Consider the following 971,676-nt stretch of genomic DNA (forward strand, 5'->3'; position numbering starts at 1 on the left):
GTAGGTGTTCGACCAGATAGATATTGAGATGTCGTCCGAGGTAGTCGAAAGCCCCTTAATACTGTTTACTTCGTTACTACAGAGTACAGAGTACAATCGAAGGGATGAAAAGGAAATTAAATCGAGAGCTCAGCCACGACGCCAAAGTGGATGTATACTACGTAGTATGTATTACCGAGTAATTAATTATTATTCTACGTACTCCGTACACGCCAGCTCCCGTCTTACTGGAAGTGTACTAGGCTACCAGCAGCGGAAACAGGAAACAGCTTATGCCTTATCGCCGCCTGATGGCACCGTTCCCTGGTGTGAGTGCTCCTGCCTCTTGTACACTGGTGACGCGTATTTGTACTCTGTACTCTGGAAGAAGCAACCGTTCCATCTGTCTTACACACACTTCTCGTCTGAATATTCTATTCTTTCTTCGATTCTTCCCCGTCTGCACTTGGTTCTTGCGGTCAATCGTTCTCTGTGCAGCCTACGACCAGTCAGAACCCACGCACGCCAGCAACGATCCGCCCATCTGCGTCATATTCAGTCTCCCGAATGCCGTGCAACTAACTGACTGACCAAGCCAGCCAAGTGCAACGCCCATATCCCCCCCTGCCGCATACCCGATTACCCTCCTAATTCATCATTATTTTCCCTCTTTTGCCAAAATTCAATTCGATATAGCAATGCTCCTTGATTTCAAATTACACTAATAAATAAATAATACCTCCGTCGTCGCTCATTTGTCCACTACGGCGGGCTGGAAGTCGGTTTTACTCCTGAACGGCAGACCACGGAGAGGCTGAGCCTAAGGGAAAAAATAGTTGTTTCCCTGTGGCGCCAACAAACTGACTCTGTTGTTGACTGCCACCATTCGACCCGCCAGAACCGTTCCACGCAGACCTCACGTCACAAACCGCCATCTGCCCCTATCGAAGAGAGGAATACATTTTATCCGACAAAGTTGATTTTCCGTAGAATCGAAAATTAACCACACCTGCTGCGAGCTGGGCCAGGATCATGCCCGCCATCGTGTCCGACGGCCCCTATCATCCACCAGCCAGTGCCAGTCCGTCGAATTCGTTTGATATCGCTTCACGGAAATCCATCGAAAAGACCTCCGTTGGCAACACTTTTCTCTACACACCAGGGACCAATGGCGATGTGGGCCGCCTGGAACCCCATAGCTTTCATCACCAGCAACAACCGGATCACAGGCAGTTTCTCACGAGCTTGAAGAATGGCAGTGTTCCGTCGTTGAACGGAGGGCGATCTTCCATCGGTTCGTACAGTCGTGATCGACCTTATTCCAGGACAGACAGCACGCCGTCGCTGAACAGCGTGTCCCTGCGGGAGGGCCGGGACTATCAGCAGTACTTGTACCAACAACCGTCATATAATCGTCGAGGATCAGCGATGGTCGATGGGAATGGACAATCGGGGTCTGAGCTGGAGCTGCCGCCTCATGTCAATGGTAACTCATCAATCCGGTCACGATCACCGACTTCGAAGCCCGTCGTTCCCAATGGCGACACCCACCGGTTGTCGTCCAGCGACGATCGGGCCTCTTACACGGAACCCAACCAGTCTATAAGAAGCTATACACCTACTCCTCTGTCGACCTCGCTTCCTGATGACGCCAACCATCTTCCTCCTGAACCCGACCGGCTTGCTCCTCCAAGTAAGCGCTCTCAACATAGATATTCCTCTCCACCCACCCCACTGAACTACGACTCGTCTTCTTCGCCTTCGTCTCCTGGTCCGTATTCCAACAGACATACACTTCAAGTGCCACGATCGACGTCCCGAAGGAGCCGTGACCTTTCGCTCGACGAGACCCGAACATCCAATGTCGGTCGCCCGGAACATCACCGTCGGGCATCGCTGAATTTAGTCCGTCGGGCAACCCGAACAAGTGTACATGATATTCCGACAGATGATGCGTTGACGGATGACGATGCCGCTCGCTGGGCAGAAGCGATCAAGCAGAAACGAGCCAGAAAGAAGCGTCGCGAGGAGGAAGATGACGATCGTGTTATTGTGGGTACGAAAGTCGACCAGAACCATCAGAACTGGGTGACGGCATACAATATGTTGACTGGTATTCGATTTGTGGTTTCGAGAATCAATGCTAAGATGGACCGTGAACTCACACCGGCTGACTTTAATGCGAAGCACAAGTTTTCGTTTGATATGTATGTGTTTTACCCTGAAGAACCGAGCAGAAGAAACAAATTGACAAGAATAGTACCGGCAATGAATTGACACCATCCGCCAAATATGATTTCAAGTTCAAGGATTACGCTCCCTGGGTCTTTCGAAGCTTGCGAGCCAAGTTCAAGTTGGATCCAGCGGACTACCTCATGTCCTTGACTAGTAAATATATACTGTCAGAGCTGGGCTCGCCTGGAAAGAGTGGCAGCTTTTTTTATTTCTCCCGCGACTATAAATACATTATCAAGACGATCCATCATTCCGAACACAAATTACTTCGCAAGATACTACCGGATTACTACAAACATATCGAGAGCAACCCCAACACCTTAATATCGCAATTCTACGGTCTGCACCGCGTTAAGATGGCATACGGTCGCAAGATACACTTTGTCGTGATGAATAATCTGTTTCCGCCGCATCGAGATATCCACCAGACGTTCGACCTGAAAGGCTCGACCGTTGGGCGTGACTTGCGAGAGGAGAATCTCGAGAAGAATCCTCGCGCTACGATGAAAGATCTCAACTGGTTGCGACGCGGTCGTCATCTGGAAGCGGGGCCGATGAAGAAAGAAGTGTTTATGGCTCAGCTGCGACGCGATGTTCGATTACTTCAGAGACTGAAGATCATGGACTATTCGTTGTTGGTTGGTATACATGACCTTGGCCGTGGCAATGAGGAAAAACTCCGCGACAAGACGCTTCAAGTCTTTCAACCAGGAGGTGACCGGGATGACGACCCAAGTACCTTGTTGACGCGGACGCCGTCGAAGTTAGAGAATGCTCGTAAAGCTCGGGAACTGCGACTTACGCTGAAACGAGAACGGCCAGTTCCTATACAGCAGACGGCAGCAAAGATGCCGGACGAGATTCTTGACGAAAGGAAGAATCTGGTATTTTACTCTGATGATGGCGGTTTCCGGGCGACGCATGAAAATGGCCAGCCGGGAGAGGAGATTTATTATCTTGGTATCATTGATTGTTTGACACCGGTGAGTACCCTGTTTTTGGATAGTGTAGCCACTTGCTAATATGAAGTAGTATGGAATTGTCAAAAAGGCAGAACATTTCTGGAAAGGTCTATCGAACAATCGAACACAGATATCTCCAATTCCTCCTGAGCAGTACGGAGAGCGTTTCATCAACTTCACGGAAGGCATCACAATGTCTAGAGAAGAGGCAGAGCGACTCGAACAAGCTCGAGCCAACGGACAGACGACCGAAGAAAAAGTCAAGAACACCGAAGGCATACGTCCCGAGTCTGTGGAAAGGACAATGGAAGCAGCCGAGGAAATGACTCGAAACACAGGTCCCGAACCACATCCGCGGACGTTGTCTACGATGTGGGATCCACAAGATGTGAATAGCAGTAGCGGACCAAACACATTACCGATTGTCGACGAAGCCGGCGAAGCTGCGAGCCAAAGGAGCGGACACAGTCCTCGGGCCAGGGCTCGATCAGAGTTCTCAGACCGAATCATTGAAAAGGTTCGAGACGGGTCTCCAAACCCGTCCCCGGTGACCTCTCGCCTAAACTATTAGCTACGAAGAAATCACTACAAAGGGTGTGATCAACCCATCACGAAGATTCTGTACAATTATTATCCATGATACGCCTTGCTGTTTTGTTTCTGCTTGCTATGCATTCTGTTTTACTATTATCTCTCGTCTTTGTCTGTCTTGATTAAGCGAGTCGCTTTATCATTTTTTTTACACACACGTACTTTACAGTACACCACAGTCTTTCTTTTCCTTGAATATATATTTCCTACGTCTCCCTCCCTCTTTTTCTTTCTCTATAAAAAATTTTCTAACTGCGTTTGTTCGTGCATCCATCAAAGATTCCCATCCCACAAGACTCTTTTCATAAGACTTGGCTATTGCTCATTTCTGTCACTAGCTTATACAGGCACTTTCATTTTATTCTTTCTGCTGTTTTATTTTCCATTGAAGTGTATTTTTTTTATTCTTTCGATTCTATTACATTTCTTAGACTAGACAGGGCCAGAACAGACGAGATAAAGTAGTTGGTTGTCATACTTTTCTTATCATCCTTCTCTTAGTTATCATTCTTTGCTTACGTAGTATGTGAAAGCCTGAGCTGTGGAGTTGGTAGATTTGTATAATCTCTCATTAACTCACTATTCGTCTAGCTACCTAGGTGTGTATACGTAGATGGGATGTCTTGGCCGCCGTTGTATGTAGGTTATATTATTAATTATTATCGTGTGATAACTATATCATCCCTCGATCGTGGACCCATGCTTGAGCACTCACTCAATGCCATCCATCGTCCATGGATCTCGTCTGCGTTGACTGGGCCGTGGGTTTGTTGTTCTCGATCGAGTACGGCCATAATTGATTGGCGTTGGCGGCTGTTGGTCTTGCCTTTTGAGCATGGGGGGCTAGCTTTGAAGGAAGCCCATTTGAAGCCTAGACTCGTGCCCAGGGAAGCACTATACTTCATAAGATAGATCATGATGATGATGATGATGCTGGTGCTGCTGCGGGCTATCTCATTTACCAGCATACATCTCATGCATCACAGAACCCAAATTCGCATTGGCCATCTCGTATGCGACCGGTGACCCCTCCATTTCATGTCGAGATGGATCCCCGCGCATTTCGGTGGGCTCGCTCGACTTTACGGCTTGGTAGGCGGTAGAAGGTTGTTGTTTCCTAGCCCTCCGACGATACCAGAGCCATCCCAATGACGCCGCGATGAGGACTGCCACACATGGGATGACGACGGAGATGGCAATCGTTGTGGTTTTGTGGTGATTGTTACTGCCGCTGCTGCTGCCACTATCAGTACTGGTCGGATATGTGGGTAGCGAAGTTGATGATAATGTTGAAAAGGAGGAGGATGATGACAGTGTTGCCGTGGAGGTAAGATCAGTCGCTTGGAAGTTGATTTGGATCATGGTTGCGAGCATCGAAAGAGTCGTGAGGTTAGTTGTTGCTGTGACCTCTGTTGAAAGAAGCGTGTCCGAGGACGACAAGGTGACCGTGGTCGGGAGAATGAACAGTGTTGTTGTTGACGCTGGAGCACCGTTGGTGCCGTTCATGCAGGTGACCAAGGGCTGCGTTGTGGAGGCGATTACACGCTGACACCACTGGGTAGAAAGAAGACTGGTACATTGGTATCCTCTTATCAAATCCATCTATCGATTAGCAGTTTGTTCATTCTTTGTTTGAGAGAAATAGAATGGGAGGAGAAATAGCCCCTACGTTGGACAGCATCCCACCACCGTCTCATCAGCAGTTGCCGCGTATACAAAACCGAAACTCTGAATGCTGGATAATGCAGACCGGATTCCATCAGCCCCTGCTTGTGCAGCGCAAGCTGTTGAATATCCAGCGGGGCACGCGATACCGGGCGAGTAGTAGCCCTTGTAGTTATAGGTAGTGTAGAGAATATCCGAACCGCCAACTAAACTTCCGAGGATGGTGGATTTTACTGGAGGAAGACAGGAGGTATCCTGGTTGTAGTCGGCCTGTCCACCAACATTCGTACAAATTTGACCTAAAGTGGGATCGTAAACTCGACTACTGCTTGAGAACCAATACGCCTGATTGCATCGGCTGGGCGCGGTGAACGTTGTGGTCAATGGGCCGAGAAGGTAGGTTTGCGTGGAGTCGGCGGTGACTATTCTCGTTGTTGTTGTTGACGTGGGTGGTGGTGAGCCCGATATTGTGTATGTTTCGTAAACTGTGGCAGGTCCTGGGTGTGATTCTATTGCTGATGTAGTTGAAGCTGGAGCTGGAGCTGGAGCTGTGTGTGTTGTTGCACTGGACGGGGAGACCATTTTTTTTTTTTTTTTTTTTGGTTTTTCGTTGTTCTAGGTTGTTTCTGACCTCTGATCTTGTTTTCTCTCTACCTAGGTACTCGCTTGCTTCTGGTTCTGAAAGTATCAAGGTTGCTGTCTGGGCTAGCCTGTTGTCTGGCCTTTGTCCAGTTGGATATGAAGTTTTTCGGTGTCGGAGGGTACACGAAACACGCTGTCACCAGTACAAGGATGTAATCGCGACTGTTGGCCCGACAAGGATTTCCAAGCAAGACCTACTACGGTACTACTAATCAATGCCCGCCGGGGTTCACCAAATCTCGATGCCATGTCTTTGTTCTTTGTGTAGTGCATGCTCTAGAATCGCCACAGTTACATAGTTACTTACTTCAAATCCCTCTCCGCCAACCATATCGTCGCTTCTATAATTAACTAGTGACTAGTTAAGTCCGTTCTATGGTTCATGCGTCCTTAGTACATCTTCGCATCAAGCCAAACCAATCGTGGTAAGCGCAGGGTGTTCTACTATCGAATGGCAGACGTTCAAGTGGATAGATAGTTACTATCGGTCGATTCAAAATAACACATGCATGCAATCTGCTCTTGGTGGCTGGCCATGCTCGAATCTCAAATCAGCGGCCGACAGGCTCTTTCTCTCTCTCTCTTCCGATAAGGAATATTTTGATGGCACTCTCGGTCATGGAGGTAGGTGGCATAATGGAGCTTCTGTTCTAGCACGTCCCTTGCTGGCCAATGTTTGTAAAGGCAGGGGGGAAGACCAACCCTACACATAACCATGGCGATGCTCGAAACGATCACTCGGCCCACTGGTCCTGCTCAGTGAGTGATCCGGGATCCCTAAGCTGGGCTGAGCATAAAGCGGCGGCATGTTGGACGATTTGATGTCGCAGATATCATTTAGATACACGATGAATATGCACACAGCCTACGTAGTGAATAGTAATTCGAAAAGTTCAAGGAGATGTACCATCCTCACTCTTGTGCAAATTTCACACAGGGAAAGAGACCATCCATCCATCAACCTCTCTACTGAATCCAGAGCACAATATGAGCCTCAAGAGAAACCCGCTTCATGTCTAGAAGAGAGGCGATGCAATGTTTGCGCCCTGCTTTCCCTGTATACGTGAGATTCTAAATTGTGATCACTCAGAATGGCTTTGATGAGTTTGATATATCGCATCGAATACAGAGCTTATTCCCCCTTTTCTCTCTTTCTCTGACGAGAAGTAAGAAAAGAAAGGAATTTCAAGGCATGAAACTCGCCTAGCACTCCACCTTGCGTTGCGAATAGACTAAATATTGTTGTTTTCGAAATAAAAATGAAGATCTTCTTGTCAATGAATTGATTCATGGTATCGTATGAGTATCGGTTGATGAACTATGAAAAAATGCGAGCTCGCTTAATCGGACTTTTAAATCCATTTGAATGCAAAGTAGGTTGCAAAGCAGGCTGCAGAGCACCTGACATACTGGTCAACACACGACTCATGCCGTCAACATCGAGCTGTCCTTGACTGAGCTTGAGTTGATCACTTTCTGCGCTGGGTTGCAGAGTCACGGGTAAGTGACCGACTGCTCGTTTCGGTGCTGTCAAGGTTGCTATTTGTGAGAGATCACGGCCGAGAATAATCAAACGATGTTCAGCTGCAATAAGTATTTCGTATTCTTGCCGGTCGCCGTTATCGATTTCTGCTCGGAAGGGCGAGGGCAGATGTGCAACACCAGTCAGTCTCTCACCATACAGACTTACTCCTCCCAAAGGCGAAACGCGACTACGGTTGGACGCGTCAAATGTGCCTGTAGCTTTGACCGAATTCTTCCATAGAGACAGCAAGCTCGGGATGGTGGCGATTTGGTCTCCGTGGCGAATCAGAATCGATTCCTCGGCCATGGCGGCTCGCGAAGAATTTATCTGGACGACAGAGATCTCGCCATCAGAAGACGGTGTAGCTAAAGGCTGAGCGCCCTTGAACAATGTGTCTTCGCGAACCCGCCGTGATGACGGAGTCATGGGAGCAAATTTTCCTCGTTGCTCCGATTGACTTTCACTTACTGCAATTTGAGATCTGTTTATTGCTAGTGGACTACCGAGAAGGCGACCACTGACCGAGAATGCAGTCAAAGCCCCCCCGGTTATGCCGTGTATGCTGGATTGACCGACAAGAGGCCCAGGCTCAGAGCCAGGACCAGCGCCTTCAATATCCCATACACCCCATTCCCCGCCAAAAAGAAGCACCATAATGGCTCTCCCGGAAAGAACCCAGGCAGCGTCGACAATCATCTTCCTTCGACCCAGAGCACTTGGCGACTGCTCAAACCCGGGATATAACGTGAGCAGCCATTTTCCTTCTCGCCCAGCTTTCTCGTCTGCACTAATATCTGTACTCTCCTTTGAGGATGTAGTACACGCTAGAATTTTCACATACCCATCGGGAACCGATACCAGCAGGTGCGCGTGTCGCGCCGAAGGGTATGGAGAAGGGTTGAAAGAAATAGACCCCGCTGAGGCCGGTAGAAGGTGTTTTTGTGGTGGTTTTATGTTTTTGGTCGGTAATGTATAGGAACCATTCGCGGCCTGTCCAATGGGTATGCTGTAAACGAGTAATGTTCCAGACGCTTCGGCAGCATGAGTGGCGACCAACAAACTCCATTGTCCAGTTGCAGCTGGCACTTGTTGTGACCTGCTTCGGCTAAGATCCTCGTCTTTTTCGTCTGTCTCGCAGGTAAAAGTAATCGAAACGCCCTTGGGGATTTCGGTATGTGATACAGTAGCATCTAACGTCAATGTTTGGATTTTCAGATCAGAAGCCTTCGTGCTGGGATGCGGAGGCGTCAGTGGCAAACTGATAACCCTCAGCTTCGAGTCTGCGCATGCAACAGACAGAACGATCGATGTCGTAAGAATAGGAGGCACAGTATATCCCAAAGAACGTGCTGTTTCTGGCAGAAGCGAAGGCACTGCTACTTTGAGAACCCTTGTACCCAGAGGAATATCCACATGTCGAATGATAGGCTCATACGGTCGCGATGGCTCGATCTCGACTTCTTCGTCGTCGAAGAATTCGTACTCTATGTTGTCTTGGTTGCTGGAAGCTGGAGCAGGCTCCTCGTCATCCGAATCAATAATCATAATCGAATCATCATTATTATGAGGTTTGCTCGCGGCCTCCGTCCGGCGAGTATTCGGTGCATTCTTTTGTATAGGAGAAGAAAGAAAAGACCTGCCTCCTCTCCAGACTATCCTCAAGCCGTTGTCGTAGCCGTAGACGAAAATGGACGAGCCGTTCGGGGTGAGCACAGGATATGGTTTCGAAGTGAAGACGCGATGAGGAAGTGAATAGCTGCATTCAGATTAACCATTGTATGTCGAGTATGGATGACAGGGTAGTCACCTTAGCTGAAGTCCGTCATCCCTTCTGCGCACCATTGGTGTCTTGAAAGAACCAGCCATTGTGACGACTTTGCGACAATCAACTTATCGCATAGCCTACTTAGTGTTTGGAGCGACAGCAACTGATATGATAGCTGAAGACTGTAATCAGACTAATAATAAAGGATAGCTTGCAGTATATTTGAGTAAATTGCGTGAGTGTTGAAAGATGAAGAGGGTTGGTGGTAGTGGTGGTGGTTGGAGAAAATAATTGATTGATCTGAGGTCGGCGGGAAGGCGCGTCACGTCCGTCCTCCGCACGGCAAGAGAGAAGCTTGCAAGCTCCTCCAAGAAAAACAAATAAACGAGCCAGGCCCTACAGGGTCAACTACAACACATGAAAACAAATAAAACAAACAAACAAAACAAACAAACATCAGCAGCAGCATCAGAATGAGATTGCTCGTATGGAGACCTCTTTTTCTGAACTAATTCTCAATTCGACATCCTGAGTCCATCCGCAATGGCCTCGGTGCGCTCACTTGGCCTACACCATCCCCCCGCATTGCCTTTTCTCATCAACGAGGGCCTCCTCCCAGTCGATCCCTCCGACGACGACTACGTATGGTATACGCAACGAGCTGAATCCGAAGATGATATTACATACACCAAGAGTTGCGCTGTTTGGTCACGCAGCGGTGTTGTGAAGCGTGTCTTTAAAGTTGAAATCGAGAAGGAGGAAATTCGACATGTCATTCTCACAAACTTTCCTTCGGTGACTACTCGAGAAACCACCAAGAGCTCGGATACAAAGTCAATTGGTGTGAAAGGAGGATTCTCTGTCGGTCGTGTTCAAAATGTCGAGGAAGAGGATATAGCAAAGGTTGTCGTGGCTCCCATTGACCATGGATTCACAAAGGGACGGTTACATTCGCACGAAGATGAATCTAAAGCCCTGGTTGTTGTTCTCAAAACTCAGGCACATATATTCTTTCTCGCAGGAAACAGCCATGTCGTTCCCTTACCCTTTGAAGTGGACTCCGTATTTGCTTCTCCGCGAGGCTTGATATTTCAGAGACAAATTCCTGAGGCACCGTCGACATCTTTGCCAGGAGCGCCTCCAAACTCCTTCTTGTCGCACAGCTTTACAGACAGTCGGAGAAGCGACAACTTCAGATCTTCAAGAGGTAGAGATGATCGACTCTCGTCCACAGAACAGCTATCTCGGTCACAGAAGAAGAATGACGATCTTGATATGCCTCGGACTTTCTCCTTGACGGATCCTCATTCGGAGATGGGTCACGTCATTGCCAATCAGTCCACGCATACAGCTCACGCCGCTCAAGATTCTTGGGCTTTTGATAGTTTAGACCCTGCAGAAGAAATTGTCTACGTTTCAACAGCCAACGAGCTCACAGGAGACAATATCTCTCTCAAAGATTCGCCGCTGGTTCTTGTGGTCACAGTAAACACAGAAACCGGCCTTTACACTATTTGGAATGCAAAATTCCGAACCGACGTCAATGGACAAACGTCAAAGAAACGAAAGAAACCGCTTGCTAGCGGAGCTCGATCAAAACGACGAAGTTCGCATTATGGAATGGCTACGGGTGCTACAACGCCTGTTGTACGCCCTTCTGGTATAAGAGAGAGTATTGGTGCAGGCCGAAACATCCATGGAACTTCGTTCTCTCAAAGTTTCCAACTAGACGATCCTCCGGAGCCAACAGATTTTGCCTCCCAGATGGGACAAGAGTTTGAAGACATTGGAGTGCCCTCGAAAACTTCACGACGTGTTAGTTCATTGCTTGCTAGATCTGATCTAGGTGGTAGTCAAGATAGACAGGCCTTTTCTGATCTTGCAACGGGCAACCAAGGAGGGATAACAAATCATGGTAGTCTACGCCAATCGATAGGAGGCTACAGTACTCGTGCCAGCTTTGGTTATAACTTGCGGAGCTCCTTCGCCGGAAACGCTTCTATCTATAGTAATGCCAGTAGCTTCTTGGATGCTCCTGTTGACCGGCTACTTGAGGAACTCAACAATGGCGGTGACTTTGAAGGATTCGAAAGCATGGACCTTACAGGGCCCATGTCTGGCCTTCCCAAAGAAATGATGCTTCGGAAGGTTGAAACCTTCTCATCGGGTCTGTCGACTGGCAGCTTCTCTTTCTCTGAGCTGAAACGGACTCGTCCTAAGCCCAAAGCATTTACACTGCGGCCCAACGAAAGCGTCCATCAGAAGACGTCCACCTCAGCGCATCTTGCTCTCTGCTTACTTGATTCAATATCTAATTGTTTAGTTGTCGTGGATCTGAAAGTCCAGAACTTGGGTCTGTCAGAGAGAGACAGAAGAAAACAAAAGATATCCCAGAAGAAAAGCGAGGTGTTTACAGTTATTCACGCTATAGGCATACAACATGCTGCAAATGTCATGGATGTGTGCAAGATTGTCGACGACGGCATATCGAGAATATTGACTCTCAAGTCTACCATCGATGGCAAAGGCGAGATAACCTTACAGTCTCCGTGGAGTCCTTCGATCAAAATTGAACTTCCGTCTAAATTATCATTACACTCGCCCGATCGACTTTCAATTGTCCAAAACCGAGCACCTGACACCGGCTTGAAAAGGGTTATAGGCGATTCAAATCTGAAACTTGCTGCATTTGGGCGGTCTTCCTCTCGTGGCCAAGTTGATATTGTTGATTCGCAAAAAAGATGTCACCGTATCGAAATTCAACTACAACCCAGGAACCCTCTCGTGAAAAAAGCGTTGGCTGTATGTCGTTTTGCTCTTCGAGAATCTCTTCGAGCTGCAGATGGATTATATACCGCTTGGTGGGAAGTACTACGATGGCTTTTTTCACGTGGATCTGATGAAAATGACCTTGAATGGACTGCTTTTATTGTTATGATTTTTACTATGGCAGTTGGATTCATTGATTCGCCACAGCCTCGGCCGGCTAAGAAACAGAGACGTAAGGGTGGTATCTTGAGGTCAAGTAGCGGTAGCTACATTGATCAAGAAAGTTGGGACTCTATGACGGAGAAAATAGCTGGATCGTCAGGAGTCACAGCATCGTGGATGATGAACAGTTCGTGGACATGGGCGACAGGTCAAGACGAAAACGCCGGTAAGCCATTTTTAGCGGAGCAGAAATCTCAGAATGACCAGTCAAAAAATTCCTACCTGTTGCGATGTGTAAGTCTTGCCCGTGACTTCTTCGACAGTCCTCAGGGTGAAGCTGCGTCGGGTTCTGAGGGGTATCTGCCTACCGCGATTTCTCAGAGTCAAGAAACACGGCGCACCGCCTTATGCAGTATTCTCGTTAGTCTGCATCTATTGCGCGAGGAACAGAAACTATCGATTTGCGATAGTGAAAGTTCTTATCAAGAACGGGGAATGCTAGCGCCTGTATTAGCTCAGATTGGTGGATGGGTAGGATGGAAATCATGGACTTGGAGCGAGGATGGTTACTACGGTATGGAAATGGCGACAATAGGCCGTTGGGTATTTGAAGAAAATCAAATATCCGGACTAGATATGCCACTGGAACCCTTCGTTCCCCCTTCAATTTTTGATCACCTTCAAGGTTCAATCACAGCGCCACCATTGAATGCATTCTCTACGCTTCTTGATGTTTTCCCCGGCTCCAGTCGCACGTCTGATAAACCCAGTCTGAGGAATGAGGTTATGGGACTGACCCCAAGAACATTGGCTATCAATGGATTCATGTCAGAAGTACATCAAGCGTCTAGTACTGTCGACAAAGTGAAACTCTTACTCCGCTGGGGCTTGACGATTAGTGTGATCGAGAGCCTACCAGAGGGTGTAAGTGCACCGCTCTTTGAACTTATCGTACGCTGTCAGATAAAACCACCGGTGTCCTGCACCGCTGCCTTGATAGGACTTATTGATCGTGATGATCTTTACATGTCTATGGAGGTTGAAGCCACGACGCAACCCGCATATCGGACACAGATGGGAGTAGGTCATCTCTCGTTACGAGATGTCCACCATATAGGAGCCTCGACACTAGATTTTGAGCTCTCAAACTCCTTTGAGGCTTCTGTCGAAGCTGATCGGATGGCTGTTACTAGATTGATGTACCGGGAGGATAGGCGTCTCCAAGAAGCCTCTAAGCTTCTCAATCAAACCAAAGCACCAGTAGCACAATGTATACCGGAACCGGGGTGGACTGACTCTGAGTTACTTGAAGCTCAAAAAGAAGTCGTTCAGCTCGTTACCATGAGGACTCTGTCGGTGCCTGCTGGTCGGGCATTATTCATGTTCAGTGGTCGGTCACCTTTGCTAACAGAGAAGCTCCCGATACCATCGTTTTCGCTGCAATGTTTGATGAAGCCATCAAACGTGACAATAAGTGCAGATAGATCAGCATTCAATGAGGAAAAAGTATGCTGGGCTTTCTTTCACAATGGAGCGGCAACGGGATTGGCTATATCCAAGGCTTCCAAGGGAATTGACACTTCTTGGATCCTCTACAACAAACCACAAGAACTTACAAACCGACATGCGGGATTCTTGCTTGCCCTTGGGCTGAACGGGCATCTCAAGAACCTGGCAAAATGGGTCGCATTTAAATATTTGACTCCAAAACATACGATGACATCAATCGGTCTGCTTCTCGGTTTGTCTGTATCTTACTTGGGAACCATGGATACACCCATCACTCGCTTACTTTCGGTGCACGTTACACGAATGCTGCCTCAGGGTGCAGCTGAGCTTAATCTTTCGCCACTTACCCAGACGGCGGGCATTATGGGCATTGGACTACTTTACTGTAATTCTCAACACCGGCGAATGAGTGAAGTGCTACTATCTGAAATCGAGAATGTGGAACAGGAAGAAGTAGGCATTTCTCAAGAGACCCTTCGCGATGAAGGATATAGGCTTGCCGCTGGATTCGCCCTCGGATATATTAACCTTGGCAAAGGAAAAGATCTTCGAGGTCTACGAGATATGCAAATTGTCGAGCGACTTCTGGCAATAGCTATTGGGACCAAGAATGTCGACCTGGTGCACATCTTGGACAGGGCAACCGCAGGTGCTACTGTAGCTCTCGCAATCATCTTCATGAAAACGAACGACGAAATGCTTGCTCATAAAATCGATATTCCAGATACAACTGTGCAGTATGACTATGTTCGCCCAGACATCTTCCTTTTACGTACACTCGCTCGGCATCTTATCATGTGGGACAGCATTGAGCCGACCTCAGAATGGCTGCTTCGCAGCATTCCGAAACCTTATAGGAAGAAAGATGGACTCAGTACTATCCGACATCTTTCAAGCGACGACATGCCATTCTTCAACATTATCGCGGGTCTATGTTTTGCGATCGGATTGCGATATGCGGGCTCAGCTCACAGTCAAGCAAGAGATCTGCTCATCCGATTCCTCGATCAGTTCCGGCGGATAGTCCGGCTCCCTGCTATGCATTACGATAGCCAACTAGCACGCAACTCGGTGCGCCATTGTCAGGATATAGTGGCGATTTCAGCCGCAGCGGTGATGGCCGGAACAGGTGATTTGAACTTGTTCAGGCGGCTACGCTCGCTCCACGGGCGAATCGATCCTCATACGTCGTATGGAAGTCACATGGCGGCACATATGGCCATCGGCTTGCTTTTCCTGGGAGGTGGATGCTACACTTTGGGCACGTCTAATTTGGCGATTGCATCGATGTTGTGTGCATTCTACCCACTGTTTCCTACATCAGTCCTAGACAATAAATGCCACCTCCAAGCATTTCGACACCTATGGGTTTTAGCGGCGGAACCGCGTTGTCTCATCGCCAGGGATGTTGATACGCGACGGCCTATTACCATTCCTGTATCACTGCATATGAAAGATGGCACTACAAGAGAGACTACTGCGCCATGCTTGCTGCCTAACCTAGAGGAGATCGCATCGGTCAAAGCGCACGGTCGAGACCACTGGCCCCTAGTCCTTGACTTTGACCGAAACGAGCAATTGCGCGGAAAATTCCGAAAGGGTGACCAATCCATCTATTTACGACGAAACTCGACCTACGACCCATCCGGAGGCTCCGTATTTGCTTCGACACTGCTAGGGCTGAGTGAAGCACAGGATATTCTGCCCAGTACTACAATAGGCTCTTGGAGAAGGCCCATACCGAACAGCGTGGCATTGCTGATGTCTCAGGGGCGAAGAAACAAAGCAAACAACACCGTTAGACAGGATGTATGGGATTGGATTTTTGCGTTGCGTCCTTTGCAGGGGTTGGATGTTGGTGATCGGTCGGCCGTTTTGCCGCCATCTGCAACCTTCCAGTTTCGATCGCGGTTTTTGGCGGCGGAGGATGGGGTGACATCGGTGGTTACGATTCCAGCCTGGCTTAGAGTGTCGTCCGTGGACAGTCGTCTTGTGTTGGAAAGCATAGTCAATGAGACGGTTGCAGGACTAACGACTGTACAAGGACAAGCGTATAGCTTCGATGAGGTTAAAGATCGGCTTTGGCAGTTACGCCTCCTCTTTGCCTGGGTCGATCGTCAAGTGGAGCTTGAAAGACGGGAAGAAGTACACCACGAAGCTGGTGAGCATGGAACTCAGTCTATGACGGTCCAGAAGCGAGCCGAAAAACGAGGAGTCGAAGGAGGCTTGTGGCTGAACTACGACGTTATTGAGCAAGCGCGATGGAAGATCTGGGGTATTCAGGTGAGGGATTTGGACACGGCCGGACACGCGGGCCAGACCTCCCTACAGAGCACTCCATCGTAGCGTTACGACTAGATATGTACTAGTTAAATTATGCATTCGTATAAGAATGAAAAATGATACATAGTAGCGTACCCAAAGTACGCGTCTGATTACAGTGATGAGCCAAGCGCCTTGGTAACAGCTTAAAGTTCACGAATACGAGATTCTAGGCCCAGCAAACCTGTTAAAGTAACTAACTGTCAGCCTAACAGTTTGAAATTCTTAAGGCACAGCCATATTCCGCATTGATCAACCAAAGTTACGTAGTTACTGTTAATTATTAGTAGCTTAGAATGCCATCTGAAAAATTGCATTCAATGAAAAAGAAAAAAAAAAAAAGCAACGTGAAGGTCTTTTGAGCTCTTTCAGTCTCGATTTGATTCGGCAGTCATGCCGGCAGAACAGTGCCCAGGAGAGAGACAGGCTACAGTACGTATTCTTTAATGCTCTTTCATTTGGAAAGCGGACCTTTTTTTCAAATTGTTATGTACTTGTTCTATTTATACTTTTTTTTTTGACGTTAACATGACAATCGTCTCCTCGAATAGCCTTTTCACTATTCATTCCTATGGCTCAGCAAGATATACACTCTATGCCTCCTCCTTCGGGCGCTCCGCAAGTTCTGTTTGTTTATCGGCTCCGGGGTAACGGGTTCCTTTATTCTTGACCTTCTTCTCCTTCTTTGGTGGAGGCGGGTACGCCTTTAGGTTGATTTCCTGCCATTCAGGCGAGGCCTCGTAAGCTTTGTTAATAGGTGCCATGAGACGGATTAGAGCGTCTGCAGCAGCAGGTTTTATGAGTTGGGGGGTTAACTATATTCATATTAGTAAGGGATCCACTCAAAATTATTTGAAAGGGGGGCAGGGGGGCAGCGGGGCAAGAAAAACGTACAATGTCCTTTGTATAGTCATCTTTGATCTGCTGAATATCGGTGTAGATCAAAGGTTCTTCATCCCGGCGCTCAACGCGGAATTCCTTCTTGCCTGCAAGAGCCGCTGCGGGAAGGAGGACGTATTCTATCATGGCGATTATGCCGTTTTGTTCGACAACTTTGGGAATGGCTTCTGATTTGCGGATCTTTTTGGCTACCGCATCGGGGGAATCGAGGAGGTCGATTTTGCTGTCTTCGATACTAGAGCTCATTTTACCGCCGTTCAGACCTGCTACCATTGGTGTAACAAGATGGGCGCGCTAAAAGTCGAGGTTAGTTAGTATTTGATAAAAAAAAATGTTTTCGAAAGCATTAGAAAAGTCCAACCTTTCGATATCCAAGCTTGGGAAGCCACTCAGTCGCAGCAACGAATAGCTTTCTCTGATCTAATCCACCAAGCTCGGCATCAACCTTGAGATATTCCTCGTCAAGGACCTGAAGAATCGGGTACAACAGGCCACTCAATGGCGCATTGGCAGATTGCTTCACGATCTCTGCACCGGCCTTCTTTGCATCATGCTCAGAGGTCAATGCTGCGAGTCTGTAGACGTCCATAACATATTCGGAGCTTCGTTGGTAGGACTAGTTTCGGGGTGGTTTTGTTAGTATCTCGTTCCCCCGCATTTTGATTTGTTTTTGAATCCGTGGATACATACACTTCCGAGCACGAACTCGAGCTTCTCTGTCGATACACCGACAGCCTCTAGGATTGCCCTGATAACTTTCTCATAGTATTTGACACGGTTCTCGACCAACTCAAGGGGCGCTTTCATAGAATCCAAAAATGCGTGGACGTCCGCAAGGAGGATGACCACCTCGCAGCCGGCTGCGAGTAACTGGGCGATTTTGATAGCGGGGACGAAATATCCAGAGTGAGGTCTGCCGGTGGTAGCGGTTCCTAGAAAAATGAACGATCCGATCAGTTGACCATGCTAGACGACGTGAACGGGCGTCGTTAAATGAATTAATTCACTTACCCCAATAGATACGCGGGGTACCGCCTTTCTCGAGAATACTCTCAATCAGCTCGGGATTGAGAACCTCCTGGAGATTCTCATTGATGAGGGCGAACCTCTCCTTTGCGGATGCAGCCATCGTTAGTCGGATTGAAAGATTGGCTGATTGGTTGCGATTCGATGAATGGAAATGTAACTGAGAAAAAAAAGCCAGAAACGATAACCCCGCGAAAAACCGGCAGAATAGGTGCAATGGACAAGGCGGTCGGTCGCATGAGTCACAAGCCCGCCATTAGTAATCAAGTCACGTGATCCACTTAGGGCAAAAGCGGTTCCAACCCTAACCCTTATTTTAATACCTATATTATTGTGATAGTAGTCATGTCTCAAGCTGTGGAGGATTATGAAGTTTACAGAGTACTCTGTATGTTGTTCGAAATATGGCTTATTACGGTGAACTGCACAAGACAGCCACCTAGGTGTTGGAAGTTCTCTGAAATGAAAGATGCTGAAGCTGGATTGTGTTAGGGTTCGGGTCTCGCAGTCCGAACCCCTACAACAAACAGTCTCACACTTAGCGCTTGTCAGAAGTTTATGTTTGGCTGCATGACTGCCTGTCAAGTACCTCGGTAGCCATCTACGTACAATCTTAGTGAAAATGTGGCATATAAGCTCAGAGGAGCATGTGACAAAAACTACCTAAGGTATCTGGCAGCAGAGAGCCCTTTATCTTGATTCTTTGGCATTGCTGAAGCTACAAAGTGTAATGTCAAACACAAACCAAGCCCTAAACTTATTAAGGATTGCGTTGCGAGGCCAAGATGTACTCACTGTCCTGCAAGCCTGAACTCCGGATATAAACGTCGTCCCACGGATTAACAGAGTATGTACCACGGACATAGTCGAAAGTTTATGTCGTATGATGATAGCATAAAGCTATGTCGGGGATTGTGGAGTGTGCATTGACGGTGATTAGAGAGTAGTGGAGTTGATAGTACGTACGTAGATACGTACCATGAACACAAAGTTAGGGCAAACTCACTTTTGCGGAGGCCGTATCGTATGGGGAACTACGGAGTAGGAAGATAACAGAATATTGGAAGAAGGAGGTGTCGATATAAAAGAGTGATATACCCAGGCATCATGAATGAAATTAGAGGCGGTGTGATAACGTATTTAAAAGGCTGAGAGCACTGTAAACGACCTTGGGGCTTGAACATAGGCCTTAACTACTCTGTAATGTTCGATCGCTAATCACTACCTACTTACGGTAGTAGGTAGGAGGCACTGATCATCCTTTGTATGGATTTACGAAGTACCTACTCTGTAGTACGTAGTATTTAATTTGCTTGGCATACGGAGCACGAAATAGGCAATTACCTATTGTAGCACTAGCATAGGAACGATACGGGTGTTTTACAGACCCTAATCGACTGGGCATGCGTATGCTCGGGGATAACGTGCTCTAATTTCTTACTCAGAATCCAGATATAACTAACCCACTAACTAACTCTGGAGTAGTTGGTTATGCTAAGAGCCGGACAGGGCCTGGGCATACGGAGTACATGAAACCACCCCCTTTTCATGTACTACAAGTATTTGCTATCTCTGACTACGTACAGAGTAGTATCTTACTATCACACTACAGAGGATCTCAAATTTGTGTTCGAGTTTTGCTAAACATGTCCAATTCCAATCAAGTAAGTTACTCCGTACTCACCTCATTTAATGATCTACTACATACCCCATCCGGGTTCACCGGATGGGATATTCCCCCCTCCCCTCCCCCCCCTGAAATTTCGTCCGAACAGCCGTTCTACTACGTACTCACTGGACCAAGTGGAAACGCATCCATCTCCAACAGGCTAGTGATTCGTGATGCACATTTTTAGCGCCGTGCCACACTCGTGTCTCGCGAGTCCCGACTCCCGTTGCCGAGCTCCTAGCTTGCTCGGAATCTCCAAATCCCGACTCGCGATGGCTTCCCCCATATTTCAACGGAGGCTGTCTTGTCTTGGTTATTTAGTTGCAGGAAACTAAGACTGAATAGATTGAAATCCAACATGCAGGTATCCAATCATAGATCGTATATCCAGAAATGGCGTCGTAACGGTGGAGTTGCATGGTACTTTGATTAAGTTGACATTCTGGATGAGCGGAATAGTCCATTCTGAATCATCGCCATAAAGTCGCATGGCATGAACAATATCAGTCCTACGGAGTACAACGTCTACTACAGTACTGTAGTAGAGTCTAGAGTTGGCACAATCCACCATCCATGCCTGTGGATGCCGGGGCCGTCCCGTTATGGAGCCAAACCCGCCACTAAACTTTCATCCTCTCCAGTAGGAAAGACAATGCGATTGATTGAAATGGATATCTGCACCCCACCCACAGGAGTCTGGAGTCACCGGCCGGAAACTTCCTAAGTTCGTACGAACTGCGTACAGACCCTGCCCGTCAGGCAGTCAGATCGTACTGAATGCTTTCAAATCGGTGACTGACACAGGAGACTTCTCCATAACTCTGCTGGTTTCTAAGTTTCGGGATCCTAGTATGACTCTGTTACTCCCGTAGATTCTTCAGGATCTTGATGACAGCGTCAGCAATCATCGGATATCCGCTTGCATCTCTCCGATCAAGAGGCCTCATCTAGCCAAGTAACTTAATATCTGGGCAGGTGTTCATTTTATTATTAGCTACGTACATATTGATTGACACATTATTCATCATTAATTGCCATTGGCTCTCATATACGAATCAACTAGTCTAGGCTAGTCTCTAACCCTGGTCCTGAAGTAGACTGATTAGTTGCTCCCTAGTAGCACACTTATCAGCTCATCATCCCAACATCCGTTCAGCTCTCTCTCTTTTACTTGATCAATTATCAATCCCCTTACAAGCTTACCACCTGTCCGTCAAAACCCGGAATCTCGGATATATTCCACTGATTCCTATTCTTTCCTCCACAAAGGCCCAAACACAACACATTATCCTGTTTTTCCATCTACACACCCCCGTCAACCCCCGCCTTTTTTTATTCCCACTGTCGGTGGTTGTACAAAGGCCCCTAGCTTTAGAACTTTGTTGATTTGTGATCAATCAATCATCGACTCGCCTGCTGCATTATCCGTGCTCAACCCAAACCACACATACGGGTCCTTGTGTGGCTACTCGCGGGTTTGAGTGTCTTACTTTTCCGAGAAGGTATTGGATGGGGAGTGAATATATGAGTGATGCCGAGCCGTCAGCGTAAACAGCCCGAGAATCGACGCAGGACTGGCTGTTTTCAATGCAAAGGTTTTTTTGTCCTGCAATCATGTCCGTGAAGTTATTTTTTGACTAACGTGGTATTACAGAAAAACATGTCCAGTGTACAGAAGAGAAGCCGAGCTGTAAACGTTGCGAGCGGTTAGGGCTACAATGCGTCCGAGGCATCAAGCTCCTTTTCCGCGAGGATGCGATTGAGCGCGGCATTCATTTCGGACGAGAGGGTATGCTATCTCACAAGTATACTATTTGAATTTTCCTAATATTTTTTTTAAATATAGGCACCTGGTCAAAACGATGCAAACGAATCAAGAAACCGCCGGTCCTCGAATTAGATAACGACTTTACCGGCGTGCCCCTCGACCAATACCACGGAAGATGGATCTGGTTAAATACAACATACAACGATTTTACAGGAGAGCCGAATAAATGGGACGATGGCGAAAATGAGGTGGAACTATTTTCGCCCATCGGCAATGATGCTGGTTGTTGGGTACTCGCATCCGGACAGCACGAACAACAGCAGCAGCAACAACAATTACTCAGCCAAACATTAAAGATGAGGTCGTTGGGAAACCCATTGAGTTATTACAAGCAATCCGAGGCACACCTGCTAGACTATTTTATTAGGGCGATTGGACCAAATTGTTCATTGAGTTCGTCGCAGAATCCATACATGTCCCTGGTTCCGTTGCTTTCGTATACAACGTTCCGAAATACTATTCTCGCCGTATCGGCGAACCAATTGTCCTTGCTGGGTGACACGAGATACTCCAAAGAGGCACGCATGTATAAGCAAAAGGCGCTCACGGGTTTGACGCAGATTGGAGGCACGAGCACGGAGGATTTTGGTGTGGTGGCTTCTGTGTTGATGCTATGTTTTCACGACGTAAGATCCTCCACAACTATTCTCTATGATAATTAAGCTAACAACAAAATAGATTTCAGATAATTGCTCGCCTTCGTGGGTTACGCATCTACGCGGAGGACTGGATATGACGCAGTATCTTCCGGCGGGGTCGGCGCAAATGGAGTCTCTGAAACGATTCTTCAACATGTACTTTGTTGCGCATGATATTATGAGCCGCACGGCGCCCCTTGATTGTGATGATGAGCCGGTGCATGAATGGTTGGAGAATGACGATCTGGATGAGGTATGTATTCTTCGTTCTGATGCCGGCGACAGAGAGGCTTATGTATGCTACAGATTGACACAACCGTTGGATGCTCTCGACGTCTAATGACACTCGTGAGTCAGACATCCAGTCTGGCTCGTCAGAGGCGCAAGGTAAAAGACATGAACAGCGACTTCATCAGAAGATGCGAAGACGTCGGAATGGGACTGGAAAGTCTACACCAGAAACTACCCGCATTAACATCAACCACGGAAAGCTTCATTCTACAGATCGCCGAAATCAAGCGCCTGAGTGCATTGCTGTATTTTACGGAGAACCTCGGCGATCTAGTCTCACCATCGTTGCTATCATCGGCCACTCACAGCAGTCGAGCGTCGTATCATACTTGCTCAATGCCTACCCGTTTAGTTTATTCTCCTTCATCATCACCTTTCTCTTCCACCTCATCACCAGCATCGCCCGCATCAACAACGTCATCTACAACGTCAACATCATCATCGTCATCATCATCATCATCTTCCTCCAAAAACTCAACAGCCATAAAACAACGCCTCGTCAGCACAATAATAGACCTAATCTCCACCCTCCCCAACCCGAATACTGCTTCGGTAATGTGGCCATTATACATAATCGGCCATAGCACGGGTCTCGAAGACGAGGCTCAGCGCCGCTTTGTGCTCGAGAGGCTAAGAGCAATTCAGTCAACCCGAAATTTAGGGAATGTGCGGCAGGTGAGATTGGCTGTGGAGAAGAATTTTAGGATGACAGATTTGGACTTGTCGTCTTCAACAACAGCGCCGATCTCCTCGCTGTCCAAAAGGCGTGATAGTGTTGTTCCAGGGATGATGATTAGTTTGGCATGATTTACTTTTGAACCGCACCCCTCGCTCACGACCTTTTAATCCATGACTGTCTTTTAGGGTGAGATGTCCTCATTTTTACAATCTCTTCCTTTTTTCTCTCTCTTTGATTGCGTTTATCTTTTGTGTGTGTTTTTGAGCGTGTCTCATTATGGATACCCCCCTCGCGTGGAATTTGCGAGCAAGCGAACTATGTCTGTCATTAGCGATAGAGCAAAAACGGACGGATTTCTGGATTTTCGGTCAAGTGTCTTTTGTCTGTCATTATCGTTGATACGATCAATTAAAATTTCAATGCAATTTTGAGCTCTACGGTGTAGATTAATCCTTCTCAATCCTAACAACAGCCCCTTTATCCCCCGAACCAACTGCGGCAATCCCAGTCCAAGCCTTTACGAAGGAGAGGTGCTTACAGCGTGTTCATTGCAACGGATGCAGTGGCGATACCCGTCTCCTTGTCACAATCGACAATGGTCAAAATGCAAACCATCCATGCCGAACGGCGAGTCATACTCCCAGACTTATTCGAACTCTCACGAATGATCTATGGATTATGGCAACTCGCCGGCGGGCATTACATATATCCCCATCGAATAGCAGTCAAGTACTCATCAAGTCACCATTCACCAAGCCACCTCTTACCACCTGGTTAATGGATTTACAAATAATATGGATTAGTGTAGAACATAGCCGAGATACAGTTATGGATAGTCTCGCCATGCTCAACTATTGAAGAATCAACACTGCCGCCCTCGCGCTATTATGTACATACGAAAGCATCCATCAACTAGACCCATATATATGTATGTAGTATGCATGCAGTTTTTATTCAGGGTAGTTCATGGTCGGCTAAGTTTCCTCTTTATGGCTCGTTTCAGCTTTTTAGCGCTGTGATTGGCCCTATTCGCAGTTAACGTCCCTCATGTCGCTTAACGTTTCTACTTCAAGACTACTCAATAGTTCTCCTTGAGCCGCAGGAATTCAGCCTCGCGAGCAATACCTAAAGATAAGCTCTCAGCCATCACACCTTATTTACTTTCACACGTCCTATAAAACTACCGGTATACGTACCTATCTAACCTTATTCAAAAGCTCAAACAAAAATTCTAACCATGGGTATCCTCAGAACGATTATCTTGGCTCAGAGCCTGCTCTGGTCTCTGGCCTACGTCAATGCTTCCAATCTCAACCCTAACGGCCAAGGCTGCGTCGATCCAAGTGGCTATCTTCAGTGTTATAAAAACAATGAGGATCAACTTACTTTATGCATGGAAAATGCACAGAAAAATTGTATAGGGGATATATACACGGAGTGTGTATTGGGCTGTGGAGGTGCTCAGTTGGCTGCGAATATCGGCTGTTGGCTGACAAGTTGCTGGAATCAGGTCTGCTATGCCTTCAATTCGACAGAGTTAATTTTTTTTTTCTTTTTTTCTAATGTTGACCGGCTCTAGGTTTATTCATGTGCTTATCAAGAAACTGTGCTACAATACCTCACGGGTACAGGGCTAGAACAAGGTCCGACGCCTGTTCCATACTATCCTGCACCAGATAATGCTCCTGGCGGATGTGGTAAGACATACCGGCTTCAGTTCAAAGTTGAAAGAGTTCCAGAAATCACGCGCTAACATAGATATTTGAATTGCAGTATGCAATCTAGGTTACATCTGGGGGAACTTCACCGTGACCTATGCCCTGAACAATCCTTGTGGATCATATAATGTAGTTTCTGCTGGTGTTGGGCCCGAGGCTAGCTGCCAGTGTTGTTGGGATTCATCTATTCTGTCCAAGTGAGTGACCAGGTAACTATTACGGGCTTCCTAAAAAAATATTAACGAACCTGATTTATAGCATTGTCGATATGTGTCCCCATAACGACCTCTCCGATCTCTCCGTCCACACAATGCTGGACGCCTTTGAGTCTGGCTACAACAATTCGGCTTCTGATAAATGTTCCGTCCTCGCGAACGGTGCCCAATGTGTTAGCTCGTTTGGCTTGGATACTATCGCGAGTACGTGGTACAACCCAGGCCAACTTCCCTCCGGTTTTCCCGGAACAGCGCCACTTTCAGACACCACCGCTGGTGGCAGTCTCACAAGTGCTCCGGCTCCATACACTTATTCAATCTTCCCAAGTTATATATCTGTCATTACGCCGGCTCCATATAATGCCAAAAACGCCGCTGGTACGGGACCTGTTGCCGAAACCTCTGCCGCTGCTGGAGCCTCCCCCACTGGAACCCACGCCGCTGGAGTGTCTGCTACCGGAGCCTCTGCTACAGGAACAAGCTCTCCAACCGGTGCTGTAAGCTCTCCCGTAGGACAGAAGGGTGCTGCAGACAATCTTGTATCTCAGATTAGCTTTGGATTTGGAATCTGGGGTCTAGCCGCACAGATGCTTGGTTGTGCTCTTGTGTCTGGGGCAGTACAGTTCGCATAGAGGGACTAAAGAGACCCCCTTTTTTTCTCTTCCCAAAACATAATAGACTTTCATTAAGTATTGCTGAACTAGAGGATAGCTCAGGGTTCTGTGAGCTTGATGTATCTAACTCCTACGTGGTGCTCCAGATTTATAAGCCTCTGTATCCTACCCTAACCGAGAACACTCCTTGAACCCTGCAGCCAGTGTAGTGTAGGGATATCGGCTTTCTTGATATCCGCTTTGAACCTTGCTCCAATCCAGGCTCATAACACTAGGTTGGAAATACTGTTCATCCGCGCAAATGAAGCCAAACGTGCGGATGATGTACATAGATTACGGTAGCTGCCGCCGTAACGGATATGCGGAATAGTCCTATGTAGGTTATGATATATGCTCGGATGCTTCAATGTATGTTAGCGGACTAGATTTTCACATATATGAGGGAGATACACCTGTGTTTAGCTGTAATATCGACTTCATTCTCGGTCAGATGAGTCTTGTAAGATTTGTCAGCGACCGGTTCCGATTTGCCTCCGCGGAGGCTCTTAGGTGACATTAGTCACTGTGAGTTTGAACGGAGTATGATCAACTGCATAGCAAGTAAAGGCAAAAAAAGTTTCTTCTTAAACAACTAGTTCAAGACCATTGGATTTATGATGGAGGGTTCGAAAGTTCCCAGGAAGGTATTACTAATCCCATTCTCCTTCGTCGCAAAATTTCTTTCGAATGAGGCTGATGGTGACGATACGATTTGAAAGACCTGTGACTTCTGTTATCAGCGCAAGATGAAGTGTGATAGAAAGAAACCTCGTTGCTCGCATTGTATTACATATATGAAGGACTGTACCTATACGGCACCATGTCGCAAGTCCACACCAAGGAAACGACGGAGCTCCACAAAGAGTGACGATGATACTAGCAATACACAAAGTCGGTTGCAGCACCTAGAAACTCTGGTTGAGGAACTAACCGAGCATGTGAAAGTTGCTGAAGAGCACAACGAGGTTCTGGATCAAACCCAGATTCAAGGAAGGAGGCCTATCAATACGACATCGACGTCAACGATAACGACAGTTGGTGTTGAACATGCAGACCAGGGCAAGATTCCTGGATCGATGTATCTTCCTCCTTTACACCACGTCCTGCCCATTGTTCAAAGATTCCTCGAAAGTTTCAACGCAACGCTGCCGCTATTCCATGCACAAACTCTTCTGCGCCTAGTCCACGGCTTTTACAGCCATGAACCTCAACAGAGAGATCCAGTAGCATGGGCCGCTATCAACGTAGTGCTGGCTCTTGCATACCGTCAGCGCCTGGCCGGTAGCAACAACACCAATTGCTCAGTCGATTATCTCAACAAAGCGGAGTCGGTCCTCTCAACTATCATTCTAGGCAATATACATCTGCTCAACATCCAGGTTTTGGTGGGCATTGTTATGCTTGAGCAGGAATCGCAAGATCTTCAACATGCACTGATCCTGATTGCTACAACGATGCGTCTTGCCCATAAGATTGGCCTACATAACCGTGCCTCCTCGGAGAACCTAGACCCCGCCGATGCGAGACAAAGAGCTTGCGTGTTCTGGATGGCGTACATCCTCGACAAGGATCTTAGCATGCGGTCGAAAATGCCATCAATACAGCTTGATGACGATATTGACCTCGACCTGCCGTCGCATGAAGGCGCCGAGTATCAGATTAATGATGAATCCGAGCTGAATGAAACCGGCATTTGTAGAGGGGTAGTCACCACCATGGACGGAACTGTGAAGATGAATTACTTTGTAACTCGCATCCAGCTTGCTGTTATCGAAGGAGGTGTATATGACTATCTGTACTCAACGCGTTCGCAAAAACGCAGCGCAGAGGAGCGGTCCCATGCGCTGGAAAGTGTAGCCTGCGCTCTTACTACGTGGAAAACTTCTATACCCGCCGAATTCAGTGCCTCCATGGCCCTGGACAGAGTAACTCCTGGTATTCTCCGTTTCCTTGGAGTCTTGCACTCGACCAGTATGTTGTGCACAACTCTCCTTAATCAGGCGAATGCTTGGAACGACCAGTGGATGGGAAGTATACGGAAATACGCAAGGGATAGCACTATTCCACGTCTTCCGGCTCAATGGGAGGCATTGGTGGATGAGGCGCGCGATCTGGCTGTCTTGCTTAGGGCTTTGCCGGCACCAGATCGATGGAACTTCTGGTAAGTATCCACGTCAGCATCGCTGGGAGATACGTAGTACCATTGTCTATCTGTCCTCACATGTATTGTTAAGCACTAATCACTTGTCGATGATGCTAACTAGATTTTGCCGTTTTAACAGGATAACGGGCTGCTCTGATATGGCATCGATGATGTTGTTGACGGTTAATGGCATGCAAAGAACCCAACACGATACACCGTCCTTGGATGACCAACTAGTTGAAGCCGGCTTGGGAACACTTGACAAGATAATCGAAGAGACACAAAGTGAGGTGGTGCGATCTTTTCGAGACATGTGCAAAGAGTTAGTCCAGGATTCTCAACGGAGACGCGTTGAAGGATGCTTGACAGCACCCGGATCAGCGTGTATTTCGTAGTGACTTCGTTAGAATTGCTTCCTAGGACATTCTAGTTGTTAATATCAAACTTTTGAGTTGTTTCTTAGAGTCTGACCAATATTTCCCATTCGGCTTACTAAACTGGGTTCCGCGGAGGTCTTCCGGTACTGTAGCTTGTGCATACTATTTCACTACAACGGCCTGTAAGCTCCTACCGGTATTTATAAGCGTCGCTTCCACGGAGTCCCTCTTACTGGAAAGCATGAATCTGGGCCTCTTAGCTGCGAGTTGGATAGGGGATGTTAGTATACGTATATAAGTAATCTCAAACATCGTCCGTTGTGGAAGGTTCTCTCCTTCGAGTAAATACATATTATACTGGTAAATCGCTTAATTGTATTCTCAAACTCCACCAGTACCAACGCAAATATGAGTAGCAACACCGAGCTTCACCCAGGGGACAAATACTTTAGATCCTTCACCAAGACATGGCACAACAGGTCTTACCCCCAGATCTCGCCCCTCCGCTCTGATCTGCAGGTCTCTGAGAGTGTCGTTTTCATCACGGGTGGTGGCAGTGGCATCGGCAAGGCCACAGCAATTGCCTTCGCAAACGCTGGTGCTGGAGCCATCGCGATCTTCGGTCGCCGTCTTGACAGACTGCAATCCGCTGCCGAAGAAGTCTCCAAAGCCAATCCCAATGGGACAACAAAGGTAATTTTCGAAAGGGTCAATTTGAGCCAGCGTGCAGCCGTTGATACTGCCTTCGCCAGTGCTGTCAAGCAGGCTGGCGGAGCAAAGATTGATATCTTCATACACAACGCCGGCATCCTTCAGACAGCCGGGTTAGTCGCGGGGTATGACGAGAATGAGTACCGCAAGGGCCTGGAGTTGAATATGGTTGGCGCTTTCAACACGGTCCAAGCGATGTTTCCTTTGCTGGCGTCTAAAGCCAAGGTGTTCAACATCTCATCCTGCATTGCACATATCAGTGTCATGCCTGGGTGCTGGGCCTATGCGGCAAGTAAGATTGCGAATACCAAAATGTTCGACTACCTGCAGATTGAGAATCCGGATTTACATATCGTCAACGTCCATCCCGGCGTTGTGGATACCGAGATCAATGCCAACACAGAGCATGCAGGGCTTGGGGTTGATGAAGGTAAGCAAATATCTGCTTATTTACCGCTTCTCTCTCCGCCCTGAATTGTGAAGGTCTGAATGGCTTTTGCTGATTGTTATCGGAAGTTGACCTCCCTGCTCACTTTCTCGTGTGGCTTGCATCTCGAGAAGCAGAATTTCTCAAGGGCAAGTTCGTGTGGGTCAACTGGGACGTGGATGAATTGAAGGCTCGCGCTGATGAAATAAAGAACTTGCCACTGTTGAAGGTGTTGTTAAACGGTGTACCATTGTAGTCTGCTGACTACACAAATACTCCGTCGTTTTAAGGCCACCGCTTAGGGCTAATTCATAATTGAATACAGATAAACAACCATGACCTATTACAAGGTGCGCCTTTCTGGGAAATCATGACCGTACAATAGTATTAATAGCTCTAACAAATCAATCAATCAATCAAAACATGTAGTCTGCAAGGAAACAAATAAGTCAGGTCAAAATAGTCGCTGCAACATTATATAGACTTCAAAAGTCTGTAAAAACGACTCGGCCGCAACAGGAAAGATAAAATAGATGCCATATATAAGTAAGAAAATATCACTAAGCTAATCATAACCCGATTATTTCTTCCAGCAACAGAAGTTCGTTTGCAAATTGATCATAAAACTCAGCCTCACCACAATGCAATCCATGTATGCAAAAGAATATTGAAAACAAGAGGATCATCTATATGGGATGAACATGCAATACCAATGGGAACTAGCTCTATAAATTTGTTTATGCCATGCATAGCGTATGATGATGATGGAAGTGCAAAATTCATCTCTCGAAATCACGATATGAAAAGTATGCTCAAAAGTAGAAAAGAAAAGAAAGAAAAAAATAGATCTCATCAACTTCGTTTTGTCTGTCTTCGTTATTCGTCCTGATTCGTGTGCAAAGATTTGTGTAGGGCTCTGAGATATACCAGACATGCCTCGACACATACATACCTCCTATTTAGGTACCTTCGAACTATGTCGTATACCGGAAGTCTAACTGCTCGAAATCCGTCAAATCTGCAAAAGCGTATTCAGATATACTATCCACATCCGATGCATAGTTGTTGTTGCTGTTGGACAGATTCGTTGTGGGTATTGGTCGAGTTGTCATCACCGAAGGTAAAGTTGACGATGCGATAGTTTCCCGTTTAGCATTGAGAACCGCCGCGAGAATCCAGTATGTGCCCATTAGCCCGATACACACGCAGTAGCAGATGAGCATAGAGACAAAACCACCTGTGTAGGCGGGCGCTTGGTTTGCGCGGAAAGTTTGGGGACCGATTAGATTGCCTTGGACGATGTGAGCTTTGTGAATCTAAGCAGATGATGAAGATTGAGACAAAAGAGAAAACTTACCGACTGCGTAGCCAATGTACATGATGGAATATTGGACGCTCTTTTTTGTATGGCCGGCAGTGTTGGCCTGTCCGAGAGAAATACCTTTGCCGTGTCAGATTCATTTCACGTCAAGATGGAAGTAGAGAAAGGTAACTTACCCAATACATAAGGCCCAAAGTATGTGTAAAGCTGTACGATCAAACCCCATTAACCCAAACCCCTAGCTCGAGGAGCGTCATCACATACCAGATAAATTCCAACCATCTGGCCGCCAATGTTCTTCCTCGGTAGAGCATACACCAATATCGCACCAATTGCCGGGACAAATGCTGCGATCATGGTAACCAGACATCGACGATTAGTCCATTTGGCGGCCAGCCATGAGAATCCGAATGCAGATAATGTCGACATAATACCGGTCGGCATGTTGAGGAGAGATGTCTGGACGGCGGAAAATCCGAGGTTGTTAACGATGATGCCGTTGAATGTTATCAAGCCTACGAAAAATATCAGTATGAGTGTACGTTATAACCAAGGAAGAAAGGTATTTACCTCCATTGGGTACGTTAATAGCAATATTGAAGAGAAAGATAATCCAAGTCTTTGGGTCGATGATGGCCTCTACTGCTTGTTCTCTTTTCCACGTCTTACTTACAATGCCAGTCTTGTTCTCCGCCAGGCGAGTAATGATATAGTACTTTTCTCGCTCGTTCAAAAACCAAGCGTTCATTGGCGTGTCTGGAAGGTACAAAAAGGCAACGAATGACCATGCAAGAGAAATCGTTCCTATATACATTCGACCGTCGCCTCTTAGCTTACTGACCTTGTAGGGGGTTGACTTGGCAACGCAAAAAAAAAAAAAAAAGGGATAAACAAACCAGTAATAAGAAACAGATATTGCCATTTTGCCAGAGGCGCTGATGATGGAATTTGTCCTACAGCCCAGGACAGAAAACCGTTGATAACGGAACTGATGGCGGCAAATGCGACGGCATTACGAGGTGGCTGTTCAGCTTTTTTATAGAAGCCTGCGATGACTAGAGATATAGATGGGACTATAATGCCTTCCAAACAGCCTACAAATTAAGGTTATCAGCATATAAGTACAGATTTGACGATGCGCAAATGAGAAAAAAAAAGATTGAATAAGTACCCATCAAAAACCTCAAAATCATCAAGTGTGAAAAGTTACGAGATGCTGGAATCAGTAACGAGAGAATGGACCAGCCGAATGAGCAGCTAGCTAGATATTTCGCCGATGGGACTCGTTGTAGGACATATGACGAAGGCCACATGCCAAAGACGCACTGTTGGAAGAAAGGGTGATTAGGGCTTGAAGCGGATGGTAAGGATGTTGACCATACTGACCCCGAAGTAAAGAATAGAACCCGCCCATGAGTATTGATTACCAGTGAGATGTAAATCTGCAATAGCAAGGTATTGGTTAACAAAATCGTTAAACTTTTGTCTTAAATCATGATGTGAAATGACGAAGAACATACCATCTCTCAATCCGTAGATAGCTGCAGTACTAATGGCAACTTTATCTACCGCACCCAACGTAGCGGTTAAGAGAAGCTATAAAAAACATAAAGCCAAGAGTTAACGTTAGTAATGCGCCATTAGTCAGGGAAGGGCCATGAAATAGTGCGGACGCTTTGACATAATAAGGAAAGTGACTTGCGAGGGGGCCAATGCCCTAAAGCGCAACCCATGCTAGACAAGGGTCTGCGTCTTGGTGCTTGCTCGTGACTACCCACATGCATGGAAGATTAAACTCGAATAATCGATGCATGTGCAGGCCACAAGAGAAACAACTCAGTGGAAACAGATCAGCCGCGGCTTAATTAATTACATATGTAGGGCCCTATGTGTGTATCATGCATGTCATATCAAGAACCAGTCTCAGCTTGAGGCGGTCCAAGAAGGCTGGCTCGCCGTGAATGATGTCGGGAAGAGAGGATGCAATTCGGGTGTAAATGAAAAATCGATACGTACCATTGGGACAAGGATCCAGTCTATCCTTCGTATTAATTTCTTCTCTTCTATGGGTGATAGAGGAGGGTATCTAGTGGTTGTCTGCGCGATGTATATCGCAGCTTGATCCATGGTGGATATCTATTCAGATCTCAGCTGACCAATCAAAGAGAAAAAATAATAATAATTAAGGTGGACTTGATAGCTAGAAAGATAAATTAAAAGGAGAAGAAAAGTAGAAGGTATATACGATAGGAAGCAGAAGAAAGAAAAGAAAGTTTGAAGATAGCTTCCAGTCCAGTATATAAGTACAACTCAAGAGAATGGACAGAATATTTAAATTTAATGAGGAATGGATCTTAGAAACAGCAAAGTATCATGAGCCAATGACTTCCAGTTTAATTTAACTAGCATAAAATAGTCAAGTTAAGCTACTTAGATTCTGACCTACACTGAAGGAGTGGGAAGGAAGAAACAAAGATTGAAGTCAAGGCTTTCTTCCTCTGATTCCCCTCCGGTGACAAAAAGAACAGAAAAAACATGGCCATTGATGGAGCTGAACATTTAGGTACATGATACTAGTAGACCATTGATGTGGCCTTAGGTAAGTTTACCTGTCAACGACGTCGAAAATGACATTATTCCACTAGGCTTAGGCATAGTACCAAGAAAAAAAAAACGGCACTACTGCAATAAAGTGGAAATGGATGATCAATGTGATGGTGATTTACCTGGCTCTTCCCACTTCAGGCATTTGTTGTAATATCTTATTTACGGTTTGTCCTCATGATACGCTATCGCCGATGTATAACCGAGTCCTTTGGTATCAATGCAATATATTGTCCTCCCTTTCCTAGGGTCCTCCAATAGTATGCTAGCATGCAAGTATCGAGAGCACTTATGTATGTACTTGATTAAAAAAACGTTCATGATAGGGCTGAAATGTAGGTCCGTCTATCATACCTCTCTACTTGATAGATGCAATTGTAAAAATATATTTACTTACATACCGGTATCCTTGCAGGTCTCTCTCAGATATTATGACTGAAAAACAGTGCGAGATCGGCATTTTTTCCGTTAATAACGTAGATGACCCCATAAATCTATCTGAACAGAACGGCTAGGAAAGAGGAGACCCTTGTACCGTACTGCCAAGCGATAGGATCGTATAATAGAATATGCACCCCCAAGCCGACAATATGTCAGTCAGCATGCATATCTGGTCATGTGTGATGGTGTGTCTTTTTTTGGCTCCGCATACGTGATCTGGAGACTGAAAGTAGGATATGCAGCAAGAGCCACCTAAGAAATCTATAGAAACGTGATATACCGGTGTCACGGGGTGGAAATTTTATCCCGCCGAGTTGGATGGCGACTTGGCTTTCTGTAGCGACAAATTGCCGGGATGCGACAAGTCAGAGGGGGGGTCAAGCGAGGCTGGAGTATTCCTTAGTGTTTCTTTTTACGCTTGAGCAGTTCATTGGGCCGATTAATGGTATATGTGGCTGTAAATACAACCTTCTGATCAAGATTGAGCCGAGCCGTCGGCTATGGATGGGTACCTAATACCATGTCAACCTTCTTTTGGGATCAGTCATCTATCAATTAGGGTAAATTGACAAATAACGAGGAAGCCTATACATTTCACGAGGCATCCCACGAGCATCGAACGACCATGCTAACGCCGCATGGGGATTTTCCCGGAAAACCCGAACCGTGCATTGAGATCTATCTATGTATCTTACAGGGAAGAAGGCATATCTGCTGGACTAGCGGACAATGCCAGACGGAAAAAAGAGCTTCAAGGCCATAGCTACGGGAAAATTGGCCCCCAAAAAAGGCTACTAGAACAGAAGAAGAACGATCTTTCTTTACCGTTGCCAATAAATCGCCAAAACTCTGTCAGGTGCACCGAAACTGCTAGCTTACCGGATTGATTGGTGCCCACAAGAGAAGCACATACTAAAGGGCAGGATGTCAGATATATACAAGGAATTTGCCATGCCATACTCAGCCTCCTTTGAAAGCAAAAGCAAATGTTAGGCCAGTCAATTGGCTGGTTTATTGTGGATTGATGGTTATCTCCGTAGCTATACTGCGTATACGTCAGTATTGAACCCGCGGCAAAAATGACATGAGTCATGTCGCTAAATTTTTTTATCAGAGTCTTTGTTTGTAATATAGTATTTGGAACATATACTGAGAATATTCTAGGTTGGTTTCAAGAACAAAGAATGTCTTACTGATGAGGGGGGGGGGGCAGACTCTGACCAACACATCATCCGAGGGGTACTTCCGAATCCAGTAAAAAGAAAAATTTTCCGAACAAGGAAACCAACACTTTGGCGGGTTCAGCGGCCGCAAGTCACTTTCTCGCCTTTTCCGAGCCATCTTCATGGCATAGAAATACAAATCAACAGTAGTACAGTCTTGGTGAGACATTTTAACAGATGCCGTTGTACATACACATACTGTAAAGTGGTCCATACGATCCAATTCCTAGCTTGCCGAGGGGCCGAAACCAAAGAGGGGCTTCTGGCCGGACTGTATACCTAGATAATGATAGTTGATTATGGGTCAATATAGATGAGTTTAACGCCTCGAAACCTGATGGCTCGGATAGACATTTGATACGATGGGCAAGAGTCAGGTGTCGCTAATTATGCCTTGATTGACACATATCCATCACAGTGGATCTATTACTTAGCATACGTAGTCAGGCCCAAAAGTATATGCCCAGCGGTGTATGAGACCATATCGTTATTAGCCACCAGGCGCGATACGTCATTTAACTTAGATAAGTCGGGATTGGACTCATTGCCTAGGTGAATGGAGGGGCTTGAGTAAGTTAGCGCCATCAGAGAGTTAATGTTTCCCGAGAACGTGGGATTAGTTCAAAGTATCTTGAATTCAAGACTTTGACTTATACAGTATTGTTGTATGAATGGAATGAAGGTTCGGCACGAGAGCGCACAGATATAACCGTCCCGCCTCAAGACTTACCCGTTGGGGCTCCCTGCATAGCCCTAATTGCTGCAAGCCCGAGCCCAGCGTTGCCAATCAAGCTTCTCACTTAACGCCATTTCACGATCACGATGAGCTCGGTCCTGAGAAGGAACACAAGAGAACTTGGCATGAAGATGAAGACATAAATGCGGAAAAATGAGGGAAAAAAGGTTGAATGAGGCCCTCGGTCATACTTAACTATGCTATCGGGCCGGTAGACACAGACTTAGCTAACCACTAGGTACTGGTAGCTTATGATATAACAAGACTACATTTTAGGACTAAGCAGTAAACTACTGGCCGATTGACTTACTCCGTAGTACATAGCACTATGGGTCCCAGTCCCAATAGAACGGGAATCAATAGACACACGGCCCGTTACATGCGTACTAGTAAAGTCTATGCACATACTGACTAAAGTCTGACCTTACTGGTATAATGCCAGTGCCTATCTACTGTACTTTACTAGTACTTCGTAATATTTTTCATATCTGATACGCTACTATCATCCATCCATCCATCCATATCTATCTCCTGGCCCATAAATTCAATTTAGAGGATTATGCACGTCGCCATCTTGAGAACTTGGGCAACCGAGGCGGTTATACCGCGTATATCTGACGTTTCATGTTGGACTTTGATTCTTTACCATTTTGGCCCTCCTCTCTGGAGGGATGTCTGTGCGTGCTTGCGTAGAACTGGGAATCTATACATGGAAATCTTGTTCTGAGGACTTGTGCCAAGTGGCTTAAAAAAAGACTCCTTTGTAGAAGATGAACCTGAAGTATACGAATTAGAAAATCGAAATACGAGCCTTCAAGAATCAAGATATAGGTTTGCTCAAAGAAATAATGTGCCTGAAATCGAACATTTTTTCCTTTCTTTTCAACGAAACATCTAGAACTAAAACCCGCCTCCACCCATCTATGATATGTACGAAGAGCGCCGAGGTAGTACGTACCTACAGCACGTATCTATGCTATATCAATATCCAGTAGCCAGCCATCAAGCCAGTCAGCAAGCCATTAATCAGCATACATACGTGTCTTGCAAAGGTCATCAGGTATCAGTCTGAGCACATAGGTACATACAATCACGTGGGCTACTTTAGATTTGACCTAGATTCAACAAGCAATTTAAGTGGAAGTCTAGGTACACTAAATAAGGTCATGGAAGTAAGACATACGCGGCCCATTTGCCTTGTTCGTACTTCCTGACCGCAATATCCGCGCATGCCCCTGTTGTACCAATGAAAAACGACGCACAATATACTCAGATCTGAAAACCTGATTTATCTCTTTCTGTGTACCTACATTTATCTACCTAGGATATATCGCTGTCGTCATCACCATTCCATTCCTGTTGAGTTCCATTTCGCGGACATTCCCGGACATTCTCGCATTCTACTTCTAATACCCCAAATACTATGCAAGCCACAATTTTCGATGATACTTCGAACACTCTACGTTATAGAAAAGACTGAATTGTAACATCAAAGCTACGAAGAAGAAGAAGATTGTTGCATAATGACAAATAAACATAATAGTCTCTTTTACCAGATGACCGTCGCTGAATCGTCTAAATGATCCGTCTCAAAGTATTTTTTGACTATATTTCTATATCTTTGAGTGTTTCTTGGATGGGCCTAACTCTATCTGTGCCCCTCTAGATGTCTGGACACTTACTACTTTCTTTCTGAATTTCGATAAAGTGGTTTTCCTAGTCATTCCCAACTTGGCTAAGAAACTCTGGAAGTCTCTTGAAGACATCATCCCAAGTTTCCGCATTATCAACTAGGCTTTTAATAGACGCGATGATTTCATCTATTGAAGCACGTACTTGCCTAGTACTGTCTCTCTCCCGCAGCTTAATCGAGTCGTCCTTGACTGTGTCGAAATCAATCGTTATTCCAAGCGGAATTCCAAGCTCGTCGTTGCGAGCATAACGTTTGCCAATACTAGCACCAGAATCATCAACGCGGCACGAGATTCCTAACCGTCGCAGATTCTGTGATATCTTTCGAATGATAGGGACAAAGGTAGGTAGGTTCGATAAAGGCACAATCAAGACTTTGGTAGATGCGACTAATAGAGGCAACGATAGAACCTTAGACGTAATTAAGTTAGCATATGTGTTGTGTGACAAACGAGAGGGTGAAAAAAAATTGAAGAGCATACTCCACGCGCGACATCGCCTGGAACGATGCCAATAAACGTGCTCCAAAAGACTATAAACAATCCGCCCAATATCAAAAGATGGCTCGATGACATTAGGAGTGTATTCACGGACATTTTGCACGACTGTCCGCTTTTCAAACTTGACAAGCTCCCGAGGAACATCAACTTTTCCATAAGGTACCACCCCGGGAACCTCAATAGTGATATGAGAGTTTTGTTGTAGGGCCGTTGAAAATACTTCACGCTCTGCTTGTCCCAGTGCAAGCAAGGCTTATTCCACAGCTTTTGCATATTTACGGAATGTTGGCCCAAATTTCGCCTTATTGATATCAATTTGTCATTCTTCTATCCTCAATGGCTCTGACCTCGGCTCGCGAACGATCAGAGGTTCCCCCGTCTTCTTTGAATGTACAGTGAGATCGTAGGCGCTACGATCTGCGCATCCAACACACTCAATCCATCCGTACGAGGTTAGGAGTTCCGCATCCCAGCAATCGGCGGCATAATGTGCCATTTCATTCGCCATGTGTTGTCGAAATCGAAGCTTACTAGGATCAACACCAATGCGAAGCAAGAAAAGATAGATTCTTCCAAGGAAATACCCCCAAGGTCTCGTTATCCACCAGCTTCTTACTCACTGCCTCGATTGAGATGTTTTGTACCCTAGTTTTTCCTGATAGCTGTGTATCTCGGTCAAGAAAATTCAACCGGAGGTCTTTGATTTCATCGAATCTGTGGTGCTTTTTGCCACCTTCAGGATCCACGAAATGCTCAATCTCGGCCATCAGAAACTCTCGTACACGAAGCAGACCTGACCGTGGGGAGATCTCATTTCTGAATGATTTACCAACGGAGGCCGATGCAAAGGGCATCGTATTTTGGTTGTATTCGAGGAGCTTTTTAAAGTTTAGAAACTGGCCTTGGGCTGTTTCGGGTCTCAGATAACCGGGAGAGACGCTGCTTGGACCCAGCGTAGTCTTGAACATGAGGTTGAATGGCGTAGGGGGGAGGACTTTGTTGTTTCCATCGGGATTACGGATGTCTAATCTCTCGATCAATTCACCTAGTTCAACCCCATTGTAATTATCAATCTGCCAAGATATAGGTATAAGTAGCTTTCATGAGATTGGAGAAGACAAAGAATAGATGAAGAGACTTACTTTGGCTAAAATTTCTTCATACTCTTGTACCTCACTGTCAGAAAGTTGAACTGCTTTGATGTCTTTGGCCTTCCTCTTTTGCTTTTTGGCGTCTACTTTGGCGTCATCTTCTTTAGCGTCAATAGTAACACCTCTAGCAGCCTTGTCACCTTTCAGCCTGGCCTCAAGGACATTTTCAAGCAGGTGGTCGGCTCGAAGAAAATCTCCCGTTTTCGAGTCTTTACACATCCAATCCTCGGATTTATCGACATGTCTGTCCACTCGTCTTGAAGACTTCTTCGGGCGTCAAAATGGTACAGTCGACTTCGAGCATGTCCTCTAGAACGAAATGCCGCCTCCAAGCGTCGACAATGTTGTTTTGTAGCACAGATCCAGGTGGCCCATAGTCATACAAACCTCTGCTGTCACCATGCAGGCTTCCAGAGCTCCGATAGATAGATCTCAAACGCCTCAGTAAAGAATAGGTGACGTTTCAAGAGAGACTCGAAGATGCCACGATTGAACAACTCCCCGGTGAAAGTTGTTGTCCCCGACATCTTTTGGAAAATGTATCTTTGACGCCTTAAAGTAAAATCTTTTTGTACGTTTCGTCTAGGTACCTAGCGGAAAGGGCTGCGCAGATGGTGAGAAATACTTACTAGGGTTCGCGCGTTAGTGAGTCACTAGGCACTGAGTCATGTGATAATGTTCGAGAAAACTATTGAATCTATATTTAGATAATTTAATATTTATCTCAGGATATAAAGAACTCTGACCGGGCATGGAAGACAGCCCAACACCATCCGGCAGAATATAATCTAAAAGATCCATGCCTCCAGAGCAAACCGAAGCCACGATCAAAGAAATCATCAAAGACATCCATTTTGGCGAAGCTGGGGAAATGAAGGCCAACTATGGCAAGCCCTCCCTTACGTATGTAGGACGCCTGTTACAGGATTATATATTTCATCCGATGTTTGACCATATCGAACACCGATTTGTGGGCAGCACGAAAGTTCAATATGACCGAGCTGAATTTCTCACAGGTATCAGTCAGTAGCTTATAGAGAGCTTTCAATAGTTGTATCTATGTACTATCAGTCATAGCAATACCTCGCTTCCCTCCCCCCTTTTGCCATAACCATATCCCTTCCACAGCCCATGCTTTTGCACTAGCATGTCGCCCAATATTCGATCTTACCGCAGCATTCTCCGTCCCTTCACTGTCACCCGCTTGTTCAGTATGCTGAGGTCCACCCTCCGCCTCTTCCAACATCCGTGTCACAACACCTTCACGCTCAATTACCTTCCACAACCCGTCCACCAAATCCGCCCCGTCGGCCCCAAACTCCCCGCTACCCAATCTAAACAATATCCGCCCCAGGCCTTGCCAAGCAACGCATCTCTGCGCCGGAACGGTGGAACGACTCAATATCGAAAGCTCAGAGATTGTGTACCCCGCTGCTTCGGGGTCGTCGGCATGATGGTGCAGACCGAGTGATGTGGGCAACTCCAAGGATGTTGACGGTGGAAGCATTTCGCCTCGGAATGAGAAGCGGATAGCCGAGGGGACGATTTGGGTCGTTGAACTTGAAGGGTGGTATGCAGATAGGCTATCGGCGACTGATGCGTCGGCGCTTTTGTCGAGCGGTTTGAGCCATGAGAGTGTTGAAGAGTCGTGCGGGGTGTCTGGGAAGTAGTGGGCTTGTAGATCGTCGTAGAATGAAGGAGAGTTTGGGTCGAGGTTTGGCATGGGGGTTTGTCGGGGTGGTGGTGTAGGGAAATGGATCGGTCCGGAGGGGAACTCGGAGGCTGGCCGTAGATCAGAAGGATGGACGGGGGGTGGCCGATCTTCAAAATATGTAGTCGAATCCACTGTCTTTGAAGTGTCTGTTTCTTGAATGTCTGGGATATCAAAAGACACCGATTTCTCCGTCTTCTTCTTTTTCCCTGGTTGTTCTTCTCTGGTAGTTTCTGCTTTATTTGAAGCGACTGGTGCATCGACATCCTCATCGATATTCGCCCTTCGCAACAACCTTTCAATCAATGAAGGCGGTAAATTCGCCATCAACTCTGCCTTTTCCTGCTCAATCTCTTCTTCTGACATTGCAGCTATTCTCTGCTTATTCTCTTCATCTATTATCCTCTTTTCTTCATCTTCCATCGACTCGGCTTGTGGCGGGTTTGACTTTGCTGCCGTAGGTGTTTGTTGGGGTTGTGATACTGTCGCATGTTGAGCGGAGGAAAAGCGTGAGGCGGAGGGGATATTCTGTCTTCGTTGTTTGAATGCTGAGCCACCAAAGCGATTCTTCGAGGTCGGAAAACCCGTCGTAGTTGATTTGAGCGTGGGCGCTGTAGGTGCTTTGGGTGTTCGTTCTTTGATTTCTCCGATCATGAGACTGGCGGAGGCGGCAGCCACGGGGTGTTCGGCGATATCTTGTTCATCGTCTGAGAGGTCGAGGACGAAGCGTTCGCCGGGGATAGCCATTATGACTGTTGTTTAAGAGTGTAGGGAGTGTATGAGCTGTTGGTTATGGACGGACGGATAGAGTTAAAAAAGATAACTAAGAGATGACCGAATAAATGATTTCATCGGATAAACAGCGGTCCGCGCGGTGCGGCTTAAAAACCTAAATTGGGCTCTTGCAGGACACGCTATTCCTGTTAGGTATTAGCGTAGGTAGAACAGACGATGCACGGGCCATGTCGAACCAATAAGCCAATTGCGATTGAGATTCTATATTTACTCCAAGTTTACCTCGTCGATATCCTCGTCACATCGCTTTCCTGATAGCTAGCTCAGAGACGGCTGGAATCTGACTTCAAAACCCAATACAACGGTAGAACCTCTTTGAAATACTCTTGTGTACGGATGACAACGTCTTGATAAAGTTGGTTGTCGTTGGTACTCACCCGGTGGCTTGACGATCGTCCGTTCTGATAAATCCTCCGGGGGTTGGGATATTCCTTCGAAAATAGTCGGCTCATAACTCCCAAGTCCGATACGTCAAATGGATTCTAAAAAACAGGTCTACTATAAGCTATCCGATACATTGGTATTAACTTAGACTTGCATCGGCTCCGCGCCGATGTTGCGAAGGGCAGTATGGCAAGAATATTGATCGAGGAACACGGAAAGGAGCATCCTCTAGTTGTATCCAGACCCCATGGACCTGAGAAATTAAATATATTCTGACGGAGCCAAGTTTCTGTTGCAGATCGATACCAACTTTCTGCGCCAACTAATCGATATACCTCGGTGTTGGTTGCGCAGAGGTCCGTGAACACGCCAAGACACGATATTAGGGTTAGATAGTAACTAACTAGTAGGTACGCGATCCCGATGTGACGATGAGCTTGAAAAGAGCCGTCAATACAGGCTCGAATGGGAGAGCGATGCTCCTAAAATATCATAAAGAGTATATAATGATAAAAAACTTTGTTCCAAGTTGAGTTCTCCGGCCAAAATAGCTAACCATACTCTGTAGTATATCATTTACTTCTCCGTGCGTGCAATGTCTCCAGTGTCTCCACACTACATTAACTAGATGTTAGGTTGTACGTGGTTGACTGCCTACTACCAAAACTCTGGTTCGTCAGTCATAGGCTCATAGCTCCAAGTCTGTTTGTTTGGTCACTTGGTCACTGTGTTAGCCAGCTTTGCATGCCTGGCCTGGTCCGTCATACATGTACCCCTACTGCGTACATTGATTGAACTCGAGTCTGGGTTGCCGTATCTTCCCAAGTTCCCTCCTCAGTCCTTTTCTCTCTCCTCTCCCTCTTTTTCTTTTTCTTCTTCTTCCTCTTCTCCTTGCACATCCCTCTGACCGGCGTTTCAGCTTCCATCAATTCATCGACTCCTCCGAGGGCCAACACGAGTCGCCTCGGAGCTTTGATTGGTGTTCTTTTCGCTCTCATTTCGGGCCCTAACATACCATCAGTTCCTGACTCTGTTCTTTTTTCCACTTTTCTCTTTCCAAATCGTTTGGTTGATCTATCCAAGAATTACCGCCCGCTCACTACTACTATACTACCTTACCCCCTTCTAGTCCCTCGTACTTCTTACCCCCAATCTCGATCAACTCCGGACTCTAGCTGTTTCGTGCATTCATTCTCGTTTTTCTTTTTCTTTTCCTTTTCTTCTCGACAACCCTACTCTTCTTTTCTCCCTCTTTTCTCCCGCTTCCGTTTCTTAGATTTCTTTTACGACCACCCGGCCCCATTGCAATTCTCCCTTGTCTCCCGTCAGCACGCGATACATTTCAATTCATTTTCTCCGCTTTCTATCAGCCTATTTATTCCAACCTCCCGTTATTTCCAACATCCGTTATTGCAACCACTCGATCTTGTACGCGTCCCGGTTCATGCATGGTACTTTGATTATTTTGCCAACACTACGAATTATCCAACAATTATATTCGCTCTCATGACTCGTTAAATCCGATAATTCTGGTTGAATCTTGTTTCTATTTATTTTATTTCTCCCTTTATTTTTTTCCCCGTCATCTACTCTACACGACCGAAACGACACGCAAACGAGTCGCTGTTGTGTATGCTTACGCATGGTGTTGGTGAAATCCAGTGAGTAAGCTCTCATCATGGCCAACGAAGCGCCTATGAATAATGGCGTCGCAAAGGAGGAGGGAGCCGAACAACAGCAAGAAGCAACGTCTACCGCGCCCAATTCAGAGATGAATCCCCCGGAGAATATCCCGAATCAAGCAGAGGTAGAGGCTACGTCGAATAATTCGAACGACAACAAGGAGAAGGAGAAGGAGAGCACAGCTGTTGGCACAGGTAGAGATACCCGCACCCGACGCGCCTCCGCCACTGCCGCTGCCGCCGCCAACAGCCAGCCCAGCACTCCCGCCACAGCTACTCGTCGCACGCGCCGTAAGAAGGACGACCAAGACAAGGAAAAGGAGACGCCGAAAGAGACACCAAAGGAAAAAGAAAAAGAAAAGGAGAAGGAAAAGGAAAAAGAGACACCGAAGGAGAAGAAGCCGAAAAAGTCTGCGAAGAGTAAGGTTAAAGAGCAATTTGACAAGGAGAAACAGGAGCAGCCTGAAAAGGAGAAGGAGAAAGAAAAGGAGCCAGTAAAGGAAAAGCCAGCCAAAGAACCCAGATCCAAAGCAAAGGACAAGGACAAGGAAAAAGAGGCGAAGAAAGAAGAAAAGAAAGAGACGAAGCCGCGCAGTGTACGGCGCGTCAGGGAAAAGTCCAATGCCTCGAATACGACGCCCCAGAGTTCACGGAAGAAGCCGAAGCTCGAGCACAACACAAACAACGACGAGAACAGCAGTCTCAATATCGACAACAGCAAAACAAATGCGAACGAGAACGAGATCAATAAGACAGAAGAAAAAGCGCCCGTCCTAGCTCCCCCCCCGCCTGCACCAGCACCAGCACCAGCATCAGCTCCCACCGCTGCGCCTGCACAACCAGTCGCTCCTTCCCAGCCAGGCAATCATGAAATTATTTTCGGAGGAAGCTCACGCCCGACTCAACAAACACCTCAAACGCCTGTCCAACAGCCAGCTTCGACTATTCCTACCACCTCTGTATCGCCAGTCAAGACAGCAGGTCCCTCGACCTTCGCGCCAACACCTCTGTCTTCTTCCTCCGTCGCTTCTCCCCCGACCTCCATGCACGCTCCGTCGTTAACGCGATCGCATTCTTTAGAAAACATGCTTTCAACGCATAATACCCCTTCATATATGACTCCAACTCACGGGCCGCCAGCACCTCAGGCTTCTCCCCCGCGGTCGAGCGGACGAAACTACGATCCTATTCGATCAGCGTTTGGCGACCCAGCTCCTCCACCTCCAGTCTCGCATCAGCCTCCGTCGTCCCACATGGGAACGGCTATGCTTTCGCCGCAGAATCATTTCAGTCCTCCACAGCATTCCATGTCACCGCAACGCATCTACAGAGCGAGTGCATCTCCTGCTATTTCTAGCATTATCGATCCACCTGCGCCCCCGGTACCAGTGCAACAGCAATTACCTCCACAGCAACACTCTGGTTATCCGAATCATACGCAGGGCTACCCTTCTTATGGGTCAAATGCAGCGCCACCCGCGCATCATTATGGACAAAGCCCTTCAAAGCAAGCGCCCACGCTTTCACAAATCACCAACCCTAGTCCACCACCACCACCACCACCGCAACCTCCACGCTTTTCTACTCAGCAATTACCTCCGCAACCACCCCAGTCCGTCGCGGAGCAAAACCAGTATCCTACCCCTCGACAAGATCAGCCGTCTGTTGCATCGCCACCCCAGCCAGAGAAGCCAGCTGAGAAAATCAGTCTGCTTCAACAACCGGTTGCGATGGAAATAGACTCTGAGCCTGCTCCTGTCACGGCGCCAGCTCCAGTTTCTGCACCTATACCCGCACCCGAGACTACACCTGCATCTACAGCTCCTGCACCGGCGCCTACAAAACCTGTAAAGACCGCCAAGAAAGACAAAGGCACACCAACCGCAACTCCTTCTAGTGCTCCATCGCCTAAGCCAGCTCGTGCTGCCAAAGATGCCGTGCCTCCACCACTTCCTCAGGGTTCTGGCCTGATTACCGGGGCCCTGTTTGGAGTTGATGACAGCTCGTCGGCAGCGTCGAAAACAGCACCTAACATCATTCTTCATGTGCCTCTTTCACGTGACAGTAATAAGATTATCAGCTTTGCTCGTTTAGCAGAGGAGAAGTACGGATTCGCAGCGCTGCATCCACGTATCGCCGCACAAAAGGAGCGACTAGCGCGTGTCGCAGCAGCAAGTGCAGCCTTGGAAAACAACGAAAAGAGCGGATCTGCACGCGAGAGCGCTGAGGAGGATCTAAGTGTGGATATCGATCGGGATAGTGACCCTGATGGTGATATTTCTATGGGCGGAGTTGGACTGACTGCACCGGAGGAGCCTTCGGATGGAAAGAAAAAACGCCGCAAGAAGAAGATTGAGGAATATGACCGCGACGATCCATTTGTGGATGATAGCGAGTTGGTCTGGCAAGAGCAGGCGGCTGCCAGTAAAGACGGATTCTTTGTCTACAGTGGACCGCTGATAGCGGAGGGCGAAAAGGTTCAAGTTGAAAGGTGTGTACTCTGCCGATTGTATCTTCTGATCTAATCAAGTATTTGCTAACAAACTTTTAGGGCCGATGGTACTATCAAACGCGGTCGCGGCGGTCGTGGTCGCGGCGGCGCACGAACGCGTGGAGGGCATGCGCATGTTCCTATTACGTCCAATGTACCTGTGTCCGCTGAAACTGGGCTTCCCCTTCGTGGGCCCGGTTCTCGTGGAGGCAACACGGCTCGGAAACCGCGAACCAACAAGGCCAAGCAGCAAGGCGATGATAAGTCTGACGCGCGCACCACGGGCACTTCGAAAAGCGGAACCGGCCGAGGCGGTGGTAGCGCTGGCGGTTCTGCCAATGCATCTTCTAAGAGTGGCAGCAAAGCCCCTGCCTCGACTACAGCGCCTGCAGCGACTGCAGCGAGTACGACCAGTATAACTGGATTGGCCCCTGCGCCGGCTGTGTCTACATCAGCACCAGGACCGCAGCTTGCCCCTGCGCCAGCTCAAAATGGTCAAGTCGTTCCTTAATGACTTCCTTTCTGTTTGGGAATTTGCTACTCATGAGGACGAACTGTTCGTTTGTTTGCTTATTTGTTTTGTTTTGTTTTTACACACTGATTGCTTACTCTGGGTGTTCTATTGCTACTGTGGGAGTTATACATATCACCAGCCAGCTTGTATGGGATACAATGGTTGACGGAGTTAGGGGTTTTTTTTATAGGCATAGGAAATGACAAGGGCACAAGCATATTCGATGTTTTTTACTTTATGCTTCAGTAAATGTAAAGCACCTCGACAGGAAGAAAGAGACATGGCTGCGCAGGTGTCCAGGCAGCGTGACGTGGAAGGCGGTCTGATTACCTAACCCCGTCCCCCCCGCCTTTTTGCCGTTCCCTCATTTCTTCTTTTTATTTTGACCTCACTCTCTCTCCCTCTCTCTCTCGACCTCTTCAACCCCCTGTCTTTTTTTCTCTGTTTGGATTATCGCAGATATGCACGAGGCTCATTATATCTTCTCTCATTTTGTCTGCTACCATCTCACTGTTCCTATAGGTTAACTACTTAGGAGCTACATTGCCAACGCATCATACCATACCCATACGTACGGCTTATCGATAAGTCACATACCGTACATACTATTATATACTACATTACAAGTATTCCCCGCCGAGGCAATACATCAGAGATCTGCCTACTCTATCCCATCTTCATCTTTTTTTCTATTTGATTATAAAAGCGAAATACTCAAAATGCACGACCTCCGCCGTCAAGCCCTCCTCGAAAGCCGCAAGACGGTTTCCCGCAAGGCAGCTTCCCGAGAAGCTTCCCGCTCCACTTCTAGAGTTGCCTCTGCGCAGACATCGCGCCAGAATTCGCGCCAGTCGTCGCGCGCTGCGAGTCGGTATCCCTCTGATGATGAGGATGAAGGTAATTTGAGTGATGAGACTGAGACGTGGAGGTAAGCTGCTCCATCTGTAGAGCACTATGATATTTTACTTTTTTTGTGATGGTGGCTGGCTTTCGGGATGATGTCACCGAAGCCTTTTTTACCTTTACCACAAACCACCACCATAAGATATTGGGTATACTAATTCATGGAGCAGTACAGGGTCATTAGATGACTTGGCAGATAACCCCGAGTCCGATAATGTCGACTGGCCCGAAGAACTAGCAGACTGCATGCAGGATATTCTGGACCGCAAACGAAGCAGCGTCCAAGGCCGCGAAGAGTCGCTGTCGGCATTCTGTCGACTAGCCAAATTCCACTACGTCGAGGAAGAAATCAGAGGCAGCATCCAGGACCTGCTCGCTGCGTTCTTGCGCAGTATAAAATATGAGGGTAGCGTACGCGAGTCGGTTCTTGCGCTCAAGGCGTTGGAGTTTTTGGCAGTGACAGCCTATGATGATACCATTTACGATGCGGTGGAGTCCTTGTTGACGAAGACGATTCGCGATTCGACGTCGGGGCTGATTAAAGTTGCTGCGATTAATTGTCTCGGGACATGCGCATATTTTGGCGGAACGAGCGAAGACGCGAAAATGGATCAAATGAATATGTTACTGGATATTATTACATCGGATGGTCAATCGATCGAGGCGTCAGCTGATTACGGAGTCGTCACAGCAGCCTTGCAGCAATGGGGGTTTCTAGCCACAGATGTTGAAGATCTGGAAGCTGACAGTGAGGAAGTAGTCGAAATTCTGATCGAGCAGCTAGCCAGCGTAGACTCGAATGTCCAGATTGCTGCTGGTGAGAATATCGCTTTGCTCTATGAGAAGAGCTATACACCTCAAGAAGAAGAAGACGAAATCGACGAAGACGAACTGGATGAGGAGGGCGAGGGTGGAGACTCATCCGCCAGCGGCGGACCAAAGCTCATAGAACGATATCCAGCATACCACGACAAATACCATCTCGAACAAATCCTCGCCTCTTTAGCAACCGTAAGCGGTAAACGAATCAGCAAAAAAGACAAGAAGAGCCTCCACACAAACTTTGCCTCTATCCTGACGACAGTCGAAAACCCACGCTTAGGACCGGCATATAGCAAAGCAATCAACCAAAATACAAACCGGCAATACGGAAGTAAACGACAAGTCAAAATCGGTAGCGAAGGGGTTATGGAGATTGATCGATGGTGGAAATGGTTGAGACTTGCTTCTTTGCGTCGGATTCTGCAAGGGGGGTTCATGGAGCATTATTTTCAGGGGAATAGGGCCGTTTTGGATGCGTTGCCGGTTATGATGAGGGATTCACGGAGGATAGATCGGGGAGGATACAAGAAGGCGGCGAGAATGAGGAATTCGACAAGAAAGATGTTTATGGATGAGGATGGCATTTGACCTAATTTTGATTCTATATATACATGCATACGTACGTACACGCATAGTCATGTTTATTTATCAGCAATTATAAATCACCGTTCATCCATATATACAGTCATCTCCCTATCTATATATGTAATGAATCAACCAGCAAACTCATACTTAGCCTGGCCCCTGGCATTCACCGGCTTAAATGTAAACATAATGCCCGCCCTCATCACCAGCAATTTCTTTTTTCCCTCTCCATTTCCCGGATGAACGAAGATTCACAATTCGATTGCGGCTGTAAGTCTTCTTTCTCTTGTTCAATTCAAACACTTCTGACAGAAAACAGAGCCAAGACATAACCACCCAAGTCATGGTCGGCTTCCTCCTCGCCTTCGTCGTCACTCTCCCGCTCATGTTAATCCACACCTCCAAGATCCGCCACCTCTTCAGCCTCAAAGCCGTCGTCTTCCCCATCGCCGCTCTCGGCGTCGTCTGCTGGGCCATGAGCGCCAACGGCGGCGTATCCGCGGGCGCCTTACAAGCAACAACTTCAAAACCTTCTTCAACTGCAGTCTTTGCCTGAGGTATTATTGGGCAATTCAATGCCGTCATGGGCGGAAACTCAGCTTTGTTGGTCACCGTACCCGATCTTGCGCGATACTCCAAGACCAAGAACGCGCAGCTATAGGGTCAATTACTGGGGTTACCCATTGCACAACTAATTTGTGCCGCGTTTGGAATAATTACCACTTCTGCTGTGCATACTATGCGGGGAAAAACCATCTGGAACCCTTACGATCTCCTGAACGGGATTCTAGATCATTCCTATACCTCCAGACACCGTGCCGGTGTGTTTTTCGCTTCGGCTTCATTCGCGTTTGCGACGATGGGTACCTTGCCCTTTGCTGCAGATGTGATCTGTCTTGCACCGAAGTATGTGAATATCATTCGGGGCCAGTTTATTTGTTTGATTCTTGCGTTCGTGATTGTGCCTTGGTATATCCCCTCCCTTTTCCAGCTTGCCTTCATTTGTGAAAACTGGATGCTAATTCTGATAGGCGCATCGTCTCCTCTGCAAATGGCTTCCTGAGCTTTCTTAGCGGTTACTCCGTTTTCCCAGGGCAGTCTCGTCTCCATCATGACGGTCGACTACTTCCTCATCCGCCGCGGCAACCTGCACATCAGCGAGATGTTCACCACGTCCAGGTCTGGTCGGTACTGCTACACTTATGGCGTGAATTGGACCGGCGTCGCCGGTTTCATTGCCGGATTCTGTCTCCCTCTTCCAGGGTTCATCCAGAGTTTTGGTACTGTTACCACCAACCCTGCCGCCATATACATGTATAAATGTGGGACGGATCTACATGTCTAATAATGTAATGTCCCTGAATAACATGAAACCCCTAGCCATTAGAGAATCAATCAGGGTTTGTCTCTAAACTCTCATCCAGGTGGCTGTATCCAGGCTGCGTATACTAGCGAAAAGTGTGCGTTACCAATTTCCAGGATATACCCGATTAGGTATGACCTTCCCAATGCGGAAGTATCTGTACTCCGTACACGAACCCCTTGTACTTGTAGGAGCAGTTAGATTCTTGCAATGTTCAAGAACTGCGCACGCGTACTCGATAGAATATAGTGTAAAATGCCAAATGGCGTAAATCGCCGCACTGTCCCAGCCCGAGTCAAAAACACTTGAACTGATCCGGAGGTTCGGTGTCAGCGATGGGATAGACTGATGTACCTAGACATCTAGCCTCATTTTATATGTTGGGAATGCTTATGGTCTGGTCAAGACATGTGCTATGACTTCGACAGTCAGGGTCCGTTCCCCTTTATTGACTTTAAGCATCTGCCTAGTCTTGTATTGGTATAGAGTTTGTAGAGGGCCATAAATGGGCCGCAATCAGGAACGTGTTCAGCCATGACGGCAGCAGTGGTCGAATGATCATGATGTCTGCCATCACGCGGCGGTCTGGTCATCAGGCGGGAGTCATTTAGATGCTATTTGAATGTAACAACAGATGATGGCGTTTCCCTCAAGTCTCGAAATCTGAGTGCTGATTAATAAGATCGTCGCTCATAATAGTTAGGTAAGATGGGGCCTCGGTACCTATGCCTCGTGTACCGGTACGGTGCCTCTTGTGCCTGTGCCTTTTACCAATAGGACTCGCGCCTCGGTTTCACACGTTCCAGAGATAGCGTCAGTAAGAATTTCCTGAATAAGTTAATATATTAGAAATCATACTACGTATAATACCAAAGAAATAAGTTAGTTAGATGGCAAGAAAAAGTCAGCACAAAAGAGAAGAGAGAAAGCGATTGGGCAAAAAAAGAAGAGCTAAACTCCGCGCGGCTCCGGGTCAGCCGTAGGAAGTCTGCCTCCGTCATCCCCGTTGTTGCAACTTGGTCAAAACATACCAGCTGAAAGCTTTCTCAGCTTCCACGTCGGTTTCTTTCTTTCTGTTCTACTATGTCAATGCTGCCATCATTGGAATTTATGTCGATTTACGTATCACTTGAAGAAAAACTGATAACTAGCTTGATCTCCCGCCAACCTGTCTGACGACGGGGGATTTGTTCAGCATGGCGGGAATGGAAGAGCTGGAGATTCACAGCAAGGTAAATTCTGAATCGCGCAGCCTGGATAACAAAGAGAGCTATGCAATTGTTAAACACTTTTAAAATAGTCCTACCTCGTGCGATGGGTCAATGTCAAAGGTGACCACACAATCTCCTGGAGTATCCAACCACACAAGAGATCCATCAACTTCGGCATCTTCAAACATCTCGGCCAGTCAACTCCCTCCAACTCATCCGCTACGACGACAACGATAAACCCCGATTCCCAAAGCGTCTTAGATTTATCGTCCGACAGTCCGCCCGCCTCCGCCGTGATCGAAAAGCTCCGTGGCGCCGGGTTGAAGCCAACACAATGGGTAGGAAAATGCGAAGCCGACAAGATCTCCCAGGGAACGTATGACGTGCCCTTGAATGAAGGCGGGAATTATGCGTTGGTCTTCGATAATACTTTTTCCAAAACAACCGGGAAAATGGCGACGTTTGTCCTCATGACATATCCTACTGCCACGCCACCGCAGTCCGCCCATCAAGTTCATCCGCCGCACGCGTTGGGAACCGTAAACAATATGGGAGCACCCGGGAATCGCGTCTCGCCCAGATTACGACCTACAAACAGTTCAAATACATCGATTGATAACCCGCGTCCAATCACGAAAGGAGGTCGTTCCATGTCTGGCGGCAAATCAATCAAACAACGTCCATATAGCAACAGCGTGTCATCCGTCAATGGCGCGTCGGGTTTGGTGCATACAGGAATATTGCAAAAGCGACGCCGAAAGCGACACCAGGGCTGGGCCCGTCGGTTTTTCTCGCTTGATTATACGTCGTCCACACTGTCGTATTACCACGACCGCAACTCCTCGGCGCTCCGCGGCGCGATCCCGCTCAGCTTGGCCGCCGTGGCAGCCAACGCTGACCGACGAGAAATCTCCATTGACTCTGGAGCTGAGATCTGGCATCTACGCGCTATCAATCAGTCGGATTTCGCTGCCTGGCGAGCTGCGTTGGAAAGAGCGTCGAAACAAAGCAAAGAGGACAAAGCAACAAGACCCGCAACGCCAACGTTACAGGTACCCGGGATTTCAACTTCGCGCACTCTACCAAATCCCGCCGAGGATCAGGAATGGGAACAAATAGAACGTCTGGTTAGCAAAGTTTCAGGTTCCAGGGATGCGGTGCGTCGGTTGGCAAAGGATACCGACCCCAAATATTTCAGTTCTTCTGCATCTTCTGGGCCTATAGTAGCATCAGAACGACGAGAATCGCATAACCCACAGTTTCAAGGTAGCCCGGCCGATGGATCCCCTGTGAATGGAGAAGATTATTTTGGTGATATTCAACAGAAACGGCCTTTCTGGAGGCGCAAAACTAGCGGCAATACTCCTGGAAGTGGTTCTAAGCGACAGCTGAATGGTACAACACACTTGGCTATGCCTAGCCCGTCGAGTGACGCATTCCCGATCACCGTTACAGAGGATCGCAAACCCAGGAGCGTTATCAGCCATCATACAGACGGAGATGAAGATATTCATGAAAATCTTATGGCTATTCTTCGCGATCTCGACAAGACTGTTATAGAATTCACCAATCTGATTGCAGAGAGCAAAGAAAGACGAAACCCCAAGATTCTGGCAACCAGTTCACGTGTTAGCATAGACTCTGAAGGATCACAAGAATTCTTCGATGCCGAAGCCGGCCCGACATCCCCTCTCCTCACGATTCAACATGATAGCGACATCGAGGCGGAGAACGAAGATGAAGCAGAGGATGTTGATGATGATGCGCTTTCATCTTGTAGTGAAGGCGACACTCGGAGCGCTTATATGCGGAAGGGAATTCGCAAGGAAAGCTCTGCAATATTGTTCCCGGCCAAACCAAAATCATTGGCTCCTCTACCTATAGACAGCGTACAAAGACGGAAGATCATTCCCGCTCCAACAGTACCACCACCAAGTCTTATAGGATTTTTGCGCAAGAACGTTGGAAAAGACTTGTCAGCAGTCTCCATGCCCGTGACTGCCAATGAGCCTTTATCCTTGTTACAGAGAGCAGCAGAATGCATGGAGTATTCACCCTTGCTTGACAAAGCGGCCAGTGCCATCGACGGCCTCGAACGACTTGTCTATGTAACAGCCTTTGCGCTCTCCAGCCTGTCCACAAACCGCGTCAAAGACCGCGCCGTCCGCAAACCTTTCAACCCTCTGCTTGGTGAAACATTCGAACTCGTCCGCGAAGACCGTGGATTCCGCATGATCGTGGAGAAGGTCTCTCATAGGCCAGTCCAACTAGCCTATCAAGCCGACAGCCGTGACTGGAGTTTGACGCAATCACCAAAACCCACGCAGAAATTCTGGGGCAAATCTGCTGAAATCAACACAGACGGTAAAACGCGACTAAGCCTTCATTCTAGCGGTGACCACTTCAGCTGGGGTAACGCCACCTCCTTCCTTCGCAATATCATCGCAGGCGAGAAATACGTCGAACCAGTGGGTGAAATGGTAGTCGTAAACGAAACAACGGGCCAAAAGACAATCAGCACTTTCAAAGCTGGAGGCATGTTCTCAGGACGAAGCGAAGAAGTCGCCGTCAAAGCCTTTGATGTCCACGGCAACGAACTCCCGTTAGGGTTAGCGGGCACATGGACTAATTCCCTGCAACTGACTGAACACGGTTCAACCACAAACAAGACAATCTGGTCCGTAGGCCCGCTAGTCGACCAAGCCTCTAAACGTTATGGATTCCCCATCTTCACAGCCACACTCAACGAAACCACCCCCATTGAACAGGGTAAACTTCCACCCACAGATTCAAGGCTGAGGCCCGACCAGCGTGCTTTAGAGAACAACGATGTCGACACTGCGGAAGACCTCAAAGCCAAACTGGAAGAGAAACAACGCGAACGAAGGAAGGAGTTAGAAGATATCGGCGCCGTATATAAACCGAGATGGTTCTCGAGGGTTGATACTTCCGACGTTTCATCAACGGCTGAAGGCTCCGCTGGCAGTGGCAGTGAGGAAGTGACTTGGAAACTCAAGACAGGCAAAGATGGGTATTGGGAGGAGAGGGCGAGGGGGGAATGGAGTGGGGTTGTGCCTATATTTAAGTTGTAGACATGTACCTGTCACTATGCTAAGGTATAATAGAAGAGATGGGAAAGGAGGAAATGAGGAAATGAGGAAATGAGACGCATTTGTTGCATAGTAGATCAATGTTTTGATTGGATTTGGCTTTGTAGATTTTTATATACCCGGACTTTATTGAATGGTTCTATTCTCCTCTCTATAACTATATAGCATTTCTAAATGAAAATGTTTACGGTTCTTTCACATTTGACTCCAGCGTGCGGTTCTAACTCGATTTAGTGGTGTTGACGTTGTCTACGTCCGTACAGATAGTCTCTCAGGCAATCATTCTTATGACAGAAATCCTATTCGTGATACTCTGGAGTGAGTTGTCTACCCAGATATCTGGAGAGGTACGTTATATAAAAGATTATACCGTCGTACTGTTCAAATGTTTCCCGGACCCAACTGCTTTTTGCATGGGACTTTCATCGGGGTAAATAGAAACCTAGTACTCAGGTAGCTCTAGGAGCTTCAAAGATTCAGTTAAAGCTGGTTTTAGAGGTAGCAGTCTCCTCAAAGCTATCTATACGGCTGGTCATGTATGGTACATCCCTTGTCAACTAATTCTCAATCATTAAATCCAGCATTACTAGGTAGAGATGAAGGTCGATGATTTCCCCTTCATCTTCTTCTGTGTATTCACAATCCTATACTTTCTCCGACAAGCATCTCAGCTTCTTAACAAATGGGCGGAAGGTCGATAGTCAGGAGTTCTTCTGGAGCAGCTTCATCTTGAGATGATTGCCCTGCCGTCATCGGCAACCCAGATTCTCTCACACGAGGGAGACCCCGTTCAGATTCTGTATCCGTACCATCAACTTGCACTTCTTCCATTTCCTTCATCCATTCTTTCAGCACATCCATAGGAGGAGTATCGCTGCCGCTAATGCCACCGCGGCGCTTGATATCGCTGTCGCCACGATCACGTTGGTGTCGGAAATGAACACGACGCAAATGCGCGGCTGCATTATACATTGCTTCATACTTCTTGCCGTTCTTACAAGCTTTGCAGTTGGCAAGGATGTTTTTGTCCGGAGAGATATCCACGCACACCCAGAACTTGCGGATCACTGTGTGAGCACGCTCAATGTGACGGCGCAACTCATGCTCTCCGCGAAACCCTTCAGGATGGTCACTGCAAAGATGACAATAAGTCCGCGTTCGAGATCGACTATATGTAGACGTTGCTATGATATTCGCACGTTCTTCTTTTATTGGTCTGTTCGAGTCCATGATTTTCATCGTTTCATGTTCATTTTTATCGTGTAGAACTAGGTCCTTCTTCGTATACGCAGATGACTTGTTGTCCTTCCTGTATTGAGACAAGTTATTTGATATCGGCTTTGCTGGTTTCATTTCGGTCTCATTTGAATCAGCGATTTTCTTTCCCTTGGTCGTATCGAGTCCCGGATGACTTGCTAGAAAATATAGTTCATCTGCATGCTGGGGTAGATGCAACTCAAAGAATTGCGGTGGGTCTCCAACGCTCTCCCAGCAAAGAGGGCAGGTGGAATTAAGATCATTGTGTAGTGTCCAGACTGTAAAGTATGAGACCAGGGTGTCGCGAATAGCTCTCCCCATTAGAACCTCTGGCGTTATCACGTTGGAAGGGTCATGCTCCCGCTCTCGCATATCCAAACCTCCATTTAAAAACCAACCAAGCTGCTGAATAAGGTCTTGATGAGCCAATGGGAACTTCTGATGCAAGTAGTCAACGAACATTTCGCGCCGTACTTTAGAAGTTGGCATTTCCTCGTACTGGTTGGCAGAGCGGCTGTCCAGGTCACTGACAGGATATTCAAACATTGAGTCGAGATCGATCAAGCACTGAGTTTCGGTCTTGATATCGGCCACCATATCTTCCAATGAGTCTTCGTCTAGTAAATCTAGTGTATCAAGACAAGGAGCGATATCCCCACCCTCTAGACCCTGGAGTCCGTCTTGAACAGCGCGTAACATTTGTTTGGCTTCGTTGATGAGCAAAAATAACGTATACTTTGGGTACAAGTCGTTCTTATGCATACGCGAAGCGAATCGGGGGTGAAGCCCTGTTCAAAAAGATGACTTTAGCCCTGCAAATGAGGTAAAATTGCCTGATGATAGAAACATACTATTTCTTAATGTCTCGCTAATTTGGATCAACGGCTCCAGAGTCATGCTTTGCAGCAACCGGGACTTTTTCAATAGCTCATCGAGATTCCCATCTGCCACGCCATATCCCTGAGCCCAAAGAACAAGCGAGCTATAGCTGCTTTCGAGACCACGGTAGATGTGTTGTGGGAGATCTCGGTCCAAAGATGCTCGCTTAAGGAGCATGAGATAGAACTTCGTGCACTCGGTGTATAGATCAGCTATGATATTTCTTTTTTTCGGTACCTCTGCCAGGCAGTCGATGCTCATCGGCGGCGTAAGCAGTGCTGTTAGAGGTTCAGGAAGCAATGACATTTTGGAAATGTGCTGGTATTGCTTGATGCTCTCAGCATAGGTTCGAGGATCGTTAACTCTATATACAGGGAAGAACGAGGCCGTGATAATCTCCAGCCTGATTCTATTTGCATGCACAGCCACCCATCTCAGCCTTGTGGTCGCCTACTTGCTTGTGGCCTTGTGCCAGCCTTTTCAACCCCGCCTGTGTGTTTTTTCAACCTTCTTTTGATAATGTGATAAAAAGGAAGAGGAACCTCAATGAGATTTCCAAAACCTTTTGGGCCAGCACATCCATCATGGCCGACCCAGTATCTCTCGTCACCGGCCTTGTGCCGCTTATGGTCACCGCTATCAGTGCCTATAGTGCAATATATGCTCAGTTCAAAACCTATCGCCAATACTCAAGAGTTTTGCTCCGCTTAAATCGGCAATTTGAAACCCAGCATCGCCTTTTCCTTAACGAATGCCACTTTCTACTACGAATGGTTGTTAGCGACGAAGGCACTATCCGAGCTATGCTCGCCAATTCGCAACATACTAAGTGGACTGGCGTGCATATCAACCAGCAATGGAAAACGTGTCTAGACAAGAATTATGATACTTGTTTAAGAATCGTGGAGGAGATCGATGAAAAACTGACAGAACTAAGCACGGAACTGAGTCGGTTTGACTCCATTCCAGCACAACGGCAGGTATGATGACGAGATTGTGCTTTTACTCTGTAATTCAGAATAATGAGCTGATGATAGCGACTTAGGATATAACTACACAAGCTAGGTTAAACCGGATACAATCGGCCATTAAGATGTCATTCAAGAAGTCCGGGTATGAACAACTGATCGAGGCTCTGCGTATGGCCAATGCGGATTTGCAAATACTACGCAAACATCTCAAAGAATTCCAGAAACCTCCACGCTATCAAGACAGTGCTTCGATAAGCCGAAGAAAAAAGCGACGTCGCGAAGAGTGTACTCAGTATGAATCCATCAGACATGTCTCTCGAGCGCTGCACGAAGCGCTGACAACATCGTGGTCCTGTTCCCAAACCACTCATCTTGCTCATTATGCGAAGTTGTTACTGGATGTTTCGGTCAACCCCCAAGTCCATCTAGATTTGTTGATATTATCTGACCGTAGCCCTCCACAAATAAGGTGAGTTGTAGTCCCCTCAGCTTGTCATTCCGCATTCATGAATTCGGCTCAGTTATATTAACACCTAATTCCGAATTTCTTCTAGACTTGAAAATTTGGTGCGCTTGTCAGTTCGTTCGTATAGCCAGGCATACGAAGCTCCCGAATCCTTTGTTCCAACTCCAGCAAGTGCAGCAGAGGACCAAGAAATGATAACTGGAGAGTCCTCACACCGTCCAACAGAACAAGCTATCGAGCGAGCTGGGAAAACCCGTAAACTGTTCTTGACAGATGATATTTCTGTCAGGTCTCTTGAAGAGACAATGCCGCAGTGGCGTGACTACGTGGATCTTCGCAGCTCGTCGGATATTTGCTCTGCTCTGGCCCGGCCGGCACGACCATATCAGGAGCTACAAGGAGAAGAAACCTGTATTGGATATATTGACACAACCGCCGAGAAATACCGCCACCTTTTCTTCTCCGGAAACACTCAAAAGAGCGAGTCAGTTCAAGTAAAATCCCAAGGCGAGCTGGCACCTGTGTATGAGTTGTTGAGCCAGCCTCTGGATAATACTCTGACAGTAGTGGATCAACTGAAGCTAGTGCGTACTTTAGTTTCAGCAATGTTACAGTTTCATGCCACTCCTTGGCTGAATGAATACTGGGGATTGCAGGATATTGGCTTTTTCCGATGTGGTGATGAGTTCTCAGATGCTTCTCTACGGTCCCTGCATGTCACGACGGGATTTTCCTCGGAGAGCCATGATGATCAAGTCTGTATTGACGCAACAGAAGATTATCCTAAGCTCAATATGTCCACGGTCATTGAAGATGCTAAATTCCAATATGGCATCCGCAACTTGCCATTGTACTGTCTAGGGGTCGTCCTACTGCAGATTGGACATTGGGCGCTCGTTGATGGTGGAGATATTGGCCGAATTCGAAGACTTGCAGTCCAGTCATGTAGACTCGGGCCTAGGTACAAGAACATCGCACAAAGATGCCTCGATTGCGACTTTGGGTTTGGGAATGACCTTTGCACGCCCCAGCTCCAACAAGCCGTACAAAGCAGCGTCTTGGACGAACTCACCGATATGATTGATAGTCTTGATATTAGCAAGAACTGAGTGCATGTGTCAAACTTGGACTTAGCATTTAGTAGAATTAAAATAGCCCAAGGGCTTCATACCGTTTTGTATTCATGTTTCGGTCTTTATCTCAATATTAATATTCTACAAGGCTCACTCCGTCAACGCCAGCCTCGTCAGCCTGATTTGACCATCTGTTGTTTTTTCTCTTTGGAGAAGGTATCCGGACTGGAATTTCCCAAGATTTTTGCAAAAGTAGTGCACTAGCTTTGACTCAGTGAAGTCAGTGGTTGTTGATACTTGAGGATAAATGATCATAGTATTCCATTTGAAGATTATGCTAGCTTGCGCCGATGAATAGAAAAATAAAACGTGAAAAATACAAAGATTGAAATGTAGGAGTATAAATCAGCCCAATGCAAAATTCCTTTTCCCATACTCGGCTTAATGTTAATGAATTACAGTAATGTGCAAATTTGCCTTGGAAAAGGACATGATATAAAAAAAAGTAATGACAAAAGAAATCACCTGCGAGGCAACCCCTGACCAACTCGGCCCACTTGCATATTTGTGAAAAGCAGTTTGAATCCATTGCACAACGCACGCATATCGGGATAAGGATTGCGTTGCAACTCAAAACCTTGGGGAATGACTTTGACATTCCAACTCTGTAGTGCTGCATTTTGTCCTGCTTTGAAGCACAGGAAGAAATATCCAGGGTACTTGGGGTTGATGCAGAAAGCGTAAACGGATCGTTTGGGATTTGCCATGGTGTACGTAGTCAGCCATTTTTCTAGAAAAACTGTTAGTCCACTGGCTCAACTCAGCAAATGAATGAAAGAACATACCTGTATCCGCCTTTGTCCCGCTTTGATACTTTTCATGAGACATCATCTCGTCGACCTTCCTGGCCATCGTCTGCACGTGGCTGACGATCAACTCGTCTAAATCGCTGTACGTGTATTTTCCGCCAATCTTCAAAATTCGACCAACTGAATATTCATTCTCTTTGTCCAATTCCAGAACATCAATGTGTTGGTAAACACTATCAGCAACTTTCCATGTGACTGTGAGATGATCAGGTCCCTTCGAAGACGGGCGGATAACACAGTCGCCCCGGTTCATTCCTCCCAAGTACTCCTCCGCCTGTTTTGAGTTGTAGGCTCGGAACAATGGATGTTTGATGACTCTGACGAATCGACTTTCCGTTTTCGCCTTTTCTTGCAGAAGCTCACGATCTTCCTGCTCCTGTCGATCATCCCATTCACCGCGATGCTTCTCTATCGGTCGCTGATATCCTTTGCTGACCTTGTCTTCACGAAGTGTCATGTTGCATTGGAATGTTTTCTTGTTCAAGTACAAGATCTTGCCCTGAACGGATTGGTGAATCTGGAAAAGAGCTCTTGGTGGTATATCATGCCGGTCTGTGATATCTGACTCGGACACAAGTACTTCAACTCCACAATCGAGTTTTCCTTCGATATGGTCCTGGGCAATTCGCTTGACGGACATTGGAACAACCATACCTTCGGCCAAGGTTTCGTTTGTCTCGCCTGTGAGCATAGTGAAGATTTCGTCTGTGGTCGGGAAGACGAATGGTTTCCGGAGCTCTTCATAAGGTTGTTGCAACTCGGCACGGATAGTCTCTAATGTCGCTCGCTTCCGCTGGTTCAGATTCTTCTCCAACTGCTCGGCATATTCCTCCAAGATCAAGTCGTTAACACGATCTTGAAGATCGTCTTTGAGGAGCTTCCGAACAATAGCACCAGGTCCAGACTCGTCTGTCTCTGCCTTGATATCCTCTTCATCAAGTTCTAATGCATCAGCGGCCATCTTGCGAGCAATGTCATAGTCTTCAGGATGCACACGGGTGTTATCCAAAGGATCAGCGTCCGTCTCTACATTTTCCCAGTCGAGGTAAAGGAAGCTAGCACAATTGTTCCAGACTTTCACGCCCATAGCAGGGTACTGTGCTTCAACACCAAGTAGTTCCACACGATTGTTGACGATGCCACCATTCATGTTGACGATTTTAACCAAATGCGAAGCTTTTCTCGGCCCTAGACCACAGACATATTGGAGAAGATTCTGTGTTGCCGGATCGCTCACAGCCTCATTGATGTCGACACCGCACAAATTTACCATGTCAACTAGAGCGCTCTCCAATTGTTTTGCGACAATGTCTTCGGCTAGATACCTCTGACCAGGTGTGAACTGAATAGAAACCAAATCTTTGCCAAGGGCTGCGTATTCTTTCAACGGGTTCTGGAGGTATCGAGCAATACCGCAACAATAACTCGTGAGGTAATTTTGTTTGACTGGGAAATCGACTGTGGCTCGCTCGCTATTGGCGTATAACTGTGCTGTTTCGTCATTCACCATAATAACTTCCAACCTGTCAGCGACCTCCTTTGCCTCTTTTCCTTCACCGACAGTGTATGGAGCAGCACGGAGGTCCTTGCGGTCAACGAGATCACAAAGTAGCTTGTAAAGCTTGCGAGTCTCTGGGGAGCGACCTGAAACAGCAATGACGTCTGGAACGCGACGACGAACCAACTCGACGAATGCAGCAACGTCCTCTCCATCTGGAATGCCACGCTCCAAATCTCCAATTTGCAATTTTGCGAACTTTCCGTTCTCTTGAGGCCGGCCTTCTTCTTCAACCCAGACCCAGTGAATGAAATGGTCTCCATTCACAGGAGCATCACCGTTAGAAAAGGCAAGCACTCGAGGAACGGTACCAAGAACCATGCCTTTCGGCTTGTAAGGAGCTTGGTCTAGTTTATTGGAGAATACTTCGCGCACTTCCTTGGTAACATGATTTTCGCAATTTTGTCGAATGTTCTCCTTGACACTACGTGTCATCAGTTTGACAAGCCGGCCAAGGGCGGTATCAAGAACTTCACGTCTCTCTCTGTTCCAAGCATCAGCAACATCACTCTGACTGTCTGACTCAATATGGCTGTATAAACTCTGACGATAGCGCTCCAAGTTCTGGAAGGTGACTGTTACGTTGATCAATCCTTCCTCTTCGGCCTTGAGCATGCTCAAGAAAAGTTCTGGACGTCGAGCAATATCTGTAAGTTGCTGGTTGCGCAAATACTTGAATTCATAGTATGGATGTTGCTCGTCGATTCGGCGAAGACCCTTTTCTGTTCTGTAACAATCCACAACACCATTCCTGTAGCACTGCTCACGGATGACTTTTCGCATTCTTGGGTTCATCACCAACTCCTCGACAAACATAGCCTTGGCAGCTCTAAGAGCGCTTGTTGAGTTGCTATAATCAGTATCCAAAGCGGTATCTGCGAGTTCTTCGGGTGGTTTCTCGGGGTCCTCGGTGTATTGTCCTCGGCGATTTTGAGAAACGGCTTGAGCAAACGCATCGGCAGTAATACCGAAAGAGCGCACAAGACTATAGACATTACTCTTCCGAATTCTTTCAAAGAAAGTATTGGCGCCCGCTTTCCGGCGAGTGGTCTGACCATTCGTCTGTCCATTGACTTCGCCATCCACTTCACCGTTGGTCTCTTCTGAGATTAAAGAAAGATCCTTGATTTGAGGACCATATTGGAAATGCAGATATTCTTGAACATCCTGTAGTTCCTCCATAGTAGTCGCAGCGGCAAGCATTTCATCCACTATTTCATCCTTGACGCCGATTTCTTGCAGGCGATCGTACGTCTTTTGTAGAGTATGTCGTTTATCAATATAGGCTCGGAACTTCAGATCGTGTTCAAAAATGTCCCACAAGTCGTTCATGTTAAGCAGTTTCTGAGCTCGGATGACGAACTCTGGCGCATCAGGATTGCCCGGATCGGGAGAAGCTGGAACCTTGGCGGCATGAATCAAATAGTCTTTTCGGTGTTGGAAGATAAAAGGCACTTCGAAATCATCGGTCACCATAAACTCAAGCACTTTGGCAACAGCGCGCTGAAACGGCTCTTGTAGGTTATCCTCAATGACGTGTTGTTTCCTCAAAAGCATCAAGTTTGAAATCCAGACGGCTTCTTCATGGAACTCTTCGTCGGAAAGAACAACCCCTTTGTATGGCTTTCGTGCAATTTGATGGCGCTCTGGTTCGTCGGCAAAGCGAATCTCGTTATCCTCATCAGTCAACATCTTCTCGGCCAATAATGTCGGCTCGAAAACATCCTTCAAGTCGAGGTGTTTTGTTTCTTCCTCTTGTTGCTCTTCTTCATCTTCCTCCATCTCGAGGGCAAACAGGTAGTCGGTACCATCACCGAAAGCCGCACGCATATCCTCCAGAGCATTTTCGTCGAGACCGGTGGCTTCGGAGATGGCGAGGCCGGATATTCCTTTGCGAACGGGATGTGCAATTTCTTCGTCGTCTTCTCGGCGCTGACGTTCCTCATCGGAGAACTCATCTTCTTCGATAAAGTCGTCCATTTCTTCGTCGCGACGGCGGTGGCTGACCCTTCCATAATCTGCTGCTTCCTCTTCTTCATCCCAGTTAAAGACGTCGGCGGGTCGGTCTGATTTGTGACCTCGTTTGAGACGTTTAAATTTTGACTTCCTAGATGTTAGATATCCCTCATATACAAAAAAAGGTTATCAGACATACCTCAGTAGACTGAGGCTGGAAATCTGGATTCTGCTCGCCGATGAGTTCTAGATCTTCTTGATCGAGAACGATTTCCTCTCGTTCACGCTCCTCTCGTCTGCGCTTCTTTCGTTCTCGGCGGCGCTCGGCGCGTTCCTCGATTTCTTCATCTTCGTCGACGATGAATCCTTCTCGAACCTGGATAGTCAACATGTCAGCGCGCGAGACTTTGACGAATGTGCAGCGTTGATGCCATCTTACTGCGCGAGCAGCCTCCTCGTCTTCCTCTTCTTCATCGTCCTCCTCGCTGGAGTCATCGTATGTATTAGGTTTTCCGGTACTCGGACCTCTTATTGGCTCGCCAGTCTCTTCGTCGAACTCCTCGTCATTCTCCTCATCATCCAACAGCGCCTCACCCTCTATCAAGTCTCTGGTGCTCATGTTGATTGTTGTTATCAATCAAAGTTCTTTCTTTGTGGAATACGTTTGATGTCGCGGAGGTATCTGAAGCTCGCGGCCCTCAGATGAGGTGATGGGAGACGAGCTGTCAGGTGAATTGGTGGTGAGCTCACAGCTGGAGGGCAAAACTGGCAGCTTCCTTCAGTTGAAGCAACAAAAAAGGCGCGACTCCGGTGTGGCGGGTGCACTAGACCGAAGAGAGATTAAGTGTGGCGCAGGAGTCCATTGGAGGCTGGGAGGATGTATGGTTTCTGATTGGCTAGTCTCCACTGTATAGAGTCACGTTTCTATTGTTTAACTATTGCCATTTTGAATTAACTATAAGTCTTGGTGATAATGAGTCGGCCATTCACTCTCTTTTTGAGTTCGTTATACCCGACTTCATAGATACTGCCTCGATATGGACAGTGTTACCGCTACGGAATATTCACGGTGATGGATAGTAGTACGGAGTATACGTAGTATGTAGTACTATGTAGTAGAATATAGATATTACATGCTCTAACTACCACATTGAAGCTAATCACAACCAAGGCAGAGCAAGACTGAGATGCTCAACTATTCGTCCTCATGCAATTTAATCCCCGCCTCCTGACACATAGCCCAGGTTTCACATCAGTTGTATCGGCTTTCCTGCCCGACTTCGTCTGGTTAACCTATTTGATAACAGATCGAGCGGGCTTTTCCCATCGGCCAGTACTTTCGCGCCATCAGTAGACTATTGTATTATTTGTATTTCAATATTGACAAATAGAGCGAATTATCATTGTTCCTGGAACCGCCCAGGCTCAGTTGGCGTGAACAGCTTTCGCCGCCCCAAGCGCACTGATTGGCCCCGCTGCATCTTCCACTCATCCATCACTCTGCATCCTTTCACTCCTGAATAATTCTCAAGTGTGTGTGTGTGTGTGACTGCCACTAAAAAAAAGACTCGGCCTTTTTCTCTTCTAGCTTTTCATTATACAGGGAAGCCTTCAAGCCAGGCTTGTAAGTTTGCCTATATTTGTTCCAAGAAGAAAGGAAACATCAGGGGGAAGCCCACCCTACCCAAACCTGTCCTTCTTGAGTATCCATTCCCCCGCAATGCAACTCGACGGAGCTTCCAAACCACCTCACCGCTGATTTACTGACTGTGATATCTCTTGGTCATAGTTACATATTTATTTTATATTTCGAAAGTCGCCATTTTCTTCCTATCGTGCGTCCAGTCGCCGCCGTGCGGCCTCCAATCACAACCATGGCGGACGCATTCAAACCTCGTACCATGAAACGCAAGAATGTCAAGGGACTCGCCCTCAATTCCACACCAAAGCCAGCATCCGCCCCATCCGAAGGCGATGCTCAGGTCCCTGGGGCGGTCGGAAATACAGAGAGCACACGGTCAGATACACTGGAGATTGGGCTTGAGTTCAAGCTCGATTTGCGCAGTGAGGATTTGGTGACTTTGAAGGAGGTCGGCGCAGGAAATGGCGGTACAGTCGCCAAGGTTATGCATGCCACGACAAAGGTCGTTATGGCACGAAAGGTTGGTCATGTCGCTCGGCCGGAGAAGTTCATGTCTAATACTCCGTTAGATCATTCGTGTCGATGTGAAAGAAAACATCCGCAAGCAAATCCTCCGTGAGCTCCAGGTCGGCCACGACTGCAACTCGCCTTATATTGTGACATTTTACGGCGCCTTCCAGAATGAGTCGCGTGATATTGTGTTGTGTATGGAATATATGGACTGTGGGTGCGTATTTCGAAGCCTTACGTCCGGGTTACATGCCAATAATACTGACATGTGAAGCTCTCTCGACCGCATCTCCAAAGAGTTCGGACCTGTCCGTATCGACGTCCTAGGCAAAATAACCGAATCAATCCTTGCAGGCTTGGTATATCTATATGAAAACCACCGAATCATGCACCGCGACATCAAACCGTCGAATGTCTTGGTCAACTCCCGCGGAAACATCAAATTGTGCGACTTTGGTGTGGCTACTGAAACAGTCAACTCCGTCGCCGATACTTTCGTCGGTACTTCGACTTACATGGCTCCGGAACGTATCCAGGGAGGCGCATATACTGTTCGGTCTGATGTGTGGAGTGTTGGATTGACCGTGATGGAGCTTGCCGTCGGACGATTCCCGTTCGATGCAACCGACTCGGCCGCCGGCGATCGAGCCAGTGCAGGGCCGATGGGAATTTTGGATCTTCTACAACAGATTGTGCATGAGCCCGCGCCGAAATTGCCCAAGAGCGATGCTTTCCCTCCTATTCTGCACGAGTTTGTGGCAAAGTGTCTGCTCAAGAAGTCCGAGGAGCGGCCGACACCGAGGGAACTCTACGTAAGTCGTATCATCATCCTAAGGAAGAATGTCACTAAATAATCAACAGGACAAAGATGCTTTCCTGCAAGCCGCCAAGCGGACGCCAGTTGATTTGCAAAAATGGGCTCGGAAGATGATGCACGCACAGGATCGTCACTCATATCTCGAACCTCCCGCTCCAGCTTCCCTCAAAACGGCAACGACGACAACATCTAGCAGTCCTTCTCCGGATATGACACCTCGAGACACACCTGCTACTACCGTGTCTGCTGCACCATCTCACCCTACTCCTACATTTGGAGATATTCCACTCCGAAATGAGGTGACTTCGGCACATAAACAACATTTCAGCCCTTCCTCCCACCATATCCCTACGTCCCATCATGGCGACTATAGCAACCACAATCAGTACGCGCAACAGCAACCACAGCATGCATCGCATAATTCTAGATCGTCGCAGTCTTCTTCAAGACAACAATCTCCTTATCTGTCTCTAGAACATTTGTCTCTTGAAAGCGAAGAGGCTCGCAACGGAAGAGGCCGTTCCCCACGCACCTATTCTGGTGAACCTCGATCTGCAATTGATCCACCTTCTCGACCACATTTCCCTCGAGCATTGAGTTCTAACCATCAGGGCGGATTACATACCGCTACGTTACCTATGGGAGCTGCTCCTCCACCATCCGGACCACTCCCGCCTCCTCCGCAGTCCGCTGGAGAAGCGTGGCGAAATCAGTACAGAGCGCGAGAGAATATGACCTGATCTCTCGCCGATTCATCACATCAACAAAATACCCTTTTGTCCTCATGATTCCGCAACTCCGAATACGCATCCCAGTTCTCGCGGCATACTCTGAACCTGCATCATATGGCGTTGTTGAGCTTGCTGTCTTTTGATTTTACTTTCCCTTCTATATATCCCCCCTCCCAAGCAGATAACATAACATCAGCAACGTGACGTCACCTTTTCTCTTCCTCTTGTTTATAACGTGAACCCATGTATTTACACGGTTGGTTCTTGACTACGCTCCTGTCTACAGATTTCATTATATATCTAGGCCTTGGCTTGTTGTAGATGAATCTATTGGTTAGAATGTGTATATTCTCGTAATTGAAGAAAGAAAGAAAAAGTAAGCTGTTGAAGTCTATTGTGTATATACTTCAAATCCAATTGATGAATGACTTTCAGGTTAAAGAGAACTCTTAACAACCTCCACCAACAGCGTAATCGCATCCCTCCCAGCCTCCAAAACCGCATCCATCGCCAAAAACGGATGTGGCATCCCCTTCATAACATGCACTTCTGCCTTGACTCCATTTTCCTGTAGTTTCTTCGCATACCCCTCCCCCTCACCGCGGAGCACATCCAACTCACCAACTACAACAACAGCAGGAGGCAACTTCGCCCAGTGGCCGTCTTCGTTGCTATATAACAACGGCGAAGCTTCAGGGTTACCCCATTCCTTTTCGTCGGGCAAGTAATGTTTGCGATACCACATCATCTTCAGCGCGGGCAACGCAGCGGTAAACTCGAATTCCTTCCATGCCCAGTTGTTTTCTGGGCTGGCGGTGTTGTCGGTTACGGGCACGCTGAGAGCTTGTGCTACAATGTTGATTTTTCCGGGTCGTTCGAGGAGGGCTTTGTGTGTTAGTATGGCGGCTAGGTTGCCACCTGCAGAGGAACCGCCGACGCTGAGTTTTGATTTGGGGTTGATATTCAAGTGGGTGATTGTTGAGGGGGTGTGCAGCCAGATGAGGGCTTCCCAGCAGTCATGCACGGCGGCTGGGAACGGGTTTTCGGGGGCAAGGCTATCCAATTATCAGAATAATGAATGATGGACCAGTTGGATAAGACAAAGGAAATGTGGATGGAGAAAGGGAAACAAACCGATAATCAACAGTAACAACCACAATACCCGCCCTCTTGCAAATATTCGTACAAACCGTATTCTCGGTATTTATATTCCCCAACACCCATCCGCCTCCATGCAGATACAGCATTACGCCATATCCGCCTTCGGGAGCCGGTTCTTCGGGCGTGAATACTCGCACCAATACATCTGGTCCCTGGGTTTCGACGCGCTTGACGGCGATGTCCTCTGTTTTGCCGACTGGTAGCACAGGGCCGCCGCCGGGGAGTAGCACGCCGGATGTGCGCGAGGCGGCGATGGGTTGGAGGTGGACTTGTTGTTGGTTGATGATGTATTGGTTGTAGAAGGCGGCGTATTCAGGGTGGATTCGAGATGCAATGGATGAATGGAGGGGGTAGGGTGGTTGGGTTACGCCGGCCATTTTTGTCTTCCTTCTGTTTTATGCCTACGGAGTTGGTTGAAAATATCCCAACGGCAAGACAAGATGATTGTAGGTAGGTATGTAGCTCTATAAATCCGGACTGGAAGAAATTGGTTTATGTTAAAAAAAGGAAAACAACGTGTTTATCTAAATAAACTAAACCAAATCACCCCTCACGGAACTGAAAGAGAAAACAAGGAAAGTAGCGCAATCAGAATTGTCCACACAAAAGCCCTAAGTTATCTCAGTGCCAATCATGTAACGAAATCAGCTTCATCCCATCGGAAGTCAAGTCTGGGTGGGCAATGTCCACGCTTGCACGGGTTAGTACTAGAGTGCAACATTCAGACAAATCGTGGAAAAGGCCGAAGTGTAAGGATGAAGATCATTTGACTATGTATGCAAGCTACTCATGGATCTATGTGGTCCACGTCTTGCGTGGGATGGTATACTTGTTTACTGCGAGCACTCATAGTACAACGGATTGCCGAATGCAGAATTGCGGGGTGACAGAACATATACATATCAGCTAGCAGTTAGATACAATTCTTCTAGATTCTTTACAAATTCCCACTCTTACAGTCAAATTGAGAATCTATACCTTTAACCGATATTCCAGATTCTTCTAAAATGAAATCCAGCTTACACTATCTACCCAGTATCCACATGCACAGGTACCTACTCCACTCTTTATCTTATATTACAGGTTTGTATCCATCTTCAACGGCAGTACCCTACCGGCATTTGACGAAACTATACTGAAGGTGAGAGAGAGGCAAAGTGACCTGTTTCGACTGTCATTTCGAAAATTCGACTGTCATTACAACAGCCGGTTCGACGACCAGCTGGGGATGGCGGACGCGATGGTGGAGGAGCCGGCAACAACGCGCTCGGGACGCGTCGTAATGCCCTCAACAAGGGCCCGAGAGGCCTCGGGTAGCGACAATATCAGCGCCGTTAGAACGTCCAAGAAATCAATGACCCAAGTGGAATTAACAGCGGTAAAGAAAGCCGCTGGCCTTATTGAGGAGAAACAGAGCGGAAAAGATGGAAACAGGGACATGCTTAAAAAGATAGGCCAGTACCTAGAAAGCACCTACCAAGAGGTTAAAGGACTGAAAGAAGCCCTTATCAAACAAGAGATGATGATCAAGGAACAGTCTGAAATGATCCGGGAACAGAGCAATACAATTCAAGCGCTGCAGACCCAAGTAGAAGCAATCCGAAGCCAAGCTACAGAAGATTACAAGCAACTCCAGGAACAGCTAGACACTGTCGCAAGTACTCCGGCTATGACAACATACGCGGCTGTAGTTGATAGACAGCCCAGTCATCAACAGGATACACAGCTAGTACCCCTAGCCCGTCCTACATTAGTTAATACGCTATTCTGCACAATCGACACGTCCCGGGTCGGAGAACAAGACAAAGCGAAGACCCAGATAGCCAATATAAGACAACAGATCGAAAAAGAGATGCGTGGGAATGAGGAAACAGAAAACTGGCGGTGTGCAGCAATGATCAAGGACCCAAAAACTGCAGACCGGATCAAGGTGGTTTGCAGACATGAAGACGAGATGCAGCAGATCAAAGAAGCCGCCCAAAAGATTGAGATACCAGGAATAAGAATCCTACGAAACCAGCTATATCCGGTCAAAATCGACAATGCTAACCGGACAGCAGTATTAGATGCAGATGGAAATATCTTATCAGGGACAGCCGAAATCCTGGGGAAAGAAAATAACGTCAGCATTGCTAAGATCTCTTGGCTTAGCAAAAAAGACTCCAACAAAGCATATGGATCTATGGTAATATACGTTACCAAAGCGACGGAAGCCAGACGTCTGATAGAAGGCAACTATTTTGATATAGCAGGAGAATCCGCATATACTCGGGTCTTTGAACCACAAACAGGACCTGCTCAATGTTATAACTGCCAAGAGATGGGGCATAAGGCCTTTTCCTGCAAGAAGGCTCAAACCTGCGCTAGATGTGCAAATAAGGGACATCATCACAGCACCTGCCAGGATACAATTCTAAAGTGTGTTCCCTGTGGAGGGCCTCATGAGTCATTCAGCAAAAACTGTCGAATACGCCTTATACAGTCTCATGCATAGATCATTTCGCGTACTACAACTCAATGTGGGCAAAAGAGATATGATACAACAAAGCTTAATGAACGATAACGAAATTAGAGATTATGGAGCGATAGCAATATCCGAGCCATACGCGCGGATGATTGAGAAGACAATGATAACAAGCCCAATGGGACACAGCTACTGGACTAAGATGACACCCACGGAGAGACATGAAGGAAGATGGCCAATCCGGAGCATGCTATGGGTTCGGAGCGACATTGAGGCAGAACAGATCCCAGTAAAATCCTCAGATCTGACAGCTGCGATACTACAATTTCCAGATAGGGCAGTACTGGTGGCCTCAGTCTATGTGGAGGGGAACAATGAGGAAGCACTAATATCTACAACTAGGCTACTACATAGCCTAGTGGTAGACATACGGGGAAGAGATGGAAAACGGATGGATGTTCTAATTATGGGAGACTTCAATCGGCATGACCAACTCTGGGGCGGAGACCAAATATCTCCAGTAAGACAGGGGGGAGGCTGATGCTTTAGTTGACTATATGACCGAACACTCACTCCACAGCCTTCTACCAAGAGGCACAAAGACATGGCATTCAGGGGATACAGAAACAACAATCGACTTAGTCTTAGCATCGACGGAGCTAGCAGAAGAGATGGTTAAATGTGGCATACACTATACAAACCATGGATCAGACCACCAAGCTATTGAAACAGAGTTTGATATATCAGTCCCGGATCGACCTACCACTGAGAGATTGCTCTGGAAGAACGCGCCTTGGACAGAAATTAGAGCTAGAGTCACTACCAGCTTACAAGGGGTTCCCCTGGACGGCTCAGTCCAGCTGCAGACGGATCGCCTGATGATAGCGGTCACAGAAGCAGTCTCAAAACTTACACCAAAGGCAAAACCCTCACCATACGCGAAACGATGGTGGACGACAGATCTAACGCAGCTTCGCCGTATATACACATACTGGAGAAATCAGGCTAGATCGCGGCGTAGAGCAGGATGTATAATCCATGAGCTCGAACAACAAGCACATAAAGCGGCAAAAGAATATCATGATGCAATCCGGAAACAGAAGAAGATACACTGGGAAGATTTCCTTGCTAATGATGCAAATATATGGCAGGCAACTAAATATCTAAAACCTAATAGCAGCTCATTCAGCGACAAAATACCACCATTGGTAAAGGCAGATGGATCTACTACCAAAGATAAAGGAGAGCAGATGAAAGAGTTGCTTGCTACATTTTTCCCACCATTACCGACGAGAATAGAAGATGAGGGAACTCGGCCACAAAGAGAGCCGATACACATGCCTGATCTCACTATGGAGGAGATTGAACGAAAAAGTCTTTGAAGCTAAGCCATGGAAAGCACCCGGAGAGGATGGCCTCCCAGCAATGGTATGGAGGCAGCTCTGGCCAGTGGTCAAAGAAAGAGTATTCCGTATCTTTCAGATATCACTTCAAGATAGCGATCTCCCTTCCCAATGGAGAAATGCTAAGATTATACCGCTAAAGAAGCCGGCCAAGAAAAATTACGCGCTGGCTAAAGCATGGAGACCAATATCATTGCTCTCCACGTTGGGTAAAATACTGGAAGCGGTCGTCGCGGAAAGGATATCATACGCTGTCGAAGAGTTCGGCCTGCTGCCTATAAACCACTTTGGAGCAAGGAAGAGGCGCTCGGCAGAACAGGCACTTCTATTATTGCAAGAAGAGATCTATAAGGCCTGGAGAAATAGGAAGGTACTAAGCCTGGTCAGTTTTGATGTCCAAGGGGCATATAATGGAGTCTTCAAAGAGAGACTGCTGCAGAGACTCAAGGCAAGAGGAATACCTGACCAAATAGTTCGATGGATTGATGCTTTCTGCTCAAGACGCACAGCAAACATCCTGGTTAATGGATCTACAAGCGAACAACGGGAGCTACCACAGGCAGGCTTACCACAAGGATCACCACTGTCCCCAATACTATTCCTGTTCTTCAATGCGGATTTAGTACAACACAGGATAAGTGCCTCCGGAGGAGCAATTGCATTTGTGGATGACTATACGGCATGGGTATCAGGCCCATCAGCAGAAGTAAACCGGGCTAGCATACAAGCCATAATCGACAGAGCCTTGGATTGGGAAAGACGAAGCGGGGCAACATTTGAATGTGATAAAACGGCCATAGTTCACTTCACCCGGACGGCAAGCCGTTCAAGCAGCATACCATTCTTGATTAAAGGCGAAATAGTCGAACCAAAGGAAAGTGCAAAGATTTTAGGAATAGTGATGGATTCCCAGCTACGGTTCAAGGAACACATTGCCAATGCTGCTACCAAAGGACTCACGGCAGCCATGGCGCTGAGAAGGCTAAAGATGACTTCCCCACGGTCAGCAAGACAACTATTTAGAGCTACAGTAGCTCCAGTGACAGACTACGCTTCTAGTGTCTGGATGCATGCCTGTGGAGCAAGGGGAACACAATATTTAAACAGAATACAGAAACATGGAGCTATTGCAGTAACGGGGGCCTTTCGGACAGTAGCAACTGCTGTGGCTGAGGCAGAAGCAGGCATCCAGCCGTTCCACAATCGACATATGGAGAAAGCTATAAAACTACACATCGACATCCAAACACTACCTGAATCAAACCCCCTAGTCAAACTAAGGACTATCACAACCCAGAGGTTCAGGTCTCCGCTACAGAGGATAGCTCGAGCCCTAGAGACAACAACAACAACCGAGCGGATAGAAACTATCCAAGCATTCACAATATCACCATGGACAGCGCGTATACAAACGATACACGAAAAAGACGGGGAACAGACCATTCAAATTGCTAAGAAGGCAATTGGTATCCTAATTGCCACAAGTGCATCTGCTAGATCCGGAATAGTGGGTATAGGAGGCCATATAAGAGACACCCAGGCAGACAATAATGGAACCGACATATCCAGCTTCTCGATCACCCTGGGCAAAAGGACAGAGCAGAATCCTTATACAGCAGAACTAGAAGCGATGGCGGTCGCCCTAGAACGAGTCCCTCCTGGGGCATGCTGTAGATGGATATCTATCCTTAGCAGTAATAGATCCGCAGTGGCAGCAATCAGCCAACCCCGCCAGCAATCTGGTCAAGAAACCATCCAGCGGATATATAAGCAGATTGAGACCTTATACCGGCGAGGAAACGCAGTAAATGCAATCTGGATACCAGCACATGCAGATATCAACTTGAAACAACGAGCAAAAGCTGAAGCACAGAAAGCGACAGGAACAGAGCATCTGCCGGAGAAACAACCATCCCAAGCTAGATCAACTGCTATCAGGCTCGCCCTTGCGGAACGGCAGCTAGAATGGACTCTCCCAGAGAATGTTGGTAAATACTCAAAGGCTGTAGATGCAGCTCTTCCAGGAAAACATACAAGGAGCTTGTACGACAGATTGAACCGGAAAGAGGCAAAAATCCTGGCCCAGCTTCGGACAGGAATGACAGGGCTCAACAGCTACTTGAATAGGATAGGCGCAGCAGACTCCGATCTCTGCGCATGTGGACAAGCAAGTGAGACAGTGGAACATTTCCTATTCCGCTGCACAAAATGGACAGCGATGAGAGAAGGCATGAACCAATGCACAGAGTCGAGACGAGGTAACCTGTCCTTCTTCCTAGGCGGAAAATCACGCTCCGACCCGGATCGATGGCAACCAGACATGAAGGCCGTCCAGGCAGTAATCAAGTACGCAATTGCAACAGGAAGATTAGAACAGGAACCCGAAGCCGGACCTCCATCAACATAGGGGAAAGGAAGTAATCTATCCCTTCCCAGGTAGATACTGCTGCGGCCGCCGAAGATAGGACACCGCACACTTGGAGAAGATAACCTTTAAGACCATCTACTAGCCAACACCTTTAACAAGGGAAATTCCCCACCCTAAAAAACACCAACCGGAGAACCCGAACACCAAGCTGACACGGTACGAGAACAAATTATGGGCTATCACGAGTTTACGTCGGATCTGTGGGAAATGGATTATGTAATTAATACGCTAGTGCCCTATAGGCTTAGTGCCTCCGGGCGTAATAAACATCTATCTATCTATCTATCTATCTTCAACGGCACAACACGGAACGTGGGATGCCCAGTCTTCCCCTCAGCAACCTCCTTATTTTGCTGTACATGCACGTATGAGCCAATGGGATGAATATACAGTCTTGCTCTTGAGTGATATAGTGGAATCATTCGTCTTGGTAATCTGAGGGGGCTACCAGAAGTAGTGAGTAGGTGGAGGGGCAGATAAATACTGTAACTACCTGAGCTTATCTGAGCTGTGCACTAGCTAGAGTATTTAATACGTTTTGTTTTTCTATTGAATTTCTTTTTCTTTCCTTCTCCGCACACTTCCTATTCTACAAACTAAAATCTTTTGAGCTTCCGTATAACGTACTTCAAACAAAATGGCAACCAAAACCCCTGTCCTCACCGAAAAGGCTCCCAAGCCCTTGCCCGGTATCTACTCCCAAGCCATCATCGCCAACGGCGTCGTCTACTGCTCCGGCGCCGTAGCCATGGACCCCGAGACCGGAAAGTTGGTTGATGGAGATATCAAGGCTCACACTGTATCCCTCCCCGCTTCCCTCCCCTCTCCTCCCAAATCCCATTCTTCAAAGTGAAGTTGGCTGACGAAATATTCGAACAGCACCAATGCATCAAAAACCTAACCCACGTCCTCGAAGCAGCTGGTACTTCGATCGACAAGGTGGTCAAGGTCAATGTGTTTTTGGATAATATGGACAACTTTGCGGATATGAATTCGGTGTATACGCAGTACTGGGGCGATGTCAAGCCTTCCCGGACGTGAGTCAACATTTTCAGTCAAATCTTGTGCTCTGTTTGACTTGTTGGGGGGAAGAGAAACTGACTTTTTTGGGGGGTGATGGGATAGTTGCGTTGCTGTCAAGACTTTGCCTCTTAACACAGATGTTGAGATTGAGTGCATTGCTGTTTTATAGGTATGCGGGCTTTTTTCTTGTCTTTGACTATGGGAGTGAATATTTACTAATTTGATTACGGAGTAGATAATGAGGTCCAGACGGTATATGGAAATGGATTTATGAAAATCAAAATATCCGGTGGCGATATCCTGTGATATATATCTGCACATTGCATCTGACACCAGCATGTGAGAAAGTTCAAATGTTTATAGGTTGAATATAAAATAACCTCAGAACCTCCTACGCTCTTCACCATACTTTCCGTACATGGGGAATAACCAATACTTCCAGTCAATTTCGCAGATGCTATCTACCTAGGTACTTCAAATACCAGGACCTGAGTACATTCATGTGAAACAAAAGACCAACCATGCCCTCATGGTCATTTTGGCGGAATGACTGGATGCAGTTCTATTCAAACCTAAATTTAAAAATGGACAATGAATGGATATAAGAAAACACAAATGGTATCAAACAGAAAAAATCACATCGAGTCATTCCCAATCAACCTCCCCAACGTATCGTACGCCTCCTGCAACAACTCCCATCTACATCCCTCCAGACTCTCGCGTACCGCCTGCAGTAACCCCGAAGTCTCCTGCGCCACAATATTGATATCCGCCGAATCATGCCGAAGCAACATCAGCATGCGCACGAGATATTCTTCCGCGCCGCAGGACGGTTTCCTGCCTCTTGATGATGGGTGTTGTGATGGTACTGGAGACTGGCTTCGTTCCCGGGCCATGGCGCCGTACGCCCAAAGGATTAGTGAGGCGTGGTATATCGACCATGGACGGAGCGCAATGTTATCTTTCGTGGCGCGATACAGTTGGCCGGTGAAGATGGTTTCTTGTATGAGTAGTAGACAGTGGTAGAGAGCCTTTTTGGATTCTTCTCTTTCGCTCCATAAGCGCACGCGCGCGGTCGCTCTTAGGCGGTCGTTGTTGGAGAGCAGACTTCCTAGTAGAGATGGTGCGCCGGCGAGGATATGTATGTCGTTTATGTCGGTGTAGATAGCCACATAGGCCATACGATGAAGAGGCCTTGACGCTTCTAGCGCAAGCGATGAGCTCCGTGACGCGAGCGAGAATGACCATGTATCCATTGCGCGTTCTAGGGTCTCTTTCCATGTATCGATTGCATCCAAACGAGGTGAATTTGCCGTCGGCATGCGTCCGACACCCAATGTTACCGAGTCTCGCGCTTTTAGGTGTGCGGTTACGCTAAATAGACCATGTAGTAGGATAAAGCGAGCGTATGCACTACAATGTGGTGGGATGGGCGTTCGTGCTAATAGACGTTTTAATACAGGCAGAAAGCCTGGTGACTCGGGTGTTTTGCGCATCATCCTGTCCCAATCCTCGGCTTTCATGCAGTCCCAAAGTACATCTGCACATGGTAAGGGCAAGCGCACATCATGCACGGAAAGAATGCATGTGTGGCCAAACATGAAGCTATGTTGAGCATCCATGATGAATCCGAAAAATGCAGTTCGGTTTGAGCCCTGCATTTCAATCCATCGATGCCATGACTGCTCTAGTGGAGTTGTTCCGGGTGTTTGTGCGGTGTTTTGATATGCAACGCCACGTTTCATGAGTGTGATGATTGCGCCGTGGAAGATGTGTGCGAGTTGGTGATGTTTTCTTGTAGAAAACATTTTCTCATGTGCTTGTAAAATCAGGAGAGTTTGGACACACCATAGTGATGCGGGAGGGTCAAAGTCGGGAGTCTATCAAGTCAGTATCTCTCTTCTTTACAGTACGTTGCAGCCAGTAAAAGACGTACTCCGAAAATAAGATATCGCAGGGTATCGTGGATCTTGATAGAAGCATGCCAATGTACTGCGTCTCCTGACAGCGTCGACCCCAACGTAACAATAGCGGCAACCATGAGAGGCGACGCTTTTACTGGGTCAAGTGTCTGTTTATGTAAAATGGGAAAGTGTGGATGATAATTCTCAAAGTATAAATCCCAGAATCCAGCAAGTTTACTCGGATAAAAGAAGGATGACATCGCTGTCTCCGAATCTAAAGTGCTCAATGCTTCCAACAGGTTTGCACGAACCTGGATCCAGGGTGACGTTTGAGATGATCGAGGCGACAACGGATGGCGGATATGGGCAGGTGATGGCACTGGTAGCACGGGTGGTGATATATCTGTTGATGAGATGCTGTTGTGTGGGGAGGTGATGGACGGTATGCCAGCACTGCCTCCTGTAGTGTTCAGGTCGGCAGAGAGATTATCAAACAACCACTCAAAGTCCAAGGCTGGATCGGGAATGTTTGTTGACGAATCAAAGAATAGTGAAGTGACTTGATCTTCTACAAACTGTGGAAGAGCAAAATTCACATTGTGAGGGTCAGGGCCACGTACGGTAGGGCCTGGGTTCCGGTAATCCATTGGCCCCAGATGCTGGCCGTAAGATATGACATGGTCATTATGACATTCAAGTCTCGTTGTGTCCATGACCCCCATCTGATCATATACCCTGCCAGCATCTTCGTAAGGAGATATCTTGACTGAGTGCATATCCGGAGAACTCATCCGGACATCCTCCTCCTGCTCTCGTTCAGTGAATATGGCAGCATGCGCCATTTGCATATTAGACTGAGACGGAGCTTCAGAAGATTCATGCGAAGAGCTGGGAGTGTTGGCTGCCACAAACCCGCCTGAGTTGCGGAACCACATGCCCTTGGCATGGCGTTCCTCGTGTCTCCGGAGCAAGTCCCTTCGGACGAAGCGTTTGGGACATGACGGGCATTGATATATTTGCTTGGGACTGTCTGAGCTAAGTCAATATCATATTCAGCAAATATAACAGTCTCTTAGAGGTAAGTACTCACGGTTCAGTCGATGTCTAGCCAAATGCTCTGCTCGAAGGAACCTCTTTCCGCACCCCGGCTCGGTGCAGGAATGCTCCCGGGGCATGAGGACGCGCGAAGACAATCTCCAACTGCGGGAATTGCCCTATCATGTCAACGGGTAGATTATGAAGAGGTTTACATAGTACGATGCCAATATTTGTGGTTGAATAATCAGCAGAGGGGTCATGAACATATAGGGCGTGATGTTGAAGTTCCTAAAGTATTCGTCACACTTGTGTGGGGCGACTTATTCTGTGAATCCTGCTTGCAGTCTGATTGGTGGCTATATCATAGATTATTGCTCCAACCGGCCAATCAGAAGATACAGATTTCCTGGTATATACTGTATTGTTGTATATCGAGGCCTGATCGGATTGTTTCGTTTCGATCACTACATTATCATGTGGACGACCCTAGCAATTAGCTTTGCTAGCTGACGTACATTTAATAGCTTGCCAGATTTGCATGCATAGCTCTTGGGGTCCAAATCGGCTGCAGAAAATAGTTTTTCCGACACCCTCAAGCTAGTTGTAGTTTGGGGATACTAGTAACCACTTAGCTTGCTGGTCAAATTCAAGCCCCGCAGAACACTATCTGCCATTCAGACGGTCTAGTCTCTGCGAATGTCCAGTCATGGGTGCACTCACACTTCTTCCTGTTGAACTCTTGGACCTAATTCTCTCCTACCTGCCTAACCGGGACATCAAGAGCCTACGACTGACATGCTTAACGCTAAGTCGATTAGCGCAACTGCGTCTCAACAGGGTATTTCTATCTGCAAATCCGCTTAACATCAAAGTGTTGCGCGAGATTGCAGATCACGAGACATTTCGGCACAACGTTGTTGAGATCATCTGGGATGATGCTCGCCTTATTGAACATGCCCCGGAACGCGTACTAGAACTCTTGGACGGTGAAAATTGGGCCCAGTGGGGAGATGATCCAAACTCCTATGAGGGGATTCCTTGGTGGTTCGAGGAATCATATGAAGAAAATGTGAAAAATCGCAGGTCGCAGGAGACATTCCAGGAAGCAGATCCATCGATTCATGTTTCCTGGGAGTTTTATCAGCAGCTAATACAACAGCAGAAAACCGTGCTAGAGTCTGATGATGATGTCAAGGCTTTTAGGTATGGTTTACAGCGTTTCCCAAGGTTGAGGCGGGTAACGGTCACTCCTATAGCTCATGGAGTTCTTGACATGCCACTATATGAGACACCAATGATTCGATCCTTCCCCCCCAAATTTAACTACCCAATTTCGTACACATGGCCGCCCTATGAATCAAATTCACAGAGTTCTTATACCCTGCAGCCTTGGACCCAGGAGAAAATGAAGTGGCGTGGCTTCTGTGTTGTAATTGATGAACTTTCGAAGATATCTAATAATGTTTCGGAGTTTGTTATTGATACACACACCCTTCATCTGACCGGACTAAGTTGCCGCGTCTTTGATCAACCGTGTGAGGAGTATACCAACTTGGTTTCATTACTCCCTGGTTTCAGTCATATTGACCTGACCCTCTCAGCGGATGGACAATCATCTAGAGCACACAGGTGGTCATCATTTCGCAGTGGGCTTCTTAAAAGTGCCTTAAGTGCGGCGTCGGATCTCAAGCACTTCAGTTTGCAGATCAATGTTAACCATGAAAAATCTCGACACTTTAACATGCCTGCAGACCATCCCTTTGACCCCGAGCACTTTATCCCTCTAGACACGATCTTACCCAAAATCAGTGAGAAATGGAAGAAGCTGCAACATTTTGGCCTTTCGGGATTTCTCGTGCGAGGCGATGATCTACTCAGCGTACTAGCAGACCTACCGGCCTCTGTACGGTCTGTTGAACTGAGTCACTTGGATTTCATGGATCGAGACCCGAATGCTTATCGCGATTTGCTCGTGAACATCCGCGACAAACTAGGCTGGGGCCAGCGCGCAGAGCATGAAAGACCGGTATTAACTGTGCATCATAAATGGAACGACATTTACAATATGCATTATTACTGCTATGACAAGGCCGTAAATGATTTTGTTTACCATGGTGGATTGGATCCTTTCCGAAGGCGAACCATGGGCGACCAAGGCTTGTACCGTCTGATAAATCCGTTTCGAGCTTATTATGGGTCTGAAGCAACCTCAGATACTTCCATGCCACTAGAGATTCTTGAGTAGCAGTTTTGTTATTTGATATGTGGTGAATCTCAAGTGTAGATGGATGTTAGGGTTATGATAGAGTCTTTTACCGGTACCGCAGACATATACCGGCCTCTTGGCGACAAAATGCAAAGTTCTCAAGAATTATACTGGTACCGTTTCGATACCAACCCCGTAAAGAATATCTAACGTAGTTGCTAACTAACTACAGCTTTGTAATAGCATAGCTAACTAGTTAACTAGTAAAACTGGGTCGTGGCATTAAGGAAAGAAATTTGGCTGAATGTTATTTTCAGACTACTCCATACTGTGAGTAACTACATGTTTTTATGCATTTTTACGCATTACTCCATAGTATGTCGCCAAGGCCGGTATAGCGCGCTGTACCTTGACCCTGCGTTTTTAATCAACCAATCAGAGAGTGTAGCCAAGACGCGCCATGACCTCATTGATCTTATCTGATTTGTTTGCCAGCTCAAACTTTCATCCCTTGAAAAAAACTTCAACCCATGTTCAACTACTCCGTATACATTCTCAACTGACAATGTCGTCCCCTCGACGTTCTTCGGGGTTCGTGCCCCCCCCAAATCAACATCACCAGGGTACACCGTCAAATACTACTTCCTTTTTAGAACTGAGCCCTCAACATGGCTGGCAGATGATGTCGACTCGCGGCCAGAGTCTGCCGCGTCTGCTCAGAAGATATTCACATTCCGAGGACAATAACAAGGCTAACTCTGTGGATGACCTTGAAACTGGTTCCCACGGAGTAGAAACTGCTGGTAGTATCCGACATCTTACCGTCTCGCCGACAGGGGAACGGCCTCGTAGGCGAGGTTCGATTCTGATTGGAGACACAAGGCCGGCGTTTCGATGGTGCTTTTTTTTCCCATAATATCACGCGCCAACCTTGCGAGTACTAACTGCTACCAGGTCGGATTATTATACATCTACCGAGGAATTGGCTAAGCTTCGGAAACCGGTGTAAGTAGAGAATCGTCTGTCAAACGACTCAAAAATCATAGCTCACTTAAAATGTTAGCCGGGAGTACTATGAGCGAATGAACTACCTCGTTTCTCGATATAGTTTTATCGACCGCCTTCTAGACTCATCGATTGCTCGTGATCTGCTAGAAGATTATGAGCGATTCTGGGCTACCAATCACCGAAGTCATTTGCACCCGATTACAGAAGATCCAATGCCCATTTCTCCCGGAAGCTTGGGAGCGCACCCTGCTATGCCGGAATCCGAATCGCAGGGAACTGACCGCACTCACCGTCATCTAAATGAAACAACTCCGTTGCTATTATCTTCAGACGATGCAGACGAGATGATGGAAATCTCCCAATCGTCAAGAGAGCAAGACTCTCGTCGCATCGTCATGACGGCTGTATACGTCAACCTGATAGCGAATCTGATCCTGCTCATTGCCAAGATCGTCGTCACTCTAATGACTAGCTCTGTCTCTGTCTTGGCTAGCTTGGTAGACGCAGCACTCGACTTTCTGAGTACAGCTATCGTCTGGAGCACTACCCGGCTGACCGGACGACGAGATAAGTTCCGCTTCCCGGTAGGCCGTCAGCGTCTGGAACCTTTAGGGGTACTTATCTTCTCGGTCGTGATGATTACATCCTTTTTCCAAGTTGGAATTCTCTCGATACAGCGCCTGGCCGACGAAGATGATACTTTAGTTGAATTGACGGTGCCTGCACTCATCATCATGGCATCAACAGTGGCCATCAAGGGTCTTTGCTGGATCTGGTGCCGAAGGATCAACAATTCAAATGTTCAAGCGTTGGCTCAGGATGCCATGACGGACGTTGTATTCAACACCTTCAGTATCGTTTTCCCTCTTGGTCAGTCCCCCCTCTCTTCTTGTATCCAAACTCGGATTAATAAGAAACAGTCGGCACATTCGCCAACAGCAGGTACTTCGACCCCCTCGGCGGTCTCTTCCTTTCATGTTATGTAATCGGCAACTGGGCCGGCACCGCAAGCGAGCACATAGCCCACCTAACAGGTGCCGCCGCCTCACCCGCGGACCGCAGCGTTCTGCTATACATTGTCATGCGCTTCGCAGAATGCATACGCTGGATCCAAAACCTTGAGGCGTACTATTCCGGTGATAGACTGAACGTAGAAGTCGATATTGTGCTTGACGGACACACAAGCTTGCACGATAGTCATGATATCGGTGAGAGTTTGCAGTATATGCTTGAAAGCACGGTGGCGAATGTCGATAGGGCGTTTGTGCATCTGGATTATGCGGAGTATAATTTGCCGACGCATGTGGATCCTGCTTGATCAGCCCTGGGTACCGTGTATTTGATATCAACTTTTAGGAGCCTGTCTATTGTATAATGCAGCCGAATTGACTATGACAAACGGGAGACCTCCCTATTTTACAGGACGTAAATAGGCATTTTATTTGATATAGGGCCGGATGGCACTCTGATACACCAGTTGACAATGCTATTAATCGAAATATGATTCACAGCACCCCTGGTCTCTCAATTGACACAAGGTTAGATTTTATTAATATGAAATATGAAGAGGCCTTCTGTTTGATTATTATTAACAACTTGCAAATTCCAAGACGATATATCTTATCTACAACCCCTCTAACAAACCAAAGTACACAAAACTAAAAACAATCATGAAACATGAAACCATAAGACCATAAGACCAGGAAACAGAACTACCACCCTGCAGGAACATAACGGTCAGGGGGCTTCCTGTTCCGCGTACTACGACGCAAGGTCATCGCATCATAGGGCCGGGTGCGCCTCCGTGTTCTATTCATATGTTGTGATCGAGGAGTATTTTGTGCGGGTGCCTGCCCGGGATTCTGATTCACAATCTGGTTTTGGTCTAGGGGTTGAGTCTGATCCTGAATCTGGCTCTGGTGCTGCGTTTGCCATTGTCCTCGTCTCGGCCGACGACGGGCTGCCTCCTGCGCTTTGGATTCTCTTCCCGCTGATGTTTGTCTTCTGATACGACTGCCCTTTAGGATTGGGCTGGTTGCAGTCGTTTGAGTCTGGCCTCTTCTTGTTGGACTACGGGTGGGAGCTGGATCTGCAGCTGGATCTGGGGTTGATAGTGATTGTGATGCTGTAGGTTCTTCTGCAGGGGCTTCTCCAAGTTTGGTTGCTGGTTGAACCTGAGGTAAGACTGATGGCTCATCCAGAGCCGGAGCTTGTGGATAAGTTGTTGATCGAGTTGTAGATGGGCCGGGTAAATAAATCGGCGGTTGATGATTAACTGGAGGCTCAATTGGAGCTGGTTGTTGAGCAGCATTTGAAGTTAGGGCTAGTGGTGGCGGTGATGATGAAGGCGATAGTCTCCGCACCGGTCTTGTTGGGCGTCGAGGTGGAGATGGAGATGACGGAGGCTCATAATCATCATCTATTACTGGTCTCGTTGTAGACTGTTCTAGCTCTGCCTGTAGTTCAGATGTTCTTCGATCTTCTTGTATTCTGTCTCGTGCATCTACTGCCTCCTGATTCGTTATGAGCCAAGCTCCACCGCTTATTCGTGGTGGACGCCCGGCGAACCCCTCTGGTCTTATCACTGCTCTTGTTCTTGGATTGGTAAATATTGCTGACACTTGCATTCCATCTGATGTTTGTTGTTCTCTTATCTCTGCTGCTGGTAGGAGCTGTCGTGAACCCTGTCCTGGAGTTTGTGCTGGTCGTCCTTCAGCTCGTTGTGGTGTTTCTTCTATGACACGCTGTAGTGCCAGCGTTGCTGCTTGTGCTGCTGCAATACCAGGTACTTGGTCTGGTTCTGGCCCCTCCTTTCGCGCTCTCTTTGACGATGATACTCCGTATCCTTCCTCCTGATCCTCCTCCTCCTCTTCTTCTTCAACGTCTTCTACATATGTGCCCCGTTTTCTCCTTATCGGACTGCTAGAAGAAGAACTGTCACTATCCGGCCATTGCGATTGACCTTGCTCTTGTTTCCATGATTGCGGCGGCGCTGGTTGAGGGTACAATAACCATCGAGATGGTGGCGGTCGTTGATTCTGCGATTCTGCCGGATAGTCCTGAGGGTTTTGTCGTCGTCCTTTTTCCTCTTCTTCTTGCCTCTGTTTCTCTTTGAGATTTGTGTACCAAACGGGTACTTGCGGTGGCTTATTTAGTGATTGAGCTGGATATCTTCTCTGTTGTTGTTGTCCCTGTTGCTCTCGTTCTTGTTGTTGTGGACTATCCTCGCTTTCACTTTCTTGTGCGCTTTCGCGTCCCTCCATCTCGTCTGCGCGTTGCCGCTTATCGTGCTCACGTAGTAGCCATTCCTCGATTTCTCGTTGCCCCTCCACACGCTGTCTGTTCCACTCGTACCACTTCTCTTTTTCACGTTTATTCGCCTCTGAATCATTTCTTTCCTGCTCCTGTTGTAGATAATTCTCATATCCTTGTCTTTGCGTGCGTAAAGTGTCTCTTATTTTTTCTAACTGGTGCCGCAGCTCCCGTAGCCGCTGTTCTATATGGCGCTCTTGCTGGCCTAGTCTACGTAGCTCCTCTAATTGCTCGTGCTCCTGTACCTGTTCATCCAATCTCAATCCTCGTTCACGCATCAACTGTTGCAGTTGTTGTAGTTGGTTTCGTAGACTCTCCCGTTGACCCTGTACTTGGTCAAGCTGTTCGTCTAATCGTTGCTCGTCCCATTCTCTATCCAATATCTGTGATTCTAACATATGTATGTGCTGCCGTTGCCCTAACTCCCACATTCGTCGCCGTAGGGCGGAGAGCTGGCCCATTTGTTGTCGCCGTGTTTCTTGTTGCTCCTCTGTCAAACCCCGCTGTGTATCCTGTATTGTCCGCCATTCTTGGAGTGCATCTCGTAAATGCTGTCGATTCTGCTGCATCTCTTCTAGTTCTTGTGCGTTTGATTGCCTTCTTTGGGCCTCCAGCATCATCTCTCCCCGTTGCTGCCTCTCTTCCTCTGACTCTTCTTGTTGCTCCTTGTCTGGTTGTGGGCTTTCTGGAATATCTGATAACCGTTTCCATTGCCTATATCTATCTTCCTGTTGTTGTATGTATTCTTCCTCTGTCTGCTCTGGTTGTTGCTGCTGGTGCAAGTCAAACCGAAGTTGCCGTGCTGCTGCTTCATCAACGCTATTTCTTTGATGAGAAGTCTCTGGTTCTTTTGATGCCCTCCCACTATCCGATGTACCGCTTGATCGTATTCTTCTTTTCGGATTCCTAGACCCCGACCCAGGTCTCGGAATCGATCTGGTGCTATCCGTCGATGATGTACTACTTTCGTCTTCATCGTCGCCTCGGTGTCCACTTTCTGACGATTCAGTTGATCCCCTTCCATTGCATTTATCTCCATCTTCATCTCCATCATCCCCCTTATCATGGTTATCGCCCTGACCATGTTCATTATTGTGATTATGTCTATCGCCATGATCGTCGCCACCGCCGTGATCGCTTTCTGGTACAGCATCCGGATGAGTTCCATCCCTCCACTCTGCTTCCCTCTCCGCAAGATTCTCATTAAGCTGCGATTCCGTTTCATCCCCCACAATACGATTAAAATCCAGCGCCTGGCCAATTTCTACCATGTGCTGATAAAAAGTCTGCCCACCGTGTCTCGCCGCCGCTCTGTCTTGTATTTCGTCTGGAGTAAATCTGAACTGATATTCCATTGCTTCCTCTGCATCCTCGCCATACCAGCTCCTTCTCTCGTCATCAATGTCTTGCATTCTTTGTTCCAAAAAGTCCAACGCCATTCGTAATCTTATCGGGTCCTTTCCGTATTCAACGCGGTCCTCATCATCGTATTCTACTGAAGGTATTGGTATAAGGTAACCTTGCTCATCACTGTCATCTTCCGGAATATATTGAGTGAACTGTGGCTGTGGAGGAGTCGTCGGTGGAGGTCTATTTTCTTTATCTTCGTTACTGCTGCTAAAGATGGTGCTGGCTTCGCTGCTCCTTGTCCTGGATACTTCTTCCTGATTCAGGGGTTTCAATCGCTGCTCGGACGGGGATTGTGACTCCGGATTTGACATTTTGCTGTTTGTTTTTGATTCGAAGTGCTTTTTAAATAGGTTGATCTTAAACCGTTGGAATCGGATATCAGCGAAATGTTGTAAGGTTCCCTAACAGAATATCTGATTCCACAGAAATCCCAAGTGGAAAAGTTCGCTGTTTAAGTATCTCAGGCGCAGCTTCGGACGCTATTGACCTGAACAGAAAATGAGAATCACAAGGGTATACACTGGCATGTGCAATGATATAGCAACTGTGTGGGATTGCCCTGGCCAACAATGGGCGGGTCCTTCCTGACGAAGCTAGATGATGTGAATATTTCATTGTATCTAATTGCGCTATTGTGAAGTTCTTGTATTGACAATGACTAGTCTATTGTTTTGTACGGGTAGAGTTTCTGCAGCCAATTGACACACAAATAAGGGTAAAGGAATGCAGCTTTGTGTGTTTGATAGAGGATGGTGAGAAGTTAGGGTTACGTGCGTAATCGAGTAAACGTTTGTCAAACGACGACCCGAATAACCTCCAAGGTTTCACATTTGACAAAAAGACTATTGTCAACTTATTGTCTACAGGATCGATAGCCGAATACATCTTCGACCTTGCAAGCCTACTTGACTTATCAGTCGGCCATATTGTAGCAAGATATCAGATTTCTGTTGTTGGAGCTGGAACAGATACCAGTTCTGACTTCTGAAAACCCACAAGAGGTATTATTGGACCAAAGTATGAAGATGGAAACAAAGGATCAAATAATCAAGTCAACCGCTTAGCTGGAACCTTCAATTAAAATCAAGTCGTAATGTCGATTACAATAGAATTCATTCCCCTACGAGAAACCTCAGTCTACCACCAAATCAAGTAGTGAAACTCGCGACGCATCTGTCAATTAACAAAACAGGCAATAATGGCACAATAGACATTTTAGAGAGCCTTTTGCACAATAGTACGCTCTTTACTTTGAATCATCTCGACTCTAGTATCAGTTTTTACAATCGAAGGTCCATTATAGCAACCTACGAATAGCCAAGAAGGTTTAACGATAGAGCTGCAAGCTTTTCAGAGTGTATGAATCTAGAGGGATTATAATGCAGTACTTAGCCATGCCACCGTCTCCTAGTCATTTGTTTCCATTGTAAGTCAATCATTTATGCAGAATACAGCTACTTTGTTCTTGTCCAAGATGCATAGGAATGATGTCTTTAATATTTAATTTAACATCACTTTGAAATTGAGCCCTCCGTGCCCTAATCTTTCCTAACGGGTAATTCCTGCCCTATCGTACGCAGTACATCTTTCAGGACTGCCATACCGATACCGCCGAGTCGTCATTTCGAGCCCCCAATGCTCGACATTCGACCAGCGAATCAGCAATATTCGTCATGAAGCCCGTACATACCAACCCAACGAGATATATGTCAGAAAAACAGATCTAATTTATTACTACTTGTTAGTTTCGTTACTTGCATATCGGCGGAGTTTCTCGTCGGGCTCCGTATTTCCACGTCTTTCCACGGGCATTGCCGCAAACAGAGACCAACGTCATTTACCCGGCCACAACCCTAAGTATTTTTTTTTCTCTCTTTTTGTGTTACGCATTTATCTGACGATGTTGCATTTTGATTATTGTGTTTGATCCCAGTTATTTTGCCAAGGTTCACCTGACTTTTGTTTGATATTTTGTTACGTAGGTAATATATGATGACGATACCTGGTCTTTGATGGATGGATGGAAGTGAACTGTGGTCGAGTGACTGGAGGGCGTCATCACATCCGAGGCTGAACCCTCGTGACTCAGCTTTTGTCCCCCACTGCGCCTGTCCCATAATTTGTGTTCCGGTGTGTTCCCAGAAGATATTACACTGTATCTAAACAATTTGTTTCCGATCTTGAAGCAACAATAGAGGGGGGGAACATGCACTAGATAGCTCATCGCAGCAGGCTGTATATATTGATGTGGGCAAGAGGGCGGGAAGAGAGAAGGGTCAGGAAATGACACGACCAAAGGTACCCGAAGTACGAATCGTCGAAGTCGGCCCTAGGGACGGGCTGCAAAGTATCAAAGATGCTGTTCCGACAGAAACAAAGACCGAGCTGATTCAACGACTTTGGCGAGCTGGTCTTCGGAGTATTGAACTTACCTCGATTGTCTCTACGCGGAAAGTACCGCAACTGGCAGACTGTCAGGAGATTCTGAATAATCCTGCAATAAGAAGTCTTACAGAAGATTCGGAGGCCAGTGGTCTTCGTTTACCGGTACTCACTCCTAATCTGAAAGGGTTGGATATTGCGTTGTCACGAGGCGTCAAAGAAGTAGCTGTCTTCATCAGCGCGACAGAGGGGTTTAGTCAGGCGAATATCAACTGCTCTGTTGAGCAGGGGGTTGAAAAGGCGCGAGCTGTTGCTCAGAAGGCTATTGAAGCTGGTATTGCTGTGAGAGGGTAAGTTTCCCAATGTAGGGTCGAAGTACTGGATTTCTGATTCTGTTGTGCACAGCTATGTATCATGCATCTTCGTAGATCCATATGATGGTCCAACCAATCCATCCAGCGTCTTGCGCTGTGTGCAAGAACTGCTGCAAATGGGCTGCTATGAAGTAAGTTTGGGCGATACAACAGGCGCCGGCACACCTGCCAAAGTGGCCACTCTGATCAGGTATCTCGAGAAAAACGGCGTGTCTCTCAGAAACCTAGCGGGCCATTTTCATGATACCTATGGCCAAGCTGTGGCAAATGTACTGCAGGCTTATATTTGTGGTATCAGGGTTTTTGATGCTAGTGTCGGTGGTCTTGGAGGATGTCCATTCGCTCCTGGCGCGAAAGGGAATGTGTCGACGGAGGAAGTGGTTTTTATGTTTCAGAATGCAGGTATTCAGACCGGGGTAAATCTGGAAGAATTGGTTGCAACGGGCAATTGGATAAATCAGCAAGTCAGAGGTTCTTCAGAAAGCGTCCAGAGCGACTTTTCCTTGGCTACTGTCGACTCCATCCAAGAGAAATCACAACCCCGAGAAAAGGAGTTACAGCTTCCGGGTTTCCATCAATTGTCTATAAAATATATGAAGGCATCTCTGAAACGAGTTAAACATGTCGAGAAGATCCACTTTTTACAGAGCGAAACTGGCGATTTGAAGATCACCTTGAATCGACCGAATAAGGGTAACATGCTGACCAGATCCATGCTCACCAGCTTGATCAAATGTTTCAAAGCTTACCACCACAACCCTTCTGTTTCACGAGTTGTCATAACGGGGACCGGATCATATTTCTGCACCGGCGTTGGGATGAAAAGAGGGCGTTTTGAGAACGCTAGCAGCGCAGCAGAAAGAAATTCCTCCTTCGATCTTCTGATACAACTCTTCGAGATAATAGACGAATACCCCAAACCAGTCATCGCATGTCTAAACGGACATGCCTGCGGCGCCGGCGTAGCACTAGCATTTGCCTGCGACGAGCGAATCATAATTCAAACGGCAACCATCAACCTCAGCCCAACGAAGGAGAAACCCTTTCTGGCAGGTTTGATCAATCGATATTTTTCTTCTTCTGCAATGACAAGAGAAGAAGAAGAAGAGTGGCCCAGGAAGCAGTCTTCTCGTTCCATAACTGGCTCGGAGCTGCAGATCCTAGGATTAGTCACGGAGGTTGCCGATGGCCACAAGGATATGCAACTGAAATTGGAGAGCTATCTGTGTGTCAAGGAGTTATCTGGCAGAAGATTCGGATCGTTGACGAAGTTATGATTCATGTATGTATGTATGCATTGCGATTAATATTTTTTTTGGCAAAGGAGTTTGAATTTGCTTGGGCTGGATTTCTTTGTGATTATATCTCCCTCCGAAGTTTACTATTGTTCTGTTGACACGCGAACTTATATGTAGGGGCAGATGGTTATACACTTTTAGATAAAATAGAAATAGAAACGTACTCCAAAGATCAATTAATATCAACTGCTAAGAGTACGACAGAAGGCGCCGCAGCGGAAGTAGTGTTCGAGAATTTGTCGGACACTTCGTATTACTATAATCGGTCAAGTAATTGCTCTATGTATCTATCTATATCTAGGAACTAGTCTATGTACATCAACACAGCTTAGTCAAATGCCAAAACGCTTTTACATAAATGCTCAACACGTAACTGTCGATTCAACTAGACCGAAGTAGTTGATTATCCCTTCACAGCCTTAAACCCAAACCGAGTAATCCTCGCAACAGTCACCAACCCACACCCAAACAAAATCACACTCCCCATAAACACCTGCATATACAGATACTCTCCCGGCCCCCTGTTTTGATCGGCCTGCACCAAAGCACCTGCAATCGGACTTCCCGTCAACGCGCCAAAACTGACGATTGTCAAGACCATACCCATCCTTACACCGGTCTTTTTGAGATCGTCGGTCAACGAGCTCAAGGCAACGGGGAATAGGCCCTGTACGCCAGCAGTCGTGATTCCGTAAATCACGGCCCAGACGTAGAGGCCGGGGATACTGGATACGCCGGCCCAGCCGTAGGCAGTAATGGCGGTACAGAAGGCAAGGGGGATCAGGAGGTTGAGTGGTCCCGTGAAAGCATCCGACAATATACCAGGGATGATTCGAGATGGTAATCCCACCGCACTCATGACAATTAGCAGATCAGTGGACGCCGACACCGACGCACCCAGAGCATCACGCGCAAAACTGCTAACGTAGAAAAACCCAACGTACAGTCCCAAAATCACAAAAAACATGCCAAACGCGAAACATAGATATGGAACTTCCCGAAATGCCTCCCATTCCACAATGGGTCCCGTAGCTCGTGGCGGCAGTCTCTGTCTCAAAAAGAATAGCCCCGGCAACAGCGTCGCCAATGAGAAGAAGCCCAGGCAACGCAACGTCCATGCAAATCCGATCTTGGGGAGTAACGATTTCACCATTATAGGGATGATAAGGCCGCCCGTCGCCGAACCAGCTGCCGCACCAGCCAAGGCCAATGCACGATGTTTCTCAAAATACGTCGGCAGCAAGGCGATGGTAGGGCAGAACATTAACCCACATCCAATACCGGACATGAGTCCCTGCGACAGGAAGATTTGCCAGTACTCATGACACAAGGACGTCAGAAACAGACTCAAGACGGCGATGACCATGCCGCAGCTCCAGGTGAACTTGAAGTATCCAGCATCCGTCGCGCGGCCGGAGAATGTACCGATAAAAAACACCAGAAAGGTCTGCACGCTACCAATCCAGGAGATTGTTGAGGGTAGTTCTTGGAGTTGGGTTGTGTAGTAACTCTGGAATACGCCAAACGCGTTTACGTAGCCCCATGTGTTGACGATGACGAAATGAGCGAGGATGATTTGCGACCAGGCCAGGATTCCGCCGTCGGGAGGCGGGCTCATATATTGGCTTGATTCTCGGGTGCGGACCAGTGTGAGGGTTCTGGCTATGATTGAGGGGGCAGGGTTGTCCTGTGCACGGCCTGTTGATCTTGATATCGTAGGCTGAAGTTCATTGTCGTTGTCGGATGTTGTGTATGCCGATGGAGTCGGAGAGGGTGATCTCTGCTTATCCTTTTCATAATTGTCATGCTGATTGATGTTCAACTCATCTTGTTGTCTCGAGTCAACCTGGACCTCGGCCTTTTCGAGATCCATCTCGGTATTGTTGCCCATTTCGTATAGTCGTATATAAAATTCGTCCAACCGGACTGAGCTCTATAAAAGACAATGATCTGAATTACGATATTTCGTAGATTTCTCTAATCATACCGAAGAACTGACTGTCCCGAGTTCACCAATTGAGAAGCAGCTTCGTAACAAGGTTTGGTCAGAAATCCTTCGAGACTATCGCCAAAAAAATTCTCTCGGAACGATCTCCGCCCCCAAGTCAAAAATTGTAGGGGAAAAAAAAAATCGATATCGTATACCATCAAGGCAGAACCAAGATGATAGCAATCCAGAATTGAGATATCAATGAATTCACAGACTACATGAATCTATCTTGTCAAAGGGCGCGCACTACATGTCAAAGCAAACAGGAAGAATTTGTTAGGTGGGGAAAGCACCTCGCAGAGAAATCCGAGATTGTCGAGCTCTTATCTCTTAGATTTCGGCCCGCAATACCGCCGCCCGAGCCGACGCGGGGGAAGCTAGAAGAGAGTTGATATTTTATATAGTTATATTTTTGGCTTGTTGATTCATCACTTGCGGCTGATAATTGCTTGGGTATGGCAATTCGTCGCTACATATACGGAGCATGATTGTAGTGAGGGCTTGGATGGTTGGCCGGTTGCTTTTTGTTCTTGATGTCGATGCTGACTGGACCGTCGCTATTGATGCTTGCGAGCATAATTACCAAACGAAGATGCTTCCGTGTCAAGAATGTGAGGCGAGATACATACTCGTTCCATATATAGTTAATATATACAACTGGCTCGTCCGTACCTTTTTCCCAAGAGCCTTTCGCGCTCAACGATTCAGGTTGAGAATCCACCTATATAAACTCGTACCATGTCGCATAGTTAACTCGCAGGTTTGCATTTGTTCGCATCAACCTGTGGAACCGTCCCGATCAGCGCGGCTTGTTGATCGCAGTACTGCGCCATATCGATATCCTTCTGGGTGAGACCGCGAGGGACGTGGGTCGTCCAGTGTATACGGACGGAACCTGATTTCTGTTTATCCAAAAACATAATCAGTAAAATTCTTCCTGGCTTTGTCGCAAAGGGGAGAACTCACAACAGTGATGGTCGCATGATGATTCTTCGATTTACTGCGAATTCCGACGACTTGCGTAAAATCCTGGCACAACCAGACCAAAGATATTAGTCACATAACCCAAACCGGACCAATTCGACCCAACAAAGCAAGAAAGGACAAGGAACGCACTAAGCATTTGGTATACGTCTTGAAATAATACATCTTTGCGACACCCATCCCTTCTTCATCGAGATTCCATTGTTTCTCCTCGAGTAATGATTGCAGTGGCGCCGATAATTGTTCTGGATTCACATCTTCGGCAAAGATGGGTTTGGTAGGTGTATCACTAGTGGGTAGGGAGCTGTAATGGCGGTTTTGCGACGGAGGGAGTGTAGATGGTGGTTGAGTAGTCATTGCGAGCGGTCCCGACCACGCAGGACAACACGTCGAGAACGAGGAGGAGGACCGGGTACGGACAGGACGGAGGATACGGACAGAAGAGCGATGCGATTGTTGCAGTAACCTTGCTGTAGTTGCTGTCCGTGAAGACATGGTGGTGTTGGTAGTTGTGTTGTCGTGCAGGCTTGATCAAAAATGATCAAGTTGGAATAATGTTTTTGGTGGTCTGAGCTTCAGCTTCGGGCATCGCTAGATTCGCCACGGTACCGCTAACCTTAACTTTCTTAACCCTAATGGCTACGGAATAGGGCAACTTTTTTTTGCTTGGTGTGACCTTATTCCCCTATTTTTCAGAGATACATACTATGATAAATCACTCTCTGCGTAACTACACAGGCTTGACTATGCATTAAGCATGCCATAGCTGCCCCCTCGAGTACACAACAAAGAGAGAACTCTAGATCTAGATCCAGTTTCGAGTGATGCTCGATTCGTTGGTAGGGACATGGGTCGTATTCTGACCAAGCTCTTATGATTAATTATTTCTTGCGGCTCATATAAACTATGGGTAGTTTTTGGTCCTTTGAGTCTAATCGCCGTTTTGCCAACCCTTATCTTGGATTCTGAACTACGTACGACCCAAAACATCACGCATGAATGAACGCCGCCATATCCACGCAGTGATCTAGACGACTTCTCCCACCATTCAGCATCTTCAAAGTTTTCAAAGTTCCCAGGTCCTAAGAATTGAGACTCCTCTTTTTTCTTTTTTCTTTTTTTTTTTTTTTTTGATTTCTTCTCGGGCGATTGCTATTTTGATGTATTCATGACGGTCTCGATTCGTCGAGGATAACGGCCAGATTACCGAATCCGGCAATCTGGTGGCTTGAAACCGGTTGGTTCATTTACTCTTCCCTCTTTGGACTGCTCTAAACGTCATTTCCCCTTCTTGTACTCATAGTATGCCTACGTAGTACACAAGCTTTTCTGACCCCCAAAAGAGGTGGATCATAGTATTTCTGCATCTAAAACGTGCTACTGGGCCGGTAGACAGAAGATCTCGAAACGCTCCGTATTCTCGAAAGGGGGTTGGTCTAGACCAGGATGCATCATTAATGATTAGAGTAGTGAGAGAAGAAGCAAGAATAAGCGATGTTCCTAGGACTAAAAGCAAGCAGGTACATAGTACAGACTAATACAGTGATCACCATACTACACCCCAATCGGGGCTGTTGTTGCCAGGATAGGGTTTGTTCTTCTAGAACCCTACTTGTACGTTGTTGGAATTCGGATGGACCCTGGTCAGTACGCACAGAGCAGTGAATTTGTGTATGTACGAAACTGAACCAGCTAAGAAAAGCCTCGATTGGGATTGTTCTACTTCTATGCATGGCATGAGACGGTGGTTGTGGCTTGAACGTTGAGAGTAACGACGTCATAGACCTAGATTTTACCCCCAATTCACACACGAAAAAAGCAAGGACAGAAAGCCATCTGGAGATTGATGTACGTGTACATCATCGTCCTCGTACCGTACAGTTTAACTCTTCCTTCTCATCTCGATCTGGTCTCTTTGGTGACCTAGTGACAAGGATGCCAACCTTTTCCCGGACATATCAACTGGTGCACTCGTATACTGCGTAGGATGTATCCGAGCCGCCGTGACCTAGTTTACTACGGAGCAGCTATGTAAGCCGACGCGGCGACGGAACAACTCCTCCCCAACTCCCGAGCAAAGGGCCAAAAAAGCCATGTGGTAGAATCAACGACTCCGTACGGAGTTACGGAGCCTCGTACATTAGAAGGGCGTATAGTACTTACACTGTGTAGTGCGTATTGGTTAATCGAAAAGTGGACACCGTAGACAAAAAGTCAAACATATGCCTGGAATGCCTCAAAGCTACGCCGCTACTGTATACACCACCACCCCCACTCGTTTAACAAAATATTAGTAAGGTGTTTAGCAGCCGCTTGAAATGATTGGTAATAGCCCTAGACCCTATTTTAAATACTCACTAGCGCGGTAAGTATACCAGTCGCAAGCGTTGGAACTTGGGCGAATCATCGTTATCACAGTTCTCACAGTGGTCGAAAACAGGCGACACGAGTCTGGGCCAGCCGATTTGATATGATAATCGACAATCTGATCATTGAAGTCTATTTCGTCATGTATCAGTTAGTGAACATGCACGGCATCATCACACCTATTACATGCAGCTATCTATTACATGTATACTCTTTACACGTACATTATTTAAGTTACCTGGTAACTACTCCGTATACACTGTCATTTATTTAACCCTCAAGTTACGTTAGTTACAAGCATACGTAAGGTTAGTCAGCATGCGTTATGCTGACCTAAGTAGGATAGTTATAACACTAGTTAAGTTAATGCAAATTATGCACCCCTCGGACGAACATTCCGAGCGCCAATTAGTTCCCTCCGTGGCTCCGTACAGTACTCCGTACCAACCGACGTAACGGAACACGGATACAATACCTCCTGTACTCCGTACGGATGAGAATGGTACCGAGAATCCGTTCAGCTAACAATTAGTAGAGCAGATCTCCCGCTTAAAGCGGCACATTTTGTGCATTACAAAATTACTTACCACAATACAGACATGTATGGCATGTTTTCATGTCGTCCGTATCTGCGATTGTTGTTTATTTACTACGTAGACTTAACTAGAAGGAATTTTAACTCCGGCCTTAATTGCTGCTGTGCCTTATTTGACTGATTGGCTGCAAGTCAGTTAACTCAACGGACGAACATTGTCCATTGTTCTGCGTTTGGTGTCACATCTCAATTCTTAACTAACTAGTTAACTGTAGTCAGTTATATAAACTCAGGTACGGTAGGTATGAGTAATCAGAACTCTGGAATTGAATTCCGTGTCTACACCAAATTCTAGAAAGAGTTAATCTAACTCACCCTCGGGTTTGGGGCCTTGGGGCCCGTGTTTCTTATGCTCTTATATAGTGTATTCTTATCTACGCTGCATGGTTGATCAGTCAGCACACACTAGTTCACTAGCTGGCCGTCTTAAAGATGACAGCTGCAGACGGCAAAGGGCCAAAACCCGAATCCCCAGCGGAGTTAACAGAATACTTTTCTCCGTCATTAAACTTATCGATACGTCCTACGATTTCAATGGACAGCCTTGATGGACGGGAGAATGGATAGAATTACACATCATGTCGTACAATCATCCACGATAGTCAATTTACTCGATTCTTGATTGGGCGTTGATTGATCACCATGATTCAACCACCAATCACCGAGCACTAAAGTTCAACATTGAAATTAAGTACCCATTATGAAATCTCTTTTTTCCTTCCAGAACGTGTCAAATTGTGATTAATCTTCTCCACCGCGGGCCCTTTCTTACTCATACGCACGTAAATCTGCTACAATTTCATGAAGAAAAAGCACTCGGATGTATGAAATCCAGTCATCCGGCTCCCACAACAGCTTAAAACCCCCCGTTCTAACTACATAAGTTAACTTGACTTCACTTACCACAAACGTATTAGTCACCATATTATTCAAGCGTGAACTTTGAAGTCGGCGACATGGGCTCTCGCGGCCGAACTGGCCGAATGTCCGATTACCCGATGTGTTTTGTGTATGTGTGTAATTGCGAGCCCTGCAAGTAGAGTTTACTACGTAGGGCGATATAACCCAATTAGGTAGGGGTACAACAACTTTTTAGCACACCAAACAAGTATCCCTGATTTGCAAACCAACGTGAGTGATTTTCTGGCAAAATTTATTAATTTTTTTTTGAGGGGTGGGATCCGACTTCCGTGCTATTTGGTTGGCTTTCGAAGGGTCAGCTGCCCTGATTCTGCCCCTGATCGAAGGTGGAAAGGAGATGACATATACCCATCGCGGATGGATGGACGGATATAGTGCCGAGAAAGATGGATCTGAGGGGTTTTTTTATTCAATGCCTCGCATGGTTTTTTTTATTTTTTTTTTTATAATTGTGAAGTAAATGAAATTGTCTATATTTTTGAGAGATGATAACACGTAGATATTATCGTAATCAATCGCAATCAAAGAGATGTACGTAAAAACTAAAACAGAGCGTGCAGCGCGTATCTGTATCAGATCAATAGCTTCGTATTTGTTCCAAATAGCTAAACGATCGATACGAGAATACGTATGTCGAAATCTGTTCCGCGTAACGTACAATTACAAATACGTTGGTTACAGTACGCCCCCACATCTTCCAATATTACCCAAAACGGCAAGACTATACACACTGCTCTCGTTCATAATTACAAGTCATTACGTATGTTATTTGAAGATACATTTTACACGCAATTCAGTTATGTAGTAATATGTACAATTGGACACACCAGGCTGTGCAGTTATGTATACAGAGTGTCCATCAAATCGGCATCAGCAAGCAGCTTTCTTTTTTCTTTTACTATTAGCTTGGCTGCTGGACTTGGCTGGTCAGATCATTGGAAAACTGAGAACTGCCAATGCAAAGCGAAATGAACTAAGCCCCGTTTTTCGGCAACCCTGAATTTGGGTCCATAACTCCATCGCGATCCATACGTAGTAGTACTGTGTATTGTATGCATGCTACTCCGTATATGTAGTATGAAGTATGAAGCAGAAAACGCGCGCGCGTAGCATAAATCTAGGTTGGGACTAGTGGACAAACTCCGCTGACTCGTTGATTCATAATCCTTTTGAGCTGTGTGTTAAGTTACGGATAATACGATGTTGGTAAGCTGGTAAGTAATCATCGTATTGTATCTTTCACTATTTGTCAGTTTTGGCTTTACAGATGGATTTACAAAATCTAGAAGGACTAGAAGCTATTCTTAAATTTCTTTTTAAATTCTGCCGTCTAACTGGGCTGAGCTTTTTTTAGTCTCTTTCGTCACTGTTACTTTGTTACGTAGTCAGGTCCTTCCCATACATACATACATACGTACATGGCATACATAGTAATCAGCACCAAGAATATTAAAACAGAGCACCCCCCCTCCTTTCACTTTCTTTTTCTACTTTTGAGTCTTTTGATAATATTGCTTCCCCTCTTCCGTCTTCTTGATCCTTATATAAGACTTGGGTTGGTACTTCATATCATTTCGAACATTAGTATACCAGTATACCAATATACCTAAACTGTGCAAGTCATTACCACGACGAATTTGGATCAACCCGTCATTGCAACCCTAACGACAGAAGACCATTGGAACCAGCAAAACTCAACCTATCAGCTATTTCAATCCCGGGTTCTGATGCCATCGTTACCAGCTTGAATAATCCAACATTAAAAAAAAAGAGATAAATAAGGATTTGGTCCGGGTTATACGAATTCTCTCGCCGTCGGTCTCGATTTCTCTATTTGATCATACATCGCAATGGCTGCGAGACAGTCGTCGCCGTCGTCAGAGCATTCGGCTCATTCAGATAGCAATGTGCGCAAGAGAGTATGCAAGGCTTGTGATCGATGTCGTTTGAAAAAGTCAAAGGTATGATCAAACATAGCGCCTACGATTGAAAAAAAAAAAAAAAAAGAAAAATTGAAAGCCAGAAACTGATGGGCAAATAGTGTGATGGCGCCAGCCCCTGCGGCAGATGTCGCGCCGACAATGCCATTTGCGTCTTTGGGGAGCGCAAGAAAGCTCACGACAAGGTCTATCCTAAGGGGTACGCCTCTCCCTCTCCCTCTTGTGCCAAAAATCAACCGTATTAACAGAAAAAATAGATACGTCGAAATGCTTGAACAACAACAAATCTGGCTTGTAAATGGTCTACAAGAACTCTACCGTCGTGCCCAAGAAGGCGAAGGCTGGACTGGAGAACCACTCAAAGCTGAATCGAATGGACACCCACTCACACACGATCTGCTCACACGATTAGGCGCATTAGATCACACCAAGGGCGAAATATTCGAAGATAATGTGGAACAGATGCAGCAAAAACTATGGCAACAAAATGCAGGATTGATGCAGCGACAGGAATCATCGGATGGAAGCTCGGATATTGCGCATTCTCCTCCAACCACCACCTTGAATCTGAACGCGAATGCGCATAGCTACCACCAACATCGCCATCACCATATGGTCAATAATCATAGTCGACGACATCATCCATATTCAGTATCACAATACGCAGATACTCTAGCCAGACATCAGCTGCCACCCACACCACCAGGAAGCTACAGCCCTTCCTCCGCCGCTTCATCGCAACAACAAATGTCATCCTTGCCAATCATCAAACCCGAACCACTCCTCATCACAACCTCGGCCGGCCTCTCCTCCGCCATTCCAACTCCCACATCCACAATCTCTCCCAACAGCGCCCCCAATTTCTCCACTCTTCTCGCTCAACAAGGCATAAACCCCATCTCCCTCCAACAACATCAACAACAACCACAACCCCAAACACCCTGGACCACCAGCTCCAACGACCTCAACTTCGACGATTTAGATTTGATAGGCGGCGGCAGCGGGAGTGGAAATCAATTCACGCCATTATTCGAAGATATCTCATCCTCCTCGTCGCCGATGTTTGGTCGCTCACAGCAGCAGCAAATGCCGATAAATTGTTTACCGCCGAGTATGCTCTTTGAGCCGGGGAATGATGATTTTAGTCAATATTTCAATACGAATACGGAGATTTCTACTATTTGATTATTTTTTATCTTATTTTTTTTTTTTTCATCGCGGCCGGTCGTTTGGGGCGGGTGGTAATGGAGCTTGGTTTGGAGTATGGTCTAACGATTAACGTCTATGTATAAAAATTCTATTTGTTCTTTTCTTTTCTCCTCTTCAAACTCTTTACTTTTTCTGTATGCGCGTCGGGTTTATGGATTCAATGCGTTGGTTTTCTGGCAAAGGTTAGATAGCGACTTTTTTGTCTTTTAGGTATGGCGTCTGTGGCGTCTTCTTTTTGACTTTCTCTCCTAATAACTGAACACGGATGGTTTTAATCAAATCAAAACTCTTCGGTTTTCATCACTTTTTACGAAGTACATAACCAGTTAGTAGCTAGTTAAGTTACAGCTTTTTGATTGAACATTACGTACTGGTTGCTCGGGATCTTAACTCCTCGGGGGTCTTTGCGCAAGCCTCAAAAAGGCTTCAATTCAATTCATTCCACTTTCCCGACGATAAACTTTGTTCCATGGTCTCTCGCTCGGGCCCTTATGGTGGTGCCCTGGGAGATCGTCGATTTGACTTGCTCAAGCCTCAAGGGCCTGTGCCTGGTATGCGGCAATCTCGGTGGAATTTGCCATATGTACGTACGCTCTTTGCAAGTAAGTAGACCTTTTAGAAGTGGGTGCGTGGCTCGAGTTACTTTCAATATTGGAATTAGCGTGCTATGTTGGTAGGCAGTTAGTTCATTAACGAGTTCAATAGTTAACTAAGTTCATTGAGCCCCTAGTAATGTAGTTGACGATTGCAAAGTGGCTCTGGGTATATGTGTTGATATCATGACGTAGGTAGACTTTCTACCAATAAGAGTCGCATGTACGGTCCCGTATACATCAGATCAGATCATGAACGAACGCGATGATCATGATAAGCAAGCGTATGCTACTGTAACTTCTATCTGCCTATTAACTTAACTTACAGCATGCAGAGTATGTTACATCCATATCAAGACCTATTACATCTAGTATATCTGCGCTGCGCAGTAGCTTATCCAGCCCAATTTGCCATGTATGATGTCCCACTAAAATATCGTATCGCGCATCATATTCCAGACCCCTGACTAGTTACATAACTTAAACGGCATTGTTACGGTAGTTAGTTAGTTAACTAGCTGGTTAACTAGTAAATTACTACAGAATAAGTTAATTGCATGTTGTTGAAGCATTACTAACACTCGGCGCCGTCCATGTTCCGTTTCCATTGGGATATGAGACTTTGTTCAGAGCTCACCGGCTCAATTGATACGTAGTTAACTAGTTAATTACCGGCGCGGGTAGTTAACCACTAGTTAGTTAGGGTATACTAGTTATGTTATCAACGGAGAGTTATCTATTGATTTCTATTCAAGCGGGGGTGAATGTGAATGAATCCTTAGAAATCATCCCAGTTACGTATCGTATCCGATCTCCGAGTGCCGAAATAGCCCGCTTCACAGACGAGTGAAAAAAAAAGTCGCCGAACTCAAAGTCTCAAAACCTCGTTCATGAACATTTTAACGACTCGCAGTAACTTAGTTAACTTAGTGGATATGTATGTACGTAAGTGAAATATCGCGCGGAGGATACCATCCGCGAGGTATCTGGAAGGCTGGAAGAAGAAAAAGTCGAGCCCGCGACGTATTTCCCAATTAGGTAGTATGTGGCTCGCTCAATGGAAATGAGTGAAAATTGTTACGGTAACCGAACGAATCCCGTGTGTACCTACTTGCTGGTAACTCTGCGGATAAGATGGAGCATGGCTTCGTACTCACTACTACTTGATTTGATTAGACTTATTAGAGTCTGTTTGACGTGCATGGATCAAGCTTTGATTTTTGTTTTCTTTCCTTTCCTTTTTTTGATGCTGTGTGGAGTACCGTTGATGTCATATCAGATGCTGTTTGAGGCTAATATACAGAGTTGCTCCGACTCGGCTCGAGATACTCCAACACATGCGGTTGGACATAGTACATATTCAATCCTTCCTTCTATAGAATGCTCTTCGGTTGTCTCCATATCAGCCTGCATGTATCGGGGGAATGAATCAATTCATGTATTGGTATTCCAGTACATGGTATGTATCAAGCGTTTGTTGTTACTTACGGGTTACACAATTGGTCTGAAAAAAAGAGCCTTTTGTTATCCATCATATGACTCTATTTAAGCAAAGCTATTGCTTCCTTGGGATGGGTAAGACAGAAAGCTATATCGTCCGAGGTCATTTCGAGGTGATACAACAGGGCCGTATTGCACAACAAAGTAGTATACGATGCTCAGCAGTCGGTGCATTCCCCGAGGAAATATCACCACGAGACCATGGAGATTACGTTAAATCCGCGTGTGGTCGAGTATTGCCGAGGATCTTGTGTGTGTATGTTTACACAGTAGGATACATTGATGCGAACGAATGCTTTTCTTTCGACATGTAGACTTCTCGGCTGTAGGGATTTGTCATTATGCTGCGGGCTGGATCGGACTGTGCCTCGAATATCTAGATGCATGGTCGCCGGGCCGTATTGACGCTCAAATCCATAGGATCCACGCATGTGCATTTCATACCATTACATCTCCATGCTTTTTCGCATGCCATGGATAAGTATGCTTCTCCATGGTTGTACCGTCCATGTTCTTATAGGTCGGCAATGGCGCAACTCCCACTCCTAAACAGACCACACAAGCAATCTCATCGTCACCTTCAATCTCTCCCCGAGTAAATCACACACTTAGAACGAGCTTTGGCCTCTGGAACAAGTTGACATCAAAATTGCGGGGTAGCACGTGACGTGCCCTGGTTTTTTGACTCTTTGCCCTACCCCAATTTAGCCTAATATCGTCCAGGTCAAGGTTTTGCTTTTTGCCGGAGGCCGGCTTCATGTCGACACTCATCTAAGAGTTGTAGCGATTGAGACTCATTTATCCTAATTAGCACTTTTTAGTCTAAGTTTGTCCTGTGCAGGGTTGATTTAATATAGTTCTAAGTTCTGCGCTGCATTGATCCTTCGCGGGGTACAACGTCATATGTTTAGCCGCCCCTCTTTTGAAATTCGCATTTAAATCATTTAAATATTAAAAAAACGTGGCCTATTCTTCAAGCCTCGATATATAGACAGAGTCAATTGAATTGAGTACGTACAGTTAAACAGTCAAAAATGTCCGACGAATCAGCATTCACCTTCCTCCCCCTCGGAGCCATCATCCAAGAATTCAACGTGGACGGCACCAACATCGTGCAAGGCTTCAAAACTCAAGAGGACTACGTCAAATACAACGCCCCTTATTTCGGCGCCACAATCGGCCGATTCGCAAATCGTCTCAAGGATGGATTACTAGAAAATGTGAATGGTCAAACCTATACATTGGAAAAGACCAATGCCCCCAATGCGTTGCATGGTGGCTCGAAGGGGTGGGATAAGAGGATCTTTGAAGGTCCCACGACTGTTACTCGCAATGGGAAAGAGAGCATCCTTTTCAAGTATTTGAGTAAACATGAAGAGGAAGGGTACCCGGGCACGTTGGAGGTTAGGGTTTGGTATACCGCCAGCAAAGAAGATGGGAGGACGGTCTTGGAGACGGAGTATGAGGCTGAGTTGGTGGGGGATGAGGTCGAGGAGACCGCCGTTAATATCACAAACCATTCGTGCGTCCTTCTTCCCCTGAATTTTGGTCTTTTTGCAGATAAGCAAGGTTTGATGCTGATTACTTTGATTAGGTACTTCAATATCTCCGACGGCCCAGATATCACCGGCACAAAAGCCAAGCTAGCAACGGACTGGCATCTCCCCTTCGACTCAACCTCTATCCCTCTGGGTGGTATGGACCATTTCACCAAGGTGCCCGTCGCCGAACAATTCATTCTCCAAGGCGCCCAAACCGAAATCGACGACTGTTTCCTCATGGAAAGAGACCCCTCCAAAGTGCCTCTTGACACCAGACCCCTACCACTAAATCTACTAGCCGAATTCAGCCACGACAACACAAAACTCCATCTTGAAGTATACAGCACTGAGCCGGCATTCCAGTTCTATACCGGAAACTTCATCGATGTCCCCGCTGTTAACGGGCTACCCGCTCGTGGGAAGTATGCGGGCTTCTGTGTTGAGCCTAGTCGGTACGTGAATGCACCCAATGTGCCCGAATGGAGAAATATGGCTGTGCTCAAGAAGGGGGAGATTTACGGGGCGAAAATGGTGTATAAGGCGTGGAAGGAGTAAGGTGACTATGTGTGCATAAGCGATGCGTCCGTCGTATGCATATATGTACTCTGTATGTATGTATCTATGTATGTAGGCTGGTTTTGTATGTAATACAACGTACAGTATCCCATGTATCGCGAGTCTCGAGTATTTTGGTTACACATTGTATAACATGGTTCTACATGTAGCTCTACTGTAGTAGTAGAGCCTGTATTGAGTATTGAGGTATCTGTTAACGGCCCACCATCTCCGATCCTCCGCCCTCCTTTCTGAATATGTATGTATCCTTGTACGTATGTTATATACTGGGCCAATAGTGAACCGAAAATAGTTTTATGTCGACGCGTCAGATCTAAGCCTCAACTATCAAGTCGCTTGATCCTCAAAATGGGGACACAAAGGAGTGCCAAGTAAGATAAACCGGACCGGAATTTGTCACACAGCCCGAATTCCTGCTCCGTACTCGACGGGGGGTATCATACGTTCGGCGAGGTGATACAAAACATCAATACGTGAGCTGTAAATGGTAAGTGTATAATCATGTAAGGTATTCAAATGAAAAACATGTAGATATATTTCATTTCCCCTGTTCGTTGTTTTACCGTTCATTAGTTATTAAGCGTCCGTACTACGTATTCGTATCTAGGTAACCGCAATATCAAACCCTAACTTGCGGAGTACATAACAGCACAGCCACCTTGATCTGCTGTACATGTACGACATCCGGGGACAACAAAGCCGACAGTTTCAGCTAGAGCGAAACAACAAGTCTTGGGATGCTTATGATTACACCGATCACACTGATTTCATTTCTCGTATTGATCCGTTTACGGCGTTCTAGATTGCCGTTTGTTGATGACATGTTATGTTGGCATAGCCTGAATTCGACAAAAGGGGATATTGCGACTTAGGGGTATTACGTATACATCTTACATCTTAAATTGAGAATTTGGTTGCCTGATGAAGGGGTCGGAGGGTAGAGCTGTCCATACGGCGTTGGAGATAGGATATTGTGTCCGTAAAGGGGGTGATGGCATCACGATTAGACGTTGTTGTTCCCGAAGGAAGAGTAGGGCTTTCCATTCAAGTATAGCATAATGATCCTACATCGCAGAGACAACGGTCGACAAAAGAATACAATCAATTCCGTTCAGATTCACGACGCTCTCGATCCTCCTCGGTCTTCACAAATGGATCATCATCACAATCTCAAGATACCCGAAAGACTTCATTCCAAGTTGCAGCCGGCTAAACACGCTGATACCGCCGCCAGGACCAGTCCCTCGACTCAGCAGCCTCTGAATTTCGATGCCCAAGTCTCCATCCCATACCCCGAAGCGATGTATAACTGATTCCTGAATCGTCTATCGGCTTTTCGATATCCCCTCGTCATTTTCAATGAGGACATGATATACCCCAGGAGATGAGGCGTGTACTTATACAAAGTCATATCTCACACGCCCAGAGCGGAACATTTCCAGAGAAGACGAGCGGATCCGATCTTCAGGCAGTAAGAAGATTACATTATTGTCGTCGATCACGCCCATATTGACAAGCACCTCCCTTATAAAGAGGGGGAAATGGAGGCTCATTTCAATGCTGTAACGGTATCTTCGAGCATGTGCTGTTCATTCTTGTCGATGTATTTCAACATCTTGGAACGAAGATGAGGACGAAAGCTTTCTGTTGCATCTGTTGAGATCCTTTGTACTATTTTTTTCTGTGTTTCATAGGGTGTGAAGGGTTTTCAACTTCCACGGTGCATATGGCATGTGCCGGTAGGTAATTTGGGAAGTAAGCAAAATCCCCAGTTGCCATCTCATTTGATTATTTAAGGGTGCATAGTCTCCTCTATTTGATTGCCAAGGTGATCTTAATGAATTAGGGCATTGGCATCATCGTGATAGATGATATTAACGAATCATCGACATTCCGGTTGTCGTTTCCAACTTGGTCTGATCTTGGTCTGATCACAGATGCCAAACCCCAAGCTTTAGATATTCAGAGACAATATGAACAAGAAAGGAGATCTTTCATCGTTTGATATTCTAAGGTCTTTCAATGATGAAACAAATCTAAGACTCGCCGACACAGAGAAATAGTAAACGTCTACATCAACCTCTAAATTTACATCTCTGCAGACATTAGCGGCTACGGCGGCGTATGGATTCGTCACTATTCCTCTTGATGAGGAAAAAGGGGGTTTTGTTTACTAACTTATTCGTAGATATTCTGCCATTTCGATGGTGTTCTTACAGCTTGGTAGCGGTGCAAGTCGGGGCTGAGGAGAACAAGTTACCTACCTTGTTTCCTGCTTCATTTCCCTCACAATGGCCCTCTGCAGGTTTTTCTCATATGTTATTGTGCTCGATGATGAGCCTGAGCAGTAACTGAGCCATGTTTTATTTTTGTGTTTTTGAAGGCCAGTTAGTTAGAGTCCTTCCAAGGAACACTAGCTTGCGACCGGAGTCAACTAGTGGCAGTGGCTGCAACAAACCAGTGAGCTTGACGTGTCTTGCGCCACCTGCAGCGAGGTGAAACTTGATACACATCAGATATTCTTTTCTCCATCTAGGAAGGCCAAAGTACTCATACATGCCAACCGGCGACGAAAAAAAATGGAAGCGCCCATCCATGAGGATAATGCTTCTTACAGAAGTTTGAGCCATCGTGATTATACAATAGCATGGATCTCGGCTCTCCCCACGGAAATGGCGGTCGCTGAAGCGATGTTAGATGAGAGATATCCGGATCTGCAAACCCCGCCAAATGATGATAATACCTACATTTTTGGTCGAATGCATAGCCATAATATAATAATCGCATGCCTCCCAGCAGGTGTCTATGGAACAACCTCGGCTGCCACAGTAGCAAGTCAGATACGGACAACGTTCCCGTCGTTACGGTTTGGCTTAATGGTTGGTATTGGTGGAGGGGTGGCTAGCGAAGATGCTGATATTCGACTTGGTGATGTTGTCGTGAGTAAACCAACAGGCACCTTTGGCGGGGTTATACAGTACGATTATGGCAAAGCCCTACATGATGGGTGCTTCGAGAGAATTGGAATGCTTAACAAGCCACCGCTAGTACTCTTGACAGCGGTGTCTACACTGCAAGCAGCGCACATGTTAAGGCCAAGCCGAATCCCAGAACTCATTTCCGAAATGGTAATGAAATACCCCATCATGAAAGACAAGTTCACGTATCCCTCTGATGCCCAGGACATGTTGTTTGATCCCAAATCTGACCATGCCGACTCTGGAAATACGTGCGCCAATTGTGATACAAGTCGTCAAGTGAAACGGGTTACTCGACACAGTCACGATCCTGCTATTCATTACGGGCTTATTGCATCTGGAAACCAGGTTATGAAAGATGGCCAGCTACGGGATAGCCTAGCCCAGAAACTCGGAGTCCTCTGCTTTGAGATGGAGGCAGCAGGGTTGATGGAGAATTTTCCGTGTTTGGTGATTCGGGGGATCTGTGATTATGCAGATTCGCATAAAAACAAGCAGTGGCAACCATACGCTGCTGCAACGGCTGCTGCATATGCTAAAGAGCTTCTCTCTATCATCCATGTGAAGCAATTAGTAGACACGCCAACCGCTTGGATGACTGATTGTAAGCTTCTGGTTCGAGCATTCGGTGATTGATAAGCTAATAGGCGTCCTATTCCTCTAGCATTCTATTACAGGGGAGAAGTCTCAGCCGGAGCAAAGTTTGCAAGAAGCGGTCCAATTCAGAGAAGACGTAAGTGCTCATAACAGACACAAAAGGCTTCAGCAGCAACTAAGATACTGTAGATGCCCAGGATTATGAGAGGCTCTTCGAAAAAATTTCAAATTATGATCATGAGAAGGTTCACCGAAGACTTTCTCATAAGCGCCTCACGGGCACTACACAGTGGTTCTTAGACCACCCAGATTTCGAAGCATGGTTCACAGAGAAGAGCATCTCCTATTTGTGGTGCTCAGGCAAAAGTAAGATTGCTTCCGACGTCTCATATTCAACACTGATTATTTTTTTCAGTTGGCTCAGGCAAAACAATGATTGCGTTAGTTGCCCTAGGCTTTCCACTGTAAGTAATAGGCTGACGATCAACAGAACTGCTGTAGTGGATGCCGCCAAGTATCGCAACTCTGAGCTGCCAACTGCAACGGTGTTCTTTTACTGCCAGAACGAACAGGATGAGTCTCTGCAGGCTCCAGCCATCCTTTCTAGCTTCATCAAACAACTGTGTGAATTTATGCGGCGGACTTCTAATTCGTTTCCAGAAGGGGCTCTACAAGAACTTCAAAAATTCTTTGGGAATGACCGGATAGTGCCAGATTTTGAAGATCTGAAAGATCTCTTCATGCACATTTTCTATCAAGTGCCTAATACTATATATGTCGTCGATGGGATTGATATGCTTGATCGAAACAACAGCAAACGCTTACTCAAACTAATCCAATCGATCTTCTGTGGCCGTAAATCACTGGAAGGGTCTCGAATATTGCTCTTAAGCAGGGATCACATCGAAGGCTACATAAATATTTCAACATTTATGCCAGGAATCCGACAGATCTCGACTTCAACCAACATCTTGGCAGATATTAAACATTTTATTGATATGAGCATTGTTGACAAAACAATGGATAGAAAACTTACCGATGATCATCTGCTGCTGGAGGAACTAAAGAGCACGCTTCTGGCAGAATCGACAGGCATGTATGTATCCAACTTTAATCTTCTATGTTCATCCTAGTCTATGCTTCGAGGCACTGACTGAACATAGGTTTCTCTGGGTGTATCTTCAATTGGAGATCATATGGAGCACATGCTTCACAGACGCAGAGATTCGATTAGCATTGAGTCAGCTGCCAAAGGATCTAGAGGAGACATATCAGTATTGCATTCAGAGGATAAACCTCCAAGACAACAGGACTGTGAAGGTCCTGAAATGGGTTAGATTTGCCGCCAGGCCACTTCATATCGAGGAGCTAAAAGAAGCAGTCGCATTTGATATTCTGGACTCTGCGTGGAACCCTGAAAGAGTACCACAGCAGGACTTTATTATCGGCTGCTGTGCGAACCTTGTGGTTTTAGATCCAATGGATCACTGCGTTCGCTTTGCACATTCATCCGTGAAACAATACCTCACGAAGCATCGAGGAGAGTTTCTTCCAAATTATCCAATTAGCGAAGACCATGGTGAACTTGAGTGCGGAGAGTTCTGTATTGCTTATCTCTCATTCTCAGATTTCAGTATGTCGGTGGAGAAGTATGGGCATCAGCAGATAAGTGCTGTGGTGCCAAAGCCGGCTTTTCTTGTGGGTGAAGCTGTGGGACCTACGCTCAGTCGCTTGTTTCGAATTCCAAAACAGAATAAGGGTACCATTACTCTATCATTTCCCAGTATACGTACAGCTTCAACGCCTACACGCAGCCAATTTATGTTCCTCAATTATGCTATCATGTATTGGGCGCTGCAGACAAGACACATAAAGCAGTCTTCCCCAGTCTGGGACAAGTTTGAGCAGCTCGCCACACACCCCAACGAAACCTGGAAGTTCCATCCGTGGGTTATGACTGGTCCGTCAATTCATTCTCGACTACATGGTCTTCTTGGATGGGCCGTAAAAGAGCGGCATGAACCGCTTCTTTCCATTGCCCTGGATTCCGGAAAATATATACGGCAAGTGTGCAATCTTCCACTTGTTGAGGAGAGACTCCCACCGCTCCATCTCGCGTCCAAGCTGGGCTACTATGATATAGTTAAAAGTCTGCTAGGCATCTGTCATGTCAACTCGTTGGATGTAGAAGATTGTACCGCTTTGCATCATGCATCTAGCAGGGGCCATATCGATATTGTAAGTTTAATTTTAAAGACAAAGGGGGCAATTGTAGACCCATTTTCAAAGTCAGGAGTCACACCACTTTGGTTTGCTTCCGCCAATGGACACGACAATGTTGTATCCCTTCTTATCGAGAACAAAGCCGATATTGAGACAACAGATAATCAACATGATCAAACACCTCTTTTGCAAGCTGCACTGAAAGGACATGACAGCGTTGTATCCATTCTTATCAAGAACAAAGCCAATCTTGAGGCAAGAAATAATCCACATGATCAAACACCTCTTTTGAATGCTGCAGAGAAGGGACATGACAATGTTGTGTCTCTTCTTATCAAGAACCAGGCCAACATTGAGGCAACAGATACTCTAATTGGTCAAACACCTCTCTTGAAAGCTATAGAAAATGGACATGACAATATCGTGTCTCTTCTCATCAAGAACAAGGCCAATATTGAGGCAAGAGATAATTTACATGATCAAACTCCCCTCTTACAAGCTGCAGAGAAGGGACATGACAACATTGTATCTCTTCTTCTCAAGAACAAAGCCAATATTGAGGCATGCAATCCACGTGGTCAAACACCTCTCGGTCAAGCTGCAGAGAACGGACATTATTCAACCGTTGAACTTCTGGTCAGGAATGGCGCCAACATTGAAGCAAAAACTGGTCTATATAGCCAAACACCTCTCTGTCAAGCTACAGAGAAGGGACATTATTCGGTCGTTGAGTTTCTCGTCAGGAATGGTGCCAATATTGAAGAAAGAGATATTCAATATGGTCAAACACCTCTCTGTCAGGCTGCAGAGAAGGGACATTATTCGGTCGTTGAGTTTCTCACCAGGAATGGTGCCAAAATTGAGGCAAGAGATATTCGACGTGGCCAAACACCTCTCTGTAAAGCTGCAGAGAATGATCATTATTCGGTCGTTGAGTTTCTGGTCAGAAATGGTGCCAGCATCGAAGCACGAGATGATCTATATGGTCAAACGCCTCTCTGTCAAGCTGCAAAGAAGGGACATTATTCGGTAGTTGAGTTTCTCACCAGGAATGGTGCCAACATTGAAGCGATAGATACTCGACGTGGTCAAACTCCTCTCTGTCAAGCTGCAGAGAATGGACATTTTTCGGTGGTTGAGTTTCTCGTTAGAAACGGTGCCAACATCGAAGCAAGAGATGATCTATATGGTCAAACACCTCTCTGTCAAGCTGCAGAGAATGGACATTTTTCGGTGGTTGAGTTTCTGGTTAGAAACGGTGCCAACATCGAAGCAAGAGATGATCTATATGGTCAAACACCTCTCTATCAAGCTGCAAATAAGGGACATTATTCGATCGTTGAGTTTCTCATCAGGAATGGTTCCAGAATGGATCAGGGAAAGTTGACAGTCTAAATCCTTTCACTTTCCTTCACATCACTTGGAGCTTGTATGAGATCGGTAGAGCACGGAAAGTGAGGAAGCTCTGGGATGAGATTTATGTACCTAAACCTGCGAATTCAGTTATATGCTGTGCTGCATTGAGCGAATATGAACCTAACGGGCTGTCAGAACCGGCTCAGAGAGAGTTCGGAGTTGTTCGACTCTATTATCAATTTACACCCAGGCACAAATTCTATTCTTCTTTTCTTGACCAAATTCGACTTGTTGAAACAGAAGCTTGCCTACTCTCCTCTTGAAAACTACATCTCTCATTATACCAGCGGAGACGACGCAGAAAGTGCGCCCAATTATATTCGCTGCCAATTCAAGAAAGCCAATAGAGGGAATTGTATTATATACCCTCAGTAATTCACTATATTTTCGTAATCTCCAATGGAGCAACACTGAGCTCAAATCTTATTTTTCAAGCATAATCGAAGCCACTGAAACCACTAAATCTCGGGATATTGTTCCAGCTACCAAAAGGGACATTATTATAGCCTTCTATAGCCAGTTAGGTACGAGCTTATAACAGGTTACATTACAGAATTATTTGACGTCGCTTAGAAGGTGCATGTATTCAGTCGAAGTGGGCTTCCCGTAGATAACAACTGGGGATGGTTGACTGGACAATGTGGTGATCAGGCAAAATACAGTCAATAGGACGGTTTTCGACTCTTGCAATAAAAGAAGACTGCTTAGATGACTGAGTGGCAGACCAAATCCAATGAACTGACTCATGAGCTATCCCCGATAGATGATTTCCTATTTCGACGACCCATCCCAAACTTAGGGTTTAGTTCGGGGATAGGGTTGACAATCCGCGGACCCAAATCAAATCCGAGCCGATACACGTATTTACTGGCAAAAAGCCCTCATTCCGGTAACTGCTTACTACGTAGCAGACCCTAAAACTAAATTAAGCACTAATTCCCAGTTCTCTAGCCATACTCCGTATATTCCAATCACAAACGCTCAATTACGTCGTGAGGCTTGAGCAATACGCATCATTTCGTCCGAGCGAGAGTTTCGAATTTCGCCCTGATTACTGTTTTGGGGAAGAAGTACGATGTCTGAAATACGTACGTACTGTATCCGTACATGTCAATAGAAACAAAAACATAACATAGTCATACGCGTATCGCCATACTAATCTGTCAATGGTATCATACGGATTATCGCTGCTATAAGCCCGTATTTTATTCTCTAACTTTGAATATGAATCATCTCCAGGTCCGATTCAGCTAGTAATCTAGCTGACTTTTCCACAAACGTACTATGGTAGTATTATGCGATCATGGATTATCTCCGTCGATCAAAAGCCGTTAACTTAACTAGTCAGCTACGTGTTCAGCTGATCAGATAATTCTGGTGCCTAGCACATACTCCGTATTTAACAATCCCCTATTTGTGTACCCCCATTCTCGCTTCCATAAGCAGTAGTTGAATACGACGGTGGGTTTTGACTCCTGAGTATATTTCCCGAGATTGTTAGCTACGTAGAGATGAGTTGGTTGTGGCTGTGTGAATCCTTCTTTTTGTAACGTCCATTTACTCTGTTGGGGGTCTTGTTTCATGTCGAAATACATACTCGATTCTATACTTCGTCGTAATACTGTACTATGTCCGTCTGTCCGTATGTATGTATCGTAAAACAAGTGCATAACTATCTGAACAGTTGTATCAGTAACACAGTGCCTTAGTTATTCCCATCTGGGAACAACCTTCCTTGGCGTTGGCGCTGACTCGCGCCCTGATTCAGCTCTACCTCCAGACTCTAGTAACACTCTGGGGGTGGCTCAGTGATTGATTGATCTGATCTGATAATCATTTTAGTCTTTACGTGTGTGCATGTGGCACAGTTGGGGCTTGATATGGCAGTTATGTGTTTGGCTGTTGACTTGCTACGTCATTGTTTTGGATGAGTTGGCTTTAGGGATATATCTCTACATGTCACCAATACCGGTGTAGGGGATATCAGCTTCTGGTTGCGGGTTTATGCGTTGTTCGTCTGTCATCGTATGGCTTACTTGAAACGGAGAGGTACAATCAACTCACTCAGGGGTATGTACCAGGGTAAGTTGTTAGGGCTTAGGGCTAAAGTAAAAAGTATGACCTAAATATTGAAGACCGATAACTAACTAACTAACTACCAGCTTAACAGGCTCTGCTAATGGATCCTGTTCTGTGATCGTGGATCCACGACTGCATAGAAATGTACCATAAAACACATAAAACATCCGCCCATGAATAACACCTCCCTACAGACACCCCCCCTGAAAACTCGTTGTAGTCAGATAACTCTTCAAACTCAAATTATCACACACAACCCCCTTCAAAAAGGCATGCGCTACAACCTTCGCGCCAGCAACACTGGTATGCGTATGATCATTAGGATAGTACGAGTCCACGGTAGTCACTCCCAAATCCTTGAAGATGCTAGCCACATAACCTCCATGATCGACATACTTAACCCCGGATACCTCAGCAGCCGGTTCGGCATACCCCCAGAACCGGTTAGGTGAGTATGCAAAAGTGCCAGTCTCCCAGGGGTTGTTAGGTGTTTGACTGGCGATAATTACGTGGGCACCTTTGGCCTTAAATGTGTTAGCTGCCTTTTCGAGATACGCTGGGAATGTCAAGACTGTCTCGGCCACGCCGTTGTATGTTGTTGAGCATGTTTCAGTACCATTCCCGGGGCAATCGGTGCGACCATTGTCGATTGGGGCGATGGAACCACCGTCGTTGTGTCCAAATTCGATGACGACAAAGTCCCCGGGTTGGATTTCAGAGGCGATGGTGTTGAAATGTCCTTCACGAGCATAGGAGCGGGCGCTTCGTCCGGCGATTGCTTGGTTGCTCACATTCAGGGATAGATAGGATGCAATATATTGGCCCCATCCTGATATGTTTTAGTATGGGTTACTAGGTACAGACTGACGCAAGAAGCATACCATCAGTTCCGGAGCCGCCACCACCACGTGCCATGGTAGAGTCACCTGCAAGATATATTGTTGCAGCTGCCACGTTGCTCATGTGAAACGCGCCGAGGACGCATAGGGTAGAAAAAGTGTCCTTCATGATAAGTTATTTTGTCAGTGGTCCTGCTCGTCTTGAAAAGTTCACTAGACTGATTGCTGATTTGATACAGGCAGCCACTGGTATATAAGCTTCACCGAAGACATTTTGTATCATCTTCACTATGCAGCCATCCTGGGTATGAGTAACCGATTACGGGGAGAGTAAAGCAGATCTGCAAGGCTATTCCTCTCTTTACCCGAGAATGATGTCCTTCTGCATATTTTTGGTATATGAGCCGCCTTATTCAAATTCTTGCAGGCTTAGTACGCTGAAGAAAAGGTCATGAAGAAGCTGGGGTTGGTGGAAGAGTTTCTCCTCGGTTTTTCGGACGGATGTTACCCCAGATGATGTGATGCGGGGGATCCTTGGCGAGATATATCATAAATCCGCCAGTCAAGTTAGGAATTCTATTTCATATAGCATAAATTCCATATCCACAGTGCTCCGTGTTTCATTTGACTAGATACATATGCATCACGTACTCGCAAAGCGTGCTTGGCAGGAGCTTTCCAAGCGGAACATCGGTATGTAGAAAGCTTGATTGTAGGAATCCAAGGCATTGAATCATTCGATTCACAGGCCCCATATTCAAGTCTGCTTAACAAGTCAGTCATTGATGCCAATATGACCACGTATGTGTACTTCACACCCTTATTGGGTCTTTACTTTGGACGTGTTTGCAGGAGCACTCAATTTCGTAATCAGGCCTCTGCTCGACGTTAGCTTGCAATTGACAAATCCCAACCATAGGAATCCTGCAAGAAAACATATTGTGACCAAGTATCAATAATTGCCCTGGCCATTTCCCTCATTGCCATCTGACTAGACCAAGCCCTAGCCCTAAACTTGCCCAGCTTTTCAATTTCTATTTCAATTTCAAAAAAAAAAGGCGCAACAGGCCGACTGCCCTTTGAAATCGACGGGACAATAGTGGAATCTATCTCATAGTTAATAATAACCTTTGATGACTCCATATGATGCATCTTTCTGGACCTTCCTGGCGGCCAACGTCTCGCTCGATGAGAGTCATTGCAGCCAGCCGGTTGAACAGCGATGAATTACAGTCTCTATCTGAGACTGTCATCGCACAATACGTCCATTATGGTCACCGGATTTTTTGATGAGACATGAATCTACATGTTACAGGAAGAGAGGTGTAAAAGTAAAAAATTTGGGGAGATCGACTTAGGAATAGAGCGGCTCTTATTGGTCGACAGAAGGGGAAAGTGGCAGGTGGGGACCCACGTCTGAAGGCAGGAGGGGCACCGAGGGGCTTTCTCTTTAGTTACTATTCGCGCTCAACTAACTACCTTTTGTTGACTCAGACACTCAAACCTTACGAAATACACTCTCAGACTCTTCTGAATACCATCTATTCGTCCACAAAAACGTGGATTTCAAAGGCCAGACAGCGAAACGCAGCAGAGCTTTCTCCCCGCTTGATCACACGACAAAAAGTGAAGCTCAGACAGAATTTTGACCGAAACGCTGTAAGTAGCTGTTGCCCTCGTAGCTCTTCTCTCCAAAACATTGCTAACAAGTTTGTCTTTTAGATCTATAACTCTGTGTCCTCTTCATCCACAATCAAATCGTGAAAATGGCACCCCGCGGTCGTGGTGGAAAATTCTCAAAACCTACCAGAGGAGGTGGTAAACACTTCAGTCGCGATATACAACCACTCGACAAAGATGGCAATGCATTAGGAATGTGGAGGGTACGACAGCTCCTTGTTTATAGCATCCTGAGCCCAAGTCTGACTCCGTCTGTAATGTGAATAGGATCCCGAGGACGAAACCTCCTCAGAAGAGGAAGACGACTCCTCAGAAGAAGAAGAATCCTCCGACGATGGTGCCCCCGGTACCTCCAAAGTCGCACCCGAAGAAATGACCCGTGAACAACGCAAAGCAGCCGCAAAAGCGAAAAAGGAAGCAGCAATCAGAAAGCGAAATCAAGTCGTCGCTCAACCCGGTGACTTGCCGCCTACAGATTCGGAAGATGAAGATGAGGATGACGATGATGAAGCCTTACCCGCAAACCCCAATCATTCTGCGAAATCTCGCTCGCAGGCCATGGCTCCCCCCCCTGTAGTGGATGCGCCACCGAAGAAACCGAAAAACACAGAGCAATTGTCCCGACGTGAGCGAGAGGCGCTGGAAGCTCAACAGGCGCGCGAACGATACATGAAATTACACATGGAGGGAAAGACGGACGAGGCACGCGCTGATATGGAGCGATTGAAACTCGTGCGCGAGCGCCGAGAGGCGGAGAAAGCGCGCCGGGAAGCTGAGAAGGAAGAGCGGGACGCACAGCAGCAGGCGCGTCAGGATGAAATTTCCGAGCGCGAGAAGAAGCTTCGTGAAGCAGCCCTTGGAAAGCCTGCACGGGGCGGGAAGAAGGTTTCTAAGAAATGATGATTGTATCTATGAAATTATATCGATATGTACTTGGGACTTATCGATCGAGGCGTTGGATGGGATATCTTCTTGAAGAATATTATGGAATACATATTTTCTTCCGTACATTTTCTGGCAAGTCTCCATGCATTTGTAATGCACGGGAGATGGTATAAAGGCTCAGACAAGTATATAAACAGAAAATGCAAACAGAACGCCCATTCAATGCAAACAAATGTCAATATGGCACTTGTGGGTAATGTGAACAGTAACAACGCACCATATACAACAAGAGAAGGGACCATCACCCCTTCCATCCTTGTTCCTCCAATCCCACATGTCTAATTGTATAGTATATTATATCCACGTCAAATCAAACCCCCCAAAACAACCCCTCAACCCCTCGACCCTGCGTAATAACATTCCAACCCGCAATCAAACTCACCAACCAGAGTATCGACAACACCAAGATTGGCAACAATAGCAATTCCGTGTTATGTAAGAACGGTAAAGCATTGTAGCCGAGGAACGTGATATATGTATAGTATAGGAGTGCGGAGAGGTAAAGTGTGTTTCCGAGAAAAGTGGTGAGGAAGTTTGGCGGATTGCGAGTCAAGAGTGGGAGAAGGAGAAATTGAATGACGTAGAGGTGTAGGTAGAGGGGAAAGAAGGCTCGATTGGAGACCTATCATCAAAAATCAGCAAGTCCTTGAAGCAGGGCGAGATTAGGGATCGTACATCGAAACAATACCCAAACTCAATGTGCTCCTTCTCACCTGGCTGCGCAAACAGTCCCTGCGCAGCACCACGTCTCGGCATCCTCGACCCTCGCGACAAACCTGTCAAACTCGCCGCTGCTCCGTTGGGGCCGAATATGCGGCCAACAATGAAGTATGCGATTGTCGAAATGAACAGTGATGTGCCGATAAAGTGGACAAACACGAACAAGATCGAGAGACGGAATATGGATCCAAAGCTGGGAGAGTAGGCGAGGCCCCAGGCTAGGGCGGTTAGGAGGAGGAAGAAGGAAAGGAGGTAGGTGAATGAAGGGTCGGGTCGGTGCCAGGTGTTTTTTGTTTCTGCGATGGTTAGTTGTGTCTCGTTGATTCGGAATGGATGACAATGGTGGCATTACGTTTCTATCACAATAATAAGTCAGCAGCCTGGTTCTTCTCGTTCCCAGGGAGGAAAGAGTACTTACATGATAGTACATAGATTTAAAAACTTTCTTGGGCGCAATCAATAGCGATGTCATTTCCCAGATGGCCATCTCAAAGTCCATCTGCGGGAACTTGAATAGCCTGATCCAATCTCGTCAGCGCGTAGCCCCATGAATCTGATCGAAAACAAGACTACTAGATACCTCTTAAAAAACCTCGGCATCTTGATACTTGAATTCCCTCGTCCGGCCGAGCCAGCGCCAGAACTGCCTCCGAAGCTGGGGGTGCTGTGTTGTCGTGGTACGGAGATGTGTGGATTCATATTGACGGCAGGACGAATGGGATGTAGTTGAGCTGGTGAGTGCGCAATTCCGATGATATCCTCGCTCGTAATTTAGGTTGTAAGTTGTTTCCCTGCTTGTACGTTCACGAAGCGGCGCTAGCCATTTGAAAAAGTGTCCTGTTGAGATAGAAGTGCAGTCCGAGGATGACGATGTTGTAAACTTGTTTGGTTAGGACTGGTTGACTCTTGTCCATTTGTGGTTAGTCTGATGCGGAGTGCCGCAAGTCCGCGACTCGCGCTCTCAACTCGCAACCGTAAGTTATGCCAGCAATTCTACTTCAACTCTGTCAATCATTGAGAAGTCGTTATTCGTTATCTATCTATGATGGGTCTTTGATTATGTGTCGCTTGCTAGTAGCATGTCAAATGTGTATGAAAGCCAAAGGGTGATACGCATGAAAGATCAAAACGTCGAGCTCCGAATCAAAGAAACACACAAAGCGGAAAAGGAAGTCAAGAACTTCAAATGAGCACTAGACTATCGTTGCAAAAGCAGGAGGCTGCATATCAAGAGGTTGCTGAAGCCAGTCGACCATACGCCTTGCTCCCTTGAGGGGATCCAGACCATCCACTATACAATGTCTTCGTCAGTGTGCTTTCTATCAAGCAGGAGGGGAGGGGGTAACACACCGTATCCGATAAAGGGCTTCTGTAAGCCGTATCCCATCATCTTGACGATATCATCCGGGATCTCAGACAGACGACGAGGGTCAACGGCGAGGAATTGATTCTCGACGGCACGAATCTGTTTCATCAGTTAATGATGCTCCTGCTAGATGGTAGAGGGGAACGTACGTATGGCTGACAGTACTGGATGGTCGCTGCACGGCGAGGTTTATTAGTCATGTTGGAACCGCCGCAGTGCCAAGTTGTACCGAGGAAGTAGCTGTATTCTGTTAGTTCTGTGCTCGCATCTCAAGACAGAGGAACATACAAAACGGTGCCAGCCTTGCCCACCATAGGCACGGCCTCTTCCATAGTCGGTCTCCTTTTGGAGTCCCAGAGATGGCTTCCAGGTACCATCAAAGTCGCACCGTTCTCTGCTGTAAAGTCATCGATTGCTACATACCATGAATCGTCAGCATAGAGTCGGAGTAGGATTTGTTTTGGAAACTTTACCAATCATGATAGCAACGCCCATTGGCGGGCGAGGACGAGGAAGGTATGTGTATCCATCGTCTGACAGTCATATCAGTACGGGATGTCTATTAGACCAAGAACAGGCACAAACCGTGGTGAAACAATTGAGGCTTCTCTCCCGGGTTAATCTGGATAGTCGACGTGGCCGAGATAGTATAGCCCTTCATCAAGAAATACTCATTTAAAGCAAGGACACGATCGAAGAGACAGCACTTGTCGAATTTGCGCGACCTAAACCCTGATTAGCTTCCTACTTTCGCAATGCCAATCGAGACTTTAGGGGTAGGTGAGGACAAACTTGTTTAACAAGGAATAAATTCTAACAGTATCTCTACCCTCAAACATATGACGCCCAGTTCGTGGATTCTCACCCGTCATACGGTCAACTTCTTCCCTAAGGGACTGGACATCTTCTTCTGTGAGGAGGTTGTCAAGAGCGACGTATCCATTTTGTAGTACGGATTCGATATCGGCTCTCTTGACGGGATCCTCTGGCAAGGGGGGTAGATGTTCAAGGTTGAGGAGGTTGAGGAAGAAGTCTATTTCCGGCATGGCGATATGTTCCTTCAGATGTATTTAAGGTGTATATATTGGACACAGTGACAAGAGATGAGCAGGCGTATGACTCGATGTGAACCTTGGACGATTTAAGTGAAGATTGACGGGGAACCAGGCTGTATAAATGCTAAAGACAGGACTGATCTCGCTCTACCTACTATACAGTCTGGTTTGGTTTAGTGTAATAATACTTTTTTTGATAAGCAGGATCCTCTTTAGCATATTTGAATTACATACCCCTCCCGGGTTCTTTGTCCGTCTCAATATAGTTCAGGTTACGTCTACGGGTTGTCACTAATGTGGATGCAACAACCGGCTTTAGCCCTCAATCCACCAACATGGATACAAAAGATAAAACCTCGGACCAAATACATTCTTTGCAAACGTCACACACCATTGAAACACCCAGAAATATCCACACAATGCTGATCACTAATTCGTTCACTTGTCTCTCATCCCAGAAAGTAAGAGGTCAAGACGACACGAGCAGCTCAATTCTGCACGTACCACACGCATAAAGTTTTTCAACGTCTGGTTTCTGCAGAGAAACTGAACTATGGTAACTATACGTGCCGTCCTATCTACATCCGGGCAGCACCCAATTTAGTACATGACAATAGTAGGCACAAAAAAGATGCCATGTCATGTCATGCAGCCAAATTTAACCTTGGCGTCTGATCATTTGGCAAGCCTTCGTGTGTAACAATGGCCTAAAAAGCTGAAGAAACTCGGAACCCACCGGACTGGGTCCGACCAGACGCCATAAGCCCAACCCGTTTGCATGGCTGAATCGTAGTACATACGTTAGACTGGGTATAGTTACACAAGAAGTTTCCGGGAATTGTGGCGAGCTTGGTCTAGCAAGTGTGTAAAAAGTCGCTATTGACCTATAGATTGATGCAGCCCCCTCAGTCATCCATCCTCCCCGCCTGGGTTTTGAACATACGATAGATGGGGTTACTGGTCTGGTCGACTTGCAGGATGGCAAAACGGCTTGCTGAAGTGGAACGGGAAATGAGGTCAAAGCCCATTTATCATTTAATCCACTATCTGTTAGATACAGGTGACGAGTTTGGGAAGATTATTGAATGGTTGGAAGAAACGCGGCTCCGTTGTATATCGGAAGATAAAGAAAGATGTGAGTGAGTAGGTCGAAACGAGCTGTTAGAACCGATAGAGAAAGTGAAAGGCTTACCCCTCCATGAGTTTGCTTCTTTCCACTTGACCACCCCGCTCTGTTTTCCGTTTCTAGTAATTTCTTGTCGATAACAAGTACAATCATTATTAACTTCGCCAAAAGTAAACTAGACCCCGTCATGCAGGCCATGCCCTAAACACATGATTACCAGGGTTCTCTTGGCAACGTGTTCGACGTTTATTCACTTATTTGAAATGTAGGAACCCACTGCAGCTACTTATGCCTGTCGTTACTGAGACCTGACAAGGGTGTTCCAGACAGGCGGGACTGATGGATCATTAGCATCCGGTCGAGAAGTCAAGTAAGGTTTCTAGGCGAATATTTTAGTGTTCTTTGGAGTGTGGTTGTTGCCAAAATGCAATTGTTGCAAATATTGCTGCTTGCTGGAGATTGGTTGGAGGGAACTTAGCAACTTACTCTAAACTCTTGCATGTACTTGTAGAGTTACATTGTTCTATGGCTACTTACGATAGAGGGAGAAGATCATCGCTACATAGTAATATGAAGTGGTTTAGACTCAAGTTACGCATACTCAGCTCTTTACTTCGTCCACTTCTGAAAACACTCACTACTGAGTCAGTCAGTGCACATGCCTCCCATCAAACAAACTCTAGGATACGAGTCGATTCATCCACGCATTTGTAGCAAGAACTAAACTTGGCCACCATGTATCCGTGCATTGTATTTCCTATGTAACGACTATCCAGCCTACTAAAGTATCCTTCCATGGAAGCCAGCTGTGGAACAACCTGACCCCACACAATCGGATGATGCGGCATGAGCGAGCATGCTTCACCATTCGGATGACCCTGTTCAGTTTGACCCTGTTGGTTTTTACCCTCAAGCCTCAGACAATATTATGACTATCATGGTTATAATATACTTGCATGCAGATTTCATATGTATACGTATACAAGTGGTTCCTAATTGCCACAGTCTTCGTTGACCGACTTTTTGGCCCGAAGACATTTTACTACGTGCAGAGTAGTATATACTATTCCGAGTTCGCAATATGCACAGCAAAATAGATCCGTTTGCGGCGTACCACTTTCTGTCTTCGACTGTTAGTCATTGGATGAGTCCAGACAGGAATAAAGAGCCAAAAAAGAAAGGATGATGCAAATCATTCCAAGGTTTCTATTATCAGTCGTACTCTGTAGATTTTGGTCTGTTTAATGGGTCGCCCGCGCGTGCCGTCCCGTCCCGTCCGTTGATGGGTCTTTCACATGAGATGAGTTGCAGGTGAGACGTCCGCTGTAGCATAGGTATTCTATTTGAACCTTTGATATTTAGCAGAATTGTCTAGAGTCGAAAGTACTGGCAAAGTCTTTTGACGCGAAACAAAACAGGGGCCACAGAGTCAGATATAGGCACCTTTTGGTTTACGTTGTAAAACCCGTTCCATCTATCGGCACAATCGGATTTGTGGGACTAGCCCTAGCCCTAGCCCTAAGTACATCATCTCATGTGGCACGGCTTGCTAGGTACATCCTTAGATACAAAACGAAGCTCTAGCTTGGATACATGCACCTTCTTTGCCTCTATAATAAAGCCAAATAATTCAACCATAGCTAGGCTAGTCTTCCGTCTAGTTTGTTGTTCTGTTCGCTGTAAGGTTTCATCTAATTGCAATCAAAACGAAACCCACCTTTCTCTAACTAAGGAAGAGAAAGTGACCATTAGGAAGCTGTACCATACTGCCGGGTCGGCTATGTATGGTCTTATTAACGAGTATGTATGTCCTACGCCGCCCGAACTTGACATTTACTTAGGCACTTAGGGAATTACACAGAAGCCAAGTGGATTGGATGCAGCTATGTGGATAATTGTGTCATGAGATCATGTTTGAATTTGAGCTAATGATTCAACCAGTGATCAAATATGGGAATCCAGGGAGAAGTAATTTAAATCCATGTTCGAGAGGAGGAGACACTTCCGTATTAGGAAAATATTCTTCCCTGAATGTAACCATGATAGATATCGCCGCTTGTGAGGTGTGGTAGACCCGCAATGTACGTTTGTTGTCCAGGACTAGGGTTGAGTGTTGTTACTTTCTCCATTAGTCTTTTCAGTTCTATAGGGTTGAATCATATATCTTGCGTTTCTTGCAATATGACTACTTATGGACCGGATTTCCATTTCCGTTACCTGGGTTCCACTTTCCGGTATCGCGCTCACTTCCTCGCCGGCTTGACAGTCCTGACCATGCCTCTTATCGCCCTGGTCGGAGCAGCTTACAGGATCTACTGCTCAGTTTCTCTCACTCAGCACGCTCTAGCCGCTACGGCGATCACCCAAAAAGCTACTCTGGGTTCTTGAGTTCGGCTTTCTCTGTATCTACTATTTCACTTCTTCGTCGAGAATGTAGTGATGATCTGAGATTCCTTAGGTAGCTTTCCAAAGGTTTCAAAGAGACATCCGTACCTTTTTGGGGGACATGCATTGGATTCACTGTTTGTGGAGTCGTTATGTTCACGGGTTCCTCCTGATTGGGATTCTTGGGACTGGTGGGGTTTTGGGAACTGGTATGATGTGGATTCATACGTGGATGCATGTGCTGGCTGTTTAAATGATGCTTCCAAAATTCCCCGATATTTGGATAAAAGAGAGCCGGGATGATAATCATGATACCTAATCCAATAGAAACGCAGACTAGCCCACATGTCAGGAGTGCCTTATGAACGGGAAGAAATTCCGACTCACAAATTATAGGGAAGATGAACGTCGGCTGGTATAACAAGTTGCCTGATGCATCGTGCTGAAATGAGGTGACATTCAAGGCAAACATGGAGGTAAGAAAGGACATTGGGAGCTATGGATACTATGAGCATTGGTAGACATGGACAACAGAACGAATATCTCACTCACAAAGAAAATAGTCACGATTGTAAATGCCATGATGCTTCGTCCTTGTCTCGTAGATTGTTCTGTAAGCTGACGGGAAACCATCGCCTCGGTGATATTGATTCCATTCTGTTCGAGATTCAGCGTATCCTTGACCTGTGCCCATGTGAAGCATTAGTTTAGTCCATCAGTTGATTGTATGAGGAGAAAGAATATACCGATGTCTCAATTGAATCGACTAGCCTATTCATCTCCTCCAATTCTTCGAGTATGTCCGCTGATCCACGCTCCATTAGTGATTTATTTTCCGCCAGGCGTCTGTCGTTGCCTCCCAGGCCGGTCAGGGTATTCCAGACAGATTCCTGGTCAGCTACCACTGCCTTGAACATATGAAGCTCATCTTGAATATCCTTTACCTCTCCAAGAAGCTTGGCTGCATCATAAATTGCTTCCCAGTCTTCGTGCTCATTTGCTTGATTCATCTCGTCCGTTTCCTCTGAATATTTTGCTTCGCTACCGTCTCCAGTTTTGCTGTGGCCGTGCGAACATTGATTCTTCCCTGTGGAGCCTTTGCCTTTGAGACCCTGCTGCTTTGTTTTTGAGACGAGCTTTGTCTTCTGTTTGTCGTTGTTGTTATGCTCCTTGGATTTCTCCCTTCTACTCTCATTCTTGTTTCGTTCGACTTGGTTGACGAATCTTTCAAACAGGCTATTCTCACTATCCGCCTTTTATAACCCAGGTATCAGTAACAATAACTCAGCGCTTAAGTGGAAATCAAATGTCTTACTGCACGATTTATGCTGTCTGCAAAGATTTCAAAGGGTGACTTGTCGCCATGCATCTGGAGTAGATTTCCTTGCAGCGGACTTAGCTCCTGCGACTTCTCGGTATACTTGTCGCTACCTTCTAGCTCACGAGTAACATCGTTCCAGCTCGCGGTTCTAGTAAAGTTGATGCAGTACTTTACAATCAATCGGGACAACTGGTAGACAGTTGATGGCAGTAAGGTGCTCCCACCCTGCTCCATTTGTTCTCTCAATTGGTTGAAAATTCCTTCGACCACTGGATCTCCCGTCCCACAATACCCAGCAGTTGAGCTCGATATAATCGTCTCTGTGATATAGCAAAAGTCAGTCAAATATACCAATCATGATATCAAAAAAGCTCTCACTTTCGTCAATGACCCAAAGCCACAATTGACCAACAGCAAGGATGGGCCACCAGTCCCCATTTTCCTTCCTATTTCCTTGACTCTGGAGCGTGAGGTATCTTGTCGCCACCTGGGCCGCGTTTCTGCTTGTAAGATCAGGCAAGTTGGGGTAGTAGAATTCATCGAGAGATCTAATTTTATGCACGACCTGCCCTTTTATGCCGCGCTTGTTGTAGACTTTCAACATATTATCGCATTTAGTTCGGAAGCCACTGGGATCACGTATCTCATGTTCGCATATGCATGGCCGTCTATAGCATTTCTCAAATGTGAGATATGGTATCTGTCAAGTTGGGGGATATTCTCAGCTGAGGAATTGGATAAAATTTGTGCGGATACTCTTACATATAGCGCTGCCGGTGTTTGTGGTTCTACTTTCAAATACTAGTTAGCATTCTGATCAAATTCACATCTCGGAGCTTTTGAAACTCACTATCTAGACTGCCTTTTACCAATGCGTGCGCTGGAGAAGAACTCGGAACGTACGGTTTCTGCGTCTTTTCTGGATCACGGTTCTCTTTGAAGGTAACATTATCTTCTTGGTCACCCTGGTCCATTTCCTGTTCTTGTTCATCTTCCGTCTCATCGTGTTTCTTTTCTGTCTCTCCTATTCTGCGGTCATGTCGTCTTTCTCCGCGTGTCCCTCCTCCTTTTGCATTGAGGGGGTCACTTTTCCTACTCTCGTTCTTGAAAATCGTTAGTAAAGGCCAGCATAGTCTGAGAGTTGGCGTACCACAAAACATGGATTCATAAATTTGGCGCTCGAGTCTCCGAGGGGCATTTCCCGCCAGCTACCTCGAAGAAAATCGCGCAAGGTGGCGTGATGTCGTTCGCTTTGCTTGTTGTCATGGCAGACTCTCTGCACCACATGCTATCAAGTACATGTTAGCTCAACATCAGGCGTGGTTTTGATATCAAGAGCTGTCCATTACCTCCATCCATTCCATCTGGTTTGTTCATAATTAGCTGTTAATTGCGAACTTTTGTTTCCTTTCGGAGAGTCTCTCCCCTTCTAATTCCTTGTGTATCAACAAACTTACATTATTGGCTGGCAAATGGATCCATCGTAATCTCAGACCACCTTCCTTACGATCGTTCTCTGTCTCCAAACTGTCACCCGGATTCACTTCTTTGAGGATAGATGTCGCCATCTTCATGACTCCATCCGGTCCTCCATTGTCAGTCTCGTAAATCACATCAAAAATGGGACGTTGACGTCTGAATAGATCTACGCGTGATCCGCGGCTGTAGAAATCAACAAGGGTTGCTTCGTAATTCCGACTGATACTCTCCTTATCGGACTTATCCTGCAAGCTAGGAGCTTTGCAGTCCCCGGTTGTCGCGCCATTATCTGTCCCGATGGGAGGATCTCGAAGCATATCCAAGGTGTACTGGAATCGTTGAATATCGTTGTTTGGGCCGCTTGAGTCCATTTCATCTTGTGTTCGCTCATTGTTTGCCGGTACACTTTGTGCCGCCTTCTTTCTCGGTTTCGGTTGTTGATCTTCTTCATTACTGTGTTCGACGGGTGGAGCTGTTGAACGCTCCTTATGCCTTTTCGCTAATTGGAGCATCTGGCCCGTAATGTAAACTGCCTTTTTTCTGTTATTAGCTTCATTGTCCTTTGGTCTTGGTTCCGAATTACGGAGCAGCCAGTATACGACCACATAATACCCGTGATAGGCTGCCCATTGCAAGACGCTGTCATCTGCCAGGTCGAGGCTCGCTTCATCCTTGTTCAGAGGTTTGGCCTTTCCTTTGAGTTCTGCAAGCAGAGAATGATGTCTCTCAGGTTCCATGGCCCACCAGATGAATTTCGTCTGCTCTAGATCTGATTCTTTCGGGTAAGCATCATCACGATCATCGGAGGGCTTCATAGCTTCGAAAACACTGGTGAGCTGGTCTAGTATATCCAAGCTCATCTGGGCTCGATATAAAGCATTTCGCTTTGTGGCCTTTTCGGACTCCCTGGCCAGATGGAAAATGGCCAATTTGGAGCTTTCTGATATTTCCTCTTTGGGCTTGCTTTGCAGGAGAAATCCGATTGCTAAAGCTAATGCAGTGCGATTTGGTTCCTTGGATGTTGTTGCTAACCTAGCCTCCACGTCTGCTCTATAGTCGAGAAGAATTTTAATTGTATCACCATGGCCATTCTTGCTCGCCAGATGAAGAGGAGTAAATGTGAATGTATCTCGAGCATCAATGAATTCCTGGTCCTCTCAGTGTTTGAGAAGCGCTTCAACAACCTCTGTGCATCCAGCCTCGCTCGCTTTATGCAATGCGGTCTGTCCTGCATCACATTTTGCCCCAATATCCGCCTTCTTCAGAAGTTCTTCCGTGATTCTTCCTCGATCCTCCTTTACAAAGCAACGATGGGCTTTATGCAAGGCAGTTTCCTTCGAATGGTCATATGCATTGACATTAGGGTTGCGCCGTAGAATAAGTTTCACAATCTCCAGCCCACCGTAGAGAACAGCCCAATGTAAGGGCGTCTCTCCGTCAGCATTTGGAGCGTCAATTGGTGTATAATTGTTCAAGAGAGTCGTAACAATCGATTTACAATTGCTTTTATTGACTTTTTTGTTTTGAATTGCATAATGCAAAGCAGTGCGACCTTTTTTGTCTGTGGCCTCCAAATTTGTGGATTTCTCTACTAAAAGCTCTATTGCTTCCTCGTTTTGCCGTTCAGCCCCGACATGCAATCAATGGGGTCAATCCTTCTTCGTCTGCAATATCCACGTTTTGACTGTTCTCAAGAATCAGTCTTATGGTCTCTTGATTCCGTTCTTCAAGTGCTAAATGCAAGGGCGTCTTCTTCCAAGAGTTTTGAGCTTCAAGATTTGCACCCCGGCTGATTAGCAGCTTTACCACCGCCAAACTTGCATCCGACTTTACCCAGAGGGCGGTATGTATGGGTGCCCATCCATCTGGATCTTTCTCATTTACATCTAGATCTTTATCCAACAAATACTGGACGATCTTGTCGGTTTTTGGACCATAGTATGCCGCTGTCAATATGGAATAATTGTTGGAGTGAGTTTTGATGTCGGCGCCATTCTCAACCAACAGTTCGACGATAGATTCATGCGAGTGCCAGATAGCTTCCATAAGTGGAGTCTTTCCGTTCGCAGTTTGAAGACTAATCTCCGCCTTTCTGTCAAGCAGGACTTTCACACTTTCATCACGGCCCTTGCAAGCAATGTGAAGAGCAGTCCTCCCGTCTTCGTCTTTAAGATTGAGGTACTCGCTGCGAAGTCCGTAGTTTGTGTTCAGTAGCTCCTTGATCGCCTCTTCATGACCACGCCACGATGCCAGATGAAGCGCGGTACTCCCTTCATTTTCTTTTGAAATCAAGAGATCCTTGGTTGTTCCTGTTCTATCGCTGGCATTTAGCAGCTCCTGGACCACCTCCTTATAACCGCCTGCTGACGCGAGATGAAGCGCTGTTCTCCCGCTCTTGGTTTTTGAAATCAGTAAATCATTGATAATTTCTGTTCCATAACTTGCGTTCAATAGCTCCTGGACCACCTCCTTCCAATCATAACTTGACGCGAGATGAAGGGCTGTTTCCCCATAATTGTCTTTCAAATTCCACAATTGATGGATAATTCCTATTCTATTGCTTGTTTTCAACAACTCCTGGACCACCTTCTGATGGCCACTTTTGGCCGCGAGATGAAGCGCCGATCTGCCGTCCACGTCTGTGGCGTTGATTTTGATTTCTTCTTCCTTTTGAAGAAGATCCCGCACTACCTCTTCGTTCCCGTCTCGTGCAGCTGCTAAGAGCTTCTCCTCAAGAGCACCGGTGCCGTCGTCCTTACCACCACCACCATCTTTTTCATCTCCGGTGTTGGTAATAGCATCTTTCGCGTTGGGCGACTGGTCCAGCTCTTTCGAGTCCCCATCTTGGGCAGTGTCCAGCCCACCAGCCACTTCGTTCTGAGGCTCTGGCGGAGAACCGTCTTGTGTTCTGGACCGCCCGATGTATTATTATTCATGGTCGGTAGCCGTAGGCGAGCAACGAGCGGCGCGGATATTTTCTGGATGTGCTTTCCAGGAGAGAGTACATATTTGTTTGCTATTTATTTTCAGCTAGGTACACCAGCACGCTCCATCCCTGCTTGGATGGCCGAAGTGGCACCTGTGTGAGAGCAGGACTGCATAAACCCGTACTGTATAGCCATACCGATAGGTAGTTATAGTTACTGTTGGTCCTTTTATTAAAAGGCTTCCCATGCTGCCCTCTCTCTTACTATACACATAGGTTTTCCATTCGAAAGTCAAGTTTCCAAATCCTTCTGGATCTGGATACTTGTTACCTTCAATATTTTCTTCTAAAGTAGATGGATGACCTTCCTCACCAGCCTGAGACTGAGGCTGTGGAATTGCACGAAAATGAGGGGTTCAATACGAGCCCCGAGCACTTTGCGGTTCCATGCATAATATCCCTGTCAATATCAAAAAGATCCGGAGCAATCAACTACTAATGTGAGATTTACAAGGCTGGCGCTTACCGAAAATGCTACTGACTAAAAACTGCCGGGACACGTCGTACCGTGCTCGAACTATATCAGGTCATAATGAATATTGATATACTTACTTTAGAGGAATTAAAATCTATAAATAGCAAGTATAATAACGCTTAGTTGGTATTCTATGAAAGCCATCCCATTCTCCGGGGCTACTGTCAACTTATATCATGGATGTCGTAATATGATCATGCTTTTAGGGCATATCAAATCGTAACCCTACTTTTCGAGTGGGGGGCTCTACGATATCAAAAAAAAAAAAAAAAAAAAAAATTCACCCCCCTCCAACTTTGCTATTGTAGTACATAATATCAAGAGCTGAATAAGGCTGTTGGTAGTGTCTTGCAGTGATAATTAAGCGCTCAGTGAGCTGGTGGCCGTTATACCTAGGTTTAGTTAGATGATTTTCTAGCTGTGTATGCTCCATATATTAACATCATCAAGTAACTTATTGAACCAGTCAATATGTCTGATTATGATATTTGACAAATGATGAACCCCCAAAATCCATACCTAAATATTCCAGGAACATGAACGATCAATCCAAATATTCGCTGGTCACACAAGTCAAACCCTCAAAAATGGAAAAATCGACCTCAGTGACTCTCGTCGGGTGCAACCCTCTTCAGATTGAAGAGAACAAAAACCTAACCTTCTCCCTTTTAAAGATTTACATGCTCTGTATATATAGTTATAGTTTTTGTAGTACGTACATGCGCCAACTACATTAGACTAAATGACTTTTCCATGACTTTGTCAAGAACTTTTGATATGCAAATCAAAACACGTGTCATGCTCTAATTTGGAGGGACAGCAGCAAAAATCAACGAAATATGGCCCTGATTCCTGCGATCGATCTGCTTGCATTCGCAAGCAGCGTATAGCGTACGTATCTGCCCTAAATAGGAACCCTCAAGGACCCAGATTGTGGATCCTCGACGATGTGCTCTAGTAACTCTACTGGTAGTTACGGTAGTCTACCCAGTTAAATGGTCCGACACCGGAATTCTATCTATACGAATCTGGAATGGATGAATGAATATCCCCTTTCGTAGTAGTTGCTCAGTAGGCGAATCATTTGCATATTTAACAACAACAGAACAAATCGCTTTTCAATAAACCCCGAAAAAAAATAAAAAGAAAAAGAAAATAATCAGACAACCTCCCAATACTGCTAAATAAATCAAATCAAAGGACAATCCTCCAAATGCTATGTGATATCAAAAAGAGGGGGGAGGGGGGGACAAAAAGTTCGTGCATCCGCCATAAATATACTCACATCCAACCCAAACTTGCTAAAATAAAACGTTTCAAAGAAAACAAAAGAATATCATCATGGTGAAGGTTTCGCCGGCTTCCGTCCATACACAAAATGGATAACCACATACAAATGATTCTGCGCAGTGGCCAATTCGGCCTTGACTCCCTCCATCAATTGACGCATTTCGTCGCTGGACCAGCCGAGGACGCGCGTGAAGGGAGCTAGTGTAAATGCCTCTAGTGCTTCGAAGCAGTGGAAGAGCATCATATAACCTATCTCTTTGAGGCGGCGGTCTTTGGGCCAGGGGCCGACGGGGAGCTATTCCATGTCAGTTCAATGCACATTAGGAAATGAAAAGGGGGAGTCGGGTGGTGTACGTACCTTGTACGCATCATCGCGTACATCGACGAAGCCGCATTTCTCCAGTCGGGCTTTTAGCGTTTCGACGGAGTTCATGGGTTGGCCGACCCTATTCCTGTCAACACTACTGATATCATAACTATCATAACAGGGCTAATCAAGGCAAACATACCTCTCACTCGCCTCATTCAACTGCCGCTGCCACGTGCGAATCGCCTCCGTCCTCTCCAACGTCCCATCGTCCGACTTGTACGCCGCCTCGTATTCCTGCAACTCAATAACCCCATCTTCATTCAGATTCTCCAGCGCCTGTTGCAACAACGTATCCCAATCCCTAATCGACCCGGACATCGCTCGGGCATGTATAAAATCGAATTTCGAATCAAACGTCCACGGTGACTCGATATCGTCGACAAAAAATCGACAATTAGGCGGTGTATTACTTGGCTGAATCGGCGACAGGTCAATGCCCACCACATGGCTATCGGGGTGTAGATCGGCGAAATCGATAGCCCACGACCCTGTCCCCGTACCGAAATCGAGGACGTGACGAGGTGGATGCGGCAGTCGGGTGCGATGCAAATGGCCGCGGAGAAGCATTTTGAAGATGTGGTGCGCGAGGTCGAGACGTTCCTGCTCCTTTTCGTCGTTGGGCATCATGTAGACGCCGTCGCGGTAGGCGTGGTAGCGGCGGCCATTTTCGAAGTTGTAGCTTTGTAGCGACGAGGGGCTGTAGCCTGGTGAGGTCAGTTTTTTTTTTTTTTCTTCTTCTTCCTCTTCTCCTAACGTTATTATAGACCTACGAGTCTCTGCTTCAGTACTCAATATCGTATCGGCGTCGTACAGCTCCCCGCTCTGATCGGGCTCAGTCAGCATGCAGGCAATACCTCAACTCAACGATCATAAATCATAAATCATAAACCATAAACCATAAACGAACGGAATCTCTCCCGATTGAATTAAAATGAACACTTTTTCAGTCGAATTGTAAAACTCACATCAATCTCCAGCGTGCCGGTGCCGCTCATGCTTCGTTCCTCATTCAATTCGAATTGAGGTTGTCGTTGTACAGGTCGCGGGGTTACTGCCCAAAATTCCCCGGAAAGCTACCGAGAAAACCTCCCAACCTCCGCGGACAATTAATTATTCACCGCGGATCCGAGCGATTCGATGTACCGGTGGTGGTCGAGGGGTCGAGCATATATAATCCGGTGTGATTCTTTGATTTCGAATTGAAAATAATGGCTTGACTGTCTTTGCAGCCAGAGGAAAGAGAAAAGACTAAAAAAATATGACTGGTCAACGGTTTTGCTGGTGTCTCAGTTCCAGCGGGCTGGGTCGGAGTTTGTTTCCTCTGAACGGAGCAGTCTCGACCAACAAGCGTTCTCTCTTAGTCAGACAATCACCCCAACTAACTTAACTAATAACGTTAACTAACTAGTTAAGTTAACTGAGGTAGTTAACTAACTGAACTTAACGTTAATGAGTTAGGTCATATCAGAGCCATTTATTGCTAGCCGACTGTAACCTTAGAGAATCAACCGAAAGAAAGAAAGAAGAAGGAAGACAAGAGAAATTATCATCAGTCCATATAACTATTAACTTACTAGTTATGAGTGGAATAGAGTGGCTGCCCAAAATTGGAGCTCCTTCGGCCCACTCCACGCCCTCCTCTGGCTGGCCCCATCCAACGTCCAGCTGTAACTACGTACCGTACCACTGCGCTGGGTCAGAGTCACACTTGGTTATGCACAGTTCGTCAACTAGACGGCGCTACCACCATACAAACTGGTACTAACTATCTGGTAGCAAAGTCTCAGTGGCCGACTCAAAAATATGCTACGTCAGTCTAATAGTTAACTTGGCTATCATCGCTACGATTGACATGTCAATCGCATGTCTGATACAGAGTACGTACGTATGTCATGACATCTGGGGACAGCACAGGACACGGACACAGCACGCACACTTCCAGCCAATCACGGACCGATGCCAATACTTTCCCCCGTTCGAGCCCTAACCCTAGGGAGTGAGGGTTACCCATTGGCTGCGCTTTGACTTCCACAGAGTATCGTTACAGAAGACTTGAGCCTACGATTATAGACTATTACCCGGTTGCTCCAATCATGGAATCAGTCATTGACTACAGAGTAACTACCTGGCGACCGTACATACTCATGACTCGACACCATCGAACTGGGGTCATAAGGTCCTGAGTCATAGAACGAACCACTCCCTCTCCGCCGTCACCGCTCGAGCTATCGTTGCACCAAAGACCGGCCCCTAGGAGGGTATTATTAACTATATCTTATCATGCCTTAATATACCTCATGTGGGACTCGCTCATAGCCGACGCATCTATTGCAGATTCTGCAGAAGCGGAGGCAGCGGAGCGCTTCGGGAGGTACGGTACTGAGCCCGCAACTGCCGATGATTGTTGCCGTCTGAATCATGGTTCAGATGGTCACTAGTTACCATGCGCTACCTATGCAGGCATGGAGTGTGGCGCACACCAGTTAGTCCTCCGTAGTTCGGGTAGATACGCGCTATGTAGGATAGACTTTGTGAGTGGTTCGTGCCTATCGATGTTGGCGCTCCACGTCGGAAGGGTGTCGATCCGTTTTTGTGTGGACTTTAAAAGATGCGTTTCGGGTCCTCCCGCGCGGACCCATCTGTGCCGTCCGTCCCCAGATGGAGATGGGCTTGACGGTTGAAACCCTGCTCGTAGTACTACTACAGAGTACAGAGTAGTTACTCGGAGTAGACGGCGTAGGTATTTCACAATTTGGACTTTGGCACAATCCGCATACAGCCGCCATCACCCGCACGGATATCATCCACCCCGAGCCAGCGATGGATAACGTCTTCGTCCCCTGCCCCCGGTACCAGTTCCGGCACCTTCGACTTCGGCCCCGAGTACATTGGCTCTGCGGGCAAGGACGGCGTACGACTCAAATGCACCAATGGTTGCCCAACGCCAACGCCAGCCTGCTCCTCCTCCTCCTCCTCCTCATCATCATCCACATCCAACACGGGACTAACGCACGCCTGCAATCGATCAAACACGCTCCTCCAATGGCCTTGCGATTGCGACCCAAATCTAGCCGCCAGCACCTTCCTGATTCCTGGCCAGTTCCGGCGGTCAGTTCGATCCGGCACCATTGCAGGGTCGAGGCCTAATCCACGTATCAACCGCTCATATAGCGCGTCCTCGATACTGGACACCATCATATACTTCCCGTCAGCCGTTCTGTACGCATCCGACCACGGCGCATCGTTCACCCCGGTAAGTGATGGCTCGTTGTCCGGTTGGCCGTTGCGTCGTTGAAGCGGAAATGTGGCTAGATACCGAGTACCCTGCTGAACGCTTGCGTCGACGATCTGGCCCTTTCCAGATGCATTGCGGTGGATGACGGCTGCAAGGATGCCGACTACGCATGCCATGCTTCCGCCGCCAAAGTCGGCTAGATAGTTGACCGTCGGTCTTAATATCGTACTATCTTCATTAGAAGAAGGAGTAGCAGTGGTACTGCTTGGTGGCGACGCATGCTGCAGAGCAGGCAATGCCCCCGACACCGCCACGAAATTATTCTCATGGCCCAATGCATTAGCATATCTCTTATCGTAGCGCGAATAGCCCGTAACACGCGCATAAATCAGTCTTGGATATCGTCGACACAGCTCCTCGGCACTCATGCCAATCATACGCTCGAACAGGCCGGCTCGATAGGAATCAATGAGTACATCGGCGGCATCAAGCAGTCTCAGGAACGCTTGCCGCGACGCTGCAAACTCAAAATCGACGATGATGGAACTCTTGTGCCGACATAGGGAATCTATCCATCGTTTTTGTTTTTGTGGAGTTGTGTTGTTGTTTTTGGTCGGCGTGGTCGTTTTGGCTGGAGGGTCGATGCGGACTACGTCGCAGCCTAGGTCGGCGAGGACCATGCCCGTGAATGGCGCCATTGCGATGCCTGCGAGTTCGAGGACTAAATCATATATTATGATCTTTTAGCTCCGATTTACTCTCACGATATCTGATTACGTGATTATCACCGGGCCTGACCTTTTAACCCCGCCAAAGGCGGGTTTCCCGTCTTATCGTCTCGAGACATTGTTCTCGTAGCCCTACAATTGCGAGGGAGTATATATCACAGTCTGATGAATGGTATAGATGATGTTCTAGCTCTATTCAGCCTTCTTCCTTCTGGAATATTGTCTGATTAGTAAATATAACAACGAGATGAAAATGATTAGTGATGGGGCCATACGAACCTCGGCATTTCCTTCCAGTATATATTGACCAGCGACAGTGTATGATGTCTGGACGATAGAACCTCACTCGATTATAAGTTTACAGAAAATCGAAATATAGAAAGAAAAACAGCCCAAGACAGAGAGCTATGCGGTCCTTTAAATCAATAGTTGATTCGCTTATTCCATTATCGTCCAGGGACCCCCTGCCCTGGCCTGCATGCATGAAAACGTGATAGATACGTAGATAATTCGGATCCCAGTCTCGATCACTAGTTGGAATTTGGAAATCAAAACCCAATGGAAAAGAAAAATGTACCTGACGAAAACTCCGAAGAGCCCCGATAGGTAGCATGGAAAAGTACGCCACTGGTTCTTTGTGTGAAGCGGGGTAGTATTTCTGTCTTGCTGCCTGAATAGGTAGTTTGCTGGGTTGCGCTATTGATTTGGCTTTTGGATACATCAAGTTATTTTTTTTGTTCTTCTAAAAATGTGCCTTTGGCCTGGAAGAATAAATACTATATATTGGTTATAGGATTATTCGAAAGAAATGATTTATTTATTCTATACTCTGTACACCTGTACATACGAGAACTCAACTCAATTTTTACTCGATCTTCTATGTCTTAAGGCGTATGTTGTTGTACTGTAGAAAAAGAAACTCTACTACAAGCTTCACAATTGCAGAAAGTTTCTCTGCTAATCTCCCGCCTCTCCTTTATCATCCCCGAACCAGCGATTGAAGCAGGAGATCGTGTTTCTCCAGACTCTCCTTGGCCGTTCAATAGTCGTCCTATGTCTGCGTCGGTATCAGGACCACATGGCCGTCACAGTCATGTTTCAAATGTGCCTAAAAGTGGCCCACATAACCATTTCCACCGGGAGTTAGCATTGCATTAAATGTATTTATAAGAACTTAGGAACCTGTCGTTCGGAGGATGTCGTAGCTGGGTATAACTAGTTGCCTACTACGTACCAAGGATGTTAGACTTACTGTATGTATGCAATGCCAACAATTACCTAGGTATATCAATGATATAGTTGATGGAAGAAATTCACGATCTAAGTACGCTTATCGCTTCATTATCTCATCCAAGGTAGGACTGTAGTACTTACAAAGATGCAAGTCCGCCTCCTGGTTCCTCAAAAATGTATGTTAAAGTGATTTTCATTATCTAGTCCGAACCGTGTGAAATTTCCCAGCGGACATTGCTCCTCCACCAATCCCTCCCTCTCAAAACCCATTCCATGGATCACCAGACGAATTCACCAGAATCATCTGGCGGCATTCCTCCAGGCCTTTCCACGGACGCAGGTCTAGGGGCCGCACAATGTCAAAAGGTATCATGGGGGTGGAGTCATTTCTTCTATACTCAACGTAGGCCCGCATTAGGGGCCCCAAATACCCTTCTTGACTGTACCGCGGCAAGTCAGTCCTGCGACGAAGCACAAAACATGCCTCGGGATGAGCGAAATCCCCCATTGCTATGGCTTCCAGGCTAGGGAAAGTAGTGCAATCGAATGCCCAGGCGGCGAAATCCACCAGCTCGGATAGTATCACGGCTGTGTCGTTTCCAGTGTCGTATCGCTCAAACTGTTTTATCGAGTCGATGATGGCCTTTGTTGGACAATTATAGTCCACCATTGGGCTTATACCGGTCATTTTATCCCTCGGCATTCTGAAATGAATGACTTTGAGTTGTGGATAGGGTGTCGCACCTCGAAGATATTTGCGCTTGTTAATCTAGTGTTAGCCTGCGTATGTCGACAGTCGACAACACCAAAAAAAAAAGGGGGGTTAGGGGTGAGCTGGGATGAGCATGGACTTTATCAGCCAGATTCTCTCCCACATCGACTTACCACACTATACGGAGACCTCATAAAAGCCACTCCTTCTAAGCCAGATAAAACCTCGAGAATCGAGAGAATGGAATACGCATCGGGGAGGTTGGCCTCACCTCGGATTCCGTGTCTCTTTTTGAAAAAGCTGAGAACCATTCGCCTCAAATACGGCCTGAGGCGATGAAAAGGTATGTCGACCGTAAATTGATCCGTGAAAGTAACGAAAAACTCTTCTATCCTGCTGCCGTATTTGACTATCAAACGTTCCAGAGGAAATACCGTACGTGTTCTCCACCTCTCGTCAATGATCGAGTGGAAAGATCGAAGAATGAGACCGTGGTTTCTGCTGTCCCATGTGTCGAAGAACTGGAGCGTCTTCACGCAAAGTTCCAGCTTCAATTTGAACAAGTTTCCGGGATCAAACGTCAACGTGTCGCAGGCCGTCCAAGCAGCAAGCGAAGCATTGCGCAGGGACAAGGTGCGGAGTGACTTGAGCCAGAATCGATTCTTAACCAAGTGTGCCCCTTCAACCTTGGCAATGTGATGATTTGATGGAACGCATAACCCAAGCCAAATCAAGTCCAATTCGATTTCTGTCGGATGTCGTGATGCCCCGCGGCGGCGCACAATCTCCACTTCGAGGACGTTCAGATGTTTGGCGTTATGCTCGAGAACTATCCGAAGGAGCTTGAAATTTCGTTTAGTAACGACTCCACGCCACGAGAATACCTGGAGATTTTTGAGGTGAGCGAGTCCGTAAAGACCGTTGTTAGGGCAGGAGCCGTCCACCACCAGGGACAGGGATCTAAGGTTTGTGTGACTAATAGTGATATAGCCCAGTGGTCCGAGAAGTTCTTCTGGCATGCAGTAGCCTATCGTCCATCTGTTTAAAAAAGAAGTATCAATCAATCGATTTGTATACACCGAGTTAAATGATGGGAATACGTACCCAAAATGACGAAGTGACCCCTTTTGGACCTGAGAAAAGATCTGCCTCGCTGCAAAAGACACAGCTTCAAGGGTAGTAGCATGTTGTATCGAAGGTGGAGGAGACCCTTCAGATATATTGGATAAAGAGCATCGTGAGAAACTCCAGCGTTTAGGGAAGATGGTCAAACTCATCGCAAAATTCAATATCGATACCCTTTCCCTCGAACCGTCTTCCTGAAAATATGTTCTTTCGAGCTCCTCCAAGGGAGGGACATTGCGAAGGTTCTCCAACGGCCAGGTTTGTTTAGTTATAATCACCTGTGTATACAGAAAGGGGATCATTCGTTGGTGCATCAACCTGCTAGTCTTTGCGAGTGACACGACATCGCCTGGAAACAACTGAGAAGGCCCGTTAGTACTCTATGAAGTTATGGTTGTTCCGATCAAGAATCTATATCACTTACCCCCTGGACGATTTTATCCAATAACTCGTGTGGCAGGAGGCCCAGAGGGGGTCCTGAAGCCCATTGGTCAGAACTCATCTTTGGTCTCTCCCCGTGTATGAAATGCTCTGAGCGTATTCAATGTATTCGATAGAAAAAGGGATCCTGAAGACAGAAAAAAACCGAGTGCTGGCCCGTTTTCGACGCTGGATTGGTGTAATATGTAGTAGTGAATCCGCATATACATGTTCATGGCAGGGCAGGATTTGCTTCCATTTATTGTCATATTTACCATCCATGGCTTTAGAATATATGCTATGTTCCTCAAATTGTATTCCGGAGTGTAATCATGAACAGTTTCCTTGGTGTGATCGCTTCGACATCTCCTCACCAGAAGGGAAACAAAGGTGAGATTGTTGGGTCAGCAACAATGCAATTCAAACAATCCCATTGTTGCAATCAACGAATCTCAATTAATTTGCCCAACAGAACTGCCCATGTAACAGTGTATAATTCAAAAAAAAAAAAGCATGTTCTTTCGGCATGTCGCCTCGGATCCAGATAGGTGTCCCTTCCAGTCTCGAGATCCATGGCAGGTAGCATTATTCGCAGGAGATGAACGGGTTGACTAGAAGTTTATTAAACATAGGACTCCTAAACTAGAAAGAGAAAACTTTGGTGTTTCGTATTTCTCAGGTAATCGACCTTAATATCACGTGTCAGATTTAGGGTTAGAGCGAGAGACGTAGATCCGTAGATTCTCACATTCGCGTTCAGTACTGAATATGAACATCAACTTACTACGTACAATAAGGGTTTGAGTCACATTCGATACCGAAAACCGGAGTGTAGTGATTTACAAGGTTATACCAAGTCGTTTTTGATGAGTATTATTTTACGAAGAAGATGGAAGTTCAATGACAACAAATGAATGTGATATCAAATTATTCAGAATATAGTTATAGATTAAGTAACTAACACTCGCTAAGTTAGCGTACCAGTATAAAATAAAGTTCCTCCCGGTCTTCGTCGATCATGTAAATGATCTCACAATCAAGAAACTAAATTTACTCCTCATGGGCGGCAAGAGCTTCCTTCTCATTGACCTTGAGGTCAGCGACTTCAGTAGCATAAGCCAATCCCAATTCCTCGTAGATGCGTTGCATACGCTCACGGTCCTTGTTGGCAATGCTGCCCATGTCACCACCGAAGAAGACATCGAGTTCCTCGAGGGTCTTGTCCTTGGTCTCTGGGAAGAACTGCCAGATGAAGAAGCCACCGCCGAGAGAGAAGATAGCGAAGAAGATATAAGTACCGTATTGCATGGAGTCAAGCATGTCCTTGGTGGTAAGACCGATGATGAAGTTGAACATCCAGTTGGTGGAAGCGACGATGGCAACACCGCGAGAACGCATACTGGCGGGGAAGATTTCCTGAGCAAGGACCCATGCGACGGGACCCCAGGAGTAGGCGAAGTTGACGGCGAAAAGCCAGATAAATACAATGGCAACCCAACCCTGAGTGACGGCAAGATGCTCGTTCTTGTCCCATTGGGGCTTGTAGACACCTTCAACGGAGGCGACGATGACGTGACAAATGAACATACCAATGGCACCGATGATCAAGAAAGTCTTACGACCGAACTTATCCAAGAAGAACACAGAAGGAAGAGTGAAGATGATCTGCAAGATACCAGTGACACCGGTAGCGAGGAGATCAGTAGTGGTGGAAGAGAAACCGAAACTCTTGAAGATCTGAGGAGCATAGTACAACACGGCGTTAATGCCAGTGAACTGCTGGAAAACCATCATACCACTTCCCAAGAAGACACGCTTGATCATGTTGGGAGCGAAGAGAGCCTTCCAGGGGGCAAGGATACCACCGCTGCCAACCAACTCAGCTTCGGTCTGTTCATCGAACATGACGGCAGCCTTGATTTCCAAGAACTCGGCAGTGAGAAGAGGGTCCTGAGGGTCGAGGCGGCGGAGTCTGCTGAGGGCGGAACGGGCTTCATCCTCGCGGTGCTTCAACATCAACCAACGAGGAGAGAAGGGGAAGAAGAACAATCCGAAGAACACTGTGGAAAAAGAAACATTAGTATTCGCTATTCAAAAAAAATCCAGAGCTGCACAAGTTGCACTTACAAACCCAAGCAGGGATCAACTGCAAGGCCAACGGCACACGCCAGGAGACAGTCTTCTGACCGGTGCAAGTATGGCCGCTGTTCTGGTCGTAGTTGTAGTTTCCCTTGGAGTCATATGGGTCGGCAATACCCTCAGGATTGCAGTGGGTGCTGCCAATGTAGGAGAAACCAAAGTCAAGCCAGAAAGCAATGGTGGTACCGATGGTGATAGAAAGCTGCTGCAGAGAGACCAAAGAACCACGGAGTTCGGGAGGGGCGATCTCGGCCTGGTACAATGGAATGACCATAGAAAACATACCAATACCGAAACCACCGATGATACGACCGGCGAAGAAGTATGCAGGTGACTGAGCGCCGGATTGAAGACCAGTTCCAAGGGTGAAGACGAGCACAGCAAACATCATACTGTACTTACGGGAGATAGCGTCGGACAAGTAACCGTTGAAGAGAGCACCAGCCCAAGCACCCAGTTCAAGGGCAGAAACGAGCCATCCCTGAATGTTGGAGCTCATGAGACCGGGGAAGTGGTTCATGAAGTTCTCCATAACCAGAATGGGACCCATAACGCCTTGGTCGTATCCGTACATCATACAACCGAGAGACACGAAAACACAAGTCAAGGCCACATAGGGGTTCTTGAGCATACCGGCGAGACCGTGGGGCTTGGAGGCATTTTGGCGACCAACCAAAGACTGGGAGGTCTTTGCCTCTTTGGCCTTGGTTTTTTCGAAAATACCGGGCATGATGATGTCGCTCTGCTGCTGCTGCGGTGTTGTGTGAAGTAGATTGACTGGTGGTCTTGGTTCTCTCCAAGCTCACAGCTTTAACTGGAGCAATGGGGAAGAGAAGCGGATGAGCACACGACGGAGAGAAAAAAAGAAACGAGACCTCAAACCCGGAGGAATGAGGACTAATTTATAAACACTTGGGGCGACCCCAGACCAACGTGATAGTATTAGTTTTCTCTCGTGTGATATATCGTAGTACACTTTTTTTTTGGGGAGCTTTCCCCCTTAGATCCATGGATGTCTAGGTTACATGGCCACTCCGTCGACTTTTTCCATCTTCCCCATCTGGAGGACTCCGTACTCCATAGCTAGGGCATGAAAACCCACCCTAGGCCAAGCGGAGACCCATGTATTCGTTTCAAAACCCCAAGTTCCTGTAACTTTTGTCCATACTAGTACGTACCATTGGACGCAATTTCTGTTCCTTTCAAAGTTGACCAATCGGTGCATACAGGAGGCATTTCTAGCGTCGGTTTATTAATACACCTTTGTTTGAGGTCTACTCATGTTGGTTGGTTCTAATTACTGCTTGGTCGACGTGACTCCATACCACGAGTCGCTCGTGGCATAATATGATTGCCCTAGTAGGAGAATATAGTTAGTTTCCATGTATTTTTACTCTTTTCTTTCGGCAACACACTCCTCTTCAGTTCGGCCCTGCTCCTATGCAACTGTCTACCGAGTCATGCCGAGTTAGCATCGGAGAGAAAGAATACATAGTCGAAACGTATGCGTTGCTACGTACCAACCTGACTCGCTTTGTCTGAGCCCTAAGTCGGAGAACCTAAACCTTTTGCATTCTGATTTGACTCAGCTGGAATCAATTACTCCTGGTTTTCTGCAGTGACATGTGACATAAATTTGCAACAACAATCGTCAGAATACTATTCATCCTTCTCACCTACCAATCAGCCAAAGATTCACACACTTTCCGAAGGAACACTAGCCAGCCCCCTCTGATATTCGCCTATCTTACGTGGATAAGACGTTCTTCACCACGGTTTTTTGTCGGAGATTGATCGCCGTCACTGGTTGGTGGCTTTGTTGGATTCAGTCCAATCTTGTCTGGTATGAGCCGAACCGAAATGGGTTGCTTGAGGATCCAACATTTGAATCATGAAAACCCGAGCATTGATTTGTCCATTCATTTAATGCGAGTGTGATTTAGCAGAAGAAACTAAACCAGCTTTTGGGTAGTACAGAATACTAAATTACTAGTTCGATCTTTGGGTGTCACAAAGCTCGTACATGCTACTTCGAATCGACGGAATACACGTCAGGATTTCCATGCGTTCCTTTTGACACAGGTGATCAACTAGCCTGTCCGAGTTAGTAAGGATTTTCCGAGCCCTGTTTCGCCTTGATTAGTTTGTTCTGCTCATCGCAGTCACGCGCTTGTTATATATATATATATATTATTAGTACCTATTTTATGATTTTAGTATATCATGCAAGGTCGACCACTCCAAGTACAGGGTCCCATCTCAACACGTCAAACCCCAAGCTAATGGAACTGGATGCACGATGGTGCTCTGTCTGCTTTTCTCGAGGTTGCACCGGTTCGAGCTGAGGTAACGCTACGACAAAAGTAGAAAATAGGTAGCGATGATATATTACCCCGTATCAAATACGTGCTGAGTAACTATATGGTGACGAGTTAATTATGGAGTTGTACTAAATAAAAACTTGGGCTACTAAGGTATTTCTAGCCCCCCCTTCCAACCTTCTCAGAAACCTTGACAAACGCCAATCTAGTCTTGGAAAAGCTTGGTTCCATTTAGCATTCGTAAGCATTTCGACCGAGCTCGGATGAACTTTGAACAAAAATATTGTCTTTCTCGGCGCTTTGCAACAGCCGAAGGCGTACGTCCACTCAAACTAGTTTGGGCTGATAAGCCAAGGGTCTTCACTAAGAATTTTGACTTAGCCTAGTTAAACCATTTTCCGGTAACTAACTACTAACTAACCATTCCATTTTCACTTAGGTAAGGTTGGCGATTCAGGGATTGCCAATGTTGGAGCTAATAGCATCAGCTTTTCTACTTCAAGGCATGAAGTCCGTCATGATTTGTGTTTAATCCTTACTAGAGGTATTTGGTATTACCACTTCGTATTACTCTATATTCGCGTATTTATTGATTTCTCCATTCTCCAGACTCGAAGACTGGCTTTTATGAGCCGAATACTATGCATTGTGGAGACCCCAGTACACTCTGTTTCCAAGACAAAGCAAAGACCTGTACTCCGTATCTCCATAAGAGATGATCCAAACTGTGGAAATGTTCTCACGTGGCAACTCTTGGGAAAAAGCAAAAAAAGATAATTCTATGATCAGATAATCATTAAGTTTAGATATGTCGCCGATCGATCGTGGCTGTCAGTTGCCTTTCTTCTGAGAACATCTCCGCATTTTTCTAGCGCTTCTTTCAGCCCCCTTTTCCAAGCCATGGCAAAAGCCAAAACCGAGCCCCGGTTTTGTGCAAAGTCTGTCGCGGTGTTTACGCGTGCCAAGCAAGCTTAACCAAGGAAAAGCTTTTTTCCCTTTTAGAGTTCTTATTTCCCCATGTTGGTTTACGATGATTTCAAATATACGACCATGATGCCTGAAACACTCTCCCCGCTCAATATGTGGCTGGCTTGTAACTACTACATATGTGAGTGGAATGCTTTTAGTCCTGGGCTAAACAAAGTCAAAATGTGAGCTAGTCAAGCTGCTAGACACGGCGACTCGTCGGTGGACCTCTTGTCTTGAACGTAGTAAGCGAGTACAGTACACATTCTACATACAATATTTAGGTACAAAAGGGTCCACCGTCTGCGCCGCCATGATTATTAGAACATTAGTACGTAATGATTTTTGGTCTCTTAACTGCTTGACCTAGCCGATATAACCGGTTCTAAATTAAGAGAGGAAAAGGTGAAGCCCCGTCACCAGGCATACTGGTGCGCGGGTGCCGTCTCCCGAAAGTTGGAGTATGGAGACCACTCTTGCAAAAAAGCCTTACGATATCGCAAAGCCACGCAATCAACTTCGGTGAGTGGATAAATGTCCAGGTTATTAGGCCAATCGTGATACTAGTACCCCGTATGTCTACTCCGCTCTAGTAAATAAAATGCACTAGTATCAAGAGCGTATTCTATGCTTACTACATACCCCATAATCCATTCTTATCATAGTGCGTTTCTCTAGTTCAACAAGCGCGTACGGAACAGAGTCAGGCTCGTAGGCTTCTACAGGTCCTTCTTGAAAGTCTTATCACGTACTCCGTAGAGAGAAATCAAGTCAAGCTGACTTGTGTCTATATCCGCCTGACCAAATGACTCACGGAATACCGAGATGGCTTGCCGAAAACAACCACAACATTCACACAATCAAGGGCGTAGAAGGGACTGAATCAAAGTTCAGACATGCACATATGGGATTGCGTTCTAACTTTTGGGTATCGTAGTTGGTTGTCCCCTGTCAACGGAACTTCGGCATCTCTTTCCCTGTATGAATCCTGCATCTACATATCGCTAGAAAGATTGTGTGTATGGTTTCCGATGGCCGGACCGAAGACGACAGCCTTTACCAGCCGCCAAGACGGCAGGGACGGCTTCGATTATTAGTTCCTCATACAGACTACGGCCTACGGAGTACTGTGATAGTGATGCCCAAGGGCAATTGAATTATCGATGAATGTCCGTGCATCGGTGTCAGGCATCTCTTGCATCTGCTTTCATGATTAAACGACCAATATGTAGTAACTACATCCAACTCAGCGCATCACGAAAGCCGGGTATAACCAACAGAATCCCCATCTTTCAAGGATCTTGCTAAACTGTTTCAGTCTCCTCTTTATTACCCCGTCTAATCCTCGAATGATTGAGCGGGGAACGAAGATACCCGGTGAAGGACACCAGGAATACCTCCTCAAGGCCCTGGAGTAACTATCTACATGGTACAAAGTAGACAGCCAGTCAGACCCCTGCCCGGGGCTGAGATTCGCGTATCTAACTTCTGTTTTTTTATCAATCGCTGCAAGGAAGATAATAATAAAAAAAAGTACGTACAACACGCAGCGACGGCGGTTTTGACTTGTTGGTTGCTTCTGGGGTAATCCGGGATACCCTTGCTACGCTGGCAGGTGCCACCCTTGTCTGATACTTACGTGACATTTGAGTCGAACTCACTTTCCCCAGATGTGCAAATGTGGCACGCTACAGCGCAAATTGTGATACGTACCATGGAGAGTTGCAGAGATCATGAGGACCTCCTTCGTGCCATCATGTGATAGCTAATACGTACTGTAGAGCGACGCCAATGTAGTAATACCCTTGACTTGCTTTGTAGGATTCTAACCGATCCATGATATTTCAAAGACTCTGTGCGCTCGCCATTTAGTTTGCCCTAATATGGATTAGGGTTTGATTAGGGTATATAATTATAGGGTTGTATCAACACTAGGGTATCAATGATAAGGGTTATTAGGGTTACGAATCGCATTGTTATTGGGGTAAGGGTCATAGCAGAATGTCAGTGAGCTCGAAATGAAGCAAAGCAACTCCTTCAAAGGTTTCAATCTCCGATCGCTGTCTTTACCTCACATCTTTGTGGTTTTCGCCTCGTACAATTTCGGTTTGATCGGGAATTGTAACGACTAACAAGGCTTTTTAGCTTCGGATCGCGCAAGTCGAATTAAGGAAGCAAAAGCATAGAAGAGGATCTTTCGGCAAAGGCTATCGTTGAACTTCATCGTCTGACCTCTGATTATACGCGTCAGTTGATAGAACAGCGAAACGGAGAGCACCAAGTAAGCCCGAGTAAGAACTGTGAAGCCGCGTGTGTATGAAAGGAAGACGTGCAAATCAAATCAACAATCTCTTATGGCAATTTGAATTTCGACTTTCCTTGATCTAAACTTCTAAAGAACTGTCTTCATACTCTAGAAAAGTTAAGATAGACCTATGTACTTCTTCCAATTGTGCAAACGGGGATCACCTCTGTTGATCTCGGTGAGGTGGCCGCGCTCAGATACATGGTCACAGACATCCACAAACTTAATCAATGGGAGACCCAATCGATCGAGCGTCTAGACGGCCGACTAGCAGTAATTCGTGAATACTAATCGGGATATAAACCACGCTATTGATCTTTCACATCCCATTCGCGATCTAAGAATCTTACATCTTAGATGATTGTCGGACGCGGAAGTTAGCACTCAGCAGATAATCCCGATGATCATCGATCCCCGTCTCCTTCTTAGGTTTAGCTTTAACCTAATTGTGTTTGGTTCTGGAATCTGAGCAAACGCGAAGCAACATCGACGAGCCTGTGTGCTCGGGTTCCCTACGGCCCAGCTTGCCAAGTGCCGCACCAATTTGCCAGCGAGCCAATCCAAATCAGCGCGACTCCGTATTTCTTCCCTTTTACAGGCAGGCCAAGAGCGCTGAGAGCTCGAAAAAGAGAGAGCTGATAAAACGACGCGATTTTGATAAATCGACGGAGTAAACAAAAAGTCTTATAGAACCTGTAACTAGTTAGTTAATTAGTTAATTAACTTGATTACTAAGAAAATGGTTGTCGATTTATCAAATCGCCGTTGTTTTATCAAGTAAAAGTAACAACTCATCGGCGCCAAGCTGCAGATTGTACATAAGTGAGCTTGTGAGGCAAAAAGAGGAGGAAATCCCGTTCTCCACAACGACAACATGAAGCAGGCAAGCTGAATCTCCTTTTTGCATGGCATTATGGAGCTTTTGCTTTCGTTGTTTTTTTTTTTTTCCCCCCCTTCTCGATCCTGACAAGGAGGTGAAGATGGACTTGACTTGAACAATAATTTGTTGTCTTTCTCCTTTCTGTGTGTTTATTCGTTTCAGTCCCTTGTGTTTTCCTGTGGAGCTGAACATTTTGATTCCCACTGCGACGCTACGATTGACTCCGTTGCTCATATCAAACGTGTAAGCGATCAGTTGACGAGCAAGTTGTTGCGCAAATTCTGACACCTGTCGCGGTGTTGTAGAGTCATATAAACTTGGAAATTTAATTCGAATCCAAAGAAAACGCCCATAGTCAACCGAAACCGAAGATACAATTGTATGGAATTTGGAAAAGCCAATCACGAAATGGCTATGCTCCGTCAACGTCGAGCCGACGACGAAATCACCCAAACAGTCACCCATGACACCCTCCCACAACACCAAAATGACGCTGAAATCGCCAACAATGCGGAAAAGAAACCGCGAGTCTTGGGAATCTTTCGAGTCCAATCGACCGGCGAGAGTGGGAGAAACGGTTTCCATATAAGGCATTTCCTCTACATTTGCTTTCGAAGCACCTGCACGATATCCATGATCGTCAATATCCTCTGGCCGTTTGTCCCTGCCGCAATTGTGATGGGTTTCGCTCGTCCGGATCTGGATGTCTGGGTCTTTGCGCTTAATTATATTGCTATAATACCGACGGCCAACTTGCTGGGTTTTGCGGGAGGAGAACTGGCACGTAAATTGCCGCGGGTTTATGGAGTGTTATTAGAAACTTCGTTAACATCTGCCGTCGAAATCATCTTGTTCATGATTCTGATCAAGACTGATAACAGCGATGAATTGATCAATGTCATTCAGGCGGCTATCCTCGGCTCGATCCTGGCGAATTTATTGCTGTGCCTAGGCTTGTGCTTTTTCTTCGGCGGTCTGAGACGCAATGAGCAGATATTGCACGAAGCCGTTAGTGAAGTTGGATCTGGCTTGCTTCTTGTTGCTGGATTCGGACTTTTGATTCCGAGTGCTTTCCATGCGACGTTGTCGGGCTCGGTGACGGATGGAACCATGACGAGCGAGGAGCTTCGTGATACAACTAACAAAGTCAGCCGAGCTACTGCCGTTATCCTACTATGTGCTTATTTCATGTACGTTGTTCCTTCTTTCATTTCCGGCCTTAATGCACAGGACCCTTCACACTGACCGACGAAATGTCTTTGAATTAGGTTCCTATGGTACAACTTGCGCACTCACAACAGCATCTTCGACGAAGTCCTCGAAAATGAAGAAAGCAAGGACGAGGATGGCCACAAAGAACGCTACCGACCAAAGCTCACCCTTTTCGAGAGCCTTCTAGCCATCACTGCCTCTCTTACATGCGTCTCCCTTTCCGCGTATTTCTTGGTCGAAAAAATCCCGGCGATCGTTGAGCGTGGTGTGCCGGATAACTTCATGGGTCTGATTCTGGTTCCTCTGGTCGAAAAGGCGGCTGAACATTTGACTGCTATCGATGAAGCTTGGTAATTATCCCCCACCATTTTTCCCGCTTACTTCTAGTCTTTTCTCTTTTTGCTAATATCATTCTAATGCAGGGACAACCAAATCAACTTTGCTCTTTTCCATTGTCTTGGACCTTCCATTCAAACAGCTCTGCTCAATGCACCTTTAGTTGTCCTGGTTGGTTGGGGATTGGGTAAAGAGATGGACCTGAACTTTGAGATCTTCATGGTGATCTTGCTTGTCCTGTCTATTCTCGTTGTTGGCAACTTCTTGCGTGATGGCAAATCCAATTACATGGAAGGCGGACTCTGTGTGCTTGTCTATGTGATTATTGCTGTGACTACGTGGTACTATCCATGATTGTGTTTTCGTCCGTGGGACTGATATTACGCATCAGCGTTGGGTTTCATAAAAAGCGAGCTGTTTTGCATAGCGTTTGTTATACGTAGTATACTTAGGTCAACTGGCATTGAGAATAGTCGATGGCTACATAAGAGAGAGCACTTGAGATATATATAGACATAGACACCTACCTAGGTATGTATGCGAATATCTATTTCGTACAACAATCCATCAATACTTTCATATACACCGATTTGTGCCCAGGTATCGAGATGATATTCGAATCTTGCAGCATGGCTCCATGCATCATCAGGCATAGATTTATATAAGCACACTTGCCTAGAATACAAATGCGAAGCAATCGTACACTGCACGCATCGAGCCATCAACTCCCTGGGGACCTAGGCTTAATTCGTAATGGGGCCCCAATACCATGTGGATCCTTTACTGCGTTCATTGGATCGGCGTGAAGTTTGTTAGCCCATCAGAGGATGATTTCGAAAGTATAAAAAGCCCTATCGGAATGTTCATCAAATCGCTTGAATCTCCTTATACGTAGGTGCAAGCCATCGGCCATAGTTTGATCCAGGTGATTCAACTAAGAGATGGAAAAATACGAGTCAGATCTGTGAAAAAAGTGTAATTCTACAATGTAAGACATCAACGAAGATCGGAATTAAGAAATTTCACATAAATCGGCGTTCCCATTTAATTGATCGGAGTTATTGTTATTTGCCATTTTTGTGACGCACATTCGTTGTTGATCTATCCACGTAGTACCGGTACTGACACTATGTACCTACGTATCATCGATATGCTTCGTATTTCAAAATTGCTACTTAATCGCAATAGAAATTATTATAGCAAATGTATGGAAATTCTTCCTCGAGAAGAGTAGATCCATTATTAAGGCTTAGCCGTCGGCACAAATAGAAAGTAGAAGCAGACAAGCTTTTCCAATCCGTCGTCCAGCCTTCCCGCTTGAAACTTGTATCCTCGACTCGATTGGTGCTATTTTGCTGCCCTATGGGTCTGGACTCTGGGTATGCGTCCGGAGTCCGTATGAACATCCTCACTAATTTACGGATGATGCATTCGTAGCCGACCAACTGGCAAGCTGGCAATAATGCTTGGCCGCCGGTGGTCGCATCCTTCGTCGTGTTCCACGCAGCCGATTCGAGTACTTACTCGTAGTAGTTTCGGAGAATGGATGACCCAGGCAGTCTTTCCATTTTTTTTTTTTCTGTGGTTTCTATTTTTCATTTTTTTTGGTCGTCTCTATTTGTCTTTGCTTTCACTCTTTTCACTGTAAGACATTCACGCATTTCATGGTTGAGCTACGTACCTATCGCGCTCCTTTGGAGTCGATGTATGAAGCCCTAACTTGATAGATTGCATTCTATCCTGAATTATCACCAAACTTCGCGGATAAGGAAGGACATATATCCAGTTATTGCGGACCCAATCCAGTTCGATTTATAATTACTTGCATCGAATTTTTGAGCCTCCGTTCGAACTGCCTCGTATCTACGATAAACGATCATCCTCAGCCACACCTCAAAATCAAAAGGAACAGAGACCTCATTTCAATCTCACAACATGGCCCTCTCAGCCTCAGCAATCATCGCCATCGTCGTGGTCGTCTCCGCGTTATTCGTAACCATCCTATGGACATTCAGCGGCTACTACCGCCGCACATCCGCAAGGGAAGAAGCAAACGTACATATATCACAGGAGCAATACGCATACATGCGGCAAGTCCGACTACGAAATCACGGATACTCTTACTCCGAGTCGCTCTTTGGCGGTCGCACCTCACAGGCATGGTCACATCCGAGCAATAATGAAGATACGACCATACCAAATACACCTATGACAATGGGAGGAGAAGCTGGAACTCCGGGATCGGAGGCGGAGGGGACGACCAATACTAATGAGAAACAGAGTCTAGATCAGGGCTCAGCCAACGTTGCGCAGCAGGAAAAGGATGAGTCGAGGGTGAATTATTCGACGTATGAACCGGCGGAGTACTTTGAGCAGCCGCCGTATGAGAGCAATGATTATTATTATGGACATGAGGAACAACCGCAACAGTAAGTTCATTTGATGCCGACCTTGCTTTGGTCCGTGGTGGGTAATGGTGCTAATCTGTGTCTTTTTGAGGTATAGGAATGAAAAGGTCGATCATGTTCCTCCGGAACAACAAGTTTGATATACATAAACGAATACACACCCTGTGGACATGTCAGTGTCTAATCCTTTATCTGAGCTCACGATGCCGGAAGACAGAGTTGGTTGGACAATATGATTGCATATATGGGTTGTATTTCCGTTCTTCACTCCTGAATGAAAATAAATTTATAAAAAATACAGTAGTACATCTTTTCATAAACCAAGACATTTTCAATTTTGAAACCTAAACTTCCTATCAGATATCTACCTGATATAACGTTCGCGTTTGCCTTATCCATCCAATTTTACTACTCATATCATATTCCATTCCTCGCGAGAAAATCCAATATCAATGCACTAATCTCCTCTGTCTCCGTCTCAGCCGCAAAATGTCCAGCGTCCAAGAGATGCACCTCCGCCTTTGGTAAATCGCGCTTAAAAGCCTCTGCTCCCGGGGCAATGAATATAGGATCATTCTTCCCCCAAACAGCCAAGAGAGGAACCTGCGACTTGCGGAAATATTCCTGAAAACGAGGGTAATTCTTCACATTGTTCTGGTAATCCCAAAACAGATCTAATTGAACATTGTCATTTCCCGGACGCTGGAGCAACGCATAGTCAAGTGTATAAGACTCCGGAGCGATAGTCTTTCCGGGTAACGTGCCTTGTGTATATTGTCCCTTTGTAGCTTCATAAGTAAGGACGGCTGCTGCTAGGGCAGCACGGGTGCTTGCGTTATCTTTATCACCGCTTGCCCAGTATTCTCGTAAGGGCTGCCAGAAGTCTCCTAGTCCATCTTCGTAGGCGTTGCCGTTCTGTGTTATTATAGCTTGGAGAGCTTCTGGTCGTTTGAGGGCAAGCGTCAGAGCCGTTGGCGCGCCGTAATCAAAGATGTATACGGAGAATTTGGAGATAGACAGGATATCTACAAATTCTAGTATTGTGAGAGCGAGGTTGTCGAATGTGTGTTTGTAGACACCTGCTACTTCGGTGAAGCCAAAACCAGGCAAGTCCGGTGCAATGACTCGGTATTTTGCTGCGAGGAGAGGAATGAGGTTACGGTACTGGTGGGAAGAGGATGGGAAGCCATGTAGTAGAAGCAGGACTGGAGCATTGGCAGGGCCAGCTTCGCGGTAGAAGATTCGGGACTTGAGGGTTGGGAGGTCGAGGTACTTGACCTTTGTGATCAAAGAAGAAGATGCCATGTTTTTAGTATGGTTAAGGAACTTGGAAGGACTTGATAATTTAGTGGTTTTGTACTGTTTCCGTTTCAATGTTGCTGAATGATGATGAGACAGGAAAGCAGTCCTGCAGGAAAACAGCTCTTCTTTATATTCATAAAACACCCAGAGAACCAGATACTGTCGTCCGTGGTTCAGAGCCTCCCATCATGAGATTTGCAATCAAGCTAGCCGGTTGACAAACGTAGGGCGTCGCAATAGTCTCGTACAAAGTACGTCAATGTTGCACAAGTCGGTCTGGTTGGCCAATCATCTGCTTAACTATCTATTATGACAAATTATTGCTGCTTACAAATTATAGTCATTAGTTAATAGTTAACTAGTTATTAGCTAAACATGATTACAAATATGAACCAACTTTTTGATTCTCTCAAATATCATTCATTCCTCCAACTGTTTCGAAATTTGTACTCCGTAATTAGATAGACTTTCTCTGATCAGGGATCTTGGAATAAGGAAAGCTATTCTAACAAGTAGTTACGCAGTCTAATTTATTCGTCAAGGTTACACCGTAAGCGTTATAGCGAACGGCCAAAATTCACCGGTTTAACCCTTAATCCTACTTGAACCAAGTAATCTGGATTCTTATGGCTTCAAATAGCCATCTAGGTAATGGCCACAATGTTACTACCATCTTAGACTTAATACTCCCGAAGTCCATGTACATAGATTACTTCATCGGACCAACTGCATTCTCTCCTCTCTTAGTGAAACCAGAAGCATCACCTCCAACGGCGCCATCCCCCTCCCCTATTTCGGTCCGTCCGAGCTTCTATTTCTCTCATAGCACTAGATACTTTGCTATCTACTTCCAGACACAGCTCATCAAATGCGACACCCAGTATGACCCCCTCATCATTCTGAATGTAGTGAGCTTCGCCGATGTTCCCCATCAGCCCCGAGCATGGATTTGCGATGCTTATGCTCTTTACTTGTGCCCAAGTTTCCATGACGATCGCGCCAGTGGGTATTGGCTCGATGTATTTCGTGACTGGTACTGTTGCAGCACTTGCAGCGGCAAAGGAAGAAAGTACAAGTTTGTAAAGCATACCTAGGTCTATTCGTGCATAAATGGCGCACTTTCGTCTTCTTTCCAACGGCCTGGATAATGAGTAATGTGACTTTGATGGTCCTAACTATCCCCCAATCCCAGATATTGACCTTATATTCGCGATTCTTGGGGGCCTGGATCAACTTTGAAATATTTGAAGGGAGTAAAGTAATAGGTCCAACTTCGCATATACGATTCTGACCAAATATCTCTAACCCTCTAATCATACGTATCGAACAATGCTGGCGACAACCATCTGTCGAAGTTACTATCGTGCTTCCATGTACATTTCATAAGATATACATCTACCGCAGATCACACACAGTGCAAGATTCGGTTCAGCAATGCTAATACCTATTCTATATATAACATCCCAACCAGCTACTGCACAGATATTAAAATCGCCAGCGTTGGATTGCCAAACCAATCCACAAATTGACACAGAACGCCGCCAGCAAAAATCCAGTAATAACGACACAACACCAGCGCAAGACTCCCTTCGCAAAAGCAGGCGAGATAGGGGAAGGGCCCGAAGGGAAGATCGTCTCCCGGTGATCCAGTTCTAAAGCGTGGAAGGTGGGCGGAGTTGTGATGCTCGTATGAGAAGTATCGGGATATACCGGTAGAGCATATTTTGGTGGGCGGGGATCCGTGTTAAAGGGGCGTCCATCTGTGTAAGGCGGAGGTGGATTCTGCGACGGTAACTTTCAGCATCTCGTATAGATCTGGGATAAGGTTAGGCATGCAGGTCATATCATACATTGTCTGTATCCATTGTAGGGTAAGTGATACTGGATTGGCTGAATAAAGCGACGTTGACTGAAGTCGGTGTAATTGAGGATGATAACAAATGGGCCTGCTTACGCTGACGCTGAAGACATCAACTCCCTTGCTAGTTGAAATAAGGTATTTGGTTAAGTTACGCCAAGGCGCGATTACAGAAGGGGCATTAATAGCTACTATATTAGCTAGAGCAGCAGCGATACGCTTAACAAGCACACACCAGCTTATTGTTTCATTTTAAATTATTGAGATACATAATTATTTCATATATAATTATATACAGGACCGGAGCTAGCGGTCAAGATTAGGACACATGCCGCATAGCTGCCTGTGGGGAGGCTGGGACGGCTATATGAAGAATCAATCAATCAATCAACCGGCTTCCGGCATGAACTCGCGATAGCCCATATATTTGTCCTTGTAACATGTCTGCTTGGTGTTTGGGTCTTTCGGTTGGTGTTTTAAGCGAGTCCCTTGGTGTTGCCCAGTAGATGCTCTTAAAGGTTATTACGGGGTATATATTGATCCTGAGGATGTTGAGAACCGGAAAATATACCGTTCGACCAAAAACGAGCCCCCGTTACGAGGGTGGTAATTTATGTGATTTTTGTAGGGTATTTCAATGTTCCGGCTGACAGATGTGCTTCCAGAGTATATACACATTGATCTCGGATGGAAGGTGTTACGTGGTTCCCTAGGTATTAGTATGGCACGTCTTCCCCATTAGATAGTCTTGGATATCAGTTATCAATTTGAAGTTATTCTACCATATTGATCAGTTCACCCTTATAGGCTTGTTGGATTAGCCTTACACCAATCCCTGCTTCGTGATCTGGGACCGTGTAGAACCAACGCATACTGTAGCTGCTAGATATGTAATAAAACGGTCAAAAGTTCAGACTATCTTAGTCTATCTTACTTATATGACTACTACAGGTAATCATTTAGCCTAATTTATACCGTCATGCAGGTTTAAAGACTATATTATTTTGTTATTCGCTTTTGTCCCCAGTCCAACAACGGTGGACACTAGATAGTGGATAATTTCTAGTTCGTTGGTTCTAAAATATCATTGGACAATTCATTCTTGAAATGAGACCTAAAATACTTGATATGAAAAGAGGCTAGCTTCACTTAAGATATTTCATACTACGTACCCTATACTACCCTGTAGAGTCACTAGACAAGGGTACCCCTCTCAAACCCCAAAGTCTTCAACCCCATATTTCAAGCTCGGCTATGGGATTTAACCGGTGACCAGGATCTCCGCGTTTTACTTCTGTTGGGATGATCGAGAGAAAAAAAACGCAAAGCGTACTCTGGATAGTTAATTACAAGGTCTGAATTGCTTGGCTGCATTGCTGATCAATTCAATTAGAGAAAGTTTGGAGGTTTTAGGCGGATAAAATGAGTACTTATATCCCAGGTCGTACATATATAAATGAATGGAGCTGCCCGCGATCAGCATATTGTTTCATCGTCTCTTATAGTCCGTTTGACTGTATATCGGATTCCTTCCTGAATTATATACCTACCTAAGGTGCTCAGGTGCTCTAGAGAGACTCAATATGCGGCACTCAATCCCTATTCTGGCTGTCCTGGGCCGTGCCTCGGCATGGAGCTATTCCCAGACGCTATCGGCGAACATCCAAGTCAATGCGTTCCAAAAATACCAAGAAATGATTGGCGGTGGATGTTCAGGAGCCTTTGGCTGGGCCTGTCAGCAATTCCCCACGACCGGCTTGACTCCAGAGAACCAAGAGGAAGTGACAAAAATTCTCTTCGATGAGAATATCGGTGGACTCTCCATCGTTCGAAACGATATTGGTTCTTCTCTCGGCAGCACAATCCTGCCAACCTGCCCAGCGACTCCAGCCGGACCCTTCAATTACCATTGGGACGGCAGTGATTCGTGTCAATTCAACTTGACCAAGACGGCTCTGAAATACAACCCCGAACTATATGTCTATGCGAATGCGTGGTCTGCACCGGGATGCATGAAGACCGTCGGCACGGAAAACGACGGAGGTCAAATCTGCGGTGTTCGGGGCACCAACTGCACTCATGATTGGCGTCAGGCGTACGCCGATTATCTCGTGCAATACGTCAAGTTCTACAAGGCGGAGGGAATTGATATTAGCCTTCTCGGAGCGTGGAATGAACCGGATTTCAACCCGGTGACGTACGAAAGTATGGAGTCTGACGGCTTCCAGGCGAAGGATTTCTTAGAGATTCTGTATCCAACCGTTAAAAAGGCGTTCCCGAACCTGGACATCAGTTGTTGCGACGCTACGGGAGCGAGACAAGAAAGAAATATCCTGTATGAAGTGCAGCAAGCAGGTGGTGAAAATTTGTTTGACGTTGCTGTAGGCCCAACTCTCTCCCTTCTTTCTCTATTCCCTCTCCAAAGAAACACCTTAAGCTAACCTGGAAATTAATAGACATGGCACAACTACCAGAGCAGCCCCGAGAGACCGTTCAATGTTGTAAACAAACCTAACATTATGACCGAGTGGGCTGATGTAAGCCTTGACCTCCAAAGCATCTTGTCAAGAGGTTTGAATCGTGCTGATAATTATATCTAGGGCTCTGGACCCTGGAACACCACCTGGGATGTCAGCGGTCAGCTTGCGTAAGTCTTACATACCTACATGGTGTATGCATGTTTCATTAAAGATAAGAAACTAACTCTATACAGTGAGGGTCTCCAATGGGCTCTCTATATGCACAACGCCTTCACAAACAGCGACACCTCAGGTTACAACCACTGGTGGTGCGCCGGTGGCGGTGCCGACAACGTCCTCATCTCAATCACAGGCAACAGCTACGAAGTCTCCTCACGCCTATGGGCATTCGCATCCTACTTCCGATTTGCACGCCCCGGTTCCGTACGTATCGGCGCCACCAGCAGTGTGGAGAATGTCTACGTTTCCGCGTACGAGAATAAAAACGGCACCGTCTCGATCCCTGTGATTAATGCCGCCCATTTCCCCTACGAGGTCACCATTGATTTGAAGGGACTCAAGGTCGGAAAGAGAGTTAGCACATTTTTGACAGATAACAGTCATAACGTTACCCTCATGGATCAGTCCGCGCTTCACGGTTCTGTGCTGCAGGCTACTGTGCCTCCGAGAGCGGTGCAGGTGTTTTGGTTGGAGTAGTTGTAAATAGCGATGGAATCGGCACGTAATTTGTGATCAGATTGTTCCAGATCTCATGTTGATGCTCCTCTTTCGCAATTTACTATTACTAATCTCAAGAACTATAGCTAGCCAGTTAGCTCTAGACTCTATAAAAGATACATCTACTTATTTCAAAGGTTGTAAAGACCTGGTTGAATGATAGTTCGGTAAAGGATGGTGCGGGTTACAGAACACTTGTAGTACTGCAGCGGTTACTAGGCAGGAGGCACACAAACTCTTTCTACGTTTAATCGAACGTATGGGTATGAGATTGTCCGGAGATAATCACTCGGTCTTCGAAGAATTCTTGCGAGGACCTACGCTCTATATACACAAGCGCTCGGGTGCCGATTAGGCACCGTGAGGGGTAACAAGCATGCTATCCCCCATGCAGTTTACTGCGGCGCAGTTCATACATGTTCATATCATGGCTGTGGGTTATCAACTTATTTCATTCGTCCTGATCACGGCATGCTATAAATATCATAGCATAGTTAACTGCAGGTCAGGCACTATTGGTCAGGTTTCGGTGACTACAGGCGTATTGTGAGTGAATATATGCTGTTTGCAGGGTAATTATGTTGATATCCAAAACAGATCATAAACAGCTTGAGGATCTTGTCCGATTTGCCAGAATGGCAAGCCAGGAGGACTTCATGGTCGATTAGATGCATAAACCCTACAGACCTAGTTTCCAAAGGCTTTGTATAGCAATATTTGGTGAAAACGGCTCGTTTTGGATGTTGTATAATCTCTTCATCCTTCTCCAAGATAATTGACTATGAAGAATGGTGTTACTAAACCATTACTCCATGGAACACGAAGCAACACCTACCTTCACTCTATATTCTGCTAGAAAAAGACCCAGACTAGACCGGATAGGCCACCACCGACTATAACAACTTCAGTGTCCATTGAGGATATGGTAATAATAATCGTAGACTAGAAATATTACCGAACATGACATTGATATATTGAGCTTCGAAATTGATTTTGATGGTACTCGTTGGGGCTATCTCAACAAATAATCTATCGACTTTTGACATCACAGTGTTGATGAGCTAGCTGTTTAGGTCAGCCTGCTGCATGATGGTTGTGCTCGGAGTTCGATACCGGTACTCGAAGTTAGTCCGCGGAACAACTTCACAAAGCCTGGGCTAGGACGGGTTAGGTCTCACATTAGAATTGATTACTGTAGAGTTAGGATAATGTTTAAAGAGAGAAAAAGAGTCCAAGTACGTCTATATATAGCTCGTTACTCCGGTGGCTATCACTTCTAGCTTTCAAGCAGCCCACATAATAAGAGCGGATTACCCACTTTCACCAGCGTCAACGAATCACTGTTTTAGATTTCTGGAATTTTATGATATGATTTTCTTAACTAGCCGGCATCGTTCACGATTGTACGAACAGAAGCGAGGAATTGCACCCATCTTGGGTGCAATGGACCTTTATAACCCATCAGGATTGCTTTGATTTGACGTTGAGATAGTGAACCGGAAACGCCAGAAAATGATTCTCTGAAGCTTTCGAAGGACACTAGAAACGAATATTAGAGTCAGCTAAAAGCGAAACGAGAACCGAATCTTCACACAGGTTGTTCTCACATATGATAAGCCTCGGTAGCGTCCAGATCTTCGCAAATTGGTCCAAGAGCAGGCGAATTATGGCCTGATCTTGCTTGATGATGGATTCCAAATTGACTGTGGCGGAACTAACACTCGTCTTCTTATGAACTTCAAGGAAAATGAGTGCCGTGAGAAAAACAAGACTGATCGCTGGGTCCACTCTGACACAAAACGAACTATCCCACCGAGCAGCCGCTCTTGCAACGTTCTGGCAATTTTCAAGGATTCTTTGCCAGCTTCGTGTCCATCCCTCGCCTTCTTCGCCTCTACAATTTAGAACCTCCATGAATAATTGCGCGAAGGACAGATGAAAAATGGTGACTAGTCTTGCGTGATGATTTGGCTGGGATTCCCCTGCCAAGGCGTTACGATCTGTGTTGAGCCACCCAAATGGAAGTGCGAGTCGAAGAGCCGAAAGCTGTCTTCCAGCTTCACTAAATGCCTCGACTGTGTCCGCGTGTGCACGTAAGAAATATATGCGGCCAACTAAGGCGACATCGCGCATGGCGGTCACAGTAACTATATGAATATTTGCCAGAAATGTATCCGGATTGGAAGTTAACGCAGGGATTACTTCCCACAAATCTTCGGAGCTGGTTGGTAAGTATACTTCTTTGCAGTCATTTGACCCCCCATTTGATAATATTGTGCTTGATTGACTCGTCAGAAGGGCGGTATTGATAAAGTCCTTATTGATCAAATAAGGTGTACCTGCTGCGAGGTTCGTATATGAATCGACTTTATAGATGCACCACCAGAGCAGTCTCCATTCCTGCATTTCGGCTTTGCTGATAGCAGCCCAATCAGAATAAAATGTGGGGAGGCGCTCAAGCTTGTCTATTCCTACTCGATAAGCAATCCGTGTCAACCTGCCCATACGCATCCACGACTGGTCGCCCGGAAACTGATGAAACTCATAGAATGCCAGTATGTACGCTTTGCGCATCTGGTCGAGAGTTGGCGAGTCCCCTATTATATCGAGTTCTAGATGATTTGCACTGAGCAGATGGTCAATGCGGGCATCCAGGTCTGGGCCTTCGAGGGCAAAGCCGATCAACTTGGCCGTAATTATGGTCATCGTGGAAATGAGATCTTGACAGCATAGCGCCTTCCGATATCTGTGCAGAAAGTTTTCTCGAGAAAATATCGGGTTGGCGTCATTAAATAAGTCGAAGTACTTGTCAAGACTTGAATTTTTGATCTCGCCGTCAGCTCCAGTATCTCGCCAAAGACGAATGAGCGTACATACAGATATTCTTCCTGCCATGGGGAGATTTCACACTCGAGCGAATTGGCAGACTGGGTGATGTTTGGCTCTTTGGAAGCATCTCGTGGCCGAAGCGTCGAGGAAGCGGGGGAGTCCCCGGACGTTGACATTGAATCATCGAGATATGCGTCATCGTCGACTTGCATTCGCGGGCTAGCATAATATCGCCGACGGCCTGTCCACGTGTGTCAGCATCATAGTACAAGAACACTGGATAGAGTCGTCAATACCTGAAGCTTCTTGGACTTTCTCTGACCGCTTGACGCGATGTGAGCCTCTTAAGGGTCCAGGCTTGCGTCGTATTGAGGAGTAGGTACATATTATCCCATGCTCCACGCAACGTGAGCAACTAGGGCGTTTTTGGTCGCCTAGAAGCAAAGGCTCGAATTAGTTGAATACATCCAGATCGAGCTCAATGCTGCAGACATACACTTGACTTTTCTCCTAGAACACTAATTAGCAGCAATCCTTCCCACGTGATCAAAGTGAGCTTACCGGATACAACCATCGCAAACTCTAGAGGGCATTGGCCCGGTTGCTGGAGAGTTACTTCTAGTATCAAGACGACGTGTGGACCTCTCGGAACTTTGAATTGTGTCCTCTGAGCCACGGACGGAGGCTTCGTAATTCTCCATATTCATGCTGTTCTTAAACACTCTATGAGTTCCACCGCCTCTATTCAGATCGATCCAACCCGAGAACTGTATTGCTCGCGCATTTTGCAGTATGGATGTGAGAAGTGAAAATCGACGTTGAATAGTTGAGTTATGTACGAGTCTACCGGTACCGTACAAATACGAATTACATTAGTTAACTAACTTAACTAACTTAGTTAGTTAGTTGGAACCCAAAAATGCGGATGACTAATTGGGGCTATTGAATGAACAATTCGCCGATGGTGAACATGCGTACTCTATATATGCGCAAGTCCATGGGTTCACTTAGAGCTTCGTATCAATAATCAAAGTACCGTCTGAACCGTTTGGCTGAGAAGCAATTTTCCTGTGCGCGACGTCCAAGCTTTGTATTTTACTTCAGTTAGGGTTAGGGCTAATGGCCTAGCACTTGAAGTGATCATTTATGATCTCCAGTCGCTAACTTGCTTTCGTAACTATCTAGATACTTGAACTTGGCCATACATGGGAGTAGGTAAACAAGCAAAGTCAATGGTATAGTTATCGATAAGAGAAAGGAAGTCTCAATCATAGAAGTATGATTGTGAACCACACCGCTTTCGGCTTCACACTAGCCAAGGGAAGCTTAGCAAGTCAAGATCATGTCACTAACATAACAAGTCTAGATGCGTCAATCGAGGGTTTTCGCTAAGGCAGAATTGATTACAGGTTGGTGGCTGGTTTTGGCCGAGCCATCCGCGCGTAACTACTACGAGTAAGCCGTTTACTATGCCGTACATATGCATGCACTGCACACATGCACGGCGCTTACACCTGATGACAATACATTCTACAAGTCAATCTGTTGGCAAAGAGTTTTATTGCTCGTTAAGTCTCGCAGCAAGTTGGTGAATACGGGTAGCTCATTTTCATGTGGGCATTGGAACTTTGAGTCTGTCTCCCTTATCAGCGCAATCCTGACGGCTTGTTAATATGTGCGGTCCGCAGCAAAGGCGACTATTTGGGATATGAAACAGATAACCTGGATCAGCCTAGAATCCGTTGCGAAATAGCTTGAGATAATTTCTTCAAAGCCAAACTATAAAGGGCTGTCATGTCCCGTCCCATGGTTGAACCAATTCCAATTCCCACAGTCACTTTGAGAAATATACATGCCGACGTACTTTCGTTTCAGACTTGGGGATTGATGTTGTTTACTACCTAGACTGTCCTGAATCGTACATGAGACGACTGAACATTAGTTACCCAACTCAAAGACTTGTCAAATTCAAACGACAACAGGTACACTTGCTAAAAACTGGAAATGTATGTGCCTAGTTATAAATGGACAACTGTCCATAAACATCCCGTCAGCACGATCCCAGATTTAAACAAAAGGTTTATCCATTTAATCCACACGTACATGTATAGGTGCCTGTATGTACTCTCGTAGTACTCCGTAGACCGAGCCCTAAAACTATTAATACGTACATCGGAGGGATTTCTCCATATATTTCCAAGGTTACGGAGTACTACGGCCCACATTCGAGCCACCTTTCAAACCCCGCTAAGCTTTCTAGGAAAGCTTAACATCCAATCCCCTACTTTGTGAGGGCGTAGTTATCACTTAGCGTCCTGTAGCTTGGTAACTGGTTTTGTGCACAAGCATCGTGGCTGGCCATGGCGGGGAATATACAGCCAATCGTTCCATCCTCAACACCCATCGCCAGACATGAGTCGCCAATTTATCCCCCATGTCTGGATCGTCAGTAAATCTAAAACAACGCCACTTGTTGTTGCTCAGATAAGTTCCCAAACATGCTACGTAGTCATAATGGGTTTACCCCTCCAAGAGAAGTGGGATGTTTTGGGTATTTAAGCCACCCCCTCCCTCTCCTCCTCTGCTGCTGCTTTTTCGTTGCTCAAATAATCTACACAAGTTACATCTCCCTTGATTTTATCTATCTACATCTTCATATACATCTTTCACCATGGGTTGGTTCAGCGGTAAGTCTTCTATCCTTATCTCTCCGTGCACCCAACAAGGGAACAAGCACTAATATTTGACCTTGCTATTCTAGACGACTCCGAGCAGGCAAACTCCTACCAGGAATACCAAAGCACCAAGCATGAGTCCAGCTTCTCTCACGAATTGATTGCCGGTGCCGCATCCTACGAAGCTGCTAAGGCTTATGAGCGCCACTGCGAGGCGAATGGTGAGTAAAAAAATAAGACAGCCCCCTTTATTACCTTCCTTGTTTAGCATGAATGAATGCTCACCCGTGTAATCGTCTTTACAGGCCAGCCCGCCAGCCACGCAGAAGCCAAGGAGCTCTTGGCCGGATTTGCAGGTGCTTTCATTGACCGTGAAGTCGAGACCCGAGGATTGGACTTCATTGACTCCGAGAAGGCCAAATACGAGGCCCGCAGACACATTGACAGCGTCTCCGCCGGTGATGCTGGATACTAAGTGGTTGACCTTTTGACTGGGCCTTTGGAGGAGTTCCTAGTACTTCCTACCGTGCATAGCGAGTGTTTGAAACCATGTTCTCCGGAGGTCTCCTCTTCAACATGGCTCGAAACCTGATTATACTTAGTATATAAGTTAGTAGTAACTAGTGAGAACAATGCCACACTGGTCTAGCCTTGCCAAGAACCTGTCTCAATACTCCATCCGACTACTAGACTCCCCATCATAGCTCGTCACATAAGATGCGGCCTCTCCATATTGAGCTCAATCTCAAGAAGAATTGTAAATATATGACTGAACAGATCAGACTGGGTTAAAGGCAATGATCCCGTTGATCACGCAAAGTAACGGAAGGAATATTCCGAGGCCATAGGCTGTCCATAGAATCTCTTTGGAGTAGGAACATACATCTGTATAGTTTGTGACTGTCACATTGACCCATGGGTGTATGGACTGGACATGTTGGGTTGGGGGGGTATGTTCCTCGAAAAGAGACAGGGTAATATTTCTAAACTCCTTCCTCATCGAGGACATCCGTCAAAGTAATAACCCCGTTCTGAGATATCATGATGGAGGTACCAGGCCAGTTTCTCGTTTGTCTTCCTCCTGAAATCATTCCCTTTATTCGCAGATTGCAAAACTGCAAGGTTCCTTGGTCCGCAAAAAGGTGGGTGGTTATGATGTGATGCTTGTGTTTGTAGCCAGTAAATGACGTGAACTCCTAGCTGAGGCTTAGTGGTCCCACAGCTAAGTACCTAGGTAGAACAGTAGCCAACTTAGCAAGAAGCATAATTTGACCATGGAAGTTTCAAGCTTTCGGCTAAACCGGGCATGTATCTATCCACTGCCCTTTGCTTTGGCCGAGGGTTGTACTTCATATTACAGAAATCCGTACTAGTCTGCGCTGCATCATGCTTGAAAAGTTGAATGTTGGTTTCATGATCATACTGACTCAGACATAACCAGCTGTCGTTGTTCTGGGCAGCACCTACTCAGGGGTCTGATGTGACCCGGTCAAACGGCCAGCTTTAACACCAGCCCTACCAGCCCTACCATAAGGTCTAGACTTCCGAGGTTGATACGTGTCAATTGAACGCCTCCATTTTCTATATATTTTGTACCTTTATAGATACACCGTCTCGTTCAAGTATTTATGAACGGCCCTCTGTATGTATTTGCTTTCGTCCCGCTACAGTACCTATGTGAGCTGATGCTCACGGGTTGCGAGAAGGTAGATAAATATATGCCTAGGTGGTTTAGCGTATTAACCTGCCATGATTTATATGATAAGCCAGAGTCTTTATTAAACCTGAAGTTCGAGCGGACTTGGATTTCAACATCCGCTGTGTGAAGAATACGGGTTTGCTCGAAACCTTATATGCAGATTCATGCAGCTGTGTCGAAATGAATATTTCAATTCCATGATTCCGCTGTAACATTGAAATAACCAAACGAATGAGACTTTATCTGTCAAGGCAAATGGTATTTCTTCAATAATCATCTATAGGGTATCTTCATAACACCATCAAAATGCATATATACATACATAGTCGACTCACTCAGTGGCTAACCAAGCATCTCAAGAATACGCTGCGCCTTCGCTCCACCCAAATAATCCTGCCCTTCCTGCGAAACGGCAGGTTTAGCAGCATCATATTCCTGATCCGCCATCTCCAAATCAACTTCTAAACTAGCATTATACGCCGACATAACCGTATCGTGCTCAATGCGCACACCGCCTTCAACAAGGACACGGATGCATCCCGCCAACCGCGCGATTTCGCGTCTTGTCTGGCGCGGGATCTCGTTGTTTTGACTGGAATATATCGAGTGAGTGGCCATTTCTTCCATGCGGGTGATTGAGACTGTCTCTGTGGTAGATGCGGCAGCGCCATCCGCGAGTTTCGAGATCCAAATGTATCCGTTCACGCCGAGAATTATTTCAATGTCGCCGCCGCCATTGGCTGCGTTGATGGTCCATTTCTGTCGTCGCGATCGAACGACACCTCCGACGGCAGCTGCCGATGACGGCGCAGCGAGATTCGACGCAGCAGCGCTGCTTTTCTTGCTAACAGCGGAACCGCTACCACCCGTTCCGGTGACGGTCATAAATACGCCATTCCGTAGTTTACCATAACTCAACGACCGAGTATGTAAGGTTGCGGACCCGTCTTGATGTACACTCTGCACTTCGGCGACGACCAGGTCTCCTTCAACAAAGAAATTTCTCATTTGTAGTTCATCTGCGCTCGTGCGTCGGCGCAGAATACCACCTGGTAAGTTGATGGCGGAGAGGGGCAGTTGCGCAAGTAACGGAGCGGCGATGTCGACTTTCCACCTGCGTGCTTGGACTTCGACGATGCGGCCGACCACGAGGTCGCCGATTTCAGGCATGTAGCGCGCTCGTAGGGGGTGGACAGACAATAATTTGTTGGTTTTGGAGACTGTGCCTGCGACTGTGGCGATGATGGAGGTTGAGAAGGGGGTGGTGAATGTTCCATGGCCTCTGTACACTGCATGTTAGATCTATATCTTTGCGGGAAATGAGAAGATAAAAAACATACCTCATCCATTGCGGATCGTTGGTGACGGTCTCACCAGGAACGACAGTTCCGGTGCCAAACCCCGAGGCTTGATCAAGACGAGGCCGTTTGATCTGTAATCTGTCCATGTCCACATCGCCCTCTGAGTCTTGTGCCTCGAAATCTCGATCAGTGTAGTGTGAGGCCGCATCTTCCACTGCGGGGGCGAGAATCGTGATGCCCATGACGGTTGAACTTTGGAACTACTTAATTCACTAAAGATACCTCTAGACCCTGTTGACCTATTATTTCAAATAGTGACCAGCGACCAGTATAATGTTCGTCGAATTGAGTCGAGATGTTGTTGAAGCTATTGGATTATCCAAAATTTGAGCTTGGCATTGCGGACCACCGTGAAAGTCGGGACAAACAATGCAAACATGATGAATATCACGTGACCAATCGTTTCAGTGAGAATTTCCTCCATCCTCATCCTCTTGACAACCATACATAATAGCAGGCTGTGAACCCTGGACGAGCCGCTATGGAATCTAGCAGGCAGTTGGCTAAATCTTGCGCTCCCCGTTATGTGGCTTCCCCCTGTCGTTGACTCAAGGGCCACCCGGACTCAGCGGCCAAGGTCAAAATTGTATGAGATGGCTAACAAAATTGACATTTCTACAATCTACATTAACACCCCCAATATAGTGTAGAATGATCTAAAAACTGGCTTATATATCCCTTATTATAAGTTACATATTTATTATAAAATAAAATCAACATTTGTTGTTGGGGGGGTCTTATGATTGTATACATATCGAGTTTGTTTAGTGATCTCATACAATCAATGTTAACCCTGGCCACTGAGCTCCCAAGGGGTGTGGGGAGACCGTCCCGTCGGGTAACTGTTATTAATAGCATGCCATGGCCCATAGCCGACCAAGCCCTGGTGCAAGAGCTTCTCGGTATTGTGCAACAAGCCACTCGTTACCACCAGCTCAAAAAGGGCGTGAATGAAGATGATCCAGCCATTCCTACTCGTTCATACATCTGCAAAACTAAGTTAATATTTAATCTTTGTCATAGCCACCAAAAATGTCAATCCAAGCGTATCCGAGCGCATCGTAATGGCCGGCGACATTTCTCCCCTGGCAATAACTAAGTTAGTGAGGCATCTTCTCTGCGAAGAGAAGAACGTTCCAGACGTCTGGGTTCTGCGTAAGACTGCGCTCGGACAAGCTTGTCGGCCTATTATTGGGGCTGGTATTGGTTCAAGCGATAAGTTACCAGTGATCTGGCTCCTCAGATTAAGCGGCTCAAGGGCGAAGGTAGAAAGACTTGACATTTAAATTTGCGCAATACCATCTATATAGGATGAGACTGCTGCGATGGAGCAGTCCAAATGCTGGTTTTGTGCTACGATCTAGGAAAACAGTGAGCTGCAGGTGTGCCCAGAAGTCAGACGGTGGAGAGCCTAGGATCGGCGGGGCAGCGATGGCGATTGCTCAGTACGTAGTTCATCGTTATGATTCTTATCCTAGAGATAACTATCTGCAGAGTATAAAGGGAAATCCCCCTTAAAATCATTCGCATTCACTCCACTATAGCTCGAACCCCATGTTTTGTTTCCTCATAGAACGGGGCTTAGCAAGAAGCTCTGAACTCAAATCTGGCCAGCCTTCAACCTTAAAGATAAAAAAGCAAAATTAGCGACAGTCGAGAGACTTGTTTTGGTAGCAAAGACGATCCAACAGTGGATAACATAGGAAGGAGAGCTTCCCTGGTAGGGTTTACGGAATCAATCCCGTAAACTTAGTTAAGTTACTCCCTAATCCGCATTTTGGGCTGGTCTGTCTCCATCGAGTCTCTGACAGCCAGCCATGATTACACTGTACACAAAGTGTACACGAACCTCTTCTTTGCAGGCAGCCAACAATGCGTGCACGGCACGTAGGACAATCTGACAAATAGGACGCAGCAAAGTCTTTTCATGAAATCAATGCGACCACGCCCAGACCACTCCTCATTACTCCGTACAAATTCGAGTCTTTTCAGAAGATTGTGTTGTCGTAAACGGGCGCGACATTCTGCTTAGTTGGATTTTACGCGAGTGTCCTTGTCAATGGTCACCTGATATGGATAACCACGCACTAACGGCCTATAGTCCAGTCGCATAATGAACGCCGATCGGGTAATCCTTGATTGCACGTAACTAGTTAGTTATAAGACAGTGCGGTCTAATTACTGGGATGTTGCCATTTTTCTGGCGTAGACTCGAGACGGTGGCCAGTCTGCGAGTTGGTAGAGTAATTAACTAGACATGATCATCAGGCCCACGTACTCGTACTCTTTTCGAGGGCTGCATGGGTAGTACAGTGTCAGCGACATACGTAGTACGTACTTGGCTCGTACTCCATTCGCCTATGTGCATATACTACATACTGTAAGTTAGTACGTAGTGCGACTGCAACACGGGAGCATTGTCTGATCAGTGCAGTCCGTATGAACGGAGATAATCCCTCCCTCCACGTGAACTGTATTACTACATAAGTCAACCGGCAAGTTGCTGCTCCGTGCGACATGAATTTCCAACTGAATGTGGCTCGAGCCATTCTAACTTGTTGAAGCGTGTCGATGTCGATCAACAATCCATTGGATCCAATACGTTATTGCCAAATAAGGCAACACAGTACACTCACTAGTTAAGTTAGTTAACAACTTAACATGAGAAGCAGTAAGACCTAAGGACCGAATGGTACCATGCATGCTCTCTGCCGAAACAAACCATCAGGCCAATCCGACGCGATGGATGTAACAGATACCTCAGCAGGAATGAATCTGATTAGTTAACTTACTAACTTATAGTACGTAGGTAATTACTACGGACACAGTCAAAGAGTTACAGAGTACGGAGTACAGAGTAAGAGTTTGAAGAGCCGATCTGGTCAAGCGCAGCCGATCCAAATTGCCGACGAAAGCAAGTTGGAGTCTTGGACTCTCTTGGAGTTCGGCGTGAATTTTCCATTTTGAAGCGTTGCTGACAAAAATTGAGAAGTTGGCCAATCCCGACTGGGAAGATCCGCGGCCAGATCCGCTGACTAACGAAGCCAGTGTTGCCTGCTGGGGGCTGCTATTGGCTGCTTTGATTAGTGGTTCATTTTATGATTGGCTTGAAGTGGGGGTTTTTTTCTTGAAGAAACCCCCATTTCCCGCCATTCCGGACCAATCAGCGCTTGCCTAGCGGTCTAAGCCGCCGAATCATCGTCCGGCTTCTGCCCAAGGGGGCGGGGCTTGAAGGATCTTATTTCTCTGCACGTATCAGCATGATATGATGCGTACTCTGAGATAGGAGAAGTACGACGTCTGCTGTCTGAAGTGTGCATAGCGAGGGGGGAATATACGTAGTAATGTAATGCCAGAAGTGACGATGAACTGCTGCATTGTTGCCGGTTGACTTACTTACTACGTCAGACGCACAATGAACGAGTCAGAGAACAACGCTGAGACTAGTCCTAGTGCTTAGGCCACTCGATGATAAGCGAGGATGGCGACTGTGAGCCAAAAAGTAACTCCGTGGGCTGCCAAGTCGTCCAGCTAAACCTGAAGTTGTGAACTACGGCCCGCGTCTCCACCCGCAGCCACCTTCTCTCATTGTCGGCTTCGAGTGGTCCTCAGCAGCCAGGCCTTTTCTTCCATTCATATTTGTAGTATTCATCATCTTCATCTTCGTCTTCGTCTTCATTCTTCACATTCGCTCTCCTTCACCCCCCCCCCCCCCCCCCAGCCTGGTCTGTTCAGTCGTATATTCACAATTATTTCTGCACTGTGCGAAGAGTATTATTCAATACCCATCGATCGACATGCTGGCCATTTGATTCGCACTTAGATCATTGACGGAACCTTCCGAACGTTTTCCGAGGCAGTATCAACCGTTGAACGACATACCGACTGCCTCTAGACCATACATATACACATACACCCATTCACCATGGCCTGCTTCATCCTGTTACGTGACAATGTGCCCGCCTGGATCTCCGAGGTCAACCAACTATCCGCCCATATCCACATCAAGCGAGCCGAGTTCGCCGCTGAAGCCGATAAATTAAATGGTGCTCCGTCCTCGCTACGTCGGAAGAAGTCGATTAGTAGCAGTTTCACTTCGGTGAGCAGCCGACGAGGCGTGAGGCCGACAACCCAGGGCCTCAAGCGGCTTTTGTCGAGGGAGTCGTTGAACAATAACGATGGCGTCAAGAAACAGCGCACAGTCAAGGACGATGAATACGCCCCGACAGCCAGACGAAGAAAGCCGGCACAGGTCATCTCCTACGATGGCCACACCCAAAAAACCCTCGAGAAGATGGTACGAGACATCTGGACCGCCAAGAGCAGCATCCGATCATCGCGCATCTCATCATCTATGCGCACCACCTTTGGAGGACGAATGAAAATGCACATTCCCGTGAAAAAACCACACGAAACCGGCATCCCGGATATAACCTCGGATGCCAAAGCGACTATAGAAGTGGACCCGGATGCGGCCACGGCAACAGATAATGATGATGGATTGGAAGATCAATTAGAGTTACGTATGTTTATGATGAAGCAACGATCACGTCGGAATCAGCCGGCTTATATACCTCAACCTCCTCAACTTCGACAATCACAAGAACCGCCTTCGCGCACGAAAGAGAGTCCGTTTGACTTTATTGAGTGCCAACTTGAGAATGCACAGAATTTGTGCGAAACGGCGGCATACAAATTCCTGCGTGAAGGCAACTGTCTAGACGAATTGGACAGAATCAAGCAGGCATACGAACTAATTCTCGAAGCCTCCACGACAATGGCCGAACAAGAAGAAGAGAAAGCCAAAGCCGAACAGGAGCAGCAAGAAGACGATGCCACACCATCGGATGCTGCCATAGCAGCAGATGAATTGGAGACACCCGTGACTAGCGTCGCTCTTGCATCGAAGGACGCCGGTGACAATGGCCCCGAGGAAATGAATGTGGGACTGCTTGAAGTCGATGACCAGTCTGATACTTCTGAGGTTTCCATTGATATAAGTGCTTTCCGGATGACGCGGTATGGTCAGAGGACTATGCATCCTTTCAAGGTCAACCATGCTCAATAAGTGCTTGGTTTTTTGACTGTCACGAATCATGGAATTTCACATTTTACCACACAGAACAGATTTTTTTCTTTCTTTCTCTTTTTGGTCTAAAAACACACCGCACTCATAATATTCTACCTACTCGATATTACAATAAGATCTACCAAGTAGATTGTCCTGCCTACTGTCATTTCATTTCCTTGTGTCTAGTCCATCGTCACCGCCATCTACCCGTACACACATACATTTACCATTTCTCACTTCCTCACCACATCCACTTACCAGTACAGCAGCGCTGCCACACACACACACACACACACAATCATTCCTTTTTTTCCTTCCTCATTCTGTTCATATTCTTGCACTTTTCCGTCCTCACATATTAATTGATCATATTGATCCAGGCCGTGAATGGATCAATCGGTGTTCTAGGGGGGGGGGGGGGGTTCACGAGTGGTTTGGCGTTGGCACATGTTTGAGCTTTCGTCGAACGTTTTGATGTATATATTTCATGTTATGGGAGTCGAGTGGTTTGTATATAGTTTTTTTCTTCTTCTTTTCTGACTGGTGAATATATAGTTATTCAAACAGATATATACAGTTCTATAACTTGGTTGTACGGTATGTACTAAACTGAAAAACTTGTGTATCAACCCGGTCATGGATAGATAGATACATGACACAGCTCAAGATATAACTTTATCGGAATGAACATAAAATGTATATATACCATGCAATCAAACGTGGCACATGGACAAATCGCAGTCAGTAAGTTAGTCATGCCACAACCGGCCGCGAGAGACCTCCGAATCAAATAGAGAAGATTCATCAGTATTCGTCGTCATAATCATCATCATTATCATAAACAAAGAGAAGAAGAAGAAAACCAAGGCTATAGAGTCACTAGAATACAAGAAATCAAATTGAAAAAGCGCACAAAAGGATGTATGTACCAAGAAGCAAATAACAGTCTCAAAAAAGTAATAAAAAAAAAGGGAGAAGAAAAAAGGGGGGGGGAAAGAAATCATCGAACGTTGATAACCCTAACGGCAGCCCTGTGCACTATCCCACCTCCTCGGGGGTAAGCAATCCGGTGCGTGACCGCATCGTGGATCTCGATTTCTTCTTCTTCTTCTTCTTCTTCTTCTTCTTCGTCGTCGTCGTCGTCTATGTCTTCGTCTTCGTCTTCTTCATCGAGGTCGTCGAGATCATAGCTTATTTCGCTCTCTTTATGGGACGCGGAGAAGTGGTTGTTTACAGGGAGAGGTGGCGGCGGTTGTTGTGGTGGTGGGGGGTAGTATTCTGGTTCTTGCTTGTAGGGCAGGGATTGATGAGAGGGGTGGTGGTCGTAGTCGTTGTCGTTGTAGTCGTCGTCATAGTTGTCGTCCATGTATTCTTGCATTATTTCGTCGCGGGTTGTGCTTGATTCATCGTGGTCATCATCATCATCATCATCATCATCATCATCATCATCATCATCATGATGGTCATGGTTATCGGTACTGATGCTAGTAGCATCGTCTAGGAAGTTGAGTGGTGGATGCGGTGTCTTGGGCGTCATATTCTCCGTCTCCATGTCCTGACCAACCTTCTCAATATTCTCGTCCGCACCCAGTGTTGACGACGAAGGCGACAATAATCCCGATCCAACCCCCGCTTGAGAATTTCTATTGATCCTTGACTCCGGCAACGACTCCATCAACGACTCCGGCGACGGCGACGTAACCGCCTCCCCTTCCATTGTATCCCTCCCCCTCCTCTCCACAGCCCTAAGATGCGGATAAAACTCAATCGTGCCGATGCCATCGCTAACTATAATCCCTTCCCGATCCAACTGGCATCGTGCGCGCATAAAGGGGTCGAGTTTCCAAAAATTCAGTCTCAACTCTTCGATAAGCTCCGCGCGCCGAGCTTCTTGATTCGCTAACCCGATTTCATCGCGCATCGCGATTGTTTGAAGCCATAGACGAGTCGCTTCGAGAAAATTCTCCGCTATGCGCTCTCGTTGGGATGCCAGAAACTCGCGTGTCGGGGAGTGCACGTCTAGCGACAAGTTCTCGGCACGGTCGTTCATGTCCGGCTCAATGTAATGGTATTGATATGTATCGTCTGTACCGCCCAGATCAGAAGGGATGTTTGACCGGGGGATGAAGCGCTCGAGGTCGTCGAGGGTTTTGGTGAAGTGCACTTTTGAGACGAGCGAGTCGCTCATCCAGGTTTTGATCATTTTCCATATTCCTTCCTTCAGTCAGCACACGCATCTCCTACTTCATAAGAGGGGGGGGGAGGGGAGGGACATACCGGAGAAGAACCACGGCGCTTTATGCAGGATAATCGCTGCCAGACACTCTGGATACAAGTTCTCAATGCACTTGATGAAATACTTCACCGGCGTATAATCCATATTTGTCATGGAGAAATCCGTCATATCGAATATGAGTATCTACCCCAATCAGCATGCAATATCATAAAAGAGGCGCGGTTCGAGGGAGACGGGGGACTAACGGCAGTTTCGACAAAAGGCGGCCTCAACAACATCCTCACACTCTCAATCGTATGCACGATATACCTCTCCAACACCTCCACCGACTGATCCTCCGCCCGATGCAGCCTAACCCTAATATCAATAATCGGCCGCCCCGCCCGATCAACGCCATGAATTATATTCTTGCCCATATGGAACTGTTTCATAAAATCCCACCCTTTCCGACTTTCCTTCCTATCAAAACTGCGCATTTGTTGCAAGGCATAGATTTCGCCGCGCGGGAGAATGTCGTCGTCTACATGCATCTTTTTCGTGCGCCACGCCACCGCCGCTACCAGCATGACAAACGCCTTCCCAACATCCCATTTCCGTGCGCGCAAGAACCGGAGAAGCATAGCATCAGGATGGTCGTGTTTCAGAGACGCTAACAGACCCAATCGTAACTCGTCCGGGGTAAGTTTGTAGCTGGCCAGAACTTGTTGTATTACCTTTGTGTTTTGAGGGCTGGGACGTAGGTTGACGCCGCCCAGAGATTGGGTTTGGAATGTGAGGGAGCCTCTGCGGGTTGATGCTCTACGTAAGGCGTTGGGGGTTGATGGTTCGGTGGAGAATTTTTCATTGCTGATTTTCCAACCATTGCTTAATAGTGAGGTGCGTCGGCGCAGTTTTTTGAGAGAGAGTTGATGTTGTGATCTCCGCACGTTTAGTTCTGAGTTCATTGTTGGCGATGTTGGTAATGTCGGTGGAAATCCTGGCGTCATGGGTGTATTTGGGCCTGTGGTCATGAACGGGTTGCTAAAGTTGCTGACGTTGCTCACGTTGGTGTTCTTACTGCTCGACAAGGACACCCGGCGATGACCGCTGGAAATTGTAGTGTTGATGCTGGATGGGGATAATGGTGGTTCATCGATACTCTGTGAGCGGGGCCAAATGCTGGACATGGAGAAATTATTATTGTCGAAGAATTCTTGACTATCAAAGCTATTCAGTAAAAACATCCATAGTTGCTGGAGGCGAGCCTCTTGGTCGGCCGTGAGGCTGCCGAGGACGCCTGTTGTGTGCATTTTTTTTTTTTTCCTTTCGTCTTCTATCTTCTATCGCTTGTGTCTTGATTCAGATCGAACCTGCGAAAGGAAGTTGAAAGATCTGTCGCGAACCGATCAATAATGGCCAGACCGAGAAATTCGGCACTCGACTAGAAAACTGCAAGTTTAGAACCGGTCAGGGGAAGTGGAGGTCATGTATGTAGGTAGTAAGCAACATGTACAGTAGTTAACTAACGTTAGCATCTACAGATGACGTGAAACAAATTCATGCACAGACATCCGTAAAGCTCAGTAAGTCATATGCCACTGTATAAAGCAAGTAACTTAATTAGACGTAGTGGAAAGTACTACTCTGTAAGTATGAACGTAGGACGGAGAGAGGGTACGCATACTAAAACTGGCAACCCAAATAACTAATAGGACAGAAGCAGTATTTAGTGACGATGATCTCATCTGATCAAACACCTCGAACACCAGCATGCCACCATACTAGACCGGAAATTTTCATTGTGGCGTACCGACAGAGCGATCAGGAAAATGAGGGGCTGGTCAGCCTGGTCTACGCCGACATTTGCCTACCTACCTAGGCACAGAATAGATAGCTTCTTGGGTTCTAGAGTTCACGGGCTAGTTTAGTCTTCCTTTCTCCATACTTGGGCCGTGTAATCCGCGCAGCCCCTCTCGTCTCTTCTGTATGGCTGAAGAGGGGTTGCTTGGTTCACTCGGTTCGGTCGATGGCGCTGCCCTAAAGTCGTTAAGAGTATAGCCTCCCCCACAAGCCAAGGTTCAAGAGGGGAACTGGAAGATAAAGATTATGGAATATGGAATCAATTTGGATCCTCGACGTTGGCATTGATTTTCCGGTGAGGATTATCCTTGAGAACATGAGTGATTGACCGACTCGTTTACCGTGTATCTACGGTAGGTAACTTACACTTTTCAGTATTTACGGCGTGGAATTGACAGGACTTTGGACAACTCGGTTATCTTGACTCTAAATCGGTCGGCGAACTCGAGTTACACATGTGATTCTCGTAAGACTCGTATTGTATTTGTCTGCTTGGCAGTTGACCCTTGTCAATTTCAATCCATGAAGAAGAATCGAGAATCAGATCAATCATATTCCTAACCCTGGCGCGGAGCAATGTTACACTCAATTCTTCAGTAGGTAACTAACTATTCATTTACTCTGTATAAAAGGCCGACCTTGGAAGTTGGAAGTACATAACTATGTAGTACGTACTACATTAGTACGACATAGCAACAACCATCCGCCGACATGAAACGAATCATACATACTACGAGTAAGCACTAAAACACGGCGAACTCGCCACTCCACGTTCGCAGCAAGAAAGACAAAACATGCGATCGAATCAGCCTCTCGTTCCCTCACCGCCACGTTTTGGCCAAGTCCGTGCGCCGGCCAATCGATTCGATTGAGTGGATGAGCTAGGGGAATTATGATTAATGCAGTGTCCTACGGAGTCGTTGGTTACTTGCATATCGACGTGAGTGGGCGGCATGGGACAACGGTGATTAGTCCTTGAAGAAGGTTTATACTGTATCTTAATATAGGAGGTGATCACTTGACCGACTGATTTTGTATGTACGTAGTAAGTCTCCTTGCTGTCTGGATATGCCGAGTTGATATCTAACTACAGTAGACGTTGGTTTTTTGGGGGGGGGGATGTTCCTGTGTTCTGACGTGTGAGATCCGTGGATAGGTAGAGCTATGTACCCAATTTCGTGTGAAATCAATGCCGGAATATGTCCAGGAACCATAAAGTTGACATCTTAACTCTAAACGAAGCCCGAGGTCGGGTATAAGTATATAGAGTTAGGTTAGGTAGGGCAGTAATCGATCGACAAGACATAGGCGCGACTGGGCATCTAGACTTATTCGACTGTTTATAGTCATGATTATTTTTTGGATATTCATGTCAAATGCTTCATTACAATAAAGGAGGAATGAAAAGTGATCAATTCGTATGTACGTACTACGCGAGGATGTCCGAGATTAGGGTTAAAATAGTTAAGCATTGCCAAGGCTTGGAGTCTGGCCTGCATTTGTCAACTTCACTCATCGCTTGTTCCGCTTTGGTGATCTTGGCTTCTATGATTAGACACTCAGGTGAGTCAAGAATGAAATCAAATTAAGGTATACGGTATATCGGATACAGTTCCTCAATAGCAAAACCATGATGCTACGGTATCCGAGTTGGTAGTTCCTGAATCCGCACTGATACTCGAATGACTGCTGGCTTGCATGCATGCGTAATACGAACTATACAAAATATACAACTTTGAATTCTCAATGACAACGGTGCGAAAAAGAAGAAGAGTCGCACTTTCCTGCGGACAATGTCAGCAGAAGAAAATAAAGTAAGCTGATCATTCTTTTCGAATCTTCTCGTGAGCTAGACTAACAAGCGGAGGATGTGATCGATGTAAACCCTACGAGCATTGCAAACTTTATAGCCTCGAATGTTTCTATAGTTCAAATGAGAATACGCAATTCGTGAATTCAATGGCATCTGTCTTTAGCTTGCCAAAAGGTCCACCGCCGTCTTATGTACAGACTATACACCACCGCTCAATCCCTGAGCATCCGAAAGTAACAAGTTCGCAAAGTCAACGAGTTGAAAAAAGAGCAGAAGGATATTCTTCCAACAAACGGCTTTCATCTCCACTCAGCGATAACGTATGTTTTTGGAGGGGAGGGTTAAAAGGCATCTTTGTCAAGAGCTGATATTTCGGCCAAAGCAATTGTATGAATTTCAGATCTCCATTCAGCGTCGTTACAAGGGTTGTTTTAAAACACGAGTTTGACCCCTCGACGGAAATCTACAAATTGACGCACAAATGCAAAGCAGCAAGTAGGGAAATCAAGGCTCAAGACAAGATCTCGCTTCACATGCACATTGCTCCACACCCTCGCGACCATGTTCCACCGCGTGAGATGGCGGATAAGCTTGTGCAATCCTACATGCAGACCTTTGGATCTATCTACAGGGTCCTGCATATCCCCAAATCCCTGGAAGAATATGAGTTGTACTGGTCGAATCCGGAAACGAGCAGCCAGGCCCATGTCGTTGCCAAGCTATTACTGGTTATGGCAATTGGCACGGTTTTTCAGCCGCGACAGGAAGCATTTGTGCTCCGGTCATCTGCTCTACAATGGATCTATGTCGCTCAGACTTGGATCACCACACCATTTGACAAATGCCGTTTAACCATTGAAGTTATACAGCTCCAATGCCTTCTGATCTTCGCCCGGCTTGTGCATGATGTCGATGGGGACCTACTTCGGCTTTCCGCGGCATCCCTTCTTCAAACGGCCATGCAGATTGGCCTTCATATTGACGCCGAGATAAACGATTTTCCAAATATATCTCCCCAAGAAATCCAGTTGAGAAGGAATTTGTGGGCCATGGTTTTGGAGATTGTGGTACAGATGAGCGTTGACTCTGGCGGAATACCGCTCATTCGTGCCTCGGACTATGACTTCAAGTCTCCGGTAAATATGGACGATATGGTCTTCAAGAACAACATGGACGAATTTGTCTCGTTCATTCAACGGCCGGATGTTTTTACAGATTCAACTCTGCAATTCATGCTAACAGTCTCTCCTCACCCGACTGCAAATTGCAGCTTTCGTCAATGACTTTCGTTACTATTCTACGACTCTTCTCGCCCAGTCTCGCTGCCGTGGGACATACTTCCAGAAGAAGAGGGGTGCAGCCATGGGCCTAGGCGCAGCAGGTTCTTCTGTCGGAGGCGTCGTCCTTCCCATAGCTTTGAACGAGCTGCTACACACCAGCGTAGGCTTTGGTTGGGCGGTACGGATTATCGGTTTCATAGTTCTAGCTCTTCTATTGCCAGCTAGTATGTTCATCAAATCTCGTCTACCTCCTCGCAAGTCATCTCTATTCATGCCATCGGCCTTCAAGCAGCCAGAATACGCCATCTTGATCGCTGTATGCTTCTTCGCTACCTTAGCAATGTACCCGCTTCTATTCTACTTCCCTTCTTCTGGCATCGCGAATGGCATGAGAACCAAACTCGCCTTTTATCTGGTCGCAATCCTCAACGCAGCTTCTTTCCCCGTCGAGTCCTAACCGGCTTCCTCGGACAGATTGGGTCGTTTGAACATGACATCTTCTTCACTGCAGCCACGACAGGGATTATAGCTCTCTGCTGGTAGGCTTGCCACACAAACGCATCGCTTATCGCGGTTACCGCCCTTTTCGGGTTTTTTTCTGGTGTCATCATCTCAGGAACTTCTATTTCATTGGCATCCGTACCCAAGGACCCCAGAAATATTGGGACTTATATGGGTATGGGGTTTGGAATCACTGCCTTCTCGACTTTGATTGTGCCCCCGGTTAGTGGTGAGATGGTTAGTCGATATGATAGTTTTACGCAGGTGTCGATCTTTAGTGGTGTGAGTTGTTTGGTTGGCGCGGCTTTGATCATCCGGCGAAGATGTATGCTGGACATGGGGTCTTTTCGGCTCGGTGAAGCTTTTTGGTGCGATGCAGAGAGAGTACAATGTTTGAATGATACCTCCAAGGTGTTTTAATGCATCCTAGAATTGTGCTTCTGCAGTTGGTTCTTCCTTTGAAGTAGCCAATCTCCACTCAATTACTGATAGAACTATGTACTATATACTTGGATTTAGACTAGACAGTACCATAACAGTCATATACTGGGATATGCTTGACAGAATACTTACTCGGTGCTGTATGTGAAGTGAAATGCTGGAAAAATGACGTTCTCGAACATGTCATCCCTCGCCTTATTGGAGCCCTTTAAGAAGGTAGGGGAAGGAGAAAAACTATACTCGATCCATGCCTATCGGCTGGGTAATCAATCCAGGAAGCAATAGAGTTAGGGCTTTCGGATGCCAAGCTTCAACCTCCTCAAACCGAAATCCAATATTCTCTGGGTATATAAGTGACAGGAACAGACTTCTCTTCTAATTACAAAAAGGTTTAAATGGCTCTGTGATTTCGGTTGAAATGCCGTATTGTATCAATTAGCGTTTCTACATTCTCTTAGTATTTTATTAGGAAGTTGTTGCTGAGACACAGGATAGCAAAGCACATGTAGGTGAAAATGTGAAAATAAAACATAATAATTCTTGAAAGCTGCTGAATTATACAATAATGTGATCAAGGATCTCCGGGGCAGTAAAAGTACATACACAAGGTCAGAAAAAAAAAGCGTAGACCGATATCATCTGTCGCCCAGCTCATTTTAGAGCCGGTGACCCTTCGGAAACATAATCTGTAACTCATGACTCATTTCAAAAGAAAATCAGCAACGCAGCCCCCCAAAGTCTGAGATGACTTCATCTCAATCATGCAATCTTAGACGTATTCATATCCCCTATCGCCACTTCCCCAGCATCATAATCGACGTCGCCTCCTTCTTCTTCCCACTTCCTCCTCTCCTCCTCTGACAACTTCTTCCAGACGCCTTTCTCGCCCTTCAATTTTCTCTGAATCCATCGAAACGGTTTGGCAGGATCATTTGGTGGCCCGGTGGCAATACCCTTGTGTCCGCCAAAAGTGTCCTGGGTATACATCTTACTCTCGACAAAGGCTTTTAGAGATTCCTGTCGAAGTTGGTCATTGCGTTCCACCCGCGCATAGGATGGAGGACCACCGGCATGCCGAGAATAGTCTGGTAGGGTTTGGGTGTCGACATCTCTTTCAGCCGCATCATTATTTGGTTGTTCTTCGCGGTTCTCATTAGAAGGCAATGTATTGCTTTGTTGTTGTTGTTGACCTTCATTTTCCGTCACCGCCGCCCCCTCCGGGGAGGGATCAGTAGAGGTTGTCATTGTTATTATCTTTGGTGAGACAATTTGCCTTGAGGTGGGCTAGGCAGAGATATTTATGCTAGCTTGAGGCATTTATCTACTAGTTATCTATCTATTGATAGAGCCGCTATTTGGATTACCACTGTACTAAAAAGATGTGATTTATTTCCCCGTCCAATAACAAGGCCTTTTCTGTACACGCAGGCCCCTCTTTCGCGCCAGGTGTACACTCACTAATCTAATTAGGAAGTTGATTATAAAAATCAAGGCTAATACCTACGTAGTACTCATTCTTTGTTGGTACTTTTACTACGGTAGAACCTGGGTATAACGAACGAGAGGTCTCCCTATGTCTGGATCTTCCGTCTAGGGACTTCACATTATATTGGGATAAAGAGCATTCTAATACACTAACTTATCTGTTTGATAATGATCAGAAGCAACCCTTATTGCTTGATTGAAAAATGGTTACATATTATCAACATGAACATGGAGAGGCTTCCTGTTCGTTATAGCCAGTGGAGATCAAAAACCACGCGGTTTCCGCCTGACCCACAGACTTGCCCTTTACTCACATCCCACTACCAGATCTGACTCAATTCTATCTATCATAGTAGCTTGGGTCAACGGCATCCTGGTTCTGATAAAACCAGATTTCTCACCCCTTTAGTGGAGGATTAGTGCCTGCGAAGTATCATGATGCTGCAGCCTATGGTCATCGCCAAAAGTCAGAGGCCCTTTCGAAGATGTGACCTTCCAAATCTCCTAGAATAATTGCCCCTGTCATTTGGGAAACAACTCCATTAACACCTGTTCCTTTTTTTTTCTTATCTGTCTCCCGCTGAAGCCTCTGAAGTTTTTGTACGAATGCTTCTGGATGGTCCCAGCATGATGAAGCCCCTTGTAAGCTGTGGTCACACTGAGTGAATAGTTGTTCCTGCTGAAAGACCTGTGTTTGTGTGACTTGTCCAGAGATACTCGTGAAAGTGCTGCCTTGCTTATTGCATAGCATCTGAATGGTAGCGAGTTGCGACGCCAGAAGATCCTGTTCACGAGGTAGGGAGTTGGATGGAGAATCATGTTTACTAGAACGAGTTCCGACTATTGCTTCGCCAAGTTCCGCACAAAATAGACAGGGTATTTCCTTCAGCAACGGTGCCCATCCTGAGCCATGGCGATCCACAGTGATAGTTTTCAGCTCACTCCGAGAAGAATCTATCACCAGGTCTAGGAGTTCATAGCCGTAGATATGCGACCTCTTGGGCGGTTGCACATCCGTCTTCGAGAAGTTGATGGAGAACCCCATTATCACGTCACGTATAGCCAATGCGTCCTCCTTTCTACCCTCGACTATAACACCTCCAGAAGAGCTCAAAGCTTCAAACGAGCTTGAAGCTCCATTAGAAGAGGGAGCAACAACTGGGATTGGCTTCGGATTACTTCCTGATGGGAACTGCTTTTCATGGTAAATCAGTAACATATGATGATATGCAGAGAGAAGAGGCACCAGCCACGCTCGCTGGGCAGTCACATCATACGGAATTACAGATTCCAGCTTGCTATTGGCTAGACATCTAGTGTAGTTATTTCCTGGTGGGAATCGAATTGTATTGAAGTTGCGTTCCCAGGAAAATCCAACTTGTCCTCCAATTTGTAAGGGTGCCGCGGACTGGGCTAGGAGCTGCAGATTAGCACCCTTCCAATGCCATGTTGTGGGTTTGACGCGAGCTGTTGACCACGTCACATCCGCTGTCTTAAGACGGTATGTGCCTAATTGGATATTTGCTGAAGAACACCATCCTAGCAGGGCTTCTGTTGTCTGAAGTTCCTCAAGCGATTGTTTCTGTAACCAGGATCCTTTAGTTGCCTGTAGCTCTGGTTTTCGAAGTTGTTGATTGCCGGATGAAATCTCAAGATGCCATAATATCTGCCCCTCATTATTGATCTCAATTGGAACTAATGCAGTCGAGTAGCCCATCAGATCTAGTCCTGAATCTACCATAACAGGGTATTCGACAGCAGCAAGCTGGAGCAAGGCTCCGAAGCTTAGTTTCAATAGCCCGCCTTCCGAGGGAAAAGGTTCGGAGGGCTTTAAAACAACGACTGCGTTGCCAAATAACGGATACCAACACGTGAGGACAGCAAACATGGGTGCTACACTCAATTTGAACGTAGTGCCGTCAAACATCCCTGTGGAAACCATCGGGGTGCTGCCATTTCTCGGAAAGCGAAATGTTAGACACAGCCATACAGCAATGTCCTTTATTTGTGCTTCAAGGTCTTTATTATAGGTTTGGATCATTAATTTATGGTTTGATGTCCTGATTGCCAGGCCTGGCTCCACTAGCACGTGTGAAATCATTAGCATTGGAAGGCATACAATCCCATTTTGCTATGTAGCCTACTTACCAGCAACAAGCTTCGAGGTGTCGAGAGCCCTCAAAATAGTCTCAACTAGCTTGACACCTTTTTCCGGATAGAACTTATCGAGATACTGCCTGCAACTAGATGGTTCAATGTACTTGCCCCTGACCACTAAAGTAATAGCTCCGAGGACAAACTCAGTTTTGGCACGATGACCTGCACTAGGGACCCGTATTTTAAGCAATGAAGGCAGTTCCCATCGGAAGTTGATGACCTCTAATTTCTGCGAGATATAGGTCTCAGCTGCAGAGGAATAATCTCTGCTATATTCTTTGGTCGATCGTTAATTGGGGTTTCATCTTCAAATTTGGGAGTGTTGTCCATTACGTACCGGTTGGATGGTTGTAACCCGGTCCTAGTTTAGTGTTTTCGTCATTTATATCTGAGTCCTTCAGCGATTCCTTATTGGAACTTTCTGGTTGTGTAAACTCGTACGAATTATGCCTCTCGAATTCCTTAGCTAATGGCGTAGCAAATGGCGTGTCATGGAACACTCTAGACTGGCTTGCATATGCCTGAAATGGCTTAAATTCCGGGTTAGTTCGCACCGTATATCCTGTAACTGTCTGCGGTGGATCGAATTCAAAAAACAAGTCCAAATTGGAATCCGCATGTCTCAGTTGGGGTTGCTGGGCTTGCTGAGGTGACCCAAGTGAACGAGATCGAAGTCTTGGGATATAATCAGGTCCTACAACTTGGATGATCTGCCCATCAAAGCTGATAGACACAGTGAGGGAATCCTTTGTCAGTCACATGTTTCGTTGGAAGGTAACTACATCCAATCCACGAACTCTTTATTGTTCATATCATGCGCTGCCGCTTCAGCGTCTCTCTGCCGAACAAATTCGACATATCCAAAACGCGAAGCAGGTTGTCAACGGAGGGACTGTTCGCGGACGAGATCATAATCTAATTAGAACCTTCTGATACACTAATTGAACAGATCGAGGTAGTCACTAACAAAGTCTTTCACTTCCCCGTATTCCTCAAATTTTGCCTGCAAGGCTGCCTCGGTAGTGTGTAAGGCGACACCCCTGGTTGTCATCAGCAACAGAAGTAAAGAGAAATTAACTGAGTTTGGACCAACCTAAAATGTAGTAGTATCGACATAACGATTTCTCAGACTCACAGGACCTTGTGCACGTTACTAAGAAAGAATGAAGATGAGGTTTGGGAGAGACCCCACAGGGGACAAGGCTGATAGATTGGCGGCACTTATTGCTTTTGTCGTCCACATTCGGTCTCACTTCATTATTCAAGGCTTGACGCAACACGTGATCACTTCGCTAGTCATATCCATATTATCGTACTGTCTCATCGAGGCCACGCATTGCTTTTTGGTGTAGTTGGGGGGTTACAGTTACGGTGTCAAAGCCCTAATTTCCTAAAACGGACGGTACAGACATATAAACGCACGTCTCCTCCCAAAGTACAGGCTATGACGATTAGAAGGCCTCTCCAAACCTACATCAACAATATCTAACACCATATTGCAACTTCTTTACGTTCCTGTCAATTTAACAAAGAGACGAGACAGAGGGAAGAGAAAAAAAAATTAACAAAATTCGTTATAAAAAGTTGCTATGCATGTAATGTTGTATGTTAAGAATGGAAACCAAACAAAAGTATGGTTGTTGTAACAAGAATGAAATGAAATCATCAGGCTTCTCATACGGCGCCGAGATGTATGGCCAATCAAGTGAAAAGAAAAGAGAAAAAAAAGAAGAAAAAATATATGTACAATTCAAGAGAAGTCACCAATCCTCAAAGCAGCAGATTAAGCAATAATAGTATCATCCCCATCTTCGTCTTCATCTCCAGCAGCATCAGCAGCATCAATCTCCGCTTCCCTCTCCGCATAAATCTTCTCCCTTTGTGTGTTTGCAGCAATCAGACAATCGATATAAGTCCTGAACTTCACGATCTCTCTCAGCAAATATGACGATTTTCGTTCCCAATTTGACATCGCCTTTACCGCGTTGGGGTGTCGAGGCGAAAACGCGAGTAGCATAGCGGGGCGGAGTTCGTTATGTTTTTGGAGATCTTCTTCGACGTTTTTCACGTATGCCTGCAGGGCGGAGAGCTGGTCTGCCTCGCTGAGGTTGGAGGCGTTCATGGTTTGTTGTGGCGGGGTCCAGTCACTGAGGTGCACGCGGTCAGCGGGCAGTCTTGCGCGGACACCGCCTTGTTGGTCGAGGGAGCTGCGGATGGAGCTTTGGTAACTGGGTCGTGGTTGTGGGCCTGCGCCGGATGAGTTGGGTGGTGAGCGGGTATAGTCCATGTTGATTAAGGCACTGTTGATGACTGCGTCACCCCAACCGTATTCCATGTTGCTGATTCCGCCGACTAATGGTTGTTTGGAGAGTCGAGCACTCCAGTAGTTGGCCGTTGTAACGAACTCGCGTACAATCTCGGCCGTGCCGACTTGGAACAGATGTACAGCACCTGTAGGAAGGCTGAGAGCCCAGACATGAGGTCGAGACTTGGAATAGCCGGGAGGAGGTAAAGCGCTTGCGATGGTCTGACGAAGGAGGAATTTCCAAACCTCCTCGGCATTCTCCATCCAGTTACCACCTCCCACAACTACACCACCTCCGCCTTGTCGCTGTTTGGACTTTAACCGCATTGATTTGCTATTGGCACTGAATGAGAAGAGTCGTAACCATCCACGTTGAATAACAGCAAAACATTCATTCCAGTTTCGATCTTTGGCTTTCTTGTCAACGGCTTCTAGATGCTGTTTGTGCTTGAGACTACCCTCCTTGGCCCACGGAGCACCCAAAAGTTCTAGCGTGTCATCTTCAAGCAGCGGCTTAGCGGCACCTGAATCTTCATAACTGGATATTGAGTGGGCTGTGTCTTCTCGGATGATGGCATGGCTTAGAGCATTCGCAAAACCAATCGATTGCTGATAACCGCCTCGGTGGTATTCTGACCCCAGAGAATCAACAGACATGGACGTCATTGTCTTGCCAAGCGAATACTTGCTCCAAGTACTTGATGCGGATGGACTCCAAACTGATGACATATCATCAAGACTCGTGCGGCTGGAACCCATGGTCGAAGCGGGATATAGGCGAGCGCGAGATCTCGGTTTAGAAGACCATCGACCAGTCGTCATTCGCGAATCAGCAGATCGGCCGCGAGGGATAATGTCCGAACCAGTCTTGCTAAGCACACTGGGACTGCGACGCAGAATATTGCCCGTTATAGTCGTAGGAGGAGCAAGCCCTTCCGGCTCTGCTGGAGCATTATACAAAGGTAGACGCTGCTTTTGAATCGAGTTGTAGAAATCTTTCAAGACAATCTCAACCTGTGCTTCCCATGCCTTGATGGTGCCCTGGAAAGGCGTAGATATCAAATGTCCGTAAGTGCTAGAACCGTCCATGAGTATGGAACTTCTCCTGGTCTTAGTCTCTGCTTCAGGAGGAGGGATGGTGAGTTCACCCTGAGGTAAGGTTGGAGATTTGGGAGCTGTATATAGAGGCGCACGCGACTTGTTACCACTGGCACGTATCGTGTCAAACCCGTCAGGTGCTGCATCCGAAGCCACACGATTAATGGTAGGCAACGTATTGCGTACGAACTGATTTCTGGTCATTTTCTGATCAATATCTGCCATATGTAAATCGGTATTGAGAAGAAGCAGCGAGTAACAAATGGTATGCACGACATCTAGAAGGAAATTAGTTCCATATCAATGAATCAATTGTGCGAATAGGATGCACCTACCCACTGCTTTGAACCCGTGATTCGGATTGCATTCGCACCATCTGGTCGACAATGCATCCAAAACACGATCGACTTGCTGCGTCTCTCCTTTTAGCGCCATTTTAGTACAAAGACTTCGAAGAGCCGCTAGAATGTCCATATTCGTCCAATTGAACAACTCCATATAGGCTTTTCGAATCATGGCACGACCAGCATCTCCTAACCAAGCCGCAGGCTCATGGTCAACAACTTCATCGGGGTCGTCGAATAGTTGGCGTGCCTTCTCCCGATCTGCGGCGCTAGGCGTATTCTCTAATCCTTCTGCATCCGGAGTCTCGGATTCCTCGTTGTTCACCTCTGGTGACTTTGTCGTCGTGATAATTGGAGTGTCAATCATAGGAGAGTTTGAGGCTGTGTGATACTGAGAACCGTCGGAAGCGGAAAGATTTGACTTGATAGAAGATTCATGTCTCAAAGAACCGCGACTGGAGTTATTTGGCGAAGTACCAGAATGCAAAAAGCTGTTATTCTGATTCTCAGATGGAGGAATGAGGTTTTTGGATGTGTTGATCTGCAATTGTTTTTCTGGCATAGGGTGCTGCGAACCTCCTGCCGTAGTCCCATAAGGACCAACTGGACTTGTTTGAGGTCTGTTTTCTCGCTGAGAGCCATATTTAGTGTTGGTTGAGGCCTCATTTTCAGATCTAGGAATATATTAGTATCAAGGCTATAAATTATGTGCAAGAGTTGACACTTACTTTTTAGCCATCGGTAGAGCACTATTTGAGCCATCTGCAGTTCTACTTTGCCGCAACTTTGGCCGAGATGTAGTATCTTCAAGGAAAGAGTGATCCGTTCGCAGATGGCTCGGGCTGTGTTCCTGCGTCTCTAGCGAATAATCTTCACCATTATTCTTCAAGTTCCTCTTTGATGAGATGTAAGGATCCATAACTTGACGAAGACTGTTCGCTGAACTCGGCTCTAGGCGCATATCCAGACCCCTTGCAGAATTGGGCGCCAAATTCAAGGGCGGCGGGATACTGTCAACAACAGACTTCTTGCGCCTGCGGAAGAACGACGATGCCTTCTTGGCCACAACTGGGTGTGCAGGTTCTTGGCGAGGCTGACTAGGAGTTCCCGCATTGTCTGACTTGGGTGTTGGGAGTTTAGATTGCTCAGGAGTTGACTGTTCGGAAGTGGCTTTGGATGACCCGAATACTCGCCTGAAAAAGCCTTGTTTTTCCTTGGCTGGTGTTGCATCTGCTAAAGGCAGCATGGGTGGCTTCTGATATGAGATGGTGGGACTCGGGGCAGAGGGATCAATAAAGGAACTCGGGAGAGGAGGTCGTGGTGTTTCGTCGTTATACTTGATGGTAGAGGTTCCGAGAGTATCTGGGCGACCCTTTCTCGTCGCCGTACTCTTGGCTGAGCGATTACTATTTCGTCGCGACAATGCCGGTGCCCGAGGTGGAGGTAGACTACCGGGAAGTCCACTTGACGGGTCTCTTCGAGGACCAGGTGGCACTGTAGGGGTTGGAGCCGCATCCAGATCATCGAGAATCAGTTCCGATCCCTGCAGAGGATTGGATATATATGCAGGTCGAGAGCCATAGTCAAGACTCATAGAGCGTCTATGACTATAGTTCAGGTAGTGCTCCTCAAATGTGTGATCGTAATCTACGCTGTCTGAGCTGTCTTTGCTTTCTTGGCGTGCCGCATGTCTCCTTGATGGGACATTTGGTGGTGTGACTGCTTCCTCACCGAAGTCGTAATTTCTCGGATATCCTGAGCCAGCACTATCTCTGCTGCGAGCAGTATCCTGGCGGCGCTGCGAAGTTGGATGCGATGTGCTACCATTGCTTCTGCGCCCACTCGAGCGAGGTATCTGTGGGTAATCGTCATCACGATACGGACCAGGACCGACGTCGGACGAGACAGACGAAGACAAGGTGTGGCTCCGGAAACGTTGTTGGGCAATGGAGGAGATTCGATGGTTGTTGCTGCCATACAAGTATGAATCCGGTTCCGGGGAATCGTTGAAGAAGCGGGTATCACTGAATAATGGTGCGCTGAATAATGGTGAACCCGGAGTGAATTGATCCAGAGAAAGAAGCATATTATCCACCACTGATGTCCTCGTAACATGTTTCGGTGACAAAGCTAGATCGTGCGGGTCCCCCTCGTCTCCAGATTCACTGGGGCGGCCCAGTTGCTCGACTGGAGTAGTATCATCAAGAAATGTCTCCGGATACGAATAATCAGTTTTCAGCTTACGAGGTTGAGGCCATTGCTGGCGTTGCGATTGTTGTTTTCGACCATTGGACGGGGGAGTTGAGGGCGGCGAGTAATTTCGATCTTGACGACGGGAACTGTTGGACTGACTCGAACTCGCAGTCATGCCCCGATGCTGAGTCGTAGGAGGCCGAGGGAAATCGTCCAAACCCATGGTGACTGTACGGCTTCTTTGTTCTTCAAAAGATTTGAGTCAACGGCAAGGGGTTCTACTCAATTTGGCTCAATTGCAATTGTTCTCCGAATACAGCGCCTCCCGGTATTTGCGGGTAGACAGTGAGATCGCAGGTGAGCGCAGTTCATTGCATTGCGAAATTGTCGAAGATGCCTGGCATGCTAGGAACAAGCCGGGAAGAGATTTATTGTTTTATCGTTGTGATCGACTGAGTCTCGTTGTTCAAATCGATGCTCTGGTGGTGTCTGTCGCAACGAGTCCAGGCCGTGTGAGTTGTCCAAGTCTGAAGCTGTCGTGTCAGAACGAGAGCGAGACAATTGCATGAATCAGGTATTGGGTCGCAACGTGCAATTGAATCACGGCGAGTCGATAGCTGCTCGGCGTAGCGACGAATGGAGAATGATTCGCCCGGAAATCAAGGTGAGATAGTCCAGAAGGCAAGATAATGCTAGCGAACAGAACAAAAAGAGGAGAAAGGTAAGAGTTTCACGATTCACGAATCCCAACAACAGAGTGGACCAGACCAGACTGGAGACTAGAACTAGACTCGTTTGTGTCTGGCAGGATGGAGAGAGGAAACTCAGTGTGGAGAGGATTCAGCTTGTCAGTGTTGTTGAGTGGCCGTCAGCCAACGCAAGGGGCAGGCCCGCCAAGCCGCTGTGTTGTCCACTGTCCACGTTGTCCCACTTGAGTTAACTTTTTCAGGGGTCGGCTTTTTTGTCTGTAAATATCACACACTATTGAATCTTGATTCGTCTCAGCCAGTGATAAGTTATAACGGCTCTACATTATTCTCCAATCTGCCGAGTGCTCGCTGTTTGGAGTTTCTACTTCTACCGTTCTACGTGCCTTCCACACTCCATCATCTGCCGTAAGTCTCCGCGAGGTAACAATCAACGTCGTCGTACTTGTACTCCCAGTTGAGCCCCTGTCCATGACTCGTTTAGTCCACTTCTCTTACTATTAACTTCATACGTGCATGTGGCTGCATCTTAACAAGTCTTAACAAATCGCCGAGCTGGCGGACTCGTCCAGTTGATAACAAAAGGACGTAGCAATCGGCAGGATCCAGCTCCGTATCTGGCGGATATGGCGCAAACTCCCCGAACCGTTCTGAAACTTCTACACAAACAATATGATGTATCACTTCAACCAGGAACTCATTTTCCCAGAATGCGGCACATATTGAATCGATCGACTTTCGTCTTGCTCTAGCTCGCCCAGGAACGCCGCATATCTAAATCGATAGGCGTTGGCACGGAGAAGTTGTGCCGATCATTGGATGTATATACTCCATACTACACACAGTTCACGATATCCATCATAAATGACTCGGTGAAAGGCGTAGCGCTCTCTAAGGTTTTGCTTTGGCGTGAAACGCAGGTAAATTAAAACTGACCCCAGGAGACAGAAAAATTAATGTTTATAAAATTGCCATGATAGAACAGCCTCAAAGGAGAAGAAGGTACGGTACTATACATCACAAGCCATGTAAAGAAAACAGAAGCCAAATATCCAGACGCCCTTTAGACCATATACCGGATCAAATACTAGCATCGTTTCCAGAAAAAATGGAAAGAACAAAAAAACTTTCAAGAAAAGACCGTAGTGTAAGCCATTTCAGATATCCCCGTCAAATGCAAATCATTAAGTATTGTGTACTGGTCCAGCAGAACGTATTATAGAACTATACCAAAGACCGTTGTAGAGGTAAAGCCACGTAATGTTGTTGTTGTTGTACAGTCACGGTCTATCATGTTGAACTAAGCACCCACGCCAGAACCACGCTTCGACGCACGTCGTCCCGAATAGCTAGAATCCGTCTCCGCCGCCACCGTCTTCTTCTTCTTGCTGCCACCACTTCGGCCGCCCTTGGGTCTATATCCCGTATCTTCATCACGCTTGCGTTTAGCCTTTGTCGCTGACGGAGCAGGTACATCAAGCGCAATACCGTCCTCATCATACATATCTTCCTCCTTGGCCTCCTTCGCTGCTTGTTTCGAAGCAGCAAGAGAAGATCTCTTGGAAGAGCGTGCGGTAGCGGCGGAGGAGCGTTGCGGGTGCGTCTGTACCTGACTGCTTTTCTCTGAAGCAACCTCGTTATCCTGTAAGAATACGTAGGGAGTATTGCGTCGTAACCAATTGTATACAGAGTTAGGGTTCTGGAGAATTGCTTCGCGCTCACGATCGGCGAAAGTTGGTTTATCAGGGAGCTGTTTCAATTGCACCTCTGCGGCTGCGTCGCCCATTTTCGCGTCCAAGGCCAAAAGGTATTCGTGTTCGTGTTCGGGCGTCATGTAGTTCATATTGAGTAAAGTGGTTGAATCTTCATCGAGTTCGGCAAATATCGAAGCAGATGACGCCGCTGCCGAGCCGCTGTGCTGGGCAATCTGTCGTAGAGAGGCATATTGCATCGAGGGTCGGAAAGCTGTACTGCGTTTCACGCCTTTTTCTAAACGACGATAGGTATCCGCCGTAATTTCGCCGGCTTCTAATTCCGCCCTGGCTTCTTTCAAGGCGGCCTTTGCTGCTGTAGTGGTGTATGTAGATGGGGCGATGTCGTCGTCCTCGTCAGGTGTCATGGGTGGTGTCGTTTCTCCGGGTAAGCTGAGATCATATCGTAGGTTGGTCGGGATGTAGATGCTGTCATTGAACTCCATAAGAACTTCGAGCAGTTGACTAGGAACAGCATAATCAGCAGCTATTGACATTTTTGAAGATAAAACAAAGGTAGTCTCACTCATTCGTCTCTTGTAATTTCTTCGAAACATCTTCTATCCGGAGCTGTTCCCGTACGAGGGCCTCGCTCTCACGCATTTCCAGTTCGAATTTGACCTTTAATTTTGCGAATTTTTTCCTGTAAATTTTCTTAGTCATATGATCGCACCGACATGTAAAACGTATACGCACTTGAAGGAATGGCATGGCTGTTTGGTGGTCGAAGCTGGAGCATCAGGAAGCGCGCCTGGTGAAGAACGTGTATCCTCTCTATCGGAAGGCATGTTTCATCGAAGAGAGCAATTGCAATACAGCAATTTTCTTAAACAAGATCGAGAACGTGGACACGTGGTACCGGCTTGACAGGATGTGAGACTGAAAGATGACTTGACTCTCGATGATATCGCAGGGCGGCGAGGAACTGCCCCGGCCATCCACAAGGCGACAAGGCCACAACAGCTTCTTAGCGCGACTAGTGGGCCGCTGCGGAGTTTGCTTAGTCCCGTCGGTCTAGGAAAAAAAAATTGAACAGTCTTATCATTTGCAACATTTACAGCATTCAACGATAACAGTGCAATTCTAATAATATCCAAAATGCCAGGCCTCACAGAAGAAAGTCATGACGCCAGTCACAAAAAAAGAAAGCTCGACGACGTCCCCGAAATCGAGATTGATGTGTCCGCCCCCGAACCGCCCTCAAAGAAAGCTCTGCGCAAAGCCAAAAAGAAGGGAATCGATCCCACTGAGAAGACCGAAGTTAAATCTGAAACAGATACGAACGAAACAACGACAAAGAATGGAAAAGAAGGCAAGCGGTCAGAATATGGTGTCTGGATAGGCAACATGCCTTTTACAGCCACGAAAGAAGATGTCCGCAAATTCTTGCTTGACGGCTGCACGTTCAGCGAAGCGACAATCACACGCATCCATATCCCAATGGGACCGTCGAGAGGGTTTATTCCACAGAACAAAGGATTTGCCTATGTCGACTTTGCGAACAAAAAAGCAATGGAGGAAGCTATTGGATTGAGCGAAAAGTTCATTGCGGGTCGTCGTGTGTTGATTAAAGGTTCCCAAAACTTCGAAGGTAGACCTACGGAACATCAGCAAGCGGGAGGAGCGACGAAGGCTGGTGCGGCTGCAACAAGTGCGCATCCTCCTTCGCGACGGATATTTGTGGGCAATCTCGGGTTTGATGCTACCAAGGAAGCTGTTGAGGAACATTTTGCGCCATGCGGCAGTATTACAAATGTGCATCTTGCTACGTTCGAGGATTCTGGGAAGTGTAAAGGGTACGGATGGGTCGAGTTTGAGACTATAGAGGCGGCTACACATGCCGCGAATGGGTTTGTCAAGATTCCGGAGGATGAGGAAGAGGAGGAAGAGGAAGAAAGCGACGACGATTCTTCATCAGAGGACGGCGAGTCTGATGAGGAGGGCGAGAAGAAAAAGAAAGAGAAGAAGAAAAGCAAGAAAGTCACAACCACAAAGAAACCACGAATGAAAAAGGTCTGGGTCAATCGTCTGTTAGGCCGCCAATTGAGAATGGAGTTTGCCGAGGATGCGGCCACTCGATACAAGAAGCGCTTTGGCAAGGATAGTAAGAAAGGTGGTGACGGCGAGAATGAGGGAGGAAATCGTCCTCGGAATGATCGCCGTCCTAAGGATGACTCTCGGTATTCGCAGGATACTGTGCAGAGACTCACTGGCGCCATTGTTGAGGCCAAAGGAAAGAAGCTTACTTTCGACTAAAAGATTCATGAATGGATTAACTAAATGTCGATGTTCTTTTGTTTCTATATATAGCGATTGAATTGAAGCCATGGTTTGTTTACAGTCCAATCGCCTGTTGATTCCTTCCATGTAGCTAGCTCAAGCGGCTAAAAGTATCGTCCCTATTAATCTCTCGATATATCAAACGACACCGACTCCGTGGTCATTAATCATATTAAACATTAATCTTCGTTGTACGTATTGGGGCTTTAAGGCTCAAGCGCGAGATGGCTCGACCGCGAGAGGCGCCTACAAAGCCCGCGCTAGTCCTAAACAGGCGCGTTGACATCTCTCGGGCCGCTCTTGAGTCTTCAGATGTCATAATACGCACTCTCTTTTCTCTTCTACAACAAACAACTATCCTTACAAAGATTACAGCTCCTACCATCATCCTTGTTTCACTTCCTTATCCCCGTCCCGCTTTGCTTTCTTTCGCCTCACCTTTCTGGTCATTTCAATTTGTTTCTCGCCACCGTGCCTTTCGGCCTGATCATCAGCAGTCGCTCTTTCGTCCGCAGTTGTCCGCCTAAGCTAAAACAAGTTTCCGGTATCTTCCCCGCCGACATCTTTGATTAAGATTGGGAAAACTAGCATAGCTATCCGATTCCTTACAATCTCCATCTGACAAACCTCCGAATTCTGGACTGTCTGATAGATATATCCATCGATATCGTCAACACGCTCTTCCGTTCGGTACCCGAGCTCGCTACGGTGCCAATCGCAGGGCCCGCGATCTTCTTCTTGTCAAATGGCTCCCGCTCGGCGTCACAGAATCGGAGCTAGTCGCCGACGAAGAGAAGACGAAGGCGAAGATGAGGGTTCAACGGTGGGGCATGTGGAGGAATATGATGATTCGATGAGTGATGGATCGCTACCGAGCCATTTGGGCGACGACGACGATGCTGATGGCGAGGGAAGCGATGTCAGTGAAGATGAGAGTGCAGGGATGCAACATGGTAGCACTAAAAGAAACGGACATACTCGTGCTACTGGTGGAGGGAATGGGGACACCTCAGGAGAGAAACTGGATGTTCCGTTCAAACCGACATTAACCGCGACAGTGTCCGATACGGAAGCGATGATGAACGGACTGAGAATTTCGGCCGGACAGGAAATCGAAGAGATAGAATTTGACAGTATGAGTAAGACAAAGGATAAAATCGGGAGGACACCATCGGCGCCGCCTACGGAGTCGCGAAGAGAGACATTTGCTGAGCGAAAACGACGGGAGCATGAAGAATATATCAAGGCTAGGGACGAGAATCCTGCATTTGTTCCAACACGAGGAGGTTTTTTCTTGCACGACAAGAGATCTGTAGATGGACCTCGATCTCATGTCAATAAGTCAAAGTCACGGCCATATGGACTTATTGTTGATGGAAATGTGGGAAGGCGAGTACAACTTTTCTATTTTTATGGTGGGCTTTACTAACTTCTACCTCTAGACGCCAGAAAACTGACGCCAGTGACGGACAATGGACTCACGACCTGCACGATACAGTCGTTCGCGATGATAGACCTACCAACTCCACCTTTACACCTCCACACCCGCAAAATACAAACACAGGGTATACAAATGGCTCTGCAACAGTGACTGTTGCACCTCGCTCTACACCCCCGAACCGCTCTTTCTCGACGACCCTGTTAATTGGAAATGTTCCCGTACGAGTTTTTCTACCTGGAATGGAAGCTGCGATCCCCTTTGCTGCTGTCCCGAAGCGTCAGCATACACGGTTACCACAGCACCGCCCTCCCCTGAGACGGGATAAACCCGTTCGTGTTTCATTGCCTGATGCACCACCCAAATATATCCTACCGGCACCTGAGCGGTCGTTCATATTCATTCCTCGTGCGCTTCGGCCGAATCAACAGTCCTTCAGAGGACGAGGACGAGGTGGATATTACACTAGCCGAAGACCCAGCTTCTATCAGCCAGGCTCGGTTTACTCGCCCAGTATATCCATGAGTCGCAGATCGTCTCTGCGGGAAGGCATGCATTCACCAGCGGCATCTGTGCTCTCGAGACAAAATATGGCGACGGGTGAAGTCAAACCTATCGTGCGTCTTCCACCTTCAGTTCGCCCACCTGGCGTTATGGTGCCCGGTGGACCAGTCATGCCGGCGGTTCCTATCCTACCACAGGTTCCCAACACGGCTTATAGAGAAAGCCGTGGGGGGCCAATGACTATGCACCAACCCCGACCGCAGAAAACCGTTTCCTTGGCCGATATCGAGAGCCCGGCAAGCTTCAACTTCAACCCTCCTCAACCACAACAAGAACAACCGTTCCACCAACAAGTTCCTGTGGCTATGGCAGCTCCGGGCTATGGGCCGGACGGGGCATACATGCACGGACGTCACTCGTCTCATCCCAGCCAGCCGTCAGGCACACCTCTTTCGCATATTCCCGAGCGCGCTATCCATGCGGCACCCTTCCAGCCGTATGGAGTACCTTCTCAGCCTGCGTATTATGCTGCTGGTTATTCTCCAGGAGCTATGTACTATCCAGTCCCTGGGAACGAGTTCCCGCATTACACGCCTCCGGCTGTTAATAGCGGCCTGGGCTACGGACCCCCTCCATCTCACCCATCACACCTCCCACCAGGCCCTCAAGCAGGGGGCCAACCGTACATGCTCCACGCGGGGCCACCGGCAGCTCCACCTTCGGCACCTCCACACTCAACGGGGGAGCAACAAGCTTCTCATACAGGCACAGTAGCCCACGAAGCCAACGGCACAGTCTATTTCTACGACGCACAGGAACTATATCATCCTAATGCAGCGTACAACGCAACCGGCGGGGTTGTCGGAATGGGCGGCATGATGACGCCACCAGGCACGACGTATTATTATCCGCAGTCTTCGGGCGTTTATTATCCTCAGTGATTTTGGTCATGATGTTTCTAAAAGTCTTTCCGTTACGTGTGTATCTCATAGCGTTTCTTTCTTCTTTCTTTCGACCCTGTCTTACTGGTTTCTGTTTGTTTGTTCATGATGAGCTACTCGATACATCGACATCATTTCATTGTCATTCTCATTTGATACTCTAGTCCAGCATAGCCCATCCTCCGTGCGTTCTGGTTCTGTTTTCTTTCTGATGGATTCGGCTTTTCTTTTTGTCTCGATCATCTACCCCATTCTTATTTATCATTTACATCTTTACATCATTATCCAGTATGTCTTATGCATCAATATCAGGATCTTTCTGCAAGCCTCGGTTTCTTTTATTTTTTATATTTTATATTTTATTTTTTCTTTCCTCTTCTCTCGCTGCATATCTTGTTATATTTTGTTAGATCATCACTATCTGATTCATTTTTTTGATACTCTCCCAACAGAAGGGGCTTTCATCCCTGACTTACCCAAGTAGGCACTTACTACGTAAGTTAGTAGTAAGTAATGAACTGAAACATCAATCACCTCAACTTCACCCGATATTCAAGCCATCACGGAAAACCCGACAGAACTATACGAGCAATACGTAGTCAGGATCAAAAGGAACGCGGCACGGACAGTGCTTACCAGACACAGTTAGGGGATGGTTAATGATCTACGCGCCGCGCGCGGTGCTACGGCCGTTGTCGGGAGAAGGAGGCTTACCACGGCGTACTCTGTACCTGAAATAGAGTTCTCATCAGGTAGGGGGCGATGATGCAACTAAAATTTATACGTGCTTGAATGGGTAGCATACATAGGTGGTGAATACCGTACCCTTCCCTATCCGGCAGGATTTCCACCCCTGCTAATTCCTTGAGGCGCTCTGAAAATTAAGTACTTACTCCATATGTACCTAGGTAGGTAACTAAGTAAACTAAACTAGATGCTGCCATAAGGGACTGTCGTAGACAAGCGCTTTGATGGCTCAGATGTTGGGGTGTGTGGCGTGTGGTATGAGCATATCAAACTAGCGAGGCGTTTAATAGCTTCAATTAGAGCTCTAGTAGTAACCGGGAATTTGTCTAGGACGGACTCCGACGGAGAGATGATCTTGGGAGGAAAGGCGATCGTTGATCATGCCACAGTGCCACTGGTATTCGCACTAGGGTTACCTAGAAGTCTTCTCTGGAGGTGAATCCATCCATCATCCATATGTAGTACTCCGTAGGTACGTATGTTGTAGTGAGAATGTATCCGTACGGAGTAGTTGACTATTGGATAACGACATAATTCGATATGAGCAAATCAGACATGAATAATTTTGGATAAGGATAAACTTAAAGTTAAGTTACTTCGTCCGTAACTCAAGTTAGTTATACACAAGTGATAAGGGGTTATGCAGTGAATAAACTAGCATAACACCAAGAGATCTTCATTGCAGAACTGGCTATACTCCATAAGAAGACAACACACCACACCGCCATCTGATCGTCAAACTTGCAGTGCCCGTCTTGGACATTGCGACTTCACCAGAGTTTAAAAAAAATGTGTATGCCTAAATATGGCTGTGCTATGCGGTGCATAGACCACCGTATAATTTATTAATATCCATACTACGTACGCAAAATCAAAAAGTCGACCAGTCAACTTTCAACCTCCCGTAACTCCGTCCAGCTTACGTATGTCTCGTATGTCTCGTGTCGAGTTGATCGACAGAAGTATACAAACCACAAACCAATGAGACAACGGGAGTTGGTTGGATCGGGATGAGACTCCGGCGTTGTAGATTGTATGACCGATGTAATTGGAATTGTACTCTGTAACTAAGCGCAATTGCAATTGCAATCATGCAATGGCACGTACAGTACATACTACCCCTAACCCTAGGAAGTGGGCAGGGATGTACGGATACCGTTGCATTTCTGGCGAATCTCACGGCACTGACGGCATTATTCATTCATATACGTTAGTTTTAACTTAGTTGTACGGAGTAAGTTGGGAAGAGAAAGCCTCGGCCGTGTCAGATTGCCTATTCCGGAATGGCAGGTTGAATCTTAGCGACAGGTCACCGTGTGCAGCAAATTGTTTTAATTTTTTTTTTCTTCCTTTCTTTTCTTTTTTTTGGGGAGGAATTTGATGTTCGATCTAACTAGTCGGATTCAGATAACCATTAACGCCATTCTAGGCCCAGCAGGATTTAAACTAGCAATTTGCATGTGACAAGTTCCAGCCCGCCAAGAGATGGCGATACCCATCGATACGTACTACAGAGTACACAACCGTACCAGCGGTAACCGACTAACTGGCAACTAGTCGCTGGCCTGACTCGTTTGTTGCGTGCATCACGAGACTCCCTGTTCGTGCGGCACGCACATACCGTAGTATAAACGAGATACTATACGTAGAAATGGGATATCGCCCGCTTAGTTAGTAGCGCGTCGTGAGTCGCTTGTATTTGCCTGGATTTTGCACATTAATTTAGGGCTATGTTTTGTGTTTAGTTGAAACACACCTCCTAACTAGATAGTAAGCACTACTACATAGAATGAATATGTATTGAGTTGGGCCAGTCATGGCGTCATCATACATGGTATAGGAGTCGGCATCGGCGAGAGCGCGACGCCGATGAACTTACCACGTAGTACGTATAGTTAAGATAACTAACGAACTTACGTAGTAAACCTACTGGATATGTAAGCGGAGGTTCCAGGTGGCGCGGTGCTTCTTTGCTTATTTCGTAGGCTACTGGGAGGTCTGACATGCGTGCGCGGACGTTGCATAGTTGACGTAGACACAGTAACTTTAGTTAGCTCTCCCCGCCTTTATTTAACTAACTAACGGAGTAAGCTTAGCAAGTAACTTAACAGGCTAGTGACTCGTTGGCGCGACCAGCGAGTAGGAGGGCTAATAAAATACCCCCTCTCTTTTGCCTCCAGAGCACAGTAGTACCTAATAGGCTAATACCTATACTCTGTCGTAGTGAGTCGTGACCTGTGCCGGGTGCCCCCTGCGCCTTCCTTGTCAGAGGCTCCCCCCTCATTCCCGCCTACAAATAAATCATTCCCTTCTCCAACACTTCCTTCCCTCCCTCTCTCTCTACTCTTTACTATATATATCCTTCCTCTTTCATCGTCTCCCTCACCACCACCACACAGTATCTTTGTTTTATCATCTTCATCCATCGGTTTTGACCCAGAATAATTCTGTCATTTGATTTCCCATCAAAATTCCCGTCGTCATTCATCGAAATCCATAATTTTTCTGGCCCCCAGCATTCTCCCGTCAGCCTAAGCTTGGTTGAGCATTAGAGCAGTGCCAAATCAGAACCACTAACTATCATCGATTTTTCATCACACTGAAAAAAAACTACATTGATCACAACGCCTGATTCAAAATGAGTGATCTGGTGCCTTTATCAAAATCGTCTGCGATTTTGTCGACCTCCATGGCGACTCCCTCCCCCTCAGCACCGGCCGTCGGTCCAGACACATTGATCACTATCAAGATTCTTCACAATGACTCGGTTAACCGTCGCTTCAAGATTCCTCTGCGAGACTTGGGTGCTCGTGTGTTTCCCCAAAAGGTACATATTTTTTTATTATCTTACTTTCATTCTTGAAAATGCATGTGAGCTGGTTATTACTGCTTGCGTGCTACTTCAACCTATTTGGTCGATTTCGGAAGCTGTAGTATGCCGTACTTCCGTTATCAGTACCACCCTGCCTCGGACTTGGCTTCATCCGTCTCCTGAACATGTATCAGCGTGTTGACATGAAAATTGATATTCAAAATTCTTGATCAATTTGATTGTCGCTGCCTACTATGTCCTGTTTTCTACAATTCACTCTTATCGACCCATAGTTATCGTCGCCTGCTGACATACGTACTATCATCGACTAGGTCCGTTATCTGTTGGCTGTGGCACCCACAGACTCTCTAGTCCTTGAACGCTACTCCGACAGCCTCGCCAACTACATTGTCTTGGACAGCGAGAATCCTGCTGTCTACAAGCAACTCTACCGTGCTGCCAAGGCCAAGCTCAAGCTCCGCATCAAGGCTACCACCAAGCCCCAAGAGTCGACAGACTCGCCAGTCGTCACCGCTCCTATCGAGGAACCTCGTATCCAGGAACAATCCCACCAGCGCTTCCGTTACTTGGAGACTGTTCTTAGTCCCTCGACCACCGCTAGTGCTCAGACCAAAAATATGACGTCACCGCTCACTTCCCGGGCTCGGGCCTTCTCACCTGTCTCTTCCGTCCATGAGAAGCAGCAAGCTTTCCCTCTCCGATTCTCCGACAACAACTACCTTGGCAATGCATTCTGCATCGACTGCAACAACTGCGGCGGTAGCATCCCTAGCGAGCACTACCACTGCGGCATCTGTGACGACGGTGATTATGATCTGTGCCTCAATTGCGTTGACGCTGGTGTGTCCTGCCCTGGTGACGACCACTGGTTGTTGAAGCGTGTGGTGCAGAATGGTGTCATCATCAACAGCGTTACTGAGATTGCACCCAAGCGTCTCGGTTCTTTGGAGCCTGTTGCTACAGAGAAGCCTGCTCCGGTCAAGGAAGAGCCTGAGGAAGAGCCTAAGGTTGAAGAAAAGGAGGCTATTGTTCCCGAGCCAGAGGTCAAGGAGGAGCCAAAGGAAGTTGCCGATGAGCGTACCTGTAATGCATGCTTTAGAGAATTCTCTGAGAGCTCAATGGTGCATTGTGACAACTGCGAAGACTACGACTTGTGCATTGGCTGTCTGTTGAAGAACTCTCACGGACACAATCCCGCCCACGCATTCTCGATTATCCAGGAGAACCAGCTCGGTTTGAAGAACCTAGTTCTCTCCCGTTGCCGCCCAGGTCGCCATTACCACCATGCCGCCATCTGTGACGGATGTGAAAAGGTAAGGATCAACGAGTCCGATTATAATTCTTGAGTCTAACTTGTATAGCGCATCGTTGGTGTTCGACACAAGTGTCTTAGCTGTCCTGACTGGGATTACTGCTGGTCTTGTGCAAAGACAGCCGATCAGTCACACCCTCAACACCGATTCGTCCCCATCTACGGACCGATCTCTGAATATTCGTTCTCTCAGGACGTTCACTATGGCATCTACTGTGATGGTCCCTTGTGTCGTGGCAAGCCATCCACTTCATACATCACTGGTGTTCGCTACAAGTGTGCTGTCTGCCATGACACCGACTTTTGCGCTGCTTGTGAAGCGTTGCCGACCAACACTCATAACCAAACTCACCCTATGATCAAGTTCCGCACTGCAGTACGTAACGTTACTGTCAACACACTGGGCGATGATGGCTTCGGTGGCCAGACCATGGTCATGGGTGACCGCACTCCTCCAGCTGTGCGTAGTTCTGCCAACGTCACTCCCACATCTCCTGTTGAGGCCCCATCTGTTGTAGAGAAGGTCGAACCCGAGGCAGTCAAGGAGGAGACCGCTGAAGAAGAGCCAGCTCCTGAGACACCCGAGACTCCCGCAACTCCCCGCCGTTCTTCGGTTGACTTTACCGACGACTATAGCGCCTACTTCATGAAAGACACCGTTTCCGATGGAACTGCTATGGCTCCATCTCAAGTTTTCCAACAGACCTGGACACTTTACAACCCCGGTCCTACGACTTGGCCAGTGGGTACCAGCGTTCGGTACGTTGGTGGTGATGCCATGTTCAATATAAACACTGAGCATCCTTCCAGCGTTGTAGCTCTTGCCGTGGCCATGTCGAGCAACGAGTTGGTCCACCCAGTTGCACCTTCGGAGTCGGCTGACTTTTCCGTCACTTTGAAGACTCCTCAACGCATTGGTTCTTCTATCTCTTACTGGCGTATGAAGCTGCCCAACGGAACTCCTTTCGGCCACAAGCTCTGGTGTGACGTCAAGGTTGTCGAACAGCCTATTGCGGCAACTGAGCCTGTTGTGCCTGTCGTTGAAGAGGAGGCGGAGTCTGTCGTATCCGAGTACGAGTCTGCAACCGTGGTTGATGCTGCAACTGAGACCGAGTCTGAGGCTGAAATGGCCGGTAGCAACATGGTCTTCCCCAAGCTTGAGAAGGAGTCCCCAGTCTCCAGCACTCACACACTTGCCCAAAACCCAGCACCTTCCTATACTGCTCCTTCTGTCGATGACCAGGCTCTTCCCGATGATATGGAGAGCTTGACTCTTGAGGACAGCGATGATGATGGTTTCTTCACCGATGAGGAGTACGACATTCTTGATGCTAGCGACCAGGAATCCATCAACGGCAAGCACTAGCCCAGCCTCATCTGAATATCACCTATCATGACCCTTGCCACAGTTTGTTCTCTACTCGATAATGGCCTTTGACAGTCCGTCTCGGGGTTCATTCATTTACTTACTTGTATCCCTGCTCGTTATTTGCGTGTTATGTAAGCTATGATCTAATCACTTTATTCATTAAGTTATCATCTAGCTATCTTCGTAATTTTTAAAAATAATTGCTATTCCATAACGTAAGTGTGAGAAGAGTAATTAATACCAATCATTCCTCTTCTCCCCGCCGGTCTTATTATCCGGATTCATAGAAATAATCCTCCTCCCAGGGATCGTATCATGCGTAAAGGCCGACTCAAAGATTCCCGATATTCCTCTTCTGCCCAACCTCTCAAAAGAATCATATTGTTCGAGATCGGTGTTGCCATTACAAGCCGCCCATTCCACGGACGAAGCGGGCGTCGAGCCATCGCCTAAATCACTCCAGCGCGTGACGACGATGGCGTGTCTGAATCTCACATCCCCTTTTCTCCCAGCACTGCTACCAGGTCGATTTTCGTCAGGGGTTGTATCTTCCGAGAGCTTCACTTCGATCAAGTACTCAGTCGGACACCGCGGACACCGCCTCATAGGCTGACATTTCCCACACTGACTCGGGATCGCGTACGGATCAAATTTGCCGCGCCCGTGGATGGAGTCTTTGAACCTGTGCTCTACGCCTTGCAAGCCGGCCGTATTGCGAGGAACAGGGATGTGATCGAGCGCGCATTTACAGACGTCCATCAACTCCCCGTCGCGCCAGTGGGGGCATACTGAGAAGAAAGGCCAGTAATCCTCGCGTGAATACAGCAGGAGTCTCTTGCCCGTAGGCGGAAGACCAGGAGAAGCAAAACACTGGCTTATGACGCGCATCAAGAGGCGGTTTTCGTGGATATGGTACCGCGTCGAAACGCTCCATGTGCCCGCGCCGCCGGGCTCAGAATATCGCCATCGCCTACCCAAGCTTTCGGGTTTTAGACCGTACCGCAGTGAGCCAAAGCAATGCGCGCGAGTGGTTAGTTGCACGAATGTGAATGGTATACTCCGTCCATGGGCAATGCGGTGTCGAGCAGGTGGATTGAGCGCATTGCGTTCTTGGGGACAGTTAAATACCGGGTTTAGCACTTGCATGTGCGTTGGTTGTAGTTTCTCCGAGCCGATCCTGATGCGTCGATGGTATTTGGCGCAAGGGATGCAGAGGAGGTGATATGGCAAGTTTCGGTCCAGCAAGGTCAAAAACTCGAGTTTATGTTGGAAGTTTTCGGGTTTGTTGTTCAGTCGGTCTAGATATTGCCGCGGACCTAGTCGGGTATATAACGTCTTGTTGGCTAAGGCAAGACAAACCGCTGTCTTTGGGTCCAGTAAATCCGCAATTCGGCACCATATTGCTTCCGGCAAACTGGCAATTGCATTCTCGCCTCGAGGCCGATTCCCATCAGCCAGGTAATAGAGTGAATCATCCGACTCAAATCCTTCCTGCAGACTCATGGAATGTAAGAGAGTCGTATAATCTATATTCTCGCCCAATTGCGTATCAAGTCCCGCATTGCGGACTTGATATTTTGCCCGATGGGCTTGAAGGGGTGCAATTGACGGTAAGGGCGGGACATCGTCATGATTGTCATGCTCGCTTTTGAAATATGAGTATTGTGTTGTGGTGGTTTTGATACTGGCCAATGTTGTTGAACTAGCTGATGTAAGAGCCTCTGCTCCTCCAGCACCTTCAGTGGCTCGTTTGCGGAGTCTTAGACGGGATTTCTTTGGTTTTAGCCAGTTTGTGAGACTTATTTTGCTGCCGCCGGTTGTTTGGTTGTCTCTAGGCATGTTCTCTATGGCTCCTCATTTGTATCAGACTATCAATTGTTTGTTTCTTTCCTTGGATGTAAGAAGACAAGGGATACGATGAAACAGATGAGGTAGATCGTAGATCATGCAAAGCTTGGACCGGCAGGGCTCGGAATGTTTCAGCCTCTTGTGGCGGTGCGTTTATACTCGGGACCCAGGTTCATGACATTGCTCTATGATGATTTATTACTTACATAACTAACTAGTGAACTAGTTATGGTCAAGAGAACTTAACTAAGTTACCTAACTGTGTTTAGGAATCGTAATGCCTACTCATCTTATCACACGCAACATATAGCAACATGGCGCTGCTTTAACGTAGATTTCTAACATTTGGTCAGTTTCGTCAAACACGGCAAACAAATGCAAACAACCTAAACAAATCAGGCCAATCATCGCCAACTTACGACCCGATTGGGAAGGTATGGCGTAGCCCTAACTGTTTGTTTTGTCAGAGTTCATGTAGAGGAGGGTTGTGATGACAAGGAATGTTAATTGTCAGCGATCAGGATAACTAGGTAGGAGTGGGTTTGTCAGCGTGGACATACAATCGAGCGAGCTTCAAGGCCTGGAGAGGATGGATGGTATATAAATATTAGAGGAAAGTCCTGTGCAAAAAAATGTCCAAGAAACATCAATTCGAAGCCCAAAATCAAATCCATATCAATTCCTTCTAGCAATTACATTTCTTCGAGAACCTTGGAAGTTGACATGTCCTCCCCAATTGCTCTCGTCCTCGGTGCAGGAGCCAACATCGGCCAAGCCGTAGGTCGCAAGTTCACTGCAAACGGTTACAAAGTGGCCCTCGCAAGTCGTACGGCATCAGACACTAGCAATCAAGAGACAAAGGACGGGCTCTTTCACTTTCGAGTTGATTTGTCGAATCCCACAAATGTAAAGACTCTGTTTGAGCAGGTCCAGAATTCCTTGGGAGTTCCGAGTGTGGTCATCTACAATGGTTTGCTGATTCTGCACCCCCCTTTCACGCATAAATCCGAGAAGAAGCAAAAATATTTTGTATGCTAACATGTGATCCTATAAAATAACAGCCAGCCATACAGTCCGCGGGGAAACCCCCTTCTCAATCACCCCCGAAGCCTTCCAAGAAACCCTCAATGTAATCACAACCAGCGCCTTTGCCGCTGCCCAGGAGGCAGTTCGAGGCTTCGAGACATTGCCAAAATCCTCGCCAAAATCATTCTTGTTTACTGGCAATGCACTGGACGAAATCATTATTCAGGGAATGGCGCCGGCGGGCGCTGGCAAGTCTGCAACTGCGCATTTGATGAAGGCTGCGGCTGCGTCGGAGACGTATTTGGAGAAGGGGTATACGTTAGTATCCTAAAGGATCCTTTCTATTTCCCATGTAGGTGAGAAGAGGACAGGGTCTGATTTGCTGTGATAGATTTTACTATGTTGATGAACGAACAAGTGGAGGTCTACCAGCTTACAACAAGATTGATGGAGCGGCACATGCTGATCACTTCTATGAGTTGGCAAGTGACAAGAACCAGAGAGAATGGAAACAGACGTTTGTCAAGGGGAAGGGATATGTCAAGTTCTGATGACGATCTGGACATCTTTGCCGAGACTTGGGGTCTATAAAAGACGGCTTCCTACTAGAGGACTGACTTAATTTACACGACCTGCAATTACTCGACAGTCTTAGATGGAAGGGATTTCACATGCATAGTTGATTTCTTATGATACAAATATAACTCAATTGCAGAATAAATATAAACGTCAATTAGATTTGTGTTGAGTCGATGAGATCCTCTGCGCTAGGGTTGGGATGGATTATATTATGAGATTATGGAAAGTCCTCTAGAGAATCACCGCATGATTGAAGATAAATAATTGTCAGATCTCCTATAGTCACCACACTGGACCGCAAAAACACATTCTCGCACTTTATTGAAAGATGGCAAGCGACTACTCATAAAGACATAAACTGACCAAAACGTAACGAGGGCATGATGACGCGAGTTAACTTTCTTTTGTGTCTATCTGTATCCATAATGGTATCACTGCTTCAGAGCCAGCTGGCTGTTTCTACTAAGCTAGCAACATATCGACTCAAGCACTTAACAAAATCACGACTGAATGATATTGATATTCGGTACTCAAAATCAAGTACATAAACAACAAAAATGGGAAAACAAGAAAGAAAAAGCCGACCCGCTGAAACATTACTCTAAAAAACCAATATCCAACACTCTCCCCCTCATCTACAATCATCTGAACCAGACATCAAAATCGTCATGTATATGCATCAAGACAAGCCAAACCAAGCAAACCAAACCAAAGAAATCTAGCTTGCAGCAAAGACAAAAACAATTGTATAACGTTGTATTGGATTTAGTCTAAGTAAGTAATTATGAATTCGGTTTTCCATGATACTGTTTCTCTTTATTTTTTTTTTCTTGTCTTCAAGAAGCCGTGCTTTGTGTAGGTTTGCGTTTCGTCTCGTTTACGGTCGTGTACTGCGTCTGTAACTGTGGTTTGTCTCGGATGATGATTCCTGACAATCTAACTAGTTATAAGCTAGATTTGGTGGGTTGCTAGGAGTATTCAGCTCCCATCGACGTCCCGTTCAACATGCCTATTGTCGCTATTACATCTGCCGGCTCGAGGAGATGCCAGCCTGCCAGTGTCTGTTTCGAGCTTGCGCCTACTGTGACTGAGAAAATGTGTTCGGGTGGAAGATCTGAGTGACGTAGAGCGCGGAACATATCTGCGAGAAGTACGTTAGTATATGGAAAGATTGAGAAGGGGTATATAGGACGCACCCTCATCGGTAAAATCATCACCACTACAGAAGATGAATTCTGGCGCATCGCCAGGTCCCCGGCCGTATTCATTCAATAGTCTCGTCACAATGAACCCCTTGTTGACAAATGTAGGCCGCACTTCGAGATTTGCCTTTCCAGTCATCACCTCAACATCAAACTTCTTCATCACAGTGTTCTCAAGATGCTTTCGACACTCCTTTGCTTGGAATGCGCCGTACTCGGGATCTGCCCGGCGATAATGCCATGTCAATGCAACTCGTTTCCGCTCGATGAATGAACCCTGTGTACGCTCCGTGTAGTGCTGGAAAACATCCATGACGTCCTTTTGCCATTCCATGTCGAATTTTGCGGCGAGGTTCTCCCAGTCGTCGCTGCGGGGTTTGCGAATGAAACATCCGTGTTCCGCGCTCAGTCCCAGCTCGGGGATATGGCCCATCCATTCGTCTAAGAATGCCTGGTCTCGACCGCTGATAATCCATACTGAGTTTCTGGGGTCCGCCGCCAGACTCTTGATATTCCGTAAGACGCGGTCGGATGGGATAGCTGCCTGAGGGTCCTTGACAATCGGAGTCAATGTTCCGTCGTAGTCGAACATGAAGAGTCGTTTCTTGGCTTTTCGGTACTGCTTCAACACTAACGCTCGGTCCAAAGCTGGTGTGGCAATTGATTGATCAAACGAAGACAAATTTGTGAGCAAGCGGTTGATGAAATGCTGTGACCACATCGACACCGTGTTGGACGTGACGTGTTTGTAGGCAACGTCATGTCGTTCGAGTTTTTCTTCTGCGCTCATACTGAGTGCCTGGTCAATTGCTGTAGCGACACCAGTCGTATCCCATGGGTTAATATGGATTGCACTGGTGAGCATTGCAGCAGTTCCCGAGAATTCAGACAAAATAAGAGGACCATGATTGCCCTGCTGGCAGAGCACATATTCCAAACTCGTCGTGTTCATGCCGTCCCGAACACTGGTGATCAAACCGACATCTGCAACACGCAAGAGACAGAAATAATCTTGTTGCGAGATATATTGAGGATAGTACTGCACAGGTGTAAAGCTCAGCGATCCAAACCGGCCGTTGATTGTAGATACAAGACTCGAAACTTGACTTCCAATCTTGTTCTCTGGATCTTCCTTTTGCTCTTCCATACTGGTCGGGCTCGTGACTTGAATCAGCACAACCTGGTCGCGCCAGTGAGGATACTTTTCCAAAAACGCTTCAAAAGCTTGCAGTTTCTGTGCCACACCACGAACACTATCCAATCGATCTCTGCCGACGATGATCTTCTTGCCTGCATATAGTTTCTTGATGTTCGCAACGACCTCCTCGATACCTGAAGAACCAAAAGCAGCCTTTTGTACATTTTGCGCATCGATTCCAGTAGCAAAGACATCCACTGCAACATGTGCTCCATACGCATCAACACCAGCAGCATTTGACTCAAATCCGAGAACACGAGTGCAACATGATGAAAAATGTCTTGAATAAGAGTATGTCTGAAATCCAATCATGTTCGCACCGAGCACTCCAGTAAGAACTTCTTTCCTCTTGGCCAGACAGCGCATATATTCACTGCTCGGGAATGGGGAATGAAGGAAAAAGCCAATAAAGATATTCGGGATCCGTTGTCGCAAAAGGCTTGGCAACAAGAACAGATGGTAATCATGAATCCATACGATATCGCCAGCTTGATAGATCCGAGCAATGCGATCGGCAAATAATCGATTCAACCGCATATAGTCTGTCCACCATTTTCGCTCTGACCGTCCGTCTGATGGGCCATTCTGCTTGTAGTGTAGGAGCGGATACAACTCTCGTTCAGCATATCTCCTCCAACGAGACTGATCTTGCAACAGTATATCGTCAGAAGGCTCGTCTGACTCGGCTGTTGCCCAGACTGGTAAAATCTTGCCGTACTTGCTTGCTTTCAACTGCCTCTCCAGTCGTTCTCTGTCGGCAGAGGAGACTAAGATACCCTCAACTGGAGTTGGGGTTTGCGAATTCTGAGAGAGGTCCACAGGAACCGGCGCAGAGGCTTTGTTCACAGGAGGAGGCGCAGTAGCCACAGTATTCACACCGCTTGCGGTGACTGATTGTAACGGCGCTCGCTTGGTGACAATCTCTTCCACTTCTCCGGTCCAGGCTACCAATGTGTGATTCCACGGCGACTGATCGGATGCGAGATGAGCAAATGAGTCGAACAAGGCCGATGTGCCTGCACGGGGACTCAATTCCTACGCGCGCGTTAGCATCTACTCTAGGTATTATGTGAACTGGTTCTTACCCAATCTTGCCCCGCTTGATGTGCAACTTTGTACGGTATACACAACGAAGCACTAATAATCCGACCGGTCAATTGCAGTCCTGGATGGTCCGCCCGCGGATCTATCACAGGAGTCGCCGGAGTGGGATGAGCGTTGTCAATCAGACTCAACCGTCGAAGCAATTCAGGCCCCGACGTCGCGCCCGATGCGGCATCGGCAGGACTCATGGGGGGGTTTACATATGCATCCTTGGGCGCGGTCGCCGTACCGGGCACTTCTGAGAAATATGATGCTGCCGACTCGTCTTGCTTCGGTTCTCGAGGGTTTTCTGCACCGTCGGCGTTACCGGCGGCGGTGGCCGCTGAGACGATGGGTGGAGTAACGGTTGAAGCCTCGATGTATGCTTCTTCGCCGAGTGCAGATAATCCCGGCCCGACGATGACGGGGTTCGGTTGATTGGGGGGGATTTTGTCCGGAGCGCCTTGCTCGTAGGCCATGGTGGTTGTGTGTCTTTGAAGGGAGCTTGTAGCTAGCCACTAACAAGGTTGGCTGCGAGAAAGGGTTGAGTCAACGAAACGCTCAACACGGAATAACAAAAATAGAACTATAACAAAGTAAGAAGAAAAGAGACGAGTAGAATTTCACGAATAAGTATACTTGTTCGAGTGCATTGGCTCGAAGAAAGAAAGGGAGTGTAGTGAGGCAGAAACAACGTTCGCGGACTGGAGGGGTACGTACTCTTCCTTAAAGGGCGACGGGGAAGGAGGGAAAGACGGGAAACGACCGAAGATTAAAGCCTCAAAGCTCCGAGTCTAGTTGCCTGCCGTCATGTATCCGTGTGTGTGCGTGTTGCAGGAGAAGATATAATTGGAATAAAATTCTTCAATATTCTCTCGTCACGTTCCAGACAAGCACCTGTTGAGAGGAGCACAGCGACCCGACAGAATGCGCTGTTGTCTCTGCGGGGCTCTGACGGTTCCCTAGTATTTACAGTACTTGGTATTTGACTAGTTCCTGGCCTGAGCAGCTGGCGGACACTATGTAGTTTGGGAAGATGCTAGAGCGACTACACCAGATGCACTCTTAATAGAGACTGCTAAGCAAGCCTGTCTCTCCTAGCGGTGAGATAGACAAGGTTGGCACCCAACCTTGGTTGCATCGACTCGATTTATATGCCCACTCGATATATTAGACTTTCTTCTTTTCTAGCTTTCACTTCCAGACTTCCAGTCCAATCGCCTATTATGTCTGGTCGCCAGGCTAGTTTCCTAGTCAACAATAGTCGAGAAATAGTTTTGCTGGTAGTTCTACCTCGATACTAGTAGTCACTGACTATCAGCAGTTTCAATCTCAGGGTGTTTGGATAACTGGGATATGAACATCCTCTTCACGGGATGACCGTAAGTGATTACTGATGCCCAAGACCAGGGTCTGCCAAGGTACGGGAATTGGCAACGCCCTGACGTTCCGGAATGGGCCTGTGGATCTGCCTGAGTCCAGCAGGTGCTGCTGGAGAGTGGCGTTGGTCTCTCCGTCCCTTGTCTACTCGACCGAGTCGCAGTCAATCAGAGGATTCGTATGGTGTGTACTTCGGAGGGATAATCGGGACAAACCGTATTCAACGGTATTGTAGATGTTCTGCAGAAAGACGAAGGATGTAAGATGGGAGGGAGACAGGAAAGAACGAACAAAAGAGGGGAAGACGGGGGCAGATCACGTGCAGATCTCGGAATTAACGGTCGATCATCGGAACAACGTTTTGGCGATCACATGCTTTCTTTGGCTCACCACGAATTGCCTCTGTCATCAGCTCATAGTTAAGTTACCATAATGGCATAACCAATGTCAGTGGCACAGTGGCGTGCAATAGTGGAATCAAACCCATCCTCGCGTTGTGCTCATATCCCAGTGTCTATGATCAAGTCGCCGAACTAAAGGATCTGACAATGGGGTAGGAAAGACACGGTCTCTAGCTGATTTCGTCACTTCCCAGAAACTAACACGACGCAGCTACACACACTACTACAAAGTCGAGGACTGGTCTGCCAATGAATGGCAAACCACTTGGCCACAGCTCATCCAAGACACCACCTCCATCATTGAAGCCGTGCCAGCTATCCCCCTCTCCGGCCCCGCCATGGTGACTTTTCAAGAAGGAAGGGACATCCCCAATCCGCCCACCGTGGATGTCGACGAGGGAATCTGTATCAATGGTGTCGAGGAAGACTCGTACGAAGATTTCATCCTGAAAGAGAGCGAGCCAGATGGCTTCTGCAAGACTGGCAGACGTGCATATGATCTGGTGGTTACTTGCGTATTGCTGAGAGCGTACCGGTTAGCTCCGAATACGTTCCATTTAAGGTGGGTATACAGCTACAATAAACGAGGATGGTCTAACGTGCATGATGGTGCAGTTCTGATGGGTGCTGGAATTTGGAGGAGGAATGGGTTCCCGCACGAGCATTATATCATGACATCTGGCCAAATGAGCCTGACGACAAACCCCCGGAGCTTTACGAGAGTAGAGATGAGACCGAAAACGAATAGAATAGCCTTGACGTGTAAGCTTTGAATATAGAAATGAGAATAATATTACATCTGCCACGACCTCTCAACCTCCTTAGCCTCTTTCAAATCTTCCCATCTCAATCTAATCCATCTCTCAGGTCTCTCCTGCGCATCCACAAAATGCTTTAAAGCAAGCACAAACTGCAAGGCCCATTTCTCCCTACTCACCCCTCCCGTCCCCGTAGCCAGCGGCGTAATTAGTATCGTATCAATCTTACTTTCAGCATGTGAACTCGAGCTAACACTCTTATTCCACCGGTCAATCTCACACATCAAACTCCACACACACTCATAAACAACCTCCCTATCCCAGCGCGCATCACCAGGCGTCCTCATCGTCGGACAAAGCGCGAGGACTTTACAACCCCACCGATTTGTCTTCCTCAATTCCCGCGGCATACTAACCAACGTACATGTTCCTGGAGGCGCAAAGCCATGCCATTTCTCATACAATATCTGCTGCGCGACATTCGTCAAAGCGCGATAATCATGTTGCGGCAGGCAGAAAGTGCGGGATATGGCGTCATCGAAGCCGCCGTCTAGAATCCCGTAGGAGTTTGCGGGGGAGACCATCAGGTCGAATTTAGTGTCGTTGGATAAGTTCCGCAGATTTTCGTGGATGGTGGTGAGATTCAAGGACTCGGAGTGGGTGGGCCAGAATCTTTGGAGGGTTGAGTGCAGGGTTTGGATGTCTTTGTCGTCTATGCATAGGACGAGGAAATTTGGTAGTGCCATTTTACGTCAATATCCCCAAGGTACTCTAGAGCATTGATGAGGCGTAAGAATCAGGAGGATGGCGTAGCTATATACCTAGGAATGGATGTCGTTGAGCTCGTTCAGCCAGTTCAATTCCAGGCATCAACGATCTGCAAAGGTACCAGAAATGGGGTCTAAACTCCGTTGATCTTGTAAATTAGTATTACTTCTTGGCTGCACTGTTGCAATACAAGTTATTTTCTTGCCAAGAAGTGCGGCTCATGCAAGACATAAAGTTGCTATTTTTTTTAAACTGGACTGGAACCGCAGGATGTTGAGGGTTGGAGATACTATTTGATACCCGTATTCCCACCTAGTGAGTATAAGTTTATGAGAAACACGACGTTAACTTAAAATTAGGAGGTGTCACTAATGGCTTCTATTTCCACTATTCAATGAACAAGTCTTCGAAACGAGCACAGGTGAACAAGCAATATTTCTATTTCATATACTATATATACATCGACCAATCATAGCCTTTGCTGAGTTGGAGATCACGTGCCCTGGTAAGAGGTTTATCTTATCAGTCCCTAGGCACCTCTAAGCAACTTTTTCAATAAGCTCGTGATCTCCATAACGTCAAAACCACCCATTTCGGCGTAGGTGCACCCCAAAATATCTCACAGTATCGACATCCGCATCATATGCGGTTTGGACGCCAGACTTGTTCATTGCAATGCCTTGCATTGGGTGATTCTCGACCGATCCTGTGTGATCGACCATTGTCATGTTTGACGAAGACGACAACGCCGCCGGCCGGCCCACGACGAGGTTATTCATCATTAAAGAAGGTCCCGCTGACGACTCTGGGCGCACGATACCCGGTCAATAAAAACAGTCTGAAGAAAACGCTAGAGGCACAGAGGACAGTTAATCGCGAGAGGCTGGTTTGGAAGTATTATGTACGAGATAAACCAGACGAAGGAAAAACCGGCGACGAGCGGACCGATAACGCTGCAGGTGTCACGCCTGGACCTAAAAATATAAAGAAGGTCAATAATGGGAGTAGGGAGGTCACACGCTCCAAGAAATACAAGCCGAAACCATCCCGAGGGAAGGAAATAGAGGTGGCCCATGTTCGACTTCCATGGGTTATCCCCCTCGAAGATGGACGCGCACAACGAAACCCATGGCTGGATTCAATTCAAACACCCTCGAAGCAAAATGGAGATGCCAAGTCAATTCTCAGTAATGAACTTCTCAGTCTCACGGCATTCCTCCAGCCTTCGAGCACAGAGCAAGCAGCCGTCGATTATATCATTGATGATCTATCCTCAAAGATCCAAAGCATCGTGCCGAACCCGCCACAACTCATAGGCTCACGATATGCAGAACTTGCTACCAACATATCGGCAATCGACTTGATGATCCATGTTAACGATGAGCGTATCCCTAACTTTCCAAAGGACAAACCGCCCGGGATCAGTTCACAGATGAAATACAAATATCTCCAAATAATGACCCAGACCGGAAACGTGCTGAAGGACGACCTTGAGTACCGAGACTGTCGAGTCATACCTGACAAAAGCCCGTCACTTGTCTTGTTTCACAGAGCCTCCGGTATACCAGTCAGACTTTTCTGCAGAAGCTACGCGCCGAAAATCGAAGAATTTATACAAGACTCGATTTCCGAACTACCGTCGTTACTGCCATTGTACATGACCATGAGAGTTTTCCTCGAAAGCAAGCACCTGTTTGGATGGGAAGCCGAATCATTGAGCTCAAACGGCCTTGTCTTACTCATCATGTCCTTTTTGAAACAGCAGTCCGAAGATTTCACATCGAAATGTTTGGCAGAACAACTACTCGCTTTACTACATACTTACGGCGAGCAAATTGATCTCACCACAACCGGTATCTCGGCCAGCCCAGCAGAATTCTTCACGGGAAGGAGCGTTCGCGACCGTATAAGATCTCTCAACAAAAGCGGCAGCAATAACTCCCAATTACCGGACTATTTGAGAGGCCAACGCGGACTAATGGCTTACAAGATTCACGCAAGCCACAAAGGCAATAAGGGAATGGCTAGGCATTTATGTATTCAAGATCCGACTAATTATCTCGTTGATGCTGGTATGAGATGTTTCAGGACGCTGGAGTTGCAGCAGGCGTTTTCTGGGTGGTATGGTGGTTTAAAGTTGGCGTTGGAGAGATGGGATGAAGGTCACATGGATGATGGTGGTATATTGGGGCAGGTGTTGCGTGCAGATTTTGGGGAGTTGGTGAGGAGGAAGAAAATGTTGGCGGCGTGATTATATTCTCTATTTTGTACATATGTATTATATCTATACCCATATCAAGTCCCATGTAGCTAAACAGGTGAATGCAAAGGTCTACCCACATTGACTACTTTATATACACTCTACTCTACAACAACTATAGTACAAGGAATCGCTCAATCGCTCAATCACTCAATAAACTTCCTCGTCTTCAACCACAGTTTCAACCACTCCCTCTCCGCCTTCTCAACTTGCCCTGCTCTCCGCACATCAGCACTAGGCTCAAACCCACCACGCTCGTCAATCGCAATCTTCAATTCCTGCGCACTCAAATAATCCACCCCACCGTTTTGAACAATCAATTGATCATCCAACGCCAAATACTCGGTCCATTTCTGCAACCTCGGCCTATAAATCAACGACACCCAAGCAGCGCCTTGATCGTGGGATTTCGCCAACCCAAACACCGCGCATGCACGAAGGACCTGCTCCGCCGACGCCGTAGCCGCGAATTCCCTAGATCCAAACTGCAGGGCTTGCCAGGTCATTACATCCTGTTCACGCATGGGTTTCATCGACCCAAGACCACCCTGCACAGCGGCAAAGGCATGCCCTTTCTGTTCAAGACGTTTTGCACGTGTTTTGGCGAGCTGCTTGGGTATCCGGCAGGTGTAAGGAGTCACGGCATCGCCGAGTAGGACCACGACCAAGGGGGTGAATTCCCCGCAGATGAGGAAGATAAGTCCGAAGGGGATCAGGCGGCGGATATCGTATGCGGCGCGACGCACGAGCTGGAAATCGGAACGCGTGATTTTGAGCGTTTCAATAGCTGCATAGAGTGATGTCGCACCTGATGATGGGTTGCGCGCTGAGGAAGGTGGTGAGGATGGTATGTACAACGGGAGACCGAGTTGACGTCGAATTGGTATCGAGGCTTTCCAGTTGCGGTAGGTATTTTTGAGACCATCCCTGTAGAAGACCAAGTACTTGCCCGCAGTTTTTAGGCGGCGCCAGGATCTCTCGGAAAAGCTCTCTTTGGACATGGAGACAGGTGGGAGGTCGAGGTCGATCGGGAGTGTGCTCAGGGGTGGGTTGACATTTTGCTCGATTGCGAATTTTGATTCTCCGAGGAATGATTTCGGGGATGGTGGTGTTGTTGTCGCAGTTGACGGGGTTGCCCTTTTGTCTCGGCGAGATGATGCATGTCGTCGGCTGGTATAACCAATTGATGGGTATTCCAGGATATATGGTCTGTAGATTGAGGCTCTCGCGAGACTAGGAGTGGATGTGGATGCGCTGTTAGATAAAAGTTGGTGCTGTCGTGTGAGCTTCAATGATGAGGTGGCGCTACGGCCACAGATGGTCGACATGTCAATTGATTCAATTGTTTGGCAACGGGGCCATTGAGTAGTAGAAAATGATATTCTTCAGTAAATGAGGTATAATGCCCATGCATGCACTTTGTCGAGATGGTTGAATTGTTAAAATGGATGATGCTGATCGGCGCAACCAGTCAGCGGCAAAGCTTACCGCCGCCTTGTTTGTTTGTCTCTTCGGAACTCTTGAACTCGACGACTAGTCAACTACCCTCAATGACTACAATTATTTTGATGTACACTTAGTGGCATACGAAAACACGACTATTTGATTACAAATGATGTCTAAAACTTGGAACGCGAAATCTTTTCAATATCGCAATAAATGACTCACTTACTTGACTAATCTCCACAATTCCCACCATCGAAAGCAGTATAAAATCTGGTGTCATCCCCTCAAGCAAGATACTTACAAAGGCGCAGACCTTAATACGTACAAGCAAAAAAGATGGGAGAGACAGAATCATCAATCATGCATCCTCTAACCTTCACCCAGCCCTCTGCCCTAGTGCTCATAGATAATCAAGCAGCCTTCAAACATCCAACGCATTGGGGTTCATCACGCTCCAATCCATCTTTTGAGCAGAATCTCACTTCATTGCTAGAAGCATTTCGCACAGCACGCCAGCGTTCCTGGTCTTCCACAGCACCTATCTATATTATTCACGTCTTTCACTCGTCTCTCTCTCCGGACTCCAAACTCCACTCCAGCAATACAGATGGAATCAAACCATTGGACTTTGCCGTCCCAGCTGCAGATGGATCTGAGCCGGTATTCTGGAAGAGCGTCAATTCATCATTCATCGGCACCGGGCTGGAATCATTCTTACGAGAACACGGCGTACGACAGGTGTTTTTCGCCGGGTTGACTACCGATCATTGCGTCTCAACTACAACGCGAATGGCTGCAAATCTGCATGTAGTCGATAGAATTTCCAGTCAAGGAAAGCAGACAGACAAAGTGACGGTCAACCCAGATGGCTCGCTCCCGGAAGGCGTCAGTATTGACCATGGTCGCGTCGTGCTTGTGGCTGATGCTACCGCTACATTTGCCAAGGGAGGGTTTGATGCGGAGACTATTCACGCTGTTTCAGTTGCGAGTTTGGGTGAAGAGTTTGCGGATGTCTTTAGTACGAGGGATGTCGTTAAGGCGTTGCAAAACCTCTCATAACCCTAACTCGAGTTTGATACCCTTCTCAAGCACTTGTTACGAATTCAGAAGCACACTTAAGATAATCACCACCCCCTACAGGCCTATTGATATATTTAAAGATCAAATCTTCTACTATAGAATCGCCTCTCATGACAGCATATAGCATAGATAACCCAAGTAGTACTACTACTAATAGCACATGCGCACTTCAGTTTGCATTCCCAAGGATTTTATCTGGGTTTTACCCCGCAGTACCCTTTCCGTAAATCTCAGGCTCGAGGATCACAAGCTTCAAATTTCTCGTCCCGCAAATATCCGATTTACCGATATAAATCCTCCAACTATTGTTTTAGACTACAATTCTTCATCTTTGTTGATTGTGTTGGACTGCAGACTCGTTTTTTGCGACCTGAAATTGTTGGTATCAAAAGGCCCGCGGGGTTACATATCAAAACTACGCGTATAGGTGCGTTTCCATCTACCTGGACACATTAGCCGTTCATAGCCGAACATCAAGAACTGACTCACCAACAAAAAAAGTTGCAAATTGAAGACTGAAGCAATGGCATCAGCACACGGAAACCTGGGTCATCTCCTCCCCCTCAACTACAAACGCCTCATATCGGAATGGCTGGAAGAAGACTGTCCCAGTTTCGATTATGGTGGATTTGTAGTTGGTGAATCCGAGGGGGAAGCTAGACTTTTAGGCAAGAGCGCGGTATGTCCTTAACCATCTAGTATTAAAAAAAATAAAAGGTTCTCTAACAAGGAGTATAGGGCGTGGTTGCGGGAGTTCCTTTTTTTAATGAAGTTTTCTCCCAGTTGGGGTGCTCGTACGTCTCTATCTCTCTATCGATCCACGAAGTGGATGTGTTATGATAGAAAGCAACGTTGACTCCTTTATATAGAGTAGAATGGCACGTCTCAGAAGGCGAAAGCATCACCCCCATCAAACAATGCGCCACTGTCCGCGGCCCAGTCCGCAAAATCCTGTTAGGTGAACGAGTAGCGTTGAACATCCTCGCGCGCTGCTCAGGGATAGCCACCAAGTCTGCTCCCCCCCCCCTCCCCCCGGCGCTCCCACTTTACCTTCAAATCTTCCACTAACCCTCTGAATAGAACATCCTCCCTGGTCCAAATCCTGCGCTCCCATGGCTGGAACGGCACTCTAGCCGGCACCCGCAAAACAACCCCTGGCTTCAGGCTGGTTGAGAAATACGGCATTCTCATTGGCGGTGCAGACCCTCATAGACACGATCTGAGCTCTATGATTATGCTCAAGGACAACCACGTCTGGGCCTGTGCCAATAACGTTAGCAACACCGCTTCTGCTGCTGAAGGTGTAAGCGAAGACGCAATCGCAGCCGCCATCCCGGCCGCAGTGCAAGCAGCCAAATCAGCCGGCGGCTTCTCGACAAAAGTCGAGGTCGAAGTGCGCAGCATCGAAGAAGCGAATGCCGCTATTAGTGCTGGTGCGGATGTAATCATGCTCGACAATTTCACAGCCGACGAAGTCAAGAAGGCTGCTGCGCAGCTCAAGACTGAATGGGCGGAGAAGGGAAAACCGAGGGGCACGTTTTTGGTTGAGGTTAGTGGTGGTTTAACGCCTGATAATGCAGCCGGGTTTGTGTGTGAGGATGTGGACATTTTGTCGACGAGTTCGATCCATCAGGGTACTGGGATTGTGGACTTTTCGTTGAAGGTTTCGTTGCGATGATCCCCTCGTCCTTGCTATTGTAGCATGTGACGGAGGATGGGGATGGAATCGAACAGAATGTATCATATTATAGAAACCGATATTAAAAGTGTTAAATGATATATTACAACATGCCCAGGTAATCAAACACAAAAGCCAAAATAACCCAAACTCCTCCCATGGTACATCCCATGTCATCAGTCGTAGCCGTATACATTCATAGCATAAATAAAATCATCCCCTTAAAAAACCACCCCCTGTCAACGAGAAAAAGGCTACATCTCAAGTTCAACCGTAAATCCCTCTCCATACGAACTATGAGCATCCGTATCTTCATTATCACTCCCAGACGAACGCTTGTCATCTTCCCCGGAAGACGTATGCCCCGAATCGACCACCAATGTCCTTGAAGTCTTTCGCTGACTATTTCCCCGACTCAGAGATGGAGGTTCCAGAACCCCCCGTGTACTCCGGCGCATTCGCTCTCGCTCAAGCTCTGCGCGAAGTTCTTCGTTTTCGGCATCGCGTTGCTCAAGGCGTTTCCGGGCGCCGTCGCGGTCTGCTAATCTTGCTGTTCGTTCGTTTTTAAGCCGCCGTTCTAACTCTCGTAGGCGTTGGATCATGACGTTGTCTTGCTCGGAGTCGTGGGGTTTGCGTTGTGAGGATGTCGATGATGATGTTTCTACAAGGGTAGTACTCGATTGCGGCATGCTGGGTGGACTGTGAGAGAGTGTACCCTTCTTGCCACGCGAATCTGAGCGTACAAGTGTCGACTGTGTACGACTAACAGGTGAAGCGAGCGGCTCCTGATCTATCGCAGTAGTAGCATGGCTGAGATTAGAGCCAGCTCGACGAGACGAAGGGTTTGTTTGCATCAAGTTCAGTTCAGCTTTCAGGAATCGAACCTCGCCTCGTAGTTTAGTAATTTCTGGTGAAACACCGGAAGCCCGTTGCTGGCTGCGAATATTGCGAACAGCTTCTTCGAGACGTTCGAGTTTTTTGACTCGAACACCAAAATTATGCTCCAGAGACTGGTATTCCTTGGTCAAATCACGTTCGACTTGTCTAATACGAGTCCTGAATCCCGAGAGCATATTCTCGACAGTCTTGACTGAGAGAAGGAGATTGCGGCTGAAACCTGGCCAGAATAGCATGTTACCAATGACCTCTACGCTGGGCAGATTACCATTGATCAGGCTGTTACTATGTGCCCAGTCAGGTCCGCACATTACCGACAATCGCTTCCAGAGCGTCAAGTATAGCGCGTTACGCTCACTGAGCTGATCCTTCAATTGCTGTTCGAGACTTGCATACCGCTTTCGGTCTTGGCTTCTTGCAGACTCTAAATCGCTGATGCGGGAGTTGTGTTGAGAAATCGTACGTGAGGCTTGTTGCTGCGACTTCAAGGCCTGGTCGAATGAGTGTTTATCCGCTCGGCGTGCTTGTCGTTCTCGGTCCAAAAGATCTCCAAGCTTGCGAGACTCGAGTCCGTGACTCTCTAACAATGCCTCACGACTCTGCAAAAGCGATTCTTTCTCATCGAGCTTAGACCGGGTGCTTTCCAAGTCAAGAGACTTTGATTCAAGCTCTTTCTGAAGTTTGATAATGGAGTTCAGAAGACTAGACCGAGTACCGTTCAAATCTCCAAGAGCTTCCCGTAAGCCATTTTCAAGCTCCATGAGGCGCTCTTTCCAAGTCGCTGCATCAATTTCACGTGCAGAAAGTGTCTTCTTCAACCTTCGAATTTCATCCTTAGCGGCCGAAGCTTCGCGGTTGAGGTCATTCATGATACGCTGCACTTCTTGCTTCTCCTTGCTACCAACCACTTCGCGTTGATGTCTTTCTTCTGCTAGTCGCGTCTCTAGCTCCTTGGTCTTTTCTTTCTCAACTTGCAGGTGGATTCGGTATGCCTTGAGTTCTGAATCAAGCTCACTGATTCGAATCTTGTCTGCATCTTGCTCTTCACGCAAGAAGGTTATCTCACCCTGACTCGACTCAATCTGCACGGTCAATCTCTGCACTTTTCCATTTGCTTCAAAGAGATTCTTCTCCAAGGATTCAATCTCCCTGTTCGAGTCTTCTAGCTCTTGCTGTACTCCCTTAAATTTGCGAAGATTGCTCTGTGCATCTTCTTCGAGTCGGAGAATACCTTCGCTGGCAGATCTCATCTCCGCTTGCAATGTCTTCAGGTTCTCCTCCTGGGTTCGAAGCGTCAATTCCATACGGGCGCACTCCTCAACTTTCTGATCCAACTCATCACCTAATGTATCGATCTCTTCTTGTGCTTCTGCCTTCAGATCCTGTAATGCAGCTTCCCGCTCTTCGGCTACTTGCAGAGCTTGGTCACGCTCTTGCTGGAGTATCTGGAGCTCTTCCTCGGCTTGGTCCACATCAGCTTGATATGCCTTATCAAGTGCTTCGAGTTCGGCTGTGTACTCATCCAGCTGACTTCGGAGGCCCTGATTTTCAAGCTTGAGGGTCGAAACTTGATCGCGTAGTTCACCATTCCGTACTTCCAAAGATTCACGCTCTGTGTCGCTCAAGCGGGACTCCCTTGTACCATTGCTTGCTCGAGATGAAGATCGAGCATGAGCTCTCGAAGCTGATCGCTCAAAGATGCTGTCGCCGGCAATAGACCTTCCACCTTCACGGCGTTGGAGCTTAAGATCTTCGATTTCCTGGTACAAGCGCTCTTTCTCTCTATTTCTAGAGGTCAGCATCGAAGTCTGCACACTGACTTCCCTGCGCAGTTCGGCATTTTCTTTCTTCAGCAACTCAATCTCAACAAGCGTACTGCCTGTGGAGCTGGGAACTGTCAGTCGGCGGTCATGATCTCTTTCCGATGTCGTGGAATGCGAAATAAAAGAGCCTTTGCGGCCGGCTCTGCCAAACCTTCCGGCTTCAGAGCCAGTGGCAATGCCTTCTGCTTTCATACGCAATATTTCGTCACGGAGTTTGCGATTCTCGTCTTCGGCCTGCTCGCGAGCGGCTGTTTCGGCATCAAGCATATCTTTCCACATTTCCTAGCAAATGTCAGCTTTACTTCCAAGAAATGATATAATATCACATACTCTCTCTTCTCTCGCACCAGCCTCCGAATCAGCAGGCCTGTTCTCTCCCATCGACTTGACAATTTCAGCCAGTCGGCGTTTCTCGCTCTCCCGCACGATACTCTCAGTTCGTAGTCTCTCAATCTCGACCTCATATGTTTCAATCCTCTCCCTGAGAAAAATCAACTCCTCTTCTTCAACATCATTCCGCTTATCATCCTCGCTCGTCTCGCCTTCCGTGTCAACGCCACTTTTGTTAGACTGACTATCTTTGAGCTGCTTCTCCAGATTCCGGATGGTACGTTTCATTCCCTGGTTCTCCTTTTGCAGCTTTATCTTGTCTGACTTGAGCTCGACATTCTCTGAAATCATCTCCTTGATACCTTCTTCAGATCGCTTATTCAGAGCCTCATTCAAGAAATGAATTCTCATTTTCAAGTCAAAGTTCTCTTTTGAAAGGCGATCAATTGTGCTGCTCTGCTCCTTCAGTGTCATGCTCTTGCCACTGCGTCCGAAAGCAGGTGTTGGCGCACCGCCTCGCTTGTCAGGAGAGATGTTGGTCGAAAATTTGGCCTGAAACTCTCGAGCCAAAGTACCCGGAACCTGAATATCCTGCAGATGCTGCGCAACTACCGTATCCATCGGCAAGTTGAGATCCCTAGACCCAGCCCTTGGCGTCACTGGCGCGTTGTCTTCCGTGTCTCTAGAGGCGGCTATAGAGCCTGTGTCCTCTTCGTCAAGGGTGTGTAAACCACCATCCGTCGCACCACTGAGAACCCGTCTGTCAAGGGCGTTTTCTTCGCTGAGTGCTGACACCCCAGAAGCCATGCTGCCTAGACTGATCGTCCGCGACAAGTCTTTCCTTCCCATGCTGGCTCTAGAAGATACCGCTCCGCCTGTTTGTAATGCATAGTCCGCACCCAGGGTTGCATCGCTACCCGTTGCATCTGTGTTAGTGCTCGTGATTGACGATGCAGAAAACCGATGTGATGATTGGCGACTGCTCAAATATTTAGGACGAGAGCGCTTCGTTTGAGGACCCGAGGGTTTGCCATCTTCGTCGTTGCTATCCACAAACGCCTCCCGCGATCGCCTCGTATCAGAGAAAGCCGGCGATAAATTCCGCCGACTTTTTTTAGGGGTTAAGCTTCGGTGTATCTCGGCGGAGTCCGCAAAAGCGCTGCCTTCTTGCGTATTTCTAGACGTGGGCAAAGAGCGAGACACCGTTCGCTGTGCAGCGGCAGCAGTTGGCGACGAGGCTAACGACTCTAGCGCTGAAGTATTGAGTACCGACTCTCGATTTGTCGCTGGCGTTGTCGTAGGATCTGCTGGATTATAAGCTGGTTCGTCTTCATCGTGCGTGACTATACGAGGTAATTCGGAGAACGAGTTTTCTTCTTGTATTCGCGATATATCCGGGTTGTAAGAGGCTTCTTCACGATCTCGGTTCTGCGTAGGCACTCCAACCAGGTATGTGTCATCAACACCTGCGTTTTGAGTGGCAGCCATATCGATTGTGGACGGTTCTGGTAAAAAGCTTGACTCAATGTCCATGAGTTTTCTTTGCATCTCCTTTTCTTCCAAGATTGTTTGGTTATTTGGTTGATGGGCGTCATCGTCGTCGGCTGCGTCACCGTCCATGTCGAGCGAATGGTGTAGTACACTGTCTTCGGTCCTTGAATCGTCGGCATTGTGATCATGAGCTGGCGGCAAATCAAGCGAAAATTCCTCATTGTCATCATGGGTATATGAAGCATCCTTTTCTGCATTTGATGGTGTATCCGTTACATGCGATGTGTTATGTGTTGTCTCGTCGTGGTGACGATCTTCGGTCTGTTGGTCGTCCATTGTCGCGTTCATGGAGTCCTCCAAGGTTTATAGAGCTGTAGCCCGAGGGCAAAAACGATAGAGTCCCGGTCGGTTAATTTGTCGTGGAGCTCATTGACAGTAATTCGTGAAATCAAGAGGAATCATCCCGACCGCCGTGTCATTTATTGTGATTCTTATTTATTCGATGATGTTGGTTGTTTGTTTTCTCCACACGGCTAGTGGCCCCACTTCCTCTCTGCCGCCCGTTGCTGGCCTGGCCGCCCTAGCAGCCACCCTGTGGCCTATCATATGCTCCTGCTGTACTACAACTCCGTAGTAAATAATCAAATATCGATTTATTGTTATACAAATTGGCATATATTAACTACACGTCAACTAGTCAAGTTTAATTCTCAAGTCAACAGAAGGGGTATTCCAAGCAAAACATAGATCATATCAAGATTATAAGCAGATAAGACGCCTCCACCAACTCTGAGACTCATCGTCCTCCCCTTCGTTCTTAGATTGTTGTTCCTGCTGGCCTCCCTCCTTATCACTGGTATTGACGAACGATACGCGTTTTGAAGCACTCTTCTTACCACCAAAGAGAGGGAATCCCCCGCGTCGGCGTTGGCCATCTTTCGGTTGTTGCAGGTCGGTCGCTTGTCGTTCGCTGATGGTCAATGCAGGTGTGCGGGCAGTAGAAGAACCCATCCGGGCTTCGAGTTGTTGAGATTGGTAATGCTGTCTTCGGGCCTCAACCACACGTCGAACAATCACTAGACAGAATCCATTAGTACGAAACTCGCCAACCCTATTAAGGAATAATTCGGAACATACGCGCAAATGTCTCCTCAATATTGACGATCTCCCTCGCACTCGTCTCCATAAACCCGCATCCATGTTTCCGAGCGTACTCCAGTCCATCCCGAGCCGAGATTGCTCTCGCATCTTTAAGGTCGCATTTGTTGCCAGCGATAATCTTGACTGGTGGCGGCATGCCCACTTGAAGATTTCGAGCTTCACTGCCTAGTTCCTTCATAATACGCTGGTTATCCTCTAGCCGCTGCTCAGCTTCGATATCAATCATATCCATAAAATAGTCCAGAGCTTCGAGACTTGGCTGATGCGTGATGTCGTATACCATCAGGAAGGCATCTGATTTGAGATTGGATGCTGCCCAGAGTCCGCGATATTCTTCCTGGCCGGCGGTATCGGTTATGGAGAGGAAGTAATCGGTGCCGTCGATATTGCGGGTTACGGAGTAGGAGTCCTCTGTCGAAGATTAGTTTGGTACGTGAAGCCGTGAACTCCAGGAAATTATACCTATCGTCGGGTCATATCTAATCAGATCAATTCAGTTAGCTATATACCACTGGTTTTGTTTCGCATAGAGACCCGATAACCTTACTCATGCATCCATTGACTGCGCACAAGTCGCAATGTGATTGAAGATTTTCCTAACCACCATGAGTCAATCATGCATATACAACATGTTTCACCAGATCATAGCATACCGCATCCCCCATCTCCGCATATTGTAATTGAGACCTTATCAGCCATGTTACCTCGCTATAACCCGAGCCCAATCGCTGCTGGCGGCGTTCTCTTTGCGGTTCGTTTTTCGTTAATGAGCGTCACGCTATAAGCAATTGAACGATTTCAGCTACAGCGCGTTCCGTATAACGATCGGTTTATTCAATCTAGATGCTTGCGTAATCAATAGGAATGTAGCGAGAGTGTTCGTCAGAAATGAAATATGAGATCGAAAGGACCGTAAGGACTCAGAGTCTGTCGTATCCCTGCACAACAAACCCGTCTAAATGCGCGACTCAATATTAGTAACAAAAAAAGATCGCAGTGTCGCGAGACAAACCGACAAAAGAGAGGGAAAAAAGGAGCGTAAATCGTCTGGTCAGGGATACGAGTCTTCTCGGGCTTGCAGTTATATCGTCGAATCTTATAAGATACAAAAGACGTTAAGGCGAGCAGAAAATCGACCGAAGGAGTAAAGTGCGCCTACATTGTCGGAGTAAGCGTTTATTTTGGTTTAACGAATTTCGGTTAGTGGATAAGAGCAAGTGAGGAGGCTAAACTGCCTTTGTCACAACGGGCTTGTTTCCAGCGAATCAGAAATTCAGAGCGTGCATGTCACCCCTTTTTTGCCCGCTTTTATCGGCTAGAGGCCTCCAATCAGGATGCTTTGAGTGGAGGCTTTTTGGTGCCTTTTTCCGTGTTCCAGCACCTTGCTCCGCGATGATGATAAGACATTCTAGAACCTAACTATAGGTTACCTATCAAAAGAGAAAACAATACTCCGTACTACAGAGTAACTATGGACTGTGTACGTAATTAGTTACTACGTGGTAGTTAACTATCTCTCGAGGGCTGCCACTTACTCTCACACAATTCATCTGGCTCATCTCTGCGAACGTGATATTGGATCTCTTGACTGGCATTGGATAGGTACTCCTCTTTCTAGAAAAGATGCTCTGCTTCCAACCGCGTATCATAAAAATCAATGGAAACAAATCTGAGCCCACTGGCATGCGACACGTAGCCTGTCAACCACGTAGTGAGGTTGTCGTCGCACAGCATCCATCATATTCTACGAGTTGACATCTTCTGACAGCTGGCCGGATTGATCGTCCTGCATTGGCTTAGACGCTAGCACGACGACCCGTTTCCCCGGGCCTGTTAAGCTTTTCTGACTTTGGATTGCGAGTCGGAGTCACCGTGCAAAGATGCACTACAGATTGCAGTGCTACTGACTTGAAAGGTGAACAGTACGTTATTTGTACTCTGCATCCAGGTACAGACGCAACTTCAAGCTGTTGTCGTCGGTGCGCCATCGCCGCGTAGCTCAAAGCTGATCGATCTATCACATTAGTGCTTATCCGGAGTCGAGACTGGTACGTACGATACAGAGTACAACTTTTTCAGATAACATTACTCCGCACTCCATAACTTAACTTATGCAGAGTAGAATGTAACTTAGTTAACCAACTACGTAGATGACAAATTCAAGTGTGGAGTAAGCAACTAACTAGTTAACACTAGTCAACTTAAAGTAGCTATTGTCCCTGGGCTCCTTACTTGGGGGTGCACGTCATTGCTTGTGGATAAATTTATTAAATTACTGGTAGTTATGGAGCACAAAGCACATTGTTGTAATTTTGAGTGCCTTGTGGCGTATAAAAGTCCGTGGAAAATCGGAAATCCGAATACGCTGACTGTCCTGCGTGTTTCGTAACGCTTGTACACGTACATGTCCAGATTTAATAGATCTACTTCACATATCTGATAGACTGATACATATGTTTGGTCAATGAGGAGATGCCATTGGTGAAGCTGTGTATTAAGGTTCCGGACATCGATCTGAATGTATTTGAGCACCATGGATTTGGGTTTGGTGGTTCCAAGCAACGTATTGTATTCAAAGTCATACTGGAGCATTCATCCCCTCAGAGTGCAACGGTGAAATCTACCTCCCAAGGGAATTCTGCTTAACTACAACTTTCTAGCCTGCAACGCTATTTAGGTTGATAGTCATACGTATTCTTGGCAATTCGATGAGTTCTCCGGCAAGCCAGGGCTCTCCGGGGGTGTCAGAATGTCGGAAATGGAAATGGTGTAGACAAGACAAGACAGTACATTGTAATATTACATACATGTAATACGCGATATGTAGTCTGCATGTCGATACGAACAGCGGGGACGGGACACCAGCCTCGAATGCCCTAATCAGGCAGGAGCCTGGACAGCTCCGCCACAACCCACGTCACTGACCTGCCCTGACTGTGGGTTGTTTACCAAGAGGAAGCCTGCCGGCTCCTTAGGAACGCGATCTGGGCAGGGAAGCTTGGTCCAAGTTCCAACTCTTGCTAATTAACTAGTTAACTAGTTAGTTAACTAGTTATCTTGTTTAACTACCGTGCTTGTTAGCATCTTCTTTTCTTTTCTTTCTTTTTTTCATTCATTCATTCATTCTTTGTTCATGGTTATCATTGTTGACTTTACAACATTCACACATACTGCTCCTAATACTAATTTTAAACTGAATACCTCGGAGCAGGCCCGTTCTCATCTTCCCGTCTGATATACATACTACGACTACGTAGTAGTTCCTCTCTCTGTGCAGTCACTACTCGTTGTCTCGACATTATTATTAACTCCATCGCGCGAGTATCTACATCTATCATCATTGTTATTGTTTTTCTTCAAAATCTTCGTCTGCGCTGTCGTTTTCGAGATCTGGCTGTACAGCACTCTACTTGCCTCTTCGTCTCGCTTGACTAGTCACATCTGCCGAACTTGGCGGAGTCTTGATATAAATATAGCATATTACAACCAACATTTACTACCCTTGTGCTGGCGCAGGTTAAATGTCACCTCCATTGAGCTTATGCTCTATGTCCGTGATAGTTTTTACCCTTCCCTTCTTTCATACTCGAATCATATCGATGTGAAATCATTAGCCACTAACGGGACACGGGAGACGATTCTCGAGGATATCCCTCATCATCACTGCGCCGCGCACCTTATTCGATTTTGATTCGGCCTAGCACTCGCGTGTATGTCAGTTACAGGCGTCGATAATATTCGTTACGATACTAGTCGTCGTACACAATGAACCCATTCGACTCTGGGCAATATGCCAGCCAAATACCGCCTCAAGACCAAGAACAGGCTCGAAGACACTCGTCTCCTGCGCGCGCAACAGGCGCATTGGTTGGAATGCATCCAGGGCAAGGGAATAATGATGCTGGGTTAAGGTTCAACATGCTGGCAACCCAGCCAGTCGATACCAAGCACCAAATTGCTCGCTCTCAACAACCTTCGATGGATTTTGGGGCAGGAGGGAATGTCATGGGAACATATCAATTCAATCCGTCGGTCAGTCAAGGCAATGATCCAAATATGCTCTTTACGGGGAATGGACCCATGTCAATGCAGCAATATCAGCAAAACCAAGGATTGTTTCAAGACCCAGATAACTTCAACCTGAATGCAACTTATAATTCATCATATGCGCCCTCCATGGACCCGATGACCACCTTTCAGCAGGGCTATCCCGGTGCAGGCAATTTTCAAGGAAACGACTTGGCTTTCTCGCTAGGATATGATGCCTCGAATGATGCACAATCACAGTCTTTGGACATGTTGTTTTCGAATCCTACCTTTGTCCCTCTTCCACAATCGTCAATTCAACCTATGACCGCGCCAGAACAGTTGAATACCCAACACAACTGGGCGGATTTGTCCAACTTCAGTTTGTCTCTGCCCCCGCAGAGGATGATGAATGATGCATCTCCAGTTGAAGGTCTTCCGCAACAAAGCTCAGTGGTCACCCTACCACGACGCAGTCAGAGCATCAGTCAATCTCAATCCATCTCATCATTGATACAGCAGCAACCATCTAAAGCTTCGGCTACTCCACCTCATTTTCGTAATCCATTTATTCCGTCTGGTAACTCTCCTTTACGCTAACTTATTGATGAGCAATTTGCCAAGACAGTGGGTGCTGACGATATCTCTTAGAAATTGCTGCATCAACAACGCCCAAACCTGGAGCAAGCAAAGTCGTGTCAGAGTACTACAATATATATTCGAGTAGTGGATTTGATATGTTTGGAATACTGGTGGGTTCATTCTTATCATAATCGTTGGCAGAAGGCGCGCTAAAAGTAAGTGTACAGGCCAAAATCGCAAATCGACCACACCCAGAAATCAACATCGGCGCGGTCGACATGTCCTGTGCATTTATTCTTTGCGATATGACTTGTCACGACGATCCCATTGTTTACGTGTCTGATGCTTTCGAGCGGCTTACCGGCTATACCAAGCATGAAATCCTCGGTAGAAACTGTCGATTCTTGCAATCACCGGACGGCAAAGTCGATCCAGGAATGAAAAGAAAATACGTGGATGATCAGACAGTTTGGCGTCTGAAAGAAAAGATTCAAGCTCGAGCTGAGGTCCAAGTCAGCATGATCAATTACCGGAAAGGCGGGCAATCTTTTATGAATTTGTTGACTATGATACCAATCCATTGGAATACCACCGATTATAGGTTCTATGTGGGTTTTCAAGTTGATCTTGTAGAGAAGCCTCATGCGGTTACCAAAAGAAATGCGGGTAAGTTTGAATGCCCAGTCAAAATCGCTACTATTTCCTAATGTCTATTGATAGATGGCTCCTATTCGATCAATTACCAGCAGGATCAACTTTCTCGGTATGTATTACATACACCCGAATCGCGCAGGTTGCAGGCAAGTTTGTCGAGGAGTATCAGTCATGATGAAGCAACTGCTGTCTTGAAAAGCATCAGCTCAGGTATCAAAGAAGGGCGCTATCTGGATCGAGTTATACTTGAAAATGCGGACGACGTGATTCATGTTTTATCGCTTAGAGGTCTTTTTCTGTATCTGTCACAATCCAGCTCTAGGCTTCTCGAATATGACCCAAGTGAGCTCGTGGGGCAATCGATATCATCTGTTTGTCATCCTAGTGACATTGCTCCTGTCACACGAGAGCTAAAGCAAAGTACGACTGGGTCGCCTGTCAGCGTGATATACCGTTTTCGAAGAAAGAATAGTGGCTATGTATGGTTCGAAAGCTATGGATCATTGCATATTGAGCCCGGAAAGGGACGCAAGTGCCTGATACTCGTTGGCCGTGAGCGTCCAGTATATGCATTGGACCGATCCAACGTTCTTAAAGCGGGAGGCATAGGAGAGAATGATTTGTGGACGAAAATCTCGATTTCAGGGATGTTTTTATTTGTCTCATCTAATGCTCGCGTCCTTCTTGATAGAACTCCAGGTGAGATGGTAGGGAAGGGTATACAAGATTTTATGCGAAGCGACTCACGGGGAGAATTGGGTAAAGCTTTGGAAGTCGCGCGTACAGGACGACAAGCCACATTCAAACATGAGATCAGACACAAGCGTGGCCATGTTTTGCAGGCGCAGACCATTTTGTTTCCGGGAGATGCAAATCCCGGAACAAAGCCTTCGTTCCTGATCGCTCGAATATATTTACTGAAGAATTCGCGGTCGACATACCTTCAGCAACGTAACAATCCAATAGTCATATCGACTACAACGACGGATATGAGCAGTCCAGGGGCTATTACATCATCAGCATCAACAACATCAGCAGGAACTATGCTGACCATGGCCACCACAACTCCACCCTCACAGGGCAATACTAGTAGTGTACGAGCAGGACCTGAACAAAAGCTAGCTGCCGTCACGACTGAAGCAGGATCGCATGGGCTGCCGCTAGGAACGCATGACGAGGCCATGCTTTCCACTAATAACATATTCGAGGAATTGAAAACAGTGCGAAGCTCAAGCTGGCAGTTTGAACTACGACAACTGGAGAGGAATAATCGGTTACTCGCAGAGGAGCTGCAAGGACTACTCAGCCGTCGGAAGAAGCGGAAGCGGAAGAAAGGGACCGGACCGTTGGAAAAGGCATGCGCAAACTGCGGGACACGCAACACGCCTGAATGGAGGCGCGGACCAAGCGGACATCGTGATCTATGCAATAGCTGTGGATTACGATGGGCCAAGCAGGTAGGCCCTCGCCTTCCAAGATTGCAGAAGGTTATCATCTAAACAGAAATTTTCCTTAGAACGGCCGCATATCCCCCCGAAAACAGTCCGATCAAACCGACAAAACTCCCAGTCCTGCCTCGGGAAAAGCCTCACCGGGTAGTCTGACAGATGAAAAGGCACAAGAGAAAGTGTCATGACCCAGCCAAATAATGTTTCCTCCCTGCTCTGCGTTGGTGTTACCTGGGGGTGTTTGGATGGGATTACGATACCAGAATCTGGCTAGATGTTTAAAATATTACTTGCATATAGATGAATATTTTGTGCGTATAATAAAATACCTGAGATGCATGGTACGTCCAGATAACCCTGTGCACCAGACTGTAAGATCAATATATACTATCTATGTACGGAGTAACCCATGCATTAACGAATCACCCTGTAGGAGGAACAATACAAGAAGCTAGAAGGTTCAAATGTTACCACGGTTAAATGTAGGTTAGGGCTAATCGCATCTACATGTAACTCATTATGTGAATATAAAAATATTACCATAATTGACGGGCATCCGTGGATGTCGATCACATGTGTGCAGGTAGCTACCTACGTATGTAGTAAATCAACACAGCGTGGGTCATTTTAGTTCGGTCCGAATGTTTTTATATCTAAAGGGTAATGAGATATTATCATCAAAGCTGTTAGTTACAGCTCACGAAGCGCCTTTGAGGATCGATGCAATTATTCCTCTTTGTGCGAGTCAAGCCCATCTGGGATTCTGCACCAGACAGGTGGTTAGTAGAACGAACTACCTCGCAGACATGGAGGATTATACCTATGCAAATACTGTAGGAAACCTGTAAATAAGATGTGTCTCTCGCCATATGGGGATGATAATGAGCACTCGAAAGTTGTACGAAGTATAGCAATACATTCGCTAGTAATTAGTATAAGTAACGATATCAAATAAGTATGTACTCAATACTCAATACAATATACGCCAAAAGTAACAAGGAAAAAAGCAACTAACACAGTCAGGAAATGAGAATGCTAGTCTGAGATGGTAATATTAGTATTGACATCGTTATGGTCTTAGGAGAGCAAAAGTGATGTAGGGATTCAGTTTTGACATGATGAAGGAAAGGGAGAGTCGGGTTCAAGAGTGAGAAGTCCGGCAAGAGGATTAATTGCTAATTGTCCTTGTTAGTACTCATGTCTAAGGCAGGAAGGAAGGCCTGAGCATACTAGATTTCGATAGGAGAGATTTGATCAAGAGTGTACAACCAGTTGCCACCTTGTTCTTCCTTCTCGAGCCTATATCCACGATTATCAGTAACCGTAACATCTCATAAAAGAGTACTAGGGAGAACACTTACCAATCATAAGGCCAAGCAACCAAATGCCCCTGTGTCAACCCCAACAATTCCTCCGCGTGCCGTAAGTCAATCACTCCATCAGAAGCATGGAACTCTCTTCTTGAGCCTCGTGTCATCGTTCGTCGACGCCTGGAGATCGTTCCGGATTGAGTCATATTCATATTCAAGGCGCCCGAGTATCCGACTGATGAAGGTTGGGCTGGCCCTGGACCAGATCCAGAGCCTGAGCCGGCTCTGTTCCTATTTTCGCTGGTGGTCGGTGGTGCGACTCCGGTTTCTGGGGGTTCTGTTGTGGAATGGCTCGGTTGAGTGGTGTCATCCGTCTCCTTCAAAGCGGCTTTCTCATCATCAACGGACGGTTGTCGATTGTGTGATTCAGTATTGTTCACGGCAGTCGCAGTCTCCTTCTCTCTCTTTTCCGAATCAGGTCGAACAGTCGTGTCCATGGTCACTGGAGATTGGTTGTTGTCGGTGCCCGTATTCTGCGACTTCCATAAATCCGTCTGCTGGTTTTGAGCTTCCACAAACTTCTCGCCATATGTCGTGTATTCTTTGTATTCCTTCCATGACTTGACCTCACTGTCTGGCATACACCTGAACACTGTCCTGTAGATCTTGGTATTGTTTTCAGCAAGTTTCTGCCATGTATCGTAGTAAAACTTCTCATTCACGGGATCCTGCATGCAGTTTTCATCGATAAATGGCTGGCAGATAGTATCCGCCAGAGGATGACCACTTGTGGACTCCTTGGGCGGTAATATCGGGCCACCAATATCGACATCGTTAGTTTGTGGTAATGGTTGAAGTCGGGAGAATGGAGTTTCTGGAAGATCCAATGCTGCCTCGATCTGACCAGAAGTAGGAGGTAAAATCGACTCTTTAGCGCTGTCTTGCAGGATTCGCTCTTGTTCAGTAATTATCTGGGTCTTTCTCGGATTGCTCAATGTGCCTTTTCCCTCTGTGGCGAGATCGTTCACAAGCACTTCAGAAGTGTCCTGCAGAATAGCTGAATCCCGGCCGAACCCAACGCCTGCTTCAAGACCTATCTTCATGTGGTCCGCGCCGTATCCAGCAACCTCATATCGATGCTCGGGGTTCTCCGTAACTCGGGGATCGGCCGTGAGCTTTCTGTTAGCCTTCAAGTTTGGATTGTTGCCTTGTTCCCAATCAACATCATGATTGAAGCTATGCATGTCTTCGGATCGAGTGAGGAATTCATCTTGAATGCGATGTCGGCGCTCAATCATTTCACGTTCATCTTGCTTGTCACGTTCGCCATCCTGGCCTGCATTGACCTGGCTATCCAGAGATGCGGCATCCATTTCACTATCCCTTCTTGTGCGTCCTGCCACCTCCATTGAGAGATCATGATCGCAAATTCCGTCCACGTCAATGCCCATATGTTCTCTCATTAGTCGCATTCGCAAGGTATACGGAAATCTACCGACCAAGTAAGGTTTGTTGTCCATTCTCGACCAAACCATATCGGTATCCCTGACAAGGGCGGCACATTCAGAATCACGCGAACCGAGCATAGAACGCTCATTGATATTTGCAGATCCAATAATGGCTGCCCTATCGTCTACCACCATACATTTCGCGTGTATGTAGAGCTGTTCGGTCACCAACTGCTTGTTTGGTCCAATTTTCCCCCAGGTCCGCAAGCTGAAGAACTGTATATAGTCCTCTGGCTCGATACCCTCAGCGCGTAAACGACCAAAGATGGAAGTCTCCCCTCGACAAATAGTGCGGTATTGACACTGCATGATCAATCGAACGCTAGTACCACCTTCAGAGTCGACCGTATTCTGGAACCCGGGTATGAGAGGAATAATGATGACAGCACGCCAGTTCTCTCCATTCCGGGATGCTCGTATGATTCTTTCGACCAAGGCATCTCCGATCAAATTCTCAATCTTTGTGCCGTCAATCTCACAAGAACTGATAAAGAACTGGTTTTCAATGTACACAAAATGCTCCGATTGTTCGATTAGCTTGACGTAGGCATTCATGATGCTGTGCTCCGTTACATCCGGAGTTCCCAAAGACCAATTGCCCGCCGAACGCAGGATTTGCACCTCACACGTGCCATCAAGACCGAGAGCCTCGAGATCGGCAGGGTTAAAGTCTGGTGGGGGTAGCAAAAACGGAGTAGGTCTGGTGGGCTTGCGTTGACGCAGAATATAATTCCATCTCTGGACAAAGTGTCTCGTAAGATCTCGGGCGGGCTGGCCTACGACATGCATCGAAATGTCATGCCATGGCATTCTCGGTACGATGTTACGATCGTACATTTCCTCATAAGGCTTGTCCAAGTCATAGAAATCCTGGACACGAGGGTTGGAGTAATCCTTTCCTGGCCACAACTGACAGCTGTCGGCGTCCTTTGGCCCATCAGGCGACTCAAATCCGGTGGGCTTATCATCTACTAGCAAATGTTGAGGCGTATCCCATCTCCCAAAGCAAAGATCGATTCCTCCAACGAATGCAAGTGTATGGTCAATGATGCACAACTTCTCGTGATGCGCCCAGAAAAAGGTGTTCTGCCGGAACTGGTTTGGCGATCTTTGCACAAAAATATTTGGATGGAGATCAAGCAAGGAGAACTTTGTATATTCCGAATCAATCGGAACAGCTGAGTTGATATTTCGATACATGATGACGAACACTTTGACACCTTCTTGAGCTTTTCTTTGTAGTAGTCTGTCGAGTCTCCACTTCTGACTGATAGCAGCCGGACGTCGCATATACAACTCCGGACTCAGCCACCAGTCGTGAATGTAGATGACGTCCTTGGCTTGATTAATGGCACGCGATACAAGCCACATATGATCGCGACCATCTACTAGCCATTGCGCGAAACAATTCTTTCGCACCGGAGCAAAGCTATCGAACCGATTGGGTTTTGACCACGGTGTGTTCTCAACCATAAACCGGATAGAATCTTCAAATTGGTGTAATTGTCTTTCATTACGTGCGAGCAAGCGAAGCTTCCGCTCTGAATTCTCCACTCTCAGTCTGTGGTGTTGAGGGTGGGCTGCTGAGTCTTTGGCGTTGCGCGCAATATCCTTTGCTTTTTGATCCCTGAGCCTAACCTTTTGTGATTGGAGCTTGAAGAAGGGGTCCACGAGAAACACGTCGTAAATGTTCATCTCTTCTGGCGAATCAACACAGACAATATAGCTGTGACGCACAAGGAACCACTTTGGCGAATGTCTGTGTTTAAGCAAAGCTGGTCTCAAGGCTTTTCGAAAGTCAAGACCTTTGGCCGACTGTATGACTAAAAAGCCTTCTTTTCCGTGATAACTGCCTTCAGCCGCTAGACGAACGCCTAATGCAGACAATTCAAGGAATTTGCACAACCGATTGCTATCAGGCCGGAATATCAAGAACCGTATCATTTTCTGCAAATAGTTCTCGAGCTTCCTTCGCTGCCGTTCAGAATAAGACCTCCTCTCGCCTGTTGCCGCCGCAGCACCTTCACCGGCGGGAGCATCATTCTCCAATGTAACGCCAGTACTAGAACGGCGCCCCGTCATAGCAAAGGAAGAGCGTCGCTTCTTCATCTTACGACGAGCCTCATTGCCGCTGGTTGCTTCTGCTCCAGTTTCATAGCCACCGCCGTCTTCTTCCTCTTCTTCCCGTTCGCTATCAAGTCCTCGTACACCACGTAGGTAGGGAAAAGCGCTTCTGGGAAAACGAGGAAGTAGATGCCCACTGTCTTGGCTTTTCAATTGGATGTACTTTTGAGTTCCAATCTGCAGTTTGTATTTCAGATGAAGATTGGCAAAATCTCTCAGGGCGCGATGTATAATCCATTTCATACGAGTCATTCCACTTCCATATTCCAACTCGATCCGAAACACGAGATGTCGATCTCCGGAATGCGAGTCAAATCGACTATCTGTAATTTGCACCTTGAGCTGTTCTAGTAGAATCGGGATACGCTTACTCCCATGCTCATCGCGCTGAAACATACTGGCAAGTATCAAAGCAGCGGGGATACCAGAGGTCAATTCTGCCAATAGCTCCGCAGACTTGGCATGATCAATCGTGTTATCTGCTTTGCGCCTTTGTCCAATCATTTTCAATCCCGCTTTGATTTGACGCCATTTCTGTGCACTCAGACTAGATCCTCTTTCTGCCCTGTGCCGTCTCCAGGCTTCTCTGATGCCTTCCTGCTCTCCGGTTGGAGTACCGAAAGCAGTCAACCTTCGGAGGTTCATGGGCCGTCTCTCGTCGGTGTTGGCGGTGGCATTTGTATTATTCGTGTTTTGTGTATCTGTGCGTCCACTGTATGCCAGTCCACGAGCACTAGATAGCCATGCGTTGCTTCTCTTTCTCCATTGAGAGTCCATATTTAACCTATTTCGACCTTCATCTTCCGAGACGGGGTCGCGCAGTTGGCCCGACATATCGGTGGTTGCTCTTCGTGGGAAAATACTAGGTCTAGTCATTTCCGATGGATGGAAGGAATTAAAAGAGAAAAGTCCGGGTGTCACAGCCGCTCTGGGAGTAGTCGGGGCGGATTCATGTGGTTCTTGGGCTGGTCGCGGCCTTTGCCTCTTTTTCCTTCTGCGGAATCGCAATTGCTGTTCTCCTGCACTTTCCTCTGCATCTGCATCTCCTTCACTTCCAGCATCTGATGCTTCTTCAGGAAACGTGAAATGTCCTCGCTCCGATGCTGGGGTGTGTAGGTCATGGTTGATAGTGTCGTTTTCGTTTCCTATCCCGATAGGAGCAGTAGCCACACTTGCAGACCGCGAATGCGAAGGGAAAGACGGTGTAGCCGCGAATGCTCTCAATTTGTTGAACAGAGACTGTTTTCGGTCCTTGGCTGACATGTCATTCGTGCCATCCTCTGGACCAGCCGTAGAGTCCACGGACTGTCTTCTACCCGATAGTTCATGGTCCGATGATGTCGGAGCAACGGTGTCATTATGGCCCTCATGGAGTTTCCCCGCGACATCACCATTGGGCGACTCTTCCTGGCCGTCCAGTGAGTCTACCTCTTCCTGTATTGGTTGATCGACGATGGTGCCTGCCCGACTCGACGACGGAAACCTTGCTCCTTTATTGTGTGTGAAGATATCCACATTGTCTGCAGACTCATTGTTTGTAGGGACGAATGACGACCCTTTACCTGGTGAAGGGGGCTGATGCTGGCGTAGGAATTTCTTCGGGGTTGTTCCAGGGCTGTTATTGGTATGTGAGACTGATCCAAGCTGGGAGGACGCGTTCATTTCAGCCATAGTCTAGAAGTGCACCTAGAACTCAATGTGATTAGATGTGATTAGTCACGCTTGTGAACGAATTCTGGTGTTGACGACTCACTGAATCTAAGAACTTCACGCTGCCAACATGCCAAAGACAACAAACCCAGGATTGTGACGATTATTGGTAGTGACTCGAACCATCCGCGTGGAAATATCTCAAGAGTGGATGCACTAGCCGGTCGTATGATAGGGGTGCTCTTAGTATCGCGCAGGATGAAATGGTTGATCTGTCTGGGATAGTTAGCTTGTTGTAGATGGACTCCGTACCTATGCCGAATTAGCCGCTTAGGTACTGCCAGTGTCCGAGGTCGTACTTACTCATAGTAGGTACAGAGACTAAGACAGTACGTAGAGGAGGAAAGTCTGGGCTCACATTGACAGACCCACGTGTGGAGGTACAATCTCTGCCACGTCCAATGGTTTTCCACCCCTAACAGTCTAACCACCCGTACCGTCTACCGCCGAAATATTCGTATTTCCTTTGCTTTGAAAGAAGAAGGACCAAAAGGAGAAGAAGGAGGAGGATAAGAAGAAAACACATGTATATACAATCCAATTGAGCAAGAAGCAAAATGCCATCCCCCATCTCCCCCCTAAACAGCTACAAAGCACCCCCAACCCCATCCCTCTCCTCCCAAACATTCCACATCGCAGGTATCCAGACCACCGTCTTTGGTCTGTCCGAAATCCCCGCCAATGTCTCCGAAGTAGTCTGCGTCTGGCTCGTCCATCCTCGTCTAGATTCACAAAAGGACATGGCCGAGGTCGCTAAAAGGATTGTACACGACCACTATCAACGCTTCGCTACCGAGTCTCCGGGAGGACGGAAAAAGAGGGGGTTGATAGCAGTCACGTTTGATGCAAGAAACCATGGCTCGAGAGAGACTGATCGTTTGTCAAATGAGGTTTGGAGAACGGGGAATGAGAATCATGCTTCTGATATGTTTTCTGTATACTGTTCGTCCCCCTCCTCCTCCTTTATCGGCAACTACTAACGTGTGAGAATAGCCGGCACAGCTGAGGATATATCAACCCTAATCGACTTTCTCCCAGCATACATCTTCCCAACCAGCCAACACTCAATAGCCACCCACTTCGCCCTGGGCATTTCTTTAGGTGGCCACACAACCTGGCTCACCCTTGTGCACGAACCACGCATCACAACAGGCGTCGTGATAGTCGGTATGCCAGATTACATCGCACTAATGACCGATAGAGCCCGACTCTCAAAGCTCTCTACCTATCTACAGCCCAGCGATGCACCGGGGAGCCAATTTCTAGGATCGCGGCATTTCCCTTCTTCGCTGCTAGAGGTTGTTCGCAAACGGGATCCAGCTGCTTTTCTGACAGGCGGGATTCCAGATTCCTTGCCTCGGGATGAGTACAACCTTCAATCTATTGAAACTATCAACCGATATCTAGGTGGAAAAAGGATCTTGTGCATGTCTGGTGCCACCGACAAACTGGTACCGTATCGGCTTACGGAGCCGTTTATGACTTGGTTAAAAAATCATGCGGCGACTGGGAGTGCTGTAGTCGGTATGGGTGATGGACCGATTAAGAAGGCGGATTTGTGGGTTGAGGATTCGGTGTATCAGGATGCGGCTCATGATTTTACGGAGGCGATGATGGAGGAAGCGTTAGAGTTTATGCATCAGTCTGTGTTGAGGTTAGATGAGAGGAAAGAAGACGTGAAGAGTAATTTGTAAATAATACTTTATAAATCACAAGCATCAAGAAGACTGACAGTCCTTCGTAATCCGAAGCCAAAGCCTCGTCAGATGGCGCCTACCTACATGCATCACATCATCTTAGCATAACCATGAACAGTGTTTAAGTGCTTGACGGCCCTGGAGGTCTTGCGATTTCTCCTTCGTACCCAGAAGCCCAACTCTCCCATGGAAAAACCTCTGGTTATATTTGGCCTCATTTTTTTATTTTGGGTTTTGCAATGGTACAAGAGACGAGAGGTGTAGCTCGTGGTCTCCATTGACGCTATAAGCTATGAAATGATAGCAAGGAAATTGAATGAACCGGATGCTTAGACATTCTGCAGGTTTTTAGCTAAATAGGGCCAAGCAACGTTGAGTCAAACTGGTTGACCTGCTTAAGCGCACGTCACCTATTGATGTGTCTTGAAAAATGAGATAAGGTCACCCCGAATATTAGAAGTAGCAGAAGACGCCAGACTTTGTCGGATCCATGTCGGTAACTTCCCCTGAATCCGCTGCGTCTCATACCTCCTGTCAATCAAAACAATAGCCGCATAATCATTCCTATGCCGAATTGCTCTTCCAATGCATTGATTTACCGCTCTCATACACGAATTCTCAAAAAAGTCTCTTCCCGCTGCTTTGGCAGCTGTCTCGGCTTCTCGTCGTCTGGACACAGGCAATTCTGTCTCATTTTGAGTTAGTTTTGCATATGTTTGTTTTTCAATGTGGCCAATTTTCGCTTTCCAGACAGCTGAATGAATATTTGGAAATGGTAGTCCAACTATCAAGACACCCCTGCCTAGTTTGTCGGAGAAATTGATGCCTTCTGAGAGTCGACCTCCGACGACAGAGAGTAGTAATGCCCCAGAACCAGATTCGACTTTCTTTGAATATTCCAAAAGGGTATCATCCGTGTTGCTTTCTTTTTTGTGGTTATTGCTCTCATAAACTATCGGTTTATACTTCTCAATCTCTGCGAATATCGAGACAGCTCCTCCGGTCTTGTTTGGCTTTCTCCAGGCGTTGAGTACCTGGTTCAAGTAGTCATAGCTGGGGAAGAAGACAACAACACCATCTGGAATTACGGCACAGATATTTGCTATTGTCTGACCCAGATCTGTAATCTATAGATACAAATCAGTACTTACAATACTCGAGTCCCTTTGAGCCAAGCTTACCATCGAATCGGAATTTCGCTGATCGAATGTAAAGTTGAAGTCGCTTCCAAGTACACCCTTGGTGAGTATGCGTGCTGTCAAATTCTTCGGTGGAATGACATGTCCAAAGCTATAAGTGTCCAGCTTTTCTGGTGACACATAAGAGAATAAATGATCGGAATAATCCGACATCTATCAAGATCAGAAACTGATTGTTTCGTTGGTAGCTTCAAACTCACTGGTGACATGGTACCTCCTGCTAGAATGACTGTACGCGCTTCGTCAACGATATCTCTGAAGTGACTGGTGGGATCTAGTAGCAGATATCTTAAAAGTACGCCACCGTCCGCTTTGTTGAGGAACAGCTGGCCCTCATCCGAAGGATTCATCAACGTCAAGATGAAGCTCTGTACTTGGAAAAGCACTGGTATTGTAGTCTTTTCACGTGTCGCCTTGCCATTGTTCACTTTTCCATCTTGATTATTGGCATTCTCGACGTAGCCATCAACTTTTCTTGCTAGTTTACTCTCTTGCAAGTACCGCGTCAATTTGTAGGGATTAATCTGGTCGACTCCTTTGCCTGAGACGAGATCCGAGTATTGAACGATAACTTCCGATGACTTGTGTTTATCGGAAAGAGACTGAAGGTTCTCTGCCAGGGCACTCACAAGTCTAATTACTTGGGTAACATAGACACGGTTTTTGCCCTTGAGCCGTGTCTGGAATTTTCGAGCGTATGTTGTAAGCTGAAATAGTGAAGTTCGGAGCTGCTCCAAAGTGACGGAAACAGAATGTAGATTTGAGATGGCATCCATTAAATTGTGTGCTTCGTCGATGATGACAATATGATCTCGAAGGGATAAATCCAGAGCTTCTCTAGAGGATCTTTGGAGTAGCAGAGGATATGGAAGAGTGATGATCTATATAAAATCAGAAAGTGCAGTTTTGATGGAGCGGTCCGTTCGACTCACCTCGCATTGATCAATAGCTTTCCTTGCTGCATAATAAGGGCAGATGGCAAGTTGCTTTCCAACTTGGCTAATATCTTCGATATCTTGGACTGTAGACAATACACGATCACGAAAATCGAACAGCATGCCCTCGGACTCTTTGGTTGGTAGATACGAACACCTTTTGTCGGCCGCAACACCGGATTGTTGAAGTTCCATACAACGCTCATTGATTGCCGTGGCATTTCCGAGGTTGGAAACTCGAGGATTTATGCAGAGTTGTTTGCGAGACCCCAAAGTCAAATGTTTGATAACTTCTTCCAGCTCGGTATGTTCCTGTTTTTCTCCTTCTGCACTCTCCTGCAGCGATGGAAGACTTGATGGAAGATTCACTCTTCGAAGCTCTTGGGCAAACTGAGACAGTTGTGAGTGAGTACGCGAACAGTAGTAGATTCTGGTTTGGTTTTCGTTGTCGCCTTCATTGTCTTTTTGACCTGTGACTCGGCCTTTGAAGCGATCAAGTAATGCGACAGTGCTAGCAGATAGCCCTTCTATGCCGCTAAACCCAGAAATTGAGACGCTTTTTGCTGTTTCTGTGTCGCTCTCATACTCGTCCAGCTCGAAGAAGCTATCATCCTCGGTGTTTGGAGTCACAACATCAGTTTTCTGTAAGATATCAGCACTCTATCACGTCAACATAGTTGTGACTCCCACGTACCTGTTTTTTACTTGGCCGGGCAGCGTTTTGTGCCAGTTTCCTCCTCCTTTCCTCCTCTTTTCTGATCCTGGCAAGACGCGCTTCTAGCTCTCTCCATTTTTGGGTCAGAGCCTGTGTTCTTTCCTTCTTAGCATACTCAACCATCCATTCCGGCTCGCCGTCATCAGCTGTATCAGAATCAGCCTTTCTATCTTGGTGTAGATATGAACAGCGCCTACCAGACAATCCATCTATCGACTTGAGGAATTCTTTGCGCTTGTGGTCGCGCAGCCACGTCAAAGCGCCACATATTAAGCTCAACGATTTACCCTAGGAGCAAATCAGTGGCATATTCGAAGCTGGTCAAGAAGATCACAAAAACATACAGTCCCTATATCATCACAGCTTTAGAAACGATACATCATACATATCAACAATGGTTACACTTGGCACGGACCTGTCGGGGATTCGAATATTCCAACTTTGCCTGCTTCAATGCAGTCATAGAGGGAGCTCATAAACTGGAGTTGGATGTCATAGGGTGTATAGGGATGGTAGAATTTCTCTCGTTGTGTGTCAAGGTCCATCACTAACTCCGTAGTTGACGTCGATGAAGATCTTAGTCAGGAATGGTGCATGACGGAAAGAGCCAACCAGCGCTCATGGGTACCGGTAAAGGGGAAGGAAGGCACGGAAAGAACAATTTCCATCCCGGCGCCCCCTTTTGCTCTACGGTACGTACGTACTAATTTTTACTACGGTAACTAAAGCTTACCCCGGATTACCATTCTGTATGCTTGCCATGTCATAGGTACTTGATGTTCGAAGATCTCCTAATCGGACCAAGAGACTAGTAGTAAAGTTATTATTAGACTTGACTGCGCTAGCTCTGTGGCCCGTGGGATGGACTTCAGCTTGTCGTACACGAGAACGTGTTTCCATACGACATAGCCCCAATGTGACAACGGTTGATCCGTCAGCTGCGAATCCTCATTTCAGCTCCAGTCCAGATGTCCATGGAGATACCAGGAAAGCTAGGTAGTATGTAGTACTTGTAGAGCAGCTTCTGCGACATAAAAGCAGACAGTCTGGCATCTGCATCTATCACAGGATCCTTTGTCGGTTTTCCCTCTGCAACTGTCAAATAACCACCCCGCTGTCGCCGTCGCTCGCCGATAAACAGACATTCTTGCCAAGTCGAGAACCACAACTGGCACATTGATATCTCGATTCAACCATTTCTGAGGCAATCAAGTCTTCCCTGCATTCTTTACTTCTCTGTGAATTTGCACACGACCAATCCAGCGCTGACACAGATTGCGCGGAGTTGCAAAAGCCGACTGACTGACTGACTGACGGGGCCCCCCTCCTTCTCTTCGCCGAACCGGAGCCCATCAAATTAATCAATTTCACTCACCGTCAGCCCAAAATACCATTCCATCAACGAATCCACTGCATACTGCATTGCATTTTACTCTCCTCTCAACCACTCCTCCCTTCCTCCCTGAGATCGTGCGCGCACCATGTCCAGGCCACCGCAGGGCCGTGGTCAGCCAAGGGTAGGTGCCACTTTTTATCCTGGTGGTACAGACGATTACTATGTGCCAGAGGTCATATCCCCTTCTCCTCAAAGGTGAGAACAAACAAAAAGCAAAACTCAATTAAGTTAATGCAGACACCGCCTATCCCCTCTGACAACCCAACCTTACAAATGCATTCTTTGTTTTTCCGCCTCCAGGCAAAGATCTTCGCTGATTGATCCGTCCTCTCCTCCAGAGTAATGCCTGAAGTTCCCGAAAACATGCAGGATAATATCGCCCACCTAGAACACGAGGCTCGCACCCCGCGATCGTTCAGTAACAACAGCCACCAACAAGCAACCTACGACCGACAGCATTTCCCTGACCGTTCGTCGTCCATGCCTTCGCCGCGTTACAATAACAATCCCAACAATAGCTACTACGACAACTCTCACAATGGTGCTCCTTCACCTTCATATAATCAAATATCCACCTACGATGGCATGGATCATCCCAACTTCTCGCCTTTCCCTGTGCTTCGCAACCCACCTCCTAATGTGCCGCCGACCGATGAACAAAAAGAGGCGAATCTAGAAAAAGGGCGCGTCGCGGTTCTATCCTCTAATGACCCAGATATGCAACTGGCCTGGGCTCAGGATGCGCTTACCTACGTCGAGATTTCCATGCAAAACGAAGCGCGCATGTCGCAGATTCAGCCTGCGCGACCACACACCCCTCAGATTGAACATCAGCTCAGAGTGGACGCGATGAATATTGTGACTTTTCTGTCTGAGCAGCGCCACCCACATGCCGAATTTATCAAAGGTATGTGGCTGGAGTTTGGAAAATTCGGATACCGAGTCGACAAGAAGGAGGCCTTTCGCTCTTATTCGCGGGCCGCAGAGAAAGGATATGCGCGTGCAGAGTACCGGATGGGTATGCAATTTGAGAGCTCTAATGAGCCGGCAAAGGCTATCAGACATTATGAGAAGGGCGTTTCCATGCGGGACTCTGCCTCGTATTACGTGAGTCCTCTGTCTTTTATCTTGCTCTGCGCCTTGCTAATTGGTAAAGCGCCTTGGCATGATGATTCTTCTAGGCCAGCATGGACAGCGACAGGACTACGAAAAGGGTTTGGAATATATTCGCCTTGCGGCACAGACATGCGATGAGAATGCGCCTCAAGGTGCCTACGTGAGTAAAACAATAGATTATGGAATTCGCGCGCATTACTTATTTGTATTATTAGGTCTATGGAATGTTGCTCGCCCGAGAACTTCCTCAAGTTACAGTACCAGACCAATTCTTGCCAATCGACGCCAACGGCGCTCGAGTCAATATTGAAAAGGCGGCGTACCATGGATTCGCCAAAGCGCAGGTCAAGATGGGAGCTGCATATGAACTAGGCCAATTAGGATGTGAATTTGATCCGGCATTGTCTCTGCATTACAATGCTTTGGCCGCTAGACAGGGCGAGCCAGAAGCCGAAATGGCAATCAGCAAATGGTTCCTCTGTGGTCACGAAGGACTATTCGAGAAAAATGACGAGACTGCTTTTACCTATGCTCAGCGCGCAGCGCAGAGCGGTTTGCCCACGGCAGAGTTTGCTTTAGGTTACTTTTACGAAGTCGGAATCCACGTTCCCGTCGATATCCAGGAGGCCCGACGATGGTATGCCAAGGCTGCTGCTAGTGGTAACAAGGATGCTGCAGGACGAATCGACAGTATATCACGATCCAAGACGCTTTCTCGCAAGGACCATGAGCAGGTCGCTATTGCGCGGATCAAATCTCAATACGGATCGGCGAATCGGCCCCGTCCAAACTATGGTGGCGCAGCACAGGCTCCTCCTATGTCACCGCCTCAGGAGAATCTAGAGATGCCTGACCCTTCACGAATGCGGATATCTGATGATGGATACGGAGCACCATATGGGGCTAATGGACAACAGGGCTACGGACGTGGCTCATATGGCGGTCCGATGGGCGATCGTCCCAGCTCTGCATTTGGTATCAATCCCAACATAGGCTCACCAGGTTATGGTCCTGGAGGACCCGGAGCCCCTGGCCCAGGTTACGGCCGAGGCCTCCCTGCTGGCCCTGCCCCCAGTCAGAATGCAATGGGATACCGTCAAGGTGGCTCAGGCCCTAACTCTCCCAAATTGCCACCAAGCCAGGGTGACCAATACGGTAGCGCTCGCCCCGATATTGGCTACTCTGCACCTGATAACCGTAGGCGACTTCAACGACCTGAACCTCAAGGAATGGGACCGGGTCCTGGAGGTCCTGGAATGGGCCCTGACCGTCGTTCGGGCCGAACACCAGATTACGGCAGGCAACCCTCTGGCGCTTATCCCCCACGAAACCAATCAATGACTCCCAGCTCAATGCCTCCAGGAGGACTCGGTCGACCTTCGCCAGGCACATCCCCACGACCTCCTGTGGGTGGTGCCCCTCCAGGCGGGCCGATGAGTGCTCCTCCAAGCAGCAACCCAACACCAAAACCCCCTGCTGCTGCTTCTGCCCCCCCAGCCAAGAAAGGACCAAAGACATTCGAAGAAATGGGTGTCCCTCAGGGGAAAACCGATAGCGATTGTGTAAGTCCCCTCGCCCTTGTGAATGATATTATGATCGTATTAATGATTTATGCGAATGCAGATTTTGATGTGATACCCGACAATAAAACCTCTACCTTTTTTTCCCAGCCAATCTCTCAATGTAAATTTCAATTCGACATTCTGTTTTTTGATCTTTGATCTTCATCCATCCTGTCTTTGGATTTTTGTTTCATGTGTGCACAGCGTCTGGTAGCATTTGAAAATAAAAGAAGTTTCAGTTTTATAAAGATGGGATTTTCTTATTTTCCCTCCTCCCTTTGCTCTCTTCGTCGAAGGAAGCCTTTGTTTCTGTCTATTGTTATTGAGCATCATCTGTTTTTAGTCACACGGCCCTGTTATGGATGAAATAAACGCATTTCTCTCCATATCCCACAATGCGAGAGCTTAGAGAATATGATTTTACGTATTAAAAGCAGCACGTGATATTGTATGCATGGTAAATACGTATTCAAGAAGGCACGTTCTTCCTTTCTTGTCATCTAGAACTCAACTTCAACCTCGTCCCTTTCCTAACCGATTTCAATCAACACAAATCTGGTCAATACTGCGCATCAAAGCATTTATTTTTCTATCCTACCGCAGAGACTCTCTGTAATAGATCGCAAGGATGGCACCAAGGAAGAAGAAAGAGAAAGATGACAAGGAGTCAGGGGATAGTGGTGATTTTTTTTATCTCTTCGCACTTTAGACCGATAGACTCTAGCTGCGTTTTATTAATATTTATGAATAGGCTCGGCGCTTATTCTGGAGTATTTGAGTGAGTTTGTCTTTTCCCAAGGGATCTAAAGCTATATACTTTTTTGTGCTAAATGCGGATAGGGAAACAAAAGTACGTTCTTACCGAGAGGATAAGTTGAGTGTGACAGGAGACAGTATTGACGTGAATCCTTCATTGGATGATATGAAGTCGTCCTTATTCTGTAAGTACATCTACCCCTTTACATTGAGCTCGGGTTAATGTTGACGTACTTGGATGTCAGGCCCTTGATGTCTCGACAAATCTTCATGGAAAAGTTACCAAAAGTGAGTATACACCTCGTGCTACAGTTGCAACTATACATGAAGACAGGCTCATGTCATCTGTCTAGCATACACCATGAAGGCATTGAAAGAGATGCATGAACGAAAGGAGATTGAGGGTCGGGCAGCAGGTTCTTGACCATCTTTTCCTACTCCTGATAACATTCCGCTGACTCCCCTCCGCAGGCAAACAGATGGTCTACCACGCCATCCAGCAAGTCGATGCCAACGATACAACCGGCACCAAGGGCAGAGATCCTAACCAACCCACCAAAGACTTCGAAGAAAAAATCTCCGTCCTGAAGATCCGCGAAAAGGACCTCCGCGAGAAGTTGGCTACTATCAATGCAGTCATCCCCATCCCCATCCTTAAGGATCAAATCGCCAACCTTGAGGAGAAGAAGGCATTGCTAGGTTCTCAGGTATCGACCTTGTCGGCGGAGATGCAGAAATCGAGCGACTGCGTCTGCAAGGAGGATTTTGATCGGATTGATCTAGAATGGAGAAAGTGGCATAGTCAGGTCACCTCTCGTAAGAGGATTTTCCTGGAGTTCTGGGTTAGGTGTACGGAGGTGTTGCCGCAGGATATGACGCCGGCGGACCTCAAGGTTACCCATTCTCTTTCTATAGAGTTGTCAAAATCATATACTGACTAGAGTGTTTAGGAGACACTTGGTATCGAGGGCATTTTCTAGGTACTCAGTCATAAACTTGGTTTGGGTAAGACATGATGCCAAGAAAGGAACAAGCAACGTACGGTAGTCATCCCTAATCGGTGCAGAGGCTAGATCGCGGCTCGAACTACTCGATATTCAATGTCCAAGTTCATGGTCTCGGGTCAGCAGATCTAGATACAAGCCACGATATAGAATGTTATCAGATGATATCTTAGTGGTCACATGTGTTTGAGGATGAAGAAATATCTGTGATTCATGCCAAAGATGTTCAAAATTGTCATCAGCAATCTTTCCCCTCACGATATCTTATCAGACACAGCATAAAATAGAGAGATCTGACAAATCACATCAAGCTGAATGCTCCTCCAATCTAAGCCAAGCATTTCCTATACCAGAGATACTTAGTAGCATAACTATTACTTATCTGTAGCTTCTAGCATGGGCTACAGCTGGTCCAGACTCCACGGAGCAAACTGAACAGCCTCCTTATCTTTCGGGTTGTCGAGGCCTATGACCAGTCTCACTGGACTAACTGCCCGAGTAAGACTAGGTGGCAGGGTAAGTAAGTTATAGGCACCTGGTATGTCCAGATAGCCTCGCGACAGCCTGACGGTCTGACTATGTTTCAAGCAAAAATACCTTTTTTTGACAATCGTCCAGTCTATACAATTCATCCTAGATTGAAACAAAGAAAAATCTTTATTTTTGTTATCTGGGCAAAAAATCCCCACATCAAGGTGAGTGGATATGGTTCATAGTCACTTTTTTTTCTTTTTGCTTTTGCCCCTCCGGAGCGCTCTAGCGGCCGTCTGTGGTCTTAAGGCCTCTCACCCAAGCTCACTAACTTAATTCACCTGCCAAACCACACTGCATTCTTCCTCCCACCACCACCACCGCCACCACCACTTTCTGGCTTATTGTGTCGCAACAGCCTTGATCACCACCTCATCAATACCGATCTACTGAAAAAGAGGGTGGTGTCGTCAATGGGCTACATCAACCAGTAGCAGCAGCCCCTCCTCTTTCTTCCTTTCTTCCCATTTGCACACACAAAAAAGAACCTTCCGTTGTCGGCGAAAATGAGAACGCGCAACAATACAGCAGCCGCTCCTGCTGTGGTGGCCGGCCAGAATAATGCGACTACCAATGGTCAGGGTCATGGACACGCTCGTACCTTGTCTGGAGCTACGCCTTTCAACGAGCTGACGCCTCGCAGTCCGCCGAATTCGAGTACAAAGAGTGAGTGATTTTTATCGGGGGTGCTTATCTGAAGCACGAGATTGTGCTATCTGGACGTTGAAATGACTGACGGCGACAGATACCAAGCATGTACCATGCAAATTCTTTCGTCAAGGTGCCTGTCAAGCGGGACCTGCTTGTCCTTTCCTTCACTCGACCGATGCGGCTATCGACTCTGCTCCGTGTAAATATTTCACCAAGGTACATAATCTTCAGATCATCTGGTCTATACTGTCTAACCAAAGGTCGATGTGATAGGGAAACTGCAAATTTGGAGCCAAATGCGCCTTGGCACACATCCTCCCCGACGGTCGTCGAGTAAACAGACCCAACTACGGCGGCCAAGGCGCTGGTGGAGGCAGTCATTTGAATCTCGGTGGTCGTGTTAATCCTCAGACTTTCCAAACTCAGGACTCGGCACTTACAAACTCAGTATTGTCGCAGCAACGCTTGAACGGGCAGGATGGTCGATACGGTGGCGGCTATCAATACCCTGGCCAAGGACAGGAGGATTTACTGGGTGTACCCCAACAGAGTCATCTTCAGCAACAGCAGCAGCAGCAGCAGCAAGCGCTGGAGGGACTTGGTTTATCTACAGGCGAAAATGGGTTGGTGTCAGATTCCAAGTACGGTTCGCCAGTGGACGAGAGCCGATTACAAACTTCCCCCCGCGTTGGAGCATTGACTTTGCGTGACGTTCAACTTCCGGCTTCGTTCGATAGTCAGGGTATCTCGCATGTGGCTCGATATGGACCTGTGGCGGCCTCAGTGCCTTCACAATTTGGGTTGGATCTCGCCTCCCCCCCGATTCAGAGAGCACCTTCTGACACCTTGAGAACCCTGCGTGATACGGCCTTTGGATCTGATTTACGCAAACCCACGTCGAACTTTGGATCGTCGCCGCCTGCCATAATTGAGGATTCGTATACTTCTTCGCGGTTCCTTCATTCGCAGCGTATGGTTCCTCGGTCAAAGGTATTTTCAGCTAGTGTTCCACGCCCAAGCATGCTGGATGACTGGGACGACAACTTCGCTATGGAAGAGGATTATCTTCCGGTCAACCTGCACGACGATGTACTTACGCCACAGGAGAAAATGAGACGGCTCTCTCGAACCGAACACGAACTGAGCAGCAGCCAGCGCGACTTTAGCGGCTTTGATCGTATCGCAGGCACCAGTGCAACCAAAGTTGGCTCCCCATTAGGATCAAGCCCATCTCGTTTCGGCGCATTATTCGCACGACAACGCCAGAGGAAAGAAGAGGAACAACAAGCATTGACATCTTCGTCGTTTAATCATCTGCACATTGGCTCACCACTTCGCGAATCCTCTTTGCATTCCTTTAGCAATACGAACAACATCACTTCAAGTCCCAGTCTTCGCCCAATTGGTAGCCGACCTACGTCCGGGGATATATCGCCATTTGTCTCGAGCCCGAATCCGCGTCAATCTTCTATGTCTATGATTTCTCAGCAATTGCATAATATGTCCCTTCACCCAACTACCACCACTGCCTCTACGACTTCGAACCCCTCCCGACAGCCCCCTTCAGTTAATAATCTGAGCACCAGCAGAAATGCCTCTTCACCCATGACATTTGCGACCAGCCGCATCGACGAAGAAGAGCAAAGCGACCTGGTCTTCTCAATGGAGGAAGAGGAGAAGGAGAACAATAAGCGCACCAGCGCGACTTGGGCAGCAACCTCATCTCCATTTGAGAATAAAAAACCCACCTCATCTTCTTCGTCAGTTTCTTCGGGGACTACAGAGACCAACGGTTTCTAGTCTGGGTACATTGTACGTATGCGTGTGTACAAAAACAGGGGCATATGAGAACAGAACCCCGGCAAAAATACGAAAAGTGATCATATAAAAAAGCGATACGAAGTATTGGCGTTTAGGGCACATCGTCTGGTTATTACTTATCATGCATGGTCCATGAATACAGAATCATGTCCGGATTTCTTTTCTCTCCCCTTTTTTTTACATGTTGGTGTTTTATTCGCTTGTTTATATTACTTCATCCTTGGTACTTGATTGATCGTGTTGGCGCATTGGAGTGAATACAGACAGAGAGAAGACATTATAGCAAGACACAGAGAGAGAGAGAGATTGATGGAGTTTGTACTTACTGCAGTACTGTTATTAGATTATGAGAGATGTCGTCGATATTGAAAGAATTGATGAATTTTATATATAATTGCTCCAAGAATAAGTACATAGACTTAATCAAAACTCCATTCTCATTTAAAGAACTAGTTACTCGATGACTCCGATTATCCCGTAGTTATACATCCCTCGTAAAAAAGAAGACAGAAAAGAAATCAATTAGTTAATATCCTCCAAATAAACCCCCCCACGCTTAAGATCCGTCGTCTTCGGTGCAAACTCATCCATCGTCGCAGCCTTTAATTGGTCTGCTTCTTTCTTTGCGAGCGTGTATGTTTTGATTTCGTATTCGCGTTCTTGTGCGTCTGCGATTTGGTGTTCTTGCCGAATCTTTTTATCGGGGTAGACGGTTTTGTAGAAGATGGAGGTGCCGGTTGTGATGTTTTTGGCGAGTAGGGAGACTGTTTTTGAGATTAGGTTATTTAATCGGGAGGGGTTGACTGTCTCTGTGTCGAGGCGTGGGCGTTTAGGTTGTTGCTCGTCCGTGTCGATAGCCATGGCGTCTTGCTGCCGCTGCTGCTCTTCTTCACGTCGACGTTTGCGTTGTTCTTCCCTTGCCGCTTTTGCTGCGAGGTATTCTAAGGAATGGCTTAGATGCTTCTTTGCTATCGTTGCAGAAGAGACCATGTCCATTGGCGGAGTCGAAAAGAACAGAACGCGCCCGCGATCGTCGCAGTGGAATTCAGAGCGAACTTCCGCTGGGATAGCGGCGTTTGCTGCGTCGCTCAGATGGAATACTTCAATGGGTCGGGGAGCGTTGGGGTTGTACACTGGTGCTGCGGGAGCTGGGGCCGGTGCTGGAGATGGCGCTGGATAGCGGTTTGCGGTGGCGTATGGTGATGGTTGTGCAGCTGTTTGGGGGTATGGTGACTGAGGAGGGTGAGGCACGGCTGATGCCACGGGTTGTTGCACTGGGGTTGATTGATACGTGCTTGGATGTGCTGAGGAAGTAGCGTAAGGGGTGGTGCGTGCTTGAAGAGGTTGGTAATAAGGCGTCGGGCTCGGTACAGCCTGCGCTTGATAGGGTTGTACCGGGACATTGGTGGGCATGTTAGATATTCCCATTTGAAGAGATGCCCCGACAGCTGGCGACCTCACTGGTGCGATATTCCCGACAGTGCCCATTGGGCTTTGACTGACGTTGTCTTGATGAAGTGGCGCACGTGGTAACGGTAATGGCATTGAAGGCTGCTGAGGCAGTGAAGCAGGAAGATTGGGCCGATGCATGGGTTGCGGAGGTGGAGATGGAGTCGGCTCCGGTGGTGGAGATTCCTGGATAACAAGTCAGCGACATTGAGATATCATATAAGGCAATGACATACATTTTCATCCCGTGGGCGCCGATGTACTGCGCCTACTAAGGGGGGCGCTTTCTCTGCCCCCCATGTCGGTTTTGGCACATCATCCGTCTCTTTGGCGTCCGGCGCGAGTAAATGTTTGATAGGACTAGGAACCTTCTTGATACGACGCGGAACATCGTACAAATCCATCTCGTAGTCCTTTTCCCGAACTTCGTCCGGTAAACAGCTCGCCCAGGTCTTGATCTTGTTCAACTTGTGCTTCTCTTCGTTGTACCGCGCTTCGCAGACATATATCTCCTTGTCTAGTGGGAACCCGCGCGGCCGTCCTCGGTTATACCGGGTGAAGAACATGACGAAGCAACGGTCAATCACTTCATCGATACGATGGTCCCGGTATTGCCCAGTCTTGACCACCTCATTGGGATAGAAATGTTTTTCGAAATGATGCACTGTCTGTTCGGGCCGGTAGTACCAGCATGCATTTACCCATTTCTCTCCCTCAGAATCTTGCCATGTCCGGTAAATCTGAGCCACAATTGGTTTTGTTACATCGTTTGGATTTTGAATATGCACCCAGTCGCCAACTTTCCACAGCTCGCCATTGTGTACAATACCTTGGGGCAAAGGCAACCGACCGTCCTCCATCAAGTATTCGCTGTCTGGCTTTCGTTTTTCTTGTTCGGCTAGTTTGTGTGCTTCCACTTGAAGATCCTCCGCATCCTTGTAGATCTGGCTGTTCGGCTCGTTGTATGATTTGGCATTGTTGAACATTGTATCAACGTCGCGCATGAAATGATCAACAGAGTGGTACTTCTTTCGCTTAGATTTCCGCTTGATCGAATCAATAGCCATGGGTTCTCTGATTTCCATGAAATAGTCGGGATACATTGCTTTATCAGGCAACCTCTCAAAGTGGCGCACCTTAAGCTGGCCGCTATTATCCTTGAATTTCCGTAGTCCCTTCAAGACCGCTTTGATTCTGGCTTCCATTGGCGTGTCAACACGCGGAGGTCGACCTCGCTTTTTTCGGACTTCCTGGTCTTGGTTCTGTGAAGCATTTTTCCTTCCCGGACCACGGCGTCGTCTTCGTCGTCCATCTCCGTCGTCAGAATCATCGTCCTCATCATCTTCGTCGTCTTCATCATCCTCATCGTCGTCGTCCTCGATAGGGAGTGGATCAGCCTCTGGGATTTCACCTAGGTCGGGCATTTCTGCTGCTTCTGCCGTGATGATGCCGCTTTCGACGAGTTTTTTGAATTCCCCGATAAACACGTCCTACAGTCGTCAGACAGACTGTATGTACCCAGACAGTTCAGGGGGGAAAAATACCTTAATGACAAGCGCATCCCTGTAGGCTTGTGACTCCGGTCTATTATAGGTTTGCGCATTATGTGTAATCTTCGCGCCATTAGCATGATCCATTGAGAAGTCTATCGGACATCTTACCAACGCGCAATCTCGGACAAATTGTTCAAACTTGGTATATTCCCGTTTGTTGATCTTTTGTTTCAAGATACTGAGTGCCATGGGTTCTTTGATGATATCATAGTAATCAGGCACATATCGTTTGTTGACACTGCGATGGAAAAGTCTCGAGGGATCGTAGTCGCTGCATTATTCTCTCATTAGCATGGGTCTAGTTATTGGAAACAAGTAAAGGAACACACTCTTCTTCTCTAAAGTCATAGATTGCCATCACAACATCCATCATAGACCTCCATTGATCGGCGGTGACTTCGCTGGCCGTTGGTTGCGCCGGAGCTGCTGCTGTCGGTGTCGGTGTTGCTGTGGCTGTGGCTGCCGGGGCTTCACTGCCAGCATTTGCAGCATCATAGCTTTTGTTCTCAGCAAAAGTGTTGTTTTCGCGACTCTTTCCATCACCATCTTGTTCAATCGACTGGACGGGCTGCTCGGCCTGCTGCGCAGGGTTGGTCGGTGTCTCTGCGACGCCTGCCTCGGGGGCCTCTCCCGACATGGTGGCAAATTTCAGACACCAGCTCAAACCGTTAGAATATGAGAAAATACTTTAATGCGACAGAAGAAGCGTTGCAAATAGAAGGCTGGATGTTGAGATTCCTGACAAGCGCAAGTGGTTTAATTCGTTGTGGTTGGAGGACGGTCTCGACGCGACGGAAGGAATTTAGCGTCCTGCTGTGTTCCCGATCGGGAATAGCGCGGTACGTTCCTTTGATGTACTGTAGTTACCACTACGTCGTCGTCGTCGTAGTAGCTGATCTATTGCTAGGGTTAGGCCGAAGTTCAGACTGAGAGATTAGCAGCTCGCAAACATTGTACGTATATGTCAAAGAGAACGACTCCTCTGAGACTTCTGTAAGGCTGCTGTAGTTCTTTGGATGCGCTTGATAAACTTGTAAACTGGATAACGAATGTGAACCTTTTATTTCAATGAACTCAGTTTCCTATACATAGTAGAAGTGAGGAAGAGGTTGTTGGTTCATTACGCGGTTGGGTGAATAGTTAACTAGTTAGTTAACATAGCGAGCGGCTCTGATGTAATCCACCAGAGCTTGCCCCGCCAGTTTGGTTGATGATAAACAATGCCCTCCCTCAATTTACTCTGACAACCATATAGTGATATTACTGCCTTTCTCATAACCTACGATTCATCGAGCCCTCTATCAGCCACCTCCAGCATATCCACAACCCTAGATTGAAGATGAGAGTACGAGTCCGGGGCCCCACCGGCCAAAACACTATCACTTTTGATCAAGCCGCGACAGTAGCAGACTTCAACCAACTCCTCAAGGACAACACCGGACTCACAGCCTTTGAGATTAAGTATGGCTACCCAAATCTACAGCCTCTTCGACTGGAAGATTATGATCCTGCTCAGAAAATCGCCGATATAGGAGTCAATCTCAACGGGGAGCAATTGATTGTGAGTAGTAAGCAACCGACAGAATCAACGGTATCACAACAGCAACAACCAGCACCGTCGCAAGCTCGAGCAACACCACAAGAGCAACAGCAAACTCAACCACCGTCGCGCCTCACGCCAGAAGAAGATACGGAACCGCCCGAAGTGCCATCCGCCGAACATGGAGGAACTGTGGTGCTGCGAATTATGCCAGACGACAACTCATGCCTGTTCCGAGCAGTCGGCGGCGCAATCATGGGGGGGATGGATACAATGACAGAACTACGCTCGATCGTGGCGCAAACCATCCAAGCACAGCCAGACGTATACAGCGATGTGGTCCTTGAGAAGAAAAGAGATGATTACTGCCGGTGGATCCAGAGCGAGAATTCGTGGGGTGGCGGGATAGAGCTCAGCATCCTCAGCAAGCACTTTGGTGTTGAGATTTGCTCGATTGATGTGCAGACGTTAAGGGTTGATCATTTCAACGAAGGGCAGCCTACGAGGTGTTTTGTGGTCTATTCTGGAATCCATTATGATATGATTGCGTTGTCGCCGTCGGATCCTCCCTTTACTCATGCGAATGCACCGCCGGACTTCGATACCACAATCTTCGATGCGGCGGACCCTGTGATTGTGGAAAAGGCGTTGGAACTATGTCGTACCCTCCAGCAGAGACATTACTATACGAACACGGCATCCTTCCGGCTTCGCTGCAATGTATGTGGCGGGATGTTTGTTGGAGAAAAGGGCGCCACGGAGCATGCCTCGAAGACGGGGCATTATGACTTTGGCGAAGCAAGCTGATAGTTAGGACATATCCCACATGAATGAAGTCTACTATTCAATCTTCTTTACTACGAGTAGAGTAGGACAAATCCAGAGAGCAGTAGTAGAGGCACATCGACCCCCGTGCCGCTACCGGCACGCTGATTGGCTGCGAGGAGCTACGGCGGACGCTTATCGGCGGGTTGTCCGCCACCACTCGCCATTTGACTAGTTACTCTGTACCGTAACTACGAACTACCAACGAAACTTCAGGATGTCTTATTCCACTACCACACCACACCACCTAGCCTACAGGATTCATGGCATCCGTCCTCTCCCTTCAAGCGCCTTTGCGAATCCGTCTACGCTCTGCTTACACCTAACCACCACGTCAACTCTCTGCAAATCAAACTAGCCGTCGATCCACCGACCCGCAGCGAGTCAATCCTACCGTTCTGGCGCCAGACTCCATTCAGAGCTCTGAGCGACAAACCTCACCGCTTAAACTTCACAACATCCTTCATTTTGTCGATTTTGGAACCCTTTGACTGTTTGAATGTTTCATCTGTCACTGTCATTACTCTAAAAAGATCAGGTATCAGCGTGGTGCTGGTTGCAGGTTTGTTCTCTCATCTCGTTCTTCTGACATCGCCTCGTGCCAATACGAACTAAATGTCCCCCCGCTGTTGACATCATTGGCATTTATCCCGATTGCTAACGTCGTCACAAACAGACAATTGCTTCTTCTTGAATCGAAATAATTCGTTCCCCGACCCGTTCATTCATTTCACACCGTTCAAGGTCGAGATCAGCTTGATCGCAAACAAACAAACAATATGTCGGACTCTACCGCCGTCGTCGAAAAGGGCCATGATGATTCCTCTAAACTCAAGACGTTTCTTTCTATTCTGCGCAAGTACGGCATTACCATGACTGAATATCCTAAGATAATTAAAATGCGCACCTGGGCTGGCGCTAACTGCGATTCTCAGATTTGTCGGAGTTGCAGACATTGCGTCTGTACGATTCTCTCTCCCTGCACAGCTTCTGGAGCCTACGCCGAATTTAGGTACGACACCATTGATTTATGTGGTGGCTGCGCATGCTGATTAAATCATAGAGTACTGGAATTATTTGGATCGACCAGAGACTTTTGCAAGGTATGAAGCTTGACTATGGACATCTAAGAATCCAGTCAGACTAACGCGTTGTAGTATTGGTACATCTGATGACGATCTCGGCCGTATGTTGGAGGTTTTGCGATTCTGGTTCACAAAAGATCTGGTATGCATGACTCGATTCTGTCAATGCAGTTGAAATTCTAATGCAATGATAGAAATATATCAAGGGCAAGCCATGCAAGCCGTATAACTCGACGCTGGGAGAGTTTTTCAGGGTTTGTTTCCTAGCAGTAGAAGTCATGAGTAGAAGAGCTAACAGCGCTAGGCTTATTGGGAAGTCGATAATACAGCAGCTCCAGTTCTGCCTTCATCCAAACCCACAAATGGCGCGGTCTCAACGACTGACGGTTCCGCCAAAGTCTGCTTCCTGACTGAACAAACGTCTCATCATCCTCCAGTTTCAGCTTTCTACATCGATTGCCCCCAGCGGGGCGTCTCCGCGCGTGGGTTTGACCAGATCAGCGCCAAGTTCACAGGAACTAGCATTCGCGTTGGTCCCGGTCAGCACAATCTCGGTATCTTCGTGAACTTGGCGAACCGCGATAATGAAGAATATCAGCTCACACATCCCGCCGCTCATCTAAGCGGACTTTTGCGTGGCTCCCTCTACATCTCCGTGGCAGATAGCTGCTATATCACATGCCCTAAGACTCGGATAAAAGTCATTCTGCAATATCTAGAAGACGGCTGGGTGTCAAAGGCGCATAGCCGCGTCGAAGGAGTCATTTTCCGCTACGACCCAGACAACGATACCAAAATGAAAGTAAAAGACGTCCCATCCAACGATGTGCTGGCCCGTATCAATGGCTGTTGGCGTGAACAAATCTATTATACTCTTACCGCTGCAGCAACCTCTGGCAGTGGCTCCTCTATTTCATCCCGCTCTTCTACTACTTCTGAATTCAACAAACCCCAACTCTTGATTGATCTCGTCCCTCTAACTATCGTCCCGAAATCCGTACCCCCCGAAGAGATACAACTTTCAAACGAATCCCGCAAATTCTGGTCCGGCGTCACATCTTCCATCTTATCCAAACAATTCGGCCAAGCCACAAAACTGAAACAAGAAATCGAAGAGCGTCAACGAGCCAAAGCTGCGGAGCGAGAAGCGAAATCGGAAAAATGGAAACCCAGATTCTTTACCGATGCCGTTACGCCTTTGGGAAGACCGGATTTGACGGATGATGGACGGCAGGCGTTGGAGAAGATGTTCAAGGGCGATTTTAAGTTGGAAGAAAGTACTATTACGGGTGCTTAGCCTTTTCCCATGTTCATTTCTTATTTTTCAAGACAATCATACCTTGTTCTGCATGGCAGGTTTTAATCTTCTGGTTTTGTATGCAGATTGATTGATTCACCATGTTTTTGCTTGCTATATAGAAGGGAGAAGCGGAGACAGAAAGGTCAGGAACCTTTTCCCCCCTTAATTGTTCTTTTTTTGGCTCGGTGTTATCTAAAATATATATAGGATATTTGCGTACCTACTAATACTTCCCTCCTTAGGTACTGTTTTGGTCGAAATTGATATCAGAGATGATTCCTGTAGTATCTATCTTCCATTAACCATTTGAGCTTCCTCGTTGAATCGCTATGCTATGTACGCTGTGTCGACTGTCTACTCAGGTGGAAGAAAATATACAATGCTCTACCTACAAGCCAGACCGAGAGACGATTGTTTGAAGTAATCAGATTCATTAAATAATCAATCAATAACAAGAACAGTAACTGACTAAAAATGCTACCTCTGCCCAAACACGCCGGATTGAAAACCGTTATGTATATATGTACAATAACAAAAAGAAAGGCCAACGCCGCACACTGGCCCTACCCAAGGAACCAAACCAGCAAAAAAAAAAACCACCATGAAACCCGTGATATATGCATTACAACAATGAAGGGAGGAAGGTTAACCAGAAGCAGTGACAACCCGGAACCCAGCACCGATAGTCTTGGTAATCTCCTCATTCTTATGTTGCAATAAGGACAATGCATATGCCACATCGTTCCATTGGCGTTCTGTTTCGCAGCGGGTGAGACGCGCGGCAAGTTTGTCGGCGAGTTGTTTTGCGTGTTTTTCCTATTTCAAAATTAGCATGCTTTCTTTATCTTGATCAAGGATGGAGAAAGTGGGAATACCTTTTCGACAAATCCGGCAAGGAACTTGATAATGCGCCTCAATGAGGATTCTTCTAGGTTACGCTCCGAGCTCAAAAGACTGAAGATATCGACGAAGTGGTTGTAAACCGCATTATCCTTAGTAGCCAACTCAGTAAAGAACATGCGCGCCAAATCTGCGATGCGTTTGTCGTCATCTTCCAGACATTTCGCCATTTCACCCAGTTGTCCCTTGACCTTGACTTGGCCTGCCAAGATCAAAAAGGTCAATGTCATAAGACAGGTGCGTTTGACGGAGGCGTCGCTGTCGTTAAGACGTCGGTAGAGGAAATCGGTGTTTTCGTCAATGAGGTGGTTGAAGCAGACTGCCATGTCTCCGAGAGCGATGACGGCGTTGCTGCGGACAATTGGGTCTTCGGAACGTTCCATGATGGTGATGAGAAGGGGCAGATTCTTCTCGCAGTATTCCGAAGAGACGCACATTAACTTGGCCATGCATAATGTTGCTTGGGCTTGGAGATTAGGGTCGGGGTATGCATTGTTATTGGCACAAATCTCAGTTACCAATGGGCCGAAATTGGTCAACAGAGAGCTTTGTCCATATAGAAGCTCTCGCTCTCGTACGTGAGCCATGGCTTCAGTGAAGTCATCTTCGGTCGTTCCGCCGATGAGATCTAGCTCGTTATCGTCTGCCTGGTCGTTCTTTTGGGCATCGTTGCTCGCCGTCTTGTTCTTTTCTTGTTCTGCCTTTCTCCGCTTAAAGTCGAGTTCACAGAGTTCAAGGTGAACAATCTGCTTGATGGCAATGTGACCAACAATAAAGAGCAATTGAGATAGACCTGAGGATGAAGCTTTGTTTCCTGCTGAATTCTCGCTCGACGCTGTGCCAGGACGTTCTTCACTCTCAACCATTGTTTGACTAGCGGATTGACGTGAAGTAGCTTGGAAAACTTCTCTAGTCTTTCGTCGGATAATATCAGAACACAACACATCTGGGTGTTTCGAGAGTGCATAAATCGCGCTAATCGCTTGCTCTGCTACGCCGTACCATTCCTTGCTGTCGGACGAGATCTCTGTGATCGCGGCCAATCTCGCCAGCACAGGGTGATCATTAGGCAATTTCGCGACGCCACTTTCCTTGCTCTTGGCCTGACGGCCAGGTATCATTCGTCTCAGAGCAACGCAGGTATACCGTGCAAGCACAAGATCAGAACGTCCAAGTTCACCCAGACCGATGCGCAACATGGCCTCCGTTTCTCTTACAACAATATCCGGCTCAGCAAGAGCGAGCATTCCTAGTACAATGATCGATCCTCGTCGCTGGGCTCTAGAAATTTCCCTTCTCTGGACGCTATATACCTGCCAGAGTTTGGCAACAACTGCTTCTGAGATATGTCCCGATTTCATCATGGTACTCAGCAACTGCTCGAGCGAAGTAAGCTCGGCCTGTGTAGAGCCAAAAGTCAAACTGATCATATTGCGAGCAATGTAGTTTGCAGCGTCGTTTGTGCTGAAGCTATCAGGCGCATCGAAAAAGAGCCCCTTGTAACAGTCGATCAGGTGTGTTTGAACGCCCTTTCCTTCATCACTGTTTCCCTTGGTCCAGATAAGACGTAGCATTCGCCTGATACCAATTCTGGAGGTCTCTACTTTGTATGCATCAATGACCACAAAGAAATCCATGGCCTCAATGACCTCACTCTTATTACGGGCGGATAAGAGTTGGCACACATTTTGCGAAGCTGAATGGAGAACTTGAATGAAGCGGAGGGCTTCAAGATAATATTTTCGCGTCAGCTGCAATCTTGCAAGTAGCTCGGAAGTTGCCGCCTCCTCGGCAGCTTTCTGCATAGCAATTGTTCTTTCGTCGTCTGTCATCTTTGGTGCTTTTGAAGGAGACTCGTCTGGAAGTTGTGTTGCATCGTCCAATAGTTCGCTGTCTATATGTGTCTCACCGAGACCTGGAGTTTCAGGGGGAGGCTTCAGAGAATCCAATTCGGCTTCAACGGCTTCAAGACGAGCAGCCCAGTCCTTGTGTGCTAGCTGACCACCGTGCATGACGCTGAAAGGATGGGTGGACACAAGCCTTGCAAGAAGTTTGATAGCGTTCCTCCGAACGTTGCTGCTTTTATCTTCAAGACTTCTGGCTGCAAGTTCTGCGGCTTTCTGACGACGTTTAGGGAATTTTTGATCCAAATCACAGAGCCGCATATAAACCTGAATCGCACGGCATCGACAATAGGGGTTGATGTCCAAGAAACGTTCCTCAAGAACATCAAAGAATGCATTGATTTGCGACTTGGAGCTGCCATCTCTCTCTTCCTCTTTGCTGAGGTCGGCAATCAAGTTGCCACAAACTTCGATAATCGCGCAACGGAGCGTGTATGACTAGGATAATCAAATTAACAATTGCAGCCATTGAGTTGTCAATATACATACCTCGCTGTCCAGTTGCTTGGCCAAAAGAGTCATCTGTTTAATGACCACTCGTGGTGCTAGTTCTGACAACTTGACTATGAAAGCTGAGACTGATTTGGGACCTCTTGTGTCATTGCTGTTAAACTCCTTATTCGCGAGCTCCCTGTACACAGTCAGTATGGATCATTCAAATATGAATGGCATCACATACCTCAAAATCTCGTCGCCTAATTGTGTATAATCGTATTGCTCTGCAAGAATATGCAGAAACTCCGCCATTGGTTCAGACAAGTGCTCGAAATAAGTTAAGCTCTGTACAATAGAAGTTTGAGCTCCTGTGCGCCCGTCAGCAATCCCTTGCATCAAGCAGATTTTCGATAAGTCACATACCAAAAGCATGGCCATGATGCTTCACAGCAATACATAACACCTTGAAAGCGTGCATCCGGATAGCCATATTCTTCACTCGTTGTTCGTTTTCAAACAGTAGATATACCGATCTAGTAAAGAGATTGACAAAAGTATCTCGGTCAGAGGTTGTCAAGAAGATCTTTCCCAACTTCAATTTCAGCACTTTGCACATCGTCTCCATGGAGATCTGTATCTGTGGTGTCCAATCCCAATTCCCTTCTTTGGCGGACTGTTTCGATTTGCCTGATTTTCCGGTGCGGCGAGCAGGGGCTGCTGTAGCAGGCTTTTCAGCAGCCTTGACTTCGACGGCGGAGAGAGCCCATTGTAGCAAGAACCCGTACATTTCGAGCAGTTGTTTATGTTGTTGCACCGCTTCTTGTTCGTCTGCCTCCAAGTCGCAATGAATGATATCGGCTTCTACAGCAAGGCCGGACACGATCAAGTCGAGGATCTTGCTCAAGCTTTTCGACGGTAATACAGTGCAGCATCTATTTTCCAAGCCAGGTTAGTCTCTTTGTCCCGAGCATAAGCAATTGTCTGAATCGAGATTTGCGCACTTGAGAAGGACCTGAAGCGAATCAAAAAAGGACGGTCGCATCAGCATTTCAGGGTTCGCAGCGACACCATCGACAATGGGATCGATGACTCCATCGATAAGCGCCGATGAAAGCAATTCGGTTTCATTTTCGCAATCGTACAATTCCGGCTCAGCGTCAGGCGTCGGCACCGTTGCGGGATCACTCAAGTAGTATTTGAGCGATTCATTGATATTGAAATTTATTCTGTCCTCCATGGTGACTCATGCGCAGTGGATAGAGTCGGTGGGAGGATGAGTGTTGGTGTTGGTGTTGATGGCCGAGAGATGAAGCTGGCGAAGTTGCGGCGGGGAGTTTTGCGTTGATGTTGTCAGAGAATGTTTGTGTTTTGCCCTTTCGAGCCACGCGGGACGATTGCGCTAGCCTTGTTTGGTTTAGCGCATGGAATTTTGAAGTCGTCTTCACGCGTTCTCTTCTCTTCAAGATCGATTTAGTTACTTACTGTTGATTATATTTGTTGTTTGTTTGACAATTGAATACATTATGTAGTTGAATGATGTCGGTTTGCTGAGCATTCTTGAAGAGTGACAGGCAAAATCCAGCTGACCGCCTGCCTGATTCCATCTGTTTATCAAAAATCCGATAAACAATCGATTTTTAGCGTCGACTGTCTCGCTGCCAACGCTGGATACGTCACAATACTCACAAGCGCGTCTCCTCCACGGATAACAAGGGCCGACTACTTCTTACATCTTGTACTTTCTTTGCATAGTCTCTCTGTGATTGCCGGCTCATCCCTGGCTAATCATAGAATGAGTATTACAAATGTCAAACATGACTGACGGGAGGCTTTCCGCGGCCGCTGTTCGCCCGGCAGAGCAATTCGCTCTTCCCCGCGACCGATCAAATTCATTCGAGAAATTCAGGCCCTCCGACGTTCGCCCTTCAGAACCATGGCTTGATGAAGCCAAAGATACCAAACACCACATTCGAGACGACGCTAACGAAGATAACGACGAGAAGAAGTACGACAAGGACGAACACTATGAGGATGAAGATGAAGAGCCGGTTGACCCTTCAGTCAGGGAGGACATGAAGAGACTGGAGGACACCTTTACAGGAATATCGAAAAGATTTCGTCTAATCAATCGAATCGGTGAAGGTACTAGCCTACAGAACGCTTCATTCTCTCCCTGCGCTAACACGGAGATCTCTTCTAGGAACGTTTTCAACCGTGTACAAAGCAGAGGATATACTGTATGATCATTACCAGAACGACTGGAACTCCGAGGATGAGCTAGACGAGAAGGACTGGAAAATTCCACCCCCTAAGAAACGCCGTCTTGGTGACAACGTCACGGAAAACTTATCGAGCAATGGCAAGAAGAAAAAGAAACCACGATACGTTGCGCTGAAAAAGATATACGTGACGAGCAGTCCGCTTCGAATCCAAAACGAATTGGAACTGCTACATGATCTACGAGGAAGCACGTCTGTCTGTCCGCTCATTACGGCTTTCAGACATCAAGATCAAGTTGTAGCAGTTCTCCCTTATTTTCCTCATACCGACTTTCGGATTCAATATAGGACGTTCATGGTACGCGACATGCGCCATTACTTCCAGTCGTTGTTTACGGCATTGGCTTTTGTTCATAAGCATGGCATCTTGCATCGCGACATAAAACCTACGTGAGTGCAACGGCCTTTGATTGTTTCCGTATGTACTAATGCCGCGTAGTAACTTTCTGTATAATCCCGAGCTGCGACGGGGAGTCTTGGTGGACTTTGGTCTAGCTGAGGTATGAAAATTGGTGCCCCATGCAGAAAAGTAAGATGTCCTAACTTTCTGCAGCGTCAAGGATCCGACTATACTGGACCATGCTTGTGCACCAATCCTGCACAAGTGCGACAGATGAGATTACAATCCAGCTACTACACAAACCAGCCTGCACATCAACAAAATGGCTATCCCAAAAACGACCCTCGGCCTGCTCGACGAGCAAATCGAGCCGGGACGCGTGGGTTTCGAGCTCCAGAAGTCTTGTTCAAGTGCACATCACAAACCACCAAGATAGATATGTGGTCAGCCGGGGTGATTCTACTCACACTACTGGGCCGTCGATTCCCATTCTTCAACTCTGCCGATGATGTCGAGGCCCTGATTGAGATGGCAAGCATATTCGGCGTCCGACGCATGAAATATGCCGCATCGCTACATGGACAGATTTTCGAGACCAACATTCCTACAATAGGCGAAAAGGGATATGGTTGGGAGAAACTAGTAATTTGGTCCAGCTGCGTGGAGGATTTGACCGAGAGTGAGCAGCAGGGAATCAGACTGCTTTCGGGGTTGATGGAACTGAATCCTAATAAACGACTCAGTGCCAAAGAGGCATTGCAGCATGAATTTTTCACAAACCCTGTTGAACATGACGTTGAATGGGGCGGCGAGCTCTTGGACGAGGAAGAGGGCGAATCTACGGCGGAGCAACAACCTCAGGAGGATGCCAAGGATGAGGTTGATATGCTCAAATAGGCTTCTATCTACTCATAAATATGAGTATCAATATTTCTCGCCAATGGCAATGTTCTCCGTGAATTTTCCTCATTACTTAATGTAAACGTGTGCTTGAAGTCATTATTGCCACAGCTCTCCCAGTTCCGCTCTTATCTTATCCAGACATCCCCACCTTCATCTTTATTTCTCGACATCAACGTCTTTTGTTCTCAGGCAGATACAAAACACAGATGAGAATATTGTATCTGATGATCTACAGCTTCTGAATCTATAACCGGCTGAATTACAGCTAGTCAACTACCTATCCACTCTGTTTCATATCATAGTTATCCTTAGCTCTAGACTTCGTATCGAAGCTCCTCGAGCTATCTAAACAGCTCCATCTCAAAACTTCTTTCCTACTTACTACCATCACAGTGGCTTTCGGTCGCTTCTTCAAACGAGCCTTCAGTATGGCCTGGTTCTGTTCCGGGACAACCAACACCGAGCTGATCGAGAACCTGTGGGGTGCAGGTCTCATCAAGGATAAGAGGGTGAAGAAGGCCATGCTTGGTGTTAGCATCCCTTTCCATTCTCCAATCACGCAGAATGACTGATATGACATGAAGGTTGACCGAGACCACTACGCCCCCTCAAGCCCCTACTCCGACTCCCCGCAACCCATCGGCTACGGCGCAACCATCTCAGCACCACACATGCACGCCCATGCCTGCGAATATCTAATTGACTTCCTGCGTCCGGGTTCGCGCGTTCTAGACATAGGCTCCGGATCGGGTTATTTGACGCACGTAATCGCAAACTTAATAACAGACCCATCCTCGCCGCCCACAGACGCAGATGGGCATGTAATCGGCATTGAACATATTCAAGAGCTTGTCGACCTCTCACGAGACAATATGAATAAATCCGAAGATGGACGCAACTTCTTGAGTTCGGGCAAAGTGCAGTTCCTCTGCGAAGACGGAAGAAAGGGGTGGCCACAGGGAGGGCCCTATGATGCGATTCATGTAGGTGCTGCGGCGGTGGAGCTTCATGCTACCCTCGTGGATCAGTTGCAGGCTCCCGGTAGAATGTTTATTCCTGTTGAGTCCGAGTCTAGAGAAGGCGGGTTGAGACAGGTGGGTATGGGTACTGGGCAGTATATTTGGGTGGTGGATAAGAAGGCTGATGGGACAGTAGTGAAGGAGAAGGTTTTTGCGGTTAGTTATGTGCCTTTGACTGATGCGCCGAAGTAAAGTAGTTGGCTCCTAGGAGTTAAAAATCAGAACATTTTTTTCTGGAAAAGTAATATTGAATTATCTTGGCAATAAAATACATGGAGTAATCTAGAATGGGAATCCGCCTGGAAAGCCGTTGAACTTGAATTGAGCTCCTCCTCCACCGCCACCTTGTTGAAAGAAGAATTGCTGGCCACCACCCCCTCGTCCTCCGGCAAACGGGTGTCCCTGGAAAGGGCCTCCTCGCCCGGACTCGGGATCGTTAGGATCATCACCATTATCAAACCGAGCCCTCAACTCTGGATCCGAAAGGACTTCATAAGCTTCATTAATGGAAGCCATCTTCGTCTCCGCATCCTCCTTGGATACTCCCTGCGACATGGCCTTGTCCGGATGGTGGATTTTAGTGAGCTGTCGATATGCTCGTTTGATTGTTCGATCGTCTGCGTCACGGCTGACTCCGAGGATTTTGTAATAATCCTTTTGTTTGGATCGTTTGAGAAGAACTTGGGCCTTTTGGAGAAGTTCTTGGACTTCTCGGGAGCTTTGGTGGTGTTCCTTAGCTGTTGTGAGTGTGTTAATGGCACGCTCAAACTCGTCTTCGTCGATATAAGTTTGAGCTTGATATAGGAGGCCGTGCAAGGAGTGTGGTTTGAGTTGTAGAATATCGGCACAGTAGGTCTTTGCTTTTTTCGAGTTCATCTGCGTTGCATCCGTTAGTTTAAATCCATTCCAATCACCTCGAAATAGTGCACCTACAGCTCGGTATATTTCGCAGGTCACCTCAATAAGAGATGCATACAGCTCATTGGGAGCGTTGGGATGAATATATCCCGCCTCCCGTGCTTCTTTGACATCTTCCTTAACATCATCGATCATACCACTCTCGTCCTTGGTCCCAACCAAAATATTGATCGCATTGGTAAACTTTCGTTTCTCCTTGAACTCTTGCAGCTTATTCAAACTCTTGACGTATTGCTTCTCCTTGCGGAACAGTCGACTACACAACTTCGAGTCTGGATCTGAATGAAGACATTTCCGGATCTGTGCAATGGCTCGTTCATAGTCGCCCAAAGAATAGAACAATGTCGACGATATTTGTAAATGTGGTTCGACAGACCCCGGGGAAATTTGTAGTATGTGTGCTAAATCACCTAGAGCTTCCTGGATATCACCTTTCTCAAACCGACAATGTGAACGTAACCGTCGAAGATTAAGTGCCACACTGGCCTTCATAATAGCCACACTAGACTGTGAAACACACGTTTCCCAATCCCCCTTGGCCTCTGCCTGTTCGGCTGCTTTCTCTGCTGTCTGCGCCTCATCAAGCTCCACATATTCTGGCGAAGATTTCTTGCCAGCCTTGACAAGATCCTCTTTAGCGCCAGTCCAATCCGCACTTCTGCCCTTGATTCTGGATCGTTGTAGTAAAGCGCCGTCAAAGTCCGGTTTGAGTTCGAGAACTCGGTTAAAATCATCGATGGCTTGTGTATCTCTGCCTAGAGAAAGGTATGTAGCGCCTCGTTGGAATATGGTCAAGTAGTTGGTAGGATCCCTAGCGACGGCCGCATCGAAGTAAGCCAAAGCATCACGAGGAGAGCCAGTGGCGAGATGTGATTTTGCAGAGGATATGAGCGAGGCAACAGGCAAATCAGCAGGGATATCTGCTTGGAGTGAGGAGCCGACACCGGCGCAGGCCAGTAAAACGGCGAACTCTTTGGTGGGTAGGCGCATCTTGTATATTCTATCTGTGTAGTGGGAAAGAGAATTAATGTACTATGTCAGAGGTGTCTGTCGTCTGAGTGGCGATCAATCGGACCTCGTGAGGGCCTTATTCACATCATCACCGTCTTTTCTTGCGGTATGAAAGAGTGTAGTTGGAGTAGGCGCAAAGGACAAGTTGTTTGTTTGAGAGATAAGTTGCAAGAGTGACTGTCTGTCTGGCCTTTACGCATTGGGTATTTGATACGTGTAATTATCTGTATGGAACAAGCATGATCCCGTATTACCTGCGTATTAATGACTCGTAATTATCACGTGGGACAGCGCCTAATTGGTGGATCTATTTTTATTATTCATGAACATTAAAGCATCACTTTATCTTCCAACTGATAGCTCGCAGCTCAACTTCTTCGCGGGAAACTGTTCAATGGCTACAGCATGTTTCTCAAAAACATCTCGATATGCACAAGACGTTTGAGGAATACAAGAGTGCTCCTAGGAGAGCAATCTCGCTTACTACTGCAAAAGAGATTCCAATCGTCCGGTATTTATCTTGACTGTTACACATTTCAAGCTAAACGGTGTTGACAATTTTATTACGAAAGCAGTCACATCTGAACTATCGGCTGCACTCCTTAGCCGAGCTCGATCAATCGCAAAAGAACATGAGAAACTTCGCGATGTCCTCGGAGAAAACTTCGACACCAAAGTCGCCAAACGATTGGGTGAACTTGCACCCGTCGCTCAAGCCGTAAAGGATTGGGACAAAACACATGAAGTGGGTTACAACAGAGAAGAACCATAAGACATAGCTGACATCTGTTTTCCGATACGCAGACCATTACAGAACTAAACTCCCTAATTAGCGACCCTGAAACTGACTCCGAACTGAGATCCCTCGCTCTCGAAGACCTGGATCAAACCCAAACACAACTCCCAATCGTATCCGACAAGCTCAAATCTGCGCTGATCCCGCGACATCCCTTCGCAGCGTTACCATGTCTTTTGGAAATTCGACCTGGCGCAGGTGGCGATGAAGCTGGACTTTTTGCCTATGAATTGCTGAGGATGTATCAGAATTTCTGTTCACGGAAAGGATTGCGCACGTCGATCGTGAAGCAGGATATGGAAGAAGCGATATCAAACGACCGTCTAAGCGAGGCTGTCGTCGAAATCGAGACACCCGGTAGTTACGATATCCTTCGGACGGAAATTGGTGTCCACAGAGTCCAAAGAGTGCCCGCCACAGAGGCCAAAGGCCGCACACATACCAGCGCAGTCAGCGTGATGATTTTACCTAATTTCCCAGAATCCGGCGCAAACGAAGAAAACCTAAACTTCGAAGATCCGAATAGCGATTACTACGTGAATCCGCAGGAAGTCAAGTCGGAGAAGATGCGCGCCAGCGGCGCTGGCGGTCAACACGTCAATAAGACCGAGTCCGCAATCCGACTCACACATATCCCCACAGGTCTTACCGTGTCTATGCAAGACTCTCGATCTCAACACGCCAACCGCAAAAAGGCATGGCAATTACTTCGTGCGAAACTCGCCGAACGAAGACGCGAAGCTCGCGAGGAAGAAATGGTCAAATTGCGTCGAGGCGCCATGGGCGGCGTCGCGAAAATGGGTCGAGGAGATAAAGTGCGCACGTATAATTTCAGTCAGAGTCGATGTACAGATCATCGCAGTGGGATTACAGTGCATGATTTGGATAGTGTGTTAGATGGGGGGCATGGGTTAGAGACTGTTATGGATAGTGTGCGGACATGGCTTGTTGATCGGGATGTGCAGATGATGATGCTGGAGGAGGAGAATGCTTCTTCTTAGGCTCAAATTATGATGCTACGTGTTTGTATATTAGATGTACAATATTGTATACTACCCATATCATTTGCGGTAACTGATATTAAATGTATTTTCGTTCTGGGTCCAATGTATCCATCCCGTCCATCATTTTCTCGTACCTTGAACACACAAATGTCAGTATAAGATCAATGACCAAGAGAGCATATGACAAAGGGACGAACATAGTAAACACAATTCCACCACTCATAATCAATCGCGCAAGACGAGGTAACGCTCCAGACCAAAGGGTTAAGACACCCTCATTCTTGACGATTTGCGCAAAGCATGCGATACTGTTTTTGTAGTTCTTCCTGGCCTCCAGAGATTGCATCCTTCCCTTCGAGTCAGTAAAAGCAGGAAGCTAAGCATGTATATCAATGACATACCTCGTCTTCACCGTATCAAGTGGTTGAGTCACATATCTGCCCATCAAAAACATAAGTAATCCACCTCAATCCTTTTCAACCCTGATCTTACTCACACAGTAATAATCCCCGCAACACCACCAATCGCGAAAGTACTCAAAACACCCAATTTCTCTCCCGGCGCAGCATACCCTTGCACAAACTGTTTTATAGTCGTATAACTCGAGAACCGCACCGCTGAGTTCGCGGCTTGTCGTGCTGTGGTGGGCACCAGCCCTTGAAAGAAACCTCTTATTCCGCGCTCTTGGGCGATAATTTTGCTACCTTGTAGGAAGCCTCGCATGCGTGGGTTTGCGGATTTGCGGTCGTCGATCCTGCCCCAAGAATATTAGATCTATGTTTCAGCGGAAGTGGTGGGTATGTGTCTATCTCACAGTTGGGTCTTGATACTCTCAAACGGCGTCACAGCGAGAATCGATTCCGTAAATCCCGCTCCAAAACCTGCAATGACAGTCCTAGGCCCTGATATGTTCCCATTCTCATCTTGAAGTAGTGCTTTGAACTTATCGAATGCGACGAAGCCTGCATCACTCGGTAAGCATCACACCATCTGTCTCGAATCGAAAGACAGCCACCGGGAGGGGAAAGGGCGTACGAATTCCAGCCTTCAAGGAATTCCCAATCATCAGTGTCGTACAACCAGCGTACCACTGCGCACCAAACGGTGGCCAGGGAAGTTTTCCGGCATCAGGTAATCGTCGATTGAGTTGGGATCGTGTTTTGGCAACTAATTCCCGAGTTGTTAGAGTTCCGTTCGGTTGAATCAGATTGGGAGGGGAAAGCGCACATTCGGCAGGGTATGTTATAGCTATACAAATAATTGAAGGTGTTAGTCCAGAGTGCTACTCAAGGAATAGTGAGAGGGAGTTATACCAATTTCAACGGCTCCAGCTGTAGCACCCGCTATGATGGAGCGGAGACTACTCGGCTATATACCACGAGGTTAGCATTGTTCTGGAGATGTGCCATTGTAGTGAATACCTTTGGCCGCTGGTCTTGATCTTTTGTTGTGGAAGCCATTGCTCAATTGAAGAGCAGGGGAAATGGCGAGATCTGATCAGTTGTGAGTTCTAAATAAACTTGGTGAGGTTAGCCTAAAGATTTTGTTCCGCAGTCGGAGACAAAATCGAACTACGTAATTAGCAGGCTGTCACATGCTGCTATACAACTACAACTACAAGAAGAATGAAAGAAATTTGGAGGGAACTTGTCATTTCTAGATCTCTTTGCTAAATCCACAGTAAGGTAAACCTAGACTCCTCCTATTTTATGTTTTTTTTTTCTTGCATATGGGTGATGTGGGTATTGAAGGGTATTGAAGGGAGTGGGTAATGTTAGAGGAAAGAAAAGTTGGTTTGATGTAGTCGGTCGTTCAAGGCTATATTCTCGTGAAAGATCGAAAGTCGAACTGACTCGAGAGTAATGAACTGCCGTGTCGGATAGCGGTAACAATGGGAAAAGGAACGAGATGGTCCGAGTATCTGCTAGCGAAATATTCGACCAATGCAACAATTCGATGAGTCACAGATCTGAAGTGGAACGCTTTCATGGAAGAAAAGCTCCAAGAGATCAGACACGATGTGATGAGATGCAGACTCACAGGAAGGTAAAAGGTAAAGGTGAAATAAAATATGCGATGACAATGCGATAAACCCAGACCTAGAGGTCAAGCCTGGTTGACGAATCAAAACGCTCCTCCTGCGAAAATATTCATTCAACCTCGTGTTCCAGAACAAAACAACGCCTAGAAACACCTGGCTAGAGATAACCACGGCCTCAAGCCCATGACCGTTGACCTAAACACCATCACCGAACGAAGGAGATAAAAAGAACACGAGCAAATAACAGCTTTCAAAAGATGAATGATGATATCCGAACACCTAAGGTCCGAATCGTTTCGCAGCCGAAAGTATCGAACAAAATGAGGTGTGCAGATTGAAACATCTAGACATATGGTACAGACACGGTAACGGAGAAACGTAACTCATCATGTAACGGCCATAACAACTTCAACGTAAATGTTCTCTATAGGCCGCAATCAGCCTATAATTGGCATCTGATACGCGAGAACAACCGAATCAGAAACACCTAATAAACGTGTCGATTAAGAAGCAGGGGTTGGTTGCGGTTTGCCGCCGTCATGACCGTGAGGATTCTGATATCCACCTCGGCGCTGACCTTGGCCGCCCCGGCCCCGGTAACCTCCTCGTCCACGACCTGCGTTGTTATTGTAGCGGCCACCGGGGTGATGGTTGCCCTGGCGGTATCCTTGCTGCTCACGCTGTTGAGTCTCGTCAGGCTGAGGTGCAGAAGCGATAGGGCGAGGAATGGTATCCGGTGAGTCGTAGACGTAAAGCTTCTTGTCAATAGATTGAGGGATCGGCTGAATTTCAGTGCCTAGCTCCTGCTCGATCTTGTAAAGGTTGAATCGATCATCCCAGTTGATCAAGTTGATTGCCAAACCCAAATGTCCAAAACGTCCAGAACGACCAATACGATGGAGATAAGTCTCGGCGTTCTTGGGGAAATCAAAGTTGATCACAACATTGACTGCCTGAATATCGATACCACGAGTCAACAAGTCGGAGCACACCAGGTTACGGCAAACTCCGTTACGGAAGTCATGGAAAACACGGTTTCGGTTGTGCTGAAGCATTCGTGCATGGGAGTAGAAACAAGAATATCCGAGTTCGGTGATCTTCTTGGCCAACAACTCTACACGGTTTGTGGAGTTGCAGAAGATGATGGACTGGTTGATTTGGAGTTTCGAGAAAAGTGTGTTGAGACAGTGGACCTTTTGCTTTTCTTCAACAAAGGCATAGTATTGCGTAATACCACGGAGGGTAAGTTCGTCCATCAGGTTGATTTCATAAGGGTTACGCATGTGCTTGTCCTGTAATTACTGTTAGAACGCCCGGAGTACAAAACTCAACAAGAACAAACCTTGAAAGACTTGACAATCATAGGGAACGTGGCACTGAACAGCATGACCTGGCGATCCTTGGGGTGAAACGAAAGGAGCTGTTCAATGACTGGCGTAAATTCGGGGGAAAGAAGCTTATCGGCTTCATCCATAACAAAGGTAGGGCATTCCGACAAGTCAGCGACACCTTTGCTTGCCAAATCAAGAACACGACCAGGTGTTCCAACGATGATGTGCACGGTATCGTTCAAACGAATGATATCGTCCATTAACCCAGTACCACCAGTAGTGACCATAACGTTGATGCCAAGATGTTTACCTAGAGTCTTGCAAACCTGTGAAGTTTGGAGGGCGAGTTCTCGAGTGGGGACGAGAATGAGAGCTTGTGTCTTTGTGCTCTTTGGGTTTATGCGTTCGAGAGTAGGGATGATGAATGCTGCCGTCTTTCCAGTACCGTTCTTTGCTCGCGCAAGGATATCGCGACCCGTCAACGCCACAGGTATCGTCTCTTCCTGAATGGGAGATGGCTTCTCAAAGCCAGCCTCGAAAATCCCCATCATCAACTCCCGCTTGATATAAAAATCTTCAAATTCAAGGCCTTTCGTCGCGGTAACATCCTGTTCGAGTCAGCGCCTTTTTTCTTTGGTGTCAAGACATCCAATAAGCGAACCTCAGTCTGTGTTCGGTTGTCCTTTGCGGGGATCTTCAACTTGTCTTTCCATGATCCGTCCGTTTCCCTATAAAATGCTAGTTGAGCAGGAGTAATAAATCAAGTAGCAGGCAGTCCATGTCATACCCTAGTTTGGTATTGTTAAGTTGTGATGTAACGGCGTCAACCATTGTGAAAGTGATAGTGGTGGTTACGAGTGAGAAGGGTTTCGTAGAATCAAGTAATGTCGTAGCGGCGAGTCGGCGAGACTCTGAGTGTCTTCAATAGACAGACTATGAGGTGGGAGTAAAAGAGATTCTGTGTTGTGTCGTAGGCGTCAGCTTGACAAGATTCGTTAAAGACGCACGACGTCAACGAGTGGTGAGGGGTCAAACACTCACGTTAAAATCAAGACAAGTATGACAGCGAGATCAAAGTCGCAATAACTCGAATATTGCAAATTATCGAGTAAAGAGTCTTGTTTAAATAGTAAAGGAGTTTGACTTGACAGGGTGTAGTTGTGATGCACAAGTCCTCGAAGGGTTCGGCAAAAAAGAGGACTATGGAGGTGGTGTGCGCAATCAAGTCTATAGTTTTTCGTTTGCTAGATTTCTTTCTGGAATATCTTGAATCGACGTTGGTAGATTCGTAATTTTTTCACGGTTCAATTTTTCACTTTCAGGTTGATCTGTTTGGTGAGCACGAAAGATGATGAGGGAAGACTCAGGGAAAAAGTGAGGTTCTTGTCAGGGAGAATTCACAAATGGAAGACAGAAAGAAGAAGGGATTATTGGGGAAAGCTCGAGGACCGAAATTCACCAATCAGCAGCGGCCGTTGCTGGGCGGAGAGACGGCCCTTGCCATTTTGGGATTAATACCTTTCTTTTACCCTTATTGATGTCGATAGACTCGATACGACAGACGAACATATGATTTTAGGTAGTCGTGCTTATGCATTCGATCAGACATTGAATACAGGCTTCGGTAATGAATAGCGGTAACGCTGATTCAGTTTCTTCATTCAAGATATGTACAATCCCAGCGACAATGTCGCCCTGGCCCGATTAAGGATAACATCGAAATCGTTCAATCAAGACGCACGAAACGTCAATGTACTCTGTCCTCTCTCCGGCTCTGCGAGTCTTTTCATGATTGTTAGCATGTATCAAGGAAGGCAACAAGGAAGAAGAACATACTCTTTGACTCGGACGTCTGGAGCAAGACTGATATCTGACCTTGATCCAGGAGTGATGAGAATAAACTGACGACCAATCGATCTCCTTGCAGCCAACATCTAGAGTAGATAATCAGCAACGTATTCTCCGGATAGATATTGCGATCAAACTTACCAGCATATCGATGGACGATTTCCGGTTGATGTGGTCCATGTAGACATCGCTGGGCAGCGTTAGCAACAGTCATTCACTCCGAAACTTCCATGCACTTACAACTCATCAAGGCAGCGGATTGGCGATCCCATGGCTTCCCAAAGTGACAACAAAAGACAAATCTGAGAGAAAGATTTCTCGCCACCGGACAACGTTTTTGTGCCACGGCCTCCTGCGTTATTCTTGGTGATATCAGGTTCGACCTATAACACACTGGTTAGAGAAATCGAGAAAAGAAAAAAGATGATGGAGATGCCTACCTGAAGATCCAACAGCTTAGCCTCGTGATCCATGAGAAGTCGGCCACGGAAGCTTCTTTCACTGAGCAAATATGTGAACTGGGCTTTGGCACGAGACGAGATATGAGCTCGAAACACCTTCCATCGCTCACGACGGTAGTTGATTGATCGTTTGAGTTCCTATCATTCATTAACAATCAGTATAGTTAGTGTGGAAGGTCCCGAGAAAGCGGTATCCTACCTTTTCCAGTCGTTCGGTGCTCTGGTACGATGTCTCGGCTGCTTTAACGGCTTTGCTTGCATTGAGCAAGTCCCCGGCTATCTCCTCTCGTGTAGCGCCCATCCTGGTAATCAAATTAGAATACGTCAAGAATATTGACTAGAGATACAAACTCACTGCTGATCATAACGATCCAAGTCTTTAGAAAGCTTTTCCAACTTCTTGTCAAGACTATCAGCGGTCTCGCCTTCATCAACAGGAACCCGAGGCGATACAAGGCTGGCCTGCTCAATGTAATTAGTTACACGAGTATTCATCTCTTCTTTGTTCCCAATCCTCGCGTCGCGTTCTTGTTTCAAATCGGTGACGCGTTCATATGCATGGTTTTTCTCATTCAATACTGCTCGTCTCTGAGTCTCAACTTTAAGGCGTTCACTTTCCGCAATGGCCACATTATCCTCGAGGGGTTTAATCTCAGCGTCCTTCGCAGAGATAGCCTTTCTTTGCTTCAGCAATTTCTCTCTCATGCTGTCAAGCGCAGCCTTGGCATCATCCAGAGAATTGACGGCCAACTTTTGCTCTCCCTCTCTCTCTTTGAGAGTGTTTTGTAGCGTCTCTAACTTCCCATCGACCACTTGGTCTTTTTCAAGGGCATCTTCAAGTGCATCGGCTGCATCTGAAAGTCGCTGTTGTTCGATTCTCAGCTCATTTTCCTTCGTTTTGTGTTCTGTCAGTGCAAGCATGCGTCGTTGCAATTCGGCTTGGGAGGCTGTATATTTTGATTGCAGTTCGTTCAATTCCCTCTTAAGCGCTTGTATGTGGTCTTGTTGAAATCTATACTAGTGTCAGATGCGGTTTTCAAATTGAAGCATAAATGGGGAGCATACTTGATTTGCGAATCAATGTCCGACTTCATACGCGGCCGCCCGACATAAGGAGCAATAGGAGCTTGACTAGGCTCCCCAGTGCGACCATAAGATAGAGTAACACCTCGACGTCGATCTCTTGCGTCAATACACAAGCAACGTCTAACATTTCTCACACGGCCGCCTTCGAACAAAATCTTAGACGCCTCTTCTACGTTCTCAATCAACACTATCTGCTCAATTGCATGGTTGATGATCAGCTGCCGACGAACGATATCTTCATCAATCTAGATAGAGTAAGCGTCAAATGTGTCAAATCAAACGCAATAACATCACATAAATTACCTCGAGGACGCTTAATATAGTATCAAACCGCTTGTCTGGCTCGTTTGCTGTTGTATCAATAGCACCGTTGCTTCCGATGAGAATGGGCATAACACTAGTAGGGATTAGATATGTTTAATGGCCAGAAAATAATGAGTCATACCAGTTTAGTCTTTGCATGATCTGCATGAGTATATTCATATCCTTTTTCGAAGTGACGATAAAACTGTTGAGCGTGTTGTTCAAGGACTGCTCTATAACTGCAGACCACTCTGGTTTCTTGAGTCTGACATGATTACCCACCGGTCCAACTGGACGCTGGTTGAAAGACTTCTCACGAGCAATCGCATTCAAAAGCTGTGGCATCTTCTCAGAGAAACCAGAGAGGGCCTGCCCACGATCTTTAGACAGTGACCTAAGCAAAGTTTCCGCTTGGTCGATTTCTCGCTTCTGTTTCTGAATGGGCGCAGTGACCTGCTTCACGATCTGATCGGCATCGCGAACTGCGTCCTGCAGGTCTTTGAAACCGCCTTGATGTTGGTTCAGTTTCTCTTCGGCTTCATCGGCTTCAGCTCTTCGATGTGCGAGTTCTTCTTGTCTCCGAGCAATGTCACCACCGGCAATATCTGCAAGGCGTTTATTCTCATCAGCGATCTGCTGTTTGAGAGCCTCTATCGCCGAATTAAGACTCTTGACCGATTGGTCGATTCGACGTTGTTCGGCCTTCAATGGTTGTCAATGGAATATCACACAAATGAAAAACGGAATGGTGCGCAAACTTACTTTGATATCATGATGTTCGGCCATATCCTGGGCGTTGGCATCTTTCAGTACTTGACTCTCATCTTGAGCCTTACTTAATGCTTCCTTTGTGCTGTTCAAGAGCTCGGTCGCAGTCTCAAGTTCACGCTCAGCTTCTTCATATTTCCTGTCAAAAATAGCAGTGGCCGACTCCGCAGAGGCGATCTGGCCGTCAAGTTTAGCAATCTCCTCTTGGATTCGGTCCCTAATCTGTGTATAGTCAGTTTCAAGCACTCATACAAAACACTCTCATACATTAAACTTACCCTCTCCTGGTTCTCGACTTGTGCCCAAGCCATTTGTGCCCGAAGATTCCGGATCCGTTGCCTGAGGGTATTGCGTTGATCAGAGAGCTCCAATCTGCGCTGCGCCTTTTCCTTGTTCCCTCGAAGTACTTTCAGATCTTCCCTCTGAACCTCAAGCCTCTCTTTCATTTGATCTATATATCCTTCAATCACGCGGTAATCATTATCCAGCTGTTCCAGCTGAACACCCTTCACAAAGAATTTGTACTTTTCCGCGGGACTTGAAGAGCTCAAGAATTGACGAGCCATATCTTGTGAAAGCACATTCATAGGGTTGTCAATTTGCAGGTTGAAGTAATCCGTGATAGCGTCAAGGTCTCCCTTTTTCGTTGAGATGATCTTGCCGGCCTCGCTTTTGATTTTGAAACCGCTCGTTCCGCTCTTGGAGAATGAACGCTCCACGATGATGGATTTGCCATATTCATTGGGCATGTATGCACCGTCGCCCTGGTTCTTGATACGAACGATAATGGTTGCAGACCTATGCTTTGCATGAGCCAACAATCTATGTTTCGGCTAAGACGAAAGTATAACTCACTCTTTCCCCTCCTTAATGAAACTCTTTAAACTCTGCCCTCGATTCGTAACAGACGCCTTCGCACCCAAACACAACGTAAGCGCCGTCAAAATCGCACTCTTTCCACTTCCATTCTTTCCAACAATAAAATTGATAAGAGGTCCCAAATCCACGGAAAAATGTTCATGACACATGAAGTTGAAACAGTCCACACGCTCAATGATTCCATGATCAGCGGGTATATTCGGTTCATCGCCGTGGTGCTTATCATGGATATATTGCGTCTGCTGCTGTTCTAGAGCATCTTCATCCTCCTGGTCGACTTGGGGGGCTTGCCAGGGCACGTAGGATTTTTCTCGGCCTCTTGCATCAGTTTGATGGCTTATTTCGCTTGTGTCGCTGCCGCCGGAGATGGAGATACTGTCGTCGGAGGTACGACGTCTTTTATTCTGGTTTCAAGAATAAACTGTCAGCATTTGTCCTCACAGAAATAAGCAGCGGGTGAGCAATTACGGGAGTCGGGTTGGAGCTGTTGCTGCTCGCATCATCCTCATCAGAGTCATCCTGTGTGCGCTTGTGGGGTGCCATATCTTCCAAGCCCTGGCATATCCTGATGATATCACAGATTATACGTTGAGTCAGGCGAACAACTTGTCAGCCATCCCATATGTCGCAGACTTGTGAAGTTTAGTGTTTGGCGCGCGACAAGTCGCGTAAATGGATCGCGGCATCACGTGGAACGGGACTTGAATTCAGCAGGTTCCCGATTCGCCCACTATGCTACAAATTATAAGTTCAGAACTTCATTGCAATCTTAATACATAATAATCATGTTCACGTTTATACTATTCAGTGCCCTCGAAATAAAAAATGGAACCCGAATAAAACTCCATGAGCATACGGTCTCCAGCTCAAATCTAATAAGGCAGCAGCGAACAGTGATGGATTTCGCTGTCTATGCCTTTAAGCATTGACAGGCTCCTCTGCCACGTAGTGCAGATAAGCACCAAGCAACTTGGTGCCTTGGATGTAGTTTGACTTGTCGAGTTTCTCGTTGATGGAATGAGCGGCATCGGTAGAGCTTCCCATTGGCAGCAAAAGAACGTTCTTTCCCGTGGCTTGTTCGAATGTCAATGTGACGGGGATACTATTGCATCATACATGTTAGCCTTTTTTTGTTCTCAAGGGTAATTCAATAGGTCATCAGAGATATCACGTACCTGCCACCCTCACGGGTCATATCTGGCTCTACGCCAAAGACTTGTTGAACAGCCTTGCTAGCAGCGGTAAAGTTCCAGTGCTTGGGGCTAGCCACCCACCATTTACCATCGTGCATCAACGACACATCCAATGTGTTTTTGCTTCCGAGCTTGGCAAACTCGCTGTTGATGTAATCCTTCACTAGACGTGTCACATCCTCGCTTTCCATGTTGGGAACGGTTCTAATGGAGAATTTTCCAATGACCTTGGCTGGGATGACGGTCTTGGCACCAGGGGCAGAGAAGGCACCCTCGATACCGTGGATAGAGAGAGACGGGTAGCGCCATCTGGCCATAAGAGTCCTTTCCTTGGTAGCATGGATGCTAGTCTTGCTGCCTAGGGATTCGTGAAGATCATCCATGGAGTAACTGATGTTAGGGTACAGTTTTTCCTCCTCGGCAGTGACGGGTGCGACGAGGTCCATCAAACCAGGGATCTGAATGCTGCCCTGTGAGTCGACGAGTTTTGAGAAGACTGTGACAAGATCGGTCATGGGTTCATGAGCAGAGCCACCGAACACTCCACTGTGCAGATCCTGGCCAGGACCAGAAATAGTAACGGCATAGTAGTTGCAGCCTCGGAGTCCATATGTGAGACATGGCTTCTCAGTTCCCAACCAGTAGTTGTCGGAAATGCAGACTGCATCAGTGTCCTTGAAGAAAGCCTTGGCTTCGGCTTCGATGAAATCATCCAAACCCTCAGAGCCGTACTCTTCCATACCCTCGAAACAACAGAGCAGGTTGACGGGGAACTCAATTCCAGCCTTCTTGTGCGCTTCAATGACGTTCAACCATCCGAGAACAGGTCCCTTGTCGTCTGTGCTACCTCGTCCGTACATTCTGTCCTTCTCGTCGATTGTCAACTCGAAAGGCTCGGTTGCCCAGCCATCTTCTTTCAGCGCCGGTTGAACGTCGTAGTGCCCGTAAACTAGGATTGTTCGCTTGTTGGGATCATTTCCGTATCGAGCAATAACTACAGGGGGCAAATCAAGGTGCTCTTTGCCAGGCTGCCTGCCAAGTGGGCGTTGGTGGACTTCGGCACCAAGGTTTTCCAGTTCAGTTGCAAGGAATTGTCCCATCTACTATTTTGTCAGTCGTTTGTCGCACGCATTTACCGGCTTTTGTTTGACAGATATACCTTGAAGACATCTGGGCGGTGCTCATCGGCAGCAGAGATAGAGGGGATAGCAACAGCTTTTCGGAGTCCTGTTCCAGCAAATCCAGTTAATAAAATTTTGCTGACCACGAAAACTCAGAGGCAAAACAAACGTACGGTCAATGAATGACTCCGAGAGGTCATCGACCCTAGATAGATTGAATTAGCGAAACAAAGTCCAAATTGTAAAGGCTCGAAAAGATAACGAACTGCTTGAAAAAAGGCTCCAATTGGGGCGCCATCTTGTGATCACTGATATGTCCGTAGTAAAAACGACGGGCAAGATGCGGTTTCAAAGATGTGCCAGAGCTTAGTTGAGGCTTGTATAAGCAAGTTCTCAAACTACTAGAAGTAAAGAGAGGTGTTGTTGTCGAGCATTTACTCGCCGTGAAAGAAAGAAGCTTGAGGGGTAGAGCGGGGGGCATTATTATCTCTGGTGCTTTCTGATTGAATCGATTTGCTTGGGAGCGGCCAGCGTCGGCTTGGATTATTAAAGTGTCAAGGTGTCATTGGCGAATTGGGTGATACTACGCCTCGTGACACATTACTACTCTGTTAATGCGACGGAACTGAGAGATTTTATGAAAGGATCAATTTAGAATTATTGTTTTGATCTTGAGATTATCTTTACTCAACCTTCGGTTCGAAAATAAGGTGAATTTTGGTGGTTGTCAAATAATAAAGTTACACTGAAAATTTCTATGATAATACAGGATGAGTATAAAAACACATATCCCAAGCGAACCCTTTGCTCGCTTGAGACTAAAATCGCAGAAAGCCTCTGGTTGTTTCCTGCTGTTTATCGTTTATCTTAAGGCTGACTGTCTTCTCCGACCATATCTTCCCTCCTTATTCATCCTTAGCCCAGGCCTCCTTTCTGAGTTCCCGGTCCTCCCTAGCTATGCGCCGTGTAACACCCCATCTCGACTTAACAGCCTCCAACACCTTCCTGTGAATCTCTTGCTTCTGCTCTTGTGGGATAGGTTCACAGACCATGTTGATAAAGCGAGCAGAGCAGTCAAACTTCCTCGCCAGCTTCCATCGACTCCACGCAACAGGGTCTAGCGTACGTAGTCTTCTGATCTCTTTGACATCATCCACTGTCAAATGATATTTCTGCCTTTTGGGAGCCTTAGTAGCCCAGGGAAGGTCTTCGGGTGCAATGCTTAGTGTCGATTCGTGTTGGACAAGATTTCTTCGAATGTCAGATTTGGGAAGGAATATGGTTGGAGTGTGAGTGATATCCGGGGCGCTCGAGGGAGGGTTGAATATGATGCTGTCGAATTTTTCTTGAGTTGGTTCGAAGGAGGCATCTGGTTTCACACGAAGGCGTTGTTTTGTTCGTCGGTAAGTGGACTGGTATCGTCTCCCTGATATCGAGACCAATTCACACCAAGACGGGAGCAAGAAAGGGAGAGAAACGAGGGATTGCCGAGCGACAGTGAGAGGAGACTGCATTTTCAGAAAGCTTAGCCGGTAATTGATGAAGAAAGGAGTTCAATTGCAGCGTTGTAGAAGGAAGTGAGTGGTGATGAATTGATCCTAGGAGACAGATTTTGAGACTTCCGAGACTAAGAGATCAAAGATTCCAGGACTGTGCCATTCCTCAAAGTAACAAACAAGCACAATCCAATCTAGAAATAAAGGTAATATCGAATTGAATTGAGCGAGTGAGTAACTCCTAGGGGTTCGTGTTGAGAGGCCTAGTCGATATCACTGAGTTGATGAGCTGTTCGAGATTCAAAAAAATCCCGAACTGGCGTGTAGCGCTAGCACAACACGTGATAAGTCTGCTTTCATTGGTCACCCCTGCCCTGACTAGGCGTGCCGTCTACGGTTTAGCATCACTTCCAATTGGGTTCTCCGACTCTCCGTCCTAATGATTGTATGAAGATTGATTTATCGTCAAGATAGCGAAAATTGGTTTCGAAAAAGCGCGGCGTATACGGTGTATAGAATATTACTATTTTTTATTTATTTTTTTTTTGGTTGTCTACTTCTCTAAAGGGCTGTAAGATGAGTTCTTTCTATCCCTGGTCACAGCTGGCCAATGTCCACTAGAATCGTTCAACAGAACCTTTGAACCCTGGGCATTAACCATGGGGAGATATGAGGGTGTAGAGACAATACGTCAGCTTCTAGACGTTTGTTGAATAATCGTCGCTTGACTGAAGATCGCGTGCAAGGCATAAAACGATCTTGAAGGATCGCCGAAGTCGTAATAAGGCATCGTTCATCATCCAATATCGCTAATTATGAATTGAAACTAAATAATAGATCTCGTGACTGGTGACTGTTTCGCCAAAAGCTGTATGATCAGCCATCTATGAACCTGGACACATCTGCAAACACGATCAAGCAGGATGATCGCGCAATGAGTGGAAACCTTAAGCGGGATTCTGCTTAATCGCGTCCAAAGCACGCTTGAAGCGAGCGCCAAGCTCTTCAGGATCTTCCAATCCGACACTGACCCGAATCAAATCGAATGGAACATTGAAAGAAGAAGCCTAAGTGAAATGTCAGCGTACAGGATCCGAATGACATGGATCTATTCGTTGCTTACCCAATCGGCCTCGGCATAATGGGCTAACAATGTGTACGGACAGCTGCGATGATATGATTAGCATGAACCGTATGCTTCGTTATGAGTCATAGTACACACCTCAAGGTGAAATTAGTTCCAAGACTTGGTCCTTTCATGACTTCAAGCGCATCAAAAAACGCGATGGCGTCTTTCGTTGTGTGAAACGTAATAGAGAATAGACCACCGTAGCCTCCTGTTGGATGGCGTAATGCATCGTAGTTCAGTCTCGTTGGGCTATACTTTGGGTAATAGACTTCCTTCACTACAAGTTCTTTGTGTCAGTGTGATCCAAATCAACAGGGTCGTCGTTTCAGTCTCCACGCACCTAGGGGAGATGTTTGCAGAATCTCCGTCACAAATTCCGTCGTGGTGTTAATCTTTTCAATCCTAGATATGAAATCACGGCTATTTCTCTCAAGGAAGACTGCGTCTTCGGCCCAAACATTATCTTCGTAGTCTGTCGTGAATGCTTTTTTCAAGAATTGGTAATGAAGTCCTTGGGGATTAAGCACTGCACTGCCTCCCATGACATTACTGTCGCCGCTGAAAATCTTTGACAAGCTGCTAACAACGACATCCGCATGCTGCAAGACGTTCACGTTGATAAAGCTACCAATTGTCTCATCTACCACGACGTAGAAATCGTACTTATTTGCTAGCTCACGGATCCTCTTGAGATCCGGAGACGTCAGTAATGGATTTCCGGGGAACTCTGTGAATAATGCGAGGAACCTTTCTCCCTTCTCTAGACGTGATTCCAAATCCTGAATCTCGTCAGATGATCCATGACCGTAAAATATACAGCCAGGGCCCCATTTCTCGAGGATCTTCAATGTGTCTGTGTATGGAAATCCGAAGCATATACTTTTCAGGGGCCCTTTGGCGTTCAAGAGAGTCCGGTGTGTATTGAAAATAGAACTCATACCCGTAGGGTACAGGAAAACGTCGTTTTCAGTCAGGCCCGCAATTCGCCCGTCTGAGGCTTCACTTTCCAAGGCTTCATGAAGTTCGACGTTGGCGGTGAGAGAACCAGCAATTCGTCGTCGCATCGCTCTTTTCGCATTTTGTGCCAACGTTGCGCTCAAGTTGCGACCGAACCGTTCTTCAACGAACGATGAAAATTCTTGTCCGTCAGATGATTCTGTTGCCTTTGCGCTATGTTCATGCTCCTTAGGTGTCGGTGTTCGCTGTTGGTATCGTTTCGGTCCTTTAGAATAGAATGGTTGCTTCCCGTCGGACCCTAAAGCATGGTCCTCGACGAGGTAACCGTCTTGTAATGCATTCAAGCAGAACTCGCTGCGTCGGCTTTGCACACCATCTCCTGTATGCTGCCAGACTTGTTTCGCAATGGGGGCATATTCTTTTGGGTAGATTACGCCGAACAACTTCGAGTTGACATGGGATCGTATATCGGAATCGGCTTTCGGCGATGGTACGAAGCTGACAATTCGAATTTTGGAGGACTCGCCGGCTGGTATCCTTGCAATCATGAAAGTTCGGCATATCTCCGCGGTTCGCGACGAAGGGAAAAGTGTTGTGGCTTCGAGGTCGGCATTACCGCAACGGCGCAACACTTCCTGAGCGAGCGATTGAATCAAAGGATGCACGAAGAATCTGGGATATCCGCATTGCATGCGGCTTATGACCCAGTCCTGTCCCTCCTCGTATCCGACATTGCTCTTCCATGTGGGAAGAGAGACACTGATCGCCTGTAGTCGCGTGTTAGATGGGAGATGTAGCAAACAGGGGAAGGCGTGGGGTTTCCACATACATGATCAGTGTTTGGAGGCACGGTCCCTCCTATAGCCTGGAGCATGATGTAAAGATCTTATGATTGAATGTGTTAAAGAGCTTCTGTATGTTGTTCATGGTGAATCATCTCATGTTGAGCAGATTGGGCGGCTTTTCTCTGTCCCTGAGGATGTGTCATCGCTGGAGGGGCTGCCGGTCGCCGAAATCGGGGCAATACGGACTACGGGCAAAACTCCCAAAACAGCAGGAGCGATGGTGTTTTTGGCGGGCGAGTCACCTATGCTACGTATCCTACACAGAGTCGCAGACTATCTCCAATTCGACTTCAGACTGCGTCCATCATCTGCTGCAAGACGAACTGACTCGACTGCTTCGTGGAGAAAAAAGATTTAGTGCCACCTGTCTGGCCGCCGAAACAGGCCCACATCTAAAAAATCAAAAATGGCAGGCGGTGTGTTGTACTGCACATAATTTTTTTCGAGCTTTCGCATCTACTGTAATGTACACATGTTGGTGCTTACTTCAACCAGTGTGAAATTATGGAAAACGGACGTTGCGAGCTCTAACACAGAGCATATTCTATAGATCTACCATCTAACAGCAATGTCGGATCCATCCACGAAACGACGCAGGCTCAATGGCCCGGCCACTGATCGAGAGACCAGTCCTGGCTCTTCAAGTGCAGACAACTATCAGGATAGCAAAGCCCCAGACTCTTCGAATCAACACAAACAATCAAAACCTCAAAATGGAACGAACTCCGCAAACCGCTTTGCAGAAGTGGGAAGAGCAACAGGTTTATCCAAGTCAAGTCTCTTCAAACTTCAGACAGACGAGTTGCTTGCTGGATTGAGGCCCGATTATGACAAGCTCGTCTCTACCGTTCAAGACAATCTTCGCCGGATCAGAGATATTTTGCAACAGGTCCCCGAACGAGAATCGAAACGAGCCGACGTTGCTGCCAAAGAATTGCGGGACAGATATCGCGTCTCAGTGCCCTTCCCTTGTCATTCATCCGGCGACCTTGCGAAGTACCACGTTTCGTTCCAGCCCCCGACCAGCATCGATCTTGTTGGGAGTGTCATCTTGCGCGCCGGACTACAAGCCACCGAAACCTTCAACGTTGATATAGCTGTGACCATTCCCAGCACGTTGTTCCAGCCGAAAGATTATCGAAACTACAAATACTTCCAGAAACGCGCTTTCTTCATTGCATGCATTGCGGCAAGCCTACGGGAAGCGAAATTGCCATTTTCGATACAGTATAACTATCAAGACGGAGATCTTCTACGCCCCATTATTGTGTTAGAACCCACAGAGAACGCTTCTGAAGACTCACCCAAGCAACCCATCCGCATTCGCATATTGACTGCTGTCGAAGATGAGTTGTTTCCTGTCACACGAACACTCCCATCGAGGAACAACGTTCAGACTGCGGGCGCAGAGGATGAGCCTCAATCCAACGATGAAAACAAGTCAAGCCCATACTACAACTCTGCCTTGCGTTTCGAATCGACAGTGATACCATATCAAAAATGGTTACAGACTTCCCTAAAAAAGTATACATCAATGAGAGACGCCAGTCTTCTCGGTCAAACCTGGCTTCGGCAACATGGCTTTGCGTCCACTATCGAAAAGGGGGGATTTGGTAGCTTTGAGTGGATGTTGCTTCTGGGTCTTCTTTTTGAGGGTGGCGGCGCAAACGGTAAACCTATCTTGCTGCCGTCATATAGCAGCTATCAAGTCTTCAAGGCAGCCATGCAATTCTTAGTTGCCCGAGACTTGATGCAGCCTTTGTCTTTATTCGTCAGCGATGTTGAATTACCCGCTGGTGGTCCGGTCTTTTTTGACGGAAAAAGAGGGTTGAACATACTGTATAAGATGACCATTGGGTCGTATAAGCTGCTTCGTCACGAATGTAGCCTGACACTTTCACTTCTGAATGAAACACGCTTCGACAACTTTGAAAAGGTGTTCATCTTTCAGAACAATGAGCCGATGCTCAAATTTGACCGGCTGGTTTCTCTGACTCCGCAACAGCAAGTTGCTGATCCCCTACTCTCAGTTTCCTACCAGAATCACATTTATGATATTTTGGAAAGGTCGCTTGGTGACAGGGCAAAAGTCATTTGTCTATGGAGTGATTCCCCATCGCCTCAGCCACTCAAATCGAAATCATTGAATGAACCTCACTTCCAGCAGATCTCGATTGGCCTCATATTGAACCCTGAAAATTCGAATCGTCTCGTCGACCATGGACCTGCAGCAGAAATGCAAGAAGAAGCTACGGCTTTCCGATCCTTCTGGGGTGATAAGGCAGAATTGAGAAGATTCCGAGATGGAAACATTCTTGAGAGCTTAGTATGGTCAGATCAAGGGTCAGTTATCGATCAAATACTGGTCTATAGTCTTAGTCGTCATTTGAAGATTTCCCGCCACTCAATCAAATGTATCGGAGACGAATTCGATGAAACGTTACAGCAGCTTGCCGGTTCAGAAAAACAGACTGCCGCCATGTTTCAAAGCATTCGTGATGCATTCCAATCATTGCAGTCGTCTTTCCAAAGCATGGATGATCTCCCACTTCAGGTCAGACACCTTCAACCTGCAAGTCCGTTTCTGAGAAGCACTGCTGTAATATCAGACCCTAAAGATATTGGGCTTACTCCTGTGGATATTAACTTGCAACTTGAAAGTTCTACCAAGTGGCCAGACAATCTAGACGCCATTCAGATGACCAAAGTGGCGTTTCTATTGAGAATCGGCGAGGCTTTGAAGGATGATGGAAACGTGACGTCCTTCAGGGTTGGCTTGGAAAATGAGAGCAGACGTTTCATAAACCGGGCTTTCCTAGACATCGCGCATACGACAGGAATCCAATTTCGATTGAGATTACACCACGAACGCGAAGCAACGCTACTCGAAAGGAAGTTGAAGGAAAGTGGTCTTAGTCCTCAGTACAAGGAGGACATAGGCGCCGCTCTTTTCGAATATAAGAAGACCTTCATCCACTCCCCACGTCTCACGCAGGTTGTTCAAACACTTTCCAATCGGTATCCATTGTTATCACCTACAGTTCGCTTGATGAAACACTGGTTCAACTCCCAACTACTTCTGTCTCATGTCACTGAGGAGTTCGTCGAGCTTCTCGCTATCAACGTTTACGTCTCAATTCACCCATGGGCCTCACCATCCAGTTTGATGACCGGTTTCTACCGAACTCTCTCCTTACTCTCAAAATGGAACTGGCAACAGGAGCCTCTTATCTTAGGCATGGGGGGACTTACGGGAGAAGACGTTAAAACCATCGAGACCCGTTTCCTAGCCTGGCGCAACATCGACCCTGCAATGAAAAAAGTCTCCATGATCGTGGCATCAGACCTCGACCATGACGGGGTAACCTGGACACTTAACGAAAAGCCACCCAAAGTTGTAGCAGGCCATATCACGCGTTTGGCAAAAGCGGCGGTTGAAGCACTCAAACAGCAACATGGCAAAGAAGATAGACCATCTCTTGAGAACTTACTTTTCAATCCCGTCCTTTCTCCATATGATTTCGTGATCCATCTCAACAACCCCAGCAAGAAGAGCAAGAAACACAACCAGCCGCAATTCGCCAACCTGAAGGGACTTGTTAATTTGGCTTCATCTTCCGAAGCGTCCAGCCGAGACATCACAATGTCGTATTTGAGTGAACTTCAAACCATCTACGAGCATTGCATTCTCTTCTTCTACGGTCATGAGGAGAATGTCATTGCGGGTTTATGGAAACCAACCTCGACCACTTCAAGGCCATTTAATTTGAAGACGGCTTACTCTACTCGACCAGCGCACAACGGGACAGCTGATGTGACCTTGAACAAGGAGTCAACTCTGAATGAAATAGCTCGACTAGGTGGAAGTCTAGTACATAGCATCGAGAACAAAAATGTGTAAATAACATGGCCTCTTTCGAGGAATAGAATAAAAGTTTCACCACAATGCAAAGATAACAAGTAAATATTCATTAGACAAAACAAACCGTTAATTAAAAGCATGCACAACCACGCCCCTTCAAGCAACTCCAAAAGGCATCTAGATATCTCCTCTCCCTTCCACCTTCAATTGTCTTAATTCGTAATCAATTTCTTCGTCTGTTGTTTCGCAATCTTCGCAGATGCCTTCTGCGTCGAGAACGAGCAATATTTATCCTTGATTGCGACTACTTCGTATGTTCCTTCATCGGATGTTTTGATGGTCTTTTTGTATTCATAGGAAATGTCATGTTTGATGTCCAGGATTTCGGCTGGTTTGCCTTTGCGGGCGTTGGAGCTTCGTGTATATCTGGGTCAAACCATTAGCGGAAACTGCTTTTAAGAGCTTTCAGGTAGATAGAGGTGAAACGTACGTAAATTCAAATGGCGGAGTTCCTCCAAATTCAAAATTGATCTCCGCTTCTCCGCCTTCATGAATATCAATGATACTTTCTCGTCCTCTGCTAATTCGCACGCTGGGCATCTCGTGGATGACCTTGGTAATGTTCTTGTGTGCTTGACAACGGCCACTGGCGCCGTCGCTAACTGCCGTAATGGTGAATACACCTGGTTTCTCGGCGATACGTCGGAATGTGGTTGATTGTGAAGAGGCCTTTCTCTTCACACCTTCAAATGTGTAGAAGACATCGAATGGCGCATGTCCTGAGAGTGAGAATGAGAGACGTTCTCCGACACAGTAATCTGTCTGAGACTCAAGAGGGATGATCGTAGGAACGTCGGATACTGCCACACGAACAGATGATAGGTCCTTCTCGAATGTTCGCTGACATCCAAGAGAATCGCCAACTCGATGGATACTAACAACGTGTTGGCCGAGTTCCAGATGTCGGCGGGGTATGGGGAGTTTGTGTTTGTGGCTGTGGATTGGGCCAACGGGCACTACCTCAGGCTTTGCGCTTGAATGATGCTTGATGGAAATATCAAGATAGAATGGGGGCTGTCCTTCCAATACAATGGGAATCAGCTCGTCGCCGTCACTATCCTCCTTGCAGAATGCGTAAATATGTCCAGGTGTCTCAAAACGAGCAGATGGTAACGCATTGACAGTCTGTGAGATACTGACTGGGCTTTGCGCTTTTGGATCAGCATCGTAAAGTGCGTCTGAGATGGCAGTGAACTTGTAGACGTGATTGCCTGGTTTTGAAGTATCGAGTTCCAACGATGCCACGTTGGAAGTGCTTTTCAGATTCCGTGTTTTGACGCTACCATGGTCGCGGTGATGTTCGTATTTGACGTTGAATGGAGCCTTGCCTTCCAGTTTCAATTCCAAAATGTCATCGTCTCCATGACAGACACTGCGTTTCGACACATTCTCACCAACACCCGTGCGTCCTGACACAGATAGTGCAGGTCGAGGAAGCCACTTGATCTCAAAGGTGCTTGCGGATTGCTCAATGTTTCCTGGACAAGTGGAATCAAAGACTTCGACAAGTTCATACACTCCATTCTGCGTAACTGGTATAGCCCCATTCTCATCCCAAATCTTCTTTTCAAACAGACGAGCGGCGTTGGCATCCAAATTGCGGTATTTCACGATCCAGGGTGATTGTCCACTTAATCTCAGCGGCAATAACACTGTATTTCCTTCCAGAGCTTGTGTAGTTCGCTTCTCTTCGATGAAGCCAAAGGCAGCTTGAGGCTTCTTGGGGCGAACATGAACGACTGCGCTGTCTTTCAGGGCGCGCTTACAACCGGTACGGTCCGTCACACCAGTCAGCGAGATGATGTGCTCTCCACCACTGTACAGTGGCTCGGTCACAATGGTTGCAACAGATTCATAGCTCTCTATTTCGTGTTTGGTTTTCTTACCGTTATGCACGACCTCATATTGCAAAGTCCAGGGAGCCTCGCCAATGAAAGAGACACCGACAGTGGCCGACTCGCCAAAGCAGGTTCTCTGAGGTTTGTGAGTGCCCAAAAGATGTGCCGATGCTTGTGGTTTGACATCTTGCTCCAAGACTTGCACCTTATCTTTCAATGGTCGTGGACCGTAAACACTATCGGCAATATCCAGGAATCGATATCGATAGAGGCCGGCTTGGGTTGGTGTAAAGTCTAGCTGTCCTCTAAGCCCCTTGATAACCTCAGAGAAGGTCTCTGTGCCTTTGTCGCTCTCAATGACATAACGAAGACGGAATGGAGGAGATCCGATCATGTCCAAATCGACGAGGAGACCAACAGAACTATTCGCACACTTGTCAAAAAGTTTTTCATGTCGAATAGACAGGTCCGGCTCTGGGGGGTTGTGTAGCAAACAAGATGATGGTTCCAGTATTTCTCCACGGCAGAAACGGCTTGACACAGATTCCAAAGAATACCATCCAGGCTCTTTGGTTTTTGGTCGGTTTTCTGACGTTTTCAGAGATACTTGCAGAATCTTTGCAACATCAGTTTGTCCATCTGCTTCTTCCGGGGAATACGAATAGGTAAGCTGGAATGGCGCATCGTCGCTGTAGTCTCTTCCGGTGGAATGAAAGTGCAAAGGCAATTCGGTGGTCTCTCCTTTCGCAGTCTGAAGGAATTTCTGAGCATTGCAGCCAACCATTGAGAGTCTTGGTCGCTCGTGGACCAAAAATTGTTGTGATTGCAACACGTTTTTTAATGATGCTCGATCCGTTTCATCCAAGTAAGACGAATAATTGGCGACGTTACCTTGTGCATCGTGGACTTCTTCAATAGTATAGAGCCACTCACCGCCAGCATCCAAGGTCTCATTCAACGCTATACGCAGATTCGCAGTCTGAGCCCAAGATGGAGGATCTGGTTGTTTGGGGTCGATGAGAATTCCCGCCGGCTTTCGACCAGTTATCGGGACTAAAGAGCCTTCGGCGTGTACATTCTGGAAAGAGAATCCACCATCAAATCCGTTGATCCTGCGGCTGTATTTCACTTTGAGTGGTGCCACTCCTTCCACTTCTAGAGTAATATCGGATAAGTCACCCTTACATTTGTCGGAAAATGTGTTCTTTGGCACCGCTCTAGGACAGACTGGGATCAATGTGTCGGAAGCTCTGGTTTGTACTTCAAGTTTAGACTCGTCCAGCACTCGGGCTAAGCGATAAATGCCTGTTTTCTTGATAGGGAAGCGAAGATCGAGATGTCCATCAGCGGCGGGTTCGCCTGCCTGCTTTTTCATCTGCTTGAGCTGTTTGTGCGATATGCTGATGGTTTCGTTTTGTCCAGTGGATATATCATAGCGTATAATATCGATAAGTATCGGAGTTGACTGGTTGACACGTATGGGGAGGGTAACAGAAGTCTGCTGGGGGTTGAGACACAATGGTATTCCATCGGGGTTCAGTGCGGCCGATCTATACGACATCAGTTTATGTTCACAAAAGTAGGGATTCTTGTTATCACTCACCCTTCCGGAAGTATATGGATGATTTGTTTGCCCAAAATCAGCGACGCATTATGAAGGATATCGCCAGGTTTGACTCTACCCCCCGATATAGACATTTCTCGGTCGTAAAAGGACTTGTACAAAATACCTCCCCATGCACCAAGCGGTAACTATCGAAGATCATTAGCATATCGTGTTACTTTTAGGAAAGGGATATGCATACCGGTATCCGAAACATCAAAAACACATTGGTGGCCGCATGGAGAAGGAAGATGGCAAGAAAAGTTGGAAAAGTCCATTCTAACCATGGCACCCTTAGAGTCTGGATGCCGAACAAGAACACGCCATCAATAAAGTTCCATTTGAGAAACAACCACGTCGAATCCAGCTCGTTGGCAGCGCCCATCGAGTCGTATATCCGCCATGCACCAAGCGCAATGTAGAGGGCTGCAACATAGAATCGTTGCGATGGTGCGTCGATCACATCGGTGGGAATCAAAGGACCCTGCCCCGGTTGGGCAGGACGCGGACCAGTCGTCACGCTCACATTCTGGGGTCTTTTGATGGCCGGGGACTCGGTCTGTCTCCGTCTATCACGGCCTAGTGTCTGCGGACTTTGGGGGAAAGCGGATCGAAGTCGGGGAGTGCCGTTCATCGCATCTCGATTTCGTTTTCTTTGGTAGATATGACGATGATGCGGGTATGCCTAGAGACCTGGGCAAGACCCAGAGCGATCAAATTCGACGAATCTTGAGAAACAGTAATGAGTTGCAGTAGCCCCGCTTCTATGTGAGAGGCAGTTGTAGATTTTTCTTAATGACGGTGGTAGAGTACAAATCAATACGCACACCTCAGTCCACATGTAGATAGTAGCTCAGCTCTAGGTATGGTGTATATGTAGAGAGCATTAGATTATGACTGTTCGTTTGGAAGACAAAACAAAATAATTAAAAAAAAAAAAAAAAAGGTGAATCGCGTGTGAAGTTCTTGTCGGAAGCAGTTTTTGACAGGCGCGTCACAAGAGGGAAGGAAAGCTTCGCCCAATCAGAGAGCTCCCTTGTCCACATCTCTTTGATACAACGACAAACAGCCATCTATCTACTCTGAGCTTCATTCTGATGGAGAATAAATTCGTTCTTACTTCACTTGAACTCACTTTATCTGCATTAATACACTTCAAGCAAGATGAGAGACCGTACAAAGAGAAGACGCCTCAACAGCGACACAAGTCCCATTCCAGACACCATAATCGATAAGAGCTCATGGAATGGCTTCTGTGAGATCGAATCTGAGCCAGTATGTATTCTAACTCTCAAGTCTATAGACAATGGGCTGACCACTCTTCCGGGCTTTCTTCAATGTCATGCTGCGGGAGTTCGGGGTCCAAGGTGTCAAGATCCAAGAGGTGGTTTCTCTGGATGAGGAAATGATCGATTCACTACCGCATGTATCCTCAGTCCTCGAACACCGGGACTCAACTTATTGACTGTGTGGATTCTTTACAGGAAACCAGTTTATGGTTTAATATTCCTGTTTCGCTGGCATGAGGACAACCCAGAGAAGCAGGAGGCAAGCTGCCCTGACGGCTTGTGGTTTGCTAATCAGGTATACTACAAGTTCCAGGAGCGATTTACTTGTATCGTGGGCTGACATTATCCAGACAGCAGACAATGCCTGTGCCAGCGTAGCTCTGTTGAACATAGTCAACAATATCGACGATATCACGCTAGGTGATACCTTGGCCAGCTTCAAGGAGTTCACAATGCCGTTTACGCCTGCATTGAGGGGCGATGCGATAGCCAATTTTGACTTTATCAAGAGAATACATAACTCATTTGCACGGTGAGCAGTTTCTCCTCGTAAAATCCGATAATGCTGACTGATCGTACAGTTCCATGGACATCCTAAACTCCGACATATCACTCAAGGACGAGGCTGTTGTGAGCAAATCAAGCCGCCGGATCGATGATAGCGCCTCCAACGAAGCGGCTTTTCATTTCATTGCATTTGTGCCAGCGCTCGGCCGAGTATGGAAATTCGATGGGCTGGAGCGTCAACCTCAGGATCTCGGTGAGCTATTCTAGTCCTGCCCCTATCTACGGTATTCGAGTAGTTGTTGACTGTATATAGCACCCTGCACCAATGGTGACTGGCTCAAACAAGTCCGATCCCATCTCATTGATAAAATGATGGAGTATGCAGAAGGTCAGATCGAATTCTCGGTGCTGAGTCTCGTGCGAGATCCGCTCAAGGATTATACCGAGCAATTGGCTCGCAACGTGAGGAGCTTGCAGGGCATACGCCATCGTTTGAGTGAGACTCAGCTTGGAGACATAGAGGCTGTATTGGGGGCACCCGAATTCGATGGTGTGCTACTGGCCGCAGATCCGGCGTTGGGGCTTACGGAGGAGTGTCTGATGAGCATTGATGCTGCAGAAACTGTAAATAGTGGCGATGATGGCAGCCTTCCACGGGAATATTTACGGCTGGTAAGTAGCCAGCGAGGCATTAAGACGTCAATCCTAGAAGAAATGCAACTTCGTCGAGATGACGAGGCTTTTGCAGAGGGGAGGAGACATGATTGTTCGTCGGCAGTGGAATTTTGGGCTCGGGCACTGGCTAGCAAGGGTGTTGTTAAGGAGTTACTTAGCTAGGGTGGTGGAATGAAAATGTATAACTTGGTCGTTTTCTGGGCAAATCGTGATTTTAATCGTGGTATGGTATGTGGTATATGGTTATCGTGTTATATATTCTGTGTGGTGCGTTTCTACGTATGTGCGGTGAAATATAAATATATATCTTCACCAGCAACCGCAAAAAAGAATACACGACACATACGGGACTTCCAACATTTACATGCTGCACAAAAAAGCCGAGATCACATTATATATTTACAGACCAGAAATAACCCCACGAACCAGGCTCGAAATAAACACCATGGACTCAGAAACCGAATTCGACACCGACATCATGATCCTAGACTACGTCTGCAGCAAAGCAACACACGCGCTCTTGCTGACGCGTATCGCGGAACTTAGTAATAGACCAGCATATGCAGACATTGAGATTTTTTATATATTCGACAGTCCGTATATTCCACATTCTATATATTCCTTTATTTACCTGAGAAAATGAGAGTGTATGCTAATGATGAGCAGCATGGCACCACCTCACAACCCACAAACACGGCGCCACGCGCCAACTTTCGCGTGATATTGAGGCAAAACTGCGATTGATATCATTTACAGCCCATGTCTACTCCAGAGCGCGGAAATGTAAATGGCGAAGAAACCATAGCAAATCCAATGAAACCCAAGGAGGGGACACACTGTCGAATACAGCCTACATGACCATGCTCGAGATCCTGCGTGTTCCGCGAGAGGAGCAGTTAGATGATAAATTTCAGGTTTGGTCGTTGATGGAATTGTTTCCCGACTTTCTGGAGCTATGCTCTGCGATGAGCATTACAGAGGATGAAAGGGGTCTGATTGAGGTATTGGGCAAATATCTCATTCAGGCAGTCCTCGAGCAATACACGCTCTTCGGAAAAACGGCAACCGAAGCAATCAGTGATGCACATTCACTCATCTCATCACATCAACACACAGATAAAACCAGAGCGACGAAATGGCTCTCAGAAATCCAATCATCACACTTCGCCATCCTCCTCCCAACCGCAACAGCGAGTCAACCAGGCGAGTCGCACGAAACGCATCTCAACTGTCTTGCGCAAGAATTCCCGGCCTTTGATTTCGAGGCCATGCTTGTGATGAGATTGCAGGCTTTCCTGTTTGGGCTTGAGACGCCTGTGCTAGTGAAGCTCGAGACGGGGGAGATGGATTTGTATAACCAAAATTACGACGATACCGACAACGACAACGGCGGGGAATGATGGAAATGGTACACTTATCGACGATTATGTTTATTACCCCCTATGAGACGAGGATAGGACTCGAACAGACGCGAACATGATGATTACAAAAGAAAGGTCAATGTATACGCAAAAGCGAGTAGTACTAATCTACAAAGTCAGACCAAACGACGACTACACCAAGATACACCTTTTTCGCTAAGCTGTGTCTCTATACTCTTTGCATTCTCCTCTCTTCGAATCCGCGCATTGCGGCGTGCTGGTTTAACCCAAGAGCATTCGGCGAGGGTCTTCGATGTATTCTTTGACCTGGAAGGGGTTAGTCTGTATTTCTTGAGGGTCGTGAACGAGGATATACCTTGACAAGGAATGTGACGGCCTCCCGGCCATCGAGCAGACGGTGGTCGTAGGTGAGAGCGAGGTACATCATCTGCATATCATGTCAGTACGAAACTACAACGCATCTATGTTAGGGCAGGGATGTTGCATACAGGGCGGACTTCGACCTTGCCGTTGACGACGACTGGTCGCTCCTTGATAGCGTGAAGACCGAGAACAGCTGTGGTATGTTAGTATGTATATAGTCACATGTTTGATTCGGAATACAAACCTGTCTGAGGCAAGTTGATGATGGGAGTGCCCATCAATGAACCGAAAACACCCCCCTATTGCAGATTAGCAGTTGATTTAAAAAATTCCCCAAAAATCATATACTTACGTTGCTGATGGTGAAAGTACCGCCGGCCATATCTTCAATGGTCAACTTGTTGTCACGGGCCTGGAAAATGTTATATCAGTACCGTTATGATCACGGATCAAACGGGTTCATCTCACCTTCTTTCCAAGATCGGCAATAGCCTTCTCAATTCCAACCAAATCCATGCCCTCAGCGTTGCGCACAACAGGGGTAACGAGTCCCTTCTCAGTAGCAACAGCAACGCTGATATCGACATAGTCACGGTAGACAATAGTGTCACCCCCGTTAGGTCCTTCAATGGAAGCATTGACAGCAGGCAAGTCCTTCATAGCAAGGACGCAGGCACGAGAGAATGCAGACATGAAACCCAGCTTGACACCGGTCTTCTTCAAGACATCATCCTTGTACAACTTGCGGAATTCCATGAGAGAGGACATGTCGACTTCATTGAATGTGGTGAGGGAAGCAGCGGTGTTTTGGGATTGCTTGAGACGCTCGGCAATACGGAGTCGCATACGGTTCATTTTGACCTGAACAAGTTAGCTATACGTCATATAACGTGGTCGGTGTCAACATACACGTCGCTCTTCACGGCCGCCAGCCTGGGCAGGTGTGCTAGGTTCGGCTTCCTTCCTGGGCTCTGTAGGCTTGGGCCTCTCAGGTTGCTTTTCTTTGACAGGCTCGGGCTTTGAAGGAGCAGCTTCCTTGGTCTCTGGCTTGGACGGAGAGGCTTCGGTCTTCTCTTCCTTCTTTTCTGGGGCAGGCTCATGCTTGGGCTTCTCAGCAGCTTCACCGCCGGAGCCGGGCTCGAGTTTTACGATTGGCTGGCCAACAGTGACGGTGTCTTCTTCGCTGACGAGGAGTTCCTTGATGGTACCAGACTCGGGAGCGTTGACAGCGACGTCGATCTACAGAAGAATTAGATATCCGAACATCAACATACAGATGCACCGGAGGTCTATACCTTGTCGGTTTCAATTGTCGCAATTTCCTCGTCACGTTCCACGAAATCGCCAACCTCTGCACTTGATCAGAATAGTACGTTAAAAGCGAGGTTGTAGTCCGGATGCTCACGTTTTGAGAATTGCTTCAATGTACCCTCTGTAATAGATTCGGCCATCTCAGGCACCTTGACAATAGTGTCCGCTGTATCGAGTAAATGGTAAGAAAAAGCTCGCAACAAACGGGGGGGCAATCGTGACGGACCATAATGGCGAGTTTGTTTCCTGTCCAAAAGAGACAACTTGAATTCGGGAGACTGGACTCTGTAGTCGAATGTCAGTTAGAAACAGAAACGAAGACAATCCGATTGTGTATCCCAAGCCTTACCTGGTGAATTGCACTGGTCGTTGAGGACGCAAAAGAGCTCTTTGCGAAGTCAAGGCAAGCGCAGAATAGGCGCGTGACGATACAGGAGGATTTTGCACATTGTGGACAGATCTCAAGACATTTTGCCTTGTCAATCGTGCAATATTCGTTCGGCTAGCCATGGTGACACCTGTTGAAGTGTATATACGGAGGAAGTAAGACTTGACACAGATGATGTCGAGGACTGTTCAACACTCGTACAAGTCGACCGACAGAGAGGAGAGAAGAGGAGAGGAAAATATAGACAGACAGACAAAATAAGTCTGTAGTCAATAGCAGCAGTAAACGCACTGGAGAAATAAATCAGAGAAATGAGGCCATTCAACAGGAGAATAAAGAAGGCAACCTTAATGCGGCCGGAATTTTCCTTGCGAGGAGCTGTCCGTATGCTACGTACCGTCAGTCATAGCCGGCAACCCGGGCACAGTCCCTTGCCGCCAACCCGAGTGAGCCAAGTCTTTCCGATTTCACTCCACACTCCAATTCCAATAATCGCTCACTCACTACGACATCAGCCACATCGCATTGACTCTCTGCACAATTGCTGGTACTGTCACACCCTTTCAAGAAGTTGTCAAACGAACATATAGCTAATATCGATGATAGATCGCAGTGTGCACCGGCAAGATGTCTCTCAAACCCGCAGCGTAAGCCATCCAACCACCATCACAACAACGCCATTCCCCGGTCATCGACATCGACATAATATGATATTGACATGACATTGACAATCGCATCATCAGATCCTTATACCGCCGTTCCTTGAAACTAGCCCTCGACTGGGCTGTGCATAGACACATCTGGCGCGGCCAGGCCGTGTACATCAGATCACTGTTCGACGCCAACAAGGACGTCCGGGACCCCCGTCAGCAAAAGGTATTATATACCTTCAACTACCATTACGCGATCAATACTTGGACAAGACAGTTGCTAAAATGGAACAGCTACTACTCAGAGAGACAGAGAAATTACTCGAGACATGGAAGCATCCTGATCCTTACAGAGCGCCCACGGCGCCAGGAGGTATGCGCGATCGGTTATCAGGGTTTGATATTAGCATGCTAATGTTTGATAGGTTCCAAATACGAGCGAAACCTTCCTCCTCGCGACCTTCCTTGTGAGTCTACGCGAATTGCTTTTGATGTATGCTTTTTGATATGGTTGACTGACCGTCATTACAGACGCCGATGCACCTGGTCCGCATTAGTTAGGAGGATAGCTAGATATCAATAGGAAAATGGAATTGACGCGTTGTACATTAATAATATCAATATTGCAGTTTCAATGCATGCCTAGAGTTCGTAAACATTCTGAAATGAGACCGAAAACCCAAATTTGATGAGTTATGTCAAGTCGAATTATTCACTCGATGTAGTTGAATTACAATAATCAGGAATAAAATGAAAGCCAGAAGGATTCAGTATTCTAAGCTAATCTGGAATCGACTATTATATCGACTCAAATGAATACCCTTCGCGAACTACCAGTAGAGACCATGTCCGTAGACATAATGTACAACCATGTAAAAAATCAAAAGAGCCATGAATGTGCCCAGTCCATAACCCCATTACCTCGTCAATAAGGAAACCAAACCACGCCGAAACGAAAAGCAGAAATAACGAAGAAAAGAAAACACTAAAACGAGAAAGCAATTTAAAGCTCCTGGCTTTGACCCTTGCCGCTCTTGGGAGTCTTCTTGGGGAGAAGGTCTGGAAGAATGTTAGACGCGCGTTTTGATACAAAAGAAGTAGAGAATTGAACGCACTCTGGTGAATGTTGGGGAGAACACCACCTTGGGCGATGGTGACGTGGCCCAAAAGCTTGTTCAACTCCTCATCGTTACGGATGGCGAGCTGGAGATGACGGGGAATGATACGGGTCTTCTTGTTGTCACGGGCGGCGTTACCAGCCAACTCGAGAATTTCAGCGGCGAGATATTCGAGGACAGCAGCCAAGTAGACGGGAGCACCTGATGAATAGATTAGCAAGACGCGTATATTTGATGAAGTGGCTTGGAATTGGTTGGAACTCACCAGCACCGACACGCTGGGCGTAGTTACCCTTGCGGAGAAGACGGTGAACACGACCGACGGGGAAAGCAAGACCCGCCTTGGAAGAACGGCTGAAGTAGACAAGTTAGCCATGTGGTTCAAAATGTTTGTGGAAGTGGTGACGCGCGAATAACGCGAGAAAGGGGACCAAAACATACGATTGAGAGTTCTTGCTGCCGCTGGCCTTGCCGCCGGATTTGCCTCCAGTCATTTTGGATTTGGTGATGTGATGAGATTAACTCGAAAATAAAAAGTGGTTGGTGATGGAGGACGTAAGAGTCGTGAAACTGAGCGTGTTGTTGATGGATGAGCGAAAATATGAAGAGGAGAAAGGGAACAGAGGGCGTCGTTGCAGTGGGAGAGACAAGGGCGCATTTATAAGAATGCGCTGCGGGTGACGTCCGCTGGGGGAGCCGCCGTCCAGATCAACCTCTCGCTTAGATAAGACGGCCAATCACCGCCGAGATCAAACGCGTCAACGCGTGTGGGAGGGAATCACAGCAGCCCATAGAAAACATCCAATCAGCGTTGGTTGTTGTCCTCCCGATCGGGCCAAGCGCCGTACCGGGAAGCCGTTACATACCAATACCACCCCTGCAACACGGCACCCCCCGCAAACTGCTATGCCGACCGCAACTGATCATACAGATCATACGGCACCATTACTGTATCGAAATTCTGGCTGGGAAAGCCACGCTGGATCACCCGTCCTTTTGCACGCCCAGTATAAGAGGCTGCCTTCCCCCATCATCCACACGAGTCTAACTTTCCTCTCCATTTATCTGCATCTACACGCTCTTACGACTCAACTCAACTCCTGTACCTCCATCAACCCTTTCAACTTTCGATTTTCGAATAATCACATTTCAATCAAAAATGCCTCCCAAAGCTGCCGAGAAGAAGCCCAGCACTGGTGGCAAGGCCCCAGCTGGAAAGGCTCCTGCTGAGAAGAAGGAGGCTGGCAAGAAGACTGCCACCGCTGCCACTGGCGAGAAGAAGAAGCGTGGCAAGACCCGCAAGGAGACCTACTCTTCCTACATCTACAAGGGTGAGTTTTTGAGCATCGCGGGAAAAAAACGCGTTCCTTTTACCATAACAAACAATAACTGACGCGTCTTTTTTGTCTCTAGTCCTGAAGCAGGTCCACCCTGACACTGGTATCTCTACTCGTGCCATGTCCATCCTCAACTCTTTCGTCAACGGTATGTTGATCGCGCCTTTTTACTTTGTACTTGCACATTCTAATTCTCACTTGCAGATATCTTCGAGCGCGTTGCCACCGAGGCCTCCAAGCTTGCTTCATACAACAAGAAATCTACCATTTCTTCCCGAGAGATCCAGACTTCAGTCCGTCTGATCCTTCCTGGTGAATTGGCCAAACACGCCGTTTCGGAAGGTACCAAGGCTGTCACCAAGTACTCTTCCTCCGCCAAATAAGCATATCGCTACCCTTTTTGCTCTTTTTCTCGCTTTATGTCTATTACACTTGTTTTTATTGTTTGATTTTGCTGCTTCGCGCTCTGGCAAATTGGAGGCGGCGGGTTAACTGGGTGTTCGCGGGTTTCTCTAATGTGTCATGGGACGGTCTGTTTTTTTCTTGTCGCTTTCTATTTTTCTCGTCGTCCTGAATACCTTCGGCCGGAATGATTTTACGGTTTGTGATTCCAAGTGGTGAAGGTGTAACATAACGCTGGAATTGGGGATATTGTTTAGAAACAAATCCCACCTACTCTAACTAGATCTTGAATCAAGCTTTAGTGCATTCACACTATTCATTTCTCTTGTACTTTGTTCTTTGTCGATCGTTTCTGCAACATTGTCTACACTAACTCGCTATCGTCGTCGTCATCGAGAGCTTCGACTTCGTCCAGCGCCGCTTCTCGCTCCATCGTCGGTGTCGGCACGCTTTCGGTGTCAATGATGTGAATTATCGCTTTTCCATTCCCTTCCCGTGATGAAGCGATCCGCCGTTTCCAGTCGATCCAGTCGTTTTCGTCTCGTATCAAAAAACCAACCAACATGCTGGGATCCATATCGTCGATGTGAATGCGTCGAAGGCGACGGGTGTGACAGCTATCGACTTGTTCTTGAGTATATGCGGAATCTACTTTGTGAGGAAGCGCGGGACGGGTGTGATGAGGGTCGAGGTAGAAGAAGAATGAATTCTGGACGCCAATGAAGTAATGTGACGACGATGGTCGACCACTGGACAAGTTAGCTACTGACGTCTTCGTTGGAGGCTGTGAATGACATACCCTGCAATTCCCAGCGACTGGGGTAGCTTGAGCAGATCTTCAAGTCCCTTTCGATACACTGGAGTGATTCGGTCGATTCCTAGCCTTGTTCCGAGAAGTATCAGGGTAGGTCTCATGTGACCTGGCTGGTTGTATGCAACTGCTTTGAATTTGTCTTCGTAGACATATGTGCTGTCACTGCTAACGTAGACGTTCATTCCTGCGACTTTGTATTCTTCTGATAGTGCTCTGCAGCATGTTATTAGCTAGGTGTCAAGCAGTGACTGTTGGAGGAACGTACTGTATACATGTAGCTGTGGCAGAAGGTCCGAACCATTCTCCTGGGTGTTTCCCGCAGTACAGAGCCCCGTGTCTCACGAACCGATGAATCGAGAACGGAGCAGCCGGGTCATCTGCGAATAATGAAAGCAGCTTATTCTCTTCCGTCGTATGACTAACTCGCCGCCAGTCTAATATAACTCGTTAGCTAGATCTATGCCTATAAATAATAAAAGGAGGAAGTGATATACCTCGACCTAACCTTGAAATAGCCAGCGCATTGGCCAGAAGCATCTGTCCAGACCGTATCATGCACCCCCAGCCTGTATCTGACGTAAATCCTTGGTGGTGCTCAGTCAACTGACTCCGCAGCCGGACGCTGAGCGTCATGGCTTGTGCTGCATTTGCATCTTCGGATCTTGCGATGGGCGGGAAGTTGGATCTGTATGTCATCCAGATTTTTGATTCAAAGTCATCGAGAAAGGGCCTGGGCCAGCCGAGATTTTTCGATGACTCTTCAGTTGTTGTTACAGAGTCGGTGTGTTTGTCGTCTTTATCGGATTTGGTGATATCATGAGTTCCGCTGTCGTTTACCTGTGTAGTATCTTGTGTAGACTTTGTGCCTGGATCTGCTGTTTGACCGACGTTGCTCTCGTCCTTGTTGCTGTCGGTGTTGTAGTTATTGTTGCTGTTGTTGCCTGCGGGGAACTCATCTGTCACGTACTCATTCCCCAAACACCATATCTTTGACCCTGGACCTTGTTCATTTTTGGGCTCGGCATCCCAGAAATATTGTATCATACGCTTGTACCGGCCTAGGTCGATGTTATTCATGTTTATGTTGGGTGGGTTGGTGTAGTCATTGGGTGTTGGGTAGATGAAGGTGAGCTTGGTGTGGGGGGTTGATGCGGAGAGAAATATATATACTTGTAGATGCATGTGCTGTGTATGTATGTCTATCACTGGATGAAATGACCAACAGATGACCACGACAATTTCAGGTAATCGACTCTGCCCTGGAACGTGAACAGCACGACTCGGAATTTAACATTCCATATAGCAACCGGGAGTAACCCTCCAAAATATACACCATAGAGATCTGTTATGTACCTATTCTATTACATTCGTCGCTGAAATGCGTCAAGCACGGGAACGATTTTACAGATAAGACCGAAGTAATACTACACACACGCGACTTCCATACATCATGATAGTTATATATCCGAGCTGAGCAGGAGACAACAACCCAAGCGTATATGTAAACAAGTCAGGGACATGATGCATCATTTGGGTGTTCTTATTCTTATCCGTTTTACATACTGTCCCATCCTGACCGATACGACCACAGCACGCCGACTGCTACACTAGCTCTACAGATAGATTTAATCACCAATCGAACTCTAGATCGCAAAAAAGAGGGGCAAGCGGAAAGCAAAGAATAATCAATTATCCTCTACCTGATCAGTAGACATATCACAGACACAAAGCAAGCGGTAGGTTCCAGTCGGAGCATCGCCACTGCCTCAGGCTCCACTCCCGTGATTGCCTTACCGTAACTCTCTTACTCCCGAACCACATTGTTTCAATTCCAAGCAAGCAACCAACCTCTTAATATTATCATGTCAAATTGACCGCCAGGTGAGGCGAAAACGAGCACCCATATGCGCTTGAAACCGTGCTGACAGCAATGGATTACAGACAGAGCGTGCAGCATTCCTTCTCGAGATATTTCCCGATCGTTGACGCGAATTGACGGCTAGCACTGGTAGCAAATTCAGTTGCCCCGCCAGAATGTCTGGCTATGAGGGAATTCAGGATCCGACAGCCTGCCAAGGAGACAACACGCTTTTCTTCATCGATTCACATGGCGAACGACCACGCAACGAGCCTTTGCAAATCAACCCGCGAGTTCCCGCCGGTCCGCCAAGTGACCGCGATCCCGATAGTAGTGAGGACGAAGTCGTGTTCAGTGGGAGACTGAATCAGAATACGCGAATCCACAATGTCGGCGCAAGATCTTGTGTCCAGCCACAGGCTACATTTTCACGGGTAGCTGTCCAGGTTGTGGAGGAGGACATACAATTTCCCGCACCGACGCAACTACAAAGTACATCTCTTACCACAGATCCGCAGGATCCCGAGAACTTGCAAGACTCATACATTGGCCTGTCGTTGAGTAGACAGACCAGAAACAAACGGAACGCGAAGAAGAACAATAAGATCAAGAAATCTATCTGGGACGATGATAGCGTTTTTGCCGACTACGTGAAAAACGTGGCCCGTAATGCGAAGGTGACGGACTTATCTAGCGATGATGATGGCGAGCATGTCGATGATATTCCCGAGGACGGACTGGGGTTGACCAAGGAAGAGAAAGCAAAGTTTTGTGCCATATCAACACTCGACATTGTCGAGGAAGGCTCGATGTTGGTCAGTGAAGGAATCGATGATGAAATCTCCGACGAGGAGAATGACGATGACGAAGATTCCGACGAGACAGAGGATTCATCCATGCTCGACGACATAATATCCCAGATCCGTCGTGGAGCCTCATTCAAGGAATTGGAAGCACACTGGGCAAACGACGATATGTCGCTAGATCTATTCGAAGGCGAGCGCGAGGTCGATTTTGATATCGTAGATATGCAGCAGGACGGTCCTCTGAAGAAGAACAAAAAGAAGAAAGGAAGGCGTCAGATGGACTTTGGTCTGAGCGATAGCGATCTCGAGCTCCGGATAGAAAATGCATGGGAGAAAGATCGGGATAAAAAGGCAGCCAAGAAACGCGAAAGAGAAAAGCTTCGCGCAGAGGGTTTACTTGGGAAAAACAAGAAGAAACTTGATCGCAGAGGCAAGGATAAATCAGGCTTCGGGACTGAAGGATTGAAGGTTGAGCTGAAGAGCTTTCTTCAGTCACAATCCGATAGGTATTTTCTTCTATATTCCATCTACTCTAGACAAGTCACTGACATGATGATAGTCTCGATCTGCCTCCTATGAAAAAGAACCACCGCAGAGTGATACATGAATTGGCCAATGCTTTGGCGCTCAAATCCCAATCCCGAGGCAAGGGCAATGCACGATTCCCCGTCCTATACAAGACAGGTCGGACGCCTAACTTCAATGGCAAGCACAGCGTCAAGCTTGATAAAATCCTGGCTCAACCACGATTCAATCTGCGACAGAGCACTCGTATCAGTGTCAGTGAACGAGCTTCACCGGGACCCAAGAATACGCGCCGACGCCAGACGACGAATATGGGCGCATCCTACCTTGAAGGTGAGGTGGTTGGTGGTTCCGCACCTGAGATTGGAGCAGACAACAAGGGCAGAGCTATGCTGGAGAAGATGGGATGGAGCTCAGGAACAGCACTGGGTGCTCTCAACAACAAGGGTATCCTGCAACCCGTTGTTCATGTTGTCAAGAATACACGTGCTGGATTGGGCTAATACCTGGCCCGAGAGATAGACTGTTCATGTGTGTATGTGTTCGCCTTAGATATGATTTATTAAACAAAATGTATAGAATTATTTTCTAGATTTCTTCCCCTTCGACCTGGATTGCGCCGGCTGAGCATGTCCTATTTCCCGCAAGTGCGAGAACAGTTGCGTCCGCGAAGAAAACATAGCCTGACAATGTGTACACTTGTTTTGGGCATCCGTAGAAGAAGCTGCTTGTTGTGCTGCTATTTTTTTGGCCTTTTTTTGTTTGGCTTTCCCTAGTTTCGCTGTGGTGGGTTTGGGGTTGAGGTCTTCGTCGTCGTCCTCGTTGGCGATGTTGCTAGTAGGTAATGATGCGTTCCTTGGTTTCGTACGGTCTGGATCGATACAGTCCTCATCCTCGTCCTCAGAGGCGGAAGGGGATGGGCTTTGTGATGTAGTGTCTGGTTTCGGGGGTGTCTCTTTGTCGTCTTCTGTCTCTGCAATATCATCGACCTTCTCAGCAGGTATCGGATTAATCTCTTCATTAAATCCAACCAGCTTCACCTCCAGCTCCTCATCCGCATCAAGATTAAGCTCCTCACCCTCAAGCAACAACTCCTTCCGCAACTGCTTCACAGCCTTGATATGCTTCTTACTTTTCTCATGGGCCTCGAACTGCTTCTGACTCTTGAATAACTTGTTGCACACAACGCACTCGAAATGCTCAACCTCAGATTCAGAGCTACTGAAAAAATGCCCTTCATGCTCATCCTCACCCAGTAGTGATTCATGGGTCTGTGCCCACTCAGGGATGACATGGTCCTGCATCTTGGCCTGGTTCGCAGCACGCGAACGCGCTGCCTGTGCAGCCGCAGATTCGCGGAGCATGCGCTGTCTTTCCGCTTCTGTCTGAATATTGGACTTGTACCGCGGATCACGTTTCTTGACGAAGGCGACTAGCGAGCGAACGGCGTCGTTGTACTCCCTAATCCCGTCTTCGCGCATCTTCTTGTTCTCTTTTTCCATCAACCGCCTAATTCTTCGATCGGGGGCTTCGCTGTATTTGTATTTGTCCATCCATGCGAACGACTTCTTGGTCGAGAAGCTCGTCCACACCGCATAAAACGGGCGTACGACATCCTCATAGGAGTCTTCCTTGGCCCCGAAACTGGCATAATCCACGGGCACTGACCCATCCCATCGACACGCTATCCCTTCATCCATCGCGATTTGATCAAAGATATCTCGTAGACCACCGAAAAATCCACGCGGAGAATCCGAGAATTCCATATGCGGATTGAAATTCATGACTAAACTCGTGATACCGGAGGCGGTCATTTTGAATCCCCCTGAAGCGGGTTGTTGACCCTGACCAGCTGCTGGTCCATCCTCGGGCAGTTCTGCATACTGGTGCGAATCGTACCATGCTCTCTCTTGAGGATCGGAGAGGACTTCGTAAGCGCATTGGACTTCGGCGAAGAGTTTTGTGGTTGCTTCGACTTGGCCGTAGTTTCGGTCTGGGTGGAGTTCGAGGGCCTTTCTTCTGTATGCTTTTTTTATTCTAGACAATATCATCAGTATTGTGGTTTGGGTGTATAGGGGCGCGATACTCACTCATCGTCTGCTGCATCTCGTTCTACTCCTAGGAGCTCGTAGTAGTCAACACGATGCTCGGCTTCTTGACCAGCGTCAGCTTTGTTTGAGCCCGTTGACTGACTCTGACCCATAGCGAAAGCCAGAAAATCTCACCGCTATGCAAAATACATAGATGTTGAATTGAAAGAAAATAATGAAGTAGAATGATTGAAGTAGGCAGCTGTTTGTGGGGGTGAATCAATTTTGTTCTTATCTTATCTGAGGGGGCGGGCATCATCGTTTCGTCTTGTCCTGCTCATCTCCCCCACGCTTATTCAATCAAGCATACATAACTCCTTATATATAATCCAACGACAGCATATCCTGTAATTTATGGAGAGTGAAGTGCGCATCAACGCCAAATGTGATATATTGACCATAATCTTTGCGGGATCCGGCCGTACACCACAATGCACGCGAGTCTCGACGACCTCCCCGACGAAATCCTACATCTGATATTACACCACAGCGAACCGGCGCAATGCCTCGCGCTAGAAAGGACATGTCGCAGATTTCGAGGTATCACAAATGAGCCCCTATTGTGGCGCCACTACTGCCAGTCCCGATTTCAATACTGGGATGAGAAACATAACATTGAAGAGAAGCTGAGAGCACCGCCTTCGACAGTGGGATGGAAGGAATTGTATGCCGAGAGATATTTCACGGATTGGATTACGACGAAGGGTTTAGATGATATACTTTCGAGTCAATCTGGACGCATCAATAAGGCGCAAATTATTATTGATCATGGGTATGACGTGAAGGATACCTTGTTACGGCATGCTCGTGCCAGTACAGATTTGGATGATTATCTGGCTAGAAGGTGCGTCTTGCTGATTACTGTTCCCTGAACGAGATCAAAATTGACTTTTTGGCTCCTTGCAGATACTACAGTAAGGCCATGCTAGGGTGTCTACAGCGCAATATAGCTATACCGCTATGGGCCAATTTGAGAGAGAATGGAAAAAACGCAACCCTTGAACGTGCTTTGGGCAGCTTTGATCTTTTTGTCCCCCAATGTGGGATAGCCTCATTTGAAGACGTATGTTCATTGCTTCGTTTCTGCTTTTTGGAATTCTCTGCTTACCTGGTTCGGGTGATAGATACGTGACATGCTTGACACCATCGCAGAAAATATATCGCAGCAGGTTCCAGACATACGGAGTCTAACGCCACGTCAAAGAACGGTATCTATCGCTTCTTACTTGCTCACTCATAATTACACCGGCATACGGGCTGGTCGGGAATACCACAATCTTGAACACAATTTCCTTGGGTTAGCTCTGCGGGACCAGGGGCACAACTCATTACCTCTGATATCGGCTACAATATACTGCGCTATTGCGCAGAGATTTGGACTTAATGCCCAACCATGCGGATTTCCCTTTCATGTGCTGGTCATTATCTTACCTGCTGTCGGGTTTGATCTGGATGGAAGAGAGATATTAGATGGCAATCCTGGCTCACCAATGTATATGGACCCATGGCGATCTGATATTGAAGTCCCAGTCGCTGATTTGCAGCGTCAATTGAATATGTATGGCGCTCAGATGGTAAGCCAGTCACAATTCCTTGGGAAGACGTCGATGTCAGATATCGTTTGGAGGTGTGGGAAGAATATCTTGAATTCGTTGCAAGACATTCCGGAAGAGCCGAACGTGTTGGATAGCGAAAGCGCTCGATACGCGGGCCTCTGGTCTTTGATGTTGACTACACCGGACTCTAGATTCAACGAGGTCCGAAGAAGATTGCCATGGTTCATGGAACTCTTTTTCAAGGAGTTCCCATGGGATATTTCCTTGGTTGAACAGTACGTAATATCAAGACTTCGGGACTCGACCGAGGTCGACCATGTCTCGGAAGGATTGCGCGTCATGCGTACGGTCGACGAGATGGCAAAAACGGTCCATCCCCGTGGACCGGAGCACCAAAACGTCAAGTATCGAGTGGGTCAAGTTTTTATCCATCGGCGGTATGATTATCAGGCGATCATCACGGGATGGGACGCGGAATGCGATGCGGGCGAGGAATGGGTGCGGCGGATGGGCATTGATCAATTGCAAGCTGGACGGAAGCAGAGTTTCTACCATGCGCTGTGCGTATTCTTTCTTCTTTCTTTCTTTTTTGTGTGTACCTGATAGAGCTGAGCTGATTTTGATTATCATAGTGTTGAGGATCGCAGTATTCGGTACGTCGCAGAAGAGAATCTCCAGATCATCACGCCGACCATGTCGGATCTGTCTAGCCGCCTGCTTGCAATTGCAGGGAAGCATTTTAAGCGATGGGACGAAGATGAGCGGAAATTTGTGAGTAATATGCGTGATGAATATCCGGACGATTGATACCAATGATGTATGATAATAATGATCATGATGATAGTTAATGACTGTTCTGTTGTCAAATGTCGGCTGTTGCAGGCCGTAGTCAGACGATGTCATACGATGTTAGTTAGCTACGATGGGTACCCATAGTAATTACCCACGCAACGGTACGGAAGCAACTAAACCAGAAGTAGTTAGTCCGTCATACAAAAAGATATATGTTGCTGCCTCAGGCCCCATCATGTGATCTCGGAGCGAGTCAACCCGACCGGAGCAGTATTAATCCGTTCCTGATGTGCATGCACCTTACTGGGCTTAGTCATTCAGGTCAGCCAATAATAGCACAGATAAAGGAGTCGCACCACTCGGAAGTGTACTTAGTGCGGCCCACTTTCAGGGGCTACAGCCAATCACATCATCCTCCCCTTTTCCTGCAAGATTTGCCTTCAGGCTTCTTATAGTACTTATAGACTCGCACATCTCAATCTCGGAATCTTAATCCTTATCACCTTTGAATACAACAAGCTTTTCTCAACTTCCTCAGTTGTATGCGCCTGGTGGTCGATTCGAGTTTGCAAAATGTATGTTCCATGAGTTACGCGCACCTCGTCACATCAATGAACTGCAAACTAATAATTCACTTGACAGGAATTCCACCCTGTTTTCTACGACGCCGGAGACGTACTGGAGCCACTTTGAGGAGATCTCCAAGTACAATGTCCACCTCAATGTTTTCGAGAGACTGTGGGAAGCCTGGTATGCATTTATGCAGAATGATGTCCTCGCAACCGGCATTATGTCTTTCGTGATGCACGAAGTCGTGTATTTCGGCCGATCTCTCCCCTGGATTATTATCGACACTTTTGGACTTTTCAGAAAATACAAGATTCAGGACGTAAGCATCGCCGTTGAATGTCTTTCTGCTCTGCAGGTTACTAATTCGCAATCTCTCGTGCAGAACAAGATTCCCACCCTCAAGGAACAGTGGGAATGCGCAAGACTCGTCCTTCTCAGTCACTTTACAGTCGAACTTCCTCAGATCTGGTAAGCTCTCGGTCTCATGAATGTAGTATTGCTGCGAATCAAAGCTTACGTGTATTTAGGCTCTTCCACCCCATGGCTCAATACTTTGGCCTCACTACCTCGGTTCCTTTCCCTTCCCTGTGGACGATGGCATACCAAATCGCAATCTTCTTCGTTATGGAAGACACATGGCACTACTTTTCTCATCGCGCTCTTCACTGGGGTCCTCTCTACAAAGCCATCCATAAGATTCATCACCAATATTCCGCTCCCTTCGGCTTGGCCGCAGAATACGCTTCTCCAATCGAAGTTATGCTTCTCGGGTTCGGAACCGTTGGCTGCCCTATTGTATGGTGTGCTTTCACCGGCGATCTCCATATCTTGACCATGTATATCTGGATCGTCTTGCGGTTGTTCCAGGCTATTGATGCTCACAGCGGCTACGAATTCCCATGGAGCTTGCACCACTTCCTCCCATTCTGGGCTGGCGCAGACCACCACGATGTTCATCACGAGAAGTTCATTGGCAACTTTGCCAGCAGTTTCCGCTGGTGGGACTACGTCCTCGACACTGAGTACACTCCTGAATCTGTCAAGCGCTGGCGTGAGAAGAAGGCTGAGAAGGTAGCCAAGAAGGCCAACTAGACGGCCTTTCTCCCTCTCAACAGCTTTTGGCACCATGCTTATTTACTTTGATTGCTGAGCTTGATCATGCATCGATGTCTTGTCGACTTGCTCGCCGTGACAGACTATGACAAGACCGGACATGACCAAGGCAGACAGACCCTTGGTCATTCAGTTCGCTGCTCTTTTTCCGACTATCACTTTTTAATGTCTGTTTCTTGTGTATAAAACCTCGACTCGTTCAGGATTACGATTGTGCTGTATCGTTAAACAGTCGCCCTATAGCTATAGACTTTATGAGGATAAGGATAATATCAATGAATTATATGCATATTATAAGAACAACACACAGTCACACCTATGCCTATCATGCACATCTATGCCCTACGGATTAACTGCGGCTCACTATTTGATAATGAAATGGCCGGACTACTGTAGCTGTGAATCCGAGGGAGGGAGTGTGTGAGTACTTTCATAGCCCTAATTTCCGCTCAAGCAATGGAGATGGATGACCACACAGCCTTTCATTGTCGTATTGGGGATCAAGCATAATCCAATACACGTGTGACAATTATTAATCTTGGGTTCTCTCATCTTACGATACGTACGAACAAGATTGTCAAAGTACCAATGAGGGATAGAAATCTGTTTAAGATAACTATTATCCTCACAGGTGGACATTTCCTTACAACAGTAAATGGCTAGAAACAGAGGTTCTTTGGACAAAGGTTTCGGTAACCCGATATAGCCTCCGATTGGAATTCCTTCCTATTCAGGCAATGTTGGCAGGCAAGCTATATTGATCAGCAGTCCAAAGCTTTGGCCTTGATCCTTTTGGAATCTTCTCTTCTTTGCACTTCCTGTGTTTGATTCAGACATACACACACATATCAACCCGTTTCATCCATCGATTGATTGTGAGAAGCACTGCCATCAATAAGAGAAAGACGGTATGGCGTTGATGAAATTTCAACAAGACTGACTACCAGGTCATTGGCGAGCTCAAGAGAGCATCAAGGGTCAACGGTCTCGGCAGTTGACATGGATCTGCGTCCCTTCGTCGTGAAATATCTTCGCAGCCGAGACGTATCATCAGACATACTTACGATTTACTGTCATCACCATTCACACATGCCATCAACAGTGGGGGTTCGATTTTGAACTCTTGGCTATCTGTCTCTACACCACCACATGAATTACCGGTACAAATCTATACCGTAAAATTCCTTCCACTTAGAAGCATAATATGGCAGAGCTGAAATTTTCGGTCTCCATAATACGGTAACTTGGCCGAGTGGTTAAGGCACGCCTGCTGGGCGTGTATCTGTTAGATTGTAAGGGTGGGGACCGTCGTTTTCTGCCGGATTGTTGCCAAATACGGGTTGGCATAGGATTACAGCCAAAAACAGGTGTAAGGCTATGCGCCATTCACAGCTTCTATAATTTACACGGTTTCCACGGTTTTTCTGACCAATCAGAGCTGGGCGGTGAGGATTAGCGCGCTGAGGGGTGCAACACCAAAAAGGCCCGGATCATCAAGTATACTAGATTACAGGAGATTACAAGCAAGAATACCATTCTCATCCTCTACACCAATTATCTTTCTTGATTTTATCGTAACCGTGTGCTAGATTGTATCGTACAATCTAACACGTCCTGACATCCATTTAAGCTCGTAACTAGGCCCTTAGCTGCGGGAGCTAGCCCCTCTGGGACAGGCGCTAGTCCCTTCCCGGCTTCGGGCCTTAACGGTAACTCGCTGTTACGAAACCAACTTGCATGATACTAGGCAGAAACTAGTACTATTTAGGAAAGGCGTTTTGTTATAACAGCTAACACCACGACCAGTCATTTCCACGACTAGGTACACAGGCGGTCAGCTAAAGATACGGGCTTAAGGATGACTAAGGGAACACGTGATCAGTATACACGGGAAGGGCGTATACTGAGATGTATACGGGAACGAAGCAGGAAGTGTATACCCAGTATACACTTCAGGGGACATGTATACTGTCACGGACCTGGATCCACCTTAGTTAAACAGCGTTGTGTCGAGGTACGCTAGGCTTGGTTGAACCACACAAAGGTTCCTTGAGTCGCAGAAGATAAAGTAACTTGAGTAAACAAAGTACCAATAGTCGAACTGGTGTCTGGAAGTCTTAAACGTAACTAAGATAGAAGAGATCCCCCATACAGCCGGGTGCCCGTACGAGTTAGAATGCCTTGCTGACTCTCACTGTCAAAGTCTAATATCAAGTGACTTAGATTAAAGAGCTATGAAGAACTAAATACATGATGGTAAAGAACGTCCTTATATATCCAGTCCTCCATGTTCTGTATACCGTATATCGTATACTTTTAAGAGTAGCGAGTATAAAGTATACGATATCCTTCCAATGATATCCTGTTGTTTCGTATACCTTTATCTTATCCAAGATAACGGTATATTATTCATATCTCCACGTGACTTAGTGCGTGTCCCATACCGAGGTGTCTCAGTCCGACATCCTTCCACTGGTCTTGTCATCGTATGGTTCATACGCTCGCAAATCCAAAGTGACCTTTCCTTCTTGGTCATAGTGTAATTAAGTGTCATGCAGGTTGATTCGTAACAACTACAGGCTATAACAGACTCCGTTGTAGCCTTGGCTAGGTCCCGGGGCCCTTAGGGCCTCGGGGTCTCAGCCCCTAACAGTCTCGGGCATTACACAAATCCAGGCGCTCATCTCGCCCCTATACGGCGTATTCGCTAAGGGGCCTTCGGGTGTTACGGGCTAGTCCCGCCTAATGCGCACTGTAAGGGCATATTAAAATAGAAAACATAACATGAAGAAAAGAAGGAAAGAAAACAACAAGATTCTCAGCTCGTACATGCAGTTCATATAGGGATAAGGAGCTCGCTGGTTCGGTCAATTCCTCCGTACGTTCAGCACCGTCTCGGTGCTTGTGAGGGAACTTCGTGTGCCATTCCCGTATGTTCGGGGCTTGCTCGGTAACGTTGGTACGGCCCTGGGAATTGTATCCCGGATGCATTTCCCAAGGGTGTTATCCTTAGGTGTCATGCTCAGCGCCTGTCCGGTACTCGGGAATATCTTCACGTGTCGCACGTTCTCGGTGAGGGCTTGACTGCCCGAACCTATTTCATATGAGGTCAGCTCATAACAAATTGACTGCTTCAATTGCTGTAACCCATTCACGGTTACCAGGTTGCAACAAATAAGGCCTGCTATATCGATCACTGCCTGTAATAACTTTAGCAGTTGCGCAGAGGCCCATAGCAAAGCCAGTCTCATCAAAATTGTATATATCTTCGGATAGGATCCCATATTCTTGTATAGCGGCTTGTACGCGGTCAAAATGCTCCTGTATTATCTTAATATCCTCACACTTTGCTCGCTCATAGTTATATCTCAGTGAGAATCGCAATTTAACCTCTGGATGCCGGTTAACAAATCGATAAACCCATTTCTCACTAACGTGCTCATCTTCACGTTGAGAAACAAGAAGATTAGCCATATCTTGTACGAGAGATGGCCGGGGTGGTAATCCACGTTTATCAAGATCAAGAATCCATTTTTGAAGAGATTCCTCTTCATATTGAGTCATTTTATGACTATTGGCGCGTTTTTCAGCTCGATATTTGATGCCGGCAAGACGACGGCGAAGAGTTGTATATGAAACATTATAAATCCGTACAGCTTCACGAATAGATTTGATTCTTCCTTTTTTTAAATCAGATATAGCAAGCAGTATCTTCCCCTCTTGTTCAGCCAATTTTTGGCGATTTGCTGTACGATTTGGTGGCATGGTGACGCGTTAGAAATTGGTATAAAGAAATATTTGAAGTATTTTGACGCGCTCGGGGGGGCTGATCCGCTCGGTGTCCTGATCCACTCGGTGTCCGATTACGTTAACTTAATCTATTGCCTGTGACGTGCTGATTATCTGACACTTATATAAATTATATTTTCATTAAGTTTAATTTAAGTTAGTTATTTTTTATGAATACCTATTTCATAACATTTCTAAACTTAATACAATAATAATTAAAATAAAAGAATTATCCGTACCCATCCAAATCCCCCCCATTCCTGATATGCTCTTGCTCAACGCAAACATTAGGCCTGGGGAGCGATACCGATCTGAGGGCTTGTGGTGTCGCTATAGAAAATAACATAATAGCTCTTTAGGAAGATATCGCCGAGAACATTCAAGTTAGGATCTGGACTGGGTTGAATACCACCATAGCAATGGGTACTATTCCTAATATACTTGATTAATTCGCCAGGAATGGGGGTGGTGTGTAGACCAAAGTTAAGGGTAAAGTCAGGAATGACAGTAGCGTTTGTGCACGGGAAGATGTATCCACCGTTTTGAAGACATTTATACGAACCAGGAATCTTTTTGTAGTATTCTCTAACAACGTCCTCCTGGAGGAGGACAAGGGTGGTACCAGTGTCGATAGTAGCAGGGAAAGGGATAGAACTAGAGGAATCACCACCAATACTAAACCCATCAACGGCAATAGTCCATAATCCCCGGCTATCATCAACAACCCTCCAGAAAAGTTGCCCCTTATACTTACTAGGATCAATCCAACCAAGGTCGTAGGAACCAGGAGCCCTATGCTTAAGATACACAGCAAAGAGAGGGGAATTAAGGTAGGGCTTAATATTATCAAAGAAGGTCTTCTGCTGTATAGGTTGAATAGTATTCCTCGAAGAGAAGGCTAATCCTATGATACCATCATGTCTTCTATAAGGATCAAGCATAGCTGAGACGGGTTCAATAGTATCAACAACCTGAACAGCCTGGTAAGGAAAGCTAAGATGACCAAGCTTAATCTTATCTAGGAACACTCGACCTTTTAAAATGATTTGGTTCCCATTTATAGTACTCCAGTGATAACCCGGCATCAATATGCCAGTTTGGGTGTTATAGGTAGCGTGGAATCCAACACAAGGGGTTTGAGCAGTATAGCCCCATAGATTAGCAGAGCCAGTATCAAGAGTAACTTGCAAGATATCAGCCCCAATTTGAATTGGAGTAAGGTATATGATATCATTTTTAAAGGGATTAGCAATAACAGAGTCGGTCCAACCAGACCTGGCTGCTAAGGCTATATAATTAGGAACCTTAACACCAAGTCTAGAGTAAGCCTGGGCGTATATAGTAGCTGGGGGAACAGTAGGAACCTCAACAGCAACCTGTGTGATAGAGAAGCTAGTATTACTATGGAAAGGGGCAGTAGCAGCAATGACAGCGAGGGCTAAACCAGAGATAATAATCTTAGAATTAACCATTTTGACAGAGATGCTAATAATAAATAGCATTACCTAGGTGTGAGAGGGAAAAGCCAATCGTGGACTTGATTTGATACTTATGCTCTTAATTACAAGGATATAATCTAATATCGATCTATACCTACTAACGTATTTCACGGGTAAGTGGCACACTTCAATTTTGTATGATTTTCTATACAAACCCTAACATCTTATATCTCAACAAATTAATATATAAACCATATCTAAAAATTATCCATGTCTTATAAGAACCTGTAAGTAATGAATATATAACGTCAATTTTTTAAAAATATATTATTAATCGTTTCGTATTGAAAATTACGGCGTAATTTTCTAGGGTTGGTTTGTATACCAATAACCACCTAATAAAATCGTTTTAAATTTTAAATAACCTTATAACTGGTCTATTTAAACTGCTATCTAGAACATTAAGCAAAAATACAGCTTTGTTGTGGGATTGCTGATATGTTGTAAATGGCTATTTTGTATGCGATTACAAGGTGTGCCACTTAACCGTGAAATACGTTATAATATCGTTCGTACCTTTACTTACCGGTACCATATTGATCTATCTACTCTGTGACACTTAGCCAACCAGGACTACCAACTGCTGGGATAGACACATAGACGGACACGGTTATTGACACGGCTATCGATGGATCTCCAATCAAGTCTTACTTATCTACATAGGTTGCAGCTAAACACCGAAAACAATTAATTTTTCATTACATAGTATACTTCTATACGATATGGTGATAAATGGTTTCATATTATTAACTCAAAATTAGCATAGGTTGATTGTCAAACAGTACGCTAACCCAATGGGGAATTAGCGGAGCCAAGGATAACACCGAGATCTGGTTAATGGCAAGAGTATCAAATTTCACGGAGTACACGACCATATATCGGCTGATAACCGGCCTCAAATTGAGCATATTAATGGGCATCTGGAGGCAACGTTTGAAGGCATGGAGACCATGGGATGGCAAAATATCGGTTCTTCTATGCTAAGATTTTACATATAAAAAGGATCCAAATCCCTAGCTAGATATGTTTTAGAATGTGTGCATCAATATCAATTATTATTACCAGTCCCTATCGTTCCTCTTGTTTACCAGCCGGATTAGTATTAGCGTGAAATCTCTCCGTCATTGATTTTCTTTCATGTGATTAAATCTAATGTCCTAACTACCTAGTACTTGACCCATTGCTATGGTGGTTTCCAGCCCGCACCTGCCCCCAACTTTAATGTTCTCGGTGATGTCTTCATAAAGACCTAGTACAAGTGATTTGTTTTCGATGGCAACCCTATAGGGCACTAGTACGCTAATTACATAATCTTCCTCAAGGTGCGGCATGAACTCGCAGTAGCCCATAATTTTGTTTTTGTGTCCCATATGCTTGGTTTGGAGTCTTCGGTTAGTGTTATAGAGGCTCCCTTGGAGTTGGCTAGTAGATGGTCTTAAAGGTTATCTTCTCCAAGTGTGCAGTGTCCTATCTTCGGCGACTGCAGCTGTATCTACCTAGGAAGGGAAGGGGGGAGGGAGAGGGGAGAGGTTAGCGGTGGATTACCTTATTCTTCACTGTGTTGATTGAGGTTCAGATACGGGTTCCTGTTCCAGTCTTTTTGTTGCCATTGCATACTTGATTGCTGCATGGACGGCCGTCATATCCGGTTGCCATCGGTCAGAGTCTGAGCGTGATTTTCCGCCTAAAAAGAAGGACAGATTTCCTCGTTTTGTCTGCGTGCATTGATTCATGTCTTCCCGTTTTGTTGTCCATTTCGTGCAGCGGAATAAAAAGTGTTCCACAGTCTCGCTTGCTTGGCCACAAGCACAAAGATCAGAGTCTACTGCGCCTATCCTATTTAGATAGCTGTTGAGCCTTGTCATGCCTGTCCGCAGTTGAGCTAGAGTCTCTGCCTCTTTCCGATTTAGTCTATCGTACAGACTTCTTGTGTGCTTTCCTGGAAGTGCAATGTCGATAGCCTTTGAGTATTTTCCGATGCTCGCTGGGAGAGCCCATTCTTGTCGTTGTTTAGCAAGGGCCAGTTTAACCGCCGTTGATTTGGCTTGAAATGGCTGTATCTCCGGTTGGCATTCTGTTTCTGTCGATTTCCTCGCTTCTGATTTTGCCCTAATCTGCACGTCCATGTCTGTGTGTGCGGGGACCCAGATTGCGTTGATTGCGTTTTCCTGGCGCTGCAGGGTCTGAGCCAGTTGATATATCCGTTGAATAACCTTTTGGCCAGACTGTTGACGAGGTTGGCTGATTGCTGCAAGGGCGGATCTGTTGCATAGGTGTTATATACAAATCTGTATGCGACGCGATGTGTACGCGTTTCTGTCGGCAGAATCAATGGCGGTGTGGGATTTCGGATAAGGGGGGTGCCAACACTTTTTTCATCCCACTGTAACTTACGTAGTATATTGTCAGAGAATCAAGGAAGTCACAGCCAATAGATCAGACGCTAGTCTACGGACACTAATGCACGATGGAACAAAGGATTATCCGTAACAATAGGGTTAGGGTACCAGAGCCAACAGAGCCGTTTGTTAGAAAACGGCTATGACGGATATGTTCGCCAAGAACAGAGCCCTAATGAGAGCATGGCTCTGATGGCTATGTTAACGATGGAATATATAAGGACACTCATTTACCATGTATTTAGTTTTACTCTATCGTCTTGAATTAACTGTTTAACCTTGAGTATACTATTACTCATAGATCTAGTTAAACTAAGGCTATCTTGTTTATCACTTTGGCTACCTGCCCTTTCCTAAGCAGAATACCACCGAACCGCCAGCGGTTCAGTGACGAGTTTACTCTGATCTAGACGCTTGTGAAGCACCCGGTTTACGACAGTATATATCCCATAGTAAGATATCTTAGCCTGATATCCTTCTACTACTAGTCTTATCATTATATATAGTTCATACATTTATAAATCTAAAATAATCTTTCCTTTTTTAGCCATAGTATAGTTTAATATTATATAGGTTAATTTATAATATCACCTCCCCTCTCTAAGAGCCTTTATCCTTAAAGATTTAAATAGAAAGACACACCCTCATTCCTAGTATAACTCTACTTTCTTTTATTAGTAAGTATTCCTATAATATTATCACCATACCCCATTCAAAAGTAATTTTAAAAACTAATTCTATATATTGGAAAAGAGATTAGACTAAGAATTATATTATTAATTCTTTTTTTATTATTGCAAATAGTTTTATTACTAATTTTCCTTCCGAATATTGCTATTAAAATAATTATATCTATATAATAAATGAGCATAAAATAAAATAAACTATATTTATTATAATTAGCTATATAAATATTTGTAATAGTAAAGAAGAGTAGAATAATTTAAAAAATACTAAGAATAAAGTTAAATCTAAACTTAAAGAAGTAGAAATTAAATTAGAGAAGATTTTTTTAGCTTAATAGGAATTATTCACCAAAGTTTATTATTTATAAAGATAAAAGGATTTCTTTAAAAAATATAGTATAAGTATACAGTCTTATAATTAAAAAGTATTAAAGTCTAGAATTCTATATTCTTACTATAACTTTTAAGAAGCTTAATATATTACTTACTAATTTTAGACAATTTTCTATTAATTTAATGTATCTTTAATAATACTTTTCTAAAATATCTTTAGTTTCTATAAAGTTCTTAATAGGTTCCTATAAACTTTCTTTAGTACTATATCTCTTCTATTTAATAAAATAATATAATTTCTTTTCTATTAATATTATTTTAACTTTATAGATTTTCTATTTAATAACGATTTCCTTTTATATTTTAATATTTTATAGTATTGGTTCTAGTAATAAAATATAAAAAACACTTTCTATTCTACTATTAGATTAATTAGTTATTTATACTTTAGTTATTCTAATAGTCTTATTTCTTATTTATAGTTTATAAAATATAGGGTTATTCCTATAGTAAAGTGCTTTAATATATTATATATTATTTATATTATAGGTAATAGTCTTATCTAATTATTTTAATTATAATTTATATAATACTATAGATACTATTTTAGTATTTAATTGATTTATTTAATCTATTTATTTATTTATAGATAATAAGATATTAATAATTATTATTATCCTTCTATTAAATCTATTATTAAAACTTTTATATTTTTAATATAAATATAGCTTCCTTATCTAATATTATAATCTTAGATGTATTATAATATTTAAAAATTTTATCTATTAATTCTTTTATTAATCCTATATCTATTTCGTTTATTATAGTAATAAATATATATTTTATTATTCTATCTATTATTACTAGTAGAATATCTAGTATTATTTATTAAGAAAAAAGAAATATAATAGACAAGAATATATCTAAATAATATCTTAATCTTTTTAAATATATTTAAAGAATATATATCATATATAGAAAAAATATTTAGAAAGCTATAAGATATTAAATTATAAATTAAATTAAACAAATATCAATTCTATATATAAAAGATAGACTTAAGATATAAGATTATATAAATAAGAATTAAAATAGAAAGAAAGTTAAGGTAATTTAAAATTAACCTAAATTAAAGAATATTAAAGAATTATAATTATTTATTAAGCTTATTAACTACTATAGATGATATATTAAGAACTATATTAAAATTATAAAATTAATTTTTAGATTATTAAAAAAGGAGTAATCTTATAAATAAAAAGTAGAATAAGGAAATATATTTAAAGAAGTTAAATATCTAATTATTATAATATTAATATTAATATAATATAATCTAGAGAAATTAATAATAATAGAAATAGATATATTAGACTTTATAATTAGAATGATAATAATATAGCTAGATAAAGATAGAAAATTATAACTAGTTATATATTACTTAAAAAAGTTAATTAATATAGAATTAAATTATAAAATATATAATAAGGAGCTATTAGTAATAATAACTATACTTTAATATTAGAGAATATATTTATCAGAATTAAAATATCTAATAGAGATTATTATAGATTATAAAAACCTTATTTTATAATAACTAAAATATTAATAAGGAGATAAGTAAAATAGTTAAAAATTATTTAGAAATGACTATTTTATAATTAAATACTATAAAGGAAAAGAAAATAAATAAATAAATACTCTTGGCAGATGTAATCTAAGAATAAATATAGAATAAAAATAACTAAATTATAATTTTAGAAATAAGATTAATATTTTAATATAGTCTAATCTATATACTAAAATTACTAAAAAATAAAATTATTTAATTTAATTATAATATTTTAACTAGTAGTTATCTAGGATAGACTAATACTTTAAAATAAATTATAAAAAACTATTATTAGCTATAAATAATAAAAGATATTAAAAAGTATATTAAATAAAGAATATAATATATATTAAAAGAATAAAGTTAAAAGATATAAATTATATAGACTACTATAAGAGATTTCTAATACTAGGTAAATCTTCTAGAATACTAGCTTTTTTCCTTTCTTAAGTAGAATAGTATAATCTTATTCTTTATAGTTTAATAAAGCTTTCTTTATATATTTTATTAAATAAATCTTTAAATTATTTATATTCTTTAAATAATATTACTTTTATATTATTTTTAAATTATAATTCTTTTTTTTTAGTTTATCTTATAACCTTATTGAAAGGATTTATAATTATAATTTTAAATTTTTTAGTAATCTTTTTAGTTTTTTTATAATTTTAGTAATAGTTATACTCTATTTTTTATCTTATAATAAAGTATTTATTATTTCTTTAATATTAGTACTACTTTAGGTTTTTTTTATTATAGAAATCTTAATAGTTAAAGTCTTTTGTAGATAGTTATATTTTATTAAATAAACTTATTTCTTTAATAAATCTCTAAATTATATTTTCTTAACTAAAGAGCTTTTAATATTATATTATCTTATTCTAATCTAGTAATATTAAAGTTAATTATTTTAGTATATTTATTAATAATTATAGTTAATTATTCTATTTCTTTAGTAATTCTATCTTTATTTAAGACTTCTTTATTAAGCTCTATTAAAGAAATTAGTTATACCCGTGCCGCTAGCGCGCACCTCACACCGCGAAGCGGGTGAGGGTGCGCGTCACATAAGTGAAATTGTCACATAAGTGATATTTCTGATATTTCAAACTCCCCGTGTCATTACAAACCCCCAAAACACCACCAAAATGCCGTCAGATAAATACGAAGAAGAGGAAAAGAGGATCTCAGAGGCCTTAGAGATACTTAGAAAAAATCCGAAGCAAAAAATCAAGCCTTTGGCGCGCCAATTCGGTGTGGATTACCAACGGCTCCGGCGACGTGTGTTAGGCGGCACTTCTCAACTAAACCGACAACCAGCGCATAAGCGATTGACGGACGATCAAGAACGCGCTATAATTCTATGGATGAATGATCTAGATGACAGAGGAATCCCTCCAAGCGTCCGCATGATAAAGAATTACGCCGAAAAAGTGCATCAAAATATGCACCCCAACGCGGATAGTCTCCCTCAACTCGGAGATCGTTGGGTCTATCGCTTTCTTAAACGACTAGGCAACGAATACGTTAAAGTGAAGCAAAAGACTATCGATCCGAAACGGCATATTGCCGAGGACCCAGCTGTCATACAGACCTGGTTTGACCGTCTAGAAATCGCAATACAAAACTATAAGATCACACCTTCTAATATTTGGAATTTTGACGAATCTGGCTTCCAAATTGGACAAGGAGGAGATGAAGAAGTTATAACAAGATATCCAGATGCTTTAAGAGAGATTCCAAGCTCTTCTTCACGAGAATTAGTCTCTACAATCGAGGGTATAAGCGCTACTGGGAATAAGATTCCTCCAATGCTTATTTTTACTGGAAAGGCCATTCCTGAGAGCTGGTTTAAATATCTAAAAGAGGAGGACTGGCTTATCACTATAGGTGATAAAGGTTATTCAAATGATACGATTGCATATGAATGGCTTCAACATTTCGATAAACACACACGAGAACAAGCAGGAAACAATTTTCGCCTACTTTTTATGGATAATCATGATGCTCATATTACGAGTGAGTTCTTATCCTATTGCGACAAATATAAGATCCTTGCTATAGCTTTTCCACCTCATACAACGCATATTTTACAGCCTCTAGATGGGTTACCGTTTATGCAATATAAACGTATCCATAGAAGGGCTATTAATGACCAAGCGCACCTAGGAGGCTATTTTTACGATAAGATTGATTTTTTAGCCAATATTGCTCGTGTACGTGCTGAGGCTCTTACTCCACGAGTTATCCGGAACGGATTTTCTGCGCGTGGGCTTTGGCCTCTTGATCCAGAGCTAATTGTTGGTCCTTTGATTCAAAAATCTGATCTTCAAGAAGGGCAGGAGTTGCAAATTTATGATGGCACCGAGGAGCCTGATATTGCGAGTTCACCTACAAATGCTTCATTTTCTCCGCCAACTACTGCGTACAAGCTTCAAAGATCAATTAAGAAGGTTGACACCCAGCTAAATGAGATATCTGATGCAATTCCTGGTATCCGGAGGAGTCTAAAAAAGATTTTCGACGGCAGCCTTACGCAGGCCGATATCAAAGATCAACAACAGGCTCAAATTGAGCGCCTCCAAACGCTCAATGCACGCAAATCCGCTAAAAAAAGCAAGCGCCAGGTGCAGGTTGGGGGCATCCTCACCGTAAAAGATGCGAATAGAGCCATTAAAAAGCGTGCTACAGCTGAAGAAAAGAAGGCTGAGAGAAAGAGGCTTAAAGCGCTCCGGGAGGCACCTTTGGGATCACTGCCTCCCCCGCTTACAGCAAGTGACGAGGCGGCAATTGATCGTAATATTATATTGAATTTGGTTGAGCAGGTTTACCCAAGGCGCTCAGATCCAAATTTAATTCGTTGGGTTGAGGAGAATATATAAATTTGTTAGCAATTTCCATACAAAATATCACTTATGTGACAATTTCACTTATGTGACGCGCACGGGTAGTTTCTTTCTTCCTAGAATTTAAAGTTATTTCTAGTATTTTAAATCTATATAGTTCTTTATTACTTCTAAATTAATTATAATAATAACTTTATTTCCTAGTATATCTATTATAACCTTAAAGTATTTGTCAGATAATCCGGATATCCAGAGGCAGTCAAATGAGGCAGTCAATCAGAAGTTCTACTTTATAGCCCCCAATTTTACCCCTCATGATAGGTCACAAATGATGTCAACCCTACATGCCGGATTCGATAAAACCAGCTCACCAGATGTCTATAAAAACCCGGCTTTGGAACCTCATGTATTCAGACAGACAGAGAAGAACTCAATACAGACAATCTTGCTAGTCAATTCTTCTTTTCATCTTTGTAAGCTACTATTCAGGATTGGCCTGGAGTAAACCCATCAATCCGACAGTATTTTTCTTTTTTTTTTATAGTTTTAAATTCTTTTTCTTTATCTTACTTTTAAAGTTATTTATTTATTTCTTTTAATATCTATTATACTATTTCTTTCTATACTTTATTTTTATTAATTTAATTATATTTTATTATTAATTCTTTAAAAATATCTAAGTTAGTTTTTATTAATTTCTTAATTATTTAGATATTTTATATACTTCTAGTCTTTATTTACTATTTTACTTTAAGTACTATAGTATTTATATTTTATTATAGATTAAATCTTTTAGAAATTTCTTATTTTTTAATTCATAGCTATTTATAATTAATTTATTAGCTTCTTTTCTTTTTCTTATTTTAAAAAGTATCTACTCTTTTATTTTATTTTTAGATATATATTATATTAGTCTTTAGTATAGAAAGCCTATATAATTAATTTATACCTTAAATATTTAGAGTTATTATAAAGTTCGATATAATTTAATTTATATTTAAAATTTATTATCTATTTAACTTCTTTTTATTTATCTTTCATAGAATATTCTTCTATAAGTCTTTCTTAAGTATCTTAATATTCACTCTTAAGATTTTTATAATTTTTATTATTTTTCTTTTTAATTTCTAATTAACTAGTAATTTTTTAGTTTTTATAACTATATAATTTATATATAGATTTACTTCACTTTTAATTTATTAAAATTATAATATTTATTATTACTAATACTATAATCTTTTTAATTATATTTAATATACTTTTCCTAATTGCTTTTATTAAAGCTAATAGTTTTTAGCTATTTTTCTTACTTTAGACTTTTATATTATTTTATATAGTATTCTTTTTTATAGTAATTATAATATTTAATATTACTTTTATCTTCTAATTTCTTATTAAATTTCTTTTACTTAGCTATAATATCTAACTCTATTAATATTAGTCTATAAGAATTATATTTATATTAATTTTAGTTTACTTAATAGTAGTTTTATAATAATCTATAGTTCTATATTTAAAAAAACATCTCTTTCTGCGCGAATCAAATTTTTGAAATTACTCGCCCAATTCAGGCCGGAAGGCCTCTAGATTTTAATCAATTAAAACTAACGTCACTAGCTCTCGATCAAGCCTAATTTTAATAGGTAAGACCGAGAGGATGGCGAGGGGTGGTATACCAACACTAGCCGCGACTAAAAAGTCTGCGGCGACGGAGATCCCATCATAGCCACGTTACCACTTCAGTAATATAGAGGAGCTCGCAGAAAGCACACAAGAGATGCTTATATACATGGGAAATCAAGTAATCAATGATCCGAAGCTCTTCAACTTCATCAGAGGTATGAGAAGCTTTGTAAAAGCGGCGCCTTGTAGTAACAGAGAGCTAGACAAGATATAGCAAGCACTAAACTCTATTTAATACAACACCACGCAGATCTGGGAAAAAGTAAACAAATTACTTATATTAGAATTATTAGATTCTATAGTAATATAGCGCAACTTCTGGGCTAAGGACTACTAGCAAATAGGTCTTAAGGTAGCATCGGTACCCCATTCCTAAGGCATGACTAGGTTATTAACCCCTAAAATCACACCCTCAGAACTGGGGAGGGAGAGTGAAATTATAGTGAAGGTCTACGACGAGATGGTATGTAACGTATTTCACGGTTAAACTGCGCACACGGGTAAACTGCGCACCCCATCGAATTCCGATTTGAATTCAACAACCATTTTCTCGAAAACCCCAAAACATCAAAAAAATGATAAAAAAACGTACCAAAAGCGAGCCTTCTTATGAAGGTAGAATTTCTCTTTCTATTGACGCGGTAAAGAACAAAAAAACCAAAACTATTCGCCAAACGGCGCGTCTTTTTGACGTGTCCGAAGCAACCCTCCGGAATCGCCTCAAGGGCGGTATCACATCGAAAGAAGCAGGAATTGACCGCCGAAAATTGACCCCTACTGAGGAGATCGCACTACGGAATTGGATATTATCATTAGAGCGTCGAGGATTACCCCCAAGACGAGAAATGGCGCGAGAAATGGCAAATGTTTTACTTGCAGAAAGGGATAAGACCAAACCGCCTAAGAAAGTAGGCATCAACTGGATTGATTCATTTTTGAGCCGAAATCCAGATCTCAAATGCAAATTTGCACGCAGATTATCGCGTAAACGTGCTCTATGTGAAGATCCGGTTCTTATAAATGGCTTTTTTGAACGGTTACTCTGCCTTAAACAGACGTACGGCATCGTTGATGATGATATCTACAACTTTGATGAAACTGGATTTGCTATAGGAATAGGGGCTACAGCAAAAGTTATATACAGCTCTGATCGCCAGGGAAAACCAAGCATTATTCAGCCTGGAAATCGTGAATGGGTGACTGTTGTTGAATGTGTTGGAAGCAGTAGTATTATAGTGCCTCCATTAATTATCTTCAAATCAAGGCATAACCAGGCTGAATGGTATACGGATCCTATACTACCCCCTGATTGGTCAATAACGCACTCACCAAAAGGCTGGACATTTGATGAACTAGGTTTACAATGGCTTGAAAAGATATTTGAGCCTTTTACGAGACCGCTCACAGTTGGCGCATATCGGCTTTTAATATTGGATGGTCATAGCAGCCATTTGACACCAGAATTTGATCGCGCTTGTGAAAAGTCTAATATTATTACATGTTGCTTACCGGCGCACTCTTCTTATATACTTCAACCATTAGATGTGGGCGTTTTTTCGGTGTTAAAGCGCTTATATGGAACTGCCGTTGAGAACCGGATCCGGATTGGGCTTCACCATGTCGATAAGATCGATTTTCTCGCTATGCTTTTATCTTATGGCTTCAAACTTATTCCATACAAAATATTAAGAGCGGCTTTTCACATACTGGAATTATGTTATATGATCCACAAAAAGTTATATCTCAATTACATCTTATAGTCCAAGAAGCCTCCCCAGTCCAGAGTCGCCCTAATACGTCAAGCAGTCATTCTTGGAGCCCTAAAACGCCTTATAATCCTCGTACGGTAGGGCGGCAGGGGAAAGCTATTAAAAAGCTTCTTAATATGACGAATTTAGAATCAAATACGCCGACAAGTCAAGCTCTTGATCAGTTACTCAAGGGAGCATTGATTACTATGCATAACGCCGCAATTTTAACCAGCGAGAATCATAAATTATGCGAAGCAGTTGATCAATTGCAAAAGCGCCGTACTCGCCGTACACAAGCCCTACTAAATGAGGGTATTTTGACAGTTTCTGAAGGCCGGGAGCTCGCTTAAGCTCTTAATTAAGCTTATAAAGCCGCTACAGTAATAAATCAGCCTAAGCCTCCACAGCGCGCTTAGCGTGCACTATCTAGGTGTAGTAATTGCTGGGAACTAGGGCATAAACGTAATCGGTGCCTAAATACTGCCCGATAATTATTTAAATGATTTATTGTTTTTTTGTATGTAGTTTATTAAGGAATGCTGAATTAGTTGTTTTAGGGTGCGCAGTTTACCTGTTATGAGCTGACCTCATATGAAATAGGTTCGGGCAGTCAAGCCCTCACCGAGAACGTGCGACACGTGAAGATATTCCCGAGTACCGGACAGGCGCTGAGCATGACACCTAAGGATAACACCCTTGGGAAATGCATCCGGGATACAATTCCCAGGGCCGTACCAACGTTACCGAGCAAGCCCCGAACATACGGGAATGGCACACGAAGTTCCCTCACAAGCACCGAGACGGTGCTGAACGTACGGAGGAATTGACCGAACCAGCGAGCTCCTTATCCCTATATGAACTGCATGTACGAGCTGAGAATCTTGTTGTTTTCTTTCCTTCTTTTCTTCATGTTATGTTTTCTATTTTAATATGCCCTTACAGTGCGCATTAGGCGGGACTAGCCCGTAACACCCGAAGGCCCCTTAGCGAATACGCCGTATAGGGGCGAGATGAGCGCCTGGATTTGTGTAATGCCCGAGACTGTTAGGGGCTGAGACCCCGAGGCCCTAAGGGCCCCGGGACCTAGCCAAGGCTACAACGGAGTCTGTTATAGCCTGTAGTTGTTACGAATCAACCTGCATGACACTTAATTACACTATGACCAAGAAGGAAAGGTCACTTTGGATTTGCGAGCGTATGAACCATACGATGACAAGACCAGTGGAAGGATGTCGGACTGAGACACCTCGGTATGGGACACGCACTAAGTCACGTGGAGATATGAATAATATACCGTTATCTTGGATAAGATAAAGGTATACGAAACAACAGGATATCATTGGAAGGATATCGTATACTTTATACTCGCTACTCTTAAAAGTATACGATATACGGTATACAGAACATGGAGGACTGGATATATAAGGACGTTCTTTACCATCATGTATTTAGTTCTTCATAGCTCTTTAATCTAAGTCACTTGATATTAGACTTTGACAGTGAGAGTCAGCAAGGCATTCTAACTCGTACGGGCACCCGGCTGTATGGGGGATCTCTTCTATCTTAGTTACGTTTAAGACTTCCAGACACCAGTTCGACTATTGGTACTTTGTTTACTCAAGTTACTTTATCTTCTGCGACTCAAGGAACCTTTGTGTGGTTCAACCAAGCCTAGCGTACCTCGACACAACACTGTTTAACTAAGGTGGATCCAGGTCCGTGACAGTAGTGCTCTATATAGACTTTAAACTTGATTAATAATAATAATAATAAGAGTAACTAGATCTATATATTTAAAATAATAATATATATTTAAAAATATATATAAGAAATTATTATATATAATATTAATACTACTATTAGTAGTAGTAGTAGTAGTAGTATTCTTTACCCTATTAGAGCGAGCTACATATACATGCCGCTATGCAGGGGAGCGCCGTGTCCCGCAGGCGCGGTCAAGTGGCTGCTAGGCTGCAGCCACTGTGGCTAGCACTGGTGCTAGTGCCACACGAATCAAACAGTATAAACGAAACAAACATATCAAACATAAAACGACTGCCAAGAGTGTACACAAAGGAAATCACGTGCTAGAAAGGACAGACTTTACAACGTACGGAATCCGTACGAGGAAGAGGCCTCACGATTCTGTTGTTCAACGCTCAACAGAGCCTCGCTAGCCAGCTCGTCAACTGACATCTTGCCGTATCGTCAACCAGTTCTTACACGCTCGTCAGCTCTCGTTGACCGGCTCTCTCAGCCCCGTGAGCGGGCTGGTTGCTTCCATCACTGAAATCTTCGTCGATCCGCGACCCGTCCGACGGGTCATTGTGAGATCGCTGGTGAGTGTCGGTTGGCAGGCGTTCACCTGGCCACACTGTCAACTGCCATGCGCTCGTTTCATATAAAACAGATCCAGGCCTTATTGAGCGTCTTGCTCCGTCGTGCCCATCGCCCCCTTATCCACGTCCTTGAACTGACCCAGCAGGCCGCTCTCCGCCATGAAGTCCGCCAGCGCCACCGCTGCACGTTTCTCCGTCAACAGGTTCTCCAACCTCCCCAATCGTACTCCTTCCACCTTGCGCAGTCTCCCCCACATCCGGTGTCGTATCTCGTGCAGCAGCGGACAGATCAGCACCACATGGCGTGGTGTCTGGGATCCCAGTCCACATCCGCACTGGGCGCTGTCTCGGACTTTGATGCGTGATAAGTAGTGGCTGAGCCCAATCTTTCCGGTGCGTAATTGGATCAGTATCGACGTGGTAGCCTTCCGTAGGCTTTGCCAATACTGGAGATTGTTTGTATGTGGTGTCTCGATGATCCGCTTGGTCGGTTTTGCGCTCCTTTGACGTTTCCACAGTCGTTCCCATGCTGCCTTGACTCCCTGTCGTACTCGTTGCTTAGCCACTGCTGCCAGCCAGTGGATGTGATCTCTTCCTTGCACGTATCCCTGCTCTGCCGCTTCCTTCGCTGCTCGATCTGCTGCCTCATTCCCCTCAACACCCTCATGGCCTGGGATCCAGTGGAAGCTGACCGTGATATTATTGTTTTCACACCAAGTAAGGATCTTTAGTGCATCTCGTAGGTATATTTGTCCTGATGCCATCCTTGGACGGATCAGTGCTTTGAGCGCTGCCTGGTTGTCGGTATAGATTCGGATTTCCCTTCCTAGCCATCTGTTCCTTGCTCGTGCTATCCTTTGTTGACTGTATTGTTGGATGGCTTCTAAGGCCATTACAATTCCTCGGAGCTCCGCTGCATACACTGTTAACGACCCTGTCGTTCCTAGGTACGCCTTTCTCGTGATCCCCATCCCTGGAACTACCATTCCTGCTCCAATCTGTCCGTTGTGTCCACTTCCGTCGGTGTATATCTGGATATCGTCCGTTGTCATATTGTGCGACTTGATTGCTTCCTCTCGTTCCTGGATGGTCACCTCAGGAGGTGCCTGCCATGGTGGTCGGAGGTACGCCTTACGACTCTTAATACTACTATTAACTCTTAATAATTTTAATTTAAGATAATATTTATCTTAGAGAATATATTAATATTTATATAGCTTCTTATATTAATTAATATTATATATATAGACTAACTATTTAGTAAATATAAAATAAAGAAATAAAAGTTTATAATATATATTTAATTATTATTTTTAATAATAAGTAGATTATTAAGTTTATAATCCAAAAAGAATTTATTATTTAAGATTATTAATCTTTAATAATATTTTAAGTATTAAATATATAAGTATATTATATAATATTATTTATATTTATAATATATATATTCTAAAGAAGAGTAGTAATTAAAAATTATAATTAAATATTTTTTAAGAAATTATAACTATTAAAATATAATATTTTATTCTTAAATTAAAGACTTTAATTTTTATTACCCGTGCCGCCAAGCCCGCGACCTCACGCTGCGCGTGAGGGTGCGCGTCAGATAAACGCAAAAGTCAGATAAATGCAAATTTGTGTTTTGAAATCTCTCCAACTCATTAGAAACTCGCAAAACACCACCAAAATGCCGTCTGAGCAATATAAAGAAGAGGAATCAAGGATTCAGAAAGCATTGGAATCACTTCAAAAAAATCCGAAGCAAAAAATTGCCCATTTGGCGCGAGAATTTGACGTTGACTACCATCGACTCCGGCGACGCACATTGGGCAGTGCTTCTCAACTAAATCGACGACCAGCGCACAAGCGATTAACGGATGATCAGGAAAGCGCTATAATAATATGGATAGATGATCTAGATGACAGAGGCCTTCCTCCAACCGTCCATATGATTCGGAACTATGCAGAAAACGTGCCTCAAAACATGCACCCTAACGCGGCCAACCACCCAAAACTCGGAGATCGTTGGGTGCACCGATTTCTCAAAAGACTGCCTCCAGCATATAAAATTCAAAAACAAAAGACTATTGATCTAAAGCGTCATCTTGCTGAGGATCCAAATATAATTCAAGCCTGGTTCGACCGTCTAGAGATCGCATTAGACAAGAACAAAATTACACCACAAAATTATTGGAACTTTGATGAATCCGGATTTCAGATTGGACAAGGAGGCGATGAGGAAGTTGTAACCAAATATCCAGAAACGATACGGAGTGTTCCAAGCTCTTCTTCACGAGAATTGGTAACTGTTATTGAGGGTCTAAATGCTGCAGGGAGTGCGATTCCTCCATTTCTCATCTTTACTGGCAAGGTTATCCTAGAAAGCTGGTTTCAATATCTTACCGAAGATGAGTGGAAAGCGACTATAACCGAATCTGGCTTTTCAAATGATGAGATTGTATATGAATGGCTTCAACATTTTGATCAACATACACGAGAACAAGCTGGGAATAATTGGCGCCTTCTTACTATAGATACATACTGCTCATCTTATAAGAGAATTTATGGACTATTGCCTCGAACATAAGATTGTACCATTCCGATTTCCAGCTCATACAACGCATCTTTTACAGTCTCTAGATGGAATGCCGTTTTTACATTATAAACGCATTCATAGAAGAGCTATAAACGAGCAGGCACACCTTGGTGGTTATTTGTATGATAAGATCGATTTTTGTGCAAATATTGGTCGCGTACGCGCTGAGGCTCTTACTTCACGGGTTATCCGGAGCGGATTCTCTCAACGGGGTCTTTGGCCTTTTAATCCTGATATTATTGTTAATCCTTTATGGGAAAAATGGGAGCTCCAGGCAGGCCAGGATTTGCAGATTTTTAACGGTGATGGAGAGCCGGATATCCGAAGCTCGCCGACTAATGCTTCGTTTTCTCCACCAACTACTGCGTACAAGCTTCAAAGATCTATTACTAAGGTTGATGCCCAGTTAAACAAGATTGAGACAGCTATTCCTGGTATTCGGAGGAGTCTAAAGAAGATTTTCGATGGCAGTCTTACCCAAGCCCATATCAAGGAGCAACAACAAGAGCAAATTGACCGCCTACAAACGCTTAATGAACGCAAATCCGCCAAAAAATCGAGACGCCAGGTGCAAGTTGGTGGTGTGCTTACCGTACAGGATGCAAATAGAGCCATCAAAAAGCGTGCTACAGCTGAGGAAAAGAAGGCTGAGAGGAAGAGGCTTAAAGAGCTCCGAGAAGCACCATTAGGATCAATGCCTCCAATGCCTCCACCGCTCTCAGCAAGCGATGAAGCAGCAATTCAGCGTAATACATTGTTGAATCTAATTGAGCAGGTCTATCCGAGACGCTCAGATCCTAATTTGATTCGTTGGGTGGAGGAAAATATATAATTTTGTTAACGAATCCCATATAAATTTGCATTTATCTGACTTTTGCGTTTATCTGACGCGCACCCTCACCCGGAGGGTGAGGTCGCGGGCTTGGCGGCACGGGTAGTTATTTATTTTAGATTAATAGATTATAAATAGACTAATAATAAAGTTATAAAATTAATTAATCTTATAAATATAGATTAAAGTAATAATTTCTTTTTAATATTATAATATATAAGAGTAATAATACTAAAAGTATAATTAATCTAATATAAATTTTATATGATTTATTTAACTAATAATAAGCTAATTATATTATTAAAGTTATTAATAAAGAAAAATAATCTTATTTATTATATTAAAAAAAGATAGTTTATTATTAATATTTCCCTATATTTATTATATTTATTTATATAAGTTTTATATAAAGAGTAAAGATTCTAATAAATATATAAAAACTTAAAGAATAAAATATATTAATTCTAATATAATTTTTTTAGATAAGAAATAGTATAAAGTTAATTACAACTTAAAATAAATTTAAGAAAAAAAAGGGTATAATAAAGATTCTCTATCTTTATAAGTAATAAAAATTACTTTAAAAGTAAGTAGATAATTTTATTACTTATAATATTAAAGGAAATTAAAGAATTAGGAAAGGTTAGAAGATAAAATAAAAATTAAAAAAATGAATTCAAAAGTAAACCAAACTAATAATAAAATAAATTGAAAAAATAAAAATAATAAAAGTTAATTATTATTATAACGTAATCGGTAAGCGGCCACCTTCAATACACATACAAAATGGCATATGTTCGTACCATCCTTACTCAACATCCAGTGGGAATCTCGATTCACGATGCATATATTGGTATTGGGTCACTTATTATAATAAGAATATTTAATTTGAAATAGTATAAAGCAGTAATTATATATATTATATATAATACGACCGGAAATTAGTGTAATTAAACAAAACATTCGTTATTGTTAGATATAATTACTTAAACTCCTACATACTTTGTTAATAGGTCAATTAGGATACATTAAAGACGTATACATCAGATGAAGTAGAGAGAAGTCCTTGGTGTAGAATAATGAGGGTACGAACATATGCCATTTTGTATGTGTATTGAAGGTGGCCGACTTGCTTACATGGCCGAACCGCTTACCGAATACGTTATCTAACTCTAGTAATATTAATAATCTAATTATAAATCTTTTTTTTAATTTATTACTTTTTCTTCTCTAAACTAGTTATTACTTAATATTTCTAAATTTTATTATAATAGTTTAGATTAATAACTAGTTTCTATAAATCTTTTATTAATTTTTATTTTATATTCTTTATTATTAACTTTATTTTTATTATTTATTAGATTTCTTATTAGTTTTAATAATAAAATATAAAATATTAAATATATTTATATTCTTATTAGTAATTAAAGTTAATAATTATTATTTTTAAGTTTTTTATAATTTTAAATAATCTATATTTAATTATTTAGTTTTTATATTAAAAATTTTTAATTTTAGTATTTATTATAGTAGATAAATTCTCTTTTCTTTTTAAAGTTATAATATATTCTTATACTTTATATTATAATATTTTTTATTTTATTTATAATATATCTTTAGATATTATATTATATATCTATTATATATATTATTTATAAAATTATTTATATTATTTATAGATATCTTTCTAGATTAATAAGGTATAATATTTTTTTTATTAAAATACTTATACTATTTAATATAAATTTTATTAATAATAATAGTTCTATCTAATTATCCTAGTTTTAATCTAAGTAATATTATAAATATTATTTAATTATCTAAATTATTGTTTCTATTTATCTATTTATTTGTTAATAATTTACTATTAATAAATTATATTTAATTCTATATATTTCTATAATTATTTATTAGTATTTTAATGATTGATTGATTGATTGTTCATACTCGCATCTAAGCCTAGTGGCTGGTGGCACCTTCTAAGTTCTAATTAAGCAGCAGGTATACTACCATACAAGAAGTGAAGTGCTAAGGCTCCCAGCTTAGTGCTGGCTGAGTCAGCTAACACCAGGCTGAAAACCTCTACACATATCTCTAGGTTTAAAATAATAATAATAGCGTGAAAGCAGTATGCCGAAACGGTAATAAATGAAATGTGTATATATATATACCTGATGACCTTATACTAGGATATAGAACAAAGAGCAGCTAATACTAGGAAATATACAATGAATAACAAGCTGGGGTGGAAAAAGTGGTGAAAAAGAGTGCCTAGGATCTTTAATCAGTACATTAAGTGGCTAATCCATAGCGAGACAAATCAACATGGAGATCTTCATTGAAAACTGGTACACTCACTAAGAGCGCTATACTAGAAGAACTCTATATATTAGAACTAGATTAAAAGCCTAGTCTACAGCACGAATTTAATGCTCCTACATACCTAACAAGGCTTACTAAGGAGCCTTTAGTAATTAGTTTTATGTCTTTCTTTCTAGAATATCTCTATATATAGGTCTATATAAAGAGGATAGTACGGAGGTGGGAGTCAAAAGTGATAATAATACCGAGAATAATACACAAGGCTAGTGACGACTAGTGGCTGTTAGCGTGTTTTGATGATACCTGCCCATACACCAAAATTACTATACAAATTTATGTAGATACAAAATATTAAACAAGTAAAAGAGAGTTCCCAAGCTATTCAGCAATCCTGATGCCTCATTTAGCCATTTTGAGGCTATTCCAAGTCCTCCCACTCATCCTCTAGATATGCCCGGAACGAGAGCACGCCTTTACGCCGGCAACGTGAGCGTACGTCACCCTGGGGCCGGCCCTCCGGATACTCATTTCCACCCTCTAGACGGATGATTTCTTGTATATGAAATGGGATCCTCTCAACCCAAGCCTGGATATGATGCTGGGGTAGCCTTTCCCATGCTTTTTCCCATGCTTCAACTGCTGTCTTCCTGTCACCAGGGGCTCCTTGGAGAGTTGTACGTTTCTTGAGCCAAAACCACGTCGGCTCAATAGCATTCAAATCAGGGGAATTACCAGGCCAAAGTAGGCGCTGCACGTCATGGAACGAATATATCTCTTTTTGGTGAAAATGAGCATGCGCAGGTGCGTTATCCTCCATTACAATTGTGCCTGGCCTGGAACGCTTACATTCCTGTGCAAAAGGAAGCAGCTTTGGCACAAGAATTTCCTATATAGATATTAGCTTAAGAATCATATTTATATGAAGATTACTAGACCTTGTGATAACGATACCAATCAATGCCATCTGTGCCTTTTCGTACGAGCTTTCCATTCTTCGTAGTGAACTTGAACTTTGGCTTTCTACCGCGACGAGGACGTAATTGAAGCCTTGAAAAAGTATTATTTAACTCCCATTATTCTCGAGCTGCTTGCTCACGGTGTCGATTTATAATTTGCAACTCTTTCTCAGCTTTTTTCTTAGCTGCCGTATTCTCTTTTTGATATATATGATAGGGACCTTTAGCATCATATGAAAAGCAACCCCAAAACATGAATTCACACGCTTTCTTGAAGCGACGGCGGATAACAGTAGAATTGTAGCATTCAAAAGACCTGCGCCATACACGATTAGAGCCTCTCCGGTGGCCTAGGACAACAGAGGTCTCATCCGTCCATATAATATTCTTAAAGTCTTCAAGAGTCCAGTGTTGATGCTCAAGAGCAAATGCGAGCCTTGCCTGCTTCATTTTATCTGTCAGACCAGGTTTCACAGTTGGCTTGCATTTATTAAAAGAATTCAATTTCAAAAGACGCAGAACAGATGATTCAGAAATACCGGCTTCATAAGCGAGATATTCAGCAGACTTCTCACGACCAGCCCTATCCTTAGTAATACTTGCAATAATTGAGGCCTCAATAGCTTCAGTAACCACTTTTGGGCGGCCACTACGCGTATTATTAGCGACGTGCTCATGCTCAATACGAGGATTGACTGTAGGATCATATCCATGCTCTTTGGCGCGTTGTACGATTTGGTAAACGCTCACCCGGGGTATATTGAGCAATATAGCGACGTCTTGAGGCTTCATTTTTGCAATCATCACCAAGGCCACGATCTGGGCGCGGGTTTCCACTGAATATTCCTCTCTTGCCATCCTGATTAAAAGAAATGTACGAATCGGTGGGGGATACAATGTAGAGAGTACTGGGTACGATCGATTCCTAAATATTCAATGTTGTTAGCAAACGGGCAAAGAAGCGGTGTAAGGAAAGAGATATTCACTATACTCTGTAGAGATAGCGCTATAATATAATATCAATTTGGTGGGAATAGCTTCAATTCAGCAAAAGCAAAGAATTGTTGAGAGGGCGGGACAAGCTGAAATTGGGGTACTCGAGCTGCCTAGTAAATACTAGGGTAATATGCGTACCCAGTTTTACACGCTAGACCTGCAGCTAGCAAGTTAGTGTGATTTAGCGTATTATTATCACATTTGACTCCCACCTCCGTACTTGATAAATTATATCAATAAAAATAATAATATAATATAAATTATATTTTAATATTTATAAAATTAAATCTAACTTTAGTTCATATATTATTAATAATTTATAAAAACTAGGCTTTATTTAATTAAAATCTCTTTATTAAACTTATAAAAATATATAATTAATATTTATAGGAATTAAATAATAAAAATATAATTAATAATATAATATTTTATCTAATATAAATTATTAATAAAATAATAAATTAAATAATTCTTATAAAGTAAATTATTATTTATTTATAAGATATATTTTAAAAATAACAAAGCTTAAATATTATATTTTATAATATTAAAAATATACTTAATATATTAATATAAAATAAGTATAAAATAATTATTAAAAGATAAAGAAAGAGCTAAAGAAATATATTATAAATTTATAAAAAAATTTTATTATTAATAAATTAAAGAAATTATAAAAAATATATTAAATAATTTCTAAATTATATATTAGATTTATAATTAAGTATTAGGTGCAAGAATGCCTCAACCACAGTGGTTGCCAACTTATATAATATATTAATCTAATACTCATCTCTATACTTCTTAAGTACTATAAGGTCTTTGATTACTACTATTATATAGATACATTACATATATTAGGGTCCTTTGCAAACCATAGTATAGACCGTAACGCACCCCTTTTCAGTCTTTTTAGTGGCATAGCTCAACTATCTTAATTAAGATGCCCAGAGCCGGTAACTGGGCTGCTAGAGGAGTTTTTTATAACTTAGATTCTTTCCTGCAGTACTTTTTACCTGCGTAGGTGCGTTTTTATAGATACGCGAAGTTTTCCTTAGAATTTTATTTAATATTTATCTTACTAGAATAATATATATATAATAAATAAGAAGATTGCTATAATAATTATAAAATTAATATTTAGTATAAAATAATAATTTTTATTATTTAAAAAGAAATAATAAAAGTCTTAAATATCTTTATTACATAGTAATAAAAAGTAATAAAGATTTTAATTAAAAATAGTTATTTTTATTAAATAAAAATAAAAAGTAATAGATATTTTAGTATAAAATAAATAACTTTATTATTTAATAATATTAATTAAATAATAGAAAATAATAAAAGTTTTATTAAAAGTAATAAATTTTATTATATAATAATAAATAATTAAAATTTTAATATAAAATTGTAATTTACATTGCTTAGTAATTTAATAATAAAAATATTAAAGTTTTAATAAAAAATAATATAAGACTTTTATTCTTTTATTTAAATAAAACTTTAACATTTTTTATTATTAAATAATATAAATTATCATTTTCTATTTCTAAATAATAAATATTATTATTCTTAGTTATTATTTATAGTAAGATTTTTATTTTTTAATAGTAAATAATAAAAATTATTATTTCCTATTCCTACCCTCATAATAAAAATAATTATTTTTTATTAAATAATAAAAGTTGCTATTTTCTATTCCTAAATAATAAATGTTATTATTCTTTACTAATATTTCATTATTTTTTTAATAAGAATTTCATTATTTTTTATTATTAAATAATATAAATTATCATTCAGTCCTAAATACTAAAAATTATTATTATATAGTAAGATTTTAATTAGTTTTTAATACTAAATAAAAATTATTATTCTTCACTAATATTTTATTATTCTTTATTATTAAATAATATAAAGTATTATTATACAACTTCGCGCATCTATAAAAACGCACCTATATAGATAAAAAGTACTATAGGAAAGAATCTAAATTATAGAAGACTATTCTAGTAGTCTAGCTACTAGCTTTAGATATTTTAATTAATATAATTAAGCTATGTTACTAAAAAGACTAAAAGGAGGTACGCTATAGCCTATACTATAGTATATAGAGGACTTTAATATATATATATATATATATATATAGTAGTAGTAACTAAAGACCTTATAGTACTAAAGAAATATAAAGATAAGTATCAAATTAATATACTATATAAGTTAGTAACTGTCGGAACGTCAATTCATACAACAGCTTCCGTACACCGTTGCCATAGCATAAAACCGTTACTACGGCACGAAGTGTATCCGCATCGGCACAGCCACGCTCTTATCGCTGTAAACACGTCTCCGGATATGTGCCACTAGTCTATATATACGTGCCTCGACCCCGACACCTCATTCCCTAGCAAGCAAGCAAAATAATAGATAGGAATACAATACATTATCCTTTTTACTTCACACCGCAGGGCCGTCGGAATGCCCTTTCCCCAATCCTATTGAGTTGATCTAGAACCGGGATAAACAGACAGTAACTATTATAGTTAAGGTGTTCTTATACCTAGTATACTAGATAAAAGAATCTCTAATAAGTAAGTAGATTGATTATAGAATGCCTAGCCTATATTAAATTGAGTATTAAATAGATATAGAAAGAGGTACCTTAAGCTTCTTAAAGGATTAATACTATAAAGAGATAACTATCTAATCTAGATATTATACTTAATAGAGACTTACTAATATTATATACTAGACTCTTATTATTATACCCTGATTATAAGATTTAATAATAACTCTTCTAGTCTAATTTTTTAAAATAATCTTATACCTACTAAAGTAGTAAAATAAAGTTCTAAAACTTTATACTAATTTCTTTATAAGATATTATTCTATATTATTCTAGAGTAAGAGTACTATTTATAAGTAAAATACTAAAATAATATGCTCTAGTAATAAATAGAATCTATAACTTAAAAAGACTATATATAAAGATAATAATAATATAATAATAGACCGGCCGGCGTGCCCTTACCTACAGCGGCAGAGGACATCCCAGAGGCACGACTTTTTAGTGAGCCCAAGGCCACCACGGCGCTGCTGCAATTTGTAGCCAGTGCCAACCTATTCCGGGATAAGGAGCAAGCCGCTAGAGAAGCTGAGCTTGGTGATCATTGGGGTTGGGAAGCCCTGCGAGACTGGGAGGATACGGGGGTTGGATAGGGGGACGGGCACCCTAGCCGGCCAAATGGCCGCTAGAAGTGCCCTTATGCTTGAGACTATGAGGGCTCCTTATAGGCATGTGGCCTATAAGCATGCCCGAAGGCCCTTGGCGAATACGCCGTATAGGGGCGAGATGAGCGCCTGGATTTGTGTAATGCCCGAGACTGTTAGGGGCTGAGACCCCGAGGCCCTAAGGGCCCCGGGACCTAGCCAAGGCTACAACGGAGTCTGTCATAGCCTGTAGTGCTCTATATAGACTTTAAACTTGATTAATAACAATAATTACTTCTCTAGTAAAGACGCTTAATATTATAAAAATTTTATCTTATTTAATTATAATCTATTTATTATTATTACTAAAGTAAATTTATGTCACGGATCCAACTCCGTTCCAGGCTAATACCCCAAAGAAGGCGAAAGCGGTGAGGTTTCAAGACACCAATGAATCCCCGGAGGATCTTTGTTCTATGAGTTTCACGTCCTGGGAATAGCTTCACGGAGAGCTTTGTTTATTGCTTTATTGTATGCTTTGTGTCGTAAACCGGTGCTTCACAAGCGTCTAGATCGGAGTAAACTCGTCACTGAACGGCGGTTCGGTGGTATTCTGCTTAGGAAAGGGCAGGTAGCCAAAGTAATAAACAAGATAGCCTTAGTTAACTAGATCTATGAGCAATAGTATACTCAAGGTTAAACAGTTAATTCAAGACGGTAGAGTAAAACTAAATACATGATAAATGAGCGTCCTTATATAGCTTCCCTTCATCATGGCCATCATAGCGGTGGCTATGATGCCTATGTTACTCTCCATCATTTGTCGGATTGGAGGGGTTATTCCAGGCCAATCCTGAATAGTTGCTTACAAGAAAGGTGAAAGAATAAGTGACTAGCAAGATTGTAGATACTATTCCGTTGTCCCTGTTTTTCCGTACATCCGGTTCCAAAACCGGGTTTTTATATAGACCTTCTCCTGAGCTGATTTGTATGAGATCCGGCATGTAAGGTTTGTATGATTTGTAAGCTATCCCACGGAGTAAACTTGAGACATTTCTCTTACACATAACGGTTTCGGATTGATCACTTCATTCGATGGCTTCATTGGAAAGCCAGCTTATCTGACATCATTCCCATCATGGCGAAGGCCCTGATGGCTATGATACCCTAACCCTATCGGTTACGGATAATCCTTTGTTCCTTCGTGCATTAGTTTCCGTAGAGGCTAGTCTAATCTATTGGCTGTGATGTTTCGATTCTCTGACAGCTTTGGTTGTTAGATCTTTGTACGGATTTGCAGGCTTGCTCCGTCAGGAATCATGCCCTGGAGCAAGCCTGCTGTTACGGGCTAGTCCCGCCTAATGCGCACTGTAAGGGCATATTAAAATAGAAAACATAACATGAAGAAAAGAAGGAAAGAAAACAACAAGATTCTCAGCTCGTACATGCAGTTCATATAGGGATAAGGAGCTCGCTGGTTCGGTCAATTCCTCCGTACGTTCAGCACCGTCTCGGTGCTTGTGAGGGAACTTCGTGTGCCATTCCCGTATGTTCGGGGCTTGCTCGGTAACGTTGGTACGGCCCTGGGAATAGTATCCCGGATGCATTTCCCAAGGGTGTTATCCTTAGGTGTCATGCTCAGCGCCTGTCCGGTACTCGGGAATATCTTCACGTGTTGCACGTTCTCGGTGAGGGCTTGACTGCCCGAACCTATTTCATATGAGGTCAGCTCATAACACCATGTAGATTTTTAACTTTTCGGGGGGAGACTCGGTTGCCCATTTCAGAATGTACTGGGAGAATATTAAACAGAAGGAGTAAGCTGCAGTACAGCCACTCATCAGATGCGCATTTAATTGGCCAATCGAACCGACATAGTATACCCTGTTTAAAGTTAACAACGCAAATATAGTTTTCGGGTGACAAGGATGCCGCACCATATACTGCAATATCCCCAGTTGCCCGGGTTATGTCATCCGCAGCATCCTTTATTCGATGATTCACGCCTTTTGGTTTGGGTGTTTCTATCAACTCGCTCTTAAGATTATCTGTGTCAATTGATATAGATGGCGCCGAGGAATCTTCCGTATCTTCAAAGCTAGACGGATCGCGGAGATGAATACATGAGTCTTGCAGGACTAGGAATTTATCTGCAAATGAATCAAGTTTCCCTAAATTGTGTTAGAAAGTAGAATCAGTAATATGAAATTTTGACCTTACTAGAGTTGGTTATCAGAAAGACCGTTGTAGCCATTCTCTTGAGCAGACCTCGTGTGCTCAAAAGCCTGTCTATAATACAATCTACTGTCTTTTCATCAATTGCACTGAATGGATCATCTAGGACAAGAATTCTGTGGCGTGAGTAGACTGCTCGAGCCAGAGCCTTCGACCGTTCGATTAGCAAAAGTAGTAGGAGACCTAAAAGTGAATAGTATAGGTAGAAAGGGATGGATCAAGAACTTACTATACGCTGTTTCTGTCCTCCCGAAAGGTTAATTCCATTATCTTCAATCAGGGTCATATCACCACGAGCAAAAGTAGTGAAATCAGGTACCAAGCCACACGCATCGATAACAGTATTGTACCATTCGAGATCCAGGTCAAGCCTCCCCCAGATATAGCGTCACGAATAGTTACAGACGGTAGCCACGGTTCTTGAGAACAGTAAGCAATCTCTTTCGAAGAGACTCTGATAGTGCCAGTTGTCAGATGGGCTTCCCCTAGGATGGCCATCGCTAATATTGTTTTCCCTCTTCCCACCGCACCGGCACAGATAATAATCTCTCCTCTGTTTAGGTCAATACAAACATCTAGAAGAAGGGTAAGAGAAGTTGAGGGAGATATGATTGAAACGTTTTGAATAGAGGCTAATTTTCGAACGTTGCTTTCCGTAGAATACTCCCGCTTATCCTGAATGGATGGTTGGCTGACATAAGATTGAACTCGATCAAAATTTGCCATGATCGCAATGGCCTGGGGAATCAAGGTCATGACCATATTAGCCGGATGTGTCACCATAGTAAGCAGAGCCACCGATGTAAAAACTTCATCAGCCCGTAGAACTCCACCATTTTCTAATGTGAGGGCGTAAAGAATCAGAGTAAGAACTGGAGCAAAAATACCAAGTGCGTTTGCTTGGAGGAGATGTCAGAAAACACTTCGGAGCGGGTTGGCTTGGTACTGTACCGCTTGCGTTATTAGTAACTAAAATCCATCTTAATCGTTTTGATGAGCCAATCTCCTCGCTTCGCAAATACGAAATCAGAGACTGAACTGCATCCTCCATTCCCATCATTTTTAGGCTTTTTATACCCCCTAAAGCTGCTGCAACGGTGGCAAGACGTTTTTGTGTGGCCACATTCCAGTCCTTCTGCATGCCGTCTAAATGCTTTGCGACATATGCACTCACTCTAGAGCAACCTGTGAGCGTTTATCAGTATTCCATAGTTAAGTAATGTGCAAAAGGATTAATCATCAGTACCGAAAACGATGACCAATGGCAGGAAGGCAAACCATCCTATTTGAGCGGCCAAAAGCATGGTCCCGATTATCACTTCTAGCAGCCGGGTCCAAGTCTCGTGGAACGTCTCTCCAAACGACTCAATGTTGTCAATGTCCGAACTGACCAAGGTCAGCGCTTCAGAGTCTTTGAATCCTGTTGTTGACATATGTAGAGACTGGTGATGAACGAGACTGATTAATGCTCCTCGGGTCATAACGCGCAACCGATTAATTTGATGCTGATAAGTTGGCCCCGACACCTAGACTTATCTCAGAAATTGATTCAAAATCGTAGCAGTGCACTTTGAATAACTTACTGCCATTCCTAAGTACACGATTGCTGAAAAGAGAACTAATAGTAGTCCACTATCTACACTCGTGGTATCACTGGTATGGGAGGTGGATCCCTTGCAGAAATTGATAGCCACACCAATGAAAATAGGTTGCAGGTAGGTAAATAGAATAAGAGACATTCGGGACAGTATTGGCAAAAGAAATGCGGTTTTAAGACAGCTCACCAACATAAAAGGCAAAGTCCACCGGTTAAGAGGTTCGGCTAAAAAGGAACTCAAAACGTAATTCTTCTAGCGGACTTCAAAGAAAACTTACACCGAGTAGCCCACGCTCTCACAGCTCGTGCTCGCAAACCTTCTGACAAAAGTTGGCTATCAATTTCAGGTAGATTCTCAGGATTGAGAACAGCTTTATACCCTTCCTTAAGCACTGGATGAATCCACCAGAAGAAGATTCGACCAAGGACACCAGAAGCCTCTTCCGATGCCGAAGAACTTCGAGAAAGTTGATGAATGACCACCTCCTTAATGTAAGAATCCCACAGCAGCCAAATACCCTCTAAGCATACCCTAATCTTTATCAAATGACAATTGCGCATGCTGGAGCAGTTTGACTGAGCTCCGAACTCAATGAGATCTCGTGTCAATGAAAAAGCAAGATATACATGTACGATATGCAATGAATGGAATCTCCGACTTTGTTCAAGTACTGCGATTATCAGAACTCCGATCGCTGCCAGAAGTGATATAACGGCATCAGCAATTGCAAGGTCGGCATATATATTCGGCTCCAACCAGACCTGCCAGATAGTTGCCAGCTGAACCATAAGAAAAGTCACGGGCAAAATCTATATTGTATCAGCAACATCGCAGGAATAAGACAAGCACACTTTCTTGGTCATGAAAGCCACGAACCGTGTTTCTCTTCCGAACCCGTAGCATGAATGTATTTCCCACTGACAAATTTTCAAGATAAACTTTTCGGATCAAAAACAGAAGAAAGACCGAAGACAACGTGGTTGACCACCAGCTTCGCCGTATGCTGTTCTCCATGGATTGAAAAAGCATTGGTTACCAGATACTGAGAGCCTCATCGATTGATATGTGGCACAGTGGCAGTGTTTGTGTTTCTGTAGTACGTACGGAGGACCCCCCCATGTTTGGAGGCCCGGGCCGCCGAGACGTGTCGAGCTGGGTTAGGATTGGTTGAATCACACACAGGTTCCACTTCGGAGTACGAAACATTAATAGTAGTATTAACAGCAATATTATTAATATTAACATCAGTACTAGTAACTATTAATAGTAACTAGCACTAATTATAATCCTAAGAGAACGCTTAGCACCTACCGCACCACAAACCTTACAGCGAACTATACAGGGACCTATCAAAGCAATCCCTATCACATTCCTGCCTATAGAAAAACCAAGACGGGGACGACCGCCCAAATCCAAATCGTCCAATAATGACGACCAAGACCATGAACCAGTGGAATATATTGACACCGCCTTGGCAGCCAGCCAGCCAGCCAGCTACACACGGAGACACGATAGCGCCAGAGCTGCTTAATAGACTAATCCCTTCAACAGCACCACTCACCAGATCACGAGGCCTAGGGTCAACTAGTTGATATGCGTAATGATCCTGAGCATCCCCTATATGAGCAGCGGCAACGTGAACGTTCCCAGGAACTAGAACCCACGCTGCCACCACTACTATTAATGAATCTAAGTATGGAGGACGGCTAAATCGTACTTAATAGCACTGCCAGCTTCTATGAGATTAATAACAGCGAGTTTAATTCAGATATAACCTAAGAGCTTCTCGGCAGATTTATAAAGATAAAGTTAAGCCGGAAACGCTACCGAGAACCTACTCTCGACAAAGAGAAAGAAGATGATCTTGATATTATAAGAGACAGCATTATACCGTGATCTTCCCCGGATGAACTTAACTAATGAGTACGTTTGAGATACTACAATATAATACGTATAAATTAAAGGACAAAGTCATAGCTATATTCTTATATAATCCCACAGTACTGAAAGCCTTTATTATCACAATTCAAGAACCGTAGCGCAACGAGTACAACGATACTATACACCATTCTATAAGACAGACGCACTAACTGCTCTACTCTAAGGCAACTAATAGCGTATATACACGTGTTACGCTATATGTCAACAAGAAAATCGATCTAGCCAGCTAGACTCACACCTCCATGTCCCCAGATTACTAAATTCTCTACCTACGATATCAATATAAAGAATAGTCCTACAGCCTTTATATCTATAATATCTACAACGAGCCTAAATCGCCGACATTCAGTCTGCTTGATAGAGAACTGGCCTGATTAGGACGGTCCCAAACGATCGAGCACCTGATTCTTAGTGACATGAACGTCCACTATCCCCGTATAGAGTGGCCCAGGCACTAAGATTAACACTAAAGGCATTGAATTACTAGAAATCGCGGACCGCTATAAGATCAAGCTAGCCACTGAGGAGGGCATCGTGACATAGGAACGTGGTCAATCTAAATCCACAATTGACCTAATATTCCTATCTGCAAGTCTCTTTAACCGCCTAATCCTAATAGAGCGTGCTAATACTATAATAGTTATACAGCATAATTCTAACTATTAGCTAATCCGAACCTAGCTCGATAGTTATTAATACGCCAACTAAGGAACCGCTAAGGCGCCGGAATTAGGCAGCCGCCGATATTAAGCTACTAACGGAGACGCTCGAGCGTGAGCTCACTGTTCCAAATCTTAAGAATGCCTCCAAATCCTATATTGAGCTCGTTATAATAACGTTTACCAGCACGATCTGCTACGTGATTGACAAAGTAATGCCTTGGGCACGTCCTAGTGAATGGAGTAATCTGGATTTCACACTGGAGTGCAAGGAAGCCGTTCGTAAATGCCGTCGCTTATGCTGCATACACTCTAACACCTATAACCTATAGATTTAGCGTGCATATCTACGTGCGTAGAACAAGAAGAAGCGACTCGTGAGCAAGTCCTTGAGACTCGGCCACCGTCGCCGTGTCTAATAAGCCACTGAGAAGGGTCCGCTGGGACTATAGAGGCTGGCTAAATAGGCACGTACATGTAAAGGAGCTTACAAATCAGGAATCATACTAATATTATTATAGTTAATGGATGGATGTATAGCGGAGACAGTGGAAGCCAAAACGGCGCTTCTAAGTGAATTGTTCTTTCCGGCGATCCTAGAGGCTGACTTGGCAGACATTGAGAACATAAGCTACCCTAAGCAGCTACCATTCCCAGAGATCCCGCGCTACGAAATCGAGAGTGTAGTACGCTCTACACCACTAGATAAGGCCCCTGGCGAAGATAGTATCCCTAACACCTTCTGGTATAAAATTATAAGTATCCCAGTGGTGGTAGACACGCTCTATTGGATCTATAATGCTTGCATTTAAGTGGGCTATAATCTATCACACTTCCAACAATCGATCAGAGTCGTCCTCTATAAAGGAGGCATGGACCGGGACTATCGGATGCCAAAGGCGTGTATCGACCAGTGGCCTTACTCAACACACTAGGCAAGTTCCTTGAAGTTATCGTCGCTTAAAGGATTAGCTACGCTATAGAAGCACATGGCTTGCTCCTAAAGAGCCACCTAGGAGGCCGAAAAGGGATATCAATGGATCACGCCATTTAGATTATTCTTAATAGGATACAGTAAAGATAAGACTATTATAAAGCTTCAACATGCCAGCGCCACCGCAGACCAATAGGACACTGGCTTGGGAGAGCGTACGAATGCGCAAGTAGGCGACGTGAGCGCCAGGTCAGCTCACTTGCCCGTAAGGACCAGTATCGAAGCTAGCACGAGCCCTGGATCAACACAACAGAGTGAGCCGGTCAACAACGGGGAAGCGCTGCAGGATGAGAACGGGGATATGAACGTACGAATCGGTGTGGACTCATACGTTGAAGGTGCGAGGATGAGAGCGATCGATTTGTGGAACTGATGAGAGGACTGGTGTACGATTGGTGCAAGAATCGGCACAGATTTGGTGCGTTTGGATAAGTGGGTGATGGGATCGACGTACAGGAGAGCTGGCGGACGTGTTTGCACTGATTGTTTATTTGCGGCTTCATTGTTTGCCGCGTTTGCCGTGTTTGACGAGTTTGCACTCGTTGTTTCATTTGTACGTTTACATTCTCTGTGGCTCGCCTTGCGGCGCGCCTCCCGTGGCTGTGCCACCTTTTGTATTGATGCCTGCGGGTTCAGGCACACACCTGGATAGCGGCCCTTAGACCGTAGCTAGCTACAGCAGGTATATCAAATCTAACTAACACAAAAATGACACAAAGTAAAAAAGAACAGCCCGATGCGGGGCTCGAACCCGCAACGTTCAGATGCCTCAAGAGATAAGAGTCTGACACTCTACCGATTGAGATAACCAGGCTTGGTATCCGCCGTCATCTTAACTGTCTATTGTAGTTGTAAGTTTCGCCTACTGAAAAGCCAGGAGGACGGTAGCTTACGATTTGTAGCTGGTTGTGCACGACGCTGAGTGCTGCGGGGTGAAAAGAATATAGAAAGTAACCTTCGAAAGCTACAAGAGTTGGGGGGGGGGGGGGGGGGGGGGAAGCCTAGCAATTAGGCAACAAAGAAGAAAATCATCGGAATCAAATTTTGGGTGATATTCATAGTATTTTGTAGGTCTTCCTCACGTAAAGGTGCTGGCTGCTATTCCCGTGGTGAAATACTCCAAAAAAAACCGTAACGCCATAAATGCAATGCTCGATATCCGCATCAGAGCCATAAACACAACAACAGGCAGACCACTGTGCCCCTTGAATCACTTCTCCGGAGCATCAGGAAGACGCTCAATAACATACTTGCCTCGTGCCACATTCATAATTGGAACACCAGGGATTTTGCTGTAACACAAAAGTCAGTCATAAGGGATATGACAGAAGTTCGAAAGACTCGGGTCATCCTCACCGTATTCTTCTCTTCAAATCTTTATCATTCGTCGCTACAATATAGACCCTGTGCTTGATGACTCGATCAACCAAACAGTCATCTGCATAAGTGCCCCTGTGATCACATTTTATGCGCTCGAACCGAGGATCTTTCGCAATCCGTAACGCTAGTCGATATTTCTGGCCAAGCTTTTCCAATTCCGCCAGTACGCAGTCTGTAATGACCGGGGTACATTTGGCGTAGAGACAGTCCATCATCGTTGGGATCACTTCTAGTTTATGTTGCACACTGTGGGAGAGGAAGTTGGTATCGACCAGAACGGAGTATGGAGGAGTCAAAGCCGTGTTGTACTGGAAGAAAAGAGACGAGGAAACCTGAGGACTGGTATTACAGGCCTCTTAGCATATTTTATTCCTCATCTTGGGCGTTTGGAGAACTCACATTTCTCGGACAACATTGTCGTCTTTTTTCTTGTCTTTTTCTGGCTCTTGAGGGTTTCTGGAGAAGACCGGTTAAACACGAGCACCTGGAGAGGACAAAAGCTATACTCACAACCTACAGTCTCGCAAGGTGATAGCACGCTTGACTTGAGCGAACTTGCGGACCTTCTTCTTGACGCCCATTGTGTGTTATTGTAAGGTTGCAGCCGGTGACAAAGCGACCGAATTTCGAATTTTTGCTGAGAGGCGAGAAGTGAACAGTGCAGAGACGTCGACCTGATTGAGTGAGGTCAACAAAAATTCTTATCGCAGAACTGGAGCGCGGATGAAGTTTTATGTTTAGGCAATACCGTATCGTCTTATCCGACCAATAGTTGCTAGCATATGGAGGAACCAGTCCCACATCTGTATGGTATAATATTTTGCTGTGTATTTCCGAATCGTATCGACCGTATTGACGTTTAAACAACCTCATTTCATTCTATTATATCCCTTAGACTGCTGGTATAACCACTGGTGACTTCTCACTTGGTCGTGTATGACACACATGACTCAGCTAGACAATCAGAACCCCACCATAGTTACCGAGAATGGGAATTCCGTATCTAACGCGCCATCTCGCTTCCTTCTCGGAATCGACTTTACTAGGTACCAGCCAGGATTCCTCATGCAAGGCTATAAAGTCCGTTGTCATTGACGGTCCTGGACTTGTGCACTATGTTCACTCGGTGTTATTGTCACAGGCAAGCAGCAGTCTAAGTCAAGTGGAACGCCAACCCAGCTGCAATGAAGTCAGTGTGGCGTTCATGACCTATCTTGTTATCCTCCAGACGTCTGGAGTAAATATGTATGTGCCCGCTGCTTGAAGTCAAATAAGAAGTATTTCCACTCAAGTATTAATTTTTGTTCTAGTCTCCGAATATATTTTGACGGTGCTTTACCCTTGAACAAAAGGGATACTAGACTGTCAAGACTGGAGGCGTCGAGGAAACAATTGGAGATATTTTGTCTGAGCCACCGGGAAGGTTTCAAATGGTCTCCTATTGAACAACGACCTGCATTGATTGATCCCGTGAGATTTTTGCAAGATTCTCACACATCTCTTAAACGACCCCTGTTGCCGGGAAATCCGTTCATGGTATCCGCTGTAGTCGAGGATCTAAAGTCCAGATGGACTCATTCAGAGATGAGCTTATATTTACCCAGGAATCTGATTGATACATACAAAGCAAACAATAATCAATATCACCCCTGGTCAGATATCACCGAGATAATCACCGGAGAAGCCGATGTATTTTGTGCTGCGCTGGCGTCCCAAAATCCCGGCGCAGCTATACTCACAAGCGACTCCGATCTACTTCTATTTGACATTGGGCCTGAAAGCACCATTATATTCTTCGATACTATTCGTGTTGAAGATGCCGGGAATAAGATTGTCCCAACCGAATTACCCATGACTATAAAAGCTATGAAATACCATCCCCCCTCAATCGCAGATCGATTGGGTATACCTGCACTCTCCTATCTCGCCCATGAACTGAATCAAAGCCCTCGATCAAAACTTGCAGAGCTTGTTCGTCGCGCAAAAATTGCGTCGGACTTGACCCCGAAGACATCGGCATATGTCTCATTCCTAGAGGAATACGACTTGCAAAACTTCCTTCAATATGACCCATCAGAGGCACACGCTCTACAAAATCTCGATACGAGAATCTCCGAGTTATTCGTGCAATGTCTCTGGACTAACAACAATTTCCAGGATCAGCGCCAAGCTCTGCATATATATCTACCATTCTTAGTAGAAGACCATTCACGAAAGTGTGCATGGGCCGAAAGCGTGGAATTCAGAAGACTTGCGTATTCTCTACTCAATTTGAACGGTGCTTTAACGACTGGGTCGAGATTGACCGCTGTTATTGAATGTGTACGGCGAGGAAGGAGATTGTGCCTCGACAACATCGATTTATATAGCATCGGAGAAGAAGTTGAAAGGGAATCAGCTTCTCTTCTGGATGGACTCGAGTCCTTCCAAAGGCAATATCATCTTCGTCACCAGCATGCAAACTATGGCTCTCCACTCTTTTGGCGAACATACGCATTATACGAGATCCACAGAGACTGGTTCACGACAAACAATCAGCCCTCCCCATTCAAGAATCACGTCGCTCTAAAATCCTTCCTCGGTCTGAGCCGAGGCACTGAATATGATACTTTCGATAACGAGACCATTGAATGGGATGATATTCATTCACTGGCGCAGTTGCAAGCGGTGCTGTATTCGTTACGCATGGTGTATCAGATACTTCAGGGTCTCGCACAGGATCAAAGAGGAGGATCACTTGCGCGACTTTGTGATATTCTGGCACAGCTTCCATCTCTGCAGGTGTTGATGAGATCCTTTCATGAAGTGAGGAGGGAATTGTATGGATTTGAGCCGACGTTGGTTACAGATACCAGGTGTTCCTCATGATCAAGTAGATACATATACCGTGATAGATCGATCTAGCAAAGAATATTAATCGTTGTATAGAAATTGTTTGTCCTTGGCAATGAGAGAAAGATATCTATTTACATAAAATAAATAAATTTATCTAACGAGATGACCGAAGGAACCCAACAATTCCACGACAGTAACCCATCAACTCAGACAATCGTTTAGCCTCACTTTCCTGCTCCTTCTTCCAACCCATCAGAGCAGTACGCAAAGTGCTCACCAGATCCTCATCCGAAGAAACAGTTGCTAACTCACCATCACCACATATTAGGTCGCTATGAACTTTCAAAAACACAGCCATCCAGGCATTGACGAGCTCGAAATCCTTCTTCAAGCAAAGTCTCTCCGTCAATGCATCCACAAAGCTGACTAGCTCACAGTATCCATCTCGCAATAGCTGGACATTTAGAGAGCGAATTTCTAGATCAATCTTTCCTGGCGAGAGGGACTTGAAGTAATCGATGAAAGGTGAAAAGTTCTTGTTGTTTGAGCCGGATCTCAACAATTTACTGACGGGTGAGTCCTGTTGTGATAGAATGCTCTTCGAAATCGGCATTCGTTCTGACTCCTTTTGGTCGTCAATGCCAGCTATAGGGGCTGCAGACTGATCGTCTTGGAGAGATGGTAGGAAAAAAGGTGCCTTTTCTGGAGCTTTGGCTGGTTCTTTGGGTTTGTTGCGAGCCTATATTTTTTATTAGCATGTTGGTTTACATAGGTGATATGGGATGGACTTACCCTGACAATATCCAGGTTGATCAGTGTTTGCCAGGTTGCCCGAGGAACAATACTCAATGTAGTCATGTCCCTGTCAAGTTGTTCGAATGATATGGCCGTCTTGTCTTGGTCTTCATCATCCACATCGGCGGTTAGGGCAGCATCAACCATACTTGATCCTGACTCAGTAGATGTCACAGAAGCCACGTTTGATACTAGCGCGGTCTCGTCGATATGAACAGGTCGGAAGTTGGTAAAGAGACTCTTGTTGTTCCAAATGTGTACACCGACTTCACCCGCATGAGCAGTGGCAAGATATTCACCTGTACCAGAGAAGGCAAGGGCAGTACATGTTGTTGGTACTCGGAAAATATCAACCAAGTGCCCCGTTGGCAAGTCCCAGACTCTTATGATAGAGTCCATAGATGCGGCTATAATCCATCTGCCGTCGATGGAGAAAACAAAGTCGTTAATCTGCCCTCGGCAGCCCCAGAGTTCTCGGACAACTTTCTTTGTCTCCAAATCTACCACACGAATAGATAGGTCATCGCAACTCAAAGCTGCAAGTTCGTTGATACTACTGAAACGCAGTCCGGTGATGGCCGTCATAGGCGCCCAATCCAAGTCAGCAAGAAGATGACCGGAGTTGAAATCCCAAAACTAGCATTATTAGCATATAGACAGTCATCGAGATGATATATGCAGCCTACCTTGAGCTTCCCATCTAATCCACAACTCACAACATTCCGGTTCAAGTTATCGATTGCAAGACCAGTAATGGCCTTGGTGTGTCCCGAGGCCGAGACATTTCCAAGCTTGTTGTTTTTTGATGACGATGGCGGGAACCGTTGTCGACGCTGGCCAGACTGTAGGTTGTAGACGTCAATAATACCCCCCGCGGAACCCACTGCAGCAAAGGTACCACAATTTGAAATTGCCACGCTCTGTAGGGAATTAGTAAGAATATGCGAATAGAGCTATGTAATGGTGGTTACGAACCTTGACTTCTGTTCCATCACTCGTCTCGAGTACCCAACGACCAGCCTTTTTCTTACCCCAGTACCAAGTGCGCGCATACTTGTCACCTCGATGCGCTGTTATAACACTTTCCCACCCATTTTCTCCCTGTGGATGCTTCTTGAGATCTCTTGAATTGGTCCATACTTGTTGGCTACTTGCTCCCATTCCAGGATCACGATTGAGCGAGCAAGCAATTGATGTAATTTCAGGGGCTTTGAGTTCCTCAGCCGCCTCTGCTGCGCTCGATATGCCACGTTTCTTGGCAGCGGCCTTGACTTTACCCTGTGATAGCTCGACATTCTGGCTATCTTTGCGCAGACTGAATGCCCAGAAAGAGCGGTCTCTGGATGCACTGAGCAGCCATTTACCGATAGAGTCGCTACCGTCGGAAGCAGAGGGCAAGAACCGAAGGGAACAGACTGCTGCAGCATGACCACCTCTTGAATGCAAGGGTCTTGGGATCGGTGAGAAGGGTGAACTGTCAAATATCCACGTCTTCAGGGCATTGTCCCTTCCGGACGAGACTATGACTGGCTGACCATCCAAGAACTCAATCTTGTTGACACCACTGTCAGAGCTCTGAGCAGTCATATCATGCGCACTTCTGAGTACCCCTGTCTTCTTGCCCCCATTGTTCAGATCCCAGAGAGTGACATCACCACTGTACATAGACGCGGTGGCCATGACTCCCGCCATCCTACCGTCTTCACCAGCTCCCATACCGTCAGTCCGGAAGGATATCGAAGTTATTGGATGTGACTTTGATGTTGATGCGTTCAGCGACATGAGAACCTCATCAGAGTCAACATTTCGAAGGACGACGGTGCCACTTCTGTAAGCAATGGCGATGAGTGATAGGACTGGAGTCGCTTCTATTGCAGTGACTGCATCATCCTTGGCCGTTGCAGGCGAAAACCTGTACAGAAGCTTTCCACTGCTAACATTCCAGAGCTCAACGGTACCATCATATCTTCCAACAAATATCTTATTCAAATAAGTAGGCATGTTACAAACATGGCCTGTGAACACCGGTAAGTCTGAAGCGCCTGGTGAAATCTCCGGAACCAATGTCGTATAATGCTCGAAAGACGGATTCTTCCAAACTTGTATACTTCTTTCGCAACAGCCAATAATCCAGGATCCAAATACAAGGATTCGCGAAACGGAACCGGTGGTATTCGGGGAAATTTCTAACTCAGCGATCTTCTTTCCTCGTTGAAACACCCATATTCCTGAATCTTCTCCAGGCCGTAGCCCTCCCCAAGCTGCGAACACATAGTTCTTCCAGGCGCATGTCGCCGTAATTAATCCCGGAGTTCGAGGTTGGCTGGCAAAGACCAGACTCAGACCACGCTTGAGGTCATAGGTTTGAAGTACCCTTCCTACCGAAGTTGTGATTTGATATGTAGATTTTCCAAGACGCACGGAGGTGAACGGAACTGTGGTGGGCGAGACTAAGCCGAGAGTCTGTGGGAAACAGAAGACAAGAAGTCAGTCAGTTGTCGTGGTGGCTGCATTTGAAACATACATCATGTATGACTTACCCTGAAATGAGAAAAGATTCGGGACTGCGATTCCTTCTTCTCTTGCGCGGACAATTGCGGTTGCGTTATTCTCTGTCGCTTCGACACGGGAAGGTCAAAGCCATCTCCGGTTATAGAAGGCATGATGCCTTGGAAGAATGAGGGTTCGCGTGTTGCAACTTCACAGGTGCGCTCTGTTGTATGCTCCAGAAATTTTTTTGGAGTCTTGCGGAGAAGGAAAGAAAAAAAGCCATGGTAATAAAACAGTATAAAATTATGGTTCGTATTGGTAATACAAGCTGCGGCTTGTAAATTTGAGACGTATGAGCCAATAGCGGATGTTGGACAGTAGCTCTTTCTCGAAAACATATCCGTATATCCAATCAGAAAACAAGTCCTCCAAGATCAAATACTGAATACATGACGATACATACACAAGGTAATCATACAGGACATTCGCTCTTTCCTTTCAAGAAGTCAGTTATTCCTGAGAATTGTATCAATTCTTAGTTCACGTACTCTTTCTTCAGCATAGAACCACACAGTGCCTCTAGCAAACATTACTGTTGTTCTAGGCACGCGTCGGTTGAGCTTATGGACTGTTGGTTCTGATCTTACAATACGTATGACATACCGCCATGACGTTGCTCCTATCGAGGGACTTCTCGCTGGCTGCAAAGAGGGGCTTTCCAAATGGTCTTTTGTACAATGTCGCTGCGCTGGACCCCGTTGAGGCAAAGAATTTCCAGATAATATTGAGTTGTCATCAGGTTAAACATGTATGTGTGTTTGTATGAAAGCATCCACCTGTTTGGCGGGCTGGCTGAGCAGATGAGATGAATGGAAGTTTCCTAGTGGATGGGGTCGACCCAAATTATCCTCTCTTCCAAGGGAAAAATGTCTATTCTGACCTCACTACTCACGACGATTGGCGGACAGCCACCAACCAACCGCCTTCTCTTTTTTTCTTCATAGCTTGATTCACGGCTCAGATTTTCGTCTTTGTCTTTCGCTTTCGTTGTTGTTCAGTTTGAATTTTGATTCACAGCGCAGTAAAGTTAGAACAAGGGTTTGGCCTCCCGTTGCTTTTTTTTAGGGCTTGAGCCGTCGACCATGTCGGAAAATGCTAGTGTTTCTAGTGGCCAACCCCAGACATTAGCGACCACCACCACCGCAAGCAATGAGGGAACATCAACAGCAACAACAACATCGCCATCACCACAAGGCTTGTCTGTGCCATCGGGCACGAACAAAGAGGATCGGCTTTTCCCCTCAGCGGTAATCACCAACGACGAGCCACGCCAAACCTACTTCTCGGACCGATTAAAGTCAAGCTCTACGTCGTGCGTTAACGAGCTCGGCGTAAGCGACAATGCAGTGCAAAATTCTACCAACGCCGCCTCCGTGCAACCGGAATCGAAACGAATGTCATTCGCCTCGCTACGTTCGTTAGGTTCGGTAAGCATTGCCGGCTCTGTGACTGGCCCTCATGATCTTGCAGCAGCGGCTACCTCCAACGAAGACTCTCAAAAGACGACTTCGGGCTATACAAGGTCATCAGTTTCATCTGCAGATTTCCCCGCCGCCTTTCGATCCGGTCACGCTTTGTCAAGTTTGAATCATCCTTCTCATGGATTACCAACAACCCGGAACGAAACACCCTCCGAGGGACGGCGATTGTCTCGACCAAGACGTTCATCAAGCAGAGCTCCGAGAAGGCTAAGCGGTAGTACTGCTGCGAGCTCTGCTAGCGAAGCAGAACCTCGCCCGCCTTATATCGGTAGAATTGGCGTTTGCGCTCTTGATGTCAAGGCACGCAGCAAGCCGAGCCAAAACATTCTGACCCGACTGCAATCAAAGGGTGATTTGGACGTGATCGTCTTTGGTGATAAAGTGATATTAGACGAAGCAGTTGAAAATTGGCCAGTATGCGATTTCTTGATTGCTTTCTTTTCCGATGGCTTTCCACTTGATAAGGCGATAGCATACGCGAAATTGCGAAAGCCTTTCTGCGTGAACGATTTGCCGATGCAAAAGATTCTATGGGACCGCAGACTCTGTCTCAAGGTCTTGGATCAAATGGGTATACCCACGCCTAGGAGAGTCGAGGTCAATCGCGATGGCGGCCCCGTGTTAGAATCAACCGAACTCGCTCAGCATCTCTACCACCTGACCGGCGTGAAGCTTCAAGGCCCAGAAGATGGTGTTGGCGGCGGAGCTGTCAAGTCCCAATCGATATCGTTATCTGAAGATGGAGAGACACTTATAGTTGACGGTCAAACCATTCGAAAACCTTTCGTCGAGAAGCCTGTGAGTGGTGAAGATCACAATATTCACATCTACTTTCCCAAAGATCAACAATACGGCGGAGGTGGAAGACGCCTTTTCAGGAAGGTTGGAAACAAGAGCTCAGAATATGATCCCAATCTTGTGGTACCCCGATCTATCACGGAGAAAGGCACTAGTTATCTCTATGAGCAATTCTTGAGGGTTGATAATGCTGAAGACGTCAAAGCATATACGGTCGGACCCGATTTCTGTCACGCAGAGACTCGCAAGTCTCCAGTTGTAGATGGAGTTGTGCGGAGAAATACTCACGGAAAAGAGTTGCGATACATTACCAACCTAACAAAGGAAGAAGCTGCCATGGCGGCCAAGATTTCAAATGGTTTTGGTCAGCGAATCTGTGGTTTCGACATGCTTCGTGTTGGAGATAGAAGCTATGTCATCGACGTGAATGGCTGGAGTTTCGTCAAGGATAACAACGATTACTATGACAAGTGTGCAAAGATACTCAGAGAAATGTTCTTGAATGAGAGACGCAGACGGGACAGAAATCTCGAACAATCCGAACCTCCCTCTCCGGATCCTGTCTCGTCCATGAGAAGCGTTTCGGGCTCCCATCGCAGCTCCCTCAAGACCATTTTGAAGTCGCCAAGTATGTCTAGGATACACGGCTCACCGCAAGCCCCTAGGGATCATTCCGTGCCCCCAGACATCATCAGCCCAACGTCAGGACCTGCTGGAGAAATGATAAAAGCTTCAATGTCCCAGTCTCGGGAAGAACTTTCACTACCAGAAAGCGGCAGTGCCTCAGCGACCCATTCCCCAGCGCTATCAATCGCGAATGAAGAAGAAATTGTGCCGTTACCGGCTTCCAAACATTCCTGGAAGCTAAAGGGTATGGTGGCCGTTATACGCCACGCTGATCGAACCCCCAAACAAAAGTTCAAGTTCACATTTCACAGTCAACCGTTTGTTGACCTCCTTCGAGGTCATGAAGAAGAAGTTGTTATCAAAGGTGAAGCTGCTCTTGCAAGTGTGGCTGCAGCTGTTCGAGTGTCAATGGAGCAGGGACTGGAGGATATGGACAAGCTTAAACTTCTCAAGGTATCACTAGAGAAAAAAGGTAACTGGCCAGGGACGAAAGTTCAGATTAAACCGATGTTCAGAAAGAGAAGGCCAGAAGAGATGTCAGGAGGGATAGAACCACCAAGCTCTCCTCAGGTTAAGAACGCTCCCCTTCCAGAAGACCCAGCTACAGCATCTCAGGAATCGCCATCCGACAGCGAGAAGCTTGCACGATCGCAAACCCGGAGTGACTCTATTTCGGGCCCTACATTTTCTCGATTCTCTGCCGCTGAAAATGATCTGATCTTGGATAAACTTCAATTGGTCATTAAGTGGGGAGGGGAACCTACACATGCTGCTCGGTATCAAGCCCAGGACTTGGGTATGACTATGAGAGATGACTTGAAACTCATGAACAAAGAAGCTCTCAATGATGTCCGCATTTTCACTAGCTCGGAACCGAGAGTTAGTACAAGTGGTAAGTGCAATCCTACTTTCTATCTTGAAGTGCTTTTTGGTCTAACTCTTAATAGCACAAATCTGGGCTTGTTCCTTCTTGGATGAGAAAGAGCTTCCAGAAGACTTCATTCAAGTGCGAAAAGATCTATTAGATGATTCTAATGCAGCTAAAGATGTTATGGACAAAGTGAAGAAGAAACTGAAACTCTTGCTTCGAGAAGGATCCGCACCATCTCAATTCACCTGGCCAAAAGACAACTTTCCAGAGCCATCTGTAGTCCTTGCCACTGTGGTGCAACTGATGAAATATCACCGCGTCGTGATGCGACACAATTTCCATCGGCTTGCACGTTCTGATATTGTTGATGTTCCTGGAAACCCGCCTAAGAACCCTGACAGCCCGTCCGTGGATTCGATACAAGGTCGTTGGTGTACGGGTGAAGATGCCGAGTTGTTCAAAGAGAGATGGGAGAAACTCTTTGCAGAATTCTGCGATACAGAAAAAGTCGACCCTAGCAAGATTTCAGAGCTTTATGACAGTATGAAGTTTGACGCACTACACAATCGTCAATTCTTGGAGTGGGTTTTCATACCTCCTGACGGCTTTAAAGTCAAGGAGCAGAGCGGATTACCATCACAACAACTCATCGAAAGCGACAAGTTCGAAGAAAAGACCGATAATGGCACGTTGGCCGAGATAATCAGTTTCAAGAAGAGAGCTTTGAGCATTGTGGAGTCCCGACGTTTTGGACGCTTGGAAGACGCCTACGATAACTACTTCAAGCTGCATGGCAATCCAAACTCCAAACGAAAAAAATCCGATGAGCGCCTTGTTAAACTACGAGAGTTGTACAAATTGGCCAAGGTCCTTTTCGACTACATCACGCCTCAGGAATATGGAATCAAGGATAGCGAGAAATTGGAAATTGGACTGCTTACCTCGTTGCCATTACTGCGAGAAATTGTCCGCGATCTTGAAGAAGTCCAAGCATCGCCTGACGCCAAGTCATTTTTCTATTTCACCAAGGAGTCGCACATCTACACTTTGTTGAATTGCATTCTTGAAGGCGGTATTCAAACCAAGATCAAACGAAGGGCAATTCCAGAGCTCGATTACTTGTCACAGATTTGCTTCGAGCTCTACGAAGCCAAAGATAGCGAGACAGATACATTCTCGTACTCCATTCGAATCTCCATCAGCCCTGGATGCCACGCCTTTGACCCACTGGATGTCCAATTAGATTCTCGCCATGCTATTGGGTGTGCTCCTCGCAGAAGTCTAACTGCGCATCAGGATTGGAAAGAAGTAATTGAGACTCTGAAAGCGAAGTTTGACACGTAAGTTCCGATCCTTTACAATGACACTTAGGAATATTGATTAGCTGACTTATGACACAGAGTAAAACTACCGAAGAGCTTCATTGCGGTCAATCTCAGTGACAAGCATGCTTATTGAGAAGGTGGAGTACTAGGTATGGTTTCGAGGAAACGCATGTCGGATTGATCTGTTTGTCGTTATCATAGATTGGTTGAAGTTTGTAGATTGTCTAAACAGTAAATACAACATAGATAATTGACAATTGCTCAATTAATCCTTCGGTTTGCTGCGAAAGATCAGAGTCCGATATAAATGCGAGATATACTGGTAGAGTCGAGACACGGGAGCACTTGGCAAGCCGAGAGTACCGCCCTGGCCAACCCTGCAGGTTATCCGCAATCAGGCTGAGTATTAAGAAAGCTACTCGGGACATCATTGTTATGTGAATGCAAGATACACCGTGATGATATTTTCCATCCTCGACCGACCTATTTCGGTCTAGAGTCGACTCTATTCTATCAAAAAAAGGTCATGCGGGACCGCGGTCAAAACACGCCTCGATGATAGCTTCCTCCTATTCAGGCTCAACCTCCTGTTGATATGGGCACTTACAATGACCCTGCTGCCACAGCATAGCACTCCATACTCTGACAACAATCCATGAAAAATACGAAAACATTGATTCGCCCTTCGTTCCCTCCATGCTCCTCACCCCGCGAACATACCAGCTCTCCCAAGAAGATACAGGTCGATGGAGCCGAACCTCCGATAACATCCACCTGTCACCTCGATTCCATACATTGATAGGGTGGCGCGCTGATAAAGCTGAAGCTGTACGAGCATATAAAATGCTGTTGGTGCATCAGTCAGGATACGTGCGTGTTGGAGAAGTTGTGAGGTTCGTTCTTGTCCACTATGGAAATAATATTGCACATGCTAATCTGATCTCTTGGGTTTGTTGCAGATACACGTTGACATATACGCCTTCCCTAGACCAGATTCTTCCGACGCCTACGGAGCTTCATGTAAAAGTGAAGAATACTTCTGCCATTCCACTACGAGCCGCGTACCTTCACGGACCATATACCCTTTACACGGCATGCTATCCGTCTGAATTCGATCCTAATCAACAATACCATGATAGCGAGATAAAAGGCATTCCTCAATACGAGCCATACTTAAAGGCTGGCGGTAGCTGGACCGCGACGATTCCCGTGCCTGAAGAGACGCGACTGACCGTCCCCGGGGCTAGACATGGAAACCACAGCGGTAGCAACCTGGGTTCGGACAGTGATGACGAACCAAGGAGAAGGAGCATAACATGGGTTATTGAGATTACATCGCAGGTGATATTCTCTAGCTCAGCGGCAGTCCATTTTGAGCTGCTGGTTGGTCGTGATCCGAAATCACTTGAGTTTGGCATCAACGGCTCCTTGACGTCTTCCGGTATGCCTCCACCGGCCCATATCAATGAGCACCAAACCTTGCGGAAGGGGGGGGATGGCGAAGCTCCAGTCATTGCTACAAAGGGCGTCTTTTCGAAATCAGTCAAGTTGGTGTTTGATGATATTAAGAGTCTTTGGAATAGGCCCGAATGCTCCACGTTTAGAGAACGGGAGGAGATCAATTCGAAGTTGATATCGCTATCGAATCAGCCACGTAGCCAGCATGTAATGCACGCAACGAGTTTATCATCTCGACTGGAACGCAATGGACCCATTCAAAAAAAGAGACGCATCCATCTTGTTATATTGACCCATGGATTGCATAGTAACCTTGGAGCTGATATGCTGTATCTAAAGGAGAGCATTGACGCTGCTGCCGAGGAAGCCAAAAGGGCGAAAAAGGACTCCACCGAATGTCAAGCGGGCTCAGACCATGAAACTAGAAGCGATGAAGAGGAAGACGAGGAAGTCATTGTCCGAGGATTTCCGGGTAATGTTACACGTACAGAACGTGGAATTCAGTATCTCGGGAAACGGCTTGCTAAATACGTGCTTCTTATGACATACCCGGATCAGCCATACCTACCGACCAAGAAGAAAAAGCGAAAGAACAATCCAAACTCTAGCCCGGGAACCGAGATAGATTATAACCCTTGGGACATTCGTCCGTCCGATTGTCAAGTTACAAGCATCAGCTTCATTGGGCATTCGCTCGGGGGTCTTATACAGACTTATGCGATTGCTTATATCCAGAAACACTCGCCTGAATTCTTTGAGCGGATCAAGCCAATCAACTTTGTGGCCCTTGCTACACCTTTTCTTGGACTCAGCAACGAGAATCCCGTCTACGTACGTTTTGCTCTAGATCTGGGGCTAGTCGGCAAGACAGGACAGGATCTTGGTCTAAGTTGGATGTCTCCTAAAGTTCGAAGTAGATGGGACGCTATTATAAGCAAGTTTGCAGGTAGTTCGAGCCCATCACAGCAGGAACAAGCACCAGCTTCCAAACCATTGTTACGGATATTACCTGCTGGTCCAGCTCATCAAGTTCTACAGCGCTTCAGAAACCGCACAGTTTACTCAAATGTGGTAAATGACGGTATCGTGCCATTACGCACCTCCTGCTTGCTCTTCCTTGACTGGAGAGGCCTGGATCGAGTTCAAAAAGCACGAAGAGGAAACGGCCTTGTAGGCACCATGGCAGAATGGGGTTGGGCCGAACTTACTGGGGCCAATTCAGTCTCGCCAACTGCCCAACATCATCAGCATCACCGCTCTCAATCGAATATATCTGCAGTCGATGGGATACAAGCTCAGTATCACTCTGTTGAAGAAGTTTCAATACCAAACTCGCATGGTCAAGCTAGTCCCACTCTTCTTCAATTACCATCACCAATGCCAGACCATAACCTAGAAGAAACCCCGATTCAAGCAGTACCAGAACCAATATCGCCAGTGAGCACGGGCTCGGATTCCAGAGAGCATCCATCGTCACCTAATCCCTTTAATCACTTTTTTGGAATGTTCCAATCTAAACAGTCTAAAGGCTCTTCTTCTAGCAAAAAGAGCACTAAGATTATTCGAAGGAGTCAAACACTCGCACCTTCCGGCGAATCTACGGATAATATGAACTCTATAGAGTCATATCCTCCAATTGTCAGGGGTAACTCACTATATGACGACGAAGATCTCAGTGCTCCTCCCCGGACCACCATTTTTGAATCTGCTGGTGACGTTCTCAGACCTCCTTTGCCTCCAACCGAGTTCATTATAGACCCAACATCAAGGCCGCGGACTATCTTCCATGATCGTATATATCACCCGGAGGATATACCACCTCCTATCTGGAAAAAGCGAAGCGTGATACTCAGTGGTTCACGTGGGTCCAACAACGACAAGGACGTCGATATCGAACAAGCGGCCACCCAAGGATATAAAGGAAGCGGCTTGAGAGTCGAAGAAAAAATTGCCAGAGCTTATCACCAAGGACTTTCATGGCGTAAAGTCCTCGTACGAATGGAGCCTGATGCACATAATAACATCATTGTCCGACGCATGTTCTCCAACGCCTACGGCTGGCCCGTTGTCAAGCATATGGTTGACAACCATTTCGGTAACACCTATTCCGCCCGAACAGATGACGCATTGGAATCCAACCGCGAAAGAGCAAAACCTCTTGATGTCCAAGTGACAGAGTCGGGCGAGGAGACGTTTGGTCAATCCAATACATCTTCTCACCAGCAACAACTGCCGTTTCGCCATTATGCTAGTCTGCCTCCGGAGATTGACAGGCAAGGACATTCGTCGGAGGCTTCTGAACATGATGGTGCAGCAACTAGACTTGCCGATATAGGCAGGCAATCGAGTCGAAAGTCGACAGACTCTGCAATGTGGACTGATCGGTACTTTTCAGGGGGGGATTCTGCGTCTGAGGGGCAGAGTGATCATGAAGAGCAGTTGGCCTAGAGCATGTGGCGACTCTGCACAGTGTTTGTTGATTAATGTAACGAGGACACGATTCCAGCTATGTATATAGGTAGAATGTTTCATATTGAACTAGTAGTATATAGTTAATGGTAATTCAGCTGATTGTACATCATGGATGCTTAATTGACTCAATAATGCTTGTAGGTATTATTGTGTATAGTTAACTAGTGGATATTTCCAAGATCTTACCGCTCTTTAACCCCTCCAACATACGTCATCCTCCATCGTGGTCTCAAGAGTCAACAATGTCACAATCAACTGCACACTCCCCCAATCTGAGGGAAATACACGATGTCCTCATCGAGATTGCCTTCGAGGCTGGCAAGGTGATCACCAACAGCCTGCCAACAATCACTTCGACGGACTCAAAGAAGAACAGTACATATCTACCCCACCATGAACGACGGTCGTATACTGATTAGGGGTGACAGGCTCGGATCTGGTCACTGAGTATGACAAAGCTGTCGAGGCCATGGTTTCTACGAGACTGAAAGCCAAGTATCCCAATTATGAGTAAGTAATTCCACCAGCTAACCAAGGGAATCGGTATCTAATATGAGGGGAATGGATAGCTTCCACGGAGAAGAAACCTACTCTCCCGACCACCCCCTAACTGATAACCCAACCTTCATCGTCGACCCCATCGACGGCACCACCAATTTCGTACACGGCTTCCCCAGTTCCTGCATCTCGCTGGGTTTCGCAATTGATCGCAAACCCGTCGTCGGGGTCGTCTACAACGCTTTTACCTCGACGTTATACTCCGGTATCAAGGGACAGGGCGCTTTCCTCAATCGCACGACGCCTTTGCCGTTGAAACAGGGCGATAAGCTAGAAACATTGGATGGTCTTGACAAAGCCCTGATTGCGTTGGAATGGGGCTCGGAGCGTAGTGGCCCGAACTGGGATGTTAAGCTTAAGACGTTTGCGAGCTTGGGAAAGACGCGTGAAGCTGGCGGTGCCATGGTTCATTCGATAAGGAGTCTGGGCTCAGCTGCATTGAATATCTGCGCTGTTGCGTCGGGGGTTCTGGATTTGTATTGGGAAGGGGGTTGTTGGGCTTGGGATGTTTGTGCTGGATGGATCATTCTGGAGGAAGCCGGTGGGATTATGGTGGGTGGGAATCAGGGGGATTGGACACCGGCTATTGATGGAAGAGTGTATACGGCTGTTCGTCCGTCGCCTGATGGTAAAGGGCAGAAGGAACTTGTTGAGGAACTTTGGGGTCATGTACATGGGCGGCTGGAGTATTGATCTTGCTGATGTATAAAAGGGACACTGATATGGCGCATGAAAACACACCTAGTTCATAGAATATCTAAAAGAACATACACGTCTTGTTCTCTGCTCCTGTGCAGTTTCGTGATACTAGCATGTACCCGTGTACATGTACATGTATTGATATATGCCCTGATTGGTCATCGATAGATGTCCCTGATTCGACAATAAACTCAAGTAGAACGATAACCTAAGCGGCCAAACATGCCCATTTCTCAAATAAACCTCAATGAAGGATAATCGATTCATCAAGGCAACCAACCTCTTTGAATAAATAGGTACCTATCGTACTGTTTGATCACGTTGTCTGTCGCTGTCTGATAGGGTGCGCCACCAGTCGTACACTATCGCCTCATTGTCCGAGCAACGTGTGCAGCATTTCAAAACTTACTATCTAGGCAATCATCAAATTTACCAGGCTCAGACAGCTAGTTTAATTTAGAGGTAGTAAGAAGACAAGATAAGATGTCTCTCAGAACACAAACACATTCCGGTGTTCAGTCCAGATCCTCTACAAGAAGGGGTCATGAAGGTCACTCCAATCACGTTGATCCAGAAGAAGAGCATCCTGATTCATCAAGACGGCATCGCAAAACGGGAGAGAAGCGCATTTCGCGTCATGGGAAACGGCATAGATCTTCTTGGATGCATTTTGGTGGACGAACCGAGCCGCTGGTGTTGTTGACGACAGTGACAAAGAGTAACCAGCCAGCCTCGTATACAAGGTATACATCCCAAGACCGAAGATCTGCTCCTACAAATATTTTGTATGTTTGATCAATGCTGACGCTCAATCTAGACATCACAATCCCGAATCACCTAGGCATACAACACAAGACACAGGTCTGTCAAAGAGTTCAACCAACTCCAGCACACGTAGGTCACAGAAAAAGACACCTACTAGCAGTATACTTTCGTTATTCTTTGGTCCTGTAACCCCCCAACCAGCAAAGTCAGTCAAGCCGGTCAAGAAGTATGTATCAACTCAAGCCCACCTGTCAATAAGAGACAAGCTGATTTCAAGACAGAATAACCTGCATAAGCTGTTTGTCAGACGACATACCAGCCATAAAAGCGGGAAAACTGGCATGTTCCCATTACATGTGCTATTCATGTCTTCGACGACTGTTCACTCTGTCCATGACCGATCCCCAGCAACATATGCCGCCCAGATGCTGTACTCAGGACCACATCCCGAGTAAGTATATTGAGCTTCTATTTGATCGCGATTTCAAGATCAAATGGAACTCGAAATACGAGGAATACACGGCAAAGGACAGATATTACTGTCCCTCTCAGCGTTGCGGGAAATGGATCAAACCAAGCAATGTCATCAAAGACCAACACGGGAAGCCAAAATATGGGCGATGTTCTCACTGCAGGATAAAAGTATGTTGCATTTGTCGCGGTAGATGGCATGGTAGTCGGGGAGAATGCCCCAAGGACGAAAATGTCCAGAAACTAGAAGCAATGGCCAAGGAAAACGGCTGGCAGCGATGCTACAATTGCTCTTCGATTGTGGAGCTGAAAGATGGCTGTAACCACATGACATGCAGATGCAAGGCTGAGTTCTGCATGAGATGTGCCGCGAAATGGAAGACGTGTGATTGTCCATGGTTCAACCATGATGTCCCTGAACATGAGCAACCGGTCGAATTTGACGAAGCTGCTGTTTGGTATACTGACAGTGACGATGGTGATGATGAAGACGTCAACGGCTGGATACGACGTGTGGTTGGTGAGCCTGCATATCGTCGACAAGAAGACTTTGCGCAGCAATATATTCTGCATCAAGTCATTCGTTATCGGAATGAGTTTCACCCGGGAATAATGGAAGCGGAGGCTCAACCGCATCCAGGGTTAGAGCAGGCTCGGTATATACGGTGGCATGCCATAAGATAGCTATGGAAATTGCAATATCATTTGTCAGTGTGACCCTTTCCGAGGATACATGTTATCCTTGGAGCAGGGAGAGCTTTCGGGGTTCATGTTGCAGCTTTCAATTTATACCATGAAACAATTTCCCTTTGAAAGAAAATTCCGTGTAGAAAAAACCCACTCATACTGGAGGGTCAAGACCCTAGTCAGGGAACCGGCTATTTGGCATGTAGTGTCAAATATAGACTGAATATATCCATAGTGTAAATATGGTGAAAGGATGAAAAATCGAAGATGTAATACTTAGTGACCACTGACCAATAACGGCACAGTATTTCTCCCCACCATAAAAATGTCACAAATCTATATCCAGACAGACGTCGTCCGTTTTATTTTTACTGTCTACACGGACATGGTTTGCATTATATCTGCTGATACTCGTCTTATTCAGCCCATCCTATATTGTCAGGGACTCCGCTCATAATCCAGCAACAGACAGAAACCCGCTATCCGACTCTCGATCTATATCAAAATGCCCACCGAATTAGAGGAGGTAGGTTTTTATATCACAAACTTCTCGGGATAGAATGAGCAACTAACATATATCCCTAGCTCGTAGAGTTCCTCGGCTCTCCAAATCCACAAATCAGGCAGATTGGTATATCTTCAGCCTCTTCATTTGGGAGGTAGATGCACTTACATATATTGATCCAGCTGCTGCAAATCTCACAGTCTTCTCGTCAAGTCAACCTACGCTCTTCAAAAAGGAGAATCTGCAGCCGATCAAAGATTTGAAGATTCTCGTTCGAGATCATCCGGTTTGTTCCATCTTCTTGAATGGTTCGCCCACGACTTGCTAATACAAGAACCTTATAGACCATTGCCAAAGATGCTCTTACAATGTTAATCAACCTTTCTGCAGACGGGCAGATATTGAGATTCCTCGCTGATGACGATGACTTTGTCGAGCTCTTGATCGCCAAAGTCACTGTTCGTTTACTTTCCAACCCTCTGCTGCAACGCACATAACTAACAGTGTACCGCCGCAGAATAAAAACGAGCCAAATGCGGACGACATTGCCATGCTACTGGCAAACCTCGCCAAGGCAGATAGTTTCAGCCGCATCATCTCTCTCACAAGAAAGAAAGCAGATGATGTATCCACCTCAACAAACGCGCTGGACCAATTACTAGACTGCTTCGTCAAAGGAGCCGATGGAGCTTTAAACAAAGCCGCAAACTACGACTATTTAGCGTACGTCTTTGCAGATTTGTCAAAGACGGAGGAAGGTCGTAAATTTTTCACGACAAAACAGGATTATGACGGAGTCATTCCCGTCACGAAGCTGCTTGTTTTCACGGAGCATACGAGCGACATTCGAAGAAGGGGGGTGGCATGGACAATCAAGAATGTTTGCTTCGATGTCCAGTCACACCCTATGCTGATTAGTGAAGAAGAAGACGAGGGTGCAAATCTGCTTCCTTATATCTTACTCCCAATTATGGGACCGGAAGAATACCCCGATGACGAGTCGTCCGAAATGCTACCCGATCTACAATTACTACCCCCCGACAAACGGCGAGAGACAGACAACCAAATTATCCTTGCACATTTAGAGACACTCTTATTGTTAACTACGACTCGTGAAGTGCGCGATAAGATGAGACAGGTGCAGGTTTATCCCATTATTCGGGAATGTCATTCTGCTGTTGAGAATGAAGAAGTTCGCGAGGCATGCGATCGGCTCGTTCAAGTCTTGATGCGTGGAGAAGAGGGAGAAGTGAATGAAGCTGAGAGAGAGGCTATGGAGAGGGCTGGAGTGCATACAATGCTTGGACAGCCGAAGAGGATTACGGAAGAGGAAGGGGAAGGGGAGGAAGAAGACGAACAGATAGTGGATATCTTGGCCTAATTAGTCTCATATTTTGAAAAATGACCTGTCAAAATAGAATCATGTTTGAAAGACTGCATCTTCAAGTAGAGAGTTGATTCTTTCTGATCGAGAGACGCCAGCAGATGCCTCAGGCAGAAACACCTGCGGCATTTGTCCGAGCGGACATCTTTGATAAACGTCAAGCTCACCCACCCTCAGCCACACCAACGCCGTGCGACGACAAACCCTCTATTTCCAGCATCTTATGGACGGCAGCATCGATCAGATTTGAGTTGAAAGTGAAGTACGTACAGTTCACTCTTCAACAGCGACAACTCTTATCAAGAGGCTGTCAGTGAGCTGACCTGATTCGCGCCACTGCATCTCAAAACACCACGATCCGTAGCCCATCAACATGACTACCCCCACAGATCCTAAGGCCAGCAGACCGCCGACCGAAAGCGCTCCGATGATGAAAATACGTCGTCCAAGAGCAGCAGATCCCCTCGTGCGGCCCAAGAGGAGACCTCCACCTGGACGACCTGGTACAAATCCCGCGGCAGCGAAGGGTGTGCCAGCTCCAAAACCAATTTCAGCTGGCCCGTCAACTATCAAAAATGCCACGGAACCGACACCGCTTCGATCTCAGCGACCCAATGTACGAGAAGACATGACTGTAAATGGATTCAGCAGCCCGCCACTTTCTACTTTCCAAGACTACCCACTCGTCACCACCAAACGCGCATTACGGGAGGGACTCAAACATCATGTTGCCAAGTTTATTTCGAAGAAGGCCATCGATCCAAGGAATGAGCAGCAATTTACGAGGCCAGTACGATTACAACGTCGCGATCCACGAGCAAAACCTCCAGACCCAGACGCCGTCAAACGCGAAGATGAAAAACCCATCCCATGGGCCATGCGAGATATGACAGAGGCCGAGCGAGCAGAATTTGAAGCTAAGAAAGCTGCGCGAGAGAAAGAGCGAGAAGAAAATCTGGCTCAAATCGCGCCATCAGCAGCCACGGCTCAAAAGCGAACGAATCTACCGAAACCAAAAACCCAGCAAGTCATGAAAGCAGACATGACCGCGGAAGAGATTGCCAAAGCTCGAGTCAAGTATGAAGAGGCTTTGCCGTGGCACATGGAGGATTTTGACAATAAAAATACATGGATGGGCAATTACGAAGCGGCTCTTTCCGAGACCTATGCGATGTTCGTTCTTGAGTCCACTGGCAAAATGAGAATGGTCCCGATCGACAAATGGTACAGATTCAGCGCGAGAAACGCGTTCAAAACGTTGACGATCGAAGAGGCCGAAAAGTTCATGTCGAAGAAGATCAAGGATCCGCGATGGTTCATGGAAAAGCAGCAGGAGGCCGTTCGACAAAAAGAGCTCGACGCGTATGCTAAACAGAGGAAAGTCTATCGAGGCAAGGAGGTATCTGTCGCAGGCCTGGATGGCAACGATATGGACTTTGAAGAGGATAGATTTGCGGATGATGAAGAGGTTGATGCGGGTCTTTTTGAAGAGGACGAGGATACCAAGGCTGCGGAGCAACGTATCAAGCAGGATCAACTGAAAGCTAATGTTTTCAATTTAAAAGAAGAGAAAGATTACGACGAGGAGGAGATGAGAGAGAAGAGGGAAAAGGAAGCCCGCAAAGTTATTGGAAAAAAGGTCCGAAAGGCACTACAGCGACGGGAGAAGAACTTTGATTATAGCAGTGGTTCGGATGTCAATCCCTACTCTGATGAAGAGGTACGCTCAGTCATTTGATGGAGGCATATCGCAATACTAACACAACTTACAGAGTTCCGATGAGGACAGTGACGCCGAAAATGAAAAGGAAGAGGATAAGAAAACCGAAGAAGAAAAGGCTCTTGCCAAGGAGAAGGAGAAAGAATCCGGCGCATCCACAAAAGCGAGCACACCATCTGGCCGTCCGAAGCATACGGATGCCCTCAAAAAAGCGAGCGGCATTGGTCGTAAGCGTATCGGATCTCCCAATCTCTCAGATGCCAGCGGAACGGATACATCTCGCAAGAAGCCCAAACATGCACAGCCTCATTCTATTCCTTCTCCTTCATCTGGCCTAGCTGTAAGCTTCTATCCCTCCTGCTATGTTTATTCAAGCCAGGCTAACAAACGCATCAGCACGGTGCCAAAAAGAGAAACCGACTCGGCGGCCCCGGATCAGGCAGTGATATCGAGGGCGGTGCCCTCTCCGGTGCAGACCTCAGCGACGCCGGTAAACCAAAGAAACTCAAACTCAACCTTTCTCGAGCTGGTACTCCCCTTGGCTCGCGCTCGGGAAGTCCAGCCGCACCTCTCCGCGCCGGAACACCAGAGGGCGGCTCAGCTCTCAAAGGTTCGCCGCTTCCGCTACCCTTCCTCCTCTCATCAAACCCAAATACTAACTCCTCACCACAGGCCCTCTCCGAACCTCAACCCCCCGCCCCTCCATACCTGGCGCCGCAACACCAGCAGGAACAAACACCACATTCCCAACCCCCGCTGAAATCCACGCCGCCATCCCCGCATCCGGAATCGCAAGTCGCGATCTACTCAAAATCTTTCATCCGCGGATTGGCGAATCGAAAGAAAACCATCGCAAATTCATTGCTATTGTCAAGGATGTTGGTGTTTATGGGAAGGAGGACCGGTTGTTGAGACCCGGTGTGCTAAAGGAGTGATCAACCCAATCCAATCCCAACGCAAATTGATCTTGGTGATTGTGGTTTCTTTTTCTGGTCCGTTCTCTTTGCTCATCTTGGTGGATAATTAGGGGATGATAGAGCAATGAAGTTGCTTTTTTTTTCCGGTGCGAGGATCAATGGACCTATGGAATAGATAGCTGTACATCTACTTTTCTCACCTACAACAAACAGTATATGTACTACCGGCACATATCATGACAAGAACCTAGCTGGCTAGTTAGAAGAGATAATATGGCAAGCAGGACAGGATAGCTCAAAGGATATAAAATCAGACTATACTATTTTCTTATTATAAGGTATAGGGAGGTACACAGGGTACTTCTATCTAGTAATAGCATTAACAAAAAGAAAAAAAAAAGATCGATTGAATGCGCCATGACGAAATAAAACCGACCAATTGACATCTAATCAATCAGGTGTATCATACGTATGTAAAAGGCAAAAGGAAAATCATCCATGCATGACATTGACATGAGAAACTGAAAAACCAAAACAAAATCATTACTTTCTTTATCAACTTTAATCCCATTTTTTTATTTTCTAGAAAATTCAAGAAGCTCGTGCGGCGACAACGGCTTCCTTGGGATCTTCATATTTGTCCCAGTTAGCCAACACATTGGCGATACGAGGAGAGCCGGTAAGCCTGTACACGTCCTCGAAGTACTCCTTGGTGATCTCGAAGGGGCGAGCAGTCACGTTAGGAATGTACTTGCCAATCAACTTGCTGGGGTCGATGGTGGTCTTGTTGATCTTCTTGAGCAAGAAGGATCGGAAAGGCTTGACACCAGAGCGCAAGAATGTGCTGTGGAAAGGAACATCGATACCACGTAGAGGAATGGTGGCAAAACCACGCTCCAGGACGATCGGTGTGGGCTTGGCTTCGGTCAGCTTGACACACTCGTGGATGATTTGCACCAAGTGCTCCTTGACATCTTCAAGAGACATTGTCTGCATGAGCGCTTGGATATCGATTTTCTGTGCTTTGAGCACATTCAACAGGTTTGTAAGAGTGTCAAGGGCACGTAGCTAGAAAAAAGGTTAGTAATAGTACCGTAAACAAAGCCATCGGGATACACTTACATCTCCAGCCGCAACGTATTGCATGTTGGCCACGTTGTAGTTGACAATCTCTAGCAACCATCCTGTGACCTCCGAAATGTTCTCAACACAATATTGCAAAGCTTGCTCGTTGAAGGTCTTGGAGATACGGCTAGGATTGACAGCACACATCGAGTAGTTGGAGCGACCTTGTTCGTCACGCTCGACAGCGACTTGCATGGTCAAACCACGGTAGAACACAACAGACACCAGACTCTCAATAGGCATGACCTCGGCAAGAGCGGCCAAAGCCGAGTATTCACCAAGGGAGTGTCCAGCAAAGCTGCTGTCTCTCTGGACGAGGCCCTTGGAGCGCATGTCCTCGAAGCTGGCCTTCTCCATCAGGGTCAATGCAGGCTGAGTGAATTGAGTGGCAGACAAGAGACCCGCGGGAGATCGGTAGGTGTAAGAATTGGTCTTCTCATCGACTTCCTTGAAGATCTTCTCAGATTTGATTGATCCATCGGCATTGACGGTCTCGAAAGTCATCGACATATAGTTCTGACGAATGGCCTTTCCTCGAGGACCACCAAAGTAGATGGTGAGCTCCTTGGGGTTATTCTTCACAATGTCAATGATAGAGAAGCCATAGTTCTCCAAGAAGTGCTTGTCGGCACGGTCCCAGACCTCCTTTGCCACTTCACTGCTAGCATAGAGATCCATACCCATACCTTGTTCCTGAGAACCTTGTCCAGTGAAGACGTACGAGGAAACAGGTTGCTCCACTTCTGCTTCACCTTGCAACACCATCTCTTCGGTATCCTTGTTGCGCACTTCGACCTTGACAATCTTGCGACCCGCAATCATACCAATGTGCTCAAGTTTCACGGCAATGGCATCATTGGGGAGCACCATACCAACAAGGTTGACATGGTAGCTGCGGACACGGCCAATGTTGTTATCGGCAGCCCAGGTCTCAACCAAGCTTCGTACAGCAGCACTTGAATACATTCCATGAGTGATAGTGCCAGGCAATTTAGCATAGGTTGAGAACACACGAGAAACGTGAATCGGGTTATAATCTCCAGACACACGGGCGTAATTCTCATTAGAGGCAGGGGCACGAAGCTCAAGCGGCGTCTTTCCACTAAGAGGAATGGGGTTCTCAAAGTTGACTGGCTGTTCGATGGAGGAACCGTTGCGCTCAAGGTAATCGATGACGGGATTTCCGTGAGACAAACCAGCTTCGTAGTCGACAGAGCCTACTTGGATGATTTCTTTGGTAGGTAGCTCGAGGAGTACCTGACCAATGGTCTGGACGCTGCTGAAGACAGTCTTATTCTTGAAGCGAACAAGACTCTGGAGTCGGAAGGTCAAGGTTTGTCCGAGAAGTTCTACATCAGGCTCGTCCAAGCGGAACCATTCCTTTGAACGAAGAACAGCAATGTCCTTTGTAGATGTTAGGTGCACTTGCATGGGAACCTCGTCTTTGCGCTGGAAAGTGTTCTCGTAGTCGTCATAGGTACCTCTGTACAAGAACTGACTGGTAACATGCATGATGGGCTTACCGTCGCGCTTGATGGTGCCGCAGACTTCAACCATCTTACCAGAATCTTGATTGATAACTGCGTTGATCTGTGCGGTAGTGTCAAGGACATCTCCAACCTTGAGAGGTTCAGCACCGGGAACCATTCTGAAACCGTTGGATAGATGGACCAACTTGAGCAGATCACCGTCAATTCTGCGTGGGAAGATAGGCTTGGTAATGGCCTTCCACCCTACAACAATAGCAAAGTCCATAGGAGCGTAGGTATCTTGACCAGGGCGGTTAACGAAAGCTTCACCGGTGTTGCCAACGGCGTGAACAAAGTCAGCAACGGCCTGAGCTGTAACGGTCTCACGACCACCGTCAAAGATTGCAGTAATAGGAGTATCGAAAGGAACGTTCTTCTCTCCGAACCACGCACGGTAATAAAACTCCTTGATACGATCGTTGCGGTGCTCCATGACCTCACGGATGGGAGCATATCCGGTCTCCGGATGATAGGTGAAGCGGAAAGTCAAGGGGATGACGGTTCCTTCAGCAGTGCGGCCCTCAAACATGGTAAGAGCAATCTCCTTTGGACCAACCATCTTGATCTCAACTGTCTTGACCAATTTCGAAGACTGACTAGGCTCCCTGACACTGATAATGGTCTTCTCAGGGTCTTCGGGAGAAACAATCTCAACATACATTCCTCTTGTTGGAGCGAGCAACCGTTTCAAAGGATTCGTCTCGAATCGTTGACCTTGAACAAAGACTTCTGTAGTGAACAAGGCGTGACGCCATGAGTAGTTCCTGCCGGCAAGGATCTGCATCCAGCTGTCAAGATCAGGAAGAGTTGCAGATGGGGAGCTGGAAAGTCGGTAAGTAGTCTTGTTGCCATCCTGAGACACGGTAAGGCCATCGATTTCAGACTCCTCAGAATGGGGTTGAAGAGATTCTCCACCAAAGTACTCAATGACGGGGAGAGCTTCCTCCTTGCCTGCATAGATGTCGTCAATAAGGGACTTAATATGCCCATTGTGAATGTTATCGAGGATTTCCTTAATAGGTTCATCGACTGTGTTGACGTATTTGACAGCCATAGGGCCCTGTAGAATGGCCGTTCGGCCAACGTCCTGACCGTAAACAGCTTCCAAGTCCTCTGATTGCCAGAGAGAGTCCTTCTTGAACCAGAATTCAAAGTTCTCGTCGAGAGAAGGAACGAATGGCACAGGCTTCTGTCCACGTCGCTGGCAAAGCAATAGGAAATGCTGTACATCCTGGGCGTTGATTAGCTGAGTGGCGGCTTCCGGGTAAGCAGACAGAATTTTGTCAACTGTTGGGTATGGCTGATTGAGCTCAGAGTAGTTCTGGAGAAGAGAGGCCTGACCGTCCGTGGAAGTGAAGCGTCCCTCCACGCGACGAATAAAGTCACCGGTGAGTTTCTTGTGACTCTCGTCGATCCAGCGAGATTCGTGCTTGACATACATCAATTCAACCATACGGTGCACAACCTCAGTGTATGTCATGTCCTCCAGATCCACGGTCTCACCGGCGGCGTTGCGACCGAACCACACCTTCTGGAAATCATCGTTCAGTTTCTTGATGATCCAATCCCTGTTCTTCTTCAATTCAGGCACCCTCTTGGCCTTGTCGAGAGCGAAAATCTTCTTGTCTAACTCGCTCCAGAAGAGCACACCACGAGTAGCGAGTTTGTGGATGGGTTCGCCCATTTCGGACAAAACGGTGATGACACCTCCAGTAGGTTTCTGGTAAGTCTGTTCCCATTGCGCGTCATCAACTCCAGGGGCTGCAGCAATTGCTTTTTTGGCGTTGAGGGAAGTATGGGCTTCCTTTGCAGTCATCATGCGACTGCCAAACATGCAACCATCGAACGGCATAGGGGGATAACCAAACTTGGAAGACCAAGTACCAGTGAGATAAGGATAGGTATCCTCAGAGCCACCGAAGCCACTGCCAGCAACAAGCACGATATTACTGCATTTGCGGATGCGGCTGTACATCGCCAAGATGGGTTGATGGAAATCTTCAAACGAGTGGTGGCCACCACCGCGACCGCCAGTCCACTGAAGGATGACAGGGAATGAGGGATTCGCCTTGGCAATGTTGATAACTTGCTGGATGGCATCGGAAGAACCCGGCTTGAAGGAGATGTGCTTGATGCCTAGAGTTTCAATGTACTCATTGGCGACCTCGATAGACGGCACACCAGCGCCGATTGTGAGACCTTCGATAGGAACGCCATCAGCACGGAGTTTTCCAATCAAGGGAATTTGCCATCCCATTGCACGAGGATTGACATAAATCAAGTTAACGGTTATACCACGACCGGGAGGAATAGCTTTCTCAATTTTGGTGAGCGCTTCCGTCATTGTTTTGGCGTTGTAGTAACCGCCACCTGCCAACTCAATGTGATAACCAGCGTTCATCGTGGCTGCGACGAAGTCCCACGGAACGGTGGTAGGAGTCATACCGGCAACCATGACCGGGGGAACACCCAAAAGTCTGCTCATCTTCGTGTCGACGTATGTCTGACCGACAGAGTTTTTCACGAGACGAGGTCCATGTTCCTTGACCCAATCAACGGCGAACTTGACGGAATGTTCATCGCGGTCGAACAGCTCGGGTTTGTAGCCGACCTCCGCATTTGTGCCATCAAGGGCACCACCAAGAATCACGCGGACGCCAGTGCCATCCTTGTTGCGGTTGGTGAGAACACCCAAGCCCGAAATTCCACCAGGTCCGAAATCAATGATATGAGTAGCGCTGGGGAAAACGGTAGCTTGCTCCCAGTTCACTGGGTCTCGAGTAATCATGCGGACCAACTCGGGAATAATGTTCTTGTCGCCGACAGCTCGGAGATCTTCACCTGTCTTGGTATCGAAAACAGGGACGACGAGGGACTTGCCCGAGATCTCAATTCCTTCAACATCCTCCAAAATCTGGTCATATGCGGAAGCCAAATAGGGGCTGTGGAAAGGAGCTGTGATGGGAAGGAAGCGGTTGACAAATCGAGTCTTCCGCTGAGTGAAAGGCACCCTGTTCTGGTCTAGGCCCGTTGGGGCTTTCACCTTTCGTAGACGCAAATTCAAACCATACAGTGAAATTGGGGGACCTGTGACGACAAAGTTGCGGGCACTATTGACTAGAGAGATAGCAATGTGTCTGTCTTGAGGCAAATGTTGATTGGTGGCGTCGATATGTTCTTGTACAGCTGCGCGTTGGAGGTCGCGGATGGATAACATGGGTGTTGGGGTACCTTCGCCATTCTCAATAGAGTCTTGAAGAGTGGAAGGAGCGAGAGATGTTCGGGGGTAGGCTTGCTGGCTACGGAGACCGATCCAGAAAAGGAGAGTGATGGCATCCTTGGCGGCCTTTGCGAACTCTTCCCATGTCTTTGCGGCAGCAATGGCAGCGGCAGTGACAACGCCCTGCGAGTGACCTGTTGTTCCGCTAATGCGCTCTAAAAGTTCTCCAGGTTGTCTACCCAGAACTTTACAGGTCACCATGTAGTGTGCCAACTGCACTAAACCAATGAGTGGCAGACTAACGGGCGCTGATACTAGGTAATCGGTATCAGGCTGCGAATCGCGGTCGTGAAGCCACTGCAAAATATCCAGTCCTTTGGGGTAGAGCTTCACTGCGTCAGGATCGCGTGAGAGAGATTGAAGTAGTTCCGCTGTAGACGACACCAAATCCTCAACGAATGCCGGGTAGGTGGTGTAAACCTCTCGTAGCTCGTCAAAGTATTCTTCAATGTTACCCTGCCCACCGAAAACAGTATACACGCTAGCACTCTCATCGGCCACGGCGCGGAACAAGGCTGAGTCGTAAGGCTTTGCCGAACGACCTGCAGCTGCACGAGCAGCGTAGTATGCCTTCACAACAGCAATTTTCTTGGCTGATATTCCTGACAATGTGGCGACGACAGCATGAACGTCATTTCCTCGCAGGAAGGCTCGTTCGAATTCATTCAAAACTACTTTCAGCACTTCAACATTCGTGGGGTGAGCGTCCTGGTCACCCTCGTCGACCTCTTGAGCCACATGGCCGACATATCGGGCCACTAGCTCGAGCACTGACGATGGCTCGTCGTCTTGAGCCAATTCATCTGTAGGCGGGGGCAACGACGCATTGAATGTGTCTTTCAATTGCGCAGCCTGAAAGTGTAAAGATGTCGGAACTAGGAAGGAGAATTCGAGAGAGCCATGTGTGAGGATGAGAGGGCGGAGAGATTGAGAGGAGCGAGGAGTATTAATGCCCGTCTGAGGGCCGGTAGATGGTCCGTACATCGCTGATCATGCAAAAACGTAGCAAGTTGAAATTAAAATAAGTGTAATGATAAAATGGAAGAAAAGACTCGATCGTAATACTGAATGCACTTGGTGGTTAGCGAAAAAGGAGCGCAAAGAAGCTTTGAGGAGGGGGAAGCCGTGTGCAATTAAGCAACACTTTTCTGGGGCTTACTCAAATCTTCACAGAGAGCCCCTTCAGCATCCGCCAAAGCTGTTGGAGTCGACTGATGTCCGTAATTATTAATAGTCTTGAAGATAAATTGATAATATGTGAAGAAAGAAGATGTGGATGAAAGGAAGGGTTGCAGGATTGGGAGGATAGATGATGGAGTAGAGAGAGTACGGGAAAAAAGGTTCAGGACGGATAAACCAAAAGGGCAAGTGGCACAGACAGGATGGGATGATGAGCTTACTCACGCTACTGGGACGACTTTGTCTGTCTGGCCTGACAATTCACAATTGCGGCTGCTGAAACCAAGAGACAGAGCCAATGGCCAATAGGGGAAGGGACTACCGGGCAAAAGGATGGGAAGGGGAGGAGGAAAACAGCTCTTTCCTCCTTGTCCTGTTCTTGCCTTTTGAGAAGGTTCGCGCCTGCTGTCCCGATTTATTTTTTTTTCTATGGTTGAGAAAGAAATTTGGAGCTGGTTGAACACCCACAAGCTCCAATTAGGCTTAGCGTGGAGCGGATGCCTCCATTGCCCCCCAAAGGTCAAACGGTTGGGCGGACCCGGCTCCCCATCGGCGACACAATTGGCCGTCTGGCGGCACCGTCCACATGGTCCGCTGAGTGGTCCTAGTGCCATGATCCAGCCCCTAGTTACGGCCTGCATACACAACAGCCCGTAATTTATCGCTCCCAAATAGAGTAGAGCAGCTCCGTGGATGGGACAAGAGGCTTTGCAATGGGGAAAGAGGATTCAAATATCTCTACTTCATCCTACGAGTCCAAAGCAAGCTGTGTCTGTTTGTACAGCCGTGAGGTCATCAGTTAGTCTGCAGTCTGTTGACGCTAGGAACAGTAAGGAGGTCCGTGGATCTGGATAACTTAACCAAGTAACTCTCATACAAGATTATCCTGGTACCCTGGGAAGCTAGTACCCATTGATCCATCCGACAACGCCGATTATCGAATCATGCATTGTTAGACCACACGCTTGGCCTATCACAGTTAGTGCCACAGATCGAAGCTTGAGGAAGCATGTATTTGGCCAATCATCATATTGGAATTATAGCGCGCTACACCTGTTTGAGCACTGGCCGATACTCAACTGTGCTAGTGTCCTGCCCGCCAGTCAACCGTCCACCCCCAACAGTTGGCCTGGGCTGGGCCCTTCCGACTGGGCTCATCGGCCTAGTCTCTCTTGGTCATGGCATTCACTCCCAGCAGAAAAAAATTATTGGTGAACACAGCTGTGGAACGACTGTCGAGCAAAGACCGCCTCTCTCAACCTGCTCCAGCATCGGGAAGGCATCTCTGTTTATTTCTGTCAAGGCACGGGAGTGAGCTAATCTCCAATTGACTTCCCGCCTCTTTTCTCAAACCACCTACTACTTTTTCGTCTGCCTATCATTTTCCAGTCTTCTTTCATCCGTGGTTCAACTCCCTTCTGCAGCTTGACTCCTCCTCATCTGCAATTGGAGTTGTAAATTTTACTTTCTTCTTAATAACCTTTCTCTTTCTTTTACTCCCTTTCTTCCAACCGACCGACCTCCTTGCCTCCTCCTCCTCAATAGACTTGACTGCCTGCAAAGCACTGGTCGCCGGAGTGTTCCTGCGCCCTATTGTGACAAACTGATCGCTCTGTGATCTGGAACGACTCAACGGTGATTCATGTTTGCATTTTCGATTTCTATTTATTACGATTTAATATAATTGCGTGTTCACGATGCGCCCCGAAGTCGAGCAAGAACTTGCCCACACCTTGCTGGTCGAGCTTCTGGCTTACCAGTTTGCATCGCCTGTCAGATGGATTGAGACACAAGATGTGATTCTCGCCGAGAAGCGAACGGAGAGGATAGTGGAAATTGGTCCAGCAGACACTCTTGGTGGCATGGCCAAGCGGACATTGGCCTCGAAATATGAAGCCTATGATGCAGCCACATCCGTGCAGCGACAGATTCTGTGCTATAACAAGGACGCCAAAGAAATCTATTACGATGTCGACCCCGTCGAGGATGAGCCAGAGACACCAGAGCCTTCTGCAGACTCCAGCTCCGCAGCCCCTGCTGCAGCAGCACCAGCCTCTGCTCCCGTTGCTGCAGCTCCCAGTGCCGGCCCCGCCGCAATGGTTGACGATGTTCCTGTCTCAGCTACTGACATTGTCAGAACCCTGGTTGCACAAAAACTGAAGAAGAGTTTGGCAGATATTCCTGTAAGCAAAGCTATAAAAGATTTGGTCGGAGGTAAGTTTAACATGGCACCAAAAGTGTAACCCCTGTTCATACACTGATTTGTTGATTTATAGGAAAATCCACCTTACAGAACGAAATCCTCGGTGATTTGGGCAAAGAATTCGGCTCGACTCCAGAGAAGCCAGAAGATACCCCGCTCGATGAACTGGGTGCTTCCATGCAGGCTACATTCAACGGACAGCTCGGCAAGCAGTCTTCGTCCTTGGTCGCTCGTTTGGTGTCGTCGAAGATGCCTGGTGGTTTCAATATCACAGCAGTGAGGAAATATCTTGAAACTAGATGGGGTCTTGGTCCTGGAAGACAAGATGGTGCCTTGTTGCTGGCATTGACTGCTGAGCCCGCGTCTCGTCTGGGTTCCGACGCCGATGCGAAGGCCTATCTCGATGGCATTGCCAACAAATACGCAGCACATGCAGGTATCAGCCTTTCGTCGCCTAGTGCCGGTGCTGATAGCGGTGCGGGTGGCGCTGGTGGTATGATGATGGATCCTGCTGCCATTGACGCCTTGACCAAGGATCAGCGCGCCCTGTTCAAACAACAACTGGAGGCCATCGCTCATTATTTGAAGTTGGACTTGCGCGCCGGTGACAAGGCCCATCTTGCCTCCGTCGAGTCTTCAAAGGCCCTCCAGGCCCAGTTGGATCTCTGGCAAGTCGAGCATGGCGATGTCTACGCCTCTGGTATTGCTCCCGCTTTCGACTCGCTCAAGGCACGTATCTACGACTCTTCTTGGAATTGGGCCCGACAAGACGCATTGAGTATGTACTACGACATTATTTTTGGAAAACTGAAAGCTGTGGATCGAGAAATTGTCAGCCAGTGTATTCGCATCATGAACCGCTCTAACCCACTTCTCCTTGATTTCATGCAATATCACCTCGACAACTGCCCCACCGAGCGAGGCGAAACCTATCAGCTCGCAAAGGAGTTGGGTCAGCAGCTATTTGAGAACTGCAAGGAAGTCCTCGGTCACGCTCCAGTTTACAAGGATGTTGCCATTCCAACTGGTCCACAAACCACCATTGACTCACGTGGTAACATTTCATACGAAGAAGTGCCTCGTGCTAGTGTTCGCAAGCTTGAGCATTACGTCAAGCAGATGGCTGAGGGCGGTCCTATTTCGGAGTACAGCAACCGAACAAAGGTCCAGAACGACCTCAAGAATGTCTACAAGCTCATTCGCAAACAACATCGTTTGTCAAAATCTTCGCAATTGCAGTTCAATGCCCTATATAAGGATGTTCTCCGCACACTTTCCATGAACGAGAGCCAGATTATGCCTCAAGAAAACGGTCAAGCCAAGAAAGGCCGTATCAGCAAGCCCAATGGTACACTTCGCCCAGGAAAGGTCGAGACTATTCCTTTCCTTCACCTCAAGAAGAAGGATGACCATGGCTGGGAATACAGCAAGAAGCTGACCGGCATCTACTTGGACGGCCTCGAATCTGCTGCTCGACAAGGTATCACTTTCCAGGGAAAGAACGCTCTCATGACCGGTGCTGGCGCTGGATCTATTGGAGCTGATGTCCTTCAAGGTTTGATCAGCGGTGGTGCCAAGGTTGTGGTTACAACCAGCCGCTTCTCTCGTGAGGTGACAGAATACTACCAGAGCATGTACGCAAGATACGGTGCCAGAGGCTCTCAACTCGTCGTTGTTCCTTTCAACCAAGGCAGCAAGCAAGACGTTGAGGCACTTGTCGACTACATCTATGACTCCAAAAAGGGTCTTGGTTGGGATCTGGACTATATCGTTCCATTTGCTGCCATTCCAGAGAACGGTCGCGAAATCGATAGTATTGACTCCAAATCTGAACTCGCTCACCGTATCATGTTGACCAACTTGCTGCGACTCCTCGGTTCCGTCAAGACACAAAAGCAAGAGCATGGATTCGAAACACGCCCTGCTCAGGTCATTCTTCCTCTCTCTCCCAATCACGGTACCTTTGGAAACGACGGTCTCTACTCCGAATCTAAGTTGGCGTTGGAGACTTTGTTCAACCGATGGCACTCTGAGAGCTGGGCTAGCTACCTCACCATCTGCGGTGCAGTCATTGGCTGGACTCGTGGAACTGGTCTCATGAGCGCCAACAACATGGTCGCTGAAGGTGTGGAGAAGTTGGGTGTTCGTACTTTCTCTCAGCAGGAAATGGCATTCAACCTTTTGGGTTTGATGGCTCCCGCCATTGTCGATCTCTGCCAGACCGAACCTGTCTTTGCGGATCTCAACGGTGGTTTGCAATTCATTCCGGACTTGAAGGACCTCATGTCCAGGTTGCGTAGTGAAATCATGGAGACCAGCGCTGTTCGCCAGGCTGTCATCAAGGAGAACGCTATTGAGAACAAGATCATCAACGGAGAAGATAGCGAGGCCCTCTACAAGAAGGTTGTTACCGAACCTCGCGCTAATCTCAAGTATCCGTTCCCCGAGCTACCAAGCTGGGACGAAGAAGTCCAGCCTCTTCACGAGCAGCTCAAGGGTATGGTCAATCTAGACAAAGTGGTCGTGGTCACAGGTTTTGCCGAAGTTGGTCCCTGGGGAAACTCTCGTACTCGATGGGAAATGGAAGCATACGGCAAGTTCTCGTTGGAGGGCTGTGTTGAGATGGCTTGGATGATGGGATTGATCAAGAACCACAACGGACCATTGAAGGGCAAGCCTTATTCCGGATGGGTTGACGCCAAGTCCGGTGAGCCTGTGGACGACAAGGACGTTAAGGCTAAATATGAGAAGTACATCCTTGAACACTCCGGCATTCGTTTGATCGAGCCCGAACTCTTCAACGGCTACGACCCCAACAAGAAGCAGCTTCTCCAGGAAGTCGTTATTGAAGCTGACCTTGAACCCTTTGAAACCTCCAAAGAAACCGCTGAAGAATTCAAACGTGAGCACGGTGACAAGGCTGAAATCTTCGAGATTCCTGAATCTGGCGAGTACCTGGTTCGCCTTAAGAAGGGCGCAAACTTGATGATCCCCAAGGCCTTGCAGTTCGATCGTCTTGTGGCTGGTCAAATTCCCACTGGTTGGGACGCTAAGAGATACGGTGTTCCAGACGACATCATCGACCAGGTGGATCCTGTCACGCTTTATGTGCTTGTTTGCACAGCAGAGTCCCTGCTCTCATCTGGTATCACCGATCCTTATGAATTCTACAAATATGTTCACTTGTCTGAGGTCGGTAACTGTATTGGTTCTGGTGTCGGAGGTACATCTGCCTTGAGAGGTATGTACAAGGACCGATACCTTGACAAGCCTGTCCAGAAGGATATCTTGCAAGAGTCGTTCGTCAACACCATGGCCGCTTGGGTTAACATGCTTCTTCTATCGTCCACCGGTCCTATCAAGAGTCCTGTTGGTGCATGTGCTACGTCTGTTGAGTCTTTGGATATTGGTTACGATACTATTGTCGAAGGCAAAGCTCGTGTTGTCTTGGTCGGTGGTTTTGATGACTTCCAGGAGGAGGGTTCATACGAATTCGCCAACATGGGCGCTACCAGCAACGCTAAGGAAGAGTTCAAGCGTGGACGTACCCCCCAGGATATGTCCCGTCCGACATCCACCACCCGAAATGGTTTCATGGAATCTCAAGGTTGCGGTATCCAAGTTCTCATGACTGCTCAGCTCGCTCTCGATATGGGTGTGCCCATTTATGGTATTATCGCCATGTCTAGCACTGCTACTGACAAGATTGGACGTTCCGTCCCAGCTCCTGGTCAGGGTGTGCTTACCGTTGCTCGTGAGAACCCTGGCAACTTCCCTTCGCCCTTGCTTGACATCAAATACCGCCGTCGCCAATTGGAAATGCGTCGTCAGCAGATCAAGCAGTGGCAGGAGTCCGAAGTGCTTTACCTTCAAGAAGAAGCCGAGGCACTCAAGAGCCAAAGTTCTGAGTCATTCGATGTATCCAAGTTCATTCAAGAGCGGGCTGAGCATATCCAACGTGAGGCTATCCGCCAAGAGAAGGATGCCCAAACTAGTCTTGGAAATGAATTCTGGCGTCGTGACCCTCGCATTGCTCCTTTGCGTGGTGCATTGGCTACCTGGGGTCTCACTATTGACGACCTTGATGTCGCCTCTTTCCACGGAACGTCGACTGTTGCCAATGACAAGAACGAATCTGATGTTATCTGTCAGCAATTGACTCACTTGGGTCGTAAGAAGGGTAACGCTGTCTTGGGTATCTTCCAGAAGTACCTGACAGGTCACCCCAAGGGTGCCGCTGGTGCATGGATGATGAACGGTTGTCTCCAGGTCCTCAATAGTGGTCTCGTTCCGGGTAACCGCAACGCCGACAACGTTGACAAGGTCATGGAGAAGTTTGACTTGATTGTCTACCCAAGCCGAACAATTAAGACCGATGGTATCAAGGCGTTCTCCGTCACGTCCTTCGGTTTCGGTCAGAAGGGTGCTCAAGCTATTGGTGTTCATCCTAAATACCTCTATGCCACCTTGGACAAGGCTCAGTTCCAGTCTTACCGCAACAAAGTTGAGGCGCGTCAAAAGAAGGCATACCGTTACTTCCACAACGGTATGATCAACAACTCCCTCTTCCGTGCTAAGAGCAAGGCTCCATATGAGGACAACATCCAGAGCAAGGTCTTCCTCAACCCAGACTACCGCGTCAGCCTGGACAGCAAGACTTCTGAGCTCACTTTCCCCGCAACCTTTTCGCCGGCTCCCGCTACTGCAGTAGTTGAATCCGAGGAGACTCGTAAGATTGTCGAGTCCCTTGCCACCGCTTCTGCAGGACCCAACTCGCAAGTGGGTGTTGATGTAGAGGATGTTGAAGCCATCAACATTGAGAACGATACCTTCATCGAGCGCAACTTTACTGAGCGCGAGCAAGCATACTGCCGCAAAGCGCCATCACCTCAAGCCTCGTTCGCAGGTAAATGGAGCGCAAAGGAAGCTGTATTCAAGTCTCTTGGTGTTCAATCCAAGGGAGCTGGAGCTCCTCTCAAGGACATTGAAATTCTTGCCGATGCCAATGGCGTCCCCGTTGTAACTGTAAGTCCTCTCCTTTCTCTTTAATTCTTGACTTCCTTGCTAACTAGAAATAGCTCCACGGATCCGCCGCGGAAGCTGCAAAACTCGCAGGCGTCAAGTCGGTGAATGTGAGCATCAGCCACAGTGACTCCCAAGCCATTGCAGTTGCTGTCTCCAAACTCTGAAAAAAGAGAATTCTTCTCCAATGATAGTTTTTAATATTTATTTTCTGTTCTTTTAATGCTTTCTAATGAGCGATGACTTTTTTTGTTCCATACTTTTTTCCTCATCATGTCTATCGAGTCATCTGCTTTTCTGTTCGTCTGTGTGTGTATATCGGTTCTGTTGGGAGCAGAAGAAAATAATTAGAATCGATGAAATAACATAGAATTGATGATCATGTATACATTCCACAAATGTTTTGGTCTATTACACTCGTACGATGAAAATACATCTTGCGACAACCCTAAATACTGTTTCACGCAACCTGCTCAAAATCATCACTCAGACCCTCGTCCATCGGCATGTGACAACATGGCAAATTTCTGTAGGAGATATCCGGGACGTACAGTTCATACTCTTCCCAAGAACGTCCATTCTATGCCTCCAAAGTCTTGCTATCCGGATATATATGCTTATAATGCTCCTTTTGACGGTGCCACCACACCCTCCATCCACCGAGTACGACTAGAGTCAAAGGGATGGTTACCTAGGTACTGCTCCGTATATCCAGATATGAGAGGCTACTTTTTCTCCTCTTCCCCCTTTCTGGTAAGTATCTGATGTTGTCGTCGAAGCTTGCCAATTGAACCTTGATATCAATTGATGCTGAGTAGTGTTTACTCAAGGCTGCTGCACTTAACTGTATCAAGCCATTGTTGCAATTTCTGTCCTGAATGCATAGTATCCAGGCCGGGGCCATGCAACCTTTGAAGCTGATTATATATTTTAATTAAAAACTGGCAGAAGCGAAGATCCTATTGATTTTATCAATGCATATAACCATGTAGCCGATACAACTTAGGGGGATGGATAGGAACCTTGAATCAATTCTGATTACAATTCTCATACTATCTGCTCAACACATAATACTCGTATTCATACAACCATCTATAAATCAACTAACTAGCGACTACCAAGTATATACTAACGCCCCGTCGCTTTGCTCATAGGTCCCCAATTCAGCTCCGGATTGAGCGGATACCGAACCACTTTTTTCTTATTCCTGAGCTCAGTCGAGAAATTCTTGCCCAGGGCTTCGTCAAATGTTATTGTCAGTGTGCTGGGGTGTGGTCTCTCTTCTCTTGCCGCAGCAGTTGTAGCAGTTGTTGATTCTGCAGCAGGAGGAGAAGGTTCAGAACGGCCCTTTCGATACAGCGCCGCCTCAATCCTCATCGTAAGATCAGCAACATCTTTCCCTTCTCGTAGCGCTGTCTCAAGTTCTGTTTTCAGTGCATCGAGTGCACTACTCTCAGCGAATAGTGACCTATCCTTCTTCATGATTCCTGCGCCCGCACTACCGGGTTTATATCGCTCTCGAGTTGCCTCCTTTGATGGTGGCGGCGCATCCTGACGAAGCCATTCGCGCATGATTTCCCACAGAACGTCCCACGGTGCATCGGTGCGCACGCTGTTGGGTCGCGTATGGCTGCGCGTTGTGCGATAACCCAAACCATGCAACGCACCCCGGAACAAGTTGATGGGTACTGTTTGGGTGTGCAATACTTTTGCGAGGGCGCTCAGACTGACAAAAAACGGATATTTTTCTCTGAGAGCTGGTGAGAGACGGGGGATTATGGGGGTTGGTTCTGATTCTTCTGGTTTCGGCTCTTCTTTGGTTTCTGCAGTTGTGTCTTCGGATTGAGATCCATGAGGCGTAGCAGCTAGATCCAGATCCTCTTCCAGGGCGGTTGTCAACATCCCCTCAATTCGGTACAAGGTACGATACGTCTTTGGGTCGACCTCAGGTATTAAATCAAGGATCTTTTGAATGAAGTCAGGATTGTGCAACGGTCCTCCCCACATAGGACCGGCCAAATGTGTCTTGAATCCGCAATGCTCGCAACACGGTGATGTCGTAGGAGCCTGTCCCAGGCAGTAATTAGTATGGACATGACCGTCCTTGGCCGTTTTGACCTTGGTGTTGGTCAAATACTGCGTTGTCCATGCACCACAGCCCGAGTCACAGCTGTACATTAGCATCGTGGTACTAGACAAAGCCTTGACTTCGATAGGAGACTTGTGAACGCGCACGAAGACTCGAGCGTAGTAATCAATCGACAATGAAAGAAGAGGTTCAACGGAGAGACCGTATTTGGCCGCCGCACTCGCGATGGCATGAAGAATGAGTCGAAGCCCAACTTCATGTCCATGCGGTAATCGTACGGGTATACCTCCGTACAGCGCATATGTCTTCTCAGGATATCCCGTAGACGCAAATACTGCTGCATCCGTGCATGTTACGCAAAGCATACCTCCGTCATTCACTGCCTGAACCGCAGCGTCTAGGAACATTCCTGCACTACCATAAGGGTCGAGATCGATGACATTGAATTTTTTCCCGTTTCCATCGTTCGCATTATTTTCGCCTTGGAGACTGTACATGTATGCGCGCGCATCGCCGACGTTGGGTCGGACGATGTTTTCGACTTCGTTGTATTTGATGTTTAGTTTGATAGCTTCTACGGCTGCAGCGGACAAATCATTGGAGACGATCCGTGTCGCTTCAGGGATTTCTTTGGCGTATCGCAGCGCTCTCAGGCCAGTGGCAGATAGCGCATCGAGGATCTGGAACTTGACCGGCTTTGTTGTCGAAGCAGGATCAGCTTCTGTCTCCGGAGGCACGACCGCCGACACAATTTCATCCGCACCCTGCTCTTGGCCATCGCCATGATGCTTCTTTGTCACCTCCCCTCCCTCCTCACCACCAGCACCCAAAGTTTCCTCTCCATCTTCCCTCTTCCTCTTCTTCCCCTTCGCCTTCTTCCTCCTCAACTTCTTATTCGCGTTCTGCTGCTGTATAAGTGCAACATGATGCTTCGCGAATACCTTGATCGCAAGCACACTCAAATCACGATTGAATTGCTGAATGGGGTTGTAGAACACCGAGACTTGCTGCTCAAATCCGCTGCCGCGGGGCTTTATTTTTGATGGTTCGTCTGTGACGGGTTTCAGGATTGTTGCGAGACCTTCTTGGACGGGTTCGTATTTTTTGCCGTTTAGTTCGATTGTTTTGGAGGGGTCTGTTGGCGCTGGCGCTGGCGCCTCGTGGGAGGTTGATGCCATTGCTCTTGTAGAGCGGTAGCTGAGCGGTAGGAGTTGCTTTCCTCGAGCTGTTGCGGCAAGTAAAATATTTGTTGAACTGAAAAGAGCGCCTAGTTCAATAAATGCCCGCTTCATTGGCCTGCAACAGTATGTGAGGCCTGTTGCGGAGTACGAGTCGGAAGAGTGTCATCGATGAAAGATCATGGAGAAATATTTCGGACGCACGGGCCACCCTAAATCGATAATATTTTCTAATATTATATTTTGCATGTGGATTCACTGAACCACTTTCATGTTTCTAAGATATTGTTGATTAGTATATTACATATTAGTCTAATTATTATATACTGACATGCCACATTTCATCATAAGCATGAAACAAAAGAAAACTCCCCTCACAACCACCCCCCAATAACAGGCACACTCGAATAAAGCTTATCCCAGCTTGTCACTTCCCAGCTCGAACCTGAGCTGGCTCTGCCCACAATTCCCAACGCTCCAGCAAGCCAGACCGCAGCCGTAAGCCCTGCAATACCATGCACAAGCCATTTATTTCTTCTTCGCTTATCCCTCTCTTCTCGAGTTTCACCAAGTATGCCCGCAGTTTTGGATATTGAACCCCTCTCCGTTCGAATAGTCGTAACTCTGATGCCCATCCAAGTCGCAAGACCGCCTACCAAATGCCATACGCTAGTTGCAACAAACAAGAAATAAAACAGATTCCAGAAAACGGGACTTCGCGCAAATCCATGAGCAACATAACCCAATCCAACACTTGAGCTGCCGCCGTCGATTCCAAGAGGAATTACCCGATTGACGCCCACGTGTAGACCCAAGAGTGGAATCATGGCATAGCCCAGTTTCGCCTGTAAGCTCGGTGCGGGCCATGATTTTATGAGATAGCGCTGGCTGCGTCGTTCGGCGCCGTACTTTTTGGCGCGTCTGCGGGTCCGAATGCTGCGCAATGCGATGCCGGATGCGATATGTGCAACGATGGGGAGGGCTACCATTACGGGTTCGAGGGAGGGGGATTGATAAATTGGTCGCGTGAGCAACAAGAACGAGTCACTTGAGGACAGTGAGCGCGTAGCCAGAGGTATGAGAGAGGTATTAACGGCATGTAGGGCAAAGAAGACAGTAGGTGGATATGTAGAGTATCGTTGAATCGCCGAAACTAGTAGTTGGAACAAATCTGTTAAGAATATTGTCATGTGCAAGGAACGAATCCGCTATGTCAAAGCATATGGATGGGATACACTCACGCCAATAATCCCAGTTATGCGGCTTGAGTCCTATACGCGAAATGCCAAAAGATCGAGGTTGTCCTGCACCGCGATTCGTCGGTTCAGGGAAGTAGTCCCCAATCTCAATATCAGGTGGGTCGTCGACGGGCGAAGGGTCTAGTTCTTGCATTGACAGTATCGAGCGGGTGTCTATTGTGTCTATAGCAGACAGGAGACTGTCGGTTCTCGTTGGTCTGGCCATGATTGACTGTCAATCAGTTGTTAGGATAGTTCGGGTTAATGCGTCGGACTTTTAATGCGGCCTGGTGTGACGGTCAAAGAAGACAGAGGAATTCGAGCACTGGAGTAAATGAGAGAAATAAAATGATATTAAATAATTAGTCGTGTTGTCATAGTCACATTAAAAAGACATGTTGATAAAAAGGCTTCCACACAGGTGAGAGTAAGTGAGAATCGAAGGTAGAAGGTCAGGGGAGAAGCAGATAAAAACAGGAATTGACTGGCCGTGATTGGTTGCGAGCGTTGATCGACCTCTTATCTTATCTGATCTGATCTCGGCGGGTAACCTGACCTTTCCCGTGCTTGACACCAACTTCTCGACCACCAAGACTTGCCCTTTCTTGAGTCAACTTTTTGATATACAAAGTGTACAAAGGATATAAAATGGCGCCTGTAAGTATTTGTCACCACAACTCAGAGAAAATGAGTACAACTAAGAAACAGGACTAACCTATCCAACAGCGCGGCTTCACAAACCCAGCTCCAAAGGTACGCCGCACTCCTCTCCAGCAAACCCTCAACCAACGCCCTATATCTAACTCTTCTTATAGACAGACTCAGCCCGCTCGGCCCTAAACTCATTTACATGCACCCTCTGCAACAAATCCTACTCCCGCCACCCCGAATACGAAGCTCACATTGGCTCCTACGACCATCAACATCGCAAACGTCTCCAGGACCTCAAACAACTCTCTCGAGATCCCAATGCGGCTGAACGAGCGCGCAAGGCAGAACGGAAGGCAGATGCGGAGGCGGGGTTGGTGAGGGTTGATCCTGGTAACTCTTCTACGTCTGCTACGACGGTGACGGGGTCGACGGCGGGAGGGGGAGGGTTCAAGAAAGGCGGATTCAAGAGCTCGTTTACAACTGTCAAGGGACCCGCAGCGTCTGCGATGAGTACGGCGGCGCCGGTGCGGAAGAATGTTCTTGGTGGTGATGACGATGATGATGTTGGTGATGTGATCGACAACACGAATAAACCAAATGTATCCGGACCGTCCATAACGACGAACGGGTCAGATTCGAGAAAGCTTGGCACAGATGTTGAGAGTGATACAGATGATGAATATAGGAATGGCGATGCGGAGCAGGCTTATTATGATCCCTTGAAACCAACTGGGTGTTTTGACGGATGTTCTGGCGTGAAGGCTGTTTCTGCAGTATGATCATGACCCTACTACTTCAATTCTTGTACATATTTATCGGATCTGTATATTTAGAGCCCGGCGTCAGCTTCTAGGATATCCTTTTATTTATATCTACCAATAGAGAAATCTCAAACATAGTCGTACAATTCTAGTATTGGCTAAAGAATAAAATTTGACAAAGGGAAAAGAAAAAATGCAGTCCAGAACACTCTAACAATATGTGCACAACACATGACAAAATTAGATGTTTAGATAAAAAAGAAAAAAAAATCCTCCAAATGGGGTCTGTTCTTCTTTTCTTTTCTCCTTGTCTACATTAAAGGCGGCTTTTTCAAACAAAATTACAGTCGGAGAAGCTTGACAGCCTGGCCGACAATGGTATCAGGCTGAGGGAAGCTCATCTCCTCGAGCTTCTGAGCATATGGAGTGGGCACATCGGCACCGGTGACACGCACGGCAGGGGCAGTCAAGTAGTCGAATCCGTACTCCATGGCGACGGCGAGAAGCTCAGAGCTGACACCGTACATAGGGAAACCAGACTCAACAGCCATGAAACGACCGGTCTTCTTGAGGGACTTGATGATGGTCTCGACGTCAAGGGGCTTGACGGATCGGAGATTGATAACTTCGGCTTCAACACCGTATTTCTCCTTGAGATCAGCAGCGGCCTGGAGGGAGAGACCGACGCATCGGGACAATGTAACAATGGTCAAATCTTTACCGGAACGCTCGATCTTGGCCTTTCCGATGGGGAGGACGAAGTCGCTCTTGCGGGCCTCCTCGCTCATGGGGAAAGACTGGCCGTAGAGAAGCTCATTCTCGAGGAAGACGACGGGGTTGGGGTCACGGATAGAGGCCTTCAACAAACCCTTGGCGTCCTCAGCGCTCCAGGGAGCGACAACCTTCAAACCGGGGATAGCTCCGTACCAGGCGGAGTAGTCTTGTGAGTGCTGGGCAGCGACACCGGCAGCGAAACCGTTGGGACCACGGAAGGTGATGTTGCAGGGCTGGATACCTCCGGACATGTAATGGGTCTTAGCGGCAGAGTTGATGATCTGATCGATAGCTTGCATGGCGAAGTTGAAGGTCATGAATTCACACTATGACAAAAGGTTAGCATTGTACCAGATAAAAGTAGCCTTCAGTACTTACGACAGGGTGGAGACCAGCCAAAGCAGCACCAACGGCCAAACCGGTGAAACCAGCCTCAGTAATGGGAGTGTCAATGACACGCTTGGGTCCAAAACGGTCAAGAAGACCTCGAGTGACCTTGTATCTGTTTATGCTTGTCAGCTTCATCCTCGCTGAAGAATAAAAATTCCGCCCCCGAAGTCTTGACATACGCTCCATTGTATTGCGCAACCTCCTCTCCCATAACGAATACCTTCTCGTTGCTCTCTAATTCCTCAGCAAGAGCCTCGTTCAAGGCATCTCTGACGGTAACTTCTTTGGAAGCCTCGCTGGCATATGTACGGCGGGAGGAGATAGACTGGGCAGCTGGCAATCGGAAAGCTGGGCGAGAAATCGGGGCTGCTGCAATGCGCGACTGAAGAAGACGACCAGCAGGTCGGAGAAATCGGGGAGCAGCCATTGCACTTGATGTGGTGTGTATTAGAAGGAAGATAAAAGGAAGGAAAGAAGACACAACAAGAACAAATTGAGCGAGAATGGGCAATGCACCCTGAAGATGAGCGATGATTGATGGAATGAAGTTTTGAGGAAGGACGGGAATCTATCGGACCGGAACTCTCAGCGAACAAAAGATTTTGGCGTGTAAGAATGCGGGTTACCGTACAGAACACCGGTCGGGTTGGTGTTGTTGGGATTCCGCAGGGCTCTCCACTCACCGGCGCCTGTCTCGGTGTAGAGCTGCCGTATTGTCCGTACCGTAACTTTCTTTCCTAGCCTCTACTCCGTCCCCGTACTCAACAAGCTGACGCTCAGAGAACACCTCATTTGCCCCATCCGTCATTGCGTTGCAGGTCTGTTCTACTCCATTGAGTATCCGTTGATATTCAATAGTAAACCATCCGTCGCCCAAACGAAACGTCCACCGTATCGAATCGTCCCGTCCAGTTTTCCAAGACAGAGAAACGCTGGGAAGAGCATTGCCATGAGATGCCTCTCTACAGGTCTTGTTTGCGGGGGAACATGATAGACTAGGCACACAGAAACAGTCCTTTCATTTCACACACGGGGAGCAAGGAAGAGACAGGATACGCACCGTGGCAATGTTGTGAGGGGTCTGTTTTTTGCTAGCCACGGATATTGAGCACACCCACCACGAGTAGATCTGTACAAGAACCTAATGCTAAAGTTTGAGTCTACGCGCATCATCTGTCGCCGAATCGTACAGAACCTAGCTAGCCGGGATTAAATAGCAGCAGGCCATCACATGTAGAAACAGCTGTAGAATGTAGCTAAGGAAGCAGTCGTGACTCGATCAGCTGCAGCTGCCTATCTGGCCTGCCGGCCAATCAGATGAGATGAGTCGGAGCTGTGTACCTTCCGCGCTTGACTGAGGCATCACATCATCGATCGCTGTCTAAACATCCTCTTCTATTCGTGTCAGATCCGAGAGAAGCTTTCTATCCAGATTCCTTCTTCATTGCTTCTTCTGAGTGACAAGCCTCGCCACTACACCCACGATTGACCATCTTATCAGATCAGCGCCAGCAGTCAAGATGATTGCATGCAACTTGCTGCTTGGCGCGCTTCTGACTCTTTCTCAACATGCACATGCTGCACAGCCTGGATCTGCAAGTCCTTTACCAGCAAAGCTCAGAGATATAACATGGGGAAAGCTCAATTTCTTACACACAACTGACACTCATGGATGGCTGGCCGGTCATTTACAAGAGTGAGCCGTACTTCTTCCCATATACGATGAACTTGACTGACAACGATGATACGTGTAAGACCGTCATATAGTGCTGACTGGGGTGACTACGTCTCCTTTGCGTCACACATGCGGGAGATAGCTGAATCTCAAGGTTCAGATCTGCTAGTCATCGATACCGGAGACCGCGTGGAGGGCAATGGTCTCTACGATGCATCAGATCCCAAGGGAAAGTATCTGTATGAGATCCTGAAACAACAACACATTGACCTTTTATCATCCGGAAACCATGAGCTTTATAAGAAGAATACCTCAGATGCAGAGTTTCTTACCACGGTTCCCGGTTTCAGAGATAGCTACATCGCTTCTAATATCGATATCATTGACCCTCGCTCAGGGGACTTGGTGCCATTAGGCCCAAGGTTCAGAAAGCTAACGACCAAGGTCCAAGGCTATCGTATTATGGCCTTTGGATTCTTGTTTGATTTCACGGGAAACTATAATAACACAAAAGTTCAACGAGTTGAAGACACGGTGAAAGAGACTTGGTTTCAGGAAGCCATTCGCGATGAGGATATCGATCTTTTCATTGTATTAGGACATGTTCCCGTACGGTCTGAAGAATACGAAGCAGTGCACAGAGAAATCCGAAATGTGAGAGGCAACATTACTATTCAATTCTTCGGTGGTCACCTTCACATTCGTGACTATGCCAGATATGATGCGCAGTCATCTGGCCTGGCCAGTGGTCGTTTCATGGAGACCATTGGGTTTTTGTCGATTAATGACGTGAAAAGCTCCACGCCAAACTTCAGCAGAAGATATATCGACAGCAACCTGTTTTCTTACTACCATCATACCGGTCTCAACGAAACAAGCTTTCAGACAGACCACGGCCGGAATGTATCTCAGATGATTCAGCAGGCTAGACATGCGCTTGATCTGGACTTTGTACACGGTTGCGCGCCCAAAGATCTCTGGGTAGACCGTACCCCATATCCGAGCAACGACAGTATTTACACGTGGTTGGAAACCGAGGTTCTTCCCCAATCAATTCGAAACCCTTCACGTGCAGGAAAGTCAGCTTTTGCAATTGTCAACACTGGAGCTATCAGGTTCGACATTTTCAAGGGCCCATTCACTCAAGACTCAACCTTCATTGTTTCACCATTCACGAGTGGTTTCAACTATATCAAGGATGTTCCATTGAATACAGCGAAGCGGATTGTAGCCCTTTTGAACGGGGCATCAAAGATTCTGACGGTATCGAGTGAGCAGCCTCAGGGCCATTATTGTCCCTTGGCTCCGCCACAGCAGTGCGCCTACCAGGTCTCCGATAGAGCCAAACCGGCCTCACAGCACCAATTAATGATCCAGCATCATGAACAAGCAGTCATCTCGAAACCAGGCCCTCAAGCCTTTCCAGGCTATACTACAATCGATGACGCAGGCGACGATGGTGACGATACTGTGCACTCTCCTATTTCATTTTACCATGTGCCAAACGTTGTCCAGACGCTGATTCACCCTCCTGGGCCAAATAATTCATCTGCAGAGGCCACTGTAGTGGATTTGGTTTATGTGGATTTCATCGAACCATACATCGCTCTAGCGGCAAATTTTTCGGGTCTACCTATAAATCTTCCTGCAGACTCGGCTGTATACATGGAAGGGACAATGACCGGGATGATTCAAGCCTGGATCAAGGAGAATTGGAAGTGTGACAACACTTCCTCATAGCATCGGTTATTCCTTGAGCAAATACTCTTGCGCATTCATCCATTCTGATAATAGGGCGACATATGTAGAAACCATTATTATACATTCATAGAAGATCAATCAATCAATCAATCATCACCCTCATAAACAAAAATCGTCTTCCCACTCCTGAATCCAGAAAGCGTATCCTGAACAGCATCCACAAGCTCCTGGGGCTCCTTGTCATACGTCCATTTGACTTCTTGCACAGGAATATCCTTGAACCTGCCCGCTCGCGTCAACTCAAAGATATCCTTAATCGTATTCTCCTTTGCCTGCGAATTCTTGTCTCCCCATCTACTAACCCAAAACCCATCAAAGACCAAATTCTTGAAAATCAGCAGTCCCGACGGCAAGGCTACTGGTTTTCTAGACATGGCGCCATAAGTCACCAAATGTGAATCTGGTGCCAGCACCTTGGCCATAGCGGAAGCATTCTCACCACCCACACAATTCAGCGCGAGACGAATAGGTTGTTTACCATCATTCGTGAGTTGCTTGACAATGCCCCTGAATTCCTTGGATAACAACTCTGCTTCCGTCACAACGGCAGTTGCACCCAAGTTCAACAAATCCTTTTTGAGTGCCTCGGTCTCTTCCAGATTCTCTCTCTGCCGAATGACATTCAATGTCTTTATCCCCCATACACGAGCAAGTTGTATAGCCGCACGACCAACACCGCTGTTAGCTCCGTTCTGAATCAACCATTCCTCTCCACTACGCATCCAATCCCAATCACAGAAATCCTTGATCATGCGATACGCTGTAACGGGGTTGACGCTCACTGTGCCAACCTGTAAAGGTGTGAGTCCCTGTTTATCGACTTTGATTAATTGGCCCTCTTCGAGTTGGGCGTGTGTGCGCCATGTACCCTGTCCTGTGCGTTTCATGACCACCCAGTCACCCTTCTTGAGGGATTGCACTTGGGGTCCTGTGGAGAGCACTTCGAAGGCGCCTTCGTTGCCACCGATGGCGGTAGGCTCGGCTGTGCCTAGGATGTTGGTGAAGGCGGGTTTGGCAGGATAGACTCCTTGGATTTGGTTGATGTCTGCTGGGTTGAGAGGGCAGGCTAGGAGGCGGAGGTTGACTTGTGAGCCGCTTGGGGGGCCGATAGAGTGTCTGTGTAGTCTGTTTGAGTAGTTCAGCGAGCTGTCTATATAGTTGTGTGTGAGTGTGAGAGAGAGAGACAGGAAAGGGACCTACTGTAAGACATCTTTTGGCTCGCCATATTTAGGATATACGAGTACTTTTGCCTGTGTATAGCCATACGCAGACACGAATCGTTGTGCTGCTACTCCAGCTCGATATCCGCCTTGTACTTTGTTTGTTCGGATGAAGGGAGCTCTGGCAGCTTCGATTGAGGCACGATATGGGCTCGCAGCTTGACGAACGCTAGGCACTGATGGTCTCAGAGCTCTTGCTGTAAACATCTTGAATATATAGACCTCCTAATTGTTGGTTACAGGCACATTGAGGTTGAGGTTAAGTTGAGGTTCAAAAGCTATGTGGAGAGGTTGAAGAATTAATTAATGACGTACTGTTTAACACCTCGGGACGGATTTCTCTCAGAAAATAATGCGGGCCGCGGACTTCATCCGAGCAACATTTATTTCCGACAACAACACAAACAGCAGTTGACTTCTTTACACAGTGCGACATCGTCGCACCGCAGAGCGTCAATCAATGTCACTGCTCCGCGAAGCTGAAAAATGTATCGCTAATCAGAAGCTCTTTACCGAGCTCAATGCTTTCATTACTCCTCTCCAGAGCTTAGGGACCTACGCGGATCGTATTCGGGATGCGGATATTCGAAGGGAGAATGGTATTCATCCTTGCGAAGGAACCCATCAATTAACAGATTATTGACTTATGGTTGATAATAGGAACCTCAAAATCTCCCCTCGACGGCCGCCTAATCGCCATCAAAGACAATATCTGCACCCGCTCTTTACCAACAACATGCGCCTCCCGAATGCTCGAGAAATTCTCCAGCCCGTTCGACGCAACAGTAATCAAATCCCTAGAAAATGCCGGCGCAATAATCGGCGGAAAAACGAACTTAGATGAGTTTGGTATGGGGTCGCATTCCACGCATTCTCATTTTGGACCTGTCAAGAATTATTTTGAAACTGTGGATGGATCGCTTTCTGCTGGTGGAAGTTCGGGTGGGAGTGCGGTTGCGGTTGCTACTGATCAATGCTATGCGTTCGTATTCTTGCAAAGGTCTCGTGTGTGGTGCAAGGCTAATACGATGACAGTGCATTGGGTACGGATACTGGAGGATCCGTGAGATTGCCTGCTGCGTACACGGGCGTTGTTGGATTTAAGCCTTCTTATGGGTTGATATCTCGCTGGGGAGTGATTGCATACGCCAATTCATTGGACACAGTCGGTATACTCGCCAAGAGGACATCGACTGTTCATGAAGTCTTCAATATCCTCAACCATCACGATGGACAAGATCCTACTAGCCTTTCCACGGCTACTCGCTCTAGAATAGCCACCGCTGTATCACAACTCCACTCCTCAAGTCGCCTATCCTCTCGCCCTCTACGAATCGGCGTCCCCATTGAATATAACCTAACTGAAATGGCATCCACCGTCCGCGAAGCCTGGCTCTCCGCACTTCGTACCCTTGAGCAACAAGGCCACACCCTGCACCCAATCTCCCTCCCATCCACAAAACACGCCTTATCGGCCTACTACGTCCTCGCACCCGCAGAAGCATCCTCCAACCTTGCCAAATACGACGGCATCAGATACGGCAAACGAGCCGACGGTCCCGATAAAGGCGAAGAAGGCTCAAAGGACTACTTATACTCCCGCACCCGCGGCGAAGGCTTCGGCGACGAAGTCCGCCGACGTATCTTGTTGGGGTCCTTCAGTCTCAGCGCAGATGCAATGGACAATTACTTCGTTCAGGCGCAACGAGTCCGACGCCTCGTGCAGAACGATTTTGATCATATCTTTGCATTGAAAAATCCGCTGGGTGACGACGCCGAGGTTGAGAATCAGGCATCGCCGACAGAGACGAAGGTGGATGTTATTATAGGGCCGACTACGGCCTCGCTGCCGCCAAGTTTGGCGTCTGTTACTGAAGATCAGGATGCAGCTGTGTCGGCCCCGTTGCATTCGTATGTCACGGATGTGTGTACTGTGCCTGCGAGTTTGGCGGGGCTGCCGGCGGTGTCGGTGCCTATTTCCGTTACGTCTACTGGTGAGTCACAGGAAGATGGGAAGTTGGCATTTAATAAAGTCGGCATTCAGATTATTGGGCAGTATGGTGACGACGACCTTGTATTGAAGGTCGCGGGATTGCTGGAGGAAGTCAACAAGAGTTCCGACTAAGACCTTCTTCTACTGTTACCTAACTATAGGATGGGGTTGTATGATTTGGAGATGTACGAGTACGTTGCTTTGAGATACCATACATAGATTTGTTCATCATATTAAGCATGATTTTTGTTGTTCAACTTCTCATCTCCTCACGGAAGAATTCTACTTCGTTTTTTTCAAAGATATACTATCTAAGTCATCTCAACATCCTCATCATGCTGTCCAGTTGCAGCCTCCGAATCTATACCAGACATATGGTGATCCTCATCCCCATTCGCTTCTGTACTCGCCTCTTGCCCTTGCGTGTCTTCACTCACTGTAACAGTAGGCGGCGCATCAGTCGCCGACATGTCAGCTTGATAGACCGCGCCAACACTCTGTTGCACAACATCCACAGTTTGCTCGCCGGTTGCAGGCACGACGGTTGATGGCGAGCCATTCACGAATTCGGTGCTTATTACTGTCGGGGCAGCAGCGGCAGACGTGTTTCCAGGACTAGGACGAGGGTTTTTGGCATTTGTTTTCGTGGTAGCAGCGCCGGCGTCATTTGTGCCTGTTGAAGGCATGTCATTATCCAGAGTCTCACTGCCCCATAACATGCTTGCTTCAATTTCATCGATTATATCGGCCACAATATCTTCCACGATCTGATCATTGAAACGCTCGCCAAAGGGTTTCACAACAGTCGTTCTCTCCTGAATCTTCTGGTCTTCATCCTTTTCGTCCTTTATATCATCCTCCCCCCCAACAACAGGCGGAGGGCCAAACCACCACGGAGGCTCAAATCTGCATTCAACAGCTCCACCACCATAACAGCTGACTGTAGGGAAATAGCCAATCATGCCATCATCTCCATTCTCGCGTTCACCTATACCCAAATTATTGGTGCCGTTTGTGAGTCGGCTGGCTGGAGGTAAGAATGCAAAGAGTTCTTTGAATGGTGTGCCCATTTTCACGCCGTTTTTGAATATGGTGATACTCGAACCAGGTAAAGTGCGCAGTGATGGGTCTTCGCTGTTGAATGGAGATGGAGGTCCGAATGTTGGCGTTTCTTTTAGATTAAAGGCGTAGTCGCGGAGTTGTTTTGATGGGTATATGTTGGATTGTTGCCAACAGAAATCGGATTTGAGGTGAAACGGTACCCGGTCTCGAATGAAGTTTGTGACTGTAGGGGAATTGGTGGTTTGTTTCTCGGGAGGCGGGTCGTATGTTCCTTCGACAACCTTTTTATGGACTGATAGAGGAGGTAGCGTTATAAGGAGACCGATGACGTCGCCCTCGGCGATATTCTCGCCTTTGTCAAAAAAGTGTTCACAACGCATCCGATTGATGACCTCGCCGTTCACATCACGTATGCCATATCCATAACAGTCAACTCCAACGTTAACGTCTAGTTCTGCTTCTCGTCGCGCAAATCCAAGCCGGACATGGCCTCTGGAAGGAGCAGTAGAAGTGTTTCCCTCGGTCGCGGTAGGCTGTGGATCACTAACAATACCACTAATCACTTTCGCTTCGTAATAATATGCACCTTCTCGCGCACAAACATTCGCTCGAGCAGAATGCCATGCATCAGTCGTCGTAACTGCCAAAGCGTCTTTTGTAAACGCAATTGCCGAGGGTGAATCCTCAAAGCTAAAACGAGCATGATAAGGCGCCACATCAGTCTGTCGATATTTTATATTCGTAAAATTTGGATCGGAAATCGCGTAGCTATATCGAAACCCGTTCTTGTTGGTGAGTTTATCAACCACCTCATAAAAATCCCAGCTCTGTCCTATAATATTCGACGACTTGCTACACAAGTAGTTCATCTGTCTGGGTTGCGGTGGGTTTAAATCTGACGTTCGAGGCTCAGCTAGCAGCGCAGGTCTAAGCATAGACAACAAGTTAGACGGTCTCCCCGAAGCTGCAGCCGCTAGAGCTGCCTTTTTTCGAGGAGGCGGCGCAGCGACATCTGTATCGAGTCCCTTGGCCTCACGCTTTTTGCGACTGTCTCGTTTATTTCGCTTGGATCGTTGTTCGCCTGTTGTGGTAGGGACACTGGGAGCGGGCGAAGCTTTGGATGTTTGCGCGTCGGTCACAGTTGGGACACTTGGAGCTGGGGAGTTGATTCCTGAAGAGGCAGCTGAGGAACCGATCCCATGCTGGGTGAACGCCATGGCTTGGTAGTGATAACGGGGTGGGTGTATGGCGATCGTAAATAGTCCTGATCTTTATAGTAGAAGCTTCGGTACGACCAATGATAGCATCTGCATATATTCCCAATGACGTCCTCGGTGACTGCTAGTCAGCCCCAGGCATGGAGTATGAAATGTTCTCGAGTACCGGTAGTAAGCTCCCTCGGCACAAGGCTTTGGAGCGAGAAACGCGTGTGCGTTGTCGACTCCTCGCTGCTGAGGGCAATTTGTGATAGAAGTATTCCGTGTACACAATTAAGAATGAGCGATTGTATTTCAGACGGAAAGCATCGTCACGAGGGCGTATATGAGCTATCTGTCTAATCGCGACGTCTAAGGATTGAACTTCTGGAATGAAGAGCATCTCCGGTGGCTGGCGGTGATCATGCTGATGGTCAAACTGCCGGCAGAATATTTCTTGGAGAACTGTCAATAAGGCGGTGTGTCCGCATTGTCCTGAACGCAAGCTAGTCCCAGAAAAGGCATATAATTCCAAAAGAGGAAATCGGTCAAAAGTGAGTGGTATTCATGTTGAGATGACTACAGAGTACAACCGACTCTGAATTAGTTTATAAAGGCGTGTAAGTTCACTAGCTAATGAAATATGGAAGAATTTGTATTGAAATGGCAACATTGCGCCAACCATACTTCCATCATCAACCAGTGCATGACATTTTATAATATGTATCCAGCAAAGTCCCGGAATATATTCATACCGTCAATTGATACCCCCAACAGGCCAAGTTTTTGATAGATCCAGAACAAATACATGGAAAAGGCGTTGATCGTTAGAATCTAAAGACAGCCACTTGTCGTGCACGATTCCAGATGCGTAACACAGTCCTGGAAATGAACCTACAAGCTTCTCGCGCAGGTTATTCTTCGGAATCACCTCTATATCAATAAGACTGATAACTAGATTGCCCTGCTGTCGGATAGATGTATGCAAAATTTAGCGAAGTCAGAAATTGATTGTGAAACAATCATATTGGCTATGATGGTTTTTTATTTTATTTTATTTTGTTTCCTAAACGAGCCTTGCAGAAATAGAGGCTTTATAACCTGATTCTGCCTCTGGCTCAGTCATAGTGGGAATAATCATGTAGTTAATCATACGAAGCTTGACTCATCTCTATCTCATCATTCTCAGCACAGCATTTTCATGAAAAATCGTAATGGTTCCTGGAACGAATTCTTGTGTAGACGTTTGAGAGATAGATTGGCGGGGATCTGATAAGACGCGATCTTATCGGCATAGGTACCTATCGCACAGACCAGACCGCCACACGGCAGAAAAAAAAAATAAATCCACCACGGTACAACCAAGACTCTTTAACATACTTGAGAAACGACATGGGCAGGTGACAGACGAATTAAAGAGTTTCAGAAAAAATAATTAGATAAGGAAGACACAATGCCCAAAGCTACTACACCCTCCCGCTCCGCCGGACGCAGACACAACCCCCTCGCCGATGATATCCTCTCCACCAGCCAGGTACGAACAACGACAAAATCCGGCAAGAAACGATCACACAAGTCCGCCAATGACGACGACGATGATGATGCAGACAACAGAAAAGAGGCATTCATAGATGCCAAGGCCTCGCGCAAGATTTTACAGATTGGTCAAGATCTCGCCGAGGAAGAGGCTGTGGAGCAACAGAAAATTCTGGAAGAGGCGGGCGCAGGCCAGCAACATAATAAGGCGTTTGATTTTTCGACGAGGTTTGGGGATGAAGGTGATTATATTTCGGACGACGAAGAAAAGTTTGAGGAGGGGGATTGGGAGGATGAGGATCTGGACAACGGGGTATGCTGCTGTCAACGTCTAAGATCAAATTATTTAGGAGACTGACGAGATGTAGGAGGTCGACCCAACTGATTTGGACATGTTTAATAAATTCATCCCGGCTGGCGACCAAGATCCCATTTTCGATCCGAGCGAAGAAGGCGAGGAGGGCTCTGGGATTAACCTTGCAGATTTGATTCTTCAAAAGATTGCCGCATACGAAGCGAATCAGTCTGGTGATGGTCAACAAATCAAAGGAGGTGGTGCGCCAGAGGATGCCGTTCAGATACCCGCGAAAGCATTGGAAGTATATGAAAAGTATGCCTTTCTCTCGTCCTCCCGCCGGTGAATGAAGCTAATATTCAACAGAGTTGGGATGATTCTTTCGCGGTATAAATCAGGACCTCTTCCCAAACCATTCAAAATTCTACCGACGTTACCACAATGGCCTACGCTTCTCGATATCACACGACCTGATACATGGACTGCCAACGCCGTCTACGCCGGGACAAGAATATTTATCTCCTCGAAACCGGCCATTGCGCAGCAATTCATCAACATGGTGCTACTCGAACGGGTGCGCGACGAGATTCACGAAACTCGCAAACTCAACGTGCACGTCTACAACGCGTTGAAGAAGGCTCTCTACAAGCCAGCCTGTTTCTTCAAGGGTTTACTATTCCCGCTTATTGCTACGGGGACATGCACACTCCGGGAAGCTCACATTGTCTCGTCGGTTATCGCTCGGGTGTCCATTCCCGTTCTGCATTCCGCTGCTGCATTGTTACGACTATGCGAAATTGCAGCTGAGCAGACATCGGCGTCGCTGTCGTCTGAAGGCACGGGCGCAACCAACATGTTTATCCGCGTCTTTCTCGAGAAGAAATACGCCTTACCTTACAAAGTCATCGACGCACTCGTTTTTCACTTCCTCCGCTTCCGAGCCATGGACAACAATGAAGATAGCATGATGGTTGACGGAAACCGTCAGTCGGCCGCTGCAGCGATGAACTACAAATTACCCGTGCTTTGGCACCAGTCCCTCCTCGTCTTTGCGCAACGATACCGAAACGATATCACCGAAGACCAGCGTGAAGCTCTGCTTGATTTGTTGCTTGTGCGCGGCCACAAGGAGATTGGACCGGAGGTTCGACGAGAGCTGCTCGCGGGACGAGGACGGGGTGTGGTTGTTCCCAGTGAAGAATCAGCCGCTGCCGTGGCTGCAGGTGATGATACTATGGATGTTGAGATGTGATTTTTCCACCACCTATACATACATTTGACGATGCATAGACGTAGTGAAGATATTGACGAGTTTTCTTTGTGAATCAAAATACTTTCTCAAGGTTGGAAGAAACGCTATGTTGGATGTGGTTTATCGGCGTTGGTTGGGTCGTTAGCTTTTCCTATTGAATAAGAATCCATGAATGGATATCCCTATTTTAAGAAGTCTTAAAAAAGCCTTACAAGTCATCAATCCTACCATGACCACATAACTATATGCTTACATCTATATGCTTACATGGATGTACTGCTGTAGTAGTAGTAATCATGTATGTTGGGGTGTTGGTTCTATAATTATCACCTGGGGTCGTCACTCACTCACTCACTTTCTCGCCGACAGAGACGATCCAGACTCGGTGCAGCGAATGGTGGGGTTATATTCTCCGTTAGTACTCCGGTAGTTGACTAGACTAAGTCGATAATGCAAGTCAGCCAACGCTTAGTTAGTTACTTACTTTGCACTATCGTTCTTCTAGAATACTGAGCACGCACGATGCCACTCACTACGTACGTACTAGTTACTACTGGTGGGAAGTTACTTCGGAGCTCTCGCAGTGAAACGGCCACTAACTTCCACTACCGGTACATACTAGCTAGCCCCTTGGCCCCTGCAGGCTCCGAGACTGGAGCTTACGGAGTAGTACGTAGATGCAGGAGTCAGGAGTGTCGTACGACTTGCCATTGCCATACTACTAACTACCTACATCCATACGTACTATACTACTATGTATATCCCTGCACTCCGTGAATCACCGTGCTACATCGGGGCGCGCCCATCATGGTCTGTCAGATTGACATGTAACGCTGTTGAGACGGGGAGTGGGAATAGGGCGAGAAGGGACTGACTAGTTGGCGTGGGGCGTGAGACTGAGTAAGCTGATAGCCCGGTTATGCAGGTAGGAGTCGGCTACATTCCAGTTCTACACATGCTCCTTGTAGATAGAGTACGGACTATGGATGGACGAATATGGTATGATGAAGTCAACGGAAAGGAGGCGAAGTTGGATAGGACTACGGAACAAGGGCATGGAGGGCCATTGCATTGGGACAATAGCCGATAATCCGGCCTCTCCATCGCGTAGAATCACCTCGTTGTCTGTCGTTGGTGGATGAGGGGAGTGAGACAGCGTAAGGGATGAGTGGAGATAGCGCAACGCCAAGGTTACATCCCTGCAGGGTGCGCCAGACCAGGCAGCTGATTGGCGGCACTGCCCAGCTCCGCCCCCCACAGAGGCCCCCCATTGGCCCACTCGCCCCCTCCGAGACACGCTCGTCACGTGACGGTGAGACTGGCCACGCTGGCCTTAAAGAGTCGCTGCCTGCCCGCGTCTGGGAGGGAGTGTGTCTTTCCTCGACCAGGCTCCGTCCTCGCCCGCTTTATATATACCATGCCATATTTACACATGCACACACACTCCTTGACAAGATAACACCTGGCCTTTTCGATTCCCTTCTTCCTTTTACGTCACCGGAGTGCGCACTCGAGGTCTTCGCTTGGATTCTTCTTCAAGTCGACTTACTCTCCCACACGCACACTCCATGTCGATTTCTTGACTGCCACTCCTGACGACCATCACCATCATCAATAACTACCATCATATTACTGGAACACAACATGGAGAACTTGATGTCGCCGATGGACATGCTCCGGGACACCTCTCCCTTGGATGCCCCGCAGCTCACCATCTCGCCCTCAGACACATCGCTTGATGCGTCATCGCCCGCCGAGATCAAGGTGGAAACGACAACCGCAGAAGAAAAGAAGCCTGTCAAGAAGAGGAAATCTTGGGGCCAGGAACTTCCTACCCCAAAGACCAACCTACCTCCAAGGTTTGTCTCTCTGCCGCCGCCTGGCTGGTTTCTTTCTGGCTAACGAGTGTAGAAAACGAGCAAAAACCGAAGATGAAAAAGAACAACGACGTATTGAACGCGTTCTCCGAAACAGAGCCGCGGCACAAACATCGAGAGAACGAAAGCGTCTCGAGGTGGAGAAGCTGGAAGGCGAGAAACAACGAATGGAACAACAGAATCAGTTCTTGTTGCAGCGACTCGCGCAGATGGAGGCGGAAAACAACCGCCTGAATCTCCAAGTAGCGCAACTGTCCGCTGAGATCCGTGGTTCCCGCGGTACCACCCCGATGACCGCGATCGATACCGCCTCTCCCACACTTACTCCCACCTTGTTTAAAAGCGAGCGTCAAGACTTCTCGATGGACAAGATCCCCTTCCCCACCCCTTCCATATCCGACTACTCCCCGAGCCTCAAGCTGGAAGATCTGGCTGAATCCGCCGACATGACACAACATCCTGCAGCGGTGTTGTGCGACCTGCAGTGTCAGTCGAAGGATTCGAAGGATCTTCCGCAGGCAATCCACTATTCGTCGACTTGGAACCACCATCAATGGCAGCAAATGGCGCTGCTACAGCTCCTCTTACTGACGATGACTTCCGCCGCCTATTCAACAGTGATTCTCCCTCTGAGTCAGATCCTGAACTCAATGAAAGCGGGCTCCCCTTTGACCTTCTCGACGGAGGAGATGTATCGGCATTTGCCTTTGATTCATTGGTTGATTTCGACCCCGACCCTGTCGTCGGCTTCGATGACCTCGTCGACTCATCGATCGGTCTTTCGAATGAGAGTGCTCACTCGACTTCTAGCATGCAGCCCAGCCTTGGCGCGTCCACTTCGCGATGCGACGGGCAAAGCATTGCAGCTAGCGGTTGAAGCAACTCTTCGCCAGACCGTTTCGGGAAATGATGATGTTGTCGAGACGACGCTCAGTTGGGAGTCGTTATTGACTATGGCCTGGGCGATTGACTCGATACAGTCCAACCGATTGAAGGTCAAGGGCGGCAAGAGGGCGCTTAAACGCAGCAAATCGCAACGAAAACAAATGAAACGAACCGGCATGCGGAGTTTTCGGAGTTTGAATTTTGGGAATGTATCAGAAGCCTAGTTGTATACTACTGAATCAATTTCTTGATTGTTCAAAGTTATTTTTTTTTTAAATTTCATCTCGTAGTGTGTGTGTACTGTTTAAGCGCCAATAACCTGAAGCCGTTCGTTCGGCTTAGCCACTCGTAGATACACTAGAGGCAGCAAGATAAGCCAGTTTGCCACTCCGACCCGCCGGCATTTCCCCGCCCTCTTCCAACCTTGGACGGACACATCAATCAACTCTTTACCAGTTCAACCACAACACTCTCTTTTTCACAGCATCCATCTAGACAAACAGCAAAATGCCAGTCCGAGACCCCATCTTCGAAGCCCGCACAAATGTCAAGGTATTCATTCCTTCCCCCCCTCCCCCTCCTCTGACCCCATCATTCTATTCCCATCGATGCTAACAAGTTGGTGATGGTGGGAGACAGCTCCATTCCAACCGCCTCAAAAAAGAAGCCCTCCGGGCCGAGGCAACTTACAAATCCGAAAAGGCAAAAGCCGACAAAGCCATGAAAAACCGCGAATTCCAAATCGCGCGCATCCACGCTGGTTCCGCCGTCCGCGAGAAGAAGAGACAGGTAAACCTCAAAGCCGAGGCTGCGAGGGCAGACGTTATTATCAATGAACTCAAAGCCGCGCAGTCGACAAGGGATACCTCGAGGACGTTGGCGTTGGCGTCGAGAGGGTTGGATGCGGCGAGTAAGAGCGTGAATTTGGAGCATTTGCTTGCTCATGCGAATAACTTTCTGGCACGGTCGGAGGATTTCAAGATTGCGTCTAATGCCATCTCGGATGTGGCGCAGGGCGTGTCGCAGCAGGAATATGGTGCTGAGGGGGAGTCGGAGGTGGATAGAATGATGGAGCAGTTGGCGGATGATGCGGGTGTGGACTTGAGGAATGCGCTTGATGCGGAGACCGCTGCTGCGCCGAAAGAAGATGTCAAGGAGCGTGCTAGTGCGAATAAGCATGCGGATGTAGAGGTTGAGGATGCGTTGGGTGCGAGGTTGAGGGCTCTCAGGGCTGAGGGTTGATCTCTGTCTATCCTTATTTGCGAATGCGTATGCATGAGCATATATAATACCGGTCTCCTGGTTTGCTGCTGTTTGATGATATATCCATTTTCGGAGTTTATGCTTGCTTGGCGCTGGTTATGATTTGACATGTTTATAGCGTATTTTGATTTTCATGACTTGGTTATAAGGATATATGAAATGAGTCTATCTTATGTTTCTATTCGTGTTTGTGATGTTAGAGACATACACAATGTCTAGATACATGATATCAACATCATACAAATTAATCGTCAGATACTCCGTATTCTATCTGCTACGACATTGTGGCATATGATGAGAATTCAATTCGTAACATCAAAATTGCAAGGCGCATCGGATTTACCAGGATCGTGACCTATTTAGGCAATCCAGGCCGACTTCACCGGCGATATCAGAGCTTTTCCGGGAACAATAACCGGCTTTTCCAAAATAAAAGCCTCGACTCCCCTAGACCAAAACTTATTGTATTTCTCATTTTTATTAAATACTCTTAATAAATACTGACACCTATACCAACATACAAGATGCTAAAGCCTATCCTCCGCGAACTAGGCCTCATATCCCTCTACAACTCCCCCTGGGACACAAAACTGCTCTGCGCCCAACGCTTCGTGCGCCTGTTTGCCTATGGCGGTTCCACGCTCATCCTCGCCTCGTATCTGTCGTCATTGGACATTTCCGATGACCGAATTGGATTGTTCATGACGCTTACGCTGGTGGGTGATGTGTTTATCAGTTTCTTTCTTACGTTGTTTGCGGACCGGCTTGGCAGAAAAGCGGTGTTGTTACTGGGGTCGGCGATGATGTGTGGGAGTGGTGTTGCGTTTGCCTTGAGTGGGAATTATTGGGTTTTGTTGCTTGCGGCGGTTTTGGGGGTTATTAGTCCTGGGTACCATCCTTCCCCTCCTTCCCCTTTCATCATCTCTCCCCTCTGGCTGTAGAAGGGTTGGTTTGCTGATGATACGTAGAGGAAATGAAATAGGTCCCTTCCGCGCCGTCGAAGAATCGACTATAGCCCATATTACAGCCAAAGAGCATATGAGTGATATCTATGCCTGGTACTCGCTAATTGGAACTGCGGGCACAGCGCTGGGAATGATGGTGTGCGGATGGGTCATGACGTTATTGCAGGAGACCAAGCAATGGGATTTTGTACCTGCGTGTCGCGTTGTGTTTATCATGTATGCGGGAGTTGGTGCGACCAAGTTTTTGCTCACGATGGGATTGAGTAAGAGTGTTGAGGTTCAGAAGAAGAAGGAAGACAACGCAGCCACTGCTCCGAGTGAGACGGATCCATTGTTGGGATCTAATGGTCAAGAAACCGAAGAAAGCGTCGTCCCACCGAAACAAAAGAAACTCTTCTTCCTGCCCGGTGTCGAGGCTGAGCTCGTCGGCCTAGTGACCAGTCTCTTACTCCTGTTCGGCCTGGACTCGTTCGGTTCATCGCTCGCTTCATTGTACGTTCCCCCCCCCCCTTTTCAAGGTTGACTGCGTTTCATCAGACTAAACTGCTGCAGATCATGGATAACATACTACTTCCGCCGCAAATTTGGCATGTCGGACGGCGAGCTCGGCTCCCTCTTTTCTATCACCAGCGTCATCCAAGCAATCTCTATGCTGCTCGCCTCCTCCATCGCAAAACGGTTCGGCAACGTGCGCACCATGGTCTTTACGCATTTACCGTCATGCATCTTTCTAGCCACAATGTCCCTCCCGAATTCTCTGCCTCTGGCAATGACCCTGCTGATTGGTAGAGCGTGTACACAAAACATGGACGTTGCGCCTCGATCGGCGTTTTTGGCTGAAGCGTTACCTGCGGATCAGCGGACGGCGATTATGGGGACAATTAATGTGGTCAAGACGACTGCGTCGAGTCTTGCACCATTGTTGACCGGTATTTTGTCTTCGAGTGGCAAGTTGTGGATTTCGTTTGTGATTGCGGGTTGTATGAAGATTGCATATGATTTGGGGATTTTGGCTACATTTGGAGCCATGGATAGAGAGCATCGCAGAAAGGCGCGGGCTGCTGCTGCTGCTGCTGAGACGGAGGATGATGCTTGAAAAGTTCATATTTTGTAATAACTGATATATCCACTAGATATCTATATAGGTAAATGATAGAATGCGTTGTCAATATAATATATTCATTGTTATGTAGATCTGCACAACCCTGTATACTCTGTAACGTATAGACTGCCAAATGAAGTATACAGTTCCCGCCCTCTGATTGGCCAATCTACAAGCACCTCATGCCATCCATGACCTAACCTAACCCCATCACCAGATTCACCACATCTGACTCGATCTCTCTCCTCATGTTAACTATTTCCATCCAATGATCAAAGGAATCAAGTATATACACCCCTAAGAACCTCAATCCAATAACATCCGCGCATGCAATCCATCAGTCTCTTCACTCCACTACTACTGACTACTTAGGTTAAGTGTACGCCATGTTAGTGCCCACCCCCCCAGCCCCGATTGCAGCAACGCCGTGGACTGTGTGGACTGTGTGGAGGACTCTGATTCTTTCTGCCTAAACCTAGTTTTATGATCTATATCGAGGGCCTTTATTGGCTGGCACATTCAGGGAAGGCGATTACATTCGTCGCATCTTACGTATGTCTACGACTGCGTACGTACTCTGCAGTACTAACCTAGTCTTAGGCTACGGTGTAAAAGGCTTGATTTGACTGATATGATTGATTTGGATTATCCAACTTCACCCCCTTTCATCCATCACGGGTTGTTGTGGATAGAAGAATAAGAAAAAAACAATAAGACAAAATGAAGACGGCGGTTTTCCTTTCGGCGGCCTCGTTGGCGGCTGCTTTCGTGGTCCCGGGCAACGACCAGCAGCTTCTCTCTGCACTGTCAAAGGATGTCGCTGGTATTGCTCCCGCCGCTGAGGAGGTGGTCCTGCCGCCGAGCCAGGAGTCACCAAAGGAACGACTTGGTCATCATCATCATCATCATCATCATGAAGGAGATCTCGAAAAGGAGAAGGAAGGATCTTTGGTTGAATCTATTGGAAATGCCGCCTTGAAACTAAAATGGCGTGGTGTTGCTGGGTTTGTCAAGGGGTTGGAGAGGGGTGCGAAGCATTTTGAGGAGATTGATTTGGAGTGGTTGGAGAGGTTGGACGAGGGCGAGATGAAAAAGGACAAGAAGAAGTATGATGGTAAGGGAAAGAAACATCACAAGGATCTTCATAGTCTGGACGACTTCGACATCCCGGGAGGCCACCATGGCCATCATAGAGGCTTCTTCTCCAAGGCCATCCATCTATTGAAGCATATGCTCGGCTTCGGAGCCCCAAAGTTCGAGAGTAGTCTTCACCAGGAAAACGCTACTAGCACTATCTACGAACAAATCTCTACAAACAAACACACCCGCATCTTCACGCGTATCATCAACCAATACGACGAAGTGGTGGAATATCTCAACTCAACCTCCGCCAACTACACCATTTTTGTGCCCATCGATGCTGCGTTTAAGGGTATCCACGACAAGCATCACAACATCAGCAAGGAAACTATTCTGCACTGGCTTGAATATCACATCTCGCCTGAAGTATTTACTTTCCACGACTTTTTCAATGTCCAGACTGTGCCAACCTTGAGCCACGAGAAGACCAAGGGCAAGTTCCCGCAGCGCATTAGTACTTCTTTGACTAGGAAAGGATTGACACTGAACTTTTACTCGCACGTCATCCGTTCTGATATCGTGAGTCTTCCTTTTCCCCTGAATTTGATTGATAAAACAAGCTGACGAAATAGTACGCCACAAACGGTATAATCCACGCAGTCGACAAACTCATCATTCCTCCTCTCTCCGCTAAAACCGCCATCGAACTCGTTCCCTCTCTCTTCAGCACTTTGGACTTGGCCCTCGTCAAGACCGGTCTGATCGACAAGCTTGACCCATCAACCCTCAAGATCAGTGGTACTATCTTTGCGCCGACCAACCAAGCCTTTGCCAAGCTGCCGGCTAAAGTCAATGCATTCCTGTTCAGCCCTGTGGGTCAAAAGTACCTCAAGGCATTGTTGAAGTACCATGTCGTGCCTGGACACATCGTCTTCACAGATGCGCATTATAACGCCAAGTCCGATGATGGCGAAGAAAGTACCCTTATTTCCAAGAAACAGGTACAACTCCCCTCTTTACCCTACCCTACTATCATAAAACTAATGGATATGTGTAGTTCGACCTCCCAACATACCTCAACAAGAAGCCCATCGCAATCGACATTCGTAATTTCCATCGCCTAACACTCATGACAGTTAACAACCACGCGCCCGTCTCCGTGCCCAACGTCCCCGTCAGGGAAGGCGTCATTCATTTGGTGTCGTCGATTCTAATTCCGCCTCATAAGCATAACCACACTGATGCTGATGTTCCTGCTACTCCAATCAATGAGCTCAGCATCCGTGAACTAGTGGAGAGATTGGAGGCGTATGTTGAGTAATTCGACATTCAATCACTCTCTTGAACTTGGATATTTTCATACATATACATTCCTTATTCCTTTCCTTTCCTTTCTTGCGCTTTTCATCGACCTGACAGACTACAACAGGATTGTTTCGTGTCATTACTTGTTCTGCTTTTTTCTTTTGATTACATTGTCGACCAGACTGATTTCCTATCTGCTTTCTGTTTTGATATACGTTGTTATTTTGAATGATAGCTAGGTTTCTTTGAAAATTGACTTTGAGTCTATGCAGTCTATCGTAAATATATATAGTAGATAGCAGGGTGGTATGCTAGGTAGTGTGACTACTCGAAGATGTATCGTAACACATTGTTCGATAACAAGTCAAACCTTCTCGAGTCTTCTTCCTTCGTCATTTGTCGCACAAACGGTCCAGTCTCTAGACGCCAGGGCGGTACTTGCCCAGATTCGGCAAACCTTCTTGACGCGGACTCGGCTTCTGGGTGGGGGCGAAATATGGTCTAAAGTCCATGTTCCGATTTGGAAACATTTCTGCAAGATCAAAGAAGATGGGCTCAGGAAACCCTCTGCTTCTTCCCCGCATCAAACACATTCGTACCCGCAACAAATTTGCGCTTCTTCTGTTCCATCGCCTCCATTTCGCGTTTCATAATCATTTCTTGCTGTGACACTTTTTGTTGTTGGGGGACAAACGTTGATTTCTTGACGGACGCGAATGCATTCGATGGTTTGACGCCGGTTGGTTTGGTGGCGAAGACGTTTTTCGGTTTTGCGGTAGATGATGCTGAGAAGGAGATTGATGTTTTTGCGGGTGCTGCTTCTTCAGGCTTTTCGTCGGGTTTCTCGTCGCTTTGAGGTTGGGGCGACGGCTTCGCGCCAAAACTGAGCTTGACCTTTTCACCTTCCTTTCTCTCCAGTATTCCCTTGTCGTCCGACTCCTCCCCACTACCACCCTCACTCTTATCAGCAGCAGAAGCAGCCTTCGCCAACTCCGCTTTGCGTGCTCTCTCAACCTGCTGCTGAATCAACTTCTGCTCCCTCTCCTCATCGCCCTTATCCTGCCTCTCCTTCTTCATAACCGCCTCTCTGCGTTTCAGCGTCTCCGGCCGATTATCAATCCATGAAATAAACAACCCTTTCTCCGTCTCCTCAACCCTCGCAATCCCCTCCCGTCCCAAATAAGCCGCAAACTGTGTCAAACTCGTCCATTTCGTCGCATTCATATGTATATGACTCTTATTACTGATAACCTGCTGATAGAAATGGTTCACATGGACCTTCTTCTCGCCGTGGGTCGTGCGCAACAATTCGATGAACTCGCGCTGAAATTCGGCTGAATACTTGTCGATGGCGGCTTTGGAGTTTTCGCCAATAAGCAGCATTTGGCGCACGTGCGATTCGCTTTGGACATGACATTTGAAGCCGTTTTCGTCGCGGCAGGCCTTTTCACAGGGCTGGCAGTACCATCTTAACCTTGTTAACCCCTTAGATTTAATCTTGTTGCTGATGGCTTTTGTTGAACCTGCTTCGGCGCGAGGCATTTTGGCGCTTTGTCGAAAGTCGAGCGTTGTGAGGTTGTTGTGAGAAGCAAGCTGAATCCCAGTCGGAGTGGAGTGTTAGTTGGATGCAGCGCTGATATGCGGGTGTGGCACGTGCTTGGTTTGCCACCTACATTATGATTGGCTGATTTTTGTTTTATGGAAAAGGTACATTTTGACATAGCATAGCTAGACTACATCAACAAAATTAAAAAAAAAAAAACCACGCCGTCAAACCAAACTCCCCATCCAACAGTAAGAGATACTCGAACACGTAAAGACTCAACCGAGAAATAGTACTTTTTTGTCTCCAGGTATCGATATCAAGACAGCGACCAAAAACAGAAATCAAACCAGAGCATACTCGTGAATAGCGGACGGCCCATTCTCGTTATACTCTGACCGCGGCAAATAACCCTTATATTGTCCCTGATTATCATTAATAAAGACAATCTTGGCCGCGATCTGCGCACCCAAGAAAATCGATTCTTCCATCCCCGGACGCGGCGCGCCCGCCAGATTTGCAGATGTCGTTTTTGTGCCGCCTGCACCTGTAGCACCCGGTGCGTTGCTGCCACCTTGGTCTTTCCATTCGGGGAAGTAGTCGGGCGCTTTGACTGTTTTCACGGATGTGGGTGTTTGCGAGTGGCCGGTAGAACGGTGCATGCTTGCCATGGAGAGATAGGCTTGGTTCTCGGCCATGCCGGGTGTGGATGGTGGCATGTTGGGTACATTGGAGTGTGTTGCTGCAACAAGGAGAGGGTTGACGCCGTGGGCGGCTGGGTGGTGAAGAGGGCCTGGAGTTTGGCTGCCGGCAGCTGGGGTGGTTGTGCCGGTTGCCATTGGGGTGGATATATTGGAGGGAATTTCAGAGGTGAACATGCCGGCTGATGGTGAGAGTATGTATTTTTGTGTGATTGTAGAAAGTAAAGCGGGAACGAAGCCTGTAAATATTAGCCAGTGGCTTAAAAGATAAGTTCAGAGTACATACCGCGAATACGACTTCCATTCCCGATAACAATCAGGTTATCCCACAAATCGCTACGTTTCGTAGCATCCGGAACAGCCAGAATAGTATGGTGAATCTGAGCAGCCAGATCCTCCAAAATACCACCACTGCCCCGTTCTCTCCTATCCTTGCCAGGACTTGCAACCAAGAACCGCTCAGGTCCAACCTCAACATCCCGTCTCTGCCGTACATATTGAACCGAATCCTCAATTCGCGCAAACTCTTCAAACTGGAAGGTGGCCGTTTCACGTTTCGAGTTTGGTAACCTGTTCGGTTTATTTGCATCAGCGCCACCCTTTTTCGACCCAGCAGCTGCTTTTTCCTTTTCGCGTTTGGCCAGAAACTCGTTTGTATTGCCACTAGTGACAATGGCGGCAACGTCGAGTACGCCTTCGTCTTCTTCGCCGTTTTCATTGTTCTCAGTTTGTGTTCCCCGGCCTGGTCCACGTGGAATCTTGGAAGCGTTATTTGTGTCACTTGGACCTGTCGAAGCAGCGGTGGCTGGGTTGCCGTTCTGGCTGGTTGCTGCAGCGGTCCCAGGTAACGGTGTCCCTGCGGGGAGAATTTCTGTGATGTTACTTCGCTTCAACTGTTCGCACATTTCTCTTGTGAATCCCTTTGGTGCCAAAAGCTCCTCCAATCGATCCGTCATTGTTTCTCCGCCACAGCCTTCTAGAGCAATTCCTCGACCGTTTTCTTGCACAGCAGCCTCTAAAACAGCTGTGACGTTGGCCTTGCCGTAACCGACATCAACGACGGTAGCAGTAATCGTGCCATAAGCATAGCACGCCGCAAGAGCCGAATCCATCAGACAGAAAGCAGGCGGTTTGAATTTCTCAAAAACGAATTGTGTCAGAATCTCACGATCGCGGGCTGACCAGGCTGGCTCTGATATTATCAAAATTGGGGTATGGAATGGCGGACTGAGAGTGTTGTATACATGTTCGAGCAAAGCGAGGAAGCAGGGCCAGTCGACAATGTGTCCATTTTGTATAGGGTATATGGCTCCTTCGTCGGACACAATATCTTCTTCAAGGAGCGTCTCCTCCTTGGCTTCTGCTTCTTCCGGGCTGGCTTCTGTGCCGTTTTCATTTGTCCCTTCAGCAGGCGCAGCGTTGCTCGTTTCTTCAGGTTTTTTCTCTTCTGTGGAGCCGTTCGCGGTCTCGGTGCCTTCTTCCTGCTTGGGCGCCTCGGTCATATCAACATCAGGCTTCTCCTGTTCATTTGTAGTGTCGGTTGTAGATGTTGCTTGTTTTCTCTTTTCGCGGATCTTGAACGGCTCATACTCGCCTTTCTTTTCGGCGGGGAACATGCGCGTGGGGAATCGGTGGCTGGCAGGAGTGAATGATTCTGGTAGACCTAACTGCGCGAGCGTGGTTTGCGAGCCTGGGGCAATGAGCTAGATGTTATGAGGACTGTTAGCGACTGTGGTATCACAGGGTGAGAATTAGAGATTCATAGAGAGGATGCGCGACTTACCAGGACATGCTCATCCTTGAATTGAGGCATATCGCTCTCTCAGTCGGCTGTAGCCTAACTGAGTGAGACGGCAGGTTTCTTAGTGATAGTTTGAGGAAAGAGAAATGGAGATAATTGTCCGGGTCGCAAAGTGAATTGGAGAGTCGTCAAGAGATGTTCAGGGAAGCTCGATCAATTGCGGCGGACTAGCTTGGCGACGCGCTTTGCCTCGGCCAATCACATTGCGAGATTTCTCCTCTAAAAAATATACTGCTATCGACATACTTCCATTCATTGAAGAATACCGCTATCTGAAAAAAAGTTATCTCTATTGCGAAATTATTGACTAAACCTTCTGTTACATGCTTACATATCCTCTTTTATGTTTGAGCACATAGCTCGAGCTCACGGGCAGCAAGCCCTATTCTATTCCCTAAACATAATTGGTTCAAATGTTTCTTTTCTCTTTTATGCCACGATATTATAAGCAGAGTATGACCATGAGATTGTTAGCTTGGCGATGTCTCACGACTAAGCTTACTGGATAGCCAGAAGCTTTTGTCGTCTCCTGGGTGAGAACAGTTCCGATGGTGCAAGATCGCCCTAACAGGTTATCGGTAATATGCATGCCTATTTCCATCGGCTGAATGCCTACCTCAGCATTAAACGTGAACATCGGATAGCCGAAGGGATCGCAGTTCCCTCCATTCTACAGATGCATGCATGTAGGGCTCTAGCACGCTCGCACACTGGACGAATAGATATATTGGCTCAGCTAAGAATCAAACCGCTAGAACTATCTTGATACCCTTCTACGGACTACAACTACTACAACTACTACAACTACTACTACTACCACCACCACCTTAGTGAGAAGCTGACCGACAGCGCAGTCGGGAAGAGCCCGATGCCGCTTCAACCGAAGGATCCACTGTAGTAGTCATAAATCCACTTGCTGAACATGCTAACATAGTTGAAGAGTTTGAGATTAGTGAAGGACTTCTACCAAGTCTATTTTCTTTTTTCTAGTCATGTCTACCATGATTATGTATTTATATCGGTATATGGAGGAACAATGGGGGAAACGACAATCATTTCCGAGTCGACCACTGATGGCCCGAACCTGACAGCATCTTCAACACCTAAATCCAAAGTGATAGTCGGCTACTCCCTCCCAACATGGCGCAAGTATTTGATTCTATTCGTAACCAGCTGGCTTACCCTCATCGTCACCTTCTCCAGCACATCCATGCTTATCGCAACCCCCGAAATAGCAACCGATCTCTCAACAACCCCTGAGATCCTGAACATAACCAATGCTGGCGTCTTAGTAGCCATGGGCCTGTCGGCTCTCATATGGTCACCGCTGAGTAATCTGTTTGGTCGAAAGAAAATATATAATGTGGCTATATTTTTCATGTTTGTGCCTTCGATTGGGGCCGTAGTGGCGCCGGATTTGGCGACGTTTACCGCGATGAGGTTGATGGGTGGGTTGACGGGGACGTACTTCATGGTTGCTGGGCAGACTATTATTACTGATATTTTTGAGCCGGTATATCCTCCTATAAGGTAGCAAGGAGATCAAACTGACTGGGTTGTTTTAGCTGTCTCGCGGTCAGGCAACGGGCTTCTTCATGGTTGGGAGCGTGGCTGGGCCTGCTCTTGGTATGTCTACCCCTAATAGCAATTGTTCAGTAACTAATTGAGTGCAGGTCCTTGTATTGGCGGTCTGATAGTCACATTCAGCCACTGGAGAAACATATATTGGCTCCAAGTAGCCATGTCAGGCTTCGGCCTGGTCCTTTCTCTCATCGTCATCCCCAGCGTCAAGCGAGAAGTCGAAGTCATCCAAGTTAACGGCAAAGAGAAGCTTTCATTCTTCGACGCGTTACAGAAATTCAATCCCCTTGGCGTGTTTCGACAACTGCTTCGTCCAAACATTCTCCTCGCTGTAAGTCTGCACCATCCATCCATAAATCAAAGAATCGAGAAGATTAAAGTGAAGAAGGACGTAACATGCGGCTGTCTAGCAGCCACCCAGTACGGCATCCTCGCCTCCGTTCGCCATGTCATTAACCCACGCTTCAACCTCACCACCCCCCTAATCAGCGGCCTATTCTACATTGCCCCGGGTATGGGCTTCTTCGTCGGCAGCATCGTCGGCGGCCGTCTCGCAGACCGAACAGTGAAACGCTACATCGCCAAGCGGAACGGTATTCGTTTACCAGGCGACAGACTCAATAGCGGATTGATTGGATTGTTTGTAATCTTACCGATTTCGCTGTTGTTGTTTGGATGGGGTCTGCAGGAGAGTATTGGTGGGTTGGCGTTGCCGATTGTCGCTGCGGTTTGGGCTGGGGTTGGTTTGATGGGGACGTTTAATGCGTTGAATACTTATACTGCTGGTATTTCCCTTTTCCTCCCTACCCCATCTTGTTTTCTAGGATGGGACATACTGACTTGTCGAAGAGGTGAATCCCGCCAAAACAGCAGAAGTAATCTGCTCTAAATACATGGTTCAATATCTCTTCGGAGCCAGTAGTTTGGCGGGTATTGTTCCTTTGATTGATGCTATTGGGGTTGGGTGGTCATTTACTTTGCGTGAGTCCTCTCGTTTTGATATGAAGGAAATAAGCTAACGGTAGTTGGGTAGTGGTCGCCTCAGATTTCCTAGGAGGTGGTATGGTCTTACTCATTACCAGATTTTGGACAAAGGTGCCGGGTGAATCTGGTTGATAAACTACTTGATTTGATAACGAAGTCATGAATTTGTTTAGACAGACTGGGATGATGATAGATAGATAGATCTAGATTTACACGCATGAATTACAGGTTGAAGTTTATGCCAAATCGGGAATCTTAGGGCTAGCCGTATTGAATAGGTCAACAACACTTGACTCAGGAAAATAGGCTAAAGCAATTAAAGTCAAGAACTTTAATCCCCGCGCCCCTAAAACACTGATGCGTTGCTGATCATATTTAATACCTGTTATGTATTACCCCGCGTCTTGATAGGACCGAATAGTATCGCAGAGCATCGCGGAATATAGGCTAATTTAACCAACATATGGCTAAACATTGGCAAAGCATAACACACCAAGTCGGGACACTTCAGTATTCCAGAATTAATCAATACTTTACGCTCTCTCCGTCGTGACACTTTCCATACTTGGTAGACCCAAAGCGTTTTTCATCATGAGTATTAGCAACGATGAAGACGACACCGAGCGGCAGGCATTTCTTCCCAGAGATACACGTATCGAAGAAAAGACGCCTCCAGAAACCGATTCAGCCAACTGGACGCACTACAAGCATCATCTACGATTATTCCTAGAAATATTCATGGCTGTCGTGATACTCATTCTATCCATTCGGTCCATCTATGATAAAGACAAAGATATGAACGGCCGCTCTCCAGTACCTATATGTATGCCAGTCATCATCTACTTTAAAAATGTTAATCACCGTGACTGCCTAGCTGACATGATGTGACAAGTTCCGTTGAAGACGTATACCTTTAACGAAAATTCTAAATACATGAATGAGAGTATATTTAGTTCGAGCGATGCAACGCTGAAGACGTTGCACAATTGGATTGAGTTGAGCGCAGGTAGTTCTCCATCTCGTCGACAACAGAACAGAAAGGTTTGCTGACAGATAGATAAGTTGGCAGAGGATATGTCCAAATCGAGCAAGACGATGCCATCGGTCTAAGTGAGCCGTACAGCATTGAAGCCCACTGGACTACTGAGCCGGTATACATGATGTCTGTGTTTCACCAATTACACTGCCTGGTACGTCGCACAGCATAAATCCAGCCCTGAAAACGCTATGTAGAAAGAACTAATTAGCATCAAATAGTCCTACCTCGTCCAAGCGTATCAATCCGCCTTCGCCGGCACAGCCCTTACCCAAGAACTAGCTCACCATTCTTCTCATTGCTTCGACTACCTCCGACAATCCATCATGTGCGCCGCAGATACTACGCTGGAAGGTAAGACAGAATCCGGACCGGGATGGGGCTCAACGCATCAGTGCAAGGATTATGATGCGTTGCTGAAGTGGGCCAATGAGCATAGCGTCACGGCGTGGAGGGCTAATATGATTGATACGGCTATACTTTGATCTTATGCATACAATCGCAGACATTATTCATGTAAGTTAGAGAAAAGGGGGGGGGGGGGTATTACATCCTCTATGCAATGTATATACACAAATCCAACCATCTATACCTGATCTATATTCAAACAACCGACAAACAAAAAGACTACGCCGAAAACATCCCAGCCAAGACCCCAGCACCAATTATAACCCCATCCGTTGCCTCCCTCAAAAACACACTCTTCCCACCCTCCTGCGGCCCACCCTTAATCAATAACCTATCAATATACCGCTGGCAATTCTCTTTGTAATTCGGATAATGCTGTATTATGCCTCCGATGCACGCAACCACCAATTCCTCAGGGCCGCCGAACCAATCTCGCCTCCTACCATCATTACCGCCACCACCACCCGCTGAAATTTTGGATGATGATGACGATGGCAAGCCGAAGCTGAATTCATGGAAGCTTTTCGAGGGCGAAGTGCTCAGGAACTGCGTCTCAATGCTGAACTGACTGGCAGAAATGGAAGAAGGGATGTTGGGGTCTTGGAGAGAGACTTCATGGTTTGAGGCTAGGAGGCCGACGGTGGCGGCTGCGACCAGTGCTGCGGAACGTGTTTGGACACTCTGCGCGGTTTCGCGCAGGGCGTTGGCTGTTTCGATGGTCCAGGACCATTCTGTCGGATAAGGTGGTGGGGGGAGGAAGTCTATGTTCCCTGCTGCCGCCGCTGTTGTCGCATGGGAGTGATTGAGTGTATTGACGAGTGTTTGAAGCGGTAACTGGGCTGAAATGATGCTGATAATCGTTTCTGTTCGTAGAGCGTATGATTGAGTAAGTGGCGAGGGTAGATATTTCTCTGCAATGCCTAGCACATTCACGAAATAATCGAGGCAGATTATCCGGATGAGCTCGCCTATATATCGACCACCAGTCATGTATTCCAATGGTTGAAACCCTGGTCTCGTGGATCGTGCATCGAGTAGCAAGTCCCATTTTGTGAGTATTCCGTGCTCTCGTAGCGGCGCGGAGGCGCTGTATAATGTCCACTCAGTGCTGACAAGCGTTTGCGCCGCTGTAGGTTCCTGGCTCAGAATATTCCGACCCTTTGAAGGATGCAAGTCTGAAAGAGTCATGGGTATAGTTGCGTTGCATCCTTCATCGAGGACAATGCCCATCGCGACGCGGCTGTTGGGGTATGATTTAATAGAATACGAGAGGGAGAGTAGCGTCGCAACTGCGTCGTTTGTAAGAGCAATAATCTTGAGTTGCGGCAAGATATAGTGTCGTTGCCTCTTTGCTGCTCTCGTCGTTTCTTCATCCTCACTATCAGAACGGCGACGTGTATGTCGTTCATAGCCTTGGAGGATGGATTGTCTCAGATCCAGGTCTGTGCCAATTGTGAATCCCTTGCCGGTTTGCATTAATGTAGCTGCTTCCAGCGAGTCTTGCCTATTACTTCTCGTCAGTATACCTGCCCAAAGATAGAGTAAAGATAATATAAACCTGATAGGAAGCCCAAGCGCAATTCCCGTCTCAATAAACGCCGGCTGCTCAACATCAGAGCCTGCATTCGACAGCAAATCATCCTTGACCACCTCCGCAATACAATTCCCAATCCACAAAAACAGCTCATGTGGCTCATCCTGCTTCAACCGCTCCTCAATCCGCCACGCCTTTTCGAGCGTTCTGCGTACGCGCGAATGTCCCACTTGGCGAATCATGTTGCTCATCGACCTCGGCCGCGTATAGGGGTAACCTTTATTCTCATCTTCTCCCAATAACTCGATAAACGCGACTTTCAAGGTTGTAATACCCACATCAACGGCTAAATAACGACCATGTTCCTTTCCCACTGGTAACCTCGTGACAGGCACGGGACTAAACGATTCATCATCAATATCGCCGTTATTAGCCGCCAGATCGCGAAAGACATGCGAAAACGAGCATGCGACGTCATACAACTGCGCGTCAGACGTCTGAAGTGGACTCAGAAAATCGCGGAGCGGTTTTCGGGCCGCTGCGAGACTCATTCTTTGATACGTCGATTCTCTCAGATTAGTTGTAGCAGCTGTAGTAGCAGCTGCGATCGTAGAGGAAGGGGAAGGAGGAAAAGTGTATATTGAGCGTTCTCTGTTATGGACAGGCCAATGTTCCCATGGTAATGTCGCGGCAGTCTGAGTATTGGAAATCATATCGTTCAAGGAGCTAAACCGTGATCCTACAATAGCTGTGTACTTAGTAAGGAGCCCTATGCCTTGAATCCAATTGGAGTTTGATATATACTATGTAGCTGTAGCGAAGGCCATTGTGATTTTCCTTCAGATGAGCAGACTTTTCGCTGTTTATTATGTATGTTATACACAATTTCGATGTAACGGTGTGGTGGTTAGGATTGGTTTTCTGTGATGGTTTGATGTTGTATCAATGAGCAAGGTGTGAGTAAGAAATGTGAGTATATTTCCAATACCTCGGTAGGACGACACCGTCAAGGGGAAATTGATTCCCGTGTGGACATTTTGGCCACTGCAGGAAAAAGAAAAAGAAAAAGAAAAAAAACGAGAACATTAAAGCCACAGAGGCAGTGTGTAGTGGTTTCTCAGACGGTTACAATCTCCTGTTGCGTTGTATGAGCGGAACGGTCCACTGGATGTAGGTAGATGTAACTCAACCCTAGTTCCATCTTGAACACACGCCGTAGATTGCGAGTGAATCTAGCCCATCGCTTAATCCCTGGAATGTATTGGCTGGTAGAGTATATTAACAAGAAAGTTTAGCACATGGCTAAATTCGAGCTATGTAGCTCTGTGTACTCTACAAGCGCCACCATTGCTCTGGAGCTACCTAGCTACCTAGTACTACGTATAATCGGTATTCTTCTATGCCCTTTGACTGACTATAAAAATGCAACGGAGATGCAATGCGTGGCTGAATGATGGACTGTTCTTGACATTTTGACGTCCGATCCAGCTGCTGCATTTACTTGTTTCGTAGAGGCGCCCAAGGATACGACCAATGTCATATCAAAATAAAGTATATCACGAAGGATAATAAGTACAAACGCAACGCCCGAACACCAGCTATATCCATGTTATAACGCCATCCCATTTCTTTGTAAATGTCCCATGTTAAACCGACCGATATAACTCCACACGCTATGTTCGTAACGCGTTGACCGTAGGTAAGTAGTAAGTAGTACCCTTGCAGAAAAATCCCTCAAAAACGATGCTGGAGATGCATCCATCGAAAAACTCGAAGGAACATGTGATGATCACTCAGATCCCGCGTTGAATTTCTGTCCCGCCGACGCAAAGAGTTCCTGTTGCTGTCGTAGCAGCTCTTCGGCCGTCAAACCACTCTGTTCCATTTTGCTCGCTTTCTTTTCTCGCGTCTATTTATCATCAGTCATCACCCCATCGCCTCCCTCTTCTCTTGTAATCGGGGCCTACCTTCAAAGCTTCCTTATGCTCCTCCGCAACAGCTAGAACTTCACCAATATAATCCCCGAATCCGAGATCCCTCAACGCCTTCTCGACGTGTTCACATGCAATCGTCTTTTTGGCTTCTTTTTCGCTGATATCGTTTGCCTCAGAGGAGATGAGGGTAATGAACTCGACGCAGCATTCCATTAAAAGGTCGCGCGCATCTTTGGCGAAGGTTTGGCCGGTGGAGGGGGGCAAAATCTCGGTGATTATTTTTTGGACGGTTGCTATGCATGTGTTAGCTGTGTATTCGACAACGGATCTTGTGTTGTGAAATGAGGCGGGACATGCCTTTTGGAAGCGATAGATCGTCATTTGCTAGTAGCGCGTCTGTCAGTCAGTATCTATACCCTTACAGTCGATGTTTCGCGTGTGATGACCGAAACAACTCACCGCTAAACTCGCGATCGGACATATTGCCTAGATTATCACGACAAGTCGCGTAGAATAAGTAACTCACATGCAATAATCTTGATCGAAAGTCGAAGCTGAAGCTGTCGCGGGGCGTTTTTGCCTTAGTTTAACCCATTATATGTTACAGTCAGAACGCGCTAGTCCGTTTCTAGTCGCCCTCCACTTTTTCTTTCCCTTATTTTATTTTTCCCGTCGAGTTTTTTTTTTCTTTCTTCCTTCTTTACTTTTCACACAACAAAAACATTCTGCAACAATCATGTTACACTCGACTTGACACTAACAGTGTGCCTCCAAGCATCACTGTAATTGGTACGTTACTTCTATCTCTTTCCTGTTTCACACAATCTACAAGATGAACTTTCGTGTCGCCCCTATCTTACAAAACCGTGGTGATTACCTGTCCCGCCAAAGGACTTTCTGAAGAATCTTCTGTCATGATTATTTTACGCTCATTGAAGTATTAAAGCAAATTGCTAACTGCTTCTCAGAAATAGGTAATAACTGTACGTGACGACGCGTTGCTCTCCACAGCTTCAGCTTGATTTGAATGATGTCCTGAATTCAAATGTACTATCAAATTCGGATCGGATGTGATCGAACTCTTATCTATTCGCTGATGCACTTGTTTCACTCAACAAATTTGATGTCAATTTGCTTGATCAGGTGTTGACTGGCAGAATTAGGTCTGAGATTTCTCTTTCCAAGTCGACAAGATCCAAATCGTAAATGTGAGTACTTTTTTATCACTAGTCCACCCCGACGCGTGATGATGCCATACATTTCCATGCTAAGTATGAAGATGCTTGCATCTAATGCTTATAATGTGTATCTGCTTTTCATCTTTCGGCTGATGTCATTTGTTCCATCTGTCACAATTTGATTGTCTATTTTGATAAGCGTATGCTGACTATGTTCAAGTATCAGATTAATCTTGGAACGCGGCGAGATCTTTGTCATTCCATCTGTAGTATCATTAGTCGTTAGTCAATGAAAATACCAATTTCAAGAGAAGAAGAATAAAACTCACGATATAAACCTCCCACTCAACTCCTTCGGTGCATCCAGCACCAACCGTGCCATTACATTGCCCGGCTGTTCGGGCTTCAGAAGCTTTCCATCCCTATACGCCTCTTCGTATCTCGTAAGCGCTCCAGGCGGTAACTCTCCTTTCTTCGCATGATCCTCGCGAATCTCCCTCTGCATTTCTGTGTCAACCATACCTGGTCGTAAGGCGATGGACGTCACATCGGGCTCCTCTTGACTCAACGCCAACGCAAAGTAATTGAGTGCCGCTTTCGTGGCGCCGTAACATGCCCAACCGGTCGTCGCAGAGGTTGCTGCTCCGGAGGAAGTAAAGATGATTTTACCATGAGACTTGCGCAGAGCCGGCAGAGCTGCCGTCGTCTGTTTTCCCATTAGCCTGGCAACCAACCCGACCATCATAAACCCACCGGGGGAATTGACGTACAAAAGCAACCAAACTAAACAGATTAACATCAAACCCATGCTTCCATAACTCCGCATCCGCCTTGCCTATAACCGATACCTGCCCCAAAATACCATGATTCAGCACCAAACCATCTAGGTGGCCACCAAACTTTGTGAGCGCTAATTCTACTGCTCTTGCGCCAATTGTCTGGTCCGTCAAGTCCCCCGCAATATATTCGACATTATCCGGGAATTGGTTCTTGAGGGCTTGAAGGGGTTCAACGCTGCGGGCGAGGGCGATGATGTTGTTTGGCGGGGTGGTGGTGAGGAGATATTTGGATATGGCGAGGCCGAGGCCTGTTCTTATTAATATCTTGGGACCGTAAAAGTGCGGGCAGGATGTATACCTCGTGAAGCGCCAGTGACGATGATTGTTTTGGGAGCCATTGTGTATGTGATCTTTTAGAAGAGAGGAAGTGGGAAAAGAAAAGATCATCGATGCTACGTAGGTACTTCCCCCCACTTCACCAATTCCATTCCATTTCATCTCATCTCAAGCTCGCTGCTGCTCCGAACATTGGATTAGTAGGATTACATTCTACAATGAGCTAATAAATGTATGCAGAGCTTCTGAATGATTCCTTATCATCATCTATCACTAATTTCGTCAATTGACCTATCTGTTGCCCGATGTCTATCTATGCCGAGGCCTCATTATCTGGTCTGCCCCGCTGCCGAGACGCCCTGTGACAAGAGTCCAAGTTGATTCTGTCAGTTCACGCTTCTATATCTATCTGCGTTGAGCCGGAGGTCATAACTTTTCTCGATACTCAAGTCAGCAAACACGCAAGGTAGTCAGGATGTCAACAGTTATCATCGGCGGTGGCATAATGGGCGCCTCGGTAGCCCACTACCTCGGCGACCCATCTTCTTCATCCAATGCCCTCCAGGGCCACGAAATCCACGTCATTGAATCCTCCTCGCAACTCTTCAGCGGTGCATCCGGCTACGCTGCAGGTTTCATTGCAAAAGACTGGTTTGCGCCTGCTCTTGCTCCCCTGGGGAAATTGTCGTACGAGCTACATAAAAAGTTGGCCGCGGAGTATGATGGGAATAGGAGATGGGGGTATATGCCGGGCACGGCGTTGAGTTTGGATGTTAATACCACTGATAACGGGAATGGTGGGACGGGGTATGACTGGTTAAGGGATGGAAGCAGTCGTGCTTTGGCTGCGAGCGGGACGAAGACTGTTAAGTTGGAGAAGCCGGAGTGGTTGACGAAGCAAAAGGAGGAGCGTCTTGAGGTGATTAGTGATGAAGATACCGTGGGACAAGTGTGAGTCTCCCGTACCTTTCTGGGTCGGATCTGTTCTAATGAGGATAGCGACCCCCTGCGATTGTGCCACTTCTTGCACGAGACGACAACCGCTCGAGGCGTGAAATGGCACAACCCTGCTCAGGTCGTCTCTGTGACTACTGATCCTGCTACCAACTGTATCAGCAGCGTCACAGTGCTCAACTCCGAGACGCAAACAGAATATAGCATTGCCTGCCGGAATTTGGTGATATGTGCCGGTCCCTGGACGAGTTTGGTGTACAAGACCCTGTTCCCATCCGCGTCAACAACAGATAGCCCTCATGTCTCTTCCTTGGCGGGATACTCATTGCTCGTCCGCTCACCACGTCATACCATGTTGCACGAACATGATCAATACAAAGGCCAAACCCACGCCGTATTCACAACCGTATCCGAGGAGGACGGCGGTTTTAGTCCCGAAATCTTTTCCCGCCAAGGCGCCGAAATCTACATCGCCGGCCTAAACAGCACCGAAATCCCCCTCCCGACGGGAGCAGAAGGCTCAAAAGAGATCATGGATGAGCAGCAGATGGCCAAACTACGCAAAGTCGCTGTTCGATTTTTAGGTAAACTTGCAGCAGATAATGAGGAGCCGATTAATGAAGATGACCTGGAAACCCTCCGGGAGGGACTGTGCTTCAGGCCCGTGTCGAACACAGGATTGCCTATTGTTTCGCGTGTAAAGGATGAGTTGCTTGGGGAGAAGATTAATGTTAGATCGGATACTACGGCGGTGGGTAGGGAGATTGGAGGGGTGTTTATTGGAACGGGGCATGGGCCGTGGGGAATTTCGCAGTCGTTGGGGACAGGCAAGGTGATTGCAGATATGGTGGATGGAGTTGAGCCGGCGGCTGATGTGAGTGGTTTATCTTTGTAATCGCTAGTCAGTCATGTATATACTTGTTAAATGTGGTGGTGTAGAGCTTTGGTGTAGACTCTTAGAATAAAAATTATGCGGAGACACGACGCGTCTTCCCCGCGTTCCATTAATCAATCCTTTTTTTTGTCTTTTGAAAATTCATGTCCGTCACTCTACAACCACCCTTCGCTTCTTTGTGAGCTCCTTTTTTCTTTTGCGATATTTCATTTGATATACTCGATATAATATTGCAATGGCAACGTCAATGTACGAAGGCGGCTATAATGACAGCAACCGCGCATTCCTCCAAGCCTTCATGGCTCGATCAACCATGACCTTTGACGAAGCCAAGCCAGTCCTAGCGGCCATATTCTCTGCACAAGGTACCCCTCTCTACTCCAATACTTTCAAATGCAAATACTAAAAAGCCATTGGAAAGAAAACCGCGAAGTCCTCGCCGAAGACATAACCCAAGCCGACCTCAACTCCTACATCGCCGCCGCCAACAGCGCCATTTCCCCATTCGACCTAGAAATTCGTAGCGCAAAGCCCCAAATCGCACTCGACAACGCCAACAATAATACCGGAAGCGCGAATACGGCGCAAATAGTCTACGCCCTCGTAAACACAACCAGCGACCCCCTCACCCAACTCGCAACAACCTACACAGTCGACGAAATCGCATTCGTGAAACGACTACTCGACGCCATGTTTGAGACACACAATACCCGACGGAGCGAGGCGATGGTGTTGTCGAATATACAGGCTATTCAATTAGCAAAAGTCTCTTCCTCTTCCTCAAATTCACCATCAACGGAGAATGCGAACCAAAGCGGCGCGGCGCAGTCACTTACAATACCCCAAGCAGAAACGATGTTGGCACGATTAGTGGAAGAAGGATGGTTCGAGAAGAGCGCCAAGGGGTTTTATAGTCTGAGTCCGAGAGGGTTGATGGAGTTGCGTGGTTGGTTGGTGGATACGTATAATGACGATGACGAGGAGGGGAGTAGAGGGAAGAGGATCAAGTTTTGTGCCGCTTGTAGGGATATCATCACCGTTGTAAGTCCTCGCCTCCGTTTTATCGTGGTTGAAAATGATGCTGATATAAATGGCAGGGCCAACGATGTTCGAATCGTGATTGTACTGGTAGGTTGCACGATACTTGTGTACGCAACTTCTTCCGAATGCAGCAGTCGGAGCGGTGCCCAGTGTGCAAGGCCGACTGGCCGGGGGATAAGTATGTGGGCGAAAGGGCGATAACTACGACAGAGCAGTATATGCAGGGGAGAAGGCGGAGTGCGAATACCGCCGCTGCTAGGCAGTCGGGTGTTAATGGACAGACTAATGGGGAAACTGAAGACGATGAAGGAGAGGAGGACGAGGACGAGGACGAGAGATGATGATGATGAAGTTCGGACGATATTGTGATCTTGTATATAGTAAATTGACGAACATGCAATACGGACTATGAGCCTATGCTGTGAAAGCTATGCTAAAAGACGAGACATGGCGGGTATGCTCCCTCAATTGCAAAGATTGGGTGTTCACTCTTTGAGTCCTTAAATAAGGGCTTGGTCTCAAGACTAACCTTGACCGCCGGATGGATCTTGTCGTCTTGATGGTAATCACGCTACCAGGTAGTTGGCTTGATTCATGTCCAACAAAGCCCACTACTGGCGACATCGAATTCAACAACCAACTAAACTATGATAGGCCATATCTAGTCAATGAGAGCAGTCGAATAATACACCGATCCGATATTGTCAACTAATAAATTTAACCAGACGGTTTAAGCGCTGTCTGTGGCAGTACGCAGTGAACTAGGCCCTAGTTCGAGCCATACCCCCAGAATCCTTGTGATGACATGATCACCTAAACACGGGGATAATCAACCGGGTCCAAGCGACGACGCCGACGATGCATTGGAAGGATTCTTCCTACCGGCGCACACCGGTGGCTTGATCAGACCCCGGATGAGAGAATAAAATCACCGTGCACTGATTTTCTTGCTGTGAAGAGGATATCGACCTTCCTGATGCAGAAGAAACAAGACAGACTCGGACGTGTCAGGACACTCCGTGCTCTTACTACAGAGACTGAGTCAACAGAAAGATGGAAAAGTCTAGAAGAGATCGTCAGAGCCATAAAACCCGAATTACTTGTCATCTAACTTGTTTTGATGCTGACAGCATGGATTGCGTGGATTTATGTACGGATCGTACGGAGGAATACATAAGACTATAGGTTACTGCAAGCCACTGTGGTATGTGGCGTTCCCCCTCTCAGTCTCAGGTATATTCGGCGTATTTGAGTTTTGATCTGCGGATTGCAAAGTATAAATACCTGTTGGCTATGAAAGTTTGCGGAGCACGGAAGTATCCATGGAATCGATACTTACGTAGTACTCCTCGTACTGGCTATGACAACTTGCAGGAATCTTGGTAGAAAATTAAACATATAACGGCACCATGGTAACACGCAGCTACCAGCCAACCAGAAGCCGGGTACCTAGAATACGGCCGATCATAATCCTGTAGTACTTGTACGTACTACGTATACGTAGTATTCGTATTCCATACAGGCTGTACTGAATCTGAATACTACTGATACGGTACTGTGGAGTTTGTGGGGAAGCTGCACGCAGCTACTCCGTGCGTAGGATGACTTTCCTTTCTCCAAATCCGCTTATTGACTACTCTTTGTTAGTTACTCTTTATTAAAAGCCAGGTCCCCCCCCCCCAGCGCCCCAGCATGTTTCCTCTCCGCTTCTTCCCAGATAGCCACGCTGGGATCAGCACTGGAGGTGTAATTGTACCCGACTGGCTGCGGGGTAGAGGATCATGTATAGTACAAGTGTAACGCTCCAGGCCTTGTGCCTTCTGCCCCTTGTGACAGGCCTCCCTCTCAACGAGCGCGTAGACCAAGCCCTGCACTCATACGATTTGACCTCAAACCTCGAATCCCGCAGCAACCAACAACACCCAAAACATGGTGCTACCTACCAAACCCAATTCTCCGGCGTGACCTGGGACCAACGCAACTGGCGTCTTCAAAGCACCATCCTCGACCAGGGCCACTACGAATCCCGCGGCTCTGTCGCTAATGGCTACATTGGTTTAAATGTTGCCGGCGCTGGTCCATTTTTTGAACTGGATACCGCCGTTGAAGGCGACGTGATCAATGGCTGGCCGCTGTTCTCGCGTCGACAGACGTTTGCTGGGTTAGCGGGTTTTTATGATCTGCAGCCTACGACTAATGGGACGAATTTTCCTTGGCTGTATCAGTATGGTGATGATAGCGTGATTAGCGGTGTGCCGCATTGGGGTGGCTTAGTGCTGGATTTGGGGGGTGGCGAGTATCTGGATGCGACGGTGGATAATGCGACTATTTCGGATTACACGACTACCTATGATTATAAAGCTGGTGTGTTATCTTGGGATTACAAGTGGTCGCCGAAAAACTCCAGTGGATCTTTCCAGATTGGTTACAAGATCTTTGCGAATAAGCTTGATGTTAATCAGGCCGTGGTAAGGTTGAGTATTACTCCGTCCGCGAATGGGTCGGCGTCCGTGGTGAATGTGATTGATGGGTATTCTGCTGTTCGGACGAATTTTGTCTCGTCAGGAAATGAGAGTGACGTTATCTTCACCGCTGTCAAGCCTGTTGGTGTGAACAATGTGACTGCGTGGATATACGCTGCCCTTGACGGAGATGATGCTTTTGATTTCTCTTCGGCGACGCTCGTCAACGACAAGCCATACGTCCACAACAATGACTCTTCAATCGCGCAGTCTGTAAATGTCAAGTTCACTGCCGGTACTACCATCGCAATCACCAAATTCGTCGGTGCCGCGTCTACTGATGCTTTCCCTGACCCCCGAAGAACGGCTAGAGAAGCCGCATTGACTGCTCGTCGCCGAGGATTCGACGATCGCCTCCGCTTACACGTCTCCGAATGGGCCCAAGTCATGCCTGATGACTCTGTCGATGACTTTACTCTTGCAAACGGCACTTTACCCAATGACACGTTCATAATCGAATCTGCCGTCATGGCCGTCGTCAATCCTTACTACCTACTACAAAACACCGTTGGCCCAAACGCTCTTCGTCGAGTAAACAATGCCCCCGTGAACGACTGGAGCATTTCCGTTGGCGGCCTGACTTCGGATTCTTACGCAGGTCAAGTTTTTTGGGATGCCGATGTGTGGATGCAACCTGGTCTGGTTGCTGCATTCCCTGAATCTGCTAAGCGCATCACCAACTACCGAGTAGCGATATATGCTCAGGCTTTGGCTAATGCAAAGACTGCCTATACAAGTTCACAGAACCAGTCTTCGTTCTCATCTGATGCTGCGATTTATTCATGGACAAGCGGACGGTACGGTAATTGTACTGCCACAGGTCCATGCTGGGATTATGAGTATCACTTGAATGGCGATATCGGCATTTCGCTTGTCAACCAGTGGGTTGTCAGCGGTGATACCAAGACGTTCCAAAACACTCACTTCCCTATTTACAACTCTATTGCGACTTTGTACGGGGATCTCTTGAAGAAGAATGGAAGCTATTACACGCTCACGAATATGACTGATCCTGATGAATATGCCAACAATGTCGATGCCGGTGGATACACAATGACCTTGATTTCACAGACATTGTCGAACGCCAACACATTCCGGAAGCAGTTTGGTTTGGACGAGAATAAAACCTGGACAGAGATGGCAGACAACATCCTCGTAATCCGCGAAAATGAGGTGACCCTCGAATACACAACTATGAACAACAGCGTAGCGGTCAAGCAGGCTGATGTGATTCTATCCACCTTTCCATTGGACTATACCAAAAACTACACCACGAGCGCCGCTCTCAATGATTTGGACTACGTATTGCCCCCTCCCTCCCGTCCTTGTTCCAAAACTGAATCTTGCTGACCTTATAGTACGCGCTGAAACAATCCCCCGACGGCCCTGGCATGACATATGCTATCTTCTCCATCGTAGCCAACGATGTTTCTCCCTCCGGCTGCTCAGCCTACACCTACGCCCAATACTCCTACGACCCTTATATCCGCGGTCCATTCTTCCAATTCTCCGAACAATTACTAGATGACTACACCGCTAACGGCGGCACGCACCCTGCTTTCCCGTTCTTGACTGGTCACGGAGGCGCAAATCAAGTCGTTTTGTACGGATACTTGGGACTTCGTTTGCTACCAGATGATATCCTGCACATTGATCCCAACCTGCCACCCCAAATCCCAAGCGTCAAGTATCGAACTTTCTACTGGCGCGGCTGGCCTATCCAAGCTGCCTCGAACTACACGCATACCACAATCCAGCGCGCAACGACCGTAACGCCATTGTCGACCGCCGATAAGACCTATGCTAACAAGAGTATCTCCGTGCAAGTCGGGCAAAACACCGAAAGCTCCGCAACCTACTCTTTGCCCGTAAACGGCTCGGCATTGGTCGTTCCTAACCGTAAAATTGGATCCATCAATACCGTCGAGGGCAATATCGCGCAATGCAAATCCGTGCTGTCGACTGATACGTATCAACCAGGTCAATATCCGATTTCGGCGGTTGATGGAGCGGCGTCGACGAAGTGGCAGCCTAAATTTGCGGCGAATGTTAGTTCGTTGACCGTTGACTTGACCGCTAGCAATGCCAACACTGTGTCGGGTTTCTATTTTGATTGGGCTCAGGCACCGCCTACAAATGTCACAGTTGTCTTACACAACTCTCTATCTGTCTCCCTCGCCTCTTCTCACGGCGGAAACTCATCAACAGCAGTGACCATAACAATCTCAAACCCCTACAACGCATCATCCTACAACGCGGATATCATCATGTTGTCGTCTAGCAATACAACAAACTATACATTCCCAGAACCGGTATCAAAGCCGAGGTATGCGACTTTGTTTGTGCAGGGAAATCAGGCGCTGGATGAGACGGACAAGAAATTTGGGAATGGGACTGGAGCGACGGTTGCGGAGTGGGCGATTTTGAGTTGATGCTCTAGATGGTTGTATATATGTATGTGCATATATATATATATATATATATATTTATGATAATCGATGTTGAATCGTACATATACCAGTTTGACTTGCGAGTGTTGAAAATTGCCAAATTGGGATACGGTTACCTGTTTAGGAAATTTCACAACATTTGTAACCAGGACGTGTCTGGCTCCAAGGTGCTCGTGCAAACAGTTGCATCTTCAAAGCTATGCACCTGAAAACTAAACTACGTAGCCCCTGACCAATCCCGCTGTGGCGACGCGACAACTCTGCTTCTCAGCCGCACTGCATGACATCGTGGTGCGGGGAACCCTTTCGTACATATCTATATCAGCCTACTCCTCACTCACCAAAACCAGCAAACCTACATGTTCCAAGAGGTATATATATATATATCAAAAAGAAAAAGGAGAAATGGCGAATAAAACAACCTTCTACTTCTACGCGCCCACCTGGGACTACCCTCCCCCTCCCCTCGGCCCTTTAAAGCTGGGAACCGTCTTCTCAAATCTGAAGAGACCCGCAGAATCAACTCTGTACACCGCACAATTACCTACCTCCTCTGCAACCGCCGACAATGGAGGGGATAGCCCAGCGCCGTATTCAACATACAAGAAAGACGTAGAACTCTCAACCGAAAAGCTTCGCCAGGGACGCTTTGCGATTCTAACGCAGTTTTTATCTGTGTTGGGTGTCGGTGTTGATTTGGGCGTTGATTGGGATCTGAAGTATATTTTTCCTCTCACCCAGTCTACCCCTTCAATGGAAAATACCAGTACTAAAAGGGGGGGGTGTGTGTGTGTCTGGTATATGTATAGTGACGACGAAACCCTCCATTTCGACACAATAACAACCACCCAATTCCATCCTTCTGCCTCCTACATCCAAACCCACTGCGTCGATGCTTCCGCGCAAGTACAGCGCTGGTTTGAGCGTTCCCGCTTCAAGAAACCGCTCTACTTGATTACAGGCATCAAGATCGTCAGCGGCGATAAATCCGCCGAAACGAAAACCGCGCGCGGAGGTGGGGGGGATGTGTCGGTGAATGTTGATGGGACGGTTTGGTCTGCTGGTGCGGTGCCGTTGGGGGGCGGGCCGAGTGTGGAAGTTCATCAAACGGAGAAGAAAGGGGTGAAGTGGGGGAATGGAGGAGATTTTGTGCTTGCGTTTAGGGTCAAGAGGTTTATGGTTTCGAAGAGGGGGGTTAAGGAGACGGATTATGTCAAGGGGGCGGTTCTGGGATATGATAATGCTAAGGAGGTTGAGAAGAATCATGCATTGTTCGTTGAAGAGGAGGATGAGTTTGAGATTGAGGGTGAAAATCCGGATTGGGAGGGTGTGCGTGTTAGTGAAGGGGATGAGGATGTTTTTGTGGCTGTGCCTCGGGTTCATGAGAACGAAGACTAAATACACTATGAAAGCTGTCGTTATGTTCATTTGTATAGACGGTATATATATCTACTGACTCAATAAATCACGAAGGGTATAATTTATAAACTCCCGCTCCTTTCCAAACAAGTTATCCGAATACCGACTGATTGCCACATAATGATAATCATCCCTCGATCTTGATTCTTGCGTCTTCCCAGAGATTTTGTTCAGGACTGCTTTCATGCGCGATTGCCGTTTCAGCATGTGAGCGTAGTCGGGGACATATGTCCTGACGTACTGCAGCAGAAAAGCTGCGATGGAGACTGCTATCGGTGTCGCGAATGATGTACCCGATTTATATTTTGTGCCGAGTGAGTTATTACCCTCGCACAGTCTCAGGGGCCATGAAGATTCGACTGCTTCTCCGACTGTGGCCAGGTTGAGTGCATCAGCCAACGCCGTCGGACTGAATTTGGATCGATTCCCGTTTGCGTCAGTAGAATGGATACAAATGACATTCTCGTCGCGGGCTGGATAGGCCCGGTCGAGGTTTGCGCCGCTGTTTGAAGCTGCGGCAAATAGAAGGGTATGGTTGGAATATGCTTTGTGAATGGCGCCCTCGAGTTTGTCGTAGTCCTTGATTTCGCGGGTTGGGAAGCCGAAGGACATGGATATTATGTCGACGTTCCATTCGTCGATGGCGTAGTCAATTGCCTTTTGATCATGTTAGCATATCGTTTTCTTTTTTTTTACTGGTGCAAAAATGGAAACATACCTTTGCAATATTTTCAGGACTGCATGGATTCCCATCCGATATCTTGGCTATATACAACTCTGCATCGGGCAGATACTCCAACAATAACCCCGCGGTAAAAGTACCGTGTCCGTTGTGATCATCGACATGTTTGGGGAATTTCTCATTGGTCCAGTTATACTGTCCCTTGATTTGCTCAGTGCAGGCATCAATGTCTGGATGTGTTTGATCAATACCCGTATCGAGGATGGCGATTTTGACTGGGATTTCCGGTGGTTCGATTGTATATTGTTCATACACTTCTTTGAAGCGATGGCGCCAGTTGCTGTAGTTGGTGCGTCTATGAGTTTGGTGGTAAGCAAGTGGATCTTGAAAACAGAGAACTGGTGTTGGTTGTACTCACGCTTCGGCTGAATGCTCCTCGGAAACAGTCTCATCATCAAAAAATCGCATTCTCTTGTAATCTAATTGACCCGACTTCTCTTCGTGATATAGGGTAATCTGGTTAGGGACTGACTGCTGAAATATCGGCACAACTAGTGGTGTGCCTACGTGCCACTGCCCTGGAAGAAATAATTGTTGCTGTTGTTTTACGCTGTAAATCGACTCGTTCGGCGATTTGGGTGCAGCAACTACTGGCCGGGCATTGACTTGCTGGGCAATTTGACCCCAGCTTCCAAGATCTAGACTCTGTGCAATACGGTCTAGATCTTCGATGGGGATATAACTGAACGCATGATTCAGCTCATCTTCCAATGGTCGTATGACCTCTTGATATATCGTAATTTTCAACGTCTGATCATCCAATCTCGCCCCATTCTCATCTTCCCAGACTTTTGGGTCTAGACACTTCTCAACTGCGCAGTGAAATTGTGAGTTTTCTGGTATCTCGCTCTTGCATTTTGAAAACACCAGCTCGGCATCAATAGACCTTGTGCGCTCGTTCAGAGGGATGTTGTATTTTTCTGCGAGCTCTTCGAATGTTGTTGCTAAATACAATTCCATCAACACGATCCCTAAAGTGACTAGATGAGGGCACTGGTGCATCATGATGTCGTCTGGATCCAAATCATCTGGATCAAAATCGTCCGGGTCTATGTCTTCGGCTTCTGAGGTTTTGGTATGATCGTGGGCAAGCTTGGTTTGAATGAATGGTTTCAATGGAATAGACGATGATGTCGTGTGAAAGAATAATATGCTCGATGGCCCCCAAGTCGACGGCAGCCAGGGAGTCTCATGAAGGTACAGAACGGTATATCCTAGCACAACTGCAAGAATACGCTTGGTCTTGTCCGTGAGAGATCGGTATTGATCCTGGATAAACTGCTGTAGCGATACGGGCGGTTTGCTTTCATCAATAGCAAAACAGCATTTTTCAGAACGCAACTTCCATAATATCCCATCATCATCGACTCTCAATTTGATACGATCAAATTGTTTTCTCTTCTTGATAGGTTCGCATAAATTTTTCACTTTCATTGCAGGAAGCTTCTTCTTGCTAGGGTCCTCCTTGGTGAACCTAATCGCTGTACCGGTTTTTGCAACATGGACATTTGCCTCGTGCCATTCTTTTTGTACGGAAAGAAAAATTTCAAAGTCGTAGTCAGAATCAGCAGGATCCCTCTCATTGCTAGGTAGTTTCCGGAACGTGCTCAGGAAAAGCCTCACGCCGACTTCATGCATCGGATCACATTCACATTCCTTTGATTCCAACAGAGCTCGAAATAAGGATTGGGAGGCATTCCAAACAGCGTAGGAGGGTTGCCCTCTGCTCTTCCTTTGCGGTACATGGTCATCAGCCCATAGGGAAGGATCATCTGGATATTGTTCTGTAATCTCATCCTCCCAACCCTCCAAGAATTCATTCAGCTTATCAGGCTGATCTGTGTCGCATACAAAGTCGACAGATTTTTGTATAAATAGCCTTTTGTTATCATCGCTATCGTATCGCACCTTATTCCATGCTTGGTTCAACGCTCGCAATCGAGGATAAATATTTGCAGGGGACAAAGGTCGCGTATCAAGAATAGAGGATGTAACAATCGCTTCGAATCGATTCAGGATACCTACGAGAAGCCGGTAGTCTTCTGGAATCGAGGATTTGACTCGATTAACATGATGTCGAATCAAAACACAATGCGCCATGAAATTGGTGTAGAATTTCTTTGACTCTCGGGAGACTCCATCGCTTCTGAGGAGTTTCGCAACCTCATGAAGCGTTTTTGCTGTGTTTAGGAGGAGACTGGAGTCAGTTAAACTGCCAGATGAGTCAGAGGCCACGGCCATAGCAGTGATCAATACAACGCATCCCCATCCGTCGCGTGTGTTGTTACTGATGAGGGAGGAAGATATTACTCGGTAGGTAGAGCTCTGTGTGATGATTGAGCGGGGTTTACGCTAGGTAGGTAGGGTAGGTATCAGCCTCATTGAACGGCACGGGCCGCGCTTCCCTCTTCATCCCAAGTTTTACTTGCCCGCATTCGCCTTATCAATCTCTTTCATTCTAATGACTACGTACCTGCATCTATATATGAGTTGTAAGCTCAGATGAATACAGATCCAACTATCGCAGACAGAGCTGGACCCTGTTTCAATGCATTCCAGCAATGTCTGGAAAAGTCGGCGGTCATCTCCCCGCGGGAGATGTCGCGGGTCGAAGACCAGTTCGCCAGATTCTCATTGTGGACGGCTAATATCGGGGTCTTTGCCTCAGGGAGAGCCTCATTAGATCATCGTCTGAGAGAGGCGCAAGAAGTTCATGAGGTCATTACAGGACTGTTAGAGGTGTTGGACGATCGAATACAAGAGTGTAAGGATTGCGCCAACGATACTACAAATTCGGCCTATTAAATGAGTATAGGTGCTTCTTATCTCACGTCGCTCGTGGAGCCTGAAGGGGACAATGCCCAAGAACTCGATCAAGAGAAACTTGATAAGCACATCCGAGGGCTCGCGAACCAAATTACGCTTCTTCACCGATTATCAAACACTATTCGCAAAGCCAGCAGTGAGACGCAAAACGCCAAAGCTGCCAATACTTTCAAGATTCTGGATGACGAAGGAAACGATGTGGAATCATTGCTAGAGATTATTTTTGCCAACTACGTCCGCGACAAATTCCCCAGCATCGACGAGAGAGTCCTGCAGCGACTTGTCCGCGCGATGGTAACGCGACGGAAACGAGTTCTTTACAAGCGATCTCGATTTGGAAAGCTTGCTCTCAGAGTTAAAGAGACAAAACCTCAGCCAAAGGTGCAGGCACCGCAAATACAGCTGCAGCAGACTCCTGCCACACAAAATTTACCAGAGGCAGAAGATAAAGAAGATAACGATAGCCTCAAAGAAGATGGCACTGGAGCAAACCACAAATCTCAAGCTGGGCTGAGTGCAACGACTCTAGCAGCAGACAAGTTTAGAACAGCTTCTGCCCCTTCGGTCATTTCTGGGACGAAGACAGTTTCTTTGGATAATCACGAGGATCTTCCATTTCCGGTTCCGCCTCTGGGCCGTGTCAGACGCAAATATAAAAAAATGAAAAGAACCCTAGAGGAGCAACATAAAACCAAAATTGCCTCCACTTCCGCGGAGGCTAAGTCCGCCAGCATCGGTAAACTTGGTTACCTGGCATTGGAGCAATACAAATTATCGAGAGAGCTGAATGAATGCTGGGAGCAATGTCTTCGTGCTGTAGGCGAGGTGACATGTCCGTTTTGTTTTTATGCAATTTCAGCAGTGAATATAAGTGATGATACTAAATGGAGGTAAGTTGCGCTTCTATATTGCGATTCCTTCTGTTATACTCATCATTCTGGACAGATCACACGTCCGAAACGACCTTGATGCTTATATTTGTCTATTTGAGCAATGTAATGACCAAGACAGATTGTTTGGTCGTAGTGAAGAATGGCTGAGACATATGCAAGACCATGCATTACGTTGGCCTTGTAACTCCAAGTCACATGGAACCATTGTCTATGACTCGAGAGACGAGTACATTAGTCACTTGAAAGAAGATCATAAAAATACATTCAGTGACGCCCAGCTACGTATTCTTGCCGACAGAAATGGACGAACGATTGGACCACTGTTCAAGTCCTGTCCATTTTGTGGGTTTGATGATACGTCAAGCAGTACCAAAATCGAGGAACATATTGTGGGCCATCTGAGGTTCCTTGCACTGAAATCTTTGCCACCTTATGAAGACGAGTGCTCAGAAAGTTCTGATGCCGAAAGTACGAGTTCGCGAATTTCGAAAGCTCACAAGAGAAGCACCATCGAGAATGATCCCGATAGAGAAGTAAAGACCAATTTTGTGGATAATGGACCAATAGTAGTTCTTGATCCAGATGACGAAAGCGTTGTTGCACCAAGCTTGGCTTCTCAATACATGCCAAGGAGGGGAAGCCTGGAATGGGGTTTCGTTACGGAGGCTATCGATGAAATGGCGAATGTGAATGATGACATCGTGCTTCAACATATAGCCACCAAGAAGGTACACCAAAACCTGTCTGAAGCAGGTTCAACCGAGTCCAAAGCCCTCACAGCAGATCCAGTCATGACTTCTAGCCACTCCCCGGAGCTAAGTGACAGCATCCCGAATTCCTTGCCTCTGGAGGTGCAATTAATAGAGGCATGGAAGACAGTGCTGGAAGCTGAGAATCCCTCCACTCTGACCAGCATGGAGAACCTAGCATCAACCTACCGGAATCAGGGTCGATGGAATGAAGCTGAAAAGCTGGAGGTGCAAGTAATGGAGACAAGGAAGACAGTGCTGGGAGCTGAGCACCCCTCCACTCTGACCAGCATGGCGAACCTAGCATCAACCTACCGGAATCAGGGTCGATGGAATGAAGTTGAGAAGCTGGAAGTTGAAAACCCCCTTGAAATCAAGTGCATTTGTGCCTTTGATGATCATGATGGGGACATCATCTTCTGTGAAAGTTGTGAAACATATCAACACACCGAGTGTTATTACCATGATCAGAACGTACCACACGAACACTTCTGTGCAGACTGTTCACCCTCACCACTGTACTTGGACAGAGCACGGGTCACTGAGCGACAACGTCGTTTACGGCAGGAAGACGACAGCCTTGATGCTACAGCGTATCGTCGTCGTGTACATGGTCAGATCGAATCAGATGATGAAAGTGGTCTATTGTCAGTCGAAGTAATAGGTGAAAAGGCCAAAGACATCCATAATGAACCAACATTGGATGTCTTCAAGAGCAATCATGGCATAATATCGAACGAGCATGTGAGAAGCACGACAAACGACAGAACAGATGTGGCCGAACATATAGTGTGCGTGTCGGATGAACGCCGGTTTTCCACGGAATCGTATCAAAATCCCAAAGCACAGTTGAGTCCTGATTCGATGAAACCTCCAGGGACAGACCAGAATGCAAACATTTCTGACAAGGGCAAACATAAGATTATTGAAGTCTCCACTGACATATCACCGGAGGCTCAAGTTTTAGGTGTCACAGGGACAGGGTCGGTGGTACAGGAGAGACATCGAATTCGTACATCTCCTTTTCTCTCTACTGATGATTTGCCACCTCTGATATGGCTATCGGGAGATCAGAGACACGACAACATAGACAAAGAAGACTATATATCATCTGGATTCAGAGAACAAGATGCGATTGCAGAACCATACCCTGTTACGGAGAGGAGCCCGTATCGAATCACGTCTGAAGAGGGCAAAAGTGAGCCCTCCTCAGGGATGCACAATTCGAGTGTCACAGCGATAGATCCAGAACGTCGAAGAGACGCATCTAGTCCAGGAACACGCTCAAGTGAGATTACCTCTTCAAGAAACCAAATACACAATTACAAAGACAACAAAGACAATACACCGGTTTTGGAGAGAAGAGAAGTTGATAACATCTCCGAGACTCCTGTAACCACCAAGATTCCTGATGCCGTGCCTCGACAGGATTTGGCAAGTAGTTCTATACTTGTCAATGTCGAGAATTCAAGGCAGAAACCCGAATTGCCGAATTTAGATGACAGTGTTTTGGATGATATGATTCAGCGTCTCATAGCTTCACCCAGAGCTGCTTCAAGAACACTGTGCATCCGCAACGAGGAAATAAGAACACTATGTGCGGTGTCTCGGGAACTGCTCCTATCGCAGCCTGTGTTACTGGAACTAAAGGCGCCGGTCAAGATTGTCGGAGATATACATGGCCAGTACACTGACCTCCTGAGAATGTTTGAACTAAGCGGCTACCCACCGAATGAGAATTATCTATTTTTAGGCGACTACGTGGATCGTGGCAAGTCGGGACTGGAGACTATTCTTCTCCTGCTATGCTACAAACTGAAATACCCCGATAACTTCTTCCTATTGCGAGGGAACCATGAATGCGCCAACATCACCCGTCTCGGTGGGTTCTTTGACGAGTGCAAACGCCGATGCAATGTAAAAATATGGAAGACCTTCGTCGATGTTTTCAATTGCCTTCCAGTGGCAGCTGTCGTCGCCGACAAAATATTTTGTGTTCATGGCGGCTTATCGCCCTCTCTGTCACACATGAATGATATTCGCGGAATTGCACGTCCGACGGATGTACCTGACTATGGCCTTCTCACTGATCTTCTTTGGAGTGACCCGGCACTTATTGACGAGGACTGGGAATCGAATGAACGTGGCGTAAGCTACGTATTTGGCAAAAACGTGATCCGAGAGTTTTTGACCAAATTCGACTTTGATTTGATATGTCGGGCTCATATGGTTGTTGAGGATGGTTATGAGTTTTATGAGGATCGCCTGCTTGTTACTATATTTACTGCGCCTGATGTAAGTCCCCGGATCTTGTCAGTACATACACACCTCCTAGAGAGTATGGATGACATCGACATCAAGAATTTTTAATAACTAACAGTCCTCCTTTAGTATTGCGGAGAATTCGACAACTGGGGTGCAATAATGTCTGTATCGAACGATCTTGTATGTTCGTTTGAGTTGTTGAAGCCTTTATCAGCAGAGTTATCGACGGCAAATCTACGGGAAACATGAAAGAATTGGACATCCCCATCGGGAACATAATGCGGGGGCGACGTGCATAATTTCACAGACGAGGAAACTTCCACATACTCGTGCACTCACTCGAATCCGGTGGCGGATTCGGCTCTGGTCCCCAGGTTGGCCGTCATGCATACGCGCGCAACTGGGATGGGAAATGAGTCGACTTATAACAACGATACATTGGTGTATGTCACGTTCGTCGATGGTGTGGCGACGAATTGCTCGAGGAGAGAAAGGCCGCAGTTGCTCTTTAGCGAGGATGGAGATCTGACGCCTTTGTTTATGACTGATAGTGTTCAGGAGATGGATTCTTTGCAGAGTTAAACGAACTATCGTGCATCCTACATATTGGGGACGGGGCGAAGCAGTATGCTAAGTCATATTGGTTCTAGAGCATTCCTGTGGATCATGTAAATATTGAAGTTGAATGGAGTGTTTTATGATAGCCCAGTACCACTAGGTAAATCAGCGTCTCAAGAGTTTGCTGGACCTAAATCTACTAATGGAAACTTGTCCATATATTTGTCGATTATATACTGAGCGGCGAAGAGATTTTATACTCTAGTATCTAGATCTATGTACAGTACATACATATATGGCTTAGACTATGCAGTAAGCATGAATACTCAACCACGCAAAACTTCCTCTGTCGTATTCACCAAAATTTCAAATGCGCGCAAAGTATGTGCTTCATCAGCTTGCATACTTACGCCCACAACTCTGATCACATATATACCCGCAATCACACTCGAAGTCAAATATATCTCACCACGAGAATTGATCAATTCGTATACTTTCTTTGTAATCTCATCCGCTTTTTCGTCCACTTGAGCGACATGATGCTTGGCAACGCCGTTTGTGCCATTGGTACCCTTAGTGCCGTTGGTGCCGTTGGGTGCAATGGAAGAGGCAGCACTGCTGCGTACACGGAGCACTGTCAACGCGAAATCGGGCTTTGTGACGATTTCAAACAGATCTGGCCGACTTTTGACTTTTTCGGTGAATAGGCCGCCAAGTGCAAGACCCTTGTGGATATGTGCTTTCATGCCATTCAGGCCATAACTGCGCATGACGAACCAAATCTTTAGACTTCGGAAGCGTCGGCCGAGTGAGATTTGCCAGTTGCGGTAGTCAATTACTGTGCCTGTTTCAGAGTAAGGGTTGCGGAGGTATGTAGGAGTGATGTCAAGGGCATTGGTGAGATCAGTGCGATTTCGGACAAATAGACAGCTGTTTTCCGTAGTCAGTATCCAAGCATAGTAATGAAATAATAGAAGATAATACCTGGCATCAAAGTTCACCAACAGCCACTTGTGCATATTCATATTAAAACTGTCCACTCCCTCAGCGAAATTTTGCGCAATATGCTGATACTCATCAACCACCAAAGCAGCACCTGCATACGCAGCATCAATGTGCACCCATATCCGTCTCCAAGACTCCTTCTCATTCAAAACAGCCTTAAGCTCCGCAAAGCGATCCACAGCGCACGAATTAGTTGTGCCCAGAGTAAAAGTAATAAAGAAAGGCACCAGTCCTTCCTCCTCTTCAACTTTTGTTAGAACAGCACGCAGCGAGTCTCCAGTCATTTCCATGTTATCCTCCAACTTAGCGGGCACGGAGCGAAACCTCGTACCGGCAACCAATGCAGCCTTTGCAATACTGCTATGAGCCTGATCGCTACTTAGAGCAACTAGTCTGGCGCGATGCGCACATAATCTATCCTCGTATTCGCGTGAGCCATCATCCTTCACGCCCTCAGCGAGGGTGAGTTCGCGCGCGCGCCGCTCCCGGGCGGCTATCAACATGGTTGCCGCAGACTCGCTGGCAGTACCCTGAATAATACCCCCACCACGGTTCTCAGATGTGCTCAAGAAGCACCCCGGTAATCCCAATGCCTTTGCGACCCAATCCATAATAATTGTTTCAAGCTCTGTGCAGGCCGGGGAACAGATCCAATTGAAAGCCGGTGCATTGAAAGCCGCCGAATACATTTCACCCAGTATGCTGGGATACGTGACCGCAGCCGGGAAAAATGCCATGAAGTTCGGCGATTGCCAGTGCGTTAGACCCGGCTGAATCTTGGATTCGATATCTGCTTGTATTTCGGACCATTCTTGCGGTTCAACCGGTGGATTTTCGGGGATTTGGGGACGAAGGTAGCCGGGCTCAATGGTAGGAAGGACGCGGCGCCCAGGGAGGGAATCGAAATGATTTATAACTATATGTGACACACAACTTAGTTAATCGCGAGTCATGAACCACTTGAAACAATCTGCACTGTAACAAAGAGCCAATTGTATGCATTGGAGGGTATCCCTTCTCCGCGGGGTGATAAGTTACTCACTGTCATCAATGGCGGCATGAGCCGCGGCGCGGAATTGCTCCCGATCCATTGGCGTTTATATATGGCGTGTATATATATCAAAATAGTTTTATGATAGTCTTCATGGATAGCAAACAGTACCTACAGTCAAGACAATCGTGCAAAACTGCGATGCGACCCACCAACGTTAACTAGTTAAGTAAAGAGACAATCAGCTTAGATAAGACTCGGAAAGTCCTCGGAAAGTCGGAAATTGCCGAAATATGATATATGCTCTAACCGACTCCGTACTAGTGCAGAAAGCTTAATATATTCTTCAGCGCTTCTTCTACTTTGATTTGACCACAGCTTGATCCTTGTCATCCAAAGGGCGTGCCATTGCTGTATGCCAAAGTTGGAATGAGATTTGAGTCAAGCGGCGGCAGACGAAGGGATAAGTATGCATCTGGTTACACAGGAGGCTGGGGATTAGACCTCGAAGCAGCCTGTTGTGCTTTGCCGTAGTGCCTTCCTTTCATTGAAGCTATACAGATAGGACGGACGAGTGTCAATATCATATTAATCATGACAACCCTCCTGTTCAACCCTTTCCTGTGGCTCCCTAGTCTCATACCTCTCCTCATACCACTCTTCCTCCATTTTCTTCCCAGCAATCACCAACTCCTGCATTGGCAGAAACACAAACAACAGCCGACACCATCTTGAATCACTCCTATTCCGAAACGAATGTGCTGTACCCCTTTGTATAGAAACGTCTCCTTGTCGAAGTGTCCTTTTCTGACCACTATCCAACACGAGATCCACCTCCCCCTCCAGTACAATTCCGAAGTCTATAGTCACGGTTCTATGCATGGGTGTTTCTTTTAATGGCTGCATATCAATGACGCGAAGCATCGTCCCTGGATTTGGTGTAAGACCCGGCGGCATGTGTAGATAGGAATCATACACGGCAACATCAACTTCGTTCTGACATTGAACGGGAAACGTATCCGTTGCGTACAACAGAGCGAGTTCACCGTCTTCGCCCGCTGAGCGGAAAGGTGCGCATTCAGGCACTTGGCTACCTGAGAGAAAGATGGCTTCGCCGTCATGATTGTGGGTGGTAATGTATCGGTGTACTCGGGGGAAACCTTTGCGGCGTTGATCAACCGTATTAGTGCTCATCTTGGAAGGAGGTTTTCTGTGGGATGCATTTGTTTCTATGTTTACCCAAAGGACTCGATGATTCGGTTCGGTATTTGCAGTCAAGTTAGAATGTGCACTAGAAGATGAATGTTTTTGCCTCTGGAATGATATCATAGCCTAAACCTTAGGTTGCGGCGCATTAGGGTCAGCCCTGGTGAAGCATAATTACAACGCTTGACATAATCATTGGCGGCAACAAAGTCTCAACCACTGTTTGTGTCATGTAGGGGTTTGATGCGTTATAGAACGGATGCTGTCTCGTTCAGATCGGATAATAACCCCATCCATTCATTAGGGCTACCCGCCAGCATGGCACCGCTATCCAGAAACTCAGACCACATGTTCTCCAAGTCACATGCATCCTCGGTGGCGTCAATAGCAAAAGATACATTATTTTCCGCAGATGAGTGTAAGTCTGTTGATACAAGAACGCCCTCTGTTCTTCTTTGCGGACCAGTATGCTCGGCGGCTTGAGTTCGATGAAGATCCGTTTCATCTTGCCGCAGCGCGGAATGCTCTTCTTGTTGTGAGGATGGCAATTGATCACTCGCAACGGACCTCCAGCGACTCTGCAAGACATCCATCATAGCGTTGATACCCTCACGCACAAGTCTCGAGCTTCTCCGAGCTCTATCCAGCATCCGACAAGCTTCCAGAATTTCCTCTTTACGCCGATCTGCTAAGATATCATCCCAATTGAAGCATGTATCCAACAATAATATCACTGCTGCCATGAAGACATGATGCATGACAGACCAGGCTGTTGTCACGCTCGGCGTATCAGGAAATTCTTTATCCATCATCCGCTTAATTTCAATAACGCGCCGTGCAGCTTGTAGACACATCATGTGCGAGTAAGAATAGGCAGGGTTGCGGGCTCCACGAATGAAATAGGTACGGTGCAAGCGACATAAACGAGAATGGGACCCTTGCTGGATCAGTAACCGTTGCCATGCGATTTGAGGGGAACTCGCATAAACTTGAGCATATTTGCGGCGACTGTTGCTATCCAAACGGAAGAACTCTGGAAGCTCTTTGTTGTATTGGTGCAATTTCTGATCCAGTTCCATGATCTTGCTATAAGGAACATCGACTGCCTCTAATCGCTCGCGACAGGTATGTATAGTCGACTATATCTCGACAATAAATGGATAGTTTTAGGCGGAAATTGAAGTATGACATTGTGGTGGGAATGTTGTCTGGTAAAGATCCGCCCCCATTTTCAAGTGTGCACAGATCTTCATCTGATATGTTTGCGGGCATGTCTAGGGCCATGTGGGCTGGATGGACAAGGTAGCTGCCTTCCTGAGGACCTCCGAGATATGCTAGGAACCTGCTAGAGTTAGATCATGGGTCTTCAATATGAAGCAGTAAGAAAAGAGACATACCAGTCGGAAGAGGAGACTAGCCATGCTAATCTACGTTTCAACTCCACGTCCACTGGATCATACCCGTGCGCCTTTCGAAAAGCCTTGTTCTGTGCTGAATCGATCTGAAAGAGTCCCATCTGTCGGCATTGATTGACCAATGTACCCATATGGAACAATGCACGAACAGGGGTATCTTGTCCATCATTTGGAAGAAATTTAATTATCAGAAGAGAAGCTTGAAGCCCTTCAACAGTGGGGTAGTTTATATAATCGCTCCGTGTCAACGCCGCTGCAACAAGAGTGATGTACTCGTGACACCTATTTTCAACCTGTTTTGCTGATGCTGCATTTGTACCTAGACTCTGGAAATAAGAAGCTGCAGCTAGAATACTGAAGAGAAGGGCAAGGTGGTTCAAGTTCACCGCTGCTGACGATGAGGAGGGTGCTTTGTGTACGTTTTGATAAATTACATGGATTTGGGACTGGACATGACTTGGAATGATTGTATGGTAGAGGTAGCCGACATAATCGACATAGTACCTGAACTGAGCAATTGCTTCTGTTTCTCGCGGTAGGAAAGAGGTCAAGTCTGTGACCGAGACTGCCGAATGTTTGGTCGTGATGAGCTTGTTCTTGATCGACATTGGCAACGCATCCGGGATACGGGGAGCCATCATGATGTTTTCTAGCCAGTCGGTCGTTCTTTCCTGCTCGGTAACTTCCTGGGAAGAGTGATGGATTCCTTCGATGCTATGGGCCGGCAGCTGCGAAGCTGTGGCGGTGTTGTTGCTTGGTGATAATGGAGAGTTCGTGGCTCTTGGTATCTGCGTTGGCGGCGGATATGCATATTGATGAGCAACATTAGCAACAACGTAGTGGCAAGGAATCCTTCTTGATCGACAATTCGAGTATGCCTGTTGACGGTCACATTTCAATTTCTTCTTACGACAGCTTTGGCATGAAACTGGGTTCTGTCGTGGCGTCCGCTTCTGAGAGTCATCATTAGACTCCTCAACATCGGCCGCTTTCCGCTTGTCAGGCATGGTGACTTAGGGTTTATTACAGGGCGCAATAGCTCCAAGTAAGCATACCAAGACTCGAAGATACTTTCGTCTCAATGACCGAAAAGGAAAAAGGAAACACGGAGAGAGATGGACCTACACGGCTTCCTCTTGGGTGCCTCCGGCGCTATTCTATTTCAGCTTTAGCAAAACGGAAGCTCCGCGGACTGTCCGTTGCCTGCGCTTCTGATATGACCTTGTTCTATTTGGTACCTATTATAAGAGACACTCGTCTTGATGGGGTGAAAAAAGATGGGCCATCGGTTAAGAAGTACAAAACTAGTTATTTCTCAGTATGACTTCTGTTAAACGTTATACAAATTCCCGATTCACACCTCGTCAACATCACACCCGTTAGCAGAGATATGGAAGACAACAAAATCAAAGACGTCTCCGACGCATTGCCTCCGTCAGACTCATCCCTTGAGGATGGAAATGGCCTTTCTGAGCCTTCAAGCAAAGAACTGACGTATGAATATACCAGTCTACACAATTCATGGTTATGACCTGTCGCTAATTTCAATCTTCTTTTCAGAACTCAATCCTTGCTAACCCTACTCGGCTGCGCAGGAGCAGCGTTTTGTTCTGTTGGCTTCATCAATGCATTTGGCGTGTTCCAAGCATATTATTCCGAGACTCTACTATCAAACAAGTCAAACTCGGATATTGGATGGATAGGAGCAATCAATAATTTTTTTCTCTTTGCGGGTTCGTTGGTGACAGGCCGAATTCTCGACATGTTCGGTGCCGTAGTGAGTCTTATCCTTCCTGAGAAACTAAAAGGCACTGATATGATCAATGTAGGTCATGCTCTGGCTCGGCTCTACTACAACTGTGTTTTCCATTATGATGATCTCTATCTGCAAGGAATACTGGCAATTCATTCTCGCGCAAGGCGTGCTTCTTGGTGTCGGCAACACTCTTTTAGTATGTCCAGCTATCGCTCTCGTCGGCCAATCTTTCAAAAAGAAACTTGCGTTCGCTCTTGGAGTCACAATTGCCGGCTCATCCTTGGGAGGAGTCATCTGGCCCGTCGTCGTGCACGCACTTTTGCAGAAACCCAGCATCGGGTTCGGATGGACTTTACGGATTGCCGGCTTCATCATGATCCCGATTCTGATATTCTCGTGCATGTTTTCTCGACCAGCATTTGCATCAAAAGAGAATCGACAAGGTGGTAATGATAACGGGACGAAAACACCAAGGCAAACATGGGACTGGTCAATAGTAGCCAGGAAGCAGACACTCTTCACTGCCTGCAGATTCTTCTTCATCTATTTCGGCATGTTCATGCCATTTTTCTATACCACGGAATATGCTCTGACGCAAGGGTTCTCGTCAAACTTATCTTTCTACACCGTCTCCATCATCAATGGCGCATCTCTTTTCGGACGTATTATCCCAGGAATGGTGGCCGACAAATACGGAAGATTCAACTTGTGTATTGCAATGACCACATTTTCTGGAATCATCGCGTTGTGTTGGACGACTGTTACATCGGTTGCTGGTATAGTCATATTTGCGCTTGCTTATGGATTCACTTCTGGTGTAAGGCCCTGCGTATGAGAATACATGATAGAAGTCTCATGAGTGATTGACATTCACACAGGGTATTCTGTCTTTACAACAAGCCTGCGCTGCGCAAATCGCAAGTCCAACTACAATCGGCACAGTTGTTGGCTTTATAATGGCATCAACGTCTTTATCGTGAGTTTATAATGTCTTTTCACTTTTTTGCGTACCGAATTTGCACATATACTGATGTCCCTATAGTGCCTTAGCAAGCACGCCTATTGGGGGTGCCTTGATCGAAGACTATGGCTATCTATCGTTGTCGATTTACAGTGGCGTTAGCCTACTGTTTGGTGCTTCGGTGCTGTTGATAGCCAAATTGACACAGAAGCGTGAATTGTTTGCTATTGTTTAAGGTCTATAGCTCTTCATGAGTACTGGCCATTCTCTCGTGCTTCTCATTGTAGTTTTAGATGTTACAGACTTAGATGGAGCTGGAGTTGATCAGGGAAAATATACATTCTATAAATATGCACTATATACGTCTTTCTAAATGTATGTACAATACTTGATAATACGGCGTGTAACGCAATGCCTGAAGAGAAAAGCAGAAAGAAGAATCGCCACCAATGCAAGTAAAATGCAACAATCCAAACAAGAGCATTAAAGGGCCTAAGCAACCCACGCTCTTTTCGCCCTACCCCCCCAACAAGGCAGCCATTCATTCAACGCACTCTTAAACAGATTCCTCGACACCTTACCCTCCTCAAACTGTATATTAAAATCAAAGCAATGCATCGCATTTTGCATCACATATCCGAAAATCTCTCTTGTGGCTGTTTCCCGATTGCATTGCGGGATGTTTGAGCTAAAAGTAACAAAGTCTGGCGCAAAGTTTTCTGTTGACAGAGGTGACAATGTTCGCCAGGGGTCAAACTCGCCGCCTGACCAGTATGTATTCGATGGGCGGATGAGCCAACCTCCTGTATCGTCGTTTGTTGCTTCAGTGGCTGGTGCTCCGGGGAGGAAACCAGCTTCGGCAGCGCGGGGGAACTGTCGATGGCAGATCTCTTGATTGTAGGCCAAGGATTGGTAGGTAGATAGCAAGCCGTGAGTTGGATTTGGAGTTATGTTGTCGGATTGAAAAAAGCCCCATTGAGAACAGTATTGCCATGTCCAGGCAATGGAAGCTGGGTCTGTGAGTCTACCACCCAGGTCACAGTAGTCAGAGCCAACTTGCACGTCGCATTCGGTACCTGCATAGGAATTGATAAGTAGAATCAACTGTGGCCAAGATGCCAATCGCTCAGCTACAGCTCTACTACCGATGAAAGGCGCCCAGCCTGTCCACGGAGTTGGTGTAGGTTCACTTGGCTCATTTGCCCGTTTTTCCGGTGTGTTTGGAGCACGTCGACCAAGTATCCTTGAGATCGGTTTGTCGGCGTCTCTTTTCGTCGCTGTTGCAGTCGGTCTTGCAGTCGGCGATGCTGGTATTGCCCTTGGCACAGCCTCAATCCAGTCACACAACGACCCTAATCCAAGCTCTCCTCCACCCATCCCGTATGACTGAAACGTGCCATAGATATAAGCCAGCGCGGCCGTAAAGTCACCATTCGAGTTGATCTCCCCGCCTTCACCCAGGAACAGTTTCTTAACATCATCACTAGGGATGCCATCCAAGGCCAATTGAGAATCAACATAGCTCATAGCGGCATGCAAATCCTGCGCACAGCCGTGATAGCCATTGGAAACCATGCCACGGTAGACCTGCTCAAAGTATGCACTCATATCAGCGCGTGCCTGCACTGGTGCCGACGAAGCATAAGCTGCGTAGATGCTCTGCGGGTATTCGTCGCGAGTAAACGCAGCTCTCATACCGGAGTATGAACCTCCAATCATGATCCATGGCGTGCCTTTGGGTGACAGGTCTTGCGAGGGTAACTCTGGGCGACTGAAATCTTGCGCGAAATAGGGGATATCGGCGATGGCTTGGGTGTGGGTAAGGTATTTGAAATTCTCAGCTGGTGTGTCTGCATTGATAGGACCCATGGGCAGAGATTCCCCGTAATATCTATGTCGAATAAATGTCAGGATTTGATCTTTCTCACATGTCTAGCGTGAAGTTGAAACAAACCTGTGTTCCCAAACAATTCCAAGGCCACCAAATTCTTCTAAAAATTCTTTGAAAAAAGCCGCCTCGCCCAACATATGTTGTGCTGAGTTATATGCCGACGACTCGCCGACGTCGTATAAAAACACTGGACCACCTGGTTTATAATATTTTGTCGTCACCCAATATCTATTCTTATATGTGCCGATTGTATGATTATCATGGTCGATTGGTATCTAGAAAGTTCAATATCAGCAAAGCCCCGCGTTTTCAAGGTGGAGGATAGTAAAAAGAAATCATACATCAGCATATTCAGCAGGTACCGTGTCCGAATAAGACGTGTCGGCCAACTTCCGAAAAGCGACTGGATTCAATATAACGCTATCCGCGCTTAGCCCTAATGCTGCAGCTAGATGGAGGTCGCGGGCTGTGGGTGTGTTGACGAAACCGAGGCTGTATACATGTTGGACGAGGAGGAAACTATATGAGAGGATGGTGTTGGTAAGCGACAGCTTCATGTTGGTGGTTGTATATGACTATTTCTATATGCGGTCTTTTGTATGTAAGATTCAAGAAGAGGAGCAAAATTTCTTCTCTCGAACTTCTGTCAATCATCGATGGAACTTGTATTTATTTATCTATCTACAAAATAGTCTATGGGGAAAGTACACATAATACTACATGCGGAAATCAATATACACAGGTCTAAGTGACAAATATTGACGACCGATTACCGTGAACGTCGATATTGCTCCAGTACATCAGGGTTATCATCGTGCCCTAGTTTCCGGATCTGGAAAAGACTCAGCCTCGGCCCCTGACCACCAATCTAGATCAGCTGTCAAACAAGGCAAACATATCTTATCAACAAGCTTGAGGAAGTATTTGCATAGTTTGCGTGCTATGCCCTGTTTGTTCGATTTGTATGGTTTGCTGGGAGGGGTTGATTGGAATGTCGGCGAAGCAAGGGGTTGGTTGATAGTTGCGTGTTCAGGAAGGTATTGTGGCTTGACCAGCAATGTCATGGTATGCCAGTCCTGTTAAAGTGGGCTAGCCACTCTTGAGATTGGGGATTTCCTTGGTGTGACTTATCAGTTCTCGGACTAGGCACTTGCATCCCTTGGTCCAGCCACCAGATGGAATATTTCCAGCCCTACGGACGTGAAGGAGATTGATTGGCTAACAATGAGAGATTATCACAAGGAGCTCAACGTACCTTAACCAGTCCAGTCATTTACCTGTCGCAAAGACCAGCTTCTGTGGTGTATTCTTCGTGTTCTGTCGTAGGATAAATTTGGTACTATCCTGCAAAAGGAGAACATGTCATTATTTACCTGTAGAAAGGCAACAAAAGCGGTACGTTTGAGCGAATGGAACAGTGACTTTCGCACGGCGTCAAATTGGGGAAATAATTACTTCCGTATCGACCAGCTTAGCCACAACTGCTTGCCATAGATCAAAAAACTCTAGAAACATTCATAAGCACAGTCTATAATGCAAACCATACGCTTGGCATTCCATCGCATGGTTGGACCCTATTGCCACGTTGCCCAGGAATGTGGAAATGGCGGGGGTTGGTTCCTCGGGCATACGACCTCTACGTCTACACTGTATCTACGCATTGGGCTTTTTTTTGACAAGTTGAAGTCTATCTAACATTCGATGCTTGAAAAGAATCTATACTCTATGTACATATTATACACCCCTCTCATGTTCTCCTATGTACCAACCTTCCACTAACCCACACAGCCCTAACGTTACGATCATCGCCATTCCACACCCACTTCGCAATCTTCTCCTCCCAGTTCTCCCACCCAAATACATCGACATTTCCCATATCTTCTTTTGCCTCTTCTGTCACACCTTCACAATCCGCTTCACTTGAAACACTCTCCACAACAGGTCCCAACTCAATCAGCTGCGCATCAAAATACATCCCCTTCTCAAACCCGCCTATTTGGTCGGCCATATCAACGACCTGCGCACCACCCCTAGTCGCGAGGTAAAGCGCTTCTTCGACACTTAGAGTTTCCCGGCCCGTTGTAACATCGGCCTGGGATGAAACTAGTCGCGAAACGAGACAGGCCTGCCGCGACGACTCTAGGATACTAGGTGAGTAACCACCGCTAACATCCGTGCCTAGGCCAACTGTGATTCCTTCGTCCATCAATGTCCGCACGGGACAGTGACCAGATCCCAATGCACTATTCGACGCCGGACAATGCGATATCTTCGCATCTCGTGCTTTAACAAGTGCCATTTCCTCCGGCGTGAGATGTACTGCATGCGCAAGTATTGTCCTCGGCGTCAACAGAGCCGACTCCTCGTAAACATGTGCATACCCCTCTGACTCCTGAAACAGTTCCTTCACCAGCAAAACCTCATTCTTATTCTCCGAAATGTGCGTTTGAATATGTAATGGCGGTGTATACGACGCCGCTAATTTCCCCAACCCGCACAAGGCCTCATTTGAACATGTAGGCGCAAACCGCGGCGTAACAATCGGCGCCACAAGTTTTCCCTCAGGGTCGAGTGCGTGGATGTACTCAATAACTTCCTTCGTGGCGCTAACAGACTCCTCACTCGACGCATCGTGATAATCCTCAGGACAGAAGACGAGGTTATCCATACACACCCTCCCCACGAACGCGCGCTGACCGCGTCGATAACACAGTGCCGCTAGCAAATTAGTAGCGGGGACATGGACAGTAGCGAAATAAGAAGCTGTTGTTGTGCCGTGGGACAAAGTGCGGGAAATCACTTTGTTGTATACTGTGTATGCTTGTGGGGGAGCCACTTTTCCTTCACCTATTGCGCCAAACGACTTTTCCATAGGAAAGGTATATTTTTTCAGCCAGTCTAGTAGTGTCGAAGAGCCGAAGATCCCTGCATTGGGGTATTGAGAGGCGTGGATGTGTGTGTCTGTATCGTCAGATTGCTGTTCTTCTCCTCACTCAGTAGGTAGTGACCAAGAAACATACCAATAAACCCCGGGAAGAAAAACCCATTCCTCCCCTTTCTCCCACCTTGCACAATACTCACAGTCTCTGCCCCTGCCTTCGCATCAACAGCACCATCCTTCCACACCGTCCATCCTTTGCTATGCACAAACGCACTCAAGCTCTCTTCATCACCATCCTCAGAATCTAGGCCTACACTCCAATCAAATCCCTGAATCTTCCCATCACAATTCGACACCCACAAGACACCAGTGTTGATTTCCAGACTGGGTTTTGGGTGTGTGGGGACTATTTGTCGCGGCAATTGGATGAATGTGCCGTGGTAGAGGGTGTATGTTGGTGCCATCTTGTCGCCTTGTGTCACGACGCGAGTTATATTCTCAATAAAAGAAAAGTCATTAACCCTGAGATCGTGTATGAATCACTAAATAAGTGATAGGAGGATGCTCCCCCTAGGTATATGTAACCCGGTCCTTAACGACTTCAGATAAGATATGGTATACCTGGCGGAACGAATCCGAAGCAATCTATCTTCGACCCCGCTACCGTATCGTTGAACCGAAGAGGAATCGCGCAGACAAATCCTCCAAAAAATCAAAAACGAAGAAGACTCAATCCAGGCGACAATTCATATATCATATATATAGTTTTTCCCAAACATAGACAAATCCGTCGATGTCTCATTCCTCCCGACGAAATCCAAACGGGTATCGGCCGCTTCCGATGGGTGCCTGAGGACCAAGGCAGCAAGATCGGTATCGCGGGGCGAGTTGAAACTTAGCCCCTTTATTTACTTAAGTTGGTTATGGTATTCCAAAGGGTAAAGTAGAAACAAATCATTGAATAATGTTGAAATTGTACCTAGGTACTAACCCTAGCGCTCTAAGTGCCAGTCAAGTCTATGAATATATAATATATGTTGAACAGAATAATAAAACAATCCTCTCAATACATGATCAAATGCATCCCCAAAAACCAATCAAACTCCTGCTTTTGCACACACAAAAAACTCAAACAAGGAAATTATCTAGGGTATCGTATAGCTCGTCCACGTTCATGCTGTATCCTCGACGGGGCCGCAGGTACAGAAGAGGTTCTGGTCACCGAATGCTATTATCCTCGTTAGTATTTATTTATTTTGAACAGAATCGGAAGTGGAGGGAGGAGGGACATACCATCGTCAACTCGGGTAACCGTAGGCCAGAACTTCTTCTCCAACAACCACGGCAGCGGGTACGCAGCGGCCTCCCGAGAGTAAGGTCGTTGCCAGTCACCCAGCAACAAATCGCGCTGAGTATGAGGCGCGTTCTTGAGCACGTTTCCTTCACGGGGTTGCTCGCCCTTTTCAATAGCGGCAATCTCTTGACGAATAGAGATGAGCGCGTCACAGAAGCGGTCGAGTTCGGCCTTGTTTTCGGATTCGGTGGGTTCGATCATGAGCGTGTTGGCAACGGGCCAGGACATGGTCGGCGCGTGGAAGCCGTAGTCTTGGAGACGCTTGGCGATGTCGATGGCTTCGATGCCGCAGGTTTCTTTGAAGTGGCGCACATCAAGGATGAATTCGTGGGCGCAGCGGCCGTTGGCGTTGGTATACAGGATCGGGTAGTGATCCTTGACGCGGGCGAGGATGTAGTTTGCATTTAGCAAAGTGATTTTGGTGGCGTGCGTCAAACCCTTAGCGCCCATCATGTTGATGTAGTTGAATGTGATGGGGAGAAGACTGGCGCTACCCCATGGAGCGGCGCTGATAGGAGATGAAGCAGTCGAGTCAGATCGCTTGGACTGCAAGTACTCGCTGGACGGGTGAGAAGGAAGGAATGGACGCAAGTGCTCGGCGACACCGATAGGACCAACACCAGGACCACCACCTCCGTGAGGAATACAGAAGGTCTTGTGCAAGTTAAGATGGCACACATCCGCACCGATCTCACCGGGAGAACACAAACCAATCTGAGCATTCATGTTTGCGCCATCCATGTACACCTGACCGCCGTGCTTGTGCACGATATCGCAAACTTCCTTGACACCAGGCTCGAAGACACCAAAGGTACTGGGGTAAGTGATCATGATAGCTGCAAGGTCATCCTTGTGCTTCTCACATTTGGCTTTCAAGTCCTCGATGTCAAGGTTACCGGTCTTGGTATCACATTTGATAGTAACGACCTTGAAACCGGCCATGGCAGCACTAGCGGGGTTTGTTCCGTGAGCAGACACGGGAATCAAGCAGATATTGCGGTTTCCGCCCGAAACAGACTCTTGGTATTTCTTGATCAAACGAAGACCGGCGAATTCTCCTTGGGCACCAGAGTTGGGCTGGACGGTGACTTCCGCCATGCCGGTGATATCAGCAAGCTGTTGCTCAACATCATCAATCATCTGGGTGTATCCCTTCACAGCGTCAGCAGGCATGAAAGGGTGAATCTGGGAAAACTCAGGCCAAGAAATGGGAATCATCTCAGTCGTGGCATTGAGCTTCATGGTGCAAGATCCAAGAGGAATCATAGAGTGGGCCAATGACAAATCCTTGGACTCCAGGTGATGGATATAACGCAGCATGTCGGTTTCGGAGTGGTAAGTGTTGAAGACAGGGTGAGTCAAGTAGGCGGATGTACGCTCAAGGCTTGCTGGAACCGAGACAGGTGAGATAGCGGTGTCAACAGCTACATCACCGCCCTTTGAGGACTGAGCAAAGACTTGCAGAATCTGACGAAGCTCGCTCTTGCCGACAGTCTCATCAAGAGACAAGGCGATCTTGTTGGGTCCAACCTGACGGAAGTAGATCTTGGCAGACTTAGCAGCTGCGAGAAGAGACTCTGCTGAGGCGCTGTCTGGAAGCTCAACGGTAAGGGTATCGAAGAGAACTCCTTCATCACCAGTGTTGCTGCGGACAGGAACATTATATCCCAATCCTAGGAGCTTCTCACGTAGCAAAGCTGTCATGGCCATAATACGCTGAGCAATAACCTTGAGACCCTGAGGTCCGTGGTAAATGGCATACATAGCACTCATATTAGCAAGCAATGCCTGGGCCGTGCAAATGTTGCTGGTAGCCTTTTCACGACGAATGTGCTGCTCACGAGTCTGCAAAGCCAATCTAAGAGCACGGTTGCCCAAGCGATCCTTGGACACACCAATCAAACGACCGGGCATCTTGCGCTTGTACTTGTCTGTGGTAGCAAAGAACGCGGCGTGGGGACCACCGAAGCCCATGGGAACACCAAGTCGCTGGGCACTACCGAATGCAATATCAGCACCGAACTCGCCGGGTGCTTTAAGAACAGTCAATGCGAGAAGATCAGTCGCAACGGAGAATGTGCCGCCGAGCTCATGCACCGTCTTGCCGAGCGATTCGAAATCAAGAACACCGCCTTCGGTATCGGGATACTGTGCCAAAACACCAATCAAGTTATCGCCTTGCTCCTTGACGAGCTTAGCATCGTCCGCAAGGATATCTCCAATGACGAGGTTGATTCCGAATCCTTCAGCACGGGATCGCATCACGGCAACGGTCTGCTCGTGACAGAGATGTGAGACAACAAACGACTTTCCGGCCTTCTTTTGCTTTGCCATTGGCGCAGTGGCCAAAGACATCGTCATAGCCTCTGCTGCAGCAGTACCCTCATCCAGCACGGAGGCATTCGCAACCGGCAAACCAGTAAGATCCGTCGTCAGCGTCTGGAAATTCAACAACGACTCCAATCGACCTTGACTAATCTCAGGCTGATAGGGAGTGTAGCTGGTATACCAAGCTGGATTTTCCAGAATATTTCTCAAGATCACGGGCGGAACAATAGTCGGGTAGTAACCACCACCAATAAAAGATTTGCCCGCCATGCTGATATTTTTACGGTACTCGTCTAACAATTTGAGCATATCACTTTCACCAAGTCCGCCATCGACGGGATCACGGTAAAGCGTCTCTTCCGTAGCGGCGGAGACCTTGGGAGGCGTAATGACAAGATCCTTCTTTGAGAGAATATCAGCGGGGAGGACCTGTTTAACGAATTCATCTAGCGACGCAGCTGGCGGACTGAGCGTGGCCAACATCTCTTTGGCAGCATCCGGGGAAGGACCAATATGTCTTCTCGGGAAAGTGTCCAGAGGCTGGAATAAATCTCGGGGGTTGGGTTCTCCATGTTCATCTAGAGAAGTCGAATATACCGTCCGGCGGGATGATGGGACGGTTTGGCTGCTCAGCGGTGAAAGTCGTGGGTTAGCAGCAGATGTAGAGAATGCTTGGAATTGGTGTCGTCGTAGAGCTACAGGTACGATTGTCCTGCGCAACTGTGTTGAGGATGTGAACTGGCGACGTGCTGCTCGAGCAGCCACGGAGAGAGCCATCCTGCTAGAAATAGAAGGCGGGAAACTTATGTAACGGGAGATGGAGGAAGGGAGCTGTCCAACAGCTCAATTGCCACTCAATTGGGCTTAGGATGGTTTATTAAGAAACTTGAAGCATAAAAGATTCTAGCTGAATGCAAGGAAATAGAATGAAGAGAGAAAAAGAGGAAGAGAAAGGATTATCACCGAAGAAGTCATCGTTCGGTACCTTTTCTCTTTTCCCTTTCCTTTCCTATCGATAAGAAAATGGATGAGCTCCGCGGCCGTTGCATTGTCGCACAATGAGGTGGCTTCAGGTACTGTAACGTAATACCATGTAACCGGCAGGGTTGCCGGTTACAGATTGGTGCGGAAAGTGAAGCGACATAACCGGGCTTGACATATTATCAACCAATGAGAGGAACGTATACGGTGGTTGTCAGGCGGTCTGGTATTCGTATTACCAAGCGGGAAAAGCTTTGTTGATAAGATAAGAATATTCCGCGGGAAACTAGAGTGAAGTCGGAAAGGATTTCGGTGTCCGACCATTCTCTTACTTGATGGATATATCCAAGCATTCGGTGAGGTGCAAGTAATGGTTGAGTCTATATATGCAGCAGCAATGAACCAGGGTTCAGTCTAATGTACAATATCAGTCGTATTCCTCTTCGGAATCCTCCTCCACCTCATCCAGCAATCGCTGCTGTTCAGCCTCCGACTCTGCTGCTAGCCATCGACGACTCTCAACTTGAACAAACACTACAAGAATGGTTCCGATAATAAAGCTGAGTACCACAAGAACACCATTGATCGGAATTGGATTGCCTTTCAATGCCCCCTGAGTCAAGGCATCAAGTCCAGTTTGTGAAAAATTGATAACGCCAGAAATGCAAATTATTGCGCCGTAAACACGCCCAAAGGTAGAAAAGCCGAATACCTTTGTTGCGTAGTCACTATATTCACTTCTGTCAAATCATTATTTCTATGAAATAGCCCTTGTGGGAGGATGGTAAAGGTACATACGACATGGCTGAGTAGTATAATGGCCGAAGCAGAACAAACAATACCACGGTCAGTAGCGTGATGAGAATGAACCATGGTGACATGAACTGTTTCTGGACCGGCTCGCCATGGAGAACACCCCAGACTCGTGCTGTGGCATGCCGCTCCTCTTCTTGTTCTTCACGCTGTTGTCTTTCATCTAGCCCACCAAGAACCTTATCAATATTTTTGAGCTTGTTCTGCCTCTTTTTGCGCCGCGCGGCTCGTATAGATGCCACTTCGTTATCGTCTGAGATTTCTTCATCAGATTCGTGAATATCTCGCGAAGGGTCTCGTGCTGCTTCAATCTTTTCCTCTAATTGAAACACGGTCTTGTAGGGCTTCGTCGGTAAAAGGAACATCTGCTCTAGGAAGATGAATAATGGCACAGATAAATAGCCTAGGAAGAAGTATTCGGGCCGTATAGCGCGGTTAGTGGTTTCGTATGCAATTCTATAGAATAAAAACACGGCAGCGGATGCATCAAACGCCCCAGTGATCAATGCCACTATGACACCCGACTTCTTTGGGAAAGCATTCGCAATCTGGAAGGCTGGGACAAAGATGCAAGTGCCTCCTAATGATAAGAACAAATTCCCAATCACGTAGCCGTCGAACTCGGGTATATTGAAGGCGAAATACATGAGAAGACTGCCTATGACGAGGCATAGACATCCTATGATGTTGCAGATTCGTGGACCGAAACGGTCGAGCATCGTTCCGATCGGTAAGGCAGATACATTCGCGGTGATGGAGGCGACTGTAAAAAAGAGGTTGAGTCTGTAACATTCATTAGCATCTTATTCTCACGAGTCATGATTATGGTCTTACTGTAGCTCTTGTTTGAAGCACACGTCGACGCCATCCTCCAATTCGTCGCTATCACATAGCCACTCATAAACTCCTTCTGACAGAAGTACCGGCTTTAGCGCCGCAAAACCAAAAACAATCCCTGATGCGAGCCAACAGGCCAAAGTCGTCGCGACTACCTGCGCTACAAGCACAATCAGTAAGTCGGCCAAGAACAAAGATACGCAAGTATTACCTATCCGTTTAGTCAGAGGAACTTTGTACGCAGCAACGCTGGGTTGTAGATCATCTTCGTTCGGCCGAGGGAACGCATCATAACTTAGCGCTTTGCGGACAGTCTGTCCTCGAGGTATCACTGCATCGGGAAGTGGCTCGCGATCAACACCTTCAATCGATGAGACATGTTGAATAAGAGACATTGCAACACTGGGTCAATCGAAGCCCAGGTGTAGTTGACGCAGTTGATGCGCATCCAGGCAATGTGGGATGATAGAGTGAGGCAAAGAAGAGACTATGTTGCAGTGGTCGTCACGGCCGAAGCTTTTTACAAAGAACCGGTTTTTTGCTCCACATGATGGGCCTGTATGGATTCTGGGTCGACGAAGCGCCTTTACCGGGGTCAGCTGCGATGAAGAACCTTCACCGTATCATGGAACACCGTTTGGTGAAGATACACTGAAGAGTTGACCAGAAAATGATACTGACTGACCTAACTGAATTAACTTGTATGGACAAGAATTGCGCGATTGACTGCGAGCGGGTCCGTGGAAGGCACGAGGGGAGCTTCTTTCCATTTTTGCTCCATTGCGGGGCTGCTCCTTCCTTTTGACACCGGCCAGTCCGAAAGAGGCAAATAGCTTAACCCCAGACAGCTTAATCCTTAACTACTCTGTGGTACACAAGTTGTCTTTTCTTTTTCTATTCTTCTATCCTACTCAAGAGTACAACACCTCTGGCTAAAAACTAAAAGCCATGTCTTTTATGGGTTTATCGATCAAGCACTCGAGTCACTTTTGCAAGCTCTCGTTTTGAGGCTCGGATCTAACTGACCAAGTTCTAGCAAGGATGTCTACCAGCAGAGTTAACGGAGCTTCCTAGGTATTTCTCACGCGTTATTGAGGTATTTACAATCCCCTACGCCGGCAACGGCCCGGAAACGGTCATTTGAGGAGAGTATTTGCAGTGATGAATGATGTGGTCGCCCCCTCGAGGTAATGGCGTTCACACGAAGACACAATTCTAAACAAACATGTCCCAGAATATTCCATCTAACGGCTACAAACAAGGCTACTCCAAGTACACTCTTGCAACTCAGCAATCACGCACAGCTGAATCTTATGCCGCTTTCCTGCTACCTCATATTGAAAAGGGTGACCGTATTCTTGATGTTGGCTGCGGTCCTGGTACCATCACCACGGGCTTTGCCAAGTATGTCAGTGGAGGTAGTGTCGTTGGCATCGATATCTCAACAGAAGTCTTGCAAAACGCAAAGGAATCGGCTGCTGAAGCCAATGTTCCAACTGAAGGCCCAGGTTCTGTCGTCTTCGAGCAAGGAAACGAGTTTCGGCAGAGTTGGCCGGATGCCGACATTACCGAAGAGGTGATTCAAGAGACGCTTGTCGCTATAGAGAAGTGGGCCAATGCAGAGGATGCATGGTACGCGGCTCTAAAGTGCGAGATGCTTGCGTGGAAGTAATATCCTCAACTAGACGTCCACCGAGACAGTAAGCATTTATAGCCACCAAATGAAGACACTTGATTTACGATTCGTGAAACAAATTGAGAACCACGAACAAGTCACCAGATAGCTAGGTAGGGCCTGGATTTTAATATACTAGGCTACAAATACATCAATGGCTTTGTTTATTTAGCACAACAAAATGCTAGAGGTTGCAAATATATCCATGTTTCCTAATCGTAGGCCAGTCCATCTCGTCGACAGAACCCTACTCCCAGTAGAGTCGCTTGGAAACCCTGTCCTACAATTACAGGGTCATGGGCGTACAACTCCACATGTACATCCGGCTTCGTCGATGGCCGACCTAGCTCCCTTGGGGGTTGGTAATATCGGTAGGGTATCTTTGCGGGCCAACAGCATGAGTTCTTTGTTACACCAATTTCCATCTCCCTGCGACCCATCTTTACGATACAGATTAAGAAAATGTTAATATATAGCTGAATAGATAACAAATAAAGCCACGATTATCATAAATAGTAACTATCGTGGCGCAATTAGCTCCAGCATTCTGAGAAATCAACTTTAGACTACACGTGATACCTTAGGCATCAATATTCTGACTCAGCTCTTAAAACATCTTCCCTCGATGTTGACACATCAATCTACCCAGGTACTTCAATATTCCATAACCAGCAGGAGTTTCTATTACTTCTATAATATAGGTAGACATCATGTCAACCGTCCCAAAAGCGCGACAAAGCAACATCGAGGGCTTGATCGTATCGCCCGATGAATGGGACTCGTATCCTGAAATATCGCTCTCAACCATCAAGAATTGCACGTTCAAAAATCTCAGCGCGACAACAAACATCAGCCGGTCTATTGTGTCAGAATCAACTGTTATGCAGGAGGTGGAGTCTTCGCCAATGTCGTCGGACTTAACAACAGCAAAAGCCAAATCGAAAAAGGGAATGCATATAGGGCGCTCCACAATCGATAATAGTCAGATACTCAATTCGTCGAATGTGCAGCGTTCTGAGGTGCATGGCTGCGCAATCACAGATTCGACAGTAGACAGAAGCACCTTGAATAACTGCAATGTCTCGGCGCAGTCTCATATAGAGCGCACAACGGCGAAAACCACCAAATTTATCGGCCCGAAACGCGTAGAACGATCTGAGTTCAGCGATAGTGTGGTTTTGGGCAAAAGTGCCGTTGAAAGAAGTATTGTGCGCGGCTCTGTGGTCGCCGGCAAAGCCGTTATTGAGCGAACAGAACTCAAAACTGCTGTCATTACGAAAAGTCGTGTGGAGCGATCCAAGATTTCGGATTGTGATGTTATGGATTGTGTGATCGAGAGAACGGATTTCCAGGGGATGATTTTGCAGTATGGGATTTGGAAGAGAGGTGACTTGGTGGGAAGGACTTCGAATGAACATGAGGTTGTCATTAAGCCGAGACAGAAACCAATGTCTACGCGAGAGCCTGAAGGGTTGTCTGGATCAGCACCACAGCCTGTGCAGAATCCAGGGTCTGGTTGGAAGGCGGCTGAAGCGGTATATTTCCTAGCTAGTTGAGATTTTGTTGACAAGCTAACAAGTCTATGGTAGGAACGAGAGAGACTAGGAGTGGAAAGTGACCACGAGCAAGAAGATCCGTCACCTGATGAATTGGACGAGTCGAGTGATGATGAGACATCTGATCCAGCTTCGGGTCATAAAATGAAGCACAGCCGCCTGAAAAATAGAGATCAGTATACCTCGACATCGGCAGCAGATATCCATGATCCTCCACCACCCTATGAACAGTAGCCCTCTAGTCTTGAAGGCGATCATATTAATCGATACGCTTTTTTTTTTTTTTAGAACGGCGTCTGTTGCTTCATACTTTAAATTTTATGACTGAAGAGCGAAATAGTAATTACTTGATAGTACTTTGGATATATCACTCACTCTCACTTTTGGAAATGGTTGGCTGTCATCTATCCAGCTACAGGATTAGGTTCATCTGCTACCAGTACAGTAAAATCGGGCTTCTTGAAGGTCAACTTTGGCGTAACCCCCCTCCACCTCGCTGGCCACTCTGATTTCAACTTCAACAGCTCCTCACGCCATTGTTTCACTTTCCATGCCCGCCAGTCCTGTGTCATGACAGTCAGCGGCATCTGGCCGCGAATGACCACAGACACCTCCTTTAATTGTTCAAATTTGATCAATTTTTTGGCCCGAACCCAGCTCGGATCTGCCCCAAGATGTTTCCACCCATGAGACTCTTCCAACCACTGCCATACATATGGCCGATTTCCATGCAAAATCTGGACTAGAAAAGTCTGAATTCTAGAAGCAAAGGCTGCTTCGTGTTCTGCAATCGCAATGAATTGGTCTAGATTCTCCATTCCTCGTCTCATTGTGAGATCTATGGACGTTCCAAAGTGATCAACTGACGGGCAGGCATACACGCCTCTTCTTATAAATTTCGTGATTTTGTTTCCATTGTTGTTGGTAATGATCATTTCAAGACCTCTACCAGTATCCAAGATTTTGACTCTGTTTTGCAGGTGACGATTCATCGCCGCTTCACCTGGGATCATTTCAGCAAGTCGGAATTGTAGTTTCTTGAGATCCTGTGGCCGTTTCCAGGGGTGGTGGCCGGTGGCACTATCGTAAATTTGATCAAATTGTACACCATAGCTTCCGCGCGTAACGGTCCAACTTTCTCGACAAACTAGAAGAAGCGACGGCGTCGTCAACGGATGAGACCGTTTTGTGAGAAAAGAGCCCCTACAATTGCATGACGGAGTACATTCGGAAATCCACCTGATCTCGGTTTGGGAGGGGGGACTCTCTGCATCGTTGTTGTCATCATCCTGCAGCTGTACGTACTGTGTATGTACATGAAGCGGGACTATGTTAGGCTGAATTGGCTCTAGGATGAGTTTCCAAATTATATGCCGGAGCTCAATGGGTAGATCGTTGAATCGAGGGAATATCGGTGATGGTTGTTGACTCGGGCTGGTCTCCGGGCTGAGGAGGAGATGACTCCATCTTGTTTTTCTAATGACCCCCGAAAATCACATCGCATTTCGGGCCTGGGGACTAATATGTATGTTAATGAGACATAACTGCCCGACCTATGTAAGCCTGACCTGATGTGATGTATCTAACATAACTTACTGCGTATGTAGAAAGTCAGGTCAGTAAGTTACCGCATGGAACTACTACTACATAGTACTACTGTACCCTGTTACCATCCACCTACTCCGTACTCCAGGTGTTCTCCGAATGCCAATAGAGACGCGGACACTAATCCCTTCTTATCCTAGCTCCGGTGCCCACAGCGGTGGCTAACCTGGATATGGTATAGCGCTATGCCACGTGCCCTGGTTGGCTCCTCAGGCCACCAACTCCCCCCCCGAGATCGTCGTCATCCAAAGGGTGGACTCCAATTCTCTCGCTTGTTTCACTCCCTCCATCAACCCACCACCCCCATGTCATATCCCATCGTTGCAACGCATTCCCTAGACGCCTCAGTGGAACCCCAGGTCCAGAACAAAGAACAATCTAGGCATTCGGCCCTCTTGGTCCGCCTCTTCATTCAGCTTTGACTTGCTTTTGCCAACGCTGGAACCCTAACCTTCACGCGCGCTTACTGTTTCGCCGAACCTATTCCCTGTCTGACCGACTCACAGTACCATCGATGTCGTCGTTGTCTTCTGGGACTAGTCTCCGCAGATCATGTCATGGTTGTGTCAAGGTTAAGCGACGATGTGATTTGCTCTTCCCGGAGTGCAGCAGATGCTTTAAGAAGGGTGTGCGCTGCCAATACATCAATATCCCTCTGTCGAGCCGAACGACTCCGCCGGGTGACGGTCACAGTAACAATGGAAGGGTCACCAAGCTGACAAATACGCGGCACCATCAACAACATCAGCAGCAGCAACAGCAACAGCGGAAAATCCACAATGCGGTTGTTGTTGGCACCATAAAGGCGGAAATAGTGCAAGCGAACAATACTGAAACGATTGTAGTTAGACTGCCGAAGCGAACTATGTCATCGAGTGATGTAGCAAGTGATGAGAGGAGTGTCTCCAGCGATGATAGTATCGGCAGCAGTCCTAACAGTGACAAAAATGAAGATATTCCTTGGATACGACCGGCATTAGATATGGAGATCCGAAAACAACATTCCCCGTATATTGTCGACTTGGTCGCCAATGTCGTGCGTCAGGCTCCGAGACTATTTATCCAGGGTCAGTCATTTTTTATCCATCCTTGCGTCTACAGCAAATCCCTGCCGCGGCCGGTCCGCGAAATCCGTGCGTTATGTGCGCTTTATGAGAACGATAGCGACGACTACCAACTCTCTTCTGTCAAGTTATCGACCTTCCTTCAACATCAAATCTTCTCGTTGATTCAAACCGCGAATAAAACCACCGACTTTGAAGAACTGGTCGCATGCGTTCAAGCACTCACACTGGCGCACTGTCTGCAGTTGTCGGAAGGAAATATTCAAGGCCCGGCGGTTGAAAAGTCTCTCGAATTTCTGGCTGCTCTTGCACACAGAATGTGGTATCTGGTACCTCGTGAATTGCCGAGTAGCATGTCACCATGGCACGCCTGGATGTTTGGCGAGACCGTCCGTCGTACGATTGTTTTCTCGCATCTCGTCATTGCTGCATTTAGTTTCTTGACTCGTGGCTATGCCTGCCGTACGCCTTTCATCGATGCACTTCCTTTCGATGGCCGTACATATCTGTGGGACACAAGATCGGAGCAAGATTGGGCCAAGTACAGTACACATCAGGATTTCCCCATGGTGTCGGTTATTGAGTATGCCAATCTTTTACAAGCTGGTCGCGCTCTATGTTTCTCTTCCTTTGAGGGCTTGATCATAGCCACGTGTCGTGGGTTGGAGTTGCCTATTCATGAGCCGTCGAAGGTGATGCAAATGTAATTTTCTTTTTTCCCTATCAATGTTTTCCCTTGCATAGCGGTATATGTGATTCGTTGTATGTATTGGTCTGGCTGGTGGCGTCGGTTTTATATCACTGGATAGGTTTTGGACTACTTTCTTTTGTACATTATTCTACATGGACCTACACGTTCTCATACAATGTCAATGGCATGGATTTTGAATTCAATCGAACCATCGTGATTGATGGATGTAGCAATCATCATATGGTTCAAACATTCTTATCTTGCACGTAGCCATAGGATCATGATTACATGGATACTCGGGACTATAGTCCGATCAGACGGATTGCTGTATAAACAAGGCCGCTATCTCTTACGTCTCGAGTCCTCAATCACGGCGTTGTAATCTTAATTAGAGATTGGAAAGCAAGAAAATGTCGTCCTCAGCAGCGCCTCTTCCTCTTACCCCTCTAGACAACCCACCGTGAGTGTGCTCACCAGAGGATCTACTGTCGTCTAACACCTAACACCTCCATAGCACAACCCTCCCAGATCCTCACCACACTCAACCCGACAATCCAACCATCCCTGATACCACCACCACCGCCACCACCACCACCACCAACGATGCTCCCCATTCAGACCTCATAACCCGCCGCATCACCCACCTCCAAACCCTCCTCTCCTCCCTACACGCCTACCACGCCTACCGCGAAACTCTCCCCGCCATAATCGACGCCTACAAATCCGGAAAGCTAACCATAGAGAAAGGGCAACTGACTTTCTGGGCTCGAAGTTGTCAACTCGGGCCAGCAAGAAAGTTTGACATCCCAACGACGGAGGATGAAAGATTAAAGCTACAGGTGAAGGTTATGGGGATGTTGGATGAGGTGCTCAAGGTGCAGGATCGGGGGGATTTGTTGTGGATTGAGAATGTGAGTACTCATAGAGGATCCCTGTCTTATTGTGTTTTTTTAATGGGAGATAGCGTTTGCTGATTTGAGTTTTGGGTGTAGCCGTTGCCATCGGATGAGTGGGTATGAAATTTTAGTTTATAGGAGTATTGATATCTGGGCAATATAGTATCTGTATCATTGAGTAATGTCAATATCTTTATATCTAATTATCTCGTCTCAGCTTGACTGGGAAATTCAGTGTGGTATTGACTGAGACCTTCCTTCTAGTCAAAGCGCCGTCAAGCGCTTATTACAAAAGATTGAGGTTATTGTTGATGATGGACAGGTTACTTGGGGTTTGGATAAATAAGTGCCCACTGCTTGATATCTCACACATCTTTGTGTATGGAAGGGAAGAATTTCTCCGACATTTCTGATTAGGCAATGTTGAAGCGGCGAATAATTACGGAAGGTGGTTAATTCATACGCAAAGTAGTTGTCTGAGCTCTATTCAATGGTATGCTCAATTTGATAACTCAGCAATGATAATAACTTCACTGTCTAGTCTCTGTATACTCTATATTCTTGTCACATTGAATGATCTATATGATGTCTATAGTAGGTAACGAGTGGCTAATTCTAGGTCACGACAAGATGATATCACATCTATTTGAATTCAGTCAAGATACCCATATGATGAAAATCCCCAGGAGCTTTCCAATACTCACTCTTTGTCAGGCACACTTGGTCGATAATAAATCTCTCATCCTGCAAGTACTGAAGAAAAAGAATCATGGTCGTCAACGCCACTATAAACAATGCCCTAACCGCCGATGCCATCATCCCCGACATCCTCCCAGCCAGCACGGTAGTGCAACGAAACCTGAAAGTCGCCTTTCATAACACCACCCTCACGAGACCGGGGCAGATGATTGATCGTGAAGAGACGCATTTGAAGCCGACGGCTTTTGTTGATCCTCCGGTTTGTCTTCTTTTTCTGCTTAAAGGAAATTGATTTCCCTGCTGATGATGTGAGTATCTGATACCATGTATAGCCGGAAGAAGACCTTCTGCGCCATATATATACGATATTAATGGTCGATCCGGTATAGAGCTACCTCACGCGATCATTCATTCGGAAGTCGGGCGATCAATTGATTGACTGACATGATAGGACCTGACAAGTCGAAACGATACAAAGTACGGACAAGTCAGACACTGGCTCATAAGCCACTGCTCAATCAGCAGTGCCGGCGAAATCCTCGATGTAAAGGGTACGACGCATTCCCCCTGGGTTGGACCAGCACCTTTGCCAGTTCGCAATTTTACGGGGTATGAAGTATAACCACTTGGCCACCCGCATCGGACTCCTATATAGTGATCATATAAAACTAACATGTAAATAGAAAAAGCAAACCACATCCATCGCGCTACACTTTCATCCTTTGCAAAAGCAAAATAATGCCTCCCCAAGGCAGTGATATAGAAGTCTCTAAAGAAATGCAAATCGCAGAAAGCGACCAATATGCGGAGATAGAGAGCGATTTGGGCAAACCGTCACAGGATCTGTTTGATCGGTGGAAGTTTAATACTGCGCAGTTTCTGAATGACAACAACCTTGAGGTTGTAGCTGCGACGTATATGCTTGTTGAAGGGAATCTGAAGAGTGGTGTTGCGAATGTGGGTCTATTCGCTAATGCCATTGGGCATAAGTTTGGGGAGGTTGGTCATTGATTTATACATGGATCATTATCTATATCTCAGTTTATTGTTTTGGTTTGTTTTGATATCTTTACACCTTCAAGGCGTTAGGATTTGGGTGTGATAATTATGCGAGCAATTGGCATTACAAACTTGTCTACTCCCTCTCTTGAATGACAGCATCTAGGATTTAAAAGAAGTCTTGACAGACTTATAGACCACCACATGCGTACCATCCTTCAACGTCTCATGCGTTGGCTCCAAGTGGTATTTCCCAATCCTGGGCAACAACACCCACCAAACAAACCAATAGACAATCGACGCCGCCAAAACTGCAATACCGACAACAGCATACAACCAATACGGAAGAGAGGTATCTCCCTTCCCACCTGGAGGGCGCAAAAACGGAGCCACAAGCTGGAACCCCTGAGCAGCCATGAAAAATGCTGCAATGGGCCACCAGACTTTGAATGAGCGATGGGTGTGTGGCTCTTTGAATCGTAAGTAGAACAAGCCGAAGACAACGAGGAAGTTGACTACGCTGCTTGGGTAACCTTCAAGATCGAGGATGAAGTTGTAGGCATCTCCAAAGGGGATGGCGACGATGACGATAAAGGATGGGATGAAGTGAAGAAGCAGGCCGGCCGAGGGGGAGCCAAAGGGCCAGCTGGAGGCCCAGAATCTGGGGAAGGGGATTACGCCTTCTTTGGCGAGTTCTTGGTTGACGCGCGATTGGGCGAATGTCACTGTGAGAACGTTTCCAAAGGCAGATATCGCTAGAAGTACACTATTACAAAAGTCAGAACCCGGGTTTCAAATGATAGATTAAGAGATATACCTCAATGCACGTTGAGCTGCATGGCCGAATACTTTGTACATGAAAAAAGCTGCTATTGTCACGCCACTTTTTGCGACCTCTTCCGGTGTGGCCGCTGCATAGTACGCAATGTTGGCGAAAATGTAAAGGATACCGCAAATGAGCAGACCAAGAGGTCCTGCAATCTTCACTGTTCGCACGGGGTCTCGGACCTCGTTCAACACGTACATGGCGTTGCTCCATCTGATCGGGGTACCGGTATTAGCTCGGACGGCCAGGCAAGGACGCAGCAAATACATACCCAGCATACGCGTTCAGAACCTTGAACAACGCAGTGGCATACAAGTTCCCCGAATGGTTCGACCCAGCAAAAGCATTTCTAAAACTGGCATGTGGATCAGGAACACTCTTCACACCACCACCCAGAACGACCCATCCAGTCACCACGATGAATAGCAGGACTATGATCTTGATGCCTGTGATTACATTCATGCCACGAACACCCCATTTTGGAAGAAAAGTGTGGAACAGAGTGATGAAAACAATGACGCCAATTGCAATACCACGTTTTCCCCATTCAGTGACGGTGACGTCGGCGGCTGTTAGGATGTATTGCGCGAAAACGACACAGCCAGATGCTATCCACAATAAATCAGTATTTGGATTGGTATCGTCCGAGGGATGTCTGTATACCGGTGAATCCTAGTGCAATAGCTTGCACGGCAAAGAAAATTGTAATCAAGAGCTTGGGCTTCTTGTACACGGCTTCCAGATAATTCTTCTCTCCACCACTGCGCGGGATCATGCAAGCGAATTCGAGCCAGACACAGAGACCGGCAGCAGCCAGGAAGAGTCCAAGGACCCAGAACATGAGCGATGCGCCGACACTGCCAAGTTCCGCAGTGACGGAGGATGGCGTGGAGAAGATACCTGTGCCGATGATACGGCCAACCCTAATTTTCGTCAATTTGAGTCCATCAACATGAGATTGAGCGAGTGGCTATGAGGCCAGGAGATGTACACTAGAAAAGTCGTCGACAAAACACCCAGGTGTCGTCCCAGACCACCAGAGGTATACTCGTCGAACGCGAGTTCGCCAACATTCCTCTGTTGGGCATCCTGGATTTCAGAGCCCTCGCGCTGTGCAAGGTCAGCGTCGACTGATGGCTTTGGCTCTTTGCCATTTCCATAGAGCGAAGAGTCGTTCGACGGCATGTTATTCTTTCCTTTTCTTTCTTGTTTTTAATTTATTCCCCTTCAATCGTTCTTTTCCATGCAGTATTCTAGAAAGGAGAAAAAAGAGGAGATCCCTTCCGAGAAGAATGTGATCTTCATATAGCTCACGGCTCTGTGTAACGAACAACGAATACCACGATGGAGGGGAAAAAAAGGATTAACTTAGTTACTACAAGCACTACATGATGTAAGCTATAGGTGCAGGTTACATGGGCAACGTGAACACCTATGATAACACTTCGGGCTGTGATTGCGTGCTCCAATCTATCTGCCTCCTAAAGACAAAGCATTCAACCAACGAGATGCGTCGATCATCCTTGCTTAAGCTCTGTTAGTACGCCGGCTTGGCCCTTGATATGCAACGAGACGATGATCGCGTGAGCCACTTCAAGGCTTGCATCCTGTAGTTTGCTTGGCGATAATTAATTGCGGCGTTTTGATTTGTAGAGAATAGGTACCTAACTAATCTTCTAATGGGGCTAAATGGTGTTTATCTCGTCCTCTAGTAAGCATGGTCTAACTCGAGTGTACTGCGTCCGGGTTTACGAACGTCTTAATCTGGCAGCTAGCTATCGGTGGGCTGTCGCATGCATGTCGGTGCAGTGAAATAAAAGCATGGTCTTGGTTCTCCTTTACATCAATATAATCATTTTTGACCAATCTGTTGTTAGGGTTAGGGTTTTGCATACCCTATCCTATCACCTCACCATCAAATCACAGCCCTGCGAGGATTTGTGCATTGATTGGATATTAATGCTGCTATCCAGGATAGGTGTACGTGGTGATTCATGCGAGCCTTAGAACGTGACAATGGCTTGTATAATCTCCGGTTGGTTGATCGATGGATGGACGCGTATTTCCAATCCCGACGGTTTCCACGAGCCCAAGTACATGACATCTTCCTAGAATACTTCCATAATATGTTGAGATTGGTTTTAATATATATGATACACTTTGAATCTATTCTCTTGTTATACATATGCCTTCTTCAACGTGCTAAGATCTGTCCATTTAATTCCTGACTCTCGGATATACCGGCACGCTTATGAACCTGCGTAAAGTCATCGCGGAAGAGACAAGATATCCCAAATAAACGCCAGAAATAACCTTGTGGAAGCAGCGATAAGTCTCGTCCTGAACAAGTAACGAATATGGGTCTCTGCTTCAGCTCTCCACGAAGCCGCACGTTCGATCCCGCGCCTGGGATGCGACCGATGCCCGTTTACAACGCATACCCAATGCCGAGCGGTATGCCCATGAGACATAGATATGACGGAGGTTATGGAGGAGGCTACGGAGGAAGAATGGGATTTGGAGGACCAGCTATGGGAGGTCGGTATTATGGCGGCGGCGGTGGTTTTGGAGGAGGATTTGGTAGACGGGGTGGATATGGAGGACGAAGAGGGTTTGGGAGAAGGTGTTGATAGTAAGATGATTGGGCGAGCACCATTTCTTTCTTATTCTGTGCAACAAATGAGAGGAACCTTTTGGCTTAGTATGGATCATGGATTACACCGATAGTCCGCTGTTGATATAGAACACGAAATTGATAGTTTTGGGGTGTTACTTTCAAACGGCGTTAAGGTCTTAGCCGTGTGTTAAATCTACTATATATTCGGCAGAAATGAGGGTCTGAATGCGATGATATAAACGCCACGCTGTGTAGTGACACTGTTTCCAGTGAATTTAGCTAAGGCAAGAAATATTAAGGTGTGTTGTTGATGTATACTTCAGAATTTGCCAATTCCGAAGGAAAGTATCAGAGATAACTCACCTGATGATTCTGGGTAAACCCCGTACGATCCTCCTGGAAAACTTTGGACTGATTATCTCTGTTCACACAGTAATCAAGAAAACTTCGAATCCCCTATAGGGTTCGGTATATCAGGTTTACGTTAGGCCATATGAGCCAAGATGAGACCTACCTCACTTTCTTGTCCTTGCAGATCAGCAAAATCCGTTCGAGAGGCGACATATGTCACGTCATATATGACATACTTATTCAAATCCAAGGCTGATGATAGGCAAATTCTCCGAGGCATGCATGCTACCTGTGGACCACAGGCCGAAACTAGCTGTAGACTGAGAGTTGAAAACCGAAGCATCTCCTTTTTTGGTGACCACTGGATGCAAAAGAAACCGGCTTTTGATACTCTCTGCGTTGTGGAAACCATAACATCTATTGCAGCGCTTAGGCAATCTGTGATCATGTACGTAAGTTGCAAGTAGGCCATGAACTGCTTGGACTTCAATTCTTAACGGCGCCTCCATTTGGCTCTCGGTATTTCTTTCTATGACCACTTTTCCAATTGTGCACATTACTGTACTATATACGTACGTACTAGAACTGAAGGCTATACCCCGCAAACTTCTCCAGCCCAAGCACATCGCTCAGACATGATCACCATTGCCCCGGTACGTCGTGTAGATCATCCGCGGTCAGCCTGTGCGTTTGATAAAGAGAGTGGGTATTTGTCAAGTTGTTGAGATCCGTCAAATTTCCGGGGGCCCTCCAAAGTACTATGCTCGAGATTTCTAAGAATTGATAAGCAAGATGTAAAGCTCACAAATGCCAGCCACTTGGGCTCTTCTTGATAAAACTACAACTTAACCCAAATTAGGTAGGTGAAAATGCACTTCAGGACTAACGAGAGTCGGGATGCAACGTGAACTATGAAACGGACTATTGACCAGCGAGATAAACTCCGTTTCCCTTCCCTAGTTTCAGTCCTTAATTTCTGCCCAAAGACTTTTTCGAGTTAGAAAGAGGTTAATAAAAAGTCCGTATTCCTGGATTCGAAGGTCTAATTGGTCGCTTCGTCTGAACGAGCATCGGGGAATAGTATTAAAATCCTACGTGCAATATACAAACCCCATTGTTTGGTAAATATCCATGGGTGGTTTTGAAATATGAGAGATAAGTATTATAATACACCGTTGCTATTGCTGCGCTTTACTTGTCCTGGAATATAGGCCACATAGCTTTTTTGAAGATGCGTAAAGGCCATACATGTACTAAAGGGGCCTAGGGTTACATTGTCAACTTACTCACCATGAATCGTCTCATAATTGTACGAGATATAGACACCGCCGATAGCGTGGTGACTCGGCGTCCCGAAGCTGTATAAATCGGACTAAATCTCTCCGGTTTGAAACAAAATGGAGAGCTGGAGGGGGAAAGAAGGCAAAGTGAGGAGATTGTATGTGTAGAAATTTCAAGTAAAAGGAAAATGCTGTCTACTCTACTGGCGGCTCTCGCCGGCCATGTCGCCCTCACCGGTGGCTACGCTATTCAAAAGCGAGCTACAACTCCAGCCGCTTACGCTTCCAATTCCAATGGTAGCTATGCTCTCACATCCATCGCAGCACCTGTTCAAGGTGCTGGGTCTCCCGATTCGGAGTCAACATGGCAGCTCAGCGTCGATGATACTTCGTCTGGATACAAACAGACCATCACTGGGTTTGGGGCTGCTGTTACTGATGCCACTGTGACTTCCTTCAACACTCTTTCAAGTGCCAACCTTAGTCAATTGCTGAATGTCTTGATGACTTCCACCGGTGCCGACTTCAGTTTGATGCGTCACACTATTGGATCCTCTGATTTATCTGGAGATCCTGTCTACACGTACGACGATAACGGCGGCGCTGTCGATACATCCATGTCTGGGTTTAACATAGGAGACAGAGGTACCGCAATGGCTGAGATGCTAGCAACTATGAAGTCCCTGCAGCCAAACTTGAAAGTTCTTGGCTCTTCCTGGAGCCCCCCGGCATGGATGAAACTGAACAACAGGCTGGACAAAAGTACAAAAAATACCACGCTTGGTCAAAGTATAACAAACAACACGCTTGATGACGGCCACTCTGGTACTGGCGTTGGAAGTGCTGGGTATTCCAGTGAATTTGCTCAATACTTTGTCAAGTACATCCAAGCATACACGGCCTTGGGTGCGAACATTGATGCCATAACCATCCAAAACGAACCGTTGAACAGCCAGTCCGGCTATCCTACAATGTACATGCTTGATTCTGAGCAAGGAAGTTTAATCCAGAGCTACGTTGGCCCAGCCCTTGCCAGCGCAGGACTGAAAACTGCAATTTGGGCTTATGACGACAACACGGGTATGTTCAAGTAAAGATGGCTTCTAACTTTTGAAGTCAATGAAAACAAATTAACAATAATGATATAGACGTTCCATCCTTTCCTCAAAATGTCTTGGACACGGCTAGCCAATATGTGAATACCGTCGCATGGCACTGCTATGCCTCCTCCAATGATTGGTCCGTCTTGACCAACTTCAAGAACAAGAACCCAAATGTCACCCAATACATGACCGAGTGCTGGACTCCCCCATCTGGAAAATGGTACCACTCTTCAAACTTTACCATGGGGCCTCTTCAGAACTGGGCTTCTGGAGTCATGGCTTGGACACTGGGTACGAATAGCTCCTACGGTCCACACTTGTCAGAGGGTGGATGCCACACCTGCCAGGGACTAGTCACAGTCAACGACGACGGTACCTATACCTTGCAGCTCGCGTACTATCTGATGGCCCAATACAGCAAGTTTATCCCACCCGGCGCGATTATTTTGAACGGCTCTGGAAGTCATACCCGCTCTGGCGTGGGCGGTATCCAGTCTGTTGCCTCGTTGAACCCTGATGGTACTCGCACCGTTGTTATTCAGAACACCCTCTCCAGTGATGTTTATGTCAATGTGACTACTACCAGTGGTCAAGAATGGAGTGGTATTGTTCCGACGCAGTCTGTTGTGACATGGCTGCTGCCTGCTGTCTAAGTAAGCGCTCGAGAGTCATTACGCAAGCAATTCTTTGTACATATTTCATATATATATAGATATATAGATATATACAACTTCGACATTCTTCTCAGGCAGGCTCCCTATATAGTTACCATAGTACTATGGGTCTGAGTCACTTTGATAAAGAAATCCCGAAGCGGACTAGCGCGTATGGCTACCCTTATCTTATCAGTTGACTCACAAAAGAATCAGCTCTGATTTGTACCCCGCCGTCTCTCGACCGTAACTTTTTCTTTCACCCCTTGAAACATCAACAGATCCCAGCTCCCGACTCCTCTTGCTACGGGGTCAACTCAATTCACCATCTGAACACCCCTCTACGCGCAATAAATCCGCTCCCGAACGATCTCCGCCACCGAGCCCCCCCCCAACCGACGACCATGGCGGACGCCATTGCCGAAGCTACAGCTAAGCTGCAGCTCGACGAAGAGACCGGCGAGATGGTCTCCAAGAGCGAATTGAAGAAGCGTCTTGCGAAACGCGCGAAAAAGGCAAAGGCAGAAGCTCTAAAGGCGGCAGCACCGCCCAAGGATGTCGCCAAAAAGGAGGATGCCGCGGCAAAGAAGCCAAAACCGGAAGAGGCTCAGCTTGATCCAGACGCTATGTTCAAGGAAGGGTTTTTGGCAAAGGTTTACGATGAGCGCCCGGCGGGAAAGGATACTGTGACTCGGTTTCCACCTGAACCCAATGGATTGTATGTGATAATTCTTTCCTCTGATGATGTTATGTATTGATCTGACTCTTTGATAAAGTTTGCATCTAGGTATGTGGCTCCGATCGTATAAAGATATTCAGGGGGCCTTGCTGAACCAAAAAAAGGACACGCTAAGGCTATTGCGATCAATTTTGGCTTTGCTCGTTATCATGGTGGAGTAACGGTGAGGATTCCCTTTGTGTAGCGCTTACATCAAGTCACGCGAGCTAATATCTGTATAGAATCTTAGGTAAAAACTCTTCGCGACATCAAAGAGGTAGCAATGACTGATTAGTTAGATTCGATGACACCAACCCCGAGGCGGAAGAAGAGATCTACTTCACATCGATCATTGATGTTGTGGAATGGCTCGGTATGGCAATCGCTTGACCCCACGAATGACAAACACTTACGTGATGATGCACTTGCTAGGCTTCAAACCACATGCCATTACATACTCTAGCGACAACTTCCAAAGACTATACGACCTCGCCGAAAAGCTCATCGAGATAGAGAAAGCATACGTCTGCCACTGCAATGAGGCTGAAATCAAACTTCAGCGTGGAGGAGAAAAGGGAACCTCGCCACGTTACCGTTGCGCACACGCCGAGCAGGATGTCCAGACCAATCTGCAGAAATTCCGGGATATGCGTGACGGGAAATACCAACCCCAGGCTGCATTCCTCCGAATGAAGCAGGACATCACAAGTGGTAACCCTCAGAACTGGGATCTTGCTGCATACCGAGTGCTTTCAAAGCCACATCACCGAACCGGCGATAAATGGGTTATTTACCCGACTTACGACTTCACACACTGCATTGTCGATAGGTATACGACACTCGAAGCATGATGCTTGATGGTTTGCTAATGCGTTGATAGTATCGAGGGCATCACTCACAGTCTTTGCACTACAGAATTCCAGCAATCACGAGAGAGTTATGAATGGCTCAACAAGACCTTGTCTTTGTACGAGCCTATGCAGCGCGAATACGGTTCGTTTGTTCTGATCCAATCTCCGTGTTATTAATCTGACTCTTTATAGGCCGCTTAAATGTCACCGGCACAATCATGAGCAAGCGTGGACTCAAGAAACTGATTGACGGCAAGCACGTGCGAGGCTGGGACGATCCTCGACTATACACATTGATCGCACTAAGAAGGCGAGGTGTACCACCCGGAGCGATCCTTTCATTCATCAACGAACTCGGTGTGACCACATCAAACTCTTTGATCCAGCTCAAGAGATTCGAGCAGAGCGTGCGCAACTACCTCGAAAGGACCGTCCCTCGACTCATGATGGTTCTTGAACCTCTACGAGTTGTCATTGAAGATGCCGACTCTCTTGAGTCTAGCGAGCGCGACCTCACAATCCCATTCTCACCAAAGATCCCCGCGTTCGGAACTCACCCACTCCGCCTCACAAGCACAGTCTACATTGACCGGTCTGATTTCCGCGAAGTCGATAGTAAAGACTACTTCCGTCTCGCACCCGGCAAGACTGTCGGCTTACTCCAGATGCCCTACCCCATTACAGCAACAACCTTCTCCAAGGATGCAGACGGCAACGTAACTGAAGTGCGCGCCGTCTTCCAAAAGGAAGGAAAGAAACCAAAAACCTATATCCAGTGGGTTCCCGAGGGATCGCGCAAAGCTGAAGTTCGCGTCCACACAGCACTTTTCAAATCCGAAGATCCCGCTAGCGTTGAAGGCGGATTTTTGAATGATATTAGCCCCAACAGTGAAACGATTTACCCGGACGCGCTTCTTGAGCCTGGCTTCGAGGAAATACGTAGGAGGGCACCTTGGCCGGCCACGGAGGGAGAGAAGGAGAAAGCCGGACCCGAGAGTGTGCGTTTCCAGGGCATGCGCATTGCATATTTTGTAAGTTTCCCTTTTTCTCTGCTTGATAGAAAGAACAAAAAAAAAAAAAAAAAAAGAAAGACGTGGTTACTGACATTTCTTGCAGGCCATGGACTCCGATTCAACAGATGACAAGGTCGTCCTCAACCGTATCGTGTCTCTCAAGGAAGACGTTGGAAAGAAGTAAGCAATGTAAAGTTTTGACATAGATCATATTTGTGATGTTCTTCTAGCATTGTCAATCATAGCAGCATCTAGTGTTTACCGATTCTGTTCGGTATTGTACTTGATTCTTCCCCGCATTTTTACACCCCAGTATATAAATATATATGGTATACTATACTATGTATGCGCTATGCATAGTACATGGAACACTGCATCTTGTCTCGCATTAGCCTCTCGACAACAATATATCCATTCAACGTTGTGTGAAGTCGCCAACCAACGGAGGCACTTAAGTTAGGTGGCTTTGATGCTGTTGTGCACTGCATGCATGTCCGAGCAAGTTTTCCGTTTCACTATACGAGATTTGACTGGACGCGACTGTTTTTCTCAATCCCTCGCAAAGCACTTGTTCCATGGAATGCGGGGGGTGGCCTGTACCACAATGCCGCGTTGAGTTGTTTGTACCGTGTGACCAGAGGACTCAACAATAAAAACCCCCTGAGCTACCCCCTCTATCTCATCTATGATAATGAAATGATTTGGTTATGTATTCCTTCAACTTTTTTCCTGCTCAAAGTTCCTGTCATGTACCCAACCAACATCAACGAATAACAAATATACATTACTCTTTTTTTTTTTTTTTTTTTTTTTTTCTTTTCAAGTATACCCAAACTCCTAAAAAAAACCATCCATCTACAAAATTTTCTAGAAATTCCGTCCGGTGCAATAACCGACCTCGACTTGCTTACCATCTCCCACAAGTCGCTCTGCCTGAGAAACAGAGAAGAAAGTTTTCCAGTCCCCATGTTTGAGAATGGGTGGGTGGAGTTTCTTGGGTTGTGCCTCATGTCACCAATATCAAATCCCTTTTTTTTTTTTTTTAAACTCGCTTCAGGGTTCAGAAGGGGGAGGACTAGCAGCCATTGACCTTTTCAATATCAACTTATTTCCCTCTTTTTTTTTGGAGATTGGATCGATCTCAGAAGCGGGGTGCAGGTTGGTAGTGGGTTGGTTGATCACTTCTAGTTCTACATTCGTCTTTTTTGTTTTTCTTTTTAACCTAGCTTGGTTCTTGGGGCTTGTTTTGATATGTCTGTCTCCTTTTGTTATCATGATTAGGGCTAGACAATTAATCATACATTATCCCGTTTCAACTTTGTGCCTGTGTTGATTATTTGATTCAAGAGTGATGCAAGGTGCTATAGATGCATGCATATATTACTATCTCCACTAGACTACTCTAGTTCATCGCTATACTTGTGGTATAAACATGCTTTTGCCCGAATCATACTACGCTAATACAATGTTGTAACTGACACCTTGAATGCGAACATAAGGTACCGGTAAATAAAGAATACAGTCAGATCAAAAACTGAACAGTCCACTCCGTCTCTTGCCAAAAGGATACACAACCAATGCCGCCATGAATAATCCAACTGTGATACCAATAGCGACCTGAACCATACCAAATCCAAGATTAAACACCGATGTATTCGAGGTCGCTGAAACCACTCCCGGTTCTCCTCCTCCCCCAGTACTAGTCTGGTTCTTTGGCGTGGAGACATTGCTTCTGATCTGATCGGCGGAAGCAATGCCAGATATCAGAGATCCTGACGCGGCAAGACCAGAAGGCACAAGAACGAATATGGCAGGAAGAATCGCAGTTGCGGCGTGGCCATGCCAGAGTCTGCTATAGAGATTTCCCAAAATACCAATGACGAAAGCACCCAACGTGTTGGCGACCTCTGAATTGCTTCCAATTCGCTTCGTGCTGAAGTAATTGACTACATAGCCAACAAATGCTATGACCATCATGACGGGTGCTTGCTTGAATTTGCCTTGATTGATAACAACAATCCAGATAGTCATTGCAACGACAAACGGGAATCGCTGAATATATGGATTGCTGATGGGCCACGGCGGACAGCTTGTGTTGGAATTTGCATTGACATCCATCAAGCCGTAAATCGTGACACCAACAGTGATACCATATCCAAGGAAGAGTGAGTAGATGATAGCATAGACCATCCGTATCGACCCAGCAATCATTTGATGGGATTGAAGCTCCAAACTGCTGCAGAGAACCAAGAAACCGGGTAAAATAAGAGCAATGGCGGACTGAGCGATGCCTGAGAAACAAAATAGATACTGTTGTTTGCCATCGATAATTCCCCATCGAATGCTTCCAAAAGCTCGCGCAAAAAACGAAGTCAGAACTGTTGCACACACTTCGAAAACATTCGAATATAGCGCCGACTTTTGTGCCATTACAAGCTGCATGAAGCCCAACATGCATCCCAGTAGGAAGGATATGGGCATGTCAATGGGTCGTGCTTGAAAAGCAAATGGCCCAACTGTGGCACTAGCCAAGCCATACATGAACACCAAAAACCATGTTGGAAATCTAGGCTTGCGATTCATGATTTCTTCCAACTGCTTGGTCGCCTCCTCTACTCCAATCATATCGTGAACCACATTCTTGTACACGCTGTGAGTGTCGGCCAACCGACTGAGATCAACACCCTGAGCGACGCGGACTAATTTGAACTCTGTGGTTCGTGTTGTTGAATCGTCAAACGCTACAATCATGCAACCTGGCAGGTACAAAAACTGTGCATCGACTTCGAGAACCCGCGCGGTCATCTGCATATACTCTTCCAGACGATGAGTCGGCGCCCCAAACTTCATCAAAGCACGGCATAATCCCATGAGAAACCTATGACGAGCAATAATCTCTGCTATATGAACCGTTACTCGAATTTCATCCTCCAGTCTCGGCTTTCCACCTTGCTTACGCCGCTTGGATGCAGCTGACATCATTCGATTTGAGTGGTTTGCCGCTCCTGCGGCTGTCAAATGTGATGCAGCACCGATTAGTGAGCTTGTTGACTTGTTCTTGTCTTTGTTGTACCATTTCACCTTTTCTCTTTTTGGTGTTGATACTCCTGATGTCGGAGTAGCCCAGCCTGGAGATCGTGATATATCGGAGTCAGCATCTGTACTGGTACTGCCGGTACGACTGTCTTGTCCTTGTTGCTGCTGTTGACCATATAGTTTGAGTAAATTTCCCAAGACACCTCCTCCGCTCATTCTTGTCATGGCTTCTTCCGATTCACCACCAGAAGGAGTTGGCTGCCCAGCCTCTGATCCATGTCTAGGTCGAGGACGGGTTCTTTGTTCAGTATGGTGCTGTGTCATCTCGCGGACTAATCGATGCGCTTCAGATGTTGAATGAGCCTGGTCTCTTTGGCGATCCTCTTCGGTCTTTCGATGGTCGTCTGTAAGATCCGATACTGGTGCGTTTCCGTCACCCGCCCAAGTCTTTTCCTGAATCGACGAGGTCAGTCCATCCCCGTGATGTGGTTCGCGGCCTAGTTTCGTAGCCAACGCTCGCGCCTTCTCAATATCCCAAAGCTTCTTGATCTTTGCCCCAAGTCCGAACCCTCTTCTTGTCTTTCCAGATTCTTTGTCCTCATCCTTCTCGTCGGTTCCTCTGTCCGTACGCTTACCAGGATTCGTCTGTTTCTGTTGCTTTTCTAAGTCAGCGCCGACGCGTTGGAGTCGCCCAGCTTCCGCTACATCTTCTGATGGCCGTCGTTCTTGATGTTGGCGGTCTTCTGCTTCGGGTGGTGACCGGAAAGGTGGTCGAGCATGATCACGACTTTCTACACGTTTATTGGCCAAGGTATCTGCGTCGTCTCCGTTGTTCTGTCGTGATCGAAACCGAACACGGGGCCTATCTTGGCGAGCCTCTTCGTATTCCTGGCCTTGCAAAGTTTCGTCGCTGTGCTGGGATGCCACCGACCGGCAATCTTCAGGATATTCATGGTGGTCCTCAGCAGCGGACATCGTATAAAGTCGGCACTAAACGTTGCCTCATTGACCGGGTCAGTTCTCTGCTTGATTGGGGTAACTGGTGAGGCCAAGTATAGGAGAAGCAGCAGCAAAAAAAAGAAACGAAAGAGGAACAGCGCACAGAGTGAGGAAGGTGGGCAAGCGGTGAGGTTCGATTACAGGGAGGAGCCTCCCAAAGCACCTGGCTTGGTCAAGTCACTCACTCACTGCTGAGAGTTTGGTGGTGGCGGCAACTGCGATGTCTATTAGCAGATTAACTCTTGCCTTTAATACATGGTTCTGCTCTCACTGATATCTATTCCAGGCCAATCCTTTGATTGCCCCCTGATTAACGGTCCATCCTTGTCGATTCGACGTGGATTTTGTGGCTGTACAGTCTGCTCTCCGACGAACAAATTTCGTATCGTTCTGATAGATGTTTATTTATAACTACTTTATTTCTTTAATAAGGTTGATTCGGAGACTGACGATCACCTACGAGGGCGGACTATTATCATCATATTTCATATCTATTCTCCGTTTCTTCTCACACCGGAAAATAAAGAATTGACGACGACAAACATACTCCGAACCCGACAGGGATGAAGTCCTGAGAGATTGACATCACAGACTTGCCGACTCATAATGAGTGAATCGGGTTGCCGCTGCCACCTCTGACCGAAAATGGCAATCCATTAGGGTTTGCCGTTCCGACCCGGACAGCGACGACATACTGTAAACTTTACTGTCTAGCTTAGTTTTAGGTAGCCTTAACATACCTGTGTACGTAAATGGATTGAACTTTCCATTGAATATCCTCCTCTACTGTCTCCAATGTCAATTAATAGAACGTGCAGTACAGACAATGCTCAAGAAATACTGAGTTCGAATGTGGATATTTAGGACAACACCCAAAGTCCAGCTCGGGTGTTTATACTCATCTTAACAAACATGATAACAGAAGGACATATTGAAGGGATATCAAGATCAAAGGGAGCAAGCATGCCCAGCACTGACCCAACCCGTAAGACGATTGGCGACATCCGATGCATAACACGGCGTCGCACCGCCATCCTGCAAATTCCCAGACGCCGCAACTGACCCGGAATTATACGCACGAGCAGCCTTATAAAAAACCTGAGACATGCCCCCATCCTCTCCAGCAGTTACATATCTATCCAATAACGACGCCAAACCATCACCCGTCTCCGTACCCGACGTCCCATCCAGAAGCATCTGCACAATGCTTTCCCTTGGACAAGGATTGACTCCATAACAAGTCCCAGTACCACCATGATCTTGCATCAAGCCCGGATTGTTAACACCCCAATTCGTAGTGGGAGCTCGAAGACAGCCCTTTGATTCTTGCATTATAATGGCCAGAATGAAGCGGTGGTCGACGAAGGTTTGGCGGGCGACTTGTTGGATGGCTTCGTGGAGGTTTGTAATTTCTTCGTCTGTGGGGTTTGGTTGGTTGAATTGGGCGCAGGAGGTTGCGATGGAGGGTTTGCTGGTTTCCCACATATCCTGAAATGATACCCTTTTATTCGTCAGAATAAGTCGAAATGAGACTCTTGTGTCTCTTCGAAATTAGACGTACCATTGAGACGACGAGGGCCATCCTGCGGCCACTGAGCCATCACCTGCATATTGAGTGTATTGATCTACACCATTGGCAATGCCATCATTGTCATTGACAGTTATCACAGCGACAGCAGAGGAGACAACCGATCCGAGTGTTCTTTTCGTGTCTTCGACTATATCTTTCCGTACACTCACATGCCTCCCGGGAAGAGGAGCTGCAGATGCCAATGCAACCAGAGAGTAGAATACGGCCGCCGACAGATGCATTTTAATTTTTAATTCTGTAAAGATATGAGTGAATATAATGACTGTACAGTGTAATGAGCATGGTGGTCTGAAGTTTAAGAAGTTTGATCAGAGCTGGCGGTTTATGCTTGAAGGTGGCTATACAAAATAAAACGCCGCTGTTAGGCACGAGATCGACGCCGTGCAGAATGAACGTGGTAATCATGCAAGCTATATGTACAATGCTTCTAGGACGATCGTTATCAGTATATCCTCCATTCACCACCCCTGGCGGATGCCTTGCTGATAGTGGGCCACCACCTTGGTTCATTAGGGCTAATGCCGGGTATGCCCCAACTGCAGGGTCTCCTTGAGGAGGGCTGCCACCAGTGTACCCTGGCTGGTAGAACTTACAGTTCTAATATTTAATAGTTGTTCTTGCTTCACTTTTACAAACGAGCTTTATATGTATGGATAACCGTGATGACCGAGAAACAATAAAGGACCGCAGGTTACATGGGTCCAGCTCAATTACAGGAGTTTCCAGGAGTTTCAGTGCCTCTAAAATGTCAACTATTAGGACACAATATTCCAGTATCGGAACATATTCTGGTGCGTATGAAATCCCCATATATTCTCGTAATCTTCAGAAGCTTATTTGGTACGTATTGGATTTCCAGATGAGCCCTGAAGTAGTCGAAGAAACAGCGCAGTTTTACCTCAATAGTAGGTACGCTCTCGAAGCAGCAATCTCAAGACAACTTTAGATCTCCACGATGGGTTTTCTTCGGTTTTTATGTTTAACATTGCATCTCGGATCATAGATATTTAATTGACTGTTTTTTGTATTCCTTATTACTACTGGGCTCATTAGAATTCTGTGTAGTCTAGCCATCAATAGCCCATCGGTCGCTATGAATTTATCCCTTGGATCTAGCCCATACAATGATACCTACAAAACAGATCTATCAGTTGGAACGAATAATTTGTGGCTTTCAACCAAGTGGTACCTGGAATGCGGGTAGCCCCTAGAGCTTAGCAACCACGCGCACTACATACTAGATAGCAGTAACAATAAGCAAATCCCCCGTGCCGAGAAAATATCCAAACATACCAGCGCGAGATTGTTTGTGGCATGTACAGGCCTTACCCAAATTGGACAGCTGGGTCCTGGAGGTTCTCGCGCATTCATGGCCTCGACGTGAAAGAAGGGTAATTGAATTTGACTAACCTTCTCCCTTCCTTGATTTTGAGGTTTAGCTATACTCTTTGTTTCTTTCCTACGTTGATTGTTTCTGGTTTTGGGTTGGGAGTCTCATCTTCAACGATGCATACAGGGCTTGTGTGGATGGCGTTGGCCTCCACAGCAGCAGCGAACATCTTCCCATTGATGCCAGAGCCAACGGAGCTGTTCGCGCCTGATAACGCTTTTTTCGACCTGCCTCCACAGCCGTACGTTCCCCCCTGTCTTTACAAGAGAGTTAAAATTGCTAACAGCAAATCGAAATCTAGGATATCGGCTCTTGGAGCTTCGGCATGGCCCTTTCTGTTCACGCCGTCGGACGCACTAGGAGCACCGTATACACAAGCTACACTTGGGCCTGGAGTGACGTTTACTACGTCCCGTAGTAGGGGTAGTACGGCACCAGCGTGGGCGGCTTCGACTGCCATGGGATCAAATAATCAGGGCTCAATGGCTAGTACCACACATGGTGTTAGCAGTAGCAGTCCTTCAGATGTAAACTACTGCGTCGGAAATCAGCAAAGTCAGCAGCCGACAGAGTACTGGCTGCAGACACAGGATCATACCAGTGATGCACGCGGATACGCTCCTTATATCCAGGGCAATCCTCACTACCCTGTATACCGCGACGTTATAGAATATGGGGCCAGAAACGATGGTTCCGGAAATCAAACAGAAGCGCTCCAGAATGCCATCGATACTGATGGTATGGGAGGCTCTCGCGAGGGCAAGGGTAGCACAAATATGCCTGCCGAAGTATTCTTGCCGGGGGGTGTATACACCCTTGGAGGAACTCTAACCTTACGTCTAGGAACAATCATTGTGGGAGACCCATTGAATAGACCGATAATCAAAGCGAGCCCTGATTTCGTGGGGACAAGTCTTGTGAATGGTCAAGACCCGGCTAGTGGACATCCAGAGACTGTCTTTCTGGTTGCCATGCGAAATGTCATTATTGATACAACGGCGATTGATCCGTCTATTACATTTACTGCCTTGCAATGGGGTATTGCTCAGGGTTGTTCGTTGGGTAATGTTGATATCAACATGCCTCAGGGGTCGAATGGACATATTGGTATCCATTTGAATGGTGGATCTACTATTGCAGTTACTGACGTGGTACTTTCGTTTCCCCTTACCCTTTGGCATCTTTATAGTATTCTAACATGATCTAGACAATAAATGGCGGTGGAATCGGCATCCAAGACTCAAACCAACAAGTGAACTTCAAAAACATCCGCTTTAATGGTTGTCGGACCGGCTTCGCCGCTACTGGAGGTTTTACTGTGGTTCTCCAAGCGGCAACCTTTGAGAATTGTGGCTTAGGCATTGACATGACCAAGAATTCTCTCGGATCAATGGTCGTGTTGGACTCTACATCAACTAATACCGGCATGCTCGTCAAATTCCATGATTCTTCAAACGACCCTGGAAACCGGAATAGCCAGATCGTTATTGAGAATCACAATAGTGACGGACAATTCCCTCTCGCCTCCACATCGGATGGCAGAACAGTGCTCAACGCTCAGAACCACGTTGGCACTTGGATTTATGGCAATGATATCCCAGGCGTCTTTGCACCTGGCCAGTTTAGTTATACATCTCGACCAAGCGCCCTCTTGGACGGCAGTGGTCGTTACTTCATGCGCAAGCCACCGGACTACGCAAACTACCCAGCTGACCGAATCGTGAATGTGAAGCAAGTCGCCGGCCAGGTAGTCAAAGGAGACGGTGTAACGGACGATTCGACGAGTCTGAACGCTATTCTGCGCGACAACGCCGCCAACTGTCGCGTATCCTACTTCCCTTATGGAGTCTACCTTCTCCGTGACACCCTTTTCATCCCCCCCGGAAGCAGAATCGTTGGCCAAGCATGGGCAGTCCTATCCGGTGCCGGCGGCGCATTCACAGATCCCTGGAACCCGCGCCCGGTCGTGCGAGTCGGTTATCCAGGCGACGTCGGCGTGGCCGAGATCCAAAACATGCGGTTTACTGTCTCTGAGGTGCTTCCCGGTGCAAAGATACTCGAAATCAACATGGCGGGCTCTAGTCCGGGAGACGTCGGATTGTGGAATACTTTGACGACTGTGGGTGGAACAGCGGATACCACCGTGTCAAACAGCTGCGTCAACCAGGATGCTCGTACCTGCATGGCGGTATTCATGCATGTCCATCTCTCGGGGACGTCCTCGACCTATATCGAGAACCACTGGGGGTGGACAGCAGACCACAACCTTGACGGGGGACCATCCGCAATCATCATTGCGGGGGGCCGCGGTATACTCATCGAATCCACAAAGGCAACATGGCTTGTAGGCACAAGCTTCGAACACAACTGGTTGTATCAATACAACATGCACAATGCTCGGAATGTCTATGCGGGGATGATGCAAACAGAGACACCCTACATGCAAGGCAAGGGAGCAGTCGAAACCGTCCCATCACCCTGGGCTATATCAAGTCCATACCACGACCCAGACTACAGCTGGTGCGACGCAAGTGACCAACGCTGCCGCTCAGCGCTGGCCACGAACATCGACGGCGGCTCCAATATGATGTTGTATGGCTCAGCGGCATGGACATTCTTCGAAGGGCAGTGGAATGGATTGTATAATACGCCCTGCGCTAATGGGGTATGTCAGAGTAATATGATGCGAGTAACCAATAACCCCCAAAATCTGGCGTGGTATTCAATCAGCACCAAGTCAAGTGATGTTATGATTCTGGATGGGTTGACTGATCCAAGAGAGTATAATAATCCGGGTGGATGGTCAGGGCTTATTCAGGCTTATCGGCAATTTGCTTAGCTTGTCTGTGACTTTTTTAGTTCTTCGACTGTTTTTTTTTCCTTTCTTTCTTTCTTCCTCTTCATCTCTCTTTTTGTTTCTTGGGAGAAACCTTTCCGGACCGTTTTAGGGCTTGCACGATACAGTCAGGTTGTGTTTGGGTGTACATATAAATTACTACTTATTTATTCACGTAGTCGGATTAGCAGACATATTTATATTCTCAATGGTTTCAAGGCTACCAGTACATATGTTCGTAGAGGTTTTATACAATTTACTCGTGTTGTAGAACCGGGTGTTAAAATTATGAGCATATACAGATATCGGGAAACGAGCACATTCATGGGTATATATATATATATATTGACTCCGTACATATTCTATTCAACCACAAACAATGAAACAAACGAATCGAGAACAGGGACAGAAGCACCCATCTAACAATAATACACACATGTAATAGTAACTACGTAGTCAATGATATTAGATAAAATATTAACCAGCTCTTTTCCGTCCTGTCCGTCCTCTAATGCAATCCTTTTCTTGATATCGACTCGAAAAATGAAAAGAAAAATTGCCATAAACGCGTACATAAACATTAATGACATAGGAAAGAAGAAATGGAAATATAAGATAGAAAAAATACATCGCAGAAAGGAAGTGCAACGCAAAAAAAAAAAAAAAATTACTCGGGTTTCCGTCCAACCATCAGGTACATAGGTGTGAAGAGTTTCTTCTCACCACCAGCAACCAGACAGTCAGCTGCGAGGGCAAGACTATCGGCGGTCTTTTGGGTACCCTTGGGCATAAGCCAGAGCTTCTCCATGACGCCCATGAATCGATGCATAAATCCACGACCAAGACGAGTCATACGCAACACAGTCAGGAAATCCCACGCCGTCTGCATATGCTTGAATTCACCCGCAAGAGGGTAATACCAGGGGATCGCATCGGGACGATCAGCGAGATCCTCATGATGCAACAACTCAAACCCAGCGGCCTTGATAGCATCCAGACCCTCAGAGACTTTGACCATGTTTGAGATACCGTCTCCTTGCTCAATACCCAATCGGATTTCACGATGTTCTTGGTTATCATTGTCGTATTCGTCGGTCATCAACCACTCATAAACACCAAAGACACCGCCTGGTTTCAGAACACGGCAGATTTCGCTATACACGCCCTCCAAGCTGGGGGCGTGCACGGTCGCCTCAATGGCGTAAACTGCGTCAAAACTGTTGTCCGGGAAGGGCATTTGCATAAAGTCGCCCTTTTGGAAAGTGAGTTTGTCGGAGAGACCCTCCTGAGCAGCGTATCGGGTAGCGCGTTGGATTTGGTAATCGTTGTTGTTGAAGCCAACGACGTTCACGCCGGCGAATTTGACAATCTCGCGAGCGGGACCGCCGACACCGCAGCCGACGTCGAGCACCTTCATGCCTTCCTTGAGGCCCATGGAGTGAGCGAGGTAGTGTTCATGACGGGCAATGGCTTGACGGAATGGTTCGCCATGTGCGAAGCGGCAGAAGTGGAAAGAGCTGCCCCATCCGTATTCGTACAAATCGGTTGCGAGGTTGTAGTAGCTGTCTTCATTAGCACCATCTCTTTTTTATTTCGTGTCAGATTTGTGCAACATACTGGCGAGTCAATGTAGCATATTCAGCCCGTCGAGCCTCACGAGTAGCTTCCGTCTCCTCAGCAGCGGCTTTGTTGTCCCAGTGCTTGAAATATTCGTCCACAGCGAGTTGCTGTGCCTTGTTGTCTTTGGCGCGCATAGCAGACCAACCGCCTTCGATTTGCGACGACTTACCGTGCATGGCCTTATTGAAGTCAGCATCGCGCTGGTGGTTCTCTTGTTCCAACTTTGAGGGAGACATTGTGTTTGGTGGTCGTTGCGATTGTTCGTGAGAGTCGTGGTCGAGTCAAGGTTATGAAAAGGGGTGAATGAAAAAAAAATATTAATGCGACGAACGAAGATCTGAGAAACGACGACAACAACACAACAGTCGATTGATTATCAAATGGAGGATTGAAGAGGATGCTGTTATCTTTCGAACCCAGGGAATATAAACAGAAGTGATTCAGGAGATAAAAGGAGTCGTTGCTGTCAACTTGTCCAAAGTCTCCAGAATTTCAGGCCGCGGGAGCAAATCTTAATTGCGCCGTCTGATTGGCGGGAGCTGCGAGGGCACACGGAGGCCGCGGGTTCCGCATGAGACTCCATTCTGATTGGTCACACAGACTGCCCCGTCGGGATCCAAGGAATCCGGTCAGATTTTACGAACTTTACGAGTTTACGAGTCGACAATAAGAACGCCAGCAATCCTGGCGTGATCCGGATCATATTGACATGGCATGCGAGATTACGAGGTAGCAGTAGCATCTTAATGAGTCATATTATACAGAATACAAAGTCCTGAACTGTTGGCCCTAAGAATGAAAGTAACGAGTGCATGGAAGCATGTGATTGCTTACTCATCGAGATTAGTTAACTTAGTTATAAGTTAACTAGTTAAGTTAGTTAACTAACTAGTTATTATCTCAGTGCCAAGACAAGACCTACCAGCCACAGTGGCAAGAGTGGCTAAAGCACCCGCCTGATTCTCCGCCAGAAAACTGGTATGGTATGCTTAACTCGTCACAAGAAATATCAACATCATCATCACCCTCAGTAACTGCTAGCCTAACCTCATACGATGCCTCCTCAGATAAAGCAAGACCTGAACAGATCAGGATGGGAGTCCACCGATTTTCCCTCGGTGTGCGAGAGCTGTCTGCCCGAGAACCCTTACGTACAGATGCTAAAAGAAGACTATGGCGCTGAATGCAAGATTGTACGTTCCTTTACCCTCTGGTGTTCAAAAGCTCGAACTAACATATTTTATAGTGCACCCGCCCCTTCACAATCTTCCGCTGGAAAGCAGACCGCACCGCGCGCACCAAACGAACCAACATCTGCCTGACATGCGCCCGCCTCAAAAACTGCTGTCAGTGCTGCATGCTCGATCTCTCCTTCGGTCTCCCCATCGTCATCCGCGACGCAGCCCTAAAAATGGTCGCGCCGGGCCCCCAAAGTGGGATTAATAGAGAATTCTACGCCCAGAACCATGAAAAGGAGATTGAAGAAGGCCGTGGCGCGGTTGAGGCATATGAGAAAACCGACGAGAAGGCGCGCGAATTATTGAAACGGTTGGCGAATAGTGAGCCGTATTACAAAAAACAGCGTCGTATTGAAGCGACACATGAAGATGAGGAAGAGACGACCACCATGCAGACGGAAGAGGGCGCTCCAAGACGGAGTATGTATGGTAATGGACCGGGTCCGATTCGTACAAGCGATAGTCGAAGGGGCGCTCCATTTAATGGTCGTGGAGGACGTGGTGGTGGTCGAGGAGGTGGTCGAGGAGGTCGCGCATTCCCGCCGACAACACAACTTCCCCCGTCAGCCGACGATATCAATCCACCCGCCGACACAAAAATCACATCCCTATTCATCACAGGCGTCGAGGACGATTTGCCGGAACATGAAGTCCGCACATTCTTCGAACAGTTCGGCCAACTGCGATCACTCATCTGTTCTCATCGTGCTCACTGCGCATTTGTGAATTATGCCACTCGTGCTTCGGCCGAAGCTGCAGCCTTGCAGTGTCAGGGAAAAGCAATCATCAAAGGATGTCCATTGCGAGTACGTTGGGGTAAGCCGAAGCCGTTAGACAGTATGGCTGACGAGGAGCGGAAACGCAATGCTCGTGAGGGTCGACAGTTGGTTCCACCTAGTCGGTCGGGCGGTCAAGGTCAACGAGCCATTGCTGCTGCTGGCGATGCTGCTGAGGCCGAGAAGCCCAAGTTCACTGTTGCGCCGCCACCGGGTAGTAGTGAGGTTCAATATGCCAGTCTATCGGGCGAATAGTCCTTTTGCTTTGCTGTTCTATATCGTTATGCATTACTTGATAAGCGGGCGTTTCTAGTTCATAGGTTGCATGGTTCATGGTCAAAATCGAATGGAGATGTACAAGTCCATAAAATATTATACAAGCTGGTTCACATGCATAGCCCCATTTCGCCAATAAACATAATAATATACAAGAATTCCCCCAAACGCCTTCCAGAAAATGGACGATTACGAACAAGCCTTCTCAATCTTAACATTCTTTCCCCCAATCTTGACAGAATCATTATCCCCTCGCTCAATTTCATCATGAATCCTCAATTCTGTCGCAGTCAGTCAGTACTCCTCCCACTCATAGTTACGAAAGGAAGGCTTAATAAACGTACCCCATTTTGCATCCTCCTTCTCCGCATCCCTTATTCCCTGGACAATGTTGTGTCGTAGAATACTTGCCGTCTCAAGCGCGTGTTGGATTTGCATGGGTGTGTCGACGGCGGTGCGTTTGTGAGCGTTGAATTGTTTGCGTGCTTCGGAGCGGGCGGCGAGGAGGATTCTGTAGTCATCTGTACCCAGGGTTGAAGGGATTAGTTATGGGTTGTTTTTGTCTGGTTGGGGTGAGGGATGGGACAAACCTTTGAAGGCTATACGGGTGGCGCGCAGGAGTTGGCGGTAGGCGGAGATCGCGGACACGGAGGGTGCTGTCATTTTGAATATTGATCGGTGTCTTAATTGAGGTGTAGACTCTTTTGGAGATTGCAAGTGAAAAGGCGATGGTTGTGCTGTCGAGTCGGATCGCCAAGTGTACGTGTACTTTCAATTGATGGCAAAATCGGCAGCCGGAGGGTGGAAATGAGGATTTGGATGTACTGGCTATAGATCGGAGAATCAATTTTTGTATAAATTTCGTGTAGTATGCAGAATCGTCAAGTAGAGCATAAAGATCATTGGTCAAATCATACGTTGTGTTTGATTCTTGAAGCCGGAGAGCTGCCGAATGCGCCACGGCTGATTGGCTCTACCCCATCGGGTCTAGAAGGAAAGAAAAATAATTTTCTAGCCGCACTTCACTGTCTCAGACGATCTTCCCCTCCATCAACACACACAACAGCTAATACAGATTACCATGGCTACCGTTCAGTTCCCCCTCCCTGCTCTTCCTGCAGGATGGTCTGCTGAGAAAGACTTCAAAGTCTTGTCCAGCTTGAGCAGCGCTGCTCAGCGCAATATTGAGCCTGTGGGACCGCATTTCCTGGCTCATGCTAGAAGAGTATGTTTTCAGTCTTGTCCATGGGAAACTACAGTGCTAATTGAGTAGAAACGCCACAACCGCACCTTCTCTGAAGATGAGCGTATTCAAGCTCAGAAGAATGTCAAGAAGGTCGATGAAGATGAGGACGATGAGATATCTGAGCCTGAGGATCCCATGATGCTCCAGCGCGATGCCAAGGACTGGAAGGTCAGTACCCTTCGATTCGATTATAATACGCACCTACTAACAATAAATAGGGCCAAGATCACTACGCTGTCCTCGGTCTCAGCAAGTACCGTTACAAGGCCACCTCCGAACAAATTAAGCGCGCCCACCGCAAGAAGGTCCTCCGTCACCATCCCGACAAGAAGGCCGCTGCCGGTCAAAGCGACGAAAATGACAGCTTCTTCAAGTGCATCCAAAAGGCCACTGAAATCCTTCTCGACCCCACCAAGCGTCGTCAATATGATTCTTGCGATGAAAACGCCGACGTCGAGCCCCCAACCAAGAAGCAGCTCGAAAAGGGCAACTTCTACAAATTGTGGGACCGCGTTTTCAAGTCCGAGGGCCGTTTCTCCAACAAGCAGCCTGTCCCCGTGATCGGAAACGAGAACAGCACCGAGGAAGAAGTCGAGGAGTTCTACAACTTCTGGTATAACTTTGACAGCTGGCGATCATTCGAGTACGAGGATGAGGATGTCCCCGATGACAATGAGAACCGTGACCAGAAACGTCACGTTGAGCGCAAAAATGCCAACTCGCGCCGCAAGAAGAAGACTGAGGATACCGCCCGTCTGCGCAAGCTTGTCGATGACGCTCTTGCCGGTGATGAGCGTATCAAGAAATTCCGTCAAGCCAAGCGGGCTGGCAAGGACAAGAAGCGTCTCGAAAAGGAAGCCGAGGCTAAGCGTATTGCCGAAGAGAAGGAAAAAGCCAAGCTGGAGGAAGAGCGCAAGAAGAAGGAAGCCGAAGAAGCCGCCAAAGCCGAGCGTGAAGCCAACAAGAAGTCCAAGGAAGCCGCCAAGAACGCCGCCAAGAAGAACAAGCGTGTTCTCAGGAACAGTGTCAAGGATGTCAACTACTTTGCTGAAGGTGGTGATGCCTCTGCTGCCCAGGTTGACAACGTTTTGAACGATGTCGACGCTATCATGGCCAAGATTTCACTCGAGGAGTTGGCTACCTTGGCTGCCAAGTTGACTACCGCTGGTACCGATGCTGCCGCCGTCAAGGCTGCTTATGTCGAGGAGGCGAAGAGATTGATTGGCGAGGGCAAGTTGAAGGAGGCTGAAATCAAGGCATTGAACTAGGTTTTGATTGTGTCTCAAAAGTGTATAGATCTGCACAGCCATTACGGTACATGACAATAGATTATTTCCTTATATCATCCTCATAACATCTTTAATACGTATGTACACTGGTGGTGATGGAACCAGATCAAGCATAATCATAGTCCGGCGCCCCGAACGTCAAATTGACCGGCTCACCCATGAGCCACCCACTCGTCTTACCAGTAACCCTAGGATTAGGTCCCATAAAATTACTGGGGAACCCAATATCAAACGCGACCACACTTTCTAGCTGCTCAATTTGTTGCGGCGTAAGCTTGATCTTCAGTGCCTCAATATTACTCTTGAGATGTTCAATTTTACGCCCACCCACAATCGGAAAGACTCTAGGCGCTTTGCTCATTACGTAGGCAAGAGCAATAGCCTGCACAGAATCCGTGTTGTGCTCTTCGGCAACTTTTGCGAGCGCTTCCGAAATCTTCGTTTCCTTCTCGCTCTGTTCGCCGCTTGAGCCGAAGAGTGTGCGAAGCCCCTCACCCTGCGATTTGCGCTCCTCGAGCGCCTTGCGAGACTGAAACTTGCCGCCTCCAAGGACATCCCATGGCGCAAGCGCCATGCCGAAATAGCGCGCCATGGGGATGATCTCACGCTCAAAATCGCGGAGCATCACGTTCCATCGTCCCTGGTAGATTGAGAATGGAGTCTTGCCATGCGCGCGCGCGTAATAGTTGCATGCGGAAACGAGCCAGGCCGGAGAATCTGAGATACCAAGATACAAGACTTTCCCTTGCTCAACAAGGATATGCAGAGAATCCATAATCTCTTCGACGCTGGTGAGCTGGTCGTACCAATGTAAATACAAAATATCAATGTAATCCGTCTGCAATTTCTTGAGACTGTCGCGCACACTCATGTGCAGCGAGCGCCTGCTATTGCCCACATGGTTTGGTGTCTTGCCCTTGCCCAATTCGTAATTTTTGTAGCCCGTGGTATACTTTGTGGCGATGACCAATTGGTCGCGATTTTTCCGAGCGGTCATCCAGTCGCCGATCCACTGCTCCGATTGCTCGTCTTGGTAGTTGTTGGATGTGTCGATGAAGTTTCCGCCAGCCTCGAAGTAGCAGTCGAGCAGCTTGAAGGAGGCTTCTTTGTCCATGGAGCCCATGCCGCCGGCCCAGGCATCGCCGATGGACATGCCGCCCAGCACGAGGGGGGAGACATGGATGGAGGCTGTAGAGGAGAGGACGCGGAGTTTGCCCAGGTCGGTGGGGGGGTTGGGTTCTGTCATTTTGACTGTGTGTGTCTTGGTATAAGTTGCTGATCAGAAAATGAATTGATTGATGGTGATGTTAGCCAGACATGGGGAAACCCGCATATTTATACACCCCCCGATTTCCATTAACTCCATAACTCCATTACTGGTACTCCATTTCCCCAAACTCCGACATCATGACCTCCCCGCGACGTCAATCGCCCCCCAGAGTTGCTTCTGGCGCATGTTCCCACATAAAAGAAGGTGGAGATAACCCTAACTATCCCCAGCCCCACATGAACTGAAAGGCCCTGATCAATCAAGTCTCGAAAGCTAGAAAGACTCAGTCTAAATGCTGACAGACACTTTAACCAGCCGTCGGAATAGTTAGTTAGGTTATGCACTTGAGCATCGAGCCTATTAATAATACGTAAGGAAGTCTGTCTGGATCGCTCCAAAAGACCTGATCCTGTGGCGTTAAGTCCGGCGTTTATTGTATATCCCCGGAAGAAATAATGCCTCGAGACATCGAATCCCAACAAGACCTGATACGTGTAACACGACTTTGTATACGCTCAAACAACGCTGTTATGCTGCTTGCAGTCAGTCCAGCGAGAATAAGTTGCTTGGCGAAGTTAAGTTAACCGGTGGTGATTACAAATATGCACAGTACCCCATACATACATACATACACCATCTAGATTCTGAATCTGATCTTACCGGCATGCATGATAATCTCTCCGCGCTGGGCTAAAGAAAAATAACCCCACAAGCCCCGGAGTGGCCAAGTGCAGTGAGACTCTAGACTAGGTCTCTATATCCATTGCGCAATGCTATGCCTGATTGCTCTGTGAAACGCGGTACATTCATGTGTTTTATAGGATTTAGCCACAGGGCCTGGTTTCCAATCCCTCATTGTCCCGGCTATGATAGGGGTAATTTGGCAAGAGTTGCGCATTTCGGCAACTCGTATGATAATGAGGGACCCATAAAGCAACTTGCAATGATCAGCTTCTCCTTATATGGTTTCGATAAATAAAGTGAGATAATTCCGGATTGGCTTGTTAGGCCGCCCTCATATGAGACTATGGCAACACATGTCTTTCAAATCGGATTAAAGCAGTATCCTCTGTTATATCTGGTTGAAGGTCCTCCCATCGCAGTCAAAGACGTCCCGTCCATCTAGACCAAAGACCGCGGTCAATCCAATGAGAAATTGAATTGAATACTAGGAACTTTCGTTGAATTCGCCGGCATGACGAATGTTAGATTCCAAAATTCAAAGTCACTACGATTGAGTAAAGTTAGATATGCAAACACGATGATGTGCGCAGAGAAAACAAAGAGCACATACTGTATGATGGGGCATGTACCACCCAATATGCCACAAAACGAAACCACAGGCACTGGGTTGACGCTACCACCAACTTGAACTTTCAATCCATCAATAGCATCCAACGTATAAATATCGCGCCGAGCCCCCAATGGGTTTGACGAAAGAGCAAAGGTAAAGACGCTCGTTTCATTGCCCTCGGGGTAAGTCAAGTTGAGGGCATAAGGGGCAACATCCGCTTGCATAGCTTTCTCTGTCGAGTACCAAGTGAGATAGCCCACCGAGCCATCTGATCGAAGCCATTGAACGACAGCAGGATTGAAAGCATTCGTATCTTCCCGGGAGCCTCCAAGCGCAGTTTGATTGAACGATTCGGTGCCGATGGTAAGGTTCGCGGATATCCATGAAGTGACATTGCGCGGCTCATAGTCTACGGGAGGTGCATAGGCCTGTCCATGGTACGTATGCTCGCCGATGAAGTGCGAAGCGTGGAAGCGCTTGAGAACATGTTCTGGAATGAACTTTTTCTGAAAGTCCGCTAGCACCGCAAGAAGAGGTCCGATCTCAAGATCATCGGCATGCGTCATGGTCCCAACGGGGTTGGGGTTTTGGTAAACATTCTCCTTGCCGATAAAGGACCAGATCCATAACGATATTATAGCCACGTAGTTATTCATATCATAGCCATAAGTCCGATCCCATGGACCTGCGAAATTCCTCATCATAGGGTTCCAGAGCAAGGACTCAACATCCCAGATATCTCGAATTATTTGCTCACTGTGCTGAGCAATGACTGGAGCGTTCGTGATATTGGTCATATATTTAGCTGCAATTGTCAATGCGTATAGGGAAACTCCCACATAGGTTGGACTATTATACTCGGATATAGTGTTGTTGACATTGTAGAGATCCAAGAACTGTTCAGCCCATTTGTCTCCCCAGTAGGTCATGTTCGAGTCATTCATTTTCAGTCCAGTCCATGCACTAGCGACGGTTCGCATGAGCCAGGGATTGGTGTAGGCTGGATACAAATTATCATCGTCAACCCCGCCCACACGATAGGTATCGCCGACGGTGCTGTTGTAGATACTTTCAAGAATCAGGTCTTGAACATGGGATGGAAGCAAGTCCCTATACTCTTCGTACACAATGATGAGAGTTGTGCTAATGAACCCTCTCCAATTCGGGTCCCACGAGTTATAAATCTATCATGCGTGTGTAAACCTAGCTCTTCCTGCAGAGAGACAAAAGTGACATACCACAGGGTCGTAGGCAGGATCTGCAACAGTTGGCTGCTCCGGGTATATCGTGAAATCGCCATACCACTGTTTTGAGGTATCTTTCTCTTGATCAGCAATGACAAGTTCAAGAATTTTTGCCGCTTCTGCAGCGTCATCCCCGTGATTGCGTTGGAGTAGTCCAACGGTGCGCCATATCGTCGAACGAGTCTCGTGAACGCCGGCGGCCAATGGATAGTAGAAATATCGCAAATAATGGGCCGTAGGGTCATATATCATGTCTTGAAAGAGCATAGACTCGTCAAAGAGATCTTGTGCATGCTTTGACAATTTGACAGCTTGCACAGTGCTGGCTGCTCCTAGCAGTCCGAGGCCGAGCAGCCAATTGAGGTTAGGTAACATATTGCTTCCAATTGAAGTTTATGATTTTGGGATGAATTAAATCGCAATCTTGGATTGATACTGACATTTTATAGATGGGGATTCCCCTCGGTTATGGGACTATCACGCTGGACTATGAAGAAGCTTTTCTTGATCCACGGCTAACCCTCCAACCATTATCTACTCTAGGAAATGATCCACAATTGATCAACTGTGCGGAGTGATGGAGAACATGAACTTGTATTCCACAATCCTGTGAAGTACGGTACAGGCCATTTGGAGACGCCTCAAGCTCGGCGATATACGGCAAAGTACGGTACAGCCCGGACAATTCATAGACTTGGTGATAAGGGCTATTGGAAAACCGAAAATATCACCACACTACAAACAAGACCAGTGGAGTCTCTGGCATGGAATACGAGGCACAAACTTCGGTCATTTTTCCAGAATAACAGCTACTTGCATAACATGTGCCTTTGATTGCTATTGGGCTGGTGGTGTCTGATGGGCGGCTAACATTGCCTAATTTGTCTCTACTCCCTCCCTTAACACGATGCTGTGAACGATTTCCGTGGTAGAGCCATCTAGATATCGGAATGGCAAATTTACTGGCTGAGATGGTCTACCTGATCTGTGAATATGTATGTTCTACGGAGGGTTGTCTTATCACAGAATCTCCCTTGACTGAGATACCAACTCCTGGAATCACCAAACTGGCGACTTCGGTGATATGACACTTCGCTCCATGGCCTTTGTCAATCATACATTTCATGATGTTGCTGTTTCGTACATGTATACATATGCAGAGGTCATTCCTCCCTTGGGCTCGCAGTAGACAGTTCCCCGTCATGAATTTGGAAAGCCGAGTCCACAGATTTGTGGAAGAGAAATTGCTTTGATTGAAAGGAGAATCTATTCTAGATCCTGACGAGAATTACCGTCTTTCTGAACGTTTGCAGCGAATTATCCAATCTCTGAGGAAACTGCCCGAACTGAACTGGAAAAGTGGACTGTACATAGGACAAATTTCCCACTGGACCCCTGAGTCTTGGTGATAATTTTTGAGGGAATTTCTTCTTCTCAAAAATGAGCATCAAGGTAGTTCAGCATGTCAAATTTGTCTTCAAGTACAACTGCAACTTACGCACAATTACTAGGAATGGCTGTTTGCCTGATGCAAGACATGATGCAAGATATAATGTAAATGTAGCATATGCAAACCGAGAACGTTTGTTTGTACTATTCCTGTAATGCCGCCGTCAACTTTTCCTTTCTTACTGGATGATTCAACGTGATCGATCATATTCCCAACTAGGCCGCATGCCCTCAAAGTACACGCCGCATCTTATCGCCACGTCAGCCCTGCTATGTCAAGAATTCAGCCGAATAAGCATTGGGTGTTCCATGTTGTCTGTGTAGTGGCAGCCAATTATACTGTTATGCCTGGCATGACCCCCTGGCCCGCATTGAGAAGTGGGAGTCTTTGGAGGAACCATCTCTCTCTACATTGCTGTCTGTTTGTATGATATAAGTTATGCACGTTGTTTGTTTGTTAGACGGAGATCTCCGTCTCTCATGAACCCTTGTCATCCCCTCTTGTTTGTGTTGTCGACCATATTTCTCTTTCCTCTTCCATTTACCCGCACAATATTATCTTCATTTCCCACTTCCTGATTGTCTTCTTCGTCCTCGCCATCAAACTATACAAAAACCTGAACACTTGCCCATAGCCATATCCTTGCGGACGTTTTGCTCTGGTCTTATTCCCCCTGACTTTTACGAGCTCTCTACGCCATGTCTCTGGTCGATCCGTCCAACTTGCTAAATTGGTAAGCTACATTGCCTTCTTTACGTCCATTTATGCAAGAGTAATAATCTTGACTGGCCATAGGTACAAGAGACTTTGGTCTCGTACGGTAGATCTCGTGGGTGACTTTTTAGGGAGTGAGCTTTTCATAATCGATGGAGACTCGCTTCTGCTAGAGTGCTTTTCCAACGAAAAACTCGATTTTTACCCAGGTTTTCAGTTACTACACGCAACATACATTGTTGAAAAGTTCTTGCAAAAGCTCCAACAACGCAAGTGTGTGTTTGAGATTGTGTTTTTTGACAGCAATGCCCAATTCTGTATCCCCACAGGGAGTTCTGACAACAACGATAACAATGGTGACGATCGATACCTCCTTGCTCGTGAAGCAATCATTCAACACCTCATTGCGATCTCTGAGGAGGAGAAACATGGATTTAATATTCATGTGTTTGAAACCTTTCAGTCTGAATCTTTTGGAGAGCATTTGGTAGATTCAGGGGCATACGTGTTCATGTGCCACGAAGGCACCATGCATGAGATTAACGAGATTGACGAAGTTACGGACGACGATGCCGATAGCTCGAGCGATTACTCTCAAGAAGACAGCGGCGATGATATTCACGCCAAAAACGAGACTGAAATCATTCATTTACGCAGATCGAGGTCGGTGATTGGTTTCAGACTCATGATTCATTGGTTTGTTACGCATGGATGTAACATCGCTCTTATCAACAACCTGGAGTTTCGGGATACGAAGGTAGGATTCTATTTACTTGAAGAAAAATAAAATAAAATAAAATTCAAAGCATATGCTTATTGTAACCAGATCATGGCTATGGTGATCCAGGATTCGGCCAAAAGGCAAGGTGGCTCGTTATCTGTACATGATATCCTGTGGGCAGACATATCTGATACTACCCAATCCACAAATTCAGATGGTTTCACCCCGATGGCAATATCTAAGCTTCTTGAAATGGTAATTCAAGAAGACCCAGACCTGACGCAAAGCCAATGCCTTTTGACCGTGTCTCTAGCAGTCATGAAGAAAGCTGGCCCAAACAACCTCACAAACACAATCGGATTAACTTCAGCAATTCTACACCTTGTCATTCTGCAACATGCAAAGCTTGAAGACCGAGTGATGCCAGCCCCTAATGTCGCGAACACAGCATTCTTTGATGCATTTTTAAAAACCTCAAAGGACGTACTTACCTCGACGTGTTGGATGGATGCAATGCAACAACACAAATTGCCTTGCGATCTCGCTGATTTTGCAGATGGAAGAATGTTCTTCCAAGTTCAGGCAATGATTATTGAAAGTCTTGGTATCAGTCGTGTTATCTCATCCACAACACTCTCACCGTTCAACAAGCTTGCTTCCTTGGTGGATCGTCTCTGTGGCACAAAACTTGCGATTGGAGAGATAAAGGATGACACCCCAGGGATCTTATCTATAGGGAAACACAGTGACAGCAAGCCAGGGAAGGAGCTTATTACAGAAATTTATTGCGAGTCTCCGAACTTTGTCAAGGTTCTTCCATTCCAGAATTCCGTTTTCGATGAACATCTCAAACCTGTGCATCTAGAAATTGAGGCATCCGTTAATGAAAACGAGGTCTCGACTGCCAAGAAGTTCATGGATCTAAATCATTGGCATAATTCAAGGCCCCTCGATCAGAAAAAGGCAGTTTTGACACCCCTGAATTCGCGACAACAAAGGAGGGATCAGCTATATATGGCCGAGATGCGACACTATGCAGAAAGTCTCTTGGGATCAGTCGGCATGTCTCAAACGGAGACCATTGTGGTTGATCGCTCCAGCAGTTCTCACAAAAAGCCCTCACTATCGAAGGAGAAACAACCATCAAACCGCGTGAACAAACACAATGGCCCGGCAAAAGGACCAACGGTGAGAGAGAAAGCTGCTGCGGCAGTCCAGCAGATAGCAGCCGAGAGAGAGCAGAGGAAGAGGAATCAATGGGTGGTTAATATTCAAGAATTTTCAAAGCTTGACGATTCAATGGTCCGATTCACGAGGGTTGAAGACTATTTGTCGGGGTTGTCCAAGGACGATCGCCGCATTGTGGAAGCCGAAATCTTCACGTACCTTCTTGACACGTTGGTTCAGGCGATCTGTGAAATGAACGGAAGTGAGCAAGATGGGAGAACACTTCTTGCCACACATATCTGGAGTGTCATTACTCGTCTGATGAAAGTCAGGCAAGGAATAAGTGCCGATATCTCGAAGTATGTCAGCAAAATGTGTCAACAGCTTGCATTACCACCGGTCCAACTGGAACCCCAAGTCGACCACCCCTTGTCCTTTAAGCTTTCAAAGGAGATATCAAAAGCACCCCAAATCATGGCTGGAACTGACCCAGTTGAGTTCCAGCTTCTCTATGGTGGACCCTTCATGGACCGTAGTATCGATTCCTTGCCAGACCCAAGAACCCCTGACTTCAATCCTGATCGTTGGCAGCGAGATGTGCTGGACCAGATTGATCAGAAGAAGAGTACTTTTATTGTTGCCCCTACAAGCGCGGGAAAGACATTTATTTCGTAAGTTTGATGCAATGTCAATTGATATATGCTTTTATTAACAGATCACAGGTTCTATGCAATGAAACAGATTCTCAAAGAGGATGATGATGGGGTTCTTGTTTATGTTGCTCCTACAAAGGCACTCGTCAACCAAATTGCAGCAGAAGTGATGGCTCGGTTCTCAAAATCATATCCAGAAAATGCCACTGCAAAGTCAGTCTGGGCCATCCACACGAGGGATCACCGAATCAACAACCCTTTGACTTGTCAAATCCTCATTACAGTCCCGCATATTCTTCAAATTATGCTACTGGCTCCTTCCAATGCCAACACATGGACGCCCCGACTCAAACGTATTATCTTTGATGAAATTCATTGCATCGGTCAAGCCGAAGATGGCATTGTATGGGAGCAGTTGCTCCTCTTAGCTCCCTGTCCAATAATCGCTCTCTCAGCAACCGTTGGTAACCCAAACGAATTCAACAGCTGGCTTCAGCGTGCTCAGGATACAAATGGGCATGACCTGAAAATGATACAATATAATCACCGATATTCGGATCTGAGGAAGTACGTGTACCATCCACCACGCAATTTTATTTTCGAAGGATTTTCTAAACTCAGCGGATTAAGTCACCTTGGACTTGATGAAGCTGACGGGATGGAGCTCATGCATCCTGTTCTCAGCCTGGCTGATCGCTCAAGACGTATACCGGATGACTTCAGCCTTGAGCCACGAGACTGTTTGACCCTGTGGAAGGCAATGAATGACTTACAGACACCTGATTTCCCGATTGATACTTCTCTCAACCCATTCAACCGGTTTTCTGGTACCATGATTCAGAAGAAGCATATCATTGAGTGGCAAAAGCCTCTGAAGGATCTGCTAGGAAAATGGATCAAGGACAGGAAATCGCCCTTTGAAGCACTTTTGCATCGCCTCAGTCGACCAGATAGAACGAATTTTGCAAGTGTGGCTACAGATCAAGCTGGGTTAGATAATTCAGAAACCCCGTCTACATCAGAGAGCTCGGGACTTTTCTCCTCTACCCTTCCCCTGATTTGCTCAATGCAAGCTCAAAGTGCCCTTCCAGCGTTGTTCTTCAACTATGATCGGAGCCAGTGTGAAGGTATATGCTATCAGGTGCTAACGCAGTTGCAGGAGGCAGAAAAAAACTGGAAAGCAACAAGCTCCAAGTGGAAGTCTGACATGGACAAATGGAACGAATGGCGGAAGCAGGAATCCAAGACGAAGAACCAGAAGACTACAAAAGCTACTAAGGGGCAAAAGGGGGGCGACGGTGATCCCATGTCCCGCGCAGATCAGATCAGAGAATCTGCATCCGTTGAAAAAAGCCAGTGGGTGCTTTTTGACCCGGAGAGACCTGTGGAGATGTTTAGTTTAGCGGACTTTAAGAAGCTTCGCCCGTCTGAATTCGCCGTGTATGCAGAGCAGCTGAAACGCCGTGAAATGCCCAAATGGCTCATTGACGCACTTGAAAGGGGAATTGGTGTGCATCATGCAGGCATGAATCGGAAGTATCGTCAGATTTGTGAAGTACTATTTCGAAAGGGCTTCTTGCGTGTCGTCATCGCAACGGGCACATTGGCTTTGGGTATCAATATGCCATGCAAGACGGTTGTCTTCTCAGGAGATTCCGTATTCCTGACAGCCCTCAACTTTAGACAAGCAGCCGGTCGAGCAGGTCGTCGTGGATTTGATATTTTAGGAAATGTTGTTTTTCAGCACATTCCAACCGCCAAGGTGCTGCGTCTGGTCAGTTCCAGGCTTCCAGACCTCAATGGGCATTTCCCTATTACCACGAGTTTGGTTCTTCGATTGTTCATTCTTCTGCATGGGTCAGGTCACAGCGCCTCTGCGATAAGGTCCATAAACTCGATCTTGTCACAGCCCCGTATTTGTCTTGGTGGACCGGAGATGAAACAAACCGTATTACATTACCTCCGATTCTCCATCGAATACCTCCGACGAAACTTTCTTCTCGATGACACCGGAGCTCCATTGAATTTTGCAGGCTGTATCTCCCACCTCTACTACACAGAGAGCTCAAGCTTCGCGTTCCACGCCTTGCTTATTTCTGGATATTTCGACGACCTTTGCAAAGATATCGGGAAAGAGAAGGAACGGCCCAAAATACTATACACTCTAATGCTTGTCATGGCCCATATTTTCGGTCGGGTTCCACTGCGCAAATCCGTATTAGAGTCGTACCGTTCTGCGGAGAAACGGGCATCCTCTGTTGTGGTCCTTCCACCGTTACCAGAAGAGGCATCCAAGATCCTTCATTCTCATAACAGTCAGGTGCTAAACATTTACACTGGGTATGTCTCCACATTCATTGACCAGCATGTCAAAGGATATGACCAGTCCCTTCCGTTCAGCGCGGTTAAGTGTGGAGGAAATAAATCGGCTGTTGAGCTTGGCTTGTCTCAAGTGCATCACCAAGAGGCTCCAAAAATTACGTCCCCATTCTATGCACTTTCCGGGCAATACGACAGTTGGGATAGTGTGTCGAATCTTTGCGAGTCGGTTCGCAGCGATGTATGGCTTGAGGCTTCTGTCGTGCCGTACGTACCTGTAGCTTCGGAAAGTCACCCGTTGAATGCATATCTACTCGACTTCTTTAAACACGGGAATATCAAGCAATTGGAAACCGCCAATAAAATCCGTCGAGGTGATGTTTGGTTTGTTCTGAACGATTTCTCCATGGTGTTGGCCACTATAACCACAACTCTCGAGAACTTTCTCAACCCCAAAGGCAACGACGTTGATATGGACATGCTCAATGTCGGTGGTCATGGTGACTCAAAGGAATTTGAGACAGATGCGATGTTCGTCGACAAGAAGGTTGCTGAGATGGAAGCAGCAGCAACAACTCAGCCAGGAGATAGGAATCGTCAAGAAAAAGTAGTACCGGTGCTAGGCACCCATTCTCGTCGTGCTGGTAAAGGTAAAGTTGCGGAAAGCTGGGAGGACGATCTGATAGCAGATGTTGAAAAAGTCATTTTGAATCAAAATGACTCCAATGACAAATCAGGAGCGGTTGAGCCCGGAAAAGAGATGAGCCAATCTCGCAAGTCCTCCTTGGCCCTGGTATACAAGGCATTCATCGAGCTCAAAAATGATTTTGATGAGAAGTTCAAGGCTATGTGGGCATGAAACGGCGCTGCTGATCAATCTTTTATGTCAATCATTCTATTTCGTTTCTTCTCTCATACTTTGTTGTATGTGGCAAGTTTTGTAATTTCCGAAGTCTAGATGTTGAATGTAACCTTGTGGGTGAACGAGAACCCCGCTCAATCGAATCACGCTCCTAACGATTCGCGATGGAAGGTTAAGACTCGGGAGAAGAGTAACGATCAAGCAGCACCATATTAGTGCAAAATCTAGCTGAAAAAAAAAAATAATATGGGTACAGATGGTTGGGTTTTAGAATCTTATCTCACTCACAGGTGATATTGATAGCCAAGAATGTATGCAGGTTGTGTCAAACGATGCTTTCCATAACAGACCAAAAAAAAAAAAAAAGACAATAGGGTCATCTCTGTAGGCGCAAGACTAAAATAAATAAAGGTAAACCTTCGTCCCAGCTGAATTAGGACGAATTTGCTTATTAGCTTATGACAAGGAGTGAGCTCAGGATATCAACTCTGTTCTCCTAATTTGGAAATAACCTTCCTATTTAGTCAACAATGAAATACCCGGCGATTCGCCGTGCTTATTCTTCAACCCTTGCAGACAGCCAACCCATTTTCCACACGAATTATTTCAATCTAACTGAAAGATAAAGTATCCTTGCTCAACACGCAGGCTAAAATCGATAGCATCCATAATTACTCCAAATTCGCTAGTCAGGGTGGTTGCCTTGAGCGCCCTGATTTCTTCCTCCATCGACCCCTCATTCATCTTCAACTCCAAACCCAACCTCAATTTTCTCACTACTTACATACTTGGTACAATATACAACCAAAATGTCGACATCAAGAATAACCCAACTAGCACAAATAATCTGCTCTCAAGCCTCTATTATCAACCAACATCTCCAAAGCAACCATCTTCCGGAGCCATCATTTGATCAAGATGGCCCGACAGTACCTATTCAAAACGAGACTCTGAGTATCCAAAAAGCAAAGACAGATGTGATCGAAGCAACCATTGAGTTGAGGCAGCTACTCGAGGGACCTATGAAACTTGTTCTTCCAGAGGTTTGCCTCTACCATCAAAATAATTTCCACCATACTGACCACGGATTCAGTCCAATTTCACCCCCCTCGTAGCTGTACATCGCTTTAAAATTGCATCTCATGTTCCTCTAAATGGGACTATCTCTTTCAGCGAGCTAGCTACTAAATGCGGCCTCCTTGAACACGACCTTAAACGCATAATCCGGTACACGGTTATTCATCATCGCGTCTTTGTCGAGCCAAAAAAGGGATTCGTAGCGCATACTGCAGCCTCAAGACTTATCGCCGAAAACCCTATAGCCGGTCATCTCATGGGTCTCACATTTGATGAGTGTTGGCCGGCTCATAACCATGTACTCTGCCCATACCCCCAGGCTGAGCTTATAATGCTGACGCAGAGAAAAAGGCGGTAGAAGCAATATCCCACAAGAGTGCTTCAGCAAACATTTCAGGCTACGCAATCGCCAACAACACAGGCCCACTAAACACATTCCAATACCTTTCCGAGCACAAAGAGCGCGCAACTCGCTTCGCGTTCGCGATGGCGACCACATCAAAGGCTAGCCTGGATGCCCTTAGTACTGATTTCCCTTGGTCCGACCTTTCCACTACGAGTGGCAGTGTCGTGGTTGACGTGGGAGGTTCCAAGGGCCACGTCTCCCTCCATCTTGCGCGGATATACCCACACCTAAAATTCATAGTACAGGATTTACCTGAGGTTATTGACGGCGCTGCTGATCAACTCTTATCATCCGAAGCCAATAATGACGCGCTAAAGGGCAGGATTGAATTTGTGCCTCATGACATGTTCGAGGAACAACCCGTCAAAAACGCGGATATCTATTTATTTCGCTATGTCCTGCATGACTGGGGCGACAAGTATTGCATTGATGTCATTCGAAATCTTATTCCGGCTCTGAAGCGAGGCGCAAAGATTGTGATTCAGGATCATGTTCTCCCCGAACCAGGGACCATGGGGTTATTGCAGGAGATGCAGATGCGGTTTGTTCTTACCTAGACAGTGTATGAATGGATTGGGAAGCTGATCATGATGTAGGTCAATGGATGCTATCATGATGTCCTTGTTCAATTCGAGGGAACGTGAGGCAGATGAATGGAGGGATTTATTCAGCCAGGCTGACGAGAAATTTGGGAATGTTATGGTTCATAGAATTGGGGAGAATGGATCTAGTGGTATTATTTCTGCGGAATGGTTGGGCTAACTTCATTCCTTCCTCGTCTACCAGTTCAACCTCGATCTCAAGATGTCTTTATTCTCTATTCTAACTCTAATCAATACTGTCGTCGTTCTATATCTTCTCTACCAGGCAAACTTCGCAACGACGCCACCTGGCCAGCGTCTAACAGCAGCTTTCCTCCCTTCGTCCATAATCAACAGCCCTAGCCCAAACGCCGCAGGCAGGAAGTAGTGCTCAGCCGGTACGCCAGTGGTATCAAGCACGCTTTGCAAGCGCGGGATATACAGCCAAAACGCTGCAATTCCTAGCGCAAATATAATCGCAGGGAACAATAGGATATTCTGGGTCTCTTTGTTGAATGCTGGCGGGTGAGAGAAGATGGAGAGACGGCGGGTACGGATGGCCATCAAATTGAACCATTGCCTACGACTGTCAGTATGATCGCATATATGGCGAAGAGAAAAGGGACTCACATGACGACCAAGTTTATGAAGTATATCGATGACGCCTCGTTCAGTTTGTTAGAGTAATACTCTTCGTCAATACCCGCCGGGACAGCCCCAAATCCAAACCACAGCGACGAAAAAGGTATACCATTGCGTTGCAAATACCAATACGACATGGAGAAAGAGCAGATAGTCTGAATGATACCAATAACCCCGTACGCGTGGAGCATCAGCTTCCAGTCTACCAGCTTATCCTTGCGCGGATTGCGTGGAGGTCGTAATAGAACGTCGGCCTCTGGTTTCTCATATGCCAGTACAGTGGCAGCGGCACAATCTGTGAAACAGCAAATGACAATCATCAGGAACGATGACAAAACTTGCGGTAGGCCAAAGACAACGTTGGTGAAAACGGGCCAGAATTCAGAGAATGATCCGGCCGGCAGCAAGTAGATGATTGTCTTTTTCAGGTTGTCAAAGACTACACGACCATATTGCACGGCTTCGACAATTGCAGAGAAGGAGTCAAGGAGAACCATGTCAGATGCTTCAATGGCAATATCTGACCCACTACCCAGGGCAATGCCGATATCAGCTGCTTTGAGAGAGGGAGCATCGTTAACGCCGTCACCGGTCATACCGACAATCTCTTCGCGGGATTGAAATTCGCGCACGATCCGAAGTTTTTGTTCGGGTGTTGTACGTGCAAATACGATCTCTTGATAGCCACACAGCTGGTCCCATTGTGTATCGTTAAGGCTGAGAAGTTCAGAGCCACTGATGACAATTGCTGAAGGGGTATGCTCAGGCTTATCAACGATCATCTCCCTTCCACTGTTGTATCGTTGTAAAGCAGTAGCATCTTCAACACGACTAGCCGAAACGATCCCACATTGACGTGCAATAGCGAGTGCTGTGAGCCCAAAATCACCAGTCACCATAAATATACGAATACCTGCACGTCTCAACGTCTTGACCACGGCCGGAATTTCCTCACGAGGTGGATCCACGATGCCAACTAAGCCAACAAGGATCAAGTCAGACTTGGCTTGTCGCATAATCTCCGACTCGTATTCATGACTGCCAGGAGTTGTCATGATATCCTGAGCGACGATAACCTTGCGAGCGAGTAGTATCACTCGTTTACCTTTGTTCGACCATTCATCTTTTATCCCTTTGATCTGCCGCAAGGTCTCTGCATCCAGGGTTTGTACACTACCATCGGCAGTTACTAGGTACCCACACCGTTCAATCAGAATATCAGGTGCCCCTTTGATCGTCAACAGGGTATCCTCTGGTTTGAACTGCATAGATTCGACTGGTGACAAGGCCAATCCGAACCCTTTCGATTCTGCAACTGTGAAGGTACGAATCATGAGCTTATTCCTGCTATTGAAGGCCAGCTCCCAAGTTTTCTTCCACAAACGACGGATTTCAGAAACGGGGCCAAGAAGTTCCGAGAATCGAAGAATAGCTTGATCTGTTGCATCGCCGAAAATGGGACGTTCATTTAGTGGCATATTCTCGGCTGCAGCATCAAATTCGGCTGCATTGCAAAGTCCAGATAAAGCACGAAGCTGGTGAACACCGGTTGATTTACCCTTCAATACGGTCTCGTCTCGGGCAGTCATGGGGCTGTTGAAAACCGAGGTTGAAATTGCACAGTCGGTGACGAACATTTTGTTCTACACATCAGTTAGTCAACACTATACCATGGTCGCTGGTACAAGGCAATCTTACTCGAGTAAGTGTCCCGGTCTTGTCACTACAAATGACACTCACGCTTCCCAACGTCTCCACCGTCTTGAGGGACTTGCACAATATCTGGTTCTTCCTCATGATATTCGCCGTGATTGTCAAACTCGCCGTGATACTGATTGGCAAACCCTCTGGAATGAACGCAATCGCAACACTGACACAGTCCACGATCAAGGTTGGCACATTAATCCATCCGGGATGATCCTTGCGTAACCACGTCGCCCAAACAATAATGATAACAATAATCATAGTGAGCATGATAGCGACAATCAACGCAACGAAGTGCAAAACTTCCTTTTCAAGCAAGGTCAACCCAGGTTTGGGTTCACTAGCTAGTTTTGCGATGCGACCAAAGACTGTATTATCACCCGTTGAGACGACAATTGCGAGCGCATTACCAGATACGCAATGCGTGCCCTGAAGACCAATGTTTTGAGTTTCGAGATAGTTTTCTTCGGTGGCATCGATTGTCCCGTTGACGGGGACGGATTCACCTATCCCTATCAGCCATCCTCGTCAGAAACGCAGGACATAGGGAGAAATTACCGGTAAGTATAGACCGATCAAAATATGCGTCATTCGAGACATGCACAAACCTCACATCAGCGGGTAATTTATTCCCCGCTTTAATCTGAATAACATCTCCAGGCACAATTTCTGCCGCTGGAATATTCACCTGGTTCCCGGCGTTGCGTATGACGATACAACTTTCAGGCAACATGGCGGTAATCGACGCCATAACTCTGGACGAAGACCAATCCTGCCATGCATTGAAACCAGCCTGTATGAAGAATACCGCCAGCAAGACAATCGCTAGCGCGAGGTTTGCCACTGCAGGAGGATCGCCGAGTGGTTTCCACGAGACAAAGACTAGAATACAACCGGCAAGTAGAATGACGCCGAATCCTTTGAAGAAGTAGCCGAATACTTGCATGAACCAGCGATGCGGTGTGGGTGAAAGGACGTTTTTACCGTATTCACGCAGGCGTTGCTGGATCTGGTCTGATGAGAGGCCATGGGCGACATCGACTTGGAGGCGTTTTTCGAGTGAGGTTGTAGAGAGGGTGTGCCATTCGATGTTTGACAGTTCTGACAATCGGCTGTTAGTATGGAATTCAGCATGGGCGAGTATAGGGAAGAATCACCAATAGCAATTCCATCATTCTTTGCTTTTATTTCTTCTCGCTGTCCAACTTCGTCGATATCAAAGGACCTTTTGTTCGCGCCTGGTCAGCGAGGTCCAATTCCATCTTCTCTTCTCCGAGACTTACAAACTGCGATAATGGATGGGCAATGTAACGGCCGGATCAACAGTAGCTCGTCTATTTGCTCTTGTCGACGCCGCAGACGAGGCCGCCGAAAGCGTACGAGTGAGCCGTTGGCGTGGCAAAGATTGGTTAGGCAAAGTACCAGTTTCTTCGTCTGAGGCTTGCCATTTGAGTCGTTGATTATTGGTGCCTTTGTCGACGGTGTTCTCGTTGCCGTCGGCCATTACAACTAACAAGAGGAATACCTTGCTGCTGCAGGAGTTGGTCGAAAGACAGTAAGGAGGGGAAACAAATGAAAGGAGGATAAAATAGAAATCCTGCGAGAGCTGACAACCAAGATTCTGGGAGATAGATTCCTGCCTTTATACCCTGAATCCCAGCCAAGAGTCCTCCATGGCATCTACCTACCTAAGTAGATGAATAAATCACTCAGAAAACACAGGGAATATCTCTCATACTAAAGAACAAAAGGTCAAAATCATCAAGCGCTAAACAGACAGAATACTACTACATCATGTGCATGATAACTATAGTCTATACGATGACATCTTCGATCGCGCACATGGCAATCCTCGAGCCATCGCCGAGGGGGATGGCAGTGCACATGGCATTAACATTAGCTAAATAGCACTGACATTGAGATTAGCAGGGGTATTTTTGAATATGAGCGATTTATATCTACCCTATATTTCCATCGCACTTGATCTCCATTTCTAACGAAAATACGATATCGATCTCGAACGTGGAGAAAAAAGACTGGGCTAGTTAAGAAAACTCGAGGAGTGGTTGAGAGGATATCAAAAATCCCGCATAGCTTTTTCACTGGTAAAAATCACTGCCACTTTGCCCAAATGTGGGAGGAGGAGGAGGCCACTGGCGGGAGGAGCTAAAAAGTTGCTGTTTTTGGAAGGATGGGCCATCATCAATTCCATGTGAACTTCAAATGAGAGAATCATGGATTCTATTACTTAAGAAATGGAGCACTTGAGGGTCTTCTTATCATTACATTTAAAAAAAGAGAGAGAGAGAGAGAAACCAAAAGGTCTATTTAGTCGTTATCGTCGCAAGTTGGATATTTGATCTCCGCATCTCGTATTATGTGGCTTTTATATTTCTGAAATTAGCTGGGTAGGGCTTTATCACACCACGCACACCACCATCGGAAGAAGAACATAAATTTCAGTGCCATACCGCTAAGTACAGGTTAATCAGACTAGCTCGACAATAAAACAGTCATTTTGTTCAATAACATACAAAAACCTACTTAGACATATGATAACCCATAAACAACCAACACCAAATGCATCAAAGAAAAGATAACGCCCGTAACCCTCCCATAAATTCGGAAGAAAATATAACTGGCAGGTAAATAGAATTAAGACATACTAGGCAACCCAGGAACAACCTCGATCTTCACCTCCGCCGAATTCCGATCCACATAATCATCATCGTTTCCGCGTGGTCGTTTCCATGGATATGAATCTTCGGGTAGATAATGATCTCTATTGTTTTGGTTGCTATTATGATTGTTGTTGGCGATGATATCGGAATGGGCGTGTTTGCGCATGCCGAGGCCCGCGACAGCGATGCGGTTTAGTTGTCCCAGATCCTCGTTTGTGGGATTTGATGGTGCGGTTGACGGTTGATGGGGATGTTGATGCGGTGCTAGTGGCGGGATTGCTGTTGGTGTTGCTGCTAAGGTGTGTTGTGGCTGTCGTTGTGACTGCGGCGGTTGTTGCTGTTGCTGCGGTGGTGGTAAAGATGTCGAAGGAGGAGAGGACTCGGGTTGATGTGAATCCGCCAATGGAGGCTCAGGCCGGGGCTGCGTCAAGTCGATGTTGTCTGGTAAAGCGGGAACCTCGTTCTGCGAGTCAATCAGACGAGATTGTAAGCTGATGATGTATTCTCGTAGTTGGTAATTTTCGGCCTGAAGGGCCTTGTAGCTTTCGCTGAGGACTTTGTAGTCTTTTACTTGGGCTTCTAGTTGGCGGATGTAACCTTCTTTTCGTTGGCGGAATGCTCTCTACATGTCGTTAGTCTTATCCATGAGACGATAAAATAAATGATAGAACGTACTTGAGCGGCGCGGTTCTGTTCGGCGCGTTTCGACGTCGATAATTCGCGCTTTCCATATGTTTTGCGGGAAGCGTCACTTCCTGCAGCCGCCTCTTGCACGCCGGACAAGACCTGAGGCAGCACTAACGACGATCCCTGCGTGTTAGGGGCTAGCATTGCGCCTCCTGAGATTGCAGGGTCTATGTTGTGGCCTTGTTGCGAGGGTGGCTGTCGCGATTCTTGGCCTTGTGATTGGAGATGTTGTTGTGCAGCTAGAAGCTGATCATGGAGGACTGCGACGGAGTTAGAATGATGTAATAAATGCAATCGCGTTGCGCAGCAATATATGTCACTTGTTCCTTGTGTGGTAACAGGCAACATGTGTCGCCGATGGAATTGATAGACTTACCCTGATCAGCATGGTCCTATTGTACAGAGTTAGCACTAGTTCCTGATACACGCGACAAGGCAAGCGCGACGTATCAAAAACGACATGTCAACATTGTAAACACCTTCTCGTATACAAGAAGTATATCGTGTTTCAATGTTTTCCATATTCGAACTCGATACGGCGGCGATCCTGCTGACAAAGAGAGGGTCCCTGCTTACCTGAGCAGAGGAGCTCTGCTGCATACTGGGATGCGGCGCTAGTGCGGGCTGCATCGGGGGTCTAAACAATCCAGTCGCGACGTGAACACAAAAAAATCGCAAATCAGATACTCAAAATGAAGCCAAGGCGACAATTACACCGCCGAGCTTTTCGAGGCTGATTGTCGCGAGCGCAAAAGCAGAGGAATTGTTATGTTGTGAGCAGTTCTCGAAATCCGAGCGGGAACGGCGATTGGTTGGGAATAGCTCGTGCAGTAGTAGTACCTCAGTATGGCGCATACAATAGGCCTTATATCGAGTCGAGGTACTTCAAGGGATACTATGCGCGACAGGTGGACAGGTCAATATAATAATCAGGGAACCCGGCCGAGTGTTGAAGTGATTCTACAGCAGGCGCATGTATAGAAACAAGTTAGGCTGGATTAAGTAAGTAAAGAGAGGTCGTTTGGAAGAGAGAAAAGAGAAGATCTCGTAAGCAAGAGAAAATGGTCAGAGTGGCTGGGGACATGCCACCCATTAATAATCCGTCCGCCGGCGCCGCGTACGGTTAGTCTGGTACGGACGAAGTATTGTCAATTACTGTGTACGGCTGACGCTGCTTTAGTCCTTGTTTATGGGGCTAGCCTGTTCGAGAAATAACACTGAGAGAGAATGCCAGAATGATACTTACATATGACTGGTGGCTGCTCACGAACCAAATGCAAGACCTATTGTACCTTACAACCAGTTATCTCGAGATTTAAGAATAAGAGCTATCTATATCACCACAACAATTAATCGCCGAGACTACGTAGACTCTGACATGCGAATACGCGCCTCAATACACAGTACACAGTACACAATACACAACACCGCTAGTCCGTATATCGCCGGATGAGTAATCACCTCTTTTCAGAATGTCCGATGCTCCGAGGTTTGCTTAGAGTGCCAAATATGTACGGGGTACGGAGTACTCCGTGCTTGGATCTACTACGAGTGTATATGTGCCGGCCGATCCGGTGTCAATTTTCTTTGCAGAATTTCTTCCTCGTCTTGGTGATTGAGCACGCCGTAGCCTACTTCTACTCTGTACAGGAGACGTATACGAAGCATTTTCCCCTTGTCAAAGGAGGAAATTTGCAGCAGCACGAGAAGCGAAGGAATTATGCCGTGTATAAATAACCAACTTGACTTAGCATAACTTGATTACTGATTACGTACCTCGGATAAATCGTTGCCGTCTCCACCACATGTCCGCCGCGTCTCGATCCGGTACAGCAATTGGATCCACCTCTATGTAGTACTCCGTACGTATATACACAGTATGCTACTAAGCTGCTGCATTCACGAACTACGCCTTACGTAGTGTAGTTACTTCACATCCCAAGTGCTGAGTAACTCGCAAGATTTACTACAAGAGGAAACATTCGGCTACTTAGTCTGTATTGTTTGTACAAAAATAATCCACTTGCCGGCCAATAACGTTAAGTAACTTGGTTAACTAGTTAACTAGTTGCCTAACTAGGTTAGTTAGTTAACTTTCTGTATGACGTGATTACTTAATGCAGATTAATCATGAGCGTTAAATCCGTAAGTCCGAATACGATGTGATACAGCGATACATACAGCTGTATAACTATAACAACGGCGTACGCCTAATGTGGTAGTTCATTCGAGTACCTGGCTAGCAGTGTTGCTGATTCCTTAGCTGAGTAGTGCTACGTAAGTACGGTGTATCATGGGTCCGAGTCTTGGTTTTGAGGCTACCGGACAGTTTGGCCGAAGTCTAGGTTCGTGTGTACTACACTACGTACATACCGTATGTACGAAGTAGTAGTTGGGGCTGTATGTAGTATGTTTCTGTTGATTCCATTGCCATTAGATGATAATAATTGGTTATGGTACAATAATACAAAGATTTCATATCACACATCGAGCTGTTTAAACGTTGGTGACATTTCCCAAATCATGTTCCTACACAAGTTAGCAACCACTAGGAACTAAAAGGCAAAAGAAAGGAAAGACAAACCTTCAAGTATTCACTTCCCTTCTCCTGATACTCCGCCCTCGAAATCGACCAAGTGGCCAACTCCGACCCAGTCGACGCCCACTGTGCGGCTCCCTTCCAAGCATCCAGCACCGGATCCACAGCCCGCCTAACATGCAAAGGCGCATTCGTAGGTAAAACCCCCACCAACTCAGTGCGTAGCCGTTCCTCGAATCCCTTGAAAAGGGTATTTCCACCCGTCAAAAACACATCTTTGAGCAATCGCGTACGATCTTCTTCGGCGGTAAAACGTTGGTTCAAAATGTCGGCTGCGATTTCAACGAGACCTGCTTGGTCGACTCCCGCTATGGAGGGCTGAAAGACTACTTCGGGGACCCGGATCCTTTCAACGTTCAAATGGATTTGGTGCGCTTCTCGTTGGCTTTCGAGGTCGAATGGCCATGGTCCACGCAGGAATACGTGGACTAGACTCTTCGTCCAATCTGATTGTGCGTCTAGAGTGTGTTCGTGCGTAAAATCGGGATCGTACTGGAGTAGTTGATCCTCAAGTGTCTTTAGGGTCACACCCAAGTCTTCTTCCTCTTCGTCGTCGCTCTGTTCACCCGTTGCTACTTGTCGGTACACACCCCAATCAGCGTCGTCCGCACCAAAGTCGTCGTCATCACCGCCTCGTCGTCGCTTCTTAGGTCCGTCCGCTGCTAGATTTGCAAGTGTCTTCATACGCATCTGACTAGCGAGTGATTTTCGATTCCCAAGGTCTGCTTTGAGACGTTCTCGTTCCTTGATCTTCTGGAGTAAAGCGTCGCGGGCAGCGCGTCTTTCGCCAATCCACGCTTCGAAGTCATTCTCGCGTCGCTCGTCGTCCAGTCTCTGCTCTTCTTCAATGCGGGCTTTCTCAGCCTCTTTCTCGGCTTTGGCGCGTTGACGCGCTTCCATGTTCGACTTCATTAACCGCTGGTGACGTTTCTCCTTTAGACCCGCCTCGTCTAGTTCCTCGTCCGGAATATCAAGCATGGGAAACGTGGCCTCCTCAGGGTTTTCCTCCGTTTCATCAACACCCAAGTCTTTATTTCGTGATCGTTTGATAGACCGTTCAAGATCCCGAATTGTACGTTCAAGGTGTGTCTCGTCTTTCATATCCTCGGCCTCCAATATGCGCCTGACCTCCTTCTTGGTCTGTGAAGCCAGTTTCTGCTGTAGATCCTTGTAGTACTCCAGCTCTTGTTCCTTTTTCATCAATTTCTCCAAGCGCATCTTTGCAGCTTGCTCTTGTAGACGTCGTCCACTTTCCTTTTTCCGTTCTGCGATTTTATCAAGCTCCTCTTGCGTCTTTTCGACGACAACGTGCTCCGTGAACGGGTACTGAACGACATAATCTCGATCTTCGAGACCCGTCCAGTCCAGGAAATGACTAAGCTCCTCGTTGTAGTCCGTAGAGACGTAGCAGAGTTTGTGCACGAGATCCTCCATTTGATGCTCTATCATGCGTGCCGGGAATGTCGGATATTTGAGTCGCATGAGCTTCAACAAGTATTCCGAAGCCTGCATTCCACCCCAGTTCAGCCTTGTCGCATTTGATAGTAATGCTTTCGAATTCAGAACAGGAATGACATGTGTTGACGTATGCGAAGATGATACGACCAATCCAGTTTTGCCATGATTGTATCGATACGAGAAAAGCGAATCGATTCCGTAGGCAACGGACGGGACACCGTAGCACTCGAACAGAATTTCATTCATCACTATACCGTCAGCTCCATCTCATCAACCTTGCAGAGAAACAACTTACTGCGTCGCGGATACGTCAAATTCGCAATAGGCTCCGTCATCACAATTGGTCTATCAACCGAACCCTGTGAACCGTCCACGCCCAATTTCAAGAAGACGTAGTCTAGGACGCCCTCCATAACATCCCAGTTTCCGACCACACTGGTACCAGGATCGAAAGCGTATCGTAACTGTCCTCGTGTCGTGGCATCGACATACGCATCGTAGCCAATGAATTGACAAGCCTTGTTGAGTTTCCGATCTCGATATCGGCTCATTACGGGCGGTAGCATGAATCGGGGGAATTTATCGAATGACCATCCTGCTTTGACGGTGTGGGAGCCTAGTCACATCAAAGATTAGCTTGTTACTTCTTTTTGACATTTGAGATTGCGGAGGACTGGTTTACCATTATCAATTACGATCGCGCTCGAACTTGGTGATGACCTGCTCTGCTCGTAGCCATCTGGTTGAGGGGAACGATAACCCTTGAATGGGTATTCTTGGACATTGTAGATTTTCGGTGGCGGTTTTGGTGAGTCTCTGTGACTTGAACCGCTCGCGCGCGATGAAGTGATGATTCGCTCTGAGGTGATTGTCATTTTGTCTCAAGCTCCTTTGAAGGAGGGTGTTGAAGATCGTTTCAAGAGGAGATGCGGCGTGTGAAATTAAGCTTGTACCATCATCGTTGGAATGTCACATGTAGTCGCCGAATACGTGGTGAAGATTCTAGACGGAAGGTGTTGAAAGTACAGCGAAACTAATTCCAGTACTTTGGAAGGTGGTTTCAGAAAGTGGTGATGTCTGCAGGGATGCTGAATTCTTTGAAGGTTCCGGAGCTGGTCAGAAAGCTAAGATCCATGCCGACATCGCCAAGACCATGATTTTCATTGGATCAATCTCAAGTCATATATATCCTACAACTACGACGAATTGTATCGTTAAAAGGCAATTTATGGTCATATATGTTGTCTGGTCCTATTCCATGGGTATTTCTAATACGTCATAAATCATAAATTCAAATATTGCTTCCTGCTCTTGGTGTATATCAAGCAGGGTCTTTGATATTGTCCGTTGCTAAACATATACCACTCATTAGCATTCTCAACGAATATTATTCCTTTGTAGTTGAATACATATAGAAAGACCAACCTTCAAGGTGAAACAAGACATTGGACTGGTAGTTCTTGAACATTTGCGCCACCAATTCGACGTTCATGTTTTGGACATTGACTTCCTGGAGAGAAGTTAGCATGGGCCTTTTCTGGGATGTGACATTCTGGCGTGACAAACCTGAAGACTCTTGTTCAAGACCATGACTGCTTCATTGAGTTTTTCCTGTTTGTCGTGTTAGATTTGTTGTTAGGATGAATTGCAGTGTTTGCAGTGTTTACATACAATGTTGGTGATGATTCGGGAGAGTAGTAAACTCTGTTGATGCTCGTGTGGGCTCTCCTATCAATAACATTAGTATATTTGATTCCCGTCAGCTCATATAGATCAGTCTACTAACCATGTTGCGCGATCAATCTGCAGTCGAGGAGTTGATTGTTGTGTTGATGGTGCCAAGAATGCGCGATAAAGAAAGCTCTCCGGCGATTCTGACACGTGATTCGTCCGACATTAACAACCATTCATTCCATCATCTACCACATCTTCCAAACAGCTACATCTACCTTTGAAAACTTCGATTACATCTTGAAAATCATCACGAACCGATAGCCAACATGCCTCCTGCAAACGCCACTACCGAAGAGCACCAAGAGCTCCTTGACTCTCTCGACATCGCCTCCATCCCCCGACCCTTCCGCAACTCACACTGGAGGCCCTCCCAACGCCGTAACAAAAACGTCAAACAACTCCTCTCCGAATCCTCCCGCAAAGAAGCGTCCTCAATGGCAACTCAGGTCAACTCCGGTGCCACCACACCCTTCGCAGTCAGCAGCACAACGGACGGCTCCCAAACCCCCGTCGTCGCGACAGGCACAGCCGCGCGTACCCCCAACATCGCACAGGCAGCCCAGAGTCTATCTACACTTGTCCTAGAAAGGAACCTCAAAGCTGCAAATAATTCTTCTTACACGGGTGGTCCGGCGGTTACGTATACGAATATCGAGTCTGCACCGTCGTTGAGTCCTGCTCATCAGCATCGGTACTGTGATCTTACTGGTCTTCCGGCACCGTATACGGATCCGAAGACGAGATTGCGATATCACAATCGAGAGATATTTGGGGTTGTGAGGACATTGGGACAGGGTGTTGCGGAGAATTTCTTGGAGGCTAGAGGTGCCCATGTGGTGCTGAAGTAGACCAGGACTTCGGGAGTGTTTTTATTTCCTCAAATTGGATACGAGATTCTAATTACTTGACCGACCTGTAAGTCAAACATCAAGATTTTTTATTTGAACTATTACTAATAGTACGCAGCATCTGACAGACATGTCAGGCCAACAAAGTCAAGCCCTTTCCACCCACATGCCCCTCTCGAGACAGGTTCAAAGAAAACGCTCCGGCTTAATCGTGACCATTCAAGAAGAAAGTTAATCTTCGCCTGGTTCAGAAGAGAACCAATACAACCGATACCGACACTCCATAGGAAGGTTCATCAGTTACAGGGTCAATTGACACTGTTGGTTGTGGCGGGTTGGGTTGTGTTGATGCACGTTTCAATCGTGTCAGAATAGTAGAGTAGAGGGATAATTAGTAATAAGACAGTAGTAATGTTTTCAAGAATCCATCATTAAAATTCTTAAAGATACCGCTCCATATCAATTGTTGTTTGCAAATCCAGGGTGTAGTGTGTTGGTTGTTCAATTGTTGACTGAAAATTTAAGGAAGAAAAAGCCGTTGCACACAGGAGATTTGCTGCTTTTGCGTTCCGTGCCAAGACCATCGCTCTAATAAACGTGCGTGGAAATACAAAAGCCCCGTACGCATAAGTCCACCCAGCTCTATCCGTATAGAATTTCTCAACTCTTTTCATACGATTAGTACTTGCTCATTGTAACGCTCGATATAGTGAGGAAATCGAATAAATGTTTACTGTACATTCAGGAAAGCCATGAGGTTGTTATTCTGGAAAGATAACATGAACATCCAAAGTTTATTCCGAGAGCAATATATGTTTCAAATTCACTTGAAGAACTAGCTCTCGTCCAAGAACCAACCTCCATATCCGTCAATTATTAACCTACCTAGGTAGACTCAATCCAGCTCAACCATTTCCCCAATCGTCGTATCAATATACTCCCTCTGCTCCCTCAAAAACTCCTTCACTCCTTTCGTATCAAACTCCAACGATGCCCGCTTCCTCTCCCTCACCTTTCTGAGTTGATCTCGAATTCGTTCCTCCAAAATTTCTAGCCTATATTCACTGTACTGTAGATAAAGCTCTGGGAGATGACTTATAGGTCTCATGCCAACGAGGATCGTCTCGTCTTTGATCAGTGCTGATTTGGGGCGGAAGGATGTTATCATTGTGATTCGCTCAGCACCACCACGAGCCTTGAGAGCTTGGTGTTCGATGTAGCGGCCTTGCATTATGACGGCACAGCCCTATCACCACATTATTAGAGCTATAATGACTCCAGGGGAGTAGGAAGACATACTTGTGTTGGTCCACGGACCTTCATCACTTTATCTTCCCCCAGTCGAACGGCTGTTTCGCCGCCCACCATGCCCGTACAATCGGATAACATGGTGACGCAGACGAATGGGACACTGTCGTAGTGCCATGCAAATGCCGTTTCATCTTTATCCTCCCCATTAGTGGCCGTGGTCTTACTATCGTCGATGGAGACGTTGGTATGGCCAGTATCATATTCATAGATAGGGACAAGTTCTACCCCAGCAAGCTTGGATAGGATCTCGAGCACCTTGGGGTTATTCCAAACAGAGTGAATGAATGGCGCATTTCTATCCAAACATGTCAGTGCGACAAAACCATGTGTACACTTGGGGGATGAAAAGACTTACCTTGCGCCATAACCCCTAAGCATATTCGAAGCAAAATCCGACGTAACATGATGATTCTCCAAAATCTCGGGCGTGAACAACTCCGCTCTTATCTGCTCAATAGCCTCTTGAGTGAACAAGGAAAAAGGTGTTGTTAGAGCAACGGGTGATATGCCAGCTCCCTCGCGTCCAATCTCCTTCATGCTATAGACCTTCTCGGGATCTGTGAAGTTGATATGCCTCTCAGGATCAAAGCGCTGGACTTTGGAGACATTTTTGGTTGTGTCGATTAGGGATTGGGGGAGTTGCTTTGTGGCTTTGGTTCGCTTTTTCTGGGTTGGGCCGATTACGACCGGTGGGATGGCGATGACCATTATTATGGATTAGAAGTGGTTGTTTGTATTTGTGGAGTGTATAATGTATAAAGTTTGGAAGAGCGCAATATTGTCAGTCACCTTTCAGCGGGCGAATATCGATGCTATATTTATGTCTGTCAATCCCCCTCCACCAAGCAGTATTATTTATCTTGCATTAATACCAAGCTGCCTCAGCACAGGATTCACTTCCACAGAAGGTATGATAATGAAACATCGGAATTGATAAGCTATGAGGAAACTGCTCTCCGAGAACGCTGAAGTGGGTATGATACGAACCTGCAGCCTCGCGAACAGCCCACCACATCGGGAATTGCTTGCCCTAGTATCTAAATTTTGTGGGTACAGAGAAGCTAAAGAGAGTAAAGGAAATTATAGATATGTACTTTGTTTGACGAGGGAGGACAGAGTCAAGGGGGTTATAGACACTATTGAGGAGTAGAAGACGTAAGTGTAAGGATGTGAGATATTCCTCCTTATTGAAAAGAATGTATGTGGCTGTTGTATGAGTACTGTTAAAGATGAAGGAAGATTTTCAATCGGAATGTTGATTTTTCGCTTTCAACCACAGGATTTCTAAAATAGGAGAGATCGGTTATTACCAAATTGGGTCAATCCATCCATTTTAGGGCAAGGCATGGTTAGCAGCTTCCGAGAGCTACACCCATTCACAAATTGCTCATCTATTTGGTAAGAGATGTCTATCTAGATAACATCCTTGAAAATGGATCTCGGAGAGGACCTAATACGAGGGAGTTAAAATATACAGTCGAAACGGGGGGACAACGATAGAGTGCAACATATTGTGGCGTCACAGATAATGCATGTGGATTGGGACTAACGGACTTGACCTTCCCCAATTTACAATTCATTTTGACAATTTATCCGTGTCTTGGACATTTTTGCGGTGCATCGTCTCCTTGGTGGATTTCCTCGGCAAGTGGCCCGTATTTGATTTCCTATTAGGGTTTGTGTTTACAGTCATGGGCCGCTGACTAGGTATTAATTGTTGGGTGAGGGCATGGTGATACGATTACATACTACGAATTACGTGTAGGGCTACTCAAACACTATCTAGGTAGAAGAAGTGGTTGCAGATTGCTTTCTTCCAAGTGCAAGCCACTCAATGTGCTTATTATATCATTAGTATAATCCTAATGGGCATACATCCAATCTAACTGCTTGCTAAAAATAAAACACTCAAGAGCAACTAAAATAGCAATACATTGTCATCAAGAAGAAGGAAATCCAATCAACTAATCATCAATCCATCCAACATATTACTCTCCTTCAACACCGTCGACCAACTCAAATGCCGATTCTTCCGCCGGTCTCGAACAGACCACACCTCCATCGCAGCCTGACTCGCCTTCTCAAACATACGTATTCCCGTGCGGGATCTTTCTATGGCGAAAAGGTCTTTGACTCGTTTCCGGGTTGCCGGGTTGAGTACCTCACAGCCAGCAACAAATAATGCCCAGCATGTATCCGATGATGGATCGTTTGACTGTTGTCTCAGTTCCGTACATAGTGTTAGAGACTCTACTACTTTGTCGACGAGGTGTTGGATCATTAAGGGGTCGACTTTGCGGACACAGCGGTAGAAATATACTAGGACCGCAGAGTGCATTGCTTCGATGTAGTGGTGTAATGGCGATTCAATGGGCTGGTTTCTAGTGTCTAATGGCGCTGGTGAGGAGAATGGGATTTCGTGTAGGCAAGTCGTGGGACTTGGTGATAAAGCATCTTTTGATGTACTTGAAACGTTCGCATTCCAGTCCCAAATTTCCGTTTCTAGTTGGTTGACTGTGTACGACAGCGACGAAAGGTTGGTGTGCGTTGTTCCATTGTTGGCGACTTCTTCAGTCTCATGTACCAGAGCCGTGACACGCGATATCAGCTGAAACAAGGAGATCGGAACTGAAAATACGCGCTCAAATAATGACTGACTGCTACTGTCGTCTTCGCAAACGCAGGCATCTAGGATTGAACTCGCTGTGTCGCTGGAAGGGAAACCCTTTAAACTCCAGTGACCCGAGTCACTATTGACTGAGTCAACGAGGATACTCCGTTTTGCACGTAAAGATGGGGATCGAATAAGGTTTCCACCACTGAAAACTCCCACTGTATCTTGCATAGTTTGTATATAATAGAATATGTTGTGCAAGATTCGTAGTGTTGTTGATATGCGACTTAGCTCCATTCCATATATAGCAATCAAGCGGTTGATTTCTCTAAGGTAGATATATGTATCTTCCAACTGCGCACTAACAACCTATCCATATGGATGAAAATCAGTTCATTGTCATGAAAATAATATATGAGGTTATAGCTTACGCTGATAGTATACATGCTCGTGAACGCAAGTATGGTATCCGCAACCTGCTCAGCTGGCATAGTCGTTGAGAGGTTAGCCAGAGACAATCGAAGTCTTTTTCGAGCTCGCAATCGGAAGTTTTCCCCGAGCACCTTCCACCTTTGGTCGTACATTCCCATGTTGTACGTCTGCATATGTAGGTGAAATGCACTGGCACCTAAGACAGCAAAGAAAAGACCCATCTTGGCATGGGTCACTTCTCCTGAAACCATAGCCTCTCCCAATGCTTCATGGACTTTGGGTACGTGAATAGACTCCCATGGAGACGTATGATATTTCCTAACGGGAAGAAAGCTTGTTATAAGACTGTTGCGGTAACGATCGAGGAGGTGTCCGATGGACTTCATATCAAGATCGGAGAAATCTGTAGCAAATGCCGTTGGCATCGCAATGATTGAACCATAAGGATGCTCATCACTGGTAACAAAGTCATTAGAATAATCGTCAGACTCTTGTAGAAACAGCTCTAGGAGGTCTCCTTGACCTGATCCTAGTACGGTCTGTTCGTTTTCCCATAGTTGGGGATCCAAGTCGAAATCTGGATATTCATCCACATTGAGGGACAAATTCAAATTATCCACATCACGGCTCTCAGCCGTATCTGATCTTGCTTTCCTATTGCCAGAGATCACGGATTCAAGTTCTTCAACTTCTTTCTTGGTGTTATTCTCAACTTGAAACACGCCAAAGGGGCCGTGGTTGAAAGTTGTAATGTTCACCTTGGTACTTTGCACATCTATCTGTTCCAAGATTGCGTTCAGAGAGGTATTTGAAGTTGACGAAATGATTTGTGCAGTATGTCTAGCACGCTCATCATCTTTCAGCAGTACGTTAGCAATGATATACGCCTAGAAAATAAGATCCCGCAATGAAGCCCACTCACTGGAAAGTAATGAATCCCTACCAGAGCTGAACTTAAACCCACGATCCTGCTGCCCATCGTCAAAATTGGCTCCGTGCTTCAAAATATCGTTGGCTCCGAAATGTAGCCAAACAAATTCACATTTTCGTTCAGGAGTCAGGCATGAACGGTTGAGCTTAACACAGGTGGAACACCGTGGAAGAAGGCGATCGCACTTGGCCTGTCATATGTCATATCATCAGTTCAATTTGGCTTTCCAACCATCAAAGCACCGGTCACCGACTAACTTTTCGCGATCGACATGTTAAGCACGAGGGTCGCCGAGGCATTTCGACGCTGAGCGCTCACAGTGTCAAGATCTCACTGATGGATGGGCAATGAACTTCCAATATGAGGCCAGTAGCCCCGCACTAAGGCCCCTCTCTCATGAGAAAGCAATTAAGATGGAAATAGGTATAGGATTCCAGTTGCCCCATTTTGATCCCTCCTTGTGATTAACATTATTATTACGCCCTCTCATCGGGATTGACCTGCCAAATCTGGACGGCCAGCCCTTATCGATATCGCGCTTATCTGACTGATCCCATTGGATAGTGATATCCTCCTCAACTTTGTACGTATTTGCATACTTAATTCCCCGCGGTCTTCGTCGTGATTATGTAGGCTAATGTGTATCTACCAATGCCCAAGACGATCGGATCAGAAGATGAAGCTGGTAAACAGAGCCGCATTCCAAGCATTAAAGCAGCAACACGCTATACCGCATGTAGTTAGAAGAGACCTGAGCCCTAAATCTGACCGCCAACCGCAAACGGTTAGACGCGGTGCAGCTTATACAATTTCCGCTTTTGAAAATCCTGGCAGAAAAGGGGGACCTCATGCTCCTGTCAAACACATAAAAACACAACTTCACAATACGCTTTGACGAACCAGAATCCGTTTACCATTGGAACGAGTTGACGAATTTCCTTTGCATCGATTGCATTTTCACGCTTATTGAACCGCGCACGAATTCGTTGGTGAATCGTATCGATAAGGACACCGTGTTTTTGCGTGCAACTGTCGAAAAACAAACAAACAAGACTGGCAGTATTAAATTGAATTGGGCGGAGGATTTCGGTCTGGCAGCATCAGAACTCATTATTCGTGTCTGATCAAATATTGCAATTGCGCCGTCTAGCTGTTGAAGAACCTTGGAGTCAAAACTTGGGCGAGAGCTTCGGTCTTATCAAAATGCCTACCATGTGGCTTTCAGAGACGCAGAGTGAGTTTCTCCTATTCGAAACCAGATTATATTTTTCGATTAGAGGCTAACGTCTCTTTTGAATAAATAGAGATTGGTGCAATCTTCTGCACCGGCGGTACGTTTTGGACATTCTACGCTCGGCGAACAAATATCGAAGGAGGGGACACTAATGGACGGATATAGGCGGTTTATTTCTCTTCGGAGGAGTGTTGATGTTCTTTGATAGGTCTATGTATGTTCCGCATGTCGCAAATGATAAATTTGGAGAAAGGACCTCTTAACTAACAACATTTCGCATCTAGGCTTGCCATGGGAAATGTCAGTACAACCCCAACCTCCTGTCGATCACTCTGATATCAGCTCAAAACAAATCTAACCTTCCGTGTTCTCGAATGTCCAGATCCTCTTCCTAATTGGCCTAACTCTTATAATCGGCATCCAAAAAACAATCGCCTTCTTTTCGCGTCCCGCAAAACTCAGAGGAACCGCCGCATTCGCCGGTGGAATCCTACTTATCCTCTTCCGATGGCCCTTGATCGGGTTCTGTGTCGAGTTATACGGTATCCTGATCCTGTTCGGTGACTTTTTGGTGACGATTGGCCAGTTTGTAGGGGGTGTCCCCGTGATCGGACCATATATTCAACAGGTTTTAAATACTTTGGCGGGACAGAGGAGGAACGCTGAGTTGCCTGTTTAGTCATCCGGATGCACATGTATCCTTGGTCGAGTTGGTGCTTTTCTTATTTCCGTTTGTATAAACAACTAGAGACTGGCTTGGCTTGTTTCCTATGATGGGCGTGGAATCAAAATTCTGTTGTGATGGATCCAACAGGATGATATGTTTATTGATGTGTACTAGAACACAACTTCTTAATATATATACTTAATGATATTGGGATATACCGATAAAATATATTGGACATTCATAGAAGGAATATGACATGTCGACTACCTAGGTAATCATGTGCATCAAGAATTTTTGTATACTAACGCAAAACCTTCATATACACGACAAACAAATATCTGAAAACCTCAACCTGAACAATTCAAACATCAATCGCACACCTCTTTCATACGAAGGTAGATATACCTATAAAAAGTCCCAATGGTCGTACAAGCTACGTTGTCTTCTGCTGATCCCATTAGAAAGTACCAGTTGCTCTTAAGCTGTCACTGTCGGGACTACAAAAGCAATGGGCGATGCAATAGCGTGATCTTCTATCCCCAGAATTTGGAAAAGTAAATACACCTGTTTGTATCGAACTAGCAGATTATGTGCTATATCTCAGGGGTTTGGCTGGCTGATAGGTCTGGAGGTGTCAAACGGTGTTACATACCTAATCTAATATAAATGAGATGTTCTACTGATATTGATTCAGGATAACACCCCTTTTTCTTAGGACTAGTAATTAATTATATGGCTTTGACTATAGACTTACTTTTAATGTCCTAAAGGTCGGGCTTCATCCAAGCTGGATTCGGAAAATACTCATTTCTTTCATTGGAAAGATACATATAAAGGAGAGGAACCCTTTGGTGACAGTCATCGATAACCAGACTCCCTTGCAATAACATCATCCGTGTAGCCCTCCTTGACGTCGGAAAGATATTTTTCAAACCGGCCTGCGAGAGAAATTACGTGCTTCAGATCCGCATGTCTCATATTTCTACCCTTAAACCTGGCCAATTGTCGGGCAGTGGTGATAGAATTACGAATTTGACGTCCATTCATCTCTTGCTCGGCAAGTTCACTGATGTAGCATTCGATATCGTCAAAGTCAATATCGGGCTGCTCGAGCCTCTTGAAGCGATTGATAAGGTTCCGCCAGATCTTGTGTCGTTGTGAACGGTTCAGGTTCGGATAATGTAGGGAAGCCTGGATGCGCGATTTAAAAGCTTCGTCTAAAGTGCCAACCCGGTTCGAGGTCAGAATAAGAATACCATCGTAGTATTCGAGCACACGTAAGAAGACAGTCACTAATGCATTGCGCTGCAGGTCTGACAGATTACGTTCTTGTAAGAACACGTCGGCTTCGTCGAGCAGCACGACACAGTCCCAGATTTTGCCAAGATGGAGAGCAGACTCCATGTAGTTCTCAACCTCTTCTGGCTTCGTACCGATGTCGCCGCAGGTTACTCGGTATAGAGGCTTTTCGGCCAGTTCCGCCACACTTTCAGCGGTGAATGTCTTTCCAGTTCCGGGTCCTCCGTGCAAGAGTATCGTCAGCCCGTTGCCTTTGTCTTCAATCATGTCAGCCCCCTTTTCGGCTACGAGCCGGCTTGTGATCAATGCCTGAACAAGCTCTTTAGTCTCTTCGTCGACGACAAGGCTTTCGAAAGCTGTCTTGTTCCATTCGACTTCTTTGATAAGATCAACCTCTAGATCCACTTTCATCGAGAGTCAGTATGTGGCATTATAAATCCGACAGAGAGTGCGTTACCCCATTTTTTGCGACGAAGATTGAACCCCACGATATGTGATGGGAAGAAAAATATCTCTGGTGCTGATGGCGGCTCATCAACGGCCATTCGCTCGGACGGAATCTCTGTGCGACCAATTTTAAGTTGTGGTTTCTCTGGTGGATAGAGTTGACTGTAGGTCATGAAATCAATCATGAATCTTTCGCTATTCTGATAGACAGGTTAGAAAAAACTATACGAGAAAACCAGGAGGTGTGCCCACATTGTTCAGTGAGTCAATGTTGTTATCCCCACTGTATGAAATAAATTTCTTCTTGCGACATGCCCAGTTCGTCTTACCCCGTTGTTCAAGTTTCTGTCTGACATCAGGCATAGCGTATTCCAGTGGAGTCACCTTTAAAGAACTCAATTCAACCTCCTCATGCGGAGATGCAACATCGAGCTCAATATCCAACGTGGTAGGTTTCTGGTAAAAGGCACCGTCAAATTCGTAGGACCAAACTGACACCGTCCAAGCTTTGTTAAAGAATCCAACCTCTTCCTTATCTTTGCGTCTTCTACGCATAATTTGACCATCAGCCCAAGACGTAGCCTGATAAGCTTGAAGTCGACCAGATTCCTGAAGAATAAGTGGGTCACCTGGCCTTACGAGGTACTTCATCGACTGACAAGAGATGACTCCCCTTGCAATCTGATCATCCACAGATGCATATTCTGTCTCGTAATTGGCATTCACCCACTCTCCGAATAACTTCACTAGGGCTCTTTGATGAGGCGGCATTTCTTGCAAAGTAGACTCGTAAGATGCACGAGTGCAATACCAGAAGCGGTACGGAGAGGATATTTCCTTCGTAACGTCGAAAGATGGGAAAAGCTGCTTAAAATCCGGCTGCCTGTTCAAGTAGTTTTGGATAGCTCTCCTCATTTCATCAGAGGCAAATAGCACAATTTCAGCTTCGGGGTTGGGTAGAGGAGGAGTTTCAAAATCTTGGCCATCCACTGTGTCGGAGGCATAACTCTTAAAAACAGCAAAAGCCAAGTTTCCGCTTCGCTTTAAGTACTCTTCTTTCCGCATCGATAGCGAACTCCCTTTTAGAACATACTGGATACCTTCCTGCAAAGATTCTCGCCTCCATGACGGGGGATTGAAGAATATTCTACCATCCCCCTCGATCTGATGAATGACCTGGAAAAAGGGTCGTCCTTGATGATTCCAGTTGGGATCAATCCAGCTCTTCAGTAAGACATTCTCTTGTTCAAGGGCGTTTATGCGGTCTATAAGTTTTCGATATGGTCCAAGCGATTCACCATACCCACACTCTTTGTTGTTATTGGCATCACTGAAATTCTCTCGTAAGAGCTTCTGATCCTCGATTTCCGGGTAATCCTGTCGACGTAGGACGTTCTCGTCTCCTGAAAAGGCAAATGATGTCATTTTTATATTAACGGGTTTATCCTGGCGCAGATCTTGCTCGACTTCTGGCGGCGGTGATGTCCGAATCTGGAAACCAATGTTCTCAGTATCTTCGGATGTGATTCCTGGGCCATCCAGAAAGTCGAACACGTTAACGGGTTCTAGAGCGTTAGGACCGATGTCAAATAGTGCATCACCTGAATCAAACTTAGAAGGATGCGACGAGTTGTAATCAGTTAGCGCTGCCTTTGAGTTTGACCCGTTTTTAGCAGGAGGAGGATGTCTCGAGACCTGAGAAAGAACTGCTGCCAGCCGTTTCTTGTTCCAACCGCTTTCACTTGTCCGATTCTCAGATAGCGTTGTATGCTTCGATGCGGAAAGGAACGGGTCGTTGATTAAAATTTCTTGTTGGGCAAAGTCCTTCAACTGGTAGATACGTCCGTTATCTTCAATATGAGTGAGGTGAGTGAGATTATCATTATCTCCCTGCTCATCGTAGTCCTCGTTGTAATAGTCGTCGAAATCCGATGAGGCTTTTGTTACTTTCGTTTGTTCTGCTAAATCCTCTCGTAAGAGCCACCTATCCTCCTCAAGTGTGACCGACTCTAGAGGGCCATCGGACGTCGTTACGTGTACCTGGTTTTGCCTTCCTTTTGCAGGACGGTTAATATGAGAACCCCCTTTAATTATTGCCCCATCCGTAGAATATTTACCTGCAAACAAATAGGGATCGGCGGCAGGTCGCCGAGACGACGAGATTTGAGGGTTGAACTGTGACAGACGCGGCAGGAAACCCGAAAAAGAGCGCGACGGTAGAGACATACAGCGGTCAAAATTACTTGGTAGACTTTGACATATCGCTGTGTCCAGTAGGGCGTTAGGGAGGTATAGTGGCTGACTTTGCGTTATTTTCACGTGTCATGGAAAACGCAGCTTTCAAAAGGACTGTATTTCCTTGATAATTTCATGGAACTACGTCTCTGCACTAAAAAGAACTGTTGTCGGCACCTAAATCTAGCTAGACTGGTTGACAACACTGTGAGGCTGTGATCGTGAGACTTGAGTGGTCTGGCTCACTACAACTAATCGGCTCAGGGAACTATCTCATTCGTCGAACATGTGATTACAACACAGGGGTTATGAGGCACCACGTCGTCTGCATGGAAGCTAAATCAAGCACACTGCCCTCAAGTTTGTCATCGGAGATGTCGAGTCTTTTTTGTCAGGAAAGATGGCAGAGGGCGCGACAATCAACGCTCACGATGTTCGAAATCTAGTCAACGGAAATGTCGCGGGAGACCAGATTGGGGGAAACAAATTCGGAGGTGATCAAGTTGCAGGAAACAAGGTGATGACCCCAAATAGTTTGTTCAATGTTCTTTTGTAGAAATTGGGAATGAAGAATCCGAAGTCATCGCCTAATATTCAGAAGCTCGAATAGATCACGTTTGAGATACGCAATATCACATTCGATCCCGCGATCATAAAACAGCTAGGGTTAGACAACACAGAAACTGGTATCTCAGACGATCTTCGAAGGATTGGCCAGCTGGTCTCGAGCATGATTCTTGCTGAGCTTCGAGAGAACAACTCGATGTCTCCAAACACCATCGTCGGAGTACCGGAAACGAGACGCGCGCTCGAAGGTGGGTGCTTCGACTGATCGTCCAGCGGACCTGAGACTCACTCGGATAACATCCAGAATTTCACACATTACGCTACGCTGGTACTTTCGACACATGCAAAGGCAGCCCTGTCATAAAACTCTCCGATATACTCCCACTCTTGGTTACGGAGGCCCCAGTGGATCCAAAAACAACCCTCCGCTATTATACCTTGATGCGCAACATTCGACAACGGAAGGAAGGCGATACAACAATTTGTTTGCGACAATCTCGGCGGCTTCGTGACTGGGATGCAAAGTCTCACTCCTCTCTGCTACTTGTCAAAGGCTCGTTTGCTTCTCGTCACATCGTTAGGGACTTCACTGCAGATATAATTAATGAACTCCACAAAGAAAAGACTCTTATTGCCTGGGTACTCAAGCCGAGAGGCGAGCAGTCGTATACGTTTGATATTACAGGTGTTCTAAAACATCTTGTCCTCCAAATTCTGCAACAAAGCCCAGCAACCATGAATGAACGCGATGCTTCACTTGCTGCTCGAAGAGTTCAGAATACGTATACTATCGAAGATTGGTTCAGCTTCTTAGGATCTATCATAGGAGGATTGAAGAAGGTTTACCTCGTAATCGATATGGAGGCATTGGCTGGCGAGGCACAGGAGCATAAATGGTCAGATTCGTTTACCAAACTATTCGAAAAGCTGCAGGCGCATCAAACCCCTACGACGGTAAAGGTCGCTTTTACCACCTGCCGCAAGCCCATAATGAGGCAATATCAAGCCGTGTCCGAAACTGTCATCGACGCCGATGCCCCCCAGACGGGGACAAGATTGCAGTCACGTTTTTCAAGAATGACAAAGCGAGCAACGAGCCTATAACTAGTTAGATAGCGCGTAATTTTTATTATATAATTATATTTTCATTCTTGACAGAACCGCTGCATTATAACGTATCCAGTAAATTACCACATACTAAGATATAAAATCTACATCCGCTATGATTCCTCCGCCGTGAATCTTCAACACTTCCTGTATACAATTATCACACCATCACCTCATTATTTTGTCCCCATTGAATTTGTCTCCCCCAACCATATCCCCAGACACATATCCATTCACAAAATTCCCGACATTTCCCATTTCTATCATTTTATGACCTCGTACTGGAAAAGAGTTGGTTTCTGTCCTCACCCGTGACGCTCTATCGAATGCTGGTACAAGGGAAAGCAGCTCCTTTGCATACGCAGCTGCCACCGCCGCAGCATATGGCTGCCATCTTTTGTTCTTGTGTGAATCCGCATAATCGCAGATGCCGCGAACTACAAGACACGGAAAAGATTCCATCAACCCGGCTGCCTCCATCTCTAGACACTGGATGTTCAGGGTATTCCTTAGCTCATCCCTCGTTTGAGCATCCTTTATAACCGTATTCGATGATCCAATAGTTCCATAATGAATTACTGGGTTGATATCCGGCCGGGGCTCACGCACGAGCACTTTTGCCGAATCACAACGCTCGCAATCCTGTCCACCAGTGTGTTCATATGTTGCCTGGAAGAGTCGATCATTTTCCGATCCCTGGTAGATATAGTTCCCCCTTTTCATTCTTGGATACTTCTGAATCATCTCTTGGAGATGGTTTGGAATCTCACTATCCACCCTTAGATGGAGTGCCTCAAGCCTCGCCACTGTTGCTAGGAGTATATTTGGTGGCCTATCTAGCACTCCCGTCCGTTCGAATCGATCGTTCGTGAGAGTCTTTCCTCGGTCAAACTGCACCACCCCACCAAATAACCCCGAGGGTTTACTGACTACCACATCACCAAGGCGAATGTCGATACCATTTCTCACATTGGGGACCCCACCCCCAACGCCGATAAGCAGACTGAAGCGGACAGACCGAAAATCGTTCAACAGCTGGTTAGCTACTGAGGCGGCACTGTTGTTCCCAATATCTGGCATACTGGCAATGACCACGTTGTGTATTCCCATGCGTCCCAATGTGTAGCTATTCTTGTCGAGGCTGGTGGGAAGGCTAGGGTGTATTTCGTCTAGCAATGCCTCAACGGGCGCTTGCTCGACACCCATCGGACAGATACAGGCTACCGTATAGTCATCATGAGTGAGATGCAGAGTTGATGGGTTCATCTTAGTCTGTTTTTGAGTGAGTTATTTCAAATCTAGACTTTTGCTAGTAGTTGTGTAAGTTATGTGGAAGGATTTAACCTGAACAGAAGTATCCAATCGAGACTGTGGTGGTAGTCTTCTCTTGTGCTGAGCCTCATTTGTCAACCGATTAGGCACATCTGAAGAGGCACAGCTCTGCAAGCTGCCCGCTCTTTTCTTTTAATGCAGATAACGAACTTCAAAGTTCTCAGGATCGGGGAAAATTTTGTTTACTAGACTATCCTTTTTCCTTCATGGAAATATCAATGCATATATATTTGACAGGACATTAATCTCGGTATATATCAAACTTGGCGGTATCCTTCTGTTACTTAGTTCAAACTTTTCCTCCTTCGGAATCCGGCACATTATTTAGATATACAAAGCCATAATTCATTGGTCTCATAACAATGTTAATCAGAAATCTTTCACCTATCATCAATGTGGTAGTACACAGTCCCATTGGGAAGCTTCTACCCCAGTAACACTCCCCCTGTCATCAATAACAATATTGTCTATATCCTGCCACGTCTCTCCTTTCCGTACTATAGCACACAATGACTCAGATGAAAACTGTGGTCTGGTATCCTCAAAAGTCCTTAGCCATATTTCATCCTTTTCTACTGGCGCAGTAGCCAGCATCTGACGTAAAGTGTCTCCATATCGTCCGCCGGGCGTATCCATATCTGCTCCTTCTTTGAACAGTGCTATAAATATATCGGTATGTCCATTTTGGATAGCGTGCCTCAGAACAGAGTCGAACATGACTCCTTTGGCATGTATATTTCCACCGTGATCTATAAGATACTGGGCCATTTCAAGGTCACCATAGAACGCAGCTGTATGCAATGCCGTTCCAAATGCGCCTCCTCTTTGATTCACATCGGCACCATTCGATAAGAGAACTTTAACAACTTCCACAGAACCATAGCTAGCGCAGGCACTTTGTAGAGGAAATCCAAAACGACCACCGCCAATGTCAGTCTTAGCACCATATTGGATTAGTAGTTCGGCGGCTTTATGGTTGCTGTTGAAAGAAGCGACTTGAAGTGGTGTTTCATCCATCACTCTTTCCAAATTTGGATCTATGCCTTTGTCGAGAAGTAAGCGCAGAATGTCTGGATCGTTTGTTTCCGTGGCTGCACTTAACGCTGCACGGTTGTTTGTGTAAGCACCATGATCAAGAAGAAGATGGATAATGCGAATATCGCCAGATATAGAAGCCGCGGCAAGACAGCTCTGCCTATAACGACTTTCTGGACCCCTTCCAAAGTTAGGATCTGCTCCATGCTCAAGTAAAAGTCTCACACACGGCAGGTCCCCATTGAAGCATGCTACCAGCAGGCCTGATCCATCCTTTCCTCCGCATAGTTTGGGATCAGCTCCCCTGCTCAAAAGAAGTCGAACAGTGCTTGGATCCGTTTTCTCAAGCGTATATCCTGGACGTCGCCAACCTGAAGGCCAAGAATGTTTTGACATCTGGAAAAACTGGCGATCATGCCTCCCGACAACAGCTGCTTGGAGAGCTGTCACATAATCCCCACAAACATTATTGATATCAGATCCCTCATCCAATTCTTCTTCGACTATCTCATCAAAGCCAAAGTAACTTGCTGCATGAAGAGTCGTGACGAATTTTGCGTCACCGGTGAAATCAGCGCCGTGTTGCAGGAGCAATCGTACTGTGGCCACCTTATTCTGGGCCCAGAAAAGACCAAGATACGCAGCACGTAGCGCTTTTTTAAGAATAAACTCATTCTTAGTATCAATATCGTCACTGTCGAGCATCATTTTAAGAAGAGTCACGAGAGAATATGTGCTAGCAACTTCTAATGGTGACAATGGAATCGGGCCTATCAGATCACCGTGAAAATGTGGCGGCGTGGCCGAGGAGAAATATGCAATCCATTTGAAGTAGGTGTTTTGCCGATGAAGAAAAAAATCCAAGGCCAGTGCGTGTGTTTCAGTAGCTGTTTCTGGCACTTGTTCGTAATGGAATAACCAATTCTTCGCAGCGTAGATGGCCAACGGAAGATTTTCAGCAGCCTCGGGAATCGTGTCTTTGACTAAACGCAAGTACATCAAACAGCAGTCGGTTATCGAGGCATGGGCGCTTGGTTTCTCAATATGATACCGAGCAGCCGATCCTTTCACAATCTCGCTCGATAAAAGGTACTCTCGAATTGAAATATGCGCCAATCTGACTAGTAATCTTGGTTCTTTTTCGCTGTCTTCAGGATGCTCCTCGATAGTGGTTAATAGATTAGGACAGATATTAAGCACATCTGCTGGATCCCAGAGACACTCGATTTCCTCAAAAGGTTCTGCATTCATATCCATGGCTGCTAACTCTGCCAACTCCTCAATGTACAAAGGGCGTGCACTGAACAACAGCCAGTGAAGTATTCGTATGGCAACCTCATAGTCATTGTCAGAAATTCGACTCAATATTTGAGCATATGTGTCATTCAATCCTTTCGGCATAGTTGTCAGCGCTTGTCGTAGTTCCTGGGGCTTTCGGCAATTCACTAGTGATATCAGTTGGAACATAACCCATTGGAACCTATGTAAACTAGTCAGCGACTCTCACCGATTTCGTATGGTTGGCTTTCTTTGCTTACATCCCATCTGAATTTTCGACGAGTGAATCTTCAATTTCCTCCTGAACTTTAGGGTGACTGCGCCACCGCTTAAGGTTCCTGTCAGTGCGGAGTCGGTCTCGGATATACATTCGAATATCCTGCTTCACCAGAGCAGCGGAAAGCCGAATCATGGATTTGTTCATTTCTAAACCATCAACAAATTCTTTGATGTCTTTGGTTTCCCGGCTTGTGAAGACCAGATGAACCTTGCTTTCTGTCCATTTTTCCATCTCTTCTAGAACATCAAAAATAGTCTCCAGCTCCTCGCACTCATCAAGGGCATCCAAGACAAAGAAGACGTCATTAAATTCCCGAGATATATTACCTAAAGAGGAAAGTAGCTGCTCTGATGATGGTTGCTGATTTCCGTTTCCAAAAATCTCCGGTAAGACGTCTGATGTTCGCTTACCGTGATTAAAAAGCTGTTTTAGCAAAGATCGTAACATCCCGGATAAAGTCCTCTTGTCTTTATCATCTCCTTTAAAGTAAAAATAAGCCACCGCCAGGCTCATATCCAGCTCGGTGCTCTTGAGAAGGTCTTCGACAATTGTCGATGTAAGTATGGTTTTTCCGCAGCCAGCAATGCCATATATCCATAACAAGGATCCTGAATTGTCTTTCCAGTCCTTATATTTCTTGTCTTGTATTAGCCACGTGCCTGTGTTTTTGGTTTTTAGACGCAAGGCATGTGTATGGTCAACCGAAGAGTCTGGTGCTGCGAGCCACTTGACAATTCTCTCTCCTTGTTCGCCTAAGAGAACCGTCAGAATTACGAGCCATAAAACAGAATAGCTGCACTTACGCCGGCTTTCTTCCTCCTTCTGTGACTGAAGTAACTTTACCATGGAATGGGTTTCAAACGTCTTTTCCCGAATCTCCAACATATTGTCACTAAGTATGGTTAGCGGTGGATCTCAATTGAAGAGAGACGAAGAGAAAATACGTTTCATCTAGGGTTAGAGCTAAGCTGAACAAAGCAATGTAATGATTAATATCGTCCATAATGTTTCTCATGTACGCTTCTTTCAGCGGCCAGTGTAATGCTCGAAAAAACGATTCCTTCTTCGTCAGGCTGACTTGGCTCGAGGGTACAATATCCCGCTCTAATTGCTCCAACTTGCGAAGACATTCTTCAAAAACGTATTCTAGCTGGCACAATTTGTGTAAAGTCGGTAGTAGATAGGACTCTTCTTCCGCATCTTCATCCTCTCCGTTTTGGAGTACATGAGTGCCACGCTGTGTCAGATCCTCTAGTGTCCTGAGTACTATTTGAAGTCCGCCTAATTCTTGGATCAACCGTAGAATTAGACTCTTTGTGTTTCTGGCCGATTTTATATAGTGCATACAATGAGTGCTGACCACGCTCGCAATCTGAATGACAGCGATCACACTTGCAGTAACACTTAGAGGATCCATGTTTTCGGTCGAGTGGACTTAGTCGCCATCTGGATGGATTTCGAAGACAGTGAGCCATCTTGGTGCGTATGTCCATTTATAAACCGGCCGGTGAAATTCTCTTTTGGTTTGTGCCTGTGCTGCAGGATGATGGGGTAAGTAGATAAATGAGGCTGTGGTTGATGTTGGACGAATGGTAGTCAATAGCCGCCGGAGCTATGTTGGCAGGCGATACGCTATCCCGGCAGGTGCAGTGCCGCATAAAGCTCCAGCAAATCAGATTCGGCACTTTCTTGTATAGTTGTCCAGGAGAACGTTTACTGGGTTCTGCTTTTGAGTCAGGTTTCATCCAATCGGTGAGTAAGGCGTACTCCGTAGCTCACTAGTCAAAGTTAAGCACGCTCTCATGTAGGAAATTGAAACAGAAACAACATATTCGGTTTCGACACTACGGTAATCTGTGCTAAGGATGCCTATTTGAAGTTGATATGAACTCTCAGATTCTGCTGGTAAGCTCTAAAATGCAAAGAACGATATAATAGACCCGCTAACAGAAATAAATATAATTCTCATTTCTGGACTAATATGTATTGTCCATCCTCCCATGCAAATTCGTGCAAGAAATTAGTTATCGAACACTCATAGACGGCCGGTTTAAAGATTGTTCTGAATGAGGTATTTTGCTTGTCCATAAATGAAATTGATGACTTCACCCTCAGTAGCGGTCTCGGGATAATGCGTAATGAGAATGGATGCTTTGCACTTTGCCGCGACAATCCCTTCCTTACCCTATATTGAATCAAAATTTCCCGTCAGTCATTGTTGGTTCGAGATAAAGAATACGCAATACGAAAATATAGCATGACGAACCGATTTAGAGAGCATAACTGGGATACCCTGAAGTTCTTCAATCTTGTTGAAAACATATCGTTTGCTTCCAAAATGAAGACCATGGGTTTGAGCATTGGTCGGGTCGTTGAAGGTGTAAGCGATGGCGTTCATTTGTTCGGGAGTCAACTGATGGTTGAATGAGGGTTAGTGATATGGACGAATAAACATCATCTTCTTCATGATTCCGCAGCGATGTACCTCAATCTTGGCGGACTTTCCCCATACAGCCTGTCCAGTTTGGTCAACAATCATGGCACTGTCGATCAAGGTACCGGTTGCGATACTAGATTAGCTCGTTAGGAAACCGGCATTGACATTGAAAGGCGGGGTGATAGTACTTCGCATCGAGGTAGCCTAACTCGGAGGGCATTGTTAATTAAGAGGCACATAATTTGAAAAGAACGCTGCTGTCAACAGAGGAAATAAGTCTGACACACTTACCGTCCCAAGACATCTTGACTGATGTGTGTGTGATTATCGGGCGAATAGACGAAGTTGTTTAGACAAGCAATCACCGATTCGGAGATCAGGTGGAAGGCGGATAGAATTCGTCCGAAGGGTTGAAGTATTACTCGTCAAGGAGACAAACCAAAGACGAATCTACAACAAGGGAAGCTTCAAAAAAGAAGAAAAGAGAGTACAAGATTATTAAAAGATGAACATTTGTTTTTACTGAAGAGACGAAAGTTGTTGATTTAGACACGTAGTCACGTGGAGTGGGGGTTGTGCCCCGCCTTTTTTGGCTTTGGCTTTGGTGTCGTCACCAACACAACGTCGTCTTCATAGCAGCTTCAAGTTGATTCTGTTGAGTATTTCGAAAAAAAAAAAAATTGATTACTTACTAACTGCTGCTTTCATAACTGCATATACGTATACACGTATTAACAAGAGAGGATTCTACCTAACTTTTGTAGCAATTCTATCTTGAGAATCGGCCCCTGAAGCATACCCAAACCCCCCACCAAGAGCTTCAGCCTCTGGCAGCTCTCAACATCCTCGATACTGCGACTACTCGTTATATGGATTCGCAAAATTGGATATCCATTCGACGCATCACACGACAGGTCCTCGGCATGAAGTACTCCTCAGGATTAGTAACGAGAATCATGCGTGACGGCCTTTGTACCTAAGGCCGTCAATAGCCAACTCCGGCAAACCGAGAGATGCCGAAGCTTGTACCACTCTAACCCTAACACTAACCCTATAGACAAGGGTTGCTAGCATCATCAGTCAATTTACCCATTGATGCGAGCAGTAGTCGACGTTGGCACACTCAGATTGCCTATAATCATATGCCGTTTCCACTTCTATGCAAATTCAGCCTAAAAGATTGCCCGCGACTCATGTCTATCAAGAAGGATACAGTTTTGATCACAAGAAGTTGAATGAAGGCGAGCGCTTTGTTCATGTAGGATTCAACGTTTGTGAAATCTGAAGTCTATCACGGTCGATACAGGACTTCGACTATGAGGCGTCTTTTGCTACGATACTTGTTGAGCTTTCTTCGACCTGACCACTCCTGTAATGATTAGCTCTGCGAATGAAAATGTTATTTGGGTTATAGGTGGGCTGGTTAAGAAGCAATAGAACCTGGATACGATGGCGATAGTACACTTACCACAGTACTTACTAGAAGATTGTAACAATGGTCAGAAAGACTTGTTATTTGAACTGTTCCATGTGTATGTGTGATACTGTCACAACGTCTGGTGCACTATCAACTTGGGTCGGCTATACCACCATCTCGCCATCCTGCACTGCTTTTTTAGTCTCTCGGAGGAATTGTACCTCGGGCTTAGTGCTGCTTCAATCTGATTATGCTATGTGGGGCTGAGGACGATCATCCATCACGATATTTAAAACTCTATGGTTTACGAGACAATCAGACAACGGAATCAAACCACCTCTCTTAAAGATGTTGAATCTTCTCTTTCCGACATCGTGACCACAATAACATCTACCAATCTAGACCCTGGGCCGACTGGCCGATGCATGAAAAGTATTGCAAACACGCCACCATGTTTCACTAGTGTTTAGCCTCCCGCAATGCCACCTCGAATTTCAGGCGTTGCATTCCACCGAATGTGCAAGATATTCGAGCTACAACAAGGATCCATGGTCATTCTGGATTCGTCTCCTACTCCGTGATTCCCATATGAAGTGGATGTTGCAACCGTCAGCTGTAATCATTACGGACGACATCAGCTGAAGTCGTGGAAGCTCTGCACGAGACCAACACATCAAAGACGCCAGCGGACCTGTTCTTATTTTATTGCGGCCCACCAGCTGGTAATTAATTTGACGATTGGTTGAACAAATTGTGTGTCTCTTTTGGCAAAAGAGAGGGCTTGAGAGTGTCGTTGTCGACCCTGCCATATGATTGGTCAGACGGCAAATAAGGGTATTCACCAGTCAGCGAAGCGTCTCCGTGTTTTTAATTAATCCTCAACCACAGGGGGGCAAGCCATCAGGTCTCCCCATAACTAGAGGAGGCTTGTTCGTCTGACAGCAACAAATTCGTGAAGCGTAAGACCTGGACCTGGTAACCGGTCAGCCAATTTCAAGCCAAAGACCCATTCATTCAATTTGGATTTCCGCCTCCTCGTCCGTTGTCACATTGGGCCAATCATTAGGGCTGGTCTGGGCTGTCGCATCATTGATTGAGAAATTTCAGATCTGTAACATACTGAGTCCGAAATCAATTAAAGGGCCGAATATGGCCACTTCGTCTAGCTGTGCTGGTCAAACATTATTTTCTTCGTCTTTTTGAACCTTCCTGCACTGGTGCAGCAAGTGTCGTAGGGTTATCCCCCTCTCGTTCTCTAGTTAATATTTTCTATCTTGGCTTTCTGGAGAGCCATCCACTCCTTTATTTTATTAAAAAATTACTTTCGGACGAGTCATTATCCTACAATAAACTTCAGAAAAAGGCAATTAGGTCAAAATGGGTATCTTTAGCAGATCACGCGCAAATACGGCAAACGGGATATCGCAACCAGTCCTCACATTCTCCGATGCAGCGCCTCGAGATGATCTTCAATCGTTGAGAACTTTCGAGTCGTCAAACCCAAGACCGCGTACAGCGAAGCTCGAGAAACAGACTGGTACAACCACATCAAATGGGCGATTATCTAGGCAGAAGTCGCAGAAAAACGTTGTCCAGGCATTCGATTTTACGATTACGCAGCCTCCCGAGGGTCCTCTGGACCTAAACGAGCCTGTTTGTTTGAATGGTGGTGGAATGGATTCGCATGCGATTGGGATTGCGTTGGGTAGTCCTAGTATGGTACCACCCCAATACCATCCTCGTGAATGGTCTAGTCCTCCCTCGGAGCGACAGGATACGACACCAATAGTCAGCGGCACAGGATCCTTGCGCCGGAAACCGAGCAAATGGAGGAAAATCGGAGGGATGCTCATTGGCAGACAAAATGAAGAAAAAAACACCCGTGAAAAGTTTTATCAGGTCGAGATGAACAAGCCCCAGGACGAGACTGTGCGGGTTATTCAAAACTCAGACTATGAGCAGCCAATTGTTAGTGTGTCGCCTCAGTTTCATGATGATTGTTGGGAGGATAATCACCAGAAGAATCCGGCTGATTCCTTACTAACGGTTAACATTCCGACGGTGCAGATGGAGCGATACAGCGTGATGTTCCATGACGTGCTGGGAGAGAAGCCGTCGTCGAATTTGTTAGCTCGTCGGAGCAAGGCTTTGAACCGGCTTTATGTGAACGGCATGAAGGTAAGTGGCGTTATATGCAAGTGATATTTTTTGGGGTATATCTGACAATAACAAGCCCGGTCTCGATGAACGACACAAACCACAACGACGGGCTACATCACCATCCACGAACCGCTCCTCAACATTTACATTATTCCCTGGAGTTGCTCAAAACAAGAATATCATCAATGGCCAATACAAACCTACCCGTGCTGCCAACGAGTTCGCTCCACGAAGCCCAGTTAGATCAAACACCTTTCCAAGGGTAGCCAGGATTAACAAGCATGACAATAACCTTACAGTTCCGGATCTGCCACCTGCATTATCAACTGGAGCTTCCTCGGGTTTCTCTTCTGCGGAACCATCGCCAATTCCAATCAATATACCCGTCACCACAGCGAGGAACAACATCAATCCCAAGAACGAGCCGGTATGGGAGATGATCACCACTAGAAAGGCTTCATCTGGTTCTCTGGAAGGTACTAGACCGTCTACGGATGTAGAAGCATCTCCGAAACCGACTTCGACGCCGACGATGACCACACCTTTGATACCGCAGGAACAAACCGTCCAGAAGACAAACGGCCAGAGAGCAAAACCTGCTACAAGACCATCACTTGCAGTCCTGCCACCCCGAAAAGCTTCCCTACTAGCCTATGCGGACAAAGCAAAACCGAAAGCCAGAAGCAACAACGGGATCCAAGAAGACAACCACCCCCTCCTCCTATCAGCGCACGAAACTAACGCATCCCCCGTTCGAGACGTTCCGAAACAACCACAACTCCAACGCTCCCAAACAATGCCCTTACCCCTAAATTTCACCAAAAAGACATCCACCCAAACCCCGTCAACAAGCCAAGCAACAGGAACGACAAAGCTCCATCCAAACCCCTCAAGCGACTCCCTCCTCCTCGACGCATCCTTCTCATCCTCAATCACCTCACCCATGATTCCCCAAACACTTGAAATCTCAATCGCACGCTCCGTCTCCCTAAGTCGGCGCATAATCCCCAAACAGACCCTCGTGCCCCTAGGACCAAATACGCATGCTTTCTTCCACAATGAGAATGAGCGATTCGGCGAGTTGATGGCACAGAAAAGGGTGCCTGTGTTGATTGATATTAGCCCTGCGACTGCGGATGGTAGTGATGGGGAAATAGAAGGGGAGGGTGGTGTAGGGGGTGCAGGACATAGGTATCAAAAGTCACAGGATATTGTTATTGAGTCTGCTTGATTTTTTTTTTCTTTCTTCTGTTGCTGCCTGCTTTGTTCTGGCGAGGCGAAATGGTTCGACTGATGGGAGTCCACTCGTTTCTTTCCTTGGCACTCTTTACTTGTTTGATTTGTGTTGTATACCGCGTTTAATTGTTGAGATACCATTTTTCGTACTTACAGGTCCAGCTCAGTTGACCCATGGTCATTTGAGTATGACTCTGAGCGGCGACCTGGCTGCTGATTTTGAGAATCACATTCCTTTCTTCGTTATATTTCTTATCTACCTTCTCAGAAAACTGATCCATTTATGTAAACATCCCCTCCGTCCAACATATAGACCGTTTATCTTCTGTATGGGTCTGTCCGGTGTATCTACCTATCACTTCTTCTCCACTCTTGCATCAACATCTACAGTCCTTGACGAGGGTCCCTCCCCATTTGACTCGGGAAATACCGGTACCTCGACACCAACCATCTTCCACTCCATTCCGATATAGGAATCGCTCACGATAAGAACATCCACTTTCCTCGTGGCTGCATCTGTCGGCGAAGACAACAAGAACTCGTTAGGGAATTTCACAGTGGCTTTGGCTGTGATACCATTGTTTCTTCTCTGTCCACGAGAGTGTTCGGTGTTGTTTCTGGCCTGGGGATTGAACCACGACACTCGTTTCAAGGCGAGTAGTTCTCCATTACCCTCACCGCTTGAAGCGGTCACGATCAGGAAGTAGCCTTCGGTCTGTGGCTTCGGGAATCGCGGAGCATGGATTTTGAAATCTGATGTCAGGGGTGTGTTTTGACGGGCGAGCGATATTGTAATGCTCTTTGGTGATATATCTGATACAGAAATCGAGAGACGCGGTAGAGCTGAGGTGACGATTTTATCGACTTGGTGGGTTGCTAGGGGCCTGAATGTTGGCGTCGATGATAGCGTCTCGTTCAATGCCTGAACAATGGTCGCGGGCCGCATGGACGAAAGCGCAACGAGTGAATCTGGCGAGTTGGTAGATGCTCTCTTATTTTTCTTTGTTTCGTTACTTGCCACAGCCGCTGTAAGGATCTCAGGCTCAATACCAGGCAAGATTGACAACGGATGATCTTCAGGCCATCGCGCAGATTTGATGCATTGCAAGAGTGTCATCATCATACGACACGCAGGTAAGTACCCCAACTCAGCTAGGACATCGATACTAGCCTGGATGATACGGATACCCTGGTCGAGAACCGATGTTTGATCACCGACGTAATCCGATATAGGCAGATCGATGCGAGACATATAGGCTTGCAAAAGCAAGAACGCCTTGATATGTGGATCCCACATTGGCAAGTCACCCATTCCTTCAGGTAGGCTGGATATCGGAAGATTCTTCGCAAGCTCAGCATTGACGAGATCTTCATTGTGGCGGACGGGGAGCTCATCGAACTCGGTGGCTGAACACATCCATGCCAGTACTTGCTCGAATGACGGCTGCCGAACCGCATGGCTCATCAAGTAGCGGATTGTCTTGTGTGAGAGGTAGTAGTAACTCATAATCTTACCGAATGGAGTAGAATCAACCTCTCCGGTTGCCACATCCAGGGTTACACAGGAAGATTCGGAAAGTTCATTGAGTGATTTGTCGACAAGGTCAATCATGAATTCGGATGCGATCTGTTGTGCTGCCATGGTGTTGTGTTCATCGGCAGAAATCTCGAGTCCATAATATGAAGGATTCTTGTGTAGACGGCGGAAGAAGAATGTCCAGGTCAAATAATCCAACGCATCCTGCTTCGTTACAATGGTTCCTGCAGACACTTCAGCGCCCAAGTGATTGTCTAGAACTTTGTGCAATGTTGATTCTACCGGGAATCCTGTGTGCAGGAAGTGCTTGTAGAATGGTTTCTTGGCATCTTGTGTGAAAATCCGAGCAATACCCGAGTTGTCGAACTGCGGTCGTCCAGCACGACCAAGCATTTGCAACACATCAGTCAAATCCATATCTTTGTATCCTTCGATCTTGGCATCGAAATACTGTGTTCCTTTCACCACAACAAGATGTGCAGGCAAGTTCACTCCCCAGGCCAAGGTACTAGTAGCGACAAGAATCTGGATCTTGTTATTTGCAAATAATTCTTCTGCAAGTTGTCTGTCCGACTCAACAAGACCTGCATGATGCAGACCGATACCGAAGCTGAGTGCTTCTCGTAACGCATCGTCCTTGACACGCGCGAGATTTACTTGAAGATCGTCTTCAGACATTCGCACAAACCGTCTTGGATTATCTTCCATACCGCAGTAATTGATCAAATCCTTGGCGGTCAATCGTGTCTGTCTTCGAGAAGCCACAAAAACAATAACGGGTTTCTCCGGCGAGTGATTCTTGATTGCAAGGAAAGTTGGGCGATTCATTGACTGCATCAAGGGGCAGAACCCGCGCTGCTCTGGGAACCCGTCAATAAAGATTTCTAGCGGCACAGGACGAACGGAGTGTCGGAAGTTGTACAGCCCTTCCTTGACGCCCAACCAGTTTCCTAGGTCCGTAGCATTGGCGCATGCAGTCGACATCCCCATCAATCTAACGGATCCTTTCGACTGGGATGCAATGTAGTTCATACGCGAGACGATAATCTCCAAAATAGGACCACGATCGCCGCCTAGTAGATGGATTTCGTCAATAATGACCAAGCTGACTTGACGCACGTATCCTCTAGTCTGCCAACTACGAGAAATACCATCCCACTTCTCAGGTGTTGTAATGATGATATCCGCGTCTCTGATTGTACGAGTATTAGGTGTGTTATCACCAGTCAATTCCACCAATTTCAGACCCATCGCGGTCGTGATTCGCTTCCGCCAGTCTTGCACTCGCTCACGAACTAATGCTTTCATTGGTGCGATATAAACGACCTTGGACCCTGGCCGCTCACGGAAGGCCCACCACATGGCCAACTCACAAGCAACTGTCTTTCCACTACCAGTAGGAGAGCCCAGCAAGACGTTGGCTGAAGTATGATAGAGTGTGTGAAACAGTTGCGTCTGCATAGGATTGAAGAATTGGAAGCGTTGCCCGTAGATTTCCTCCAAAATGGGGTTCTGCAATGCCGAAATAGGCAGTGGCTGAAGATCTAGCAGATCTGTATAGACGCTCTCTGTGTCGGGCCGAATAAGGTGCTGGAAAGAGACTGGAGTAACCGTTTCAGCTCCAAGCCATCGGTCTGACATTGCACGCACGTAGATCTGAGCTGGCAACGGATCGGATAGAGGGATCGTAAAATTGAGTTCGTGATCATCGTAAAGTTTTTTACGACTCAGTATAAAGTATTCGTGGTGGTATATTTCAGAGGTGTCCGAATTCTCAACCCAAATCCAGTATCCTTCAGATGCTCCGTGGTGTCTATCATTCCAGGTGAACTCGGGATAAAGCGAAAGACGGATGCGAAGGACATCCCTGTTTAATGGGGCAATCTCAGCTTCAACAGTTAGCGTAGGGAAGTTATCCAGTAACTTGGAGAGAGTGTTCCCCATGCGATGGTTATGTACGAGGTGACCAATTTCGGCTGGCTCCATATCTCGCATCGACTCAATTGACGAAGTCGGCAGCTTTTCGTCCAGATTCTTCATAATTGGCATAGGTAGGTCAAATTGATGGAATGGATGCTGGAACGGCCATATTTGTTTTTCAATAGACTTGCACATTGACAATAACACCTGACATTGGTAACCCCATCGACGGTTCAATGCAATCATGAACAGAGCGCGACAAATACGTGCCGACTGCTGAGCCACATAAGCCAAATCTGACACCAGAGCAAAATCTTCTAATTTGGCACGAGAAATGTACGACTGCAGAAGAATGTTCGTTTTTGCATGAGACGAGTCATTGTCTCCTTCTACCTCCGTTTGCAAAGCTTCCTCACGTAGTCGATCAAGTTCTTTTGATTCGTTTTCCCGAGCTTGAATATTGTCGAATTCTCCACTCATACTTATCATCTTGAGAACGTCTGCTTCACTGGCTCTTGGACGCATCATTTCATTGAAAATCTCGATACTTGTTTGCAAAACATAAAATTGACTTGCAATACGGCCAACATCTTTGGCACGAAGCTCCTCTGTTCGCTCGTTGAAGATGATCATTTGGCTTTTCTGCAGTACTCGAGCGGCGTTGACAATCAATTCTCGGCGTCTCTGTACAAGCATGGGGTCATCACGAATCTCTGCCCATTCAATGCCGTAATTGCGAGGCTGACGTAGCATTCGAACGAAAAGATACGAATAGCCGAGCCATTGTACTGCTTCAGCCACAGTAGTAACGGTGCCAAGAGAAATCTCTGCATTGAGATTGTCCACGAGTTTACTAGAGAAGCGTGATTCAATTGGCTGTTGCGATGTGACTGCCGACAAGTAATGATGGAGTTTGTCGTGAGTCGTGCAAATGAAGCCGATACCAGTGTCTTGAAACTGTGGACGACCAGCACGACCAAAGATCTGCAGTACATCAAGAATGCCAAGATCCACGAATTTACCTTCTTGAGCACTGTACAGTTGAGTACCTTTAATGACAACAGCGGCGGCCGGAAGGTTGACACCCCAAGCCAAGGTTGCCGTACAACAAAGTACTTTGATATGTCCCTCGGCAAACATACGTTCCATCAGATTACGATCAGATCTAGTCAGACCAGCATGATGGGCACCAAATCCAGCAGCAAAGAGATCACGCAATTCTCGTGCACGGGCGCCTTTCAAATCCTTGACTGCTTGGCTGTATCCCTCTGAGTCCTGTCCTACCATGAAAAGATCCTCACACTGTTGCTCAGCAGCCATTTGCTTGAATGTGCGAGCAGTCAAAACTGTATCTTTGCGAGAGTGAACGAAGACCATCACTTGATGGCCTTGCTCCAACATGTCTCGTACTTTCTCAAAGGCAACAGCGTCGATGTTCTCGCGAGATTGCTTGCTGTTGGGCTTTCCTTTGACACCAACGAAATGTTGTTCCAAGGGCACCGGACGAAAAGATTGGTCAAAGAAGAAGAGACCAGCCATTCGGTTCACCTTCAGAAAATCTGCCACGTCGATGTAATTGGGCAGAGTAGCAGAAAGACCGACAATCCGGATCAAGGATTGTGTGCTCTCGACTTGACGTTCCGTTCGTGCAACTAGGGATTCAATTACCGCACCACGTTCATCGTGAAGCATATGAACTTCATCAATAATCAACAGCCGTACTTTCTGTACAAGCTCGGTATCTCCAGTGCTTTTTCTGGTGACAACATCCCATTTTTCTGGTGTTGTCACGATAATCTGCGTTTCCACAATCTCCCGCTTTGTCAATTGCATATCACCTGTCAACTCGCGAACTTTAATTCCAAGCCATGCCAGGCGCTTTCCTAGTTTTTCCGTAACTTCTGCTGCCAGAGCCTTCATTGGTGCCACGTAAACAATCTTGAAGTCATCCAATTGTACTACAAACTCAGTTGCATCAGGCTCTTCGAGAGGGTTGGGTGTGACGTTTTTCGCAATAGCATTGAGAATGGTCAACATGGCTGCATCAGTCTTACCGGCACCTGTCGGAGCGCAGATGAGCATATTCTCGCTCGTCTTGTACGCTACATCGTACAATAAACTTTGCATCCGATTCAACGACTTGTAGCCTTTGAATGTTCCTTTGCATAGCCCGTCTAAAGATGAGATCTGCACCAATTTTTGGTTCGGTCCAACAGGGGATACACCGCGTGAAGCAGGAACGCTGATCTCGGTATATTTCTGTTCTTCAACCTGCGTACTGCCCATAGGAAGACCATACTTTTTACCGCCCAAAGACAGCGTATTGCGAGAATCATGCAGTTTGTACACGTGCGGATATTTGACCTCGTCTCGGCTTTGTGCTGCTGCCAATGTAGCATGTTTGTGCTCGTAGTCCTGCTGGCGAAGAGCAGCTTCACGCTCTGCGCGTGTTTGAAGTTTACCAGCAAATAATCCATCAGTCTGTGCCGTCGTTTTTGGCGCCTTGGATGAAAGAATATCCTGCCTGTGAGTGATTATATCGATCACCAGATCCAGATCATCAAACCCGATTATTTCGGCAAGCGACATTTGCAGTTCATCATCTCCGCTATCCGAAGCTAGAAGAGCAACAATCTGCTGCAAAAGCGCCTCAGAGTCAAGTCCCGACTTCTGAGCTGCGAGTTGTTGACATCTGGATTCTAGCCAGCTATGATCATACCCCGCAGTCAGCGATACTCCATTTACATGGTCAAAGTCGTCACATTCTTCGTCGGAACTAATGACATCCCAAATATCATCCACTGCACCGGATGAATATTCTTCGTCATCGAAATCCAGGTCTATATCAGTTTCGATCGATGATTCTATGCTTTGGCGGCGTTCTTTCAGTTTTAGGTCGGCAATCGACTGTTTCATCTGCGAAAGCTGTTGCAGCCACTGGGACTGCAACGAAGCAATGTCCGACATTTTCGTCTCTTTCTAGATAGGGTTGATTTTATCTAAAATATTGACTGCGTGTATGTGAGTCAAAAGATAGAATTGTGATGTTGACAGACGAGATAAAATCATAAAAAGCAATCGGCGACCCAAAGCGGGAAGGCGCTTAGGGCATGTGTCAACAAGTGGCGCTAGTCCATAAATAGTGTGGCGTGGGCAAGCTATCTAGGCGGGGATTTGATACAGACGTCAGCCAGGAGTCGGAGTAGATACACCGAGAACTAGCACAACACCCCCACAGGCAGCGAGATTTTGAACATTTCGCGCAGCATCACAATATTTCTTCGATTAAAATCCTATTCATCACTTCTACAACACTCTCGCCATCATGAAGATCTATTATATGGGAGTACGTTGTGATTGCCGGTCGCCTCGCCTTGAAACAAGCAGCTTACATGGATATAGATTCTCCGCAACGAGACCAAGCCCGCCTTGGAGCTCTGTGGAGAGAAGGACCTCAGCAGGTATTCAGCCAGACAATATGTGCATGGCTATCAACTAACAGCCGTTGCAGTTTCTCCAGATTCACCCGCGAGAACTACAATGAATTCATGATGTGTGTCTTGATCCGGGCCTCTCCTTACTAGAAGATACTAACATCTCGGACCAACCCTAGGCTATTCACAAAGACCGTTGCCGGTAAGATTTAGTGACACCGAACGAAATCACGAACCAAGCTCATCCGTCACAGAACGAACAAAACCTGGCCAAAGGCAAACAATTGAAGAGAAGAGTTACAGTGAGTGCGATCCGATACTTTGAAACAGGGGCACGCATGCGTTGATATAGCAATAGGAGACTAAATTTATGTGTCTACAGCCTTCCACTCCATGAGCCGAGACGGCATCGCAGGCGTCATCGTCAGCGACAGCGAATACGTATGCCACGATATCTATCTTTCGCAACCCAGCTAACATATATATAGCCCCCACTCGTTGCGCAACAACTTCTCTCCAAGATGTATGCCTTATCCCCACCTGCGAGGAGTATTATAGCTGCTAACAGCAGTCACAGTACCGATGAATTCATCTCCAAACACCCACACAGCGAATACGCCAACACAAACCTCCCCGAACGAAGCTTGTCGTTCCCTCAGCTCGCCGATTATATCAAGAAATACCAAGACCCGTCGCAGGCCGATTCAATCATGAAGATCCAACAGGAGCTAGACCAGACCAAGATTGTGCTGTATGTAATCCTGCGAAAGAACGGAAGGGACTCTGGCTGATATGAAATGCAGACATAAAACGATCGAGTCTGTTTTGGAGCGAGGTATGATGGTCACAAGAGAAATAAGGAATATAAAGCTGACCGTTATTCAGGCGAGAAAATCGACAGCTTGGTCGCCAAGTCCGACGGTCTTTCTGCTCAGAGCAAGATGTTTTATACTCAAGGTATGTCGCTCTGTCTCCATAGATCCTTGTCTCGCTTGATTCATGCTAACTGTTCACTAGCCAAGAAGCAAAACTCCTGTGCGTATTCACTCCGGCCTCTTTCTCATGATTATCTAACTAACCAATATAGGCTGCATTGTCATGTAATTTGCCATTGCTCGTTATGACTCGGCTATTTTGGAGCCATTGAAAGAGGTGCTGTCACATAATTAGCTTCGTTGTCTCGATTCCGTTTACAACCACCCATGATTCCCGTCCCTTTGCTCGCTCTTGTCTCTAGTTGGGTTTTAGAAATGTCAATACTGCTATTTCAGGTACAAAGCATGTTAATCACTTGTCCTTCGTTCAAATGTTCAGTTTATGTCACTTTTCATGCTAGGCTACTATAACATACAAATCATATCAACCCGTCCCTCGCTCTTAATAGTAATGCCTATGAGTTTCCTTCTCCGTCACTATCAGAATCACTCTCACTCTCCCCCTCCTCACTCGGCAACCGCGCCGGAAACCATCCATACCGTGACATATCAATATAGAAATCCCCCATCGCGTCCTGTTCGACTGTGACACCCTCATGTCTCAACGCAATAGCCTGTCTAGATGCGCTTCCTGGGCCTCTACACCCCCAATCAGTCAACACCCCCAAACTTAATTTTCTAATAGGAGGGAGGAAGAGGAGGGACAAACCGATGCGATATCGTGCCCCTAGAATTCACAACTCTCTGCCAGGGGACATTATCATCATGGAAATGATGGTATATCTCTCCTTGCTCGTCGTTTTCATCTTCTTCTTGCCCTGACTCATCATCGCCAGCACCATCAGCAGCGGAGGTGCGATTAGTGCGGTTTGAGGGAAGATGCTTGAGGCAGATGCCTACTTGGCGGGCTCGTCTAGCTGTGCATCACATACAAAGGTAAGGATACATGTATTTTAGATATGTTTTCATATGTATGGAACGGTGGGCTAGGGCTACGTACGATATCCTAATAAACGCGCTATGTGGCCGTATGTTGTTACTGAACCGAGGGGGATCTCTTGGACGGCTTCGTAGACGGCGTTGAACCAGTGTTCTGCCTCATCTGTGCGCGCCATTTTCGGGCAGTGTATGCGCTTCTCGTCGAACTCGTTTAGTAATCAGTTGATACTCAAGGAGAGACTGGGCTCTCCAGGTGAGAGACCGTGTTGTTTCTGGACGAATACCGGCACCTTAGGTATCAGATATATTTCTTCCGTAGTTGCCTAGCTCGCAAGTGGGAGGTTGTTTTTGAGCCTTTTTGAAACTGGAGTAACAATTGTCTGGACTGTAAATCTTGAATAAAATTTAAAAGAGGTTTGAATCCCTTGATATGCAAACAAAAATTACATCGTGCCTATCGAGCCAGAGATATTCAAGCTGTAGCTTCAAATTCGCCAATCAACACTCCAGGCTACTGGTAGGTACGGTAGTATAAATTCCGCAACAACATTTCTCCGCCCTCCTCCAATTACTTATCTCCGCCTCAAATCAAGCTCCAAGCTCTCTCCAACCAGACATCATCCCCAACACGCATAGAACAGAAAGAAAAAAAAAAAATGTCCTCATTAGCAGACTACCTCGCCAAAAACTACCTAACCGCCGACCCGCAACCAGAACGCCCCAAAAAGAAACGCAAGAAGAACAAACACCACGACCCATTAACCAGCGGCGGCGACGGGCTCATAATCGCGGACGATGACCCTCCGTCTCTGCGCGCGGCAGCGGGCGACTTAAAAGATAATGAATACGATGAGAATTCGCCATATATATTAGATTCGTCGGCGTCACGTGCGCTAAGTGCAGAGTTTAAAAAGAAGAAGAAATCGAGCTGGAAAGTCGTCGGCGATGGCGGCCACGAAAGGGCAGCCGCAGGTCAAGATGAAGCAGACGCAATCCTGGCATCCGCCGCGGCGGAGAGCGCAGCAAGACTGCAAGTCACCGAGGCCGATGACGCGCCCACCATCGAAGGCGAAATTATTCAAGACATGGAGGAGGAGGAGGAGGAGGAGGAAGAAGATGGAGGACAAAGGATGGAATCCGGCGCCCGTGCAGGCCTGCAAACCGCCGCCCAAACCGCCGCCATGGTCGCCGCACAAGAACGACGCAAGAAAGCTGAATTGGCCGCTTTCCAGGCATCCGTGAAACAACAACAGCAGGAAGGGGGAGGGGAGACGATATATCGAGATGCATCGGGTCGAATTATAAATGTCGCCATGAAACGAGCCGAAGCAAGAAAGGCAGCTGAAGAAGCTGCAAAGGCGGAACAAGCAGCCAAAGATGCGCTCATGGGTGACGTTCAAAGGCAAGCCAAGGAAGAGAGAATGGAACAACTCCGCTCTGCGCGCGCAATGCCACTTGCACGCACAATCGAGGATGAAGATCTGAACGAAGAACTGCGTCAACAAGACCGATGGAATGATCCCGCTGCGCAGTTCTTGACAACCAAGAAAGCCGGCGTAAGCAAAACCGGCAGGCCGTTGTATAAAGGCGGGTTTGCGCCGAATAGATATGGCATCCGGCCGGGCCATAGGTGGGATGGAGTTGATCGGGGCAATGGGTTTGAGAAGGAGTGGTTTCAGGCGAGGGCGAGGAAGGATAGGATTAGGGATTTGGAGTATGAGTGGCAGATGGATGAATAAAGTCCCTTGTCCTCCCATGGGGAGGAACGGGGTGGAAGTGCATGGGCAGTGTTTTTTTGTTTTATAATATATGTGCTGTATATAATATACCCATAACGAATTCATTTGTTTTTTTGAATCCAGCTTTCTAGTTTGGACAAACTTAAGACAATTAAAACGACGAGTTCTTCCTTCCTTCTTTCGTTTCTTCGTTAACGGATCGGATCGTCAAGAGGGGGAAAGTGGACATTCGAATTAGATTTAGATTTCTTCTGCTCATCTCCGTTCGTATCGCGCCTCCATATGCTTCTCGATATCCAAGACCCAAGACCAGATCGGCCTGGCCTGGTCTGCTCTTGAAAATAAAAACCTGATCAGATTAGACCAGATCAAAAACCACATCAAGTAATATTCATGATCGTATCAGACAATATCAAACGTTGAAAGAGAGAAAAAGAAAGTCTGTAAATGAATGTCATATAGTAGGGAGTCTCAAAAACAACATGCAATGAACGTTAAACAGTCATGACAACGGGCATGCATCTACACCACCAACCACGCACAGTTGGTTAAAAAAAAAAAAAGAAAGGACTACCGCCGCTTAACCTCCGAAGCCCAACCTTCAATTCCTTCGCCTTTCGTCCCCGGCTCAATCCCCAAATCTGAAACATCACTCATACCCAGCGTCGATTTCAAAAATTCATGATTAGACATTCCGCCAGCATTCGCTCTATCTTCTGGCATCAGCTCGAGCATGGGTAATAAGAATTCGCTTATTTGTATGGCTTCTTCGGATGTGAAATGGTATTTTTCGCGGAGGACGTCGGGCAAAGCCCAGTGACGCAGGCGATGGATGTTGCGGAGTTCGCCGCGGCGGTTGAAGATTTCTTGGGACCAGCGGCCGGAGATGCAGAGGGAGCGAGGGAAGTTGCCCAACAATTCAATTATTTGGGCGATGTGGTCGTCGTCTTTTCCGTATTTGGTGCCGGATTGAGGGTCGAAGAGGTAGTCGCCGGTAATGAGTTCAAAGACCTATTTACATTAGATGATGACACCCAGAGAAAAGGCGGAAATACACACCATGCACGCCATACTCCAGACGTCTGTGCTAGCACCCCATTTTGCGCCCAGAATAACCTCTGGCGACCGGTATTGACGAGTTTGAATATCGTTTGTGAAATGGTGACCAACCCAGCAAGCATTGCCCAAATCTGCAATTTTGACGGAAATGATGTCGTTCTCGCCCTCCTTGTCTGGGCTGGACGACTCGGATGCGTTTTTGTCCAGAGAAATACCGGACACCTCTCGTTCCAGTAGATCACTGTATATACTTTAGTTTCGCCTCTAAAAGAATGGTGGAGCTCACTCACGCTGTCTTTTCACGCTGCTTTTGCTTCTCGTCTTCAGGGATTGTGGGAATGTTCTCCTTAATGCCCAATGCGTCTCTCATCGACACTCCGAGTTTCGATGTATCTTAAAACCGTTAGCATATATCGCCAAACTCTCGAAAGAAAAACCAACCAGAATCATTCATCACCTGGTTCAGGCTACTATGTGAACTGCCCATCTTGAACGGATCCATATGACTGAAACTGGTGTGCAAAGGACTTGGGAGTGGTTGACTCCCTGTAATGAGCGTCCGTCTCCGTCGGCGACCATTGCGATTATCGTCCTTTTCTGTCTTTTGTTCCTCCTTCACATACGTCTTGACAATCTGTTCCACGTCGCCAATTTCGATCAAGACATTTTCCGGCTTCAAATCGGTATGGATTATGCCGCATTCCCGATGCAAATAATCCAATCCCAGCAGTACCTGTTTCGTAATTTGTCTAACCAAGGGCATGGGAATACCGCGATGATTCCATCGCTTAATCAAACCGAGCAAGTTTTCGCCAAGTACTTCAAACACCATACAGACATGCACACCGTTGGGACCCTTGTGCTCGAACGAGTCCAACAGACTCACGACGTGTTTCCGACCCGGGTGACTTGGGTTCGCCTGAACAATCTTGTTGAGCAATTTGATTTCGTCGATCGCGGTCTCGGTGTAGTGTGCGGCGGATCGCACGACTTTTAATGCGACGTGTTTGCCGTTTGTCGTATCGCGCGATAACCACACCGTCGAAAAGTGACCCCATCCCAGCTTGCGAACGACAACGTACCGGCCGTTGTTGTATGTCTCGCCCACGTGCACCGGGTGGTAACCACCTTTGCAGTAATCCTCAGAATCCTCTTCGTCTGCCGTGGTTTCTTGCTCTTCTCCAGACGATGACGAATCGGAGCGCGACAGAGGGATTCCGTATGCAGCTTTCTGGTGGGGGAGCGATGATGCGGCCGGCACACTATGTATGAGTTAGAAAGATATCATTAGAAAGAGTAGTATCAGAAGGGAGGAATACCCTTGGCTAGAAGTACTCCCCGAGTTCGAGTCCACCGCCATGTTGCTTTCGTTTGTGACAATCGGTTTCAAATCAGTGCCTTTTCTCCTTTTCTTGCTGCCATTGCCATTGGCAGCTGCCGAGGCAACGCTTGCCATTTGTTTTCCTTTATTAATCACAGCTTTCTTGATATCACCTCCATTCATCATCCCTCGAACGTCGCGTGAGAGAGCGTGGGAGGGTGGTGTGGTGGAAAAAACAGGTCCCGCGATGATCTCTTTGACCTATCCGATCTAGACCCGTTTGCGATTCCCTTGTTTTTAATCGGATTGTCGAGCTAGACGACGCGCGACAAAATAATCGATCAGTCGAAAGCGATTTTAGTGGCAGGCTGATGGTATGATAGCGTCGACTGTCGTAAATGCCGGGGTGGTGGTGTTGGTTGTGCGGTTAGAAGCAGCACCAGTAGCAACTTGCAGAGCTTTTGGGCTTTGGAGGGGTTTCCCTTGGAAATTGGAGCTGTTCTTCCGTCACCACAGAATTCAATCGGGCCGGGTAGGGGATGGCCGAGTCTATCTTAACGAGAACAAGCAACAGAAATCAATAACACAATGATTTTTGCAACAGACAGAAAAAGACAGGTCAAGACCAGACAAATCCAAACCGGGGTTGTCGCGTTGTTGTGAAAATGATGGTGTTGGAAGAAAGAAGAGGGGCCGATCGGTGGAAAGTATGAGACGGTCGCATGCAGAGAGAGAGAGAGAGTATCGTAGGTAGATTAGCTACCTACTGTAGTATGCACTCGGCTCGGCAGAAGCGAGTACCTACTACAGTAGCACAGAGAGAGGCTATCAAAGTTGGTAATAGTAGATGAGATAGATATCTTTCATCCAGCTATGCACAACTCAGATCGCACTCGCAGTCTACAGTGAGGGAATCTTTAAAGGAATACGAAGTCAGCATAGGGTGATGTGATCGTTTGGCTATAGTCCCAGAACATGAGTGGGCGCTGGCGATGCTGATTGGAGGCCGCCGGCAATTACTATGATTCATGGTGGATGTTTGCGACCACCAGGCTGGACGTGTTCTATTTTCCGTTCCATCTTCATCCATTCCTCTTATATTCTGATTATCATCATATATACCAGATCGCCAGCGATACTTCGCCCTCAAAAGCAAACGACTGGTATTTGATGCAATCTCAGGTACTAGTCCTGCGCAGAAGAAAGAATAAGCAGGCAGGCAAGGTGATCCGGGCGCCTCCAGCTTGTCCGCCAGCCACTTGCGTTGCGATATGCTAGTGTGCAGTTAGTTAGTTAGTCAGAGTTTAGTGTATGGAGGCTTGTGACTTGGTTTGTTTGGTATACTACAGAGTAGAGCGCTCGTCTCATCACATATCATCGTACTGCGAGTTACTAAAACAAGCATCGATGCCCAATCTCAGCCTTGTGTCTGGTGATGTCAGCACTCAGATCGCGATGCTTATTGGAGGAAAATAAGCGCTACCGCACCAACTAAGCTGGGCTCAAGAACTATGAGTATGTTCAAATATTGTCACGATAACCCACTTGATTTCTGAATAATCTTATCTCATTACTGATTAGACGTCCCAATCCTTTATATATATATATATAAAAGACTAACAATTTAGATCAACAATATTAGTATAGTATATAGTGCATTCAAATACCCTTTTCTTCATATAATATATTATATTGCTTATTTTCCCATACTCTCAACAGCGCCAAATACGGGAGAGGATAGCGCTTACAAGATAAAATAGTCTCCTTTTACTATCTTATCCAAGCTATTACATCTTGATTTAAGTATAACAATTCTAGTATATATAATTGCTGCTGCTTCCCGCTCAATCTAAGGTGTCCAACACCTCAAACGAGCCTGCTCCACCATATATCCTACATCACTCAAGGCAAATATAGTCAGCATAGTACAGATCTTGAACATAACCATGATATATATTTTCCTTTCTTTCTTTTTTCTTTTTCTTTTTTTTTCTTTTTTTTTTTGCACAAACCTATGGGCCGACAACATGGTCAAATATTTGATTTACAGATCTAGTTGCTAGTCCACTAAATATATCATCCAACACCAGCAAGTTCTTCCTAGAGTACAACGGTCGTGCTAGTGCTAACTGTTTCTGACCTCCGCTCATGGAAACGCCGTTGTTCCCAATTACTTCCCCCTGTCCAGCTCTGAAGGTAGCAATATTGATGGTTAAAGCGCACGCCTGGACGATCACACGACACTCTCAAGCTCCTCGGTTGTATTCGTGCTGTTACTCACACTGTAGCATGGGACATCTGCGACGCCTAAATTTTGGCCGGCGAATTACTTTCCAACTCTTCAATTGTGAATCTAGGATCGAGAACAGAAATGTATGGCTCGAATTCTTCCCGTCAATCGCCCACGCACCGGTTCCTTTGAAATTGTAACCCTAGTAGATAGATGTGCGAAAGGCCTGCCGTTTGTGTGCACGACACTAACTAACCAACTGTATCCCAGTTGCAAGACGAGGTCCAACAGCCGCGGTCGTCATCTCAAAGAACGACGGTAGCTGGAAACTCCTACCACAATACCATCGGTGGCCACAGACGCTTTGGTGATCATAGCAAGTGCCCACATCGTTTCAGTTAAGTTTATATGGCTATACAAGCAATTCACAGAGTGAAGTCTGCGTTTTCCCCACAGTGCTGTAATGTGATACTTGATAAGAACCTTGGCCTTGAAGTATGCTGGTCATTTATATAACAGCGGAGTCGATGTTCTGAGAATAGTGGACAGCGCCACTGATATACATGCCTTATACTATGTGTGCAGACTCCGAGAACGCAAAGATCGAAGACTTTTGGCAATTTCCCGTCATGTATGTCGAGATAGCATTTAACATAGACGAGCCCTCACTGGAGCTGTCCGACACAGCTGAGGCTGCGCCAGTCCACAGTCCAATCTAATAGACACTCTCGGACTGTGAAGGGACTGAGAGGCATAGAGTGCCGCCAGGGGTAATTTCCAGAGTCTCAATTTGACTTGTCACGCAACTGCATATGCCGCTTATTGGTGTCATTCAATGGGTTCTAGACAATCGAGTCCAACAGCATCGTCTCGTTACAGCGAGCAACTCTTGAAATGCTTGCGTAGACAAACCACGGCGAGGTGTCATAGCTGTCACATTAACTAGGGCATGCAGTAGGCTTTTGAACCCGAGCAAGCAGAGATATTAGCTAGAGAGTTGAATCTATTCCCCAGTGCAGGAGGGCTGGTAGCACAAGCTTAATTCAATAGGAGCCAGGAGCCTCAGCCAGGAGCCTGATCACAGTTTCACATTTCTGAGTCGAGGATTATTCAACTCCCAAAATGAAAAAAAAAAAGGGACAAAGGTAAGAAGGAAAATAAAGACTGGTCAAGTACAGGAGACGGCTTCCATATTGTCAGGAAACAGTGACTTATCTGATGAATATCAATTCATACAGTGCTGGACCAGCCGTTATGGATCTGTTCAGCTACCTCCACAACCATTTTACCATTAGAAGCTCAATATTCCAAGGTCGTTTCTGTAAATTGATTAGCCAATGCTACTTTACTACAATATTGCCTACATTAGTCTTAGAAGCCATAGCTAGCGTTTCCAATACCGTAAGAGGGATTCTTAGCAAATCCTTAGGTATATCAAGGAAATCTCGCTATCCAATAAGAGCAGACGAATGCATTTATACGCTGCAATCACCATATCCAGGATAGCCATAAAATAATCCTGTCAATCCGAAGCTAGCTAAGCTTTTTTAGGTTCTGGTTCCGTTACCTCCCCGGGGACCCTGGCCTTAGTTACAGATCCGTGTACTCCGTAGCTTAGTGTAAGGACCAGCCAGGCTATTAACGGTCAAATTCTGGGCTAGCGCCTCTCCAATTAAGTACCAAAGCTTAGCTGGCAGCCTGGTTGTATATTTCACTCCGGCGCCAGTCCACAACTTGCAAGCTGAAAATCAAGGCGCCATGGCTGTAGATGTAACTACCTACCGAAGTCTCAGTAGTCCGGGGGAAATTCAGCTTGACCGTCTCCAGCGTCATCGACATGTATCATTCAGATGTCCTTAAGAATGACACGAGTACACTAACCTGGCTGCGTACCGTTGGTTACAATAATACTTCAGCGAACTTTGGATACACTACTCGGTCAACGGGAAGTCGGATTGCAGAACCTCTGTCGTTGACTGCTGTTGTATTCGCTCTGTGGCTGATCGTTTCATAATGCTGTTGGACCTAGGGCAATGAATGATGTAGATTCTGCATCTCATACTTCTAGCCAGTAAAAATAGAATTCTACTTGTGAAATAATTCGTTCTTCATGTTGGTACTCCGTACACGCAGAGAATATGCGTCAGGTAATTTGCTACTACATATGCATACATGTATTGTATTTGTAATTATAATCAAATGATGAGAACCACTACCCCAAGTCATTGGGTTAGGCTCTCTATTAAAAGAAACAGCAAGAATAGCAATATACATATTATCTGCTTAGTATACCCTTCAAGGGCTATGTATCTAAATGCCACGAGCTAGGTATAGATGCATCCTATATTGGGATACTGCCTCCCACGCCTTACAAATAACACATGATCCTCTTCGCTAGCTGTATGTTACCATACTAGATCATCTAGTATGCGCGCAGCTTTTTGGTCTAGTGGGTTCCACATACGACATCCTACCTTATGCTCCACCGTGCCTCACTACTGTATGAACAACATTCTACCATCTAGGCTCCAGGAATCCAAGCCATTAGAACTACAAGAATAGTTCCGATGTGGATATCCTAGCACTGTTATAACATGTTGGGATATTCTCGTCCCCTGATTGGCAATCCGCGCCACGTTATGTGCTCGCTCTACATATTACGTTACCTAGTTAGCTCGGAGGCTCCCTGCCTCGTCCTTCCCTTTAGCTACATACAAGTCCCCCCCTCAATATATTGCTTCAACATAATATGCTACGATGATAGGAAGTCGCCCAATTTCTGGTCGAGTTGTTTGTATTCACCGAATTCCTCATGCAGCTAACATGATAGTAGCAGTAATTTCCACCAGGCGCCAAAAACTAACACCTGATTTCCAATGCTTTGCCCCTGAAGACAACTGTTAACTGGTGAAGATTGTACTTTGGTAAGCAATATCGTGTTCGGATAGCTTGATAAACTAGGGTATGGAGTAAATAGTGTCGTCTCTGCCTTGGAACCCTACCTACAGTAATCCAGTCCTGCATGCAATCATGATGCCATCTCCATATGAAATGGGAAATGAGAAGCGAGTATACACAGAATAAGGGAACACAATTAGTAATTCATTTTAAATAAATGACTCATAGAGCGGTGATATGGTCTAATTACAAATATCTAACTCCCTGCATGCAGCTATCCACTATATAGATCTAGGCCGTGATATTAGAAGTAGCAAAAGTGATTCTTACACACATAAAGGCAAATGAAACTACTAAGGTTATTCTACATCGCCCGCATGGAACACTACCTAAGTGCCTTTCCACAAATAAGACCAACAAATCAACCAACCAACCAACCAACCAACAGATATAGCCATAGCACAGAACTAATCTAGCTGGTTCGAGTGCGGTCTTGCTTAAAAGAGCTTTCAAATGGAGCCCAAAGACTGGCAGCTGTTGGTAGTACCAGCCACTATAGACAGATTCAGCCCATTTGTACACAGCCATGTACTCATGCAATGCAACCCTGTGAAATCAGTTGTTGGTCTAGGTAGCGTCTACTATGAAATCATGCTATAGTCGGGACTCGGCGGACATGGCGAAGATATAAATACCCGATAAATCCTCCTCAGAAGAGAATGCTCGGTCCTCAGATCATCGCTTCTTTGCCTAAGTTTCTTTGCTTAAATCACGCTATACATCATGAAGGCATTCACTTTTGTCGCACTTGCTGCCATAGCAGGCGCTCAACAAATCTGGCTTCAGGCCCCTGGCCTCAACCAAGAAGTTACAGCTGGCGGTGATCTTGTCATTGAAATTCAGTCACAGGTACTGTATCTATTCACCCTTTTCTAGCTTCCTGATAAGCAATGGCTAAATCTGGAGGAATGTCTAGGATGCTGCTAGTCCATATACGGATATCGCGGCCGCCATTGGCATTGAGCCTTGGTCCACCGGTTACGTCGACACTGTAGAGCTGGGACAGTGGCTACTCTATCAGGGTAACTGGAGTATTGAAGGATTTGCCTACCCTCAGGGTGGACTATACACCAATGTCACGGTCAGCGTACCGTCGAACCTCCCTGTAGGACCTGCTCTTCTTAGCGTGGCTGTGTTCCAGGTTGTTGGGGTATGCATCATCTATCCCTTAATTGGTATGACTTACGGTAGCTGATAGGTTTAATTTCTAGGCTTCGAATGAGCCATATGTGCAAAAAGCCAATGTCAATGTCACGGTCGTCAGCAGCTCCTAGTTCAAGAAACTTTCAGCAGACGAGTTATCCTAAGAAGTAGCTGCATGATTCCTGCAGCTACTGGATTCAGCTTTCGGGGAGTCGAATAATGGTCTACAATATTACAAACACTTCCTGTATAGAGTTCTTTCTTCAAGGATCATACTGTCACTTCGGGCTCTGATCTCCGCACTTCTATCTTTTTTTCCCTCACCGGGTGGACAGGATATTATCAATGTCAAAGAGCGTTTGCTAGAGCTTCGTATTATAATGCATTCTCAATGCCCGTGAGTTCACTCTCTACAGTTCATTAATAGATCATCAAGCATGTTCGCTTAGCAGAACACGAAGCAAGGATTGGTGCAAGGCGAGTCCAACAAGCCTATGAGGATGAGTTTGATCAATATGGTAAAGGTTCCTAACGCTAGTTGATAACTGGTCTCTAATACTAATTTGAAGGGGAAGATGGGCCCTATTTATTCTTGCGTAAAGACGTCATCCCTGACCTGTGAGGTGTCCGTATAAAGCGTTAAAAAGGAATCTATATCCAATAAAGGACAAACCATAATTCCAATACTGCTCTAGGGTTACGGTACGGTAGGGCTAGATTGACACGTGAGATAAGATACGAGACGACTAATATCCCACCTTGTCCAACAGTCCTGCATCCCACGTTGACCAGATTCCATCTACAAACTTCTTCAATACAAATCGGTTCCACCATGGCGACGGCGAGTCACTTCTCCCAATCCATGTGCGGGCACTCGAATCCCTCAGGAAGAGCTTCTGCCATATTTCCAGACACTCTGCATGCTCCTCCCCAAAGACTTCCTGCAGTGACAGGAGCTGCTGGCCTGGTGTATTGAGCCAGTAGTCTCTCTGTTCAAGGAAATGATAATAGCCATCCACGCAACCTTTGGCGAAGAGTGTCCTCTGATGAGTGTTAGCTGTTAGTCCCTCCCAACCCAGAATGATCACTTACCTGGATCTCTTTCGTCGCTTCGGTATACTCTGTCCACGTCGGTTTGCCATTCGCATTCACTCTCTCCCATTTTCCATCTATCTTCTTTTCCCACCACCCATCACACCACGCCTTCCGTGGTAAACCCCCATTCATCCACTTTCTATACGCATCGCCCATCGCAGCAAAGCAAGGTACGGGTTCTTCGCATTCAGCATACCTCCGAAGAGAGAGTCGGTATACTGGCCATTGTGTTTCCTTGCGCATGTGCTGTAGTCGTATCGGAACATCCACTTGCATGGCACCTGGTCGGAGGGCCAATATCAGCGGTTCGCCCACTGTGATATGTATCCATGGACACCTAATACGAAACCAGATCAGTTCCAGAGCCGCGAAGATACCCCGAAAGATATTAGGATGCAAATGCCCGTCGTTGTCGATCAATATCCAATCCTTGGGAAGAAGTCCGTTATACCATACCCGTGCAAGAAGAATGGCCCACAAGCTACTGGCACGTAGACAAAGAAACTCAATGTACAAGGTAAAGCAAAGCATAAAAGCAGGAAGCAGAAACAATACCAACTGATGGATGGAGAGAATAAACCGCTTAGGCGGGATATCGATAGTCTTGGATGTGATGAAGATGGTCGCGTCGGGATACCGCTGAGCCAATCGAAGTGTTTCGATTGCATCTGGAGGAATAGCCAAATCAACATCAATATCCTCAACAAGCATGCCTCGTGCAAACTCGTTGATGCTACCATCGATCCCGAGAGCTACAGCGACATCATGAAGTCGATCGAGGACCTCATACTGAGCTAGGGCTCTCCACGTCTGCTTCAGTCGCTGATAGACAACGATCTTATCAACGAAGGTGAATCGAAAACCTTTCATAAACACCAATATCATCCGTTGAAAGATAATACTGAAAGAGTCGAATATTATATCAAAAGCGCGTGTAAGAGTCATCTCCTCAACCGCCGGAATCATCTTTTCGAGAATCATGGATCCATTGTTGTCCATGAACCTTTCGGCCAAGGAGATCGCTGATGTCTTCATGAATTTAGCCAATGCGGGAATATCTTCTTCTTTGATGAGGACCTTCCAGAACCCATTGGGAGAATTCTTCTCTGGTTCTGTGAAAAAGTCTTCCCACCCATCAGGAAGAATGTCTTTTCCAATGAGACCTTGTCTTCGTCTCGTATACCATTGCTCCAAATTCTTCTTCAGAGCCTCAATTGCCGACACATTATCTAACCTGAACAGCCAATATGCTGTAGGAAATAACGGATTGTCCATAATCCCAAGAAGGAGTTCCAGTTTCTTTTGAAACCTATCAGACTCGAAATATTCCTTGGTTATTGGTTCCTCAGACTTGAAGTTCTTTTGCATATCTTCCACCTCTTGAGCCGAAAAAGAATAGTCATCAGCAGCCATACCATCGGGTCCAGCGGCTTTTTCTAACAACTGCAGGACCTGCTCTATTCCTTCTGGCGTTGGGAGCTTGTGCGTAACGGCCATTATCGAGGTCTGTATTAATAAGCCTGGCCCGGTTGAGCCCATGTAGGATGCTGACCGAAGCCGCGTATAGGCTGTTTGACCACTGACGCATCTCACACGAGGGTCAACACCTCTGCTAAGAAGATACTTGACCTTCTCTACGTCCACTCTGTTGACTGCATGAAACAAAAGAGTCTGACGATCATTGTCACGAATGTTGGCAAGGTGTTTTGCATCTTCAGCTGGTATGGTTTCGAAGAAGATTTTGAGTATTTCGACGTGTGCTGATGCTTTGAAGACTATAGAGTAGCCTGTCCTAACATTAGAGGGATGTTGAGTCATGGAATTAGAGATAACACTCACCTCTTCCTCCAGAATTATGCAAATAATCCGCTCCAGCACGAAGTAGCATTTCTATGATCCTCTCGTCATCCTTTGTCACTTGACTAACGCACTGCTCGACAGCCAACTCCAAAGGCGACAATTCACGCAGTCGACCATACGGCAAATTTGGAATATAATACCGTGCATCAACCTGCGCGCCAGCCCGCAACAACATTTCTGCGATACCAGGATGTCTCCCGATAATAGCTTGATGAAGGGGAGTGGCTTGTGATACCACCGACCTCATATTGGGGTTTACCTTTAAATGGGTTTGAAGAATGAGTTTCATGATCTTAGTTCGTCCCAGACAAGCAGCCAAGTGTATGGGAGACCATCCCCCAGAATCATCGGGGAGTCTGGCATTGACCTGTGACGGATCTTCCATTAATAACCTTCGCACACCATGGACATTATTACCGTCGGTTAAAGTGAATATCAACGGTCTATCCTGGTATTCAGTCCGCAGAAAATCGTATTCTGCATGAGGCACGCTAAATGGATAAACCCCCACTACCTTGATGAGTTCATAAAGATCCGGAATCCAGGATAGAGTTGTCCGTAACTATCACGGACAAACAATCAACTTGTCTATACTGAAAGTAACTTGCTAAGGTGTGCAATACTTACGGCATCCAAAGTGTACTTCCCCCCATATCGATCTAGAGGTGACTTCCCCCCCTCTTCTCCATCTTTAGTTTCAAGCTCTCCTAATTGACGCTGTAGCGTAAGCCTCCTGATAGTGTGGACTACCGGCTCATAAATAGCAGGTTCTTCGCCTACAAGACCACGTAACTCGGCCATGAGGTTAGCGGGTAAGGACTCCAGTATGCGGTTACTGATTCCTGTGATTGTTTGAAAGAGGTTGCTGTATGCCTTATCCCAGTAGGTCATGATCTTAGTTACTTGAGATGATATTTCAGAGAGGCGGGGTTAAGGACGAACCATTTCAGTGGAGAACATGTTTGTGAACGGGACGATTTTGAATCTGTCTTGGTGCTTTTGGGTGCTGTATGGGTCACTAGACATATAGTCAGATAGGTAGGTATATGATTAAAAAGAGTATGAAGTGAGACTTACTATCCCATAACCTTTCGTCTCACATCCGAAAGCGACGACGGTCTCGCCGTTGGATCAGCCGTGACAATCTCCTTGATCTGATCAAGAACAATCATCCTGTTCTCATCTTCTCGTTCTGAGCCGCTTTTCCAATGGAGTCTGACTTCCTCCTCGATTCTCGCTTGTAGCAGATCATCTATCTTCAACCGATCCAACTCTTCATTTTGCTCTTCAATGCTGTTGCCATCGCTCTGCACCAACTGCCTCGGACTCTTTCCATTGAGAACGATGTACGCGATCAAAAGCCCAAACGAATAAATATCCCTCGCAACAGGCACCGTACTTGCCAATCGTTTTATCCTCATGGTGCATGATTGAAGCATTTCTGGTGCCGCCCATTCCCTGGTCTGGCCTCTACCCACACCTACCATCGAGCCCGCCGCGGGGTCCAGGGAGCGCGCGAGCACGAGATCAACATCTGCAAATCCGAAATCTCCTATCTTCGCTACCAACCCTTTTTCCTCGCTGTCCTGAAAGAGCAAGATATTTGACGGCTTCAGATCTGAATGCAACACTTCACAATGATGTAGCATCGCAAGACCATCGGCTATATCTGCAATGAGACTATAACAATCCGTCCCCCAATCATCAAAATCTCGACGCTGCTGGTTTTGACGAGTACTGAAATAGTCCTCTAAAGTCGGGGCCTGGGACCAGGCTAATTCGACTATCATCATGGGCGCGAAGAGACCTATGTCGGGCATTTCATCCCATGCTAGGGAGTGGAGGTGGACTATGTTTCTGTGGCCGTATATGGGTTCCTATTGCCTGTCAATCAATCCATCATGGATTTCTATTAGAATTGAGTGACGGGAGCGTACCCTGGCGAGAATTTTGATTTCCTGCGTCATAGCCCCAACCCGGGCATAAAACGCATCTCTCCCCTTGAGAAACACGAAATCTTCTTCTAGGGCCAGAGCGTGGTTCCGAACGGGTGCATGTTCGCGGCTTACTCTTTTCACTGCCACTTTTCTGGTTGTCGACCTACCAGCTTCAGATCCCTTGTTTTCTTGCGGAGAGTAGTCGACCGCAAAAACCTCCATAGTGGCGCCTCTCCCCAAATACTCTGCATCGTCCAGCGATATCTTCTCCGCTGACATTGGGATTCCAGGGTTGGAGGTGACATCGTCACTTATTTGAGATACTACATTCAGAATATTTGCGCGATTGTTTTTGGAGTATAAGTAGTCGTATTTTGGGTGGTGAGAATCAGCTTCTGATTGTGACTGTGATGATGATGGTGGTGGTGGTGGTGGTGTTGGTGAATGACGACGATAAGAAGGAGATGGTTTTGAGGATGGATAACATTGTGACAAGTGCTGGCGAATGCGTTTATTATAGTTTTTAATGAAGGATTTGCCGAATTCGGATTGTGCTGAGTCCATTTTGATACCTGCCCACCGTACGGTATATTGTTCCTGCAGAGTTACTCTTTTGGGTTAATAGTGTCGTGATAGGTACATATGTACTTGTGACCATTGATCCAAGGATGGAAAGCCCTCAACGAAAAACCTTCTGGTCTGGATGTGATAAATAATTGGAACTATTCTGCATTTTTTTTAATATTGTTTCATTGGTTTCATGAGTTCTGCCTTGTCATTCTTCCGGGGCTTAGCAAGATACGAACGACACATGGACTTGCATCGTGGCGTGCGGGCGATGAAACAATTTGGACTCGGATCCTTTCTAGCTTGATTGAGGTTCAGGGTCCGACTTCCTTCATATACCTACAAGTCCGTTGCAAGTCCAAAATTATATCTAAACACCATAGACATCGTGTCCGTTTGAAGTTTGAGTTTCCAAATGGATATGGCGTTAAGCATATCCGGGGTTGCGTTGGCTCTTCCGGGATTGATTCAAGTAAACGACCATACTCCTTGATAGCCCTGTAGTCTTTATTTCCGAGAGATCTTTGACTGATAATTAAGTATAGGTTAGCTTGGAGTTCCATTCACGCGTCTCAGAGATTTTCCAGTCTTATCTCAAGGCTGTCACAGAGGCCCAAGACCAATGGCTCCTCTTAGACATCCACCTGAGCGAAGTAGAAGCCGATCTTCTATTCCTTCGGCTCAACGCAAACACCTTTCAACCCGATATCCAAACTCGACTCAAAGCCATCCTGCGACTTCTCAACAAAAGTCTTGGGGAAGTCATTGAAGCTTTCCACAACGCGGTGGATGCAACCGGTCAAGTAGGCCGACTAAAATGGACGCTGGTAGTAAAACCCAGATTGGCTCGCCTGGTGCCTGAAATAGAGTCGTGGCAGAGGCGATTTATGGATTATATTCAGCTTTTGCGCTTTACGGGGTATGGGTTTCTGCAACAGGCCGATGCTGGGGTGGAGGAAAAGAAAAGTCCCTCGGCGGCTGATAGATTGAGTCGAGATATTCTTCACGCGCGTGTTGAAGAAGTTCCGATTGATGCGCTGGAGATTCCACCGTTGCAAAACACTCAAGATAATGCTGACCGGACAGAAGCCCTCGGCCACACAGACACAAAACTAATCTGGACCTCAAATGCGCTGAATGGCGACAACATTCTCGTCGAATGTCGGACGCACGGCATAAATGCAAACATCGCGCAACTCAAACTATCAGCCAGCAAAGTTGCCCAGATCCTTGCCGCTGCCGGGTCACAAGCTCTGATGACTCATGTTTTGCAATCCGTAGGATATGCATATTCACCTTCACCAAAACGGGAGGTTCAGCTATTTCTTAAATATCCGGCTGGTCTTGATATGCCGAAAACTCTTCGATGGGCTCTTACCATGACACCTCTCCCTTCTATTAATACGAGGCTAGAGTTGTGTCGACAACTCGCCACAGCAATCTTTTATACGCATACGTCAGGGTTGGTTCATAAATCAATACGACCAGAGTCAATTCTTATTTTTCAAGAACAACAATCTCCTGAACATGCCAACCTGAAGAAAGATTCTACAGGAGTCCTCTTCCTAACCGGGTTCCAACTCGCCCGAGAAGCCACACCAAATACTGTAAGCAGTACGCAAGGAAACCAAAACTGGGAATACGATATCTACACCCATCCTTCTCGCCACACCCCCGGCACACGCTACACCATGGCGCACGACATTTATTCTCTCGGGATAAACCTCCTCGAAATCGCATTATGGGGTTCATTCCTCATCTTCGACACCCACGAACGAGCACGTATATTCAACAATGAAGCTCTCGAAGGCGGTCGACTCATCTGTGATAATCTCAAAGCTGGTGATAAAGAAGCCGGTCAACGCATGAAACAGTTGTATGAAATGGCTGCAAAGGCGTTACTGCCTATATCGATGGGATGCCGTTTTCGGGATATTGTGCTTGATTGTTTGGGGGCAGTGGAACGGGGGTTTGGGAATGTCGATGAGGATAGTATAGAGAAGACGCAGAACGAGGAAGAAGAGAGGATTGGGTTGGAGTATATTGATAAAGTGCTTGAAGGGTTGGAAGAGATTCGAGTTTGAAAATTGCCTAGTTGGGAAGACATAGAGTTCAGAACGTTAACCCTAACAAAGAATTCTCCTGGAAGACAAACTCCATTTCTTTGAGGGGCTTGTATCTAACTGATTTCAAAAGGAATCTACCGTAAATTCAGGAATTGGAGATTATATAGGAGATCTTAGTATTATATTGGAGGTTCACTTACAACGAGACATGTTGGACGGCCAGAGCAATATGTAAGGCCAAATGACATCGGACTCCTCTGAGATATTGTATACGAGGACAGTACTTTGGCAGTAACCAGATACATATCTTTAAAGGCTTAATGTCCCTCTTTCTCCAGACAGAGAGCAACTTGTTTATAAGGGCTACCGCGATAAACCGGAAGTCTTGGACTTAGGGCTTGGTGCTGGAGCCCTAACTCCGTCGTAGGCTGAGGCAACCCTTGACGTTTTCAACAATAACTCGCGCAATCGAACTTCTCTCGCAAACACGCATAAAGAATACCAAATGGAAGGGAATATAATTTGAAAAACACTTTTCTCATTTCTATTCGTACAAGTCAAGATCAACATCGAGGCATAGCTCAATATGTCATACCGGCAATTGTCACGGCGATGACGCTGCTCGGATTATGTGTCCCAAACGGGTATGGCGCAACTAAGTAGGTAGCTGTCCGTATGGAAGCATTGTTATTGGCACATGTTACCATGATCACACCGCCGACTACCCCTCGGACTCTACCACAAGAGTACATACACATCTACACTCTTTATCATTTTATTTATTTCTACACTCATAATGCATTATTGACCCTTTTATTGGTGTCTCTCGCGCGTGCATATCACTCCTTACTGAACTCTGCGCCTGGATGGCCCGAGACCAAACCGCAGCGCATCCTACACCTCCCTAATTTATGACATATCACCAAAAGCACAACACTCCAATGGAAAACACTATGGCAAACCCTTTCATCGAACGACCCCTCGTCGACCAGCTCCTCGCTTCCCCACTCGCCTTCTTCCTACACCCCATCCACATTCTGCTCCTCCGGCTCCGCGGGCCTCCTCACACCCCATCCGCATCCTCCACCACACGACCGATCCGCGTCGTCTGCATTTCAGATACCCACACGCTCGAATGGCCCGACATCCCCGATGGCGATCTACTCATCCACGCCGGCGATCTCTGCAACGACGGTAGCGTACGCGAAATCCAGGGGACCGTGAACTGGCTCAAGACCTTGCCACATCGACACAAGATTGTGATTGCGGGGAATCATGATAGTTACTTCGACCCCAGGTCAAGGCTAGAAGAGGATCGCGACAAAGTCTCCTCCTCACTGGCGAATATATCTTCGTCAACGGCATCGATACGATCCGTGGATATTGACATCGATGATTTCGAGGGCGGGAGGATCGATTGGAGCCATCACACCCAAACCGAGGATTACGATTATGCCGCCGATGACCGCAGCGAAAAAGAAGACGACCAGAGAGAAGATATCCACTACCTCCAACACTCCTCCGTAACCCTCACCTTCCCCGGCCTAACGCCAACCCAACGCTCGCGAACCCTCAACATCTACGGCGCCCCCCAGATCCCCACGCCCATGCCCTTGGGCCCCGAACACGCATTCACATACCCACCTCAACAAGATGCGTGGACCGGCACAATACCAACCGAAACCGATATCCTCGTAACCCACACCCCGCCCTACACCCATCGCGACCTTGGCCCCAACTTCAGTATCGGCTGTCCCTATCTGTTAGGTGAAGTATGGCGCGTCCGACCGATATTGCATGTCTTTGGCCACGTCCATTTTGCGTATGGTTCCGAGCCCGTGTTTTGGGATGAAGCACAACGCGCTTGGGAACGGATTTCAATTCGGTGTTCGGCGCGACAGCGTGAATTGCAAGAGCGCTCTGGATGCAGTCTCCTGGCGCGGTTTGGAGGGTTGTTTTATGATCTCATAACGCCTAGCAATTGGATTGATGCGTTGAGAGTATTGTTCTATGACGTTACGGGAATTATATGGTCGCGCGTCTGGGGAGGACAGGTTGGCCGCGGAAGTGGGTGGATGGTGAATGCGGCGATGATGTACAAGGATACGGGGGTCTTGAGGAACAAACCTCAGGTTTTTGTCTTATAACTCTGATTCCTCTTCTTCGCCCAACCTTTAGATGGGGTTCTGGTAAATAGGATGGGAAATTGTAACTATGTAGCATTGCTTCTAGCATATGCATGTAATATATCTAATTATACAAATGACAACACATCTAAAGCTTCGACTTCTCAGCAAACCGTGGCGTCACCAATGGATCATATACATTCAATCCCAAGGTATCCGAGGGCGCAGCGTAATGACCGCCCACTAGACCCCTAGTATCCACCATAGTAGGATTCAAATCTGCCACGGTGGCAGCGCCGATCAATCTCATATTCATTTCCAGCTCATCTTTGAGGAGCTGGAATGCGCGTTCAACACCTTCTTGGCCATATGTGGACATAGCATACAAGAAAGGACGGCCGATACCAACGCCCGTTGCGCCCAGGCAGAGAGCTTTGATGATATCCGTTCCACGACGGATGCCGCCGTCAATGAAGATTTCGATTTTGTTTTCCCAGCCGCGCTCGCGGAGGATGGGCATGACTTCGGCGAGGATCTCGATAGCGGACGGAGCGAAATCGAGTTGTCGGCCGCCGTGATTGGAGAGGACGACACCTTGAACACCGGCTTCGACGGCACGTAGCACGTCTTCGACGCACTGCACGCCTTTGAGGAGGATGGGCATTTTGGTGATGGATTTGAACCAGGGGATATCCTTCCATGAGAGACTGGGGTCAATAAATGAAGAAATGGCACGTGCCGCACCCTGTGATCGGTCAATGCTATCACCACCAGATGCCTGGACGTTTGACCCGGTATCCGAAAACTTGACACGCATATCCTTCTCTCGTCGACCTAATTGCGGTGCATCAACTGTGATGAAAAGCGCTTTACAGCCCCGTTTCTCGGCATGCTCGACGATTTTCTTTGTAATTGCTCTATCCTTGTTGACGTACAACTGCAACCATTGCACTTGATCGCCTTTACGTGCGTCAACAATTTCGTCAAAGGAACATGATGCTAGAGTCGGGATCATCTGAATGACTTCATGGTTATGAGCGGCCCTGGTGAGGACGACCTCACCCTCGGGATGACCCAATTTACCAAGTGCGGTGGCAGTCACGTAGAATGGAACAGAGGTTTTTGATCCAAGCATTGTGGTTGAAAAGTCGACTTTTTCGACATCGACAAGGACGCGAGGGCGGAACCAGACTTTGTGGAATGCGGTATGATTTTCTCGCATTGTCTACGTCAATTAGCATGCGAAGCATATATCAAATATGAATCAAATGAAGGGAGAGCGTACAATCTCGTCATCAGCACCACTCGAATAATAAGCCCATGCCGTATTCTTCATGACCTGTCTAGCGACGGACTCAAAATCCAACAGATTATAGCACTGAGAAAGCGCCGGCATGCGCTTGATACGCTCCTCGCGCTCCATCTCTAAGGGGTCTTTCACTTTCTCATCATGTTCCACCGTCGACATGTCAACTGGGCCTAAATGCTTGGACGAATCCAGGTATTTGTCCAGGGTGTCGCGAGGGTGAATGGGTTCAAATTCCTCGGTTGCATCTTTGCCGGCGTATTTTAGGATAATCTTCTGGCCGCCGGGGTGTTCTGCTCTCTGTCAACACTCAATTGCTCTCTCGTTAACCCTCAAGCCCATGTAGACCTACCAGGTAAAAATTCAGTGACATCATATGCCTTTCCGTGCACAATGACCCAACACGAATCTTTATTGTTGTGCTGGGAGACTTCTTGGCCTGTGAGTTTAGCCATTGTGTATATAACAGACGGAGCTGCGAGATGCTATGAGAAAACAATGCAGTGGGAGAAGAAGTCAGAAGAAAAGAAGATAAGCAGATGGTTATATGTCCCAGCCCAAAGAAGGAAAGATGGATTCGGAGTAAGCGCTCGCGAGCGAATCAGACGGCGCGTAGGTGCTGTGGAGAGCACCGCAGCCAATGAGAAGGGCGCCATTTGGCAGTCAATTTTGCGGGGAGCCTCGGGGGGAAGGCGCGCTCTCGGCCGATTGTTGGCGTTGCTTAATCCCGAGAGGTTAGGTAAGTTAACTTACGGAGTACGTAGTGGGTAACTATCTTATCGTCGTCTCCCTAGTTATCTTGTCTTATCTGGGTCCTGAAAAGACACGACAAATCCATCAATACTCTATAGTTAGCAGCATCTCTGGTTTTGATGGACAACCCAGGCAGCACCCCACTATGCGTTCGAAAGCATAGCGTTAGCATTCCGTATCTCCCTCCGCACGTGCTACGCTTACGTATCACTCGCACTCAGTCATCTAACTACGTACTAGGCACCGCACCAACAATAAACAACCCGCTGTGCATCTTCCTCTCTTCATTGGCGACTGGAATAAACTCAACGAACGCGATCTTCACATGCAGTGGGATGCAATGCAAGCCCATCTCAGATCGGCTGGTTGGCCCGTCAATAGGAGATCGGACTGGCAGGCAAATGACCAACACCGGTCGCCGAGGTATATGAAAAACAGGGAACTGTACGGAGCACAGTCATTCTCTCCTCGGGCGATGCAGTTAGCAGGTATATTTTCCTGAAGAAATCAAACTTTAAGAGTCAGAGACATAGATCTGGTGATCCGATCAGTCATAGTGGCGGTGTCCAATGAATCATGGCGGATGATGCTGTGCGTGCTCGTTATCGGCGTCGCATAAGGCTGGCTGCTCCCTAAACTAGCCCCGCAGAACCCCGTCAGCCTCCATTTGTCACTCCACAGAGTGTATCATCCACTATAGATTTATTCTTAATCCATTCTGTCCTGATTCAATATCCATTCTTGTATATCGTCTGGTTATATTCCTGTGAAAATTTCAGCTGGATAATGCTAATCCAGCCTGCGACATTCTACCACTCAGTCGCGTCTCCCGTCGCGACTCGGTAAAGCCCCTCCACTCACAAAATGAGCTCATCACTTGAAGCCAAGATCGTCGTCCTGGGTTCACAAGGTATGTATGCCCCAGACACCCTCCTCGCAGCAATCAATTTCCTAAGTAGCAATAGGCGTCGGCAAAACATCCCTCGTAAATCGCTACGTCAAAAACTCATTTGAACCCGCCAAAATAACATCCACCGTCGGCGCGTCCTTTGTCACGAAACGCGTCCTCGACACCACCTCGGACACCATCGTACGACTTCAAATCTGGGATACCGCCGGCCAAGAACGGTTTCGCAGCATATCGCGACTGTACTACCGCGGCGCAAATGCTTGTTTATTATGTTACGACATTACAGACGAAAATAGTTTCAAGGAAATGACGGGATGGTTGCAGGAACTGAAACAGAATCTTGGACATAGCAATGATGTCGGCGCCGGGGGTGACAGTCCACTCGTCATCCATGTCGTGGGTACCAAGTCGGATATAGTCGCGCTCGAACCGTCGCGACGAAAAGTACCCTTTGAGCGGACGATCGCATACGTCGCGGAACAGTTGTATCCATCACAAGCATCCACGCCGCCTCCGACAGCCGGATTTGGGAATATGTTTGTCACCTCGCCGACGAGCAGTTTGCAAAGCCCCGATAGTAAACGAAGCAGCGGATTCTGGGGCCAGGATATCGGATGGGATTGTTGCCATGAGATTAGCGCCAAGGATGGTGAGGGCGTGGAAGAAGTGTTTCGCGTGATTGCGCGGAAACTGGTGGAGCAACGAAACAAGCAACTCAATGAGTTGATGATGCATGGGACTGGCGGTGCGAACGGTGGATCCTTGGATCTGAATCATTCTGATATGGACGGCGGCACCGGTGGTGGGATGAACGGGATGAACGGACGGGGGAGTTTTAGGATTGGCATGGGGGATAAACGAAGAAGTTGGTTGGGATTTCCGCCTGGTATGGTGGTTAATGAAGAGATGGAAACGCCTGCTGAAGTGGGGAAGCAGAGGCGGCCATGCTGTTGACGCGGCCTCCTTTTTTATTTTTTATTGTTTCCTTTTTACGTTGTTCAAGCATATACGAAAGACACGGTTGATGATGCATACATGGGGATATGGTGTTTATATGAGGATCGTCTTGGTGGATATATGCGGGAGGTTTATGGCCGATGTTTTTTGTTATGAGATATAGGGTTCGGTCAGGCGTTTCATCTGTTTTGTCCCCTGATATGATATATTTTGTGTTTACGATTTGAAATGAGAATATCTCGCGGTACATACATGAACTTCTTGGAAGCTCACTTAGGCGTGCACAGTATTTCTTCTCGTCGCTGGTTTATACATCCCGTCAGACCTGGCAATCCAAAATGCTCCTGCCACTTGCATTGGAGAGTTCTTTGAGGCCTTTAAGCGTGTTACTTAGTGCTATTATGGTGACGAAGATGGTGGAAACTGCATGATTCTCTGAATACATTGATTCATACCAATTGACTCTCGTCCTCAGCGCTCATACATATATCAGAACTTGCGAACATAAAATAAAAGTAGATGACAAACAACAAACGATGAGATTCAATCAAATCAACAACACAGGGATGGAATGCCAATATTCAACCCAAACTCGCGAAGAAACAAAACTCATTTATCAAGCCTCAGTATACTCTGCCCACCGGGTTATCACCCCCGAGTACTAAGAACAGTCGGAGCTTATCGTCGAAGCTATGGTACCCGCCCTGTCTGCTGTCCTCGTATCATGGGACGTCTCCATCATTGGCCCTTGAGTCTCAATCACACAAAAGAGAGGGGGAAAAAAAAGTACGCTTTGCTCGCTGGAGTGAAGTCAAGCCAGGCACTTAGAGCAGCAGGTGACAACAACGGAAACGAGATCACCAAAAAAAATTAAAAAAAAAACGTGAAAAACTTTGAAAAGAAAGTTCGACTCGAAAAGCTCCTGATAGGCCGCATCCTCATTGACAGAAAGAGAAGAAGGGAGGGAAAGAGACGGAGAGGATAATGGTAGACTTTGAGGGTGATAAGCAGAGAAGCCAGTGCAAGATGACGCAAAACGAGGGAGGGTTTCCTACTAAGTGTCAAGCCCCAAAAGAAATCAAGAAGCCAGAATGCAAAGGAAGGGGAAGAGAGGTGGGACGAAGCTGACCTGTTCAGACTCTGCTCGTGCTCACTGCAAGGCCTCGGGTTGTATCTGCTTGAAGAAGCAAGGAGAAAAGAAGATGGGAAGTGTGGTGAAGAAAGGGGGATTTATAGACAGGGGGATGGGGGCCTGAGGCGCTGGTCGGGGTATAGGAAGAGTCCGATATTGTCCCCGATCCGATGGGCACGGGGAGTGTTTGTATATCATGGAGGACCAATGGAATGGGGAGATGAGGCTTTGACGTGCGATTTTGATATCTTCGAGGCTTCGATATCGACATTCTGAGGCATACAAACGAATGCAAATGAGGGATATCAACCAATGAGAGGCTGATTTGATATCTTGAGAAAAGTCTATCAACCTTGTGATTCTCGGGCGTTTGTAGGGACGTCAAATGTCCTCGAAAATGGTAGGAGAAGGAGACGTTTGCATGATGTGAGGTTCTTGATATTGGACGTTTTGGTATTGGGACCCACTGGGCAATCGTAAGCATAGGCCAGAGAGAGATGTCGTACGCCTATATAATCATTCATTCTTGTATACTAAATAAAAGCTAATGCAAAAGACGCATGACTCCGTTGCTGAAGACACTACTGATATGAAATCAAATCCACGTCTAAATCAAACGGCGCTGCAACAACCGAACAATCCAATCCAGTTACGTCTATACATGACGCTTCGACAACTCCGTAACGAACGACTGACCCCATTTCGCGCTTATTATCAACTGTCAGCATCACCGTCACGCGCTGCTTCAGAAAAGGACATACCTAGTATTCATATGCACAAACTTCTTAAGCTTATCATACCTCACCTTCCTCTCCTCCTTCGACATAGTCAACCCCTTGTGGATGCACTGTGCCATCTCCTTGATATTCGTAGGATGAAACTGTACCGTGCCATCAGCCATAAAGACAGATGCACCCGCAAACTCGGATAGTGCCAGGACGCCATTTCGCTGTTCTTGACAGGCGATATACTCGAATGCGACGAGGTTCATACCGTCGCGACTTGATGTCAAGAGACACATATCTGCAATTGAGTACAGGGCTGTGAGTTCAGTGAAAGGGATAGAGCGGTGAAGATAGATGATTGGTGAATATTCGGGTTTGCCTATAGCAGTCAGCTTCATGTTCTCACCTCTTGAGGGAGCTGACGTACTGAACTTTCCGTTAATCTTTCCAACTTGACAGCTAATCGCCGTCTCTAAGTCCTGGTACTCCTTGACATCTTCTCGACTCGGCACCGCAACTTGGATCAGGATAACTTTCCCCTGCCATTTCGGGTAGTCAGTCAAGAACTGCTCGAATCCATGCAATTTCTGCGTCAGGCCCTTGATGTAATCCAATCGATCAACGCCAACAATCACTTGGACGTCTTTGTATCGTTCGTTCAAATCGTGGATGCGTGATTGAACTTCATCTTGTTTAAGCGTTTCGTTGAATTTGTCCGGGTCGATGCCGACTGTGAAACGGCCTGTTTTGACAAGGCGGTCTTTGTATAGGATTGCGCTGTCTTGGGATCGTGCGTTTCTATCTAATTAGCCTGCACTCATTGTATCTTGGGCAAAACGTACAATAAGTATTCACAGCTCTCGGTGAAATTCTTCCTGTAGTCATCCGTATGAAATCCAACCAGCGTGCTTGACAACGTCCCCTGCAGAATATCCTTTGCTACCGGCAAGACTTTCAGAGATTCCGATGGCGGAAAGGGGGTATGTAGCGAGAATCCAATACAAGCTTGTCGTTTCTTCTTGGCCATTCGTTCTCTCAACAACTTCGGTAGTAACATCAAATGATAGTCGTGTACCCAAATCAGATCTTCTTCCTGCGCGGCGTCTGCTATGTAGTCTGCAAAGATTTCGTTGACTTTTTTGTATGCCTCCCATGCCTCTTCGTCATACGTCACTCCAGATTGGTAGTGCAGAATCGGCCAGAGGATTTGATCTAAAACATCAACATCTCCATTAAATAAAGTCAGGGGAACGCACATACTAGAAAACCCGTTATAATGCTTATACGCCAACTCCTCATCCAAAAACACCGGAATCGCATTATGCGCCCCCAAGCTGCGTCGAATCTCTTCTTGCTCGTCAGGCTCCTTGGGGCTCATCCCCGGCCATCCAAACCATCGAAATTCAGCCGTCTTGGTCAATCCAGATAATGAAGTGACTAGTCCGCCGCTGGACATGCTGGAGTGGTAGGAGCCATCTTCGCTGCGTTTGACGGAGAGAGGTAGCCGGTTCGAGACTACAATGAGGTTTCGTTTTGGTTCTGAGGGCATTTCTTCTTCAATAAGATACTGTATATGCCCAAGTCTAAGTGTTAACGGACAAGATGGTCGATCATATAAGACACTCGAGCAATAAGACGATTACCTCAAACGATGTCCTTTATTGGCCAATTCGAAAGTAGCGTGTTTCGTGTCGAACAGAATGATTGAAAAACGCATGTCTGACAGATGCCAAGATATATATGAATCGACCATATTTTGTCATTATGACTGCAAACCAGAGCCTAATCACAAGGATGCTTGGTGAGGGGAGACGTCCAACGTTGATGGACAATTTTCCATGGATGAAAGGTCGGAAAAGACTTCCATACCAAAGTGGCGCACCATAGAGAAACAGATTGGTGTTTATTCTGCCAATCGAAGAATTGGTGAAATCCAAGTAGGGCTGTTGATGATTGACGTCATATGTCTGGGCACGTATATTATACGACAATCCAATTTTGAACATAGAAGATTATTTCTGATTGGTATCTAACTAGAAATATATTAAACTATATACTAAACATACGAACCAATCTACTTGGTGGCTGAGAAAAGACGACTACAGATCACGGCAAACAAATACCAAAACGAGCGAGTGGTACCTGACTCTAAACAAACATTCTTACTTGAGATAGGTCGAAATCTCCGGTGCAATCCTGATCAATCTATCGACCAACTCTCCAACAAAAAGCTTCTGTATACGAGCTCCCTTTGCACTGGTCACAGAAGATGAGGGACTAAACCCTTCAAATTAGCACATCAACCGAAACTTTCAGAGAACTGGGGTGTGATCTCACATCTGAACATGACAATTAGTCAAATACTGCCCATTCGTCTCCGGCCCTGAAATCACTCCATGCACTAGAGTCCGGCTTCCTTCCTCCGTGGTTCTCGCCAATACCTTCTCAAAGACTTTTGCCGCCCTAGTCCCCCCTAGCTCCGTGCCTAGTTGTAGCGCTGATTTACAGTAACTAGGATTAGGTGTGTTGATGATGATTGCCGTTGACGAAGCCTTCGCTGACCCATTGATTTTGTCTGCTAGTTCACGACAGGCGTAGATAACCAGCAACTTGGACACGTTGTATCGATCTCCAATATTGGCCGTCTTGGAGTCATTTAGGGCGTTGAATATGCCCCGGCCATTCTTGTCTTCCAACTCCTTCAACGAAGCCATGTAATGCAACCCAGAATTCGGGATTGTGAATCGTGGTGCAATTCTGAATTTTTCCGCAGAGTCACGCAGCTTCGGAACCAGCAACGCAAACAGCAAGAAAATGCCGACCACGTTGATGGCAAGCATGCTTTCGTCCCTTTCCACAACCCTAAACTTGTCAACCATAATCCCGGCATTGGCAAGGACACCATCCACACGCGGCAGAGTAGTCGCGACACGAGCGGCGAAATTCTTGATAGATTCGTGACTGCCCATGTCCAACTCCCATACTTCAATGGAACTCTCCTCACGGCCCGTTGAGCGTAGGATCTCGGCCCTGGCTGTCTCGCCCTTGGAGATGCTCCGCACTGCCATGATCAATTTCTCGGCACCGAGTTTGTTGATGTGTCGACTTGATTCGAACCCGAGACCGGTGTTGGAGCCGGTTACGATGTATGTCTGGCCATCGAGATTGGTCTTGGGGATGGGGAGGGAGACAAATAAATTGGATAGGACGGTTGTGAGGGCACCGTGGGCTGCTGATCCGGCGGACATTTTGTGTATATTGCTTTTTATAGTTGAACTTGTGAGTTTATTACATGTAGATGTGTAGTTTGAACTGTGGTTGAAGATGGATTGAGGAATGAGAATCGAACACTTGCATGTCCTGTGTCTGTTATATATATTCCATTCCTTACTTGATCTTCGGAATTATCAGGCCATAACTTTGGAGCCTATAACTGGCTTGAAACGGAATTAATCCATTCCCATCGACCCTAATCTACCGTCTAGATTACAGTCATTACATGATCAGTTCAAGTTAATTCCCAAATCTCGACGCACGATAAATCCGGCCGTGACTGCTAGGGCTACGGCGGAGATAATATCTCCGGCTGCCGGAATTATGTCCTAAGTAAGCCCCCCCCCCCCCCCCCCCCCCCACTGGTTGAATGCCGGAAGTTGATGGGTAACATTGGTTTACTGCTACTTCTCGAGTCTGGAATTAGACAAGAATATAAACGGATTTATCCTCTGCTGCTGTTTCCAAGAAGAAAGTTGATATATCTGACCGCTATAGACCGTTAAGCTCGCACAGTCCTCAAAAATGAACCCCGCGGACAGACAAATCGTATACAGAGACAGCAAACGAAGCCGTCGACCAACATCCTGCGAACAATGTCGTATACGAAAGTAGATAGCCTCCTATCCTCCTTCTTCTGCTGCTTCTTAAAGTTTACCCAAACTAACGACAATAGAGCAAAATGTAACCGTGAACTGCCCTGCGAAAGCTGCATCAAACGCGACGAAAGAGCAACTTGCAAGTACGCAAGCAACGCTATCCGCAACCCCAAGAGCAGGAATAGTAATGTAGGTGAGCGGTTGAAAAGAGTTGAGAAATTGGTTTCGGAGCTTGTTGGGGGTTCTGAAGTGAATGAGCAGGTTTCTGTGAATCAGAGGGGTAATGTTGATGAGAATATTCAAGAAGGAAGAAGATATAGACCACGCGGTAGTGGTGGTGTTACTGCTGCCATTGAAAGAGAATCGCCAATCACAAGGAAGACGAGAGGCCATATAGAGAATACCCACTGGCTATCGATTCTGGATGATATCAAAGAAGTCCGCGAACAGCTCGCTCAGTCGGATATAATGACCTCTCCTGAGGACGATGTGGACACTCATGAGGAGGAGCAAGAAGAGGAGGAGGAAGAGGAGATTGACTTGGTTTTGGGAGCTACACAGCCATTGCCTACTTTTCAAGAGATTATCAACTCGCTGCCACCGAGGCCGATTTGTGATACGCTTTTGTCGCAGTATTTTACCTCACCGATGGTTTTGCGTGCGTTCATTCTCATCCGGTTTCATTACGATTAGCGCTGACTGGTTTCTAGCGATTATCCATACTATCAAGTTTCAGAACGAGGTAAACCCCCCACCCAAAGTCGTTCATGAGATTATGCTACTGACAACGCAGTATGAAAAATTCTGGCACAATCCAACCAAAGCACCACCCCTCTGGGTCGGCCTCCTCTTCTCCATCCTCGCTTGCGTAGCATCCGTCCAACAAGCTATGCTATCAACGACCGAAACCAACAACCAACAGCCTGCACTCCCCGTCAAACCATTACGATCCAAAACAGTCCAATGCTTGATAATGGGCAACTACACAAACGCCAACTCCTATGCTCTTGAGACGTTGGTCATGTATCTCCTAGGCACGTATATTGGTAAACCAGACTCCAGCTTCGACGGCTGGTTCTTGATGGGGACTATAATCCGTCTGGCGATGCGAATGGGGTATCACCGCGATCCCAATACACAAACAGATAGCAAAATCACGCCCTTTGAAGGCGAAATGCGACGACGACGATGGCACGCAATTTTACAGCTTGATACATTAATATCCTTCCAAATGGGAATGCCGAGTATGATCCCGCCCGAGTTCTGCGATACAGAGTCACCCCGTAATCTGAATGATGAGGATATATGGCCCGCCATAGAAACACTGCCGCCCTCCCGTCCATCCTCAGATTATACACCGGCGTTATACACCATCGCGAAAGTAGCGGTGATGAATATGTTCCGCAAAGTGCTTGTTCACACCCACTCTTCCTCCTCGTCCTCTTCTTCAAATCCGCCTTCATACCCCGTAACAATAGACCTCGACGCCAAACTGCGCGAAACATACGCCTCAATCCCCGAGACACTCAAATGGAGACCCATAAATCAATCGTTCACCGTGTCATCGGGTCTGATTATCAATCGTTGCACGATCGAGTTGTTGTATCTCAAGAGCGTCATGGTGTTGCATAGACGATACCTGAACACAGAACGCCACGATCCGCAGCGGGAGTTTTCGAGAAGAGCATGCATCAATGCTGCCCTTGAGGTACTGGCGCGTCAGACGGAGTTACATGACGCCACTTCAGGACCCCATGGACGGCTGTACGAGGATAGATGGATGGTCTCGTCCCTGACGGCGCATGACTTTCTGCTAGCTTCAATGGTTATTTGTCTTGAGCTCTCTGTACTCATGAGATCACCCTCTTCTTTATCTCCTGGAAAAGCAGGACAGGGACAGGTAACATCTCCACACTTCTCGAGATTACTAGACGCCTTGCTCAATTCGCAACGCATCTGGGCCTCGAAAAGCGCATACTCGAATGAAGCGCGTACCGCGGCGCTGACGTTGCAGTTGATGATTGACAAGGTGCAACAAAACACCACCACCACATTCTCTTCCGGCGAAAAGCACGAGCCGAATAATTATAACAACAAGAAAAAGAATCAGCCTCCTGCTGCAATGGAGTCATCATCCGCACATGTACACACCGACCCGCAACCTCGCGAGACAGAAAAAGAAACGGAGGCTTTCAACCTCCCCTTCGCAGGTACAATGACAGATATGATCACTGGATCCGAAAATCTAGACTGGGTTTGTCCGGTCCCCTCCACCCCACTCCCAAAACCAAGATCTTCTCAAACTAACTGCCTCTGTACCGGGTTGGCGTAGGCCTTACTAGATCACTATCTCCAAAACACAGGCTCCGCAATGCCGCCTGGTCCCGCACCAGGACATTCTGGGGCGGGAATGTTTGTTCCGTATGACGATGAGTGGGGGCTATTGGATGTTGATATGGGTATGGATGTTAACATGAGTATGGATGCGAGCATGAATCTAGATCTAGGGCCGGATGGGCAGGGACACGGACAGGAGATCGGGTATTATCAAGGTTATTTTGGGTGATAATCCTTCAACATATAGTTATAGTTATAGGTATATGGTATAGAGTTCTACGTCAATGAGGCAAGGAGATAAAGATATGTATTGATACGTATCCATAGTATAAACAGCACCACCACCACGTAAGAATAATTACACACCACAACACCAGCACCACCTACACAGTCTGATATTACATCACCCCCTTCCAAGCCTATCGCTATATACTAAGCGACTAGTCATTCTTCTTCTCCTCCACACTCTGATACGCATCAATAATCCGATCCCCGATCTGCAGCGCCTCCCTCCAATTCTTCTGTCGTTCCCAGAACGGGTCTGACGGACGCGCATCATGTAGTGTGCGTGCACGGGCGTCTTCTTCCAGTTTTGCTCGAGTAATCTGTCTAGGCTCGCCGGCAGCGCCGCCTTCAAATTCATCCATTTCGGGGGACAGGGACTCTTCCGGAATCTCGGCAATAAACTCCTTGCGCATCAGAATCTTCTGAATCCGTTCTTGGGCAATACTCGGCATTTCGATCTTGGCCATTGTCTTCTCGACCGCATAACGGACGGCAAGATAAATGTGTTCCGAGAAGAAGATGGTAGTCATGAACACCCATCCGCGGATATGGCTTGAGCTAGTACAGTCGCCGGAGTCTAAGCCCTGACTGCGCGCCAGATACACGAGAGCGGGGCTGGTGATACTTCCGATCCAAGCCAAAAGGCCCAAAGTATCCAGCCAGGGACCGATGGTATCGGCGCGTTCCGGGACGGGACGTTTGAATTCTTTGCAAATTTTGAAGAAATCAGAGCGCAGTTCCAGCCAGTTATTGAACAAGAATGACACCGGGACAAGTGGCCAGACGGTTGAAAAGAGTGATAGATATCCAAACTGAATGACCATTTGTCGCAAATCGTCGGTTGTGTCGTATTCCGGTAGATCTGCCTCTTCGCGGACCTTTTTCAGAAATTCGACTTCGTCGGGGTGGTCGTCGTAGGCGGCGCTTGCTTTTTCGCGGCCGATTGCTTTCTCCTCAGAGTACTTCTTGTATCTTGAGCTTAAACGCTGAAGGATAAAAGGAAGGACGGTCTCAAGGAAGAAGTTGACGATTTGCGCGGTCACCGCGAAGTAAATAACTTGTTTTTGGAGTCGGTTTGGATCAATTTTGAACTCGGAGTGATGGATTGTCTTTTCGTCTTCAGGAGAGATGAAGGGACGGACGGTTGCTCGGAAGACATCGAGGTATGGGACAATCACATGCGCAAAAGGGATGTAGACGAATGCCGTCAGGAAGATGGCCAGATAAGAAGTAATAAAATTGATGACAAGCATCTTCTGGATAAAGGCGACATCGTGCTCTTCTTTGGTTTCGTAGTTTTCAAAGATTGTAAGTCGCTTTGCTAGCTGAGTAAGGATGGTACTGGCGATAGGGAGGATGGAAGAGAGTAGGACGGTGGGGATAAAAACCTAGACGGTCAGCATGATTCGCGACTAGTAGACCTCTAGAGTATCTTACCAAGTACGACTTCAAAGGACCATTATATACCTCAGAGATAAAAATCTCAATGGCAAAGCAAGTTGCAATCACAGCACCAAGTGCAATAACCGCAAGGAATGCAAACGGAATCTGAAGAAGCTGTCTCTGCAACCTCTTTGTCCAAGGAAACACCGGCCTCAACTCTCCCGTAGCCTCATCCCTGACCTCGCTCTCCGGCTTAAAACTCCTATTCCTCGATGACAACACCGACACTCCACTAACCTGCCATCTGAGCGCCAAATCCAACTCTTGTCGTTTCCAGTACTCCACAAACACCACACACCACACGCAATTGATAACCGCATACACAGGCGAATAATACCCCAACATCAACCAGGAACTAAACCCAAACAGCGCCGGGAAAAACAAAAACCTGAAATACGTCTGCAAAAACGTAAAATAAAACCCGACTTGTTCTCCGAACTTGTCTCGGATTTGGTCCAGATCTTCGCTCGTTAAAAACGTTTTTTTACTCCAATCGCGCATCCAGGCCTGATTTGTCTTGTCATCATGCAAAGGAAATAAGGAATCGACATTCTTCCATTTTCCGAATTTGGGGGTGATGTTTGCACCACCATCGGAGGCGGGCGCTGTTAGGATGTAGTAGATTGCTCGAAGGCGTTCCGCATCTGTCTGGGGACCAGGTGAGGAGGTGCGGTCGGGTTTGGTATTGCGGAGGCCGTAGAGCCAGTCGCGGACGCTAAACCAGTCAGATTATTGCACAGTATAACAAGAATAAATGTTCTACCGTGTAGTATGCGTAGCCCGCAGCAAACTCTTATGCGGTGCTCGAATAAATATGAGCAAAGACGATCTGTCTCCTGGTCTGACTTCGGTCAGGAACCCCACCCCCGCAAGAGTCTGCAAGAGGCTGCTGAGCTGCTCTTTTGCTTCCTGGCGGTCTGTACCATCGTAATAAGGACATTAGTCCACTTGCTATACATAAAAGGAGCTGCAGCCACTTACCAGGTCCCCCAAAGGTATAGCGAATGACGTAGTCAACATCATAGTTACCCTGAAGGGCAGCGTTGTTGAGGGGGGTAGCTGCCATTGCAGCAATGTCTGATAGTCAAGACCAGACCAGACAGGCCAGTGCTGTAAGGTGATATGTGCTTAACGCTAGAAAACGAAAGGAACAACAATAACGAACTCGAAGAATAGGAGGGGAAGAGAGATCTCGATGCGATCGATCGATCGGAAAGCTCTTGGCGGTGAACATAGCTCAGAATGGTCCGCGACGTCATCCCGCTCGTACGGTAGGGTTAGCCCTGACATTTAGATTTAGATTTTAACGACTGAGACTCGATGTATAAATAATGTATTGTTCAAATGTTATATACATGAATGAGCATATTAAACAAGATAAAACCACAGAAGTACACCAACTAACCTAACCTATGCTGTACCGTATACCATGCCCAGTCCTTGTCAATGTAGATGAATAAAGAAAATGTGTCAAAAATGTATCAAAGAGAGTGAAAGTTAATCAGAAGTATCTGTCCTAGACAATGTTCTGCAAGACGTGCTGCTGAAACAAAGAAAGAGCGTTACATCCACCTTTCCCTCTTCGATGGACTAGGCGTACGCGCATGCAGCTCACGCTCTCGACTGCGTCCGGTCACAAAATCCATGTTCCGCGAGGGCGTATTCTCAAGAAGTAAGCGACGCGGCTCCTGTTCGTCGTCGTTGTCGTCGTCTCTGTCATAGCTACGTTGTCGACGTGAGGGGCTGTTTTCGCGACCAGGTGTTTTGGGATATTGGAGAGGATATTGATTGCCGTCGGCGGGATATGAAAGTGGAGGAGCTTGTTGGTGTTGATAAGGAGGTTGTCCTTGTGGATGTTGAGGGTTAGCGTATGGGTATCGATCTTCTTTCTTAGTGTATTGGTGTCGTAAGGCAATGAAAGACCAGTTACTGGCGATCGTGATGGTGGTGATTGTTAAAAGAAAGTAAGACTATACAATGTCAGTGGCCAGTAACACATTTTCAGTAGGAGAAAACGTACGAATGCTTTGAAACTGATCGCATCAACGAAACCAGTGATAATAGCGGAGATAGTCTGCACCGAGACTGTCGCGCGGGCCACCCGGGTAGGATCCTGATCCATACACCTTTCCCAATTGTTGCACACATCGTTGAGCGCTGGAGGTCGACTAGCCATATTGCAACTGTTCTGAGCATACAATTCCCTGCAAGTTGATATTTCGGTAAGAATGTCGTTCCTCTTTGCATCTGCGGCATGGTCGATATCTTGTTTTATCGTCAAAACGAACGACACCACAACCCATGTAACCAACGAAAAAAGAATCAGGTTCCAGACCAGCTGCAACCAGTAAGACAAAACTGCAGGAAGATTGGGATGTTCATCGAGAAAGGCAAAGAAATGCGCCCATGTTGAGCCCTGCGGCGGTTGTATCGACGAGGATGACGCTGACTCGGTATTCTTTTTCTCGAACTTGGATGGCGGTTGGTTTCCCTCCCGACTGCTGGGTCGATCGCTATCATAGTCGCTATCTCTGCGCAAATGCCGATCAATATCACGATCACGTATCCGCCGTTTATGAACCCGCCGTGCTGGATCGGTTGTGTGTTTTGTCACACGAGCGATTTCGCCTCTGCCTGGGCTGGGGGCCCATCGACCGTAGATTGCGAACAGCGAATTTCGTTTCTCTTTCTTCTTGATGTGTGCTGGTTCGGGCGTATCTTCATTATCGGCGTTTTCGGGTGAAGACATGTTCTCTGCGCCGGAGGAAAAATCCAGATCGAACTTGCGAGGGGTTTGGAAGGAAGGTTTGCCAAAGATGGCGCCGGGCCGGGTTGGTGATCCATTTCGCTGAGGGGAGGGCTGAGAGAAATTAAACGATTGTGTGGGAGCGGTTTGTTTTTTAATCGGAGAGTCGAACGTAAATGCTGATGAACGAGCTGTTAGTCGTGAGGTCTCGCACTGTCACTGCGGCAAACAAGGGACAAAAACTAACACTTTTTGTTATTATCGTGCTGCAGACCCAGCTGATAAAACGGCGAAGTGACATCGCCAGGAGCTCGAGTCTGCCACTCAAAGTCCATTGGACTTTCTGCAGTGCGTCTCTCCATGATTCGATGATGTGGTTGGTGTGGTTGCTATGATGGATGTTTTGTGCAGATGGCGGGAAGGTCAAGATTATTTTGTTTGGGGGACGTAAACAATTCTTGGCATGTCTTCCCGGGCGACTCCCGCATCTGCCCTTCTTAGTGCCTTTTAGTGCATACATGATTACATGCAGCCAGCCATACGTGTGGATTTGGCCGTTCTTCTATCAATGATTTATTCTAGACTTTTTACTCAAATCGCAAATCCGAATCACTAACAGGTATATTTGGCACTGAGCGAATATCAATATCAATAATCCGACTATACAATCTGGTGCCAAGTCTGACAACCGGAAACGACGACAATATCTCGCGACTGTCAAGTACAATCTAAACGGAACGAAAAATCAAAGACAAGGAATCCAAAAGCCAAACCCAATCCAGATCGAATGACAAAATGTCCAGGCTCAATCTTCAAGGAACTTAAACGCCGATCGCTCCTCTCTTGATGCCCAATGGTATATATATGCAAGACGCGATAATGAAACAGAATGATACAAAGTGAGATGCGCGCAACTCAGGAACGCACGACACAAAACGCATGAACAAGCATATTCAAGTCATGTACGAGCTATACGCTGTCGTGATCGATAATTTCAAAGTCATCGACATCAGCAACGTACCCAAAGGTATCATCCTCCCGCGAGACAAACTCGTATTCCTTGACCAGCTTCTCAGTTACTTTGTTTTCGTACTTGATTTCAGCCTTGGACACGGCAGTTGCGAGGACGGTGTTTCCAGAGACAGTATATGCGGGCATGTCGTCGAGGACGGGCAAAGAATCTGGAGCGGCGCTCTCGTGGGCGGCGGTGGTCTCGTCGGAAGAGGAATCGCTGCCCAGTGCCTCCTTGACATCGTTTCGGAAGTAAGTGTAATTGGCATGGCGAGCTAATCGGCGATTTGACTCGTTATAGCGTTTGAGGATAGACTGTGAACTGCTATGCTGTCAGTGCATGCACCTAGGGTAGTAAGGAGTAGAAAAGGGGGCATACGCAGCAGATGTAGCAGGAACTGGACGTAGCCGCCCCGGACCGGCAGAATCTATGGTCCACTTATCGAAAGAGGGGGCTTCTCGTCCATATTGACAGGCTCCGTGTGCCCATTTGGCCTTGTGGTCATGGTCGCGCTTGACCTCGGTGGCTGACCGTCGCAAGTCCGACATGGCTGTTGACTGGCGGCTCGACTGTTTGACAACAAACGAAGATGATGATGTTTGCTGAAAATGAAAACAGTTGCAAGTGCAGTTCTCGAGATGATAAATACAGTAAATACAATAGGTAAACAAAAGCAAAGAGATGATTCAGCCTTGGTCAGATTGAGTCACAGTCTGGATGACTCGACTCGCACGACGGGTTCCGGATGTGGTTAGCCGCGTGAAGCTGATAAGATACGGTACCGGTAGCAATATATAGGCACAGGCAGATAAGGCCAGGTACGAGTAGGGTCCTGTCCTTGTCGTCGTGCAACAGTACGAGGGAAAGTGGGAGATTTGGAGAAATATATATTCATCGACGCGTAGATATATCACCGGACAAGATCGGAACACATATTCGCGGCTACAGCGACAAAAGGACAGTAATTAGGGAACGTGCTAGCTTTGGGGATGACCTGCGGCGCGGAGCTGACGCCATCTGAACCTCCTTCCTTATCGGCGTCCTTATCAGCGGCTGCCTGGGGGACCTGGTTAGTACGGAGTGTGTACAGAATACATGGGCATTGCACAGGGTTACGTTACGCAAGTGGGCAATGTTCCAGTGAGTCTTATCAGCCAACGACTGATACGCGTGGCGGAGTCAGAGGTCTAAGCATGCCCCTTGACTTGGCTGTGTACGGAGTGCTCCATGTTCCTGTCAGGTCAGTGCATCGTGCGGGGAATGATGTCTAGTCTACAGCATCTCCGACTCCAACTAAGTGAGCTATCTGAGTACCCTCTCGTATCGATCTTCATATTTAATTTCTAGAATCAGGATGTTACATTATCTGTAGGGCCATGCATACAAACAAGAGAACGAGCAAAAGAGAAGATGGGAGGGGTCCCTTGTCCCTTGGGGGTCTCAGAGATACGGCTATCAGATCATCTGCCACCGCGTCATGGGAACAATATCCGATGCACTCCCCAACTCCGGAAACAAGGCAAACCTTGCTGATTAAACAGTTGTCTTGATAACACAGTTAACCACATAGCATCAAGTTCAGTTGAGGTCGGCATGATGCAGCTGTACCAAGCTACGTAACTGCCGGCGGGGAAGACAGCGAAACAGTGAATAGCCCGTTCCAACTCGTAACCCTAACACAAACCCTAACCCACTTGTTCCAGGCTAACCATTCTGGGAAGAAGAGCTAACCAGAACGGGCAGTGATCTAGCCCTAATATCTGGTCGCAACACCCTTGCAGAAGAGATTGATAACTTGCATTTTTCACATAAAGAGATCTATAAACAGGATATCTTTATTCCATTCGTCTTTGCGAACTCACCATCTCGATACGAAACGCGTATTATGCTAGCTCGAAGACAAAGAGCAACAGGTTGATTCTGAGACTGTTCCGCCATTTTAGATAGTATTGGACGATCAACATATCTGAATCTAGAAAATAAGATGTCAACTTGTGCCATACTCCATCCAAACATACATCTAAGGAAGCTGTCAGCATAGGATATAATCCAGCTAGCTAATGTATGATAAACATGAAATCATTAAAACCCAATCTCAAAATCAAACCAACATGACGGCGACGAAGGAAACGTATTACACTCTTCCCGAACTTAACAAACAAATCGAGCAACGCAAGGGCTGGGAGTGCCGCCGCTACGAATGGGAAATGTCCCTGGTCGCATTTGCCGCAAAAGGTGCATCTGACGAAGGCCTGCGCGACACTCTCGCCATGCCGCCCAGCGAGCGCGATGAGGATGGAATCGTCAACAATGAGGACCACGTATGGGGGTGGGTTCCTTGTGGGTACAAGGGAATAAAGGTCTCGGAGGAATTGGCTAAAGAGGTTCTTGCGGATGTGACGCATGTGATTTTACATGAGCGGTTGAAGAAGTTGAAAAAGTGCGTTGTATCTAACTACCCAGGCTTGTACATATGAGACTAATGACCAAATGACAGTTATCGTGGCATATACTACGCAGGTGTGGAAGACGGGTATCGACGCATATACATTACTTATGTTGGTGAGAAACCCAAGCTTCCAGATTATCTCAAGGATCTTCCGATCCTTGCATTTGAGAAGTGGGAGGCTTTGACCTAGACAAAGTTGAATTTCGGATATCGGTACAAATGGATTCAATCCATCCCATCGGCGTAAAGCTCTTTGATAATACCAAACTTCATCCGCGAACAGAAAATATATATACAGAATAGTAGCCAGATCTATGGATATCATTCCACCTAATAGCCAGAATGACCTCTAAAACAGTTCAAAGCGGCTCCTATATATATAACCATATATGAATATCAATCATCAGTTCCAAATATTCTCACAATCCAATCCATTCGTGTTTCTTTTTTCTTGTTTCCTTTATAATAATTCATTGTTGACCAGCCAACTTCTCCAACCCTTCCCCATCAAGCATCATCTTCTCCCACTCCACCATCTCCCTGGCCCCAATAGCCTTGTAAAACTTAATACTCGGCTCATTCCATTTCAGGACCGACCACTCCAACCTCTTCCCCCCAATCCGCACCACCTCCTTCGCCAAATACTTGAACAAAGCAAGTCCATACCCTTTCCCTCTGGCCACAGGCTGTACGTACAAATCCTCTAGATATATGCCCGGCGCAGACCGCCACGTCGAGTAATTATAGAAATACAGGGCCATACCGACTGGCACCTCTGAGCCCGGCGGGATTACCAGCGCGGTGTACGTTGATCCCTTCTTTTTCTGTTGTGATTCGGGTGAGGAGTCCGGGAAGGATAAGGTAGCTAGCAAGGAGGCCGGGGTGGCTTCGACCTGATCCAAGGCTTTCTCGTAGTCGGCCAGTTCGCGGATGAATTGGAGGATGTAGTCAACATCTGTATATATACCCTGTTATTAACATCGTGATTTAAGTTTGGGGAGGGGTGTTAGGTAAGGGGGGTTTTTTTTATAGACATGGGTTGAAAGGATTGGTGCGGGGTTTGGAGATCGGACGTACCCTTTTCGGTGGCTAGGCGGATGGTGGGTTGGTCGGACATTTTTGCTTATAATTCGTTGACTTGCGAATTATGTTTGTGGTTCGTAGGTTTGTTTTTAATTGGAATTGAGACAGGGATTTGATAGGCTTATATATCAATTGTCGCGCCCTTTGACAAGCTTACTTTTAACATCTTATGTTATGGAGTACAGGGAAAAAAGTTTTATAGACGCCGTAGCCCCACTGCGGAGAGGCCCACCACACAATCCTAAGCTTATTGGAAATCGACGCATCTAGGTCTACCCGCACACCACGAACAACATCTGAAGAATCTTACATAGTATATATACATTATTCTACCCTCCTGTCTATTCTGACTATATACTTGGAATCGAATTATCGTGACATCACAGCATTCATCCACTTCTGCTCATCAGTCCTATGCCACAATTAGCCTCGATTTCACCAATCCAATCCAATACGTAAAAGGGGACTTACCGGTCAAAATGTAGCAGCATCGCCAAAACCGGAATGAGTTGTTTCTGATAATTCTTATCCTTTTGCTCGAGGAATTGTAGCAGTACGTTTTTCAAGTATATATAATCGATAGAACCTCCACCTTGACTACGCTCGGTAGGTGTCTCGCTGCGTGCGAGGGAGGGGTTTCGTTCCCGTGAACCGGGGAGTGCTGGAGTGGTACGACGACTGGAGTCGATTGATGACCGGGATGAGGTGATGCCGGATTCCATTGTTGATGGTCTTATACCAGCGGCAGCAGCAGTGCCATTGCCGTTCTGAGGGGTGCCGGCACGACTGAATTCATCTGTCAGAGCCTTGTTGGCTTTGCGCAACTTTTCGAGTCGGTTGTTGGTCTCTTCGATCGAGCGACGGAGTTCTGACTTCTCTTTCTCCATTTCTCGAACTTGTCGTTCGCTTTCATCCAAGGCATCGCGTAATTGGACCATTGCTTGTCGCACTTCCTTGACCTCCTGTGCTGAGCGTTCCGCCTGAAGCTCCAAATCATCCCTTCGTCGTTTCCAATCGCGTTGCGCGTATTCCAACTCTTCTTTGTCGTTTTCGGCTGCTTTAAGCGCTTTTTCCGTTTCGCGTACTTTGGTTTTGAGTTCTTCTAATTCTCTGGCGCGGCGACGGCCCATAGTGTTTGCTTCGTCTTCAGCTTTATCCCGCTCTTCGATAGCAGCTTCGAGTCGTTCTTTGAAATCGCGGACTTTGGCATCCGTGCGACCTTCAATCTCGTTCAATAGACGGCGCATAGTCTCACCTTCACGGCTTCTTTCTGTCAATAAGCGATGGGCTTCGGCTAGTTCTTCTTCTAGACTTTCACATCGCTCGCGGGCTTCTTTCATCTGCATTGCCATTTCGGATGTTTGGTCTCGCATGCTGGTCATCAAGCTTTGCGCACTGGCATGTTGAGCTGTCTTGAGCTGAATCTCTTCTCTTAGACCGCTCAACTCCCTGTCAAGCTGGGTAGATTTCTCTTCCACCTCTCGCATCTTGGCTCGTAGATTCTTCAATTCTTCCTGTGCTCTGGACAGGTCTCTCGAAGTCCGTTCTTGTGTTTCAACCGCCTGCTGTTTCCTCGTCTCACTCTGACGTAGATCAGACTTGACAACCGACAATGACTCCTCGGCCTTGAGTCGGCTATCGGTTTCCTGTCGAATCTTTTGGTTAAGAGTCTTGACTTCATTCTCGCGATCAGCGATACTCGACTTGAGCGACTTGACCTCGGCACGCAAATCCTCGTGTTTGTTCTCCAGCTTCTTAAAGTCGGCCACCTTCTTGTTGAGTTCCTCTTTTGTAGTTTTCAACTCTGCAGACTCGGCGCGCAGGTTTTTCAACTCCGGTGACAATTTTTGCATCGTGTTTTTCAGATCAGTCAGATCCTTGAACCGCGACGCTGCTAGCTGTTGAGCAGCAGAAAGGTCTTTCTCCAATGTTGTCGATTTGTGCTTCAACTCTTCGAATTCAGCTTTCAGATCGGTATGCAGCTTGTCAGAGTCGGCACTGGCAGATGCATGGTTCATGCGTAACTCAACAACCTCCTTTTCAATCTTTGCACGAGCTTCTTCAAGAGCCGCTTTTTCGACCAGGAGCGTTTTGACTTGATCTTTAGCCTCGACGTGCTCCTGGCCGATATTAAGTAGTTCATCCCGCAAAGACTCAATTTCTTCTTTCAAATCGTCTTCACCTTTCAACTTTGCATGCAACCGATCAATGGCAGCTTCTTTTTCGGTAAGCTGTTCAGTCAACTCTTCGATCTTCTTTTCCAAAGCAGCCACATCTGCAGTTTCAATCATAGCCGCCTCCGTTTCCGGCTCCTCTGGAGTTTCCTTAATAGGGGCCTCCTCTGCCTGTTTGCCTTTCTTCTTTTTATTTTTCTTCTTCTTGCCGCCAGCGCCTGTTTGGCTTTCCTGGGTCGCTGCAGGTGGCGCGGGTGTTGAAGTCATTTCGGTCGTCTTCGTCTCAGCCTGCAAGATCTGACGCACATCATCGAAACTGGCTGTCTTTCCTGCCACGACAGACTCCCGCGTCGACTTCCATTTCGGCGAGAAACCAAGACCATCATCAACAAACTTGACAATCTTCTCCAATTCTCCTACTTGGTTGCTCTTTCCAGCAAGATCCGTCCGTAGTGAAGATATAGTTTCCTCGCCATCTTTGACCTGGGATTTCAACTTGTTGACCAGCCCTTCGATAACACCCAAGCGCTTTTCCTTGTCTGCCTTGTCTTTCTCAATGAGGGAAATCTTTTCGTTTAGCTCGGAAGTATTCACTTGTGAAGTGGCATTCGCAGCTTCTGTCTTCAGACGATCAATCTCTTCTGACTTTTCAGTAAGCTGACGCTTGACTTCAGATAACTCGGTAGTCGACTTTTCGACAGCAGACTCGGCAGATTCCAGTTTGGATTTGATATCATCAATCTCCTTCTGTTTCGTAGATTTCAGCTCCTCGAGCTCGGATTCATGCTTGTCCTTGAAATCTCGCAATCCTTCCAACTCTCGGGTAGTCGATTCCAATGTAATGACCATACTCTCCGTCGACTCCCTGGCCACAGTCAAGTCACGCTTGAGCTTATCCACTTCAGTCGAAAGTTTCTCGATCTCTTCCTGTTTCTCCTGAACCTCCGACTCTAGTCGTGGAATCTCATTATCAAACGAGAAAAAGTCCTCTGATTCTGGCTTCTCAGTTTCAGTCTTTTTCTTCTCTTCTTTCTCTTCCAGACCCTTTTCAGACTGTTTCTGCTCTTTAAGAGTAGCAACCTCATCCAATGCCTCTTTGGTCGCCTTCTCCGCTGTGGCCAGTTTCTTCTTAAAATCATCCCGATCCGAAGTCACTCTCTTCAGTTCGTCCATCAACATATCGTTTTTCAGCGACATCTGATTCAAATATTCCGTCAAGGCTTTCGGGTCTCCGATCGATGTCAGCGGCGTATTTTCTCTCAATGCCGATTCGAACGATTCGATCAATAGGACTCGCGCATGTGCCATTTTGTACGCTTTGTGCAGATCTACCACATCGTTAGCCCGGTAGGGAAAGTATGGCAAGTGTATAGGTTCATACCATTGTATCTAGACTCAATCTTATCCAACCGTCGCAGTTTCGATCTCACTTCAATCGGTAACTCGGGTGGCTTCTCTGCACTCTCGGTGGCCTTGTCTTTCCCTTCCTCGCCGGCCTCTTTTTTCTCCCCATCCTTTCCTTCAGCCTCCGCGCCCTCATTCTGAGTATTCTCCACAGCCGTAGACCCCGACGTAGTACTAGCACCCTCCAACTTCGGCGTCCCCGACCTACTTAACCCCGACGGCGGCGTACCAGTAGAATCATCATCACCAATCGAGAACTCGAATTCCTTCGGATCTGGACCCCTCGTCTGCAGTAGGGCGCTATTACTTCGCTGTCGGGCGTTGGGGGTACGGGCTGATGGTCTCCGGACTGGACGGGCGGTGGCTTCTTGGGCGGAGCGTTGGCGGGCCTGTTCTTCGGCGATGCGCGCGTCTATAGCGCCGCGGATGCGCTGGTCAACAAGTCAGATGGGTTATCAGAGAGGAAGAATGGGACGGGAGGTGTATATGTACCTGGAACATGGTGTTGTTGCTCCGAACGGAGCGAATGCTGATAGTGTGAGAGGAATGGAAGGAATCAGATGGAATGGTCGTCGTCGGATGAAATTATTAAATACTAAAAATCAACCAAATAATCAAAACACGAAAACAACAAGAAGAAATGAAATGCTCTGATGTTTGTACGGAGAGTTATAGGTAAGCTGTCAGTTTCCGGAGTGTGGAGGAAGGGAAGGAGCTAGGCGCAGCGCTTGGCGCTTATTTAGGTGCAGTGGAAAGTACTAACTAAAGGATCCATGTGGCCGGGTCGCCATGTTAATGCAGCCAATCAGCGTTGAGAATCCCTTGTATAGATCTATCTTTTGGGGATGATTCAGTTCTACTTCTTATGTGAATGATATGCGACTGACGAATTAGGAGAATGAATTGAAGTTATTCACAATACGGTATTAGGTATTACTTAAGGACCACTAGCCACACAAGACATATGAGAAAACAGACAACAAGCCAGGACATACTCCAACCCGCCTAACCAGAAAGTACCAAAAGACAATCCAGAAGAAAGGGGGGAAGACATCCGTACGCTAACAAACAAGAGCAGCAGCAGCAACAGGTATCAAAATGTACACGCGTTGAATTTCTTTTCCACTCATATCATCCATCATATCTCATGATATCTCAACGTTTCATCAAGAGTATCGCATCGTCAAGGGAAGATCGGCCAACGAGACATGGTATTGAAGTGATTCCTCATCTTCTTTCCCTGTTCAGGTATTAATGGGGAATCAATTACACGGCAGCAGGTCCAGTAGGATTGGCCGGGGCATCGAGAGGAGCACGAGTATCACCATTATGCTTCTCGCGAGTCACAGGCGTATCATCAGCATCGGTCCAGCGAGTCGCGACCTCGGTGAGGAGGCCGAAGAAGGTAAAAATGCTAGTCTTATTAGTATATAGCTCACACTCCATGAGGGGTATATATATAGTGGGGGGCTTACAAAGCGAGGAAAGTAAAAGACTCAGCAGCATGCTTAATAGATACCCTGACGCCGGAGGGGGCCTTCAAGTAGACATCACCGTAGTTGTAGCTCTGTGCGGCGAGGACGAATGCCGTCAACCATCTATCAGAATTAGCACCATGAAATCTTAGCAGTAGACAGAAAAAGGGGACATACAGGTACGAAAACACCATATCAATCAAAGCAACCCACTTGCTGAGCACGGTCATGAACGGCGACACGAAAGCAGGGATGAAGAAGACAACGGACAGGACAGAAATGACTAGATTGAAGATGGGGTTTGTGCCACTGCGCTGGTGATGCACAAAGTAGGCGTATATACCCAAGGCGATGACGGAGCTGGCCCATTGCATGGTTCGGATGCCCAGGAGGATGGGCCGGGACAATGATGACGAGAGCATGGCCATTATGTCGGTTGAAGTTGAACGTGGGATTGAGTACTGATTAAGCTAGGCTAGAGTTATTGTATGTATGCGGCTGATGATTGACTCTTGCTGTGGCGGAGTGTGATTGGCGTTTTTGGTCTGGCTGTTATGTTATGGTGTGATGATGAGGAAAGAATTCCAGGGCGACCGTCTGGGAACGATCAACGTCTTTATACCTGCAGTGCAGCAGGTGGGACAGCAACCTCATACCAACATCACCCAAACCCGAACCACGAGCCGTCCGTTCTGGATTAGGCAAATCTAACACTGTGCTCCGCGACCATCCGTGGATCGAGTCAATAATTGGCTAGAAATTAGGTTGATGGCAAGGTTTGTCCCATACATTGGACCGCAGTCGACGTGTGACGACATACTGAGTTCTAGATTCTACATTGACCATTGGGACAAGAAGATTTTTGGTAGAGACCACCAAACTGCGTCATTGTGTGATGGCGATACAATCAGACAGCAGCCCAGAAGAATAAAAATCGGGAGAAATAGGCACGTTCACAAGAAATCGACGACAGAAGCGGAAATTAGCTACGTGGGACCCTTACTCATGCTCTCTATTTTGACTACTTACTATGAACTACGTAGTATTAATTTCAGTGGAATATGCCAAGACCCCCAAGGTGTTGTCAATTAAGTAGGTCGGCCCAAGGAATTAAGCCAGGTAGATTATGGTTCTAGCCAAGCATGGACGTAGTGACATGTATGGCATATGCAAGGTATACCCCAAATTCAAATACTATCTAAGTCACGCAAGGCGCCTACTACGTACATAGTAGCCATCATATCTCCCATGTCCTCAAAGGCGGCCCGCAATCTCGCAGTGGCACATACATGCGATCATCGTTCTGACAGTTAACTGTGGCGAGATGTCCAATTCATAGGTCAATAGCCGGTGAGTCACGGCACTGGACGGAAATGGGGACATCGGTACGTCGAAGAAGGGAATATCACAAAAAAAAAAAAGGGAAAAAAAAAGGAAAAATTTTTTATCAGAAAATTTTGTCTTTGTGCACGGTGAATCTGGTTGGAGGATAAATTCTACTATGAGTTAAGATGGATGGCATGATAATGGAGGGAGGTATTCTCTGGCGTGTGTGGAATGGATGGATGGATGGATGGATACTCGGGTCAGCCCACTTTTCGAGGATAATTCGGATACCGTTGCCGAGAAGCAAGTAAGCTTTCGATTGACGTCACCTGATACTGAAAAAGTTTGTGGCATTGTTATGATTAGCTTTCTTCTAGTTCTCATTTCTTTTGTCAGTTTGTCGAGTACATGACGAGAGCAGAGGCTGAACTCTCCTCCTCGATGGTCAGCAGTTTGGAGAAGCTGATACACCAGCTGTGTCCCAGACTCCCAGTGGGCATCATAGCCAAGCCGGAATAAGCAAGCCTGCCCAACAGAGATTGATTCATCTTTGCAACAACCAAAATGATGCGTGCAAAAGAGAAGGATGACGTCAATCCCCATTCTGCAAACGCACCATTCCACATTGGGTAATCATCCGGCGCTATTCCGTTTCTGGTTAGCGGTCGATCGTCGCCCACCGGCACCGACGGTCTTGGCATATTTCATCTTTTACTATGGGATTCTTCACGAGTCTGCAAGACTGGCGAATTGTTCCGCCGTCTTCCGTCACACAATGCGACTCGGCTCCCTCGAGACTCTCTCTCTCTCCGCTCATGCATGAGATGAGTTGTCAGATGACCCTCGATATGATTGATATCTCTGCAGATATGCATCTACGTCAATCCGGCACACTCCGATACGTGCCAGACTGGAAAAGTCGGGGTAGACCGTAGACAAGAATGTGGCAGGGTGAAATGTGAATATAGGGTTGACACTTGACACATTCCTGACCTCCTAGTTGAATTTAATCAAAGCCCTAACTACTTAATGTTGACAATGTGATGCCCCGCCGTATCCTGCCGGGTTTACCTTGCAGACCATGATGCAAGGCTTTTCTTACGTACTCGCGATTGATAGACCTCATGAGGTACTCGTTAATCACTTATTTGATACAAAAGTATAGACTGCGGTAAATTCAATGTTTCTCCGAATTTGATTTCTTTTAAATTTTTTAAGGTTCGATATATGTTAAAACTCTGAACCTACCGATAATTTGAACAGCAGGTTCGGAGGTTATTTTCTTCTTGTTTTGTCCCACGGTGATCAATATGCAACCCCGTACTTCGAAGGAGCACATGACTTTCATGTCAACTAATTAAGTTACTCCGTAGTTACCGTGTGGTCAATATGTCATCCCCTCAAAGCAGGGCTGTCTCTACCAAGGGCGAGTCCTCAATACCCAATCTTCGACAACCCTTACCGTCCAGGGTAAAAGGAAGGTTACTATGCCCTTCCAATCCTTGATTGGTCTGCTCAACTTTGGAAGGGGGGCGCCCCATTGGATTGATTATAGGTATGGAACGAGGTCTTGTACGAGATGCAGGGAGCTGTGTTTAATCTCTCCCCACCTATGTAGCTAGCACATGAGGAATTCTTGTTGGATACTCGTTGCCAATCCAATTCCTCAGGGCATATACCAGCGGAACGACCATTCAATCAGGGCAACGGCGAGAAAACCTTAAGTCGAACTACCCCTTGATATGAGTAATTTTCCTGGTTGGAATTTAGCTAAAATGAGGCTCAGGTAGAAACGTAGTGCAGATTTTTAGACTTTGAGAGACTGAGTAGTCTATGATTCATAACGAAGTTGAGTATAACGAAGCGTTCTTGCACTTCTATCACCAGAGTTCATTGAAACCGGCCAACGCTATCACTCTCGGGAATAAAAGACCGCCCTCACTCCACTGGCGTCCGAGTAAATAATACTTACGATATATCTATTTAGGTAAGTTGGGTGAATTGTGACTCCACCGTAATCCTAACTCAAGACTGCAAGGTTTCATATTTATCCACAAACTCGATCTAACTCAATACACAACTGGGGATGAAGTAAGAATATATCAATATAATATACTAAACTAGCAATAACGCTCAATGCTTAACAATAGGCTATCTACTAGACGGATTCCTGAGAACAACAACCCGGTCATTTCTTTCCTTTCTTGCTTCGGGATCTCATCTCGACTCCGCTCTGCGGTTGAGGTTCAGACTGTGTCGTTCCCGTCTTCTCGGGAATTGTTTGAATTTCTTCTTGCTTCTCGGATTGTTCGTCTCCTTCATCTTCCCCCTCCTCCTTGCTGATCAATTCTCCATCATCATTTTCTTCAGATGCAGACATTTCATCATCTGCCATTTTAGCCGCCTGTCTATCCTCTGTAACCTCCCGCTGAATGTCGGCAATAACCTTCCTAGCCTCAGTCTCCTCCCCATTCCACGCCCCACAACTCCCACACCTCCATCTCCCCAATTCACCTAAACTCTTGATCCCCGGTGGGGCTTGGCCATTAACAAGCCGGCAATTCTGACAAATCAGAACCAATCTATTCTTCGGCGAGGTCTCGTCTTCGCCTAACAATACATCCATGAGACGATCGTACCATTTCGGTGTTCCGCCTGAAGCATATTGCGGTTGTGCTGAAGGCGGGAAAGCGTTGGGCGCAAATCCGGGTTTCTCAGCGTAAGTTGCATCTGCAGATGGAGGGGGCGGTAAAGGTTTGTCGTTCCGTGGAGAGGGACGTGGTTGATTGTATGGTGGTGATGGTGCCGCTGCGGGAGCATCGTTCTGTGGATACCGTCTTATATTCGCCGTTGGCGGAGGCGGTAGTCCCGTTCTTTCGGGGGCGTTGTCCTGCGTCTTTCGTTGCTGCTGATCATTATCTTTCTTCTTGGTGCCGCCATTCTTGTTCGCTGTCTTCGGCTTTGGCGATTCTCCACCATACTTTTCCAGCAACTGCTGCGTCGAATTGTATTTTGTGGCAACCTTCAACTTTTCAATCGTCTTGTCTCGCTGTTTGTTGAGACTATCCAGATAATTCTGAGACCGATTTATGCGATAATCAAACATGCGGCTCCCAACGGTTCGAACGGTATATACTCTGTCCCATCATCAGAACCCCTAATAGATAAATGTCAATAGAACAAAGGAGACAAACACAAAAGGACCGCCCAGAACAGCGCCCCATTCCCAATATCCCCAATTCTGCCATCCCAACACCAACACATCAATAGTCGAATAGAGCAGGTAGATAAACACCGAGTACAGCGTCCACAACGCCTTGAAGCGACGCGCTTGTTGACGAAGTTTGTCTAGTTGAGTATTTGTCTCTGTCGCTTTTGTGGAGAGGTTTGAGAGTGTCTTTTCGAAGGAGGCGGGGGAGTTGTCTTCGCCCTGTTGTCATTAGCTTTCGTCAGCGCTTGTGATGATGGTGGGACGATTGATGGGGATGTACCTTCCAGGGCCAGAGTGAGACCATGTTAATGAGCGTGGAGATGTTGTCGCATTGTATTAGACAAGCACCATACAAGATATGTTGTTGCTCGGCGTATATTCAACAGTGAAGGCAACCAAGTTGGACAACGCGGCGTCATTAGAGCTTGTTGAAGCCTTACTACTTACGGACTAGCGCAATCAATCTGGGGAAGCACGGGCCACATAATCTACTACGTTGTATATCCTCGTAACATCTTCACGCTGTTCCAACCGTTTCCTCATCATGAAGTTTGGTCCCAGATGAGTCATGGAGCTTCATACTCATCAAAAAGTTGAGTATTTAAGTTTATTGAGGGTTCTCAGGATGACTGGCCGAATCGGCAAGCCCAAGTCGAGAACAGGATGTGACACATGCAAGTCCGTTTCCTCACTGATAGCCCTAAACCTCAATCTCCACCCTATCAACTGGCTTGCTCACCTATAACCAAGAATCCGTCGCATCCGATGCACCGAAGAACACCCGCAATGCTCAAAATGCACCAGCACAGGCCGAAAATGCACTTACACAGATAGTATCTTCAAACATCAACACAATCAAAGACCACCCATCAAACCTCTAAACCTACCAGTAGGAGCATTATCAAATCCCACATCCCGCGAAAGGCGCTGCTTTGAGTACTACTTCCATACTGCCGCCCCTTCGCTCTCCGGCAGCTTGGACCACCCCTTCTGGAGTGTACATGTCCTGCAACTCTGCCGCACCGAACCCGCAATCTGGGACGGTATAATCTCCCTAAGCGCGCTATTTGAACGCCACCCCTTGACTGATGAATCTAAGCCAACAGCGCTGATTAGCGCGCCTGTGACAGTCAAGTATGAGTATCATCAAAATGCGTTGGCGTGGTATTCCCGCTCATTGGCCGGATTACGACAGCGAATTAGCCGCAGCGGGATGGTGGATATGAATCTTTTGTTAGTTGGGACGATCATTTATATTGCTATTGAACTTTTACAGGCAAACTACGAAGCTGTGTTGGGGTTGTATACGCGAGGTATACAGCTAGTGGCTAACGGGTTGGCGGAGTCTGGGCTGAAGCGTGTCGTGAAAGCCATGTTTCGACGTCTACGAACCCAGGTTTTGATTTTCAGCGGGATGTCGATTGAGGACGATATACCTGATCAACCAGTGGTCAATGATTTCTTTGAGTCTATCGACGAAGCGAGGAATGCACTGTTCGAAATGACCTCGGACATGAAACAGTTACTCCTCGCTATCAAATCCTTTCGCGCGCAAACAGGCAGCCTAAATATACCAGCCTCACACCCACTAGCCACCAGACAAGCACAATTAGAGTATCGACTCCACCACTGGCATGACAACTTCACATCCTCACCCCTGACCCTTCCGCTACAAAAAGGAGACATCACAATCACAACCCTCTTGATGAATCATACTTCAATCCTACTCGAAACACAAACCTGCCTAAATAGCGACGAAACAGCGTATGATCTGCATAAGCACGCATTCGAAAAGATACTGGATTATGCGGATACCATATCCTCCTCCTCCTCCTCCTCCTCCTCCTCCTCCTCAGTCCCACCACCAGTAGCAGCAGCCGGGGCAATTTCCCATACGACAATAGGAGAAAGGCAGCCCTTCTCATTCGAACTAGGCAGTTTCCTGCCATTATTCATAACCGCCTTAAAATGCCGCTTCCCAGATCTGCGCCGAAGAGCAATCCATCTCCTCTCCAGCCCCAATGCAGCAACTGCTAACGGCAGTGCGACGGAAATTCAAGGAATGTTCCTTTGTCGCCCCGCCGCACAACTCGTCGCGATAATCGTTGGGTTAGAAGAGGGTTCTTACCCTCCTTCCGACACACCTCTGAACCAACCAGACCAGAGAACGAAACTAGACCATTCGGTCAGGGTAGCAGATGATATTCTGACCCAAGAGGGCTGTATTCCAAGCGCGGAGAGGAGGATCTGTGATTTTTGGGTTTCTTCGCAGTCTGAAGCTGAAATGTCACCGCCACGTCCGCCGTTTTCATCGGGGCAGCGGAAGAAGAGCCAGCTTGTTGATGGGGATGGGAGGAGGAAAAATGAGAGTTGGTTACATTATCGGCGATATGTCCCTCTCCCTCTCCCTTTCCAAGACGCGGATGATGAAGATGCCCGGACAGGGAAGGAAATGGTATATGTGACGAGAACTATCCGAATACCAGACAGACTGTGAACTTGTCAATATTATCTAGCTAGCGATCCAGTGAGGTGGATGAATATGCGCGTGTATCGAGTCAATGTTATTCAAGTCTGCTAGATATGTATGTACATGTACCCCCCAGTCAAAAAGAAAGTTCAGCGCCGTGTATGCATACCCCTGGTAACGCTATGCAGTAAATCCAATTATACAAGAACACCTCTGACGCCATGCCCCAAACACACAAAATGAAACAAATAAAAAGAAGAGTCGGTCTTAGGTCGACTAAATACTCGCTCTCCTCGGCGCCATAGTTCTCCTCAGCTTCTTCTCCTCCGTCGACTCCTCCATAACCGGCAGTGTCCCCTCAGCCCTCAACTTATCCAAAAACTTTTTCCCATACGTATACCCCACTTCATAAATCTCGTCAAACTTGCCAAACTCCAGTGTCCCGTAGGGGTCAATTGGTGGCCTCATATATAGACATCCCGGCATGATCTTTGCTCTTTCCAAACTGTCAACGGACGAAACGTAGGCTAGCCGGGCTTGGATTTCGCTGAGGGTTATAGGGTTGGGGGTTGACGAGAAGGGGTTCCAGCGGTTAACAAATGTCCAGAATCCGGAAAGGGTGTCGCCGTAGTCTTGCGGTGTGTTGTCGTCGAGACTGCCGACGTCGACGGCCAGGATGATGTCGGCGCCGAGAGATTTCATGTGTGCTACTGTTAGATTGTCGACGTAACCACCGTCAAGTAACAGACTGCCTTCGTCGCAGAGGGGTGGTAGTAAGCCGGCAAGAGACATTGATGCACGTACGTATCGCCATACGTAACCAGAAGAATGGAACTCGTTGCGCGATTTGCTGATGTTGGTCGTGTTGCAATAAAATTCAAGCCAGAAATCTTCAATCTGGCTATCGCCAAAGGTCTTGAAGATTCCCCGGTTGAATTCGTGGCCCGTTGTGTATGAGACAGCTGGGTAGGTTACGTCGAGCGCAAAACGCCAGATACTGCCCATTCGACCAGCAAACTTCTTGGCGCGGCCGTACATGGGTACCACGTCTGCGTCACGGGCGTAGAGAGCCCCGATGAACGAGCCGATCGATGTGCCGCCGACAATGTCGATGGGGATACCGGCTTCTTCGATGGCTTTGATAACGCCGACGTGTGCGATGCCGCGCGCACCGCCACCACCGAGGACCAGTCCGACTGATTTTCCACATAGTCGACGCGCCAGGCGATGGAAATCACCTTTGAAGGGAGTTTGCTGTGAATACAATGGAGTTTGATGAATCCGGCGAGACGTGTACTTCTGAATTTCTGCTTGAATGACTTGCACGCGTTGTTTCAAGGCCGTTCCGAACCGTTTTGTGCGCGGGTGTGTGGGTTCAGTCGTTAGATGATACGACATTTGAACGTGGTGGTGGCCACCATTAATCCATACCCGATTCTTCAACCAGCGTCGAGTCAGTCCCGCTGGACAGTACCGCTCGGCATGTAGCAAGACAAGCTCTTTACGTGCAGTTGTCTTCATTCCGAGCAAGAACCGCTCATATTCGCCGATAGCAGATGAACCTTCTGCCAATCCTACCAGAAGAATACAGTCCGCTTGCGTGATACACGTCTGCGTCCATGGCGAATTGACATTTGTGTCTGCAATGTACAACACCATGCCGTACTTTTCTTCGAGATCAGCCAAGTACTGCGCGAGTTTGAGTTTACCCATTTTGCTAAACGCGTGTCGACCGAGATGATTCAAGATAGCTGCCTGGTTTAACGAGGTCACGCCATTCATTACCCCGATCTGAGTGAATGCATTCATCAACCGATTGCCGAATTCGACCACCGGGACACCCACGGTCACCGGCAGAATAGCCACGGTACGCATATTCACTGTCGACGTAGCCGTATTCGCCGTACTAATATCACGAGGGACATAAGACGGTTCAGTCAACAAAGGATTGTAGATAAGATCCCTCATCCGCTGCGCAATCAGTTTCGAAATCTGAATCGTAATACCGGGGTGTTCCTGAGCAAGACTATTGAACAACGACCGCGGGAATTTTGCTAGTTCTGTGTCACGAATGGCATGGAGCGTTGCTGGCCGGGTGGATTCCGTCATCACCTCGAGTTCACCAACGCTTTCGCCCTGACCATACTCCCCCAGAACCCTAATCTTCCCTCCTTTACCCTCAAGCACGGACCGCAATCGACCATTAAGAACAATATAAATAGCATCACTATCGTCGCCTTGGTGATGAATAACCTGACCAGCGGTGACTTGTACCCATTCCAAGGCAAAATCAATATGCAGAATCAACCGCGGCAAAACACTAGTCAATCGTTTGGCCAGCGTCAACAAAACGATGGGATATCGCTCTGCAATCCGCTCAAGGGTCGCTCGTGGCAGGAACCCAAGGTAAACATCTGTCTTGGCCACTACATCCGTAAACGAGCGATATGACGCGACGGATCCCACATATCCCTGCATACCACCTGGTTTGATTAGATACAAGGACCGACGAGGATATTTCCGGCGTTTTGGGTCCACGTGAGGTATGCGCGACGAGCTAGTTGTTGTGCGTTTCAGCGTTGGGAAACTCTCCTCAGAACCCTTCGATGTACCGACGAGGTCATCTCCACGATCACTGATGGGGACACCGACGTCCAAAAAGCCATCAATCACATAATACAAACCTGGATTCCGTTCGCCTTGTTCTACCAAGACAGATCCTTGTGGGAAAGAGACAATCTCAATTTCACTTCGTAGTTCCTCTCGAAGGTTGTGAACAGGAGAAGTTCCGCCGGCACTCGTCACAGACATCGACATCATTGACTCCGAATCCGCATCATCGAATGGATCCATAAATCCAAATGCATTGTTGAACACAGCTTTTTGTCTTCGCGAATCATATGATACAAGTTTGGGCGACTGTTCGCCCGAGTACGCCTTTCGCAGAGCATCGCGCGTACTCGACGTCAGCCCAATACCCTTCATCATACATTCAACAAGTGATTCACGAAATATGGCATCCTCATCGAGAGATTCTCTCCGCAAGAATGGCGAAGTAGCCATATGCGTAGGAACACCTCTAAACGGCGAATGGTTAACCTGAGCTAGAGGACTAGCAGCCTCAGCAAACGGCGTAACCTGGCTCTGAGATGGCGATCTACGCCCAGCATCAGACCGGTTTCCGTAGCGATTCAGTTGAATAGTCGACAACAGATCGCCAGGATTCACATTAGACGACGAATAATTATCACTAGACATGGACAAGTGCCTTCTCGAAGCAGCAATCTTGGTCTGTAGAGCGACCTCTTTGAGCAAGGAACTACTTGATCGACGTCTTCGGTGCGCTTGGGGGTTATGTAGAGCGATTCCTTTGGAGTCGTCGTTTGGTCCGAGGCGTTCTCGCTCCTGTCTGAACTTATCTTTGAGCCGTTCCAAAGCACTGCCTCGCAGATCATTCGGCAAGTCATGGGCCGTAAATTTGTGGAGTTGTCTGTCAATGCTGAGCACTTCTGTATCCAGACCCAGGTACGCATGCGCAGTCGAAAACGTGACTCTCTGTAAACGCGTGAGAATGACCTGGACAATATGTGCCGTAGCTCGGGGATACATTCTCGTCAGTCGACGGAATGCGCTTGCCGGGATAATTGCAATAGTAGTATCGACCATTGCCCGCGCCACAATATCAGGATGTACCGATTTCGGTTTATGAGCCTGACGATGACCTTGAGGTTGTGTGGGTGGCGGGACCTTGGGCGAATGCTCGGCAGTACTTGTGCCGGTCTTGCTCTGTTCGGCTGATTCCTCCAAATCCAAGGGTGGCACCGTAGGCAATGGTGCAACTCCAAGACCTTCCGCTGTATGCGGTGTAGGCGGAGATCCTAGCTGAGGTCCACGTGCAAAGCTTCCAGGACTGCCCGGCATCGAGGGCGGGAAAGGAGATTTTTGAGACACGTTCCGTGCGCTATCTTCGCTCCCCTGGCGTAAATGAACATCTTCCGTAAACAACGTCAAAATCGAGAACAGAGACGACATGGATGCCCCATTCTTAACCTCCGTCAACAATTGATATCCCTGATTCCCATCCGTCTGATGTATATCTTCGTCATCTGTATCCTCCATGCCAGGCGTACTTGCATTCGACCCCGCCTCATTCCCACGAATTGATTTTACAAAAATTTGGACGAGTCCATCAACCACCAAACAAAACCCCTTCTCTTCTTCCAACAGCAGCGTCTCCCCCGCCATCAATTTTCTGGTCTGCATCGTCCGCGTCAATTCATGAAACACAGGCCTCTCCAAGTATCCAAAAACTTTAATTGCACTCAAAAACTCATCGAGATAATTCGCCAGCCCTGGTTTCGAATCTCCTTCTTGCGTATCGGGGAATAGGTCGATTTGAGGTTCTTTGCGTTGCGGTTCGGGGGGGAGACGGCTGTACATGGTCAGGTAGCGGTAGCGAATGAACCATATCACGGTGGACATGAGGGCGAAGAAAATGATCATTCTACAGAAACGTTAGTTCCTTCACAAATTTCGCATGGAGGGAGGGAAGCCGGGCGTACAGGGTAGTGAAATTCATGGTGAACGTCAAACTCATCGAAAACAACGTAAACAACCACGTCGGAAGCGTTATCGTCGCAAACCCGATCACCCAGAATAATATACTGGGGATGGTATGTAGAACGAAAACCAACACTTGGCCCAACGCACCGGGCATGGCAGTCTCGACGGGCGGAGGAACAGCAGGGAGTGTTCGCATCGCCATTGTCGAGGCCGAAGTCGAAGAAATATATGAGGAGAAAGGTGGTGGTGAGGGGGTGGTGGCAGCTGACAAAGTGTTCTCCTCCTCATTTAGCAGCGGTGTCGGAAGCGAGATTGCGGAGGAGGACGCAGCGTCTAACGGCGGTGGTATTGATATGGCAGCTATATCAGCAGTAGCCACAAGGGCCGTTGTATCGTCGTGCGCCGAAGTCATGGTGACCACGCTGTATGGTCCCCGCTGTCGGACACCCACTGGGGCGGGCGTCTGGGCTCTGTTCAGATAGAGTATTCGGATGATTGTGGAGGGCTGCGACGAAGGATTGGCTGGGCGGCAGTGGAGAGTGGATCACGCCGATAGCATTGTTTGTATTGACTGCGACATTGGGTAGTTAGACGAATAACGAACGCTGGTGTCAGACAATACGATAGTTGAGTTAAAGGTTGAGGCGACCGTTGACCATGGGCGGACGGAGACCTACAGGAGTGACAGATGGCCGCTATGCGCGCGGTGATTGGCAGCTGCTTAGCCGCGGTATGCACCCTGCCCACAACTCGTGCGCCGAGCTTCCACTGTGATTGATCTGTCGAGGTTCGATGCACCGAGTCGATGTGTGAGTATTCATTCGGTTTAGAAAAGAACAAAAGAATGTAGCGTGACTGTGCGGTATGTGCTTAATTATACTCTATAGAGATAGTTATGTGGCATCGTTAATGCTTCATGGTCCAGCCGGCAAATCACATGCAAGGAACGGCGACGTCATCATCTGCCGTACCTACCGTAGGTACCCGTTGACCGTAACTCTGTAGGAGCATCTCATAAGAAACTATCCAGATCAACCCACGGCTACACCAGAGCTTCTACTGAGAGAACAAACTATATAATTGACATGTAATTGACTTCCGATCAAAAAGAAAGCTTCATTCGCCTCATATGTAGTGCTTGAAACATTCATGCCTTGATTATATATTTGATTCTTTATATACGAATCATCATGTGATCCCCAATGCCCTAACGTAACTACATGTAATATATAACTGCATCAAGTTAATGACCCAACCCATTCCTCGCACCCATAAAGTCCACAATATCAAAGAAACTCTTCTTAAACCACCTCTCCTGCGTCGTTCGATTCACCACCTGCATGCCAAATTGCTGCGCATAATCCCCAAACTCCCAATTATCCATAAAACTCCACGCAATTGCTCCAATGACATTCACCCCATCTTCCCATATCGATCTGAGTACTTCGGACATAAACGACAGATAATACTGACTCCGGGGAGAGTCGTACAATTGATCGACTAAATCGCGGGTTGACTCGGCGTAGACGGGAAAGCCAAATTCGCTAAGGATGATGGGGGTTTTGTACGTGTTCCAGAGGTAGGAGAGATATGGGCGCAGATATATGGGCGTGATATAGACGTAGGATTGGGAGCGGTAGCCAATGTCCCAGCCATATGTGTTTACCGTTTCTTGGGTAACACAGTATGGGTAGAGGGAATTGGTGGCCATGTTCTGTTTGGCGCATTTTTCGATACCTTCGCCGGGAACGGAGATGACGGCGGCCGTGTAGGCGTCGATGCCAATGAAATCGGTGGTCTTGCCGATATACTCAAGTTCGTTTTTGCTGAGTGGTTTGGCTCCAGGTAGAGTGTTGAGGATGGATGTGGGATATTGCTGGCCAAGACAGATAGGATATGCAAACACTCCAAGTTGCATGTCATTGAAACGATTTGCGGCCTCGATTTCAGTCTGATTCTCGGGATTCTTGGGTACGCCAAAGTTATCACTCAACTTCAATCCCACTTTTCCAGTCCCATTCAAAGTGTCATGGTAGAAATGATACAGCTCCGCATGAGCATGGACAACATTATCCAGTCCCGTAAAATTGAACCCATACAACAGAGGCTCATTAATCGTAACCCAGAACGGAACGCGATCCGCAAAATGCGTAAATAAGATCTTGCCGTAGTTCACAAACGAATTAACAAACTCTTCATTCCAATATCCGCCATTCTGGTATCCGATATCCGGCGTTACGTAACCAGCAGACGCATTGAGAAAGTACAGTGGAGTATCGAAGTGAAGCATCGTCACAATAGGCACCATCCCGACCAGAAGGACATAATCAATCAGATCATTGTAGTGTTTGATTCCTTGTTCATTGATCGGACTACCGGGGACGGTGAATGGGAGAATTCGACCCCAGGAGATCGAAAAACTGTAATACTTGACGCCAATCGATGCCAAACGTTGAATATCCCGTTTATACAGATAGTAATTCTCATTTGTCACGTAATCCTGTGGCTTTGTGTCTGGCAGCATCTTTTCGAGAATACTCGGCGCACGCCCTTCAAGGCCAATGGCACCTTCGATCTGAGCAGCAGATCCGGCAACTCCAAATGTGAACCCCTCGGGAAAGTTGTAGCAATCGGTTGGGCCAAAGTAGTCCCGTGGTGGAAGGACAAGTTCAGTGGTAGGTAGTGGCGTAGAACTGACGGTAGTAGTATACAGACCAATTTGCCAAACTTGCATGTAGCCATTGCGATGACCATGCGGCCTGACCGTACTTGTCAGCTGTATCAGTCGCAGAGATGACGGTTTGGGTCGGTAGCCAACTGCCCCATGTTGTGGTTGAGAGGGTGGTTGACAGCTTTGCTACTGCCTCAGAGTATGCCGGTCCGTAGGTGTGAGTAGTTGTTGGAGAAGGGACTGAGATGGCATATCTGCGAGTGTTAGCGAGACATATGCAATGGGAAAAGATCACATATACCGAACAGTGTCGTTGAGCGATGCATACGAGAACGACTGGAAACGGTAAGTCGGTCTAGCCGGAGCTTCAGTGCATTGTGGCCGCGCTGTGTAGCCAGTGGTTGTGATGTACACCTCTTGGGCTTGTACTACAGCGGCAATGGCCGCTAATAGGGAGATTGATTTCATGTTGGGCGAATGGTCGGCTCTCGACCTAAGGCAGATTGTACTATGTCCAGACGCATCCCATTATCCCTTGCCGGGAGATTTCATCTTATACTTAATGCCCCGCATTCATGGAAACATTTCTCTCCCACAAAATATGCCTTAGGATCAGCAATGACCTCACTAGGTAAATCCAAGAGGCGGGGGAAATTCAACGCATGGAGAATTCACATGTCCCGGACTGTGGCGTATTTCAAATGCCGACATTCATGCTGGACAAGGTAGTTTGATCACGAGATAGCATCAAGTTCTGTAAATCGGGAGTTCCGACTTGGTGCAGATCAACTAGTATTGTGCCCTTGTGGTAAGGATCGTCGTCTTCGTGGGGATTGTGTGGCTTTCGTAGTATGCGGGGAATTTGCGGAGTCTCTATTCCTAAAAAGATGGATTTCAAGCTGTCTTCTGCATTAGGCAGGTAGAGCCGTTAGAGAGAGCCTGATAATTAGATGCTGAACTTCATGGAGAGATCTTTGGGGTCGTATCTCTAAACTGCTGTGTACTTTAAGTGGTGGTGGGGCATGAGATATAAGCTACAACTGCTATAGTTATATTCTCCGCAAGTCGATGGTGTCTTGCTGTGGCCTGTGGGTTGTAGTCTTGTATTGGGGAGTTTTTACCAGAAAATCCTACAACTTTTATAGTGTCAAGATTCAATCCGCAAACAGACATTCGATTAGGTTTCATGTATGAAATGTATGAAGAGGATGGCATCCATCGTGCTGGCCGAAAGAAAGATGCAACGACGTCAGCGAAAGCTATATGGAGCTAGTCCCATTAAAGATATACACTAACTGCATTAGGCTAGTGATCTTTAATTGTGGAACGACAGCATCTCCGAAGAAGTCAACCAACAACACTAACTTACCTCTCCATCTCTCCAACTCGAGCTCCGAGTAAACGACAACATGGAGCAGGGGGCCTCGCTCATGCTGCCTCTCCGGCCGCAAAAAACCAAGACTACCAAAAAAGACAACTTACCAATCCGCATAGCTCAGATCAACGCTCAGCGCGGCTCCTTTCGCAACATCACCGAACAGAGTCTTCAAGAAGAGATAACAGCGCACAAGGAAAAGAGCAAGGACAAGGCCAGTGAAAATGAGGAAGAAGAGGATCAAGATGAAAAAAATGTGAACGAGGTCGATGCGACCGAACGTCAAGATTTGCTGTACAAGAAACGGGCGGAGATTATTCAATTCGCGGCGTAAGCACTCCCCTGTCACTCTGATTTGAAACTGAGATTAACTTTGAACTGTGTCTAGTCAAGCTCATATGGAAACCCAATTCGCGCTGGACTTCATATCCCTCCTACTGTCGAAACATGCCCCGCGCCAAGCAGAAACGAGTATCTCGCCGTACCTCAAACAAAATGTCCCTCTGGGATCGTTGAACATCGATGTCGTCAGAGCACCCCAGAAATCTCAATCGGCGTTACGTGACTCACAAAATGTGGCTCGTGGGTGGAAGATGGAAAGCTTTGATGCTTCTGCGACCAGACTGCTCAAAGCTGCGTCGCGGTTGGAGAGTGAAGTCGCGGCGGAAACGAAATACTGGGACCAGGTGTTGTCGATCAAAGATAAAGGGTGGAAAGTGTGTAGACTGCCACGGGAGAGACAGGTGCTTGGTGTACAGTATGGATTCATGGAGGGTATGTATTCAACTGTTCTAAGAGGCATTGATATGAACTAACATGTTGTGTAGCTGCACCAACTTTCCGTGACCGCGGTCTGGCCTCTTTACGCCGTGCTGACGATGGCACACTCGTTCTAGACAAGGGCCTGGTACCCTCAAGAGCGAGAGCAGTACGAGTACGGGTAAAAAAACAAGGCAAGATCACAGGCAGTTCAAGCTTGTCACAGTTTGTAGCTGCTGCCGTTTCCGATGATTCAGTTGAAAAAACGATTCTACAGTCAAGAGATACGCTGTTTGAGGAAGAGCTATTCCACGAACTCACTCGAGAAGCTCGGGTGCTCGTCAGCTCAGGAGTGACAACACACAAAGACATGATTGAATTTGAATACGAACCAGGCGAGCAAATCCTGCTCGATATCGTGGATATGAATGATATCAAGCCGGACAGTGAAATGGACTCTGCAGAGAACGGCACTGTTAATAATTTGGAAGCCAAAGCAATCGCGCACGCGCTCCGTATCTTACTTTCATATGCACATCGACAAAACCTACGACGACGAAGTCAATTCCCACCTCCACTCACGAAACAGCCACGAGCGACACCACAATATCAACTCCTTCGTCCAATTTTGTCATATATGCAACACGACGCCCACGTACGTTCTCTACAATCTTTCCTGCAAGATGTTTACCAAGTCCTGAACTCCGCCGGTCTCCCTTCCAAATACACAACCTCAAAATTTTCATCCCTACAATTCAGCAATTCCAACATAGATCAATCCTCAACAGCAGTTGAGACCTTAGTCGGCCAATTCATGGAGCCCCTCCAATCACGATTCACCGGGTCAATGGCCAATCCTACCAGCACATATAATATTCGAATTAACACCACTATGCCAGATACATCATCTCGCCAAATGGCTCTTGGGACTGACTATGAATTGACCATCCGCCTACCGAACTACCCATATACGCAACCACCGTCGCGAATTGGGCTCAAACATGAAGTTGAGTTGTTACTGTTACGACTATTCACTCTGGACTTGATTACATACATATCTTCGACTTCCTCTCAGAATTCGACCAAAGCGGCAGCAGAAACCAAAGAGCTGGATTCCTCTCTAAGCAAGAACATGTTGGTCTGGGAATCCCCATTCCCGCACCATGGAGAGCTTTTAGGCATGACACAAGATGGCAAGCCAGTCAAACAGTTGGCCATCGATCTGAGTCGGGACAGGCTGAGTCTACGTCTGAAATCTCGGGTTCAGCCTGATGGCAAATCGAACAATCAATCAGACGCCAACGATCTACCCAATGAAGAGGATACAGCCATCGACTACGACGATTCAGATTTCCCTCAATCAGAATTCGTTACCGGTCCAGGCGGATTGAAATATACCCGTGCACCTCAAAGGTTGACTGGCGGGGAAATCATGCATATCTGGCGACGCGAGGATGCGAATATACCGTCAAAGACGGTGGCGGAAGTCGTCGAACAGATCTCCTCCATTTAGAGACATATCTACTCTGCCTGCTTGGTCTGGAGGAGCATGTCATGTGATGATAGATATGATAGTTAGCTAATGATACGTAAATGACAAACAAGTATGATTACCTGATTAGGAAGTGTTTGTAGTAGGCTAGTATGCTCGACGCATACAGCGAAATCCGCGACTCATCGTCATCTCTTATGGAGCGACTGGTGGAAGTGAACCAAGCACGAATTGTACCAGATAATATCTCCCTTAGTACAGAGAATCGCATCCATGTTTTGACTTCCGTGGAAAGTAGTCTGATAGACACAATGAAAAGACTCAACGAAGTTGCGACCCCAGCCGTTTCAAGTTCCTAGCTATGTATCTTTAGAGACCCCCCGAAAGTGACATGGAAACCAAAAGTCGGAAGTTAGATCAGATCGCGCGTGTGTTTCTCTCATCCCAACGTGCTGTTACCGAATGGCATTAAACTGACTATTATGGGACTCATATATGTGCGCAATCTAAGGGTATGATTGAGGAGGATTTTGAAGTTGTGAGGCACGCTGCTATAAATCTGTTCTTTGGAGACTATAATTTGGAACACAGCAGCGATCAATTGTAAAATGCATGTCATTCATTAAATTTCCCTATCGTCCAAGTAAATTACTTCACAACTCCGCCAACCAAATAGATACATCAACGTTTCAATGTTATCTACTTCTTCTGCTTCAAATACTCACCCTCCAACTCAAATATCTCATCTAGTAACTGCACTGTTTCGGCAGGGTTCGCAATCCAAGCTGTTGTGCATGCCGTTCTTGCCTGTTTCCGTTGGTTAGTCCTCACGTTTGTACTCGGTCAAGGGAGAGGATAGCTACCTTGAAATCATTAGCACCCGCCGACAAAAACTGATCTCCCACATGCAGCGTCATGGACCTATCGATACCGCCGAAATAGCGTTGACAGGCTCTTACACCCCATGACTTGTCGCCGATATCGATGAAGACGTCGTTTCCACCTAAGCCCGTCAGCCTCTACCTAAAATGAGAAGACTACTGAACAAAGGAGGAAATACCGTTAAAAGCACAAAATGGCAATTTCTTGCCCACGTCACTTCTCTCCACCATATTCTGCACCACTAGAACCGTCTCCTCTAATTGTTCGCGGTGCATTTTATGTCCCTTTGTAGGGTATACGCCTACGGCACGTTCCTTTCTCAGGACCATTGCTGGCAGACTAAGATTGCTGACACATTCCCGTAAAGACGCTTCGGCAACGTCGAGGAGCTGCTCAATATCCTTATCATCCCATGTATGCATCTCATCAAGCAACCACTCGGATCTCGGCACATAAGTCAACAGATGATCGGCGGACTGGTCGTATCGAAAAAGAAAATTAGATTCGCCGCCCATCACAATCAATCCGCTCTTTTGGTCCGGTGTCAACGACGTATCATTCCTCACCGCATCCAACAACCCCTTAAGTCGAACATAATAATGCGACGGCTCTGTATATCCGGCCGCCGTCACAATACCAATCTTCTTCCCCTGTCCCAACAGCCTCATCAATCGCGGCAAAACAGGGTCATCGTCAACCAGGCAGCAACCGTCCTCGTAGAGCGTAACATCACCATCAAAAGTGAGCAAGCTGATTGCGCTACTGCGTACTAGACCCATCAATTGCGCTGTGTTGAGGGTGAGACGCACGTCATTGAAAGAAGGCGCGACGAAGCGTCGGCGACTGATGTGTCGCCGCTGGTCTTGATAGATGAATGCATCCTCTAGCAAAAGAGGAGTGAAAAATTGGCCGATTGCGGGCACGAGGAGTTTTAGTTTTGATTTGCCGGGGAGGTTGGCGTTTTCGTGGTGTACTATATCAAGTTGATTAGCACTTGCGCAAACAAATGTCGCGAGTCAGGGACGTAAATGTCCTACTGTGGTCGTTGATTAAAAGCTCTACATCATGCATAATCTCGGCGTAGCGCTTCTGTGTGGCCGTGGCCACGGCAGCTAGCTTGACGCCCTCCTCATGGAAGATAACGGTGGGCTGGGAATGTAGCACAAAAGGGACAGCCAACAAGCCCTAGATAGTCTCTTAATATATCAACAGGAAGAAGAATTAACCCGTGCATGATGCTATCACCAACATCTTCAGGCAGCGATATATAATCAAGTAGGATAGAATAGACATACCTTGATCCACTCGATCTACAGAGAAAAAAAAAGCATACTTTAGTAATCATTCAGTGGCATCAAGAATGACGGAATTTACCAATTGATCCCGGCGATGGGTCTAGAATGTATAAGATGCATGTCAGTATATCACCACGGCTGAACTTAGCGATCGTTTCGTTGGCAGTGCTATTGCGGGGTCTCGATAGTGAGTAATCCCTGATCAGATGAATGACATGGACGAACCTTGAGAGCATCTAATTGAATCCAAAGTCAGCACGCAGGATACCAAATAGGCATCTACTTAATGAGCCAATGAATTGATGCACTAACATTCGACGCGATACCTAGTAGTCATGGTGTGCCAAGGTGGTTAGGTGTTAGTGGTGGTGGTGTTTGGGGAAGCAAGATAAGATGGGTCGGGTCACCGGCAAGCTTAGCTCGATTCAAGTTTAACCCTGATGGATGCCTGGGCGCCCGGTTTGTTAGGTGTCGATCCCTCGGAGTTGGGTTGGTGCCTGAACCAATTCCGATATGCATTCTGTGACTGACTTTGTGTCTTGCTTTTCTTATTCATTCCTGCTCTTCGTATCGGACAAAGAAATTTACAGTTCGAACGCCACGATCGTTCATTCTAGAAAGCCTGAAACGGATTAGCATAAGACGAGTCCGAATCTGTTAGGACTAGGCGATATTTTGACTATGAACTCCGAACTCCTTCCCCCACAACAGGCAAAATTATAGTTGAACTCCGTAGTATGGTCCAGAAATCTACCAAATAGTTAGTTAATAGTTAGTTAGTTAGTTACTACTACGAGTAATTACAAATAAGAAATACATTCAAGACTCTAAACCACGCTCGGGGTCTATTTACAGCTAGGCTCTTGACAGTTTGTACAAAGCTAAAATTCTAGCCCTATGACTCACTTCATGTACAGCCACTAGGTACCTCTTCGTATCCGGCAGTCTCTCATCCAATTGGATTTGCCAGCATTCTATGACTCTATTTTACTCATCATGCATCGACTACTGTAGTGTGACACTTTGACGCTTCTTTTCCTTGCATCATCTCGTCCCGACGTCGCTAAGCCTTGCTAATATGTGACTCAAATCCTGTCGCCTAGAATATACAGGGAAATTAAGCTACAATCGTGAATCCACTCCGCGGATTTCGTATTCTAACTATCCTATCCCACGTTCTTAGCCTCAAAGCCAATTGTTCCTTTGATGCATGCAGCTCAATTGGTCAATGGCTCAATGCATTGACTATGACTACATCGCTTTTTCTTTTCTTTGAAGTTTATTGATCCAGCGCATTGAATTGATACAATATGATTGGTTGGTTGGTGTATACTTTATCCCTCGGAGTTCCATGACATGGGAGGTCCGATGGATTACCGGATTTGGTAATCGAGGACGGAGTAAACAAGGCCAATTGAATATAGCTGAGGACTTCTTTTCAGGCAACAAGGTATTCATGATGATTTGCGTTTATGACAATTCGTAATAGCGGTGATGATGATATTTCTCATGGAAGTATAAATTCAGCTTGTTTCCTCTTTGTTGGCGATACTTCATTCTAATTCAATTGCCATCAAGGAGTAAACCCTAAGTCGGTTGATTGTATACGGATAATTAAAAAGCATCAGCTCATTCTAGCAACCATTCAATTCTCAATACACGCTACAAGCTCACATACTCAAGGCTATATGCTCCTGCAACAACACCAACCACACAGAGCCCCTACCTCAAATATGGACCACTCCAAGCCCATCAACACCACCCCCCCTCTCCAACGCACCACCACGACCAACACCGGCACAGAAAAAGCCATCGACTCTACCTCTCTCTACTCAGAGCACGTAGCCCTCCTCTTTCCCTCCAAGGACGGCACACAACCAGGCTTCGCTCCCGAACAATCCCTCTCTCGCGGTCTCCAAATCCCCTCCAAAACATCCCGCCTCACCTCAGGATTCGAATACCCTTCCATCCTAGGAAGCAACTACAACATCAGTAAAGAAGACTGGGAGAGATTTACACACGAAATCACAGAGAGCGCAAAGTTATCGTCCTCGCAATGGTCAACTGTGATTGGGGCGGGACTGGGTATTATGGCTGTGGGCGGAATCATGGTTGGATTCTTTGGTGCTATTCCGGCTGTTATAGTAGCAAAGAGGAAAAGAGCGGCGCAGGAGAGTAAGAATTTGGTGAGGGCTATGGAGAACCAACAGCAAGATGAAGAAGAGGAAGGGGATGAGAATACATTATCGTTCAAAATCAACGAATGGAATGAAACATTCTTCAAACCGCGTGGAATCATGATCCGCATTGATATGCCATATGACATGTCCGCTGTGGAGGATGGAATCGATGTGGGCACTACAACTTCTACTACCGGTTCAGGCAAGAAGAAGTTATCATCCAGATTTCCATCTCCGGTATCATCGCGACAAGGCTCAGTTTCTTCGTCTACATCGATATCAGACGATAAATCTGATCGCGCAAAGAAGCGCTACGAGGCTAGTCAAAGATGCAGAATTGTGATCATTCCAATAAACCAAAGACCAGGGTCGGTCATAAGTCAAGCCACGACTTTGGCGTCGGAGAGTCCCTATATACCTGCCGTCTATGAGTGATTTGGAGTTTTTGTTTGTTTCGGTAATAAATTATTTCCAAGCGTTCGTTGTTCAAGATGGATACCGTTTTTGTCTTCTCCTGTCTACACATTTTTACACTAAAATTGATATATATTGAATAATCCATCTATATACATCCTATATCTATATATATATACACTATACACCCCCCACTGAAAGGAGATTATAATTTCGTCCTCAACCCCGGCGCAAAATTAGTCCCCTGCCCACCACCAATACTCTCCACAATCCGATCCACAGCCTCAATCAACCAAATACTCCCTTCATCAGATGCCAACCACTCCCCTCCCTGAATTTCCGCGTCGGGTTCCGCACTCCCATCTCCGAACGCTTTTCGAAGACCAAAGATATGAGAAATGACTTGTGGTCCAACACCCGTTTGCGCGCGAAGACACGAAATGGCCACAATAGATGTCAGGACCCTCCCCACGGTGGCTGGTACAACCCCTTCTATCGGGGAGGCAGGATCGGCGAATAAATTCCCGTATTCACTCTCAATAATGTGAACCGGAAGATCTGGATGTGATAGGGCTAATTTCCGTTGCAGTTTTGACTCAAATGGAGAATATATAGACTTCCATAATGAGTGCCCTCGATTCAGAATGTCGGGGATGACATCTGGTGTGAGGTTGCGGCGTGGTTGGGTGGCTAGCGCGTCTTTGATGTCGTTTGGGAGACCAGCGCGGAATTCGCCGAGGCAGTTTATTGTTCGTGGTATCTTCGTAACATATCAGTATTACAAAAACGCATATTTGATGTTGAAGAGGGGGGGGGGAGACGTACACCATTGAATCCAATACATTTCAATCCGATCTCACGAATCAATTCAGCAAGATATACACTCTCCTCTTTGGATTTTGATTCAGAGACTAGTTTGTGTAATTCAACCAATGATTCGGGTGAGTTCATTGTCATTGTTGCTGCTGTCTGCAGCCCCCCGCCGTTAAGATCAGTCCCACTGACATTCACACTGGAAGAAGAATGGACGTACAGCAGCACTAAACCAAGCTTTTAATCCGACATTCTTGGGCTCAGCCTCTTTCGCTATACTCGCATACACAGACGCTATCTGCGCCGGAGCTGGGATTGTGCCTGGACGCGCATTGGGGGAGTTTATGAGGGCCTTGAGGGCGGGCGATAACTTGGACATTTTGATAGTCCGTAATCTATTGAATCGAAGAGTTGCCAGGGCAGCTGAGTTGTTAAATTTTACAATAATGTTAGAGAGATGAATTGGTATTTATGTCGTGACGAATAGCCTCGGCCTGGTGGATATTTATGTAGGCGGTGAGAAGTTCGGGACTACTTCAACCGCCGAAGAATAGGCAGAAAATGTGAGCCCTAAGTCGCAACCCTCATGCATTTTGAAGAGTAAGGGCAGCCTTGGAGTGAGTGGGATTTTGAACTATACAACGAACCAGAAGCTAGCCTATGGATTGGAGGCAAATGCCACCAATTTGCGAAAGCATTCGCAGATAATGGACCGCTTAAGATAGCCAAATCTACCCCACCCCCAGCCCCTCTGAGGACTCATGCTGTCAACTCTCCCAGTGTCCACCACAATTACCACAGAGAGGTAACAGCAAGGTACACTATTAGAGATGGTGAGATCAAAGCAAACGATGTTCCTTCCCAAATGCCGGTGGGTTTCGCAGCAGTACTGGGACAATGCAAATCAGCTTGCTGTCCTGATGGTACAGAAGGTGATGAATACAGAGGAAATCAGAGAGGGCGGGATAGACTTAGAGCCAAACCCAGAATTCGCCCTGCAGGTATATAGCACCCTACCCCTCGATTCTGACCACACTGCTCTTTGTGGGTATCTGCGTCGAGAGATCAGTTCCTCTCCATCTATGTCGTTTGAAATCTATAGCCCCCAGCCGGATGTCTTCGCCTGCGTGGAGCATCAAAGACGAGAAATTGTCTATCGAAAGACGAAATCTCTGGGGGAGGGATTCTTCCCTGGAATTGCTAAGGCAGTGCCGAACCTCTTAAACCAGCTTCCTCAGGGGTTTCTTTTTGTGATCACCTCCCACAGCTACCGCGCTGGTGTTTGTGCCCCTGAATATGAAGCTGAAACCGGCCCATTATGGGTAAATTTCAATAGTAGTTTCCCACTCAAGACAAAAGCAGATGAGCATTCACGGCTTCTGTCGGTATCACCCGCTATAGGCTATATCCCTTCGGCAGTTGAAGAGTCGGATATCTCTCCTGAAAGGGAAGAAATCATGGTGCGGACCTGCCGACATATATCTTGCCCGTTGCACGACCTGAACGACGTACTCAGGCGGAGCCATATTAATGATGGGGGTTTTGATTATGGTTTCGATGACGATGAAGGAGACCCAGACTCGTTAAGTCAACCACCAGCGCCGGAGATTATCGAGTCATGGCAGTTAAAGGCCAATTCATACTCTCATGGTGATTTCTCTATGCAATCACCCGTTGAGGGGGCTATTCTGATCACACCAAAACCGGCAAACGTAGAGCCGGACTTGCAGTATGTTATATATGTTTCTTTTGCTCATACCAGCTCGCAGCTCCTATCTATCGCACAGGCATTTACTGCATCCATTATTGAAACCCTTCCTCGTGGAAAGACAATCAAATTTGAATTTTATTCATCTTCTCAGTCTCTAAGTGCTATCTTGGCATCACACCGTGATGTTATGAATGCCCGACCAGAGCTGGCCGTGGGCGCTTATAATCACGAAAGCCAAACACGGATCTTCCCGAAGCATCGCTAGGAGGACTACCCAGAAACCGGCTTAACGGAGAGAGAGCCTTACCAGACCTTTTTCGTTATTGTTGACCGGCCGGATTTCCTCACAGCACCTAGAGTTCTCTTTTCCTAACGGATGGCAATGAAGTCACAGGCGAGTGGAGACAGAACGTTCCTCTACTGATGTTTGAGGATGATTGTAGTGACTACTGGCCGTATCAGGTTTGGCAAAGTGCTGGGATGACAGAAGTGGCTCGGAGGTTGGCAATGCTCACGTTGGAAGAATGAGTGCTATCTGTTCCAACTAGCTAGCATATCTACGTATCCATGGACCTGTTACCATTCGTGGATTTGTTTAATCTGTCCTCAAACCCAGTCCATGGCCCTGGTTGATTAAGGTACATTGAATGTCTTGTTTTTGTAACTATTATATATATATATATATATATATATATTCTTAAGTGATTGGATACCTAGGTAGTAATAAGTTACTAGTGAAGATCTTATATTGATATCTTATAACATATAATTTCCGTAATCATGTCATCGTTTTTTTGGGAACCGGAAAAGTTGCAACAGAAATCAATGACAGTGAGTATGAAAATTCTTTTCTCGCCGCTTGCAATCATTCAATATTACCTAGGTAATTCAGACTATAGGAACAAAGGGCAAGATTCATTCCCCTTATGTCGATCACATCAGCCAACAGCCTTGCCGTGGCTTCCGGACCGAGTCGCAATCTCGGACAACATACTGCCTACAGTAAGCCGCCACCCCTGTCCGAATGCAACATCAGCAAATTCAAGTCAATCCGTGCCCTTTACTTGAATGGTTAGTGCCGCAGCGGGCTTACTTTGGTAAATGAGCTTGTTTCTACTAGTTATCAATCCCTCCAGGTACGATTCCATGTTCCGGAACAGCGCAGGGCCCGGAATGCTTTGAACAGCTCAGCTCACTGGAGGGTTACTACTATATATATATTAGATGGCAGACCCCTACGTAAGCTGCGTAATAACTAGCCCATATTGAAGTCGTTATTTAATATCTAGGGTGGTATCATGTAATTGTTTATGGCCGGAATGGACATCTATTTAACATCACCCCGCCCTTTAGGTCCCTTCTCTTCATCGTTCCTTTGAACAGCGTAAATAATTTTCATACACAAGTTCGGCGACAAGATGGTGTCCTTTTCTTTGCTGAGTCTGGCTTTCACCGGATCTCTCGCTGCTGCAAATACCATGTCTCAGAGGTCTGGTGTGACCACCTCGTTGAAAACCACCCGAAATCCGAATGCCGCCGGATGGAGCAAGCATGCACGTTCGCTGGCCAGGTACGGCGGCGCTGTCCCAGAGAGCCTGGCGCAATTGTTGCCTCGAGGTTGGCATACCGGTAAGCCGATGCGAATACCGCGGCGCCCCCCAAATTCTAGATCCATTACTAATTGATTGTTTCAGGCTCCGTTGGGGGTACCTATGATGCCGCTAATGGCGAGTGGATTTCTACCGTCTTGATTGGTACCCCGCCTCAGGAATTAGATTTAATTCTTGACTCGGGCTCGTGGGATCTGTATGTTTCTCTTGCCACTGTGCATCTTAATTCACCTCTGACAATGCCCCAGTATTGTCTACAGCACCCAATCCGACCCATCAGACCTCCCGGCAAACATCACCCTCTATAACCCAGACAAGAGTCTCTCCAGCCGCAAACTCGAAGGCTACTCATTCGATATCATCTATGGGAATGGTGATACCGAAACCGAAGGCGACATCGAGTGCAGCGGCGACGTGTTCCTGGACGTCGTGACCATCGGCGGTGTAACTGCCCCATCACAAGCCGTCGAGTCCATCGTCAACTACACCTCTGGGTTCGCCACTCTAGCTGCCACAGGGATCGTGGGCATGGCTCTCAGCAAGAATAACACCGTCAAACCCCTCAAGCAACAAACATTTTTCAGCAGCATCAAGCATGAGCTCGAGAAGCCCCTTTTTGTGGCCGACTTGTACCTCAAGGCAGACTCGCATTTGGATTTCGGTTACCTCAATAAGAGCTTGATTGAGGGGCCTGTTACCTGGGCTGATGTAGACACCGATGACAGTCAACAGGGCTGGTGGTCGATAACTATTGATGCATACCAGGTTGGTTCTGAAAAGCCTGTTGAGGGCGAATTCCAGACCATCATTGATACTGGCACCACCAATCTTCTCTTCCAAAACGATATCGTCGGCGCGTATTATGACCAGGTCCCTGGATCGGTTAATAGCACCGAATTTGCCGCGTTCTTGATCCCGTGTGATTCCCATCTACCCGATTTCACGGTGACCATCAGCGGCAGACCGTTCACCATTCCGGGCAGTCTGCTCAACCTCGAGGCCATCAACAGTACTACCTGTGTAGGGAACATCCAGGTCGTTCCGGCATCGACGATTGGTGGAATTGTCCAGCCTAATGCCTGCCTGGGAGCGACGTTTATGTTGCCGTATCTGACTGCTTTTGATCTGGGGTCGTTGCGGGTAGGATTTGCGCAGAAGCGGTATATTGAGAATGCCACTTTTGTGTAATTTTACCCGGTTACGTAGTGTTTAATATTTTCATTTAAAGTATCGCTAGCTCTTAGAAAGTTTACTGTAAATGGAAATTCCTCTATAATACACGAAAAATGAATTTATAAGGAGGTAAGATGGATTTAATCATATTGATTTTTTGTACACCTCGTATTGGGGATTTAACGTCGAACCTTTTGAGCAATGTTGTACTCAGAGACTATTCACGAAACAATGTGGTCCTGTGCCTGGCTATGTACAATATTTTAAAGATATCCATCATTGTGCCCACTCCATCCCTTCCCCTAAAACCGCCTGCCCCCTCTCAAGAGATCTCGAAGGCTCCTCACCCAACCACTGAGGCTGCAATCTGTCCAAATTCTGCTCAATCTCCCACGCCCTTCCACCCTCAACATACATCGACGTCCCATTCAGCCCTGGATCCGAGACAACCCCAGCAATGACTTTGGCCACATCCAAGGGCTGATTAGTCGGCAGATTCGCTTTGCGCCATCCCTCCTCAATGCCAGCTACCATACCGGTCTCGGTCATCCAGGGACAGATAGCATTAACACGGATGTTGTTGGTTGTCGGTAGGCTAATGTATTTGCGCAATGAGCGCATAAGTCCCAGAACGCCGTGCTTGCTGGCTTGGTAGAGGAATAGGCCTGGAGATTCTTTGAAGCCCGCTACCGATGAGACTAGGGTTAGGGAACGGTCTTGGTTTTCGGATCGGTTTTGGCGCAAGTAGACGCTGGCTATGCGGGCACAGTATATACACCCGAGAAGGTTGACGTCGAGAACCGTCGTAGGAGGAGCCTAAGCTTCAGATTAGCAACGCCGTTTGAGATAGTACGACTATTTTCATACATACCTCTTCTACACTCTCCACCGTCAACGCCGGATCAAACTAGTTCCCTCGCTCAATGACCCCCGCATTGGCAATGACATGATCAATGCGTCCATGCCAGGAAAATGCAATCTTGAATAGAGCCAATACAGACTGATAATTCGTAACATCAACGCGCACGAACTTTGCGCTCGGCGAGTCTCGATCTGCATTGATAGCCTCTTGGATGTCATGACCAGCTTTCTCATCAATGTCGCCGAAACATACGTATGCGCCGTGTTGAACGCATAATTCGACGAGATTTCGTCCTATGCCACGGGCGCCTCCTATTTGACAATTAGCTACGTACCTTGGATAATGCTCTGAGAAATTTGTTCTCATACCGGTTAGGACTATTACTTTGTCCTGTAAATATTCTCGAGAGAAATTTGGATGGAATTGAGACATGCTGCTTCACTTTATTGTTGTTGTTTGAATTGCTTCCACCGGAACTTTCTGCTAATTATATCGATGTATCCGACGATGCTGCGGTATTCTCTATCCAGACTCTACAATCATATCAGAATCACCGCTGAACATAGGTACACCGTATATACGAATAAACCCCGATAATCAGATTACAACAAAATCCTACTTGTCCAATTCCCTATCCGATCCCCCCCTCTTTCCCGGGCACTTGCACCGGGAACGTTCTGCGATTCCAGGTTTGTATCCGGAAGCTTTCCGAAAAGCTATATAGGGTTTTTGATGATCCACCTACCGGCGTAATCCCCGGAAAGGGCTGTGATTTATACGTAAACCCCGCATCTTGAGATTTTTTTCCAAAGTTGGGGCTCCCCGTGAGGGGGATCTTCAAAAGGCTATATAAGTGGCGGGATTGGACCCTGAAAAAAATAGAACTATAATCTCATAACTTGCGAACCAAATATCAATCTATTAGGATAACACCTGGAAATAATTTACCTCACCGAAAATGCCCCTCGAAACCTACTTCCACATCGCAAGCGAAACAGGCTTGTCAAGTGTGACATCCCTCATAGTAGGTACCAAAGAAGCCGTCCTCTTCGACCCGCCATTCCTCATCCCCGACGCCAACGACACAGTGACCTGGATCAAAAAGACACTCATGGCAGATCACACCCTCAAAGCTGTCTTTGTCACTCACCACCACCCAGATCACTTCTTTTCCGCAAACCCTATCCTTGAGGCATTTCCCGAAGCTAGCTTCTTCGCTGCTCCTTATGTGCTAGCTGGAATCAACAGGGAGTACGATGATAAAGTAAACTACTGGCCGTCTATATTTGGCAGGGAGAACATCCCTTTGCAACCACGCAAGGACCCATTCGAGTATACGTTCTTTGTGTTAGATGGGAACCCAGAGTCGCCGGTGCATTTGTTAGGTCCTGTTCAGGGAGACTCCGTTGATCATACTATTTTCTGGCTGCCGAAAGAGCGAACACTGATTTGTGGTGATACGGTATATGCGCGCAGTACGCATGTTTGGTAAGTCCACTTCGCCCCTCTTATTTCTACTAGCAGAGAGGTCGAGGCTAACAATATTTGCACAGGGTCGAAGAAGTCGAATCTGCCGCCCTCTTAGAAGCATGGCAAAAAACAATCCAACTCATCGAACATCTCAGCCCTCTCAAACTAATCCCCGGCCACCTCGAAACAGGTTGGGAGCCCGACGTGGCCGCAGACCTGGCGCATATGAAAAAATACCTCTCCTTATTCGGCGAGAAAATTACCTTTGCCTCTCACAAGGCAACAGTCGATGAGCTTTACGAATTCTTCAAAAATAGTTTCCCGGAAGCAAATAAAAACTTGGACTTCTTTTTGGGACATTTATCGAATCAGTTTGGTGAGGGTGGCAAGGTGTGGGAGGAGAATCGGCATCAGAATTCCGGGGAGAGGAGCAAGCAGTCGTTGCAAGGGTATTGGTTTAGTTAGCTATATTACTTAGTAATATTAGCCTAAATGAAGTCATAGAGGTGCTGGGTCTTCAGAGTTTATTTACTTGCTTCATAGTATGACCCGTTCATTCGAGGTATGGGTACCCCACGGCGTATTTGGAGCACATCCCGGGGGATATCCGATAAAGCTGAATGTTCCAGTCCTAGCTAAATTGCCATACCGGATAGCTTCGTCTGATAGCTTCTCTTTCGTATCAGATATGCCGTTATAGGCGCCTATAGATGATAATCAGACCCGCATCTTCAACATATCTGAATAAGCAATGAAGAGTTCACCCGAGGCAAGTCATCCTCATGAGCCCGAGGCTACGCATCATTTTCAAGCCTTAAACGTAAGATTCGTGCATTCCAATGTTAGCAACAATCCAGTAAAAAATAACCAAAGCGGTCACTATCGTAGAGAGGCGTTACATATTTGCAAAAATTGATATCATCATGCTAGTGGATGTTATCTCCCGAGGCCGAAAGCAGCAATATCACGAAAGCTGACGATTACCCTAACCCTCAGATCAGGTGGGCGGTGAGGTTTCGGAGCTATTTTTGATACCGGAAAACGGCAGAAAAATCTCCCAGCTTCTGCTCATAGTAGAAACTCGTTGCACAAAGCCCTTATGCAGGGAGTCTCTAAGAGCTATATGTTCTGATGAGCTGCTGAGAGGTGGATAGGTGTGGCTTTATTGATTTATACTCTATATTGTACTAGCCAATTTGTCCTGGTAGAAATGCGTCCACATGATCATTGCCATAGTGTTCCTGATTTGTGAGTGATGTCTGCAAAGAGACTCAATATACGAGGTTACCCTCAGGACGACGTTCAATTGCCCAGCATCAACCTGCTGTCTAGCTGGCGTGCACAAAACAAAAAGTTGACCGATTCACCGAGATGCGACTTTATCACGTGCGGCGCCTCCCGCCCTAGTCTGATGTTGGACTAGCGCAGCCGGACTGGGATGTCACTAATAGTTAACGAGTTAGTTAGCTTATTGAGGGAGCATCTGATGCGGCAGAAACTATCGAGCTGGAAGCTTTCAATTATTTGTTGAGCTTTCACATTCTCTCGGAACTTGTTAGCATCTTGGATTGAATGATATTTGAAGGATTGTTTTGACCTCAATTCCCTCAATTGACCGTCAGTTGAGAGACGAAAAGAAGACACCGCTCACAGCAGCTCTGGTCCTGTCGTCATAGTCACTCTCTGACGTACTAGAGCTCCGCCGCCAATTTCTCTCACCGGAATTTTCCCCCACCAAACCAGAGCACAAGAATTGCTACAGCTCGATTTTCTTCCAATCTTTTGCTTCAATTCCTCAATCAACTTCTAAAATAAATAACAAGAAGAGAAGTTATATAGCAACAGGCGAGGAAGCCATGTCCGCCACGATGAGTTCGACTACTGCTTCCTCTCCTTCCGCCATCAAACCACCCGTCAAACCATCCCAAAAACGCCGCATCGCCGTTCTCACTTCCGGTGGTGATGCCCCTGGTATGAATGGCGCTGTCCGCGCCGTCGTGCGGATGGCTATTCATAGCGGCTGCGAAGCTTTTGCCGTCCACGAAGGCTACGAAGGCTTGGTTGCGGGCGGAGACTTCATTAAACAAATGCACTGGGAAGATGTCCGAGGGTGGTTGTCGCTCGGAGGAACCCGCATCGGGTCAGCACGTAGCATGAAATTCCGTGAACGCGCCGGTCGTCTTGAAGCTGCCAAGAATATGGTTTTGAAAGGAATTGATGCTTTGGTCGTCTGCGGAGGAGACGGTAGTTTGACTGGTGCCGATCTATTCCGGTCGGAGTGGCCAGGTCTGTTGAAAGAGTTGGTGCAGGTGGGCCAATTGACAGAAGAACAGGTCTTTCCTTACACTACATTGAATATCGTTGGATTGGTGGGCTCGATCGATAATGATTTGTCCGGTACAGACGCTACAATCGGTTGCTACTCTTCTCTTACCCGAATTTGTGACGCTGTAGATGATGTCTTCGATACTGCCTCATCCCATCAACGAGGTTTCGTTATTGAGGTGATGGGACGACATTGCGGCTGGCTCGCGCTGATGGCTGCCATTAGCACGGGCGCAGATTGGGTTTTTATTCCTGAGATGCCGCCCCGTGATGGCTGGGAGGACGACATGTGCGCCTCAATTACCAAGGTCGGTACTTAAATTTACTATTCTTTTGTTACATCGTCTAACTTGAATAGACTCGTGAACGAGGCAAACGCCGAACAATTGTTATCGTCGCCGAAGGTGCCCAGGATCGTCAGCTGAATAAGATTTCCTCCAATGCCGTCAAAGACCTTCTAAGCAACCGCTTAGGACTCGACACTCGAGTGACGGTTCTCGGACACACACAACGCGGAGGTCCCGCCTGCGCTTACGACAGATGGTTGTCTACGCTACAGGGCGTGGAGGCTGTCAAAGCCGTGCTCGACGTCAAACCGGACTCCCCATCTCCAGTGATCGTCATTCGAGAAAATAAAATCGAAAGAATGCCACTCATGGAAGCAGTTCAACAAACCAAGGACGTGACCGCTCGTATCCACGCCAAAGACTTTGATCAAGCTATGGCTATGCGCGACTCCGAGTTCAAGGAATACTACAAGTCATACCTTAACACCACCTCCGTAGACCACCCCAAGCTACGACTTCCAGAAGACAAGCAAATGCGCATCGCCATTATCCATGTTGGAGCCCCGGCTGGTGGTATGAATCCAGCAACACGCGCGGCTGTTGGTTACTGCTTGACTCGCGGTCACAAAGCAATTGCTGTCCACAACGGATTCCCTGGTCTTTGCCGTCACTATGATGACAAACCAATCAGTTCAGTCCGGGAGATCACCTGGCTAGAGTCGGATGATTGGGTGAACGAGGGAGGTTCTGAGATTGGCACAAATAGAGGTCTACCAGGTGAGGACCTTGAAGCCACCGCTCGAGCATTTGAAAAGCACAAATTCGATGCACTATTTATTATTGGTGGATTCGAGGCATTCACTGCAGCCAGTCAGTTACGAAAGGGTAGAGAGTTTTACTCTGCATTCAAAATCCCCATTGTCGTTTTGCCAGCAACCATTTCCAACAATGTTCCCGGAACAGAATACTCTCTCGGTAGCGACACTTGTCTCAACACATTGATCATGTTCTGCGACGCCATCCGACAATCAGCTTCCTCATCCCGTCGCCGAGTGTTTGTCGTTGAGACCCAAGGCGGTAAATCCGGCTACATCGCCACCACAGCCGGTTTGGCTATTGGCGCAGCAGCAGTCTACATTCCCGAAGAAGGAATCAACATCAAAATGTTGTCTCAAGATATTGAATTCCTTCGGGCTAGCTTCACGGCTGACCGCGGTGCTAATCGTGCCGGTAAGATCATCCTGCGCAACGAAACCGCCTCGCAAACATACACCACCCAAGTCATCGCAGACATGATCAAGGAGGAAGCCAGGGGCCGCTTCGAGTCCCGCGCTGCTGTACCAGGTCACTTCCAACAAGGCGGCAAACCATCCCCAATGGACCGTATCCGTGCCCTCCGCATGGCAATTAAATGCATGCAACACCTCGAATCCTACGCCGGTAAATCACGCGAAGAAATCGCCAATGACGACTACTCTACCTCCGTCATCGGCGTCAAGGGCTCTAAGGTCTTATTCTCGCCCATGGGTGGGCCCGGCGGTCTCGAGTTCACAGAAACAGACTGGAGCAAACGTCGCCCCAAACATGAGTTTTGGCTCGAGCTGCTGGACCTGGTGGATGTGTTGAGCGGTCGGAAACAAGCCAGGCAGGCGGGTATGTCGGCGGCGACTAATCCAAAGGAGACATGGGAGTGTTACGAGAGTACGTAAAGATGATATGAGCATGATGACCAACAAATTAAACATAGGGGAGTTCTTTATCTTGGATTTGAGATGCTTGTTTTGGGTTTTGTAATATCTTGAATCTTTCAAGTCTTGAATTCATCACGGATGATTGTTCTGCTAAGTCAGTATTTTTGAAATGAGTAACTTACGTAGTGCCGTACGATCCCTTATTTACCTCTTTTGCAAACAAACTCTTCATTTGTGTACATTGCCAATGTGCCTTGATATTCTTTCTGTCCAGGTGCCCGTGGGTATTATTTCGATCATCACATGTCAGGTTGTGCCTGGCTACTCTGTACTATATATCAGCTCACATAAGATCGCATGGCTTCCCTAGACTAACTAACTACTGAACCTAGATAAAGCTCTCACCAAAAAAGTGGATTTTCACGGATATACGGAGTCAGCACTTGTTCTCATTTCGTTCTTCTTTCCTGCCTTCTTCGGCTTCAAGCTCCAGTTTAGTTGGACACGTGCCGCCGTTATGAGCCAATTATTCTTAATGTTAATGCGAAGAGGGTCAGGGCTTTCGTTATATGTCGTACGTAGTATTAACTCTGAATTCTCTGGAAGTTACCGGATCGAGGGTTAAACGAAAGTTAGGGTTTGGATGTCAAGGCTCGCGCAACTCGACAGTTATGTTTGATAAGAATAATTGAAACCCGGCTAGAGCACTAGTCCTCAATGGTTTTGTAGTCGGTGTGTTCTTTGATGTTTCTATTTCTGTCCTTCTGGAAGGGGAGAGGAAAAAAAAGAGCGGAGATCATGCCCCGTCACTACGGGGCATCGAGCAAATACATCAGAGTTCGTATATCTCTAACAACATATGATCCATGACTCGGAGAAGCAAGTATAGCGACTGGTAACCACGCAATAACAAATTCCAGAATGAAATCTAATCAAGTATGGCGCAGAATTTAAGATTTCGATAGTTCACCGAATCACCTGCCAATTTTCAGCAGCGTAACTGGCGCGCGTCAATTTCAATGCTATAGTGAGTTAGTGCTTACTTTTTGTCTTCTTACTGAGGCTTGGCTTTATATTAAGATTTTGACACTTCGGAACCAATCGTTCATTAGTTATTCGTGTTGGTCTTAACTTAACTACGTAGTTAACTAGTTAACAAACTCAATTTATTAATCAACATCGAACCGTGTTTACGGACTTTTCCATCCATCAAGACTGAAAGTTGAAAATCAAAATTAAGGATATCGCGACGAAGCAAGTGGCTGATGTTTACATCCCGGAGGGAGTCACGATAACAGCGTACGGTAACCCACGCTCGTCTTATACGTACTGAGTGTTTCAGATGGAACATGTGGTTTGCACGAGATCGATAATTTCATGCATGTCAAGGGTATATGATCCGGTGTTATTGTAAGGAACCTTCAAGGATCTTAGGTTTACGTTGAAATTTATCGTATCGGCGGTTAATTTGTCGCATATAAAGTCGTACCTAGATGAAAAATAGGTTACAATAGAACGAACACGGAACCACCCACAAGTAGGCCTTCACAAAAACGGCCCCCACACTATAACGGCCGTGTAGAACAATCATCTCCATAAATCAAGTAAAGGGTGCCATTCATATACTCCAACAGGCATCACTAGTTTTCTGAATGTTTATCAACTCGAGGTCCTAGAGTCTCATAATCTGTATCACTCACTGCGCCTCCAAACCCTTATGACAAATGCTTCGTAAAGGTTAAGTTAACTAAAACCCCCTGACAGGCTGACAGCACATCTCCAGTACCTGCGTATTCTGACCCTCAACTTAAAACGATCTTGAGTTAGTGTCATCTAGTGGGCCTGGGATTAACCCTGTCAGGCTAAAGGGTTGGATTTAGCACGCTGAGCTAGCCCTAAAGCGCTCTGTATCCGTTAAGCAGTAGCCGCTTTCAAGTCAATTAAGTCCATCTGAGGCGTTCTTCTTAGTGTTCAGCTACTATGATAGACTTTTTAAGTCATTCTAGCGTTGATGACTCGGCGTGTCTGTGTAAATCTATGTAAATCTGTGTAAATCATCCCTGTAATCCTGGACTGCCTCGAGCAAGCCACACAGCTTTTGTTCTTCGCTTTCCTTGTTGTGTATTCTTCTTTTGCATTTTCTTCTGCGGGGAGAAAAGGACAGAGTCGATTGTTTCTGTTACGATATTTGGGCATCCAGACGGTGTGCCTTCACATTGTCGCCTGAAGACCTCGAATATCCGGGTTGACTCTGTCACAGCAAAATGTCTGGCCAATTCATATATCCTCCGCCAAACTCGCAAGATGTCACATTGAATTACAATTATCGCGATTCAGTCGAGGTCAGCTTCGAAACAACATCTCACAATAAAATAAATCCGTACTTGTCGTTATGGTATTATCTCGACGGAAAGCCATGGGCTATGGGTATGTTCTTTGGCCCCTCTTTCGTTCTTTCCACTTGGATTTTCCCCAACTAGAAGGTATATTGATTGACATTTGACTTCATAGGATACAACACATCCGTTCCAGCCAACGGCACCATAACCGTCGACCTAAACATCCTTGACCAATCATACTACGGCCAATTCAACTTGGATGATGGCAGCACAGTCCTGTATCTCAGCTGTTTCTTCAATGTCGCTCATAACACATCGCAAAGCCCCACGACTTGGGGTCAGAGTGCTGCTGCAGCTTGGTCTTCGTCGTTAGCAGCAGCTGCTACGGCGACCACATCATCTTCATCTTCAACTACAATATCGACTTCGACTTCGACAACATCTTCGTCTATATCAACAACAGCTGCTACTTCTTCCACAACTACCGCATCGTCCGCAACCACCACATCAGCCACAACTCTCACATCGGCCGCAACTATTACATCGGCCGCACCACAAATAGCCACGCCTTTGAGCACGGCAGTTTCTTCATCTGGTCTAAGCAGTGGTGCGATTGCCGGTATTGCCGTGGGTGCGGTTATAGGTGTTGTCGCACTTCTAGGCATGGGAATATTCTTTTGGTGGCGCAACAGGAATGCGAATAAATCCTCTGCGCAACTTAGCGAGTTGCCGGGAAGTCAACTGAGTCCACAACAACAATCCTTTATCAGCAACAATAACAATAACCAAGCAGAAAAGGCGCATTTTGTTCCTTATCCAGATCATTATATCCACAGTCCGCAGACGACGCCGTATGCTGAGTTGTCTGGGCATCATGGCCTGCAAGAATTACCGTGATCATTATGTTTTGAAGCGATTGGGTAGGGAGTTATATGGTTAATGAAACTTAATATTGAATGACGAATGTATATGTTATCTTCTAAAACTTGAGAACCAAATAAGCTGAAGGATAGACTAGCAAGATGGCAGGGCTGATATCTCATCCCCGGTTATATTCCTTCTTGACTAGCTAGTATCTTCGGGCAAATACTTCGTCAAATAATGCATTCAATACAACGAACAAATACCACAAACAAGTGCAACGATCATAGAACCAGAGATATCCACCGTCATCATACTCCCAGGTGATCAAACACGTCATCAAACTACTCCATCGAGGATCGGTCCCTTAGTCCCGAGGACCACCAGCAGGACCATCATAATTCCAGTAACCCTCTCCTTGGCTACGGCAAGTACCAATAACACAGTAATAACCACCACCCACATTACCCGCGTTGGGAGAGAACATGACAAAGTGGTCGCCATTACCACTGAATCCAGTGCAGGTATTATACATACCATTCTCGCAAGTGTAGGCAGTATGGGCGGTGTTGTACCAGACACAAACGGTGTCACCGGGATTCCCGTTGCAGTTGTATGAGTTTCCGGTCGTCCAGCTTGCGCTCACGGAGAAACCGCCAGTGAGCCATTGGGATGCTGCTGCACTGGCAGTCCAGCCAATCGTGTAGGATACACTTTGGGTTTGGCCGACGCTGCAGCTTCTTACACCGCAGTTCATATTTTCCTATATAAATATATCATTAGCTTCTGTCATCCTTGATCACTTTGAATGGAATGAGCGTTAGCTACTTACAGAGAGTTGGTTGGCATAGTAGTTCTGGTGAGGGTTGCCATCCCCAACGATCTGGCTGGCATCAGACCAGAAACCGCATTGACGTTCGTCTAAGGCAGGCCTTGATGACGACAAATCCCTACGCGTCAGGTTGGCAGTTGCAGGCGGGGCTTGTTGGGCAAGCATGGACTTGTACACGCTCTGCAACATAGGAATAACCCCACTGTTGAAGCAGGTCGCATCCTGATTACCAATAGGCGCCAGATTCAAGGACGACGGCACCGGTACAGCACAGTCCAAGAAACTCTCGCCATCATTATAGATGCGAGCGCATACGATACCGCCAGAGGTATCACGATCTTCATGGACTCTGTAGGTTATGGAGCCCACGGTCAGAGTACCAGCACCATTTTCGTCTATGTCAGCGGTGATGGGGAGATTGGCAAAGGCACCGGAGTTGAGGGTGCTGGAGCAGGAGTATCCGAGAATGTCCGAGGTATCCTTGCTGACGACAGCAATGTCGGTTTCGGAGGTTGACTTGACTTGTTGGATCATGACGTTCACTTCTTGGGTGTCGCCGCTGCGGAGGTGAAGCCGCGAAGGAGCGGTTAGGGCAACGGGGACAAGCCCGGCCATGGCTGAGAGAGCTATTATGAACTTCATATTGAAAAAGGTTTGTGTGTTTGGATGTGCGGATATGCTTGAAGGAGCGTGTACTACAGACTGATGGTTTGAAAAAGATGATTGTTTCGACTGGAATTTGATCCCATTTTATATTCCGATTTCATGTTACCATTTTCAGGAAGAACGAGCCTTCTGTAATCGTCCTCACCATCCAAGTAACCTCAGCCTCGCCCCCAAGGTCAGATGAACAACATTGTTTGTCTATTGTGTATGTACCAAACCTCTAACATACCCCCCCCAGAAAGTGATATGGGGCCAACTTCGCAGACCATGAGACATCTTGTACCTTGTCAATCTTGAAACACTCCCCTACAGGAACAGTTTTCTTATTTGCCAGGATGATCAACCATCCATCATGATCGCTTATACAGACTTGATAGTCGCCGTTCTATTTTAGGATTCTCGGGGCTAGCTAGGTAATATCCAGTGCACAGGCCGTAAAATCAAGCTTTTCTACTGGCACCACAAAGTTCTTATATCTAAAGCTGTGTGTTCCTACCTATGGTATGCTTATATGCTTGTATAGGGTGGTTATGGGCCTTGAGACTGTCCGTCCCAACTCTGTTCGATGCTAGAGCATCTCTAGACCTTCGCTACTGCTGATTGAATCGCGATCGAGGCATTGTATCTATCTTTATATCGCATGAGAAAGACATGATATAAGCCCCGAATTGTGAAACTTAGTGCCCGGGGTACGCAGGTGGCTGATAAGTTACAAAGTCCCAGGATATCTAAATAAAGGAATCGCGGGGAGATGGCCCATAGGTAAGCCCTATACCCAGATAGTAAGGACCGGCTGCTCAGCATGAAGTTTCAAAACTAGTATCCCTGTCGTCATCAATATTCATTGGTTATTTACTGCGCATTGAGTACTTAACTAGGTACTCAACAGCTGACCGAATATTTAGTGCTTTCGCATAGGTAATTACCAAAAATATCCAAGAGGTGGAGAAAGAAGGGCTTAGTCTCCCTGGCAAAGAAGAAAGTCAGTGTTGAACAGTAGGTGTATCGGTAGAGCGACGGATTAGATATCCGACGATTAAATCCTCCAGATTGTGTAAAGGACGAGCGCGGGGTTCACACTAGACAAGGCCCTCGATTCCATGGCGTACCTGATGGTCCTGACCCAAATCTTGAAATTTGCCGATACCCACCTACCACCATAGGAAATCAAAAGTTGGGGGTTCGGCCCCACGGAAGACCCCCAGTTGACTGTCCAGTGATAAGTTTACACAGTAGGAGATCTTATGGTGGACCGCTAATCAGTGGCTTGACTAGCAAACGATTGAAGTCGATGACAACCAATATTGACATCGAAGAGGTTGTTCGGTGAGCGTATGTAACTGACAAGGAATCAATGTGGCATCGTGAGCATATAGCAGGAGACAAGAAAATGTTCGATACAGCCATAATAATGCAATGAGGCACCATTTGATAAACTACCTACCTCTTCATGAGATCTGCGTACCCCGCAGACATACCGGTGGTTTAGGCAGAAAAAAAACTCATCATCTTCTCCAATCATCCACATATGTCTCCGCCGCAGTCGCTGTGAAGCTGTCAGCAGTCAGCTAGCTCATATACAAAGTTTGTGAACTAGAAGTGATGGGTAGAAACTAGGTATGGGATTCAGAAATATGATGCTGACCAGTTGACAATTGTCCTGAGTCATGGAAGGAACATACATTCTTGCTTAGGCGTCAACAGGCCCGGATATGGGTTAGCCTGTCCCATTTTATGAAACCAACTCGCATGATCATTAAGTTAACTTGTTAGTTAGTTACTAGAGAATACCATAACTTAGCCGTCGGGTATTGGATGTGTCTTTTGATTCACGGATAAAAACCCATGCTGGTCAAAGCCCTGCATGGTCATCGGCTACGTGGAAGCATCAAATTATTCCGTCAGTAAATCGATACAGTGGACTGGATAAGGACTCATAACAGATTTGGATTTTTTTGTTTGTCCTTTTCGAAAACTGGTGTTTGTGTTCATACATAGATGACTTACTGCAAACACAAATAACCATGAGCACTTGAAGTCTGTTTCTTCACTCGGAAACAAGCTTCATCTTCGCCACAACCGTACGGATTGTGGATTGTGAGGGCTCACGGTTATTTCTTCAGTCGTATGAACACGTGCTTGATATTATTTACCCGTGGCTTCCAGCAACTCAATAAGAGATTAAATGAGCCGGGATTCCTTTTCTACTGAGTAGTGTTTTTTCATCCTATACATCTCGTATTCGCCTTGATATTTTTTGTATCCAGGGACTTCGTGTATGACTACGCTCAAATCTTGCGAACCTAATGGTAGTATGGTCTAGGTACCATTCTAAACAAAAGATTTTATCAACTTCCACTTTACTCATTGCACTCAACTAAGTTGAAAAATAAATTTGGCTCAGATTGCAATCAGTCACTATGACTACCCCGGTGCCCCTCACTCTTGGATATGGGGACCTGCATCCCTTCGCAAAAGTCCAACTTTCTGACCGTGAGTCGGTACAGCAACTCTTACGAACATTGCTCGATCCCCTTCAACCTTTCTTTTCTCCAGCTAAAGCCCGAGTGCGCGTCCCTGGCGGAACTGGAGTCAGATTTGATCAAACAGCCGCCGACGTTGAGGGTATATGTCGGCCCCTCTGGGGTCTAGCATTTCTTCTTGCAGGCGGAGGAAGCTACGCACACACGGACGCATGGATTGAAGGTATCAAGGCTGGGATGGACCCTCAAAGTCCAGAATATTGGGGAAACCCCCGTGACAACGACCAGAGAATGGTCGAAATGTGTCCACTTGGGGTGGCATTTGCGATTGCGCCTCAATTTTGGCAAAGTATCTCAGAAGAAGACAAGAGGAATGTAGAACAGTGGTTGGGTAACTCAATCAACACTAAGGAGTACGGCTCCCTTGAGTTCACTACCGTGCTATTAGTTTGCATGACTAAGATGAGCTAATTATATTTGTTTGCAGGATGCCGAACACAAATTGGCTCTGGTTTAGGGTTTTTGCCAACTTGGGATTGAAGATGAATAATGGCAAATACTCAGAGGAAAAATTGCAACAAGATATCAAGCATCTGGAAGGCTTCTATCGCAGCGGGGGCTGGTCCAATGATGGTCCGGAGGGCATTCATCGTACGCAAGCTATTTCTCTCTGGATGTTTTCCTGGGCACCTGATGCTAATCAAACCTTGACTAGAAATGGATTACTACTCTTCTAGCTTCGCAATTCAGTTTCTTCAGCTCATATACGCCAAATTGGCAGGAGCGGAGGACCCAGACAGAGCAAAAGAGTTCAAAGAACGTGCACGCCTTCTAGCCCTCGATCTAGTCCATTACTTTGACGAAGAAGGTATTACCTACTCCATAATTACCAATGCATCTCTAGATACCAAAATGGTGAACGGTCAATAAATAACAATGCGCACAGGTCGTGCCATCCCCTTCGGTCGAAGCATGATTTACCGGTTTGCGGTAGTAAGCTTCTGGGGTGCCCTGGCGTACGCAGATGTTGAGCTTCCTGCCCCTTTAACATGGGGAATGGTGAAGGGTATTGTTCTTCGCCACTTTCGATGGTGGCAGAGCCAGCCCCAGATATGGTCCTCCAGTGGTACGCTGACAATTGGTTACTCCTATCCCAATATGTATATGGCCGAGAGTTACAATAGCCCCGGAAGCCCAGTAAGGAACGCACCACTCGGTACACTGTGGGATATTCTTCAAGACTAACGACAGAGTATAAGTACTGGGCATGCGTTGCATTCATTTGCTTAGCTGTGCCGCAAAGTCATCCCTTCTGGACATCCGAGGAGATGCCCCTTCCAGAGTCGCTACCTATATTAAAGGCAATCAAGGAGCCGAAACATATCATCAGGTATGCAATCATAAGTTATTGCTTGAGAATACTTCCTAGATACTGGAGAGAATTTTGCTAATGTGCTTTCACGAACTAGCTCCCTAGGAAGCCACCACTTTCTTCTATCATCCGGCCAGGCATGTGGTTACCCAATGAAAGGTACACATGCAAAGTATGGGGCCTTTGCGTACAGCAGTGCATTTGGCTATTCCGTATCTCCAAGTTATTTTACGCTTGGGCAATACGCTCTGGCATCCCAGCTTGGATTCTCCGATGACGGCGGCGAGTTTTGGAAAGCCCGCCGCTTGAGCGATTATTCTGCTCTGGAAGAGAGAGAGGGGCTGCCTGTCCTTGTTTCAAATTGGAAACCATTCCCAGATATTAAAGTCAAGACCATTCTAATACCTCCTGTGCAGGCTGCACCAAATTGGCATCTTCGAGTCCATCGTATTGAAGCTGGTCGAGAGGTTATGACGGCGGATGGCTCTTTTGCGATAGCCAACACCCGGGCAGTTGATGGAAGGTATCTAGACCCTTATGATCCAAACATTCTGGAGGGTACATTCCCGCGATACCTCAATAACTATGACGCTCGTACGCAGGATGGTTGGTCTAGAGGTGACCAAGGCGCATTTGCAGTATCAAAAGGAGCAGTTGGCATCCGTGCTTTGGAACCAGATTCACAACGAAGAGGCACGCTTATAGAGGCCGATGCAAACTCGAACGTGATGGAGAGCAGGACGGTTATTCCAACCTTGGAACATACCATTCTGAAAGGACAAACGGTGGCCTATATCTCGGCTATTTATGCAAAACCAGCAGGCAGTAATGTCCCCAAAGTCGACTATCTGAGTGGATGGGATTGTCCGCCTGAGGTCCCAAAATGGGTTCTCGCGGAGATAGCGACTTGACGATCGATACAATTTTATGGATAGTACCTCTATATCAATGTTCACGTTTTGTTCCATAGAATATCATACCCAAATTTGGAGCAGATTTAATCTATGGATAATGACTGATTCCTCATTTCATCACGCTAGTAGATAGAAAAAATGTACTACCTATAGATATCAAGTTAATATAGTTGGTCCTTTACTCACCCAATTTTATTCTACTTAGGAATTCTTTGTTTCAGCTACTTATATCTAAGGAATTACATTTGATTCAAAACAGTCAAACCAAGCTTGTCATTGTATCAACAGTATTTAACATTTTCTGGATCGAGATGGACACAGACCGCGTGGTAACTTAGTGGCATTCGGTCTTAGTATCATTCTTGAGCTTAATATTGTTATGATAGACCCTACATTCGATAACTAACTATATATTCTTACCTAAGGATGACGGGAATGGATGAAGGAGTCGCGGTCCACGAGAATTTTGCATGATGCTCCATGGGTTCGCCCCTTACCGTATAAGGATCGTTTTTTGTACTGGAAGAAGATAAGTTCTGAAGAATATATCAATTAAAATCTGTAATAGTAATTTAGTCTTGATAGTCTTGATCGTAGGGAATATTCGATTGGTTAGGTTTGGTGTTGCACAGGGATAGTAGAGGCATAACTTTCTAGGGCAAGGAATGCATTATTTCCAATTAGGGCGAAGAACAAACATTCCACCTTGAACAATCAACATATCTCTTTTTGAATCCCTTTCAAGGTTTGTTTATCAGAAATATTTGAGATAGAGGTGGAGGGATATCGTTCATTCGGTTCCACCTCGCTTGATTTCTGTATATTGCTTCATTTTATTGCCCGCGTACATAGTGTGCACCAAACGGACACGGCGTTTGTATACAGGGCTTCACGGGGCGCTTGAAGATCAATAATATTTTGTCCTCGTACCACAGTTTATAACGCATGAAAATAATCCACGAAAAGATTGAATGAAGTGAGCCCTTTCAAAGCCGGAACATCTGGAAGGATCCTCATCCCTTTCTCTCAACATTCACCAATATCCTGCCAGGTTGATCCAAAAAACAACGCCAGCATTTTATATTTCGAGCAAAGCGGCAAGAAGATAGGGAGCCAAAAATAATTTCCACGAGTTTACGCCTTTTGTTTTGCGTGCCACGATGTGGTCGAACATACGAAGACCTGTTCAGGTCATTTCCACACTCTTATTAGCAACGCAGGCCGTTCATGCTATTGACCTCAATCTCGACGACCCGGGTAAGCACGAACTTGGGTTAATTTATAAAAAGAAACAACGATAACTGACAGAAGTAGCATCCATAAAATCCGCCGCCAAAGCGGTAGCCACGGAAATGATGACCTACTACACCGGCTATCGACCAGGCGACAACCCAGGCAACTTACCAGATCCCTACTACTGGTGGGAAGCAGGCGCAATGTTCGGCGCTCTAGTCGACTACTGGGCATACACTGGTGACAGCACATGGAACAGCATAACCACTCAAGCCCTGTTATGGCAAGCAAGCCCCGACGCGAATTTCATGCCCAAGAATCAAACAATGACCGAGGGAAACGACGATCAAGCGTTTTGGGGTATGGCAGCCATGTCTGCTGCAGAACGGAATTTCCCAAATCCACCGCCTGATCAACCGCAATGGCTTGCGCTGGCGCAAGCAGTCTTTAATTCTCAAGCGTTGCGATGGGATCTCACTTCGTGCGGGGGAGGGCTTCGATGGCAAATATTTACCTGGAATAATGGGTTTGGTTACAAAAACACCATTTCGAATGGTGGTTTCTTTAATATTGCATCTAGATTAGCCAAGTATACCGGCAACCATACATATGCCGACTGGGCTGATAAGTCGTGGCAATGGATTGTTGATGTTGGATTTCTAACGCCGGAGTATCGGTTTTGGGACGGTGCCGATGATGCGACAGATTGCAACAGCTATAACCAGATTGAGTGGACATACAACTCAGGGGTTTATTTGCTGGGTGCGGCGAATATGTATAACTATGTGAGTTCTATACAACCTTCTAGAGAACGAAATTTTGAACGACACATACTAATCTATATGCAGACCAACGGCAGCGACATCTGGCGAGACCGTGTCCTTGAAATCCTCAACGCAACAAAAGTCTTCTTCAGCACCGATCCCGAAAATGTTATGTACGAACGCGCCTGCGAAACCGTCGGAACCTGCCAAGTCGACCAAAGATCATTCAAAGCATACTTTTCCCGCTGGATGGCAGCAACCACCCAAATGGCCCCATTCACCTACGACATCATCATGCCCCGATTACGTGCTTCAGCGCTCGCGGCAGCCAAGACCTGCACGGGGGGCCCCAATGGTACCAGCTGTGGACTGAGATGGACGGATCAGGAATGGGATGGTAGTCGTGGTCTTGGGGAGCAGATGAGTGCTTTGGAAGTGGTCCAGAGTAACTTGATTCATGAAGTTGCTCCGCCTGTCACGGATGCGAATGGTGGGACGAGTATAGGTAATCCTGCTGCTGGTTCGGGACCGAATGGTGGTGGTTCTGTATCGCAGGGAGGATTGAGTGATGTGAGAACTAGGGAGATTTCGACAGCGGATAGGGCTGGGGCTGGGGTATTGACAACTTTGTTTTTGGCTGCTGTTGTTGGGTGTACAGGCTGGTTGGTTTATGAGAAGTGATTCTTCGCTCCTCCATGCTGGGGTTTATAAGAAGACTGCACTGAATTGCTACCATCCCAGTAACAGCTGAAACCGTCAGCGACATGTGTAACTACACTCGTTTCTGTGATCATTGCTGTAACATATGTTAGTGCCATTATTGAGCGAGAGGACAAAAGCTTGCCATTTTCCGTAGTCTCAATAAACTCGCAAAGGGTTTACGTATGATTATAGAATAGTTAACTACTCATTTAGGGGGATTTGGTCAGTTAATTGGCCATGTTCAGAGGATGCTTGCTCGGAGTATTTTCATAGCGAAGCCAACCACGATAGAACAGTACCACTGACGAACGTAAGAGGAAGTTGTACGGCCGTGGGCTGAGCGCTATCATATCGTTAGCTACAACCATACTCTCACTTTGGTAGTTGACGCTCCCAATCGATACCAATTTCTTTTTTAAGCAAGCTCGCTACATGCTGGTCAAGTGATGAATCCCCATAACCGAAGCACTTAAAATAGACCGACATTCAATTGCCGATGGAAAACATCCAATCAGAACACGGAAATAAACTTCCGAAACACGGTTGTGCCATGGATGTCCCTGGACTCTGTTCTTTGTGGGCTGCGAGTCAGATCTATCCTTGTCCCGGGAGCATTCGGAACCATGGTTCAAGTTTTTGCTCTTTTATGGCACCGGGACGGTAGCGGTCAAGGCTACAATGCGTACGTCGTATGCAGCAGCGTGACTATCGAAGATTGCGTTGTTGTTAAGATGATCAATCTATTCTCAGGCGTATAGTATGGAAGCTATTGTCAGCTGGGCTGCCAACTCACCTACCCGGAAGAGAAAGCAAGGGTGCGCAGGGTTGGAACTTGGCTGTACTACGATATGTTGACGAATCTTCGTGTATATATGCCACAATGGACCAATCAGATGGCATCTGCATGCCTACAGGCACCCGTACATAGCATGCATCCGATGGTACGGATTCCTGCATTGCTGGCTATCACGACCAATGTATGCATCGTATAGAACCACACCCTCAGCAGACAACGAGAGTTTTTTCCAGGCAGAATAATAAATACGTATCTGATTTGCTCTTTGCAATTCTATTTCTATCACCGGGACACACACACTGAGAGATACCTCCGCCACACCAGGCAGCTCAATTCACGACCTGGTTAGACTACAGAGCCGATATGTCCCACACTTCAGCCACGGTCTTATTTTGACCCATTGCATTGCGGCTGTGACCGCTTGTTGGGCCAATCAGCATGTTCTTGGCGGATACGGTCGTCGTTTATAATACGAAAGCTAGGTATCAAAATTACATGCAGATCGTCAAACGCGCATCCTGGGGATCAAAGGGGCCCTAGGGCTGGCCAAAAAACTACTTTGCCCTGTAATTAATTTGCGCGCTGTTGTCTCGATTCTGCACTAAGATAGGTACAGGAAATTAGAAACATCAGTGGCTTGTCGATCAGATACATTAGTTTAATGAGTTCGTGTGGTCGTTTGCTTCCAAAGGTTACTCATTGAGATGACGATGCAGCTGTTTGAGGTTCTTCAGAAGTGCAAGCTGGAGTAAAATCAAGTAGGCAATTGCGCTTCATAAGCATAGCATAGTCGATAAATTAGCTAGTTACAAGATAGATGGATGTAGTAACTTACGTCTTAAAGCCAAAGGCCAAGCTAATAAGTGGTGCTTCGTACCCGTATGGAAACACGAGCACCGCGTACAGAGTAACTATGTAACGTAACAAACTCCGCCACCAGTAAAAATGCATTATATAATCAGAATGTGGAGCATCTTCCCCTTTAATTGGCCCATGTTTAAACTTCAAGCCTCCGACTTCTCGTCTTTACGGTCTTTTCAATCGCACTTCTACCGGATTCTTGGGGCTGAGCATTCGCTTGTGTTACGTGATTTACCTGATTTCTAGTTCAATTCGATTCGTGGCATGGGGTAGTTTGTTAGTGTATCGGCCGTACGAAGTACGGAGCTTTGATCATGTCGCACCGTATCTGTACGGGCAGTGTATGCCGCTACTAGACAGTCCTGCTGGGGGGTGATCCCACTATGTAGTGGGATGATAGATCTAATCATGTCGTTCGGTACATAAAAAGGAGATGGTTCGCTCGTGTTTGAAGAGTTTATCTTCATCAAATTTCATACCACATAACATTCTTCAGAACATCCTTCGCAATTGAGTGTCTAACGAGACGCCATCTAGTCAATACTTCGGATCAATAAATAATACCAACGTCATGCAGTACAAACTCATTCTTGCTTCGGCCTTGCTTACCACGGCCTCCGCTGTCCCTCACCCCGAAATTACAGAAGCTCCCTCCGTCCACCAACGACGAGACCTCTGGGGCCAAATCGGCAGCGATTTTGGTGCTATCGGCACCGACCTTGGCAATGCTTTTGGCAATCTCGGCGGTGCCTTTGGCAATCTTGGCGGACAACTAGGTTCCGATCTGAGCAGCATCGGCGGCTCAATCACCTCTGGTTGGGGTTCCTTCACCCACTCAATCGCTACATATACCAGCGCCGCAGCATCAGACTATAGCAGATGGGCCGGCGACGCTTCCAGTCTTGCCAGCGATGCCTCTGTACAAGCCACCTCGTGGGCTGCCAGAGCCGCGACCGAGACGAACAGTGCTTCCGCCTCGATAGCATCGCAATTTGCTTCCGATGCTTCGATTATTGCCGATAATGAGAGTAGTGCGGCCTCATCTTTGGCGTCGCGCGCCTCCAACACCGTTGCCCATGTCACCGGTATGAGTACTGTGACCGGCGCCACTACTCTCACCAACTCTGCTGGTTCTGCTACCGCTACAAGCACCTTTACTAGTACCCATGCCGGGGCTACCGCCGCTTCAACTACCGCTTCCGTTGGAGGCGCAGCCGCTCCTACTGCTGGATTGGGTATGGGACTCGCTGGCTTTGCTGGTCTTGTCGGTCTTGTCGCCGTGGCTCTATAAAAACAAAAATGTTGATTGGCCTTCAAACTGTTCTTGTTCTCATTGTTTTAATGGATTGGTGTCTAATTGGCCGACAAGGAGTTATTATGAGTTATGAGTTTCCTTTTTTGGATTCCCTGTGTTGGCACAAACCACCCACACAACGTTCCAGCATATTTAGTTGTTCGATAGCAATTGGGAATCTATTTTCTTTCTTACAGAATGCGATGAAAAGCAGAACTTGTGTATTGCCAATGATGTCATAAGCCAACCTACCAACGCGAAACTTGATCTTCTTATTGAAGTATCAGCTCTTTAAACACAACTCAAACGTGGGAGACCGTGTATTTCAATATATGCGCTACGGAAGACTGTGCCGAGGTAAATACTGATTGGGTGTGAGCTTAGTATCGCATCCAAGTACATGAGCCTTAGGAGCATCATACATTCATCCCATGCTTAGTAAAAGGTCCCACGTTATAGTAGTGGGGACACTGCACACCTTCGTCCGCTCCGCGGACCCAGCTTAATTTTTCTCTGGGAATTCAGTCCTAGTTCGGTGATCGGGCTTTGGATGGCTTCATACTCTGTGAGATTACTACTCTGTGAGATCACTACTCTGTGAGATTCCTACTCCGTCGTTTATACACAGTTCGTGTAGCACTCCATACAGTCCTTTGGTTTATTTAATTCTCTCGTTCTGGGTTGGTTAGTTTAATTGTTCTACCTGAGAACTCTGTTACTCAGCATTCGCCTACGTTGATAGGGTAACCACATCTCTGGTACAATGTCATCCATATTGCATCGTTCTATGGTTCAAAGCGTTTTATTCTGGACCAGCAATCAGACGTGTTCCAGCTTCCCAAGTTGATGTGACAGCCGTACGGTAAGCTATCACCAAGGCGCCGTGGCGGAGACTCTTGGCAGAGCTGGTAGGACTGAGGAGGGTATTCCCGTCGATAGGGCTTCGAACCCTGACAGTGCCATATTGGGATTGCTCCTTGAGCGGTGCCTAGTTGGGAAAGGCCCTCACACAAGGGAAGGCATAAATATCCTTTGCTAGGCGGATAGCTTCTTTTTCTTCTTTCCTTTTCTTCTCCATGTTTGATATTGCCTGTAGACTCGGTGCACCTAGATAGCTCAATCCATGGTTTTGACCACTGTCACAGTTGATACATTGTTCTCCGTTTGCAGAAGGATGACTAACCGTAATTCCCTTAATTCTGATAGGTCATTGAGGAATCAATTACTCACGAATATGAAGAATTTCTGGAATAAGTCTGGGCTTCCTCATGGTGGGATAGAAAGCACTAGAACGAAGAAGCAGAAGAAGAAAAAGAAGAAAAAGCACGTGGTTGACTGGCTGATGGCTTCTACGTAGTATACCCTAATATCGTATATCTCGTATAGGGAAACGCCGTTTTGGGACAAAATTACCGAATGCGGAAATTTTGGCATCACATGACAAAAGACATGACACGACCACTCCCTATCCAGGCAAGAGAAGTCGAAAAATTGTAAAGCTGCCTATACATTCTATATGCTGCGAGATTAACTGGAAAACTACAGTTAGTTTGATTAGGTAGTTGACGAAGGACTCGCTCGTCCATCGTAGACACATTGTTCGACTTTGTCGAATATATAAGGTGTTCTGCACGCAGCCTAGATAGGTAGATACAATAACGATAAGGGTTGGTCTGAAACCAGAGAACTGCGAGCCAGATTACGCAGTAGCCGGAGTATCTAGACCATGCGAGAATAGCACCAATCTCTCTCATGGTCACCGAATCAAAGAGTATCCTCCTTGGGCTTACCTGACTCAGGTGATCCTCTCCCATAGTTGACTCTCTGGAACAAGAACATAGGAATTGCAGAAGGTCTATAAAATGAGTTTGAACTTTGATGTAATTGGATATTAGGAATACACATCCTTCCTGATCTGGGAGGTCGTTACGTATCGACGAGCAGAGTCATGACGTGTCAGTAAGCACACTCGACATACCAATAATAGAGATTCAGGAGGCGCGAAGCGTTATAAAGATAACGTCTCACTTGTGTCTTGAACTTTTGATGATTTCTCCTTTGTTACCAATTCGATTCATACATCTACTCAGGGAAACAATCAACAAGACCTGCCTTATCAAGAAAGAACACACCAAACAAACGTAGAAATGGGAGTCCTCAGCACAGCTTATCGTCGTTCCGACCAGGGCCAGGCGGACACAGAGCTCTCCCATGTCTCTACAAACCGTCAATCAACGCAACTTCCAATGCTAAGCATAGCTGACAATTTGCGCAATAATATGATTGCCGCAATTGGTGAATTCGTTGGAACATTCATGTTCCTCTTCTTTGGCTTCGTTGGTGCCCAAGTCGCAAACACGCCCGCCCCGGAACCGGGATCGGGTCCTGATACATCCAAGTTGTTGTATATTTCGTTGGTATTTGGATTCTCGCTGACGGTAAATGTCTGGGCTTTTTATCGTGTTACGGGTGGCATGTTCAATCCGGCGGTAAGTTACTTCCTTTTGATATAGTGCGGAGATATATATGGCTGATTCAATGTGACAGGTCACATTGGCTCTCTTCCTGGTCGGTGGCCTTCCAGCAATCCGCGGTGTTTTCGTGGTAATCTCTCAAATCGTAGCTGGAATCTGTGCTGCTGCTGTGGTGTCTGCTTTGTTTCCCGGTCCTCTCAATGTTGAAAACACGCTCGGTGGCGGTACCAACGTTGCGCAGGGTCTCTTCATTGAGATGTTCCTCACCTCTCAATTGGTATTTGTCATTATCATGCTTGCTGTTGTTAAACATAAGAGCACCTTCTTGGCACCTGTCGGTATTGGTTTGACTTTGTTCTTGTGTCATCTTACTGGTATGTCACTTTTACCCTTTTAAGCTCCTTATTCATGAAACTAATTCGCTGGTATATATAGGAATCTACTTTACAGGTGCCTCGCTCAACTTTGCCCGCTCTCTCGGTCCAGCCGTTGTCAACCATAGCTTCCCTCACTACTTCTGGATCTATTTCCTTGGCCCCATGCTAGGATCTTGTCTCGCATCCAGCTTCTACTTCTTCTTGAACAAGATGCGTTATGAGACCTGCAATCCGGGCCAAGACGCAGAGAGCCTCGAGGACCCTGCTGCTGCCAAGGAACGCCAGTTGTCGTCATCCACCACAGGCGGTGACCTAGGCGTCAGCAACGGCGTCAGCAACGGCGTTAATGGAGATGTGAACGGAAGTGACCGTACCATTAATGAACACCAGACGAATATTTCTGAGACCGCGGCGATCAACTCTGGTTATGCTGATAAGAATAAGAATGAAGCATCTGGTGGCGACTACCAGTATTCTTCCAATTCAGCTTCCGGTCACCCCTACTCCAACCAATCAAACGCAAACTAGCGGAATCCATTGAACCCAGTTCATGAGAGTGACCACTAACTTTAATCTTGTAACTGGTGTAGTTTGTCGCAAACTGGAATGGCTTTGTTGGTATGGATCTCTAATAAGCTATAATATGAGGGATGGTTGAGAGAGGAATGAAGGTGGGTTGGGTTTGTAGATATGTGATTCGTACGTATATGATACCATAATATACTAAATATAATTATTATAAACAACTATTCCAACAGGGTGACTTGAGAAATGCGAGCCAGTGAAATATGCCGTAATGGCGAACTCCTTGATTCCTAAGAAAAAGAATTAATGAGTTACGGTTACAAGTATAGCGTTGAATCGTACCATGATTGACTCTCCCTCCATTATCAAGTAGTTGAGTGAAAGAACACACCCATTGGTGGTACTTTGAAACAAAAGGCAATGGCTGGATATAATTATACCCAAATAAAGATGTGGCCCTACCAACCCCACCATAGAGATCTTCCACATCAATCCTCATAATGCTTATAGATCCTGAGACGAGTTATGCGTCCCGGCTTACTCTTGCATAAGAAGGCATGAAGAGGCTCCCTTCATGATGCGTTCCTGAAAGGGACGAGGATATGAATGAGATTTAGAATTATTAGATTGACGTAATGTCAGTATTGAACATCTTTGGGTATAATCGTTGAGCGTACTAAGTGACGGTATGCTCGTTGTGTAAACAAACAAACAAACAAACAAACAAGATGGATTGGGAAGATGAATTGAGTCTCAGCAGTTGGAACGACCAGTACGAATAATTCTCGCAACTACTGGGCGCATAATCACCAATGATGAAAAAAAATTCAACAGAGATGCAAGGACAATTACTCAGCCTTGACCTCACTTTCCTTGACCTCCTCCCTGACCTCTGCGGTCTGCAATTCCTCGCTAGCTCTATCCACTAATCCCAACTCTAGACGAATCTGCTCCATCCTCTCCTTATCCGAAGCGGCTACACCCTGACTACCAAAGATGACATCCATCTCCTCGAGGGTGAGCTGCTTCGTCTCTGGCACAAACATCCATACGAATGCTGCACCCACAAGAGTCATCACTCCAAAGAAGATGAATGTACCATACCTCATATGAGTAATCATATCCGGTGTAACCTGACCAACAATAAAGTTGTTCATCCAGTTGGAACTGGCACCGAGGGCAATTCCGTAAGGACGAGCACTTAGTGGCCAGACCTCAGCGACAATGATCCATGCACATGGACCCCAGGACCAGCCGAAATTTCCGGCAAAGAGCCAGACCATCACGATCGCAGCCCAACCAGCGGCTTTGTGGGTTGGCCATTGGTCTTGCTCGATGGCGAAAATAATGGCAATGATGAGATGGTTGATGCCCATTGCAATGGCGCCGGCGATGAGAACGGGTTTGCGACCAATTCGGTCGACGTAAACCATCATTGGGATGGTGGTTAAGAACATGACTATCTGTGTTAGCCTACTAGAAGTGAAAGGGGATATGGTTAAAACCTACCGATACCAACAACGCCAGTCGCCAGCAAGGAAGTCGTGTTGTTAGACAATCCCAAGGCACCGAAGATACTTGGTGCGTAGTACAACACGGCGTTAATGCCAGTCCATTGCTGGAAAAACATAGTCACGGTAGCGACGATGACACGACGAAACATAGGCATGGTCTTGAACAAAGAGCCGATAGCGACAAACTGAAGCTTGAAGGTATTCCAAGGCGTCTGCTCCTGCAAATGAGGGAATTTTTCTGCGGTAGAACGCTTCTCGAACATAGACTGAGCCTTGATCTCTAGGAATTCGAGCTCGATAACCTCATCGATCGCGGCTGATGTGCCACTGCCTCCGTGAAGCATGGCGATGACACGATGGGCTTCATCCTCGCGGTCGTGATGCACAAGCCATCGAGGAGAAAAGGGCATGAAAATCATACCAGCAAAAAGAATGACGGCGGGAACAAGTTGTAGGCAAAGAGGGATTAGCCAGGCTGCATCGCTTTGGCTGTCGCCTGTTCCACCGATATAGTTTGTGCCGTAGTCGATCCAGAAAGAAATCAAGATTCCGAATTCGATGGAAAATTGTTGTAGACTGACCAGTAAACCACGGATTTCGGGAGGAGCACATTCAGCATTATCTACACCAACGTTAGTTCGGAGCAGCAGAAACAAGGTTCGTCATTTCTTACACATAGGGACAATCATCCTATAATATATACAGGTCAGTTTGGTTTCCAACGAGACAGACCGAGGGAGTACTTACGACAACGAACCAACACCCATACCAGTAATAAAACGACCAGCCAGAATGGAATTTGCACCGGAAGATGACACGGCTGTGCATTGAATAATAACACCCAGAATGAAAATAGCAGTATTGATCAAAATTGCATATTTCCGGCTAAGCACCTCGGCCAAAAATCCCGAATAGAGTGTTCCGAACCAAGCACCCAATTCCAAGATTGAAGTCAGCCAACCCTTTTTAGTAGAGTCCGTTGTGTATGCGCCCATATGGTTGCCGAATGCGGTCATTGTCAAGACACCTAAATTATCACACAAAATCAGCAAGTTAAATACTATACATCCAACAATATCGAGCATACCGCTAAAAACACCCTGGTTGTAGCCATATAGCAATCCACCTAGACAAGCAAACATGGCAATACCGACGACCCGTAGGTTTTGAAAGGCAGCCAGTGGCCCAGACGAGCCGGCAAGGGCCATACGTCGCTTGAGAGCGGCATCGTCGGTCTGTGAAGCGATAGCAAGCGGCATGGCGGCAATCAACTTTTTTTTCTTATTAGCATTAAACTTCGGGGGGCTTGGAATAAGAACAAAACTAAAGGGACGGAACGAGTATAAAAGCTTACAGAAAACTCAATAGCCTTTTACCTTTCTTCGGCTTCTGTTCGAGAATCCTTCACGCATTGGATGACCCAGTGCAGGATCAGACTATTCTATTTATACTATGTGGCATTTGGCATGATAATTTCTGCCAGAAGAAACAATTTTCCCGGCGAGGAACTTGGAGACTTATCCGGGGTTTAACTGCCTGAGCCCTGGCCATTCAGGAGCCGCCGTCACGTCGTATTTGAAACCAACACACAGCTCACTCGCAGCTCGTGTCGGTCTATGATTACTCGTAGTGGCATTCAAACACGCGTGAGGACGAAAAGAAGCAAGATCGGCGCATTTATCTGGAGAGCATCGGTTCGTTGGTGTAAATTTAGCCTGAATAGAGACTCTGTTCTCCTTTCTGGGGGGCCAATTAGGACGTCCACTAGGACATAGGTCTTTCCCCGCACTTTTTGGGGTGCAGTTGCTGTTTTGGATCTAGTTTATGCCTATTTGATTACAAAAAGCCAGAATCCCAAATCATGATTCGTCCCCATGGGGGGAAATATACTATCTGAGTCAAACGAGATATTTTCTTTGCCGGCTAAATACGTATGTAGCAGGGTTCTCGGCCCATTTGTTACTCGATAGCACTCTATGCGTCAAGCGACAAACGTGGAAATCGCACGTTTCTTTTCGTTGGTCGCAGCCAATGAATGGAATGGCCTCCAACGCCCGCGAATACTAGAAAAGGTTAACTGTCGGGCTGGAGAATCGTGAGCTGTCAAGTTCTACCGGCTAGGAAGCCCGGATCATATGGTAGATGTGTCCGAGCAGGCGGCTGAAACCTTAGCAATCATACAAGCTTTAATTTGATCAAAGTATACTCAATCGGTGGAATTTTACTTGCCGATCATTTCTTCTGTTCAAAAGACACGAGTTAATATATCCCGACCAATCAAGCCAACATTAGCCCTAACCCTATATAAACCATTATCCGGTTATGTAGTTACCATATATGGTAGTACGTACCAAAAGCCTCCACTATGGGGATCTACTTTTGGGTCAAGGACCTGGGATGATAAACCACGGTTTTAGAATGAATTTCCAAAGAATGAAAGCGAAAAAATTCGCTAGCTGAGACTAGGGCCGTGATTTTTTTTTTTTAAAAAAAAAAAAATACAAACGACGAGGCTGCGCAATTCCTGCACGACGAACTTCCTTTCTTTAAATGGCCATGTGCATATACCTTCTACGGCGCGGTTTATACGCCAGGATCTAACCAGCTTCGGAATGTCGTTCTCGAAGCAATAATTAAAAAATGTCTATGCAAACTTAGATCCTTATGATGATAAGCCATCATCTCAGATCTTTAAAGAAGGATAGCGCCCTCTAATTTTCGATGACCCCGCTCGGGTTGATGGCGCGACACTATCCGTAGGCATTTCCGGGTATTCTGGAAGAATGACAATGGAAATCAAGGCAGTTCAGTTTCGGTGGTGTCGAGTTATTGCTGAAGACGAAAACTGAAGGGTTCTGAACCCTAGTACTCTACCCCTGAAAATACTGACCCACGCTCCCAAATCTAGATGACGACGTCAACTACAAATTTGTCTAGAGATTTGGACTGACTTGAGAGGAGTCAGTTTCGACCATGTAAATTGGGCGACATAATCGTCGCTGGGCTTAGGGTTACGATATCCGCCAAGAAAGAGGCCTACCTTATCAATGTGGAGTAGCCTCTTATCAATGTTATCAGAAGGCGCATTTCAAAATGCCTCACCGATTTGCATCTTGAATCCAGGTTACCGTTAAGATCTTGATAGATTTAATCTAATGTAGCTCACACTACATCGGATCTGCAAATACCCCGTGCTCATTGATAAAGATGACACTACTCACTCGAGTGGCTCGAAACACCACCACTCGCACCCTTGAATCCCAGTCTACCGCAAGACGACTAGCTTCAACATCCATATCGCAAACCAAACTGTCAGGTCTAAAGATCAATACTACGCGACTGTGAGAGACTTTGCATGAGACGTGCGAATGGGGCGCAGCTCATCGCTATGGCGAGTACGTCAATTCACGAAGCCTCCCTCGCACCTAGATATCCCTTGTTGATAATATCCACACAGCAACCCCACAGACACAGGCATGGCCCGCCTCACGCTCACCGACGCTGATGCGAAAGTGCGTCGCTGGCTCAGCGACCAAGTCCAGAAACTAGGCTGTGCACTGCATATTGATCAGATGGGGAACATGTTCGCCAGGCAAAAAGGCCGATTGAACTCACCAGCACCCATGATCGCCATGGGTAGTCACCTAGATACCCAGCCCCGAGGAGGGAGGTATGATGGTATCTTGGGGATCATGGCTGCATTAGAAGTCCTTCGAACGATGAAGGAGAGCGGGTATCACACGGCGTTTGATGTTGGGTTGGTTAATTGGACAAAGTATGTTTACTTACCTATCGATATTGCAAAGGGAATTGTATTATTGATACTAGTTGTGTGAAGAAGGAGCCAGATTTCCCAAATCAATGACTTCCTCGGGGGTTTGGGCTGGCGACATACCCCTCCAGGAAGCATGGGATCTCCGCGACATCCACAATCCCAACATAACCCTCAAATCCGAACTTGAGCGACACAACTATCTCGGCGAAATCGCCTGCTCATATGACTCTGCATCTGGATACCCACTCAGCGCCCATTTCGAATTACACATCGAACAAGGCCCCATCTTGGAACACACTAACCGATCTATAGGCGTCGTCCAGGGCTCGCAGGCATATAGATGGCTAAGCTTTACCATCTCCGGTCGAGACGCGCATACCGGTACAACACCGCTTAGCGCACGCAGAGATCCGCTCCTGGCGGCCTCGAGAATGATAGCATCCTCTAACGAGATTGCGCAGCGATACGGCGCATTAGCGTCAACTGGGATATTCAAAATCCCCTCTAACGCGTCAACAAATACAATCGCTTCAGAAGTGACATTCACACTCGACATTCGTCATCCAGATGATACCGTGGTTGATACAGTGCAAGCAGAATGTCTTGAATCATTCAACAAGATCGCCGCGCAGGACGGAAAGGGTGTCTCGTTTGCATGGCAAATCGACACTGATTCCGCCGCGGTTCGGTTTGATGAAAACTGTATTAATGCGGTGAGAGCCGCAGCACATAATCTCGTAGGACCGGGTAAGTATATGGACATTACCAGTGGTGCGGGTCATGACGGCGTGTATACCAGTCGACGGTGCCCAACAACAATGATTTTTGTGCCGTGTCGCGATGGCGTTAGTCATAATCCGGAGGAGTATTGTTCGCTGGAAGATTGGTATGTTTTCCCACTCTAAACGGATGCGATGAGGGTTTGAGCTGATGTGTGGTTTCAGTGCGATTGGGACTCAAGCGTTGTTAGAGGCGGTCGTGTATTATGATAGGTTTCGGATGAAGCAAGAAGGTGAATCGTAAATGTAGTAGGTTCTCTACATTTGGTTGGAGATAGGTTGTGAAGGGTGCTTCGACATCGCTTTACAAAACGAGTTCATGTTCTGTTAGTTTCTCTGACCAAACACACTGAAAGCGCTACATGACAGGAATCTAGTCTCAACCTGCACTCTAATAGCTGAATCGCGATCCAGACAATTGCATATAGATGTACAACATTCCTGCCTACCATAGTCGACTTTCTGCACGACTCACGAACTGGAGCGACGATGTGCGGAGATACCCCGGAGTTAACCCCACAGCGCGTATTGATGCAAAAGTGGATACGGCGAGAAGACCGTTCTGCGAATCATGAGTCATGCGAGCCCGTCGCCTAATTTGGAGAGTCGGAGACGAGCCGATGCTGAGAATCGAGGGGATGATGCCGAGCGAGGGGAATCAACCACTGACGAAGCATATATAGTGTAAGTATCGTCAAGTTCCTATATATAGACTTGATCATGAGATATTTGTTCTCCTTGGGGTCCATTGATCATGATTGATGTAATGGGGGTAGAAGCACTAGCTAACTATAAGTGCTGGAAGAGCTCTACATACTACGAGATCAGTACACAACTCGCCCATTGCACGTTCATCTTGATAGCTCCTTGTCGGTCTTTTTGTCATGAAGCATCACGAGTTCGCATTGAGCGAATTTGAAGTAACTGAACCCTGGAGCAGTAACTAGGTACTGTAGGTCGGCTAATTTCCTATTTCGGAACAAACATACCTCCCCACTTTGCATGGGGCCTTGAACTTTTTGTGCTGAGTATAAAGCCCAGCGACGTTCTACATACCCCTCGCAAATAAAGCTTTAGATGAGGGAAGGCATTGGGGAAAAAAAAAACACCCAAAGAAATTCATAAGAGAAGATAAAAAACGAAGTCAAAATGTCGAAACCAATAATCCTTCACATCGGCGACCCCATCAAATACAACATTGAAATCCTCGACCGCCTCTCCTCCCAATTCACCATTATCAGACCATCGCTCGAAGAACGACAACGCGATGCATTCATGCAAGCCCTAAAAGACAAGAAATGGGGCGATTTCCAGGCCATATGCCGGCCCTTCTGGAACTCTGGAGGCGAAATGGGCCGTTGGGATAAGGAGTTAGTCCCTTTACTGCCAGAAAGTGTAAAAGTATTTGCGAGTGCAGGTGCGGGTTATGATTGGGCGGATGTGGATGTTTTGGCCGATCATGGTATTTCTCTCTCTTCTTCCTACTAGTTATGTAGTTATATACAGGCAAAACTAATGCAGAGGCAAGGAATTCTGTATTGCAACGGCGCAGCAGCATCCTCCGAAGCCGTCGCCGACACCGCCATCTACCACATCTTGAATGTCTTCCGCAACCTCAAATGGTCTCTGGTAGCCGCGCACTCCGGGTCCGCCGAACAATGGCAAGAAGCACACAAAAACACTCAACTCACAGCCTGGAACCCGCGCGGCAAAACCCTGGGCATGATCGGTCTCGGAAACATCGGCTACACAATCGCTGAAAAGGCATATCGCGCGTTTGGCATGAAGATCCTCTATCACGACCCATACCGCAAGTCGGCTGAACAAGAAAGGGCTATTGAAGCGACATATTGCGCTTCCAATGAGGAGCTGGTGTCTCAAGTAGACTGCGTCGTGCTCGCCATGCCCTTTGGTGGAAAGGAGATTATTGATGCAGAGTTGCTATCACATTTCCGTGATGGGTCTCGATTCATTAATATTGCGCGTGGAAAATTGGTGGATGAAGAGGCCGTCATTGCCGCGTTGGAGTCTGGAAAGCTGCATGCGGTCGGGCTTGACGTTCAATACAACGAACCCCATGTTCATCCCAAAATGGCTACCATGCGCAATGTAGCGTTAACGTGCCACACGGCTGGTGGTGCGATGGATACGGTGTTGGGATTCGAACGACTCGCCATGGAGAATTGTGAGAGGGTGATCTTGGGACAGGAGCCATTGACCGCTGTTAATAGGCATTTGATTAAGAAATAGATTGCCTCGGGGGGGGGGGGAAGTTAAAAATTGTTATTGCATCTATCTATGAACCGTACTTTCTAGTCAAATCCTTTCTAAGCGTCGTCTCGAATTCCTCTGGCTCCCGGCCCAGAATCTCTTTCAGCACAGGGGAGACAACCGCGCATTCACCGTTGCGTATAGCTTGCCACGCCGTCGCCCATTCGCGACTGAGATCGACGCCATGATACGTCAACAATGGCGGCACATGAGGCTGATTCGCATACTCCTCAACCGAGACTTGCTTAATCTTAACACTAATATCCCTACCCGTTCTTTCGCGGATGAGCTTCTCCAAAACCGCAACCACTTCGTTTAATGTAAGCACTTTTGGGCCTGACAGCAATAACGTGCTATTTGTAAACGGGAATCCCAACGGGTTTTGCATGTAAAGCTTAACAATCTTGGCGCTAGCTTCACCCAAATCATCGCGATTCGCCCACGCTACTCCCGGCGCAGACCCGTCGTGCGGAATCTTGATTTGAATCTCGCCGTGATCCCCGCCACCGCTTTGTCGTCGAGTGTTCTCATCGGTAATGACATCGATAACCTCCTGAGGCCGGAAAAAGGATGTATAAATCGGGAATGATTCGTGGTAGAGACCTTCTCGGAGGATGGTGAATGTAAAATCGGGTGCGCGGGTACGACCGAGTTCTTGCAGGTATGCCTCTGTATCGAGATGGGCGCGCATGACGAGTGCGTCGCTGGATTTGGAGAGGTTTCCGGCGAAGGCGAGCGAAGAGTAAAAAATGTGTTTTACGCCGCTGTGCAGGGCGGCGTCGATTGCTTTGCGGTGTGCCTACCCATTAATATTAGCGGAATGTACGACTAGAAAGGGAGGGCGTTGGCGGCATAGATACCCTCGATCGATGCTCGTGTTCACACGACGCATACGAAATCAAAAACAAAACCCCGACACCATCAAAGGCGCGATTCAGTGAGGCATCTTCATCATAATCTGCGTGCCGAACCACAGCACCTTGTCGACTATACTCAGCTAGAGTATCAGGTCTCCGCGCAACGAGGATCAAGCTGGATGCTGGGATGAGGGAAGATAGGTGCTTGACGATGCTGCCGCCGAGTGCGCCCGCGGCAGGGAAAATACCGATTTTCTTTTCCATTGTTAGTTTCAGGATTCAATTGAGCATGGAGGTGAAAAGATGGGTAGATTTTGGTGTACCTCAAGCTCGAGTTTATACGTCCCACATGTATAGTTAATAATTCCGTCATTGACAAGGTACGCCGTTAGGGTTAGTAATAGGGTTAGTAGTCCGCGCGGAGATTATCAACAACTCCACTCTACGGCACACTCTCTGGACGTTTGGCAACCAACGCATTTGATAAGGCTGACTCGATCAGGAGGCCATTTGATATGTCCCACCTTGAATTCAATACTCCATAGATACGTAGTAATCAAGCTGTATACCCCTTAACGAACATATCGGTCATTGGTTTGTATGATCGGCGGGAAGAACCAATCACATTCCAGGTTGTACAGCTCTGGTTCTCGTGAATCAGGGACCAGTGGTCATGTCTTTGCGAGTTGGATGTCCTAGTCAGGAGGGTTGAGTTTATTGGCACATCCTGACGTGTAAGTGTAAAAAACCACGAGACCGTCCAGAGAAGAAGAGAAGAAGAGATTTCCCCGGATTTTCTTTTTTTAGGCATGTTTCACAGCTCCCCCTACGGTAGCCAACGGTAGCTGTTGGCGCTCTGATTGGCGCATTCGGAGTCGTAGCCAAAGATAGAAATCATATAGCCTCACCTGCAATCAGCCAGTGACGAAACTGAGACATGTCCTTGGCCTTACCTGATACTCTGTATATACATACGTACTAGGTATGTAGTAGCTGAGCAACCTCTCTTGCGTTGTTTCGTCTCTCTATGCTCATCACCGACATAGACAGCACCAAATCGAACACACATCTGTTAACATCCTCATACTCCTCTCGACATCGAAATGTCCGCTATACCAACCGGCTACTCCCCCTCCACACTCTCAACGGGCATGTCATCCTGCGCGATACCCATCTTCGAAATTCCCACCGACGACGCCGCCTGCGGCATCCACCCAACCCGGCTCTCAAATGCCACTGAGGTGCTTTCCCTTTGCTGTGGCGTCGCATCAGTAGTTACCTACGCCGGCGGCTGCGCAGCCTACTGTCTCGCCCAGAGGCAGACTATCTCGTCCCTGCAATCGTGTTTTATAAATAATGGCGGAGATCCGTTCTGTAATGCTCTATTCAATGCTACCGCCACCGCCGCGGTTAGCAGTGCTTCCAGTACGGGGGCCAGTTCAACGGGTACAAGGACAGGGACGGCGACAGGGTCGAGTGCGTCGAGTACAAGTTCGCCTGGTGCTGCTGTCAAGACGATGAAAGTTTCAACGGGGGGCGTGAGTGTTATTGCGTTGTTGATTTGTTCGACTTTGTTTGGGGCATTGGCTTAATCCTTTGGAACTTGGAACTGAAAGGGGGTTTGATTAGTTTAATTCGACTAATGGGATTCCATGAAGCCTCTTATTTGAGCGAGCAGGGAATCGGTTCTCTCCGTCTATGATGCTAGTACCTTAATTGTTTATTAATCATGTACTTTTACTTTCTACTTATGCATCACTAGGTACCTAATGACTCAGAATAATACACATCTGACCACCGAGCACCTGATCAACAAAGGGACATTTAATAGCTAATAAGCCATACCAGTAAAATTAAACAAAGCATCAATTCTATCACAGGAGGTTGGTTCGCCTCCACTAACCCCTTATCACAGATACGATACGGTAGGTAAGAGATGGAAGGAAATCATCTCCGAAATCCCGCCTCAACGCCACCAAATAAAACGTTATCAACACTTCAAATCAACACAATCCAATATTGCCATTGTCATCACACACCAACAAGTCATCACTCTCTGAAAGTATTACATGGTCTTGGGATTATTCAAGTGGTGGTGGTGGATGTGACGTCACCCGCCACAACTCAGGATTTATACACCCGGTTCAATCCCGGCATCCACTTCCTTTGTGTCTTCTTGAATCTTTATCGAAAAATCAAAAGACGAAAGTCAACCCAATTCTGTTTACAGAATAAAAGAAGAATAGAGAGAGAGAAAAAAAAAAAAAAAAAACATGCCTCGCTCACAATCCCCAAATCCAACTCGACAGGAGGCTGGATTTAAAGCGTATGCTCATTGCCCTACCCCCAACTCAAAAAGAAGAAGAAAACAGATTAACTTCTGGGATAGGACCCTGAACAACCCCAACGTCTCCGCCAGCGCCAAAGAGCACGCCCGGCACGTCCTCGAGGACCAATTCGGCGATGTAATTGAACAAGTCAACGTCCCCGGCGGCGAAGCTGCGCCTACTCAAGCCGAGCCCGGTGCTCCCAGTGGGGGTGGACCTGGAAAGTATGGATCGGAGAATGTGACTACCAGTCGTGGCGATCAGAGGAACAGGACTAATGTTGTTAGGGGGTATAAAGCGTGAGTTTGAAAAAAGAAGAAAAAGGGGGGGGGGGGCGGGGTTGACGAGAGAAGCAAAGAGCTAACGGGTGTTTTTTATAGGGCGGCGCATAACAAAGCCAACACAGACCAGGGACGACAGCATGCTAGAAGCGCGTTGGAGGATATGGGTGTTAATCCTGAAGAGTAAATTGCCTCTCGAGAAGAATGGGGAAGAGAGGGTTGGATGCGAGTCTAATTGATGACTCCGTAGTATGATCTGAATTGTGTTGGTATATCTAGACTTGAGATTGTGAATATGTACATACTGTTGACCGTTCTGTATTTATTGTGTTTATTTCAAGATTGAATGTCCGTTTTCTGTTTATGCCTGGTTTCTTGTCGCGAATATAGTCACTGACGGAACTGAGGATGTACACGCCGAGGCTGAGAACTCCCGAACGATTGGAGAGCACAATCTGTAAATACTAACTGGTTAATGCCCATCACTTGAATGCCTATCTACGCTGTTTTTCAAGTGGGTGGAGGAATCTTATCGTCCCGGTGACTGTGTATACACTTCATCAGATACATTGTGATCAGATTTAACCTCAGACAAAGCCTTCTCCGTAACGGTCGTCATCTACTGCCTCTTCTCGCAAATACCGGTGAGAAATGCGCTGATGACAACGAGATCTGCTCGCGTGCGATTGTAGAATATCTTGGATAAATGACATCAAACCGTTTCTCTCGAGTGATTGGCTATACTTGTAGCAACATCCATGGATGTCCTGGGCGAACTTTTGCCGTTTATCCGGAATGCATGCCTGTGTGTTTAGGCACCCAACCTTAGTTACAAAACATGGAGCAATTTTGACAGGAAAATAGAAGAGAGTGAAAGTATTCATTGGCTCAGGAAATGGTGCTTATCAAAGATTCGTGAAATGACTAGACTTGACGGAAAGAGAATTGAAAAGAGTATCAACCCCGCACCAAATTCACGGTGTCTTCGACGTCTTACCATTTCAGGGATAATTGCAACTATGAAAAGACTCAGATGGGAGAACTTGCCGTCATGTGACCTCGAACCATGGTCATGAGCATCAACGAGCGACCCTGGGGAGGAGTCACGACCAACAGTCGACAAGCTCTGGCTCTATCACCTCTGCAAGGAACATGCATCATTCCATGATCTGATGATCTCCAACAACCGGGATGGACGATTCAGGAACAAACCTCTAGTCCATACGTTTACTCGGGTACAAATGAGTTGCTATCACGACTTCAGGGATGCATGAGCACCCCTGTCAATATGGGTTTGGTGTTGTCCACGTACAGAGAACAACATCCACAGCACTTTCTGACGTGTGGTGTACAGGAGATAACGACCCCCGACTTCGGAATCCTTATCAATCTCACTTGTTCGAAAACCGCCGGCTAAATCGAGACAGTGCATAGTAGTACTGGTGTCCTACTACTACTAACTACCTACTACAGCGTACATAGTACATACACTGTGCGACACTGCGACAGATGTCGTGAAACTGCCCGGGCTTTGTTGTTTGTACCCGCAGCAAAGATAAGGCGAACCATCAAGCTAGGTAGCTTTATCTACTCACGGCTTAGCACTTGCCAGGTCCTTGCGGAATAGAGGCTTGCATCCGAGACGCCCCTGAATATATGACATGATCAACGAACTCTATATACGAACTTTATATATGCTATACTTCCTAAGTTGCATAGGTAGCTCCATGTGCAACGAGACTCGCGAGTCAGTCATGATGAAGCGAGCAACTACCGACATCGTGGTTCCAGATTCCGAGTTTTTTTTTTTTTTTTTTCAGATCAATGCAGGTCGCACAGTCCAATACCCACCGAACTGACCGACTAGACGAATTCCAGTATACATACTACGTACTACAGTAGTACGTATTCTTTGACGATCGCACTGGTGCCATCACCGATGAGTCGGTTCGCGTCTCTAATTGGTCCAATGCATTGTCGGGTCGTCAGTCCGTCGAATTCAAAATCCAACCGCACTAGCGTTCGTTCTTCATCTAAGTTAACTAGTTAGTTAACTTATCTTCGTTTTATTGCTTACGATATACAAGTCGAACAATAGAAAAAAGAGTACACCGGGGATCGGCAGGTTAAAACCCGTTGTGCCGTGGTGGGGATGCCTTCCGGTGCTGTCATCAGTGTTGCATCCCGAGTTGGAAATTCTACGTACGTATACACATCCCTAAGCTAATAACTAATCCGCTGGCGTGTTTTCCGGTGGAGATTGCGAAAGCCGCGGCGAGATTTGGTGCATTTCAAGCTGCTCCAGATGTGATATGTACCCGGAAGCTATGGCTGACCATCATTGTTGATCAACGGAGCGGTGAGTATACATGTTACTGTAGTATACAAACGATAGCATTAATATCATTAGTTATGTTAGGAATTCGAATTTGCTAATGAAAATAATCGAGCTTGCTCGCACGTTGTTGTTAACCAACGGATGTTTCTGCATAACTCCGGAAAAAAACCGAACTATGAAACAAAAAAGCTTACCTCGGATTGGACACCAAGGGCCTGGCTTGAGACTCGCGCTGGTGGTTTCTCTTACCAATACAATGCAAGGGTGTTCGATTGACAATCTGCTCCATAGCCAATCACGCACTCAGCGGCGGCCATTTGTGGAAGTACACCAATGACATAGGACGTAAGTACGTAGTATGTAGCACGTACTTTATACATTAATATCATGCTCAATGATTCAAGATCAACGAGATCAACAGAACCTACGGTACACCTTCCTCTTCAATGGCGCCCTTGCCTAACCTCGCGGGCTGTATGTAGCCTGTAGGTCCTCAAATGGCCTCCATCTCAATGCCCCACTTAGACTACTAACGGTCGAGCTTCCAAATTGCCTTATCAACGCCGGGTTGGCGGGATGCTTAGAAATGAGAACCTCATACGTACTGGGTAGGGTAAAATGGAGTTCGCTGTATTTTTCTGGCAGCGGTGAGTTTACCACACTCGGCATCGTCGTCGCTACGGGACTACTCTTGAACGTACGTGCATACGGACGTACCTTTATCATACGAACGGACAGTCGATCAATTCCTTTCAATCCGGCCGTCCTTTCGTGGCCATGCTGAATACGTCCTACGTACACGTACAGCAGTGTGGAGCAGCCACCGTCGGGAAACGCTGCACTCAAGTGGCCTAGCTCGGCATACTACCGAGTAAGCTTATCAAATCCAGGCCAGCGTATCCCTCACAACATCCGAGTCTTCACCGGGAAAATTATTTATGCAGGCCTGGTTATATGAAATCGAGATCCAGGATCCAACGGTCGTAAACAGGGGATGTCTGGCTGTTGTTTTGGTTGAATCCGATAAATGAGCGATACCCCGGCTGTTCCAAACTTCCAACGCGAAACTAAACGTGCTAAATTTCCTTAGCCTGGAGTTAAATTTTCCACAATCACAAAGCCCCCTTCGACTCTTCGAGTCTCCTTCCAACGGCGATGAGGCAACCCGTGCAGGGATGCCGCCAGTGCCCTTATTGTCCTCTGATAACGCTGGATTCGGGCCTATCACTCGACTGCGCTCAATATGCAACCCCCGACAGGGATATCTCCCTTCGTCCACCAGTCGCAGAGAACGTTCGATGCATGTTCTGACGTTTGCCGATATCGTTATCTCCCCCCCCATCGCTTTTGTCCAGTCATGGATTTCACCACCGCGCAACGATAACGGAGCCAGGCTCACGCACGACTCACATCAGTCGATTTCTTGCCGTAATCTTTGCTAGTCATCTTTTGTTGTAGCCACTGAATCTAGCACGCCCCCCGGCAGCTCGAGAGATTGCAAGGATTCGTATTGAATTCGCAATTTACCCGCTTTGTGGTCCCCCTCCCAACAACTCAATTAACTGCGCGCGCCCGCTAAGACTTTTCGCAAGTTAATTCTTTTGGATTTCGAAGCATCCTTGACCGCCACTCTCGTCAATCCGGATCGGAAAACCCATTTCTTTTTTTTTAGGCGACGGTTCGACATGTGATATCGATGACATCTCGCTCCGTACAGGCCTTTGCTTTCCCATTGATGGAGCCCTTCCCAAGCACCAGATTGTTTATCTGGGCCGAGTCAAACGGGAATTCTCTCCTCGAAAGCGGGCACCCAACTGCATCGTTTCCGGCATAATGACCCAACTCAAATGCAAGCCTAGTTCTTCTCCTGCTGATGGTGGGCCTTTATACTGGATCCTAACAGATAGTATAATCACCAATTCCTCTGTGTTTCACAATTTAGATCCGCTCGAGGACTCGAAGGGGGATTTATAGTCCCATAGGGACGTCACAAGACTCGCTCCAACTTTTGTTCCTCGAAAAAATTTTATTTTCGCGCGGTAAACTCGCCTGCTCTTTTATTGTTATTATTTTTTTTTTCCTTTCCAAAGGAGAAATCCCTCACTACCGTGCCTTCCCCTCTGGGCTCGACCACATCCATCACGGCCAATAGCCTTTCTTGCTTTCTTGTCTTGCAATGTCTCAAACACTCACGCTCACAGCGACAAAGGCTGAAAAGCCGATAAGCTACGATATCAATATTCCTTACGTCAGTGTCTCCGAGGAGACCAAAAAGAATGTCAAATATTCCCATTACCTACCAACCTGGGACAAGGTCTGGTTTGACCCGCTGCCTTCATTCGACTACCAGGACCCCGCTCTGCGGGTAAAGGACAAGTCTAAGCCGAATTTGTTGTCGTCTACCGCCAGAATATCACACATCCAACCCTGCATTGGCAGTATTGTCGAGGGGGTGCAATTGAACAAGCTTTCCGATGCCGCCAAAGATGAACTTGCATTGCTGATTGCCGAGCGCAAGGTCGTGGCCTTTCCCGACCAGGACCTTATCGATGCTGGCCCCGAAGAGCAGTACAGCTTTATGCGCCATTTCGGCAAGCCGAACTATCAGCCCATCTCCGGGTCGATGAAAGGCTACCCAGGTTTCCATATCATTCACCGAGACGGGAATGTGGATGAGATCAACCGCTTCCTGGAGCAACGCACAACCACCACTTTATGGCATCAGGACGTCAGCTACGAGATTCAGCCTCCTGCCTATGTCATGCTAGGCTTGCTCCAGGGGCCCGACGTCGGTGGAGACACCGTCTTTGCCGCTACAGACGCTGCATACAAGTGAGTCTTCGGAACCTGCCGAGCCGCTTTGGGTCAGATCGAGGCTAACCAACTTGTTGTAGGAGACTATCCCCCACTTTCCAATCCTTTATCGACAATCTCAAGGCAGTCCACACCTCTGCTAAAATGATCGCCCACGCCAGGCTAACTGGCGGCTTGGTGCGCAAGGACCCGGTGGAGAGCGTCCACCCTCTTGTCCGCGTGCACCCCGTGACCGGCGAAAAATGTCTCTTTATCAATGGCGAATTCATCACCAAGATTCAGGGACTGAAGGAACCTGAGTTCCGCGTCCTGCAAGATTTCCTCATGCAACATCTCATCACTGGTCATGACTTCCAGGCTCGCGTGCGATGGCAGCCTCGTACTGTAGTCATGTTTGACAACCGGTCAACAATACGTAAGTTTTCCTTTTTTTTTTTTTATAACCTATCCATGAAAACAATCTGATCCGATCTAACAATGAGTATAGACTCCGCTATCGTTGATTACCTCGACGAAGACCACGGCGCAAAACCGCGCCACATCTTCCGACTTTGCGCTCTAGGCGAACAACCCATTCCAGTCAGCCCTCAAAACACAACCACCATTCCAATCTCAAAATAACTTTGGACTCTTTTTTTTTACCCCTTTAACGAAGAGACGACACAAAAACTCATTTTACGACCCCATTTTAATCTCGCTAATTGATAGACTCGTTAACTTTGGCGTTCTTCGGTTATCAGCTTCGTTCATCTTTCTTTTCTCCCTGTGCTTGTTTTGTGTTATGTTTCCGGGACTCTGGGTTATATACATTCGGATTTTCTGGAATTTTTTCTTTTTTTCTTTTTTCCTTTTTTTGTTTTGGCTTCTTGGATAGACCGGATATTTAGATCGTTTTTTGTTTTTTTGTTTTGGCCAACTTTGTTTTGATTTCGTTCGTTGTGTCTGTTTTTCCTTGCAAGCGTGAAAAGATTTTTTTTTTTTTTTTTCATTTCGTCGTTTTGGCTGCATCTCATACAAGAGTATTATAATCCATGACAAGCCTTCGCGTGTTCGCGAGGTTTAATCTCTTCTCTCCAACGGTTTTGATGATATCGACATAGGATTAGAATCTGATTAGTAGTCATCTAAGATTTTGTGTTAAATGTCTTCGCTAGGGAAGTAGGCAACTGTTTCCCTATACTAGCTACCTCAATACCTAATAACAAAATATATTTGCGACACGCCAAGTTTCGAAAGCATAGTCAGGTAGATCTTGACCTGGTGTTCCTGATATAGGTGGTCCTTGGCAAAGATGCTCTATGCTTCGGATGACTTTTGAAGTAATTGGGATGTGATATTATGTAGGGTACCTGAAAACGCATATGCTTCATTTCCACTTCCACTTCCACCATCATCATCTATGCTTCCAGCTGTCAAGACGAGGCTCCATATCCTCTTTATCGCATTCGAGCACATCTGAGCTCCGAGGCAACAACGAGCACCCCCTAATAGACTTTTTCTTCCCCTCCTTTTAAGGGCGCCCTATAGTGGGGGTCTCATCTAGGCCTCCAGATTCATATATCATAGTCGATATCCCCTCTCACTTCCTCCTTTCGGACTGAAATCCGATGAGAAACATTGATTCAAATTCAAAGCCCTTGTGGCATGACGTACGTCAGCGTTGTCCTCTAATTTATGACTCGTGCAACGGAAGGGCAGATTTAGCACCTAAAGCTCGAGTAAAGTAGTTTTGCCATGTAACCCTGAATCATCTGACACGGTCGTTGTTACTTATTTGGGACTCGAGGGGATCTCTGGCGGCGCTTTGGATGGACTACGATAGTTGCAAACTGCGGGGATTTGGAGCCATGATCGGGATTTATTTGTGAAAATTCAAAACTAAAAAGCGTATTGATAGGCAGATCTGTGGGTTTACCTGCTATGTATGGAGTCTTCTTTTTTGCGGAGTGTGGGTATAACAGGGATTTTTAACGCCGTAGGTATGTATTGTATAAGTTACCCCCGTAACCCCGCATTGTGGCACGAACGATCCCGAGGTCTGACCAGGGTTTTTTCTTCAGGCTATTTGCAACTGCCGGGTTTTGTAAGATGGATCCGATCATAGATCGAACTTTTTCTGTGATTAATCAAAGACGTGCCCTACTGTTGGGTCTTGATGAGCTTCTTCAACATTCTTTTTTCTCTATCATCTCATTGCACAAACACCGATTTTTCGAGGACAATACGATTCACTGCTTCGACCCCTTTAAGACACCAAACTCATGCTCTTCCAACTTGTGGGCGTCTGTCAGTGCATGAGCTTGTCCATGAAATTCTTGCGGTCAGCCCAAAGTATGAATTCCACCTAACTTCCACTTAGGGCAAGACATCCGATCCTGCAGGTCTTGGTTTTTCTAGATCGAGTTTGAATTATGGATATTCCGGAGAATGAAATAAAAATCTACTTAGATAATCAGTCTCTAGAATGCAGCATTTCTCTAATGACTGACGTATTTCGTTTCTCAACCACATCGCTCCTCAAAGTCAATGTCTCTTCCTTCTCGTTGCTACGTATAACGTGCGTACTCGTTGAAGCGAGTACACTATAGAAACCCTAAAGATCCGCCTCCTTAATTGACTTTTATACAACTATATAATATAAGATTGATGTCAGTACGTAGTAGTCGCTCGTCAGCTCGATTGGTGCCAGCTGACCTTGTAAAATACACGGATCGCGCAGCATTCCTCGAGATGGCGCTTATTGGTACATCTTTCTTGCACATGCTACAGCGCGTGACGTTAAGCATATCACATCGCCCTTAATCCGTGATTTATTCAATGTTTTTCTGCTCACCTCTACTTTGAAGCTTTTAGAAATCAAACTTCGCAGCAATAAAGTTGCGAAATTACTCCGGTAAGGCTGGAAGCCCGCTTTTAAAATGTAGTCTTAGTAGTATCCACACCACCTCAACTTTTTTCAGGTCACCTGGACTAAAATTCATTTATGAATTTGAATAACCGAGGCCATGAATTATACACATGTGCAATTCGAGATGCGCGTCAAAGGGAAAAGGAACAAATATTTATATACCGCGTGTTTGGGTGGATCAAAAGTCCTGGATCTGCGAAACAAGGGATAAGAAGACAGGCAACCACCACAGCAGCAGTAGCAGCCCTAACTTCAGAAATCGCAATCATTGGAGTGTAAAAAGTCTATCTACAAGTTGGTGACTCTTCTAATACTTCTAACATGAAGTGGCCACTTACACTTCTGGCCCTGGGTTTGGTACCGTATGCTACAGAGGCCGCTCCAGTAGAGGAAGTGAAGCGACAAATCACACCCACAGTCACCATTGCAGCTCCAGCTGCTACCATTGTCGGTGCCAGCTCTGGCACCGTTGATGTCTTCAATGGCATCCCCTTTGCTAAGCCGCCAACTGGCCCCTTACGACTCAAACCCCCAGTAGCCCTAACGTCCGGACTGGGAAAAGTGACTGCCACAGGCATAGCACAGTCTTGTCCTCAAATGTTCTTCTCAGACTCTTTGAACAGTCTGACTGGCATACTTGGAACGCTTATTAATTTGCCCCTACTTCAAGACATCACTGACGCCGGGGAGGATTGCCTAACCGTCAACGTCATCCGACCCAAGGGTGCTGGCCCTACGTCCAAGTTACCAGTTCTGTTCTGGATTTTTGGCGGTGGATTCGAACTCGGTGGGACTTCTACCTATGATGGTACATCGATTGTTGAAAATGCCATTGCCAAGGGAACACCCATTATCTTTGTTGCCGTCAACTACCGCGTTGGTGGATTTGGGTTCTTGGCTGGCAAGGAGATTCTAGCAGACGGATCTAGCAATCTTGGTCTTCTCGACCAGAGACTCGGTCTTCAATGGGTTGCTGATAATATTGCACAATTTGGTGGAGACCCCACCAAAGTTACCATCTGGGGTGAATCGGCAGGGTCCATCTCAGTCTTGGATCAAATGCTTTTGTATGATGGAGATAATACATACAAGGGCCAGCCCCTCTTCCGTGGTGCAATCATGGACTCGGGCAGCATCGTCCCTACAAACCCAGTAGATGGTGGTGCCGCGCAAAAGGTCTATGACTCCGTCGTCTCAGCTGCAGGCTGCTCACGTGCAAGTGATACCTTGAATTGTCTTCGGGGACTCGACTATACCACCTATCTTAACGCAGCCAACTCTGTACCTGGTATCCTCAGTTACAACTCAGTTGCTCTATCCTATCTACCACGACCGGATGGGAAAATCCTTACCGACAGCCCGGAAATACTAGTTAAAAACGGAAAATACGCACCGGTTCCTATGATCATTGGAGACCAAGAGGATGAAGGCACATTATTTGCCCTTTTCCAGTCCAACCTCACCACCACGCAGCAAGTCATCGACTATCTCCAAAACGTCTTTTTCTCGTACGACGGAAACAAGACCATCGTTGAAGGACTCGTCAAAGCCTACCCAGATGACGCCACCTTTGGCTCGCCCTTCAGAACCGGCACGCGGAATAACTGGTACCCTCAATACAAGCGCCTGGCCGCCATCCTTGGTGATGCGGTCTTTACACTCACACGTCGCGCATTTCTGAACCTAGCCAACGCCGCCAATCCAAGTATACCAAGCTGGTCATACCTTTCCTCTTATGACTACGGTACCCCCATTATCGGCACCGGCCATGGAACAGATATCCTGCAAGTCTTCTACGGCATTGTGCCGGATTATGCCTCTGCAGCGATCTGGTCATACTACCTTTCATTCATATATAACCTTGATCCCAATGCAAATACGACATACCCGGCCTGGCCGCGGTGGAGTACAGGGAATAAGTTGATAAATTTCAACGCTAATAGTGCTGCGACAATAACGGATGACTTCCGTCAGACGCAGTACGAGTATATATATAAGTATATGTCAAATATCAGGGTATAGTTTTTAAAGGTATATATAATGAAGTTTATGTTTTCCATTCAATATTGAACCTTTGAGCTAATCCTATCGTATCGAACTTGTGCATGTGTAAGACCTGGGAGTAATTGAATGTGGATCATTTTTAACAACACAAGCAATGGAGAGTTATAAAGATTTCATAGGCGTGTTACTTTCAGTAATTCAGAAAGCAGCGTCTTGTTACCTAGGTAGGCACTTTGATATATCGGGAATGTCTAAATCGTCAGGGTGATAATACAAATCGGCACAATCATCCATGTTATATGGTCTAGCTACTAACTTATCCCAACCTCGCCTAACATTTCAATCAATAACTTCCTGAACAGACGACATACTTGCTTTGATGTTATCAATATTCAAAAGAATTCATCCCCGAAACCCGATGCTTTGCCGGCGCTTCATCTTCAACAATCCATATCCCGGGACGGATTACAATATCTCGACGGGCCGGTGAGAATATCAATCGAAAATCGCTCAACAATTTCTTATCCATGGCTCCATATAAAACGAAAGGTTTCGTGCAACTTCAACGCTCGAGCGACCCAGAACACAATCTACCGACTTCAAAAGTAAACATACTGAAACTCCGCTAGTCTCTACCAATATGCCTGACATCAACATACTGCCTGAGCGCCTCTTTATTGTGGGAACAATATTGGTTCTACCGATATATCTCTTTTTAGTTCGAAGCCTTCGCTTTCGGCGCGCCCGTAAGATTGAGTCGAAATTCAACGGACGCCCGCTGTCCACCATGACTGTGAGAGAAGCCCATGAGATCTTCCGCGAACTGCGTGAACTTGAATTTCCGTACACGCTCCACAGCGCAATGAAGCTTTCGCTGCTGAAGGTGAGCTTTCCATCTCTAGCATGATGGTTTCAGCATCCTATGTGAGCTAATTTCATGGTTTAAGACTGCGGCCATTCCAACTATGGCCAAACTCTTTGTTGCAACTCGCCAGCTCAACGAGAAGAATGCTTCTAAGCGGGCAGCAGATACTGAAGTTATTCTCAACGAAGTCCACGACCGGGAACCAGGATCTGACTCTCATCTTATGGGAATTGCACGCATGAATTACTTGCATGCCCGGTATCGAAAGGCAGGCAAAATTCTGGATGAAGACATGCTGCACACCCTCGGTTCCGCTGTTGTGGATATCATCCAAGGCGTTGACAGGAATGAGTGGCGCCGCCTAAGTGATGTTGAGAGATGCGCTATCGGTGTGTTTCATAGGGCATTAGGAGATGCCATGGAAATCCCATTCAGTTTCCTTCCCTCGCACAAAACTGGCTGGAGGGATGGCATTCATTTTTCTCAGGAATTCTATGAATGGACGCTGGCCTATGAGAAAGTGGCAGCCCAACCAACTGATTCGACACGATATATTGGCCGGAGACTGATGGAACTCGCCAAATGCAATATACCAGCATCACTTAAGCCACTCGTTGAGAGCATTGTCATCACAAAACTGGAGGAGGAGACCCGCATAAGCATGGGGTACGTTGCCCCCCAAGTGTGGCTTTCTTACTACGATATCTAACTCTTGAGACATAGTTTCGAGAAGCCAGGTCCTCTGGTTACTGCACTTGCCCGGAGCATATTAACAGCGCGCAAATTCATCCTACGTTACCTTGCCTTGCCGAGACCGGATTCTAAGAGAGTCCGAGTATTGAACGAGTCTCCAGACCCATCCACGGGGCTGTATACGTGGAACATATGGATCGAGCATCCTTGGTATATCAAACCTACTTATAAGAACAGGTGGGGTTTAAAAGCTCTCTTTGTCCGGATTTTCGGGAATGGCGCTCTTCCTTCGGAAAATGACTTCTACAAAGAGTCGGGATATGATTTGCGCGCTATTGGTCCAGCAGCGCAGGAGAAGAGGGGACAGGATGAAATGGAGGCTATATTTCAAAATTTGAAAGAAACAGGCTATGCCTCTGGCTGCCCTTTCCATGCTTAGCCGCTTTCTAGAGTTCATGGGAGGGAGATGTTGATTGAATTCTAACTCTTCTGCCCTTTAATAATGATACATTAGGGGAAAGGGAGCCGGGATAAGGAAAGCTGTTCAGAAGCGAAGAATGAGCGATTTGGAGGCCGGAATCAGACGGTTGGATGTGCATATGGCATCGATGGAGATAGTACTAACGTTTTCGGTCACAGTACAGAGTTACTGTGGCGATGACTATACTAGTGGGATATGCTATGCTGTGTTGATCATGTATCCCAGGGAATCGTCCATGATCATACAATTTGATGGTAGAAGAAAAAATAAACAGTATATTTGATGGGTTATTCAAGATCCACCTACTGTGTACTTTGAGTACAATTTACCATCTGGTTGAACTAATGAAGGTGGAAGTTGTGTGAAGTGGAGATCCTTGCCATTGATTGAGTTAGGGCTGGGACGGGTTCCGTCCCAACTGTTGGCCAGTTTGAAGCCGAGGCAATCTCAGATTACATTATCTATGCAGTCCGAAAATATAATCATTCTCAAGGCGAAGCATCTCTCAACTTTCATTTTCTTACATTTGACATACCGAACTGAACCGGACTTCATCTCCAGTCGGTGGCCGGGCTTAATGATAAACTAACACTGGTAACTTTAAAGTATCATAATCGCATTTCAATTCATTAGCCGATCATACCGATCCTCGAGCTCAGATGCCAAAACCACACCAAATCCACCCTAGCACTCACTTGCAGGATATACTTTCGGCACGCCGGTATACTACAGCCAACCAAGACGATTCTGTGTCAACTGATACTATAGCTTCTAATAGAGTGCGAGCGAAAACCATCTCGTCATCCATAGCTCCGAGCGCACCATCGACCCCAACAAAGGAGGTTCGCGAAGAAACACCCCCAGAGCATATGCCTGTACTTCGTTCCCGACGCCACATGCGCAGGAGTGCGGGGCGGCCTAGATTGGAGGCTGCTGGTGAGGCTATTCTGTCTGAGGTGAGGCTCGAGACCTTTTAATTTGAAGTTTTTATGTAAGCTTAATCTCGATATAGTACCGTCGAGATCAAATTCGACGCGCCCAGCGAACTTATAGGTTGAAGAAAGAAGCCACACTGGAGAAGGCCAAGGAACATGCGGCAAATCTGGAAGATAGGCTTAACAGAACCGCTGCGGCAATTGATGAGTATAAAGCTTCAATTCCGCCAGACCTAAGAAATAGTCACCCCGCGCTTTTGGGCCACCTAGATTGCATGGCCGACCTTACGAACTTAGATTGTGAGCCTGTAACACAACTCGCGCCACAAGGAAGCAATCGTTATAGTTTTACCTCTGAAAAGCATATTCTACCATCCCAGCAAAATGCGATGTCTAATGGCCAACTAGCCGCCGGTACAAGTGGCTTGGATTGTGATTGTCTTGACGGTTATCGAATCAAGAAGTCAACGGAGCTTTTAGCAACCCATTCAAGGGAAAGAGCTCAAAATAGCTCTTTAATTGACGACTCAGAACGAGAATCGACTAGCCCTGTCCGCATATATGATATAACACAAATGCAGGACAAAAACGCTCCCTACACGTATTCATTCCAAGAAACAGAGTTTCACCGGAGGCTGCAACGATACTGTCTCGAATACGCCTTTCGCTTATTCTCCGACTCATGTTCTAACCCACTTGATGTTTACAGAGTTTTCAGATTGGTCCCATGCATTCAGGATAGAACTAAAATGTACCCTCTCTTTCGAAAACTCGTGACCTCAGGTATAAAAGATGCGTTAGAGATATCAAATCTCCCGTTTTACTCCATCGGTGGCGCGGGGACGCATTACCCAAAGATGGATGTTTTGGGAAACCCTGTCTATCCGGCAAATTCGAGAACCCCAAAACGGATCCTGGGACTCTTCGGGAAACCTGGGGCAATGAAGGAGCATGACCAAGAAAATGACTATCAGAAGCTTTTAGAGGTCTATGGATATGCCGGCGAGTGGTTTGATTGTCGAGATGTGGAAGGCTATCTGCGAGAACAAGGGGTAGATTTAGAAGATTCTGCTTCATTTCCTCCCGTGCAGTGCCATCAGGCCTGTCAGGAAATACAGGTGTCTGAGGCCCACGGGGAGTATAGTTTAAATGCACCTTGTTTGTTGCAACCTACCGTCTCAACAGATACGTGAAAGTACAGCCAACAAACTAATATTCTCTAGGTGACGATATCGTGACATTGCCTGAACCATCCAAAAGCTGCATCATCGACATCGAACAGTTCCTTAGCCGTATGTTGCTCCATACTATCGCCTTCTACCAAATACTATGTCTAACAAATTCCAGGGTTGCTACACGGAGTTGTTATCCTTGGCCGGGCGCCGGCCTTCAGAAGGACGGACGTTACGAATGCTTTCAAGTCCGCATTGAGGGTGCAGATACGCTGGTTAGACAATGAATTCCTACATTCCATGGTCTAGTATGCTATGCTGCTCTACTATTAGTTGAATGATGGATGATTTTCTGGTTGTATCATATTTCTGACAGAGTGTTCTAATGGACACAATGGAAAACTTTATGACAAAAGCACACTTCGACTTGTTATAAGACATCCAGAGGAGCAATTAAACCCTCTCGATATCAAAATCAAAAGATGTACAGTCTGGTATCAGTCTCAACCGACTATAGTTTAGTCTTTAATGCCCCATCAACTGCCTCCCACCACGGCCAACCGACCGGCGCATCTCTCTTCATATTCCCTCTAAAATCTACATTTCGCTTTTGCAAAAAGCTCTTCATACCCTCCGCACTATCCTTGGATATCAGCATCCTAAGAAACAACTTCGATTCCAATAGGTGTGCCTCCTCAACGCTCCTCGGAGCCCTATATATCAAATCGCGCATCACCTTCGTACTCACTGTAGATGTGTTTGCTGCAATATCTTCCGCAATCTTGAGCGCTGAAGCAACTGTCTCTTGCGGAGTCGGCAATATATCCGAGAAAAGATTGCTGAGCAACGGATCAGATGCGAGATAAGTTGCTCCAGTTGTCAACAGATGCAACGCGCGCGACGTTCCCACCAGCTTTGGGAGGAAAAACGAGCTGCAGGCCTCCATGGATAGGCCGCGGCGCGAGAAGGCAAAGCTAATCTTGGAGCTGGCGCACGCTACTCGGATTGTCGCTGGTAGAGTTAGTGTGATTCCGAACCCAACCGCTGGTCCATTGATGGCCATTATGGTGGGCTTTGAGCAGTTGTGGATGGCAAGAGCAACTCGGCCGCCTCTGTTGTGATTAAAACTATCAGCATTAAGTTCCAAACATGCGACAAACATCATGGATCCCGAGGGCACATACCCGTCCCTGTGCGACTCGATCTTGGAAGGGTCTTTCTTGACATCATCAAGTAACGTAGAAAATCCAACTCGCAGATCAGCGCCCGCACAGAATGCTGGTCCCGACCCTGTGACAACTACTACTTTGATCCGGTCGTCGGCTTCGAAGTATTTGTATGCAGTGATCAACTCCTCGATCATCTCATTTGTGACGGCGTTGAACTGACGTGGGCGATTAAGCTTAAGTAGGACTACCTTGGTAGGTATGGAAGAGGTTTCTGGAATATGAGAAATACGTATTGTTTTAAACGGAAGGGCCGTGTAGGACTCTGGTGCGGTGCTTGTGGTAGGCATCTTGTCTTTTCTTCTTATTTTCAAGTTTTGTTACACTTGCGTGGTTTCCACGGTGTTCGGTGTGTATAAAGAGAGAAACAAAATATATGATACCTCCGCTTATTCTTAGCTTTTTATAGGCGCTGTCATCTTAGGATAATGTAATCAATGGGTCCCTGTCCATTCCTGTACGAACCTCGGCAGTGCACAAAAAAATAGAGAAGTAAGTTCCAGTGTTTCAGGTTATGAATCAACAACTGCCTACTTAACTAGGATTATTCCTTTCGATGTGCCAACCTCAATCTCACCTGACATTACCGTCAATGAGCTCCTGAACAGACGACACTTTCCCCTCACTATCATCAGCAACGATCCTCGAGAAAGCATGAGTTTAACAAGTTGCAAGATCTCGATTGGTTCTTATATACCACAACTTGTCCAATAACTGATCAGCTGACTTGAATAATCCACGGTTGAATATGAGATACAACCCTTTAATAATCCCAATGTATGACTCTGGTGCACTGTAATATTAGTTTCGACAGGGTCTTTAATGTGATGATCAAAACTCGGTGCATGAGACGAGTTGCGCAATGCCTGCACCAGGTTGAGAAACGGTTCAACATCAAACGTAAACGCTGCGAATGATGCTTGACTTGGGCTGGCTGTGAATAACTTTTCTTCACTGATAGGTACCAATGACCTAGCGGGAACCGCGTTGCGCCTTTTACCAGTATCTGATGACTTCTAACCGACCACATTTTCAACGCACAAAGTGAAAAAGATAGCTAAATACTTCCACGATATGGATATCAAAAGTAATAGAAGCATACAATAAAAGGCAAAAGACGAAACAATTACCATAGGGGGCTGGTAAAACAGGGGTAATAGAGGAGGGAAGGTTTAGCCCGTATGCCAATGGCTGCCGACATTCCAGCCACAGCAGAAGTTCCTGGCCAGGCTGGCATAAAGCGGCAACAAGGAGGAATGGTTCGAGAAGCAAAAAGAAGTGAAAAAAGGTGAAAAATAAAAACATACAACAGTTGGGATTCGCTGGTGGTCACCCACCCAACTACTAACCAACCGGCGTGTGGCTTAAGTACGGCTGAGCGGACGGGAAGCCCTGTTTTCCACACCCTATGGTCGTATGTGGTAGACAGAGCAAAGCAATGACTTAAATACCATATGGGTGATGTATAGGATGGTCACAGTAGGTAATGACACTTTGCAAACTGTGCAAGAATAGCTAGTTGATTGCTTCTGCTTTCAACCGGGAGGGACTAAACTAGAGGGAAACAGGAATGACTACAAGCAACTAGAATCTGACCAAAGGACCAGAATATGCATAGCTAGACTGCGTTGAGTTCCCATACAAATCTCATTGGCTTAGCTCCTAGGAACATCGGGTCAGAGGCTTAGGCTGTAATCAAGAAATTCTATAGGAATCATTTGTCAAACTAAGCTCTGCTAATGGCCTGGTGTGCTCTCGGGCTGAGACATCCTTTAGACCGCCATGGTTCCATGCTCTATTGCATGCCAGTTACCGCTAAAGAGGAAGAGCGGTTGTATATTGAATTTGTCGACAGGCACGATAGCTGAATCTTTCAATGCAGGTGTGTTTGCTTTCATGATTATTAATAATTCGATCATATCCCCCGTATGTTGGAGTCCAAATGACTAATAGTCATACTTATTAGAATACATAGTCCCGGAAAAGCCCAGACGAAAGCGTGCGTCAAAGATTGCTTGTCTATAATACTCCAGCAGCTGAAAAGCCTGTGTTCTTGTGTACAAAACCAGAATAGTCATTTTTCAAGCATAACTCGATCGTTTCTTTCGTCTTTCTGTCACAACTTTGGAAAAGAAGAATCCTCCCTTTTCAAGTATGAGACAGCCTTGTTTTTGAACAAAGACTCTTGAGTAAAGCTTTGCCTTCTTCTTGAATACAAACGATTTTTTCAATCTTTTTATGTCCAGAAGGAATTGCAAGAGAGCCATTGTTATCCAGTAATATACAAAGCTTCAGAATAAAGGAAGTAAGCTATCCATAAACCGATTAGTGGTAGTCGTAGTATATAAGTGAATGGCTTTCCTGTGAATTTTTACATGCCTGCCTGGGTAGATACCTCGGCGCAAATATATTAATCAGAAAAGTCTCACATACCTTTATTCAATCTTTGCAATGGCAAGATCCCAATATCTGGTACGCTCTGACACTGCTGGTAACTTTTATGGCTTTAAGGATAGTCTTTGGATCTATCCAGAGCATCCTAGCTGTGCAATCTGTGGTCAATTAATTTTAGCAGATCCGCACGCCCGTCAATTCTTCAATCAGGTTGGTGATTTTAACACAGCTTCTGGACACCGACATTATATCAAGCTAACCGTTCTCCAAATGCATAAATTCCTTGCAGCCGGTCAGTGTGATTGGAGATCAACATACAGAGCTGGTGAGTCTGCACCCCATACTTCCTTCTTCCCTTCCCTTTATTGGTGATTTATATTTCTGTTATCCTCTTTAATATGTGTAATACCTTCAAATAGTCGTCAAATTACATGACCGTCCAGCGCCTTTCATTACCGGCGTGTCTTATCGGCATTCTGGATTTAGCAAAAGAAACGGTTACTATATAGGCGCTCCAGTTGGGGATAGTGATGCCTGGCTCATCAGAGGCGCTATTCACCCCCCAGGTGAAATTGCGTGGTTCGCAAGATGCGCCATTTACACGAATGACCCGAGCCCCCAGAATGTAGGTTGGCCAATGCATGAGTGCTGCTATAATTTGTTGATGAGGAGCTATGGAGAGAAAGGAATAAAAAATGATATTCCTACTTTTATGCTGGCTCTCCTGATGGAATTTCATACCAAATTCCAAGATTACCACATCTATGGTGAGCCACCTGAGGACTCCGGCGCCAAGAAAATGGTCCAACAAGATCCTCTCTTTATCACAAACTATTACCAGATAATCCAAGCTTCGATGGAAAGGCACCAGAAAAGCAAAAAAAGGCTCACCTATGACCCGAGCTATGGATACAAAGGGGTCCGGACCCTAGGTGGATTTTACATCTCCCCTGGCGCCTTCTCTAAATTACCGCTTGACACTGCCGTGATGATTCTTGCCTACTGCGACGGAAGGGAGTTTCGCAATCTCGTATTGGCTGCTCGCTGGAAGCTACCAAGGCCTTACTGGAGTGAAATCATTCCCAGGTGTGTATTTGAGGTTCACGCGGATAAGCAGGAAACGGGGCTTGACTGGCAGTACCTTGGCTTGGAATTTCTCAGAGCAATGGAACGAAAGGATGGACTTGGGCACAGGCTGTCCATCACCAACTACATGACACGTATATGGGGATATTATAGTGGCCAGGAAAATGAAGTTATCCACGATAAGTTCTTAGGGGTGGCATAAATCTCTACTGAATCGGCCAGTATCTGACATGATACTTCAACGATATAACTTTTGCCTGCTATCAAAGCGTACTTGATATCTATCCATATAATGCACACAAGCGACTGTCCAATATCAACAAGTCCTTTTCACCATACAACCACAACGAATTTAGGTCTCAAATTGAGTACAAGCTTCAACGCATCAAGGCTAGCTGCGAGCAATACACATGTGTCTACACGCTCTCGCTAGGAATCGTATCCGAACCACTCCTTTACCATACTACCACGCCCGTGCACACTCTTCCAGCTGTGGAACTTATTAACTACCGCTATACAAAACATAGTAGTTAGAGCTGCATCGTTATGTATATGACGTTTATGACGTTTACTATGAGTATTTCCACATTTCTTCATATTATGAGAGTAGAAGCAAGAAATTGCCAAAACCGGAGCATTTGTCAAAATGTGTATTATACTATGAGTATACTTTATCTATAGTCTAATTCGTCATGTCGAGAGACGGACCGGTCCAGCAATTGAATTCATGGTTGTTTGTTATCTGGATGAAACGTTCCAAATGAAACGGTTCCAAACATTATTTCCGCTCTTTCCGATACCTATGTACACGGTATAGCTGCACCATTCATGGCGGTTATCCTCGGCGGCTGTTCTAAGCTTTTTAGAACCTTGGATACTGAACGTATGTACAGAATAGTTGTTGATACTTGTAGATGATGATATCCAGCAATCTATTGTATAGTACGTAGCGAGACAGATATAAAAGGGGCCAATGTTCTTGATCTTAGCGTCCATGACTATGTAGACCATAGTTCAATGTTGCTGTTGTTGTCTGACTATAATCTCAAACAGAGATGCATATCTTATTTGCCATCCTTGCTGTCATCAGCGGCCTTTCTTCCTTGGCCTCTGCCATTGGCAACGCAGCTGTCATCAACAACTGCGACCGCTCTGTCTACCTCTGGGTTATAGACCCTGCTGTGGGTCAAGAAATTATCCTTGAGCCACACAGCAGCTACATTGAAATGATACGTCCTTCTCCTGGTGGTATAGAATTCAAGATCACCGAGATCCCACACGGTCTCTTCAGCAACTCACCTCGACTGATCTTTACCTACGATATGAACTACGGCGAGGTCTGGTACGGTCTCTGCGATCTCTTTGGAGACCCCTTTGAGGGTGATGAAGTCGCGGTCATTCCTATAAACCCTACTGGCCATTCTTGCGACGTGCTTCGATGGCCTAATGGGTTGCCACCAGGTGGCCAAACCCCAGCCACTATGTGCGGAGAGAACACTGATCTCCATTTGAATCTTTGCGGTTCCCCACCGGGCCAACCCTGAGTGATGATCATTGTTTTTTTAAAAACAAAAAAAAAAAACAAAATGGCAGTCAAACATGTCAACCATCAAAGTCAATCCTTAAGAATATGTTTGGCATCTTTTGTATTTACAGTATGGATGTAATCCTGTGCATAGGAAACGTTTTCGTTAGCGTATTACATGAATATTACGCACAGGCGTCCAAAATATTACTTCCAGACTCCTTTTCAATGGTGAAAATTCTTAATAACTCGTCCGGAAGGAAGCTGGTTCTTCAGTGTCGTGACGTTGATGGGTTAGAATCCATCCATTCAATGGCTATTTCTGGGTTGGCTTCGAGCATGCGTGCAGTAGACCAGAAATCGATGTTGAACGGTAACATATGCGAATAGACATGGCCCATTAGTTATGTTTCAGTGACCACGTCGCGAGTTTTGATCTTTTTCAAACGCGCTCACGTTCTCTGCCACCAACGCGTGCGTGGTACGCCATGTTGCGAATTCACTTCTAGCCAACCCTTCGTACTTGAAATAACGTCGTAGAATACTGCCCTACTGGCCCCTTGGACAAATGACGAGAGAAAGTAGCCAATGGTATTCTTGAATTTAATGGCTCATGCTCAAATAGAGCAATGTTGAGACCGGATGCCTCGTGTGTAGGTATTGATATCACCTCGGACACTTCAACCAAGGCATAACTATTGCTATGATGCAATATGGCAGGTTGGCGTACCTTGGTAGGCATCGAAAGTGCATTTGCAAAGTGTAGTCTTATTATTCCCTTATCTGAATATTTGTTCACCTTGCTACACAATAATTGAATTCATCTATTGATTTCAACAAAGCCATAGTTCCAAAAGTATGACAGGGGGCCGGTACCTTATCTTTCATTGTCCCAAATTTGAAATGCACGACTCGAACTGCGATGGGAAAAAAGGAAGAATCTCAAGGTACTCGGAACAACCACCACTATCCAGACTCATGCAATAAACAGTCAATTAATATTTTATTTTTTTTTTCCTTTTAGAGCGCATGGGGATGGCGAAATATGAAATATTTCCCATATCAGTTATTTGCACCTTTGTGTTCATTTCCAGGTCGATTGGGATTGGAGAGACCAGATGAAGGGGTTGATCCGGTACAAAGCGAAAGGATTTAATCTCCGAAATCTTCAGCTTTGTTGCTTCTAGCGCGATATTTTACCAAGGATTTGAGTCAAATCGAGGACACGAGTCTTCTTGTTGACAACTCAATCGCCTGATGGAAAAGTGACTGGTCTAAAATCAATTTATCCGGAACCGTGACTCCCGAGGTTGTGTTTGATGAAGAAAAGGTTTATTCTTCCCAGTCGATATGTAAGATATTTCTAAGCGAACTACGCCCAGTCGTGGGGCCTTCAATGGAAGCGATATTTGAGTTTATTTGTAATTCGTGCTTGTGTTGACAGGATAGTTCAAGCAGATGAAGCCAAAAAGAAAAGTAAATAGAACAATTTGACAATACGTACAGCAATCGAAGATCTGCGCTTAAAAGGGTGATTATAAAGGATGCCGGAAAATCCAATCAAAGTACTCACTACTACTACGTAGTATTTTTCCCTATGTACTCCGAGGTAGGTAACACTTTTAATCGGAGTGCAGCATATTCACCACCGTCCACCAAAACAGGTAGAAGTAGTTCGGATGATATCCGAACAACAAACTTGCAAGCAAGCTAAGATCCCGCAAGAAACCCTGATCCAAGTTGCATTAACTTTCTTTGCACTTAGTGAACTGCCGGATTGTGGGTCAAAAGGATGGCTGGTCAAGTATGCAGATTGAGTCGCAATGTCAAAGCAACATACTGATTCCATGCGTGCTGGTAAGCAGCACTCCGTAGGGGTACTCGGTCACCCGACGGTGGTTTCACAACTCGCCTCGGGAGGCTGCGAAGGTTGTAATGTATCTAGTAGATACCCCAAAAATGTGCGAACCTTTTGCAATTTTCAGAATTCACATTGGTTCCGTTGATGACAAGCGCGCAGACACTCTGTTTTCTACTTATCTATATATCCACAACCACGAGCTACAAGCTCTGTACAATTCCTTTGAAATCCCATACCATTAGACCTTAAATCATACAATTACGAATTACATACCTTCATGATAAGAACTCCAGTCAATCGCCATCTAAAGAACCGGCGCGCGTTCCCGAATACGGGAGACTTGCCATGTAGATCCGACTCAATATTGGGTAGTCTTCCGTACGCAGTATAACTAGTGCCGAGCTACTGAATGGCCGTGGAGATCCTCTCTCCACATGGTCAGTGCATTGTCTGCCCCTTTCTTGATCTGTCAAGCTCCAAGAAACTCGAAGTAGTAATAACTAGACCCTTTAGGGCTTGCGTAGCGCCGTGGCTAGCTCGGTACCCACCGCCGGGTTTTTAATCAAGCCGGGGTGCCTCTTAGTTCTTTATCCCATCCCATCTGGTCCTTGTCCCTGTCGATCGTCGGCAATCAGTAAGAGAGTACGTATCATTTAATTGCCATAATCTAGAGCGATATCTGAAGATTCTAGGCTTAGAGAGCCCTAACTTGTGACTCCTGTACGGCTTTCCCTTATTTTAATGCAGAACCAGAGGTCCGGTAACACCCTGTTTAACGCTTGCGATGATCCGAAATTCGCTTCGACGCCTCAGCTTGAAAACGCATTACCGAAGAGAAACAAAAAAAAAAAAAGGGCATTCAATCAATTTATTTTGTTTGTATTTTTTCGTGGCTCTTGAGGTACGTCGATCTGGTCGAAAATCGAATAGCAACAAAGACAACGAAAAAGAAAAGGGCAAATTATGCAAGAGGATGGACTGGCTCGTGTCTAGCCGTGTGCCAAAATGGCGATCCCATTTGGCCAGGATAGAGACAATAAACGATAACCCTCATGTAATTCACGTCTTTCTCGGAGTAACATCTAAAATGCAAATTGCCCTGTATTTTTGTTTGTCAAGCACTCAAGAAGGGGGCTCAGAACGCACTTCCTTCAATAGTAACCCGGGAGGCTTAATAAATATTTGTGATCCATCTGATTTGCATGCTGTTTCCGGTCGTAACGGCGACATATAGACTGTGCATATGCCATATAGATCGTCGGAGTCACACTTGGCCAGGGCGTGGCATGCCCTCACAGACGAGTCTAGACCTTGTCTTGGGTACATGATAACGCAGGTACACACATGTATTCTTTCTCTGCTCTGTCGTCGATATCAAGCTACCTTTCGGTCTCTCACACTCGATTGGCCGTATGTTCTCCGTAATTGATCTGTACCACTTGGCTAGGTGCACTAGATCAAGTTCCATCGGACCTATTCACAATCCAGACTAGTCTTTAGGCTTTTCGAACCCGACTCGTACAAGCCCTAATCTTAACGCCCGAATGGTCAATCTTTCTCCTTTCCTCTTCCAGGGGCGGAGGACAGGCTCTATCTTTCTTTGGTTGTCAGTAGTATACCCAGCAACTACAAAATAGCATTCATTCCCACACTTCCTGATCTACTTTCTCTTTCTTCTACCACTCAAGCTCATTCACTCCAGTCACTCTTTCGACCCTAAACTCGTCTTTCGCTGGCGTAAAACAACCACTCATTTTTGCGATACCCAGCATCCACTCTTTGCAGATCTAATCAAATTTACGACTTTTATTCTCGAAAGTTAATATTTTTATCAAAAAATATCACAATGAAGCACTCCATCATCCTCTCCGGCCTTGCCCTTGCAGCCTCCGTTGCTGCTCAAGAGAGCCTCATCAGCATCCCCATCGGTCTCTGCGCTGGTGTCCTCGGTGACGCCACCTGCGACCTGACTACCTCTACTACCGGTGGATTGATCGATATCCCAGTGACCGCCTGTGTTGCCGCTCTCGGTGACGCCAAGTGCAAACAGGCGGCCAAGGCCTGTGACGACAAGGGCGCTCTTATCAGCGTGCCCATCAACATCTGCATTGCTGTTCTCGGCGAGGTCACTTGCAAACTGCAACCATCCGCTCCCGGTGGTCTCATTGACATTCCCATTAACCTCTGCCTCGCTGTCTTGGGAGAAGCCGACTGCAAGCCGGCCAAGGGAGGCCCCGCCCCTGGCAAACCAGTTGGTATTGCTCCTGTTCCTGCTCCTGCTCCTGCTCCCGCCCGCGGTGTCCCGACTGTTCCTGCTGTCGCCGTTCCCACCGCTGCCGTTCCCACTTTCACCTCCTACTCGACCATCAGCGGTCCTGTTCCATCTATCCCTGTCATTGCTATTCCCAAACCTATTGTCATGTCTTCCAGCTCCATTGCAGAAGCCGCTCCTCCCTCTTCTGTCGCCGTTGTGCCTGTCGCTGGCGCTTCTAGCACCGTCTACGTCGTTGGAACCAGCACCTCGACCTACTGCCCCGAAAACACTGCTGCAACCACTCTTGTCGCTGCTGCCAGCGGCAAGGCCATCGCTCCTACCGGCGCCGTTCCCCGCCCATCCCAGCCCTCGACTGGTGTGATTCCTTCCTACACCGGTGCCGCTGGCCGCTTGGAGATGTCCGGCATGGCCGTTGCCCTTGGTGCTATGGCCATCATTGGTTTCCAGCTTTAAAGTTCCGCGAGTTGGTTGAGTTCGGTCAATTTCTCTTGTTATTGTATCAAGGTTCCCTAGCGTTTGCGTTTGTTTACAAGTTATCGCCAGCTCTCGACGATTGAAACAATGTCGTTTCCTTGGTCATACTTGCCCCCTCTCTCTCATGCCGGGCTAGCCGGAGTAACGTCTTCTTTATGGATATTGTTTAATAATTTTTTGCCTTTCTCGATTCTATACTACTTCGATCATGTTATGTCTGATACATGAATGAGCTACGCATGTGGGTTGTTTTTGTCAGCATAATTTTCTACATATGGAATATACGCCCCGTCCGATTGATGCATGTCAAATCTTGGGATCTTCTGTACTTATCAACATCAACATCAACTTTCACGGTGTGTTATCTTCTGCTATTCAATTCTTCTTTTCATGACCAAAAGTCCCCTTTCTTTGCATGTGATTTCTCTATTGTATTCTAACCTTTATGCTCTTAATGTGTATGTCTATAAGCGTATTTGCGATAGCACTTGGTGAATAATATTTTTGAGCTCGGACTTTTACTTTGATGTAACCGGTTGACAACCATCGATTGGTTCATAAAGACAAAGGAGTACTTGAGAACAAAGAAAAGGACGTTGTCTTGTGTTACCCAAGTACCTAGGCAATTCATGACATGTACACAAAAGTGCCAATTAAAGCCCCTCGAAAACAATTTAAGTTAGGGCTACTATAGGGTTCCTTCCGTTTTCGGCGCAGTGGTGTTTTTTGTGCAACGTATTCGACTACCATCTAATTGGGTCAACGCAACAGCTGTCTTACTCGACCGTGGATCGATGCCCAGAAGGCAAAGTAGAGCAACAAGAAAAGCAAATGAGAAATGCCATCAAAGATATATGACTAGTGATCGCGGGAAGTCTTTGTCTCGCGGCTTAAACAAGGCAGTTCCTCTCTCTCTCTATCGTTATCACGGAACGGAGCGACCAAAGTGGTTCCGTCGTTCTTACGAGAGTATCCATTTTCACGAGGAAACCAAAGCGGACCGAGCCGCCACTGGAGTTCCTTTCAATCAGGATATGAATGACGAGGATGCCGTTGGGGGGGCGGACATCATTGAGAACCGCTTGAATAGGAACAGAATCGTGACGAACCTTGTATATACCTTGGATGGCGTTGACATGTTAACAGAGACTCTTGTAAAAGGATCTAGATGGTAGCAAGGTAGCCAGGGGTATATAATTGGCGGATAATGAAGTGGCCATTAGTACTGCCCGTCAACAGGTACTTGTTTCTGCCTCCATGTTGTGGATGATTTCGATAACGGAAGCTAGCGAGGTGGTTACAGCGACGCCCTTGGAGGAATAACATAAAATTATTGATCAGTTGGATTCGAATTGACAAATCAAATGATACCTACGTATATCTGTGACTGGTTGAGAAGAGGCCCTATGAAATCATAAAGTGGCATCTGCCCAGCAGACGGAGATGAGACTTGATGTGCAGTCACGGCCTTGCATGCTCGCTTCCTCGGCCTTCTGGTATACGTACAACTCTACACCTAGGCCGAATATCCGTTGAATATACAACTCAGGCAAGGATACGTCTGATTTCTCAAGGGGTCGTTGTATACTGGGGACACTGCTCCTCGAACCCACAGCAACATTTTATTACTCGTTACACCAGCAGCCTCCTCGAATTGTCATGTGGCCCTTCCAGGCCTTCCTGATCATTTTCCAAATGATTTATCATAGTCTGACTCGTTATTATCTACGAATTAGACCCTTCCCAATCCCACTTCCAAGCAAGCATAATAGCGGTGTAAGAACAAATCAACGAATGTACAAAGGAGATTTCGGATATTTGGAACAATTTTAAGTATTAAGATCAAACCATTGAATTTCGTTTTCTCCGATTCGGTATTTTCTATCATTTGACCGAAATTCATTTGACAGATCTTATTGCCGAGGAAGAGGTCTAAAAGCGGGGGGAGAGATAATTGGTCCTCCCTTGCAGCGAATGTCTTAGGGCTAATTACCTGATTGGGGACGGGCTGTCAGGTACCAATTTTAGCATGCATGATAGATCAGATGTGAGTTACCCATAGTATTAGATCTAGATCTGTCTAGACATAATATGAGATAGAGCTTGTATATGTCTGCAACTAAGTAAAAATGGTAGGGAAACAAGTCATTGGACCGCGCGACTTTATCATGTTTCCATTTGTCTATGCCAAGTTTAATGCGCGTATATCGATATTTGGCATGTAAATCTCAGTCTGACATCTGATAGGATTTAGTACGGGTGATTCATGGTGATGAGGCCCCTCATTGATTGCTCACAAATCAAAATCGATGTTATATGTATCTTTTAACATACTGTGCTGGACATGGGATATGTCAAGACACAGCTTGATGCAACAATCCTAGCATGGCCCACACCAGCGAAGAGTTCTATGCCAGGTTTCAAGTCGATGCGTACAGGAGCTCGCTCCTTACTGCACACTCCCTGTACTGTAGGCTTCAATCCTACTGTCGGTGGCGTTTACTATTGGTTTTGGAAAAATTGACGCCCCTTTCCTTGAAACGCCATCAGTGATGGTTGGTGAGTTGATGTCTTCAAGTCGGATCCTGCTGGCTGGGAAAGTGTATATAAAGATCATCATGGTCGACCTCAACTCCAACTATTTTTTCTTCATCATCACAAACCAAAAAACAGAAGCACTTCTCTTCGTTCTTGCATTACCATTCACTCGTTGACCAACTCGACACTCTCGTTAATCAATCGCTACCAGTTAATCCTTTTTAACACACAACAATCAAAATGCATTTCAACTTTGCCTGTATCACCGCCTGCGTCTTCGCAGCTGCTGCTCTCGCAGTCCCCGTCGAAGTTGAGCGAAAGGTCGTTGTTGTCCGCGCTGATGTCTGCCCTGCCCCTGCACCTGCAACCACTGCACCTGCTCCTGAAGTTTCATCTCCGCCGCCTGCTGAATACTACTCTCCTCCTCCCCCCGTTACCACAACAATGTCTAACCCTCCTCCGGCTGCGCAGGGTCCTAGCGTCGACAACAAGCAATGCTCGGCTGGAACCTCAGTTCACTGCTGTGACACTGTTGACAGCACGGACAACTCGAATGTTTTGAACCAGTTGAATGCCGCTGGCATCGATCACTCGGATGCCAAGCAGAAGGGTCAGGTTGGATTGACTTGTAAGTCTTGACACATCTACTTGCGTATCACATCATGGAACTGACTTAGCTGAAGGCACTCCCATCACCACCTCTCTCATTGACGCTATCAATGGCAACGTCTGCCAGGGTGCAGTCACTGCCTGCTGCGAGAACACCAGCCAGGTATGACCCATCTTGAACATTACACCTTCGAATCCGTTCTAACTTGTATAAACAGACTGGCCTCGTCAACCTCAACCTCGGTTGCACTATCATCCCAGTCACCCTTTAAGCGGCTGCCTAGCTGGAATCACCTAGAGACAATCCTGAAAAAAAAAAAACACGAACCCACGAATATTATGACGCACAAGGATTCAGCATAAATCTATTCAATCGTGTTTTTCCCATCTTGTCCTCGCAACCACAGCAGCAGCAACAAACCAACCAAGAATTCAATTCCATTCGTCAATGTGTACTATTTAACCTTTTACTCTCCTTGGACGACGACCCTTCACGTCCATGATCTGGGGACTTGCATAGCCATATGTCGGGCCAATTTTGCTTGTTATTTCCGTTTCTTCGATTCTTCTTGTCTTTTTATACAGTGACTAGTCCTTGTCTACTCTTTTTGTAACTAGTCAGATTGTTTCTTCAAACTATTTCGTTTGCCCTTGGTTACTTCCGTTTATTACTGCCGTGTAGATTTAAGTAGATTAACCGTTGTAACATGAAAATATCAAGGATGCAGCTTCCAGTTTATGTTGAAAATCTTCAATCATTCATAGCTAACTTACGCTAACTCAAGACGTATATGCTTTATTTATTTATACGGAAAATTTTCTAGGCAAATATTAAATTTGGAGTTTCATATTGTCCCATATTCTGGCTTCAGCTGTACCGGAAGCTGTCTATATAAAGTCACAGGGCGGAGGATAGAAAGACATTTAAAACTGTTCTACATATCAATGACATAGCTTAGCTCTAGATCTTTCAATGAGTAGGTTTTTCTTTGCCTGTTGAACCTTGGAGGGAGTAAGAGGAACGAATGCCTGCTTGAACAACACATAACTCTGGAAGGGCTTATCTAGAGTCCTAATATATATTTGATTCATGTATAGGTAGTTATATATAACAGATATTCTGGAGGATTCGTTTTCAAACATACTACCCAGCTTCCAAGGTATCTCATTATATATACAGTGATACAAGTGATATCAGGCCATCTAGATACATATTAGAAAGAGACTATAGCCTAGTAATATCGAAGCACACCTCAAAGACTCTATTTTCACAAGCTACATACCTAGGTATTTCTTCCGAGTCCTAATTCCTAAATTATATATTCTATTGGATACAACCCTGGAAGATACCTAGGTAAAGATATCCAGCCTTATCCCCACGCTGTTTCCCCTGATCTCCGGAAACAGTGCTGTTCTCACTAGGACCACTCAGATTATCCGAATGCTCAGAACTATTACTCATAACAGAGTCCTTGTTAAGAAGAGACCGTTTGGCGGCCTGGCAAGTGGCAAGTTGAGGTCTGTTGATTGTGTTGGTACTACTGAGGAGATTGCAGACGGTGTCGAAATGGGTCCTGTATACCGTCATGTTGAATCGAGGCTGTGGAAGGCTTCCACAAGGTCTCTACCTAGCATGTACCGAGACCAAGAAAAGTCCATTCAGAAAATTAGCCGGTTCCTTTGATTATATATTGTTACAATTCTTTTAATTCCTTAGGGGTCCCAGACAACATGAGACCGGAGTCCGAAGTGGATCATCGCTCGCGTCTGAGGCTCTAGGAAAAAACTGAACATTCTATTACGTGCTGTGAATGACTGAAAGAGAAACAAAATCGGAGGAAACTATAAATGGGTTTGATGTGCGTTTTGAGAAAGTTTTAGGTTTTGCCACATCTACCGGTATTGATTGTCAGATCATAAGCAAAGCTCGGATCAAGTTCCATTATAGGTAGATGACTTTATTTTTGGTTTATTGATACAGATTGAAAAGTGCCTCTCGGGGGGGCAATACCTCCTTGCATCGCACCATAACCACATCGGGAAATAATGCGTTCGGCGTTCCCTCGACGCTGCGTGACATGTCCCAAACACACCAATTGGCAGGATTCGGTAAGATCTAGGTATTAAGCGAATGTCCGCTTTCCGTACGTATCAAGATTTAAGAACCTCAAAATCTGATACGTTTGATTTTCAGTGCGGAGAATTTGAATTTTGTTTGTTGCAGTGGTCAGTCACCCTTTGTGGGGTTCCTGGTTGTTGGGATATGAGTCCATGTGTTGTTGTGTGGCTCAATACGCAACGAAAAGTTTGAATGATTTCTTTTTGTGAATAAAGGAGTCAATAAGAATACATCTCCATCGGAAACGCAATCTCAAACCTCAACGCTTCAACATCCATCCCCTCTAAAAGCATCGGATACCGATCAATAAACTCCGCCGTCAGTCCCCAGCCAGCCTCACTACTGAAAATCTGCCTAAAGTCTTCCCGTAGTTGCAAATTGTCATCCGCATCCCGCTCCAACATATCCTTATTCCATGGCCAGCGAACCTTCATGCAAGCCGATAGAAAGTCAAATACTTCTAGCAGATCGACTTTACCCCAGTGACGGATCATATTAACGCGCATCTGGGGCCAGACTATCATGTCTATGCCGCCAAAATGGTCCTGCTCTAGTTGGATGGGAAGCGGATGTTGGAAGGGTGCTAGACGGGCGAATGTTGCCGGTGTGGGCGCAGCGCGCCATTTGCTGTAGTTGTATAACAGATTACCGAACGCGAGGCATTCGACATCTCGTAGGGAGCGAAGTCGGATAGAGTCGTGAATGTAGTTTGCTAGGTAATTCTTGCGTGTACCATGTAACAAATCCAGAGGCGATGGTTTCAAGGGGCAGGGAGCTATTAGCTCTGGATGCGAGAACCATTGCGTTGATATTAATGGGTAGACACGCGTGTTGTTCGTTTCGTATGTGTTTCGGGGCACACGACACCAGACGGGGACTGAAGACGATACTGCTGGTGGAGATGGGAGGTGAATAACTGGATGTGGACTGATAGGGAGGCTTTGTGGTGAGCAGATTGACCCTGGGAATTGGTATAGAGGAGATGGTAGTGTTGGGGCTGAGACGCCGAAGAGAGGTACTGGGTCTGTTTTGTTCATCGACATTGCTTCTGGGCTGTCAGGAGCAGTGGTAGTAGTCATTTGATACTGATTATCAACAGCAGGACTGGATGAAGTCCGAAAATCAAGATCAGACACTGAGCGATTTCCATTTGAATGCCGACCACACGTAGACCTAATTCCACACTTTTCCTCTTTCTGTCCCTCGGGCTCAGGATCTTTCTTCTCATCGCTCGAATCCCACGATCCAACCATCCGGCGCAAACTCTCTTGTCTCTCGCGCAAGCGATTATTCTCTAGTCGTAGTCTCTCCACCGTATCAAGCAACTTCGTCATATCCAGAGCTTGACTTTCACCCTCATCCTGAACCGGGTCTAGTTTAACTTGGGCATCTCCGCCATGATTCTTTTCACAAAAAGTCACTCTGGTCTCAAGTTCCAGCATACGATTTTGACGTTTTTCGCGCAGTGTCTGCTGCGCTTTCCTATCCCGCAGCCGCTTCTTCTCTGATGAAGAGAGCAGGCTTGTATTACGGGTACTGGACATGATGCTTTTGGCAGCAGACCTTATGGAGTATGTTCATATTCTGTCAGACTCTGCCTGGTTACACCGCTGTCGTGCTTGATGATACTTAGGGATATTCAAGTTTCTCAATGATTATTCAGTCTAACTACCCTATGTACGTAGTATATTTCACGGTGCGGCTTGCACTAAGCCCGATACGATTAAGCTACGTCAGATCGACGAATTAAACAATCGGACTCTGCTGAGTCAGTGAGCATAATTCTTAGTGCACACGACCATCGGCAATTTTTGTTCCGATCGGAGTGCCGCAACATCCGAGACTCTTATCGCCACGCACATTCTTGGTTGATGCTATACGAATACGGTAACTAACTATGTACGTAGTATGGAGAAAAAGAGACGGCTCTAATGAATGCCTATATATCTGTCTATCTTACAGTCCCATCTATCAAATAACCCATGCATGCTACTTCCTAGTCGAAATCAACCGGATACTTCTCCCGAATCATCTTCCCATACCTCGTGAACAGAATCGGAATCGGCACAAACGCCAATGCCACAAACCCCAACAACGAATTCCCCCATCCCAATCCCAACGCATTAAACATGCTAGGCCCAGCCAGCGGCAACAATGCCCCAAACAGTGACCGGGTGGCAGTGAGACATGCCACCGCCGAGGCAGCGTATGTTTGGTATGAATCAATCACGTACGTCTGGATGGGTAAGAACAACCCCATCATGGCCAATCCGTAGGGAAACATGCCGATGATGGGCACGATCCAGTGGACGTGTTTGTCGGCCGACCAGCCGTACCAGAAGAAACTGATGGGTGCGATGGCGGAAAAGATGATCATCGTTGGTAGTCGCATTTCGGGTTCGTATTTGCCGCCATTGTTTTTCATCATCTTGAGGACGATGCGGTCGTTTGTCGTGCCAACGATTATTAGTCCGAGAAAGAAGCCAGCGCCAATACCGATGTAGGCGAGACCCGACAGACCGGGCGAGAAATTGTATTGGGTCTCAAACACGGCCGGAATGGTGGTGAAAAAGAGATAAAGCAGGCCATAAACCAGACTCATGTATATACACAGGAGAAAGACAATGGGCGATTTGCAGAACAGTATGACCGGTCTCTTGAGCCCCTGTATCAGGACCTGACCCGGGGTCTGACGATTCCGACTCTGCTGCTCGGACTCATAGCCACTTCGCAAATCATCTCGACCCAGCTCCTTGGCCAGTTTCTCCATCTTCCACCGAATAAGGACACGGGCATATGTCTCGCGGTTCAATATCTCAATGCCCACCGACAAAGCACCCGCTACAATCAACAACAGCCAATAAACCCATCTCCAACCAATCGTCTCACCAATGAACCCACCACATATAGGACCAGCAACAGGTCCCAGTAATGGACCCATACTCCAAAGCGCAGTTGCCCTGGCCCGTTCTCTCATGGGGAACAAATCTGCGATTACGCCTGCACCAAGTGTGATACAGCCTGATCCTCCTATACCGGCAAGTAGTCGAAAAACGATGAGCGCTGAAATATTGGGGGAAAGGGCACAGCCAATCTGCCATACGACGAAGAACCAGTTCGCGCAGCTGAGTACGATTCTGCGGCCGTAGATTTCGCTCAGGGGTGCGAGTACGAGGGGTCCAAACTATTCCCAACTATTAACACAAGTTTTACTGGCAACAACTGACGACAAGCGATGGAGAAAAAGACTAACCGTATATCCCAACAAATATATGGTAACGCTAAACGACAGCAGAGTCACATTCGTCACATGGAAATCCGCCGCTGCACTGGTCAGTGCCGGCGCAAACATGCTTGATGCCAACGGCGACACGAGCGTCATTGAACTCATCAGCGCCAATAGTCCCCATTTGCGTGATTCGGCAAAGTTTTGGGGGTTGGCGGGATCGGACTGCGAGTCCCAGCCGACGATGCCTTTGTCGAGGTCTGTTACGGGGTAGAGGACGCCTACTTCCGCAGTAGGAACTACTTCCTCTTCTTCTTCGGGCGTACTCTCTTTGATATCTGCTGCTGCCTCTGCTGTTGTTGCCGCATTGTTCGATTCAGAGACCGATGGGTCGATGGTCCCGATCAGGGTCTTCTCATCGATTGAAGTACGTTGACTCTCGAGGTCCTGCATCTTGGCAACTTGCGGCCTGTCTTCTGTCAACTATCTTACCTCGAGAGTTTGTGTCACGAAAGGCTGAACGGCACCTCACTCTTTTTATATACCACTCTTCTGAAAAGATGCCAGCAAGGGGATCATTAGAAATAGTATCAACCTTTACTCGCACTCTCCAACTCGTCACCGTAGTTTAGATACCAATGAATCAGTGCCGGACTTCGGATCTTACCGGTACTCGAAAAAAAAAGACCGCCGGGGTTTAGCATTAACTCCTCCATCTACCTCACCAATCTAGGAAGGTTCGAACCCAGGCTAGCCAGATCGATGAATGGATGAGTAAGGATTGCTCTTCACATCTTGAATAAATCGTCGATCGGCCGAAATCTCGCCCGTCCATAAATCCGGATTGGAGGATTCCCATAATCCTGGCCTTCAAGTGTCATTATACAGGGACGAGTCCATCGAATCAGAAGGCGAGAAGGGAGTATAGTCCCGTTCATACTACGTATACAAAGCGCGGAGGGTGTTTTCGGCGGCGGCACTGGAGCCCCGCACACTGAGTCAGTGGTTTACGGGAGTTTGATTGGCGGGATGCTATATAGATTTGAAATGCATCTACACATTATAACTCATTGGGTCATGTGAGATTCAGCTGATGACTTCTGTTTGATGTGTTGAGTTCTTTGGGAATTTGCTCTTATATTAGAATCGCGCTGCATGCGCATTGTGTTCGTCGTGATTTGGCTATGATTGTACAACCGGGTACAACAACGAGAGCACGGTTTATGCTCGCTGCTCAATATTCTGTATGGATATACACATTATCTCGACCAACTATAAAGCTAATCTTCAAGGAAAAAGTAAAAATGCATATATGCCACCAAATTCAGCCTTGTCAGGTACCATCCTCTCAATTTATCCAGTCGCATTATCGTCATATCCAAACTTGGCGGCTAGATATCATACGGCTTCATAACTTAGATTTACAAGCTATCCTCAGTTAAGTCCATAATCTTATATTGCTTCTATACCCCGCAAAAGCGACGAGAGATCAACCATTCAGCATGTGAGATAGATCGTTGATACTTCTCGGCTCGATCCCGAATCTGCCGAACCACCTCTCTGATATCGAGGCTTACCGAGATAAGATCCGAGTCCCCAGATGGCCACCACCGGGTATCTAGGCATACAGACCTCGCTTGTCAGTTGGCCAGTTATCTGGCATCTAGGAAATATATCCGTGCTATTAGCCTGATTCGCCCAATCAATCTGACATCTAGATAGGACATACGTAAACGTATCCCCAACCTTGAAAACACGCTTTGACTCCATATCGGCATGGATCCAATCTTCCCGATCTGGGGGGGTTATATAAGACTACTTCACTGCTCTCCTAGTTACTGCAAGTGGGAATAGAATCAAATGAACACAAAAGAAATTACTGAAATCATTATATTCATAAATACTAGAAAACTAATCAAACATGACAACACGCACCGAAATCGACTCCCTCCCCCTCTCCCCCGCCCACAAGGCGCGTCTTTTATGCAGACACAACCTCGTAACAACCACCTCAGGCCTCGCAGGCGACTACGTGCAAGCCAACCTCATCGTCCTACACTCAGACTACGCAGATGACTTTCGCATGCTCTGCGCACGTAATCCCGTGCCTTGTCCGATTCTAGGCTCGACACCAGTCGGGGATCCAAGGAGGATAATACCTACTTCTCCAGACGTCTCCGTCATCGAGAAGACAGAGACAGAGGATACAGACTTTGATATCAGGACTGATATTCCATACTACCATGTTTTTCGCACAATTGAAGACGGGGACGGAGATGAGAAGAAGAAGAAGAAGAAGAAGAAGAAGAAAGTGGTCATAGAGACGAAATCTGACCTCCTCTCTGACTGGACGGACCAACACATCGCGTTTCTGATAGGTTGCTCATTCTCTTTCGAGCAAGCCCTCGCCCAAGCGGGTCTCAGGATCTGCCATCAAGAAGATTCTAGAACGGTGGCGATGTATCAAACCAGCATCCCGCTGTTGCCGGCTGGTATATTCCATGGGAGTTCGTACGTGGTTAGTATGCGGTTATACAAACCCGGCGAAATCGAAGAGGTCAGGAACGTGACGAGGCCGTATCTGGCTTCGCACGGGGAACCGGTTGCTTGGGGATGGGATGGCGCGAAACTCATTGGAGTGAATGATTTGGATAAAGTGGATTACGGGGATGCGCAGGTTGTGAGGGAGGGAGAGGTTCCTGTTTTCTGGGTATGTAACTTATCACTCCCCTTCACCTCATCTTCTAAACTGAAGAAGTGATGTTCTAACGAGATGATAGGGCTGCGGCGTAACGCCTCAATTCGCAGTTGAAAAAGCGCTCGAACGAGACGCCATCGCAGGGACGGTCATGTCACATAAACCAGGACACATGTTGGTAACGGACTGGAAGATATCCGACTTTTTGGCGCATACGAGGAGACAACTGGGTTTGAGACCGGAAGCGTAGGCATTGAGGTTATGTACATATTGTTTCTTATTTTAAGTATTCAGCTGTACGTGTACGTATATACTAGAAGACAATTAATATCTGCGGCATGACATTGCCGTCTATCGATCTATATCACCATCAATCCTATCAACCATGACATCAAGCAATGCAAAAATACGTACCGAGACATATTGAGTACGAAAGGCGTAATGGAAATACGTCCTTGCTGGTACATTACAGCTGAAGCATGGGCCGTTCCCGTGGCGGCCCACCTTATGACTGGCAGTGATTGGTCCAGATCGAAATCCGAAACGTTGTTTCTCAGCCACTCTCCATCGCTCCCGAATGATGAAACACGCTTGTTCTGTGGCAGGTATTTCACGATACATGCTACCAGTTGATAGTTATGCTATTATCGGCTTGGATTGTACGTAGTATTTAGAATCAAGCAGAAATATTTCCATAGACAACCGTTATTGTGTCGTTATTGGTTATGTCGACTACATGCTAGCATAGCCGATTCAGATCATTGTAAGCGAGGGCATGGCATAAACAAAGAACTCTCCAGACAAAACCAGACGTACTTATGATAATTACGCAGACCCGCAGCGAAACTGTAGCGGCAGGCACGTGGCTCCAATGTACTCGATTCTGGCATACCAATGACAGCGCTTTCTTGGGAATTGCTGACGGTGTCAAGACTCAAGACCCAGAGGAGGAAAATTATGGCCTCGACTTTTGAAACAAGATAGGAGGAGATGCCGAATACACGCATCGCCTCCCTAGTCAAGGAACCCCAGTTGTCAACCATTAGTCATGGGTACTAACTAGACTGACAACGGAAGTATTTGCCGATTTTAAACATTTACAGAGTTCTGCTCTGTTCAGCTATGTACTTTCAGCCTCTCAAACCTACTATAGTATATACTCTGTACGTAGTAAGCGACATGGCAACTAACCATGTAGCACTGGTTATGTAGCCATGTAATTACACGCGACATATTCGTACTCGTATGCTGACTGCAGGAGGATCAAGAAAATTCCTTCTACTCTGCCTGCAGAAAAAAAAAAAAAACAAGAAATCAGGAGCAGATCTCGGCGGTTAAACATCAACGGTCAGGTTGATCCCACCGGGCCATTCTGCACGATCCAACGCTTTGTATATGCATGTTGCACGGAGTTCTCAGTACGGTTTAGTCGATACGGTGGTTGCTCCTACTGCGTAGTAAGTCAAGTTAACAAATTGTGTACGTGGCGTGTAATTAAAAACATAATTTCCGCCCCCATACAGATTCGTATCTCATACTCCCTGGCTTCACTTCTGCAGGGATTTGAAGAAGACTGAATTTTGAGCATTCGTCGACATGCCATTCTGAGTATACGGCAATATAGGAAAGCATTGGATGGCTCTGCGCATTCCATCTTTGTAACGTCGTGGTCAATGCATCTGTTTTACATTCCATGCAACTCGAACCGCTGAAATATACGTGGTTAACTTGGTACGATGTGATGTTACATAAAGAAATGCTTAAAGCTTCATATTTAAGACTGGGACGAAGATCGGCGTGGCGAAAGATCGGTGCTACGGACTGTTTTACTCGATAGGGAGGCACAATAGGCAGCCACGGAGGCTGCACCGCATACTCCATAGTCACGACGGTGGATGGAGTCAGAATTATCTCCTGAGATGAGGAGATTCTCCTCTGACTCGTGCTCAAACCATAACCAACTACACTGCATTCCTCTCCAAATATCCACCTCTCTCCGTATCCCTAGCTGTCAGGCTGTCAAGTTTCAACTCAAGTCTTGACTTGATCTGGTTTCTGACCGGGATGGCGATCTTCAGGGGGCGGCGTTCGGGTGGATCTGGTCGTGTTGGTTGGTAAACTCCAAGTCTCCAACTACTAAGCACGGAGCGCCAACTTGGCACTGTCAACTAGTTACTTCGCAACAACTAACCCCATAGGCGGACACCGTCAACACCCCGGCTAAGCCATGATTGTACCCATGTCCGAGATTCAGGAAACCCTATTTATGCAGTATGTACCGTGCCCCGTAGTGTACCTTAACTAACGAATGAAAAAAAGAACAGAACGGGAGTCTGTCTAGAAATTCGTTATCAAGTCGAGATTCGTTGTATGCCGCCTATGTTACTATCATACATGTAACCTTAAAAATTTCAGAGGGGAATCCAAATTTTACTCGGGGATTCATATATCCACATTCGTTATAATAGGGTTTTACTGTACAATAAAGGTTACTACGCCACGAATTCTTGCCGAGGAACTGTGCGAGTTAGCCTCTAGAGTACTCAATAGCAGTCTGGAAATCAGGGACGATCCTTGTACGTGTGTTTGGAGACGGGAGAATAGCCTTCGTATCTCGCCATAACTCCGGACATGAAGTAGTTAAATAAGGTTAACATGTTACAAAGTTCGACATGGTAAACCTTGGATGTTGATATGTTGATCCGGATCGAGGATGTTTAAAAAGCAATTTATACTACAGAGATTCATGTAAGATTACCCTGTACGCTCCGTACAGTAATAGTAATACGTGTAAATTACACGACCTGGGAAACCCTGTCACTACCACCTTGCGCCTTAGTTAACTGCTCTGTAGGACCGCAGGCAGTCTGTCATACCGTCTATTCAGCTTGTCGATCTGGTTGTTGCACAAATATGTTGTATTACTACGGTCCATTCATCGTAGTCATACAGCAGCAGTGCCGGTTCCCTCGTGGGCTCCAGTCTCGGCATAGCACTCTTTGCCGCGTGGTGGAGCGTTGATAGACCGACTATACTCCTCCGTACGTAAGCTAGCAACACGCTAATCCTCGCTACGCCGTCCGTGCAGCCAGGTACTTTCTCAAAACAGTCAAGTTAACGTGCCTGTCAACAAGTTGGGTTCACCCAAGCAATAACACTAGTCGACTTGCAGAGTTAGATATCTTAATTGAGCTGTTAAGCTGTTTAGCAATTAGCAAGAGCAATTGCCTCTAACCGAGTCCATATGGTGGACCTTCTCCACCAACAAAACCTTTCCCTTCTTCGCTATTACCTGTTTCTACTTGCAATATTACTGCATGGAATGTTCTCTCCCTTCATACCACTTCATCGACTGTCGCTACTGTTCATCTAGTTGGAACCAGAATCATATTCAGCAAAGGTTCGTCAGACTGCAGTGCTGAATACAGACAACTGCACTGTCTATAGCAGGCGGGTGGAACGACCGGCGATACCGAGGGAAGGGAACAAAGAAAGATCAACAACAAAGAAACACAATAACAGGTAAGATCAGGTTATTATGATCGAAATCGATCGTCAACGTCGTTTCCATTCAATCGATCGGTTCTCTTCATCTCTCCTTCGTATTATGTTCATCCATTCTTCAATCCATCCCGTGCAGCTCTCACCCAATCAATCACAATTGTCCGGAAAAAGGAATTTTCTAGATGTTTGTTTTTGGCTGTTCAGAAGAAAGTCTTCGATGATGCCCTGCCACTTCTATCCCATCGGAATGCACTCACTCGCGGGACTTGCTACAAGACATGGACGAGGTAACAACCAGCGGAGCTGAAAGAATTACCTACATACAGGAGTTACATGACATAACGTGTGCTACCGCCCATTGCATCAATTCTGGCTCTTGCATATCCCTCCTTCCGTGACTCGCCGCAATGCTTCGCTTGGCCTTGTGGCGAGTTTTGCTTTTCTAGCTATGTTATTTTTTCATATATTTCTTTTGTTCACTTTTTGCAATTCTCCGGGCCTACCAGTTAATTGTCATCTCGGTCGCGACTAATGCGAGTTTAATGACTATAGTTACTTTGCAACAGCTTCAACTTCCACCACCCCTCTCTCGCAGGGTCGCGCCACTGCGTCGCTCCACGTCGATAATCAAGCGCGCAGATCAATTGTCTACCGGAGGCGCAATTTCATCAAATCCGTCACATCAGATTGTTGCGACGGTGGAAAGAGGAGACACATGCGTGGGGGAATATAGATATATCTATCAAAAGTCGCCTCACCACAACTAGACCTACGCCATGGGTTGCATAAACTCCAAGGTCGAGCCGGAGGACAAGGAAGCCGTCAGGATCAACGCCGGGATTGATAAGCAGATTCGCAGTGATAAAAAGACATATGACCGGACGGTCAAAATGCTCCTGTTAGGTGTGTTATCAGCCCTCTGTTCTCGATGAGTCAACTACTCACTATTTATTTGTAGGAGCCGGTGAATCGGGCAAATCCACCATCATCAAACAAATGCGCATCATCCACTCGGGCGGATTCCCAGAAGACGAACGTCGACAGAACCGCGCGGTTATATATTCGAATCTAGTGGTGGCGTTCAAGGTGTTGATGGACATTATGCAGACGCAGAAGATCGAGTTTGAAAAGGAGAGCAATCAGGTATGGCCTCGAACTCCCCTTGGTCTCTGTTGAAGTTCGCAGCTAAACGTCGTCCAGGCTCTAGGAATCTTTCTCGCCAAAACCGAAGCGGATGTCGATACCGACGAGGCGTTTGCCGATCTTGAAATTAAGGAAGCGATGACAGAGTTATGGAGTGATAGTGGTGTTCAGAAAGCCGTTGCGCGCGGCCATGAGTTCGCGCTCCACGATAATTTGCATTAGTATGTCGCAACTTGACGGAAATGGTATCAAATGCTAATAATGACTGAAACAGCTTCTTCAACTCGCTCGACCGTCTATTCACGCCCGGCTGGTTACCCGACAACCAAGATATGCTTCACTCTCGACTTCGTACAACCGGTATTACAGAGACGTTATTCGAATTAGGACAGCTTAATTTCCGCATGATGGACGTTGGAGGACAACGGTCCGAACGAAAGAAGTGGATTCACTGCTTTGAAGGCGTGCAATGTCTTCTTTTTATGGTTGCGCTATCTGGATATGACCAAAGTCTGCTTGAAGACCAAAACGCAGTATGCCCTTGTCCCCTTTGAATTGGTGAAGAAACAATTCTGACTAGCGTAGAACCAAATGCATGAAGCCATGATGCTCTTCGAGTCGCTCGCAAACGGAGAATGGTTCAAACGCAAACCCATCATGCTCTTTTTAAACAAAATGGATCTCTTCAGAACGAAACTCCCTCTGTCACCCATTAACAAACATTTCCCCGACTACAGCGGCTCGTCGACTGACTTTGACACGGCAGCAAAATACTTTGCGGATCGATTCCGAAGTATTAATCGAATGCCAGACCGAGAGATTTATATTCATTATACCAATGCAACGGACACTACGCTACTGAAAGCTACGATGGATTCGGTGCAGGATATGATTATTCAGAAGAATTTGCATACGCTGATCTTATGACAGTGAGCTTCAAGCCTGTAGAGGTTGCGCCTCCAGGCTTGACTTTATTATCAACAGCCTCTCCATTCCCGACCTCACCTCTCCTCACATCAGTATTGCCATATTTGTGCATCGAATCTAGTCCTTGACTCTGCATCTTATCGACACTACCACCAACATCGCATCGACAACGATAACGTTCTCCTTTATTTTCCTATCGTGTTGTGAACTTTACAAGATACCTTGTCATGATTCCACGCCTCTCTTACGCTTCGAGCAGCATGTGACCCCTCATTGTCACGTTTCTCTTAATCTTTTTTTTGGCTTTGTTCTCATGCAGGTTCAGGCGTCCTTTCTTTCTATTATACCGCTTTTCTAGCATTGTATATTTAATCATCAGCCCGCAGGCTTTGTTTCTCTCTTTGTGGTTTTGCTTTTTTTTTTGTGCAACATGTAGGATGGGACGGGTTTGTTCAGAAGAAATTGATCCCGAGGTTATTCTAAGTCTAGATGTATTCCAGTTATATAGATAACTAAGAATGATGATGAGCTAGTCAGATACTCGAATATGTCAATATACCATAAGTTAGTAGTTATAATCTAAACTAAGACTCCGATGTCTCTCTCTCACCGAGAGACCTGTCAAGCTCGTGATGGGACAAGTCTTGGCGCTTACATAACCATACTGCAGCATCTGACCGCCTCATCGCCGCAACCAAATTCGGTCACACGCTTCTGACTCTCTTCGCCTCTCCGAATCCCCGTCTCCAACAGTTCAACCTCGACCGAATACTCATTCTTCCGAGTATTCTTAGAGGTTTTTCACAGCTCAATCATGTTAGCCTCGTCCCTCCGCCGTGCCATGCGCACGACGACATCTTCTCACTCTGCGTCGGCGGCAATTGTCGCTTTCCCGAACCTGCTCGTTCCGACCACCACCAGCATCACAACCAGCAGCAGGGCAACTCGACGAAGAGGAGCTGCTCAACAGCATCAGCGTCGCTATTCTTCTTCGTCGTCGAAACCTCCCGTACCGCCTAACGATGGCTCGAGACCGATTGATGCCTCTTCGTCGCAACAAGCGCCTGCCAATCCATCCGCGGGAAGGAAAGTGAAGGAGTCTCAGGGACGAAAGGCTGGTGCTGGTGCTGCTGGAGATGTTACGAAGTCGAGACAATCCTCTGCAGCGCTGTTGAATTTGCCTAGCGTGCCTTCAACGCAGGACACGCCGGTGGAAGGTTTGTCTCCGGAATCAAAAGGAAAAAAAAAAGTTTTCTCTCACACAGATACTAACCCCAAGGTTCTTAATTCTATGATAGATATCAAAGTTGCCTCATTCTTCTCCATCCACAGACCCATCTCCGTCAGTGCGCCTGTGCCGCCTACAAGCACCGAAAAGGCCTTCAATACCATCTTCGAAGCCAACAAATCCAGACGCGGAAACCGTGCCGCAGATGTACTCAACACCTTGACCTCGGCGGTTGCATCAATGGAGCACGCAATGCACGGTCAGAGCCAACAGAACAGTCTCCGACACGCCGTCACGCAAGCATCAGTCAGCAACGGCGAGGCTGGGGCGCGGATAATTCATCTCGACGAAGTCTCGGAGGAGGAATTGCATGCCTCCATCGCCGAGTTTGCGAGTCGATTAACCCCCTTCCAGCCCCCCGCTGCTCCGGAGCCATACAACCCGGAAGACGTACTCGAAGCCGCCGAAGCCGCGACTGGTAATGACGATGCAGATATCAGGACCTATTCCACCGTGCTCACAATCCGCGAAACCGCATACGCGGACGGCCAGCGCACATTCGAAACCTCCTTTGCGCCCTTGGTCCCCAGCGAAGAGCACAACATCGAGGAACCAGTCATCGACGCTGGAAAGTCATATATCGAGCGTACAGTCAACAGGACAATGTACACCATCTCCGTGCGAAGACAGCGAAAACTCAAAATGAAGAAGCACAAGTTCAAGAAGTTGTTGCGCAAGACGAGGACGTTGCGAAGGAAGCTTGATAAAGCTTAATCCTCCCTCTCCTTCCTCGCCTTCTTCTCACTCAGTTCTCGCCATTTTTGTGGTTCAGTAGTGGTGGGCAGGGGCATTACAATATATACATAGTTAAATCTCTGTATCATTCATATTCACAGCCACATCCACATTCAAAGGCGTTTTTTTTTTTTCTCTTTCTCTTTCTTGATCATTTCAGTCTGTAAACAAACATTACAAGGAGATGTTTGAGCTTGTTTGCTTCCGAGTTTTATATATATACACAATCTCTGCCGCTATTATTGCTGGCCATTTGTTGCGTGTTTTCCGGTTGATTCGAATTGGAAGCCTTTTCTTTTAATATGCATAGTTAGTTACTTTACCACTAGTGTCTTCAGATTACATAGAAATCCGGCTTTAGCTAAGTCTGGTATCACTTCAATTCTGGATGCTTTCGACAGGTCTAATTTCTAAGATTCGATCGGATCCCCCCGACGAGCACCTACACCCTCATGCCATACATGGGTAATAGGAATGAGATGATTGATGAATGTAATTCAAATATATAGAACATTAACGTAAACATACCAGAACACACGAAACAAACACAAAAAAGAAAGAGAGCAATGACAGATATAGAAAGATGAAGAGTGGTTTTCCCTTGCTTTACATTCACAATCAGACCAGACTAAGTACTTCCCTAAAAAAAAGAAGAGTAGGAAAGGGTAGTCTGGTCTGATTGTAAGATCAGAGCGATACATATCCATCATTCTTCGGTCAGAATATCTGCGTCGAAGAATGGGGATCGTTCGTTATTAAATGGTCCACATATGCGTTTGGGTCGGTTGCATATGCAGATTATGGCGGTTGAGCTGAGATTGAATAGCGATGTATGCGTCGAGGTTAGATGTGCATATCCAATTCGATTCATTCCCTCCTCGTAGCAGCTCAACCGTTCGGTGCGTGCGTCGTTTAGCATTCGCCGCGTGAGCGCGAGTTCATGAGCAGAGCGACGATGAGACCGTACAGACCTAACCCATCCAGTTAGACAAAATCCAAACAAACTAGACTCATAGAATCGTAGAAGAAGGGGGGACTGACCCAAAACTTCAGCAAAAATAAGAATAAGAATCATTCCAACATAAAGACGAGGCTGTTGAGCGGATCCACGGACACCAGCATCTCCGACGATACCAATAGCGAAACTGCCATTAAATTAGTACTTTATTACAAATAGAGGCAGAGACAGAAAGAAGACATACCCAGCAGCCAAACCAGCCAAACCAACGGCAAGACCAGCACCAAGCTGAATGAAACCAGTATACAGAGGCAGACGCTGATTCAAATCATTTGCAATCAAGACGGAAACGACCAGGCCATAGATAGCAATAATACCAGCCATGACGATGGGGACGATGTCTGGCCATCGCTGTTAGTAGATGTTGAACTGGGAGAAGAGGGGAGGGACGCACTTCGGACGATCAAGTCCGGTCTGAGAACGGCCATACCGCAGACACCGACACCAGCCTTAGCGGTTCCATAGGCGGCGCCGAAGCAGGTGAAGACGATGGCGGAGGTGCAGCCGAGAGCGCCGAAGAAGGGCTGTCAAGATCATGTTAGTTTGTTGTTGTGATGTTGTGGTGTCATCGACTCGGGTCAGCGATCAAGCGATCGGGAACGAAGGGTAGGTACTAACCGCGTAAACGGGACTGTGACATTATAATATCAGCATCATATTCAAAATTTCATCGAGAGAAATAGCTGGAGAGAGCTGTAACAGCCCAAGTACAGACAACCAAACAAGCGGACGTCAGCTCCCCGAGGACAACTTACCAAAGATCAGTAGCCATCTTGACGGTCGTTATAGACAGCGAACAGCTGATTCTATTATTCTTATTCTGTCGGAGCTTAGAGAATTATAGTTTCTCAATATTCGGGAGGTGTGATGTTGCGGGAGGATGAGGTGTGCTAGGTAGGTAGATAGATAGATGAAGCCCATGCTGGTGGTTGCAGGTTCTTGATTTGATCAAGCTCCCCTGTCACGTGGATTGTCTTGGCGTGCATCACAACTCTGACTTCAACCACCTGCAGAGGCGCTTTTTTATATCGATATATCTTTTGGAATATTTCTAATTGAGATTGTTGCGTATGAGTTATTCGTTATGTCTACCATATATAAATTATCAAAGAATAGGAGGTGATCTGGAGCAGACTGTCCATGGATTCGATACTCCATGCCTACAAGCCAGTAGATATCTTACCCTATACGTACTGTCCCTGACGAAGAAATTACCTCTCTGAGAGGAGCGAGGTACTAATCCTTATATGGAGCTGACATCTTGGTTGACCTACCGGCACCCAACTATCACCTGAAAGTAATTCATTCCTACAAATCGACGGTACATATGGTAGACCGAAAAGACGTCCGGAATTGTGAAAATTGTAGAAATATATAAATCCATGGGCGGGTACCGTACCTAGATAAGTTCCATGTTCCAGATGCTCATTCTATCGGGTATGGTGCTTATCACCTCAAGCATAATAGAGAGACCTGACAATAGATTAATCTAGTTCCAGCTCTTATTTTTAGATCAACAATTTGAGGAAGCTATTGTTCTTTTGACTACAGAGCTAAGGGGGTTGAATCCTAGGAACTTGCGAGGCAATCATGACAGCACTGATTTCTCAATGGTAATAGACTGTATAGACCCCTCTTCATACTAATATACAGCTATAGCATTAAAATTAATAATATCTCTCAGATAATCACATTTTTCAGCTATTTAAATTACCCTAGCATATAGCAATGACTCAAGGCTACTAATACCCTAATTAGATAAGAACTAGAAACGGCATAGAACACATACAACTACGCAACTACATGTAGGGGCCAGATAAAGATTACTAACTACTAGGAACAATAACTAGCAGGCAAGATCATACAGCACAGCATCAACTAGACCACCCAAGGGTTACCAGACCTAGAGAATCAGTAGCGTCCGCAGAAGGGCACCCAAAATACTTATAACCATCCAAGGGCTCCAAAGGTCCATGGCGAAGCACATGATAATCAAATCGCCATGGCATCAATAACGTATTTCACGCGTCAACCGGCCAGCTATCAATATCAAATTCAATCGATCTGTTTTTATGATAAAAATATTTCCTGTTTGCTAGTAAGAGTCTTAGTGTTATATACATACTAATACATATCAGAATCAAACGTCGTCTGTTCCTTTCATTGTTCCACAGACATCATCCAGCCCGAGAGCGCGCCCAATACGAGTAAGGCTCCAGAGATCACTCAGATATAAGCGTAAATATCCCGGGTAGTATTGCGTATTGTAACTGCTGCCTCCTCTGTGATTCGGGTCTACCACCGTGACCCATCTAGGGTGGCGGATAAAGGATTGTAAAGCGCCTTCATCAATGACTAGACACCACCGAAATCGAACGTCCTGATTTCCGTTGGTGTCACTCTCCCGGAACGCCCTGAAATGCTTACGGATCTCGTCCAGAGTTGCACCGTTGAACTGAGCAGGATCATTGAAACCTAGAGGGCGGTATCCCTCCTTGAAGATCCGGGATGGTTCATCGTCATGGAGATCTGAGCCTAAGCCTGCGTAGGTATTCTTGGAAATTGCCTCGAGAAAGGCATCCCAATGCTGGTCACATTCCGGGGTGTAAACGGTGCAGTAAATCGTATACCCCCACGGTCAATGAGAAGTGAGTTCTTTGTGTAGGAATCGCACAACTTCGTTTTTCGTGTTTTCCCACCACGGCTTCGAGCTTTGATGGCGGAGTCTTTGATCAGTTTCCTTTTTGCTTTCACCCGCCGGAAAATCATCCGACGACCAGGGCTCGTCCCAGGACTCGTGGTGAAAGTGCCAGATGGTTTCCATCTAGAGAGTCTAAAGAAAATAAATACTAGAAACCTGAGCGTAAATCTTTGGGGGTAAAAAGGAGTGGAAGGATGTAGAATCTTGGGCGAATTTGGGCATTCTGGATGATTATCCGTGAGCAGGCCCACATGCTCAGTGATCGTCCTAATCGACTCCACGTATAAAATTCAACGCCTCGAAATACATTGGATTTATGATATCATTGCGACATTATTTGAATATATTGGCCTAAAATACATCTACTATACAAGAGTCAAGTGCGTCATGCAACCGACAAAGCAATCCTCGACCCTGGCACAGAAATCTTGGTCTCACATTTTGATGCCTGTGACGAGTCTTTCTGCGAATAGCTTATCGCTGATTCTGAGATGGCGCCAAAATGGTCGTGGATCACGGCCATGCCTTTCAAAGTCGTGGAAGATGTTTCCTTCAAATCTTCGGGAGCGTCTACTCCAAATGAGTACCTAAGAGCGCCTGGCGTAGACTCAACCTTAAATTTTAAGTCGTCTTCGGGGGTCACGAAGAATTGGATATAATCTCCAGGTGATGCTACCTGTGTTAATTGAGCAATGTTCTCTTCAAGGCAAAGCCCCTCAAGAAAGTCTGGAAGGTCGTTTGTGAAGGCCGGCTCGGTTTCCGAAGACGAAGTGAATACCAGATCCAGCGATGCTTCGCGAGAATTTCGACTTCCAGCTGCGAAAGTCGCTTCTGGGTCTAATGATAGTAGGCCTTGCTTCTTACCCCAGCCGCCACCTCCGCTAACCACACGATGAATCTTGCTTCCTTTGGATAATGAGCTCTGAATGTCCTCCTGAGTGGTATGGGTCGAAGACGCGGTTGGTGGCTCGACTAGCGCCCATACTGCCACTCTTTGATGTGGAATCCCGCGTTCGCTAACGTATCTGGGAAGTTCTTTCTCCAACTCAGAGGAGGCAGGAATAGCTGCACTAAGATCACCATCATCGGTTGTGGATTTGGAGACTTGTCGTACAATGTTTCCCATGCTTGAAATGACTCGTCGACGTTGTGTCACAGGGTGAAAGGGGATGTTGACGGCGCAGTGTGCCTCACGGACTGGAGCTGCCACAGAGCAAGACGAAAGGTCGTGGTAGCTATCTAGGAAGTAACTGTTCGAGTCGTCTCGAGTCCATCGCATTCCTAGCAGAGTTCTGTCCCTTCCGTTTCGAAATACGGTTTGGGCGAGACGGAGGCCAATTTCGTGATATTGAGCGCTGTTGTGACTATCGTTGTTTTTGGCTGACAGAAAGAACGCTGGTTCCTCAGAGGTGTTGCTCTTCAAACGCGTGGGCGTCGCAATTGAAGCGGTTATGCAAGAGCTATCGGCCAAGAGCAGTGACAAACCTTCCGTAGCTGTTGTATTCCCGCCACTGTTGCTGGAGATTTTGTCGACTACAGCCGCAATTGTATAGACAACATCCGGGGCATCGCCTCCATGGATCTGATTGAATAGCGGGGTCGCCCATTGTGAAAGAAGAGGGCCCGTTGGTTCCGTCCACGCCGTAAATTCTGGGGACACGAAGAGAATTGGCACAACAGGGGATTGTTTCGACGAGGTACGGAGGTGAGTGTAGGAGGTAGTAATATCGTCTGGTGTCTATTTGCACCTTAGCCGTATTCAAACATTCGAGTCTAGATATATGCATACCACATGGTCAGGTTGCTGTGTAGCCCAAGTCAGCGCTTGCCATTGATTATTCACATGGCTGGAGCTGAACTTCCGGACTGTCAAGAGGGCCAAGGCGGGCCTTGATAGACATTGTCGACCGGCTCCCGCGCAACCAGCTCTCACGATGGAGTTGGGGATGTACCCGGTTAAAGTGAGCATGACATTTATGCTCGTACTGCGTCTACGTTGTCAGAGTTGAGCTCAAAGAAGTTGTTGAGTCTGGGCCATGTGAGACGACCGACCAATGGCGGAAGCTGCGGAGGTGGGGCTTTCCCGACATTCCTCCTTCCAGCCTTAATTCAATCATCCATTCGACATGACTTCAATAAGATTGCTTTGTTTATGCAGATACGTAGTACTTACTATTCGTTGTTTTGCGGCCTGGGACTGGATGACGCCAGCCAAAAATGACCGATGTGGCGTTTCGACAGCACGTCTGGTGATACAAATTGAAATTGACCAACACGTCGGGGAGCTGTGGGCTTCAGTTCTAGAAACTTGGTGGATAAAAATAGCTGGCCAACCGAGGCAACCACAATATTTCTCAGGCACCAACGAGTATACCAGTATTCACGGAGTCGAGGATTCAAGTGTTCGTGTTGGATGCAGCCATTAGCCTACAGAGTATTGCCTGAACAAGAGGAATGTCGAAGATCAGCCGCACGTGCCGGCACTGCAAACGTCGTCGTTACTACGGAGTACGCAACGGAAGGCCCAGACACCAATCAGACAGCGCCGCTGGCAGTAGCTTGCGCCTCACGTGTGGCGGTACAACCTTACTCTGTAAGGGCAACGCCAGGACAGTGCGGCCAGGCAATGACGTATTCCGCGACTTCCGACCAGAGCTGGCCCAATAACGGAAGGAAACAATCTCAGCTTGGTACGTACGTACTTAAGTCACTCCCATTTCCCTCGTCCTTCCACTCCCTGTTCTTTTACTACCTCAACTTCATCCCCAGCGATAAATTGTTTTCCGTATTCATACCCCCTTTACCCTCGAAAACCTCTAGAATCTTTCTCTGATTCAGTCAATCGATCAATCAATCATCAACATGCCTCTCACCGCTTCGTAAGTCTACCTTATCTTTTCGTGCAATCGGCACTTTTGCCGGCTGCGACCGTGCGATATGAGTCAAATTCGAATGCGACCGTGCAATTCTTGAATTCAATTTCAACTACTAACAAACCCGCAGCGATATCTGCAAGATCATCTTCGCCATCATCCTCCCTCCAGTGGGTGTCTTCCTGGAGCGCGGATGCGGTGCCGACTTGCTCATCAACATCTGTTTGACCATCCTGGGCTACATTCCCGGTATCATCCACGCTTTGTAAGCTTATCTATCCACGAGTTCTTTGAAACACCATTCGATACTGACTGTCTGTCTCCAGGTACATCATCCTCAAGTACTAATCGACAAACCCGTTGATTAATGAGTCGCGCTGCGAGTACGGAAACCCCGGCAGCCTAGTCGAGCGACCTGTGTTTCGTTCCGACGGAAGGGACCTTCCTTGCTGACAACGCTTTGCTCCGTTCACTGCGCTACTCGTTCAACCGATTCAACCGCAACAACACTACCCTGTTCTTGGCTAGCTCGGCAGTCTTGGCGTTGTGGCTCAATTCAATCGATTTGATTGATCATTGAATTGATTGATGAATTACTACGTAAATTCCCGGTCGATACGATTCTGCTTGATTGTTTGATTACTGTTTGCTGCTTGCTTGTTTGCTTGCTCTATCTCGATGATACCAGTTCTGTTTCACATTTTACTACCTTCTTTGCGTCTCCGATGCACACGTTGTTCAATGGGTGCCTGGCTGAGCGAAGTACGCATGGCGTTCGATGCGCTTGTCTACTATTATTACGATTATAGGACGATAATTGATTAATCCGTCGTATTCAAGACCTCTGTAAAAAGTCCGGAAGATCGGTGACATCATCGTAGATTTCATCATAAATCGTGAGTCGAACCGTGGGTCACTCATCAACCGGTAAGCGCCTTACCTGTTGTTTCATGTTGGCGCTCGACGTTCTTAGGATCATACTACGTATACGGAGTAGTGGGAGTCAAGCTTCATCTGATTACAGAGTTGGAACAGAAGAACGATGATTCCCTTTGACTGGGGTTACACCCGCCGAGCATCTAACTGGCTCTAGCACTCAGATCACATGACATCACAGCCTACTTTTTAGCGCCAAAGGAGCAAGATGGACTTTCCGCAATTTGACACTCTGATTGGCCCTCGCAAAGCGCCAACCCTCGACCCTGGGCGCCTACTTCCTCTTCGTCTCTCTCGCCCATTTTCTTCACGACCAACCACTCCTCTACGCGCCGAACAAGTCTCTGCACCCGTTCCTATCAAACGATGTCATGCAGTTTCAAGATGGCGCCTAGACGGAGAAAAAAAAAGGAGAAAACGAGGCAATGCTAGCTGCGATTTCCCCTGGCGCGTAGAAAGGGAGTTTACCCAGATAGGTAACCAATTGCAACATCGTCAGGATGGACTTGCTGAAGAATCTCCTTCGAGATTTCGTTCTGTTTCATATTTCATGTTTAGTATCCTCTTTCTCTTCATCTCTCTTTTGTCATATCTTTCCTTTGTGTTCTTTCTTCATCTTGTTTTTTTGACGTTATAGAATTCTAATATCAGCATCCATTCTCTTTCTCTATTACGATTCATATTAGTTTACAATACGACAAACAGTTGCTTGTTTCTTCTGGAGCAATCTGACTATGTCTCATTATAGATCATCATATTCTTCTGGGTAGCAGCCTACCTCAAACCATCGACTGAGCAGGTGAGCCCGCCTTTCCCCCGCACAGAGACACTATGATACTGACCTTTGTAGTATGCTGGTATCATGTCTACCATGGAGAAGCAGTGTCTTCATTTCTTTGACAGTCTTCCTGGGATTTGGCCAAATAGCATCGTCAACGACAACAGCCACAGCCGCAGATTGCGCAGCTACCGGTAGCACCAGTGCATACTTGAGCGATTCTATCCCGCCATGCGCCCTACCATGCGTCCAAGAGTTTATCCGTACCCAATACGCCGCTGGGATTTGCTGTTCAACTGATCTCGACTGTCTCTGTCGGACGAATACCACCAGTGGTCTGACCATAGGCGAAGTGTCGTTGGCATGTATAGTAGGCTCGTGTCCATCAGATATCGTCTCGACTGAGGGGTCGGTTGGGTATGCGATTTGCAACGACGTGTCCGGTGCTTTGCCAGAGACGCATGGAGCTATTACGGCGACGAGGGTTTCGGTTGTTACGGAGACGACTCATTTAGTTACTACAACGCCGGCGTCTGTATCTGCCGAGAGTACCAGCGGGGCGTCGACTGCGCTGACGACTGTGGCTGTGAGCAGCACGCCCAGTGGAAGTACGTTGGTAACTACAGCAAGGATTACGGCGACGGCGACGGCAGCTACTACTTTGCCTATCACAGCATTGACAACATTTCCCAGCACGGTGACACTGTCAGGAATTCCGGCAACGAGTGCACCAACCGCATCAAGCGCAGCAGCCAAATCTACATCTCTAAGTTCACCCGCCGTAATCGGCGTATCAATTGCATCTGGTATATCGGTTATATTTTTAGTGGCCGTCGCAATATTATTTTGCGGTCGAAAATTACGACGCAGACGACTGCAAGAAAAAGCTGCTCCACAAAGTTTCGAGATTGGAGGCGCAATGAGCGAACCGCCGGACTTTACTGCTGCGACTTTTGTACCGCAGCCATGGCCGCCGACGCAACCATCACAATTCCCAGGGGGGACGATGGAAAACGAATACGATGGTGGTGCTCATTTTCAACAGTTTCCTTCGCAGCCGCTATCTCGAGAGCAACAGGGTCCTCTAGTGATTATGACGCGACTAGATGCTGCGAATGCAAATAATGTGTACGCGAATAAGGCTGCCATGTCCCCGGAGACAGACTATAACGGTTCACCGCAAAGCCAAACCTCGCAACGAACGTTATCTCGTCTTTTACCCGAACGCACGTCACTACAAGGAATAGGAATAGGAATAGTCCCCGAGCCGTTAAGAGTGATCCGTCAGCCCCCTACAACTAATACGGTAAGGGTCGTTGGTGGTCCTTCTCCTCGACCAACTAGTGAAGCAACAGTTTTTGATGAAGATGAGCAGCAATTGAATAGTAACGACATCTTTGGACCACCCCTCAACAGAACGAGACGTATGTCGCAGCAGCGCATTGTGGCAGAGGGCAGAAGTTCCATGCGGGCCGTGGGACTTCCAGCCGGTCCTCGAGCGATGCTTCCTCCCTTGCGGACAGGACAGGAACAACAGAACCCGTATGATGGTAATGGCAGTGCAGGATATTATTCGTATCAATGGGACAAAGAGGCAGTCCCGATACCTAATGCACCTCGCCGGAGGACCGGCATGTCTCCTGCACAGCAGTACAACAACAGTGGAAATTGGAACAACACTGCATCACTACAAAGAAACTTTTCTCGTCTAGGAAACGCACCACGATCGCTCACAACTCCAACCAAATCAAACGCATACAGACGGCCTTATTCCCGACATCCGAACGGATTCGACGTCGCCCCAGCCGATCCAAGCTACGAGACCCTCACGGCCGAAGATGACTGGACAACAACAGAACGCAGCAAACTCTCCATTCCATATCAAGTACGACGACAATCGCAGCAGCAGCAGCAGCAACAGCCACCGAGATTATCACCAGTATCCGAGCGAATCCCTCTCCCCACAAAATCGCCTCTACGATACCCCGCCATCCCTCGCTCAGCAGCAGCAGCAATCGTCCCAGCAACAGCACAGGGAATGCGCAAGTCGCATGTGGCAGAGGTATACTATGAAGGGCGCCACAGCGCCTCAAGCATGCCACCCCCACCACCTCCCAACAATAATAACAACAACAACAACAACTTCCCAAACCCAATGGATATGGTCTACGAACTCGGGCCCGGCCAACGCTCGCGCTCCGCCAGTCCTAGCCCCAGCGTAAATAGCAGCCTCCTCGCGAAACGGCGCGGTGAGGGTGTAGCGGACAAAATGGAAGCACAATTCAGGAGCGGCGTTCAGCCGAAGCCGACCATCAGCCGGAAGGTAGTCGTTGCCATGAATGGCGAGCCTAATAATACAGCTGCTAGTGGAGAAGTCCAATCTCCACCATCAGCGAAGAAACATAATATCACGCCTACGAGGAGGGGGGAGGATCTTTATTTGAGGGTTGACTGATTGACTGATTGATTGATTATCCTTTCTATTTCACTTGACCGAGGCATTCTTTCTATTCGGCATGACACTTTTTGTATAATTACTCATCCCTATTCTCTCTTTTTTTTTTTTCCGTTTTTTCATATTGAGTGGAATTGCATGGTTCAGGTGTATACGCATACGACTGATATGATACGAGACAAAGCGGGTTTCCTATTGATGTTTAGAATGCCCGACTTTTCTTGAACTTTTTTGCTCTTGCCGTTCGTTCGATTGCTTTTGCTTTTGGATTGATTGTTTACATGTTCTGTATTAATAAAAATGTTTGTGCTTTTTTGTCAAGGTTAGCGTTTCTGTTTTCTGTTGTTGATCTTCATTGATATGATTTCGTGTGGGCGACGGGTTATCCAATGTACCATAGACCATATACCATTTATATAACAAGTATAAGCAAATCCAGCATGTATGCAAAGAGGAACCAAAAATGTATATAATTTGTTATTAATTTTGAAGAAAACGAGCCGTTCATCAATCCTGCTAGACAAGGAGAACATCTATCTCTGCCGTCAACTGTACTTTGCTAAACACAGATTAAACACAAACTCTGGATCCAGTCCTGCCCGTTACAGATCGTAGTGGTCTTGACTGACGTCGTTTAGCAAGCATCCCTTCTAAACTCATCAAAGAATTCATAGTTTCTGAAGTGAAAGTTTAGAAATGAAGTTATCGACGCCATATTCCGAGCATACCAAACAAACAAAGAAACAAACAAAAAAAAAAAAAAGGCCCTGACTTTATATCGTCACAAAAGAAAGATCGTCTAGTCACTCTATTCTATTCTAGATAGCAGAGACGAAGAGAAGACCGTATCAAATATCCATATCCGTATCCATATACCAAGGATGGCGGGGGGAATCATTCAAAACGCCATAACCAAAAAAGGTCAACAAAAAAAGGTCGTAAATCATGATATGAGACTGAAAAAAACAAAGAAAGAGTATTTCTGAGTTTACTCCAAAACAACAGCCTCATCTGAATCAGCATCATCATCATCCACAATCTGATTCCGGTCTGCTTCAGAGATAACATGCTCCTTGACCGCTTTTGCGAATTCGCGTTGCATACCGAATTTTACGGCGTCCAGCACGTTATTAGCGATTTTGTTAGGTGGGTAGCGTGGGATTGTGCCTTCTTGGAAAACACCCGTTTTCACCAAGATAGAAAACCACTCTGCGTCCCCGGAGGCAGCGTGAGCGTTGTATTCATTTGTGCCGCGGATATCAGATTCCGGAGTATCGCCGACAAAGTATACAGTATCGGGTGCTCTGTTGATGCCGTGGGTATCCCTTCGCCATTGCCTCAACAGGCGGGTTGCGAATTCAAAGGTGCCGAGTTGCGGCTTTCCGAATGCGATGGTGGTGAGTTCCTTGCCCGTAACGGCTTTGTAGAGGGCCTCCAGCGAAGCGCGCAGCGCACCCATGCCGATACGTGTGTAGTCGTGGGCGGTGGACCAGACGACGTCGTTGTGCGAGAAGTAGATTGGCGGTCCTTCCTGGAAGGATTCCGAGCGCGTTCCGATGCGTCCGTTCTTGGACATCAGCAGATCCAGAATAATCTGTTGATCGCCGGCCCAGTCACGGCTGTCGGCGAAGACGAAGATGGCCTCGATATTAAGCTTGTCAAACTCCCTAACCCGGGAGTTGTTCCATTCTACTTGGGTGAGTTTACGGAAGGGTGTGGTTTCGGCATTGGTCTTGATGATATCGCCTGGAGTGACGACGTCTTTGAATCCATATCCCTCGGCGACTTCGCGGCATTTTTCGCCTACGCCGCCAACCACCAGGACGGTGTTGTATTTTTCGGCCATTTCGCGCATGGGCGTGTGGCCGCATATGAATTGGCCGGGGGAGACTTCCAGTTCGAGTTGGCGGCTGAGGTCGAGGCAGCGCTCTTCCTCGGTTTTGCCGCCGCCATTGGTGACAAAGATGTATGGTCTGTTGTCGTTAGCTTCCATTCATCTGTTAAAACAAAGCTTAAAAAGGAGGAGAGTGTACACTTTGATTCCGAATTCATTCTCACCGTTCAAAACTTTCATCGCCTCAACGGCTTCGGGAATAACCCTCCCACCTCGAATCAAAACGCCATCAATATCAAACGCAAATGCATATTTATCCGTTATAGACGAAGCGGAGTTGTGTGTTGGCACGGCCTTGAGAACTGGTGACCCCGAAGCCGGGGTTGCTTCTTCAGAGGAGGAGGTCGTGGATTCTTCGAGATGCTTTTTGGCGAGTTCGATTGATTGAGCGGTTTCAAATGCATCGCTTTTGGCCATGAGATGTCTGGGGGGCACAAGGACGGTAGGCCCCGAAAAGAGGTCGGCGCAGGTTGCGGATATGGAAGACAGGCGGCGAGTCCGTTGGGACTCGGGCACGAGGTAGTTGTCTGCTTCCGCCATTGTGCTCGTTGAAATTGTTGTGTCAAGGTGTATGTAGATGTAAATATATGATATGTGTCAGGCGATATGGGTGAGGCGATATGTGGGGTGTATTAGTTATGTAGAGTGGGCGGTATGTCAACACACAGTCGAAAGATAGAATCAATAAATAGAATGAAGAAATAAAAAAGGTATGATGTGTATGAATATGTATCTAGCAAATAGTTAACAATCAGTGGAGCTGGGCTAGAGCCATATTTATGTACTCTCTCTATCGCCAGGGAGGCGGTATCGAAAGTCTCTCAGGCACGTCGATAATTGCATTGGTCTTGCTCGTGGGAACCAATCAATCCCCCTGCTGTCAGCCAGTTATCATGCCCTTGAACGTTTTGTTAAAGATCGGTATCGCAGGTTCTCGGAGAGAGGCAGGGATAAGCGAAAACCACAGACCCGTTGGATGTTGCATCTTTCCAGTGGCTGTTGATATGGTGGAGACCAACCCATGATTTCGATCCAAGAATGAAACCTAGAAATGGCATGGCAAGGTCCACTCTCCTCACTCGGCTGGTGGATTGATGCTCGAGGGTTTGGAGGTTGACCAACTTAGTTGCTTTGACGGAGAGATGGCGGTTGGTTGAGTGGAGCACGCCGTATCAGTATGGAGCCTTGTAGTTACATATGTACTCGTAGTGCGTACGTATTGTAAAATGCTTACTGCCTGCAATTCAGCTGAATGAGCGCTCCTTACTTGCAACTGTCCGAGTCAAGTACATCGACGGTGTGCTTTCTTGCATACGAGCATGCATCTAGTAGTTGATAGTTCCGAATTGCAAGGGTGCATGATGCCTATTGCTCGTAGACAAAGTGGCGGGGGACGATGTAAACTTAACACGAAGTATATCGTCGAGGATCGAACGGCAGATGATATTCTCTACGAGGAAAAGAAAGAACAGATATATAATCTCGGCTAGCAAATTCAAATCATGATTCTATCTATTTTTCCATTGATACAATTTCATCAAAAAAGAACATACTCTGTACTTCTCAAGTGGCGATGTTGATTGATCTGATCTGATCAAAAATACACTATCGTACAAGGATACTACCGCGTGGTGGCTGCGCCGCTCTCACACGTCAGTCACATCTGGACGAGGTGACTTACCCTACTACGTACATTACAAGTAATACCAACAACGATGTGCACAAACTGGACGACCCAAGGTCACCACCGACCACTTCTTCTTCTTCTTCTTCTTCTTCTTCTTCTTCTACTACTACTACTACTACAGAGCAAGTACTTACCCAGTACTTGCAACGCACTTGCAACGTACTCGATAAATCTCTCATGAGCAATTTTTCGAGTCTCGTAGCTGAAACATAGCGTCAATTTGCTTTGAGTAAACCCAGTAAATCACCGTCCAATTACGACTTTGTCAAGGTACAAATGCAACACCATCGCTGCCAGAGAAAACGATTGGTCCAGATCTAAACTACTCGCAGACACCGGGGCGTACCTATTCCCTGTTCAGTACGTACGTCTTACTACATACGTACTATTAAGAATTAAGAATTAAACGTAGGGACAAAATGAGAGAATTTTCTGCTTTGGACAGGGTAATTGCCACTTTGGAAGGATTGCATATGAAGTTATGTTTTTTTTCTCTGCACGAGTAGAGAGTATCGAACAAAGCTCAAAACAGCGGTCGAATCAGATCGCATGCACCAAGGAGATGGAGGGGTAGATCGTCCGGATCCATCATCCTACTGCAGTAGAGGGGCGCGATGTCATTCCTATCGCCGCCACCAATTGGGGGTGTATGTACTCGATGTGTATTGCTGCGTACCGAGTATACGATGAGCACTGCGCAGTAACTAACTTAGGTTAATTGGTTGTTCGTCAGTGTTGTGTTGTCGTCGTTGGATTAAGTAAGCTGCTTTCTGGGCATGTGAAATCTGCACTAAGCTGTTTTGGGAGCAGACCATCGGGCTGTCTCGGGACGGCTGACGTCACTTTTTGGCATTATTTTGGCATTGGTGCCTGAGGCGTTCCCAGATGGCTTGCGAACCGACGATCTCTATCAAACGGACCCACGGTAGGGATAGAACCGGCACCAGTAACTAAGTTACCCTCGAGGTCATCTATGAGGAGGAACATCCCCGGTTCTGTTGGATAGCACCGTGTCCGTTTCCCCATGTCTGCGATGGTCTATCGAAGGACGATACCATTTTTTGCGTATCTGAGCGACTACCGGTAAATAGAGCGTCTGAAATGTGAAAGATGCTATGGACGGAACACAGCTCCGGATATCACGCTCAGACAGATCAAACCCCCGGAGGTTATACGTAGTGGACTAGTAGTAGGCACGGGAAATTAACCATATCATCACTAATATAAGTACCAGTAACTTATTATCCGGGAGCTGTTCGGTCATGTCGAGTTTCATCATCAGATGCAAATCATCTGGACAGGATTCACGTTCATGATGCATCGGGGTTGTATCTCGAAGGAGGGACCAGAGGTTGGGTTATAGCCTAGTCGAATACGACTGACTCAGTCCAGATAACCGGGTCAATTAACTAGACGTGGTTTGGTTTCGGTTTGGCCTAAGCAGGCACACCACACACAGCTTCGGAGCACAGTACACCTAGACCCACGGCTGCACAGTACCACCAACCCTAATCCTTAACCCCAAAAAATCCCCTGAACGTACTACTGGAGTAAAGTCGTAAACGTCGGCTCCATGTCCCCCGAGCCGTGCCATGCCATTCCATGCCATTATTAACGCTGTGCACACCATCCTGCATCGCCGATCAAGCTCCGACCTCCTTTCCTTCGCTGCTGAGTAAGGCTACGGTACGGCAAGGTACGTGCTCCGAACTTTGAGGCTGATGATCCGACGTCTACCGTTCTTTATAGACTATACTATAGTCAGCCATCAAGGGGAAAGGAGCGGTGGCTTGCAGGTGGCTTGCAGAAGCTGTCGTGCCCGGTTGGATTTTGTATATTAGGTACGCTACTAGTTTAGTGCGATGATCGATTTCACAGAATTAAGGGTGGGTGAACTTTGCCGGAGGGTGCGGTATCCCAGGGTAGTCGTAGCTTAGCGCACTACATACGTTGATGGATATGAATAACTACGTATCTGGAAAAAGCGGTGCCACCACTCAAGGCAGTATATCAATATTTTGAGATATATAACAGGAGATACATGCTGTTGAACCAGGACCAAGGTTGCATTCGTTGTCTCTATCAGCCCTACGGGACAGCCGCTGACGTAGCCCTCAACACTACGTAGTACGGAGATGTCCTCGGATGAGCTGTAGCTTCTACGCAGTGATAGCTATGAAGTTGCACCATGCGATTAATAAGAAGTCTGATTTTATTGATTGTGCCAACGCCTAATACATGGGTATCGATAGGTATCGGAATAGGCAGGCAGGCTGTGTTAGGGCTTGCTTCGGGAAACCCAACATAATTCTAAACACCAAGTAAAATATTTCAAACCTAGACTATCTGAGAGGTTCCCGGAGTTCCTCATTTATTTGGCAATGAATCGGGTCAGACCAAGGCATTTGGCAGTATCACACAACTCGCCAAAAAGGCGTTTAAAAGCGGAATCGTTGCATTCATGGATGTCTCCGACATGAACGCTTGAACTGTGCGAAGACGAGGGCGTACCATACCACTCTGGTGATTTAAATGACTGTACCGTTCGCACTAGCTGGTGGTAGTTTATACCTGGGAAAGGAGGCAAGGGCTTCGGGGACAGTAAATAGTTTGACGTCATTTGCATTGCGAGAGCGCCGCACATGATGGAGCTACACTCAAAGCTACAGCCTCGAGTGCCACTTGAGAGGGCCGCGTGGGTATCATTAAGCAGTGAGATCACGTCGTTGATAGACTCCTCTCTGCCCGCGTTTATTGAATCTAGAAAGCATTTCATTAGTTGGTTGGTTGGTTGGTATCGAAACGGGCTGTCTGTCTTACGGATGACTCGTTCAGGAATAGGGAGTCCAAGATTCATGATCCCGCCGTTACTGTACGTGATGGCACGCAGAGTGGCCATTCCAAACTGGTCCTCCAGTTGAAAAAACCAGGCTATCCATAACCACAAAATCAAGTCCCGAGAATAGCCCCTGGGAATCTTTTCTTCGAGGCTGTCGATCCAGGTATCTGAAAAGAATCGCACGGCTTCCTTGCATTGATAGTAATCTACTATGATGGCGACTTTGGCGAGCATGTCAAGAGTCAGTTTTCGGGGTACCTGATTGAATTGGCAATGTATAACTCTGAGCAGGATTAAGAAGGCCTCAATATCCCAGCCCTCTGCAAGGATTTCGACAGTGCCCTTTTGCAGATAAGTCGCACTCTCTTTCCAAGGGCCAGTGAGTATGCTCTTGAAAACCGGGGAGGCAACCGTTAAATGCTTCGCAGATACCTGGATACGGAAATCGGGTTCCATCGGATCTTCATCCCCAGTCTCCTGGCCGGCAGACTCGCCGTCGCCATGCTCATCAATAGGTTCCAAGTTGGTAGGCTTGGTAAGTCTTTTCGGTTTCTTGTCCTTTTTAGAAGTCACCATTTTGGTAGAATGGTCGCAAGGTTTGTTAACCTGCTCGGTACGTTTTGGCACATACTCACCAATCTCATGGAGAGTTTCAGGGAGCTTCTCGAGCTGTATGTTGTCATCCATACTCGTATATGCAAAGGGGGCATTTGCATTGCGGAGGATTATCGTCACTTCGCCATCCTCGTCGATGATATGTGTTGGCTGATCCATGATGATCTGACTTTTTACATCTAGGCAGCGCTTTTTTAAATGATGAGAAAGATGGCAGAAAAGAAGAACTTTACCATGACCCTGATCAGAATTTATAGATAGAAGGGCAAGAACCAATGTTGATGGGAACTGACCATCTTTCTTTCAAACAGCACACCTGCTTGATTTAGCTAAGTGTGTCCTTTGCCCTATTTGCTCTTTCATTTCCTGCACTGTCTGCTTTCATCTTGGATGTGATATTTGGAGCTGATCTGTTCCAGTTCCATCTAGTTCTAGCAACGCAATTAGTCTTACATATAGTTCTCTATATTTGACACTCACATTTGTGCATACCTGCTAGTTTCACGTGGCCCAAGAACACAAAGCATGGATTGGATAAAGCCTATGCAGGTGAGCCCAATCAATATATGGTGTGATTCCTAATATTAAAGATGACTGATTTCTAGGATATCTAGAGGGGAGGGCACGTAGATATATTTATGCCTATGCAGAGGTCTGTGTGTGGCCGTATCCAGGCATTCATACAGCTGTATCCCAGAAAGAATTGATGCTACTCCTGGTGTATGAAACAGAGAATAAAGTATTCTTCAATGTTGAAATATATGCTCTGTTTCAGCACTATGACACACAGCTGCATAGAATGCAGGTTTTTAGACCACTGGGTTCAAACAATTAGGTATCCAAGTAGCTTTGCCATACGACTGACGCCTTATTCCAACCGAGATTTATCTCTACCTACAGATTATTTGAGACGCTAAATAACAATAGGAAATGCCAAAACGCCCCCAAAACAATACCTCTATATATCCATAATGTCATCATCTTTTCAAAAAAAAGTCTAAGTTTCAAACCCATGATCCAACCAATGCCGCACCACAGTCTTGCCCTCCGAAAACCCAGGTTTGGGCATCCGCACAATGATAGCTGCATGACTGTGGCGCGCATTATGTATATAAACGGGATATTTCTTGATTCCGACTGCGTTCAAAGAATCGATTATGTCGAATTGTGCTGGTGTCAAAGCCAGAAGGGGATATTCCTCGCTGGCGGGAGTCTCTGTTCCGGTTTTTTGTGGTTGTTTTTCAGCAGCAGGCTTCAGAGACTGCCGTCTGATTTGGGTGTTGTGTTCTTCATCGTCGCGTTCATGCTCGGACAAGTATTCATTGCTCTGCGAGGCGTTTATATTCTCAAAGACATCCTCTACTGCGCCGCGGACGTCTTGAATTATCAACGGGACTCTATATCGCCCCGGTAGTAAATCTGTTTTCCCCTGTTCGTATAGTTTGATGCGTTGTTGGCTGAGCATATTCTGAATGACGGAATTGATCAAAAACAGCACCGCAGCAATTGGTAGGAACAGCGCGATAAACATATATGTCGATGCCGTGCGGTAAAGCTTTTTGAACGTCTTGCTCAGTCCTGAAGAACGACTGGCATGCTCCTCCGTGGCTTCCTGCGTCGTCGGGAGAATGTATCTCTCTGGATTGATTATGACCTGTTCATAACCGTCCTCATAGTTAATATTTGCTTTCTCCGGTTCCGGAAATGGATCAACTTTCGAGATCGCCGTCGTATAAAACACCGTCGATCGATCATTCACGATATTCGCATACACACTCCGATTTTTAAACTTGGCCAACCCCTTTATGAAAATGCTATTGGGATCCGCCAAAACGCTGAGCAACGGCTTTCCCGTGCCCCGGAAATCATCAATCATAAACAACTGGCGTCCCGAAATGGAGATTGTGCGTGCACCCAGCACATTCCACATGTGGCTCGGCCACCCCTTTATCGGAGATCGGACACCGACATGCGGCGACACAAAGGTCGTGAAATTCACTGGCTCCAGCTTATCGAGTGTCCCATTTGCTTCTAATAACCCAATTGCGTAGCGAGCCACTAACCCTCCAAGGGAGTATCCAACAACGCTCAGTTTTGTGATGGAGTGGCCCTTGGCGGATAATTGGTCTAGTGTATCTTCAATTTCGTGCACGACTCGCTCCCCGCCGAGCTCGATGCCGTCGTATGTATATGTCCCCGAATTGCGTTGAGCTGCAAGTATATACACCTTGTCTTTCCCATGTCGTTCGCGAATTGCGCTGGCGACGTAGTCTAAATGAGATGGATTTCCCCATAACCTACACACACCCAATTAAGTTGTTAGCATTCGTCCGAGCCATTACGTCAGAACTCAAAAAAAAAAAAACATACCCATGGACAAGGACACACAGATGGTCGGGCTTAAAGTCCACATTTTCATCAAAAGAGTCAACCATATTTTCGAGGATGTAGTACGAATCGTGTGAAAGGGGCCGATAGGAGAGGATACTTGACCAGGCAAAGGGGAGAGTCATGGTCTCTTTAATCGCAATTCGGGGGCCTAGAAACCGGATATAGGAGATAAGCGTAAAGCGACTATCGCGGAGGTGAGATCGGGCCAATCACGTTGCTTTCTGGGCCGGCGGGTGTTTGTTCTGTTTGTTTGGTTGGACCAGGGAGTGTCTCGTTGTTCTTCAGTGCAGTAAACTCAGTTCGATGTTCGATGTACATATACACCACAAGCTCAAGTATACCTCGTACTTAGCAATGTTCTAATGTCCTCGAAAAAGATATTTTTTGAAATCAATAATTCTTGAAATGAGAAGAATCCAGGTTAAATCAAGCACTCGACACTCAAGACAACCCGGCCACTGCCCAGAAAGATGAAACTGACCAAATTGACTGGCACGCGACACTACCTGAACATGAAATGAATGGGAGACGCAAGCTATTAAAACAACATAAGAAACGAGACTAAGCCAATATATATCGATTTTTTACTGTGCGAGATACATCACATCTATGCGGACGCCTTCCTTATCAACGATCAGCCTGCCCATTCTTATCGGTGTGCCCAATTGCTGTCACTGGTTTAGTTCTCCACCAAATCATTCCCCGTACAACAAAGACTCTGGAATACTGAGTCTTATCTCTGGTACACAAGATAAGCCTGTTTGACCGACGGAGCGGTCACGCTAAGACTGCGCCTATTGGATTATTGGTTGGCTGGCTATACAGGCGGTTGTACCACTGAGCCGTCTTATCAATGCAAAAGCAACATCGATTCACACCGGCTATTTATTTAGGATCTGCATGCTGATAACGCTGTGATCTATACTATCTGGTTTTGGGCATCATGTTTGCTTCTTTGGGTCTATTCAAGGCTGTTGCTTGTCCTGAGGGTTCGCACTGTGCGCTGTTGAACTGCATATTTCTTCATCAAGATCCGAAAATTGAACAGGTGCAGCAAATTCCGCGCTTGGGCCAGACGGAGGATGTTCGTGAACCGGCGGAGAAGAAGAGGAAACTCGTACATGAGCATGACGGCCAGCCTAGAAAAACCACAGTCCAACCTGGACAACATCGCCAAACTGCACCTAAGGAAATCAAAGATCTACCTTCTGTGCGGAGAAAAGTGTCACCTCCTCCAGTCAGGCCACAGGAGAAACCTATCAAAAGCCCCGCGACGACGACGACGGTAACAGGTCTAAGTCTGAAAAGAAAAGCACCCAAAGAATCCCTCAATCCGAGACTACTCAAAAAAGCGCCGGCAACACATTCAGTCCGTTCGACAATTCTAGTCAAACTGCACGCGACAATGAAAGCGCTAAATGAGAAAATGGCAAAACTGAAGAAACCCGAAAAGGCTTCCTTGGTCTTGACGCCTGATGAGTTGATTGTCATGGCGTTGGACGAAGAACAGAAAACTGCAACCCAAAATCCGTCTGTGTATGGGAATATCATCAAACTCCGTATCGTGAAGCTGTCGCGAATGAGTGTGGAGGATTGGGAGAAAGAAGTTGCTGCCCATCTCAATGCGCGATACTACAAACTCGAGCCCGCCAAACCGGCTGAAACAGAACCTAAACGATACACAACAGAGCTAACGGACGAAGAAGAAATCGCCGTAGCGTTAATGCTCCGCACTGAAATCAAAGGCAAAGAACAATATGGCTACGTAACCCACATCCCGACAGAAACTGAAATCCTCGAAGCCAAAAAGGGAGTCCAAGCAGCGGACGGATGGGAGAAATGTGACCGCTGTGCAGGCCGGTTTCAAGTCTTCCCCGGTCGTCGTGAAGACGGCACTCTGGCCTCTGGTGGACAATGTACGTATCACCCCGGGAAAGTGTTTCGACCGTCTAGAAAGGCTACGGATCACATTACGGGGGGTCAAACAGAGGCGTATTTTCCGTGTTGTAACGAGACGGTTGGGACGTCGGCGGGATGCACCAAGGCAGAGCACCATGTTTTTAAAGTGTCGGACCCGAAGAGGCTGGCTGCTGTGCTGCAGTTTGAGGAGACTCCAAGCCATGCCGATGGACAGTCTCGGGGTCCGGTTACGTTTGATTGTGAAATGGGATATACGACATTGGGCATGGAATTGATACGCTTGACGGCTCTGAGCTGGCCACAAGGTGATACCCTGCTTGATGTATTGGTCAAACCAATCGGAGAAATCCTAGACCTGAATTCAAGATACTCCGGCGTCTTCCCCGAACATTTCGCGAGTGCCATTCCCTACGCTAAACCTCCTCCTCCCAAGGAACCTGGAGAAGGGAAAATGCAAGTCGTCGATTCCCCCGCCGCAGCACGATCGTTACTTTTCGACCTCATCGACCCTTCCACACCACTCATTGGGCACGCGATTGATAATGATCTGAACGTCGTTCGCATCATCCATCCAACCATCATTGATACAGTGCTGCTCTACCCTCACCCGAGAGGACTGCCGATACGATACAGTCTCAAGCATCTGACCAAACTCCATCTGGAGCGGGATATACAAATGGGCGGCGACAAGGGTCACGATTCCAAAGAAGATGCGTTGGCGACGGGGGATTTGGTCAGGGTCAAGGTAGCTGAGAAGGCGAAGGCGTTGAAGAGGGAGGGCACTTGGCCGTTGAAGAGTTAATTACAGCATATACTTATATATATCTACGCATGATGTGCAGTTGACTGATTAATGGAAGAATTTCCATTTGATTGTATTTTTTTACCACTCGGACATAATAGTCCCAGCAGCCATGACACCAATAACACAACTAGTTACATCACGGGTATCACTTTTTTTTGGGGGGTCCCCGACCAGCAGAATCCATCCATCATAAATCATGTCTGTTGACCGATCTTCCAGAATCATCCACCGTCGCAGTTTGCGCAAATCATTTCACCAAAGAAATAATTTACTCGTCATCCTCATCAGCCTCGTCGCTAACGACGTTGTAGAAGCGGAGCTCGTAGACACCCTTGGAGGTGGAGACGACGCGGAGCCAGTCACGGAGCTGCTGCTTCTTGAGGAACTTCTTCGTCCTATTACCCCGACCAGAATTAGTACCAAAGAAGAAAAAAAAAAAAAAAAAAAAAAAATTCAGAGTTTGGGGAGGACTTCAGGGAAACGTACAAGTACTTCAAGTATCTTCCGGAGAAAGGGATGTGGGCAACAACCTCAATCTTTCCATCGCCGGACTGGGAGATCTGAACGTTGTCGCCGAGGTTGCCGACACGTCCCTCGACCTTGATGCGGTCGTGCAAGAACTTCTCGAAAGCGGAGACGTCGAAGATCTTGTCGCTAGCCGGCTGGGAAGCGTTGATGATGAACTATCGCCATCTCACCATTAGCACCACATCATCCACAAGAATATATATGTTTGGAAAGGGAAGAGGAAAGGGGGGGGGGCGTACCTTGCTGGTAACCTTCTGAGGCTTCTTGGTGCGAGCCTATTGCCGATTTCATACTTTTGATTAGCCTACTGATCCATTCCTTTCGGATAACAGCAAAGCGGTTTCTTGTGTAGTTCAACGTACAGCGGTGGGAGCCATTTTGATTGATGGTTTTTTTGGTTGTCTGGTCGATTGACTTGACTGGAAAGATAAGAACGCAAAGAGGTGAATATCCTGCGCCTGGGTGAGGAAGTTTGTGGTGTACTTGCTGGTGGAGATGAAATTTCCCTGTGGTTTCCGTCGGGCATGCTTCAACTGTGGATTCCAGTGATTTCCCGATTCGGTGGGAGATAGGGCTAGGGCTTTCTATTTCGGCGGCGTTGATTGGCGGACCGTTCCCGCTCGGCAAGTCACACAAGCTACATCATACGTTGTTTGCTTACTTTGGTCTGTTTGCACCGTTTGTTCCAGCCAACGCACAGACCACTTCCCAGCGCCTATATAAACAGCTTTCTCCCGCTCTGATTTCCATTTTCTTTCTTCTTTCCTTCCTTAGCTCTCTTTGCCTTTTGGCTTAGATCAAGTGTAGTATCTGTTCTTTTCAGTTTAATCTCTGAAAGTGTTCTAAGGAACACAACATTGATTATTCTCATTTTTGGATCGCGCACTGAAGTCTCTGTGCTTGCACATGCTTCGGTGCACTGTGTCCTTGGTCTTACACTACCACCAAGTGACGCGAATACTTTTTCATTATCAAGTCGGCTTGTCCGGCGGGATGGAGAAGAAGTTTCCTTGAGGAGTTAGGAGAAGGTTGAGGTCGAGCTTGCTTGTCATTCTAGCCGGAGTTGGGCTGCTGCCTGGTTAGAGTGCATTCCGGTTGCCTCTGTTCAATTCTACAGTACAGCACTTTGCAAACTATCTTTTCTTATGTTCTCTTTCTGATGAACCAGTATCAAGAATGTACACTCGGAGTGTCAGGGTCTCTCTTAGATTGTTTCTGAAACCCTATGCCAAGTGAGACCGAACTACTCTATTGAAGATAGTCGCGCAACGGCGATCCACCTGGTATCCTCATGCCTAGTAAGGCAAAATTATGGCGATTTGCGTGATCTCCGATCTTCCCACTAACCATGCAGCGGACATGGAGACTTGTCATTTTATTGGATGACAGTAAGGACCTGTTCTCGCGCACAGCCCCGGGCAGTGAGCATGGAGTAGCCTTGTCTATAGTGTGCCTCCTCACACCTCCAGAAAAAAATTCCAAACCATAGATCATCTATCCTCGTCTTTTACCAACAGTCCTGATTTTTACTGAAAGCCAGGCAAAAATGGACGACGACAGTCATGGGCCTGAAGGGCATTCTGCTTCGAAGTGACAGAAGGTTTTCCACGAGGGCGGTCTTACTACTATTCTACAACATGAACATTACAGTATCGCCTGGATTTGCGCACTGCACATAGAACTTGCAGCTGCTCATGCGATGCTAGATGACGTTCATGAATCCCTTCCAAGGAACCCAGATGATACAAATAGCTACGTGCTGGGAAGTATTAAGAGGCGAAACATCGTCATTTCCTGTTTACCAGCAGGCCAGTACGGAATAGTCAATGCAGCAACCGTCGCAACGAACCTAAAACGAACCTTTCCGAAAATATTAATGACCTTGATGGTTGGGATTGGCGGGGGCGTGCCAAGCAAGGGGGATATACGCTTAGGCGATGTGGTTGTTGGAACAAGAATAATGCAGTACGATCTTGGGAAGATTGTCGCAGATGGAAAGTTCGAGCGAACAGCTGTTCCCAAAGTCCAGTCTCCATTGCTGGGGACAGCTCTGAACCATCTCCGAGCGAAACACGAACTAAATGCCAGTCGAATCCCATCCATTCTACAGCAAAAGCTAGAACGTTACATTGAGTATGGTCGACCGAATGCTCCAGATCGCCTTTTCCGGGCGACATATGAACATCGCTCACAAACATCTAACTGTGATTCCTGCGATCAGTCAAAGGTTATACCCCGGAGTATACGACCCCCCCGGCACCATAAAGATCCATTACGGTGCGATTGCTTCAGGAAACCAAGTTATGAAGCACGGCATCACCCGAGACAATGTTGCTCGAGAACTAGATATTATATGTTTTGAAATGGAAGCCGCAGGCACTATGGATATAATCCCATGCCTCCCAGTTCGTGGGATCTGTGACTACTCAGATTCCCATAAGAACGAAGAATGGCAAAGATATGCGGCAGCGACCGCGGCTGCATATGCAAGGGAATTGATTGAGGAGCTACCTGTGATTCAAGAGCAACCAGTAGTTGCTTATTTAACTAGCCCTGGTGAGTGAACTCAATGGCAGTTGGAACAACTTTGCCTCTGCTTACACCGAATGTCTAGATCGGAATAGACCTGAGAATCGCCGCCAGCTGCTGATGAAGTCCCTTGGATTCAAACAAATGGATTCTCGTAGGATCAATATCAATGACAATTACAAGAAAACATGTCAATGGCTTCTTAACCATCCCGGCTATAAAGCATGGCTTGATTCCACAAGATTTATACAACACCATGGATTTTTGTGGATCAGTGGCAAGCCTGGTGCGGGTAAGTCGACCATCATGAAGTTTGCATACTCCAATATGAAAAGAGCATGTCGTGCCGATGTCAAAACTGCTTCCTTTTTTAATGCTCGGGGTGGATCCCTGGAGAGGTCAACCTCAGGGATGTATCGATCACTATTGCTCCAACTGCTTGAAGAGTACCGCGACCTCCAAACAGTGTTGGATAATCCTGATATACTCCCCCAGAATCAAGAGGACTGTCCTCCTCTAAACATTCTCAAGGATCTGTTTCGTGACGCAATCTCCGTCCTTGGTCAACGCCGGTTTACCTGTTTCGTTGATGCTCTTGATGAGTGTGATGAACAGCAAGTTATGGACATGGTTGAATTCTTTGAAGATTTAGGGGAACAGGCCAAAGACCATAATATCCAGTTCAGGATCTGTTTCTCAAGTCGACATTATCCATACGTGGTCCTTAAACATGGAATAAGATTTACACTGGAGGATCAGCCAGGCCACGCAGAAGACTTAGCGATCTATATTACAAACCGCCTCAGGATCAATGATCAATCTCTTATTGAGGATTTGCTTCCTGAACTTTTACGCAAAGCGGCTGGCGTCTTTATGTGGGTTTTCCTGGTTTGTTCAAATTTTGAATGAGGAGGACCGATGAGGTGGACTAGCCTTACGAAAAAGACTTGCAGAAATACCCAGCGATCTAAGCAAGTTGTTTAAAGACCTTTTAACACGTGATACTAAAGATATGGATTCTCTCCTACTTTGTATCCGCTGGATTCTTTTCGCAGAGCGGCCATTGCAACCAGAGGAGTTTCGTCATGCTCTCTGGTCTGGTTTATCATTGAGTAAACTGGTTGATAGCCAAATACCAGCTGCCACCCGTGATAAAAATAGTCTCGACAAAGTTGTCATCAGTTACTCAAAAGGACTCGCTGAAATCACAAAATCCCAACACCCCACAGTTCAATTTATCCACGAATCGGTTCGAGACTTCCTTCTCAAAGATAATGGTTTACATGAACTATGGCCTGGAATGGAAACCGACTGGGAGATCTCAAGTCATGAGAATCTCAAACAATGCTGCATATCCTATTTGAATCAGCCCTCGGTGTCCACTTCCATTGAAAGTTTACCTCCAGGACCAAATTCCAACGCACGAGAAAATATTTCAACTAAATTCCCGTTTTTAAAGTATGCAACTCAGAGCATTCTCTACCATGCTAATGCTGCAGCTGAGGTGGTTGTACAGAATGAGTTTCTTTCCGAATTTCCGATCGTGAGCTGGATCAAGATGAACAATCACTTTGAGAAGCACACGATTCGTGAATATACCTTAGCTGCAAGTCTTCTCTACATCCTTGCGGACAAAGGATATCCCAATCTCGTCCGTACATGGCTTAAAGATCATTCGCAATGGCAAATTCCTATACATCGAGAGCGATATCGCTACCCACTATTTGCCGCTTTGGCGAGCGGTAACAACGAAACTGTGGCTGCTCTTTTGAACACGGCTTCAAGCATGATGAATGGGACAGATATTACAGAGGGCTTGAAAAATAGGAAAGACCTAAAGGAGTATAAGAATAGAACGCCACTATCTTGGGCTGCTCAGGAAGGTCGGTTGGACATTGTAACGCTTCTACTTGAGACAGGGTTGGTAATCGATGAGTCGGATGGTGGAGGGCGGACAGGACTTTCACGGGCTGCCGAGAACGGTCATGAGGCTGTGGCAAAGCTTCTTATCGAGAAAGGAGCTAATATCAATATTAGTGATGGGTCTAGATCTACAGCACTGCATCATGCTTTACAAAACAGACATGAGGCCATGGCAAGGCTTCTCATCGAGAAAGGAGCTGATATCAACATTATTGATGAGTCTAGATCTACAGCACTTCATTATGCCTTAGGGAATGGTTATGAGGCCGTGGCAAGACTTCTTATCGAGAAAGGAGCCGATGTCAATATGAGTGATGAGTCTAGATCTACAGCACTTCATCATGCCTCACAGAATGGTTATGAGGCAGTAGTAAGACTTCTTAGTGAAAGAAGCTGAGGTCAACGACAGCGATGAATATGGAAATATGGCTTTCCTTTGGTGGAAGAATATTTGGTAGCTTTTTACTGTCGAGACTGCTCCTTCGACGGGTACTTGACCGGTAATCCGCCATTTATTGCCGTTATGACGGAAAATCAATGTTTGTGAACGACTACTCGGCTCCGGTTGCTGTTGTGAAAGATAATCTCCATCCTCCTGATATGATTTGAGCTCGAGGGGATGCGCTACTATCATGATCAAGTAAATGGATGGCCAGCCATCATCACAGGCATTGGCGTGATAAGCTATTCTTGGGAGCCCCCACTCTTTTCTGGTTGGTTGAAAACTAGTGTTGTCACTGTTGTGACTCTGCACTTGAGTCTTGACTACGGTAAGACTAGGGCCGTTTCCTGGGACGGACCAGCTCGTTACCCCTGAGGCCAAGAGCGCTACTACTATTTACATAGTATTGTTTTTTAGCATTATTCCGAGGTCCGTGTAAGGGAACCCCCGGTTGTATGGTATCTTTCACAAGTAGTCCCTATAATCAGTACACTGTATTGGAGTTACAAGAACCGTCGCGTTATCTTATTATGGTAAATGGAAATGATGGTACTAACATGAAAACTTTGGAATATTGTTAGTCTGGAGCGTCACCTGATATCGAGGCCGACTGGGAATTCTGCTCGAATGAGGACAACTTGCAAAGCCTTGCGTAGGAAGCGAAGCTCATGTGTAAGTATAGTCACCTGCAATAACAGTCTCAAAGACGCAACCCCTCCAAAGAGCTAAAAATGTAGTACTACTGATAATCGAGTCCATCCTTCAAATAACTAACCAACCAAAAATTGTAGCGCCACCGACATAGACCCCATAAGTTACCATTACATTCCTCCCGGAAGCTAAGATTGCAGTGCGCCAATAAAGACACGAGTAATCGATATTTACCTAGTCCCCATCTCCACTTTCTCTTCTTTTATGGAGGAGCTAAGATTGCAGTGCAATTTGAACGTTTTACGCCCGACGCGCCGTACGCAACTAGGATATATTAATGCGAATTCCATTAGGACAAAGTTATCAAGAGAGTGGATGTTATAAGAGAGTGGATGTTATAAGAGAGTGGATATTATCAAGAGAGTGGAGATTGCAAGAACATCAGAATTACTCCGTAGAAAAATAATGATTAAAAACACCGCTGGCTAAAAGGAGTTGCTCCTACATAACTTGTCAAGTACCTGGTTAAAAAGGTGCCCGCCATATTAAGCCAACGAAAACTTTTCTGTGGACTGGGTTAAATGCATTCTTTGAATATAACAGATGCCGAAAATATTAAGGAATGACTTGTTGATGGTTGACATTTTAACCACTAATAACAAAAAATAATCATCCGGTACCGCAAAGAGTTAGACGGAAGTTGGTGTTCAGTGGGCATGTTCTGACCGGCGTGTGGCCACCTGGATTCAAACCATTAGGCCAATGAATTGGGTCGCAACGAGGACCCGTAGGGTTTAAAGGAGTGGCCGTGACTGGGAAATATTCAAAGGGGTCTCCAAACTCATTGTTTAGAACGTAAAACATCCCGTTGGTGCCACCATCGTAGGTAAAGGCGATTCGAGGCACACCGTCCCAAAGGCCAGTGGTGACCTTGATGGAATTACCCATAGGACGAGGCCACATAACGTAGAATTCCTCTTGGAATGGCGGAAGGTGGGCGTTTTCGCTCGGCGGAACAGGATCGACCCCCCAGGGATAGACGGGGAAAGTGCAGTTATTAAAGACATATAGGCGGCTAGCGGCAGAGGCCAAGGAAGAGAGGCTGCTAATAACAGCGAGGATGACGAAGAAGGGATGCATTTTGTTTGAGATTGTAGATAGACAACAACAGCAAACTGTGGTCTAATTAACGCTAAGATCAGAAAGATTGAAGGGACATCGGTCCCTTTATATATATCTGTCTTGCTACAATCCTATTGCTGAATAGCATCATCTACAAGCATCAATAACTATGTTCGTTTAACGGCCTGGTATCCAAAGTTCTAAACACGGGGTTTGAGACGGCATAGAATAGCCGCTGAGAATAACCGTTATGAATAGGGCGCCCATACCGAGGTGTCAGAAAGAGTGGAAATAACGCTGAGCAGGACCTTGGAATCAAATGATCTTATCCGGATAGCACACGCTCACGAATTAAATTGCCTGACAGTCTTTATGCTTTATTTATAGTCTAAATTTGTTATGTCTTAAGAATTTGTGATTATCACTGTTTTTACTTACTAGATAATCAAATCTCCTCTCTTACTGAGCAGGACCTTGGCACCATCTGATCTCATCCAGACAACACACGCCGATAAATTCAATTGCCTGACTGTCTTATACTCTATCTATAGTCCAATTCGTCATGTCTTAAGAATTGTTGTTATAATTATTTTTACTTGGTTTTAATCAAATCTCTACTCTGTATTGTTACGCTTTCTGATTAGTTAGAATTCTCTGTAGAAGTGTATCCCTCAACCAATAATCTGTAACTATAAAAATATGAAATTATAGTAGTATAAATATAAAAACAATATAATGATTATTTTGTCCTTAATATATAAATAGGGTACCTATACCGAGGCACCAGAAAGAGCGGCAATAATGCTGGGCAGGACCTTAGAGCCATCTCATCCGGATAACACACCCTGATGGATAACACATGCTGATGAGTTCGATTGCCTGGCCATATTATACTTTATCTATAGAGTAATTCGACATGTCTTATGCAGATGAGCTGGCTACGATAACACGGTCTCAGAGGGCAGACAGCAGCCTGTGAATTGCTGGAATGGAATTTACCTTTCCAGTCCTTACGAATTGCATGATCCATGGAAACTTTCAGGTCCCTGTTGGAGCGACCAAGTCAAGCTTTCTGAATATTGTCCGTGCAATAATGGCTATTAGTGATAGGATGGCGTGCCTCATTTAGGAGTAATACATCCAATCCCCGATGTGCTTCCTGGGCATTGAGATCCAGCGTTGTCTCAAATTACCCGTGTTAAGCTTTGACGAACTTTGGCACCTTTGACGACAAAGACCAGTGCAGAGCGAATAAAGCAATTGACTAGAGAGACGACCGCGTTCAAATGACGACGACAGACATCCCCCGTATCTCTGCAATTGAGCATGAGACAATTCGGCAAACAAGGTGTAATTGTGATTGCCTGGCAACTCTCGACTCCTCGTCTTGTGGTATATCTAGTAGTTTTTAGCATCAACCATCACACAAAGCAACATAAGACTGCAAACCTCGAGGACCCACAAGCGCGCAGTACGGGGTTCTGTACCAACGTTGATCACATCTGGTAGATCTGGCTTGATTATGATTCCCACGGTTCGCTGCCTAGTCTTATCAAAAGGGTGAGCACGTTGAATTATATCCCGAATGTTAATATCACTACTCGCAGGCACTACTGTAAGGATAATTGTTCGAGAATTCTCGAGATAAGAGTCCACCAGCTCTTGAATAACCTTAACATCTTCTTCGTTCTCAGACATAGATATCAACCCTGGAAGGTTTAGTAATTTTGTGGCGTCTCCAATGATCTTCGGTAGCTCGGTGTATTCATGTCACGGCGAAATACCTCAGCCCGGGCCTTTGCATCCTCTGTATCAGAAAAATGAGGTAGTCCGCTCATTTTTCTGGATCATGGCGTAGGATGATTTAGTTAAAAACCCTCAAGTACGGGACTCTTTTCCGCGGAGTGGTCCCAGAAACCACCAGCTGCGGCAATGCGATATGGTTCCCAACTCCATTGGCGCGGACACGGTTTATTATACTGAGCCTTTCGGAAGTTTTGGATGACTGAAAAGCACATGCATTTCCACCTCTTTCCCATTCATGTCTAACAAAGTCGGTTTCTGACGAAGTTTCCTTGGTTGCAAGTGTGGTGGTTGTCGTACAAAACTGACTCGATGTACTACTCAATATCCTTGATTATGTTCGAATTGGAGAGAGCCGGGGAGGTACATGCTCTTCAGCCGTCATGAAGTTCCGAAAGGCTCAATATAAATAGGCCGTGTAATGCCAACGAGTCTGAACAAGGTTACTATACTACACTCAACACTGTAAGTAGCGGTAGATTTCGCCCTAATCGTCGACGATTTGTGTATAAAGAGAGGCAGCCAGCTCCTTGAATAACGATGCTTGCTGTGTCTCTATATGCGTATCACAACCAAAGACCAAAGCCAAAGTAGAGGAATAGCCAACCTTGAAAGAGTTTGCGAGACTCAGATAAATACCTAGGTATACTCCTTACTTACTGCAGCAACAATCTCTAACAACATATCTCTCAACTCCCCACTCGCTAATACCGGGTTTGAGAGCCATAACTTACACAGAGCGACAAGGACAAAGCTGCATAAAAAATGAGTTTTCTCGCGTTACAGGACGTAGACTAGAATAGACTATATGCCAGTAAGAAACTGTAATATCCTAAACGTATTCTCAAATCTGTTTGAAGGTATCATCGTCCCTCCCCCTCCCCTCCCCCCCCCCCCCCCTGCCCCCCCTTCTCCCTTCTCCTTCTCCCTTCTCCCTTCCCCCTTCCCCCTTCCCCCTCCCCCCCCGAGTCATTGATCTATTTTGATACATGACACCAGCTTTCATATGATATATAGTAGCCAAGCTTGTACAAACGCACAAGTATTCTTCTCTTCTCCACGCCATCGCCACACCCATTTCCTCGAGTAAGCTAAGATTGTAGTGCATCTTCGACTTGTGGCTGAGCTCATCAACCAACCCAGCTTCAACTCCTCTACAGAGCTAAAATTGGGGTTCATCCCGAATACAGGACTTGCAGGCGAGAGGCCCAAACACAGCATGCCTTGCTATACAGTGATTTACCATGGAAATTACGAGATAAGAGCAAGGCATGGTTGTGTAAAAATATGAAGGTTTTTAGCAACGTAGGAGATGGGGTGGGATTGCTGTCAGTTTGGAGACTATTAGCTTCAAGAGCACGTAGGTACTCAGGCTCGTGGCACTACAAATCCAAATAGCACTCGTACTCCGTATTCGCACAGCTGCCCGAGTCTACAATCCTTCCAAGAAACCGGGCTTGTAGTGCATCCATAGCTCCAATGAGTTAGATTCCTCCAGGGAGCTAAGATTGTAGTGTAGATTTTGAGCCTCACCCCACAATGACTCTAACCCCTACTGACTTAACGACTCATCAGTGTCATTACGCTGGAAATCGAACTGTATCCAAGTTTGCTATGTGATTATCTGCAATAAGAGTGACAGGGGCAAGACTAGGTCCTCTAGTATTATTGAAAATACTTAGCTGCTTAGAGACTAGGTAGGAGAAAGAATCTACAATTCTTGAATGTTTGGAATTCATTTGCTGCTCTCATCATTTCCCTCATTTGATCGTGTTGATATCCTACAAATTGAAATACAACACCAACTTTCTACAATAGTACGACAAAGTTATATAGTAGGCATGCTCGCAGCCCTGCTAAGCCACCGAAATGCAATTTAAATCCATGACTGTTCCTCTCCTGTCATCGCCACTCCCACTTCCTCTGTGGAGCTAAAATTGCAGTGCACAAACTAGCGGTGTGCATCATGTACCAAGCACGTACGTAGTAACGGTTTACCACAAGAGAAATGAGAATAAGAACGCTTAAAACATTGTTTTTAGTGTTGGTTACAGGACGCAAAACTGCCTACAAAATGGAATTGTCTACTATTGAAAGGGGGAAGGTAGAGTGAGAATATTGTCTGTTTGAGACTGAGCCTGACCTGGGACAATTTTGCAAAGCCTTGCATGAAGACTCTCTCAAATCACGAGACAAGCCTCTTCTACCAAGCTAAAATTGCAGTACATTTGCCCTGCCATTACCCTGGGATGGCCCCGATGCGGTATGGCTACTATTTTCTAATTCCTAGGGGGGCACTCTAAGCACCCGAGCCCGCAACCCTCCAAGGAAACAGAAGTTGCAATCGCTTCCTATTCCTCCAGGGAGCTAAAATTGCAGTGCAGCTGCGGGATCTTTCTGGCATTTGCCTCCGGCCTGGACTCGTTAGAGCCAACATTTGCAATTCACCAAGAAAAACAAAACATGTGCACCAAATAGTTGGTATCTACCTCGTATACCTATTGATGACCTTGACATTACGTGGTGCGTGTGAGTCAATAGGCCTATTGAGGGGGTCTCGAATCATTATCTACGCAAGAGCCGTTAACATACGATAACATTTGTGGCCACTACGATGAATTTTCACTCTCTATACATTATGAGACAGTGTTGATAGAAATCAATAGTAATCATTCATTTTGGATGCGGCTATTTACATTCCAAGACAACATAGAGGAGTAGCTTACAATCCGTTTAAAGAACCAACAGTATGGTGTAATTATGATAGATCGCTGTCTTCATACCTATCATCTCCCCACTTGCAATTCCCCCAAGAAGCTAAGGTTGCAGTGCAATTTGACGCCACGGAAAAGCGAGGTCCCAGTGAATAGCAGATGATACGTATCCAGCCCGTCAGCCTCATGCTTCTCTTACCCCTCTTTCAAGCACCACAAGGCCGAGCGCTTCCAATCACCCTTTCGCTTCTAAATTTTCATTTGCGCCAAGAACTTTGATTTACCCAGAAAATCACATCCTAGGATGAACACATTAGCGTGAAGGAAATATTCAAGGTCCCGCTGTCACATGTGTGCCCGCAATGTCAGACCCAGATCAGTACACCGTCGGTTGGATATGTGCCTTGGAGACAGAATATGTAGCTGCCCGAGCCTTCCTTGATACAAAGCATACTCGGCCTGAAAAGCTGTCGCCAAACGATAATAACCATTATACTTTGGGAGAAATTGGGGGTCACAAGGTTGTTATTGCTGTTGTACCGGATAGAGAGTACGGAACTTCATCAGCCGCCGAGGTGGCTAGGGACATGCTACACAGCTTTCCAAACATCCGATTCGGGTTAATGGTTGGGATTGGTGGTGGAGTACCCTTGAAACATGATATTCGACTTGGCGATATTATTGTGAGCTCTCCTCGAAATGGGCATGGTGGCCTGCTTCAGTACGATTTCGGGAAAGAGTTACAAGGAAAGGAGTTCCATCAAACAGGATTCTTAAACCAACCGCCACCTATCTTGCGCACGGCTGTGGCTGGGCTTCAAGCGCAATATGAGGAAGAGGGCCATCAGTTGAAGGAGAGGATTCAAAGTTTGCTTGAAGGTAATAAAAGACTGAAGCGAAAATATGAACGGCCGCCTTTCGAAAGTGACAGGCTTTACGAAAGCGGGTTCGCTCATTCAGATCCCCAAGCAAACTGTGATGAGCTCTGCGACATATCAAAGTTGATCCTGCTATCCATTATGGTCTGATCGCATCTGGAAATAGAGTGGTTAAAGACGCACTATTTCGTGACAAGATAGCGACATCCCAAGATGTTCTTTGCTTTGAAATGGAAGCGGCTGGACTGATAAACCATTTCCCTTGCTTGGTCATCCGTGGTGTTTGCGACTATGCCGATTCGCACAAAAGTAAGGAATGGCAGGGCTATGCTGCGATGGCGGCAGCTGCGTATGCAAGAGATCTCTTGAATCAGATTGTCCCTCAGAGGGTAGACTCCGAGAGGAGGGCTACTGATGCTCTCAATGGTTAGTTGGAATTATTCCAATATATCTTGTTATCTCTAATACTTGTTCGGCAGACATCAAAAACTGCTTGGAAAACGTATCCGGAACTGTCGACAGTATCCGCTCAATGACTAGTGGAGTGGCTAAAAATATCGAAAATATAGCGCGAGGTATTCAGCTTGACGAGTTGCCAATTGCTGAAGGAGCTGAATTCGGAACCTATGTAGACCAGCATGAAGAAGAATGCTTTCAAGGGACCAGGGAGGACCTTCTACACAAGGTCGGAGAATGGGCTACCTTACCCAAAGGAAAGTGTATATTCTGGCTTAATGGGCTAGCTGGAACTGGCAAGTCAACAATATCACGAACTGTGGCAAGGAACTTTCAGAAGCAAGGGTTATTAGGTGCGAGCTTCTTTTTCAAGAGAGGTGAAGGAGATCGTGGCAACGCAACTCGGTTCTTCCCAACCATTGCCAGGCAACTATTTGCAGGAATTCCGGAGGTGCGCGATGCTATACTACAAGTCATCAAGGATCATCCCAGGATTTCAGCTAAACCGCTCAAGGAGCAGTTCGATCGGCTGATTAAGCAACCACTTGCTGACCTTTATCAATTGAAAGGACAGCGGCCCCCCTTGGTGATTGTGATTGATGCTCTAGATGAATGTGAAGGTGAAAATGATATTCGAGTTATTATTCAACAATTGCCACGCTCTGTTTGCCTTCGGTTTTTCATTACCAGCCGACCTGAGCTGCCTGTTCGATTAGGCTTTCAGACTGTTGAGAATAGTTATCAGGATTTGATCCTCCATGAAATTTCAGAGACAGTGATTGAACATGACATCTCTTTGTTCCTCAAATACAAGCTGGCTAGAATTAGGGAACAGAGAGATCTTTGCCTCGACTGGCCAGGGAAACCAAATTTCACAGATTTGCTATCTATGTCAATCCCACTATTCATTTTTGCTGCAACTATCTGCCGTCAATTCGAGGATTATAATCTGGACCCCGAGCAATCTCTCCGAGAGATCCTTGAATATCAGAATGAGGAGTCAAGATTGGAAAAGACATATCTTCCCGTCTTGATGCGACTCGTCTCAAGATACGATGGGAAGAGACAAATTCAAGTAGTTCAGGATATTCGGGAGGTCCTTGGTATAATCATACTACTTGAGGTCCCGCTCCCAGTTGTCCCCCTGTCAAACCTCACGGGGATCACCATAAATACAATTAAATCCAGACTTGGTTCAGTACACTCAGTCGTGCATATACCAAATAATAACGAGCGGCCAATCAGAATCTTCCATTTATCATTCCGAGACTTCCTCCTTGACTCAAGCACTCGTGAGAAAACCCCTTTCTGGGTTGATGAGAAAGAAATGAGTATTAAGTTAAGCAACTACTGTCTCTCTGTCATGAAGAACCGGCTGAAAAAGAATATATGCAATCTCCCCAGCCATGGAATACAGCGCCGAGATATTGATGCCCAGCTTATCAGTCAACATTTGTCACCAGAACTACAGTACGCATGCCGCTACTGGATCCACCATATAACAAAAATTTTGGACGTCATAATTCAGGTTGGCCATGTTTACGCGTTTCTCCAAGTGCATTTCCTCCATTGGATGGAGGTGATGTGCACACTAGGTCTTGTCTCAGAAGTTATAGGAGGGATCAACATTTTGAAGTCAACACTACAAGTAAGCGCCTATTATCCCATTTAAGAATATCTGCGCTGAGGATTATAGGATGATGATAATCTGCAGATTTCTGAATTTTTGGATGATGCACAGAGATTCATCCTGAGAAATAGTCACATAGCGGATATTGCTCCACTACAGATCTATACTTCTGGATTAATCTTTGCACCTAGAGATTCAATAATCAGACAGGCATTTGAAAGTGATCGTCCTAGCTGGATGCATTATTGGCCAAATCAGGATGAAGGTTGGGGTCCAGATTTACAAACCCTGGAAGGCCATTCAGGTAGTGTGGTTTCGGTCGCCTTCTCACCTAATGGCCGACTGATCGCTTCTAGCTCCTATGATGGAACTATTAAGCTCTGGGACCCGGATACAGGAGCGCTCAAGCACACCCTAGAGAGCCATAAAGAGCGCGTTGAATCTATCGCCTTCTCACCTAATGGCCGGCTGCTGGTATCTGGCTCTTATGATGGGACTATTAAGCTCTGGGATTCTGATACAGGCGCACTTAAGTACACTGTGGATGATCCACACGGTAGATCCTTTTTTGAGATTAATAATCCTAACGGAGCAACATTTGTACACCATACGGGGCCTCCTCCTATAAGCTCGGTTGCTTTCTCACCTGATGGCGAACTGCTGGCTTCTGGCGCCAATGATGGATCTGTCAAATTTTGGGATCCTGCAACAGGTGCGCTTGAGCGCATTTTGCAGACAAAGTCGCGGGAGTTACACCGTGTTGACTCGGTCTGTTTCTCACCTGATGGCCGACTGCTGGCTGCTGGCTCCAGTGATGGGACTATAAAGCTTTGGGACCCTGTTACAGGCGTGCTTAATCACACCATGTGGGACTATTCCAATAAGGGCGCTGTATTTAGGATGGCTTTCTCGCCAGATGCTCGACTCCTTGCTTCATGCCATATTGATGGAAGTAACGGGCTCTGGGATCCTGTTACAGGTGCGTTGAAAAATATCCTGGGACTCTCTGGGCATTCGGTTTGCTTCGCTCCTGATGGTGGGCTGCTAGCTATCGGCTACGATATCAGTATAGAACTTTGGGACCCTTTCACATGCACGCTGAAGTACATCCTAGAGCCCCTTTCATATTTAGTACTCTCAGTGGCATTCTCGCCTGACAGTCGACTTCTGGCATCTGCTGATGGTAACTCGATAAAGCTCTGGGACCTTGATATGGGTGCTCCTGAACCTATCCTAAATGCCCATGCAGATATGGTTTACTCGGTTGCTTTCTCGCCCGATGGCCAACTACTTGCATCTTGCTCTCGGGATCGAACTATTAAGCTCTGGGAAACCTCTACAGGCGCGCTCAAACATACCCTGAACGCTCTGGAGGGTCAGTTAGAATGGTCGACCTTGGTGATCTTTTCCCATGATAATCGACTACTAGCGTCTGGCGTTTCGGAAGGGACTGTCAGACTTTGGGATCCCGCTACAGGCATACTCAAACATACCTTGAAGGGACCCAGCGCTGATTTAAGAATGCGGTCCTCAGTCACATCGCTAGCTTTCTCACCTAATGGTCAAATGCTTGCCGCTGGCACCAATAACCACATCATTGACATCTGGGATCTCACTACAGGCACAGTCAAGCACAGCCTAGAGCTCCATGTACGCGCGGTAGGATCGATTACATTTTCACCTAATTCCCAACTGCTAGCGATTGGCTCTAGGTATGAAATTAATCTTTGGGATATGGCTACAGGCACGCTTAAGCACACTGTGGAAGAGAACCGGGCATTGCAATCAATCGCTTTCCTACCTGACAGCAAACTTCTGGTTTCTGGCTCTACTGCACACATTAAGTTCTGGGACTACACTACAGGCGCGCTTGAGCATATCATTGATGCCTTCTTGTACTGGGATTCTGACGTCGACCCCTCCAAAGACATTTACTATCTTTCAACTAAACTACAGTGCTTTACGGCCCAAGACTGGCGTAAAAGCTTCTTGCCAGATTTTGTTCACGTAATAAACAAGCCATCTCTGCACGGGAATCAATGGGTTGCTAATAGGGGCCAAAGAGAGCTATGGTTACCACCTGGCTATCGATCCTCTGAGGGCCTTGGGGTCTCAACAGTCAAAGACGGTGCTTTAGCCATTGGGTGTGAAAATGGAAGAGTTCAAGTTATTACATTCTCTAACTAGTAACGCTGTTCTATAAAATTCCTTTTTTGATGCTTTTACATTTCCTCATCTCTTTTGTAAAGGAGGCCAGGGAGCTCTGAGCACTGGTTATGTATTAGGTATCTCTTTCTGTTGCCGAATCCTCGGATGTTTCGGCTTGTTGGCACTTTCGGTGGTTTGCTTGCTTTTGGGCTTATTCAGACTAAGACTGATAGCTTGAAAGGTTAGCAACAGTTACAATGTAGTACCGGTACGTCAGCGAGGAGCTGATTTCGTTCATTTTTGTGCCTGCTACACTCATGCTACTTGACCACATCTCAACTGCACACTGAGGAGTTTGTAGGGGCGTGGTAGCAATTGGCAACAGAGGATTACTTTCACTTCATAAGAAATTTGTATGGGAAGGATTGGTAATGGATCTTTTAGATGTTTTTGCATACGGGTGGGATTGGTCAAATTCGGGTGGGTTTATAGATCGCCTAATAGACTGCAGAACGACCTGAAGTTCATGTCCTGGTTGATAGCACTGGTGACATTGGACACGGATTCTCACTGTCGGGGAATTTATTTTGGTAAAACTGTCTCAACCTGCTCCGCCTCATCATATTGTCAATGTTTTGTTGCATGGCTTATTTGAATCGTTCAATTTGAATCGAGAAAGCGGGAACAGACTTGAAAATGGCTTGTGCTGGCGGATGGTGACCTATGTAACCTAATGTGGGTTGCTTCAGATACACGAGACGCATCTAGTGGTGCAAATCTGGATTTCTAATGTTCGATCCTCAATGCTTGTGTCCGCAAATCATTCTAGTTTCAAGCCACCATCCGGGAAGCCACCAAGTCGGGTTAAATGGTTTAACTTTAGTCTATCAGTCCCGCTTCCAACTGTAACGTTATTGTCAATAACCGTCCAATAAAGGCCTACAACTGTGTAATCAGGGCCGAACCTCATGAGACCTTTCCCCGCTCTTTGCTCGCAATCTCTCCTGCTTATCACTCGGTAGAAAATGGCTCAGCATTTAGGAATAACGGGAAGCGCCAATGGTTGGCGACGTGCAGCTAAGACAGGTTCAGTAGCACCGTTGCACTGGCTTTTTGAACCGCATGTCATTATAAGTAGCTCAATCAGACGCCTTTACTTTTAATTCCGTACTACCCTTGAATATCAGTTTCTGCGAGTAGGCTGCCAGCAGAATTGGGACAGCAGAAGACATGGCTCTTAGGCAAACCGTGTTGCTGCTCACTTTGGGCCTCGCCTGGACTGCTGATGCAGCTCCCTCTCGGGAAGTGAAGCATGTTCTTCACGAGAAGCGAGATTCACTGCCCGCACGTTGGACCAAACGTGACCGCGTGCCCCGGGACAAATTGCTTCCAATGCGTATTGGTCTAGCGCAGTCGAACCTAGAGGAGATGTACCAACATTTGCTGGATGTGTAAGTAGTTCTCGATAGTACAGATTCTCAGCTGCAGTTGGTAGACAAGAGCTTTTCGAATAATTAATTAAAGGCTAATATAAATTGAGTTAGCTCTCACCCAGATTCTGCTAATTATGGGAAACACTGGACTCCCGAGGAAGTCATCAAGGCGTTCCAACCATCTGATAAGACTGTCGAATCAGTGAAAACATGGCTTACTGACAACGGCATTTCGTCTAAGCGTATAACACACTCCGACAACCGAGGATGGCTGGCCTTTTTCGCAACCCCAGATGAAGCGGAACGTCTCTTGAAGACCGAATTCCATGAATTCGAAGACTCCGTCACCGGTGGGATCATGCCAGCTTGCGATGAATACCACGTCCCGCACCATCTCAAGGAACATGTCGATTTCGTCACTCCGGGTATCAAGCTTCTTGCCCCAATCGATGGACAACAACGAGTCAAACGAGAGAATATGGTTCGCGTCGTGAGCGAAGACAAGCAAAAGAGAGAGAAAGCACTCACTCGGCGCGTCAACCATGATCTACGGGATCCCCTCGAACAAGGCTCAGGAAGAGCGGAAGCAGTCAGGGCAGCAGTGTCATCCGATCCCAACGATCTCAGTACGTGCGATATAGCTATTTCCCCAGCATGTGTTGCCGCTCTCTACCAAATCCCGCCAGCAATCAGAGCACACCCGAACAACTCTTTGGGAATTTTTGAGTCTGAGCTGCAATTTTATACGCAGCAGGATCTGGATCTCTTCTTTGCCAATTTCACTCCTCACATTCCCAAGGGAACGCATCCTATCGCCGCAAATGTCGACGGCGGTCAACAATCTACAACGGATCCTTACTACGCTGGTGGGGAAGTGAGTCTCGATCTCCAGCTCGCGTATCCAATTGTATATCCACAGACTATTACCGACTATGAAGTAGATGACTTTATTGTACAGTCCAATCCCAACGATACGTACGTGATATAAACTCTGTCATCTGGATACGAGACGTTCTCCCAAATACTAACTTTGTGACAGTTATTCTTTTGGATTTAATACCTTCTTGGATAGTCTCGATGGTGTAAGTCGAGCATTGAGCATTTTACTTTGTTTCAGCCCATATATGAGTTCTTCCCCCCGGGAACCATTTAGGGTTACGAAAATAGCATGACTGACTTTTCCCCAAACCAGTCTTACTGCACATTTTCGGCTTATGGTGAGACCGGCAATGATAAGTACCTTGACCAGACTTATCCAGATCCCGGTGGCTGGCAGGGTGAACTCATGTGTGGTGTCTACAAGCCAACCAATGTGATCTCGGTTTCGTACGGTGGACAAGAAGTCGACCTCCCACTATCTTACCAACGCCGCCAGTGTCTTGAATATGCCAAACTAGGACTCCAAGGAGTATCTTTTCTATTTGCCAGTGGAGACTCGGGTGTCAGCAATTACCCTAACTCTGGAGAGTAAGGATTTCCTTTTTTTTCCCTCTATTTTACCCAGGTGTATGTGCATTTGGATATCATTTCTAATTCAAACAGTGGTCCTACAGGCTGTATAGGTAGCAAGCTCAACGTCTTCAACCCAACGTGGCCAAACACATGTCCTTATGTCACCAATGTGGGAGCAACAAAGGTGTACCCAGGAAAGACAGTCTGGGACCCGGAAAGTGCCGTGTTTGATCCGGCAGGCTACCCATACAGCGCCAACTATTCCTCGGGTGGTGGCTTCAGTAATGTATTCCCAATTCCAGACTACCAACGGAAAGCGGTTGCAACTTTCTTCAAGAAACACAACCCACCATACCCTTACTACAGTGCTTTAGCCCCCGAGACGAATGACATACAGCAAATGATTGATATCGATTCTTTGGTCGGCAATACTGGAGGTATTTACAATCGTATCGGCCGTGGTGTTCCTGATGTTGCGGCCAATGGTGACAATATTGTGGTATGTGGTGTCTTTGTGGTTTTAATTCCTTTCCTTCTAGAGATTGGAGGAAGCACATTTACACAATGAAAACTGACAAGACAATAACAAAGGTGTACAATGGCGGAAACTACAGTCTTAGCGGTGGTACGTCAGCAAGCACTCCTATTTTTGCTGCTGTTATCAATCGAATCAACGACGAACGTCTTTGGGCTGGTAAATCGCCTCTTGGATTCCTAAACCCTTCCCTTTACGCAAATCCATCAATGTTGAATGATATTACAAATGGTAAGTATATTCTCTTCTCTCGATTCCGTCGTCATTTCTATTGTTTACTATTGGCCTCGATGGTACTTTTCAATTCACAAGACTGATACGACAATCTAATATAGGAACGAACCCTGGATGCGATACCATGGGCTTCTCTGCCGTTCCCGGATGGGATCCTGTCACTGGCCTTGGAACACCAAACTTCCCGAAGATGTTGGAATACTATCTGAGATTGCCATAGGCGTTCGAATCTACTCATATTATAGCAGAGTAGAATTGCCATCTGTTGTTGAGGTTATATAGTTATGTGTATGTAATTGGCTAGCTTGCGTCAAGCGAGCGCTCTGCCTTCGTTTGGATTGCATAATGCCACCTACCACCCTCAGTAGTCCAACAACAATTGTCCAGTTCTAAATCTTTCATACCATTTCAAGATATTCAAAAATTCTCATGGTGAAGTGTGCGAACAGGTCTGCTCGAGAGTCCAACGCTGGATGTCATAGCATTTCACTTTTCAAACCTCGATGCCAGTATATGGAAACTGAAGATATACTCACATTCCGAGAGAAGGATGTGTATACTATGATATATCGTCACTGTGGGGCTTGTTGGAATTACTCCCATCTCTCTGGATTACAGTATGAGCACCGCCAATTCCACCGATATTGCTTTTTTTTAATTCTTTTCTGAACCATTTTTTCTTAAACGGCAACAATATCAATCTGATACATGAAGCCAACCCAACCCAATCCAAACCCTACAAAATCTGCATACATGCCAGCTGGATTCCCTTTTGCACTCTGCGCCCCGGAAATAGATAATAGTCCATGTTGAATAACAACAGTTCTGTCACTCCTTGGATTGATATGTGACATATCAAAACTCAATCGGCTTGATCCTAAGCAAAAATATTGCATTAGATAAGGAATTCAAGACAAGATATTGCATCCAGCAATATTGTCGAGCCAATGACCTCTAATCTTCCACCCTTAAATCTAAGGAGGAAGAAAAAAGGGTCCTAGGCATGGAGGCCCGTGAGGTCCCCTGCATATTCCCGCCTGATGCCATTTTGCCTTTGGGGAGAATCCCGAATTAACAATGCCTTTAACAGGACCTTCTCTGTTGACAGGTGCAAAACAGATATATTCCCGCCCAGGTGTTGTTAAGTCGGAATGCCCCCCCCCCCCCAGAGAGAAGATCTCATTGGGTGAGGATATGCAAGGGACCTTACGGGCCGCTATGTAGAGGAACCTATAAGAGATAAAAGTTGAGTTGTAGAGAGATACAATAGTTCATAAAACGGAAAAGACAAAAGGGGAGGGGCGTAGACGTACCAGAAGATCCGATGTAAGACCGAGTGCGGTCATGACTGAGGCCAGGGCTTGGTCTCCTCCGTCGAGGTGAACGGCACCCAAAATAGCTTCAACAGATGTTGCCATCATGTCATGAGATACTTCGGTTGTGCCAGGATTCAAGTTGAGGCAATAGTTCAGGCCCATGCGGATTCCTGTGCGACCAAGAATGCTGTTTCCAAGAACGTGCTTGCGAATTCCCGTCCATTGTTCTATGTTTCACTATGATAAACTTTCACCCCGAGGTTTCACAAAGCCTAGAGAAGAAAACTAACCTTTTGTCAATGGCATTTCAACCCACCGACGACACATATAATGCGCGGCGGCCGAGTCGCCATACACCGCTAGACGAGTGTTCTTCGGCAATTTCATCCATTGACCCTGGAAGAATAAACCCTGACCGGACATGTTGAGAGCTTCGAGGATGAGTCTCATATCTGTCACGGAATATTGTATGATCCGCTGGCACGCTGCGACTTTGGCTTCCATTTTGACAGGACTGAGAAAAAGAACGTTTACGATAGGCTTCTTTCTGAATTAAAATGGAAACAGATTAATGCAAAGAAATACTCATCAGAAGGGAAAAAGAGGATTTTCCTAGATTAAATAGGGCGAGTCGATTACGGTGGCGGCTTGTTACCCGGCAGCGCCGATGCAGGACTCTCTACCTAATATTTGCCTATCTGAGCCTGAGATACGTCCAAGGATGCGAGTATCCTGTATCTAAAACGCAGCAAGGAGTCGCATATGACTCATAAATGCCCCGAAATCAGTATTTTGAATAGTAAAGGCTGTCCAATGGCGTAGTAGTCCTATATCTTAGGCTTCAGGCCTCAACAGGGTCCTTCTGTACATTTGCAGGAAACAACGTACATTTCTGTGTGCTTGGTACTCACTTTCATTTCTGCCCAAGGCTATGAAAGACTCTACGAGTATATATAATAGGGGGAAAAAAGAGAGGTGCTTAGTGTTCCATATGGCTGTTTGTCCGTCAGCCTTGAGACTACAAATTTCATGTAGAGGGATTCAAGGTTTCCCCGCAGCCATATCCCTCCTCTCACAAGAATATAGGCCAATTTCAAGCGCACTATACAGATTTGATGTAAGCTCCGGAGTTTACCAAGGACCGTTTTCAAAAATGTCAACTAAAAGAGACAGGGACAATTACATACTATTACCCATTTGGGAAACTGGGGGCTACCCTAAATCCGTTGTTCGGAAATAAAGATTGAATATCAAATAATGCTGCTATATCTTGTTGATGGCCTGTATGCCTCAAACCATTAGTTACTTGCTAGTTGGTCCAATCATGAATCCAAAGCTCGCTCAAGGACAAGGCTAAACATCGTCGTCGGCAGTTCAGCCTTGCTAGCCTAAGGACAAGGATGAACCTCATGACTAGTTCAGCCTTGCGATTTCCGTACTGTCAACGTATATATACTTCCCCCTCCATCAACGGATCCGAGTACGTACTAATTTACCAGGGTCGCCAATCTCTGATATTACTGACAAGAAACTGGCTTGCAAAATCACTTTAGTCAATTCGCTGCGTATAGGTACAGGAGGTGGGGGGCAACGCCTATCGACTTTCAACCAGTTTCCTTCCTTAAGGCCTTAACAAGATACCACCCATAATGGTCGCATATTTCAAAGAAATCTTCTAAAGAAAAGAATCAGAGGAAATCACCGACGCTCAATCTCCTATTTTTGAGGACCAAACGAACTACCTCTGTTCCGAAGGGGTGAAAAAAACGAAGTTATCGGCCAGTGCCAATTACGAGGATATGTGGAGAGGACTTCCATCAGATTTACCAGCAGGAATTGACAATCTCGATTATACAGATGATGTCTACGGAACAGACAATGATAGGTTCAAAGATGGAAGAGATAATAGTACATCTACATACCCCGTGCTAAAGACTCCGTACTATGGTTCCCGATATAGCGTACCCAGAAAGCCTCTTCCTAATGATTCGGCCAATACCCGGGTTGAAAATCAATTAAAACTAGTGAAGGAGGCAAATTTCTGGAGTTCATTGGAAGAGGAATTCCGAAATTCATTTGAAGAGCAATTACGAAATGCCGAGGTTGAGTTAGAACGCGCATTGGAAAGTCTGCGTACTGCAAATACGCAGTCCCGTTTCAATTATGAAGAAAGGTAAGAGATCCTTTAACTGTATGGTTATTTTGGACGGCTTGTTGAGACATATGGGCGACATAAGTGATAGGCACCTACCACAACAGGAGATACCGCAGCCCTCTATTCACCCTACGGACAGGCTCACGAGTTGTAACATCTGTGTTGAAGATTTCTCCAACACTGTCACACGGCCGGCGTGGATATCAATAGCTTGTGCTCATGAACCCTCGGTATGCAACATCTGTATATCAAAGAGTATAAAATCAGATCTTGAGACGAGAATCTGGGATCAGATTAGATGCCCGGAATGCCAGACATTACTCATTTATGACGATATCAAGCGACTCGCTGACCCAGAGACTTTTGAGAGGTATGAAAGACTTTCATTTAGAAGCGCAGTAGGCTCAGACGAAAATTTCATCTGGTGTCAGCAATGTGATTTTGGCCAACTGCATGAAAAAGGTGCTTCTGAACCTATTGTTCGCTGTCTGAACTGTGGCTTCCGGTCTTGTTATCTTCATGCAGGACCCTGGCATTCAGGGCTTACGTGTGACGAGTATGATGAGATGTTGCAAAACCCAGACGAATATCAGAGCGTCAGGGGCAGAGATAATTCGGACCTGGAAATGACAAGGCGACTCCAAGGAGAACAGGATTTGGAAGCTGCTCAAGAGATTAGCAATCGAGACCAACGCAAAGAGGAGGAACGACAAAAACGTCGTCACAGGGAGGAAAGAGAGAAGGCAGGGGCTGCTCAGTTGATGGAAGCTGAAAGAAGGAGAAAGGAGCGACAGCGAACGGAAGAAGAGGAACGAGCCAGGGAGACCAAACGACAGCAAGAGAAGATTAGAAAAGAAGATCAAGAGAGACTACTCATGGACGCCAGGAGACAGAGGGAGAATGCATTATCCATGGAAACAATGAAGCAGACGACGAAACAGTGTCCTGGATGCGAGCGGCCTATTGAAAAGAACAGGGGCTGTGACCATATGACATGTGAGCTTGGTTTCCCTATTTCCTCCAGATACCCGTTTTCTTGTCCTTGGAGTTGTAGTTTATAATCCCAAGATATACTGGTGTTCAGAAATTATGTGTGTAATGAAAGAACGATACTAATATCTCGGTCTCAAGGCCTGAAATGCGGTGCTCAATTCTGCTGGGTATGTCTGAGCGACTACAAGCAGATTCGGTTGTACGGAAATTCAAGACATCAACCAAATTGTCCATATCGTTCAAGAAATCTACTATAGTCAAAAAGTCTATTATATGAGCAGCTAAATTCTTGAACTCGTCGGCCGTGTCACATTTCTTTCTAGCTATCTTCTAATAAAACGATCCAAACCACCTCTTTTGATTTTTCTTGGACGATTAGCCTTTTCCAGCATACCTAGAACCGTTTGATAATGGTCACTGTGAATACCATCAATTTCACTTTTCTCACTTGCTGTCTTTTCTTTAACAATGACCAGGATGCGATGTTTAGCAAGAACCTTAGGTCTCCCATATGAGTTGGGAAGTACTTTTCGAACTGATAGCTTTGGTGTGACATCGAACAACCACTGAATACGGACCTGAGGTGGACGGGCACTGACCGTCCTTGCACGCTGTAGATCAAGTAGCTCAAAGTCATCAGGATCTTTTATCACGATACTTGCATTAGGCTGTGAGTCGTAATAGTCGGACCATTGGATGGTGTATTCATCCACAGATAACTGCATCTTCAGTGAAAGAGTGTATGCACGCTTGATGATATTTTCATAAAGACCATCGATTATGTTCTCCGTAGGAGCTGTCGAGGTAATAAAAATCTGTAGTATGTCAAACAGGTCGCTTGCAAGTTTCCGATTCATCGCCTCGACTCTATCTCGGAATCCAGGACCATTTGCAATAGCTGTGAAGGTCTCACTATGCCATGTACGACGAGTTCTAAGATCTGAATGGTGGATCAAAGGCAATTAGCAGTTGGTCCTTCATCTGAAACTGATTCGGAGCTAACCTCGTGGGGGGTCCAATTGGCTCATATTATGTTCAATCCGTGATAGGAATGACTTGGATGCCCCGGAAAGTGGTCCGAAAAAATTTGTTGAGAAAAATTCATCACAAAGAAAACGCATAATTACGGCGATAATATTGAATTCATCTGTGCCAGGATACAGGAACGCGGATCTGCCTTGCGTTGTCACAAGATCAAGGAGCGTTGTTGCTCCCTTTTGATCGACAACCGACGACCACGAACGACTTGCTGATACAGATACCTTCGTATCGACCCATTGTTCGACTGTGGTAAGAAGAGTTTTGAAGTCTCTTGCCGCCTCTGTATCAGTCAGTGGTGGTTGGGATGGCTGAAGGCTAAAAATCAGACTGTGTGCCTCCTCAAGATCTTGTTGAAGCTTTTCTACAAGTCGATCTAGAGCGTCGCATTTTCTTTGGGAATCTTCCAACTCCGTTCTTGGAACAAGTCCAGATTCCATATCGTACTGTGACTTGGCCTGAACCGTTCGTATGTCGACTTGTTCATTGGTGTCTGCGTCTGAAGCTGATCCTTTGGATGACTCAGTGAGGTTTACCTCGTCTGGAGTAAGCATTGAGAGCTTTGTTATTTCTGAATCCATATCGTCTGTCGCAATAGCAATATTGGGAGAGAATGTAAGCCTGGAACAGGACACTTGTCGGGTTTGGTCTGACATTGAAAATCGCTTTATTTGTATAGATGGGACTACAGAGTAATAGTCACCCAAATAAGGTTTAAGATCAATCAAGAAGATTTGGAGGAGTCCTTCGCAGCCTTGTGGTGCTGTCAGCCTTGCCTCTCACCAAAGACTTGCCCAGCAATTGACCCAAGGCTGATCAGTAAATATGACAAGATTTCTTACGTGCTTTTAGTCTATTGGCTAGTGCAGAACCTCCAGATGTCATGTCTTCTGCACACCACCATTCATATTCACGTCCTTTGGGTTTTGTAGTTGGTATCCGAGAACCTCCAGAATCGCTCCGCACCTTGGCAACCAGCCTTGGAGGGGCGACCAGGCTGGAACTGAACCCCCAGCACTCTCTCAAGGTAGTCATTTTATATTTATGATCTCGTGCTGGGAAAGGGTAGCATGATTGTCATATCTTGTGTTCTCTTGTAATCGTGATCTATAGGTTCTCTATCGTCCCAGTATTCCTGTTTCAAGGTTGACCTATTATATCTTCTGAATGAAACAGCGACACATTCCTACCTCAAAGGCTTGATATCTCGACGATAATGGCAAACTCTAACCAACGAAAATTAGTCGTAGGTATCGATTTTGGTACTACGTACACAGGCGTTGCGTGGGCCGAGACGAGACGTGTATGTGAAATACCTGGACTCCAACCATAATATATTGATTTTCTAAGTTTCACATTTCTAGGCAGACGATATTCATGTAATTGATATATGGCCGTCCAGATTGGGATCCAACGAGGGAGAGAGCAGTGTCAAAGTGCCAACACAGCTACGTTATACACTCCAAGGAACAGAATGGGGATTTCAGATTCCATCTACCGTCGAGCGGAACCATTGGTTTAAATTGTAAGTAGTTATCCAAGAACAAATTCTTATAGGCTTTGAGTAACCAAGGCTAACCTTTCTTCTCATAACCGTTTTATCTCAGAGGACTGCAAGAGAACAACACCTCTGATGTAGGGCAGAAAAGCGCAGAAGGATTGACAACAGATTACTTAGCCGAAGTATACAATCATGTACTTTACACCTTGGAACAAAAGATTGGAGCGGTGATTCTTCGAACGATTCCTGTTGAATTCTGTCTGACAGTGCCTGCGATTTGGTCTGAGGCAGCCAAGGAGAAGACACTGAAAGCATGCCAGAAGGCCGGTCTCAAGTCCGCATCGGAGATTTTGCTAGTGTCAGAACCGGTACGTATCGACCATTTGTTTTTTAACAATCTCGGCTTATTAATTAATAACATTTCCGACATGAATAGGAAGCCGCCGCTATCTTTGCGTTACATGGACTCGATCCACATGGCCTTACAGTTGGAGATTCCTTTGTCATTTGCGACGCCGGTGGTGGAACGGTCGATCTGATTTCATACAGGATCAAGTCACTGTATCCCATACTACAGGTTGAAGAAATTACTGCTGGAACCGGGGGTCTCTGTGGCTCGGTCTTTCTAAACCGCCGATTTATCGATTTCATAAAACGAAAGTTAAGCGGACAACCAGGCTGGGACGATGAGGTACTTTCAGAGGCCTCGGAGCGTTTTGATACGGTGGTGAGTAACTCGCACTACTTGAATAATAAGAAATAAATGGGCCAAGTGCTGACAAAAAAAAGATAAAGCAACAGTACTTGCCTTCTCGAGATGGCGACGACGGATATCCAGTGCCTGTCCCCGGTCTGGCTAACGATCAGCGAGTAGACATACGACGCGGCAAATTTACAATACAGAAGAATGATATGCACGATATTTTTGAGCCCATCATTCATAAGATAATCTTATTTGTGCAAGATCAGACGTGAGTCCTACAACATAACCGTCTTTGCCGATTCTGAAAGCTCAGTCGCACCAGTTCATCGTTCCGACAATGTCAAAACTCTGATGACCCTTAAAATTAACCTGAGATCCGTATCCAAGTCTCAATGGAAGAGAATGATTAGAAACGGCGATGATGGAAAGCAGTACTATATCATTGAGGGGAATGTTGAAATTACATTCTGGTCTGCTTCGACAACGTATAAAATCTCTTGCGAATGGGGGTTATCTGCTACAGTGACTGCAGAATATGCATGATGCTATGTAACTTTGACTTGCGCAAAGTATGACACAAGGCTTGCTCGCTGATACCTAGACTCAGGTTAGATTGTATGTACATATTCCTAATTATTTTTATTCAAATAAGCGATCACTTGATATTGATTAAGTAACGAGCCCATAGGTGTATTTCTTTTACACATTATGTAAATTATTGTTCAAGGCGCAGATACCATTTTACAGGGGAAAGCTCTTTGCCATGATGTTCCATTTGTCGGAGAGAAGACATGCATTCTAGATCTTATTACAACTATTACTATTGAACGAACTTGGCATGCCTCACACTTCATATGAGTCAAGACCAGCTATTTCCTTGCCTCGCTTAGATAGTGTGGGCTTTGAATATGACCTCTCCGCAGCAGCCTCGTACGATGGATGTTCTGCTGGTGGAAGACGCTCTATGACCCTAAAGCTGGCAGGATCATGGGTAGTGCTTTGCCCATTTTTGAAGGCTTCGAGACGCCGCTTTTTGTCTTCTGCGCTTACATTAGATGCGGGTTTGTAGCAGATGTCTGTGGGTCAGTTAGACAGAGACGCGAATAGAATGATCGAGACGAGAGAGGCATCTTGACTTACAGGCGGCGAAACGATCGTTCGTAGATGAAGGAACCGCACCATAATGAATACATCTCTGTAAACAATCAGCTTTCTTCATAGACCGAGAGAACTACAAAACCTACCGAATCCCACAACAATAAATCACCAGGCTGGGCACACACTTTGACCCATTTACATCCCTTGGACTCCAACCACTGAGACATTTCATCATCAATAAATTGAAAAGCCTGGGGATTCCAATCAGTTTCTCCTTTCTTGTGATCAAAGTGCTTCCATAGTTCAGTATATAGAGCACTAGATCCCTCAAACACTGTGAGTCCTCCATCTTGAGGCCCGTTAGGAAGGAGGTTTAGTATACCCTGGACACAATTGAATTCGCCGTTGAGAGGCGACTGGTCTACATGTGCCCAAGGAGCAAAAATGGGATCTGTCTTTTCGCGCTCTTTTTCGGGGATGGAGAGGTTCATGCCATCTAGCGAGTTATCAGATCCGGAATTCTGTAATCCCATTGTGCGCTGGCATTCGCAATAATGCCAAATCAACCAAGACAAAAAATTCATAGAGATAAATACATACCATAGGAAACGAGCAATTCCCTAGTTCCCCAAATCTTCTCAAATTTTTCTATAAGCCCAGGTTCCGATTTTAAGTCCCAGACGAATTGCTCATGGCCAATACCGTAGCTTGGAATGATATTTAGCTAGCTGTGCCAAAAGAGTGACTTTTATCTGGAAAAGCGATTTTACCTGTTATATAGCCCACCACGCGTGTGAAAAGGAAGATTGGTGGCGTTCCTAGTATTGGGATTCTTCCGGTCGAATCCAAGTTTCCAGCTCTCAAGCCACCGATAGGCCTTTTCAGCATATATTAAAGCTCTTTCACGAGGTATTGTTTGTGGTACAACTGTCCATCCTTTTGTGTGGAGTTCCACAAGCCAGTTGGGTGTCTTGTGCATCGGGTCAGCCTCTCTTATGACCGACTGGCATGTGTTGAGTTTACACACCTCCTGCTTGGTATCGTGCCCTCTGAGCTTGAGAGTCGGGACTTCTCGAGTGCCTGTCTTGGTCGTCGTTTGAGAGGCCATTGTTTATACTCCCGTGTTTGTTCTTAGTCTTGAGAGGCAGTTTGGTTTGATTTGGCTCAGCCTTGGGAATGGGAAGCACTATTTAACGGGCTGACGACTCTTACCTGATTCATGTATTCGGCGCTAGGTAGAGGGGTGGATCTCCCTTCGACCCACTGTTATCTCAAGTCTGAAGCTATCCAAAAATGCTAAGATAGGCAAGAGCGATAATCCGCGAAAGAATTGTCGGCGAGAAGAGCGCGATAAAATTCCCCTTAGTCAGGTGAGGCTCGTATAATCATATTAATTACCACTTTCTAGATTGTGTCTGGGTGGAGACAACGACTTCTCACGAATCGGAGACCATATGTACGTAGTAGCACTCCTGTGTCAATAGGTAGGGGATGCACTAGCTTCTAGGCCTTAAGCTGTATCGGAAAATCGCATCACATGAGCAATCAAACTATGGTTCAAAGCATGTCAAAATCTACATATTCGACGTGATTTTCTCAAATCGCTCGGTCATCAACCTATGTTTTACCCGAATGGGGAAATATCATAGAGCTTGTCCCACACGGATTAAGAAGCAGTGCACGTAAACAGTGATATTAATAGATTAAATCCATGAAATATTTCCTTTTGGATTAATAAGCACCATGGGGCAATCCAATGATGGTCATCCATATTTCAGCTTCTCAAACAGTGGTTCGCCAGAGCACCATGAGTTTCACCGTCTCCAAGGCCATTGTGAACAAAAGTCGTCGGTCTGCATAGAGCATTTCTGCGAAAGCACATTGGTTAACAAGCGCTCGAGAATTAAAAGCATGACCGGATCTGGACTCCCTACCAAGGAATCACACCGTACAATGGGAAGTCAGTCGTAGGTGCGTCTGAGGTGGCCACAGTTCAAACAAATCGGCATAATATCAAAACCCTGGCACTCATTGATGAGGACATACCCAGGCCGTTCTCTCACGAACCTTTGTGTGCTGAAAATGGGTTCAGAGATGTTCTTAACTTTGCAAACTTGATCGGTAGTGATTTTTGGTTTTGTAGAAGATCACGTGTCTGATCTCCCCCTCCGGTCAAGGCTTGGATTTTCATGAGATGAAAACAGGTCCGAACGAGGCTGAGACAACAAAGAAGTATGGCCAGTCTGATGTTGACCGCTCTCAGTTTCTGTATTTATGATTTTATATATAGCGAGTCTTGTCTAAAAGCCCACAAAGGTATCGTCGGTAGCTTGTTCTCATGATTTCCCTTCCCTATTATTAGTGGTACCGGCTGCGAAAAGAGATCTAACATGGCAGTTTTGCAGTCTTCTTCAGGGAAATCAAGATCTTGTGCAAACCATTGAATCAGATCATACACATCCCCCAACTCTTTGTCACTGACCACTATTCTTTGTAATTGAAATTCAGCGAGAGGAGTAGCTAGCTGGTTCATGCGAAATGAGACACCAAGAATCCGAATTCGTGTATAAAGGTGTATATCATCATCCTCATTTCGATCTTTCTGGAGTGGAACTGGCCCTGTCGGTTCAGGTTCCCTTGTTGCATGTGACTGCTTGTCGTCATTAGTTTCATATTGAAGATACTTCACACCAATCAAATCATGCACTTCTTCAATACGACTATAATGGCCTGAACAATTCTGACTACATCCTCACTGATTAGTTGAACAAGTAAGTCAATCTCATTAAATATTTAGACATACCACCTAGTTCCACGTTTATCAAGGCTCATCTCATTGTGGTGATCGCACCAGGGACATGTCGTAGACACAGTGTGGGCCTTTTTGAATATCATACTCATGTCAAGCATTTGACCAGGCTAGCGAATTGTCAGAGGCTGTTTCTATTTGCAAAATAAAGAACGGGAGGCAGTAAATACCTTGATCATAGCCTTCCAAGGTTTCTTCAAATCTAGAACATAGCCGGTGCGATGATTTTGAAGTAACCATTCGCCCCTTTCGATCTTTCCACGTCCGACGCCCTGAAATTTATGCTTCATAAGAACTTTGAAAAACTAGAAATTGCGTTTAGTCTAGGATTCAAATAAAGTCAAGCATTGAAACTAACCTCCAAGCTGTCAACAAATGATAGGGGGAAAGTGTATGTTGCTCCCAATGCGTCATTGACCGTAACGAGGTCATTAAATGGAACCTGAGGAGGGAGATCTTTTTCTTTCTGTAACTGAGTCTTCAAATCTGCGATGCAGATCGAGAGACTTTTATTTTGTTGCTGAAGATACTGAATCATTGCATGAGCATGCATTGCATCGCTCGCGAACCTAAGAAAATATGTTAGGTCCTGTAGCCCTATGAAGGGAGCTTTTCCTTACTCTCCGAATTGACGTTTCCTACCAGTCATGCGACTAATATGAGAATCCCTCTGCTGATTTGTTCTTGGGTACCAATTCAAGAGACTCTTCATCACACAGGCAGCCGAGATCGCTGCGTAATTTTGCCATTTCTTATTCTTATGACTATCAGCATAGTCACATGCTCCCTTGATAACAATGCATGGGAAAATATCGCAAGCTCCAGTCGCCTCCATTTCGAATGCAATGACACCATATTTTTCAGCAATCCAATCACGGTCTCTTGCGGATTTGAGAACGGTGTCAGCTGAAGCAAACACACCCCAATGCAATACAGGGCTCTGCGGTACATCACCATTCGCAAGCCGTTGGCGAGGAATAAGCTGGTCACTGTCGCACCCTAGGTCTTCACATATGGACGCCAAAGCCACCTCACACACTGATTTGGAAGTTGTGGTACATTCGTCGCAAATCGGACATGTCCGCGGCTTGTGATGCTTATGACGGTACTCCGGGGTAAATAATCTGTCTTCGCTTCGTTGAGGAGAGCCGTACTTGCTTGAATATCTGTCTCGTACCGTCTGCAAGTGGTCTGTGGCTCGTCTAAGTAACAACTCACGGTAATGGTCAGTTTGCATTGTATTCATAAACCGACGGACACTATGGCTCTTGTCTGTCGTTTTGAACGTAAGGCTGCTCTTCAACTTGAGTTCGTCGGCATATCGCTTCCCAAAATCATATGCAACAATTTGGTCGCCAATTATCACATCGCCAAGCAAGATTTCATTTCTATCGGTCGTCCGGGGTGCGACACCACAAATACCAACTAAAAAGGCTAGTTTGATCTGCGTAAAACTCATGCTACAGCTTGTCGCCACGCTAGTAGCGTTGACTTTTCCAACATCTGAGCAAACGACGAGCACGACATTGTGCTGGCCAATCCATCCCGTTGTGTAAGTATTTTGATCGCCCACCACTTTTCCATAAGGGTCGCCGTCGTCATTCCAGAATCCGTCAAACGCATCTACTACAGCATCGTATTCAAGCGGCAGGGCACAGATTATTGCGATCTCAAAATCATCGCGGCAAGTAGGCCGTGGAGGACGACCGCTGTCCATGAAACTTGCGGAGATGTTGGTATTTTCGTACTGGAAGGGGAACAGGGGACCGGTCTTAGGTAGCCGGTCTTGATAAGGCCCCATCAAATCGGAGACCAAGTGTTCTTCCATACAGGTAGGTACCTTATTGACTCACGTCGCGGGGCCCCTTGACTAGTAGATAGAGTGTTCAATGAGGCACAGTGTGATCTCGCCAATGTAACGTTACGAAAAACCGTCGAATCTTGATGCTCTAGGAACTTTTAAAGAAATTACTAGATCTATGTTCTCACATGGCGATTGAGAGCACAAGTGACACCTGACATTATCGTCGTCTGTTTTGATTCGCTGGGTTATCGTTGAGGGAGAGTTCATTCGCTCGCAAAGCTGCATTCATGATTGGCCACGGCCATAGTTAATCAGAGTTATTGTCCCATATTCAGCCTTGTCTATCATATCTATGTCCAATTATTTGTACTCTTACACGACGTTGGTGCTTAGCTAGAATAAATACCGTAGTAAGAAGGGTACTAAGCTGCGTCTCTCTGGTCAAACTCGATACTTTCTCAAACGGTTAGTTAGTTAGTTAACTAGTTATTAGTTATTAGCTAATAGTAATTATAATTAACTACCTAAGCTAGGTTATTGATCATCATCTCTCCTATTTGCCTCTTGGTCGACTGAGACTCTATTATGGTAGACCGGGATGCCCAACGACTCCTATGCAATCCGGATGGCCTTTTGGAAGCAGGTATGGTAAGGGAATAGGAATAATTTTAGATTTATTCGGAAGATCCGCTTGGGTACCTACCGGTAGAGTGGTTGCAGCAGCCTCGGACACACGACTCTTCATCATCTAACAGCTTTTTCAAGGCAGCTATATTTTCCGTTGGCAACTCCTTTCCTTGTTGAACCGGAACAGAGGCTGCAGAAATCCGGATCATAGGGTCTTGGTCCGTTCAAATCGATATCATTTCGTATCAATTCAAAGATAACTCTATGTTTATTTATGATTTTTGGTGGTGTTAATTGCTCGCAAAGCTTGTCTTCAACTACATTCTAGATTGATAATGGTCATTGCCCGAGACATTGCTGTCCTTTACTATATCCTCGCAAGTTTACATCGCACGCAAGGAGAGTATTCGAAAGAATCAAAAGCTATTAGAAGAGAGCTACACTAAGATACACTCGCTCGTCGAACCTGGTCCTACTTCATTGACACGTGCTAACAAGATCCATGCCAGCTCAATTTCAGTGTCATCAATGACTGTTTGATAACGTTGAGCAATGAGTGCACTTTAGTTCCTAGCTAGAATCTAGTCAACCTCAGTATGCCTTGAGATACCGGTAAGGGAGGAATATGGGGTCATTCTCCTGGATCCCAAGAATTCCAAATCAAGTGTTGTTACATGAATTCCTACTTTAGGGCATCATCAAGCAAGCTAACTATTCTTTTACTGGCTTCTCGGCTGTTCAGCAGCATGATATGAGTGCTACGAAATGGGTCCGCGCGCTTTCCAAATGCAGTTACTATACCCAATACTGAGTTCATATTAACAGGTTCATACTGCAATTGGAAGGAAATCTAACAATATGTGTTCAAAGCCTATTCACCTGTTTTCAGAACAGTACACGGCTTGGTAATGATAGGGCACCACCGCAAGAGGTCATAACTGCAAGGGGCCATAACTGCAAGAGGCCACAGCTGCGAGAGGACACAACTGCAAGAGGCCACAGCTGCGAGAGGACACAACTGCAAGAGGACACAACTGCAAGAGGACACAACTGCAAGAGGACACAACTGCAAGAGGACACAACTGCAAGAGGACACAACTGCAAGAGGACACAACTGCAAGAGCCCGGAGTATATCATTTAGTGGTTGAAAGTAGATACTTCATCGCATTTCATATAAGTAGTTACAGGTAATTGAACAGTTGGGGTCGAGACATTCTTTTCTATTGTCACTTCATCCTTTTACTTGATAGTTACAAGTGGAAGAAAGAATGGCTGGAATATCGCACAGTGAAATACAACATGGTATGTTGACATACAACCTATTGGTCCAGAATATTATGACTTGCTATTTGATGCTTATATGAAGCGGCTGACCATATACAAGATTCGCAGCTCGCGTATCATTTGAGTCTTCTGCGACTCGGAAATGATAATGATCAAAATGATGAGACAGCATTAGCACCAATCTTCATGGGATCCCTATTCCGTCAACTCAATCTGATACCAGCACAGTATGGGCTATTGGCAGGTGTGAAGCGCATACAACGCCCGGAATTCGTAAGCTCTGAAGACGAAGGAATTAAGAATGACCCCCGAGTTTTTCTTAATATTACTTCGCCATTGAGCACTTTCATTTGTGGGTCCCAGGGATCCGGTAAAAGCCATACGCTGTCTTGTGTCCTCGAAAGCTGCTTGCTGAGTTCTAACGCGGGTCGACTTTCAAACCCTCTAACGGCTGTTGTCTTCCATTATGATACCTTCATATGTGATAACGGGGGCTCTCCGTGTGAGGCGGCTTTCCTCGCGTCACACCCTGGCATCACGGTCAGAGTCCTCTGTGCACCGACGAACCTTCGAACAATCCGGGTATTTCATGTTCCTCGTGGTATGTTTCTTTAGGACTCTTTTTGCTAAAAGATATTACAGATGACGTACTCTAGATTCAATATTCACGTGGAACCCTTACAAATTGATCAATCCAGCCTGAATACGAAGCGTATGCTTGATCTTATGGCAGTGGGGCAAGAGAAGGGACCTATCCCTCTATACATGCACACCGTTCAGCGTATTCTGCGAGAAATGCGGCTGTTGCAGCAAGAGACAGACTCTGGATTTGACTACTATATGTTCAAGAAGAAACTTCTGGGGGCTGATTTACTTCCAAGCCAGCTTGAACCTTTGAAACAAAGACTGGAAACACTTGAGAGTTTCATGCCTCACCAACAAGTTAGACTTGCACAAAATTCGAAAAAGTCCAAGGGCAAAGCTCAAATGAAAGGATCAAGCTGGACTCCAAAGGTCAGAATCCAATTCTTACGACAAGTTAAGGCGACTAACTATCTTTCTTAGCCATCCCAGCTAACGATTGTCGATCTCTCTTGCCCATGCATTACTCCGGATACAGCCTGTTCACTTTTCAATGTCTGTTTCGAAATTTTTATGGAGCAGAATACAGATGTCGGACGAGTAGTTGCGCTCGATGAAGCGCATAAGGTAACAAATATGGCTAACTTTTGGAGAATGGATGTTGACACGCTTGTTCTAGTACTTGAAGGGTTCAATTGATTCTCAAAACTTTACCGATACACTGCTCTCTACAGTTAGGCTGCAACGCCACTTGGGAGCACGTATTCTGATTTCTACTCAAGAACCAACGATTTCAAGCGACCTGCTCAGTCTTTGTTCTATCACCATTGTCCACAAATTTTCATCACCGGCATGGTTACGCGTATTGCAAGGACATGTGGCAGCTGCAGCCTTAGGAACTCAGCCAGGTGGACAAGTACTAGACAATACCGATGAGGGGTCACCGAAGCACCAAATGTCAAACAAGTTGTCTTTCATGAATCAAATTGTCGACTTAAATGTGGGAGAAGCTTTGCTGTTCGCCCCAGGCGCTATTTTAGAGAGCAAAATGGAAGGAGTCAACCCACAAGGGCTACGCAGGTTGGGTGCGGGTTATATGGTAGTCAAGATTCGAGAAAGATTGACTGAGGACGGTGGGCAAAGCGTTCTTGCTGCCTGAAGTTCTGGAGGTAAACTATTTTAGATAAGAAACAAAAGCATGGGTTGCTATGAAGTCAATAAGCAGTACAAATTTCGGGCTTGCATTTCTTCTCACCTAAAACTTTAGGCGTCTATCACAATCATTGTCAAGAAATCAGAAAAAGTCAAACGACAGATCAATCATTTTGGTACTCCCAGCCAAGTACCTTGTGTGTTAGAATTAGCAAAGAGATATAACATCGGCTTTAGGGCCATAGAGGACGAGTTGATAGACTGTTGTTTGAATTCTGTGACTTTTGTGCTTGCTAATACCCTAGATAAGATATTTTGAGGCCTATCGTTATACTAATAAACAGGGAAACTGCACTCCGAATGCACAGGCTAGATTCCAATGTTGAGTTCTGAGGCACCATGAATACGCCTTGGTCATTGCGAAGAACGAGTCAACTCTCCTTTTTCTATATGTTCTACCTAGCCAAATTGTTCCACATTCATCAGAACTATTAACCAGTGAACTTCAATTTGTCACAGATTTCCTTTGCTGCCAAATGACCAGCAATCTTCTTGGTTCGACCAATGCCCGTTGCTTCTAAAGCACCAAATGAGATGGTGGCTTTCATTCGTGGAGGTTCCAGGCTAAGCACTGAAATGCTTCGTCTTATATCCACATTGCGTTTTTGACCCTCTTCATGTAATATGGAAGTATATCTTGGCAACAACTCATCGGGCAGAGATTCGTGTCCCTGATTGTCATGGTCATCTCGGAATCGCGTGAATGTGCCAGAGAGGACACACTTGGCCGAATTCGCTTTATCTACTATCCGATTTCCTCGACCAAATTTGAGTAGCTCTTGCATGACTTGATAGCTACTTGATGGTGGAAACGAGCGACAAATGAATCCAAGCTGTTGAAAAACAACCTTTCGCGATTCTGCGTCAATTCTTGACCCTCTATCTACTCCAACGGTTCGGAGATACTCCTCAGCAGCATGGTAGTCATAAAATTCTATGAACCGGGAGATGCCCAATTTCTATTCATAGTGATTCAGTGATTCATTAGAGCATACATTCATGGTTTTGTGAAGACTTACCAGTAGTCCGTAAGACATATCCGCTTGAGTAAGTGATATCGTGACAAGAGCTTTAAAAAACAAGCTTCCCACAAGCTCATCTAGAGCATATCAGAATGTAATAATCGTAACAGTGATTGGAGAAGGTCCTAACCAGTCTTGAAATCATGATCATGCAGATTCTGATTTAGGGAAGTCATGTTTATGAGTCTAGTTTTATTCACAGAGCCCTTCGTGTAGCAGCTCCCAGATTGATAAGATGGAAGAGATGGAAGATCTTAGATGAATGACCAGACAAGCAAGATTCTGATTATGACTTTCAACTAAGGGCCAAAGCCTTATTTAGTCCTTTGCTTAAAAATACACAAAAGTGAGGCTGAATCCCTGTAAAATAGTCAAGACATATTGAATTGAGGGGTTGATCTCTACAGCTGTCACCGCTTATTTCCGAATCGTCTCACATCAGGTAGCAATAAGTTCGGCTTCAAGATGTTATTGACATGTCCTTCACAGCAGTTGCATATTTATGACCCTCCAATGTTATTTGACAGGAATGTCCAATTAAATCAGGGTCATAGAGAAACTTTGACTGGAAAACAAGACGTGGCAGTCACTGGTGGCATGGGGAAAGAAAAAGAAAAGAAAAGAAATAACAAAGAGAATAGATTACTGCATACCTAGGTAAGCATCACTTGTTTTGATTAATTTCTAAGCTAGGTTGACGCATATGCCGGATCTAGAGGCTTGCAGGTCCGAAGGCGAGGCAGATTTTATAATTCATTCATCACATCGGATATTCCCTCATGTGCAGTCATATGGTGGGTATATTGTACTATATACTGTACGCTTCCTGGAATCTGCATGTTGTATATAGATATCTCCAGCAAGTGCCTTCGACTATCTCTGAATTTTAGGTCAAAGAAAAAACAAATATGCGCGATTTATCATGGTAATAATTCCAAAGAAGGACCTGGTTGGGCATCACAATTTACGTCATTTGATATAAATTGTGTGAAAATACCTAGCTTAAAGGGGGCAGTCTCTCACTTAGACACTCATAACTTCTAAGCATTGTTCTCAGATCTAGAAATCACCATATCATTCTTCTGCTTGAAAAATGGAGGCAGATATCTTCTCTATTAACTCAACACAGTACTGTGAGAGTCATACAAATGATGTCTCTGGTATTTATGATGCCTTGGCAGAAAACGCAGTGGGAGATCTATTCGACATAGAGTCCTTCGACCTGTCGAATATTTTCGATGAGAATTCAAACATCCTGACACCATTCAATCCAATAATTCTTGACAACGCTCTTCAATCGGGTGAAGGTTTCACGCACACGGAATTTCAGACCTCCCTGCCTCTTATGAGCGAATCAGTGGAAAATCTATCCAGCATAGAGTCCTTCAACATGTCGAATCTCTTCGATGACAATCCAAACCTCCTAACACCATTTCTTGACAACGCTCTACAATCGGGCGAAAGTTCCTCGCACTTGGATTTCCAGAGCTCTCTACCTCTTTTGAGCGAATCAGTGGAATATCGCCCTCTATAGAGTGCTACCACATCGTATTCGTCTTTTGGTGAGGTGGAGGGTTCGGAAGCCATTTCCCGGGTAACACTGCCTGTTGGACGGGTTGGGAAAGAGAAAGATGTGAAAAATCATAGTACAAAATCATCACGGAGACGAAGAACACGCTATCAGTTCGAAGAGGATGGGCTGCCATTTCCTGACGAACTTATGCGTACTCCTGATGGTTTGTACATCTGTCCGGATCTTGCTTGTTCAAAAGGAGCAGTTTTCCAAGAAAGGGGTTGTTTTAGGTGAGCAAAAAGAGTTGTGCAATCCCAGGCACTCAGCTGACTTGATCAGGAGGCATCTAAAACAGCTTTACAAGGTCGTCAAATGTCCTGTGGTAACATGTGATCATCGTTCTGGAGGGCAGACTGATATGTATCGGCACGTTTCGGCTCATCATAAACAATGGGCCAGTATACATTTAGGTTTGGCTACCAAGCCCGAACCCAGGTGTCAGAACTGCCATTATGTGTTCACTAGGGGTGATAACCTAGGACGACACACGAAAGGGAAAACCTGCTTGAAGATAAGATGAGCGACGCATAAGATTTGCCTAATTTCGGGAGTAAGAGATATTTATGATCTAGAGGGCAGTGTTTCTATTTCGATTTTGACTTCAAGTAGATGACAGAATATATTCATTTTCGATCAATCCTCCAGTGAATTACCGTATGCTGTGTTGAAAAGATAATAAATTTCGAAAGGTTCATTCAAAGTATAAGTCTAGACTGTTGAGTAGACATTAAACGCTGGTTCAAAGGTGGAGAAAACGAATGCCTAGAGTGCAAGTATTATCCGTCTTCCGTGTGTGTTCCACATCCACATCTCTGGGTCCATTTCGTGAAAGCTACAAGATGTAAGGCAGTACATGATTCCTAGTCGCCACAAGTCGCTGGGGTGAAGATGTTACTGGCCTAAAAGATTATTCCTGTCCCTTGCCTTCTGAATAGTGGCCTCCTGCATGGTAACCTTTCGCATGGTAGCCTCCCGCATGGTGAGCTCTCACATAGTGGCCTCTCGCATGACAGCCTCTTGCATAGTAGCCTCTTGCATGACAGTTTCTTGCATAGTTAGTAGCCTCTTGCATTGTGGCCTCTTGCATTGTGGCCTCTCGCGTGGTGGCCTCCCGCGTGGTACTCTGTCCGAAACTGAGTCCGCATGTACTCTTTTCTACGTTTATAACGACCCGGCGTCGGTTCATGGTTTGGAATTTCATCAATTCTTTTCTTGGTCTCAATATTCGTCATCCTGCATTACAATTTCTCCGTCCTGGTTGCTTTTCACTTGGTCCAAGATCTCCTCTGCATATTTATCGAGAATATTCATTATGGACACAAAAACCACAGAACCGTTGGAGCTGATGCCTTATCGCATTGGACCTCCAAGACTTTCTAAAGAATCAAGGATTCTGGCCCGCTTTTATGAGCCGCTCTATCTGCTTCGAGCACTTGGTCAGACGAGAGGTGCACATACACCTCAGCCGCCCAGTCCTAATCATATTACAGAGACAAGGAGGAGGTTCCTGGAGAACCTTTGCTTTGTCTGCGACTTTACTAGGGGTGGGAAGTCTTGTACTGCTATTGGACTAGAAGAATGTCCAGACAAGTATCAATTCTGGGTTTCCTCGAATGGCCAAAATGCAAAGATTGCCAAATTTCTGGAGGAAGTGCTCGAGTTCTTGTCTTGTATCGGTGCTTCTACCGAGACAGAGCTGGCCGATACAGAGCTGGCCACCGTGAACAGCAACTTCGTTCGCCTCTGTGCAGAGTTTGCTAAACCCCGCATAGAAGCAGAGCGGAAGCTGATACAAAAACAAGCAGAAAAATGTGTATCCAAGATACGGAACCGGATGACTGAGGCGGATGGGTCCAGCATCCTCATCGTCGTCGACAATATAGACGAAAGTCACAGAATCGATTTAGGTAACCTGGTCTTGATGCTAGAGAATTTAATTAATCAAAAAGATCCGATCAGACTTTGTGAGTTCGCACACGAACACCGACAGTCAACATGGGTGACCGATCTCAAAACTCTGGCCTTTGAAGATGAGCGAGAATTCGTCCCGGAAGCAGAACGTTCTTCTTTTTTCTCAGTTCGGCATTATGTTGGAACATTATCTCGCCATATAAGGGCACCTAGACAACTTGTCGAAGGCTCTCACAACATGAGGCAGATACTGCAAATATACACAGTTATGATGGTTAGTCCTCTCGCCGGCGTCCAATTACCATTACGTGATAGACATACAAATCTCAGGGGAATCATGAATCGGATGTTCAAAGCACATGATGTGGAGAAGAATATGGTGGAAGCAGGACTTGTATACTTGCATAGAGTTTCTGGAGTATTCGACGAGTTTGTGACGTTTTACAAAGAATCTGAGGGCTGTGTGCATGCCGAGATCCAAGTCATGGAGCATTTCTGTCAGTCGCAACTCGCCTTTGCATTCAACGATCGTTTCATTGCTTGCAGTAAACCAGCGTGTCTCTGTTGTGAATTATACTTCAAGCACCATCCAGCTCGCATAGTGGTTCCGTCATCTCACAGAAAAGTTTGGACGAACTGGAGTCCCCCGAGAATTGAGGACTTCGCTGCCAAGGAAGATATGGTCATACAGCAAAGGCAAATCATGAGCAAGATAACACATGACGTCCGTGAGCAAGTCATTGACCAGGTTTTGCAACGTACGTCACAAATTCCCTGGCATCCAGATTCCAGAACTGGTATCACGGAGTCGCTTGTTACGGCTCTTCAAGGCATTTCTCTGGACCCACAGCTTTCAGAAGTATCGGACAGCGATTTTGACTCAGACTCTGTGGATAGTTCGGAGAGTGAGACGTGGTCAGATCTTGAAGATGGCGATGTGCCTTTATTGGCCTGATTTCTTCTGGAATTCTCTGGATGGGAAAGATTTCTACATAGCGTCACCTTTCAAAAACCCTATACAAATCTGTCATTTTACAACGGAACCTTTTTGAGAATCACACGAGCAAAAGATAGGGGTTTATAACAGACTCAAGTGAAGATGCTTTCTGTGACACTGGATTATAAACCGATAATCTAACTAAATTGTTGGTTTCTTAGATAATTATATGGTTTAGCTAAGTTTATCATAAATTATACTTACTGTAGTTCATAAAATTGTGAATCATAACTGGGCCTCTGTTGAGAACAGAAATATTTATCAGGAAGCTCCTTCTTGGCCTATCCTAAGAGGAAGGAGACATGAAGGACGAACTCTCCTACCTCTTAATACTTTCCCTCTTCTCTTCAATCTGTCATTAACTCAACCGGAAACGGGCTACTAGGTAAGAGAACCTTAAATGACTGATTGATATTAGGCTAGGATAGGCAGCAATTGCATCTCTCTTTCTGGTTATAGGCTCTCATTAGCTGGATATTCTTACTATCCATGAAAAATATGGTTCATATCATCATTTGCAGCACCAATGAGGTCACATCTTCGCAAAGACTGCAAATTTAATATAGCCCTTGTAATAGTTCACGAATCCAGGCCGCAGAGAATTCCAGTGCCAAAGAATCTATCTATTTTAAGAAGCCTACTTTTGCTGCCTAGATAATATCTACTGCTCGCACTTTTTTCTCAAAATATCCTTTATCTTTGATCAAACTCGTGACTCAAAAATAACCAAATCTTGATCAACGTCCAACGGCAATTATGAAATTTCTCGAGTGGATAGAAGCGGCCTTACTGAAGAGCAAAAAGTGCCATGCACTACTGAATATGCTCCTTGATGTGGAAGGACGGCTGGCTTCAGCACAAAAGAATGAGCTCCAGAATAAATAGATGCGACAGCATCACGCAGAACAGTTTATTGGGGTTGCAATCTGTGAACGGGAAATTTATCTGATCGAGGAAATTCGCTCCCTTGAGAAAAAGAGGGAAATCGCCTGCTTCCCCGAAAAGGAGGTACAGAAAACAGACGTACACCTGTTAGAAGCATATGAAAAGGAGTTGAAAGATTTAGATATGGAGTGGTGGCTTCATAAAAAGGGATATGTGTATCATGTTATCAACTCGGCCAAAAGGATCGCGTGTGCGGTGGTCCGCATATTCTCACGAACTGCGACCAGAACTGGAAAAGATTTTCTGCAAAGATAGAGGGGGCTGTTGTAATTTTGATTGTGGTCGCTGTCAAACTCCGAGAGTCAGCTCGAGAGGGACATTGTCTCCTGGAACTCACTGTTCTTCCCAATTCTGTGGGTGCTGTATTCGTCGAAGAGGATCTTTTAAGATCCCAGAAAAAAGACCAACTACGTATTATGTTCGAATATAAGGAGACGTACACTTTTTGTATGATTACATTATTTGCTCACTGTTCTTCATATCTATCATAAGAGAAACGCTCTACCAAAAGATAATCTATCTTCTTATAACTAGCTATCTGACTCAGAAGTGGATTCCCATAACTAACATACAAATTCGACCATATATGAGATCTGACTCAGCAATAGATTCCCATAACTAACATACAGATTCGGCCATATACATATATGAGATTAACGTTATGTCCCATAGGCCGGGGCACTCTATATCTATCCACCTATCCATGTAGGTGTGCTTATCCGAGCTTTCCATTTTTAGGGCACAGCGAGAGCCCATGACTTGTAGGGTTTACTCTATAATTTCCATTTAGGGCTCTCTCGCTCCTATAATAAAAGCTGGAAACATACCAACAGCAACCGTTCCCGGGGGTCACTTCCTTGCGAATATGAAGTTATCCGCAGGCACGTACGTTCCTTCCTCTGGAGGACTGCAGATGTGTGTTCGCAGGGTCCTTCCTCTTCTAGTTGGCACCTTCCCTAGAAGCAGCCAGTATTCCTCTCGCTCTCACTCTCGCCCATTCCTCCTTTTCACTTCTTCCCTTCTCTCCTCTCCTCTCCCCTCTTCTCCTCCAGCAAAACAACGTCAAGACTGCTCCTCCGCCCCCCTTTTTTTTCGAATACTAAATCTTTTTTCAATCTCGCCACATTTTCTTTCCCACCCTCAAAATGCCCACCATCAACACCCTTCTCCAACAGATCCCCATCGTACGCTCCACCTCCACACCGTCACCACCCCCATCCAGCCAACCCACAGAACGAGTCAAGTTCTTGTGGTGGGGTGTCTCTGGTCTGCGCTCGAGGTGTTATTGATTGCAGCCGGCGGCTCAGAGACGCTTGTTCGCATAAACATGGGATCGAGGCCAGCAGGAGATTGTTCTTCAGGGCTGGAAACATCGTTAGTACAAATATCAATTGATATATTAATGCATGTTTAAAGTTTACGTCACTTACTAAAAGTATCTCCAGATTCTCTTGAATATGTTTGGCGGGGCCTCCGGTACACTACAGCTTCAGTTAGAAAACCAAGTCAAAGATTATATTGACAGCTATGCTACATACTGAGATGTCCTCATAGTAGTGATTTCCATCCCTGGCGGAGGAGCTAGACGGCCAAGGTGAAGAGCAAAACCGCCACTACCATCAACACTCGGATGTCATGGGATTGGCAACATACCCCCAGCTGCCGACAACAACCCCGTGGTCGAGAACAATCCCTCGGCCGACATCAACCTCGACTTGCCCCGTATCACGGACGAGAGAGGGGCTCAGTCACAGACACAGCTCACGGAACAGTAATCCGTTGAGCTTCGAAGACTGGGTGGATGCTACGAAGCCTAGTGGAGGACGCTTTTGTGACTCCTCCCGATTTGACCGACACTACGACGTTCTTCTCCGAACCTCTGATGCTGGATCTGCGAGACATGGTGTTGAGGGCTTGGTGGTAAGAATTGATCTTTATTTGGAGTGATGAGGTTGGGCGTATCGGATATAGTGTTGAGGAGTGATTCATGGAGTGATTCAAACTTCGTTTGTATATGTTACGGGAAGGCATCGGTAATGCACCAAAGCTAGTTATATAGATTGCCCTCCAGAAAGCGAATGTTTACTGTCTCTGGATTTTACATTGTTTGGATCTACGGCGTACCCATGTGTTGAAATATTTCTCTTTGGCTCTCTTCGTTACTGCAGTGTGGCAAATCGGTTGCCAATCCAAGCTAAATTTGAGTCAAATATTCTCCTATGTTTAATCCCTCGGATGCTATAACAGTAGGCATATATGAGCACCGAGGGCTCCAGGAAGGATAACATAATTTAAAGGTTGTTTATGAGCTTCGCGTATAGTAAAGAGCTTCTAAATTTTCTTAAAGTGTCTTGCATCATATAGTAGCCACATAGTTATGTTTGACTGATGTCAATATCCAGTTGAGAAAGTAGACAAAGATAACCCCGGCGTGTCAAGCAACAAAGAAATATGAGCGACCAGAAACATTCATCTTCGAAAAAAGTGAAATTGAGGAACAGAGCAAGAAAACTTAACGATGCCGAACAGCCTGTAACACTCATAGAAACTTGAAGATAATGCACTAAATTTACGTTTCCACCTAACCACGCATCAAACTGAAATATCGGATCCCTGTTTTCGAATATGTACTGGGAAAGCAGCATCCTCGGCCCACACAGTCCTAACACTCATTGTCAATGGTCAGATTTCTGGATGGAAAGTTCTAAATAGCCTTGGTTGTACTGACTCAATCTCTTTTTCCGTCCTTTCATAATGCAAATCCCCGAATTTTGTGGTTTTAAACTTGCAACCTTTACCATAGGTACAAGGATCCCACGGACAGTGATGGCTCAGGTAACACCCGTACCTTTCACACAAGGGCCCGTTTCCACAGAGGGTCTGGCGGGCTCGATTCCGATGGAAGGCTGTCTCTTGGTCTGTTAAAGTTGTTTCATGGTTCATTTTGCAGGATGGGCGTTCACATCTGCCCAGTAAATGGTGTTCGTTACAGAACCCCTGTGGTTTGATAGTCTCTAGTTTTCTTAAGTAAGTATTCATGACTTGGTCATTATTAAATGCCTTCAACGCTGTGTCTACTCGGTCGCCTTTCGCATTGCGGTGAATTTTCAGTGGAGCTGTGGCGTTCTTGACGAGAGATATGTTTTGATTGCCGCTGGCAAGCCCAACCGTGGCGTAGGTGACAGCTGAGCTGTTTGGATAGTTGATGGAGTGCCCGACCTTGCCTGAACTGATAAGATTTTCAGCTTCGAAAGGCAATAATATTTGCGGGGAATTCGCTGGTAATGCTCCATGGTTGGCTAAGGAAGTCGCCTCCTGAGATATCGGTTGAATGGTTTGGGGTGAGGTTGGAGAAGAAACCTGCTTTAATGCGCTCTCAAGGGGAAGAGATCGGAAAACACGGTCGAATTGTACTATTTCGTAGCCCATCTCGCAGAAGCTATGATGCGCCGGCGTTGTCTCCAGCAGGATTATACGTGATTTGTTGCTCTCGTCACCTTGGTATTCAGCCAAGTCGTGCATATAGCCAGCGTCATGACAACCCGCGAAGAAGATCTTTCTGCACTGAAAGTTTTTAATCGACTGGGCAAGCGTTTCTGCAATGAATTAGAAAATCTCACTTCCAGCATCTTATCAATTTCTTTCCAGGCAAAGCTTGGATGCTTACTTCGCATTTTCGCATCTGCATTTTCTTTGCCGCTTCCTACGTCCACCATGTCAAACTCTGCACGACTCTTATTGAAATATTCAGCAAATATGCGCATATCCTTGTCACTTTCAATTATATCCAACGAGCGCATTTTCCCCGCAAGGCCATGGAGGTTGGCAAAAATGCGAACTAAGATTGGAACATCATCTGCGTCGAGCTGCGTCTTTTTGAGATGACTTCTGACTTCTTGCTGCAAGGCCACAGAGGCTTTTTGAGCCCCGTGTGCAGGGTTGTCATAAAACTCGTTACGAAATATAGCCCCATCTCCATCTACCAGTACTGTCACAAAGGGGTCTTTTTTCTAATTCAAGTCAATTACCTGCGTTGAAACAAGCCAGAATGGGATTGGTATAATATACGAACAATGATACCATCCAGCGTCTTATTATCCTCCTGCAATTCACGTACTTTATGCTGGTATCGGAGCCGTGAATCTCGTTCGTGCTCGAGTTCATAATTCAGTTTCCGAACTTGATCTTCTTTCTCGTCGATCGTTTTAATCAGAATCTGTTATATCTTTTGTCAATATGAGACAGCGGAGTACGGAGTGTGTCTGTGACACATTGGACAAAAACGTGGAATCTGCTCGATTGACAAAATGCGAGATTTAAGAGAAAGAGAAAAACCTTACACGTAATAGTAAGTCCCTCTCCTTATCTTGTTCAACGAATTTATCCAGTTGAGGAAGGATGTTGTCTTTGATCAACTCCATAGTAACTAATTAAGTTAAGGTATGAATTTCAATTTAGCGGGAATATTGTATAGAATGACGTGTATAGCCCATTGATTCACGTCGAAATCAGGATAGGATATCAATTAAATACGCCTGAGTAATGTCGATCAACCGTGGCAGCCTAGAATTAGAATATTCCTAGAAATCTACTCCGGTACTTTCTACGCAATTCATAACATCCAATCAACCATGGAATTCTTCCTCAAGCCGCGACATCGTCTTTGAACTCAGCCTTGCATTGTAACCGGTCAGGCATTGGCTTCTCATCTGCATGTCGACGTGGCATCGTCAATTGGCGTGATAATTTATGACTCGATCGCTCACGTTCCATCGTTCGAAGGTCGCATAATCTGACAACAATGCATGGGTGATTCTGGCTCTGTTACGCTCCCTGTCACAGAGACGTCATGACGGGGCTAGAATTAGAAGAAAGGTTCTCTGAGTTTTCGAAAAGGACGAAATATATTGGTCGAGGTGACAGCATGTTAAAGCTGCTATTGTTTAGGTACATTGACAACAAACATAGTAATTATGGCAACATTCTTGATCGCCATCGATGAGCAAAATGCATGTACAGACCGCCAAATATATGCATCATACTTTTACTTTGGAAAGCGTTAAGGCGCTTCTACGCAATCAAGACCAATTTAGCGCCCCAAAACCATTCCGAAGAGATGCGAAAGTGGCCTAAAGGATGATCAAGTCGACTCTTTTGACTGACAGCCAATCGTTATTAATCGCCTCGCGCTTGTTAGGTATTGGAACATACTCAGCCTTGTTGGTGCTACATATTTCAAGCCTTGCCAAAGGTACAGCCAATCCCAACGACCAAAACACCGGGACGGTGGACTTGATTTGATGCTCGACAGAGTCTTGCAACAAACCTGTCCTCTGTTGGGAACAAGTCACTCGTTCGAACGCAAAGCTAGTCAGTAAGGAAGTTGGTTGACTGGTCATATTACCGAAACTGAGCTGTTCATCTTATCGGGGGCATACTCGTAGTGATCTGCGATTATCACATGTCAATTTCTGGGGGAGCATTGAGCCAATGATATCTGATATCCTCCCGAGAAGGCTATCTTTCGCGTACACTTCATGTAGAAAATGCTGATTTCTGGCTATATCTAAAGAAAATACAATTTTACGGCGACACGTCCTGCGCCACTTGGCTCTGCCTTGTCCATGGGGACCATGTTCTCTTCAATAGTGAGCATAAACAATGCGAATGTCTGACTGCAAAGTTTCAAATAGAAGCTTTGAAGATTGATAAGCTGGACATTGCTGGTCGAAACCATTTTCGGTATAAATAGGTAGTACAAATTACAAGCCAAGTTAGGGCTTAAACGGCTTTCACTTTTTCACTGTTAAGGATAGTAGATACCCTTTCGAGAAAACAATTTTGCCAGTACCCGGTCTCTCAATGACACTCGTCATCTTTCCGGCTACATACACATTATGTACCTTCGACATCGGCACAAATTCCCGGCCAGGTTTGAATATCGAACGACATATACGATGCTCATTGACACTGGAATGTCATTCCAATTTGGACACACTGCGTACTTGACGCACACTGTAATTAATAACATACATCAGTAAATTTCACACAAACATAGATATAATTGTCTCTGAGGGTCGACGACTTACACAGGTCTTGTCAGCAGCCGGCACGGTATTGTCATTGGGGCATGTACGTCCTGGGGGACAGCAACCTTGACCCGTGCATTTCTGACTCGTCGCACCATTGCACTATATCATTTGACCTAATCAGCACATTGGATGTCTTATACAACTATTGTCAGGATAGTACTCACGCATTGACCATTCGGTAATGGGAACTGGCAGAAGAAGTGTCCTTGAGTTCCTGTACAGCTACAGGTACCACTATTACATGTTTCATTGGACAGGCACTGTTCAATAGTTAAGTGCATACGATATCCATATATTGGATTCATAGTGCAAGAATAGAATCAAAAGGGACATCGAGGTAGCTTACAGCATTTCCGCATGTTCCACAGTTCGCTTTATCTGTCTGTAGATTTGTACACGTTCCACCACAACAGTCCGGTGTAGTGCCGGTACACTTGTCAAGGAAGATATGTATTAGCAAGTTTATCTACAGGAGTGAAAGAAACCATTTCAGACTTACAGAAGTTCCACACGTTCCACAGTTCGAAGGATTTGTCTGTATATCTACAGTCTCCAGCACAACAGTCAGGATCGCCGGTATTGCACTGTCAAGATGATGAATTGGTTATCTCATATTCGTACTTCAACCTTTAGGAAGTCCTTCCACGATATATAGCTTGCATGCCTACTTACCGCATGTCCACACATGCCACAGTTCAGAGCATCAGTCTGTGTATCCGTACATGTTCCACCACAACATTCTGGAGCAGCGGCGGTGCACTGTCAAAATATGTATTAGCTAGAACAATTGCATGAATACAAGTTCTGATTCAAACTTACGTGATGTCCACATGTCCCGCAGTTCGTCTCATCTGTCTGCGTATTCACGCAGTTTCCACCGCAGCAATTTGGTGTACCATCCTTACACTATGAGGTAGTTATAGGGTCAGCGAAGAGTGGCACATCTAACGGGAAATAAAGTCAACTCACAATATGCAAACACTGTCCACAATTGAAGGGGTTCGTGTTGGTGTCAACACATTTAAACCCGCAGCAACTCTCTCCACTTGGACACTGTTATATAATACCTCTATGAGCTGTCGGTTCCAACAAAACAGGTCAGCAGGGTACCAAACTTACATCCTTCAATCCAAATTTTGAAATACATGGAAAAGGGAGTTTTGGAGCAACGGCAAGGCTTGCATTATCAGCGCTTGCCTCAGTCTGGCAATAGGTTGTAGCTGTGAGGATGACTGCAATTATCCAAGTCAGCCGTCAATAACGTGCATCACTAGAGGAATGAAGAGATGTATCAAGCTTATTAGCGGTTCTTTTCCACATACCCCAAGCAAAAATAAAGAGCAACATGTTGTCTGTATATAGATACTTGCAGTCCAGTGGATGAATCAAAGTAATAACGACGGGTTTGAAGTATTTGAAAAGTAGTGTACTCGAAAAGAGAAAGAAAAAGATGACATCCAGGGGGGAAATTCCTCATTCATATATTTCATCTCCAATATCAATTTGAATGTGTTTATTCACATGCTTCTGGCAGGAGACTTTTTCCAGTATCCGACTTGGGGTTGAACAAGGTAGGTACTACCTTCCAATATTTGGACTTGCTATTGGCTAATACGCTTCCTATGGTTGTTAGATTGCTTTCAATTTTGAATCGTCCAACTTGATTGACTGTGTGGCAACTATACAACCATGAATTCTGACAATGCAACATGCCAAAATGACCTAAGTTAGCAAACTAGGTATTCAGGTAGCACTCAAGAATAATTTGATATCAACTTGGAGTAACGGGGGTGATACAAACAGCCTGAAGGCAACCTTTGATTCCCTCAAAAACATCATCTAAACCAGAAAATACTGGACACTAGGTTGGTCCTGTAGCATACTCAGGTCAATGCTCTTTGGGTGAGTATGAAGCTGTGATATCACAAGGACAACAGGTAGTTACACCATCCTTACAGGGCGTGAAACACCCCAGACAGAGATCCTGGGAGAAATCTGGGGAAAGAATAGTCAAGCTGATACGCTGCCCCGCCGCAAATCCTTTGAGCTTGTGCCGTATTCAGAAGAAACTTTTACAAGCCGAAGAGCATAGTATTCAAGTATTTCATATGAAAGCAAATAATGATGGATATTTGCACTGCAAGCAGGCAGTTTTCAAAAATGAGATATGTAAGCACATATCACTGTGACCATAACGACGGGAGCGTTTGTACGCTGCCTGAGGATATCCTCCGGATATTGTACATGTAGAAACAGATAATAAAGCTATTTGGTTGTATATATAACTTACCGAGCGACATGGTTAATTAGGGCTCAGATGGCGTCCAACAGGGTACCCAAGTTAACTACTAAGTTAGTAGCTAGCTAGGGTTAAAGCCAGGACCCTCCGCGCCAATCCTTGCAGGAGTCTAATCATGCATGACTACGACGACGTAAAATGATTGCCAGATCTAAAGCCTCCCAACAAGAGGATTATATTTTTCAAGAAAATGGTGTCTTAACCATTAACCCTAAGTTGACTCCAAACAAACAATGCAAACACACAAGTCTCATCTCCAAATTACTACTATTTTATTATTTTTATCTTCCGTCAAGCTAAGCTCCCCACCATTTCTTCTCAAGAAACAAACCCCACATAAGCTCATCTTACCTTCATCTCTCTCACCCATTCTTCAATTGAATAACAAACACAATACATCGCAGCCGAAATGATCGACCCAGCAATTTTCGAGAACCTTCAAACAAAAATCGACGAGGAGACCGTCGTTCGTGATGTAAGCTTTCAACCACTCCGTCCCGCAAGACGAATAACGTCATGAGAGAAAATACCAAAAGCTCACTTTCATACAAAAATAGGAATTGCACGAGATTGTTCAGAGTCTAGCTCGAAAGGGTACTTATATCCACGAACCATCCTACGTACAGTGACAAAGCAAACCTGACACAATTGTCTATACAGGCCGAACGACACAGGCGATCCTCTCTCGAGCCCACTCCACTCCTTCGAAAGACAGTACGCTCCTCCGTCTCTCTCTATATTAGCCGTCCGACGCAAGATGGAACTCTGGAAGCTTACACAATTACCATGGTCTAGTAAAACCCGTGCTTGACGACGCGGCAACACAAATCCTCGCCCAGAAAGAAGACGTCTCCCGCCTCGCGGAAATTGCAAACAAACATCCCTTCTACAAATACAACGGTGTCTGGTCCCGCGAGTTGCAGAACTTGGTACGGTTCCCCTCCACTCTCGTCTTTGTCACATCTTACTGATGATCGGCTGGGAAAGGTATACTACATCGAACTCTGCGCGTGGCTCGGCGGTTTAACCGAATACAAAAATTCGTCCTCCAAAACCTCCTTCCTAACAATTGAAGAAGTCGGCAATTTCCTCGACAGTACGTCTCTTCCCTTATCTCCCTTTTGACATACCCCACGCTGACTCTTGTCGATGGAAACAGTACCCGTCAACCTCAAAGACGAAGACAAGTTCCACCTCACAATCGAAGAGTACCTCCTCTCCTTGATCTCCATGGTCGAAGAACTCTCTCGTCTGGCCGTGAACTCGGTGACGCTAGGCGACTACCATCGTCCGCTTGAGATCAATAACTTTATCAAGGATTTGTTCGCTGGATTCCAATTGTTGAATCTCAAGAATGATATCCTCCGGAAAAGGAGCGATGGCATCAAATACTCGGTAAGTTCCTTCTTCGCCTCCAAGTTATGAGATTTGACTGACAATGGGTATAGGTCAAGAAAGTGGAGGATGTGGTTTACGATCTCTCGTTGAGGAACTTGATTCCCAAGGCATGATTGGCATGATTTGCATGATTTTATCGAAATATGAAAAATGGTTTACGTGAAACGGACGGATAGAAGAATAGTCATGAAACTAATATTAATGGCAACGTCATTCTTGACATAACAACGTACTGCAATTTGGTATCGAGCATGAACACACAACAACATCAACATAACATAAGGATATCAAAATCAAGCCTCCTTAGCTTCCTCCGCCGGCGCAGCAGAAGCAGCAGTCTCCGTCGCCGTAGGCACAACCTCCACACCCTTCACATCCTTACTCGCAATATCAATCTCCTTCAAAATCGTCGCCTCCAAACTTTCTGGTTTGGTAATGCTCCTCCACCTCCCCACAACTTCACCCTTGCCATTGATCAAGGCTTTCTCAAAATTCCACAACACCCTCTTCACGCCCAGTAGTCCCGGCTTCTCGCTCTTGATCCATTCAAACAACGGCTCCGCTTTACTCCCATTCACATCAATCTTTCCCAGTACGGGGAACGTAACGCCATAATTAACCTGGCAAAAGCTCTGGATTTCGTCGTTGCTTCCGGGATCTTGGTTTCCGAACTGATTGCAGGGAAAACCCAGGATGGTGAAGGCGCCGGGATGCTTGGCTTCGATAGATTTGTAGAGTTTTTCAAGGCCGGCGAATTGGGGCGTGAAGCCGCATTTGGATGCTGTGTTGACGACGAGGACGACTTTGCCCTTGTAGTCTGTCAAGGGGTAAGGGTTTCCTTTTTCTGTTCGCTCTTCATTAGTACTTTCGCGAAGTAAGGAATCGGATATTTGGGAGGGGAAGAGGAGACGACGCACTGTCAGGAGGAGAAAAGTCGTAGAACGTGGTCGCGGAGGCCATTGTGCTGTTGTGATTTAATCTGAGGCGGTTGTGTATACAAATGAGGGGTCGTCACGAACTATTTCTCACCACAAGCACTAATGTTAGTACGAGCCGCTGCTCTCGAGAATTGAAGGGATAACGAACCAACAGCCTAGGATGATGCGAATAGCGTAAGAACGAAATCCTGTCGATTGAGTTGGATGCGATCTATTGCCAGAAGAAAAGAATCTGACAAAATCGAACGGGTGGGATGGTGGTATATAAGGACGCAGTGACGTTACAAGAGTTACCCTGTAGAAACTGAGGCAATACGTAATGGGTCCGCAGATAAATTCAACGGCCGCTGAGGACCAATCAGTGGGAGGGCTACGGTATTGTACTGTTCATACTAACTTCATAGTAGGTACTCTAGTTATACTATGAACCGATGTTATCCTCGGGAGGGCGGGTATCCGGTGCCGAGGAACGATGGAGTTCCGTCGTATTCGTAACCTAACTACGGAGAATAATAATAGTACGTAGTACGTACTCGTAGTGTAAAACATTTGTCACGATGCGCACGTTTGATATGAAGCCACTGCACGACCCAGAACTTAGAAGACCGAAAAGGCGCCTCAATCGGGCATTTCGTCTGGCGAATCAGAGCGCTGGATCAGAGCTTATCGACGGGCTTGCCCTTTAATTGGCGGGTACCTTTGCCTTGCCTCGGCCGTATCATATACATGAAGGGATTTTTAGAGCTCTCGCTCAGACATGGTACTAGGGATTGTCTAATGGACTAGCGGCACTACTATGGAATATATGAAGAACACCCTGGGCACGGTCGCTGCATCAAATCTGATGCGGTTCAGTGCCGACGGTCATAATAGCCACTGGTATGTGGTCTAGAATGATGTGCCCATGTAATCAACTCGTCAAGGATGCAGGATGTCCATGTCATGTCATACTCGTAGCATCATGGACTGTCGTCTGTGGCCTGATGGTTTCTTGTCCGTTCGGCTCAGCCTCAAGCTTTCTTCGCCTTCTTCACCAGCCATGCTGTGACTCCTTGAGGAATCCGTTTGATGCTCCTCTTCTGTCAGAAGGGATTCGTTGCAAGGCATAGCCTTACAATCATAACCAAGTCGTATCCTCGTTAGGCATGTACCATGTCGTATGGATATGGCGCTGGCATAGGGTTTCCTTCAAGCAGGCAAGGGCCCATCCATCGACTACCAATATAGTTCCTTCCTACCCTCCTGGTGTCAAATCACTTCCCCAGCTCCCCCCTAAGCACATCAACATCCAACTCCTCAATGACCCCCAACACAACCCCCAGTGTATCCATAAATCCATTCACAGAGACCCGTAGCATGCGATTCGTCGTGGCCCGGTAGGTAGTCTCCAGTACGGTTTTGCTCGCCTCGTCGGCATCATCATTCGCATCGGGGTTGGGGGATATGAGCGCAAAATCTCGTCGCACGAGTGGGGAGAGTTCTTGATCGACTTGGATGGCTTGAAGGGCTGCTGAGGCGAGGCGGTTGGTGGGGAGAGGGATCGAGATGACTCTAGACGCCGTTAGCCATGTTTTTTTTTCCTTTTCTTTTTTTTTTGACTGAGATGTGGTTTATTTACAAAGAATATGGGAAGTCGGCTTCTATTTGATTAGCCGCGGCCATTTTGAATGATGAGATCTGTCAAGAGAATAACGCTGTTATCGAGATGGTGAATGATTGAAGGTGGGAAGTCTTCCAGTCTGAATTCGAACGGTGCGGGGCAGCTGCATCCAGCCGATTGTCGTCATGCCGACCCTTACCATAACCCTAACGTCAAAATTTTGATCATCCGAGTCAGTTTAGAATCAATAGGTCCTTGACGGTGATAGAATTGTCTGCTACGAGGAATACTTGATTATTGCATAATCTTCGGGGAATTAGTGAATACCTGTATTCTATTCAAGGAAGATTGGACATCTAGAAGCATAACATATAACTAAGTTATAAGTGCTACCTAGGTAACGGTAACGCCGCCGATATATATTATATATTTCGTTCCCAAGTCAGAGAGCTCAAGAAACGTCAACATTGAAATGTTCAGATGTTGGCAAGCGAGAACATAAAACTCTAGAAGTAATACTCAAAAAATATGCTATTGAGCAGAATATCCATGGATCTATACAAATACCTAAGTTTTGTTGCTAGCTGGGAGAGTTCATGTTGCGACTGTGTGTGCAGTCGCATCGGATGGCTTCTCCTGGGGCCGAAGATAGCTACGATTTCTCAATAATTTTGAATACTTCCGAGTATCATGGCAGTTCCATTGCAATAAAGCGTTCAATAGTAGCCGGCGAAAAATATACTACCCAAGTAAGCAATGCTACGTGACGCTGACAGGGAGTTCAAGGTTGGATGTTGACATGGATGTTGACATGGATGTTGACATGGATGTTGACATGGATGTTGTCGTGCGGGTAAAACCAACAAGAATAAATACATCGGAACATATTGGTTGCGTCACCCACGGCTACCTTGTTGTCCTTTGTCCGGAATCAATCGTTGCTATCAATGTTTTCGCATTCTGTAACACGCTGAATGATCATGAATCCCGGTGAAATGCTTCAAATCCAGGCACCGAGACGTGGGCTGTGATTGGCTGGCTGACCGACTCGAGCACCTGACGCCTGAGGCATTCTGCGTTGCCTGGCCAACTAATCCACGCCAGGCCAGAATAAGGCCATCATAACACATCCGCCAATCACAGCCCGCAAAACCGGTGGGATCCATCACTCACCGTTTATTATGATATGATTCTTGCTATGGCCGACTTCATCTTCATGCTCCAACAAAATAAACTACTTACCCTGCTCCCACCTGCTTCATCTCTTATCCTCGACTCTCCTCCTGTTTACTTTCTCTGATTATAGTACTGCCTACGAATTGCTTCAGTATACATCTGTTATATCGCATACTCTCGACTTAACATTCTTATTATACTGCCGAACGTGAATTGCAGTACAGGTTACTTCTTGTTTGGTCATGCGAGGTCAATAAATCTGCATCTCTTGCTTCAGACTAACTTCCGACACTGTATCTGGTGCACCGTGAAGTGTCAAACAGCAGAGAATCACCATTTCCTGAGAACTAACCATTCAAACCGCCGCCGAATTCACCATGCCGTCGCACAGCTCCGCTGGTCACGGCCAGGTGATCGAGTACATTCAGGGTAATAAATCTTCCCGATTTCTTTTGAATGAGGTTCTAATGCAATCGCAGATCGCCTGTATCTTGCCTCGTACTCATCCACACCGGATCCCTACGCTGCATTTCCATTCCCGACCCAGGCATCTTCTCCATCCAAGCGATCGGCAAAAGCATCGCAAAGCCCCGTACGAGCCGCAAAACACAAATTCCCGGTCTATTTTACCGTGGATGACACTCTCCTGTACAACGCATTCCACGCGGATTTCGGTCCATTACACATCGGCCATCTGTACCGATTCGCCGTTCACTTCCATGAGATCCTAGGCGACCCAGCGAATGCTGAGAAGCCTGTGGTTTTCTACAGCAAGCTCGATCCTCGGAGCCGGGCGAATGCTGCGTGCTTGGTCGCGTGCTATATGGTGCTGATTCAGTCGTGGCCTCCCCATCTGGCTCTGGCGCCTATTGCTCAGGCCGATCCTCCATACATGCCTTTCCGCGATGCGGGATACAGCCAGGCGGATTTCATCCTGAACATTCAAGATGTCGTATATGGTGTGTGGAAAGCCAAGGAAGAGTCTCTGTGTGGATTGAAAGATTTTAGCCTGGAGGAGTAAGTCCTTAGCCCCCTGATCTGGAAGACAACTTGTACTGACGATGATAGGTATGAGCGTTATGAACGAGTTGATATGGGCGATTTCAACTGGGTTACTCCAAACTTCATTGCATTTGCTTCACCCCAACAACGGCCCGTTGCTCCTATCCCCACCAACACTCCCGAATACGCGGCTCTGCCATCGACAGTATCTGAAGTTCTATCTTCTAAGCTTCCCGTGCCATTCAAGAATGTCTTGACGCATTTCTCATCGAGAGACGTCGGTCTGGTAGTGCGACTCAACTCTGAGCTTTACTGTCCATCATATTTCACTGCGCTCGGCATCAATCACATCGATATGATCTTCGAGGATGGAACGTGCCCACCACTCCCATTGGTTCGACGATTCATTAAGATGGCACATGAAATGATCGCCGTTCAGAAGAAAAACATTGCCGTGCACTGCAAAGCCGGATTGGGCCGTACCGGTTGTCTGATCGGTGCATACTTGATCTACCGACACGGATTCACCGCGAATGAAATCATCGCTTTTATGAGGTTCATGCGTCCTGGTATGGTGGTCGGGCCACAACAACACTGGCTGCACCTCAACCAGGGTGCTTTCCGAGAGTGGTGGTTCGAGGATACTATGCGGGAGAAGTTGGCCTTGACGGTGCCCGTTACACCCGGCCGACAAGTCAACAAGCAGCGTTCCAGCAATGGACAGACCATCACACCTCCCCAGCACAACGGTCATTCCAAGAGGTCTGCCCTAGGAGAGATTGACAACAACGAAGCTTCCAACTCTAACACCGACGAAAACTTGCCTGCGCCCACACCTGGACAACCTCGCAAGTCCCATCGCAAAGATTCTCGTCATCATCCTTACGCCCGAAATGTTTCAGGCTCACTAGCTATCAGTGCAGAAACGGATAAAGCCGCTGGTAAACGAACTCAACGTGCGGGAACTGAACAAAGTGAAAGCGAAGAAGAAATTCAGATGCGGTTACTTGCCAAACGGGCCTCGCGATCCCCCAGTGCTTCTCCAAAGACACGATCAATCAGCTACTCCACAACAGTCACTACCAGCTACGAAGTTCACGAAGACCGGGAAAACTGGGTCGAATCTGCGGTTATCACACAGAAAACCCCCACCAGCAGAGGAGCTATTGCCATGAGCAAAGTTCGCTCCAGTCCCCGCCGAGTCACCGACAGCAAAAGCGAAACCAAGGGTGTCCGCAAAGTCAGCGGCCGAGTGGGCAGCGTCGGAACGGCTTCCCCGACGAGGGTGAAGTAATTGCCGCGGTCTTGACCGTTTACGAGTTACGAATATGACTTTATATACAACATTATACTATGCATTCTGCGTTATAGGCTGTTTTGAAGTTATTCTTCTCCCTATAGATACCAGGTTGGCAAGTACGTTTGTATTGCGTCGGCGATCTTTTCTTCTTGCTCTACTTTTGGATGGTTTGGTTTGATTACAGGATGAGGCGAATCAGGCGTTGTCGGATTGTTGGTTTTTCTTCTCTGTCTGTCTGCTAGTTCGGTCAGTCGGGCTTTAATTTCTTGTACCCTTTTTCTGCTGCAAATCATGATGTATTACAGATTGCATGGAGTTTGTCGATGATTGATTGATTGCTCTTGTACTTGTACAGCTCGTGTCTTGCCTCGCTATGACTGAGAATGTTTGTACTGAATACGAATAAAATGATTTACACATTCTTAATTCATGCACTTCTTTTGACTAAGTTTTCTTTCCGTATCGATTGGAGATGAAAATTCCTTGCATAGAAGACTTCTGTTCTTGAATTTCTGATCACACGTTTCCCCTGCCTCCCTAATTGCTTCACAATTCCCCAACCGGCGACATACAAGTACCCTATACGCACCATCAGCCAAATAGCCTTTCATCAGAATTGATTGCAAAAGAGAGAAAGATAACAAAATAACGTACCATCAACCTACAATCCCTCATCTCCCCCACACCCCCCTTCTTCCCCATCACCATCGTCATCATCTCTCCCAACCCCGGCGCACAAACCTGTCTCCTAAACCACCTCATCCCATCCAACACACTCCCATAAAAGTCACCCTGCCACTCTCCCTCGCGCTCACAATCCATGCCCGCTTCGCCCAAATGCTTCAGATTCGTCGTCACCTTTCTGAGTGCCTTATCGCGGCATTTCATCGTCCCTTTATCTAACTTCTCCGCGCACAAATCGTGGCGGCCGGAACACTGGATAATTTCTTGAAAGTACTTGAGATGCGTGGACCGGGCGTTACAGGTGGGTTTATATTGGATGTTGATCAAGTGCGGAAGTAGGTATCGAGTGAGGTAGTATGTGTCGCTGGGGAATGTGCCTGGTTGGCAACCCAGGCGGCAGATTTGGGACCATTCCTCGGATATGGCGTCTAGAGAGGACTGGTATGGATCAATGTCTTTTTCTTTGTCGTCTTGGTGTTGGTGGATGGGCGAGGTGGTGTTGGGTTGATGGTCGCCTGAGGCGTTGGATAGGGTTGTTGTTATTGTTGTTGACGCGGATGAAAAGGATTTTTCAGCGCACGAGGCTGTTGTGCAGAGGAGGAGGGATGAGAGGATGATTTTGGAGAGATGCATTGTGTAGTTGACCTAGGAAATTGCCGGCTGAGCGCTTGAAAGAGCGTTTAGTCACTCTGATTGTAGATAGAAAACATCGCCAGATGAAGACTAGAAAAAGTCTAGGTCGGATGGATGAAATGGTATATCTGTCATTATCTGATGCATTCCATACATCATGCCCTAGATTAACGATATCATTTTCGAGGGTCGAAGGGCTTCTAAGCTCCTGGTCTCCTGGGTTTCTCGGTTCTTCCATGCTGGTCATGCCTTGTTTATCGAGGAATGCGGGTAGTCAGTGCTTCGGGACAACATTTAGCCCTAACACAGTCCTAAGTACAACTGTATGATACTGTCCTGCTGGCCTAGCTGCTATATCAGTTCACCTATATAAGATATTTCGAAAATAAGAGCATTGTATTTGGGTTTCAACAAGAGACATACATATTGAAGCACCATGAATACTGTCGTCCTTGTGGTTCGATATGTCACCACCTATCAAGGGATGAGAATAAGATTTTGCAAGGGCATAACGGACAATGGAATCAGTTCTGATTATTAATTATTGACCTCGCTCTTGAAGAAATCACACATTCAATCCCTATCCTAGACCACACCCGACCAGCCCTGACACGACTCTTGCCGTCGAGTTATAGATAGGGCTACCGTAATAGTATTCATAACCCTAACTAACCTCTCATATTCTATCTTTCAGTCTCTTAGACCCAACCCGGAGTTGGCAAATTATTATATCAGGCGGAATGGCCGAGTGGTCCAAGGCGGTAGATTTAAGGCTGTGATTGTTTCAAAATCACCAAGCTCCCTACTCACGAAAGTGGCGCGTGTTCGAACCACGCTTCCGTCATCTTTCTTTTTGTCTTTGTGGTTACCGGTAACCCTAACCTAACCCACTAGAGGTACCGTGGTTGTAGGTAGGTACGGACAAAAAAACATTGAATGCCACCACCACATGATATCATTCTTAATCATACTGAGAGAGTCTATTTTTGATGCGCGGTTTATTTCTTTCTTTCTTTTGTGTTTTGTATTTAGGCATTAGCTAGACCAATTAATGATATTTATTCGTCCTGATTTTGCTGTGTTTTGTGCTTCGTTTCGATCAACCGCCAACAAATATGCCGAGATTCAAGCCTGGACAGTGGATTGAGTACAGTCCTATCGACGGTATGCCCTCCTCCTCACCCACCTACCTAGATATTATATGGGATTGAGATTAACGACCGTTATTGATAATAGATCCATACCGACACAAGGGCGTCATAGACTCGCTCGTAAAAGACGATGAAGGCAAGCCTACCGGTCGATATATGGTGATTCCCCTGTTTCACCCCCTTTGACTATATATAAATCCTATGTACTGCGAATTTTTGGAATGAGAGCAGATAAGACTGACACCGTTGATGTTATGGGTTAGGTCAAGGAAAATGACATGCGAGACCGGATGCAGACTGTGAATGAGCGGTTAATTTACAGGGTTGTGGAGAAGGAGCAGGAGAAGCCGCCTGAAAGAGTTCGCTATCAATACAAGGCGAGATCGAAGTCGAGGGATTTGGAATAGAGGGTTGAAGATAGTGAAAGGAGGATGAGTTGGAGACTTACTGTCCTTGATTGGATACGGGTGTATCTTGAACAGAACATAGGCTGCAGTCAATCAACTCTTAGGGCTTCTGTGCTAAAACCCTCAAGTATCACACTTGGACATCGTAGTTTTTGCGGGGTACAAAAAGATACTAGTAAAGATTGATCCTTCTAGTATTTCGAGTCATGCCGTCCATAAATGGGCGGTAGGTGCCATGGTTGTTCAAGAAATGCAACCTCACCCACGGACAAAAAAACCCCTTTTGTGCCACCACCGCATTCCAGGCCATGTGCTCCTGAATTCATACTAAGCCATCAAATCAAAGAAGAAAATATCCCCTCATTTCTCCGTATACCTACCTTAGTACAGGGATCGACAGCGGGGGAGAGTGTTTTAGCAACCTCCGTAGCATAGCCTATCAGATGCCCAAAGTCGCACGAGCCGACCTGATCGACGGCGGTCTACTCCTCGGTCTACAAGCTATATCCTGATCAAGCGAGACCTTCCGCCGAAAACTGGGCAAGGAATAAAGCGGGGAAAATTGTTCTTTTCGTTTTCGTCATCAGATCATCGGATCAGCGTTGGGCCGTTGGCTAGGAGGACCCTGGTGGTTGAGGTGAGTTCTCGTTTCGGCTGGTAGGCGCCGCACCGAGGCCTCCAGAGGATGTTTCATATTAAAGAAAGAGCTTTCCTCATGCGAGATACGTCCTCGGATTAATTACTGGAGAGTATCGCTTGCGATAGTAAACACCGAGAAACCATAGATTGATGAGAAAAAATTCATCTTTACCGAATTTACGAATTTACATGGTCGTGAATGGAGTATAGTCTACCCAAAAAAGATAAGCAAGCATCAAACATCAAACATTCGGGCTAAGGAGCAACCCTGTTTTTGTATGACCTACCCCTACCCCGTGGTGTTCATCTCAATAATTAGACAGATGCAACGTCATTAAATAAACTATTGCTTTCCAAGCCAGAAATGACAGTCATGAGGCTCGATTCCGCGGCCAAAGAACGATTACCATCGCATTATGGCGTTAATCATGCGGCCAACCTTCATCCAACGTAGATTGTAAAACTTCAGTCATGAGACCATCTCGGGGCAAATTTTGATTCCTTTTATGATGGCCCATAGGTTTTGCAATGGATCCGTTCAGCGACTAGCTAGCTAGATCTCCGTCCCCAGGCCTGGCGATAATTTGAGGACAATTATCGTCCCCCTCATCCCTTGTTTGATTTGTTATGGGTGATTGCATGCTGGAGGTCGATCCGAAAACCCGCATGGCATCCGGAATGCATACCCCCCTACGAAATATCGCGATTGTTTGCCCACTGGCCTGCCAGCAAAGTGTGGAGACGTGGATAAGAGAGGGAATGTTTATAAATACATCTGTAAATAATCCTGTTTGTTCCCGTTTTGAATTCTCAATTGTTGTAGTTTCGCGAAGCGAACATAGTCTTTGATAAAGCTTGTCCGCGATGTTGTGGAGGCCAATTCTACTTCTTCCCTTGCTGGAGATCGCTGCCATAGCTGCCCCTATCGAAGACTGCCCGGGTTACACATTGATAAATGTGGCCGAGTCTGATAGCTCAATAACGGGAGATTTAATCCTTGCCGGGAGTGCGTGCAATACCTATGGCGAGGATTTGAGTCATCTCAAATTATTGGTAGAATACCAAACAGGTACTTACTTTATGCGCAATTTCATACCCGCGAAAATCTTCGAGCAAGTTTTGTGCTAACGAAAAACAGATTCACGACTACACGTCAAAATCTACGATGAAAACGAACAAGTCTACCAAATCCCCAGATCGATCTTGAACCCTCCATCCGGCCAGCGAGACTCATCTTCTCGGCGGTCGCAATTAGTCTTTGAATACACAAACAACCCATTCTCGTTCGCTATCCAGCGCAGTTCCAATGGAGAAACCATTTTCAATACATCTGGCACAAACTTGATCTTTCAGAGTCAATATGTACGTCTTCGTACTTCTCTCCCGGCAAATCCCTATATATACGGCATAGGCGAAGATTCAGACTCATTCAGACGAGAAACTACTGGCTACACACGCACATTGTGGAATGTTGGCCAGGCATTTTTGCCTACGCATTCGAATCTTTATAGCAGCCATCCAATCTATATCGAAATGCGAGGTGGTCAGGCCCACGGCGTGTTTTTATCGAATAGTAACGGTATGGACATAAAAATCAATCAGAATGCCGGGGGTGAGCAATATTTGGAGTATAATATTATCGGCGGCGTGCTCGATTTTTACTTTTTGTCGGGTCCTGCACCGGCTGATGTTGCGCGTCAGTATGCTGGTGTTGTCGGTACCGTAAGTCTTCTTTCTTGACAGGGCGACTTTCTTGAAACGTAGAACTAATATGAGACAGCCCGCCCAACAATCATACTGGACTTATGGCTTCCATCAATGCAAATACGGCTACCAAGACGTCATGTGGGTTGCGGAAGTAGCCTACAACTACTCACAGGCTAACATCCCACTCGAAACTATGTGGACAGATATTGACTACATGGACCTTCGACGAACATGGAACCTCGATCCAGACCGGTTCCCTTTGCACAAGATGCAAGAACTAGTTGCATATCTGCATAACCATGACCAGCAGTATATCATGATGGTTGATCCGCCTGTATCGTTGAATGATAGCGCGTCATACAACGCAGCGGTGGATTTGGATGTATTAATCAAATATGATAATGGAACCACGTTTGTAGCGACTATGTGGCCAGGAGCGGTGTCGTATGTTGATTGGTTTCACCCAAATGCACAGTCTTATTGGACTGGACAAATCGAGTCTTTCTTTGATGACCAGTCTGGTGTGGGAGTTGATGGCATGTGGATTGATATGAACGAGGTATGCGCTATATCCCCTAAATATACGCCGGATACATACTAATGGAGGAGTCTGGTACATACAGCCCGCCAATTTCTGTGGTTACCCTTGCTCAAACCCAGTACAAGTAGCAATAGATGAAAACGACCCTCCAGCTCCGCCACCACTACGCACAACATGGGACCCTATCCCCGGATTCCCATCTGACTTCCAGCCTCCTGGCGCCACTTCAGAGAAGACGAAACGGGATACTACGTCAGCTAACATGACCGGTCTTCTCGGCCGTGATCTCTTATATCCGGGCTATAGAATTGCAAATGGCGTTGGTTCTCTGACTGTTGGTACAATCTGGACCGATCTTTCCCAGTATGGCGGCTATGTTCAATACGACACGCACAATCTGTATGCATCGTATATGATTGAGCGGTCTCGGCAAGGCCTCCTATCTCGCCGTCCCTCGGAACGACCATTCATCATCTCACGAAGCACTTTCGCCGGCGACGGAACCAGAGGAGGGCACTGGACCGGCGATAACGCTTCCACATGGGCTCACTACCTACTCTCTATCTTCCAAAACATGGAATTTGCATCCATCTTCCAGATGCCCATGGTAGGCGCCGACGTGTGCGGCTTCAACGACGACACCACCGAAACCCTCTGTGCACGCTGGGCAATGCTAGGCGCCTGGTACCCATTCTACCGTAACCATGCAGACATCTCAGCCAAATATCAAGAATTCTACCGCTGGCCTCTGGTTACCGCAGCAGCACAGAAAGCCATCGCTGCACGTTTCCAATTACTCGACTACCTCTACACAGCCTTCTATCAGCAGACCGTTGACGGATCACCAACAACCATCATCCCATTATTCTTCGAGTATCCAAACGACCCAGCCACACTCGACATCAGCTACCAATTCTTCTTCGGCCCATCGATCTTGGTTTCCCCCGTCACAGTCGAAGGTTCACAGAGTGTATCGCTCTACCTCCCTCCGCAGGACATCTTCTACGACTTCTGGACCGGCGAACGCGTCACACCCAACGGCGACTCAAATACTCTTAACCTTGACAACGTCACCTACACCGACATCCCCGTGCACATTCGCGGCGGCTCTATAGTGCCCTTACGCTCAAACGCCGGGGCAGCAAACACCACTACCCAACTACGTAGGCACGACTTTGAGTTACTAGTTGCCCCGGACGTGGATGGTAAAGCTACTGGTAGTCTGTACATTGATGATGGCAAATCGGTCAACCCGGGGCGCACGACGTATCTGCATTTCATGTATGATAATGGGCGTTTGTCGGTCAGTGGATCATTTGATTATAATCCTGGTGTTGGGTTTAAGGGTGTAACTGTGCTGGGTAGCACACGGGCAAACGCGGTTAGTGGTGCTGAGGGTGGTAGTGGTCTTGGTACAGATAGTTATGGGAGGACTGGGGTTGTGCGTCAGATTAATGAAGGATTCGGTGGGGATTGGACGATGGATATCTAATTGTTATGAAAACTTGATAGCTGATGTGATATTGATGATATGTTCATTGCATTCTCGCGTTTCCTAATTGAGTCCGAAGGCACCTAGGATAAATAAACACTACTTCAAAAGGCCGTTGTATAAACAAACTATCTACAATACGGAAATCTTCTCATTCACTTCTGAGTCGTAAAAGGTCCCACAACCGTTAAATTGGCAATCCTTCCAAGCAAGAACTCGAGTTGACGATACGCAGCTCCAGGGACATACTGCGGGATTTCTATTCGAACATTAGTTAGCCACTGGACAAGAACTATGATAGAAGAAAAGGGGGGATTACCATGTCCAGACCCATAAACACTCGAAAAAGTTAACCCACGCTCCGTATGCGCAGTGCCCAAAATTCCACCGCCACCACTCCAAGTCACAGGATCAACCAGACTACCAGCCTCATACGGCACGTAAAGTGCTTCAGTAGGCGGGAACCGGAAACCCTGCGCACCGTTCCAGGTCATATTCTGAATCGTCGCGAGGGACCCATTCATAAACAACAAATAATCATACCAGCCGTGGCCAATGAGGACGTTGTTGGTAGCCTCAATAACACGAGGCAACGGGCCCAAGGCACTGGGAACAGAGCCGTCGCCGTTAGGGAAAATATTCGTTTCACCGCAGACAGAGTAATCGGTATGCTGAACGTGCAACGCAGCCTGCACAGCAGCCTGGTTGAAATAATTATTCGGTCCTTGGGCTTCCGACGGGAAACCCATTTCGTCCCATAAGAACGGACAGAAGTCCGTGAGATGGTAGATGTTGAAACAGGGGTTGACCAAGGTGGCTGCTGTAACTATTTGATCCCATGTATCGCACCCAGCGGCGTTTGCTTTGTGGAGGTTTGGGAAAGGGGATGGGGGTGGGTAAGTGAGGGCTTTGTTGAGGAAGTCTGTATAACCACATTTGGCGTCGGCGGCGTTGATGTGTTTCATGAATGTGTCGTTGAGACCGAAGACAGATGAGTAATGGTTCAAGGCGGCCACAGCAGGGGCTGTCAACGTTAGTCTTCAAATTCGACAAAAGGATGGTGGGGGAAAAGAAAGCATACCGTATATCATGACCGAATCATCGTTAATAGAAGGATCATTAATCTGAATACCCTTCAAATTGAAATATTGCGTGTCATTCTGCTTAATGAATCCCTCCGCAATATACGGAATATACTGTCCCGCATAACTCTCACCGGTGATATACACTTTGTACCCTTGCATACCAAAAGTGTCAATAAACCGCTTCCAGAAGTCCTTGAATTGATTCGCAACATCAACCTCGTTCTGGACCGTGGATGGACCAGGCGAGAAGCCTGTGCCGGCTGGTTGATCGATATACACGACATTCGTCAAGTTGTGGAAGGAATATGGGTTTCGCACGGGTTGGTAAACACCCGATTGCCACAAAAAGGGGCCGTTTTCTTGGAGTAAGCCGACCAGAGAGCTGCAGCCGGGGCCGCCGTTGAGCCAGATGGTGATTTCTTTTTTATTATTTTGATTTGGATTGGCAGTAGGGAAGAACCAGAAAAATAGGCTGCTCTGGCCGGATGGGGTATTCTTGAGGAGACCCGCATACGACTCACCAATGTCAAAGGGGACTTGAGGGAAGTGGGTGCCATTGACAAGGAATTCTGTCAATCTTAAATATTAGCTTAGTCTAATCTCGTTTGGCTATGGTTGGATCACATACTCTCAGTCGTGTTGGTCAAGTATTGATAATTACCTCTTGACCCGACCTCGACAGAGCGTTTATTCAGCGCCGGAATGAGAGGCTTGGATTGTTTAGCTTTAATGTGAGGGTTACTCTGCACGGCAGCAGCGGCTGCCGCGAGTGTCGCGAGAACGGCCCAAATCTGCATTTCGCTTTTCAATCAAAAGGCAAGTTCTCAGTTGAAGCGCTGAAAAGAAAACCATGGGACTCTTCATCTACTTATACCGAGTGAGCTGCGGCGATCATTACTCCAGCTCGAGAATCGGAGTAACCTCATCAAGCAGGTGCACATCACCCATGCTGTATTTTGTTCACCGCATCGGTCACTCGCTAGGGCATGATATTATTCAAGTGCTTATATACTGTAGTAGACGGAAAAAAAAGAAAAAAAAGTGGGTAAATACGGGCAGGACAATCAAATGTCTTCTCGAAGAACAATAATAATAGTACGTGCTACGGCACGCAATGGCTGAAGGTGATCCGCTTGACAATACCTAAACAAAACAAATCACAAGCATCGGCTACCGTAGGGACCGTAGGTATCCGGCATAGGTACCAGGGTTACTAGTACGTACTCGTAGTAGTGCTCCCTGTAGGCCAACGACTCCTCGAGTCTTACAGCTTATAGTAGCATTTTAATGCGTCCAGTGTATGTAACGGTCTGGAATTAGGGCTTACGGGGCGGTGGAGCTGTGCGGCGCATGCAAGGTTATCATGTTATTTGTCCTGCCAATCCTCACGCAATGTACCTGTACTCTAATATACAACATGCAACAGTACCCTGCAAGTCATTTAGCGATATCGCATGTCATTTGATTAACCTCCCGCGCGTGAATGTCGAAAGGTCTCATTGCTAATGCAGGCACGGATTAACTACCAGAAACAAAAATGACTCGTAGTAAGGGTTCCATTTGAGCAATCTTTCTGCCGAGACGATACGATCGACATATAAACAAACTCTCAACAAAGGACTCCGTACAGGGCAAGTAACCAGTCGCGTGCTAATGTACTCGAGAATCCACCCTTCGTACCAACGCTAATTTGAGGCTCGGACTAAAATCATCAGGTACGCCTACTCCGTACGTACGCTACGGAGTAGCCTCGATAGCTTAAGCTCGCCGATCTTCAGCCGCGTCTTGAACCCTATATCTCATTTCTGGGCATGGGCCGAACTAGGTAACATTGAATCGTTGAATGGTATTTATACGCAAAATAATATTGACTGATATCAAGAATGATGCTTGAGTAGCTGCTAACGACATTCTATGCGGTATGTGAAGGAGTTGATTGCATCGCCTCTGCCTAGGTAGGGGAGAGATTCGATATTTGCATATTGTCACTATTCCGTTTCTATACCTAGGTATAACTAGTTCTTTGTTCGTTGTCGCTTACGGCCTGCGCGACTCATGGCCGACCTTAGCCTTGCTCAGCCGGGGAACGATCATGTCAATGACCACAAGCCATGTCTCTTTCCAAGCCCGTGGCTACTTCTCAGTTGTTCGTTCCTCTTACATTTTAGGTCAGACATACAAGAGACAAGAGCAACCGCGAAGAAAAAAAAAAAAGCAAAAGTGCGGTCTCTAGTTCAGGTATCACCCATCACACGCGCAAAACTTCATACCAGCTCATTCAAATCTCTTTACCGACTCCTCCAGCAACCCCCTATTCCTCTCAACCAGTTCCTCATTACTTGCATCCACGCCCTCCGGCGGATCAATCCCATTAATCCTCCACAACTGCGGCGGGCCCTGCACAACACAAAACTCCACCTGCACCCCTTTATCCGTGGTATACGGCTTCAAGATCTCAGTAATCCCATTTTTCAATCGCACCGCTCTGTCGGTCTCTGTTGAGTCCCATTGTCGTGCGATATGCAAGACCTCGATTGCTAGTTTCTTTGAAACGGGTTTCCCACCGACGAAGAAGTCGGACGAGGCTAGGGGCAGGTAGAAAATGTTGACGTAGAACGCGGGGAGGCCGACAGAGGTGTAGTATGATGTGATGGAGGCGGAGAGGGTGGTTTTGTCTTCCTCAGTTAGAGTGTTGGGGCTGTGGTAGATTTTCCAGTAAGGCATTTTGGCGTTACTTTCTTTGACTGTTGGTGGTATGTTAATTGGTGACTAGAGAAAAGTATCTTGAAGTATCTTGTTTTATGGCCTTGACTTGAAAGAAGGAAGGTCTGGTCCGGAAATTGAGGTAAGATGGCAGCCTTTAAGCACAAAAGGACAACACCAAACACGATGAAAAGAAAGAGAAGTGTGCACTTTCCAAGTCATTTCACCATTTTCCCCTTAACCGTGTCAGGCATGCAAAGCGATGACTCAACCACCATCATCTTCAAGAAACCACTCAACAGAGCGCAACGTTGCTGTCAACTGGTATCTCCCATGAACTTCACGTCAGTGCCACGTATAATATGAGTTTTCCGCAGAAACGAATTGATCCGAGGTCAAAGATTAGCCTTTTGACCCGTTATGATTGTCGGATCTCATTTCCGATTGGCGCAAAGTGGAAGTTTGTTCAGTAATCGAAAATTAATCCTTCGGGAGACGCAGGATGATGAGTCTACCGATGGACATGGATGAGTAATCAGTTAACTGGTTTGACTGGGGGATATCGAGACATTAATGGCTGTGAGATCGTATTGGTGTTTTGACATCTTTGTTGTGCAACCCTTTGACTCTTCTGGATATGCAATGATTGGTTTTGTGATGGTTGTTGGTGGATGGCGAGGAGGGAATCTCTGTACCTAGGTACCCGTGCAGGTCGTTGTCAAGTTTATGTTCCGATGAATATGAGTAATCGTCGGCGGGCACCATGCTTGAACGCATCCGCAACTGGAACCGGTTCTAGGACTGCATTAGTATCATTGAGGCAAAAACCACGAACCGAAGAGGGGTATAGAGTGAAGATGTGTTTCTATTAATTCGTTCGTAGTAATAATGTCAACATGAAAAAGTCTAAGCCACGCATCGCAATGCAAAGTCAACGCTCACTAAACCCCGCCATGTTTTGTTAATCCATACAAAGAAAATCTATATAGTATGAGGCTTGTCCTCCGCGAATGTCTCCTCAGAAGTCTCCTTAGCCAGTCCATCCACCAGATAAGTCCCCCGACTTCCATTCGGAATCCAGAATCGCTTATCGATCCTTGTGAAGAGGAAGGTGTACACCACCAAAACCTCAAGAGTAAAGTAGAAAATATAGAAACATGCCCTGCCCTGGAAAGAGTAAGGATTTGTCGCCGGTCGAGGCGGCATAAAGTTGACCGCCGCCCTAAAGGTCGCTCCCAAACACAGTAGGAACGAGGTAACCCCAACGATCCAGAGCTTGGCTGCAAATGAGCCGGTGCCGAAATTCTCCCTGTCTGTACCTTTCGGCGCCATAGCAATACCAATCGCCAAGGCGAGCGGCAGAAGGGAAAAGAATACCATATACGACGATACAGCGAGAAGAGCATCGCGACACGACTTTAGCGCGCCGGAGTCCAGGGTATAATGCGCATAAACCGTCGTGACAATCACCATAATGAGCACACACGGGATGAGCAAGTAATTGACCAGAAACACATTATGCACCAACTTCGTCCACCCGAACCTAGGAAATGCTGCGCGAAGACATCGTTGCGCGAAGAGCAGGTCCAACACAAACAGCGCCAAAACACCAGCATTCACAAAGATGCCCGATGCGATTCCCAGCGACACATTTGTGGGCTTGTACGCTGAGCCAATCCTTAGACAGCAAGTGAGATTGCGCATCATGCAGAAACCGAACACGATGACGCTGGGGATGAATTTGTGGCCCTTGCGACGGTTGACTTGGAAGATGGTCATGTGGCTGGCTGCGGCCAGGATGTAGAGTACCAAAAACACGCAGGAGACGGGGACGTCGACATCGGTGGAGGGTGTGAGGCCGAGCTGGGCTGTGAGACTGGGGTAGGGGGCCCCGTTCTGGAGGAATGTGTCAATTTATTTTCAATATGGGGGCTGAGAGGGTTTGTCGTACCTTGACTATCGCTGCGATGTCCATGTTATGTTGCCCACCTGAAATGGCTAAGAGAAGGCTTTATTGTGTTGGAATGTGCTGCACTTTTTATATTGGCGTCACACCAGGAGATTCTATTCCAATATAATATAGATATTGTATTGATCGGCTTGATCTATCTGATGATGATGGTGATGATGATGATGATGATGATTATGAAGTTGTTCTTGTTCTTGTTCTTGTACTTTAGGTCCCAATCTAACTTCGCTACCCATCACTCTTATAACGATCTCTTCATGCCATTTACTTACTGCATCGGCCTTACATTCACCGTTGCTCGCACGGCCTCGCGTGACAGCACCCTCCGTGCACCATCCGAGACGTATCGTCGATGGTGGATGATTAGATGAATCGATCGCGTATCCGCGACAAAAGGGCTTAGCGCCAGACTAGGCTGCCATGACGGCATATGATTGGCTCTCGGCCAAATTACGGGTATTCCTTCGGCTTGGCGCCAATTGCTGGACGCCGGCCACATCGGCCGCCGACTCGCCGGGCGACCGACGCCGACTGCCAAGTCAGCTCTGACAGAGTATGTAATAATGTAGTTATTAACTAGTTAGTTAGTTACTCTGTATAACTAGTTATATAAATTATAAAGGTTGCTGAGCCTGCGGTAGTACGTGACAGCTGAATTAGGGTTGACGGATTGATGTGAGAGATACTCCGTATTTCATGGCCCTTTGATAGCTTAGGACGATCTCTACCGCCTCTCACCGAAAGTCATCCTCGAGAAACCTTGGATTCTCTGTACCGGTACATCCGGCATCTCTTCTCCGCTCCCAACGTCGAAACCTGAACAAGCCCTCGAGGCTCGAACACGGACTCGCATCGAGGGACAGGCATTTTACTATTTAGGCTGTTACGGAAAGCTTCGGCTGAACTACGCAGTATAAACATGGAAGTCCGGCCGGACGGAAAGCAAACGGTGCAAACAGCGTCTCGGCTAGCCGACTGCCGATTCCATCTCCCGAGGATGAACTCTTAGCCCTAATCTCCATTCTCTCTCGCTTCTGCCCAGAGACGATAGCTCCATGTACGCAACCCCGTGGGGATTCCTCCACAGTCGCTATGGAGTGGCAAGACCGTCGGAGTTGACGCTTGGTGAGGCTCGCCAGGAATGCATCAAGAAAGTCAAGATCGGTACCGTCAACATAGAGTTGACTAGCGACCGATAGAGTGCAGGCGTCAAAAGTCTCTGCAAAGTAAGCCTTCAGCCATACCACGCACAAGGTTTAGCGTCCGTAGCCAAGATGTATGTGTGCCTGGATGGCTGGCACGTGGAGTCATGGACTCACGGTACTAGAAATAATATTATCTCGGTGAACTCGAACAGCTTCACATTTGCCGTTTTCCTTTCCCTCACTTACCGGTATACCCACCCTCGCCCTCTCCGTACTACTCCGTATGGAGCACTCCAACAAATCTCCATCTTTTTTGTGCGCTCGGTTGCTCGGGGTAATTCCGTCACGTCCCAGTCAACGTGCCTACCAGAGAGCGCTGGTTGTAAAGTAGGATTAACCGCCGTTTAAGTGGGATCGTGCACTAGTACATGAAGGCGTTCTCTCCTCGACAGAATTTGCTCTAGTTCCTAGTTTTACTCAAGTTCTTTATTACTACCATCCTATCATACAAAGAATTGACTTGCATACACGACGGCCCGGCGGCATCCCTTTATTTTTAGTCTTCGGCCCGTTACATCGACCCTGGCCATCCTCGGCTTCATACACAAAATCGTCGAAAGATGGATTCCAAAGTCGACGATATAGCGACCCAAGGGGTAATCTACGACAAGGAGCCTTCTCCCATACCGGAAAACATGGCAGAACTTGCCCCTCGTCACCGAGAATATCTTCTAGAACGACATGGCACGCTTGAACTTGATCCCGTGCCTGCAATGGACGATGCCGACCCATACAACTGGCCCTCGTGGAAGGTACATCACCATCCTCCGTCGATAGGATCGTAAGCATAATCGCAAACTAACAATATAATAAATCTACAGAAAGTCATCAATCTTGTATTGGTCGCATTCCACGCAATGTTCGGCACGTTTACCGCCGCTGCCATTATCCCCGCGTATTTCGACATTTCGCTCGACCTGGGAGTCAGTATCAACACCACATCATATCTGACCTCATTACAAATCGCTATTCTCGGAGGGGCCCCGCTGTTCTGGAAGCCCTTGTCCAACCGGTTCGGTCGTCGTCCGATCTTTCTCATCTCCTTGATTGGAAGTTTAGTCTGCAATATCGGATGCGCCAAGAGTCCGGATTATGCGTCGATGGCTGCTTGCCGTGCACTTGTGGCCTTTTTCATTAGCCCGGCTGGTGCTCTGGGAAGCGCCGTGGTCATGGAATGTTTCTTCAAGCGCGATCGCGCCAAGTACATGGGTGTCTGGACACTACTTGTCACCCTTGGCGTTCCAGTATCTCCTTTTATTTTCGGGTTCGTCGCTCAGCGCGTGAGCTACCGATGGATCTACTGGATTCTTGCTATCGTAAGTTGTGTTATCATCCTAATATCGAGTATCTCGTTAACTAACTGTGACAGATCAACGGAGTACAATTCTTCTTGTGCCTTTTCTTCCAGCCAGAAACCCGATACATTGGTGGCTGGGATGGCCCTGTGTCCTCTGGATTCCGACAGAAATATTGGAGTTTCCGTCGCATTGACCCTACTCCTTTTACTCTGTACGAGTTCGTCAAACCATTGACCATGGTAACTCGTCCGACAGTGATGATTCCCGCCGCTGCTTATGCTATGGTGTTCCTTTTCGTCAGCGTCATGTGCACGGTCGAAATCCCCCAATTATTGCAGCTCAAGTTCGGCCTGGATGCACAGTCATTGGGCCTACAATTTTTGAGTTTAATTATCGGTTCCGTCCTCGGCGAACAATTGGGCGGACCCCTCTCCGATTCATGGATGAGATGGAAAGCTCGTCGTCAGGGTGGACAACATGCCGCTGCAGAGCACCGTCTCTGGTTGAGTTATATTGGCTTTCTGCTCGCCATTGCTGGTATCGTAGTATTCCTCGTTCAAACCCAAAATTCTCCCGCTGGCCACTGGAATGTGACTCCCATAATAGGTGTCGCCATCGCTGCCTTTGGTAACCAGGTTGTCACGACAGTTCTTATAACTTATGCCGTTGACACGAACCATACTGAGGCTGCCTCGGTGGGTGTTTTCATCACTTTTGTTCGTCAAATTTGGGGCTTCATTGGACCCTTCTGGTAAGAAATCCTTTCCTTTTTTTGCCCTTCGGTCTGAGAACATTACTAATCTGAGATGCGTTATAGGCTCCCGGATATGTTCGAGAAGGTTGGCGTAGCCAAGAGCGCTGGCGTGGCCGCTGCCCTCTTGGTTGGAGTCAGTTTGATTCCAACCATGTTGCTTCAATGGCGCGGGCAAGCCTGGCGACGAACCGAAAAGGTTGTCGTTGGGTCTGTTTGATTTCTCATTTTCTTTTCTATATTATATCAACTATGAGGTTTCGCTCTAGATGTGGCACACGGCTGTTTATATACATGGCATAGATATTAGAGGTATATACTGTACGATGATAGCCGCAATCTGGCGGCCGTTGAGTGAAATGATAGAATATAATAGAAATTCATGCATATATACTTATTACCTGCGTGCTATCATCCAATACAAGCTACAAAATTACACCTGTATGTCCCATTCTCTAGACAATTCTCGCGCCTGAGCAAACTCTTCTTCAGTCGGCATATTGACGACCATGAGATAGAGTACTTTCTGTACAAACTATTAGCATCATGATGATATGCTAGAAGGAAAAAAGAGGAATGTATCTACCCGTTGAAGTAATCGTCCAATACCAAGCGGTCCATCATTCGACCTTGCTCGCGAGATAGGTCTCTGACGTCCTCCGTCATATCCAATGTTGTGATCAGAAGAATGTTGTTGCTGATAGCCATATTCCGGACTCGGTAGACCTGACGATTCCTGTCCACGCTCACTGACAGCCTGTGTTGCCATGCTGCCCAACCCAAACAGACCGCCAAGTGGACTTCTTGAACTTCTTAAGAGATCTGCTCTACCTCCGTGTGCGCCAAGAATATCTTGATGATGTCCCAATCTTGCATCCAATGCACTCGATGCCAAGCTTCCTGAGACAGAATTACCTGTCGCAGGACGACCGAAATCTCGTCGTACCCGCGGTTCCCTAAAATTAGGTGGATTATACCTCCCCAAACTGGCGAGCGAGTATATCGAACCGCTGTGAATCGGATGGTTGGGGTCAGAGTATTTGGACGCGAATGTTGGATTGATACCCTTGGAGAGGAAATTATCTAGATTCTCGCCGGCCTGACAAACCACAATTCAGCCAGAATCTTTTTTTGGGGGGTAAGATAGAAAGGGAAACGTACAAATTTAGCTTGCGCCTTCCGGTCCATATAATCATTAACAAACAACTTCCCGCGCTTTATCTTATACTTCAGTCCCCGCGACTCCTCCTTGGGTACAGCAGCGAGATAATCCAATCCCGGAAACACGAGTTCAGCAGTCTGCATAAACTCAAATTCACTTGTTGTACCACTTGAGGATTTAAATTTGTGTGACATTTTCCCCTGGGTGTTTTCGGCTTTTTGTATGACAGCGTTCAGATCGACGTTTGTGGTGCGGCGGTTTGTTGCGCTGGAGTCCCATCTCATTACGAGACAGTACAGCCCCGAGGGCGGAAGAATTCGTTGTTGAGTTTGTCGAGTGCTTTATTTTGTCTTTTCTTTATCAGCCTATAATCCATCTTTTTTTTCTTTTTCTTTCCTTTTTTTTTTAACAAAAAAAACAAGGTCGGGGGGCCATACCGATATCGAGCCTGCGTCTCCATCGCAATATTAGTCGCAACCATGATAGCCAACGAAACCGCAAACCCAATCGCACTCGGCAACGCACAGGTCGCGATGGACGCTAGATTGAGCGCGTTTATCCATGGATTTGCCAGGCTTGCTTCGTTGAATGTCTCGATGAAATCCAACCAGGTAGCTTGATCGATCCCCATATTCGCGAGATCAGGTGCATAGGAGCGAATGAAGCCGCGCTTTTTGCTCTGGGGCCTGCGCTGGGGAATAACGACGGGGAATTCGACTTTGTATACTCCTGATCCCTGAGATGCGCTGGTGACACCATTATATGATGGGGATGATGTGCCTTGGGTGAGAACTATACTGAAAGGATGCCAAGCAAGAAAAGCAGCAATGAGTTTGTCCGGATTGGTCGCTCCACCCTTGAATTTGTGCTGGGGTTCAGAGCCCTCGACGAGTTCGTCTTGAGCTTCATCGAGTTCCCATTCTTGGTAGTCATCTTCACCCTGGATGGATTGGGGTTTCTTGCACTTCTCCCTTTTTTTGCTCATTACGTGACGTTGGCGGATGGATGAGCCTGGCTTCATCTTCTGATTGACCCCGTTGTGCTACTCCGCCCTCCAACTCTTGCTGTTTCCGAGGGGCCTTTTTGGCTTTGTTGTAATAGTGCACTTCAGTTGCGAATGCGATACCTGAAGCAACCTTCTTCGAGATTTTGTCAATGGGCCCGTTGCTGGTCATTTGGTTCTAGATATCCGAGGACGTTCTAGAGAGTACTTCTGGCACAGAGAATCGGATCGACTTGATGGCAATTGAATGTATTGTCTGAACATGATCAAAACTTTGCGACCTTTTTTTCCTCCCTATATATCCCATCACTATCGATGAATGCAAACCGATGCCGATACCTCGATATCGGCCCTATTCGCATTTCCGTTTTAGGCTCGCATCGCGAAGTGGATCTTCAATCAGCAAAGCCTAGGGTTAGAGCCAAATCCGAGGAGATCATTGGCCGAGCTAATACGCTTGTTCAACTGTTGATTGATCCACCGTCGCTAAGATTGTTTATTGGTCTACTGTTCGCCGGGTATCAGCCCGGACCATCCCAACAGGAGGTGTCATATCGTTTGCCACTAGGATATGATATTTGCCATTTATATAAAGAATTGTGTTGCCTGGAATGATGCCATTGGCTTTTAGACAAGGTGTTTCGGATCAAGCGTGGGTGCCTAAGGACGTCTTCTATGTTGGTCCTCCGTTCGGTTGGCCGATATGATGTTGTGTCGAGCAGAGCTAATTTCGAGAACTGATGATAAAGAATATTGATATTATGCTCAAAATTCGCGTTCGAGGAGATACGGTAACATGAATACATTGACTTGGACACTGATTCGTGTGCTCGGTAGTGTGATAGACTTAATTGACCGACTCATCTACACCAATATGGTTGGATATGATATTATGAAAGAAGTAAAGATATATGAATTGTATGAAACTAATTCAAAACCTCGCTATGTCCTAGCAATGCTGTCACAATATCCCAGTGATAATTGTTATTGTTCACCGCGAGCTGTGCCTCCCACAACATAGCACCACCAAAGTTAGACAATCCTAAATCTCCAACTTGCTGCAAGGCTGAAGCAAAGGTATCCGAGTCAAGATATCCCTCGTCACCATTGGCATCACTGGCGATAGCTCCAATGAAAAGTTTGGCATCACCAATTCCCTCACTCCAGTTTTGGACGGCGTCGATGAACCCAGATTGTGCAACATCACAATCACCGTTGTTATAGAACTGTACCCAGACATAATCGAGTTGTTGGCAGACATCTAGAGGGATTGATTTATCCGGATAGACGCACTGAGGGGCTGCTGTAAGGTAATAAGTCTTGCTCGAGTCTTGAGCAAAGTTAGATCGTAGTCGGGAAACGAAGGTGCTGTAACCAGTAGGGTCTCCAGACTCGTTGTCTGTATGAACATGAACGGTTAGCTTGAAGCCTATAATCTGCGACATATTGAGCAAACAAACCAATATCAAATCCATCAAGTTTCACATCTCCAAATGGTCGTAGCGGATTGATACTCTCATCCGTACCACCACCAAACAAACTCCACAGCATATCGGCAACTTCATTTGCCTGATCATCTCCAGAGAAAGTGACATCGGAGTAACCGACATCTCCACCTAAACTCATAATAACCAATTTTTCAGAAGACTGGCATGCCTGGATAGCATCAACGAGAGACGAACCATCTTGCAAAGAGGTTGCGCCGGCATCCTGTTGTGCTTGCGAGGGACCATCCAGAGTACTCAGACTCAAGGTGGGATAACCACCGTCACCATTAAAGTAGCTAACAAACGCGAGATTCACAATTTGGTAAGAATCGTCGGAACAAACATCGGAAAGAGTGGTGGTGGCATCTTCTGCACCCCAGTATACAGTGAGCTTGTTTGTTGAGTCTCGTTGGTGGATTGTAGGGTATGCCAGAGCTATGGAGGCAAGAGCCCCGGTGTAGGAAATTGTTTGAAGAGAGTACATGGCGTTGAGAAGTTGATATCAATATGTGATAATGAATGCAATTGCAGAGGAGAGAGGAGAGTTTTAAGAAACCTGCTTGACTCAGTGAATAAAAGTATTCACCCTGTGAAGGGGTTATGAGTCAGCTTCATAAAGTGGAAAATAACGAACTTAACATTATCTATACGTATCTATTGTATGTTGCTGATTGATTTCTCGCATGAGACCGAAATGTTGCATTGGGCACGTCATGCGCCTAGAGTTTCAAACTGTCTTCAATTTTTTTATAAACACAAAGTAGAGAGTCCAAGAAGTAAAATTTAATAAAGCTATGTACATTCAAGTCCCTTTATCCAATTTGGTGCCCTGAATTAGGGAGCAGGCGAAGTTATAGCCAGTTTCCATTTCGGGTAAGTGGGCTAGTAGTCACTTGATGTCGTCTCTAATATGTACTTGACTTAATCATTTATGAAATACTTACGTTCAAACATCGTGCCAAGTTTATTGTAAATGGAAATTTACTGCAATCAATTACCATGGGGGTTGAGTCAATGATGGCATTGAGTGATTCACCGTGTCATAAGCCCTGAGTATTGCACATGAGTGTATCTGCCCCTGAAGTACAGATAGTCCCCAATGATGGGACACCAGTCAATAATCTGCATTGATTGTGGAGTGACGATATCTGCAGGAACATTGTGCCAGTCAGAGAACAAATGAGAAGAAGGTGAAAGAATACTTGGAGTATTTACCCCCATGACTGCACTATCACTCCGATTAACCAGTGTTTTATTGTCAGTTGAGCATACTTCAGGACCTAGAACAAATTAAGATTAAGCAGTATTCACTTCCTGAAATGAATCCTCGTGGTTGACCTCGCTCTGCTTAAACTTCCTAGCACTGATCTTCCTCTCAAACAACAAGTCCAATTCCTCAAAAGTCCTTCCCTTCGGCTCCGGCAAGCGAAAATACGTCCATACCAAACATAAAAAGCACGAACCAGCCCAGAAAAATCCAGCTTTTCCCTTCCAGTTCCATGTCGATGGATTGAGCATATATGGCGTTATCACTCCATTTATGATCCCGATCACGTTGTACAAATTTCGTCCAAGGACAATGGTTTTCGTTCGGAGACGACAGGAAGGAATCTCCGCGACAATCGAGAATGCCACGGTGCCCACGGTAATATCGTATAACAAAGTATAGGCTAGTAGTAGAGATCCAATCACCCAACCACTATTAGTCGACTTGTCATCTACAGCGACAAGGCCAATGATCAGTAGTATGATACACATAGAAACTAGTCCGCTGAGGTATAGTGTTCGTCGTCCCCAATGAGTCATGAAGAACCATGATGCAAAGACACCGATAATTGCTACAGCGTAAAGAGCCATCGACATATCAAATGAATACGAAACAGATAGCCCGGCCTGCCGAAAGAAGTATGATGAATACCCCATGAAAGCTGCACCACAGAGATTCTGGATTGCCCATGTCACACAGACAATCTCAGTTCGTCGAAGATCGCTGCCCCGAAAGCAGTCCAAGTAGGAAGTGCCGCTTGTTAGTCTTCGTTCAAGTGCATCAGTATGCACCATCATGGCAATCGTTTGATCAACATCAAATGTCGAATCCGAGATATTGGGCCGTTGACTTGTGAGTCGAAGTAGCGCTTTCTGTGCTTCATCAACTCTATCTTTTCTGACCAACCACCATGGCGATTCTGGGGCAAGACAGATACCAACTATCAATGGAACCGGCCATATCCACTGAAGCGCAAATGGTATACGATATGCCCACTGATCGGAGCGGTTGAGCAAGCCTCTCAGTACTCCAGCGGCAATCAATTGACCAATTCCCCAGCAGACATTCACATAGGTGGTCAGGTAACCTCTAAGAACTACTGGGCAAACTTCCGATGCATATGCTGTGGTCAGTGTTTGGAAGACTCCCCATGGGATTCCCATCAATATCTCCCCAACTTCCAATGTCTCAATGTTGGAGGCAAAAAAAGGAATGAAAATAAAACAAGTCAATGCAGTTAGTGACACGATCATTGTAAACCGATATCCGTAGCGTTCTGATACAATCCCATTGATGAATAGACCGAGTATCTCTCCCACATTTGCACCGTTCGACAAGCCTGATTGCCATGGCGCTGTGATTTGGTAGTCACCGTCTGAGGTCTTGTGTCCGTATCGATTCGCGAATTCAGGAAATGCGTAGAAGCTTTGCATTAGAACAACGTCGTAGCCTTCCATGATAATTGCCGTCGAGAGAAAAATTGACCACCCGATTGCTTTGGGATACAGCCGAATTGCTTGCCACAGTGTCAGATTATGTTCTTTGGCAGTCGCTTGTATAGCATCTACAGCAAGCTGATCGTGATGAAGGCCACCAGTGACCTTCTCCAGTTGTTTACCGGTGCTATCGTCTTTTAACCCCATCCTACGGTAGATATATTGTGTTTTAAGGGGTCCCAAAGATTTGTCGGGTAAAACAGTGGTCGACAATTGCAATCTTCTTCATCAAAAGTCCGAGATCTATATGTTCAGGACACGCGATCCAATTACAGGTCACATAGATCAGCACATCCATATCATCGATCACCAACAAATAATGCGGGGTAGTGATATGACCTATCCATTTAGATGAGGGTTACATCTAGCCTGTGATCTTATTTGCAAGACATAGCATTGGTTCAATTAGAAGAAGCAAATTGCATTCACCAGAAACAAAAGGTGCCAGTTAACAATGTCATCCCGTGACACTATTGGGTACTCCAATATTTGTGCTATCAACTTATGTACACTAGCTGAGATCGCTTATTTGTACACAACCTCGATAATGCTTCGGAGAGATATGGGATTCTCTGAGACCACCCGGACATCGAAACGCTCGTCAGCCTTTTTGACCACTGCGTGCCATTCTTCTAAAGTTCGCTCGACAGCATTGGCAAACGTAATCATCTGAAGATCAGTGGCAGCAAGCATGCGCATAGCTGCCGGAGGCAAGGGGTACTTGCCCTCGGCGTCAAGGCTAGGAAAGACAGACTCGAACATTACGAGACGACTGCCAGATTTCAAGTGGGGTGCGATATTCTCCAAAATTTTGATCACATATTTGTCAGGCCAATCATGAAAAATCTGCTTCACGACATAGACGTCGGCCTTGACTGGCTGAGGAGTGAAGAAGTCGTGAGGTTGGAAGAGGACTCTCTCCGATAGTTCTTGAGGAAGCAAGGCGCGGAAAGAAGGCTCAAGCTCAGGGCGATCTTGAACAACAAGTGACAGTTTAGGGAATGCTTTAGCCAGAACGAAGGCATCATGACCACTGGATCCGCCCATCTATTAAATTAAACGGTGTCAGTACCAGGAAGCATCGACTTTGAACTTGGACATTGAAAACTCACATCAATGACCTTTGCCTCGCCGAGACTCGCCCAGTCATAATTATCCCTCAAATATTCATTCACGGCGACCCCAGAAGCAGCAGCGGCAGCCTGCATAGCTTCCGCAAAGCGTTTCTCCCTATATCCCTCTGGTTTGCCTTCTGGCTGTCGCTTAAGGTAGTCCCAGTACGATTGCAGTTCACCGGTCTTGTCAACATCGGCAACGCCCCAGCCGGACTCGTTTATCTCCTGGCTCAGAGCAGGGTTTCCAAGACTGAATCTCCTCAGGGCTTCTGGGAAATAGTAGTTCGAGATGCGAATTTCTTCGGCGTTGTGACCTATCATACTGCGCATCGGGGGGGTTCTCAATATATACGCCGATGTGGCAGTGTGCTTAACTGAATCCCGGCCGACGGGGGCAAACAGACGCATAGTGAATGCGTATCTTAATATGCGACGTACCACCTCCTCTGGCAACTTAGTCCGTTCCACGATTTCGCTATAAGTAGCAGAGCCGCCAGTGGGGACGGCCGAAAAGAAATCGAATTGGTTGAGAACGTCCATTACCATGGTGTCATGGTTATTCTATATCAGTCAGCAAATCCTAACCCAATCGTACTTCGTAGAAACCTAACTAACAAAAACAGGGTGCAACAAGCTGTAACTTTCAGGGCCCATAGCTAAATGCAGCAAATCTGTCGCCGCGTCCAAGAGCTGCAGGCGGGCGAATTGGACCTCCGGTACCGCCGGGTATTTATCTAGGCCATTCTCTGTGAATGATGGAGCAGGAAGCTTATGTTCATCGATATAGGATGAAATGGCGCTTGTTGCTTGAGTGATGGCAGCAGCTAGGCTGGCAAGGGTTGGACCTGACCCTGCCATTTTGACTGGAAAGCCTAGGTAGGTTCAAAAAGTTGGTTGATGGTAACAAGATTCAATGTTGATTGGTGGTTGAATTGGGAATAATACAATGGCTCCGGAGGGTTCTTGGATATCTTTATATATTTTACAAGAGTTGCCCAATTCTGCAAATTCTACACCAGTGTTTTTATGGACTGCTTTGTTCATCTCAGCCTTGCCACGATCTGACCACTTAGTTGAGCCATGTGGGCACGGTGAGAAGTTGGAATGGTAACAATGGCGTTTCAACCGTCTAGGGCTGAAGAAAGCTGAAGCAAATTAAAAAACAAGCGAGTCAGTGCACACCTACCATACCTAACTATATCTCACTAGTCGGTTGCAATCCCCCTCACTTGGAATCGGCGATTATCAGATTGGCTAAGTGGATTGTGTCCAGTTACCAACATGACAACTGTCGCTGGATATATTCACTATCTACAAGGGACCAATAGGATCTTAGTTAGATGTAGTACCGGTGTTTGTTGTCATCCGCAGGTCTTACGAAAATAAAGATAGATTGATATCCAAAATGTCACTGATTTGTCTCGGCCAACTGCGTAGATATCTGGTTACGGAGTATATTGCGACGTACCCACTACCTACAGTAACTCGTTTCTCATGATTTTATGCGATCTATCAGCTAGCTACAACTACTTGGAAGTCACTTGACCCCGTTTCGCCTACCTGGTGGTATTTATCATAGGTAACGTATCAGCCTTACACCGTCTGCACTACCAAGAATCTTTGTTCAATGTCCGCAGGTGTTGTTCTGTACTACGGAGCGGACTAAATCCGGATTTCGTTACAAAAATTCAAAAATGCCAAACTTCAAAAACGTATGGGCGTGCGGGGTATGAGAGAGATAAGCCTCTGCTAAAGCTCTTGGAAGCTGCCTGGCCCGGCATCCCCGGCAAGTGGGCACGGATTCCACGGAAGGGCGTGGACCAGGGGCTGGGCTGGATCTGCTATGAAAAGCGACTCTATCGCCGACTCATGTCCTCCCCCCGGTCATCCCTGCCCGGTGGGAATGGCTAGAGTCAATCGGTCTGGATCTATGCGAAGGCTAACTCGTTCACTTCCGCGCGTCCCGATACGAAACCAGGGCAAATCAAACAGTTCGCTCACATTATACCGGGACAATCATTGGCTAGGCCTTGTGCACGGGGGAGTCCCTGTATCAATGCTACGTTGTTTCCCCCAGTTTAGTCAGAATGGTATCTCTCGTCGCTGCGTAAATTCGCAATTACTAAGGTTCTCTACTCCGCACGCCTGCTGTGCTACCTATCCCCCACCTGAAATAAGAGATCATACCGGCTGCCTTGTTCCCGCATTGACAGCCGCGCGCCCTCCTCCTCAATTGATGATTCGGCTTGAGGCAGATTCAGCCGGCCTCTCGGCGTTGGCACCGACTGGTGCTTCCGCCATGAGCAAACTGATATTTAGTTGGCGCGGATTTGGAAGCATGGGTCCTCTTCCAGGGCTCAGCGGGTGAGTGTGTGGCAATTGGCCGCGGCGGAAGTCCCGAATGCCATTATGAAGACGTCGTCGATGTATCGATACCAATGGCGAACACGTCCGGGCATTCGGCTCGTATCTGCTTGACGAGATCCGCCTTAAAGAAGCTCCCAGCTGCACATTGCAAGTGACTTGTAGCTTGTCGCATCTTATCAAGTTCAATATTACATATCATAATTTACACAATCATGGGAGAGAGTGTGAAAACTAGTAACTGGAAATCCGACCCAAGTACGCTTCGGAGGGAGGCACGACATCATCGTAGTCACGCCTTCCAACCCCTTTTATGCATCTATTCGCCAAGAGCACAATGAGTATAACCGCCGAACCGAGCCGCTCGTTATTGTCTTGCCGAAGAGCATTGATCAGCTCCGACAGGCAGTAGTCTACTGTCTTGGACACAAACCCGCGATTCCGATGACGATTCGAGGCGGTGGACACGACTCCTACGGCCGCACAGTTGTGTCGACTGCTGCTCAATGTGACTTAAGATTTCTCAAATGGATCAAAGTTCTCGAGAGCAAGCCTTCCTCGACCACAACAGACAAAGTTGTCGCGCTTGGTCCGGGAATTACAGCCATAGAGCTGCATCGAGCGCTCGATGGCGCCGGGCTCAGCACACCGACGGTTGGGTAGGGAGTGTTGGCATGGTAGGATGGTCTTGCGGTGGTGGTTACGGCCTGTCTTCTGGTACATGGGGGATGGTCGCGGCCAACATACTAGGTGCAAAGGTAATGCAAGCTGACGGTCATATCATCGACACTCGAGATAATCCGGAGCTGTTGTGGGCTATGCGTGGCACTGGACAGGGAAACTTTGGCGGCGTAGTTGAACTGCGACTCAGAGCTCGTCCCACACCTCGGTACATTGCTGGGATTCTGGTATTTTCTCTGGAGCATGCTGTCCAAGTGCTCTCGGGCTTCCAGTCCCTAGTGGACCAAGGACTACCGACTAGCTTTGGCGGAGAGATGATCATCAACGCGACCGACGAACTTGGCCCAGCCATCAACATATTTTTCACTTGGATATGTGATAGCCACTCAGATTCCCATGCAGCTGAGGGGATGGAATTCAAGGGAAAGCTCCTGCAGACGCTTCAAGTGGCTCCCTTGGTGGACACAGTTGGCGACAGTATATTTACTCCATTACAACAGCTGACAGCGTTGTAAACTGATTTTATTTTCAACAGCATCGATCTTTGTTTTTCACGAGACACTCTCTCAACGCATTCAAGAGTACTAGAAAGGCTACTGGGAAATGACATCTCTGACACTGGCCCATCTCACCCCAGAGGTGATTTGAGATCATCATGCAGAACGGGATGGGAGTGCTTCTTTATAAAACAACATGAAAGGAGCATTAATTTATAGTTAAGTCCCTAGATTGTTTTTTGCTGTACTATCTATCTACTTGATCCTTGCTATTCTGTGTCCAGTTGCCCTGCAGAATGCCCCAGTCGCCTTCACTCCAGACGGAGTTTTAACTCTCCAGTATTTAATCTTCCACAGTCATCGGAGTGATCTTTGACAAACTCACGCCAGTACAAGCTTCCCACAAGGAGCGGCTTGGGACCATCCTAAACCCCTGGCCTGGAGCGTAGTGCTGTGTCAGTCCCCAACGTGTCCTCACGGCCTTGGGCTTGCGTTCGACATAGTTGACATGCACATTGGTGAGGAACTGCGTCGTATCCATTTTCGAAATGGGATCGAAGCATTGTGCCTTGACTTCTTCCAAGCTATCATGACGTTGCTATTGAGGTCGAAGACGCAGTCGGCTACGAAGCTCGACTCGAATAACGCGGCATCTGCTGTGTTGAACCCCCACAGACAGCGGTACATGGCGTCAGCAATTGCCTCGCGGTCGCCTACAGCGGGGGCGAGCTTTGGCAAAATCGATAGTAGGTCCATTTTAGGCAAACAAGTGCAACTCTACCAGGCCGAGAAGTGTAACACCCCAAAAAGGTGTCACGTCTTGATACATCTTCGGTCCGGCCAAGGGCAATATTCCTCCTAGGATAGATCCGAAAACGGTATTTGACGAGAGTGCAGAAGATGCATAGATGCCATAAGATCCTGCCACTTGTATCACACATTAGTCAAGAAATGCCAGTAAGGACGAGACGCATACAATAATTCGAGCTGTAGATAAAGCATAGCGTATTTCCAAAATCAAAATGAGCTCCAAAAGCAATCGGCAGCAGCCAGTGAATATTTGCAGGCACGCAAGTCCAGGCAAACACGAGCTGCCCTATCGGGGTACATATCGCACTAAGGCTCAAGATGGACCCTGCGGCTTCATTCCCGCCGCGAAAGGCCGGTTGAAGCCAATCAAATGCAAGCTTGCCAGCTTACATGGATACAAACCAGATGAGAATCATCTGTGGCTGGTTTTGTATTGGCTCAAACATGACCCATGGGTCTCGTCGACAGCGGGAGTGGCCGTGTTTGCCGTTCATGGTCTGTCTTCCTTTGAGCCTTTGATATTAAGATGCTTTTTATTTCCAACATGTCAAACGAGGCTTGCAACAATTTGTCTCGACCTAATTAGAAAGAGCGACCCAACTGTTTGGACTCATCCCCCTTTACTAAACTCACTCTTTCCCAGTCTGGCCAAACCAAACTAAATTCTTACTGCTGAACGACGAAATGTAAATTCCAAGACACGCATGAGACGATGCCCAGCGTGTTTCTAGAAGCCCTCTCCAAGAAAACCAAAGATATCAAAAATGGCGCTCAACTGGCCCATTTTATAGTTTAAACTGTGGGGTAGGAAAATAATTAGATGTGGGATGGTCAAAATGTGCGCTACTTACTATTAAAACCCTTCTCGCTCGAGAGCAACGACATTTGCAAGTCTCATTCACCACGATGTCCACCAATGAATCCCGTTGTCCCGAACTGTTAGATAATCCGGATATCCAGGAGCAGTCAAATGAGGCAGTCAATCAGAAGCTCTACATTATGGCCCCCAGATTTACCCCTCATGATAGATCACAAATTACGTCGACCATACACAAAATCAGCTCACCAGAATGTCTATAAGAACCCGGCTTTGGAACATCATGTAGACGGAGAGAGAGAGAACTAAACAGATACAATCTTGCTAGTCACTTCTTCCTTTCTTATACTTGTAAAATACATTCAGGGTTAGCCGGGAGTAAACCCGCCAATCCGACACGAACCCTATGTCCACGCGCCACAAGGTCTCCATACCAACACAGCCATCATTTTGCATGGTCGAGGGAGCAGTGGACCCGAATTTGCGGAAGACTTTTTATTTTCACAGACGCTTGACGGCAAAGGTCTAGCATCTCGCCTTCCCGGTTGGCGCTGGGTGTTCCCTACTTCATGCACTAGATGGAGCACTAGGTTCGAGGAGGACATCCATTCGTGGTTTGATGCATACTCTCAGACCGATATCAACGAACGATCGGATTTACAATTACCCGGGTTGAGAGAGTCGGTGGTAGACATCCTCGAAGTCATTGAAAGGGAGACTGGACTGCTCGATGGAAGAGCTAGTCGTATTTATCTAGGTGGGATCAGTCAAGGGATGGCCACCGCTTCATGGACATTGTTATGCCGTACTGCAATAGGTCAACATCAAGAGCCAATAGGCGGATTCCTGGGCTTCTGTGGCTGGATACCATTCGCGAATCGAATGGAATACCTTGACGAGAAGCTGTTTAATCATCATTCATCGGAGTCTGGGCTTCCTTTTGGAGAAGTCAAGGAATTGCTTATTGAAATGTTTCCCAACATAGGAAGTCTGCACCCCCGAAGGACGTGCACAACGAACAGTTTATCATATCAACGCCTATATTTTTAAGTCACGGCACAGACGACGTTTGGGTGCCGGTCGAACTTGGGCGACAAACCGCCGAGATTTTCAAAAGATCGCGGATCATGTAGAATGGAATGAGTTTACAGGCGCGGAGGAAGACGGTCACTGGATAAAGGAGCCTGAAGGCTTTGATCAGATTATAAATTTTATTCAGAAGCAATGAGTCAACTTCAAAGGGGGGCTAAAAGAGATTCCAGATGATGATGGGTGGAAAATTAGAATAATACGTTTACTGCCTGGAAAGGTCCGTATACCCTATATACCTAGGTACTACAACTCAAGATCATTCGTCTCCCCGGCTCACGGGTCTTCCAAAGCTCGGGTATAACAATCATGACTGCACACATACTTAGTTTAGCATCTTGTTTATTAATGCTTAGACCTTTCAGTCTTACGCGGACGTCGCTCCCAAAGCCCAAGACTTGAAAACAAAGCCGCTGCAGAGAACACTGCCAAAACAATGTTTTGTTGGTTGAAACCTTCCGCAAAAGCAACGCGCACCTCACTCTGCTGAGTTGGTGAGAGAGATTTAATTGCCCCAAGAGAGTTAGATATTGCCTCTAGCTCCTGTGGATCAAGCGTTGTAGACAGTCTGCTCGTCACATGGTCATTGAGGACTGTGGCACTAGATACAAAATTAGTGGATGTTGGGTCCATCTCTGATGAAAACTTTTCTTACCTGATTGCAAGACCAAAAGTTCCAGAAAGAACGCGAATCTGAGTCAATGCGCCCATAGTCACCGCTACATTCATGATGTTAGCAGGATCCAAATATTGCTCAGAAATTCGTTGCCCGAGGGTGAAGACTAACGTAAATCCCTTTCGTCCGCAACGAGCGGCGCAAGAGTGAGGATTGTACTTAGAGTTAGCCCAAACCCAATACCCATGATTGCTTCGAAACCGTACTGCTGAGATGGGAATTTCAAAGTATCTGTGGGCAGTGAACAAGTCAATCCCATACCGATGATCTGAGTCACTGCTCCCGCCATGACGAGATAGACTGGGGGTACTTTTCCATTCGATGTCAGTAGGCCAGAAGCTACCGTGGCTAACGGAGAAGTGAGTAGAAGAGGTAAAAGTGTGATGCCGGCGTGTTGGGAGCTAAATGCGTATACTGCTTGAGCCCTCTGCGGTATGTTTATAACCACGGAGGTGAATGGAAATCCAAGAAAGAATGATGCACTTTGACGAATGCACTATCAGCTATTCTTCCAATCAAAGAACGTCGGTATTTTTGGAACGTACGCAAACATGGATGCCGTTATTCGACTTTTAAGAATTTGTGGTGGAAAGATCGGTTCTGAGAAATGATCTTGTCTTTTCTGTAACCACATTTCCCATATAATAAATGAAAAGAATATGGCAAATCCAAAGATCAGAGTGACTATGATCGTGATACTATTCCACCCATACTGAATTCCGGCACTTTCAAAAGCAAAGACAAGCAAAATAGAGGCAGCGAGCAGCAGGGCTACACCGATATAGTCGATGCGTCGCAAATTCTTTAAAGACAGCTTTTGTTGACTAGTTTCTTTGGTGGATAGTTGTGAACCTGGGTTTGACGTTGATGGTAGGGTAAAGATGATAACTGCACTGGCCAAAAAGCCTGCAGGGGCACTGCTCATCAATAAGAAGATTAGCACCACCATCATAAGGACAGAAAAACCAAGTCATAAGATATACTTGAATAGAAATACCCATTTCCACTGTCCACTCTCTGTTATTGCGCCTCCCATCAAAGGTCCTACAACACTCGCCAACGCAAATACCGTTGAGATCAATGCAATGTATTTGGGCATCTGCCCCGGTGGAATGATCGTTGGTGCTATCACAAGAGTCATGGAATAAATCCCAGAGGCTCCAAAGCCCTGAAAGGCGCGAAATACTATACTTGATAGTTGTCAGGTGTTTCCATAAAAAACTAATATTGAGATACTGCAACTCTTACAGCTCAACAATGTTGCTGGATATCCCACACAGGATTGAAAATAGACTGAAGCTCGCTAGCCCGACTATGAACATCGTTTTGCGTCCTAGGATATCACTAAGTTTTGCATATATTGTAAGAAATCCTTCCAATTATCAGCTTTATTCCATAGTCAACATTTCAAGACAGTTAACACACCCGTATATGTCAACAAGTACGATGTCACTATCCAGTCGCGTTTATCAAAGCCACTCAGTGCGTTGGTAATCGAGACCAATGAGGTACTGACAATTGTTGTTTCTACTGTTGAGAGGAAAAGCGCTATCCACATCCTATATCGTCAACCTATTAGTATCCCGTCTATCTGTCATATAATGGGACCAGCGTTCTTACCCAGCAGTAAGAACATGAAGCCTCCATCCTGAAAGATATATCTTCGGCTGCTCCTCGTTTTCAATAAATTTTGACTGTACCTCCTTATTTTGGCTTGGTGCTTTTACTGCTGGAAGTTTTGCTTCTTCTAGTTCCATCTCTCGGGTTGCGGTAAATGTATTGAACCTTGGAAATTGATATCGATGGACGTCAACGAAATGCTAAAGAGACATCGCACGCTCAGCATAAATTGATAATATGTTAACCAAGGCAAAATTTTAGGAAAATTCTTTATCTGTGATCACAACACACCTGTAACTTATATATAAACTAGGTAATAAGGGGCATTTTGGGAAAGCTCCCAATTAGGCAATCGATGCGGTCACGTGATCCTTGTTCGTTATTAGAGGGTCGGTACAATTTACCAGTAAAAGCGCTCTAAACATTAGTAAGAGCTAAGTCAAGTCTAGAATTTAGGTAAACTTTCATCTTCAGCCTAACTGGATTAACACCGTATACACAAAATTATCACGGACAACCATTCTTACTTCCTACGAGGGATGCAATCCTGTCTCGGTACTCCCTTTCTCTGTCGCTATGCAGGTCCTGATACTGGGACAACAAGAGAAAAATCCGCAACTTATACCTACACGTGAAAAATAAATAAAAGATGCATATGGACCGAAAAAGAGAACAGCATGCGTAAACGATGTGATAGGACTCCATGATCCAGTCACTCAGGATCAATGATAGGTATACCCGCTAGGTACTACGCTGGAATTAATGTTGGCTATCATTTCCGAGTTTATTTTTGCATTTGTCATACATATTGTCGTGTCTCGTAAATAGACAACCAGGCCTCGATTTAAAAAGCATTTCTAGGAGTAAGTAACGTCTCTTGCTGCACCCTAACCCTATCCGCGTTTTCTGGGGTAGTTCAATGATCTGACCTACAAAGATACCCAATATCACCAGTATCAAGGGTCTACTAACAAAATAGAGGCTTGATACGATGCTTTTGTTTCTACATGTTCATAGGTCGGCGAAATAACGGAGAGACATCCCAGATTGAGCCGGCTTAGGCCATGGTCCGGTGACAATGTGACGTCGTGTCAAATGGCTTAGGCTACTTCTGATTGCTCAAGAATGGAAGTACATACTATACAATTGGAATTGTAAGACAGTCATCCGGAAAAGTCGGATGTCTTCGTACCATAAGAGGGTAGTATTACATATTCGGCTGCTACAGTATATGCTTGAATGGTGAAATGCCTAGTTCTTCTCGATACGTATGGTACTGAAAATAATCCAAGAAGTGTCTAATCTCTGTATTTATATCCCCAAGGCCTTCAATCAGCGCTAGGGTAAAGAAAACCGGACCTGTATGCAAGTTTACACCAAAGCAATGTTGTTACAGCAGACCCTGTCTATCGTCAGCGCTAAGAGCCTCAGTCAGCCTTAGAGTGAGTTGGGGTTGCATTACTTCCTTCATAGACTGAGCTCATCGCTTGAAGCCCGGGCAAACTGGTGTTTTTGAGGTTTCTTGTTTCAATTTTACGGTCTTTTCAGGACATCAATTCCATAACGATGACTCTAGGATTGAAGATAGATGTAGTGTGAAGAGTATATCTAAGTTGCCTTACTACCAGAGATTAGTTCAGATCACGAAGAGTAATAACGTATAAAATGGTCCTTATTCATCTATTTCGTTTTGAATGTTTCATACATCGCCTGTCTACAAAAGTCCAAAATGACATCCCTCCTGTCAACTACGGCTGCGTTTCTTGTGACTGCGAGCATAGCAGCAGCAGCAGCGAATGGAACAGGCAAAAGAGGTCTTGTATATAATAACAACAACGTTTACGGGGATGCGACCTACGCAAATGACTTCTTTGCTATTTCTTCCCAAGTGACCTGGGCGTATGACTGGGGCTATCCTTCACACAATCTTTCATTAGTTTTTGAGTTGTGAGTACCAAGCGCGAATTCAACTATGCGATTCTAAAAAGTATTTAACATAAATGTATAGTGTCCCTATGCTTTGGGGATTACCCTCCGGCGACGCTCCAGATTGGACGGATGCAGTACAAATGGCTGGCACAGTGAACATCCTCGGTTTCAATGAGCCAGACCTCACATACTCCGGCTCTTCCAACCTCCTCCCTGCGGCCGCTGCTCAACGCTACATAACCTATATGGAGAGGTTGAGAAGCACCGTCCGCATCGGTGTCCCCAATGTCCTCTGGAACAACTACGACAGCACATCGTCCGGCGGCGACTACAGCTCCCGAGTATGGACAAGTTATTTCATGGGTAACTGCACTGACTGCCACTTCGACTTTGCATGCATTCACTGGTACCAGGACTGCGAACCTGGAAACAGTGAATCTGGTGCCGATTGGTTCACTAGTAATGTCACCGATGCTTATAATACATTGCAGCTGCCCCTATGGATCACGGAGTTTCAGTGCTATGGAAATGATGATCAGCAGGTGAGTTTCTTGCAAAGTGTGATGCCTTGGTTGGATACTCAGGATTATGTTGAGAGATATGCTTACTTTGGGGTTTTCCCTGATTATTTGCTCGATGATGCAGGCGATGCGCTCAGCGCGGCGGGACACGCATACATATCATCATAATCCTCTATACTCGGGTATGAGGGCAGAGTTGATTGGAGGAAAGTATTGATGACTAAAATCAGGCAACAAAATCTACCTGTCAAACCGCCTCTACGATTGAAGCATTGCGCAGATACGATGCTAATGAGGAGGCAAGAAACATAGATGGCCAAACTTATGGCGATATCGTGGATTGTGCGCGTCTTAATGCCGAGATTTGGTTTATTCCGGTTGATGATCCATACATCTATCGCTAAATGGGAGGGTTTATATTAAGACGATTTCATACGAGCTCCTAAGTGATAGTTGCAGCATCATGTATACACCAACAACATTACAACTTTTGACTATGCATCCAAAATCGAATATTTTCTGAATTATATGAGAAGGTAAAAAACAGAAGCTTGGCTATCGCTCCGCGTCGCTAATTCAGGAATAACAAGAGACTTGTATAATATGTTTTAACGAATAGCTAAGCCATTTAGCTGTGCTGTAAGACAGAGCCTGAAAATCAATCGGAAAGATTAGCATGTTCGAGACATAGCAACGCGGCTTCTGATTGGAAATGCTTACGTCCGTAGTAGTTCCAACCAACATATGTCATGTCATGGGGATTTAAATATTTTGGACCCTGCTTGAATGTAGTAGAGAGAGCTGTAAACCGGAATGGAGGCCTAATCAAGCAGTTGAAAAGCAGGTTTCATTTGAGTTGATCTGTCATATTCCGACCTTTTTAATTTATAAATATACTTATTTCGATAGTATGAATGATATACGGCTATAAGTTGAAACGCGCATCTATCGGATTAGAAATATTTTATCCAAAATCAAGCTCGTACAACCACCCACGCTTGCGCATCAGTACACCATAATGCCCGGCTTGTTTTCAGTGCTTCGGCGTCATTCACTTTTGACTGCCACCGCATTCATAATTACAGCACTGTCCATACCGGCTTATCAAGACTATCGATCTTTCATCTCTTACGGCCCCGGTGGTCCTCCTCACAATGCCCTTGGCTGGTTCTTTTCTAGATTTATCGCTACACCTTTTGGACAGGATATGCTCGGGACTGGGGTATATGAGCCAAAAGTCCTGACGGGCAAGAATAAATCTTATCTTACCATTGCAAATGATCAACTTCCTCAACGCTATGGGAAGAGACCCGTTGTGGGTGCGCATGCTGTTCCACAAAGACAAATAAGTCAGATCTCTGCGGGCGATGTTCAAAACGTTTTGTCTTCGATCGACCCAAAATATCGTCGCGAATATCGTCACGAATATCGGCTAATCAGAGAGGGGGAAAACAGGATTTCGTAGCAGCTTTCTACATCTTAGCCAGCAAAAACCCCCACATAATCAAAGTGGCACCCTCAAACGCTGAGAAACATAGCGATGCCATGTGGCTACTCGATACGATCCATCACGCACGCGAGGCAGTTCAAACAGGAGGCGAGATCGCTCATATCCATGAAACAGGCGACCATTCTCTTCACGTTGTACTTTCTCCGGCGGATGCCAAAGAGGTCATTGAGGCCGGCTGGGATCAGCGTCATGCCTTTGCCGGATGGAGACCCTTGGGAGGTAGGCTTGAAAACGTCATTAATATGCGGCCACATATCTACTTATATATACTCCGAGGACATCAGACGAGGTTGATATAATCCTGGAAATTGTCAAGGCTGCTTTGCGTTATACGAGTATGGGTGCGGAGGTGGTTTCCTAGACGTTTGCGAGTCATAATCACCATCATTCATGTATAATAAGCATTTCGTATTACCAAGAGACAAAAATGAGAACTTCTTCTCACCTTTGCATCTTAATCAATGGTGAATATTGTCAATCTCAAGCAAGGACAAGTAGATATCGGCGAGATAGCCCGAATATCTGCGGGGAAATGACGACATGTAGATAACGGTGAAGACCGAAGGGATAATTAGAGAAAAGTGAGTCGATGACTGTGTTTGGATTTTGTTAACCAGACTTTAAAATTGTTCACGTGTGAGAAGATATCAAAGCAATTGAACAGAAGAGAATTGAGAAAATTGGTGTAGATTGAGTTGCACGTCCAGCTCAACGGACTATATAGCCTGCGGATATCATTTCATTCGCCAGGGGTTTGGCTCTTTCAGCAGGTATCGAAGAACATTGTATACATTAACCCAGTGCTATCAACTAATACTTGTTTAAAGGAGGGCTGGGGTCAATAACTGGCAGAATATTGCTACCACAAGGACCCCGCCGTGCTACTCCGTACGCACCATTCGAGGCAAAACGTCGCGTCAAACTGCTCGAAACCAGGTATGGAGGCATAACAACCAATCTAGACATACAAACCTATGAATGGGACGTTATTTCACCCCATGCTGTGACATCTACTTCCACCGCACTCTGTAAGTGTTTTGTGTCCCTGTCAGACACCAAGGTTGAAAGGTTAGACTCCACAAAGACTTCTCTATTTACTATCTGATCTTCGAACTACCATTAATATAGATTAGTTTCGTACTGAGTTTCCTGCTCAGCAGGACTATCGGATTCTCTCAGTCACTATCTCTCAATTCCATAGGACAAGAATGGGTCTCAGCATACACGCTCAAACGTATGAATAACAATGTGGAGTTGCAACACTGATTTTATTCGAAATTTCTCCAGTTTAGGACGTTATATTGATCGTGCTGGTGTTTAAACTTAGCAGCTTAAACATTATGAAATATGATGAGAGGCTAGAAAAGCCATCTTGTTGCAGGTTGTGTGAAACTTGGCAAGCACACGGGTTGAGATATTTCCAGCTCTCGGCTATGTCCTGTTAGTCCAATCGAAATGATGACGTCTACCACCATTCAAGTTAACGGGCATTCCTGTGCAAATACAGCTCGTTTTACTTTGTCCTGCTACTGGCCTCTGCTATGCTATACCAATATCGCTTTCCACAGTGATTGCATCACTATATAGGCGTCAAAACGTCCTTATTGCCGCAGATGAAAATGGACGGTTCCAAAGGAAAAAAGAGGAGGGAGATTTGCGAGTATACAGTATCAGTCCTGATTGTTTTGTTATCTTGTCCAGACCTTATCGATGACCTTATCGCAGGTTGGAGTTTGCTCTGTTTTGTAATCGTTCCTGGTTACAAATACACAGGTGATATTACGGACGTATCATGCGATGTTATGCAATTTCCGTGCAATACCCACATCTTATTATTTGTCTGACCTTGAGATTCTCCGCCGATCCACACAGATGAAGATAACCCAGAACCCAGGTTGACTCGCCTGTGTTTACCTATTCTTGTCTTATCAGGCTGACACCAATTTCCATTTACGTACCTTCATGTCGGTTACACGTGTAAGTTACAGCCTCAGTGGGTCCCGTAACTTACCCCACGTTAGTTTATTTGTTTTCTATTACTTTGACCGTACTGTATTTTATTATGTTTGGATGCTATTACAATCTACAGAAGTTCATCTGTTCTGGCATTAATCCCAGTAGAATAAAAAAAAGTCGTACTAGGTGATGTTGAATAAGCGTCAACAACGTTCGGGAAGCTTCATCTGTGTCAAAACAATTGCCTTTGAAAATGCAGAACATACAAACCATGGCATCTGATCTACCAGCTCTCTTTCAACGGTATTCAAAGCAGGCGCCGGTATCGCCTTGGAAGCTTGCCTATTGGCTAGGTCTCCCATATATCGCATACAGATTCAATCGCTACTTGAGTTATCGGGCGCTGAATAACGGTGTTACAGACACTTTCGACTGGCAAAACGAGATCATCCTCATTACAGGAGGTTCCAATGGAATTGGAGCAGCATGTGCGCAAATGCTCGCCTCGAAAGGAACTCAAGTGGTCGTCCTAGATGTTTTGCCGTTGACTTATGAAGCTCGTGAGATAAATTCCTGCTAGCACACTTTTGCTCGTCAGTCTAGCTAACTGAATTCCCAAGCTAAAAATCTGCACTACTATCGATGCGACCTGACAAACTTCGATGAGGTCGAGTCGGTTGCAGTCACTGTAACTCGGTTTGTTGATCTATTCCCTTGACATGTGTAGGGCATTTCATATGCATGAACTCCCTGACCAGCTCTGAATTTAGGGAAGTCGGTGCACCTACGTGTGTCGTAGCAAATGCTGGGATATGTCGTGGCAAGCCATTGCTTGAGGCCACCAAACGGGATATCGAACTGTAAGTGAAACTTTTCTCATCATTAACGGTGACTCCCTCTGATGTTGATATCTCCAGGACTTTCGGTGTTAATAGCCTCGGTCTTTTATGGACGATCAAAACATTTTTACCTCCCCTTGCTGAGAAGAACCACGGCCACTTCGTGATAGTTGCCTCTCAAACTGGGCATCTTGCAACGGCCGGAGTAGTAGACTATGCAGCCACCAAAGCTGCTGCTCTGGCGATCTACGAAGGTCTTCAAACCGAACTTCGACATGTCTACAAGGCCCCTGCAGTGCGCATATCATGCGTATCACCGTCTGCAGTGAGCACCAAAATGTTTACAGGCATTAAATTGCCCCCTTCACTGCAGCCCTTGCAACCTTTAGATGTTGGCTCTGCCATTGCCGAGATTCTGTGGAGTGGTCGAGCGCAGAACATCATGTTGCCAGCTTCGGCTTACATCTCACCAATTACCCGGGCACTTCCGGACTGGCTTCGGATCGGACTGCAAGAGTTTGGCAAGGATGTCATGACAGATCTGAATCCTCATGATCCATTAGATTAATTTCTACACAATAGGAGCTATGCTATGTTCAATTTCCTGTTAGAAATGATTGTCAAGTCTTCTTCGATTCGAGTTATAGCTAGGGATATATTTTAGTTGAATATATCTGATACGATATGACACAGCATTGGATTCTACTATCACTATATAACTCTGAATATATTTTCATTTAGTATCAAACTGGTCTATCGATGTGTTTGTGGGAGACATTAAACCAGGATTGGCTGTAGTCGTACCCTAAGCCCGTCCTTGGGCCGGGAAGTCAGCCCTGTCTCAATTACCAACTCCGACGTGGTATCCTCCAGTTCCATTTCAAATGTTCCAACGAGAGCAGCAAGTAGACACGCAAACTCTCCACGAGCGAATCCTTGTCCAATACATGATCGCGGCCCTAGAATGCAAATGAGTCTTTATTCAAGAGAATATACATTGTTTATGAGAAGTTTTCTTACCATGTAAAAACGTCATGAACGAAAAGTTGGTCAAACCTCCTCCACTGTTAGCCTGGTTTGGCTTCATCCATCTATCGGGATCGAATGCAAAAGCATTTTCACCCCAAAGTTCCTTTGAAATGTTGAGCGCACGCATTGAAATCGCTATCACCGTGCCTTTTGGAATGTGTTGATCTAAGATCGATGTATCCTTCACAGCAACCCGTCTTGTCAGACCAGCTGGTGGGTAGACACGAAAGAGCTCATTACAAACGGCGTGAAGATAGGGTAAACTATCTATCAACTCTGCGGTGATTGGGACCGTATTTGCCCCGCGCATTGTTCCAACAGGGAGCGTTGCGCGCACTTCTTCCCGGAGTCTCTGTTGTACGTGTGGATATAGACACAGTGCATATATCGCCCATGTCATTGATGTAGCAGTCGTCTCATGTCCCGCAGCGAGAAACGTCAAAAGATGATTTTCCAACATGTTATCTGTGAAGTTACCAGAATCGAGAGCCACGGAGAGAATATCCCTCCTGACCGATCTATCGACGCTGTCTTTAGAATCTTGCACCTTTTCATCGCGTTTATCCTTAATCAAACGGCGAGACACGTCAGTCAAGACTTCAGTAGCGGCGCCAATACTATCGCTTCGTTTAATATTTAGGAGATTTATTATTTGTTGTTTGGCAATAAACATCAGAATCCTGAATAGTCCCTTTGGCGGCTTCTGCTCGAAGACCCCTCGATATGCTCTAACGATTTCATTATCAGGGTTGTGCAGCGTGTCAAACTCCCGACCAAGGCCTGCAGCTCCTAGGATGTCCAAAGTTGTACGAGCAAGCCAGTCTGCGACATCAAAGACCTGGCTAGATTGTCCGGAGCGCTTAATATTCTGCTCCAGCTCGGCAGCCAATGAGGTGGATTTCTCCCAGAAGATTGGGTAAAGATCCTTAACGTGTCGGTGCAGGAATGCTGGCATCAATAACTTTCGTTGTTTCTTTTATGTCGTTTAGCTTTGCTGTCGATATACCTGCATGATTGGAGAGCAAAGACATACTTTATGTTCTTCACCTTCCGCAATAATCAGACCAATTCCGAGTATTCTCCCCAATCCCTGTCGTAGTTTGTACGGTTTGGAAAAGTCATAATTTTTCTGAACTAGTACCTCCGATAATGCTTTCGGACTCGTCACGAACAGGACCTCTTTGTTGAACATCATACGATATCGGATGAGACCATCGTTGGGCACCTCATTGATCCATTCCTGGAGAGGCATACCAGATCGCTCATTAGGAACGAGCTTTACATGTCCGTTGAGAAGTGTACCTCCCTAGATTCGCAGAAAAATTATTACCCATTATTTTGCGTTTGTGGCGGAATTTTGCTTACCTTGGGCTCTGGCAGATGTCGCAATGGACTAAACCAAAACGGCCGCAGGTAGATTTTCCAAAAGACGAGAACGACTATCGAAGATAGAATGGTAACGCTGGTGATTGATAATGCAGCTCTCATGGGGACCATCAAAATCACCACAATGGCCAGCAAAGCCCAGCTCACCACCGCACGTTTTGTGGTGGTCATGATGGATGAGTTGATGACCTCAAGGTTTGAAGAATATTGCGATTGTGCGTTTCTGTGATGGGACACTTCAAACTTCAATCGAGCTATCCGATCATACGGTCATAGTGTCTTCCTACCGTCGTACACAATCTTCACGTGCTGGCAATATTTCGCTCAAAATTCGTCTCGCCTCGCGAATGTTTTGCTATGAAACAATATTGTAACAATACGTAGTCATCTTTCAATACGCTTAGTATATTACGAGATACAAACATCGTTTTTACATACGAACAGATCTCGACTCGTTACAACCTAATTTTAACGCCTATCCTCGACTGAGAGGCGTAAGCTGTTCCCGGACATTATTCCCTCTTGTGGAGTGTTACATCGCGTGGAAACATGAGTTCGTCTTTCTTCAGTAACGTGACAACTTGCAGAAGATCCTGCTTAGAGCTTATCGTACATACTGGCAAGGTTTTTACGATACGTGATTGCATTTTTCCGGGAAGTATCATGACTCGAATGTGGAAAGTGGCTAAATGCCAAGGTTGACGAAGCAATACACATCGGCGAATTATCACGAGGATGGAGAGGATTAGGTTCAATGACGTGCCAAGCTGTGTGTTCCCCTCCGCACATATTCGAAATCTCGTTCTTAATTAGACAGTCCGGATCTATTCCAACTTTGTTTAATCATTACAGCTTGCTGCCTGAACTTAATTATATAATTAGCTACGTAGTACGGAGTAACTAACTAACTAATTAACTTATATATAGTTAGTTAACTAACTAACTACTATGTAGTAGTCTCATAATCAGTGAAGGGGGACGAAAATGGCCCGTGTCAGTAGTGCTTACGGAGTCGGCAGGGTGAACGGGGTAAAGGATTCAGTTGGGGCAAGTAAGTTGAATTCGGGTTATAGCCGAGGGAGATATAACTCCATGTCTAGTTGAAACTTGAAACAGCTAGTACTGAACTATCGAATAAAACACACTGCATATCTCCGCTCTGATATACAAATAGGGACGGAGTAGAGTTCGGTGCAACAAAAAGAACCATTTCAGAATAGACGAAATCGAATCCTGAATTCGCCGACATGACCACAACCCAGGTATCATAACCGTAGGATCAACCTCGTAACGGATGTGTTGAACATATACCGTAATATTTCAAGTCTTTGTAGCCCTGGAGGTAATATGGACCTTTAGTGGGATTTTCTCCCATGAGGTGTAAATATACTGATCCTTGGGCCAGTTGGCGCACTCAGGAGTCAGTTCAAAGTCGAAATTGAACAGCACCTTAGCGAGAATGAGTCTCATTTCAATATTTGCCAAGCTAAAAGATGAAAGTTGAGTTAGTATATCGTCGGCGACCAGTATATTCTGAAAAATGAAAAAAAAAAAAAGGAGAGAAGAAGAAAGGGGGAAAAAAGTCAGGGAGACATGAGGAAAATAAAACATCTACGAACTTTCGACCAATACAGTTCCGTGGACCGAAAGAAAATGGTTGTAATGCCTCACGGCGATCGTTCTTGTACGGTCCTTCTTCATCTAACCACCGTTCAGGTAGGTAAATTTCGGGGTCCTTGAAGTTATATGGAGAGCGGAACACAGCGTATTGAGCCATGCCCATGGATGTCTATGAGAAGTGTCAGCAAATCATCAACGTCTTTCGTCAAAATTTCTACGATAGCGAATCGATCAAGGGCGCACGTACATTACCAGGAAGCCACTGGCCAAGAATATTAGCACCCTCGGGAGGAGTAATACGAGGATGACTGCCTGCAGCGGGAGGATACAAGCGGAAAGACTCATCAATGACAGCATTGATATATTTGAGCTGACTGATACGAGCAATGTTGATTTGATCGCTCGACTCAAATGAACCGCGAACTTCATCAAGGAGCTTCTGCATCACCCGTGGGTGCGTGCACAAATAGTAGATTGTACCCGACAGAATCGTGGCGGTGGTTTCGCTGCCCGCAATGACCATCAAGTTGGCATTTGCTACCAGGTCCGGTAAGGTGAGATGACCTTTCTCTTCAGCTTGAAGTAAGTGACTCATAAAGTCAATGTAGTCTGGGTGATGAGTCTTGCGTCTCTTCACCTTCTCTTCAACAAGACCGATATGCCATTTGCGACGTTCAACGATTCTCTTGGGCATAATGGCTAGAATAATTGAGCGAATATCAATGAATCGTTGCAATGTACGGATGTAGTGGACATAAACGATGGCGTTGAAAATCATGGACATCCAAGGGTGGTAGTCATTGTTCTTGAGGCAGTCAAATGGTTCATAGAATGCGAGATGGCCGATGATATCGAATGTTACATACTATAATTCGGTAGTTAGTTTTGGGTAGCTTCTAATTTTGGTAGAATAGTATAAAAAAGACGAGGCTACTTACGTTAAACCATCGAACAATATCTACAGGCTCCTCTTTGTCCGCTACTTCTTGCAAGCGACTGACTAGAAGATCGATGTAGTGCAACAAGACTGGTTCTTGTCCCTTGAGGACTTTGTCTGAGAAGGCATTGGACAACAACTTTCTCAAACTACCGTGCGTTTTACGATCGGCATTGATGATAGTGGGATGAGATTTGTCCGCGTCGGTATTTTCACCAGGATCTTTGCGATTTTCAGGGAGACCGTTACGGAACCCATAAATCTCCTTCCAGGCATCAGCACCCGTGAAAGAGAGCTCGGTGGGAGCTATGCGGATAATTTCGCCATATTTGAGATGCAACTCGTGAACGATAAATGGGAAACGACCACTCAGTTGCTGCTTCATCCACCAAAGACGGGTGGCGGCTGCGAGTTTGGGACCGGGGTACTTTGATAGTGGGTGAAAGTAGATTCTGTATATCACAATACCAACTACGTATGAAACGAACTGAATATTTGTTGGCGATGAGAAAGAATAAAGTGAATAGCGGCACTGGGATTCTAACTTACAGCGCCAGACAGCAAGGCTGCTACCTGTCCAATGGAGAGAGCAGACAGACTGATCCTCGGAGCCATGTTGATATTGATATCACAACGAAACAGTGGTTAAGGGCAAAGTTTCAAGTCAACAAGCAAGAGTTGGACTTTGTCAAAACCCTCAAAGTTTATTTTGTTCAGGCACATACCCTCTTTATTGCAAGTCACTCCTGAAATTTCTTGGTTGGACATTGCTTCTAGGGTTTCCGATAGCGGCTCAAGCTGCACATAGAGACTTTCTGGTTCCTAAGAGCAAATACAGTCCGTCTCAGATATAACGTGTATTACAACTAGTCCACGTGTATCAGTTCGAGACATGAAAGAAATTATGCATTCGAAACGCCACAGTAATGGTGAAGAATTCAAATGTGATATATTTCTCAAAATATCAATTGATAAAAGCGGGCTAACTGAAGAATATGTTCAAGACGCTTATGGTTTACATAGTTCAGCTGATACTATTCAGATAAGACAACCCAATAGCTGTCAGATATATTGCATCTATTTCCAGATTTCATGTAAGACACTTGGGTGGATATTACATGCATGTAATTAATTACTAGTGTAATATATTGTGTATTTACAAAAATATGGCCCCCTGATGTCCCCGTCTCTCGTATTGTATGGATGGACGGGAGAGTTGACATTAGGGCTGTGTGGATTGACCTCGCCTCTTGTACTCACTACAACATGATGATGACCTCAAGTGGCGGATTCAGCTGGCCCAGTGTACTCCGTGTATATGATGATAACTTGTAAATAATGGTATGCTGATAATCCACAGCGGATATTTTATCATTTAGTGAGCGGATTTCGAGTCATGGGCAATACCGGTACCACTAGTGTAATTGATCTATTATGCGTTTTGATACCCGATATGGCTACTATGGGAGTGGTTTATCCAGGGTCTGTATGTTCTATAGGAGATTTACCTGGGTAGCGACAAGAGTAGATCAGCTACCATTATATGGGGCGTCCTTGAAAACTGTAAATCTTTCCTCTGGCGAAGAGCTATATTGCCCGGGTTTGGACGACCGTAATTCCGACCAAATATAGACATCCATTCTTCCAGGAGAAATACCGTGGAATTTCCTTTTCCTTCCCACGGAAGACTATGAACCCAATGGAGTTGCAGGAGTCAGCAGCAGGTTTGGTGCGGCAATTGGGGGAGAAAGTCGAAGATCCTCGAGGGTTTGGGTTCATGAGCCCTGCAATCTATGATACGGCATGGGTTTCTATGATTAGCAAGACGGTTGATGAACACAAGGCATGGCTCTTCCCAGAGTGTTTCGAGTATATTCTATCTCATCAGCTTGAAGATGGTGGTTGGGAGATGTACGCGTCTGAAATTGACGCAATTCTCAACACTGGTGCCTCGTTACTGTCATTAAAGAGACATTTCAAAAACCCCTATCAGATTGAATGTCTCTCACAAGAAAATCTGTCAGTTCGCATTGACAGAGCCCAAAATGCGTTCCAAAAACTTCTCGATGAATGGAATGTTGACAGTACACTCCACGTCGGATTCGAGATCCTGGTCCCGGCACTTCTCAGATATCTTCGAGAAGAGGGCATTACTTTTGTCTTTCCCGGTAGAGCGCGTCTGCTTGAAATTGAGCAGCAGAAACTATCAAAATTCAAATCGCAATATCTTTACCTTCCAATCAAAGTGACTGCTTTGCATTCCCTAGAAGCGTTCATAGGAGCCATTGACTTCAATAAAGTCAGTCACCACAAAGTCAATGGGTCATTTATGGCGTCTCCATCATCTACAGCAGCATACATGATGCATTCAACGCAATGGGATGATGAATGCGAGCACTATCTCCGCCACGTCATTTCTCATGCGTCTGGGAAAGGATCCGGCGGTGTTCCGAGCGCCTTTCCTTCCACCATCTTTGAAAGTGTTTGGCCTCTATCAACCTTGCTTAAAGTGGGTTATGATTTGAACTCTGCGCCTTTCATTGAGAAGATCAGAACATACTTGCGTGATGCATTTGTGGCCGAAAAAGGAATTCTCGGCTTTTCTCCTTTTGTTGGCGCTGATGCAGATGATACTGCTACCGCAATCTTGGTGCTCAACCTTCTGAATCAACCAGTCTCCGTTGACGCCATGCTGAAAGAGTTTGAAGAAGAACATCACTTCAAGACCTACTCTCAGGAGCGAAATCCCAGTTTCTCCGCCAATTGTAATGTTCTTCTTGCTTTACTATATAGCCAAGACGTGTCCCTTTATAGCGCTCAGATCGAAAAGGCTATAAGGTTCCTCTACAAGCAATTCAAAGACTCGGCATTGGATGTTCGGGATAAATGGGTATGTTCATGAAATCAATATTTTCTCACAATGCTTGTTACTTCATATGGCTAACAGTCAGATACAGAATTTATCTCCATACTATTCTTGGCTGCTTATGACACAAGCTATGACACGGTTGACGAACCTTCAAAAGACTTCAAAGATAACATTGAGTAATCATTCAATCAGCAAAGACTTAATTTGTCTGCTGCTAAGAATATCTTCTACCGTGCTTAAAGACCAGAAGCCAGGAGGCTCATGGGGTAGCACTCGAGCATCCAAAGAAGAGACTGCGTATGCAGTGTTGATCCTAACTTATGCTTTTTACGTCGACGAGATTCCCGAATCGTTACGAAACGATATTAAGATTGCTATTGAAAATGGTTCCTCCTTCCTATCTGAGAAAACAACACAGGCTGATTCAGAGTGGCTTTGGGTTGAGAAAGTTACATACAGATCAGAGATTCTTTCGGAAGCATACCTTTTGGCTGCTCTCAAACGAGCAACTGACTTACTTGAAGAAAAGACAGAACCCGTTGCCGGCGTTAGCGCTACTTCCACTAATGGAATCGAACAAACCAACGGAATCAACGGTAAACTTGAAGTCAATGGTACTAATGGCACTCACAAAACGAATGGTATCAATGGTACGCATGAAACGGACGGAACCAAGGGTGTCAACGGCACGAATGATTGCTTGGATTTGTCTCACGATACAAATGGCAAGGTGGAAGGAACTCCTGCGATCATAGAAACGAATGGCCACCAAGTGAATGGCGCAAATCAAGACGTGCCTCTGACAGACGGCACGTCCAATAGAGATTCTATTTCTATCCATACAGATCACTCAGGCAGTTACTATCACCGCAGTGATTGGACAACCTATGAAGAAGAAATTCTTCTGGGTCCATTTAACTACCTAGAGAGCCTCCCTGGCAAAAACATGCGTTCACAACTGATTCAATCATTCAACACATGGCTCAAAGTTCCAGAACGCAGTTTAACTGTCATTATTAAGGTGGTATCAATGTTACATACAGCCTCACTCTTGATCGATGATATTCAGGATCAATCAATCCTCCGCCGCGGGCAACCTGTAGCGCACAGCATCTTTGGCACAGCGCAGGCAATGAACTCAGGGAATTACGTGTACTTCCTAGCTCTTCGAGAGGTTCAGAAGTTACAGAACCCGAAAGCTATCAGTATTTATGTTGGTTCTCTGGTTGATCTCCACCGTGGTCAAGGCATGGAGCTTTTCTGGCGGGATTCTCTCATGTGTCCTACAGAAGAGCAGTACCTTGACATGGTCGCGAACAAAACTGGAGGGCTGTTTTGCCTTGCTGTTCAACTAATGCAAGCCGAAGCGACCGTACAAGCTGACTTTATACCACTTGTAAGACTACTTGGCATCATCTTCCAGATTTGTGATGATTACTTGAACCTGAAATCCACAGCATATGCAGATAATAAAGGTTTGTGTGAGGATCTGACAGAGGGCAAATTCTCTTTCCCCATTATTCATAGCATCCGAGCCAACCCTGGGAACCGGCAGCTCATTAATATTCTGAAACAAAAGCCACGTGAGGACGACATTAAACGCTATGCTCTATCGTATATGGAGAGCACGAAATCATTCCATTATACTCGTCATGTTGTCAAGAAACTGAAGACAGAGGCACTTGATACAATCCAGGAATTGGAACGGCAGGGCTTGGATGAGAACATTGGCATTCGAAAGATACTCGCTCGCATGTCCCTTGAGTTATGATATACGTATTGTATAGAGATTCGATCGCCGTCAATTACGTGAAGCTATATCCTTTGAAACTAAATGCACTATTTATTAGGTTTGAAGTTTATCAATGCCACATATACGCGTATACAATGCAATTTACTATTGGAAACTGTCTATCCACTAAACTCAGATACTGTCTTTCGCATCGTTCCGGGGCTCATTTTATAATCACGAGTGTATGGATTAACTTATCAACCTCATATTCTGTCAATCCACACTGCTGGACAAAGTAATTTCGAGCACTTCCGAACTTAGCTCGCACGACATCGTCTAGGAAAGACTTCATAGTCTCCGGGTGGCTGGCGATAATGAATTCCGCATCCTGGCGTGTTGCTGCATCTTTCCTTTGCAGCAGGCGTTTAATTAGATGTTCCCGCCAGGCTCCGAAACCCTCGGTAGTCATAGCATAGTCTTCAACTATCTTCTCAGTCGAAACACCGCAAAGGCTCAATAGCAATGCTGCAAAAACTCCGGTCCGGTCCTTTCCCAGAGTACAATGAAACAGGATCGGCTGGTCCGGATGCTGTATTATGTGCTCTGTTATTTTACGGAAACTGCCGTTTTCTGCTGCGCTTCGTGCGATGGCTTCATACGCGGGGACAAATCCTGCAGGATTGGCACTCGTGGAGGAAGCGGAATGTGTTACAGGATCGGGGGATACCCCGTACTTCTTGACTAACGACGCTGGGGAATAGTCGCCCTCATTGAAGACCGGCACGGAATAGCGAGTCGTGCAAGGTATCTCAAGTAGCGAATCAGGATAATGAGTAGTGACAAGCTGAATTTCGGTTTGCGAACGAAAGTCAAAAATCACCTGGATGCTAAGCTCGTGTGCTAATGTGGCAATACCAGCCGGGTTAATCTGCGACGGCTGAGCCGATCGAAAGATAAATCCAGGCCGAATAGACGAATGACTACCCTGGAGGGTCGCTTCAGATGCATTGTGCGGTGAACCGTTTGACGCAGGAGCAGGAGGGACAGTATCGCATGGGTAACCGCCCAGTTCACGGAAATTCGCCACTCCGCTCACGCAAAGAAACCGTGAAGTCGCTGATGTTCCGGCAGAAGCCGTGGTAGCGGTGTCATTAGGCATGTCGTTCAAGTTGACTGGTGCTGATCCAGGAATATAGTAGTGTAGGTTCCACATATCGCACGCGGGGATACTAAACTACTATATTCCTACCTTCGAGTGCCAGAAACCGCACTAAAAATTGGGATGAAGGAAAGGAAATTAGACCTAGACAAAACAAAAAGTTACATCCAAGGGTTACATGAGGATAAGCCATGATGTATGTAATCTGACTATTCAGCGCTCGACAAAAGGGATTAATACCGCAAAGCTTGACCCATGAAAGCCCGAACGGCGATAGTGGTCTCATCTAGTCTCGGTGTGGACTTGACGTACTTCGCTTATACAATCCAGTGAATATACGAGATAGCTTATATGATTTAGACTTCTGAAGGATCTAATACGTGCTATAGGGGTCGACTAGTGAGAGGTGCAATGTACGTAGCCTTATTTGCTGCAGATTTTGCAACGGCTTGACTAAACGAGCCACGAGCTGAAAAAGCAATCAAGGAAAATAAGCGCATTTCATCCAATGGGATGATCGGGATATTATTTAGATTACAACGGAGGGTTTTCTAGTGGATTATGGTTGGAGAGTTACGGCCATGTGAATACTGTATACATATGGTTTTCCCCACATCCGGGGAAAAATTACCGGGCTTATAAATATGCTTATTCATGCAGCGCATTAGCGGTGTTTATGTATTGTATTTTATGTTTACGCCATTCAATACATTATGGGTCCATACGTAACATACCAGCTCTGTATTTCCGCGTAACGTTCCAGCAATACCATACCGAAACGAGCCAGAAACAAACCACAAGAATTGTTCCAGTCCGTTACCGGAAAGAAATAGCACGAATGCATCTGAGGTCTGAAGCATGCTTCGGCCATATGTGAGATCTCCAAATGATTGTCATAATTGGACTCTTAGAATATAGCGTTTGATTCGAGATGTCCACGGTCAAAGTTCTGCATGACACTGCTGAAGACATTCAGAACCTCCACACCAACCTTGTAAACACCTTCGAGTCTGGAAAGACAAAAGATCTAGCTTGGCGAAAATGGCAACTCAAACAGCTTTGGTGGATGCTCGAAGACAACGAGAAAGAATTTACGGCTGCAATGAAAGAAGATCTGAATAGGTCAAGTATCGAGTCCATGATTACCGACTTTGCTGGAGCCCGGAAAGATATTTTGTACCATCTCCAGCATATTGATCAATGGGCGGCAGACGAACCGCTAGGAGACACCTTTGTAGCCAAACAACTGCGTTTGGCGAGAATACGGAAAGAGCCCCTAGGTGTAGTCCTGATCATTGGGGCATGGAATTTTCCTCTACTTCTGGTTCTCCAGCCGCTGATTGCAGCCATAACAGCGGGTTGCTGTGCAATTATCAAGCCTTCTGAGCTTATTCCAAGCTGCCAAGCTCTGCTCAAACATCTGATACCCAAATATCTTGACAAAAGCGCCATTGGTGTGGTCTGTGGTGCTGTGGCAGAAACAACTTCATTGCTTGAACTGCGATTCAACCACATCTTCTTCACAGGCTCTGCGACCGTTGGTCGTATTGTCAGTGCCGCAGCCGCAAAGAATTTGACGCCACTGACATTGGAACTTGGGGGACAATGCCCAGCCATCATCTGCAAATCCGCCAATATTGATCGTGCTGCAAAGTGTGTGGCTTTTTCCAAATTTCTTAATTCTGGTCAGATATGTCTGTCGGTCAACCATGTGTTTGTCGATCCGTCTGTATATGATCAATTTACTGAATGTCTCAAATATTGGATTCAGACATTTTTGAATGGCCAATTAACGGTTGACACTGCAATTGTGAATCCGAGTCATTTTGATCGGTTATTAAATCTCATCTGCAATACCGAAGGCAGGATTTTTTACGGCGGAACGGGAAACCGTGAAACACGCAGAATGGAACCAACTGTAGTCTTGGATGTCGACATAAATGGTAGGACCTTCTACGTATTGTTATAATGCCCATTCTATAAAATTGAACCCGTACCTCTTTGTGCATGTTGTTATGTTAACACTCAAACAGACACCCTGCTCCGAGATGAGATATTCGGACCAATCTGCCCAATTATAAAAAGTGATTTTCGAAGTGCCTATATTGCAACAAAACAGTAAGTGCCTCTAACCTGTTTGGATCCATGCATATTATCGTCACTAACAGTCTCTTAGAAAGGGACACCCCTTGGCCATGTACATCTTTAGTAACGACAAATCAGAAGTTCAAGAAGGCATGTTGACCTACATGGGGATATTAAAATACCCAATGTTCCACTGCTAACTCAAGTGAATAGTCCTCGATAACACGAATAGTGGTGGAGTCACAGTCAATGACGTGATTCTTCATGCAGGATTTTCCGGTGCACCTTTTGGTGGTGTCGGATCTAGTGGCCATGGATACTATCATGGCGCCTATGGATTTAACAGTTTCACCCATTTTAGAACGGTTATGAATTCTCCGAGTTGGTTGGAACGAGCGTTGACTTTCCGCTACCCTCCATTCAATGCCATGGAAACCCCAAAGAGTTTTAAACTAAGGGCAAAATTCAAACGAGGAGAGAGCATTAACGACCAACGGCGAAAACCTGCAGTCCTTGGAAGTAAAGGGGTCTATCTATCAGCAGCTGTTACCGTATTGGGTGCTCTTTACTACTACTTCTATCATTACCTATCTAGAAGTGAGATAGTTTATAGCCAATAAATTGCAGTCTATTTTTTAGGTTATAGGGGACGTTATCGACAGATAAACACAATAAGGGGTAGAAAAATCTAATCGGTCAGGAAACACGACAGATTTACAGTCTTGATCTCCTCCATAAATGCATCGAGCAACCAGAATATATTTACTATGCCTACTGCACTCAAATATGCAGGAACCGGTGGACTGTTAGCAATTAACATATGTAAAGAAATACATAGGTAAAATGAACACTCAAAGGATATTTTCTTCCTCTAGAAGTCCCCACCATTCTCCAATAATCTGAAGTCCATTATACGCACGCACTGGCAAACCACCCAACACAAACTTGCTGCCTACTTGACCATAATCATACAGGTATTACAATACAATACAAGCAGGAATCATGGCCCTGATATCTATCATGTCATCAATTTACTTACTATGATTTAGCTGTTTTATGATTATCCGATGGTGGTTAGCCTCCACAAAAAAGGGAGTGAGGGGGAAATAAGTGCTTATCATCATGGCGCCTCCGCGGTCGGATAGGGAAATTACGATGCCGACATGGAGCACAAGAGAAAAACCCACCTACAGTAACGTATGGTCATTGTAAGATTAACAGGTACCGTAGTTTGTCTAAGGACTCGAGTGAATGTGATCAAATGGCTTAGGTCATTTGTGCAATTGTACTAATACTGGACACATTGTTTCATAGACCTGGAGAGGTTTCTCACTAAGTCCGTAAAGCACGCTATCAAGCCCTCTCACAGTAGCATTGATCAATCCTCTACAGCTTCGGCCGGTTAATAGCTAGGGAAGCCTACAAATCGTGTTTTACTGTGCAAAAGGTATACGAAGAAGATGATAGCAGAACATATTCCCCAGCCTTCCTTACTTCAAGGCACGCTGTTAGTCCTTGTTGTCTCTGTTGTCACCCGAATCGTGTGCCTCGAGATCAAGCATCGTGCGTTGAGTGACATTCCAGGCCCATGGGTTGCTAGATACACCAACGCATGGCGGTGTTACTTGGCTTGGGTCTACAGCGACCGCCCAGGAGGTATCACATACCACGAGGTCATTCACAAAAAGTACGGGGATGTAGTGCGTGTAGGACCGAAAACTGTCTTCATCAATGATCCCGCTGGCATTCCTGTTGTGCTAGGATTCAAAGATAGACTTGAAAAAACGGATTCTGTCAATGCATTCATGCAACCCGGAAAACCAACATCCATCGTGGGCATTCGGAATGAGCAGAAACATGCTTCGTACCGTCGCCCAATTCAGGGAGCTTATTCATTGTCCAGTCTGAAGCTATACGAACCAGCCATTGATGATATGATCAACAAATTGACGAGCATATTTGACGAAAAATGCCGAAGCAAGACCGTCATCAATGTTACCCAATGGTGCCATTTTTGTGAGTCTCGCAAAGATATGAAGACCAGCGATATTGAATTTCTACTAACAATATAAATTTGAATTAGTTTCATACGATACAATCATGAACATTACTTTCGGTGCTCCATTAGGTTTCCTCGATAATGCCAAGGACATGTATGGTTTGATTGCAAATCAAGTGAAACATGTCGCCTATGTTCGAGTGGTATGATCTCCATTTCAAAACAATTATTGCCATGACATGGGCTTACAAACGACAGCTTACTCAATGGCCAGGGCTGGACTATGTTATACGAACAAACCCTATCGTTGTGGCATTTAAGAAACACAAAGAATCACCATTTTTTCGTTTCGCTGTGCAACGTATCCGACAAGAGGTCGAAAAGCCCACAGCAGATGAGGTCCCCAAAAGAACGCTTTTACAACATTTCGTGGATGCGAAATCTAGGTATCCAGACATCGTTGATGATACTCAAATTCGTCTGTACTGTGCCACCAACTCCTTAGCTGGATCTCTCAGCCCGTCACGCGTGCTTGACTGTGTGTTGTCTTGGTTAGCACAGCATCCGGGGGAACAAGATCGTCTTTATGAGGAGATCGTGAAAAATACCAGGGAGTTTCCAGTCTCACTAGAGGACACTGTAAACATGCCATATCTGGGGGGAGTTATCCGCGAAGGATACCGACTACATCATGGAGGAGACATTGCTATTGAACGCAAAGTAGGACCCAGTGGAGCTACTCTCCCAGATGGGCGTTTTATTCCCGCATACTACGACATAGCCATGAGCAGTCCGTCTATCCGTGTTTGTTCAGCCTTTGGCGAAGAGCCTCATGTATTCAAACCAGAAAGATGGATGAGAGCTAAAGGAGAGAGTGACGATGACTGGAAGGCTCGCCGAACATACATGGATAAGGCTGATTTAACATTCAGTCAAGGATCAAGAGCTTGCATTGGGAAAAGTTTTACTCACCTAGAGCTTTTCAAAGTTGTCGCATCGGTAATGGGCCAATTCAAGGTCTGTGAATCCCAGATCCACGCGTTTAACATGACGAGCTAATCAAACATGCATCTAAAGCTCGAACTCGCTGGAACACCGAAGCGATTCGTAGTACCTGTTCAGCTTGTTCGACGCTCTGATTCAGTTAACTATTCAGGGTCAAATGATGTCTATCCTGGCGACCGGACTGTAGCCGCAGCATCTCGTCTTCGTGCTCAACATAATGTATCAAAAGCAGCACTCGGCGGGCTTGTATTTGCTCCACTTAATTTCAATCAACCTAACGTCCGAGTACTAGACTGTGGAACTGCGGATGGCTATTGGCTATACGACTTATCGAAACAACTCGATCCTTCGGCTGCACTCATTGGAACAGACATTGGTTCATTTCCATTGGACTCTTTCCCGAAACCGAGGAATATGACATTGTCCATACACTCTTATAAGGATCCATGGCCAGCCTCTTGGCAAAACTCGTTTGACTTGGTGCATATGCGGTTCTGTGTAGCGGGGCTAAAAGATCCTAACGAGGCACGTATAGCCATTGACAGACTGATTTGCCTTGTCAAACCCGGTGGATGGATTCAACTAGTCGACAGTACTTTATCATCGGGCAGGATTCTCGACAATGACAAACCCAGCACAATTCTTTTCAAATCCATGGCCCGCATGCTTGAGAGCAAAGGTCAGGATACAGGTGCTGGGTTACGAATCAGACCACTTCTGGAAGGCTCTGACAGGCTATCGCATATTGATAGTAAAGAAGTCGTTGCAAAATTAGGCAAGGGTGCTGAATCTGAGCAGCTTAGGAAAGATGGTGTATACAATCTGATGAAAATGATTGACACATTGAAACCTAAACTAGAAGGTTCGTAACATTTTCATTTGGGTTGCTTTTGTTATATTCTAAAGATCGTTTTTTTAATGATATTTACAGGTCTAGTGGACTGGCCTGTGACCCCGGCAAAACTTGAGGAGTTAAGATCACAAATCGTGGAGGAGGCAAATAGCACCGGAGCTGACAAGGCGTATTACGCCGCTTGGGGAAAAAGGATCACCTAGGGTTGTATAATTTTCTTGACTGGTGAAGATCCATTGTTAGCAATCTATCTAAATTAAATCATCTTCACCACATTTAAGTCGACTCGTTATCAAATTGTATGTAGACCACACTTTAACTAAGTACTCAGCCCCAAAACTACCAATCTCCTCCACAGTTGGTGACTTCTGCTTGACAATTCCGAAATACCCCTGAGGCTTTTGACTAGAAACCAACAAACAGCGAATTGATAGTCATCGAAGTCGGATCGTGGCAGGGCTACATACTAAAAGGATGCAACAAGGCTGACATGACGGACCCGGTGGTAAGAAGGCTTCCATGATTGGCAACAACTCGCACTTTTGTAGGAGGTTGCAGCGCATACCTGAACTTGAGCTGCAGTTATAACTGATTGTGAATATTTATCTCAAGCCATTGATAGAATTAACCTGACCTCGCCTGCTGGGCATAGTCATCGTGAAACGTGTAATCTTGGGGTATTGTATTGATGATAACATACAATATGTCTATCTTAATTCAAATATAGTTTTCTATTCAGCTTTTCTAGTTATAATAATAGATAAGCAATGAAGTAATAGGAAGAATAACAATAATAGGTACACAAAATGGTTGCAATATTTGTTTGTACTTGTGAATAGTCACAAAAGCCAAAGTGTATACCCTATATTCCACAAAATTGCCGACTTCATCGTTAGCCACAGCTGGAAATTTGTTCCATTATTGGAATCAATGGATATTACCGTCATTTTCTTCTCACTATCTTTGTCATCATGAAGCAAACATCCTTTTCCAATGTCTACTGTACGCGCTTCGAACTTTCAAACAATACCAACTGCTCTATTGCCACAACACACTTACTCAACCGCTTCTAAGCCTGCTCCCTACAGCATCTACAATTGATGATGGCTAATCCGGGGGGGATTTCTCCCCTTTTCAACGAGAAAACCATGACATACCTTATCCTGGACTTCAATACCACCGAAAACGGACCTGATGGCGAGAAACTGTTGCTGAGAGCTGATCGAACGACGGATGACTCAGGACAAAGTCGTGATCAACCTCTCGAAATCCCGATAGGAACATACTACTTAACATTGAGATTGGCCTACGAAGAGCCAATCGAAACTACGAATTCAAAAGGCGAAATGGAGGATCACTTCGAGAAACAAATGTGGCATATTGAAATAGAGAGTGCGATTGTGATACCTGAGCAGCCCATGAGACCAATTCTGGTTATCTGCAAGCCTCAAGGCTCGATGGGTCAGCAGCTAACGTACGTGGTTGAATCAACAAGGGTGGACCTTCTGTATTTGGGCAATATAGTCTTTCGTAATAAGGGAGATTATGAGTTGATGTTGGTGGGGGATATTCACCTCTGCTTCTGGGACGAATATGGGGCTATGTTCAAACCACTCACGAGGAATCTCAGGTACTACATTCGTGTTTTATGACGCCAAATTTTTCTTACTCACGAATGGAAATATTGGATTCTCTGATACCAAACGTCGTGACACTGTGTTCAGTCTCTCGAGCGACAGTTCATAAGATTACATGACTCAGTTTCCGACCAGCTAGGCTAGAATCATGATTCCTCTCATACCGAGCTATCTTTCTTGATTAATTCTTGCTTTTATTGCCTATATTTTCATTCGGTGCGTGAGTTAGCATGGTTCTTTTCGTCCTTACCCTCTATTGCAAATAGCTTCGCTTGGTCAACTGGAATTAAATATGCCACCATAAAACGAATTTCACATGCAAAACGGTAAATACATACATATCGCTTGTAATAAAGCTGAATTAAGGATTTTTCATGACTTGGGGTATCGATAGTAGCTTCCTCGTGGGTCCTCATTGGCTACATCGCAGGCCGTCAGCGTATACCGTGTAATATGGCTTTTTTAAATTTGTGTAACGAGGCGAACAAGTACCGTCTAATGATTCTACACCGATCAGGTCTTCTACTATTGATTTACTTCTGTCAGAGGCTCTCGGGCTCTACAATTTTCATTTCCCCAGTCACATCAGATGGGCGGCAACATCCTGTTAATGTAGCCATAATTTGCCTAGCGTTTTCTTCTCTCACTTCACTTCGACACCAACCATAAACAGTAATGAAAATTTTCTGATCTGTTGCTATCATTTATATACCACCGAAAATATCTGCACAGGGCACATCATTGTATGATGCTTACTCGGTTCCTTGAAAATCTTCGGATTATTTCATATCTAGTCGAGTTCATATTTCCACTTCAACTGATAAACAGCAGGGTATTTGTTGTTAATAGTCTTCTTTTTACTTAGTGTCAATAGAAACTTGTTATGTAAGTCCCATAACCATCTACTGCTGCTGTCAGAATCGTGTGTTAGGCCGGGAACATGAGTCCCCTTTTTGCAGTTGGCAATTTCGACGTTATGGTTTGGGGAGAAACCAAGCTTCCAATGTCGAAAGCAAGCTTTACATGCAAGCTTCATGTCATATTCTATCTATATTTCATGACTTTTGGGGTTTCGTCAATATCTTCGTTGATCAGACTTCTGTTGACATAATCACATCTCGTTGCAAATACCCCAGTAGACTGTGGTGATATGCGATGAGTATGACTGCATATGACTACGCCTGTGTTAAGGTATAAATAGACCTGCATTTACATCCACGTAACCTTCTCCAACATATAAATCTTACTTATTATCCAAATTCTATCTCAAAGAACTTCGAAACAAGATGCCGGGAACCGAAAGCATGAGTGTCGACTCCACTAGTTCACATCTTCTAAACGCCCGGCCTTACATTGCCTTGGGCTATCGCCGCATTGACCCAGATACCGGTGGTATGGAGGCAGAACAAAACCATATTACCGGTGAAACTGGAACAGATCCTGAAAACCCTCTAGGAATTCTCCCAGGTTGTTACCAAATGGAGCTTCATATAAAGTATGATATTCCAACAGACTACACCAAGCCCGATGGGACAACTGAACAAAGGAATCGGTGCAAGACTTGGCATTGCGAACCGAGCGACGAAAAGGATAATCCAGGCAATTGCTTAGTCAATATCACGGCCATCTTCAGGTCAGGCAGTCCGTTGGATCGGCAGTTATCGTACCAGGTTAGACCATCACAGGGGAGTTTCATATCGCTGGGAAGTGTCAAGCTGGCACCGATGCAAGAATTTGAAATGATGCTCGTGGGAGACGTGCATCACCTCTTCCTTGATGGCCCAAATTTAGTGGTTAAAAAGTACGCCGGAAACCTGAAGTACTATGTTCAAGTTACTGGTTCCGTTGAGTGAGACCATTGGTATCTAGTATGCCCAAGTAACTTCAGGTCGGTCAAACAAGGGGATGATTGTGTATGATAGACTGGTCACATGTTCACTATCAACTAGATATATCCCATACAATTAACTATATACCCCTAATCACTTAGTTCAAACCCAAATTCCACTCAGCATGTAGATTATATCCAAAGTATGCACCGGACAGAATATTATCTCGATAACAAATACATGATACCCTTAGGTTTCAATATGACTATGAGCACATGATCAATGATTGCAGTAATGACATGGCCTGACTCAGACTAGATAAGACGTGCTCTTAATTGGTCTGTTACTTACAGTAGCTATCAAGAACATTTCACGAAGGGTATCAGGGGGACTCATAACTCTTCGTCCGGTCACTGGGTCTTTATGACTCTCTCATAGCTTGGACGTGTCAATAGCTTCGGAGGTCATATTGCGACCTATTTCTTAGGGTTTAGATGAGGTCGTATATCAGTCGGAATGAATGTTAGCATAACTCAAATATGACTCTATTTGTGTGTTTCTGTTTATAAATAGAGAGTTTCTTACATTATTTTCGTATTTCCATCTTACCACATTACGCCCTTCATTACTACAAGCTATCTATCAAAAGTTCTTTTCATTTCTTGAAACCTAAAGCACGCAGAAGACGGCATGATGGAACCAAACACCCAGAGCACTCCTGTCACGCTCCATCGCAAGCAATACCTAGCCTTGAGCTTTGCTCCTGCCAAAAGCACCAATGGTGGTGAGACACAGTGGGACTTTGATGATCAAAATCAAAAGGTGACCAAAGTCACCGAAGAACAGCCCGAAAATACCCCATCAAAGCCTTTTGAGATCCCTGCAGGAAAGTACTTTCTATCTTTGAAACTCATCAACGATGTACCTACGAATGATGGGCTCTATCTGCATAAAATGTGGCACATGGAATCTGAATCTGGGCCCCGAAGAGTGGAAGACGGTCAGGTAGCCAAGATCCGTGCTGTTGGCAAATTTGAAGGCGATCTGGGTGAATATGAGCCAACATATGCAGTTCGTCCAACAAAAACAAAGGTAGTCCGGCTAGGCGAAATCAAATTATCTCTCGGACTTCGTGAATATGAATTGGTGGGCGACATCCATTTCTGCTTCAAGCGGGGATCTGAAGGTGGATGGCCCTCTATATTTCCCTTCAAAAAGCCCTCTGCGAACCTCAAGTATCATATTCTTGTCAATTAGCTCATGGAAACTTCCTACTCACGAACGAAATTTTACGGTTTCGTCACCACTCAACCTACTTCTGAGAACCTTTCGGGTCCATGGCAGATTGATATTCCATTAAAAAGACCGTTAGGAGTTTGCAAGATTCATTTCATTTGCTTCTGGTGTATGATTCAGCACAAATTTCCTGATAGATACCTAAGTTAATTCCAACATTTTTATCAATTGATCTCTGGATCTCATGTTCCTACTCCAATACCGGAAACTATATGTTCGCATTGAGTGTGGTTAGCCACAACTACCCAGGTAAAGTTGCAGCTACTTTGATACTGACCTCTCACAATAATTACGAGCAATGCATCATAAGGTAATTGAGAAATGGTAGACGATTGTTTTGCAATCCCATTAGGGTTTGGGGCTGATTAGGGTTAAGGCTATTCTGTCAAAGATTAGGATTTGTCAGCAGCTTGGGATCGCCTGCAATTTCACCAAATTGCCAGCTGAAATTCAACCTTTTAATCATTTATTTACCGAACACTACCGATGTTTGTGGTTACGGTCAATTCATGTTGCTACATTAAAATGGCGACATTCAGAACTCAAAACATAACAATGGCAGCTCTGGAATTTGTAACCATCAGCAACCCCGATGAGATCCACGACCCACAGAACCAGACTGTGATCCGTCGCAAAGCAAGAAATAGGGAGAGCAAGAAGGATTTATCTTATCAAAAGAGATCACAGCTTAACAAGGCGGCACAAATTACGGGCTCAAGAAACGATGTATCTCCAATACAGACCGTATCCCCGAGCGCAGATAGTCTTTGCCGCTCGATATAACGAGATCATACCCAGCAGGACCATTCCCGATGAAACTGAGTTCTCGTGCAGTGCAAATAGTTACATTCGGTACGTAATTCTTGTTACCTGCAAATGCGCTCACTGAATGGAATCCAAATATCAGTAATGCAAGGAGGTGATGGAAGTTACTGCCCGCTAAAAGAGCTCTGGTGGAATATGGGCCTCTTCGACTCCACAGCTTTCCTCATTACTCTAGCAAATGCGTCCAGGGTGATCGGTCAATACCCTCCGTATGGAACCAAGGAAACTCCTGAAGCAATCACATACTACACCAAATCAGTACGATCTCTTCAAGGAAGAATAGAGAGCCTCGAGGACCGATTGAGTGAGGGTGTAATTGTTGCAGTTCTTGAATTTGCGTACTACGATGTAAGAAAAATCCCTCTGACCATATCTTTGTTTGATGATACCTCCTAACCAGAACATGAAAGTTTGTATCGCAAAATCTCCCACGATGGCTCATCCATATGAACGGCTTTCATGCTATTATTGCTCGTCGTGGAGGTATTCGGACTCTAAAGTCATGTGTATCTTGAGACTGATGATTCCTAATGTGTCTATATAGGATTGATGTATCAGGATCCTTCATATTTGATAGAAAACCCTTCTTTCCGCCACCTCACCATCTTTCCCATGACGTGAAACACACATTGTCACCAAGCCTCCTGCTCCTCAAGTATATTGATCGCTTTCCGGAGCTTTCTGAATGTGTCACTTTTATATTGGAGACAGCGAACCTGACAACATTTATCGACGAACGTTTCAATGGCTCAGGGGTGATGGAAGTCGACAAATTCCTTAGCAGGACATTTAACATCTATGTTCATAAACTGCTCTCACTGCCACGGCTTGACAATTTCTCAGATACGATGCTGCTTTTTCCACACCCCATAGTTCAAGAGGCCTTACGTCGGGCATGCATGATTTTATTTGCCCTTCTAAGAGAGAGGTTTTCAATCATACCAAGCGGATTGTCCGAACACAAGAATTTATTAAAAGAGGTTCTTTTACAATACAACGTTGACTGGGCACCTTACTTGGAGCTACGCTTGTGGGTTCTAGCAATAGCAGCACTTGCTGCTGATGGAGAGAAGGTCCAATGGTACGTGGACGAAGTATGTGGGACTGCAACGCAGATGGGACTTCTTGACTGGGATGAAGTGCTACATATTTTGCAACAAATTCTTTGGATGGGAAAAACATTCGGAAATGAGGAAAATACGATTAAAGAGATGTTTGAGGCGGCCAATAGCTGTTGACGAGCAACTCCGCAGTGTCTATTTTTGACATATCCACCTGAACAGTATGACGTATACAAAAGGAGTAGACGCTATCAGACCTTTGCAACTACTAGCAAACAAATAGTTTCAAATAATTCTCCCATCTTGCTGGCGTAACACAAATAGCCACCTCTCATAGAGCTGTAATGCCACCACTAGCCGAGACGTGTTGGGCCGTAATCCAGCGTGCCTTTTCTGATACAATCAAAAGTACGCTATCCCCAATATCTTCAATCGTACTAGCTCGATGGGCAGCCCTTGTTAAATCTACCATTGGGTCCACTGCCACTTTTCGAAACTCCGGATCATGAGGGATGATATCTGTTTCGACCAGACCAGGGCCAACAGAGTTGACAGTAATCCCACGACTTTTGCCAAACTGTAAGATCAATTAATTTCCTTTTTTTTTTTTCAGGGAGGAAAGAGCGGGTACTACCTCTCCTGCCCACACGGCTGTCAAATAGTCAAGAGCGGCCTTGGAAGTTCCATATACATTGTATGCTGCCAAAGGCATTCTGGCCGCGGTGGATGAGATGTTTATTATACGACCTCCAGCGGGCATGTGTGGAACGACTGCACGGACCATGAACATAGGACCGTACACGTTGACCTCAAAGGTGTGTCTGATTTGCTCTGGAGTTATGTCCACAGTAGAACCGATATGTCCGACACCAGCGTTGTTGACTGGGAATATTAGTAAGGGAAATAATATGGTTCATTTTATGATGCACAGATTACACACCTAGAATATCGACGTGGTCCGTCTCAAAAGCCTCGAGAGTACCCTCGACTAGAGCCTTTGCGCCTTGTTCATCAACAGATGCTCTGATAACAGTGGCTTTTCCGCCTTGGTCTCGAATTTTCTGTGCAACAGCTTCAGCACGCTGTGTCGACGACTCGGAGACGTAGTTGATTGTCACAGCCGCGCCATTACGGGCCAAAGCGAAGGCGATTCCAGCACCAATGCCATTTTCGCGACCGGAACCGGTTACGATGGCAACTTTCCCAGCGAGTGAAAGAGTATCAGCAGGCATGTTGGCAATTTTAATGATGTTATTGTGTTTGGAAATTCGGAGTATTTGATGATAAAAGCCAGATATTGAAGATGATGGTCGTGTTGCTTGAAAACAAGTCTCTGCAGCGGTGATTACTCAGTATTTATACCCATCGGTCCACTTGAGTACTTATTCCTCTTTCCAGGGACAATATTCCCATCACCTCGCCCACGGAAGCTCTTTGTCAGATCTTGAATCGAGATTTTCCTAATTCGGAAAGTCTCAGAAGCTTTTCAGGCCGAATGGGGGCCATTCCACCAATCAGACCTTTAGAGCTGATTAAATCTAAATACGTTAACCCAAAATGGAATATCACAATCTATGCCCTAGGGGAATCATGGAGTATCGGACGATAACTCTCTTTTGCCCGCTCGTATAGATGATGAAACCTAGATAAATCGGAGAGTTTTAATCACTGGCATCGTTTGCCTCCGTTCAAGGGAGCCAAAACGAAGTGTAGGGGGCTTAATTCTAAGGAGGATTCTGACTCTCTATCCAGCTCTACACACTACGCGAACCACCGGCGCCAAGTATGCCTTAATATAGAATGTCATTCAGGAAGTGCGCAACCTTTTACCTTGAGAGTCTCGTGATTATCAAGATTTCATGTTTTATTTGGATTTGAACCCTATGCACACGCAATGCGGTAACTTGTAGCCATAAGTACAAATATGTCATTCGGTAATTCGATCAGAAATCGAAACCCTACCGCTTGACAAGACTTGGACTCTCTGTAACCGTAGCAGGGAATTTGGTAAATTACTAAAGCCGTAGCTTATCTTCGATCAAATCGTTAAGCCAACACCATCGCGGGGGACAATGACGTGATGATTTAGGGCTACCGTGCCGCAAATTATGTACAGAAAATCTGATCCTGATGAGCGAATATATTCTCAACAGTTCCAAAAGAACATACTTTCTCCTAAATATCAGAAGGACAAAATCTGAGAAATGGTCCAACTACCAAATGATAATACCTTGCGCGTCGCTATCATCGGCGGCGGACCGGGCGGCCTCGCAACCGCCATCGCTCTCTCAGCTTTATCAAACGTGCAGGTGCATGTAACAGTATACGAGAAGGCTCGTGAATTGCGAGAAATCGGCGCCGGTCTGAATATCGGATATAACTCCTGGCGTGTTTTGGAGCTCCTCGGAGCCAGAAGTGAAGTTAATGGGCATTTGATTGATGAGGTTCAGCAGCGGTACGAGTACCGCAATATATTCCATACATTGATAAAATATCCTTGACTGATGCACAATCGTGTTCTGGAATAGTAATGGGCTAGATGGTAACGTTCTCGCTAAGCGTGGACCCTCAAACTTACCCATCAATTATCAGTCGCGTCGAGTAAGACGGACACAATTGCAAGGAGCTCTTATCAATCAGGTCCCGGCTGGAATCATTCAACTACGCAAAGAACTAGTTTTGATAGAGAACGTACCTGAGGGCGGAGCAAATTTAAATTTCTCCGATGGCACGGAGGCATTTGCTGACTTGGTGGTCGGAGGTGATGGCATTCGATCGGTTAGTAACCATCACTGGTGACACATTTCAATCCAATACATGCTGAGGGAGGATAGGTCGTAAGGCAAACCGCGTTTCCAGACCACAACATAAAATTTACAGGTACAACGATTTGGCGCACTTTAGTGCCTCGGTCATTCATTTCCCACCTTACTGACATCCCAACTTGCACATCTTGGTGGCATGGTACAGCGGGCCACGTTTACTTCTCGCCGGTAGATGACCCATCGGAAAGAATCCCCGAGAATCAAGATGTTGAAATATCAGCGCGGTTCCTTGTTGATCCCGAGACTGACACAGCCAAAAGATGGAATTGGGGTGTTGATACGACGAACGAGAATGTTGAGGCGCATTTTACGGTATTATTTCCCTTAAGAATCGCTAAGGTGATGACTCCATGCTAATGGAACGCCAATGTAGAACTACGACGCCAGGGTGAGAGAAGCTCTCTCTCACGTCCCCAAAGGTTCATGGAAGGAGTTCTCTGCCTTCGCTGGTCCACGATTGAACAAACTACATGCATGGAATAAACTCGTCTTGATAGGCGATGCAAGTCATCCTTTAACTGGTACGTTCAATTGGAAAATCACTTTAAGCGGAGAGGAAGCACTGATCTAGTGAACAGGTGCATTTGGTTCCGGCGCTGCATTCGCAATGGAAGATGGCTGGATTCTCGCGCGAAGCATTGAATATGTATTCTCTACTCTTGCAACGAAGCAATCATCATTTTCGAAACAAAATGGTCTTGAGGAAGTGTTGAGTATTTTTGACACGATTAGATCCCCGTACTATGCGCGCATGTACGTTCATATCCTCCTATATACCATTCTACTTCAAGGAAAATCATTAATATGGGGTTTTATTGCAGGTATCAACATCTCGATAACATGAAAGCCAAATTTGCTGGAGTCGTCGATACCTTCGAAGGCAGACTTCAAGCAAGAATTGTAGCTTTTAGCGAAGGAGGTCTTGATTGGATTTATCAGAATGATATCGAGCAGGTGTGGAAGGAATGGCTCCAACAAAACGATACTTCTATTGCAGGCCAAGGAGACGCATTGTTTGTGAGCTCTAGTCTTTAGATAAATATAGGTTCTGGAACAGATGATGTCTTTGTGTGCTTTTGATTCCGAGAGATAGAATCTCATTCAAGATTGCACCGGTTTATTTGTATTGGGGTACAAGGTTTATTTTAGAGCAATCCATCTGTGTTGATGATCACTTCTGTCGGATTGGTGGGTTTACTCCAGGCCAATCCTAAATAGTATCTTATATGGATGGAAAGGAAGAAGTGACTAGCAAGATTGTATATATTCAGTTGTTGCTGTGTCTGAATACATCAGGTTCCAAAGCCGGGTTTATATAGACATCTGGTGAGCTGGTTTTATCGAATCCGGCATGTAGGGTTGACATCATTTGTGACCTATCATGTGTCGGATTGGCGGGTTTACTCCCGGCTAATCCTGAATGTATTTTACAAGTATATGAAAGGAAGAAGTGACTAGCAAGATTGTCTGTATTGAGTTCTCTCTGTCTGTCTGAATACATGAGGTTCCAAAGCCGGGTTTTTATAGACATCTGGTGAGCTGGTTTTATCGAATCCGGCATGTAGGGTTGACATCATTTGTGACCTATCATGAGGGGTAAAATTGGGGGCTATAAAGTAGAGCTTCTGATTGACTGCCTCATTTGACTGCCTCTGGATATCCGGATTATCTGACAGATATATTAACCACCTGGTAAAGCTCTCACCGCCCGGCAGTATACTGATCGCTTCTATAATTGCCTCATTTGGAATCAGTAATGAAGCCATTAATTAAGGTAATTAATCATACAAATAAGGTAATCAATCAGAAGCCAGCCTCTTATCAGGGATTAATATAGTCCTAAAGGTTTACCCCTTATGACAGCTCACAAATTACCCCGCCAATACGTCTATAAAGGGGCCAGCTTTGGAAACCGAAGATATACAGAGACAGACAACTTATTACATATAATCTTACTAATCACTTCTTCCTTTCTTATACTTGTAAAATAAATTCAGGGTTAGCCGGGAGTAAACCCGCCAATCCGATAGGAGCCTTAACACTTCACGCTTGTCGCACTGCCCTATTAAAAGGATGAACAATCATCATCCTTGTCATCATTGTCATCATCATCGGTAATTAGTTAAGTTAATTAACTGCTAACTAACTATTCTTAGTGGGTGTAACGGAGCGAGGATATTGATGTAAAACGTATGGCATAGAAAACTAATAAGACGTGAGCTGAAGAAAAGAACTATCTAACATGGGGATCAGGCCTCTATTTATGCCTGCGCAGGCTTACTCTAGGGCATGATTCCTGACGGAGCAGGCCTGCAAATCTGTACAAAGATCTAACAACGAAAGCATATAATAAAGCAATAAACAAAGCTCTCCGTGAAGCTATTCCCAGGACGTGAAACTCATAGAACAAAGATCCTCCGGGGATTCATTGGTGTCTTGAAACCTCACCGCTTTCGTCTTCTTTAGGGTATTAGCCTGGAACGGAGTTGGATCCGTGACAGTGGGTTAGCCCGACTTTCCACCGTAACGCCTTTGCTTCCTTGCGTTAGCTAGCCTTTCGTGGTGTGATGCAGGATATTGACAGACGTTATTTTACGGCTATCCCGGATACGGTTATTGTAGCGCATAAATCCACTCAGCTGCTCTCATTGGATATCAACCGGTCCTCATTATAAGGATTTGCCAAGATACCTCCTTACTAAAATAGCGCGCACAGTTCTACTGTTACGAAACCAATCACCTGCATACGCTACGCGATATAAGAAACAGACCGGAAGGAACGATTGGACAACAGAGACGGAAAACCCAAGAACGATAATTGGACAACAAGAAATCACGTGACCAAAGATATACTCAAAACCACAAAGACACCGATAAGATATGAAGTATATCTTATGAAGGAACGTGATTGGATAGTATATTATATACTTGCTATGGGATACTCAGGAATGAGTATAAAGTATATAATATAAAATATACGGAACAGGGAGGACTGGATATATAAGGACACTCATTCACCATCATGTATTTAGTTCTTCATAGTTCTTTGACATAAGTCACTCGAATACAACAGTGAGAGTCAGCAAGGCATTCATACTCGTAGGGGCACCAGGCTGTGCGGGGGATCTCTTCTATCTTAGTTACGTTTAAGACTTCCATACATCAGTCCGACTATTGCTACCTCGTTCACTCAAGCTACTTTATCGACGATTCAAGAAACTGTAATGGAACTCTTGGTGAAGAGCCGGGTGCCAAGGATCGTGAGCAGTAGTAGATATATCAGTTGTACGCTTCCCTTCGGGGGATGATGATTCTTAATGGAGCGTTCTCCACGTTCTTCTTTCTGTTATTAACTAGAGTCTATCTAACTTAGGGGTAAACTATATTAGCTTCGGAATCACTAGTAGTCACGTGATGTCTTAACAGAAACCTTTGTGTGGTTCAACTAAGCCTAGCGTACCTCGACACAACGCTGTTTAACTAAGGTGGATCCAGGTCCGTGACATCTTGTCAGATAATCCGGATATCCAACAAGAAAGATCGGCCTCTTCATCTTGAAGGCCAGCTAGCCACCTTAGGATATTTGGGCACCTAGGTTTCAGCCCAAATATTTACCCCTCTTGATAGCTCATAAATGACCCCGCCAATATGTCTATATAAAAGCCCGATATGGGACCTGATATACTCAGACAGGGACAACAACAAACAAAAAAGACAGATACAATCTTGCTAGTCACTTCTTCCTTTCATATACTTGTAAAATACATTCAGGGTTAGCCGGGAGTAAACCCGCCAATCCGACACATCTACACACAATTATGTAAGGCCACCTGTGCCAGATAACTAATTTTCCCTCTTAGGTAGACACACAATACAATACATTACAGCGTCCCACTCAAATTCTCATGGTAGTATGTCCCATAGGGAGTTGTGAAAAAGGAAATATTAAGGTTATTCAGAAAAAGACCGGCTTACAGAGATAGCAAGAGAGCAGCCCACAGAGGCACCAGCTCCGAGACCCCCTGTGAAAGGCTTTTCATAACCAGACACCCAAAAACAACCGATCCTAGAACCCCAGAGAGTGGACGTCACCCCGATTCTTATTGTGCCCTTCGTGAATTCATACAAGATGTCTTCTAAAGATAAGAATCTCACTATCCTCTCCAGTAAATCAGACTGGGAGAAATGGCTACGACCAATTAGGAGCAAGGCTCGTGGAACTGAAGTCTGGGATTACATTAATCCGGACCTCATAATGCCTGCGAATGGAGCAGCACGCGCATCTAAAGAAGAGCTCGCTGCTGGGGGCAAAACTTATAGCAGGAGGCTTATCAAGCCGGAAGTGCCATAAAAACGTGCTGACAAATCAGAAGTGGAGATAGCGTTTAGGCACGAGACGTACAAGCAAGATATGGATGACTATAAGATTAACTGTGCGAATCTTGCAGCAATTCGAGAACATATTTTCCGAACGATCGACCAATCAGCGAATCTCCTTATCGAAGACAAAGCAAGCGTACACGATATCCTATCCGAACTCCAAAAGCGTTATAAACCTGACACTAGTCGAGAGCATTTTGATATCTAGAACAAATGGACAGCATTAAAAGCTAGGCCGGCTGGAAAGAAGCAATTTAACGCGTGGATAAAAGGCTGGATTGAGACGTACAACCGAGCCTATTAATATCAACTTCCTAGAATTAGCTCGGATGAGAAATATGCAATATTGGATTTCATGTATACTATTAAGGAGATATATAAGTACTTCTACAGCACTTGGTTTAAGGCTATTACTAATAATAGAGAAAGATCATTTGTTGAGCTCATCACCAAGTTTGAGAATTCCACTAAAGCCAAACACGGTGGAAGTGTATATGCCACGTTGGGAGGTGATAATGCTGGCTCAAATGGCTCAAATCAAGGCAACCTGAATAACAACAAACTAAAAAAGCGCTGGTGTGGAGAGCTGAGATTAGTCTATGACTGCTGGGAAAAATGCGCATATCTAAACGAATAGATTTATGAAGATAACTGGACCCTAGATCTTAAAATTATCAAAAAGGTTACCGAGGCAGCCGCATCTAGGAAAAGCCTAAAAACCTTTATGGATAAACACAAAAAGGAGGATCGCCCAAAAGCTAGTATTAACGTCAATGCGGTCTTTAGAACATCTAGTGATGATGACCCGTTAGTGGATAGTGTTATTTATAATAGCAGCGCTACAGAGAGCATCTCTAATAGTATAGACCGTATGGAGGACTTTAAGCCAGAGAGAATCTATATTAGAGGATTTAGAGGCGATCTTTAGGCTGAGGGACGAGGCACAATGGTTATATAGGCGACTGTATTAGAGAATAAGGATAAATCTCAACAAATAAACGTCAAGAATGCCTTATATTATCCTAACGGCCTAATATCATTAATTTCTAGAAGTGCACTCAACGACTCAGGTATCTTTAAAGATGAAGAAAAGAACACCCTATTCTCAAGAAATGGAGAATACCATATAATTACTACTCTTCAGCGAATTAATAACCAGGCAGTTATTAAATATAATGCCCTAAAGTAATCATTAGCGTATGCTTTGAAGCGGATAAACCCTCAACTATAGAGCCTCATTTAAAAGTCTTACTTAAGAAGTGGCACAAGTGTCTAGACTACCCCAACAATAAGGTGATTAACCACCTTAAATATCACGTCACGGGCACTGAAGTTGATACAACAACTTAGCTGATTTATAAGAGCTATAAAATATTAATAGTAAAGCAGTAAATCTCTAGGAGATTAATAGTAGTTAGCTCTATACTATAGAAGATAGCCCACTTTGATATTATACCAATATCTGAATCATAGGACGGTATAAAATAGTATATACACTTTGATTGCCTACAATCAGGAGATCATGAGGCAATTCATGTTTACTTAAAAGGAGTGCTATTAAGCACAGTTATTAAGTTTAAAAGAAGGATAGCCCAGCAAGGCCTAAAGGTAAAGATATTTTACACAGACAGTGAGCAGTTGTGACGGCCGTACGTGAAGTTATTCGGAAGCAAGTGCGGTTTGACGTTCGCGCGGTTGCGGAGACGGAGAAACGTAGTCCCGACCACGTGGATCCAGAGCACGCGGGTAGGGCTGCGGGAAGAGGGTTATTACTGTCACGTGAGCACGCCACGGATATAGCGACTGGGGAATAGCTCATGTTCCTGTTTCTTTCTTTCCTTCCCTATGCTTAGTTTTCTCGATTCTAGCTGCCAATATGATTATTGTTTGAGCCTTCACAGCAGTCACTTAATAATATGTTTATAGCGCATATCCGGAAGAAAGGAATTAAGCTTCACTAATCCGCACTGTACTCTCCTCAACAAAACAGCGCTGCGGAGCGTTCTGGGGGAGTGATAATTATAATGGCGAGAACATTGCTCTCTGAAGCCAATTTACTAGAAAACCTATGGCCACTAGCCACCGATCATGTAATTTATTTGCTTCAAAGATTACTAAAGAAGAAGCTTGGATGGAAAACGCCTTATAAAATTATTTAAAGCGTTATAAAGCTCGAGAAAAGCATAATCCTAAATCTTGGTTATATCAAGATATTTGGCTGCAAGGTATACCGAAAGATTCTATCAACGCAGATCCCACGGTTGGAGAAGATGGCACTAAGAGCTAATATCAGCTATCTTGTTGGATATGATGCCTCTAATATCTTCAGAATCTAGATTCCAGAGACACGCTCTATTATATATACAAGAGATATGGAATTTAATAAGGATGCCTTCTTCAATCCCACAAAACCGGTCAAAATCCTGCTAAGGTCTTTCTGGTATAGGCAGAGGCTATAGAAAGCTAGGAGCACAATCTCTCCAGGTATTAGTGCGTTTGCATGTCTTGTAGTTATCTATATATCGCTCTATATCTTGGTTCCATGATTTCCAGTAAAATCTTTCCCTTACTAGCTTCCGTGTCTTATTACGGCCTAGGTGAGCGGTTGACAGCAGTCGGTATATCTCATCTAATAATCTTACACGCAAGTCGTCGATATCCGGAATATATAATCTTCCTTGGAACAGCAACCTCACGTCCTCCGTGCGCCAGCTCTCGGGGTCTTTAATCAACCGGTCCTACGCCTGCTCAGTGCCAGTGAACTCCTCGTTGGCTGCGAGAACTCGCTCTATAACGTTTCCTGTTGTTTCTTTCTTCGTCATATCCATCAATGCCAGTTCCGCTAAGATCCTGTTATCTAACTTCTCCTTTAGCAATATAATAAGATTCCTAGAATCTAGGTTCCGAGCTTCTTCGTCTCTTCTCCAAGTCAACATATCCGCGAGCACGTTACTCTTTCCTAGTCGATATTTTAAGATGAAGTGGAACTCTTGGAGAAACTCGTACCACCTAACCTGACACGCGCTTAAGGCTTTGGTCGTCATGAAGTATTCTAATGCGCGGTGATCCGACAACACCTCGAATCGTTCTTCACTCCTTAAGCCGAGCAGCTCCGGCTTCTATTTATAAAAAGCCTTGATAATAGCCAACAACTCCTTATTATAGATATAATAATTATGTTCTGCCGGTGCTATTATAGCTGAGTAGTAACTAACAGGATGCTATTCTCTATCTTTATAAAATTATGAGAGCATGCCGGCCACTACTCCATCTGAAGCGTCGGTTTCCACTCGTGTCTGCCTTTTTAGATCGTAGTGGGTAAGCACAGGTGCGGATCCTAACCGTTTCTTAAGAGTGTCAAATGCCCTCTGGCAATCCTCAGTCTATTTGAACGGAACGTCAATCTTGGTCAATCGATATAGCGGACGTGCTATCCGGCTATATTCCTTGATAAACTTCTTATAGAAGTTGCAAAAATCTAAGAAGGATTATATTTTTAATACAGTATTTAGAGTTTTCTAGAAAAGCACAGTTTCTATCTTAGCTATATTCACCTTTACACCGTCAGGGGTAATAATGAAGCCGAGATACTTCGTGGTAGTAACGTGGAACTCGCACTTCTTGATACTAGCTTACAAGCCTGCTGCTCAGAGCCGTTCAAGAATAAATTTCACGTGAGTTTTATGCTTTAACTTATTGTTACTGTAGATTAGGAGATTGTCGACAAAGGCCATCAAAAATTTGTCCAGGCAGTTGAGAAAGATATTATTAATTAATCTTTAAAAGGTAGCTAGACCATTTGTATTTAAAGGTTCTGTATTGGCACTAGAAAGTTATTAAATTAGAAGAGTCAGCACTCATCCAGATTCGGTGAAATCCTTATCTAATATCCAACTTGGTGAAGATCTTTACCTTATGAATTCTCTCAAAGACCTCGTCAAGAAGAGGCAAAGGATATTGGTCCTTCCTCGTTAGTACATTCAACTTCCTAAAATCTTAGGCCCCTATCCGCCTTCTTGACAACTAGGATAGGTGAGGCGAATAGTGAGTTGCTAGGTGTAATGAAACCTTTATACAAGTTCTCTAGGATATAATTCTTTATAGCCTCTAACTCTGCCTTAGTCATTCAATATAGTGGGCAATACCCGAGCTCTGCGTCTTTTTCCAACTTAATACAATGATCGTATTCTCTCCGAGCTGGTAACTCATTAGATTTAGTCTTTAAGAACACATCAGCATAGTTAATAGTACCGTTCCGGTAACTGCTCCTTAATCTCTAATAATTCTAAGATTTCCACTTCCTGATGCTGCCTATCCTTAATAGCTTTCTCGATCTTATTTAGACTAGTTATAAAGGTTTCAGCCTTCTTGCTTTTAATATTCCAGAAGAATCCTACTGCTCTAATAACAGCAATATTTATATTAAGATGCTTGTCTTAAGAGTGTACGGTCTTAGTCTTATAGCTCGACCTCTTCGGTTCTTCTTTCTCTATAGGTTCTGAGATAGTAGCATCAAGCTGCCTTTATATACGCTGTATATTAATCTAGTTCTACTATTAATATAATCGCCTATAGCGAACCGGAATCTCATTCTTTCTGTCTAAGAGAGGAATTAAAGACTATAACTCTAGCTTTTTAAAAGCTATCTACTCTAGTATTCCCAGTATAGTAGTGGTTCTAATCTCTTGCTGCTAGAAAGCTCTATTCTATCTATCTACATCCTCTTAATGCTTAATTTTAATTTATTAATTCCTTAATAGCAACCTTCTTGGTATAGGGATAAACTACTTTGCCTAAATCTCTTTATATAAAGATACTTCTTCTAGCTAGAGTAGTTGTCGTTAATAGCAGTCCGCTAATACCCCATATTTAGCTAGCCACATTCTTCTAAGTATAGCGTTATGCTTCCCCAATCCCACAATTAAGAAAGATAAGTTGTACATAACCCTCTTGTGTGACAGCCGTACGGTAAGCTATCACCAAGGCGCCGTGGCGGAGACTCTTGGCAGAGCTGGTAGGACTGAGGAGGGTATTCCCGTCGATAGGGCTTCGAACCCTGACAGTGCCATATTGGGATTGCTCCTTGAGCGGTGCCTAGTTGGGAAAGGCCCTCACACAAGGGAAGGCATAAATATCCTTTGCTAGGCGGATAGCTTCTTTTTCTTCTTTCCTTTTCTTCTCCATGTTTGATATTACCTGTAGACTCGGTGCACTTAGATAGCTCAATCCATGGTTTTGACCACTGTCACAGAAGTTTCCGACAATCTGGATAATAAATACTACTAAATTCTATTATTACCCAACTGTCTTAGACATAACAAATTATATTATTCATATACTATAGCTAAAGTATACCGTCGGTAACTTCATAAGACAGTTAGGTAATAGAATTTATTAATATAATAGAGTTATCAATAATTTAGAGCTGACACTGGGTCGGGTTGGTTGGGTTTTTCTTGGCGGGTTTTGGGTTGGGTTCTGGTTAAACCCAACCCACAGCCAGCTGCTCTACTTAGATCCCTCGCAATAATCCCGTAAGCCTATTGATTGGCCACAGGGATCGGGCGGTGGAATCAGTCATTACAACTATCCAGATAAGATGCTTCCAACTTCCAAGGTTATATTTAGACTGTATTATTTATACTCTTAGAATGCCTCGGTATAGGTGCTCTAGTCACAGTGGTTATTCCAAGCTGTCTAAAAACTTGTATTAAGAATTTTTGATACTAGGCTATTAAGTAATACTATAAGTGTGTAATAGTATAGTTACTAGTAAAATATATATAAAAGGTTTTGATATCTCTCTAATATCTCGGATTATCTTAGACTATAGTTACTATTATCATCCATTGATAGTATAAAATAAAATGCATACCTTATTTACCATTTTTACTGCTATAGCTATTCTTTCTTCCTTAGTCTCAAGTAACCAAATCATTGTTCATAATTACTGCCACTTTCGGGTTTTTGTCTGGACTCTAGGCTCTGTTGGGGGTCAAAATGTTATTCTTGATCCAGGTGCTGAATATAGGGAAGCTCTGCGTAGATCTCTTAATGGTGGTGTAGACATAAAGTTTACTCGCGACCCAGGCGGTGTAATAGTATCTGCACCTCAAATGCGCTTTACATATAACATGCTTGAGCTTGAGATCTTGTACGCTCTTAACAATCTCTATGGAGAACCCTTTGAACATCAACCCCTCACGGTTATACCTATAGCCGGTTTCGGTCACTTTTGCAAAGAGATATGCTGGAGAAACGGTGTACGACCACAAGGCTATACTAGGAAGCGTAGGTGTAGCATATGGACAACTTTCCAATTAAATCTTTGCAAGGCCTCGTCCTACAACTTGCTAAGTGATAGCCATAATCCATAAATCATGATAGATAAATAGAACAATGATTTCTAGGTTGGCTTCAAACATGTGGTATCATACTTCTTGCTCCTTTCTTGTTTTTTTCCCGCCCATTATCGAAAACTTCAGTTATAGAGTGTCACAGTATAACTAGGACAGTTGTCTTAATAGAAGAACTTAATCTATTCTTGTTGGTTTAGCTGTATCCTGTATCACTAAGTATAGGACAGTGAGCAAGGGCGGTTCAACTGCCCTTACAAGGTGAGTCTGCTTATAGCACAAATTCTGTATATTATAATAACTATCCCCCAGAAACGTAGGGGGATGGGGTGGATTGAATGAATGAATGATGTTTATTACGCCCGGGGGGGACTAACCCTAGAGGGCACTAGTGCGCTAATTACATAATCCTTCTCATAGACTCGCCTTGAACTCGTGATAGCCCCTATTTTTGTTCTCATACCATGTCTGCTTGGTGTTTGGGTTCTTCGGTTAGTATTTTAAGGGCTCCCTTGGTGCTGGCTAGTAGATACTCTTAAAGGTTATTGTTGGTTTAGCTATAATCCGTATCACGAAGCATAGATTAGGGAGCAAGGGCGGTCCAACAGCCCTACGTGGTGAGCCTGCTTATAAGCATAAATATTCAATTATAAACGACTGACTCCCCGAAACCGTAGGGGCATGGGGGTGCCTAGTGAGCTATATACGAGGTTGCTCCGGGGGCGCTAGGGATATAGTAATCCCGCTCCGTACGTACATGTCGGTTCTGCGCCGGGGGTGTAGAAGCGCCGAATCATGAGATCAATATTCCGACAGTTATTTTCTCCAAGTGTGCAACGTCCCATCTTTGGCGGCTGCAGCAAGATCTACCTGGGAGGGGGTAAAGGGATGGATTGCTTCCCTTTTCACTGTGTTGATTGGGATTCAGATTCGGATTCCGGTTCCGGTTCCAGTCTTCCTGTTGTAATCGCAAACTTGATTGCTGCGTGGACGGCCTTCATGTCTGGTTGCCATTGATCCGAATCTGACCGTGTCTTTCCGCCCAGGAAGAAGGACAGATTTCCTTGTTTTGACTCTGTGCATTGGTTCATGCCTTCTCTCATCGCTGTCCATTTGGTGCAGCGGAATAAAAAGTGTTCCACTGTCTCGCTTGCTTGACCGCAGACACAGAGGTTTGAGTGTGCTGCGCCTATTCTGTTTAGATAGCTATTGAGCCTTGTCATTCCTGTTCGAAGCTGGGCTAGGGTCTTTGCCTCTTTCCGATTCAGTCCATTGTATAAGTTCCTTGTATGTTTTCCTGGAAGAGCTATATCCAGGGCCTTTGAGTATTTTCCGACCTCCTCTGGGAGAGTCCATTCTCGTTTCCGTACCGCCAGGGCGAGCCTGATAGTAGTTGATTTAGCGTGGAATGGTTGTTTTTCTGGTAGGCGTTCTGTTCCTGTCGATTTTCGTGCTTCTGCTTTTACTTGCCGCTGTAAGTCGATATCTGCATGCCCTGGGATCCAAATTGCATTAACTGCGTTACCTCGCTGCTGTAAGAACTGAATCAGTCTGTAGATCCGCCGGATGGTCAATTGGCCCGATTGTTGACGGGGTTGACTGATTGCTGATAGTGCGGATCTGTTGCTACTAAGGATAGATATCTATCTCTGGCATGTCTCCGGTGGGATACGTTCTAGAGCGACCGCTATCACTTCTAGCTCGGCTGTGTAGGGATTTTGCTCCGTCCGTTTGCCTAGGATGATGGAGTATCTAGATATATCGGTCCCGTTGTTGTCTGCTTGGGTGTCTCTTATATAGCCTCCCATACCCACCATTCCGGATCTGGCAGATGCACTTGTCGCGATTAGAATGCCTATTGCTTTGCCGGCGATGTCAATGGCTTTATCTCCATCCGTTTCACATATCATTCATATCCGGCCTATCCACGGTAACACTGTAAATGCCTATATGGTCTCGATCTGCTCTATTACTGTTGCATCTAGTGCTTAAGATATCTTCTGCAGCGGAGACTTAAACCTCCAGGTTGACATGGTTCTTAATCTGACCAGGGGGTTTGATTTGGGTAGTGTCTGAATGTCGATCCACAGTTTCGTAGCTTTCCCCATATGTTGGTGATAGAACGGCTAAATGCCTGCTTCTGCCTTAGCCACTGCTGTTGCCATAGTCTGGAAAGCTCCTATAACTGCAATAGCCCTATATTTCTATATTCTATTTAAATACTGTGTTCCTTTTACTCTACAGGCATGCATCTAGACACTAGAGGCATAATCTACTACTAGTACCACTGTTGCTCTAAATAATTGTCTTGCTGTTCGTAGGGATATTATTTTCAGTCTTCTCAGCGCTATCGCGGCTGTGAGTCCTTTAGTGGCCGCATTGGCAATGTGTTTCTCGAAGCGTAGTTGGGAGTCCATCACGACCCCTAGGATCTTTGCACTATCCTTTGGTTTGACCATTTTCCCTCTGATTGTGAATGGCACGCTAGGCAAAATCCTAGAAGCGGTTATTGCAGAGAGGATATCCTATACAGTCGAAACCTTAGGTCTGTTGCCTACAAATCACTTTGGAGCAAGAAAGAGGCGATCTGCAGAACAGGCACTTCTATTCCTTCAAGAAGAAATCTATAAGGCTTGGAGAAATAGAAAGGTACTTAGCTTGGTCAGCTTTGATGTCCAAGGGGCATATAATGGGGTCTTTAAAGAGAGACTACTGCAGAGACTTAAGGCAAGAGGAATACCCGACAAAATAGTTCAATAGATTGATGCTTTCTGCTTAAAACGCACAGCAACTATCTTGGTCAATGGATTTCCAAGCGAAAAACGGGAACTACCACAGGCAGGCTTACTACAAGGATCACCACTGTCCCTAATACTGTTTCTCTTCTTCAATGCGGATCTAGTGCAACACAAGATAAACACGGCAGGAGGATCCATTGCATTTGTGGATAATTACACAGCCTAGGTAATAGGCCCGACTGCCGAATCAAACCGACCGGGCATCCAGGCGATAATTGATAGAGCTCTAGACTGGGAGAGAAGGAGTGGAGCTACATTTGAAAGTGAAAAGACAGCCATTGTGCACTTCACCCGGAACACAGATCGATTGAGTAGTAGAGCAATGATATAGGTCTCCATGACTTAGCTAGTGAGTAGTTATCCTTCGCCGGTATGATCTTGGCATTTCTCCACTAGGAAGGGAGCTCGCTATTTTAAAGTAATGTCTGAAAGATATAGAATATTCTTTCTCTGACTACTAGCTAGAGCTGTCTCTATACTATTGCTAGGAGGCCATCCTCTCTGGCTGCTTTCCATGGCTTAGCTTCGAAGACTTTCCGTTCAATCTCCTCCATAGTGAGATCAGGTATATGTATCGGCTCTCTTTGTAGCTAGGTTCCCTCGTCTTCAATCGTTGCTGGTAGAGGTGGGAAGAATGTGGCCAGCAGCTCTTCAGCCTGTTCCATTTTGCCTTTAGTAGTAGACCCATCTGGCTTTGTTAATAGTAGTATTTTGTCGCTAAATGAGCTGCCCCCTAGTTTTAGATATTTAGTGGCTTGCCATATATTAGTATCATCGGTAAGGAAATCCTTCCAGTGCACTTTCTTCTGTTTCCTGATTGCATCGTGATACTCTTTTGCCGCTTTATGTGCCTGTTGTTCAAGATCGGGGATTGCACACCCCGCCCTACGCTGCGATCTAGCCTGATTCCTCTAGTAGGTATATATACAGCAAAGCTGTGTCAGATCTGCCGTCCACCATCGTTTAGCGTAAGGTGAGGGCTTTGCTTTCGGTGTAAGTTTTAAGACCGCTTCTATAACCACTGTCATGAGGTGATCCGTCTGCTGCTGGACTAAACCGTCTATAGAAACCGCCTGCAAGCTGGTAGTGACCCTCGCTCTGATTTCTGCCCAAGGCGCGTTCTTCCAGAGTAGTCTCTCGGTAATAGGTCGATCTGGAACTGATATGTCAAACTCTGTCTCAATAGCTTGATGGTCGGATCCATGGTTTGTATAATGTATCCCATATTTAACCATCTCTTCTGCCAACTCCGTTGATGCTAGGACTAAGTCGATCGTTGTTTCTAAATCCCCTGAATGCCATGTTTTTGTGCCTCTTGGTAGGAGACTTTGGAGAGAGTGCTCCGTCATATAATCCACTAGCACTTCTGCCTCTCCTTGTCTCGCTGGGGATATTTGGTTTCCACCCTAGAGTTGATCGTGCCGGTTGAAGTCTCCTATAATTAAAACGTCTGTTCGTGTTCCATCTCTACCGCGGATATCCACTACTAGGTTATGTAATAGCCTAGTTGTAGATATCAATGCTTCCTCATTATTTCCCTCTATATAGACTGAGACCACTAACACTGTCCGGTCTGGTAGTTATAGTATCGCGGCCGTCAGATCTAGTGATGCCACCGGGATTTGTTCTGCCTCCATGTCACTCCGAATCTATAGTATGCTCCGGATTGGCCATCTTCCTTCGTGTCTTTTTATAGGTATCATCTTTGTCTAGTAGCTGTGTCCTATTAGGCTCGTTAGCATCGTGTTCTTAATCATCCGCGCATATAGCTCGGATATTGCTATTACTCCATAATCTCTAATTTTATTGTCGTTCATCAAGCTTTGCTATATTGTATCCCTTTTACCTATATTAAGTTGTAGTATGCGAAGTGATTTATACATGAGACTGTATAAGGCGTACTCGACAGTTTTTGCTAAACGATTCGTGTGGTCCTCCACACGGAATGCATTTCAGAATTATAGCTTAGCAGGTGCTGTGGTAATATCTCTTAACTGCACATTTAGCGCAGGTCTGGGTCTTTTTACAAGAATAGGCTTTATGCCCCATCTCCTGACAGTTAAAGCATTGAACCGGTCCTATCCGTGGTTCAAAGATTTGAGTGTACACGGATTCTCCTGCTATATCGAAGTAGTTGCCGTCTATCAAACGTTTGGCATCCGTCCCTTTTGTGATATATACCACCATTGATCCGTACGCTTTGTTGGAGTCTTTCTTGCTGAGCTAAGAGATCTTAGCAATACTGACCTTGTTCTCTTTTCCTAGTACCTCGGCTGCCCCTAGGAGGATGTTTCCATCTACATCCAGGACTACTGTCTGGTTGGCATTATCGATTTTAACTAGGTATAGCTAGTCTTGTAGGACTCTTATTCCTGGTATATCAACCTTTTGGGCGGCTTCTTTAACCTATTAGATCTCCTCTTCGTCTCTGCAAATTACTTTGATCCGGTCTGCATTTTTAGGGTCCTTAACCATTGCTGCACAACGCCAGTTTTGTGTTTCCTCATTCCCACGCATCTCCTTCTTAATCTGTTGTCTGATATTAGCTATCTGGGTTCTCGCTTTGTCTTCTTCCCCGACCCGAGACGTGTCGATTGTGCAGAATAGCGTGTTAGCTAATGTAGGCCGGGCTAGGGGCACAACCTCTATATCCTATTAATGACCGGATTGTCTGTCAACTACCGTTGCGTATGTTGCCTTAGCTGGAGCACTTGCGATAGTGTTCAGCTGCTCCCAGAGTTGCTTGCACTCTTCTATAGATTGGCTTTCAATTGCTTCCACTTGGGTCTGCAGTGCTTGGATTGTACTGCTCTGTGCTCGAATCATCTCGGACTGCTCCTTAATCATTTTTCCTTGTTCAATAATAATTTCTTTCAGTCCTTTGACCTCTTGATAGGTGCTTTCCAGGTATTGGCCTATCTTTTTAAGCATATCCCTATTTCCGTCTTTGCCGCTCTGTTTCTCCTCAATAAGGCCAGCAGCTTTCTTTACCGCTGTTAATTCCACTTGGGTCATTGATTTCTTGGACGTTCTGACCGCGCTGATAATGTCGCTGCCCGAGGCCTCTCGGACCCTTGTTGAGGGTGTAACTACGCGTCCCGAACGCGTCGTTGTCGGCTCCTCCACCATCGCGTCCGCCATCACCGGCTCGGCTCCTAGAGCTGAGTCGAGTGCTAACTATCACGTATTCTACCTCCTGTTGCTTTCCGAAGAGTTCCGGTCTCCTCAATTCTTCCTCCTGAGTAACTAAATAGAGTCGATTTAAATTGTAGGGCAGCTCGCGTCGGATGGGGTGGATGGATGGATGGATGGATATTTTATTACGCCTGGAGGTGCTAACCTAAAGGGCACTAGTGTGCTAATTACATAATCATTTCCCACAAATCTGGCATGAACTCGCGATAACCCATAATTTTGCTTCAACATGTGTGTGCTTGGTGTTTGGCTTCTTTGGTTGGTTTGTTAAGAGGTCCCTTGTTAGGGTTTTGGCCGGTAGATGATCTTAAAGGTTAATTTCTCTAAGTGTGCAGTGTCCTATCTTCGGCGGCTGCAGCGAGATCTACCTTGGAAGGGAGGGAGGGTTGGGGAGGGTTAGGGAGGGAATAGCTTCACTTTTCACTGCGATGATTGGGATTCTGATTCAAGTCCTTGTTCCAATCTTCCTGTGGCGATTACGAACTTGATTGCTGCGTGGACAGCTTTCATATCTGGTTGCCATCGCTCGGGGTCTGAACGTGATTTACCGCCTAGGAAGAAGGATAGATTTCCTCGTCTTAATTCTGTGCATTGATTCATGTCTTCTCGTATCGCTGTCTATTGCGTACAGCGGAATAAGAAGTGTTCTATTGTCTCGCTTGCTTGGCCACAGGCATAGCGATTTAAATCTACAGCATCTATCTGATATAGATAGCTGTTGAGCCTCGTCATTCCTGTCCGAAGTTGAGCTAGGATCTTTGCCTCTTTCCGATTCAGCCTATTATATAGGTTTCTTGTATGTTTCCCTGGGAGGGCTATATCAACCGTTCTGGAGTATCTTCCGACGTGTTCTGGGAGAGTCCATTCCTGTTGCCTTTCCGCAAGAGCAAGCCTAATAGCTGTGGATTTTGCTTGGTGTGGCGGTTTTTCTAGTGGTGATTCAACTCTTGTTGCTTTCCGTGCCTCTACTTTTGCTTGCTGTTTCACAGCCATATCTAAATATATTAGAATCTAAATTATGACTACTGCATTTCCTTGTTGTTGTAAGTATTGAACCTGTTTATATATCCGCTGGATTGATTCTTGGCCTGATTGTTGACGGGCGCCAGAGACAATAAGAGTTGGGTGGTTCGCGGTCGCCTGTGGCAAAGCCTTAACAAGTCCGGTCGATACTAATACCATCTTCCACTAGGATTTCTGTACCAGCAGTGATTTTACCTATTCTTATCGGCAGATCCCCCGACCAAAAAAGATCTGCTGCTATCAACATCTCTAGAGTTTGCACCTTAAGCCAGCCGCAAAGGCTTTGCATCATGGGGCGATACCGCGCTAGGATGGATGTCCCAGGGACCTGAGTACGAGTCAGGCACAATGCATTCCTTCTCTAAGCTGACCGACATGCGCATCCGTCCTCTCGAGCCACCACTAGATCTCTGTAGGCCTCCTCTAAAGAATGTGTCGGCGATACCCCATGGTCCGTAGAATCAAGGTCAATGTCGGCGATACCACACAGCCGCGGTCCAAGTACGAGTTGGAAACACGAATACCGGTGTCATACCGGCGCCCGTGTCAGCGATACCACGCTGCTGTGGCCTAAGTACGAGTTGGAAGCAGTGACCTGATTCAGAACCATGGCCTAGGTACGAGCTAGGAGCACACCCTTTGTCGTTACCCGCTGGTCATCTGCGTAGCGCTACGGCCCGCCACTTCATTGGTACAACGAAGCAGTTTCCCGTTACCACTAAAGGTCTCCCTCTAGCAGCCGACCATGTCTTGCAGAAGCCAATACTCGTACAATCCGCCTGGCATCATACTCATATGTTTGACTCCTACTAATCTAGCCCAGTTCCCACCGTATGCCTTGATACTTAGAAAGCGGTGCGCTGTGTCTGATCGGATTGGTACATGGTTCGGTCTCAGTGTGGGCCTTGCCCTTAACACATCCGGCAACCACGTCTCCGCCAGCCTTAACAACTTCCATTACTCTCCAAGAGCACTTAGGTTTCGTTCCCGCCCTCGTTGAGACAGCTTTATTAGTGTCTGCATAACATTGGGGTTCTGTCTCAATCTCAGAGCGGGCTGAACTCGAGGGTGCCCTGTCACTCCCCTAGAACAGGTTTGTGTCGGGTGGTTTTCCTATCCCGGTATCCCTCTTGCGATCACTTCGGCTTGCATGCAAGCCCCTAGGCATCTTTCCTGCGCTGCAGATGAAAGATTCTCGGTTGCCTCAGCCCATCTTTCAATCGACTGCTCCACTAATGTGGAGAGGTTTAATATGGTGTCCACTCGGATCCATATGCACGGGTATTCTACGCGTCAGATTCCGACGCGTAGGGTAACCCGCGATTATACGCGCTAGATAAGTAGCGCGGGAGCCTCCTTTCCATACCGCGCAACGGAAGAGCGCGCATAAAGTAGGAGTGTGAAGAAATAAGATGTCACAGACCTGGATCCACCTTAGTTAAACAGTGTTGTGTCGAGGTACGCTAGGCTTGGTTGAACCACACAAAGGTTCCTTGAGTCGCAGAAGATAAAGTAACTTGAGTAAACAAAGTAACAATAGTCGAACTGGTGTCTGGAAGTCTTAAACGTAACTAACATAGAAGAGATCCCCCGTACAGCCTGGTGCCCGTACGAGTATGAATGCCTTGCTGACTCTCACTGTTGTATTCGAGTGACTTATGTCAAAGAACTATGAAGAACTAAATACATGATGGTGAATGAGTGTCCTTATATATCCAGTCCTCCCTGTTCCGTATATTTTATATTATATACTTTATACTCATTCCTGAGTATCCCATAGCAAGTATATAATATACTATCCAATCACGTTCCTTCATAAGATATACTTCGTATCTTATCGGTGTCTTTGTGGTTTTGAGTATATCTTTGGTCACGTGATTTATGTAGTCCAATTATCTTTCTTGGGTTTTCCGTTTCTGTTGTCCAATCGTTCCTTCCGGTCTGTTTCTTATATCGCGTAGCATATGCAGGTGATTGGTTTCGTAACAGTAGAACTGTGCGCGCTATTTTAGTAAGGAGGTATCTTGGCAAATCTTTGTAATGAGGACCGGTTGATATCCAATGAGAGCAGCTGAGTGGATTTATGCGCTACAATAACCGTATCCGGGATAGCCGTAAAATAACGTCTGTCAAAATCAAGGTGACCCCACTGCCGTAGTCGCCAGGCACCATCCATGTCTATAAATAGCACTTTATGATACCCGTACGACAATAGGCCGTGGGCTCAGGCGAACAATATGAGCCAATGTTTCAATACCTTAAAACACTAGCGAAATAGAGGCACAGAGATACGAGCGGGGTAACATACAGAGTCAATTATCCGACGATCCAGCTCACACTCCGTCGCCTGACTCCCAGCTCCTTTTCTCAACATCATACTGTCGAGAATAATCACCAAATTCCGCGAAAACCCTTCTCATCATGCTGGTATATCGCTAGAATCCTCTGAATCCCTCGAACATGGCCTTGGTGTAGTCCCAATATTCTGGGTAATATCCTGAAGTCTCCCAGTCCACGATTCCAGTCACCTTCCAGCCACGGCTTCCATCCGGCTGGACCATCCTATCAACGAGTATATTGCGAGGATTGAGATCCGCATGTGTGAATACTATCTTATGCCCACGTCGAGCAGCGTCGCCCGAATATCGTAGGGTTTGATTAAATGCTGCTTCATCTTTGAAAGGCCCAATTTGCTGTCCGCCTTGAATCCGTGGGTCATGACAGGCCTCGCCAACGGTGTTGCAGATTGCCATCTCTGGGTTGACTATCTTAGGAATGTTCCGCAGCTAAGATAAGTAGTCTTTCAGCTGATATGAGATTTGGTCAAGATCTTGATCTGACAAAATTTCGAGGCAGCTCGACACTGGCTGACCTGGAAGTCGCGTGGTAAGTAAATAGCCCTCGGGAGTAGAGAAAGGGTCATCTGAAACAACAGGCTTGATCGCCAAATCGAGCGAGTGCGGAACCGGTATTGATGTAAATCTTCGAACCACCCGCAACGCGTTGAACTCATTGCAAAACCAGTCAACCTCTCCCTGGAATTTGAGGTAAAGTCCGAATGGAAGCCTCTGAACAGTTGAGTAACCATTTGATTTTCCGTATAGGCGCTCCCCAAGCCGTCGCAAAACGTTGTAGCCAGCCAATCGAAACTTTGCTGGGAATAATGACCAAATTACACCAAAAACACGTGTAAGATGGCCAGTGATAGAGAGGATACCCCTGTGTGCTTGTTGAAATTGTACAAAGAAATATGAGAGAGATCGGCATATTAATGAGCCTGAAACACAAGGTAAACGATCTGCTGCAAACTTTTTAGTCAACTCGAAATATCGTATGCTCTTGCAAAGACGAGCATGGGTGCCGATGAATCTTGGATCTATCTTCTCGGTGCCGGATTGGGAGTGATCACCTAATAGTGGGAAAGCACCGTCAAGAGGTATAGGCTCCTCGGACCCCAAGAGTACATGTCTAACCTCGTACTAATTGAAAGGGTAAGTATCTAGAGGAGTATCTTAAAAAATAACCGATGGTCATCACTTACTTCAATAAGTGAGGGCTGCAGTCTATCCAACCTGATGAACCCAAGTGCGAAGCTATCTGCTATAGATCGCCGAATCAGACAATGGTTGGCATACGGCCCAATACGCTCGGCGTTCCTGATGTAAAAAAGCCACCAGTCCCGATATTGGGGGCCAAAGAATGCTCCGAGCATGTCAGAGATATGTGTCTATTTCGTGTAGGTTAGCTGTTGTCCACTCAAAAAATTCAGTTGCAATCCATATACCTTTTGCGTATCCCATCCCGACGGAATCGGAAGGATGGGCATAACTAAAAGAGGATCCCAAAAAGTGCCGTTTTTGCCAGTCACGCAGCATCTCATTCTATCTCTAAGAGTGATCGCATTTTGAGCCGATCTATCAGGCTGCGGTGGAGAGCAAGCGTTTTCCGTGACTATGCAATGATCAGCAGGGACGAGTTATCTGTTTAATAAAAACCATACTGCAGAGAATAATATAAGCCCAATCAGCTACTATAAAAGAAGGCTCGTCTGTCAATATCCTTTGATTTAGATAGTGCGCTGCCTGTACCGGGTTAAGAGCTTCGCTGACAAAGAACGTAAGCAATGGGCCACCAGGATACGGCAGTTCAACGTTGTCAAGGAGAGATAGGATTCTCTCTACCACGTTATTGTCGGTGCTCATGTCGTCATTTCTATATCGTCCTGACGCAGAGCGTGTTGAAATGAGTTGTGATTTTGAAGTTGACCACGGGTCGGGTGCCTATTTGGCCACGGAAATAAGATGGTGTTACAAGTATATCACATGAATTATGGCCTGCAAATTGCGCTAACTGTATTCGGGTGTTGATATTAAATTTAAGTACCTAACTGGTTAGTTAGTTATCTAACTACGGAGTACAGTACATTCATATAATTAGATAATTAGAAGCAGGTTGTTGTTAGTAAAGTCCTTGGTGATCAAAGAGAATTCTGGTTTATGCCGCCATGTATGGGCTTTTGAGCGGGTAACTTCGTTATCCGTATTCTCAAATAGGATTGTTATCAAGGGCTGTTTTTACGAATGATGTAGAAGTGTCAACGTAGGAATGGGACGCTATAGTTCATTACTATTCATATTGCAAGGCCGTAATTTATCAAAATGCTGGATTGGCTTCAAAGACCCATAGGTATGAAATCGTGGACCATTCTCCACGTGTTGTTGCACAAATCGTGCTCATTCCGTGATATATGTAAATAGGTTTGACCAGAGATCAAATTCGACTTCAAAATATCTTCTTCTACCAATCCAGCAGGAAGATCGTCGCCTAGCTGAAAAGCACCATGGGGCCGGATGCGTGCCTCTTGTGGAATGACGATAACTACTCTTGGTTCGGTTTCCATCTCTGTAAGTAGGGAGGATGAGGCTGCAGCAACCTCGGACTGCAAAGTGCTGAAAGGGCTGCTTGATACACTACTACCTTGAGAGTAGGACTCATAATCAGTGAATTCATCGAATGTTTGGGGCGAAGTGATATTGTCTCCGACTTCCGCTGCATTCATGACTGTTGCAGACGTCTCTTCCAGCATCATGATCAATTCAATCAAGGCGGCCCCCTGATCCCGCTTAGAAAATCCCTGGACCTGATGTGTTCGACGCAAAAGAGCGAGGGCTGCGCGGCGAGTTGTGGGTTCACGACACCTAAGGCACGTAAACCAAAGTGGAAGACCGAGACCAAGTTCAAATGTATATGGCGCTTGCGTGCTATCATACCGCGCTGTGTTGTTTAAAGCAACTGCGGCCTTTTTAACTATAGTTTGGAAATTTCGTGTATATTTATCCGTTGTGATCCGTAATGGCGATCCACAGACTGCGAGGATGACATATAACATCTCGTAGTGAGAAGAAAGGAGGGCACCAATACTAACATGCAACGGGGATGAATCATCTTTCTTGCAGAAAGAGTCTATCAGATTAATAAAAGCAATATTCCAGCTTTCTAGCCTGGCTGATAGCGTTTTTTGTTGACATGCCATGTCTTCTGGTATTTGCCAGGCATGCGAGTTTTGTAGGTATTGTTCGCAAATCTGTTCGAATAGCGAGATTTCTGCAGATAGCATGACGATGGCCTCCCGAGCGGACTTGAGAGACGAGAACTGTTCCGGTAATGACAATGCATATTCAGTCTCCTGTACCATGGTGATTGCTAAGCCCCAAGTATTTTTGGGGGAAAATGACGCCAGTCGAATAAAAATTGGGATAATCATATCTCTCAACAATGAAGCCTGGGTCGCTGTTAAGACACCGGAGGATTTCTGGGCCCATAAAGTAAGAATAAGATGCACACCTTGTCCATAGAGGTGAGTGGCTTCCTTCAGGCTGCCTAAAATTGATTCTATACAAATGAATAGAATGCATGTAATCAGCCCAACAAAAGAGCCAACGCCGCCACGTTCAATTCCCTGACGAACGGAGGACACTGAGCGGGAGTACCAGTCCAGCGCGTCTTGTTGGTTTTGGCTAAGATTTTGAGACTGACCCTGACGTGGAGACAGACTCGAGGACGAGTTAGTGTTTTCGAACAGTGAACTTATTGCGATCATGGCATCCCACACGGCAGGTTCACTTCGGCAAATCTGCGGTACGGTAGTGTGCCAGAAATCAGCATCTAGTCTACCGCCGATGGATAGTGCAGCGTGTTGAAAATAATAAGAAAAAGCGCGACGCTCTCGGGATCCAGTGTTTGGTGATAATGAAAGAGTTACATGAGGTGTTGGGATCCCAGATGCCGAGGAGGTATATGTACGGATAATTGTACTTGCGTACTCGCACTTGCGACCTGTGCTAGTACATCGCAAACACTGAGGCTTTTCCTCTCCACATTTGACTTTACGTATTCTGGATAAGATCAGCGCCTATTTTCAAGTGCAGAAAGGAGACGCGAACCTACTTGCAGGTTTTGCACCCGAGTCTTGATTTCAGGGGCTTGATTGAGCCACTTCTTGCACTGAGTTGACATTTCGGCTTCATTCCCGCTGACGGGGCGTGGACTCCGATGTATCTTACACAGCACGAATCGGACTCTAAGAAGTCAACAACGATACGGCAAACTGAGAATAGTGGCCTTTTTTTTGATAGAACTATCGCATATTATCAACGGACTTTTGATGGTAGTGAGCGACATTAAAAGGTTTCGAGATATATTAGAGCTGAGCAACCTTAACAACACCGGATTATTGCTGATCCGATGCTTTACCTTATATAGCCTAGTGCGCCTTTTGCTGACGTGATCGCCTGACATCACGTGATGAGGAGTGTTGACATCACGTGACTCTCGGTGCCCTTTCGGAAACCCAAAAACTAGTATGAGACGAACCACAAGTGAACAGAGTAGAATTGCTTCCAAAAGGTCATTATAATACGAATATTTGTGCTTATAAGCAGGCTCACCACCTCGAGGTTCAATTTCCTCACCCTCCTCCCCTTTCCTAGCCTCCAGCAGTGCGGCCTTTAACGCGTCGAGACGCGTCCGGCAACACCATGGCACGGAAAGGCCCTGGCCCAGATGGCCCTCTACAGACAGCCCTGCTGGAATCCACGTCAGCAGCCACTACAAGAGCTGCAGACGGCTAAAAGATCTTTAGCCCGATAGCTGCATTCCTTGACAAGCACCGCAGCCAGACTACTGGCCTTGCACCGCACTCACTAGGAGCCCTCACTGCTCTTAGTAATGAACTCGCATCAGTAGCTTAACGACACTTCAACGCCTACATCAGTGGCATTCCTCTGACCTCTATCTCTCCTAGCCCCTCTCCTTCCCCTAGCCCTTATCTCCTTTCCCCTACACCCCCTCCCTCTTGCCCCCCTTCAGGTCTTGATCAGTCCTCCTACGCGATAGTCATCCAATCCGTCCCAGCGAAATCAGCCGCTAGGACACAACCAAGAACCCCGATGAAGAAGACTATACCTCCAGTCAAACAACCACTTCCCGACTACCGGCTCTTTGTACGTCTCCTAACTAACCATGCAGCCAGGAAAATGGAGGCTTACGCTATCTACTCTAGCCTCTGGGCACAACTCACCTTAAGCACTGCACTAAAAGAAGTCCAAGTTACTAAGACTGGCTTCGCTCTCTGCCCTCCATCTCTAGAAGCTCTCCCAGCCCTGGAGGCTTAAATGGATATCATCTCTAATTTCTTTGTCAATTGCCAGATAGAACGCAGCTCTCGCTGGGTCTCATACCGCGTCATAAATGTGCCGAGGAAGATTGGCCAAATTCTAGAAGGCAGATATTCTCTAATCCCCGTTAATCCTACAATCCTATCTTTAGAGATCACGGAATCTACAGGGCTCAAGCCTATTTCTATTAGCGAGACTACTGCAAGTGTTACTAACACTAGCACTCTCTCCTCGAGCTGGTTTATCAACTTTCCAGAGGGCATAAAGCCAACGCTCCCTACTCAACTCCGTCTTTTTGGCATGATCACCAATGCTCGCTTTCTCTCTAAGAGAACAACCGTCACCCAGTGTACCTATTGCTAGAAGTGGTATAATACGCGTTCCTGTGCTTGCCCTCCTCAATACCGTCTCTGCGGCTCCTCCGAACATACTGAGGAAGGCTATACTAATCGCTGTGCAGCCCCGGATCCTTACTAATACCCTCTAAGATGTCTATACTGTCATAGTCCACACCCAGCAGATGACCCAGAATGCCTTCTTCGCTCTAAAGGCAACACTAAACACACTAAAAGCTAATAAGTAGAGATTCACAAATCCTGCGCTATAAATCTATTAAAAGCCTGTATTAAAGGCGGATGTAGTCTTTAGCTCTCTATAGTCATATAGGAATCACCTATAGCCTTAGATAAGATACTACCCTGGCCCCCGACTCAGGAGTTTATCTCTCCTTTCCGTGCAGTAACTCCTTTATTATATACTCCTACTAAAGATCTTCTAATTATAGCACGTGTAGTCCACTTTACTGACCCTCAACTATAAAACTGGTTTGCCTCTCTCCTAGAAGAGCGGCTATGATCTACCACTACCCGATTTAAAAGGCGCCTCTAAAAATCCTACAGTTAAATATAAGCCGCGTACCAGCTGCATATAAAATAGCACTCACACTGGTATATACTAGCGACACCGACATCATCCTAATCCAAAAACTATATATATATTCAAGGATCTCAGTCGACAGATTATAAAGAAACATCCATCATATAAATACTTCTCCCCAACAGACAGCTGGGCAAGAAGCGGCCGGCCACGTGTTCTCACCTACGTACGAAAGAAGATGGGTATCTAGACCTCCTAACTGCGCCTACTTATAACTAACTCTAAATTGCTTTCAGATCTTCTCTTTCTCTAGATGCTCTCGCCCTCAGGAAAGTCTACTCTGATAATTAATATCTACAATGCTCTACCCAGCTCTATTAGAGCAGGCAAAGCAGCAAAAGCTCTTATAACCCTGCCAGAGACGTATTTCTCTTAAGCAACGATTCTCGCAGGCGATCTCAACCTACTATATAATAAGTGGCAGCCCTTATTAAATAGTAACTCTACAACCTTTGCTGAGCCTTTTATTAACTGGCTAGACTATCTAGAATTAGTATTTATCTCTGACATAGACTATCCTACGCACGATAGAGGTAATGTTTTGGACCTCAGCTTTGCCTCGAGCTCTCTAGCAATAATAGGAGTAAAAGCCAGCATAGCAAGCCACCTAGACGTAACCTCAGATCATCAGCTACTTATCACCACAGTGCCGTAGGACTAGAGATTCTTATAAATAGCCTAAAAGCTAAGATTTGATACATTAAACCGCCCCTGCTTTCTCTCACTCCTCGCCTCTAATCTTACTGGTATTAAGAGCTTAACTATAATAGAAAAGGATCTGGATACTCTCGCTAAAGAGCTAACATCTGCAATCTAAAGCGTATATAGAAGCTCTGCTAAGAGGACTTTAATACAAGGGATAGGATAACTATAGTGGAATAATGAATATAAGAAAGCGCTACACAATTACCGCTCAGGCCTTTACTTAAAGACAGACTTCCGCCGGATAACTAGGCGGTCCCAACGACACTTCTAGCGAGATAAGCTCTCTACAGTGTCACAAATGAAAGATGTTTTTGATATGAGCAAATAGCACAAGTCTATAGGCTCCTTCCGAAGCCCCCTACTAAAGGACCCGTTGAGACCGGATAGCCTCCTAGTAATAGCCTTATAGGAGAAACGAGACATACTAGTCTGGAATCTTCTCCACAACTCAGCTGAAGCAGATAATATACCTCTAGATTCCCCAGCGGTTCTATCCACCAGTCTCTACTTTTTAGATATGCTAATAATATAGATAGAGAAAGCAGTACTATAAATAAGGAATATAACCCCTGGTGTAGACAAAATTCCAACTTGTATACTCAAAGTGGCATGGCCTTTGATTAAAGATAAGGTATTAACGCTGTATTAAGGATGCCTTAAGATCGGCTATCATCCTAAATGCTTTCGACATGTGGTGCTAGCAATTATTCAGAAACCAAAGAAGACTGATTGGTCCTCACCCAGATCATATAGACCGATCGCTCTTCTCTCAGTCCTTGGCAAAGGACTCGAGCGCCTGGTGGCATGGAATATGGCTTAGATCTCCATACACTATAAAGTACTAGCAAGACAATAATTTGGGGCTCTTCTATTAAGATCTGCAATTGACCTGACTACATACCTAACATATAACGTTAAGCAGGCACTAAATCAAGGCATTACTGCCTCACTTCTTACTCTTGATGTCAAAGGTGCCTTTAATGCCGTTCTTCCTGGCAGACTGATCTGTAGATTACATGAGTAAGGCTGGCCTAATAGCCTTATTCTCTGGATCGCTTCCTTTACCACTAGGCGATCAGTTCAGATCCGACTTGATGGAGAAATTAGTCCCTTAACAGACATCGCCTGTGATCTATTATAAGGCTCTCCAGTCTCTGGTATTCTTTTCATGCTCTATATAGCGCCTCTATTCCGTCTAGGCAACCCAAGGACTAGATTTGGCTACGCGGACGACGCAGCTTTTCTAGCTATCTCTCCGTCTCTTGCTATAAACTGCTAAGCCTTATTAGACTCTCTTCAAGAAGCTCTCAACTGGGGCGCTGCTAAAGGGATTACATTTATACTAGATAAATATAAGCTTCTTCATTTCTCCCGACACAGAACGGACTAAGATCTAAACAGTATACCCTTAGTAATAGCTAAATCTATTATAATCTCTAAAAATACTAAACGCCTATATCTATGTTGGCTAGGCATTCTCTATAATAAAAAACTGACCTTCCAGTGGTATATTAGTGAAATAGTATCTAAAGCTCTTACTGTAGCTAATACCCTTCGCTTCCTAGGAAACACTATTTAAGTAGTTAAACCTTATCTACTACAGCAGGCTATATTAGTTTATATTCTCTATAAAGTATATTATAATGCTGAAACCTGGTGGCTAGGCCATATCCGCCCCAGGTCTCCCCAGATCTTAAATCAAGTTGAAGGACATCTTAGAAAACTAAGAAAAGCAGTACTAGTAGGTGTAAGAGCAGTCCTTCTAACTTTTCATATAACTCCAGTGTCTATTATATACTAAGAGTTAGGATTCTTCACTCCAGAAATTAAACTAGATTAAATAGCCCTTCTAGCAGCTGTCCGCCTTTGGCGTCTTAATCCATATCATCCGCTCTAGAAACGGGCAGAGCAGATTTCCAGAAACGGTCAACCAGTCAGTCGATTTACTCGTCGTGTCCTAGCCCTACCCAACTCTGAACAAATAAACCCTCTACAATATACTCCCTGGTACCCTTACAAGTCGCGTGAGGACGCCCAAGCTCGAATAGGGGCTCCCATGGGACGCACTAAGGAACAGGCGGCGGCTGATTTCTCAGATTTCTGGTAAACTATTCCTGGCTCTGATATCATAGTCTTTTCAGATAGATCTAAGCTCGAAAGCGGACATGCTGGAGGTAGCTATATTAGATTTTAAGCACATCACAAGTTCCTTCACTCCTCACTCCCATTCAGACCTGGGAAAGAAGTCTTTAATACGGAAGCAGAAGCTGCTCTAGCTGGTGCTCAGGCAGCTATAGAACTCTTAACAGCTCGATTTGCCACTAATCTATAGATCTGCCTAGACAATCTAGAAGTTACTACACGCCTTCTGTCTCCCTTAATAGAATCTTCTCAAGGAGTCTTTGAATCCTTCTACACACTTGCAGCCGCCTGGCCACTCCGCGAGAAGCTTCCTCATACCAAAAGTGGCTCTATCCGAATACGATAGATCCCTGGACACGCAAAAATCCCTGAAAATGAGGCGGCTAATCTCGCTGCTAAGGAGGGCGCTGCCTCTATCCCTCCTCCTCCACACAGATCCTCATATGCCTCGCTAAAGAGATATGCTAAGGCTCGAGCCCTTTCTACTGCTCAAACACTATGGCAGAGCGTAGCACCACAGACGTACTAAGATCTAGGAATCACTACATCTCTAAAGCGCCCAGGTGAGCTTCAACTCACCCGACTTGACCTCGGCCGTATCATCGCGGCCCGTACTGGTCATGGAGACTTCGCGGACTACCATGAACGATTCAATCATGATGATGCTCATCTTCTCTGCCGATGCGGAGCACGAAAAGCACCTCTGCACTTCTTCTTCTGCCGGATAGCTAAGAGACGTGCCCCCCGGCCTCCCGGGCCCCCCTCTGAGGTCATCTCTTTCCTGCTAGGCACTGCAAAAGGAGCACAAAGACTAGCCATATAGCTAACAGAAACCCGCTTCTTTGAGGACATCTGCCCTCGTCGACCTCTTATTAGCTCTTAACCAAGAAGACCCTACCTTTCCTTTGTACTTCCTCTTCTTTCCTCCTCGTTCTTCCCTTTTCATTCTCTCTTTTGTCCCAATTTACGCTCAGAATCATGGTGATGGTGGTAGAATAGCGGGTCATGGAGTGTAGGTGGACCATTGCAGCTGGCAAACATCTAAAGCCCACTTAGAAGTGGACCTTCCTGTAAGACCACGGCAGCTATGGAAATGCGCCAAAGAGTCTCTTATCTATATATAAATCTGGTAGATCTTGAAGCCCGAGGCTTACCCCTCGGCGGCCTATGTCCCAGTAGGGATCGGTGGGAAGCGTGCGAGTCACGAACCACGGCCGTTAAATAGAAACACACACACACACACATTCCAACACCCCAGAATAACTGAAGTGAAGCAAGACTAACTAAAACTCATCCTTGCTCATAACGAGTTAGTCTATTCTTGCTAATAAAAGCAGATGAAATGACTTTGGTCGACTGATCGAGTCCAGCCTTATCTTCGACTGTTCGAGCTATGCTTCGACGATCAACCTCGTCAAAGCTGCAACGTAATGTTGCAAACATGCACACGGTGTCGGTGTAGACGCACCAAAGTATGTAGCTCTCGAGCGCGAACTTGGCCGACATCCAGCTGATATATTGTGGTGGGCTAGTGTGACTCTCTTCTTCCGGCATGCGCGAATTGCGCCAAAAACGATTTAGAATGCACGTTCAGAGACGATGCTCTACAGGAAGACGTTCCTCGAAGGTATGCATACAAGCTCGCTTAAATAGGCTACGGGTTGGTCAATTTGCTCACATGGAACAAGTTACGTTAAAGCACTGGAAGATCGAATCCAAGAGTTGGATTCTCAACTGGCTTTACATCCAAAGCCCCATACCGCAGTAAGGGATATCTCTTCTGTAATTACTTCCTTGTCTAAGTTATTATCCTAGCACCTTGCAGAACGATGGAATATCGCCCGTTTCAATTGGAGCTCGCTATAAACCAATGCATGTCTTGATGCCCGGGCCTAGACAGGATCTGTATCTAGACGTTTCATTTCCCTCTCGAATCACAAATGTCACCTTCGAGGTGTTGTTGCAATCGCAAAACCTTGTTGAGATCCCGAACTTTTCTGATGTGGAGTCTGTTATTCCCGAAATTCTCCAGTCTGACAGATCTCTTATCACTCCCAGCATAGTACGCCATCTTCTCGCTCGCTATGATCGCTGCATTCGGCCTCAGTATGATTCATTGGCTTTGGAGGTTCCATCATATGATGGCGCGAACTTGAAAAAAGTCCCAGCCGATCAAAAGTTCAAGATTCTAACGGCCTGCGCTATCGCTGCTGCCTGTGAATCTTATACGGCCCCCATCTGGAAATCGATTGCGCATATATGCCGGGAATGGGCTAACGAATATACAACCAGTATCCTATCGGCAGCGGACAGGGAATCATTGACTTCGACGCTACTGCTCCTCATATATGAACTAGCGGATCCAAGCAGAGGAGCGACCTGGGAGCTGCTTGACCTAGCCGTACGCACGTGCTTACAATTGGGTTGGCATCGTACAGGTCAGGGCCAGCAAACAAGCCCCCCTTCAATAGACGGGACAATTAGTGCAAACACGATCTCGTGTGGACCAGACGATGTTCAACTAATGTCAGTAATAAAGAATATCGACGGGTAGGTACAAGAGAAAAGATTTAACCCGCTGTTGTTGGTTGTTGACGCTCTGCAGATCTTTACGAACGACTTTTAATCGCCCAAACATGTTGAATGGATCGCAGCTACCGACGGCATCTGATACCGAGTATATCCTGTCAACTTATGTGCGATTGTCTCACGAAATATATGACACAGATCAGTATTACGAGAACGATGCGTGCCCCTTCACAGGGGAAATCTCTTTGTTGATTGGAGTGATGGAAGGATTTCAAGATCAGCAGCCAATGGTATTAGAAACCTGGTTACTATTTCTTGCTGTCTGTGTTAGACACAAACAATGTGTTTTTTGTTTTCAAGAAGCAGACGAGCCGATTGCCAGGGGCATGCGGTCTCTCAGACATCAGGTTGTGGTCGCCGCATCGCAATTGATTTCGACCGTATATGAATTGGCGATCGCTCGAGATGGATCTGTCGGTTGCAAAATTCGTGTCAGTCTTGGCACGGATTTTTTCAAAAATGTCGACACACGTACATTTTCCTTAGTATTTTACATTCCATACGAAACGACGTCGAAACACGTGTAAAATACACAGAATTCGGTGTCAAATTTGAAGCAGAAATCATTTCCAGTTCAGAAAATCCAAACTACTTCGATAGTGAATCATGCCGCCTCGACGCGTCTCCGAGGATACCTCTATTTCCCAGCAGCCTCCACCGACGAACCCATATAACCTTCGATCGCTTCATATTCCACGTTGTATTCAACCTGGAGAGAGTTTTGACGAGAGGCACTATGTGCCAACTAGAGCCCAGAACCAGATACAGCGTATGAAGGAGAGACAAGAGGGGTTCGGATTGCCTGCACCAATAACGTCAAAAACTGCCATTTAAAAAACGCGTCAAGAGGCTGCAAAGAAGGCAAGCAATTGCCGTAAGCGGCCAGCGCCTTCAGGAAGGAGATCTACAACTCGTTCTCCTTCAAAAGTGGCATCTGCAAAGTGAGTGCGATTTAATACTGTGTCGTTGGGAGACACCCTAGATGCTTCAGCATAAACTATATCTCTACGCGCACGATCCAATACACAACAGAATGAGTCTACTATTCCATCATCTAAAGCAGTTAGCAATGAGGAACTTGATGAGGGTGAAGACAGTGTTGGAGAGGATGATGATCTTCCTCCAGTAGTTATTTCCGGTAGACCTCCAGGTTGGAATATGGCTGATTATATGAATGGTGAATATGACGAGGAGAACCGCTTACTCCGGGATACACCATTAAGCGAGTCCACACCATTCAATTCGTTAGATATCGAGTTAGCCGCGACAAACCTCTATAACGCGAAGGAGGATTTCAAAAAGCTCAGTGCTAAACGGCGTATCAAGGTCGCCGAGCACGCTCTTCGTGAGGCTCGGGAGGATATCAGTATTGTCAATACATCTGATATTCAGGATGAATTCAATCACGAAATTGGCCAGCGCGATTATTCAATTGGTGTTGATCTGAGAGTCTATATCAATAAGCGGAAGGTGATTAGCCAAACACTCCACGATATGACTCGGCGTTCATTTGATCTTGGCGTTGTAGAGGATCAATTCTATGAACAGATTAACAAATATACTGGCAACGAATCTTTCACATTTGAGACCTGTACGGCTTTTGTGAAATCAATGTCGGGCCGTGGGAGACAATTAAGCCATCAATTTGATGATTTTTCTCTTACAGAAACTCTCAAAGTGTTAGATCTCATTAATAACAAACGAGAGGCTCATCCCGGCACAGCTTTATACGTTCTTTTCGAAGTTAAAGTGGCCTGCGAAGCACTCACGTCGGCTAAGAAAAAGATAGTAATATTAACACCTCAACAACCTCAAAATCCAGTGTCTATTCCAAGTTCACCACCTACAGCGCCGGCATAAAATCGTTCTACTCATACCACTCAGTTATTAGAAGAAGCTGCAATCCGCGAAGCAAGACGAGATCGAATATCAACAGCTGGTGATTTTCAACGTTAATTGATGCAGAAATATCAATGCAGTGATAGAAACTGTACGAACTACAATAACTTTTGCTTCCCTGATCCTATAGATAATACTTAATATTATAATATCCTCAGTACTCAGCATGAGCTCTAGGCGAATTGTATAGCTTCAGGCGGAGCAACCATTGAGAATCCACCAGACGAGTTGAAGCAGTATTAGAAGAAAAAACAAGGTGCAATTGACCGAAATTCTCGACAACCTGTCAAGAAGAATAATGCCTAAGTCATGGAACAAGTTATAGAAATGCAGGCCAAGATATATAAGCAACAGATGCAATATAGATTGATAGAGCAGATGGAAGCAATGCAGGAAAAACAAGAACGTCGTGATGAGGAGAAAGAGCGTCGCTACTTGTTTCGAGAACAGCGCGACTTGCTAACGCAGGCACAAGCACCTCATCAAATGGCTTATTCATTACCTGAAAGATCGACAATCGGCCCTTCTTTATTGACATTCAAAACTAATATGAACCCCGGACAATTTGAGGCTGTTCCCATTACGCCAATATCACGCCCAAGGTCGTCTAGTTCGATGGAATCAGGTGAAGACGAATACGACACGCTTATGAAATTCTTCGCATGGAAAATCAATTCAATCAAGAACGAGGATAGGAAGGAGAAATGGAAGCGTGCCCAAACAATTATATTCACAAATGACTGGTCTATTCGAGAGTTGAGGCAAATGGAAGATGATAAAACGCCAGCGTATCAACGTGCAATAAAAGCAGGTATTTTAGACAGTCTGGCAAGAGGCTTCAGGAGAGAGTTGCGCCAGTATAGGCAATCTGTTCGCCGTACTCGTGATGAATATGCTGCAGTAATCGCTTTAGATGCGTTAGGAGGCGGAGATTCAACCGTATAATGTCGTTTAAGGGATCAATATATTACTTCGTTAGATCGCTCTACTAGATCACTTCAATCGTTGACTAAGCTGACGCTTAGATCTGCCTCATATTGCGCGAGAAATCGATGGAATTCAACAAGCTCTTTCTCCTTAATATACACTCCATTTCCAGCGTGCTTGAAGTGCTTTTTGGCAAATCTATCGCAACGACTCCGTTGAATTGAGAGTTCTATAAATTTGCTGTAATTGCTGCATATATCGCGTAAAAAAATCCAGTTCCTTTTTATCCATGATTTGAGCACGCTGAAGGTAAGTTCGATCGGGTTAAAATCAGGTGAGTATGGTGGTAGATATCGAACAAGATGCCCAGCACTCTCAATAATCTGACTGATATGCTCGCGTGTATGGATCTTGACATTATCAAGAACAATAACCATTGGGAATCGCTGTATCTGACTAAGTGCAGGAATCAATTTTGTTTCAAGCCAATCCGTAAAGTCGCCAGCATTGTAGTATCCATCTTTTATACCAGTGCAGGGAAGATAGCCTTCTAGTGTCATTGCTGCGCAGATACTCCATGTCTTACCCCGATTTATATTTGCATCTATCTCAGCGTCATCTCCAATGGGTGCATACGCGTGTTGACGCCAGCCTGTTTTCTCGTTAAATATCGACTCATCAAGGAAGACAAGATCATCCGCTGCGAATTGACATATGTCATCGAGATAGGCACGGCGAAGGGGTTCGCTACGGTTTAACGAGATGCGCTTTAGCTGTTTCCTTGACCATCGACGACGCTTGAATAATCGGCATATTGTTGACGTACTAACATCAACATCACGCTCATAATATAACCAGAATCGGACCTCGTCTTGTTGACGCCATGGTTCATGAAGAAGATATTCAAATATAGCATCTTCATCTGCATCTGACAGCTTTCTTGCGCGGCCCAAAGTCCGATATGTAGGTTTCCGAAGGCTATAATATTATAACAAGTTCTTCTGATATCTGTAAACTGTACGGACGCTGACACCGCACTCCTTCGCGATAGCCTCGCATTTCCAACCAAGGCGTAGGAAGCGCGCAATTTTTGCTAATTTATCTCCTGGTGTGGCATTTTTGCGCTCAATATAGGGACGTGAAATCGGTTGACATGACGGGGAAGTACGTTCGACGGCAGTGACAGTCGACATCTCAAAGGATTATCGAAGTAGTTTAGATTTTCTGAACTGGGAATGATTTCTGCTTCAAATTTGACACCGAATTCTGTGTATTTTACACGTGTTTCGACGTCGTTTCGTATGGAATGTAAAATACTAAGGAAAATGTACGTGTGTCGACATTTTTGAAAAAATCCGTGCCAAGACTGACACGAATTTTGCAACCGACAGATTCATTCCACCTCTCATAGCAAGTGCACGGGCCTTTGTCGCTGGCTGCTCGATCGCAACTGCCATCACAAAAAGATGGACAACGCCACAATCTCACATCAAAGATATAGCTAGATGTACGGAAATACTCACGTTGTTTGCGCCGCACTGGAAAGGTGGACATCGGTATCTTGAAATATGGAGAAAAGTCGTCGACGTACTCGACACGAATCAAACTTCAGCGTGAGATCTCGTTTGGGTACCAAGACATGTCCTCCTCGACACTGCCCAATCCATGAAATATCCGTTCGAAAACTTTCAAAACACGACTCACCAGAGAACAACCAGTACTTTCCAATGACTCTGAACCCTTAAATAACCTTATCCTGGGAACATCTGGTGTCCGAAGCTTGTTGGAGTGAGATGATATGGATGTCCGTTGCTCCAGGAGAATGCGATCCAATGATCCGTGACAATACTTGCTGGTCCCAACAGGCATATTTATGGCTGATTAAGTGAGATAAAACAGCTGGTTTACTTGTTTCTCTCACACCCTCCCTGTTATTTCTCTGCCAAAGCGAAATTCCGATGTATTGGTATATCTGGTGACGATTATTGTGCATTCGCGTAAGCAACTTTTCAACACAATTTGGGCCTCGACTGGCCAATTCCAGTATGTTCCTTTTTTTTTTTTTTGGCATGACCTACCTAGCTCATTGCACTTTGGAGACCAACACGGTGCTGCCCAAGTTTTGGACTTTGGTGAATCTCTTTCAGTATCCTCCAGAAAGTTCATAAATCTTGGTGTATTGTGTGGCCAGCTCGTCGAATCGCTCGTCACGAACTTATTGGCGATATTCAGTGTACACTGTTCCCGCTTGGACATTTGTTTGCTCCACACCACATAGCCTTAGGTCAGATGATATATGGGATCGCTTCAGCAACTTGAATCGTGGACAACCGTAGGATAATATCTGAGACGTCAATTAGAGTCCACTCGTCGCAAACATAATGTTGGAGAACAGGGTCACCTTATAAATTAATCGGCGGAATTGAGCGAGACCTCGGTCTCCATCGGCGGTCTAATCCGCTGAGAGGTTGGATCATCTTGTCTCGCGATAAGATAGTGAAAAACCCCGACTTTCACAAGAAGGTAAAGACGTTGATATCAATTAAGCATTTATGGGGTTCACTCCGGTAGTCACTATGCCCGGAATTGTGAATATGCCTTCACACTTTCAACCATACGATGTAGACGAGAAATAAGCATCAATAACGTTCTTGGTCATAGATGTCTTAGAGTCTTCTGACAATTTTGATATTTGAGTGAGCCACTCTTAATCCCCTACAGTTACTTCCAGGCTGTACCTTCTGAAATAACGAACCACGGAGTGTTCAGGATCGTTATTCCCTATCACCGTGGGATTGTATGCTGTGTCTTCGAACCCCAAACACAGAATGGTATAGTAAGTACTTAAATTAATTCGTCCATCTTCCTAATTTCCCTTAGTCGGAATTAGATGTAACACCTTTGAGAATAAGTAATCGACCACCCTCCGCGCGAATAACCTTTTCATCCATAAAAGAACCAGCTTTACTCATCAACCACAGTGCGGTTCCGACCATATCCTCTTCATTACCAGCTCGTCCAGCAGGAGCTTTCGCCGCAAGGCGAAGATTGGAAGTACCGTCATCCGGCGTCATTCCGGATGGAACGATTCCCGGTGAGATAGCATTAACACGAACTGGAATTCAGGTTAGATGGAGTTGGTTAAGATGAAATTGGATCGAATAATGTATCTTACTGTAGAAATCCGCAAACTCTGCGGCCATAATTCTCACCAGGTGATCTACTGCGGCCTTGGACGTCTGATAAATAGGAACGAATTGATGGTTGTGAACACTGGCTGGACTGCTAAACATGATCACACTACCCTTCCCATCGCCTTGGGCAGCTGCTGCTCCGAGAAGAGTTACCAAACCAGCTGTCAAGTAGTATGGGGCTAGGACATTGACACGGAAGACTTTCTCCCAGCCTTGATATGGCGCAGAAAGCGTGGCAGCTTCGAGTTTACTGAGACCATCACCTGGAGTATAGGTAATATCGTTCATAAACCGTATTCCAGCGCAATGAATCAAACAATCGAGGGACTCATGTGAGGTTTTGATGGTGTCAACTACTTTCTTGACTCCTTCTTCACTTGAAAGATCTCCGTGACCTCTGCGCGCCCTATTAGCACAATAATCTGGAGCAAAGGCCAATGGAAAGAACCAACAGTTCAATTTTTAGCGAATTCCAACCCAAAGTCGAGGCAAGTCCTTGAAGCTCGGCCTTCACCTTTTCCAATGCATCTTCGTTGACATCTATGAGGATGGTATTGGCGCCGTTGATTGTACAACCCCGTGCGATCATATGACCGATGCCACTTGCTAGTCATTGTTAGAGGATCTATAATGGCTATCGAACGGATTCTTATCCTTGTGAAAGGGTACTCTTTACCTGCTCCTGTGATCGCTACCCAACGGTCTTGAACAACAAAAAGCTGATTTATCCTCAAATTATCGTTCATGATAGTTTACTAAACAATGCAGACCTATATTGATGGAAGGCGATTGCATGTCTAACAACATACGGCGAGCTGTTCAGAAAACATAGAAATCTTGAACATGTAGGGATTTAGTAAAGGCTTCCAGTCGTTAACTAGTTAACTAGTTAACTAACTAGTTATGGTGAAACATTTACGTAATTATTTTCCTAACCAATAACTTAACAACCAACTGAATTCTTCAAGAGATCTTGGCTCAAATATTCTCTCCATCAGCCGGCGATTAGCTATAAAGCATGGTGGATCTTTTGCACAAGACCCGCGCATCTGCCCGTTGCCTCGTATCAATGCGACGCTCTACTCCGACACACACAAGTCCTATCTTCAGAAAGCTTGACTCGTTGCTTATCGCTGGGTTCACAGAGGTAAATCTCATTAGCGCGCAACAAATCTTGTTGTACTGCGCTTCAAGAGATAAAGCCCAAAAATGGCAGATTTGCGGCTAGTATACTTCTTTCAAATTATTCCAGTACTTACATTTTGTTGATTTTTATCCGTTGAGTCATGGCAGCAATCAACTTCATGACCGGACTTACTGTGCCTAATAGCATCGCTGTCCTTGGTCTAGCAACCAGTGTCATTGGCCTAAGTGCAGTGATATTTTTGCGCTTCTTTTATGTCGATTTTCGGAAAATCGATGGGATCCCGGAGATACCAAACGGGGACCTCCTCGCAGGGCATTTATATCAACTTGGAGATGATCACGCGACAAGATCAGAAACTTGGACCAATACCTATGGCTGGCCTATTTTTCAACTGAGAATGGGTAGACGCTGGGCGATTATGCTCAACTCTTTTGAAGCTGCTCGTGAATGGATCATCAAGAACCAGTCTGCGACTCTCGATCGACCATGGTTTCACACGTTTCATGGAGTCATTTCGGCTACTTCAGGTATGTGAAAAAGAGACATAATCCGAACCGCATAGAAGAATTATGATCATTGATTTTGCTAGCTGCAACCATTGGAACTAGCCCCTGGGATGAACGGACCAAGAAACAGAGACGTGTTGTAGGCTCATTTACCACAGGACCGTCTATTCAGAAGCTACGCAACATGTTGGACATGGAGACCTGCGCTATGATTTCGGCAATTTATTACGACTCTCAAAAAGGTTCCAATGACATCATGCCTCATATCTATCCGAAACGATTGGCGTTGAATTTGATGACCATGTTCTGCTACGGAACGCGATTCAGTACTACTACCGATCCAATGCTCCTCCAAATTCTGTCAGATGCTAGCACAATTGCGAGGTAAGATCACTGATTTGTATTTCATTCAACGAGTTTAGTTAATGGCATCTAGTTTTCGATCCACGAACTCTACTACGCAGGATTTCATTCCCCATTTGAGATATGTTTCAAGAAATGGGCGCAATGACACAGCAATACAAGCCCGAGCACGACGTGACCAATAGTTAGCGACAGTACTAAATAAGGTGCGCGATACAGTGACTCTATTCTCGGGACCTAGGAAAAGCGTGGCTGCGATGCTGCTTACAGACAATCAAGAAGGTTTGACTCAACGTATGTATCAAGATTTCCTTCCCATCGAATACATTCAAGCTAATTTCCGCAGTGGATATCAAGACTATCCTTGGTGGTCTCATGTCTGGTGGTTTTGAGACCGTATTTTCGACCGCTATTATCGCTATTGGCGTCTTATCAACAGCTGAGGGCTAGTTGATTCAGCAAAGGGCATATGAGGATATTATATCAGTTTATAAAACGCCTGAAGAGGCTTTCGAAGCTTGTGTTTCAGAGGAAAGAAGCAATTATATCTGTGGCTTGGTGAAAGAAGCATTGCGATTCTATCCTCCACTCAAGCTGCTTCCGGCTTGGCAAACATATAAAGAGTTCAACTACCAGGGAGCAGAAATTCCAAAAGGAGTTCTTGTTTATATAAACGCTCAAGCAATCAATAGGGGTTAGTGCCATCTCGTCCTGGGATGTCAATCTCTTACCTTTACTGACTCTTCTAGATCCCGCCACGTACGGCCCTGATGCAGACCAGTTCCGTCCCGAACGATGGGTTGAGAACACTTACAAAGTTCCACCACCATATCATTTCTCTTTTGGGGCCGGTGCTCGAATGTGCACTGCCGTGAACTTTTCAAATAGGGTACTATATGCAATGTTCCTGCGCCTGATCGTCTCCTTTAAGATCACGGAGAGTAAATCCATGCTGGCAAATGTTCATTACATTAACTATAAGCGGGATCCAAGTGCATCCAATGCAATTGCCTCGGACTTTAAGGTCAAGTTCACTCCAAGGTCGCACCGTAGCTTGGAGAAATGTCTTGGCGAGTCCCAGGCAAATCTCTCCAAGTTCATGACTAAAGACTCAGCTGAAGTTTTATTACAGTGAAACTAATGCTTGCATGCTTTTACGGGCAGATTAGACCTGTGTTGAAGCATTTATACCTCTCACTTTAGAAGTACCGAAATAACGATTCTCAAGAGTCAAAATAAGCTTATGCCACTAGAAGATGAATTCGTATAGCTTTATATGCAATGAATGTGATGAAATTACGGCTTGTTGTTTCACCAAACCTCTTACAGGATGCCTTGAGACTGTCCATTATCTTTCCACACCTTTGCATCCTTCATGACAAAGTTGATCTTTCTCAACGCATCAGCGAGCTGTGCAGGGTCTTCATCCAACGCGATAATATCTGCCTGTGTTCCCTCTTCGAACCACCCGAATCGTCGGCCGCACAAATCGCCTCCGCAGTCCTCCCAACCGCCCACCGTGCACGATTCCAATACATCTGCCACGGGAATACCAGCCTCAATCATCAACTCGAGTTCTCTAGCATTATCACCATGTGAATATGTTCCAGTATCTCCACCACAAGCTAAACGAACGCCAAATTCATGAGCACGCTTGACATTGCGCAGAATTTGATCAAAACGTTTTGTGTGCAGCTTCTCCGCAATGGCAAGCGTCGGCACAAGAATGACGTTCTTCTCCAGCATATGTTTAAACATCTCGTCTGTGGTAAAATATGCGTGTTCGATAGTGTTAGCACCGGCCTCGATAGCAGCAAGTGCTCCTTCAAGAGTGCAGCAATGTGCGGACACAGGGGCACCTGCCAATGCAGCCTCCGAAACAATCATGTTCATCTCTTCTTGAGAAAAGACCATATAATCTGGATTCGGGTCTTTGGGTGGGTGTAAGACACCAGGAATGTAAGGATGTTGTTGCTTGGGAGGCGCTCTCATGATTCTTCGTCTGTAGTCTGCAAAGAATTTGATGATATCCGCGCCGGCCGCAATTCTCCGTCTTACAGCTTGCCGACATTGCTCAACGCCGTCTACAGCATCGCAGCTAGTCGGTACACAGTGGCCACCAGCACTGTTTTCTGTGCGGCACTCAAACGAACCGGTGCTGGCAAGCACTTTAGTTGCGACAAAAAGTCGAGGTCCCAGAGTTAATCCACGAGCAATGGCATCTCGCAGGTTGGCATCTGATTCCTGCATTCCTTCGGATCCCAGATCCCTATAATGATCATAATTAGCGCAGTTTCATTGGTTTCCCCTTTTTAAACTCCGTAGAACCCGGGAAAATCCTACCTATATGTTGTGTAGCCTGCAAGGAGCGCAGTCCGACAGTGGTTCACTCCACGAACGACTCTTTCGGTCATGCTTTCATCTCTTTTCTGCTGTAGAGCGCCAACTTCGCTGAGTTTACAAATTAGTTTTAATAGTTCTTGGGGCATAATATGGATCGTAACATACTCGTAGGAGTGCAAAAATATATGAGTATGGGCGTCCACTAACCCGGGCATCACATATTTCCCGCGTAAATCGACATCTCCATCATTCAGGGTCTGCGCAAACGGTATGGTCGCATCATCACGTTCAAAGACTTTAACAATGAGACCACTAGCAGTATCCACCGTAATGGATACATTTTCGCGATTTTTCTTCAATTTCGGATCGAAGAGTAACGATGTGTGTACGGTGAGTTCGGTCATAGTTGTTGTGTTTTCTATATTCGTACAAATTGACATGCAAGAAACAAGCATGGATTTAGCGATTTTTAGAAATAACTATTGCAACATATACTCCATGTAATTACCGCGCTAAATTGATTCTACGTAATACGATGTCTTCAGAAGACAAAATAGAATCGACTCGCTGGAACGCGTCGATAAGGTCAATTCTATCGGTTACCGCCGGACTTGACCCCGGACTGAATGCTCCTTCTGATTTAAGCATTGGGACATCGAAAACTTTTCTCTGTTTGGAAAATTGAATTCTTGCTTCTCTACCCTTTCTTGGAGGATAGAACTTGACAATATCATCATATCCTTCACAGCCAATTTCAAGGACGAGGGTTCAGAGAGTTATATAAACTCCACGAGAGGTTTGATCATATATCTTGTGGATTTTGAAAACAATAGCTCGGTAAGATAACAATCATAGACACTTTCAATATATGACAGGGACAGATGTTTCCTCATATAAATTCAACCCTAAAGCAAATGGGGCTTAGGACGAATTGCATTCTATGGTCGCAGATTTGCAGCCAGGGGACTTGTACATATGGGTGGCAAACGCCTATTTTTTTGACCATGGCAGCAGTCCAGCCGCTATATAGACAGGCTTCAGATATCTTTGGAAAACGTGTGCCTTTGATTATATCGATTGCTATGTTTATATTGGGCAGTGGTCTGTGTGGTGGTGCCAATAACACTGCTATGCTTATTCATATCAAGGCTTTTGGGGGAGTTGGTGGAGGAGGACTTTTTGTCATGGTCGACATCATAGTGGCCGATCTCGTTCCTCTCCGAGAGAGCCAGAAATACATGTCCATGGTTATGGGCACTTCTGCGCTGGGCACATTTGTTGGACCCATTATCGGAGGGGCGATTGCTTCGAAAACCTCCTAGAGGCGGTGTTTTACATTAATTTATCGATTGCTGGAGTGGCATTGGTTCTGGTTTTACTCTTCTTGCGTGCACACTATCAACGAGACGGAACCCTAATGTCACACCTGGCCAGGGTTGATTTATCTGGAAATATACTTCGATGACCTCCGTGACAGCTGTTCTGATTGTCCTGACTTGGGGTGGCACTTTATATAGCTGGAATTTATGGAATGCCCTGTTGCCACTCTTAATCGGTACCGTGGGCTTAACGGCATTTTTGTTCCACCAGAAGTTTTCTTGCAGCAAATCTCACTCTGCCACTTCGCATGTACAGTATCAGTGAATTTCTATTATCATTGATTCTCACTTTATTACATGGTATCGACATGAGCTGGCTGAGCTTCTTCCTTCCTATATGCTTTCAGGTTCTTCTCGGGACTAGCCCTGTCTGATCTGGTGTTGACCTTCTCGCAATTGTCATTCCCTTGATGCCTGCCGGCATTGTTGGTAGATTTATCGTAGCACAGACGGGTCACTATAAGACTGCCATGATTGCAAGCTATGCTTTACTATCTATCGGTACAGGCTGCCTGATTCCCTTGTTTGGACTCATCCTCATCCACCGCCAAATGGATCATTTTCCAGATAATAGACGACGTTTAGTGTCGCCTCGCCCTGACGGCTACACTTCCAGCTGTTCAAGCCCCGTTGGCTGAGGCCGATATTGAAGTAGCCACCGCATCCCGGGGCTTTGTTCGAAGCTTGGCCTCGATATGGGGCGCAGGCATTCCTCCCGCTATATTCAACGCGCGAATTGCCAATACCCCCGCCACCCGGGCAATTTTAAAAGTTGTCCCAATGACTGTTGTAATTAAGAAGGCGCCCCTACATAAGCAGCTTGTCACTGAGTTGGACTGAAGCGTTATGAAAAGGAAGAGATGAAGCTCGCACAGGTTGGTGGGCATGAAACTACAAATAAGAATGAGTTTCGTTCAGTAAACTCCCTCTCATCAACTCTCATTATACCACACTTGATTATTCTATCAAGTTTTTTGAATGTAATTACATTTTAAAGACCATTTTACAGTTTATCTCCTCTCTTGAACATATATATATCCTTCATTCACGGGTATGTAGAAACGGGTAGAATGAATAAAGAAAAGCGGCAGGATGTACTTTGGGAGTGTATATACCGTGTGATAGGTAGGTATCCAAGTGAAGAAACCATATGAATGGATACAAAGTCGTTATAACATCCTCTATGTAATATGTGATACTCTCTTTAGTTGCCTATTACTGTTGCCTATTACTGTTGAAACATCACCATCGATTTAGTTCTTTGAATCAGTCTCATCAAAATCTCCAACTTCTCGTCTGTTCAGAGCGTTGCTATACCTCGTTTAGTCACATATTATTTATCCTGTCAATTTGATCTGAAACGAAAACTAAAAGTTGGGAAACATTTATTTAGTACATCAAAGTCCGCTTACTGAGTTCCCAACCCGTGATCCTCCATCGGGGAACCAGAACAAAATGCAGATTAAGTACTTCTCCACGAGTCCCTTCCCACGGTTTTTATCAAAGGGGGAACAAAACGAAAGACCAGCCACCTCTTCTCTCTGCGTACATAATCTTCGCCTGTCAGTCTAAGAGCGGACTTAAATCTCTTAGTTCTAGTTATCAAGGAAAACTGTGAACTTTGCATGTCGTTAACCTGAGAAAGTCATCATCCACCAAGTTGAACCAGTTCGTTTAAATCATGAAGCAGTAGTTCATGCTAGAATCAATCAAATTGCAAATGATGATGGCTAGTGCCCATCCATTCGTCGACGAGTGAAGCATAGTTGCCAGGCTTGTAGGGTTCAACTAGTTCTGCCCATGGACTTGCCTTGCGGTGGTGCTTGAGACCCAAATCTCGAATCATTAAATCAAAGTAAGGTATAACGTCAAAAGCCATATCTGGGAGTGTGCGGCTGTATCCGCAAGGGTAGCGCCAGACACCCTATTGTGAGTATAGGACTGCCTCTTTGACTGCTTCCTCAGAGCTAGAGGCCGTGCGTTTCAATTGACCATCGAAGAAGGCAGAGATCCAAAGAGCTTGGATGCTGGCGCAGGTGGATGTGCTCACTGTCGAGACGGCACCGGCGAAGGCAATGTTACGCTTTTGAAACGTGCCAGTGGGAACCATAAATCTATATAGTCGGAGGGGGTCGGAAGTCTGTGGTCGGTAACGGAGGACAGGCTGACAAGAGAGATCAGAGAAGTCATTCAGCACCTTCTTCTCAGCTTCCTGGTATAATTTTTCCTTCTCAGCGCTGGAGCCGGGGATACCAAGATCAAGTTCGAGGAAGTTCACGGAAGATCCCTTTTTCCACCCGGTCGCGCAAATTAGGGCATCTGCCGGAAGCAGCTCGCCGGTGGATAAATGAACAGTCCTCTCACTCAGTTGGTTGATCTCAGCTTCATGAACCCGAATGGCACCATTCTTGATTAGATCAAAAAAATTTGTTTGGTAGTTGTGAATACTTAATCCACTAGCCACCCAGAACGGGGATGACCAAGGCTTCAAGCATCGGGTATCAGGGTGCGAGTCATAACCGTTTGTTGCAATAATATCCGAGCCGAGTAAGTGCCAAAAGTTGTGCACTAACCACCGACCAACGCCAGTTTTATGTAAAAAGTGGCGAATAATGCCAAATCCGTCCTCGTTACCCCATGGACAGGGGCTGAACCAGGTCAAAAGGCGAGTATGGAGAAGCTCTTCAACCTTTCGCTTCAGTGGTGTGACAAAAGGCGGCGCCAGCCAGACGGGGCCATTGCCATTAGGACGAATGATCAGGTCTACCTGGGCGCCTTCCTGCACGAATGCATAAGCGATGTCGAAGGCGGACTTCGCTCCACCGACAACTGCAACGTGGTTGGCGACTTTCGTGATGGCGGCTTCACGACAAAAGTCTTTGGCATGGAACAAAGGAACATTGAAGCTTTCTTGGCCCGTAAAAACCGGCATATTAGGCTGAGAAGTGAGTCCAGTTGCCATAACAATCTTTTTACTTTGGTAGATAATTTCTCCTTTAGTACCCTCGCTCTGCGCCTTAACTTCCCACCCATCATCTCTAGTTTGCTCGATGGATAACACATGTGTATTGAAGACTATTCGAGAAAACACACCGAACTTGAGAGCATAATCCGTCAGGTACTTATGTAAAGTGGCTGCGGGAATGTGATCGTTGTCTTTCACACCGTATGTCGCTTCAAGCATAGGATAATCGGGATATTCATATGAACCAAGCATGTTGTTAGACTTGAGTCCAGGATAGAGACGGTCTTCGCTCCAAGTGCCGCCGCAAGTCTTTTCAGCCTCTAACACCAGTACTTTATGCTCAGGGTGGAGCTGGATATAAGTCTTGGAAGCAGTAATGCCGTGCTATCCTGAGAATTTGTCAGTATAAGGTACATCACAGGAGGAGTGAGAAGATTTGTCGGCTCCAATATCATTTTGGATATTGAATGAGTTTGCATCTAGGGTTTAGGAGGACAGGCCAGTCGGCGGATAGGGGGAAACATCAATATACCAGCTCCTACAACCACCAAGTCATAAAGGCCTTCTTTGCCATGCATCTTGAGGATATCACCAAGAAAAAATAGAAAAAATAGCGTATTAACTATAGGAGAGCTTCTTGGAAATATAAATGGACAATGAGGCAACCGAAGCCTTTTAAAAACAAGCAGTCGTATGCCCATTGTCCGCCTGTGGTTAACCCTAAAAAGGCAGGGCGGATGTAATGTCAGATAATCCGGATATCCCAACAAGACAGAGATATCGATGGTATCAATCCTTGGGCATGTATACAATATATTTGGGCCCCTAGATTTCAGCCCAATATTTACCCCTCATGACAGGTCACAAATCATCCCACCAAAAAGGTCTATATGAACCCGGCTTTGGAACCTGATGTATTCAGACAGACAGAGAGAACACAATACACACAATCTTGCTAGTCACTTCTTCTTTTCTTATCCTTGTAAGATACATTCAGGATTGGCCTGGAGTAAACCCGCCAATCCAACATGTAACTGATCATGCTTATCTTTGCTTCGGTGCCTTTTCCGCCTCGGCTTAACCGAATCAATGTTAGATCGACAATCATCACAGAACCGAATTCGATTGTCACTAATAGAGTTTCCCTTATCACGTCTGGTGGAGTAAGTCTGGCCTAGTGATTGGTTCTGGCTGGAACATATCTTTCGGTCCCATGAGTATTGAGACTTCTGATAGCTGCTAACCGATGACGGATGCTGCAACCCGCAGCTGCTTATCTTGGCCTATCTGTGATCTTTAACAAGGTGATTTGCCCGTCCCCATTGAAAATTTGATGTTATCTGAGTCGGAGTTGATCTCCCTTCCGCGATGCTCTGCCTTCTGCTGCGCAAATTCATCCTTCATTGCCCTCAGTATTCAACCATAGGCTATGCCTCGCCCACGAGTTCCTCTGGAGAATCGTAAGCGATGCGTCACTGCATGTGTACAATGCCGCGTATCCAAGAAGAAGTGCGACTCCCGCCAGCCTTGCCAAAAATGTGTTGCCAAGGGGGAACCTGATCGTTGCTTCGTCCCCGTGGAGCGCCCTGGCATTGATAGCAAAGGAAGTGGACGGAATTCCATTGTCCCCGTGGCTCAAAAGGTATGATGCTTCCCATTGAGTGTCAGTCTCATCACCAACCGCCATTATTATTTTATAGGTTGTGCCTGAGCCCTCTTCAATCGAGGCTCAAGTTAGTTCAGGTGTACTGTCATCCCCAAGACAGAGGTCCATATTACTAAGAGCTTCACGAGACGAGAGAAGTCAGTGATATACTACCCCGGAAGCGTTTGGCTTTTATTCTTTTCCTTTTTCTCTAGCCAATGACTGATAACCTCGTGCTCGTATATAGTATACTTTGGGAATACCGCTGCAATTTCCTTTCTCAAGTTCCTACAGCAGACCTGGCGAACGTATGTGGAACCGAATGACTTCACTGAGGATCAAGGAACCCACCAAATGCTGGAAGTTGAGATGCCCTCTTCTACGACCCCCCTTGTGGGAGAATTAAGCATACAAAATAAGCGACACTATGTCGAATGCTATCTTCACGCAGTAGGTCTTTCTCACGCCACAAGCACAACAAGAGACTCATTCCCTCCGTGACTAGTCCAGCGGAATCTTGGACTTGTTTACCGAGATCGATATAGAACGACTATTAAGTCCTGCTACGGAGACGCAGAGTTCATTTTCTCCGGAAAATATTCTAGATCCGGAGACTAATCATGACATCCTTCTGGACTTGATGATTGCAATTGGCGCACAATGCCAGGCGAGAACTAACACTGACAATCATGTTGCGATGTTGCATTTCAAACGCGCTCAAATTATCGCTTTTTCAGACATGCTACAAGCTCCAACGGTCAATTTGGCTCGCGCTTTTGCATTGATGGCCTTTTTCATGCTTGGAGCGTGTAACCGAAACCCGGCCTTAATGTATGTGGGAATTGCTTCTAATATCTCGGTGATATTGGGACTTCATTCCCCTGAAAGCTACCAACAGCTTCCCGTAGAAAAGAGAGAAGCCAGGTAAGTCTGAGACTAATTACTCAGTTATTATAGGCACGCAACTGACTGTGGTACTCAAGATTACAAACTGGAAAGAGCATCCGGGTCCTTGATTTGATTTGCAATACTATTCTTGGTCGCCCAGGAAGTACGCCTGTCATAAGCAGTGACGATGAATATTTAGACGGGGAAATATGCCCCAATTATGCAACCCTATGTGCCGTATATGAGGTTGTCGCAGTGCTCCAGTTGGTCGTGAATGAAACAAAAGAGAATGAAGGAGCATCTATTAATAAAGCTGAGCAATGTCTTGTTCAGCTAAGAGAATGGAGCTCGAGACTACCTACACATTTGCGAAGGCAGACTCTTGGAGATTCATCTGCACATTATTCTCTTGAAACAAGGCGCGCCACGATCGGCAAGATACACCTCGCATGCATCTATTATTATGGTGTGATCCAAATCACGCGGCAATTCCTGGTTGATCACATAATCCCATCTGTTTACGGAGAGAGCAGAGAAGGGGTTACCGATAATAGAACTTTGGATCTAGCTAAAATGTGCACAGAAGCAGCCCTTTTCATGGCTCAAATGTGCGATGATGCTGAGAATGCAGGTGCCTTTCTGGGCAACATGTGTATATTGAAGTATGGTGGCCTGAAGAACGAAGTTTCATGTAAAAACCCACAACTAACTAGACTGGCATAGGGCGTGGTTGTTTTCGGCAGGTCTTGTTCTCGGTTGCTCTCTTCTACAGCTGAATGACCACGCAGAGGATATTCGCCATGCTTTCCATGCAACATCAAAGATTCTTGGCCGCTTTGGAAGGAATAGCCAACAGGCAAAGCAGTACCACGGTATTCTCTCAAATTTTGCCGACGCAATTGCTAATTATCAGCGAAAGTCTCGTATGAAACGATTACGTCTTGAGAATTCCAATGTAGAGAGAATTCTCGCTTTCGATGAGCCGAACGACCAGCAACCAGTTGCATTTCAAACTCAAACAAATATGAGTCCCTCGCGGGTAGCCTCTGTGACGATTATTAATGATGACTCGATAGGTACCTTCGAGAGTGATGATCATTTATTGCAATGGAACTGGCCCGTTGCCTCTGAAAACAATGAAATACTGCGCATGTTTCTCGACCCCTGCCTAGAGCACCTGATGAATTTGCCTCCACCGGATTTCACTTGAAAGCTAAGACACGTGGGAGATAAATAGCACAATATGTATATAGACACACAAGGAATTGAAGTGGAGAAGCGATAGATACGACTCTGATGAATAGCCAATACAGAGAATACAAAATTGATCTCACTCTCCCATTTGATTGAATGGCTCTCCTTTACCTCTCCTCGTATGCAATCAGGCCGTCTATGGTTCCAACGTGTAAGCCACCAGTGATGGGAATATCAGCAGCTGTAGTGAACTGGGCGGCGTCACTGAGCAGGTAGATAACAGCTCCAGTTAAGTCATTTTGAGTACTCAGGCGACGCATTGGGGGCGCAAGCCACATTTGTTGACCTTCCATTTTGCTTTTGCTTGCACGTACGTTGCGAGTCATGTCCGAGTCCACAAATCCGGGAGAAATTGTATTGACCCGGATGTTATACGGTGCCAATTCGACGGCCAATGCTTTAGAGAACATCAAAACGGCACCCTTGGAAGCGTTGTATACAGCCATTCTGTACCCCGGCAGCGCGATGTGAGCGGATTGAGAAGCAATGAGGACCATGCTTCCCGGTCTACCTTGCTTGATAAGGTGCTTCGTAAGCATTTGACAGATGAAAAAGGTTCCTCGGACCTAATCAATGGAGTTGTTAATAGCTCGTGATAGACGGAACATGTAGAGAAAAACATCGACCAATCAAAAGTTCCGCGCCACATTTGCTACATACGTTGATTTCATTGATTCTTGTGAACTCATCCCAAGTTTGCTCGATAAATGGCTTGTCAATTGCAATACCAGCAGCAGGAACCAATCCATCGATCGTTTTGAAGGTTTCCTCTACCTTCGCGAAAGCTTCAAAGATGCTGGCCTCAATTCGCACGTCGGTCTTGATGTAAAGTAGCCGTGTTCCGAATTTTTGACTCAGTGAGTGGAACTCTGGAACTGGTGAATCTTGTATATCTAGGACTGCAACATTTCCACCCATTTCAGCGATCGCGCGAGTTACTGCAAATCCGATGCCTTGGGCGCCGCCCGTGACTATATAGCTGCGGCCCTTGAGATCGAACATGGGTCGGACATTTTGTAAGTTAGACATACTGGCGAGCGATTTGTGAAAATATAGATTGGCGATTTCAGAATGAGCATGCTATTGACTTTATAATATTTTCATCTTACCCCCGCCAGACCATGTTTTTCACCCTATCGCCGAGGTAGGAGGTGTCTTGGGTATCATCCGACAAGATAGTGTGCTACCCGCCGTCGATGGTGCACTACCCGCCGATAGAAAGTGCCTATTCAGCTATCCTCCTTATTAGCAACTTAAAGTTGTAGATAAATCACGAAGAGTATAGGGCCGATAGATTGAAGTCGTCATTCTTCAGCAAGCCGTCATACACATCACGATAGCATGGCGACATAGCACTCCTCCTGTCCCACCTGTTCCACCTCTCGCCACGCCCTCTGGAGGAGCTACGGCGGGGAGTTTCCATATTACAACCTTTGTCAAGAAAAGGCACAGATCTTCGCTTGGTTACTCTTCTTCCTAGTCTCAACCATCTTATTCTGGCCATCGAGGATGGAATCCCTTCACCTGCGGTGAAATAGAAGAGGGCTACATTGTGACTGGAATTGATTTTCCGTATTGCACAGTCCTAAGTCCCAACCAAGCTCAACAAGTATTACTAAAGGTTACCTGTGGTTTGGATAAAGTCCAACTTGCGACCTGAAGGATACAATTGAATTAGTTGGTAAGTCAGAACTGTGACACACTGCGACGTTCCCCGGCGATGAAAAGAATATCGACTGGTTGCGATATCAAGCGTATAATGTACGGGGGGTGGTTCGATGTCGCCCCCTATCCTCGCAGAAATTCCTCATTTGCAAGCCTTTGTTGCATGTGCGACTGTAGAGGACCTGGAAAGTCTGGCTTTCGTTACCAGTACCATCCTAGCGACCCAGCACTTAGCTGGCCACGCGCCTCCGACCGGCCTACAGCGAACCAACCGAGATTCTGATGCAATACTGCTATTCCGAGACGAAAAATGGTCAACTCGGCCTTCTGTTCTAAAATGACTTTGATTATAATGACGAGTCAGTGTCGAATACTCGTAATCTCAACTTTTATCCAATCAATATATATATATATATTGACAAGCCCAGAAGTTGCTATATTAACTAGCTTTCAAACGGCCATCCAACGCCCCGAATTCACGAGCAAAATTGGCCTTATTGTGATCGATAAGTGTCATCTTGTTGAACAGTGGAAGGATTTCAGAAATGAATATGGTAAACTGGAACAGTTGCGACGTTTACTAAGGCAAGATGTTCTTTAGTTTGGTTATTCGGCCATAATAACACCGACTAAGCAGACCTGGATCTTGAAACATAGTGGCTTCCGTATTATTAGCGATGACCTGTACGAAACAGAGGTTATTCGCACTAGTATCGACCGAGAAGATGTTTTCTAGGAGGTGCAACCTATTCCCTATACAATGGTTAGTTCTTGGGGATCATTAGCCTGGATTCTTGATCAAGCGGTCACCGGTGGTCGAGCTTCACCTGAGAATATACCCAAGATGATTATCTTTATCGATGACGTCAATGATATCTTAGATGCTATAGTTAGAGGTACTGACTTATATCCTCCTTAGGAAGAATGCTGATATTCTAGATGAGAAAGCTGTACGGTATATTAATAATAATAGAAATTCTCTGTATAGTATAACCAAGGTTATCCGACCATACTTTACTCGCGGCGCTGAATATGACAAGGATCAAACCTTTGCCGAGTTCAAGGATGAAAAGTCTAAAACGCGGATTATTTTTGCGATAACATCACTCGGTATAGGCGTTAACATTATAGACGTTAAGTACGTCATCTATTGGAGATTTCCTATCAGCTTTAATATGTTAGATACATATCAAAAAGCTGGACGAGGTGGCCGTGGACCAGGCTATAAAAGCACAGTGATATTATACCTTGACTATTAGGCCTTTAATTATCTTAGGCAGGATCCTGCAGAAGCAAAAAGTGAGAAGGAGCGCCAGGCGCAGGAACGTTGTATATAAAAGCAACAACAAAAGGCAGATCGCTTTAGAGCATTTAGTCCTCCTAGGCCATAACCTAACAGCCCATCAGAGCTAAGTCCTTTAAGCTACTCTATATTGAATGAAGAGGACTCTACTGCCAAGAGTAATATATTAATATTAATAACTGTGACCCTTAATGATAAACCTTCACACCGTAGAGTTTTGACTCTAGTAGAGGTGGCCAAAAAAGCGGCACTTGGAGCAGGGTGGAAAGATATAGCAAATGGACTATATATTCGGAAGCTAATTCTTTATGAACACGGCCAGGAGTTATTATCGGTTTCTAAAGAAGATTATTGCAGTCGTTGTAACCTAGATAAGGTCACCCACCCTTTACAGCCATATAAATTGGTCAGAGATAATGTACGAAGTTAACCAGGTAAAGACACTCGCGTAGCCATTGCACTAAAGCTTATTGAAAAATGGGTCCTGGAAGAAGCCACGCGAGAATATGGTAGTTATGATATCGGTGGACCGATCCCACTTGATATTTTCATGGAAAAGGGCTCGATGGCAGCTAGCAAACCTTTATAGCTATAAATATATCCTGAAGAAAGTCTTAGCTGCCTTAAATCTACGTATAATAATACCGTGTGCTGATTGTTAGGAAGACGTAGAGCAAATTTTCTCTATAGAAAAGAAGGATATGCTGGAAATTCTAGCTAAGAGAATCTGTCGGATTGATGGGTTTACTCCAGGCCAATCCTGAATAGTAGCTTACAAAGATAAAAAGAAGAATTGACTAGCAAAATTGTCTGTATTAAGTTCTTCTCTGTCTGTCTGAATCCATGAGGTTCCAAAGCCGGGTTTTTATAGACATCTGGTGAGCTGGTTTTATCGAATCCGGCATGTAGGGTTGTGTTGGAAGCCTGGTAATTAAGGCAGGCTAATCCTTTCTGGGATGCTGCTCAAGCAAGAATCTGGCCAATTAGAGAAGCTCAAATGTATACTAGTGCCTTGGCAGAAAGTAGCGATAAGGGGCCCACAACGAAGGGTATAAGCCCACGCCCACTCGTACATTGGTCAAAAACACAACAACATGGACAGAGATACAATTTTGTTAAGCAAGCTGTGTTACAAGGATAATACACAATACACGGATTCCGACACATCCTTCCACTGGTTCTGTCATCGTATGGTTCATACGCTCGCAAATCCAAAGTGACCTTTCCTTTCTGGTCAGTATAATTTAGCGTCATGCAGGTTGATTCGTAACATCACCTCCCCTCTCTGAGAGCCTTTGTCCTCAAAGGTTTAAATAGAAAGACGCGCCCTCGTTCCCAGCGTGACCCTGCTTTCTTTGTTGGTAAGTGTTCCTGCGATGTCGTCGTCATGCCTCGTCCCAAGTTGATTTCAAAAACTGATCCTGAACGCCTTAAAACAGATCAACTCAAGAATCGCATTTCTCCAATCGTCTCGTATTCAGAAGGACGGTTTTATTGTCGAATTCCCTTGCGAATATTGTCGTTTCAACGATTATCCTTGCGTGATGGATGATAAAAATTCAAAATGTGCCGCTTGCACTCGTCGTGGTCGTCCCTGTGAACGCCGGTTTCATAGTGAAAGGGAATGGAATAAACTGAAAGAGTCTGAACAGAAAATTTCCCGTGAGCTTTCTGAAGCCTTATCTCAACAGGCCGAGCTTTCTGCAAAAATCGCTCGATTGTTCCGTCAACAAGAATTCCTTAAAGAGCGTGGTGTGAATATGAAGTCGCATAATCAAAAAGTGCTGGAGATTCTGGATTCAGAGAATCCCCCAACCGAGGCCGAGGTAGCCGCTGCCGATGCAGAGATTATGCGAGAACAACTGGAATCCCATGTTCTTGCTGCGACCTCTGAGGAACTTGACGAGTTATTCGCCAATCTTGGACAATTTCCTGCCGATCTGATGGGTGTCGTCGGCGATACCTCTCTAGAACTTCCGGTGCTCCCGCGAGGTTCTCAATAGGTTCCCAGGTACTTTCCTTCGAATTGTACCCTTTCCATTTGATGAGATAATACATTTTCTTGTCTGGTGATTGTTTCTCCGCTAATATCTTGTCGACTTCGTAGGTTTCTTCTTCGATCGTGATTTCTTCCTGTGTCTTAGCGTTCCGTGGTGCTGGTTCCAATAATGAGACATGAAAAACTGGGTGTATTCTCATAGTTGTCGGTAGTTTGAGTCTATAATTGACTTCACTAATTTTTTCTTCAATTTCGAATGGTCCGATTCGTAGGTGGTCGAGTTTTCTCGTTGGTCGTGTGGTTTGAATGTTTTTTGTTGAAAGATAGACCTTCCCTCCCTTCTAGAAATCTAGTCCCTTCAGATGTTTTTCGTTGTAATAACCCGTTGTAAGTTTGTTTTGGTTGATGATTTCTGTTTTTAGAAAGAAGTAGAGAGCGTTCATCTCTTATTGTATCTTCTGTTCTGCCGTCAGGTTAACTGGTTGTTTAAACCTTAGTTATCCTGGTAGTCTCATTTCTCGTCCATAATTCGCAAAATATAGGGTTATTTCTGTGGTGGAATGTTTCGATGTGTTGTACGCCATCTGGGCCATAGTATTGCCCAGTTATCCTGGTCGTAATTCACATAGTGTCATAGGTATTGTTCCAGTGTTTGGTTTGTTCGTTCAGTTTATCCGTTTGTTTGTGGATGATAGGCTGTTGACAATCGTTGTTGCCCTCCCATCAGGTCCATCATTAACTTCCATAGTTTTGATGAGAAAGTGGCTCCCCTATCTGATACTATAATCTTAGATATGCTATAATGTTTGAAAACTTCCTCTATCAGTATTTGTGCCAATCCTTCCGCGTTCATTTCTTCCACTGTTGGTATAAAATGTGCGTATTTTGTTAGTCGGTCTACAACTACTAGAATTGCGTTGCAGTTGTCTAATTCTGGTAGTTTGACTATATAGTCCATCGTAATCCATTGCCATGGATATTCTAGTGCTTCGATTTCCTATAACAATCTATATGGTTTATGTCTCTTGATCTTGTTCTTTTGACACATGTCGCATTCTTCGATGTATTTCTTAATATCCTTCATCATTTGTGGCCAGTAGTAGTTTCTTGAAACTCGTTCTAACGTGTTGGCCTGTCCTAGATAGCCACTAGTTAAAATGTCATGATAAAGCTGGATGATCTCGTTCCTTAGTGTTTTTGGTACATAGATTAGACCATGCCAAAACACTAATCCTGTTTCTGTTTCATTGACTCGGTTGTCTTTATTTTCTAGCGCTTCCTGGACCCATTCGTCCTTAAGCGTTTCCTTAACTAGCTTGTCTTGTAGTTCTAAGTCTGTTGTAACTTCCGCCGTTGCTACGAGAGTAGCGATTTAGGGATTATACTCCAAGTCTCCTTTCCTGTTAGTGCGTAGTAATGCCGGTTCTGGTGTTTTGATTCCTTCTTCATGGTCTGGTCGTCTGCTCAAAGCATCCGCCCTTTCATTCTCTTTTCCTTTGCAATGTTCGATTGTGAAGTAATAGTTTCTAAGTATTTCGGACCATCTTGCTTGTCTTCTTGTTAATATTTTAGTTGTCGTGAAGTAAGATTCTTGTAATCTATAATAATTTATACTGGGTATTTAGCCCCTTCTAAATATACTCTCTAATGTTGTAGTGCCCTAATAATTGCCAATAATTCCTTGTTATAAATCTCGTAGTTCAATTCTGCGTCGATCAGTTTCTTTGAATAGTATGCAACTGGTCTGGATTTCCTATCTAGTCCTGGTTGTGTCATTGTTGCCCCGATTGCGAAGTCTGATGCGTCTGTTTCTAATATTATTAGTAGTTCTGGGTCATGCTGTGCTAATATAGATACTATAGTCATTCAGTATTTGACTTCTTTAAATGCTTCTTCCTGTTCGTCCTCCTATTCATAAGGTTTATCTTTCTTTAGTAGTCTGAATAGTGGTTCCATGATCTTTGCGTATCTTTTAACGTATCGTCGATAGTAGTTGATCAGTCTAATGAATTCTTGTAATTGTTTGACATTCTTTAGTATAGGCCAATCCCTGATTGCTTGTACTTTTTCCTTTTCTATTTATATTCCTGCTCGTATAATTCTGTGTCCCAAGAAATCTGTTTCTTGCACATAAAATTCACATTTCCTCAGTTTAACTTGTAGCTTCGCAATTCTCAGTTTCCATAATACCATCTTAACATATCGTACATGTTCTTCCAAATTGTTAGAGAATATTAGAATGTCGTCCAAGTAAGCAATAGTAAAATCATGTAAGTATAGTGACATTACGTCGTTGATGTATCGTTAAAATGCTGCTGATGCATTAGTGAGCCCGAATGGCATGACCAAATACTCAAAATGTCTGAACTTAGTTTTGAATGCCGTCTTCTATTCTTCTCCTTCCTTGATCCTAATGCAATTATATGCGTCAGTAATATCGAGTTTGGTAAACCATTTTTTGTCTCGAACTTTGTCTTGTATTTCCGTGATTAGTAGTAAGGGGTAACTGTCCCTTATTATAATATTATTGAGTTGCCGAAAGTCAACACACATTCTCAAATCTGTTGTTCCCTTTTTCTTGATGAATAATACTAGGTATCCTACTGGCGACGTCGATGGCTATATATATCCCTTTTTCAAATTCTCGTTGATATACTTTTTCAGAGCTTCCTCTTTATTTCCCGACACTGGGTAAATCTTCTAGGGTACTGGTTCTTTTCCTTCCTTGAGTGGAATAGTATAATCCCACTCGCTGTAGTCTAGTAAAGCCTTATATATTCTATTAAATAAATCTCTGAACTGTTTGTATTCTTTAAATAATACAACCTCCATGCTGCTTTTAAGTTGTCGTTCCTCTTCTACGACTTTAGTAATGATTATATTCTTTTTGCTATCCTGTAAGGGAGCGTCTGTTATTTCCTTAATATTAACCTCCAGGTCTTCCTTCGTCATGGAAGCCTTAATAGTTGGGATCTCTTCTAGGCAGTTACATCTTGTCAGGTAAACTTATCCCTTATTCTAGTAGATCTCTAGATTGTGTTTTCTCAACTAAGGAGCTTCTAATATCACATCGTCTCGTCCGAGTTCAGTGATATCGAAGTTGATCATTTTAGTATATTTGTTGATAATTATAGTTAACCATCCTGTTTCTTTAGTGATTCCATCTTTATTCAAAACTTCTCTATTAAATCCTGTCAAAGGAATTGGTCGTGGTTTCTTTCTTCCTAGAATTTGAAGTCGTTCCTGGCATCTTGGGTCTATATAGTTTCCCGTTGCTCCCGAGTCGATCATGACATTGACTTTATTCCCTAGTATGTCTACTATAATCGTGAAGTGTTTTCCTCTTTCCGTAGCTTTGAGTTCTTTTTCTTCGTCTTGCTTTTAGAGTCGTTCGTTTATCTTCTTTAATACCTGTCGTACTATTTCTTCCCATACTTCATTTTCATTGATCTAGTTGTGTTTTATTACCAATTCTTTAAGGATGTCTAAGCTGGTCCTTATTGATTTCTCAGTTGTTTGGGTGCTTTATATACTCCCAGCCTTTGTCTGCTGCTTCGCTTTAAGTACTGCGGCATCTATACTTTATTATAGGTCAGGTTTTTTAGGAATCCCTTATTCCTTAATTCGTAGCCATTCGCAATTTGTTGGCTTCCTTCCTTTCCGTTGTCTTGGAAAGTATCCGCTTCCTTGCTTTGCTTCCAGATGTGTATTATACCAGTCTTTAGTACAGAAGGCCTATGCAATTAATCTATACTCTAGATGCTTGGAGTTATTATAAAGTTCTATGCAGTTTGGTTCACATTTAAATCCTACTATCTATTTAATTTCTTCCTATTCATCTTCTGTGGGGTATTCTTCCATAAGCCTTTCTTAAGCATCCTAATATTCGCCCTCAAGGTTTTCGTCGTTTTTCTTCTCAGTTTCCGGTTGACTAGTAACCCCTTGGTTTTCATAACCATATAATTCGTGTGCGTGCATCGTCTCTATATATAGGTTCACTTTGCTTTCAGTCCTACTGAAACTGTGACACTCATTGTCGTGGTAGTCGTTAATACCGTAATCTCTTTAATCCCATTCAGCATAGTTCTCCTGGTCTTCTTTATTAAACCTAGTAGCCTTTAGCTGTCTTTCTTGTTTTGGACTTTTACATTCTCTTGCATAGTGCCCTTTTTTATAGCAGTTGTAACATTCAATATTGCTTTTGTCTCCTAGCTTCTTGCTAAACTTCTTTTGCTCAGCCGTGGCGTCCAACTCCATTGGCATTGGTCCATAAGGATCGTATTTACGTTGATTCTGGTTTGTTCGATGATGATTTCGTGGTGTGGGCATAGTCCCATGCTTCCGTTATCCTTGCATTTCTCGTCTTTTCTGTTTCATTTCATAGAATTTGTTGTCGATCTTGACTGCTTGTTCTATGAATTCGTCTATGTCGTCAGGTCGATCTATCTTGATAAGTTCCATTTGAACTTCTTCTTTCAACATGTTTTCAAACATGCCAATGAGTACTTCATCGTTGTAGTCTAGTACCATTGCAATCTATTTAAATTGTACCGCTAGCTGCTGAGCAGACCCAGTCTGTCGCAGTTATCGTAATTGTCTTTCAGTATTTCGGGTTTCATCCGCGTTTCTAAATGCTAACTTGAATTTTTCCTTGAACGTCTTGTAAGATTCAAGTATTTCCTTAGTATTAGTGCTCTAATCTTTCTTTTCGGAATTGTGGTACTCCCGGAGTACTGGTTCAATCTACTGAAAAGCCTCTCCTATCAGATAGGTTGCCACAAAGATTACCTTGGAATCTTCCGTGCTTAGTGATGCTCCATTAATCGCAATGTGCATGTCCATCTGGGTCAGGAAGTTCTTAAGTTCAGATCATTTGCCATCAAATATCTGAGGCTTTGGCGTCTTTGGTTATTTCGCAGCGAGCTGTGCTTCTAGCTCCTGAATTCTTGCTTGCAGTCTAGCCGTGGCGGTGTTCGCTCCCACAGTGCTAGCTGTTGGTGTTGGTATATTGCCTGCTATATTAGTAGTTTCCGCTTCGGGTAATACTTTCCTAACTGGGTAACTTTTGTCATAATAGTACTTGATTCCTAGCGTATCCCGGAGTCAAGACGATAGCTCTTTTGTCACGGACCTGGATCCACCTTAGTTAAACAGTGTTGTGTCGAGGTACGCTAGGCTTGGTTGGACCACACAAAGGTTCCTAAGTTGTCGTCGATGGAGTGGCTTGAGTAAACAAAGTAACAATAGTCGAACTGGTATCTGGAAGTCTGAGCGTAACTAGGATAGAAGAGATCCCCCGTACAGCCTGGTGCCCGTACGAGTTAGAATGCCTTGCTGACTCTCACTGTCAAAGTCTAATATCAAGTGACTTAGATTAAAGAGCTATGAAGAACTAAATACATGATGATGAATGAGCGTCCTTATATATCCAGTCCTCCTAGTTCTGTATATCGTATATCGTATACTTTAGAAATAGCAAGTATAAAGTATACGATATCCTTCCAAAAATATCGTGTTGTTTTCCCTATTCGTTATCAATCCGAATAATGGTATATGATTCGTATCTTCACGTGACTTGGTGCGTGTTCCATACCGAGGTGTCCCATCCTGACATCCTTCCACTGGTTCTGTCATCGTATGGTTCATACGCTCGCAAATCCAAAGTGACCTTTCCTTTCTGGTCATAGTATAATTTAGCGTCATGCAGGTTGATTCGTAACACTATGTTACCCGTTTACTAGCATATACGTGGATTCCAACAGGACACTACTGCACTAAGGAACTGTTGGATTGGCGGGTTTACTCCAGGCCAATCCTGAATGTATCTTACAAGGATAAGAAAAGAAGAAGTGACTAGCAAGATTGTGTGTATTGTGTTCTCTCTGTCTGTCTGAATACATCAGGTTCCAAAGCCGGGTTTTTATAGACATCTGGTGAGCTAGTTTTATCGAATCCGGCATGTAGGGTTGACATCATTTGTGACCTATCATGAGGGGTAAAATTGGGGGCTATAAAGTAGAGCTTCTGATTGACTGCCTCATTTGACTGCCTCTGGATATCCGGATTATCTGACAGGAACAAAGGATTATCCGCAGCCATTAGGGTTAGTGTAAAATGACAATCTGTCAGATAATCCGGATATCCAACAAGAAAGATCGGCCTCTTCATCTTGAAGGCCAGCTAGCCACCTTAGGATATTTGGGCACCTAGGTTTCAGCCCAAATATTTACCCCTCTTGATAGCTCATAAATGACCCCGCCAATATGTCTATATAAAAGCCCGATATGGGACCTGATATACTCAGACAGAGACAAAAAAAACAGAGACAATCTTGCTAGTCACTTCTTCTTTTCTTATACTTGTAAGATACATTCAGGGTTAGTCGGGAGTAAACCCACCAATCCAACACAATCATAGCCAATTGTTAGCAACTGGACATGATGAGCATGAATATGGCAAACAGGGCCAGTACCGAAGAACAGGACATGATGGCTATGATGACGAAGGAATATATAAGGACACTCATTTACCATGTATTTAGTTTTATTCTATCGTCTTGAATTAACTGTTTAACCTTGAGTATACTATTGCTCATAGATCTAGTTAATTAAGGCTATCTTGTTTATTACTTTGGCTACCTGCCCTTTCTTAAGCAGAATACCACCGAACCGCCGTTCAGTGACGAGTTTACTCTGATCTAGACGCTTGCCAAGCACCCGGTTTACGACAGTTAAGGGCTACTGAGACTTTCGGTTTGGCACGAAAACTATTTGCCAAGAAGCGATGTCAACCACGCCCTAAATCGCAAAGGGGGAGCGTTTCTTTACACTTTGATTCACCTAATATTTGGAGTTAGGGTCTTGATCGCATATCAGGAAGAGTTAAGAAATTCGATAAGACCATTCCTCTAAGAGAATTTATCCCAAGGATGTATGAGTATAAAAAGACGACCGATTCTGTAACTATATGTTATGAGCTGACCTCATATGAAATAGGTTCGGGCAGTCAAGCCCTCACCGAGAACGTGCGACACGTGAAGATATTCCCGAGTACCGGACAGGCGCTGAGCATGACACCTAAGGATAACACCCTTGGGAAATGCATCCGGGATACTATTCCCAGGGCCGTACCAACGTTACCGAGCAAGCCCCGAACATACGGGAATGGCACACGAAGTTCCCTCACAAGCACCGAGACGGTGCTGAACGTACGGAGGAATTGACCGAACCAGCGAGCTCCTTATCCCTATATGAACTGCATGTACGAGCTGAGAATCTTGTTGTTTTCTTTCCTTCTTTTCTTCATGTTATGTTTTCTATTTTAATATGCCCTTACAGTGTGCATTAGGCGGGACTAGCCCGTAACATGTAAACATAGTTCAGATATATTATTAAATGAATGACTATTATTATCCTGCCTATTACATATATATTAGTAATATATAAAATGTTTCCAGAGCAAACGTTCCGCAGATTACTAAAAACAGAAACAATAAACAGAAACAAAAAAGCCCATTTCTCCTTATATTCACTGTATACTTCTAGCAAATTTTAAAGGTAAGGATAGCAAGGAGAGTGGTAGTAAGCCTAACTGCTCTACAGACCTACTTAGTCCTGGCAGTACTAGTAAAAGCAAGGATGGTGGGCGAATCACTAGAGGCGATAGCACCTCTAGTGGTGAAGGTAGGCAATGTAGGCATAGGAAGTATTAAATATTATAGCTTGTGGCACCAACAACTTAACTATAGGCACGAATAGCGTCGTCGATGCCCTGAATGAGCTCAAGGGAGGACCGTTCAGCCCCTTCCAAGAATTCTGCAGGAATCTTCGTGAGGACTATACTACTTAATTGTTCAGCAGCAGCCTTCAGTCTCCGAAGATCCTGCGCAACCTGAGGTTTAAGACCAGCAGTAACCATAATTGCCCTCTTACCGATAAGGTTGCGGAGAGCCTCTTCAACATGTTCCTTCAGTGGCATACTAGGGATAATAAGGGCACGAGCCTCAAAGGGAGTAAGGGGAGGCTCAGTTCCAAGTCTCCCCATCCCTTGCTGAATAGCATTGATAATAACATCAAAGTCACCGGGAATGTCTGGGATAGCAAGAAAAATATCGGTCTTGAACTTGTCCACAGCCAGTCTAATATCCACAATGACCTCCTCGTAAACCCTAACATTACGCTGGTCCTTAGCAGCGTGGTGATTGACGTAAGGGCTTGCAAGAGCCTGGGCAGAAAGACTGAGCAGGATGAGGGAGGGTAAGAACTTCATGTTGATTAATGAGTTTATTATTATTTATAAGATGCTATGGTTGCTTATGAAGCTTTTAAGAGTAAGATAGGATAGGAATAAATAAGTCTTATTTATACCCTAAGAAGGCGCCACAGCACGCCGATCATATGCCGATATGCGAGCCCTTCCTATTATATTATTAATAGTTCACCCTCGATATTGCCTACCAGCCGAGGCTCCATATAAATATAAACTCTGAAAGGACCTCTAGTCACTAAAGTACATAGTTAGATACAAGGACTATAGAATCGACCAAGCCTAATAAAGTATGTTGTCTTATTCTATAAACTGAGACACTGAGTCGGATATTAAATAAGGCTCTTTAGCACTATAGTGGGCTAGTAGTTTATAATCTTAAGTCTAGGATTAAAGAGTAAATATTCCAACTTGATCAGAGTGTTATTAACTTATTTAAGGATCTGTCGAGGACTTGATTGGTTATAAGTTTATTTTTAGAAATAAGTTTATCTGTTAAGGGTGATCTTTGTCTTAAAGTGACTACTGTATTGTCTTATAATTTCTATCCTTTTGACTTATTTCTAATGAATTTAGATAAAATTAGAAGTAGAAGGTTCTAACTGTAAGTCTATAATAAGTCTTTCTAAATCTAGGCTAAAGGAAGAAGGTGAAGATATCCTAGATAGGTATTCTTAATGCTAAGTACATGACTAGATTAAAGAGTTAGTAGTAAAATTAGACTGAGACATTTATATTATAAGGTTATTATTTAATAAGAACCTATAAGCTATACTTACAGAATTGTGAAATATGTGTTCGCACGCTTATGCGGATATTTATATATATTTAGGGTGGTAGGGTGTAGACACTTATTTTATTCATATTATTAAATGAGCCTCTATTGAGTTATTTATGATAATAGATCTTATAGAGCTAACCATATTGTATTTACGGTAATTCCCTATCTCTTATTATGTTAGAGTGGGGGCTTATTCGTTTAAAATATGAGAGTACTGTATGTATATTTTCCTTAATAAAGTGCTTTAGTTTGTGATAACTGTCATTTTTTCCTGAGCTCGTATATAATTGAAATCTATTATCTATATAGGTATTTGTTATGGACCTGGATCCATCTTAGTTAAATAGTGGTGTGTCGAGATATGTTAGGCTTGGTTGAATCTCATACATAGGTTCCTTGGATTGTTGAGTAAAGTAACTTGAGTAAATAAAGTAATAACAGGTCGATGGTCGTGGAAGTCTTAAACGTAATGTCAGAGAATCAAGAAAGTCACAGCCAATAGATTAGACGCTAGTCTACGGACGCTAATGCACGATGGAACAAAGGATTATCCGTAACCATGTTGGAAAGAATGGCGCTAATACTAATTGAGATAGCCAACGGATGTATTGAAATTGGAAAGGATTACAGCTCGGAGAGGATTCGGAGTGCTATTCGGATTCGGATTCGGAGCACCAGAAAGCAACGTTTCTACACGGACTCGGAGACATCGGAGTGCAAGATAGGAGATTGGAAGTGTGAGGATTTCACATATAAAAAGGATCAACTAGGACAGATAGAAATGGGGGAAGAGAGGCGACAGATCCAATACAAGACCTTTTCAAGACCTCCTGCTGAGTTTGTGCTAGCGTAGTAATTTTTCCAATAAACCACAAGGGTTAGGGTAATAGAGCCAGTAGAGCCATTGTTAGGAGTAGGCTCTATCGGATCTATTGACGATGGAATATATATTCGTTTACCATGTATTTAGTTTTATTCTATCGTCTTGAATTAACTGTTTAACCTTGAGTATACTATTGCTCATAGATCTAGTTAACTAAGGCTATCTTTATTACTTTGGCTACCTGCCCTTTCTTAAGCAGAATACCACCGAACCGCCGTTCAGTGACGAGTTTACTCTGATCTAGACGCTTGCCAAGCACCCGGTTTACGACACGTAACTAAGATAAAAGAGATCCCCTGTATAGCTTGGTGCCCGTACGAGTTAGAATGCCTAAATATATGTTGGTAAAAGAATGTCCTTATATATCCAATCCTCTATGTTTGGTATACTGGATATCGTAGCATCGTAGCATACTATGATATTCTTACTATGATTCTTGTTATGAATCAACCTGCATGACATTGATTTATACTGTGACCAAAGGGGGAAGGTCACTCTGGCATTCGTAATGTATCAGCTATATGATGATAGATAAGACGGAAGTATGTTATAAGGCGGACATCTTAGTATAGAACACGCACCAAGTCATGTGGAGATATAAATAATATACTATTATTAATAATCTTGGATAAGATAAAGGTATACGAAACAATGAAATATCATTGGAAAATATCGTATACTTTATACTTGCTACTTTCTGAAGAATATAATATACAGTATATAGAACACAGAGGACTGGATATATATAACAATCTTTATATGCTATTACTATAGTAAGAGTATTTCGGTATTAGAATAGCCACCCTCTTATCATTGTAAACACGTCTCCGGACGTGTGCTGCTTATCTATATGTCAATGCTAAGACTGGGCTGGGTTAAGAAATCAGACCCAACCCAATAACCAGAACCCAACCTGGGCCCGCCGAGATTGGGCTGGGTCAAACAATCAGACCCAACCTTGGGTCGGGTTCTGGTCAAACCCAACCCACAGCCAGCTCTATATATATAACCGAAATGCCTATATAGACACTGTCGGAATATCAATCTCATGACTCGGCGCTTCCGCACCCGATGCGCAGAAGCTGGCGCGTACGTGTGGAACGGTATTACCATCATCCGTAGCGTGTACGCGGCAACCTCCTATATAGTTAGCAGACACCCCATCCCCCTACATTTCTAGGGGATAGTCATTATAATATTCAGAATTTGTGCCATAAGCACATAAAGCAGGCTCACCTTGTAAGGGCAGTTGGACCGCCCCTGCTCACTGTCCTATGCTTAGTGATACGGGATATAGCTAAACCAATAGATAGGCAGAATACTGATCGCCTCATTAGGAGCCGACCGTCACACGCCGTCCAGGGCTTCGCGCCCTATCCTGAGGTCCAGCTATCACATAATTTGTTGTGTCTTAGAAGCTCAGGCAGCGGAATTCAGTAGTGTTTGTTATCCAGATAAGATGGTTCCAAGGCCCTGCTTACTACTGATATTATTTCTGCTCTTTCTGATGACTCGCCGCCTCGGCATAAGTCCTCCACTCATGGCGGTTATTCTCAGCGGCTATTCTACTATGTAAGTTATCTCGATCCTTGTGTTGATTATTCTAGATACTAGCCTATTCAGTACAGTAATAGTCTACTAGTAAGACGTTATAAAATCGGCTGATATCCCTCTAATCTATAATCTTCTTCATTTTCTTGGACTGCAGTTTCCGTTATTATTTGTCCATATTCTCAAATAAAATGAATACATTATTCACTATCCTTACTGCTATATATGGTCTTTCTTCCTTAGCCTCTGGTGGCCGTGTAGCTGTTATTAATCAGTGCCCATTTGTTGTTTATGTCTGGAGTGGAGGCGTGGTTCCTGGGGTTGAAGCTATTACGCTTCCGCCACAGGGCCAACATACGGAACTTATGTATAGCATTCCTGGTGGTGTGCACGTGAAGGTTGCTACCAGTCCAAATGCTATATTAACTGCTGGACCTCATACAATCTTTAGCTATCAGTGGGTTGACAGCCATGTCTGGTACGGTGTTAATGATCTCTTCGGAAGCTGTTTTATGGGTTATTACCTCGCAGTCATCCCTATAAACCCCCATGGCCATGAATGCGTACCGGTTGAATGGCCTGCTGGTTATCCACCAGGTGGCCCCGCCCCGATCAATTGGTGTAATTATGGGACGCAAATCTATTTGTATCTTTGTGGTACCGGCGATAGGCAGATAGAAGATTAATTTCTGGGTTGGCTTCACGCACATGGTATCACACTTCGCTCCGTTCCTGGTTTTTCACTCCTATTAGAGGTTCTCCCCCCTTCCTCTCCCAGCGCCGGGGACTTAACACATAACACGTTCTATAGGACTCAGGAGCAACTCATTTAAGTTATATCGGTTCAACACAATCCCATATCATAAAGTATAGTATTAGTGTTGGGCTAGTCCGATGACCCTATGGAGTGTGAGTGAATCTGTACAAAGAACTTCAGATTGATAACCAATGATGAGCTGCTTTTCTAAACTATCTATCGCGGGAGTCCTCCTATACATATAAGCATATAAGTCATTCTACCCGGGTTCGTTCAAGCACCATGAAACATGTTGATGATAAAGGAGGATAAGGACAGGTTTTAAGAGATAACGTAGGAGCCCGTAGCTTAAAGCATAAAGTGAAACATGCTGTGAAGGCTAATCCAAAGATACTATCATGTTCTCTATAAGGATCGAGTATGGCTATGACGGCTGTAATACTATCAACAACCTGAATAGCCTATATAGGATATATCAGCTGGCTAACCCTAACCTTATCCACAAACGTGCGAGCTTTACAATAATGTTATTTCCATTTATGCTACTCTAGTACTAATTCGGTATCAATCTGCCAGTTTGGGGGCGATAGGTATTATATAATCTAACATTAGGGTTTTGAGAAGTAACTATAAGCATATAGATTAGCAGAGCCGGTATCAAAGTAAACATACAACTTACTGGCACTAATTTGAATGGGAGTAAGATATAAGATATCATCTTAATAGGGATTAGCGGTAATGTGACAGTGGTCAAAACCATGGATTGAGCTATCTAGGTGCACCGAGTCTACAGGCAATATCAAACATGGAGAAGAAAAGGAAAGAAGAAAAAGAAGCTATCCGCCTAGCAAAGGATATTTATGCCTTCCCTTGTGTGAGGGCCTTTCCCAACTAGGCACCGCTCAAGGAGCAATCCCAATATGGCACTGTCAGGGTTCGAAGCCCTATCGACGGGAACACCCTCCTCAGTCCTACCAGCTCTGCCAAGAGTCTCCGCCACGGCGCCTTGGCTTGGTGATAGCTTACCGTACGGCTGTCACACTGAGACACCTCGGTATGGGACTAGGGTTGGGAAAAAAATATTTCAATTTCGAAATTTCAACGTATTGAATTGAAATTTTGAAATTTTTTTTTGTTTTTTGAAAATAAAAATTGCCATATAAATTTAGTGCGCCTTGGCATACATATGGAAATTCCAAAGAACTCTGATTTTTCCGCAATCAATCCAAATTACTATCAGATCAAAATAAGCGGCCCAGCGACATCGCTGACCTGAGATTCCTCAATTTTTTCCTCTCTATCGTTGTATTCCAAATCCATAACAGATCGACTGATCTTCCAGGTATCGATAAAGTCGTTCTCAGCCTCAATTTCGAGCACCGCGATCTCCTCGGTGTTTGGTTGATTAGACATAATCTCATTCAACGCGCGACTATTGATGTAGATTGTGACGGCCGTACGTGAAGTTATTCGGAAGCAAGTGCGGTTTGACGTTCGCGCGGTTGCGGAGACGGAGAAACGTAGTCCCGACCACGTGGATCCAGAGCACGCGGGTAGGGCTGCGGGAAGAGGGTTATTACTGTCACGTGAGCACGCCACGGATATAGCGACTGGGGAATAGCCTCATGTTCCTGTTTCTTTCTTTCCTTCCCTATGCTTAGTTTTCTCGATTCTAGCTGCCAATATGGTTATTGTTTGAGCCTTCACATAGATAAAATTGAGCTTATCGGCATGCTCTATTGTGAGTCGATTCCTTATCTTTGTGATTTGTAGATTCTGTATGGAGAAAGCCTGTTCAGAAGCTACCGAATTTGCAGTCGCATTTAGGAATCGAAGAGCTAGATTGGCAAGACCTGAGGAAACTCCAGAGACAGATTGCTAAAAAGTTATTAGTAAAAAGTCTTTATTAAGTCATTCTACTCACATGCATCCTCCAAAAGAGTTTTGGGTCAGCTGTATGGTCCCAACATGGGGCCTCAAAGAAGACTCCGCTTTTAGTTCGAAAAGCAACGAACTCTGCGACCGCAGACGCTGAATCAGAACAATATTTAGAGATAACATTGTTAACACGTCTCTGCAGCTGAGGTTGCAGATTTGTATGGCAGTTCTTAGGATCGAGATAGTACATTGTGTAGTGCATATCAGTAAGCTGTTTTTCCAAGCGCTGCCTGAAGGTTATCCTAGAAAATGCTTCGATATCCTCAGAAAATGGTTGCAAAGGTTGGCAAGCAAGGAGATGTCGATTGATATTAAGCCAACGTTGTAAGACCTTGGACATATCTGATTTTACCGATTCCGATATTTTTATGGCTTCATGAAGAGGTTTTATGATTTGGATCAACCTGCCAAGATAGATCCAAAATAAATCATCTTTTAAGACAGCCTTCAGTGTAGCACCAAGATCAATGTCTTCCCTTCTTGCAAATTTGGAAAGAGCAGCCTCTGACCTTTTAATACTTTGCAGCATAGTATATTGCGAACCCCAACGTGTGATAATTGCACTCAAAAGCGACTTTTCTTCCCCATACTCCTCCATCTGGATCGCTCGTAGGATAGATAGTTGAAGTGGAGAATGATTAAAGTGCGAGATTATTGACTGGCACTTTTTGAATACCACATCGATCGAAGGTAAGGTAAGAAGGTCCTTTATAAGAAGCTGCAAGCCATGCGAATCGCAAGGTACCATAAACACATGAGAAAATTGAGGTCGTTGTTGCAAATCTGCCCAGGTTGATCTTATTGTTGAACACGTATCGGTAGTAAGGGCGTTAAGTCGCTCATATCGTCCATCAACCAATATGCCAGCCTAGAAGATTTCATGTTAGGTATATTTTCTTTAGAATAAAAGAGAATAAATACCTGCTCAACAATCCAATCCGCTATCGTAGTAGATGTCATTGAGATAGCGTCAAGTTGACAAGAACACCAGTAATAGCGCTTTGAACCATCAGTTACTGAAAGATTCATAACTCGACGCCTTGAAATATCAGTTGATTCATCAACTGATATATTGATATAGCAAGATTTGGACAGGACATCAACCAGTTGATCCAGAGTTGATTTATAACAAGTTGACAGAATTGAGTCTGTCAGCTTGCTGCGTGAAGGGATAGGATACTGGGGATTAAGAGCAATGATAAATCGCTTCATAAAATCGTCTTCAAGGATCGAGAAAGGCCTCGCACCTGCGAATATCATCATTCCAAGCAGCGAGTTGATCTGCTCTTTATGAGCCACTGCGAAATCGATTGTTTGCTGACTAGATGACGCTGGGGTTACTAGAATATCCTTATTTTGAGGCTTTTGGGCCATCTTGCGAGCGTTCATAAGGAAGTGATGGCATTGCTTGAGATGCGATCGTTGGCGGGAAATATTCGCACAAAATGCCTTACTTCTGCAAAATTTACAGCGTACTGAGGCATTTTTCTAAAAAAACAACAAAAATTAGATTCGAGAGGATATTTATATATAATCAACTTACTCTATTGTGAAGATTGTAAACATCAAACGCTGCGTTTACTTCAGAGCGAGATAGAGTGTTGATATCGAGCTTCATTGTATGGCAGTTGATGAGAGCTTAAGCGAGTTGACATGGCCTGTCTGCATCAGCTTCACTATGTTTGATATATAAATAATTAAATATATATATTTATTGTTGTTGTTGCTGCTGTTGTTGCAGAATGTACTATGCACGTTTTGGGACCGAATACAGAAATATGATTGGTCAGGTTGAATTACTAAGCATTCCTCTGGATGAGTTGAAAATTGAATGAAAATTTCAAGCTCGGGTTGAAATACGATGAAATTTCAATTTCACGCTAATATTGAAAATTTCCCATCCCATAATGGGACACGCACTAAGTCACGTGGAGATATGAATAATATACCGTTATCTTGGATAAGATAAAGGTATACGAAACAACAGGATATCATTGGAAGGATATCGTATACTTTATACTCGCTACTCTTAAAAGTATACGATATACGGTATACAGAACGTGGAGGACTGGATATATAAGGACGTTCTTTACCATCATGTATTTAGTTCTTCATAGCTCTTTAATCTAAGTCACTTGATATTAGACTTTGACAGTGAGAGTCAGCAAGGCATTCTAACTTGTTAAGACATCACGTGACTACTAGTGATTCCGAAGCTAATATAGTTTACCCCTAAGTTAGATAGACTCTAGTTAATAACAAAAAAAAAGAAGAACGTGGAGAACGCTCCATTAAGAATCATCATCCCCCGAAGGGAAGCGTACAGCTGATATATCTACTACTGCTCACGATCCTTGGCACCCGGCTCTTCACCAAGAGTTCCTTTACATGGTAGCATGTCCAAGGTCTGGGTTTGTCGGATAGCTTAACCGCGTCTATCTTCGAATAGGTCTGGCACCTCAGGGCGAACAATAGAATTAACACCCTATTGTGAGCAAGCAGTTAGTGGAATATTGGTGTGCTGTATCCTCGATTCTCGGGACTTGGACAGCCTGATCAACCTGTTCAGAAACGAGTTTTGGGCTATATAGCTACGTGACCCCGAGGGGACCCTGATTTGAATTGATTCTGATTTCGAATTGACTGATCGATGACACCGAGACGAGACGCACAAGGACGGTTTATTTCATCGGAGAATACCCCAGACGAATCTAGACAAGACACCTCACCGGAGGGCCAGTTGCAGAGCGAGCTTGCCAATATGTCGGGAGATAGGGCTAGTGGTCAAGAGGACCAGCAACAGGATGCGATTCCTGATTACCCTGGACCGGAAAACGTTCGGATAACGACCTTTGAGATAGAGAAGGCGGGCCGGTCGAACATAAAGAATTGGAAGCTGCGGATGCAAATATTCTTAGAAACACAAGATTGCTGGGATGTGGTTGAATTGACGGAGAAATACCAGAAGGACCCTGAGAAGGTTCAGGCCTTGTTTGCGAAGAAAGGGTGGAAATCAGCCAATGGGAGAGCGAAGCTGTATATTCTAGGGAATATTAAGCAGGACGATATCTCGACCGTTAGGGATTGCAAGCTAAGTGGTGAGATGTGGGCTTATATTCGGAAGAAGTACGAGCGGAAGACTCACGTTGATATTATGATGGCGATTCAAAGGATAGTGGATTGGAAGAAGTCTGCGGAGGCAAGTATAGAAGATTCGCTACAGCAATTGGAACAGCTGGAGGCTGAATTGCGAGATGTAAGCGATGGTCAGATCAAGCTAGGAGAGCTGATGATTCTGAATTTCTTCTTAAGAGGACTCCCGAAGGACTATGAAACAATCACTTACGCCATTATGGGAAGTGAAACAATAACTCGAGAGAATGTACTGTCGCGACTACAGGTGCAGGAAGGCATTCTTGGTCAGAAAGAGAAAGTTATTGAATCTGCCAATCGAATCAGAGGATTGAAATGCTGGAATTGTGGGAAGGAAGGGCATAGAATGAGTGAATGCCCAGAACCACGAAGCAAGTCTGATTCGGATGAGACTGGGAAGCAGTCTATAAGGAAGAAATCGGACCACCGAGGCAGGAAAAACCATAGACGTGGACGTGGAGCTAGGGAAGGCTCAGGCAAAGACAAAACGCAGGTTAAAGGCAAGAAGAAGCCTTACCGCGGATCGGCTAGGAAAGCTGATTATGACTCTGATTCCGATGCTGGATCAACGACTGAGGATAGCGATGGTGAACGGGCTGCCAGGGTTGAGATGGTCTCCCCGGATGAGCAGGCCCTAGTCGCAAGAAGCAATGGTAAACGGGATGTTAGGATTGAGGAATCCTTGGAGCATGCCCTAGTTGCGAAGCAGGTCCTAGTCGAGAAGAGCGATGGTCAACAGGCTGTTAGGATTAGGCAAGAATCCTTGGAACAGGCCTTAGTCGCAAGAAGCAATGGTAAACGGGATGTTAGGATTGAGGAATCCTTGGAGCATGCCCTAGTTGCAAAGATCAGTGAAGAGCATGCGGAACTGATTGATGAGTCAGTTAAGCGAGTGAGGGATACTCGTTGGGTAATTGATGGTGGTGCAACATGTCATTGCACTGGAGATATCAAATGTTTTGAGAGTTTGGATCGCAGGTATAAAGGCCGATTGGGAACAGTGAGCAAAAGTACCAAAATTGATGGAAAAGGGTTGGCTGTTATACCATTAGAGAATGGTCACTGTGCAAGAATTCGCGATGTTATGTATGTCCCTGGGATGAAGGGAATCTATTATCAACCCAAATGTTGCATGTTGATGGAATATACAATTCTCATGAGGAGAATGGGTATCGATTCTACCGGGAGGACCGGAAGACATTGGCAACGGGTTATAATATTGGACGGACAAGCTATCTAGGTACAGTAAGGTATCAAGATGCTTTGTTAACAAAATCGCAAGGCCAAAATAGGGAATTTATGGCATTCTTGGCACAAGAGAAGCAACCAGACTGGGAATTACTACATCGGCGCTTTGGTCATGCTGGAGAACGCAGGATGCGTAGACTAGCAAAGCGATTAGGGATAACATTTAAAGACTCAAAGGATTGTGAAGTGTGTATCCAAGCAAAGAGTGTTAAACAACAGAATAGGAATGCAGTTCCTAAGACAAAGAAACCGTTGGAAAGAGTCTCAGTGGATTTCTGGGGACCATACAGGAAAGGCGAAGGTAAAGAGGCTTACTACCTGTCAATTACGGATGATGCTACTCGATTCTCGTGGATTCACATTACTGATAATCGACGGTTGGAGACCGTCCAGAGAATATTGTCTCGATGGATGAGGAGACAAGAAAGGGAGCTAGGGGTGTTCCTAGTTAACATTCGACTCGACAATGCTAAGGAATTCGTTGCATTGAAACCTTGGGCAGAAGATCTGGGGATAGATCTTGAATTTACAGAGTTTTATATACCAGCGCAGAATGGTGTTGCAGAGCGGTTGAACCGCTTATTACTAGAAATTGCGAGATCCCTGATGATAGGGATGAATATTCCAAAGGTGTATTGGCCATATGCACTTGAAATGGCTAACTTTATTAGGAACAGGACTGTATTCCTGAAGGGGAGTAAGAAATCACCTTACGAGGCTTTATTTGGTGAAGAATGGAAGCTTTCAAAGTTCCGAGTCCCCTTTTGCAAGGTTTGGTTTCATATTAAAACAGACGATAAGCTCGAACCTAGAGCAAAGGAAGGGACATTAGTGGGCTTTACAAAGAGCTCAAGTCAATATGTCATTCTCGATCGCCAAGACAGGGAGCATAAGGTGACCAATCCCATCTTTATGGAAGACGAATATGGGTTCTTGAGTAAGGAATCTGGGGAACGTGGTGAAATTGAGACGTCACAACAGAAACCTTTTACGATTGGACAATCTATTGGACCTATGATCGAATTCCAATCCAACAAGGGCGCTGAGATTCCAACACAAGTTGATATTGAGAATGAGATATCTCATGATTTAATTCCGGAAGTCCGCACAACTGATGAGTTGATTCCAGAAACCCCTACAAATCATACATCAATTCCGGAATCATCTACGAATCCGGAACGTATATCAATTGAATCAGAATCTACACTCGCGCCAACCACTACTCTCCGTCGAACTGACCGAGTTCGAAAACCCACGCAGGCTGTTCTTGAATCTGCAGCAACTGAGGCAATATATAGACGAAAAAGCCGGCAAGGAAGACGTCAAGAAGCACGGGAGGCGAGTAAGGATACTACTTCTCGCACATCTCTTGCACGGGAGGCTCGTCTTCAGGAAGTTGCAAATCTAGCAGTTGCAATTGAGCTGCTATTAGGAGACGATGATGAATTTGCTTATAATGCTGTTAAAACTGAAGGGGAGATCCCTATACCACAAACATATGAAGAGGCAGTGAATGACCCAAAATTTGGCTCTCAGTGGCGAAAGGCGGTTGAACTTGAAATCCGGAATCTAATTCGATTTGGAACATGGCGTTTTGTCAAGAGACCAGATCACAAAGCTGTGATATCCTGCAAATGGGTATTCGATATCAAATATCAAGCAGATGGGCGTATCGAACGATTTAAAGCACGTCTAGTTGCCAGGGGATTCTCACAACAGGAAGGACTTGATTTCGAAGACACCTTTGCCCCGGTTATACGCTTGGAGAGCTTACGAGTACTATTTGCTATTGCAGCAATGTATGGACTTACGGCACACTTGTTAGATGCAACAAATGCTTTTGTGGGCTCAAAGCTAGACAAGCAAATCTATATGGAAGTTCCAAAGGGCTTACCGAAGAGCCTACAGCCAAGAAAGGATGAAGTATGCGAATTACTTCAATCTCTATATGGGCTTCGACAATCTGCAAACCTTTGGTGTCATAAAGTCAAGAAATTTGTCACTTCTATTGGATTCAAGCCATCAACCGCGGATCCTGGTACCTTCATCAATGAACGAGGGACGATTATTGCTTTATATGTGGACGATATCCTGGTTTTCAGCAAGAATGAGAAAGCAATCGAATTGACCAAGGAAAAGCTCAAAGAATTCCATCCAATGAAGGATTCCGGACGAGTCAACAAGATCCTAGGAATCCGAATTACATGGTTAGACGGATCTATTCGTCTAGATCAGGAATTCTATACTATACGAATCCTGGAGGAATTTGACATGTTGGAATCAAAGCCACAGATGCTACCATTGAGTCCTAATCTCAATCTAGATGAGGATTCACCTAAGCTATCTCATGAGGCTCATTCTCAATTCCGACATGCTATTGGTCGACTAACCTATCTCGCTGGAGGAACTCGACCAGACATTCAAAGGACAGTTAATCGATTGAGTCAACATCTAGTTGAACCAAAGGAGATCCATTTCAAGGCAATAAAACATCTTCTTCGCTACCTTCGAGGCACAACTAATTACGCAATTTCTTATTTGAAGGGGAGCAAGGATAAGAAGCTGGTTGGTTATACTGATGCCGCATATGGCAATGCATCAAACCTACGTTCAACAACGGGTTATATCTTTATGCTAGCTGGAGGTCCTATATGTTGGTCAAGTCGCAAGCAGCCAATTACTGCGACATCTTCATCCGAGGCTGAATATATTGCTGCGGCTGATTCAGCAAAGCAAGTAATATGGCTACGTCATTTTCTATATTCAATTCGGAAACCGGAAACTTATAAAAATGGGCCAATACCTCTTTATATTGACAACACCTCGGCGTTAAAGCTAGCTGGGAACCCTGTGATGCACAGCCGGAGCAAGCATATCATGATACGATATCATGTCATCAGAGATTTCATTGAACGTGATGAAATCAAGCCTATCCATATTCCTGGAGATCAAATGCTTGCGGATAGCCTCACTAAGGCAGTCAATCCGAAGATATTGAAGTGGTTTGTACAAGAGCTACGGCTACGAGATTAGGAGAATTGAATCTTTGAACCATAACGTTCAAGATCATTAGATTGTCAGAACGAGCGTTCAACACCCTCGAATTTTGATTTATTGTTATTTTCATTCATAATTTTCATTCTTTGGATATTGAACGAAGGGGAGTGTTAAGACATCACGTGACTACTAGTGATTCCGAAGCTAATATAGTTTACCCCTAAGTTAGATAGACTCTAGTTAATAACAAAAAAAAAGAAGAACGTGGAGAACGCTCCATTAAGAATCATCATCCCCCGAAGGGAAGCGTACAGCTGATATATCTACTACTGCTCACGATCCTTGGCACCCGGCTCTTCACCAAGAGTTCCTTTACATAACTCGTACGGGCACCCGGCTGTATGGGGGATCTCTTCTATCTTAGTTACGTTTAAGACTTCCAGACACCAGTTCGACTATTGTTACTTTGTTTACTCAAGTTACTTTATCTTCTGCGACTCAAGGAACCTTTGTGTGGTTCAACCAAGCCTAGCGTACCTCGACACAACACTGTTTAACTAAGGTGGATCCAGGTCCGTGACAGCTGCCGCTTATACTACCGCTGACGCCGCTGCTTACGCTACTGCTTACCCTATATTCACTCTGACAGATACAATCCGTGGATTTAGCATATTCTCACTATCCTAAATCTGAAAGCCGCGTTTAAATCCTATATCGAGCTTGCCACTGTGGAATTCACCAGCATAATCCGTCATGTGATTAACAAAACTTAGGGGTAGGGGTAGGGTTAACCAGTTAACTAAGTTGTCTATACAGCGCTCCCAGCGCAGAGGCTTTCTAGAGAGTAGTGAATAGCTGCGAACGATATTCACATATACGTTACCCTAAGAATCGTACCCTGCTCCTATCCCCGTACTACTACGCCTTAGTAAAACCTCCCTCACATATAGGATAGAAATTATAAGTCAACATAGTAGCCACTTCTAGACAAAGATCACCCTTGACAGGCAAACTTGCTTCTAAAAATATACTTACAGCCAACCAAGTCCTTAACAAATCCTTAAATAAGTCAATGATACCCTGATCAAGTTGGAATATTTACTCCTCAATCCTGGGGTTGAGAATTCTTAACCACCAGCCTACTATAGTGCTAATGAGCCCTATTTAATACGTAACTTAGCCTATAGGATAAGATAATATATTTTATCAGGCTTGGTCCATTCTATAGTTCCTGTACCTAATTACGTACTCTAGTAAGTAGATATTGTACCTAATTACGTATTCTAGAAAGGAGATCATGTACATGATTACGTACTCTAGAAAGGAGATCATGTACATGACTACGTACTCTAGTGAGTAAAAGCCCTTTCAGAGTTTATATTCGTATAGAGCCTCAGCTGGTAGATGATATTAGAGGTAGGCTAGCATATTATCAGCGTGGTATAGTGCCTTCTTAGGGTATATATAAGGCTTTATATCTATCCTCTCTTACTCTTAAAAGCTCTACGAGCAACTATAGCACGATATAAATAATAGTACACCTATTAACTAATTACCATGAAGTTCTTACCCTCTCTCGTCGTCCTCGGTCTTTCTACCCAGGCTCTTGCGAGCTCTTACGTCGATTATGTTACTAAGGACCAGCATGGTCTTACTGTTTATGAGATGGTCATAAATATCATTAACACCACTACCTCAGACTTCAATACCCGGATTCAGAGTTACCAGGGTGGTGATCTCAGCAGCATTCTCGAAGGCTGTAATCAAGTTACCCAAATAATGAAGCTTGGGGCTACGATACTCGATCAGCAAACAACGAAACCCCTTACCAATAATGAGTGGCTTAGCCTCCTCTCACATATGGAGAAAAAGGGTGGTTTAGAAGATATGTTGAAAATGGCTATAAATACTCTTATCCTGAAGAAGTCACTTATTCTTGATTCTGGTTTGGGTTCTAAGCTTGGGTTAGCGCTTTACAGTCAGCAGATGGCTTCTATAGACCTCGGTGCTAAGTTCTTTGAGAAGACCCCCCCAGGAAAGGTCGAAGATTTCAGAGAACACTGGTTTAAGAACATCATGTGGGTCATCGGGCGAGGTGTTGATACCTTTGATAAATCTACCCATCACGCGACAATACCTACCTTACCCCCTAGAGGTGCTATGGCGACTAGTAATTCGCCTGCTATCCCTACTTTTACTGATGCTGCTAGTGCTAACTAGGTTAGCAGTGCGACTAGCCCTACCCGCTATTCCTTTCTAATTCAAAGGAATTGGTTATTCTTGATAGTCTGAATCTGTCTGATAGAGTTGTTTCTGCTAGGTGTCAAGATAATTCAGTATATTATTTATAAAAGATTGACTATCCTTTTTAGCAGGCTATTTGATCAGCGAAGTAAAGAATAGTGTTAAGACATCACGTGACTACTAGTGATTCCGAAGCTAATATAGTTTACCCCTAAGTTAGATAGACTCTAGTTAATAACAAAAAAAGAAGAACGTGGAGAACGCTCCATTAAGAATCATCATCCCCCGAAGGGAAGCGTACAGCTGATATATCTACTACTGCTCACGATCCTTGGCACCCGGCTCTTCACCAAGAGTTCCTTTACAGTGTTCTCTCTGTCTGTCTGAATACATCAGGTTCCAAAGCCGGGTTTTTATAGACATCTGGTGAGCTGGTTTTATCGAATCCGGCATGTAGGGTTGACATCATTTGTGACCTATCATGAGGGGTAAAATTGGGGGCTATAAAGTAGAGCTTCTGATTGACTGCCTCATTTGACTGCCTCTGGATATCCGGATTATCTGACAGATCCCGTCGGGATCGTCAATTTGCGTCCGTGCGCACCCTATAACCCTAGAATTGTTTAAGGCTAGGGTTGTCGCGTGAAACCTGTTGGAAGCCTGCTAATATGACCGAGGCTAATCTCAAAACGGTCAGGACTTTCAGCCAATAAGAGGCTGTAAAATGTATATTAGCATCTTGGCAAATACCCACGATAAAGGGGAAAGAACGAGTAAAAAAAAAAGGGCGACGTGGGGGCCCAACATAGTCAACAACAAGGACACATCGACTCACATATCAATTTTGTATGGTAACCTATGTTACCCGTTTACTAGCATATACGTGGATTCCAACAATTAAGAGTCTGATACCTTTATCGAGAAAAATTGAGGTTATTGACACGGGATTCATTGAACGACATGTTATCCAAGCAGATCAGCAAACCTGCCACCGAGCAGACCCTCACCGGCCCTAACGACTGGGAAAGATGGGAAAAGATATTCCTTTCCAAGATAGAGCAGAAGGATCTTATGGGATATCTCACCGGAGAAAGGGAACTGCCTACGAGGCCCGAGATGACGGTGATACCACCAACTCCCCCGTCAATCGAAGCATTGCGAGAAAGGAATCGTACCACAAATCGAGACCGAGAACGAAGCACACAGACCGAAGGAGACCAGGCTTCACAGGATGAAGCTATTTCCACCGGTCCAGCAACCTCAGCGGAGAAAGCAGCTCTCAAGCTGTGGAAGGATGAATATTCGCTAGAGCTATCTCACTTCAACACGCTGATGACGTATTACCGAACGCAAGAGAGCCGATATGAAGCCGAACGGAAGAAAATTGACGACATTATACAATGGATGCAGACGTCGGTTAGTAACGATATCAAGGATGCGTGCTTCGGGGTAGGGATAGACGTACGAACCGGATATCAAAACTTGAAGCAATTCTTTGGACGTACGGCCATGACGATTGCTCATCAAATAGGACAAGAATATAGAATGCATATGAAGGAATTTCAAACCTGGCCAAAGGATATCAATTCTTGGGTAACCCAGTGGATGTCTATCATGCAACGTGGAAAGCAATATAACCTCACATTTGCGAAGGATGTAGTCAATTGGACTAAGGATTTCTTTGACGCCTTTTATAAAGCTGATCCGGCGTGGGTAACCGTGCTACGAACAACGTATAGCGACCGGATTGAAGCCGGGAATATCACATATAACGACTTCGCTAAGCAGGTGCAAGAGCAAGATCGCACCAGGCCCAAAGTGACAGCGAAGAGAGGCTTCCAACGAGGAGCCTTTAACGCAAATCAACAACAAGACGGCGCCTCGGACGAAGATAATAACAACGAGAACGAGAATAACACCCGCAGCGAGAGCTACAGAGGAAAAGGCCACCGAGGTGGTAATCGAGGAGGAAAACGAGGCAACAAGAACTATCAACCAGCTCGCGCAAGCAGCGGTCCTGCTTGTATCAGATGCGGTATGACGCATCCTGTTATTCACTGCTTCTATCTCTTTCCTTTCCTCGCTCCAAAAGGGTGGATACCGAACGAGACGAGGGCAGCCATTGTCGAAAGGAATATGCGAGATAAAAGGATTTGTGAAGAAGTTGAAGATTTACGGAAGAAATTCGCGTCAACTCAATTCCAGATCGTTGAGCGAAGAAGCAAGGAAAGCAAGGAAGAAGAATCGCTTATATGACTCGATCGAGAAGTCGGGCATCTTGACGAAGATAAAGCTAGCTTTTATATATCAACAACGGCCTTATTTACTGCTACAAGCTACGTTTTACACTGGTCAACTATCCTCGACTCCGGTTCTACAATTCACGTTTTCCACGATATCAACCGCTTCGAGAAATATCGAAAAGCGAGACCCGGCGACTATCTCTTAGCCGGTAATTCGAAGGTAAGAATTGAAGGCTACGGTGAGGTGGTTATACACCTAAAAGGCCCAAATGAGAAGAGCAGTCCGATACGGTTATATAACGTTGCTTATTGCAAAGATTTTGCAACCAACCTGGTGTCCATGCAGTCGCTTTGGAAGATGGGATATTATTGGGATCAACGCCCAACACACAACTGCATACGCAGAAACGACGGCCGATTCGTGGGCTCAATTCAGCCCCAGTATGGCCAATTCGTACTTGAATATAGGAAAGAAAGGGCGCGTGGTACAGTGTTGAGCGCACACAAAGAATCAAACTCTTGGACCCCGAGGCCTCCACGTAAAGCAGATATCCAACGCTGGCACCTACGGCTCGGTCACCCAGGACCTCAGGCCCTTGAGCACCTCTCCAGCGCATCTCGAGGAGTGCGAGTAACGGGCATATCACCGAAGTCAAATCTTACAAAAGGAGAAGGTATAAAAACGGTCGAATGCGATGCCTGCGCTACCGCCAAGATGAAGCGTCAAATCAGACGAGAGCCCCGAGAAAAGCCTAGTAAACCCGGTGAACGTTTAGCAATCGATTTCCACGATTTTGAAAGCAGCACCTCTGGATATAGCTCTACAATGCTCGTTACGGATCGTTACTCGGGATACATTTGGGATTATAACCTCACGGACCGCACCGGCGAGACAATCAGGGCAGCTCTTGCAGATTTGTTGCCAAAACTAGACGCCTAATATGGGTTAGTCCCATGGGTTATTGAGTGCGATAATGAGATATATATGAACCGACCGCTAGTGAAGGAATATCTCGAAAGCTTCTTTATACGACTTGAGCCTTCACCTCCGTATACACAAGCATTAAACGGCGCAGCTGAACGCTCAGGGGGTGTAATCAAGGATAAAGGAAGAAGCATGGCTGCAAGTGGAAAAATTCCTCACGATTTGTGGCCAGAAATCAATCGCGCTGCAGTCTATCTTTTCAATCGCACCCCAAGGTACGAATCGAACTGGAAAACGCCATACGAGGTTTTTCACACCTATCTTGCGCTTCAAAATGGCAAAGTTTTTGAAGATATGAAGCCAAATCAAGCACATCTGAGAGTCTACGGTTGCAAGGCCTATTCGCTTACAACAAAATATATGAAGAAAGAAAAGAGGCTTCAAAGATATCACCCCAAGGCCTGGATAGGCTATCTAGTTGGATATGACTCTACGAATATCTTCCGGATATGGAACCCGAAACTAGGAGTCGTCGTCAGTGCGCGTGACGTTATTTTCAACGAAGATGAAGTTTTTGATGGAAATTTGGATAAGCTTCGCAATGACCTTGCTACCACTACAATTGATGAGATTGCTGAATTACTTAATAGTGTCCATATTCAAAATGATAAGCTTCAAAGTGCTACGGTTGGAGGACCTTCCTGGACGCAGGAAGACGAGCCCAACTCGTATAACAATGAAGAGAGCCTCGAGCCCCGGTTAACCACTGGAGATGCCCAAAATGAGGATATCAACCTACGGGTTGAAGGAAGAGGACCACCCGGTGCGCCGTCTGCAGCGGATATCGACGCCGAAGTCCCCTTCCAAGATAGAGCTCCCGAATCAGGTCAGAGCCTATCTCATGCTCCCGCTACAGGTTTGAGCCAAAATGAAGCTCCCGCTACAGGTCAGAGCGTATATAGAGCTCCCGAATCAGGTCAGAGCCTATCTCCAGCTCCCGCTACAGGTCAGAGCTTAGAGAAGGATATTATTTATCCAACACCACCGGACTCACCTCCGGCGGTGCTTATAAGCGCTACGATACAGAATCCGGTTAAAGATGAATTGAATAGAATCAATTATCTTGATTCGGGCTGTAGAGAAGCCGTTGCGTGGGAAGCAGCGTTTACCGCAGGCACCTCTCACAAGATATACGGATCACTTAATGGAAAGCCCTTCAACCGTTCATCCTTGAGACGTGCCTTATGCTCGACAACTGGCTTACAGTCTTTCTTTATGGGTAAGAGGCCTGCAGCTAGTACGCGTATAAAGGACGTTCTGGAAAGCGGAAAGGAGCTCATTAATTTACACCGGAATATGTTACCCGCGCCTCCAAAGGGGCATGGAGAGTTAAAAACTCATGAACTTGGAGCACTATTCTCAGAGGCTGAGAAGGAACACTTACGCAGCCACCAACCCACCAAATCGTGGTCAAAGGTGCCATATTCTTATGCAAAAGGAAGGCAGGTGCTTGACTGCATGTGGGTTTACGTTTACAAATTTGACAAGCATGGGAGGCTCCTTAAGTGCAAGGCGCGCCTAGTCGTACGTGGGGATCAACAAGTTGGCCTCAACCAAGGTGATACGTACGCTGCAACGCTTGCTGCAAGGTCATTCCGCACCTTTATGGCTATCGCCGCTCGCTTCGATTTGGAAATGGCTCAATATGATGCCGTGAATGCCTTCGTTCATGCCCCGATTCAAGAAACGGTATTTATGAGGATACCTCCGGGATATCGGCATCTTTACCCAGGAACGATTTTGAAGCTAAATAAAGCGCTATACGGCCTACGGACGTCGCCCTTACAATGGCAGAGAACGTTGACTGAGTCGTTACAAAAACTAGGCTTCAAATCCGTGCCTCATGAGCCGTGCTGCATGATAAAGAGTGGGATATTGATTTTCTTTTACGTGGACGATATCGTCCTCGCTTATAAGAAGGATAAAGAGAAAGAAGCGAGAAGCCTTATGAATAATTTGAAAAAGGAATACACCATTACTGGAGGAGAAGAGCTCCAATGGTTTTTAGGAATCCGCGTTATAAGAGACCGCGAGAAGAAGCTCATATGGCTAAGTCAAGCTTCATATATTGATAAGATTGCAAAGCTTGCTGACACGTTCCCAATTCATGATACACCAATGGCAAAAGATGAGCTTCTTCCCTATACAGGACGAGCAAGTCATGCTACTATTCACAGTTATCAACGCAAAGTCGGATCTCTAATGTACGCCGCCGTCAGTACGCGCCTCGATATTGCCTTCGCCGTATCCCGGTTATCTCGTTTCCTCACAAACCCGTCACCTACACACCACCGAGCCGCAGACCGAGTATTGTTATATCTCCAAAGCTACCGGCACCTTGCTCTTCAACTCGGGGGTGGGGATGGATTCGTGGTTGCTAGTGACGCCTCATTCGCCGATAATACCCTCGATCGCAAGAGCTCTCAGGCGTACGTGATGACGCTGTATGGAGGAATAACAGGGTGGCAAGCGAATAAACAAAATACGGTTACAACATCAACTACAGAGGCAGAATTGTTAGCGCTATCTCAGGCAGCAAAAGAAGGCATGTACGTTATGCACCTACTGAAGGAATTGGACGTCAAATTGGAGACCCCCCGACTGCATCTCGAATGCGATAATAAGCAGACAATAAGCCTCATTGAGAAGGATATCGTCACCCTGAAAACGAAGCTTCGCCACGTGGATATTCACCACCACTGGCTACGGGAACAATTCCAGGAAGGACGCGTAGAGCTCACCTACGTGCCTACAAAGAAGATGATTGCAAATGGCCTCACAAAGGCGCTACCGAAAGGAGAATTTGACGCGTTTTTGGAGCAGATAAAGATGACTGATATATCAAGATATCTCCACGAGCAAAAGGAGGATACGCAGGAAGTTGATATGGGCACCGTGCTCAATTGCTTGCAGATATGAGGCCTTTTCCAACACCGAAGCACTCTTTCCTTTATACGGTTTATCCCACTGGGTTTACATATCAAGGTTTTAACGAGGCTTCCAGGCACGTATTAGGCTTCACCAAAAAGATATCAATATCCACAAAAAAGGATGCCCGTACGGAATATCAACTATATTTGAGGTATATGAGGCTATTCGCAGATATCTGGTCAGCCTGCCTGCGGTGCGGCTGAGGGGGTGTGTTGGAAGCCTGCTAATATGACCGAGGCTAATCTCAAAACGGTCAGGACTTTCAGCCAATAAGAGGCTGTAAAATGTATATTAGCATCTTGGCAAATACCCACGATAAAGGGGAAAGAACGAGTAAAAAAAAAGGGCGACGTGGGGGCCCAACATAGTCAACAACAAGGACACATCGACTCACATATCAATTTTGTATGGTAACCTATGTTACCCGTTTACTAGCATATACGTGGATTCCAACAAAACCGCGTCCCTCCAAATCCCTGAATCAAGTCCGTGCCCGCGTGTAGATCGCATATTGATCTATTGATTCCTGGATTAATCGATCTCAGCTTCACTGAAAACCATAACCAGTTTAATCATTCTTTGATCATACGTATCTATGAAGACATCCAACTTCTTGAATATTATTCAATGACCGCCACCCCCGCTATACTGCCTCAATGGCGTGATCTTCCCGTGTACTGGGACTGGAACTTTCGGCTGCTCATTTGCGAGTCCTGTGGATTTGCCCTAGGTCCTAACCAAGCGAGCAGTCACTTCTGGGAGAAACACCAGGTTTCTGTCGAGCAACGGCACGGTCTAACTGAGTACCTGCGTCAGCATGACTTTCAAGAGCCTGCCAGCGTCGCTCCCCGACCACGAGGGGCCTCAGAACACCCGGCACTGCGGACCTACAATGGCCTGGCTTGCCGCCTATGCGAGACGTACTACACTATAAACCTAGACAATCTCTTAAAGCATCTTCGACATCAGCATCCCGACCGGCCTCGGTCCTCGCGTCGGGCGGTGGATCAACTTTATGACGACGTGTACCTGCAGACGTGGAACCGTCAACCATATTGGATTATCAGTCGCGGCGGTCGTACGCTGCGGTTGGCCCAGGAACGCTCCACCTACGATCATCTGCAGGCTTTACAGGAGCGGGAACGGACCCGGCACGCTGCAATCCAGGCCGCCACCGTATAAGATAGCGGTATAGCCACACGCTCCTTCGAGAGCCTACATCCTTGGATAGAACGCACTGGCTGGGAGCAAACCTACGATGGGTTACATCGCGATCTCCTACGGCGATTGACCGAGATGCCTCTTCCATATAACCGCCGTCAGGATCATCAGCTATGGTCTTCCCCCGGGGAGGCAGATCTCATGAGTCCAGCTGCAGATGAGCAGGTGATCTGGCGCATTGTGCATGCGGTAGACTCCATGTTGGATCGCTGCGAAGAGACCATGCAGCATACTAGTCGACCTATCCTGTGCTGGCTGCGCACCTTTCAACCGAGCCCCTGTTATCTCAAGCCCTTTGTCTTTCTAGCTCGGTCCACGAGCACATCGCGGTATCGGCGGATCTGGAAACGGTTCATGGTCTTTCTCTTCCGCTGCTTTCGGCTAGGTGCGGAGGTCTGCCGTACACGACTCCGAATCAAATTTCGGCGTAAACAGTAGGACGTTATCTGCTCGATATGGACCCTTGCTAGTGATTGCAGCGTCAGCTCCTCACTTGGACCCGAACCCTTACATCTGAGGTCCCGTCGATCCTTATGGTGGGATGACCATGTCGACTCGATGAGTGGTTCTGATGCAGCCGGTGAATCCAGTGAAGATGATCTTGACGAGGAATAGGACCAGCCAGATGACACTGAGAGCGATAGTGAAGATGCGACTACGGACGACCTCGACGACAAAGCTCGCAATGGAGCGGGAGCAGCAGAGTCGACCGACCATTTAAGTACTGATTTACTGCCTCCTCCCAGCTTAGAAAAGCTCTTCCAGTTGAATATCATATTTCTTATAGAAGAGTTCACGGATGGGCAGCCGTCATCCAGCCTACTTGTGTACTTTAGCGGAATCTTGGGATTCTCACCCGATGCCCAGTCCTTCCAGCCTGCAAAGTCCTTCACCCCTCATCTATCCACACTCATCTATATCCAACGGCTGTTGTTCTTAGAGTATGCGCTACCATACCGCGACTACCCAACGATTGGGTGGAATCGTCGACCCCGTCGTCACCACCTCAACCGCCTTAACCCGATTCGCCGTCGATACATGATTGCTGGGGCTTTGACACCCCTCGTAGAGTTCCAGAGCCTGCAAGATTATGGGCGCACAATCGCCCGGACTGATCCACCCTCTTTTTTATTATAGTGGAGTGAGGATGGCCAGACGGTCTCATTCAGTGGTGGCGAGCTACATATGGCGACGTTTCGGCGGCTTGCGTGGTACTTTCTAGACGAGGTGGAAACCCTCTGTCAGGAACTACTACTGGATTACTATCCATCTATTGATCTAGGCAGTGTACAAGATAATCTGACCAACCTTAGCCGCGGGTTTTCATTTGTACAACATCCTAAGAACCGGTTAATGGATGCATATTTAGAGCTAGCTAACCGGGCATGCATATATCGACAACATCATCTGTTCCATAATGGTCAATGGAACCGGCAATCAATCTATAAGTATATTGATCGAGATAAGCGACTTCGGAAACTGCTGATGGGAGTCCTTTATACTACCAGTGGTCAGGTTCCTCGGATCCCTGAGCTTTCTAGTCTTGAATGTGTCAATGGACCTTCTACTGAACGTAGATTCTATATCTAGAATAGCTCTATGATCTATCTGACCCGTCACCACAAGGTAAAACGGTCGACGAATCGCGAATTTTTTGTGGTGCGTTTCTTGCCGGCTCGAGGCGGACGGCTCCTCTATCAATATCTAGTGTATATCCGCCCTTTTATACAAATGTTGAAGGATGAGATGACTGGGCTAGAAATCCAAGCTCGTGAAGAGTATAAGGGGTCCTATATCTTCTGTCCTAAATGGCACGGTCCACCCTGGACGTCGTCTCAGTTTTTAAGAATTCTGAACGACGCGACGGAGCAGGCCTGGAAGCAACGAGTCACTACTCAACACTATCGCCAATTAGTAATTGGGATCACGGAAAAGCATGTCAGGGAGATCTTTGAACCATTCAATCGGCATGACGATCGGACGATGGCCGCAGATCTCAACATAGTATTTGCGTGGTAGGGCAGTCATCGCCTAGTGTAGCGAAATCATACCTACGGTCTGGACGGTGCTTTCCCCAACCAGCTACAACCTGCTCTACTTCGAGTGTATAAGTGGGCATCTACACGATGGCATGAATTCCTTGGTTTAGCGAGTAAACATCTGCAATCTAAGTGCTCTGCAAATAAAGCGCCATCAGCACCGCCAGAGCTATATATCTCAAGCCGCGTTGGGAAGTCATCCCCTGGCCTACTAGATGGCCAGACAACAGAGAGTCCCCCCGTCCTAACGCTATCCAAGGATGGGCGCCCCGAGAATCCGTCTCAGAAATACTATCCAATTTCTCTACTATCCAATTCCTGGACTACAAGACGGAAAATCCCATAGTTAACCTCACCCCAACAGCTGAGTGAACCTATTAATCATGGTTCCTCAGACCTACTGACAAGGCGGCGACTGCCGTGGTTACCTTCATCCTCACCAGAGACTTAGTTATCCGCCGGCAGTCCACCAGCCACTCCTAATGGCTAGAGTCATACCGCTAATATCTATTCCAGTTAGTACAGAAGTCAGGGCCAGAAACGAATTGCGTGTGAAATGGTTAACGAACGTGACGCCGTCCGTCCAAGATTCTCACATGATTATGCTTCATCTAAGTCTATATATACGATACCAGATGGTTTTACGCTGCATCTAGGCGACTTCGCTAAAAATAGACCCCTAGCACCATGCAGCAACTCTAAACTAAGCTGCTACCCATCTTGTCGTGAGGCGCTCGAGTATCTTCAGACAATCCATGGCGAAGTGCGTCAAAAAATTCGTAGTGTTTACATCCCTAATAATCTGATAGCTATCGACGATGTAGACAATGTCGGTTACATAGAACCTCTACTATCGTTTCTCAGAACTCAATTTGATCTGGATTACGTCAGCCTAGAAGTGCCTGATGACTTGCAGTTTGCTTGTGATGAAGGTCAATATTCCTATTACTCTTGGAAAATAGCTGAGGGATTGATCGACTGCTTTAAACAAGGCGAGCTGCGTATGCTCTAGTTTGTCCACCCTTGACAGTATATGATAGCATCTTAAAGTCTGAGCGTGTTTACCTTCTACAATATTTATATAGGGATTGAAGACATCGTCCTGCCGGGGTGTGAAGAGATCTTATGGGATATCCGGTGTCGCTCGTGGAAGTTTCCGCCTACTGAAAAAGCCCCCTGTTGGAAAGAAGATGTGCGAGATATCTGGTTGTAGGCTGGCTACCACCTCGACATCGATGAGCAGAGAAAGATAGGAGAGGGAACAGTGATCAGACTGTGTTATGTATAGGTGAACGGCAGTCATGAACGCCCATTTCAGGTTCGGGTTTAGTTTTTATTAATAGAAATCCAGAGTAGAAGCTACGTTATCCATTTAGCATTTGCCAAGTAATCTTACTAAAAGATGTAGGCCATAAGGGAAACATAGAGAAAGAGAATTAATGATAATCATTGAGAATTACCAATATATATACTAGTTGGTGGGTAGAGTTTGCAGTCCCATTCACAACCTATTCCAGTTATCATGGAGACTATAGATCAAGAACTTGATATATCGAATATTATAATTTTCATATTAGGGTTAGGGATTAGATTTAGATAACCCAACTTGAATGAACAGGATCAATAGGTTATATATAGGCCCATGGTCCAACATGGCACCCTATAACCGCACTTGTTAGGTGTTGGCTTATCCCGGTCCTAGATCAGCTCAATAGGATTGGGGAAAGGGCAATCCGACTGCCCTACAATCTGAAGCAAAAGGAACAATGATTGTTATTCCTATAATTCTGCTTGCCTCCCCCGAAACAGTGCTCCGGGGGTAAGGCATGTATATAAGCACATACAATACGCGTTCTGGAGTATGTTCACTCCGTTCCGGAGTATGTCTACTCCATTCCAGAGCGCGTACGGTGTGGTGATAGTTACTCCAGCGCCGGGGTACGAATTGACGTTCCGACAATCACCATACATAATCCTTGCTTGAAATATCCTAGATATCTCTATCTATTGACAACAACTAGATATGAAGCTAGGCACAAAGCTGTATAAAGCTCTAAACTATTATACTATTCATTGTATTATGTAGCTGTCTTTACTGCTATAAACCATTATCCATATATATACATACATCGATATATATCTAGACTAGATAGAGTTCTATAATTTGATGTTTAAGCAACTTACGGATTTCCCTATCGCCATAAGTTGTGAGTGTTGAGACGGTGTATAGGCTAGTCTAGATAATGGTTAGAGCAGATATATTGTAAAGCCCGATATGGAGCTTAGGCGGGTGGATCGATAGATCAGATGTGGGATTGGGTTACGGAACACTTGTAGTAGCGACTACTGTAGTAAATGTATGGAGGAATCTACCAAGAACGTTCGGAGCAACCAAGTAAGATTGTACGAGAATAATCGCTTGCCCTTTCAAAGTCTTGATCAGGGCTTCGCTCTATATACACAGATCAGGCACCGGTTAGGTGCCGATTAGGAAACTAGGCTGGAGATCGAGAGTCTCTCAGATCGCGCGCTTGCCGCCATTATTCTAAGGCCGCTAGCCACGTATAATCCTGATTCCTAAGGCGCCGCCGCGGACACCTTAGATCGCTGGCAACAACCCAGTACGCTCACTGATTGGCCACAGCGATCTGGCGATGGAGTCAGTCATCACATATATATCTTGTTAGCTATAATAGTGGATATTAATATAGATTTTCAACTTAATATCAGTGGTCGACAAGACTTTTATTACTAGAACAAAGAAAGTAGAAGCATGCTTCTAGATAATTTTATTTAGATTAGATGCTTATTAATGCACTTAATTATCCCGTTCGAAGGTGAATAATGGTAGGTTATAGGTTCAATTATAGGCTAGTCGGGTTCAGGTTCAAGCTGCGGGAGGAAAGAAGATTGTGGGGCAGGCTGTAGTGGGTCCGTAGTGGGTCCGCACTAAGAGATCAATATCAAAGCTTAATTTCTACGATTTATCACGGTAACTATTTCCTATTATTTCTCGACGATTTCTGGACCATTTTTGAAGATTTTTGCACCGTTTTGATTGCAATTTGACGCTGTAACTAACCCTAACCAAAATAGCTGATTGTATGACAGCGACATACAATCAGGGTTCGGGTTAGGGTTGACTTTTTACTAACAACGTTTTTGCGTCATACAATCAGACATCACCATCGTCATACAATCAACTTTTTAACCCTATCCAAGATATGTAATTGTCGGCAAGTTGATGACAATTAGGGTTCAGGTTAGGGTTATTTTTTTACTAACAAAAATCTAGGGTTCTGAGGTAGCTAACAATTAGCGTAAAAGGTAGCTGACAATTAGCTTTTTCCAGGCGTTTCCTATGAAACTTGGACCATACATTATTTGATCATTTATTTATAAATCCCTGTATTTTTTATTATGATTCACCCAGCAGATAAGCTATAAAAGTATTGTAAAGCTGGTGAGTTTCACCGTTTAATACTTTTGTTGGGGTATATCGGAAGCCACTCCGTCGTTCAAATAAGAGATGGCCCGTGCCCAGTTCAAGGGGCAGTGTTTACGAATCCATTCCACCACTCGCTCCCACAACAAAGTTTGGATAACTACATTATATATTTCACCGCCATTGCCACAACAAAGTTTGGATCATTATATTAATAAATGTTGGTTTAGCTATAATCCGTATCACGAAGCATAGATTAGGGAGCAAGGGCGGTCCAACAGCCCTACGTGGTGAGCCTGCTTATAAGCATAAATATTCAATTATAAACGACTGCCTCCCCGAAACCGTAGGGGCATGGGGGTGCCTAGTGAGCTATATACGAGGTTGCTCCGGGGGCGCTAGGGATATAGTAATCCCGCTCCGTACGTACATGTCGGTTCTGCGCCGGGGGTGTAGAAGCGCCGAATCATGAGATCAATATTCCGACAATAAATATTTCACCGCCATTCGCAGTATGACGAATTCGAATCCATTCCAGAATGCATATTTTGAGCGGTTGGTAGATTTCCCCGTTGTAATCTGCCGTCAATGCCAGTATGGTGTATGGCCAAGCCAGATTGAAGGTCATTTACAGCATGCCCACCATTATATATCGCCGGTGATCCGGATTCAACTTGGAGACGAGGTCCGTGGCTGGCCCGAGATTGCCATAGATCCCATCGAGTTGGATATTCCACCCATCCGAAGCCAGGCTATCCCCCAGCTGATCGGTCCATTAGACGGTTGGCAGTGCCAATTATCACCGGGATCATGTTTATATGTATGCCCCAGTATCAGTACCATGCGGCAACATTGGTTCAAACAACATGGTTGGAGCCGGACCTCCCACGTCGGTCATCCGACTCGATCCACCATGCAGACCATCCAGGAGCAGCAGGAACAGGCGTGTCGACGGGTTTCATGCCAGCGAATCTTCCCCCGGAAGACCGGGTCCCAGTATTTCGCCATTATCGATGAAGAAGAGGACTCCGATCCCATTCCCACCACACCTGGATCCACGATTTGGGAACAAGCCAGCCGGCAGTACGCCGAGTACGAGAAGCAAGCCGCGGAGCGGATTCAACAGGGCCATGTGGATGAAGCCAATCCGTGGCTCCGTCGGACGGGCTGGGTGCCGTATTTGCACTCATTTTCCAGCACCCAGCTGTTGGAATATATCGACATGCCCGCCATGGATGACGCCGTGAACCACTCCCCCGTGGCCGATCTCGACGAACAGGCCATCCAGGCCATATGGACGGCCATGGGCCAGGTGGGACAGATCAGCCAGCAGTCCGTCATCCACACCGGCGTGTTCGTGCGCATGGAAGCCATCCGGACCGAACGGCATCAAACCCGGTACCAGCCACTGGAGGCGTATCAGGATCCGGAGACCATGACGGAGCGCGTTCGTCCATGGCAGCGGATGTTGACGAGAGGCATCCCCCATATCGATTCACCCAACGACAACACGCCGCGTGGAATCGACTGGTGCAGGTTGCTCGTCCCCGGATCCCACCCCGGAGTTCGGGACGGTCGATGGTCTTGCAACCTGGACAGCGGCGTCCATGGGAGCTGAGCCCATCCCCTGGATCCAGCGAGTCGTCCGGCTCCGACGACGAATCATTCACCGACGACGATGAGATGGACGAGGAGATCCACCATGACCCCGAGCTGGAGAGCTCCATTCCAGCGGGCTCCATCCCGGAGAGCTCCATCCCACCGTTGACCCCCATCCAGCGGGCGTGTTTGGACTTTTGCATCGAGCTGTTGAACCAGCGTGTGGTACACCGGGAATACGACTGCGCATTGGTGTGTGCCATGGCCGTGTTGGGCGTTCGCGATCGAGGTGGATGGCGGACCCCGGAGGATTACCCGCCCATTTTGTCCAAAGTGATCAAACTGGCCCGGTTCATGGTGGTCCGGAAAGCCATGGAACTGGCGGAGAACGAGGACGACGCTGAACCCGCCAGTTCCGTGCAGGAGAACGACTGGGACAGTGCGTACGGAGGATCCCCATCCCCCCGTGCCACTCCATCCAAGAAAGGGTGTTTGCAGTGGGTGACGCAGATGATGGACCGGTTCATGGTGCGTGGATCCCAGAGCCCAATGCAGTGGATGTTGGATTTACGGACGTATGGGTTGAAGATCCATTACAACACCACCACGGAGGGCCATGTGACGTGGCAGAATAGTGATGAGCTGTTATATAAAGATGTCAAATTTACAATGCGGCAGTTCCGTGGCATGGTCGACCACACGGTGCGGGATGCACGGCGGATCTTGATGGAGGATTTGCTGCAATGCACCCCCAATCAGGTGCCAGTGATTCCATGGGATCAGCTGTATGACAACCCGTTCAATGAGGATCCCCAATGGAGTTTTGTGCAGGATCCGCGGACCCCATGGCCCATCGATGGCACCGGCTAGCTATGGCAGCATATCCAGGATCATCCCCCATTATGCCGTCGATTGATCCAGGCCGACGGCCACGGCATTCAGCCCATCCGCTGGCAGGTATTCCACCGACGGATCAGCACGTTTTTGGAGAAGCTGCTGGCGGCGGTCCAATTCACATGGGGCCAACCCGCTCGTGCCCCGGAGTTGTTGAGCATTCGACATGAGAATAGCCACGTTGGTGGGATCCGGAACATGTTCATTGAGGACGGCATGGTGGTATTGGTGGCGCGGTATCATAAAGGATATCAGGTGAGTGGCGACGTCAAGATCATCCATCGATATTTACCACGAGAGGTGGGTGAGCTCCTGGTATGGTATTTATGGCTGGTATTGCCATTTCAACGGCGCATCGACGCGTGGATGCATCAGCGGGAGGACATCAATCCCCATATCTGGGCCTCCGCGCCGTGGGAACCCACATGGACCTCGGAACGGGTGCGGCGGATATTACAACGGGAGAGCACTGTGGGATTGTCCGGGCAGACATTGAATATTGCATCGTACCGTGAGATTGCCATTGCAATCAGCCGCCGATATATGCGAGCAGAACGGGCATTTGTTCGCCGTGACCCCCATTCCACCACGGAGGATGATTTGCATGAGGATGAGGCCCAGATCATGGCCCGGATGATGGATGAGCAGGCTGGACACAGCCCCCACGTGGCGGGAGCTGTATATGCGCGGGAAACCACCGAACGAGCTGGCGAAGTGGCCGATCGACGACAACGATTCCGGCAAAGCAGCCAGGAATGGCACCAGTTTTTAGGATTTGCATCCGCCATCCAATCACTGCGTTCCCGCATGATCACCCCATTCCAGGACACGGCCCAGGCTAGTCAGATCGAGCGATGGAGCCATACCCGAGCCATGGATCTCGACGAGTCATTACAGCAGATGATGGGACCATCCGCCACGTTTCGTGGGACCCAGAAAGCCGTGATTCAGTCCATCGTCCAGCGGCAGAGTCCCATTGTCGCCATCATGCCCACGGGCGCGGGGAAGAGTTTATTGTTCATGTTGCCCGCATGGATGAGTCATGGGGGCACCACCATTGTGGTCGTTCCATTGGTGGCATTACGTGCCGATCTCCAACAACGATGCCAGACCTTGGGCATCTCCTGTGTGGAATGGGATTCGCGACGTCCCGTCGATGGAGCATCGATTGTATTGGTGACGCCGGAATCCGCGGTGAGCGAGACATTCCAGACCTTTATTAACCGGAAGCAGTGGACCAAGGAGCTGGACCGCATTGTGATCGACGAATGCCACATCATATTACAGGAAGGATACCAGTTCCGGAAGCAGATGGCGCAGCTGGGTGCATTGGTCCGCGCGGAGACCCAACTCGTGTTATTAACCGCCACCTTGCCCCGTGAAAGCGAAGCATTGTTATGCCAGCGGATGTATTTAGATTCCCCAACGATCCAGTGGTTCCGCGGCCGGACCAGCCGGACCAACGTGGCATATCAAGTGATCGAGATTGGCGCTGGTGAGCCATCTTGTGATATGAGCGAGCTGATGATTACGTGGATTCAGCAGCGAGTTCAGCAGCTCCACGAGGGGAAAGTGGTCATATATACCAATACCATTGCCACCGTCCAGCAGATTGCGCACCAACTGCAATGTCCGGCATATTACAGCCAGGCGGTGGATAAAAAGGGGATGTTAGCATTATTCCAGAAGCAGAATCCCGGGGTGATGGTCGCCACGAGTGCATTGGGGATGGGGATTGACATTCCCGACATCCGGCTGGTGATCCACGTGGGCCGGACGCGGTCATTGTTGGATTATGGACAGGAAAGTGGACGAGCTGGACGTGATGGGGATGCCAGCCAGGCAATCATGTTAATTGATGGTCACGGACGGGGTTGGGATGATCCCCCCACGGTGGATTCGCGGGTGCAGGAATACATTGGTGGTGGTCGTCGACGGCGGGCATTAGATATATATTTGGACGGGACGGTGGATGGATATACACGGCAGCAGTGTGAGGATGGTGAGGCGATGTGTGACCGGTGTCAGAGTATTATAGATCCCGATCCCGCCAGTCCGAATGCCAGTCCCAATCGCTGGCTTATTGCCCGCCAGAATAACAGACAGGAAGCCAGTGATTCGGCCAGTGATTCGGCCAGTGATTCGGCCAGTGATTCGGCCAGTGATCCAGCCAGTGATCCAGCCAGTGATCCAGCCAGTGATCCAGCCAGTGATCCAGCCAGTCATTCAGCCAGTCATTCAGCCAGTCATTCAGCCATCCATGACAGACCAAACGGCTGCCCAAAGAACCGCCCAAGGACCAGCCATTTCACCAGTCCCAACAGCCACCATATCGCCATTCCCACACCATCACCCGGTCCACGCAAACGCGCCATTTCCCACCATTCCATCCCCCCCATGGCCAAACGTCGGGCCCATCCCATATTCCCGTCGACGGCATATTACCAGGGGCCCATGCAACGACAGACGCAGCACGCGGAGGCGGATGGACAGGAAATCGAGTCCATCCGGGAACCGTTTGACCGGTGGGCCGGGCAATGTCGATTATGCGGGATGACAGGGCAACCAGCGCACCATAGGATTGGCAATTGTCCCCATCCACAGGCACAGATTGCGCAGTCATGGATGGACCAGGTGATCGAACAGGTGGTCCATCAGCCACGGGGGGCCGGACGGCGAGGGTATGAGGCATATGCGGCATGTTTTGGATGCCATTCCCCGCAGTGGATTTGCCAACAGTGGCAGAGCAACGGCTACGGTGGTTACCAGAAGACGCACGAGCGGTGTCAATATCCCCATGTGGCGATTCCGATCATGGGACAGTTATTGCATGGACCGCAGCGGCATTCAATCCGTGTAGCATGGCAACAGCGAATGCAGGCCCAGTTCCCCGGGGTGGACATTGACGATGAGCGAGGGTTGATTGGACATTTCCAACGGCGATTTGGGCGACGTGGTGAGGAGCGCAGCGGATTGGTGGTAGAGATGAATTGGATGTGTGAATTTATCGAGCGGGAATTCCCCGCGTGAGGTTATATATATTTATATCCCCATTCCATCAATACCCCCCAACATATATGATATATCATCATATCCAGCAACGTTGAGGCCATTACAATGATTAAGAATTGTATATATATATCACCGTTCATAGAGGAAATTGATCATCTCCATCCACAACGCATCACGATGATATTATTCAGATTATTGATCATGAGCAAGATATATTCGAAGATTATAACTGTTATATCCAGATTCAGGACTAGATTTAGATCAGGGTTCAGGATCAGATTTCGATTATGGTTAGGGATCAGGATCAGATTTGGATCAGGGTTCGGGATTGAATTTCGATTATGGTTAGAGATCGGATTTATATATAGAGATATACATTGGCGCCATTACCCAAGTTGTATATCAAGAAAGCCAACTTACATATAAAGGATTGACCCCATAACCCAACATGTATATTAAGGATTCAATAACCCAACTTACCGGTAGAGGGATTGGTAATCCAACTTATAGGTAGAAAGATTCGTAACCCCACTTGCAGGTAGAAAGATTAGTAACCCAACTTATAGATAGAGAGATTAGTAACCCAATTTACATATCTAGGATTGGCTCCATAACCAAGTGGCTATAACTGTAACCCATATCGCGATTCGGTTCATCAGGCAGTTATTGTATCGACCGCAGCAGGATGCCATCCATATAGCATCGCAACGGCGAATACAGGGGCAGTCCCCCACGGTCGACATCAATGACCCACGGCAGTTGATCCGGCATTTCCAATGGCGATTTAGACGACGCAGTGAGAAGCGCAGTGGATTGGTGGTGGAGATGAATTAGATGTGTGGATTTATTGAGCAGGAATTCCCGGGGTGTGGTTATATATATATGATGGGTTTAGATTGCAATGGCAACCAGCAACTGAGCGGCATTATATAATTGATATTGGAGATCAAGAGTGAGGAATATATGGAAGATAGAGATTATTATATCACGGTTTGGGATCAGATTCCGATCGTGGTTTGGGATCAGATTCCGATCGTGGTTAGGGATTGGATTCAGATTGTGGTTAGGGATTGGATTGAGATCGTGGTTAGGGATTGGATTCAGATCATGGTTAGGGACTGGATTGAGATCATGGTTAGGGACTGCATTGAGATCGTGATTAGGGATTGGATTCAGATCATGATTAGGAATTGGATTCAGATCATGGTTAGGGATCAGATTCAGATCGTGGTTAGGAATCGGATTCAGATAATAGATTAAAATATGATATATGATCCAACTTGCACATAAAGGATTTTAATAACCCAACTTGCAGGTAAAGAGTAGGGTAACCCAACTTGTACGAAAAGGGTAGAGTAACCCAACTTGCGCATAAAGAGGAGGATAACCCAACTTGTACATAAAGGGGAGAATAACCCAACTTGCACATAAAGGGCCGGGTAGCCCAACTTGCACATAAAGGACATAAAGGGGAGGGTAACCCAACTTGGACGTAAAGGGGAGGGTAACCCAACTTGCACGTAAAGGGCAGGGTAACCCAACTTGGACGTAAAGGGGAGGGTAAGCCAACTTGGACATCAAGGGTAGAGTAACCCAACTTGGACATCAAGGGCAGGATAACCCAACTTACACGTTCAGGGTAGGATAACCCAACTTGCACGTTCAGGGCAGGGTAACCCAACTTACACATTCAGGGTAGAGTAATCCAGCTTGTATATAAAGGGCAGGGTAAACCCAACTTAGACATAAAGGGGAGGGTAACCCAACTTGTAGGTAGAAAGATTAGTAACCCAACTTATAGGTAGAAAGATTAATAACCCAACTTACCAGTAGAGGGATTGATAACCCAACTTATAGGTAGAGAGATTAGTAACCCAATTTACATATCCAGGATTGGCTCCATAACCAAGTGGCTATAACTGTAACCCATATCGCGATTTGGATCATCAGGCAGTTATTGTATTGACCACAGCAGGATACCATCCATATAACATCGCAACGGCGAATATAGGGGTACTCCCCCACAGTAGACATCAACGACCGGCGGCAGTTGATCCGGCATTTCCAATGGCGATTTAGACGACGCGGTGAGAAGCGCAGTGGGTTAGTCGTGGAGATGAATTAGATGTATAGATTTATCGAGTTCCCATTCCTGGGGTGAGGTTATATGTATGATAGAGCTGGCATTATTATATATTCCATTGATCCCATACACGGCAGCGGCGATATACTCCATACAATTATGTATTATTAGGAATATTGATATCCGGCATATAGAGGCATCAGTATTTATATATCCAGAACTTGCGGTGGTGATCATGAAGATGAATTCATAATATATATACCGGGTGGTGGGTTTCGGTTGCAATGGCAACCAGCAACTGAGCGGCATTATAGAATTGATATTGGAGATCAAGAGTGAGGAATATATGGAGGATAAAGATTATTATATCATGGTTAGGGATCGGATTCCGATTGTGGTTAGGGATTGGATTCAGATCATGGTTAGGGATTGGATTCAGATCATGGTTAGGGATTGGATTCAGATCATGGTTAGGGATTGGATTCAGATCATGGTTAGGGATTGGATTCAGATCATGGTTAGGGATCGGATTCAGATCGTGATTAGAGATCGGATTCAGATAATAGATTAAAATACACCCCATAATCCAGCTTGCATATAAAGGATTTTAATAACCCAACTTGTAGGTAAAGGGCCAGATAACCCAACTTGCACATAAAGGGTAGGATAACCCAGCTTACACATAAAGGGCCGGGTAACGCAAGGGTTAGAAGAGGGTAGGATAACGCAAGTTTCACATACAGGGTAGAGTCACCCAACTTGCACATAAAGAGTAGGATAACCCAACTTCCACACAAAGGATTGACCCCATAACCCAAGATACACATCAAGGATTCAATAAGCCAACTGACAGGTAGAGTATATATATTCCCATTCCGATTTGGTCGATATTATATACGGAGATATATCGAGTTGCACGTCAGGGAAGGCAACTTGGAGGTTCAGCGCAGGGTAATACAACTTATATATCAAGGATTGGATAACACAAGTTACACATTATAGGCAGGGTACAGAAAGTTATAGATAACAGATTCAATCAGGCACATTAGACGTAGAGGGTTTAGTAGGGCGAGTTGCACATGGAGGATTTCATCATGCCCGTTGTAGGTAGAGAGATTGGTCACCCCCATTATCGGTGCCGGGTTAACAGCGTAACACAAGTTATAGATCCAGGGCAGGATAACACAACTCCCAACTAACACTTATTTTAAATGTCGGTGATATAACCGCCATTTATTTTTGCTAACAAACACTAGTGTGGTGCTAGGCAGTCTGGATAACCGCCATTTATTTATTGGCGGTTATCCCCCAGCTATATTTACCACTAGGGTTACCGCTCAAATTTGGACCAGATATAATGTCGACTTCGGGCAACTTGTCCATGTAAGTATAATCAATTTGAGCGATTCGTTCACCAGTGGTATATGATTGAAAATGATTAGGGTTCATTTTTGATGTTGGTGGTTTGCGGAAGCGTTATACCCAATATAGATATTCATCCACACCATAAGGGGTCATATTAGCATTTCCACGACGCGTATTCCCACGCGTTCCACGTGTATATTCATATTCATGCCATTCATATTCATTCAATTCACCAGGAGTAAATCATAATCAAGCATGGCACCCCCAATTGTTGACCAGATATTCCAGTATGACCCCCATCATCGGATTGTAATTTGTTGTTTGTGCCAGCATGTTGTATTTGATAGTCAGTTACCATCCCATTTACGGAACACGAGGCATATACGAGAACGGCATTCACAGCACATTATATTATTCCAGCAATATCACCAGCAGTTTCCCGAACGGATCCGCCATCACCGTGAATTGGTGATCCCCCATAAGCCCATTGCGCCCATTCCCGGATTGATCCCACCGCGGGATCCCACATATCAGTGTAGTTATCCCGGTTGCCATTGGATTGGAGAGACCATTCGACGGATCCACGACCATTGCCGCCAGGAACATGGATGGAAAAACCCCCAGAACCGAGGACGACCCCGTTCCAAGGCACCGTCCAAACCCCAGCCCAACATGCCATGGAACATTGTAGCCAGCCAACGGTTTATCCCCAAAGGACGTGGATCCCAACGGTTTGCCGTCCAACATGACCATACCACCATCACCACCGCCATATCCGATCCAGAAAACCCATCATGGGATGCGGCGCAGCAGGCGATGAAGCAGGAGATCATCCATCGAGAGCAGCAGATCGACGCCGCGGAACGAGAACGGATCCGTCCCCACGAGTCCCGCGAGGTCAACCCATGGGTCGAACGGATGGGATGGGCCGATCATTTGTTAGAGGAGGATCGAGGCACATTACGGGCATTGTTACAACGACCCGATCCCGAACAAGAGCCCATATTGGCCGAGATTGACGAGCGATTTCACCGGATCGTCATGGTCGCGCAGCGCACCACATTGACGCGGTTGAACATATTCAGTCGATTTGAGATGCACCGGAAACAGGTGGATCAGATGCCCCAACACCCGTTCCAAGCGCGGATGGTGGCCGGCACCATTGAACAGTACATCGAGGTGTGGCAACGGATCATCCGGTATATCATGCGCAGTGTGAGTACCGGCGACGTCCGATTTCAGTTCCATGCCACCCAATGCGAGACCATCCACCAGATCCGGCAGGCCATGTCCGAGGACGAGAGCACCCATTCCCCGTCCATGCCACCGAGGAGATGGATCCCACCGACCAGCCATTGGATGCCGTCGATCGTGCCATATTGACATGGTGCATCGCCATGTTGGACCATCGATTACAGGGTCAGCACGGGCAGGAGTTCGTGAACGGCATCATCAGCGGGTTGGCCGCCATGGGGATCCGGGAGTCGGGTGGATGGGAGACGGCGTTGGCATTTACCCCCAAGTTGTCCGCCATGATCAAGATTGCCCGCATGTTAGTCGCGCAACAGGCATGGGAGGAAAGCGAGGCCCATGCCGGATTGTCCGATTGTTTCGTGGCATTACGCGGGATGATGTTGCGATTTATGACCACCATGGAACCCACCCCGATGAAGTGGATGTTGGATTCCCGCACATACGGCATGAAAATCCGGTACGGCACCACGGCGGATGGGTTGATTGAATGGCACGGAGACCGCATCACATACCAGCATCATCGGTTTACCATGGATCAATTGCGGGAGACGGTGCATGGCATTATCAACCGGGCATGGGACCATTTGACGCAGGACGTATTGTTGTTTCCCACCGACCATCGATTGCCAACCATCGCATGGGGAGACCATGGAGACCATGCCGTCGAGGATCAACCCGGGTGGTATTTTGCCCAGGATCCCCGCAATGCATGGGACGTGGATGACACATGGTGGTTACACGACCGCATATGGCAGGAACCCGGATTCCGACGCGCATTCATCCACGCCGAGCGTCCATCCGGCACATCCGCCACCCACGCATGGCGCCCCCGTCGAGTGCAGCAGTGGATGCGAGCCGTGGGACGGATGAAGGAGTATTTATTGGTGTTGATGCATTTGACCAGCGGTGCCCCCGCACGAGGGCCCGAAGCCATGTCCATCCGGTACCAGAACACCCCGTTTGGCGGATTACGCAACCAGTTGATCGAGCACGGGTTGGTGTCATTCATGACCACGTATCACAAAGGATACCACATCCAGGGTCGACCCAAGATCATCCATCGATACGTGCCCCGGGCCGTGGGCGAGTTGTTTATATATTTCCAACGGTTGGCCATGCCATTCCAACGCCACGTCGAAACCATGGTGTACGGACAACCCGAACGGAGTGGGTTTATATGGCCGCCCCAGGAGGTGGATGGCACCACATGGACGTCCGAACGGATGAAACGGGCCATGCAACGAGAAACCGAGATTGGCATGGGGGTCCCATTGACCATCAGCGCATGCCGGCAGATCATGATCGCCATTGCCCGGCGATATTTGGGTCCCACGACCGGGTTTGAGAGCGATTCGATGGAGGAAGAACAGGAGATGGATGAGGACGAGGATGGGTGTTGGTGGACGGCCGACGATGCGGTGATTGATATCCAAGCCGGACATGGAAGCCACGTGGCCGGGATGATATACGCACGCGGCGTGGAGGAAGCCCCCGGGACCATGGCGGCCATGAAGGCCCAGTTTCGACAGGCCAGTGAGCGATGGCATCGGTTTTTGGGATTTCCCCCGTCCATCGTGCCGGCATGAAACGAACACGAGGGATTCCCACGGTGGATCCCCGTGCCGTGGCCCATTGGCACGCCATGCGACAGGCGCCCATTCAGCCGTTGTTGGAAGGGATTGTCGGACCCGGCGCCCAGTTCCAGGGGATCCAGAAAGCGGCCATTGACGCCGTCATGGGCAGTGCCCCGTGGGTATTGGGGGTGATGGGCACCGGTGGTGGGAAGAGCATGATATTCATGGTCCCCGCGGCGTGGGAGCGTGCCGGGACGAGCATCGTGGTGGTGCCGACGGTATCGTTACGGCAGGATATGCAGCGGGAGTGTGCGCAGGCGGGCATATCATGCGTGCCGTGGAATTCCCATCGACCGCCCGAGACGGCGCGGATCGTATTAGTGACGCCGGAATCGGCCACCAGCAAGGGGTTTCGATCGTACATCAGTCGATTGCAGGAGCGGAACCGATTGGACCGGATCGTCATCGACGAATGCCACACGATATTGGACAGCCGCGAGGAGTTTCGACCGAAGATGGCGGGATTACACGTGTTGATGACCATCGGCAGTCCCGTGGTGTTGTTGACGGCCACGTTGCCGGCCGTGGATGAGGTTCGATTATTCCAGCGGTTGCAGTTGACGCCCACCGTCGTGCAACGATTCCGCAGTCCCCACACGACGCGGGTCAACATCGCATATCGGGTCGAGTCGATGAGCGTGGACGTGGATGAGGACGAGGTGGTGGCATTCATCCGGCAGCGCGAGGCCCATTGGCATCCCCGTGGCGGCCAGATCATCGTATATCGGAGCGAGACCGGCGACGTGGACGCATTGGCCACCCGATTGGGTTGTTTGGCATATCACGGCAAGATGGCCGTGGCCATGAAAGAAGCACGCATTACAGGCATTCACCCCGCATCCCGAGGGGACGACGGACCCCATCCGCAGTGGCATGACGATTGTGGCGACGAACGCATTGGGCATGGGCATCAATATTCGCACCGTGCGGTGTGTCATCCACGTGGAGGTGCCCAGCATGTTGCGGGAGTACAGCCAGGAAAGCGGACGGGCCGGACGGGATGGGCAGGCCAGTGAAGCCATCATCATCGCGCCCACGCCATTCCAGGCCCGCGGATGGTCGCAGTGGGAGGCCGGATATGAAGAAGGGAAACAGGCCATGCGGGAGTATTTCCACGGCACCAGATGTCGACGGGCGGTATTGGATGCGTATTTGGATTCATACGAGAGACCCGACGGTTGTACGGACGGTGAGGCACCATGTGATCAATGCAGCGTCCGTTCGCATCCATCCCCATTGCATTCCGCCGACGTGACGGCCACATGGATGGCGCAGGAGCAGCAGAAGCAGACGATGGCCCAGCAGGTGCAACGGATCCGTGGGGAGGCGGCCATGGCGGTGGATCAATTAGAGAGCACATTATTGCAGTGGCAACACCGATGTGCGGTGTGTTATATGGAGACGATGGATGTGGCCATGTCCATGCATCCCATCACGGCATGTTCCCAACCCGCGGCGGGCATTGTCCAGGGTCACATCGAGCAGATGACGCGGCAGATGCGGGAGCGGCGCAAATACGCGCGGTTTTCGTGTTGTTTCACATGCGGGGTGCCCCAGGCCATATGCCAGCGATACGAGGCCCGTCCCGACGGTGGATGGCGGGTCATTCCCGAACGACAATGCCAGTTTCCGGACGTGGTGATCCCGACGGTGATCAGCATCATGCATTTGAACCCCGGCGCATGTGCGGAGACGATATATGCATGGATGCGCGACGACCAGGTGGATGTGGAGGATGCCGACCACGTATATGCATGGTTTGGGCAGAAGATCCGATGGAGTGGCATGGAAGGGACCCGATTGATTGAGGTGTTTTATCGGTTGAGTCGGTTTGTGATTGCACCCACATCCCGGTCCCCACGAGCATGACGGTTTTACACCCCGGGTGCAGAAGCATTATATTGTTATTTAATCAAGAGATACCGTGTTTCCATTCCACAGAATCCATGGAAGGGATCCATATCGTCCATGTGATCCAAATCATAAAAATCACCGACATCGTGGAAGTAACCAAAGAGATGGAAGTCAGAGCGAGCAACCCACACCCCCATATTCCATATATCGCATATATCCAAAGGTTCCGGTGCACCGACCGAATTTTGGGTTCATTGATCGATAAAGAATGGCCGATAGAAGGATCCATACATTAGAGTGCCAACCAGAGAGAGATACACATGATATATTTCCAGTAATCCAACATCATACCAATGCAAGTCATAATTCATACCGCAGAGTATCCATCCATCATCATTGAAAGGATATTGGAGTTGATTAACCGTTCATCATCATATCCAACCATCGAGATATATAATTCGTTCGTGGATGCCGTTCCCGGCAAGATAGGAACCCCATAACCGTATTACACGTTACAACAATATTACACGTTACAACAAGATTACACGTTACAACAAGATTACACGTTACAACAATATATATTTCATGGCAGTGACACGCGTTCAAAGACAGTTTTATACACCAGATGCAGAAATGGCATATCCATTACCGATGCACCCAATATCGACCGGGACCGTAGTTGTTGGAGATTACCGAGGAAAGTCGGATTTAGACGGTGATATGTCCCGAACCCACCGATCCACAGACCAGCATTTACAGCCCCACGAGGTTGACCGACATCAGAGCAACCATCAACGTTTTTCAGATGATTTCCGTTATATCCATAATCCGATCCGCATTATATTACCATTGCGAATATCATATGTCCGAAAACATCATATATATCACGTAGAAGATGATTATATATTTCGATTGATCACGGTTGAATGAAGGTATTTATATATAATCCAGATCAAGAATATCATGGTTCATCAATATGGATTATAAATTTATAGCACCGTTCGGAGTCGAAAGGAAAGATGATATTACGATAATTATTCACGATTATTCGAGGAGAAAAGAAAGATTCCGATTTCGATTGAGGTCCGAAAAGGATATTCCATGGATCCCGTCCACATTTTTCGAACCAGCGAATGATAAGAGAAGGTCCGGTATGGAAGAATCATATATATGAAGGATTATGTCGATATATCATACCGAAAAGGAAAGAAATCGGATTGGGATTAGGATTAGGATTAGGATTAGGATTAGGATTAGGATTAGGATTAGGATTAGGATTAGGATTAGGATTAGGATTAGGATTAGGATTAGGATTAGGATTAGGATTAGGATTAGGATTAGGATTAGGATTAGGATTAGGATTAGGATTAGGATTAGGATTAGGATTAGGATTAGGATTAGGATTAGGATTAGGATTAGGATTAGGATTAGGATTAGGATTAGGGTTAGGATTAGGATTAGGGTTAGGATTAGGGTTAGGATTAGGATTAGGATTAGGGTTAGGATTAGGGTTAGGATTAGGATTAGGATTAGGATTAGGATTAGGATTAGGATTAGGATTAGGGTTAGGGTTAGGGTTAGGGTTAGGGTTAGGGTTAGGGTTAGGGGTTAGGGTTAGGGTTAGGGTTAGGGTTAGGGTTAG

At 46.2% G+C, this 971,676-nt stretch overlaps 335 protein-coding genes and 1 non-coding gene across 336 annotated transcripts; 171 read left to right on the forward strand and 165 right to left on the reverse strand.

The window, feature by feature from the left end:
* Nucleotides 1-1,011: 1,011 nt before the first annotated feature.
* On the forward strand, nt 1,012-3,747 carry EYB26_009024 (uncharacterized protein; the record flags this gene model as incomplete). Its single annotated transcript, XM_054268275.1, has 3 exons — nt 1,012-2,186; nt 2,240-3,197; nt 3,247-3,747. The coding sequence occupies 3 exons, from the start codon at nt 1,012-1,014 to the stop codon at nt 3,745-3,747; spliced, it is 2,634 nt and encodes an 877-aa protein (XP_054124250.1).
* Nucleotides 3,748-4,721: 974 nt separating this feature from the next.
* EYB26_009025 (uncharacterized protein) lies at nt 4,722-6,014 on the reverse strand (the record flags this gene model as incomplete). Its single annotated transcript, XM_054268276.1, has 2 exons — nt 4,722-5,355; nt 5,437-6,014. 2 exons carry the CDS (start codon nt 6,012-6,014, stop codon nt 4,722-4,724), a joined length of 1,212 nt encoding a protein of 403 aa, XP_054124251.1.
* Nucleotides 6,015-7,392: 1,378 nt separating this feature from the next.
* Nucleotides 7,393-9,465, reverse strand: EYB26_009026 (uncharacterized protein; the record flags this gene model as incomplete). The annotated part of the gene is made up of 2 exons (XM_054268277.1): nt 7,393-9,355; nt 9,407-9,465. The coding sequence occupies 2 exons, from the start codon at nt 9,463-9,465 to the stop codon at nt 7,393-7,395; spliced, it is 2,022 nt and encodes a 673-aa protein (XP_054124252.1).
* A 442-nt stretch (nt 9,466-9,907) lies between these two features.
* On the forward strand, nt 9,908-16,150 carry EYB26_009027 (uncharacterized protein; the record flags this gene model as incomplete). Its single annotated transcript, XM_054268278.1, has 1 exon — nt 9,908-16,150. The coding sequence occupies one exon, from the start codon at nt 9,908-9,910 to the stop codon at nt 16,148-16,150; it is 6,243 nt and encodes a 2,080-aa protein (XP_054124253.1).
* A 569-nt stretch (nt 16,151-16,719) lies between these two features.
* EYB26_009028 (uncharacterized protein) lies at nt 16,720-18,155 on the reverse strand (the record flags this gene model as incomplete). Its single annotated transcript, XM_054268279.1, has 5 exons — nt 16,720-16,941; nt 17,021-17,320; nt 17,388-17,642; nt 17,717-17,958; nt 18,038-18,155. 5 exons carry the CDS (start codon nt 18,153-18,155, stop codon nt 16,720-16,722), a joined length of 1,137 nt encoding a protein of 378 aa, XP_054124254.1.
* A 3,097-nt stretch (nt 18,156-21,252) lies between these two features.
* Nucleotides 21,253-23,285, forward strand: EYB26_009029 (uncharacterized protein; the record flags this gene model as incomplete). The annotated part of the gene is made up of 5 exons (XM_054268280.1): nt 21,253-21,316; nt 21,376-21,510; nt 21,568-22,175; nt 22,228-22,440; nt 22,494-23,285. 5 exons carry the CDS (start codon nt 21,253-21,255, stop codon nt 23,283-23,285), a joined length of 1,812 nt encoding a protein of 603 aa, XP_054124255.1.
* A 1,109-nt stretch (nt 23,286-24,394) lies between these two features.
* On the forward strand, nt 24,395-25,722 carry EYB26_009030 (uncharacterized protein; the record flags this gene model as incomplete). Its single annotated transcript, XM_054268281.1, has 4 exons — nt 24,395-24,667; nt 24,737-24,854; nt 24,931-25,072; nt 25,134-25,722. 4 exons carry the CDS (start codon nt 24,395-24,397, stop codon nt 25,720-25,722), a joined length of 1,122 nt encoding a protein of 373 aa, XP_054124256.1.
* A 638-nt stretch (nt 25,723-26,360) lies between these two features.
* Nucleotides 26,361-28,281, forward strand: EYB26_009031 (uncharacterized protein; the record flags this gene model as incomplete). The annotated part of the gene is made up of 3 exons (XM_054268282.1): nt 26,361-26,387; nt 26,463-27,904; nt 28,026-28,281. 3 exons carry the CDS (start codon nt 26,361-26,363, stop codon nt 28,279-28,281), a joined length of 1,725 nt encoding a protein of 574 aa, XP_054124257.1.
* Nucleotides 28,282-28,671: 390 nt separating this feature from the next.
* EYB26_009032 (uncharacterized protein) lies at nt 28,672-29,657 on the forward strand (the record flags this gene model as incomplete). The annotated part of the gene is made up of 2 exons (XM_054268283.1): nt 28,672-29,404; nt 29,491-29,657. The coding sequence occupies 2 exons, from the start codon at nt 28,672-28,674 to the stop codon at nt 29,655-29,657; spliced, it is 900 nt and encodes a 299-aa protein (XP_054124258.1).
* A 718-nt stretch (nt 29,658-30,375) lies between these two features.
* Nucleotides 30,376-32,849, reverse strand: EYB26_009033 (uncharacterized protein; the record flags this gene model as incomplete). The annotated part of the gene is made up of 10 exons (XM_054268284.1): nt 30,376-30,692; nt 30,759-30,842; nt 30,899-30,929; nt 30,987-31,237; nt 31,293-31,526; nt 31,619-31,816; nt 31,894-32,047; nt 32,109-32,164; nt 32,243-32,318; nt 32,739-32,849. 10 exons carry the CDS (start codon nt 32,847-32,849, stop codon nt 30,376-30,378), a joined length of 1,512 nt encoding a protein of 503 aa, XP_054124259.1.
* Nucleotides 32,850-37,442: 4,593 nt separating this feature from the next.
* EYB26_009034 (uncharacterized protein) lies at nt 37,443-38,014 on the reverse strand (the record flags this gene model as incomplete). The annotated part of the gene is made up of 2 exons (XM_054268285.1): nt 37,443-37,829; nt 37,901-38,014. 2 exons carry the CDS (start codon nt 38,012-38,014, stop codon nt 37,443-37,445), a joined length of 501 nt encoding a protein of 166 aa, XP_054124260.1.
* Nucleotides 38,015-38,237: 223 nt separating this feature from the next.
* EYB26_009035 (uncharacterized protein) lies at nt 38,238-39,288 on the reverse strand (the record flags this gene model as incomplete). Its single annotated transcript, XM_054268286.1, has 3 exons — nt 38,238-38,444; nt 38,503-38,991; nt 39,061-39,288. 3 exons carry the CDS (start codon nt 39,286-39,288, stop codon nt 38,238-38,240), a joined length of 924 nt encoding a protein of 307 aa, XP_054124261.1.
* An 838-nt stretch (nt 39,289-40,126) lies between these two features.
* EYB26_009036 (uncharacterized protein) lies at nt 40,127-41,527 on the reverse strand (the record flags this gene model as incomplete). The annotated part of the gene is made up of 1 exon (XM_054268287.1): nt 40,127-41,527. The coding sequence occupies one exon, from the start codon at nt 41,525-41,527 to the stop codon at nt 40,127-40,129; it is 1,401 nt and encodes a 466-aa protein (XP_054124262.1).
* A 2,110-nt stretch (nt 41,528-43,637) lies between these two features.
* EYB26_009037 (uncharacterized protein) lies at nt 43,638-46,643 on the forward strand (the record flags this gene model as incomplete). The annotated part of the gene is made up of 2 exons (XM_054268288.1): nt 43,638-46,132; nt 46,193-46,643. The coding sequence occupies 2 exons, from the start codon at nt 43,638-43,640 to the stop codon at nt 46,641-46,643; spliced, it is 2,946 nt and encodes a 981-aa protein (XP_054124263.1).
* A 722-nt stretch (nt 46,644-47,365) lies between these two features.
* On the forward strand, nt 47,366-48,959 carry EYB26_009038 (uncharacterized protein; the record flags this gene model as incomplete). The annotated part of the gene is made up of 2 exons (XM_054268289.1): nt 47,366-47,574; nt 47,720-48,959. The coding sequence occupies 2 exons, from the start codon at nt 47,366-47,368 to the stop codon at nt 48,957-48,959; spliced, it is 1,449 nt and encodes a 482-aa protein (XP_054124264.1).
* Nucleotides 48,960-49,195: 236 nt separating this feature from the next.
* EYB26_009039 (uncharacterized protein) lies at nt 49,196-49,512 on the forward strand (the record flags this gene model as incomplete). Its single annotated transcript, XM_054268290.1, has 2 exons — nt 49,196-49,226; nt 49,283-49,512. 2 exons carry the CDS (start codon nt 49,196-49,198, stop codon nt 49,510-49,512), a joined length of 261 nt encoding a protein of 86 aa, XP_054124265.1.
* A 183-nt stretch (nt 49,513-49,695) lies between these two features.
* EYB26_009040 (uncharacterized protein) lies at nt 49,696-50,301 on the forward strand (the record flags this gene model as incomplete). Its single annotated transcript, XM_054268291.1, has 3 exons — nt 49,696-49,925; nt 49,988-49,994; nt 50,050-50,301. 3 exons carry the CDS (start codon nt 49,696-49,698, stop codon nt 50,299-50,301), a joined length of 489 nt encoding a protein of 162 aa, XP_054124266.1.
* Nucleotides 50,302-51,515: 1,214 nt separating this feature from the next.
* On the forward strand, nt 51,516-54,622 carry EYB26_009041 (uncharacterized protein; the record flags this gene model as incomplete). The annotated part of the gene is made up of 2 exons (XM_054268292.1): nt 51,516-51,551; nt 51,620-54,622. The coding sequence occupies 2 exons, from the start codon at nt 51,516-51,518 to the stop codon at nt 54,620-54,622; spliced, it is 3,039 nt and encodes a 1,012-aa protein (XP_054124267.1).
* A 693-nt stretch (nt 54,623-55,315) lies between these two features.
* On the reverse strand, nt 55,316-57,082 carry EYB26_009042 (uncharacterized protein; the record flags this gene model as incomplete). The annotated part of the gene is made up of 2 exons (XM_054268293.1): nt 55,316-56,685; nt 56,749-57,082. The coding sequence occupies 2 exons, from the start codon at nt 57,080-57,082 to the stop codon at nt 55,316-55,318; spliced, it is 1,704 nt and encodes a 567-aa protein (XP_054124268.1).
* A 278-nt stretch (nt 57,083-57,360) lies between these two features.
* On the forward strand, nt 57,361-59,322 carry EYB26_009043 (uncharacterized protein; the record flags this gene model as incomplete). Its single annotated transcript, XM_054268294.1, has 3 exons — nt 57,361-57,756; nt 57,822-58,216; nt 58,302-59,322. The coding sequence occupies 3 exons, from the start codon at nt 57,361-57,363 to the stop codon at nt 59,320-59,322; spliced, it is 1,812 nt and encodes a 603-aa protein (XP_054124269.1).
* A 485-nt stretch (nt 59,323-59,807) lies between these two features.
* EYB26_009044 (uncharacterized protein) lies at nt 59,808-64,288 on the reverse strand (the record flags this gene model as incomplete). The annotated part of the gene is made up of 4 exons (XM_054268295.1): nt 59,808-60,076; nt 60,132-63,816; nt 63,869-64,045; nt 64,109-64,288. 4 exons carry the CDS (start codon nt 64,286-64,288, stop codon nt 59,808-59,810), a joined length of 4,311 nt encoding a protein of 1,436 aa, XP_054124270.1.
* A 1,255-nt stretch (nt 64,289-65,543) lies between these two features.
* EYB26_009045 (uncharacterized protein) lies at nt 65,544-67,378 on the forward strand (the record flags this gene model as incomplete). The annotated part of the gene is made up of 4 exons (XM_054268296.1): nt 65,544-65,831; nt 65,881-66,038; nt 66,096-66,633; nt 66,683-67,378. 4 exons carry the CDS (start codon nt 65,544-65,546, stop codon nt 67,376-67,378), a joined length of 1,680 nt encoding a protein of 559 aa, XP_054124271.1.
* A 427-nt stretch (nt 67,379-67,805) lies between these two features.
* On the reverse strand, nt 67,806-68,907 carry EYB26_009046 (uncharacterized protein; the record flags this gene model as incomplete). The annotated part of the gene is made up of 2 exons (XM_054268297.1): nt 67,806-68,424; nt 68,504-68,907. The coding sequence occupies 2 exons, from the start codon at nt 68,905-68,907 to the stop codon at nt 67,806-67,808; spliced, it is 1,023 nt and encodes a 340-aa protein (XP_054124272.1).
* A 905-nt stretch (nt 68,908-69,812) lies between these two features.
* On the forward strand, nt 69,813-71,024 carry EYB26_009047 (uncharacterized protein; the record flags this gene model as incomplete). The annotated part of the gene is made up of 1 exon (XM_054268298.1): nt 69,813-71,024. One exon carries the CDS (start codon nt 69,813-69,815, stop codon nt 71,022-71,024), a length of 1,212 nt encoding a protein of 403 aa, XP_054124273.1.
* A 455-nt stretch (nt 71,025-71,479) lies between these two features.
* On the forward strand, nt 71,480-72,376 carry EYB26_009048 (uncharacterized protein; the record flags this gene model as incomplete). The annotated part of the gene is made up of 2 exons (XM_054268299.1): nt 71,480-71,514; nt 71,575-72,376. The coding sequence occupies 2 exons, from the start codon at nt 71,480-71,482 to the stop codon at nt 72,374-72,376; spliced, it is 837 nt and encodes a 278-aa protein (XP_054124274.1).
* A 3,086-nt stretch (nt 72,377-75,462) lies between these two features.
* On the forward strand, nt 75,463-76,017 carry EYB26_009049 (uncharacterized protein; the record flags this gene model as incomplete). Its single annotated transcript, XM_054268300.1, has 3 exons — nt 75,463-75,624; nt 75,705-75,862; nt 75,951-76,017. The coding sequence occupies 3 exons, from the start codon at nt 75,463-75,465 to the stop codon at nt 76,015-76,017; spliced, it is 387 nt and encodes a 128-aa protein (XP_054124275.1).
* A 466-nt stretch (nt 76,018-76,483) lies between these two features.
* On the reverse strand, nt 76,484-78,927 carry EYB26_009050 (uncharacterized protein; the record flags this gene model as incomplete). The annotated part of the gene is made up of 3 exons (XM_054268301.1): nt 76,484-77,728; nt 77,785-78,782; nt 78,843-78,927. The coding sequence occupies 3 exons, from the start codon at nt 78,925-78,927 to the stop codon at nt 76,484-76,486; spliced, it is 2,328 nt and encodes a 775-aa protein (XP_054124276.1).
* A 569-nt stretch (nt 78,928-79,496) lies between these two features.
* EYB26_009051 (uncharacterized protein) lies at nt 79,497-81,035 on the forward strand (the record flags this gene model as incomplete). The annotated part of the gene is made up of 1 exon (XM_054268302.1): nt 79,497-81,035. One exon carries the CDS (start codon nt 79,497-79,499, stop codon nt 81,033-81,035), a length of 1,539 nt encoding a protein of 512 aa, XP_054124277.1.
* Nucleotides 81,036-81,561: 526 nt separating this feature from the next.
* EYB26_009052 (uncharacterized protein) lies at nt 81,562-83,322 on the forward strand (the record flags this gene model as incomplete). Its single annotated transcript, XM_054268303.1, has 4 exons — nt 81,562-81,893; nt 81,951-82,001; nt 82,060-82,874; nt 82,925-83,322. The coding sequence occupies 4 exons, from the start codon at nt 81,562-81,564 to the stop codon at nt 83,320-83,322; spliced, it is 1,596 nt and encodes a 531-aa protein (XP_054124278.1).
* Nucleotides 83,323-83,716: 394 nt separating this feature from the next.
* Nucleotides 83,717-87,037, reverse strand: EYB26_009053 (uncharacterized protein; the record flags this gene model as incomplete). Its single annotated transcript, XM_054268304.1, has 1 exon — nt 83,717-87,037. One exon carries the CDS (start codon nt 87,035-87,037, stop codon nt 83,717-83,719), a length of 3,321 nt encoding a protein of 1,106 aa, XP_054124279.1.
* A 1,972-nt stretch (nt 87,038-89,009) lies between these two features.
* EYB26_009054 (uncharacterized protein) lies at nt 89,010-90,759 on the forward strand (the record flags this gene model as incomplete). Its single annotated transcript, XM_054268305.1, has 2 exons — nt 89,010-89,458; nt 89,514-90,759. The coding sequence occupies 2 exons, from the start codon at nt 89,010-89,012 to the stop codon at nt 90,757-90,759; spliced, it is 1,695 nt and encodes a 564-aa protein (XP_054124280.1).
* Nucleotides 90,760-91,183: 424 nt separating this feature from the next.
* On the reverse strand, nt 91,184-92,671 carry EYB26_009055 (uncharacterized protein; the record flags this gene model as incomplete). The annotated part of the gene is made up of 1 exon (XM_054268306.1): nt 91,184-92,671. One exon carries the CDS (start codon nt 92,669-92,671, stop codon nt 91,184-91,186), a length of 1,488 nt encoding a protein of 495 aa, XP_054124281.1.
* Nucleotides 92,672-93,239: 568 nt separating this feature from the next.
* Nucleotides 93,240-94,249, reverse strand: EYB26_009056 (uncharacterized protein; the record flags this gene model as incomplete). The annotated part of the gene is made up of 5 exons (XM_054268307.1): nt 93,240-93,327; nt 93,400-93,491; nt 93,553-93,672; nt 93,737-93,799; nt 93,887-94,249. 5 exons carry the CDS (start codon nt 94,247-94,249, stop codon nt 93,240-93,242), a joined length of 726 nt encoding a protein of 241 aa, XP_054124282.1.
* A 5,238-nt stretch (nt 94,250-99,487) lies between these two features.
* On the forward strand, nt 99,488-100,762 carry EYB26_009057 (uncharacterized protein; the record flags this gene model as incomplete). Its single annotated transcript, XM_054268308.1, has 3 exons — nt 99,488-99,598; nt 99,679-99,776; nt 99,835-100,762. 3 exons carry the CDS (start codon nt 99,488-99,490, stop codon nt 100,760-100,762), a joined length of 1,137 nt encoding a protein of 378 aa, XP_054124283.1.
* Nucleotides 100,763-103,913: 3,151 nt separating this feature from the next.
* On the forward strand, nt 103,914-104,975 carry EYB26_009058 (uncharacterized protein; the record flags this gene model as incomplete). Its single annotated transcript, XM_054268309.1, has 2 exons — nt 103,914-104,401; nt 104,474-104,975. The coding sequence occupies 2 exons, from the start codon at nt 103,914-103,916 to the stop codon at nt 104,973-104,975; spliced, it is 990 nt and encodes a 329-aa protein (XP_054124284.1).
* Nucleotides 104,976-107,575: 2,600 nt separating this feature from the next.
* On the forward strand, nt 107,576-112,189 carry EYB26_009059 (uncharacterized protein; the record flags this gene model as incomplete). Its single annotated transcript, XM_054268310.1, has 7 exons — nt 107,576-108,578; nt 108,639-108,707; nt 108,761-108,937; nt 108,987-109,011; nt 109,062-109,667; nt 109,735-110,809; nt 110,861-112,189. 7 exons carry the CDS (start codon nt 107,576-107,578, stop codon nt 112,187-112,189), a joined length of 4,284 nt encoding a protein of 1,427 aa, XP_054124285.1.
* A 2,288-nt stretch (nt 112,190-114,477) lies between these two features.
* Nucleotides 114,478-115,297, reverse strand: EYB26_009060 (uncharacterized protein; the record flags this gene model as incomplete). Its single annotated transcript, XM_054268311.1, has 2 exons — nt 114,478-115,118; nt 115,171-115,297. 2 exons carry the CDS (start codon nt 115,295-115,297, stop codon nt 114,478-114,480), a joined length of 768 nt encoding a protein of 255 aa, XP_054124286.1.
* A 1,597-nt stretch (nt 115,298-116,894) lies between these two features.
* On the forward strand, nt 116,895-117,708 carry EYB26_009061 (uncharacterized protein; the record flags this gene model as incomplete). The annotated part of the gene is made up of 2 exons (XM_054268312.1): nt 116,895-117,011; nt 117,076-117,708. 2 exons carry the CDS (start codon nt 116,895-116,897, stop codon nt 117,706-117,708), a joined length of 750 nt encoding a protein of 249 aa, XP_054124287.1.
* Nucleotides 117,709-118,063: 355 nt separating this feature from the next.
* On the reverse strand, nt 118,064-119,172 carry EYB26_009062 (uncharacterized protein; the record flags this gene model as incomplete). Its single annotated transcript, XM_054268313.1, has 4 exons — nt 118,064-118,375; nt 118,429-118,769; nt 118,888-118,991; nt 119,054-119,172. The coding sequence occupies 4 exons, from the start codon at nt 119,170-119,172 to the stop codon at nt 118,064-118,066; spliced, it is 876 nt and encodes a 291-aa protein (XP_054124288.1).
* Nucleotides 119,173-119,666: 494 nt separating this feature from the next.
* On the reverse strand, nt 119,667-120,885 carry EYB26_009063 (uncharacterized protein; the record flags this gene model as incomplete). The annotated part of the gene is made up of 7 exons (XM_054268314.1): nt 119,667-119,764; nt 119,824-119,938; nt 119,989-120,079; nt 120,128-120,254; nt 120,313-120,372; nt 120,425-120,564; nt 120,632-120,885. 7 exons carry the CDS (start codon nt 120,883-120,885, stop codon nt 119,667-119,669), a joined length of 885 nt encoding a protein of 294 aa, XP_054124289.1.
* A 3,506-nt stretch (nt 120,886-124,391) lies between these two features.
* EYB26_009064 (uncharacterized protein) lies at nt 124,392-128,649 on the reverse strand (the record flags this gene model as incomplete). Its single annotated transcript, XM_054268315.1, has 12 exons — nt 124,392-124,741; nt 124,793-124,901; nt 124,958-125,089; nt 125,152-125,658; nt 125,721-126,046; nt 126,105-126,426; nt 126,489-126,514; nt 126,577-126,829; nt 126,877-127,014; nt 127,076-127,090; nt 127,184-128,353; nt 128,608-128,649. The coding sequence occupies 12 exons, from the start codon at nt 128,647-128,649 to the stop codon at nt 124,392-124,394; spliced, it is 3,390 nt and encodes a 1,129-aa protein (XP_054124290.1).
* A 179-nt stretch (nt 128,650-128,828) lies between these two features.
* Nucleotides 128,829-130,379, reverse strand: EYB26_009065 (uncharacterized protein; the record flags this gene model as incomplete). The annotated part of the gene is made up of 2 exons (XM_054268316.1): nt 128,829-130,113; nt 130,330-130,379. The coding sequence occupies 2 exons, from the start codon at nt 130,377-130,379 to the stop codon at nt 128,829-128,831; spliced, it is 1,335 nt and encodes a 444-aa protein (XP_054124291.1).
* Nucleotides 130,380-132,005: 1,626 nt separating this feature from the next.
* On the reverse strand, nt 132,006-133,321 carry EYB26_009066 (uncharacterized protein; the record flags this gene model as incomplete). Its single annotated transcript, XM_054268317.1, has 5 exons — nt 132,006-132,251; nt 132,315-132,402; nt 132,466-133,030; nt 133,097-133,148; nt 133,292-133,321. 5 exons carry the CDS (start codon nt 133,319-133,321, stop codon nt 132,006-132,008), a joined length of 981 nt encoding a protein of 326 aa, XP_054124292.1.
* A 1,750-nt stretch (nt 133,322-135,071) lies between these two features.
* Nucleotides 135,072-136,408, reverse strand: EYB26_009067 (uncharacterized protein; the record flags this gene model as incomplete). The annotated part of the gene is made up of 2 exons (XM_054268318.1): nt 135,072-136,282; nt 136,360-136,408. 2 exons carry the CDS (start codon nt 136,406-136,408, stop codon nt 135,072-135,074), a joined length of 1,260 nt encoding a protein of 419 aa, XP_054124293.1.
* A 1,373-nt stretch (nt 136,409-137,781) lies between these two features.
* EYB26_009068 (uncharacterized protein) lies at nt 137,782-139,861 on the reverse strand (the record flags this gene model as incomplete). The annotated part of the gene is made up of 4 exons (XM_054268319.1): nt 137,782-138,282; nt 138,408-139,272; nt 139,339-139,718; nt 139,784-139,861. 4 exons carry the CDS (start codon nt 139,859-139,861, stop codon nt 137,782-137,784), a joined length of 1,824 nt encoding a protein of 607 aa, XP_054124294.1.
* Nucleotides 139,862-140,829: 968 nt separating this feature from the next.
* On the reverse strand, nt 140,830-142,648 carry EYB26_009069 (uncharacterized protein; the record flags this gene model as incomplete). The annotated part of the gene is made up of 2 exons (XM_054268320.1): nt 140,830-141,839; nt 141,907-142,648. 2 exons carry the CDS (start codon nt 142,646-142,648, stop codon nt 140,830-140,832), a joined length of 1,752 nt encoding a protein of 583 aa, XP_054124295.1.
* A 6,150-nt stretch (nt 142,649-148,798) lies between these two features.
* EYB26_009070 (uncharacterized protein) lies at nt 148,799-150,292 on the forward strand (the record flags this gene model as incomplete). The annotated part of the gene is made up of 3 exons (XM_054268321.1): nt 148,799-149,580; nt 149,659-149,952; nt 150,025-150,292. 3 exons carry the CDS (start codon nt 148,799-148,801, stop codon nt 150,290-150,292), a joined length of 1,344 nt encoding a protein of 447 aa, XP_054124296.1.
* Nucleotides 150,293-151,873: 1,581 nt separating this feature from the next.
* On the forward strand, nt 151,874-152,486 carry EYB26_009071 (uncharacterized protein; the record flags this gene model as incomplete). The annotated part of the gene is made up of 2 exons (XM_054268322.1): nt 151,874-152,367; nt 152,444-152,486. 2 exons carry the CDS (start codon nt 151,874-151,876, stop codon nt 152,484-152,486), a joined length of 537 nt encoding a protein of 178 aa, XP_054124297.1.
* A 277-nt stretch (nt 152,487-152,763) lies between these two features.
* EYB26_009072 (uncharacterized protein) lies at nt 152,764-153,651 on the reverse strand (the record flags this gene model as incomplete). Its single annotated transcript, XM_054268323.1, has 1 exon — nt 152,764-153,651. The coding sequence occupies one exon, from the start codon at nt 153,649-153,651 to the stop codon at nt 152,764-152,766; it is 888 nt and encodes a 295-aa protein (XP_054124298.1).
* Nucleotides 153,652-155,133: 1,482 nt separating this feature from the next.
* On the reverse strand, nt 155,134-155,513 carry EYB26_009073 (uncharacterized protein; the record flags this gene model as incomplete). The annotated part of the gene is made up of 2 exons (XM_054268324.1): nt 155,134-155,430; nt 155,499-155,513. The coding sequence occupies 2 exons, from the start codon at nt 155,511-155,513 to the stop codon at nt 155,134-155,136; spliced, it is 312 nt and encodes a 103-aa protein (XP_054124299.1).
* Nucleotides 155,514-157,089: 1,576 nt separating this feature from the next.
* On the forward strand, nt 157,090-158,682 carry EYB26_009074 (uncharacterized protein; the record flags this gene model as incomplete). The annotated part of the gene is made up of 4 exons (XM_054268325.1): nt 157,090-157,887; nt 157,963-158,043; nt 158,107-158,153; nt 158,220-158,682. The coding sequence occupies 4 exons, from the start codon at nt 157,090-157,092 to the stop codon at nt 158,680-158,682; spliced, it is 1,389 nt and encodes a 462-aa protein (XP_054124300.1).
* A 1,402-nt stretch (nt 158,683-160,084) lies between these two features.
* EYB26_009075 (uncharacterized protein) lies at nt 160,085-162,233 on the reverse strand (the record flags this gene model as incomplete). The annotated part of the gene is made up of 6 exons (XM_054268326.1): nt 160,085-160,242; nt 160,311-161,518; nt 161,581-161,773; nt 161,829-161,966; nt 162,029-162,042; nt 162,094-162,233. 6 exons carry the CDS (start codon nt 162,231-162,233, stop codon nt 160,085-160,087), a joined length of 1,851 nt encoding a protein of 616 aa, XP_054124301.1.
* A 1,970-nt stretch (nt 162,234-164,203) lies between these two features.
* EYB26_009076 (uncharacterized protein) lies at nt 164,204-164,682 on the forward strand (the record flags this gene model as incomplete). The annotated part of the gene is made up of 3 exons (XM_054268327.1): nt 164,204-164,219; nt 164,294-164,428; nt 164,513-164,682. 3 exons carry the CDS (start codon nt 164,204-164,206, stop codon nt 164,680-164,682), a joined length of 321 nt encoding a protein of 106 aa, XP_054124302.1.
* A 1,566-nt stretch (nt 164,683-166,248) lies between these two features.
* EYB26_009077 (uncharacterized protein) lies at nt 166,249-167,449 on the reverse strand (the record flags this gene model as incomplete). Its single annotated transcript, XM_054268328.1, has 2 exons — nt 166,249-167,188; nt 167,247-167,449. 2 exons carry the CDS (start codon nt 167,447-167,449, stop codon nt 166,249-166,251), a joined length of 1,143 nt encoding a protein of 380 aa, XP_054124303.1.
* Nucleotides 167,450-171,192: 3,743 nt separating this feature from the next.
* Nucleotides 171,193-172,335, forward strand: EYB26_009078 (uncharacterized protein; the record flags this gene model as incomplete). The annotated part of the gene is made up of 1 exon (XM_054268329.1): nt 171,193-172,335. The coding sequence occupies one exon, from the start codon at nt 171,193-171,195 to the stop codon at nt 172,333-172,335; it is 1,143 nt and encodes a 380-aa protein (XP_054124304.1).
* A 1,003-nt stretch (nt 172,336-173,338) lies between these two features.
* Nucleotides 173,339-175,863, reverse strand: EYB26_009079 (uncharacterized protein; the record flags this gene model as incomplete). Its single annotated transcript, XM_054268330.1, has 3 exons — nt 173,339-174,552; nt 174,616-174,757; nt 174,820-175,863. The coding sequence occupies 3 exons, from the start codon at nt 175,861-175,863 to the stop codon at nt 173,339-173,341; spliced, it is 2,400 nt and encodes a 799-aa protein (XP_054124305.1).
* Nucleotides 175,864-178,615: 2,752 nt separating this feature from the next.
* On the forward strand, nt 178,616-179,963 carry EYB26_009080 (uncharacterized protein; the record flags this gene model as incomplete). Its single annotated transcript, XM_054268331.1, has 2 exons — nt 178,616-179,362; nt 179,469-179,963. The coding sequence occupies 2 exons, from the start codon at nt 178,616-178,618 to the stop codon at nt 179,961-179,963; spliced, it is 1,242 nt and encodes a 413-aa protein (XP_054124306.1).
* Nucleotides 179,964-181,207: 1,244 nt separating this feature from the next.
* EYB26_009081 (uncharacterized protein) lies at nt 181,208-181,693 on the reverse strand (the record flags this gene model as incomplete). Its single annotated transcript, XM_054268332.1, has 1 exon — nt 181,208-181,693. One exon carries the CDS (start codon nt 181,691-181,693, stop codon nt 181,208-181,210), a length of 486 nt encoding a protein of 161 aa, XP_054124307.1.
* Nucleotides 181,694-182,387: 694 nt separating this feature from the next.
* EYB26_009082 (uncharacterized protein) lies at nt 182,388-185,206 on the reverse strand (the record flags this gene model as incomplete). Its single annotated transcript, XM_054268333.1, has 6 exons — nt 182,388-184,015; nt 184,082-184,366; nt 184,428-184,813; nt 184,888-184,928; nt 185,058-185,130; nt 185,184-185,206. The coding sequence occupies 6 exons, from the start codon at nt 185,204-185,206 to the stop codon at nt 182,388-182,390; spliced, it is 2,436 nt and encodes an 811-aa protein (XP_054124308.1).
* A 667-nt stretch (nt 185,207-185,873) lies between these two features.
* On the reverse strand, nt 185,874-190,253 carry EYB26_009083 (uncharacterized protein; the record flags this gene model as incomplete). Its single annotated transcript, XM_054268334.1, has 4 exons — nt 185,874-187,771; nt 187,829-188,511; nt 188,566-190,024; nt 190,082-190,253. The coding sequence occupies 4 exons, from the start codon at nt 190,251-190,253 to the stop codon at nt 185,874-185,876; spliced, it is 4,212 nt and encodes a 1,403-aa protein (XP_054124309.1).
* Nucleotides 190,254-192,037: 1,784 nt separating this feature from the next.
* EYB26_009084 (uncharacterized protein) lies at nt 192,038-193,276 on the reverse strand (the record flags this gene model as incomplete). The annotated part of the gene is made up of 3 exons (XM_054268335.1): nt 192,038-192,953; nt 193,015-193,131; nt 193,185-193,276. The coding sequence occupies 3 exons, from the start codon at nt 193,274-193,276 to the stop codon at nt 192,038-192,040; spliced, it is 1,125 nt and encodes a 374-aa protein (XP_054124310.1).
* Nucleotides 193,277-193,586: 310 nt separating this feature from the next.
* EYB26_009085 (uncharacterized protein) lies at nt 193,587-194,362 on the forward strand (the record flags this gene model as incomplete). Its single annotated transcript, XM_054268336.1, has 2 exons — nt 193,587-194,257; nt 194,307-194,313. The coding sequence occupies 2 exons, from the start codon at nt 193,587-193,589 to the stop codon at nt 194,311-194,313; spliced, it is 678 nt and encodes a 225-aa protein (XP_054124311.1).
* A 1,151-nt stretch (nt 194,363-195,513) lies between these two features.
* EYB26_009086 (uncharacterized protein) lies at nt 195,514-197,651 on the forward strand (the record flags this gene model as incomplete). The annotated part of the gene is made up of 2 exons (XM_054268337.1): nt 195,514-196,157; nt 196,211-197,651. 2 exons carry the CDS (start codon nt 195,514-195,516, stop codon nt 197,649-197,651), a joined length of 2,085 nt encoding a protein of 694 aa, XP_054124312.1.
* A 3,385-nt stretch (nt 197,652-201,036) lies between these two features.
* Nucleotides 201,037-203,909, forward strand: EYB26_009087 (uncharacterized protein; the record flags this gene model as incomplete). Its single annotated transcript, XM_054268338.1, has 3 exons — nt 201,037-201,225; nt 201,543-202,544; nt 202,593-203,909. The coding sequence occupies 3 exons, from the start codon at nt 201,037-201,039 to the stop codon at nt 203,907-203,909; spliced, it is 2,508 nt and encodes an 835-aa protein (XP_054124313.1).
* A 237-nt stretch (nt 203,910-204,146) lies between these two features.
* On the reverse strand, nt 204,147-205,751 carry EYB26_009088 (uncharacterized protein; the record flags this gene model as incomplete). The annotated part of the gene is made up of 1 exon (XM_054268339.1): nt 204,147-205,751. The coding sequence occupies one exon, from the start codon at nt 205,749-205,751 to the stop codon at nt 204,147-204,149; it is 1,605 nt and encodes a 534-aa protein (XP_054124314.1).
* Nucleotides 205,752-206,483: 732 nt separating this feature from the next.
* On the forward strand, nt 206,484-207,337 carry EYB26_009089 (uncharacterized protein; the record flags this gene model as incomplete). The annotated part of the gene is made up of 3 exons (XM_054268340.1): nt 206,484-206,730; nt 206,822-207,104; nt 207,178-207,337. The coding sequence occupies 3 exons, from the start codon at nt 206,484-206,486 to the stop codon at nt 207,335-207,337; spliced, it is 690 nt and encodes a 229-aa protein (XP_054124315.1).
* A 996-nt stretch (nt 207,338-208,333) lies between these two features.
* Nucleotides 208,334-211,327, reverse strand: EYB26_009090 (uncharacterized protein; the record flags this gene model as incomplete). The annotated part of the gene is made up of 3 exons (XM_054268341.1): nt 208,334-208,506; nt 208,562-210,800; nt 210,851-211,327. The coding sequence occupies 3 exons, from the start codon at nt 211,325-211,327 to the stop codon at nt 208,334-208,336; spliced, it is 2,889 nt and encodes a 962-aa protein (XP_054124316.1).
* Nucleotides 211,328-212,776: 1,449 nt separating this feature from the next.
* On the forward strand, nt 212,777-213,377 carry EYB26_009091 (uncharacterized protein; the record flags this gene model as incomplete). The annotated part of the gene is made up of 3 exons (XM_054268342.1): nt 212,777-212,781; nt 212,841-213,191; nt 213,245-213,377. 3 exons carry the CDS (start codon nt 212,777-212,779, stop codon nt 213,375-213,377), a joined length of 489 nt encoding a protein of 162 aa, XP_054124317.1.
* A 45-nt stretch (nt 213,378-213,422) lies between these two features.
* Nucleotides 213,423-214,133, reverse strand: EYB26_009092 (uncharacterized protein; the record flags this gene model as incomplete). The annotated part of the gene is made up of 1 exon (XM_054268343.1): nt 213,423-214,133. One exon carries the CDS (start codon nt 214,131-214,133, stop codon nt 213,423-213,425), a length of 711 nt encoding a protein of 236 aa, XP_054124318.1.
* A 665-nt stretch (nt 214,134-214,798) lies between these two features.
* EYB26_009093 (uncharacterized protein) lies at nt 214,799-216,406 on the forward strand (the record flags this gene model as incomplete). The annotated part of the gene is made up of 1 exon (XM_054268344.1): nt 214,799-216,406. The coding sequence occupies one exon, from the start codon at nt 214,799-214,801 to the stop codon at nt 216,404-216,406; it is 1,608 nt and encodes a 535-aa protein (XP_054124319.1).
* A 155-nt stretch (nt 216,407-216,561) lies between these two features.
* On the reverse strand, nt 216,562-217,743 carry EYB26_009094 (uncharacterized protein; the record flags this gene model as incomplete). The annotated part of the gene is made up of 1 exon (XM_054268345.1): nt 216,562-217,743. The coding sequence occupies one exon, from the start codon at nt 217,741-217,743 to the stop codon at nt 216,562-216,564; it is 1,182 nt and encodes a 393-aa protein (XP_054124320.1).
* A 478-nt stretch (nt 217,744-218,221) lies between these two features.
* On the forward strand, nt 218,222-220,619 carry EYB26_009095 (uncharacterized protein; the record flags this gene model as incomplete). Its single annotated transcript, XM_054268346.1, has 6 exons — nt 218,222-218,893; nt 219,334-219,368; nt 219,443-219,620; nt 219,680-219,735; nt 219,811-219,951; nt 220,022-220,619. The coding sequence occupies 6 exons, from the start codon at nt 218,222-218,224 to the stop codon at nt 220,617-220,619; spliced, it is 1,680 nt and encodes a 559-aa protein (XP_054124321.1).
* A 254-nt stretch (nt 220,620-220,873) lies between these two features.
* Nucleotides 220,874-225,496, reverse strand: EYB26_009096 (uncharacterized protein; the record flags this gene model as incomplete). Its single annotated transcript, XM_054268347.1, has 2 exons — nt 220,874-223,621; nt 223,670-225,496. The coding sequence occupies 2 exons, from the start codon at nt 225,494-225,496 to the stop codon at nt 220,874-220,876; spliced, it is 4,575 nt and encodes a 1,524-aa protein (XP_054124322.1).
* Nucleotides 225,497-225,919: 423 nt separating this feature from the next.
* Nucleotides 225,920-227,020, reverse strand: EYB26_009097 (uncharacterized protein; the record flags this gene model as incomplete). Its single annotated transcript, XM_054268348.1, has 5 exons — nt 225,920-226,236; nt 226,298-226,732; nt 226,784-226,800; nt 226,869-226,917; nt 226,975-227,020. The coding sequence occupies 5 exons, from the start codon at nt 227,018-227,020 to the stop codon at nt 225,920-225,922; spliced, it is 864 nt and encodes a 287-aa protein (XP_054124323.1).
* A 3,066-nt stretch (nt 227,021-230,086) lies between these two features.
* On the forward strand, nt 230,087-233,219 carry EYB26_009098 (uncharacterized protein; the record flags this gene model as incomplete). The annotated part of the gene is made up of 5 exons (XM_054268349.1): nt 230,087-230,927; nt 230,999-231,099; nt 231,157-231,595; nt 231,650-233,040; nt 233,100-233,219. The coding sequence occupies 5 exons, from the start codon at nt 230,087-230,089 to the stop codon at nt 233,217-233,219; spliced, it is 2,892 nt and encodes a 963-aa protein (XP_054124324.1).
* A 980-nt stretch (nt 233,220-234,199) lies between these two features.
* On the reverse strand, nt 234,200-239,644 carry EYB26_009099 (uncharacterized protein; the record flags this gene model as incomplete). Its single annotated transcript, XM_054268350.1, has 3 exons — nt 234,200-234,206; nt 234,262-234,330; nt 234,393-239,644. 3 exons carry the CDS (start codon nt 239,642-239,644, stop codon nt 234,200-234,202), a joined length of 5,328 nt encoding a protein of 1,775 aa, XP_054124325.1.
* A 596-nt stretch (nt 239,645-240,240) lies between these two features.
* EYB26_009100 (uncharacterized protein) lies at nt 240,241-241,377 on the forward strand (the record flags this gene model as incomplete). The annotated part of the gene is made up of 2 exons (XM_054268351.1): nt 240,241-240,625; nt 240,677-241,377. The coding sequence occupies 2 exons, from the start codon at nt 240,241-240,243 to the stop codon at nt 241,375-241,377; spliced, it is 1,086 nt and encodes a 361-aa protein (XP_054124326.1).
* A 413-nt stretch (nt 241,378-241,790) lies between these two features.
* Nucleotides 241,791-244,774, reverse strand: EYB26_009101 (uncharacterized protein; the record flags this gene model as incomplete). Its single annotated transcript, XM_054268352.1, has 8 exons — nt 241,791-242,507; nt 242,562-242,732; nt 242,780-243,460; nt 243,512-244,156; nt 244,209-244,375; nt 244,427-244,517; nt 244,574-244,578; nt 244,645-244,774. 8 exons carry the CDS (start codon nt 244,772-244,774, stop codon nt 241,791-241,793), a joined length of 2,607 nt encoding a protein of 868 aa, XP_054124327.1.
* Nucleotides 244,775-245,710: 936 nt separating this feature from the next.
* On the forward strand, nt 245,711-248,376 carry EYB26_009102 (uncharacterized protein; the record flags this gene model as incomplete). Its single annotated transcript, XM_054268353.1, has 5 exons — nt 245,711-245,820; nt 245,964-246,732; nt 246,782-246,901; nt 246,957-248,303; nt 248,365-248,376. The coding sequence occupies 5 exons, from the start codon at nt 245,711-245,713 to the stop codon at nt 248,374-248,376; spliced, it is 2,358 nt and encodes a 785-aa protein (XP_054124328.1).
* Nucleotides 248,377-248,931: 555 nt separating this feature from the next.
* EYB26_009103 (uncharacterized protein) lies at nt 248,932-250,039 on the forward strand (the record flags this gene model as incomplete). Its single annotated transcript, XM_054268354.1, has 8 exons — nt 248,932-248,983; nt 249,055-249,081; nt 249,144-249,153; nt 249,232-249,244; nt 249,305-249,347; nt 249,413-249,475; nt 249,531-249,952; nt 250,010-250,039. 8 exons carry the CDS (start codon nt 248,932-248,934, stop codon nt 250,037-250,039), a joined length of 660 nt encoding a protein of 219 aa, XP_054124329.1.
* Nucleotides 250,040-251,100: 1,061 nt separating this feature from the next.
* Nucleotides 251,101-253,045, forward strand: EYB26_009104 (uncharacterized protein; the record flags this gene model as incomplete). Its single annotated transcript, XM_054268355.1, has 3 exons — nt 251,101-251,260; nt 251,340-251,461; nt 251,519-253,045. The coding sequence occupies 3 exons, from the start codon at nt 251,101-251,103 to the stop codon at nt 253,043-253,045; spliced, it is 1,809 nt and encodes a 602-aa protein (XP_054124330.1).
* A 543-nt stretch (nt 253,046-253,588) lies between these two features.
* EYB26_009105 (uncharacterized protein) lies at nt 253,589-256,705 on the reverse strand (the record flags this gene model as incomplete). Its single annotated transcript, XM_054268356.1, has 5 exons — nt 253,589-254,701; nt 254,752-256,005; nt 256,060-256,128; nt 256,177-256,339; nt 256,398-256,705. 5 exons carry the CDS (start codon nt 256,703-256,705, stop codon nt 253,589-253,591), a joined length of 2,907 nt encoding a protein of 968 aa, XP_054124331.1.
* Nucleotides 256,706-257,407: 702 nt separating this feature from the next.
* On the forward strand, nt 257,408-258,415 carry EYB26_009106 (uncharacterized protein; the record flags this gene model as incomplete). Its single annotated transcript, XM_054268357.1, has 1 exon — nt 257,408-258,415. One exon carries the CDS (start codon nt 257,408-257,410, stop codon nt 258,413-258,415), a length of 1,008 nt encoding a protein of 335 aa, XP_054124332.1.
* A 797-nt stretch (nt 258,416-259,212) lies between these two features.
* EYB26_009107 (uncharacterized protein) lies at nt 259,213-260,815 on the forward strand (the record flags this gene model as incomplete). The annotated part of the gene is made up of 6 exons (XM_054268358.1): nt 259,213-259,292; nt 259,369-259,445; nt 259,497-259,536; nt 259,591-259,660; nt 259,713-259,772; nt 259,823-260,815. The coding sequence occupies 6 exons, from the start codon at nt 259,213-259,215 to the stop codon at nt 260,813-260,815; spliced, it is 1,320 nt and encodes a 439-aa protein (XP_054124333.1).
* A 648-nt stretch (nt 260,816-261,463) lies between these two features.
* Nucleotides 261,464-265,294, reverse strand: EYB26_009108 (uncharacterized protein; the record flags this gene model as incomplete). Its single annotated transcript, XM_054268359.1, has 6 exons — nt 261,464-261,634; nt 261,694-264,060; nt 264,112-264,253; nt 264,302-264,425; nt 264,481-264,989; nt 265,059-265,294. 6 exons carry the CDS (start codon nt 265,292-265,294, stop codon nt 261,464-261,466), a joined length of 3,549 nt encoding a protein of 1,182 aa, XP_054124334.1.
* A 577-nt stretch (nt 265,295-265,871) lies between these two features.
* On the forward strand, nt 265,872-267,573 carry EYB26_009109 (uncharacterized protein; the record flags this gene model as incomplete). Its single annotated transcript, XM_054268360.1, has 4 exons — nt 265,872-266,199; nt 266,258-266,726; nt 266,776-266,836; nt 266,890-267,573. The coding sequence occupies 4 exons, from the start codon at nt 265,872-265,874 to the stop codon at nt 267,571-267,573; spliced, it is 1,542 nt and encodes a 513-aa protein (XP_054124335.1).
* A 434-nt stretch (nt 267,574-268,007) lies between these two features.
* EYB26_009110 (uncharacterized protein) lies at nt 268,008-268,790 on the forward strand (the record flags this gene model as incomplete). The annotated part of the gene is made up of 2 exons (XM_054268361.1): nt 268,008-268,109; nt 268,164-268,790. The coding sequence occupies 2 exons, from the start codon at nt 268,008-268,010 to the stop codon at nt 268,788-268,790; spliced, it is 729 nt and encodes a 242-aa protein (XP_054124336.1).
* A 90-nt stretch (nt 268,791-268,880) lies between these two features.
* EYB26_009111 (uncharacterized protein) lies at nt 268,881-270,506 on the reverse strand (the record flags this gene model as incomplete). Its single annotated transcript, XM_054268362.1, has 2 exons — nt 268,881-269,474; nt 269,532-270,506. 2 exons carry the CDS (start codon nt 270,504-270,506, stop codon nt 268,881-268,883), a joined length of 1,569 nt encoding a protein of 522 aa, XP_054124337.1.
* Nucleotides 270,507-270,932: 426 nt separating this feature from the next.
* Nucleotides 270,933-272,324, forward strand: EYB26_009112 (uncharacterized protein; the record flags this gene model as incomplete). The annotated part of the gene is made up of 3 exons (XM_054268363.1): nt 270,933-271,038; nt 271,103-271,272; nt 271,332-272,324. 3 exons carry the CDS (start codon nt 270,933-270,935, stop codon nt 272,322-272,324), a joined length of 1,269 nt encoding a protein of 422 aa, XP_054124338.1.
* Nucleotides 272,325-272,403: 79 nt separating this feature from the next.
* On the reverse strand, nt 272,404-273,787 carry EYB26_009113 (uncharacterized protein; the record flags this gene model as incomplete). The annotated part of the gene is made up of 9 exons (XM_054268364.1): nt 272,404-272,461; nt 272,525-272,674; nt 272,729-272,764; nt 272,824-273,081; nt 273,142-273,289; nt 273,363-273,494; nt 273,555-273,575; nt 273,641-273,695; nt 273,749-273,787. The coding sequence occupies 9 exons, from the start codon at nt 273,785-273,787 to the stop codon at nt 272,404-272,406; spliced, it is 897 nt and encodes a 298-aa protein (XP_054124339.1).
* Nucleotides 273,788-274,871: 1,084 nt separating this feature from the next.
* EYB26_009114 (uncharacterized protein) lies at nt 274,872-276,530 on the reverse strand (the record flags this gene model as incomplete). Its single annotated transcript, XM_054268365.1, has 4 exons — nt 274,872-275,660; nt 275,711-276,307; nt 276,361-276,427; nt 276,487-276,530. The coding sequence occupies 4 exons, from the start codon at nt 276,528-276,530 to the stop codon at nt 274,872-274,874; spliced, it is 1,497 nt and encodes a 498-aa protein (XP_054124340.1).
* Nucleotides 276,531-277,429: 899 nt separating this feature from the next.
* EYB26_009115 (uncharacterized protein) lies at nt 277,430-281,587 on the reverse strand (the record flags this gene model as incomplete). The annotated part of the gene is made up of 14 exons (XM_054268366.1): nt 277,430-277,481; nt 277,536-277,633; nt 277,689-277,737; nt 277,788-277,930; nt 277,988-278,146; nt 278,208-278,310; nt 278,364-279,020; nt 279,074-279,339; nt 279,398-279,491; nt 279,540-280,099; nt 280,160-280,387; nt 280,444-280,963; nt 281,021-281,448; nt 281,513-281,587. 14 exons carry the CDS (start codon nt 281,585-281,587, stop codon nt 277,430-277,432), a joined length of 3,432 nt encoding a protein of 1,143 aa, XP_054124341.1.
* A 375-nt stretch (nt 281,588-281,962) lies between these two features.
* EYB26_009116 (uncharacterized protein) lies at nt 281,963-283,656 on the reverse strand (the record flags this gene model as incomplete). The annotated part of the gene is made up of 5 exons (XM_054268367.1): nt 281,963-282,146; nt 282,220-283,337; nt 283,397-283,464; nt 283,532-283,563; nt 283,625-283,656. The coding sequence occupies 5 exons, from the start codon at nt 283,654-283,656 to the stop codon at nt 281,963-281,965; spliced, it is 1,434 nt and encodes a 477-aa protein (XP_054124342.1).
* Nucleotides 283,657-284,263: 607 nt separating this feature from the next.
* On the reverse strand, nt 284,264-284,872 carry EYB26_009117 (uncharacterized protein; the record flags this gene model as incomplete). Its single annotated transcript, XM_054268368.1, has 1 exon — nt 284,264-284,872. The coding sequence occupies one exon, from the start codon at nt 284,870-284,872 to the stop codon at nt 284,264-284,266; it is 609 nt and encodes a 202-aa protein (XP_054124343.1).
* Nucleotides 284,873-285,801: 929 nt separating this feature from the next.
* On the reverse strand, nt 285,802-287,814 carry EYB26_009118 (uncharacterized protein; the record flags this gene model as incomplete). Its single annotated transcript, XM_054268369.1, has 5 exons — nt 285,802-285,921; nt 285,978-286,020; nt 286,077-286,260; nt 286,324-287,707; nt 287,770-287,814. 5 exons carry the CDS (start codon nt 287,812-287,814, stop codon nt 285,802-285,804), a joined length of 1,776 nt encoding a protein of 591 aa, XP_054124344.1.
* A 539-nt stretch (nt 287,815-288,353) lies between these two features.
* Nucleotides 288,354-291,686, forward strand: EYB26_009119 (uncharacterized protein; the record flags this gene model as incomplete). The annotated part of the gene is made up of 1 exon (XM_054268370.1): nt 288,354-291,686. One exon carries the CDS (start codon nt 288,354-288,356, stop codon nt 291,684-291,686), a length of 3,333 nt encoding a protein of 1,110 aa, XP_054124345.1.
* Nucleotides 291,687-291,859: 173 nt separating this feature from the next.
* Nucleotides 291,860-295,782, reverse strand: EYB26_009120 (uncharacterized protein; the record flags this gene model as incomplete). The annotated part of the gene is made up of 4 exons (XM_054268371.1): nt 291,860-292,073; nt 292,138-295,095; nt 295,149-295,297; nt 295,351-295,782. The coding sequence occupies 4 exons, from the start codon at nt 295,780-295,782 to the stop codon at nt 291,860-291,862; spliced, it is 3,753 nt and encodes a 1,250-aa protein (XP_054124346.1).
* A 530-nt stretch (nt 295,783-296,312) lies between these two features.
* On the forward strand, nt 296,313-297,781 carry EYB26_009121 (uncharacterized protein; the record flags this gene model as incomplete). Its single annotated transcript, XM_054268372.1, has 4 exons — nt 296,313-296,423; nt 296,788-296,969; nt 297,019-297,197; nt 297,258-297,781. The coding sequence occupies 4 exons, from the start codon at nt 296,313-296,315 to the stop codon at nt 297,779-297,781; spliced, it is 996 nt and encodes a 331-aa protein (XP_054124347.1).
* Nucleotides 297,782-298,064: 283 nt separating this feature from the next.
* EYB26_009122 (uncharacterized protein) lies at nt 298,065-299,019 on the forward strand (the record flags this gene model as incomplete). Its single annotated transcript, XM_054268373.1, has 2 exons — nt 298,065-298,212; nt 298,286-299,019. The coding sequence occupies 2 exons, from the start codon at nt 298,065-298,067 to the stop codon at nt 299,017-299,019; spliced, it is 882 nt and encodes a 293-aa protein (XP_054124348.1).
* A 243-nt stretch (nt 299,020-299,262) lies between these two features.
* On the reverse strand, nt 299,263-301,185 carry EYB26_009123 (uncharacterized protein; the record flags this gene model as incomplete). The annotated part of the gene is made up of 11 exons (XM_054268374.1): nt 299,263-299,307; nt 299,357-299,428; nt 299,490-299,557; nt 299,609-299,663; nt 299,717-299,776; nt 299,833-300,225; nt 300,274-300,603; nt 300,660-300,715; nt 300,770-300,841; nt 300,902-300,960; nt 301,025-301,185. 11 exons carry the CDS (start codon nt 301,183-301,185, stop codon nt 299,263-299,265), a joined length of 1,371 nt encoding a protein of 456 aa, XP_054124349.1.
* Nucleotides 301,186-301,690: 505 nt separating this feature from the next.
* Nucleotides 301,691-302,270, forward strand: EYB26_009124 (uncharacterized protein; the record flags this gene model as incomplete). Its single annotated transcript, XM_054268375.1, has 5 exons — nt 301,691-301,710; nt 301,807-301,939; nt 302,008-302,086; nt 302,139-302,180; nt 302,245-302,270. The coding sequence occupies 5 exons, from the start codon at nt 301,691-301,693 to the stop codon at nt 302,268-302,270; spliced, it is 300 nt and encodes a 99-aa protein (XP_054124350.1).
* A 446-nt stretch (nt 302,271-302,716) lies between these two features.
* EYB26_009125 (uncharacterized protein) lies at nt 302,717-303,325 on the reverse strand (the record flags this gene model as incomplete). Its single annotated transcript, XM_054268376.1, has 4 exons — nt 302,717-302,772; nt 302,829-303,032; nt 303,097-303,185; nt 303,273-303,325. The coding sequence occupies 4 exons, from the start codon at nt 303,323-303,325 to the stop codon at nt 302,717-302,719; spliced, it is 402 nt and encodes a 133-aa protein (XP_054124351.1).
* A 665-nt stretch (nt 303,326-303,990) lies between these two features.
* EYB26_009126 (uncharacterized protein) lies at nt 303,991-304,551 on the forward strand (the record flags this gene model as incomplete). The annotated part of the gene is made up of 3 exons (XM_054268377.1): nt 303,991-304,162; nt 304,245-304,316; nt 304,373-304,551. The coding sequence occupies 3 exons, from the start codon at nt 303,991-303,993 to the stop codon at nt 304,549-304,551; spliced, it is 423 nt and encodes a 140-aa protein (XP_054124352.1).
* A 383-nt stretch (nt 304,552-304,934) lies between these two features.
* On the reverse strand, nt 304,935-306,461 carry EYB26_009127 (uncharacterized protein; the record flags this gene model as incomplete). The annotated part of the gene is made up of 5 exons (XM_054268378.1): nt 304,935-305,319; nt 305,370-305,597; nt 305,650-305,818; nt 305,879-306,291; nt 306,352-306,461. 5 exons carry the CDS (start codon nt 306,459-306,461, stop codon nt 304,935-304,937), a joined length of 1,305 nt encoding a protein of 434 aa, XP_054124353.1.
* Nucleotides 306,462-307,418: 957 nt separating this feature from the next.
* Nucleotides 307,419-309,076, forward strand: EYB26_009128 (uncharacterized protein; the record flags this gene model as incomplete). Its single annotated transcript, XM_054268379.1, has 2 exons — nt 307,419-308,554; nt 308,608-309,076. 2 exons carry the CDS (start codon nt 307,419-307,421, stop codon nt 309,074-309,076), a joined length of 1,605 nt encoding a protein of 534 aa, XP_054124354.1.
* Nucleotides 309,077-309,154: 78 nt separating this feature from the next.
* On the reverse strand, nt 309,155-310,776 carry EYB26_009129 (uncharacterized protein; the record flags this gene model as incomplete). Its single annotated transcript, XM_054268380.1, has 2 exons — nt 309,155-310,610; nt 310,664-310,776. The coding sequence occupies 2 exons, from the start codon at nt 310,774-310,776 to the stop codon at nt 309,155-309,157; spliced, it is 1,569 nt and encodes a 522-aa protein (XP_054124355.1).
* Nucleotides 310,777-311,094: 318 nt separating this feature from the next.
* Nucleotides 311,095-314,673, forward strand: EYB26_009130 (uncharacterized protein; the record flags this gene model as incomplete). The annotated part of the gene is made up of 7 exons (XM_054268381.1): nt 311,095-311,507; nt 311,570-311,726; nt 311,788-312,779; nt 312,852-312,990; nt 313,550-313,900; nt 313,964-314,049; nt 314,109-314,673. 7 exons carry the CDS (start codon nt 311,095-311,097, stop codon nt 314,671-314,673), a joined length of 2,703 nt encoding a protein of 900 aa, XP_054124356.1.
* A 2,888-nt stretch (nt 314,674-317,561) lies between these two features.
* On the reverse strand, nt 317,562-318,459 carry EYB26_009131 (uncharacterized protein; the record flags this gene model as incomplete). The annotated part of the gene is made up of 2 exons (XM_054268382.1): nt 317,562-317,788; nt 317,856-318,459. 2 exons carry the CDS (start codon nt 318,457-318,459, stop codon nt 317,562-317,564), a joined length of 831 nt encoding a protein of 276 aa, XP_054124357.1.
* Nucleotides 318,460-318,770: 311 nt separating this feature from the next.
* Nucleotides 318,771-319,955, reverse strand: EYB26_009132 (uncharacterized protein; the record flags this gene model as incomplete). The annotated part of the gene is made up of 1 exon (XM_054268383.1): nt 318,771-319,955. One exon carries the CDS (start codon nt 319,953-319,955, stop codon nt 318,771-318,773), a length of 1,185 nt encoding a protein of 394 aa, XP_054124358.1.
* Nucleotides 319,956-321,535: 1,580 nt separating this feature from the next.
* EYB26_009133 (uncharacterized protein) lies at nt 321,536-322,108 on the reverse strand (the record flags this gene model as incomplete). The annotated part of the gene is made up of 1 exon (XM_054268384.1): nt 321,536-322,108. One exon carries the CDS (start codon nt 322,106-322,108, stop codon nt 321,536-321,538), a length of 573 nt encoding a protein of 190 aa, XP_054124359.1.
* An 11,567-nt stretch (nt 322,109-333,675) lies between these two features.
* EYB26_009134 (uncharacterized protein) lies at nt 333,676-333,993 on the forward strand (the record flags this gene model as incomplete). Its single annotated transcript, XM_054268385.1, has 1 exon — nt 333,676-333,993. One exon carries the CDS (start codon nt 333,676-333,678, stop codon nt 333,991-333,993), a length of 318 nt encoding a protein of 105 aa, XP_054124360.1.
* A 5,803-nt stretch (nt 333,994-339,796) lies between these two features.
* On the reverse strand, nt 339,797-341,126 carry EYB26_009135 (uncharacterized protein; the record flags this gene model as incomplete). The annotated part of the gene is made up of 2 exons (XM_054268386.1): nt 339,797-340,264; nt 340,662-341,126. The coding sequence occupies 2 exons, from the start codon at nt 341,124-341,126 to the stop codon at nt 339,797-339,799; spliced, it is 933 nt and encodes a 310-aa protein (XP_054124361.1).
* Nucleotides 341,127-346,389: 5,263 nt separating this feature from the next.
* On the reverse strand, nt 346,390-349,273 carry EYB26_009136 (uncharacterized protein; the record flags this gene model as incomplete). Its single annotated transcript, XM_054268387.1, has 10 exons — nt 346,390-346,421; nt 346,475-346,708; nt 346,758-346,920; nt 347,002-347,042; nt 347,123-347,671; nt 347,724-347,957; nt 348,019-348,298; nt 348,356-348,594; nt 348,648-349,179; nt 349,247-349,273. 10 exons carry the CDS (start codon nt 349,271-349,273, stop codon nt 346,390-346,392), a joined length of 2,331 nt encoding a protein of 776 aa, XP_054124362.1.
* Nucleotides 349,274-352,694: 3,421 nt separating this feature from the next.
* EYB26_009137 lies at nt 352,695-352,778 on the reverse strand. Its single transcript has one exon. It is a non-coding gene; the product is annotated as a tRNA-Lys (tRNA).
* Nucleotides 352,779-353,174: 396 nt separating this feature from the next.
* On the reverse strand, nt 353,175-353,925 carry EYB26_009138 (uncharacterized protein; the record flags this gene model as incomplete). Its single annotated transcript, XM_054268388.1, has 4 exons — nt 353,175-353,256; nt 353,321-353,683; nt 353,744-353,800; nt 353,855-353,925. 4 exons carry the CDS (start codon nt 353,923-353,925, stop codon nt 353,175-353,177), a joined length of 573 nt encoding a protein of 190 aa, XP_054124363.1.
* A 407-nt stretch (nt 353,926-354,332) lies between these two features.
* On the forward strand, nt 354,333-356,212 carry EYB26_009139 (uncharacterized protein; the record flags this gene model as incomplete). Its single annotated transcript, XM_054268389.1, has 2 exons — nt 354,333-354,589; nt 354,655-356,212. 2 exons carry the CDS (start codon nt 354,333-354,335, stop codon nt 356,210-356,212), a joined length of 1,815 nt encoding a protein of 604 aa, XP_054124364.1.
* A 121-nt stretch (nt 356,213-356,333) lies between these two features.
* EYB26_009140 (uncharacterized protein) lies at nt 356,334-359,637 on the reverse strand (the record flags this gene model as incomplete). Its single annotated transcript, XM_054268390.1, has 5 exons — nt 356,334-356,918; nt 356,972-357,610; nt 357,661-357,894; nt 357,950-359,437; nt 359,515-359,637. The coding sequence occupies 5 exons, from the start codon at nt 359,635-359,637 to the stop codon at nt 356,334-356,336; spliced, it is 3,069 nt and encodes a 1,022-aa protein (XP_054124365.1).
* A 969-nt stretch (nt 359,638-360,606) lies between these two features.
* Nucleotides 360,607-364,759, forward strand: EYB26_009141 (uncharacterized protein; the record flags this gene model as incomplete). The annotated part of the gene is made up of 3 exons (XM_054268391.1): nt 360,607-363,322; nt 363,378-364,641; nt 364,702-364,759. The coding sequence occupies 3 exons, from the start codon at nt 360,607-360,609 to the stop codon at nt 364,757-364,759; spliced, it is 4,038 nt and encodes a 1,345-aa protein (XP_054124366.1).
* Nucleotides 364,760-365,322: 563 nt separating this feature from the next.
* On the forward strand, nt 365,323-368,532 carry EYB26_009142 (uncharacterized protein; the record flags this gene model as incomplete). Its single annotated transcript, XM_054268392.1, has 2 exons — nt 365,323-365,519; nt 365,586-368,532. 2 exons carry the CDS (start codon nt 365,323-365,325, stop codon nt 368,530-368,532), a joined length of 3,144 nt encoding a protein of 1,047 aa, XP_054124367.1.
* A 266-nt stretch (nt 368,533-368,798) lies between these two features.
* On the forward strand, nt 368,799-369,807 carry EYB26_009143 (uncharacterized protein; the record flags this gene model as incomplete). The annotated part of the gene is made up of 3 exons (XM_054268393.1): nt 368,799-368,931; nt 368,985-369,066; nt 369,126-369,807. The coding sequence occupies 3 exons, from the start codon at nt 368,799-368,801 to the stop codon at nt 369,805-369,807; spliced, it is 897 nt and encodes a 298-aa protein (XP_054124368.1).
* Nucleotides 369,808-370,296: 489 nt separating this feature from the next.
* Nucleotides 370,297-371,733, forward strand: EYB26_009144 (uncharacterized protein; the record flags this gene model as incomplete). Its single annotated transcript, XM_054268394.1, has 3 exons — nt 370,297-370,556; nt 370,631-370,804; nt 370,860-371,733. The coding sequence occupies 3 exons, from the start codon at nt 370,297-370,299 to the stop codon at nt 371,731-371,733; spliced, it is 1,308 nt and encodes a 435-aa protein (XP_054124369.1).
* A 508-nt stretch (nt 371,734-372,241) lies between these two features.
* Nucleotides 372,242-373,622, forward strand: EYB26_009145 (uncharacterized protein; the record flags this gene model as incomplete). Its single annotated transcript, XM_054268395.1, has 5 exons — nt 372,242-372,262; nt 372,322-372,367; nt 372,424-372,527; nt 372,586-372,699; nt 372,759-373,622. The coding sequence occupies 5 exons, from the start codon at nt 372,242-372,244 to the stop codon at nt 373,620-373,622; spliced, it is 1,149 nt and encodes a 382-aa protein (XP_054124370.1).
* Nucleotides 373,623-373,998: 376 nt separating this feature from the next.
* Nucleotides 373,999-376,280, forward strand: EYB26_009146 (uncharacterized protein; the record flags this gene model as incomplete). Its single annotated transcript, XM_054268396.1, has 4 exons — nt 373,999-375,345; nt 375,398-375,685; nt 375,742-375,955; nt 376,018-376,280. The coding sequence occupies 4 exons, from the start codon at nt 373,999-374,001 to the stop codon at nt 376,278-376,280; spliced, it is 2,112 nt and encodes a 703-aa protein (XP_054124371.1).
* Nucleotides 376,281-376,853: 573 nt separating this feature from the next.
* Nucleotides 376,854-383,180, reverse strand: EYB26_009147 (uncharacterized protein; the record flags this gene model as incomplete). Its single annotated transcript, XM_054268397.1, has 2 exons — nt 376,854-377,330; nt 377,385-383,180. 2 exons carry the CDS (start codon nt 383,178-383,180, stop codon nt 376,854-376,856), a joined length of 6,273 nt encoding a protein of 2,090 aa, XP_054124372.1.
* A 1,892-nt stretch (nt 383,181-385,072) lies between these two features.
* Nucleotides 385,073-390,767, forward strand: EYB26_009148 (uncharacterized protein; the record flags this gene model as incomplete). The annotated part of the gene is made up of 3 exons (XM_054268398.1): nt 385,073-385,589; nt 385,652-390,603; nt 390,657-390,767. The coding sequence occupies 3 exons, from the start codon at nt 385,073-385,075 to the stop codon at nt 390,765-390,767; spliced, it is 5,580 nt and encodes a 1,859-aa protein (XP_054124373.1).
* A 961-nt stretch (nt 390,768-391,728) lies between these two features.
* On the reverse strand, nt 391,729-393,867 carry EYB26_009149 (uncharacterized protein; the record flags this gene model as incomplete). The annotated part of the gene is made up of 1 exon (XM_054268399.1): nt 391,729-393,867. One exon carries the CDS (start codon nt 393,865-393,867, stop codon nt 391,729-391,731), a length of 2,139 nt encoding a protein of 712 aa, XP_054124374.1.
* Nucleotides 393,868-394,241: 374 nt separating this feature from the next.
* Nucleotides 394,242-395,331, reverse strand: EYB26_009150 (uncharacterized protein; the record flags this gene model as incomplete). The annotated part of the gene is made up of 2 exons (XM_054268400.1): nt 394,242-395,020; nt 395,109-395,331. 2 exons carry the CDS (start codon nt 395,329-395,331, stop codon nt 394,242-394,244), a joined length of 1,002 nt encoding a protein of 333 aa, XP_054124375.1.
* Nucleotides 395,332-395,753: 422 nt separating this feature from the next.
* Nucleotides 395,754-396,535, forward strand: EYB26_009151 (uncharacterized protein; the record flags this gene model as incomplete). The annotated part of the gene is made up of 3 exons (XM_054268401.1): nt 395,754-395,762; nt 395,832-395,858; nt 395,921-396,535. The coding sequence occupies 3 exons, from the start codon at nt 395,754-395,756 to the stop codon at nt 396,533-396,535; spliced, it is 651 nt and encodes a 216-aa protein (XP_054124376.1).
* Nucleotides 396,536-396,858: 323 nt separating this feature from the next.
* On the reverse strand, nt 396,859-398,108 carry EYB26_009152 (uncharacterized protein; the record flags this gene model as incomplete). Its single annotated transcript, XM_054268402.1, has 3 exons — nt 396,859-397,617; nt 397,670-397,793; nt 397,861-398,108. 3 exons carry the CDS (start codon nt 398,106-398,108, stop codon nt 396,859-396,861), a joined length of 1,131 nt encoding a protein of 376 aa, XP_054124377.1.
* A 1,093-nt stretch (nt 398,109-399,201) lies between these two features.
* EYB26_009153 (uncharacterized protein) lies at nt 399,202-401,096 on the forward strand (the record flags this gene model as incomplete). Its single annotated transcript, XM_054268403.1, has 2 exons — nt 399,202-399,377; nt 399,437-401,096. 2 exons carry the CDS (start codon nt 399,202-399,204, stop codon nt 401,094-401,096), a joined length of 1,836 nt encoding a protein of 611 aa, XP_054124378.1.
* A 107-nt stretch (nt 401,097-401,203) lies between these two features.
* Nucleotides 401,204-402,544, reverse strand: EYB26_009154 (uncharacterized protein; the record flags this gene model as incomplete). Its single annotated transcript, XM_054268404.1, has 2 exons — nt 401,204-402,242; nt 402,318-402,544. The coding sequence occupies 2 exons, from the start codon at nt 402,542-402,544 to the stop codon at nt 401,204-401,206; spliced, it is 1,266 nt and encodes a 421-aa protein (XP_054124379.1).
* A 253-nt stretch (nt 402,545-402,797) lies between these two features.
* On the forward strand, nt 402,798-404,462 carry EYB26_009155 (uncharacterized protein; the record flags this gene model as incomplete). The annotated part of the gene is made up of 3 exons (XM_054268405.1): nt 402,798-402,936; nt 402,998-403,319; nt 403,373-404,462. The coding sequence occupies 3 exons, from the start codon at nt 402,798-402,800 to the stop codon at nt 404,460-404,462; spliced, it is 1,551 nt and encodes a 516-aa protein (XP_054124380.1).
* Nucleotides 404,463-404,641: 179 nt separating this feature from the next.
* EYB26_009156 (uncharacterized protein) lies at nt 404,642-406,609 on the reverse strand (the record flags this gene model as incomplete). The annotated part of the gene is made up of 1 exon (XM_054268406.1): nt 404,642-406,609. One exon carries the CDS (start codon nt 406,607-406,609, stop codon nt 404,642-404,644), a length of 1,968 nt encoding a protein of 655 aa, XP_054124381.1.
* A 1,432-nt stretch (nt 406,610-408,041) lies between these two features.
* Nucleotides 408,042-409,671, forward strand: EYB26_009157 (uncharacterized protein; the record flags this gene model as incomplete). Its single annotated transcript, XM_054268407.1, has 3 exons — nt 408,042-408,437; nt 408,493-408,734; nt 408,786-409,671. 3 exons carry the CDS (start codon nt 408,042-408,044, stop codon nt 409,669-409,671), a joined length of 1,524 nt encoding a protein of 507 aa, XP_054124382.1.
* Nucleotides 409,672-411,315: 1,644 nt separating this feature from the next.
* EYB26_009158 (uncharacterized protein) lies at nt 411,316-412,657 on the forward strand (the record flags this gene model as incomplete). Its single annotated transcript, XM_054268408.1, has 2 exons — nt 411,316-411,530; nt 411,583-412,657. The coding sequence occupies 2 exons, from the start codon at nt 411,316-411,318 to the stop codon at nt 412,655-412,657; spliced, it is 1,290 nt and encodes a 429-aa protein (XP_054124383.1).
* A 283-nt stretch (nt 412,658-412,940) lies between these two features.
* Nucleotides 412,941-413,675, forward strand: EYB26_009159 (uncharacterized protein; the record flags this gene model as incomplete). The annotated part of the gene is made up of 2 exons (XM_054268409.1): nt 412,941-412,985; nt 413,073-413,675. 2 exons carry the CDS (start codon nt 412,941-412,943, stop codon nt 413,673-413,675), a joined length of 648 nt encoding a protein of 215 aa, XP_054124384.1.
* A 545-nt stretch (nt 413,676-414,220) lies between these two features.
* EYB26_009160 (uncharacterized protein) lies at nt 414,221-415,757 on the forward strand (the record flags this gene model as incomplete). Its single annotated transcript, XM_054268410.1, has 3 exons — nt 414,221-414,585; nt 414,665-415,153; nt 415,214-415,757. The coding sequence occupies 3 exons, from the start codon at nt 414,221-414,223 to the stop codon at nt 415,755-415,757; spliced, it is 1,398 nt and encodes a 465-aa protein (XP_054124385.1).
* Nucleotides 415,758-416,483: 726 nt separating this feature from the next.
* On the forward strand, nt 416,484-418,164 carry EYB26_009161 (uncharacterized protein; the record flags this gene model as incomplete). Its single annotated transcript, XM_054268411.1, has 3 exons — nt 416,484-417,422; nt 417,476-417,844; nt 417,901-418,164. 3 exons carry the CDS (start codon nt 416,484-416,486, stop codon nt 418,162-418,164), a joined length of 1,572 nt encoding a protein of 523 aa, XP_054124386.1.
* A 539-nt stretch (nt 418,165-418,703) lies between these two features.
* EYB26_009162 (uncharacterized protein) lies at nt 418,704-419,690 on the reverse strand (the record flags this gene model as incomplete). Its single annotated transcript, XM_054268412.1, has 1 exon — nt 418,704-419,225. The coding sequence occupies one exon, from the start codon at nt 419,223-419,225 to the stop codon at nt 418,704-418,706; it is 522 nt and encodes a 173-aa protein (XP_054124387.1).
* A 345-nt stretch (nt 419,691-420,035) lies between these two features.
* EYB26_009163 (uncharacterized protein) lies at nt 420,036-422,205 on the reverse strand (the record flags this gene model as incomplete). Its single annotated transcript, XM_054268413.1, has 3 exons — nt 420,036-420,631; nt 420,679-422,095; nt 422,176-422,205. 3 exons carry the CDS (start codon nt 422,203-422,205, stop codon nt 420,036-420,038), a joined length of 2,043 nt encoding a protein of 680 aa, XP_054124388.1.
* A 1,024-nt stretch (nt 422,206-423,229) lies between these two features.
* EYB26_009164 (uncharacterized protein) lies at nt 423,230-424,890 on the forward strand (the record flags this gene model as incomplete). The annotated part of the gene is made up of 6 exons (XM_054268414.1): nt 423,230-423,706; nt 423,759-423,819; nt 423,867-424,105; nt 424,163-424,559; nt 424,624-424,755; nt 424,808-424,890. The coding sequence occupies 6 exons, from the start codon at nt 423,230-423,232 to the stop codon at nt 424,888-424,890; spliced, it is 1,389 nt and encodes a 462-aa protein (XP_054124389.1).
* A 459-nt stretch (nt 424,891-425,349) lies between these two features.
* On the forward strand, nt 425,350-426,279 carry EYB26_009165 (uncharacterized protein; the record flags this gene model as incomplete). The annotated part of the gene is made up of 4 exons (XM_054268415.1): nt 425,350-425,581; nt 425,651-425,764; nt 425,821-425,948; nt 426,016-426,279. 4 exons carry the CDS (start codon nt 425,350-425,352, stop codon nt 426,277-426,279), a joined length of 738 nt encoding a protein of 245 aa, XP_054124390.1.
* Nucleotides 426,280-426,421: 142 nt separating this feature from the next.
* EYB26_009166 (uncharacterized protein) lies at nt 426,422-428,449 on the reverse strand (the record flags this gene model as incomplete). The annotated part of the gene is made up of 2 exons (XM_054268416.1): nt 426,422-427,706; nt 427,761-428,449. The coding sequence occupies 2 exons, from the start codon at nt 428,447-428,449 to the stop codon at nt 426,422-426,424; spliced, it is 1,974 nt and encodes a 657-aa protein (XP_054124391.1).
* A 1,076-nt stretch (nt 428,450-429,525) lies between these two features.
* Nucleotides 429,526-430,151, reverse strand: EYB26_009167 (uncharacterized protein; the record flags this gene model as incomplete). Its single annotated transcript, XM_054268417.1, has 4 exons — nt 429,526-429,645; nt 429,704-429,963; nt 430,028-430,054; nt 430,130-430,151. The coding sequence occupies 4 exons, from the start codon at nt 430,149-430,151 to the stop codon at nt 429,526-429,528; spliced, it is 429 nt and encodes a 142-aa protein (XP_054124392.1).
* Nucleotides 430,152-431,075: 924 nt separating this feature from the next.
* On the reverse strand, nt 431,076-432,025 carry EYB26_009168 (uncharacterized protein; the record flags this gene model as incomplete). Its single annotated transcript, XM_054268418.1, has 4 exons — nt 431,076-431,112; nt 431,178-431,554; nt 431,619-431,935; nt 431,986-432,025. The coding sequence occupies 4 exons, from the start codon at nt 432,023-432,025 to the stop codon at nt 431,076-431,078; spliced, it is 771 nt and encodes a 256-aa protein (XP_054124393.1).
* Nucleotides 432,026-432,438: 413 nt separating this feature from the next.
* Nucleotides 432,439-433,812, forward strand: EYB26_009169 (uncharacterized protein; the record flags this gene model as incomplete). The annotated part of the gene is made up of 2 exons (XM_054268419.1): nt 432,439-432,914; nt 432,963-433,812. 2 exons carry the CDS (start codon nt 432,439-432,441, stop codon nt 433,810-433,812), a joined length of 1,326 nt encoding a protein of 441 aa, XP_054124394.1.
* A 235-nt stretch (nt 433,813-434,047) lies between these two features.
* EYB26_009170 (uncharacterized protein) lies at nt 434,048-435,194 on the forward strand (the record flags this gene model as incomplete). Its single annotated transcript, XM_054268420.1, has 3 exons — nt 434,048-434,177; nt 434,234-434,853; nt 434,910-435,194. 3 exons carry the CDS (start codon nt 434,048-434,050, stop codon nt 435,192-435,194), a joined length of 1,035 nt encoding a protein of 344 aa, XP_054124395.1.
* A 1,440-nt stretch (nt 435,195-436,634) lies between these two features.
* On the forward strand, nt 436,635-439,807 carry EYB26_009171 (uncharacterized protein; the record flags this gene model as incomplete). Its single annotated transcript, XM_054268421.1, has 2 exons — nt 436,635-438,677; nt 438,734-439,807. The coding sequence occupies 2 exons, from the start codon at nt 436,635-436,637 to the stop codon at nt 439,805-439,807; spliced, it is 3,117 nt and encodes a 1,038-aa protein (XP_054124396.1).
* Nucleotides 439,808-440,230: 423 nt separating this feature from the next.
* Nucleotides 440,231-441,223, forward strand: EYB26_009172 (uncharacterized protein; the record flags this gene model as incomplete). The annotated part of the gene is made up of 2 exons (XM_054268422.1): nt 440,231-440,544; nt 440,635-441,223. 2 exons carry the CDS (start codon nt 440,231-440,233, stop codon nt 441,221-441,223), a joined length of 903 nt encoding a protein of 300 aa, XP_054124397.1.
* A 51-nt stretch (nt 441,224-441,274) lies between these two features.
* EYB26_009173 (uncharacterized protein) lies at nt 441,275-444,227 on the reverse strand (the record flags this gene model as incomplete). The annotated part of the gene is made up of 3 exons (XM_054268423.1): nt 441,275-441,901; nt 441,963-442,281; nt 442,345-444,227. The coding sequence occupies 3 exons, from the start codon at nt 444,225-444,227 to the stop codon at nt 441,275-441,277; spliced, it is 2,829 nt and encodes a 942-aa protein (XP_054124398.1).
* A 261-nt stretch (nt 444,228-444,488) lies between these two features.
* On the forward strand, nt 444,489-448,968 carry EYB26_009174 (uncharacterized protein; the record flags this gene model as incomplete). The annotated part of the gene is made up of 4 exons (XM_054268424.1): nt 444,489-444,750; nt 444,802-445,702; nt 445,758-448,749; nt 448,846-448,968. 4 exons carry the CDS (start codon nt 444,489-444,491, stop codon nt 448,966-448,968), a joined length of 4,278 nt encoding a protein of 1,425 aa, XP_054124399.1.
* Nucleotides 448,969-449,603: 635 nt separating this feature from the next.
* Nucleotides 449,604-451,373, reverse strand: EYB26_009175 (uncharacterized protein; the record flags this gene model as incomplete). The annotated part of the gene is made up of 3 exons (XM_054268425.1): nt 449,604-450,207; nt 450,262-451,198; nt 451,325-451,373. 3 exons carry the CDS (start codon nt 451,371-451,373, stop codon nt 449,604-449,606), a joined length of 1,590 nt encoding a protein of 529 aa, XP_054124400.1.
* A 488-nt stretch (nt 451,374-451,861) lies between these two features.
* On the reverse strand, nt 451,862-452,467 carry EYB26_009176 (uncharacterized protein; the record flags this gene model as incomplete). Its single annotated transcript, XM_054268426.1, has 1 exon — nt 451,862-452,467. One exon carries the CDS (start codon nt 452,465-452,467, stop codon nt 451,862-451,864), a length of 606 nt encoding a protein of 201 aa, XP_054124401.1.
* Nucleotides 452,468-452,727: 260 nt separating this feature from the next.
* Nucleotides 452,728-454,901, reverse strand: EYB26_009177 (uncharacterized protein; the record flags this gene model as incomplete). Its single annotated transcript, XM_054268427.1, has 3 exons — nt 452,728-453,565; nt 453,669-453,821; nt 453,877-454,901. 3 exons carry the CDS (start codon nt 454,899-454,901, stop codon nt 452,728-452,730), a joined length of 2,016 nt encoding a protein of 671 aa, XP_054124402.1.
* Nucleotides 454,902-455,284: 383 nt separating this feature from the next.
* Nucleotides 455,285-456,846, forward strand: EYB26_009178 (uncharacterized protein; the record flags this gene model as incomplete). Its single annotated transcript, XM_054268428.1, has 5 exons — nt 455,285-455,388; nt 455,455-455,671; nt 455,724-456,467; nt 456,529-456,626; nt 456,693-456,846. The coding sequence occupies 5 exons, from the start codon at nt 455,285-455,287 to the stop codon at nt 456,844-456,846; spliced, it is 1,317 nt and encodes a 438-aa protein (XP_054124403.1).
* A 257-nt stretch (nt 456,847-457,103) lies between these two features.
* Nucleotides 457,104-459,059, reverse strand: EYB26_009179 (uncharacterized protein; the record flags this gene model as incomplete). The annotated part of the gene is made up of 3 exons (XM_054268429.1): nt 457,104-458,502; nt 458,566-458,777; nt 458,844-459,059. 3 exons carry the CDS (start codon nt 459,057-459,059, stop codon nt 457,104-457,106), a joined length of 1,827 nt encoding a protein of 608 aa, XP_054124404.1.
* A 1,190-nt stretch (nt 459,060-460,249) lies between these two features.
* On the reverse strand, nt 460,250-461,847 carry EYB26_009180 (uncharacterized protein; the record flags this gene model as incomplete). The annotated part of the gene is made up of 2 exons (XM_054268430.1): nt 460,250-461,463; nt 461,523-461,847. 2 exons carry the CDS (start codon nt 461,845-461,847, stop codon nt 460,250-460,252), a joined length of 1,539 nt encoding a protein of 512 aa, XP_054124405.1.
* A 708-nt stretch (nt 461,848-462,555) lies between these two features.
* On the reverse strand, nt 462,556-465,842 carry EYB26_009181 (uncharacterized protein; the record flags this gene model as incomplete). The annotated part of the gene is made up of 2 exons (XM_054268431.1): nt 462,556-462,611; nt 462,677-465,842. 2 exons carry the CDS (start codon nt 465,840-465,842, stop codon nt 462,556-462,558), a joined length of 3,222 nt encoding a protein of 1,073 aa, XP_054124406.1.
* A 631-nt stretch (nt 465,843-466,473) lies between these two features.
* Nucleotides 466,474-468,091, reverse strand: EYB26_009182 (uncharacterized protein; the record flags this gene model as incomplete). Its single annotated transcript, XM_054268432.1, has 4 exons — nt 466,474-466,774; nt 466,845-467,642; nt 467,694-467,856; nt 467,908-468,091. The coding sequence occupies 4 exons, from the start codon at nt 468,089-468,091 to the stop codon at nt 466,474-466,476; spliced, it is 1,446 nt and encodes a 481-aa protein (XP_054124407.1).
* An 830-nt stretch (nt 468,092-468,921) lies between these two features.
* Nucleotides 468,922-469,368, forward strand: EYB26_009183 (uncharacterized protein; the record flags this gene model as incomplete). The annotated part of the gene is made up of 1 exon (XM_054268433.1): nt 468,922-469,368. One exon carries the CDS (start codon nt 468,922-468,924, stop codon nt 469,366-469,368), a length of 447 nt encoding a protein of 148 aa, XP_054124408.1.
* A 713-nt stretch (nt 469,369-470,081) lies between these two features.
* On the forward strand, nt 470,082-471,161 carry EYB26_009184 (uncharacterized protein; the record flags this gene model as incomplete). Its single annotated transcript, XM_054268434.1, has 2 exons — nt 470,082-470,906; nt 470,961-471,161. 2 exons carry the CDS (start codon nt 470,082-470,084, stop codon nt 471,159-471,161), a joined length of 1,026 nt encoding a protein of 341 aa, XP_054124409.1.
* Nucleotides 471,162-471,331: 170 nt separating this feature from the next.
* On the reverse strand, nt 471,332-472,200 carry EYB26_009185 (uncharacterized protein; the record flags this gene model as incomplete). Its single annotated transcript, XM_054268435.1, has 3 exons — nt 471,332-472,007; nt 472,055-472,074; nt 472,135-472,200. 3 exons carry the CDS (start codon nt 472,198-472,200, stop codon nt 471,332-471,334), a joined length of 762 nt encoding a protein of 253 aa, XP_054124410.1.
* An 846-nt stretch (nt 472,201-473,046) lies between these two features.
* Nucleotides 473,047-474,303, forward strand: EYB26_009186 (uncharacterized protein; the record flags this gene model as incomplete). Its single annotated transcript, XM_054268436.1, has 1 exon — nt 473,047-474,303. The coding sequence occupies one exon, from the start codon at nt 473,047-473,049 to the stop codon at nt 474,301-474,303; it is 1,257 nt and encodes a 418-aa protein (XP_054124411.1).
* Nucleotides 474,304-474,697: 394 nt separating this feature from the next.
* EYB26_009187 (uncharacterized protein) lies at nt 474,698-475,306 on the forward strand (the record flags this gene model as incomplete). The annotated part of the gene is made up of 3 exons (XM_054268437.1): nt 474,698-474,747; nt 474,802-475,198; nt 475,280-475,306. The coding sequence occupies 3 exons, from the start codon at nt 474,698-474,700 to the stop codon at nt 475,304-475,306; spliced, it is 474 nt and encodes a 157-aa protein (XP_054124412.1).
* A 646-nt stretch (nt 475,307-475,952) lies between these two features.
* On the forward strand, nt 475,953-476,893 carry EYB26_009188 (uncharacterized protein; the record flags this gene model as incomplete). The annotated part of the gene is made up of 4 exons (XM_054268438.1): nt 475,953-476,141; nt 476,215-476,265; nt 476,334-476,491; nt 476,566-476,893. The coding sequence occupies 4 exons, from the start codon at nt 475,953-475,955 to the stop codon at nt 476,891-476,893; spliced, it is 726 nt and encodes a 241-aa protein (XP_054124413.1).
* Nucleotides 476,894-477,043: 150 nt separating this feature from the next.
* On the reverse strand, nt 477,044-478,892 carry EYB26_009189 (uncharacterized protein; the record flags this gene model as incomplete). The annotated part of the gene is made up of 5 exons (XM_054268439.1): nt 477,044-477,647; nt 477,699-477,920; nt 477,979-478,315; nt 478,371-478,630; nt 478,699-478,892. The coding sequence occupies 5 exons, from the start codon at nt 478,890-478,892 to the stop codon at nt 477,044-477,046; spliced, it is 1,617 nt and encodes a 538-aa protein (XP_054124414.1).
* A 3,251-nt stretch (nt 478,893-482,143) lies between these two features.
* Nucleotides 482,144-483,711, forward strand: EYB26_009190 (uncharacterized protein; the record flags this gene model as incomplete). Its single annotated transcript, XM_054268440.1, has 2 exons — nt 482,144-483,035; nt 483,104-483,711. 2 exons carry the CDS (start codon nt 482,144-482,146, stop codon nt 483,709-483,711), a joined length of 1,500 nt encoding a protein of 499 aa, XP_054124415.1.
* A 404-nt stretch (nt 483,712-484,115) lies between these two features.
* Nucleotides 484,116-486,548, forward strand: EYB26_009191 (uncharacterized protein; the record flags this gene model as incomplete). Its single annotated transcript, XM_054268441.1, has 10 exons — nt 484,116-484,429; nt 484,488-484,498; nt 484,555-484,613; nt 484,672-484,679; nt 484,729-484,802; nt 484,862-485,258; nt 485,310-485,422; nt 485,473-486,311; nt 486,397-486,473; nt 486,524-486,548. 10 exons carry the CDS (start codon nt 484,116-484,118, stop codon nt 486,546-486,548), a joined length of 1,917 nt encoding a protein of 638 aa, XP_054124416.1.
* A 1,272-nt stretch (nt 486,549-487,820) lies between these two features.
* Nucleotides 487,821-490,304, reverse strand: EYB26_009192 (uncharacterized protein; the record flags this gene model as incomplete). Its single annotated transcript, XM_054268442.1, has 1 exon — nt 487,821-490,304. One exon carries the CDS (start codon nt 490,302-490,304, stop codon nt 487,821-487,823), a length of 2,484 nt encoding a protein of 827 aa, XP_054124417.1.
* Nucleotides 490,305-491,276: 972 nt separating this feature from the next.
* EYB26_009193 (uncharacterized protein) lies at nt 491,277-492,140 on the reverse strand (the record flags this gene model as incomplete). Its single annotated transcript, XM_054268443.1, has 2 exons — nt 491,277-491,829; nt 491,890-492,140. The coding sequence occupies 2 exons, from the start codon at nt 492,138-492,140 to the stop codon at nt 491,277-491,279; spliced, it is 804 nt and encodes a 267-aa protein (XP_054124418.1).
* A 1,285-nt stretch (nt 492,141-493,425) lies between these two features.
* Nucleotides 493,426-496,148, forward strand: EYB26_009194 (uncharacterized protein; the record flags this gene model as incomplete). The annotated part of the gene is made up of 3 exons (XM_054268444.1): nt 493,426-493,550; nt 493,611-494,460; nt 494,517-496,148. The coding sequence occupies 3 exons, from the start codon at nt 493,426-493,428 to the stop codon at nt 496,146-496,148; spliced, it is 2,607 nt and encodes an 868-aa protein (XP_054124419.1).
* A 664-nt stretch (nt 496,149-496,812) lies between these two features.
* EYB26_009195 (uncharacterized protein) lies at nt 496,813-498,001 on the reverse strand (the record flags this gene model as incomplete). Its single annotated transcript, XM_054268445.1, has 2 exons — nt 496,813-497,707; nt 497,763-498,001. The coding sequence occupies 2 exons, from the start codon at nt 497,999-498,001 to the stop codon at nt 496,813-496,815; spliced, it is 1,134 nt and encodes a 377-aa protein (XP_054124420.1).
* Nucleotides 498,002-498,820: 819 nt separating this feature from the next.
* On the forward strand, nt 498,821-500,034 carry EYB26_009196 (uncharacterized protein; the record flags this gene model as incomplete). Its single annotated transcript, XM_054268446.1, has 2 exons — nt 498,821-498,958; nt 499,012-500,034. The coding sequence occupies 2 exons, from the start codon at nt 498,821-498,823 to the stop codon at nt 500,032-500,034; spliced, it is 1,161 nt and encodes a 386-aa protein (XP_054124421.1).
* Nucleotides 500,035-500,244: 210 nt separating this feature from the next.
* EYB26_009197 (uncharacterized protein) lies at nt 500,245-500,718 on the reverse strand (the record flags this gene model as incomplete). The annotated part of the gene is made up of 3 exons (XM_054268447.1): nt 500,245-500,336; nt 500,400-500,576; nt 500,646-500,718. The coding sequence occupies 3 exons, from the start codon at nt 500,716-500,718 to the stop codon at nt 500,245-500,247; spliced, it is 342 nt and encodes a 113-aa protein (XP_054124422.1).
* Nucleotides 500,719-501,136: 418 nt separating this feature from the next.
* EYB26_009198 (uncharacterized protein) lies at nt 501,137-502,569 on the forward strand (the record flags this gene model as incomplete). The annotated part of the gene is made up of 3 exons (XM_054268448.1): nt 501,137-501,280; nt 501,329-501,469; nt 501,520-502,569. The coding sequence occupies 3 exons, from the start codon at nt 501,137-501,139 to the stop codon at nt 502,567-502,569; spliced, it is 1,335 nt and encodes a 444-aa protein (XP_054124423.1).
* A 127-nt stretch (nt 502,570-502,696) lies between these two features.
* Nucleotides 502,697-503,836, reverse strand: EYB26_009199 (uncharacterized protein; the record flags this gene model as incomplete). Its single annotated transcript, XM_054268449.1, has 1 exon — nt 502,697-503,836. The coding sequence occupies one exon, from the start codon at nt 503,834-503,836 to the stop codon at nt 502,697-502,699; it is 1,140 nt and encodes a 379-aa protein (XP_054124424.1).
* Nucleotides 503,837-505,000: 1,164 nt separating this feature from the next.
* Nucleotides 505,001-506,773, reverse strand: EYB26_009200 (uncharacterized protein; the record flags this gene model as incomplete). The annotated part of the gene is made up of 2 exons (XM_054268450.1): nt 505,001-506,338; nt 506,393-506,773. 2 exons carry the CDS (start codon nt 506,771-506,773, stop codon nt 505,001-505,003), a joined length of 1,719 nt encoding a protein of 572 aa, XP_054124425.1.
* A 1,773-nt stretch (nt 506,774-508,546) lies between these two features.
* On the forward strand, nt 508,547-514,281 carry EYB26_009201 (uncharacterized protein; the record flags this gene model as incomplete). Its single annotated transcript, XM_054268451.1, has 4 exons — nt 508,547-508,581; nt 508,644-509,319; nt 509,389-511,121; nt 511,173-514,281. 4 exons carry the CDS (start codon nt 508,547-508,549, stop codon nt 514,279-514,281), a joined length of 5,553 nt encoding a protein of 1,850 aa, XP_054124426.1.
* Nucleotides 514,282-515,093: 812 nt separating this feature from the next.
* On the forward strand, nt 515,094-516,529 carry EYB26_009202 (uncharacterized protein; the record flags this gene model as incomplete). Its single annotated transcript, XM_054268452.1, has 4 exons — nt 515,094-515,327; nt 515,378-515,659; nt 515,713-516,308; nt 516,364-516,529. 4 exons carry the CDS (start codon nt 515,094-515,096, stop codon nt 516,527-516,529), a joined length of 1,278 nt encoding a protein of 425 aa, XP_054124427.1.
* Nucleotides 516,530-516,627: 98 nt separating this feature from the next.
* On the reverse strand, nt 516,628-520,198 carry EYB26_009203 (uncharacterized protein; the record flags this gene model as incomplete). Its single annotated transcript, XM_054268453.1, has 6 exons — nt 516,628-516,928; nt 516,979-518,633; nt 518,689-519,200; nt 519,253-519,795; nt 519,852-519,919; nt 519,978-520,198. 6 exons carry the CDS (start codon nt 520,196-520,198, stop codon nt 516,628-516,630), a joined length of 3,300 nt encoding a protein of 1,099 aa, XP_054124428.1.
* A 1,151-nt stretch (nt 520,199-521,349) lies between these two features.
* EYB26_009204 (uncharacterized protein) lies at nt 521,350-522,662 on the reverse strand (the record flags this gene model as incomplete). The annotated part of the gene is made up of 4 exons (XM_054268454.1): nt 521,350-521,997; nt 522,051-522,322; nt 522,439-522,454; nt 522,639-522,662. 4 exons carry the CDS (start codon nt 522,660-522,662, stop codon nt 521,350-521,352), a joined length of 960 nt encoding a protein of 319 aa, XP_054124429.1.
* A 1,896-nt stretch (nt 522,663-524,558) lies between these two features.
* EYB26_009205 (uncharacterized protein) lies at nt 524,559-526,994 on the reverse strand (the record flags this gene model as incomplete). Its single annotated transcript, XM_054268455.1, has 4 exons — nt 524,559-524,591; nt 524,647-526,367; nt 526,415-526,735; nt 526,802-526,994. 4 exons carry the CDS (start codon nt 526,992-526,994, stop codon nt 524,559-524,561), a joined length of 2,268 nt encoding a protein of 755 aa, XP_054124430.1.
* A 446-nt stretch (nt 526,995-527,440) lies between these two features.
* On the reverse strand, nt 527,441-527,908 carry EYB26_009206 (uncharacterized protein; the record flags this gene model as incomplete). The annotated part of the gene is made up of 5 exons (XM_054268456.1): nt 527,441-527,469; nt 527,545-527,629; nt 527,686-527,730; nt 527,791-527,847; nt 527,906-527,908. 5 exons carry the CDS (start codon nt 527,906-527,908, stop codon nt 527,441-527,443), a joined length of 219 nt encoding a protein of 72 aa, XP_054124431.1.
* Nucleotides 527,909-528,119: 211 nt separating this feature from the next.
* On the forward strand, nt 528,120-528,826 carry EYB26_009207 (uncharacterized protein; the record flags this gene model as incomplete). The annotated part of the gene is made up of 3 exons (XM_054268457.1): nt 528,120-528,629; nt 528,707-528,768; nt 528,820-528,826. 3 exons carry the CDS (start codon nt 528,120-528,122, stop codon nt 528,824-528,826), a joined length of 579 nt encoding a protein of 192 aa, XP_054124432.1.
* A 770-nt stretch (nt 528,827-529,596) lies between these two features.
* Nucleotides 529,597-530,720, reverse strand: EYB26_009208 (uncharacterized protein; the record flags this gene model as incomplete). Its single annotated transcript, XM_054268458.1, has 3 exons — nt 529,597-529,947; nt 530,001-530,307; nt 530,368-530,720. The coding sequence occupies 3 exons, from the start codon at nt 530,718-530,720 to the stop codon at nt 529,597-529,599; spliced, it is 1,011 nt and encodes a 336-aa protein (XP_054124433.1).
* Nucleotides 530,721-531,972: 1,252 nt separating this feature from the next.
* EYB26_009209 (uncharacterized protein) lies at nt 531,973-534,288 on the reverse strand (the record flags this gene model as incomplete). Its single annotated transcript, XM_054268459.1, has 4 exons — nt 531,973-532,995; nt 533,058-533,914; nt 533,981-534,179; nt 534,247-534,288. The coding sequence occupies 4 exons, from the start codon at nt 534,286-534,288 to the stop codon at nt 531,973-531,975; spliced, it is 2,121 nt and encodes a 706-aa protein (XP_054124434.1).
* A 904-nt stretch (nt 534,289-535,192) lies between these two features.
* Nucleotides 535,193-535,902, forward strand: EYB26_009210 (uncharacterized protein; the record flags this gene model as incomplete). Its single annotated transcript, XM_054268460.1, has 5 exons — nt 535,193-535,223; nt 535,294-535,320; nt 535,389-535,437; nt 535,508-535,523; nt 535,606-535,902. 5 exons carry the CDS (start codon nt 535,193-535,195, stop codon nt 535,900-535,902), a joined length of 420 nt encoding a protein of 139 aa, XP_054124435.1.
* An 846-nt stretch (nt 535,903-536,748) lies between these two features.
* EYB26_009211 (uncharacterized protein) lies at nt 536,749-539,862 on the reverse strand (the record flags this gene model as incomplete). Its single annotated transcript, XM_054268461.1, has 4 exons — nt 536,749-537,593; nt 537,647-537,836; nt 537,889-539,690; nt 539,754-539,862. The coding sequence occupies 4 exons, from the start codon at nt 539,860-539,862 to the stop codon at nt 536,749-536,751; spliced, it is 2,946 nt and encodes a 981-aa protein (XP_054124436.1).
* A 409-nt stretch (nt 539,863-540,271) lies between these two features.
* EYB26_009212 (uncharacterized protein) lies at nt 540,272-541,542 on the forward strand (the record flags this gene model as incomplete). The annotated part of the gene is made up of 3 exons (XM_054268462.1): nt 540,272-540,388; nt 540,482-540,686; nt 540,743-541,542. The coding sequence occupies 3 exons, from the start codon at nt 540,272-540,274 to the stop codon at nt 541,540-541,542; spliced, it is 1,122 nt and encodes a 373-aa protein (XP_054124437.1).
* A 171-nt stretch (nt 541,543-541,713) lies between these two features.
* EYB26_009213 (uncharacterized protein) lies at nt 541,714-542,811 on the reverse strand (the record flags this gene model as incomplete). Its single annotated transcript, XM_054268463.1, has 1 exon — nt 541,714-542,811. One exon carries the CDS (start codon nt 542,809-542,811, stop codon nt 541,714-541,716), a length of 1,098 nt encoding a protein of 365 aa, XP_054124438.1.
* Nucleotides 542,812-543,267: 456 nt separating this feature from the next.
* EYB26_009214 (uncharacterized protein) lies at nt 543,268-546,887 on the reverse strand (the record flags this gene model as incomplete). The annotated part of the gene is made up of 4 exons (XM_054268464.1): nt 543,268-545,392; nt 545,451-546,222; nt 546,274-546,362; nt 546,415-546,887. The coding sequence occupies 4 exons, from the start codon at nt 546,885-546,887 to the stop codon at nt 543,268-543,270; spliced, it is 3,459 nt and encodes a 1,152-aa protein (XP_054124439.1).
* A 633-nt stretch (nt 546,888-547,520) lies between these two features.
* On the reverse strand, nt 547,521-548,211 carry EYB26_009215 (uncharacterized protein; the record flags this gene model as incomplete). The annotated part of the gene is made up of 5 exons (XM_054268465.1): nt 547,521-547,655; nt 547,737-547,883; nt 547,956-548,040; nt 548,096-548,111; nt 548,199-548,211. 5 exons carry the CDS (start codon nt 548,209-548,211, stop codon nt 547,521-547,523), a joined length of 396 nt encoding a protein of 131 aa, XP_054124440.1.
* Nucleotides 548,212-550,701: 2,490 nt separating this feature from the next.
* On the forward strand, nt 550,702-552,715 carry EYB26_009216 (uncharacterized protein; the record flags this gene model as incomplete). The annotated part of the gene is made up of 2 exons (XM_054268466.1): nt 550,702-551,502; nt 551,558-552,715. The coding sequence occupies 2 exons, from the start codon at nt 550,702-550,704 to the stop codon at nt 552,713-552,715; spliced, it is 1,959 nt and encodes a 652-aa protein (XP_054124441.1).
* A 360-nt stretch (nt 552,716-553,075) lies between these two features.
* Nucleotides 553,076-559,144, reverse strand: EYB26_009217 (uncharacterized protein; the record flags this gene model as incomplete). The annotated part of the gene is made up of 1 exon (XM_054268467.1): nt 553,076-555,718. One exon carries the CDS (start codon nt 555,716-555,718, stop codon nt 553,076-553,078), a length of 2,643 nt encoding a protein of 880 aa, XP_054124442.1.
* Nucleotides 559,145-559,502: 358 nt separating this feature from the next.
* EYB26_009218 (uncharacterized protein) lies at nt 559,503-560,715 on the forward strand (the record flags this gene model as incomplete). The annotated part of the gene is made up of 12 exons (XM_054268468.1): nt 559,503-559,523; nt 559,580-559,638; nt 559,689-559,730; nt 559,791-559,813; nt 559,866-559,913; nt 559,994-560,052; nt 560,100-560,134; nt 560,189-560,362; nt 560,415-560,446; nt 560,497-560,568; nt 560,629-560,646; nt 560,699-560,715. The coding sequence occupies 12 exons, from the start codon at nt 559,503-559,505 to the stop codon at nt 560,713-560,715; spliced, it is 600 nt and encodes a 199-aa protein (XP_054124443.1).
* Nucleotides 560,716-561,001: 286 nt separating this feature from the next.
* Nucleotides 561,002-561,661, reverse strand: EYB26_009219 (uncharacterized protein; the record flags this gene model as incomplete). The annotated part of the gene is made up of 3 exons (XM_054268469.1): nt 561,002-561,185; nt 561,256-561,463; nt 561,547-561,661. The coding sequence occupies 3 exons, from the start codon at nt 561,659-561,661 to the stop codon at nt 561,002-561,004; spliced, it is 507 nt and encodes a 168-aa protein (XP_054124444.1).
* A 480-nt stretch (nt 561,662-562,141) lies between these two features.
* EYB26_009220 (uncharacterized protein) lies at nt 562,142-563,224 on the forward strand (the record flags this gene model as incomplete). Its single annotated transcript, XM_054268470.1, has 1 exon — nt 562,142-563,224. One exon carries the CDS (start codon nt 562,142-562,144, stop codon nt 563,222-563,224), a length of 1,083 nt encoding a protein of 360 aa, XP_054124445.1.
* Nucleotides 563,225-563,794: 570 nt separating this feature from the next.
* EYB26_009221 (uncharacterized protein) lies at nt 563,795-565,787 on the reverse strand (the record flags this gene model as incomplete). The annotated part of the gene is made up of 5 exons (XM_054268471.1): nt 563,795-564,235; nt 564,284-564,524; nt 564,574-564,676; nt 564,725-565,545; nt 565,603-565,787. 5 exons carry the CDS (start codon nt 565,785-565,787, stop codon nt 563,795-563,797), a joined length of 1,791 nt encoding a protein of 596 aa, XP_054124446.1.
* Nucleotides 565,788-571,515: 5,728 nt separating this feature from the next.
* EYB26_009222 (uncharacterized protein) lies at nt 571,516-572,066 on the forward strand (the record flags this gene model as incomplete). The annotated part of the gene is made up of 3 exons (XM_054268472.1): nt 571,516-571,641; nt 571,709-571,942; nt 572,004-572,066. The coding sequence occupies 3 exons, from the start codon at nt 571,516-571,518 to the stop codon at nt 572,064-572,066; spliced, it is 423 nt and encodes a 140-aa protein (XP_054124447.1).
* A 615-nt stretch (nt 572,067-572,681) lies between these two features.
* Nucleotides 572,682-577,391, reverse strand: EYB26_009223 (uncharacterized protein; the record flags this gene model as incomplete). The annotated part of the gene is made up of 7 exons (XM_054268473.1): nt 572,682-572,978; nt 573,028-574,817; nt 574,870-575,452; nt 575,518-575,763; nt 575,833-575,908; nt 575,968-576,767; nt 576,828-577,391. The coding sequence occupies 7 exons, from the start codon at nt 577,389-577,391 to the stop codon at nt 572,682-572,684; spliced, it is 4,356 nt and encodes a 1,451-aa protein (XP_054124448.1).
* Nucleotides 577,392-577,809: 418 nt separating this feature from the next.
* Nucleotides 577,810-579,478, forward strand: EYB26_009224 (uncharacterized protein; the record flags this gene model as incomplete). Its single annotated transcript, XM_054268474.1, has 2 exons — nt 577,810-577,866; nt 577,940-579,478. The coding sequence occupies 2 exons, from the start codon at nt 577,810-577,812 to the stop codon at nt 579,476-579,478; spliced, it is 1,596 nt and encodes a 531-aa protein (XP_054124449.1).
* A 935-nt stretch (nt 579,479-580,413) lies between these two features.
* EYB26_009225 (uncharacterized protein) lies at nt 580,414-581,607 on the forward strand (the record flags this gene model as incomplete). Its single annotated transcript, XM_054268475.1, has 1 exon — nt 580,414-581,607. The coding sequence occupies one exon, from the start codon at nt 580,414-580,416 to the stop codon at nt 581,605-581,607; it is 1,194 nt and encodes a 397-aa protein (XP_054124450.1).
* A 127-nt stretch (nt 581,608-581,734) lies between these two features.
* On the reverse strand, nt 581,735-583,347 carry EYB26_009226 (uncharacterized protein; the record flags this gene model as incomplete). Its single annotated transcript, XM_054268476.1, has 3 exons — nt 581,735-582,811; nt 582,872-583,185; nt 583,245-583,347. 3 exons carry the CDS (start codon nt 583,345-583,347, stop codon nt 581,735-581,737), a joined length of 1,494 nt encoding a protein of 497 aa, XP_054124451.1.
* Nucleotides 583,348-584,509: 1,162 nt separating this feature from the next.
* On the forward strand, nt 584,510-585,509 carry EYB26_009227 (uncharacterized protein; the record flags this gene model as incomplete). The annotated part of the gene is made up of 2 exons (XM_054268477.1): nt 584,510-584,555; nt 584,611-585,509. 2 exons carry the CDS (start codon nt 584,510-584,512, stop codon nt 585,507-585,509), a joined length of 945 nt encoding a protein of 314 aa, XP_054124452.1.
* Nucleotides 585,510-587,299: 1,790 nt separating this feature from the next.
* EYB26_009228 (uncharacterized protein) lies at nt 587,300-588,918 on the reverse strand (the record flags this gene model as incomplete). Its single annotated transcript, XM_054268478.1, has 5 exons — nt 587,300-587,351; nt 587,406-587,748; nt 587,797-588,167; nt 588,212-588,581; nt 588,630-588,918. 5 exons carry the CDS (start codon nt 588,916-588,918, stop codon nt 587,300-587,302), a joined length of 1,425 nt encoding a protein of 474 aa, XP_054124453.1.
* Nucleotides 588,919-589,531: 613 nt separating this feature from the next.
* EYB26_009229 (uncharacterized protein) lies at nt 589,532-590,617 on the reverse strand (the record flags this gene model as incomplete). Its single annotated transcript, XM_054268479.1, has 2 exons — nt 589,532-589,646; nt 589,707-590,617. 2 exons carry the CDS (start codon nt 590,615-590,617, stop codon nt 589,532-589,534), a joined length of 1,026 nt encoding a protein of 341 aa, XP_054124454.1.
* Nucleotides 590,618-591,167: 550 nt separating this feature from the next.
* EYB26_009230 (uncharacterized protein) lies at nt 591,168-593,807 on the forward strand (the record flags this gene model as incomplete). The annotated part of the gene is made up of 5 exons (XM_054268480.1): nt 591,168-591,253; nt 591,319-591,899; nt 591,952-591,983; nt 592,035-593,495; nt 593,574-593,807. 5 exons carry the CDS (start codon nt 591,168-591,170, stop codon nt 593,805-593,807), a joined length of 2,394 nt encoding a protein of 797 aa, XP_054124455.1.
* Nucleotides 593,808-594,018: 211 nt separating this feature from the next.
* EYB26_009231 (uncharacterized protein) lies at nt 594,019-596,372 on the reverse strand (the record flags this gene model as incomplete). The annotated part of the gene is made up of 4 exons (XM_054268481.1): nt 594,019-595,251; nt 595,301-596,021; nt 596,070-596,223; nt 596,288-596,372. The coding sequence occupies 4 exons, from the start codon at nt 596,370-596,372 to the stop codon at nt 594,019-594,021; spliced, it is 2,193 nt and encodes a 730-aa protein (XP_054124456.1).
* Nucleotides 596,373-596,868: 496 nt separating this feature from the next.
* On the reverse strand, nt 596,869-598,414 carry EYB26_009232 (uncharacterized protein; the record flags this gene model as incomplete). Its single annotated transcript, XM_054268482.1, has 3 exons — nt 596,869-597,276; nt 597,327-598,231; nt 598,300-598,414. The coding sequence occupies 3 exons, from the start codon at nt 598,412-598,414 to the stop codon at nt 596,869-596,871; spliced, it is 1,428 nt and encodes a 475-aa protein (XP_054124457.1).
* Nucleotides 598,415-599,021: 607 nt separating this feature from the next.
* EYB26_009233 (uncharacterized protein) lies at nt 599,022-599,612 on the reverse strand (the record flags this gene model as incomplete). The annotated part of the gene is made up of 2 exons (XM_054268483.1): nt 599,022-599,385; nt 599,443-599,612. The coding sequence occupies 2 exons, from the start codon at nt 599,610-599,612 to the stop codon at nt 599,022-599,024; spliced, it is 534 nt and encodes a 177-aa protein (XP_054124458.1).
* A 1,563-nt stretch (nt 599,613-601,175) lies between these two features.
* Nucleotides 601,176-601,703, forward strand: EYB26_009234 (uncharacterized protein; the record flags this gene model as incomplete). The annotated part of the gene is made up of 2 exons (XM_054268484.1): nt 601,176-601,504; nt 601,562-601,703. The coding sequence occupies 2 exons, from the start codon at nt 601,176-601,178 to the stop codon at nt 601,701-601,703; spliced, it is 471 nt and encodes a 156-aa protein (XP_054124459.1).
* Nucleotides 601,704-601,983: 280 nt separating this feature from the next.
* Nucleotides 601,984-602,630, reverse strand: EYB26_009235 (uncharacterized protein; the record flags this gene model as incomplete). Its single annotated transcript, XM_054268485.1, has 2 exons — nt 601,984-602,468; nt 602,591-602,630. 2 exons carry the CDS (start codon nt 602,628-602,630, stop codon nt 601,984-601,986), a joined length of 525 nt encoding a protein of 174 aa, XP_054124460.1.
* A 335-nt stretch (nt 602,631-602,965) lies between these two features.
* Nucleotides 602,966-606,675, reverse strand: EYB26_009236 (uncharacterized protein; the record flags this gene model as incomplete). The annotated part of the gene is made up of 4 exons (XM_054268486.1): nt 602,966-603,008; nt 603,068-606,098; nt 606,152-606,605; nt 606,667-606,675. 4 exons carry the CDS (start codon nt 606,673-606,675, stop codon nt 602,966-602,968), a joined length of 3,537 nt encoding a protein of 1,178 aa, XP_054124461.1.
* Nucleotides 606,676-607,440: 765 nt separating this feature from the next.
* EYB26_009237 (uncharacterized protein) lies at nt 607,441-608,077 on the reverse strand (the record flags this gene model as incomplete). The annotated part of the gene is made up of 4 exons (XM_054268487.1): nt 607,441-607,588; nt 607,650-607,772; nt 607,827-607,865; nt 607,920-608,077. The coding sequence occupies 4 exons, from the start codon at nt 608,075-608,077 to the stop codon at nt 607,441-607,443; spliced, it is 468 nt and encodes a 155-aa protein (XP_054124462.1).
* Nucleotides 608,078-611,163: 3,086 nt separating this feature from the next.
* Nucleotides 611,164-612,490, reverse strand: EYB26_009238 (uncharacterized protein; the record flags this gene model as incomplete). Its single annotated transcript, XM_054268488.1, has 3 exons — nt 611,164-612,112; nt 612,170-612,405; nt 612,467-612,490. 3 exons carry the CDS (start codon nt 612,488-612,490, stop codon nt 611,164-611,166), a joined length of 1,209 nt encoding a protein of 402 aa, XP_054124463.1.
* A 321-nt stretch (nt 612,491-612,811) lies between these two features.
* Nucleotides 612,812-614,683, forward strand: EYB26_009239 (uncharacterized protein; the record flags this gene model as incomplete). The annotated part of the gene is made up of 2 exons (XM_054268489.1): nt 612,812-612,864; nt 612,937-614,683. 2 exons carry the CDS (start codon nt 612,812-612,814, stop codon nt 614,681-614,683), a joined length of 1,800 nt encoding a protein of 599 aa, XP_054124464.1.
* Nucleotides 614,684-614,932: 249 nt separating this feature from the next.
* Nucleotides 614,933-619,631, reverse strand: EYB26_009240 (uncharacterized protein; the record flags this gene model as incomplete). The annotated part of the gene is made up of 2 exons (XM_054268490.1): nt 614,933-619,160; nt 619,219-619,631. The coding sequence occupies 2 exons, from the start codon at nt 619,629-619,631 to the stop codon at nt 614,933-614,935; spliced, it is 4,641 nt and encodes a 1,546-aa protein (XP_054124465.1).
* An 831-nt stretch (nt 619,632-620,462) lies between these two features.
* EYB26_009241 (uncharacterized protein) lies at nt 620,463-622,358 on the reverse strand (the record flags this gene model as incomplete). Its single annotated transcript, XM_054268491.1, has 3 exons — nt 620,463-621,912; nt 621,989-622,144; nt 622,192-622,358. The coding sequence occupies 3 exons, from the start codon at nt 622,356-622,358 to the stop codon at nt 620,463-620,465; spliced, it is 1,773 nt and encodes a 590-aa protein (XP_054124466.1).
* A 941-nt stretch (nt 622,359-623,299) lies between these two features.
* Nucleotides 623,300-625,537, forward strand: EYB26_009242 (uncharacterized protein; the record flags this gene model as incomplete). The annotated part of the gene is made up of 3 exons (XM_054268492.1): nt 623,300-623,595; nt 623,654-624,039; nt 624,093-625,537. 3 exons carry the CDS (start codon nt 623,300-623,302, stop codon nt 625,535-625,537), a joined length of 2,127 nt encoding a protein of 708 aa, XP_054124467.1.
* Nucleotides 625,538-626,215: 678 nt separating this feature from the next.
* Nucleotides 626,216-628,030, reverse strand: EYB26_009243 (uncharacterized protein; the record flags this gene model as incomplete). Its single annotated transcript, XM_054268493.1, has 8 exons — nt 626,216-626,323; nt 626,380-626,519; nt 626,577-627,371; nt 627,436-627,547; nt 627,694-627,708; nt 627,773-627,793; nt 627,919-627,929; nt 628,006-628,030. 8 exons carry the CDS (start codon nt 628,028-628,030, stop codon nt 626,216-626,218), a joined length of 1,227 nt encoding a protein of 408 aa, XP_054124468.1.
* A 1,396-nt stretch (nt 628,031-629,426) lies between these two features.
* EYB26_009244 (uncharacterized protein) lies at nt 629,427-630,308 on the forward strand (the record flags this gene model as incomplete). The annotated part of the gene is made up of 1 exon (XM_054268494.1): nt 629,427-630,308. One exon carries the CDS (start codon nt 629,427-629,429, stop codon nt 630,306-630,308), a length of 882 nt encoding a protein of 293 aa, XP_054124469.1.
* Nucleotides 630,309-630,492: 184 nt separating this feature from the next.
* On the reverse strand, nt 630,493-631,479 carry EYB26_009245 (uncharacterized protein; the record flags this gene model as incomplete). The annotated part of the gene is made up of 3 exons (XM_054268495.1): nt 630,493-631,047; nt 631,113-631,256; nt 631,321-631,479. 3 exons carry the CDS (start codon nt 631,477-631,479, stop codon nt 630,493-630,495), a joined length of 858 nt encoding a protein of 285 aa, XP_054124470.1.
* Nucleotides 631,480-631,951: 472 nt separating this feature from the next.
* On the forward strand, nt 631,952-633,076 carry EYB26_009246 (uncharacterized protein; the record flags this gene model as incomplete). The annotated part of the gene is made up of 1 exon (XM_054268496.1): nt 631,952-633,076. The coding sequence occupies one exon, from the start codon at nt 631,952-631,954 to the stop codon at nt 633,074-633,076; it is 1,125 nt and encodes a 374-aa protein (XP_054124471.1).
* Nucleotides 633,077-634,229: 1,153 nt separating this feature from the next.
* On the forward strand, nt 634,230-635,609 carry EYB26_009247 (uncharacterized protein; the record flags this gene model as incomplete). Its single annotated transcript, XM_054268497.1, has 3 exons — nt 634,230-634,440; nt 634,506-634,617; nt 634,670-635,609. 3 exons carry the CDS (start codon nt 634,230-634,232, stop codon nt 635,607-635,609), a joined length of 1,263 nt encoding a protein of 420 aa, XP_054124472.1.
* A 261-nt stretch (nt 635,610-635,870) lies between these two features.
* Nucleotides 635,871-636,888, reverse strand: EYB26_009248 (uncharacterized protein; the record flags this gene model as incomplete). The annotated part of the gene is made up of 3 exons (XM_054268498.1): nt 635,871-636,410; nt 636,523-636,767; nt 636,825-636,888. 3 exons carry the CDS (start codon nt 636,886-636,888, stop codon nt 635,871-635,873), a joined length of 849 nt encoding a protein of 282 aa, XP_054124473.1.
* Nucleotides 636,889-637,414: 526 nt separating this feature from the next.
* Nucleotides 637,415-638,391, forward strand: EYB26_009249 (uncharacterized protein; the record flags this gene model as incomplete). Its single annotated transcript, XM_054268499.1, has 2 exons — nt 637,415-637,944; nt 638,010-638,391. The coding sequence occupies 2 exons, from the start codon at nt 637,415-637,417 to the stop codon at nt 638,389-638,391; spliced, it is 912 nt and encodes a 303-aa protein (XP_054124474.1).
* A 1,403-nt stretch (nt 638,392-639,794) lies between these two features.
* EYB26_009250 (uncharacterized protein) lies at nt 639,795-642,247 on the forward strand (the record flags this gene model as incomplete). Its single annotated transcript, XM_054268500.1, has 2 exons — nt 639,795-640,559; nt 640,610-642,247. 2 exons carry the CDS (start codon nt 639,795-639,797, stop codon nt 642,245-642,247), a joined length of 2,403 nt encoding a protein of 800 aa, XP_054124475.1.
* Nucleotides 642,248-644,493: 2,246 nt separating this feature from the next.
* EYB26_009251 (uncharacterized protein) lies at nt 644,494-645,465 on the forward strand (the record flags this gene model as incomplete). The annotated part of the gene is made up of 2 exons (XM_054268501.1): nt 644,494-644,656; nt 644,741-645,465. The coding sequence occupies 2 exons, from the start codon at nt 644,494-644,496 to the stop codon at nt 645,463-645,465; spliced, it is 888 nt and encodes a 295-aa protein (XP_054124476.1).
* Nucleotides 645,466-645,796: 331 nt separating this feature from the next.
* EYB26_009252 (uncharacterized protein) lies at nt 645,797-646,903 on the reverse strand (the record flags this gene model as incomplete). Its single annotated transcript, XM_054268502.1, has 2 exons — nt 645,797-646,192; nt 646,262-646,903. The coding sequence occupies 2 exons, from the start codon at nt 646,901-646,903 to the stop codon at nt 645,797-645,799; spliced, it is 1,038 nt and encodes a 345-aa protein (XP_054124477.1).
* A 2,444-nt stretch (nt 646,904-649,347) lies between these two features.
* On the forward strand, nt 649,348-651,693 carry EYB26_009253 (uncharacterized protein; the record flags this gene model as incomplete). Its single annotated transcript, XM_054268503.1, has 6 exons — nt 649,348-649,823; nt 649,898-650,061; nt 650,126-650,278; nt 650,357-650,607; nt 650,670-650,800; nt 650,880-651,693. 6 exons carry the CDS (start codon nt 649,348-649,350, stop codon nt 651,691-651,693), a joined length of 1,989 nt encoding a protein of 662 aa, XP_054124478.1.
* Nucleotides 651,694-652,856: 1,163 nt separating this feature from the next.
* On the forward strand, nt 652,857-654,374 carry EYB26_009254 (uncharacterized protein; the record flags this gene model as incomplete). The annotated part of the gene is made up of 3 exons (XM_054268504.1): nt 652,857-652,953; nt 653,011-653,714; nt 653,778-654,374. 3 exons carry the CDS (start codon nt 652,857-652,859, stop codon nt 654,372-654,374), a joined length of 1,398 nt encoding a protein of 465 aa, XP_054124479.1.
* A 2,249-nt stretch (nt 654,375-656,623) lies between these two features.
* Nucleotides 656,624-657,343, forward strand: EYB26_009255 (uncharacterized protein; the record flags this gene model as incomplete). Its single annotated transcript, XM_054268505.1, has 1 exon — nt 656,624-657,343. One exon carries the CDS (start codon nt 656,624-656,626, stop codon nt 657,341-657,343), a length of 720 nt encoding a protein of 239 aa, XP_054124480.1.
* A 2,150-nt stretch (nt 657,344-659,493) lies between these two features.
* EYB26_009256 (uncharacterized protein) lies at nt 659,494-660,725 on the forward strand (the record flags this gene model as incomplete). The annotated part of the gene is made up of 3 exons (XM_054268506.1): nt 659,494-659,835; nt 659,894-660,194; nt 660,256-660,725. The coding sequence occupies 3 exons, from the start codon at nt 659,494-659,496 to the stop codon at nt 660,723-660,725; spliced, it is 1,113 nt and encodes a 370-aa protein (XP_054124481.1).
* An 845-nt stretch (nt 660,726-661,570) lies between these two features.
* EYB26_009257 (uncharacterized protein) lies at nt 661,571-663,495 on the reverse strand (the record flags this gene model as incomplete). Its single annotated transcript, XM_054268507.1, has 5 exons — nt 661,571-662,181; nt 662,232-662,858; nt 662,910-662,926; nt 662,984-663,263; nt 663,324-663,495. The coding sequence occupies 5 exons, from the start codon at nt 663,493-663,495 to the stop codon at nt 661,571-661,573; spliced, it is 1,707 nt and encodes a 568-aa protein (XP_054124482.1).
* Nucleotides 663,496-665,712: 2,217 nt separating this feature from the next.
* On the forward strand, nt 665,713-667,034 carry EYB26_009258 (uncharacterized protein; the record flags this gene model as incomplete). Its single annotated transcript, XM_054268508.1, has 4 exons — nt 665,713-665,906; nt 665,962-666,011; nt 666,075-666,897; nt 666,956-667,034. The coding sequence occupies 4 exons, from the start codon at nt 665,713-665,715 to the stop codon at nt 667,032-667,034; spliced, it is 1,146 nt and encodes a 381-aa protein (XP_054124483.1).
* Nucleotides 667,035-667,939: 905 nt separating this feature from the next.
* Nucleotides 667,940-669,040, forward strand: EYB26_009259 (uncharacterized protein; the record flags this gene model as incomplete). Its single annotated transcript, XM_054268509.1, has 2 exons — nt 667,940-668,252; nt 668,319-669,040. The coding sequence occupies 2 exons, from the start codon at nt 667,940-667,942 to the stop codon at nt 669,038-669,040; spliced, it is 1,035 nt and encodes a 344-aa protein (XP_054124484.1).
* A 46-nt stretch (nt 669,041-669,086) lies between these two features.
* On the reverse strand, nt 669,087-670,182 carry EYB26_009260 (uncharacterized protein; the record flags this gene model as incomplete). Its single annotated transcript, XM_054268510.1, has 2 exons — nt 669,087-669,860; nt 669,922-670,182. 2 exons carry the CDS (start codon nt 670,180-670,182, stop codon nt 669,087-669,089), a joined length of 1,035 nt encoding a protein of 344 aa, XP_054124485.1.
* An 839-nt stretch (nt 670,183-671,021) lies between these two features.
* Nucleotides 671,022-671,510, forward strand: EYB26_009261 (uncharacterized protein; the record flags this gene model as incomplete). Its single annotated transcript, XM_054268511.1, has 1 exon — nt 671,022-671,510. The coding sequence occupies one exon, from the start codon at nt 671,022-671,024 to the stop codon at nt 671,508-671,510; it is 489 nt and encodes a 162-aa protein (XP_054124486.1).
* Nucleotides 671,511-672,191: 681 nt separating this feature from the next.
* On the forward strand, nt 672,192-672,713 carry EYB26_009262 (uncharacterized protein; the record flags this gene model as incomplete). The annotated part of the gene is made up of 3 exons (XM_054268512.1): nt 672,192-672,244; nt 672,308-672,544; nt 672,626-672,713. The coding sequence occupies 3 exons, from the start codon at nt 672,192-672,194 to the stop codon at nt 672,711-672,713; spliced, it is 378 nt and encodes a 125-aa protein (XP_054124487.1).
* Nucleotides 672,714-677,040: 4,327 nt separating this feature from the next.
* Nucleotides 677,041-678,299, forward strand: EYB26_009263 (uncharacterized protein; the record flags this gene model as incomplete). Its single annotated transcript, XM_054268513.1, has 3 exons — nt 677,041-677,696; nt 677,759-678,093; nt 678,166-678,299. 3 exons carry the CDS (start codon nt 677,041-677,043, stop codon nt 678,297-678,299), a joined length of 1,125 nt encoding a protein of 374 aa, XP_054124488.1.
* A 2,608-nt stretch (nt 678,300-680,907) lies between these two features.
* Nucleotides 680,908-682,608, forward strand: EYB26_009264 (uncharacterized protein; the record flags this gene model as incomplete). The annotated part of the gene is made up of 1 exon (XM_054268514.1): nt 680,908-682,608. One exon carries the CDS (start codon nt 680,908-680,910, stop codon nt 682,606-682,608), a length of 1,701 nt encoding a protein of 566 aa, XP_054124489.1.
* Nucleotides 682,609-683,230: 622 nt separating this feature from the next.
* EYB26_009265 (uncharacterized protein) lies at nt 683,231-684,587 on the forward strand (the record flags this gene model as incomplete). Its single annotated transcript, XM_054268515.1, has 3 exons — nt 683,231-683,473; nt 683,538-684,121; nt 684,179-684,587. 3 exons carry the CDS (start codon nt 683,231-683,233, stop codon nt 684,585-684,587), a joined length of 1,236 nt encoding a protein of 411 aa, XP_054124490.1.
* A 701-nt stretch (nt 684,588-685,288) lies between these two features.
* Nucleotides 685,289-687,045, forward strand: EYB26_009266 (uncharacterized protein; the record flags this gene model as incomplete). The annotated part of the gene is made up of 5 exons (XM_054268516.1): nt 685,289-685,350; nt 685,408-685,585; nt 685,642-686,722; nt 686,788-686,856; nt 686,912-687,045. 5 exons carry the CDS (start codon nt 685,289-685,291, stop codon nt 687,043-687,045), a joined length of 1,524 nt encoding a protein of 507 aa, XP_054124491.1.
* A 202-nt stretch (nt 687,046-687,247) lies between these two features.
* On the reverse strand, nt 687,248-688,252 carry EYB26_009267 (uncharacterized protein; the record flags this gene model as incomplete). The annotated part of the gene is made up of 2 exons (XM_054268517.1): nt 687,248-687,848; nt 687,921-688,252. The coding sequence occupies 2 exons, from the start codon at nt 688,250-688,252 to the stop codon at nt 687,248-687,250; spliced, it is 933 nt and encodes a 310-aa protein (XP_054124492.1).
* Nucleotides 688,253-692,497: 4,245 nt separating this feature from the next.
* EYB26_009268 (uncharacterized protein) lies at nt 692,498-692,986 on the forward strand (the record flags this gene model as incomplete). The annotated part of the gene is made up of 1 exon (XM_054268518.1): nt 692,498-692,986. One exon carries the CDS (start codon nt 692,498-692,500, stop codon nt 692,984-692,986), a length of 489 nt encoding a protein of 162 aa, XP_054124493.1.
* A 3,688-nt stretch (nt 692,987-696,674) lies between these two features.
* Nucleotides 696,675-697,556, forward strand: EYB26_009269 (uncharacterized protein; the record flags this gene model as incomplete). Its single annotated transcript, XM_054268519.1, has 1 exon — nt 696,675-697,556. The coding sequence occupies one exon, from the start codon at nt 696,675-696,677 to the stop codon at nt 697,554-697,556; it is 882 nt and encodes a 293-aa protein (XP_054124494.1).
* A 2,799-nt stretch (nt 697,557-700,355) lies between these two features.
* Nucleotides 700,356-700,996, forward strand: EYB26_009270 (uncharacterized protein; the record flags this gene model as incomplete). The annotated part of the gene is made up of 3 exons (XM_054268520.1): nt 700,356-700,743; nt 700,799-700,887; nt 700,943-700,996. The coding sequence occupies 3 exons, from the start codon at nt 700,356-700,358 to the stop codon at nt 700,994-700,996; spliced, it is 531 nt and encodes a 176-aa protein (XP_054124495.1).
* Nucleotides 700,997-703,061: 2,065 nt separating this feature from the next.
* Nucleotides 703,062-704,387, reverse strand: EYB26_009271 (uncharacterized protein; the record flags this gene model as incomplete). The annotated part of the gene is made up of 1 exon (XM_054268521.1): nt 703,062-704,387. The coding sequence occupies one exon, from the start codon at nt 704,385-704,387 to the stop codon at nt 703,062-703,064; it is 1,326 nt and encodes a 441-aa protein (XP_054124496.1).
* Nucleotides 704,388-704,839: 452 nt separating this feature from the next.
* EYB26_009272 (uncharacterized protein) lies at nt 704,840-706,522 on the reverse strand (the record flags this gene model as incomplete). Its single annotated transcript, XM_054268522.1, has 2 exons — nt 704,840-706,027; nt 706,097-706,522. 2 exons carry the CDS (start codon nt 706,520-706,522, stop codon nt 704,840-704,842), a joined length of 1,614 nt encoding a protein of 537 aa, XP_054124497.1.
* Nucleotides 706,523-707,990: 1,468 nt separating this feature from the next.
* EYB26_009273 (uncharacterized protein) lies at nt 707,991-709,017 on the forward strand (the record flags this gene model as incomplete). The annotated part of the gene is made up of 2 exons (XM_054268523.1): nt 707,991-708,779; nt 708,850-709,017. 2 exons carry the CDS (start codon nt 707,991-707,993, stop codon nt 709,015-709,017), a joined length of 957 nt encoding a protein of 318 aa, XP_054124498.1.
* Nucleotides 709,018-713,047: 4,030 nt separating this feature from the next.
* EYB26_009274 (uncharacterized protein) lies at nt 713,048-714,341 on the forward strand (the record flags this gene model as incomplete). Its single annotated transcript, XM_054268524.1, has 5 exons — nt 713,048-713,174; nt 713,230-713,414; nt 713,472-713,635; nt 713,689-713,947; nt 714,000-714,341. The coding sequence occupies 5 exons, from the start codon at nt 713,048-713,050 to the stop codon at nt 714,339-714,341; spliced, it is 1,077 nt and encodes a 358-aa protein (XP_054124499.1).
* An 814-nt stretch (nt 714,342-715,155) lies between these two features.
* EYB26_009275 (uncharacterized protein) lies at nt 715,156-716,343 on the forward strand (the record flags this gene model as incomplete). Its single annotated transcript, XM_054268525.1, has 2 exons — nt 715,156-715,558; nt 715,640-716,343. 2 exons carry the CDS (start codon nt 715,156-715,158, stop codon nt 716,341-716,343), a joined length of 1,107 nt encoding a protein of 368 aa, XP_054124500.1.
* A 933-nt stretch (nt 716,344-717,276) lies between these two features.
* Nucleotides 717,277-718,154, reverse strand: EYB26_009276 (uncharacterized protein; the record flags this gene model as incomplete). Its single annotated transcript, XM_054268526.1, has 6 exons — nt 717,277-717,335; nt 717,406-717,509; nt 717,567-717,723; nt 717,777-717,906; nt 718,001-718,013; nt 718,138-718,154. The coding sequence occupies 6 exons, from the start codon at nt 718,152-718,154 to the stop codon at nt 717,277-717,279; spliced, it is 480 nt and encodes a 159-aa protein (XP_054124501.1).
* Nucleotides 718,155-720,468: 2,314 nt separating this feature from the next.
* EYB26_009277 (uncharacterized protein) lies at nt 720,469-722,052 on the reverse strand (the record flags this gene model as incomplete). Its single annotated transcript, XM_054268527.1, has 2 exons — nt 720,469-721,821; nt 721,873-722,052. 2 exons carry the CDS (start codon nt 722,050-722,052, stop codon nt 720,469-720,471), a joined length of 1,533 nt encoding a protein of 510 aa, XP_054124502.1.
* A 2,048-nt stretch (nt 722,053-724,100) lies between these two features.
* Nucleotides 724,101-727,125, forward strand: EYB26_009278 (uncharacterized protein; the record flags this gene model as incomplete). Its single annotated transcript, XM_054268528.1, has 3 exons — nt 724,101-724,268; nt 724,663-724,691; nt 724,743-727,125. 3 exons carry the CDS (start codon nt 724,101-724,103, stop codon nt 727,123-727,125), a joined length of 2,580 nt encoding a protein of 859 aa, XP_054124503.1.
* A 988-nt stretch (nt 727,126-728,113) lies between these two features.
* EYB26_009279 (uncharacterized protein) lies at nt 728,114-729,559 on the reverse strand (the record flags this gene model as incomplete). The annotated part of the gene is made up of 2 exons (XM_054268529.1): nt 728,114-729,098; nt 729,159-729,559. The coding sequence occupies 2 exons, from the start codon at nt 729,557-729,559 to the stop codon at nt 728,114-728,116; spliced, it is 1,386 nt and encodes a 461-aa protein (XP_054124504.1).
* Nucleotides 729,560-733,077: 3,518 nt separating this feature from the next.
* Nucleotides 733,078-734,319, reverse strand: EYB26_009280 (uncharacterized protein; the record flags this gene model as incomplete). Its single annotated transcript, XM_054268530.1, has 2 exons — nt 733,078-733,466; nt 733,527-734,319. The coding sequence occupies 2 exons, from the start codon at nt 734,317-734,319 to the stop codon at nt 733,078-733,080; spliced, it is 1,182 nt and encodes a 393-aa protein (XP_054124505.1).
* Nucleotides 734,320-735,157: 838 nt separating this feature from the next.
* Nucleotides 735,158-736,673, reverse strand: EYB26_009281 (uncharacterized protein; the record flags this gene model as incomplete). The annotated part of the gene is made up of 2 exons (XM_054268531.1): nt 735,158-736,457; nt 736,531-736,673. 2 exons carry the CDS (start codon nt 736,671-736,673, stop codon nt 735,158-735,160), a joined length of 1,443 nt encoding a protein of 480 aa, XP_054124506.1.
* Nucleotides 736,674-737,494: 821 nt separating this feature from the next.
* EYB26_009282 (uncharacterized protein) lies at nt 737,495-739,273 on the forward strand (the record flags this gene model as incomplete). Its single annotated transcript, XM_054268532.1, has 1 exon — nt 737,495-739,273. The coding sequence occupies one exon, from the start codon at nt 737,495-737,497 to the stop codon at nt 739,271-739,273; it is 1,779 nt and encodes a 592-aa protein (XP_054124507.1).
* Nucleotides 739,274-739,544: 271 nt separating this feature from the next.
* On the reverse strand, nt 739,545-740,181 carry EYB26_009283 (uncharacterized protein; the record flags this gene model as incomplete). The annotated part of the gene is made up of 4 exons (XM_054268533.1): nt 739,545-739,671; nt 739,763-739,959; nt 740,044-740,079; nt 740,167-740,181. 4 exons carry the CDS (start codon nt 740,179-740,181, stop codon nt 739,545-739,547), a joined length of 375 nt encoding a protein of 124 aa, XP_054124508.1.
* A 1,322-nt stretch (nt 740,182-741,503) lies between these two features.
* On the forward strand, nt 741,504-744,653 carry EYB26_009284 (uncharacterized protein; the record flags this gene model as incomplete). The annotated part of the gene is made up of 4 exons (XM_054268534.1): nt 741,504-741,937; nt 742,026-742,360; nt 742,419-743,208; nt 743,279-744,653. 4 exons carry the CDS (start codon nt 741,504-741,506, stop codon nt 744,651-744,653), a joined length of 2,934 nt encoding a protein of 977 aa, XP_054124509.1.
* Nucleotides 744,654-746,018: 1,365 nt separating this feature from the next.
* On the reverse strand, nt 746,019-746,489 carry EYB26_009285 (uncharacterized protein; the record flags this gene model as incomplete). The annotated part of the gene is made up of 1 exon (XM_054268535.1): nt 746,019-746,489. One exon carries the CDS (start codon nt 746,487-746,489, stop codon nt 746,019-746,021), a length of 471 nt encoding a protein of 156 aa, XP_054124510.1.
* A 4,861-nt stretch (nt 746,490-751,350) lies between these two features.
* Nucleotides 751,351-756,139, forward strand: EYB26_009286 (uncharacterized protein; the record flags this gene model as incomplete). The annotated part of the gene is made up of 4 exons (XM_054268536.1): nt 751,351-751,934; nt 752,033-752,292; nt 752,346-753,970; nt 754,019-756,139. 4 exons carry the CDS (start codon nt 751,351-751,353, stop codon nt 756,137-756,139), a joined length of 4,590 nt encoding a protein of 1,529 aa, XP_054124511.1.
* A 1,191-nt stretch (nt 756,140-757,330) lies between these two features.
* EYB26_009287 (uncharacterized protein) lies at nt 757,331-759,974 on the forward strand (the record flags this gene model as incomplete). Its single annotated transcript, XM_054268537.1, has 7 exons — nt 757,331-757,551; nt 757,645-758,508; nt 758,573-758,615; nt 758,726-759,000; nt 759,076-759,484; nt 759,577-759,751; nt 759,856-759,974. 7 exons carry the CDS (start codon nt 757,331-757,333, stop codon nt 759,972-759,974), a joined length of 2,106 nt encoding a protein of 701 aa, XP_054124512.1.
* A 986-nt stretch (nt 759,975-760,960) lies between these two features.
* Nucleotides 760,961-761,574, reverse strand: EYB26_009288 (uncharacterized protein; the record flags this gene model as incomplete). The annotated part of the gene is made up of 3 exons (XM_054268538.1): nt 760,961-760,984; nt 761,068-761,297; nt 761,361-761,574. The coding sequence occupies 3 exons, from the start codon at nt 761,572-761,574 to the stop codon at nt 760,961-760,963; spliced, it is 468 nt and encodes a 155-aa protein (XP_054124513.1).
* A 1,295-nt stretch (nt 761,575-762,869) lies between these two features.
* EYB26_009289 (uncharacterized protein) lies at nt 762,870-764,475 on the forward strand (the record flags this gene model as incomplete). The annotated part of the gene is made up of 3 exons (XM_054268539.1): nt 762,870-763,243; nt 763,308-764,221; nt 764,357-764,475. The coding sequence occupies 3 exons, from the start codon at nt 762,870-762,872 to the stop codon at nt 764,473-764,475; spliced, it is 1,407 nt and encodes a 468-aa protein (XP_054124514.1).
* A 66-nt stretch (nt 764,476-764,541) lies between these two features.
* On the reverse strand, nt 764,542-765,837 carry EYB26_009290 (uncharacterized protein; the record flags this gene model as incomplete). The annotated part of the gene is made up of 2 exons (XM_054268540.1): nt 764,542-765,158; nt 765,222-765,837. 2 exons carry the CDS (start codon nt 765,835-765,837, stop codon nt 764,542-764,544), a joined length of 1,233 nt encoding a protein of 410 aa, XP_054124515.1.
* Nucleotides 765,838-766,472: 635 nt separating this feature from the next.
* Nucleotides 766,473-767,822, forward strand: EYB26_009291 (uncharacterized protein; the record flags this gene model as incomplete). The annotated part of the gene is made up of 6 exons (XM_054268541.1): nt 766,473-766,559; nt 766,621-766,781; nt 766,864-767,125; nt 767,194-767,484; nt 767,547-767,728; nt 767,783-767,822. 6 exons carry the CDS (start codon nt 766,473-766,475, stop codon nt 767,820-767,822), a joined length of 1,023 nt encoding a protein of 340 aa, XP_054124516.1.
* Nucleotides 767,823-768,303: 481 nt separating this feature from the next.
* Nucleotides 768,304-769,666, reverse strand: EYB26_009292 (uncharacterized protein; the record flags this gene model as incomplete). The annotated part of the gene is made up of 6 exons (XM_054268542.1): nt 768,304-768,536; nt 768,601-768,655; nt 768,705-769,054; nt 769,159-769,265; nt 769,329-769,528; nt 769,586-769,666. The coding sequence occupies 6 exons, from the start codon at nt 769,664-769,666 to the stop codon at nt 768,304-768,306; spliced, it is 1,026 nt and encodes a 341-aa protein (XP_054124517.1).
* A 1,164-nt stretch (nt 769,667-770,830) lies between these two features.
* On the reverse strand, nt 770,831-773,195 carry EYB26_009293 (uncharacterized protein; the record flags this gene model as incomplete). The annotated part of the gene is made up of 5 exons (XM_054268543.1): nt 770,831-771,302; nt 771,362-771,477; nt 771,538-771,672; nt 771,726-771,936; nt 771,988-773,195. The coding sequence occupies 5 exons, from the start codon at nt 773,193-773,195 to the stop codon at nt 770,831-770,833; spliced, it is 2,142 nt and encodes a 713-aa protein (XP_054124518.1).
* A 1,903-nt stretch (nt 773,196-775,098) lies between these two features.
* Nucleotides 775,099-776,824, forward strand: EYB26_009294 (uncharacterized protein; the record flags this gene model as incomplete). The annotated part of the gene is made up of 4 exons (XM_054268544.1): nt 775,099-775,101; nt 775,192-775,665; nt 775,726-776,097; nt 776,345-776,824. The coding sequence occupies 4 exons, from the start codon at nt 775,099-775,101 to the stop codon at nt 776,822-776,824; spliced, it is 1,329 nt and encodes a 442-aa protein (XP_054124519.1).
* A 484-nt stretch (nt 776,825-777,308) lies between these two features.
* EYB26_009295 (uncharacterized protein) lies at nt 777,309-778,075 on the reverse strand (the record flags this gene model as incomplete). The annotated part of the gene is made up of 3 exons (XM_054268545.1): nt 777,309-777,836; nt 777,897-777,976; nt 778,030-778,075. The coding sequence occupies 3 exons, from the start codon at nt 778,073-778,075 to the stop codon at nt 777,309-777,311; spliced, it is 654 nt and encodes a 217-aa protein (XP_054124520.1).
* A 917-nt stretch (nt 778,076-778,992) lies between these two features.
* On the forward strand, nt 778,993-779,433 carry EYB26_009296 (uncharacterized protein; the record flags this gene model as incomplete). The annotated part of the gene is made up of 1 exon (XM_054268546.1): nt 778,993-779,433. The coding sequence occupies one exon, from the start codon at nt 778,993-778,995 to the stop codon at nt 779,431-779,433; it is 441 nt and encodes a 146-aa protein (XP_054124521.1).
* A 1,351-nt stretch (nt 779,434-780,784) lies between these two features.
* Nucleotides 780,785-782,338, forward strand: EYB26_009297 (uncharacterized protein; the record flags this gene model as incomplete). Its single annotated transcript, XM_054268547.1, has 1 exon — nt 780,785-782,338. One exon carries the CDS (start codon nt 780,785-780,787, stop codon nt 782,336-782,338), a length of 1,554 nt encoding a protein of 517 aa, XP_054124522.1.
* Nucleotides 782,339-784,564: 2,226 nt separating this feature from the next.
* EYB26_009298 (uncharacterized protein) lies at nt 784,565-785,227 on the reverse strand (the record flags this gene model as incomplete). The annotated part of the gene is made up of 4 exons (XM_054268548.1): nt 784,565-784,688; nt 784,756-784,806; nt 784,864-784,938; nt 785,091-785,227. The coding sequence occupies 4 exons, from the start codon at nt 785,225-785,227 to the stop codon at nt 784,565-784,567; spliced, it is 387 nt and encodes a 128-aa protein (XP_054124523.1).
* Nucleotides 785,228-785,917: 690 nt separating this feature from the next.
* EYB26_009299 (uncharacterized protein) lies at nt 785,918-787,746 on the reverse strand (the record flags this gene model as incomplete). The annotated part of the gene is made up of 5 exons (XM_054268549.1): nt 785,918-785,987; nt 786,054-786,921; nt 786,993-787,335; nt 787,398-787,541; nt 787,666-787,746. 5 exons carry the CDS (start codon nt 787,744-787,746, stop codon nt 785,918-785,920), a joined length of 1,506 nt encoding a protein of 501 aa, XP_054124524.1.
* Nucleotides 787,747-789,303: 1,557 nt separating this feature from the next.
* On the reverse strand, nt 789,304-790,764 carry EYB26_009300 (uncharacterized protein; the record flags this gene model as incomplete). The annotated part of the gene is made up of 10 exons (XM_054268550.1): nt 789,304-789,340; nt 789,415-789,516; nt 789,582-789,677; nt 789,814-789,850; nt 789,917-790,001; nt 790,090-790,176; nt 790,237-790,323; nt 790,387-790,470; nt 790,537-790,649; nt 790,740-790,764. The coding sequence occupies 10 exons, from the start codon at nt 790,762-790,764 to the stop codon at nt 789,304-789,306; spliced, it is 753 nt and encodes a 250-aa protein (XP_054124525.1).
* Nucleotides 790,765-792,125: 1,361 nt separating this feature from the next.
* EYB26_009301 (uncharacterized protein) lies at nt 792,126-793,227 on the forward strand (the record flags this gene model as incomplete). Its single annotated transcript, XM_054268551.1, has 7 exons — nt 792,126-792,191; nt 792,274-792,310; nt 792,377-792,430; nt 792,512-792,645; nt 792,704-792,812; nt 792,876-793,111; nt 793,165-793,227. 7 exons carry the CDS (start codon nt 792,126-792,128, stop codon nt 793,225-793,227), a joined length of 699 nt encoding a protein of 232 aa, XP_054124526.1.
* Nucleotides 793,228-793,407: 180 nt separating this feature from the next.
* Nucleotides 793,408-794,454, reverse strand: EYB26_009302 (uncharacterized protein; the record flags this gene model as incomplete). The annotated part of the gene is made up of 5 exons (XM_054268552.1): nt 793,408-793,958; nt 794,032-794,078; nt 794,134-794,151; nt 794,201-794,263; nt 794,450-794,454. The coding sequence occupies 5 exons, from the start codon at nt 794,452-794,454 to the stop codon at nt 793,408-793,410; spliced, it is 684 nt and encodes a 227-aa protein (XP_054124527.1).
* Nucleotides 794,455-795,305: 851 nt separating this feature from the next.
* On the reverse strand, nt 795,306-795,714 carry EYB26_009303 (uncharacterized protein; the record flags this gene model as incomplete). The annotated part of the gene is made up of 2 exons (XM_054268553.1): nt 795,306-795,603; nt 795,671-795,714. The coding sequence occupies 2 exons, from the start codon at nt 795,712-795,714 to the stop codon at nt 795,306-795,308; spliced, it is 342 nt and encodes a 113-aa protein (XP_054124528.1).
* A 1,491-nt stretch (nt 795,715-797,205) lies between these two features.
* On the forward strand, nt 797,206-799,124 carry EYB26_009304 (uncharacterized protein; the record flags this gene model as incomplete). Its single annotated transcript, XM_054268554.1, has 3 exons — nt 797,206-797,257; nt 797,308-797,845; nt 797,897-799,124. 3 exons carry the CDS (start codon nt 797,206-797,208, stop codon nt 799,122-799,124), a joined length of 1,818 nt encoding a protein of 605 aa, XP_054124529.1.
* A 552-nt stretch (nt 799,125-799,676) lies between these two features.
* On the reverse strand, nt 799,677-800,447 carry EYB26_009305 (uncharacterized protein; the record flags this gene model as incomplete). Its single annotated transcript, XM_054268555.1, has 2 exons — nt 799,677-799,709; nt 799,785-800,447. 2 exons carry the CDS (start codon nt 800,445-800,447, stop codon nt 799,677-799,679), a joined length of 696 nt encoding a protein of 231 aa, XP_054124530.1.
* Nucleotides 800,448-801,562: 1,115 nt separating this feature from the next.
* On the forward strand, nt 801,563-802,005 carry EYB26_009306 (uncharacterized protein; the record flags this gene model as incomplete). The annotated part of the gene is made up of 3 exons (XM_054268556.1): nt 801,563-801,611; nt 801,684-801,757; nt 801,862-802,005. The coding sequence occupies 3 exons, from the start codon at nt 801,563-801,565 to the stop codon at nt 802,003-802,005; spliced, it is 267 nt and encodes an 88-aa protein (XP_054124531.1).
* A 1,503-nt stretch (nt 802,006-803,508) lies between these two features.
* EYB26_009307 (uncharacterized protein) lies at nt 803,509-806,384 on the forward strand (the record flags this gene model as incomplete). Its single annotated transcript, XM_054268557.1, has 4 exons — nt 803,509-803,713; nt 803,783-804,366; nt 804,425-804,910; nt 804,975-806,384. The coding sequence occupies 4 exons, from the start codon at nt 803,509-803,511 to the stop codon at nt 806,382-806,384; spliced, it is 2,685 nt and encodes an 894-aa protein (XP_054124532.1).
* A 155-nt stretch (nt 806,385-806,539) lies between these two features.
* On the reverse strand, nt 806,540-808,266 carry EYB26_009308 (uncharacterized protein; the record flags this gene model as incomplete). The annotated part of the gene is made up of 4 exons (XM_054268558.1): nt 806,540-806,643; nt 806,704-807,408; nt 807,466-808,038; nt 808,098-808,266. 4 exons carry the CDS (start codon nt 808,264-808,266, stop codon nt 806,540-806,542), a joined length of 1,551 nt encoding a protein of 516 aa, XP_054124533.1.
* A 1,477-nt stretch (nt 808,267-809,743) lies between these two features.
* EYB26_009309 (uncharacterized protein) lies at nt 809,744-810,193 on the reverse strand (the record flags this gene model as incomplete). The annotated part of the gene is made up of 1 exon (XM_054268559.1): nt 809,744-810,193. One exon carries the CDS (start codon nt 810,191-810,193, stop codon nt 809,744-809,746), a length of 450 nt encoding a protein of 149 aa, XP_054124534.1.
* Nucleotides 810,194-811,153: 960 nt separating this feature from the next.
* Nucleotides 811,154-812,147, reverse strand: EYB26_009310 (uncharacterized protein; the record flags this gene model as incomplete). The annotated part of the gene is made up of 2 exons (XM_054268560.1): nt 811,154-812,068; nt 812,124-812,147. The coding sequence occupies 2 exons, from the start codon at nt 812,145-812,147 to the stop codon at nt 811,154-811,156; spliced, it is 939 nt and encodes a 312-aa protein (XP_054124535.1).
* Nucleotides 812,148-813,906: 1,759 nt separating this feature from the next.
* EYB26_009311 (uncharacterized protein) lies at nt 813,907-815,615 on the forward strand (the record flags this gene model as incomplete). Its single annotated transcript, XM_054268561.1, has 4 exons — nt 813,907-814,098; nt 814,168-814,662; nt 814,716-815,395; nt 815,462-815,615. 4 exons carry the CDS (start codon nt 813,907-813,909, stop codon nt 815,613-815,615), a joined length of 1,521 nt encoding a protein of 506 aa, XP_054124536.1.
* A 213-nt stretch (nt 815,616-815,828) lies between these two features.
* EYB26_009312 (uncharacterized protein) lies at nt 815,829-817,578 on the reverse strand (the record flags this gene model as incomplete). The annotated part of the gene is made up of 4 exons (XM_054268562.1): nt 815,829-815,921; nt 815,982-816,494; nt 816,557-816,896; nt 816,995-817,578. The coding sequence occupies 4 exons, from the start codon at nt 817,576-817,578 to the stop codon at nt 815,829-815,831; spliced, it is 1,530 nt and encodes a 509-aa protein (XP_054124537.1).
* Nucleotides 817,579-818,486: 908 nt separating this feature from the next.
* On the reverse strand, nt 818,487-819,531 carry EYB26_009313 (uncharacterized protein; the record flags this gene model as incomplete). The annotated part of the gene is made up of 2 exons (XM_054268563.1): nt 818,487-818,959; nt 819,021-819,531. The coding sequence occupies 2 exons, from the start codon at nt 819,529-819,531 to the stop codon at nt 818,487-818,489; spliced, it is 984 nt and encodes a 327-aa protein (XP_054124538.1).
* An 812-nt stretch (nt 819,532-820,343) lies between these two features.
* On the reverse strand, nt 820,344-821,957 carry EYB26_009314 (uncharacterized protein; the record flags this gene model as incomplete). The annotated part of the gene is made up of 1 exon (XM_054268564.1): nt 820,344-821,957. The coding sequence occupies one exon, from the start codon at nt 821,955-821,957 to the stop codon at nt 820,344-820,346; it is 1,614 nt and encodes a 537-aa protein (XP_054124539.1).
* A 378-nt stretch (nt 821,958-822,335) lies between these two features.
* EYB26_009315 (uncharacterized protein) lies at nt 822,336-823,783 on the reverse strand (the record flags this gene model as incomplete). The annotated part of the gene is made up of 3 exons (XM_054268565.1): nt 822,336-822,857; nt 822,923-823,486; nt 823,541-823,783. 3 exons carry the CDS (start codon nt 823,781-823,783, stop codon nt 822,336-822,338), a joined length of 1,329 nt encoding a protein of 442 aa, XP_054124540.1.
* A 2,033-nt stretch (nt 823,784-825,816) lies between these two features.
* EYB26_009316 (uncharacterized protein) lies at nt 825,817-826,485 on the forward strand (the record flags this gene model as incomplete). Its single annotated transcript, XM_054268566.1, has 1 exon — nt 825,817-826,485. The coding sequence occupies one exon, from the start codon at nt 825,817-825,819 to the stop codon at nt 826,483-826,485; it is 669 nt and encodes a 222-aa protein (XP_054124541.1).
* A 739-nt stretch (nt 826,486-827,224) lies between these two features.
* Nucleotides 827,225-827,771, reverse strand: EYB26_009317 (uncharacterized protein; the record flags this gene model as incomplete). The annotated part of the gene is made up of 3 exons (XM_054268567.1): nt 827,225-827,394; nt 827,444-827,454; nt 827,680-827,771. 3 exons carry the CDS (start codon nt 827,769-827,771, stop codon nt 827,225-827,227), a joined length of 273 nt encoding a protein of 90 aa, XP_054124542.1.
* A 1,757-nt stretch (nt 827,772-829,528) lies between these two features.
* On the reverse strand, nt 829,529-831,616 carry EYB26_009318 (uncharacterized protein; the record flags this gene model as incomplete). Its single annotated transcript, XM_054268568.1, has 7 exons — nt 829,529-829,784; nt 829,839-829,902; nt 829,971-830,341; nt 830,405-830,776; nt 830,843-831,044; nt 831,285-831,418; nt 831,480-831,616. The coding sequence occupies 7 exons, from the start codon at nt 831,614-831,616 to the stop codon at nt 829,529-829,531; spliced, it is 1,536 nt and encodes a 511-aa protein (XP_054124543.1).
* A 1,592-nt stretch (nt 831,617-833,208) lies between these two features.
* EYB26_009319 (uncharacterized protein) lies at nt 833,209-834,097 on the forward strand (the record flags this gene model as incomplete). Its single annotated transcript, XM_054268569.1, has 2 exons — nt 833,209-833,426; nt 833,488-834,097. 2 exons carry the CDS (start codon nt 833,209-833,211, stop codon nt 834,095-834,097), a joined length of 828 nt encoding a protein of 275 aa, XP_054124544.1.
* An 850-nt stretch (nt 834,098-834,947) lies between these two features.
* On the forward strand, nt 834,948-835,800 carry EYB26_009320 (uncharacterized protein; the record flags this gene model as incomplete). Its single annotated transcript, XM_054268570.1, has 3 exons — nt 834,948-835,244; nt 835,385-835,658; nt 835,724-835,800. 3 exons carry the CDS (start codon nt 834,948-834,950, stop codon nt 835,798-835,800), a joined length of 648 nt encoding a protein of 215 aa, XP_054124545.1.
* A 1,866-nt stretch (nt 835,801-837,666) lies between these two features.
* On the forward strand, nt 837,667-838,802 carry EYB26_009321 (uncharacterized protein; the record flags this gene model as incomplete). Its single annotated transcript, XM_054268571.1, has 4 exons — nt 837,667-837,955; nt 838,016-838,091; nt 838,166-838,255; nt 838,313-838,802. The coding sequence occupies 4 exons, from the start codon at nt 837,667-837,669 to the stop codon at nt 838,800-838,802; spliced, it is 945 nt and encodes a 314-aa protein (XP_054124546.1).
* A 209-nt stretch (nt 838,803-839,011) lies between these two features.
* Nucleotides 839,012-840,820, reverse strand: EYB26_009322 (uncharacterized protein; the record flags this gene model as incomplete). The annotated part of the gene is made up of 4 exons (XM_054268572.1): nt 839,012-839,193; nt 839,255-840,236; nt 840,297-840,569; nt 840,629-840,820. 4 exons carry the CDS (start codon nt 840,818-840,820, stop codon nt 839,012-839,014), a joined length of 1,629 nt encoding a protein of 542 aa, XP_054124547.1.
* Nucleotides 840,821-841,969: 1,149 nt separating this feature from the next.
* On the reverse strand, nt 841,970-843,821 carry EYB26_009323 (uncharacterized protein; the record flags this gene model as incomplete). Its single annotated transcript, XM_054268573.1, has 5 exons — nt 841,970-842,135; nt 842,269-842,438; nt 842,517-843,134; nt 843,208-843,693; nt 843,756-843,821. 5 exons carry the CDS (start codon nt 843,819-843,821, stop codon nt 841,970-841,972), a joined length of 1,506 nt encoding a protein of 501 aa, XP_054124548.1.
* A 1,084-nt stretch (nt 843,822-844,905) lies between these two features.
* On the forward strand, nt 844,906-847,846 carry EYB26_009324 (uncharacterized protein; the record flags this gene model as incomplete). Its single annotated transcript, XM_054268574.1, has 2 exons — nt 844,906-846,096; nt 846,164-847,846. The coding sequence occupies 2 exons, from the start codon at nt 844,906-844,908 to the stop codon at nt 847,844-847,846; spliced, it is 2,874 nt and encodes a 957-aa protein (XP_054124549.1).
* Nucleotides 847,847-848,030: 184 nt separating this feature from the next.
* Nucleotides 848,031-849,020, reverse strand: EYB26_009325 (uncharacterized protein; the record flags this gene model as incomplete). Its single annotated transcript, XM_054268575.1, has 1 exon — nt 848,031-849,020. The coding sequence occupies one exon, from the start codon at nt 849,018-849,020 to the stop codon at nt 848,031-848,033; it is 990 nt and encodes a 329-aa protein (XP_054124550.1).
* An 877-nt stretch (nt 849,021-849,897) lies between these two features.
* EYB26_009326 (uncharacterized protein) lies at nt 849,898-851,671 on the forward strand (the record flags this gene model as incomplete). Its single annotated transcript, XM_054268576.1, has 4 exons — nt 849,898-850,909; nt 851,000-851,084; nt 851,143-851,174; nt 851,265-851,671. The coding sequence occupies 4 exons, from the start codon at nt 849,898-849,900 to the stop codon at nt 851,669-851,671; spliced, it is 1,536 nt and encodes a 511-aa protein (XP_054124551.1).
* An 840-nt stretch (nt 851,672-852,511) lies between these two features.
* EYB26_009327 (uncharacterized protein) lies at nt 852,512-855,111 on the forward strand (the record flags this gene model as incomplete). The annotated part of the gene is made up of 5 exons (XM_054268577.1): nt 852,512-853,067; nt 853,135-853,253; nt 853,309-854,067; nt 854,128-854,917; nt 854,987-855,111. The coding sequence occupies 5 exons, from the start codon at nt 852,512-852,514 to the stop codon at nt 855,109-855,111; spliced, it is 2,349 nt and encodes a 782-aa protein (XP_054124552.1).
* A 945-nt stretch (nt 855,112-856,056) lies between these two features.
* On the forward strand, nt 856,057-856,560 carry EYB26_009328 (uncharacterized protein; the record flags this gene model as incomplete). The annotated part of the gene is made up of 1 exon (XM_054268578.1): nt 856,057-856,560. One exon carries the CDS (start codon nt 856,057-856,059, stop codon nt 856,558-856,560), a length of 504 nt encoding a protein of 167 aa, XP_054124553.1.
* A 1,271-nt stretch (nt 856,561-857,831) lies between these two features.
* Nucleotides 857,832-858,398, forward strand: EYB26_009329 (uncharacterized protein; the record flags this gene model as incomplete). The annotated part of the gene is made up of 1 exon (XM_054268579.1): nt 857,832-858,398. One exon carries the CDS (start codon nt 857,832-857,834, stop codon nt 858,396-858,398), a length of 567 nt encoding a protein of 188 aa, XP_054124554.1.
* A 669-nt stretch (nt 858,399-859,067) lies between these two features.
* EYB26_009330 (uncharacterized protein) lies at nt 859,068-859,631 on the forward strand (the record flags this gene model as incomplete). Its single annotated transcript, XM_054268580.1, has 1 exon — nt 859,068-859,631. One exon carries the CDS (start codon nt 859,068-859,070, stop codon nt 859,629-859,631), a length of 564 nt encoding a protein of 187 aa, XP_054124555.1.
* An 851-nt stretch (nt 859,632-860,482) lies between these two features.
* EYB26_009331 (uncharacterized protein) lies at nt 860,483-861,116 on the forward strand (the record flags this gene model as incomplete). Its single annotated transcript, XM_054268581.1, has 4 exons — nt 860,483-860,522; nt 860,578-860,843; nt 860,906-860,978; nt 861,040-861,116. The coding sequence occupies 4 exons, from the start codon at nt 860,483-860,485 to the stop codon at nt 861,114-861,116; spliced, it is 456 nt and encodes a 151-aa protein (XP_054124556.1).
* A 771-nt stretch (nt 861,117-861,887) lies between these two features.
* Nucleotides 861,888-862,788, reverse strand: EYB26_009332 (uncharacterized protein; the record flags this gene model as incomplete). The annotated part of the gene is made up of 3 exons (XM_054268582.1): nt 861,888-862,133; nt 862,191-862,438; nt 862,497-862,788. 3 exons carry the CDS (start codon nt 862,786-862,788, stop codon nt 861,888-861,890), a joined length of 786 nt encoding a protein of 261 aa, XP_054124557.1.
* Nucleotides 862,789-863,760: 972 nt separating this feature from the next.
* EYB26_009333 (uncharacterized protein) lies at nt 863,761-865,416 on the forward strand (the record flags this gene model as incomplete). The annotated part of the gene is made up of 6 exons (XM_054268583.1): nt 863,761-864,011; nt 864,085-864,334; nt 864,391-864,693; nt 864,755-864,902; nt 864,960-865,134; nt 865,203-865,416. 6 exons carry the CDS (start codon nt 863,761-863,763, stop codon nt 865,414-865,416), a joined length of 1,341 nt encoding a protein of 446 aa, XP_054124558.1.
* A 15,154-nt stretch (nt 865,417-880,570) lies between these two features.
* On the reverse strand, nt 880,571-881,044 carry EYB26_009334 (uncharacterized protein; the record flags this gene model as incomplete). Its single annotated transcript, XM_054268584.1, has 1 exon — nt 880,571-881,044. The coding sequence occupies one exon, from the start codon at nt 881,042-881,044 to the stop codon at nt 880,571-880,573; it is 474 nt and encodes a 157-aa protein (XP_054124559.1).
* A 3,524-nt stretch (nt 881,045-884,568) lies between these two features.
* Nucleotides 884,569-886,335, reverse strand: EYB26_009335 (uncharacterized protein; the record flags this gene model as incomplete). The annotated part of the gene is made up of 5 exons (XM_054268585.1): nt 884,569-884,897; nt 885,006-885,612; nt 885,675-885,860; nt 885,918-886,084; nt 886,134-886,335. 5 exons carry the CDS (start codon nt 886,333-886,335, stop codon nt 884,569-884,571), a joined length of 1,491 nt encoding a protein of 496 aa, XP_054124560.1.
* Nucleotides 886,336-886,805: 470 nt separating this feature from the next.
* Nucleotides 886,806-888,660, reverse strand: EYB26_009336 (uncharacterized protein; the record flags this gene model as incomplete). Its single annotated transcript, XM_054268586.1, has 2 exons — nt 886,806-888,528; nt 888,581-888,660. 2 exons carry the CDS (start codon nt 888,658-888,660, stop codon nt 886,806-886,808), a joined length of 1,803 nt encoding a protein of 600 aa, XP_054124561.1.
* A 6,531-nt stretch (nt 888,661-895,191) lies between these two features.
* Nucleotides 895,192-898,041, forward strand: EYB26_009337 (uncharacterized protein; the record flags this gene model as incomplete). The annotated part of the gene is made up of 5 exons (XM_054268587.1): nt 895,192-895,219; nt 895,281-895,356; nt 895,408-896,142; nt 896,198-896,612; nt 897,214-898,041. 5 exons carry the CDS (start codon nt 895,192-895,194, stop codon nt 898,039-898,041), a joined length of 2,082 nt encoding a protein of 693 aa, XP_054124562.1.
* Nucleotides 898,042-898,467: 426 nt separating this feature from the next.
* On the forward strand, nt 898,468-899,025 carry EYB26_009338 (uncharacterized protein; the record flags this gene model as incomplete). The annotated part of the gene is made up of 1 exon (XM_054268588.1): nt 898,468-899,025. One exon carries the CDS (start codon nt 898,468-898,470, stop codon nt 899,023-899,025), a length of 558 nt encoding a protein of 185 aa, XP_054124563.1.
* A 53-nt stretch (nt 899,026-899,078) lies between these two features.
* EYB26_009339 (uncharacterized protein) lies at nt 899,079-900,200 on the reverse strand (the record flags this gene model as incomplete). The annotated part of the gene is made up of 2 exons (XM_054268589.1): nt 899,079-899,985; nt 900,046-900,200. The coding sequence occupies 2 exons, from the start codon at nt 900,198-900,200 to the stop codon at nt 899,079-899,081; spliced, it is 1,062 nt and encodes a 353-aa protein (XP_054124564.1).
* Nucleotides 900,201-901,883: 1,683 nt separating this feature from the next.
* EYB26_009340 (uncharacterized protein) lies at nt 901,884-902,947 on the reverse strand (the record flags this gene model as incomplete). The annotated part of the gene is made up of 4 exons (XM_054268590.1): nt 901,884-902,122; nt 902,183-902,598; nt 902,654-902,807; nt 902,878-902,947. The coding sequence occupies 4 exons, from the start codon at nt 902,945-902,947 to the stop codon at nt 901,884-901,886; spliced, it is 879 nt and encodes a 292-aa protein (XP_054124565.1).
* Nucleotides 902,948-903,487: 540 nt separating this feature from the next.
* EYB26_009341 (uncharacterized protein) lies at nt 903,488-904,402 on the forward strand (the record flags this gene model as incomplete). The annotated part of the gene is made up of 3 exons (XM_054268591.1): nt 903,488-903,875; nt 903,938-904,238; nt 904,291-904,402. 3 exons carry the CDS (start codon nt 903,488-903,490, stop codon nt 904,400-904,402), a joined length of 801 nt encoding a protein of 266 aa, XP_054124566.1.
* Nucleotides 904,403-904,474: 72 nt separating this feature from the next.
* Nucleotides 904,475-905,352, forward strand: EYB26_009342 (uncharacterized protein; the record flags this gene model as incomplete). The annotated part of the gene is made up of 4 exons (XM_054268592.1): nt 904,475-904,511; nt 904,564-904,613; nt 904,668-904,911; nt 904,967-905,352. 4 exons carry the CDS (start codon nt 904,475-904,477, stop codon nt 905,350-905,352), a joined length of 717 nt encoding a protein of 238 aa, XP_054124567.1.
* A 188-nt stretch (nt 905,353-905,540) lies between these two features.
* EYB26_009343 (uncharacterized protein) lies at nt 905,541-906,964 on the reverse strand (the record flags this gene model as incomplete). The annotated part of the gene is made up of 3 exons (XM_054268593.1): nt 905,541-906,486; nt 906,561-906,668; nt 906,726-906,964. 3 exons carry the CDS (start codon nt 906,962-906,964, stop codon nt 905,541-905,543), a joined length of 1,293 nt encoding a protein of 430 aa, XP_054124568.1.
* Nucleotides 906,965-907,564: 600 nt separating this feature from the next.
* EYB26_009344 (uncharacterized protein) lies at nt 907,565-907,882 on the forward strand (the record flags this gene model as incomplete). Its single annotated transcript, XM_054268594.1, has 1 exon — nt 907,565-907,882. One exon carries the CDS (start codon nt 907,565-907,567, stop codon nt 907,880-907,882), a length of 318 nt encoding a protein of 105 aa, XP_054124569.1.
* Nucleotides 907,883-909,863: 1,981 nt separating this feature from the next.
* On the reverse strand, nt 909,864-911,156 carry EYB26_009345 (uncharacterized protein; the record flags this gene model as incomplete). The annotated part of the gene is made up of 1 exon (XM_054268595.1): nt 909,864-911,156. The coding sequence occupies one exon, from the start codon at nt 911,154-911,156 to the stop codon at nt 909,864-909,866; it is 1,293 nt and encodes a 430-aa protein (XP_054124570.1).
* Nucleotides 911,157-912,333: 1,177 nt separating this feature from the next.
* On the forward strand, nt 912,334-914,647 carry EYB26_009346 (uncharacterized protein; the record flags this gene model as incomplete). Its single annotated transcript, XM_054268596.1, has 6 exons — nt 912,334-912,546; nt 912,605-912,707; nt 912,797-912,999; nt 913,055-913,473; nt 913,533-914,099; nt 914,161-914,647. 6 exons carry the CDS (start codon nt 912,334-912,336, stop codon nt 914,645-914,647), a joined length of 1,992 nt encoding a protein of 663 aa, XP_054124571.1.
* Nucleotides 914,648-914,798: 151 nt separating this feature from the next.
* Nucleotides 914,799-915,720, reverse strand: EYB26_009347 (uncharacterized protein; the record flags this gene model as incomplete). The annotated part of the gene is made up of 2 exons (XM_054268597.1): nt 914,799-915,257; nt 915,352-915,720. The coding sequence occupies 2 exons, from the start codon at nt 915,718-915,720 to the stop codon at nt 914,799-914,801; spliced, it is 828 nt and encodes a 275-aa protein (XP_054124572.1).
* Nucleotides 915,721-918,753: 3,033 nt separating this feature from the next.
* EYB26_009348 (uncharacterized protein) lies at nt 918,754-919,662 on the forward strand (the record flags this gene model as incomplete). Its single annotated transcript, XM_054268598.1, has 3 exons — nt 918,754-918,847; nt 918,977-919,020; nt 919,099-919,662. 3 exons carry the CDS (start codon nt 918,754-918,756, stop codon nt 919,660-919,662), a joined length of 702 nt encoding a protein of 233 aa, XP_054124573.1.
* Nucleotides 919,663-927,395: 7,733 nt separating this feature from the next.
* On the reverse strand, nt 927,396-927,926 carry EYB26_009349 (uncharacterized protein; the record flags this gene model as incomplete). The annotated part of the gene is made up of 1 exon (XM_054268599.1): nt 927,396-927,926. The coding sequence occupies one exon, from the start codon at nt 927,924-927,926 to the stop codon at nt 927,396-927,398; it is 531 nt and encodes a 176-aa protein (XP_054124574.1).
* Nucleotides 927,927-933,518: 5,592 nt separating this feature from the next.
* On the reverse strand, nt 933,519-935,451 carry EYB26_009350 (uncharacterized protein; the record flags this gene model as incomplete). The annotated part of the gene is made up of 4 exons (XM_054268600.1): nt 933,519-933,773; nt 933,820-934,701; nt 934,755-935,321; nt 935,377-935,451. The coding sequence occupies 4 exons, from the start codon at nt 935,449-935,451 to the stop codon at nt 933,519-933,521; spliced, it is 1,779 nt and encodes a 592-aa protein (XP_054124575.1).
* Nucleotides 935,452-942,788: 7,337 nt separating this feature from the next.
* On the forward strand, nt 942,789-943,451 carry EYB26_009351 (uncharacterized protein; the record flags this gene model as incomplete). Its single annotated transcript, XM_054268601.1, has 1 exon — nt 942,789-943,451. The coding sequence occupies one exon, from the start codon at nt 942,789-942,791 to the stop codon at nt 943,449-943,451; it is 663 nt and encodes a 220-aa protein (XP_054124576.1).
* A 984-nt stretch (nt 943,452-944,435) lies between these two features.
* EYB26_009352 (uncharacterized protein) lies at nt 944,436-945,731 on the forward strand (the record flags this gene model as incomplete). The annotated part of the gene is made up of 1 exon (XM_054268602.1): nt 944,436-945,731. The coding sequence occupies one exon, from the start codon at nt 944,436-944,438 to the stop codon at nt 945,729-945,731; it is 1,296 nt and encodes a 431-aa protein (XP_054124577.1).
* A 972-nt stretch (nt 945,732-946,703) lies between these two features.
* On the forward strand, nt 946,704-949,622 carry EYB26_009353 (uncharacterized protein; the record flags this gene model as incomplete). The annotated part of the gene is made up of 1 exon (XM_054268603.1): nt 946,704-949,622. The coding sequence occupies one exon, from the start codon at nt 946,704-946,706 to the stop codon at nt 949,620-949,622; it is 2,919 nt and encodes a 972-aa protein (XP_054124578.1).
* A 639-nt stretch (nt 949,623-950,261) lies between these two features.
* EYB26_009354 (uncharacterized protein) lies at nt 950,262-950,816 on the forward strand (the record flags this gene model as incomplete). The annotated part of the gene is made up of 1 exon (XM_054268604.1): nt 950,262-950,816. One exon carries the CDS (start codon nt 950,262-950,264, stop codon nt 950,814-950,816), a length of 555 nt encoding a protein of 184 aa, XP_054124579.1.
* Nucleotides 950,817-950,930: 114 nt separating this feature from the next.
* EYB26_009355 (uncharacterized protein) lies at nt 950,931-951,992 on the forward strand (the record flags this gene model as incomplete). Its single annotated transcript, XM_054268605.1, has 2 exons — nt 950,931-951,248; nt 951,471-951,992. 2 exons carry the CDS (start codon nt 950,931-950,933, stop codon nt 951,990-951,992), a joined length of 840 nt encoding a protein of 279 aa, XP_054124580.1.
* Nucleotides 951,993-956,853: 4,861 nt separating this feature from the next.
* On the forward strand, nt 956,854-961,862 carry EYB26_009356 (uncharacterized protein; the record flags this gene model as incomplete). The annotated part of the gene is made up of 3 exons (XM_054268606.1): nt 956,854-957,786; nt 957,876-958,763; nt 958,809-961,862. 3 exons carry the CDS (start codon nt 956,854-956,856, stop codon nt 961,860-961,862), a joined length of 4,875 nt encoding a protein of 1,624 aa, XP_054124581.1.
* Nucleotides 961,863-965,547: 3,685 nt separating this feature from the next.
* EYB26_009357 (uncharacterized protein) lies at nt 965,548-966,675 on the forward strand (the record flags this gene model as incomplete). Its single annotated transcript, XM_054268607.1, has 2 exons — nt 965,548-965,579; nt 965,640-966,675. 2 exons carry the CDS (start codon nt 965,548-965,550, stop codon nt 966,673-966,675), a joined length of 1,068 nt encoding a protein of 355 aa, XP_054124582.1.
* Nucleotides 966,676-966,689: 14 nt separating this feature from the next.
* EYB26_009358 (uncharacterized protein) lies at nt 966,690-968,132 on the forward strand (the record flags this gene model as incomplete). Its single annotated transcript, XM_054268608.1, has 1 exon — nt 966,690-968,132. The coding sequence occupies one exon, from the start codon at nt 966,690-966,692 to the stop codon at nt 968,130-968,132; it is 1,443 nt and encodes a 480-aa protein (XP_054124583.1).
* Nucleotides 968,133-968,188: 56 nt separating this feature from the next.
* EYB26_009359 (uncharacterized protein) lies at nt 968,189-970,049 on the forward strand (the record flags this gene model as incomplete). Its single annotated transcript, XM_054268609.1, has 2 exons — nt 968,189-969,109; nt 969,159-970,049. 2 exons carry the CDS (start codon nt 968,189-968,191, stop codon nt 970,047-970,049), a joined length of 1,812 nt encoding a protein of 603 aa, XP_054124584.1.
* Between the last annotated feature and the right edge of the window lie 1,627 nt (nt 970,050-971,676).

Source organism: Talaromyces marneffei, chromosome 7 (assembly GCF_009556855.1).
Source record: "Talaromyces marneffei chromosome 7, complete sequence".
NCBI classification, from domain to species: Eukaryota; Fungi; Ascomycota; class Eurotiomycetes; order Eurotiales; family Trichocomaceae; genus Talaromyces; species Talaromyces marneffei.